The sequence below is a fragment of the Diorhabda sublineata genome, chromosome 8 (assembly GCF_026230105.1).
Source record: "Diorhabda sublineata isolate icDioSubl1.1 chromosome 8, icDioSubl1.1, whole genome shotgun sequence".
NCBI lineage: Eukaryota > Metazoa > Arthropoda > Insecta > Coleoptera > Chrysomelidae > Diorhabda > Diorhabda sublineata.
The window spans coordinates 31316453-32469885 of record NC_079481.1 but is presented as its reverse complement, the minus strand read 5'-3'; the positions used below and the strand labels follow the sequence as shown (position 1 = coordinate 32469885).

General features: G+C 31.6%; 47 protein-coding genes, 8 long non-coding RNA genes and 2 other non-coding genes across 101 annotated transcripts; 28 read left to right on the top strand and 29 right to left on the bottom strand.

Moving 5' to 3' along the window:
• Positions 1-7427: 7427 nt before the first annotated feature.
• On the bottom strand, positions 7428-57136 carry LOC130448204 (homeobox protein unc-4-like). The gene is made up of 3 exons (XM_056785474.1): positions 56683-57136; positions 25361-25548; positions 7428-8922 (listed from the first exon to the last, which is right to left on the bottom strand). Exons 1-3 carry the CDS (start codon positions 56924-56926, stop codon positions 8461-8463), a joined length of 894 nt encoding a protein of 297 aa, XP_056641452.1. The 5' UTR covers positions 56927-57136; the 3' UTR covers positions 7428-8460.
• Positions 57137-60264: 3128 nt separating this feature from the next.
• On the top strand, positions 60265-64764 carry LOC130448315 (uncharacterized). The gene is made up of 2 exons (XM_056785603.1): positions 60265-60312; positions 63142-64764. Exons 1-2 carry the CDS (start codon positions 60265-60267, stop codon positions 64762-64764), a joined length of 1671 nt encoding a protein of 556 aa, XP_056641581.1.
• A 46758-nt stretch (positions 64765-111522) lies between these two features.
• On the top strand, positions 111523-112329 carry LOC130448314 (uncharacterized). Its single transcript, XM_056785602.1, has one exon. It carries the CDS (start codon positions 111523-111525, stop codon positions 112327-112329), a length of 807 nt encoding a protein of 268 aa, XP_056641580.1.
• A 92576-nt stretch (positions 112330-204905) lies between these two features.
• Positions 204906-259651, top strand: LOC130448203 (myosin-VIIa). Of its 2 annotated transcripts, none has more exons than XM_056785472.1 (23): positions 204906-205063; positions 221194-221366; positions 221419-221739; positions 221810-222212; positions 225519-225687; positions 225746-225958; positions 226172-226350; positions 229910-230139; positions 230195-230411; positions 230469-230697; positions 230756-230841; positions 231606-232560; positions 232619-232844; positions 232911-235283; positions 235359-235683; positions 235840-236094; positions 236151-236608; positions 237444-237677; positions 249547-249812; positions 253020-253266; positions 253322-253698; positions 253757-253960; positions 254021-259651. In XM_056785472.1, the coding sequence occupies exons 2-23, from the start codon at positions 221241-221243 to the stop codon at positions 254706-254708; spliced, it is 8781 nt and encodes a 2926-aa protein (XP_056641450.1). In that variant the 5' UTR covers positions 204906-205063; positions 221194-221240; the 3' UTR covers positions 254709-259651. The 2 variants fall into 2 exon arrangements, with proteins under 2 accessions (XP_056641450.1, XP_056641451.1); XM_056785473.1 differs by lacking the exon at positions 204906-205063 and adding an exon at positions 214039-214276.
• Positions 259652-261616: 1965 nt separating this feature from the next.
• LOC130448202 (uncharacterized) lies at positions 261617-269032 on the top strand. Its single transcript, XM_056785470.1, has 7 exons — positions 261617-261908; positions 266608-266753; positions 266975-267131; positions 267299-267418; positions 267656-268006; positions 268098-268244; positions 268471-269032. Exons 2-7 carry the CDS (start codon positions 266709-266711, stop codon positions 268647-268649), a joined length of 999 nt encoding a protein of 332 aa, XP_056641448.1. The 5' UTR covers positions 261617-261908; positions 266608-266708; the 3' UTR covers positions 268650-269032.
• A 2172-nt stretch (positions 269033-271204) lies between these two features.
• On the bottom strand, positions 271205-332174 carry LOC130448201 (transducin beta-like protein 2). Of its 3 annotated transcripts, XM_056785469.1 has the most exons (7): positions 331540-331956; positions 330555-330767; positions 282245-282465; positions 273178-273364; positions 272509-272700; positions 272267-272452; positions 271205-271557 (listed from the first exon to the last, which is right to left on the bottom strand). In XM_056785469.1, exons 1-7 carry the CDS (start codon positions 331670-331672, stop codon positions 271340-271342), a joined length of 1350 nt encoding a protein of 449 aa, XP_056641447.1. In that variant the 5' UTR covers positions 331673-331956; the 3' UTR covers positions 271205-271339. The 3 variants fall into 3 exon arrangements, with proteins under 3 accessions (XP_056641447.1, XP_056641446.1, XP_056641445.1); XM_056785468.1 differs by lacking the exons at positions 271205-271557; positions 272267-272452; positions 272509-272700; ... (1 more) ...; positions 282245-282465; positions 331540-331956 and adding exons at positions 318531-325165; positions 331975-332174; XM_056785467.1 differs by lacking the exons at positions 271205-271557; positions 272267-272452; positions 272509-272700; positions 273178-273364; positions 282245-282465 and adding an exon at positions 318531-325165 and having other exon boundaries at positions 331540-331930.
• Positions 332175-334408: 2234 nt separating this feature from the next.
• On the top strand, positions 334409-342434 carry LOC130448200 (calpain-7-like). 2 transcript variants are annotated; one of them, XM_056785465.1, is made up of 12 exons: positions 334409-334762; positions 334816-335093; positions 335146-335327; positions 336140-336365; positions 336594-336812; positions 337408-337672; positions 338119-338346; positions 338398-338639; positions 340614-340819; positions 340886-341094; positions 341151-341383; positions 341501-342434. In XM_056785465.1, exons 2-12 carry the CDS (start codon positions 334825-334827, stop codon positions 341640-341642), a joined length of 2421 nt encoding a protein of 806 aa, XP_056641443.1. In that variant the 5' UTR covers positions 334409-334762; positions 334816-334824; the 3' UTR covers positions 341643-342434. The 2 variants fall into 2 exon arrangements, with proteins under 2 accessions (XP_056641443.1, XP_056641444.1); XM_056785466.1 differs by having other exon boundaries at positions 334426-334758.
• Positions 342435-344592: 2158 nt separating this feature from the next.
• LOC130448196 (scavenger receptor class B member 1-like) lies at positions 344593-407694 on the top strand. 4 transcript variants are annotated; one of them, XM_056785459.1, is made up of 10 exons: positions 344656-344793; positions 385005-385218; positions 397014-397105; positions 397580-397743; positions 397975-398119; positions 402560-402760; positions 403253-403480; positions 403584-403868; positions 404081-404206; positions 404838-407694. In XM_056785459.1, exons 2-10 carry the CDS (start codon positions 385089-385091, stop codon positions 405210-405212), a joined length of 1746 nt encoding a protein of 581 aa, XP_056641437.1. In that variant the 5' UTR covers positions 344656-344793; positions 385005-385088; the 3' UTR covers positions 405213-407694. The 4 variants fall into 4 exon arrangements, with proteins under 4 accessions (XP_056641438.1, XP_056641437.1, XP_056641436.1 ...); XM_056785458.1 differs by lacking the exon at positions 344656-344793 and adding an exon at positions 379031-379298; XM_056785460.1 differs by lacking the exon at positions 385005-385218 and having other exon boundaries at positions 344593-344793.
• LOC130448199 (uncharacterized) lies at positions 378728-382164 on the bottom strand. Its single transcript, XR_008910312.1, has 2 exons — positions 382092-382164; positions 378728-381036 (listed from the first exon to the last, which is right to left on the bottom strand). It is a non-coding gene; the product is annotated as an uncharacterized LOC130448199 (long non-coding RNA).
• A 102-nt stretch (positions 407695-407796) lies between the features above and the next one.
• LOC130448197 (regucalcin-like) lies at positions 407797-413229 on the top strand. Of its 2 annotated transcripts, none has more exons than XM_056785462.1 (6): positions 407797-407926; positions 410664-410827; positions 411010-411213; positions 412453-412665; positions 412726-412838; positions 412892-413226. In XM_056785462.1, exons 1-6 carry the CDS (start codon positions 407877-407879, stop codon positions 413132-413134), a joined length of 987 nt encoding a protein of 328 aa, XP_056641440.1. In that variant the 5' UTR covers positions 407797-407876; the 3' UTR covers positions 413135-413226. The 2 variants fall into 2 exon arrangements, with proteins under 2 accessions (XP_056641440.1, XP_056641441.1); XM_056785463.1 differs by lacking the exon at positions 407797-407926 and adding an exon at positions 409349-409999 and having other exon boundaries at positions 412892-413229.
• Positions 409023-409586, bottom strand: LOC130448198 (uncharacterized). The gene is made up of 2 exons (XR_008910311.1): positions 409471-409586; positions 409023-409411 (listed from the first exon to the last, which is right to left on the bottom strand). It is a non-coding gene; the product is annotated as an uncharacterized LOC130448198 (long non-coding RNA).
• Positions 413230-415513: 2284 nt separating the features above from the next.
• Positions 415514-461144, top strand: LOC130448195 (uncharacterized). 7 transcript variants are annotated; one of them, XM_056785455.1, is made up of 3 exons: positions 415514-415659; positions 460074-460208; positions 460307-461141. In XM_056785455.1, exons 1-3 carry the CDS (start codon positions 415545-415547, stop codon positions 460450-460452), a joined length of 396 nt encoding a protein of 131 aa, XP_056641433.1. In that variant the 5' UTR covers positions 415514-415544; the 3' UTR covers positions 460453-461141. The 7 variants fall into 7 exon arrangements, with proteins under 7 accessions (XP_056641433.1, XP_056641431.1, XP_056641430.1 ...); XM_056785453.1 differs by lacking the exon at positions 415514-415659 and adding an exon at positions 416476-416658 and having other exon boundaries at positions 460307-461144; XM_056785452.1 differs by lacking the exon at positions 415514-415659 and adding an exon at positions 416829-417277.
• A 1933-nt stretch (positions 461145-463077) lies between these two features.
• On the top strand, positions 463078-488461 carry LOC130448193 (uncharacterized). Of its 3 annotated transcripts, none has more exons than XM_056785448.1 (3): positions 463078-463305; positions 484847-484993; positions 487899-488426. In XM_056785448.1, exons 1-3 carry the CDS (start codon positions 463194-463196, stop codon positions 488039-488041), a joined length of 402 nt encoding a protein of 133 aa, XP_056641426.1. In that variant the 5' UTR covers positions 463078-463193; the 3' UTR covers positions 488042-488426. The 3 variants fall into 3 exon arrangements, with proteins under 3 accessions (XP_056641426.1, XP_056641427.1, XP_056641425.1); XM_056785449.1 differs by having other exon boundaries at positions 463082-463305; positions 484862-484993; positions 487899-488461; XM_056785447.1 differs by lacking the exon at positions 463078-463305 and adding an exon at positions 479652-480037 and having other exon boundaries at positions 484862-484993; positions 487899-488461.
• Positions 488462-488732: 271 nt separating this feature from the next.
• LOC130448191 (uncharacterized) lies at positions 488733-503069 on the top strand. 2 transcript variants are annotated; one of them, XM_056785445.1, is made up of 6 exons: positions 488733-488972; positions 495245-495549; positions 498053-498244; positions 499618-499792; positions 500339-500545; positions 502461-503069. In XM_056785445.1, exons 2-6 carry the CDS (start codon positions 495500-495502, stop codon positions 502782-502784), a joined length of 948 nt encoding a protein of 315 aa, XP_056641423.1. In that variant the 5' UTR covers positions 488733-488972; positions 495245-495499; the 3' UTR covers positions 502785-503069. The 2 variants fall into 2 exon arrangements, with proteins under 2 accessions (XP_056641423.1, XP_056641422.1); XM_056785444.1 differs by lacking the exon at positions 488733-488972 and adding an exon at positions 490626-490807.
• Positions 503070-505640: 2571 nt separating this feature from the next.
• On the top strand, positions 505641-514027 carry LOC130448313 (uncharacterized). Its single transcript, XM_056785601.1, has 8 exons — positions 505641-507124; positions 507261-507466; positions 509640-509936; positions 510314-510414; positions 511015-511625; positions 512123-512328; positions 513420-513719; positions 513797-514027. Exons 1-8 carry the CDS (start codon positions 506569-506571, stop codon positions 513938-513940), a joined length of 2421 nt encoding a protein of 806 aa, XP_056641579.1. The 5' UTR covers positions 505641-506568; the 3' UTR covers positions 513941-514027.
• Positions 514028-515709: 1682 nt separating this feature from the next.
• Positions 515710-528826, bottom strand: LOC130448188 (integrin alpha-PS5-like). Its single transcript, XM_056785437.1, has 20 exons — positions 528577-528826; positions 527323-527426; positions 526036-526112; positions 525785-525923; positions 525335-525411; positions 524890-525034; positions 523118-523200; positions 522369-522551; positions 522169-522271; positions 521920-522114; positions 520764-521062; positions 520526-520692; positions 519047-519248; positions 518240-518382; positions 517928-518111; positions 517390-517624; positions 517251-517329; positions 516270-516396; positions 516057-516110; positions 515710-515831 (listed from the first exon to the last, which is right to left on the bottom strand). Exons 1-20 carry the CDS (start codon positions 528747-528749, stop codon positions 515778-515780), a joined length of 2823 nt encoding a protein of 940 aa, XP_056641415.1. The 5' UTR covers positions 528750-528826; the 3' UTR covers positions 515710-515777.
• Positions 528827-530887: 2061 nt separating this feature from the next.
• On the bottom strand, positions 530888-538268 carry LOC130448189 (protein TAPT1 homolog). Of its 4 annotated transcripts, XM_056785439.1 has the most exons (10): positions 538015-538268; positions 534373-534536; positions 533558-533910; positions 533386-533477; positions 532689-532947; positions 532452-532633; positions 532195-532326; positions 532029-532126; positions 531241-531973; positions 530888-531181 (listed from the first exon to the last, which is right to left on the bottom strand). In XM_056785439.1, the coding sequence occupies exons 4-10, from the start codon at positions 533429-533431 to the stop codon at positions 530937-530939; spliced, it is 1695 nt and encodes a 564-aa protein (XP_056641417.1). In that variant the 5' UTR covers positions 533432-533477; positions 533558-533910; positions 534373-534536; positions 538015-538268; the 3' UTR covers positions 530888-530936. The 4 variants fall into 4 exon arrangements, with proteins under 4 accessions (XP_056641417.1, XP_056641416.1, XP_056641419.1 ...); XM_056785438.1 differs by having other exon boundaries at positions 533386-533910; positions 538015-538223; XM_056785441.1 differs by lacking the exons at positions 533558-533910; positions 534373-534536 and having other exon boundaries at positions 538015-538033.
• LOC130448190 (39S ribosomal protein S30, mitochondrial) lies at positions 534539-537246 on the top strand. Its single transcript, XM_056785443.1, has 5 exons — positions 534539-535070; positions 535123-535261; positions 535325-535488; positions 535553-535969; positions 536362-537246. Exons 1-5 carry the CDS (start codon positions 534640-534642, stop codon positions 536846-536848), a joined length of 1638 nt encoding a protein of 545 aa, XP_056641421.1. The 5' UTR covers positions 534539-534639; the 3' UTR covers positions 536849-537246.
• Positions 538269-539558: 1290 nt separating the features above from the next.
• LOC130448192 (mothers against decapentaplegic homolog 6-like) lies at positions 539559-628658 on the bottom strand. The gene is made up of 6 exons (XM_056785446.1): positions 628017-628658; positions 588997-589050; positions 579579-579647; positions 546469-546675; positions 545984-546226; positions 539559-544932 (listed from the first exon to the last, which is right to left on the bottom strand). Exons 1-6 carry the CDS (start codon positions 628396-628398, stop codon positions 544853-544855), a joined length of 1035 nt encoding a protein of 344 aa, XP_056641424.1. The 5' UTR covers positions 628399-628658; the 3' UTR covers positions 539559-544852.
• A 2589-nt stretch (positions 628659-631247) lies between these two features.
• Positions 631248-649565, bottom strand: LOC130448187 (uncharacterized). Its single transcript, XR_008910310.1, has 2 exons — positions 649398-649565; positions 631248-632084 (listed from the first exon to the last, which is right to left on the bottom strand). It is a non-coding gene; the product is annotated as an uncharacterized LOC130448187 (long non-coding RNA).
• A 433-nt stretch (positions 649566-649998) lies between these two features.
• Positions 649999-657835, top strand: LOC130448185 (xylulose kinase-like). Of its 2 annotated transcripts, none has more exons than XM_056785436.1 (10): positions 649999-650390; positions 651139-651239; positions 652788-653024; positions 653454-653633; positions 654310-654411; positions 654611-654896; positions 655356-655500; positions 656227-656513; positions 656565-656662; positions 656725-657835. In XM_056785436.1, exons 2-10 carry the CDS (start codon positions 651186-651188, stop codon positions 656935-656937), a joined length of 1602 nt encoding a protein of 533 aa, XP_056641414.1. In that variant the 5' UTR covers positions 649999-650390; positions 651139-651185; the 3' UTR covers positions 656938-657835. The 2 variants fall into 2 exon arrangements, with proteins under 2 accessions (XP_056641414.1, XP_056641413.1); XM_056785435.1 differs by having other exon boundaries at positions 650350-650513.
• Positions 657836-657955: 120 nt separating this feature from the next.
• LOC130448186 (uncharacterized) lies at positions 657956-662646 on the bottom strand. Its single transcript, XR_008910309.1, has 5 exons — positions 662462-662646; positions 661776-661813; positions 661472-661497; positions 660450-660693; positions 657956-659705 (listed from the first exon to the last, which is right to left on the bottom strand). It is a non-coding gene; the product is annotated as an uncharacterized LOC130448186 (long non-coding RNA).
• A 1222-nt stretch (positions 662647-663868) lies between these two features.
• Positions 663869-663939, bottom strand: LOC130448517 (small nucleolar RNA SNORD31). Its single transcript, XR_008910341.1, has one exon. It is a non-coding gene; the product is annotated as a small nucleolar RNA SNORD31 (small nucleolar RNA).
• An 801-nt stretch (positions 663940-664740) lies between these two features.
• LOC130448519 (small nucleolar RNA SNORD31) lies at positions 664741-664806 on the bottom strand. The gene has a single exon (XR_008910343.1). It is a non-coding gene; the product is annotated as a small nucleolar RNA SNORD31 (small nucleolar RNA).
• Positions 664807-665211: 405 nt separating this feature from the next.
• On the bottom strand, positions 665212-671725 carry LOC130448184 (translation elongation factor 2). The gene is made up of 10 exons (XM_056785434.1): positions 671588-671725; positions 670988-671202; positions 670091-670284; positions 669825-670033; positions 668702-669605; positions 668403-668637; positions 667962-668160; positions 666273-666521; positions 665722-665979; positions 665212-665521 (listed from the first exon to the last, which is right to left on the bottom strand). The coding sequence occupies exons 1-10, from the start codon at positions 671588-671590 to the stop codon at positions 665453-665455; spliced, it is 2535 nt and encodes an 844-aa protein (XP_056641412.1). The 5' UTR covers positions 671591-671725; the 3' UTR covers positions 665212-665452.
• Positions 671726-672862: 1137 nt separating this feature from the next.
• LOC130448183 (uncharacterized) lies at positions 672863-674066 on the bottom strand. The gene is made up of 2 exons (XR_008910308.1): positions 673805-674066; positions 672863-673126 (listed from the first exon to the last, which is right to left on the bottom strand). It is a non-coding gene; the product is annotated as an uncharacterized LOC130448183 (long non-coding RNA).
• A 3667-nt stretch (positions 674067-677733) lies between these two features.
• On the top strand, positions 677734-683345 carry LOC130448181 (dentin sialophosphoprotein-like). Its single transcript, XM_056785428.1, has 3 exons — positions 677734-677920; positions 677980-682593; positions 683113-683345. The coding sequence occupies exons 1-3, from the start codon at positions 677767-677769 to the stop codon at positions 683235-683237; spliced, it is 4893 nt and encodes a 1630-aa protein (XP_056641406.1). The 5' UTR covers positions 677734-677766; the 3' UTR covers positions 683238-683345.
• A 673-nt stretch (positions 683346-684018) lies between these two features.
• On the top strand, positions 684019-688276 carry LOC130448182 (dentin sialophosphoprotein-like). 2 transcript variants are annotated; one of them, XM_056785430.1, is made up of 4 exons: positions 684042-684175; positions 684319-684621; positions 684811-687573; positions 688037-688276. In XM_056785430.1, exons 1-4 carry the CDS (start codon positions 684082-684084, stop codon positions 688159-688161), a joined length of 3285 nt encoding a protein of 1094 aa, XP_056641408.1. In that variant the 5' UTR covers positions 684042-684081; the 3' UTR covers positions 688162-688276. The 2 variants fall into 2 exon arrangements, with proteins under 2 accessions (XP_056641407.1, XP_056641408.1); XM_056785429.1 differs by having other exon boundaries at positions 684019-684175; positions 684319-687573.
• Positions 688277-688565: 289 nt separating this feature from the next.
• On the top strand, positions 688566-693540 carry LOC130448312 (uncharacterized). The gene is made up of 7 exons (XM_056785600.1): positions 688566-688658; positions 689029-689219; positions 689828-690369; positions 691277-691376; positions 692208-692312; positions 693076-693231; positions 693469-693540. The coding sequence occupies exons 1-7, from the start codon at positions 688616-688618 to the stop codon at positions 693538-693540; spliced, it is 1209 nt and encodes a 402-aa protein (XP_056641578.1). The 5' UTR covers positions 688566-688615.
• An 897-nt stretch (positions 693541-694437) lies between these two features.
• On the top strand, positions 694438-699070 carry LOC130447382 (uncharacterized). The gene is made up of 5 exons (XM_056784177.1): positions 694438-694558; positions 697781-698115; positions 698170-698371; positions 698514-698776; positions 698833-699070. The coding sequence occupies exons 1-5, from the start codon at positions 694517-694519 to the stop codon at positions 698996-698998; spliced, it is 1008 nt and encodes a 335-aa protein (XP_056640155.1). The 5' UTR covers positions 694438-694516; the 3' UTR covers positions 698999-699070.
• A 569-nt stretch (positions 699071-699639) lies between these two features.
• Positions 699640-758017, bottom strand: LOC130447380 (arrestin homolog). Of its 2 annotated transcripts, XM_056784175.1 has the most exons (12): positions 757768-758017; positions 742215-742365; positions 741771-741860; positions 725149-725313; positions 714907-715024; positions 714694-714841; positions 711744-711956; positions 707192-707418; positions 706757-706990; positions 704286-704510; positions 702116-702436; positions 699640-701101 (listed from the first exon to the last, which is right to left on the bottom strand). In XM_056784175.1, the coding sequence occupies exons 2-11, from the start codon at positions 742256-742258 to the stop codon at positions 702131-702133; spliced, it is 1770 nt and encodes a 589-aa protein (XP_056640153.1). In that variant the 5' UTR covers positions 742259-742365; positions 757768-758017; the 3' UTR covers positions 699640-701101; positions 702116-702130. The 2 variants fall into 2 exon arrangements, with proteins under 2 accessions (XP_056640153.1, XP_056640154.1); XM_056784176.1 differs by lacking the exon at positions 757768-758017 and having other exon boundaries at positions 742215-742366.
• A 1978-nt stretch (positions 758018-759995) lies between these two features.
• On the top strand, positions 759996-769843 carry LOC130447417 (uncharacterized). Of its 2 annotated transcripts, XR_008910247.1 has the most exons (6): positions 759996-760239; positions 762865-763041; positions 764855-765075; positions 766654-767992; positions 768842-768933; positions 769328-769843. It is a non-coding gene; the product is annotated as an uncharacterized LOC130447417 (long non-coding RNA). The 2 variants fall into 2 exon arrangements; XR_008910246.1 differs by lacking the exon at positions 759996-760239 and having other exon boundaries at positions 762710-763041.
• Positions 764354-778138, bottom strand: LOC130447416 (protein vav-like). Of its 4 annotated transcripts, none has more exons than XM_056784228.1 (14): positions 777803-778138; positions 776948-777160; positions 776699-776874; positions 776574-776636; positions 772576-772681; positions 771129-771290; positions 769842-770042; positions 769666-769785; positions 768302-768583; positions 768041-768243; positions 766724-767101; positions 766217-766369; positions 765666-765843; positions 764354-764641 (listed from the first exon to the last, which is right to left on the bottom strand). In XM_056784228.1, the coding sequence occupies exons 1-14, from the start codon at positions 777836-777838 to the stop codon at positions 764582-764584; spliced, it is 2331 nt and encodes a 776-aa protein (XP_056640206.1). In that variant the 5' UTR covers positions 777839-778138; the 3' UTR covers positions 764354-764581. The 4 variants fall into 4 exon arrangements, with proteins under 4 accessions (XP_056640206.1, XP_056640204.1, XP_056640205.1 ...); XM_056784226.1 differs by lacking the exon at positions 772576-772681 and adding an exon at positions 775509-775650 and having other exon boundaries at positions 777803-778094; XM_056784227.1 differs by lacking the exon at positions 764354-764641 and having other exon boundaries at positions 764849-765843.
• A 1029-nt stretch (positions 778139-779167) lies between these two features.
• Positions 779168-815057, top strand: LOC130447955 (E3 ubiquitin-protein ligase UBR4). Of its 4 annotated transcripts, none has more exons than XM_056785034.1 (47): positions 779168-779328; positions 779446-779543; positions 781771-782010; positions 782102-782289; positions 782344-782525; positions 782586-782907; positions 782967-783260; positions 784144-784381; positions 784446-784775; positions 784860-785077; positions 785142-785271; positions 786561-786787; positions 786868-787241; positions 787305-787588; positions 788541-788709; positions 788904-789147; positions 789204-790260; positions 790780-791420; positions 791476-791743; positions 792216-792922; positions 792983-793451; positions 794564-794916; positions 794973-795280; positions 795343-795761; positions 795826-796475; positions 796531-796808; positions 796884-797142; positions 797979-798153; positions 798398-798852; positions 799450-799668; positions 799745-801375; positions 802207-802394; positions 802449-802613; positions 802698-802915; positions 803073-803240; positions 803299-803917; positions 803975-804354; positions 804832-805011; positions 805073-805297; positions 806502-806722; positions 808121-808427; positions 808494-808728; positions 808785-809028; positions 809136-809456; positions 810411-810735; positions 810788-810944; positions 811015-815057. In XM_056785034.1, the coding sequence occupies exons 1-47, from the start codon at positions 779192-779194 to the stop codon at positions 811077-811079; spliced, it is 15582 nt and encodes a 5193-aa protein (XP_056641012.1). In that variant the 5' UTR covers positions 779168-779191; the 3' UTR covers positions 811080-815057. The 4 variants fall into 4 exon arrangements, with proteins under 4 accessions (XP_056641012.1, XP_056641013.1, XP_056641011.1 ...); XM_056785035.1 differs by having other exon boundaries at positions 796899-797142; positions 811015-815056; XM_056785033.1 differs by having other exon boundaries at positions 779174-779328; positions 784446-785077; positions 796899-797142.
• On the bottom strand, positions 814807-824088 carry LOC130447957 (F-box/LRR-repeat protein 6). Its single transcript, XM_056785038.1, has 10 exons — positions 823352-824088; positions 821190-821560; positions 818784-819305; positions 818565-818722; positions 817651-817820; positions 817130-817255; positions 815948-816115; positions 815663-815882; positions 815439-815598; positions 814807-815385 (listed from the first exon to the last, which is right to left on the bottom strand). The coding sequence occupies exons 2-10, from the start codon at positions 821459-821461 to the stop codon at positions 815136-815138; spliced, it is 2046 nt and encodes a 681-aa protein (XP_056641016.1). The 5' UTR covers positions 821462-821560; positions 823352-824088; the 3' UTR covers positions 814807-815135.
• A 63-nt stretch (positions 824089-824151) lies between these two features.
• Positions 824152-917917, bottom strand: LOC130447956 (uncharacterized). Its single transcript, XM_056785037.1, has 9 exons — positions 917305-917917; positions 903579-903752; positions 901549-902222; positions 893661-894804; positions 884424-884855; positions 871601-872112; positions 840326-841118; positions 830535-830663; positions 824152-828530 (listed from the first exon to the last, which is right to left on the bottom strand). The coding sequence occupies exons 1-9, from the start codon at positions 917438-917440 to the stop codon at positions 827461-827463; spliced, it is 5064 nt and encodes a 1687-aa protein (XP_056641015.1). The 5' UTR covers positions 917441-917917; the 3' UTR covers positions 824152-827460.
• Positions 917918-920979: 3062 nt separating this feature from the next.
• Positions 920980-922617, bottom strand: LOC130448311 (uncharacterized). The gene is made up of 4 exons (XM_056785599.1): positions 922603-922617; positions 921856-921973; positions 921397-921598; positions 920980-921163 (listed from the first exon to the last, which is right to left on the bottom strand). Exons 1-4 carry the CDS (start codon positions 922615-922617, stop codon positions 920980-920982), a joined length of 519 nt encoding a protein of 172 aa, XP_056641577.1.
• On the top strand, positions 922591-923834 carry LOC130447959 (ribose-5-phosphate isomerase). The gene has a single exon (XM_056785040.1). It carries the CDS (start codon positions 922747-922749, stop codon positions 923536-923538), a length of 792 nt encoding a protein of 263 aa, XP_056641018.1. The 5' UTR covers positions 922591-922746; the 3' UTR covers positions 923539-923834.
• An 810-nt stretch (positions 923835-924644) lies between these two features.
• Positions 924645-929641, top strand: LOC130447958 (uncharacterized). The gene is made up of 7 exons (XM_056785039.1): positions 924645-925251; positions 925344-925516; positions 926195-926697; positions 927026-927125; positions 927928-928026; positions 928128-928283; positions 929467-929641. The coding sequence occupies exons 1-7, from the start codon at positions 925218-925220 to the stop codon at positions 929551-929553; spliced, it is 1152 nt and encodes a 383-aa protein (XP_056641017.1). The 5' UTR covers positions 924645-925217; the 3' UTR covers positions 929554-929641.
• A 2425-nt stretch (positions 929642-932066) lies between these two features.
• LOC130447960 (uncharacterized) lies at positions 932067-934910 on the top strand. 2 transcript variants are annotated; one of them, XM_056785041.1, is made up of 4 exons: positions 932067-932697; positions 932884-932983; positions 934292-934447; positions 934775-934910. In XM_056785041.1, the coding sequence occupies exons 1-4, from the start codon at positions 932498-932500 to the stop codon at positions 934829-934831; spliced, it is 513 nt and encodes a 170-aa protein (XP_056641019.1). In that variant the 5' UTR covers positions 932067-932497; the 3' UTR covers positions 934832-934910. The 2 variants fall into 2 exon arrangements, with proteins under 2 accessions (XP_056641019.1, XP_056641020.1); XM_056785042.1 differs by lacking the exons at positions 932067-932697; positions 932884-932983 and adding an exon at positions 933221-933350.
• Positions 934911-940536: 5626 nt separating this feature from the next.
• On the bottom strand, positions 940537-947245 carry LOC130448310 (transketolase-like). The gene is made up of 8 exons (XM_056785597.1): positions 947157-947245; positions 946021-946356; positions 945602-945899; positions 943278-943515; positions 942674-942906; positions 941407-941673; positions 940812-941000; positions 940537-940758 (listed from the first exon to the last, which is right to left on the bottom strand). The coding sequence occupies exons 1-8, from the start codon at positions 947243-947245 to the stop codon at positions 940537-940539; spliced, it is 1872 nt and encodes a 623-aa protein (XP_056641575.1).
• Positions 947246-948393: 1148 nt separating this feature from the next.
• On the top strand, positions 948394-962696 carry LOC130447343 (1-acylglycerol-3-phosphate O-acyltransferase Pnpla3-like). 2 transcript variants are annotated; one of them, XM_056784111.1, is made up of 10 exons: positions 948630-948919; positions 952849-953045; positions 954034-954258; positions 954323-954583; positions 954955-955130; positions 955953-956138; positions 959865-960022; positions 960087-960168; positions 960569-960900; positions 961694-962696. In XM_056784111.1, the coding sequence occupies exons 1-10, from the start codon at positions 948760-948762 to the stop codon at positions 961924-961926; spliced, it is 2010 nt and encodes a 669-aa protein (XP_056640089.1). In that variant the 5' UTR covers positions 948630-948759; the 3' UTR covers positions 961927-962696. The 2 variants fall into 2 exon arrangements, with proteins under 2 accessions (XP_056640090.1, XP_056640089.1); XM_056784112.1 differs by lacking the exon at positions 955953-956138 and having other exon boundaries at positions 948394-948919.
• Positions 962697-963266: 570 nt separating this feature from the next.
• LOC130448162 (serine/threonine-protein phosphatase 4 regulatory subunit 2-like) lies at positions 963267-970830 on the top strand. 3 transcript variants are annotated; one of them, XM_056785404.1, is made up of 4 exons: positions 963267-963303; positions 966386-967065; positions 968096-968358; positions 968409-970830. In XM_056785404.1, exons 2-4 carry the CDS (start codon positions 966423-966425, stop codon positions 968985-968987), a joined length of 1485 nt encoding a protein of 494 aa, XP_056641382.1. In that variant the 5' UTR covers positions 963267-963303; positions 966386-966422; the 3' UTR covers positions 968988-970830. The 3 variants fall into 3 exon arrangements, with proteins under 3 accessions (XP_056641382.1, XP_056641381.1, XP_056641384.1); XM_056785403.1 differs by lacking the exon at positions 963267-963303 and having other exon boundaries at positions 966247-967065; XM_056785406.1 differs by lacking the exon at positions 963267-963303 and having other exon boundaries at positions 966249-967065; positions 968102-968358.
• LOC130448163 (intraflagellar transport protein 46 homolog) lies at positions 963547-965144 on the bottom strand. Its single transcript, XM_056785407.1, has 6 exons — positions 964994-965144; positions 964779-964940; positions 964463-964728; positions 964113-964377; positions 963944-964056; positions 963547-963850 (listed from the first exon to the last, which is right to left on the bottom strand). The coding sequence occupies exons 1-6, from the start codon at positions 965018-965020 to the stop codon at positions 963568-963570; spliced, it is 1116 nt and encodes a 371-aa protein (XP_056641385.1). The 5' UTR covers positions 965021-965144; the 3' UTR covers positions 963547-963567.
• LOC130448309 (plipastatin synthase subunit A) lies at positions 965631-986779 on the bottom strand. The gene is made up of 14 exons (XM_056785596.1): positions 986573-986779; positions 985867-986350; positions 984408-984680; positions 982105-982373; positions 981347-981667; positions 978529-978548; positions 975220-975517; positions 974836-975046; positions 974566-974742; positions 974340-974507; positions 973252-973584; positions 972694-972872; positions 970983-971138; positions 965631-966186 (listed from the first exon to the last, which is right to left on the bottom strand). The coding sequence occupies exons 1-14, from the start codon at positions 986759-986761 to the stop codon at positions 965914-965916; spliced, it is 3351 nt and encodes a 1116-aa protein (XP_056641574.1). The 5' UTR covers positions 986762-986779; the 3' UTR covers positions 965631-965913.
• LOC130448161 (DNA topoisomerase 3-beta-1) lies at positions 982231-992416 on the top strand. Of its 2 annotated transcripts, XM_056785401.1 has the most exons (12): positions 982231-982859; positions 986938-987074; positions 987128-987535; positions 987595-987943; positions 988031-988231; positions 988376-988476; positions 989188-989411; positions 989472-989744; positions 989809-990026; positions 990957-991181; positions 991238-991393; positions 991520-992416. In XM_056785401.1, exons 2-12 carry the CDS (start codon positions 986984-986986, stop codon positions 991839-991841), a joined length of 2568 nt encoding a protein of 855 aa, XP_056641379.1. In that variant the 5' UTR covers positions 982231-982859; positions 986938-986983; the 3' UTR covers positions 991842-992416. The 2 variants fall into 2 exon arrangements, with proteins under 2 accessions (XP_056641379.1, XP_056641380.1); XM_056785402.1 differs by lacking the exon at positions 982231-982859 and having other exon boundaries at positions 986889-987074.
• On the bottom strand, positions 984687-985761 carry LOC130448165 (uncharacterized). Its single transcript, XM_056785409.1, has 2 exons — positions 985453-985761; positions 984687-985361 (listed from the first exon to the last, which is right to left on the bottom strand). Exons 1-2 carry the CDS (start codon positions 985663-985665, stop codon positions 985245-985247), a joined length of 330 nt encoding a protein of 109 aa, XP_056641387.1. The 5' UTR covers positions 985666-985761; the 3' UTR covers positions 984687-985244.
• A 121-nt stretch (positions 992417-992537) lies between the features above and the next one.
• LOC130448164 (chondroadherin-like) lies at positions 992538-995036 on the bottom strand. Its single transcript, XM_056785408.1, has one exon. It carries the CDS (start codon positions 994787-994789, stop codon positions 993890-993892), a length of 900 nt encoding a protein of 299 aa, XP_056641386.1. The 5' UTR covers positions 994790-995036; the 3' UTR covers positions 992538-993889.
• Positions 995037-997890: 2854 nt separating this feature from the next.
• On the bottom strand, positions 997891-999102 carry LOC130448160 (melanoma-associated antigen D2-like). Its single transcript, XM_056785400.1, has 4 exons — positions 998713-999102; positions 998433-998628; positions 998161-998372; positions 997891-998081 (listed from the first exon to the last, which is right to left on the bottom strand). Exons 1-4 carry the CDS (start codon positions 998959-998961, stop codon positions 997962-997964), a joined length of 777 nt encoding a protein of 258 aa, XP_056641378.1. The 5' UTR covers positions 998962-999102; the 3' UTR covers positions 997891-997961.
• A 573-nt stretch (positions 999103-999675) lies between these two features.
• Positions 999676-1023320, top strand: LOC130448340 (breast carcinoma-amplified sequence 3 homolog). Of its 2 annotated transcripts, XM_056785649.1 has the most exons (10): positions 999685-999727; positions 999814-999945; positions 1000561-1000874; positions 1001059-1001280; positions 1001412-1001669; positions 1003110-1003298; positions 1003360-1003768; positions 1008044-1008722; positions 1008780-1009018; positions 1014676-1023320. In XM_056785649.1, the coding sequence occupies exons 3-10, from the start codon at positions 1000590-1000592 to the stop codon at positions 1015794-1015796; spliced, it is 3402 nt and encodes a 1133-aa protein (XP_056641627.1). In that variant the 5' UTR covers positions 999685-999727; positions 999814-999945; positions 1000561-1000589; the 3' UTR covers positions 1015797-1023320. The 2 variants fall into 2 exon arrangements, with proteins under 2 accessions (XP_056641626.1, XP_056641627.1); XM_056785648.1 differs by having other exon boundaries at positions 999676-999945.
• Positions 1023321-1028652: 5332 nt separating this feature from the next.
• Positions 1028653-1031104, bottom strand: LOC130448338 (N(4)-(Beta-N-acetylglucosaminyl)-L-asparaginase-like). 2 transcript variants are annotated; one of them, XM_056785644.1, is made up of 7 exons: positions 1030975-1031104; positions 1030412-1030527; positions 1030131-1030299; positions 1029851-1030076; positions 1029603-1029799; positions 1029403-1029510; positions 1028653-1028902 (listed from the first exon to the last, which is right to left on the bottom strand). In XM_056785644.1, exons 2-7 carry the CDS (start codon positions 1030512-1030514, stop codon positions 1028662-1028664), a joined length of 1044 nt encoding a protein of 347 aa, XP_056641622.1. In that variant the 5' UTR covers positions 1030515-1030527; positions 1030975-1031104; the 3' UTR covers positions 1028653-1028661. The 2 variants fall into 2 exon arrangements, with proteins under 2 accessions (XP_056641622.1, XP_056641621.1); XM_056785643.1 differs by lacking the exon at positions 1030975-1031104 and adding an exon at positions 1030583-1030713.
• LOC130448337 (uncharacterized) lies at positions 1030877-1035244 on the top strand. Its single transcript, XM_056785642.1, has 8 exons — positions 1030877-1031560; positions 1031612-1031706; positions 1031756-1031978; positions 1032041-1032261; positions 1033008-1033229; positions 1033290-1033498; positions 1033553-1033672; positions 1035052-1035244. Exons 1-8 carry the CDS (start codon positions 1031486-1031488, stop codon positions 1035144-1035146), a joined length of 1260 nt encoding a protein of 419 aa, XP_056641620.1. The 5' UTR covers positions 1030877-1031485; the 3' UTR covers positions 1035147-1035244.
• Positions 1035152-1037635, bottom strand: LOC130448339 (histone deacetylase complex subunit SAP30 homolog). 2 transcript variants are annotated; one of them, XM_056785647.1, is made up of 3 exons: positions 1037348-1037635; positions 1036784-1036999; positions 1035152-1035410 (listed from the first exon to the last, which is right to left on the bottom strand). In XM_056785647.1, the coding sequence occupies exons 1-3, from the start codon at positions 1037516-1037518 to the stop codon at positions 1035282-1035284; spliced, it is 516 nt and encodes a 171-aa protein (XP_056641625.1). In that variant the 5' UTR covers positions 1037519-1037635; the 3' UTR covers positions 1035152-1035281. The 2 variants fall into 2 exon arrangements, with proteins under 2 accessions (XP_056641625.1, XP_056641624.1); XM_056785646.1 differs by having other exon boundaries at positions 1035152-1036999; positions 1037348-1037629.
• A 7999-nt stretch (positions 1037636-1045634) lies between these two features.
• LOC130447267 (protein kinase C-binding protein NELL2-like) lies at positions 1045635-1111382 on the top strand. Of its 5 annotated transcripts, XM_056783984.1 has the most exons (17): positions 1045652-1045662; positions 1045725-1045971; positions 1086008-1086184; positions 1091383-1091533; positions 1091668-1091938; positions 1092078-1092233; positions 1095995-1096123; positions 1097147-1097240; positions 1099077-1099268; positions 1102261-1102380; positions 1102977-1103237; positions 1103459-1103695; positions 1103753-1103978; positions 1104857-1105033; positions 1105093-1105288; positions 1106809-1106829; positions 1110799-1111382. In XM_056783984.1, the coding sequence occupies exons 2-17, from the start codon at positions 1045923-1045925 to the stop codon at positions 1111024-1111026; spliced, it is 2685 nt and encodes an 894-aa protein (XP_056639962.1). In that variant the 5' UTR covers positions 1045652-1045662; positions 1045725-1045922; the 3' UTR covers positions 1111027-1111382. The 5 variants fall into 5 exon arrangements, with proteins under 5 accessions (XP_056639966.1, XP_056639962.1, XP_056639964.1 ...); XM_056783989.1 differs by lacking the exons at positions 1045652-1045662; positions 1045725-1045971 and adding an exon at positions 1065204-1065280; XM_056783986.1 differs by lacking the exon at positions 1102261-1102380 and having other exon boundaries at positions 1045654-1045971.
• LOC130447270 (uncharacterized) lies at positions 1105414-1109537 on the bottom strand. Its single transcript, XR_008910231.1, has 2 exons — positions 1108734-1109537; positions 1105414-1105932 (listed from the first exon to the last, which is right to left on the bottom strand). It is a non-coding gene; the product is annotated as an uncharacterized LOC130447270 (long non-coding RNA).
• Positions 1111383-1111522: 140 nt separating the features above from the next.
• LOC130447269 (uncharacterized) lies at positions 1111523-1121621 on the bottom strand. The gene is made up of 3 exons (XR_008910230.1): positions 1121383-1121621; positions 1113949-1114184; positions 1111523-1113039 (listed from the first exon to the last, which is right to left on the bottom strand). It is a non-coding gene; the product is annotated as an uncharacterized LOC130447269 (long non-coding RNA).
• Positions 1121622-1122798: 1177 nt separating this feature from the next.
• LOC130447268 (muscle LIM protein 1-like) lies at positions 1122799-1149451 on the bottom strand. 3 transcript variants are annotated; one of them, XM_056783991.1, is made up of 11 exons: positions 1149093-1149451; positions 1141830-1141966; positions 1141575-1141731; positions 1135025-1135154; positions 1134491-1134587; positions 1133991-1134075; positions 1126849-1127145; positions 1126655-1126787; positions 1126364-1126595; positions 1125589-1125744; positions 1122799-1123503 (listed from the first exon to the last, which is right to left on the bottom strand). In XM_056783991.1, exons 2-11 carry the CDS (start codon positions 1141942-1141944, stop codon positions 1123430-1123432), a joined length of 1476 nt encoding a protein of 491 aa, XP_056639969.1. In that variant the 5' UTR covers positions 1141945-1141966; positions 1149093-1149451; the 3' UTR covers positions 1122799-1123429. The 3 variants fall into 3 exon arrangements, with proteins under 3 accessions (XP_056639969.1, XP_056639968.1, XP_056639970.1); XM_056783990.1 differs by lacking the exons at positions 1133991-1134075; positions 1134491-1134587 and adding exons at positions 1132567-1132663; positions 1134735-1134831 and having other exon boundaries at positions 1149093-1149237; XM_056783992.1 differs by lacking the exons at positions 1122799-1123503; positions 1125589-1125744; positions 1126364-1126595; ... (3 more) ...; positions 1134491-1134587; positions 1135025-1135154 and adding an exon at positions 1139061-1139279.
• Positions 1149452-1153433: the final 3982 nt, after the last annotated feature.

The following is a 1153433-nucleotide window of genomic DNA, read 5'->3' as shown; positions in this document are numbered from 1 at the left end:
TGGAAATCTTCTTCATGGAGGTGATGCTGTAACGTCCAAGCTACACATTCCCTATACATCAGAGATATAAAGTCTTCTTTGGTTTCTACAAGTTTTTTGATACCAGAGATTGAGCTGCGTGCCAAAAAATGTGGAACAAACATTTCCAACCGCTTCATTACGTCATGCTCGAGGAGCGCACGTGCATCGAGCGCACGTTTAGTGCATCTAACTAATCTGTGTCGAATCCGGAAAATCGTTCGACGAAAATTTGATCTGTCGGAGACAGAGATGGAAAAACGTCTAAGCAACATCTAAGATTGAACAAAATTAGCAAATGTTCAATATTACATGAAATATTGAAGAAAAAATGATAGAAAAAACTATTTTTTCAAAGAACGACTGCATTTTTGGTATTAGGTTCGAAATAATTAAAAAATTGCGTATTTTGACGTTCCATGAATGATTAGGTTAGGTTAGGTAATGTTAGGTTATGTTAGGTTAGGTTAGGTTAGGTTAGGAGAGCGCTCGATGCTCGGCTTGCGTGCGCTCGATGCACGCGTTCGTTTTTGTTTGAAAATGTGAAATTTACTGTACGAAACACCTTGTTGAAAACGTACATTACGTGTTTAAAGATATGTCCACAAATTTATTTACAACTTTTACGAATATAAATACAGGGAGAGTCGTCTGTACGTATACGGTCTCTAGAGAGGAAACTGTGACATTTTTCAATCATATTTGCGTGAAGTTTTGAATTTTACATGAAAAATTAGATCAACTTTGAATTATATTTCAGTATCTAAGTGTTGTCGTTTTTAATATATTTAATTTTTTGTGAAAATGAAAATTCGGTTACTTTTAGACATCCTGTATAGTTAGGTAGGTAGTTGGTGTTCGTAAGGACAAAAACATTGAAAAATATAACCGTTTTCACTCTAGAGATACATATAAACACACTTTTATATAACAAAAACATTGTTTAACATTTTCTTGGCCATAAAAACAATTAGATCTTCTTTTTTTAAATGTTATTATTAACGAAAACGTCAAACGAAACGTCATTCACTACTGTCATTTCATGATTAAACTATAGAAGCAAATTTATCGACTGTGTTTTTGGTGGAATGGAAACTATCGAATCAAAATTTTCCGTAATTTTTGCATTTGACGAATTAGATCTTTTTCTAGATACAAATCAATATCATTTGGTCTCTATTTTTCTCTCTCTCCTTCAAAAACAATTAGATCTTCTTTTTTTAAATGTTATTATTAACGAAAACGTCAAACGAAACGTCATTCACTACTGTCATTTCATGTTTAAACTATATAAGCAAATTTATCGACTGTGTTTTTGGTGGAATGGAAACTATCGAATCAAAATTTGCCGTAATTTTTCATTTGAAGAATTAGATCTTTTTCTAGATACAAATCAATATCATTTGGACTCTTTTTTTCTCTCTCTCCTTCAAAAACAATTAGATCTTCTTTTTTTAAATGTTATTATTAACGAAAACGTCAAACGAAACGTCATTCACTACTGTCATTTCATGATTAAACTACAGAAGCAAATTTATCGACTGTGTTTTTGGTGGAATGGAAACTATCGAATCAAAATTTTCCGTAATTTTTCATTTGACGAATTGGATCTTTTTCTAGATACAAATCAATATCATTTGGCCTCTTTTTTTCTCTCTCTCCTTCAAAAACAATTAGATCTTCTTTTTTTAAATGTTATTATTAACGAAAACGTCAAACGAAACGTCATTCACTACTGTCATTTCATGATTAAACTACAGAAGCAAATTTATCGACTGTGTTTTTGGTGGAATGGAAACTATCGAATCAAAATTTTCCGTAATTTTTCATTTGACGAATTGGATCTTTTTCTAGATACAAATCAATATCATTTGGACTCTTTTTTTCTCTCTCTCCTTCAAAAACAATTAGATCTTCTTTTTTTAAATGTTATTATTAACGAAAACGTCAAACGAAACGTCATTCACTACTGTCATTTCATGATTAAACTACAGAAGCAAATTTATCGACTGTGTTTTTGGTGGAATGGAAACTATCGAATCAAAATTTGCCGTAATTTTTCATTTGAAGAATTAGATCTTTTTCTAGATACAAATCAATATCATTTGGACTCTTTTTTTCTCTCTCTCCTTCAAAAACAATTAGATCTTCTTTTTTTAAATGTTATTATTAACGAAAACGTCAAACGAAACGTCATTCACTACTGTCATTTCATGATTAAACTACAGAAGCAAATTTATCGACTGTGTTTTTGGTGGAATGGAAACTATCGAATCAAAATTTTCCGTAATTTTTGCATTTGAAGAATTAGATCTTTTTCTAGATACAAATCAATATCATTTGGCCTCTTTTTTTCTCTCTCTCCTTCAAAAACAATTAGAACTTCTTTTTTTAAATGTTATTATTAACCAAAACGTCAAACGAAACGTCATTCACTACTGTCATTTCATGATTAAACTATATAAACAAATTTATCGACTGTGTTTTTGGTGGAATGGAAACTATCGAATCAAAATTTTCCGTAATTTTTCAATTGAAGAATTAGATCATTTTCTAGATACAAATCAATATCATTTGGACTCTTTTTTTCTCTCTCTCCTTCAAAAACAATTAGATCTTCTTTTTTTAAATGTTATTATTAACGAAAACGTCAAACGAAACGTCATTCACTACTGTCATTTCATGATTAAACTATATAAACAAATTTATCGACTGTGTTTTTGGTGGAATGGAAACTATCGAATCAAAATTTTCCGTAATTTTTGCATTTGACGAATTAGATCTTTTTCTAGATACAAATCAATATCATTTGGCCTCTTTTTTTCTCTCTCTCCTTCAAAAACAATTAGATCTTCTTTTTTTAAATGTTATTATTAACGAAAACGTCAAACGAAACGTCATTCACTACTGTCATTTCATGATTAAACTATATAAACAAATTTATCGACTGTGTTTTTGGTGGAATGGAAACTATCGAATCAAAATTTTCCGTAATTTTTGCATTTGAAGAATTAGATCTTTTTCTAGATACAAATCAATATCATTTGGCCTCTTTTTTTCTCTCTCTCCTTCAAAAACAATTAGATCTTCTTTTTTTAAATGTTATTATTAACGAAAACGTCAAACGAAACGTCATTCACTACTGTCATTTCATGATTAAACTATAGAAGCAAATTTATCGACTGTGTTTTTGGTGGAATGGAAACTATCGAATCAAAATTTTCCGTAATTTTTGCATTTGACGAATTAGATCTTTTTCTAGATACAAATCAATATCATTTGGTCTCTATTTTTCTCTCTCTCCTTCAAAAACAATTAGATCTTCTTTTTTTAAATGTTATTATTAACGAAAACGTCAAACGAAACGTCATTCACTACTGTCATTTCATGTTTAAACTATATAAGCAAATTTATCGACTGTGTTTTTGGTGGAATGGAAACTATCGAATCAAAATTTGCCGTAATTTTTCATTTGAAGAATTAGATCTTTTTCTAGATACAAATCAATATCATTTGGACTCTTTTTTTCTCTCTCTCCTTCAAAAACAATTAGATCTTCTTTTTTTAAATGTTATTATTAACGAAAACGTCAAACGAAACGTCATTCACTACTGTCATTTCATGATTAAACTACAGAAGCAAATTTATCGACTGTGTTTTTGGTGGAATGGAAACTATCGAATCAAAATTTGCCGTAATTTTTCATTTGAAGAATTAGATCTTTTTCTAGATACAAATCAATATCATTTGGACTCTTTTTTTCTCTCTCTCCTTCAAAAACAATTAGATCTTCTTTTTTTAAATGTTATTATTAACGAAAACGTCAAACGAAACGTCATTCACTACTGTCATTTCATGATTAAACTACAGAAGCAAATTTATCGACTGTGTTTTTGGTGGAATGGAAACTATCGAATCAAAATTTTCCGTAATTTTTGCATTTGACGAATTAGATCTTTTTCTAGATACAAATCAATATCATTTGGTCTCTATTTTTCTCTCTCTCCTTCAAAAACAATTAGATCTTCTTTTTTTAAATGTTATTATTAACGAAAACGTCAAACGAAACGTCATTCACTACTGTCATTTCATGATTAAACTACAGAAGCAAATTTATCGACTGTGTTTTTGGTGGAATGGAAACTATCGAATCAAAATTTGCCGTAATTTTTCATTTGAAGAATTAGATCTTTTTCTAGATACAAATCAATATCATTTGGACTCTTTTTTTCTCTCTCTCCTTCAAAAACAATTAGATCTTCTTTTTTTAAATGTTATTATTAACGAAAACGTCAAACGAAACGTCATTCACTACTGTCATTTCATGATTAAACTACAGAAGCAAATTTATCGACTGTGTTTTTGGTGGAATGGAAACTATCGAATCAAAATTTTCCGTAATTTTTGCATTTGAAGAATTAGATCTTTTTCTAGATACAAATCAATATCATTTGGCCTCTTTTTTTCTCTCTCTCCTTCAAAAACAATTAGAACTTCTTTTTTTAAATGTTATTATTAACCAAAACGTCAAACGAAACGTCATTCACTACTGTCATTTCATGATTAAACTATATAAACAAATTTATCGACTGTGTTTTTGGTGGAATGGAAACTATCGAATCAAAATTTTCCGTAATTTTTCAATTGAAGAATTAGATCATTTTCTAGATACAAATCAATATCATTTGGACTCTTTTTTTCTCTCTCTCCTTCAAAAACAATTAGATCTTCTTTTTTTAAATGTTATTATTAACGAAAACGTCAAACGAAACGTCATTCACTACTGTCATTTCATGATTAAACTATATAAACAAATTTATCGACTGTGTTTTTGGTGGAATGGAAACTATCGAATCAAAATTTTCCGTAATTTTTGCATTTGACGAATTAGATCTTTTTCTAGATACAAATCAATATCATTTGGCCTCTTTTTTTCTCTCTCTCCTTCAAAAACAATTAGATCTTCTTTTTTTAAATGTTATTATTAACGAAAACGTCAAACGAAACGTCATTCACTACTGTCATTTCATGATTAAACTATATAAACAAATTTATCGACTGTGTTTTTGGTGGAATGGAAACTATCGAATCAAAATTTTCCGTAATTTTTGCATTTGAAGAATTAGATCTTTTTCTAGATACAAATCAATATCATTTGGCCTCTTTTTTTCTCTCTCTCCTTCAAAAACAATTAGATCTTCTTTTTTTAAATGTTATTATTAACGAAAACGTCAAACGAAACGTCATTCACTACTGTCATTTCATGATTAAACTATATAAACAAATTTATCGACTGTGTTTTTGGTGGAATGGAAACTATCGAATCAAAATTTTCCGTAATTTTTGCATTTGACGAATTAGATCTTTTTCTAGATACAAATCAATATCATTTGGCCTCTTTTTTTCTCTCTCTCCTTCAAAAACAATTAGATCTTCTTTTTTTAAATGTTATTATTAACGAAAACGTCAAACGAAACGTCATTCACTACTGTCATTTCATGATTAAACTACAGAAGCAAATTTATCGACTGTGTTTTTGGTGGAATGGAAACTATCGAATCAAAATTTTCCGTAATTTTTGCATTTGAAGAATTAGATCTTTTTCTAGATACAAATCAATATCATTTGGCCTCTTTTTTTCTCTCTCTCCTTCAAAAACAATTAGATCTTCTTTTTTTAAATGTTATTATTAACGAAAACGTCAAACGAAACGTCATTCACTACTGTCATTTCATGATTAAACTATATAAACAAATTTATCGACTGTGTTTTTGGTGGAATGGAAACTATCGAATCAAAATTTTCCGTAATTTTTGCATTTGACGAATTAGATCTTTTTCTAGATACAAATCAATATCATTTGGCCTCTTTTTTTCTCTCTCTCCTTCAAAAACAATTAGATCTTCTTTTTTTAAATGTTATTATTAACGAAAACGTCAAACGAAACGTCATTCACTACTGTCATTTCATGATTAAACTACAGAAGCAAATTTATCGACTGTGTTTTTGGTGGAATGGAAACTATCGAATCAAAATTTTCCGTAATTTTTCATTTGACGAATTGGATCTTTTTCTAGATACAAATCAATATCATTTGGACTCTTTTTTTCTCTCTCTCCTTCAAAAACAATTAGATCTTCTTTTTTTAAATGTTATTATTAACGAAAACGTCAAACGAAACGTCATTCACTACTGTCATTTCATGATTAAACTACAGAAGCAAATTTATCGACTGTGTTTTTGGTGGAATGGAAACTATCGAATCAAAATTTTCCGTAATTTTTCAATTGAAGAATTAGATCTTTTTCTAGATACAAATCAATATCATTTGGCCTCTTTTTTTCTCTCTCTCCTTCAAAAACAATTAGATCTTCTTTTTTTAAATGTTATTATTAACGAAAACGTCAAACGAAATGTCATTCACTACTGTCATTTCATGTTTAAACTATATAAGCAAATTTATCGACTGTGTTTTTGGTGGAATGGAAACTATCGAATCAAAATTTTCCGTAATTTTTGCATTTGAAGAATTAGATCTTTTTCTAGATACAAATCAATATCATTTGGCCTCTTTTTTTCTCTCTCTCCTTCAAAAACAATTAGATCTTCTTTTTTTAAATGTTATTATTAACGAAAACGTCAAACGAAACGTCATTCACTACTGCCATTTCATGATTAAACTACAGAAGCAAATTTATCGACTGTGTTTTTGGTGGAATGGAAACTATCGAATCAAAATTTTCCGTAATTTTTCATTTGAAGAATTAGATCTTTTTCTAGATACAAATCAATATCATTTGGACTCTTTTTTTCTCTCTCTCCTTCAAAAACAATTAGATCTTCTTTTTTTAAATGTTATTATTAACGAAAACGTCAAACGAAACGTCATTCACTACTGCCATTTCATGATTAAACTACAGAAGCAAATTTATCGACTGTGTTTTTGGTGGAATGGAAACTATCGAATCAAAATTTTCCGTAATTTTTGCATTTGAAGAATTAGATCTTTTTCTAGATACAAATCAATATCATTTGGCCTCTTTTTTTCTCTCTCTCCTTCAAAAACAATTAGAACTTCTTTTTTTAAATGTTATTATTAACGAAAACGTCAAACGAAACGTCATTCACTACTGTCATTTCATGATTAAATTACAGAAGCAAATTTATCGACTGTGTTTTTGGTGGAATGGAAACTATCGAATCAAAATTTTCCGTAATTTTTCATTTGAAGAATTAGATCTTTTTCTAGATACAAATCAATATCATTTGGCCTCTTTTTTTCTCTCTCTCCTTCAAAAACAATTAGATCTTCTTTTTTTAAATGTTATTATTAACGAAAACGTCAAACGAAACGTCATTCACTATTGTCATTTCATGATTAAACTACAGAAGCAAATTTATCGACTGTGTTTTTGGTGGAATGGAAACTATCGAATCAAAATTTTCCGTAATTTTTGCATTTGAAGAATTAGATCTTTTTCTAGATACAAATCAATATCATTTGGCCTCTTTTTTTCTCTCTCTCCTTCAAAAACAATTAGATCTTCTTTTTTTAAATGTTATTATTAACGAAAACGTCAAACGAAACGTCATTCACTACTGTCATTTCATGATTAAACTACAGAAGCAAATTTATCGACTGTGTTTTTGGTGGAATGGAAACTATCGAATCAAAATTTTCCGTAATTTTTGCATTTGAAGAATTAGATCTTTTTCTAGATACAAATCAATATCATTTGGCCTCTTTTTTTTCTCTCTTCCTCCATTACATAGACGCGCGTTTACTCGGATTATAGTGGTAAACCCAAGTCTTGTCTGTGGTGAATATTCGGAGCAATAAACTTTCGATTTCCTCTTCAGGAGACGCGTGCAAACTTTCCAGCGTGTGAATTTCTACACAAACTTCAATATTGGCATCCATCTTGGTGAAATTTGGTGATAAATCTCGTCCTTTTCGGAAAACGGAGCATCATTCATAAGCCTGAGTCTTTTGGAGAATAGTTTTCGATGAATTTCCGCGGACTTTGCATCATCTTCGATAAAAAAAAAAACGTTGCGCAACAGGCACTCGTACATCCTTCGTCACGTCAATTACTTTTGACTGAAAGCGCATTTCCCAGGACTTCACAAGGTTCAAGCAAAATGTGTTTTCGCAAAGGACAAACCCGCTCCGATAGCTTCAATTTTAAGAATGAAAATTCTGTTGAAAATAAAATCACGCCAGGATAGTAGGTAGTCAAATTTGACAAATTCGATCGTAGTAATTCGTTAGTTATTGAATTTTGACCAAGAAAACAACAATTACACGGAACGCAACGAATCAAAATGGATTTTGAATCGACGGCAGTCTAAATATGGAATAACAAAACAAAAAATATCACTAACATCGTACGCGTAATAAAAAACAAACTATTGCACAACAAAGTGGACAATGAAATCCTTTCAAGTATTATTATTCAATAAGGAATCTATACTAAACGGATTGGCGCGTCGCATTTTATCATCCTGCGAACCCGCCGTTAGATCCACGCCTGATTCCGATACCGAAGACGAGTATCTTCCGCTTTCGCTGTTATTACAGTTCTCCGACTCCGCCCCCGAATCACCAACAACGTCTATATCGCTATCACTGTCGGCCCCGTCGCCGCCCCTTTGCGCTAAATATTCCCTTTTTAACGCTACGAGATCGACCGCTATGCCTTTGGCGCGTAATTTGCGCGCCTGTCGCTCAAGAGCTTTCTGCAGCTTTTTCCTGCGTCTTGCTCGTTCTCTGGCGCGCAGTTCTGCTGGAGGGATTGGTTCACCGGAACAGGATTGAGGGTGGGCGTTGTGAGCCGGTCGACCGGGTCCTTTTTTAGTGTGTTCCTTCTTTCGCCATTTAGCTCGTCTGTTTTGGAACCATACCTGTAACAAAATGGTGAAATTAGTGCTAAGCAAACCTGGCGTGAGTGAAACAATTGCTGCAAAAAGACAATATGAGCAAAATTTTCAATACATTACTCCAAAGACGCGTAAAAATGCCCGAAGAGTGTTTCTATTCACAATTGAGCAATTTTAGAAATCAAAATTCTCAATAAATAACCCCCCAAAAAAAGGGCAAAACCTCGAGAGTCTTGTTGATGAAAATTAATTGCTGTATCAAGACAATATTGTCAAAAAAATTCAGCAAATTACCCCGAGGAAACGAGGAAATGCGTTAAGAGTTTTGGCATTGATAATCGATCACTTTAACAAGTCAAAATGTCCAATAAATTACCCCAAAAAAGGGGAAAACAATTGAAGAGTCTTGTTGATGAAAATTAATTGCTGTATCAAGACAATATTGTCAAAAAAATTCGGGAAATTACCCCGAGGAATCGAGGAAATGCGTTAAGAGTTTTGGCATTGATAATCGATCACTTTAACAAGTCAAAATGTTCAATAAATTACCCCAAAAAAGGGGAAAACAATTGAAGAGTCTTGTTGATGAAAATTAATTGCTGTATCAAGACAATATACTCAAAAAAATTCAGCAAATTACCCCGAGGAAACGAGGAAATGCGTTAAGAGTTTTGGCATTGATAATCGATCACTTTAACAAGTCAAAATGTCCAATAAATTACCCCAAAAAAGGGGAAAACAATTGAAGAGTCTTGTTGATGAAAATTAATTGCTGTATCAAGACAATATAGTCGAAAAAATTCAGCAAATTACTCCGAGGAAACGAGGAAATGCCTGAAGAGTTTTGGCATTGATAATCGATCACTTTAACAAGTCAAAATGTTCAATAAATTACCCCAAAAAAGGGAAAACAACTGAAGAGTTTTGTTGATGAAAATTAATTGCTGTATCAAGACAATATTTCCAAAAAAATTCAGCAAATTACCCCGAGGAATCGAGGAAATGCGTTAAGAGTTTTGGCATTGATAATCGATCACTTTAACAAGTCAAAATGTCCAATAAATTACCCCAAAAAAGGGGAAAACAATTGAAGAGTCTTGTTGATGAAAATTAATTGCTGTATCAAGACAATATTTCCAAAAAAATTCAGCAAATTACCCCGAGGAAACGAGGAAATGCCTTAAGAGTTTTGGCATTGATAATCGATCACTTTAACAAGTCAAAATGTCCAATAAATTACCCCAAAAAAGGGGAAAACAATTGAAGAGTCTTGTTGATGAAAATTAATTGCTGTATCAAGACAATATAGTCGAAAAAATTCAGCAAATTACTCCGAGGAAACGAGGAAATGCGTTAAGAGTTTTGGCATTGATAATCGATCACTTTAACAAGTCAAAATGTCCAATAAATTACCCCAAAAAAGGGGAAAACAATTGAAGAGTCTTGTTGATGAAAATTAATTGCTGTATCAAGACAATATTGTCAAAAAAATTCAGCAAATTACCCCGAGGAATCGAGGAAATGCGTTAAGAGTTTTGGCATTGATAATCGATCACTTTAACAAGTCAAAATGTCCAATAAATTACCCCAAAAAAGGGGAAAACAATTGAAGAGTCTTGTTGATGAAAATTAATTGCTGTATCAAGACAATATTGTCAAAAAAATTCAGCAAATTACCCCGAGGAATCGAGGAAATGCGTTAAGAGTTTTGGCATTGATAATCGATCACTTTAACAAGTCAAAATGTTCAATAAATTACCCCAAAAAAGGGGGAAAACAATTGAAGAGTCTTGTTGATGAAAATTAATTGCTGTATCAAGACAATATAGTCGAAAAAATTCAGCAAATTACTCCGAGGAAACGAGGAAATGCCTGAAGAGTTTTGGCATTGATAATCGATCACTTTAACAAGTCAAAATGTTCAATAAATTACCCCAAAAAAGGGAAAACAACTGAAGAGTTTTGTTGATGAAAATTAATTGCTGTATCAAGACAATATTTCCAAAAAAATTCAGCAAATTACCCCGAGGAATCGAGGAAATGCGTTAAGAGTTTTGGCATTGATAATCGATCACTTTAACAAGTCAAAATGTCCAATAAATTACCCCAAAAAAGGGGAAAACAATTGAAGAGTCTTGTTGATGAAAATTAATTGCTGTATCAAGACAATATTTCCAAAAAAATTCAGCAAATTACCCCGAGGAAACGAGGAAATGCCTTAAGAGTTTTGGCATTGATAATCGATCACTTTAACAAGTCAAAATGTCCAATAAATTACCCCAAAAAAGGGGAAAACAATTGAAGAGTCTTGTTGATGAAAATTAATTGCTGTATCAAGACAATATAGTCGAAAAAATTCAGCAAATTACTCCGAGGAAACGAGGAAATGCGTTAAGAGTTTTGGCATTGATAATCGATCACTTTAACAAGTCAAAATGTCCAATAAATTACCCCAAAAAAGGGGAAAACAATTGAAGAGTCTTGTTGATGAAAATTAATTGCTGTATCAAGACAATATTGTCAAAAAAATTCAGCAAATTACCCCGAGGAATCGAGGAAATGCGTTAAGAGTTTTGGCATTGATAATCGATCACTTTAACAAGTCAAAATGTCCAATAAATTACCCCAAAAAAGGGGAAAACAATTGAAGAGTCTTGTTGATGAAAATTAATTGCTGTATCAAGACAATATTGTCAAAAAAATTCAGCAAATTACCCCGAGGAATCGAGGAAATGCGTTAAGAGTTTTGGCATTGATAATCGATCACTTTAACAAGTCAAAATGTTCAATAAATTACCCCAAAAAAGGGGAAAACAATTGAAGAGTCTTGTTGATGAAAATTAATTGCTGTATCAAGACAATATACTCAAAAAAATTCAGCAAATTACCCCGAGGAAACGAGGAAATGCGTTAAGAGTTTTGGCATTGATAATCGATCACTTTAACAAGTCAAAATGTCCAATAAATTACCCCAAAAAAGGGGAAAACAATTGAAGAGTCTTGTTGATGAAAATTAATTGCTGTATCAAGACAATATTTCCAAAAAAATTCAGCAAATTACCCCGAGGAAACGAGGAAATGCCTTAAGAGTTTTGGCATTGATAATCGATCACTTTAACAAGTCAAAATGTCCAATAAATTACCCCAAAAAAGGGGAAAACAATTGAAGAGTCTTGTTGATGAAAATTAATTGCTGTATCAAGACAATATAGTCGAAAAAATTCAGCAAATTACTCCGAGGAAACGAGGAAATGCGTTAAGAGTTTTGGCATTGATAATCGTTCACTTTAACAAGTCAAAATGTCCAATAAATTACCCCAAAAAAGGGGAAAACAATTGAAGAGTCTTGTTGATGAAAATTAATTGCTGTATCAAGACAATATTGTCAAAAAAATTCAGCAAATTACCCCGAGGAATCGAGGAAATGCGTTAAGAGTTTTGGCATTGATAATCGATCACTTTAACAAGTCAAAATGTCCAATAAATTACCCCAAAAAAGGGGAAAACAATTGAAGAGTCTTGTGATGAAAATTAATTGCTGTATCAAGACAATATAGTCGAAAAAATTCAGCAAATTACTCCGAGGAAACGAGGAAATGCCTTAAGAGTTTTGGCATTGATAATCGATCACTTTAACAAGTCAAAATGTTCAATAAATTACCCCAAAAAAGGGAAAACAACTGAAGAGTCTTGTTGATGAAAATTAATTGCTGTATCAAGACAATATTGTCAAAAAAATTCGGGAAATTACCCCGAGGAATCGAGGAAATGCGTTAAGAGTTTTGGCATTGATAATCGATCACTTTAACAAGTCAAAATGTCCAATAAATTACCCCAAAAAAGGGGAAAACAATTGAAGAGTCTTGTGATGAAAATTAATTGCTGTATCAAGACAATATTGTCAAAAAAATTCGGGAAATTACCCCGAGGAATCGAGGAAATGCGTTAAGAGTTTTGGCATTGATAATCGATCACTTTAACAAGTCAAAATGTCCAATAAATTACCCCAAAAAAGGGAAAACAACTGAAGAGTCTTGTTGATGAAAATTAATTGCTGTATCAAGACAATATTGTCAAAAAAATTCGGGAAATTACCCCGAGGAATCGAGGAAATGCGTTAAGAGTTTTGGCATTGATAATCGATCACTTTAACAAGTCAAAATGTCCAATAAATTATCCCAAAAAAGGGGGAAAACAATTGAAGAGTCTTGTGATGAAAATTAATTGCTGTATCAAGACAATATTGTCAAAAAAATTCGGGAAATTACCCCGAGGAATCGAGGAAATGCGTTAAGAGTTTTGGCATTGATAATCGATCACTTTAACAATTCAAAATGTCCAATAAATTACCCCAAAAAAGGGGGAAAACAATTGAAGAGTCTTGTTGATGAAAATTAATTGCTGTATCAAGACAATATAGTCGAAAAAATTCAGCAAATTACTCCGAGGAAACGAGGAAATGCCTGAAGAGTTTTGGCATTGATAATCGATCACTTTAACAAGTCAAAATGTTCAATAAATTACCCCAAAAAAGGGAAAACAACTGAAGAGTCTTGTTGATGAAAATTAATTGCTGTATCAAGACAATATAGTCGAAAAAATTCAGCAAATTACTCCGAGGAAACGAGGAAATGCCTGAAGAGTTTTGGCATTGATAATCGATCACTTTAACAAGTCAAAATGTCCAATAAATTACCCCAAAAAAGGGGGAAAACAATTGAAGAGTCTTGTGATGAAAATTAATTGCTGTATCAAGACAATATAGTCAAAAAAATTCAGCAAATTACCCCGAGGAAACGAGGAAATGCCTTAAGAGTTTTGGCATTGATAATCGATCACTTTAACAAGTCAAAATGTTCAATAAATTACCCCAAAAAAGGGAAAACAACTGAAGAGTCTTGTTGATGAAAATTAATTGCTGTATCAAGACAATATTGTCAAAAAAATTCAGCAAATTACCCCGAGGAATCGAGGAAATGCGTTAAGAGTTTTGGCATTGATAATCGATCACTTTAACAAGTCAAAATGTCCAATAAATTACCCCAAAAAAGGGGAAAACAATTGAAGAGTCTTGTGATGAAAATTAATTGCTGTATCAAGACAATATAGTCGAAAAAATTCAGCAAATTACTCCGAGGAAACGAGGAAATGCCTTAAGAGTTTTGGCATTGATAATCGATCACTTTAACAAGTCAAAATGTTCAATAAATTACCCCAAAAAAGGGAAAACAACTGAAGAGTCTTGTTGATGAAAATTAATTGCTGTATCAAGACAATATTGTCAAAAAAATTCGGGAAATTACCCCGAGGAATCGAGGAAATGCGTTAAGAGTTTTGGCATTGATAATCGATCACTTTAACAAGTCAAAATGTCCAATAAATTACCCCAAAAAAGGGGAAAACAATTGAAGAGTCTTGTGATGAAAATTAATTGCTGTATCAAGACAATATTGTCAAAAAAATTCGGGAAATTACCCCGAGGAATCGAGGAAATGCGTTAAGAGTTTTGGCATTGATAATCGATCACTTTAACAAGTCAAAATGTCCAATAAATTACCCCAAAAAAGGGAAAACAACTGAAGAGTCTTGTTGATGAAAATTAATTGCTGTATCAAGACAATATTGTCAAAAAAATTCGGGAAATTACCCCGAGGAATCGAGGAAATGCGTTAAGAGTTTTGGCATTGATAATCGATCACTTTAACAAGTCAAAATGTCCAATAAATTATCCCAAAAAAGGGGAAAACAATTGAAGAGTCTTGTGATGAAAATTAATTGCTGTATCAAGACAATATTGTCAAAAAAATTCGGGAAATTACCCCGAGGAATCGAGGAAATGCGTTAAGAGTTTTGGCATTGATAATCGATCACTTTAACAAGTCAAAATGTTCAATAAATTACCCCAAAAAAGGGGGAAAACAATTGAAGAGTCTTGTTGATGAAAATTAATTGCTGTATCAAGACAATATTGTCAAAAAAATTCGGGAAATTACCCCGAGGATTCGAGGAAATGCATTAAGAGTTTTGGCATTGATAATCGATCACTTTAACAATTCAAAATGTCCAATAAATTACCCCAAAAAAGGGGAAAACAATTGAAGAGTCTTGTTGATGAAAATTAATTGCTGTATCAAGACAATATAGTCGAAAAAATTCAGCAAATTACTCCGAGGAAACGAGGAAATGCCTGAAGAGTTTTGGCATTGATAATCGATCACTTTAACAAGTCAAAATGTTCAATAAATTACCCCAAAAAAGGGAAAACAACTGAAGAGTCTTGTTGATGAAAATTAATTGCTGTATCAAGACAATATAGTCGAAAAAATTCAGCAAATTACTCCGAGGAAACGAGGAAATGCCTGAAGAGTTTTGGCATTGATAATCGATCACTTTAACAAGTCAAAATGTCCAATAAATTACCCCAAAAAAGGGGGAAAACAATTGAAGAGTCTTGTGATGAAAATTAATTGCTGTATCAAGACAATATTGTCAAAAAAATTCGGGAAATTACCCCGAGGAATCGAGGAAATGCGTTAAGAGTTTTGGCATTGATAATCGATCACTTTAACAAGTCAAAATGTCCAATAAATTACCCCAAAAAAGGGGGAAAACAATTGAAGAGTCTTGTTGATGAAAATTAATTGCTGTATCAAGACAATATAGTCAAAAAAATTCAGCAAATTACCCCGAGGAAACGAGGAAATGCCTTAAGAGTTTTGGCATTGATAATTGATCACATTAACAAGTCAAAATGTTCAATAAATTACTCCAAAAACAGACAAAAAATCGAATCGATAGCTCATTTTCTGTAGAATCCTTTTTTGACACCCAATTACTTCTTTTTTTTGGTAGAACAAAAATAAATTGAGAGGTAAACGTTTTTCCCACCTAAAGACGTCGTTAAAGCGTTAAAATCGTTAAAATTGGTTCAAACGCATACAAAAGTGTACAGAATTTAATGGAGAATATTTTCAGCAACCCTCGTATAGGAAAACAAAAGCAACAGAACAGAAAGAGATGGAGGAAACTGGTAAATTGTTAATAAATACATTTCCGACTATTTAGAAAGGACAAAAGGAAAAATGAGGAAAAGACTAAGATGATATAATATTTTTATTTAATAAATTTACATACTTTGACATTGAATTACTACTTAAACTCCCTAATAGTTCTAGTCGTTGAGAAGGATTAAAACCTGACAAAATTATTCACGTCGACCCTCTGAAAATTTGGAAAACTTCATCCTTATCACAAAGGTATCTAAATGAAGAATTAAGTTGTAAGCAATATTCCACGCTTCATAATTCAACCCCGTTACATTTATTAAGAAACAAAAAACATAAAAAACGAGGTTTTGCTTCGCGAAAATCATGAAAATTAATATTACCCTACAGCACGCTACAACACCGTGCCATTCTGACAACATACAAACACTATAATTAACATGGTAATTTTCGGGCCGAACTCAGTGTGTTGGTACTAAGAATCGATGGCGTGTAGTGACCAATTTACCCTTTTTCATACTTATAGGTGCATAAAGATTCATACTACGAGGGATATACTCATAATAGAAGTTAACACACTACGATTTCTTGTTGTTCCACAAGAAAATGGAATTTTAGGTTATAGAAACGTTCCATGAGAAAGTAAAGCTTCTTTCAGCATTATCATTTCATAACAACATAGGATTTTAGGTTATGGAAACATACCACGAAAGCCCAAAGCTTCTTTTAGCTTTAACATCTAAAAAGAGAGAAAATTCCATAAGAAAATGGAATTTTAGGTTATGGAAGCATACAACGAAAGCCCAAAGCTTCTTTTAGCATTATCATTTCATAAAAACATAGGATTTTAGGTTATGAAAGCATACAACGAAAGCCCAAAGCTTCTTTTAGCTTTATCATATAAAAAGAGAGAAAATTCCATAAGAAAATGGAATTTTAGGTTATGGAAGCATACAACGAAAGCCCAAAGCTTCTTTTAGCATTATCATTTCATAAAAACATAGGATTTTAGGTTATGAAAGCATACAACGAAAGCCCAAAGCTTCTTTTAGCTTTATCATATAAAAGGAGAGAAAATTCCATAAGAAAATGGAATTTTAGGTTATGGAAGCATACAACGAAAGCCCAAAGCTTCTTTTAGCATTATCATTTCATAAAAACATAGGATTTTAGGTTATGAAAGCATACAACGAAAGCCCAAAGCTTCTTTTAGCTTTATCATATAAAAAGAGAGAAAATTCCATAAGAAAATGGAATTTTAGGTTATGGAAGCATACAACGAAAGCCCAAAGCTTCTTTTAGCATTATCATTTCATAAAAACATAGGATTTTAGGTTATGAAAGCATACAACGAAAGCCCAAAGCTTCTTTTAGCTTTATCATATAAAAAGAGAGAAAATTCCATAAGAAAATGGAATTTTAGGTTATGGAAACATACCACGAAAGCCCAAAGCTTCTTTTAGCTTTAACATCTAAAAAGAGAGAAAATTCCATAAGAAAATGGAATTTTAGGTTATGGAAGCATACAACGAAAGCCCAAAGCTTCTTTTAGCATTATCATTTCATAAAAACATAGGATTTTAGGTTATGAAAGCATTCAACGAAAGCCCAAAGCTTCTTTTAGCTTTATCATATAAAAAGAGAGAAAATTCCATAAGAAAATGGAATTTTAGGTTATGGAAGCATACAACGAAAGCCCAAAGCTTCTTTTAGCATTATCATTTCATAAAAACATAGGATTTTAGGTTATGAAAGCATACAACGAAAGCCCAAAGCTTCTTTTAGCTTTATCATATAAAAGGAGAGAAAATTCCATAAGAAAATGGAATTTTAGGTTATGGAAGCATACAACGAAAGCCCAAAGCTTCTTTTAGCATTATCATTTCATAAAAACATAGGATTTTAGGTTATGAAAGCATACAACGAAAGCCCAAAGCTTCTTTTAGCTTTATCATATAAAAAGAGAGAAAATTCCATAAGAAAATGGAATTTTAGGTTATGGAAGCATACAACGAAAGCCCAAAGCTTCTTTTAGCATTATCATTTCATAAAAACATAGGATTTTAGGTTATGAAAGCATACAACGAAAGCCCAAAGCTTCTTTTAGCTTTATCATATAAAAAGAGAGAAAATTCCATAAGAAAATGGAATTTTAGGTTATGGAAGCATACAACGAAAGCCCAAAGCTTCTTTTAGCATTATCATTTCATAAAAACATAGAATTTTAGGTTATGGAAGCATACAACGAAAGCCCAAAGCTTCTTTTAGCATTATCATTTCATAAAAACATAGGATTTTAGGTTATGAAAGCATACAACGAAAGCCAAAAGCTTCTTTTAGCTTTATCATATAAAAGGAGAGAAAATTCCATAAGAAAATGGAATTTTAGGTTATGGAAGCATACAACGAAAGCCCAAAGCTTCTTTTAGCATTATCATTTCATAAAAACATAGGATTTTAGGTTATGAAAGCATACAACGAAAGCCAAAAGCTTCTTTTAGCTTTATCATATAAAAGGAGAGAAAATTCCATAAGAAAATGGAATTTTAGGTTATGGAAGCATACAACGAAAGCCCAAAGCTTCTTTTAGCATTATCATTTCATAAAAACATAGGATTTTAGGTTATGAAAGCATACAACGAAAGCCCAAAGCTTCTTTTAGCTTTATCATATAAAAAGAGAGAAAATTCCATAAGAAAATGGAATTTTAGGTTATGGAAGCATACAACGAAAGCCCAAAGCTTCTTTTAGCATTATCATTTCATAAAAACATAGGATTTTAGGTTATGAAAGCATACAACGAAAGCCCAAAGCTTCTTTTAGCTTTATCATATAAAAAGAGAGAAAATTCCATAAGAAAATGGAATTTTAGGTTATGGAAGCATACAACGAAAGCCCAAAGCTTCTTTTAGCATTATCATTTCATAAAAACATAGGATTTTAGGTTATGAAAGCATACAACGAAAGCCCAAAGCTTCTTTTAGCTTTATCATATAAAAGGAGAGAAAATTCCATAAGAAAATGGAATTTTAGGTTATGAAAGCATACAACGAAAGCCCAAAGCTTCTTTTAGCTTTATCATATAAAAGGAGAGAAAATTCCATAAGAAAATGGAATTTTAGGTTATGGAAGCATACAACGAAAGCCCAAAGCTTCTTTTAGCATTATCATTTCATAAAAACATAGGATTTTAGGTTATGAAAGCATACAACGAAAGCCCAAAGCTTCTTTTAGCATTATCATTTCATAAAAACATAGAATTTTAGGTTATGGAAGCATACAACGAAAGCCCAAAGCTTCTTTTAGCTTTATCATATAAAAGGAGAGAAAATTCCATAAGAAAATGGAATTTTAGGTTATGGAAGCATACAACGAAAGCCCAAAGCTTCTTTTAGCATTATCATTTCATAAAAACATAGGATTTTAGGTTATGAAAGCATACAACGAAAGCCCAAAGCTTCTTTTAGCTTTATCATATAAAAAGAGAGAAAATTCCATAAGAAAATGGAATTTTAGGTTATGGAAGCATACAACGAAAGCCCAAAGCTTCTTTTAGCATTATCATTTCATAAAAACATAGGATTTTAGGTTATGAAAGCATACAACGAAAGCCCAAAGCTTCTTTTAGCTTTATCATATAAAAAGAGAGAAAATTCCATAAGAAAATGGAATTTTAGGTTATGGAAGCATACAACGAAAGCCCAAAGCTTCTTTTAGCATTATCATTTCATAAAAACATAGGATTTTAGGTTATGAAAGCATACAACGAAAGCCCAAAGCTTCTTTTAGCTTTATCATATAAAAGGAGAGAAAATTCCATAAGAAAATGGAATTTTAGGTTATGAAAGCATACAACGAAAGCCCAAAGCTTCTTTTAGCTTTATCATATAAAAGGAGAGAAAATTCCATAAGAAAATGGAATTTTAGGTTATGGAAGCATACAACGAAAGCCCAAAGCTTCTTTTAGCATTATCATTTCATAAAAACATAGGATTTTAGGTTATGAAAGCATACAACGAAAGCCCAAAGCTTCTTTTAGCATTATCATTTCATAAAAACATAGAATTTTAGGTTATGGAAGCATACAACGAAAGCCCAAAGCTTCTTTTAGCATTATCATTTCATAAAAACATAGGATTTTAGGTTATGAAAGCATACAACGAAAGCCCAAAGCTTCTTTTAGCTTTATCATATAAAAAGAGAGAAAATTCCATAAGAAAATGGAATTTTAGGTTATGGAAGCATACAACGAAAGCCCAAAGCTTCTTTTAGCATTATCATTTCATAAAAACATAGAATTTTAGGTTATGGAAGCATGTAAAATGAGTTGAGTACAATGCTTAAATTCTACTAATTAGTACTTTATGTCTATTTTATGTTTTTTCACTTGCACCTTCATGAAAATCGATCCTAGAGCAGTGATATGATGCTAACTCTGTTTCGTAGTACCCCATACTTACAGCGAGAAGGTTTTCAGTTGGTGGGAATCCCACACTATAATTTTACGTCAACTGATCGTTGTTTTTTCGATTACCGTCTCCGAAGACAATTTCTAAGGTAATGTAGTTGTCCAAATATCTATTCGCGACATCTAGGGAGGAAATTAGTTGTTTTTCTTTTGATTTTTATACTTAGGTTTGTGAATACCCGTTTTCAAATTATATTTGGACACGCCACTGAGGTCCAAAGAGAAATATGCACACACAAACACGCCCTTTTCATCGTTAAATAATTTCTAAAAGAACCCTTATCGATTTAATCACAAATTAATTCGAAAATAATTACAATCGCCTGTGTGTAAGCCCGGGAAGTAGAGAAAAACTAACCTTATTAATGGTTCATACCAAAAGATTTAACAAATCACCAAATAATGACTCAATAGTTCAAATTTACTCATATTCTAACCTAGAACATGTAATAAACGTCAAAATGGAGGTATCTGTCAAATATCCGCTCTGTTCATTTCATGAACTCGTAGTGAATCGCATTAGTTTTTAAAATTGATTAATCTATGGATAATTATAATTATAAATATTGAGGTTTAAAATTTTTCTACTCAATTATAAATAATTTCAAAGATCAAACTAATCTTAGACCGCCGGTAACGTTTGAGTCGAAGTTTGTTGGTGAACGCATATATAAAACGTGAAAAAGTTGATATCTGTGGTTTACACTTTTCAAATGTTGCTACGTAATAATTCTATGATTTATTCTATCGATATTCGAGGGTTAAAAAAGAAGATTATTTTCTTGGAATTAATTTTTATTAAATTTTAACAATTTGTAAAAAACTTTAATTGTACTATTAGTTACAAAATCAATAATCACATCTGATAATAAGGGTCGTATTAAGGGAATTTATGATTTACCTATTTTGAACCCAATAAGGAATGAAGGGTGAGTAAATTAACAAATTACAGGTTGTTTTTGTTTGTTTTTTTTTCAGTCAAATAACTTCTCATTACTGTTAATTACTTAATAGTTCAAATTTACTTATAATTCTAACCTAGAACACGTATTGTTATGAAATAGGGAAAATAGACAAAACTTAGAATAGGACAAACATCGCGAAATATTAGGAAACGGGTTACTGCCCATTTTTAAGTCATCACCCGTCGATATCATCACACAATTTATGAATAAAGATGTCCGCTGAGATACAGAGGCACTATTCAGAATTATCAATATGAAGAACGTTTTTGACAAAGTTCCAAGTGTTTAGAAGCAGTGCAATTGGATTTTTTTAACATTTCTTCGCACCAATCGACACGAGTTTTTTTTTGGATCGATTTTAACTCTTTTTGACGACCAAATGTTGATGAAATATTGAATGTACCTCCACTAAATTCATCCTGTAGCTAAACTTGACAACCTACTGACCCCAAAGGTTATAAAAAGCCAATATGAGTTAAATTGAACCGACGCGAGGACAAGGTTTTGGGTCTTTTTGTCAGATATATGCCGGGTTTTAAGTGTCCCATATCAAAGGATGAACTTGGAAATAGTGTTTTGGTGAAAAATATTGAGAAATCGAAGACTGGTGGGAATTTTTTCTAGGTGGAATGTATGGAATTTCTAATTTGTCGAGGATACGAGAAACTGATGATGATTTGGTGTGATATTTGAAAGGAAAGGGATTGGGTATGTTACATAGAAGACTGTGTTCACAAATTAGGAGGATGAAACGTTCGGAAAGGTTTCCGCGGTCAGGATTATGATTGATACATAGAAGTATTGTTGATGAAAAAAATTGTATTTAGTGTAATTATGAACCAGTTAAAGTCGTTGATTTTCCATCCTGTATTTCCAGGTGTAATGAAACCTACTTTTTACTTTACTTTAAGCAATTTATTCTATTCGGAAGTTCCATATTGTAGGAATCTAATCGTCTCGAATGAAAAAAGCATTCGCGGTTGTTTTTCCTTAAGAATTCTGTGATAATACGAAAAGGAAATGAAGCAATTACCACATATTCCAATAAATAAACTGATTTTACAATCGTGACACGCTAATTACGAACATCTGTGTTTAAACTACTCCCGGCAACCACTCAACTACAAACCGATGTTAATTTAATTTTCCAAAACAATAAGCAACTGCATGGCTATAATTATTCAAAAAATATTCTATTCCGTCGACTGCCAAGGAACATATTAATTTCATAGACTACCTGAAAGAAGACCTTTCGAAATTACCTGCTCTAATTCTCTCAGACCGAAATTACAGGTATTAAGTCCAGGTTGCAGGCTATAATATGGATAGAATATGTCGAGGGTTGCATTATTTATTAGATTTGTCATGAACATGATGTATTTCGGGTGGTTGTTTGGTAAAGATTATTTTTTTAAAAAAAAATTGATATTTGTTCACATAAAAACGCAATTTATTAAATGACCGAATACCGATAAAAAAAAAAACATCTCGTCTACCGAAATTTATAGTTCTGGTGTCACGAAGAAAAGTAACAAAAACAAATTGTGGGATAAACCTCCATCGAGAAAATCAAAGCCCTTTAGATCGCATCCCTTCACGAAGAAGTGAACTAAACTCAATATAAAGCAACGTCTTTAACCCTGATATTCCCAAAAGAGACAGCCTTTCCACGGGAAAGAAAAAAATATGTTCCTATTTGGTGTATTAACTCATATCAGAGTCGTACTAGTATTGAATGTAAAAAATCCGCTCAAAATGTAGAAAGAAAACAAATTTTCAATGATTACTCATACATTTACGTTAAAAACGATGTTGATGTTAGTATTTTCGGATTATTTACAGTCGACGTGGAAAATTCTGTAATTTTATAACAAATAACAAATAAATTATCCGTCATACAACTTCCGAATTGTATTTTAAAGGCCGCTTACAAATACCTAACCTCAAATATTTTGTACATTTTTTTACGGAAGACAGCTGATCTGTCAAAGTCAAAAAACATTGCGTCTTGCATTGCATTATGTCAAGCGGCCTTTAGGAAGTCTATTAACTAACCCTAACTGGATGAAAGTCTTCGACGGTAGCCGATGGCTAAGTAGATCAATCCATTGACCTGGAGATGGCTACGCAATGCCCGTTTAATGCTCTATATTTCAATGAAGGTTTTATGTGTAAAAAACAATCGTAAACTGTCAAATTGACTGATAAATTTTTAGGTTAGAACACATCTAATTACTTAATGACGTCAACCGTCTCATGCAGTTTACCAAATTTGGTATTTTTTAGTTGAAGGTTGCGATGAAATAGATTTTTTTCGAAATCTTGAGTTTATAACTCCCCAGGGATCATCTAAAATCGTCATATTCATATAGCATCCTTAACCTCAATCTTAACAACTGTCAGAAGACCAAATCAAAGATCTTTACAAATTTCCAACCAGTTATTTCTCATTCCGAGACTGACATTTATTTCTGACGTAAAATATGACTGTATCAAAAGGTTTGTCTATTGACTGACAATTTTAAAATAGCAGGAGTTGCCTGGATGAAGACTGTACTATAGAATAATTTAAAAAAAAACTGTATTTAGACACATCTCTCGTACTAAAACTGTTTTTGAAATATTGGCGGACAGTCTACCACATTTCTGACATATTAAAAAGACGTTCCATGTCATTTGTCATTTGTCATTCAAAATAATGATTGAAATGTCAAAATATGTGTTTTAACATACTCCATATTAAGTTTAATTCACTACAAACAATAAAAACTGTACGAACAAATATTAGTTATTTCCTTTTTGATGTTAGTACGCGCCTGTTCCTTTCTCAAATCATCCAATACTGTGAAAATCTCAGAGGTCAGCAGCAGGGTTAGAAGAGGGTGAAAAAAGAGGTTTTCTCCCTAAGGATCGATTGAGTGACCGCGGAATTGCGCCCTGATATACATTAACTCAAAGAAACATTGGAGAATTTGCTACCATAAGCTTCTTTCCTTTATTGTTTTTAAATCGATGCTTCCGAGGAATCGAAACTTTTTCGATTATAAACACCCGAAATAATGTTTAGACGAATGAGATTGTCAGATTATTAGGGAATTTCCTATACGATTTTGTTCAGTTTATTAAATTTTCTTTCTCCGTTCTTTCAATTTAATCGCAAACACAATTTATCCATAAATCGATGATTGAACTGTTTCAACTTGGAGTCTAGTTGGTTCGTTTTTAGTTGGACAACTTCATGAGGGTTGTGGTGGGTTTGGTATAGCAAAAAACCTACTTAACACCACTTCTTCTTCTATATCTTTATATCTTTCCTCATCCTGAGTCTAGGTTGGCACTCCATCTCTTCAGGAGTCGACCTCTACTTCATATTCCGTTTGGAGTTTTGTTTAATCTAATTCCGAGCCCAATAGGTGATTCGTAAGGAATTGGGCAACGAAAATAACAAATTTTTCACTGCTGGACACCTTTCCTCAAAACCTTTCCTTCATTTGAACTTTTCTTGTCTATTTGACGTCTTCCTCATCATCAACCTTTCGGTTATTATCCCCTACCAAAACGTTTTCCATCTTTCTTCGACAATCTTCTAACTGCGTGAAGTCCTTCATTAGCCAAATGGTGGACAAAAGGAAATGATGAAGCCTCTGCTGTATCCCCGTTTCCGATTAGTCTTTACCACCCAACGAAATTTTATTTGAGCAAAAGCTACCCAAAATGAAACCATTCAAATCTGTCTACACCATGCAAAAGAAAATTTTTCCTGTATCAGGGCTATCACATTGTAAATAAATTAGCGACGAAACGATATTCACTATTTATTTCACACCCCCTGTTATCATTGACTGTTGTATACCCAACTCGGCGCTTTAATCGCATGCTATGCATACAAATTGATTGTTTTAAGGTTGATGCCTTCATATAGAGAGCACCCGACGTGTAACTTTTATGACGCATAAATCCAATATTCACACACTGATACCGTCCTGAACTGATTTAAGTAATATTCATTTAAAAGGGATACTTACGGCCACCCTACTCTCTTTTAGATCGAGCCTCATGGCTAGGGCTTCTCTCATAAATACATCAGGATAATGACTAGCGATGAATGCCCTTTCCAACTCTTCTAGTTGCCAACTATTGAAATTAGTCCTACTTCTTCTTCTTTTCGAAGCGGCGCTTTCGGAATCTGCTTCGCCGCTACTACCTGCGCCACCTGCAATCAAAAATACTGCATTAACAAAATATATAGCGTCTTATTCATAGAAAATTTTTTTTGTTACTTCCAAGTAGGAAGGAAGTTAACATAACTTGAGTATCATAAAAAAAGGTTAGGATAAATAAAAAACGTGTAATTCGAGTTGATTAACAAACACGTTCCGTTAGAAACTAGATGTTAAATATAGCAAACAAAATACAAACTTATGTTTAAAACGCTTGGAGTTTCATAAGAAATTCGAAATTTTGTATCATCTGAAACTGAACATTATAATGGTTTCTTTTGAAATTAACCTTGTTTTGTAGTTTCATAACAAATATGAACGAATTTATGCAGTTTTATCTGAATTACACGTTATTTCTTGTAGTTTCAATTTAGAGCAAACATCTATCAGTTTGAAACAAAAATAATTCTGAGATACACTTGGTGTGGTAGTTTCATAAATAATACCCAAACAATTATATGGTTTCATCTGGAGTAATCTTGTATTTTAGTTTCATCAAAAATACGAACTAATGTTTGAAATATAAATATTTCTGTGACTTTGTTTTAAAAAATCTTGATCTTGTAGTTTCATCAAAAATACAAACTAATTTCTACAGATTTCAATCGGATTTTACTATATTTATTGTAGTTTCATCTACAACGAACATCTAGTAGTTTGAAACGATGAAGAAACAAGTCTGTGCTTCATTTGAGATACATTTGGTGTTGTAGTTTCATAAATAATACTCAAAAAATCATGCGGTTTCATCTACACCAATCTAGTCTAGTAGTTTCATCAAAAACACGAATTAGTGTTTGGAATATAAACGTTTCTATGGCTTAGTTTGCAAAAAAACTTAATCTTGTAGTTTCATCAAAAATACGAACTAATTTTTATAGTTTTGAATCCGAATTTATTATATTTAAGGTAGTTTCATCTAAAACGAACATCTAATTGATTGAAACGATATATAAACAAGTCTGTGCTTCATCTGAGTTACATTTAGTGTTGTAGTTTCATAAATAATACTCAACAAATTATGCGGTTTCATCTGAAGTAATCTTGTCTTTTAGTTTAATCAAAAACAGGAACTAATGTTTGAAATATAAAGTTTTCTTTGGCTTCGTTTGCAAAAAAACTTAATCTTGTAGTTTCATCAAAGATACAAACTAATTTCTATAGTTTTCAATCTGAATTTATTATATTTATTGTAGTTTCATCTAAAACGAACATCTAGTAGTTTTACACGATAAATAAACAAGTCTGTACTTCATTTGAGACACACTTGGTCTTGTAGTTTCATAAATAATACTCAAAAAACTATGCGGATTCATCTACACCAATCTAATATAGTAGTTTCATCAAAAAAACGAACTAATGTTTGAAATATAAAGTTTTCTTTGGTTTCGTTTGCAAAAAAACTAAATCTTGTAGTTTCATCAAAAATACGAACTAATTTCTATAGTTTTCAATCCGAATTTACTATATTTATTGTAGTTTCATTTAAAACGAACATCTAGTAGTCTGAAACGATAAATAAACAAGTCTGTGCTTCATTTGAGATACACTTGGTCTTGTAGTTTCATAAATTATACTCAAAAAATTATGCGGTTTCATTTACACCAATCTAATCTAGTAGTTTCATCATAAAAACGAACTAATGTTTGAAATATAAAGTTTTCTTTGGTTTCGTTTGCAAAAAAACTAAATCTTGTAGTTTCATCAAAAATACGAACTAATTTCTATAGTTTTCAATCCGAATTTACTATATTTATTGTAGTTTCATTTAAAACGAACATCTAGTAGTCTGAAACGATAAATAAACAAGTCTGTGCTTCATTTGAGATACACTTGGTCTTGTAGTTTCATAAATTATACTCAAAAAATTATGCGGTTTCATTTACACCAATCTAATCTAGTAGTTTCATCATAAAAACGAACTAATGTTTGAAATATAAAGTTTTCTTTGGTTTCGTTTGCAAAAAAACTAAATCTTGTAGTTTCATCAAAAATACGAACTAATTTCTATAGTTTTCAATCCGAATTTACTATATTTATTGTAGTTTCATTTAAAACGAACATCTAGTAGTCTGAAACGATAAATAAACAAGTCTGTGCTTCATTTGAGATACACTTGGTCTTGTAGTTTCATAAATTATACTCAAAAAATTATGCGGTTTCATTTACACCAATCTAATCTAGTAGTTTCATCATAAAAACGAACTAATGTTTGAAATATAAAGTTTTCTTTGGTTTCGTTTGCAAAAAAACTAAATCTTGTAGTTTCATCAAAAATACGAACTAATTTCTATAGTTTTCAATCCGAATTTACTATATTTATTGTAGTTTCATTTAAAACGAACATCTAGTAGTTTGAAACGATAAATAAACAAGTCTGTGCTTAATCTGAGATACATTTGGTGTTATAGTTTCATAAATAATACCCAAACAATTATATGGTTTCATCTGAAGTAATCTTGTTTTTTAGTTTCATCAAAAAAACGAACTAATGTTTGGAATATGAACGTTTCTATAGTTTCGTTTGCAAAAAAACTTAATATTGTGGTTTCATCAAAAATACAAACTAATTTCTATAGTTTTGAATCTGAATTTACTATATTTAAGGTAGTTTCATCTAAAACAAACATCTAATTGATTGAAACGATATATAAACAAGTCTGTGCTTCATTTCAGACACACTTGGTCTTGTAGTTTCATAAATAATACTCAAAAAATCATGCGGTTTCATCTACACCAATCTAGTCTAGTAGTTTCATCAAAAACACGAACTAGTGTTTGGAATATAAACGTTTCTATGGCTTCGTTTGCAAAAAAACTTAATCTTGTAGTTTCATCAAAAATACGAACTAATTTCTATAGTTTTGAATCCGAATTTACTATATTTAAGGTAGTTTCATCTAAAACGAACATCTAATTGATTGAAACGATATATAAACAAGTCTGTGCTTCATTTGAGACACACTTGGTCTTGTAGTTTCATAAATAATACTCAAAAAACTATGCGGCTTCATCTACACCAATCTAGTGTAGTAGTTTCATCATAATAACGAACTAATGTTCGAAATATGACGTTTTCTTTGGCTTCGTTTTCAAAAAACTTTATCTTTTAGTTTCATCAAAAATACAAACTAATTTCTACAGTTTTCAATCGGAATTTACTATATTTATTGTAGTTTCATCTAAAACGAACATCTATAAACGATATATAAACAAGTGCTTCATCTTGTAGTTTCATAAATGATACCTAAACACTTAAGTGGTTCTATGTACACAAATCTAGTCTAGTAGTTTCATCAAAATCACGAAATATAAACAATTATCTAGCGTCATTTGAAGCAAACTTAATTTTTGCAAGAATATCTCGTGGTTTTAACCTAAACAAACAATTATGTAATTCAACATGAGACAAATTTGATCTTGTAGCTTCTATTTCAAACAATCCCAATCTTGTAGTTTCATCAATTGAATGAACTTTTGAATCTAAAGTTTCGCTAACTACCATGATGAAGCTCTATTTAAACCGGCGAGTTTTTTCATCGAAATTATTCTTTATGAACGTAAAAATCAAAGTTTAAACCCTCTAAACTTTCTAGACCATAAAAAAACTTTTTGGGGTAACTCCTTTTGCGATGTCTTCCATTCTAACATTTCTTATAAAAGTTTCTGTATCTTCTGTATCATCGTTTATTTCAATTGAAGTTATACTGGGTATTTATTTGGTGTATTTAGAGAATACCAACAAACTGGTCGAAGTTGGCAACGTTCAAACTCGTATTTACCGAGCGAGAGGGAATGAAATTCTACTAGTAATTCCAACAACAACAACAACAACAACAACAACAAAAAAACGAATCTATATCGTTTAAAATTTATCTGAGGTTGAAAATAAATTGGTGAATGTGGCCGTAAAATTATTTTATCTCTCTCCAATAAAGCTGCCATTGGCGGGATATGACATTACGTAAACCGCCGCCGTCGGAGGCGAGTTCTGTTGGCGTAAAATCCAATATGCAAATACCGCCACTAATTTGTTATTGTCGAATTGAATCGTATTCAATTGTAGCTTGATTTACGTATATAGAGAGAGATTGCTTCGAAACCATTGGTCGACGGATTAGCAGCGCTGCCAACTTTACCAATTTACCAATTCACCAACCAGTGTCGTAACATGATGATAAATTATTCAAATTTTATATTCTACTGAGGAAATAACTTTTTTAAAACGTTAACATGTGGATTTTAGTAAAAATTTCCTGTTCCTACCAATCATTTCTTATTGTTTTTTTTTTTATTACAACAAAACCAATACAATTTTCAAACATATTATTAAAATTCATCGCATACACTTTTCATTTATAGTTAATAGCCGTAACTAAATAAAGAAATTACCTGCTAACTGCCGTAAAATAAGTACTTTGTCGGCATCATATTAATACCGTTTTTCAATACTTATTTTTATAAAGCTGGCAATAATGTCTTTTTCAATGAACGTATCAACTATATATAGTGTCGATGAAGTTGTTTCATTTATAAAAATTAACGAGCATCTATCTTTATAAGGTTAGAACTCTTTGAATTGTATTAGAACTAACACTAACACTAATACGTAAGATTTTGCACTTCACTTTCACACTAAACACTTACGAGACCGAAAATTTGGAATCTCTATATTGTTTGGGTGTCGATTTCGCTTGTATATCCCCATATTTGAATCCCCCATAGTTTCAAGATTCAATAACATGGAATAAGATCGATGAACTCAGTTGTATTGAACCGAATTTACTCCGGACCTTGCACCGTTGGAATTACTATTTATACAAATCCATGGAACAGTTTTTTAACGACTCAGATTAAACCAACAGCATTAGCGGAATTTGTGGACTCATTTGGTAACAAGATGAATTTCGTGAAGGTCTTCTAAAATCGTCTGGTGTGCCAGCAAACATCGATGCTGTTTGTAAACTTGTATCGTATGATAATCTTGTGACATATCCTGAAGTTTGTCATTCTGATTTTGCTTTTGTTTTTCTTTCTGTTATCCTGTGAGTACCTGGGCAAATTAACTTGACATTTTTTACCAATATAAATTAAGTATCAACAAAAAAATTTGGCTGAAATGCCATTAAGTACAAGTTTACTTCAAATAGTTCAAATGAACTTTAATTATCTGTCACTGACAATGACAGCTGACAATAATATAAACAATCATCGAATATAATCGATTCCCTAGTTTATTTTAACGACGCTAATGCGACGATTGACGAATAGCTGTGTTTACTTGTTAATTAGACCCTTTATCAATTTGTAACTATTACGTTTAACGCCTTTGTCGTTAGTAGTGTTAATAGTTTTAATAAACCTATCGATTTTAGCTAATGCGATTGCGATTATCATCGCACATCGTATTATCCCGATGGAAATCGAATTATTTAATCGATTAGACAAAATTGATGATCGAGAAATTATTATACAGAAGATATTGTACAAAATGAAAATATTCGTTCCATTTTTGATTTCAGCAAGCTTTCGATCAGTTCGTATTAACAATAGAGGGTGTCAGAAGTTTTAACTATCTTGGCTTGACGTTAACACAAGATGGAAGACTGAAAAAATGGATAGCTTGAGAGTAATTCAAAACAAAATGGAGGAAGAACAACTCAGATGTGTAAAAAAGAAAAAAGAAAGTAGGAAAGGGGGTTTGACATAAGAAATGAGATGGAAAATGCACAACGACGCATAATATGAAATAAAATAGAACAGAGAGAGAGAAAGTAAAAAGGCTTCAGGAGTAAGATAAGTTTGATCGATGATTGTTAAATCATTAAACATGTCTTAAATAGTTATGATAATGACGATCCCGAACCACTACTCCATTTTGTCTCTAAATGATGACGATCTGATTGTATTTACCCTATTTTAAATAGCTTGACTTTATTATCAATATCAAATTTTCTTATTTCGATTCGAATAACGAAAAAATACAGAAAAACAAAACTACTACACAACAAAATGTGTCACTTGTCACTTGTCCTTGAGTCAATGCTAATAACATCAATAACCTAACTAACTAAAACCATAGAACTAGAAGAAAAATAATGACAGATGCGAGCGTATCTAAACTTGTAGAGAAAATATCGATTTTAATGATTGGATGTCATTAAAAATTCATTTAATTAATAATTATATGCTACGCGTGAGTTATACATAATTTAAATAGATGATAGATATAATGTATGGTTGTAGTTACGTAATTATCGTAATTATCGTGTTATTATGAATGAAAATTAACGTAGGAATCGACAAAAGTTGTACGGAGGTTGAGGTTAGGTAATATAGCATTGTTTGTTTCATTAACGTCAAATTTGTGGGTGGTGATTCGTCGATTTCAATCGAAAGTTTCATATTTACTTAAATAGTTTTATATATCGTTCCAATCACGAGGGTTTCGAAAACAATCGATTTTTAACTCACGAGAGCGAATTACGAGAAATGATAATCGATTATTTGCGATTGCTTGTTTGTTTGTTAAATTGAAGACTATTTTTGACTACCATAAGCATTTTTTTTGGTTATTTTTATTAATAAAACTCACATTTCACGCATTTTTTGGTATTAAATATCTATCATCGTCAAATTTCCACTCACAATTCTATTTTCAATGACGGATCCGTCCGGTATATTAATTTGATCAGTACCGTTGGCTAAAATAATCACGATGCCTTTTAAGGAAACGTTTTTACCGAAAATAATATCACCGCATACCGTCAACGTGTCTAATTCCAAAAAATCTGGTATCGAGGAGAATCTCGACAAGCAATCGGAAACATTTTTGAAATGTTTGTCACCCAACATGATCAAGGGAGTATTGGGGAACATCCTTTGCGGAGACATCACTAACGAGCCATTATTTAAATTATACACGTTACTCATAACAAGTACGAGATCAGAAGATTTTTTCACTGGTAAGAAACGACTTCTTGGTACGTTTATACCTATGCTGTTTTCGAAATACTTCATTCCAGCTCCGATCGCAGTTTCTAGTTGTATGACCTTCCGACCGTTCTTCAGAGATTTATGATTCACTATTATTTCCAATTGGAGGAGATCTTGCTTCATATTTCTATCGATCGAATCTAGTTTCACCCAAATATTATTAGTGTTGAAATATTTGAGCGTTTTTATAGATTTGAAATCGTTGATGTGATCGTTTGGTACCTGCGCCAGTTCTAATAAATTTATTTTCCCCTCGTAGTTGATTAAAGTGCCGCCTTTAATATCCGCTTTGGTTTTTTCGGTTACTTCCATGACGAATTCGTGAAAATGGCGCGGTTGGTTAGGATTCAAAAGAAAATTTAATATTTTGAAATCGACTGTGGCGCCCAAGTTATCTATGTTCGATACGTAGCAGTACGTTTTTCCTTCTTTTATGAATTTTTCTAATAATCCCGAGTTTTTGAAACTTTCGTAAAAATCTCCATGTCCTGGAGGGTACCAGCTCTCCATTGATTCTTCCACGTTTCCCACTTCGGCGACAGGCATGAGCGTCTCTTTACTAATACGAGGATAGCAGGATTGGTTGAATGTGTGGACATTCGAAATCCCTTTTTTGTTCAAAATATTTTCAGTTTCGGTGTCGGTATTGAAAGAATTCATTAGTACCAAAGGCACATCTACTTTATAAGCTTTATTCAAATTATCTATTTGGTCTAAAGTTAATTCTAGGAAATTTTTACCATCTTTTACGATTATCATGGATTTGGGGCCGCTACATCCCATGGAAGTACCCAACCCGCCGTTCAATTTCACTATCACTAATTTATTGAGCATTTGGCGTACCGTACAGTTAGTCGGTGAATCTAAACAATCGTAATTTTTAACGGCTTCTTTTGGTAACTTTTCGATTTTATCCCAGTCGATTACAGACGTTTTGTTTTGCGAAAATCTGGTGAATAATTTTGTAAAACCGTTCAATTGGGTAACAGTTTGTTGGGACTTTGAAGGATCCGTCGTGGAAATGAGTTTGTCCAAACATACTTGTAAATTTTTTATATCGACATTCTGCATTTTTGCTACATCATCATAAGTATTTGTTGTTGTCAATCGAAATGTCATATATGTCAGTTTACTAACCTCAAAATTGATCATGTCAGTGTTGAAAATAAATCATAAATTTAAAGCTGCACAAAATGAACGCGAACATGACGCTGGGTCACTTGTAAACATAACCTTAAAAGTGCATAGTATATAAAGAAATTTGAACGGTGATCGATCACCAGCTCTTGTCATAGGATAGACTAGAATCTGGTATCTGGAACCAAAAATTATACTAGAAAAGTGAGGTTATGTTTTTGACGTATTGTTTCATCAAGACAATGCACCAGCTCACAAATCCGTTATTGCAATGACCAAAATTAACAAATTAAAGTTTGATTTGCTACCTCATGCATCCTTTTCACCTGATTTAGCTCTCTCGGATTATTTTCTGTTCCTAGACTTGAAAAAATGGTTCGGTTGTAAAAGATTTTTCAACAATGAAGAGATGATATCGGCACTTTCTTCATATCTCTTACACCATTAAAAATATTGCCTCATACTATAGCTCTACCTTTTTATGAATAATTTTTGTATGATTTGTGAAATTTTAAGATTTCCAACTCTACTAATTTCTAATATACAGGGTTTCAAAGTTTACTTTCATTTTTTGTCTTATGGCAACTTGGCATTTTTATAACTTTATTCATATCTTTTAAACCGTTAAAAATAGAGCCTCATACTATAGCTCTATATTTTTATGAATAAGTTTTGTATGATTCGTGAAATTTTTAGATTTCCAACTCTACTAATTTCTAATATACAGGGTTTCAAAGTTTACTTTCATTTTTTGTCTTAAGGCAACTTGGCATTCTTATAAATTTATCAATATCTCATAAACCGTTAGAAATAGAGCCTCATACTATAGCTCTATATTTTTATGAATAATTTTTGTATGATTTGTGAAATTTTCAAATTTCCAGCTCTAATAATTTCTAATATACAGGGTTTCAAAGTTTACTTTCATTTTTTTGTCTTATGGCAACTTGGCATTCTTATAACTTTATTCCTATCTCTTAAACCGTTAGAAATAGAGCCTCATACTATAGCTCTACGTTTTTATGAATAAATAATATATGATTTGTGGAATTTTCAGATTTCTAACTCCACTAATTTCTAATATACAGGGTTTCAAAGTTTACTTTAATTTTTTGTCTTATGGCAACTTGGCATTCTTATAACTTTATTCCTATCTCTTAAACCGTTAGAAATAGAGCCTCATACAATAGCTCTACGTTTTTATGAATAAATAATATATGATTTGTGGAATTTTCAGATTTCCAACTCCACTAATTTCTAATATACAGGGTTTCAAAGTTTACTTTAATTTTTTGTCTTATGGCAACTTGGCATTCTTATAACTTTATTCCTATCTCTTAAACCGTTAGAAATAGAGCCTCATACTATAGCTCTACGTTTTTATGAATAAATAATATATGATTTGTGGAATTTTCAGATTTCTAACTCCACTAATTTCTAATATACAGGGTTTCAAAGTTTACTTTAATTTTTTGTCTTATGGCAACTTGGCATTCTTATAACTTTATTCCTATCTCTTAAACCGTTAGAAATAGAGCCTCATACAATAGCTCTACGTTTTTATGAATAAATAATATATGATTTGTGGAATTTTCAGATTTCCAACTCCACTAATTTCTAATATACAGGGTTTCAAAGTTTACTTTAATTTTTTGTCTTATGGCAACTTGGCATTCTTATAACTTTATTCCTATCTCTTAAACCGTTAGAAATAGAGCCTCATACTATAGCTCTACGTTTTTATGAATAAATAATATATGATTTGTGGAATTTTCAGATTTCCAACTCCACTAATTTCTAATATACAGGGTTTCAAAGTTTACTTTAATTTTTTGTCTTATGGCAACTTGGCATTCTTATAACTTTATTCCTATCTCTTAAACCGTTAGAAATAGAGCCTCATACTATAGCTCTACGTTTTTATGAATAAATAATATATGATTTGTGGAATTTTCAGATTTCCAACTCCACTAATTTCTAATATACAGGGTTTCAAAGTTTACTTTAATTTTTTGTCTTATGGCAACTTGGCATTCTTATAACTTTATTCCTATCTCTTAAACCGTTAGAAATAGAGCCTCATACTATAGCTCTACGTTTTTATGAATAAATAATATATGATTTGTGGAATTTTCAGATTTCCAACTCCACTAATTTCTAATATACAGGGTTTCAAAATTTACTTTAATTTTTTTTTCTTATGGCAACTTGGTATTCTTATAACTTCATTCATATCTCTTAAACCGTTAGAAATAGAGCCTCATACTATAGCTCTATATTTTTATGAATAATTTTTGTATGATTTGTGAAATTTTCAGATTTCCAACTCCACTAATTTCTAATATACAGGGTTTCAAAGTTTACTTTCATTTTTTGTCTTATGGCAACTTGGCATTCTTATAACTTCATTCATATCTCTTAAACCGTTAGAAATAGAGCCTCATACTATAGCTCTATATTTTTATGAATAATTTTTGTATGATTTGTGAAATTTTCAAATTTTCAGCTCTAATAATTTCTAATATACAGGGTTTCAAAGTTTACTTTAATTTTTTTTCTTATGGCAACTTGGTATTCTTATAACTTCATTCATATCTTTTAAACCGTTAAAAATAGAGCCTCATACTATAGCTCTATATTTTTATGAATAATTTTCTACTACTAATTTCTAATATACAGGGTTTCAAAGTTTACTTTTAACTACTAGTGTTTTTTTTTATATTCAAATTGAAACATGGTCAAAAATTGTTGATACGATTAGTTTTTAAGAAAGAATGAAATAATAATACATTCCGATGATGATAAAGTTAAAAAAATAAACTAAACTTTCTAATAATCAGCTAAAAAATCCACTTTTGAGTAAAGTTAAACTTCACGGCAACAAAGTGTTGTTCATTGAAAGTATTATTGTCTGTTCCCAATCAAATCGATTCACCTTGTACATAAAACAAAATGTTTTTCTAACTGTCTCGTAATAAATATGATTTATTGAATTTCCTGTATTGCCGCTGGCCATAGTTTATATACGCGGCAGTGAGTGACTCTGAGGACGGAGATATATGGACGAGATAGATAAACTTTTCGTTTCCCATAAAGCGAAATATGTGGAGATATCGCTAGGGAATACGTGGAAATAAGATGGATATATTTATCAAGATCGAATTCTCGATACATATATTTCTATTTTTCTTTTCTTTCTCTAAATATATTTACAAAGTATACTGAAAGGCGCTACATACGAGGGTGTGTTGATATTTAGTAATACAAAATTTGTTTCTTCAACTTTCCAGATTTCGAACGAGATTTTCGGTTTGTTTTTAATCCAATTTACTCACACTCTTTTCTCTGTCTTATTAATTCTCTCATTCCACTTCTTTTCCCCTTTTTTTCCTTCTGTAATCGATTTATTTACGTCTTTTTTGTTCATAGTACAATCTTCGTTCGTCGTTCCCCCATTTCTTCCTAATCTTTTAATTTCTTTTCCTTTTATGTTTTATTCTCTTTTTATTTACTTCTCATTCATTCAAAGTACTCCCTACTTCGGTCATTCAGTCATTACATACGAGGGTGTGTTGATATTTAGTAATACAAAATTTGTTTCTTCAATTTTCCAGATTTCGAACGAGATTTTCGGTTTGTTTTTAATCCAATTTACTTACACTCTTTTCTCTGTCTTATTAATTCTCTCATTCCACTTCTTTTCCCCTTTTTTTCCTTCTGTAATCGATTTATTTACGTCTTTTTTGTTCATAGTACAATCTTCGTTCGTCGTTCCCCCATTTCTTCCTAATCTTTTAATTTCTTTTCCTTTTATGTTTTATTCTCTTTTTATTTACTTCTCATTCATTCAAAGTACTCCCTACTTCGGTCATTCAGTCATTACATACGAGGGTGTGTTGATATTTAGTAATACAAAATTTGTTTCTTCAATTTTCCAGATTTCGAACGAGATTTTCGGTTTGTTTTTAATCCAATTTACTCACACTCTTTTCTCTGTCTTATTAATTCTCTCATTCCACTTCTTTTCCCCTTTTTTTCCTTCTGTAATCGATTTATTTACGTCTTTTTTGTTCATAGTACAATCTTCGTTCGTCGTTCCCCCATTTCTTCCTAATCTTTTAATTTCTTTTCCTTTTATGTTTTATTCTCTTTTTATTTACTTCTCATTCATTCAAAGTACTCCCTACTTCGGTCATTCAGTCATTACATACGAGGGTGTGTTGATATTTAGTAATACAAAATTTGTTTCTTCAACTTTCCAGATTTCGAACGAGATTTTCGGTTTGTTTTTAATCCAATTTACTCATACTCTTTTCTCTGTCTTATTAATTCTCTCATTCCATTTTTTTTTCGCTTTTTTTCCTTCTGTAATCGATTTATTTACGTCTTTTTTGTTCATAGTACAATCTTCGTTCGTCGTTCCCCCATTTCTTCCTAATCTTTTAATTTCTTTTCCTTTTATGTTTTATTCTCTTTTTATTTACTTCTCATTCATTCAAAGTACTCCCTACTTCGGTCATTCAGTCATTACATACGAGGGTGTGTTGATATTTAGTAATACAAAATTTGTTTCTTCAATTTTCCAGATTTCGAACGAGATTTTCGGTTTGTTTTTAATCCAATTTACTTACACTCTTTTCTCTGTCTTATTAATTCTCTCATTCCACTTCTTTTCCCCTTTTTTTCCTTCTGTAATCGATTTATTTACGTCTTTTTTGTTCATAGTACAATCTTCGTTCGTCGTTCCCCCATTTCTTCCTAATCTTTTAATTTCTTTTCCTTTTATGTTTTATTCTCTTTTTATTTACTTCTCATTCATTCAAAGTACTCCCTACTTCGGTCATTCAGTCATTACATACGAGGGTGTGTTGATATTTAGTAATACAAAATTTGTTTCTTCAATTTTCCAGATTTCGAACGAGATTTTCGGTTTGTTTTTAATCCAATTTACTCACACTCTTTTCTCTGTCTTATTAATTCTCTCATTCCACTTCTTTTCCCCTTTTTTTCCTTCTGTAATCGATTTATTTACGTCTTTTTTGTTCATAGTACAATCTTCGTTCGTCGTTCCCCCATTTCTTCCTAATCTTTTAATTTCTTTTCCTTTTATGTTTTATTCTCTTTTTATTTACTTCTCATTCATTCAAAGTACTCCCTACTTCGGTCATTCAGTCATTACATACGAGGGTGTGTTGATATTTAGTAATACAAAATTTGTTTCTTCAATTTTCCAGATTTCGAACGAGATTTTCGGTTTGTTTTTAATCCAATTTACTTACACTCTTTTCTCTGTCTTATTAATTCTCTCATTCCATTTTTTTTTTCGTTTTTTTTCCTTCTGTAATCGATTTATTTACGTCTTTTTTGTTAATAGTATAATCTTCGTTCGTCGTTCCCCCATTTCTTCCTAATCTTTTAATTTCTTTTCCTTTTATGTTTTATTCTCTTTTTATTTACCTCTCATTCATTCAAAGTACTCCCTACTTCGGTCATTCAGTCATTACATACGAGGGTGTGTTGATATTTAGTAATACAAAATTTGTTTCTTCAACTTTCCAGATTTCGAACGAGATTTCCGGTTTGTTTTCAATCCAATTTACTCATACTCTTTTCTCTGTCTTATTAATTCTCTCATTCCATTTTTTTTTTCGTTTTTTTTCCTTCTGTAATCGATTTATTTACGTCTTTTTTGTTAATAGTATAATCTTCGTTCGTCGTTCCCCCATTTCTTCCTAATCTTTTAATTTCTTTTCCTTTTATGTTTTATTCTCTTTTTATTTACTTCTCATTCATTCAAAGTACTCCCTACTTCGGTCATTCAGTCATTACATACGAGGGTGTGTTGATATTTAGTAATACAAAATTTGTTTCTTCAACTTTCCAGATTTCGAACGAGATTTCCGGTTTGTTTTCAATCCAATTTACTCATACTCTTTTCTCTGTCTTATTAATTCTCTCATTCCATTTTTTTTTTCGTTTTTTTTCCTTCTGTAATCGATTTATTTACGTCTTTTTTGTTAATAGTATAATCTTCGTTCGTCGTTCCCCCATTTCTTCCTAATCTTTTAATTTCTTTTCCTTTTATGTTTTATTCTCTTTTTATTTACTTCTCATTCATTCAAAGTACTCCCTACTTCGGTCATTCAGTCATTACATACGAGGGTGTGTTGATATTTAGTAATACAAAATTTGTTTCTTCAACTTTCCAGATTTCGAACGAGATTTCCGGTTTGTTTTCAATCCAATTTACTCATACTCTTTTCTCTGTCTTATTAATTCTCTCATTCCATTTTTTTTTTCGTTTTTTTTCCTTCTGTAATCGATTTATTTACGTCTTTTTTGTTAATAGTATAATCTTCGTTCGTCGTTCCCCCATTTCTTCCTAATCTTTTAATTTCTTTTCCTTTTATGTTTTATTCTCTTTTTATTTACCTCTCATTCATTCAAAGTACTCCCTACTTCGGTCATTCAGTCATTACATACGAGGGTGTGTTGATATTTAGTAATACAAAATTTGTTTCTTCAACTTTCCAGATTTCGAACGAGATTTCCGGTTTGTTTTCAATCCAATTTACTCATACTCTTTTCTCTGTCTTATTAATTCTCTCATTCCATTTTTTTTTTCGTTTTTTTTCCTTCTGTAATCGATTTATTTACGTCTTTTTTGTTAATAGTATAATCTTCGTTCGTCGTTCCCCCATTTCTTCCTAATCTTTTAATTTCTTTTCCTTTTATGTTTTATTCTCTTTTTATTTACCTCTCATTCATTCAAAGTACTCCCTACTTCGGTCATTCAGTCATTACATACGAGGGTGTGTTGATATTTAGTAATACAAAATTTGTTTCTTCAACTTTCCAGATTTCGAACGAGATTTCCGGTTTGTTTTCAATCCAATTTACTCATACTCTTTTCTCTGTCTTATTAATTCTCTCATTCCATTTTTTTTTTCGTTTTTTTTCCTTCTGTAATCGATTTATTTACGTCTTTTTTGTTAATAGTATAATCTTCGTTCGTCGTTCCCCCATTTCTTCCTAATCTTTTAATTTCTTTTCCTTTTATGTTTTATTCTCTTTTTATTTACTTCTCATTCATTCAAAGTACTCCCTACTTCGGTCATTCAGTCATTACATACGAGGGTGTGTTGATATTTAGTAATACAAAATTTGTTTCTTCAACTTTCCAGATTTCGAACGAGATTTCCGGTTTGTTTTCAATCCAATTTACTCATACTCTTTTCTCTGTCTTATTAATTCTCTCATTCCATTTTTTTTTTCGTTTTTTTTCCTTCTGTAATCGATTTATTTACGTCTTTTTTGTTAATAGTATAATCTTCGTTCGTCGTTCCCCCATTTCTTCCTAATCTTTTAATTTCTTTTCCTTTTATGTTTTATTCTCTTTTTATTTACTTCTCATTCATTCAAAGTACTCCCTACTTCGGTCATTCAGTCATTACATACGAGGGTGTGTTGATATTTAGTAATACAAAATTTGTTTCTTCAACTTTCCAGATTTCGAACGAGATTTCCGGTTTGTTTTCAATCCAATTTACTCATACTCTTTTCTCTGTCTTATTAATTCTCTCATTCCATTTTTTTTTTCGTTTTTTTTCCTTCTGTAATCGATTTATTTACGTCTTTTTTGTTAATAGTATAATCTTCGTTCGTCGTTCCCCCATTTCTTCCTAATCTTTTAATTTCTTTTCCTTTTATGTTTTATTCTCTTTTTATTTACCTCTCATTCATTCAAAGTACTCCCTACTTCGGTCATTCAGTCATTACATACGAGGGTGTGTTGATATTTAGTAATACAAAATTTGTTTCTTCAACTTTCCAGATTTCGAACGAGATTTCCGGTTTGTTTTCAATCCAATTTACTCATACTCTTTTCTCTGTCTTATTAATTCTCTCATTCCATTTTTTTTTTCGTTTTTTTTCCTTCTGTAATCGATTTATTTACGTCTTTTTTGTTAATAGTATAATCTTCGTTCGTCGTTCCCCCATTTCTTCCTAATCTTTTAATTTCTTTTCCTTTTATGTTTTATTCTCTTTTTATTTACTTCTCATTCATTCAAAGTACTCCCTACTTCGGTCATTCAGTCATTACATACGAGGGTGTGTTGATATTTAGTAATACAAAATTTGTTTCTTCAACTTTCCAGATTTCGAACGAGATTTCCGGTTTGTTTTCAATCCAATTTACTCATACTCTTTTCTCTGTCTTATTAATTCTCTCATTCCATTTTTTTTTTCGTTTTTTTTCCTTCTGTAATCGATTTATTTACGTCTTTTTTGTTAATAGTATAATCTTCGTTCGTCGTTCCCCCATTTCTTCCTAATCTTTTAATTTCTTTTCCTTTTATGTTTTATTCTCTTTTTATTTACTTCTCATTCATTCAAAGTACTCCCTACTTCGGTCATTCAGTCATTACATACGAGGGTGTGTTGATATTTAGTAATACAAAATTTGTTTCTTCAACTTTCCAGATTTCGAACGAGATTTTCGGTTTGTTTTTAATCCAATTTACTTACACTCTTTTCTCTGTCTTATTAATTCTCTCATTTCATTTTTTTTTTCGTTTTTTTTCCTTCTGTAATCGATTTATTTACGTCTTTTTTGTTCATAGTACAATCTTCGTTCGTCGTTCCCCCATTTCTTCCTAATCTTTTAATTTCTTTTCCTTTTATGTTTTATTCTCTTTTTATTTACTTCTCATTCATTCAAAGTACTCCCTACTTCGGTCATTCAGTCATTACATACGAGGGTGTGTTGATATTTAGTAATACAAAATTTGTTTCTTCAACTTTCCAGATTTCGAACGAGATTTCCGGTTTGTTTTCAATCCAATTTACTCATACTCTTTTCTCTGTCTTATTAATTCTCTCATTCCATTTTTTTTCGCATTTTTTCCTTCTGTAATCGATTTATTTACGTCTTTTTTGTTAATAGTACAATCTTCGTTCGTCGTTCCCCTATTTCTTGCTAATCTTTTAATTTCTTTTCCTTTTATGTTTTATTCTCTTTCTATTTACTTCTCGTTTGTTCAAAGTACTCCCTAATTCGGTCATTCAGGCGCTACATACGAGGGTGTGTTGATATTTAGTAATACAAAATTTGTTTCTTCAACTTTCCAGATTTGCTTTTCATTTATTCAAAGTACTTCCTACTTAAGTCACTCAGGCGCTACATACGAAGGTGTGTCGATATTTAGCAATAAAAAATACACAATAACACTGTCTAACACACGTTTCGATCAACAATTATCGTCTTCAGAGATCTAAAGTTAGATAATCTACTTCGGAACAAAATAAAAAGGAAAAAACTACGTTGTAGGAAATTTCAAGCGCCAATTAACTGTGGAATGCTTTAAGAGAATTTGTATAATCGATAAGATCATTCATAAACAACCCTTTAAAGCTATTACAAATCGATCTTTAAGCCCCCATCAATTTCAAATTGAATAAATACAAATGAACAAATACTAAAGGGACATATTTTCTTGTAATAAATTACATAGAAATGGCTTGTTCAATTTTCCGAGCCAAATTGAATGTAGATAAGTGTGCATGTCGAATGCAGTATGATAATTTTGACTTTTTCCGGACCTCCGACTATTTCGTGAATATGATACATAGCTTTCAATTCGTTACTCCGTATAAAATTTTCTGAGATAAGAATTGGTCGGCGAAAGTCAACTTTTATTGCCGAAATCAATCTATTGTATATACTTATATAAATACGAGGGTAGACAAATATGTTAGAACCAGAAATCGCTTAGTGTTAAATATGGTGGGTAATTTCGAAATAAAAAACAAAACTACTTTATATCATGAACCGTTCACCAATTAACAGCTAAATTTGGGTTAATCCGTGATGCCTATAGCACAAAAACCAATCAGCAATCGTATTCCAATGAAATTGAACCGATGGACGGTTAAATCCCTATTTTCAATCTATTTTTACTAAAATAAAAGATAAAACACCCATTAGATAACCTCTCACAAAAGCGATATCATGACAGCGACAAGTTTTACTCAAACTTTTGAAAAAAACAAATTCTATAAAAGAAATTAAAAGCCATCGACAACCAAATTACCTTATCTTCACTCATAACGACTTAACCTATAATTAATGTCATTCATAAACTAACCAATCAATATTCACAACAACATAACCTAATCTAACCTCTAAAAAGTCAACGTCATTCATAATCTAACCTATAAAAAGTAATAACGATTCCTATAGTTATTGAATATTGTATTTTGAAGTTGACGACATGACAGGTGTTTATTAGCGACAAGTTTTACCATGATGAATATGTCAAAAACGTCATATATCACCCAGACTTTTGAAAAAAACAAATTCTATAAAAGAAATTGAAAGCCATCGACAACCAAATTACCTTATCTTCACTCATAACGACTTAACCTATAATTAATGTCATTCATAAACTAACCAATCAATATTCACAACAACATAACCTAATCTAACCTCTAAAAAGTCAACGTCATTCATAATCTAACCTATAAAAATTAATAACGATTCCTATAGTTATTGAATATTGTATTTTGAAGTTGACGACATGACAGGTGTTTATTAGCGACAAGTTTTACCATGATGAATATGTCAAAAACGTCATATATCACCCAGACTTTTGAAAAAAACAAATTCTATAAAAGAAATTGAAAGCCATCGACAACCAAGTTACCTCAGCTTCACTCATAACGACTTAACCTATAATTAATGTCATTCATAAACTAACCAATCAATATTCACAACAACATAACCTAATCTAACCTCTAAAAAGTCAACGTCATTCATAATCTAACCTATAAAAATTAATAACGATTCCTATAGTTATTGAATATTGAATTTTGAAGTTGACGACATGACAGGTGTTTATTAGCGACAAGTTTTACCATGATGAATATGTCAAAAACGTCATATATCACCCAGACTTTTGAAAAAAACAAATTCTATAAAAGAAATTGAAAGCCATCGACAACCAAGTTACCTCAGCTTCACTCATAACGACTTAACCTATAATTAATGTCATTCATAAACTAACCAATCAATATTCACAACAACATAACCTAATCTAACCTCTAAAAAGTCAACGTCATTCATAATCTAACCTATAAAAAGTAATAACGATTCCTATAGTTATTGAATATTGTATTTTGAAGTTGACGACATGACAGGTGTTTATTAGCGACAAGTTTTACCATGATGAATATGTCAAAAACGTCATATATCACCCAGACTTTTGAAAAAAACAAATTCTATAAAAGAAATTGAAAGCCATCGACAACCAAGTTACCTCAGCTTCACTCATAACGACTTAACCTATAATTAATGTCATTCATAAACTAACCAATCAATATTCACAACAACATAACCTAATCTAACCTCTAAAAAGTCAACGTCATTCATAATCTAACCTATAAAAATTAATAACGATTCCTATAGTTATTGAATATTGTATTTTGAAGTTGACGACATGACAGGTGTTTATTAGCGACAAGTTTTACCATGATGAATATGTCAAAAACGTCATATATCACCCAGACTTTTGAAAAAAACAAATTCTATAAAAGAAATTGAAAGCCATCGACAACCAAGTTACCTCAGCTTCACTCATAACGACTTAACCTATAATTAATGTCATTCATAAACTAACCAATCAATATTCACAACAACATAACCTAATCTAACCTCTAAAAAGTCAACGTCATTCATAATCTAACCTATAAAAATTAATAACGATTCCTATAGTTATTGAATATTGAATTTTGAAGTTGACGACATGACAGGTGTTTATTAGCGACAAGTTTTACCATGATGAATATGTCAAAAACGTCATATATCACCCAGACTTTTGAAAAAAACAAATTCTATAAAAGAAATTGAAAGCCATCGACAACCAAGTTACCTCAGCTTCACTCATAACGACTTAACCTATAATTAATGTCATTCATAAACTAATTAATCAATATTCACAGCAACATAACCTAATTTAACCTCTAAAAAGTCAACGTCATTCATAACCTAACCAATAAAAATTAATAACGATTCCTATAGTTATTGAATATTGAATTTTGAAGTTGACGACATGACAGGTGTTTATTAGCGACAAGTTTTACCATGATGAATATGTCAAAAACGTCATATATCACCCAGACTTTTGAAAAAAACAAATTCTATAAAAGAAATTGAAAGCCATCGACAACCAAGTTACCTCAGCTTCACTCATAACGACTTAACCTATAATTAATGTCATTCATAAACTAATTAATCAATATTCACAGCAACATAACCTAATTTAACCTCTAAAAAGTCAACGTCATTCATAACCTAACCAATAAAAATTAATAACGATTCCTATAGTTATTGAATATTGAATTTTGAAGTTGACGACATGACAGGTGTTTATTAGCGACAAGTTTTACCATGATGAATATGTCAAAAACGTCATATATCACCCAGACTTTTGAAAAAAACAAATTCTATAAAAGAAATTGAAAGCCATCGACAACCAAGTTACCTCAGCTTCACTCATAACGACTTAACCTATAATTAATGTCATTCATAAACTAATTAATCAATATTCACAGCAACATAACCTAATTTAACCTCTAAAAAGTCAACGTCATTCATAACCTAACCAATAAAAATTAATAACGATTCCTATAGTTATTGAATATTGAATTTTGAAGTTGACGACATGACAGGTGTTTATTAGCGACAAGTTTTACCATGATGAATATGTCAAAAACGTCATATATCACCCAGACTTTTGAAAAAAACAAATTCTATAAAAGAAATTGAAAGCCATCGACAACCAAGTTACCTCAGCTTCACTCATAACGACTTAACCTATAATTAATGTCATTCATAAACTAATTAATCAATATTCACAACAACATAACCTAATCTAACCTCTAAAAAGTCAACGTCATTCATAACCTAACCAATAAAAATTAATAACGATTCCTATAGTTATTGAATATTGTATTTTGAAGTTGACGACATGACAGGTGTTTATTAGCGACAAGTTTTACCATGATGAATATGTCAAAAACGTCATATATCACCCAGACTTTTGAAAAAAACAAATTCTATAAAAGAAATTGAAAGCCATCGACAACCAAGTTACCTCAGCTTCACTCATAACGACTTAACCTATAATTAATGTCATTCATAAACTAATTAATCAATATTCACAGCAACATAACCTAATTTAACCTCTAAAAAGTCAACGTCATTCATAACCTAACCAATAAAAATTAATAACGATTCCTATAGTTATTGAATATTGAATTTTGAAGTTGACGACATGACAGGTGTTTATTAGCGACAAGTTTTACCATGATGAATATGTCAAAAACGTCATATATCACCCAGACTTTTGAAAAAAACAAATTCTATAAAAGAAATTGAAAGCCATCGACAACCAAGTTACCTCAGCTTCACTCATAACGACTTAACCTATAATTAATGTCATTCATAAACTAATTAATCAATATTCACAGCAACATAACCTAATTTAACCTCTAAAAAGTCAACGTCATTCATAATCTAACCTATAAAAATTAATAACGATTCCTATAGTTATTGAATATTGAATTTTGAAGTTGACGACATGACAGGTGTTTATTAGCGACAAGTTTTACCATGATGAATATGTCAAAAACGTCATATATCACCCAGACTTTTGAAAAAAACAAATTCTATAAAAGAAATTGAAAGCCATCGACAACCAAATTACCTTATCTTCACTCATAACGACTTAACCTATAATTAATGTCATTCATAAACTAACCAATCAATATTCACAACAACATAACCTAATCTAACCTCTAAAAAGTCAACGTCATTCATAATCTAACCTATAAAAATTAATAACGATTCCTATAGTTATTGAATATTGAATTTTGAAGTTGACGACATGACAGGTGTTTATTAGCGACAAGTTTTACCATGATGAATATGTCAAAAACGTCATATATCACCCAGACTTTTGAAAAAAACAAATTCTATAAAAGAAATTGAAAGCCATCGACAACCAAGTTACCTCAGCTTCACTCATAACGACTTAACCTATAATTAATGTCATTCATAAACTAATTAATCAATATTCACAGCAACATAACCTAATTTAACCTCTAAAAAGTCAACGTCATTCATAATCTAACCTATAAAAATTAATAACGATTCCTATAGTTATCGAAATTTGAAGTTGTTGATTCTAATGTTTGTTAAGATTTAAAAAATGTATCACACTAATAGATGTACGTAATTTTTTATTATTATTATATTTTTATAAGATACTTGACCGTAATTTCCGTCCCACACGATGAATACATAGGTATTCGAAAGCTTGGAATATATTAATGCATTTTGATGTTTAATTTTGCCACAATCCCTCTACGAAAACGATTACACCGTTCAGTTACAAGCAAAAACACTCGTTGTGTCTCGAACCGAGCTTAACGTGAAGATCCAGGGCACAAATCGATTATGGAATGTAATTTGCTCCACTAGATGGAACTTTATTCCAAAAACTGTTGATCCTAAACAGTCCGTTGTTACGCTATAGGTTATTAGATATACCTAATGTTTCAGATTCAGAATTTATGATTTTGATGATAAGAAGTAATAATTGGAAAGGACAGGGTTGTATCTGCCCTCGTAGAAACGAATAATCACCTTAATATTGTTTACTATTTGTAGACATTTCTATATCAACGTTTCAGTTGTATAATGAGCGAACAACAACAAATTTTTCTTTATCCCCTCGTATGGACGTTAAGTAGATACACAACCTACGAAACGACATTAATTTCGAAATAATCCAGCAGTAGTAAACATGGTCACTGATAAAATGAACCTATTAACGATTTCTTGGATACTTAATCCTATAAGTGAAGGCTATAAACAAGGATTTGGAAAATGAAGAAGACATTTTTGAAATATCAATCTGGTTTGGTTTGTTGAAATTGTGTGTATATATATATAAGCGTGTAATATGAATGCGTAGACAAATCCATTAAAAGCGGAAACATCAATTTCTTTCTTTGTTACTTGTTTTTTTTTAAACTTCTAAACGTACCTTAGCGATTAAATTTAAGAAAATGGACGAGATGGATGAGAGAAGATAATTTTTTGATTTAGAAAACCACGAATAAGTTAATTTAAGGTATTTAAGAACCGATCTAGACACCAAGAACCTTGGATAGCAGACGAATTGGTCTACAAAATCGATAGGAAACTGATCAGCTACATTCCTGCTAGACCATCTAGTTCGATGGCGAAAGAACTGGAGGTTTATATCGATGGTGCCTCTTAAAGATACTGAACACAGAACGTAGATTGTTGGCAACGTTGCAACCAAGTATTCCTTGAAGAATTCTTGTAGCCTCTCGTGAAAAACAATCCCTATTTAAACTATTTCACAATTTTACATTATCTATTTCGTGATTATGACTAGCAATTTGCTCGGAAATATTCGATTTTAAATAAGCTACGTGCTCTTTAAACCGGACATTAACTAATCTCTTAGTTTGTCCCACATACTTATCGCCACATGTTGAAAATTCCTTCCTAACAGACCGGAAAGGTGTACCAGAGCAAATTTTTGTTCTTTTTTTACATTTTGATTATGGAAAAACATGGTTTTACATAGAAATTACACAATTTTTATCACAACCGTGATACTTCTCAAGATAAATTCCACAAAGTAATGTTCTGGAGTCACTACTTCATCTTCAATTCACGGATCTTATACCAAACGACAAAAATAGAAGTCACCATCTTGTTATAGAAATAAGGTTAGGTTAGATTAGGTTAGGTTATGTTAGGTTAGGTTAGAAAACAGACAAATACAGAATAACGTTTATTTTGCTTTATGTAGATGACTTCCTTCTTATTGGAAATGATTTGAGGGATCTACAAGACGCAGAATCTTTCCCAGCAAAACTATTTTTTTTTTTGGAACTAGGAGAAACTGGGAGAAAGAAGTTTATCGAAAAACTCTTAATTAAATTCAATTTGAGTGAGTGTTGAGTAAAATCCACCCCTATTGGAACTAATTTAAAATTAGGAGTCGGTGAAGGGACGCCGATGGAAATAAAACCTTATCGTGAACTTAATGAATGTTTGGACTACTTGATAATAACTACCGTGTCTGTCAATTGTTTGTCAGTATCTTATTTCGGTAGATTTAAATAATAAAACAGATTTTGCATTGAAAAGTACAATAAAATATGGAATTAGTGTGTAGAAAGAATTCAAATTGACTATTGACACATGTCAATGTCTTTAAAAATACAGATTCCTGTAATTCATCCACCGAACGGAAATTGCGTTGGAGAATTACGGAAAGGAAATTAAGTAGATGGATTATCAAAATTAAAATTAACAAAACTACGTTAAATAGTCGCGTTTATTTTTTAAATTATCGGTTATAAACAGAAATAATATTTTTAACATTGTTAAAACCATATTCATAAATTAACCTGCAGGTAGAGCATACAGCACGCCGTAAATCATTTTTGCACGTGAATTTACTACATACCTTTCAGCTGGATATTAATAATATTTAAATTAAAAAAAAAATAAAAACCAACAATAGATTTATTTATCTGTTTAGTATAGGAGCCATGCAATCGAGGCGTACTCAACGTCTGTTAATTTGCTAAATATTGAAAAATCATCTGTAATATTTTCGAAAAATGAGCAAAAAGCTTGGACTGAGCACCCTTATCTGCGCTTTTCTCTTGATACATCCTTACATTTTCACTAGTTATTGATCACAATATTGATTTCGTACGATGGCTGCTACATAAGTTAAAAATATGGCAACATTGATGTAAATATGTCAAATATGTCAAATCTGTCAAATCAGGAACATTCTCGTTTGTCGTAGATTGAACAAAAATCATCATGTCAATGAACTCGCTTCGATTTTCGGTGATGATCCCCCGCGTTTCGCTAATTTTCCGAATTCGATCGTGGTTACAATTCGCCACAAGATGAATTTCGGTATTTTTCGTATCGTATAGTGAAATTGAGACATATTTGGACATTAAATTCACTCGAATACATTCAATATTGCGTTGACATTTGACATTTGACATTGACAAAATATTGGATACCGCGTAATTTGACAATCCAATCAAATATAGCTCAAAAACTCAATCGTGCTGCTTCAAAAGTTGTAATTAAACAACAATCGATTGTTTTTGTTTATTTTTTCGGAATAACCGGACACCGTTTCATTAGACCAACGTGGATGGGTCAATTCTGAATCGTAAAATAGGATTTGTGTACCAAAAAATCAAGGAAACTAACCACAGAAGACGAATCATTCTGTGTGTAACAGAAAATTAATAAAAATATATCAGTTACATCATTTTTCCACTCTGTTTTTCTTGGTCTACCCATTTTGGGAATGGAAAAATGCTTCGACAATCGGTGCAAACGCATTACGTTAAAGGAGAATATTTTGGAAAACGATAAAGCCGAAATTTAAGGAGTGTCAATATTCAGTTTTCTTCAGAAGGTGGTAAGAAAACGGAAACGGTTCGAGTTATGGTGTTGATTCATGAAGAAATTACAAACCGCAGCCCAGAATTTCTTATTTGCTTCAAGTCGATCTTGATTTTATCAAATATATTATTCAAATAACCATTTTAGAATTACCAAAGGCAATATTACAAAACGATTTAACCAGACACTTATAAACGTATTTCAATACAACAATAGAACAAATTATATGCACGAAATTTATAAACTCGATAGAAAACGAGTTTGTTAAACAAGTTGAGAGACGAATCCCCGTGCCGAATCTACCATAGTTTAACGAAACATCTTAGGAAGGTCGAGAATTTATAATAAAGTTTCGTAGACAAGTTTTTTTAAAAAAAGAACATTGACAATCCTACAATTTCGTGTTAATAACATGCATTCCGGATAGGGTGGATTTTAAGCAACGCGTAGCTATAATGTAGCGGTAAATTGAGTGAGGGGCCGCAGTATCCCGTTGAAATATCACCCCCCAGAGTCCCATTTACCAGCCAGAGTCTATTATTATTGTATAGAACAAATCAGAAGGTTGAACAAGAGTGAACTTAATACTAATATAAATCATCGCCAAATAAAAATGTAACGGGGGATTTAGGAAAACAACCGGGAACGTTGCTTTTGGCTTTTGCGCCCCTTAGGGGCGACGTTTGTGTGCGGTTAAATAGCTTGTTATTCCATTAAATATTGATGATGTGTTTCGGTTTATGTTGGCGTTTTTCTTTTATTGGATTTCGTGGTTTATCGACTTCTTGCATTTAATCCGTTCCAACGTTTAAAAAAAAATTATATCGGTATCTGTATCGTCATATTTTTCTTCGTCTCCTTCATTTTTTTCTCGCAATTACGTAGGTTCTCGATTCTATTTTACTTTATTATCAGTATCAGTATCGTCAGTATCTACTGGCCTACTACACTCCATATCTTCGAACTGATTTCTATTTTCTAGTTTTTTATTTCATTTTCTAGTCCTAAATTCCTCTTTATTACTTCTCTGCGTTCTCTTCCTCCTTCTATATCTATATTTTGTATCCTATTGAGTATTTTCCTTTCCAACACATCCAGCTTCTATTCGTTAAGATTCTCCTCCAAATTATTAACTTCCTGTCGTCACCCTTGCTTCTAAATTCAATTTTATCCCTCAATATTACTTTCCTTTGTGATTTTGTCATTGTTATTAACATCTTTTGTATCATCGTCGACTTGTAAATCCACAAATTTTCTATGTTCGAATGTCATTTTGATAAAACTCATTATCTCTTTTGGGATGTTGAGATCGTCCATATTGTTGTACAAATAACTTCTATTGATAGTTTTTTTGAAAAATTAATTATATTCATACCGCATTCTTCGCTTGAAAATATAATTTACGAATAACAACACCTTGGGTTAGAAACGTCAAGTCAAACGTCAAACTTGTCATGTTTGACATACGAAGTGTTATTGCAAATGGCGGCGTCACATTCGGGATATTCCCGTGCCCGATCTCTTACAGTAACGAGTCGTCGAGATGTAAATATCGGCGTTCCTTTCGTTTACGAAGTTCGAGAAGTTTACCAAAAACCGGAAATTTATAACCGCGTGTTTATTCTGATGGTTGTTTTAACGTTCGGCGTAGCTGTATTGGTGTTTTTTATTCTGTTTTACATCCAAGGAAAATTCAGTTTCGGTTTATCGCCCAACGAGCATGTAATGGGCAAACACGCCGTCGATATGACCGCCAAAGAATTCGCCGAGGTAGAAAATAGAATACCCGGGATTCATGTATAATTTCTTCATCATTATAAACAAAATAAATATCAAACTACATGTTTCAACTTACTAATTTCATCCATCTTATTATGATAGAGCTCGGAGCTCGGTCAAGTTGTTTGGAAGTTATCCACCATCTTGATCGGCGAAATTGGAAGATGGTTGGTCTATCAGAAGACTGGTAACTCCTTTAGATAATAATTTTTCAAGAGAAAATCCATTTGAATCGATTTTTAGTGCTGCAAATGCAACAAACTTTCCAGGATTTCGTCCTCGATTAATAAAAGCAACTGTTCCAATCGATAAATCACACGATTTTATTCACCAACATGAAACTTGTCCTGTACGCGTTTTATTCTGGCCAGCAAATAGTCCTGATATGAATTCCATTGAAAATTTATGGGGGTGGTTGATAAAAATAGTTCACGAAAGGAATTTTCGTTGCAGAAATCAAGAAGAGCTATTGGAACAGCTTGGGACAACCTTGAAATTTGATTTTGATTCCCCGCATACTAAGAAGATCAGAAAAAGTTATCGAAAATCTAATTAATTATTCACAAATGTTTTCTCTTATTCATCAATCATTTTTACGATACAATATTTGATCCAAATTGCAAAGTAATATAAAATTTAATGTTTTCATCTTCTTCATCGTTGACTTCTTCGGCTTTTCGAGGTTTTCCAAATCTCTATAAACTCTTAACACCTTTTGGTTTCAAATGAGACCTCACATTTGCACCAGAATGTAATTTTTTTCTTGTTGTACTTTTTTAGCATAGTCCTTTTCGATATATTGAACTTGAAGTACCACCACATTGTTTATTTTGCATTTTTTCATATTCACACTTGCAATCTTTAACCGCGACAGCGACTCCATGTCTCCCTAGAACTTCTTCATACTCTTCCGGCTTAAAAATAGTGTCCTTCTTTCTCAAATCTTTCCCAATCAATCCAAACACTTAGCAGAGGATTATGGGTAATCAAGTGACGAAACTGGACGCTTCTGTTTGACGATTTGGATTTGGGCGGATTTTGTAACTGAAAAAGGGAGTAACAGCCTTTGGACTTGGATATAAGATGAAGAATCACGAGGAAAATAAGATACCCATATAGGATTTTAAGATGGGTCTAGTATAGGTCCAGACTTAAGCCAACTTTGGCCCTGGCTTGGAAACCGTTATTGACCCAGACTTGGCGGGAATCTGGGATCATAAAAATGTCCCTCGCTTGGTTTACAAACCTAGAACAGGTTTTAAACATATAAAGAAGTGATACTAAGCTCTGCCAAGCCATACTGATTATAAAATGGCCGAGGTCGGGTTACCCAGATTCCAGCTCGGCTTGGGTGACTATGGAGAGGCCGTGGCTGAGTTAACCAGACTTCAAACAGGCCTGGGTCATTATCGGTTTGTCGAGGCAGGCGTTGGTGCAAATTGAGCCCCGTCGTTCAAGTCTGGGGGCTTCTACATGGGTGAATGCAAATTCTAAAACCAGTATCTAAACCCAGCATCGTTTCAAACTGTTTCTACTCTACCAGAAGAAGAAGTTCCTCTGGAACTGGCTGAGTTTGAATCCAGATCTTAATTTCAACTTAGCCAGTAACATCTTCTTGTGGTAGAGTTCCTAGCAGCAAGAAGGAAGCTTCTTATGGAAGTAAGCGATGTAAAAGACAGATTTTGGGAACACCAGCAATATTTCCTTGGTATACTTGTGGGAAAGACACTGCGACAAGTTTGAATATAACGAAAACTATTTAGATAGATGTAACGGAGTTTAGAACCGAGGTGGAGGCGAAAAAAGCCAAAGCGTATTCAGTAGACGAGGTACATTCGAAAGTTGAGCTTAACTGCAATCACCTATGTAGTTTGTTGATAAATATTACCTCTAAGTTGGTTAAAAGCAGGTAAATATGTTGGTAAACAGAATGATAGTTTTAAAACACATTTCATCGACAAATTTCTATCTTCTATTGTTACTTTGTCTATTAATTTGAAAATAAACTACACCTTGAGGCAACAACATTTGGAACCATTAAAAATTATGGCCCCATTGTATTTATTAATATTAGTTGTAAAATAATCGTAACGAGATGATTATAGAGTAACGTAGATAAATCTGTTACAACAAATTTCGAAATAAGTTTGATAGAAAGCGGTGCTGCTGTTGGCGCCCATTTTAACCTTATACACCCGGAAATTTTCATAGAAACCGATCAGAACGAAGCCGTTTTCCGTTACCATACGTTCCAAAAAACCGTGGTCTAATTTTAATCTCAAAAACACGGAAATTTCAAAACTAACCTAACATAACCTAACTTATCAAGGTTATGCTTACAATAAAATTATTTATTAATGAATTTTTTGTATAATTCGTTCTAAATTAACCAAAAAAAATATCCGTGGATGGCATTCATCCGTGGACAGTATTCATCAGTGAGTTATTGTAGCTGAAATTAGGATTTTTACGTGGAGGACGTCAGAATCATGTTTCCCGACGTCCCACAGGAACCATTCAAATACAATACTAGATTTCGGTGCCAAAATTGATATAAATTTTCAAATAATTGCGGTAAATAGATAGAAATTCGTTTGATAAAGCCAAAATATCTGGGTTTTTGGCGCCGTCGAGTTAACTTCCCTGTAGACGACGTCCACTTTGAAATCTCAGGTAATTTATGGTCTGAAGATGTCTAATAAAAAACAGGATTGTCTGGTATATTAGTATCAAGAAGAAATCGCAGAAATTATTACAAAAAATGGTTGGGAACGGTGATTTAAGGGCTTTATTCTGAAACCTTCGGAAGATTTCAATACAAACAGTTAGTTCATTTAGAAGCCTACAAATTGTAATATTTTCATTAATTTTGTTGAAAACTATCATCAGAAATTAAGATTCATAAGAATTTTCAATAATTTTTAAATTTCAATCTTACGACACATTTTATCTATGGTTGTTAATATACAAAACAACTAAAATAAATTTGTAGTAGTTATATTTATAACATAATTATAAATTAATTATTTATTGACCCATGAAATGAACTTAGATAACGCAATAACCTCACTGCAATACAATACGAATTTTATAAAATTAATCGAATTAAATCCCCGATATTTTCTATGACTTCTAGGACGACTCGTAACTCTTATTTGACATTTGACGTTTTTATGTCGAACGTCAAAACGTGTTGTCATACAAGTGACATACGTCAAAAAGATTTTTTCGCGTAATTAGACAATAGTTCGATGGAAAACCTGATTGGTGCGAAGAGATTGCTGGAAAAACCAATCTTAGAAGACGAATCATTCGTCAACACATCAAATATTTAAAAAGATTGAATTATTTCATTTCGTACGACTTTTCTTTCTGATATATTGATAATTAACCGTCTGTATCATCAAATATGCCGTAGGGGTACATCTGGAATGGTTTCGAGCTCAAAAGGTACAATACCAATAGATCTGAAAGTAGATATGTCATTTTCCAGTTCCAGCATTACCACAAGGTTTTCCCAGAGGTACCATGCTTGTTGTTTTCCGCATTTGCAAACTATTTGGGCTCCGTTTTTTGCGGTACGCGCATAGTTTCAATATATCAGATATTTCTGATATAAAATGAGTACCGAGAAGGTTTTTTTTCGTACTAAATGAGTGGAACGTACCTTTTCCAACTGTTTCACTACCACTATCTTCACTTGGTGGTCCAGGCGGAGCCCTTAGCACTTGTGTAAGTCCGTGCGGATATCTGGGTCTATTCAACGGCGAAAACGCTCCGTGCATTCCCAATAATTGAGCGGCGCCTGGGAATTGTAATAAAGGCGCCCAAGGAGGTCGCGGTGCCAGATGGGCAGCCGCCGCGGCGTACAATTGAAGCGGAGGGGGCAGTACCCCTGATTCCAGTACCATTTTTTTTTCAGTTTTGATTATATAACACTACACTAAGATTATCATACACGACACTTCATGTTTATTTAATTTTTTTTTCAAATATATATTTTCAACGCGTTTTTAGTTCCATGGTATCGAGCAATTGAGTTATTCACGAAATGAATCCATGTGCACTAAAGTCCAACACTCAATACATGCGTCTCATACCGCTCAACTGAAATCACTAACCCTATTCCATTCGGCTCAACGGTAGGCGTGTTGATTTCAAACAAAAACGAATATCTTTCGTTCGATTGGTCGAAATCGTGCCCGCCTATATATTACATCCCTCCCAATTGTGGTGAATATCATTATTGAGGAATGGGGCCCATGTCAATATGTTTGGTTATTTATTATTTTTTGCTTTGATAGCTTTTTGGTGTAGTTGAATTTAGATGATATGTTATTTTTTTTTTTTTTTTTTTTTGATAAACTGATAACGGCGTATTTTTAGGAATTTATAGGTATAATTAAGGTTCTTTATTATTGTCGGGGCTTAATTGGAAATTATTGTTTTTCGAAGTATCATAAAAACTAATTAAATATGTTAAATATGAAATTTTTTAGGTAATTATTCGTTATACTACAACCACCGCGAAAATACGAATAATTAAAGTGCCTGGATAGGGTGGAAACTATTTTACATTAAAAACTGGCTAGGTTAGGTTAGGTTAAGTTAGGTTAGGTTAGGTTAGGTTATTATAGAAATATAGGGAAGGAAATGTATTGATTAAGTTTTTTTTGTATTTTTCCAGATATGAAAAAGATATAAAAAAAAGATATCGCTGATTTCGATACAAAATTTTGAAAAATATTTTTATTCACATATATGCTTCATACATAAATTTTACAATTTTCACCTGATCTTTTTTGACATTATGTATGTATAATTTTTTGAAATTATATTTTTTTTTGCGCCTTAATTTTAATCGCTTTTCTTTTAAAAAACTATATTTCGTCGTTATTATTATTATTATTATTTTGGTGGTGTTGGTATAACGAAGAAGACCCATCAAAATTTGACGTAAATCAGACAGATATATAAGTTTTAATACTTTTATATAGAATACATTTGAAAAAATACCATTTCGAGTCGTTTTCCACTGAAAAAAATCATTAAAGAAACCGAGGAAAGTTAAATAAATGAATATTGTTTCGAAATTAACGCATTATTTAAATTTGCCGCCATTTATACAGTGAAGTGTTGACAGCGTTAATAAAACAAATTGACATTTGACAGTTTAAGGTTAAACAACATTTAGAAAATGATGCAGGTAGGAAACTCCGTTTCGAGTCATTTTCCACTGAAAAAAATCATTAAAGAAACCGAGAAAAGTTAAATAAATGAATATTGTTTCGAAATTAACGCATTATTTAAATTTGCCGCCATTTATACAGTGAAGTGTTGACAGCGTTAATAAAACAAATTGACATTTGACAGTTTAAGGTTAAACAACATTTAGAAAATGATGCAACTAGGAAACTCCGTTTCGAGTCGTTTTCCACTGAAAAAAATCATTGAAAAAACCGAGGAAAGTTAAATAAATGAATATTGTCTCGAAATTAACGCATTATTTAAATTTGCCGCCATTTATACAGTGAAGTATTGACAGCGGTAAAAATAACAAATTGACATTTGACAGTTTAAAGTTAAACAACATTTAGAAAATGATGCAGTTAGGAAACTCCGTTGTGAGTCGTTTTCCACTGAAAAAAATCATTGAAAAAACCGAGAAAAGTTAAATAAATGAATATTTTCTCGAAATTAACGCATTATTTAAATTTGCCGCTATTTATACACTGAAGTGTTGACAGCGTTAATAAAACAAATTGACATTTGACAGTTTAAGGTTAAACAACATTTAGAAAATGATGCAGGTAGGAAACTCCGTTTCGAGTCATTTTCCACTGAAAAAAATCATTGAAAAAACCGAGGAAAGTTAAATAAATGAATATTGTCTCGAAATTAACGCATTATTTAAATTTGCCGCTATTTATACAGTGAAGTGTTGACAGCGGTAAAAAAAACAAATCGACATTTGACAGTTTAAGGTTAAACAACATTTAGAAAATGATGCAGGTAGGAAACTCCGTTTCGAGTCATTTTCCACTGAAAAAAATCATTGAAAAAACCGAGGAAAGTTAAATAAATGAATATTGTCTCGAAATTAACGCATTATTTAAATTTGCCGCTATTTATACAGTGAAGTGTTGACAGCGTTAATAAAACAAATTGACATTTGACAGTTTAAGGTTAAACAACATTTAGAAAATGATGCAGGTAGGAAACTCCGTTGTGAGTCGTTTTCCACTGAAAAAAATCATTGAAAAAACCGAGAAAAGTTAAATAAATGAATATTTTCTCGAAATTAACGCATTATTTAAATTTGCCGCTATTTATACAGTGAAGTGTTGACAGCGTTAATAAAACAAATTGACATTTGACAGTTTAAGGTTAAACAACATTTAGAAAATGATGCAGGTAGGAAACTCCGTTGTGAGTCGTTTTCCACTGAAAAAAATCATTGAAAAAACCGAGAAAAGTTAAATAAATGAATATTTTCTCGAAATTAACGCATTATTTAAATTTGCCGCTATTTATACAGTGAAGTGTTGACAGCGTTAATAAAACAAATTGACATTTGACAGTTTAAGGTTAAACAACATTTAGAAAATGATGCAGTTAGGAAACTCCGTTTTGAGTCGTTTTCCACTGAAAAAAATCATTAAAGAAACCGAGAAAAGTTAAATAAATGAATATTGTCTCGAAATTAACGCATTATTTAAATTTGCCGCTATTTATACAGTGAAGTATTGACAGCGGTAAAAAAACAAATTGATATTTGACAGTTTAAGGTTAAACAACATTTAAAAAATGATGCAACTAGGAAACTCCGTTTCGAGTCGTTTTCCACTGAAAAAAATCATTAAAGAAACCGAGGAAAGTTAAATAAATGAATATTGTCTCGAAATTAACGCATTATTTAAATTTGCCGCTATTTATACAGTGAAGTGTTGACAGCGTTAATAAAACAAATTGACATTTGACAGTTTAAGGTTAAACAACATTTAAAAAATGATGCAGCTGGGAAATTCATACAAAAAACACTCGGAATATTATTTAAACTTCGTCAATTATGAAAAGATTGATTAAAAAATTGCGATATACAGTATCTGTCCAAAAAGAAGTCGTTCAAATGTCAAATATTAGTTTGTACTTATAATAAAAATGAATTATTAGACGAAAGAAATTGAAAAATCAATTAGCAAAAGATGGTACAACGAAGGAAACTTCCAAATAATATTCTGATGAGAAAATGAATGTTCAAAATAGCAGAGATAATTTGAAGGTTGGAGGGTTGAAGGTAAAGTGGTTGAGGTTATGAAAATGGACGACGAATAATTTTAATATAAAAACTAACCACTAAAAGTGAAACTACTTAAAAATCCAAATTAGAATCAGAATATGAAGTGGATTGATAATTTCATCAGTATTATTGTCCAGCTTCCACATTATCTTGAGGTTTCAGGCTTCACAAACAAATGTTTCAATGAAACTTCTTTATTTATCTGTGCCAGTACCATTTTAATTAGTTCGCAATGATATGATGGAGATCTATCCAACGTCTTTCCACGATTCTCAGTTAAACAGTTAAATATCAACGTTTCTTAATTAACTGTTGAATAACCAAATTTTTCATAGTCATAATCAGAATTTAACCTCCGAATTCTTTAATGCACCTCCGATTTTCCTGAAAATTTAGAATTGAACTCGTCTTACCCTCTATATCAAGATATACATGATCGCAAGGTGTGCGAATTGTTTTTAAGGGGTGAAAACAACCCCTTATCGAAAAATACTAATATTATAGTTTTTCCTACTTTTTTTCAATTCAAATGTTTTTCGTTTATGCAGCATTAATATCTTAACTTTTTGTATAACGGAAAATTTATATATTTCGTAGTATCAACCCTTAAAAGTCTCTAAAAACTACCCTTCCGATAAAAATAATATATGAACAAATTTTTTAACGATTTAAAACATTGCAATTTCATTTTTACTGTGAAAAATTCATAGCATTTTAATAAAATTTAATTGGTTATTAATTTTTATTATCCAACCCTTAAAAACTACCCCTTTGCAGAAAATGAATGAATAAAAATAAATCTAATGACTGCCAACTTTTAGATTTTGCATTCTTTTTGGTATTAAAGTTTCTCGTTTCTACTTGAAGTAATTTTTCATTCTCCACACCCTGACACCCCTTAAGAACCACCCCTTTACCTCCTGGTACTCTCAAATGTACCTACAGACAACTTAGCATCAATAGAAAAAATCTGTGCGTCAAAATTTGAAACTTTTTCGATAATTCACAAAAAATAATTTCAAAATTTTATTTTTTATGTAGCTCCATTAATTTTGAAGTTATCACATACTACAAAAAACCATTTTAAAGGTAATTTTCAGAGCTACAGGCCTATGTATGTTAGAAGGGATTGAGACCCTTCAAATTTTATTAATAAAGGTTCAAAGGGCTGTGCGTAAGCAATCCTCGCACTGTAGTGACAGATTAATTTGGTTATAACTCCGTCAATTTTCATGCTACAAAAAAAATAAAAAAAGCAAAATAATCTTCATAAAAAATGCTTTAATTTGATTGTTTATTTGTTTTTGTATCTCCTATAGTTATGGAGAAAAAATGAGTTAAAATTTTTTTCTTGAAAAATCAAAGAAAAAGTATTATTTAATGCTGATTTTTTTCAAAATTATGCATTTCTAATCAGCCAAACTTTCAGATGTCGTAAACAACATCCAAATAAAGTATTTGGTACAAGGAATAAGTTTAATTTTCATTTTCAATAAAATGGTATTAGTTTTAGTGCATTTTTTTTAGTTTCAACTATTTTACATCATATCTCACTGAAATTTCAGTCGAAACGATTTTTATCAGTAGTCATTCAAAAGGTTTTTTTAAGCTCTTTAAAAAGTATTCTGTGACTTTTTGCTGGAAAATGTACCATTTTCCCGTTATTTGAGGTTAACTGCTCAATTACGTAAAACAAAATCTATTCAAATATCTATAACTTACTTTAGGTACAACATTAAGATCTTAAGTTTAGCTAAATTTCTTTGTTTTTTTATAAGCTTCATTTTTGTTCATTACCTTTTTTTCGATAAAACGCATCATTACTGAGTTATACGTAAAAAACTAATAAAAAATGCAGTTTTTTTGAAAAATATCGTATTTTACAATTGCGAATAACTCAAAAACTATTGATCTGTCGAAAAAACTTTATATGACATTTTTTACTTTAAATTTGCTGATCTTTCGATTACTGGGGTTATTTTGGGTGAAAAATTCTCCTGCTCCCGAAAAGGAGTGACATCCCTCCCGGAGGAAAAGCTTGAATACCTGGCCTAAATAGACTCCCTACTGGACCTTTCAAGCTGCAATCAAACTGTTAAAAATAAAGAACTTGGACTTCTTTACTTAATGAGGAAAAAACCTCCATTAATATTTTCGTTGAAATTCGGAAGATTCAGAGTCAAAACCTAAAGAATCGGGTGGTTGGGGCACGTGTATGGATTCATACAGAATCGACAAGAGGAATCAAAAGTCAAAGACACAGAACGAAAAACTCATACCAGAGGAGACACAAAAGATTGTTGCTGTATAAAAATTAGCTACAACAGCTTTGCCAATTATTGCTTATTGATTGCAGGGACAAATCCATCGATTCATCAACCAAAATCGAGAAATCCATCTATTCAACAACCAAAATCGAGAAATCCATCGATTCAGCAACCAAAATCGAGAAATCCATCGATTCAACAACCAAAATCGAGAAATCCATCGATTCAGCAACCAAAATCGAGAAATCCATCGAATCAACAACCAAAATCGAGAAATCCATCGATTCAGCAACCAAAATCGAGAAATCCATCGATTCAGCAACCAAAATCGAGAAATCCATCGAATCAACAACCAAAATCGAGAAATCCATCCATTCAGCAACCAAAATCGAGAAATCCATCGAATCAACAACCAAAATCGAGAAATCCATCGATTCAGCAACCAAAATCGAGAAATCCATCGATTCAACAACGAAAATCGAGAAATCCATCGATTCAGCAACCAAAATAGAGAAATCCATCGATTCAACAACCAAAATCGAGAAATCTATCGATTCAGCAACCAAAATCGAGAAATCCATCGATTCAGCAACCAAAATCGAGAAATCCATCGAATCAACAACCAAAATCGAGAAATCCATCGAATCAACAACCAAAATCGAGAAATCCATCGATTCAGCAACCAAAATCGAGAAATCCATCGAATCAACAACCAAAATTGAGAAATCCATCGATTCAGCAACCAAAATCGAGAAATCCATCGATTCAACAACCAAAATCGAGAAATCCATCGATTCAGCAACCAAAATCGAGAAATCCATCGATTCAGCAACCAAAATCGAGAAATCCATCGATTCAGCAACCAAAATCGAGAAATCCATCGAATCAACAACCAAAATCGAGAAATCCATCGAATCAACAACCAAAATCGAGAAATCCATCGATTCAGCAACCAAAATCGAGAAATCCATCGAATCAACAACCAAAATCGAGAAATCCATCGATTCAGCAACCAAAATCGAGAAATCCATCGAATCAACAACCAAAATCGAGAAATCCATCGAATCAACAACCAAAATCGAGAAATCCATCGATTCAGCAACCAAAATCGAGAAATCCATCGAATCAACAACCAAAATCGAGAAATCCATCGATTCAGCAACCAAAATCGAGAAATCCATCGAATCAACAACCAAAATCGAGAAATCCATCGATTCAGCAACCAAAATCGAGAAATCCATCGAATCAACAACCAAAATCGAGAAATCCATCGATTCAGCAACCAAAATCGAGAAATCCATCGATTCAACAACCAAAATCGAGAAATCCATCGATTCAGCAACCAAAATCGAGAAATCCATCGATTCAGCAACCAAAATCGAGAAATCCATCGATTCAGCAACCAAAATCGAGAAATCCATCGAATCAACAACCAAAATCGAGAAATCCATCGATTCAACAACCAAAATCGAGAAATCCATCGATTCAGCAACCAAAATCGAGAAATCCATCGATTCAGCAACCAAAATCGAGAAATCCATCGATTCAGCAACCAAAATCGAGAAATCCATCGATTCAACAACCAAAATCGAGAAATCCATCGATTCAGCAACCAAAATCAAGAAATCCATCTATTCAGCAACCAAAATCGAGAAATCCATCGATTCAACAACCAAAATCGAGAAATCCATCGATTCAGCAACCAAAATCGAGAAATCCATCTATTCAGCAACCAAAATCGAGAAATCCATCGATTCAGCAACCAAAATCGAGAAATCCATCGATTCAACAACCAAAATCGAGAAATCCATCTATTCAGCAACCAAAATCGAGAAATCCATCGATTCAGCAACCAAAATCGAGAAATCCATCGATTCAACAACCAAAATCGAGAAATCCATCTATTCAGCAACCAAAATCGAGAAATCCATCGATTCAGCAACCAAAATCGAGAAATCCATCGATTCAGCAACCAAAATCGAGAAATCCATCGATTCAGCAACCAAAATCGAGAAATCCATCGATTCAACAACCAAAATCGAGAAATCCATCGATTCAGCAACCAAAATCAAGAAATCCATCTATTCAGCAACCAAAATCGAGAAATCTATCGATTCAACAACCAAAATCGAGAAATCCATCGATTCAACAACCAAAATCGAGAAATCCATCGATAAAATAATTCGGTGTGGCTTCTATAAAAACAATAGACAATGAAACATTTGAAATATCAATTTTTTTACGAGTCGTCGCGTAATTTCAGCCTGTAACAAGAAGAATTTAGGGTTTTTCCTATTGAAAATAGATTGAAACTTAAACTACAACGATAGTCAGTAACGTCGACTTAGAACTAAATAAGTTTTTAGAATGTTTTTAATAAATTTAACAATAAATATTAGCTAGATCAGCTATACTAGCTGCCGGCCAATAGAAATGCATTTATGCTTAAGTTTTGATTGGTAAACAGTGGAGATGGTGAGTCCACGTAGACTGATGGTTTGTCAGATATCTACTTAATTTTGTACGGGGAGTGAGTGCCGTGCGTATTTCATTTTTGTTATAACAAATAAGTATATTTCGAATTTGAGAAGCTCATTACTTGAAATAAAGATTTTTAACAAATAAAAATGAAATTAATCGATGATATACTATACAAGAATACGTTGATAAATTCGTTTATATAATTAGAGTCTGCACACTAAAATTAAACTGATTCAATACCATTTTAATGACAATTTTGGTTTAGTCCGTTCAAAAATATGTTTTTTCTACATTTTTTCATTCATAACTATAACTAAAATTGAAAATTTTCAATGATAAATAAGGCCGAACTTATATTTTATGAAACCAATACTTTAATGTTTCTGATGATGGTTCTGATAATACTGAAAGTTGTGGCAAAGTATAAAGAAGCGAGGACACGTGTCTGTCGCGTGTATTATAGTAATGGCTGTTTATTTTATGTCTCATTGTGTATATTATAAAGTGTGTCAAAATCATAAAATATGTGAAGAACTAAGACATTAAAAGGCATGGGCAAGATACGATATATCCTACAAATGATTTCTTAATCTATTTCCTTAACGCCGAGATGTTTGTCCTATATAAACAGTATCAAAATCTTATTAATATAAAAATTTTATATTTGAATGGTGTTTTCTTAAACTGTTTGTTAATATTTGTTTCAATATATGCTATTTATCATTTTTTTGATAAAATTATTTCGTATTCTCCAAAGTTGTTAATCTAAATTTAGGATACGATAAGAATTTTCAGTTTTTTTCGAGAAAAATTTGTTGTTTTTGTTGTATTTATGACACTTTTAGAAACCACTTCGGTATCGTCTTTGAAATATCCTTTCAGCAGAACAGTCTTTCGAAATTCCACTTCCTATTGTAAATAAAATATCTCAATATTTCTATACGGGGGTTGTCAGTAGTTAATATTTATTTTGGGGAGCTTCATTCTTATTATAAAAAAGGTTTCGAACTTATTGAACATCGCTGGGATAAGTATAAGAAGATTATGTTGAAAAATTTTCGAAATTTTTGTATTTTCTTTGTTAGGATAAGTTCTTTTCGTACCATATCGTTGCTATCAATGGGTAAACAACTCAAACATTATATTTTTTCGCGAAAAACATAGAATATATCCTACAAATGATTCCTTAATCTATTTTCTCGACGCCGAGATGTTTGTCCTATATAAACAGCATCAAAATCGTTACAAAACATCTTATGAATATAAAAATTTTATATTTGAACGGTTATAATCTGTTTTCTTAAACTGTTTGTTAATATTTATTTCAATATATGCTATTTATCATTTTTTTGATAAAATTATTTCGTATTCTCCAAAGCTGTTAATCTAAATTCAGGATACGATAAGAATTTTAATTTTTTTTTACTTTTTGTTAAAGAAAACTTCAAAGTTATCAAGAACATCACAATAAAATGTTTCGGCTGCTCAATACCTTTATTAACTACCAACGAAGCTGCCTAGAGTTGGATCGATACCAAAAATCGAATTTTGATACCGAAATTGAAGAAATTCGCATCTGAACTAACAAGTCCGCTATGCAAAATGTATATTAAATAAAAAAAGGTCTTTTCCCTGCAGATTTCCAACAACTACTGTCCGATTTATTTGGTCCCAGCGATTGCCAAGATCGTTGAGACAGTCGTTAACCATCCTGATAAATTTTGAACCTGCTAACAACATCAGTTACCATTAAAACCGGTTTCGTGAAAATAGATCAACAGGAAATGTCCCGATCTATGTCACCATAGTATGGAATGAAGCTATATGGGGATTTTAGAGCAATAGTACAGGTTTCTATCTAAGAAAGTTTTGTGGTATTCCCCAAGGACGCATCTTGTTATCGATTCTCTTTCTTTTGTACATCAACGATCCACTCGATAAAACTACAAACCGGATTTATCACTTAAAACATTTGGCAGTAATAAATCGTTATCAATACCGATCTGGAAAACATTCTGGAATGGATTGGAAGCGATCTGATTGAGTTTGATGTAGCAAAGACCGAGGATGCTGTTTTTACGAAAAAAAATCGTGATTTAGCAGGCAGATGTTGCTGATGAAGACCTAGTTCCACTGCAGATGTCCGGAATGTCGATGTATCGTGATTTTTTTCTTCGGAGAAGTCTAAGTTTGTAGAAACAGCTACCAAGGCTTGTCTTTCCCGAACGCTACAACCTCCAGCTCAAGATCAATATCAACACGTCGTAAAAAAATTTGTCGCGTTCAAATCCTTGTGATTATTCACGGAAATGATCTGGTACTTAAATCATTGAGAAATAAATTGATTAACAAATCTGATATTGAAATCACATGCGATGTATGATTTTTAGTATACTTGACGATATTTATTCGACGTGGAATTGTACGTAGGATGCACATAAATATTCAGAACAATACATTCGACATCAATCATGTCACAAAGTGACCTGTCAACGAGAATCTCCTCTCTATTCCGACTAGCGCCGCCAGTCGGTGAACCGGTGAATAATTACACTCGTGTGTATCGTGCTATGTATGCCGATTTTTAAAATAACGTCACTTTATTCATTTAATGTAATATAATGTAAGAGATGTCGTTGAGTGATCTAAAATAAAATAAAACCGTCGAGCAGCGGAATGGAGAAAACGATGTAGTACACTGCGAAAATAGTTTGACAGTTGACAGTTGACGTAAACTAATTTTTGAAGGGAAAATTGTAGTTTGTAGTATTGTAGTAGGGAATAATCGTGGAAATAACACTCTGTATGGTATATTTTGTTGAGAATATTGAAGATGTGGTTAGTTGGTCCCTAATAAATAGAGGAAATTGAGTAGTGGAGGACGATAAATGCTTATTTCCTGTTTCGTATTTATGACACTTTTAGAAACCACTTCGGTATCGTCTTTCAAATATCCTTTCAGTAGAACAGTCTTTCGAAATTTCACTTCCTATTGTAAATAAAATATCTCAATATTTCTATACGGGGGTTGTCAGTAGTTAGAGTTTATTTTGAGAAGCTTCATTCTGATTATAAAAAAGGTTTCGAACTTATTGAACATCGCTGGGAGAAGTATACGAAGATTATGTTGAAAAATTTTCGAAATTTTTGTATTTTCTTTGTTAGGATAAGTTCTTTTCGTACCATATCGTTGCTATCAATGGGTAAACAACTCAAACAGTATATTTTTTCGCAAAAAACATAGAATATATCTTACAAATGATTCCTTAATCTATTTTCTCGACGCCGAGATGTTTGTCCTATATAAACAGCATCAAAATCTTATTAATATGAAAATTTTATATTTGAATGGTGTTTTCTTGAACTGTTTGTTAATATTTGTTATAATATATGCTATTTATCATTTTTTTGATTAAATTATTTCGTATTTTCGAAAATCGTTGATCTAAATTCAGGATACGATGAGAATTTTCAGTTTTTTTCTCTTTTTTTCGAGAAAAATTTGTTGTTTTTGTTGTATTTTTGACACTTTTAGAAACCACTTCGGTATCGTCTTTGAAATATCCTTTCAGTAGAACAGTCTTTCGAAATTCCACCTCCTATTGTAAATAAAATATCTCAATATTTCTATACGGGGGTTGTCAGTAGTTAGAGTTTATTTTGAGGAGCTTCATTCTGATTATAAAAAAGGTTTCGAACTTATTGAACATCGCTGGGAGAAGTATACGAAGATTATGTTGAAAAATTTTCGAAATTTTTGTATTTTCTTTGTTAGGATAAGTTCTTTTCGTACCATATCGTTGCTATCAATGGGTAAACAACTCAAACAGTATATTTTTTCGCGAAAAACATAGAATATATCTTACAAATGATTCCTTAATCTATTTTCTCGACGCCGAGATGTTTGTCCTATATAAACAGCATCAAAATCTTATTAATATGAAAATTTTATATTTGAATGGTGTTTTCTTGAACTGTTTGTTAATATTTGTTATAATATATGCTATTTATCATTTTTTTGATTAAATTATTTCGTATTTTCGAAAATCGTTGATCTAAATTCAGGATACGATGAGAATTTTCAGTTTTTTTCTCTTTTTTTCGAGAAAAATTTGTTGTTTTTGTTGTATTTTTGACACTTTTAGAAACCACTTCGGTATCGTCTTTGAAATATCCTTTCAGTAGAACAGTCTTTCGAAATTTCACTTCCTATTGTAAATAAAATATCTCAATATTTCTATACGGGGGTTGTCAGTAGTTAGAGTTTATTTTGAGAAGCTTCATTCTGATTATAAAAAAGGTTTCGAACTTATTGAACATCGCTGGGAGAAGTATACGAAGATTATGTTGAAAAATTTTCGAAATTTTTGTATTTTCTTTGTTAGGATAAGTTCTTTTGGTACCGTATCGTTGCTATCAATGGGTAAACAACTCAAACAGTATATTTTTTCGCGAAAAACATAGAATATATCTTACAAATGATTCCTTAATCTATTTTCTCGACGCCGAGATGTTTGTCCTATATAAACAGCATCACAATCGTTACAAAACATCTTATTAATATAAAAAATTTTATATTTGAACGGTTATAATCTGTTTTCTTAAACTGTTTGTTAATATTTGGTTTAATATATGCTATTTATCATTTTTTTGATAAAATTATTTCGTATTTTCCAAAGTTGTTAATCTAAATTCAGGATACGATAAGAATTTTCCGGTTTTTTCGAGAAAAATTTGTTGTTTTTGTTTAATTTCGTCTTGAAATGATGGAACGTTTGGTATACAAAAAAAAATGAATAAGTTTACGTTTTTTACTGAGGTTTTTACTTTATTTTACTTCTTTACTTTTTTTGTATTGAAGAAAAATTCGCAAAGTTAGAACTAAAACAGATTCAATAAATTCTTTCGTAAGATTTTGATACACGCTTTTTCTCGGACACGTAGAAAAGCTATAATTTACTTTTCCCGGCAATTTCTACCAGAAGTTCTCGTCATAAACCCGACACTTCCGGTTCTGTGCACAAGATTTATATCTCTTGTAATTAGATCCCTCGCAAAAATTGAGGATTATCATAAGAAACCGCCTCTCAAAGATGAAAAATAAGATAAAGCAGCAACGGCAATAAAAAGAAGAAGAATTACTTAGCAGACTGGCAGTGCTGGATAAAGAGAAAATCTAAAGAGAGAAGGTTTTATAATTGGATTTTTATCTTATTTATTTTTCGGCTGTATTTTTTATTTTCACTTTACGACCTTTTCTGGTCGGTAAAAGTGGTCGATTTTTTATATGAGAAAATTACACTGAGAAAAATTGTTGCTCAATTTGTTATAGATGCGCTACACTCATTGATTTAATACGGAGCGAGTTCTATGGAAATTTCTCTAATCAAACAACTTTACATCTATGAAAACAAACATTCAAACAAATTAAAAGCTGTAGCTAACCTAACCAAACCAAACCTAACCTAACCTAACCTAACATAACCTAAACTAATCATCATCACAAGCAGATTAATGTTTGTGGGGTGGATTAGCCCTTACCTGGTGTGTGCTATCGAATAGGATCATATCAGGACTGTATACTGCACTGACCTGAGAATTTCGAAACGACCAGGTCATCTTCTGATGATTCCCGTCCCCAGCAAAACAACTCCAAACCAATTTGTACTTTTTTAGTTAAAAATTCGACACGTTTTTTGAAACAACGAACATAAAATCGATCGATGGAAGGCACTACGTATGTTAACGGTTTTCGGAGAAGTAGATTTAGGTCGTCGGTCAATCAAGGAACCTTCAACAAACTAGGCTATCGGTAGAAACCCCCAACTTGGTACCTAAACTAACCAATTTCTACTCCAGACAAATACCCGCATCTACAGCTGACTCTGGTACTTCCAAATCAGCTTCTGTTTTCGATTAATCCACATATTTCCACAATTGGTTTGGTTCCTGATCCACTACGAACTGATTCATCCTTCGGGAATATTCAATCTTCCGCACACCACTCCAGGTAATGAATACCCATCACAAGAAGATATTTTTTCTATTCCGTCATGTAGAGGTCGTCGTTTAACGAAGAATCTTCTCAAATTGGTACCTAAACTAACCAATTTCTACTCCAGACAAATACCCGCATCTACAGCTGCCTCTGGTACTTCCAAATCAGCTTCTGTTTTCGATTAATCCACATATTTCCACAATTGGTTTGATTCCTGATCCACTACGAACTGATTCATCCTTCGGGAATATTCAATCTTCCGCACACCACTCCAGGTAATGAATACCCATCACCAGAAGATATTTTTTCCATTTTATCATGCAGAGGTCGTCGTTTAACGAAGAATCTTCTCAAATTGGTACCTAAACTAACCAATTTCTACTCCAGACAAATACCCGCATCTACAGCTGACTCTGGTACTTCCAAATCAGCTTCTGTTTTCGATTAATCCACATATTTCCACAATTGGTTTGGTTCCTGATCCACTACGAACTGATTCATCCTTCGGGAATATTCAATCTTCCGCACACCACTCCAGGTAATGAATACCCATCACCAGAAGATATTTTTTCCATTTTATCATGCAGAGGTCGTCGTTTAACGAAGAATCTTCTCAAATTGGTACCTAAACTAACCAATTTCTACTCCAGACAAATACCCGCATCTACAACTGCATCTGGTACTTCCAAATCAGCTTCTGTTTTCAATTAATCCACATATTTCCACAATTGGTTTGGTTCCTGATCCACTACGAACTGATTCATCCTCCGGGAATATTCAATCTTCCGCACACCACTCCAGGTAATGAATACCCATCACCAGAAGATATTTTTTCTATTCCGTCATGTAGAGGTCGTCGTTTAACGAAGAATCTTCTCAAATTGGTACCTAAACTAACCAATTTCTACTCCAGACAAATACCCGCATCTACAACTGCATCTGGTACTTCCAAATCAGCTTCTGTTTTCAATTAATCCACATATTTCCACAATTGGTTTGGTTCCTGATCCACTACGAACTGATTCATCCTCCGGGAATATTCAATCTTCCGCACACCACTCCAGGTAATGAATACCCATCACCAGAAGATATTTTTTCTATTCCGTCATGTAGAGGTCGTCGTTTAACGAAGAATCTTCTCAAATTGGTACCTAAACTAACCAATTTCTACTCCAGACAAATACCCGCATCTACAGCTGCCTCTGGTACTTCCAAATCAGCTTCTGTTTTCGATTAATCCACATATTTCCACAATTGGTTTGGTTCCTGATCCACTACGAACTGATTCATCCTCCGGGAATATTCAATCTTCCGCACACCACTCCAGGTAATGAATACCCATCACCAGAAGATATTTTTTCTATTCCGTCATGTAGAGGTCGTCGTTTAACGAAGAATCTTCTCAAATTGGTATCTAAACTAACCAATTTCTACTCCAGACAAATACCCGCATCTACAGCTGACTCTGGTACTTCCAAATCAGCTTCTGTTTTCGATTAATCCACATATTTCCACAATTGGTTTGGTTCCTGATCCACTACGAACTGATTCATCCTTCGGGAATATTCAATCTTCCGCACACCACTCCAGGTAATGAATACCCATCACCAGAAGATATTTTTTCCATTTTATCATGCAGAGGTCGTCGTTTAACGAAGAATCTTCTCAAATTGGTACCTAAACTAACCAATTTCTACTCCAGACAAATACCCGCATCTACAACTGCATCTGGTACTTCCAAATCAGCTTCTGTTTTCAATTAATCCACATATTTCCACAATTGGTTTGGTTCCTGATCCACTACGAACTGATTCATCCTCCGGGAATATTCAATCTTCCGCACACCACTCCAGGTAATGAATACCCATCACCAGAAGATATTTTTTCTATTCCGTCATGTAGAGGTCGTCGTTTAACGAAGAATCTTCTCAAATTGGTACCTAAACTAACCAATTTCTACTCCAGACAAATACCCGCATCTACAGCTGCCTCTGGTACTTCCAAATCAGCTTCTGTTTTCGATTAATCCACATATTTCCACAATTGGTTTGGTTCCTGATCCACTACGAACTGATTCATCCTCCGGGAATATTCAATCTTCCGCACACCACTCCAGGTAATGAATACCCATCACCAGAAGATATTTTTTCTATTCCGTCATGCAGAGGTCGTCGTTTAACGAAGAATCTTCTCAAATTGGTACCTAAACTAACCAATTTCTACTCCAGACAAATACCCGCATCTACAGCTGACTCTGGTACTTCCAAATCAGCTTCTGTTTTCGATTAATCTACATATTTCCACAATTGGTTTGGTTCCTGATCCACTACGAACTGATTCATCCTTCGGGAATATTCAATCTTCCGCACACCACTCCAGGTAATTAATACCCATCACCAGAAGATATTTTTTCCATTTTATCATGCAGAGGTCGTCGTTTAACGAAGAATCTTCTCAAATTGGTACCTAAACTAACCAATTTCTACTCCAGACAAATACCCGCATCTACAACTGCATCTGGTACTTCCAAATCAGCTTCTGTTTTCGATTAATTCACATATTTCCACAATTGGTTTGGTTCCTGATCCACTACGAACTGATTCATCCTCCGGGTATATTCAATCTTCCGCACACAACTCCAGGTAATGAATACCCATCACCAGAAGATATTTTTTCCATTTTATCATGCAGAGGTCGTCGTTTAACGAAGAATCTTCTCAAATTGGTACCTAAACTAACCAATTTCTACTCCAGACAAATACCCGCATCTACAGCTGCCTCTGGTACTTCCAAATCAGCTTCTGTTTTCGATTAATCCACATCTTTCAACAATTGGTTTGGTTCCTGATCCACTACGAACTGATTCATCCTTCGGGAATATTCAATCTTCCGCACACCACTCCAGGTAATGAATACCCATCACCAGAAGATATTTTTTCCATTTTATCATGCAGAGGTCGTCGTTTAACGAAGAATCTTCTCAAATTGGTACCTAAACTAACCAATTTCTACTCCAGACAAATACCCGCATCTACAGCTGACTCTGGTACTACCAAATCAGCTTCTGTTTTCGATTAATTCACATATTTCCACAATTGGTTTGGTTCCTGATCCACTACGAACTGATTCATCCTTCGGGTATATTCAATCTTCCGCACACCACTCCAGGTAATGAATACCCATCACCAGAAGATATTTTTTCCATTTTATCATGCAGAGGTCGTCGTTTAACGAAGAATCTTCTCAAATTGGTACCTAAACTAACCAATTTCTACTCCAGACAAATACCCGCATCTACAGCTGACTCTGGTACTTCCAAATCAGCTTCTGTTTTCGATTAATCCACATATTTCCACAATTGGTTTGGTTCCTGATCCACTACGAACTGATTCATCCTTCGGGAATATTCAATCTTCCGCACACCACTCCAGGTAATGAATACCCATCACCAGAAGATATTTTTTCCATTTTATCATGCAGAGGTCGTCGTTTAACGAAGAATCTTCTCAAATTGGTACCTAAACTAACCAATTTCTACTCCAGACAAATACCCGCATCTACAACTGCATCTGGTACTTCCAAATCAGCTTCTGTTTTCAATTAATCCACATATTTCCACAATTGGTTTGGTTCCTGATCCACTACGAACTGATTCATCCTCCGGGAATATTCAATCTTCCGCACACCACTCCAGGTAATGAATACCCATCACCAGAAGATATTTTTTCTATTCCGTCATGTAGAGGTCGTCGTTTAACGAAGAATCTTCTCAAATTGGTACCTAAACTAACCAATTTCTACTCCAGACAAATACCCGCATCTACAGCTGCCTCTGGTACTTCCAAATCAGCTTCTGTTTTCGATTAATCCACATATTTCCACAATTGGTTTGGTTCCTGATCCACTACGAACTGATTCATCCTTCGGGAATATTCAATCTTCCGCACACCACTCCAGGTAATGAATACCCATCACCAGAAGATATTTTTTCTATTCCGTCATGTAGAGGTCGTCGTTTAACGAAGAATCTTCTCAACTACGAAAAAAAAACTTCGATATTTATCGGCTATAAACCGAAATAACTATAAACCTTGAAATTAGAATTATTATTATTATTTTATGTATTCGATTTCGGGGTGCGAAATCAGCAGCCCTTAACTCGTAGCTCCCTAGAGAAAAATGATGTCATCCGGTGGCTGCTTTGTCCCTTTTAATGTTGTCATTGTAATGGGGTTTATTCGCAGATTACAGATCCCATCAAACAATGTTATCTTGATTCTTACTTGACGATGAGGAACATAATGCCAACGAGGTCCGATAATTCTTTTTAACCGATTCTAATCAAGCATTCATAACTTATATAAAAAAATGTATATTTTCTCGATGTTTCCGTTTTTACAATAAGAATCGTCAAGCTCTTTAAAATCGTCATTAACTGCCGACACCATCGCTTCATTATTGGATATTCTTTGGCCACCAAACCAGAAAATAATCCGAGGGGACTAAATCTGCCGAATAAGGTGCTTGATGTAGCGATTCAAATTCTAATTCATTAAGTTTGACCATTGCAATAACGCTGGTGCGTTGTCTTGATGAAACAACACTTTCTACTTAACCAAATGAGGCCCATTTCTTCACTCAAACGTTCCATGACCTTGCTAGAAGATAGAACGATCTATGCCTTCTTTGGAGCCGGATACCACATTTATACACGCCATGTTTTAAACCAATAGACCTTAATGAACCCACCAATGCCCAAACGACCGTTTTGAGCGGTTTCTTAACCTCACTTTTTCTTCTCGTTCCTTCCAAGTTCGAAAACAGAGATCCACTTCACAAACTTCAAGGTCTAACAGTTCCCAGAAGTGGATCTTAACTTAACCTAACCTCTCGGTTAGGTTAGATCGATTTCACCTTCAGAAGAAGGCAATGTAAGGAAGAGGAGTTAAACCTAGTGCTGAATTTAAGAGTTTTACGAAGTTGTAGGTCATTTCTTCGATACTAAACGTCCAGTTGATTCGACCAATTGGTAATAATATCTTGAAAAAACGTCACTGGTACTTAAAGGAGGAGATTCAACTAAATTATACAGTATAGCGCGATTAAACCACGTCGCGCCAGCTGAATCTCTAGAAACCGCGTAGAATCACTAAGACCTTGGCGTTCGAGATCCCATCGCTTCGATACCTCGAATTCCTCTACGAATCCAAACGCCTCGCCTGGGTTAAAACCAGAAGTGGAAGGTTTTGTTGAAGAATGGTCAGTGGTAAAGTATTTATTGAAGCTCCCCAAGAAATCACTTCCGAATATTCCAAATTCATCACGATTTTTTTCAAAATAACTTCGTCAGACTACAGTACCCTGTATAATAAAATATATATTATATACAGAGTGGCGCAATAGAACGTGCAATCATTGAATATAGGTGAAAACTCATGTCAATAAATCTGAGGTGATTGCTGCCATTTCCTAGTGGATATTTTCCTTTAACTGACCGATTGTTCATGTAGACTTTATATTTGAGGTGTCTCCACAAAAATAAATCAAGAGGCGTCAAATCAGGGCTACGTGGAGGCCAAGAAACATCTGTTTAACGGCCGCCATTAGTCCTTTGATTAAATCACAGGTTGCCGAGCCTCATTTGGTAAAAAGGAGTGTTAACTGGAGCTTATAAGGACGCAGCTTAAGACCCAACTTCAAAATTCGCTGTAAACTTCGTCGCGACAAGTTTAAAGCCGCCGATCGCTTCCGATCCACATTTTCTCCTTCACCCTGTAAATACTGTCCGTGATCCTATACGTTTTTGGACGACCTTAACGCACGAGCGCAACTATCCAATCACGTTAGGCTCCCCCCTCCCACTCGATGTTTATCGATGACGCAATATGCACGTTTTATTGCGCCACTCCGTATATTTATATTATATTCGAAAAGTCAAAGCTCGGGAGAGTTTACAATTGTGTAATACGTAGATAATGTCACTTCAAATGACTAATGATCTGTTTTATTCATTCCTTTATACATACGTAATGTGTGCGTGGCTTTATTATGCAGAACACGTGACATATGTCGCTCAAATAGTGTATGCAAAATAAGAGATTTCGCTTTAAAATTTTATCGATACAATCGCAATATCATTAGTACGAAATGCAGCTAAAACGATTTATAAATATCAACGTAATTTTTAATTAAAACTAGTAGCGATATCTATTAAACGTTCAACACGACGTTTCGATCTTTTTCAACGCGTTATCAACGATTACAAAAAAAATTTCGAGTAGTCTAAGTGAAGCGAAGACTTTTGGGAATGAATTCGACAAGAAAAACGTTTAAATTTGTTACAAATTATTGTAGTTTTCGAAATTTTTTTGGGGGGCGATTTCCGCAACCGGATTTATCGACCAGTTTCCGGTGGATGACAAGCTTTCAGCATTTGTATTCGACATTTTTCTTGTAGTTATTCGTGTTAATAACTTGATCCTGGATAGCCATCTTGAAGCCTTTGGTCTCTGGAAAGTAATCCATCGGTTTGAAGCTTTGAAGTCACAGTTTGGTGATGCGAGCCTGAGGGTTTCCGCTACAAGCTTTCAGCATTCGTATTCGACATTTTTCTTGTAGTTATTGGTGTTAATAACTCGATCCTGGATAGCCATCTTGAAGCCTTCGGTATCTGGAAAGTAATCCATCGGTTTGAAGCTTTGAAGTCACAGTTTGGTGATGCGAGCTTGAGGGTTTCCGCTACAAGCTTTCAGCATTCGTATTCGACATTTTTCTTGTAGTTATTGGTGTTAATAACTCGATCCTGGATAGCCATCATGAAGTATTCGGTATCTGGAAAGTAATCCATCGGTTTGAAGCTTTGAAGTCACAGTTTGGTGATGCGAGCTTGAGGGTTTCCGCTACAAGCTTTCAGCATTCGTATTCGACATTTTTCTTGTAGTTATTCGTGTTAATAACTTGATCCTGGATAGCCATCTTGAAGCCTTTGGTCTCTGGAAAGTAATCCATCGGTTTGAAGCTTTGAAGTCACAGTTTGGTGATGCGAGCTTGAGGGTTTCCGCTACAAGCTTTCAGCATTTGTATTCGACATTTTTCTTGTAGTTATTGGTGTTAATAACTCGATCCTGGATAGCCATCATGAAGTATTCGGTATCTGGAAAGTAATCCATCGGTTTGAAGCTTTGAAGTAACAGTTTGGTGATGCGAGCTTGAGGGTTTCCGCTACAAGCTTTCAGCATTCGTATTCGACATTTTTCTTGTAGTTATTCGTGTTAATAACTTGATCCTGGATAGCCATCTTGAAGCCTTTGGTCTCTGGAAAGTAATCCATCGGTTTGAAGCTTTGAAGTCACAGTTTGGTGATGCGAGCTTGAAGGTTTCCGATTTAGTATGAAAAAATTCATTACCCATCGAGAGTGCAGGTTAAAAAGATAGATCAAGCCTCTCCCACTTCCTTTTCGAAGTAATTTGGATAACTTCGAGTGGTGGTCGTTGTTCTTGGTCATCATAGTTCCTGCTAACTCCTCTAGCTTCAGGATTCCAAAAGAGTACGTCAAAACAGGCGTGGCTTAGATGTTGATTGCCTGGACTAAGTTTCCTGCATTTCATAAGTGATTTGTCGTCCTTCAACTGGAGGAACCACAACGGACTGGGTATTTCGTCAGTACCGAAGGCATTTGGATCGATTTGGAGATGTAGGTTCGTTCGCCATCTCTTCATCGTTGTTTAAAGAAAATCCACAATAATTGGTTGAACTTTGTTAATCTGGAAGACCTCTACAAACCAGGAATGAGGTATAGCATCAAACGCTTTCTTACAATCCACGAAACCAGTGTGTATATCTCTCTCTGGTTATCAGAGTCCACGATAAGTTGTTCTTTGCATCATTGATGATATCTTCTGCAACTTTTCTGTTCCTCTACTAAAATGTTATTTTCCTCGATGTGGGTAAGTTTGTATTGAGCGCTATCATTCGACTGGGAGTGCTTTGGAACCCGGTGCTTAAAACCTCGGGTTCTGTAGGAGGTGTACGTTCGGGAATACCTTATACCAGAAGTTTTGTATATTATCAACTCCTGGTGCTTTTATTATTATTATTATTATTATTAAATTACTTTTCTTGACGTAAAAATTGAACAAAATCATTGACTAATTATTACTAAAATGACTAGCGTTCAAAAAAGGATTCGTATAACGTATAAAAAGGGATAAAGGGAAAATCAAAACCACGTAATCCGCCACATATGTGCTTTGATCTGATACGATGATGATAATCTGGTGAGTATTCGATTTATATGCCCTCTCGTATGTGTATATAAACCCGTGTTACTACAGATGTAGCTGCGGCCTGCGTAACTTCTGCTGCACCGCTTGATTTGTAGCTCTTGATGTCTCCCAAAGGGACCGCGACGCTCAGTTAGGGTGAAATTCACTTGGAATGGAAAATAAATCGGTACTCCGATTCTATCTTATCTCGAAAGTGGATCGTGGCGGGTAAACAAAAATATAATGATGTTTAAAAACTTTTTATTTCATTTCTAAATTCTTAGCGATATATTATTTGTACAAACGGAAACGTTATTGAATTTAATTTAAATTGTACAGAGGCGTAGATTTACCGAAAAATAAAACGAGAACGAAATTTTCAAAGCGCCTCTCAAGAGTATTTAGTGCACAAATCGCATTAAGAATCGTAAAATAATCCGTAAGCAGGTTTTGCACTGTATCAGGTCTGTTTCTTTTCCAATAATAGGTGTTATTTTGAACAGCCCGCTATTTCGGTAAATGTCACTTTCGAAGCTGTCATTTTTTTGACATTTGACAAGTAGAAACTACGCCATTAATGAAAATGCGTTCAATAACGCATTGAAATTATTAAAATTCGCTATAAAAATGGTAAAAGTTTGACAGAGACTTTTTTGGGTCGACGTGAAGCACCTTCTCGGACCGCAATACAGTCGTGGCGGCCGTTTGGCTGATGTTGTGTTCCATTATTAGGGTGTGCTTGTCAAAACTTCTTGCTGGTAGCCTTCTTTACCTGCTTTTTACTCGGATTAAATCTTTTCTTGAGGCAGCAAAAACGCATTCGCACAGACAACCAAGAAGACAAAAATGTTTACCCAAAAGGCTGGTTCTTAACACAAATATAAGACTTCTAGAATCTCCCAAGGGAGAGGAACCGCGAACGAGGTTGAGGACCTCGAGGACCTGACAGAAGGTGGTGGAATTTCCTTCTTCACGGCCATCTGTGGATTTATCCAGGATACTTAGAACCACAGGTTTCCTCAACTTGGTTTTATCCAGTTAAATACATATTTCTAATCACTTTTCTCGATTTTATCGCCGTCCAAACGTACTCGGTCTAACAAACTAAAATTTTGTAAAACAATTTATTCATTTTTCAACATAATCTTCTTTTAGGTCTTCATTATCGGTAAATCTTCAACCGCCGAACCATTTCTTCAAGTCTGGGAACAGAAAATAATCCGAGGAGACTAAATCTGGCGAGTAGAGGGCACGAGGTGGTAATTCAAACTTTAATTCATTAATTTGGGCCATAGCGATAACGGATTTGTGAAATAACACCAAATGTGGCCGTTTTTGCTTGATTTCTTCGCCCTTTTCAAGATAGTCAACGAAAAAATCGACGCCATGACCTCGCCTGCTGATGGAGCCGATTCTCCTTTTTCGGTTCAATGTCTTGTTTCGAACGTGCAGTTATGGACCCGTCCATAGTTACGAAACGTTTTATTCCCGTGAAATACTCGATGGAAAGCATCTTCACGTCGCTGTTTTTGTTTCGTTTTGAAGCAAACACGGCGGCCATCTTGTGCACAGTTTTGTCATGTCAAATTTTCATTACCAGGTTGAGAAAGATATCGAGATGTGAAAGAGAGAAATCTTAATCAAATAGAAGCAATAATTAATGATAGAAAGGTTCAGAAAAGACTGAAGTATGTTGTTTTAGATAATTCAGTTATTTTGTTCCGTTTTGCCTGGAGAACATTCTCGATTTAATATCGATTCGTTTTAGATTACGTCCATTACGAGTTTAATTAAGAAAGTTGATAAATGTTAATTAAATCCCAGCTGATGGCATCATCTTTATAATAAAATAATTCCTCTCTTTGTGTAATGAGAAAATCCACGAAAAGTTACCAAGTATTCGAAACTATAATAAAGTAACCGCGTAAAGTTGAAACATTCAATCTGTTTTAATCAACTTGGGAACGAGGAGGTTTTCCATCAGCGAGACCGGGGGGTAGAAAAGCGAGACGAAAAATCGTCTCCTATCCTCCTCCGACGCGAACGACTTACGATAGCCGAATTTCACTTGTCTCTCCTTAATTGTATTAGTTAGGAGCTCGTGTACATTCGCCCATCTTCCTGTTTCCCCTTATATCCGGTAAAAAGCTATCTTATTTAGTTCTGGACGCCTGTGTTCATTTCAAAATGGCCGCCTTGGGTGTCGTCAATGTAATTACAAAATGAATTGTCCAATGGCGGGATCTCCGTTGCCATGACAGCCTTGATTAAAACAAGCGAATGTCTCCGCGTATCGCCATGGTAACTGCTCTGCCGCTAGATGTCTCCGGAGACGTCTCTTAAACGGAGACTCGGCTTATTTTATGAACTTTTTTATGGGGGCCGAAACCGTTTATATCAGTTAGAATGCGTTTTGTTTTAAATGGAACGGGAACAATTTAACTGACAGATGACGCTTCGCTTCCTCGTTAATTAATTCGAGTTTATAATTCCGAATGTTTTGCTTTGTTGTGTCATGTCGTGTCGAACAAGCAACTACAAAATGATTTTTTTTATCGTCGAATACGAGGGATAGTTGAAAATTTACAAAACGTATTAGAAGAGTAAACTTTCGAAATAATTAGTCCATATAAGTTGTATTTAACCTTTCCGCTGTACATTGATCGAGAGCGGTGGTTGTTGCAGTGTGCGTTTTACGAATATACGAGGGTTGCTATGGAACTTTTTGATGGTTTTCCCTCGTAAGATTAGATAGTATTCAACTGGTTGCAATTTTCCTTTCGTTGATGCAAATTTCTGGTTTCTCGTCGAAATTACCAAAAACATTTACGATTTTCGTTCGTTTTCCATTGAAACGTTTACCGACAAAAACCCAATTACGCTAGTTATCCCACCAATTACAAAGTTAGGCCATCAACTTACCGCGGTAGATGCACTGACAAAGAAGGAATATAAAGGGATCTTTAGGACACCACGGAAGGATATTATATGTAGAGACAATAAAAACTGGAAAACTAACAAAATCTATCCACAAAAATAGTTCTATTCATCGATTTGATGCAAAAATCCAGCTTGTTTAGGGATAATAGTTGGGAGAGTGGATTTTCTGTCTACAGAGCCGCTGGATTTTATCGGATTTTATATTTCAACATCATGTGAAGCCTTGTGATCCAACCAATCCACAACTAACCTTACAAAATTGATTATATCCATAAAAAATACCATTCGAAGCGGTTTACATGCTAGTTGGGTCAACGACTGGATCAATCAGCAACAATCATCTCTAATTTCTTTGTTTTTTCTTTGTTTATCTTTTATTCTTTTACGTCTAACATTCTAATACTTTTTTTCATTATTTTCATCCTATTTTTAACGCGTCTTTTATGTCTCTCTTTCACAATTTCTTTTGTATGTTAGTACATCTTTCTTCTATATCTTCATATGTATATTTCTGTACTAAAGGGTTTTCCAATAAGAGGTGTTATTTTGAACAGCCCGCCATTTCGGTAAATGTCACTTTCGAAGCTGTCATTTTTTTGACATTTGACAAGTAGAAACTACATGAAAATGCGTTCAACAACGCATTAAAATTCACTATAAAAATGGTGAAAGTTTGGCAGAGACGGTTCATAAAACTAAAAAAATTTTCGGGTCGACGTGAAGCACCTTTTCGGACCGCAATACAGAAATTGGTGGAAAAATTTTAGCTGTTGGGATAAGTTATTGATGTGAAGAATAAAACCCGTGCACATCGCTCAAAATCAACCGAGAATATTGCTGCTGTAGCCCAAATTGTTGAAGAAAACCCAGGTTTGTCCATTTCTCGTCGTTCTTTGGAATTAGCCATTCCACAAACGTCATTACATCGTATTTTGCATAAAAACTTGGGTCTTAAGGCCTATAAAGTCCAGTTAACACAAGAACTCAAGCCGGACGATCATCGACAACATCGTGTCTTTGCTGATTGGGTCCTTGGGCCCATTTCCACCTTGGTGGTTACATCAATAAACAAAATTGTCGAATTTGGGGCTCGTAAAACCCAAGAGTTATTGTTGAAAATCCTCTGCATCCTCAACGCGTGACTGTTTGGTGCGGTTTATGGTCTGGCGGTGTCATTGGACCTTATTTTTCGAAAATGACAGTTACGGTGAATGGATTGCGCTATCGAGACATGATTAATGATTTTTTACGGCCGGAATTGGAGGGTATTGATTTGGACAACGTTTACTTTCGACAAAACGGCGCTACGTGCCACACAAGCATCGAAACCATCGATCTTTTACGGGAAAAATTTATCTCGAAGAGTTGATCACAATCGGCCACCGAGATCTTGTGATTTAACACCTTGCGACTTTTTCCTTTGGATCTACGTCTACGCCAACAGTCCAGCATCGATTCAAGACCTCAAAGATGGAATTCGTGAGGGTATCGAGGACATAGGGCAGCCGCTTTGCAATTTGGTTACGGAAAATTTCACGAAAAGGATATGGTCCTGTAAGGGCAGTCGTGGCGGCCATTTGGCTGATGTTGTGTTCCATTTATCTCATAAAATGGCATTTTTCTTCGAAACTTTTTTTTGTACCTTTGCAATCTCTAGTTTTTTTCAGTTTCTTGCGTCTTATTTTCCGTATTTCCTTTTTATTTCCATTTGTTTCATTACTTATTATATCTTTCTTCTACATCTTCTACCATTAGTTTTATATCTTCATTTGACATTGATTCCATTCTGTTTTTTTCATATCTCTTCTTCTATTATCTTCCAGTTTTACATTGTTTTCTCTTTACTATATCTTTGTTCTACGTCTTCATATCTTTATTATTTCGTTTTACTCTATTCCAGATCTTTATTTGGCATATTTTTCGCATTATGTATTCTTCATTATCTTGTTACTATTTTTTTGCTATCTTTCCTTCTTTTATTTTCAGTTTCTATCAACATTTTCAGTATTATCAGTATTGCTTTCTATCTCTATTCTATATCATTCTACTTCAATTATCTTCCATGTTTAGCCCCATTTTCATCCACATCTTCATATTATTCCGTCTGTTTTATCCCATTTTCCTTCACAAGTTTTTTTAGTATCTTTGTTGCATTTTGAATTCTTGTCCATTCCTTTTCCAATTTTTATTATCTTTTATCTTGTTATTAACTATCTATATATCCACTTTTTTGTTTCCTGTTTCTTTTTCTATTTTGTTTCATTGTTGTTTGTTTTATCTGATACGATTAATTTTGTATATTATCTTGTCCTTTTTTTATTATCATCACGATCATTTTATGAAAAAAGGGCTCTTTAAATTGTTTTCTGAACAATTTAAGAAAAGCTTTAAACGAAAACATAGATCTACATATGTAAAACAAGAGGTTATGTGCAGATTAACCATAGATCTAGAAGTTTAAATCGGTGTAAAGTCGTCTTCTTTTTCATTCGATTATCATCGTGTAAAATTTGTGGAATAATCGAGAACCAATCGCTTTGTTTCGTTCCTAACCTATTCACAATTGAAAATTAATGAATATATTAATGAACTTATCGATATTTGCTTTTCGAATGTATTTCCAAAGAAGGAAAATTGTTTCAAACGAAAACATAGATCTAAATAATTAAAACAAGAGGTTATGTGCAGATTAACCATAGATCTAGAAGTTTAAATCGGTGTAAAGTCGTCTTCTTTTTCATTCGATTATCATCGTGTAAAATTTGTGGAATAATCGAGAACCAATCGCTTTGTTTCGTTCCTAACCTATTCACAATTGAAAATTAATGAATATATTAATGAACTTATCGATATTTGCTTTTCGAATGTATTTCCAAAGAAGGAAAATTGTTTCAAACGAAAACATAGATCTACATAATTAAAACAAGAGGTTATGTGCATTTTAACCATAGATCTAGAAGTTTAAATCGGTGTAAAGTCGTCTTCTTTTTCATTGGATTATCATCGTGTAAAATTTGTGGAATAATCGAGAACCAATCACTTTTTTTCGTTCCTAACCTATTCACAATTGAAAATTAATGAATATATTAATGAACTTATCGATATTTGCTTTTCGAATGTATTTCCAAAGAAGGAAAATTGTTTCAAACGAAAACATAGATCTACATAATTGAAACAAGAGGTTATGTTCAGATTAACCATAGATCTAAAAGTTTAAATCTTCTTTTTCATTCAATTATCATGGTGAATACTTAACGGAAAATTTTCGTTATAAAAGGCTCGATTGCATTTTTAACCGCTACAAATTAAACGTATAAAAAAACTAATTTCACACTTAATATTAGAAAATAAACTTTCGCCCCCTATAATTTCCTAATTCCCGTACCCCGTTTGTTCTTTATCTAGCATCAAACCCCACCGGTGTATCTAATTCTCACAATAAAACCACTTAGTTTCGCAAACACAAAATACGAAAACCCCTCCAGATAATCCGGTCTAAGAATCGTCATAAATCAAGTTATCCATCTATCAGGCGACGTCAAAATGAGCTGGTATCACCGAGTCACGTGACTAACGCGTGACTAGCATCCACTCTTTTGCGGGGATTAGGCTAATAGTGTTGTTAATCTGTGAAGAGATGCGCCCACCCAAGCTTGAGAATTACCGATCCCTTTACGAAACTTGCACAGTTTTCAGTTACAACCGAGCAGAAAAAAAATCGCGCAAAGCGTTATTTGTTATTATATTACAAGATAAGAGAATATTTTGTTTTATTCTCAACAATCGATTACGAGGTTAGTCGGAAAAGTTTTTTTTTCAAATTACTTTCAACCGTTTTTTTTTTATAAAGTAAACGTTGAACTTTGATTCGAATTGTATCATTATAAGTTTCAAATTTCAAAGTTGAAAATGTATGCTAAAAAATACGGACGATATAATAACGTTTCGCTGCGTTCCATCTCAAACACTCTCCCTTAAAAAGAAAACACCCTCCGTTTTATGAGATGCAAGAACGGAGATCAAGCACCTGTGAAACTGCCTTTTTGTCCACGGAATACCAATAAGTTAAACTTTTTTAAGAGATTCTCTATTGTACGGAAAATGTATCTGGCGTAAATGATATACGAGGACGGTTCGATAAATTCTCCAATTAAATGTTTGTTTTTGACAGTTTGACAGTATTTAGTACATTTTTTTTGTAATAAAACCCGATTTATATCGCAAAATTACAGTCAGTGTATACAGGGTGTCCCACTACGAGTTGAAACCATCAGTTTATGGACGAATACTTATAGAAAAATCTTTTTAACTAAAATATTTTATGATAAGATGGCCATAACTTTGTTATTTTAAATAAAACACCCTATATATTAATATATTTTTGAAATCTACGTAAAATTTTAGTATAGTTTTGTCTAAAAACTTTTTCCGAAAAATTTATACTTTTTTAATAATTAATTTTTTTGTGAAAAATTCGACCCTTATGAATTCTTTCTTTTAACACGATACCCTCAAAAATATGAAAATGGCTTCTATTCAGTTGCTTTTATCAAAGTCAGACGTATTCGATTCTATGTTGAAAAATTTTTTATTTTATACAGGGTATGTATAAAAAGTTGTCAAAGTTAAAAAGTTGTAACCACCCGGTTTTTCTATTTTATCCGTAGATAACAATAGAAAAAGGTTTGGACAGGCCAAAAGCCTTATATATTAAAGCCCTTTCGTTACTCATTTGCCTAAAAAGGTTACAAATTTTGTTTTATTCTAATTCCAAAAGTTTCTTCGCAGCATATTTCACCGAAAATGCGATTGCAAGTATTTCTATTGAAGAATTTCCGACTGTAGGTAAAGTTATTGCTAGGTTTTCGCTAGAAAAGGCATTTTAGAAAAATCTTTTTAACTAAAATATTTTATGATAAGATGGCCATAACTTTGTTATTTTAAATAAAACACCCTATATATTAATATATTTTTGAAATCTACGTAAAATTTTAGTATAGTTTTGTCTAAAAACTTTTTCCGAAAAATTTATACTTTTTTAATAATTAATTTTTTTGTGAAAAATTCGACCCTTATGAATTCTTTCTTTTAACACGATACCCTCAAAAATATGAAAATGGCTTCTATTCAGTTGCTTTTATCAAAGTCAGACGTATTCGATTCTATGTTGAAAAATTTTTTATTTTATACAGGGTATGTATAAAAAGTTGTCAAAGTTAAAAAGTTGTAACCACCCGGTTTTTCTATTTTATCCGTAGATAACAATAGAAAAAGGTTTGGACAGGCCAAAAGCCTTATATATTAAAGCCCTTTCGTTACTCATTTGCCTAAAAAGGTTACAAATTTTGTTTTATTCTAATTCCAAAAGTTTCTTCGCAGCATATTTCACCGAAAATGCGATTGCAAGTATTTCTATTGAAGAATTTCCGACTGTAGGTAAAGTTATTGCTAGGTTTTCGCTAGAAAAGGCATTTTAGAAAAATCTTTTTAACTAAAATATTTTATGATAAGATGGCCGTAGCTTTGTTATTTTAAATAAAACACCTTGTATATTAATATATTTTTGAAATCTACGTAAAATTTTAGTATACTTTTGTCTAAAAACTTTTTCCGAAAAATTTATACTTTTTTAATAATTAATTTTTTTGTGAAAAATTCGACCCTTATAAATTATTTTTTTTAACACGATACCCTTAAAAATATGAAAATGGCTTCTATTCAGTTGCTTTTATCAAAGTCAGACGTATTCGATTCTATGTTGAAAAATTTTTTATTTTATACAGGGTATGTATAAAAAGTTGTCAAAGTTAAAAAGTTGTAACCACTCGGTTTTTCTATTTTATCCGTAGATAACAATAGAAAAAAGTTTGGACAGGCCAAAAGCCTTATATATTAAAGCCCTTTCATTACTCATTTGCCTAAAAAGGTTACAAATTTTGTTTTATTCTAATTCCAAAAGTTTCTTCGCAGCATATTTCACCGAAAATGCGATTGCAAGTATTTCTATTGAAGAATTTCCGACTGTAGGTAAAGTTATTGCTAGGTTTTCGCTAGAAAAGGCATTTTAGAAACAATTTATTTAATACGAATACTTATTTTAATAATATTTCTGTTGGTGATGGACATAAAGGTCCTTGTTTATAGTTAGATAGCTTTCAACACTGGATTTTTTGTAAAGTTGTTATTAAAAATGTTTAAAAGTGTTGAAATATTGAGATTCAAGAATCGTCCTGTATCAATAAGGATCCCAGTACCAAGAAAATTAAATTGAAGGTAGATTACACTCCGAGGATGGTCTCAATAAAACCTGGTGGCTAATCCATAGGTGTGACAGTGTTGCCGATGCAACATGTAGTTGATTCACAGTTCAGCTGCAGTCAGTCCAGCGCTACGGGTAACCGAGGGGGTAGATGCCGAGTAATTACAAAAAAAACTTATTTTTAAAAACTTTTATTTGCGTTTTTTATAATAATTACAGATCAACGAATATTCAAGTATTCAACGCGCACGTTGGGGAATATTTTTTTCTTGGAATTAAATATAAGATAACATTCTCTTGATTAGGGCTTTATCGATTGTATCCAATTCATCGATAATTTTATTAACAGCTTTCCTTTCTTCTGCAGTCCAATCATTAGTCATGAAATCGTCCACCACAACTCTAGTTTTCTATAAAAAATAATTATGTCAATAATAAAATGGTTAATGAATTTAAATATTTTGTAAATTATGTCGAAAATTCTAGAAATAATCACTTGTGACGTATTCCACGAACGCCCTTTAACTGAGTCAGTGCTACAAAATTTTTTTTAAATTATTGAATAGTTATTTTAATCTAAAAATATCCGAAAGAGTTGTACGGAAGAATTTTTGATTAGATTGAAGCAAAAAATGAAACAGGGGGTACACAAAAAGTACAGCAAACCATTTCTAACAACACCAAGTCGAAAAATCTTCTTGGCCAGAATGCAAAAACACCTTTTGTGTTTAACTTGATTTAAATTTGCAATTGCCCTGGGAAATATCGGTTCTGGGATATATACAGGTTGTCACGCGTAAGAGTTCTAAATAAACCACCAAAAACTTGTTTTGAAAAACTACAATTATACACAAAACTTATTCTTTACACAATGGAAACTGGAAGTAAAAACTTGGGACGCTTTCAAAGCTTTGACGTGAAAAATTTTTTAAATTATATCGAACTTGCAGAAGACTTTTTACTACAGTTAACCTCGTAGAACCTAACTCGGTTTTCATAAAAGCTGTACGAGGTCTGGTTATTAAATAACGAGACTAGTTACGAAAAATGATTTAAACACCTTTCCATACGTTTTTTCCATTGATCGAAGCAGTGCTGGAAGACTTTTTCGGCGATGGTCTTCAGGAGCTCCGCTATTTTTTCCTTTACCGCTTCCGACGACTCAATTGGGTCTCTTTCAAAGCAGATTTTTGTCGAAACTTCCAAGGAAATTTTGTCATGTGTAATTCCTCGTGTAAAATGTTTCTAACCGTTTCTTTATCGGCGTTTACAGCATCCTCAATCATCCGGATGCTCAATCGACGATCTGCACTCACAATTTGGTTAATTTTGGTCACTGTCACGCGCACTAGATAGAGAATTGTCCCCACGGGTCTTTTGCAACAATTTATAGCATTCAGTCGGAGTTTTTTTTCAATTTAACGAGAAATTTGTGATCGGGAGTGTTTTGGGACGTGAGTAGATAAGATATCTGGATACCCAGAGCACTACTCGTTTTTTAGGGCGACCTCTAAACGCGCAGTCTCGTAAATTAATAACCAGACCTCGTATACGATGTTTTCATATGATAATCTCTCTTTAAGGCGATAAAAATATTTTATTCTAATGATTTACCTCTAAGATTGAATGGAAGCAAGCTAATGCGATGTCCACTACCATATTGAGATACTTCTTTGCATATTCTTCGCGATTATTAACAACGTCGACAAATAAATCAACTTTAGGTAGAATAGTCGTCGAAATAATATCGGCGAAGCCGTTGACGTACTTTTGGAATTCAGGTAAAGCGGAAAGACCTTTTACATCAGTTATCAATTTCATAACTTTATCAGTCGACTCTTTAGGTATAATGAAATTCACTAATGGAAGCATGTCTGTTACAATAGGAATTGCCACTTCGTCCACTAGTCTATATTAAAAGAAAAACAAAGTTATCGAATAGAATAACTCTGGTTATGGCGTAAACAATAGTTTCTTCACAAAATTGTTTACAAAATGTTTCTTTTTCATCATAATTCATTGTTATCCATTAATTTAGAAAAAACGAATAATTTCAGAAAATTAAGGTTATGCAAAATCATCGAAGTTAAACTGTCAACTGTCAACATTGAAGTTGTCTACACCAGAGCGCGTTTTGCAATACGGAACTGTCACTTTCGCTACATGGAACACACAAAACGCAGCTTTCGGTATGTAAATGAATACAGAACGAACAACTTTCAGATGGCGTAAAAATTATCAGTTTGCTTCGTTGTTTACGCTTGTTAGATAAAGTACCAGGAAAATTTGAAGCATCTTTTATAATGAGATATGAAAAAACCTCATTGTATGAACCAAACAAAAATTAGTTATATTGATCGGAAAATTAATGGTTTTTTTAAGAAATCGCCTCGATTTTAGATTTCTTTTCATAGAAAATCAGTTCAAAATGGACGTTTCGACTGATTTTTATTATTTTAAATTGATTTTCTATTAAAAAAAAAATTAAATCATTACGATTCGTCACGAAAAATACAAAAAATTAGTAGATGACGTGAAACTATTGCTGTGACGTGAAATAAATTCCTCATTCGACCCCTAGTTTCTTCTTCTTTTTGAGTATCTTCAACAAATAATAACAATTTATGATTATTTTCATCAGAATGTCTCTTTATGTACGACGATCTAAAAATCTAAATATCTTCTAAACCATAGATTTTATCGAAGTAAACAAAGAATACCTTTTTGTTAGAAAATCAATTAAAATATTCATTTTTGATATTTTTAGATTGTACAGGTTGTCCCTGTAAAAGTTATTTAATTGTTAATCTAGTCAAACGCGAATTTTTTACATCTCGAAATATCTTGTATAAAAAAACGACATAAAAAACAACAACACAGCAAAATTTTAGTATTTATACTTACTTTACTACTAAATTTTTAGCATAATCCTCAGGTTTTTTCGATGCTTTTTCCCATGCCGATTTTAGTACTGTTACATCTGACCTACAATAAATATTTACTTTATCATATAAAAAATTGTTTTTATGTTTCCAAACCTTCTCGATTTTAAGTCTTTTCTGTTTCAAAATTAGTATTTTTAATAATTTTTGAAAGAAGCATCAAAAAGAATTGAGACTGTTATTGCCGAATTCCAAAATGAGTCCGATAACAATTATAATCCGGAAAAAGTTTCCAGTTGGTCCCCAACGAAGCTGCCACCGAGAAGACTTTGATTATTACTGAAAGCTCACTGAAACTAACCCCAACTTTGATCCAATTCTGCAATGGTAACCGCTTTTCTTCTTTATAATGAAGTTACTTAACATAAAAAGCAAGTAGCTAATTGATATCGACAATAAAAGTGACACAATCGTTTGTCGACCTCAAACATTTCAATAAAAGCTCAGATTTGACTCTAAAACGTCCTCCAAAGGTTAAACTTTCTAATTACCCCATTCCTTGCAAGTTTTTCTAATATTATTTCACTAACAAAACTAAAAATCTCTCAACTCAATTGTTTCTCAGTTCTACAGCTGTTGAATTGGAGTTTTGCGGCAATTAAAGACCCACTTCATTGTAATTATCATCTTAGAAAACTACAACCGCCCCAGGTATATCCATAGTAGCCTGGGTAGCCTTTGGTATACGTGGATAGCTTTCTTGGTAGTTATTTTCGTACAAAAATTATTATAATCGTTTATCTGAAGTCAATTCTGTTAGCAGGCGGTTTATTTACAATATTTCTTCTAAATACTTTCTACGAAAGTCTATGTTATGTCTTTTGTTTCTTTTTATTCTAGAATTATTTAGAATTTTATTTAGATATATAAATGATTTTTGTAAACGTAGTTAGTTTTGCGCGATTACGATTTATTACTCAACATAATATCTGAATAAACTATAGTATGTTCAACTTTTATATAGGATGTCGCAATAGAATAATTTGAAAATAAAAACAAACACAAATTAACTTACGGTGTCAATTCTGCAGTTGAATACAAAACAACGTTTAGAAATACAAAAATTGTGAGGAACTTTTTGGATACCATATTGATGTATTCAGTAACAACTTGAGTGATTGAAATTAGTGAAGTTTTCCTCTTTAAATAAACGAAAAATCACTTAATTTCAACGTCCCATTGTATAGAAATATAACAATGGGCTATATCTCGCCCACAATCTAATAAATATCTTAATTTTTCCATTTCTACGAGCTCCCCTACTAGTATTTTAATTGTTTTTCGTGATAAATGAATAAATTTTTATTTCTGTATATTTCTTTTGTGTCAAATAATATCACGCTCAAGCAGCGCTAGAAAAATTACCAGGCAACCTTTGGATGCAACCGTTGGATCGGTCGAGGAAATCTCCAGCATTGGCCTCCTCGATTTCCAGATTTAAATCCTTGCGATTTCTATTTATGGAGTTACCTTGAATCATAGTTGATTTAAAGAATACACGCCTCAAATTTTTGAACTTGTATTTCATTTTTGTTCTAGTTTGACATTAATACTAAACAAAAACGTTGTAGAATCCAGTGTTCTGAATCAAGGAAATTTTAATTTTTTAATTTACTGATTTTTAGTCCAGAAAAATGATAAATTTAAAATTCGCGCTTCATTTGACTTTTGACAGCGTGCTAATAAGCGTCAAGACTGACAAATGATGATTGTTTTGAGGTTAGGCTAGAAAAAACTTTGTATAAACAAGAGAAACCATCATTTGGTTGTTTACACGCTAATTAAAATATGGAATTTGCCAATTTTTAATAACCTTCAATCGTGTACGTTAGGTTTAATCGTTAATAGCCAAAAAATGATGATAAATTTGAAATTCGCGCTTCATTTGACTTTTGACAGCGTGCTAATAAGCGTCAAGACTGACAAATGATGATTGTTTTGAGGTTAGGCTAAAAAAAACTTTGTGTAAACAAGAGAAACCATCATTTGGTTGTTTACACGCTAATTAAAATGGGGGATTTGCCAGTTTTTAATAACCTGCATTTGTGTACGTTAGGTTTAATCGCTAATAGCCAAAAAATGATAATAAATTTGAAATTCACGCTTCATTTGACTTTTGACAGCGTGCTAATAAGCGTCAAGACTGACAAATGATGATTGTTTTGAGGTTAGGCTAAAAAAAACTTTGTGTAAACAACAGAAACGATCATTTGGTTGCTTACATGTTAATTAAAATATGGAATTTGCCAATTTTTAATAACCTTCAATCGTGTACGTTAGGTTTAATCGTTAATAGCCCAAAAATAATGATATATTTGAAATTCGCGCTACATTTGACATTTGACAGCGTGCTAATAAGCGTCAAGACTGACAAATGATGATTGTTTTGAGGTTAGGCTAAAAAAAACTTTGTGTAAACAACAGAAACGATCATTTGGTTGCTTACATGTTAATTAAAATATGGAATTTGCCAATTTTTAATAACCTTCAATCGTGTACGTTAGGTTTAATCGTTAATAGCCCAAAAATAATGATATATTTGAAATTCGCGCTACATTTGACATTTGACAGCGTGCTAATAAGCGTCAAGACTGACAAATGATGATTGTTTTGAGGTTAGGCTAAAAAAAACTTTGTGTAAACAACAGAAACGATCATTTGGTTGCTTACATGTTAATTAAAATATGGAATTTGCCAATTTTTAATAACCTTCAATCGTGTACGTTAGGTTTAATCGCTAATAGCCAAAAAATGATAATAAATTTGAAATTCACGCTTCATTTCACTTTTGACAGCGTGCTAATAAGCGTCAAGACTGACAAATGATGATTGTTTTGAGGTTAGGCTAAAAAAAACTTTGTGTAAACAACAGAAACGATCATTTGGTTGCTTACATGTTAATTAAAATATGGAATTTGCCAATTTTTAATAACCTTCAATCGTGTACGTTAGGTTTAATCGTTAATAGCCCAAAAATAATGATATATTTGAAATTCGCGCTACATTTGACATTTGACAGCGTGCTAATAAGCGTCAAGACTGACAAATGATGATTGTTTTGAGGTTAGGCTAAGAAAAACTTTGTGTAAACAACAGAAACGATCATTTGGTTGCTTACATGTTACTTAAAATATGGAATTTGCCAATTTTTAATAACCTTCAATCGTGTACGTTAGGTTTAATCGTTAATAGCCCAAAAATAATGATATATTTGAAATTCGCGCTACATTTGACATTTGACAGCGTGCTAATAAGCGTCAAGACTGACAAATGATGATTGTTTTGAGGTTAGGCTAAAAAAAACTTTGTGTAAACAACAGAAACGATCATTTGGTTGCTTACATGTTAATTAAAATATGGAATTTGCCAATTTTTAATAACCTTCAATCGTGTACGTTAGGTTTAATCGTTAATAGCCCAAAAATAATGATATATTTGAAATTCGCGCTACATTTGACATTTGACAGCGTGCTAATAAGCGTCAAGACTGACAAATGATGATTGTTTTGGGGTTAGGCTAGAAAAAACTTTGTATAAACAAGAGAAACCATCATTTGGTTGTTTACAAGCTAATTAAAATGGGGGATTTGCCAGTTTTTAATAACCTGCATTTGTGTACGTTAGGTTTAATCGTGAATAGCCAAAAAATGATAATAAATTTGAAATTCCCGCTTCATTTGACTTTTGACAGCGTGCTAATAAGCGTCATGACTGACAAATGATGATTGTTTTGAGGTTAGGTTAGAAAAATACTTTGTATAAACAACAGTAACGATCATTTGGTTGTTTAAAATATATTTGACCTTATTGGTCACTTTATCTTCTTCTAATTTAATAATTTCATATGAATTGTATATATTTAAAATTTATAAACCTTTCAAAGTTAATCGAAATTGATTTTACAGTCATAAACAATTTAATTCTAATCTAATTTTTTATTGTATTTATAAATTTTGATTGAACATTACAATGGTACAAATGATTAGCTACTTTAATGTTTGGTAGTAAATTTTAAATACTTCAACGTTGAGCAGTAACCCGACATAACCTCAAAAAAATAATAGTAATATCGGGGAGACGTGATTGAAAGACGATTTATAAAATGGAGATTCAAATATCTATCCATAAACTCAAGCTGGTCCAAGTAGATACATTTAAACGATGATTAATTGTAGAAAAACCTAGGATTGAAGAAAATATGGAGATAATATTTGGGAGAAAAGAAAAAGACAAAGTATGGAAAAAAATTTCCTCTAAAGCGTTGACGTTGACGTAGTGGACAGCTTCTTCTTGAGTTTTGAGGAAAAATAGTAATCCAGGAGGTGGAATGTGATTTTGAACACCAAATAGTTTGATATAAAAAAGAGAAGCTTAATCCGTGTTTCAACTTTAGTTTAAACTTCGGTTGTACCACAAGTACGTCATTTAGACGGTTAGAAGTGAGGTTATGTCCATATTTACACAGCGGACTTAGAGTAATTGTTGACGGGATCTATTTAAGAGACAACGATTCGAGTTGAGAAGGAAATATCTTTTGAGCTCATTCAAAATTCTTCACAGATGTCCAGGTGCATTCTCGATAAAAGTTAAGGTTAGGTTAAGTTAGGTTAGACAAAATAAAAAACTTTTATGCTTCAAATAATCTATTTTTTCTCGTTTCTAATACAAACTATATACGTATCAATAAATAAATAATTGGAATTAGTATCGTTGTTAAATCTTCGAGGAAAATTTTTGGAGGAACGTTAGTAGATACGGAGACACCATATTCCAAATTGAATGTAGAAGGCATAAGATTTTACCTATGATATTAGCAAACCGAATTCCTCCAAATTTCTTTGTGGCATTATCCATAGCCTGTAATTCAAATATTTTGATCCCTCTTCTATCTACTAGCTAGAATTTTCCATATTACTTACAAGTGCCATTTCATCGAATGAAACCCTCGGAGAAACTAATGACGTTCCTTCATCAACGATGTTAAACAAATCCAGTGGATTCGATATAACATATTTTGATATACCCGTTGGTCTTTGTTGATATTGTCGATTTTTTTTCAAACTATTAGAAAAACAATCACAATTTCAAGTATTTTTTTTTCTGTACTTTGATTCATACTTACGGTTCGATGAATGTTTCTAGGAATGATATTGGATCGTTAAATATGTTTTGAAAACCTGTAATCAATACATCCACATCTTCACTGAAACGTAAGTGGTCTCAAATTAGATCGTCGTCGAAAATATTGTTATGTAATGTTTCGTTTCTACTATAATTTCAGTCTCTGACGATGAATGAATAGGTATTCGAAAGCTTGGAAATATATTAGAATTAGTACACTTTGGTGTTCAATAAAACTAGTTGGGCTATTTGGGATTTAACTGTGGAAAAACTGGATATTATTATGAGGAAATTATGGAATTTTGTCTCTAAAAACCTGGAGATTATCTTGAGGAAAAGGGATTCGGGAAACTATGACATTTGTCTTTAAAAAAACTGGAGATTACCATGAGGAAATGGATTCGGATAATTATGAATTTTGTCTCTAAAAAACTGGAGATTATCTTGAGGAAATGGATTCGGATAATTATGAATTTTGTCTCTAAGAAACTGGAGATTATCTTGAGGAAATGGATTCGGAAAATTATGAATTTTGTCTCTAAGAAACTGGAGATTATCTTGAGGAAATGGATTCGGATAATTATGAATTTTGTCTCTAAGAAACTGGAGATTATCTTGAGGAAAAGGGATTCGGGAAACTATGACATTTGTCTTTAAAAAAACTGGAGATTACCATGAGGAAATGGATTCGGAAAATTAGGAATTTTGTCTCTAAAAAACTGGAGATTATCTTGAGGAAAAGGGATTCGGGAAACTATGACATTTGTCTTTAAAAAAACTGGAGATTACCATGAGGAAATGGATTCGGAAAATTAGGAATTTTGTCTCTAAAAAACTGGAGATTATCTTGAGGAAATGGATTCGGATAATTATGAATTTTGTCTCTAAGAAACTGGAGATTATCTTGAGGAAATGGATTCGGATAATTATGAATTTTGTCTCTAAGAAACTGGAGATTATCTTGAGGAAAAGGGATTCGGGAAACTATGACATTTGTCTTTAAAAAAACTGGAGATTACCATGAGGAAATGGATTCGGAAAATTAGGAATTTTGTCTCTAAAAAACTGGAGATTATCTTGAGGAAATGGATTCGGATAATTATGAATTTTGTCTCTAAGAAACTGGAGATTATCTTGAGGAAATGGATTCGGATAATTATGAATTTTGTCTCTAAGAAACTGGAGATTATCTTGAGGAAAAGGGATTCGGGAAACTATGACATTTGTCTTTAAAAAAACTGGAGATTACCATGAGGAAATGGATTCGGAAAATTAGGAATTTTGTCTCTAAAAAACTGGAGATTATCTTGAGGAAATGGATTCGGATAATTATGAATTTTGTCTCTAAGAAACTGGAGATTATCTTGAGGAAATGGATTCGGATAATTATGAATTTTGTCTCTAAGAAACTGGAGATTATCTTGAGGAAAAGGGATTCGGGAAACTATGACATTTGTCTTTAAAAAAACTGGAGATTACCATGAGGAAATGGATTCGGAAAATTAGGAATTTTGTCTCTAAAAAACTGGAGATTATCTTGAGGAAATGGATTCGGATAATTATGAATTTTGTCTCTAAGAAACTGGAGATTATCTTGAGGAAAAGGGATTCGGGAAACTATGACATTTGTCTTTAAAAAAACTGGAGATTACCATGAGGAAATGGATTCGGAAAATTAGGAATTTTGTCTCTAAAAAACTGGAGATTATCTTGAGGAAATGGATTCGGATAATTATGAATTTTGTCTCTAAGAAACTGGAGATTATCTTGAGGAAATGGATTCGGATAATTATGAATTTTGTCTCTAAGAAACTGGAGATTATCTTGAGGAAATGGATTCGGATAATTATGAATTTTGTCTCTAAAAACCTGGAGATTATCTTGAGGAAAAGGGATTCGGGAAACTATGACATTTGTCTTTAAAAAAACTGGAGATTACCATGAGGAAATGGATTCGGAAAATTAGGAATTTTGTCTCTAAAAAACTGGAGATTATCTTGAGGAAAAGGGATTCGGGAAACTATGACATTTGTCTTTAAAAAAACTGGAGATTACCATGAGGAAATGGATTCGGAAAATTAGGAATTTTGTCTCTAAAAAACTGGAGATTATCTTGAGGAAATGGATTCGGATAATTATGAATTTTGTCTCTAAGAAACTGGAGATTATCTTGAGGAAATGGATTCGGATAATTATGAATTTTGTCTCTAAGAAACTGGAGATTATCTTGAGGAAATGGATTCGGATAATTATGAATTTTGTCTCTAAAAACCTGGAGATTATCTTGAGGAAAAGGGATTCGGGAAACTATGACATTTGTCTTTAAAAAAACTGGAGATTACCATGAGGAAATGGATTCGGATAATTATGAATTTTGTCTCTAAAAAACTGGAAATTATCTTGAGGAAATGGATTTGGATAATTATGAATTTTGTCTCTAAGAAACTGGAGATTATCTTGAGGAAATGGATTCGGATAATTATGAATTTTGTCTCTAAGAAACTGGAGATTATCTTGAGGAAATGGATTCGGAAAATTATGAATTTTGTCTCTAAGAAACTGGAGATTATCTTGAGGAAATGGATTCGGATAATTATGAATTTTGTCTCTAAGAAACTGGAGATTATCTTGAGGAAAAGGGATTCGGGAAACTATGACATTTGTCTTTAAAAAAACTGGAGATTACCATGAGGAAATGGATTCGGAAAATTAGGAATTTTGTCTCTAAAAAACTGGAGATTATCTTGAGGAAATGGATTCGGATAATTATGAATTTTGTCTCTAAGAAACTGGAGATTATCTTGAGGAAATGGATTCGGATAATTATGAATTTTGTCTCTAAGAAACTGGAGATTATCTTGAGGAAAAGGGATTCGGGAAACTATGACATTTGTCTTTAAAAAAACTGGAGATTACCATGAGGAAATGGATTCGGAAAATTAGGAATTTTGTCTCTAAAAAACTGGAGATTATCTTGAGGAAAAGGGATTCGGGAAACTATGACATTTGTCTTTAAAAAAACTGGAGATTACCATGAGGAAATGGATTCGGAAAATTAGGAATTTTGTCTCTAAAAAACTGGAGATTATCTTGAGGAAATGGATTCGGATAATTATGAATTTTGTCTCTAAGAAACTGGAGATTATCTTGAGGAAATGGATTCGGATAATTATGAATTTTGTCTCTAAGAAACTGGAGATTATCTTGAGGAAATGGATTCGGATAATTATGAATTTTGTCTCTAAAAACCTGGAGATTATCTTGAGGAAAAGGGATTCGGGAAACTATGACATTTGTCTTTAAAAAAACTGGAGATTACCATGAGGAAATGGATTCGGAAAATTAGGAATTTTGTCTCTAAAAAACTGGAGATTATCTTGAGGAAAAGGGATTCGGGAAACTATGACATTTGTCTTTAAAAAAACTGGAGATTACCATGAGGAAATGGATTCGGAAAATTAGGAATTTTGTCTCTAAAAAACTGGAGATTATCTTGAGGAAATGGATTCGGATAATTATGAATTTTGTCTCTAAGAAACTGGAGATTATCTTGAGGAAATGGATTCGGATAATTATGAATTTTGTCTCTAAGAAACTGGAGATTATCTTGAGGAAATGGATTCGGATAATTATGAATTTTGTCTCTAAAAACCTGGAGATTATCTTGAGGAAAAGGGATTCGGGAAACTATGACATTTGTCTTTAAAAAAACTGGAGATTACCATGAGGAAATGGATTCGGAAAATTAGGAATTTTGTCTCTAAAAAACTGGAGATTATCTTGAGGAAATGGATTCGGATAATTATGAATTTTGTCTCTAAGAAACTGGAGATTATCTTGAGGAAATGGATTCGGATAATTATGAATTTTGTCTCTAAGAAACTGGAGATTATCTTGAGGAAATGGATTCGGATAATTATGAATTTTGTCTCTAAAAACCTGGAGATTATCTTGAGGAAAAGGGATTCGGGAAACTATGACATTTGTCTTTAAAAAAACTGGAGATTACCATGAGGAAATGGATTCGGAAAATTAGGAATTTTGTCTCTAAAAAACTGGAGATTATCTTGAGGAAAAGGGATTCGGGAAACTATGACATTTGTCTTTAAAAAAACTGGAGATTACCATGAGGAAATGGATTCGGAAAATTAGGAATTTTGTCTCTAAAAAACTGGAGATTATCTTGAGGAAATGGATTCGGATAATTATGAATTTTGTCTCTAAGAAACTGGAGATTATCTTGAGGAAATGGATTCGGATAATTATGAATTTTGTCTCTAAGAAACTGGAGATTATCTTGAGGAAATGGATTCGGATAATTATGAATTTTGTCTCTAAAAACCTGGAGATTATCTTGAGGAAAAGGGATTCGGGAAACTATGACATTTGTCTTTAAAAAAACTGGAGATTACCATGAGGAAATGGATTCGGATAATTATGAATTTTGTCTCTAAAAAACTGGAAATTATCTTGAGGAAATGGATTTGGATAATTATGAATTTTGTCTCTAAGAAACTGGAGATTATCTTGAGGAAATGGATTCGGATAATTATGAATTTTGTCTCTAAGAAACTGGAGATTATCTTGAGGAAATGGATTCGGAAAATTATGAATTTTGTCTCTAAGAAACTGGAGATTATCTTGAGGAAATGGATTCGGATAATTATGAATTTTGTCTCTAAGAAACTGGAGATTATCTTGAGGAAAAGGGATTCGGGAAACTATGACATTTGTCTTTAAAAAAACTGGAGATTACCATGAGGAAATGGATTCGGAAAATTAGGAATTTTGTCTCTAAAAAACTGGAGATTATCTTGAGGAAATGGATTCGGATAATTATGAATTTTGTCTCTAAGAAACTGGAGATTATCTTGAGGAAATGGATTCGGATAATTATGAATTTTGTCTCTAAGAAACTGGAGATTATCTTGAGGAAAAGGGATTCGGGAAACTATGACATTTGTCTTTAAAAAAACTGGAGATTACCATGAGGAAATGGATTCGGAAAATTAGGAATTTTGTCTCTAAAAAACTGGAGATTATCTTGAGGAAATGGATTCGGATAATTATGAATTTTGTCTCTAAGAAACTGGAGATTATCTTGAGGAAAAGGGATTCGGGAAACTATGACATTTGTCTTTAAAAAAACTGGAGATTACCATGAGGAAATGGATTCGGAAAATTAGGAATTTTGTCTCTAAAAAACTGGAGATTATCTTGAGGAAATGGATTCGGATAATTATGAATTTTGTCTCTAAGAAACTGGAGATTATCTTGAGGAAATGGATTCGGATAATTATGAATTTTGTCTCTAAGAAACTGGAGATTATCTTGAGGAAATGGATTCGGATAATTATGAATTTTGTCTCTAAAAACCTGGAGATTATCTTGAGGAAAAGGGATTCGGGAAACTATGACATTTGTCTTTAAAAAAACTGGAGATTACCATGAGGAAATGGATTCGGAAAATTAGGAATTTTGTCTCTAAAAAACTGGAGATTATCTTGAGGAAATGGATTCGGATAATTATGAATTTTGTCTCTAAGAAACTGGAGATTATCTTGAGGAAAAGGGATTCGGGAAACTATGACATTTGTCTTTAAAAAAACTGGAGATTACCATGAGGAAATGGATTCGGAAAATTAGGAATTTTGTCTCTAAAAAACTGGAGATTATCTTGAGGAAATGGATTCGGATAATTATGAATTTTGTCTCTAAGAAACTGGAGATTATCTTGAGGAAATGGATTCGGATAATTATGAATTTTGTCTCTAAAAACCTGGAGATTATCTTGAGGAAAAGGGATTCGGGAAACTATGACATTTGTCTTTAAAAAAACTGGAGATTACCATGAGGAAATGGATTCGGAAAATTAGGAATTTTGTCTCTAAAAAACTGGAGATTATCTTGAGGAAAAGGGATTCGGGAAACTATGACATTTGTCTTTAAAAAAACTGGAGATTACCATGAGGAAATGGATTCGGAAAATTAGGAATTTTGTCTCTAAAAAACTGGAGATTATCTTGAGGAAATGGATTCGGATAATTATGAATTTTGTCTCTAAGAAACTGGAGATTATCTTGAGGAAAAGGGATTCGGGAAACTATGACATTTGTCTTTAAAAAAACTGGAGATTACCATGAGGAAATGGATTCGGAAAATTAGGAATTTTGTCTCTAAAAAACTGGAGATTATCTTGAGGAAATGGATTCGGATAATTATGAATTTTGTCTCTAAAAAACTGGAGATTATCTTGAGGAAATGGATTCGGATAATTATGAATTTTGTCTCTAAGAAACTGGAGATTATTTTGAGGAAAAGGGATTCGGGAAACTATGACATTTGTCTTTAAAAAAACTGGAGATTACCATGAGGAAATGGATTCGGAAAATTAGGAATTTTGTCTCTAAAAAACTGGAGATTATCTTGAGGAAATGGATTCGGATAATTATGAATTTTGTCTCTAAGAAACTGGAGATTATCTTGAGGAAATGGATTCGGATAATTATGAATTTTGTCTCTAAGAAACTGGAGATTATTTTGAGGAAAAGGGATTCGGGAAACTATGACATTTGTCTTTAAAAAAACTGGAGATTACCATGAGGAAATGGATTCGGAAAATTAGGAATTTTGTCTCTAAAAAACTGGAGATTATCTTGAGGAAATGGATTCGGATAATTATGAATTTTGTCTCTAAAAAACTGGAGATTATCTTGAGGAAATGGATTCGGATAATTATGAATTTTGTCTCTAAGAAACTGGAGATTATCTTGAGGAAATGGATTCGGATAATTATGAATTTTGTCTCTAAGAAACTGGAGATTATCTTGAGGAAATGGATTCGGATAATTATGAATTTTGTCTCTAAGAAACTGGAGATTATCTTGAGGAAATGGATTCGGATAATTATGAATTTTGTCTCTAAAAACCTGGAGATTATCTTGAGGAAAAGGGATTCGGGAAACTATGACATTTGTCTTTAAAAAAACTGGAGATTACCATGAGGAAATGGATTCGGAAAATTAGGAATTTTGTCTCTAAAAAACTGGAGATTATCTTGAGGAAAAGGGATTCGGGAAACTATGACATTTGTCTTTAAAAAAACTGGAGATTACCATGAGGAAATGGATTCGGAAAATTAGGAATTTTGTCTCTAAAAAACTGGAGATTATCTTGAGGAAATGGATTCGGATAATTATGAATTTTGTCTCTAAGAAACTGGAGATTATCTTGAGGAAAAGGGATTCGGGAAACTATGACATTTGTCTTTAAAAAAACTGGAGATTACCATGAGGAAATGGATTCGGAAAATTAGGAATTTTGTCTCTAAAAAACTGGAGATTATCTTGAGGAAAAGGGATTCGGGAAACTATGACATTTGTCTTTAAAAAAACTGGAGATTACCATGAGGAAATGGATTCGGAAAATTAGGAATTTTGTCTCTAAAAAACTGGAGATTATCTTGAGGAAATGGATTCGGATAATTATGAATTTTGTCTCTAAGAAACTGGAGATTATCTTGAGGAAATGGATTCGGATAATTATGAATTTTGTCTCTAAGAAACTGGAGATTATCTTGAGGAAATGGATTCGGATAATTATGAATTTTGTCTCTAAGAAACTGGAGATTATATTGAGGAAAAGGGATTCGGGAAACTATGACATTTGTCTTTAAAAAAACTGGAGATTACCATGAGGAAATGGATTCGGAAAATTAGGAATTTTGTCTCTAAAAAACTGGAGATTATCTTGAGGAAATGGATTCGGATAATTATGAATTTTGTCTCTAAGAAACTGGAGATTATCTTGAGGAAATGGATTCGGATAATTATGAATTTTGTCTCTAAGAAACTGGAGATTATCTTGAGGAAATGGATTCGGATAATTATGAATTTTGTCTCTAAGAAACTGGAGATTATATTGAGGAAAAGGGATTCGGGAAACTATGACATTTGTCTTTAAAAAAACTGGAGATTACCATGAGGAAATGGATTCGGATAATTATGAATTTTGTCTCTAAAAAACTGGAGATTATCTTGAGGAAATGGATTCGGATAATTATGAATTTTGTCTCTAAGAAACTGGAGATTATCTTGAGGAAAAGGGATTCGGGAAACTATGACATTTGTCTTTAAAAAAACTGGAGATTACCATGAGGAAATGGATTCGGAAAATTAGGAATTTTGTCTCTAAAAAACTGGAGATTATCTTGAGGAAATGGATTCGGATAATTATGAATTTTGTCTCTAAGAAACTGGAGATTATCTTGAGGAAAAGGGATTCGGGAAACTATGACATTTGTCTTTAAAAAAACTGGAGATTACCATGAGGAAATGGATTCGGAAAATTAGGAATTTTGTCTCTAAAAAACTGGAGATTATCTTGAGGAAATGGATTCGGATAATTATGAATTTTGTCTCTAAGAAACTGGAGATTATCTTGAGGAAAAGGGATTCGGGAAACTATGACATTTGTCTTTAAAAAAACTGGAGATTACCATGAGGAAATGGATTCGGAAAATTAGGAATTTTGTCTCTAAAAAACTGGAGATTATCTTGAGGAAATGGATTCGGATAATTATGAATTTTGTCTCTAAGAAACTGGAGATTATCTTGAGGAAATGGATTCGGATAATTATGAATTTTGTCTCTAAGAAACTGGAGATTATCTTGAGGAAATGGATTCGGATAATTATGAATTTTGTCTCTAAGAAACTGGAGATTATATTGAGGAAGAGGGATTCGGGAAACTATGACATTTGTCTTTAAAAAAACTGGAGATTACCATGAGGAAATGGATTCGGAAAATTAGGAATTTTGTCTCTAAAAAACTGGAGATTATCTTGAGGAAATGGATTCGGATAATTATGAATTTTGTCTCTAAGAAACTGGAGATTATATTGAGGAAGAGGGATTCGGGAAACTATGACATTTGTCTTTAAAAAAACTGGAGATTACCATGAGGAAATGGATTCGGATAATTATGAATTTTGTCTCTAAGAAACTGGAGATTATCTTGAGGAAATGGATTCGGATAATTATGAATTTTGTCTCTAAGAAACTGGAGATTATCTTGAGGAAATGGATTCGGATAATTATGAATTTTGTCTCTAAGAAACTGGAGATTATATTGAGGAAAAGGGATTCGGGAAACTATGACATTTGTCTTTAAAAAAACTGGAGATTACCATGAGGAAATGGATTCGGATAATTATGAATTTTGTCTCTAAGAAACTGGAGATTATCTTGAGGAAATGGATTCGGATAATTATGAATTTTGTCTCTAAGAAACTGGAGATTATCTTGAGGAAATGGATTCGGATAATTATGAATTTTGTCTCTAAGAAACTGGAGATTATATTGAGGAAGAGGGATTCGGGAAACTATGACATTTGTCTTTAAAAAAACTGGAGATTACCATGAGGAAATGGATTCGGAAAATTAGGAATTTTGTCTCTAAAAAACTGGAGATTATCTTGAGGAAATGGATTCGGATAATTATGAATTTTGTCTCTAAGAAACTGGAGATTATCTTGAGGAAATGGATTCGGATAATTATGAATTTTGTCTCTAAGAAACTGGAGATTATCTTGAGGAAATGGATTCGGATAATTATGAATTTTGTCTCTAAGAAACTGGAGATTATATTGAGGAAAAGGGATTCGGGAAACTATGACATTTGTCTTTAAAAAAACTGGAGATTACCATGAGGAAATGGATTCGGATAATTATGAATTTTGTCTCTAAAAAACTGGAGATTATCTTGAGGAAATGGATTCGGATAATTATGAATTTTGTCTCTAAGAAACTGGAGATTATATTGAGGAAAAGGGATTCGGGAAACTATGACATTTGTCTTTAAAAAAACTGGAGATTACCATGAGGAAATGGATTCGGAAAATTAGGAATTTTGTCTCTAAAAAACTGGAGATTATCTTGAGGAAATGGATTCGGATAATTATGAATTTTGTCTCTAAGAAACTGGAGATTATCTTGAGGAAATGGATTCGGATAATTATGAATTTTGTCTCTAAGAAACTGGAGATTATCTTGAGGAAATGGATTCGGATAATTATGAATTTTGTCTCTAAAAAACTGGAGATTATCTTGAGGAAATGGATTCGGATAATTATGAATTTTGTCTCTAAGAAACTGGAGATTATCTTGAGGAAATGGATTCGGATAATTATGAATTTTGTCTCTAAGAAACTGGAGATTATCTTGAGGAAATGGATTCGGATAATTATGAATTTTGTCTCTAAGAAACTGGAGATTATCTTGAGGAAAAGGGATTCGGGAAACTATGACATTTGTCTTTAAAAAAACTGGAGATTACCATGAGGAAATGGATTCGGATAATTATGAATTTTGTCTCTAAAAAACTGGAGATTATCTTGAGGAAATGGATTCGGAAAATTATGAATTTTGTCTCTAAGAAACTGGAGATTATCTTGAGGAAATGGATTCGGATAATTATGAATTTTGTCTCTAAAAAACTGGAGATTATCTTGAGGAAATGGATTCGGATAATTATGAATTTTGTCTCTAAGAAACTGGAGATTATCTTGAGGAAATGGATTCGGAAAATTATGAATTTTGTCTCTAAGAAACTGGAGATTATCTTGAGGAAATGGATTCGGATAATTATGAATTTTGTCTCTAAAAAACTGGAGATTATCTTGAGGAAATGGATTCGGATAATTATGAATTTTGTCTCTAAGAAACTGGAGATTATCTTGAGGAAATGGATTCGGAAAATTATGAATTTTGTCTCTAAGAAACTGGAGATTATCTTGAGGAAATGGATTCGGATAATTATGAATTTTGTCTCTAAGAAACTGGAGATTATCTTGAGGAAATGGATTCGGATAATTATGAATTTTGTCTCTAAAAAACTGGAGATTACCATGAGGAAATGGATTCGGATAATTATGAATTTTGTCTCTAAGAAACTGGAGATTATCTTGAGGAAATGGATTCGGAAAATTATGAATTTTGTCTCTAAGAAACTGGAGATTATCTTGAGGAAATGGATTCGGATAATTATGAATTTTGTCTCTAAGAAACTGGAGATTATCTTGAGGAAATGGATTCGGATAATTATGAATTTTGTCTCTAAAAAACTGGAGATTACCATGAGGAAATGGATTCGGATAATTATGAATTTTGTCTCTAAGAAACTGGAGATTATCTTGAGGAAATGGATTCGGATAATTATGAATTTTGTCTCTAAGAAACTGGAGATTATCTTGAGGAAATGGATTCGGATAATTATGAATTTTGTCTCTAAGAAACTGGAGATTATCTTGAGGAAATGGATTCGGATAATTATGAATTTTGTCTCTAAGAAACTGGAGATTATCTTGAGGAAATGGATTCGGATAATTATGAATTTTGTCTCTAAGAAACTGGAGATTATCTTGAGGAAATGGATTCGGATAATTATGAATTTTGTCTCTAAGGAACTGGAGATTATCTTGAGGAAATGGATTCGGATAATTATGAATTTTGTCTCTAAAAAACTGGAGATTACCATGAGGAAATGGATTCGGATAATTATGAATTTTGTCTCTAAGAAACTGGAGATTATCTTGAGGAAATGGATTCGGATAATTATGAATTTTGTCTCTAAGAAACTGGAGATTATCTTGAGGAAATGGATTCGGATAATTATGAATTTTGTCTCTAAAAAACTGGAGATTACCATGAGGAAATGGATTCGGATAATTATGAATTTTGTCTCTAAGAAACTGGAGATTATCTTGAGGAAATGGATTCGGATAATTATGAATTTTGTCTCTAAGAAACTGGAGATTATCTTGAGGAAATGGATTCGGATAATTATGAATTTTGTCTCTAAGAAACTGGAGATTATCTTGAGGAAATGGATTCGGATAATTATGAATTTTGTCTCTAAGAAACTGGAGATTATCTTGAGGAAATGGATTCGGATAATTATGAATTTTGTCTCTAAAAAACTGGAGATTATCTTGAGGAAATGGATTCGGAAAATTATGAATTTTGTCTCTAAGAAACTGGAGATTATCTTGAGGAAATGGATTCGGATAATTATGAATTTTGTCTCTAAGAAACTGGAGATTATCTTGAGGAAATGGATTCGGATAATTATGAATTTTGTCTCTAAGAAACTGGAGATTATCTTGAGGAAATGGATTCGGAAAATTATGAATTTTGTCTCTAAGAAACTGGAGATTATCTTGAGGAAATGGATTCGGATAATTATGAATTTTGTCTCTAAGAAACTGGAGATTATCTTGAGGAAATGGATTCGGATAATTATGAATTTTGTCTCTAAAAAACTGGAGATTACCATGAGGAAATGGATTCGGATAATTATGAATTTTGTCTCTAAGAAACTGGAGATTATCTTGAGGAAATGGATTCGGATAATTATGAATTTTGTCTCTAAGAAACTGGAGATTATCTTGAGGAAATGGATTCGGATAATTATGAATTTTGTCTCTAAGAAACTGGAGATTATCTTGAGGAAATGGATTCGGATAATTATGAATTTTGTCTCTAAAAAACTGGAGATTATCTTGAGGAAATGGATTCGGATAATTATGAATTTTGTCTCTAAAAAACTGGAGATTACCATGAGGAAATGGATTCGGATAATTATGAATTTTGTCTCTAAAAAACTGGAGATTATCTTGAGGAAATGGATTCGGATAATTATGAATTTTGTCTCTAAAAAACTGAGATTTCCATGAGGAAATGGATTCGGAAAATTATTGGACAACGTTAGATGAATTATATGGCTTATCTCGCAAAAAAATGTAATTTTTCTCATTTTTTTAAATCAAATTTGACAACTTGACGTTTACCTGTTTGTATACGAAAAAAATGTACTGACCTTGATATAGGGGGGCCACTTCTAGAATATTGTGCTTTACAATTGATTGCGAATAAAATTAATGAAATCAACTCTATTTTCATTTCGGCAAAGGCGACTATTATTAATAATTTTAGTTTTTATTTTTAAATATTCGATACCATAAAATTTTTTCATTATCAATTGTTTTTTTTACCGTAGGTAGATAAGCGCATTTCTCGATTTGTTTAAATAAAATTCAATGAAATTTATTACTATGGATATATGATTAATTAATTAATTAAAAAAATGGGATATCTCCACTCTAAAATGTAAAAAAAATCAAAATTATAATCGAATTATTTCATATTTTCGGGAGAAGAACAGAATCAGAGGCTTTATTTTTCTAATAAACTTCAAGATAAACGATAACACCATATAATTTACACACAAACCCCATAAGGATTTTTCCAAATCTAACGAGTTCCACGCTAGAACCTTTCAGGATCAACTTAAATCGAAAAAATTATTTTTCAAAAAGTTTTCGATACCAAATCACTAATTTAAAAACAACATTTTACTTTCTGATATCCTGATAATGATCTTTCGAGGAACTTTTGATCAGGACCGTATAAGGTTTTCCCGATGGGGATCTTATGAGGTAAACCTGATCAGGACTTCATGAGTGTTCTGCGTTAGATCTCCATCAGATCTTTGTCAGGTTATCTTGATCTTCACCTTGCCAGGTTGCGAAATTACCTCAAAATGTACCAAAATAAAAATAATAAGACAGTGAAAGCAAGGATAGATGATGTAGTGGCAAACCTGGAGCTGAAAGAAGTAATTAGATGCCAAAGCACACTTTATATTGTATTATACTGTTGATAAACGACTTGGATTTGGAGAAAAAGCAAGAAAAATACTAATAGAGTTGAAGACTTTACAATTTTTCATCCTAGATTGGATCTTGTGAGATCGAGATCAAAACCAACACCAAGAATTATTATACTACAAAAACCAAGACCACAAATGCTATGCCAACTATCCTAGTGCTAGTTTTGGTCTTGCAACTATTCATTTCTAAAAGCTACCCAATAATTTATGAATTTAATCGGGAAAATCGGCAAAAAGCATCATCTCGAGTCACTGTTTTTCGCTGCTTTTCCGAATTAAATCGTAGTCGCACTTCGCTACACAAAGAATTTCGTGAAGGTCGTCCAAAATCGACTGTAGTGCTAGAAAGCATCGATGCTGCGCTTTAACTGACATTACAAAATCGTCATGTGACATTTGGCTGTCGAAAATTGTTAGAAAAGATCAATTGCAGAAGACGAATCATTCTCCATCGTAGCGCAACGTTTTTGATTAGCCAAAACAGTCCTTACTTGGTACCAAATGATTCTTATTACTAAAGATAATCGTTTTTCTACACCTGAAGAAGTGATTAAGGCGTTCAAATTACATATTTGATAATTGGTTCGAACGCAAACAAAATTTATGTAGCAACCCTCGTATATCTTTGTTTGTTTTTTAAATTGATGATCGTCAGTTTGGAATTCAATATATAAGAATGTCATTATTTTCTTTGTAGATGATTTTCTCGTTAGAATAAAGACGGTGTTTCAAGTAAGAACGTTATTTAAAACCGCGTTTATTACTTGTACGGAAGTGAGGTTATCGGCAATAACAAATGTCAATCGCTTATTGCAATTATTATTTCAAAGTTGCCGAAAAGAGTCGAGGTCGATTGATAAAGTCATAATTAATAAACTGGAGTAATTTAATTTAATAAGAACAATATGTTTATTGATTTGATAACTAATATCTCGTCATTAATGTTGAAATTGATACTACTCATATTAATTACTTATTGCTACAAAAACTCTTTGTGGTTTTGATGATAATACATAAATAAAAATTATTCATTATCGTTTTTAATTGATACAAGTACATAATAATGAAGTTTTTTGTCTGTTATTACGTAGTTTCTTATTACATGTTATTCAAGACAAATTTTCTTAGATATTTTATCAATGAAAACTTTTATAGACCAGTTCAATTAATAGCCCAGGAAAATACGGTCAAACAATCAACCATAATATGTCGTTTAACGTAAACAAACAAAGCAGATGGTTTACCATCAGGAGAACAGGAGAACAGGAGAACAGGAGAACAGGAGAACAGGAGAACAAGAGAACAGGAGAACAGGAGAACAGGAGAACAGGAGAACAGGAGAACAGGAGAACAGGAGAACAGGAGAACAGGAGAACAGGAGAACAGGAGAACAGGAGAACAGGAGAACAGGAGAACAGGAGAACAGGAGAACAGGAGAACAGGAGAACAGAACAGGAGAACAGGAGAACAGGAGAACAGGAGAACAGGAGAACAGGAGAACAGGAGAACAGGAGAACAGGAGAACAGGAGAACAGGAGAACAGGAGAACAGGAGAACAGGAGAACAGGAGAACAGAACAGTAGAACAGGAGAACAGAACAGGAGAACAGGAGAACAGAACAGTAGAACAGGAGAACAGAACAGTAGAACAGGAGAACAGGAGAACAGGAGAACAGGAGAACAGGAGAACAGGAGAACAGGAGAACAGGAGAACAGGAGAACAGGAGAACAGGAGAACAGGAGAACAGGAGAACAGGAGAACAGAACAGTAGAACAGGAGAACAGAACAGGAGAACAGGAGAACAGAACAGTAGAACAGGAGAACAGAACAGTAGAACAGGAGAACAGGAGAACAGGAGAACAGGAGAACAGGAGAACAGGAGAACAGGAGAACAGGAGAACAGGAGAACAGGAGAACAGGAGAACAGGAGAACAGGAGAACAGGAGAATAGGAGAACAGGAGAACAGGAGAACAGGAGAACAGGAGAACAGGGGAACATATAATTTACCATGAGTTTTCAAAATTAATAGCCCAAAAACCTAATGGGTTTTGTTTATAGTAATATCGAAAGAAAGCAATCGCTAAAACACAAATGGTACGTGAGTCGGAATCATTGGAAAGCGGAGTATTAAAGCATCTTCTCTTTTATACTTTCCTGATTGTTTCTATTACGTTATTCAATAATATTTTTTTGCTAATCGTGTGTATAGAGTAAAAAATGTCTGATTCCAAGTTTTCTTTGACTCCTGTATCCATCCAAAGTAGCGTCGCAAACTTTTTTGTAGGTTAAATTGCGGAAAATTTACGAAGCTGCGTATACAAATCAATTAATTACATTTCTAAAATAAAATAGAGGGTATCGGAAGCTCAAGAAAGTTGCAATTTTGACGGGTACATAAGTTGTCAAATAATTATCCGAATGAAATTCATTTAATGGTCAAGGTTGTCGAGTTTGTGTAATCAGCCAGATAAACACTAGATGATAGATTCGGGAACGTTATTGATGGTGAATCTTAAGGAAACTAAGAGACAATCGTCTGCAAGCAGCAATTTACCGTAAACTTTTAAAAAATAAATACTAACTGCTTTTTTTTGTGGTTATCGGAAAAATATCGTGTACAACACGTGCGCAAAATTCGATTTCACACTAGTTTGCTGCAAACTCGGAAGAAAACTAGAGTTCGGAATTTATTTTGAGCCCACCCCCAAATAAGAAGTAATTAGTGCCAAAACGGCGGATGAGCCATCAATTTGATATTTTGACTCTTCAAGAACGTTTTTTGTTTGAACTGATGTGTGATTGTCGTTGATTGATTCGTTTTCTGCCGAAAATAACTGTTTCAAGTATCTATAAACAACTCAAATAAAAGATGTGGAAGTGCAAGTTTCAAATTAATGAATAACTTTGATATTGAACTTTTTCGAAACATTTTTTTTAGGTTTGACTGTTCGAAACGTTTTCTTCGATGTGTTTCAGAAAAAAATCTCGATTTAATTAAATTTTTTGACGAAAATAACTGTTTCAAGTATCTATAAACAACTCAAATAAAAGATGTGGAAGTGCAAGTTTCAAATTAATGAATAACTTTGATATTGAACTTTTTCGAAACATTTTTTTTAGGTTTGACTGTTCGAAACGTTTTCTTCAATGTGTTTTAGAAAAAAATCTCGATTTAATTAAATTTTTTAACGAAAATAACTGTTTCAAGTATCTATAAACAACTCAAATATAAGATGTGGAAGTGCAAGTTTCAAATTAATGAATAACTTTGATATTGAACTTTTTCGAAACATTTTTTTTAGGTTTGACTGTTCGAAACGTTTTCTTCGATGTGTTTTAGAAAAAAATCTCGATTTAATTAAATTTTTTGACAAAAATAACTGTTTCAAGTATCTATAAACAACTCAAATATAAGATGTGGAAGTGCAAGTTTCAAATTAATGAATAACTTTGATATTGAACTTTTTCGAAACATTTTTTTTAGGTTTGACTATTCGAAACGTTTTCTTCGATGTGTTTTAGAAAAAAATCTCGATTTAATTAAATTTTTTAACGAAAATAACTGTTTCAAGTATCTATAAACAACTCAAATATAAGATGTGGAAGTGCAAGTTTCAAATTAATGAATAACTTTGATATTGAACTTTTTCGAAACATTTTTTTTAGGTTTGACTATTCGAAACGTTTTCTTCGATGTGTTTTAAAAAAAAATCTCGATTTAATTAAATTTTTTAACGAAAATAACTGTTTCAAGTATCTATAAACAACTCAAATAAAAGATGTGGAAGTGCAAGTTTCAAATTAATGAATAACTTTGATATTGAACTTTTTCGAAACATTTTTTTTAGGTTTGACTGTTCGAAACGTTTTCAACGATGTGTTTTAGAAAAAAATCTCGATTTAATTAAATTTTTTGACAAAAATAACTGTTTCAAGTATCTATAAACAACTCAAATAAAAGATGTGGAAGTGCAAGTTTCAAATTAATGAATAACTTTGATATTGAACTTTTTCGAAACATTTTTTTTAGGTTTGACTGTTCGAAACGTTTTCTTCGATGTGTTTTAGAAAAAAATCTCGATTTAATTAAATTTTTTAACGAAAATAACTGTTTCAAGTATCTATAAACAACTCAAATAAAAGATGTGGAAGTGCAAGTTTCAAATTAATGAATAACTTTGATATTGAACTTTTTCGAAACATTTTTTTTAGGTTTGACTGTTCGAAACGTTTTCTTCGATGTGTTTTAGAAAAAAATCTCGATTTAATTAAATTTTTTAACGAAAATAACTGTTTCAAGTATCTATAAACAACTCAAATAAAAGATGTGGAAGTGCAAGTTTCAAATTAATGAATAACTTTGATATTGAACTTTTTCGAAACATTTTTTTTAGGTTTGACTATTCGAAACGTTTTCTTCGATGTGTTTTAGAAAAAAATCTCGATTTAATTAAATTTTTTAACGAAAATAACTGTTTCAAGTATCTATAAACAACTCAAATAAAAGATGTGGAAGTGCAAGTTTCAAATTAATGAATAACTTTGATATTGAACTTTTTCGAAACATTTTTTTTAGGTTTGACTGTTCGAAACGTTTTCTTCGATGTGTTTTAGAAAAAAATCTCGATTTAATTAAATTTTTTAACGAAAATAACTGTTTCAAGTATCTATAAACAACTCAAATAAAAGATGTGGAAGTGCAAGTTTCAAATTAATGAATAACTTTGATATTGAACTTTTTCGAAACATTTTTTTTAGGTTTGACTGTTCGAAACGTTTTCTTCGATGTGTTTTAGAAAAAAATCTCGATTTAATTAAATTTTTTAACGAAAATAACTGTTTCAAGTATCTATAAACAACTCAAATATAAGATGTGGAAGTGCAAGTTTCAAATTAATGAATAACTTTGATATTGAACTTTTTCGAAACATTTTTTTTAGGTTTGACTGTTCGAAACGTTTTCTTCGATGTGTTTTAGAAAAAAATCTCGATTTAATTAAATTTTTTAACGAAAATAACTGTTTCAAGTATCTATAAACAACTCAAATAAAAGATGTGGAAGTGCAAGTTTCAAATTAATGAATAACTTTGATATTGAACTTTTTCGAAACATTTTTTTTAGGTTTGACTGTTCGAAACGTTTTCTTCGATGTGTTTTAGAAAAAAATCTCGATTTAATTAAATTTTTTAACGAAAATAACTGTTTCAAGTATCTATAAACAACTCAAATAAAAGATGTGGAAGTGCAAGTTTCAAATTAATGAATAACTTTGATATTGAACTTTTTCGAAACATTTTTTTTAGGTTTGACTGTTCGAAACGTTTTCTTCGATGTGTTTTAGAAAAAAATCTCGATTTAATTAAATTTTTTAACGAAAATAACTGTTTCAAGTATCTATAAACAACTCAAATAAAAGATGTGGAAGTGCAAGTTTCAAATTAATGAATAACTTTGATATTGAACTTTTTCGAAACATTTTTTTTAGGTTTGACTGTTCGAAACGTTTTCTTCGATGTGTTTTAGAAAAAAATCTCGATTTAATTAAATTTTTTAACGAAAATAACTGTTTCAAGTATCTATAAACAACTCAAATATAAGATGTGGAAGTGCAAGTTTCAAATTAATGAATAACTTTGATATTGAACTTTTTCGAAACATTTTTTTTAGGTTTGACTGTTCGAAACGTTTTCTTCGATGTGTTTCAGAAAAAAATCTCGATTTAATTAAATTTTTTGACGAAAATAACTGTTTCAAGTATCTATAAACAACTCAAATAAAAGATGTGGAAGTGCAAGTTTCAAATTAATGAATAACTTTGATATTGAACTTTTTCGAAACATTTTTTTTAGGTTTGACTGTTCGAAACGTTTTCTTCGATGTGTTTTAGAAAAAAATCTCGATTTAATTAAATTTTTTAACGAAAATAACTGTTTCAAGTATCTATAAACAACTCAAATATAAGATGTGGAAGTGCAAGTTTCAAATTAATGAATAACTTCGATATTGAACTTTTTCGAAACATTTTTTTTAGGTTTGACTGTTCGAAACGTTTTCTTCGATGTGTTTCAGAAAAAAATCTCGATTTAATTAAATTTTTTGACGAAAATAACTGTTTCAAGTATCTATAAACAACTCAAATAAGAGATGTGGAAGTGCAAGTTTCAAATTAATGAATAACTTTGATATTGAACTTTTTCGAAGCATTTTTTTTAGGTTTGACTGTTCGAAACGTTTTCTTCGATGTGTTTCAGAAAAAAATCTCGATTTAATTAAATTTTTTGACGGAAATAACTGTTTCAAGTATCTATAAACAACTCAAATAAGAGATGTGGAAGTGCAAGTTTCAAATTAATGAATAACTTTGATATTGAACTTTTTCGAAGCATTTTTTTTAGGTTTGACTGTTCGAAACGTTTTCTTCTATGTGTTTTAGAAAAAAATCTCGATTTAATTAAATTTTTTGACGAAAATAACTGTTTCAAGTATCTATAAACAACTCAAATAAAAGATGTGGAAGTGCAAGTTTCAAATTAATGAATAACTTTGATATTGAACTTTTTCGAAACATTTTTTTTAGGTTTGACTGTTCGAAACGTTTTCTTCTATGTGTTTTAGAAAAAAATCTCGATTTAATTAAATTTTTTGACGAAAATAACTGTTTCAAGTATCTATAAACAACTCAAATAAAAGATGTGGAAGTGCAAGTTTCAAATTAATGAATAACTTTGATATTGAACTTTTTCGAAACATTTTTTTTAGGTTTGACTATTCGAAACGTTTTCTTCGATGTGTTTTAGAAAAAAATCTCGATTTAATTAAATTTTTTAACGAAAATAACTGTTTCAAGTATCTATAAACAACTCAAATAAAAGATGTGGAAGTGCAAGTTTCAAATTAATGAATAACTTTGATATTGAACTTTTTCGAAACATTTTTTTTAGGTTTGACTGTTCGAAACGTTTTCTTCGATGTGTTTTAGAAAAAAATCTCGATTTAATTAAATTTTTTAACGAAAATAACTGTTTCAAGTATCTATAAACAACTCAAATAAAAGATGTGGAAGTGCAAGTTTCAAATTAATGAATAACTTTGATATTGAACTTTTTCGAAACATTTTTTTTAGGTTTGACTGTTCGAAACGTTTTCTTCGATGTGTTTTAGAAAAAAATCTCGATTTAATTAAATTTTTTAACGAAAATAACTGTTTCAAGTATCTATAAACAACTCAAATATAAGATGTGGAAGTGCAAGTTTCAAATTAATGAATAACTTTGATATTGAACTTTTTCGAAACATTTTTTTTAGGTTTGACTGTTCGAAACGTTTTCTTCGATGTGTTTTAGAAAAAAATCTCGATTTAATTAAATTTTTTAACGAAAATAACTGTTTCAAGTATCTATAAACAACTCAAATAAAAGATGTGGAAGTGCAAGTTTCAAATTAATGAATAACTTTGATATTGAACTTTTTCGAAACATTTTTTTTAGGTTTGACTGTTCGAAACGTTTTCTTCGATGTGTTTTAGAAAAAAATCTCGATTTAATTAAATTTTTTAACGAAAATAACTGTTTCAAGTATCTATAAACAACTCAAATAAAAGATGTGGAAGTGCAAGTTTCAAATTAATGAATAACTTTGATATTGAACTTTTTCGAAACATTTTTTTTAGGTTTGACTGTTCGAAACGTTTTCTTCGATGTGTTTTAGAAAAAAATCTCGATTTAATTAAATTTTTTAACGAAAATAACTGTTTCAAGTATCTATAAACAACTCAAATAAAAGATGTGGAAGTGCAAGTTTCAAATTAATGAATAACTTTGATATTGAACTTTTTCGAAACATTTTTTTTAGGTTTGACTGTTCGAAACGTTTTCTTCGATGTGTTTTAGAAAAAAATCTCGATTTAATTAAATTTTTTAACGAAAATAACTGTTTCAAGTATCTATAAACAACTCAAATATAAGATGTGGAAGTGCAAGTTTCAAATTAATGAATAACTTTGATATTGAACTTTTTCGAAACATTTTTTTTAGGTTTGACTGTTCGAAACGTTTTCTTCGATGTGTTTCAGAAAAAAATCTCGATTTAATTAAATTTTTTGACGAAAATAACTGTTTCAAGTATCTATAAACAACTCAAATAAAAGATGTGGAAGTGCAAGTTTCAAATTAATGAATAACTTTGATATTGAACTTTTTCGAAACATTTTTTTTAGGTTTGACTGTTCGAAACGTTTTCTTCGATGTGTTTTAGAAAAAAATCTCGATTTAATTAAATTTTTTAACGAAAATAACTGTTTCAAGTATCTATAAACAACTCAAATATAAGATGTGGAAGTGCAAGTTTCAAATTAATGAATAACTTCGATATTGAACTTTTTCGAAACATTTTTTTTAGGTTTGACTGTTCGAAACGTTTCCTTCGATGTGTTTCAGAAAAAAATCTCGATTTAATTAAATTTTTTGACGAAAATAACTGTTTCAAGTATCTATAAACAACTCAAATAAGAGATGTGGAAGTGCAAGTTTCAAATTAATGAATAACTTTGATATTGAACTTTTTCGAAGCATTTTTTTTAGGTTTGACTGTTCGAAACGTTTTCTTCGATGTGTTTCAGAAAAAAATCTCGATTTAATTAAATTTTTTGACGGAAATAACTGTTTCAAGTATCTATAAACAACTCAAATAAGAGATGTGGAAGTGCAAGTTTCAAATTAATGAATAACTTTGATATTGAACTTTTTCGAAGCATTTTTTTTAGGTTTGACTGTTCGAAACGTTTTCTTCTATGTGTTTTAGAAAAAAATCTCGATTTAATTAAATTTTTTGACGAAAATAACTGTTTCAAGTATCTATAAACAACTCAAATAAAAGATGTGGAAGTGCAAGTTTCAAATTAATGAATAACTTTGATATTGAACTTTTTCGAAACATTTTTTTTAGGTTTGACTGTTCGAAACGTTTTCTTCGATGTGTTTCAGAAAAAAATCTCGATTTAATTAAATTTTTTGACGAAAATAACTGTTTCAAGTATCTATAAACAACTCAAATAAAAGATGTGGAAGTGCAAGTTTCAAATTAATGAATAACTTTGATATTGAACTTTTTCGAAACATTTTTTTTAGGTTTGACTGTTCGAAACGTTTTCTTCGATGTGTTTTAGAAAAAAATCTCGATTTAATTAAATTTTTTAACGAAAATAACTGTTTCAAGTATCTATAAACAACTCAAATATAAGATGTGGAAGTGCAAGTTTCAAATTAATGAATAACTTCGATATTGAACTTTTTCGAAACATTTTTTTTAGGTTTGACTGTTCGAAACGTTTTCTTCGATGTGTTTTAGAAAAAAATCTCGATTTAATTAAATTTTTTGACAAAAATAACTGTTTCAAGTATCTATAAACAACTCAAATAAAAGATGTGGAAGTGCAAGTTTCAAATTAATGAATAACTTTGATATTGAACTTTTTCGAAACATTTTTTTTAGGTTTGACTGTTCGAAACGTTTTCTTCGATGTGTTTTAGAAAAAAATCTCGATTTAATTAAATTTTTTAACGAAAATAATTGTTTCAAGTATCTATAAACAACTCAAATAAAAGATGTGGAAGTGCAAGTTTCAAATTAATGAATAACTTTGATATTGAACTTTTTCGAAACATTTTTTTTAGGTTTGACTATTCGAAACGTTTTCTTCGATGTGTTTTAGAAAAAAATCTCGATTTAATTAAATTTTTTGACAAAAATAACTGTTTCAAGTATCTATAAACAACTCAAATAAAAGATGTGGAAGTGCAAGTTTCAAATTAATGAATAACTTTGATATTGAACTTTTTCGAAACATTTTTTTTAGGTTTGACTGTTCGAAACGTTTTCTTCCGTGTGTTTTAGATCTTCGTAGTCTATATTTTACTTCAATAAGGCCAAAATAAAACCCAATGTAGTCTTATTAATTTATATTGACATGTTGAATAGCTTCCATTTTAAAATTAGACGCGTTAAGTTAGGTTAGGTTAGTTTAAATGAAAATGTTAGGTTAGTTTAAATGAAAATGTTAGGTTAGTCGAATTAAAAATGTAATTTATTCAGTTTTCACATATTATTGTACAGAAAATTGTTTAGCTACTCGATATATTAATGGCATATAATGGTTGTATAGAAGTTCAATGACCATGAAGATTTTATCAACTAATTTAGTCCAGGTTTCCATAACAAGTTTATTTTTACCCACGAATAGATTCAAACCGAAAATTAACGCGTCGTGAATAATCTAAAAACAAATATAGTTTAGTAAAAATTTAGTTGATTTTTGAAAAGAAACTCACTTCGTGAAAGTTGCTTCCGTTGGGGAATTGGAAGGTAACGAGTTGGTCGATTACTAAAATTATATTTTTGACGAGCGTCGCAATCGGTCCGATTATATTCATTATGATTTCGTGATTATTCTCCTCGGCTCTGTTAACAACTCTGAAGAAATATGAAATTTAACTTAACTAATATCAAAATTACGAGGTGCGGATATTAAATAACCAGACTGGTGATTACTATGTGTATTATCTTCAATATATATCACTCCTCTATCTCTAAATCGCTTTATACGAAACTTATATTGCTCAAAACAGTCTTTTTTATCAGTTCCTTCAGGAACCGCGTCGCTTTTTCTTCCACAACTTCCATAAACTCAAATCTTGTTTCTTGAATCACGTTAAGAAGTTTTCAGGCAACAGTTTTGCCGTACGACAATTTCTTAGAATCAAAAATCGCACGATTATTCAAAAATTAACCATTTTTTCGATATTTTCGACCGTTTTTGACGTCGGTGGGCGATCCAAACGTAAATCATCTTCTCGATCATCTTGAAAGCCCGCAAACTATTTAAAACCACGTGGAAACAACAAATATTCATTGCCATACAATAATTTCAATCGATTATAAGTTTCAGTTGAAATTAATTGTATTTTCACGACAATCAGTTCCTCTATTTTCACGTCGATATAAAAAAAACATCCCGTATACACTGGTTCGTCTACAGACATCGTAATCGAAAATTTAGTCTCGTTACTTCATAACCACACCTCGTATACGATATGTCAAAACTCAAAAAGTCCAAATAAATATTTTAGTTTGTGAGTTTTTTAGAATTCGATGATTAATTTTTTTGTTTTCTGTTGTTTGAGTTAATAAAAATCTATAAATAAAAAAAACTAGAAAATCTAAAATAATCTTATAGTCCAGTCATTTTAGGTTTTATCCGAGAAAAAATGAAAATTGAAACGGTGGAAAATAAGATGTATCATCATTAGAAAGTTCAAATCGAAGATGGAGATGTCATTTGGTGAATCTTTCGATGGTTTCGAACCTGGGATCTTAATCTATATTCTCTTTCTTCATAATAAGGACTTGGTGGCTTTTTGGGTAACCTATTAGAGGATGAAAGACATCGAAAGTTCAAACTACGACCACGAGAAGTGCAAATAAGTAAATTAAAACAAACAGTTTGTAATTTTTGTCGTATAAAAATATGTACCTGGATTGAAACAAAATTATTTTATATTAATAATGTTCTTGTTATTTTTTTTACTTAATTTACTTACGTGCTAGCAACGAGATCGACAATTTTTTCTGGTTTAGCAGAAATAATATTCAAACCATTTTTTAAATGATCCAGTTCATCGCTAAAAATGTTTATTAAAAATAAGTATGTAATTTAGAGAATTGTATGTTAGACAATCTTGAGTCGTTTCGAAATTTGACACAATCGAATCAAAGAGGAGCAAGGAGAAACTAGAAAACGAAATTGAATGTCCTGCTGTACCAGTTAACTTACTGAAGAAGAAACAAGTTTCAAAACATCCCAAGAGGATCAAGGAGAAACTAACAAACGAAATTGATTGTCCTGCTGTACCAGTTAACTTACTGAAGAAGAAACAAGTTTCAAAACATCCCAAGAGGATCAAGGAGAAACTAACAAACGAAATTGATTGTCCTGCTGTACCAGTTAACTTACTGAAGAAGAAACAAGTTTCAAAACATCCCAAGAGGATCAAGGAGAAACTAACAAACGAAATTGATTGTCCTGCTGTACCAGTTAACTTACTGAAGAAGAAACAAGTTTCAAAACATCCCAAGAGGATCAAGGAGAAACTAACAAACGAAATTGATTGTCCTGCTGTACCAGTTAACTTACTGAAGAAGAAACAAGTTTCAAAACATCCAAGGAGGATCAAGGAGAAACTAACAAACGAAATTGATTGTCCTGCTGTACCAGTTAACTTACTGAAGAAGAAACAAGTTTCAAAACATCCCAAGAGGATCAAGGAGAAACTAACAAACGAAATTGATTGTCCTGCTGTACCAGTTAACTTACTGAAGGAGAAACAAGTTTCAAAACATCCAAGGAGGATCAAGGAGAAACTAACAAACGAAATTGATTGTCCTGCTGTACCAGTTAACTTACTGAAGAAGAAACAAGTTTCAAAACATCCCAAGAGGATCAAGGAGAAACTAACAAACGAAATTGATTGTCCTGCTGTACCAGTTAACTTACTGAAGAAGAAACAAGTTTCAAAACATCCCAAGAGGATCAAGGAGAAACTAACAAACGAAATTGATTGTCCTGCTGTACCAGTTAACTTACTGAAGGAGAAACAAGTTTCAAAACATCCAAGGAGGATCAAGGAGAAACTAACAAACGAAATTGATTGTCCTGCTGTACCAGTTAACTTACTGAAGAAGAAACAAGTTTCAAAACATCCCAAGAGGATCAAGGAGAAACTAACAAACGAAATTGATTGTCCTGCTGTACCAGTTAACTTACTGAAGGAGAAACAAGTTTCAAAACATCCAAGGAGGATCAAGGAGAAACTAACAAACGAAATTGATTGTCCTGCTGTACCAGTTAACTTACTGAAGGAGAAACAAGTTTCAAAATATCCCAAGAGGATCAAGGAGAAACTAACAAACGAAATTGAACGTCCTGTTGTACCAGTTAACTTACTGAAGGAGAAAAAAGTTTCAAAACATCCAAAGAGGATCAAGGAGAAACTAACAAACGAAATTGATTGTCCTGCTGTACCAGTTAACTTACTGAAGGAGAAACAAGTTTCAAAACATCCAAGGAGGATCAAGGAGAAACTAACAAACGAAATTGATTGTCCTGCTGTACCAGTTAACTTACTGAAGAAGAAACAAGTTTCAAAACATCCCAAGAGGATCAAGGAGAAACTAACAAACGAAATTGATTGTCCTGCTGTACCAGTTAACTTACTGAAGGAGAAACAAGTTTCAAAACATCCAAGGAGGATCAAGGAGAAACTAACAAACGAAATTGATTGTCCTGCTGTACCAGTTAACTTACTGAAGGAGAAACAAGTTTCAAAATATCCCAAGAGGATCAAGGAGAAACTAACAAACGAAATTGAACGTCCTGTTGTACCAGTTAACTTACTGAAGGAGAAACAAGTTTCAAAACATCCAAAGAGGATCAAGGAGAAACTAACAAACGAAATTGATTGTCCTGCTGTACCAGTTAACTTACTGAGGAAGAAACAAGTTTCAAAACATCCCAAGAGGATCAAGGAGAAACTAACAAACGAAATTGATTGTCCTGCTGTACCAGTTAACTTACTGAGGAAGAAACAAGTTTCAAAACATCCCAAGAGGATCAAGGAGAAACTAACAAACGAAATTGATTGTCCTGCTGTACCAGTTAACTTACTGAGGAAGAAACAAGTTTCAAAACATCCCAAGAGGATCAAGGAGAAACTAACAAACGAAATTGATTGTCCTGCTGTACCAGTTAACTTACTGAGGAAGAAACAAGTTTCAAAACATCCCAAGAGGATCAAGGAGAAACTAACAAACGAAATTGATTGTCCTGCTGTACCAGTTAACTTACTGAGGAAGAACAAGTTTCAAAACATCCAAAGAGGATCAAAAAGAAACTAAAAAACGAAATTGAACGTCCTGTTGTACCAGTTAACTTACTGAAGGAGAAACAAGTTTCAAAACATCCCAAGAGGATCAAGGAGAAACTAACAAACGAAAATGATTGTCCTGCTGTACCAGTTAACTTACTGAGGAGGAACAAGTTTCAAAACATCCAAAGAGGATCAAGGAGAAACTAACAAACGAAATTGATTGTCCTGCTGTACCAGTTAACTTACTGAAGAAGAAACAAGTTTCAAAACATCCCAAGAGGATCAAGGAGAAACTAACAAACGAAATTGATTGTCCTGCTGTACCAGTTAACTTACTGAAGGAGAAACAAGTTTCAAAACATCCAAGGAGGATCAAGGAGAAACTAACAAACGAAATTGATTGTCCTGCTGTACCAGTTAACTTACTGAAGAAGAAACAAGTTTCAAAACATCCCAAGAGGATCAAGGAGAAACTAACAAACGAAATTGATTGTCCTGCTGTACCAGTTAACTTACTGAAGGAGAAACAAGTTTCAAAACATCCAAGGAGGATCAAGGAGAAACTAACAAACGAAATTGATTGTCCTGCTGTACCAGTTAACTTACTGAAGAAGAAACAAGTTTCAAAACATCCCAAGAGGATCAAGGAGAAACTAACAAACGAAATTGATTGTCCTGCTGTACCAGTTAACTTACTGAAGAAGAAACAAGTTTCAAAACATCCCAAGAGGATCAAGGAGAAACTAACAAACGAAATTGATTGTCCTGCTGTACCAGTTAACTTACTGAAGAAGAAACAAGTTTCAAAACATCCCAAGAGGATCAAGGAGAAACTAACAAACGAAATTGATTGTCCTGCTGTACCAGTTAACTTACTGAAGGAGAAACAAGTTTCAAAACATCCAAGGAGGATCAAGGAGAAACTAACAAACGAAATTGATTGTCCTGCTGTACCAGTTAACTTACTGAAGCAGAAAAAAAGTTTCAAAACATCCCAAGAGGATCAAGGAGAAACTAACAAACGAAATTGATTGTCCTGCTGTACCAGTTAACTTACTGAAGAAGAAACAAGTTTTAAAACATCCCAAGAGGATCAAGGAGAAACTAACAAACGAAATTGAACGTCCTGTTGTACCAGTTAACTTACTGAAGGAGAAACAAGTTTCAAAACATCCAAAGAGGATCAAGGAGAAACTAACAAACGAAATTGATTGTCCTGCTGTACCAGTTAACTTACTGAAGCAGAAAAAAAGTTTCAAAACATTCCAAGAGGATCAAGGAGAAACTAAAAAACGAAATTGAACGTCCTGTTGTACCAGTTAACTTACTGAAGGAGAAACAAGTTTCAAAACATCCCAAGAGGATCAAGGAGAAACTAACAAACGAAAATGATTGTCCTGCTGTACCAGTTAACTTACTGAGGAGGAACAAGTTTCAAAACTTCCAAAGAGGATCAAAGAGAAACTAACAAACGAAATTGAACGTCCTGATGTACCAGTTAACTTACTGAAGAAGAAACAAGTTTCAAAACATCCAAAGAGGATCAAGGAGAAACTAACAAACGAAATTGATTGTCCTGCTGTACCAGTTAACTTACTGAAGAAGAAACAAGTTTCAAAACATCCCAAGAGGATCAAGGAGAAACTAACAAACGAAATTGATTGTCCTGCTGTACCAGTTAACTTACTGAAGGAGAAACAAGTTTCAAAACATCCAAGGAGGATCAAGGAGAAACTAACAAACGAAATTGATTGTCCTGCTGTACCAGTTAACTTACTGAAGAAGAAACAAGTTTCAAAACATCCCAAGAGGATCAAGGAGAAACTAACAAACGAAATTGATTGTCCTGCTGTACCAGTTAACTTACTGAAGGAGAAACAAGTTTCAAAACATCCAAGGAGGATCAAGGAGAAACTAACAAACGAAATTGATTGTCCTGCTGTACCAGTTAACTTACTGAAGGAGAAACAATTTTCAAAATATCCCAAGAGGATCAAGGAGAAACTAACAAACGAAATTGAACGTCCTGTTGTACCAGTTAACTTACTGAAGGAGAAAAAAGTTTCAAAACATCCAAAGAGGATCAAGGAGAAACTAACAAACGAAATTGATTGTCCTGCTGTACCAGTTAACTTACTGAAGGAGAAACAAGTTTCAAAACATCCAAGGAGGATCAAGGAGAAACTAACAAACGAAATTGATTGTCCTGCTGTACCAGTTAACTTACTGAAGAAGAAACAAGTTTCAAAACATCCCAAGAGGATCAAGGAGAAACTAACAAACGAAATTGATTGTCCTGCTGTACCAGTTAACTTACTGAAGGAGAAACAAGTTTCAAAACATCCAAGGAGGATCAAGGAGAAACTAACAAACGAAATTGATTGTCCTGCTGTACCAGTTAACTTACTGAAGGAGAAACAAGTTTCAAAATATCCCAAGAGGATCAAGGAGAAACTAACAAACGAAATTGAACGTCCTGTTGTACCAGTTAACTTACTGAAGGAGAAACAAGTTTCAAAACATCCAAAGAGGATCAAGGAGAAACTAACAAACGAAATTGATTGTCCTGCTGTACCAGTTAACTTACTGAAGCAGAAAAAAAGTTTCAAAACATTCCAAGAGGATCAAGGAGAAACTAACAAACGAAATTGATTGTCCTGCTGTACCAGTTAACTTACTGAGGAAGAAACAAGTTTCAAAACATCCCAAGAGGATCAAAGAGAAACTAACAAACGAAATTGATTGTCCTGTTGTACCAGTTAACTTACTGAAGGAGAAACAAGTTTCAAAACATCCCAAGAGGATCAAGGAGAAACTAACAAACGAAAATGATTGTCCTGCTGTACCAGTTAACTTACTGAGGAGGAACAAGTTTCAAAACATCCAAAGAGGATCAAAGAGAAACTAACAAACGAAATTGAACGTCCTGTTGTACCAGTTAACTTACTGAAGGAGAAACAAGTTTCAAAACATCCCAAGAGGATCAAGGAGAAACTAACAAACGAAAATGATTGTCCTGCTGTACCAGTTAACTTACTGAGGAGGAACAAGTTTCAAAACATCCAAAGAGGATCAAAGAGAAACTAACAAACGAAATTGAACGTCCTGTTGTACCAGTTAACTTACTGAAGGAGAAACAAGTTTCAAAACATCCAAAGAGGATCAAGGAGAAACTAACAAACGAAATTGATTGTCCTGCTGTACCAGTTAACTTACTGAAGCAGAAAAAAAGTTTCAAAACATCCCAAGAGGATCAAGGAGAAACTAACAAACGAAATTGATTGTCCTGCTGTACCAGTTAACTTACTGAAGAAGAAACAAGTTTCAAAACATCCCAAGAGGATCAAGGAGAAACTAACAAACGAAATTGAACGTCCTGTTGTACCAGTTAACTTACTGAAGGAGAAACAAGTTTCAAAACATCCAAAGAGGATCAAGGAGAAACTAACAAACGAAATTGATTGTCCTGCTGTACCAGTTAACTTACTGAAGCAGAAAAAAAGTTTCAAAACATTCCAAGAGGATCAAGGAGAAACTAAAAAACGAAATTGAACGTCCTGTTGTACCAGTTAACTTACTGAAGGAGAAACAAGTTTCAAAACATCCCAAGAGGATCAAGGAGAAACTAACAAACGAAAATGATTGTCCTGCTGTACCAGTTAACTTACTGAGGAGGAACAAGTTTCAAAACTTCCAAAGAGGATCAAAGAGAAACTAACAAACGAAATTGAACGTCCTGATGTACCAGTTAACTTACTGAAGAAGAAACAAGTTTCAAAACATCCAAAGAGGATCAAGGAGAAACTAACAAACGAAATTGATTGTCCTGCTGTACCAGTTAACTTACTGAAGCAGAAAAAAAGTTTCAAAACATCCCAAGAGGATCAAGGAGAAACTAACAAACGAAATTGATTGTCCTGCTGTACCAGTTAACTTACTGAAGAAGAAACAAGTTTCAAAACATCCCAAGAGGATCAAGGAGAAACTAACAAACGAAATTGATTGTCCTGCTGTACCAGTTAACTTACTGAAGAAGAAACAAGTTTCAAAACATCCCAAGAGGATCAAGGAGAAACTAACAAACGAAATTGATTGTCCTGCTGTACCAGTTAACTTACTGAAGGAGAAACAAGTTTCAAAATATCCCAAGAGGATCAAGGAGAAACTAACAAACGAAATTGAACGTCCTGTTGTACCAGTTAACTTACTGAAGGAGAAACAAGTTTCAAAACATCCAAAGAGGATCAAGGAGAAACTAACAAACGAAATTGATTGTCCTGCTGTACCAGTTAACTTACTGAAGCAGAAAAAAAGTTTCAAAACATTCCAAGAGGATCAAGGAGAAACTAACAAACGAAATTGATTGTCCTGCTGTACCAGTTAACTTACTGAAGAAGAAACAAGTTTCAAAACATCCCAAGAGGATCAAGGAGAAACTAACAAACGAAATTGATTGTCCTGCTGTACCAGTTAACTTACTGAAGAAGAAACAAGTTTCAAAACATCCCAAGAGGATCAAGGAGAAACTAACAAACGAAATTGATTGTCCTGCTGTACCAGTTAACTTACTGAAGAAGAAACAAGTTTCAAAACATCCCAAGAGGATCAAGGAGAAACTAACAAACGAAATTGATTGTCCTGCTGTACCAGTTAACTTACTGAAGAAGAAACAAGTTTCAAAACATCCCAAGAGGATCAAGGAGAAACTAACAAACGAAATTGATTGTCCTGCTGTACCAGTTAACTTACTGAAGAAGAAACAAGTTTCAAAACATCCAAGGAGGACTTGTTAATATGTATTAACAGATTTGATAACCAATATAACCTATAAATTAATAAAAATATTCTTTACCAAACATCATACGCTTCGGTGATTGAAAAATAGCAAGAAATTGCGACCAGCAACAAGAACAAATTAAATTTCATGTTTTTATTATTTGTTTTCAATTACAGACACAAATCACATGTAACGAAGTTTTTTTTAATATTCTAGTTTATATAGAAAAATTTCGACAATCACTTCGGTTATAAATTTGATAAGAAACAATAGGTTTTTTTACAGTACATAAAATTTTTTCAATCAATTTGTCCATGATCTATTTATTAATAATTATTTTTTGTTTGTTTAATCTCGGGAGTATTCAGAAAAAAAGTTATTAAAAATAGATTATGTATAGAACATAATCGAGAAAAGCTGAAACATTTCGAAATTAAAATCTCCGTCTTCAGCAGTCTTATCTCTAGGTCCATCCGAGTCCAAGGGCGTGAATAAAAAGGGCGAGGATGCAAAATATTGTCAAAAAACATCACAAAACACAACTTTTAAAAGGCGCTAAGCATAAAATAATAAGAATAATCAACATCTAAAACAACGTTTATGTTTCAAAACAAAAAACACGTTTTGCAAAAACGCTTTTTTGTTTAGCAAAAAATGGGTGAATAAACGGCTTTTTGGCATCATCTACTTCGTTGTTAAAATTGTTTGAAGGAGGCGAAGTCCGTGGATTTTTAGGTAAAAAGTAAAAAAGGGGTAACGCTGTGAATCGCTTTGTCCCCGATGTCCATGGGATCAACTTTAAGTCCCGACTTATTATTTTTGGTATGTTTATTAACCTGCACCTGTGTCTTGCTTATTATGGACGAATTTTCTTGCTGAATAACCTTTTCACCCTTTAACTAATTTTGTTAATAGGCCATCGTGTTCTAGGGGTTAAATAGAAGTTATGTGTATAAAATTCAACATTTTTTGTCTATGCGTTATTTTTTTAAACAATAAAAACACCAAAAAATCGATACAAATTTTGTTTTTTGCATTTTGCGCTGAATTTATGCAAAACTCGACTTTATTACTATGGGCAATATTGTAGAGAATTGAAAAATCTTCAAAATAAGCTTTCATAAATTAATATTCGATAATTTGTTGCTTAGATAATTTAACCGAAATGTGAAAAATTTTAATTTTTTGAATTGTTTATAATTTGTTTAATTTTGAATATAGAAGTTTCTTATTCACTAAAAACCGAGATCTCGATGTACTTAATCGATTCTCTAAAGATGAACCCTGTGGTCTCAATAGTTTTTGAAAAATCGCAATTAAACCATAGGAGGCCCTTTTTTTCAAAGGGCCATTTTTGCTCACCGGATGGTCCTATGATCATTTGGAAAGTCGCGTTGGAAAGAAGAAGAGTTGAACTAAAAATCCCTCATCTCAGTTTTCACAATTGACATCAAAAAAGTATTTAAAAAAGGGGGTAAATAAAAATTATAAACAATTTATTGTTTTTTTAAATATTTTATAGAAATATCGTAAAACTAATGTGATATTTGGAAAGCTGGCAGTTTAATTTGGGGCGAAGTTAGACATTCACAACATTTTTTGCGTCATTTTGTAGGGGAAGCTTGAAATTTTTATCAAAGACGGCGCGCTCAAAAATGCTCCGACAGATTTCAAATCTGTGGAGCGCTGAAAAATATTAATTATCTCAGTAACTATTGGGCCGATTTTGATCTTTTTTTTTAAACTGGACTAACTCTCTCAGCTAAAATTAGCTGTCGCATTAGTTTTTTTGCTAAAATTAATAATTTTCCCAGAATATTCCCCTCTATGAATTTTGCAATTTTTTTTAGAATTATTTATGAACTAAATAAACAGTTATTCGTACTGGCATAAAATACTTTTCATTCTAAGTGGAAATACTCAATTTTATGGGAAAATATTTCGTATTTACTCGTCAAAAACGGAATAAAAAGTCAAAAACGACATAAAACGTCAATAACAACGCATTAAACGTCAAAAACGACACAAAACGTCAAAACAACACACAAAACGTCAAAAATGACATAAAACGTCAAAAACGACATAAAACGTCAAAAACCACGCATTAAAGGTCATAAACGATGCATTAAACGTCAAAAACGACACACAAAACGTCAAAAACAACGCATTAAACGTCAAAAACAAGACACATAACTTCAAAAACGATATAAAACGTCAAAAACGTCAAAAACGATATAAAACGTCAATAACAACGCATTAAACGTCAAAAACGACACACAAAACATTAAAAACGACACACAAAATGTCAAAAATAACGCCATTAAACGTAGAAAACGACACACATAACTTCAAAAACGATATAAAACGTCAAAAACATCAAAAACGATATAAAACGTCAATAACAACGCATTATACGTCAAAAACGACACATAAAACATTAAAAACGACACACAAAACGTCAAAAATAACGCATTAAACGTAGAAAACGACACATAAAAGGTGAAAAACGACACAAATCGTCAAAAACGACATAAAACGTCAAAAACCACGCATTTAACTCCAAAAACTACATAAAACGTCAAAAATAACGCATTAAACGTCATAAACGATGCATTAAACGTCAAAAACGACACACAAAACGTCAAAAATCACGCACTAAACGTAGAAAACGACACACATAACTTCAAAAACGATATAAAACGTCAAAAACGTCAAAAACGATATAAAACGTCAATAACAACGCATTAAACGTCAAAAACGACACACAAAACATTAAAAACGACACACAAAACGTCAAAAATAACGCATTAAACGTAGAAAACGACACACAAAAGGTGAAAAACGACACAAATCGTCAAAAACGACATAAAACGTCAAAAATCACGCATTTAACTCCAAAAACTACATAAAACGTCAAAAATAACGCATTAAACGTCATAAACGATGCATTAAACGTCAAAAACGACACACAAAACGTCAAAAATCACGCACTAAACGTCAAAAACAACACACATAACTTCAAAAACGATATAAAACGTCAAAAACGTCAAAAACGATATAAAACGTCAATAACAACGCATTTAACGTCAAAAACGACACACAAAACATTAAAAACGACACACAAAACGTCAAAAATAACGCATTAAACGTAGAAAACGACACACAAAAGGTGAAAAACGACACAAATCGTCAAAAACGACATAAAACGTCAAAAACCACGCATTAAACGTCAAAAATCACGCATTTAACTCCAAAAACTACATAAAACGTCAAAAATAACGCATTAAACGTCATAAACGATGCATTAAACGTCAAAAACGACACACAAAACGTCAAAAATCACGCACTAAACGTCAAAAATGACACACATAACTTCAAAAACGATATAAAACGTCAAAAACGATATAAAACGTCAATAACAACGCATTTAACGTCAAAAACGACACACAAAACATTAAAAACGACACACAAAACATTAAAAACTACACACAAAACGTCAAAAATAACGCATTAAACGTAGAAGACGACACACAAAAGGTGAAATACGACACAAAACGTCAAAAACGACATAAAACGTCAAAAACCACGCATTAAACGTCAAAAGTCACGCATTTAACTCCAAAAACGACATAAAACGTCAAAAACGACTGCTTTACTTGAATTGCCATTTTACAAAAACTATTTAGGCCACAGCGCCCATATTTAAAGTATTGATTGAACATTTTTTTGGGTCAAAAAAAATTAAAAAAACTGAGATTAGGGATTTTTAGTTCAACTCTTCTTCTTTCCAACGCGACTTTCCAAATGATCATAGGATCATCCGGTGAGCAGGAATGGCCCTTTGAAATAAAAGGGCCTCCTATGGTTTAATTGCGATTTTGCAAAAACTATTGAGACCACAGGGTTCATCTTTAGAGAATCGATTAAGTACATCGAGATCTCGGTTTTCAGTGAATAATAAACCTTCATATTCAAAATCAAACAAATTATAAACAATTCAAAAAATTAAAATTTTTCACATTTCGGTTAAATTATCTAAGTAACAAATTATCGAATATTAATTTATAAAAGCTTATTTTGAAGATTTTTCAATTCTCTACAATATTGCCCATAGTAACAAAGTCGAGTTTTGCATAAATTCAGCGCAAAATGTAAAAAACAAAATTTGTATCGATTTTTTTCTACTATTAATTTTTTCACCAAAAGCCTTTTTTTCGTAAATGTCAATAGGCATCTGCTGCTTCATTTTTTTTCAAAATTGAGACAAAAACGAAATCTTTAGTATGTACTACATACAATATAAATACTTTCCTATTTACTGAGTAATATCTAAGTCGAAATTTGGTTTTAATTTATACTTAATTATGAGCAAATCTATAAAACACAAAACTGTACAAAAGAAGACTCCAACTCTGCTTAATGGTAAATACTCTCATCGATTGTTGCAAGGATGCACCACACGACTGACGCGGCGTGCTTTATGGGGTCCTGCAGCCCTAAGTTGGGGTTTTAACCTGCAGCGATAGTATTGGAGGTCCGCGTCCGTTTCTTTTTGGTCTATCTCTAGTTTTCACTATTTCGAAACTATCAGGAAAATCTTTGACCACCAAACTATTTTTTCAGGTCCGGGAACAAAAAATAATCCTAGAAGGCTAAATCTGATGAATAAAGTAGCAATTCAAACTTTAATTCGTTAATTTTAGCCATTGCAATACCCGTTTTATGATCTGGTGCATTGTCTTGATAAAACAACACCAAATGCTATTTTTTTGCTTGATTTGTTGGCTCAAACAATCGGATAATACTCGCCGTTGATAGAATTTCCTTTTTTCCAAGATAGTCAATGAGATTTATCCCAAAAATCCGACGTCTGCAGATGGAACAGTCTTTGCCTTCTTTGGAGCCGATTCTCTCTTTCCAGTCCATTGTTTTGATTGTTCTTTTGTGTCGGACGTGAAGTCATGTACCCACGTTTCACCCATGGTTATAAAACGGCGCAAAAATTCTGTGCAACATTACCAAATACTCGATGGAAACATCTTCGCAGCTTTCTGATACTATGTCTGCTAGTTCGCGCGCTTCCTGGACATTTCTGGAGTCGTCACATCTTTTGGTTGACCACCGCGTTGATGGTCTTCGCAGGTCTGTTATTTCTCTACCACCTAGAACCATTGAATGGTTCTAGGTCTCACTATCCATGCTTGACAAGCCTCTTCAAGTGTCTAGATGTTTGGTTTGGTTTGGTGAGATGGAAGACAACTAGTGCTGACCAATTAGTTAGACCAACTGACCTTCCAGATGGTATAAAAGGTTAATCGAAATTCCGAGTTGATTTGGGGCTTGGGACTCATGTTTTTCAAGGTAAACCGAGCGTGTAAACTTGGCGTATCAATAGTTTATTTTCTTTTTTGTTTTCCGGTGGGTATCGTTATTTTTTATGGTGCCTACGTGTAGCTATTTAGATTTTGTTAAAAAATCAATATACGCACATCATTCAGGTGTAACTGTTTATTAAAGAAACCAATGAAAATCTATTAATTTTCTGTCTAAATACGAAAAGCACCACCGGCCTCTAAAATAACAGCGACTGATACACAAAAGATTCTTTTAAATTATTATGATACAAACTCTAACCTAAAATTAATCCCATCTTCTTTTTGAACGCTTACAGGGTGATACAGACTCTTAAATTTCAAATGTGGAACTTACTATCTCAAAAAATGCTTCAACGAATTTTTGGTTTGTGAAAATTTGTGATGTCGATGTAATACTGATGTTTTGATAATTGGAAATGGCTTTATTGTTTTCCAATAGATTCTCCATTTTGTGTATGCTTTTGAACCAATTGCCGAAGCATCTTTTCCATTTTAATTGAGGTATTTTCAAAATATTTAATTTGAAATCATCAACCGCTTCTTCGGTTGTTGATTTTGCAATTTATGACCAAAAACCTCTTTCCATAATAAATTTAAAATGGAAATTGCATTTTCCACTTGAATTTCGCCAAGTCCAGAGTTTACATGAACGTCAAAAACAACGCATTTAACGTCAAAACGATACACAAAACATTAAAAACGACACATAAAACGTCAAAAACGACAGACGAAACGTCAAAAGCCACGCATTAAACGTCAAAAATCACGAATTAAACTCCAAAAACGACACAAAACGTCAAAAACAACGCATTTAACGTCAAAACGACACACAAAACTTCAAAAACGACACAAAACGTCAAAAACAACGCATTAAACGTCAAAAATGAGACAAAACGTCAAAAACAACGCATCAAATGTCAATAATGATGCTTTAAACGTCAAAAATGACATAAAACGTCAAAAACAACGCATTTAACGTCAAAACGATACACAAAACATTAAAAACGACACATAAAACTTCAAAAACGACAGACGAAACGTCAAAAGCCACGCATTAAACGTCAAAAATCACGAATTAAACTTCAAAAACGACACAAAACGTCAAAAACCATGCATTAAAGGTCATAAAGGACACAAAACATTAAAAACGAAACACAAAACGTCAAAAACAACGCATTAAACGTCAAAAATGAGATAAAACGTCAATAACAACGCATCAAATGTCAATAATGATGCTTCAAACGTCAAAACGACACAAAACGTCATTACCAACGCATTAAACGTCAAAAATGATACACAAAACATTAAAAACGACACAGAAAACGTCAAAAACGAGACATAAAACGTCAAAAACCCCGCATTAAACGTCAAAAATCACGAATTAAACTTCAAAAACGACACAAAACGTCAAAACAACGCATTAAACATCAAAACGACAAACAAAACATTAAAAACGACACACAAAACGTCAAAAACGATTTAAAACGTCAAAAACGACATAAAACGTCAAAACAACGCATTTAACGTCAAAACGACAAACAAAACATTAAAAACGACACACAAAACGTTAAAAACAACGCATTAAACTTCAAAAATGAAACAAAACGTCAAAAACAACGCATTAAACGTCAATTACGACACACAAAACATTAAAAACGACACAAAACGTCAAAACAACGTATTAAACGTCAAAAACGACACACAAAACGACACAGAAAACGTCAAAAACGACACAGAAAACGTCAAAAACGACACATAAAACGTCAAAAACCACGCATTAAAGGTCATAAAGGACACAAAACGTCAAAACAACGCATCAAACGTCAAAAACGTCAAAAACGACACAAAACGTCAAAAACAACGCATTAAACATTAAAAACGACACACAAAACATTAAAAACGAAACACAAAACGTCAAAAACTACGCATTAAACGTTAAAAATGACACACATAACTTCAAACGACATAAAACGTCAATAACGATACATCAAACGTCAAACACAACGCATTAAACGTCAAAAACGACATAAAACGTCAAAAACAACGCATTTAACGTCAAAACGACACACGCACCAACAATGCATTAAACTAATTGTTAACCAAAGAAAACTAATTGTTTTTTATTTAAATATAAATAGTACGGTGTAACGTAAGTACTAGTGATCTGAATTATCTTTAATTTTACGTAGTTATTTTCAAAATCGATCGATGATTAGAAACAGCAGCACAGCTAAAGACAATTCAATATCAATTAAGTACCTCCCGCATTTTCCCTATCGAAGCAATTCAGTTATTCGATCACCCTGTACGTTCTAAACTCGAATACAAACTATCTGGATCCACCTATATAATTAGAAGTTGATTGATATGTTATTATATATACCTGTTCGTAATTATATCCCTGAGATATCCCATCTCATCATGTGATCTCGTTTCGCGTCAGGTTAACACTGAAAGATGGGAAATTGTTTTAGATTCAGAAGATACATATAAAACACTTGATGTTATGTGCATTGTGCCTCTTTATACCTTATTATCATTATAATTATTTCGAAAAAAACGTTTAAGAATTAGGCGGTACTTCCTCCGACTTTTTGGTATATCGTTCGATAGGTATTTCGAGTAAAAAGGGATGTAATTAGATATTTGGGCGTAGGGATTATTTTAAAAAAAAAAGTATGTATATAGTTTGAATAACAGTCTGGCAACGTTGTTTCAATGTTTCAACATTCTTTTGATGTTAAGCTAATTGCGTAGGTATTAGCTACCATCGGAAGCTCCACATTCCACAAAACCAGGAAACTTGGGTCCAAAATCAAGTTACAAAATACAATCTCGAAGCTAGAAACGTCAAAAATAACGTATTAAACGTTAAAAACGATACACAAAACATTAAAAACGACACACAAAACGTCAAAAATGACATGAAACGTCAAAAACGACACACATAACTTCAAAAATGACATAAAACGTCAACAAAGACATAAAACGTCAAAAACGACACACAAAACATTAAAAACGACACACAAAATGTCAAAAACCACGCATTAAACGTCAAAAACGACACACATAACTTCAAAAACGATATAAAACGTCAAAAACAACGCATTAAACGTCAAAAACTTGAAAAAGAAAAAGTCCAAGCTCAGACGGCATTCTAACCGATCTTCGAGAGAAGCCTGAAACAGCAGCTAAAACCTTTAACTAAAATCCTATTACATCAAAAAATTCCGGATGAATAAGTACCACAATTTAACCGTTCAAAAAATGAGACAACTCACAAACTATCGAGGCATCAACCTTCAAAATACAGCCTCGAAGCTAGAAACGTCAAAAATAACGCATTAAACGTCAAAAACGACACACAAAACATTAAAAACCACGCATTAAAGGTAATAAACAACGCATTAAACGTCAAAAACGACACACAAAACATTAAAAACCACGCATTAAAGGTAATAAACAACGCATTAAACGTCAAAAACGACACACAAAACATTAAAAACGACACACAAAACGTCAAAAACCACGCATTAAGTGTCAAAAACGACACACATAACTTCAAAAATGACATAAAACGTCAAAAACGGCATAAAACGTCAAAAATGATACACCAAACGTCAAACACAATGCATTAAACGTAAAAAACGACACACAAAAGATGACAAACGACATAAAACGTCAAAAACGGCATAAAACATCAAAAATAACGCATTAAACGTAAAAAACGACAGACAAAAGGTGAAAAACGACATAAAACGTCAAAAACGACATAAAACATCAAAAACGTCAAAAATAACGCATTAAACGTAAAAAACTTAAAAAAGAAAAAGTCCAAGCTCAGACGGCATTCTAACCGATCTTCGAGAGAAGCCTGAAATAGCAGCTAAAACCTTATTACATCAAAAAATTTCGGATGAATAAGTACCACAATTTTACCGTTCAAAAAATGAGACAACTCACAAACTATCGAGGCATCAACCTTCAAAATACAACCTCGAAGCTAGTAACAAAAATCATGACAAACAAAATCAATGACATCACCACATTGAGCGATGAACAGCAAGGATTCAGATCAGGAAGATCTCGTACAGATGCGATATTTGTCCTGCGTCAAATTACACTGAAAAATCGAGTATAACAAACCGGCGTTCATGTGTTTTATAGACCTGGAAAAGGCGTTCGAATGGAATACAATTGGAGGACCGTCTATACAACAAGCAAATCCCATATAAACACCATCGGAAACAGATTGTTCTGATTACAAAAAACGAAGATGATCCTCAGATTCAGATTCAACATAACGGCGGAAAGTTTACAAAACGAAGATATCTGCACCAAAAACGAAATGTATGACCAGTTCAAAAACACCTACCAGATGCAAACTGATTGTAGACGATGAAATAAAAAAAATATATCGGAAAACCAAATTCCGAATCTACAAGGCCGTCAAAATCTTGTAGGGTCAGACACATCGATGGAAAAACACTTTTTGGCAAGGAAAGAAGCGAGGAAATTAGAAGATGGTCAAAATAGCTTGAGACTAGAGACTTAGAGCGTCGAAGCGTTGAAAGACTCCGCAAGAGATGGAGCGATAACCTCTCTAATAATTGAGCGGGATACGGGGAAAAAACAAGCATTTTGCTTACATTAAAAAAAGAAGAAAAAGAAGAAGAAGTATCTGTAAACAACTCGAAATGTCAAACTTCATGTTGGAGATGTCAGATTAGACATATTCAGATCAGCGCTTCCATAACTCGAAGCTTGAATAACAAATCCACAAACCAGTGAACTAAATTCCAAAAAAATCCAAAATTTACTTCAATTTTACTAACTGTCAAAGTTTAAAAGGAAATAGAAGTACGATTACCAAATATTCAAAGGCCTCTATACGCAAATTAGAGTAGGATATGTCTCTAACATCATTAGTTTTATCTTTATAATCATCTGATGATTCTAACATCTATTTGAGACTATTGAAGACCCCTGTATTATTAAAATCATCTTATAGAGAAAAATTTGATTAGATCAAAGTATTTAGATCGTTTCCGCTATAAAAAATCCAGTTTAAAACACACTTTAGTGCCGTTGGTCGAAATTACTTGAATGTGTTATTACAAGACATTTGGTGGCCAGCTTAATCTCCAGATTTGTAGTCACTAGATTATTTTTTCTGTGAAAAAGTCTATCTGGTAAAATATGCGAAGAATATACGTTTTATTTACCATTAAACTACTGATCGAAGAAACCTCATAATATTGGAAGAAAATAGAGGCAGTGACAAATACTAGACTAAGAATCTAACAAATTTCGACAAAATGTGCAATTACAACAAGGACTTTTTAATTTGGGTCCATTTTCGTACGAAAAACGAGACCAAATAAACCGGAAAAGGAACCAAAAGTGTTGTATTGCGACATACAACTCAAATTTGGTAAGGAGTTGTTGTCGATTCAAAACAAGAGGCGTTTGGCCATTTTTACCAATAGAAATTCACGTCTGTTTGTGTATGAGTTCAGTATTTAACACAATCAAATGATTTCACATTAATTAATCGGCAAACACCATCTGTTAGTTCGACGGTGAGAATCTGATTAATTCCTATTTTATTATCTCAATAAATATTCATAAATCACATAGAAATTTTCAATCTAGATAAAAAAAAAATAAATTTCCATTTGAAATTTAATTTGGTATCATAACAATATGCAACAGCCGTCGCTGGTTATACCGGACGTCCTAATATAAACTACTTTGTGATCGGATGTCCGTCAACATTTAATTAAACGAATTTGGGTTGTTTATGTTTTTAAAAAACGTAGATTGATTATAAAAATGATATCTGACAAGCTGTTAATCCCAAAAACAAAACATTAAACGTCAAAAACGACACAAAACGTCAATAACGACACACAAAACGTCAAAAATGAGACAAAACGTCAATAACAACGCATCAAATGTCAATAATGATGCTTCAAACGTCAAAACGACACAAAACGTCAAAAACAACGCATTAAACGTCAAAAACGACACATAAAACATCAAAAACGACACAGAAAACGTCAAAAACGACACATAAAACGTCTAAAACCACGCATTAAACGTCAAAAATCACGAATTAAACTTCAAAAACGACACAAAACGTCAAAACAACGCATTAAACGTCAAAAATGACACAAAACGTCAAAAATAACGCATTAAACGTCAAAACGGGTTGTTTTGTTGTGTGTGCTTTTAAAAAACGTAGATTGATTATAAAACTGATATCTGACAAGCTGTCAATCCCAAAAGAAAAAAACATTAAACATCAAAAAGACACAAAACGTCAAAAACGACACACAAAACGTCAAAAATGGGACAAAACGTCAAAAACAACGCATTAAACGTCAAAAACGACACATAAAACATCAAAAACGACACAGAAAACGTCAAAAACGACACATAAAACGTCTAAAACCACGCATTAAACGACAAAAATCACGAATTAAACTTCAAAAACGACACAAAACGTCAAAACAACGCATTAAACGTCAAAAACAACGCATTAAACTTCAAAACGGGTTGTTTTGTTGTTTGTGCTTTTAAAAAACGTAGATTGATTATAAAAATGATATCTGACAAGCTGTCAATCCCAAAAGAAAAAAACATTAAACATCAAAAAGACACAAAACGTCAAAAACGACACACAAAACGTCAAAAATGAGACAAAACGTCAAAACAACGCATTAAACGTCAAAAACGACACAAAACGTAAAAAATAACGCATTAAATGCCAAAACGGGTCGTTTTGTTGTTTGTGTTTTTAAAAAACGTAGATTGATTATAAAAATGATATCTGACAAGCTGTCAATCCCAAAAACAAAACATTAAACGTCAAAAGCGACACAAAACGTCAAAAACGACACAAAAAACGTCAAAAACCATGCATTAAAAGTCAAAAACGACACATAAAACGTCAAAAACTACGCATTAAACGTCAAAAATCACGAATTAAACTTCAAAAACGACACAAAACGTCAAAACAACGCATTAAACGTCAAAACGGATTGTTTTGTTGTTTGTGTTTTTAAAAAACGTAGATTGATTATAGAAATGATATCTGACAAGCTGTCAATCCCAAAAACAAAACATTAAACGTCAAAAGCGACACAAAACGTCAAAAACGACACAAAAAACGTCAAAAACCATGCATTAAAAGTCAAAAACGACACATAAAACGTCAAAAACCACGCATTAAACGTCAAAAATCACGAATTAAACTTCAAAAACGACACAAAACGTCAAAACAACGCATTAAACGTCAAAAACGACACAAAACGTCATAAACAACGCATTAAACGTCAAAACGGGTTGTTTTGTTGTTTGTGTTTTTAAAAAACGTAGATTGATTATAAAAATGATATCTGACAAGCTGTCAATCCCAAAAACAAAACATTAAACGTCAAAAGCGACACAAAACGTCAAAAACGACACAAAAAACGTCAAAAACGACACAGAAAACGTCAAAAACGACACATAAAACGTCAAAAATCACGCATTAAACGTCAAAAATCACGAATTAAACTTCAAAAACGACACAAAACGTCAAAACAACGCATTAAACGTCAAAAACGACACGAAACGTCATAAACAACGCATTAAACGTCAAAACGGGTTGTTTTGTTGTTTGTGTTTTTAAAAAAACGTAGATTGATTATAAAAATGATATCTGACAAGCTGTCAATCCCAAAAACAAAACATGAAACCATGAAATGAAACAGAAAGCAAAAAAAGTTGGCGAGGCAGCTACCAGATGTGTCCACAAAGAATTCATCCCTTTCGGTCAGAGATTGAACGTAAATTTCGAAGCACAATCGACTTATTCGCCAGATTTAGCCCCTTGCGACTTCTTCTTGTTCCCTAGAAACTCCGGGTGTGGCACTTGAAAGATGTGAAAACTTTCCGTTTTGTTACAAACAAAAATAAATTTATTATTGACAAATTTCGTACTGTTTATATTAGCGTGGACAATCTGTATAATATAAGAAAACAATTGAGTTACTATAATACCGCCAACTAGAGAACCAGACATGTAATTAGGTGATTAAAGAAGCAGTGTTCGCCCTAAGGCTGACAGCTCAATCAGCCCGCTTTTTGTTGGCTAGAAAATTAAAAAAGATACCAATGATTTTTACTTTTATTTTTTTGGAACCGCTTATTAAAAAACAATTTTTAGTTTTCGGCCGTCTGCAACAACTTCAGGTTTAGGGTTATTTTTATTTATAAGAAGTAATTTTAATGGTTTTCCTCCTAAATATTAATAGGTGAAGCAAAATTTTTTTAAATATATTTATATATACACTGAAAAAACATTATTATTATGTTTTGTGTTATTAACTACTCGTAAAGTTGGAAAACGTCTAAACGAAATACGTTTAAAATAAATTTGGATGCATTTTCGGCATTCCAAAATACGAATTCTTCAAAAAACATAAGGCAGGAAGGAAAACGATTTACGGAAAAAGTTTTAGTACGAATATTGACCAATAAGTATTTACCAACTCAAAAATGGACTAATTTTTATTTCTACTGTAAGCAATTGGGCAAAATCTGAAGAACAAATCGTTGAAAAACAATTTCTATTTGAACGTGTTGAATTTGATGATTTTCCTTCGAGGTAGACAACCAAAATAACATCTAGCATCCGATATTGTAAATTCGCGATTCATTTAGGTAGAATTATCCAGAAAAAATCAAAAATTCACGACTAGTTTGAATTAATTGAGGTGCTCGACAATAATATTGAAGATTCTAGAAAAATCAAATATTTTGAGGTTATAAATACCAACTTACGATTATTTACTTAATAAAACAATTAATATTATTTCTTTTCTGATTGGGAATCAAATAAAAATTGGATTTTTATTTGCTTTAGACAAAAAATCAAAAGGAAATCCATAGAGATAACTGAAATTTTTGTGAGCACAATAAAACAACACAAATTTACTTTGATAAGTAGAGGATGATTTAGAAGACAATCCGAGGTTTCATTTAAAGTGTGTTTTATTTGCTTTAGAAAAAATTGTAAATGACTAATTTTTGCTTTATTTTCATAGCTATTTGAATCATTATCTCTCATAATGGTCCAGTAGTAATCCCTCGATACGTTTCCATCCCAAAAACCTTGATTTCGTCCTTCGGAAACCTTTAGACCTTGGTGAAAACCTCCCTCTTGTACATCACTCATACTTCCTGATTTTTCAGGAAGAAAAGTTCAAATCGAGTGAATTTTCAACGACATGTTGTAATCTCCACGCTTCTTACTTCCCAAAAATTGTTCCACAAAACAACAGTATTATGTATAACCACCCTGCAATCTCAATAACATACCGATGACCTTGAAAACACCGCACACTGTTACTGACAAATGTTTCTTCTAAGTCCACTAGTTTAATTCTTTCAAACGGGAACCAAGAAGCTCTGCTTTAGATCTGAATAATCATAAATCTCTTATAAGATCATTCAATTCGGCTTGGTTAGTTAGTAACCATCCTTTCCATGATTACTAGGCTCTTTCCATAGCGTGGATGGTCCAAATGGTAGATGATTCTTTCAAACGAGAACCAAGAAGCTCTGCTTTAGATCTGGATAATCATAAATCTCTTATAAAATCATTCAATTCGGCTTGGTTAGTTAGTAACCATCTTTTCCATGATTACTAGGTTCTTTCCATAGCGTGGATGGTCCAAATGAAAGATGATTCTTTCAAACGGTAACCAAGAAGCTCTGCTTTAGATCTGAATAATCATAAATCTCTTATAAGATCATTCAATTCGGCTTGGTTAGTTAGTAACCATCCTATCCATGATTACTAGGCTCTTTCCATAGCGTGGATGATCCAAATGGAAGATGATTCTTTCAAACGGGAACCAAGAAGCTCTGCTTTAGATCTGAATAATCATAAATCTCTTATAAGATCATTCAATTCGGCTTGGTTAGTTAGTAACCATCCTTTCCATGATTACTAGGTTCTTTCCATAGCATGGGTGATCCAAATGGAAGATCATTCTTTCAAACGGGAACCAAGAAGCTCTGCTTTAGATCTGGATAATCATAAATCTCTTATAAAATCATTCAATTCGGCTTGGTTAGTTAGTAACCATCATTTCCATGATTACTAGGTTCTTTCCATAGCGTGGATTGTCCAAATGGAAGATGATTCTTTCAAACGGTAACCAAGAAACTCTGTTTTAGATCTGGATAATCATAAATCTCTTATAAGATCATTCAATTCGACTTGGTTAGTTAGTAACCATCCTTTCCATGATTACTAGGCTCTTTCCATAGCATGGGTGATCCAAATGGAAGATCATTCTTTCAAACGGGAACCAAGAAGTTCTGCTTTAGATATGAATAATCATAAATCTCTTATAAGATCATTCAATTCGGCTTGGTTAGTTAGTAACCATCCTTTCCATGATTACTAGGTTCTTTCCATAGCGTGGATGGTCCAAATGGAAGATGATTCTTTCAAATGGGAACCAATAAGCTCTGCTTTAGATCTGGATAATCATAAATCTCTTATAAGATCATTCAATTCGTCTTGGTTAGTTAGTAACCATCCTTTCCATGATTACTAGGCTCTTTCCATAGCGTGGATGATCCAAATGGAAGATGATTCTTTCAAACGGGAACCAAGAAGCTCTGCTTTAGATCTGGATAATCATAAATCTCTTATAAAATCATTCAATTCGGCTTGGTTAGTTAGTAACCATCCTTTCCATGATTACTAGGTTCTTTCCATAGCGTGGATGGTCCAAATGGAAGATGATTCTTTCAAACGGTAACCAAGAAGCTCTGTTTTAGATCTGGATAATCATAAATCTCTTATAAGATCATTCAATTCGACTTGGTTAGTTAGTAACCATCCTTTCCATGATTACTAGGCTCTTTCCATAGCATGGGTGATCCAAATGGAAGATCATTCTTTCAAACGGGAACCAAGAAGTTCTGCTTTAGATATGAATAATCATAAATCTCTTATAAGATCATTCAATTCGGCTTGGTTAGTTAGTAACCATCCTTTCCATGATTACTAGGTTCTTTCCATAGCGTGGATGATCCAAATGGAAGATGATTCTTTCAAACGGGAACCAAGAAGCTCTGCTTTAGATCTGAATAATCATAAATCTCTTATAAGATCATTCAATTCGGCTTGGTTAGTTAGTAACCATCCTTTCCATGATTACTAGGTTCTTTCCATAGCGTGGATGATCCAAATGGAAGATGATTCTTTCAAACGGGAACCAAGAAGCTCTGCTTTAGATCTGGATAATCATAAATCTCTTATAAAATCATTCAATTCGGCTTGGTTAGTTAGTAACCATCATTTCCATGATTACTAGGTTCTTTCCATAGCGTGGATGGTCCAAATGGAAGATGATTCTTTCAAACGGTAACCAAGAAACTCTGTTTTAGATCTGGATAATCATAAATCTCTTATAAGATCATTCAATTCGACTTGGTTAGTTAGTAACCATCCTTTCCATGATTACTAGGCTCTTTCCATAGCATGGGTGATCCAAATGGAAGATCATTCTTTCAAACGGGAACCAAGAAGTTCTGCTTTAGATATGAATAATCATAAATCTCTTATAAGATCATTCAATTCGGCTTGGTTAGTTAGTAACCATCCTTTCCATGATTACTAGGTTCTTTCCATAGCGTGGATGGTCCAAATGGAAGATGATTCTTTCAAATGGGAACCAATAAGCTCTGCTTTAGATCTGGATAATCATAAATCTCTTATAAGATCATTCAATTCGTCTTGGTTAGTTAGTAACCATCCTTTCCATGATTACTAGGCTCTTTCCATAGCGTGGATGATCCAAATGGAAGATGATTCTTTCAAACGGTAACCAAGAAACTCTGCTTTAGATCTGGATAAGCATAAATCTCTTATAAGATCGTTCAATTCGACTTGGTTAGTTAGTAACCATCCTTTCCATAATTACTAGGCTCTTTCCATAGCGTGGATGGTCCAAATGGAAGATGATTCTTTCAAACGGGAACCAAGAAGCTCTGCTTTAGATCTGAATAATCATAAATCTCTTATAAGATCATTCAATTCGGCTTGGTTAGTTAGTAACCATCCTTTCCATGATTACTAGGCTCTTTCCATAGCATGGGTGATCCAAATGGAAGATCATTCTTTCAAACGGGAACCAAGAAGTTCTGCTTTAGATCTGAATAATCATAAATCTCTTATAAGATCATTCAATTCGGCTTGGTTAGTTAGTAACCATCCTTTCCATGATTACTAGGCTCTTTCCATAGCATGGGTGATCCAAATGGAAGATCATTCTTTCAAACGGGAACCAAAAAGTTCTGCTTTAGATCTGAATAATCATAAATCTCTTATAAGATCATTCAATTCGGCTTGGTTAGTTAGTAACCATCCTTTCCATGATTACTAGGTTCTTTCCATAGCGTGGATGGTCCAAATGGAAGATGATTCTTTCAAACGGTAACCAAGAAGCTCTGTTTTAGATCTGGATAATCATAAATCTCTTATAAGATCATTCAATTCGACTTGGTTAGTTAGTAACCATCCTTTCCATGATTACTAGGCTCTTTCCATAGCATGGGTGATCCAAATGGAAGATCATTCTTTCAAACGGGAACCAAGAAGTTCTGCTTTAGATCTGAATAATCATAAATCTCTTATAAGATCATTCAATTCGGCTTGGTTAGTTAGTAACCATCCTTTCCATGATTACTAGGCTCTTTCCATAGCATGGGTGATCCAAATGGAAGATCATTCTTTCAAACGGGAACCAAGAAGTTCTGCTTTAGATCTGAATAATCATAAATCTCTTATAAGATCATTCAATTCGGCTTGGTTAGTTAGTAACCATCCTTTCCATGATTACTAGGTTCTTTCCATAGCGTGGATGGTCCAAATGGAAGATGATTCTTTCAAACGGTAACCAAGAAGCTCTGTTTTAGATCTGGATAATCATAAATCTCTTATAAGATCATTCAATTCGGCTTGGTTAGTTAGTAACCATCCTTTCCATGATTACTAGGTTCTTTCCATAGCATGCGTGCTATGGAAAGTTCGTTTTGAACTATAAAAAAGTTCGAAAGCTCAACTTTCCTCGTAGAAGCTTCGAAATACAAAACAACGGATCGAACGATTTGCGTACTACCAATTTATGTAGTTCAAGCTCTTTCGGAGTTCGTCCTGAAGGAAATGTAAATGTAATGATAATTTTTTTTTAATTTAATTTCAAGTTTCCGATCAATTTATGATCCTTAAAGTCTTGTTCCTTCGTAGCTTCCATAAAAGTTTCGAGTACAGTTATTTTAAGGAAGACACAGCAAAAATTTAAATAATCTAAACATTTTTCTGGTCGTTTCTTTCTGATGGATTGCAATGAACAAGCAACGTGCTACAACTTGCAAACAGGATAAATATCTCTCCCCTTTTTTTGATGTAAATATAAGGAAGCTACGCATTGGCGTACAACGACCAAGAAATATCGTTTTTCATCCTTAAAGACCCCAATCAAACTTGGGGATTAATATATTGGATGAAAATGCTGATAATATGACTGACGAAACCAAAACCTGAAATAAAAAATATTTATTAGCGTCTTCAGGGAAATAAATAAACTAACAGGGGTTCGGTTTGATACTTGCAGACAGTCCGAAACCTTCGTAGGCAAGGTAACCCCCTCAGGCAGCTAAGTTCGAGGATAGCTCCAGAAATACCTGGCCTGACCTAGAGATGGCGGTAATTGCTTGAATAAAACCACTGTCTTAGAAAGTTTGAAGACGCTACGTTGCTTAGTAGCTCTAATTAACACACGGAGCAAAATCCTAGCATTCGACTGAGTAACCTCCATGGGATAGAGTGGAGATTACCATATAATCTTACTCCCCCAGCTGGAGGCTCTTCTTTGGGAAGTGATCCTAGATCACTATCCCCGGACACGATTATCCAAATTAATATTTATCGCTAAGAACGATAAAAAAAAGATTCAGCAATAAATTTATTAAAAAAACAAACAAAAACAGTTAAAAATTAAAAACAACTCAGATTACGGAATGGTTGCAGTCCCCAACTGGACTCCCAATTGAATTTGTAGTCTTGGTGGTTGAAACTTCCAATCTGGCAGCCGTAGAACTGCCGAAAACAAAAATAAAGAAGAAAACGGGAATACAGATGGAAATTACCTGAGAAAGAATGAGTAGAAAGAATAGATTTGAATAAAAAGGAACTTATACTCTAATATATAATAAAACCGAAATATTTTCTATTCTAAACAAAATTTACTGTAGTGTTGATAGGTAGAGGATGATTTAGAATACATTCCGAGGTTTTATTGAATGTGGCTACTGTGCCGCGGTGCGTGAACAGAAAAATATCCAAAATGTTTCGGGTATAGGAAAATTTTCGCGCGTTGCGCTCCTGTATGCAAATAAAATGGAAAAAGAGAATATTCGAACGCAATAAATTCGTAAAATCTCCAGCCTCCAACAAAAGGTGGTTAGAGTATTGGACTGCGTCAGCTGAAAATAAATGGAACTACCAATACGTGAAGGTTTGAATCTAAATCGTATGTAATAAGAAAATTCATGATACCACACTATCACATATACATTGAAACCTGAAATAAGTTGCTGAGGTAAGGCAACATCTATAGACTTGGAACTTATTCGAAAATATCAACAACAGTTTTCCAATGAACTAGTTCAATTTAATTGATTCGCATATTCGTTGAATTGTTGTAGCGCAAAACAAAAACTCAAATTTGAGTTTAGTCTTCCAAAGATACTCCTGAGATTCTATAGCAAAAGAAAATCTATCGAAGGTATTTAATCTAATAAAAAAAACATTAAGAGGGGTTTCATCGAGGTATTGCCGCCCCAATAGATACCCGAAGACGTTTTATTCAACAGATTCTGCATATCGGTTCACAGACTTGAAGATTTTCCTTGAAGGTGGTCGTTCGGGTCCAAAACTTCAGAACAGTACCTACATCAACCTAAGAAAAACCTCTTTGAGTTAATTCAGTGTATAAACTCTTTGGAGGCTTTCCTCCTTCATCAACATCTCCCATTCTCGACATGAGGACGGTGAAATACCTTCCTGGGATATGGTGCACCAGATAAAACGTACAGTTCAAAGTAGAACTATCTATCGACGTTGCCAAAAGTCTATCATTTATTATTTTCCTAGTTTTCTCACAGTTTTGATAACTCTTGCAACGGCGCTCTTATATTCCGTTTGAATCGGCCTCCATTTTGATCTTTGCATTGCAGTTACAACGTTGTCAAATATCTGTCATGAATTTATAACGCAGTAGTGCCAAAATGATCAAATTTTCACGAAAATTATGTTAAATAAGTATTTCATCACAGAAAAGGTAGTTTTTAATAGAAATTCGGGGTGTTGAGGATTATAGGACGATTCCTGAGATCAAAACGGCGATTTTGAAGAGACGACGTCGATAAAGCAGCATTAAGAAGACGTCCCAGCAGATGGCACATCTCAAGAGGATGAATAAGAGAGAAAAAAAGAAGAAGGAACAATTTTCTATGTTATCAGTGTAAAGCCCATAATTTTTTTCAATTTCTGAATGTGTTAACGCCAAATTATTGGCAGCATCCATGATCACAATTCTGTTCTATGTAAAGTGACGTCTTGACACTTGATTTTCGGTATATTATGAACGTTTTTTCCTTTTCGTATGTCTAATTCCGTTTCCTAAGCTACCCCATGCACCCTATTCGTCAGATTTAGTCCCTTCGGATTATTAAAGTGTAAAAACCTAAAAGGAGGTTACTTTGAAAAATAAATAAATTCTTTTTCCAAAATTTTTGTATTTTCTTTGTCGGATCGCCTACTTTTGAGACCATCCTCGTACTTTTTCGGTAATTTTACTAGTAAGCCATAACTAAGTTAAAATTTGACAAAAATTGAAACGAAAAGAAAATTGAAACATTCTATTTGGTATTAACTTGATGGCAACGAATTTTTAAACTTCGATCGATTCGACAACCTCACCAATTACCCCGTTTTGGCTCGATACTAGTTTCGACGAGATGTAGGTATATAAGCGTTATAGGAGGGTGGTATCAATTAAAAAAATGAATTTGGAGATTAGAATAATAAAATTTATTCTCAAAAACATTTGTTACGTATATTAATTGTGAAATAAAATGTTTTTAAAAAAAATCCTGGTCTATGATCGAGGAATATGAAACGTTATATGTTATACTGATAAAATGGCTTAGTAAAAATGTATTATTTTGAGAATTTGGAAATCGAGATATTCGTCTTCAATATATCTGACAATTTGATCATTTATCATACTAAATTTTGTAATATTTTAAGAATAATCGAAAAAATGTAGTAGCTATAAGTAGAAAATTGTATATCTCACTCAATTTTCACAAAACTTTCATAACGAACCGTTTTAAACACAAATAAAAACCAGTGGCGTTTCAAAATTAAAAAAATATGATTTTTGGTGGAATTGAACCAAATTTCAACGAAAATTTTTAATTAGAAATCGATCAAACCAGTGGCGTGACACTTTTTTTAACGAATTTTTCGAATTGTTTAGTCAGAAATTTTGAAATATCAACTCAATTTTCACAAAACTTTCATAACGAACCGTTTTAAACACAAATAAAAACCAGTGGCGTTTCAAAATTAAAAAAATATGATTTTTGGTGGAATTGAACCAAATTTCAACGAAAATTTTTAATTAGAAATCGATCAAACCAGTGGCGTGACACTTTTTTTAACGAATTTTTCGAATTGTTTGGTCAGAAATTTTGAAATATCAACTCAATTTTCACAAAACTTTTATAACGAACCATTCTAAACACAAATAAAAACCAGTAGCGTATCAAGATTCTTAAAAAAATGATTTTTGGTGGAATTGAACCAAATTTCAACGAAAATTTTCAATTAAAAATCAATCAAACCAGTGGCGTATCAATATTTGAAAAAATATGACTGTTGGTGGAATTGAACCAAATTTTTACAAATATTTTCAATTAGAAATCGATCAAACCAGTGGCGTGACACTTTCTTAACGAATTTTTCGAATTGTCTAGTCACAAATTTTGAAAAATCAACTCAATTTTCTCAAAACTTTCATAACGAACCATTTTAAACACAAATAAAAACCAGTGGCATATCAATATTTGAAAAAATATTACTTTTGGTGGAATTTAACCAAATTTCAACGGAAATTTTCAATTAGAAATCGATCAAACCAGTGGCGTGCGTGACACTTTCTTAACGAATTTTTCGAATTGTCTAGTCACAAATTTTGAAAAATCAACTCAATTTTTTCAAAACTTTCATAACGAACCATTTTAAACACAAATAAAAACCAGTGGCGTATTAATATTTGAAAAAATATGACTTTTGGTGGAATTGAACCAAATTTCAACGAAAATTTTCCATTAGAAATCGATAAAACCAGTGGCGTGCGTGACACTTTCTTAACGAATTTTTCGAATTGTCTAGTCAAAAATTGTGAAAAATCAACTCAATTTTCTCAAAACTTTCATAACGAACCATTTTAAACACAAATAAAAACCAGTGGCGTATCAATATTTGAAAAAATATTACTTTTGGTGGAATTTAACCAAATTTCAACGGAAATTTTCAATTAGAAATCGATCAAACCAGTGGCGTGCGTGACACTTTCTTAACGAATTTTTCGAATTGTCTAGTCACAAATTTTGAAAAATCAACTCAATTTTTTCAAAACTTTCATAACGAACCATTTTAAACACAAATAAAAACCAGTGGCGTATCAATATTTGAAAAAATATTACTTTTGGTGGAATTTAACCAAATTTCAACGGAAATTTTCAATTAGAAATCGATCAAACCAGTGGCGTGCGTGACACTTTCTTAACGAATTTTTCGAATTGTCTAGTCACAAATTTTGAAAAATCAACTCAATTTTTTCAAAACTTTCATAACGAACCATTTTAAACACAAATAAAAACCAGTGGCGTATTAATATTTGAAAAAATATGACTTTTGGTGGAATTGAACCAAATTTCAACGAAAATTTTCCATTAGAAATCGATAAAACCAGTGGCGTGCGTGACACTTTCTTAACGAATTTTTCGAATTGTCTAGTCAAAAATTGTGAAAAATCAACTCAATTTTCTCAAAACTTTCATAACGAACCATTTTAAACACAAATAAAAACCAGTGGCGTATCAATATTTGAAAAAATATTACTTTTGGTGGAATTTAACCAAATTTCAACGGAAATTTTCAATTAGAAATCGATCAAACCAGTGGCGTGCGTGACACTTTCTTAACGAATTTTTCGAATTGTCTAGTCACAAATTTTGAAAAATCAACTCAATTTTTTCAAAACTTTCATAACGAACCATTTTAAACACAAATAAAAACCAGTGGCGTATTAATATTTGAAAAAATATGACTTTTGGTGGAATTGAACCAAATTTCAACGAAAATTTTCCATTAGAAATCAATCAAACCAGTGGCGTGACACTTTCTTAACGAATTTTTCGAATTGTCTAGTCAGAAATTTTGAAATATCAACTCAATTTTCACAAAACTTTTATAACGAACCATTCTAAACACAAATAAAAACCAGTAGCGTATCAAGATTCTTAAAAAAATGATTTTTGGTGGAATTGAACCAAATTTCAACGAAAATTTTCAATTAAAAATCAATCAAACCAGTGGCGTAACAAGATTCATAAAAAAATGATTTTTGGTGGAAATGAACCAAATTCAACGGAAATTTTCCATTAGAAATCAATCAAACCAGTGGCGTGACACTTTCTTAACGAATTTTTCGAATTGTCTAGTCACAAATTTTGAAAGATCAACTCAATTTTCTCAAAACTTTCATAACGAACCATTTTAAACACAAATAAAAACCAGTGGCGTATCAATATTTGAAAAAATATTACTTTTGGTGGAATTTAACCAAATTTCAACGGAAATTTTCAATTAGAAATCGATCAAACCAGTGGCGTGCGTGACACTTTCTTAACGAATTTTTCGAATTGTCTAGTCACAAATTTTGAAAAATCAACTCAATTTTTTCAAAACTTTCATAACGAACCATTTTAAACACAAATAAAAACCAGTGGCGTATTAATATTTGAAAAAATATGACTTTTGGTGGAATTGAACCAAATTTCAACGAAAATTTTCCATTAGAAATCAATCAAACCAGTGGCGTGACACTTTCTTAACGAATTTTTCGAATTGTCTAGTCAGAAATTTTGAAATATCAACTCAATTTTCACAAAACTTTTATAACGAACCATTCTAAACACAAATAAAAACCAGTAGCGTATCAAGATTCTTAAAAAAATGATTTTTGGTGGAATTGAACCAAATTTCAACGAAAATTTTCAATTAAAAATCAATCAAACCAGTGGCGTAACAAGATTCATAAAAAAATGATTTTTGGTGGAAATGAACCAAATTCAACGGAAATTTTCCATTAGAAATCAATCAAACCAGTGGCGTGACACTTTCTTAACGAATTTTTCGAATTGTCTAGTCAAAAATTGTGAAAAATCAACTCAATTTTCTCAAAACTTTCATAACGAACCATTTTAAACACAAATAAAAACCAGTGGCGTATTAATATTTGAAAAAATATGACTTTTGGTGGAATTGAACCAAATTTCAACGAAAATTTTCCATTAGAAATCAATCAAACCAGTGGCGTGACACTTTCTTAACGAATTTTTCGAATTGTCTAGTCAGAAATTTTGAAATATCAACTCAATTTTCACAAAACTTTTATAACGAACCATTCTAAACACAAATAAAAACCAGTAGCGTATCAAGATTCTTAAAAAAATGATTTTTGGTGGAATTGAACCAAATTTCAACGAAAATTTTCAATTAAAAATCAATCAAACCAGTGGCGTAACAAGATTCATAAAAAAATGATTTTTGGTGGAAATGAACCAAATTCAACGGAAATTTTCCATTAGAAATCAATCAAACCAGTGGCGTGACACTTTCTTAACGAATTTTTCGAATTGTCTAGTCAAAAATTGTGAAAAATCAACTCAATTTTCTCAAAACTTTCATAACGAACCATTTTAAACACAAATAAAAACCAGTGGCGTATCAATATTTGAAAAAATATTACTTTTGGTGGAATTTAACCAAATTTCAACGGAAATTTTCAATTAGAAATCGATCAAACCAGTGGCGTGCGTGACACTTTCTTAACGAATTTTTCGAATTGTCTAGTCACAAATTTTGAAAAATCAACTCAATTTTTTCAAAACTTTCATAACGAACCATTTTAAACACAAATAAAAACCAGTGGCGTATTAATATTTGAAAAAATATGACTTTTGGTGGAATTGAACCAAATTTCAACGAAAATTTTCCATTAGAAATCAATCAAACCAGTGGCGTGACACTTTCTTAACGAATTTTTCGAATTGTCTAGTCAGAAATTTTGAAATATCAACTCAATTTTCACAAAACTTTTATAACGAACCATTCTAAACACAAATAAAAACCAGTAGCGTATCAAGATTCTTAAAAAAATGATTTTTGGTGGAATTGAACCAAATTTCAACGAAAATTTTCAATTAAAAATCAATCAAACCAGTGGCGTAACAAGATTCATAAAAAAATGATTTTTGGTGGAAATGAACCAAATTCAACGGAAATTTTCCATTAGAAATCAATCAAACCAGTGGCGTGACACTTTCTTAACGAATTTTTCGAATTGTCTAGTCACAAATTTTGAAAGATCAACTCAATTTTCTCAAAACTTTCATAACGAACCATTTTAAACACAAATAAAAACCAGTGGCGTATTAATATTTGAAAAAATATGACTTTTGGTGGAATTGAACCAAATTTCAACGAAAATTTTCCATTAGAAATCAATCAAACCAGTGGCGTGACACTTTCTTAACGAATTTTTCGAATTGTCTAGTCACAAATTTTGAAAAATCAACTCAATTTTCTCAAAACTTTCATAACGAACCATTTTAAACACAAATAAAAACCAGTGGCGTATTAATATTTGAAAAAATATGACTTTTGGTGGAATTTAACCAAATTTCAACGAAAATTTTAAATTAGAAATCGATCAAACCAGTGGCGTGACACTTTCTTAACGAACTTTTCGAATTGTCTAGTCACAAATTTTGAAAAATCAACTCAATTTTCTCAAAACTTTCATAACGAACCATTTTAAACACAAATAAAAACCAGTGGCGTATTAATATTTGAAAAAATATGACTTTTGGTGGAATTGAACCAAATTTCAACGAAAATTTTCCATTAGAAATCAATCAAACCAGTGGCGTGACACTTTCTTAACGAATTTTTCGAATTGTCTAGTCACAAATTTTGAAAAATCAACTCAATTTTCTCAAAACTTTCATAACGAACCATTTTAAACACAAATAAAAACCAGTGGCGTTTTAATATTAGAAAAAATATGACTTTTGGTGGAATTTAACCAAATTTCAACGAAAATTTTCCATTAGAAATCGATCAAACCAGTGGCGTGACACTTTCTTAACGAATTTTTCGAATTGTCTAGTCACAAATTTTGAAAAATCAACTCAATTTTCTCAAAACTTTCATAACGAACCATTTTAAACACAAATAAAAACCAGTGGCGTATCAATATTTGAAAAAATACGATTTTTGGTGGAATCGAACGAAATTTTAACGGAAATTTTCGTTCTTTATCAGAATATTTCAACTACCTTGTAATTGCGTTGCATTTTACATAAGACAGACACATGAGTGTTGTAAAAATAGATTAAAAGATCATCGGTACGATAGAAAAAAATGAAACCGCATTAACAAACTATGAAATATTGAAAAAAACACGTGAGTCCAATAAAAAAATTCACATATAGGAAAACAATGTATACGGAGAATAAAATAAAAAGGTCTAAAAAGTGAAAAGTCGATTAAATCTAAACGCCAACAATGTTTCGATACAATTAATGTCGAGTATGACGAAATTTCTATGCGAATCGAAAATCTACGATAGTAGAACGTATAAATAAATATCCGAAAGAGGCGGTGTCGAACGATAATCAATCATTTCCTATCTTTTAGATTGAAAGACATTGAATTACCAGGAAATTGGAGCCGGCTCCGAGTTAACTCCGAACACCAACACTGACTTTCTCCTCATTATTCTTTGTCACACGATTTTTTTTTCAAATATACATATATAAGTCGCTTTTCCCCTTTCCTTCCACGGGGAAAAATATGTTTCCATGCACGTGCACCGTCATGTGTCAATAACAGCAGAACCGAAAGGAAACAACAGTCATTAAATTCTGTTAATGGAAGTTTTAAATCGGTTACTTTTTTCATCGATACCATCAGTCAATTACAGGAGTTTTAACTAATTTTATTCGTCGTATTTTCGAGTTTTCCGCCACCGATTCCCAATCGATTAATTATATATCGAATAGGACGTTTTTTCAACAGTTCTAATGAATATAAAAACACCTTTTACCTCCGTTTCTGACCGTTCTTCTAACCAGGTGTTAATTGGGAAAGTGTCCGAATGCTCAGTTCGACGGTTATTGGGGCATGGGCAGACTTATTAATTTTCTAAAGTCCAACCGAGTCTCTCTTCGAGTCGAGAAGTAAAAATAAAGAAAAAAAAACAATATTTGCTACACAGGGACAAACTAGGTTTTAAATAAAACGATCGGGACATGATATTTTAAGCCCATACGCACCCAGGTGTAGCGCCTCACTGAGTCTACGCCTCTTGGTTATCCTGGTGAGGTATTCTCACTTAAAAAGTGGAAAGCTACTCCGCGGTTGTTGCCACGAGTACCTAGGGAAAGTTTGGTCCATTCCAGCAGAGCCCCGCATTCCGGAATAAAGTCTGGATACAGTGGGGTGCGATTTAGTACCCCAGGGGAATCGTTCGACACAGCAATCATTCATCCCTCGTCACGATATCTTCCAGTTTGGATTCGGGGGATTTTTATCGACCTCCAGGTCTAGATCAACTAGATTTAGTTCAAACAAAGTTACCACGAGATTCAATCCGAGTCCCAAACGTATCGGGAGTTTCTAGCCGTCTTGGTGGTGCAAGATCCAAAGACTCTTCGTGCTGGGACGATCCGCCTAACTAACTCTTATAAAACTTTTTGAGTTTTTAGCTAAATACGTTGTTTCGAGGTTTTAAACATTTTATTTTCGGATGAAACTTTCTAAATACGTCCCTGGCCTCAAGCAAAGAGAATAATTATTATCTAGAATGGAGTCTGATTGAAACGTTTCTTCTTCTCGAGCGAGAATGATTTATTTACCAATATTTTATGTTCTCTTCTTCTCGTTGAGAGCTCTAAATCAGTTACGATGAAATTTGAAACCAAGACGTGTAGAAAATGAGATATATCCACAATAAATATTTAAAATAAGATATATAGACGTTTACCAAGACGTATATTTAACTTTAAATATATATATAACGATTAGCTTTTTAAAACAATGACTGACTTAACCTATAATAAGTTAGGTTAATCGTAGAGGCGGTTAGTGCGTGAACTTTGAAAGTTTATGGTTCAATTAGGTTAGGTTTACGTATATTGTCAAAATTGGGAATGTGGTAAAGACGAAAAACATTCTATAAAGTAAGTTTTTGTTTATAACTAGTCACCACATCATATAAATCAAATTTTCGAAGATAGTCCATCCACATAAGTCCAGAAGTGTCCCAAAAACTGCCGAAGAACTGCGTCTTCTACTTCATACGCACCCAGGTGTAGCGCCACGTTGAGTCCACGCCTCAAAGGGTCTTCCCCGCCTCTTGGTCGTCCAAGTTCCGTCACGTTCTTCTCTTTTTTCCCCTGTTTCCCTTTCTCGTGATGTATTCTCACTTGAGAGATGAAGAGTTTCTTTATTTCTGCTGTTTTTTGGACTACCGGTCTAGATCAACTAGATTTAGTTCCCACTAGATTCAATCCCAAACGTATTGGGAGTATCTAGTACCATTTGGTGGATTTTGTCGACGATATCATCATCGAAAGAAACATAATAACAGAATGGAGGTCCGGAGACTAAAAAACCAATGGAAAAATGAAGTAACGAATGATCTGAACAAAATGGGACGGGAAAATATGGAGGAAAAAAGTCAAAACATGCGATGAATTAGAACGTGGATTGACTCAGCACAAGAAACCAGTCGAAGACCTCTTGATTGAGCGGTTACTATTCCTTTCGGAATGTACAATCGATTATGTCTTAAAATCATCTTGTACAAAGCAAATTCCTTCCTAAAATATGTTAGATCAACCACCAAAAGACATTTAAGGTGAGATTTGACAGCTCCGAGGCTAATTCAAGCTTCAACATTTACCAGTTCTGATTCATTCTGATATGAAACAAGATCTATGAAGGTTTTTCGTGTCTTATTCCTCCCCATGCGATACAACTTTAATAAAGTCAATTCGTGGAGTCTTAATGCTTCTCTGTGGTATAAAGATGGATAGAAGCCAACGCAAAGGACTGGATCGTGCCCAACAGCCACAAACTCCATACCTAAAACGACATTAACCTTGTACTCGGTCTTTTGGTAAGTCAAATACCACCTAGGCATTAACTCGGGCTTGGGAAGACCTTTTCTCTGAAAGGATTCTAGGTGCAACGTGGCTGGACAGTCAAAATGTCTCCCCAAAGGATCTAATCTAATTTAAAGGCGCTCCAAATCTAAACTTTAGGTAAGATGTGGAGCTTCAGCACCATCTTTAGTTTCGTTAAAGAAGAGGGGATGGATTCTGTCAAAATGCAGTTTTCTAATAAGTTTTTTAACATTTTGCTAGTTAATTTTCTATTTCTAAGAGTGTATTGTCTTAGATGTCTCCGATTGTAACGACATTAACCTTGTACTCGGTCTTTTGGTAAGTCAAATACCACCTAGGCATTAACTCGGGCTTGGGAAGACCTTTTCTCTGAAAGGATTCTAGGTGCAACGTGGCTGGACAGTCAAAATGTCTTCTCAAAGGATCTAATCTAATTTAAAGGCGCTCCAAATCTAAACTCTAGGTAAAATGTGGAGCTTCAGCATCATCTTTAGTTTCGTAGAAGAAGAGGGGATGGATTCTGTCAAAATGCAGTTTTCTAATAAGTTTTTTAACATTTTGCTAGTTAATTTTCTATTTCTAAGAGTGTATTGTCTTAGATGTCTCCGATTGTAACGACATTAACCTTGTACTCGGTCTTCTGGTAAGTCAAATACCACCTAGGCATTAACTCGGGCTTGGGAAGACCTTTTCTCTGAAAGGATTCTAGGTGCAACGTGGCTGGACAGTCAAAATGTCTTCTCAAAGGATCTAATCTAATTTAAAGGCGCTCCAAATCTAAACTCTAGGTAAAATGTGGAGCTTCAGCACCATCTTTAGTTTCGTTAAAGAAGAGGGGATGGATTCTGTCAAAATGCAGTTTTCTAATAAGTTTTTTAACAATTTGCTAGTTAATTTTCTATTTCTAAGAGTGTATTGTCTTAGATGTCTCCGATTGTAACGACATTAACCTTGTACTCGGTCTTCTGGTAAGTCAAATACCACCTAGGCATTAACTCGGGCTTGGGAAGACCTTTTCTGTGAAAGGATTCTAGGTGCAACGTGGCTGGACAGTCAAAATGTCTTCCCAAAGGATCTAATCTAATTTAAAGGCGCTCCAAATCTAAACTTTAGGTAAGATGTGGAGCTTCAGCACCATCTTTAGCTTCGTAGAAGAAAAGGAGATGGATTTTGTCAAAATGCAGTTTGTTAATTAGTTTTTTAACAATTTTCTAATGAGTTATTTAGAATAAATTGTTTTTAAATTGAAGAATCATTCCTTAAATCATTCTCTACAACCATAATATTCATTTTTGTCTCTTTATTCATCGATTCTGTCTGTTGTAACCGTTTTCTTCTTGTTAGTTATTTGGTATTTTGACTTGAGTCATTGAATTAATTGATGTCATTAATATTGACTTACAATTTTCTGTTTTTGGATAATTACTGTTTGGTGGAATGTTTGAGACAATATTCGAAGTGAGAAAAAGCACGGGGAGGGTTAGAAATCTCAATTCTTCAGTTAATCTTTTTTAAAAATCAATTCACCCTTACAAAGGAAACGATCTAATTAACCCTAGGGTGTTACTATACATATATAAATCAGCTCCCGAGATGTCTCTATTAAATAAGAAACGAAAGTTATTATTAATGGACCTTTTACAACCACACCAAATTAATTTGTAACAATCGCAGTAAAATAAGTCATCTCATAAACAAGTCATCTCCGTTGCTGGCAAGCAAAAGAAAAAAGAAAAGTTTTTTTTTCTCTTTCAAATAACAGGCGATGGAATAGATCGAAAAAATGTCGGCGTATCATTTTGTGCCGCTTGAAGACCTCGTACCCCCCGTGTGTCTCCGCAGGGGTTCACACCTGCCCTGTAGGATTATTTAATATATTCACATTCCGACGTTAATCACTCCAACACCTCTTTGTCGTGGTACCGCTGCCATTGGCGTCGTTCGGAAACGTTTCTAATCAAAGTCCACATCGCTTTCCACCATTTTCAATAAAATCCGGAGGGAAAATGGCCACGCATACCTCTAGGAACATCACTTGTCATTTTTGAGGTTAAGTTGCAAGCAATATACATATACAGTATACAAATACATTCTCTAAGATATCCAAGAGGTTTGGGATTGTAAAAAAACTCTAAAAGCAGTAGCTAACATAAGCAAAGTAACCAAGTGGCTTCCAGGTATACCAGGAAATGAGAAAGCAGCCAAAAAACGAACCGAACTAATAACTAAAGAATCAGATGGAATGTTACTTTTGGAAAACGATATAAAACTGGTGGTTTTCAAAAAGCATTTTAAAATCATAGAACTATCAGTTTTGAATCAGTAAAATGGTGCTTAATAATCGAACGTATGACAGTATTTGTACCATTAGAAATGTCAAACTTTATGTCAGATTTGACGTCTTCCCATCGGTGTTGTCATATGTCAAATTTAAATAGCAACCATCATATATTTTTGAATAGACAAAAACTTATAATTATATATACATAATTTATTTACAAAAAAATATAGCGACGCCTCTGTTAGGAGGAGTAATCTTCGGATAATGTCTTTATTAAGTCATCTGAATAGTGTTGTGTGCTTATTAATATGAACTGTTGTTGTAAGTTTCTTTCTGTGTTTTATCCCATACGAATCGGAATGATTAAATTATTATAAGCTCGTACACATCAAGTTTTTTTTTTGGTTAATAATCCGCCACGTCATCTGGTGAACAATGTCTTTCTAATCACTGCCTTAATTCATTTTTCATTTTATAATAACTCATTAACTGGTCAAAATAAATTCATTGTCAGATACAAAAGGATACAAATTATAATAATAAAATTATTATTATACAACGTCTAATTACGTGAGTTTGATGTTATTTAATTTAAACCAACATTTCACAACAATTAAATAAATAAAATATGGAAATATTTCTTCTTTTTTAGTTATACTATATAACCGTATTTTTGTGGCATAACTTTCGTATGGTTGGCGCGCGTGTTACGACCTTGAGTAAACGTCAAATGTCAACCGCCATTACGTTGACTTTATACGCATACAACCTTTGAAAACACCCGAAAATGTTTTCTAAACCAGGTGGACGCTTCTATCTAACTCTCAGTCTCAAATAATCAACCTCGCTTCAATCGAACTGGTATTTTCTTGGAATTTTTTTCAATTTCGTCGTGTTTCTGTAGAGTTAATTGTAGATACGGCCTTTATGGTTGTTGGTGATTCGATTCGGTCTGATATTCGCTCATAGTTGACGAGGGTCACTGGTGAGGGCGAAAATCGGGATAGGATTTAACTAAATATGAAAATTACCCGTAGAAACTTTTTATTGCAGCTGGTTTCGTCTTATAATTTAATAATTTAATTACAACTCGAATTCCATTTATAATTTTCTTTCTATTTAGTGACTGAATAACCCGTTTTATGGCAAAAGTTGACTGGAATATCTTCGATCCAAGAGTAAGAAAATAAAAAAGAAGAGGAGTGATAAAATACGCGAGTTCAAGGACTTGTTGCGAAAAATTCGGTTGTAGGTGATGAGATAAAAAAAATTTCTCATACAACCTTTTGTTTTTGATCTATAGGCATTTAAAGTTTCTAAATTTTCCATTCGAACATCATGAATTTCTATTAGATGATTACGTATATCCATATCGTGTGTAACTTTTACAGGGACATTCTGTACAATCTGTAGGTAGCAAAAATGAAATTTCCAATCGATTTTTCAACAAAAAGTTACTCTTTGTTTAAGTCGATAAAATTTGTGGTTTAGAAGATATTTAGATTTTTAGATCGTTTTACATTCATGAAGAAAATTGTAATAATTCATTCATTTTCAATACTCAAAATATATAAGGACGGAGCTGTCATGTCATATGTCATAACTGTCATCGAAATAAATCGTTTTTTATATAAAAGAAGAATTTGATTTATTTATTTCGTCTTTTTTAACATTTTTATTACAATTTTAATACTTTTTTAGACTTATTTTGATGATTACCATCGCTATTTTGAATATATATCAGTATTTTGAAAAAAAAAACATAATTGTAAAGGCCCCAGTTCAAACTGCTTCGATTTCCAAAACTACAGTACACGAATGCGGTTTCCTAGAGATTGAACAGCCACCTTATAGCCCCGATTTGACATTTCCCGTGATTGGGCAGGGGGCATTGATAGTTTTGAATACGCAAAATGTATAATGACGGAGCTGTCATGTCATATGTCATAACTGTCATCGAAATAAATCGTTTTTTATATAAAAGAAGAATTTGATTTATTTATTTCGGCTTTTTCAACATTTTTATTACAATCTTAATACTTTTTTAGACTTATTTTGATTATTACTATCGTTATTTTGAATATATATCAGTATTTTAAGAAAAAACATAATTGTAAAGGCTCCAGTTCAAACTGCTTCGTTTTCCAAAACTACAGTACACGAATGCGGTTTCCTAGAGATTGAACAGCCACCTTATAGCCCCGATTTGACATTTCCCGTGATTGGGCAGGGGGCATTGATAGTTTTGAATACGCAAAATGTATAATGACGGAGCTGTCATGTCATATGTCATAACTGTCATCGAAATAAATCGTTTTTTATATAAAAGAAGAATTTGATTTATTTATTTCGTCTTTTTTAACATTTTTATTACAATTTTAATACTTTTTTAGACTTATTTTGATGATTACCATCGCTATTTTGAATATATATCAGTATTTTGAAAAAAAAAACATAATTGTAAAGGCCCCAGTTCAAACTGCTTCGATTTCCAAAACTACAGTACACGAATGCGGTTTCCTAGAGATTGAACAGCCACCTTATAGCCCCGATTTGACATTTCCCGTGATTGGGCAGGGGGCATTGATAGTTTTGAATACGCAAAATGTATAATGACGGAGCTGTCATGTCATATGTCATAACTGTCATCGAAATAAATCGTTTTTTATATAAAAGAAGAATTTGATTTATTTATTTCGTCTTTTTTAACATTTTTATTACAATCTTAATACTTTTTTAGACTTATTTTGATGATTACCATCGCTATTTTGAATATATATCAGTATTTTGAAAAAAAAAACATAATTGTAAAGGCCCCAGTTCAAACTGCTTCGTTTTCCAAAACTACAGTACACGAATGCGGTTTCCTAGAGATTGAACAGCCCCCTTATAGCCCCGATTTGACATTTCTCGTGATTGGGCTGGTGGCATTGATAGTTTTGAATACGCAAAATGTATAATGACGGAGCTGTCATGTCATATGTCATAACTGTCATCGAAATAAATCGTTTTCTATATAAAAGAAGAATTTGATTTATTTATTTCGTCTTTTTTAACATTTTTATTACAATTTTAATACTTTTTTAGACATATTTTGATGATTACCATCGCTATTTTGAATATATATCAGTATTTTAAGAAAAAACATCATTGTAAAGGCTCCAGCTCAACCTCTTTAGCTTTCCAAAACTTCTGTACACGAATGCGGTTTCCTAAAAATTGAACAGCCACCTTATAGCCCCGATTTGACATTTCTCGTGATTGGGGAGATGGCATTGATAGTTTTGAATACGCAAAATGTATAATGACGGAGCTGTCATGTCATATGTCATAACTGTCATCGAAATAAATCGTTTTCTATATAAAAGAAGAATTTGATTTATTTATTTCGGCTGTAGATAGCAAAAATGAAATTTCCAATCGATTTTTTAACAAAAAGTTTCTCTTTGTTTAAATCGATAAAATTTGTGGTTTAGAAGATATTTAGATTTTTAGATCGTCGTACATTCTGAAGAAAATTGTAATAATTCATTAAAAATATTTACAGGAGATGTTAAAACACTATAAACCATTTCTTAGAGACCTAATGAATAAATAAATAAACTTACTATCGAAAATCATATTATTTGCATAACGAAAAGATATGATGAAGCCGGTTTCACACGATACGGTTCGAAAGTTTCACGTCCTGAATATTTTTCATCAAGTCCCAGTAAAAAAAATCAATCTGGTTGAATAATTCGCCTTGTTCACTGTTAACAATTAATTAAGATCATGTATTGAAAAGATAAAAGCAGTTAAAATAGTTCATCCTGTAGCGAAATACGCCCGCGATTGATTTCATAAAACCATCGATATCTAACCTAACGAGCACCCTCCGAGTACGTTCATCATTGAAAACGTCAAACTTCAAATGTCAAATTTGACATATTCCCTACATATAAAGGGTGTTCCAGTTTGCAATTAACATCGTACGATGTAGTTCACTTTGTAGTACCTCGATTATTAGAGTTTGTGATTGTTTTTCAGCAAGAAAATCAGATAAAACTATTTCTTTTATAACCTATAGTCGACTTCGAGTAGCCTTTTGCACTCTACCACTGACCTATCGTGTTATCTGTAACCGCAAAACGAATGTTACATCTATTACCTCGACGATTATTTGAAAAACATTGTAAGCAGATGAAATTTAGAATAATTAGAGTTGTTGTTTCAAGACATATGGTTATTTACTACTACTGAAAACTACTTAAGGCGTTTGATGCCGTCCTACATAATTTCAGTTGCATTTTCAGTATGTTAGGTTAATAGCGGTTGCTTTAAGTAGAGAGGAAGTCTTCAAGATACCAATACGTCGAATTCATGGACATTAGAATCGAATTCGAAGTCCAATACTACGAATTTTACACATATGGCTATCGAATAATTGCTATTTCGATGTTATTAACTTTACATTTAAAATATCTACTTAAAATATCGTGATTCTATTTGAAATATATGAAACAACGCCCTCTAGCATTCACGTTGCTTATTAAATATGACAGTCCGTCATTAGGTTCAAAATCAAGCATTCAAAGTCACTCAATTCATGTCCTCTTTAAATTATATCCAAACTTGATCCTTTTCCCGTTAATTTCCAATGTTTTAATTTTTAAAAATTCGTTTCAAAGTTTTTTTAATGTGTTACAAGTGTAGGCAGGCGGTGACGGTTCCGGAAGCGGCCGCTAGAGATCTCGCGGTAATAGGCCGCCATTTTCTGTAACTGTCAGTTGTAAGTGAGATGGCGACTGTGGAGCACAAGGTGTTCTGTGTTATTGAGTTCGCAAGTTGTAGTGCAGCGGGCATTTCGTGCCGATTTTGGTATTAAACCACCAACTAGAAAAAGCATTACTCGTTGGTTTAATCAATTTGAAGAAATTGGAAGTGTGTGTGAAGGAAAAAGCACAGGCCGACCGCGTGTATCAGAAGATGATGTCAGACAGTTTTGTTTGCAGCCCAAGTACCAATAGAGCTAGTAGAGAACTTGGAAAACCCCAACCAACTGCATGGAAAGTTCTGAGACGGCGTTTGCTGTACAAGCCCTACAGTTTAGAACTCGTGCAAAAGATTTTATTATTGGAACTTTGCATTTAATTTGTGCCCAATATCAAAATATAATTGATGGCGGAGCTGTCATGTCATGTGTCATAACTGTCAACGAAATAAATCGTTTTTTATATAAAAGAAGAATTTGATTTATTTATTTCGGCTTTTTCAACATTTTTATTAGAATCTTAATACTTTTTTGGACTTATTTTGATAATTACCATCGATATTTTGAATATATATCAGTATTTTAAGAAAAAAACATAATTGTAAAGACTCCAGACCAAACTGCTTTGCTTTCCAAAACTACTGTACAGGAATGCGGTTTCCTAGAGATTGAACAGCCACCTTATAGCCCCGATTTGACATTTCTCGTGCTTGGGAAGATGGCATTGATAATTTTGAATACGCAAAATATATAATGACGGAGCTGTCATGTCATATGTCATAACTGTCATCGAAATAAATCGTTTTTTATATAAAAGAAGAATTTTATTTATTTATTTCGGTTTTTTTAATATTTTCATTACAATTTTAATACTTTTTTCCACGTATTTTGATGACTACCATCGTTATTATGAATATATATCAGTATTTTAAGAAAAAAACAAAATTGTAAAGACTCCAGACCAAACTGCTTTGCTTTCCAAAACTACTGTACAGGAATGCGGTTTCCTAGAGATTGAACAGCCACCTTATAGCCCCGATTTGACATTTCTCGTGCTTGGGAAGATGGCATTGATAATTTTGAATACGCAAAATATATAATGACGGAGCTGTCATGTCATATGTCATAACTGTCATCGAAATAAATCGTTTTTTTATATAAAAGAAGAATTTTATTTATTTATTTCGGTTTTTTTAATATTTTCATTACAATTTTAATACTTTTTTCCACGTATTTTGATGACTACCATCGTTATTATGAATATATATCAGTATTTTAAGAAAAAAACAAAATTGTAAAGACTCCAGACCAAACTGCTTTGCTTTCCAAAACTACTGTACAGGAATGCGGTTTCCTAGAGATTGAACAGCCACCTTATAGCCCCGATTTGACATTTCTCGTGCTTGGGAAGATGGCATTGATAATTTTGAATACGCAAAATATATAATGACGGAGCTGTCATGTCATATGTCATAACTGTCATCGAAATAAATCGTTTTTTTATATAAAAGAAGAATTTTATTTATTTATTTCGGTTTTTTTAATATTTTCATTACAATTTTAATACTTTTTTCCACGTATTTTGATGACTACCATCGTTATTATGAATATATATCAGTATTTTAAGAAAAAAACATAATTGTAAAGGCCCCAGTTCAAACTGATTCGCTTTCCAAAACTTCTGTACACGAATGCGGTTTCCTAGAGATTGAACACCCACCTTATAGCCCCGATTTGACATTTCTCGTGATTGGGCAGGGGGCATTGATAGTTTTGAATACGCAAAATGTATAATGACGGAGCTGTCATGTCATATGTCATAACTGTCATCGAAATAAATCGTTTTTTATATAAAAGAAGAATTTTATTTATTTATTTCGGTTTTTTTAACATTTTCATTACAATTTTAATACTTTTTTCCACGTATTTTGATGACTACCATCGTTATTATGAATATATATCAGTATTTTAAGAAAAAAACATAATTGTAAAGGCCCCAGTTCAAACTGATTCGCTTTCCAAAACTTCTGTACACGAATGCGGTTTCCTAGAGATTGAACAGCCACCTTATAGCCCCGATTTGACATTTCTCGTGATTGGGCAGGGGGCATTGATAGTTTTGAATACGCAAAATGTATAATGACGGAGCTGTCATGTCATATGTCATAACTGTCATCGAAATAAATCGTTTTTTATATAAAAGAAGAATTTTATTTATTTATTTCGGTTTTTTTAATATTTTCATTACAATTTTAATACTTTTTTCCACGTATTTTGATGACTACCATCGTTATTATGAATATATATCAGTATTTTAAGAAAAAAACATAATTGTAAAGGCCCCAGTTCAAACTGATTCGCTTTCCAAAACTTCTGTACACGAATGCGGTTTCCTAGAGATTGAACAGCCACCTTATAGCCCCGATTTGACATTTCTTGTGATTGGAGAGGTGGCATTAATAGTTTTGAATACGCAAAATATATAATTACTTTAAGTAACATGCAATAAAAGCGATCTTAAATACAAGATTTTCAATTAAATCGAATATCTGAATATATGACAGTAATAGGTAATAATTAGTATATAATAGCAAAAATTAAACCAGTATGAAGCATGTCCGGAATATTATTATTAGAATCATTATTAAAATACAGAGTAGAAGGCAGTTTCCAGTAAATATGCCCTCAAATTAGATTTTATTTCAATTGGCAAGTGATTGTGCATTTTTTGCATTGTAAAATATTGAGCCGTTAACTAATTTTGAACGTTCCTAAATTCAATAAATCAAAATCTTTGTCAACTTAGTTATTTTTCAAGTCTGGGAACAGAAAATAATCCCAGGAGGTTAAATCTGGTGAATAGGGTGCAATTCATAGTTTAATTCATTACTTTTGGCTATTGCAATAACGGATACGTGCCAAATGAGGCAGTTTTTGCTTGATTTTTTCGCTCAAACGTTTCTATAAAATTCGCCGTTAATAGTTGTCCCTTTTTTGGTTATGAAACGGTTTTATTTCTGTGAAGCATCACCAAACACTCGATAGTGATAAAATTATTTGTCCCTCGTTGTTCACCCTCATTAAAACAAGTTTAAAAACAAACTGTTTGTAACTGTTTTTAACTAATTACGGAAACAATTGAAAACTTATCAAATTTTTAATTTCACGGCAGAGCTGTTATAGTAGTTCAAAACGAAATAAAAAAAAATGTATAATGGCATCTGAAGTATTAATGTTCGTTGTAATAGCACCTAACAACCTACCTATTTATATAAGTATGTAAATATATAATTTGAGCGGAGTAATCATAACGAAGAACGAACGCCCCCAGTTCAATTTAAGTACGCTCTAACAAAATTATAATGAAAACACGGTCCAATAGGCCCTAACAACAATAATGTGGCTAATTTAGACATGCCACGTATCTGTAGTTATAATTTATTTACTATATAATTTAGCAAACCGATGATCACAGTTGGGAAAAGTTTAATAACTTAATACAAGTCGATCGTTTTGTGTGAAGTTGAGACGACAGACACCAGAGGCGGTACACACACGATTTTCAACTTTAATACACTACATACAAAATGCGCCACCTTCTGATAAGGAAAAACATCTTTATAAAAAGTTATTTACTATTTAAATCTCTTAATATTATTATATCGTATTGACTATGTCTGTAACAACTTTGTCAACGAATAAATCGAGTTTTTCTTCGAAATTCGCATCAATGAGATCCGTGAGGTGTCAATAATTGAGCAGGCTCAATTGTGTACTTCGCCAGATTGGAACAAAAAAAGATGTCAAACAAAAAGCAAACAACTTGACCTTAAATTTCATTGAAATGTACCTTGAGCCACCCCTGTACACTGGTTTATATAAGATATGTCAAAGTTGGAAGAAAATTTGACGTTTAGTTCACCCTAGATCCGTCCCTGTGCAATTGTTCATATAGATAATACCAAATAAAGTTTGGCAAAAAGCTCGACGTTAATTTTCTCGGTTCAGTTTACCATGAATCCGCCTATGTGCAGTACTTTTTAAAATATATGTCAAATGTAGTGAAGCAAAAAGTTTGACGCTTTGTTTCTCGGTTTAGTTCACCCTAGATCCGTCCCTGTGCAATTCTTCATACATAAAATGCCCAATAAAATTTGACAAAAAGCTCGACGCTAATTTTATCGGTTCAGTTTACCCTGAATCCGCCTCTGTGCAGTACTTTTTAAAATATATGTCAAATACAGTTGAGCAAAAAGTTTGACGCTCTGTTTCTCGGCTTAGTTCACCCTAGATCCGTCCCTGTGCAATTCTTCATACATAAAATGCCCAATAAAATTTGACAAAAAGCTCGACGCTAATTTTATCGGTTCAGTTTACCCTGAATCCGCCTCTGTGCAGTACTTTTTAAAATATATGTCAAATGTAGTGAAGCAAAAAGTTTGACGCTTTGTTTCTCGGTTTAGTTCACCCTAGATCCGTCCCTGTGCAATTCTTCATACATAAAATGCCCAATAAAATTTGACAAAAAGCTCGACGCTAATTTTATCGGTTCAGTTTACCCTGAATCCGCCTCTGTGCAGTACTTTTTAAAATATATGTCAAATACAGTTGAGCAAAAAGTTTGACGCTCTGTTTCTCGGCTTAGTTCACCCTAGATCCGTCCCTGTGCAATTCTTCATACATAAAATGCCCAATAAAATTTGACAAAAAGCTCGACGCTAATTTTATCGGTTCAGTTTACCCTGAATCCGCCTCTGTGCAGTACTTTTTAAAAGATATGTCAAATACAGTTGAGCAAAAAGTTTGACGCTCTGTTTCTCGGCTTAGTTCACCCTAGATCCGTCCCTGTGCAATTCTTCATACATAAAATGCCCAATAAAATTTGACAAAAAGCTCGACGCTAATTTTATCGGTTCAGTTTACCCTGAATCCGCCTCTGTGCAGTACTTTTTAAAATATATGTCAAATGTAGTGAAGCAAAAAGTTTGACGCTTTGTTTCTCGGTTTAGTTCACCCTAGATCCGTCCCTGTGCAATTCTTCATACATAAAATGCCCAATAAAATTTGACAAACAGCTCGACGCTAATTTTATCGGTTCAGTTTACCCTGAATCCGCCTCTGTGCAGTACTTTTTAAAAGATATGTCAAATACAGTTGAGCAAAAAGTTTGACGCTTTGTTTCTCGGCTTAGTTCACCCTAGATCCGTCCCTGTGCAATTCTTCATACATAAAATGCCCAATAAAATTTGACAAACAGCTCGACGCTAATTTTATCGGTTCAGTTTACCCTGAATCCGCCTCTGTGCAGTACTTTTTAAAAGATATGTCAAATACAGTTGAGCAAAAAGTTTGACGCTCTGTTTCTCGGCTTAGTTCACCCTAGATCCGTCCCTGTGCAATTCTTCATACATAAAATGCCCAATAAAATTTGACAAAAAGCTCGACGCTAATTTTATCGGTTCAGTTTACCCTGAATCCGCCTCTGTGCAGTACTTTTTAAAAGATATGTCAAATACAGTTGAGCAAAAAGTTTGACGCTCTGTTTCTCGGCTTAGTTCACCCTAGATCCGTCCCTGTGCAATTCTTCATACATAAAATGCCCAATAAAATTTGACAAAAAGCTCGACGCTAATTTTATCGGTTCAGTTTACCCTGAATCCGCCTCTGTGCAGTACTTTTTAAAAGATATGTCAAATACAGTTGAGCAAAAAGTTTGACGCTCTGTTTCTCGGCTTAGTTCACCCTAGATCCGTCCCTGTGCAATTCTTCATACATAAAATGCCCAATAAAATTTGACAAAAAGCTCGACGCTAATTTTATCGGTTCAGTTTACCCTGAATCCGCCTCTGTGCAGTACTTTTTAAAAGATATGTCAAATACAGTTGAGCAAAAAGTTTGACGCTCTGTTTCTCGGCTTAGTTCACCCTAGATCCGTCCCTGTGCAATTCTTCATACATAAAATGCCCAATAAAATTTGACAAAAAGCTCGACGCTAATTTTATCGGTTCAGTTTACCCTGAATCCGCCTCTGTGCAGTACTTTTTAAAAGATATGTCAAATACAGTTGAGCAAAAAGTTTGACGCTCTGTTTCTCGGCTTAGTTCACCCTAGATCCGTCCCTGTGCAATTCTTCATACATAAAATGCCCAATAAAATTTGACAAAAAGCTCGACGCTAATTTTATCGGTTCAGTTTACCCTGAATCCGCCTCTGTGCAGTACTTTTTAAAAGATATGTCAAATACAGTTGAGCAAAAAGTTTGACGCTCTGTTTCTCGGCTTAGTTCACCCTAGATCCGTCCCTGTGCAATTCTTCATACATAAAATGCCCAATAAAATTTGACAAAAAGCTCGACGCTAATTTTATCGGTTCAGTTTACCCTGAATCCGCCTCTGTGCAGTACTTTTTAAAAGATATGTCAAATACAGTTGAGCAAAAAGTTTGACGCTCTGTTTCTCGGCTTAGTTCACCCTAGATCCGTCCCTGTGCAATTCTTCATACATAAAATGCCCAATAAAATTTGACAAAAAGCTCGACGCTAATTTTATCGGTTCAGTTTACCCTGAATCCACCTCTGTGCAGTACTTTTTAAAAGATATGTCAAATACAGTTGAGCAAAAAGTTTGACGCTCTGTTTCTCGGCTTAGTTCACCCTAGATCCGTCCCTGTGCAATTCTTCATACATAAAATGCCCAATAAAATTTGACAAAAAGCTCGACGCTAATTTTATCGGTTCAGTTTACCCTGAATCCGCCTCTGTGCAGTACTTTTTAAAATATATGTCAAATACAGTTGAGCAAAAAGTTTGACGCTCTGTTTCTCGGCTTAGTTCACCCTAGATCCGTCCCTGTGCAATTCTTCATACATAAAATGCCCAATAAAATTTGACAAAAAGCTCGACGCTAATTTTATCGGTTCAGTTTACCCTGAATCCGCCTCTGTGCAGTACTTTTTAAAAGATATGTCAAATACAGTTGAGCAAAAAGTTTGACGCTCTGTTTCTCGGCTTAGTTCACCCTAGATCCGTCCCTGTGCAATTCTTCATACATAAAATGCCCAATAAAATTTGACAAAAAGCTCGACGCTAATTTTATCGGTTCAGTTTACCCTGAATCCGCCTCTGTGCAGTACTTTTTAAAATATATGTCAAATGTAGTGAAGCAAAAAGTTTGACGCTTTGTTTCTCGGTTTAGTTCACCCTAGATCCGTCCCTGTGCAATTCTTCATACATAAAATGCCCAATAAAATTTGACAAAAAGCTCGACGCTAATTTTATCGGTTCAGTTTACCCTGAATCCGCCTCTGTGCAGTACTTTTTAAAATATATGTCAAATACAGTTGAGCAAAAAGTTTGACGCTCTGTTTCTCGGCTTAGTTCACCCTAGATCCGTCCCTGTGCAATTCTTCATACATAAAATGCCCAATAAAATTTGACAAAAAGCTCGACGCTAATTTTATCGGTTCAGTTTACCCTGAATCCGCCTCTGTGCAGTACTTTTTAAAATATATGTCAAATGTAGTGAAGCAAAAAGTTTGACGCTTTGTTTCTCGGTTTAGTTCACCCTAGATCCGTCCCTGTGCAATTCTTCATACATAAAATGCCCAATAAAATTTGACAAAAAGCTCGACGCTAATTTTATCGGTTCAGTTTACCCTGAATCCGCCTCTGTGCAGTACTTTTTAAAATATATGTCAAATACAGTTGAGCAAAAAGTTTGACGCTCTGTTTCTCGGCTTAGTTCACCCTAGATCCGTCCCTGTGCAATTCTTCATACATAAAATGCCCAATAAAATTTGACAAAAAGCTCGACGCTAATTTTATCGGTTCAGTTTACCCTGAATCCGCCTCTGTGCAGTACTTTTTAAAATATATGTCAAATGTAGTGAAGCAAAAAGTTTGACGCTTTGTTTCTCGGCTTAGTTCACCCTAGATCCGTACCTGTGCAATTCTTCATACATAAAATGCCCAATAAAATTTGACAAAAAGCTCGACGCTAATTTTATCGGTTCAGTTTACCCTGAATCCGCCTCTGTGCAGTACTTTTTAAAATATATGTCAAATGTAGTGAAGCAAAAAGTTTGACGCTTTGTTTCTCGGTTTAGTTCACCCTAGATCCGTCCCTGTGCAATTCTTCATACATAAAATGCCCAATAAAATTTGACAAAAAGCTCGACGTTAATTTTCTCGGTTCAGTTTACCCTGAATCCGCCTCTGTGCAGTACTTTTTAAAATATATGTCAAATGTAGTGAAGCAAAAAGTTTGACGCTTTGTTTCTCGGTTTAGTTCACCCTAGATCCGTCCCTGTGCAATTCTTCATACATAAAATGCCCAATAAAATTTGACAAAAAGCTCGACGCTAATTTTATCGGTTCAGTTTACCCTGAATCCGCCTCTGTGCAGTACTTTTTAAAAGATATGTCAAATACAGTTGAGCAAAAAGTTTGACGCTTTGTTTCTCGGTTTAGTTCACCCTAGATCCGTACCTGTGCAATTCTTCATACATAAAATGCCCAATAAAATTTGACAAAAAGCTCGACGCTAATTTTATCGGTTCAGTTTACCCTGAATCCGCCTCTGTGCAGTACTTTTTAAAAGATATGTCAAATACAGTTGAGCAAAAAGTTTGACGCTTTGTTTCTCGGCTTAGTTCACCCTAGATCCGTCCCTGTGCAATTCTTCATACATAAAATGCCCAATAAAATTTGACAAAAAGCTCGACGTTAATTTTCTCGGTTCAGTTTACCCTGAATCCGCCTCTGTGCATTACTTTTTAAAATATATGTCAAATGCAGTTAAGCAAAAAGTTTGACGCTTTGTTTCTCGGTTTAGTTCACCCTAGATCCGTCCCTGTGCAATTCTTCATACATAAAATGCCCAATAAAATTTGACAAAAAGCTCGACGCTAATTTTATCGGTTCAGTTTACCCTGAATCCGCCTCTGTGCAGTACTTTTTAAAATATATGTCAAATACAGTTGAGCAAAATGTTTGACACCATTGAGTTGTTGTAAGAAAAAATTGAACAAAGGAGTCGGAAATATAATAATAAATAATAAAAACAAAATGGGGTAACATCGAAGAATCAAATATTGAAATATGAAATAATTATCGTCTATCTATATACGAGGAAGGTTCCAGAAGTACCTGACTGACCTAGAGGTGGCGGTAGCTGCTAATATTTTGAAAACTGACACAATATTCGTTCTACAATTGATAATGAAATAAATAAACTCACCAAATGTTTCGTTATGACTTGAAAAATGTTAAACGAATGTATTTTCAGCATTAAATAGTTATTTGTATGCCAAGGACTGAAAGTGCAACTTTGTTGAACGAGTCTGAAAAAGACGAAACTTCGGATAAAACAAATAATTTCAGAAATATTAAAAATTTAAAGTTATGCAAAATCATCGAAGTGAAACTGTCAACTGTCATTTTTGAAGTGGCTAGAGTCACACCAAAGCGTCCCGAAAGTGTTTTGCAATACGGAACTGTCACTTTCACTACATGGAACACTCAAAACGCAACTTTCGGTATGTAAATAAATACAGAACGAACAACTTTCAGATGGTGTCGTTTAAATTTGAAATTATTTAGTAAAACAAATCGTGTATACAAGTGTTAATACCAATAGGGCGTGTGTTAATGGTTGGCCCTTACACTTCATCAAAAATAATAATTTCTCGTTACATTTGACATAATAAAATCCCCTTATCCTTAAAATATGTATGAAGTAGTAAGGACGTAATCCTCAATAAGCAAAATTGAACCTCCACTTGTCATAAAGTTTCGCAAGATGTAGGTGCATTCAATACAGGGTCCTGCAAAAATATTTTTAACATTTCAATACGTCATTCGGTAAAAGAAACGTTGTCAAATTTATAAAGTCGTCGTTAATATTATTTTTATTTAATATAAACGATCTATATACAGAGCGTTGTATAACTATTGATGAATATGCTAAAATGATCAACTTTATAGTCTGTCAAAGATCCACTAAATCTTTTTGAATTTACGTTTGTGTCAACCCCTTTTTTGACACGATCGGTTCAAGACGTGACTCCCTCGATCTCGGACTTTTATTATTGGCAACACTGCTTTAATTGACAAGCCAATCGAATGAATTCAAACATCGCACATGGTTGAAATATGAAATAAATGGTTGCGTCCGTCGAAATTCACGCCAATTCCGATCATTTTATCATCTTCTAGAACAGTTAATGCTAGATAAACAAAATAGAGTAGTTCAAATCAATCACAGGAATAGAGGTTAAGGCGTTCTACTTCATTAAATAATTAACCGAATAATCTCTAGTTTTTTTAGTCCATTTTCTTTTATATTTCCTTTCCCTTCCTTTCTTTTCTTTCTTTTCCTTTCCCTTACTTTCCTTTCTTTCTTTTCTTTCTTTTCCTTCTTTTCTTTCTTTTCCTTCTTTTCATTCTTTTCCTTCTTTTCTTTCTTTTCTTTCTTTTCTTTCTTTTCCTTCTTTTCTTTCTTTTCCTTCTTTTCTTTCTTTTCCTTCTTTTCTTTCTTTTCTTTCTTTTCTTTCTTTTCTTTCTTTTCTTTCTTTTCTTTCTTTTCTTTCTTTTCTATCTTTTCTTTCTTTTCTATCTTTTCTTTCTTTTCCTTCTTTTCCTTCTTTTCTTTCTTTTCTTTCTTTTCTTTCTTTTCCTTCTTTTCCTTCTTTTCATTCTTTTCTTTCTTTTCTTTCTTTTCTATCTTTTCTTTCTTTTCCTTCTTTTCTTTCTTTTCCTTCTTTTCATTCTTTTCTTTCTTTTCCTTCTTTTCTTTCTTTTCCTTCTTTTCTTTCTTTTCTATCTTTTCTTTCTTTTCCTTCTTTTCTTTCTTTTCTTTCTTTTCTTTCTTTTCTTTCTTTTCTTTCTTTTCTTTCTTTTCTTTCTTTTCTTTCTTTTCTTTCTTTTCTTTCTTTTCCTTCTTTTCCTTCTTTTCTTTCTTTTCTTTCTTTTCTTTCTTTTCTTTCTTTTCTTTCTTTTCTTTCTATTCTTTCTTTTCTTTCTTTTCTTTCTTTTCTTTCTTTTCTTTCTTTTCTTTCTTTTCTTTCTTTTCTTTCTTTTCTTTCTTTTCTTTCTTTTCTTTCTTTTCTTTCTTTTCTTTCTTTTCTTTCTTTTCTTTCTTTTCTTTCTTTTCTTTCTTTTCTTTCTTTTCTTTCTTTTCTTTCTTTTCTTTCTTTTCTTTCTTTTCTTTCTTTTCTTTCTTTTCTTTCTTTTCTTTCTTTTCTTTCTTTTCTTTCTTTTCTTTCTTTTCTTTCTTTTCTTTCTTTTCTTTCTTTTCTTTCTTTTCTTTCTTTTCTTTCTTTTCTTTCTTTTCTTTCTTTTCTTTCTTTTCTTTCTTTTCTTTCTTTTCTTTCTTTTCTTTCTTTTCTTTACCTTTACCTTCTTTTCTTTCTTTTCTTTCTTTTCTTTACCTTTACCTTCTTTACCTTCTTTACCTTCTTTACCTTCTTTACCTTCTTTACCTTCTTTACCTTCTTTACCTTCTTTACCTTCTTTACCTTCTTTACCTTCTTTACCTTCTTTACCTTCTTTACCTTCTTTACCTTCTTTACCTTCTTTACCTTCTTTACCTTCTTTACCTTCTTTACCTTCTTTACCTTCTTTACCTTCTTTACCTTCTTTACCTTCTTTACCTTCTTTACCTTCTTTACCTTCTTTACCTTCTTTTTACTCCCTTATTTTTCATATATTAGATTAATTTCTTGTTATTTTTATTATTTATTTCTATTTCGTCTACCTGTCGTATAGTTTATTTCTTTCTTCTAAAAAGCATTTTGAAATCCAGTTTTTCCTTTCTGTTTAGATTCACTTTATTATCGCAAATTTTCCCACTCATCTTCCTCTCTAGATGCTTGCCTCTACCTTTTTTTCGTCATTTTTTAATGTCTTTACGTTCCACCTTTTTCATATTTCTTATTTGACCAGATTTTGAAATAATTATTAATGGTCGACATTTCAGAACCCGGTATAAAGATCGGCGATGATCCCCGAATCCAAACCTCAAAATCTCGTCGGCAATAACAGGAATTCTCATTAATTTTTGGTCCCCAGGCGGCTTGGGGTTGTGCTTAGACGCATCTGGCGTGACGACGCTCGTCCGAAAATTCCCCCGACGCCTTTGCGTCACCTCAACAACAACGCGAATGTTTGTTTTTTGATAAGTCGCCCGCCCCGTCTCTCGTAATACCGTTTTGTTTATCAAAAATAGAATTAACGGCATAGCAATTGTGAACAATTTTCGTTGTACCCCCGTATCTATCATATAAATAAGTAGAAATCGTATTTTCCATAATCGATTTCTCTCTTTATACTACGAAATAAATAATAATAAAATAATTAGATTCACTCATGAGGCTATTAAGTTTTGTTGCCACGCTCTGATAATTTCACATCTATAATTATTAAATACGAATTTGAAATTTCGATTTGGAATGGAATATCCGAAGACCGATGTGCCAGAATGACTCTACTGAATTATAATCAATCTATCGAACGCATATGTCATATATTTCGCGATAATTGCAGTAGACAGTTACGGAAATGGAAATCGATAATGTGATATTTGATTTCGATGAAACTAAAATATCTAGATGTATTCAAAATTACATGTTATTGCTAAAATTTCGTACCGAAGCTATTGGCTACAATCTTATCGTACTTAATTTTTTATTTTTAGATATACGAGGGATATATGATTTTATTAATTTGCTTCTACTTTAATACCCTGTATCTCGGAAATGCGCCGTAACACTACGCCGGTAATTTGTTTCTTAATTAATTAGATAAATGTCAGTACATTCTCAGAATATTGATTAAATAGATCCATTCTTTTGGCCTGTATAATTATTTAAATACAGGTATTTATTTTTTTTTTTTAATTCCAACCCTTTGAATCAATTTTTGGTATATTTTCCATAGCAATATTTAAATATCTAAATCGATTAGTACAATATTTAATCCCACAACTTTTTTATTTTCTGAGTTACGAGGGTTATTCGATTTTATACCTGTTTTTCTTTACTCCTACTTTGTAGCCTTGTATATCAACAACGCGTCATTTAGATATACTGCTAATTTTTTTCTATATAGATTTGACTTTTTCAAATATTTTCTAAAAATCTTAACGTGATCCCTCGATTATTTTGGCCTGTATATATTTTCAAATAAAGGTATAATTTTTTTTAATTATCGACCATTTGTTTACATTTTTGCTATATTTTCAATAAAAATATCCAACTAAAGTCATTCAAATATATGTAAAATTTTATTGTGTATCGATTAGTACAATTTGTATCGTTCTAACTTTGTTATTTTCTGAGTTACGAGGGAGATACGATTTTATCTCTGTTTTTCTATACTCCTACTTTGTAACCTTGTATCTCAAGAACATATCATTAAGATTTGCTGCTAATTTTTTTCTATATAGATTAGACTTTTTCAAATATTTTTTAAAAATCTTAACGTGATGACTCGATTATTTTGGCCTGTATATATTTTCAAATAAAGGTATAATTTTTTTTAATTATCGACAGTCTGTTTACATTTTTGCTATATTTTCAATAAAAATATCCAACTAAAGTCATTCAAATATATGTAAAATTTTATTGTGTATCGATTAGTACAATTTGTATTGTTCTAACTTTGTTATTTTCTGAGTTACGAGGGAGATACGATTTTATCTCTGTTTTTCTATACTCCTACTTTGTAACCTTGTATCTCAAGAACCCATCATTTAGATTTGCTGCTAATTTTTTTCTATATAGATTAGACTTTTTCAAATATTTTTTAAAAATCTTAACGTGATCCCTCTATTATTTTGGCCTGTATATATTTTCAAATAAAGATACAATTTTTTTTAATTATCGACGGTCTGTTTACATTTTTGCTATATTTTCAATAAAAATATTCAACTAAAATCATTCAAATATCTGCAAAATTTCATTGTGCATCGATCAGTATAAGTTTTATTGTCCTAACTCTTTTATTTTCTGAGTTACGAGGGAGATACGATTTTATCTCTGTTTTTTTATCCTCATATTTTAAAACCTTGTATCTCAAGAACGCATAATTGAGATAAGCTGTTAATTTTTCTATATATGGATAAGACTTTTTTTAATGCTTTTTGAGAATATCATTTTAATACCTCGACTATTGTGACCTGTAGGTTTTTTCGAATAAAGGTATTATTTTTTTCAAATTTCAATTTTTTGTTTCACTTTTTAGAATAAATTTCTTGAAAATATTTCAACTACAATTATACCCATTTATGTAAAATTTCATTATGGATTGTTTAGTACTATTTTTATAGTCCTCCCACTTTTATTTTTTGTATTACGAGGGATATACAACTTTTTTATGTACTTCTACTTTAACACCCTGTATCTCAGAGACATACTATTTTTATATGCTCTTGATGCTTTTATTCATAAACTGGATGTTTATGAATACATCTGTATAATATTGAATGAAAATATTAATTATTTTGGCTTGTATAAAAGTTTGAATACAAGTATGATTTTTTAAACTTCTATCTACACTTTGCTGAAATATTTGGCATATTATTTATAAAATTATTTAAAAAAAAAACAAAAATCCTTTGGTTTGAATCGATAGTTCAGATTTTTGATCTCCCAATTCTAATATTTTTCAAATTACGAGGGATATACGATTTTAATCACCTGTTATAGTTCTTAACTTTAACACCTTGTATCTCAAAACCGCTATATTTTAGTACGTTCTTGATTTTTTTCTTCATAAATTAGATTTTTTTTAGTTGGCTTCCAAAATGTTAAATCAATATTCTCGTGAATTTGGCCTAGATACAATTTTTTTTATATTTTCTTAAATTCCAAAACTCAGTTTAATTATTTTCAGTTATCAAGCACTGTACTTCAGAAACGTGTCAATATATTAAGCTCCCTGATTTGTTATGTATGATTCATTCTTATAATAGAATGTTTTTCTCGATCGAATTTTTGTAATTTCGTTTTTTATTTTGAAGAAAATACAAGTGACTGAATAAAACGAACAAATTTTGTTTTTTTATTCCCAAAATATCCATACTAATTTCAACATCTGGCAACGTCGTCCAAACATATAATACAAGCATCAACGTTTATAATGAAAGACCGATAACTACGTTTTCGCAATTCATTTTGAGGTTAGAACAACCTTCTAATAAATAATTACATCTCATAAAATTTCCCCCTCCCTAGAGACATATAAGTAAAAGGGAAAAGAGCATACATATTATATGGCAACGTCACCGGACCCCAAATATACCAAATTCAACTGAATAGCTTTTCTTATCTGTTTGTAGTATCTTCATACGAATTTCATTAAATTTCCATGATTATCACTGACTAGTTATTTGTTTTCAATGAGGACATCGGAAACTACAGATAAGATGATACCCAATCTTCTTCTTTTTTCTGGATATCAATTTATAACCTCAAAGACGAGTTTATCGTTTCCTTTATTGTCTTCTTCTTTTTTAGTTATTTTCTAACCAAACTCTTCCAATTATGTCTTTTAAAATTTTCATTTGAATTTAATTGAAATTACACCAGCAGTATCATACATTTGTCACGAACGAAGTTCGGAAGTTTTTTTCGTTTAATTTTGCGTGTTTCTTGAATATGATTATACAGAGTGTCTCACGACGAGTTAAAACTATCCGTATATGACGAAATATTCATAGTAAAATAATGAAAATTCCTATGTTTGGGTTTTCGGATACGATCTTTTTAAATAAAATATTTTTAAAGATGGCCGACTTCCGGTTGTACCGGAAGTCGACTGTAACTTTGTTATTTTAAATAGAACACTGTATATATTATAACATTTTTGAAATCTACGTAAAATTTTAGTAAACTTTTGTCTGAAAATTATTTTTGAAGAAGGCTTATTTTTTGAGTTATTAATTTTTTTGTAAAAAATTTGACCGTTGCAGATACTTATAAATTATTTTTTTACGAAAATAGCCTTAAAGATATTAAAATAGTTTCTGTCCATTTGTTTTTAACAAGGTTAAACGTATTTGAATCTATAATGAAAAATTTTTCATTACATACAGGGTTCATATAAAAAGTGCTCAAAATTTAACTTCATAAATATCGAATTTTCTTATTTTTTCAAATAGAACCACCCGGTTTTTTCTATTTTAATGCATTCAGAGGTAAAAAATAAGATAAATTCATATATACTTTTCTATACCTAAATCTTACCGTTATCCAGATATTAAATGTTTTTCGTATTTTACCATATAAAGATAGTTTTAACTCGTCGTGGGACACCCTGTATAATACTGATAAAATAATACGGTAATGCTTTTAAGGACATATTGCATGTGCTTTGTAGTTAAGTGATTATCAAGTATATTGGTAAATATTACATAATTTCACTTATAAAAATGACTAAATATGTCGTTAATGATATATAATCATATACAGGGCAGGCATATGTTATATAATGACTTGTTTCAACTTAAAATAAGACTAAATCCATTAAAATCTGATCTGGAAATCAGTGTAACCAAATATCCAACTGTTTGTTGCCACATTTTTGCCCCAAATTTAAAAGAATCTTCGCCTATTGGAATCTGTATCTTGATTATCCACAATCCCACCATACGATGATGAATACGTATTTTATTTAATGATTGTGAACTAAGGTTTCAAAATGAGCTGTTCAAATATCCTTATCTACGAACTTTTTTTTGTTTTCTTCTTCTTTTTGAGAAGTAATGTCCGGCTTTCGTGTTCAACGCTTCCCATGATTCAAAGCAATCAAAAAAATTGAAAAAAACGCAAATACCGACTGCACGTGTTTAGGAATTGGTACTCCTCGTCAATTTCGAACATCCTGGGACGATAACAAACACCAGAATCGCCGTAGGTACTGGTCAAGTACACGATTTGGATGAACTGTTACATATCGTTTTCCAAAAAATGAAATCCGACGCCATCTCGTCATCTATAAATCCGAGGATATCTACCAGCTTCCCAAGATTCCTTAGGAGCATCGTTCTTTGAAAAATTAAAAGATGAATGACATAACGGTATGCCTGAAAATAACATTAGACTTTATGACACGTAGTGGCCGTTATTTCTCGTTTAAACCGTATCCGCTTCTCTTGCTTTTGATAACGCTGATTTACTTCGGAGTCATATATAGATAATGTAATGGAAAAATATGGAAGAAACGTGACGTTTTTATAAGCCTCTTTTCTCTCCATTCCCATCCATGATTTACTCATTAAAATTGAAACGAATTTGATTTCGACGTGATATATTTCATTCGAAAATTCCAACGAATTCCAAAAATTTATAAGTTCGTTTTTAAGTTTTTTACTACAACAAAGAAAAGGTCTGGAAATAGAAAATAATCCGAGGGGATCAAATCTGACGAATAAGGAGCTTGATGTAGCGATTCGAATTCTAATTCATTAATTTTGACAATTGCAATAACGGATTTGTAAGCTTGATGAAACAACACTTTCTTCTCATACAAATGCTGCTTTTTTTGCTTGATTTCTTCGCTCAATCGTTCTCGTAATACTTGCCGTTGACAGTTTTTTCTTTTACAACATAATCAATTAAAATTATACCGCGCGCGACCCAAAAAAACCAACGCCAGGACCTTGCCTGCAGATGGATTGGATTTTACCATTTTTGGAGTCGGTTCTCCCTTTTCAGTCCATTATTTTCTATAATTGAAGACATCCTCCCTGTAATAACGGTGTAAGCAACGTATTAACCTTTTTTTATTACAGGTTTTTTTTTATTTTTCTTAAGTTGCAAGTCTCAATTGGGTTCTTGGATGTTAGAGTTGAGGTTGAGTTTGTAGTCTGGTGATTGTTGTGGAATCTCTCAACTTGGCAGCTGTTGAAAAGCGAATATAAAAAATAAAATCATCATAAATATATAATGCGGTCAATTTAGATATTCGAAGTTGCGTACATTTTCATCAAGGTGAAAATCAATAAAATTGTTGAAAATACAATTGAAAAAGGTCAAAAACGTCGCGATTTTCAGCAAAACGGTGAGTTTTATCATAAAAATACCTCAAACAAAAATTGTAGATCATAAAATTATCTACAAAAAACATATCAATACTTTTTTTCCTACAAGCCACTGTTTCTGAGATATAATGATTCAAAAAGTTGTAATAGTTTTTAATTGTTTCACTTTGTACAACTTTTTGAATCGTTATATCTCAGAAACGGTGGGTCGTAGGAAAAAAAGTATTGATACGTTTTTTGTAGGTTATTTTATGATCTACAATTTTTGATAGACATATTTTTACGATCAAACTCACCGTTTCGCTGATAATCGCGAAAAACTCATATTTTTGACCTTTCACCTTGAATCAGTAAAACGGTGAGTTTTATCATAAAAATACCTCAAACAAAAATTGTAGATCATAAAATTATCTACAAAAAACATATCAATACTTTTTTTCCTACAAGCCACTGTTTCTGAGATATAATGATTCAAAAAGTTGTAATAGTTTTTAATTGTTTCACTTTGTACAACTTTTTGAATCGTTATATCTCAGAAACGGTGGGTCGTAGGAAAAAAAGTATTGAAACGTTTTTTGTAGATAATTTAATGATCTATAATTTTTGTTAGAAATATTTTTATGATAACACTCACCGTTTCGCTAATAATCGCGAAAAACTCATATTTTTGACCTTTGACCTTGAATCAGTAAAACGGTGAGTTTTATCATAAAAATACCTCAAACAAAAATTGTAGATCATAAAATTATCTACAAAAAACATATCAATACTTTTTTTCCCACAAGCCACTGTTTCTGAGATATAATAATTCAAAAAGTTGTAATAGTTTTTAATGGTTTCACTTTGTACAACTTTTTGAATCGTTATATCTCAGAAACGGTGGGTTGTAGAAAAAAAAGTATTAATACTTTTTTATAGATAATTTTATGATCTACAATTTTTGATAAAGATATTTTCATGATCAAGCTCACCGTTTCACTGATAATCGAGAAAAACTCATATTTTTGACCTTTGACCTTGAATCAGCAAAACGGTGAGTTTTATCATAAAAATACCTCAAACAAAAATTGTACATCATAAAATTATCTACAAAAAACGTATCTATACTTTTTTTCCTACAAGACACAGTTTCCGAGATATGATGATTCAAAAAGTTGTAAAAGTTTTTAATGATTTTACTTTGTACACCTTTTTGAATCGTTATATCTCAGAAACGGTGGGTCGTAGAAAAAAAAGTATTCATACGTTTTTCGTAGATAATTTTATGATCTACAATCTTTGATATAGATATTTCCAATTTACAATTTTTGTAACGAGTATTTTTACGATAAAACTCACCGTTTCGCTGATAATCGCGAAAAACTCATTTTTTGACCTTTGACCTTGAATAAAATTTTTTTCTCACACGAAAATGATAGGGAACATTATTAACTAATTATTTATGAAAATTTAGTATTAAACTAATCGGCTTAAACAACAACATTTTCCATGGAGGTCTTCAATTCTTGCTGCTATTATTTAACTCTGTGTCATCTCTGTGATCATTTCTTGGGATAGTGTGTTCATCAACTATCTTCAGAATTCTCGAATTTTATTTCTCTAATGCAAGTTTTTACAGTAAACCTTGATTCAAACCCAGTGACCAAATGATCCAAATTTGAAAATTTGTTTTGTTTTACGAGGTTTTTTTTGGTCTCCTATTAGAGAATTTAGTACAAATTAAAGACTAAAGAATGACCCACACACAATCGAAAGTATTGTACGCAAAATCAAAAAGTGTGGTTAATATTCACCTATACCATTGGTTCCCAAACTTTTAATCGCTGAACTACTTAAAATATTATCTACCTAAATTGTTAAGACAAAGTCAAGTCTATATTCAAGTTCTTCACTATAAAAACCAAATAAATTTTCTTGGAACCCCGCTTACGATTGTGGACCCCCATTTTACGTCAAGTAGACTCCGTCGAGTCTCTCTTGGACCCCTGGTGGTCCATCTGCACCACTCTGGGAATCACGTAGCTTGACAAAAGTATCATTGATGTCGAGCTAGAGTTTGACTTTAAGAAAAAAATAATATTAAAGGAAAAATTGATGCTTGGTGAAGAGGAAAAAGTTTAACCCTATCTCTAAAACATCGTGCGGTTGCAACACCGCATCCAGCCTTCTTCCAATAGATCTGTCGACGTTGAAAGATGGACGTTGACGCGAGCGTAAGACACATCGTGTAGTACCGGCTTTAAGACAGACGATGTTTCAGTTCCAAATTATGTAGATGATCTTGAATAGTTTCCAAAACACTCAGGCGGTGTTTATTGATGTTAAAAGCTTCGTCATTTCCAAATGTCTACCGTATCTATTTTTTATAAAAAATCTTGTTGCCTACGTTAAATCCTGCTCCGGTTTCCCCTACCGTTACGTATAAGAGTTTAATTGAATCGCGTATCACGTAATCGAAGTTAATATTAAAAAAACAAGTCTCTAATTCAACAACACACAAAAACGCTTAATAATTATTAATTTGAAAACACGGTTTTCGCCATAAGGCGCGTTTCTGCTCTTTGGTATTCGTCGAGTGCTTTGTAATCGTTTTTTTTTTTCGTTTCGAGCTCGCTTTGTCGGGACTCGACTTGGCACTTTAAACACAAAATGTGCATTATCGTCGAACTGGCACGCTGGGGTTCGTTTACCAGATTAATGCCTGTTCAAATAATTATAATCAGATTAATTCTTTTATATCTACTTATTATCAGGAACGTATCGAGATGAAAATCGAAACGTTAAAACAAAAAAATTGTTTTTTGGTTGCTTCTCGATATTAAAAAACTAAAAAAAAACATTCGGAAATGTCAGAATTAAATTAAATTGAATTTACATTTGAGCTTTAATTGGAATAGTAAAACGAAGTTAAGTGAAAGCAAACTGTGTAAAAGGAAGTTAAGTGAAAGTAAATAGTGTTAGAAAGATAAAGTAAAGATAAATGAAGCGAAATAAAGAGAACTAAATAATATATAAGTGAATAGATATAAAAGTGACATATAAGTAAAGAAAAAGGGAATAAAATGGCGGGTAGCACAGCCAAATGATATATAAATGAATAAAGTGAAGGAAAGAAAAGTAAAGTGGCATAAAAATGGAAGAAAGTGAAGGGCAATCAAGTAAAATATGAAGAAAAACTAAGGAAAGTGTCGTAAATTGACATTTCAGTTGAGACAAATGAAGGAATCTTGAGTACAGCAAAGTAAAGTGACATAAAAGTTGAGTGACATGGAGAAAAGTGAAGAATAATGAAGTGAAGTGACAATTCGGTGAAGATAAATTAATAAATGTGAAGAATAGCAAAATTAACTAACATTTAAGTTGAAAAAAATGAAGCAAAGTGATGGACAGTCAGGTAAAGTGACACAATAGTAAAAAGAAAGATGAAAAGTGAAAAATAGTGAAGTGAACTAACATATTAACGAAGAGAATTAAAGAAAAATGTAGAATAGTAAATTTAACTGACATTTAAGTTAATAGAAGTGAAGCAAATTGAAGGGCAGTGAAATAAAGTGAAATTAAAGTGAATAAAAATGATGGAAAGTGAAGTGAAATGACATATTAGTGGAGAGGATGGAGATAAAGTGAAGAATAGCACACTTAACTGACGTTTAAGTGAAGAAAAATGAAGAAAAGTGGAGGACAATGAAGTGAAGTGTCTTTAAAGTTAGGAGGAATGAATGAAAACGTAGAAAAGCCCCTTATAAGTGAAAAACGATGAAAAAAAGTGAAACAGCGAAATAATTCGAAATAAAACGAATTAAATCGAACTGAAGTGAAGTAAAATCATATATAAGTGAATAATGATAAAGTGAAATGACACAAAAGTAAAGATAAATGAAGCAAAGTGAAGAATAGTTTAGTGAAATGACATATTAGTGGAGAGAATTGAAATAAAGTGAAGAATAGCAAACTTAACTCACATTTAAGTGAAAAGAAATGAAGAAAAGTGGAGAACAGTGAAGTGAAGTGTCTTTAAAGTAAGGAGGGATGAATAAAAACGTAGAAAAGCCCCTTATAAGTGGAAAACGATGAAAAAAAGTGAAACAGCGAAATAATTCGAAATAAAGTGAATTAAAACGAATTAAATCGAACTGAGGTGAAGTAAAATCATACATAAGTGAATAATAATAAAGTGAAATGACACAAAAGTGAAGAGAAATAAAGGATAGCGAAGAATAGGGAAGTGAAATGACATATTAGTGGTGAGAATTGAAATAAAGTGAAGAATAGCAAACTTAACTCACATTTAAGTGAAAAGAAATGAAGAAAAGTGTAGGACAATGAAGTGAAGTGTCTTTAAAGTAAGGAGGAATGAATGAAAACGTAGAAAAGCCCCTAATAAGTGAAAAACGATGAAAAAAAGTGAAACAGCGAAATAATTCGAAATAAAACGAATTAAATCGAACTGAAGTGAAGTAAAATCATATATAAGTGAATAATAATGAAGTGAAATTACACAAAAGTGAAGAGAAATAAAGGAAAGCGAAGAATAGGGAAGTGAAATGACATATTAGTGGTGAGAATTGAAATAAAGTGAAGAATAGCAAACTTAACTCACATTTAAGTGAAAAGAAATGGAGAACAGTGAAGTGAAGTGTCTTTAAAGTAAAGAGGAATGAATAAAAACGTAGAAAAGCCCCTTATAAGTGAAGAATAATGAAAAAAAGTGGAACAGCGAAATAATTCGAAATAAAGTGAATTAAATCGAACTGAAGTGAAGTAAAATCATATATAAGTGAATAATAATGAAGTGAAATTACACAAAAGTGAAGAGAAATGAAGGAAAGTGAAGAATAGTGAAGTGAAATGACATATTAGTTGAATAATTGAAATAAAGTGAAGAATAGCAAACTTAACTTACATTTAAGTGAAGAGAAATGAAGCAATAAAAAATACTAAAGTGAAATGGAGGAAAGTGAAGATGAACAAAGTAACGTGAAGTAGAGCAGAATAAAATGATATGTAAGTGAAGGAAAGTGAAAAAAAGTGGAAGATAGCGAAGTAAAGTAACATAAAAATAGAGGATAGAGAAGTTTGGTGATATAAAAGTGAAAAGAAATAGAAAAAAGTGAAATAAAGTCACATATTAATGAAGAAAAATAAACATATGCGTAGTGAGGGGACGTTAATGAAAAAGGATCAAGTAAAGTTGAACGGAGCGAAGTGAAATGACACAAAAGTAAAGAGAAATGAAGGGAAGTGAAGAATAGTGAAGTGGACTGATAAATTAGTGAAGAGAATTGGAATAAAGTGAAAAGAAATGCAATAGAATCGAAAGTAGTACCGACCTATGGTGAATACTACAAAAAGAAGGAAGAAGAAAAGAATACCACCGTTATAGGTCTAGGTTCCATTCACCAAACTAAACAACAACAAAATACGTATCTAAAAAAGAATTTTATCAATATTATGAACAAATATTGAATTAAATTAAAGTTTGAATGAAGTTCAAAACATGTCTGAGTCCTGACTTCACATTATCATGGAAAACCGCACCGGTCGGGGGCCGGGGGAGGATAGAAGAAGAGAATAGCGACAAAACGACGTAATGTCGCGGAGAGCCGTGGTAATTCACAAGGATTTAATTTAAATTAGTTTTCTCAGTTGGTAACAGTAGAAGCGCGCCTTGTTCAATATGTTAAGATTCAAGAGGGATTTTCAGGGACATTTTAACGCTTCTGCTGAAAAGTGAACAGCAATTCTGCTGTTAGGGTAGCTTTTGATAGATAATCAGATGTTGCCAAATTATTTCTCGTAATAATTATATCGAAACGATTCGGAAATTTATTCGGCGTGAATTCGGATTGAAGAATCTAACCTCTAAATAGAGGTTATGTCGATGAAAACCGTAAAAATGTTTTTATCATTATATTACAAATATTTAACTGAACAAATCCCCCTTTTTTGCTGCGTTCTAAGTTCCCCGCTCATTTTTCAGACATTTTAAGTCGAAATATGACAACGCTGTTTGATAACATTCCGCAAACTGTTTCTTGCACCTAAAACCGAAAGTAACTAACCAAAGATGTGGTACATGCGCTGGTTAGATTCAGGAATCATTTTAATGAGCTAATCTTATACTGTAACTACTATAAACACACAAAAAATCATTAAAACCATACAAGACATAACATACACTTGCAGGCGACGCCTCTGGTTCCATTACATATATTTTACAAAAACGATCTGATGCCACTATATACTATTAACGAATAAAAATAATTAAATAATCATTTTTTTTTTAATTAATCTATGATATTGAAAGAGCGATTCTTTGTCGTTTATGCGATCTTTCCAAATTTTCTACAGTCACACATTTCTGTAATAATATTTTTCTACGCCCATGTCTGCAAACGTCAACTGTCTACATTCCTTGTAAATGACATCTAACAATAACATCCACGTAATAAGATCTCATAACATATACGTGCATTTTTATTTACGTAAGGTTATTTATTTGGTCTATTTACACAAATTTAATTAATTAAAAAACATTTAGCATTAGCGAGATGTATTTAGAATTGAAATAGCGGTGCCCCTAAATGTAGGCAGCACATTATGCAATTTTCACTTCGTGCGTAATGAGTTACACGTCAAACGTAAACTGTCAACATTCCTTGTAAATGACATTTAACAATAACATGCACGTATTGAGATCTCATAACATACACGTGCGTTTTTATTTACGTAAGGCTATTTATTTGGTCTATTTACACAAATTTAATTAATTAAAAAACATTTAGCATTAGCGAGATATATTTAGGATTGAAATAGTGATGTCCCTAAATGTAGGCAGCACATTATACAATTTTCACTTCGTGCGTAATGAGTTACTTACTGAGTTTTGCATAGAAATAATAATAAATTATTTTAAGCAAATACAGGATCTTGTGTTATGAACTCAGGTTAACGTACTAAATATCAAATATATGTCATAATCCTGTCCAGTTTTAAATCGATACTGTCAATGGCATACAAAATAAATTTCCTCAAAAATCGAAGTATATTTATCAAAATAATCCAATTACAATGAAATGTATTCAATTCTCTGACTTAATCTCTCTTTTCAGTCCCAAAAAATCCCACTTCTATTATCTGTACGAGCCCACGTGAATAGCGAGAATAATCTTTTCATTTTAGCTCTTAATTCCCTTAGAATTTCAAGAGTTTATAGTGGGAGTAATGAAGGCGTATCAATCTCAAACCACTCCTTGTAGTAGTATCTTAGCAACGCAACGTGTTTTGTCACCACTCGCGCGAACAGCCCACAGTTTAGCTTAACTAGCTATAAACTTCCTATACTTTATAACCATCAGTGAAGCTATATACATAGGTGTAGTTATACGCCTTAGAAAGGGATGCTATTTTTATAGACGAGCGGTTGTGAAATTCTATTAATTTTACTTATCTATCAACATAGTTTTACAATCATAAATTTATTATATTACTCCATTCATTCAAACTGATTTAAGTTGATTCGCTTATAAATCGGCTGAATTCGTCTAAGTTCGCGTTCGTTCATACATACGTATAGTGATATCCGCCATAGATGGCAGCAGTGACAAAGCTTATACAAAATTATTCATTCATTAACAATAGTATTAAATGCCTATTATATATTCATTATATTGAGACATATTTAAAGAATTGGGATATTTAGAATCATCTTTTTTGGTTTTATAAGAAAGATTTCTAAACAAATAATTATTTTCTGGTGTGGCCATCTATATTTCAACTTATGAACTCAAATGCATAGAAAAATCTAGAGGACAGCCATTTTGGACTTATATAGAAAACCGTACGACGCGCATCTGGTGGCTGTGAGATGAACTATTTAGAAAAACATAATAATATGATAACTTTTTTAAATTATTGTCATTTAATTACTATGAAGGCTTTTTAACTGAATGAAACGACATTTAAAAATTGTTATATACTGTTAAATCCTTTAGAAAAATATTAATTCGGCGTCTATGAAATAGGTCGTACGGCGGACGTATGTCTTAGAACTGTTACGGCATAATTTTATATGAACAACCTTCCTAATTGAAGGTATTGTGTTTCGTGATTAGCAGTTATTAATAGTCTTTATTATATTTTCGGCTTTTTGTTTTCATTCGAGTATCATGATTTATTGATCAAATTCGATATTTTTTAAGTATGAACACATGGATACCTACAACTATTAATAATTCTTATTAATCCGGATGAAAGGAAAACGTGTGTATCGAATTGATTGTTGGGTATTTGAGAGAAGATGTCGAACCTACATACCATAGATAAATTATTGAATAGATAATTGACAATAAAGCCTTCAATAGATAAAAAAACAGAAAATAATATTTCGATGAAATTACAATATATTAAATTTATATTATATATAATATTTTATTTCTTAAATAAATCATTAATGTAGACATTTACTAATCTAAATGTCTATTTACATTTTTGTTTTTCAATATTATGAATTTAGATATAAAATATCAAGTTATCTGCCATCTTTTGATAGAATCCATAACTAAAAATGTAGGTCCATATAAAATTACAGTTTACAACACTTGAAGGTACCTGTAAAATAATTTCTTTCACGAACAATTGAGTGTTGATTGATGTTCTAATAGATGGCAGCATATACGAATTCATATTAATTCCATTACACATTATATAAACTAAGAAAAATAAATGAATTTCATGACATAAATGTCCTAAATAAAATTCAAAGTATTAATTCTTTGTCTTATTCTGTTTTAATATCAACAAAGCACTCTCTCGTCAAAATATCTGCTCTTTCGATGAATCGATGGGCAATAAAAAGTAAATTAGAAAAATAAATGTTTAGTACAGCACGGTAAAGATAAAACTAACTTTTATTTCGTCTGCCACCTTTCGGATGTAATTGTAAACTTTCAATATTAGTTAGTAGGAAACTACTCATGACGTTTGAAGGTACAAAGTAAACCTCTCCAATTTTTAATCGCAAATTCTCTCGTCAAAATATCTGCTCTTTCGATGAATCGATGGGCAATAAAAAGTAAATTAGAAAAATAAATGTTTAGTACAACACGGTAAAGATAAAACTAACTTTTATTTAATCTGCCACCTTTCGGATGTAATTGTAAACTTTCAATATTAGTTAGTAGGAAACTACTCATGACGTTTGAAGGTACAAAGTAAACCTCTCCAATTTTAAATCGCAAATTCTCTCGTCAAAATATCTGCTCTTTCGATGAATCGATGGGCAATAAAAAGTAAATTAGAACAATAAATGTTTAGTACAACACGGTGAATATAAACCTAACTTTCATTTCGTCTGCCACCTTTCGGATGTAATTGTAAACTTTCAATATTAGTTAGTAGGAAACTACTGCTGATACAAAGTAAACCTTTCTTTCAATTACATTTATTTTCTGTACTTTCTAATAGATGGCGGTGTACTCGAATTCAATTTGATCACTAATTAAATTTTAATTTAAGGAATATTAAACGTTACAGGTTATTAACCCACTGATTACTGATTTATAAAATGAAATAAGTGAAATCGTTTTAATGAAATATAATTAGTTTCCTCATAACACGTAATTTATCTAGTTATGTATGTAATACGTCCTAAATGTATATTCGAAATATTCTTATTTAATAATAGTTTATAATTAGAATGTAGTTTTTTTTCGTTCAAATAAATATTTTGATATATTAAAATAAAGAGTGAGTTTGAAAAATGCAATGACATAAAAATCGTATAACCCTTTTTTATTTTTATAACACGGCCGATACGATGACGATATTTACGTTGTTGCCATATTTCTCTGTTTTCAGAAAATATAATAGACTTGTACTTTGTTTTTTATTCATAATATATTAACTTTTATATTAGTTAGTAATTCATATGCACTTATTTATAGAATGGGAGCGGTAATTTATAGATATTTAGTGAATAATTATCGTTTATTTAAAATATGTATTGTCCCTAATAATTAAAAATCAATATTATTACGAGGGGCGTTGAATTTATATAAATAGACGAAAGAAAACATCGCAATTAGGTGAGTACGTTTTTTATAGTCTATCAGTTTACGTGCGACGTAAATTACCTGACCAAAAGTATGCAGACGCACGTGCGCGTCTCATATACGAGGGAAATCCAATTAGTAATTTTGAAAATGTTTTTTTTTAATATAGTTTTCTTCAAAATCGACACATTTGCAAACTAGGAATCTGCCTTGGTCTCTGTTGTTGGTTGTTGTATCGTTAATTGTCACCAAAGGACTCAGAAATTCCTTCGGTTTGCGTTTAAACAGCACCAAACACTTTTTAATGTTTTTTCCGCCGCAGTTTAACTCGAGTGACGTTGCCAGCTACTCGATTACACTTTTCCAAATATATAATTTTGAGATGTATCAACTAAAATCGAAGGTCGCTGAAGCTAGAAAATTTTTCTGTGTGTCATGACCGATATATTTCTATTTTTAATGGAAAGTGAAGTAAGTCTCTAAACTCGAAGGTTACTAATACCTACTTATATTAGAAACCAGTGGTAACAACGTGTCAATCTCAACCAAGTTGTTTATAGTAGCCCCGGTACGAGCCGGGCGCGACAAACTGCACCGGCTAAGTAAATATTAATCTTGAAGTACGCGTATTATACGTATGTACATACATATGACTTTTAGTTTACCGCATCGTGAGATGTGTACAGTTGGAGTAAGCAAAATGGTGGAAAAAATATTACTTCTTGATTATACAGAATTTGTTGAAAAATGAACTGACACAAACAGAGGTGTTGGAGACATAGATAATCTGACTCTGTTAGAGTCAGGTGTAAATTGAGAAACGTCACTTGTCACTTGTCAATTGTCACTTGTCACTTGTCACTTGTCACTTGTCGCTTGTCGCTTGTCTTTCAATTTTTTTCAATTGCGGAAAGCTTTTTTTGGAAAAATCCACAATTTATTGTTGTTATGGGGTTCAAAACCTAACAATTTGAGGCTTAGCTTAGATTAGCTGTCAAAATGTTTCCGAAATTATCGTTTTTAAACTTTTTGATAAAATTTTTCTATCGAAAAAATGATTTTTTCGGAAAAATCGACGATTTATTGATAACATATAGTTTAGAATCTATAAATTTGAATCTTAGATATCAAAAGCTGTCAAAATGTTTCCAAAATTATCATTTTTGAAGTTTTTGTTAATGTATTTCAATTTTTTTCAATTTAAAAAAGCACTTTTTGGAAAAATCCACAATTTATTGTTGTTATAGGGTTCAAAAACTAACAATTTGAAGCTTAGATTAGCTTAGCTGTCAAAATGTTTCCAAAATTATCGATTTTAAACTTTTTGATAAACTCTTTCTATTGAAAAAATACTTTTTTTCGGAAAAATCGACAATCTATTGATGACTTATAGTTTACAATCTATAAATTTGAATCTTAGATATCAAAAACTGTCAAAATGTTTCCAAAACTATCATTTTTAAACTTTTTGTGAATGCATTTCAATTTTTTTCAATTTAAAAAAGATTTTTTGGAAAAATCTACAATTTATTGTTGTTATAGGGTTCAAAAACTAACAATTTGAAGCTTAGATTAGCTTAGCTGTCAAAATGTTTCCAAAATTATCGTTTCTAAACTTTTTGATAAACTTTTTCTTTTAAAAAAATGCTTTTTTTTCCGAAAAATCGACAATTTATTGATGACATATAGTTTAGAATCTATGAATTTGAATCTTAGATATCAAAAACTGTCAAAATGTTTCCAAAACTATCATTTTTAAACTTTTTGTGAATGCATTTCAATTTTTTTCAATTTAAAAAAGCACTTTTTGAAAAAATCCACAATTTATTGTTGTTATAGGGTTCAAAAACTAACAATTTGAAGCTTAGATTAGCTTAGCTGTCAAAATGTTTCCAAAATTATCGATTTTAAACTTTTTGATAAACTCTTTCTATTGAAAAAATACTTTTTTTCGGAAAAATCGACAATCTATTGATGACTTATAGTTTACAATCTATAAATTTGAATCTTAGATATCAAAAACTGTCAAAATGTTTCCAAAACTATCATTTTTAAACTTTTTGTGAATGCATTTCAATTTTTTTCAATTTAAAAAAGCACTTTTTGTAAAAATCCACAATTGATTGTTGTTATAGTGTTAAAAAAACTAACAATTTGAGGCTTAGATTAGCTTAGCTGTCAAAATTTTCTCAAAATTATCGTTTTTAAACTTATAACAAAATCTTTCTATTGAAAAAATGTATTTTTTATGAAAAATCGACAATTTATTGATGACATATGGTTTAGAATCTATAAATTTGAATCTTAGATATCAAAAACTGTCAAAATGTTTCCAAAATTATCATTTTTAAAGTTTTTGTTAATGTATTTCAATTTTTTTCAATTTAAAACAGGATTTTTTGAAAAAATCCACAATTTATTGTTGTTATAGGGTTCAAAAACTAACAATTTGAAGCTTAGATTAGCTTAGCTGTCAAAATGTTTCCAAAATTATCGTTCTTAAACTTTTTCATAAACTCTTTCTATTGAAAAAATACTTTTTTTCGGAAAAATCTACAATCTATTGATGACTTATAGTTTACAATCTATAAATTTGAATCTTAGATATCAAAAACTGTCAAAATGTTTCCAAAACTATCATTTTTAAACTTTTTGTGAATGCATTTCAATTTTTTTCAATTTAAAAAAGATTTTTTGAAAAAATCTACAATTTATTGTTGTTATAGGGTTCAAAAACTAACAATTTGAAGCTTAGATTAGCTTAGCTGTCAAAATTTTTTCAAAATTATCGTTTTTAAACTTATAACAAAATCTTTCTATTGAAAAAATGTATTTTTTATGAAAAATCGACAATTTATTGATGACATATGGTTTAGAATCTATGAATTTGAATCTTAGATATCAAAAACTGTCAAAATGTTTCCAAAATGATCATTTTTAAAGTTTTTGTTAATGTATTTCAATTTTTTTCAATTTAAAACAGGATTTTTTGAAAAAATCCACAATTTATTGTTGTTATAGGGTTCAAAAACTAACAATTTGAAGCTTAGATTAGCTTAGCTGTCAAAATGTTTCCAAAATTATCGATTTTAAACTTTTTGATAAACTCTTTCTATTGAAAAAATACTTTTTTTCGGAAAAATCGACAATCTATTGATGACTTATAGTTTACAATCTATAAATTTGAATCTTAGATATCAAAAACTGTCAAAATGTTTCCAAAACTATCATTTTTAAACTTTTTGTGAATGTATTTCAATTTTTTTCAATTTAAAAAAGCACTTTTTGGAAAAATCCACAATTTATTGTTGTTATAGGGTTAAAAAAACTAACAATTTGAGGCTTAGATTAGCTTAGCTGTCAAAATTTTTTCAAAATTATCGTTTTTAAACTTATAACAAAATCTTTCTATTGAAAAAATGTATTTTTTATGAAAAATCGACAATTTATTGATGACATATGGTTTAGAATCTATAAATTTGAATCTTAGATATCAAAAACTGTCAAAATGTTTCCAAAACTATCATTTTTAAACTTTTTGTGAATGCATTTCAATTTTTTTCAATTTAAAAAAGATTTTTTGGAAAAATCCACAATTTATTGTTGTTATAGGGTTCAAAAACTAACAATTTGAAGCTTAGATTAGCTTAGCTGTCAAAATGTTTCCAAAATTATCGTTTCTAAACTTTTTGATAAACTTTTTCTTTTAAAAAAATGCTTTTTTCGGAAAAATCGACAATTTATTGATGACATATAGTTTAGAATCTATAAATTTGAATCTTAGATATCAAAAACTGTCAAAATGTTTCCAAAACTATCATTTTTAAACTTTTTGTGAATGCATTTCAATTTTTTTCAATTTAAAAAGGATTTTTTGGAAAAATCCACAATTTATTGTTGTTATAGGGTTCAAAAACTAACAATTTGAAGCTTAGATTAGCTTAGCTGTCAAAATGTTTCCAAAATTATCGTTTCTAAACTTTTTGATAAACTTTTTCTTTTAAAAAAATGCTTTTTTCGGAAAAATCGACAATTTATTGATGACATATAGTTTAGAATCTATAAATTTGAATCTTAGATATCAAAAACTGTCAAAATGTCTCCAAAACTATCATTTTTAAACTTTTTGTGAATGCATTTCAATTTTTTTCAATTTAAAAAGGATTTTTTGGGAAAATCCACAATTTATTGTTGTTATAGGGTTCAAAAACTAACAATTTGAAGCTTAGATTAGCTTAGCTGTCAAAATGTTTCCAAAATTATCGTTTCTAAACTTTTTGATAAACTTTTTCTTTTAAAAAAATGCTTTTTTCGGAAAAATCGACAATTTATTGATGACTTATAGTTTACAATCTATAAATTTGAATCTTAGATATCAAAAACTGTCAAAATGTTTCCAAAACTATCATTTTTAAACTTTTTGTGAATGCATTTCAAATTTTTTCAATTTAAAAAAGATTTTTTGGAAAAATCCACAATTTATTGTTGTTATAGGGTTCAAAAACTAACAATTTGAAGCTTAGATTAGCTTAGCTGTCAAAATGTTTCCAAAATTATCGTTTCTAAACTTTTTGATAAACTTTTTCTTTTAAAAAAATGCTTTTTTCGGAAAAATCGACAATTTATTGATGACTTATAGTTTACAATCTATAAATTTGAATCTTAGATATCAAAAACTGTCAAAATGTTTCCAAAACTATCATTTTTAAACTTTTTGTGAATGCATTTCAATTTTTTTCAATTTAAAAAAGATTTTTTGGAAAAATCCACAATTTATTGTTGTTATAGGGTTCAAAAACTAACAATTTGAAGCTTAGATTAGCTTAGCTGTCAAAATGTTTCCAAAATTATCGTTTCTAAACTTTTTGATAAACTTTTTCTTTTAAAAAAATGCTTTTTTCGGAAAAATCGACAATTTATTGATGACATATAGTTTAGAATCTATAAATTTGAATCTTAGATATCAAAAACTGTCAAAATGTTTCCAAAACTATCATTTTTAAACTTTTTGTGAATGCATTTCAATTTTTTTCAATTTAAAAAGGATTTTTTGGAAAAATCCACAATTTATTGTTGTTATAGGGTTCAAAAACTAACAATTTGAAGCTTAGATTAGCTTAGCTGTCAAAATTTTTCCAAAATTATCGTTTCTAAACTTTTTGATAAACTTTTTCTTTTAAAAAAATGCTTTTTTCGGAAAAATCGACAATTTATTGATGACATATAGTTTAGAATCTATAAATTTGAATCTTAGATATCAAAAACTGTCAAAATGTTTCCAAAACTATCATTTTTAAACTTTTTGTGAATGCATTTCAATTTTTTTCAATTTAAAAAAGATTTTTTGGAAAAATCCACAATTTATTGTTGTTATAGGGTTCAAAAACTAACAATTTGAAGCTTAGATTAGCTTAGCTGTCAAAATGTTTCCAAAATTATCGTTTCTAAACTTTTTGATAAACTTTTTCTTTTAAAAAAATGCTTTTTTCGGAAAAATCGACAATTTATTGATGACATATAGTTTAGAATCTATAAATTTGAATCTTAGATATCAAAAACTGTCAAAATGTTTCCAAAACTATCATTTTTAAACTTTTTGTGAATGCATTTCAATTTTTCTCAATTTAAAAAAGATTTTTTGGAAAAATCCACAATTTATTGTTGTTATAGGGTTCAAAAACTAACAATTTGAAGCTTAGATTAGCTTAGCTGTCAAAATGTTTCCAAAATTATCGTTTCTAAACTTTTTGATAAACTTTTTCTTTTAAAAAAATGCTTTTTTCGGAAAAATCGACAATTTATTGATGACTTATAGTTTACAATCTATAAATTTGAATCTTAGATATCAAAAACTGTCAAAATGTTTCCAAAACTTCATTTTTAAACTTTTTGTGAATGCATTTCAAATTTTTTCAATTTAAAAGAGATTTTTTTGGAAAAATCCACAATTTATTGTTGTTATAGGGTTCAAAAACTAACAATTTGAAGCTTAGATTAGCTTAGCTGTCAAAATGTTTCCAAAATTATCGTTTCTAAACTTTTTGATAAACTTTTTCTTTTAAAAAAATGCTTTTTTTCGGAAAAATCGACAATTTATTGATGACTTATAGTTTACAATCTATAAATTTGAATCTTAGATATCAAAAACTGTCAAAATGTTTCCAAAACTATCATTTTTAAACTTTTTGTGAATGCATTTCAATTTTTTTCAATTTAAAAAAGATTTTTTGGAAAAATCTACAATTTATTGTTGTTATAGGGTTCAAAAACTAACAATTTGAAGCTTAGATTAGCTTAGCTGACAAAATGTTTCCAAAATTATCGTTTCTAAACTTTTTATTAAACTTTTTCTTTTGAAAAAATGCTTTTTTTCCGAAAAATCGACAATTTATTGATGACTTATAGTTTACAATCTATAAATTTGAATCTTAGATATCAAAAACTGTCAAAATGTTTCCAAAACTATCATTTTTAAACTTTTTGTGAATGCATTTCAATTTTTTTCAATTTAAAAAAGATTTTTTGGAAAAATCTACAATTTATTGTTGTTATAGGGTTCAAAAACTAACAATTTGAAGCTTAGATTAGCTTAGCTGACAAAATGTTTCCAAAATTATCGTTTCTAAACTTTTTGATAAACTCTTTCTATTGAAAAAATGCTTTTTCCGGAAAAATCGACAATCTATTGATGACTTATAGTTTACAATCTATAAATTTGAATCTTAGATATCAAAAACTGTCAAAATGTTTCCAAAACTATCATTTTTAAACTTTTTGTGAATGCATTTCAATTTTTTTCAATTTAAAAAAGATTTTTTGGAAAAATCTACAATTTATTGTTGTTATAGGGTTCAAAAACTAACAATTTGAAGCTTAGATTAGCTTAGCTGTCAAAATGTTTCCAAAATTATCGTTTCTAAACTTTTTATTAAACTTTTTCTTTTAAAAAAATGCTTTTTTTTCCGAAAAATCGACAATTTATTGATGACATATAGTTTAGAATCTATGAATTTGAATCTTAGATATCAAAAACTGTCAAAATGTTTCCAAAACTATCATTTTTAAACTTTTTGTGAATGCATTTCAATTTTTTCCAATTTAAAAAGGATTTTTTGGAAAAATCCACAATTTATTGTTGTTATAGGGTTCAAAAACTAACAATTTGTAGCTTAGATTAGCTTAGCTGTCAAAATGTTTCCAAAATTATCGTTTCTAAACTTTTTATTAAACTTTTTCTTTTAAAAAAATGCTTTTTTTCCGAAAAATCGACAATTTATTGATGACTTATAGTTTACAATCTATAAATTTGAATCTTAGATATCAAAAACTGTCAAAATGTTTCCAAAACTATCATTTTTAAACTTTTTGTGAATGCATTTCAATTTTTTCCAATTTAAAAAGGATTTTTTGGAAAAATCCACAATTTATTGTTGTTATAGGGTTCAAAAACTAACAATTTGAAGCTTAGATTAGCTTAGCTGTCAAAATGTTTCCAAAATTATCGTTTCTAAACTTTTTGATAAACTTTTTCTTTTAAAAAAATGCTTTTTTTCCGAAAAATCGACAATTTATTGATGACTTATAGTTTACAATCTATAAATTTGAATCTTAGATATCAAAAACTGTCAAAATGTTTCCAAAACTATCATTTTTAAACTTTTTGTGAATGCATTTCAATTTTTTTCAATTTAAAAAGGATTTTTTGGAAAAATCCACAATTTATTGTTGTTATAGGGTTCAAAAACTAACAATTTGAAGCTTAGATTAGCTTAGCTGTCAAAATGTTTCCAAAATTATCGTTTCTAAACTTTTTGATAAACTTTTTCTTTTAAAAAAATGCTTTTTTTCCGAAAAATCGACAATTTATTGATGACTTATAGTTTACAATCTATAAATTTGAATCTTAGATATCAAAAACTGTCAAAATGTTTCCAAAACTATCATTTTTAAACTTTTTGTGAATGCATTTCAATTTTTTTCAATTTAAAAAGGATTTTTTGGAAAAATCCACAATTTATTGTTGTTATAGGGTTCAAAAACTAACAATTTGTAGCTTAGATTAGCTTAGCTGTCAAAATGTTTCCAAAATTATCGTTTCTAAACTTTTTATTAAACTTTTTCTTTTAAAAAAATGCTTTTTTTCCGAAAAATCGACAATTTATTGATGACATATAGTTTAGAATCTATAAATTTGAATCTTAGATATCAAAAAGTGTCAAAATGTTTCCAAAACTATCATTTTTAAAGTTTTTGTTAATGTATTTCAATTTTTTCAATTTAAAAAAGCACTTTTTGGAAAAATCCACAATTTATTGTTGTTATAGGGTTAAGAAAACTAACAATTTGAAGCTTAGATTAACTTAGCTGTCAAAATGTTTCCAAAATTATCGTTTTTAAACTTTTTGATAAACTCTTTCTATTGAAAAAATGCTTTTTCCGGAAAAATCGACAATCTATTGATGACTTATAGTTTACAATCTATAAATTTGAATCTTAGATATCAAAAACTGTCAAAATGTTTCCAAAACTATCATTTTTAAACTTTTTGTGAATGCATTTCAATTTTTTTCAATTTAAAAAAGATTTTTTGGAAAAATCTACAATTTATTGTTGTTATAGGGTTCAAAAACTAACAATTTGAAGCTTAGATTAGCTTAGCTGACAAAATGTTTCCAAAATTATCGTTTCTAAACTTTTTATTAAACTTTTTCTTTTAAAAAAATGCTTTTTTTTCCGAAAAATCGACAATTTATTGATGACTTATAGTTTACAATCTATAAATTTGAATCTTAGATATCAAAAACTGTCAAAATGTTTCCAAAACTATCATTTTTAAACTTTTTGTGAATGCATTTCAATTTTTTCCAATTTAAAAAGGATTTTTTGGAAAAATCCACAATTTATTGTTGTTATAGGGTTCAAAAACTAACAATTTGTAGCTTAGATTAGCTTAGCTGTCAAAATGTTTCCAAAATTATCGTTTCTAAACTTTTTATTAAACTTTTTCTTTTAAAAAAATGCTTTTTTTCCGAAAAATCGACAATTTATTGATGACTTATAGTTTACAATCTATAAATTTGAATCTTAGATATCAAAAACTGTCAAAATGTTTCCAAAACTATCATTTTTAAACTTTTTGTGAATGCATTTCAATTTTTTCCAATTTAAAAAGGATTTTTTGGAAAAATCCACAATTTATTGTTGTTATAGGGTTCAAAAACTAACAATTTGTAGCTTAGATTAGCTTAGCTGTCAAAATGTTTCCAAAATTATCGTTTCTAAACTTTTTATTAAACTTTTTCTTTTAAAAAAATGCTTTTTTTCCGAAAAATCGACAATTTATTGATGACATATAGTTTAGAATCTATAAATTTGAATCTTAGATATCAAAAAGTGTCAAAATGTTTCCAAAACTATCATTTTTAAAGTTTTTGTTAATGTATTTCAATTTTTTCAATTTAAAAAAGCACTTTTTGGAAAAATCCACAATTTATTGTTGTTATAGGGTTAAGAAAACTAACAATTTGAAGCTTAGATTAACTTAGCTGTCAAAATGTTTCCAAAATTATCGTTTTTAAACTTTTTGATAAACTCTTTCTATTGAAAAAATGCTTTTTCCGGAAAAATCGACAATCTATTGATGACTTATAGTTTACAATCTATAAATTTGAATCTTAGATATCAAAAACTGTCAAAATGTTTCCATAATTATCATTTTTAAAGTTTTTGTTAATGTATTTCAATTTTTTTCAATTTAAAACAGGATTTTTTGAAAAAATCCACAATTTATTGTTGTTATAGGGTTCAAAAACTAACAATTTGAAGCTTAGATTAGCTTAGCTGTCAAAATGTTTCCAAAATTATCGTTTTTAAACTTTTTGATAAACTCTTTCTATTGAAAAAATACTTTTTTTCGGAAAAATCGACAATCTATTGATGACTTATAGTTTACAATCTATAAATTTGAATCTTAGATATCAAAAAGTGTCAAAATGTTTCCAAAACTATCATTTTTAAACTTTTTGTGAATGTATTTCAATTTTTTTCAATTTAAAAAAGCACTTTTTGGAAAAATCCACAATTTATTGTTGTTATAGGGTTAAAAAAACTAACAATTTGAGGCTTAGATTAGCTTAGCTGTCAAAATTTCTTCAAAATTATCGTTTTTAAACTTATAACAAAATCTTTCTATTGAAAAAATGTATTTTTTATGAAAAATCGACAATTTATTGATGACATATGGTTTAGAATCTATAAATTTGAATCTTAGATATCAAAAACTGTCAAAATGTTTCCAAAATTATCATTTTTAAAGTTTTTGTTAATGTATTTCAATTTTTTTCAATTTAAAACAGGATTTTTTGAAAAAATCCACAATTTATTATTGTTATAGGATTCAAAAACTAACAATTTGAAGCTTAGATTAGCTTAGCTGTCAAAATGTTTCCAAAATTATCGTTTTTAAACTTTTCGATAAACTCTTTCTATTGAAAAAATGCTTTTTTCGGAAAAATCGACAATTTATTGATGACATATAGTTTAGAATCTATAAATTTGAATCTTAGATATCAAAAGCTGTCAAAATATTTCCAAAATTACCATTTTTAAAGTTATCGACAATCCCCTTAAATTTTTCCATATTCAAAGAAGCATTTATTCGTAAAAAGTGACAATTTATTATTGTTACGAATTGAGTGCAGTTGAGCTTCTCCTCTCCGCATACCAACCTAACGGGACGCACCTTACTTCACCTTCCAAGTCGACCTACCAGTAGAGTGTAGAGTTCTCGCTATAATCTGTCTTTTAAAAGTGTTGTCTGTCGATATATCGACTAATTACCTGTGAAATCCGAACAAAAAAATGTGAAATACTATAACAAAGTTGACTACATATAAGTGCAATTACCGGATTATAAACGATCGATTACAGGTAAGTTTGTTTACCACAAATAAACAACAAAATCTGGGTGTTTTGCTTATGTAGCAGTCCGCATTCCTTACAAATTGACGTGATATCAACGATGGGTCGAGTCAGAGACCCAACACACTTTTAACAAGTGTACGGATTTTCGTTAAATCGACATTTTTTTCACAATCGCAAAAAGGTGAAAAGGAGAAAATGTTTGTTTTATAATGCCTTCAAGACCTGCCTTCGGTATTGAAATTGTAGGTTAGAGAAATTAAAAAGTGTAATTAAATAGTTTGTTATTGTGAAATGAGATGTATTGTTGAGAAAAATCGATAAAACTGTCGGTTATTGTTGAAAATATAGTGAAAGGTAAAAAAATCCTTGAGAAACTTACCTATTCGAATAGAAATTCCATTTTATATTTTCAAATATTCATCTTGATAGAAAATATTGAATAATCATTTAAAATTCCGGAATTATAATAAAAAATAAAATATACAGGGTGATTTAAGTATAATATTTATAATTAATTTCGTAACTTGAAATATTTCGATTTATTAAAGTTTATAGTGAAGAAAAACATTTTTTTATCTTTAAATATTAAAGGATATTAACGTAAAACTAATAAAAAAATAATATACAGGGTGATTTAAGTAGAAAATTCATCATTAAAGGGATTCTCTCGGTTGTTTTTTTTTTCAGTATTTTTCAGTAATTTTTTACTGCCAAGCCATTGAAATAATCAATCTCATTGTTTTTGCGAAATCTTTATTAACATTTAAATAAAATGTACAATTTTTTTCAAGTCAAAATATGTAATGGAATAAAAGTTATAGTGGCCGAAAGGAAGACTTGTCGGTGACCAAATTTCCGGCTTCGAAATTATAAAAAACCAAATCTTTCAATTGAACTAGAACGAATTCTAAATTGAATAGACTTTTTTATACGGTTTTGAGAAAACGTTTTTCTTCTTGGAAGTCACGCAGAGCTTTTCCGTGGGACGATTTTCACTCCCGAATTGAGGCACCGTTCCCAGGCGTCTGCTTAACGATTTTTCTTCGGAGAAATCCTCATAAATTAGTTTCATCACGATTTTTTCGTCCGGAATAAACTTTTTAAGACCTTGGTAGAAACTTTCTTTGAGTGTAGATGCACAAAAATAGCGAAACAAAAAAAGGGGAGAGGTTTAAATTTGAAAAACTCTCAATTTATTGAAAATGGCGACAAACTAAAACATGGGGAATATCTGGGAGAGACTGACCTTAAAGAACAAAACGTTTGAAGCCCCATTACGATAAAAAGAAGAAGAGTGGTGCAGAACAAACTTAGAGCCAAGGTCAATCGACAATTTATTGATGACATATGGTTTAGAACTTACAAATTTGAATCTTAGATATCAAAAGCTGTCAAAATGTTTTCAAAATTATCATTTTTAAACTTTTTGTTGATGTCTTCCATTTTTTTCAATTTAAAAAAGCATTTTTTGGAAAAATCCACAGTCTACTATTGTTATAGGGTTCAAAAACTAACAATTTGAAGCTTAGATTAGCTTAGCTGTCAAAATGTTTCCAAAATTATCGTTTTTAAACTTTTTGATAAACTCTTTCTATTAAAAAAATGCTTTTTTTTGGAAAAATCGACGATTTATTGGATGACATATGGTTTAGAATCTATAAATTTGAGTCTTAGATATCAAAAACTGTCAAACTGTTTTCAAAATTATCATTTTTAAACTTTTTGTTGATGTCTTCCATTTTTTTCAATTTAAAAAAGCATTTTTTGGAAAAATCCACAGTCTATTATTGTTATAGGGTTCAAAAACTGACAATTTGAAGTTTAGATTAGCTTAGCTGTCAAAATGTTTTCAAAATTATCATTTTTAAACTTTTTGTTGATGTCTTTCAATTTTTTCCAATTTAAAAAAGCATTTTTTGGAAAAATCCACAATTTATTGTTGTTATAGGGTTCAAAAACTAACAATTTGAGGCTTAGATTAGCTTAGCTGTCAAAATGTTTCCAAAATTATCGTTTTTAAACTTTTTGCTAAACTCTTTCTATTAAAAAAATGCTTTTTTTTTGGAAAAATCGACGATTTATTGGATGACATATGGTTTAGAATCTATAAATTTGAGTCTTAGATATCGAAAACTGTCAAAATGTTTCCAAAATTATCATTTTTAAACTTTTTGTTAATGTCTTTCAATTTTTTTCAATTTAAAAAAGCACTTTTTGGAAAAATCCACAATTTATTGTTGTTATAGGGTTCAAAAACTAACAATTTGAAGCTTAGATTAGCTTAGCTGTCAAAATGTTTCCAAAATTATCGTCTTTAAACTTTTTGCTAAACTCTTTCTATTAAAAAAATGCTTTTTTTTTGGAAAAATCGACGATTTATTGGATGACATATGGTTTAGAATCTATAAATTTGAGTCTTAGATATCAAAAACTGTCAAAATGTTTTCAAAATTATCATTTTTAAACTTTTTGTTGATGTCTTCCATTTTTTTCAATTTAAAAAAGCATTTTTTGGAAAAATCCACAGTCTATTATTTTTATAGGGTTCAAAAACTAACAATTTGAAGCTTAGATTAGCTTAGCTGTCAAAATGTTTCCAAAATTATCGTCTTTAAACTTTTTGCTAAACTCTTTCTATTAAAAAAATGCTTTTTTTTGGAAAAATCGACGATTTATTGGATGACATATGGTTTAGAATCTATAAATTTGAGTCTTAGATATCAAAAACTGTCAAAATGTTTTCAAAATTATCATTTTTAAACTTTTTGTTGATGTCTTCCATTTTTTTCAATTTAAAAAAGCATTTTTTGGAAAAATCCACAGTCTATTATTGTTATAGGGTTCAAAAACTAACAATTTGAAGCTTAGATTAGCTTAGCTGTCAAAATGTTTCCAAAATTATCTTTTTTAAACTTTTTGCTAAACTCTTTCTATTAAAAAAATGCTTTTTTCGGAAAAATCGACGATTTATTGGATGACATATGGTTTAGAATCTATAAATTTGAGTCTTAGATATCGAAAACTGTCAAAATGATTCCAAAATAATCATTTTTAAACTTTTTGTTAATGTCTTTCAATTTTTTTCAATTTAAAAAAGCATTTTTTGGAAAAATCCACAGTTTATTGTTGTTATAGGGTTCAAAAACTAACAATTTGAAGCTTAGATTAGCTTAGCTGTCAAAATGTTTCCAAAATAATCGTTTTTAAACTTTTTGATAAACTCTTTCTATTAAAAAAATGCTTTTTTTCGGAAAAATCGACGATTTATTGGATGACATATGGTTTAGAATCTATAAATTTGAGTCTTAGATATCGAAAACTGTCAAAATGTTTTCAAAATTATCATTTTTAAACTTTTTGTTGATGTCTTCCATTTTTTTCAATTTAAAAAAGCATTTTTTGGAAAAATCCACAGTTTATTGTTGTTATAGGGTTCAAAAACTAACAATTTGAAGCTTAGATTAGCTTAGCTGTCAAAATGTTTCCAAAATAATCGTTTTTAAACTTTTTGATAAACTCTTTCTATTAAAAAAATGCTTTTTTTCGGAAAAATCGACGATTTATTGGATGACATATGGTTTAGAATCTATAAATTTGAGTCTTAGATATCGAAAACTGTCAAAATGTTTCCAAAATTATCATTTTTAAACTTTTTGTTAATGTCTTTCAATTTTTTTCAATTTAAAAAAGCACTTTTTGGAAAAATCCACAATTTATTGTTGTTATAGGGTTCAAAAACTAACAATTTGAAGCTTAGATTAGCTTAGCTGTCAAAATGTTTCCAAAATAATCGTTTTTAAACTTTTTGATAAACTCTTTCTATTAAAAAAATGCTTTTTTTCGGAAAAATCGACGATTTATTGGATGACATATGGTTTAGAATCTATAAATTTGAGTCTTAGATATCGAAAACTGTCAAAATGTTTTCAAAATTATCATTTTTAAACTTTTTGTTGATGTCTTCCATTTTTTTCAATTTAAAAAAGCATTTTTTGGAAAAATCCACAGTTTATTGTTGTTATAGGGTTCAAAAACTAACAATTTGAAGCTTAGATTAGCTTAGCTGTCAAAATGTTTCCAAAATTATCGTCTTTAAACTTTTTGCTAAACTCTTTCTATTAAAAAAATGCTTTTTTTCGGAAAAATCGACGATTTATTGGATGACATATGATTTAGAAACTATAAATTTGAATCTTAGATATCAAAAGCTGTCAAAATGTTTCCGAAATTATCATTTTTAAAGTTTTTGTTAATGTATTTCAATTTTTTCAATTTAAAAAAGCACTTTTTGGAAAAATCCACAATTTATTGTTGTTATAGGGTTCAAAAACTAACAATTTGAAGCTTAGATTAGCTTAGCTGTCAAAATGTTTCCAAAATAATCGTTTTTAAACTTTTTGATAAACTCTTTCTATTAAAAAAATGCTTTTTTTCGGAAAAATCGACGATTTATTGGATGACATATGGTTTAGAATCTATAAATTTGAGTCTTAGATATCGAAAACTGTCAAAATGTTTTCAAAATTATCATTTTTAAACTTTTTGTTGATGTCTTCCATTTTTTTCAATTTAAAAAAGCATTTTTTGGAAAAATCCACAGTTTATTGTTGTTATAGGGTTCAAAAACTAACAATTTGAAGCTTAGATTAGCTTAGCTGTCAAAATGTTTCCAAAATTATCGTCTTTAAACTTTTTGCTAAACTCTTTCTATTAAAAAAATGCTTTTTTTCGGAAAAATCGACGATTTATTGGATGACATATGATTTAGAAACTATAAATTTGAATCTTAGATATCAAAAGCTGTCAAAATGTTTCCGAAATTATCATTTTTAAAGTTTTTGTTAATGTATTTCAATTTTTTCAATTTAAAAAAGCACTTTTTGGAAAAATCCACAATTTATTGTTGTTATAGGGTTCAAAAACTAACAATTTGAAGCTTAGATTAGCTTAGCTGTCAAAATGTTTCCAAAATAATCGTTTTTAAACTTTTTGATAAACTCTTTCTATTAAAAAAATGCTTTTTTTCGGAAAAATCGACGATTTATTGGATGACATATGGTTTAGAATCTATAAATTTGAGTCTTAGATATCGAAAACTGTCAAAATGTTTTCAAAATTATCATTTTTAAACTTTTTGTTGATGTCTTCCATTTTTTTCAATTTAAAAAAGCATTTTTTGGAAAAATCCACAGTTTATTGTTGTTATAGGGTTCAAAAACTAACAATTTGAAGCTTAGATTAGCTTAGCTGTCAAAATGTTTCCAAAATTATCGTCTTTAAACTTTTTGCTAAACTCTTTCTATTAAAAAAATGCTTTTTTTCGGAAAAATCGACGATTTATTGGATGACATATGATTTAGAAACTATAAATTTGAATCTTAGATATCAAAAGCTGTCAAAATGTTTCCGAAATTATCATTTTTAAACTTTTTGTTAATGTCGACGATTTATTGGATGACATTTGATTTAGAATCTATAAATTTGAGTCTTAGATAATGAAAACTGTCGAAATGTTTCCAAAATTATGAGTTGTGTGATTTAGGACAGTCTTGTTATAAAAGAACCTGCTTTTAGTTAACTAAACCCGGATTTTTTCCAATAAACATACATTCCTTACAGATTTTAACGTTAATTTAGTTTACTTTTAAACCTACTTAAACTTCTGATAAACAAATTTGTAATAATATATAAAATATATGAAATAACGCCCTGTAGCTTCACATTACTAATTAAATTGCTTATAAATCATATATTTTGTATTGCTGGACAAAAGCTCTTCCAAATAACCTCAAGTTTATAAAAATCGGCTAAGCAGAACCGGACTTACAGTCATATTTTTATAACAAGGTTCCCACTCACCCCTACCTCTTATTTGAAGAGATACACTAAAAGTTGTAAGATAAAAAATGCTCAAAATTTATTGAAGATCACGATTATCTTATAAAAATTACCACTTAATTCGGTAAAATTCAAAAAAAAAATTTATTTTATATTTTCAAACACGCCCTCTAGTTTATTTGCCCACCCCGTACTTCCTTCGCTTATTTTACCGAAAAAAATTAATTATTCATATATGCAATATTTAACTGAAGCTGTTTTCATATGTTAGCATTACGTAATTATTATTATTATTTATAAATTGGACGCGTACTAATAGATATTGAATATACTTTCAAAAATACGGTTGTAATATTTCGCTGAATCATTTTACTAAATTTTTATTCTATTTCATAACTCTATAGCTTCAAGCGAAGATATTTTGTAATGTTTTATACGAGGATTGTCCAAAAAAGTCTCCAGCCTAACAGAGAATCATGAATCGAAAACAAAATGGAAGCTGTAACCTTTTGAAGATGTCAATCTTAAAGTTACTTGCAATACCTCACAGTTTAATCCCCTAAGTCCGAATTTATTTCAGAACCATCTTATAAAGGAATTTATTTTAAACGTTTAATCGTGATTTGGTTTGAGATTTCATTTAAATTCTCTTGGATTCTTTGATTCCCGTACGTCAATCTTGACATTTGACATTTGGCATTTGACATTTGAAGTATCTATCATCGTAAGACGTTTTTTATATAACTTTTAGTGGAATAGCAGATTTATTTCGAAACCTGATATACATTAACATTTGAACTTTCTAATTTCCCACTTAGTTTATGAATTAAACATTGTATATTGTATTACGAGATTACAAATAACGATAAATCTCTCATTGTTCATATTCACACCAACTTTGTTTTAAATTGTACGAGGTTGATGCTGTGTTTTGTGGGATACAAGTTTTTCATTTTATTTAGCTGGATTTTTAATATGTAAATGATTAGAAAATAAGTATTTTTCATAATCTCAAGGTTATTTCGAAGATTGGTAATCGTGAACAGGATCTTCTTCAGCGTGTTTAGCATTTTCAACATTTCCATCGTGGCGTGGGTGTAAAAATACGAGGTCAAATCAATATGTACTTTCGTTCGAATCGTTTAATTTTCAAAACTGTAACTTTTGGGCTGTTATTTAACGTTTCTCTGATGTTGCAATCAGTTTTTTATTGATAAAAAAGGACTTCCCCGATCATGGAGTCTCTTAAGTAGATAGGAGGTCTTCTTTCACGTTGGGATCATTGGGAAGGAATTGGCATTCCTCTTCAGAGCCTTGTCGTTGATTCTTTCATCATTTTTGCATATCTGGGTTTCCCCCTAAGAGGTAGATGTCATTACCATTCGGTGTACAGTCACAATCAACTTCTAGAAACTCAATTTCTTCTACAAGTGGCAGATTGGCGAGCAGATACTGAAGACACCATTTGCTGATCTTCTAGGATGATTGAAGATACGTTCGATCTTCCTTTCTGGAAGATATTGGCAAATATTTCATTCTTCAAAGTCTTAATGGCATCTTCTTAGCACCACCAGCTCAACTAGTGAACGAAATACCAACAAGAAACGCCTTGAGACGCCAAGGACAATCTACGAGTTTAAATAACAATTAACTGGGGATTAAAATGATGGAGAAGAAACTCCAATGGAACAGGAAGTATGCTTGTACAAGTGGAGAGCTCGATACGACGATATTGGGGAGACTACGTGGATAGAATGATGGAAGATCCACCTCCCGGTCGGTATTCGAAGAGATATCACGAAAATTGGATCTAAATTTTCGAAAAGTTTGTCTCGCGTCCTTGACCTTGATTTTTGTAACAATTTCGAATTCTAATCTTGTTCGGCACACTTGGAATTCTTCTAAACGTTTTTTTTTTCTATACTGTTATAAATAAAACTATTTAATTTAGGTGTACATCCGTCGAGTGACTTCAATTTGATATGAATACTAATGATTTAGTGATTTTGACGTGTTAATTTTTAAACAAATAAAAAACATTCTACTTTCTACGTGATTTATATTTGAAACTTTCATATCCCGTCGTACGGATGATGTTGAGGAATGATCTACTTGTGAAAAAAATCAACCAGGAATCCAATAAATACGAGGGTTGTTCATAAAATAAGCCCTACCTGTAGCTTGGCCCTTTCGAAACGTTTATACAAGTGTTTGAACCTCTTAAATGTGCACTGGGCTTCAGTTTCTTCTTTTTCCATAAGTAGTTGATGATGATAAACTACAGTAGCTGTGGCAAGGTCCCTCCAGCGGTTACTCATGAAGAACGTGTATTAGGCATCATCTGAGTCGTTTCCACTCGGGTGTTTGTACACCGTAGCCGTGTCCTGTCCATAACTGGGTAATGTAGGACTTCCTTCAGGTCCGCCGCCTTCGTAGCGATCAGAGACGGTCCGGAGAAACTCAGTGCAGCTTGTCTCTTGCCCCATACACAAGAATTGAGAGAATTATCGTCATCTTGGCCGTTTTTTGAGCTGTTTTCTATATGTGGTGCCAGGAAAGTCACTTACAAATACTTTATTTCGTATCTAGACTCAAATTCGTCTGTCCCGATGCCCCAATTCCGCAGATTGTTCGGTAATACCTGTTTTTTAAATATCTTTTCGTATTAGGTTTCATTCACCTCTGAGAACTACAAATGACGAACCTATTAAAGTCTATGACATATTCTGTATGCAGTCGACGTGTTAAGATTTCTTCCGGTTAAAGAAAGACGGCTTCGCCTTGAATTATTAACGTTTCTTTTTATAATAGTGCGATAAATTAAAAGATTATAAACTTCCACTTACCAAATAGAGTGAACGTACATTGTAATGTAGTAAATTTTGTTTATACCTCGATCGAAAGTATCTAATTCGAGGTGGAAACCGAAAATCAATACACTGAGTGTTAACCATTGGGCTTGAGCCGCCCCTGGCCTTCAGATATATAACTTTATAAGCCTATAACTCAGAGATACATAAGTCGCGGATAATAAAATCCCTATTTTGCGAAAAAATGTCTAATTTGAATGAATTCTTGTGATTTATGTATTACGTAGTTTTTAGATAAACGTGAAATATAAATATTTTGATTGAACGCCACTGTTTATGTTGATAATGGACGAGGTGTTTTTACAATTTGTTAGTTTTCGTACAAACGCCAGTTATATTATTAATGTGTATAAAATAAAACATTGTTTTGCAATTATTTCAAACTCGCTTTCGTTCGGGTTGTTATCGAACATAAAAAAGTGAAATAATACTTTTAAAAAGGTCAGTTCTGTTCATTATTATTAAAAAAAAAATGGTTTCAATGAGGCGTTTCGAGGTTAAAACATAAAAGGTATGTCATAAATATCCATTACATACGATTAGAATACTATATTTAATACATGGAATATCGGGAAATTTATTTTTAATTCATTTGGAAATTCCAGTTTTTCTTTTTTTTTTTTTCGGTTTCCCCCTTTGGTGACTACCTTTTTAAACCTTAGAATATATTTAAAATAACTTGCCGTGTTAAATTAAATGCTCCAGGACTTGATTTGATTTGAAAAATTGTCTGAAAGTCAGAAGCGGCATATGCCCAATAGTTAACAATCCGTAACATTTACAGGGACAAGTACAATATAAAAATATCAAAAATGAATTTTCCAATCGATTTTTTAACAAAAAAGTACTACAAATGTTTTTAATGGGGAATCCTCGGTGTGGTTAGATTAGGTTAGGTTTTTTCGGATTTTAAGTATCGATATCTCGAAAACGAAGTGAGATATCGAAAAATTTTATTGTTAATTTTCGACTTATTTTGGGTCGATATACAAAATGGCACCTAATATAATAAAATATTAGCGCTACGGATGTCGTATTCGAGCATTTGAAACTTTTGGGACATCCTGTTAGGGTGGAAATAAAACTAGTTTTCACCAAAAATCACCCCAGAAATCGAAAAATCGGCAAATTTAAAGTAAAAAATGTTATATAAAGTTTTTTCGACAGATCAATAGTTTTTGAGTTATTCGCAATTGTAAAATACGATTTTTTGTCAAAAAAACCGCATTTTTTAATAGTTTTTTACGTATAACTCTGTAATGATGCGTTTTATCGAAAAAAGTGTGATGAACAAAAATAAAGCTTATAAAAAAACAAAGAAATTAAGCTAAATTTGAGATCTTAATGTTCCACCTAAAGAAAGTTATAAATACTTGAATAGATTTTGTTTTACGTAATTGAGCAGTTAACCTCAAATAACGGAAAAATGGTACATTTTTCAGCAAAAAATCATATAATACTTTTTAAAGAGCTTAAAAAACCTTTCAAATAACTATTAATAAAAATCGTTTCGACTGAAATTTCAGTGAGATATGATGTAAAATAGTTGAAACTAAAAAAAATGCACTAAAACTAATACCAATTCATTGAAAATTAAAATTAAACTTATTCGTTGTACCAAATACTTTATTTGGATGTTGTTTACGACATCTGAAAGTTTGGTTGATTAGAAATGCATAATTTTGAAAAAAATCAGCATTAAATAATACTTTTTCTTTGATTTTTCCAAAAAAAAATTTTAACTCATTTCTTCTCCATAACTATAGGACATACAAAAACAAATAAAAAATCAAATTAAAGCATTTTTTATGAAGATTATTTTGCTTTTTTTATTTTTTTTGTAGCATGAAAATTGACGGAGTTATAACCAAATTAATCTGTCACTACAGTGCGAGGATTGCTTACGCACAGCCCTTTGAACCTTTATTAATAAAATTTGAAGGGTCTCAATTCCTTCTAACATACATAGGTTTGTAGCTCTGAAAATAACCTTTAAAATGGTTTTTTGTAGTATGTGATAACTTCAAAATTAATGGAGCTACATAAAAAATAAAATTTTGAAATTATTTTTTGTGAATTATGGGTTATGAAAAAGTTTCAAATTTTGGCGCACGGATTTTTTTTGTTGATGTTAAATTGTCTGTAGGTACATTTGAGAGTACCAGGAGGTAAAGGGGTGGTTCTTAAGGGTTGACAGGGTGTGGAGAATGAAAAATTACTTCAAGCAGAGACGAGAAACTTTAATACCAAAAAGAATGCAAAATCTAAAAGTTGGCAGTCATTAGATTTATTTTTATTCATTCATTCCCTGCAAAAGGGTAGTTTTTAAGGGTTGGATAATGAAAATTGATAACCAATCAAATTTTATTAAAATACTATGAATTTTTCACAGTAAAAATGAAATTGCAATGTTTTAAATCGTTAAAAGATTTGTTCCTATATTAGGGTAGTTTTTAATGATTTTTAAGGGTTGATACTTCGAAATATATAAATTTTCTATTATACAATATGTCAAGATACTTATGCTGCATAAACGAACAACATTTGAATTGAAAAAAAGTAGGAAAAACTATAATATTTGTATTTTTCAATAAGGGATGGTTTTCGCCCCTTAAAAACAATTTGCACACCTTGCTACCACCTAGATCTTGATATGGAGGGTAAGATGAGCTTAATTCTAAATTTTCATGAAAATCTGCGTTAAATAAATCAGGCTTAAGCTCGAATACCTGAACTAGTGCGACAAAAACAGTTTTTACCAGTGTAATTTTATATTTTTTTTATTTTTGAAAAAATTTTTATAATTTGCAATTTAAAAACAAAATATTCATTTATTGCCAAATAAAAATAAACAGTCGATCAGTATGACACACAAAACTTTTGATTATATATCGATGATAGAGTTATAAAATTATTTATTAACCAAGAATCCTGTTTTCATTGAATAGATTTTGTTTTACGTAATTGAGTATTTAACCTCAAATTACGGGAAAAGGGTACATTTTTCAACAAAAAGTCATATAATACTTTTTAAAGAGCTTAAAAAAACCTTTCAAATAACTATTAATAAAAATCGTTTCGACTGAAAAATCAGTGAGATATGATGTAAAATAGTTGAAACTAAAAAAAAAAATTACACTAAAACTAATACCAATTCATTGAAAATCAAAATTAAACTTATTCGTTGTACCAAATACTTTATTTGGATGTTGTTTACGACATCTGAAAGTTTGGTTGATTAGAAATGCATAATTTTGAAAAAAATCAGCATTAAATAATACTTTTTTTTATTTTTGAAAAATTTTTTATAATTTGCAATTTAAAAACAAATATTTATTTATTGCGAAATAAAAATAAACAGTATGACACACAGAACTTTTGATTATCGTTGATAGAGTTAACGAAATGACAAATAAAATTATTTATTAACCAAGAATCCTGTTTTCAATGAATTTCGAGGTCAATCTTACATTCCTCGCATCTACTTTTATATCACACGAATTATTACTCATTCAATTACCTCGTCAGGCAGTATTATAATTTAATAATGCAATGTTACTTCATACCGGTGAATTTTGTACATCGCATCGGTTTGAGTGAAAGCTAAATTTCGATTCGTAGCGATATGTAACAGCGTCGGATTTTCTCTTTTAAAGTTTATCTTCACTAAAATATCGAGGAATAATTCCTTGTGACGAAAAACATATTTTTTTCGTTGAAGATATCATCCTTAATCTAGGATGTGATTTATTGTAGTTTCCGCTTCCTTTTTATAGTGTTTTTTCTCTTCCTAGTGTTCAATTTAAAAATGAAACGGCAATTTTGGGTAACCGAGTTGTAGTTGCAGCAAAAGTGGACTGATTTTAAATCGCTACAACATTTTGAAGCGGGTTTACTCTATTCAAAGTCTCTTTAATGTTAGAACCATGAATAACCTTCACTGAAGAGGTTTAATGTCCATTATGCAGCAACGCTGCTTTCAAACAAGTTTTTGAGGATTTTGAATCAAAAATTAACCAAAGCAACAAAGCAGAAATATTATAATAATAATTATATTATCTGCTTTAGAAAGGTTATTTTATCATCACGATGTTGTAAATGGAAAATGTCGTTTAATCTAAACCCCAGAAGCTCAGTCTGTTTTTAAATATATTCAAATTAGTACAGTTAACCAAGCAAATCACCTCGCAATTTTAAATAGCTTCATGGATTAGTTTGAAATTTTGGCAGAAGCTTAAAAATGACGCAAATAATAAACCTGATTTGGTGCCGATGTATGCTTCTACCTCAGGGGTGAATTCCACCCTTACTCAGGGGTGGAAATATAAAATTTCAAAATAACACCGGAAATGGATAGAGAATTGAATTTTATGAAGAAAATGCTAAATGAAGTTTTTTAATTAACTCTATAATTTTTGAGTTATTCGCGATTGAAAATTACAACAAAAATCACGTTTTTCAACAGTTTTTCACGAAAAACTCGAAAATTACGCATTTTCGGGAAAAAATTATTCCTATCAAAATTGAAGCTTATAAAAAAACAAAGAAATTAGTCGGTTTGAATTAAATTTTTTTAATAATATTCAGCAACTTATGAGTCACTGAAGGCCAATTTTTCTTTTTCGTAAATTAACGCAGAGGTTTGAGCTCAAATAACGGAAAAACTATCAATTTTTCACAAAAAATTGTAATACACATTTTTAAAGTACTTTTTTAGTCCTATAAAATAAGCTTTTACAAAATTGTCTAACATGAAAATTAAGCGAGTTATGGCGAAAATTAAAAAAAACATGTTTTTCAACATTTTTTCCCGAAAAACTCGAAAATTACGCATTTTCGGGAAAAAATTATTCTTATCAAAATTGAAGCTTATAAAAAAAAAAGAAATTATTCGATTTGAATTAAATTTTTTTAATAATATTCAGCAACTTATGAGTCACTGAAGGCCAATTTTTCTTTTTCGTAAATTAACGCAGAGGTTTGAGCTCAAATAACGGAAAAACTATCAATTTTTCACAAAAAATTGTAATACACATTTTTAAAGTACTTTTTCAGACCTTTAAAATGAGCTTTTAGAAAATTTTCTAGCATGAAAATTAAGCGAGTTATAACGAAAATTTAAAAAAAAACATGTTTTTCAACATTTTTTCCCGAAAAACTCGAAAATTACGCATTTTCGGGAAAAAATTATTCTTATCAAAATTGAAGCTTATAAAAAAAAAAGAAATTATTCGATTTGAATTAAATTTTTTTAATAATATTCAGCAACTTATGAGTCACTGAAGGCCAATTTTTCTTTTTCGTAAATTAACGCAGAGGTTTGAGCTCAAATAACGGAAAAACTATCAATTTTTCACAAAAAATTGTAATACACATTTTTAAAGTACTTTTTCAGACCTTTAAAATGAGCTTTTAGAAAATTTTCTAGCATGAAAATTAAGCGAGTTATAACGAAAATTTAAAAAAAAACATGTTTTTCAACATTTTTTCCCGAAAAACTCGAAAATTACGCATTTTCGGGAAAAAATTATTCTTATCAAAATTGAAGCTTATAAAAAAAAAAGAAATTATTCGATTTGAATTAAATTTTTTTAATAATATTCAGCAACTTATGAGTCACTGAAGGCCAATTTTTCTTCATCGTAAATTTACGCAGAGGTTTGAGCTCAAATAACGGAAAAACTATCAATTTTTCACAAAAAATTGTGATACACATTTTTAAAGTACTTTTTCAGACCTTTAAAATGAGCTTTTACAAAATTTTCTAGCATGAAAATTAAGCGAGTTATGACGAAAATTTAAAAAAAAACATGTTTTTCAACATTTTTTCCCGAAAAACTCGAAAATTACGCATTTTCTGGAAAAAATTATTCTTATCAAAATTGAAGCTTATAAAAAAAAAAGAAATTATTCGATTTGAATTAAATTTTTTTAATAATATTCAGCAACTTATGACTCACTGAAGGCCAATTTTTCTTTTTCGTAAATTAACGCAGAGGTTTGAGCTCAAATAACGGGAAAACGATCAATTTTTCATAAAAAATTGTTATGAACATTTTTAAAGTACTTTTTCAGACCTTTAAAATGAGCTTTTACAAAATTGTCTAGCATGAAAATTAAGCGAATTATGACGAAAATAAGTTGAGTAACTCGAATTTGAAAAAAAAAAATTCGGTAAATTTGACACCACGTACGTCAAAATTAAAATTAATCGTAGCCCATGTAAAATTATCTTTATTTAAGCCCTAACAACACGTTCTAAAAATTTGAATTGTTCGGAACACGTATATTTTGAAAAAAAGTTGTTTAATGCGAAATTTTTTTTTCGATTTAAAAAAAAACGTTATTTTTTCAAAATATCTCAAAAACTATTAGATAAACGAAAAAAATTATTTCCAACTAAAATTTAACTTTTATTTTACTAAACATTTTGCTTTCTTTTAAACTCAGATAGCTTGAAAATTAAACGAGATATAAGCGTTTAAAGTATTGATTTCAATTCTAAGGAATATTCTTTTTTAATCTTTAACATCAAATTTCTCTAAAAAAAAGGACCTAGAAGGGTTGCAACTTTCGTGGTTTTGTAGCTAATGAAATTCCCTACAAAATGATGTATGTATGAATGCAAAAAGCCTAAAGGGAAGCCAAATACATTTTTCTAGAGATAATGCTGGAAAATCACGAAACGTCTTTAATCTTTTTAGAGTATTTATTCATTTATACACGCTATGTATCATTTATATTTATATTCTTCCCATTCTGAGGGGTGGTTTTTGGTGGTTACACTATTAAAAATATTGACGGTCAGATTTCTTATACTTGAAGAAAAAAAATCCTCCTATTATAAAAATTCATGTTTTTTGACCGCATTTTTCAAATAATTTTTGTATAAGGGGTTGTTTTTAAGGGTAGGTGAGCTGTATAATATCAAAATATCAAATTCACGATACAAAACAATCAGCATTTATTATATTTAAACATAACCAAAACCCATTATCGCTTTCATTAATTAGTTTACAATTTATTGGAGTAAGGGGTGATTTTCACCCCTTAAAAACAAAAAGCATACTTCGCGACCAAGTCAGGTTTGAAGATGAGGGTAAGATGAACATAATTCCGAATTTTCAAAAAGATCGATCTTTAAAATGTCGAGGTTTCGGTCGATTTTAAGCTTGAATGGCTGTCCTAAATCCCGTTCTAATTTAAATCACTTCGTATCACTAGTTGTGACTCTTGGACGTTGATAGCTCATTCCCAGAGTAAAAACTCGACTTTTTCATCGATCTGGATGCACAGATTTCTCGTAGAAGCTTTCGATACAACTCTTGGCGAGCAGAGAAGCTGGCTATCCACACTCTCTAGATCGCGTTTGCTTCACAAAGTGCGAATAGAAAAAACCCAAATAGTATAAAAATAATTTCGTTACAGTGATTAAGAAAATGATCCCAGGTAATTGAGAACGATCAGCATCGAAAATGGATTGGATTACGGGCGATTTGATATGGTTCGATCCAGGAGTCGGTCATTGGATACCAGGAGAAGTTCTAGAATGCCACAAAAGCGCGAACGTACTTACCGTCCAAGCTATCATAAACGGAAAGGTAAACTATTAATTTTCCAAAATATTATCCGTTGAAATATAAAATGTTTTAGGTTCAAACGTTCGCTTTGGCTGAGGGTGAAGGTCAGGTACGTCGCCGGCAAGATTTGGGCGCTAAAGGTGTGGAAGATATGGTTGAGCTAGTGGATCTTCACGAAGCAGCTCTGTTATGGAATCTCAAGCTGCGATACGATCATGATTTAATATATACTTACGCGGGCTCCATTTTGGTAGCTGTGAATCCTTACAGGAACTTCGACGAGAGCTACGGTTTGGAAACTGCGCAAAGTTATAGAAGCAAAATGATTGGAGATCTTCCACCTCATATATTCGCTTTGGGAGCGGCCGCTTACTCGGCGTTGCCAGTTCCGCAGGTATATATCTATAAATTACGGTTTTATTGAAAATAGAAGAAATAATCGAAAATATTTTTATTATTTTAAGGTTGTGGTGATTAGCGGTGAAAGCGGTGCCGGGAAAACGGAATCGACGAAATTGGTAATGCAATATTTGGCAGCCGTAGCCCCTTCGGCTCCTAGGAATCAAGCTTTAGTAACTGAACAAATTTTGGAAGCTACGCCGCTTTTGGAAGCGTTCGGTAATGCTAGGACTGCTAAAAACGATAACAGTTCTAGGTTTGGGAAATATTTAGAGGTCTATTTCAAACAGGGCTCTATTATAAGTGCCAAAGTTACTGAATACCTATTGGAAAAATCTAGAATTGTTACTCAGGCTCCGGGGGAACGTAATTATCATGTTTTTTACGAACTTTTGGGAGCTTTGGGTCCTTCGGAACGACAAAAGTATGGACTTGTGGATGCTGATAAATATTTTTATTTAAATCAAGGTGAGAAAAGATTGAAATTTATTGTTAAAAAGGTGTAAAAAATGATTTTGTAGCCTTTTAAATTGTTGCCATGTTCGATTATTGATGTAAAACATACGCATGTTCAAAAAATCATAACTACCAAAATAATTGAAGGATTGAGCTGAAATGATGGAGATTTGTTAATGAATGTTAGATGTACTTTGAAATAAATCAGGACTTTTCTGGGTCACACAGTATTGGAAATACAGGGCACCAAACATGTTCGATTATTGATGTAAACCATACGCATGTTCAAAAAATCATAACTACCAAAATAATTGTAGGATTGAGCTGAAATGGGAGCAATTTATTAATGAATGTTAGATGTACTTGTAAAAAAATCAGGACTTTTCTGGGTAACACAGTATTGAAAATACAGGGCACCAAACATGTTCGATTATTGATATAAACTATATGCATGTTCAAAAAATCATAACTTTCAAAATAATTGAAGGATTGAGCTGAAATGATAGAGATTTGTTAAAAAATGTTAAATGTACTTTGAAATAAATCAGGACTTTTCTGGGTCACACAGTATTGGAAATGCAGGGAACCAAACATGTTCGATTATTGATGTAAAACATACGCATGTTCAAAAAATCATAACTACCAAAATAATTGAAGGATTGAGCTGAAATGATGGAGATTTGTTAATGAATGTTAGATGTACTTTGAAATAAATCAGGACTTTTCTGGGTCACACAGTATTGGAAATACAGGGAACCAAACATGTTCGATTATTGATGTAAAACATACGCATGTTCAAAAAATCATAACTACCAAAATAATTGTAGGATTGAGCTGAAATGATAGCAATTTGTTAATGATTGTTAGATGTACTTGTAAAAATATTAGAACTTTCCTGGGTCACACAGTATTGGAAATACAGGGAACCAAACATGTTCGATTATTGATGTAAAACATACGCATGTTCAAAAAATCATAACTACCAAAATAATTGTAGGATTGAGCTGAAATGATAGCAATTTGTTAATGATTGTTAGATGTACTTGTAAAAAAATTAGAACTTTCCTGGGTCACACAGTATTGGAAATACAGGGAACCAAACATGTTCCATTATTGATTTGAACTATATGCATGTTCAAAAACTCATAACTTCCAAAATAATTGTAGGATTGAGCTGAAATGGGAGCAATTTATTAATGAATGTTAGATGTACTTGTAAAAAAATCAGAACTTTCCTGGGTCACACAGTATTGGAAATACAGGGCACCAAACATGTTCGATTATTGATGTAAAACATACGCATGTTCAAAAAATCATAACTAACAAAATAATTGTAGGATTGAGCTGAAATGGGAGCAATTTATTAATGAATGTTAGATGTACTTTGAAATAAATCAGGACTTTTCTGGGTCACACAGTATTGGAAATACAGGGAACCAAACATGTTCGATTATTGATGTAAAACATACGCATGTTCAAAAAATCATAACTACCAAAATAATTGTAGGATAGAGCTGGAATGAAAGAGATTTGTTAAAGAATGTTAGATGTACTTTAAAAAAAATCAGGACTTTTCTGGGTCACACAGTATTGAAAATACAGGGCACCAAACATGTTCGATTATTGATATAAACTATATGCATGTTCAAAAAATCAAAACTTTCAAAATAATTGAAGGATTGAGCTGAAATGATAGAGATTTGTTGAAGAATGTTAGATGTACTTTGAAATAAATCAGGACTTTTCTGGGTCACACAGTATTGGAAATACAGGGCACCAAACATGTTCGATTATTGATGTAAAACATACGCATGTTCAAAAAATCATAACTACCAAAATAATTGTAGGATAGAGCTGGAATGAAAGAGATTTGTTAAAGAATGTTAGATGTACTTTAAAAAAAATCAGGACTTTTCTGGGTCACACAGTATTGGAAATACAGGGCACCAAACATGTTCGATTATTGATATAAACTATATGCATGTTCAAAAAATCATAACTTTCAAAATAATTGAAGGATTGAGCTGAAATGATAGAGATTTGTTGAAGAATGTTAGATGTACTTTGAAATAAATCAGGACTTTTCTGGGTCACACAGTATTGAAAATACAGGGCACCAAACATGTTCGATTATTGATATAAACTATATGCATGTTCAAAAAATCATAACTTTCAAAATAATTGAAGGATTGAGCTGAAATGATAGAGATTTGTTGAAGAATGTTAGATGTACTTTGAAATAAATCAGGACTTTTCTGGGTCACACAGTATTGGAAATACAGGGCACCAAACATGTTCGATTATTGATGTAAAACATACGCATGTTCAAAAAATCATAACTAACAAAATAATTGTAGGATTGAGCTGAAATGGGAGCAATTTATTAATGAATGTTAGATGTACTTGTAAAAAAATTAGAACTTTCCTGGGTCACACAGTATTGGAAATACAGGGCACCAAACATGTTCGATTATTGATGTAAAACATACGCATGTTCAAAAAATCATAACTAACAAAATAATTGTAGGATAGAGCTGGAATGAAAGAGATTTGTTAAAGAATGTTAGATGTACTTTGAAAAAAATCAGGACTTTTCTGGGTCACACAGTATTCGAAACACAGGGCACCAAAAATGTTCGATTATTAATGTAAAACATACGCATGTTCAAAAAACCATAACTACCAAAACTATTGTAGGATTGAGCTGAAATGATAGATATCTGTTAATGATTGTTAGATGTACTTGTAAAAAAATCAGAACTTTCCTGAGTCACACAGTATTGGAAATACAGGGAACCAAACATGTTCGATTATTGATATAAACTGTATGTATGTTCAAAAAATCGTAACTACCAAAACTATTGTAGGATTGAGCTGAAATGATAGATATCTGTTAATGATTGTTAGATGTACTTTGAAAAAAATCAGGACTTTTCTGGGTCACACAGTATTGGAAATACAGGGCACCAAACATGTTCGATTATTGATGGAAACTATATGCATGTTCAAAAAATCATAACTTTCAAAATAATTGAAGGATTGAGCTGAAATTCAAATCATAATAAAACAAACAAATATTTTTTTCAAATCATATTTCACCTACAATGTTGATTTCTAAATAATCTAATTGCAGCATGCTTTGTAGCTAAAATCCTTTCGTAAAATCTTATGTTAAGTCTATCCGTAATGAAATGTCAAACCAAACTAACCAAAAAGTCCCTATTAGCTGTCAAATAAAGCAGTGCTGCCAATTTAAAGTTGTGAATTTCTAAAAGAACAAACCGTCCATTATAACCGAATCTATTTCTATGTGTTCAGGTGGCGGAGATTGCGGACCTGGACACTCAGGATCGGGAGCTGATTGGAACGCTCTAACAAGAGCTATGCAAGTTTTGGGTATAGGCGAAGCCGAACAAGAAGTAGTCATTAAAATATTAGCCTCTGTATTACATTTAGGAAACATATATTTCCATCGAAGACAACTTAGGTAAATGAAATTATTCGATTATTAATTATCGATTTAATTATTCATAATCGATGTGCAGGCACGGTCAGGAAGGCGTCGAAGTTGGTTCGGAAGTGGAAATCAAGTGGGCCGCTCACCTTTTACAAATTTCTTCATCGGGATTGCAACGAGCCTTGACATCGAGAATCACAGAAGCGAGGGCTGAAAAAGTTTATTCGCCGTTAACGATTGACCAAGCATTAGATGCGAGAGACGCGTTTGCGAAATCGCTATATTCCGTACTGTTCAATTGGTAAGTTATACAGGGTCGAAACGTTTTATTTTCATAACATAACCTAACCCAACCGAACGATAATCGACGAGGGGTTCGATTGATGATCTTCCGTTCCTTATTTGTTGCTAAACAGGTTTAAAACCTATTATCATTGACAAGCTGTCACATGTCACATTTGACGTAAATTTGACAGATTCCTTCGTTGTATTTTAAATTCTATTTTCTTCTCAGGTTAGTAACTAGAATCAACTCGATAGTTCAAAAAGGAGGCCTTTACGATGCGGCACGAATATGTCTATTGGATATTTTCGGTTTCGAGAATCTCAACGAGAATTCGTTCGAGCAATTATGTATAAATTTCGCCTCCGAGTCTCTACAGCTCTATTTTAATAAGCATGTATTTAAATTAGGTAAGTCTTTCCAAAAAACTACATATTTCAAATCATTACCGACACAAAGTTCAACTTGGCAACGTTGTACAAAAATTTCTCACGTTTTGACGTATTTTTTTCCAAGAAATATGTCTAAATCTGACAACATTGTAACTCATCTCTGGAATATATTTAAACTTGGAAAAGTGGCACGAAAATTTATATAAAAATTTATTTAGAAAATTGAATTATGTATTCACATTAAACATAGTTAATTATTTATGTATGATCAAATTTGAAATATGACATGGCAACGTTGTATAAAAATTTAATATACAAAAATGAGTATCGAGAAAACTTCGTATTCATTACATATATCTAATGATCTATGAAATATAGTTACAACGTGGCAACGTTGCATAAATTATTAATCAAAAATAAAAAAAAATATTTATTTCTTATTATCTCGAAAATAGGTTGAACGTGTTAGAAAAATTAATATGAAAACTGCCTGAATTACGTTTGTCCAATCATCTCTGAAATATCACTAAATATGGCAACGTTGTGTAAACATTAATATGAAACTGGTATCGAGAAAACTTTCATATTTCTAATAATCGGAAACATAGTTAAATATGGCAACGTTGCATGAAAATTAATAAGAAACTTTGAGTAACTTATGAATTATCCATTTTCAATTATCTCAGGGCCAGTTAAACGTGGCAACGTCGAATAAAAATTGATATTATAAGAGCTTAATCAAGAAAGCTTGAATTACGTTTGTCCAATCATCTCTGAAATATCACTAAATATGGCAACGTTGTGTAAACATTAATATGAAACTGGTATCGAGAAAACTTTCATATTTCTAATAATCGGAAACATAGTTAAACATGGCAACGTTGCATGAAAATTAATAAGAAACTTTGAGAAACTTATGAATTATCCATTTTCAATTACCTCAGGGCCAGTTAAACATGGCAACGTCGAATGAAAATTGATATTATAAGAGCTTAATCAAGAAAGCTTGAATTACATTTGTCCAATCATCTCTGAAATATCACTAAATATGGCAACGTTGTGTAAACATTAATATGAAACTGGTATCGAGAAAACTTTCATATTTCTAATAATCGGAAACATAGTTAAATATGGCAACGTTGCATGAAAATTAATAAGAAACTTTGAGAAACTTATGAATTATCCATTTTCAATTACCTCAGGGCCAGTTAAACATGGCAACGTCGAATAAAAATTGATATTATAAGAGCTTAATCAAGAAAGCTTGAATTACATTTGTCCAATCATCTCTGAAATATCACTAAATATGGCAACGTTGTGTAAACATTAATATGAAACTGGTATCGAGAAAACTTTCATATTTCTAATAATCGGAAACATAGTTAAACATGGCAACGTTGCATGAAAATTAATAAGAAACTTTGAGAAACTTATGAATTATCCATTTTCAATTACCTCAGGGCCAGTAAAACGTGGCAACGTCGAATGAAAATTGATATTATAAGAGCTTAATCAAGAAAGCTTGAATTACATTTGTCCAATCATCTCTGAAATATCACTAAATATGGCAACGTTGTGTAAACATTAATATGAAACTGGTATCGAGAAAACTTTCATATTTCTAATAATCGGAAACATAGTTAAACATGGCAACGTTGCATGAAAATTAATAAGAAACTTTGAGAAACTTATGAATTATCCATTTTCAATTACCTCAGGGCCAGTTAAACGTGGCAACGTCGAATGAAAATTGATATTATAAGAGCTTAATCAAGAAAGCTTGAATTACATTTGTCCAATCATCTCTGAAATATCACTAAATATGGCAACGTTGTGTAAACATTAATATGAAACTGGTATCGAGAAAACTTTCATATTTCTAATAATCGGAAACATAGTTAAATATGGCAACGTTGCATGAAAATTAATAAGAAACTTTGAGAAACTTATGAATTATCCATTTTCAATTACCTCAGGGCCAGTTAAACGTGGCAACGTCGAATAAAAATTGATATTATAAGAGCTTAATCAAGAAAGCTTGAATTACGTTTGTCCAATCATCTCTGAAATATCACTAAATATGGCAACGTTGTGTAAACATTAATATGAAACTGGTATCGAGAAAACTTTCATATTTCTAATAATCGGAAACATAGTTAAACATGGCAACGTTGCATGAAAATTAATAAGAAACTTTGAGAAACTTATGAATTATCCATTTTCAATTACCTCAGGGCCAGTTAAACGTGGCAACGTCGAATGAAAATTGATATTATAAGAGCTTAATCAAGAAAGCTTGAATTACATTTGTCCAATCATCTCTGAAATATCACTAAATATGGCAACGTTGTGTAAACATTAATATGAAACTGGTATCGAGAAAACTTTCATATTTCTAATAATCGGAAACATAGTTAAATATGGCAACGTTGCATGAAAATTAATAAGAAACTTTGAGAAACTTATGAATTATCCATTTTCAATTACCTCAGGGCCAGTAAAACGTGGCAACGTCGAATGAAAATTGATATTATAAGAGCTTAATCAAGAAAGCTTGAATTACATTTGTCCAATCATCTCTGAAATATCACTAAATATGGCAACGTTGTGTAAACATTAATATGAAACTGGTATCGAGAAAACTTTCATATTTCTAATAATCGGAAACATAGTTAAACATGGCAACGTTGCATGAAAATTAATAAGAAACTTTGAGAAACTTATGAATTATCCATTTTCAATTACCTCAGGGCCAGTTAAACGTGGCAACGTCGAATGAAAATTGATATTATAAGAGCTTAATCAAGAAAGCTTGAATTACATTTGTCCAATCATCTCTGAAATATCACTAAATATGGCAACGTTGTGTAAACATTAATATGAAACTGGTATCGAGAAAACTTTCATATTTCTAATAATCGGAAACATAGTTAAACATGGCAACGTTGCATGAAAATTAATAAGAAACTTTGAGAAACTTATGAATTATCCATTTTCAATTACCTCAGGGCCAGTTAAACGTGGCAACGTCGAATGAAAATTGATATTATAAGAGCTTAATCAAGAAAGCTTGAATTACATTTGTCCAATCATCTCTGAAATATCACTAAATATGGCAACGTTGTGTAAACATTAATATGAAACTGGTATCGAGAAAACTTTCATATTTCTAATAATCGGAAACATAGTTAAATATGGCAACGTTGCATAAATATTAGTTAGAATCTTATGAATCTCTCATTTTCAATTATCTCAAGAATATATTTAAACTTGGCAACGTTATTTGAAAATTGATAGTATAAAAAGAAAGCTGAAAATATGTGCAATCATCTGTAAAATATGGCAACAATCCGTAAAAATCAATATTACGAAAATTGTATTGAGAAAACTTTCCTGAATTATTTCCAATCAAATCCGAAATCTAGTTAAACGTGACAACGTTGCGTAGGAATTAATATTCCAAAAACTGTACCAAGAAGGCAACATTGCATGAAAATTGGTACTAATAAATATTGTTTTTCTTTATTGATTGTATTAAAATAGACCAGTGAATGTGAAATAATATTTTTGTACATAGAACAACAAGAATATTTCAAAGAAAGACTAGAATGGACGAACCTAACATGGAACGACAACACCCCCATAATCCACCTGTTGGGAAAGAAACCCGTGGGTATTCTGCATCTTCTCGACGATGAAAGCAACTTCCCCAAAGCGTCAGATTCCTCATTTTTGGAAAAATGCCACTACAACCACGCCCTCAACGAAAATTATTGTCGACCTAGGGTCGGTGCCAGAGAATTCGGGGTGAGTAAAACTACTTTTTTCGATATACGAAAAAATTAAATTACAATTTTAATAGATTCGTCATTATGCCGGACAAGTATGGTACTCCGTCGACGGTTTCTTGGACAAAAATAGAGATGCTCTAAGACCCGATGTCATCGAACTTATAGCTTCGAGTAAAAACGATTTAATAAGTGCTATAGCTAAACCTCTATTGCACAATATCCAAACTAGGACGCTTCCCAGGGGAACCAACGGAAGATTCGTCACAATGAAACCCAGAACACCAACTGGTAAGACCATCCCCGGCTCAAGGAATCATTTCTATAGACGGTGTTTAATATTTTCAGTTGCTGCTAGATTCGGAGACAGTCTGCATACTTTACTGGAATCGATGTCGAGGTGTAATCCGTGGTTTATAAGGTGCGTCAAACCAAACAGCGACAAAGCACCAATGAGATTCGATATGCCGGTGGTACTAGAACAACTTAGATATACAGGAATGTTGGATACTATTAAAATAAGACAATCTGGTTATCCTGTAAGGATGAAATTCCACCATTTTGTCGATAGATATAGGTAAATCATTGTTTGATATAATTATATAAAGAAAGAAACTGGTTAAATTTGTTTTTAGATACTTATTGGTGAAAATACCTCGAGGAGCACCTTACAGAGATCTTTGTAGAGCCATCTTAGATCATATTCCACCAACAGAAACAGGTAAAAAATTATTTACCACAGTTTATTCCATTCACAGTTTGTCTGTTTAAATGTAATCGATTTTTCAATCACTTTTAATCGATTCAATCGATCAACCAATAGATGGTACTACAAGATGATTTTTGGCAACCACATAGTGTGGATTTCGCCAAAAAACATCTGAAATCTTCAGTAGAAGACACGCCATCGGTAACCGAACTTAAAAAGTTAGGTTAGGTCTAAAATAATCATGATCTAATAACGTTCCAAATGTTTTTGTTTACATTGTTTGATTTGATGAAAAAACACGAACGAAAAACGTAAAAAAAAGTTGAATCTCAATCTCAAACATTGCATTTATTTATTATTTTCGATTTTTATTCTCAATTACATTACTCTCGATGTTAAACAAGCTCGAATATATATCCCAAAGGAATTTCTAGAATTCTAGAAAGTAAACAAGCCAAGCTTTAGACTTATATTATAAACGGACAGGACCCGCTTCGCGGTACATATCGGGGACGAGTTCGTATTAATAGTTCGTAGTATATTGAAAGCTTGATCCAAAAAAAAAAACATTAACGCTTCGTTTAAGGCGCATCAAGAACAAAAATGCGTTAACGGTCTTGTGGTTAGGTCGTCAAGTCAAATGATCGAGGATTAGTGTCAAATATCTTCGATGATTAAACGTGGGGGCGTGAATAAAGTAAAAAATATGAAGGAAAATTGTTCGAGTGAAGTTTTTTTTAGAAATTTTCATTTATTTTATTCTCGATCCGTTTCAGAAGGACCAGATTATCAATTGGGCGCTACAAGAGTCTTCCTACGTGAAAGCCTCGAAAGGAGATTGGAATTAGCTCGCGGAGAGTCCCTGAAAGGAGCCGCAGTCCTGATACAAAAGAACATAAGAGGATTTTTGGCTAGGAAAAATTACAAAAAAATCAGGGCGAGCGCTGTGACGATTCAAAAACATTGGAAAGGCTACAAACAAAGAACCAATTACCGAACTGTGAAAAGAGGCGTTATAAAAGCGCAAGCATTATATCGAGGGAGATTGGAAAGGAAGAGATTCGAAAAAAGGAAGGCGGAATATAGGAGGAAAGTAGATGCCGAAAAAATAGCTAAGGAAAGAGCGAAACAACGAGCCGCCAGAGAAGCTCATCTTCAAGCGCAAGCTCAAAAACAAGCCGCTGCCGCGTCGCTAGCCAAAACGTCCAATACCAAAATAAATGTCAACCATTTAGATATACCGGCGGAATTGGCGTTCATTTTCACCAAATTGGACAATTACACACCTCCCCATACCGAAAAAAGTCTAATGAAAGTTCTGGGTGGAGTTACAGGTACATCGCCGCCTCTAACATTACCCAACGATTTGGACCAATACGAATTTTCCAAATTTTCCTCGGTATACTTCAAAGGAGCCGATATGAGGATGAAAAAAGAACCGATAACGGCTCCTTTCCTATCCAAAGCGGCAGCTAGAGACGAAGATTTCCAAGACGCGGTAGCTTTGTTCAAACTAATACTACGTTGGTCTAATGATCCCCAATTAACGGGCACTAGAGAAAAAGCACTAGCCGATTACATCATACATAAAGGATTAACCTCCAAAGGTTTAAGGGACGAGCTACTAATCCAGCTGTGTAATCAAATACATCAAAACGAAAATTCCGAAAGAGTTTGCCAATTGATGGCGCACTGCGTCAGTTGTTTCCAGCCGAGTCCTTCCTTACACAAGTAAGTGATTCAAAGTCCGCTAAAGATCAAAAGTAAACCTCGACTTTTCACCCCGTAGGTACCTCCTCAAATACATCGGCGATCATGTCCCCGATAACATCAAAGAAACCCTCCAAAGGAAAATCACCAGGGGTTTTCAGAGATCCCCACACGCTCGTACTTATCCCCCCAGTTTATTAGAATGGAGAAGCATACGTCAAGGTTATAACACAGCTTTAACTCTAACTCTACCCGATAAAAGTATTGCTACAGTTAACGTCGATTCTTGGTCAACTTGCGAAGAAGTAAATAAACCAAAATTGATTCCTCAAGCACCAATTTTTGTTTAAATGTGTTTTTAATTGTTTTAGATCGCTTTTTTAGCCGTATCTTCTCTAGGAGCCAACTCGGATGGATGGACGATCGTAATGGACGATTCATCAGTCGTAACAGAAGGCAGCGGTTTAGATTACGTATTCGATTTAGTTTCCGAATTAGAATTATGTCCGGCATTTCCGATTCCTAAATCGACGAAGCTCAAATTCGGTTCTAAACGACAACCAGAATCGCCAAATACTTCACATTCGCCGGCCAGACCTCAAGTACCACCTCCGGAACCACCAACGAATCGAGAAAGGAAATTATCCTCCAACAGGCATTCTACCCCGATTCAAGCTACTCCGTCCAGAAAAACTTCAAAAGAATATTCCAGACCACCACCGCCTACGTCAAGAAAAACCTCACACGACGCTTTATCCAGAAACTCGGCTCTCAACGAAAGATATTTCGACATAGAGAAAGCCAGATCTAGAAGCTTAGATAATCTTCTAAGCGAACCAGAACCGAATCCGCTAGCCGATCTAGGTTTGAGTCAATCTTCTAAACTAAACGAAAGATACCATTCGGTCGAACAATTGAGTCTAATCAAACCGGTTATATCTCCAACGACTTACCTTCCTAAACAAGAAGAATTCGAATACCCCGATGTATCTAGTGTCAGTACTTCCCATAGGGGAGGTCCGAGATATATCAAATCGTCTTACGCCGGTAAAAAAGCGCCGCCCGGTTCCCATTCCAGTAAAGCGCACATCGAAAAATCAGAATTCGGCGGAATCAGAAGCTCGGCTATGTCCGATACCAGCGAAGCACCAAGTCTGGCAAGCCACGTCAGAAGAGTTAGAGTACCAAGTCAAGCTTCGGACGTCGATCAATTCTTAGACGAATTATTCAGTCCGGTACTAGATGGTAATCTAGATGAATTGAGCGATGCTAGATCGATAGCAGCTAGTGTTAAAGGAGGCAATTTAATCGGATCCAAATACGACGAACAAATACTAGATAAATTTCTAGATAACGTATTAGAAAATATTGCTACCACAGTTGATAGTAAAAATAATAATTTAGGTACTTTCTTAGACGATATTTTCGACGATTTACTTATCGATGATATAAATATGTCCGAAACAAATAGAATTATCGATAAAGTTAAAGGAGGAGGCGATAAATTCGGTAAAGGTAACGAAGATAACGCAGCTTTAGATAAAGAAGTAGAAAATTTAACTAGCAAAAATAAAAACGGCGATAACGTAGACGATTATATCAGCGATCTTTTCAAACCGATATTTATCAACGACAGCGTGAAAAATCTCACAGAAAAAAATTTGATAGATAGCATCAAAGGTGGAGGAACTACTCAAGGAGACGCCAGTACCTCGAGTTACGCTTTACCTCCAATATCTTCGCCTATGGTAAACTCCTCGCAATTAATGATGCCTCTTTTGAGTCCTACGCAAGAAGGTTTAATGCCTTTATTTAACATACCGGGTTTACAACAAAACGGTGCCGATATAGCCGCTTTCCAACAGAATTTACAAAGGGCCTTCCTACAATCGGCCATGGCTCAAAATATCCAAATCCAACAACAACTACTAGCGCAAAATCAAGCTCTACAACAATTGTTAAGTCAACAGAACTCTTTATCTAGTGAAGTTAACGATTCAATAACCACTACAGTCAAAGCGCAAGTACATCAACCTAGTAATCAACAAAGAAAATCTAGTTTCAAAATTAGAAAATCCAGTTCGCCAAATAACGATTTTAAATCACGTAAAGCTAGTTCGGATTCTAACAATAGTAAAAACGGTATACCGCCTCCGCCGCCGCCGCCGCCGCCCCCGATGCCTCCACCGTTAGAAGCCACCGATCCAAACGAAGTTAGACCGTTTCTGGATCCGTACGGTAGAGCTAAAACCGTACGAATCGGTAAATGGAGATGGCCTCCGCCAAAAGATTGCGTCAATTCGGAATCCAGCGAAGATTTCATGCACTTCAAAATGAGGCAGCATCAACGTAAACTAACACCAAATAAAGATCAATCGTTAACGGTGGTTAACGGGCACAATTATACCAGAAACGAATGGGAGGAAATAGAATTCGAATCGCCTCCAAGAGAAAACGAAAAAACGCCGAAAGCTAATAGTAAAAGGGCGTTCGAAATCGGAGCGGCTAGACCGTCTCCCGGATCTGTAGGTAAACTCAAATTGAGTTCGGAAATGAAGAAAAGATTAGAGATGGTAACGGCGAATCATTCTGTTAGATCGTCTAGCAGCACCGATAAACCTACTAGAGCCGTTAATAAATTGGAGGATACCCGTAAGATGATGTTGGAGCAACAACTTACTGGTAGATGGGGAGATGATTCTAGAGATGATAGTGGAAAATCTAGTCCGGAGACTCCTTTGAATGTAAGTACGAAAAATAAACTACATTCATCTCTAATACATCCACTTTTTTATCAACTTGTCATTCTTTGTCCATAGAACGGTACCAAATCTCCAACATCGCAAAGTTGGGGTAGTTCCAATTGGAAACCAGGACCGCCACCTCCACCCGTCGGTCCACCTTCTCTTCCTCCGGCGCCTTTAGGACCGGCTCCTCCACCGCCAGTAATACGTCCCCATAATCAACCGGAATCCTCATTTATGCTTCAAAGACAAGATAGAGACACTTTCGGCGTTCACCAGAATTTGATTAATCAGGATAATTCCAAAAGGAACTCCTTCAGCACCAACTGGGATGTACAAAGTAATATTACCCAAGATACTACAGATGATGGACAAGAATGGACCAAAGACAAAAGAGACGGTAAGTTAAATATAAATATACCAAGACTAGTAGTATTTGCTGACTAGTTTGAACAAAAATTAGTATATCGGGGAGCTAACCTCGAGAGCCCAAATTAACCGCAACCAACCAAACGGGGCTCACTAGTGTATTTATTTTGTATAATTTTATTTTTAGGACGGAGAGATAGCTGGGATTTGGGGGAAACTACGACGAACACGTCGATGGACGCTAAATACATGATGGAAATGTGGGATAGAAACGAAATGAAATTCGAGAAAAATAGAAAAGTACGAAAAGTATCTAACCAGGAATCGATGGAACGACCACCGACTTTCAAAACTCACATGCTATCGAAAAGCGCGCAGGAAAGGGAAAAGAAACATTCCACCGGGTCCGTACAATTTTTGGATAAAATCGATAAACCGGAAGGTAAGTTAAACTCGGTTAAAGTATCCGTTTGATTTTTATTTTTATTTTTATTTCAGTGAACGATTGGCCGGAATTCATGCGTCCAATTCAAACACCACCAACTAAATCTCCTATTACCACACAACCGGCGCACCAGGAAAAAGAAAAATCGCCAAAAACCGCAGCTTCCAGTCTCCTTCCGCCCGGCACGACGGCCTGCGTCACTTACAATCGCGTACCGTGGTTACTGAGGGTACGCAAAGAAGTATTTTCGCCATCTGAACCACTAGGTCATCTCACTACCATGCATTTGATATTCTGCCAAGTGGTTATGGACGTTTACGGCTTAACGCCTTGTATAAGATTGACTCAGAGCGAAAAGAGAGCCGGAATTAATATGTTGTCGGGATACGGAATCACCGCCGACAATTATAATAATAATCATAAAGCCAACGTTAAGAGGACTGTCATCGAATTGGCAAGGACTTGGCCGTTATATTTTTCTAGGTTGTTTCCCGTATCCGGAGCTGCACAAGTAAGTTCGATATTCCGTCTACTAGTTTAACAACTTTTAAATCGATTTATATGATTCATTCGTAGTATCCTTTCCGGTATATTAGATGTACTTCCAGTCAATGCGCCGCGAATGACGTCACTATATAGTAAACACCCGATGCGGTCCGATAAACTCCATTTAATTCGCTTTGTTTTGGCTATCAGTACACCAGTAATTTCATTTTAATACACGGGAAAGTACCTTGAACCCGATTAAACATTTTTGACAAATTAGATATTTAGACGATCGTCAGATTATGGGTCGGCACGTCTTGGACATAAAAATGGATCATCTACATCTTAATCTGATTACGATTCAGTATTTCGAAATTGTTTGCACATTTTTGGAGAAAACTCATTACCGAAATCTGATGGGTTCGAGTATGTTCAAAACCTAGTTCCTGGGGTTTCGATGTCCAAAGACTAGCTCACAGAATCTGCGTATTCGTCCTCTACCATGACTATCGTGTTGAGATGGTATTTAACCTGTCGGAAGACCGGCCATCAATGTGATTGCATTTCGACTGAATTAGTAACTTAAAGAGGAAAAGAAAGGAAGGGAAAGGAAACGAAAAAAAGGGAAAGGAAGGGAAAGGAAGGGAAAGGAAGGGAAAGGAAGGGAAAGGAAGGGAAAGGAAGGGAATGGAAGGGAAAGGAAAGGAAAGGAAGAAGCTCTCAACTAGTTAGGATCCTAAGTGCGACGTCTCATCCCTGAGAGGTGGATTTGTAGAAATCACTAGTGTAGAATAAGTACATTTTAGCAAATTGATACAGTTGAATACAAGAAATCATCAATATGTTCTTTATTGTTCCAGTTGTCCGATATACAATTTGTGGCTATATCTCATTGGGGCATTCATTTGGTCAAGAAAGAACAAAATACTCTTCAGGTGTTGAATTCTTATTCTTTATCGGAAATTTCATCGTGCACGGCTCCAAGACCGACGAACATCATCCTAGACATACCGCAAGGAAAGTTAAATTTGTATACACCGAGAGCTCAACAGCTCTCTGAAATTGTCACGAGGTTCTGTAACGAAAATAGAAAGGTGAGTAACGCTTTAAACTTTTTTTTTTCCTATACAACCGCGTATACAGCATGTTCAAAAAGTATCGTAGCTGGCTAGTAGTTTGTACGCTCAAGAAAAAAATACTGTGAAAAAATTTGCTTTCCTTTCCCTTCCTTTCCCTTCCTTTCCCTTCCTTTCCCTTCCTTTCCCTTCCTTTCCCTTCCTTTCCCTTCCTTTCCCTTCCTTTCCCTTCCTTTCCCTTCCTTTCCCTTCCTTTCCCTTCCTTTCCCTTCCTTTCCCTTCCTTTCCCTTCCTTTCCCTTCCTTTCCCTTCCTTTCCCTTCCTTTCCCTTCCTTTCCCTTCCTTCCCCTTCCTTTCCCTTCCTTTCCCTTCCTTTCCCTTCCTTTCCCTTCCTTTCCCTTCCTTTCCCTTCCTTTCCCTTCCTTTCCCTTCCTTTCCCTTCCTTTCCCTTCCTTTCCCTTCCTTTCCCTTCCTTTCCCTTCCTTTCCCTTCCTTTCCCTTCCTTTCCCTTCCTTTCCCTTCCTTTCCCTTCCTTTCCCTTCCTTTCCCTTCCTTTCCCTTCCTTTCCCTTCCTTTCCCTTCCTTTCCCTTCCTTTCCCTTCCTTTCCCTTCCTTTCCCTTCCTTTCCCTTCCTTTCCCTTCCTTTCCCTTCCTTTCCCTTTCATTTCCTTTCCATCTCATTTTTTTCCTTTCCTTTCCTCTCTAAGTTACTTATTCGATCGAAACGACATCAAACTGGTGGTGGGTCTTCCGACAGGTCATTGCCCCGTCAATTACCACCTTAAGACGATAGGCATGGCAGACGATTACGCAGATTCTGCTAGCCACCCTTCGGACACTAAGCCCCCAGGAACTAGGACTTGAACATACTCGATTTTGGCTTGCGAATAGTCAATACAAGTCCTGCTTCCTTACCAGAATACGGTTTAAATCATTATAGACATAATTCCTTTTTGAAATTAGACGACAACACAGCGAAAAAAAAAGCGAATCGAATGGAAACCGCTGGAGATATCATTACCAGGTGTGAATGGAACGTATTGTCCGCAGGTGACGGGACCTGGTGCTACCAATTCCGGATTACAAGCGGAAATCGAAGAAATTGCATTCCCACCTAAAAAGTATCGCTATCAATAGACTGAGGTCAAGATAATGTTGATCGACTTCGACAATTATGGAATCATCCATCAGAAAGCGGTTGCTTCAACGTCCAGTTGGTTCTACCGCTACTCTGGAATCCAATTCTTGGTTCAATCTGGTATAATTGTCATTCATCGTCCATCGTACTCTTCTGCGGACTTTTTTCTATTTCCTCACATGAAGAAGGAGATTGTGATCGTTTTTGGGACGCAGGGGAACCTCTAGATTCAGGAATGCGCAGTTTTGTTCGTACCATAGATCAACCACATCGTCTTCATGAAATGCAGCGGGTTTTACTTGATTTCTTCGCTGAAACATTACATAAAATTTGCAGTTGATAGTTTTTGTTTCATCCATCTTGCGCACAGCTTTCTCGTGTCCAGATTTTCATTTAAAACACTTTTGTACGAAGCTGTTCTGCGATTGGTTGGACGCCGTAGCCGCTAGTGCTATCTACCGTCAAATCTATGAACGTATTAGTTGTGCTCATGAACCAAGAGAGCGCGTTTCGGTACGTTTCCCACTCTCCCGCCAGCGAGTTTCCGTACCCTGGTTCCTACTCCCTTGATAGTCGGAGGTAGTACCAATTATATCATATAAAGTTAAAAAAATGAAATAGGCTCGAACGGTTTTAATTTTTCGCTTGGTATATTTGTAAATTCTAAACAATTATGTATTGAACGGGATTAACTATTGAGATTCTAATTGAACCATACGGTTAGCGTCGATATTATCAATTTTAATTATCATTTTTCTGTAGAAAATTACGTCTTGTTAACCTACAAGTTGGAATACCGGTCAGATATAGAAATATTTTGATTAATTTTGGGTGGAAAGTCGATAAAATCGAACTGATTCTGTTGGAAAACGTGTTAATCGATACACAACAACAAACAAGCACCAAGAATTATAATTGTAAACGTAATTAAAATTTTTTAGCAGCAATTAGGTACATATTCTATTAATTATTAACGATCCTTATGAGATTTCTCTCGAATTAAGATGTTTTCACTTTTATAGAAACCGTTCTTCGCACTCATCTCGATACCATTTAAAAAACGCATTCTAATACCGATATATTAAACAGAACCGTATTCAGATATTCGCGAACACAAATTTTCCGACATTTTGATTCTTCTAGATCCCCATTTTCAATCTAACTAATATTATCATCGAAAACATTTTTTTTTTTCGTATTCGTAGGTCTTCAAAGTAACGAAAAGAAATTCGAAACTCTATTTCAACTTAAGATTAAAGTTGACGGCAGATTAATCAACTTTTTTCGTCAATAAGGACGTTTGGATCTGCTTAACTTAACCGATAATCTTCTCATTAGAAATAAGAAGTTAAAATCAGACTTAGAGGAATGCGTGTTGAAGATCGCCACCGGATGTTCTATTTTCCAGGAAAAGACGTTCTGTGCTAGCAGCGGGAGGATTCAAAATTTCGAAAATCGAAACGAGATTGGTTTTTCCTAAAAAGTTTTGGTGAATATGATGGTATTGATGAAGAAGTATGTGATAAATGGAGGAAGATAGAAGCAGATTTAATCCTGGAGATGTCTTTAGCGTCGTGGAAAACTGGACTTTTCTATGAATAGAAATTCGTCATTGTAATGTAATGGTGGACAAAACACCATTAGTTAAAGTTAAAGGGGGTCTCTTTTTTATGCCAATTACCTTCTTGACTTCATTGTGGAAAAAGGAAAGTTATTTTCTTTCCAACGGTGGAAACTATGTTTGAATTTTGATGCAACTATAGTTGCTGTTGTTTTTCAGAAGAAACTTGATAAAAAAGTTGTGTTAAAATAGGGATATTTCGTGGAAATGTAGTAGAAAACTACCCCCACATGACGAACAATCATTTTGTTGAGAAGTATGGGGTGAATATCAAAGTTTTCCAAAGGAAAATTCATTAAATTCTGATAAAATGACAATAATTTCGTTACAGTTTTTATAAATTATGTTCCGGGGCCCCAAAATCCTCGAATAAAAAGAATCTCGATTCAAATGACTCTAATTCATATGGGGAAAATCCCATGGGATCTGTTTTTAGTACAATGTTGTACAAATTGATTGTTTTCAATCAGACTATTTAAAATTAATTAGATTTCTACTGGAAAAAACAAATTTTCATTTTTATATACTTTACTCAACAAACTTTTCTTTTTTCCCTGGTAGAAAACTACCCCCACATGACGAACAATCATTTTCTTGACAAGTATGGGGTGAAAGTCAAGTTTTCCAAAGGAAAATTCATTAAATTCTGATAAAATGACAATAATTTCGTTACAGTTTTTTTAAATTATGTTCTGGGGCCCCAAAATCCTCGAATAAAAAGAATCTCGCTTCAAATGACTCTAATTCATATGGGGAAAATCCCATGGGATCTGTTTTTAGTACAATTTTGTACGAATTGATTGTTTTCAATCAGACTATTTAAAATTAATTGAATTTCTATTGGAAAAAACAAATTTTCATCTTTATACACTTTACTCAACAAACTTTTCTTTTTTCCCTTGTAGAAAACTACCCCCACATGACGAACAATCATTTTGTTGAGAAGTATGGGGTGAATATCAAAGTTTTCCAAAGGAAAATTCATTAAATTCTGATAAAATGACAATAATTTTGTTACAGTTTTTTTAAATTATGTTCTGGGGCCCCAAAATCCTCGAATAAAAAGAATCTCGCTTCAAATGACTCTAATTCATATGGGGAAAATCCCTTGGGATCTGTTTTTAGTACAATTTTGTACGAATTGATTGTTTTCAATCAGACTATTTAAAATTAATTGAATTTCTATTGGAAAAAACAAATTTTCATCTTTATATACTTTACTCAACAAACTTTTCTTTTTTCCCTTGTAGAAAACTACCCCCACATGACGAACAATCATTTTCTTGACAAGTATGGGGTGAAAGTCAAAGTTTTCCAAAAGAAAATTCAATACGGTTTGATAAAATGACAATAATTTCGTTACAGTTTTTTTAAATTATGTTCTGGGGCCCCAAAATCCTCGAATAAAAAGAATCTCGATTCAATCGACTTTAATTAATATGGGAAAAATCCCATGGGAACTGTTTTTAGTACAATGTTGTACAAATTGATTGTTTTCAATCAGACTATTTAAAATTAATTGAATTTCTATTGGAAAAAACAAATTTTCATCTTTATACACTTTATTCAACAAACTTTTCTTTTTTCCCTGGTAGAAAACTACCCCCACATGACGAACAATCATTTTGTTGAGAAGTATGGGGTGAATATCAAAGTTTTCCAAAGGAAAATTCATTAAATTCTGATAAAATGACAATAATTTCGTTACAGTTTTTTTAAATTATGTTCTGGGGCCCCAAAATCCTCGAATAAAAAGAATCTCGATTCAATCGACTTTAATTAATATGGGAAAAATCCCATGGGAACTGTTTTTAGTACAATGTTGTACAAATTGATTGTTTTCAATCAGACTATTTAAAATTAATTGAATTTCTATTGGAAAAAACAAATTTTCATCTTTATACACTTTACTCAACAAACTTTTCTTTTTTCCCTTGTAGAAAACTACCCCCACATGACGAACAATCATTTTCTTGACAAGTATGGGGTGAAAGTCAAGTTTTCCAAAGGAAAATTCATTAAATTCTGATAAAATGACAATAATTTCGTTACAGTTTTTTTAAATTATTATCTGGGGCCCCAAAATCCTCGAATAAAAAGAATCTCGATTCAATCGACTTTAATTAATATGGGAAAAATCCCATGGGAACTGTTTTTAGTACAATGTTGTACAAATTGATTGTTTTCAATCAGACTATTTAAAATTAATTGAATTTCTATTGGAAAAAACAAATTTTCATCTTTATACACTTTACTCAACAAACTTTTCTTTTTTCCCTGGTAGAAAACTACCCCCACATGACGAACAATCATTTTCTTGACAAGTATGGGGTGAAAGTCAAAGTTTTCCAAAAGAAAATTCAATACGGTTTGATAAAATGACAATAATTTCGTTACAGTTTTTTTAAATTATGTTCTGGGGCCCCAAAATCCTCGAATAAAAAGAATCTCGATTCAATCGACTTTAATTAATATGGGAAAAATCCCATGGGAACTGTTTTTAGTACAATGTTGTACAAATTGATTGTTTTCAATCAGACTATTTAAAATTAATTGAATTTCTATTGGAAAAAACAAATTTTCATCTTTATACACTTTACTCAACAAACTTTTCTTTTTTCCCTTGTAGAAAACTACCCCCACATGACGAACAATCATTTTCTTGACAAGTATGGGGTGAAAGTCAAGTTTTCCAAAGGAAAATTCATTAAATTCTGATAAAATGACAATAATTTCGTTACAGTTTTTTTAAATTATTATCTGGGGCCCCAAAATCCTCGAATAAAAAGAATCTCGATTCAATCGACTTTAATTAATATGGGAAAAATCCCATGGGAACTGTTTTTAGTACAATGTTGTACAAATTGATTGTTTTCAATCAGACTATTTAAAATTAATTGAATTTCTATTGGAAAAAACAAATTTTCATCTTTATACACTTTACTCAACAAACTTTTCTTTTTTCCCTGGTAGAAAACTACCCCCACATGACGAACAATCATTTTCTTGACAAGTATGGGGTGAAAGTCAAGTTTTCCAAAGGAAAATTCATTAAATTCTGATAAAATGACAATAATTTCGTTACAGTTTTTTTAAATTATTATCTGGGGCCCCAAAATCCTCGAATAAAAAGAATCTCGATTCAATCGACTTTAATTAATATGGGAAAAATCCCATGGGAACTGTTTTTAGTACAATGTTGTACAAATTGATTGTTTTCAATCAGACTATTTAAAATTAATTGAATTTCTATTGGAAAAAACAAATTTTCATCTTTATACACTTTACTCAACAAACTTTTCTTTTTTCCCTGGTAGAAAACTACCCCCACATGACGAACAATCATTTTCTTGACAAGTATGGGGTGAAAGTCAAGTTTTCCAAAGGAAAATTCATTAAATTCTGATAAAATGACAATAATTTCGTTACAGTTTTTTTAAATTATTATCTGGGGCCCCAAAATCCTCGAATAAAAAGAATCTCGATTCAATCGACTTTAATTAATATGGGAAAAATCCCATGGGAACTGTTTTTAGTACAATGTTGTACAAATTGATTGTTTTCAATCAGACTATTTAAAATTAATTGAATTTCTATTGGAAAAAACAAATTTTCATCTTTATACACTTTACTCAACAAACTTTTCTTTTTTCCCTGGTAGAAAACTACCCCCACATGACGAACAATCATTTTGTTGAGAAGTATGGGGTGAATATCAAAGTTTTCCAAAGGAAAATTCATTAAATTCTGATAAAATGACAATAATTTCGTTACAGTTTTTTTAAATTATGTTCTGGGGCCCCAAAATCCTCGAATAAAAAGAATCTCGATTTAATCGACTCTAATTCATATGGGGAAAATCTCATGGGATCTGTTTTTAGTACAATTTTGTACGAATTGATTGTTTTCAATCAGACGATTTAAAATTAATTAGATTTCTACTGGAAAAAAGAAATTTTCATCTTTATACACTTCACACAACAAACTTTTCTTTTTTCCCTGGTATATCAAACGAAAAAACAAAATATTTTCATTAAATTTATATTATTATTATTACAATTACAATTATATGAATTTTCTACGCCAATTTCTCAATTTGACCATCCTCAACCGACGATCCCCCATACATACCATCAAACGCCCCACAAATATCCAGTTACCAGAACACGTCCGGTCGGCCGAACATCGACCATCGACCATCACACATTAAAGCGCGAGCGGTGCTCCTCTGAGCGGGAAATCGATTCCAAGACAACACCATGTGGTATTTACGTGACGCAATTTTTATTTAAACTCGGTACGATGAACTCGAAACAAAAGTTTATTAGGTTACATTTATTGTTGTAGTTGTGATAATTATAAACGAAAAAATGCACGCGACAAAGTGGGGTCAACACAAAAATCTATCCGACAACTTTCCGGCGAGATCTTTAGACAGTTTAGCAAATTCTTCCAACGCTTCGGAAAGTCTCAGCGACGATTCGAACGATTCGGATTCGGGAACGGAAACAAAAACAAAATGCGAAATTTACGCCCAGAAATGTCGTAAAATCGAAAAACCCTGCGGTCATTTCGGCGCGGATAGATCGGATAGAGAAAATCGCGCGGAATCGAATCCGGGACGTATGGAAACCATACCGGAAGAAGCCGAAACCAAAGTGTCGGTCAAAGCTATATTGGCCAGATTCGAAAATTTGAACGGGAAATGCGATAAAATTAATAACAAAGATAATTCCAGTGCGTGCAAAGTTAAAGAAATATCCAGTTGTGGCGAGAGTGTTTCCGGTAGTTCAGTTAAAAGCAATAATACCAGTATTTGTATCGGCGATGAAAAAAATCAAAATACTAGTGACGAAAGTGGTGACGCTGTTGTAGAAGAAAAACAACTCAACATCCTGGTGAGCCTACAATTCGTATAGTTCTTCCGATATCAATTGCAGATTGTAAAAACCCTTGTCGACAATTTTGATTGATCCTCCTCGTGAATTACGTAGAGGAGACGCTGCTCAATCAACCCCAGCGCCACTGTTCATTTATTTTCGTTAGTTATTACGTATACCAGTCGTTTAGGACACGAATCATCGGCAACAGAGCCCGTTTTTAAGAATTTCCGGTTATCGAAATTCGGTAGACATAATCTGCTACGTTGAAGCTTAAATTCTTACACCAACTGAATTTTGAAAAAATTAAGACTCAAATATCGACGATCCATGCAACAAACAAGTCAGGCTCGTCACGAACAGGTTATAACATTCAAGTTAATCATCTGGTTTACGAATTCAAGTCTCTGACCAGGGTCAGAGGTTTATATTCTTACACCAACTGAATTTTGAAAAAATTAAGACTCAAATATCGACGATCCATGCAACAAACGAGTCAGGCTCGTCACGAACAGGTTATAACCTTCAAGTCAATCATCTGGTTTACGAATTCAAGCCTCTGACCAGCATCCCGAGGCTTATATTCTTACACCAACTGAATTTTGAAAAAATTAATGAATGACCAGGGTCAGAGGCTTAAATTCTTACACCAACTGAATTTTGAAAAAATTAAGACTCAAATATCGACGATCCATGCAACAAACAAGTCAGGCTCGTCACGAACAGGTTATAACCTTCAAGTCAATTATCTGGCTTACGAATTCAAGCCTCTGACCAGCATCCCGAGGCTTAAATTCTTACACCAACTGAATTTTGAAAAAATTAATGAATGACCAGGGTCAGAGGCTTAAATTCTTACACCAACTGAATTTTGAAAAAATTAAGACTCAAATATCGACGATCCATGCAACAAACAAGTCAGGCTCGTCACGAACAGGTTATAACATTCAAGTTAATCATCTGGTTTACGAATTCAAGCCTCTGACCAGCATCCCGAGGCTTAAATTCTTACACCAACTGAATTTTGAAAAAATTAATGAATGACCAGGGTCAGAGGCTTAAATTCTTACACCAACTGAATTTTGAAAAAATTAAGACTCAAATATCGACGATCCATGCAACAAACAAGTCAGGCTCGTCACGAACAGGTTATAACATTCAAGTTAATCATCTGGTTTACGAATTCAAGCCTCTGACCAGCATCCCGAGGCTTATATCCTTACACCAACTGAATTTTGAAAAAATTAAGACCCAAATATCGACGATCCATGCAACAAACAAGTCAGGCTCGTCACGAACAGGTTATAACCTTCAAGTCAATTATCTGGCTTACGAATTCAAGCCTCTGACCAGCATCCCGAGGCTTAAATTCTTACACCAACTGAATTTTGAAAAAATTAATGAATGACCAGGGTCAGAGGCTTAAATTCTTACACCAACTGAATTTTGAAAAAATTAAGACTCAAATATCGACGATCCATGCAACAAACAAGTCAGGCTCGTCACGAACAGGTTATAACATTCAAGTTAATCATCTGGTTTACGAATTCAAGCCTCTGACCAGCATCCCGAGGCTTAAATTCTTACACCAACTGAATTTTGAAAAAATTAATGAATGACCAGGGTCAGAGGCTTAAATTCTTACACCAACTGAATTTTGAAAAAATTAAGACTCAAATATCGACGATCCATGCAACAAACAAGTCAGGCTCGTCACGAACAGGTTATAACATTCAAGTTAATCATCTGGTTTACGAATTCAAGCCTCTGACCAGCATCCCGAGGCTTAAATTCTTACACCAACTGAATTTTGAAAAAATTAATGAATGACCAGGGTCAGAGGCTTAAATTCTTACACCAACTGAATTTTGAAAAAATTAAGACTCAAATATCGACGATCCATGCAACAAACAAGTCAGGCTCGTCACGAACAGGTTATAACATTCAAGTTAATCATCTGGTTTACGAATTCAAGCCTCTGACCAGCATCCCGAGGCTTATATCCTTACACCAACTGAATTTTGAAAAAATTAAGACCCAAATATCGACGATCCATGCAACAAACAAGTCAGGCTCGTCACGAACAGGTTATAACCTTCAAGTCAATCATCTGGTTTACGAATTCAAGCCTCTGACCAGCATCCCGAGGCTTATATCCTTACACCAACTGAATTTTGAAAAAATTAAGACCCAAATATCGACGATCCATGCAACAAACAAGTCAGGCTCGTCACGAACAGGTTATAACCTTCAAGTCAAACATCTGGTTTACGAATTCAAGCCTCTGACCAGCATCCCGAGGCTTATATCCTTACACCAACTGAATTTTGAAAAAATTAAGACCCAAATATCGACGATCCATGCAACAAACAAGTCAGGCTCGTCACGAACAGGTTATAACCTTCAAGTCAAACATCTGGTTTACGAATTCAAGCCTCTGACCAGCATCCCGAGGCTTATATTCTTACACCAACTGAATTTTGAAAAAATTAAGACCCAAATATCGACGATCCATGCAACAAACAAGTCAGGCTCGTCACGAACAGGTTATAAGTCAAGTCAATCATCTGGTTTACGAATTCAAGCCTCTGACCAGCATCCCGAGGCTTATATCCTTACACCAACTGAATTTTGAAAAAATTAAGACCCAAATATCGACGATCCATGCAACAAACAAGTCAGGCTCGTCACGAACAGGTTATAACCTTCAAGTCAAACATCTGGTTTACGAATTCAAGCCTCTGACCAGCATCCCGAGGCTTATATTCTTACACCAACTGAATTTTGAAAAAATTAAGACCCAAATATCGACGATCCATGCAACAAACAAGTCAGGTTCGCCACGAACAGGTTATAACCTTCAAGTCAATCATCTGGTTTACGAATTCAAGCCTCTGACCAGCATTCCGAGGCTTATATCCTTACACCAACTGAATTTTGAAAAAATTAAGACCCAAATATCGACGATCCATGCAACAAACAAGTCAGGCTCGTCACGAACAGGTTATAACCTTCAAGTCAATCATCTGGTTCACGAATTCAAGCCTCTGACCAGCATCCCGAGGCTTATATTCTTACACCAACTGAATTTTGAAAAAATTAAGACCCAAATATCGACGATCCATGCAACAAACAAGTCAGGCTCGTCACGAACAGGTTATAAGTCAAGTCAATCATCTGGTTTACGAATTCAAGCCTCTGACCAGCATCCCGAGGCTTATATTCTTACACCAACTGAATTTTGAAAAAATTAAGACCCAAATATCGACGATCCATGCAACAAACAAGTCAGGCTCGTCACGAACAGGTTATAACCTTCAAGTCAATCATCTGGTTTACGAATTCAAGCCTCTGACCAGCATTCCGAGGCTTATATCCTTACACCAACTGAATTTTGAAAAAATTAAGACCCAAATATCGATGATCCATGCAACAAACAAGTCAGGCTCGCCACGAACAGATTGAGTAACACTTTATATGATTTCGACTGTTCTAGAAGACTTAGGACGACCGGATGTTGGTTTATCCACTCTCAACAAACTTTTTGACCCGTTTTCTAATCAATAATTCAAATTACGAATATTTCTACGCGCCGCAATCGCCGAATTACCGTTTTTGTAAATCTTACGCACGATCTGTTCCCAAAAAACGTTCCTAAATTGTTTGATACACCTTGTATATCGTGATTACAGCTGGAAATAACTTTGGCATTGAAATAAATTGTATAATTTGATATTGATGTTAATTTTTGTATTTAATTTATTTAAAACTATAGAACCGGTATGCATAAACAAATATATCGACCTTGTACGTTATGGTCATTGTTTTTTTAATGGGTACTTATAAATTTCCGTCCGTAAAATTCTGGTTCTGCACGCTCGGTGAAAGTATGTGACACAGAAAAAACACATGTTCCGATACGAATTTCACTACCAGGATTTTTTCTACGTGCGAAATATAATGCGGTATACGAGGAATCGTTCAAAAGTTTCCGATCAGCGTCCGAAAATGTCGAATTTCGGCCATTTTGGATACCAAAACGAAAACTCCCTCTATGAACTAACTCCCAAACGACTCGATATTGAACAACTATAATGAAAAGTTACGAGGGCGATTCAAATATAAGCTAGAACAGCCGCTCAACCGAGTTATCGTCTTCATAGACTTCGACCTTTGAAGACGATAACTTGGTTGTGGTTTTGTTAATATAAACAATGTGTTCGGTATTATTTGTTGTTTTGTTTATAGATACAGTCGAAAAATCATTGGGACGCTACGTCTCCCCAACGTACTCGTTCGCCGCAAACGGATTCTTTCGAAAACATTACTACGAATAATTTGAATACGACAACTACCAAATCTAGAGTATCAGTTCAAGAAACGTCCCCCAAACAACAGCATCATCCGAGGGATTTAAGGGACGATGAAGTACAATCTCCAAATAGTCCCGTACCTTCTAGCGGAAAATATTCACTATTACAATTCGCGATGTACAACTTCAGGCAGTTCTCAGAGTAAGTAAATACATTATATCATCACGGTTTGGAAAGTTCGTAGACTAATATATAGATGGCGATTCTAGTTATGACATTTAGTTAGATCTAACCTTCAAAAGACGTATCCGTTGATTACAAGATATATAATAGAAGAAGAACCATAAACAATGACATATGACGTAGAACGGAAACGCGGGAAATTACCTCATTTGAAAAAGAAGAAAAATTACTTATTCTACGACCCAAATTTAACGATCCTGTTCAACTTCACTCCTTTTCTCTTGTATTATTACGACAAATAAGTCAGAGTCAGAGTATTCCGAAGATTTTAAGTGGAAATATGACTTCCCCGTCCAATTTGTCCCACAAAAACACAATTGGGTTGAGATCGGGTGACAGTTACGGCCAAATCATTATTTTCAGTGTAATCTTCTTCCTAGATTTATCGCTGTCGCGTTTGTGCTTTTCTGAGGTCGCGTTCTGAATGTTTTCTATCGCCACAGGTATCCAAAGTGAATACCGAACTCCATGGAGAAGACGTCGAGAACGATCAACTCTAAGATGGGAAACTTTGACGCGCTATGAGACATAGTAGAAGATGCGGAGGATAAAAACGGTGGATTCATAAGAAAAAATGACGAAAAAGAAACATTTTCGTTTTTTGCAACCGCAAAAAAACGTTGTCGTACATCCCAACCACGTGTAACACGCTCCGGACTAAGTGGAACGGGAAATGTTGTGGTCATGATTGTCATTTATCTACGGGCATCGTCAAATTGTAGTTAATTTCAATTCTTAATCGATCTAATTTATCTAATGTTGAGCAACGATGTGTAGTCGTATAAAAAGTACGTTCGTTATATTTATATTGTAAAAAATTAGAAAGCATAATAAATATATTGTTTCTCTTTATTTAATTGCTTGTTTAATATGGTCTATATTTCTTTGGGATGGGATATTATTTAGTTTAACTGTTGTTTTAACTGGTGCTCGGTATAGTGCGTGATTTTTTTTCCATTTTAATTTTAATTGCTCATTGTAATGAAGGTTAGTAATTTATTATAAAAATCCATACCGAGATAATTGAATAGTGATAATAATTAATTCATTTAACTACGGAAGAATGACTTTTCGATGTGAAAGTATCTTTATTATAAAGGGTTTTCCAATAATAGGTGTTATTTTGAACAGCCCGCCATTTCGGTAAATGTCACTTTCGAAGCTGTCATTTTTTTGACATTTGACAAGTAGAAACTACGCCATTAATTTAAATGCGTTCCACAACGTGAAATTATTAAAATTCACTATAAAAATGGTGAAAGTTTGGCAGAGACGGTTCGTAAAACTAAAACATTTTCGGGTCGACGTGAAGCACCTGTTCGAACTTCAATACACAAATTGGTGGAAAAATTTGAACTATCGGGACAAGTTAGTGATGTGACGTATAAAACCCGTGCACGTCGCTCAAGAACAACTGAGAATATTGCTGCTGTAGCCCAAAGTGTTGCAAAAAACCCAGGTTTGTTCATTCCTCGTCGTTCTTTGGAATTAGCCATTCCGCAAACGTCATTACACCGTATTTTGCATAAAGACTTGGGTCTTAAGGCCTATAAAGTTCAGTTAACACAAGAACTCAAGCCGGACGATCATCAACAACGTCGTGTCTTTGCTGATTGGGTCCTTGGGCCCATTTCCACCTTGGTGGTTACGTCAATAAACAAAATTGTCGAATCTGGGGCTCGTAAAACCCGAGAGTTATTGTTGAAAATCCTCTCCATCCTCAACGCGTGACTGTTTGGTGCGGTTTATGGTCTGGCGGTGTCATTGGACCTTATTTTTCGAAAATGACAGTTACGGTGAATGGATTGCGCTATCGAGACATGATTAATGATTTTTTACGGCCGGAATTGGATGGTATTGATTTGGACAACGTTTACTTTCGACAAAACGGCGCTACGTGCCACACAAGCATCGAAACCATCGATCTTTTACGGGAAAAATTTCTCTCGAAGAGTTGATCACAATCGGCCACCGAGATCTTGTGATTTAACACCTTGCGACTTTTTCCTTTGGATCTACGTCTACGCCAACAGTCCAGCATCGATTCAAGACCTCAAAGATGGAATTCGTGAGGGTATCGAGGACGTAGGGCAGCCGCTTTGCAATTTGGTTACGGAAAATTTCATGAAAAGGATATGGTCCTGTAAGGGCAGTCGGGGCGGCCATTTGGCTGATGTTGTGTTCCATTTATCTCACAAAATGGTATTTTTCTTTGAATAGATATCACCTCTTATTGGAAAACCCCTTATAAAATTATTTTAGTTTCCCAAACCAACACTGTAAGTGGCCGTATTTTCCAAAATACTAAAAAAAATAGATTTCCACATAATAATCGTTCGTTTTTGGGATCAAAATGTATTCGTAGTAAAACCAGATGATGTCGGATAAGATATATATCGAAATAAAACCTTCTGCAACGATAAGATGGATGGATTACACTTTGAAATCCCAAAAACATTACAGTCGTTGACTTGATTTTGGTCTCTTTTCATTGTAGAAGTATTCAAAGGCAATTTTTCAGATTTATTGGTCTGTCTCTTTGCTCGTGATCAATACAAAACGTTTATCTTCAGCGGTTGTATCACCAAAGCTCCTGGTTGAGCGAAAACTCGTTTGAAGATGACTTAAAAGTCTCAATGTATATAAAAAGATGTCTTGGTGGAAAAAATACAAAAGCACAGGACCCCAGAACCAAACTTTAGCTTCACACATCTACAGGAGTTGAAATAGACATAGATACTTCCGGAAACCTCCAACAAAAGAAAAAGTATTGATTGCACCAGCTTCGGTGATGGTAATTTGTTTATCTTCAGCGGTTGTATCACCAAAGCTTCCGGTTGAGCGAAAACTCGTTTGAAGATGACTTAAAAGTCTCAATGTATATAAAAAGATGTCTTGGTGGAAAAAAAATACAAAATCACAGCATCCCAGAACTAAACTTTAGCTTCACACATCTACGGGAGTTGAAATAGACATAGATACTTCCGGAAACCTCCAACAAAAGAAAAAGTATTGATTGCACCAGCTTCGGTGATGGTAATTTACGAAACGGGACTAGTATCAGTGGACGCTAAGTTTGGTAACTTCTTGGAGGATTAAACTAAGCTATCGGAGCAACTCTTGGCGTTGGATCCATCTTTGATATGTCCAATTGTTTAATTTCAGATCGGAAAACCAGAAAATTGATTCCATGGCCAAATTGAAAGAAAAAAGAAAAGAATGGACGTGGAAACAACACACGGATCTTATAAAATGGCAAGGAGTACCGATCGACGGTCCATTATTGAGACTACACGACCAGCAAATGACGCCATTAGCTATCGAATGCTTCGAATGTATCTTAAGATATTGCGGAGACTTACCATTAACTCCAGATATGTCCGAAGTTAAATGCGTCTATACCGTCTTAATGGTAATAATAAATAAACTTATCGTACAATTTATCTTTAACGTAATTTCTTTCGTAGCATTGTCACAAATTCACGCAGCTACGCGACGAAGTCTACTGCCAATTGATGAAACAAACGACCAGCAACAAATCTCCCCATCCGGAATCTTGCCAAAGAGCTTGGAGACTCCTTTCGATAGTCGCAGCATATTTCGCTTGCTCGGACGTCCTCATTCCATATCTTACCGAGCATCTGACCAGCGCGGCAAACGACAGAAGAAGAGTTTGTCATGGAACGGCCGCCGTATGTCTATCGAATTTGAGGAAAACCCAAAGATGCGGCGGCAGGAAGAACGTACCTTCCGTCGAGGAAGTTACAGCAGTTAGCGCCGGAAGGAGTGCTAGAAGACAGATCTACAGGTTACCCGGCGGAGCCGAAAGAGTTGTTAATACCAGGTACGACGATAAAACGTCCTTTTGGTACGCCGATTAATCCGCTGTACGTTTTTTGCAGGTGTAGTACAGTAGTGGCGGACGTCATCGGCGAGTTGTGTAATTTAATCGGCGTAACAAACGAAATTGAACAACAAGAATTCAGTTTGTACTGTATAGTACAAGGCGATGCGTTTACTATGCCTCTAGCCGCAGACGAATACATACTAGACGTTACAACCGAGTTACATAAAGCCGCACAACCTTTCTACTTAATATTCTGCCGGTACGTACAAAACGATTTGATTTAACGCGAATTTTGTAATTGAAAATGTTTATTTTGCAGATCGGTTTGGTACCATCCCCTCAAACACGATTCTAGTCCGTTATACACCGAAGTATTGTTCAATCAAGTAGCTCCGGATTATCTGGAAGGTCTTCTTCTCCGTTTGGGTAGTACCAGTCTACCTTCTGGTATAATAAGGGACATGTCTTTGATCGCGGCTCTACTACATCGAGCTGCAGATCTAGGTCATTCGCCTAGTCTTAAAGAAGTGAAATTTTTGTTACCCAAACCGGTGTTGGCGTTGCGAGAACCCCGACCTGCGCAATGGTTAGCCTTAGTTCAAACGACTTGGGGACAAGCGGCTAATTTATCAGTTTCCACGGCTAAACATCGAGTACTGCAAGTGTTAACTAATTGGTCGTTGTTCGGTAGTTCTTTTTTCGCCGTTAAAAAAGTACTAGGAGAAAACGACAATTGGCAGGAACATATATTGGCTTTGAATAAAAACGGGGTGCATTTCTTGGATATGAACACGCACGAAACGATTCATCATTGGCCTTTCGCGGAGGTTATTAGTACTAGGAAGGTGCGATCCGAAGACGGCGCTTTATTTTTGGATATGAAATGCGGTAACTTGTTACAACAGAGGGTTACTAGGCTACAGACTGAACAAGCGCACGAAATTTCGAGGCTAGTAAGACAGTACATCAATTTGGAACAAGAACAAAGTATTAGGTTACACAATTAGGGAAAAAAAACTAATAAAATGTGTAAATTATGTACTGTATGTACTGTACGCCCTGTATTTCCATAACGATTCAAGTCTAATTGCAGGTAAAAGTTAAAATTTTTTGTTATGTAGTGAAAAATCTTTACCTCGAAATACGGGGTGTGTTTTAGGAAGGGTTTCTTATAATTGATACAATAAATACAATTATAAACATCGTAAAAAATTATATATTATGTAATAGTCCATCATTTCGACGTTTTGTTTTTCGAGACATATGTTTTCAGAAGAAATTTTTCAAAATTATTGTTTTGACTCAGTACTCGACTCTATAATGTACGACCAAAATAATTTTTGACTGGTTATTACCGAATTTTGACTCATATTACACTAATTCAAATATTTTTTTGGTAATACATCGTATTAATTTATGAAACAAACTTCAACTTCTTCGTTTAAGGTCAAATACTTTTCTATGCTGTACAAGAACACTCAAGGGGTTCGACCTGAACTGTATGGTGGTTTGCAACCCAATTATTTCAATCTGGACATGATTTTTATCGTTTTCTCACTTTTTAAACATTATTGTTCCATAAAATATGATAGGAATAATGAATAGTATCTTTATCGTAAGAATTTTTGGCCAAAAACTTTCAGGGTTGTCCAGAAACAATCAGGGAGTTCGATCTGAACTGTGTGATGGTTTGCAACCCAATTATTTCAATCTGGACATGATTTTTATCGTTTTCTTCACTTTTTAAACATTATTGTTCCATAAAATATGATAGGAATAATGAATAGTATCTTTATCGTAAGAATTTTTGGCCAAAAACTTCCATGGTTGTCCAGAAACAATCAGGGAGTTCGATCTGAACTGTGTGATGGTTTGCAACCCAATTATTTCAATCTGGACATGATTTTTATCGTTTTCTTCACTTTTTAAACATTATTGTTCCATAAAATTTGATAGGAATAATGAATAGTATCTTTATCGTAAGAATTTTTGGCCAAAAACTTTCAGGGTTGTGCAGAAACAATCAGGGAGTTCGATCTGAACTGTGTGATGGTTTGCAACCCAATTATTTCAATCTGGACATGATTTTTATCGTTTTCTTCACTTTTTAAACATTTGTGTTTCATAAAATATGATAGGAATAATGAATAGTATCTTTATCGTAAGAATTTTTGGCCAAAAACTTTCAGGGTTGTCCAGAAACAATCAGGGAGTTCGATCTGAACTGTGTGATGGTTTGCAACCCAATTATTTCAATCTGGACATGATTTTTATCGTTTTCTTCACTTTTTAAACATTATTGTTTCATAAAATATGATAGGAATAATGAATAGTATCTTTATCGTAAGAATTTTTGGCCAAAAACTTTCAGGGTTGTCCAGAAACAATCAGGGAGTTCGATCTGAACTGTGTGATGGTTTGCAACCCAATTATTTCAATCTGGACATGATTTTTATCGTTTTCTTCACTTTTTAAACATTATTGTTTCATAAAATATGATAGGAATAATGAATAGTATCTTTATCGTAAGAATTTTTGGCCAAAAACTTTCAGGGTTGTCCAGAAACAATCAGGGAGTTCGATCTGAACTGTGTGATGGTTTGCAACCCAATTATTTCAATCTGGACATGATTTTTATCGTTTTCTTCACTTTTTAAACATTTGTGTTTCATAAAATATGATAGGAATAATGAATAGTATCTTTATCGTAAGAATTTTTGGCCAAAAACTTTCAGGGTTGTCCAGAAACAATCAGGGAGTTCGATCTGAACTGTGTGATGGTTTGCAACCCAATTATTTCAATCTGGACATGATTTTTATCGTTTTCTTCACTTTTTAAACATTATTGTTCCATAAAATTTGATAGGAATAATGAATAGTATCTTTATCGTAAGAATTTTTGGCCAAAAACTTTCAGGGTTGTGCAGAAACAATCAGGGAGTTCGATCTGAACTGTGTGATGGTTTGCAACCCAATTATTTCAATCTGGACATGATTTTTATCGTTTTCTTCACTTTTTAAACATTATTGTTTCATAAAATATGATAGGAATAATGAATAGTATCTTTATCGTAAGAATTTTTGGCCAAAAACTTTCAGGGTTGTCCAGAAACAATCAGGGAGTTCGATCTGAACTGTGTGATGGTTTGCAACCCAATTATTTCAATCTGGACATGATTTTTATCGTTTTCTTCACTTTTTAAACATTTGTGTTTCATAAAATATGATAGGAATAATGAATAGTATCTTTATCGTAAGAATTTTTGGCCAAAAACTTTCAGGGTTGTCCAGAAACAATCAGGGAGTTCGATCTGAACTGTGTGATGGTTTGCAACCCAATTATTTCAATCTGGACATGATTTTTATCGTTTTCTTCACTTTTTAAACATTATTGTTCCATAAAATTTGATAGGAATAATGAATAGTATCTTTATCGTAAGAATTTTTGGCCAAAAACTTTCAGGGTTGTGCAGAAACAATCAGGGAGTTCGATCTGAACTGTGTGATGGTTTGCAACCCAATTATTTCAATCTGGACATGATTTTTATCGTTTTCTTCACTTTTTAAACATTATTGTTCCATAAAATATGATAGGAATAATGAATAGTATCTTTATCGTAAGAATTTTTGGCCAAAAACTTTCGGGGTTGTCCAGAAACAATCAGGGAAATCGATCTGAACTGTGTGATGGTTTGCAACCCAATTATTTCAATCTGGACATGATTTTTATCGTTTTCTTCACTTTTTAAACATTATTGTTCCATAAAATATGATAGGAATAATGAATAGTATCTTTATCGTAAGAATTTTTGGCCAAAAACTTTCGGGGTTGTCCAGAAACAATCAGGGAGTTCGATCTGAACTGTGTGATGGTTTGCAACCCAATTATTTCAATCTGGACATGATTTTTATCGTTTTCTTCACTTTTTAAACATTATTGTTCCATAAAATATGATAGGAATAATGAATAGTATCTTTATCGTAAGAATTTTTGGCCAAAAACTTTCAGGGTTGTGCAGAAACAATCAGGGAGTTCGATCTGAACTGTGTGATGGTTTGCAACCCAATTATTTCAATCTGGACATGATTTTTATCGTTTTCTTCACTTTTTAAACATTTGTGTTTCATAAAATATGATAGGAATAATGAATAGTATCTTTATCGTAAGAATTTTTGGCCAAAAACTTTCAGGGTTGTCCAGAAACAATCAGGGAGTTCGATCTGAACTGTGTGATGGTTTGCAACCCAATTATTTCAATCTGGACATGATTTTTATCGTTTTCTTCACTTTTTAAACATTATTGTTCCATAAAATTTGATAGGAATAATGAATAGTATCTTTATCGTAAGAATTTTTGGCCAAAAACTTTCAGGGTTGTGCAGAAACAATCAGGGAGTTCGATCTGAACTGTGTGATGGTTTGCAACCCAATTATTTCAATCTGGACATGATTTTTATCGTTTTCTTCACTTTTTAAACATTATTGTTCCATAAAATATGATAGGAATAATGAATAGTATCTTTATCGTAAGAATTTTTGGCCAAAAACTTTCGGGGTTGTCCAGAAACAATCAGGGAAATCGATCTGAACTGTGTGATGGTTTGCAACCCAATTATTTCAATCTGGACATGATTTTTATCGTTTTCTTCACTTTTTAAACATTATTGTTCCATAAAATATGATAGGAATAATGAATAGTATCTTTATCGTAAGAATTTTTGGCCAAAAACTTTCGGGGTTGTCCAGAAACAATCAGGGAGTTCGATCTGAACTGTGTGATGGTTTGCAACCCAATTATTTCAATCTGGACATGATTTTTATCGTTTTCTTCACTTTTTAAACATTATTGTTCCATAAAATATGATAGGAATAATGAATAGTATCTTTATCGTAAGAATTTTTGGCCAAAAACTTTCAGGGTTGTGCAGAAACAATCAGGGAGTTCGATCTGAACTGTGTGATGGTTTGCAACCCAATTATTTCAATCTGGACATGATTTTTATCGTTTTCTTCACTTTTTAAACATTTGTGTTTCATAAAATATGATAGGAATAATGAATAGTATCTTTATCGTAAGAATTTTTGGCCAAAAACTTTCAGGGTTGTCCAGAAACAATCAGGGAGTTCGATCTGAACTGTGTGATGGTTTGCAACCCAATTATTTCAATCTGGACATGATTTTTATCGTTTTCTTCACTTTTTAAACATTATTGTTCCATAAAATTTGATAGGAATAATGAATAGTATCTTTATCGTAAGAATTTTTGGCCAAAAACTTTCAGGGTTGTGCAGAAACAATCAGGGAGTTCGATCTGAACTGTGTGATGGTTTGCAACCCAATTATTTCAATCTGGACATGATTTTTATCGTTTTCTCACTTTTTTCCCATAAATTCCAAAACTTATTTTAAAAATAATGAATATCGAACTTAATCGTTCAATTTTTTGGACAAACAGCTGTCTCCATTGTGTGACAACAATCAGGAAGTTTCATTTCAACAGCACAGTGGTTTGGAACCCAATTATTCCAATTTGGTCAGGATTTTAATCCTTTTTCTTCAATATTTTCTCAAAAAGTTTCTCAAACGACTATAAAAAATAATACTAAATGATTTTTTTGTCATTTTGAAATTTCTATAACTTTTTTAGAAAACATAACCTCGAAAAACAAAATTATATCAAACAGAAAGTGTTTTATATATCTTATTATTTTTCAAGATATTAAAACTTTTTTTTTATATTTCTATAGGTCTTGTAAATGTTTATGTTAAATATTTTGATTCATATTTATTTTATGTTAGTATAAATAAATAAACAAAAAATTAATAGAACCATGTATAAAATTGAATTTTTGTTAATTAACATTTCTATTTTTTAATCCAGTTATTGTATATTATTACTGTTACTATATTCCATCAAAAAATTGATAACAATGAATAAAGTTTTACGTAAAATTTCTCTATAAATTATTCTAAATAAGCCCAGAATTCATAACATTAAAATACGAGGTCTGTTAAGGTCATTCACCATACAATCGATGCTGCTACCGTTTGATAGATGGCGACGCTTATTAAAATTTTAACAGGAATCGATTTGATAAATCATCCGAATTACAGACGATGTTACTACCGTTTGATAGATGGCGATGCTTATTGAAATTTTAACAGGAATCTAATTTATGAGCCATCCGCCGTACAATCGATGTTGCTATCATTTGATAGATGGCGTCCTTTCTACAATTTCAACATGAATTGAACTTTTTTATATAATTTCGAATATCTGTCGTTTAATTGATATAACTATTTAATCAATTAATTTATCATGTAAATCAAAATCAGTTTAATCAACATTATAAAGTGACAGCTGTCATTTTCGACCTACTTTAAAATTATGATTCATTACATACCGAAGTAATAATATTTCTAAATTGTTTTCGCCATTAGCTATAGAAGTCTCATTGTCCGATAGTTTATTATTAAAATAAATAAAATTTTAAATTAGATGTTTGACGTAGAGGTCATACCATGTGTATGTGAATAAGAAATATAATTGCGTAATTGTATTAACAGTTCACAAGACGATGTTTTTTTTTGTTTTCTAAAGGTCACTAATTAGACTTTGTTTTATGAACAATCTTTATAGGTTAAGGTAATTCAAAACTAATTTTCTACTCACTATTTATACTATGTAAATAGTAAACGTTTACAACGTTGCCAGCTGGTTCGAAAAGATCATTAATATTTTAGTTCAATAGGTAGTAATAGACTATCGTGGAGGGTGGTATGTTCCTCGAATTACAGCATCGTAATAAGGTAGTAAAGGAACGCTAAATATATGAAGAGAGATATTTTTAATAATCAATATAATAATAAATCTGAAATTTAAAGATTGATCATTAATTATTGTTGTGATAGTTTAGTTATAAATAAATATTTATTACGAGTGTTACCATCTTCGTTGCAGCTGGCGCCGTCTAGTATTGTTAGTATAGGAGTCCACACACTAAATTATTTAACAACGCCAATTTTTTTTACTCAAGAATATTAATATTGATGCTGTTACAAATTATATATTATAAACAATACTTAATTCAATGCCACACACATGTATAAAGGCATGAAGCAATTATAGTAAACGACATCCATTATGAGAATAATTTAAATGATAAATTTATGATTCAGCGATGGTTTCGAATAGTGTCAACTTAATTTACCACAGTATTATATTTTATCTCGTTTTTGTCAGTTTTGTCAGTCTCAGAAGTACCTGGCTGAACAAAAAACAAAAATTACGGAGTCGTCACCTCATTTGGTCTTCACAGGTCGTACAGTCTCGTCGAAACTTTGCTACCGGGGCGGGATTAGGGTATAAAAGGAGCCGAGCAACACGTCAGTTTCCGTAAATTCCGTCTAACTGCCTTCATAGAGTCTGTATCATCTTGGGAACCTTATTTTATGAACAAACCTCGTATAAATATCTTATAACGTTACTCAACATCTCAGGTATGGTTGATCTAAGCGTGATTCGTCTTCTCGAGTCATTAAAGTTGAGGAGTTTAGTTTTATATGCAATACTTTTGACGTATCCTCACAAAAAGTAAATCTAATGGCGTCAGATCGGGAGAACGTACTGGACATTTCATTTGGTTCCCGGAACTGTACTAGAAACAAGTTTCCAGTAATGAAAAACAGATATACGATACGTTTTCCAGTAATTCCTATCCAAGCATTAACTTTTTTAGGTTATGTCGAATGTTTTTCACTTTTTCTCTTAATTTGATCTTCGAAATCGTCGACCCGCGTTCACTAATCGATTATACTTATATTACAGTGTGATAAAATTGTGTTATCGCCGTTTTTAAAAGTATATAAGAAATAATAATATAAGTAAACTAAAATAAATCGTTTAAGAATGGCTTATGACATTATATTAGATATTATTTTGTGTCCACTCCACTTGAACCGTTGCAATTCGTCATAATATTAGGTAGGGACACATCGAAACAATTATATTTTCTTCAAATGCACCGTCAACTAGTGCTGGTGGTAAACAGCGAGGTTCTGGGACTGAATATTGCGGTCACGTTGATAAAAACACGCGATTCTTTTTAAATTGTGTGATTGTTGTCTGTCGATAGTGTTATTTTATGTAAATTGCGTATTTATTCATAACTTACCTTAGTATTAAAACAAGACTACTTTAAACAGGTAAGTTTTTAATAATTTTAATTAGTTGTAAACGTCGGTTAATACTAGGAAAAGATTTAAAGTAAAAATGTTTAATCCAATAAAACAACGACACAGTTTTTATTTATTTTGTACTAAAAACAACTTAATTCTCTCGTTTTTTGTTTCTATAGTTACGGTTTTACTAAATAACAACCAACAGTAATAGAGGGCCGGATAGAACAGAAAAATTATAAAATTAGAATCCTATTTTTCATTTTTACAACACTCACAACTTATATATGCTTTAATATGAAAGAAATTACGATGAAACTATGCCTGAAAATATATAAAAGTGCCGTAAATTACTTGAAAACTTACTTACATAACCTTAAAAAAAACTGCAATAATACTCTGTTTCCACTGTAATAGTTTCACTGAAACGGATCTAAAAAGTATTTATAGAGTCCTCTGAGCACCATGAAACAAAAAAACAACTCTCAATACCGGAAAAACCAAAAAAAAAATTAACACGGGTATAAATGTTGTTGTTTACCCTACCGCAGCAAGTTTGACGTATATCAGCTGTTTTCTTGGATTGCGTAATTCTTTCCACATTTTAATTGTCTATGCCTGAACTTCTAAAAGTTGCAGTTGAAGTTTGTCTTCCGTACCTGCGATAGTTTTTAGTCTCAAAAATAAGTCATTATTGGCTAGAAAATGGATTTAATTGTGAAATGTCTGATATGACACCAAATATCGGAGATTAATTGATTTCGTCCTTGAAGTTTAAGGTTCAATATATGTAAAATCTGTAAAAATGTTCGAAGGGCGATATCTTACAAATATTCACACTGATCCGGTCCTTTTTTCTCCAGAATTCTTTCGCAGGATTTGATTTTAATCATGCTTTCATAGCCTGATCATAAAACCGGTTCTTACCAGTAGTTTCCTTGAGAATAATAATTCTTTATTGATTGTTGTTGAGCAGTACCAACTTATAGACTAATTTCTGCGTTTAGAAAGTTAACTGACCAAATAAAAAGTATTTTCTTCGTAAAAACAGTTGAAATTAAATCAAATAATATATAAACTAATAATTGTATCTCCCTGTGAGATTTTTCTTTTGTAATATTGAACTAAAATCTATGAAAAACATCAACTAATTCACTACGTTGCCAAACTGCCAAATTTTCAATTAACATTAATGATTAAACTATAAATGTAAATATTTTGTCGAAAACAATATCAAATATAGTCAATAATTGTAGAGCGTAATAGCCATGACATGAAAAGAAAAACTATTTTCCTGTTTAATAACCGCTTCTAAATATATTTATGCTTATATCGGGTGTGGTATAAGTAAACAATTATATTGTGAATCATTCTCTCATTGTTAAAGTTAATAATAAGTAATTTTTGATATAACTAAAGAAAACATATCATGAATAAAAAATATTTTCTTTCAAAAATCGATTGAAATCCTATCAAATTTCAAAAATTCCTCAACTTGCATGTAAATTTTGACAATACAAATTTAGTTCTGCCACTTACCAATCGTGGCGCTGGTGTAATGACAATTTATGTTCTACGGTTAAACATCTATGTTAGTAGTTCATAATGCAGACACAGAACGGCAATTGGTTAATGCCGGTGAATCGATTCCAATTGAGAAATGTACCGAAATGTCAAAATCAGCTGCCGTGGGGTAAACAAATGCTTTTGCCGTATATTTTATGTGATTTGTGAGATTGTTTAATCGATTTTAGATCTCACATCCAGTTTTAATACCAAACTGGTATAAAATAAGCAGTATTCCGTCTAAAGCTTTTTTAATCTAATGTAAACAGGTTCAACTCCACCTCTGGGTTATTATTTTAAACCTTAAAAATATTCAATCATGTTTGATAAACTTAATCCCAACAGTGGAAATGACTGTCTAGAAAACTGTAATTTAATACAAAATATAAACAAGTGCCATAAATTACTTGAAAACTCATATACATAATCTTGAAAAAAAATTGCAATAATACTCTGTTTCCACTGTAATAGTTTCACTGAAACAGATCTAAAAAGTATCTATAGAGTCCTCTAAGCACCATGAAACAAAAAAAACAATACAAAACAACTCTCAATACTGGAAAAACCAAGAAAAACTAACACGGATACAAATGAGAAAATAAATTGTTTATGGCAGCAAGTTTGACGTATATCAGCTGTTTTCTTGTATTGCGTAATTCTTTCCAAATTTTAATTGTCAAAAGAGAATAGAAATACTTCTTTCGAATTCTTTTTTATAAAATATAATAATATATCTCAGTTCCTTGAAAACAAATCATTTATTTTTCTTCTAAAATTGTTTACAATTGTACAAGAATCGATTACTATTCGAAGGAAGATGGCATCGTGCATACTCGTGTACGATCGTTAGAACTTTTGATGTTATATCACTGTATTCGCCAAAGTATAAAAATATATTGTACAAGCTCGTAAAAAAAATTATTTAGAAATAAGCGGCGGATTTTTAACTTTAAATCTTACTAATTATTGATATTGGATTCGAGACTTATCGCCATAGAAAGATTTTAACTCTTTTTGCTTGTTTGCAAGTATAAAATATAATAGTATAAAAATTCATACACCGTATTTTTTATAACTATTCGTAATTAGATGCCTCTAAAATACATTTGACAGTAACATTTCTAGATTCAATGAAAAATTTTAAGAGAAAATGAACATTTATTATTGTTAATAATTAGCGTAAAATTAAAAATGTCTCGCTTTCGACCATTATTAAACAGGTGTATGGATATGTCACGCTCTAGAAAAAAACACCTGGCAAAAAATTTAAAATATCGAAAGCATAAAAAATGCTTAAGGAGAAATTAGACTATTAATCGAGACACAGTTTGACGACAATTAATATTCAGTACTTACAATTAAATGGATGGATAAATTAACTGGTAAAATGAATGAGAAAACTATTAGGTTAGAATTCATGAAATTAGCCGAAAAACTAAATGAAACAAATAATTGTTTCAGAAAAATTAATTTTTATATTGTAGATTCATTTTCATTAGTTTTATATTGGAAATTATATAGTTAATCTACTTTATAACACGCGAAATTTCAGCTCCTCTATCTTGACTTTGAGCACCATCTTGTAATTCACATAGTTACGAGATCATCCAACCACCATCTTAAGAGTTATACTCCAATTCCAATTTCCACTCCTCCATATATCTTGAGGATAACTTTTCTTTCGAATATTCTCATTCTATTTTGTAGATCTGATTTTAGCGGTGTAACTTAGAAGTTTATTCTTCAGTAAGCTTTGAATTAACCTTGTATCATAAAGAAAATAGTACGGATAAAGTGAGCGATGTATGGAAGTGTTTCAAGTATACGTTCCAACATTACAAATATCAAATTTTATGAATTGCAATGTCAGATTTGCCATATTCACAACAATGTTGTTATATCTCAAAACTTATGTAGTAACCCTTGTATCAGCTATGTCTCGTTCTGATAGCTGTAAGTTTTCAATATTAAAATGACCTATAACAAATTTCACACTGTAGAGCTTCTGAATAGCACACATTTAATCATTTCTTAGTTATAAATAAAAAAATCAACTGAAAATTTAAAATTTTATTTCATTAACATATTATATTCTACAATTATGAAAAAATCACTAGTTTTTATACCAAAATGTTTTTAAATTTTATTAATTTTGAAATATTAACATCAAATACCACAAAGTCTTATCATTTATTTTTAATAAATTCAATTTGAATAAGTTCCCATAATTTTTGATGATACTATAATGGCGGAACTGTTTGAATATCAAGCTTTGTGGTATAAATACGTCATAATTATATAATTTAAATGCGCTATAAATAATTTTTTCTAACACTTAATTAGTTATAAACAATAAGTGTCTTTAATTTTGACCTCGGTTTAACTTAAAAAGGTGAAGCACTTGTAAGATATCATTCATTGTATTTTAAACATTGCTAGTCATATTTTTTTTAAATTCCCACCATTAGCTTAACAATATATCCGACAAAAGTGTAAATATAATAATTAGTAAACAAAAATTGAATCTTGTACATGTTACGTCGTCATATTAGCTCGATTATAAATATCATTAATTTTGCAGAAAATAACTAAAACTGTTAGATTCGTTGTCTTATCATAAAATACCTGACTTCCAATATTTTTTTTCCACAATTTCAATAATTTTTAGAATGAATCAACAACCTTTATTTAGATATTTATTCTCCCAATGACAAGTGACATCCTTTATCCCTCAATCGCAAGATGCGTTCTGTAGTTATTCAATATTACACATAAAAATGAAATCACAGAATATACATCTTCTAATAAATACAAATCTATTTTTTTTTTCATACTTTCATATATTGTATTTCAAATCGTATTAAAATAAGCTGAAATACTTGTATGCTTCTATTTTAAATTGAATTTAAGTACCCCTGACGTTAGTACCCAGTGCAAGTTAGTGTAAACTGTTTATTGATCATCGACGAAGCTCTCTTTAACTGTCTATTTCGTAAAGTTGTCCTATTAGATAGGCAATACTCAATACTAACGCGTACGATTTTGAAATATGTTATTTTGCAATAACTTTGTTATTACATAGTTATTGGTGACAATACTGGACTTTGGAGTATTTTTTTTAGAAATATATCTAACAATATAAAATTATCTTTTGTTGTAGAAGAGAACACAAAATAGAAAATTTTTTACATTGAACATGAACGTCGATAAATTCCTCTAGAATGATTATTTTTGTCGAATTTTCAAATATTTCATGTCAAAATGGTACAGTTCAATAGATGGACATTTTTAAAACTAGTAGAAGTGGTAAGTACTTCAAAACTAACAAATCCATTTATTAATTTTTTCTCAAAAAATCACACTATCTGTGTGTCTGACTGACACACAGATAGCGCTGTCATTGTCAAATCTATATGACGTTTATGAAGTACCAACTTTCAAAAGACAATGTGTCAAATTTCATGACATTTCGTTAAGTTAGAAAAAAGTGACAGCCATTTAAGTGAAGCTACTTATGTTATTTTCAGGTGTTAGTTGTGGTATGTTTAACTTATAAAAGAGTAACAGATGACGAAGCTTCAAGGGTGTTTCTCTATCTTCAAAAAATTTCTCGAGAATGGAGTCTTTTGAATAACATAACATGGAGTAAAGTGGGCGCCGCGGTTGCCGATACCACTTACGGAGGTTAGTTCAAACGTTCCATAATGACAATTGACATACCTCCCGCGCCCCCCTTCCCTTCCCTGAACTTTTTTTGGGACACTATGTATCTTTTATATTAATATCGTGGAACCACATCTCAAACATCATATTCCGGGTTATTTTAGTCGATGATAATAATTTCTCTCTAGGTTATCTAATAATATGTGCAGCATTGTTCCTTGGACATTTATTCGGGGAATTACCAACCACTTCTAGAATAACGGAATACATTTTATTGGGCGTGGGGACTATATTATTCATAGTTATGGGTGAGTACCAAGTCCATATTAGAATATTAGGTTAGTACAAGCAACCTCGATTTAGATTCGTCATGGTACACTCGAAGACACAAGGTCCATTGTGTTATCCTTTATTTTTCACGATTTGGAAACTTAGTTAACGAATTTGGATTCTCTTCATTAATCATACTATACTATACTATATAATATACTATACTAGTATACTATTTCATTAAGTATACTATGTGACTATAATTATTTTTTTAGGTAGTTTATCATTCGCTGCTCTAGATTCAGTTCCTGCGAATTTAATAGACAACGCAGCCATAGTAGGTACGTTTTCTCTAGTAGTAGCTGCTTTGTTTCTCCTAGATATGGGAGGACCGAAAAGAAAATCTCAAAAATCTCAACATGCCCAACCGAAAAAAATAGTAATCCCCCCAGATAGTAAAGTGGTGACAAAGCACGAAGTAGATAAAGATAAACAAAAAGTGGGCAAGTTAAAGACAGATATGAAGAAACCAGAAGAAATTCAGTACCATCCTAAAAAAGAAAAGGAAAAAAATGGAAAGAACGGAATTACTGTAATGGAAATGCAAACTACCAATAACCACAACGGTATTATATCGTTTCATAAAGTAAAGATTGAGATGAGATCAATTGTAGTACATAAATATTTAGTTTATGAATGTTGAATATGTTTTTGTAGGTTATCAGAGAATGCGCGATGATTCTTTTAAAAGGTTCGGTATATACGGTCAAGACGTTACAGACGACGGAAGTACAGAAGCTGATGATATGGAATTACCTCCACAGATGGAAATCCATTCTCCAGTATGGAGCAATATCAGGAAAGGTAGGTACGTGATATTGGTAAATAAAGTCAAAATATTTGTTAAACACTTTATGATTTGTAATAAAAATAAATAAAAAGTAAAAATCTAAGCAACAACAGTTCATTATATGAAGTATATCATCTGTTTGTCACAAAAATCGTGGACATTACTCACTATTTCACAGAACAGAATGGAAAATATTTCCTATCTAACCTCCAAATATCATAAAATGTTCTTGTTTTTCAGGAGAATATGGGAAATATGATGTTTCAAATCCGAAATATATATTACAAAGATCTGATAGATTACATGAAGAGATAAGACCTCCAAGCAGTCCCGGCGAACCAGGATATGTACAATATACTGCCCAACATTGGGGTGAAACTGGTCCAAAAACTCCAAGACACAGTCCAACACAAGTTTGAAAAATTAAATCTTATTCGCCACTTTTTATCAAATATACGAATGCACTTTGTATTTTTAGTTTAATCTATTCATCAAATAAAATATGAAAACCTTACATGTAGTTACTTAATATTTTTGTCAACTGAAGGGATAAAAAAAATCTGATTTACTTATTCTTACGAAATTTTGAATTAGAACAGAATTTACTATAAATAATAAATTACCTAAAGTAGATATTGATGAGCAGGCAAACACTGTGATTTTCTGCTTTGAAATAATGTTGAAATTTGATTATATGTCGAGTAACATCAAACTTATTTACTTCTTAGACCTTTTTAATATGGTTTTGTCTTGATTATCTTGACTTTCAAGTCTCTATCAATTAAAATTTCGTTTAATAGCATGATGATTCAACTATTTTTAATCTAGATCATAAAAAAATAACACAAGTACACAATTTCTTGTCTTCAAACTTCATTACTAATATAACCCTCAATTCCAGAGATATCCGTTCGTTTTGTCCAGCCCGATTGCAATGGATCAGTTTGCTCGTTTTATTGTGTTGAATTATTTAAATCAATGTTCTGTTAAATATCACAGTTACTTTATTATTTTACACTTTATATGAAAATTATCAATAATATGGATAAATATTTCTCTAAATGTTATGAATAATTAAATATTTTTTGTGAATTACTACCTGTGCTGTGTGTTTAAGATCTATGAGCATCAGCTGACAGGTACAATACGTTGTCAAGTGTTTATACTCACTATACACCGGCTTTACTAATTTTTTTATAATCAAATTCTGTAGTTTCTTTTTAAAACTGTTAAATTAGGTGAAATAATTGAAATGATATTGATATAATTATCCATTTCATAGTCTGTGAATAAAAAACTTCTTGTTAAACGTTATTTATTACTAATTGTGAAAAATATGTGAGGGTGGCGACAAAAGACAATATGAGGTTTTCTCTTTGAGCCTTATAAGGGAATGATCACATGGAGAGGTTAGATGTTTAGGAAGAGATCGACACTCTTACCTAGAATTCTATCTAAGAATAGAAGCATAGTCTCAATTTTCGATACATGAATATAAGTTTGATCTTACACTATATCTATGGTCTAATGTATATGTTGTTGCCTATGTAGTAGATGCAAATAAAGATTTAGAGAATAACGCTGTTTGGCTGTTTCAATTACGTTCAGTCGATTCCGAAACCTTAGACACCATACACTACACAACGTACCCAATAGGAAGATCTACTTGCATCTAATTTTCAACAACAAAAGTTCAGTTCTGCAGCTTATCAATTGTGGCGTTCTTGTAATAAAATGTGTCATTACTGTCAATGTCAATTGTCAACATAAAGAATCATTTGCTTAAATTTCCCAAACGATTTCTTAAAGTGTGGTCTAAACGGAAAGAATTTTGTAAAATTCAGTTCTTAACATCAAATTATAACTTGTGTGAAAATCATTTTCTGTGCCACACACTAACTACAACATTAACATAACCTCATAGAGTCATATTTTTTCAATTTACGTTATGGAAACCTTAAAATGGGTTACTCTGTAACTTGTATCATGAAGCAACATCACTCGGTTTTGGACGTTAATCTTATATCAAGATGTATTCAACTACAACGTGCTGTTTATTTTCGTAATGATTTGTTAATAGTGTTTTTATGAATTCAAAAAGTTTGTTCCAAAACAAATTGTTGGCTTAAATGAAATTTCTGGTTTCTCCAAACATTATTGTAGAATTTCTTAAACATTTCTCATTCAGATAGATAGTTATTTTATAGGTAAGTATAAGCTGCTAATTTGATTAAATACCTCGCTTACATCTAGATGTACTTAACTGCAACAATGTCATTCGTTGTTCTCTGATTTATTAATAGTTTAAGCGATTTTCGTTTTAATAAAGTCAATTTCTTCTTCTTCTTCTTTTTCCTGCTGTGTATAGGCATCATTGCCTCTGCTCAGTCACCTGGGAGGTTGTCACTCCATCTTTTCCTAGGTCTTCCAATGCTTCTTTGTCCTGCTGGTGATTTGTCCCTTTATATTTTCACAATTTGTCCTTCCGTCATGCGGTCAATGTGCTCATTCCATTTTATCTTTTTATCCAGTACCCAGTCATTGATATTATCTATTCTGCATGTTTGTCTTATGTTTTCACTCCTTTCTCTATAAAGTCAATTTGTTTTCTTGAAAACAAACCACAAACTTGAATCTAATTTTTAGGATTTCTTTGTAGATTTTTTCTGTTTTTGGAGTATTTTATCACACAGATACATGTCCATGTATTGTAGGGACTTTCGGGGGGCTAAATTTACTAAATATGTCTCTTATATTAGTAAATATTGAACTACAAATATGCCGTTTATTTTTTAGTGATTTTTTTTATTTTAAAAAGTGAATACTTTTGCTTGCAAGGGCTTTTTGACTTTATAAGTTAACATAGTCAATTCCAGTTCAAGTTTTTGACAAAATGTTAGGTTAGGTTGTTGTTAGACAAAAATTGATGAAATATTTTCGTTTCTTACCAATTTTTTTCAATAAAAAATTGATATTTTCTAGTGATTAAAACACATATTGATGAATTCCCTTTATTTGCCCAAAATCAATACAAAATATTTGATAATATACAGGATAACATCTTTTAATTGGTTCACCCTGTGTATTTAACAGTCTTATGAACAGTCTATTATTTATGGTCGATGTTATCGAGGAAGTTTTGGTTTTCTTTAATTAGAGATAGAAGGCGTTCTTTGGTGGCGGAAGTGACGTTTTCTTTTAATTTTTCTTTGGCAGTCGCGATGTCACATTTGTAACCAGTCACGTTGTGGAATACTCTTATTTGTTTATCTCCTGCTGTAAGTAAATATTTCCCGGTGGAGTCAAACATGATGGCAGTGATAGTATCTGAAACAAATATTGTGCATATTTTTTTTTGGTGGATTGTCCCTTATGAATTAAAATTAACACGTTCACAGCTGAGAAAAGTTTCAGAATTTGATTTATAGTCCAGGAAATGAAGCATTTTGTCTCGCAATTTTACTAAAATGTTTATAGTAGTTTAACAAAAATAAACAATAACATAACACATAACCTCACAATTACAAAATTCTCCACATTCCTTTATTACTTTGACGATCAGGCAACACTGTAAGATTGTAAAAACATATTTATTTATATATTATGAGCATTATTTTGAATATTCTTATCGAACAATGTACTTTTATTCCTGGAAGGTATTAAATCATATTAAGTTTCATAATTATGTGGAAAGATAAAGTTTCCAAAATAAAAAAAATGCTGTTGCCAAAGAGGATCAAATCTTATTCAAATTTATTCAATTGAAAAAAAAACACGTGATTAATTTATATTAAATACGAATCAAAAACAACAAAAAAGACGTTTTTTTTTTAATGAACACACTATTTACATTAACACTAACGATTATACTGTCTAACGCACGTTTCGATAACCAAGTTTCGTCTTCAGACACTGAAGATAAACTGTTCAGTATCTGAAGATGATAACTTGGTTACCGAAACGTGCGTTAGACTGTATAATCGTGTTTAATATAATATTTCAATAATAATTAAAGCTAATAATTATATTAATTTACCTTCATAAACGTTTTCAATCTTGTAGTCCAATTCAGTTGTCCATGTTGAATAAAGAGCGACGTTATTTGAAGTGGCGATCGCCAGAACTTCTGCATTCGGAGATAAAGCTATAAGAGCTGTGTTGCCAGATTTTTCGTATTCACCAGATTTCAATAATCTAGCATTTTCACCTAATTTATAACTAACTGTAACAAAAATCGCAATTAGATTCAAATTTTTTAATATATACGACATATTATACCTTTAGTATCGTACATATGCCAAGTACCGTCTTTAGAAACGGTCGCCATATGTGATGAATCCACGTCGAAAGCAACGTCGTAGACACCGGAAGTATGGCCGCTCAGAGTGAGTTCTTTTATCGGTTTTACATCTTGAAATTCGCCCGATTTATTAAAAATAACTTCCCAAACTTTAGCATCTGGACTGAAACCTATATAAAAAATATATATTTGCCTGATTACAACCCTGTGCATAAACGACTACGAAATGCACGTGGAATTGAATATCGAAAAATTGGTTCTTTATTTGTACGCAAATATACCTTGACTCACATAGGCGCTAATTATTTGAAGCTTCACTCTTTAAAATGAAAGAGAAAATTGTTTTATTAAATAATTATCAATCTTTTGTTTAACCTAATTGTATGAAACTTATGAAAAAGGAAAGTATTTTCTTATAAATAACCATACTGAAAAATTGAGTTTTTCTTACATTTATGTTACAATAATAAAAGAAATGAAAACGCACGAAAAGAATAAGGTTATATTTATGATCGCCTGATGCGACGATGTTGCCGGATTTACAAAAAAAAAGCTAGAAGAAATAAAATTCACTAACGTTGAAATTTCAATAGTCGAGAATATTGAAAGATTTCATTAGAAAACAATAATTATAAATATAAATTTACCTGAAACGACAATAAATTTACCACATGGCGATATTTTTGCCCTGGTATTGTTCATAAGGTAGGTGTCAAGCACGGCTAACTTTTGTCCTTTTAGATCCCATACGACTAAATCTGTTTTATTGGAACAACTCATTATGAATTTACCGTTTGGTGCTATATCCATACTGATAACATCAGTTTCATGGTGCTGAAAAATATAATATCCAAATAGCACCAACGAATTAGATTTAAATTTGGCAACTATGTTTTAAAGCTGACATCAACAGCTGATGATAGATTGGGGAATAAATAGAAACGGCAATTTTTTGTAGGAGTTAGCGATTTAGGTGCATTGAAAACTAATAATTAAGAAACGTATTTTAATTTTATTCGTATTTTTGTCAGTCCGACGTTAATTTTTACGTCTAGGTAATTTCTTGTTTATTAATAGAATGTGGATTTACAAATTTTGATTTCGCGATATTATTCATTAAAAAAATACAAAAAAAACTGTTTTACTTGAATATATTTTTTAGTACACGTAAAATGGATACCTATAGAGATGTTTTTATATATTTATAAGGTGGGTATGTATTAATTTGTATATTTACTTTAAAAAGGATATTTGTTGGCGCTAGTAAATTCTGGATATCATCTGAACGTTTCAGATGCGTATGCTTTGTTCAGAATATCTTTTGACATTCAAACATTCACATTATTGAATAATTAAGATTTATTCTTGACATTTGTAAGTTAACCACCACGATTTTTAATTACTAGTTCATAAAAAAACGCATAGGTTAGAGGTTAGATTGTGGCAAAACTCACAAAAATGGCAAGTAGAACAAATGCGCACGCGCCGAATAAAAATTCCTTACCCTGGTATGAGACTACATTGGAAGTATTCAGAACTCGTTATTTGTGCTCCATGAGCACAGAATTTTAAATCCCGAACGTACACGTGCACCGCGAACGCACAATTTCACACTACGCGGGAATATGATGACAGATCATGTTCAGGATCTCTACCGCGAACAAAGCTAATATAAAAAGATTATTAGTAGATGAATAGGAATGTGTTTTGGAAAGAATATCTACAAAATAAAATATCGAACGTCGTGATTGGGTTATTACATTTTGAAAAACTGAGAAAGTAGGCCGTTTTTGGGAAAACTGTTTATCTTCTTTATTTTTTATAATATAGGTTAAAGTGGAAATTATAATTTTCATATACGGGTGGTACAAGATTAGTTAATTCAAAATGGCGATTTCCAAAAGGCCGGGATACGTTACCGTACTTCTAATAATAATTTTAAAACAAATCAATAATGGATTTTAATAAAAGTAATAATTCATTTATGAACAACATTTTTTTTATACGTGGCGGAAATGGAAGAAAATAGGTTATGTTCTTATATTATCAACATGCCCGCCAATTTTCAGCATTAGTGTGTGAAATTATTTCGCGTTTTTATCATCAGCCTTTGCCATAATTAATCATTCGTGTTCAAGTACAACTTTTTCGTCAAAATTTCAAGGAGAAGTGTATTGATGCATGGTTTATAAATAAAGAATTACTATTAATATTTGTTTTGGTAGTTCAGAAGCTGAAATAATTGCTACACCAATTTTAGTAAATAATAATCGATTTCTATTCAAATTTTTTCTTAAATAACTGTGATTTAACTAGGAATTCTTTAATTATACGGGGGTTGTTGCATAATTTTTGATATAGACCTCCAAAACATGTTGACAAGCCGAAAGATTTTTACGAAAATGGCGTTCGGAAGCTTCCGGAGAAGTGGAGAAATTTCAGCTCTGTAACTTGAAAATAACATTATTGAATTTCGATTTTTGCGGATAGGTAATAGATAAATTATAGTGTATAAGAATACGATTGAAATTCTAGCTCCAAAACTACAAATCGGAAACATTTAAGCTTGACTAAAAACGACCGTCAATTGTTTCTTTTTCTGTGTATCACCATATCGAATCGACTAAATTATGCAATCAGATCTAACCGCAATAATAAATAGTTATATAGATATCATTAAATTCATGCATTCGTTAATTTTTTTTGCGTTTATGCCGATTTATTGGTTGGTTGACAATAGAAGTTGCTTAATTAAAAAAAAATTAATTTTTCTTCGTGAATAATGTAAATAACAATAATTCAATTCTACGATAATCGATAATGAAAATGATAAATGAAGACTAATGCTCGTGGTGCATGTACTGTCAAAGCTCTTCATACCAAACCCTGTCAAAAGCCTTCCATAAGTCCAATGCGATTGCTCTGCATACCCCATATTTCTCTATGGTTCAGTCTATACGTTGGTGAAAACATTTTTGGTTTTGTAGGCATCATATTCTCTGTTGCACTTCCATATGTTTCACCCCGTTGTGGTGGTTATTAACCCCGAAAGTCAAAAAGATTAATATGAACTGAGTTGAACTGACGCGAGGACGAGGTTGATAGAAACCAAAATAAATGTTAAACATTTCAAAGTAAGTTATTGTATATTTAGGAATTCAAGTAAGGAAAACAAGATTTATAACTAAGTAAAGTGCAAACTGAGTTGAAAATACTCAACGACAAAGTTAATAGGAACCAAAATAAATGTTAAACATTTCAAAGTAAGTTATTGTATATTTAGGAATTCAAGTAAGAAAAACAAGATTTATAACTAAATAAAGTGCAAACTGAGTTTGAAAATACTCAACGACAAAGTTAATAGAAACCAAAATAAATGTTAAACATTTCAAAGTAAGTTATTGTATATTTAGGAATTCAAGTAAGAAAAACAAGATTTATAACTAAATAAAGTGCAAACTGAGTTTGAAAATACTCAACGACAAAGTTAATAGAAACCAAAATAAATGTTAAACATTTCAAAGTAAGTTATTGTATATTTAGGAATTCAAGTAAGAAAAACAAGATTTATAACTAAATAAAGTGCAAACTGAGTTTGAAAATACTCAACGACAAAGTTAATAGAAACCAAAATAAATGTTAAACATTTCAAAGTAAGTTATTGTATATTTAGGAATTCAAGTAAGAAAAACAAGATTTATAACTAAATAAAGTGCAAACTGAGTTTGAAAATACTCAACGACAAAGTTAATAGAAACCAAAATAAATGTTAAACATTTCAAAGTAAGTTATTGTATATTTAGGAATTCAAGTAAGAAAAACAAGATTTATAACTAAATAAAGTGCAAACTGAGTTTGAAAATACTCAACGACAAAGTTAATAGGAACCAAAATAAATGTTAAACATTTCAAAGTAAGTTATTGTATATTTAGGAATTCAAGTAAGGAAAACAAGATTTATAACTAAGTAAAGTGCAAACTGAGTTGAAAATACTCAACGACAAAGTTAATAGGAACCAAAATAAATGTTAAACATTTCAAAGTAAGTTATTGTATATTTAGGAATTCAAGTAAGAAAAACAAGATTTATAACTAAATAAAGTACAAACTGAGTTTGAAAATACTCAACGACAAAGTTAATAGAAACCAAAATAAATGTTAAACATTTCAAAGTAAGTTATTGTATATTTAGGAATTCAAGTAAGAAAAACAAGATTTATAACTAAATAAAGTGCAAACTGAGTTTGAAAATACTCGACGACAAAGTTAATAGAAACCAAAATAAATGTTTAACATTTCAAAGTAAGTTATTGTATATTTAGGAATTCAAGTAAGAAAAACAAGATTTATAACTAAATAAAGTGCAAACTGAGTTGAAAATACTCGACGACAAAGTTAATAGAAACCAAAATAAATGTTAAACATTTCAAAGTAAGTTATTGTATATTTAGGAATTCAAGTAAGAAAAACAAGATTTATAACTAAATAAAGTGCAAACTGAGTTTGAAAATACTCGACGACAAAGTTAATAGAAACCAAAATAAATGTTAAACATTTCAAAGTAAGTTATTGTATATTTAGGAATTCAAGTAAGAAAAACAAGATTTATAACTAAATAAAGTGCAAACTGAGTTTGAAAATACTCAACGACAAAGTTAATAGAAACCAAAATAAATGTTAAACATTTCAAAGTAAGTTATTGTATATTTAGGAATTCAAGTAAGAAAAACAAGATTTATAACTAAATAAAGTGCAAACTGAGTTTGAAAATACTCAACGACAAAGTTAATAGAAACCAAAATAAATGTTAAACATTTCAAAGTAAGTTATTGTATATTTAGGAATTCAAGTAAGAAAAACAAGATTTATAACTAAATAAAGTGCAAACTGAGTTTGAAAATACTCAACGACAAAGTTAATAGAAACCAAAATAAATGTTAAACATTTCAAAGTAAGTTATTGTATATTTAGGAATTCAAGTAAGAAAAACAAGATTTATAACTAAATAAAGTGCAAACTGAGTTTGAAAATACTCAACGACAAAGTTAATAGGAACCAAAATAAATGTTAAACATTTCAAAGTAAGTTATTGTATATTTAGGAATTCAAGTAAGGAAAACAAGATTTATAACTAAGTAAAGTGCAAACTGAGTTGAAAATACTCAACGACAAAGTTAATAGGAACCAAAATAAATGTTAAACATTTCAAAGTAAGTTATTGTATATTTAGGAATTCAAGTAAGAAAAACAAGATTTATAACTAAATAAAGTACAAACTGAGTTTGAAAATACTCAACGACAAAGTTAATAGAAACCAAAATAAATGTTAAACATTTCAAAGTAAGTTATTGTATATTTAGGAATTCAAGTAAGAAAAACAAGATTTATAACTAAATAAAGTGCAAACTGAGTTTGAAAATACTCGACGACAAAGTTAATAGAAACCAAAATAAATGTTTAACATTTCAAAGTAAGTTATTGTATATTTAGGAATTCAAGTAAGAAAAACAAGATTTATAACTAAATAAAGTGCAAACTGAGTTGAAAATACTCGACGACAAAGTTAATAGAAACCAAAATAAATGTTAAACATTTCAAAGTAAGTTATTGTATATTTAGGAATTCAAGTAAGAAAAACAAGATTTATAACTAAATAAAGTGCAAACTGAGTTGAAAATACTCGACGACAAAGTTAATAGAAACCAAAATAAATGTTAAACATTTCAAAGTAAGTTATTGTATATTTAGGAATTCAAGTAAGAAAAACAAGATTTATAACTAAATAAAGTGCAAACTGAGTTGAAAATACTCGACGACAAAGTTAATAGAAACCAAAATAAATGTTAAACATTTCAAAGTAAGTTATTGTATATTTAGGAATTCAAGTAAGAAAAACAAGATTTATAACTAAATAAAGTGCAAACTGAGTTGAAAATACTCGACGACAAAGTTAATAGAAACCAAAATAAATGTTTAACATTTCAAAGTAAGTTATTGTATATTTAGGAATTCAAGTAAGAAAAACAAGATTTATAACTAAATAAAGTGCAAACTGAGTTTGAAAATACTCGACGACAAAGTTAATAGAAACCAAAATAAATGTTTAACATTTCAAAGTAAGTTATTGTATATTTAGGAATTCAAGTAAGAAAAACAAGATTTATAACTAAATAAAGTGCAAACTGAGTTTGAAAATACTCGACGACAAAGTTAATAGAAACCAAAATAAATGTTAAACATTTCAAAGTAAGTTATTGTATATTTAGGAATTCAAGTAAGAAAAACAAGATTTATAACTAAATAAAGTGCAAACTGAGTTGAAAATACTCGACGACAAAGTTAATAGAAACCAAAATAAATGTTAAACATTTCAAAGTAAGTTATTGTATATTTAGGAATTCAAGTAAGAAAAACAAGATTTATAACTAAATAAAGTGCAAACTGAGTTGAAAATACTCGACGAAAAGTTAATAGAAACCAAAATAAATGTTAAACATTTCAAAGTAAGTTATTGTATATTTAGGAATTCAAGTAAGAAAAACAAGATTTATAACTAAATAAAGTGCAAACTGAGTTTGAAAATACTCGACGACAAAGTTAATAGAAACCAAAATAAATGTTTAACATTTCAAAGTAAGTTATTGTATATTTAGGAATTCAAGTAAGAAAAACAAGATTTATAACTAAATAAAGTGCAAACTGAGTTGAAAATACTCGACGACAAAGTTAATAGAAACCAAAATAAATGTTAAACATTTCAAAGTAAGTTATTGTATATTTAGGAATTCAAGTAAGAAAAACAAGATTTATAACTAAATAAAGTGCAAACTGAGTTTGAAAATACTCGACGACAAAGTTAATAGAAACCAAAATAAATGTTAAACATTTCAAAGTAAGTTATTGTATATTTAGGAATTCAAGTAAGAAAAACAAGATTTATAACTAAATAAAGTGCAAACTGAGTTTGAAAATACTCGACGACAAAGTTAATAGAAACCAAAATAAATGTTTAACATTTCAAAGTAAGTTATTGTATATTTAGGAATTCAAGTAAGAAAAACAAGATTTATAACTAAATAAAGTGCAAACTGAGTTTGAAAATACTCGACGACAAAGTTAATAGAAACCAAAATAAATGTTTAACATTTCAAAGTAAGTTATTGTATATTTAGGAATTCAAGTAAGAAAAACAAGATTTATAACTAAATAAAGTGCAAACTGAGTTTGAAAATACTCGACGACAAAGTTAATAGAAACCAAAATAAATGTTAAACATTTCAAAGTAAGTTATTGTATATTTAGGAATTCAAGTAAGAAAAACAAGATTTATAACTAAATAAAGTGCAAACTGAGTTTGAAAATACTCGACGACAAAGTTAATAGAAACCAAAATAAATGTTAAACATTTCAAAGTAAGTTATTGTATATTTAGGAATTCAAGTAAGGAAAACAAGATTTATAACTAAATAAAGTGCAAACTGAGTTGAAAATACTCGACGACAAAGTTAATAGAAACCAAAATAAATGTTTAACATTTCAAAGTAAGTTATTGTATATTTAGGAATTCAAGTAAGAAAAACAAGATTTATAACTAAATAAAGTGCAAACTGAGTTGAAAATACTCGACGAAAAGTTAATAGAAACCAAAATAATTGTTAAACATTTCAAAGTAAGTTATTGTATATTTAGGAATTCAAGTAAGAAAAACAAGATTTATAACTAAATAAAGTGCAAACTGAGTTTGAAAATACTCGACGACAAAGTTAATAGAAACCAAAATAAATGTTAAACATTTCAAAGTAAGTTATTGTATATTTAGGAATTCAAGTAAGGAAAACAAGATTTATAACTAAATAAAGTGCAAACTGAGTTGAAAATACTCGACGACAAAGTTAATAGAAACCAAAATAAATGTTTAACATTTCAAAGTAAGTTATTGTATATTTAGGAATTCAAGTAAGAAAAACAAGATTTATAACTAAATAAAGTGCAAACTGAGTTGAAAATACTCGACGAAAAGTTAATAGAAACCAAAATAATTGTTAAACATTTCAAAGTAAGTTATTGTATATTTAGGAATTCAAGTAAGAAAAACAAGATTTATAACTAAATAAAGTGCAAACTGAGTTTGAAAATACTCGACGACAAAGTTAATAGAAACCAAAATAAATGTTAAACATTTCAAAGTAAGTTATTGTATATTTAGGAATTCAAGTAAGGAAAACAAGATTTATAACTAAATAAAGTGCAAACTGAGTTGAAAATACTCGACGACAAAGTTAATAGGAACCAAAATAAATGTTAAACATTTCAAAGTCAGTTATTGTATATTCAATATTCGATTAGTAAACAATATATTATGTGACAAGTAGTTTGAAATTTTCTGTTTTTATACCAAACGACGATAGTGATCCGAAAAATAATTTATAGTGATTTGACGTATATTTTTCTGTTTGTTTTTCAATTTTATCATCGAAAAGATTCAATTCAAAACGTAAATTGATGTCACAACAAGTTTCTAGATAATATAATCTTGTATAACGTTTCATATTTATTTACTACGACATATCGTTTGACTTTGATCATACACAATTTTTTTCGTTACATAAATCTGTCGAAAGGGTTGTTGTTATAGATCATTTTGAAGAAAAAACAAAAACAAATTAATAAAAAATAACAAAAACAACACAAATTGTAATAAGCAAAGGAAATTTTTGTGTCGGGACCTCGTATTACCGACGTACAACGTCCCATGGATGTATTAGCCACCTTATTCGCGGGATCTTACACCGCGTGACTTCTACCTCTTTCGTAACGTCAAATACGCATTAAAACCAACAAGATTTCAGTCAGTGAAAGCAAAAACGACAAAAAAAATCATGCACTGTTTTTAACGATAAAGTCTCGTTATTTAATAACCACACCTCGTATATATATAAAATTTTGACATGATGTAAATGAATTAATAGTCATAGAAAAAATTTAGTGTTATTGAACATGTAATTATACAGTAATAGTTTTTTTTATCAGCTTTTGTGCGACATCGACATCGTGAACAAAATAAAAGACCTTCGATTGAATTGACAACAATTATCACAATTTAACGAATTAACTTCGTGACTAGCTACTTAAATTTCCTGATATTCGTACAGAAGTGAACCAATCGATCAAATTTGTCGAATACTAACAAAAAAAAAACATTTTTACATCCCAAAACAAACGTCTATCCAACAGACTTTCCGTAATACTTTTTTATGGATTCAATCGATTCGTAAGTTTATTTGAAAATGAAAAAATCACATGTAGGTGAATCTGGCGAATTCGATGGTCAATATTCTCTCATAATTCCATCGTTATTTTTGAGGTTATAGTCGTGGTTTAATTATATGTGTTTTCTATAAAGTAAACCTTTCAAAAATAATATTGAACCACTAAATAAATAAATATCTTGACATACTATCAAACCGTGTACGGATTATAAATTGTCTATACACAAAAATTGTTACTTTGACTAAGATTTACGTCGTAAATCAACAAAGGAAAAAAACTTTGCTCAGAATTAAAAAAAAACCACTAAAATCATCAATTACAACCGGAAAAATGTGTAACGCACTCGTCCACTTATACAAACCGTGAAGCTAGACATGTTCGATTGTTTTTACGGGCATAATTTCATAAAAAAGACCATTTTGCGGTTTAAATATGTTGAATTACCTTTGGGAATGTAAAAGCTTTTGACGCTGTCAACCATCCGTCTTTCTTTTTATCTACTTTGTATACTTCGACGGCGTTTTCGTTGAATTTACTTATAATGAAGGCTTTGGAATCCGGACTCCATTTCACTGACGTGGCATGATCAAATTCGATATTGACACGTAAAGATTTGCGATCTTTCAATGCCAAATCTTTCGTATCCCAAAGAAAAACGGCTCCAGCTGAAACGAAAATAGCAAATTTATGGATTTTTGAGGTTAAGTCAAGAAATATTTTAAAATAATTGTTGAACAGTGAATTAGAAATATTGAGTGGTCTGGAAAGTATTGGCGAAACTTTCTAAATATTAAATAATCATAAAGTTTGATCTACATGGGATGTATATAAAAGTATATGATATTAATGAACATGAAGGTCGTTTCGTAAAATCCATTTCTTTATTTCCAAATCGTTATATAATTAAAATTTCTTCATAACGTGATTAAAGTCGTTCCTTTGTTAAAAATTTCTTCCGCACGCGTCGCAAATCGAAATCGTTAAATAAAATAAAGATTTTATTGTATGTTGTAACATGGAACTCAATACTCCACTTTGAAAATATGGCATTGTCTTACTTAAACCAGTACGTATTCGATTAACGGATTGAAATTTATGCTGAAAAGGTCGGTGATAATCATCATACAGGATCGGTTCTGAAAATGTCACTCAGAAATGAAATTTGTTCAGGATCTGTCCAAAAAAAAAAAAAAGGTTTTAAAATAACCTAAATTAACCACGTAACAAAATTTTGACAAAAAAAAATTCTGGGAATTAGTTAAACTTAATTATTTGACAAAGGCTGCTCAAAAAATGGCCCAAAATAACCTAAACGTAGATATTTGACAAAGTCTATCCAAAAAATAGGTTTCAAAATAACGTAAGCTAACTACTTAACAAATTTAGTCCAAAAAAAGGTTTCTAAATAACCTAAGCTAACTACGTAAGAAAATTTGTCCAGAACAGGGTTTTTTACACAACCTTAACCAATCATATATTAAATTTTACACGAAACAAATGTTTTAAACTTATTGTGTGACAAAGTCTAACCAAAAAAAGGTTTCTAAATAACCTAAGCTAACTACGTAAGAAAATTTGTCCAAAACAGGGTTTTTTATACAACCTTAACCAATCATATATTAAATTTTACACGAAACAAATGTTTTAAACTTATTGTGTGACAAAGTCTAACCAAAAAAAGGTTTCTAAATAACCTAAGCTAACTACGTAAGAAAATTTGTCCAAAACAGGGTTTTTTACACAACCTTAACCAATCATATATTAAATTTTACACGAAACAAATGTTTTAAACTTATTGTGTGACAAAGTCTAACCAAAAAAAGGTTTCTAAATAACCTAAGCTAACTACGTAAGAAAATTTGTCCAAAACAGGGTTTTTTACACAACCTTAACCAATCATATAGTAAATTTTACACGAAACAAATGTTTTAAACTTATTGTGTGACAAAGTCTAACCAAAAAAAGGTTTCTAAATAACCTAAGCTAACTACGTAAGAAAATTTGTCCAAAACAGGGTTTTTTACACAACCTTAACCAATCATATAGTAAATTTTACACGAAACAAATGTTTTAAACTTATTGTGTGACAAAGTCTAACCAAAAAAAGGTTTCTAAATAACCTAAGCTAACTACGTAAGAAAATTTGTCCAAAACAGGGTTTTTTATACAACCTTAACCAATCATATATTAAATTTTACACGAAACAAATGTTTTAAACTTATTGTGTGACAAAGTCTAACCAAAAAAAGGTTTCTAAATAACCTAAGCTAACTACGTAAGAAAATTTGTCCAAAACAGGGTTTTTTACACAACCTTAACCAATCATATAGTAAATTTTACACGAAACAAATGTTTTAAACTTATTGTGTGACAAAGTCTAACCAAAAAAAGGTTTCTAAATAACCTAAGCTAACTACGTAAGAAAATTTGTCCAAAACAGGGTTTTTTATACAACCTTAACCAATCATATATTAAATTTTACACGAAACAAATGTTTTAAACTTATTGTGTGACAAAGTCTAACCAAAAAAAGGTTTCTAAATAACCTAAGCTAACTACGTAAGAAAATTTGTCCAAAACAGGGTTTTTTATACAACCTTAACCAATCATATATTAAATTTTACACGAAACAAATGTTTTAAACTTATTGTGTGACAAAGTCTAACCAAAAAAAGGTTTCTAAATAACCTAAGCTAACTACGTAAGAAAATTTGTCCAAAACAGGGTTTTTTATACAACCTTAACCAATCATATATTAAATTTTACACGAAACAAATGTTTTAAACTTATTGTGCGACAAAGTCTAACCAAAAAAAGGTTTCTAAATAACCTAAGCTAACTACGTAAGAAAATTTGTCCAAAACAGGGTTTTTTACACAACCTTAACCAATCATATATTAAATTTTACACGAAACAAATGTTTTAAACTTATTGTGTGACAAAGTCTAACCAAAAAAAGGTTTCTAAATAACCTAAGCTAACTACGTAAGAAAATTTGTCCAAAACAGGGTTTTTTACACAACCTTAACCAATCATATATTAAATTTTACACGAAACAAATGTTTTAAACTTATTGTGTGACAAAGTCTAACCAAAAAAAGGTTTCTAAATAACCTAAGCTAACTACGTAAGAAAATTTGTCCAAAACAGGGTTTTTTACACAACCTTAACCAATCATATAGTAAATTTTACACGAAACAAATGTTTTAAACTTATTGTGTGACAAAGTCTAACCAAAAAAAGGTTTCTAAATAACCTAAGCTAACTACGTAAGAAAATTTGTCCAAAACAGGGTTTTTTACACAACCTTAACCAATCATATATTAAATTTTACACGAAACAAATGTTTTAAACTTATTGTGTGACAAAGTCTAACCAAAAAAAGGTTTCTAAATAACCTAAGCTAACTACGTAAGAAAATTTGTCCAAAACAGGGTTTTTTACACAACCTTAACCAATCATATAGTAAATTTTACACGAAACAAATGTTTTAAACTTATTGTGTGACAAAGTCTAACCAAAAAAAGGTTTCTAAATAACCTAAGCTAACTACGTAAGAAAATTTGTCCAAAACAGGGTTTTTTACACAACCTTAACCAATCATATAGTAAATTTTACACGAAACAAATGTTTTAAACTTATTGTGTGACAAAGTCTAACCAAAAAAAGGTTTCTAAATAACCTAAGCTAACTACGTAAGAAAATTTGTCCAAAACAGGGTTTTTTATACAACCTTAACCAATCATATATTAAATTTTACACGAAACAAATGTTTTAAACTTATTGTGTGACAAAGTCTAACCAAAAAAAGGTTTCTAAATAACCTAAGCTAACTACGTAAGAAAATTTGTCCAAAACAGGGTTTTTTACACAACCTTAACCAATCATATAGTAAATTTTACACGAAACAAATGTTTTAAACTTATTGTGTGACAAAGTCTAACCAAAAAAAGGTTTCTAAATAACCTAAGCTAACTACGTAAGAAAATTTGTCCAAAACAGGGTTTTTTACACAACCTTAACCAATCATATAGTAAATTTTACACGAAACAAATGTTTTAAACTTATTGTGTGACAAAGTCTAACCAAAAAAAGGTTTCTAAATAACCTAAGCTAACTACGTAAGAAAATTTGTCCAAAACAGGGTTTTTTATACAACCTTAACCAATCATATATTAAATTTTACACGAAACAAATGTTTTAAACTTATTGTGTGACAAAGTCTAACCAAAAAAAGGTTTCTAAATAACCTAAGCTAACTACGTAAGAAAATTTGTCCAAAACAGGGTTTTTTATACAACCTTAACCAATCATATATTAAATTTTACACGAAACAAATGTTTTAAACTTATTGTGCGACAAAGTCTAACCAAAAAAAGGTTTCTAAATAACCTAAGCTAACTACGTAAGAAAATTTGTCCAAAACAGGGTTTTTTACACAACCTTAACCAATCATATATTAAATTTTACACGAAACAAATGTTTTAAACTTATTGTGTGACAAAGTCTAACCAAAAAAAGGTTTCTAAATAACCTAAGCTAACTACGTAAGAAAATTTGTCCAAAACAGGGTTTTTTATACAACCTTAACCAATCATATATTAAATTTTACACGAAACAAATGTTTTAAACTTATTGTGTGACAAAGTCTAACCAAAAAAAGGTTTCTAAATAACCTAAGCTAACTACGTAAGAAAATTTGTCCAAAACAGGGTTTTTTACACAACCTTAACCAATCATATAGTAAATTTTACACGAAACAAATGTTTTAAACTTATTGTGTGACAAAGTCTAACCAAAAAAAGGTTTCTAAATAACCTAAGCTAACTACGTAAGAAAATTTGTCCAAAACAGGGTTTTTTACACAACCTTAACCAATCATATATTAAATTTTACACGAAACAAATGTTTTAAACTTATTGTGTGACAAAGTCTAACCAAAAAAAGGTTTCTAAATAACCTAAGCTGACTACGTAAGAAAATTTGTCCAAAACAGGGTTTTTTACACAACCTTAACCAATCATATAGTAAATTTTACACGAAACAAATGTTTTAAACTTATTGTGTGACAAAGTCTAACCAAAAAAAGGTTTCTAAATAACCTAAGCTAACTACGTAAGAAAATTTGTCCAAAACAGGGTTTTTTACACAACCTTAACCAATCATATAGTAAATTTTACACGAAACAAATGTTTTAAACTTATTGTGTGACAAAGTCTAACCAAAAAAAGGTTTCTAAATAACCTAAGCTAACTACGTAAGAAAATTTGTCCAAAACAGGGTTTTTTATACAACCTTAACCAATCATATATTAAATTTTACACGAAACAAATGTTTTAAACTTATTGTGCGACAAAGTCTAACCAAAAAAAGGTTTCTAAATAACCTAAGCTAACTACGTAAGAAAATTTGTCCAAAACAGGGTTTTTTACACAACCTTAACCAATCATATATTAAATTTTACACGAAACAAATGTTTTAAACTTATTGTGTGACAAAGTCTAACCAAAAAAAGGTTTCTAAATAACCTAAGCTAACTACGTAAGAAAATTTGTCCAAAACAGGGTTTTTTATACAACCTTAACCAATCATATATTAAATTTTACACGAAACAAATGTTTTAAACTTATTGTGTGACAAAGTCTAACCAAAAAAAGGTTTCTAAATAACCTAAGCTAACTACGTAAGAAAATTTGTCCAAAACAGGGTTTTTTACACAACCTTAACCAATCATATATTAAATTTTACACGAAACAAATGTTTTAAACTTATTGTGTGACAAAGTCTAACCAAAAAAAGGTTTCTAAATAACCTAAGCTAACTACGTAAGAAAATTTGTCCAAAACAGGGTTTTTTACACAACCTTAACCAATCATATAGTAAATTTTACACGAAACAAATGTTTTAAACTTATTGTGTGACAAAGTCTAACCAAAAAAAGGTTTCTAAATAACCTAAGCTAACTACGTAAGAAAATTTGTCCAAAACAGGGTTTTTTACACAACCTTAACCAATCATATAGTAAATTTTACACGAAACAAATGTTTTAAACTTATTGTGTGACAAAGTCTAACCAAAAAAAGGTTTCTAAATAACCTAAGCTAACTACGTAAGAAAATTTGTCCAAAACAGGGTTTTTTATACAACCTTAACCAATCATATATTAAATTTTACACGAAACAAATGTTTTAAACTTATTGTGTGACAAAGTCTAACCAAAAAAAGGTTTCTAAATAACCTAAGCTAACTACGTAAGAAAATTTGTCCAAAACAGGGTTTTTTACACAACCTTAACCAATCATATAGTAAATTTTACACGAAACAAATGTTTTAAACTTATTGTGTGACAAAGTCTAACCAAAAAAAGGTTTCTAAATAACCTAAGCTAACTACGTAAGAAAATTTGTCCAAAACAGGGTTTTTTATACAACCTTAACCAATCATATATTAAATTTTACACGAAACAAATGTTTTAAACTTATTGTGTGACAAAGTCTAACCAAAAAAAGGTTTCTAAATAACCTAAGCTAACTACGTAAGAAAATTTGTCCAAAACAGGGTTTTTTATACAACCTTAACCAATCATATATTAAATTTTACACGAAACAAATGTTTTAAACTTATTGTGTGACAAAGTCTAACCAAAAAAAGGTTTCTAAATAACCTAAGCTAACTACGTAAGAAAATTTGTCCAAAACAGGGTTTTTTATACAACCTTAACCAATCATATATTAAATTTTACACGAAACAAATGTTTTAAACTTATTGTGCGACAAAGTCTAACCAAAAAAAGGTTTCTAAATAACCTAAGCTAACTACGTAAGAAAATTTGTCCAAAACAGGGTTTTTTACACAACCTTAACCAATCATATATTAAATTTTACACGAAACAAATGTTTTAAACTTATTGTGTGACAAAGTCTAACCAAAAAAAGGTTTCTAAATAACCTAAGCTAACTACGTAAGAAAATTTGTCCAAAACAGGGTTTTTTATACAACCTTAACCAATCATATATTAAATTTTACACGAAACAAATGTTTTAAACTTATTGTGTGACAAAGTCTAACCAAAAAAAGGTTTCTAAATAACCTAAGCTAACTACGTAAGAAAATTTGTCCAAAACAGGGTTTTTTACACAACCTTAACCAATCATATATTAAATTTTACACGAAACAAATGTTTTAAACTTATTGTGTGACAAAGTCTAACCAAAAAAAGGTTTCTAAATAACCTAAGCTAACTACGTAAGAAAATTTGTCCAAAACAGGGTTTTTTACACAACCTTAACCAATCATATAGTAAATTTTACACGAAACAAATGTTTTAAACTTATTGTGTGACAAAGTCTAACCAAAAAAAGGTTTCTAAATAACCTAAGCTAACTACGTAAGAAAATTTGTCCAAAACAGGGTTTTTTACACAACCTTAACCAATCATATATTAAATTTTACACGAAACAAATGTTTTAAACTTATTGTGTGACAAAGTCTAACCAAAAAAAGGTTTCTAAATAACCTAAGCTAACTACGTAAGAAAATTTGTCCAAAACAGGGTTTTTTACACAACCTTAACCAATCATATAGTAAATTTTACACGAAACAAATGTTTTAAACTTATTGTGTGACAAAGTCTAACCAAAAAAAGGTTTCTAAATAACCTAAGCTAACTACGTAAGAAAATTTGTCCAAAACAGGGTTTTTTACACAACCTTAACCAATCATATAGTAAATTTTACACGAAACAAATGTTTTAAACTTATTGTGTGACAAAGTCTAACCAAAAAAAGGTTTCTAAATAACCTAAGCTAACTACGTAAGAAAATTTGTCCAAAACAGGGTTTTTTACACAACCTTAACCAATCATATAGTAAATTTTATACGAAACAAATGTTTTAAACTTATTGTGTGACAAAGTCTAACCAAAAAAAGGTTTCTAAATAACCTAAGCTAACTACGTAAGAAAATTTGTCCAAAACAGGGTTTTTTATACAACCTTAACCAATCATATATTAAATTTTACACGAAACAAATGTTTTAAACTTATTGTGTGACAAAGTCTAACCAAAAAAAGGTTTCTAAATAACCTAAGCTAACTACGTAAGAAAATTTGTCCAAAACAGGGTTTTTTACACAACCTTAACCAATCATATAGTAAATTTTATACGAAACAAATGTTTTAAACTTATTGTGTGACAAAGTCTAACCAAAAAAAGGTTTCTAAATAACCTAAGCTAACTACGTAAGAAAATTTGTCCAAAACAGGGTTTTTTACACAACCTTAACCAATCATATAGTAAATTTTACACGAAACAAATGTTTTAAACTTATTGTGTGACAAAGTCTAACCAAAAAAAGGTTTCTAAATAACCTAAGCTAACTACGTAAGAAAATTTGTCCAAAACAGGGTTTTTTATACAACCTTAACCAATCATATATTAAATTTTACACGAAACAAATGTTTTAAACTTATTGTGTGACAAAGTCTAACCAAAAAAAGGTTTCTAAATAACCTAAGCTAACTACGTAAGAAAATTTGTCCAAAACAGGGTTTTTTATACAACCTTAACCAATCATATATTAAATTTTACACGAAACAAATGTTTTAAACTTATTGTGCGACAAAGTCTAACCAAAAAAAGGTTTCTAAATAACCTAAGCTAACTACGTAAGAAAATTTGTCCAAAACAGGGTTTTTTACACAACCTTAACCAATCATATATTAAATTTTACACGAAACAAATGTTTTAAACTTATTGTGTGACAAAGTCTAACCAAAAAAAGGTTTCTAAATAACCTAAGCTAACTACGTAAGAAAATTTGTCCAAAACAGGGTTTTTTATACAACCTTAACCAATCATATATTAAATTTTACACGAAACAAATGTTTTAAACTTATTGTGTGACAAAGTCTAACCAAAAAAAGGTTTCTAAATAACCTAAGCTAACTACGTAAGAAAATTTGTCCAAAACAGGGTTTTTTACACAACCTTAACCAATCATATAGTAAATTTTACACGAAACAAATGTTTTAAACTTATTGTGTGACAAAGTCTAACCAAAAAAAGGTTTCTAAATAACCTAAGCTAACTACGTAAGAAAATTTGTCCAAAACAGGGTTTTTTACACAACCTTAACCAATCATATATTAAATTTTACACGAAACAAATGTTTTAAACTTATTGTGTGACAAAGTCTAACCAAAAAAAGGTTTCTAAATAACCTAAGCTGACTACGTAAGAAAATTTGTCCAAAACAGGGTTTTTTACACAACCTTAACCAATCATATAGTAAATTTTACACGAAACAAATGTTTTAAACTTATTGTGTGACAAAGTCTAACCAAAAAAAGGTTTCTAAATAACCTAAGCTAACTACGTAAGAAAATTTGTCCAAAACAGGGTTTTTTACACAACCTTAACCAATCATATAGTAAATTTTACACGAAACAAATGTTTTAAACTTATTGTGTGAGAAAGTCTAACCAAAAAAAGGTTTCTAAATAACCTAAGCTAACTACGTAAGAAAATTTGTCCAAAACAGGGTTTTTTACACAACCTTAACCAATCATATAGTAAATTTTACACGAAACAAATGTTTTAAACTTATTGTGTGACAAAGTCTAACCAAAAAAAGGTTTCTAAATAACCTAAGCTAACTACGTAAGAAAATTTGTCCAAAACAGGGTTTTTTACACAACCTTAACCAATCATATATTAAATTTTACACGAAACAAATGTTTTAAACTTATTGTGTGAGAAAGTCTAACCAAAAAAAGGTTTCTAAATAACCTAAGCTAACTACGTAAGAAAATTTGTCCAAAACAGGGTTTTTTACACAACCTTAACCAATCATATATTAAATTTTACACGAAACAAATGTTTTAAACTTATTGTGTGACAAAGTCTAACCAAAAAAAGGTTTCTAAATAACCTAAGCTAACTACGTAAGAAAATTTGTCCAAAACAGGGTTTTTTACACAACCTTAACCAATCATATAGTAAATTTTACACGAAACAAATGTTTTAAACTTATTGTGTGACAAAGTCTAACCAAAAAAAGGTTTCTAAATAACCTAAGCTAACTACGTAAGAAAATTTGTCCAAAACAGGGCTTTTTACACAACCTTAACCAATCATATATTAAATATTACACGAAACAAATGTTTTAAACTTATTGTGTGACAAAGTCTAACCAAAAAAAGGTTTCTAAATAACCTAAGCTAACTACGTAAGAAAATTTGTCCAAAACAGGGTTTTTTACACAACCTTAACCAATCATATAGTAAATTTTACACGAAACAAATGTTTTAAACTTATTGTGTGACAAAGTCTAACCAAAAAAAGGTTTCTAAATAACCTAAGCTAACTACGTAAGAAAATTTGTCCAAAACAGGGTTTTTTACACAACCTTAACCAATCATATAGTAAATTTTACACGAAACAAATGTTTTAAACTTATTGTGTGACAAAGTCTAACCAAAAAAAGGTTTCTAAATAACCTAAGCTAACTACGTAAGAAAATTTGTCCAAAACAGGGTTTTTTACACAACCTTAACCAATCATATAGTAAATTTTACACGAAACAAATGTTTTAAACTTATTGTGTGACAAAGTCTAACCAAAAAAAGGTTTCTAAATAACCTAAGCTAACTACGTAAGAAAATTTGTCCAAAACAGGGTTTTTTACACAACCTTAACCAATCATATAGTAAATTTTACACGAAACAAATGTTTTAAACTTATTGTGTGACAAAGTCTAACCAAAAAAAGGTTTCTAAATAACCTAAGTTAACTACGTAAGAAAATTTGTCCAAAACAGGGTTTTTTACACAACCTTAACCAATCATATATTAAATTTTACACGAAACAAATGTTTTAAACTTATTGTGTGACAAAGTCTAACCAAAAAAAGGTTTCTAAATAACCTAAGCTAACTACGTAAAAAAATTTGTCCAAAACAGGGTTTTTTACACAACCTTAACCAATCATATATTAAATTTTACACGAAACAAATGTTTTAAACTTATTGTGTGACAAAGTCTAACCAAAAAAAGGTTTCTAAATAACCTAAGCTAACTACGTAAGAAAATTTGTCCAAAACAGGGTTTTTTACACAACCTTAACCAATCATATATTAAATTTTACACGAAACAAATGTTTTAAACTTATTGTGTGACAAAGTCTAACCAAAAAAAGGTTTCTAAATAACCTAAGCTAACTACGTAAGAAAATTTGTCCAAAACAGGGCTTTTTACACAACCTTAACCAATCATATATTAAATTTTACACGAAACAAATGTTTTAAACTTATTGTGTGACAAAGTCTAACCAAAAAAAGGTTTCTAAATAACCTAAGCTAACTACGTAAAAAAATTTGTCCAAAACAGGGTTTTTTACACAACCTTAACCAATCATATATTAAATTTTACACGAAACAAATGTTTTAAACTTATTGTGTGACAAAGTCTAACCAAAAAAAGGTTTCTAAATAACCTAAGCTAACTACGTAAGAAAATTTGTCCAAAACAGGGTTTTTTACACAACCTGAACCAATCATATATTAAATTTTACACGAAACAAATGTTTTAAACTTATTGTGTGACAAAGTCTAACCAAAAAAAGGTTTCTAAATAACCTAAGCTAACTACGTAAGAAAATTTGTCCAAAACAGGGTTTTTTACACAACCTTAACCAATCATATATTAAATTTTACACGAAACAAATGTTTTAAACTTATTGTGTGACAAAGTCTAACCAAAAAAAGGTTTCTAAATAACCTAAGCTAACTACTTAAGAAAATTTGTCCAAAACAGGGTTTTTTACACAACCTTAACCAATCATATATTAAATTTTACACGAAACAAATGTTTTAAACTTATTGTGTGAGAAAGTCTAACCAAAAAAAGGTTTCTAAATAACCTAAGCTAACTACGTAAGAAAATTTGTCCAAAACAGGGTTTTTTACACAACCTTAACCAATCATATAGTAAATTTTACACGAAACAAATGTTTTAAACTTATTGTGTGAGAAAGTCTAACCAAAAAAAGGTTTCTAAATAACCTAAGCTAACTACGTAAGAAAATTTGTCCAAAACAGGGTTTTTTACACAACCTTAACCAATCATATAGTAAATTTTACACGAAACAAATGTTTTAAACTTATTGTGTGAGAAAGTCTAACCAAAAAAAGGTTTCTAAATAACCTAAGCTAACTACGTAAGAAAATTTGTCCAAAACAGGGTTTTTTACACAACCTTAACCAATCATATAGTAAATTTTACACGAAACAAATGTTTTAAACTTATTGTGTGACAAAGTCTAACCAAAAAAAGGTTTCTAAATAACCTAAGCTAACTACGTAAGAAAATTTGTCCAAAACAGGGTTTTTTACACAACCTTAACCAATCATATATTAAATTTTACACGAAACAAATGTTTTAAACTTATTGTGTGACAAAGTCTAACCAAAAAAAGGTTTCTAAATAACCTAAGCTAACTACGTAAGAAAATTTGTCCAAAACAGGGTTTTTTACACAACCTTAACCAATCATATATTAAATTTTACACGAAACAAATGTTTTAAACTTATTGTGTGAGAAAGTCTAACCAAAAAAAGGTTTCTAAATAACCTAAGCTAACTACGTAAGAAAATTTGTCTAAAACAGGGTTTTTTACACAACCTTAACCAATCATATAGTAAATTTTACACGAAACAAATGTTTTAAACTTATTGTGTGAGAAAGTCTAACCAAAAAAAGGTTTCTAAATAACCTAAGCTAACTACGTAAGAAAATTTGTCCAAAACAGGGTTTTTTACACAACCTTAACCAATCATATAGTAAATTTTACACGAAACAAATGTTTTAAACTTATTGTGTGACAAAGTCTAACCAAAAAAAGGTTTCTAAATAACCTAAGCTAACTACGTAAGAAAATTTGTCCAAAACAGGGTTTTTTACACAACCTTAACCAATCATATAGTAAATTTTACACGAAACAAATGTTTTAAACTTATTGTGTGAGAAAGTCTAACCAAAAAAAGGTTTCTAAATAACCTAAGCTAACTACGTAAGAAAATTTGTCCAAAACAGGGTTTTTTACACAACCTTAACCAATCATATAGTAAATTTTACACGAAACAAATGTTTTAAACTTATTGTGTGAGAAAGTCTAACCAAAAAAAGGTTTCTAAATAACCTAAGCTAACTACGTAAGAAAATTTGTCCAAAACAGGGTTTTTTACACAACCTTAACCAATCATATAGTAAATTTTACACGAAACAAATGTTTTAAACTTATTGTGTGACAAAGTCTAACCAAAAAAAGGTTTCTAAATAACCTAAGCTAACTACGTAAGAAAATTTGTCCAAAAAAAGGTTTCAAAATAATCTAAGCTAACCACGTAATAAAATTTTGTCCAAATCAAGATTCTGGAAATAACTTAGACCTAATTATGTGACAAAGTCAATTTGAATATCCCAAACCCAATTTTCCAGAAAGACGCGACGTATTATAAGGAAGAAAATTCACTTTTTCAGTACCATACTTATTAGAATCGAAATTAATCAGTATCAAAACAAATATCGAAAAATATTTTAATCAGATTTATCTACAAATCATTTTATTAATTGTATTATGTAGAACAAAATGTTTGTTCAAACTTTTGGTGGAATTGCAGTCGGATTGTTTGATAAATATAAGAAAACTTTTCAGTATAAAAGATGTGGAAGTTGTTCTACAAAATTCTGCAGTTTCTGAAATTCTAAATAAAGGCATAGCACGCATTTCTATCATTTAAAATAATGAGAGTATTCCAAGCGAGTATTAGAAAAACAAGAATTCAAATCCCGCAAAGAGAAAGGACCAGAAACTTCGCCGCATTCCGAAAAAAAAAAAGATTTAAACCCGCCTCTGTAGCTATACTTAAAATGCATGTGTGAAAGTAGAAAGTTGTTGACTACGTAACGTGGTAACAAAATACTGACATAAAAAAAAACTTATTTTCAAATACGCGCATGTGTTGGTAAAACTAGAAAGTAGTTTCGATCTTTACATAAACCCGTAATCATCTCGTTTCGATATTAAACATCGAAACGTACCATAAGTAAAAATGACGCGATTTATTCTATAATTTTTAACTATTGCGGGTCAAAATTTTATCATTATGGTACAAAAAATCCTATTTTTCATTGTACGTATAAGAAAAATTATGTATTTTGGATTTTAATAGATTTTTCTCAATTTTTGGTTTTTTTTCGGTTTGGTTAGTTGTTTGACAGTTGACGTTACCTCAAAATCCCTGCTACGAGGGTTGCTACTTAGATTTTGACATATAGAACGTGATTATGTCAAATCTGACATTGGCATCATAAAGTTTGACATTTTTAATATTGGAACGTACCCAGAACGAGTCAAGTTACGTTAGGTTGTCATACGGGTGCTATTTGAGGATAGACCAAATTCCAGTCCGGCTTAGGCTTTATAAGCGGATACTCAAGCATGTATAGACTTATGGTGTCCACCATAGGAATGCAAATCATTCAAATTTCAAACTCTATTAGTTTAAGTTAGAATTGAATTACTATTTGGTGAATCATTGAAATATTTCTTAAACATAATCGAATCTTACGTCAACCGATTTGGAATTCCAGACAGTTTAAAAATAATCTCGAGATTACCAAGATATCATGTTAATGATAGATATGAAAAATATGTCTTAGAAATACCGTGTGTAATAAAAAAAAACGTCGTTTCATCTATTCGGGGACATCCTCTATATCTTCTGTATTTGTCGAAAGTCAAGACTATTAAGAACACATTATGCGTGTATATGCACTCTTAAATACTAATCCTATTGTATACAAAAGTTATTAATTATATTTATGGTTGTTAGAGCCAAATGTGTTTTTTTTTGTGTTAATAAAGTTTTCAAAAACGATTTTTCGAAGATTAAATTTATAATTGGCGCAGTCAGTAGGATTGGTGTGGTCACGAATGTGTCAGCGTTCATTTTACTATAAAATAGGACTGTTGAAATACCTTTTAATGAATGTTATTTAATTCAATTGTAAAATTAATCAAGTTGAATCGCTTATAAAATAATAAAACGTGTTTTTTTTTTATTAATAAAGTTTCTAAAAACGATTTTTCAAAGATTAAATTTATAATTGGCGCAGTCAGTAGGATTGAGTGGTCACGAATGTGTCAGCGTTTATTTTACTATAAAATAGGACTGTTGAAATACCTTTTAATGAATGTTATTTAATTCAATTGTAAAATTAATCAAGTTGAATCGCTTATAAAATAATAAAACGTGTTTTTTTGTATTAATAAAGTTTTCAAAAACGATTTTTCGAAGATTAAATTAATAACTGGCGCACTCAGTAGGATTGGTGTGGTCACGAATGTGTCAGCGTTTATTTTACTATAAAATAGGACTGTTGAAAATACCTTTTAATGAATGTTATTTAATTCAATTGTAAAATTAATCAAGTTGAATCGCTTATAAAATAATAAAACGTGTTTTTTTTTATTAATAAAGTTTTTAAAAACGATTTTTCGAAGATTAAATTAATAACTGGCGCAGTCAGTAGGATTGGTGTGGTCACGAATGTGTCAACGTTTATTTTACTATAAAATAGGACTGTTGAAATACCTTTTAATGAATGTTATTTAATTCAATTGTAAAATTAATCAAGTTGAATCGCTTATAAAATAATAAAACGTGTTTTTTTTTATTAATAAAGTTTCTAAAAACGATTTTTCGAAGATTAAATTAATAACTGGCGCAGTCAGTAGGATTGATGTGGTCACGAATGTGTCAACGTTTATTTTACTATAAAATAGGACTGTTGAAATACCTTTTAATGAATGTTATTTAATTCAATTGTAAAATTAATCAAGTTGAATCGCTTATAAAATAATAAAACGTGTTTTTTTGTATTAATAAAGTTTTTAAAAACGATTTTTCGAAGATTAAATTAATAATTGGCGCAGTCAGTAGGATTGGTGTGGTCACGAATGTGTCAACGTTTATTTTACTATGAAATAGGACTGTTGAAATACCTTTTAATGAATGTTATTTAATTCAATTATAAAATTAATCAAGTTGAATCGCTTATAAAATAATAAAACGTGTTTTTTTGTATTAATAAAGTTTTTAAAAACGATTTTTCGAAGATTAAATTTATAATTGGCGCAGTCAGTAGGATTGGTGTGGTCACGAATGTGTCAGCGTTCATTTTACTATAAAATAGGACTGTTGAAATACCTTTTAATGAATGTTATTTAATTCAATTGTAAAATTAATCAAGTTGAATCGCTTATAAAATAATAAAACGTGTTTTTTTTTTATTAATAAAGTTTCTAAAAACGATTTTTCAAAGATTAAATTTATAATTGGCGCAGTCAGTAGGATTGAGTGGTCACGAATGTGTCAGCGTTTATTTTACTATAAAATAGGACTGTTGAAATACCTTTTAATGAATGTTATTTAATTCAATTGTAAAATTAATCAAGTTGAATCGCTTATAAAATAATAAAACGTGTTTTTTTGTATTAATAAAGTTTTCAAAAACGATTTTTCGAAGATTAAATTAATAACTGGCGCACTCAGTAGGATTGGTGTGGTCACGAATGTGTCAGCGTTTATTTTACTATAAAATAGGACTGTTGAAAATACCTTTTAATGAATGTTATTTAATTCAATTGTAAAATTAATCAAGTTGAATCGCTTATAAAATAATAAAACGTGTTTTTTTTTATTAATAAAGTTTTTAAAAACGATTTTTCGAAGATTAAATTAATAACTGGCGCAGTCAGTAGGATTGGTGTGGTCACGAATGTGTTAACGTTTATTTTACTATAAAATAGGACTGTTGAAATACCTTTTAATGAATGTTATTTAATTCAATTGTAAAATTAATCAAGTTGAATCGCTTATAAAATAATAAAACGTGTTTTTTTTTATTAATAAAGTTTCTAAAAACGATTTTTCGAAGATTAAATTAATAACTGGCGCAGTCAGTAGGATTGATGTGGTCACGAATGTGTCAACGTTTATTTTACTATAAAATAGGACTGTTGAAATACCTTTTAATGAATGTTATTTAATTCAATTGTAAAATTAATCAAGTTGAATCGCTTATAAAATAATAAAACGTGTTTTTTTGTATTAATAAAGTTTTTAAAAACGATTTTTCGAAGATTAAATTAATAATTGGCGCAGTCAGTAGGATTGGTGTGGTCACGAATGTGTCAACGTTTATTTTACTATGAAATAGGACTGTTGAAATACCTTTTAATGAATGTTATTTAATTCAATTATAAAATTAATCAAGTTGAATCGCTTATAAAATAATAAAACGTGTTTTTTTTTATTAATAAGTTTTTTAAAAACGATTTTTCGAAGATTAAATTAATAACTGGCGCAGTCAGTAGGATTGGTGTGGTCACGAATGTGTCAACGTTTATTTTACTATAAAATAGGACTGTTGAAATACCTTTTAATGAATGTTATTTAATTCAATTGTAAAATTAATCAAGTTGAATCGCTTATAAAATAATAAAGTTTCTAAAAACGATTTTTCAAAGATTAAATTTATAATTGGCGCAGTCAGTAGGATTGAGTGGTCACGAATGTGTCAGCGTTTATTTTACTATAAAATAGGACTGTTGAAATACTTTTTAATGAATGTTATTTAATTCAATTGTAAAATTAATCAAGTTGAATCGCTTATAAAATAATAAAACGTGTTTTTTTGTATTAATAAAGTTTTTAAAATCGATTTTTCGAAGATTAAATTTATAATTGGCGCAGTCAGTAGGATTGGTGTGGTCACGAATGTGTCAGCGTTTATTTTACTATAAAATAGGACTGTTGAAATACTTTTTAATGAATGTTATTTAATTCAATTGTAAAATTAATCAAGTTGAATCGCTTATAAAATAATAAAACGTGTTTTTTTGTATTAATAAAGTTTCTAAGAACGATTTTTCGAAGATTAAATTTATAATTGGCGCAGTCAGTAGGATTGAGTGGTCACGAATGTGTCAGCGTTTATTTTACTATAAAATAGGACTGTTGAAATACCTTTTAATGAATGTTATTTAATTCAATTGTAAAATTAATCAAGTTGAATCGCTTATAAAATAATAAAACGTGTTTTTTTGTATTAATAAAGTTTTCAAAAACGATTTTTCGAAGATTAAATTAATAACTGGCGCACTCAGTAGGATTGGTGTGGTCACGAATGTGTCAGCGTTTATTTTACTATAAAATAGGACTGTTGAAAATACCTTTTAATGAATGTTATTTAATTCAATTGTAAAATTAATCAAGTTGAATCGCTTATAAAATAATAAAACGTGTTTTTTTTTATTAATAAAGTTTTTAAAAACGATTTTTCGAAGATTAAATTAATAACTGGCGCAGTCAGTAGGATTGGTGTGGTCACGAATGTGTTAACGTTTATTTTACTATAAAATAGGACTGTTGAAATACCTTTTAATGAATGTTATTTAATTCAATTGTAAAATTAATCAAGTTGAATCGCTTATAAAATAATAAAACGTGTTTTTTTTTATTAATAAAGTTTCTAAAAACGATTTTTCGAAGATTAAATTAATAACTGGCGCAGTCAGTAGGATTGATGTGGTCACGAATGTGTCAACGTTTATTTTACTATAAAATAGGACTGTTGAAATACCTTTTAATGAATGTTATTTAATTCAATTGTAAAATTAATCAAGTTGAATCGCTTATAAAATAATAAAACGTGTTTTTTTGTATTAATAAAGTTTTTAAAAACGATTTTTCGAAGATTAAATTAATAATTGGCGCAGTCAGTAGGATTGGTGTGGTCACGAATGTGTCAACGTTTATTTTACTATGAAATAGGACTGTTGAAATACCTTTTAATGAATGTTATTTAATTCAATTATAAAATTAATCAAGTTGAATCGCTTATAAAATAATAAAACGTGTTTTTTTTTATTAATAAGTTTTTTAAAAACGATTTTTCGAAGATTAAATTAATAACTGGCGCAGTCAGTAGGATTGGTGTGGTCACGAATGTGTCAACGTTTATTTTACTATAAAATAGGACTGTTGAAATACCTTTTAATGAATGTTATTTAATTCAATTGTAAAATTAATCAAGTTGAATCGCTTATAAAATAATAAAGTTTCTAAAAACGATTTTTCAAAGATTAAATTTATAATTGGCGCAGTCAGTAGGATTGAGTGGTCACGAATGTGTCAGCGTTTATTTTACTATAAAATAGGACTGTTGAAATACTTTTTAATGAATGTTATTTAATTCAATTGTAAAATTAATCAAGTTGAATCGCTTATAAAATAATAAAACGTGTTTTTTTGTATTAATAAAGTTTTTAAAATCGATTTTTCGAAGATTAAATTTATAATTGGCGCAGTCAGTAGGATTGGTGTGGTCACGAATGTGTCAGCGTTTATTTTACTATAAAATAGGACTGTTGAAATACTTTTTAATGAATGTTATTTAATTCAATTGTAAAATTAATCAAGTTGAATCGCTTATAAAATAATAAAACGTGTTTTTTTGTATTAATAAAGTTTCTAAGAACGATTTTTCGAAGATTAAATTTATAATTGGCGCAGTCAGTAGGATTGGTGTGGTCACGAATGTGTCAGCGTTTATTTTACTATAAAATAGGACTGTTGAAATACCTTTTAATGAATGTTATTTAATGCAATTGTAAAATTAATCAAGTTGAATCGCTTATAAAATAATAAAACGTGTTTTTTTGTATTAATAAAGTTTCTAAAAACGATTTTTCGAAGGTTATATTAATAATTGGCGCAGTCAGTAGGATTGGTGCGGTCGCGAATTTTATGCATAGTGCGATGAAATACTCGACTTCTTATTATACTATAAAAATTGAAGAGACTTTGCAGCAAGTCAAGGGTGGTTTATAAAAAAGAAATGGACTTTTAGGGAAGGTGGAAGTGTTAATAATAAGTTTGCTTAGACTTTGCTTATTAACTTGTTTCTATAAATGAAAAATGTTACGGAGGAAAACTTAGTTGACAGTTTTACTTGCAGTGAATATGGACGGATCAAGAATTGAATGACGACGAGTTATTGGAGATACGAAACGACAAAAGCGAATTTTCAATTAACTGCTTTGTCCACAACAACCTTCCTAAATTGTCCAACGTAGAATTCTATGAATTGTTGAGCTCCTTTTAGGATCCGTTGGCAATCAGCTAACTGGGAATGTCATGATTCTAATCTGGTTCCGTAGAAGAAAATCAGGCAAATGGATGAAGATGTTGCTGTCCCAGGTTCACTAACCGATGGCGACGTGTCATCTGCGAGAGATACAAATGAAAAAATCAACGATGCGGACGAGGACATCAAAACCTTTGGCAGAAGTGTCAGTTAAAGAAGCAAGAGCCTCATTCGACATCTTACAAAGCTTCTGTCTACAAAACTAGAGCATTTCAGGTACTTTTTCTCTTATAAAAAGTTATTGAACAGCTTTCTGTCGAAATATTAGTTAATTCAAATTAGTTTTATTTCTTTTCGAGTTTCGAATTAACGAAAGTCTACTGTATGTCGTCAATAGAGAAGATGCAGTTTTTTTTTTTTATATTATTTCGTACGTACTTAAGACAATCCATATTGCGACAGATGACATTAATACCTAAATTGTACAAATTACGCCAGATGAAATATACCAAGAATAGAACGAAGATTAACCAGATTCTTGACTAACATGGTGTAATAAAAATCATTATCATTAGCTTTATAATGTTTTTCATACTCGTTTTATAATTATTTCAACCTAATGAAAGTTGAAATTGGTATGAAGTTTGTTTGGAATTTCCTCATAAGAAGAAGAAGAAGAAATTAACACCAAAATGGTGGAACAGCTACAAGAACGAATTTTGGTTTTCAATATTTTTATTTTCTTATCGTTTTTCGTTTTCTATCGTCTCTATTCTTTTAACTAAGTACCCAGCGTAATGTTCATCGCGCAAAAACCAGTTGTTTGACGTGGACACCGATTTACGATGATATTCAAAAAAACTAACCTACCGACTGTTTCATATCCCAACAAAACATATATCCAAAACTCAAATAAACCCATCGCGCGTGCCTGATCTCTAGAAGCAGCGTAGTTCGGTTATACACGACTAGATATTAGAGAGCTGCTCGCTTCGTTGTCGCTCAGAAGTCCAATTTCATCTTTTTGAATCAAAAACTTCTCGCCTGGGTTTGAGGAAGTACAAAATAGGAGGGGGTGTCATGAACAGTACGAAAGGTACAGGGATGTTGGTTAATTAAGTCAATTACACGTTTTCGCGTGCCTGATCTCTAGAAACAGCGTAGTTCCGTTATAAACGACTAGATATTAGAGATCTGCTCGCTTCGTTGTCGCTCAGAAGTCCAATTTCATCTTTTTGAATCAAAAACTTCTCGCCTGGGTTTGAGGAAGTACAAAATAGGAGGGGGTGTCATGAACAGTACGAAAGGTACAGGGATGTTGGTTAATTAAGTCAATTACACGTTTTCGCGTGCCTGATCTCTAGAAACAGCGTAGTTCCGTTATACACGACTAGATATTAGAGATTTGCTCGCTTCGTTGTCGCTCAGAAGTCCAATTTCATCTTTTTGAATCAAAAACTTCTCGCCTGGGTTTGAGGAAGTACAAAATAGGAGGGGGTGTCATGAACAGTACGAAAGGTACAGGGATGTTGGTTAATTAAGTTAATTACACGTTTTCGCGTGCCTGATCTCTAGAAACAGCGTAGTTCCGTTATACACGACTAGATATTAGAGATTTGCTCGCTTCGTTGTCGCTCAGAAGTCCAATTTCATCTTTTTGAATCAAAAACTTCTCGCCTGGGTTTGAGGAAGTACAAAATAGGAGGGGGTGTCATGAACAGTACGAAAGGTACAGGGATGTTGGTTAATTAAGTTAATTACACGTTTTCGCGTGCCTGATCTCTAGAAACAGCGTAGTTCCGTTATACACGACTAGATATTAGAGATTTGCTCGCTTCGTTGTCGCTCAGAAGTCCAATTTCATCTTTTTGAATCAAAAACTTCTCGCCTGGGTTTGAGGAAGTACAAAATAGGAGGGGGTGTCATGAACAGTACGAAAGGTACAGGGATGTTGGTTAATTAAGTTAATTACACGTTTTCGCGTGCCTGATCTCTAGAAACAGCGTAGTTCCGTTATACACGACTAGATATTAGAGATTTGCTCGCTTCGTTGTCGCTCAGAAGTCCAATTTCATCTTTTTGAATCAAAAACTTCTCGCCTGGGTTTGAGGAAGTACAAAATAGGAGGGGGTGTCATGAACAGTACGAAAGGTACAGGGATGTTGGTTAATTAAGTTATTTACACGTTTTCGCGTGCCTGATCTCTAGAAACAGCGTAGTTCCGTTATAAACGACTAGATATTAGAGATCTGCTCGCTTCGTTGTCGCTCAGAAGTCCAATTTCATCTTTTTGAATCAAAAACTTCTCGCCTGGGTTTGAGGAAGTACAAAATAGGAGGGGGTGTCATGAACAGTACGAAAGGTACAGGGATGTTGGTTAATTAAGTTATTTACACGTTTTCGTGTGCCTGATCTCTAGAAACAGCGTAGTTCCGTTATACACGACTAGATATTAGAGATTTGCTCGCTTCGTTGTCGCTCAGAAGTCCAATTTCATCTTTTTGAATCAAAAACTTCTCGCCCGGGTTTGTGGAAGTACAAAATAGGAGGGAGTGTCATGAACAAATACGAAAGGTACAGGGATGTTGGTTAATTAAGTCAATTACACGATTTTGCGTGCCTGATCTCTAGAAGCAGCGTAGTTCCGTTATAAACGACTAGATATTAGAGATCTGCTCGCTTCGTTGTCGCTCAGAAGTCCAATTTCATCTTTTTGAATCAAAAACTTCTTGCCTGGGTTTGAGGAAGTACAAAATAGGAGGGAGTGTCATGAACAAATACGAAAGGTACAGGGATGTTGGTTAATTAAGTCAATTACACGATTTTGCGTGCCTGATCTCTAGAAGCAGCGTAGTTCCGTTATAAACGACTAGATATTAGAGATCTGCTCGCTTCGTTGTCGCTCAGAAGTCCAATTTCATCTTTTTGAATCAAAAACTTCTCGCCTGGGTTTGAGGAAGTACAAAATAGGAGGGAGTGTCATGAACAAATACGAAAGGTACAGGGATGTTGGTTAATTAAGTCAATTACACGATTTTGCGTGCCTGATCTCTAGAAGCAGCGTAGTTCCGTTATAAACGACTAGATATTAGAGATCTGCTCGCTTCGTTGTCGCTCAGAAGTCCAATTTCATCTTTTTGAATCAAAAACTTCTCGCCTGGGTTTGAGGAAGTACAAAATAGGAGGGAGTGTCATGAACAAATACGAAAGGTACAGGGATGTTGGTTAATTAAGTCAATTACACGATTTTGCGTGCCTGATCTCTAGAAGCAGCGTAGTTCCGTTATACACGACTAGATATTAGAGATTTGCTCGCTTCGTTGTCGCTCAGAAGTCCAATTTCATCTTTTTGAATCAAAAACTTCTCGCCTGGGTTTGAGGAAGTACAAAATAGGAGGGGGTGTCATGAACAGTACGAAAGGTACAGGGATGTTGGTTAATTAAGTCAATTACACGTTTTCGCGTGCCTGATCTCTAGAAGCAGCGTAGTTCCGTTATACACGACTAGATATTAGAGATTTGCTCGCTTCGTTGTCGCTCAGAAGTCCAATTTCATCTTTTTGAATCAAAAACTTCTCGCCCGGGTTTGTGGAAGTACAAAATAGGAGGGAGTGTCATGAACAAATACGAAAGGTACAGGGATGTTGGTTAATTAAGTCAATTACACGATTTTGCGTGCCTGATCTCTAGAAGCAGCGTAGTTCCGTTATAAACGACTAGATATTAGAGATTTGCTCGCTTCGTTGTCGCTCAGAAGTCCAATTTCATCTTTTTGAATCAAAAACTTCTCGCCTGGGTTTGAGGAAGTACAAAATAGGAGGGGGTGTCATGAACAGTACGAAAGGTACAGGGATGTTGGTTAATTAAGTCAATTACACGTTTTCGCGTGCCTGATCTCTAGAAGCAGCGTAGTTCCGTTATACACGACTAGATATTAGAGATTTGCTCGCTTCGTTGTCGCTCAGAAGTCCAATTTCATCTTTTTGAATCAAAAACTTCTCGCCCGGGTTTGTGGAAGTACAAAATAGGAGGGAGTGTCATGAACAAATACGAAAGGTACAGGGATGTTGGTTAATTAAGTCAATTACACGATTTTGCGTGCCTGATCTCTAGAAGCAGCGTAGTTCCGTTATAAACGACTAGATATTAGAGATTTGCTCGCTTCGTTGTCGCTCAGAAGTCCAATTTCATCTTTTTGAATCAAAAACTTCTCGCCTGGGTTTGAGGAAGTACAAAATAGGAGGGGGTGTCATGAACAGTACGAAAGGTACAGGGATGTTGGTTAATTAAGTCAATTACACGTTTTCGCGTGCCTGATCTCTAGAAGCAGCGTAGTTCCGTTATACACGACTAGATATTAGAGATTTGCTCGCTTCGTTGTCGCTCAGAAGTCCAATTTCATCTTTTTGAATCAAAAACTTCTCGCCTGGGTTTGAGGAAGTACAAAATAGGAGGGGGTGTCATGAACAGTACGAAAGGTACAGGGATGTTGGTTAATTAAGTCAATTACACGTTTTCGCGTGCCTGATCTCTAGAAGCAGCGTAGTTCCGTTATACACGACTAGATATTAGAGATTTGCTCGCTTCGTTGTCGCTCAGAAGTCCAATTTCATCTTTTTGAATCAAAAACTTCTCGCCTGGGTTTGAGGAAGTACAAAATAGGAGGGGGTGTCATGAACAGTACGAAAGGTACAGGGATGTTGGTTAATTAAGTCAATTACACGTTTTCGCGTGCCTGATCTCTAGAAGCAGCGTAGTTCCGTTATACACGACTAGATATTAGAGATTTGCTCGCTTCGTTGTCGCTCAGAAGTCCAATTTCATCTTTTTGAATCAAAAACTTCTCGCCCGGGTTTGTGGAAGTACAAAATAGGAGGGAGTGTCATGAACAAATACGAAAGGTACAGGGATGTTGGTTAATTAAGTCAATTACACGATTTTGCGTGCCTGATCTCTAGAAGCAGCGTAGTTCCGTTATAAACGACTAGATATTAGAGATTTGCTCGCTTCGTTGTCGCTCAGAAGTCCAATTTCATCTTTTTGAATCAAAAACTTCTCGCCTGGGTTTGAGGAAGTACAAAATAGGAGGGGGTGTCATGAACAGTACGAAAGGTACAGGGATGTTGGTTAATTAAGTCAATTACACGTTTTCGCGTGCCTGATCTCTAGAAGCAGCGTAGTTCCGTTATACACGACTAGATATTAGAGATTTGCTCGCTTCGTTGTCGCTCAGAAGTCCAATTTCATCTTTTTGAATCAAAAACTTCTCGCCTGGGTTTGAGGAAGTACAAAATAGGAGGGGGTGTCATGAACAGTACGAAAGGTACAGGGATGTTGGTTAATTAAGTTATTTACACGTTTTCGCGTGCCTGATCTCTAGAAACAGCGTAGTTCCGTTATACACGACTAGATATTAGAGATCTGCTCGCTTCGTTGTCGCTCAGAAGTCCAATTTCATCTTTTGGATTCAAAAACTTCTCGCCTGGGTTTGAGGAAGTACAAAATATGAGGGGGTGTCATGAACAGTACGAAAGGTACAGGGATGTTGGTTAATTAAGTCAATTACACGTTTTCGCGTGCCTGATCTCTAGAAGCAGCGTAGTTCCGTTATAAACGACTAGATATTAGAGATCTGCTCGCTTCGTTGTCGCTCAGAAGTCCAATTTCATCTTTTTGAATCAAAAACTTCTCGCCTGGGTTTGAGGAAGTACAAAATAGGAGGGGGTGTCATGAACAGTACGAAAGGTACAGGGATGTTGGTTAATTAAGTTAATTACACGTTTTCGCGTGCCTGATCTCTAGAAACAGCGTAGTTCCGTTATACACGACTAGATATTAGAGATTTGCTCGCTTCGTTGTCGCTCAGAAGTCCAATTTCATCTTTTTGAATCAAAAACTTCTCGCCTGGGTTTGAGGAAGTACAAAATAGGAGGGGGTATCATGAACAAGTACGAAAGGTACAGGGATGTTGGTTAATTAAGTCAATTACACGTTTTCGCGTGCCTGATCTCTAGAAGCAGCGTAGTTCTGTTATAAACGACTAGATATTAGAGAGCTGCTCGCTTCGTTGTCGCTCAGAAGTCCAATTTCATCTTTTAGATTCAAAAACTTCTCGCCCGGGTTTGTGGAAGTACAAAATAGAAAGGGTTGTCATGAACAAATACGAAAGGTACAGGGATGTTGGTTAATTAAGTCAATTACACGTTTTTGCGTGCCTGATCTCTAGAAGCAGCGTAGTTCCGTTATAAACGACTAGATATTAGTGAGTTGGTCTGGCTGGCTATAATGATCTGGAGTTTTGTTATTTTTCAAATTGAACTGGACATATTTCTGCTTGGAAAGTACTTATTGAATAACTCGAGTTTTCTTTTTCAACTGGATTTTTTCAAAAAGATATACATTTACAAAGTCATGTTGTTTTTCAAGTTAGATCTGAAGCTCAATCACCTGATTTGCTTATCGTGTTTATTTACTATTTATGAAACCATCTCGAAAGGTTTGTCTAGTCAGGTTATTAATTAAATATGTAAACAAAATATGACCTTGAACCCCCGCGACAATTGTTTTATATATTGTTGTAAGTCCGTTTGATTGACTGTTTTGTTTTTTTTTTACTTTGATAAAAATTGATAACGAACGTTTCTAATTCCACGTTTTTTATTTATTATTGTATCAAATTGATGCATTATTTTGATTACCTGTTAGGTAAACAATGAATAAGGTATTTGCTTCATTATGGAATGTCATAATTCCTAAATCGAAGTCTAGAAAAGACTGTAAACATTGTCGCTCTATTTCACAAAAAGTTTCGCGAGAAAAATAAACGACGTAGACATCCCAGACGTAAATATTATTTTTAAATATTATATTAACTAAAAGGGTAGAAAGTTCAAGAGAGGTGAATACACCTGGCGTCAACCCTGTAAGTCACTGGCAAAAAAACTAAAAAAATAAAACATGTCTCTGCGTTTATTTTACTATAAAATCTTAGTTAATTCAAGTTGAATCGCTTATAAAATAATTTTTTTGCACTAATAAGGTTTTTAAAAACGATTTTTCGAAGGTTAAATTTATAATTGGCGCAGTCAGTAGGATTGGTATAGTCACGAATGAGTCAGCGTTTATTTTTCTATAAAATAGGACTGTTGAAATACCTTTTAATGAATGTTATTTAATGCAATTGTAAAAATAATAAAGTTCAATCGCTTATTAAATAATAAAACGTGTTTTTTGTATTAATAAAGTTTTCAAAAACGATTTTTCGAAGGTTAAGTTTATAATTGGCGCAGTCAGTAGGATTCGTGCGGTCACTAATGTATCAACGTTTATTTTACTACAAATAGGACTTTTGAAATACCTTTTAATGAATGTTATTTAATTCAATTGTGAAATTAATCAAGTTGAATCGCTTATAAAATAATAAAACGTGTTTTTTTGTATTAATAAAGTTTTCAAAAACCATTTTTCGAAGGTTAAATTTATAATTGGCGCAGACAGTAGGATTCGTGCGGTCACTAATGTGTCAGCGTTTATTTTTCTATAAAAAGGACTGTTGAAATACCTTTCAATGAACGTTATTTAATTCAATTGTAAAAATAATCAAGTTGAATCGCTTATAAAATAATAAAACGTGTTTTTTTGTATTAATAAAGGTTTTAAAAACGATTTTTCGAAGGTTAAATTTATAATTGGCGCAGTCAGTAGGATTGGTGTGGTCACTAATGTGTCAGCGTTTATTTTACTATAAAATCTTAGTTAATTCAAGTTGAATTGCTTATAAAATAATAAAACGTGTTTTTTTGTATTAATAAAGGTTTTAAAAACGATTTTTCGAAGGTTAAATTTATAATTGGCGCAGTCAGTAGGATTCGTGCGGTCACTAATGTGTCAGCGTTTATTTTACTATAAAATCTTAGTTAATTCAAGTTGAATTGCTTATAAAATAATAAAACGTGTTTTTTTGTATTAATAAAGGTTTTAAAAACGATTTTTCGAAGGTTAAATTTATAATTGGCGCAGTCAGTAGGATTCGTGCGGTCACTAATGTGTCAGCGTTTATTTTTCTATAAAAAGGACTGTTGAAATACCTTTCAATGAACGTTATTTTAATTCAATTGTAAAAATAATCAAGTTGAATCGCTTATAAAATAATAAAACGTGTTTTTTGTATTAATAAAGGTTTTAAAAACGATTTTTCGAAGGTTAAATTTATAATTGGCGCAGTCAGTAGGATTCGTGCGGTCACTAATGTGTCAGCGTTTATTTTACTATAAAATCTTAGTTAATTCAAGTTGAATTGCTTATAAAATAATAAAACGTGTTTTTTTGTATTAATAAAGGTTTTAAAAACGATTTTTCGAAGGTTAAATTTATAATTGACGCAGTCAGTAGGATTCGTGCGGTCACTAATGTGTCAGCGTTTATTTTTCTATAAAAAGGACTGTTGAAATACCTTTCAATGAACGTTATTTAATTCAATTGTAAAAATAATCAAGTTGAATCGCTTATAAAATAATAAAACGTGTTTTTTTGTATTAATAAAGTTTTCAAAAACCATTTTTCGAAGGTTAAATTTATAATTGGCGCAGTCAGTAGGATTCGTGCGGTCACTAATGTGTCAGCGTTTATTTTTCTATAAAAAGAACTGTTGAAATACCTTTTAATGAATGTTATTTAATGCAATTGTAAAAATAATAAAGTTCAATCGCTTATTAAATAATAAAACGTGTATTTTTGTATTAATAAAGGTTTTAAAAACGATTTTTCGAAGGTTAAATTTATAATTGACGCAGTCAGTAGGATTCGTGCGGTCACTAATGTGTCAGCGTTTATTTTTATATAAAATAGGACTGTTGAAATACCTTTCAATGAAAATTATTCAATGCAATTGTAAAAATAATCAAGTTGAATCGCTCATAAAGTAGTAAAACGTGTTTTTTTGTATTAATAAAGGTTTTAAAAACGATTTTTCGAAGGTTAAATTTATAATTGGCGCGGTCAGTAGGATTGGTGTGGTCACGAATGTGTCAGCGTTTATTTTACTATAAAAAGGACTGTTGAAATACCTTTCAATGAACGTTATTTAATTCAATTGTTAAAATAATCAAGTTGAATCGCTTATAAAATAATAAAACGTGTTTTTTTGTATTAATAAAGGTTTTAAAAACGAATTTTCGAAGGTTAAATTTGTAATTGGCGCAGTCAGTAGTATTCGGAACAGGAACTTCAGATCGATGAAGACTTTTAAGAAATCAGAACATTGTAGAAAGAAGAGGATTCACAGTATATGATCTGAAAAATACCTCCGTTATTTTTAATTCTTTGTGATGGAGGATCAATCAATACGAAACGTTATTTACCTGACCCACCACCATCAGTCAGCCATGAAACGTCAACCATTATACAGAAAAGATACAAATGAAAATTCTACATAAAAATTGATACAACAAGTGATAAAGCTGCTCAAGCAGTCACCAAATTAGCCAGTACGCTGGACATAAGTCAGTCTCGGATGGAAATTTTCGATTTTCAACTGTATGGGAGGTTCAGACATGGCGTTCCTTCTTCATCTTCGGCTATAACGATAAATGCTTCTGCGTGAAGTATTTTGGTGTTGAAAAATGTGAACTACGTCAAGCTTAGGGATCTATCCAACCAAATAGTAACCCCCTCGGATTATTCTGTTCCAAGACTTGGAAAAATAGCTCGTGGAAGAAATATTTTCCAACAATGAAGAGCTAACGTTCAAAATTAAATATATTTTTCTCCAAAATCGTTGTGTTTTCTTTACTAGTCCAGGTACTTCTGGGACTAACCTCGTATTTAAGATAATTCCCGATAATGTGATATAAAATTCGATATTATACGAAATATACTCAGTGGCCCTGTATAATTCGTTAAACGTCTCTTAAAAAATAACATACTATCGATATTTTTATTAACAAGGTCATTGAAAGTCGTGCACCTCTTTCGTTTTATTCGAACTACCATTTTTCGATGAATTTCAGTCAACGAACTTTAAAATTAGTTTGTTTAAATGCATACCAAATATAAACAAACAAAATAGTTTGGAAAAAAACATCTAATGTCTGTCTAACTGTTTTTCGAAGGATCGTTAACACGTAAATTCAACGGGTTTCGATACTTGTTCCAAATTGTTTATTTTTATGTATTTGAAATTTCGAAAAATGCGCATTTTATTAATGGAAAAGTTTTAATTTGTTTAGAGATTGAATTTCACCACAAAAATTATCGTTTAATATACTTAATCGTTGTAATTAATTAAAAATAATAGTCATTTATTATAATTATTAATAATACTCAACAAAAATATTTTTAACACGCTTGTATAAGCTTCACCAATATGTGGGTTTGTTCGTTTATAACTTTCCTTCATGTCTTATTATTGTTAGTGTATCCCACCACTTTAATTCGTCTCGGATTACCTAATTTACCTATCTAACTTCTAGTTACTTTTATATACGTTAAGATTTATTGTAAACCGACCGTTTCCTGACGGGAGCCAACGCCGTAGTTAAGCGATTCCATACGTCCCTTAGTTCCAGTAACTTACCCTTTGTTTCGTATTGATTTGGCTCTAACGACCATAAATATAATTAATTATAGTTTGTGTATACAATAGGATTAGTATTTAAGGGTGTATGTACACGAATAACGTGTTCTTAATAGTCTTGACATTCGACGAGTCATAGTGAAACCACACAAATCGTTTTTCCAAAGTTATGAATTGGGTTATTTAGCTAGTACGTGACTAAATTCACGCTTACACAAGCACCGGTTTTTTTAACCATTCCAGAAGATGAAAAACTTACTGTCATCACGCCTAGTTCTTCTTCTCGAGCCTAAGAATGTCGTCGTGAGTTTTCTGCTTTAATATCGATTCATTATTGTTCAAAATTGATTTAGCAAAATAGGCTAAAGCGTCAACCTCCGGATTTACTGGTCTAGGGTTCGAATCCCGTTTAAAATACCATTTTGTGACCGCAATGATTTTGGTTTTGGTAGTTTGGAAGGTTTACCCTCCAAGCCACATTTCAGGAAAAGATAAAAATCACTCGGTGCTAGATCGGGATTGAATGTTGTCGTTGATAGTCCAGAGAATCCATGTCACATCACCTGACATCAAAAAAAAGTCCCCCGGGGTTTGTAGTTCATGGTTAAGCACATAGGCCTTCAGATAGGCCCGTCGTGCCCCATTTGACGTCACCAAAGTCCTTTGAAAAGCCGATTAGGCCTTTTGGATTTGTCATTAGGCGAATTGTGTCCCCCAGAGTTTAATTTTAGTTGGTTTATCTTGTACGACAGATATTCAAGAAACGATATTTCGGAAACCCTCGTATAATATTATTTTTATCTAAACCGATATTTACTTTACATATAAATCATTGTAAACTTTTTAGCGGATACAATGAAATTGATTTCGATGATAAAGTGACTTTGTTTAACCTATAAAATAAGGTAAATGGGTCAATAATATTTTTGTTTCCTAATCATTTTCATCCGTTACAATTTAGTCATTTTTAAATGACGTTTCGCTTTTTTATCAGTCAAAGAAAACAAAATATTTCGTTATTTTAATTGTCGAGATTATTAATTTCGTGGAGACTAAAGCCGAAACTACACGATACTGTCAACATTCACTTTCCAACGTTGACAAAACTATAACAGCGTAAATTATTCTAAAATAAACTTGATGATATTGGCAACGTTGGAAACAAAACATGACATGCGCACGTGAAGCGTCCAATTATACCATCGTCCAACGTTGGAAACGCATCGTGTGAAATCGGCTTAAGCAATAACTTTCGTACAATCAATGTTGTATTGAGTCTGCGCATTCTCATGGCGAAAGTACCTAACCTCACCTAGAGATGGCGGTAATTGCTTGAATAAAACATCTTTACAGCAAGTTTCATCAATAGTGAAGGAAATCGAGCATTTGGCTACGAAGAAAGTGTCGTTTCATCAAGACAAGGCACCAGCTCACAAATTCGTTGTTGCTACGTTTGAATCGCTACCTCATGAACCCTATACGCCAGATTTAGATCCAAGAGGTAAAAGGGCACCGAACAATAAAGCAAATATGGTTAGATGCGATATTTCCGTGTTTGCTAACCTCAAAAAAGTAACAACTCGAAGAAAATTACGATTGTCACATCACAGAAGTTAGAAAAATGTTTTAGGCTCAGGCTTTACAAAATAAAAAACAATAATTTGTTTTTTTCTACATATTTTTTAAAGTTGAATAGTACTTGAGAAGATTGTTGACTTCCTCAATGGTATAACCTTAAAGTCGGCGCATATATTTCCATTTCCTTGTGATGCACTTAACCTTTCTTTGTTTTCCACGATTATTTATATGTTTTTATGTTTGTTTTATTAGTTTAAGACGTGACAGGAGAAAATTAAACTGTACGTGTACTAATGATTTAAATATTATAAAAAACCACGGACATCTTTGATGCCAAATACATTTCTTATGGAATCGATTCTTTAATCGATCAAAGAATCGAGATCGATTATTAATTCTTACTTTGTATGTCAAATTTTTAAAATAATTTACACTCGTAATTTATAATTATTCATACGATAGACGTCGGTAATTTATTTTTTAACGTAACGATGTTCATAATAATCGTTATTAATTCATTTCCAATCTAGTTCGATATGCCGATAACGTGAAAGAATAGAATAATTAGAAACCAGTAGATCACGATCATTATCACAATAATCGTAATCATGATCGTCATAAAATAATAAATATGTATTACGTAATTTTTCTATTTATATAAATATACCACAATTCATAATATCAAAACAAATTAAAAAAATATTATAAACATAAAACTAAATCGATGTTCATCTGAACGTCACGTCAAAAGTCATACGTCATACGTCAATTCCAACCAGTTGTGTTGATTTAAAAACTTGAAAGTTCCTTAAATTGGAGAAAATGTTATATTAGTTAATGTTATTTTTGTTTATTTATAAATTATGAAATGTATTATCTACTAATGAACCGAGAATGCATTAAATTTATTTCTATTTGACAAATTGAAATTGTTTTGATTCAACATTTTACGGTAATGTACACGCCATTGTTAGTTAATTCTTCTTACTGTTAGTGTAAGTGATGGATAATGGATTTGTATTAACACTATTTGTAAAGTAACAGTATATTTCGTTTTCATCGATAAAAAAATTAACTAATAGATACGAGGTACGTCACCGATTAATCGTCACTTAATTATGACGCCTGTCATTTGTCATATTAATCTCGTTTAATATGTATACAAATGTAATGAATAAAAAAAACGATACACGATATACAACTGCACTGTTCTATATTTCAGTAGTATTATAAACTAGATTATTTACAGTAGATTTTTGTTTTTTTTTTTTTGAATAAACATTTATTCATAGCTTTCAGATTGAAGAATCTCCCGAATTACCAAAATCAGCTGATGTCCATTCCAAAATGGCCACCGTAGGGTAAATAAATACTTTTGTCGTAAGTTTCTGTGTTATTTGTTGAATTTCAGACCTTATTATTCCCAGTATTATTGCGAAATGGCATTATACTTATTCAATGGAGTTGAAACACTCTTTTTGCCACCATAGCGGAACTTTAGTTAAGTTTTGATCACTTTATCTACGCTGATACTAATTAAAGTCAATCGAGTTCTTTTTTTTTTTCACAAAAATTGATTGTTTTGACGTTTTGACGTGTTCTTAAATTGTCTAATCGATATGGATGGTTTCTTATTCCCGTTTTGCAATAAAAGAAGAAGAAACAACGAATAAGCGCCATTTTGTTACAATATAGTTTTGATTCATTCAAGTAAACCTTAATCGAGCAAAATGGGTGTTAACGCATGCGTATATATGAAATTCCCGTTTTCCAGAACTTTCCATACGACCCTTGTTGTATAATTAGAAGTTTATTTTATAAAAAATGTAATAATTCTTATTGTTGTTTATCAAAATAAATGTGTAGTACGCCTATGTAAGAATTTTTTCAAAAAAATCTATAATAAATTAAGTTGCCAATATAAAATTCGTTCAGAATAAAGTTTATACTCGTATTTAAAATAAAATTTGAAAATATGTAGAGTTTATCAAGTTTCCTGGTGATATAAATGATTTTTTACACAAATAACCTGGATGGAAAGGTAATTTTTATTACTACCCGTATATTTTCACACAAAACTAGAGCTCAAATGTAATATAGATTTTTTTTACAGTTGAATTGATTGTTTGAAGCAGTAAAACGAACGAAAATTTGTTTCAATATTTTAAAAATGTTATTTTCACGATTTTTAGGTTAGTTTATACTAAAATTTCCTATTAATACATCACAAATCGACAAAATATGTCATAAAATCACATGGTTTATTTACTGATAATTACAAAAAACTTTTTTTTTATCATGATTATATTGGAAATTTATTTCAATTTCGATATCTTCTTACGTAACCTAAGCGTAAATTCAACTTATAGATATAAAGATCAGTCAATTTGATTTATTAAATTCACAGACCTCTAATTTGTATCATTATCAGAATCTCAATATCGACACGAGTATAACCACTTATACAGTCAAGGTCTTTCAATAAATAAAATTCTAGTATATAAGGCCTAATTGACGTCTCAATTTTTAATACGTTGCCATAATGAATTCTACTCAGCGAAATATTCAAAACGATTGTATAAATATTTCAAATCTATTTTCTATTGTTTTATTAATTCAATAAATTTGTCATTACAATTCATTTTCAATAAACATACAAAACAAAACGTTCTAAAATCTAAAAAACAATAATATATTTATAAGTATAAATCCGGCAACATTGGAAATATTCAATGTTTGTCGTTACAGCTGATATAGCAATGAAATCACGAAACCCAATTTTTTATAGATTTGGTAATAAAGGTCAAGGTTTTGTTAACCACTATTCAATTCAATATTTTTCTGAAAATATTAAAATATATTCTATCAATGCATTTTGATAACGAAATTCAATGAATTTATCATTTGATTTATGTTATTTTAGGTTATGTTTGAATAATTGCCTTTATACATTGTTTTATATCTTCACGATAAATTTACTTAATGATTTCATTTCTGAAATGTGATTCATTGTTTGAACACGTATAAAATCACCTGATTTGACAATAATTAAGGTACAAGAATTTTTTATTGTTTTCACCGTTACTAATGAACCAAAAAAAGTTTTGTATTATAGTGAAATATATGGAACTAGTCGTAAAATAAAAACCGTTTGTTTTATCCTTTGAACAAAATATTAGTTTATAATATTTTATTGATACAGTTACTTGCAGTGGACTATCTGTATGTTATATATTATAACTATTTACGTTTCATTTTTGGATAAAACCAAACTCCAAATGTATATTCTACAATTTTATTACAGTCATGTTAGTACCAATACCAAATTAAAAAAGTTTTCAAAATGTACGTAAAACTTTGGGCTTGAATGTATAAAACAAGTTTATAAAGAATGTTATTTGTTTATTTTTAATCAATGTTGACCAAAAATGTTATTTTTCTAACAATATCAGAACATAAACTCAAAAAGTTGTTTATGTATCAATTTGCTAATTTTCGAGTTTAAATTTGTGAAGTTGTTCATGTCCATAGTTTTAAAACTAATTAGAATTAGAGACAGAGTTGTGCTTTGATACAAACAAAAACTTTTATAAAATGTATACTTTATTTTTGTTTTGGGTTATGCCCGCCCTGTTTATAGCATCCAACTATTTTTCTCTTACACGTGCCAAAGTTGATTTTCATAAGTGAGAATTTCAGGAAGTCAATAAAAACTAAGTATATGCCTGATATAATTGCTAACACATTCTAAAATACAACAAAAAACTTGCTGAACGTTGTGTTGATATATATTATACTTGGAATATTAATACTTTCTTTTTGTACGTTTATTTAATAAAAAAATTCGAAGATTTGTCAAAGTCACGTGTTCTAGAACGCTCTATGGAAATATTTGTGGTTGAAACGAACTCGTCAAATTCCTAACCTAACATTTTGAGTAGTGTTACGAAAACAAAACTTGAAATAAGAGAATTTCGAAGTGGAAAAACGTTAATTTGAAGGAAAATGTATGGCAAGTAATTTCTTTATTGTATATTTTCATTTTTGCCAACAATTATGACATTTTTTGGCTGATACTTTTTCCCAGGAAAGTCTTTGCTGTCTCAGCCCCTGTAGGTTGCCCCAATAATTGGTTTTGCTCCTATCTACCTTCATTTCGAATGCTTTATCATTTTTTTATAATTTTCTAGTTCTCTTCTAATAATTTTCTTCCGTTTTCCACCCATCCTTTGAAATGTGGATGGAATAATAAATTTGAAGGGTAATTGATTAGAAACTTACCTTTTTTAGTTACCAGAGTCTTTAAACGATTATAATTGAACTTAAGGATGAGGAAAAGTATTGAGGAAATAAATAAAATTCATATAATACATAAAACGATTTATTGAATGTCTGAAAGTAGAAAATTTGTAAATAGAAAATCTACAGTCGAAACAATTAGATTATTTTACAAATTGTAATGATTAAGAAATCCCGGCCGGGGACCTAACAAAATAGTCCTTAAAACTATTATCACAAAATTACTTAATTATCATAAACGATTTGTTGTACATTGCACACAAATTTTCAAGTTAGGGACATACTTTGTTCAACACGGCACTCAGACTGATAATGTCATTTTATAAAATGATAGCTGCCAAAATTGAGTCATATTGGATGTTACAAATGATTAAATATATTAAATATTATATCCCTTATTAAAAAATTCATCTTCCATCCAAAATTATCATGAAATTCACTCAACTATGCTAAAAAACAAGCAAAGCAAAATAAACCACTATAAACAAACGAAAAAAAAAAAAATAAAATAGAAATAAAAGTCAAGTTTATGAATCGGTCTTTAGATTTACAAAAAATATCGTTTTTAGGTTATTTCTTTCAAATAAATTTACAAGTACTATGAATTTTCAGAAAAATTTGTACAGTAAAAGTTGTATGACCTTGAAAATGGCAATTCCATAGATGAATTTATAGTCAAATATCAAATCACAGTGAAGGCCAGAATGATTATTTTATATTCAACATAAAAAAGAAGAAGTTATATTTTGAAGTATAGTTAAATGATAATCAGAGTGAATCATAGACAAAGTAATACTAAATTTCGCTTCCAATAAATTTCGTGTTCTAATATTAGAAGGAGATAGAAAGAAGGTTACGGTATAGCTATCTCTGTCAAGTGTTCAATTACTTGTATATTACTCCTCCCACAAATATATTTCTCTACACCCTATCTCTTTTGACCAATCAGCGCACAGCGGAACAAAGATAGCTATACTTTATACTAGAGGCTGTTTCTTTCTAAAATTAGCACAACTTTTGAATATAGAAATTATATATTTTCAGCCAACTCGAATTACTATGTCTTTGAAATGAAGGCATTGAGATTATTTTATATTTAATTATAAAAGAAGAAGCAATTGTTACGTTGATTCACTAGTGAACATAACATTAAAAGTGCATGTATATAAATATTTTCATGATAATTTTAGCATGGAAGAAATTAATTTTATAACGAAATAGTTTTTTCGAAAAAAAAACTGATACTTGCCACAACAAACGAATAAAATAGAAACAAGTTCATCACAGTACAACAAAACACGAGAATCTTTTCTCCTTTTTTTTATCACTATAATCAAAAAAATAAATAGAAATTTGAAGGAACGTACAAATTTCTTAATTCATAATTGAATCACATTGTTTTTCGTATATCTAAACGTTTAGTTAGAAGGTAGAATAAAAATTTAATGTGTAGTTTGTGGTATCAATTATATGGTTACAGTTTTATCCATATAATAAGTAAATTACGTAAACTTAGGGCAACTTTATTATTTTACAGGTATATATTGAAAAAATTGAGAGTTGTGAGAATATAAACAATATTAGGAACAGTATTGTATATGCTTTATAGTGAGTTTTTTTAAACTCAGATTGAAAGTGAGGTTAAGAACATCGCGTTGTCAGATTATTACAAACAGTTATTAATGTAAATAATCTCTTAAATACTAATATTTTGAATATGTCGTTTCTTTTGCTGTAATAGACGGTGAATTTGTGAGCAATGACGTAATTATCTGAGATTAAGATACAGAAGTCTCAGATTACTTGAATGTAAATGGAATGCATATTTATTTTCAACTTTTTTTGTCATTAATCAAAATTACTATTTAACAAATATTATGTTTACTAGAAACGAAATTATTTAAAATATCTAAATTCAAATGAATCAATAGTTTAAAGGTAGTATGGACATTATGCAACTACCGATATTGTTTTCTGTATAATTTTCAATATTGACAAAAACTGTATAATGTAATACGATCATCTAGTTTTCGATATCGAATACTGTACAGAAATACCATCCCGTATCATATTTATGTACAGTTTCTGCGCTAATTTCTGCGCAATAAGTCCAATATCGTGTCGGTGTCATATGGTATTATGAACTTAAATGAATGGCTGCTTGTGCTGCGGTATTTCTTGTATAAATAATTATGTTTACAAAGTTAATTCTCGGAAAAAACCAAAGGGAAAATGGATTAGGCCCTGGATTAAAACGAGAACAATTATTAAATTAACATAAGAAATACCGAATGGTAAGTTATGTTTATACAATGAAATAAACACGTAAATGTCAATTGATGATGACTTTTGACAGCTCCATACCACCAATCACATGATTACTTAATAAAAAAGGTACAAACTATTATATGTGAGAAAAGGTTAATTTTAAGAGGAATTATTATTTTTAATTATAGAATCATGATAAATCAACATTTTTGTATAGTTTTTTTCTTCAATTTGTTCGTTTATTTGTTTAGATTATGAAAAAAAAAACATATAACAACTTCATTTGATTATTTGGAAAAAAGTTATCAACAAATACGTGAATGAACATTTAAAACCCTGAAACCAATATAAGTTATCAATTTTTTTATTCCCATAATTTTTTTTCGTAAATCCGCCGTAAAAACGAAAATTGAAAAAAAAATCATCGAAATCGGATCATTTTTCGATTTTCAAGAATCAAAAAACGAGGGGAGTATAAAAGTATCTAAACAAGTCTGAAATGAGTACTGAAAATATAAGATATTGAACAAATTTGACAGATTTTAACATTATTTCCAATTTAAAAGTAAAGTAAGAATATAATTTCGAAATTTTTACTGAAAGAACACATAAATTAGGGTAGAGAAAATTTTATATCGAAAGATACTGTAATAATGTATATTTTCAAAAAAAAAATTGGTATTTTCTCTTCCATTCTTTGTTTCAATAATTTTTACCAAGTTCCTTTTCAAAAAATGTTCATTTATTATAATGATTAAGTGCAGGGGTATTTATATATTTTAATTATTATTACGATGACAACTTTGATACTTATAATTATTATATTTATGGTGGAAAACTCATTTTACTAGAAAAACCTGTAAATTATCAGTAGATCCATTTTTTAATTAAACGGGTACTGAAATCATAGGATATAAAATAATTTAAACAGTTCTGTTCATTATTTTTAATTCGAAAGCAAATTATGAAGTTGATTTCAAAACTTTTAAGAAAAGTACACCGAAACTAATGGTATTTCAATTCTTATTATGATTCAATGCAGGAGGTATTTATATATTTCTATTATAATTACGGTGACAACTTTGATACTTAATTATTATTTTTATGGTAGAAAAACCTGTAAATTATCGGTAGATCCATTTTTTAATTAAAAATTAGTACTGAAATCATAGGATATAAAATAATTTAAACAGTTCTATTCATTATTTTTAATTCGAAAGCAAATTATGAAGTTGATTTCAAAACTTTTACGAAAAGTCCACCGAAACTAATGGTATTTCAATTCTTATTATGATTCAATGCAGGAGGTATTTATATATTTCTATTATAATTACGGTGACAACTTTGATACTTATAATTATTATTTTTATGGTAGAAAAACCTGTAAATTATCGTAGATCCATTTTTTAATTAAAAATTAGTACTGAAATCATAGGATATAAAATAATTTAAACAGTTCTATTCATTATTTTTAATTCGAAAGCAAATTATGAAGTTGATTTCAAAACTTTTACGAAAAGTCCACCGAAACTAATGGTATTTCAATTCTTATTATGATTCAATGCAGGAGGTATTTATATATTTCTATTATAATTACGGTGACAACTTTGATACTTATAATTATTATTTTTATGGTAGAAAAACCTGTAAATTATCGGTAGATCCATTTTTTAATTAAAAATTAGTACTGAAATCATAGGATATAAAATAATTTAAACGGTTCTATTCATTATTTTTAATTCGAAAGCAAATTATGAAGTTGATTTCAAAACTTTTAAGAAAAGTACACCGAAACTAATGGTATTTCAATTCTTATTATGATTCAATGCAGGGGGTATTTATATATTTCTATTATAATTACGGTGACAACTTTGATACTTATAATTATTATTTTTATGGTAGAAAAACCTGTAAATTATCGGTAGATCCATTTTTTAATTAAAAATTAGTACTGAAATCATAGGATATAAAATAATTTAAACGGTTCTATTCATTATTTTTAATTCGAAAGCAAATTATGAAGTTGATTTCAAAACTTTTAAGAAAAGTACACCGAAACTAATGGTATTTCAATTCTTATTATGATTCAATGCAGGAGGTATTTATATATTTCTATTATAATTACGGTGACAACTTTGATACTTATAATTATTATTTTTATGGTAGAAAAACCTGTAAATTATCGTAGATCCATTTTTTAATTAAAAATTAGTACTGAAATCATAGGATATAAAATAATTTAAACAGTTCTATTCATTATTTTTAATTCGAAAGCAAATTATGAAGTTGATTTCAAAACTTTTACGAAAAGTCCACCGAAACTAATGGTATTTCAATTCTTATTATGATTCAATGCAGGAGGTATTTATATATTTCTATTATAATTACGGTGACAACTTTGATACTTATAATTATTATTTTTATGGTAGAAAAACCTGTAAATTATCGGTAGATCCATTTTTTAATTAAAAATTAGTACTGAAATCATAGGATATAAAATAATTTAAACGGTTCTATTCATTATTTTTAATTCGAAAGCAAATTATGAAGTTGATTTCAAAACTTTTAAGAAAAGTACACCGAAACTAATGGTATTTCAATTCTTATTATGATTCAATGCAGGGGGTATTTATATATTTCTATTATAATTACGGTGACAACTTTGATACTTATAATTATTATTTTTATGGTAGAAAAACCTGTAAATTATCGGTAGATCCATTTTTTAATTAAAAATTAGTACTGAAATCATAGGATATGAAATAATTTAAACGGTTCTGTTCATTATTTTTAATTCGAAAGCAAATTATGAAGTTGAATTTAAAACTTTTACGAAAAGTACACCGAAACTAATGATATTCCAATTTTTCTTAATTGGATTTACACTGAAATCATTTTCCGTTAATTATTCGTAGATTCAATAATTATTTTTAGTTATGCATTCTACCTTCTAACTAGGAAATGATTTTTATAAATGAGAAGCATTTTAATAAATAAAAGCAATAATGAGGGGAATATAATTACGAATAAACGGCAAGTTTTTTCAAATCTTTTCTCACCTTCCATAACATTAGTTCCAAGCAAGCGTTGGCGTCCTCGTAACTGTCGTGTCCGTCGACGCTTCCTTGTATAGTCCTCTTCAAAATAGTAGAAGTGAGATTTTTCAAGGATCTCCTATAAGGCAAACCGTGGTAATGGGGGAAAGTCTGCGCCGTATCGATAACCGTATAATGCACGATCTTCAAAGCACGTAAATCATTTTCTAAACCGTGTCCGATTAGAATAGTTTTCGCGTTTATAAAATTCAACAAATCTTTTTGTACGTCCGCCAAAGATTTCGTATTACTCGTTATATCGTTTTTCGTTATACCAGAAAATCTGGTATTGTAATCGACTATTTCACAATCAGGTTTAACGAAACTGTCGTACACTAATTTCCCCCCTATTCCAACCACCGTCACTTTCGTTACTTCCAAACCGCGCACTGTATAACACATTTCACAATCGAGAGCGTATACGCCGTAATGTCCTTCTTGCGGTACCTTCCTCCTCGGTTTAGTCGATATAAAATCGTCGAAAAATCCGTTCATTCCCATCGTCACCCCGTTCCACACGTGAAATTTCCCTTCCGTGCATCCCGGAGTTCCCGCCGATCGGCTGCAACAACTGTAAGCCACCTGCGGTTTCCTATCGACGAAAACGCTTTGCAGCTTCCCCCAATGATAGACGCATCCCTCTTGGGTCATATATTCAGTTTCGGTTGTGTAAAATTTCGTTTCGCATCTACAACATATCCTCGAATGGTAAACGTAGTTGCTGGGCACTAACGATTGCTCGGTGTAATTATTTATGTCGTAATACGAGCAGTAACTGCTGCTGGTACTGCTGCGGCTACTTCTACTGCAACTGCTGGCGGTCGATTCGTCCCCGCTGTCGCCGGACTCCGCAGAACCTTGACCGCTATCCGAAGTACTGCAATCGCTTCTCGGTACGAATTCCATCGCGTTCAAGTTGAAAATTGTATTATTCGCGGGTTTACACGGTTCGCTGGGGCTCTTGTAAATCGCCACCGCTCCCGGATCCACCGTAGTCTGTATCGGATACCCCATGCTCATCATTTGATCCAAAGACAACAAATAATTTTGTAGGAGATCGTAGAGCATCGTTTCCGGTATGTCCCATTGATCAGATCGATTGGACATGATTTTTTTATTGTTATTAATAGTTTGATGTTGGGTAGACGATTTTTTCGGTTTGGATTTTTTCAGTTTTTGTTTTCCCGGCGGCGAGCTATCGTCTCTTTTACGATTTTTTCTTTGTCTCCTCGATAAACCTTTCGGGCAACGGGGGGATTTTTCGTCGGTCGGTTCGACGTTGTCTTTATTCGATTCTTCGGAAATAGCAGCTTCTTTCTTTCCTCCTGGGTCAGGATCTTCTGCACACAAAAATAATATTTCATCACTATGTACACAAAAACGCTTCATTAGTTTCAATAATCACCTAGCACGTTTTATTTATACACTTTAAATAGATTTCTTTCAAATATATACCATAAACATTGATAAAAAAAAAACTATGACAATCAGAAGAAATAAATTTTATCAACACGTTCTATTTATTTATATAAACAAAATGTATTTTATTACTATTTATCTATATTCTTATTTGAAAAAAAAAAATAATTTTAATTACGCTATAATAATTTATAAAAAATAACGATTCCTTAACCAAACAATAATCCGACGCCATATTGTAACGATGACTAAAGTATTTCCGACCATAGATAACCTTTAAATACGGAGTTTCATCTCATGAGTCAAATCGTTAGAAAAATGATTAATTTCAATACCTAATTACTCGATTAGTTTGGTACATAATATAATTTAAATTTTGTATTATGTATTATGTCTATAAAAAACTACATTTATGTATATTGAAATAAGAAAACTTACACGTTATAAATAAACACGGATTTCCAAGATGGCGTCAATATTTCTAAATTGACTGGTCGAGAACAATTTTTGTAAATTGACTAACATCTAGTTGTGAAGAATAATTGATAATTGTTACTTTTGTCCTTGAAAACGAGGAAAAATGTTATACCTTGACTAACAACTCTTTTTTTTTTTATTAAAAGGATTATAAATTTTGCTACCACTTTTACTAATTTACCACCGTTTATACGGCAGAAGAAAAGCAAAATTTCGAATAATCTGATTTTCATCTTCAGGTAAATAATATAGAAAAGAAGAAACTAAATTTTTTCATATAAAACATTCGAAAATATCTAAATTCAACCAACAAAAACCTTCTAATTTTAAGTTCAATGCACTTTTTATAATTATTTTATTCTAAAACAAAAATCATTTCACTCAAATATTAGTAAATATATAAATTTTTTTAATATTATATATTTTTAATAGATACAAGATATTTTTGAAAAAACTTTGTATATTATTAGATTTACAAATCGTGTTTCTTCACGAATTTCACTAATATACTAACTTATTGACATTTAAATTGTCAAAATTGTACTAATAAACATCAACTAAAAGTCAATTTAATGCGCAGCTGTCAATTTCACAGCCGACTCTACTAACAACTTTTTACATTTAATAAAAATTTATTTTTTAACTTTAACTTTGTACGCTACTGTATGTATTTAATCAAAATTCGTTACCACCCGGTAAACAATAGTTTATAATGATATAAATATATTACCTTCAATATTTTCGATACTTTTAAACTGTAAATCATATGTTCAAAGTTAATATGATATAAAACAATTCATTTAACCTCCTAGTTTTATCACCACATGCTTTCGTTTCTTATGTTCAATAATAAATTCTTCTCTTTTTAATTTAAAATCGACTCTTCGATTGTTCTAAATAAGCCTAATATTTGTCTATGTAAAAACTAGTCGTTGCCGATTTTATCCCAACGCGAATATTGTCTATGTGCATTAAAATTGAATTCTTCTTCAATTTCTTAACCCATCTTTTTATATGTTTATCTGAACCACGTAATGCAAACATTCCATTTTCCGTATGTCTAACTTAAACAAATTAAAAAAGAAAATGCAGAAATAGTAAATATTTATAATCTCTTCACGACTTATGAATACAGTCAATAACCCGTATAATAGCTTGCAAAATTCTAATATTCTCAAGTCAACAAAAAGTAGATTTATCTGTCGTAAATCATTTTTTTTTTCATTGTGTGTGTATGCTATCTATAAAGTGAATTTAAAACGTATTTAGAAGGTGAAAAATAAAATCAAGCAGGCTTATGTCAATACAAACGATTTTATCAGCGATTTCTTAACCTAGATAACCAGTGGCGGCGAAACCAAATATATCTATTATTTGTACTTTATCAACGTATATATCCACTGGACTATCTTATCCAATTCAAATATTTTATTTAAGAGAACATTAGATAAAAAAAATTATTATTGGTACTCGTACACTGTAATAAAATTATAGTCAAATTCGTAAAATTTTAATAGATTTGATTGCGATAAATTTTGAATGTGTAAAGGTTAATAACATTTGGTAAAAAGAGCAATTTGTTGTTTTGAATTCATATGATAGTCGAATGTCATTGACCTGTTGTAGACAATGTAAATAATTATGAAAAAGTTTTTTATCTGTGATATCATTACCTGCGGCTGTAAAGACATATTAACCGATTTCAAAATGTAAATAAATTAACGTTTTTTTATGATTTCGTTTAATAATTTCCTGTTCCAAATAATTACCTATTCTTTCTCATTCGTTTGTAAAGATTATTAATCAATTTGACTAAATTCGAATTAAACTTGGCAACGCTGTTATTGAGCTAATAATAGTTTCTAAGATGGTCGATTCATATGTGATGTTCCGTACGTCATCCACAGCCAACTTTACCTCGTAAACTTTTGAGCGGGAATTGCGTCTTTAGATATATAAAAACAATCCAATATTTGAACTTATATTAATTTCTATTTGAAATTAACGGATATTTTAAGGATGAAAAATTAAAATAAAAGATTCCTAACCCTATAAATCCTTAAAGCAATAATTGTATTGTGGTATCACGTGACTGATGAAAACAGATTTGATTGGCTCTTCCCGTTTGCTAACGAAATTTCACGAACGGGTGTCAATAAAATTTGGTTAGAAGTATAAGTTTGACATAAGTAACTGAAATATCAACACGTACATCATGAAGATTTTCGAAACTCTGTCGGGATGAATACTATGAAAATGAAAATTTTTATTAATTGTATACAGTGGTTTTGAATATATTTTTAGTTTTATGTTCATTAGCATCGATTATAATAGTGACTTAAGTGTTAAAACTTTAGTAATAAATTGAAAATAATATGGTTGGATTTGTAGCTTGCAGCTGCTCTAACACTCATAAAAATATATAATGATGATCACTTTTTACAGGTAAGTTGTTTTTTCTTTATTCTTTCTAGCTTTTATTAATTTCAAATATATAAAATCGAACTTTTCATATTTTGATAAATAACAAGGTTAAGACATAGGCGTACCTACCATAATGATAAAAATAAATAGTTAAATTGTTTTTAATTTTCCCGAACATAATCAAAAGAACAAATCATATGAATTTGACACCTACAAGAAGTGTATCAACATTTCACTGATAAATATTTTTAACTAACCTCAAAGCTAAAAGTTAAATGTCAGTCACTTGCTCTTAATATAATAATTATCAAGATTTTTGTTATTTTTTTTATAATTACATCTGTAGGTTTGAAATAATAATCCTACAGTATTAAAAGTATCAGTACTTCACCTCACTGCCTCGCCTAAAGCACAAAACTGCCATAAGTTTTGATCGAGTATCGATATATCAGTTGAATAAAAAAAATAAATGTTTTAAAAGGTACAGCGGAAGCCGTATGACCAGGACCACGACCAGTATTCACGACAGAAACAACTTTTTATAAACGCATGTAGAAAAGGCTTTTGATATTAAAAATTCTCATAGAACAAGTAATTTTGATTCCAAAATAATTATAAATACAGTAGATTTCGTGGCATCGGTTAATTACAAATTGGAACTGTGAAATGCTCTCCTGTATAATTTGTAAATTTTGAGATAAATACAGTTTTCTTACGATATGTATTATTATTAGAAAATTAAGAAAAGTATTCTTGAATTTTTAAAACTTTACATTCAGTTTCATTTGTAAAAATAAATTTAATTGGAATTGTATTATGAAAATATTATTTTCTCCAAAAAAAATTATACAGCACGCCTATGGTGAAGCGAATATTACCGTCCGCCATATGCACCCAACTTTAGTTAATTGCTCCTTCCTTTTAATTTTTAATTCAATAGTTGAAACTTTCCGATTAATTCATATTTTGAATTTAAAAAAGTATCTCGTTGCTGATTGATGAAATTATCTCATCAAATAACTTGTAAATACTAAATATCTAACTCACTTATTCAAATGTAATTTTCATTATGTATAACTCTTTTCATCGGTGTTTAAAGCTGATTATTTTCTAATGATGATAGTCCCTGATTATAATAGAAAATCAGTTTAGTAGATAGTGAAACAAAATTACACTCTATACGTATACATTGAAGAAAATATTTTAATTGAATTAAGATGAAATAGTGGTAAACAATTTAGTAAGAGATTGATTGGAAACGCCAAACATCAAGTTTGTGAATCAGCCTTACAATCCAGCTATACGTATTCAACTATATACGATGTTGTCAAGTTTAACTAGATTTTGGAGTAAATCAGGTTCAAACTTTTTGTAATTGTTCAAGATATTTGTTGTCGCATTTATCCCATCACGTTTCTACTACAATCTTACAAGAATTTTATTGTCATTGAGAAAAATTTGATACATTTTTATCAATTATCAAGATGACGAAAAAAAAAGTTCAGGTAAAGTTTGAGCTCTTAATATCAATATAGTGATTTTTTATTTTCAATTTGCATGGAAAATTAAAGGTTTTTTTGAAATATTTTATTTCTTTTTATTACACAATAATTCGTTGAAATACATAAAAATTCCTGTGTAATTTTAATGAGAAATAAAAAAATCACGATTGATATTAAGAGCTCAAAGTTTGGATAACCTTGGACGATATTTTCGTAGTAGCTAAAAAAAATTTGTTTGTCCCACCATAATATTCATAAGATACACTTTTTCCGAATTCTGTTCATACTTTATATCGTTTGCTACAAAATAATTTTTGTATAGCACGCCTATGGTAAAGTGGAGATTACCGTCCCCCATATGCACCGAACTAACTTTTGCTTATTACTCCTTCCTTTAACTTTTAATTCAATGGTTAAAACGTTCCTATTTATTTATATTTAAGTCTGACATATTTACGTAGTACTTGAATCATTTTAATCGACAAACGTCAAGTTTATGAACCAGCCTTAAAATCCCGCCGTACAAATTCAACTATACGCGATGTTGTCAAGTTCAATTCGAATTTAGAATATATCGGATTAAAACTTTTTGTAATGTTTGTATAAAAAAATTTATTGTCATACTTATTCCGCTAGGTTTTCACTAGAATTTGTTTCTTTAGGTTTCATCAGTAGGTTTTCGACGATATTGTACGTATATATTTCAAAAGATCGTTGTTTATATTTTAAATTTAAAGTTTTCCAAAAAAAAATTAGGTTAGAAACTTGATTCCAAATGGTGAATAAAACAATAAATTGATGACTAAAAAACTACTCTATGTTCTTATCAATGTTAAAATGTAAATATTTCATATTTAAATTTATGGAATTAAATTTCTAGTTAAAAAACTATACTACAATTACTAACCGTCATCGCATGAAGCTAAAAATTTGCCATTACTGCTAAAGTCCATATCCAAAACCTTCCCAGTATGCCCCTTCAACGAAGTCAAAATCCAAGGATGACTATAGACGTATTTATCATGCTTTCCTGTCCATCTACTTTCGGCAATCTTCTTCTTCCTCTTCCCACCTTGAGACTGGTCTTTTTTCTTCTCGGGATATACCGTTAATTTGTCGCCTGCAGCATACAAAATACCATACAGTCATTCAAGTTCCATGACTGACCGTTTCATACTACATACATTCTTTATAACATAAAATAAAATCGCTTTTACAAGCCAAGCATAAAAGTAGATTCGTTATAAATAAACCGTTTTCTCAGTGTAAAAACTTGTTTTCGTATTCATAAAATAATTTATACAAATCTTTCATGAAACACACACTATACTGACTAATATTAGTTGCATTTTTTTATACAACGTTTTAAAATCAAATTTACAATTTATTTTTTGATCTTGAATTAAATAAGATAATATTTATGCAAGTAATACTCTTATTTTATTTTTGACGAAACCGCTACGTAATAAAACGCAAAAGCAGATTGCATAAACAAATTTTTGTAAGGTTAAGAGGTTAAAAATAATTTAACTACAAATTAATTCAATTATTTCAGTCATTTAATTCGCTAATATCATCAATATCAGGTATTAAATATATAAAAATAAAAGTCTTCGTTCATTCTTTATACTGTTCAGCGTTTTTGTTTTACAGTGTACTTTTAAATCGGCTCCACGTGGTTCCGTTTGTTGACCTAGTACACATATCCAAATGGAAGCAATACATTTTAATAAAATGTGTTATAAAAAGTAAAAAAAAATATCATTTAGTTATGTAATTTAGAAAAAACTAATTTTAAGTGAGGTAATCTCCAATATTTAATGATTAATTTATATATTTCCACGAACTCAATATTTAAAGAAACAGTTAACAGTGAATATAAAAAATCTTACTTTTCATATTTTCTCTAACCTCTTCTTCTTTAAACAATTTAATTACGTACATGATAATTAAAACACTTAAACCGATAAGTACCGTAAAGACTAACACGTTATTTGTTAGAAAATCGTACCAAACACTTTCCATTTTCTTATATATATATCAAAATTTTCGACAAAAATTTACGATCGACGATTCTATGAGTCACAACACCACGAGGTCCGATCATACACTTCTCGCAACTGTACTTTCCAGCCAACTGACAACTTAGCGAGACTGATCGTTGAATGCAGCGGAGAGAAAGGCGCCAAACTTAAATTTTTATAAGAATAACTGACTTTAATCATGACTTTCTACTGAGCTACCCACGGAAAATATATAGTGTATAATTCAGATACACGTACAACTATTTACTGATCGATTTTCTTTATAAATATTTTTTTTATTACCTCTGCTAACGTGTCGTTATACGATCCCCTCCACTTTCTTCAGATAACATGGAACATCTAAAATACGACGCGAATTTTATCATCACTAATTGAAATGATTTAGAATTAGATTAATTGTCTAAATTAAATTGAACTTTTCAAATAAAATGAAACACGAACAGCAACGTAGAAACGTACAACCTTTCATAATGATAACAAGAACGTTTATGATAAACAACAAAGGTATAAAATGTTTTGCCAATGACTAATATTCTGGTCTGGACTTAACAATTTTTATCAGTTAGTAATAATAAACCAGTTCCTGTAAAGTGACGTAGCGATTTTAGTCATCGATACATCGGAATACCGTTTGTAGAGTAGTAGTATTGAGATAAGTCCTTTTTATTTAGTTACTGATGTAACGAAAAAAAAACACGTGGTCGTGTACGTTAGGAAAGCACATGACATCAACGAATCAGGGGTGTACTTCGCATATTTATATTTATGAAAGCAAACAATAATTTATTAGAAATGATTTGAAAGCATAATGAAAATTGTTCGATTTGTTAGTCAGTTTTTATTCAGAATAAAATAAAATATATATACAAAGATACTAAAAACATTTACCGAACTGAATATATGAAACATTAAATGTTAGATCTAAACGGATTCATAAATAAAAGTGAGATGGTTGAAAAACTTGAGTAATAAATATAAAGAATATCAAAATTTAAATAAAATTATTTTTGTATTACAAATATATAAATGATTGCATCTTCACGTATTATATTTATTTTCAATTGATATACCAGGTTAGGCAACCAGTTTTACGTATACGTCTACAAATTGCCTGCAATGTTTCAACAAAAATAGATCAGATATTTTAACTTCGCTAATTTCATAATAGAATAACAAAAAATAAATAATTAAATCAATATTTGGATAATTTGTATTACAAATATATAAATTACCGTATCTACTACGTAAATATTTATTCGCAATTGATATACGACGTTAGACAACCAGTTTTACGTATACGTCTACAAATTGCCTGTATTGTTTTAATAAAAATAGATCAGATATTTTTAATTCCAAAATTCCAAAATGATATAATAACTATAAATACTTATTAAATATATGATAAGTATCAACTTAAATCAAATTATATCGTATTATTGCAAACTTTGAATAATAAATGATTCAATACACATTAAACAAGCATTAATTTGTCCAAATGCATTGTTGTAATAACATTATATTAGTATTAATTTAATTGAATAAAGGTGCGTTTTCTGTCTTACGAGTTCTATATAAGCCAAAAATTGTGTCATATACTTTAGACCTACACTACCCGTCAAAAGTTTAGCCCAAACTCACATGAAATAAAATATTTCTATACCAAATTTTAGTTTTCACATTCACAACTGATCTATACACTATGCTTTCTTTAATTTCTTTTAAGACAAAAGTATTACCTAACCCGAACTTTTCGAATATTAATCAGGGGTGTAAAAGCAAATGTTATTTCCATATATTAACCTTTACTAAATATTATAATGTCCTGTATTGAATTATATAATTCATTTTGAGGTTAGGTTATCTTTTTAGGTCTAATTTCGCCCTTATTTAATTGGGTTACCTACTGACATACTTCTCATATATATTACTGATACTCTATCAAAATAACACTGATTCATTTCTTTCGAATATCCTGTATTGATAAACTGTTGTATAACAAAAAACTTTATAATGTTATTCAAGTTGTTATTGTCAAAATTTCAAGAAAATTAATGAAGTTTCATATTGTAGGAAATAAAACGTAATATTTATTATGTGTATTACGAAAATTAATTTTTATATCTTTTGTTCTTTATGTTATCAGTTTAATAAACAGCATTATCTTATATTTTTGCAATTTCAGCATTATTATTTTGTTTACCTATTAAATATTTTTTTAAATTTGAACCATCTGATAAAACTACACGTGCCATGAAACGACAACAACCTCTCAGATCCTTGATGATAACATTTACACCTACATTTATACATATTCATTTGTTCACTAGATATTTATCGTATCTTAATTTTCTCATTTCTAAATATATATATAAGATTATTTATGAGGTTATAATCACGAATTTGTTAGAAATATATCTAGTGCTACCCTCTATAAGTAAGAAGCATAACTATAATTTTAACAATTACCAAAGTTACTGTTTACTTTACATTAATTTCGAAGCAAATTAATATCATTTTAAATAATATTAAATAGGAAAAGATTGTTCCGACAATTTTGGTTTCTTTTACATTCGATAAATTGGTTGTTATAAAAATAACATTTAAATAATACGATTTGGGATACGACAAAATTGATGCCATCTAGTAGTGAACAGTATAATTAAAAGTTTCAAGCTTTTGCAGATTAAAGATTTATAATTAGTATAGAAATTCTCCTGTAGATAGCAGCTGTACGTTTCCAATGTATATATTAAGATTCGATTAGACAAAAAAGTGAAATTATTTAATTATTTCATATAAATATATCTAGTTTTATAACAAAATAATTAGAGGAAATACTTGTATTATTATTTTTTTAGTTATATTAATATTTTCATGTATATAATTACATTAGTATAACATGAAGTTATAATTTGTAAACACGTCATTTTCAATCCCACCACACCTTGATAATAATAGAAAAAACAACTAAAGAAAAAATGTTAATAAACCACGAATCAAAAATCTGAAGTTTCAAATTATTATTAAAAAAAAAACTCTCTACTTCACTGTGATAATATTTTGTAGGTAGGTAAGTGTATTTTCATTGTACCAGCTGTAGATAAAAATTTTGTTTTGATATAGTACAAAAAAATGTCAAGTTCAGACGCGCTACTAGATAATGCAATAGAAGCCGCTAAAAAAGCAGTCCAATTCGATCAACAAAATGAACAAAATATAGCAGCTTATTATTACGAAGCTGCAGCTAGATTATTAACACAAGTAGCTAACAGTACAGAAGATGTAGACAAAGTGAGATCCCTTAATCAAAAATCCGATCAGTATAAATCGAGAGCTGATGAATTGATGAACAAAGTTCCACAAGAACATAAAACCGTAGATGAAAATGGAAGCAAATCGAGGTTAGGATAACTCAACATCTGTGAGACGTAAACTAACAATTTGTTGTAATAGGTTGAGACAATGTTATTTCTTATTGAACCAAGCTATTGAAGAAGATGAAGCAGGGGATAAAGAGGATGCTATTGATTTGTATGCCAAGACAGTTGAGTATATTTCGCAATTTCCTGATTTAATGCAAGGGGAGTTGAAGAATCTTGCTTTAATGGCTTTAGATAGAGCCGAAGAACTAAAAGGTACTTGAATAATTCATAATTTCCTCTAAGGTACAAATAAGTTTATTTCATAAAACCCTTTTTCGTAACCAATTTTGTTATTTAATATCCAGACTTATTATACGCCATGTTTTGGATATGTGTATATTTTCATTATTTTTTTTTTATATTTCGCAACACTGACTTGAAAATCTGTGATTGCTATATTCTTTCTTAATATTTTTTTGATAAAGAATATGATTAATGTTTTTTTTGTGCGGCTCTGGGACTTGGAGAAAGTTGTATCGATGAACTTGCCCTCGAACCCATAGCGGACCTATGAACTGAAACAATAAACATGATTTTTTCGCACTTTTTATTTGAAATAAAATTGTTTCTTAATATTAAACCCCATATGGCGACTAAAATGAACAAACTGTTGGATTACAGAGAAATAACATCGAATTTGGTTCGCACTTAACATGTTAAAACGATTTTTTGAATATCAGAATTGAGATTGTGAACTTTTAGTTTGTTCTTTCTTATTTTGGTGGTTTTCGTATTCTTTTTGCTTTTTTTGAATTTACAAAGCTTTTTAAGCCAGTATTGAATATGCAGATGGATACATTAGTATTAGGGGAAAGTTTTGCTTTTGAGGTTATGTTTGTTTATTTTAAATTTAAGTGATTTTTAGTTTGTCTTTTTCTAAAATAGGTTCTTTATGTGGAAAAAAATGTTTTTTTATATTATTTTATCGAAAACTATTGAAAAACAATTAGAATATTAGTTAACTATAAAAATATAACCTACAAATGCGGAATTGTCTGGTTTCGTTGATTCCCACTGTCGTTTAGGTATAAAAAAAGAAACATCACCACCTAGTAGTGAAACTTCACCAACTAATAGCAAACTAGTTCAACAAAGACCATTTATTAACCCTAAACCACAATCTAATAACGCGAATTTTTTAACTGCAACTGAGGGCGGATATACAGACGAAGAAAAATTGGTACTTTTACATACATCAAGGATTAATGGAAGGGACTATGTGCCATTTATGAGTATAGATTTATCAGAAAGGTTAGTTATAGCTTCATTAACTTATATACAGGGTGAAACTCACCGGCCAAAAGCAAACTGTACATATACATATAGTAGAATCGAAATTTCGTTATGACTAATATTCCAAAGGTCGGTCTTTTACAAATTGGTAATCAAAAAAGAAATTCAAGTTTCTCAATTTTGTTTATTAGTATTTATCCCTCTTCTTTTATTGTTGATTCATCTAATTATGTCATAATTTATCAGGTTTCAATACTCGATACCATTTTCTGACAAAGACGGTCATCTAAAATTATCACCGAAACAGAAAAGGGATTTTTATAAATTCGTAAGACCGGAAGAAATATGTTCCGACCCTTGTATAGTGTACCGTTCCGTTCCAGATTATTTGAGTATAAAGCAAACTGTGATATCAGATTGTTCCTTCGTAGCAAGTCTAGCTGTTAGTGCTTCCTACGAAAAAAGGTAACGCAAATTTTATTGAAACTAAATATATAAACTTACTTGCTTAGAAATCGGTCCACTGTAAACTTTAGACTTAAAAATTTGTTAAATATTAAAATGATTACTTAAATCAAAATTGGACTTTGTCTGCGAGCTGTTGCTCAGCGGTTCGATGAATGTGCCAGCGTTTTGACGAGACTGTATCCTTTCATAGGCGACTTGGAAGGCGATTTACAACTCCTGGCCACTAAAACAACTGCGATTGGTCCAAAACAGGATCATCTTAATCGGACGTTGCTGTTTTGAAAAGCGGAGTGCTTATGGAGGTGCAATTGCTATAGAAGCACGAACCAATCCTGTGTTGGGGCCACCGTACAGCTTTGACTTGAATCCAATGAAAAAAATCCCACAAAAAACAATAGACAAATCATTTATATACCTAAATAAAATTCAACAAAATTCTAGAATAAAAAGAAACACAAGAAATACTGTAAATAAACCGCCTGCTATAATAAGAAGTTCTAAAAGGGAACATCAAAGGCACAGTTAAAGTCAAAAGATTTACAGTGTGCCGATTTCTGTGCACGCAAGTATAGTTTGTGAAATTATGCGATAGGTTTGGTAAAAAATTGGTAACCGCAATAATATATCCTCAATCGAAAGATAAAAAACCAGTTTATAATCCTTTCGGAAAATATATGATCAAGTTACATATCAACGGTATCCCGAGAAAAGTGATAATAGATGACAGTTTACCTATAGATCGATACGGAAGATTGTTGTGTTCCTATTCGGCTAATCGAAACGAATTTTGGATATCTTTGTTGGAGAAAGCGTACATGAAAGTTATGGGCGGATATGATTTTCCCGGTAGTAATAGTGTGAGTATTATATATTATTGATTATTGAGCGCTAGGGGATTTTTCATTTATCGCTGGTATACGCTGTCTTTAACTTAGTTAAACACTTCACACTACACTTAACTAACTATAATTTATTCAAAACCTTCGGTTACTTTTCCATTTCGTTCTGTTTATTATAAATTAATTAACTCCGCTTAACAAACTCGTTTATATATACAAAAGGAAATTCTCATAAGTTCTAGAAAATAAAGAAACAAAACAAATAAATGACGAGACTTTTCTAGAAATTAGTTCAAAAGGTAACAATGTAAACAAATATGATAGAAACATATATATATATATATATATATATATATATATATATATATATATATATATATATATATATATATATATATGAACAAACATCAGGGACAGGACCGGCATCATGTCTGGGACGAGTTGCGAATACAAATATGTTTTAGAATATCGATCTCCACGCCTTAACCGGTTGGATACCTGAAAGGGCCGCGATAAAAAATAATCCCGACTTCAACAAAGACGCTGTTTATCAAAAAATAGAAACAAGATTGGCCAAAGGTGACGTGTTAGTTTCTGTAGCCACCGGAGACATGTCGGATCTCGAGGCCGAAAGAACAGGACTGGTATCCACTCACGCGTACGCTGTCATGGACGTACAAACGATCGATGGGGTAATTATACGTAGAAAAATAAATAAAATTTACGAATTGAAGTTTTTTTAGGTTAGGTTATTCAAGTTGAAAAATCCTTGGTCGCATTTGAGATGGCGTGGAAATTATTCGGAATTGGATACGCGACGTTGGACGCCCGAATTGCAGAGAAGACTCAATTTCGATCCTTCCAGCGCCGCTCAATTCGACAACGGAGTATTTTGGATCGATTACGATAGTCTCTGCAAGTTCTTCGATGTTTTTTATATGAATTGGAACCCGGAATTGTTCAAACATACATATTGCATACACCAGTAAGTAAAATCAATTAAAATATTTTACAGATTAATATTATCAATCTTTATTTCGTTCAAAACGATTCTGGTTGCGACACACATTAAAAAAAAAATAAAATTACGTCATTTCAACGACTCTTCAAATGTTTTTTATCAGTTTACTTGACTTGACACTGACATCTGGTGTGACAGTTGACAGATATCTAACCTATTTGGAAATGACAGTTGATATTTTCTTACATTTAATCGTCAATTTAATGCTTTATATCCTTTATTGTTTATTGACAAACTACATTTTTATTGTTGACTTCATTAGTCCAATTTTTGACGCTGTATGGATTGAAAATGTGCGTTTACCTTGATTTTTCGATATTTGACAGTGTTGCCAATATTAAATAGCTTACGACTGACATTTCGTATGACATTTGACATATAATTACTCTTCCAGAACGACATTTGATGTTTTCTGGCGTTTACCTCACTTGACATTTGACATATCATTAAAATTTTTATTTTCATGATTGAAAATGAACATTTGACTATTTTTTGACTCTCCCTGTACGAATTAAAAATGTCTGCTTCATTTGACGTTTGATATTTGACAGTCTTACAAATATTCAACAGTTTCCGATTGAAATTTAGTATGACAGTTGACATAATTCTTCTTCGGAAATGAAATTTGATATATCATTGAAATTTTCATTTTCCTTTTGAATTATTTCTAAAAATATTGGTTTATTTTTTGACGCTCCATGTACGAATTAAAAATGTCCGTTTCACTTGACATTTGAAAGTATTTCAAAGATTCCTCAGCTTACGACTGACATTTGGTGTGACAGTTGACAGATGATGTTCCTATTTCGAAATGAAATTTGATTGTTGACAGTTGATATTTCACGTGACTTTATTCAATTGTCAAATTAATGTTTTTTTTTTCGGTTTTGATTAAAAACATCCGATACACTTGATGTTTCGTATGTCACTAAATTTTTCACATTCCATTTTGTTTTTCTCCTAATCCCCTGTATGGATTAAACACTCCCGTCTCATTTGACTAGGGATATTTGACATGTTACGGAAAATTCAACAGCTTACGATTGACATCTCGTATGACAGTTGACAGATAATTACCATAATCCGAAATGAGATTTTATTCTTGACAGTTAATTTTTACTAGCGTTTATTTGACGTTTGACACATCGTTGAAGTTTTAATTTTTTACTTTTTTCGTAATTAGTTTATTTTTGACGCTCCCTGTATGTATTAAAACAATGCGTTTCAATTGATGTTTGATATTCGACGGGTTACTAAGATTTAACTATATCTGACATATCGTATGACAATTGACAGATAATTACACTTCAAATGATGTTTGATTGTTGACAGCTGATATTTTCCCGTATTGATCGAAAACATTCGCCTCATTTGACGTTTAATATGTCATTAAAATTTTTATTTCAATTATTAAATGTTTTCTTATAATAATTGTTTTCATGTGTAACACTTTTTTATGGATTAAAAATTTCAATTGTATGGCAGTATTACTAAGATTGAACAGCTTATGTTTGACATTTGACAGATAATTACCCTTAAATGTTATGTTCGATTATTGACAGTTGACAGCGTTGTTGTAACATGTACAGTATGTTTATTCTTTCAAATATTACTAGTAATCACAACAGCAATGATTATGTAGACTTTGTCCAAGTTTTTTTCAACCAATTTTTATATCATCTATGATCATTTTTCTATTTATAATTCCCAATTATTTCTTTGTAACTTTGAAATTATTGTAACTTGACTTTTGACATTTGAAATATGACAGATGACAATTTTATATAAGATTCAACACGTATGACATTTGATATATGTATTTACCGTGTTATTTTTGATCCCATATGGCATATAATATTTTCGAAAACTAGTTTTTTTGTAGTGTTTTATTGTCATCAATGATACTGTCTATTTCTATACCCAGATATCAAATTGTAGATCTTGGAACGCAGGGACGGGTCCAGTAAAAGATTTATATAGCATATCGGAAAATCCACAATTTTCTTTAGATGTACAAGGCGATGGAGCCGGCGCTGTATGGTTACTATTAACAAGACACATCACAGACATCGACGATTTTAGAGACAACAAAGAATATATAACACTTTTCGTTTACAGGGGTGGAAAAAAAGTTTATTATCCTTGTAAGTAGACAGGGTGATATCACCATCATGTTTCCGCTTCAAAATATTATTTTATATTTATTGCAGTTGACCCGCCACCGTACATAGATGGAGTTAAAATCAACAGTCCACATTATCTGTGTAAAATTTTATTAAATTCAGAATCTAATAGAAAATTTACAATTGTCGTTTCTCAGTACGAAAAATCCACCACGATATATTATACCTTAAGGGCTTATGCGACTTTACCCTTCCGTTTGAATAAAATAATTGATCCCTACAAATACGAACAAAGGGTAAGGGTTACAGTATGTATTTACGGTACGGTCCATGGTAAAAAACTCGTTTGCAGATTACCGGCGAATGGAAGGGCATTACAGCAGGGGGATGCCCGAATCATCCTCTCACTTTTCCTAATAATCCCAAATACTGCCTCGATGTCGATTCTAAATCCGATAACAATCATATTTTAATAGAATTGAAGGGTCCCAAACAATACCAAATGGGATTCGAAGTTACCATACAGCAACTCAAAGATGAATCCGTTACCGCCCCGTTTAGAGCTAAATCATCGGGATCTTACAGGTAATGTATTTATCCCGTTTACAATCTAAAGGAAACCTCAGGTTCTTATTCCAGCCTCTAGTCCTTGTCTTTTACACAGTTTTGATGGTTAAGGTGCTATTTTTTCTAATTTAACAGATCTGGATACATCGTTTTGGATCTACCAAGCATACCTGCCAGTGTTCTACGGATAATTCCTTCCACTTTTTATCCGAATCAAGAAGGGCCTTTCATACTCAACGTTAAGTCAACATCACCAATAAAACTTTTCAAAACATAAAGTTAATAACTTGTTGTTTGAAATAAAAAATATTTATCTGGGATTAAACAAAATTTACGGAAAATTTTTAATTTTTGGTAAATTAGCCGTCCTCTAGTTTTATCTGTTTATTCTGATTCTTTATTTATTGTTGCTTGTTTGTCGTACTATGTACTCTATTTATGAATCAAAGGAAATTACAAAGGACCAGTTTTATTGATGTAGTGGTAATAAACGGTGCTTTTATTCGATATTAAAAATTCCAATTTCAATATAAAGAATACTATTTTCCAGTAGTAGATACATGAATAATTAATGCGCATCAATAAATCAATACATACTTTGATAATGTTATTTTTATGTATATCTACTATACAAGTGTAGTATTTGAATAAATTAAAAACAAAAAAAAATTGAAATCATTTTCTAGTGTTGACATATTCATTTGAATGAACTTTGCCTTTCGATGTTATATAGATTGTCCCATTATCAATTTTTATGCAATCATAATATGTAGGGATTTATTAGTCATCTAGGGTACATGGAAAACAATTTACTTATATTTTTTTTGCATATTTTGCTTAAATATTCAATCATTTTATACTGTTTTCTGCTAGTTTGTTGAATTTTGTGAGTTTATTAAATATATTTAATTGTTTATATATTCGCAAATATAATTTTTTATACAAACTTGTGTTTTATTTCATAACTTACGAAAAATTAAATTATCTAAAAAAATAGTTGAAGTATATAGAAGAATGTAGCAAATACCATGTAAGAATAGAAAAGTAGCAGAACAGAGAATTTCTCAAAAACTTGGGCAGCTGATAATGGCAGGAAGAGGATACAAACTTTACTACTCAATAAAGGACTGTTTTGAATAATTAATTCCAATATTCCTATGTTTACAGTAGCAGGATGAAAATCAACTGATTTTCATAGTGATTCATCTTGATTTTAAGTCTCTTTTAATTCAAAATCAGATGAAACAAGTAAAAATTTGAAGTTTGCGACCTGTTTCAGTCTTCACCAAAGTATCAGCTGATTTTGACTTTACATAGTGTTGAAATAGTCCAAACAAAAAGGTTGAAATTGCAGTTAACATCCAGGATCTTATGTGAGAATCATGAGGACATTCTATAGTATGAATTTGTAAAATTACTTGTATTTTAACATATTGAAAGCATATAAAAAAAAAACATGAAATATTGAGTACCTATTATGGGTAGAACCATAATCAGTATTGAAATTAAGTGATAAACAACTATGAATATGGAAAAGAATATAAAAACTTTACTTTCGACATCATTTTTTTTTGAAAATTGAATAAAATTGTGTTTCAGTTCATGAAACAGGTCAATGTGACTATGATAAAGGAATTTGGCAAAGTATACACATAAAATCAAATATCTTTCATAACATGAATGAAAAAATTTTATTTAATAGATCAGAGATCGAATTATGTAAATAAAATAGTGAAAATTTACCAGGTTACTCAATATTAACTATATTTTACTACACCAAGTAAAAAAAACTCAGAACCATCAGAAATTGTTATAAATACCTCTGCAGATTATAAATGTTCATGATTTATAATTCTTACATACCTTTTCCTCAATTTTTTTACCATTATTTATGATTTTTACCTTTTTACTTTTCACATCTCGTATTAATTCTTTTGTTCTCTGTTTTATAACATTTTACTTCAATTGTATCGTTTATTACAGTATTAATTGTTCCATTACTTATATATTCATAATTCCATTCAAGATTTTTAATCGTAATATTTCTCTTAGTCCTACTGCATCGTTTATTTTAAAAATTGTTTTCAAATTTATTTATCTACTTTTGCATCTTTTAATTTTGACATTGTCTTCTTCTTTTTCATATATATTGTTTTGATTTAATGTATCCATAAGCCACATTTGCAACGATCGCAATTGAATTAAAGTTTTTGAAAACACTGAATATAATTCGAATTTCAGCAATAATAATTTCATAAGAAATACAGTGTACGAGTCCAATACAAAGTATGTATTACAAATCTAGAGAATCATCATTACAATTTAAAAGCAATTTACCTATCACAGTTTTAAAAATAACAGCACCTGGTAATAAGTTCTTTTCAACACAATAAAAGTATCTTGAATAAATTGATGTAAAAAGTAAACAATTCGAAATTAATTAGTTAAGCAGTAACCATTTCTTTTAAATATATTTAATTTTAGAAAGTGGCCCAGTGTTCTCAATAAATTTATCAAAAAATAACACGCGAATGTTTCAGTTATTTATCTTTATTTGCAGTTGAATGTCCATAAATTGGGTAGTTAATATTTTGAATATTAAGTTTTGTTATGACTCTGATTTTATTCACTTTCAGTAATTGATATTACATTGTTTACAATCCAATTTTTAGCACAAACCATAGGTTATCTTAGATGTCAAGTGAAATAGAACGTATTTAATATACGAGGGAAGTTGTTGAAGTATACATTTTGAAATTAATTATAATAATAATATTCATATGTTTGTCTTCAATTTATAGTCCAAATTTTTGTTTGTATGAATCAATAATATGTGTGCATGTTATATAATATAAAAAAACTTGAACGAGGATATGTAGATTGAATGTTAAATACTATATAGTGATACAGGGTGAATAAATTTTAAGTTTTCAACAGTTTTCTCATATTCGATAGTCTCGAGACAAATCTAATTGTTAGATTTAAGTAAAATTTTCTCAAATGCTGGAAACTAATAATATTTTCATCCTGAAATAGAAACTAATGAAGAAACTCAGTTTGTAGTTCAAATTATTTTCATTTTAGTCCTGTTTTGATTTATTTTCAACGAATACGTCGTAAAGATATTCTGCAACCCCGGTAATACGAGAAATGTATTTATATTTATAAAAAGTGTTATTCGGTATCAAGCTTTATCTCTATAAAATTGGATCATCGTTCGAAGCTGTAGTTCAATTCATCATAAAAGCTTGAGGATTATAAAGAATAAATGCAACAAAAGGAAAGCTTGTTAATCATTTAATTAACATAAAAATATTATTTTCAAACTTATTTAGACAGAATGTTTCGTTTAGAAAGATTCCTTACATGTTGTAGTGCGATTGTTTCTACGAGTGTAAAATATTTAGAGGGGCTGATACGATTGAAGGGTAAGTTTTTTTGCATGGATTACACGTCTATCAAATCAATAAACTATCTATTATAGACATAAATTTTGGGGACAAGTCAGTTTTTTAATATATAAACATGTTGCCAATTCATCAAAATTTTCTCAAGTGTACAGAAATGTACCGGGCGAAAAAGAGACAAAAACCCGAAACAAACAATCTGTCGGCCATTTTGCTGATGAATCGGTTCACCAGGTTTTAGAAAAACCCCAGGAACATCGACAACTGGGTAATTGAAAAGGAATGCGAGGTTATTTTTGGAATGCTTTCACTAGCAGTCGAAAATATATAAAAAACCGTTTATATACACACTTATACCGAGCATAATACACAACAAATAAAAACACTACGATCGATACGAGTTTACGTAGTGGGATTGTGACAAAATTAAACCCCAAAGTGTATTAACTCTAATTGCGGCGCAATTTAAATTTCCTGGAAACATTAAATTAAATCGATTTTAAAAATCCATATTCGAACTGACGCTCAATAACCTCAAGCATCAATTTGAATATTGAATTTTGAAGTTGATGAATCTAATGTTTTATTAAAAGATATAAAATTTATGTCGCCGCAATTCTCGGCTAATTTATTCGCAGATGATGAATATATAAATATTAGAAAGCTCGGAAATATATTGGAGTACACTTTGGGGTTTAGTTTTACCACAATCCCACTACGATAACTCTCATAATCTAGCTGGTTAATGCCTTGACGGATATTGAATTGCATCTCCTCCGAAAATCCCCAGATCGCATATACAAGGAAAGGTTTTTAACCACTGGCTAGTTTCGACGTTATTACGTCTCATTATAGTGGTATAACAAACTCTGGTTCAGAGTTGAGAGTTTGTAGGAAGATTAATGAATGGATATGGGGTGGACAACGATTTTTGCCCAGTAGATTAATACAGTTGGGGGGAAATAAAATATCGAGAAGGTATAAATTGATTACTAATTGAGGTTTATTGACGAAAATGTGTTGGAATTCTGGTTTTTAAAGTTAAATAAATGAAATAGACAAAGAAAATATCATTTTTACGACCAAGAATAAGATACAGAGGGTTGTAGCCATAAAGGTACAAATTTTTCGAAAGTAAAACCAAAAATTTATTAACTTCAATTAGACTTTATGCTTGAAATCTATACACAATGTCTGATTTAACGACAGATTTTTAAAAAAAAATTATTTTATTTGCTTTATTACTAAATTAGCTAATTTTATCTATGTGATAGTCATAGTTATATGTGTTAATCATTTTTAGTACCACTTTAAATATTTGTAAATTAATACCTTGATTTATACTTAAATTATATAATAGTAGCAATTTACTTTATTCGTTTTCTCGAAAACGACGAAATAATTTTCTTCAATTGAGTATTGAACTAAAATATTTACGTAAAATTTTGACATATGTCAAAAAAATGTAATTAACCTTTGAAACCCCCTCGTATTTTACAGCGTTGCCGAAAAACTTTTGAATCTATATTTCAAGAAAACGTATTAGGTATTTGTACAACGTTAAATTGTTCAATATTGAATTATAAACATTCAAAAACTTATTTTGATTATAATTGACCAAAAAAAAACTTTCTTCGAGTTTTATTAACGATCGTAATGGGAACAAATAAAATCTGCAACGCAATAGATCAAAAACGAGTTATATCAATATGATCTATAGTCGATGATTTCTTTTGACGTAAATCAATTTGTTATTGGAAAAATTGAAGAGCGAGAAAAAAATTTCGGATTTTAAAAGATTGCGGCTCCAATTAACATACAATTAATTAAATGGCCCGTGGATTTCCTGCTTCGGTAAACAAATTAACGTTCGCGAATGATGAAAGAAAATATATTGTACAATAGATATCGTAAACATCAAAAAATCCCACAGATCTGAATCCAAGTGGAGACTTTGGGTTTACCATTTGGAGTTTCCACGAGTTTCTATCGAGTTCATGTGCTATTCAAGGTCAAAGGTTGTTATTTAAGGTTTTTATGACGCTTTTCTCTAGTTTCATTTGTACGTTTGTAACTAACAACAATTCCTGTAGAACTGAATTCAAGTGGAGACTTTGGGTTTACCATTTGGAGTTTCCACGAGTTTCTATCGAGTTCATGTGCTATTCAAGGTCAAAGGTTGTTATTTAAGGTTTTTATGACGCTTTTCTCTAGTTTCATTTGTACGTTTGTAACTAACAACAATTCTTGTAGAACTGAATTCAACTGGAGACTTTGGGTTTACCATTTGGAGTTTCCACGAGTTTCAATCGAGTTCATGTGCTATTCAAGGTCAAAGGTTGTTATTTAAGGTTTTTATGACGCTTTTCTCTAGTTTCATTTGTACGTTTGTAACTAACAACAATTCCTGTAGAACTGAATTCACGTGGAGACTTTGGGTTTACCATTTGGAGTTTCCACGAGTTTCTATCGAATTCATGTGCTATTCAAGGTCAAAGGTTGTTATTTAAGGTTTTTATGACGCTTTTCTCAAGTTTCATTTGTACGTTTGTAACTAACAACAATTCCTGTAGAACTGAATTCAAGTGGAGATTTTGGGTTTACCATTTGGAGTTTCCACGAGTTTCAATCGAGTTCATGTGCTATTCAAGGTCAAAGGTTGTTATTTAAGGTTTTTATGACGCTTTTCTCTAGTTTCATTTGTACGTTTGTAACTAACAACAATTCCTGTAGAACTGAATTCAAGTGGAGATTTTGGGTTTACCATTTGGAGTTTCCACGAGTTTCAATCGAGTTCATGTGCTATTCAAGGTCAAAGGTTGTTATTTAAGGTTTTTATGACGCTTTTCTCTAGTTTCATTTGTACGTTTGTAACTAACAACAATTCCTGTAGAACTGAATTCAAGTGGAGATTTTGGGTTTACCATTTGGAGTTTCCACGAGTTTCTATCGAATTCATGTGCTATTCAAGGTCAAAGGTTGTTATTTAAGGTTTTTATGACGCTTTTCTCTAGTTTCATTTGTACGTTTGTAACTAACAACAATTCCTGTAGAACTGAATTCACGTGGAGACTTTGGGTTTACCATTTGGAGTTTCCACGAGTTTCTATCGAATTCATGTGCTATTCAAGGTCAAAGGTTGTTATTTAAGGTTTTTATGACGCTTTTCTCTAGTTTCATTTGTACGTTTGTAACTAACAACAATTCCTGTAGAACTGAATTCAAGTGGAGATTTTGGGTTTACCATTTGGAGTTTCCACGAGTTTCAATCGAATTCATGTGCTATTCAAGGTCAAAGGTTGTTATTTAAGGTTTTTATGACGCTTTTCTCTAGTTTCATTTGTACGTTTGTAACTAACAACAATTCCTGTAGAACTGAATTCAAGTGGAGATTTTGGGTTTACCATTTGGAGTTTCCACGAGTTTCAATCGAATTCATGTGCTATTCAAGGTCAAAGGTTGTTATTTAAGGTTTTTATGACGCTTTTCTCTAGTTTCATTTGTACGTTTGTAACTAACAACAATTCCTGTAGAACTGAATTCAAGTGGAGACTTTGGGTTTACCATTAAGAGTTCCCACGAGTTTCAATCGAATTCATGTGCTATTCAAGGTCAAAGGTTGTCATTTAAGGTTTTTATGACGCTTTTCTCTAGTTTCATTTGTACGTTTGTAACTAACAACAATTCCTGTAGAACTGAATTCACGTGGAGACTTTGGGTTTACCATTTGGAGTTTCCACGAGTTTCTATCGAATTCATGTGCTATTCAAGGTCAAAGGTTGTTATTTAAGGTTTTTATGACGCTTTTCTCAAGTTTCATTTGTACGTTTGTAACTAACAACAATTCCTGTAGAACTGAATTCAAGTGGAGATTTTGGGTTTACCATTTGGAGTTTCCACGAGTTTCAATCGAATTCATGTGCTATTCAAGGTCAAAGGTTGTTATTTAAGGTTTTTATGACGCTTTTCTCTAGTTTCATTTGTACGTTTGTAACTAACAACAATTCCTGTAGAACTGAATTCAAGTGGAGATTTTGGGTTTACCATTTGGAGTTTCCATGAGTTTCAATCGAGTTCATGTGCTATTCAAGGTCAAAGGTTGTTATTTAAGGTTTTTATGACGCTTTTCTCTAGTTTCATTTGTACGTTTGTAACTAACAACAATTCCTGTAGAACTGAATTCACGTGGAGACTTTGGGTTTACCATTTGGAGTTTCCACGAGTTTCTATCGAATTCATGTGCTATTCAAGGTCAAAGGTTGTTATTTAAGGTTTTTATGACGCTTTTCTCAAGTTTCATTTGTACGTTTGTAACTAACAACAATTCCTGTAGAACTGAATTCAAGTGGAGATTTTGGGTTTACCATTTGGAGTTTCCACGAGTTTCAATCGAGTTCATGTGCTATTCAAGGTCAAAGGTTGTTATTTAAGGTTTTTATGACGCTTTTCTCTAGTTTCATTTGTACGTTTGTAACTAACAACAATTCCTGTAGAACTGAATTCAAGTGGAGACTTTGGGTTTACCATTTGGAGTTTCCACGAGTTTCAATCGAGTTCATGTGCTATTCAAGGTCAAAGGTTGTTATTTAAGGTTTTTATGACGCTTTTCTCTAGTTTCATTTGTACGTTTGTAACTAACAACAATTCCTGTAGAACTGAATTCAAGTGGAGATTTTGGGTTTACCATTTGGAGTTTCCACGAGTTTCAATCGAGTTCATGTGCTATTCAAGGTCAAAGGTTGTTATTTAAGGTTTTTATGACGCTTTTCTCTAGTTTCATTTGTACGTTTGTAACTAACAACAATTCCTGTAGAACTGAATTCAAGTGGAGATTTTGGGTTTACCATTTGGAGTTTCCACGAGTTTCTATCGAATTCATGTGCTATTCAAGGTCAAAGGTTGTTATTTAAGGTTTTTATGACGCTTTTCTCAAGTTTCATTTGTACGTTTGTAACTAACAACAATTCCTGTAGAACTGAATTCAAGTGGAGACTTTGGGTTTACCATTAAGAGTTCCCACGAGTTTCAATCGAATTCATGTGCTATTCAAGGTCAAAGGTTGTCATTTAAGGTTTTTATGACGCTTTTCTCTAGTTTCATTTGTACGTTTGTAACTAACAACAATTCCTGTAGAACTGAATTCACGTGGAGACTTTGGGTTTACCATTTGGAGTTTCCACGAGTTTCAATCGAATTCATGTGCTATTCAAGGTCAAAGGTTGTTATTTAAGGTTTTTATGACGCTTTTCTCTAGTTTCATTTGTACGTTTGTAACTAACAACAATTCCTGTAGAACTGAATTCAAGTGGAGACTTTGGGTTTACCATTAAGAGTTCCCACGAGTTTCCATCGGGTTCATGTGCTATTCAAGGTCAAACGTTGTTGTTTAGGGTTTTTATGACGCTTTATTACGTTGAGGTGTTGCCAGTAGCCATGCATTTTGAGTAGTAGCTCAATAATTTTGAAATAGTTCACTCTATGTCTCCAATATTTTGGATAATAGCCATAATAAAGATTATTATGACATAAAGACCTTATAAAACGTCAAAATTGACACGGGAGCCATATTTAATCAAAAAAATCCCGAAAAATTGTTTCACATAAATGATATACGGGGTATTTCAGAAGTACATCATCAATATTACAACTACTATCAAGAAAATGGATTTATAAACTTTCGATATGGATCTAGAACAAATTTTTTTCTGGAAAACTACCAAATAACAAAAAGATCATTAATTACGTATGTCAACAACAGTGATATTGTGTATTTAATAACATTATTAATGTAAATTATGCAATTAACTAGAAAAAAATCATGCTAATATGCGTTAATGATTACTAGAATTACGAGAATCAATTATAATGATTGTAGGGTCCCTCTATTCTACTAAAATTGCTTATATACGTAAATAAACAGGACAAATTTGTTCAAAATATCTTTGACATGGAAAACAATAACAATTTTTTTAAATATTTTAGAGAAAACTTGTACGAAAGAGGACAGATTATTGTAATTTACTTCGTGTTTACATATATCTGTCTCCTCGATTCGTGTATAGTATAAATTGAAAAAAAATCGCCAAAGATTAAATTGATGAAGAGGACCTTTGTATCTAGGACATTGAGAATCCTACTTGATGCCTGTTGCCTTGAATTTCTTTGTGTTATTTCGAACAATCTCAAGAGAAACACGCTCAAGAAAAGCGTGAATGATGAGGACCGTTGTCTCTGGGAAATTGAGTATCTTCGCCGTGCTTGTTGCCTTGAATTTCTTTGTGTTATTTCGAACAATCTCAAGAGAAACACGCTCAAGAAAAGCGTGAATGATGAGGACCGTTGTCTCTGGGAAATTGAGCATCTTCGCCGTGCCTGTTGCCTTGAATTTCTTTGTGTTATTTCGAACAATCTCAACAGAAACACGCTCAAGAAAAGCGTGAATGATGAGGACCGTTGTCTCTGGAAAATTGAGTATCTTCGCCGTGCCTGTTGCCTTGAATTTCTTTGTGTTATTTCGAACAATCTCAAGAGAAACACGCTCAAGAAAAGCGTGAATGATGAGGACCGTTGTCTCTGGGAAATTGAGTATCTTCGCCGTGCTTGTTGCCTTGAATTTCTTTGTGTTATTTCGAACAATCTCAAGAGAAACACGCTCAAGAAAAGCGTGAATGATGAGGACCGTTGTCTCTGGGAAATTGAGTATCTTCGCCGTGCTTGTTGCCTTGAATTTCTTTGTGTTATTTCGAACAATCTCAAGAGAAACACGCTCAAGAAAAGCGTGAATGATGAGGACCGTTGTCTCTGGGAAATTGAGCATCTTCGCCGTGCCTGTTGCCTTGAATTTCTTTGTGTTATTTCGAACAATCTCAAGAGAAACACGCTCAAGAAAAGCGTGAATGATGAGGACCGTTGTCTCTGGGAAATTGAGTATCTTCGCCGTGCTTGTTGCCTTGAATTTCTTTGTGTTATTTCGAACAATCTCAAGAGAAACACGCTCAAGAAAAGCGTGAATGATGAGGACCGTTGTCTCTGGGAAATTGAGCATCTTCGCCGTGCCTGTTGCCTTGAATTTCTTTGTGTTATTTCGAACAATCTCAAGAGAAACACGCTCAAGAAAAGCGTGAATGATGAGGACCGTTGTCTCTGGGAAATTGAGTATCTTCGCCGTGCTTGTTGCCTTGAATTTCTTTGTGTTATTTCGAACAATCTCAAGAGAAACACGCTCAAGAAAAGCGTGAATGATGAGGACCGTTGTCTCTGGGAAATTGAGTATCTTCGCCGTGCTTGTTGCCTTGAATTTCTTTGTGTTATTTCGAACAATCTCAAGAGAAACACGCTCAAGAAAAGCGTGAATGATGAGGACCGTTGTCTCTGGGAAATTGAGCATCTTCGCCGTGCCTGTTGCCTTGAATTTCTTTGTGTTATTTCGAACAATCTCAACAGAAACACGCTCAAGAAAAGCGTGAATGATGAGGACCGTTGTCTCTGGAAAATTGAGCATCTTCGCCGTGCCTGTTGCCTTGAATTTCTTTGTGTTATTTCGAACAATCTCAAGAGAAACACGCTCAAGAAAAGCGTGAATGATGAGGACCGTTGTCTCTGGGAAATTGAGTATCTTCGCCGTGCTTGTTGCCTTGAATTTCTTTGTGTTATTTCGAACAATCTCAAGAGAAACACGCTCAAGAAAAGCGTGAATGATGAGGACCGTTGTCTCTGGGAAATTGAGTATCTTCGCCGTGCTTGTTGCCTTGAATTTCTTTGTGTTATTTCGAACAATCTCAACAGAAACACGCTCAAGAAAAGCGTGAATGATGAGGACCGTTGTCTCTGGGAAATTGAGTATCTTCGCCGTGCTTGTTGCCTTGAATTTCTTTGTGTTATTTCGAACAATCTCAACAGAAACACGCTCAAGAAAAGCGTGAATGATGAGGACCGTTGTCTCTGGGAAATTGAGCATCTTCGCCGTGCCTGTTGCCTTGAATTTCTTTGTGTTATTTCGAACAATCTCAACAGAAACACGCTCAAGAAAAGCGTGAATGATGAGGACCGTTGTCTCTGGAAAATTGAGCATCTTCGCCGTGCCTGTTGCCTTGAATTTCTTTGTGTTATTTCGAACAATCTCAAGAGAAACACGCTCAAGAAAAGCGTGAATGATGAGGACCGTTGTCTCTGGGAAATTGAGTATCTTCGCCGTGCTTGTTGCCTTGAATTTCTTTGTGTTATTTCGAACAATCTCAAGAGAAACACGCTCAAGAAAAGCGTGAATGATGAGGACCGTTGTCTCTGGGAAATTGAGTATCTTCGCCGTGCTTGTTGCCTTGAATTTCTTTGTGTTATTTCGAACAATCTCAAGAGAAACACGCTCAAGAAAAGCGTGAATGATGAGGACCGTTGTCTCTGGGAAATTGAGCATCTTCGCCGTGCCTGTTGCCTTGAATTTCTTTGTGTTATTTCGAACAATCTCAACAGAAACACGCTCAAGAAAAGCGTGAATGATGAGGACCGTTGTCTCTGGAAAATTGAGCATCTTCGCCGTGCCTGTTGCCTTGAATTTCTTTGTGTTATTTCGAACAATCTCAAGAGAAACACGCTCAAGAAAAGCGTGAATGATGAGGACCGTTGTCTCTGGGAAATTGAGTATCTTCGCCGTGCTTGTTGCCTTGAATTTCTTTGTGTTATTTCGAACAATCTCAAGAGAAACACGCTCAAGAAAAGCGTGAATGATGAGGACCGTTGTCTCTGGGAAATTGAGCATCTTCGCCGTGCCTGTTGCCTTGAATTTCTTTGTGTTATTTCGAACAATCTCAAGAGAAACACGCTCAAGAAAAGCGTGAATGATGAGGACCGTTGTCTCTGGGAAATTGAGTATCTTCGCCGTGCTTGTTGCCTTGAATTTCTTTGTGTTATTTCGAACAATCTCAAGAGAAACACGCTCAAGAAAAGCGTGAATGATGAGGACCGTTGTCTCTGGGAAATTGAGCATCTTCGCCGTGCCTGTTGCCTTGAATTTCTTTGTGTTATTTCGAACAATCTCAAGAGAAACACGCTCAAGAAAAGCGTGAATGATGAGGACCGTTGTCTCTGGGAAATTGAGCATCTTCGCCGTGCTTGTTGCCTTGAATTTCTTTGTGTTATTTCGAACAATCTCAAGAGAAACACGCTCAAGAAAAGCGTGAATGATGAGGACCGTTGTCTCTGGGAAATTGAGTATCTTCGCCGTGCTTGTTGCCTTGAATTTCTTTGTGTTATTTCGAACAATCTCAAGAGAAACACGCTCAAGAAAAGCGTGAATGATGAGGACCGTTGTCTCTGGGAAATTGAGCATCTTCGCCGTGCCTGTTGCCTTGAATTTCTTTGTGTTATTTCGAACAATCTCAACAGAAACACGCTCAAGAAAAGCGTGAATGATGAGGACCGTTGTCTCTGGAAAATTGAGCATCTTCGCCGTGCCTGTTGCCTTGAATTTCTTTGTGTTATTTCGAACAATCTCAAGAGAAACACGCTCAAGAAAAGCGTGAATGATGAGGACCGTTGTCTCTGGGAAATTGAGTATCTTCGCCGTGCTTGTTGCCTTGAATTTCTTTGTGTTATTTCGAACAATCTCAAGAGAAACACGCTCAAGAAAAGCGTGAATGATGAGGACCGTTGTCTCTGGGAAATTGAGTATCTTCGCCGTGCTTGTTGCCTTGAATTTCTTTGTGTTATTTCGAACAATCTCAACAGAAACACGCTCAAGAAAAGCGTGAATGATGAGGACCGTTGTCTCTGGGAAATTGAGTATCTTCGCCGTGCTTGTTGCCTTGAATTTCTTTGTGTTATTTCGAACAATCTCAACAGAAACACGCTCAAGAAAAGCGTGAATGATGAGGACCGTTGTCTCTGGGAAATTGAGTATCTTCGCCGTGCTTGTTGCCTTGAATTTCTTTGTGTTATTTCGAACAATCTCAACAGAAACACGCTCAAGAAAAGCGTGAATGATGAGGACCGTTGTCTCTGGGAAATTGAGCATCTTCGCCGTGCCTGTTGCCTTGAATTTCTTTGTGTTATTTCGAACAATCTCAACAGAAACACGCTCAAGAAAAGCGTGAATGATGAGGACCGTTGTCTCTGGAAAATTGAGCATCTTCGCCGTGCCTGTTGCCTTGAATTTCTTTGTGTTATTTCGAACAATCTCAAGAGAAACACGCTCAAGAAAAGCGTGAATGATGAGGACCGTTGTCTCTGGAAAATTGAGCATCTTCGCCGTGCTTGTTGCCTTGAATTTCTTTGTGTTATTTCGAACAATCTCAAGAGAAACACGCTCAAGAAAAGCGTGAATGATGAGGACCGTTGTCTCTGGAAAATTGAGCATCTTCGCCGTGCTTGTTGCCTTGAATTTCTTTGTGTTATTTCGAACAATCTCAAGAGAAACACGCTCAAGAAAAGCGTGAATGATGAGGACCGTTGTCTCTGGAAAATTGAGCATCTTCGCCGTGCTTGTTGCCTTGAATTTCTTTGTGTTATTTCGAACAATCTCAAGAGAAACACGCTCAAGAAAAGCGTGAATGATGAGGACCGTTGTCTCTGGAAAATTGAGCATCTTCGCCGTGCTTGTTGCCTTGAATTTCTTTGTGTTATTTCGAACAATCTCAACAGAAACACGCTCAAGAAAAGCGTGAATGATGAGGACCGTTGTCTCTGGAAAATTGAGCATCTTCGCCGTGCCTGTTGCCTTGAATTTCTTTGTGTTATTTCGAACAATCTCAAGAGAAACACGCTCAAGAAAAGCGTGAATGATGAGGACCGTTGTCTCTGGAAAATTGAGCATCTTCGCCGTGCTTGTTGCCTTGAATTTCTTTGTGTTATTTCGAACAATCTCAAGAGAAACACGCTCAAGAAAAGCGTGAATGATGAGGACCGTTGTCTCTGGGAAATTGAGTATCTTCGCCGTGCTTGTTGCCTTGAATTTCTTTGTGTTATTTCGAACAATCTCAAGAGAAACACGCTCAAGAAAAGCGTGAATGATGAGGACCGTTGTCTCTGGGAAATTGAGCATCTTCGCCGTGCCTGTTGCCTTGAATTTCTTTGTGTTATTTCGAACAATCTCAACAGAAACACGCTCAAGAAAAGCGTGAATGATGAGGACCGTTGTCTCTGGAAAATTGAGCATCTTCGCCGTGCCTGTTGCCTTGAATTTCTTTGTGTTATTTCGAACAATCTCAAGAGAAACACGCTCAAGAAAAGCGTGAATGATGAGGACCGTTGTCTCTGGGAAATTGAGTATCTTCGCCGTGCTTGTTGCCTTGAATTTCTTTGTGTTATTTCGAACAATCTCAAGAGAAACACGCTCAAGAAAAGCGTGAATGATGAGGACCGTTGTCTCTGGGAAATTGAGTATCTTCGCCGTGCTTGTTGCCTTGAATTTCTTTGTGTTATTTCGAACAATCTCAAGAGAAACACGCTCAAGAAAAGCGTGAATGATGAGGACCGTTGTCTCTGGGAAATTGAGCATCTTCGCCGTGCCTGTTGCCTTGAATTTCTTTGTGTTATTTCGAACAATCTCAAGAGAAACACGCTCAAGAAAAGCGTGAATGATGAGGACCGTTGTCTCTGGGAAATTGAGCATCTTCGCCGTGCCTGTTGCCTTGAATTTCTTTGTGTTATTTCGAACAATCTCAAGAGAAACACGCTCAAGAAAAGCGTGAATGATGAGGACCGTTGTCTCTGGGAAATTGAGCATCTTCGCCGTGCCTGTTGCCTTGAATTTCTTTGTGTTATTTCGAACAATCTCAAGAGAAACACGCTCAAGAAAAGCGTGAATGATGAGGACCGTTGTCTCTGGGAAATTGAGTATCTTCGCCGTGCTTGTTGCCTTGAATTTCTTTGTGTTATTTCGAACAATCTCAAGAGAAACACGCTCAAGAAAAGCGTGAATGATGAGGACCGTTGTCTCTGGGAAATTGAGTATCTTCGCCGTGCTTGTTGCCTTGAATTTCTTTGTGTTATTTCGAACAATCTCAAGAGAAACACGCTCAAGAAAAGCGTGAATGATGAGGACCGTTGTCTCTGGGAAATTGAGCATCTTCGCCGTGCCTGTTGCCTTGAATTTCTTTGTGTTATTTCGAACAATCTCAACAGAAACACGCTCAAGAAAAGCGTGAATGATGAGGACCGTTGTCTCTGGAAAATTGAGCATCTTCGCCGTGCCTGTTGCCTTGAATTTCTTTGTGTTATTTCGAACAATCTCAAGAGAAACACGCTCAAGAAAAGCGTGAATGATGAGGACCGTTGTCTCTGGGAAATTGAGTATCTTCGCCGTGCTTGTTGCCTTGAATTTCTTTGTGTTATTTCGAACAATCTCAAGAGAAACACGCTCAAGAAAAGCGTGAATGATGAGGACCGTTGTCTCTGGGAAATTGAGTATCTTCGCCGTGCTTGTTGCCTTGAATTTCTTTGTGTTATTTCGAACAATCTCAAGAGAAACACGCTCAAGAAAAGCGTGAATGATGAGGACCGTTGTCTCTGGGAAATTGAGCATCTTCGCCGTGCCTGTTGCCTTGAATTTCTTTGTGTTATTTCGAACAATCTCAACAGAAACACGCTCAAGAAAAGCGTGAATGATGAGGACCGTTGTCTCTGGGAAATTGAGCATTTTCGCCGTGCCTGTTGCCTTGAATTTCTTTGTGTTATTTCGAACAATCTCAACAGAAACACGCTCAAGAAAAGCGTGAATGATGAGGACCGTTGTCTCTGGGAAATTGAGCATTTTCGCCGTGCCTGTTGCCTTGAATTTCTTTGTGTTATTTCGAACAATCTCAAGAGAAACACGCTCAAGAAAAGCGTGGATGATGAGGACCGTTGTCTCTTGGAAATTGAGCATCTTCGCCGTGCCTGTTGCCTTGAATTTCTTTGTGTTATTTCGAACAATCTCAAGAGAAACACGCTCAAGAAAAGCGTGCATGATGAGGACCGTTGTCTCTGGGAAATTGAGCATTTTCGCCGTGCCTGTTGCCTTGAATTTCTTTGTGTTATTTCGAACAATCTCAAGAGAAACACGCTCAAGAAAAGCGTGAATGATGAGGACCGTTGTCTCTTGGAAATTGAGCATTTTCGCCGTGCCTGTTGCCTTGAATTTCTTTGTGTTATTTCGAACAATCTCAAGAGAAACACGCTCAAGAAAAGCGTGGATGATGAGGACCGTTGTCTCTTGGAAATTGAGCATCTTCGCCGTGCCTGTTGCCTTGAATTTCTTTGTGTTATTTCGAACAATCTCAAGAGAAACACGCTCAAGAAAAGCGTGGATGATGAGGACCGTTGTCTCTTGGAAATTGAGCATCTTCGCCGTGCCTGTTGCCTTGAATTTCTTTGTGTTATTTCGAACAATCTCAAGAGAAACACGCTCAAGAAAAGCGTGGATGATGAGGAGCGTTGTCTCTGGGAAATTGAGCATCTTCGCCGTGCCTGTTGCCTTGAATTTCTTTGTGTTATTTCGAACAATCTCAAGAGAAACACGCTCAAGAAAAGCGTGAATGATGAGGACCGTTGTCTCTGGAAAATTGAGCATCTTCGCCGTGCCTGTTGCCTTGAATTGAAGCGCAGTCTCTCAGTGGAGAACTCGAAGATAAGTTAAGCAATACGTTGGGGTCAGGAAGATCTTTGTCTTTTGAATAAAGAGCACCAAAAAATGGATTTTATTTTTGACGCAACCTGTATTACAAAAGCGGATTTAGCCTGTGTAAATATAATAAATAAATGCAACGACTATGATGATTAAAAAGTCTTGGAATAAATTACAATCCGGTTTATAATTTTATTGTAATTAACGCGAATTTTATGGAAGTTTATCATAATTATATATTAAACGATTACTAAATGTTTAATTCATACTAAAAACGGCAACGTCGCTTACAAAAAAACAGCGTCGACGAAATTTTATTCTTCAAATATCAATTGCACATACGGTTGCTAGGAACAATCAATATTTCATAAATCTATAACGCCGTCAGTCCACGTGGACTCATCATCTTCACTGTTTACCAATGAAAGCATCGAATCGTATTAATAAATGCGTTTCTATTGGCCGAAGCTGTCGGAAGGCATATGTACACGATTTCAGCTTCAGTGAACGAAAATTATAACAAAAGTTGAAATTATTTTCATAATTCAACGGTGCCCCACCTCCTACTTAATAAGTTGACGTAATTGAGCATAATATTGAGTTACTAACGATTTATCAAAATCAGCCGCCACCGTAGGTTGAACAAACACTTTTTTCGTAAGTTTTTGTGGTTTGTAAATTTATTTTTATTGAAAAAACAACTCTCAATACAGGAAAAACCGAGAATTGTTTACCCCACGGCCACCATTTTGACGTAAATAATCTGTTTTCATAGATAACTCAATTTTTAATTAGTTTCGTTGTAAATGCTGTCAATAATCATTAAAAATGTCACTTTTATGACAGTTATACGAATAATAAGTGACCTTGTAGAGTAAGTTGGACAACCTGTATAATTTAACCAATTAGATACGTGATATTGATGTATCGATATGATTGTAACCTTTTAGCAAATGTTTGTATTTAAAAATCTTTCTAAATTACCTTTAATTGCTCCTAGTGTGACTGTAACTAATTATTAATATTAAAATTGGAATTAGAGTTCTATATTGCATGCTTGAAATACAATAACATACATTAATAATGTTATTGTCCACTATTTATTTCAGAACGTTAATTAATTTCATTAAAAATCTAAATAATAATGTACGTTTTATTTCTTTTCTTCTTTTTCGTTAAGACGGCCTCAGTTGCTAGGGCTATTCAGCTTGTCATGATGAAACTTCAAAATCAGACAGGTTAGGATTCAGGCTCGGTTTTATATACGTGGAAAATATTTAAAATTCAAATTTTTTGACAATAATGCATTAAAATCTATAATGAAGTCGTCTTTATTCATCAGTATATATTTATTTATAGTTGTTTACGAAGATTGTTATGAGGTTATACCATACACTATTTCAATAATAGTCCAGTCGAAAATCTGTGAAAATATGTCGTCGAAATACGATTTTTGATTCTAGAATCTGCTATATACAAGCATTCAAAAAGGGTCGGTTTTAGTAAGGTTAGCAAGAAGATTGTTCTTCGTCAATTTATCTTGAATATTTTTCTTTATTTCTGCCAAATTCGCTTCTATTAGCGAATAATATACGGGGTGTCCTACGACGAGTTAAAACTATCTGTATATAGCAAAATATTCATAGTAAAATAATGAAAATTTCTACGTTTGTCTTTACGGTTACGATCTTTTTAACTAAAATATTTTCAAAGATGGCCGACTTCCGGTTCTACCGGAAATCGACTGTAATTTTGTTATTTTAAATAGAACACCCTGTATATTAATACATTTTTGTAAACTACGTAAAATTTCACTATAGTTCCGTTTGAAATTTTTTTTCGAAAAATGAATACTTTTTGAGTTATTAATTTTTTTGTAAAAAATTTGACCATTGCAGACCTTTATAAATTATTTTTTTACGAAAATACCCTTAAAGATATGAAAATGGTTTCTGTTCGGTTGCTTTTATCAAGGTCGGACGTATTTGGATCCATGTTGAAAAATTTTTAATTTCATACAGGGTGTGTATGAAAAGTGTTCAAAGTTTAACTTTATAAATATCAAATTTATTGCATTTTTCGAAAAAAGTTTTTAAACAAAATTATACCAATATTTTACGTAGATTTCGTAGATTCCAAAAATGTATTAATATATAGGGTGTTCCACTTAAAATAACAAAGTTACTGTCGACTTCCGGTGGAACCATCTTTGAAAATATTTTTAAAAACTATTTTGCCATATACAGATAGTTTTAACTCGTCGTGGGACACCCTGTATAAGCAATTAGGTAATCTAAGAAAACAGCTCATTCAAAATGCCGACCGTGGGGTAAACAATAGACTTCCTCCTATGTACCTTTGTTAGTTTTTCTTGGCTTTTTCCGGTTGCGAAAGTTGTTATAACGAAAAACTTAGAGCTTTAGGTGGAGTTTCATTATAAGAACAGACCTGTAGTCAGAATCTTGCTTATTTTCCACTAGCTTCCAAATTCAATATACATGTTTATCAAACTACATTTCCCGATTATCTAAACTAAGCACAACACAAAATCATATGTCCGCATTTCTTTAAAAAGCCATTTCTCAGTAAAACTGGGTCTAAAATTCAACAAAAAGTTCACTAATCATACAGAAATTTACGACAAAAGCATTTGTTTACCCCACGGCGGTCATTTCTAAATAGATTTTGACAATTCGTTAAATATATTGACAAGATAATTGAAAAATAGATCAGTCAACCTATCGAATACATCGCTACTGTCCGTGAATATATAAAAGAAAATCTGTGTCAGTCGTTTTCACGTTTTTCGCAGTTTTCTTATTAAACAGGTGACAAATTGTAACTTCCTCGAAGTAATCACTTATAATTTTGAGATTTGTGCGGGAAAAAAATAATATAAACATAATATTGAGTCATTGAAGTGGTTTGATTGAACATTTTCCAACTACCTAAGAAAACAGTTGTCTGCTTGATGAACACGAGGTTATCGTTGCCGGCAACGTAGCGTGTGCTGGTATAATACAGTTATTTTTACATCCCGACACAAAACACGATTTATACACCATTTTTCACATTAATCACAGTTTAATAATAGAGGAAAACTGTATCGTATGTTCAGTTTTTATTTTATACTTATGACGTCCGTTGATATCATTGAACACACTGTAAAACTTAAACTGGACTCTCACCGATGAGTTGGTCTGTGTTTTCTTTACTTTCCATTGTATTCCGGAACGTCCCCAATGCCTAAAACATGAAAATGGCGTCCCAGATCACCACGTGCACCTATCGAGGTCCATTCCCGTTTAAAAAAAAAACAGTTCATTGGCTAGACAAGTTTTTATGTGTGCCTAAGTTTGTTTTATATAACTTAAGTGGTAGGTTTCGACTTTCCAGTCGATTAGCAGGTCATTTTGGATTTCTGATATCGTTATATCTGTGAATCATCGCTAAACACTCGATGGAACCATCTTCACGACGTAGATTTTGTTTATTTGTAACTAAACGTCTAAATTTTCGGTTAATTTGAGATGTATTGCACTTTTTTAAATGCCTACTAAATCTGCTAGCTCCCGCACTTTCAATCGACGATCATTCATGACAAATTTGTGGATTTTCTTCGACATTTCTTGAGTCGTCACCTCATTTGGTCGTCGAAGGTCGTACAGTCTCGTTGAAACTTCGCTACCCAAGGATTAATCTTACCCAGAGTAAAATCTAACTCAGTTTTTATATTGGTTGGGCTAACGCATTTCAAATGAAAGTTTTGTATTATATAACGATGAAAATTGTGTACTTTTCAATACAGTGGTATTTTTCAAGGTCAGATATTCCCGGAACCGTCCTCGTTTACCTGAAACTTCTATAAATATCTTCCAATACTTTATTTTTAAGTTAAATGTTCTGCCATCGCCATGATAGTATTGCGAAGTTTTCAAACGACCCTCGTAAGTTGTATCTAACAAAAACCTTATTTAAAATGAATAGGCGACTTTTTAGAAGGTTCGATGCGTGACCTACTCTACTATGGCGGACGAAGAGACGTGGTTTTTTCGAAATTTATTCAAAGATATCATGGCTGTTTTTCTGCGGGCACGTTATATAGTGAAAAAACCTGTTTTCTTTTCTAAACGCAGTTAATATCGAAGCAAACATCAATTACACTATGTTCATGAACAGTTTCCATCGAAACTCAGGGATTTTTTCATGATATTTACCAGGCAATTATAAAAAATGAAAAATATTGATTTGTTGTGATACTTTTGTTTTTATATTTAACACTATTTTTTAAATCTATTCAAAAACTCGTAAGGGGCCAAATACCAAACATTTTGGCTTCGAATCTTGAGGTTTGTTCAACTGTTTAAACCTCCCACGCGTGAGTTCTACACCAGCGCCATTACAGATCGTTTAAGATGTCCAATATGGCGACCGTGTCTAGTCACCAATTTAAATTAAAGTTAGAGATAGATTGGCGCCGGCATTGGTGGATTTGCTGATTGATTTTACTATATTTCTATGGCTTTCGTTTATTTTGAAACCAAGTTAATCATCCTGAAGCGGTTAGCTTCATTATTTAGTGATTTTTCGGGAAATAAACTGTATATGGCAACATAGGAATAATTTAGTGTTTGTACAGAGTCACTATGTTGGTAACTAATGTTTGTTTATTGATATATTAATTAAATAACAAAAATTGAATCATTAATATGAAAAATAAAATGAATAGATAATTGGATTGTTTAGATAAACTACGACTGCATATCTTCATTCATTTTTTTGCTTATTAAATCTTGCAAAAAAACTGGTTTTCTTGAATAAGCATAACACATGAATCAGCATGTAATATTAAACGTGTTTATGGTTTTTTGAAATAATAATTATAACTATTTTCAGGGGTAATTGCCGATTTTCATAAAAATCTTTTCGAATACTACCGTTCTGTCTGTCAGTCTGTAAAAATATATTGGGCAGACAAAGAGATGCATTAAAGTCGGGGTTAAAGAGCATAAACAGATCGAATAATCGAATATTGTCGGACAATTATTGTATTCGAAGCTTCTACATATACTAGAAGTACCTTCAGAGTTTTGATGAACGGTCAGTAATGAAATTAAGAGCTTTCACTAGTTATAATTATGAAATTACTGGTTCAAAATTGATGAAATTTGAAATATGTGGAAACACAGTGGTATTATCACGAGTTTTGGTTTCTACGAGGGTTCTAAGTGATGAACGGAGATCGTCTGAGTGAAGTACAGTCAAATTCTAGTCTCTGTTACCGTTGGAAATATTTTGAGCACTCAAAATGAACTAAAAATCGTTAAAATATTGAGAAACTGTCTTATTATCACGAGTTTTGGTTTCTACGAGGGTTATAAGTGATGAACGGAGATCGTCTGAGTGAAGTTCAGTCAAATTCTAGCCTCTATTGCCGTTGGAAATAGTTTGAGCACTCAAAATGAACTAAAAATCGTTACAACATTAAAAAACTGTCATATTATCACGAGTTTTGGTTTCTACGAGGGTTCTAAGTGATGAACGGAGATCGTCTGAGTGAAGTACAGTCAAATTCTAGTCTCTGTTACCGTTGGAAATAGTTTGAGCACTCAAAATGAACTAAAAATCGTTAAAATATTGAGAAACTGTCTTATTATCACGAGTTTTGGTTTCTACGAGGGTTCTAAGTGATGAACGGAGATCGTCTGAGTGAAGTACAGTCAAATTCTAGTCTCTGTTACCGTTGGAAATAGTTTGAGCACTCAAAATGAACTAAAAATCGTTACAACATTGAGAAACTGTCTTATTATCACGAGTTTTGGTTTCTACGAGGGTTCTAAGTGATGAACGGAGATCGTCTGAGTGAAGTTCAGTCAAATTCTAGCCTCTATTGCCGTTGGAAATAGTTTGAGCACTCAAAATGAACTAAAAATCGTTACAACATTGAGAAACTGTCTTATTATCACGAGTTTTGGTTTCTACGAGGGTTCTAAGTGATGAACGGAGATCGTCTGAGTGAAGTTCAGTCAAATTCTAGTCTCTGTTACCGTTGGAAATAGTTTGAGCACTCAAAATGAACTAATAATCGTTAAAACATTAAAAAACTGTCATATTATCACGAGTTTTGGTTTCTACGAGGGTTCTAAGTGATGAACGGAGATCGTCTGAGTGAAGTTCAGTCAAATTCTAGTCTCTGTTACCGTTGGAAATATTTTGAGCACTCAAAATGAACTAAAAATCGTTAAAACATTAAAAAACTGTCATATTATCACGAGTTTTGGTTTCTACGAGGGTTATAAGTGATGAACGGAGATCGTCTGAGTGAAGTACAGTCAAATTCTAGTCTCTGTTACCGTTGGAAATAGTTTGAGCACTCAAAATGAACTAAAAATCGTTAAAACATTAAAAAACTGTCATATTATCACGAGTTTTGGTTTCTACGAGGGTTATAAGTGATGAACGGAGATCGTCTGAGTGAAGTTCAGTCAAATTCTAGTCTCTGTTACCGTTGGAAATATTTTGAGCACTCAAAATGAACTAAAAATCGTTACAACATTGAGAAACTGTCTTATTATCACGAGTTTTGGTTTCTACGAGGGTTCTAAGTGATGAACGGAGATCGTCTGAGTGAAGTTCAGTCAAATTCTAGTCTCTGTTACCGTTGGAAATATTTTGAGCACTCAAAATGAACTAAAAATCGTTACAACATTGAGAAACTGTCTTATTATCACGAGTTTTGGTTTCTACGAGGGTTCTAAGTGATGAACGGAGATCGTCTGAGTGAAGTTCAGTCAAATTCTAGTCTCTGTTACCGTTGGAAATATTTTGAGCACTCAAAATGAACTAAAAATCGTTACAACATTGAGAAACTGTCTTATTATCACGAGTTTTGGTTTCTACGAGGGTTCTAAGTGATGAACGGAGATCGTCTGAGTGAAGTTCAGTCAAATTCTAGTCTCTGTTACCGTTGGAAATATTTTGAGCACTCAAAATGAACTAAAAATCGTTACAACATTAAAAAACTGTCATATTATCACGAGTTTTGGTTTCTACGAGGGTTCTAAGTGATGAACGGAGATCGTCTGAGTGAAGTTCAGTCAAATTCTAGTCTCTGTTACCGTTGGAAATATTTTGAGCACTCAAAATGAACTAAAAATCGTTAAAACATTAAAAAACTGTCATATTATCACGAGTTTTGGTTTCTACGAGGGTTATAAGTGATGAACGGAGATCGTCTGAGTGAAGTTCAGTCAAATTCTAGTCTCTGTTACCGTTGGAAATATTTTGAGCACTCAAAATGAACTAAAAATCGTTACAACATTGAGAAACTGTCTTATTATCACGAGTTTTGGTTTCTACGAGGGTTATAAGTGATGAACGGAGATCGTCTGAGTGAAGTTCAGTCAAATTCTAGTCTCTGTTACCGTTGGAAATATTTTGAGCACTCAAAATGAACTAAAAATCGTTACAACATTGAGAAACTGTCTTATTATCACGAGTTTTGGTTTCTACGAGGGTTCTAAGTGATGAACGGAGATCGTCTGAGTGAAGTTCAGTCAAATTCTAGTCTCTGTTACCGTTGGAAATATTTTGAGCACTCAAAATGAACTAAAAATCGTTACAACATTAAAAAACTGTCATATTATCACGAGTTTTGGTTTCTACGAGGGTTATAAGTGATGAACGGAGATCGTCTGAGTGAAGTACAGTCAAATTCTAGTCTCTGTTACCGTTGGAAATAGTTTGAGCACTCAAAATGAACTAAAAATCGTTAAAACATTAAAAAACTGTCATATTATCACGAGTTTTGGTTTCTACGAGGGTTATAAGTGATGAACGGAGATCGTCTGAGTGAAGTTCAGTCAAATTCTAGTCTCTGTTACCGTTGGAAATATTTTGAGCACTCAAAATGAACTAAAAATCGTTAAAACATTAAAAAACTGTCATATTATCACGAGTTTTGGTTTCTACGAGGGTTATAAGTGATGAACGGAGATCGTCTGAGTGAAGTACAGTCAAATTCTAGTCTCTGTTACCGTTGGAAATAGTTTGAGCACTCAAAATGAACTAAAAATCGTTAAAACATTAAAAAACTGTCATATTATCACGAGTTTTGGTTTCTACGAGGGTTCTAAGTGATGAACGGAGATCGTCTGAGTGAAGTACAGTCAAATTCTAGTCTCTGTTACCGTTGGAAATAGTTTGAGCACTCAAAATGAACTAATAATCGTTAAAACATTAAAAAACTGTCATATTATCACGAGTTTTGGTTTCTACGAGGGTTCTAAGTGATGAACGGAGATCGTCTGAGTGAAGTTCAGTCAAATTCTAGTCTCTGTTACCGTTGGAAATATTTTGAGCACTCAAAATGAACTAAAAATCGTTAAAACATTAAAAAACTGTCATATTATCACGAGTTTTGGTTTCTACGAGGGTTATAAGTGATGAACGGAGATCGTCTGAGTGAAGTTCAGTCAAATTCTAGTCTCTGTTACCGTTGGAAATATTTTGAGCACTCAAAATGAACTAAAAATCGTTACAACATTAAAAAACTGTCATATTATCACGAGTTTTGGTTTCTACGAGGGTTATAAGTGATGAACGGAGATCGTCTGAGTGAAGTACAGTCAAATTCTAGTCTCTGTTACCGTTGGAAATATTTTGAGCACTCAAAATGAACTAAAAATCGTTACAACATTGAGAAACTGTCTTATTATCACGAGTTTTGGTTTCTACGAGGGTTCTAAGTGATGAACGGAGATCGTCTGAGTGAAGTTCAGTCAAATTCTAGTCTCTGTTACCGTTGGAAATATTTTGAGCACTCAAAATGAACTAAAAATCGTTACAACATTGAGAAACTGTCATATTATCACGAGTTTTGGTTTCTACGAGGGTTATAAGTGATGAACGGAGATCGTCTGAGTGAAGTTCAGTCAAATTCTAGTCTCTGTTACCGTTGGAAATATTTTGAGCACTCAAAATGAACTAAAAATCGTTACAACATTAAAAAACTGTCATATTATCACGAGTTTTGGTTTCTACGAGGGTTATAAGTGATGAACGGAGATCGTCTGAGTGAAGTACAGTCAAATTCTAGTCTCTGTTACCGTTGGAAATATTTTGAGCACTCAAAATGAACTAAAAATCGTTACAACATTGAGAAACTGTCTTATTATCACGAGTTTTGGTTTCTACGAGGGTTCTAAGTGATGAACGGAGATCGTCTGAGTGAAGTTCAGTCAAATTCTAGTCTCTGTTACCGTTGGAAATATTTTGAGCACTCAAAATGAACTAAAAATCGTTACAACATTGAGAAACTGTCTTATTATCACGAGTTTTGGTTTCTACGAGGGTTCTAAGTGATGAACGGAGATCGTCTGAGTGAAGTTCAGTCAAATTCTAGTCTCTGTTACCGTTGGAAATATTTTGAGCACTCAAAATGAACTAAAAATCGTTAAAACATTAAAAAACTGTCATATTATCACGAGTTTTGGTTTCTACGAGGGTTATAAGTGATGAACGGAGATCGTCTGAGTGAAGTTCAGTCAAATTCTAGTCTCTGTTACCGTTGGAAATATTTTGAGCACTCAAAATGAACTAAAAATCGTTAAAACATTAAAAAACTGTCATATTATCACGAGTTTTGGTTTCTACGAGGGTTATAAGTGATGAACGGAGATCGTCTGAGTGAAGTTCAGTCAAATTCTAGTCTCTGTTACCGTTGGAAATATTTTGAGCACTCAAAATGAACTAAAAATCGTTACAACATTGAGAAACTGTCTTATTATCACGAGTTTTGGTTTCTACGAGGGTTCTAAGTGATGAACGGAGATCGTCTGAGTGAAGTTCAGTCAAATTCTAGTCTCTGTTACCGTTGGAAATAGTTTGAGCACTCAAAATGAACTAATAATCGTTAAAACATTAAAAAACTGTCATATTATCACGAGTTTTGGTTTCTACGAGGGTTCTAAGTGATGAACGGAGATCGTCTGAGTGAAGTTCAGTCAAATTCTAGTCTCTGTTACCGTTGGAAATATTTTGAGCACTCAAAATGAACTAAAAATCGTTAAAACATTAAAAAACTGTCATATTATCACGAGTTTTGGTTTCTACGAGGGTTATAAGTGATGAACGGAGATCGTCTGAGTGAAGTACAGTCAAATTCTAGTCTCTGTTACCGTTGGAAATAGTTTGAGCACTCAAAATGAACTAAAAATCGTTAAAACATTAAAAAACTGTCATATTATCACGAGTTTTGGTTTCTACGAGGGTTATAAGTGATGAACGGAGATCGTCTGAGTGAAGTTCAGTCAAATTCTAGTCTCTGTTACCGTTGGAAATATTTTGAGCACTCAAAATGAACTAAAAATCGTTAAAACATTAAAAAACTGTCATATTATCACGAGTTTTGGTTTCTACGAGGGTTATAAGTGATGAACGGAGATCGTCTGAGTGAAGTACAGTCAAATTTTAGTCTCTGTTACCGTTGGAAATAGTTTGAGCACTCAAAATGAACTAAAAATCGTTAAAACATTAAAAAACTGTCATATTATCACGAGTTTTGGTTTCTACGAGGGTTATAAGTGATGAACGGAGATCGTCTGAGTGAAGTTCAGTCAAATTCTAGTCTCTGTTACCGTTGGAAATATTTTGAGCACTCAAAATGAACTAAAAATCGTTAAAACATTAAAAAACTGTCATATTATCACGAGTTTTGGTTTCTACGAGGGTTATAAGTGATGAACGGAGATCGTCTGAGTGAAGTACAGTCAAATTCTAGTCTCTGTTACCGTTGGAAATAGTTTGAGCACTCAAAATGAACTAAAAATCGTTAAAACATTAAAAAACTGTCATATTATCACGAGTTTTGGTTTCTACGAGGGTTCTAAGTGATGAACGGAGATCGTCTGAGTGAAGTACAGTCAAATTCTAGTCTCTGTTACCGTTGGAAATAGTTTGAGCACTCAAAATGAACTAATAATCGTTAAAACATTAAAAAACTGTCATATTATCACGAGTTTTGGTTTCTACGAGGGTTCTAAGTGATGAACGGAGATCGTCTGAGTGAAGTTCAGTCAAATTCTAGTCTCTGTTACCGTTGGAAATATTTTGAGCACTCAAAATGAACTAAAAATCGTTAAAACATTAAAAAACTGTCATATTATCACGAGTTTTGGTTTCTACGAGGGTTATAAGTGATGAACGGAGATCGTCTGAGTGAAGTACAGTCAAATTCTAGTCTCTGTTACCGTTGGAAATAGTTTGAGCACTCAAAATGAACTAAAAATCGTTAAAACATTAAAAAACTGTCATATTATCACGAGTTTTGGTTTCTACGAGGGTTATAAGTGATGAACGGAGATCGTCTGAGTGAAGTTCAGTCAAATTCTAGTCTCTGTTACCGTTGGAAATATTTTGAGCACTCAAAATGAACTAAAAATCGTTAAAACATTAAAAAACTGTCATATTATCACGAGTTTTGGTTTCTACGAGGGTTATAAGTGATGAACGGAGATCGTCTGAGTGAAGTACAGTCAAATTCTAGTCTCTGTTACCGTTGGAAATAGTTTGAGCACTCAAAATGAACTAAAAATCGTTAAAACATTAAAAAACTGTCATATTATCACGAGTTTTGGTTTCTACGAGGGTTATAAGTGATGAACGGAGATCGTCTGAGTGAAGTTCAGTCAAATTCTAGTCTCTGTTACCGTTGGAAATATTTTGAGCACTCAAAATGAACTAAAAATCGTTAAAACATTAAAAAACTGTCATATTATCACGAGTTTTGGTTTCTACGAGGGTTATAAGTGATGAACGGAGATCGTCTGAGTGAAGTACAGTCAAATTCTAGTCTCTGTTACCGTTGGAAATAGTTTGAGCACTCAAAATGAACTAAAAATCGTTAAAACATTAAAAAACTGTCATATTATCACGAGTTTTGGTTTCTACGAGGGTTCTAAGTGATGAACGGAGATCGTCTGAGTGAAGTACAGTCAAATTCTAGTCTCTGTTACCGTTGGAAATAGTTTGAGCACTCAAAATGAACTAAAAATCGTTACAACATTGAGAAACTGTCTTATTATCACGAGTTTTGGTTTCTACGAGGGTTCTAAGTGATGAACGGAGATCGTCTGAGTGAAGTACAGTCAAATTCTAGTCTCTGTTACCGTTGGAAATATTTTGAGCACTCAAAATGAACTAAAAATCGTTAAAATATTGAGAAACTGTCTTATTACCACGAGTTTTGGTTTCTACGAGGGTTATAAGTGATGAACGGAGATCGTCTGAGTGAAGTACAGTCAAATTCTAGTCTCTGTTACCGTTGGAAATAGTTTGAGCACTCAAAATGAACTAAAAATCGTTAAAATATTGAGAAACTGTCTTATTACCACGAGTTTTGGTTTCTACGAGGGTTATAAGTGATGAACGGAGATCGTCTGAGTGAAGTACAGTCAAATTCTAGTCTCTGTTACCGTTGGAAATATTTTGAGCACTCAAAATGAACTAAAAATCGTTAAAATATTGAGAAACTGTCTTATTACCACGAGTTTTGGTTTCTACGAGGGTTATAAGTGATGAACGGAGATCGTCTGAGTGAAGTACAGTCAAATTCTAGTCTCTGTTACCGTTGGAAATATTTTGAGCACTCAAAATGAACTAAAAATCGTTAAAATATTGAGAAACTGTCTTATTACCACGAGTTTTGGTTTCTACGAGGGTTATAAGTGATGAACGGAGATCGTCTGAGTGAAGTACAGTCAAATTCTAGTCTCTGTTACCGTTGGAAATATTTTGAGCACTCAAAATGAACTAAAAATCGTTAAAATATTGAGAAACTGTCTTATTACCACGAGTTTTGGTTTCTACGAGGGTTATAAGTGATGAACGGAGATCGTCTGAGTGAAGTACAGTCAAATTCTAGCCTCTATTGCCGTTGGAAATAGTTTGAGCACTCAAAATGAACTAAAAATCGTTAAAATATTGAGAAACTGTCTTATTACCACGAGTTTTGGTTTCTACGAGGGTTCTAAGTGATGAACGGAGATCGTCTGAGTGAAGTACAGTCAAATTCTAGTCTCTGTTACCGTTGGAAATAGTTTGAGCACTCAAAATGAACTAAAAATCGTTAAAATATTGAGAAACTGTCTTATTACCACGAGTTTTGGTTTCTACGAGGGTTCTAAGTGATGAACGGAGATCGTCTGAGTGAAGTACAGTCAAATTCTAGTCTCTGTTACCGTTGGAAATATTTTGAGCACTCAAAATGAACTAAAAATCGTTAAAATATTGAGAAACTGTCTTATTACCACGAGTTTTGGTTTCTACGAGGGTTATAAGTGATGAACGGAGATCGTCTGAGTGAAGTACAGTCAAATTCTAGCCTCTATTGCCGTTGGAAATAGTTTGAGCACTCAAAATGAACTAATAATCGTTAAAACATTAAAAAACTGTCATATTATCACGAGTTTTGGTTTCTACGAGGGTTATAAGTGATGAACGGAGATCGTCTGAGTGAAGTTCAGTCAAATTCTAGCCTCTATTGCCGTTGGAAATAGTTTGAGCACTCAAAATGAACTAAAAATCGTTACAACATTAAAAAACTGTCATATTATCACGAGTTTTGGTTTCTACGAGGGTTATAAGTGATGAACGGAGATCGTCTGAGTGAAGTACAGTCAAATTCTAGTCTCTGTTACCGTTGGAAATATTTTGAGCACTCAAAATGAACTAAAAATCGTTACAACATTGAGAAACTGTCTTATTATCACGAGTTTTGGTTTCTACGAGGGTTCTAAGAGATGAACGGAGATCGTCTGAGTGAAGTACAGTCAAATTCTAGTCTCTGTTACCGTTGGAAATAGTTTGAGCACTCAAAATGAACTAAAAATCGTTACAACATTGAGAAACTGTCTTATTATCACGAGTTTTGGTTTCTACGAGGGTTCTAAGTGATGAACGGAGATCGTCTGAGTGAAGTTCAGTCAAATTCTAGTCTCTGTTACCGTTGGAAATAGTTTGAGCACTCAAAATGAACTAAAAATCGTTAAAATATTGAGAAACTGTCTTATTACCACGAGTTTTGGTTTCTACGAGGGTTCTAAGTGATGAACGGAGATCGTCTGAGTGAAGTACAGTCAAATTCTAGTCTCTGTTACCGTTGGAAATAGTTTGAGCACTCAAAATGAACTAAAAATCGTTAAAATATTGAGAAACTGTCTTATTACCACGAGTTTTGGTTTCTACGAGGGTTCTAAGTGATGAACGGAGATCGTCTGAGTGAAGTACAGTCAAATTCTAGTCTCTGTTACCGTTGGAAATATTTTGAGCACTCAAAATGAACTAAAAATCGTTAAAATATTGAGAAACTGTCTTATTACCACGAGTTTTGGTTTCTACGAGGGTTATAAGTGATGAACGGAGATCGTCTGAGTGAAGTACAGTCAAATTCTAGCCTCTATTGCCGTTGGAAATAGTTTGAGCACTCAAAATGAACTAAAAATCGTTAAAACATTGAAAAACTGTCATATTATCACGAGTTTTGGTTTCTACGAGGGTTATAAGTGATGAACGGAGATCGTCTGTGTGAAGTACAGTCAAATTCTAGTCTCTGTTACCGTTGGAAATATTTTGAGCACTCAAAATGAACTAAAAATCGTTACAACATTGAGAAACTGTCTTATTATCACGAGTTTTGGTTTCTACGAGGGTTCTAAGAGATGAACGGAGATCGTCTGAGTGAAGTACAGTCAAATTCTAGTCTCTGTTACCGTTGGAAATAGTTTGAGCACTCAAAATGAACTAAAAATCGTTACAACATTGAGAAACTGTCTTATTATCACGAGTTTTGGTTTCTACGAGGGTTATAAGTGATGAACGGAGATCGTCTGAGTGAAGTACAGTCAAATTCTAGTCTCTGTTACCGTTGGAAATATTTTGAGCACTCAAAATGAACTAAAAATCGTTACAACATTGAGAAACTGTCTTATTATCACGAGTTTTGGTTTCTACGAGGGTTATAAGTGATGAACGGAGATCGTCTGAGTGAAGTACAGTCAAATTCTAGCCTCTATTGCCGTTGGAAATAGTTTGAGCACTCAAAATGAACTAATAATCGTTAAAACATTAAAAAACTGTCATATTATCACGAGTTTTGGTTTCTACGAGGGTTATAAGTGATGAACGGAGATCGTCTGAGTGAAGTTCAGTCAAATTCTAGCCTCTATTGCCGTTGGAAATAGTTTGAGCACTCAAAATGAACTAAAAATCGTTAAAACATTGAAAAACTGTCATATTATCACGAGTTTTGGTTTCTACGAGGGTTATAAGTGATGAACGGAGATCGTCTGAGTGAAGTACAGTCAAATTCTAGTCTCTGTTACCGTTGGAAATATTTTGAGCACTCAAAATGAACTAAAAATCGTTACAACATTGAGAAACTGTCTTATTATCACGAGTTTTGGTTTCTACGAGGGTTCTAAGAGATGAACGGAGATCGTCTGAGTGAAGTACAGTCAAATTCTAGTCTCTGTTACCGTTGGAAATAGTTTGAGCACTCAAAATGAACTAAAAATCGTTAAAACATTAAAAAACTGTCATATTATCACGAGTTTTGGTTTCTACGAGGGTTCTAAGTGATGAACGGAGATCGTCTGAGTGAAGTTCAGTCAAATTCTAGTCTCTGTTACCGTTGGAAATATTTTGAACACTCAAAATGAACTAAAAATCGTTAAAACATTGAAAAACTGTCATATTATCACGAGTTTTGGTTTCTACGAGGGTTATAAGTGATGAACGGAGATCGTCTGAGTGAAGTACAGTCAAATTCTAGTCTCTGTTACCGTTGGAAATATTTTGAGCACTCAAAATGAACTAAAAATCGTTACAACATTGAGAAACTGTCTTATTATCACGAGTTTTGGTTTCTACGAGGGTTCTAAGAGATGAACGGAGATCGTCTGAGTGAAGTACAGTCAAATTCTAGTCTCTGTTACCGTTGGAAATAGTTTGAGCACTCAAAATGAACTAAAAATCGTTACAACATTGAGAAACTGTCTTATTATCACGAGTTTTGGTTTCTACGAGGGTTATAAGTGATGAACGGAGATCGTCTGAGTGAAGTACAGTCAAATTCTAGTCTCTGTTACCGTTGGAAATATTTTGAGCACTCAAAATGAACTAAAAATCGTTACAACATTGAGAAACTGTCTTATTATCACGAGTTTTGGTTTCTACGAGGGTTATAAGTGATGAACGGAGATCGTCTGAGTGAAGTACAGTCAAATTCTAGCCTCTATTGCCGTTGGAAATAGTTTGAGCACTCAAAATGAACTAATAATCGTTAAAACATTAAAAAACTGTCATATTATCACGAGTTTTGGTTTCTACGAGGGTTATAAGTGATGAACGGAGATCGTCTGAGTGAAGTTCAGTCAAATTCTAGCCTCTATTGCCGTTGGAAATAGTTTGAGCACTCAAAATGAACTAAAAATCGTTAAAACATTGAAAAACTGTCATATTATCACGAGTTTTGGTTTCTACGAGGGTTATAAGTGATGAACGGAGATCGTCTGAGTGAAGTACAGTCAAATTCTAGTCTCTGTTACCGTTGGAAATATTTTGAGCACTCAAAATGAACTAAAAATCGTTACAACATTGAGAAACTGTCTTATTATCACGAGTTTTGGTTTCTACGAGGGTTCTAAGAGATGAACGGAGATCGTCTGAGTGAAGTACAGTCAAATTCTAGTCTCTGTTACCGTTGGAAATAGTTTGAGCACTCAAAATGAACTAAAAATCGTTAAAACATTAAAAAACTGTCATATTATCACGAGTTTTGGTTTCTACGAGGGTTCTAAGTGATGAACGGAGATCGTCTGAGTGAAGTTCAGTCAAATTCTAGTCTCTGTTACCGTTGGAAATATTTTGAGCACTCAAAATGAACTAAAAATCGTTAAAACATTAAAAAACTGTCATATTATCACGAGTTTTGGTTTCTACGAGGGTTATAAGTGATGAACGGAGATCGTCTGAGTGAAGTACAGTCAAATTCTAGTCTCTGTTACCGTTGGAAATAGTTTGAGCACTCAAAATGAACTAATAATCGTTAAAACATTAAAAAACTGTCATATTATCACGAGTTTTGGTTTCTACGAGGGTTCTAAGTGATGAACGGAGATCGTCTGAGTGAAGTTCAGTCAAATTCTAGTCTCTGTTACCGTTGGAAATAGTTTGAGCACTCAAAATGAACTAATAATCGTTAAAACATTAAAAAACTGTCATATTATCACGAGTTTTGGTTTCTACGAGGGTTCTAAGTGATGAACGGAGATCGTCTGAGTGAAGTTCAGTCAAATTCTAGTCTCTGTTACCGTTGGAAATATTTTGAGCACTCAAAATGAACTAAAAATCGTTAAAACATTAAAAAACTGTCATATTATCACGAGTTTTGGTTTCTACGAGGGTTATAAGTGATGAACGGAGATCGTCTGAGTGAAGTACAGTCAAATTCTAGTCTCTGTTACCGTTGGAAATAGTTTGAGCACTCAAAATGAACTAAAAATCGTTAAAATATTGAGAAACTGTCTTATTACCACGAGTTTTGGTTTCTACGAGGGTTATAAGTGATGAACGGAGATCGTCTGAGTGAAGTACAGTCAAATTCTAGCCTCTATTGCCGTTGGAAATAGTTTGAGCACTCAAAATGAACTAAAAATCGTTAAAACATTAAAAAACTGTCATATTATCACGAGTTTTGGTTTCTACGAGGGTTCTAAGTGATGAACGGAGATCGTCTGAGTGAAGTTCAGTCAAATTCTAGTCTCTGTTACCGTTGGAAATATTTTGAACACTCAAAATGAACTAAAATGAGTCGCTAACTTCACACAGGACTTATTTAGAGCAAATTTCGTTATTTTTTAGCACAAAACTTGGAAGTAGGACTAACAAAACATTATTTCTTATGTTTAAAAGCTAATAACAATGGACAAACTCTGTCATTTGACCGCCGTTTATATGTAGAAAGTGAATAAATTTCAATATAAAAAAAAATCAAATTCGCACAACTTAAAGTTTAATTAGTAAGGACATATGAAACTAGTAATACATTATACATTTTTTTCCATAACATTTATATTCGTTTATTAAATATTCCGTGAATAATTTAAAAAAAAAACGATATCCTGAATAGTTAAAATAGAATAATAAATTGTATTACGTAATTTTCGATCGTGACTTCAATAACTAACAAAATTTCTATACCAAATTTCGTATTTTTACAAAGTACCTCCTGATTTTTATATTCTCAATATCAGTTATCGTAACCTTGCGATTGACAATTCGAAAAATTATCTAATACATAAACAAATAACATTCGTTATAAATAAATAACAGACCAAATATGAAATACCATTTGAGTAAATTGTAAATTATTGACAGTCTGTTAAAATATACTTTCGAGTTCTTGTTTGTCTATCAGGATCGTCTTCATTAAACTCCTGAACCAACTGAACATTTCTACCGGGTTTTTCAATATGTTTTTCACGTCCAGTTTCGCGAAGCTTTTTTTCAATTTTACCAACTGTAGACTGCGAAACGTGTTGACCGGGGAATTTAATATTAAAAATTCCACAAGTTTCGTTGTATTACCACAACCAATCATGATTAAAATGTCTAATTCTTTGAGTCTAGTCATTAGACGTCATTTAGTAACTTTAAATACCTAAATTGTTTATTTGGTTTTTTGATTAATAGTTTAGGTCGTACAAAATATTGTATTTTACGTCTTAAAACTTAATTTTCTCAGTTATGATTGCACCAAATTTAATAAACTTTATATTGCCGAATAAAGGACAAAAATCCCTTTCCAATAAGGTGCCGCACGATGGTGGTTATAATTCAAAGGGGGCGCTGGAGGGTGATAACGTTTTCATATTGTAAATTGTCAATTTAAAAATAAAAATCCAGTTTTTTTTTCACATGGTACATAATAAGGTTACAATTGATTTTATTCCATATAAATATATGGACCGCATTGTATATTAATTTGAAATATAAAATTTAATAAAACATAATCACCATGAAAGTATGTTTAATCACGTGGCAGTAAACGCCAATCAGAAAAGCGTGACGTCACAGCTAGCGAAACGCCATGTTGTAGCTGTCATATTCGTTATTTCTAGTTTTCGCCAATAACTGTTAAATTAATACAGTTTATACAGAAATGAATTGTGGAATCAGTTGATATCTTGTATCTTTGCCGTTCAATATACATTATTTATAATACTAGTAATACATAATTTAATAAAAAAACATGAATTGCTGTCATAAACAAACATGGCTGCTTCGGAAGGTGTGATGTCATTCAAGACGCCATGACAGTCTTGGCCGTTTTCAATTTTATTCCTAAAAATTCAAAATTCTAATGTAAGTCTCATATTTCTTAAAATAATATATTTTTGGGGTGAAACAGATGCTAAACTATAGTTTTAAACTAATTTACAAATAGCCTGTTATAAAAAAGTAACTTACCCTTTACCGGGTGATTCTACATTCATTTTAAAACGTAATAAATCACCTATTATACGATGTTTTATTAGTTTTTCTTTCGTTAAATAAATAAATACACATTCAAATGGTGTTTTTATGAGTTATTTTTATATAAAAACTTAATTTAACCATATATAATCACGAATTTCGAACTGTAATTTTTTCTTGACCACTTTGTAAGCCATTTCGCTATATTATTATATGTTGAGATGTGGTACGACGACCTAGAGTCAATTATTGCAAAAAATGCTGAACGGGAATCCCTTTTGTAGGGATCTCAAGATAATTGGAATGTGGAAAATTATACGAACCGCCAAGGCTATAAAAAAGTGGGATTAACCCACGAGAGATTGTATGGTTATTGTCTAGCATTTCTGTCTTAAAATTATACTAAATAATATATTAATCGAAACGAAGTACTAACGTACTAAAGTGTACTAACTCTAAACAAAAACAAAATCGAATTTGAAATCGGTGGATCTAATCGCAGTATTTTCAAATCGACTTTAAAACTTTCGAAAAATGCAGATTTTCGCCTCATAATTAACTTGAAATTATTATTATTAATATAATAAGCGTTAATAGGCAATTTTTTAAATGAATAAGCAATTTGTTATTTAATAATGCCTCGTGTAGGAAAAATATTATGGAAAATTTGAATTTAGAATGGTTTTATAATTAATCAGAATTAGTTTATAGGATATTTCACGAAAAGTAATTTCCTTTCCGATATCGATAATATATTATTATTAGTTTCCCACTCTCCCCCAAATCTTATTTAGACTAAAGCATGTGGAATGAAAAAACGCAGAATTTGTTGTAGAATTTTATATTGATTTGAAATATAAAATTTAATAAAACATAATCACCATAAAAGTATGTTTAATCACGTGGCAGTAAACGCCAATCAGAGAAGCGTGACGTCACTGCTAGCGAAACGCCATGTTGTAGCTGTCATATTCGTATCAAATGAACAGGTTATTGAATTCGTCATAACCCCGTATATTTACGAAAAAATTTCACATCTACAAACATTTTGTACCTATAAGGTATAATAAAACGTTTTTATTTATAAATATACATCATGTAATCAATTGGTTCAATTTTGAACAGTACCTACACATTTCCAGTACCTGAAACTTACCGGCTAGATTGTCAACAAAATCCACGTTTGATTCAGGTAACGGAGGGGATATCGTGTGGTCCGCTATTGGTCAGTGAAAGTACAAGAAATATATATTAAACAATATTTTACTGAAAATTTTATTAGATTTACATGAATGTGTTGACGATTTTATGAAAATTGGGCGTAGCGCGTTTTCTAGTCCCATCGCGTATTTTAGTGAATGATTTTTGTGTTGTTCTTAGTGTATATTTGGTTCAAGTGAGTTTTTCAAAAAAGATTTATGCGATTTTTAAAGAGGTACTTAATTCATTAACATTTTTAATAATTAAAATTTAAAAAAAAAAAAGGATTATAAACTTGTAGAAAATATTAACGATATAAATTTCGATTCATTTATAAATTAAACTATATTATATTGTGAAATCGAAGAAAAAACTATTTTAAATTTAATTTTAGTAAAAAGAATTATTTTAAACTATATTAATAAGCTGCAATTATTTTTCAAAAACATTTATACAAATTTAGAATAAATAATTTATTGTACAGAAGTACTGACAAGAAATAATGAAAAGAAATTAAATTTTTCAAATATTTTCCAAAATGTATCACTGTGGCATTAGACATAAAATAATTCTAACTGAAATAAAATATAAACCACATAAACATATAAACAGAAAAAAATAATCTTTGAAAAGAAAACAAAATATAATACGTGTAAAGATATAATTTCTTTTTATTTTTTGAAAATATTGTTAGAAAAATTCTTCATACAAATACATTTTGATAAAAAACGAAGTAGATCTAAACGTCAAATTTTTATCTATTATTTTAAACCGATTTTCAAAGAAAACAGATCTAAAATCGAGTACAAATCAAGTCAAATAATTTTTAATAAACCCTATTTTGGCGTATATCAGTTGTCAATGTACAGGGTGTTTCTATATTCGACCGCCAACGGCATTAGTTCATTCTGCAACAGCCTGAAGAAATTACTTAAAACAGACGTTTTAGAGAAAAATGTATTGATCGATTATTGGCCTCCAAGATCACCTGACTTAAATCCTATCGATATTTTTATATGGGACTATATGAAGTCCTTAGTATACCAAACAATAATCGAATCTAAACAAGGTCTAACAGCTAGAATTCAATTCGAAAAAGAACAATTTAAAGACGTACTTGATTTATGGCAAATTAATCATTTATTGTGTGGTAGAGGTTGTGGGTCGAAAATAGAAACACCCTGTACATTTAATACATAAAAATTCCAAGCAGCTGTAATTGAATATTGACGTTTGTTACTCAATTGACTCAATGGACACACGGTAATATCAATCTGCTCAAACAGTAGAGCTACCAAATAAGCATAATTGCTGTAAAAAAAGAAAAAGAGTCGGTGAGGAAAAGCTGCAAGGTCGAAGCTAACTCAACTCTTCAGATTAAAATCAACAGATCCCTCAAAGTGCTCAATTCAAACTCTTAGCAAGCCTCACAGCGACGTTCGAAAACTACAAGTCAAAGTAACAGTTCTTATTTTCGGCCTCTAGTAGTTTCGAACTCCCTAGAAAATCGTCAGTACCTTGGAAGTGATGGATTGATACTTTCTCCTCGTTTTTCATCCTTTTTTCACAGCGAAAAATCATCGTCCAAAAATTTTTCGAATACATAGTTGAAGCGGTGTAAGCTCAGCAAATTCATATAACTTTCAACCTTAGTTTGCTTAGATTCAATAGTTTGTAACACGTTTTTATAAGCAGGATTCTTCATCCATTTTAGTGCAACTTCTGTTAATTTTTTTTTCAGTCTCTCTACCTCTACTTGTAGTAACTGTCTAGTTTTCAGTTCTTTCAGCTTTACAGAATTTATATTTTCCATATCGCGTCCAAGCTCACCTCTTCAAATTCTTCTTTATATTCATAGCCTCGATAAGTCCGGGTAATCTAGACTAGTTTCAAGTTTGTTATGGGGAAAATCTTCAATTCTAACGGAAGCTCGACTGCAAATCATATTCATAGCTGTTTAATTAAAAATTTGCAAAAGGAATTTTAATATTTCAATAGCAGGCAAACTTCTCGACGGTGCTTATACTAAAAAATTGTCATTCTCTAACGAAGATTTCCACGATCAATTATTCCTCTACTTTTTAAAGTGCTTCGTTACCAACTACATTACGATGAATATTCAATCAACAGCTCCACCAAAAAAAAAAACTCTTCATCTATATAAATAACGTGTATCTAGCAGATCTGAGAGGAAAAATATTGGATGCACAATCTCTATGAGATTCCCAAATTTCCTCGGGTTGTAACCCACCAAACGTTGACCACATCCATTTATCTATAGAAGTCTAAGTAGGTGATGAGTTGGTTCAGACGTTGATAGTATGAATGAAGTAGTAAGATGAGAAAATTGTATAAAACAAAGCGAAGAGCTCCACCAGAAGAGAAATACAATTCAGTCTATTATTAAAGAGAAATGTACAACTACAAACCTTAAAAAAATTGAATTTTTAGTGATAAGAAGCAATAAAAAACAATTACATTAACTACAAGTTAAAAGTACATAGGAATTTCATTAATACTACAACTATGTATGGATTTATAAGTAAATTTTAACTAATATACTGTTTGTATATGAAAAGGTACTGCATTTGATGAGAAAATGGAAGAAAAAATAACTAATAATAACGAATTAGCTAATTAAACGATTGATTGGACACAAATAACTCCACGAGAAAAAGATAACTGACATTCTTATAACATTTTCTTAACTATTCACAGTGAAAATAGCTTACAAAACGTTCAGTTACTATTCCGGTCAATATAGACATTTAAAATAACAAAAATGCCCAGAAAACCAAATATTGGTGGAGAGTTGGGTTTACCATTACAGGCTTTTTCTCGAAAACGGTAAGTTTAATCAAAATTAATCTCAAATCAAAGTTGTAGATCTAAAAATTCTCTACAAAAATGATGTGTATGATTTTTTTTTAAGTTTCATGACAATTTTAGGATAATTTAAAGGAACAATAAGTCAATCTCTAGATATTACCTTATTATTGATTATTGGGTTAACTATTGTTTTGATTTATTTATATATTTTAATCAGATTCATACTCTTGAAAGTTTACTTCAACAGTCATGTCTTCTTCTATTACTTCTTCTTCTTTTTGCTATATGTTCATAAATTGTTCAAATGTGGCTGTGTCATTGGTCTCTTCATTGAAATCCCAGGAATCATTTTATACTCAACTGGACATTTGAGCAAAACTGAGAATCGCGTTATCTCAGAAATGGTAACTCTTAGAAAAAAAATCATAGATACCATTTTTGTAGAGAATTTTAAAATCTACAACTTTGGTTTGAGGTTATTTTTGATAAAACTTACAGTTTTCGAGAAAAATCCAAAAAACCTCAAATTTTGACCCTCGACCCCAATAACTTTCGTAGCACACATAGAATCGACAGAGATTTGTAAAACTTTATTTGTAATGGTAAAATCCGAGCTCTCCACCAATATTTGGCTTTCCGACATTTTATTTAAACTCTGTTTCAATAACAATTCAATTTTTATTTTGATATGGTGGACTTTGTTGATTACTTATTGGATAGTGATGAAGATATTGATCTTGTGGAATGCCTTCAACATGGTATGGTCAAGCAGCTTCTGATCGAAGGGAAAATCGAGGGAAAACGTGGTCCCGGCAAACAACAAGCTTCTTGGCTGAAGAATATTCGCGAGTGGACGCTGATAAGAAGGGCCAGAGACAGAAATGACATTGCTGGGGTTATTCCCAGCCTTCTTTAGAAAAGGGCACCCAACGAAGAAGAAGAAACTTGTCAAAAGTCACACGGAACGAAAACATAATAATTTCACAAAACAATAGATTCAGATGCGAATCCTCAAATTATTGTTCTATGGACTATCTGACAGTTTAAACAATTTAACCAATACTATTAGTCTAGTAAACAAAGAAACAAATATCGACATCTACTTGCCGTTTTTCAACATTATTTTTAGAATTCTTTCATGTTTTCTAGTGTAGTTATGGTTTTTTTTACATCCCGATCATTGAGTATGTTTAGTGTCTATATAAACATGTCTAAATCAGTCAATATCCAATCGATCTAATGTTCGTTTTAGACGTTCGTTCTGTATTCATTTACTTACCGAAAGATGCGTTTTGAATGTTCCATGTAGTGAAAATGACAGTTCCGTACTGCAAAACACTCTCGGTGCGCTCTGGAGTAAACAACTTTAACTTCCTTAAATGTGACTTTAGCCACTTCAATGTTGACAGTTGATGAAATTGAAATTCGATGATTTTGCATAACCTTAAATTTTTAATTTTCTGAAATTATCCATTTTATCCGAAGTTTTGTCTAAATTAACGAATAACAATGAATGTTGACGAAAAATAATTAATAAATTATATTGTTTGATAAATAAAATGTTCATAATTTTCTATTATTTATTTTATTTCCCCAGTATAATTCAAAAAGTTTCGGATCTAACGCGTCGTCTAAAAAATGTTGTGGACTACTTTGTTGTAGTATTTCAGCACTTAAAGTCCTTCCCATACAAATAACTATAGTATAATTGTAGTTTAAGAGAAACAAATGCAAATGTGATTTATAGTGACCTCTAGCTGTCACATCAGGGAATTATAAATCGACATTTGGTTTTGTAGAACAAATCTCAGAATTGTAACTTAATGGCGCATACAAGACAACTGATACTTCTCATTTATAATTATATCGAGTGCGGAGTGTGTTTTGTGAGATGTCCCAATTAAATAAAAGTATTTTGATAATACTATAATATTTATTCGTTTTGCTTGTCGGCGCGAGGTCAAAATATTACTGTGTCTCTAAACAACAACCGTACCAACAAACACCTTCGTAACTAAATTATTTATTTATAAATACAATAAATTTTGTTAAGAATATACATAAATCGTTTCACGGACATCATTCCTTAACCTAAGAATATATTAAAGTAGAAGAATTCGTAGTGAAGTTAGTGCCTTATATAGGTTAGGTTAGTACGGTCATTATCGACGTAAATTCGTTGTGGTACGAAACTTTGCATAATTTGTAAACTTAGTTTCCTAATCACCCGTATATTTCCTTCCAAATCTCAATTTCCAACCTAGTTTTTTACTTTTCGTTTTGTCTAATTCTTCGAGGAAATGATTTCCCAGCGTTTAAACGTCAATTCTAATATTTTGGTGGATATACAAGATATCAAGATGTATTCAAGTATTGAGGTATGGCAACACTGATGTGAATATGTCAAATCTGACATTGACATCATGAAGTTTGACATTTTCAATGGTTGCTATTTGAATTGTTTACAGATACTTAAGATATTCAATTTGATAAACTCGCTTCGAATGAACATTTGCGCAAGTTATTTGCGCACGAAGCGTTCTGAAGCAAATCTGCTGTATAATATCGGGGAGGCTCAAAAAGATTTAAGTTGTTAACAAGAAAATGTCTGTCTATTAACGAAATTGCGTTATTTTGACTTGTAGTATGAAAAAAAAAATGTGTAACTAAATTAATGGACATCCTTTATATTCTTTCTACTTTTATTACGTCAATTAAATTTGATTCTCGTTAAGTAGATTGGAGAATTAAAAAAAAACAATCTTTCGTTAGATTTTATCAGTTGATCTTGAAAATAATTTGTTCTGGATGACGTTCTGCTTTTAAAATAATAATTTTGATTGTTGTTTTTGAAAAACAGTTAAACAACAGAAGAATATACAATATTTATGAAGCTAATATACAAGAATACTCGATTAATATATTTTTTTATTAACAATATTGTGTTCGCGTCGATTTTAATAAATTCGGATGGAGATAAATTTTAAAATTAACTACCTCTTTAAAAAGTAACGTTACCAGTGATAAATTGGTATCATTATCTAACTCCTAATTGCAAAATTTATATCTGCAGGTTCAAGTCCAGTGCAACTTTCTTAAAAACGAAAAAAAAAATCGAACTTGACCATTGAACTTGAAAATATTTATAGCAATTACAATGAAGGACTTTTTTACAATTTGGAATAGTATACTAGGAACTACGTACGATGCAGTTAGCACTAACCAAACTAAAAAAGCAGAAATATACGGGGAGACACAAAAAATACACAAACCTCCCGGGTACAAATGTAAGTTTAATTTTGATGTTTTTATGGTGGCGGTTATGGTTGATTTACAAGATTGTATTTTGTATGATTTGGACAAAATCTATTTGAAAAAAATCACAATCACTTCGCCTTAGACATATATAAATCGAAACAGTTATACTGGTGGACAAAATATATGAAATTACTTTACAGGTTTATCCACATTGTATATCGACGTTAATAAGAGAATTCCCAGCTTGTTTCTTCATTAATTACATTCATTTTCCACATTATAGTCTCTTAATTCGTATACCCACGTCTCGTCGAAACTTGTATCGAACCATAACGGTGTAGTTGGTAAGGTTATCGAAGTCGGATGTCGGATGGGGCCAGATCGGGGCTGTATGATGCGTGTTCAATCTCAATTCAATTTGATTCATTAAAATCAATCAAAAGGATAATCTCGCAGTCCTAAATCATCGTAGCCATCAGTCTTTTGGCTCTCTTTTGAATGTCAGATCAAAATAAAAGATCATAGTTTAATTATCAGATCGGTTACAACATTCTACTTTAACCTTTACGTGAAACTTTTTTCGGACACTCTGTATTTACTTATAAGGGGACATTATGTATTTAAGTTTTTTAAATCTGATTCGGATCGTGTTTATCCATTGTACGACCATACCACAAACAAATAAAACAGAAATTTTTCGTGAATTCTTTCTAAAATCACTATAAAGTTAAATCACCATATAATCTGTCATTTGTAGTAGCTCTAATAAACATCATCTTTCATTGTCACTTGTCAATGAAATCTATGAACGCACCATCGAGATTGGATGCAAACCTAACCTAACATAAACGTAAAATTCGGCGAGAATATACTTATGAAACAATCAATTCTAAAGCTATGAAATTTTCGATCAGTTTCAATGCATTTCATCATAATTTGTAAATTCTATCGACAAAACTCATTGCATCGTCTTGAATCACATTGCAGAAAGAAAATTTGAATAGTAACGGAAAATCAAATGCTATTTATCAAATGGTTGCAACTGCAACAATCAACATTCCAAAGAAATTACACAAGATCTTCGCTATTTATTCAATTAATTATTATTCCGACGATGGGGCTGCGTTACGACGTTTGAATTTTCATTTCGAAATTAATCTTGATACTATTTATTTCTGTCATCATATCAGTGAAATAATCTCTATTTGATTTTGATTGTTTTTTACGAAACTATTTATTTATATCGAGAATTTTAATTTTAGTTGTAATCAACAACACTTTGTAACCCAATCATTGCAACGATAATACTTTCCAAATAAAAATATTTTCATAAAACACATTTCAATGAGGTATTTAGATCGATGGTTTTTTATTCGTCGGTCATTATCTTCAATCATTTAAACTATTCGAATAATAATCTTATTATTGACGCTAGATGGCATTATCTAAATGTTGAGCTAATATTACTAATAACGAGAAATAATTATTTCTCTCATTTCATTTATTCTTAATTGTGTGTGTGTGTGTGTGTGTGAGAGAGAGAGAGAGAGAGAATTTAATAAACGCCTCTTCATTGGTCGTGACGTCAAACGACACGCCCTGGATTTATTGAGGTCCAAATTGGGCGTTTGGAACAAAAATTCTGTTTATTTTTGCGTTGCTAAGGCGTTTTTAGATTATGATCATTCTTTTGACATTCTGCATTCATGATAACTGCATATTTTGCATCTAATTAAGATTCACGCAGGTTGAGGTCAAAGAAGTAAAAGCATTAAAATTATATTTGCAACAATACAAACATTTCATTCTTGTTTCCCATGTCTACGATATGTATATAACGATTTTTCTTCTTTTTCCATGCCTTTCATCGATGTTATAACCTATAAAGTAACTGTCATTACCAGCCAGCCAAATTTATTTTGACTTTTCTGACGGAATATATATTTTTTATTGAGTTTTATTTAAAGAGTGAATCAATAATAATTAATAATAAAGATATTTAAACTGTTTGACTAGCCAAAGTCAAAAAAAGTAACTGTAAACTAATTATACCTCCCAGGGTTATCGATATCGAAATATTGATTTATGGTTAACCATTTTTTACCTGGAGTTTAAGTCAAATACATATATTGAAATTTGATGATCTAACCTAACCTAACATAACCGTAGGATGTAGATAAGAAAATGGTCAAACCGGACGCAACTAGTATAGACTAGCACAGGTCGTCGGCCATTACATACCTGCAGTATTCAAACTGTTATAATATTCTTATTTTTACCGCTAGATGACGTTATTTGAATGTAAAACTAATATTACAACAAATGAATCATGTAACAAATTTTAAATTTAATAATAACATACGTAAAAAAATTAAAAAAAGACTTTGCAAGGTTTTTAAAACTTTGCGATTCCTATTTGAATAAAAATAAATTTGTACCTTTTGTTTCACGTAAGAATTAAAAATTAAACGTCAACCTGTACTCAGAAGGACTTTTTTTGAATTCTTTAAAAAAAAAGTTCTTTCTCGAACAATCGGCTAAGCAGAACCGGACTTACTTTTTCATTACAAGGTTCCCACTCGCCCCACAGGTCAGCAGCGTCCTTTCTCGGATAAACGATAAAGAAATCGTCGGCTTAGACGTATGTATACAATCTAGCCTTCATCAACGTCTAGACACTTTAAGATTAGACACTTTGCCACGTGGAAAAAAATTGACGATTTTTTAAAAACATTACACGCCTCGTATCTATTTAAAATAATTGTTGTTCGTTGCTTATTTGGATTAAATCCATCTTTGGAATTGAACTGTTTATGAAATAGACATATTTGTTTTCATTTCATGTGAATTACAAGGTGAACATAGTCTTGAAACGTTAAATAAGGAATTTTTTCTTCTCAAGGTATAATCTTATTGAAAGGTTACGGCGAATCAACATATAAACGTAGAACAAGTCCAACTTTAAGAATCCTAGTACAAAAAATCATAGACATAATAATACTAGACCGTGCTATTGAAATGTTGTGCCAACTTTAGAAAGAAACAGCCTCTGTTCGAACTATCTTTGTTCAACTGTATGGTAATTAGTTAAACGAGATACGGAAATATAGAAATAACTATACATTTGCATCTCGTTCTAATATTGGAACACGAAATTCATCGAATTCGTATTACTATTTCTATGGTTTGGTTGTGGCAACTGTCATCGTTAAACATAACCTTAACAATAATATTTTCCCGCTTTAGTACTATGTATTATAAATTCAAATGTAGAACGTCCAGGACAAAATCAACGTGTTTATATTTAAAAATATCGATGAGGTTATTAAATACAAGCATTAAATCATTAAAAAATGATTATTCCACACCAAAGCTACCATAAAACCCCGATTTGGTACTCAATGATTATATATTTAAACACAAGAGTGTAAATACTTTTACAATCGAGTAATTCGATGCTGCCTGGAGATACCTGTGGGAAAACACGTGACTTGCACTTCTCCAAAGAAGAGAGTTTCAATAAATCGCCAATAACTTCACGAAATTAATAAATCCGCATAGGTATTTACTTACCCCACGGCGGTCATTTTAAATGGTTATCGGTTGAGTTTGATTCGTTAGGTTCCTATTGACAATTGACAAGACTGTCATTACCTGTCAATATAATTCTAAGATTCAGTGATGGTTTTAGATATTATATCAGAGTTAATATACTATAGAAGCAATTTCCATATTCGAATAAATATTATTTATGGTTTTTTTTTTATGAAAATTAAAATATTATTATTACTAAAACTTTTAAATGAGATCATAGAATGGAAAATTTGTTGTTACCGTATCCTAAATCTTACGTCTTAATTTTTTGTCGTTGAATTTATTATTAACAGGTATCTAATGGAATTTTTATTTAACTAAATCAAATTGACGACGTATTTATTATTTGTGGACCAAATTAAAAAGAAATATTAGAAAATAAATGACCAATTATGCGAAAATGTACGCCCATTTGGTTACCGATGGAAAGTCCCGAGACGTTACAAATTATAGAACAAGATCTCAGAACCAGTTCTTTGTCTGGACGTGTTCGTTATGGAGAACAATAATTAAGTCTACAACTTGAATATTTTTTTTTCTTAGATTTCAAGGTATCCTACTAATAATTCTTTGATAATTTTTTCAAGTTATAATGATCGTGTTTGTTTATTCATTTTCATACGGTGCCAAGAAGGCCCACAACGGGCCAATCGGTAGCTTTTAATACTACGAGGGGCGGCGAAGAAATACTACAAGGGACGAAAGTTGATTTTCGTCATTATCACCGATACCGAGTATTGAAGCGAACAAATTTTTTTTGACAGCGAAACGTTCATGGAATATTGGATGTATGCGAGTGGTACTAACGCCCAAATAAACCTCAATCTCACGCTACGTCACAATTTAATCCCGTAACGATTAAATTCGGAAAACCAGCCAAACACGGCGACTTTAGACGGTTCTCGGTTAGTTAGTAGGATCCTCCGTTATGTCCACGAGGTGGAGATGTCATCTTATATTACGGTATCCGGTTAGAAATCCTGTTTCGGGGTCCATCCATCACTAGACTAGACTAGAGCGTCGAGAGACGCGATGGCGGCGCTTTTGGCCACACCAACGATGTTTCTGGGCCCTTGGGTCGTTTCCAGTCTGACGTGTGAGTCCTCTTTCTCGAGATCGTGCTTCAAAACTTAAGTAACAACCCTCGTAGAATACAGCTTAACGCTCTTACCTTGTAACCGTCAGTTATTGGTGGGTTGTGTGCGGGTTTAATCGAGTTCTATGTCAATTTGGAAGCGTTACTTCTTTATTTCAAGGAAAAGATGAAAATAACTTGGTGTTAGATCGGGACTGCGAACAGGATGTTCGAAAATGCGCCGTTATATCCGGCTCTTCTTTTTCAGCTTCTATTGAATATATATTAATCGGATTCGATATTAAGTACGTCAAATATTATTTATTGGAATTTATATAGTCTGTTGGATTATGCATAATTTTTTCGCACGAAAATATTCCGCAGACCCATTCCAGCAATTAAATAGTTTTTTCTAACCGGTAATAAATTATTTCTAATCCCAAACATCTATTACGTTTCCAAAAGGTATCGTTAAATATTTTGCGAATTGAATAGCGTGAATATTATGTTAATTATTGTTTTTTACACGTTCGTAAGTTTGTATTCGACTTTTTGGACTCGATTTTGACTTAGTTTGATTAAATTTAAATTTCGTACAGTCGTCAATGCGGTAATTCGCCAGGATCCGTAAATATCTTTTTGTATCCTTTGCAAACTTATCAAAAGCTGATTAGGATTAGGACTCACGCGGAACGGATCCAACTTGTGGATCTAATAACAAACCGATGACCTCAAACTCTGTAATAAACTTCCAATCAATCATCTTCGCCATTTTCGTGATAATTCCCCGGTATACTGAGTGTTATCTAACTTGGACTCAACCAGTTTCTTCAACCAGGACGTGGATTCAAAGTTTTTAGTTTTCTAGACAATTTTCAATGATGTTTTTCATACTCTTTACCAAATAGGCATATAAAATACTTATCTTACTTTATTGCTGGTTATTTTCATACCAAATATTGATTACGGGGATCGTTCCAGAAGTACCTGGTCTGATTGTTACCCCAGCGTTTGTTCGGATGAAATGTTCGAGAAAATTAGGGAAACCAATATTGAAAAATGCTTCGATCGGAGAATATTTTTTGGTTTTTGTCTATCTCAAAACTTAAGTAGCAACCCTCGTAATATTTATGTTTAATAAAGAAAGATGGAGACGTTTATAAACATTTGTTTTTAGGTTATATGATGTTCGAAGGTTTGTTTTTGGCAACTGCACTGAACTGACTCTAAACTGTGTGGTTCTACTACAAAGAACGCTTTAGTGTACACTTTCCGAACAGTTCTGCCAGTACGGCTACCAAGAACGAACCTAAAGTTTGTACGTATTTGTCAATGGCGGATTTTGAATGATTAATACGGATATTTATGATATTAAATATTTTTTCCTTGAACAGACACAGTCATAAATGTGTGATTAAAAATTTCAGTTTCTATTGTTTTTGGAATATTTCTTAAGAAAAAAACGTCAGAATGATCATGATTATAAAAAATTTACATCCTGTTTAACGAGGTTATTTTTGTGGAATTACAAAAAATTTCGGTGATTGGTGTAACCTTCCCAAAAATTTCCCCAATAAATAATCGGAATTTTTTTTATCGTTCAGTACAAAGTACGTCTATATAATTTTCCAATTTTTTTTAATCATCAAATCTAATTTGAAAATAATTATACACCTATTAAATTATAATTACGACTAATTTATCTTAAATTTATAACTCATTTAGATAACTTACGTTTTATACCAAACTGTAACTAACACATTTATTTTTTTTTGAGTTTTCCGCAAGAAAAATTCTTGCACACAGATATTCCTCGTTCAAACTGAAATTATTTACTATATTTTCCTAGTTAAATCAAATTTGAACAGCGTTGTCAGACTTAAAAATTTTATAGAAATTAAGGAATTGTCAGTATTTAACTTATAAATGGCTTATGCAGGATTTCTAGCCATAACTTTTCTCTAAAGTTCATCCTATAAATGATCGATAGGATTTAAGTCCAGGTTACGAGCTGGCCAATCCATAGTGGCAGCTTTGACAATCTGGAACTACCGAAGTTTGTGGATGGGCATTTTCCTGCATTAGGAAGAAGTTTTAGCTGACGAAACTGGCATAGGGAACGAGGTAATCGCCTAAAATTTATTCTATGTATCGGTTAGCCCTTAATCTGAACGCTCCGACGCCAGTTTCAATAAAAACTGAATCGGTTTTTGCAGTACAATACCCATCGAGGAACCTTCTTCAAAAGCCGCGTTTTTTATGCAAAACTGCACGAATCTTTGTCCAAAATTTGTGCGAAATATGATGCAACAACCTCATGTCACATCAAATTGTGTACAGTTACATCGACAATAATAACAAGACAGAATGAAAGAAAAATATTTGAACAACTTTGAAGCCTCGTATTTCCGGAACCATAACTCTAAACAAAGTCTTGTTTTTTTCCCTTATACTAAAGCCCTTTGGCAACATTCCTTCGGTATTTGAGCTCAATGTCTTTATTTTTTGAGCTGGAATGATTTTATAAACGTGTCTATGTTTTTATCTCATATTTGAACAACTTTATAGCCTTGTATATCCGGAACCATAACTCTAAACAAAGTCTTGTTTTTTTCCCTTATACTAAAGCCCTTTGGCAACATTCCTTCAGTATTTGAGCTCAATGTCTTTATTTTTCGAGCCGGAATGATTTTATAAACGTGCCTATGTTTTTATCTCATATTTGAACAACTTTATAGCCTCGTATTTCCGGAACCATAACTCTAAACAAAAGTCTTATTTTTTTCCCTTATACTAAAGCCCTTTGGCAACATTCCTTCAGTATTTGAGCTCAATGTCTTTATTTTTCGAGCTGGAATGATTTTATAAACGTGCCTATGTTTTTATCTCATATTTGAACAACTTTATAGCCTCGTATTTCCGGAACCATAACTCTAAACAAAAGTCTTATTTTTTTCCCTTATACTAAAGCCCTTTGGCAACATTCCTTCAGTATTTGAGCTCAATGTCTTTATTTTTCGAGCTGGAATGATTTTATAAACGTGCCTATGTTTTTATCTCATATTTGAACAACTTTATAGCCTCGTATTTCCGGAACCATAAGTCTAAACAAAGTCTTGTTTTTTTCCCTTATACTAAAGCCCTTTGGCAACATTCCTTCGGTATTTGAGCTCAATGTCTTTATTTTTTGAGCTGGAATGATTTTATAAACGTGTCTATGTTTTTATCTCATATTTGAACAACTTTATAGCCTCGTATTTCCGGAACCATGACTCTAAACAAAGTCTTGTTTTTTTCCCTTATACTAAAGCCCTTTGGCAACATTCCTTCAGTATTTGAGCTCAATGTCTTTATTTTTTGAGCTGGAATGATTTTATAAACGTGCCTATGTTTTTATCTCATATTTGAACAACTTTATAGCCTTGTATATCCGGAACCATAACTCTAAACAAAGTCTTGTTTTTTTCCCTTATACTAAAGCCCTTTGGCAACATTCCTTCAGTATTTGAGCTCAATGTCTTTATTTTTTGAGCTAGAATGATTTTATAAACGTGCATATGTTATTATCTCATATTTGAACAACTTTATAGCCTTGTATTTCAAGAACCATAACTCTAAACAAAGTCTTGTTTTTTTCCCTTATACTAAAGCCATTTGGAAATACTCTTTCTAAATTTGAGTTCAATATCTTCATTTTTTGAGTTGGAATGATTTTTTAAACGTGTTTAAATGTTTTGAACTTGTATTTGAATGAATTTGAAACTTCGTATTTCCAGAAGCATGACTACAAACTACGTCTTGATTTTTTTCATTATACAAATACCCTTTGAAAACATTCTTTTCAAATTTGAGCTCAATATTCCAATTACCACAGCATGGGTGATTTTTTAAATATGTACACTAACCGAAATAGTTCATACATTGGACTTTTATACACTACATATGGTCCTTTATTCAATCTAGAATAAATGCGGATATCCGGGATCCATTTCCCGTTCACAGTATCGTACAATGTGGGTCAATGATTTCTTACCTTGCTCCAATAAATAAAAAGTCTAACTCCAAAAGTACCGATAAAAATATATCTAAATAAAGATATTGTAATATATCTGAGATGGATATATCATTTTAAATAAAAATGAAATCGTTTCACATTGTAAATATGAAGAAAAAGTAAGGTTAGGTCGGTTTAGCATGAATATATTCGATTAGTTAACCGTTAATTCGTTGCAAAAATAGGTATTTGTTTTCCATGTTTTAGTTATATAATCCAATTCTTTAATCTTCTTTTATAATATTCTTTCTCCAAAATTACAATTTTTACAAGATCACCAGCCACATTTGATTTTGAATTTGTTTCTTGTATATACAAATAACTGCAAGTCTAAGTTCATAATCTTATTATGAATCTTATTATTATACTAAATAATGAATATTAACAATAAAAAATCCATTATTACATTTGTCTATGGTGAACTATTTTTATACAAAATGTTAAGAAAGGACGCTTAGTGACGTGTCACATAACCTATAAATACGAATTATTCCAATATGCATTGTTGTAATTGGGTTAGTTCTTATTCACTATATGTGCTATTAATTAATTTGTTTCCAACGGCTTCTGAAGCATATTCCAGATCGAACCATTGAAAAATTACTTTTCTATCACCACTAGTTTCTCGTTTCACCTTCAGACGTGATTTTGTTAAAATTGTTTTTATCAAAATTCTGTTTATTAGAAACTTGTTTTTTGTACTTATAGTATTTAATATTTTAATTAGTTCGCAGTTTAAAATTCAAATTATTTTAAAAACTTTGAACAAGTTACAGCTAAACAACCTTATATGTTTCGGCATACATTACAATCACCTTTATTTATATTCCATTAACAATAATTAAAAAACTTTATTATAAATTTATTTCCATTCGAAACCCGTGGAAACGATCGAACAAAAACTATCAGGCACAAGCTTTCTACAATCCTAATAGACGCATTTGAAAATCAAACGTTGGTTAAAATTTAATAAATCAATATAGAAACTAAAAACAATTAAAATCTAGTCGCACCTCGTATAAAAAATTAGTAAAAAAGTTGAAAATATCTCATCTAAGAATAAGTAGGTACAGTCCAAAGACACGTGACTAAGTTAACGATATTATCCATCACATACTGTATTGGTGGTTTCTTCTTCTAATAATAGATAAAGAACGCATCTCGACATAACCGTCTCTCGCACTAAAGCAATCACAGGACATGCATCCGTCTTCTTCTACTAACGGAAAAAAACGGAACTCATTTTAACCATTTCTTATTCGCACCAGAACAATCACAGACATACGTAACAATTTCTTTACGTTTAACGTGAATATCTTAAAGATAAAACATTATAATAGACAGATACACTTTTAATTTGACGATCGGACTAAGTTTATTTCATTATTACTTTATTTTTAGCGAATTATTATCATATTTATTGTTAAAATCAGTTATCTAAGAGCCGTATTAACTTTTTTATTATATTTTATATTAGTAAGTAGAGATTTATAATATGAACCATATAACCTATAAATTATGACTAAACTGTAGTGAGTCGGAAACATTAGAAAATATATTTCAAGTATTGTTATAAATATTTTGCGAAACTTTTCAATTAAATACTTGATATGGTTCATAATGGTAATAAATAAACAAAATTCTTGAGTAAACAATTGAAGTATGGAAATACAAATGAAACAAGAGTTTAGCAATTTAATTAACTATAAAAAACTGTATATTGCACAATATAATATAAGGTGTTTATGTTTAAAAATCAAACATTTTAAATTTTTTTTAATTATAGGAGTTCTTTATGATCCCAGTCATCTATTTTTCTTGATATATTTTTATGAAAAAACATGTATAGTCAAAATAATTTATGATTATGAATCGGCAAATAAAGATATTGTTTAGATAGAAAATGAATTTGTATTAAGTAAATCTAAACTCTTAGGATATAAATAAAACAGAAAAACTTTTTTGAACGTCATTATTAGAAGCTAAATACATTGTTTCTTTTTTCGATTTCAAATGTTATAGTACGAGAATAAAAGACATGAATAGTTTCATAATTTTTAGTACTAAGTGAAATAAATTGGTGACGAAATAATTCAATGCCTGGACAAAAATGATTCATGAAATTTGAATATCACTTATATATGTAAAGGATAATCGAAAATAAAGAATAATCAACATTTTTTAAAGATTTTAATCTGTTCCGGGAAATACTTAACAAAATTATAATTTGACAAAAAAGCCGAACTTAGGAATATTAGTCATAACGTCTATTTCTACCATCTGTCATCTTGATGACGTATCAGTCACGTGTCTAAAAAGATATATTGTTACATACAGTATCATCCATTTTGTTTCTTTTTGAGATCGTGATTTGTTAATAATGTTTTATTAAAATATAAAAATAAATAAAGCACTCGAACTTTTTTACAATCTAATAATTTCTAATGGTGCGAATCGGGTTTATTAAGACTACGAAAACATATTTTCTTTTCCTGCGAGTAAACACTTCTTCGTTTATAACAAAAATAATAACATCCCACAACACCGATATTTGTATAAATTTAAAATTAATTATGCCTAGTAACATAAATAAAACTAGAAAATACCTTAACCTTATGCATAATTCTAAAACTTCCTACATTTGTCGACTATTCCAAAGATCAGACAACACGGCAAGGTCGTGCGGTAAAAAATTCTCGGCTAGTGTTTTTGTTATTTTAAAAATTCTGTATTCCTTCCGCATTCAAAATTTAATGACCATATTTCTGTAGGTAGTTAATACTCGTTATATTTATTAATGGGTACATATCAAAATCGGTTTTGAATCAATAAACAATAATTTATGAGAATGATTAGATTACAAGATTCGAAACAATTTTATTAATTAGATTCGATTATTTAACTATCGAAAAAGCAAATAAATATTTGACACTTAATTTATTTTCCACATAAGTTTTTAACTATTATTGAAAGGAATAAAATCATTCGAAATAACTGTTACAGTTTACTACCTCTAACAATGACACTAACTCTTATAATGAGATATTCTATACAACAATATAATTTCTCAACCGATTCTCAATAAATTTTTTTTGTTTTAGCCGCAATTATAATAGCTGTTGTTGGGTTAATAGCTGTGTTGTCAGGAACATTCATTCATGTGGTTAATCCATACGATCTAATATTCAAATGGGTAAGTTTTATTTTGTATTGACAGACGTAAGCATGTAAACAATAAACTTTTCTAACAAGCCGGCAACCGGCAACAGTATACTACATTTCCCGCATTAACTTGACAGACGAGGCATAAAAAAGAAGAAGACAATATGGATTCTTGTTTACGCTTATTTCGTGCTTCTTATAAGAAATACTAGAGTGTATTAAAATTAAAAAATATAAATAAAGCGGGTGTTATATTTTATTTATTTATTTGGTATTACATTAATTATAAACAAAAGACGTTGAACGGTAAAGTTTATCTGATAATTGATGAGATTGTGATTGTGAAATATATATTTAGAGAAATTAAATTTAAAATACAATAATATACAGGGTGGTTCCAAATTGATAACAAAATTCCAAATAGCTACACAAAAAAAATGAAACACCATAGTTCATAATTTTTTCAAGAATCACAATCATATAAAATAATATTTTTCTGTTATAGAAATTAATCTTTGAAAAGGGCGGAGAGATTTACGAGCTCTGGAGGGCGCCACCAGTAGAACTATACCTCAAAGTGTATCTGTGGAATATAACAAATAAAGAGGAATATATGAGTGGCTTAGAAAATCAACTGCGCATGGAAGAAGTTGGTCCGTATGTCTATAGGTAATTTATTATATTTAATTAACGTTTTTCCTTTTTTATTTCATCTCAAATATCTCAAATACACACTATTTGATGAAATTACTCATCTATAATGTGGCTCCTTCATAATAAAAACTAGTCGGTGTATTTGAGCAATGTTGCCACGTTCTTAAAATAAAAATCTTGGATATATCATATTACTATTAATAATTATCACTTGGACGCCATTTATAGTTTGCGTTTTTGTTATAGGGAACTAATGAAACACGAAAACGTTACTTTCAACGATAACGGCACGTTAACAGCAGTTCCAAAACATCCTTTGGTATGGGTACCTGAATATTCACAGGGAAATTTAGAGGAAGATTTGTTGGTATTGCCCAACATTGCCTTATTGGTAAGTAAATACATTATATCAATAATTTTCTAAAATTTAAAATACACGTACAATTTTATATTTAATTATTAACACGTGTAGTAGTGACACACGTTTCAAAATACTTCTGGCAATATTGCTGTGAAATTTGCCGTAAATTTTTTATGCGCTTAACGCAATTAAATGTTTTTTTTTGTGTTTATTAAACACCCTTTTATAATAATTGAATATTATAAACATTCTAAGTAGCGATATTAAAATAAATATAATCATTCCGTTGGCAGTGACCTTCATTTCAGTTGCAAAGTCAATGCTACCACCTACATAAAGCAATAAATGCTAAAAATCGTCTGTCTATGGTTTCTTTAATTGCGTGATAAAAATGTAGATCCCAGTAATATGGTTTTAGGAGAAATTAGCAGTGTTGCCGAATCTATTTATTTTAAAAGGGTAATAAAAACAAATACAAATATATAACTGATATTTTAATATATTAAACTGGAAAAATTTATCAAAATGTCAATCAAATGAAATAAGGTATTTGCAAAATTATGAAATTCGGAAATTTTCCGATGAAAATTCACGCTACAAAGATCGTTACCAATATGGCGATGTAGTGACGTCAGTACATAGTATGCTTGTGAACAGTTAACGGAATTCCTTAGTGTTGTTGTTTGTTATTGTGTCATGAAAAGTCTTTTAAAACTCTTAAGTGGTTTAAAGTGCACTAATACTTCCTTGAAAACACCTGAAAAACTATTTATACACGCGCCTCCAAGGACTTTATACATTTGGAACCTCCATTTTGATGGCGTTGGTGGCTAGAGAAAATTTGAGGCCCCCATGTGAAGCTGTAGCGCTAGTGATGGAGTTTAGCCCACAAAATATGAATGTCAACTAGGCGGAAGTAAGTGCACTGTCACCAGTGCAAAAATTAGACCTTTAGTTGAAAAAAAACAAAATGTGGAGCTTTTTATAAAACAAGAATCGATAATTGCATCTGTAACTGATTCTGCGCCATATTTAGCGTTGTCAAGTTGGAATTATTTGCTTTAGAGCACTCGCTTTCCATTATAATTTTTTTTGTAAATCAACATAAACAAAACAAATCCTAATTCAGATATAGAAACGTAAATTCTAGTTCAGCGATAGCTAAAACGGTGTTAATCGTCCGTTTACTATTTAGTGACGTCACGCGCAGCTGATTGGTGCACCGTCTGTTTCCGATCACGTGAAAAAACGTATAAATGAAATTTGAATGATGAATTTCTTGTATTTAAATTTTCATGCTATTGGAAATTATAAAAAAAAATTGTTGCTTTAGAAAGTTTTATCAATAAATAAAAATATATTTATTACCATACACTATTTCGCCATTTTGTGTAAAGCATTGTAGTTTTTCATATTTAGCCGTTATTAAAACAGTGTTGCAATATTTATTATAAATCAAATACCTTTCCACTTGCATTGCTACTGAATTTTTTGCATTTTCGTTTATAAACGACTTTTACTTGCCTGGTTATTCACTGATTTCACTCGATTTGCTAATTTTATTGAGCAAGTATTTGTACAACATTCGTACCTAATCATAAACGAAATAAACCACCTCGATTTAACTATAACTTCTAACAAAATATTCTCGCTATTCAAATGTATGATAAAAACTTCATAGTAATTGTTGACGCGGCATCATCGCTTTTCTCCACAGGTATTTGTTTACATTTTTTGTCCGTTCAAACAACAGTTTCACACCCTACCTAACACGATCACTCTATTGGTTGCACTAATAATAAAAACAACCGTATTTCGATGGTTATGTAATTTTATATTTATAATTAAATTGCATATGTGTACAAAAATGAAAAGAATTTGACGGACATAAACCACTTCGATTTAATTATAACTTCTAATGAAATATTCAAGCTTCTCGAATGTATGATAAAAACTTCATAAAAATTGTTGACGCGGCATCATCGCTTTTTCTCATCGCCACAGGTGCTTGTTTACATTTTTTGTCCATTCGAAAAACAGTTTCACACACTGGATAACACGATCACTCTACGGGTTGCACTAATAATAAAAACAAGCATATTTCGATGGTTATGCAATTTTATATTTATAATTGAATTGCATATGTTTAGTTGAATGAAAAAAATTTGACAGTAATATAATAATTAATATAAATTTATTGTTATTACAAAACCAATGAACCGTAAACGAGTTATCAAATCTGTTATTTCAAGCTTAATATTGTAAATTAGCAGATGAACCATAACCTCATTATTTATATTTGATTGAAGCTCTTCTTCTATTTTGAGGCAATATAATGGAATAGTTTAGTGTATTGTACTTCAAGATTGAGGCCAAAAACGGAATAATCTAGACTTTGATAATCTATTAAATCGGTCGTTCTGTGTTAATTTTACTAGGTCTATGAAACGTTGACCTCAACTAACTAGTTCTGATTCGCGAATGTTCCGAATTATACAGTTATTTTGGAAATGATCATAGATTCATGGTAAAATTTATGATTAATTATTAAATATGTTAAAAAAAATTAAATAAACATTTATTGTGGTTTATGGTTTGATGATAATCCGACAAGTTTGCACTTGAATCTTTATTTTGAATTAATAATGAATTATCATCACGAATTTTAGAATTATATAACAGGCGATTTGCAAAGTTGAAAATATCAAATAAAACAATTATTAAAAAACTTGTTTACCCAATTATACCAGGTGCAAGTCGAAAGTTTTCCACCTTTGAGTATTTAGTTTTCTTTTCCAAACATCTTTATATAAAAAATTGAATATATTCATTATTATTATTATTATTTATTACCAATTATTAAGGGAATTTATGTACATCATAATTCAATTGGTTAAAAAACGTAACTTTAGATTTTTACTTAATTCAATACATTTTCTTCAAACGTTCAAAATTTCGTGATGTCTACGTCGACACTAACTTGTTGAGATTCAACCCAACTACTCGTTGAATCAACCAAGAGTTATTATTCGTGTTCGAGTTCAAGTTTTTTTTAAAAATATTGCATATAATTTTCTTTGAAATAGACTTAAGACTAAACGGTAAATTCGTTTTTCGACAGTTGGTATAACTGGTTGAATGTTTATTAGTAGTAGAAGAAACTACAGCGTTGTCAAGTTTCAAATAGAAATATTTAATTTCTAACTTATAACTATGACAGGTATACTTTATTAAAGATAAAATCGTGTTTTTTTTTCAATATGAAGAAGTTCTTTGTAAATCATTATATTCAAATCGGTAGTTTGAAAAATATTCCACTTTACCATTGAATAATTACGCTGTCGGGCATGTTTCTAAAAGTAAAAAAACTATTTGCAGTTGTTATAAGTGGATGACCTATCTGTCGTGAAGCTGCAACACGCAAATGAATAAATGCCGTTTGCTCAACCTTGTATCCGAACAAATTACTAAGATTTCCTTGAAAAAGTCAAGAAAATACGCATTAAAATAAATTGGAATCTGCGCGAAAATAACTTGTTGTGACTATTTAAATGTTTGCAAATTTTGATGTTTTCCTTGGACACTTTGTTTTATTGGAATAATTATTCATACTTCCTTTTCCGGTAACGATGAATCGGGAATAATTAAATATTTTTTTCGCGAGCATAAAATTAATATTTAATGTTGAGTATCAGGTCAATCTCCGCAGCACATCCAATTAATTTCTTAATTTTTTTTATAAAAGATATACTTATTAATATGTATGTTTATACGTGCAAATAAATCTGGCAACGACGCAGCTATTTAGAAGTTTATTACCACGAATAGAAATGAAGAATTTATGATTAAAAATAATTGGAGAGTAGGGGTACATTATTATTCACTCATTTTTTTTTTATATATCAACGTTTTTATATAAAGCAAAAATATAATATTTATATCAATTCCAAAAACGTAGAAAAACACATGAATTAGAGGTTAGTCCGTGGTAAATATCACAAAAATTCCAAATAGGATGCACGCACATGCGCCGGATTGACAATCCTTACCCAGGAATTAGTGTACTCCACGTACACAGAATTCAAAATTCTGAACATATTTCATTAATACCGCGAACGCACAATTTCAAACTGCGCATAATCACAAAACATCTACCACGAACAAAGCTACTATAATTTCAGTAACGTAACAGTGCGGTGTTGCCACGTATCTTGTAATAAAATCTGTATTATAATAATAATAATCAAATATAAAAAGTTAGCATTGAAATGTGTGTTACAACTATTATTTCCAATAAACACTGATTTGAAAAACTTATATCTTCTTTTTTTAACAAGAAAGAATAATGCAAAAAGTAATAAATTCAGTTGTTTATGGTGTTTATCAATCGAATATATTTACCTTGTTCTTAAAAGTACAAACTTTTAGTTATTCTAATAATTTTTACGTGTTTGAAAATTTTTTTTATAGAGTATAGCAGACGTGGTTTCTGATAAATCATACTTCACTAGGATAGGTCTGAATTTACTCATTAGACAGACAGAGAGTCAACCTTTAGTTACGATGACAGCGAGAGAATTCATGTTTGGATATTACAGCAGTATTTTAACGTTAGGAAATAATTTCATGCCTACTTGGATCACTTTCGATAAACTCGGTCTGATCGATAGGGTAAGTTCAACAAAAAAAATTATCGGTGTTGAATTTGTGAAGCGCTTTTCACAGATTATTTATAAAAACTGGCAACGCTTGATTTGACATTTGAAATGTTGTCAGATTTATTGTTTTCATGTTATTATTACTTCGAAATTTCAGTGCATACTCGATTTTATGGTAAAATGATAAACTATTTAATATAAACTGAATCTGAAACTGATTTTTCTAATTTACAATAATGATAACGAGATGTAATACATTTATTTAGGGAACCGAAAGTTTCTAATAACTTAAGATTTAATTAAATTGAATCTGGCAACATTGTATACGTCAAATACTGCACCTGTGTTTCAAAAACTGTAACGATCTAATTTGTAGAGTTGGGACAACTCGTTCTCATTTTATTCAATATTTAATTAACTGGATTTTAATGTTATGTTATTACTTCATTATAAGATTGTTTTAAATATTAAAAAAACTTGATAAATCATTTTTTTTTCTTTCTAGATGTACGACTTCGATGGAGATTATGAAACTGTTTACGACGGTCAAAAATTCGGTCTCAATAATATTGGTTTAATAGAAAAATACCGAGGAGACACTAAAATTCCCCAGTGGGATAGTCCATGTGGCGATATATCAGGAGCTTCGGATGGTACAAAGTTCCAAGGGTACATAGAACCCAACGATACCCTATTGTTTTTCAGAAAAAGTATGTGCAGAGCTAAAAAACTGGTAAGTTACAATGTAACAGTTGTTCGCACCTCTAACAACATTTATACTCCATACAAAAAGTTTCATCGATTAGATAAATGTTTTTAGTTAATAATTATTTCAGATAAAAGTGAATGAAACCATCACCAGTGGCCTTAAAGCTTATATTTATAATTTCGATCCTGAAGCCGATGACAACGGTTGGGATCGTGAAAATAACAAATGTTTTTGCAAAGACCCCACCAATTGTAAGCCCAGAGGTCTTTTAGACGTACGAGGGTGCTACTACGGGTTCCCAATCGCCCTTAGCAATCCTCATTTCCTCGATGGAGACAAAATCCTTTCTGCTAACGTCATCGGAATGAATCCAGACCCCAAGAAACACAGGACTTTCTTCGTTATACAACCTGTAAGTCAATGAATTGCTTCTAATACAGTCAAACCTCGATATAACGATTTTTTTTAAACTCTCCGTCTCATTTGTGGTTATAGTCCGTTCATATATACTAAAAAATCTTGTATATTGAAAATTTTTGACCAAAAGTATATGTGTGGTATTCATATTTGATTTCAATTGATGATTTAATGTAGTTAAAAGATGAAATATTTTTTATATTGTAGGATTCAGGTCTCCCTCTCCAATTAGCTGTTAGGTTTCAAATTAACATGCATCTAAGAAATATAAAAACCATTGCGAACTGTGAGAGATTCGATAACATAGTACTACCTTTACTTTGGGCTGAAATAGTAAGTAAATAAATGATTTATATTGATTTTGTTCCACAACTGGAAACTACACAAACTATTAGTCCGGTCAAATTATACCAAAAAATAAAAGTTGAGATACGTGAAGTTACGACAAACTGAAAATCAGTGAAATTGTTCAAAATGTTATTACGAATGAAACTTTTAAATTCCCCACCATTTCCATGTATGAAAAAAAAATTTACTCGAGGTCAAATTAGAAAAAAATGAGTTTTTAGCGGTTTTTAACAAAATGGTAGGTTCTACCATAAAAATACTTCGGTCAAAAATTGTAGACCATAGAATTATCTATACAAAATGTATGGATACTTATAATCCTACGAGTTACCGTTTCTGAGATATTACGATTCAAAAAGTTGTAGACAACACGCCACGCCACGCCAAATCCTGGCACAAAACAGATTAGTAAATGTTCAATAATAACGTTCATTCTAGAATAACTGACGTATTTACTTTGTACAGTGTTTATTTTATACCTAAGACGTCACGCAATATGGCGGCCTCACTGAAATGTTTAAACTACCTACAAAATCTTCCAATTTTCAATATTTTTTTTTCTCCATTAATATTGTTAAAAGAAGATGTATTCAATATTTTCTTCTCTTCTTTCCAGTCCATGAATAAACTGCCAGATTTTTTGGAGACCCGTTTCAGGATGTACCTAAACGTGTTGCCTCTAGTAGAAAAATGTTTCATGATAATATTCCTGGCGGGTGGTGTGCTTTTCTTCTTGGTATCGTTGTATAAATTCGTCAGGGTATCGAGGAGCCGATCTAGACACCAAGAACCTTGGATAGAAGACGAATTGGTCTACAACATCGATAGGAAACTGAGCAGCTACATTCCTGCTAGATCATCTAGTTTAACGGCGAAGGAACTGGAGGTTTATATCGATAGTATGGTGCCTCTTACGGACAGTGAACAAAGCGTAGATGATAATGAACAAGAACTTGATACGAGTCACGAACAAAGTGCTTTGGTCGGTTAATGGCAAGATGACAGTGAAGGAATTGGCGTTCTAATGTGTTTAAAAGACATTATCAAGTCTGTTCCTTTTTTTATAGGAAAGAAAAACGATATTGTGATACAATTAGAGTTAATTTTCATATGCCATATTAGTCAATATTTCACATCAACCACTTTTGATCATTTTTTTTTTTTCAAATATTTTGTTGGTTTCTATAATAAATGGACAATTGGTATTAGAACGACGATTTTTGCAATTAACATTATAAACTTGAGAAATTTAAGAAGTTTGGCAACACCACAACTAATTTAATTAGAAGTTGTACAACTATCGATACTCAATGTTGCCAGATTGAAGTCTACTAAGGAGTTGATCCGAAATTAAAAGTTGTTTTCTTTATTTTTTTTTTAATTTTTAATTTAATTTAGTTTTTAATTTAATGTTTTTACCACATCCTGTATATTGAGAGCAGTTATCTTAATTAAATTCATGTTTCAACTATGATATAATTTGAATGAACATTGGCAACGTTGTAAATTAACATTCGGAAAATAAATTTACTGAAAATGCAAATCGGTTAATGGGGCGGGGCATTTTAAAACTTGTCTACTCCCACTACAACATTTTTTAAATAAATTTCGAATTGTTTTCGTGAAAGTATTTGGCAACGCTGCAACCGATTTAAATGAAATACAATCGATTATGCCAACTGTTGATTACTAATTAATTTATCCATAATCGATGTTGTCAAGCTTGAAAATTTACTTTGGAGATTATTGGAAATTGAAATTTGATAGCTGATACCAGCTGAAGAATTTTAAAACAATTACCACATCCTGTATATTGATAAACGGTTATCTTTATGGTTAATTAAATTCATGATTAATTATTTCATATTTAATATTCGGACTGGATAATTCAAATAAATATTGGCAACGTTGTAAATTATTCTACCAATAACGAACAGGACAGCTTCTTATAGGTTAACAGAGTGAAGCGGAAATTACGAAAACATAATATTGATATGATACCAACATTCGAAAAATTTATTGATATTGTCAACTTAAAATTTAGAAATTATGATTAAATTAATGAAAAACGGTTAATGAGGTAATCTTTATACTTTTCTACCGCTACTTTCTTATTTTGTAAACATAGTTTATTTGAAATCTTGAAATTTTAAGTTTCGTCAAAGTATTTGGCAACGCTGCAACCGATTTAAATGAAATTAATACAATCGATTATGCCAACTGTTGATTACTAATTAATTTATCCATAATCGATGTTGCCAAGATTAATTCTACTTCGGTGAAGATTGGAAAATAATCATATTAATGATCATAAGATATGATAAGTTGTTTTTTTATAATATATTCCTAAAAATTCCATTTCATCATTTAATGAGTTGATTAATTATAAATCAATCCTATTGAATTTTTGACTATTTACAAAAATTCAATTAACTTGAATTCGCGAGAGCTTGGCAACGTTGCAAATAATTGAAATGAAATATATTGATGTACCAACTATCATTTAACCCCGAAATATCTATGTTGCCAAGCTTAACTTAACTTTTGATATGACTGGAAATGAAAATTTATTAATTTGTTCAAAACAATTATAATAATAATAAATAAGATATGGGGATTTAGTAATATTCACAGTATTAATAATATGAAGCCGCCTAAACCTACCAACAACTCCATTTATGATTCATCCACATAAACAAATTGAAGATGCGTTGCAGTAGGCTCGTCAGGAAATATAGGATAAATGATGAAGTAGTGGCAACCCTGTTGAATTGAAATACCACGTGCAAGAGCAATCCCATGATGACTAAATCCAATTAACACTTATTAACAATTATTTTTGATTAACACCTATATAATAAGGAACCGAGCATTACCAGAAGATATTATTAGAGCAGTTTTGTGTCTCTTTACGTGCACACTACTATATATTTGAATAAATGTTTAATTCATATGTCTAAATGATTCTAATATGGTATATAAGTTTGAAAAAACTACTTTTTAATATGATAGCAAGGGTCTAGTACTTTATCTAAATGTTATATAGGGTGAATTTAGTTTTAATCAGTAATCAAGGATCTGACATCAATGTAAATACTTTTTTATTTTATGTAGTTATAATCTGTTTGTTAAAAAAAGTTACTTGTTTAAATGGTTTTTAATATGTTCTTAATACTAGGGCTTATAATAGTGAAGGAAAATTAAAATCTGCAAGCCTAAAATACAAAGTTATAAACCATAAGACTTGTATACTTATAAAGTGAGTTAAAAAAACTGAATCAATAATTACTTTAATACTAGAAAGAAATGATATAATATGAAATATTTCAAGGATAAACTAATGTTAATGAACCGGGACACAACAAGAAGAAACGAATAAAGAATATTGTTGTAAGAATAATTAGTGGAATATTACAATACAAATTTGTAAATATTAGCTTTAAGTTTTTAATAAATATTTATTTTAAAAATAACTTTGATTTTATAATCACCTTAATAAAGTCGATATTAGACTTTCATTTTTGCTTATCCACAGTAAACACACAAACAAATTTGAAATTATCACCGCCGCTAATTGATTTTATTTTAAAATTTTGGACCTGCTGATACACGACGGCCATTTTCTTTACCACAGAGCGAGCTGTCATGTGAGTCAATGTTCATCGATTTGTTAAATATGAATGATATTTCGAATGCTACACAAAGGTTAGTTCAACTATTTTCAATATCGATTAGTATAAGAAAAAGTCTCGTTGATATTTTAATTTGTCTATTGTGCAAATAATACTTGACATAAATAAATCTTTTTGTTTGTCTTTTTCAAATTTTACTTTCAATGATTACATATTTATTTATAATTAATAAAAATATATTATTAGTACAAAACAATTTTCAACGAGATAATTTAAAATATTTATTAGTTGTACTTCGTCATTTGACGTACCATTTCGTAGAATTATTTGATCTCGACTTCTCTGTTGTTACAAGAGAGCTATGTTGCCAGATCTTCTATGTAATAAGAAAATAATAGTATTTAAAGTTGATTGGTAATAACCTATTAAAGTCTGGTATATTAGTTAAAGCGTCATCTGCATGTTTAGGTTTCTTCGATTTAACATTGCATATGGAATGAATATTGACATTTTTTTTTCATAGTTACTTAAGAAATGTTAGAAAAGTTTACATAAAGAAGTGAACGTAAATAAAAACGATGTGCTACTAATATAAAATCTACCCCTTATCAGTAAGGGAGGCAAATATTTATTGAAATTATTCCTCTTTAATAAAATTAACTCATATTATTTATCATGAGGTGAGTTGAAAAGAATATGAGCATAATGATTGTTTGTAGTTTCAAATTCCTCTATTATCCATCTACATAACCTCATTTTTGTGCAAATATCAATTATTTTTAAAAGTGACCTTTTAAGTTTTCTTTAATTCCCATGGGAACGAAAAAAATGCCACAGTGACATTTTTTTCTATTCAAATTAGTGTATCGGGGAATAAAATTACAAAATTTAAAATGTTGAGGTGCATTAGGCCTACAGCGCCCAAATTCTGGTGCTCAATGCGTGGACTTAATTTAGGGACAATAAATAAATTTACGATGCCTAGAAATATTTTGACCGCCAGCGTCAGATACTACGGTGAAGATTGTGGAGAGTAAGTGATATTTTTAACCATTATTTCATAGTAATACACAGAAATGACGCTTATAAATATATATTCGTTTTAAAAGTATCTAAGTATAGGTAGATTACCTATACAAATAGGCAACGCTGTAAAGTTAAACGCTATACAAAACTAATGTTTTATATTTGAAGAAAATATATAACAAAAACTTGTTTACTTATCATAAAATTCCATTCTTTTCATCTATTGGATATACTATAAACTAGTTCTTTCGTTACTTCATTGTATAAACTAAAAATATTCCCTTATAAATCTGAATTTCCTCAATAATTGAATGAATGAAACAAAAATATTTACGATATATGTATGAAATCATTTAACGTTGAACATGGTTTCGCGCGCTTTTTCCTGATTGACCAATAATTCAATATGGCGGCGTTTTAGAAGTCTTTCTAATTGGTGGTGCGCGGTACACACCTTAACCTACTCACGACGCGTAACCCCACATTTTCTAATCATATTGTTTGTATTTATATTTATTTTGAAATCTTTTTTCTAAAATGAACGAGGAAATCAAATGTTTTATTGGTGAAATATAAAAAAAATCTACATACCTACATCACAAGGTAAACAAAATGTATAGATTAGTATCATGTGATCAGTGAAAACAAATTTGATTGGTTATTCTTATTTACTACGATGTTTCTACGGTGGCTAAAGTTAGATTCACTTAAAACGACTAGTCGACGACGGTATAAACTTTTACACGTGCTTTTTAATTTGGATAGAACGGTGAACGTATTCGGTGCGTCAAGTTTATATCCAAATGATGAAACCGGTTACGATATGAAGACGTAACAATGAAACCCTTCAGATTAGTTTGACCTCATAAAATTCCTTGTTTGAACAACCTAATATCACTGTTTCCAGCTTGTTTTATTGTCATTATGTTAAATAGATAATATTGATGTTCATAATTGTGATAAAATGTTAATGACTCTCACTAAATTAGGATTAAATTATTCATTTGTTGAAATTTGTTTTATTACATCACAATAAAGTTGTAAACTGAATATAAATACATAAAAAGATACGTGCGTGTTCGTGTCTTCAAGAAATTTTTGAATGGTGAACTGAAATGGAGTAAGTGATGTTTTTAATTTGTTTACACTACTATAATTTTGTTCCAAAGTCGGCTATTCTCTTTTTACCATAAATTATAAATAATTTTATTTGAAATAATCAAACTTTTGATTTAATTAAAATTAATATAGAAAAATGACATTAGCGGTACCTTTATATTTTATTTTAGCGGTACCTTTTTATTTTACGCAAATATTGTAAGAGTTCCAACGATTCATTGACATTTAATTATTATCATTTATTTTGATTATTTTTATTTCAATGCCTTATCTCCAACTAATAATATTATTCAATCATAAAAAACGTCACGATCTAAGAATTTACCAAATAAAGGGATAATAGTGAGATTAGCAATTTTACAAATTGATCTGGCAACATTGCTTTTCACATTGACAGAATTAAGGTTAGATTGTTTACTATACTTAACAGCTATTAAAAATGTTATTTTCATTCCGAAGGAGTTATTGAGCTGACATGCTCCATCTTTATCGAAAAGGCAAAAGTAAAATAGTCCGAAAAAAAATAACACGAAAGAAACGTCACAATATAAAATGCCAACGTCTCTAAATTGAAATAATTTTTCTTTTAGAATATTTTTTGTACATCCACTTTCATATTTTCTATTAAGCACTTATTGAAAAAATATAAATTATCATTTTTTTAGTAAAGTAAAGATTGTTAAATTGACTTCCCGTATCCAACATGGCGAAGGACCATACTGGGACCCAGATAGTAATGTTTTGGTATACACCGATACATTTAAAGCAACCTTGTACAAATTAAAAACCGATTGTGAGTCACCCATTTCTCCTGACTGTTTTAAATTACGTAAGTAATACTAATTCACAATCTGTATCTATTTTCTCTTCCACTTTTAACTTCAATTTCATTTTCTAAATACGTTGTTTAACCATCCCCCGTATAATTCCCGTGAATTTTTCTTCTTCTACTTTATCAGTGTATGTTCTGGTTTCTTGATGACATCAGCGAATTTTTTCAAAATATTTCAGCAAATCATGATTCCGTTGGATTCGCCCTTAGGATAAAAGGGAAAAAAGATACTTGGGTAGTGTGTGGTGATCGTTTTATGTACGAACTTAAATGGCCGGACAAAGGTAAAGTGACCTTCAAACAAATTCACATGATTGAAAAGGACAAACCGAAAAATCAATTCAACGACGGTAAAGCTGATAGTCTTGGTCGAATTTGGGGAGGTAAGTACTTTTAACGAAGTTAATTTGTAACCTAATGTTATCTATTCGCACTCGCAGCTAACTTCACGACATATTAGCATGTTGCCGATTATTCCTCTAATAATTGATATCTACTATTAAAAATAATTTGGAATAGTACACGATTTGGATAAAGATAAATCATAGTAAACACTTAAATCATTATATATAAACAACAATTTTTCCACTAAATTTGATAATAAAGTCAGTGTATATGAAATCACGTAATTTTATTCGAGATGACAATAAAATTTCAAACTATTCAACTGTTGCAGACGCTAACTGTAATATCGACATCTGATTCGACTTCTCTCTACCTTAGAAGTAATAATAAGAGATGGCGGTACAGTGAACACTTTTAATTCAGTTCCTAAGTAATACTTTTACGTTATATCTGCTAATTTTGTTTCACATTCAACATAATTTGTTTTAAAAAGTACTTGACTCTTATTGGGCTCGATAAGAGAGTTCTCTTTCTACCACATGTGGAATAAAACACATTTAATGACCGCTGTCAACATTTGAAGTACTAGTAACAGATGGCGGTGTCTATTTCAATTCATTTTGTTATGAATTTATACTTTTTAGGTAGTTTTCCAATATAAATCCACTGATTCCGATAAAAAATGTAACTAATTTTCCATTTAAAAAGTCCCATTAGAAACATTTAAAACAAAATCACTTTTAATTATTATTGTAATGATGTTTCGAAGAGTTAAAAGTGTTTAATAAGATTGCAGCAAAATTTCCACTTGATATTCCAAATTAAATGATTTATTTTTCAAGTTATACGTTCGAAATGTGTACAAATATACTATTTTAATGAAACTATGATTTATTCCAAATTTAAAAAGTCCTATATTATAAAACAGTTTCACATTTCACTTTCTATTGATGTTTGAGTTAATTAACAAAAATGTTCGTAAGATGGCAGCACAATTTTTACTTAATCCAAATAAAATGTTTTATTTTTTGTGGAACATTATTTAAATTACGAAATATTACAAATCTGAAAAGCGAAAATGTGTTCCAAAAACACGGTTATACATTTATACTAGAGAAAATTCTGAATTTTTTATGAAAATAATAAAAATCTGAGATTATGTTGACGAACAAAACAAAAGTGTCGCATTTTTGATAAAAAATTGTTATAATAATCGTGATAGTATATTGAGAAAATCTACCTAAAACAAAATAAGAGCCACAATAATTCGTTTTTAGGTACTTTGAAACGTGAAACTGATTTATCGGTACCAGATTTCGGCGGGTCGCTGTACATGATTGATCATAACCTCAAAGAACGTGAAATATTACAGAAAGTCAGTATAAGTAACGGACTCGCTTGGTCCAAAGACAACAAAAAATTTTATTACATAGACAGTGCCACTAGAGATATTGACGAATATACTTTCAGCTTGGAAAATGCTTCTATTTGTAAGTAGTAGAATTAAATTCGAAATTCTACAGATAAATATACGTAAAAAGTTATTTTAGGTAATAAAAGAGTGGTTATGAATATAAAAGATCACGGGTATCCTGGTATAGCCGACGGAATGACTATAGATGAAAACGACCATCTGTGGATCGCCATGTTTGGAGGTCACGAAGTACGGTATTCGTTTCTATTCTAAATTAAATTTATATTTAATAAAACTTTCAGATTATTCAAGTAAATCCGTCTTGCGGGAAGATAATGAGGAAAATAAAGATGCCAGCTTCGTACGTCACTTCTGTCATTTGGGGCGGACCAAAATTTGACATTTTGTATGCGACTACGTCACATCTCCATCTTGACGATAAACAAATGAAAGAAGAACCGGATGCTGGTAGCGTGTACGCCATTTACGGTTTGGGAGTTAAAGGATTTCCGTCTAACCAAGCTGTTATAAATTGTAAAGAATAAATTATTTGTCAAATTTGGCGATAATGTTAAATTACTTGTGATTGTCATATCTAATTTCCTATTTATAACTGAATAAATGATTATAATCTGAATGAGTTTGATTATTACACACCTCCTTTCGATTTACTTTGACACAAGAAAGAAGAAAAAGACAGAAACAAGGTAGACATGTGAGGATAAACACACTAAAACTGAATTCACGTCACGTGAGGTCATTGTGCTATCACGTTACAGACGTGTGAAGAACTTTACACCGTATGTTAATACTGCAGTACTAAGCTGATGTCATAAGTCACACGACAAACGCATTCTAAATTTACGTCACGTGTTGTTACGCTACAGACGCGTGGAAAGCTTTACACAATAATTATGTAAATACATCAAAACTATACTGACGTCATATGTCACGTTACGTTGAACATTTGCTTATTTTTGAAAAAGGAAAAGTTATTAATGAGAAAAGAAAGAAAATATGGTGAGAAACGAACTAAAATATTACTCGTAATGGTTTCCTCGCTTCAATTTACACAAAATGACATCTATCAATAACAAAAATGTAAATATTTTTCCGCTAATGTTTTGAAATAGAGTAAATGAAAATTATTTTTCATGGTAATATAATTTTATACCACCTACCTCAAACAAATCCCTCGTCTGTAGGAATAGCTCTTCGAAGTCAAGTACTTTCTTCTTCTTTTTCATTTTCCTTTCTATAGAATGATAAAAGAAACCATTTTCTTATTTTTTCTGCCCTATCTAAAGAATTGATTGAACTTGCACTTTCCATTATTGAAAATTCACAACAAAACAACACTAAATTTCTACTTTTCACATGAAAAACTAAATTAACACTTTCCATTATTGAAAATTCACAACAAAAAGATTCTTTCATCTGAAAAACTGAACTAATACTTTCTATTATTGAAACAAAACAACACTTATTTCCTCTTTCTCATCCGAAAAACGAAACAACACTTATAAACAACATAAACACAATGAAATCACCACCAAATATTCATGTCGGCACTGTACTAAATCATGAAACTTATTAGTGATGTGTTTCTAAGCTTACTATCACGCTTAAATCAAACTAATGAAATATTATTAAACACACTATCTATTACTATCATTATACTCAAAAATTACACTTTCAGAGGCGCGTTTCGATAATGAAATTATCGTCTTCAGATACCGAAGGTAAACTGAAGCTTATTAACTTGACCTACTCATATCTACTAAGTTTTCCCGCCAATAAACATCGTCGCGCGAGTTACAATTCCAGCCGGAGAGTTGCTTAGGCGGGAAATTGCACATTCAGTCTCTATTTAATAAACTATTCAGTGGACTTTTAAGATTATGCTCATTAAGTACATATTAAATTATTCTTATAGTCAACAATTTCAATACTTTTAAATGTATCCAATAATGTATTATAACGTAAGAAAATATTATTCGAGGCACCTTTTAGTGCATTGTGGTATTGTGAGTTGCCTGACTAGTAGGCTTAAATATTATCGTTCTGCGATATAGATCATAGATAAAATAGAAATAAATAGAGGCGATTGTGTTCTGGACGTTAATATTGATTAAATATAGACAATATTATAGCTAATAATTGAGTTCAAGTTCAAGTTTTATTATTGTTTATATAAAATTTATATAAATATATTTGGAATCATTAAAAAATCATGAGGATTTTATATAAAATAATATTGCTACACTATACAGTATACGCCTATGAAATGTAGTTATGATAATTGCTGGATTGCCAATTCGCTCGTTTTGGTTTTAATTATTGATGAATTTCAGTATAATTACTGTTCAATTTTGTTGTTGTTTACCAATTTTCTTATAATAATAGATCGACAACTTTTACTGTTACTTGTTCAATTACACACAGAAAAGTTAAGGTTAGGTTAGTCAATTTGACAACTGCTGATTTATTTTGTATCATAACACCGTAAAGAATAGGTTTACGTAAATATAGTATATAATCTTTTTTGTAGAGCTTTCTAAGATCTTCATTTTTTGTTAAAAATTTTTTTCTCTAAAATCAGTATTTTCGGAGATATTTAATAAAATTGGTTATAACTTTGAAGGGGGCTGCGGGGCAAACGAAGCTTTCTAGATAGACACATTTTCAAGGATTATCTTCTCTAATCAAGTATAAGCTTTGGTAAAAATTTCAATAAAATCGGGGTGTTTATAATCTCGGAAATTCATTCCAAAAAAAAATCTCACTTCTATTTGTTTAAATATTTAAATATTAAATTGTCATATTTACTTCGCGAGACCAAATAAAATTAATTTTGACAAATCTCTTTATCTAATCTAACAGCGACAATGACGAAAAAATAAATTTCGTTAAATACCTAACAGTAAACAGTGTGTCGTCGAGGTTTATTCCATTATGATAGAAGATTGGATCGAAACAATTTTTTTCTTCGGTGTTTCGTTTTTAATGATGTTGATTCTGTTCATGTTGAAGTATCTGCAGTTCCAGAAGGAAGAAGTGCGATCTAACGGTGAGTACTCACTTACCTTTAACCGTTTATAAATTCAAATATCGAATCTTGACACCAGCGCCATCTCTATTGATATATTCTCCCTCTCTCTCTCTCTATTTATGTACTTTACCTCTCGCTTCCACTCGAATTTGCATCATATCTGAACCCGGACCTGAAACTATGGACATTTTGTTATTTATGTTGTTGTCGATGTAACCTGAAGTAGTAGAATAGACTAAACTATGTTTTTGGGCAGAGATACAGAAAGGAAACATCGAAACAAACGGTTTTTGGGCATGAATTCATGCATCAGATTCACCAGATCTGATCCTTAGTGATGTTCTTCTTTTATCTAACCTCAAATTTTCATCAGACATGCTTAAACGTATATTTTGAGGAGAAAGACTACAAGGAGCATTTATTGGATCTAAAACTTTCTAGACAACCCTCGTATATTTAGTGTCAATTGTAAAAGATCAAATTTAGATATTATGAACCAAAAATAAGTCTAATTTTACAAAACTTTATTCACAACAAAGAGATAATTTTTTATTTCACAAATACTGAATGAATATAATTAGTTTAATCGATTGAATCAACCAAAATTCATTACTCGAATGAATCAAATTACAACAATCTAGATTTTTCTAGCGAGATTCACAAATAAACATAAAACTACGTGAAGAATTAAATGTAATAACGTTGAATCAAATATGATAAACATATTTTTTTGTTAAACTTAATTTCGTTATCACATGCCTAGTTACAATTATAGACTTATTTTGACTTTTTTAATCCTATTATTATCTTATCTTAATTATGTGAAAAAACGACACAAATTCAAATTTGCAAAAGCAAATGTACATATTCTAATTGTTTAATATTTCGAAAATATGTTAGACGCTCTGGATCTTTGTTCCATTGGAATGTTAATTTTGTCAATAATTGTTTTTGTTTACATTGTATCCCAAAGAGAAGCTTTCGAAAGACGAATATGTCAAGTAAATGAATTAGCAGGTAAGCGTCTGTAACAATTGTAAAATAAATCAATTGACAGTGTACGACTACTTCAAGGTCATCGACAAAAATTAAAATTTAAAATCAGCTTGGTTAAGTTAGGTTAGGTTAGTCATTCAAATGAATATTACAAATAAATTGTTAGAGATTTATTTGAAAATGTCGAAAACCGTGTAAACTAGTATTATATTTTTAAAAATAACATTATGTAATAAATTTACTGTTTACTAGAGAATCCCCTAAACAAACTTCTACTTGAAAATTTCCATGTATCACTTGATTTGTTCTACACGTAACATTCCAAATATGGCCGAGATTTGTTGTTCGCTTAAGTAAATTTATTTTATACATCGAAACATTTTATCTAATCAGTTTTACATCTTTGTCTCTCGCAAATATTAACGAGTTAAAACTTTCGTTGAGTGTTAAAGCCAACCGAATATAGATTTCTTTTCTATGATGATGTTATTTGACGTTGAAAATATGCTCGAAGTAAGAGATCAAATCGGTTTCGCGGTGTTTATCGGTTTGATTATATTTCTACTGTTGTTACTAAGGAAATACGTGCAAGTTAAGAGACGACAGTTCAAAAGGGAAATCGAATCACGTCTACGGCAAGGTGAGTCGAGATTATTCTTGTAATATCTATAATAGTAATGGTTAAATATATAATTTGTTCTTAATAGTTTCTTAATTATTTATTAATTAATATTAAATATTCATTTAATTAATCAACTACCTATTTTTTTAATGTTGGACATTCTGTTTTATGTGACGTTTCAATATCGCAAACATGTTTGTTTTGTTATTAAATTTATATAAATCACATGTTTAGGAATTTTTTTTATGGCCATCAGTAATTCGTCCGAAATGTGTCAAAATAATTATACAACGATGAACAGTCATCGGTTATACTTTACCTGGGAAAAGTATCGAAGAATTGTGACAGCAAAACTAATATACCGAGTTTTAAAAAAGTTGTTATACGAAAGTTACTACTTTTATTTTTTGTCGTTTTGAAATATGGCAACACTGATACGAATACGTCAAATTTGACATTGCAGTTTGACAATTTTAATGGTGAACGTACTTCGAACTTGTTATCATACGAGGGTTATTTGAGATGTTTTCCACGGTTTTAAAACTTTTACACGATGGCTTCTGATTGGTTATCGGAGGGAACTCATTCCTCGACTGTCGTTGATCAACTTATAATATTTTCTTAAGTTAGGCAACCATAGATACGTGTTCTCGTAATAATGCAGTTACGAGGGAGGTTCAACATGTTGTTTCTATTGGATGATGGAAATTTCGAGATCAATCGGAAGGTTTTTCAGTTGTACCAACACCAATTTGCATTGCTTGGTAGGTTTACTGAAAATTTTCGTCTTTTACCAGATTTTTCCGGTTTTCAGGCCCCTAGACACTATGAACAAGTCTGATAACTGAAAAAAAAGTTTAGTTAAGTTTAGTTCGCGTAGATTTCGAAAATAGTTTTGATTTAAATCAAAATAAAATTATTAAATCTTGTACTGGAAAATCAATTTTATATAATTGGTACAACATATCTCCCTAATAATAAGAATAAGGAATATTTTAAACAATTTAAGTCAAGTTAATGTATAATTTGAATTTTATTAAAGAAGCCATTACGTTTATCTGTAAACCTTATCAGTTGACTGTTTTAAATAACCGTGTCCTTATGGAATGTCAACACACTCTAGTTAATAATTATTTTCTTAGGGGACATTATGATTATTACTTTGTAAATTTCCTAAATAAATCTTTATATACAAACCACGAGATCTTTAGTCCAGTTATTTAAGATAGTTCACCTAGGAAATTCGAGATACTCAGCCATAAAGTCGTGTTTAAATTTGTTCATTTGACATACTAAACCTCCTCTCAAAACTCGCATATAATTAGGTGTGAGCAAATTTAAAAATCGTGGGTTAAAAGTCAAAAAAATCAATTTTTTGCAAATAACTCGTTTCCTATGGGTTTTACGCTATTTATGTTTATTATGAAAATTGTAGATCATTAAAATCACTACAACTTTTGTTTGAAAAATTTTCTCATACGGCGAATCGTTTCTGAGATACAGGCCGGTGTTGAATCCCGTTTGAAATCAACTGGTAGTCCCGATCAAAATAATGTCTTATAAAGTTTATAAATTATTGTAGATACCCAGATATAAAGTCGTGTTTAAACTTGTTCATTTGACATACTAAAATTCCTCTCAAAACTCGCATATAATTCGGTGTGAGCAAATTTAAAAATCGGGGGTGAAAAGTCAAAAAAATCGATTTTTTGCAAATAACTCGTTTCCTTTGGATTTTACGCCATTCGTATCCATTATCAATATTGTAGAGAATTTAATTCTCCACAACTTTTGTTTGAAAAATTTTCTCATACGGCGAATCGTTTCTGAGATACAGGGCGGTTAGAATCCCGTTTGAAATCAAGTAGTTGTCCCGATCAAAATAATGTCTCATAAAGTTTATAAATTATTGCAGATACCGAGCTTTAAAGTCATTTAAACTTGTTCATTTGACGTACTAAACCTCCTCTCAAAACTCGCATATAATTCGGTGTGAGCAAATTTAAAAATCGGGGGTCAAAAGTCAAAAAAATCGATTTTTTGCAAATAACTCCTTTCCTATGGGTTTTACGCTATTTATGTTTATTATCAAAATTGTAGATCATTAAAATCACTACAACTTTTGTTTGAAAAATTTTCTCATAACGGCGAATCGTTTCTGAGATACAGGCCGGTGTTGAATCCCGTTTGAAATCAACTGGTAGTTCCACCCAAATGAAAATAATCCCTATATTAATATAATCGAAGCGACACTGTTTTGGGTCGAAACCAAACGAAATATTTTAATCAATATAAACATTAACAACAATGAATGAATTAAAGACTGAAATTCAGTGTGAGGAGTGGCAAGATCAAGGTCAAATGAAAAATTATCGATCGAATTGAAATCTATAACATTTTACAACTCACCTAAGACTAATTTACAATCGGAAGATTAAGATCCAATTCACGAGAGATAAGAAGCAAGCAACAAGTTGCCGAATTAAGCTGAACATCTACCAACAACGATACCCCGGTATTTTTGAACGTATTTCAGGAATGCGAAACCCATAAAATTAATCCGCTAGGTTTATCTAGTGACTCTTAATCCGATAATACGAAAAAAATGATACCAATTAATGAAATACTCGGTATCAGTTTATCGATTATCGTTTCAGCAAAAGCTTACGAAGTTTATAACATCGCGGAATATAAAGATGTTTACAATGGATGTGGTGGCGATAGCTTATTTAGGAGCCGTTGTTTTGATATTAATAATACTCGTAGTGATAATCAGAGTTAAATGTAGAGTGCCGCAAGAACCAGCAACTGTACAAACGACAATTAACAGTAAGTTTCGTCATTACGTAAATTCTTGGAACGTAGTATACGAAAGAATTGAAAATCCACATGAAATTGTCGTGAAAACTAAACTAAAAATATTGAATTTAAGACTTTTTTTCTTAACGTCAAATAACTCGTTTCCTATGGGTTTTACGCCATTCGTATTTATTATCAAAATTGTAGATCATTAAAATCTCTACAACTTTTGTTTGAAAAATTTTCTCATACGGTGAATCGTTTCTGAGATACAGGGCGGTGTTGAATCCCGTTTGAAATCAAGTTGTTTTCCCGATCAAAATAATGTCTTTTAAAGTTTATAAATTATTGCTGATACCCAGCTATAAAGTCGTGTTTAAACTTGTTCATTTGACGTACAAAAACTCCTCTCAAAACTCGCATATAATTCGGTTTAAGCAAATTTAAAAATCGGGGGTGAAAAGTCAAAAAAATCGATTTTTTGCAAATAACTCCTTTCCTACGGGTTTTACGCCATTCGTATTTATTATCAAAATTGTAGATCATTAAAATCTCTACAACTTTTGTTTGAAAAATTTTCTCATTCGGTGAATCGTTTCTGAGATACAGGGCGGTGTTGAATCCCGTTTGAAATCAAGTTGTTTTCCCGATCAAAATAATGTCTTATAAAGTTTATAAATTATTGCTGATACCCAGCTATAAAGTCGTGTTTAAACTTGTTCATTTGACATACTAAAATTCCTCTCAAAACTCGCATATAATTCGGTTTGAGCAAATTTAAAAATCGGGGGTCAAAAGTCAAAAAAATCGATTTTTTGCAAATAACTCGTTTCCTATGGGTTTTACGCTATTCGTGTTTCGTATCAATATTGTAGAGAATTGAATTCTCCACAACTTTTGTTTGAAAAATTTTCTCATACGGTGAATCGTTTCTGAGATACAGGGCGGTGTTGAATCCCGTTTGAAATCAAGTTGTTTTCCCGATCAAAATAATGTCTTATAAAGTTTATAAATTATTGCTGATACCCAGCTATAAAGTCGTGTTTAAACTTGTTCATTTGACGTACAAAAACTCCTCTCAAAACTCGCATATAATTCGGTTTGAGCAAATTTAAAAATCGGGGGTGAAAAGTCAAAAAAATCGATTTTTTGCAAATAACTCCTTTCCTACGGGTTTTACGCCATTCGTATTTATTATCAATATTGTAGAGAATTGAATTCTCCACAACTTTTGTTTGAAAAATTTTCTCATACGGTGAATCGTTTCTGAGATACAGGGCGGTGTTGAATCCCGTTTGAAATCAAGTTGTTTTCCCGATCAAAATAATGTCTTTTAAAGTTTATAAATTATTGCTGATACCCAGCTATAAAGTCGTGTTTAAACTTGTTCATTTGACGTACAAAAACTCCTCTCAAAACTCGCATATAATTCGGTTTGAGCAAATTTAAAAATCGGGGGTGAAAAGTCAAAAAAATCGATTTTTTGCAAATAACTCCTTTCCTACGGGTTTTACGCCATTCGTATTTATTATCAAAATTGTAGATCATTAAAATCTCTACAACTTTTGTTTGAAAAATTTTCTCATACGGTGAATCGTTTCTGAGATACAGGGCGGTGTTGAATCCCGTTTGAAATCAAGTTGTTTTCCCGATCAAAATAATGTCTTATAAAGTTTATAAATTATTGCTGATACCCAGCTATAAAGTCGTGTTTAAACTTGTTCATTTGACATACTAAAATTCCTCTCAAAACTCGCATATAATTCGGTTTGAGCAAATTTAAAAATCGGGGGTCAAAAGTCAAAAAAATCGATTTTTTGCAAATAACTCGTTTCCTATGGGTTTTACGCTATTCGTGTTTCGTATCAATATTGTAGAGAATTGAATTCTCCACAACTTTTGTTTGAAAAATTTTCTCATACGGTGAATCGTTTCTGAGATACAGGGCGGTGTTGAATCCCGTTTGAAATCAAGTTGTTTTCCCGATCAAAATAATGTCTTTTAAAGTTTATAAATTATTGCTGATACCCAGCTATAAAGTCGTGTTTAAACTTGTTCATTTGACGTACAAAAACTCCTCTCAAAACTCGCATATAATTCGGTTTGAGCAAATTTAAAAATCGGGGGTGAAAAGTCAAAAAAATCGATTTTTTGCAAATAACTCCTTTCCTACGGGTTTTACGCCATTCGTATTTATTATCAATATTGTAGAGAATTGAATTCTCCACAACTTTTGTTTGAAAAATTTTCTCATACGGTGAATCGTTTCTGAGATACAGGGCGGTGTTGAATCCCGTTTGAAATCAAGTTGTTTTCCCGATCAAAATAATGTCTTTTAAAGTTTATAAATTATTGCTGATACCCAGCTATAAAGTCGTGTTTAAACTTGTTCATTTGACGTACAAAAACTCCTCTCAAAACTCGCATATAATTCGGTTTGAGCAAATTTAAAAATCGGGGGTGAAAAGTCAAAAAAATCGATTTTTTGCAAATAACTCCTTTCCTACGGGTTTTACGCCATTCGTATTTATTATCAAAATTGTAGATCATTAAAATCTCTACAACTTTTGTTTGAAAAATTTTCTCATACGGTGAATCGTTTCTGAGATACAGGGCGGTGTTGAATCCCGTTTGAAATCAAGTTGTTTTCCCGATCAAAATAATGTCTTATAAAGTTTATAAATTATTGCTGATACCCAGCTATAAAGTCGTGTTTAAACTTGTTCATTTGACATACTAAAATTCCTCTCAAAACTCGCATATAATTCGGTTTGAGCAAATTTAAAAATCGGGGGTCAAAAGTCAAAAAAATCGATTTTTTGCAAATAACTCGTTTCCTATGGGTTTTACGCTATTCGTGTTTCGTATCAATATTGTAGAGAATTGAATTCTCCACAACTTTTGTTTGAAAAATTTTCTCATACGGTGAATCGTTTCTGAGATACAGGGCGGTGTTGAATCCCGTTTGAAATCAAGTTGTTTTCCCGATCAAAATAATGTCTTTTAAAGTTTATAAATTATTGCTGATACCCAGCTATAAAGTCGTGTTTAAACTTGTTCATTTGACGTACAAAAACTCCTCTCAAAACTCGCATATAATTCGGTTTGAGCAAATTTAAAAATCGGGGGTGAAAAGTCAAAAAAATCGATTTTTTGCAAATAACTCCTTTCCTACGGGTTTTACGCCATTCGTATTTATTATCAATATTGTAGAGAATTTAATTCTCCACAAGAATCCCGTTTGAAATCAACTGGTAGTCCTGATCAAAATAATGTTTTATAACGTTTAAGCAGATATTGCAGATACCCAGCCATAAATTAACAGTAAGTTTCGTCATTACGTAAATTCTTGGAACGTAGTATACGAAAGAATTGAAAATCCACATGAAATTGTCGTGGAAACTAAACTAAAACTAAATATATTGAATTTAAGACTTTTTTCTTAACGTCAAAAACGTTTTTTCTTCTAGATTCGAAAATAAAATATCCTAGCTGTGTAGGTGATGTTAGGAATTCCATTTTCGAGCCTATTAATTCGAAACTTATCCTAGAATTTCATTTTACAGGCTAAAAATTCATCTTTCAGTCCATAATTCTGAGTGCATTTCATGAATTTCCTTTTCCGTTCCATTTAATTAAATTGTGGTCTTCAATTGTCATCTAATTCTTTAAATCTCATTTTTTGTTTCACTTCTCATTAAATTACGTTTTCCAGTCCATAAATCTCATCACTTTCCGTGAAAGTTCATTTTCCGGACCATAATATCATCAATTTCTATGGGATTTCGTTTTCTAGACCATAATCTTCATAGCTTTCTATAAAATATCATGTTTCAGTCTACAATTTTCAATATTTCTCATGAAACTTCGGTTTATAATCCATAATTTCCATCACTCCTCATAAAATTCTATTTTTCAGTCTATAAATATCATCACTTTCCATGAAATTTCATTTTCCAGGCCATAATTCTCATCAATTTCCACGAATTATCATTTTATAGTCCATTATTCTTATCAATTTTCAGGAAATATCATGTTCCAGTCTATAATTCTCATCAATTTTCAGGAAATATTATGTTCCAGTCTATAATTCTCATCAATTTTCAGGAAATATCATGTTCCAGTCTATAATTCTCATCAATTTTCAGGAAATATTATGTTCCAGTCTATAATTCTCATCAATTTTCAGGAAATATCATGTTCCAGTCTATATTTCTCATCAATTTCCATGAAACATCATGTTCCAGTCTATAATTCTCATCAATTTCCATGAAACATCATGTTCCAGTCTATAATTCTCATCAATTTCCATGAATTATCATTTTCTAGTCCATAATTCTTATCAATTTACAAGAAATATCATGTTCCAGTCTATAATTCTCATCAATTTTCAGGAAATATTATGTTCCAGTCTATAATTCTCATCAATTTTCAGGAAATATCATGTTCCAGTCTATAATTCTCATCAATTTCCATGAAACATCATGTTCCAGTCTATAATTCTCATCAATTTCCATGAAACATCATGTTCCAGTCTATAATTCTCATCAATTTCCATGAATTATCATTTTCTAGTCCATAATTCTTATCAATTTACAAGAAATATCATGTTCCAGTCCATAATTCTTATCAATTTTCAGGAAATATCATGTTCCAGTCTATAATTCTCATAAATTTATATGAAATATCATGTTCCAGTCTATAATTCTCATAAATTTATATGAAATATCATGTTCCAGTCTATAATTCTCATCAATTTCCATGAATTATCATTTTCTAGTCCATAATTCTTATCAATTTACAAGAAATATCATGTTCCAGTCCATAATTCTTATCAATTTTCAGGAAATATCATGTTCCAGTCTATAATTCTCATAAATTTATATGAAATATCATGTTCCAGTCTATAATTCTCATCAATTTCCATGAAACATCATGTTCCAGTCTATAATTCTCATCAATTTCCATGAATTATCATTTTCTAGTCCATAATTCTTATCAATTTTCAGGAAATATCATGTTCCAGTCTATAATTCTCATAAATTTATATGAAATATCATGTTCCAGTCTATAATTCTCATCAATTTCCATGAAACATCATGTTCCAGTCTATAATTCTCATCAATTTCCATGAATTATCATTTTCTAGTCCATAATTCTTATCAATTTTCATGAAACATCATGTTCCAGTCTATAATTCTCATTAATTTACAGGAAATATCATGTTCCAGTCTATAATTCTCATAAATTTTCATGAAATATCATGTTCCAGTCTATAATCCTCAGTATTTCTCATGAAATTTCGTTTTCCAGCCCATAAGTCTCATAAAATTCCACGAACCATCATTTTCCGTTCTATAATTCGCAACCAACGCTTGTTACCAAACTTCGTTTTCCGGTGTATAATTAATAAAACAATTTTTCTGTGCTTATATTATACATCTCACAATAAAACTAGTTAATTTTCAAAATACCGCGTAGTATCAATTACTTTATTAAATTTAAAAAACTCAAGATTTCCCACAAAACCACACAAAAACAAATATAAAAATTCATAAACAAAATAACCATTAAATATCGCGGTTTTTCCAAATTCTTCTCAGTTCTTATCGATCGACACGACCAGCAATCGATTATTTCGTAAAAGTAACTCGAGAAAAAACACGATTTTTCCCATCGAATCATCAATAATAATTATAGTGTAGTAAATTTTCTTTCGTCACTAAATTTTTCTCATTATGATTAATTCAATTTAATTTTGAATCCACTACGCTAACAAATATCTACACCCTCCGGTATATCGATGTAAAACTTTCTAAATTAGTTATTCAAACTGACTGGTCTACAGTTAACGACTTAGTTATTATTCACTTAGGTAGATAAGCTAATCGACGACAATGTCAGTCCACGTGATTGTTATTATTTCTTAGTAGTCGGTGGACGGTTTATGAAACGATATAATATAAATAATGCGGTCGAATCGACAATAATTTTTGTCTGTAAGTGGATTTTAATTACATCAAATTAAATTCCCATGTAGACGCGTCGAGTTTCTACGGAAATTATGTCTTTCTCGCAAGAACATTTCGTGTTCTTTTTAGCTGTGTTTATAATACTTTTGATTTTCTATTCTTTCATTCAAAAAAGAATGAAGGTTACCAAAGAGGATCACGGTTATCGAGTGCCGTATTTGAGCTCTATGGATGTTTTGTACAATACCTACGGGGTGGATTTCATTTGTAAGTACCAATATTTTGTTTACCTCGAAATTTTATACGATACAAAATTTAATACTGTCATTTTTGAACGTCGTACGTGAGATAATACAAGTCGTCGATCTTTTATAATCATAAGAACGACGAAAAAACGGTTTGGACCGGTCAAAAACCTTATGTATTCGATATTACGTAGCCGTATCATAAAATGTTGTTTAATAAGTAACTATTTCTCGGAAGAGATTCGAGAATTTGGTTTATTTTAAATCCAAGAATCTTTTCTCGAAAAATTTCGCCGAAAATACGATTGTAGGTTTTTCTATTCTGATGTGATTATAGAAATTTTTAAAGGGCGGCGTAAGAACCAAAAAATCAGTCGTTTAACAGTATTCCAGAAAATGTACAACCGTGATTTCCAAATTGGACCACCAGGGATCCAAGGGAAACTCGACTGGGGTCAGATCTTCTCATGAAATTTCTTTTTCCAGTCCATAATTCTCTTAAATTTCCATGAAATATCATATTCCAGTCCTTAATTCTCAGAAATTTCCATGAAATATCATGTTCCAGTCCATAATTCTCTTAAATTTCCATGAAATATCTTATTCCAGTCCATAATTCTCATAAATTTCCGTGAAATATCATGTTCCAGTCCATAATTCTCTTAAATTTCCATGAAAAATCATATTCCAGTCCATAATTCTCATCAATTTCCATGAAATATCATGTTCCAGTCGATAATTCTCATAAATTTCCATGAAATATCATGTTCCAGTCCATAATTCTCATGAATTTCCATGAAATATCATTATCCAGTCCATAATTCTCATAAATTTCCATGAAATATCATGTTCCAGTCCATAATTCTCTTAAATTTCCATGAAATATCATTATCCAGTCCATAATTCTCATAAATTTCCATGAAATATCATGTTCCAGTCGATAATTCTCATAAATTTCCATGAAATATCATTTTCTAGTCCATAATTCTCATAAATTTCCGTGAAATATCATATTCCAGTCCTTAATTCTCATAAATTTCCATGAAATATCATGTTCCAGTCCATAATTCTCTTAAATTTCCATGAAATATCTTATTCCAGTCCATAATTCTCATAAATTTCCGTGAAATATCATGTTCCAGTCCATAATTCTCTTAAATTTCCATGAAAAATCATATTCCAGTACATAATTCTCATCAATTTCCATGAAATATCATGTTCCAGTCGATAATTCTCATAAATTTCCATGAAATATCATGTTCCAGTCCATAATTCTCATGAATTTCCATGAAATATCATTATCCAGTCCATAATTCTCATAAATTTCCATGAAATATCATTATCCAGTCCATAATTCTCATAAATTTCCATGAAATATCATGTTCCAGTCCATAATTCTCTTAAATTTCCATGAAATATCATTATCCAGTCCATAATTCTCATAAATTTCCATGAAATATCATGTTCCAGTCCATAATTCTCTTAAATTTCCATGAAATATCATTATCCAGTCCATAATTCTCATAAATTTCCATGAAAAATCATATTCCAGTCCATAATTCTCATCAATTTCCATGAAATATCATGTTCCAGTCCATAATTCTCATAAATTTCCATGAAATATCATTATTCAGTCCATAATTCTCATAAATTTCCGTGAAATATCATGTTCCAGTCCATAATTCTCTTAAATTTCCATGAAATATCATATTCCAGTCCTTAATTCTCATAAATTTCCATGAAATATCATGTTCCAGTCCATAATTCTCTTAAATTTCCATGAAATATCATTATCCAGTCCATAATTCTCATAAATTTCCATGAAATATCATGTTCCAGTCCATAATTCTCATCAATTTTCATGAAATATCATTATCCAGTCCATAATTCTCTTAAATTTCCATGAAATATCATTATCCAGTCCATAATTCTCATAAATTTCCATGAAAAATCATATTCCAGTCCATAATTCTCATCAATTTCCATGAAATATCATGTTCCAGTCCATAATTCTCATAAATTTCCATGAAATATCATTATCCAGTCCATAATTCTCATCAATTTCCATGAAATATCATGTTCCAGTCCATAATTCTCTTAAATTTCCATGAAATATCATTATTCAGTCCATAATTCTCATAAATTTCCGTGAAATATCATGTTCCAGTCCATAATTCTCTTAAATTTTCATGAAATATCATTATCCAGTCCATAATTCTCTTAAATTTCCATGAAATATCATTATTCAGTCCATAATTCTCATAAATTTCCATGAAAAATCATGTTCCAGTCCATAATTCTCATCAATTTCCATGAAATATCATATTCCAGTCCATAATTCTCATAAATTTCCATGAAATATCATTATTCAGTCCATAATTCTCATAAATTTCCGTGAAATATCATGTTCCAGTCCATAATTCTCTTAAATTTCCATGAAATATCATTATCCAGTCCATAATTCTCATAAATTTCCATGAAATATCATGTTCCAGTCCATAATTCTCCTCAATTTTCATGAAATATCATTATCCAGTCCATAATTCTCTTAAATTTCCATGAAATATCATTATTCAGTCCTTAATTCTCATAAATTTCCATGAAAAATCATATTCCAGTCCATAATTCTCATCAATTTCCATGAAATATCATGTTCCAGTCCATAATTCTCATAAATTTCCATGAAATATCATTATCCAGTCCATAATTCTCATCAATTCCCATGAAATATCATATTCCAGTCCATAATTCTCATAAATTTCCATGAAATATCATTATTCAGTCCATAATTCTCATAAATTTCCATGAAATATCATGTTCCAGTCCATAATTCTCTTAAATTTCCATGAAATATCATATTCCAGTCCTTAATTCTCATAAATTTCCATGAAATATCATGTTCCAGTCCATAATTCTCATAAATTTTCATGAAATATCATGTTCCAGTCCATAATTCTCATAAATTTCCATGAAATATCATGTTCCAGTCCATAATTCTCATAAATTTCCATGAAATATCATGTTCCAGTCCATAATTCTCTTAAATTTCCATGAAATATCATTATCCAGTCCATAATTCTCTTAAATTTCCATGAAATATCATTATCCAGTCCATAATTCTCATAAATTTCCATGAAAAATCATATTCCAGTCCATAATTCTCATAAATTTCCATGAAATATCATTATCCAGTCCATAATTCTCATCAATTTCCATGAAATATCATTATCCAGTCCATAATTCTCATAAATTTCCATGAAAAATCATATTCCAGTCCATAATTCTCCTCAATTTTCATGAAATATCATTATCCAGTCCATAATTCTCTTAAATTTCCATGAAATATCATTATTCAGTCCTTAATTCTCATAAATTTCCATGAAAAATCATATTCCAGTCCATAATTCTCATAAATTTCCATGAAATATCATGATCCAGTCCATAATTCTCTTAAATTTCCGTGAAATATCATTATCCAGTCCATAATTCTCTTAAATTTCCATGAAATATCATTATCCAGTCCATAATTCTCATAAATTTCCATGAAAAATCATATTCCAGTCCATAATTCTCATAAATTTCCATGAAATATCATTATCCAGTCCATAATTCTCATCAATTTCCATGAAATATCATTATCCAGTCCATAATTCTCATAAATTTCCATGAAAAATCATATTCCAGTCCATAATTCTCCTCAATTTTCATGAAATATCATTATCCAGTCCATAATTCTCTTAAATTTCCATGAAATATCATTATTCAGTCCTTAATTCTCATAAATTTCCATGAAAAATCATATTCCAGTCCATAATTCTCATCAATTTCCATGAAATATCATGTTCCAGTCCATAATTCTCATCAATTTCCATGAAATATCATATTCCAGTCCATAATTCTCATAAATTTCCATGAAATATCATTATTCAGTCCATAATTCTCATAAATTTCCGTGAAATATCATGTTCCAGTCCATAATTCTCTTAAATTTCCATGAAATATCATATTCCAGTCCTTAATTCTCATAAATTTCCATGAAATATCATGTTCCAGTCCATAATTCTCTTAAATTTCCATGAAATATCATTATCCAGTCCATAATTCTCATAAATTTCCATGAAATATCATGTTCCAGTCCATAATTCTCATAAATTTTCATGAAATATCATGTTCCAGTCCATAATTCTCATAAATTTCCATGAAATATCATGTTCCAGTCCATAATTCTCATAAATTTCCATGAAATATCATGTTCCAGTCCATAATTCTCTTAAATTTCCATGAAATATCATTATCCAGTCCATAATTCTCTTAAATTTCCATGAAATATCATTATCCAGTCCATAATTCTCATAAATTTCCATGAAAAATCATATTCCAGTCCATAATTCTCATAAATTTCCATGAAATATCATTATCCAGTCCATAATTCTCATCAATTTCCATGAAATATCATTATCCAGTCCATAATTCTCATAAATTTCCATGAAAAATCATATTCCAGTCCATAATTCTCATCAATTTCCATGAAATATCATGTTCCAGTCCATAATTCTCATAAATTTCCATGAAATATCATTATTCAGTCCATAATTCTCATAAATTTCCGTGAAATATCATGTTCCAGTCCATAATTCTCCTCAATTTTCATGAAATATCATTATCCAGTCCATAATTCTCTTAAATTTCCATGAAATATCATTATTCAGTCCTTAATTCTCATAAATTTCCATGAAAAATCATATTCCAGTCCATAATTCTCATCAATTTCCATGAAATATCATGTTCCAGTCCATAATTCTCATCAATTTCCATGAAATATCATTATCCAGTCCATAATTCTCATAAATTTCCATGAAAAATCATATTCCAGTCCATAATTCTCATAAATTTCCATGAAATATCATTATCCAGTCCATAATTCTCATCAATTTCCATGAAATATCATTATCCAGTCCATAATTCTCATAAATTTCCATGAAAAATCATATTCCAGTCCATAATTCTCCTCAATTTTCATGAAATATCATTATCCAGTCCATAATTCTCTTAAATTTCCATGAAATATCATTATTCAGTCCTTAATTCTCATAAATTTCCATGAAAAATCATATTCCAGTCCATAATTCTCATAAATTTCCATGAAATATCATATTCCAGTCCATAATTCTCATAAATTTCCATGAAATATCATTATTCAGTCCATAATTCTCATAAATTTCCGTGAAATATCATGTTCCAGTCCATAATTCTCTTAAATTTCCATGAAATATCATATTCCAGTCCTTAATTCTCATAAATTTCCATGAAATATCATGTTCCAGTCCATAATTCTCTTAAATTTCCATGAAATATCATTATCCAGTCCATAATTCTCATAAATTTCCATGAAATATCATGTTCCAGTCCATAATTCTCATAAATTTTCATGAAATATCATGTTCCAGTCCATAATTCTCATAAATTTCCATGAAATATCATGTTCCAGTCCATAATTCTCATAAATTTCCATGAAATATCATGTTCCAGTCCATAATTCTCTTAAATTTCCATGAAATATCATTATCCAGTCCATAATTCTCTTAAATTTCCATGAAATATCATTATCCAGTCCATAATTCTCATAAATTTCCATGAAAAATCATATTCCAGTCCATAATTCTCATAAATTTCCATGAAATATCATTATCCAGTCCATAATTCTCATCAATTTCCATGAAATATCATTATCCAGTCCATAATTCTCATAAATTTCCATGAAAAATCATATTCCAGTCCATAATTCTCATCAATTTCCATGAAATATCATGTTCCAGTCCATAATTCTCATAAATTTCCATGAAATATCATTATTCAGTCCATAATTCTCATAAATTTCCGTGAAATATCATGTTCCAGTCCATAATTCTCTTAAATTTCCATGAAATATCATATTCCAGTCCTTAATTCTCATAAATTTCCATGAAATATCATGTTCCAGTCCATAATTCTCATCAATTTTCATGAAAAATCATATTCCAGTCCATAATTCTCATCAATTTCCATGAAATATCATGTTCCAGTCCATAATTCTCATAAATTTCCATGAAATATCATTATCCAGTCCATAATTCTCATCAATTTCCATGAAATATCATGTTCCAGTCCATAATTCTCTTAAATTTCCATGAAATATCATTATCCAGTCCATAATTCTCTTAAATTTCCATGAAATATCATTATCCAGTCCATAATTCTCATAAATTTCCATGAAATATCATTATCCAGTCCATAATTCTCATAAATTTCCATGAAATATCATTATCCAGTCCATAAGTCTCTTAAATTTCCATGAAATATCATGTTCCAGTCCATAATTCTCATCAATTTCCATGAAATATCATTATTCAGTCCATAATTCTCATAAATTTCCGTGAAATATCATTATCCAGTCCATAATTCTCATAAATTTCCATGAAATATCATTATCCAGTCCATAAGTCTCTTAAATTTCCATGAAATATCATGTTCCAGTCCATAATTCTCCTCAATTTTCATGAAATATCATTATCCAGTCCATAATTCTCTTAAATTTCCATGAAATATCATTATCCAGTCCATAAGTCTCTTAAATTTCCATGAAATATCATGTTCCAGTCCATAATTCTCATAAATTTCCATGAAATATCATTATTCAGTCCATAATTCTCATAAATTTCCATGAAATATCATTATCCAGTCCATAAGTCTCTTAAATTTCCATGAAATATCATTATCCAGTCCATAAGTCTCTTAAATTTCCATGAAATATCATTATCCAGTCCATAATTCTCATAAATTTCCATGAAATATCATTATCCAGTCCATAATTCTCATAAATTTCCATGAAATATCATTATCCAGTCCATAAGTCTCTTAAATTTCCATGAAATATCATGTTCCAGTCCATAATTCTCCTCAATTTTCATGAAATATCATTATCCAGTCCATAATTCTCTTAAATTTCCATGAAATATCATTATCCAGTCCATAAGTCTCTTAAATTTCCATGAAATATCATGTTCCAGTCCATAATTCTCATAAATTTCCATGAAATATCATTATTCAGTCCATAATTCTCATAAATTTCCATGAAATATCATTATCCAGTCCATAAGTCTCTTAAATTTCCATGAAATATCATTATCCAGTCCATAAGTCTCTTAAATTTCCATGAAATATCATTATCCAGTCCATAATTCTCATAAATTTCCATGAAATATCATTATCCAGTCCATAATTCTCATCAATTTCCATGAAATATCATGTTCCAGTCCATAATTCTCTTAAATTTCCATGAAATATCATTATCCAGTCCATAATTCTCTTAAATTTCCATGAAATATCATTATCCAGTCCATAATTCTCATAAATTTCCATGAAATATCATTATCCAGTCCATAATTCTCATAAATTTCCATGAAATATCATTATCCAGTCCATAAGTCTCTTAAATTTCCATGAAATATCATGTTCCAGTCCATAATTCTCATCAATTTCCATGAAATATCATTATTCAGTCCATAATTCTCATAAATTTCCGTGAAATATCATTATCCAGTCCATAATTCTCATAAATTTCCATGAAATATCATTATCCAGTCCATAAGTCTCTTAAATTTCCATGAAATATCATGTTCCAGTCCATAATTCTCCTCAATTTTCATGAAATATCATTATCCAGTCCATAATTCTCTTAAATTTCCATGAAATATCATTATCCAGTCCATAAGTCTCTTAAATTTCCATGAAATATCATGTTCCAGTCCATAATTCTCATAAATTTTCATGAAATATCATTATCCAGTCCATAATTCTCTTAAATTTCCATGAAATATCATTATCCAGTCCATAAGTCTCTTAAATTTCCATGAAATATCATTATCCAGTCCATAATTCTCATCAATTTCCATGAAATATCATTATTCAGTCCATAATTCTCATAAATTTCCGTGAAATATCATTATCCAGTCCATAATTCTCATAAATTTCCATGAAATATCATTATCCAGTCCATAAGTCTCTTAAATTTCCATGAAATATCATGTTCCAGTCCATAATTCTCCTCAATTTTCATGAAATATCATTATCCAGTCCATAATTCTCTTAAATTTCCATGAAATATCATTATTCAGTCCTTAATTCTCATAAATTTCCATGAAAAATCATATTCCAGTCCATAATTCTCATAAATTTCCATGAAATATCATATTCCAGTCCATAATTCTCATAAATTTCCATGAAATATCATTATTCAGTCCATAATTCTCATAAATTTCCGTGAAATATCATGTTCCAGTCCATAATTCTCTTAAATTTCCATGAAATATCATATTCCAGTCCTTAATTCTCATAAATTTCCATGAAATATCATGTTCCAGTCCATAATTCTCTTAAATTTCCATGAAATATCATTATCCAGTCCATAATTCTCATAAATTTCCATGAAATATCATGTTCCAGTCCATAATTCTCATAAATTTTCATGAAATATCATGTTCCAGTCCATAATTCTCATAAATTTCCATGAAATATCATGTTCCAGTCCATAATTCTCATAAATTTCCATGAAATATCATGTTCCAGTCCATAATTCTCTTAAATTTCCATGAAATATCATTATCCAGTCCATAATTCTCTTAAATTTCCATGAAATATCATTATCCAGTCCATAATTCTCATAAATTTCCATGAAAAATCATATTCCAGTCCATAATTCTCATAAATTTCCATGAAATATCATTATCCAGTCCATAATTCTCATCAATTTCCATGAAATATCATTATCCAGTCCATAATTCTCATAAATTTCCATGAAAAATCATATTCCAGTCCATAATTCTCATCAATTTCCATGAAATATCATGTTCCAGTCCATAATTCTCATAAATTTCCATGAAATATCATTATTCAGTCCATAATTCTCTTAAATTTCCATGAAATATCATTATCCAGTCCATAATTCTCATAAATTTCCATGAAAAATCATATTCCAGTCCATAATTCTCATAAATTTCCATGAAATATCATTATCCAGTCCATAATTCTCATCAATTTCCATGAAATATCATTATCCAGTCCATAATTCTCATAAATTTCCATGAAAAATCATATTCCAGTCCATAATTCTCATCAATTTCCATGAAATATCATGTTCCAGTCCATAATTCTCATAAATTTCCATGAAATATCATTATTCAGTCCATAATTCTCATAAATTTCCGTGAAATATCATGTTCCAGTCCATAATTCTCTTAAATTTCCATGAAATATCATATTCCAGTCCTTAATTCTCATAAATTTCCATGAAATATCATGTTCCAGTCCATAATTCTCATCAATTTTCATGAAAAATCATATTCCAGTCCATAATTCTCATCAATTTCCATGAAATATCATGTTCCAGTCCATAATTCTCATAAATTTCCATGAAATATCATTATCCAGTCCATAATTCTCATCAATTTCCATGAAATATCATGTTCCAGTCCATAATTCTCTTAAATTTCCATGAAATATCATTATCCAGTCCATAATTCTCTTAAATTTCCATGAAATATCATTATCCAGTCCATAATTCTCATAAATTTCCATGAAAAATCATATTCCAGTCCATAATTCTCATAAATTTCCATGAAATATCATTATCCAGTCCATAAGTCTCTTAAATTTCCATGAAATATCATGTTCCAGTCCATAATTCTCATCAATTTCCATGAAATATCATTATCCAGTCCATAATTCTCATAAATTTCCATGAAATATCATGTTCCAGTCCATAATTCTCTTAAATTTCCATGAAATATCATTATCCAGTCCTTAATTCTCATAAATTTCCATGAAATATCATGTTCCAGTCCATAATTCCCATCACTGAAGCAAATTTCAGTTTTCAGGTAACAATTTTATGTATATTTTATGCACGCGTTTTTTATCGCCCCGCGACCAGCGACAAAAAACGCGGCGTTTTCTAAAAGCACGTTCTTAAATGTGCGCTTTTAGAGCGCTCGCCGCGTTCTAAAATTCTGTCGCGTGGAATTACAAAACGCGTCGCGACAAGCGTTTCAAAAGTACATCGATTTCAATTGGTGCTTTTATGCAGCGCGTCTATTATCGTTTGTCGTTGTCATTTTGAACATTCAGTTTGCAGAGTTCTGTTGATGTATTAAGAAATACCATGGAAAATCTGAACGTTGAATTTTTTATTGACGCAATAAAAGAAAAAATCATAACTTCCTCATAGGATCAATAATTTAGCCAATATTTCGTGCAAATGACGGCCAAAACATAAATTTTAAAATTTTTGGAAAAAAATGGCAAATTTTAAACAGCCGTATCTCGGGAACTATTAGACCTACAGAGCTGCGGTTGGTCTTAAACGATAGCGATTCTCATCTACTTTAAAAAAGTGTATAATATCTTTTGCTGTAGGATGCACAGTTTGGGAGTTATAAGCCAAAAACTGAAACAAGTCCGAAAAAATCGTGGTTTTTCGGCCACCCCCATTCGAGAACAGGCTAGATTTATTCGAAAACTTGGATTTAACTTTCCTATACACCCCCAAACAATCCCCCAAAATTTCATTAACTTTCTAATTTTGTCCAGGAGACCACAATATTTTCGACACGACCGCTGGACTATGATGACATGAAAATAATGTTTAACAATCCGTAACTTTCACGGGGACAACCTGTACAATCTAAAGATAGCAATTTTTGTTTTTTCTTTTTTTTAACTCGATAAAATTTATGGTTTAGAAGATATTTAGATTTTTAGATCGTTGTACTTGCCGAGTAAACGGTTTGTCATAAAGAAACATTCCGAAGAAAATTATCACAAATTGTAATTAAATGATGAATTTAATGATATTATCTAATTTATATAGCGAGAGTTCTTGCTCATATCTCAATTAGGAGCAGAGTATTTTTGTCCTTTGAACTACTAAATCAACCTTTTTAAATTATCGTTTTATTTATGAAAATTTGTTGTCTCCGATGATATTTTTTCCAAAAATAAAAACAAAATAAATTTAATCTAATTATATTTATCGTGTTATTAGTAAATTTATTATTTATAAATTGAAATATTTTTCATATGGTATTAAAAAGACTGGTCACGATAAAATAAAAGATTCGGAATTGTCAAAACGAACTCAGAACTTCTTATTTTTTGTTATAACTATTCGATAATGAAATAAACAAATTTTAAATTAAATCTATGGAAAGTGCTGATGCAATCGAATCATTATTTTATCTCGTTAACTTGCTACAACCGAATTTTAAATCATAAAACGTAAATAGACGAGTAAAACGTACTTGCCTGTAAGGGCGGTTGGTTTAAACGGGCTACCAGACGTGTACTGATCCCTTTTTGTACACCATTCGTTCTTTATTCATCTTCTTCTTTGATAACTTGTTCAATACAGCTTTTCCAAAGGTCTTGGTGGTCTGCTGCTAGATTTTTCTTTACGAGTTCTTCTTCTTAGCGTGCCGTATCGAATTCCCTTGAAACCTAATCAACTGGAAGATACTAAGTGTCCCAAATAAGCTATTTTTCTGCATTTAATGTTATCCACCAACCACAACCAGTTTTTAATCAATTCAAAACAGGAATTTGTAGTATTGTCAACCTCACTACATCGTTACTATCAAAACCATGTTTCATCTAAGTTAATGGTGTCTATTAGAACTTCGATAGTCTTTTAATTGACGCAAATATCGTAATTTATGAATTGAATAAATCTCACTAGGCCGCGCTACTGCTTATCGCAGGGATATTTCAAAAAAAATCGTGTACATACGCCTTCCGACAGTTTCGGCCAATGGAAATGCATTTATTAATACGATTCGATGTTTTCCTTGGTAAATAGTGGAGATGATAAGTCCACGTGGACTGACTGTGTATTCTATACGGGAGTAGACATTATTTTTTATTCATATTTATGAAATATTGATTAATGGTTCAGCTTCACAGTTGTTCATTTTTTTAGCAGTTATTAATAAAGTATTAGGCCCGAAATCAATTCAAAACAGGAATTTGTAGTATTGTCAACCTTACTACATCGTTACTATCAAAACCATGTTTCATCTAAGTTAATGGTGTCTATTAGAACTTCGATAGTCTTTTAATTGACGCAAATATCGTAATTTATGAATTGAATAAATCTCACTAGGCCGCGCCACTGCTTATCGCAGGGATATTTCAAAAAAAATCGTGTACATACGCCTTCCGACAGTTTCGGCCAATGGAAATGCATTTATTAATACGATTCCATAATTCTCATAAATTTTCATGAAATATCATGTTCCAGTCCATAATTCTCATAAATTTCCATGAAATATCATGTTCCAGTCCATAATTCTCATAAATTTCCATGAAATATCATGTTCCAGTCCATAATTCTCTTAAATTTCCATGAAATATCATTATCCAGTCCATAATTCTCTTAAATTTCCATGAAATATCATTATCCAGTCCATAATTCTCATAAATTTCCATGAAAAATCATATTCCAGTCCATAATTCTCATAAATTTCCATGAAATATCATTATCCAGTCCATAATTCTCATCAATTTCCATGAAATATCATTATCCAGTCCATAATTCTCATAAATTTCCATGAAAAATCATATTCCAGTCCATAATTCTCCTCAATTTTCATGAAATATCATTATCCAGTCCATAATTCTCTTAAATTTCCATGAAATATCATTATTCAGTCCTTAATTCTCATAAATTTCCATGAAAAATCATATTCCAGTCCATAATTCTCATAAATTTCCATGAAATATCATGATCCAGTCCATAATTCTCTTAAATTTCCGTGAAATATCATTATCCAGTCCATAATTCTCTTAAATTTCCATGAAATATCATTATCCAGTCCATAATTCTCATAAATTTCCATGAAAAATCATATTCCAGTCCATAATTCTCATAAATTTCCATGAAATATCATTATCCAGTCCATAATTCTCATCAATTTCCATGAAATATCATTATCCAGTCCATAATTCTCATAAATTTCCATGAAAAATCATATTCCAGTCCATAATTCTCCTCAATTTTCATGAAATATCATTATCCAGTCCATAATTCTCTTAAATTTCCATGAAATATCATTATTCAGTCCTTAATTCTCATAAATTTCCATGAAAAATCATATTCCAGTCCATAATTCTCATCAATTTCCATGAAATATCATGTTCCAGTCCATAATTCTCATCAATTTCCATGAAATATCATATTCCAGTCCATAATTCTCATAAATTTCCATGAAATATCATTATTCAGTCCATAATTCTCATAAATTTCCGTGAAATATCATGTTCCAGTCCATAATTCTCTTAAATTTCCATGAAATATCATATTCCAGTCCTTAATTCTCATAAATTTCCATGAAATATCATGTTCCAGTCCATAATTCTCTTAAATTTCCATGAAATATCATTATCCAGTCCATAATTCTCATAAATTTCCATGAAATATCATGTTCCAGTCCATAATTCTCATAAATTTTCATGAAATATCATGTTCCAGTCCATAATTCTCATAAATTTCCATGAAATATCATGTTCCAGTCCATAATTCTCATAAATTTCCATGAAATATCATGTTCCAGTCCATAATTCTCTTAAATTTCCATGAAATATCATTATCCAGTCCATAATTCTCTTAAATTTCCATGAAATATCATTATCCAGTCCATAATTCTCATAAATTTCCATGAAAAATCATATTCCAGTCCATAATTCTCATAAATTTCCATGAAATATCATTATCCAGTCCATAATTCTCATCAATTTCCATGAAATATCATTATCCAGTCCATAATTCTCATAAATTTCCATGAAAAATCATATTCCAGTCCATAATTCTCATCAATTTCCATGAAATATCATGTTCCAGTCCATAATTCTCATAAATTTCCATGAAATATCATTATTCAGTCCATAATTCTCATAAATTTCCGTGAAATATCATGTTCCAGTCCATAATTCTCCTCAATTTTCATGAAATATCATTATCCAGTCCATAATTCTCTTAAATTTCCATGAAATATCATTATTCAGTCCTTAATTCTCATAAATTTCCATGAAAAATCATATTCCAGTCCATAATTCTCATCAATTTCCATGAAATATCATGTTCCAGTCCATAATTCTCATCAATTTCCATGAAATATCATTATCCAGTCCATAATTCTCATAAATTTCCATGAAAAATCATATTCCAGTCCATAATTCTCATAAATTTCCATGAAATATCATTATCCAGTCCATAATTCTCATCAATTTCCATGAAATATCATTATCCAGTCCATAATTCTCATAAATTTCCATGAAAAATCATATTCCAGTCCATAATTCTCCTCAATTTTCATGAAATATCATTATCCAGTCCATAATTCTCTTAAATTTCCATGAAATATCATTATTCAGTCCTTAATTCTCATAAATTTCCATGAAAAATCATATTCCAGTCCATAATTCTCATAAATTTCCATGAAATATCATATTCCAGTCCATAATTCTCATAAATTTCCATGAAATATCATTATTCAGTCCATAATTCTCATAAATTTCCGTGAAATATCATGTTCCAGTCCATAATTCTCTTAAATTTCCATGAAATATCATATTCCAGTCCTTAATTCTCATAAATTTCCATGAAATATCATGTTCCAGTCCATAATTCTCTTAAATTTCCATGAAATATCATTATCCAGTCCATAATTCTCATAAATTTCCATGAAATATCATGTTCCAGTCCATAATTCTCATAAATTTTCATGAAATATCATGTTCCAGTCCATAATTCTCATAAATTTCCATGAAATATCATGTTCCAGTCCATAATTCTCATAAATTTCCATGAAATATCATGTTCCAGTCCATAATTCTCTTAAATTTCCATGAAATATCATTATCCAGTCCATAATTCTCTTAAATTTCCATGAAATATCATTATCCAGTCCATAATTCTCATAAATTTCCATGAAAAATCATATTCCAGTCCATAATTCTCATAAATTTCCATGAAATATCATTATCCAGTCCATAATTCTCATCAATTTCCATGAAATATCATTATCCAGTCCATAATTCTCATAAATTTCCATGAAAAATCATATTCCAGTCCATAATTCTCATCAATTTCCATGAAATATCATGTTCCAGTCCATAATTCTCATAAATTTCCATGAAATATCATTATTCAGTCCATAATTCTCATAAATTTCCGTGAAATATCATGTTCCAGTCCATAATTCTCTTAAATTTCCATGAAATATCATATTCCAGTCCTTAATTCTCATAAATTTCCATGAAATATCATGTTCCAGTCCATAATTCTCATCAATTTTCATGAAAAATCATATTCCAGTCCATAATTCTCATCAATTTCCATGAAATATCATGTTCCAGTCCATAATTCTCATAAATTTCCATGAAATATCATTATCCAGTCCATAATTCTCATCAATTTCCATGAAATATCATGTTCCAGTCCATAATTCTCTTAAATTTCCATGAAATATCATTATCCAGTCCATAATTCTCTTAAATTTCCATGAAATATCATTATCCAGTCCATAATTCTCATAAATTTCCATGAAATATCATTATCCAGTCCATAATTCTCATAAATTTCCATGAAATATCATTATCCAGTCCATAAGTCTCTTAAATTTCCATGAAATATCATGTTCCAGTCCATAATTCTCATCAATTTCCATGAAATATCATTATTCAGTCCATAATTCTCATAAATTTCCGTGAAATATCATTATCCAGTCCATAATTCTCATAAATTTCCATGAAATATCATTATCCAGTCCATAAGTCTCTTAAATTTCCATGAAATATCATGTTCCAGTCCATAATTCTCCTCAATTTTCATGAAATATCATTATCCAGTCCATAATTCTCTTAAATTTCCATGAAATATCATTATCCAGTCCATAAGTCTCTTAAATTTCCATGAAATATCATGTTCCAGTCCATAATTCTCATAAATTTCCATGAAATATCATTATTCAGTCCATAATTCTCATAAATTTCCATGAAATATCATTATCCAGTCCATAAGTCTCTTAAATTTCCATGAAATATCATTATCCAGTCCATAAGTCTCTTAAATTTCCATGAAATATCATTATCCAGTCCATAATTCTCATAAATTTCCATGAAATATCATTATCCAGTCCATAATTCTCATAAATTTCCATGAAATATCATTATCCAGTCCATAAGTCTCTTAAATTTCCATGAAATATCATGTTCCAGTCCATAATTCTCCTCAATTTTCATGAAATATCATTATCCAGTCCATAATTCTCTTAAATTTCCATGAAATATCATTATCCAGTCCATAAGTCTCTTAAATTTCCATGAAATATCATGTTCCAGTCCATAATTCTCATAAATTTCCATGAAATATCATTATTCAGTCCATAATTCTCATAAATTTCCATGAAATATCATTATCCAGTCCATAAGTCTCTTAAATTTCCATGAAATATCATTATCCAGTCCATAAGTCTCTTAAATTTCCATGAAATATCATTATCCAGTCCATAATTCTCATAAATTTCCATGAAATATCATTATCCAGTCCATAATTCTCATCAATTTCCATGAAATATCATGTTCCAGTCCATAATTCTCTTAAATTTCCATGAAATATCATTATCCAGTCCATAATTCTCTTAAATTTCCATGAAATATCATTATCCAGTCCATAATTCTCATAAATTTCCATGAAATATCATTATCCAGTCCATAATTCTCATAAATTTCCATGAAATATCATTATCCAGTCCATAAGTCTCTTAAATTTCCATGAAATATCATGTTCCAGTCCATAATTCTCATCAATTTCCATGAAATATCATTATTCAGTCCATAATTCTCATAAATTTCCGTGAAATATCATTATCCAGTCCATAATTCTCATAAATTTCCATGAAATATCATTATCCAGTCCATAAGTCTCTTAAATTTCCATGAAATATCATGTTCCAGTCCATAATTCTCCTCAATTTTCATGAAATATCATTATCCAGTCCATAATTCTCTTAAATTTCCATGAAATATCATTATCCAGTCCATAAGTCTCTTAAATTTCCATGAAATATCATGTTCCAGTCCATAATTCTCATAAATTTTCATGAAATATCATTATCCAGTCCATAATTCTCTTAAATTTCCATGAAATATCATTATCCAGTCCATAAGTCTCTTAAATTTCCATGAAATATCATTATCCAGTCCATAAGTCTCTTAAATTTCCATGAAATATCATTATCCAGTCCATAATTCTCATAAATTTCCATGAAATATCATTATCCAGTCCATAATTCTCATAAATTTCCATGAAATATCATTATCCAGTCCATAAGTCTCTTAAATTTCCATGAAATATCATGTTCCAGTCCATAATTCTCATCAATTTCCATGAAATATCATTATTCAGTCCATAATTCTCATAAATTTCCGTGAAATATCATTATCCAGTCCATAATTCTCATAAATTTCCATGAAATATCATTATCCAGTCCATAAGTCTCTTAAATTTCCATGAAATATCATGTTCCAGTCCATAATTCTCCTCAATTTTCATGAAATATCATTATCCAGTCCATAATTCTCTTAAATTTCCATGAAATATCATTATTCAGTCCTTAATTCTCATAAATTTCCATGAAAAATCATATTCCAGTCCATAATTCTCATAAATTTCCATGAAATATCATATTCCAGTCCATAATTCTCATAAATTTCCATGAAATATCATTATTCAGTCCATAATTCTCATAAATTTCCGTGAAATATCATGTTCCAGTCCATAATTCTCTTAAATTTCCATGAAATATCATATTCCAGTCCTTAATTCTCATAAATTTCCATGAAATATCATGTTCCAGTCCATAATTCTCTTAAATTTCCATGAAATATCATTATCCAGTCCATAATTCTCATAAATTTCCATGAAATATCATGTTCCAGTCCATAATTCTCATAAATTTTCATGAAATATCATGTTCCAGTCCATAATTCTCATAAATTTCCATGAAATATCATGTTCCAGTCCATAATTCTCATAAATTTCCATGAAATATCATGTTCCAGTCCATAATTCTCTTAAATTTCCATGAAATATCATTATCCAGTCCATAATTCTCTTAAATTTCCATGAAATATCATTATCCAGTCCATAATTCTCATAAATTTCCATGAAAAATCATATTCCAGTCCATAATTCTCATAAATTTCCATGAAATATCATTATCCAGTCCATAATTCTCATCAATTTCCATGAAATATCATTATCCAGTCCATAATTCTCATAAATTTCCATGAAAAATCATATTCCAGTCCATAATTCTCATCAATTTCCATGAAATATCATGTTCCAGTCCATAATTCTCATAAATTTCCATGAAATATCATTATTCAGTCCATAATTCTCATAAATTTCCGTGAAATATCATGTTCCAGTCCATAATTCTCTTAAATTTCCATGAAATATCATATTCCAGTCCTTAATTCTCATAAATTTCCATGAAATATCATGTTCCAGTCCATAATTCTCATCAATTTTCATGAAAAATCATATTCCAGTCCATAATTCTCATCAATTTCCATGAAATATCATGTTCCAGTCCATAATTCTCATAAATTTCCATGAAATATCATTATCCAGTCCATAATTCTCATCAATTTCCATGAAATATCATGTTCCAGTCCATAATTCTCTTAAATTTCCATGAAATATCATTATCCAGTCCATAATTCTCTTAAATTTCCATGAAATATCATTATCCAGTCCATAATTCTCATAAATTTCCATGAAATATCATTATCCAGTCCATAATTCTCATAAATTTCCATGAAATATCATTATCCAGTCCATAAGTCTCTTAAATTTCCATGAAATATCATGTTCCAGTCCATAATTCTCATCAATTTCCATGAAATATCATTATCCAGTCCATAATTCTCATAAATTTCCATGAAATATCATGTTCCAGTCCATAATTCTCTTAAATTTCCATGAAATATCATTATCCAGTCCTTAATTCTCATAAATTTCCATGAAATATCATGTTCCAGTCCATAATTCCCATCACTGAAGCAAATTTCAGTTTTCAGGTAACAATTTTATGTATATTTTATGCACGCGTTTTTTATCGCCCCGCGACCAGCGACAAAAAACGCGGCGTTTTCTAAAAGCACGTTCTTAAATGTGCGCTTTTAGAGCGCTCGCCGCGTTCTAAAATTCTGTCGCGTGGAATTACAAAACGCGTCGCGACAAGCGTTTCAAAAGTACATCGATTTCAATTGGTGCTTTTATGCAGCGCGTCTATTATCGTTTGTCGTTGTCATTTTGAACATTCAGTTTGCAGAGTTCTGTTGATGTATTAAGAAATACCATGGAAAATCTGAACGTTGAATTTTTTATTGACGCAATAAAAGAAAAAATCATAACTTCCTCATAGGATCAATAATTTAGCCAATATTTCGTGCAAATGACGGCCAAAACATAAATTTTAAAATTTTTGGAAAAAAATGGCAAATTTTAAACAGCCGTATCTCGGGAACTATTAGACCTACAGAGCTGCGGTTGGTCTTAAACGATAGCGATTCTCATCTACTTTAAAAAAGTGTATAATATCTTTTGCTGTAGGATGCACAGTTTGGGAGTTATAAGCCAAAAACTGAAACAAGTCCGAAAAAATCGTGGTTTTTCGGCCACCCCCATTCGAGAACAGGCTAGATTTATTCGAAAACTTGGATTTAACTTTCCTATACACCCCCAAACAATCCCCCAAAATTTCATTAACTTTCTAATTTTGTCCAGGAGACCACAATATTTTCGACACGACCGCTGGACTATGATGACATGAAAATAATGTTTAACAATCCGTAACTTTCACGGGGACAACCTGTACAATCTAAAGATAGCAATTTTTGTTTTTTCTTTTTTTTAACTCGATAAAATTTATGGTTTAGAAGATATTTAGATTTTTAGATCGTTGTACTTGCCGAGTAAACGGTTTGTCATAAAGAAACATTCCGAAGAAAATTATCACAAATTGTAATTAAATGATGAATTTAATGATATTATCTAATTTATATAGCGAGAGTTCTTGCTCATATCTCAATTAGGAGCAGAGTATTTTTGTCCTTTGAACTACTAAATCAACCTTTTTAAATTATCGTTTTATTTATGAAAATTTGTTGTCTCCGATGATATTTTTTCCAAAAATAAAAACAAAATAAATTTAATCTAATTATATTTATCGTGTTATTAGTAAATTTATTATTTATAAATTGAAATATTTTTCATATGGTATTAAAAAGACTGGTCACGATAAAATAAAAGATTCGGAATTGTCAAAACGAACTCAGAACTTCTTATTTTTTGTTATAACTATTCGATAATGAAATAAACAAATTTTAAATTAAATCTATGGAAAGTGCTGATGCAATCGAATCATTATTTTATCTCGTTAACTTGCTACAACCGAATTTTAAATCATAAAACGTAAATAGACGAGTAAAACGTACTTGCCTGTAAGGGCGGTTGGTTTAAACGGGCTACCAGACGTGTACTGATCCCTTTTTGTACACCATTCGTTCTTTATTCATCTTCTTCTTTGATAACTTGTTCAATACAGCTTTTCCAAAGGTCTTGGTGGTCTGCTGCTAGATTTTTCTTTACGAGTTCTTCTTCTTAGCGTGCCGTATCGAATTCCCTTGAAACCTAATCAACTGGAAGATACTAAGTGTCCCAAATAAGCTATTTTTCTGCATTTAATGTTATCCACCAACCACAACCAGTTTTTAATCAATTCAAAACAGGAATTTGTAGTATTGTCAACCTCACTACATCGTTACTATCAAAACCATGTTTCATCTAAGTTAATGGTGTCTATTAGAACTTCGATAGTCTTTTAATTGACGCAAATATCGTAATTTATGAATTGAATAAATCTCACTAGGCCGCGCCACTGCTTATCGCAGGGATATTTCAAAAAAAATCGTGTACATACGCCTTCCGACAGTTTCGGCCAATGGAAATGCATTTATTAATACGATTCGATGTTTTCCTTGGTAAATAGTGGAGATGATGAGTCCACGTGGACTGACTGTGAATTCTATACGGGGAGTAAACATTATTTTTTATTCATATTTATGAAATATTGATTAATGGTTCAGCTTCACAGTTGTTCATTTTTTTAGCAGTTATTAATAAAGTATTAGGCCCGAAATCAATTCAAAACAGGAATTTGTAGTATTGTCAACCTTACTACATCGTGACTATCAAAACCATGTTTCATCTAAGTTAATGGTGTCTATTAGAACTTCGATAGTCTTTTAATTGACGCAAATATCGTAATTTATGAATTGAATAAATCTCACTAGGCCGCGCCACTGCTTATCGCAGGGATATTTCAAAAAAAATCGTGTACATACGCCTTCCGACAGTTTCGGCCAATGGAAATGCATTTATTAATACGATTCGATGTTTTCCTTGGTAAATAGTGGAGATGATAAGTCCACGTGGACTGACTGTGTATTCTATACGGGAGTAGACATTATTTTTTATTCATATTTATGAAATATTGATTAATGGTTCAGCTTCACAGTTGTTCATTTTTTTAGCAGTTATTAATAAAGTATTAGGCACGAAATCAATTCAAAACAGGAATTTGTAGTATTGTCAACCTTACTACACCGTGACTATCAAAACCATGTTTCATCTAAGTAAATTATGTGTTTATTAAAACTTCGATAGTGTTTTAATTGACGCAAATATCGTAATTTATGAATTGAATAAATCTCACTATGCCGCGCCACTGCTTATCGCAGGGATATTTCAAAAAAAATCGTGTACATACGCCTTCCGACAGTTTCGGCCAATGGAAATGCATTTATATTTACGATTCGATGTTTTCCTTGGTAAATAGTGGAGATGATGAGTCCACGTGGACTGACTGTGAAATCTATACGGGGAGTAAACATTATTTTTTATTCATATTTATGAAATATTGATTAATGGTTCAGCTTCACAGTTGTTCATTTTTTTAGCAGTTATTAATAAAGTATTAGGCACGAAATCAATTCAAAACAGGAATTTGTAGTATTGTCAACCTTACTACACCGTGACTATCAAAACCATGTTTCATCTAAGTTAATGGTGTCTATTAGAACTTCGATAGTCTTTTAATTGACGCAAATATCGTAATTTATGAATTGAATAAATCTCACTAGGCCGCGCCACTGCTTATCGCAGGGATATTTCAAAAAAAATCGTGTACATACGCCTTCCGACAGTTTCGGCCAATGGAAATGCATTTATTAATACGATTCGATGTTTTCCTTGGTAAATAGTGGAGATGATGAGTCCACGTGGACTGACTGTGTATTCTATACGGGAGTAGACATTATTTTTTATTCATATTTATGAAATATTGATTAATGGTTCAGCTTCACAGTTGTTCATTTTTTTAGCAGTTATTAATAAAGTATTAGGCCCGAAATCAATTCAAAACAGGAATTTGTAGTATTGTCAACCTTACTACATCGTGACTATCAAAACCATGTTTCATCTAAGTTAATGGTGTCTATTAGAACTTCGATAGTCTTTTAATTGACGCAAATATCGTAATTTATGAATTGAATAAATCTCACTAGGCCGCGCCACTGCTTATCGCAGGGATATTTCAAAAAAATCGTGTACATACGTCTTCCGACAGTTTCGGCCAATGGAAATGCATTTATTAATACGATTCGATGTTTTCCTTGGTAAATAGTGGAGATGATAAGTCCACGTGGACTGACTGTGTATTCTATACGGGAGTAGACATTATTTTTTATTCATATTTATGAAATATTGATTAATGGTTCAGCTTCACAGTTGTTCATTTTTTTAGCAGTTATTAATAAAGTATTAGGCACGAAATCAATTCAAAACAGGAATTTGTAGTATTGTCAACCTTACTACACCGTGACTATCAAAACCATGTTTCATCTAAGTAAATTATGTGTTTATTAGAACTTCGATAGTCTTTTAATTGACGCAAATATCGTAATTTATGAATTGAATAAATCTCACTAGGCCGCGCCACTGCTTATCGCAGGGATATTTCAAAAAAAATCGTGTACATACGCCTTCCGACAACTTCGGTCAATGGAAATGCATTTATATTTACGATTCGATGTTTTCGTTGGTAAATAGTGGAGATGATGAGTCCACGTGGACTGACTGTGAATTATTTTTTATTCATATTTATGAAATATTGATTAATGGTTAATTTAACACTAAAATTGGGAAAATATTCGGTACGAGCTGGCAACAGCGCAAAGCGAGACATAAAAACAAAATTGTTAAAGTCTGACAATAGATATTGATAAGAAAGACAAATTTTTCTAATGGATTTTATTGTTTTATTGTGATTGAAATAGTTTTTTGCATATTTATTAATCAATTACTGAGTCACTACGCATTATTAGCGATAAAAAAGGAATTTCCTTGTTTATTGAACCAATTCATTCAATTCCAAATTATTCTGTTTATCAGTTTAACTTCGGCCAGTGAAATATCGAGTTCGGCGACGTCGGAAAAAGTTATAATATTGCTGCCAAATATACAAATAGATTTAGGACAAAAAAAAATATATATTCGTGATAAATCGTTTCGAAATGTGCGTGAATAAATTCGAAAAATCGTGTGCAGAAATAGCTGTTCGTTTTTTGATAAGATAACGATTTTATTTTTATTACAATCAATTTATTAATAATTAGATACTCTGTCATCGGTGAATTTTTTCCTCAAGTGTGGACGTGCCCGATCAAATCCAGTATTTGTCAATATCTACAGTGTGTGTTGCGTGAATTTATAAGAATGGCTGTAAGTGCTTTAGCTGCGGGAATCGGCGCCGGTTTGGCTTATCTAAGTTGTGTCTTGTGTTGTAAAGGTATGGAACATTGTAGACATCAAAAAATGACAGGTAATTCTTCTTTTACTATGATCGCTTTAGTTAACATATGTCTTAAATCTAAGAGTGTGTCGTATCTACGGTTATTGCGATTCTAATCGAGATAATCGAGCAATTGTAACTCGATTTAATTTCAATAAGTACAACCCGAGGCGACGAGGATAAAGCAAAACCGAGGATGGTTACGCTAACACCTGGTATGACCTAGAGATGGCGGTAGGTGCTTGGAAAATATGTTTAAAGTTTTAACATCTACCTAAATGTCACTGAATCAACCTAACCTACAAGTTTGATATTCGTCAATTCTTACTCAACATCCAATGTTTCGAATTCGATTTGTTTTGATATATGACAATAGTCCGGTGAAATTAGACCAAAAAATAAGAGTGAAGCTAAATAAATTCCCGTCAAGCTAAAAATCGGTAAAATTGTTTAAAATATAATCAAAAGTGAAATTTGAAAGTTTCCCATCAATTCCATTTGAGAAAAAAAATGTTATTCAAGGTCAAAAACGAAAAAAATAGTTTTTCGCGATTTTCAGCGAAACGGTAAGTTTTATCGAAAAAATACTTAAGACGAAAATTGTAGATCATAAAATTATCTACAAGAAATGTATTAATACTTTTTTTCCTATGAGCTACCGTTTCTGAGATATAAGGTTTTAAAAGCTGTAATCATAATATTATGTACACGAGTTTATTGCAATCATGTTTAATTTGAAATTATATAATTATATAAATAATAGAAATTGGCATCGTAAAAGCGATTAAAATTAAAAAAAAAGTTGTGAAATTACACTGTCTGATACGCGTTTCGATAACCAAGTTATCGTCTTCAGAGTCAGAAGGTAAACAGTTTATCTATGGGTCATTTTATTGATGAAGAAATATATTTAGACTTTTTAAGAAACGAATTGCCACTTCTTTTGAAAATCATACCCTTAATCATTCGTCGTGGCAGGTTTTTACAACATGATGGTTGCCAAGTACATTATTCCATATATGTTTGGGATGTTTTTCGTGATTTGCAGCAAAACGGTAAGTTTTATCAAAAAAATACCTCAGACAAAAATTGTAGATCATGAAATTATCTACAAAAAACGTATGAATACTTTTTTTGTACGAGTCACCGTTTTTGAGATATAATGTTGTAAAAGCTGTAATCATCATAATATTATGTACACGTTTCCAGGTAGTGTATTTAACGTGGTTTCCCCAGAAGGCTTATTGCGATTATGTCTCATTAGAAATTATTACAAAATAATGGAAATTAGCATCGTAAAAGCGATTCAAATAAAAAAAAAAGTTGTGAAATTACACTGTCTGATACGCGTTTCGATAACCAAATTATCATCTTCAGAGTCTGAAGGTAAAAAAAGTCGGTAAAATTGTTTAAAATATAATTAAAAGTGAAATTTGAAAGTTTTCCATCATTCACATTTGAGAAAAAAAAAGTTATTCAAGGTCAAAGACGAAAAAAGAGTTTTTCGCGATTTTCAGCGAAACGGTAAGTTTTATCAAAAAAATACTTGAGACGAAAATTGTAGATCATAAAATTATCTACAAAAAACGTATTAATACTTTTTTTTCTACGAGTTATCGTTTCCGAGATATAACGAATCGAAAAATTGTAATCCACAAAAAAATGCAACTCCAACTGAAAAAACTATTTTCTTCTTAAAAGCAGGAAGAACTCAACATAAATCTATTTATCAAAAAGTTTATCTACTTTTGGAAAGTGATAAAATCTGCATTTTACAGGATAGGTAAAAAAACAATTTTGAAAATGTTTGAAAAACAAGATTTAGTTCAAAGTGCAAAGTTTTTAAAAACAATAATTCAACTGGACAAAAAGTTATTTACCAACAGTATTCGCTTTCTTCTTTTTATATAGGGAGCTCCAAAAAAAACTACCTGCTTATATAAGTAATAGATATATACATGTTTAGTTAAAAATACTAAAAGTAAAAAAATATAATTTCAATTGGCTTGTTTTTCTCCAACCTCAGTTGCTGCTCATCAACATCTTTTTCGGGCATATTAACAAGTTCAAGTGTGGCTTGGTTATCAGCTAGACCCTACAGATTGGGGCTGGAGCTGGTCAACAAAACGTTAGAGCCCGTTCAAACTTTAATTTCACTGCTGAACACAATTTTTTACAACTGCGTAAGGGATGTAGGGCTAAATGTGGTTGCAAAAAGTTTTGTACACCTTGTCAAGGCTCTAATATTGAATCACTAACAGTGGAGGATCCGTTTGATTCCAACGAGGCTACAATTTGAAAATTACAACTCGTGTACATAATATTATGATTACAGCATTTACAACCTTATATCTCAGAAACGGTAGCTCATAGGAAAAAAAGTATTGATACGTTTTTTGTAGATAATTTTAGGATCTACAATTTTCGTCTGAAGTATTTTTTTGATAAAACTTACCGTTTCGCTGAAAATCACGAAAAACATCCCAAACATATATGGAATAATGTACTTGGCAACCATCATGTTGTAAAAACCTGCCACGACGTATGATTAAGGGTATAATTTTCAATAGAAGTGGCAATTCGTTTCTTAAACAGTCTAAATATATTTCTTCATCAACTGTCTCATTAATAAAATGACCCATAGATAAACTGTTTACCTTCTGACTCTGAAGACGATAACTTGGTTATCGAAACGCGTATCAGACAGTGTAATTTCACAACTTTTTTTTAATTTAAATCGCTTTTATGATGCTAATTTCCTTTATTTTGTAATAATTTTAAATTAAACATGATTGCAATAAACTCGTGTACATAATATTATGATTACAGCTTTTACAACCTTATATCTCAGAAACGGTAGCTCATAGGAAAAAAAGTATTGATACGTTTTTTGTAGATAATTTTATGATCTACAATTTTCGTCTGAAGTATTTTTTCGATAAAACTTACCGTTTCGCTGAAAATCGCCAAAAACTCTTTTTTTTTCGTCTTTGACCTTGAATAACATTTTTTTTCCCAAATGGGAATGGTGGGAAACTTTCAAATTTCACTTTTAATTATATTTTAAGCAATTTTACCGATTTTTTTTACCTTCAGACTCTGAAGACGATAACTTGGTTATCGAAACGCGTATCAGTGTAATTTCACAACTTTATTTCAATTTAAATCGCTTTTACGATGCTAATTTCCATTATTTTGTAATAATTTCAAAATAAACATGATCGATATAAGCCCGTGGAATAGGCCTTCTAGAAAAACCACGTTAAATACACCACCTGGAAACGTGGACATAATATTATGATGATTACAGCTTTTACAACATTATATCTCAAAAACGGTGACTCGTACAAAAAAAAGTATTGATACGTTTTTTGTAGATAATTTCATGATCTACAATTTTTGTCTGAGGTATTTTTTGATAAAACTCGTCGTTTTGCTGTAAATCACGAAAAACATCCCAAACATATATGGAATAATGTACTTGGCAACCATCATGTTGTAAAAACCTGCCACGACGAATGATTAAGGGTATAATTTTCAATAGAAGTGGCAATTCGTTCCTTAAAAAGTCTAAATATATTTCTTCATCAACTGTCTCATTAATAAAATGACCCATAGATAAACTGTTTACCTTCCGACTCTGAAGACGATAACTTGGTTATCGAAACGCGTATCAGACGGTGTAATTTCACAACTTTTTTTTTAATTTAAATCGCTTTTACGATGCCAATTTCTATTATTTATATAATTATATAATTTCAAATTAAACATGATTGCAATAAACTCGTGTACATAATATTATGATTACAGCTTTTACAACCTTATATCTCAGAAACGGTAGCTCATAGGAAAAAAAGTATTGATACGTTTTTTGTAGATAATTTTAGGATCTACAATTTTCGTCTAAAGTATTTTTTCGATAAAACTTACCGTTTCGCTGAAAATCACGAAAAACATCCCAAACATATATGGAATAATGTACTTGGCAACCATCATGTTGTAAAAACCTGCTACGACGTATGATTAAGGGTATAATTTTCAATAGAAGTGGCAATTCGTTTCTTAAACAGTCTAAATATATTTCTTCATCAACTGTCTCATTAATAAAATGACCCATAGATAAACTGTTTACCTTCTGACTCTGAAGACGATAACTTGGTTATCGAAACGCGTATCAGACAGTGTAATTTCACAACTTTTTTTTAATTTAAATCGCTTTTATGATGCTAATTTCCTTTATTTTGTAATAATTTTAAATTAAACATGATTGCAATAAACTCGTGTACATAATATTATGATTACAGCTTTTACAACCTTATATCTCGAAAACGATGACTCGTAGAAAAAAAGTATTGATACGTTTTTTGTAGATAATTTTATGATCTACAATTTTCGTCTGAAGTATTTTTTTGATAAAACTTACCGTTTCGCTGAAAATCGCGAAAAACTCTTTTTTCGTCTTTGACCTTGAATAACTTTTTTTTTTCAAATTGGATTGATGGAAAACTTTCAAATTTCACTTTTAATTATATTTTAAACAATTTTACCGATTTTTTTTACCTTCAGACTCTGAAGACGATAACTTGGTTATCGAAACGCGTATCAGTGTAATTTCACAACTTTATTTCAATTTAAATCGCTTTTACGATGCTAATTTCCATTATTTTGTAATAATTTCAAAATAAACATGATCGATATAAGCCCGTGGAATAGGCCTTCTGGAAAAACCACGTTAAATACACCACCTGGAAACGTGGACATAATATTATGATGATTACAGCTTTTACAACATTATATCTCAAAAACGGTGACTCGTACAAAAAAAAGTATTGATACGTTTTTTGTAGATAATTTCATGATCTACAATTTTTGTCTGAGGTATTTTTTGATAAAACTCGTCGTTTTGCTGTAAATCACGAAAAACATCCCAAACATATATGGAATAATGTACTTGGCAACCATCATGTTGTAAAAACCTGCCACGACGTATGATTAAGGTTATGATTTTCAATAGAAGTGGCAATTCGTTTCTTAAACAGTCTAAATATATTTCTTCATCAACTGTCTCATTAATAAAATGACCCATAGATAAACTGTTTACCTTCAATCACTGAAGACGTTAACTAGGTTATCGAAACGCGTATCAGACAGTGTAATTGTGATTGTTGGTGTAGTATTGATGTAAACAGTGTATTCAGTTTAACTGATGCTTCTACTTAATTCCTACGTAATAATTTCAAAAGTATCAGCTGACGATATATCAGTAAATCAATAAAATTTTCATTTGATAGGAAATCTGTATAAATATAAATGTTCGAGGTGACACTTGACGTTCTGTATTCATTTACATATCGAAAGTTGCGTTTTGAATGTTCCATGTAGTGAAAGTGACAGTTCCGTACTGCAAAACACTTTCGGGACGCTCTGGAGTAGACAACTTTAATGTTGACAGTTGACAGTTTCACTTCGATGATTTTGCATAACCTTAAAGCTTATATAGATGACTCAATAACAAACAAGATTGACAAAATACTTTTCTGATGCATTCTACTAATTATCTCTTAAGAGTAACTTTCCGTTGCTGGCTCCCGGACTATAACAACTTCCTTATAACAACAAATGATGCTGTATTAATCTGAGGTAATACAGATATTGGACTACCGCCAAATAAATATGAAATGCACTGTTCTGTTGAAACTAGAGCACCTGAAGGACAAGGACAAGGACACGTGTAACACTCAGTTAAATAAAATGATTTATTTTTATACCTAAGAGGTAACGATAAGGTTCATAAACGTCGCATTCGACGCATAGCGTTCGCCAACAAGTTTATTCTGTTTTCTGTCAATTTATTAGTTCATGACAAGTTTATTTTCAACTTATAAAGCGATTTCGGTTGTTGTTTTAAACATAACAAGTGCTATATTGTACAGTGGTACTTTGTTTAGTTTCCTTTTAAAAAATACGAGATTTTTTAATGGTGAAACATTTATTTCCGGATATACCGGAAGTGGCCATTATGTCAGGAAGGTTGACAGATATCGAACCGTGGATAACTTTGTTCGATTGATCTATCTTTGTCTCTCTCTATCTCTGTGAAAAAAGTACCCAAATGCATTAGTTTCGCGAAAAAATCAATAGATAAAAAGAAAATTTAGTGATTTTTGTTAGGTTAGGTTAGGTTTTCAGATAAAAATGATGCATTTGTATATTTTTTTCACAGAAACTCTTCCGCGCATGCGTCTATCAACATGTCTTTTCACATTGTTATAATTTGTCGAAAAAAAGAGGTATTGGGAACCGAATATACCCTGTATATTAGCATCGGTTATAGGACTTGCAAAAAAATTGAAAAAATTCGTAAGTTTCATCGTTTTCAAGTTATTCGTGATTGAAATTTCCATTTTGACGTGAATCAGTATGTTTCATAAAAAAAACATGTTCATTTTAAATTTAGATATTCAAAGTTACGTAAACTCCCAACAAGCTGAAAATCAGTTAAATTGTTTAAAATAAAATTGAACATAGTATTTGAATGCTCCCTATCATTTAAGTGTATGGAAAAAAATTTGTTCAAGGTCAAAGGTCAAAAAACTGAGTTTTTCGCAGTTTTCAGTAAAACGGTAAGTTTTATCATAAAATTACCTTAGATAAAAATTGTAGATCATAAAATTATCTACAAAAAATGTATTAATAGTTTTTTTCCTACAAGCCACTGTTTCTGAGATATAACGATTTAAAAAGTTGTGAAAGTTATAATGAATCGTTATATCTTATATCTCAGAAACGGTAGCTCATAGAAAAAAAAGTATTAATACGTTTTTTGTAGATAATTTTATGATCTACAATTTTCGTCTAAGGTATTTTCATGATAAAACTCACCGTTTTGCTGATAATCGCGATAAACTCATTTTTTTGAACTTTGACCTTGAATAAAATTTTTTCCATGCATGGAAATGATGGGAAACTTTCAAATTTCACTTTTAATTATATTTTAAACAATTTTACTGATTTTCATCTCGATGAGAATTTATGTAGCTGCATTCTTATTTTTTGATCTAATTTGACCGGACTATTTGGTCATCGGAAATATTGAAAGTCAGTTGTTGTGGTGAAAAGCTTGTGCGCATGAATTTAGCCTATTGGAGAATCAAAATAAAATAAATATTCATTATTGAAAATTTTTATCAATCAGAAGAATTCGTGATAGTGAAAAATGTTAAATAAAATTAATCAGTTATTGAATGACATAAGCTTACCTATTTTTAGTTTCTTATGTAGCCGGCGTGTTTCGAAAGAGGTTATAGTGTACCCGCATGGTTAACAATCATTATATTTGATCGATATTTATCAAAATATATATGCTTGTTGTTTATATGAATTATTTATATGAATAATAAATAATTTTTTCCCTTATACAATTAATTTTTAATAGATTTATCTTCCATTATTTCTAGAAATATTACACGGATATTTAATAACGGAAAAAAGAATATGTCATATGTCATTTTCTCGGACGCCTCTGGTGGCACAGATACCAAGTTCGATAATGGCAACATATACATTTCTTTTAGTAGCTTTTCCAGATTATATTTACAAAATTATTTTGTATTACGTGAATAGTTTAGATTTTGAATACCAATATTTAATTAACGACTCTATTCATTTAAAATTTTTTAACAATGTATACTTCACTCTATTTGAGAGAGGTCATTCAAATACGACGGACGGAAGACTGAACTGAACGATCATATGATATCTCGCCCGACAGGAGCGTCATTCTGGTCAAATTTTAAATAATAATTTACCGTCTACAAGCGGACAGTTGTTAAGCTAACCCTCCATAATTTCTTTAGTAAAATTTCGCCCTCTTTCGATTAACTTGCTCAATTTTATTACAAGAGTATTTTCTCCCATTTAATTTGCGTTTTTGTTTACGAAAATGACTATTTTTCCCCAATTTAGGCACTTATTGAAGAGTTTCATAATTCAATCATAAATTGACTGGACTATAATAATAAATCATACTGTTTAGTAGACGTTTTCAAAAATGAGACAAAAAAATATAGAAATTTTTGTTGATCTGTCGTCATGTGAGATAAATTATGATTTAGAAACACCTCCGCCTCCATGGACGAAAATACCGTCTATCCCCACCTCTCCTTTGTTTTACAACTTCAGCCTTGCTTTTAATTTGTCAATTTGTAAAACGCAAATTATTTCAACGTACTATTATCATTTAATCCGACATTAACTAGACAAAGATAAGAAACGTATATTATTATGTATGAAGCGAAAAACACGAAACATTATAAAAAGACATTTTTTTTATTCATCGAATCAAAAGTTCTACAGAAATGTAACCAACATGTTGTCTACCGTTATTTGGGTGGTGCTCATCTTCGTTAGCTTCTTTTTGTTCAATGTTTACATACAGTACAAATTGAGAAAGAAAGGTCTAATCTGTAAGTCGATAAAAAATATTTTTCTTTATCGTTAATTAAAATAAATATGTTCGTAGATCGTATAATCTAACCTAAATTAGATATAAAATATAATCGGAACTATCGTTGGTAAAAAAATGTAACCCTCCCATCTCTAGGAAGTTACACAATGAACTTGTTATATCTGATTCCCATAGAGGGCGTTACACGGTTCATACCAAGAAGCGAACTTCTAAGGTTACATTTATTAATCAAAGTTTTGATTAATTTTTTTTGGTTTCGGATATTATTATCATCAGAATAATGATTTACAACGTTTACAAAGTTTCAAATTAATAAAATATAATATTAATAATGTTAAAACAGTTTACGATTTGTTTAACTCACTAATATTGCTGTCGATTGAGTCGAGGTTTTTATTTTATCATTCTGAACTTATAATATTTGAATTATATTTAGAAATTTCACGAAAACAAAATATTAGTAATTTGTAGTTTATTTGTAATATGTACATTACCGTGCTTTATCTCTATTATTTTCAGCTTTATACTGAATTTAATAAAAATTTAAGTAAACAATAACATTCTTATCATTGTATTTTGAATTGTAAATAGTTCAAACAATGGATTAACCTATACGAAATGTTTATTATAAATCAATGTAACAAAAAATATTTTCAAAATAACGTTAATCGTAGGTTAACTGTTATCTTTCATCTCTAATAGTTATTATATTCATTCTATGAATCACTCCTGAAAAGTATGCAACTCTTTATACGTTTACTAATTCCACATGAAAATATTATGTACTATACTTTACCGTTTATACAGGGTGTCCCGTCACGGGATTAAGAATAGAAACCAATCAGAAGCTTATAAGAAAATTCAAAATATAACGTTTGATGGCGGTTTATCTCTATACCAAGGGTCTCAAAGTAGGGTCAAAAATTTCAAAAAAAAATAAATTTCTATGCAACCTCTCAACTTAAATATACCAAAAATGTTTCACTGTAAAAAACTTTAAGGAATTTAAGTAATAGTAAGTAGAAGAAGATAAAATTTCACAGAAGTTTTTTTATAAATAACATTGTAGAAAAACATGTCTTTAGTTATTCGACTTTTTTTTTTAAATGACAAACTTTTATGAAAAATGACAAGAGTAAAAAAAGTTTTAGAATTAAATAATTCACGATATAAAAATTAAATTTTTCAAATCAACTGACCGATAAAAAACTTTTTTTTTTCGAAATTCAGGGCCCTATATCTGTTATGCGTCCGTTCTTACGCGGGACACCCTGTATAATTGGATTGTTTATAGTTAATAAGAACGTTTTTCTCTTGTTACAGCTCACCAACAGGAAGATATTTACAATATAAGTAGTCAAGTACAGAATCAAGAGCAATGGCCGACACATAATGCCCATTTATCTTTAGACCACATCACGTTAATGAATCAAATGAACAAATCTGCGTATGATGACGGTAAATACGATCACCTCAATTCACTAATCATCATTAAGTTTCGATTATACGAAAGTTGTTTTACGTTTAATAATAATAATTGTTCATTTATTTTTTAGCACCCCCCTCATACGATGAAGTTATGAAAGCAGGTCTACAAAATAACGGTGGTACCTCTACATCAGAATTACCACCTCCTCCTCCACCGTCTCACGCTGTAATTGTTGTACCGCCAACAACAACAACAACAACAACGTCGCAGTAATTCCAAACAATTCTGTAGATAATAAAAATGCTCAAAAAATAGAGTAGCTCAAAAAATTATTTTAATTAATATCCTAAATATCGTCTATAATGCTCTAATTCATTACAAAAGAACGTTTCACACAATCAGATTAACCGTTTAGTGTATAACCAGCTTTAGCAATCAGTAATTCGACCGGATTAATTAAGACGGTAACAAATTCCAATAATTATTATTCTAATTAATTATATACTGTGATTTAGATGATAAGATATTAAATATGAATGTGTAGATATTTCTAAAAATCAAATTTTGAGTAGAACATACTCGAAACCATCTTCCGGAAAATATATTCACAATATATAATCTATAATCACACTTACATCACGAAAAAAAGTTTGTTCTGTTAGGGGCAGTCTTTCAAAGTCAAACATTGTTTCATTAATTTATTATAGTCACGTTGTATTTTGTTTTTATTTACATTTACAATATCTGAAATGAATTACTGTGATCCGTGTATTATAACATTGAATTCAAAACGTATTTTTTTTAGTGTAAATAGGTAGGCTGTACATGTAGTAAGTTTATTAATAAAATCTCATTTTATACAGATTTAATCAGACTGACCAGTTAGATTTTATTGTGTACATGCAAACCACTGCATATACCTGGAAAGTATTTATAATTATAATAAATCTTTTAGATATCAAGTATTTTATTTCTACAATTCCTATTAAAGCAACTGGATTTTTTCTTACCCTGTATATAACAAAAATTCACCATATCAATTTCAAAACCCACCTTTATATAACTATTTTTGAATTAATTTATAAATACAACTTTCTACAATATGTAAATAGATTTGCATAACTCGTAGGGGAATTTCTCGACGATACCCAAAGTTGATAGAAGATAGGTTGACCTGTATATTGAAAGCAGTATTTCATTTCTACAATTCCTATTAAAGCAACTGGATTTTTTTACCCTGTATATATGAAAAATTCACCATATTCAATTTCAAAACCCACCTTTTTATAGGTATTTACGAATTAATTTATAAATACCACTTTTAAATGGCAATTTCATTTCTACAATATGTAAATAGATTTGCATAACTCGTAGGGGAATTTCTCGACGATACCCAAGGTTGATAGAAGATAGGTTGACCTGTATATTGAAAGCAGTATTTCATTTCTACAATTCCTATTAAAGCAAATGGATTTTTTTACCCTGTATATATGAAAAATTCACCATATTCAATTTCAAAACCCACCTTTTTATAGGTATTTACGAATTAATTTATAAATACCACTTTTAAATGGCAATTTCATTTCTACAATATGTAAATAGATTTGCATAACTCGTAGGAGAATTTCTCGACGATACCCAAGGTTGATAGAAGATTGGTTGTTCAGTAACTTATCCGATGAATATGTGACGTCAGCAGACATATGATTAATTTCTCTAAGATATCCAATACAGGGTGACTATAATGGAAAAAACATATTTATAACAGACACATAATAGATCTTATTGGAATGACGTCATAGCCAACCGCCAAATCGTCTTGTGAGACCGTTATTTACATGAACATTGGTTTTATTTTCGAGATTTTTAGCCTCATATATTCATCCCAATAAAATTGGAATAATCCCTATTTTTGTCCACCACAACAGTGTGGCCGACGTCTCAAATCACATTACTCGAAATGACCTATTCCACTGATCTATTTTAACTGTTCATTCATCGAATTCTTTTGAGCGAGTGACGTAACGATTTCCCATTTTGGTATGTAGAACGAGCGACCTAGTGTTTACGAACCTTGGTCAATACCAATCAAAATATTCAGTATTACTGGTTGCCTAATTTCAAAAATATTGTTTCACAATTTTTTTTGATAAGATGTTCTAAAAGATTAACGATATATTATTGCAGAATCGTTAAACGATATAGATAAAATTTTGAAATGTAAATTTTGATTACTTATTATTAAAAAAGTTAATAGTAAAATGAGGTTGAGCAATGACCTTTTATTGACATTGCTTATCAAAACGTTAATTTACACAAAGGTATTTGTGACAAAAGTAACAGGTAGTAAGTACTTGTAACAATGATTAAATTTATATTAAATGAAAAAAAAATAGTGAACAACTGAATTTTTACGACCGGAAGTTGAATAAGAAATCATTTATATGGACATCGTTTGTTTACGTCTTGATTTTATAATAAATATATAATAAAAGGTAGTATAATGATTATATAAGAAGAAATTAGTATCGAAATAAATAATTTTCATGTTATTAATTTTATAATAATTCAAATTTAATGAAATATATATTCGGTTGGGACAATAGTTGGGAGCGTATAACATGTTGCCGATATTTCAGGGGCATCATTCAATTATAACCTATATGTATATTTACATGGACTTAATTTTATTAAATATGTGTGTTTTTATGTCTCAACAGGTGTATTTTTTAAAAAAATGCGATTTATAACAAATAATTACAGTACAAGTCCAACATCTTTTGTAATAATTCCAATTTTGGCGAAAATAGATCATCCTGACACCACTGAAGTAGTAAAACATCAAAATATGCGTAGGAACTTGTTATCGGTTTTTATCTAATCGCTAGACTGATTAAGAAAAATCAATATCAGTCCAATGATGGAAACATCAAATATTTTTTAATAATGTAGGCCTGCACATAAAAAGATTCTAGTTTATTTTAAAAAAATATATATTAAAAACCCCCAACAAGATGACTCTGGAAGTGCTTATATTATGTTCTTTGATTTTCGTGTTCATCATATCATTCTGCGGACTTTTACAGAAGATCAAACAGTCATACGAAAGAGAGAGGATAATAGCAGGTAAAAGAATTATTTCACATCTAGAAATACTGTAATTCATAGTCCAGTCAACGACGATAAAAATATTAATGTTTACGAACCACATAGAAATTGTATGTATGAAAATTCGTTTTTCATGAAAAATCTTGTGTGTTTTCTGGTGTTTAGTGATTAAAACTACCCCAAACTTTGAAAAAAATCCCACTCTTAAGACTAATTTAAAAAAAAAAATTATTATTGACTGTTGAAAATATCTTAACAATGAATATTATTTCTTTTAAATGTTATGAGGTGGTTTACAATTTCCATCTGTCAAAAAACCACCCCTCATTGCATAAAAATCAGTTGTTCAAAAACCCATGTACAGTATACGGGGTGTGTTCCGGTGCAAAAAATTCGGGAATGAATAAACGACGTGTAAATAACGTGAAATTTTTCGTTTCTGAGTTATAGGGCTTAAAAGTTGCGAAATCAAAACACAACTTAAGACAAGTCACAATTTTCCAGGTCGTTGTCATAGCAACGAAGTTATTGATTGATTTCGCAATTGAATGATTGACAAGAAATGGTTTCAACGATTTTGAAAAACTCTGAAGCCGTAAAGACGGCCTCTGTTGATTTTTCTTCTGCTTTTTGTCGTGATAAAATTGAGGAATGACCTACGAGTGGCGCAAGGCGGTTAAATGACGTCTACGGTGTCCGTACGCCGACGTCGGCGTGTTAAAGAAACCACTGACGCGGCGTACGGCGTGACGCTGTACGCGACCGACGGCGTTTATAAGAAACCGTAGATTTTATTATATAAAAATAGCTATAATTATTTTTTTTAATACGATCAAGGGTAATTATCTGTTGTTCTTGGTATTTATATCTACATTTGAATGATATCCCCTTCAAATAAGTCCACAAATTTAAATACTGATAAGATAGGGATATGATTGGATTAGAAATTTTCATGTTTCTTGGACGTCCTTGGTACTACTATCTATTAATTATTCTCAATTGTGTTTTTCTTAAAATTGATATCGTAATTAAAATATCTGCATTTATAGAAATATATTCGTTTATTAAAAAAATAAATTCACGTTTAAACATTGACTTTAAAATCACTTTAAATATCAATTATCGACTTTTTACTTTTACGAGGGGTTAAGCAATTTTTCTTTTTAAAAACCAACAGTAATCTCCCGAATCCTTGATTGTCCTTGATACCGAATTTTCTTGGTGGAACTTCATCGCTGACTGCTCCCAAATTTTCGGGAAAAAATGTCAGATGGGAATGGAGGAAATAAAATTTTCACGTGTTAATGTAAACAGGGATAATTAAGCTATTGAAAAGTGGTACGTGTTAGGGCTTGATAAATATTATTGGACGAGTATTTCCATTTTAAAAATATGTTATAGTACAGTGAATCAAGCAAATCACCTCGCAATTTTAAAGACTTTCACGGATTAGTTTGAAATTTTGGCAGAAGCTTAAAAATGACGCAAATAACAAACCTGATTTGGTGCCAATGTATGCTTCTACCTCAGGGGTGAATGCCACCCTTACTTGGAGGGTGGAAATTTAAAATTTCAAAATAACACCGGGAATGGATAGAGAATTAAATTTTATGAAGAAAATGTAAAATGAAATTTTTTAATTAACTCAATAATTTTTGAGTTATTTGCGATTGAAAATTACAACAAAAATCACGTTTTTCAACAGTTTTTCACGAAAAACTCGAAAATTACGCATTTTCGGGAAAAAATTATTCCTATCAAAATTGAAGCTTATAAAAAAACAAAGGTATTAGTCGGTTTGAATTAAATTTTTCTAATAATATTCAGCAACTTATGAGTCACTGAAAGCCAATTTTTCTTTATCGTAAATTTACGCAGAAGTTTGAGCTCAAATAACGGAAAAACGATCAATTTTTCACAAAAAATTGTAATACACATTTATAAAGTACTTTTTCAGACCTTTAAAATGAGCTTTTACAAAATTTTCTAGCATGAAAATTAAGCGAGTTATGACGAAAATTTAAAAAAAAACATGTTTTTCAACATTTTTTCCCGAAAAACTCGAAAATTACGCATTTTCGGGAAAAAATAATTCTTATCAAAATTGAAGCTTATAAAAAAACAAAGAAATTAGTCGGTTTGAATTAAATTTTTTTAATAATATTCAGCAATTTATGAGTCACTGAAGGCCAATTTTTCTTTTTCGTAAATTAACGCAGAGGTTTGAGCTCAAATAACGGAAAAACTATCAATTTTTCACAAAAAATTGTGATACACATTTTTAAAGTACTTTTTCAGACCTTTAAAATGAGCTTTTAGAAAATTTTCTAGCATGAAAATTAAGCGAGTTATGACGAAAATTTAAAAAAAAACATGTTTTTCAACATTTTTTCCCGAAAAACTCGAAAATTACGCATTTTCGGGAAAAAATAATTCTTATCAAAATTGAAGCTTATAAAAAAACAAAGAAATTAGTCGGTTTGAATTAAATTTTTTTAATAATATTCAGCAATTTATGAGTCACTGAAGGCCAATTTTTCTTTTTCGTAAATTAACGCAGAGGTTTGAGCTCAAATAACGGAAAAACTATCAATTTTTCACAAAAAATTGTAATACACATTTTTAAAGTACTTTTTCAGACCTTTAAAATGAGCTTTTACAAAATTGTCTAGCATGAAAATTAAGCGAGTTATGACGAAAATTAAAAAAAAAAACATGTTTTTCAACATTTTTTCATGAAAAACTCGAAAATTACGCATTTTCGGGAAAAAATTATTCTTATCAAAATTGAAGCTTATAAAAAAACAAAGAAATTAGTCGGTTTGAATTAAATTTTTTTAATAATATTCAGCAATTTATGAGTCACTGAAGGCCAATTTTTCTTTTTCGTAAATTAACGCAGAGGTTTGAGCTCAAATAACGGAAAAACTATCAATTTTTCACAAAAAATTGTAATACACATTTTTAAAGTACTTTTTCAGACCTTTAAAATGAGCTTTTACAAAATTGTCTAACATGAAAATTAAGCGAGTTATGACGAAAATTAAAAAAAAAAACATGTTTTTCAACATTTTTTCATGAAAAACTCGAAAATTACGCATTTTCGGGAAAAAATTATTCTTATCAAAATTGAAGCTTATAAAAAAACAAAGAAATTAGTCGGTTTGAATTAAATTTTTTTAATAATATTCAGCAATTTATGAGTCACTGAAGGCCAATTTTTCTTTTTCGTAAATTAACGCAGAGGTTTGAGCTCAAATAACGGAAAAACTATCAATTTTTCACAAAAAATTGTGATACACATTTTTAAAGTACTTTTTCAGACCTTTAAAATGAGCTTTTAGAAAATTTTCTAGCATGAAAATTAAGCGAGTTATAACGAAAATTTAAAAAAAAACATGTTTTTCAACATTTTTTCCCGAAAAACTCGAAAATTACGCATTTTCGGGAAAAAATAATTCTTATCAAAATTGAAGCTTATAAAAAAACAAAGAAATTAGTCGGTTTGAATTAAATTTTTTTAATAATATTCAGCAATTTATGAGTCACTGAAGGCCAATTTTTCTTTTTCGTAAATTAACGCAGAGGTTTGAGCTCAAATAACGGAAAAACTATCAATTTTTCACAAAAAATTGTAATACACATTTTTAAAGTACTTTTTCAGACCTTTAAAATGAGCTTTTACAAAATTGTCTAACATGAAAATTAAGCGAGTTATGACGAAAATTAAAAAAAAAACATGTTTTTCAACATTTTTTCATGAAAAACTCGAAAATTACGCATTTTCGGGAAAAAATTATTCTTATCAAAATTGAAGCTTATAAAAAAACAAAGGAATTAGTCGGTTTGAATTAAATTTTTTTAATAATATTCGGCAACTTTGAGTCACTGAAAGCCAATTTTTCTTTATCGTAAATTTACGCAGAAGTTTGAGCTCAAATAACGGAAAAACGATCAATTTTTCACAAAAAATTGTAATAAACATTTTGAAAGTACTTTTTCAGACCTTTAAAATGAGCTTTTACAAAATTTTCTAGCATGAAAATTAAGCGAGTTATGACGAAAATAAAAAAAAACATGTTTTTCAACATTTTTTCACGAAAAACTCGAAAATTACGCATTTTCGGGAAAAAATTATTCCTATCAAAATTGAAGCTTATAAAAAAACAAAGAAATTAGTCGGTTTGAATTAATTTTTTTTAATAATATTCAGCAACTTATGAGTCACTGAAAGCCAATTTTTCTTTACCGTAAATTTACGCAGAAGTTTGAGCTCAAATAACGGAAAAACGATCAATTTTTCACAAAAAATTGTAATACACATTTATAAAGTACTTTTTCAGACCTTTAAAATGAGCTTTTACAAAATTTTCTAGCATGAAAATTAAGCGAGTTATGACGAAAATAAAAAAAAAAATGTTTTTCAACATTTTTTCACGAAAAACTCGAAAATTACGCATTTTCGGGAAAAAATTATTCCTATCAAAATTGAAGCTTATAAAAAAACAAAGAAATTAGTCGGTTTGAATTAAATTTTTTTAATAATATTCAGCAACTTTGAGTCACTGAAAGCCAATTTTTCTTTATCGTAAATTTACGCAGAAGTTTGAGCTCAAATAACGGAAAAACGATCAATTTTTCACAAAAAATTGTAATACACATTTATAAAGTACTTTTTCAGACCTTTAAAATGAGCTTTTACAAAATTTTCTAGCATGAAAATTAAGCGAGTTATGACGAAAATAAAAAAAAACATGTTTTTCAACATTTTTTCACGAAAAACTCGAAAATTACGCATTTTCGGGAAAAAATTATTCCTATCAAAATTGAAGCTTATAAAAAAACAAAGAAATTAGTCGGTTTGAATTAAATTTTTTTAATAATATTCAGCAACTTTGAGTCACTGAAAGCCAATTTTTCTTTACCGTAAATTTACGCAGAAGTTTGAGCTCAAATAACGGAAAAACGATCAATTTTTCACAAAAAATTGTAATAAACATTTTGAAAGTACTTTTTCAGACCTTTAAAATGAGCTTTTACAAAATTTTCTAGCATGAAAATTAAGCGAGTTATGACGAAAATAAAAAAAAACATGTTTTTCAACATTTTTTCACGAAAAACTCGAAAATTACGCATTTTCGGGAAAAAATTATTCCTATCAAAATTGAAGCTTATAAAAAAACAAAGAAATTAGTCGGTTTGAATTAAATTTTTTTAATAATATTCAGCAACTTTGAGTCACTGAAAGCCAATTTTTCTTTATCGTAAATTTACGCAGAAGTTTGAGCTCAAATAACGGAAAAACGATCAATTTTTCACAAAAAATTGTAATAAACATTTTGAAAGTACTTTTTCAGACCTTTAAAATGAGCTTTTACAAAATTTTCTAGCATGAAAATTAAGCGAGTTATGACGAAAATAAAAAAAAAAATGTTTTTCAACATTTTTTCACGAAAAACTCGAAAATTACGCATTTTCTGGAAAAAATTATTCTTATCAAAATTGAAGCTTATAAAAAAACAAAGAAATTAGTCGGTTTGAATTAAATTTTTTTAATAATATTCAGCAACTTTGAGTCACTGAAAGCCAATTTTTCTTTATCGTAAATTTACGCAGAAGTTTGAGCTCAAATAACGGAAAAACGATCAATTTTTCACAAAAAATTGTAATAAACATTTTGAAAGTACTTTTTCAGACCTTTAAAATGAGCTTTTACAAAATTTTCTAGCATGAAAATTAAGCGAGTTATGACGAAAATAAAAAAAAAAATGTTTTTCAACATTTTTTCACGAAAAACTCGAAAATTACGCATTTTCGGGAAAAAATTATTCCTATCAAAATTGAAGCTTATAAAAAAACAAAGAAATTAGTCGGTTTGAATTAAATTTTTTTAATAATATTCAGCAACTTTGAGTCACTGAAAGCCAATTTTTCTTTATCGTAAATTTACGCAGAAGTTTGAGCTCAAATAACGGAAAAACGATCAATTTTTCACAAAAAATTGTAATAAACATTTTGAAAGTACTTTTTCAGACCTTTAAAATGAGCTTTTACAAAATTTTCTAGCATGAAAATTAAGCGAGTTATGACGAAAATAAAAAAAAAAATGTTTTTCAACATTTTTTCACGAAAAACTCGAAAATTACGCATTTTCGGGAAAAAATTATTCCTATCAAAATTGAAGCTTATAAAAAAACAAAGAAATTAGTCGGTTTGAATTAAATTTTTTTAATAATATTCAGCAACTTTGAGTCACTGAAAGCCAATTTTTCTTTATCGTAAATTTACGCAGAAGTTTGAGCTCAAATAACGGAAAAACGATCAATTTTTCACAAAAAATTGTAATAAACATTTTGAAAGTACTTTTTCAGACCTTTAAAATGAGCTTTTACAAAATTTTCTAGCATGAAAATTAAGCGAGTTATGACGAAAATAAAAAAAAAAATGTTTTTCAACATTTTTTCACGAAAAACTCGAAAATTACGCATTTTCGGGAAAAAATTATTCCTATCAAAATTGAAGCTTATAAAAAAACAAAGAAATTAGTCGGTTTGAATTAAATTTTTTTAATAATATTCAGCAACTTTGAGTCACTGAAAGCCAATTTTTCTTTATCGTAAATTTACGCAGAAGTTTGAGCTCAAATAACGGAAAAACGATCAATTTTTCACAAAAAATTGTAATAAACATTTTGAAAGTACTTTTTCAGACCTTTAAAATGAGCTTTTACAAAATTTTCTAGCATGAAAATTAAGCGAGTTATGACGAAAATAAAAAAAAAAATGTTTTTCAACATTTTTTCACGAAAAACTCGAAAATTACGCATTTTCGGGAAAAAATTATTCCTATCAAAATTGAAGCTTATAAAAAAACAAAGAAATTAGTCGGTTTGAATTAAATTTTTTTAATAATATTCAGCAACTTTGAGTCACTGAAAGCCAATTTTTCTTTATCGTAAATTTACGCAGAAGTTTGAGCTCAAATAACGGAAAAACGATCAATTTTTCACAAAAAATTGTAATAAACATTTTGAAAGTACTTTTTCAGACCTTTAAAATGAGCTTTTACAAAATTTTCTAGCATGAAAATTAAGCGAGTTATGACGAAAATAAAAAAAAAAATGTTTTTCAACATTTTTTCACGAAAAACTCGAAAATTACGCATTTTCGGGAAAAAATTATTCCTATCAAAATTGAAGCTTATAAAAAAACAAAGAAATTAGTCGGTTTGAATTAAATTTTTTTAATAATATTCAGCAACTTTGAGTCACTGAAAGCCAATTTTTCTTTATCGTAAATTTACGCAGAAGTTTGAGCTCAAATAACGGAAAAACGATCAATTTTTCACAAAAAATTGTAATAAACATTTTGAAAGTACTTTTTCAGACCTTTAAAATGAGCTTTTACAAAATTTTCTAGCATGAAAATTAAGCGAGTTATGACGAAAATAAAAAAAAAAATGTTTTTCAACATTTTTTCACGAAAAACTCGAAAATTACGCATTTTCGGGAAAAAATTATTCCTATCAAAATTGAAGCTTATAAAAAAACAAAGAAATTAGTCGGTTTGAATTAAATTTTTTTAATAATATTCAGCAACTTTGAGTCACTGAAAGCCAATTTTTCTTTATCGTAAATTTACGCAGAAGTTTGAGCTCAAATAACGGAAAAACGATCAATTTTTCACAAAAAATTGTAATAAACATTTTGAAAGTACTTTTTCAGACCTTTAAAATGAGCTTTTACAAAATTTTCTAGCATGAAAATTAAGCGAGTTATGACGAAAATAAAAAAAAAAATGTTTTTCAACATTTTTTCACGAAAAACTCGAAAATTACGCATTTTCGGGAAAAAATTATTCCTATCAAAATTGAAGCTTATAAAAAAACAAAGAAATTAGTCGGTTTGAATTAAATTTTTTTAATAATATTCAGCAACTTTGAGTCACTGAAAGCCAATTTTTCTTTATCGTAAATTTACGCAGAAGTTTGAGCTCAAATAACGGAAAAACGATCAATTTTTCACAAAAAATTGTAATAAACATTTTGAAAGTACTTTTTCAGACCTTTAAAATGAGCTTTTACAAAATTTTCTAGCATGAAAATTAAGCGAGTTATGACGAAAATAAAAAAAAAAATGTTTTTCAACATTTTTTCACGAAAAACTCGAAAATTACGCATTTTCGGGAAAAAATTATTCCTATCAAAATTGAAGCTTATAAAAAAACAAAGAAATTAGTCGGTTTGAATTAAATTTTTTTAATAATATTCAGCAACTTTGAGTCACTGAAAGCCAATTTTTCTTTATCGTAAATTTACGCAGAAGTTTGAGCTCAAATAACGGAAAAACGATCAATTTTTCACAAAAAATTGTAATAAACATTTTGAAAGTACTTTTTCAGACCTTTAAAATGAGCTTTTACAAAATTTTCTAGCATGAAAATTAAGCGAGTTATGACGAAAATAAAAAAAAAAATGTTTTTCAACATTTTTTCACGAAAAACTCGAAAATTACGCATTTTCGGGAAAAAATTATTCCTATCAAAATTGAAGCTTATAAAAAAACAAAGAAATTAGTCGGTTTGAATTAAATTTTTTTAATAATATTCAGCAACTTTGAGTCACTGAAAGCCAATTTTTCTTTATCGTAAATTTACGCAGAAGTTTGAGCTCAAATAACGGAAAAACGATCAATTTTTCACAAAAAATTGTAATAAACATTTTGAAAGTACTTTTTCAGACCTTTAAAATGAGCTTTTACAAAATTTTCTAGCATGAAAATTAAGCGAGTTATGACGAAAATAAAAAAAAAAATGTTTTTCAACATTTTTTCACGAAAAACTCGAAAATTACGCATTTTCGGGAAAAAATTATTCCTATCAAAATTGAAGCTTATAAAAAAACAAAGAAATTAGTCGGTTTGAATTAAATTTTTTTAATAATATTCAGCAACTTTGAGTCACTGAAAGCCAATTTTTCTTTATCGTAAATTTACGCAGAAGTTTGAGCTCAAATAACGGAAAAACGATCAATTTTTCACAAAAAATTGTAATAAACATTTTGAAAGTACTTTTTCAGACCTTTAAAATGAGCTTTTACAAAATTTTCTAGCATGAAAATTAAGCGAGTTATGACGAAAATAAAAAAAAAAATGTTTTTCAACATTTTTTCACGAAAAACTCGAAAATTACGCATTTTCGGGAAAAAATTATTCCTATCAAAATTGAAGCTTATAAAAAAACAAAGAAATTAGTCGGTTTGAATTAAATTTTTTTAATAATATTCAGCAACTTTGAGTCACTGAAAGCCAATTTTTCTTTATCGTAAATTTACGCAGAAGTTTGAGCTCAAATAACGGAAAAACGATCAATTTTTCACAAAAAATTGTAATAAACATTTTGAAAGTACTTTTTCAGACCTTTAAAATGAGCTTTTACAAAATTTTCTAGCATGAAAATTAAGCGAGTTATGACGAAAATAAAAAAAAACATGTTTTTCAACATTTTTTCACGAAAAACTCGAAAATTACGCATTTTCGGGAAAAAATTATTCCTATCAAAATTGAAGCTTATAAAAAAACAAAGAAATTAGTCGGTTTGAATTAATTTTTTTTAATAATATTCAGCAACTTATGAGTCACTGAAAGCCAATTTTTCTTTACCGTAAATTTACGCAGAAGTTTGAGCTCAAATAACGGAAAAACGATCAATTTTTCACAAAAAATTGTAATACACATTTATAAAGTACTTTTTCAGACCTTTAAAATGAGCTTTTACAAAATTTTCTAGCATGAAAATTAAGCGAGTTATGACGAAAATAAAAAAAAAAATGTTTTTCAACATTTTTTCACGAAAAACTCGAAAATTACGCATTTTCGGGAAAAAATTATTCCTATCAAAATTGAAGCTTATAAAAAAACAAAGAAATTAGTCGGTTTGAATTAAATTTTTTTAATAATATTCAGCAACTTTGAGTCACTGAAAGCCAATTTTTCTTTATCGTAAATTTACGCAGAAGTTTGAGCTCAAATAACGGAAAAACGATCAATTTTTCACAAAAAATTGTAATAAACATTTTGAAAGTACTTTTTCAGACCTTTAAAATGAGCTTTTACAAAATTTTCTAGCATGAAAATTAAGCGAGTTATGACGAAAATAAAAAAAAACATGTTTTTCAACATTTTTTCACGAAAAACTCGAAAATTACGCATTTTCGGGAAAAAATTATTCCTATCAAAATTGAAGCTTATAAAAAAACAAAGAAATTAGTCGGTTTGAATTAAATTTTTTTAATAATATTCAGCAACTTTGAGTCACTGAAAGCCAATTTTTCTTTATCGTAAATTTACGCAGAAGTTTGAGCTCAAATAACGGAAAAACGATCAATTTTTCACAAAAAATTGTAATAAACATTTATAAAGTACTTTTTCAGACCTTTAAAATGAGCTTTTACAAAATTTTCTAGCATGAAAATTAAGCGAGTTATGACGAAAATAAAAAAAAAAATGTTTTTCAACATTTTTTCACGAAAAACTCGAAAATTACGCATTTTCGGGAAAAAATTATTCCTATCAAAATTGAAGCTTATAAAAAAACAAAGAAATTAGTCGGTTTGAATTAAATTTTTTTAATAATATTCAGCAACTTTGAGTCACTGAAAGCCAATTTTTCTTTATCGTAAATTTACGCAGAAGTTTGAGCTCAAATAACGGAAAAACGATCAATTTTTCACAAAAAATTGTAATAAACATTTTGAAAGTACTTTTTCAGACCTTTAAAATGAGCTTTTACAAAATTTTCTAGCATGAAAATTAAGCGAGTTATGACGAAAATAAAAAAAAACATGTTTTTCAACATTTTTTCACGAAAAACTCGAAAATTACGCATTTTCGGGAAAAAATTATTCCTATCAAAATTGAAGCTTATAAAAAAACAAAGAAATTAGTCGGTTTGAATTAATTTTTTTTAATAATATTCAGCAACTTATGAGTCACTGAAAGCCAATTTTTCTTTACCGTAAATTTACGCAGAAGTTTGAGCTCAAATAACGGAAAAACGATCAATTTTTCACAAAAAATTGTAATAAACATTTTGAAAGTACTTTTTCAGACCTTTAAAATGAGCTTTTACAAAATTTTCTAGCATGAAAATTAAGCGAGTTATGACGAAAATAAAAAAAAACATGTTTTTCAACATTTTTTCACGAAAAACTCGAAAATTACGCATTTTCGGGAAAAAATTATTCCTATCAAAATTGAAGCTTATAAAAAAACAAAGAAATTAGTCGGTTTGAATTAAATTTTTTTAATAATATTCAGCAACTTATGAGTCACTGAAAGCCAATTTTTCTTTACCGTAAATTTACGCAGAAGTTTGAGCTCAAATAACGGAAAAACGATCAATTTTTCACAAAAAATTGTAATAAACATTTTGAAAGTACTTTTTCAGACCTTTAAAATGAGCTTTTACAAAATTTTCTAGCATGAAAATTAAGCGAGTTATGACGAAAATAAAAAAAAACATGTTTTTCAACATTTTTTCACGAAAAACTCGAAAATTACGCATTTTCGGGAAAAAATTATTCCTATCAAAATTGAAGCTTATAAAAAAACAAAGAAATTAGTCGGTTTGAATTAAATTTTTTTAATAATATTCAGCAACTTTGAGTCACTGAAAGCCAATTTTTCTTTATCGTAAATTTACGCAGAAGTTTGAGCTCAAATAACGGAAAAACGATCAATTTTTCACAAAAAATTGTAATAAACATTTTGAAAGTACTTTTTCAGACCTTTAAAATGAGCTTTTACAAAATTTTCTAGCATGAAAATTAAGCGAGTTATGACGAAAATAAAAAAAAACATGTTTTTCAACATTTTTTCACGAAAAACTCGAAAATTACGCATTTTCGGGAAAAAATTATTCCTATCAAAATTGAAGCTTATAAAAAAACAAAGAAATTAGTCGGTTTGAATTAAATTTTTTTAATAATATTCAGCAACTTTGAGTCACTGAAAGCCAATTTTTCTTTATCGTAAATTTACGCAGAAGTTTGAGCTCAAATAACGGAAAAACGATCAATTTTTCACAAAAAATTGTAATAAACATTTTGAAAGTACTTTTTCAGACCTTTAAAATGAGCTTTTACAAAATTTTCTAGCATGAAAATTAAGCGAGTTATGACGAAAATAAAAAAAAACATGTTTTTCAACATTTTTTCACGAAAAACTCGAAAATTACGCATTTTCGGGAAAAAATTATTCCTATCAAAATTGAAGCTTATAAAAAAACAAAGAAATTAGTCGGTTTGAATTAATTTTTTTTAATAATATTCAGCAACTTATGAGTCACTGAAAGCCAATTTTTCTTTACCGTAAATTTACGCAGAAGTTTGAGCTCAAATAACGGAAAAACGATCAATTTTTCACAAAAAATTGTAATACACATTTATAAAGTACTTTTTCAGACCTTTAAAATGAGCTTTTACAAAATTTTCTAGCATGAAAATTAAGCGAGTTATGACGAAAATAAAAAAAAAAATGTTTTTCAACATTTTTTCACGAAAAACTCGAAAATTACGCATTTTCGGGAAAAAATTATTCCTATCAAAATTGAAGCTTATAAAAAAACAAAGAAATTAGTCGGTTTGAATTAAATTTTTTTAATAATATTCAGCAACTTTGAGTCACTGAAAGCCAATTTTTCTTTATCGTAAATTTACGCAGAAGTTTGAGCTCAAATAACGGAAAAACGATCAATTTTTCACAAAAAATTGTAATACACATTTATAAAGTACTTTTTCAGACCTTTAAAATGAGCTTTTACAAAATTTTCTAGCATGAAAATTAAGCGAGTTATGACGAAAATAAAAAAAAACATGTTTTTCAACATTTTTTCACGAAAAACTCGAAAATTACGCATTTTCGGGAAAAAATTATTCCTATCAAAATTGAAGCTTATAAAAAAACAAAGAAATTAGTCGGTTTGAATTAAATTTTTTTAATAATATTCAGCAACTTTGAGTCACTGAAAGCCAATTTTTCTTTACCGTAAATTTACGCAGAAGTTTGAGCTCAAATAACGGAAAAAACGATCAATTTTTCACAAAAAATTGTAATAAACATTTTGAAAGTACTTTTTCAGACCTTTAAAATGAGCTTTTACAAAATTTTCTAGCATGAAAATTAAGCGAGTTATGACGAAAATAAAAAAAAACATGTTTTTCAACATTTTTTCACGAAAAACTCGAAAATTACGCATTTTCGGGAAAAAATTATTCCTATCAAAATTGAAGCTTATAAAAAAACAAAGAAATTAGTCGGTTTGAATTAAATTTTTTTAATAATATTCAGCAACTTATGAGTCACTGAAAGCCAATTTTTCTTTATCGTAAATTTACGCAGAAGTTTGAGCTCAAATAACGGAAAAACGATCAATTTTTCACAAAAAATTGTAATACACATTTATAAAGTACTTTTTCAGACCTTTAAAATGAGCTTTTACAAAATTTTCTAGCATGAAAATTAAGCGAGTTATGACGAAAATAAAAAAAAACATGTTTTTCAACATTTTTTCACGAAAAACTCGAAAATTACGCATTTTCGGGAAAAAATTATTCCTATCAAAATTGAAGCTTATAAAAAAACAAAGAAATTAGTCGGTTTGAATTAAATTTTTTTAATAATATTCAGCAACTTTGAGTCACTGAAAGCCAATTTTTCTTTACCGTAAATTTACGCAGAAGTTTGAGCTCAAATAACGGAAAAACGATCAATTTTTCACAAAAAATTGTAATAAACATTTTGAAAGTACTTTTTCAGACCTTTAAAATGAGCTTTTACAAAATTTTCTAGCATGAAAATTAAGCGAGTTATGACGAAAATAAAAAAAAACATGTTTTTCAACATTTTTTCACGAAAAACTCGAAAATTACGCATTTTCGGGAAAAAATTATTCCTATCAAAATTGAAGCTTATAAAAAAACAAAGAAATTAGTCGGTTTGAATTAAATTTTTCTAATAATATTCAGCAACTTATGAGTCACTGAAAGCCAATTTTTCTTTATAGTAAATTTACGCAGAAGTTTGAGCTCAAATAACGGAAAAAACGATCAATTTTTCACAAAAAATTGTAATACACATTTATAAAGTACTTTTTCAGACCTTTAAAATGAGCTTTTACAAAATTTTCTAGCATGAAAATTAAGCGAGTTATGACGAAAATAAAAAAAAACATGTTTTTCAACATTTTTTCACGAAAAACTCGAAAATTACGCATTTTCTGGAAAAAAGTATTCCCATCAAAATTGAAGCTTATAAAAAAACAAAGAAATTAGTCGGTTTGAATTAAATTTTTCTAATAATATTCAGCAACTTATGAGTCACTGAAAGCCAATTTTTCTTTATCGTAAATTTACGCAGAAGTTTGAGCTCAAATAACGGAAAAACGATCAAAAACATTTTGAAAGTACTTTTTCAGACCTTTAAAATGAGCTTTTACAAAATTTTCTAGCATGAAAATTAAGCGAGTTATGACGAAAATAAAAAAAACATGTTTTTCAACATTTTTTCACGAAAAACTCGAAAATTACGCATTTTCTGGAAAAAAGTATTCCCATCAAAATTGAAGCTTATAAAAAAACAAAGAAATTAGTCGGTTTGAATTAAATTTTTCTAATAATATTCAGCAACTTATGAGTCACTGAAAGCCAATTTTTCTTTATAGTAAATTTACGCAGAAGTTTGAGCTCAAATAACGGAAAAACGATCAATTTTTCACAAAAAATTGTAATACACATTTATAAAGTACTTTTTCAGACCTTTAAAATGAGCTTTTACAAAATTTTCTAGCATGAAAATTAAGCGAGTTATGACGAAAATAAAAAAAAACATGTTTTTCAACATTTTTTCACGAAAAACTCGAAAATTACGCATTTTCTGGAAAAAAGTATTCCCATCAAAATTGAAGCTTATAAAAAAACAAAGAAATTAGTCGGTTTGAATTAAATTTTTTTAATAATATTCGGCAACTTATGAGTCACTGAAAGCCAATTTTTCTTTACCGTAAATTTACGCAGAAGTTTGAGCTCAAATAACGGAAAAACTATCAATTTTTCACAAAAAATTGTAATACACATTTTTAAAGTACTTTTTCAGACCTTTAAAATGAGCTTTTAGAAAATTTTCTAGCATAAAAATTAAGCGAGTTATGACGAAAATAAGTTGAGTAACTCGAATTTGACAAAAAAAAACTTCGGTAAATTTGACACCACGTACGTCAAAATTAAAATTAATCGTAGCCCACGTAAAATTATCTTTATTTAAGCCCTAACAACACGTTCTAAAAATTTGAATTGTTCGGAACACGTATATTTTGAAAAAAAGTTGTTTAATGCGAAATTTTTTTTCGATTTAAAAAAAAACGTTATTTTTTCATAATATCTCAAAAACTATTGGATAAACGAAAAAATTTATTTCTAACTAAAATTTAACTTTTATTTTACTAAACATTTCGCTTTCTTTTAAACTCAGATAGCTTGAAAATTAAACGAGATATAAGCGTTTAAAGTATTGTTTTCAATTCTAAGGAATATTCTTTTTTAATCTTTAACATCAAAATTCTCTAAAAAAAAGGACCTAGAAGGGTTGCAACTTTCGTGGTTTTGTAGCTAATGAAATTCCCTACAAAATGATGTATGGATGAATGCAAAAAGCCTAAAGGGAAGCCGAATACATTTTTCTAGAGATAATGCTGGAAAATCACGAAACGTCTTTAATCTTTTTAGAGTAATTATTCATTTATACACGCTGTGTATCATTTGTATTTATATTCTTCCCATTCCGAGGGGTGGTTTTTGGTGGTTACACTATTAAAAATATTGACGGTCAGATTTCTTATACTCGAAGAAAAAAAATCCTCCAATTATAAAATTTCATGTTTTTTAACCACATTTTTCAAATAATTTTTGTATAAGGGGTTGTTTTTAAGGGTAGGTGAACTGTAAAATATCAAATTATCAAATTCACGATACAAAACAATCAACATTTATTATATTTAAACATAACTAAAGCCCATCCCCGCTTTAATTAGTTAGTTTTCAATTTATTGGAGTAAGGGGTGATTTTCACCCCTTAAAAACAAAAAGCATACTTCGCGACCAAGTCAGGTTTGAAGATGAGGGTAAGATGAACATAATTCCGAATTTTCAAAAAGATCGATCTTTAAAATTTCGAAGTTTCGGTCGATTTTATGCTTGAATGACTGTACTATAATAAATTTGATGTTTATCTTTTAGAGAACGTCACACCTATACATCAGAGTGGATTATAATATTTATATTTCCATTGAAATACGAAACAAAAACATAAAGAATCTCCTTTGTCCGAATAATAAACTTTATCTCCGCACACACACTTGTTTTTATCAAAAATCACGATACCAAAAGTACTGATTACAGATAAATCGCACTTTTGGAAAAACATCTGACATGTAATCCCAAATATTTTTGAGTGTTTGACGTATAATAATGGAAAAACAGTTTTTTCCCTATCCTTCGACTCGTCACCCTTCACCTCCAATATCTAGTAACGAGGGAGATCGAACAAATGGATTTTCTGCAGTCGCAGGGGTCGGTGTATTTTGTCTTATCATTTCAATTTGCATTCGGTTGTGTGCTGCAATAAGAGCATGTGAAAGGATGAAGATGGAACGTCGCAGACGACGAATAGTGGTTGTTGCGGGCAGAACGACACCCGAAGGTAAGATTTTGTTTTTCGAAGATCCACCAAGACATCGAGTCGTCGCTTCAATATAAAACCACAGAACTGATCCCGTGTAATTTATATTATTTTCTAACAGTAAATCATACATCTTCAATATCTCAAATCTACCCTATACCAATAAACCTTCACCCCCTTATTGTCAAAATTCATTAAAATTAAAGTTAAAGTTTCAACCCTTAATCATCGATTCGTACACACATTTATATTGTTGCAAGCTCGCGAAATGGGTCCTTAATCCGGCCCTGTTCACGTTTAATAGAATTTTAAAATTCGCCGAATTCGGTTTTTGTTCTAGAACTTCGTAGAATTCTATTTATAAATCAGTTAGTTAATTTTGAATAAATAGTCGTAGTTGTATGATTGAATTAGTGAAAGTAATTATTTGAATGATATTTATAAGTAAATTAGTGCAAGTTAAGTGTATTGTATAGTGTGTAAATAAATACGAAAAACGTTTATATATGTTTCTAAATCGACTGGATCTTGGGTTTCTTTTAATTTAAAATTAGTTTTTATATTTTATATTTTTTTAAAGTTATTTGTAATAAAAGACAATTTTTTTTAAACAGGGCGGCAATATCAAGGTTTTTTTTTATGAAACGAAGGGATTCTATATGATTTTCGTCATAATTCACGTACTTTTTGTATTACAAAGGCTCATTTGAATAGTTTTTCAAAATTCTAAAAAAAGATCCGATCGTTTTCCACTTATTCAATTTTCAAAATCTTCGGTTCTCTAAATCAGTTCCATCTCCATAACTGGATCATTTTTCGATAAAATCCAAATTTTTTGTGAAAAATCTAGTTTTTTATAACAGAAATTCAAAATTTAAATCGCGAAGTAAATTAGTGCAAGTGAAGTGTATTTTATAGTGTGTAAATAAATACGGAAAACGTTTATATATGTTTCTGAATCGTCTCGATCTTGGGTTTCTTTTAATTTAAAATTAGTTTTTATATTTCAAAAGGTTCCAAAATGGTACAAGTCACACGTTCCTATGAATTTTCAAAGGTTATATTGAATTTTTATTAAAAACAAACCTGGGTTTTTGTTTTCTAGATGTTTTAACGTACGTATCCATCATTTTTTTAAAGTTATTTGTAATAAAAGACAATTTTTTTTAAACAGGGCGGCAATATCAAGGTTTTTTTTTATGAAACGAAGGGATTCTATATGATTTTCGTCATAATTCACGTACTTTTTGTATTACAAAAGCTCATTTGATTAGTTTTTCAAAGTTCTTTAAAAAAGATCCAATAAATCATAATCATTTTTCGATGAAATCCAAATTTTTTGTGATAAATCTAGTTTTTTATAACAGAAATTCAAAATTTAAATCGCGAAGTAAAATAGTGCAAGTGAAGTGTATTGTGTAGTGTGTAAATAAATACGGAAAACGTGTATATATGTTTCTGAATCGTCTCGATCTTGGGTTTATTTTAATTTAAAATTAGTTTTTGTAGTTTTTATATTTCAAAAGGTTCCAAAATGGTACAAGTCACACGTTCCTATGAATTTTCAAAGGTTATATTGAATTTTTATTAAAAACAAACCTGGGTTTTTGTTTTCGAGAAGTTTTAACGTACGTATCCATCATTTTTTTAACGTTATTTGTAATAAAAGACAATTTTTTTTAAATAGGGTGGCAATATCAAGGTTTTTTTTTATGAAACGAAGGGATTCTATATGATTTTCGTCATAATTCACGTACTTTTTGTATTACAAAGGCTCATTTGATTAGTTTTTCAAAGTTCTTTAAAAAAGATCCAATAAATCATAATCATTTTTCGATGAAATCCAAATTTTTTGTGAAAAATCTAGTTTTTTATAACAGAAAATCAAAATTTAAATCGCGAAGTAAAATAGTGCAAGTGAAGTGTATTGTGTAGTGTGTAAATAAATACGGAAAACGTGTATATATGTTTCTGAATCGTCTCGATCTTGGGTTTCTTTTAATTTAAAATTAGTTTTTATATTTCAAAAAGTTCCAAAACGGTACAAGTCACACGTTCCTATGAATTTTCAAAGGTTATATTGAATTTTTATTAAAAACAAACCTGGGTTTTTGTTTTCGAGAAGTTTTAACGTACGTATCCATCATTTTTTTAAAGTTATTTGTAATAAAAGACAATTTTTTTTAAATAGGGTGGCAATATCAGGGTTTTTTTTCATGAAACGAAGGGATTCTATATGATTTTCGTCATAATTCACGTACTTTTTCTATTACAAAGGCTCATTTGATTAGTTTTTCAAAGTTCTTTAAAAAAGATCCAATAAATCATAATCATTTTTCGATGAAATCCAAATTTTTTGTGATAAATCTAGTTTTTTATAACAGAAATTCAAAATTTAAATCGCGAAGTAAAATAGTGCAAGTGAAGTGTATTGTGTAAATAAATACGGAAAACGTGTATATATGTTTCTGAATCGTCTCGATCTTGGGTTTATTTTAATTTAAAATTAGTTTTTGTAGTTTTTATATTTCAAAAGGTTCCAAAATGGTACAAGTCACACGTTCCTATGAATTTTCAAAGGTTATATTGAATTTTTATTAAAAACAAACCTGGGTTTTTGTTTTCGAGAAGTTTTAACGTACGTATCCATCATTTTTTTAAAGTTATTTGTAATAAAAGACAATTTTTTTTAAATAGGGTGGCAATATCAGGGTTTTTTTTCATGAAACGAAGGGATTCTATATGATTTTCGTCATAATTCACGTACTTTTTCTATTACAAAGGCTCATTTGATTAGTTTTTCAAAGTTCTTTAAAAAAGATCCAATAAATCATAATCATTTTTCGATGAAATCCAAATTTTTTGTGAAAAATCTAGTTTTTTATAACAGAAATTCAAAATTTAAATCGCGAAGTAAAATAGTGCAAGTGAAGTGTATTGTGTAAATAAATACGGAAAACGTGTATATATGTTTCTGAATCGTCTCGATCTTGGGTTTATTTTAATTTAAAATTAGTTTTTGTAGTTTTTATATTTCAAAAGGTTCCAAAATGGTACAAGTCACACGTTCCTATGAATTTTCAAAGGTTATATTGAATTTTTATTAAAAACAAACCTGGGTTTTTGTTTTCTAGATGTTTTAACGTACGTATCCATCATTTTTTTCAAGTTATTTGTAATAAAAGACAATTTTTTTTAAACAGGGCGGCAATATCAAGGTTTTTTTTTATGAAACGAAGGGATTCTATATGATTTTCGTCATAATTCACGTACTTTTTGTATTACAAAGGCTCATTTGATTAGTTTTTCAAAGTTCTTTAAAAAAGATCCAATAAATCATAATCATTTTTCGATAAAATCCAAATTTTTTGTGAAAAATCTAGTTTTTTATAACAGAAATTCAAAATTTAAATCGCGAAGTAAATTAGTGCAAGTGAAGTGTATTGTGTAGTGTGTAAATAAATACGGAAAACGTGTATATATGTTTCTGAATCGTCTCGATCTTGGGTTTATTTTAATTTAAAATTAGTTTTTATATTTCAAAAAGTTCCAAAACGGTACAAGTCACACGTTCCTATGAATTTTCAAAGGTTATATTGAATTTTTATTAAAAACAAACCTGGGTTTTTGTTTTCGAGAAGTTTTAACGTACGTATCCATCATTTTTTTAAAGTTATTTGTAATAAAAGACAATTTTTTTTAAATAGGGTGGCAATATCAGGGTTTTTTTTCATGAAACGAAGGGATTCTATATGATTTTCGTCATAATTCACGTACTTTTTCTATTACAAAGGCTCATTTGAATAGTTTTTCAAAGTTCTTTAAAAAAGATCCAATAAATCATAATCATTTTTCGATGAAATCCAAATTTTTTGTGAAAAATCTAGTTTTTTATAACAGAAATTCAAAATTTAAATCGCGAAGTAAAATAGTGCAAGTGAAGTGTATTGTGTAGTGTGTAAATAAATACGGAAAACGTGTATATATGTTTCTGCATCGTCTCGATCTTGGGTTTATTTTAATTTAAAATTAGTTTTTGTAGTTTTTATATTTCAAAAGGTTCCAAAATGGTACAAGTCACACGTTCCTATGAATTTTCAAAGGTTATATTGAATTTTTATTAAAAACAAACCTGGGTTTTTGTTTTCTAGATGTTTTAACGTACGTATCCATCATTTTTTTAAAGTTATTTGTAATAAAAGACAATTTTTTTTAAATAGGGTGGCAATATCAGGGTTTTTTTTCATGAAACGAAGGGATTCTATATGATTTTCGTCATAATTCACGTACTTTTTGTATTACAAAGGCTCAAAGTTCTTGAAAAAAAGATCCAATAAATCATAACTGGATCATTTTTCGATAAAATCAAAATTTTTTGTGAAAAATCTAGTTTTTTATAACAGAAATTCAAAATTTAAATCGCGAATAAGTCAAAAAGTATCGATTTTTTGAAAAACCGATTTCTACGGTTAGTTCCACCAAAAAAATTACCACCCCCTAGTTGGGGTGGTATTTACGTAAAGGGTAGAGTTTGTTTTACTACCTACTGTTGAAATTTTAAGCAAATCGATTCGTCTTGATGGAAATCTGTCTCGATCCCTGTAGGTCGCCCCAATAATTGGTTTGACTCATTTCCCTTGTTAATTTTTCCAGGAGATCTCAAACTAGTTCGGAACCGATGATATTGGAGCTCGGAGCTCTAATATCTTCTTGGTTATCGGACAGGTTGATGAAGCAAATCTTTTATTACGAACAGATTGTTGGTTTATGTCGTTTAAAAAAAATATTTTCGATTATATCGTAATGTTGAAACGAGTTTTTGATACGTAGTTCGATTTTATGCAGAAAGACTGGCTCATCGACACGATCCACGAGATGGAAGTTCAGATGCGTATATAAATTCAACGTTCATCGAAGATTTGGAATCTACTGATAGGGACGTGGGGATATTTCCGAGCGCGCCACCTCCTTACGCACGTATGTACGATTTATTTTATTTGTGATGTCAAAATTCACTACAGTTTATTTGTTTCGTCTCGTACGGCATCCTAGCAACCATTCATACATCCGTCCCCTATGAAACTATCCAATTTTTGTAGGTTTTACTCAATTTTCAATCAGTACATACTTTATACTTCGTATTGAGTTATTTGAGGCATTATTTCCGCTATATTCCTTGTTATAATCTAATCTAATCTATTCAGCCCTCTTTTTCCATTTTTTTTTTGTTATTTTTCCGTTCCTTTTCCTCGTGGACACAACAAGTGATAAAGCAGCTCAAGCGGTCAACATAAGTCACTCGGTTCACCAAAAACGCGGTTTTGGAAAAAAAAACTTGCACATCCTGGTGCTCAAGTTCGACAAGAGCTCAGGGAAACGTGAGAAGTGGTTGCGAGTGGAAGAGGACTTAAGACATCTAGCCTTGAGCCAAAAAAGACAACTACTGGTCCCGAATTAACCACGGCGTACCGAGAAGATCGATTTGCCCATCCATATACTGCAGAGCGTCCGTTTCCTCTACTCATCTCGTCGAAACGGCGATAATCTTGTCCAAGTTCTCCAAATGTCGCAGTTTTAGCGATATCTTGAATCGATTGAACAAAAAAAAATGTCTAAAGGGACGAGGTTAATTCTATAAACCAGCTGGAGTATAATACTGATTTCGTTTTTCGTTTGATAGTAAGTCGTAAGCTTCCAAGACTTCACCAGATTGACGTTTCGTCCTTTTGTATTCATCCTCGTAGCACTTTGGAATGTTTTCGATCTTTTTTCTGCTTTGTTTTCGAGATATAATAACCCCCTGAAGGATTGCGTGTACATCTCCACGGGAAATATAAACTTCCTGGAAGATCTTCGCGGGTCTCGTCGAAACGGCGATCCTTGATCACCAGATTGACGTTTCGTCCTTTTGTATTCATCCTCGTAGCACTTTGGAATGTTTTCGATCTTTTTTCTGCTTTGTTTTCAAGATATAATAATCCCCTGAAGGATTGCGTGTACATCCCCACGGGAAATATAAACTTCCTGGAACACCTTCGGGGATCTCGTCGAAACGGCGATCCTTGATCACCAGATTGACGTTTCGTCCTTTTGTATTCATCTTCGTGGCACTTTGGAATGTTTTCGACCTTTTTTCTGCTTTGTTTTCAAGATATAATAATCCCCTGAAGGATTGCGTGTACATCTCCACGGGAAATATAAACTTCCCGGAAGATCTTCGGGGATCTCGTCGAAACGGCGATCCTTGATCACCAGATTGACGTTTCGTCCTTTTGTATTCATCTTCGTGGCACTTTGGAATGTTTTCGACCTTTTTTCTGCTTTGTTTTCGAGATATAATAACCCCCTGAACGATTAAGTGTACATCCCCACGGGAAATATAAACTTCCTGGAACACCTTCGGGGATCTCATCGAAGCGGCGATCCTTGATCACCAGATTGACGTTTCGTCCTTTTGTTTTCATCTTCGTAGCACTTTGGAATGTTTTCGATCTTTTTTCTGCTTTGTTTTCGAGATATAATAACCCCCTGAACGATTAAGTGTACATCCCCACGGGAAATATAAACTTCCTGGAACACCTTCGGGGATCTCATCGAAGCGGCGATCCTTGATCACCAGATTGACGTTTCGTCCTTTTGTATTCATCTTCGTGGCACTTTGGAATGTTTTCGACCTTTTTTCTGCTTTGTTTTCGAGATATAATAACCCCCTGAACGATTGCGTGTACATCCCCACGGGAAATATGAACTTCCTGGAACACCTTCGGGGATCTCGTCGAAGCGGCGATCCTTGATCACCAGATTGACGTTTCGTCCTTTTGTTTTCATCTTCGTGGCACTTTGGAACGCGTTTGACTTTTTTTCTGCTTTGTTTTCGAGATATAATAACCCCCTGAACGATTAAGTGTACATCCCCACGGGAAATATAAACTTCCTAGAACACCTTCGGGGATCTCGTCGAAGCGGCGATCCTTGATCACCAGATTGACGTTTCGTCCTTTTGTATTCATCTTCGTGGCACTTTGGAATGTTTTCGATCTTTTTTCTGCTTTGTTCTCGAGATATAATAACCCCTTGAACGATTACGTGTACATCCCCACGGGAAATATGAACTTCCTGGAACACCTTCGGGGATCTCGTCGAAGCGGCGATCCTTGATCACCAGATTGACGTTTCGTCCTTTTGTTTTCATCTTCGTGGCACTTTGGAACGCGTTTGACTTTTTTTCTGCTTTGTTTTCGAGATATAATAACCCCCTGAACGATTGCGTGTACATCTCCACGGGAAATATAAACTTCCCGGAAGATCTTCGGGGATCTCGTCGAAGCGGCGATCCTTGATCACCAGATTGACGTTTCGTCCTTTTGTATTCATCTTCGTGGCACTTTGGAATGTTTTCGACCTTTTTTCTGCTTTGTTTTCGAGATATAATAACCCCCTGAACGATTAAGTGTACATCCCCACGGGAAATATAAACTTCCTAGAACACCTTCGGGGATCTCGTCGAAGCGGCGATCCTTGATCACCAGATTGACGTTTCGTCCTTTTGTATTCATCTTCGTGGCACTTTGGAATGTTTTCGACCTTTTTTCTGCTTTGTTTTCGAGATATAATAACCCCCTGAACGATTAAGTGTACATCCCCACGGGAAATATAAACTTCCTGGAACACCTTCGGGGATCTCATCGAAGCGGCGATCCTTGATCACCAGATTGACGTTTCGTCCTTTTGTTTTCATCTTCGTAGCACTTTGGAATGTTTTCGATCTTTTTTCTGCTTTGTTTTCAAGATATAATAACCCCCTGAAGCAAGAAGTGCTTTTCAAATTAAGACTGGTAGTTAATTTTGATTAATTTTGTATTTAACCAATATTTTATTGCAGCTCTGGAAGCACCTCCTAAATACGAAGATATAATAAAAGAAGAAGAAAATAACATGAGAAGCGTGTCAGTTCAGACTAGAATTAACGTTCATACGCCGACTACACCCGCTCAACCTCCACCCCCTTATACAATTTCGACATAATTATTTTTTATTCAATCGTGACTAAAAAAAAACTTTAATTTGTTTGAAAACTTCTATTTTTAGTGCATTTGTTGTATCAAATTTAGATAATTTTTGTTCTACGATGTTTAATAATTGACAACAATCAGTTTAACACGTCGACTGCCGCACTATGTTTCAAATTGTTTTATAAATAATTGTTTATCTATTCAAATTTGTGTCGTAACGACTCTAATCGACATTTTATTAAATAAATTCGATAACAGACCGGAAAATTTTCATTTTTCTTATACAGAAAATAACAGAAGAAGAAATATTACCGCTACGTATCAAATCCTTTCGTGTCTTACGCATTTTCGTTAGATATAAATCAATTTTTTTAAAAAATAATAATCATTATGTCAAGAACGTTTTATTAAATAAATATTTTTCAATTAAAAACCGATTTTTTTGTGTCGAAACACCCTATACACTCAATCTTCTCGCTCGGGTTAAAACCGACGTTATTTTTTTTCTTTTTTAATCCAGAAGCAGCGCAATCATAAACATAAAACCACAACCCCAGCTCTGCAGAGGAGGAGCTCCTATATTAGGGCCACTTTCACGGAAACTGTTCCGCAACAACTCCAAGTCGTTCTAGATGGTTAAAACGTTGTCCAAGTCCTTCAAAAGTTGCTGTGTCAGCAACCTTTTGCGCACAGGGAACAAAACTGGATGAAGGAAAGGATAAAAGTCAATTGGTGTGTGATGCTGATTTCGAGATACGATCAATCCCAAAGACAACCGTCGAGGAAGGTCTCCACGAGAAGCACAACAACGATCTCGGCTGTAATGATGTCTAACGTCGTTGTTTTAGCGCTTCGTACGGTAGACGTCGAAATTACCAGCCAGCTCGTTGCCCGGACTTGAATCCTGTTGATGGCATGACTACTCTACGGCAACGCACCGTCAAGTATGTGAAATTAATAATAAATTATTTATTAGTGTTATGTTCAATGAAACGTATCTAAGTCAAGTTGTATTATTGTTAAAAAATCCCAACTTCGGCATTGCTTGACTTCCCACAGTATAATTCAAACCGTATCTCAATCGATTCATAAATTTCAATGTCGAAAGTCACAAGATCGTTGTGGAACGTGTATCGACGTTAAATGTAATAAAACGCGGTTTTTCTCGCAGCAATCGTCGAGGTCGTTCGGTAGTTTTATACGGGGGGCACGCCAAATATTGAAAAATTCATTCGTGTTATTTTTTCGGACAACGATTCGAACGTCGGGATGAAATCATTGAATATCATAGTCGATATTACTTGAAAATATATAAATTTCATTACAATCAGGTTTGAGCCACGTCCTAGCAACCAAAATTGCTTCAAACAATCGAAAATTATGATCAATCTTCAGTTTAAATTGAAAACTAAACTTTGTTCTAATATATTTCACCTGATTTTTTCCTTAAACGTCGACAGTTTATATTTTACGGTTGTGGGTATCATAAAAAACATTCAGGGTACAAATAGTCTATGTTTAGACTGCCTATTCAAACGAAGATCTGTACGATAATGCTGCGGGATGTACAGATCCGTCTACGCAATATCCATCCTCGAATCCTATACGAATCGGTCTAACAAATCTTTCTCAAAACTGTTACACCAAGACCTATTGACATAGACGATGGATCGACATTGACAAATGTCAAACGTCAAATATTATGGTTGGTTATTCGTTCCTTATTTGTTGATTGTTATTTTTTTTGGTCTAAACATTAACTAATAAATGTCTACGCGCCTTTTTGAGGTTACAATGTATACATTTGAAACGTCAATGACAAAACACAGCACGGTTGCCAACCCTGTGGCCCCTGTGTCCCCTCGGGACACGGTTTTGGGAGTTAAACAGTAAAAATGTAACAGAAGAATTGATGCTTTGGTACTAAATCGAAATGGCCTTCTTCTTAGTAGACGGTTTATTACGAAGTTTAACTATGACAGTTCAAATTTTCCCTCGTGATTAGTTGGCAACCCTGAACCATAGAGTCAAACTTTAGCTACGTCTTAATACACTTTCAAGTTTAACATCGTGGATTCCAATGAAAATGTTTAGGTTAGGTTAGGTTCGTTGAGGTTTTTGTATGATTATTTAATATAAAACATCCGTTTCATCAAATTTATTATCCACGGTGGTATTTCCATCGATAGAATATCCGATTTCAAATAAACTTACAAATTGAGGCTGTCCCATTGTAATTGTCGAGGTTTTCGACAACCATCGTACTTCGGTATGCAACAGCAATCATTGGAAATCATTCTCATGATAAAATTGTGGAAATAAACGCGTATAAACTGCATTAATCACGAATTGAAGCGATTGGTCTAATTAATGACTCAAAATCAAGTCAAAATTGTGGTTCGAAACCAAATAAATGTTCGTGGACGTCTGGTTACGATTGTGGACCCCCAATTATTTGTCACGCCCAATAAATACCCCCTTGGAGTCCACCTGCGCCACTTGGGAGAATCGCGGTCGTTTTTTTTTTATTTTACGATCGCCCCTCGTACGATATACCAACAAGTGTTGTTTCGTATGGTGTAGTCGACGATTTCCTTAATCTCGTTTGAAATTTTTACCTGAAGAGAGGAAGTTTCTGCTTTACGATCTCTCGAGAACGATTCAGGGGTCTGACCAGTTTAGTGGTTTCGGTAACTAAACGATGCTTAATATGATGCAGTTCGTTTTAAAACGTGATATATATTAGTGTTCATTAGTGCGTGGATATTTTTTTTTTTAGGTAAGTCTGTCATTTCGACGTTTTTACGAATGTTTTCAACGATAAGTTTGAACGGAAGTCGCTACGGCAAAGTACATATTTAGTTTAGTTTTATTTTGACTCGCAAATTGCACGATACGATTAATCTGTCGTTAATTATTAAACCTCGAGATATTCTAGTACATTCTAAATGTTATACAGTGTGAGTCTTTAGTGGGTAGAGGGAAAATATTTCACAATTCGATTTGAACAAGTTTAATTCACAAAAATGAGAAATGCTTGTGAATACGACGTGAATTTTCGATAAATTATCATGTTTCATTGACACAAATAAACTTTATGTCATCGAGAACGAGTTCAGACTACCAGGAAAGTTGATACGATGTGTTTATGATTGTAGTTTAGTCCCGGTTAACCCTGTATGAAACAACAACGTGCCTTTGGGACTAACACATCTTTTTGTGTTGAGTTTGTAATGAATTGTTTGAATTTTTCGCGAATTCAGACGTATTTAATTTGACTCCAGACCAAAAGCTCTTGCGCCGAAGGGTCTGATCAAATTTCCTTGAAAGGTTTGACGAAAATCTGCTTAAAAAAGGACCCGATTTGAGTAAACCTTGAAGCCTTCGCCGAAAAAGACTTCCAGCACTGTTTGAGTAACATAGAGATCAGAAAATGAATCGACCAGTCAAATAGATACTTTTGGAAGGTAAATATTAAAGAAACCCCCAATAAAACGCACCCCGAACCGTGAAATTTCAAGTAAACTTCTTAAAGTCCAAATAGATTACAATTAAATTAATCCTCGTTAATATACCTGACTTAGGGAAAAACCTTCTACCTACTCTTTGTTACAAATTACTTGGAAGACTGTGGATCTGGATTTCCATAGAAAAAAGATGAAGATTTTGGATCGGGAGAATTGTTTAAGAAAAAAAAACTGATAACACATCTGATATTGTTATTTGTCTTTTTTCTAACCCAATTGTGAGAACTAATTTGTTTTCCCACCTGTTTGGTTTCAGTAATTAGACTGATACGTTCAATAACCTGTTTATGCGTAAATTTATTAGTACTAATCAAAAATAATTGATATTTAATTACTAATATTCGTTGTTGGATAAGCAGAGGCGTAGATTAGAGGTGGGCGACTTATTAAAATAAATGAAATAGAATTTGTACTATATATCGTACTAGGAGTACTATCGTACTAAATCCTATTATTTATTTTTCAAATATATTCGAAATTCGACTAGACTAAACAAAAATTGTGATTAGAAAGTTTGAATAAGCGAAAATATACGAAAATGGAATCGATCTAGTCTGATAGTGATTACCTCGTCGTCTTATCACTTTTATTCGTAATGAATGATTGTGAGGAAATGAAAAAAACAAATTATAACCTAAAAAAAATGTCTTAAATAACTTTTCGTTACCATCTACGCTTTGTATTCAAAATTAGATTATGATTACTTAATAAATAGAAAACCGCAATTAACGCAATTCAAAAAATAGATCAAATAGTCCAATAAACAAACAATATAGAGCTACAAATAATCTTCGTAGATTTTAAAAGCGCCTTAAAAGAAAAAACATGAATTCTAAATAAAATAATTAGAAACGTGAATACTAGATGGCGTTGTTTCGTCTATGTCAGACATTGTGATTTTTCTCGATAAATTTTAATGGAAACATACATTTTTAAGAATATATGTCAATAGTAGACTAAATTAACATTGAAATAACGAAAACCGCATGTCGATAACTTTTTTCTGTCCCGAGATATTTCAAAAAACGTGTAAACGACGAAAATTTGTTTTTTCGAAATGTTTCTACTCATTTTTGTTTATTTCTAAAATAAATATTTTAATTATTTGCGAGTGAACACAAAGTTCATTTCGCTTTTATTTATTTTCTTTTTCTTTTTGTAGCTATATTTACCCAAAAGTGGGGGAGAGTGGGAACCTCATTATAAAAAATGCCTCTAAGTCCGGTTCTGTTTAGCCGATTTTTATAAACTTGATATTTTTCGAAAGAGATTTTACCAAATAATAAAAAAAACATGAATTCTAAATAAAATAATTAGAAACGTGAATACTAGAGGGCGTTGTTTCGTCTATGTCAGACATTATGATTTTATGATTAACCGACGAAAAATTGTTTTTTCGAAATGTTTCCACTGATTTTTTTTTATTTCTAAAACAAATATTTTCATTATTTACGAATGAACACAAAGTTCATTTCGCTTTTATTCATTTTCTTTTTCTTTTTGTAGCTATATTTACCCAAAAGTGGGGGAGAGTGGGAACCTTATTTTAAAAAAATGCCTCTAAGTCCGGTTCTGTTTAGCCGATTTTTATAAACTTGATATTTTTCGAAAGAGATTTTACCAAATAATAAAAAAAACATGAATTCTAAATAAAATAATTAGAAACGTGAATACTAGAGGGCGTTGTTTCGTCTATGTCAGACATTGTGATTTTTCTCGATAAATTTTAATGGAAACATACATTTTTAAGAATATATGTCAATAGTAGACTAAATTAACATTGAAATAACGAAAACCGCATGTCGATAACTTTTTTCTGTCCCGAGATATTTCAAAAAACGTGTAAACGACGAAAATTTGTTTTTTCGAAATGTTTCTACTCATTTTTGTTTATTTCTAAAATAAATATTTTAATTATTTGCGAGTGAACACAAAGTTCATTTCGCTTTTATTTATTTTCTTTTTCTTTTTGTAGCTATATTTACCCAAAAGTGGGGGAGAGTGGGAACCTCATTATAAAAAATGCCTCTAAGTCCGGTTCTGTTTAGCCGATTTTTATAAACTTGATATTTTTCGAAAGAGATTTTACCAAATAATAAAAAAAACATGAATTCTAAATAAAATAATTAGAAACGTGAATACTAGAGGGCGTTGTTTCGTCTATGTCAGACATTATGATTTTATGATTAACCGACGAAAAATTGTTTTTTCGAAATGTTTCCACTGATTTTTTTTTATTTCTAAAACAAATATTTTCATTATTTACGAATGAACACAAAGTTCATTTCGCTTTTATTCATTTTCTTTTTCTTTTTGTAGCTATATTTACCCAAAAGTGGGGGAGAGTGGGAACCTTATTTTAAAAAAATGCCTCTAAGTCCGGTTCTGTTTAGCCGATTTTTATAAACTTGATATTTTTCGAAAGAGATTTTACCAAATAATAAAAAAAACATGAATTCTAAATAAAATAATTAGAAACGTGAATACTAGAGGGCGTTGTTTCGTCTATGTCAGACATTATGATTTTTCTTCACAAATTTTAATGGAAACTTACATTTTTAACCATATATATCAATAGTAAACTGAATTATCATTAAAATAATGAAAACCGCATGCCGATATCTTTTTTCTGTCCCGAGGTATATTTAAAAACATGTAACCGACGAAAATTGTTTTTTCGAAATGTTTCCACTGATTTTTTTTTATTTCTAAAACAAATATTTTCATTATTTACGAATGAACACAAAGTTCATTTCGCTTTTATTCATTTTCTTTTTCTTTTTGTAGCTATATTTACCCAAAAGTGGGGGAGAGTGGGAACCTTATTTTAAAAAAATGCCTCTAAGTCCGGTTCTGTTCAGCCGATTTTTATAAACTTGATATTTTTTGAAAGAGCTTTTACCAAATAATAAAGAAACCATGAATTTTAAATAAAATAATTAGAAACGTGAATACTAGAGGGCGTTGTTTCGTCTATGTCAGACATTGTGATTTTTCTTCACAAATTTTAATGGAAACTTACATGTTTAAGAATATATGTCAATAGTAAACTGAATTATCATTAAAATAACGAAAACCGCATGTGGATATCTTTTTTCTGTACCGAGATATATAAAAAAACGTGTAAACGACAAGAATTGTTTTTCGAAATGTTTCCACTGATTTTTTTTTATTTCTAAAACAAATATTTTCATTATTTACGAATGAACACAAAGTTCATTTCGCTTTTATTCATTTTCTTTTTCTTTTTGTAGCTATATTTACCCAAAAGTGGGGGAGAGTGGGAACCTCATTATAAAAAATGCCTCTAAGTCCGGTTCTGTTCAGCCGATTTTTATAAACTTGATATTTTTCGAAAGAGATTTTACTAAATAATAAAAAAAACATGAATTCTAAATAAAATAATTAGAAACGTGAATACTAGAGGGCGTTGTTTCATCTATGTCAGACATTGTGATTTTTCTTCACAAATTTTAATGGAAACTTACATTTTTAACCATATATATCAATAGTAAACAAAATTAACATTAAAATAACGAAAACCGCATGCCGATATCTTTTTTCTATCCCTAGATATATTTAAAAACGTGTAAACGACGAAAATTGTTCTCCGAAATGTTTCTACTCATTATTTGCGAGTGAACAGCAAGTTCAATCCGCTTTTATTTACTTTCCTCTTCTTTTTGCAGCTATATTTACCCAACGAGGCGACTCTACGACACCAATTTGAGAATGCAGAAGGTAATGATTTGAATGCGTTACAAATTCGGCAAAGAAAACTAATAAATCGTAATATTAGAAGATATAATAAGTGCTACGTACACCAGAAACAAATAATTTTAGTAATTATATCTCGATTATATCTTGATTTATCAAAATCGACATGTGACTAGCCTTATCTGTGTAACAGTAGAACTGTGTGGTTTAGTTTGTGAAGAAAATAGATGCCGAAGGTGTACTTGCGCGTACAGGATATGTGCAAATGTATACAGAGGTGAGTTACCCTTTCTTTTTAATAAAAAAAAACTCGATTAAACAATGTCACATTCAAATAATATCGAATGCTCGTAGATCATAGTGATATACATTTAAAAATCACAATGTAAACAATTTTTTTTGGCGATGATATAAAGAAAAACAATACATTTCAATTGTTAACAAGATATTTTCTTAAAACAAGACTATTAATATTTTCTTTCCATTTATTTTTATATTATCCTGTAGAATTAATTAAATACCACCCTGTACACTCTAACAACACTCGATCTCTCCTTGGCGGTTACCATGGAAATAAGAAACCTTTTTTATTTCAATGGCGGTTATACACATAAATATTTTTAGGTTATTTTCAATGATCATACTTCCCGCCGACGCGATGTTAAATAATGATATTAGTTTCGAATGGAAAATATTGAGTCTGTTTTTATTGTTACTCAGCAGTTTTTTTGTATAAACTCTTTATTTCTTAGTATTATGAATTTTATCTTAACTCTTTTCGAACAAGCTCCATTTTCAATTTGACAGACTTGCAGTAAATGATATTTATTAGACGTTTATTTCGTCAAAACTCATAAACATGGACTAATTTTATCTTATTAGATTTATGATATTTCATAAATTATATTTCTTCATAATAATACCATAGTAAATTTTATGATGATATATAACCACACAAAAATATAATTTTATAAATTGTTTTTTACACTTACCTTTGTCTAATTATCTATTAAAAGTTTAAAAACAAGTAAATATGTCTCAAAATGAAATATTCTAGGAAATAGAGTCGTCGTACGTAAGTTATCAAAACTTATTTCTATATCTATATAGAAGCAACAAAATTTCCACTATAATTATTTCTACAATAATTACAATTGATGTTTAAACTTAATTTTTATTAAACAGGAAAGAAGCATTTATGTTTACGCTATTATACCTAATTATGAAAATATTTTATATACGTAATTGATCTAAACTTATTTCTGTACCAAAAAGCTAAAATATATTAATGTTTCCACGTCTATTACATTAAAATTAATCGATGTTTTGGAAAGTTTCAATAAAATAATGGTCTTTTGAGTAAAGTTCTGAATTATGATTATAGCCAAACACAACATTTTTATATACTTAAAATGTATATCAAACGATCTCCCATTTATCTGGGAAAATTAAATTTCAAACGTTGGCAACACTACAGCAACAGTATTAGTTTTATTATCAAAATCAGGTAGATAAGTGTGTTATAAATTCTTTAATTGGTGTTTTTTGTATTTTATTAGTAATTAATTATAGTATTTTTTTCATTTTCTAATTGAATATGAATCAAACAGGCCTTAAGTAAAAAATTTACGTTTCAACTGTTTCCTACTAACCCTTTTAAAAACGTACGTATTCGATTTGTACAAGTTCAGTGTAGAAACAGACTTGGAAGGCGTCTATACGAATTCAATTATAGTACAGTAAAATTGTGTTTTATTTTTTATTTAGTTCAATTATTTTTTTTTATTAGAGATTTTTCCAAATTATAAGTGGCGTTGTTATTTACAATACATAGAATACATGGAACGTAGTAAAGTCGGTTATATTTCCACAACTATAATTTTATTTGAACTGTTCGTCAAAATAAAACATAATTTTGATTAACTAGATAAAACAAAAAAGATAACTAAATTTTCAAATTAGTTTCTTTTTTTCAATAAAAGTTTTTTGCAAAAATTAAAAATTATAGCAGAAATATGGAAGTGTACACCCAAATTTTCCATAATTTGTCTTTTTTGAATACTTTTATAACTTAAGAACAAAACAAAGTACTAAAATACAATGTTTTTAATAATTTATAGCTGATTAAGTGAGAGTAAATAACATCTGAAATAGACTACGACAAATTAAATACCACTTTCTCTTATATTTATAATTTATTTGTCTCATTCACTTATTAAAAATATAAAAATTTATTTAATAATATTTTGTCTAAAACTAATCATAACCAAAATGTTATTCGACTTTGACTGAACTATTGCAGTACCTCGATCTAGTTGACCTAATGTTTTTAGCTCTCACATTAACAGCCTAGTAACAATTGCAGCCACTAGAGAAAATCTGAATATGCCAAATATATATGAAATCATTTATCAGATGAAATTAAATTTTAAACATTGGCAACCGTGTGGAATTTGTCTTCGGTGTTGTAGGATTTATTATTTTGATATCTATTTGATAGGGATACAATCCACTGCGTTAAAATTGACGCTTTAAACTAATATATTACATTGAAAGTCTCAACATCTACGCTATTATTTTCTATTAGTTAAATGGAATAACTTGGATAAATCATTTTATGCCTTTAACTGAAAAATAATTATAACGTGGCAACAATGTAAAATATCTTTCATATTATAAAACTTACCTTAATTTGTCATATCAGGGCTGTCGTTATAATTTTAAGAAGGTAAATTGCGAAATTATTCACTAAATTTCGATAGTAGAATTTGTATTTTTAGCTGTTTGGAATCATGTTATTGGCATCTAATAGAAGAACGTTTTTGCTTCGACGAGAGCATAGCCACGTATCAAGAGTCAATCACAAAAGAAGAAAAAAACAATAATTTTTGCGATAATATGGCGTTCTATGACAGTGTATCTGTGATAGCAGGAAGAGCGATTGTCACTATTGATCCTCTTCCGGTAAAAAAGTGAGTAAAATTTACTTTTCTCTTAGTGGAAATACTTCTTCTTTTTCTAATTATTATTGGTTGATGACATAAGCGACTCCACAACAAATATTTATACATAATTTTTTTATGAGTAGTTAAAGAAAAAAGAAAATGTTAATTAACTATACTATTTAATTAATTTAATTTTTACCCAAGCTGCTAATTCTACATTTAAAATAAATATCTAAAAATATAAATGTTTGTATGTTATCGTATTTCTAGGTTATGTACTGCATATCCTAACATTTTGTTCTTTTAAGAAGTTTTGGTTAGACAAATGATAAAAAAAGGTTTAAAATTTGTTTTTTTTTAATAACTGTCTATATAAATAGAAAAAAAAACAGTAACAAGTTCCAGGAAAATTACGAAAATGAAAAATAACTATACAGGGCTGTCAAAAACTGAATACGAAATATTTTTACACATTTTTTGATTCTCTGAAAAGTCGTAGACTAGCACAAAGAAAAAATTTTTTATATAGTTTTCTTCAAGTATATAGTGGTCATACAATTTTTCGATTATCTTTAGTTTCAAAGTAGCCTTCAGTTTCGGCCATTACCTCTTCATCGGCGTTTAAATACTGTTCAGCGAGCATCCTCTTGAGGTTTGAAAACGGGAAAAAAGTCAATGGAGTCAGATCTGAAGAATACAGTGGATACGGAAGCAATTCAAAGCCCAATCAATGAATTTTTGTTAATGTATTTATTGATTTGTGACATGACGCATTGTCTTGATGAACTTTTAAGTTTTTCCACAGTTTGGATTTAAATTGAACAGCTTCAAACACTAGATTATGATATTCACTTCAAATAGAGCTTCCGCATATCTAAATATTCATTCATGATATGTCCAAATGTTTCTTCGAACTCTTTAGGGTGACAGCTATCTCAATCAGTTTCACTATACAGTTATCCGGAATTATTTTATGCACTTTTCTGATGTTTTCATTAATGACAGCTTCTTTAGGACGTCTACTGCATGCATCGGTTTCGGTGCAAAGTCCGGATAATGTTTATCAAGCTGAAGCATGGCTTCAATAATGATTTTTAGACAAAAACTAAGGATACGACGAGTCTTAACAGAAGGCTTATGTGATTAACAACCCTTGGCCGCCCACAACTATGAACTGTGCCAAAAAGCAAAATTTTATAAATACACGAAGTGCCTCTTTATCCATTTAGACAAACTAACAAAAGTTGCCTAACTTAACTTAATGCTATAATTTAAAAATTAATAGTTGAACAACAGTCAAATTTATACACCTATCTTTTGAAGGTTAGGGTTAAGTGAAAATCATACGGATTTAATACTAGTAGCTCCATCTGTGTATTAGATTTTTGGTGTTTTTCCAGGGAAAAGTCTCCAATCATATCGCAACCGAGAAAAAGAAACTTTATGATAAAAAGTAAAAGCCAATCTTCGATGCAACGCGTTACTCCAGTTATTTTAGAAACAAATTATGATCTTGAAGAGAAAGATTGCAATTCTTTAGCAAATGACTCTAAATATTTAGAAAAAAACGATGAGGTGAGCAATTTCAACAAAATATCTTCTAAACAGTATAATATTCTCTAAATTTCTTCAAATATGTGTGAATTATAATAAAAAACATCTGTTAACCCCATTCCCTTTTATAAAACGGTGATTTTCTTGCTAAGTTTTCTTGATTTTAGGTTTTTCTGATTGAAAATCAGTGACTGTTGAAAAATTGACGTTTCGACCTATTTCGGTCTTTATCAAATTGTCTAAAAACTAATTTTCAATCAGAAAAGACATAGAGTCAAGAAAATTTAGTAACAAAATGTATAAAAGGATTTAAAAATTAGAAAATTAACAAAATTAGATTTTTATGACAAATATTCTTATAGTTTCATCAAACAAAATTAAAACAATCTATTTCGATCACTGTGTATCAGTAATATGAACAAATTTCAAAGCAAATAGTTAAAAAACAACCGAAACGATTCAACAACCTATTTAATCCCAAATGAACCACCTATCAAGAAGTGTTACTCCATTTTTTTATTCCTGTAATCGTCTGTTAATTTACCCAAGATGCTGTTATTCTTACAGGAAGATTCCTGTACAAATATTGTAAAAAAAACTGTGAGTTTTGAAGATATATCTGATAGAACGTTTGAAAATTCAGTAGCTGACACTCCTGCTATTTCGGAAAATACATTCCTATCTCCGCCTCCTACCGTAGAAACTCGTAAGAAATCTCTTATGGAAAGAAGACAATCAAGAAGTTTGCATTTGAATATCGACGGCTCCAAAGAAGTAAGTAGATTAATTAGAAATATAACCTCACTTTTATATGTTTTATGCTTAACAATGTTAAATTTATAAACAAAAGTTAACTGAAACTGTTTCTTAGGTTATCTTTAATATTTTTTTTTATTTATTCATTTTATACATACCAATTTTACTCAATAATGCCTTATTTGTTTTCCGTTTGTTTATAGTAAAAATTTTGTCAATATAACAATATGTGACTCTTAAAAAATGATTTTTCCACAATGAAATATAACAAAATTGAAAAATCCAGTAACTAGACGAGAACAAATAGATCAAATATATTTTTGTAAAGTTCAATTTTTTCTTCGGTAGTCAACTAAAAAATTATTTTTGACTTAAAAACGTTATTGACATTGACAGTAATGACATATGAAACTAATATTTTGGCCACTGATCTCATATTCAAACCATAAATATAACGACTTTTTGGAAACTATGATCGATTTAAACCGAACATGATATGATTGTCCGAAAACTAACCCGGATCACGTTTATTGTTCGGAATCTGATTGAGTTAATCGGGGCGTAGTCATATATGATTATTTCTACACTGAAAGATGGTAAATGCGATCAGCTGATGAGTTGTTTAATTTGTGTATGATTTTTCGAACTTTATTAATTATGCATTCCCTTTAAATCGGTGTGACGTTAGGTTAGGTGGATAACTGATTTTCAATAATTATTAAACATATGAAATCTGGTATACAAATAAATAAATGTCATACATTAACATAAAAAAGCAAGAAAAATTAAAAGTTCTTGTATATCAAGGAAACTTTCGGAAGCTGTAATCTATATCTCGTTCTGGATTACGATAGGTGATCTACCTGATCTCGGATTCTTAGTTTCGGAACAGTCTTAATATTATATCTATGATCCAAACCATAGACATCTAAATATTGAAATGAATAAACGACGTTTTATGATAAGTTTGCGAACATGACAGATGTTATACATCGTTGCCGCGTTTTCAATTTTTTCCCTATTGTTGATATAAAATTGAATTGTTTATGATTAAGTTCAATTTAATTAGAAGTAAATACAAATAATAATATTCAATAATATACGATACTTATTGATTACTTTTAATAGAATATTAATTGATTCCTTACGAAATCTATTACATTTGTCTAATTTTTAAAACAATAACAGCGTTCTGATAACATTTATTTATTTATTTACATTTACACGAGTGATGATTTCAGTTACACTGATATTTATATTTTGTTCAATAGTGTCAAAATTGCAAATTTAACATAAAGACTTTTTAATTATTATATTGATATTATTTTTACTACTTATACTTCAATTTCCTATCGCTATTCTATTTAAAAGCTTCTTTTATTATCTTAAACGTTATTGTTATTAACTTGACGTCAACACTGAACAGCAATGACATATGACACTTGGCCATTGATCTAATAGTTATAAAAAGTATGCAAACGTGGCAGATACAGCGTTGCCGCGTTGTCATTTTTTCCTGTTATTGACATAAAATTATATATATGATTCCGATCAATTTAACTAAAAGGAAACACGAGTATTATTTATAGATAAAATACAATACTAATTAATTAATTTATATAGAATGATAATTTAATCCTTAGGAAAAGAAAAACGAAGAAAAAACTAACAAAATCTACTATATTTGTCTGATTTCAAAAACTATAAATCTGACAACGCCGAATACCGTTAGGGCATGTCTGGTAACATTTAGAATTCAATTTCCACTGATTCATAGTTATAATTTGATATTTATATTGTGATCAGTGGCATTAAGTGTCAAAATTGCGAAGTTAACGTAAAAACTGATCATATAGTCTTAGTATTTTAGCTGTAAAATTCAAAATAATTTACAATTGCGTACCCGTACCTGAGAAATGATTATATTTTGTAGGTACCTATCATCAGACAGAGTTCTGTTCCTAAATTCTTTTTAGAAACTCCAGACACAAATCAATATGATTCGATTTTAGTTAAATCGCCATTAACTGCTCTGCAAAGTCCTATTATTTGCAAAGACGGTTTTTGTTACGATTTGAAATCCGTTGTACAAATTGAAAGTGAAAAAATTAACGTCGGTGAACAAGATAAGAAGCATATACCGTTGGTTCATAGAGAATCGACATCGCGATTATTGCAAATTAAAGACAAAATTAAGTTAAAGAAGAGTAAAAGCACTGTTAGTACTAGTAATATACCACATACTAATTATATTTAGTTCTATGAGATTAATGTGAGTTAATATTTAAAAAAAAAAAACAGTTTACGGAATGGTACTACTTGAATGTATTTTAAAATTTTTTATGCTCAATAAAATTTTTAAACGCAAACGTTATATTGTGTTTTTATTTTTTAACCCCCTGTATAACCAAACAAAAAAAAGTAACAATTGGTTTTTTACGAAATATTCAAATATACAACAAACTTGCTCAAATTTTGAATTTTCGTAAAAAATATTGAAAAAACCAATTTGATATTACTATCTTTTCAACTTGTCTATATAATGGCGGCACTATTAAGCCTTGTTGGGAACGCCATTTTGAAAATAATTGAAATCAATGTAATGAAAATTTGAGCTACAATTTATACCAAAAAAATATAAATTTCAATTTATGAAAACAACAATTCGTATCATTAATATCTATTTTAAAGAAAAAACAATATTTACAATACGTATTTTGTGTTTGAAAATAACAATTTAGATATCCCTGAATAGTGTCATGGCGTCTTGAATGACGTTGATAAACACTTGCTAGTAGGAGTGACACTCATTATATATCAATGACAACATATAGAAGAATGTATCTTTGTGAAGACCATTTGTAATGTAAATATAAATTTATAATTAAAAACTATTTAGTGGACATGAGCCTATTCTTGCTAGTAAAATATTGCGTTGGATTGATACGTCATTTCGGCTTGTCAAGTACTGATTATGGAGGGTAGAACAATCCATATTAAATGAAAAGTTTCTCTTGACGGAAATATAAGTTTTTAAATAGTTTCCAATAGAAAATATGAACAATCGGGCTTAATACGTTCCTTTTTTTATTTTAATATAAATTTAAATTGTAAATAAATATGATAACAATTAATTTTCAACTACTACAAATTCTTTTTATTCGTATTCGTAATTTGTTTCGTTAAAATATATAAATAAAAATGTATGAAACAATACAAAAGAAGTAGATCAATTGCATGTTATTCAATATTTTGCAAGCTGTAGCTGATAACCTTTCGGATTGGAAATATTTCTTTTTAGTTGCTTTTCATATTTTTAAACTATTCTACAATCATTTATAGAATATACATCCTCATTTCCTGTATAAACAAAATTGTACTTACAGTAAATTAAAACACCAACATATCCTTATCAATAAATAAGATACACAATTAATTCTTCAAAAAAAACATGAAAGTTTTATAAATAAATCACTAAGGTACACGACGGACTTAAAATTATTTATAATTATAAAAAACATAACAAGAAACACAAGTAAAACCACCAAAACTTAATTAACACCGTAAAATAATAAAAAATAAAGTCAATTCAAAGCATAACCTAAAAATTCGAAACTTTTATGCACTCCCGCGTTAGTCGCTTCTTATTTGCTTTGCAATTACATATTCACAAATCAGAAATTATGGCGCAATGTTGCCAAGATTATCAGATTTACTTTTAAATTATGTTTGAATATTTCTTCCCAGATAAAGTATGGTTTTTATGAATTAAATATGTAATAATAACAATGATTGCCATGTAGGAAGGAAGAAAAGCATTTAATTTGAAAAAATACATAATCTTTAATAACAAAAAAATAGTATAAACGCAATAACAATATTATTAATTTAAAAATATATTTAGGGAGTTAGATACATGCCTAAGTTATATAAAATATTTATCCATATACAAATAAATTGGAAAAAAAAACGATACATATATCAAACCCACATTTTGGCTACAAAAAATTAAATAACACAAAACAAAAATAAAATTTGTAAATCATTTGACCAAATTAAAAAAAATGCATAAAAATTACAGAATTATTATAATTATCAAACATTTGAAAAGTAACGATGAAGTTATGTTAAAATCTGATAATTATAAGTGATTTGGCAACAATGCTTCAAATACAAGTATAAACTATAAGTATTGTGGGTTGCCGCTCTATTAGTAGGTAACATTCTGTGGCTTCCAAACAAAAGCTTTGAATTTAATACAACAAAAATGTTATATTCATGTTATTATAAGAAAATATTCTCAATTCCTGATTTATTCGCAATGTATTATATTCTCAAAATAAAATATTGTGTAACAGCAGAAACAATGGATTCACTTGACTACTATACAAGCTAGCTAGGCATCCGTATTAATCTGAACATGAGTAGATTAGATTTTATTGTAACAATAGTTACTTGTAAATTATACTTATTTAAGATTCTCTTTTACTCACGTATGTCATTCTTTTTTATTGTAATCATTTCTCGTAATGATATCTGTTACGTGTAATATTTATATTATGTTTTAATGATACACAAACTTATCATTTACCTTATTTGAATTTTCGAATGAGCGAATTATTATCCTTCATCATTATGTATCTATATACATATTCACTATTAAAATTTTAAGCTGATAATATTGTCAACTAATTATCCTTTATATCATATAGCGGATTATATTGTGGAATAAACTTATATCTTCAAAAAGTAATAAAAGAAAAAGCTTTTAAATTGATGTTTTCTACTGAATAGAATAATTACTCATATGGTAAAAACTTATTTCTAAAGGCAGTTGGCATCCGTGCGGTTTACAGTGTTGCAGGATTTATTATTGCTAGAATCAGATGTATTACTATTTTTCTGCTGGTCGTTTGTTTAGTTTATTATGAACAGAGATTAATAAAAATATATAATCCCAATAAAATATTATTTCCTATTGAATGGATTTAATATAATGTACACTGACAATGCTAACAACTAAATTATCGATATGACAACGATCTGTCATATGTCATCTACATTCCACGTCTTAAACGATTGTTACTAATATATCTACGACGCGGTGATCGTGCCGGGTCCGTGTCGCGACCGTGCAAGTCTATACGGTTCAAAATACCGGTTTATGGTGTCTATTTAAAAACCTAACTGTATTTTTTTTTATTTTTGTCTATTAACACGACTAGATACAATGACAAGAGAAGCAAACTGTGACCATACAGGCGTTACTGACGGCCGACTGTTTAGAAACCGTCTGAAAATCGTGTACATGTGAATCGTCGACGTTGTATATGTGTGAAAATGGCATTGAGGAGTCCTGTCATCAACAAATGTCTGTTACAAAGTTCTGTATCAAACACATATTTCACTGTAATAAAACAAATGTAATTTATTTGCCCAAATTAAATTTGCATAAAATTTTACAAATTATCGGAAACGATAAAAGTATGGTATAATCTTATAATTAATTGTCTTCTGGCAACACCGCTGTCGAGTTAATAAATTGGATCGGGATGTTTCGGTTAAAATCCCAAAACAATCGGAAATGAATCATTAGAGTTCTCTATACGTTTATTTATTTATTTGTATTGTGTCAACTTTTATATATTTCGTTCGGAATAGGCGCTGGAATTGATTTCTTGTCGTTTGAAGTTGCAATAGGGCTTAATTTGGTATAACCTAGATGTCGTTACTATTGCAAATGAGTTTAAATCGTATTCATCATCACTTAAAACAAGTTATTTTCGAACCATGTGATATATGGAATAATTCAACTTTACTCTGTTATCTCAGTGAACGTGCGTTGACTGCAATATCGTAAAATTATTATTAAACAAATTTACAATGTTTTTTAAATATGAATTCGATAAATTTCAATGTTATACGTGTAAATTGTAAACAAATATGCAATGCAAAAAATTCCATCCTTCAAGATAACTGTGAACTATATAATATGTTGAATATTAAAATTGATGCAGTTAGTGTGTCGATAAAGTGCAGGAATGATTCCGACAGATATTAATGAATTATTAGAAAAAGCTCTAGAAGAAAAAATTGGTAAGTTTGAGATTCAACAGGACGATGGAAGAGGATCAGGACAGAGTTACTTGGGAGACATGTTGTTTTTAACCTTAAAAAATAAGAACGAAAAATTAAACGTAGTTGTTAAACAAGCATCGAGTACGGTTTCGGAAAATACGAAAGAATTTATGTCGAGCAGTTACCTCAACGAAATTTATTTTTACACTAAGCTGGTACCGAACTACATTGAATTTCAAAAATCTTTCCCGAAAAGTCAACGTTTCGACAGCGTACCGAAATGTTTGGCAGCATCAACGGAAAAAGGAAACGAAAAACTTGTTTTAGAAAATTTATTAGTTGATAACTACGAGATGTATCCGAGAAATATACCGGTGACAGATGAGATGTACCAGGAGATATTTAAATTGTACGGAAAATATCACGGGCTTTCTTTAGCATTTAAAAAGTATCAACCAGAGAAGTTTTCAGAGCTAGCTAGTTGTTTTAGTAGCCATTTCAAGAAGTTTTTAGATCATGGTAAGGCAATTATCAACTCTTTAAGTAATTTATGGTAGTTTAACGATATTTTGAGGTTAGAATATATTTCACAACAATTTACGATGATTCTTTTTGCAGCTTTAAAAATATCGTAAGGAAAGTTTTTTTTTTATAGGAATATTGAAGAAAGCCATAATTGTCACATGTTGCGAAGTACAAAAACACTTAGAGGCTATAGGTGAAAAAGAACTTAATAGAAAGTTTGAAAAATATGTTTTAAACGGTCCAAAGCTATTTTCAGACTGTTTATCATACAGAAGTCCATTCTCTGTTATTATACACGGTGACTCTTGGATTAGTAACCTGATGTTTAAGTTCAACGTAAGTTTGGAATTAATGGATAAGTTTGTGGGTTTTTTTTCTCGTATTACTGCATGAGGAAGTGTCGTTTTCAAATTTGGTTTTGGCAAAAAATTGATTTTCTGGATTTACATTGGACAAAAATGCCTTTTTTAAATCAATTTCGTGTTAATATTTTTATTTCAAAGGGATTTGGACAAAATATGGATTGTTCAATCATAATTTGAACCAAAAATGGTTTGTTGCACTCTAATTTAGTCAAAAATTGTTTATTTGGATATAGTTGGCACAAATTTTGTCAAAAAACTACGTTTATCAATTTTTTATAATTAATTTCATAAAAAACTGGCTTTTCTGGATTTTAATTTAGCAGAAATGGCTCGTACAATTCAATTTTGGGCAAAAATTAATTTATTCATTCAAATTTTATCAAAAATTACTTTTTCGCATTTAGTTTGAACCAAAAATGACTTTTCCATACTTAATTTCGGCGAAAATTGGCTTTTCCAGATTTTAATTTGACAAAAATGGCTCGTCCAAATAAAATTTCGATCAAAAATTTTTTTCCCCATTCAAATTATGTCAAAAAATTACTTTTCTACTTTTAATTTGAACCAATAATGACTTTTCCAAATTTAATTTCGGCGAAAATTGGCTTTTCCAGATTTTAATTTGACAAAAAAGGCTCGTCCAAACCAAATTGTAGGCAAAAATTGCTTTTTCTATTGAAATTTTCCCAAAAAATAACATCCACATTCAACTTGAACCAATAATGACTTTTCCAAATTTAGTTTCGGCGAAAATTGGCTTTTCCAGATTTTAATTTGACAAAAAAGGCTCGTCCAAACCAAATTGTAGGCAAAAATTACTTTTTCTATTGAAATTTTCCCAAAAAATAACATCCACATTCGACTTTAACCAATAATGACTTTTCCAAATTTAATTTCGGCGAAAATTGGCTTTTCCAGATTTTAATTTGACAAAAAAGGCTCGTCCAAACCAAATTGTAGGCAAAAATTGCTTTTTCTATTGAAATTTTCCCAAAAAATAACATCCACATTCAACTTGAACCAATAATGACTTTTCCAAATTTAGTTTCGGCGAAAATTGGCTTTTCCAGATTTTAATTTGACAAAAAAGGCTCGTCCAAACCAAATTGTAGGCAAAAATTACTTTTTCTATTGAAATTTTCCCAAAAAATAACATCCACATTCGACTTTAACCAATAATGACTTTTCCAAATTTAATTTCGGCGAAAATTGGCTTTTCCAGATTTTAATTTGACAAAAAAGGCTCGTCCAAACCAAATTGTAGGCAAAAATTGCTTTTTCTATTGAAATTTTCCCAAAAAATAACATCCACATTCAACTTGAACCAATAATGACTTTTCCAAATTTAGTTTCGGCGAAAATTGGCTTTTCCAGATTTTAATTTGACAAAAAAGGCTCGTCCAAACCAAATTGTAGGCAAAAATTACTTTTTCTATTGAAATTTTCCCAAAAAATAACATCCACATTCGACTTTAACCAATAATGACTTTTCCAAATTTAATTTCGGCGAAAATTGGCTTTTCCAGATTTTAATTTGACAAAAAAGGCTCGTCCAAACCAAATTGTAGGCAAAAATTGCTTTTTCTATTGAAATTTTCCCAAAAAATAACATCCACATTCAACTTGAACCAATAATGACTTTTCCAAATTTAGTTTCGGCGAAAATTGGCTTTTCCAGATTTTAATTTGACAAAAAAGGCTCGTCCAAACCAAATTGTAGGCAAAAATTACTTTTTCTATTGAAATTTTCCCAAAAAATAACATCCACATTCGACTTTAACCAATAATGACTTTTCCAAATTTAATTTCGGCGAAAATTGGTTTTTCCGGATTTTAATGTGACAAAAAAGGCTCGTCCAAACCAATTTTCATTTGGACGGAATTAATTTTGGACGAAGTTAGCATTTTGTAGTCAAATTCTATCAAAAAAGGCTTTCTCAAATAAACGTCGACAAAAAATGACTTTTCCAAATGCAATTTTGCCAAAGAAGTATTTTTACCTTATCTTTCATTAGAAAGGGTCTATTAAAAATAAAATTTTTTGATCACGCCTCGTATTAAAACACGATCTAATAATAAAACCGTTGTAGTTACAAATTCTTATTAAACATGAACGATACTAAAACTGATTTCACAAATTATAGAAATTAAAGAAAATTGAAGATATAAAAATGATAGATTTTCAAATGGTAATATGCGGTTCACCTGTTTTGGATTTAACCTACATTTTATACTCACGAGCTTCGGCACCAACTTTAGATAAACTAGATCATCTCCTCACTATATATTATAATAGTTTGAAAAATAACCTTGAACAATACGATTGTGATGTAGGAGAATTATTTTCTTTCGAAGATTTAAAACAAGAATGGAAAGAACATCACGCGTTCGGATTTCTGATGAGTCTTGTTGTGAGTTTTGATGGAAGCATAGAAAACGAGGTAAGAATCGTAGTTGACTCCTAACACGTGACTGATACGTCAACAATCATATGACTCAAATCAAAATGGCAGTAGAAATGAACCTTATGTCTAATATTCATACGGTCGGCATTTGTACCAATTTATATATATATATATATATATATATATATATATATATATATATATATATATATTCTGGTAGCACAACTCATTAATATAAACAAAAAAAAATTGATTCTTCTTTGTTATTATTCTTTACATATAATTAATAAATTTCACGATTTCGACATAAACGGAATCGACGGAGACAGAACATTGCCCCTGCTGCCGCGTGAACTGAGTCACGTATCAGACACGATTCAGTATTTATTTTCGTATTTTCCGATTATTTACAGATGCCTAATATACCGGATATGTTGGATAAATATAACGATGAATATTATATAAAAGACAGCGAGGTTTCTAAAAAATCTGCTACTGATTTAATAAGACATATGTATGACAACGATTTTTTGTGATTAAATAAAATCAATTCTGTTCAAAAATAGTTTTTATTATATATACAGAGTGGTTCATAACAACAAATTTTATAAGGGACTTTTTTTGGTTTGTATATATAATACGATCGAAACCGTTTCAACAGAGAGGGAGATAACTACGAGGATGGTTCCAGAAGTACCTGACCCAACAAACTTCATATTATATATTATAATTATGAATTTGTGTTATTAATAATACTAAAAAATCACCCTGTATATAGATCTTCTTTATAGCAATATTATTAGATACAATTTGAGACGAGCTATTTTCTTTAGTATTCAAATATATTAAATTTATATAATGAAATTAAAATATGCAAATACGGACCATCAATTTTATAGATCGTACTCTAAAATATTTATTTGAATATCAATTGTTGTATAATGCAGAAAGTTATCATTATAATCATCGGTGTAGTGTAATTTTCGTTTAGTATCAGTTCAAATATTAGATGCATTAGCATAGTAAATAAAAATGATGTCCTCAATCTAAAATACTATTATTCAAGATAACCTTCAAATCAAATCTAATATAAATGATTGATATAATCATAAAGGAAACAGTTGATGTTTAGAAATAATAGTGTACAGTGTATTATGGCGGACACGATCCCTAGTGATATCAGAGATATACTAGAACAAGCCGTAGGAGACAGAATAGGAAATTTCGAAATTGTAAATCATGGCGGCAACGCCGTAGGCCAAGGTTACATGGGAGACATCTTGTTTCTAACGTTAAGAAATAAAAATACAGGTAAACAACACCACGTTGTCGTTAAACAAGTATTAAGAAGTTCATCGGAAATTACCAAGGATTTCATGTCGAATAGTTATTACAATGAAATTAATTTTTACACCAAGGTTATACCAATTTACGAGGAATTTCAAAAATCTTACCCAGAAAATCAACGTTTCGGTAACATACCGAAATGTTTGGCAACTACAAAGGAAAGGGGAAAAGAAAAACTCGTTTTGGAAAATTTGAAATTCGATAATTACGAGGTGCATCCGAAAAAAACTCCACTCACAGATGAAATGTACGAAAAAATATTTAAGCTATACGGAAGGTATCATGCACTTTCATTAGCATTTAAACAACACGAAGAAGAAAAATTTTGGCAATTGGCAAATTCTTTCAATAATAATTTTAAGAAGATGATAGAACATGGTACGTATTCATAATTATACGATTACAGATAAAATTCAGATTAAAATATTTTGTCTTCGAATTAATTCAACGTTGAATAACATTGACGAAATGATGGAATTGCTACAGTGTTGCCAAACTTGCGATGAATTTCCCGAAACTAAATTTCTTCTTATCCCTTAAAACAGTTGTACAAAATGCTATTTTACCAATAAAACTTTATAATATTTGTGATAAAAAGGATAACAAAACAAATTTTTTCTTATCTTATGTAAATAAATATCATTTGTTGATAAAATTTTTAAAACGTGTTCTAAATATACAATTGTTTCGAAAAGCTTCAAATTTAGATGAAAATATTTCAGTAATAAAAAATTTTAGTTCAAAATTCTTCGGATTCGAGGAAGATCTTAAACTCTGGCAACATTGGTAAATCCAAAAGTTCACGGCTGCGCAGCTGATTAGAAAAGCTCAAGACTTAAAAGCGAATTTTGCTTCAAATTTCGCTTTTTTTATAGGTATAATGGCAAAAGCAATTGTAGGAGCTTGTTACATCTTAAAAATGCACTTTGATACTATAGATGAACAAGAACTTAGCAAAAAAATTGAGATATATATCAAAAAAGGTCCTCAGCTTTTCGTTGCAAACATCACATACAAAAGCCCGTTTTCTGTTATCTTACATGGAGACTGTTGGGGTAATAACTTAATGTTTAAATACAACGTAAGTTCAATATGTATTGTTTAATTTATATATTTATATTATAATCCATTTGCTTCTCCTGCATAACCCACAAATGTCACTTCATTTTCAATGTTGAGAAGAGTTCGATTTTACAATGTTGCTATACCTACGTTTTCTTCCGTAAAACCACTCAAATTTTCAAAATATTTTATTGATCGAGTACACAATAAAATTTAAAACATTACAAAAATTTATGAAAATACTACAAATAATAGGTGCAGGTAGCGATAAAATATAATTTTAGTCTACCTCTATTTTAAAATATTTGATGTTACTTGTTTTATGTTTGTACTTAAGTATAACTCATGATCTGAGATATATTAATGGAAAATTAAAAAAAAAAACAATTTAAAAAGATAAAATATACGCGAATGCCCCAATAGTTTTTAAAGGTTTTACGGAGTTCTAATAGAAATCTACAGAATTTCCCAAATTTAATATGGCAACACTGAAATTATCGTCTACAAACTTATTAGTAGTTGTACGGGGCGTATGTCTGTAGCTCGAGGTACAACGTTGCCAAATTTTAAATACATTCCTTTACTAGTTGAGGATTGTAATAAATTCCATCATTGCAAAAGTTGTATAGGGTGTTCAATTACTTGTGTTTTCATAAAAGTTTATTTTTTACGTTTCGATTTTGTTTAAACATTACGGTAATAAAGTGAACTTTCATTATTTTGCTTCTCGATGTTCTCTTGAATAGAAGATTAGGGAGACGCATTAATTTAAAACTCCTGTTTCAACCATTTTTTTAATTAAAATCGATGTAAAGCGTCAATTTATTAAAATAATATTTTGAAAAATTGTTTTAATTCGATCCTCACGAACTAATCTTAATATATCATGTATTTAAAAATATTAACTAAATAGCTTAAAGCCTCAAGAAAACGAGATTAAATTTGGCAACGTAGATGCCTCGAATTACGGTCAAACGTTTTCTTCTTCTTTTTTGTTGTTTTATTAGAAATTTTGGTGTAATAAATTCAGCGCCATCTAGTGACACGTGATTTTCGCCTATAAGACTTCGACATATTTTTCGATTATAGGTTAATGCCAGTATTTTATAGGATTCGAAAAAAATCGAGGACATTAAATTACTCGATTTTCAAATGGTCATGTGTGGTTCACCAGTTTTGGATTTAACATATACTTTCTACTCGGGGGCTGCAAAAGCCACCCTGGATAAATTAGATCATTTTCTCACTATATATTACAATAGTTTGAAAGAGACTTACAAAAAATATGAGTGTGAAATAGAAAATTTATTTTCTTTCGAAGATTTGAAAAAAGAATGGAGAGAAAATACCGCGTTTGGATATTTAATGGGACTTGTATTGTGGATGAATAAAAATATGGAAGTTCAAGATGTAAGTTTTACGAGTTTGTAAAAAAATTTGATGATGACCAGCAAACATCCGGGTTTTATTTCCTTTATTGATTGCAGAACATAAATTTGTCTGATATTATGGATAAAGTAGAAGACGATAAAATGGAAGAGAAAAGAAAATTAGAAATGTATAATACCGAGGGATTCAGAAAACGAGGAACAGATTTGACAAGACATTTGTATGAAAACGAATTTTTGTAAATTAATACATTTATTTTAACAGAAAATAAATAAATAATACAAATTAATATGTGGATTTAAATAAACTTTATGAAGCTAATTGGATTCAATTACTAATAACAGATGCAGTTGTTGGTAATAATATTCTTTTTTAACTTCCCGTCTACTTAATGATGCAAAAAACAAAATTCAGTTAAACGTGATTCAAAATAAATATTTAATATTCCCGCCAAGTATTCTCTGCACCATTCGATTATTGCGTCGCTGCCGGTTTTACCAGTTTTTAAAATTATTTAGAAAAACTCTCAAAACATACTGTTTCATCTATCCTAAGACGACAGTTTTATAATATATAATTTTTTTATTAAATTAGTAAGTACAATTCATGAAGTAATCTAAAATTTCATCAAAAATTAGAATTAATCTTATAAAATATATATTAGAGTAAGTAGAAAATTTATAACACCGGCAACGTTACCATTTTTAATAACTAAACTACTTTTATAACGAAACGCGATTAGAACAGCGTTGCCAATAGTGTCAAATAAACATTTTGTGTATATGTCGACTTAATTTTATTTCTTAGACCTTTTAATGTTTATGCAACTAAAGCTTGTTGATTTTAAGTTTCTTCTCATTTAAAATTAGTTTCTTCTATAATTGTTTAAAGACTAATGAAAATTTAACGTGTCGACTTCTTATAGTCTTTATCAAAATATGATATTTTTGTGCAGCATGGCAACAATGTAGTTTAACCTTCAGTTCAAAAGAGAGAAGTTGTTCGACTTGATTCTATGATTTTATTTTACGTTGTGTCTGAGAGGTGAAATTGTGAATATAAAATTAAACAAATTAAAAGTGTTATAAGTATCTTTTGCGAATGTGTGAAATATTTTTAATGCTCGAGTTTCATAACCTAATATTTTTGCCAATATGTTATAATTTCTATGTTTATTGATTGATCCCGTAAAACTTTATTGGAATGTTTTTTATAACAAAGTAAGTGTTCAAAATATTTATTAAACGAACTAATTGAAATAAAATTATTAGGTTCGTAAATAGTTTTTAATTATAATACTTTATAGTGAAAGTAAATTATTTATGATTTGTGTCAATTCATTTGATTTCCATTGTTTACTACAATTTTTTGTTTTTCCAAGCTGCCTCATCAGACCAATTGTAATTTTTGACATAATATTTAGTACCTTCCTTAAAATTTAATTATCGTATTTTCAAGTTAATTACACATTTAGATGACTTTTAGAACTAAAAAATTTATTAATAAATATATATATATTCTGTCTTATACGTTTCAAATGCGCATGCTTTGTTAGATTTATTGACAATTTGACATTCTTATGCTCTATGGCATATCTAAATTCTCTGTAATATTTGACATCACAGGATAACGTATTTTTATTATATCGTTTTGATCTTTACATAATGATTTATACTAGAGGCCTTGTTACTTTTTTAACAGAATCTTAATATAAAGTAATCAGAACGCGTTCGTAAATAGAAATCTTTGTTCCAAGAACACTCCTGAACGTGTTTCATTAGCACCGCGAACGTACAATTTCAAAATGCGCATGAATCTGATGACAAGGCAAGTTCAGAACCTCTACCGCGAACAAAGCTATTATTCAACTCCATATTAATGACAGTTGACATATAGTACTTACCTTTAAATTAATTATCGAAAGAATGTGGTATTGGAGTTGGTAGCAAACAAGTTACTTTGTTTATATTATACAGGGTGGCTGAAATAAATTGAATAAAACACGAATAAATAAGTTCCAATTGATTTTATTGATAGAAATATGTGTTTTAACAAAATTATTGCCCAACAAATTAGGAATTATGATTTTCCGTCTTCTGTTCCATTTTGATCATCCATTTCGATGTGCTGATCCTATAAAAAGTGAAAATTAGGAAATTTTCAAATTCCAAGCTTGGGAAATATTAATTCGTGTAATTGAAAATAGAAATATGAATGGGTACATGAGGAAGGATCCACGAACGAGATTAGAGGTGACAAAACAAGGGAATATCAGATCTACAGGGAGGTTAAAAATTTGGTTATACAATTAAAAATGGAAAATTTTCTTCTTAATTTGAAACCTGAGAAATAACTCACCATTAATCGTTCACTGTTCAGTTTCTCCTTGAAATTTCGATCAAAGAAATGACACTGAAACGAAAAAAAAATCTGCATACGAGGGATATTCGGAATTTGAAAATGACAATTATACATATAAAGTATTGTTACGAACGCGTCTCCATCCTGGAGCCTGTCCTGCCTAGATGTAATGGAATTATAAAATTGTGAGAATTGAGAAAATAGTTTTACCTTGTAACAAATGAAAACTATTAGACCTAATAGCAAAATACCAACAACTGACGCCACAATGTAAACCCATAAGGGTATGTATGTTGTATGGGAATTCAATAACAATGTTGTGGCTGTGGCTTCAACTCTAAAAACAAATAAAATCGAAAACAATCAAAACATTGTCAAATACGTACTCGTAGGAAAAAATTTACAGTTCATAAATAATTACACACGACAATATCGTTTTTGAAATAAAAATTTTTTAAATAATTTATACCATCGCGCAGAAAATAACTTTTCATACATTATCGTTTCAATTAGCTAACAATTATCCTTTAATTGCGATTTCACGTGTTTTCCAAAAATATAAATATACGACCGAATATTTTGTTTCGACCTGTATTCAGGGAATAAATCCAATCTAGCGTTCGAGCGGTTCCGCGATGTAACCGGACATGTTCGGTGCAGTCAGCTGCTGTGAAAGAAGCAATGTCAGTCATCTAAACGACGGCGTTGCCAAATTTAATCTTCGAAAATCTTGGCATTTTATCAATTTTTGTTAAACAAATTGAGTCGCGGAAACGGATACGTTCAAAAGTTGCGCATCAAAATATTAAATTCTGTAATCATCCATAGTTTTGTTTTAGTTTAAATATTTATAAAAATATTGAAATTGAATTGAAACGTGTTGAATCTCGAGATTGAAAAATTGATATTTAACTGAAATTAGTTTTTTTACTAAAATACAGGGTGTTTTATTTAAAAATTTGGAATATTTGTTTACTTTGAAAACTATTTGACGTATCACAGTCATATTTATGACATACAAGATGGTTGACATATAACACGTTACAAATGACATACAAGATGGCGGATATAGGTTCTAAATTAGTCGTATTTTTGCTTATTCACACATTAACTAAATATAAAACGATTAACAAATTGGTGAGAATTAGAGATAAAGAAAATGATGAAGGAGATGAAATTGGAATCACTTACCGTGTTCCGTTGTAAAGAAAAGCCGAAGAAACGAAGGCGATAATATTTTTATCTGCCGATTGAGTTTTGAAAAATTCAGCTGGAATAATTATTGAAACAATTAACATTGTAACATATAGAGAGACAGTTAATTATTTACCTAAAATTTTAGTGTTGGTTTTAATTTTCAAAGTGTATTTGGCAGTCTCTGTAGATTTGTACAAATAATCACCGTCACAAAATAATTCTAAACAGTTAACGTCTTTCTCGTAACAATCAAAGTAAACGGTTTTATTTGACGACGACCTCACCACCGAAGTCGTTTCGTAATTTTTCTCGTTATTTACAACGTCGCTATTTAAAGTACAAGGTAGTTCAAGTCCTCTCAAAATTTGCTACAAATCAAACAAAACAATTACCATTAAATCCCATTGCCAAGTTGTTAGTAGATGGGAGAAGGAAATTTAGTTGCAACAACTGGCAACGTTGCGAACCATATAATCAATTATAGTCTGGTATAAAAATTAAAATTAAAACTAAATACTGAAAAACACTATTTCGATTATATCCAATAATGATTTTGGTGTAAAAACAATTTTCCTGAAGTCGAAAATCGAAAAAAAATTTGCACGTTACACAGGGACGTACTATAATTATTTCTATAATCAAATTTAATAATAAAAATTATTCATATTTACCTTAGCTTCGACAAAACGAAACATATCAATATTTGCTAATTTCTTTTGCGGTACCAACAAATAAACGTCCGCTTTTACCGGGGACGGTCCAAAATTTCCTAAAGTGAATGTATGAAGAATATCAATATCAGCTTCATCCGTGGAACTAATATCGTAATTTTCGTAATTTTCAGGATCCGATTTCCTAAATGATGAAAACACTTGTAATTTTGTAATGTTTAAAATTGTTCGAATTTAGATAGACATCGAATCGTCACCGTATGTCAAAATTGTAAGTAAAAGTTTCGGAATAAACAACTGAAAACCACTCACCCTTCGATATAAGGTGAATTCAATGTTGTAACCAATAAAATTAAAGTTTCTTCGTTATCTATATTATCACCTAAACACGTTAATTTGAAAGTCGTATTTACAGTGTCGATATCTAATTGTATAGATGAAACGTCAAAAATTACCTGAAAAATTGTTTCTTTAAAAAAAAATCGAATCGCATTAATTCACATTTTGACTTTCCCTGTATTAAATTAATGCAATAATGAATGTTACACACATCAAATAGTACAAATATAAATAAAAATCGTATTATTTTTTGTTAAACTGATATATACAGTACGGAACCTAATACGGAAACTATAATAATAAATTTTTAATAAAGCTGTATATATACAGAGTGTAAAATAGTACCAATCTTTCCTATAAGAAAATTTCCTCTAACTACCCCCTTCAGATATACTGCCAATTAAAAATAGTAAGTGAAATTCTTCTAAGCAAAACCGATACATTTGGTAACGCTTGTTATTAGTAAACACCCTGTATACATATGTATTGACAATAATGAAAATAATGTTAATATAGTGGGAAAACACCAAATAGAACAATTAATTAATTCAATGTACATTTTGTAACATGGAAACACCTTTTGAATGACATTTACAACCCTCCAATTCTATTGGAGGGGAATTTAGACTTGGGATGCGAAAATATCGAATTCAAATCGTTAGAAGGGGATGAAAACATTGTAGTTTATCTTATTTTAGGTTAATTACGTTTATAAATTAGAATGTAGAATCCACACACCCCTACAGAAACCCCCTAGCAAAAACAATACTATAGATATACCTCTTTTTCAGTTGAATTGAATAATGTAGCAGCGAATGGGCATATAAAAGTTGAATTTTCATGTTTACACCTCCTACCATCCATTAATTGAATATTGTCTGGTGCAGTTATGAATATTTGACATTGATATCCAGGTTCTCCCGCATTTTCTGCGTATATTTTCACCGTTATTGTTTTAGTTTGTCCAACTATTATGTTGTTTCTATAATTTAAAAAAATAAAACTTCAATATTTACGTAACAATTCGCACATTGAAGTGTTAAGTTTATTTTATAACTCGTTTTTCACTTTTCGACGGCCGTCTTAACCAATAAACAAAATCATTCGTTTCACTCAGTATACCGAAATTCATTTATACACCACATTTTACGTTGCCACCCGTATAAAAGCCTTTTAACATGGTACAAGGTAACGTTCAATAAATTGCAAAATATTGCATCATGGCTGCCATTAACAAAAAATTCATTAGTAAAAGTAAACAAATTCCTAACCTCAAATTTTGTTTAATATTTTTTAACCGTTAAAAAATGAGAATAACAAAACTACGTTCAGTGGCCTTGCTCTTGGGGCCTATGTACAGGTTGACCTCGCATGACACAATCAGTTGACTTCATCTGCGCATGCTTTTCATTGCACGTTGTATCCCATCATTTCAAACGGCAAGTTCACAATTCTAAATCAAATCACAAAATTAAATTGGCAGCTTTGATTACTTAAAAAGTTTCATTATCTAATTATCAAGTATAACATAGCCTACTAATTTCAAAATTCAAATTCACCTCGATAATTCCCCGACTTGAATATTGTTATAATATCATTTTTCAATATTAAATCATCACAAAAAAATTGTATATTATACAAACCTTGTATAATAAATACCTATTATTAGATTAATCGAAAGATTATTAAATGTGTATTTAATTTCAGCTTATTAGGCTTTTTAATAATTATTCATTTACTCACCTCAATTAAACAAGAATAAACCCACATTTGGAATAATTAAAAACTAATTTTCGAAGCATAGACCACGGTATATAATGTACCATAAACTGGAGGGAAAGTTTTTTTCTTTCACGAGATATAATACGCACTTATTACAATCTATTTCACCAATTAATAAATTTATAACTTTCAATCACTATAATTCTTGAAAAAACATAAATAAAATAACAACTTCAACGTTAATTTGCATCTAACGTAAACAGTACTCCATGCTGTTATTCTTGTAACTGTTTTTTGCAGTGATTGGACGACATATTCAGTCTACTATGTTCGTTGCCGCTTATGTGAGTGAGAGAGGAAATTATAAAATTCGAGAATTAGACGAAGAGGGAAACTAATCGTTTAAATCGTTCAAGTCCTGATTATAAGTATTGATTTTTTGTTAGTCGTTAGATCAATTGCGGTGTTGTCAGGTGTTTGAATTTGTCGGATACAATTTATTGTATTTGTTTAACTAAGAACAAAACTGATACTTACGTATTTGTTTTTACTTCAATCATAATTTGAGTTTGACAAATATCATCGGTTCCGCATCCGTGAGAATAAGGAATATTTTTATCTAATACAAAAGTACCTGCTGCATGAATGCTATTATCGAGAATTTTCGTTTCTAATGAAAAGATGAGAGGATTTATGTCAGATTGCTGTAAAGAAAATTTGAAAAACCAACTATTAACAAATTGTCGTCAAATTTCCCGTATATAATGAAGCTTACCATTAATTTAACATCTCGTTGTTTACATAACATTACTTCTGGCAACACTGTAACATTTTCAACGTGAAGTTTGGGTCCCTCAACGCGATAATCCATATCGAGTTTGAATTGGAAATTAATCGATTTAATTTTACTCAATTTACTTCTCGATTTGTAATTTACGCAATACGTGATTGTGATTTGATTGTTGAGTGACGATACGGAAGATTCATTCGATTGTAAAATCGTTCGGAAATCTATAACTGATTTTGTAGGGATGAATAAAACGTGACCGCTCTTAAAAGCTCCTACTGCTAGATCTGTAAATAACGACACGTAAAACAAAATGTCTGAAACATTTGTTAAATAACCAACATTTATCAGTACTAAGCCTAAATATGCAAGTTTTGAGTTTTAAAAAAAATAATTGAGCTTCAAGTTATTTTGTAACCATTACACAAATTAACACGCGCACCTTCAGATTCGACGAGTATTAAGCCGGGTCTCCACTGAAAAACTGACAACTAACCTATGGTTACGAATTTTATATTGTCCACGTTAATTACTCGAAAAATTGGTCGCTTCAACCTATTCTGTTAAGAAATAGTCGATTTAAGACGTAAAAATGAGAAGGAATTGAGTTAATGTTTAAAAGAGATAATCAATTTTCCTTTAGTGGAGAACCAGCTTATAAAGTTATTTGACCTTCGTGTTGTATTTTACTAACCGTCTTAAAAACATACGCATTCGATTTGGCCCGCGTCTATATAAATTTAAATTATAGTTCAGTAAAATTGCGTTTTACTTTTAGCTACTTAAGTTAATTCTATAATAATAAATTCGACTTTATTATTTGAGAAGATTTTAGAAAATATAATATTTTAGTATGAAATTTGACCTTTCCACGTAGAGAAAACTTATGAAAAATAATTAGAAGTGCGCACATCATAAATGAAATTCAAGAATTGATATTATCAATTAATATTTTGTTAAATTTGACTAGACTATCAAAATTCCATTGATAGAGTATTAGTTAGCCAACGTTGCCAGTTTTAAATATATTTCCAACTCTCTATCGTTTCTAATGAATCTGGGCGGTGCTCAATTGAACTAATTTTTCTGGTATATTTCTTAAAATAGAATTCCAAATATATTTTGTCGTTTATTTACTGCTTACCATTGTGACCATTACCATCAACATCATTTCCTCTTGATAATCCAATTCCAAAACCTTTGATTGGATAATGATTTCCTGGAAAATCAGATGGTACCAATCTTTGACTATAAGTGGTTCTTATACCTTCGCTTGAACCCATAAATATATAAACAACACCTGTACCATCGTTTTCGAAAGGTGCAGATATAGCAACATCTATTCAAACGCATTAAATGAAATCAATTGCACTTATTTCCATATTTTCCTTACCGTTAAATTTATCCAGGTCTATATCACCAAGTGCTGCTATACTAGACCCAAATCTAGAACCCTTTTTACCTTTACCAAAAAGTTTGGCAGTCGCGCTCAAAGCCTGAATGTAATACAAGACAAAAACGAAATAAATAAGTGAATGAAATGAAAAATACGATGGATAAAAACGAAATTGAAATCCACAGATTGGTACTTACGTTTTTGTAGAAATATACGCATCCTTCATCAAAAGAATTACCAGCTGCAGTTGGGGCACCTATAAACAAATCATCCGAACCGTCGTTATTAACATCTTGAGCTAAAACTACCGATCCGAAATAAGCACCCATTTCTTCTCCGGTGAAACTATTTGTTTCTTTAGAATTGTGAAAAAATTTCACCTAAAATATCGGTAATTATTCTTAAAAACAAACAAAATACTTGAGTACTTTTGGAAGTCCCCTGGTAACAAAATTCATAGTTCAATATAACACGTAGTTGTCTTCCGAAAAGATTTAATCAGGAAACTTAGACTTATTTATTTACTGACAGATGGCGCAACGGGTTATAACAGTATTCTTTCACGACAAATGAATTTTTCTAGTTACTAACAGGTGGAGCTACGATATATTACAGTGCTCTGCCAAATCGATCTATCAATACGTTACTATTTCTTAACAGATGGAGCCACGATGGGTGTAATATTATTCTAAAATGATCTGATCGAGGATTTTTTTATTAACTAAGGGATTGAGATGTTACAGTACTCTTCGATATCGATCTGATCAATGTTTTTATTTACTAAAAGATATTGCAGTGATTTTTATCTATATACAGGGTATCCAATTGAAGTGGTTAACTGACTGAATTGTATCGATATTTGGACAACGTGAATTAGTTGGAAATTTAACTATTGTATTCGTTTGAAAGTAGCTGTAAATTACATAAAAGGCTATTATTCACTCACTTTTCCTAATAAATGTTCGGCTCTAGGTGCTCCTGCATACATAATTGGTTGGTTTCGAACATACGCATAACCAACATTATAACCTAAAATATAGTTGTTAAATAACATTTTACAATAAATTAGTCTGCATCAAATTTGAATAAAAATTAGTGAATAATGAAAATAACTCATAATAGTGAATTTTCTAAATGTTTTTCATTTTTTTGTAAATAGTTTTGAAGTTTGCTTTTTTATAGGACTTTGGTCAGTATCAAGCAATCTGGATTTGGAAACAATTAAAATTTTCACGCTTAGAATGTCAAGTAACTTTCAAACGACCTGTATATAAACTAGTATCGAAATTTCATTCATGTTTTCGTAATTTTAGACATCGGTTTAGTGGGAATGGAAATTTTTTTCGAAATTCTACGACCATAATTGAAGATTTCGGCATTTTTACTTAAAATAGTATACAGGGGATGTTACGAAAAACGTTTTTCTAATTAAACCATTTTTAATGGTGAAAATTACTTTAGAATTGAAGTTTTTATTGATAAACTGAGATTTATAAACAAAATCATATACGATGGTTGAAAAAATCACTAAAGAAACAAAATTTTCACGCTTAGAATGTCAAGTAACTTTCAGACGACCTGTATATAAACTAGTATCGAAATTTCATTCATGTTTTCGTAATTTTAGACATCGGTTTAGTGGGAATGGAAATTTTTTTCGAAATTCTACGACCATAATTGAAGATTTCGGCATTTTTACTTAAAATAGTATACAGGGGATGTTACGAAAAACGTTTTTCTAATTAAACCATTTTTAATGGTGAAAATTACTTTAGAATTGAAGTTTTTATTGATAAACTGAGATTTATAAACAAAATCATATACGATGGTTGAAAAAATCACTAAAGAAACAAAATTTTCACGCTTAGAATGTCAAGTAACTTTCAGACGACCTGTATATAAACTAGTATCAAAATTTCATTCATGTTTTCGTAATTTTAGACATCGGTTTAGTGGGAATGGAAATTTTTTTCGAAATTCTACGACCATAATTAAAGATTTCGGTATTTTAACTTACAATAGTATACAGGGGATGTTACGAAAAACGTTTTTCTGATTAAACCATTTTTAATAGTGAAAATTACTTTAGAATTGAAGTTTTTATTGATAAACTGAGATTTATAAACAAAATCATATACGATGGTTGAAAAAATCACTAAAGAAACAAAATTTTCACGCTTAGAATGTCAAGTAACTTTCAGACGACCTGTATATAAACTAGTATCAAAATTTCATTCATGTTTTCGTAATTTTAGACATCGGTTTAGTGGGAATGGAAATTTTTTTCGAAATTCTACGACCATAATTAAAGATTTCGGTATTTTAACTTACAATAGTATACAGGGGATGTTACGAAAAACGTTTTTCTGATTAAACCATTTTTAATGGTGAAAATTAGTTTAGAATTGAAGTTTTTAATTGAAAAACTGATATTAATAAACAAAATCATACAAAATAATTTGAAAAATCAAAACAGAAACAAGATTTTGCAACTGAAAATGTTGAGTAATTTTCATAATTACTCAACCTGTATATAATCTAGTATAATGAAATCATTCAAAATATATTGCAAACTGCATGCCCAGTTTGCATTAAAGTTTGCCCATTCATTCAACGTGGTAAATATGTTAAAATAAAACAATTTAAATTAAAAATACGATAAAAAAGGAAGTTCCAAGGATATTATACACGATTTTATAGTACAATAAACTAACTCACCCAAATAATTATAAATTTCGGCCGCGGACGGATTCTCCTTTTTGGGTATAAAATAATGCGATTGTGAATAAATAAGAGATTGAATAACCAAAGCACCGTTCCAATTTTTAATACCTGTTGCTCCCATAATTAACGTCGTACTATTCTATAATTGTATAAATAAATCAATAATATTCTTAAAAAAGTAAACATTGTGTAGATTTAACGGAAATTTACTTGACAAAAATAGCAAATATACTTTTATGATTATGAATATTAATTTAAACACGTTCCCTAAATTTCCCTACTACTTTCAAAGTCCGGCAACGTTGTTCGAATTTATAATCATGTGTGCTGTATGACGTAAACGTTTATTGAAACGGCGCGAATATATTCGAGATCTAAAAGATGCCTCAGAAGTTTTGTTATTTATGATTAAAAAAATGATAAAAAACTTTCCACTCACTTTATAACTGATAGCGATGCCTGCTTCTCCAAACGCATTATCATAATAATATTCATTATTTCCGAAGCCGATTACATCTAAAAATAAAAACGTTCTGACATATTTGAAAACATTGTCATTTACAAAATAGTAGTGGGGGTATATTTGTTATACAATTTCCGGAAACTATGATTGGGTATTTTGATCTGAAAGTAATCCGAAATGATTGACGTAATCGGACCATAGATATAATATTAAGACTCATAGAAATAGGCTCTCGACTATTAATTTTTTACGTAGTTCTTAGAAATGTTATTAGGTGTCTTCCAGGGGCGTACTTAATTTTTTTAAAAAGTTTATTTATACATTTTAAAGCAAAAACTTGTCAAGTTTCAATGTTATCCGGTGTTTTACAGGGGCGTACTAAAACTTTTAAAAAAGTTAATGATGCATTTTAAAGAAAAAACTTACTTTCTTTTTTTAGAGGGCTTAATTCAATTCCTCTGATTCCCGTTAGGGACGAATTTGTGTGGAGTAAACAAGAACCTCTCAAATAATAATTAGTGTTGGTACTGGTGCCTGCTTTACTAACTTTTCTTGGAGCACAAGCCTTAAAAAATTGCCAACTTTAAGTTTTAAGTCTAGTTATCAATTTTAGTGATGAATTTCAATAAAGTATGTGCGAAACAACTAAATTCCGATCGAAAATATAATTTACTTACAACAAATTGCTTTCCAATCTCATCCTCTCCGTCAATCGCGACACCAAAAAAATTACCATTAAATGTTCCGTTGTTGTCTAAAAATATTTAACGGAAATTTACACCACTTGGCAACGCTGATATAACCAAAAATATTCAAATCAACAAAAAAATCGTCGTCATAATAAACGTGGAATGTATGAAGTTTCGTTCAAGATTAAAGTTTATTCATATCATCGTACAACGAGCATTTCGATGTGTTTTGTAGGTTATGAATAAATACCGCACAAATTAATAATACAAGTTCACTTTCAAGTTCCATCTCTAGCTTAATACGGCACTGTACGAATATGTTGATTACTTGAAGATACAATAAAACATTTAACTAGTATCATTCGTGTGTATTTCAATAGCGAATAAATCCAATTCTTAATAAATTAACACAAAAGCACTAATTAGTACTAAATTTAAATTACGAAAATCAGTATCGCGAACATATCCAACGAGTAGATCAGAATTTGTAATTATGGTTGATATTTCTATGTGAAGCAGCTATCTCTGTTTATTATTTAGTCGTACACCATTGGTTATCTCTGTTCTTAGGAACCACTTGAACGTTTTGATGCAACATTGCCAGGTGTTCTAGTTTGTTTTAACTATATTACGAAATGTGATGAATTCGTATGAAAAGAAGAAAAATTATGTATAGTTATAATAATTTCATCCAGTTTTTAATAATTTTTCTTACACATATTATTAATAAATTTGCCTATTTATAGTTGCTTCGTTATAATATAGCAAATTTATATATATTATAATTGTCTCTTGCTGGAGCTCGAATAAATATGGCAACTCTGTATTACAGTATACTCTGAATAGTTCTAGAAATCCACCTCACGTTATTTTGGCAGTGAATCACAAAACTATACAAAATTTTAAAATTACAGAAAACAACAACAATCAAACTGTTAATATATAATGACATTTCTTTTTTTTGAATACGAACCTCATGTCTCGAATATCAAAATTATTGAATGTAAAGTTTGGGTCGTTCGTGGTTTTTCGTGTCACGATCGTTATATTAATTTAGGAACATTTTAAGTAGTTGGTAGAATTGTCAACGTCATTTGATCAAATGCAACGGTCTTTGTGTTAAGATTTCTGTATTATGTGCAATTGTTTTGTTTATTTTGAAATTAACAGATAATATAAACCCCGGATTAGGAAAGTAGTAAATAATTATTTGATTAAATATTTCTTATTGCATTATTAGAAATGGTTTATTACTCTTAAAAAGTTCGTACTTACCGATTGTAGTGCTATATTTAGTACACCCCTCGTTCGATAAAACGTCACATGAAAATATACTACCTCCGGTTTGTTGACTTTGTTTCGGAGATCCTACTATAACTCTGAAAATAATTACCCATTTGAATTCAAACGGAATTTTTTCTCTAGAGGCATTGGAAAACTTCTATACTACTACAAATGTCTCAATATTTTTGGTTACTTGGCAATAAATTTTTTATTTATAGCCATTCGGGAGTTAAGTAAACAAATCCTTATAATAGAAACCTAACCTATATCGCTACAGTTGTAGGTAATGTATTATAATTATAATAACTTGTATAAAATAACATAAAAACATTGAAAGACAACACAATCAATTAAATCTATTGTTTAGAATTCAAAAACCGAGAATTTTATTGACTATTACTGCGTTTGGAATTCCCTCTGTAAAACACCAAGTGATAAATGTTGAGTAAAAACTCAAAATCACATAACTGAAGCTAGTATTTTGAGAAATGAGAAGTAATTACGAAATTTGAACAATTTTCAGTTCAAAATGAAGTTTTAGACAATTTTCTCGACCCCATCATGTAACTACATTCGGAAGTTCCCCTGTAGCACACAAATATTTGGTTAAGACTATAAAAACTGAAGATAATATTTTAGGAGCTGTAGAAAAGGTTAAAACTAGAATAATTTTCGATAAAAAATGAAGTTTGACGTCTATTTTTAGTAGATTTATCCATAGTAGAGCTCCTCACCAAATAATATATGTAGAATAACATAAAAACATATTCAATTAACCTAAAATATAATTTCAAACCCAAAGTTCGACAATTTAATGGTAAATACGTTTGGGAGTCCACCTGTAACCAACACACAAAGTTTTTTTCCTCAAAATTTATTTACTGAACACACTTATTACACTACCACTACACCAACACTGTCTAACGCGGGTTTTTATATGTTATCGTCTCGATAGATCGAAAGAAAACTGAAACTTGTTAACCTAACCTACCTATATATACTTAATTTTCCCACCAATCAACTTCTTCCCGCGGGAAGATCACTTCGGCGGGAAATTTCGTAGCCAATAAGCTATGAAGTAAACTGTCAAGAGTAAGCTCTTCGTTCTTATTCAAACGAATGTTGAATAATCATAATATGAAATACATTTTTATAAAATAGAAATGATCGTTCTTCAATTCAATGAAAATATTAATTGTTTATTTTTATTTATTCACTTTTGAAGATATTTTTTATAATACTTACATAGGTTTTGTTCCTCTTTGTAATAATAGAGAATATCCAAAATAAGAAGGATCTTTTCTATCATTTTCATTTACTTGAATATATGCTACTTTATTAAGGTCAAAATTAACAGCTCTTACACTACACCCACATATATATAACGTTAATAATATACATCTACGAACGTTCATCATTTCTATCGGAGAGAAAAAAATAATTGTTCTTGATTATACTTGATGCCCGATATTGGCGGATGTATCATCAACTCTCCAGCTAATATTAAATCACAGGAAATTGATAAGAATTTGTTTATTCAATGTGTAAAGCAGAAAAACCATTATTTGTTCACTTCATCCATCACAGTGTCGTATAGATCTTATTTTAGAACGAGAATTTAGAATTTAATTTAGGTAATTAAAATAAAAAATCTCCGGCACTGGTTAGGTTACTTATAAATGAGTGATGATATTTATTGACGTTGATTGTGTTTATTCATTTATTTCGTCAGATATAGAAAATTCGATTTTACTAGTATTGTTACATTTCTTTGAGGAAGTATGCTAAATAAGGCTCCTGTCGTGTCGTCTCACAAATGTAAACAAAACAGACTATTATAGACTTGCATTTGCTTGCGTTGTATTTCGAATCGAATTGACTAATTTTTTGCTTCTATGCTAAAAAGTATTTATTGGTCGAAAAACTTATTAAAATATTTATTTGATATTAATTACCGTAACCCATATTTACAACTTTAAGAAATTAAAGATTGGATCAGTTTAGTCACATTGAGCAATACAGCGCATGCGCGTCGTTCTTTTCTACCGGTATCTGTAGAAGCTCGTGAAAAAAACTCGTGGCACTAACGTGCTTTATGTGTGACAATAGGGTGGAGTAGAGCAATACTAGTAATCTGTCTAATTGGGAATGTCTTCATAAATTATTTTCGAGTAAAAAATACTATTGAGCTCTCGAAAAGTTTTTCATTATGTATTTGAGAATATAAATAACTCTTTTATGAGCGTTATTATGAGAAGAACAGATATTAAATCAGCCGAGTCTGGATTAAACATGGCGTCCACTCTGTCTCTATCAATCCACTGTAGTTTCCTGTAACATACTCAGTCATCTACTATTCCGAAGTGGGTGACATCTGTTAATTTTCTTTCAAACTTTAATAGAGGTGAACAATAAAGCCAAAATACTAGGTTTGTTGTTTTAAAAATAATAGAAAATGTTTGAAATTTTGGACACGTGTTTTCGCCCTATTTACCAACCTTAGAACGTAGTTTTAACCTCTAGCCTCTAGATGGAAGTACGTATTGTTAAAATTACAAGACGACAAGATGACGGTTTATATTGGCGAAAACCACGTGTCACTAGATGGCACTGAATTTGGCTTATATAGTTGTGAATAATAATAAAATCTGTAAGGTTGTTTGTGTTTTTTTATGTGCTTTTAATGGTTTTGTTAAGTTTTTTATTTATTTTTGTAATTTCCAAAACGTGTTTGTGCGGTTATGATAAAAAGTTGTCGTTAAGAATTGTTCTAGAAATGACGAAAATTCAAGTGACCCTTTTTAACATTATGAAATATATTGGAGTCAGAAGCATGTTTTTAAAACGAAACATTGAGTATTATGTGGTCTAAAAGGAACTAAAACCATTATAGTTTATGTCTACAATGCTCAGGTCTAATTTCTCAGCCTCATGAGATCACAATTACATAATCTGAATGATATAGTTAAGAATTGATAATGCATTAGTTTATTGTAAGGGGATGAAGAGACTTGAATATCTACGCAAAACTATCAAAAATGTGCACGAGAATTTAAGTGGCCAGTAGAATATAATTTTAACTAGCAGTACATTTATAACACTACAACTTTTACCGTGTTTTCATTGTTTTTGAAGTGCACCTTGTGAATGAGTGTTTTTTTATGGCAGGTAAGCACTTTAATGGGTAAAACACTTTCTATTGTTTATAAAACAACAGAATAAGTTCGTATTCTGGCTTTATTGTTCAATTCTATTGAACTTTGAGAGAAAATGATCCGATGCTGCTTACTTCGTAGTTTTCACTAATAGTAATGAATTTCTTGAAAATCAAAGTTTCTGTTTTTGAAAAATATATTGTAAAATACTTTTTTAATGTTTTTGAAAGATATTGATCATCTAGATTTCTATATTATTATAAAAGAAATAGCACTGCTGCTTGTTTGTGCAATAACCGTTAAAAATTTTATTATTTACGTTCTCTACATGTATTAAATTAGATTTCAAATTAAATATAAAGAGGGAAATCTTTATTAGGCATAAAATAAAACAACTTGGAAAAAAATCAACATTTATTCAATTATTTTGGTACAAAAATACATAATAAATTAACTCTCACTCTCTGTTTTATTTAAATTAGGCTCAGACTCTGATCTCTTCAAATTATCTTCGGTAACACCTTCCTGAGGAATATTACTCTCCGGTAGCTTGGATATTATATTCGGAACGCTTCTTCTAACGTCTTCAGCTACAGGTTCAATTTTAATATCTTCCCCTTCGACTTTTAGTAATTCTTCGTTTAGTGTTGCGTTTTTTAAATCCACGTTACTATTTGCAAAAATAGCAGCAGGACCTAAAAACACCAACAATTATCCTAGGATAAGAAATCCTTTAATTGTAATTTGTACATGCCTAAATCCTTAGGAATCGATGGAGGATTGATCTTTACATTATCAATTTTCTCATCCAAATCTTGAGATACTTTATTAGACCTGGGTTGGTCTATTATAGGATGTAAAGGACTGGTAGCCGTGTCAGTTCTGGTTCGAGGCGGTAAAGGACTACTACATCTATTATTATTCGGGGAATTCAAAGTTTTATCCATTTTATGTTGTCTGATCAAATAACAAGCTCTAGCTAATATCAAAAGACTATTTAACACCTTCAAAGTAGTTAGAAATAAAAATACTAATATTAATATGATAACAGAACCTAAATCTTCGATTTTAACACAATGCATCAATACTCTGATTGTAACAACCCCTAACGGTAGAGGTATGAATCCCATTCGTCTCGCTACTAAATCACAGTGATCAGAAAATGCATGTTTCTGTCTAGTTTGTGCTACATCATAAGCTAAACTAGTAGTGTAATCTCGGTACACGTCCAGATTTAATTCATTAAATCTAGTGATGAAAGCGTGTTTTATCCAATCTACAAACATCTCGGCTAGAAGTATGCAAAGACAATCCGGTAACATCACCCAGAACCGTTCGGATTTCCAGGAGTATTCTCGCATAGTTTGGAGTATCACAATGAAAAGTAGAGTACACAAATGGAATCGTTCGCGTACATCGCTGCAAGATACTTGGAAGAGATTGTTATTGTTAAATTTTTTAAATACGCTTCCTTTTAATTCGACAAACTGAAATGAAATATAACGAAAATATTCACAAACGCACAAAATTATTATTACTTACGTTATTTGACATCATTATTGTTAATAAAGCTTTGTTTCTTGAATTAATTGCTACATTTATTGTTGTTGCTTGAAATAACACCAAAACACCATGAAGAACTTGGCAATAGTTAAGAAAAATTAGGCAAATTAAAAAAAGGTTGAATTAATTGAAAAAAAAAGGATACCAACATATATAATGGCGAATAATAAATGAGGTATTGTTCCCAAATGTTCTCTTTTCCTCCCCCTTGGTTCTGTAGCAGTCCAAAATAACGAATCTATCGCATCTTGCCCAAACGATGAAAATAAACGATCGCCTATATTGTATACAAATTTATCAGAAAATAAAAGATAAAAATAGTACGATTTTGTTTCAATAACAAAGATTATGTACATGAAGATGATAATTTAGAAACTGTAGGTAAGATAGCGCTAAACTTACCAATTTCCAACATATTGAAAAACATGTACAACTTTATGACTGATTGACTCTTAATTAAATGATACATCATATTTGTGTCTAAATACATCATTATTATACTACAAACTAAAAGTATCAAAGCCTTTAGAAGATCACAGATTTCAGCCGGAGTTAATATACACTTATTTGTTTTTCTACCAAATCTGAAACGTGTAAACGATTTGTAAAATTACAATAATCAAAATAAAAGTTACATACCCAAAACATTTACAAAAAGGTCTAGTTACTAAAGCCCATAAAGCCAACATGACCCTCATTGGTAGAAACGTATATACAAATAAAAAGGCATCTGCGCATTGCATATAACCATAAAACATAAACCTCTCTACTTCTTTTGGAATTTTCATAAAAGAATAAATTTTCTCTCTTCTAAGAGAAAATCTTTCTTCTGAATTATCTAACTGATAATCTCTAGTTAATTCTACATTCAGAAACGTCCAAAGACTAAACATCTTTGCTGAAATATTTATCAATGACAAAAAATAAATATCGTATTTTTCTATCACTTATTAATACTACCCCTTCAACTAAAATTCATACAAATGAATGTTTTAAACGTGATATTTATAAAAATTACTTTTACTTGTTTTCATTTTAAAATAAATTTACATTGAATGTTTTCCATATTATCAATAACTTATATCTTATCTAATTTTCAATTGCTAATTTAAATAATTCGAATCCTCGAAATACAACAGGTTCCAATATTTATAAAAACTACAAATTCTACAATAAATTCATAACTTATTTAAAACTAACCTGACAAAAGAAAAACACAACTATAAAATGATGAAAACATTTAGTAATTAGTATATTTTTATCATTACATAATAAACAAATACGGCAATTAAACACGTTTTAAAGATAAAATTAATAGTGTGATGTATTTACTAACTTCTGTGATTGGATTCCTCGCTGTTACACTTTTCATGTTTAATCATATCCTCTATTTTACTATCTGAATTAAAAAGAACTTTTGATGTCGATCTGAAACGTAATCGTTTTTCGTTTTGCATTTTGTGTTATTAATTTTTCTATAAAAATATTTATATTTTGATTCATCTAACCTCTAATTCCATAATATCTGACATTGTCAAAGTCAATTAAATATGTTCTTTTCGTCTGCCCTGTATGAAGTTAGGTGTATAGTTCTAAATGCATAATGCAGAGTTAACAGCTTTAAGACCAATTTATAAACTTTCACGTTCGTGTCCACCCTAGTTCGCACACACAAAAATTAATCAGATTACGAAGTGTGATTTATAAAACAAACTGTTGCGTTCTAGTTTATGTTCGTATTCCTGCGCTCCTAAACAGCTATCCTGGTCATATGATCACACATGCGCAGTAGCAATAACCAAATTCAACAATTTTCTGTTAATTTTCTTGGTGTCGTATAGTCAGCTCATTAAATCTCCAGCTAAGAAAAGTCAAAAACTTTATAAATAGTTTCCAACGTTAAAGAAAGCGTCATCGCGAACGTAAGTGTTTACATATCTAACTTTATCGCGATTCAAACTTTGTGACGATTACGAATCAGTTACTAACCAATTCTGAATCGCTGTAATGCACATAATTCATTACGACCCCATTAAGGATGTTGATATACCGCGAATGATGAACAACCGTATCGAACTTTTGATTCACTAATATAAACCCGAAAATTACTATAACTTATTCGTAATGAATAATTAACATAATCTAGGCCGCGAATACTGAAATATCATTAAACTCAGATGTGCGCATGCAATCGGTGTCTAAACTGATTCAGAATCAGGTCTACAAACCAATTTATTCAGAATCGTTTCCGAATCAATTATTAACCAATATTAATAATAGAGAGAACAAGAATCAGTTAGTAACCAATTCGCAATTGATTTACCTTCGGAGTCGATGTGATTGCCGAACTGTTGGACAATATTCAAAAATAAGCAATTCGTGGACGTCAAATTTTTAAAATGCGAATGCGATTGATACTAAGATAACAGCGAAAGACAATTTGTATAGTGCGCATTGATGCGTCGTTAATCTGATTCGGAATCGAACCTACGAACAAAGCTTTGAATTTGATGGATGTCATACACAAATAAGATTGAGGTTATTTTATAATTGTAGAAAAAAGTTTCAAATAAATGTGATAGAATTTATAATGAGTGTGATTCGTATAAATCGATCTGTTCTACAACATTTGCTCGGATGTAGATATTCATCGACAGTTATCCGACATGAAGAAGAGTACACTGCAACGCCAAATTACCCTCCGATACTAGATATTTCATACAAAAAGACACGAGAACGAAAAACCGATGCATTGTATGAAGAAATAAAAGCCGTAAAAACGGTAGAAGAGAAACAAATAAAATTAAATATGCCGAGATATTATGGATACAAAAGTTATCTGTTATACGAAGACAAATGCGATTATAATAATTTAGCATTAACACAGCACGTAACTCGTACTCATTTAATAACAAACGAAACGTTACCTGAGTTTTATTCAGGAATTAATGTCGATGAAGTAACTAATAAATTAAAGGCGAAAATAGAAGAAGCAGTTAGCATAGAAATTGATGGCTACCAGTAAGTTGATTTAATAATATTTTAAATCATATTTATTTTGTTGTTCTTATAGAAGATTGCATGATATTAGAAATGAAGATATCACAGAAGCACAAATTGAAGATATAATAAGCAATTCTTTCTGTAAACAAATAAATAGAATTATAGTAAACGAGTTATATACAAATTATTCACATTTAAAAGAAGCGCAGGTAAGTAATTATTAATTTCAATAATATTTCAGTGTATTATGATGAAAATATTACTTCATATAGATCGATTGGAATCCTAGGATAGAGTCATCTTGGTTTGTTGGTGGAATGAATATTCCGGATTATATAAGAAAATCTAGGGAAGGCAGTGAATGGAGAAAACAATTTCTTGATGATCCTTTTGATAGATTAATGTTTTATATTGGTTCCCCTAATCTAGCATTACGGTGTGTACATTTATTTGACTTAAATTTTTCTCTTATATAATAGATTATCAATTTGTTTATATAGCTCAAAACTACCTTTAAAACCAATAATACCGCATAGTGATTCAGAAAATCCAGATTTGAAGGTACCGGAATTTAAATTTGATCCAAGAGTTGTTGGTATCACCTCAGAACAAAAGCACATTGCTAATATCCCTGGATTTTGGCCTGGTGATCCACACAAGTTCAGTTTACTATCTTTCCATAAAAGAGGTCACATCCATCGGAATGAAAAGTACAATGACCCTCAAGATAATAAAGAAGCTATACATAGGCAAGGTATATTAGCATCGTTCGGTTGGTTACAAGCTCAAGCTAATTATTTAGGCTTCAATACTTTTAATGATTTAACTTATCCGTTGGTTACTCAAACAATTGTTACTAGTGGGAAAATTTGGTCGTTTTATGCTTATCAGTTGAATACGATACGATTCTGTGAAAGGTAAGTCCATAAATATCATAAGCTGCAAGATATTTTTGTTTATTGACATTTGGAATATTTTATTTATCTTTTATAGTATGAATATTATTATATAAATATTTTTTATTGAAACAAATTCTCTCCTTTGCGAAATTAATTGATTTTTGGGATGACAATGTTGTGAATCAGGTTATATTGCACCCCCTTTTCTTGTTTTCCCACTGGGGATGCTCAGTATTCACATCTAATCTATTAATACCAGGTCTAAACAGGAAATTGAGGATGCAAGTGATTGTTTGGTGGAAAAAATTTATATTCTTCATATACAATTATGTAAATATATATTAAACAAATTCTTTTTTAATTTGCTTATCAGTTGACAGTTTCTGTATTTTGCTTGTGTGGATTTATAGGTTTTACACAGAAAATCCTAAACGTAACATCTGCTGGGCATTACCAGAAATGAAATTATTCGAAACAGTGGAAAATGGGAAAGTAGTCGGTTTTAATGATGAAGTTGTGAAAAATATATTAAAATTCTACATGAACCCCCCAGAAAACAGACTGGGAGTTAATTTGACACCGTATTTAAGCAGCGAAGAAAAACTGTCAGCTGATTATAAGGATGATGAAAAGAGACAGTGGATAGAAGAAGTATATAAATACGTAGCTTCTAATCGCCCCAGACATAGATTAAGTTATGAGGTTTACGATTGGGAGAAGATATACAAGATCGATAATAAAACTAGATTTATGGATAAGAGATTGAGGCCTTTCGAACTCTTCCAAAATCCTTATAGGAGAAAGTTGAATGAAAGATTTATAAGGTATATTCCTAGGAAGTTCAGGGAGCATTTGAAGAGGTATCAAGGAAGATTCGAAAAAGACTTTTGGCCTTAAATATATTTTCTTCTACTTATGATAATAAATTATCATTAATATTTGTTGCTTTTTATTTTATACATCATTTTCTGTGTATCTTTTTTTCTCCCTTTTTTTATGGGATCCTCAGTGATTCCTGAGAAAATTACAAGACCATACCAAACTCGTAACATTCCTCGACTCACGCAGCTGTTAGCAAATGATTAAAAAAAATGATAAAAGATGAAGATTAGTTTAAAATTTTCAGGAGTTAGTAACAAAAGAATATCGGGACCATACCATCCCCTAATCATCACTCCACTCACACAGTTGCTGGGGAATAATTATTTTTTTTCTTTAGTTTCACAGTGATTTCCTGAGAATTTCATACTGATACTGTGGCATTTTTTATTTTTAGTCAAAATAAATTATAGTGGTTGCATTCCAAGGGGTTTTTTTACCCCTAATCCTAAGTAAATTTTTTTTTATTTTCTTTTCGAAAAAATATTTCGAACTTCAGATATATTATTTTCTAACAACCATTCTCTTATCATATTACAGAAATAGAAGAATGGAAAGTTTAACCACCCTGCATAGAATACTCAATTTTTTCTATATAAATCAGTACAAAAAGTTTTAGGGACAATTGGCAATGTAAATTATTTGAAATTGAATGTATTTCGAAATATAAATTCTGGTTTTGCTTTGATTTGAATTCAATAAACCAAAATTATAAAAAGGAACAACAATGTGTAATAAAAATTGTGGTACTAAAAGGAAGTTAAAAAGTCATTGAGGAACCAACCATTCTAATTTTGTTGGTAAACCTTGAGAAATTTTTTAAGAAAAGTTAATCGAACACAGTATAAAAACTGTAAAAATATAAAACCAGTTTTTATAAATGTATGAACGGACTATAAGTTCTTGGAAGATAAATACAACTCAGAAATACATATTGAAAGCAATCAGGCAACATCTTTTCTGTAAAATTATACACGATTTGAATGATATCAAACCTCATAGTCTCCCAAAACGGTAAAAAGATGCAGGAATTAATTGAGTCTAAGATATATCTCAATATCAGTGAGATATTTTCCAGGATATGTATGAAATGACCCTATTTCTTAGCTTACTTATCAAGAAATTTGTTTTTATATTATTAACAAGTTCAAAATAATACGTTCGTTAATGACTTTATTACTCACCAATCACATTTACTCAACGTTAAGTCAATTTTTAGCACATTCCACTTAAACGTATGGTTACAATAGAAAAAAATAACACACACATACAAACGAATACTTGCTATGACATATATTTCTCAGAGGTAGCTCACAAGAAAAACGGTTATTAAACTACTGATAAAGTTATCAAAAACCGAAATAGGGTCGAAAATGATTACATTTTAAGTACCAAATTTATATGATATGCTGAGGGGAAATATTCTGTTATGACAGTTGGAATGCGATGTTGTTTATATACTTAGTCAAGCCTCGACAAATGCCCATTAACCAATGTTGCCAATTTAGTTCACCGAAAATTCCCAGTTTTTGTACTAAATAGTCCACTGTGAGAAAATTACATTTTTATACTATATAGTTCCCTATGAGAAAATTACATGGAAAATTTACATTATAACAACCACATCCATCTAATAACAACAAATAGTATCCACTTATGTGCCACTTAACACAATGGGTAATTCCTCGACTACGAACACGTCGACTCATAAGGACAATTTTGGTAGGGAGCTAAGAATAAACGTTCCATAGTACATTTTTAATAGATTTTGTTCATTAGAGCTATTTAATATAAAAATTGGTCAAATGTAATGTGATTACTGTATACGAGGTATATCAAAGTAGGATAATAAGTCAAGCCAAACGCAATAATCGACACAACTTCCACATCCGTCGTGTTTACTTGCTAGGAACACACTAACCTCTGCATAGGAAAGGTTTCCCAATATAAGGGTCATTCTGAAACAAACCATATCCCATATGAAAATGTTCTTCTTTCCCAAATCAAATTACTCCAACGAATCTCTTTCTCGAATACCCTCGTTGTGGACGTGTGCCAGGTAAACGTGTGAACGTATTAAAAGAGATAATATAAACAGTGTTGCCAAACTATTTGATAATCTTTCTTTAATCGTTTGATAGAAGTACCTATTTTCCAAAACAGTAGCGAATAGCCAAACAAAATAATTTACATAAAAAACTTAATAATGTGGACGAATTTTTTTAATAAAAATGCAACCTAAACAAAAGATTAATCGTTAAATACTTCGTTTTGAAATCTTGAAATTTACTTAGATATGAACCAAAGAAAAGATAAAATTTTCTTTATATTGGGGCAAATCTTCTAGTTCTGGCAACCATGGAAATAATTGACATGTATTAGAAATGAAGTTTTCTAATTTGGATTGTGTTGTTTATCTTTGGTCAACAGGGAATTTAGAATATAATAATTTTCAAACAAGGTAATTATTTTTGATGATAAGTGTTTGTGTTTGTAACGAACGAAAAGTAAATTTAATTTTTAATGGAACATAGTAACATGCATAGCATAGTTCTATTTGCTACTGGGATGGTTACAAAGAATATAAGGTTAGAGTTATTTTAGGTTATTTCTATAGGTCTTTTCGCCAATTTCTATCTTGTTTATTAAAAGTTGTTGTGATTAGGTCTTAAAATTATTTTTACTAGAATGATTGTTGACGGAAGGATTGAAATAAAACATTCTTATATATAAATTAATTTCTTTATTTATACTTGAAGGATATGATAATATCCTTTTTTTAGTGCTGTAGAATTTTTCTGTACAATACTTACACATTTTTCTAGATTTAGAATTCTGATTGTCTAGCTCTTAATATTTTCAACAACAAAAATCTAAAAGTGAGTATTACATAAATAAATTATAATTTAAAGTCTTTTAGACTGTTACCAAATATCGCCCTAAAAAATTGCAAATATTACTGAAGTACATTAAAATTTTACTAGAGCAGTATAAATATATTATTATAAATTAGGACGCCCTAATTACGGTTAATGTTAACAAATGGCATATTTTAAATACAAAAGGGTATATTGAATGGTATAAATTATATTATTAAAACAGGACGAAAGGTTTCACTATTTCAATATCTTTGTTCGCGGTAGATAATTTGAACACATTCCGAATGTATTCTGAATATTTCTGAACGTGTCAAATGTGCCTGCTTTGTTCTGATTATACATTTTTTCACAAACGATTTTATGAACATCTAAAATTATAATTTGTATTCAAAACTAGTAGGAGAATAAAATGTATATAATATTCACTTTACTATATAATTACCACGTTTTTTAATACAAGTACATAGAAAAACACATAGGTTAGTTAGTGTCAAATAGGATGAATGCACATGAGCGGGATTGAAAATTCTTACTCAGATGCGAGGATACATTGGACGTATTCAGAATACGTTCAGAATTAAAAATCTGTGTTCCACGAACACAGGATTTTAAATCGTGGACATGGTTTATTAGCACTGCGAACGCGCTATTTAAAACTGTGCATTAATCTGATGATAGAACACGTTCAAGATATCTACATCAAACAAAGCTAATATAATATAGTATAATTTTGAAGATATTTAATCAGTTTCTCGTGAAGTTCGAATTATTATTAAAAATGATTTTCATGTTCGTACATCTCGAATTTGTTAATGAATTTCAGTTCAACTTTCTGTAATTTCAAACAAGTGATATTGAATATTTGCAACTTTTCAATTTCTATGAAATTATTAGGAAAAGTCCAAGAATTCTGTGACTTTTCAGATAAAAAAAAACATTAAGTTAACCAAACATACATAAAGCATACCTCAAAATTTTAAAATTATTAAGATACCATACAAAATTGTATATTGGATTAATAGACAAAGTAAGTTTTTTTTACAATATAGTACATTAGATTTCTCGATTTTTTACATTGCATATTATTATTTATTTAAAGGCACTCTATACACTGTAGAAAAAAAATACCTAAGGCATTTTACACTATAAAAATCCAATTGCAATTATACCGGTCAACTAAAAATTTCAGATGAAATTTTTATAGTGTAAGATGAGTTATAATATGGCTGGACCTAGCCTATAAGGCTCAAATGACTAGTTTACACATTGAATAATAAAAATATGGTTTATTATAAGCGAAATAATAAATATGGTCAAATTTATAGGAAAATGTTCGTGAATAATCCATATAGAACAACTTTTGTATGTCAATTCTTTCTACTACACGATGCTGAATAACCTTGAAAAAACTACATAATTTTTTTTAAACGTGACGAATTATTTAACGAATCAAACAGTGATTATGGGTTATGGAATTATTATTGACGAACATTTTTCTCAAATAACCACCTTCAGTTACATCCAATTTTAAAAATTCTTAGTTTCCTGTTTACCCCATTTGAAAAATATTAATATATAAAAAAATTAAAATGCTTTTAAAAACATGGTCCCTGACTACACAGACATTCTTCAAAAAGTATCCGAAGCACCAAAATACAAATAAATAAACCTTCAAAGGTTGAAACTTTTTTAGGTTAAGATAACTGTGACAAGCGCAACGTCAAGATGGCTACCGGTTGGCAAACAAAGTGTTGTAGTGGTGTGTTTATTTAATGTTTAATTGAAAAAATACTGTTTAAAAATCAATGAATAATTGTTTATTGTGATTTTGTAAACGTGTTTATAACTTTTTTAGTGAATGTGTGTGCCTATATTAAATAAGTGAACGTTGCAGCATGGTTTTAACGTCAGGTTAGAGGTTATATTTATAACATTTTTTTTTTTTATTAATTTAGTCATTATTTAGAGTAATTCAGTTACAAAATCGAGCTTCAAATATGACGATTATATACAGAAAATTTAGAAAAGCAGGAATCATGAGATAACTATATATGTTTCAAATTTATTCGATTTCAAATATATAAGTAGTTATTTCACAAAAAATCATTTTTCAAATGTTTTTTATATATTGTTTCATGTAATTTTTGTGAATACAAAAAACATTTATATATCCTCTTATTTGTATGCCAACTGGTACCCTTATTAGATTTTAATTTACTGTTTCTTGAATTGTTCTATTCAATTTTTCTTATTTCTGCTTGACGGGCAACAAAATATTGCATATATTGAATCTTGGCTACCACTGATCAAAATCAATCCTTTCCATTTATAGAACTTTTCGTAGGTAAATTTATCCTTATTATCCACAATAAAAGAGAACAAATCAATTGTGATAAGAATTTTAGATTTACCACAGAAGATTAAAGGTTACTTTCATAAAAGTACTTCAATTGGTCAACTGATATAACTGATATTTAGTTTTGAACCAGTAATTAGATTTTTCTCTAGAATTAGAACTTGCAGATAATAGAAATGACATCAAACCTTCAAAGTTGTATTACGAACCAATCCATGAAGCTTCAGATTTGTGATCTTAAAAGAATATAGAAAATAACAGGTCAACTTCTAGTTAATTCGTGATCTTTTTTTGCTTACTTTTCATTTTAAAAGCATTTTCTTTACTAATCCTTTTCAAGAGATGTCAATAGCCATTCGGAAGGGTTAGTTCCAGTGGCCTTAAAGAATACAAAGGCCATGGAAGTTAATAAGTAGAATTTCAACATACGTCTTAAGTCATACAGACTGATACTTTGACTGAGAAAATGGTGAAACATCTATTAAGATTAATGTAAACTAGTAGGGCTTCAATGTTTCAAAATTACAAGTTTAAATTATTTACTTTTCGTAAGAATTAATAATCGATTCCTGAAAAAGTAACTATATGGTGATGTATTCTAAAATTTACCCGAAAACTGAAGAACTGTGTCAATACTATTTATCTATTTTATGTAGTAGTATCAGCTCAAATTTCATAAAATATTTGAGATAATTGATACCGAAAAACAATAATGAAGATGATTGAAAAGAAAATGTTAGAAACAAAATATTCTAAAATGAAAATGCTATTTTATGATGACCATGGATTATTTTAGTCATGTGAATTCTTAAAAAAAAAAATTCATCAGTAGATCAAATTTTTTTACGGTTTTTTATATGTGTTGGAGCAAATCCAGATCTGGTTATACCTACTTCTTCTTCTTCTTACAGTTCAGCATCTACCAGATTACCCCCATAGATAAAATATCACTGGTAGTCAACCTCTGCACAGTTGCAACAACTTATGGCAAACGATAAGTTTACAGTTGGTATTTTTAATGTATAGCTGCTTTTTATTAATTTTTTTTAATACACAGTCCAAACTATTGTCCAGCTATCTCATCAGTTCTACATACTGAGCCTGAATAGACTTCTTGTTTCCAACTGAGGGGCATAAGGATGTGGTGGTATGGGTTAGAAACACAAACAAAAAAATGGTATAAGAGCTGGAGTTTAGCACCTCCCAGGAAGAAGTTGAATATTTGAAATTAAACTGGAAGACTAACTGAATTAGGCAACACTTGCTATATCATATAGATGGTTGTAAGCTTCTATGGTGGCATGAAATTGCTTTGCATAGTATCGAACAACTTGCAAGATTCAATAATTTGCAATATTTTGACCTTGCAAGAAATTGCTTCATGTCAAGCTTGCCCAGAAAGATAATAATCAAATATAAGAAGAATTTAAATTTTATACTGTTAAATAAAATACTTATTCTCTCGATGTTCTAGTAGAACTTACTATCATGTTAATTTTTAGTTGTGATGTTTGATAAAAGATTAGAGACATAAAAAAATATATATAAAAAAAACCTCGATGTAGTGGCACGTTCTATATATATTATACAGAAGAAAATTTTCAAATGACAATCTCAAAATTTTAAACCTATTTGTAAGAACAATTACATTGGTGAATTAAAGCTCTTCAACAATATTATTTTGGAAATCCAGATCGTCTCAAAATCTCGTTACGAAAACGTTGATACGGTAGTTCTCTTAGACCCTCTTCATCCTGACACTGGAACGAGTCATCAGAAACATCGAAGTTAATAGGGAAGGCACTCTGCTCAACTATGGCCTATTCTGATGACATTAATCTACCCAGTTGAAGGGAGCGTGAACTGAAGGAAAGCTGTGAACAGCTGGAGGAGGAATGGCTCATAATGAGTCCAAAACAAAATACGTGGTTATGTCAATGCTGACGAAACTGACACCAAAGAAAATTTGGAATTCAATTTAGTAAAGTATGTAAGAGGGAAATTATCATTGGAACGAATTATTGTCTTAGTGGTAGCTAACATGACTGTTAAAGTGAAAAGAAAACTTTCAAAGCCTTGGAGGTAGATCCTCAATGTTGTACATGTGAATAAAGAAGAAGATAGTGACCATAAGGAATTTGATCTAAAACCAGAACCTGTCCCGACTCCTGAACAGGCCTTGGATCACCACGAAGATGATCCTGTAGGTACAAATAATGTTCCCCGGTTGCAAGATAAAGTGAAGTCATTGCAACGGAAGACGTTGAAAGATTACTGTATGTTGTTATTATTCTATTGACTTATTAAAGGATCTGTATACATCGGTTTTGTTAGAGAGTCTACTGTATTTTCAAATTGACTTTCAAGACCATCTGAATTTCTAATCACAGAGAACGAACCTCTGGTGCAATTATCGGAAAGCCTAAACTGGCCTATACCAAGCATCCCACTTTCAAATCAACCCCTAAAAACTTCGTATAAACGTCTCAATTACAATATTTTTGAAATTTCATATATCAGATCTAATATAACTGAATTTTGTTGTATAAGAGAAAATATTTTAAATCAGACGTTTATTTTCGCACCGTTGGGATAACCTGTATTCAAAAACCGGACGGAAGTAAACAATTCGACCACGGAATACACCTCCAATGTGCACGAAGCAAATTTTTTTTATCAGACTTAATAGTTAAGCGACTTTTAAAAAATCACAATTTTATTGTTTTTTGTACACTTCCAAAAATTAAAGTCCACCATTCTTTTGAGGCACCCTAAGATGGTTGTTAATCACCTACAGGGCGCTAGAAGGATTTCTAACCAACACGGACAAGATGTAATCTCTCTCCTGGAATACTTCGGACCCCATCCTGAAAAGAAAAATTATTTTTTATAATGTAAACAAGAAATTGAAGAATATTTTTGTCTTATTTTCATAGTAGAATGTAAAAATTATAACATACAAAGTTTGTGATGAAGATTTTACGAAATACATCAGAATAAACAGACAGAACTATCTTTAGAACTCAAAAACTTGCAAATTAATTTTTTATAATATACACAAGGAACTGGACTATATTTTTGTCTTATTTTCATAGTAGAATGTAAAAATTATAACATACAAAGTTTGTGATGAAGATTTTACAAAATACATCAGAATAAAGAGACATAACTACCTTTAGAACAAAAAAACTTGCACATTAATTTTTTATAGTATACACAAGGAACTGGACTATATTTTTGTCTTATTTTCATAGTAGAATGTAAAAATTATAACTTACAAAGTTTGTGATGAAGATTTTACAAAATACATCAGAATAAACAGACATAACTATCTTTAGAACTCAAAAACTTGCTAATTAATTTTTTATAATATACACAAGGAACTGGACTATATTTTTGTCTTATTTTCATAGTAGAATGTAAAAATTATAACATACAAAGTTTGTGATGAAGATTTTACAAAATACATCAGAATAAAGAGACATAACTACCTTTAGAACAAAAAAACTTGCACATTAATTTTTTATAGTATACACAAGGAACTGGACTATATTTTTGTCTTATTTTCATAGTAGAATGTAAAAATTATAACATACAAAGTTTGTGATGAAGATTTTACAAAATACATCAGAATAAACAGACATAACTATCTTTAGAACTCAAAAACTTGCTAATTAATTTTTTATAATATACACAAGGAACTGGACTATATTTTTGTCTTATTTTCATAGTAGAATGTAAAAATTATAACATACAAAGTTTGTGATGAAGATTTTACAAAATACATCAGAATAAACTACTAATAACTACCTTTAGAACTCAATAACTTGCACATTAATTAAGCAACTTACAATTATATAGAGTCAATATTTTTATTCAAATTTTAAAATTAATTAAATTTAGTGAGTTCAATCTTACCTTTCACAAAACTTATCCTTATGGAATTCGGATCGACGGGTCCTATTTGAGGATGAGTGTAATTCCATCCAAAATTTTGTTGAGCAGCCTTTTTGAGGTTATAGACGCAAAGGCAATGCTCGGCAGGTACTTTCGTAGGTAATGGATAATTTGAGTCCTCTAAAGTCAGAGAATTGACGAAGATGGGATTGTCTGAACGATTATATATCCAAACACAATCACCTTCTCGAGATAGCGTTACTCCTAAAACAACAAATAATATTTTAACCAAGCTAGATTGAAGGTTATTCTTCTTTCACGCATAATTTGGCCTTTATCTATACGATTGCGCGTTTATTAACTCCTAGTGATTGAAGAACGTACAATAGTATAAAAAAGAAGAAGAAGAGAAGTTAAAAGAAGGAAAACAAACCGCGTACATTGATTGACAAGTCAAATAATAAATTATATTACAAACTATATAGAGTGTATTTATTTGAACTTACCTAAACCAATTTTACACCTTGCTTTTTCCACGGCTGACTTGGGAGGACTAAAACTATGTTGAGCTAAAGTTTCTAAACTAAGACCATCGGGATGGGATACTTTTCCAAATATATTTACATCCGGACGTTCTACAGGAAAAAGCGGACCAACTCGATTGGATAATTCCCAATACGCTAACCTACACCATTCTTGAGGATTCACAGAATCTGTAATTAAAAAAAAAATAATGAAATATACGAAAATAATCACTTATTGTGTTATTTCAAGTAGACAATTGGCAACACCGCGGTTTATAATGTCATTATATGTTCACAACCATTAGGCAACCAACCTTACAGCTTTGTGTTTAAGGTTGGATAAGCATGATCTGATTTATTCCGTAAAAGATGAGTGACAATTGACATTTTGACATCCGAACAGGCTAATTAAAACATTGTCAATTATAATTAAACCCATTTATAAACTTCAAGGCTGTAACAAGACGTACTAAACGCCGTTTAGTAAACGAATCCTGTAATACGATCCAGAACTATGAGTAACACGGTAAACACAAAACGTTGACATTAAAAATAAAAATGTTTGTCTAAAAAAACATTAACAACTGTTATTCAATTTTATTTATACATATTTTTCAACAATACGCTTGTCTAGTTTATTATCCTACGAACATTCCGCGACGTAATTAAATTATAGGTAAACAGACATGGTCGATACAATACGATTTCAATGTCCATCCAACTAAAACGAATAAAATAAATATCCTAATTTATGAAAGTCGGTCTTACGGTGTTGCCGTTCTCAAGATGAAAAATATTGGTTAACAATTTATATTTCAAATATTTCAAAAGTTGGGTTACAATACATACTGCGATGTAATAATTCATAATTTTCTTTAAAAAAGGATGTGCATTGGCTGAATACAATCCTGCGTCGCTTTTTATTGGAATAATAAAGATAAGACGCGCCACTATTAACTACTATTAGACACAATATATTCAAGATACGAGTTAAGTCAATATGTACAAATCAAATCCCACTTAATCAGAAGATTTCCGTATTATACTGCAAAACCAATACTAAATTTCATATTCAGGCATCTTCCACGTGGAAGATTAGCTAATATGGGTGTGTTGGCACTTTCCATTCTTTATATTTTATTGTATTTATTAGTTGAGGTTACAATATAATTTATTGTTAACATAATACGCTTAATCAGTTTTAAAAAGAATTAAAAATATATAGTCTTATTTGCCGAAAGGTTCGAGAGAAATAAAAGAAAACAAAAATGGTCTTAAGAATCATGCTAGTGCACGTTGTCAATATCACATGTCATTAAATCCACACTTGCTACGTTCCATGTGTTTGGTGTGAGAAATTATACCCCAATCAACCGGGTAGGCAACCAACAATACCACCTCGAATTACATTATAATATACTTCAATATAAAGAACAATGAATAACAGTAAAATTCTTCTTTTTTAATTTCAACGATTCGTCATTTCCTTCATAACGTGAAAAAATTCTAACCTAATACTTTAAAATAAAGTGATAAAAGTTTAATTCATTTGGTTAAAATTAGTCATGTGTTTTATAAAAGTATATCTTGATTCAACGATACAATATTGAATTGATTAAATACCATAATTGTGTACTTTTTTGGAAATATGTAAGTTTACGTGCGATTGTAAACGGTCCGTGAATATGACAAGGTGAAACAGAAGGACACAGAGTTACCGTGTGTAACAGTGTTGCCAAATCAAATTAGATAAAAGTATTTATAAAGACGAACTTAAATTTTCAAGAATACAATTGGAAATTCATTACGTAAAATAATCAACTAAAATGTTTAGTAATCCAATTAATGAACTAGTATTTTAATAAGAAAAAATAAATTAATGAAACATTAATATGGCCTTCCGAATATTTAATGAAAAACATCCTACGTAAGTATATCTACTGATAACTTAGTAGAACCGGCATCGTTATATGGAAGCCAGTTGTAGATATTAGCATCAACAACAACGAGGAGCCGACGAAAGTGACGTCACGCCAATGCTGGCGCCAGGCGTCCATATGCCGGCGCCCGTAAGGTGCACGTAAATCGATCATATACACCTGGTACCTAAGCTCTCTTTCTCGCTTGTTGTGTTTGTCGCTTTCTCTTTCCCCCTATACAATTTTACACCTCTTATTATTGCTAAAAATGATATACGGGGTAACGTCAAAAAGATTCGATACTTACATACGGAAAATATTTTTTTAAAATTGTTTTTGATTGGTTCTAATAGATTTTTGTTTTATTACAAGTAGTTATGACGATTATTCATTTCATTTTACATAATTTTATAATAAAAAAAATTATCTGAAAGTATATAATTACCGTTAAATACATTTTAAAAGACGTAAAACATTTTGGATTAATCTTAGAGTTGGTAATAACGAAATATTTGCATTTATTGGTGTTTCATATAAATATAAACCTGTTTTACGTTCGTGGAATGATGATGATGATGATAAACAGGGAAGTTTCTGAGCGAGAAATAAACTTCTAACCTTGTAAAAAATTCAAAAATAAATAATTACTACTGAAGCATCTAAAAATAAACATAAGATAACGTAAAAAATTTGTATATATATTATAAAATGATATCTTTTAACACGTGCAACATTTATATATATATATATATATATATATATATATATATATATATACGAGGTGTGGTTATTAAATAAGGAGGAATAAGGAGACAAAAAAAAAATACAACGGCTACACTGGTTTGTCTCCAGATACGGTAGGCATTCGAAATAGTATGATTTAAACTAAACAACTGACATCTCCTAACCTTTGGCGCGTTATTTAATAGCCGCACCTCGTATACTATTTTTCGTATATTACTTTGGGTTGTACAATATGGCAACGTGGCATTTATATTAAGTTGTGAAAAACAAAATTATATTCAAGGATATAAAACACTCCCATTTCAAATTTACTATGCATTACTATGTTGCATTGTTAATTTTATTTGAAACGACATAAAAATTTTGAAGTGCCAAGACAGACAAGGTCGCCGTATACATATTCAAGACATTCATTTATTCAATTACTACGATGCTTGACTGACTAAAAGATGTTTAAATTAACATTCCGAGAATTTACAGAAAAACGTTATTAATATAAAAGCGAATGCATATTAATTATCTTTTCCTCCCTGTATACAACGAATTTTTTTTATTATTTTCGAGTACGTAAGTAGGAATAACCTTCATAGGGTCGTCGAGCACGTAGACATGCAGATAAGCCCGTCGTAAATTTGAAAAAAAAAAATATAGGAAATAGTCAAACTAAAAATTATTTTTTAAAAAATTTCCAAAGCTTGGGATACTTGAAAATATTCACATCGTAAGCTTGATGGAGACTTCAATACAGTAATTTTTACGTAAAAGTACAGGGCCGGATTAAGCTGGGGGCTTGGGAGGGGGCTATAGCCCCGGGCCTTATGATTTCCGACTTCTTTAAGGGGGCCCCGTCATTATTTTAGCCCCGGGCCTTATAAATATTAATCCGGCCTTGTGAGAGTACCCCAATAACAAACGCTAGTGCACCAAAATATATAAGAATTGAGTCGATTCGATATCAGAAGACAACAATCAACTTCAATGGACGGTTAATCGACAATATCTGACAAAAGTAGACGCCAATATATCTGAGCATATGTGAATTGATGTGATTCGACCACAATCGACGTCAATAGACATCAATCAACGTGAAATCAATCTCGATCCTCTTAAAAGGACTGTTAATCGACAATATCTGACAAAAGTAGACGCCAATAGACCTGAGCATATGTGAATTGATGTGATTCGACCACAATCGACATCAATCAACGTGAAATCAATCTCGATCCGCTCCAATGGACAGTTAATCGACAAAATCTGACAAAAGTAGACGCCAATATATCTGAACATATATGAATTGATGTGATTCGACCACAATCGACGTCAATAGCCATAAATCAACATGAAATCAATCTCTATCCGCTCCAATGGACTGTTAATCGACAATATCTGACAAAAGTAGACGCCAATAGACCTGAGCATATGTGAATTGATGTGATTCCACCACAATCGACGTCAATAGACTTCAATCAACGTGAAATCAATCTCGATCCTCTTAAAAGGACTGTTAATCGACAATATCTGACAAAAGTAGACGCCAATAGACCTGAGCATATGTGAATTAATGTGATTCGACCTCAATCGACGTAAATAGAATTCAATCAACGTGAAATCAATCTCGATCCTCTTAAAAGGACTGTTAATCGACAATATCTGACAAAAGTAGACGCCAATAGACCTGAGCATATGTGAATTGATGTGATTCGACCACAATCGACGTCAATAGAATTCAATCAACGTGAAATCAATCTCGATCCTCTTAAAAGGACTGTTAATCGACAATATCTGACAAAAGTAGACGCCAATAGACCTGAGCATATGTGAATTAATGTGATTCGACCTCAATCGACGTAAATAGACATCAATCAACGTGAAATCAATCTCGATCCTCTTAAAAGGACTGTTAATCAACAATATCTGACAAAAGTAGACGCCAATAGACCTGAGCATATGTGAATTGATGTGATTCGACCACAATCGACGTAAATAGACATCAATCAACGTGAAATCAATCTCGATCCTCTTAAAAGGACTGTTAATCGACAATATCTGACAAAAGTAGACGCCAATAGACCTGAGCATATGTGAATTGATGTGATTCGACCACAATCGACGTCAATAAACATCAATCAACGTGAAATCAATCTCGATCCTCTTAAAAGGACTGTTAATCGACAATATCTGACAAAAGTAGACGCCAATAGACCTGAGCATATGTGAATTAATGTGATTCGACCACAATCGACGTAAATAGACATCAATCAACGTGAAATCAATCTCGATCCTCTTAAAAGGACTGTTAATCAACAATATCTGACAAAAGTAGACGCCAATAGACCTGAGCATATGTGAATTGATGTGATTCGACCACAATCGACGTAAATAGACATCAATCAACGTGAAATCAATCTCGATCCTCTTAAAAGGACTGTTAATCAACAATATCTGACAAAAGTAGACGCCAATAGACCTGAGCATATGTGAATTGATGTGATTCGACCACAAACGACGTCAATAGCCATCAATCAACAATTAATCAATCTCGATCCGCTCCAATGGATTGTTAATCGACAATATCTGACAAAAGTAGACGCCAATAGATCTGAGCATATGTGAATTGATGTGATTCGACCACAATCGACGTCAATAGCCATCTATCAACATGAATTCAATCTCGATCCGCTCCAATGGACTGTTAATCGACAATATCTGACAAAAGTAGACGCCAATAGACCTGAGCATATGTGAATTAATGTGATTCGACCACAATCGACGTAAATAGACATCAATCAACGTGAAATCAATCTCGATCCTCTTAAAAGGACTGTTAATCAACAATATCTGACAAAAGTAGACGCCAATAGACCTGAGCATATGTGAATTGATGTGATTCGACCACAAACGACGTCAATAGCCATCAATCAACAATTAATCAATCTCGATCCGCTCCAATGGATTGTTAATCGACAATATCTGACAAAAGTAGACGCCAATAGATCTGAGCATATGTGAATTGATGTGATTCGACCACAATCGACGTCAATAGACATCAATCAACGTGAAATCAATCTCGATCCGCTCCAATGGACTGTTAATCGATAATATCTGACAAAAGTAGACGCCAATATTCCTGAGCATATGTGAATTGATGTGATTCGACCACAATCGACGTCAATAGACATCAATCAACGTGAAATCAATCTCGATCCTCTTAAAAGGACTGTTAATCAACAATATCTGACAAAAGTAGACGCCAATAGACCTGAGCATATGTGAATTGATGTGATTCGACCACAAACGACGTCAATAGCCATCAATCAACAATTAATCAATCTCGATCCGCTCCAATGGATTGTTAATCGACAATATCTGACAAAAGTAGACGCCAATAGATCTGAGCATATGTGAATTGATGTGATTCGACCACAATCGACGTCAATAGCCATCTATCAACATGAATTCAATCTCGATCCGCTCCAATGGACTGTTAATCGACAATATCTGACAAAAGTAGACGCCAATAGACCTGAGCATATGTGAATTAATGTGATTCGACCACAATCGACGTAAATAGACATCAATCAACGTGAAATCAATCTCGATCCTCTTAAAAGGACTGTTAATCAACAATATCTGACAAAAGTAGACGCCAATAGACCTGAGCATATGTGAATTGATGTGATTCGACCACAAACGACGTCAATAGCCATCAATCAACAATTAATCAATCTCGATCCGCTCCAATGGATTGTTAATCGACAATATCTGACAAAAGTAGACGCCAATAGATCTGAGCATATGTGAATTGATGTGATTCGACCACAATCGACGTCAATAGACATCAATCAACGTGAAATCAATCTCGATCCTCTTAAAAGGACTGTTAATCAACAATATCTGACAAAAGTAGACGCCAATATTCCTGAGCATATGTGAATTGATGTGATTCCACCACAATCGACGTCAATACACATCAATCAACGTGAAATCAATCTCGATCCGCTCCAATGGACTGTTAATCGATAATATCTGACAAAAGTAGACGCCAATAGACCTGAGCATATGTGAATTGATGTGATTCGACCACAATCGACGTAAATAGACATCAATCAACGTGAAATCAATCTCGATCCTCTTAAAAGGACTGTTAATCAACAATATCTGACAAAAGTAGACGCCAATAGACCTGAGCATATGTGAATTGATGTGATTCGACCACAATCGACGTAAATAGACATCAATCAACGTGAAATCAATCTCGATCCTCTTAAAAGGACTGTTAATCAACAATATCTGACAAAAGTAGACGCCAATAGACCTGAGCATATGTGAATTGATGTGATTCGACCACAAACGACGTCAATAGCCATCAATCAACAATTAATCAATCTCGATCCGCTCCAATGGATTGTTAATCGACAATATCTGACAAAAGTAGACGCCAATAGATCTGAGCATATGTGAATTGATGTGATTCGACCACAATCGACGTCAATAGCCATCTATCAACATGAATTCAATCTCGATCCGCTCCAATGGACTGTTAATCGACAATATCTGACAAAAGTAGACGCCAATAGACCTGAGCATATGTGAATTAATGTGATTCGACCACAATCGACGTAAATAGACATCAATCAACGTGAAATCAATCTCGATCCTCTTAAAAGGACTGTTAATCAACAATATCTGACAAAAGTAGACGCCAATAGACCTGAGCATATGTGAATTGATGTGATTCGACCACAAACGACGTCAATAGCCATCAATCAACAATTAATCAATCTCGATCCGCTCCAATGGATTGTTAATCGACAATATCTGACAAAAGTAGACGCCAATAGATCTGAGCATATGTGAATTGATGTGATTCGACCACAATCGACGTCAATAGACATCAATCAACGTGAAATCAATCTCGATCCTCTTAAAAGGACTGTTAATCAACAATATCTGACAAAAGTAGACGCCAATAGTCCTGAGCATATGTGAATTGATGTGATTCCACCACAATCGACGTCAATAGACATCAATCAACGTGAAATCAATCTCGATCCTCTTAAAAGGACTGTTAATCAACAATATCTGACAAAAGTAGACGCCAATAGACCTGAGCATATGTGAATTGATGTGATTCGACCACAATCGACGTAAATTGACATCAATCAACGTGAAATCAATCTCGATCCTCTTAAAAGGACTGTTAATCAACAATATCTGACAAAAGTAGACGCCAATAGACCTGAGCATATGTGAATTGATGTGATTCCACCACAATCGACGTAAATTGACATCAATCTCGATCCTCTTAAAAGGACTGTTAATCAACAATATCTGACAAAAGTAGACGCCAATAGACCTGAGCATATGTGAATTGATGTGATTCCACCACAATCGACGTAAATAGACATCAATCAACGTGAAATCAATCTCGATCCTCTTAAAAGGACTGTTAATCAACAATATCTGACAAAAGTAGACGCCAATAGACCTGAGCATATGTGAATTGATGTGATTCGACCACAAACGACGTCAATAGCCATCAATCAATCTCGATCCGCTCCAATGGACTGTTAATCGATAATATCTGACAAAAGTAGACGCCAATAGACCTGAGCATATGTGAATTGATGTGATTCCACCACAATCGACGTAAATAGACATCAATCAACGTGAAATCAATCTCGATCCTCTTAAAAGGACTGTTAATCAACAATATCTGACAAAAGTAGAGGCCATTAGACCTGAGCATATGTGAATTGATGTGATTCGACCACAATCGACGTCAACAGACATCAATCAATCTCGATCCGCTCCAATGGACTGTTAATCGATAATATCTGACAAAAGTAGACGCCAATAGACCTGAGCATATGTGAATTGATGTGATTCGACCACAATCGACGTCAATAGACATCAATCAACGTGAAATCAATCTCGATCCTCTTAAAAGAACTGTTAATCAACAATATCTGACAAAAGTAGACGCCAATAGTCCTGAGCATATGTGAATTGATGTGATTCCACCACAATCGACGTCAATAGATATCAATCAACGTGAAATCAATCTCGATCCGCTCCAATGGACTGTTAATCGATAATATCTGACAAAAGTAGACGCCAATAGACCTGAGCATATGTGAATTGATGTGATTCGACCACAATCGACGTCAATAGACATCAATCAACGTGAAATCAATCTCGATCCTCTTAAAAGAACTGTTAATCAACAATATCTGACAAAAGTAGACGCCAATAGTCCTGAGCATATGTGAATTGATGTGATTCCACCACAATCGACGTCAATAGACATCAATCAACGTGAAATCAATCTCGATCCTCTTAAAAGGACTGTTAATCAACAATATCTGACAAAAGTAGACGCCAATAGTCCTGAGCATATGTGAATTGATGTGATTCGACCACAATCGACGTAAATAGACATCAATCAACGTGAAATCAATCTCGATCCTCTTAAAAGGACTGTTAATCAACAATATCTGACAAAAGTAGACGCCAATAGACCTGAGCATATGTGAATTGATGTGATTCGACCACAATCGACGTCAATAGACATCAATCAACGTGAAATCAATCTCGATCCTCTTAAAAGGACTGTTAATCGACAATATCTGACAAAAGTAGACGCCAATAGACCTGAGCATATGTGAATTGATGTGATTCCACCACAATCGACGTAAATAGACATCAATCAACGTGAAATCAATCTCGATCCGCTCCAATGGACTGTTAATCGACAATATCTGACAAAAGTAGACGCCAATAGTCCTGAGCATATGTGAATTGATGTGATTCCACCACAATCGACGTCAATAGACATCAATCAACGTGAAATCAATCTTGATCCTCTTAAAAGGACTGTTAATCAACAATATCTGACAAAAGTAGAGGCCATTAGACCTGAGCATATGTGAATTGATGTGATTCGACCACAATCGACGTCAACAGACATCAATCAATCTCGATCCGCTCCAATGGACTGTTAATCGATAATATCTGACAAAAGTAGACGCCAATAGACCTGAGCATATGTGAATTGATGTGATTCGACCACAATCGACGTAAATAGACATCAATCAACGTGAAATCAATCTCGATCCTCTTAAAAGGACTGTTAATCAACAATATCTGACAAAAGTAGACGCCAATAGACCTGAGCATATGTGAATTGATGTGATTCCACCACAATCGACGTAAATTGACATCAATCAACGTGAAATCAATCTCGATCCTCTTAAAAGGACTGTTAATCGACAATATCTGACAAAAGTAGACGCCAATAGACCTGAGCATATGTGAATTGATGTGATTCCACCACAATCGACGTAAATTGACATCAATCAACGTGAAATCAATCTCGATCCTCTTAAAAGGACTGTTAATCAACAATATCTGACAAAAGTAGACGCCAATAGACCTGAGCATATGTGAATTGATGTGATTCGACTTCAATAGACATCAATGAATATGAAGTGACAATCAACAATATCTGACAAAAGTTTCTCAGCAACATAGAGTTTCATCTATAGAGTTTCCTGCAGTTTTTGCTTCCGGATACATCATTTTCGTAAATATGTCGCTAGGGCGGCGCTGCGTTCGTTAAAGTCCGGCAAATGGCGCGTCTATTTGTTATTTTTTGGTAGTAGTAACTAAATTTTGTTCAGGAAACATCTCAATTCGTATTAATAGGAAAAGTTCATCCTATTGAAGTTCAAGATCAACGGATCCAATCAACCAGTGTCCTGTTAAATGAAGAACCACCAATTGGTTGTACATATTGTACACAAAGAAATTCCCGTATCCGTGAAATTCGCACCAAATTACGAAATCAAACTTTTTATTACAAATTAAATATTAAACAAAACATATTGAGTCGTAAGCTTATTTAAAATCAATGAATATAAGACATAGACCTACATTTTGTTGTTTCCTTTCAATATTTTCAAAATTATTTCTCAACATCAACGTACTAGTTTTGCATTCCTTAAATCTACATATTAATTTGAAAGTTCGGCAACGTCGTTTCAATGTGACCTAAACTCGATTTAGGCCGCGTCTGAATTTTTATAGTTGAAGTACGAGCGTCAACACGAAACATTTTCGACCAAATAGTTTGTTGTTTGTTACTAGCTTACAGTAATTTTACTTTTAACACCTTTAAGAAAAAAGTTGTTGCATCAAATATTGTCGAAACCCATTACCTAAACTATTTAAAAGAAAGTAAATTTATTTTACGTATTTAAAAGCTTATTATATATTGTCATTAGCGATATCCTGTGTGGATGTGTTAATATACATTATCTAGATAATGCGGTATTTCGAATCAACATAAAAAAATTACGTTGGCGCCGTCTACTTACCTGTTTACCTGACCAGTTCGGTTTCCCATCATTAATTTTGTTATTATAACGCAAATAATAACCGATAATTGATTTTATAATTTCGAACATTGATTTGAAATTGGTAAATCGATTGTATTTGTATCTATATACAGATTGTCCAGCTTCTGAAGCCGCAGGACCAGCGAAGACTTTCCTAATGCTTCAGGATAATTGTCTGCGGAAATCCCAGCCAGTCAAGAGGTACAAGGTGTTCCGGGATGGCCGAGGAAGGGTCCGAAGTGCTACCAAGATCAAAATAAGGGACATCGTTAGACGAAACTTCCTTTTCTTCCATTGGTTCAAGAAATCCCTTCAAGGACAACACTTGTAGCTTCCCAGGAAGCTTCTACTGTCTGTGGACACTCTCACAATGCTCCAGGATGCCTTTAAAATCGATTGTATATCGAAATTCCACTGGGACAAGTGGCACAAGGTGTTCAAAAGTGGACAAAACGCGTCAGGTCGGAGATCAAGAATTTTTGGAAGTTGTAGCTTTCCAGGAAGCTTCTACTGTCTGTGGACACTCTCACAATGCTCCAGGATGCTTTTGAAATCGATTTTATTTCGAAATTCCACTGGGACAAGTGGCACAAGGTGTTCAAAAGTGGACAAAACGCGTCAGGCCGGAGATCAAGAATTTTTGGAAGCTGTAGCTTTCCAGGAAGCTTCTACTGTCTGTGGACACTCTCACAATGCTCCAGGATGCTTTTGAAATCGATTGTATTACGAAATTCCACTGGGACAAGTGGCACAAGGTGTTCAAAGGTGGACAAAACGCGTCAGGCCGGAGATCAAGAATTTTTGGAAGTTGTAGCTTTCCAGGAAGCTACTATTATCTGTGGACACTCTCACAATGCTCCAGGATGCTTTTGAAATCGATTTTATTTCGAAATTCCACTGGGACAAGTGGCACAAGGTGTTCAAAGTTGGACAAAACGCGTCAGGCCGGAGATCAAGAATTTTTGGAAGCTGTAGCTTTCCAGGAAGCTTCTACTGTCTGTGGACACTCTCACAATGCTCCAGGATGCTTTTGAAATCGATTGTATTACGAAATTCCACTGGGACAAGTGGCACAAGGTGTTCAAAGGTGGACAAAACGCGTCAGGCCGGAGATCAAGAATTTTTGGAAGCTGTAGCTTTCCAGGAAGCTTCTACTGTCTATGGACACTCTCACAATGCTCCAGGATGCTTTTGAAATCGATTGTATTACGAAATTCCACTGGGACAAGTGGCACAAGGTGTTCAAAGGTGGACAAAACGCGTCAGGCCGGAGATCAAGAATTTTTGGAAGTTGTAGCTTTCCAGGAAGCTACTATTATCTGTGGACACTCTCACAATGCTCCAGGATGCTTTTGAAATCGATTTTATTTCGAAATTCCACTGGGACAAGTGGCACAAGGTGTTCAAAGTTGGACAAAACGCGTCAGGCCGGAGATCAAGAATTTTTGGAAGCTGTAGCTTTCCAGGAAGCTTCTACTGTCTGTGGACACTCTCACAATGCTCCAGGATGCTTTTGAAATCGATTGTATTACGAAATTCCACTGGGACAAGTGGCACAAGGTGTTCAAAGGTGGACAAAACGCGTCAGGCCGGAGATCAAGAATTTTTGGAAGCTGTAGCTTTCCAGGAAGCTTCTACTGTCTATGGACACTCTCACAATGCTCCAGGATGCTTTTGAAATCGATTGTATTACGAAATTCCACTGGGACAAGTGGCACAAGGTGTTCAAAGGTGGACAAAACGCGTCAGGCCGGAGATCAAGAATTTTTGGAAGTTGTAGCTTTCCAGGAAGCTACTATTATCTGTGGACACTCTCACAATGCTCCAGGATGCTTTTGAAATCGATTTTATTTCGAAATTCCACTGGGACAAGTGGCACAAGGTGTTCAAAGTTGGACAAAACGCGTCAGGCCGGAGATCAAGAATTTTTGGAAGCTGTAGCTTTCCAGGAAGCTTCTACTGTCTGTGGACACTCTCACAATGCTCCAGGATGCTTTTGAAATCGATTGTATTACGAAATTCCACTGGGACAAGTGGCACAAGGTGTTCAAAGGTGGACAAAACGCGTCAGGCCGGAGATCAAGAATTTTTGGAAGCTGTAGCTTTCCAGGAAGCTTCTACTGTCTATGGACACTCTCACAATGCTCCAGGATGCTTTTGAAATCGATTGTATTACGAAATTCCACTGGGACAAGTGGCACAAGGTGTTCAAAGGTGGACAAAACGCGTCAGGCCGGAGATCAAGAATTTTTGGAAGTTGTAGCTTTCCAGGAAGCTACTATTATCTGTGGACACTCTCACAATGCTCCAGGATGCTTTTGAAATCGATTTTATTTCGAAATTCCACTGGGACAAGTGGCACAAGGTGTTCAAAGTTGGACAAAACGCGTCAGGCCGGAGATCAAGAATTTTTGGAAGCTGTAGCTTTCCAGGAAGCTTCTACTGTCTGTGGACACTCTCACAATGCTCCAGGATGCTTTTGAAATCGATTGTATTACGAAATTCCACTGGGACAAGTGGCACAAGGTGTTCAAAGGTGGACAAAACGCATCAGGCCGGAGATCAAGAATTTTTGGAAGCTGTAGCTTTCCAGGAAGCTTCTACTGTCTATGGACACTCTCACAATGCTCCAGGATGCTTTTGAAATCGATTGTATTACGAAATTCCACTGGGACAAGTGGCACAAGGTGTTCAAAGGTGGACAAAACGCGTCAGGCCGGAGATCAAGAATTTTTGGAAGCTGTAGCTTTCCAGGAAGCTTCTACTGTCTGTGGACACTCTCACAATGCTCCAGGATGCTTTTGAAATCGATTGTATTACGAAATTCCACTGTGACAAGTGGCACAAGGTGTTCAAAAGTGGACAAAACGCGTCAGGCCGGAGATCAAGAATTTTTGGAAGTTGTAGCTTTCCAGGAAGCTTCTACTGTCTGTGGACACTCTCACAATGCTCCAGGATGCTTTTGAAATCGATTGTATTTCGAAATTCCACTGGGACAAGTGGCACAAGGTGTTCAAAGGTGGACAAAACGCGTCAGGTCGTAGATCAAGAATTTTTGGAAGTTGTAGCTTGCCAGGAAGCTTCTACTGTCCGTGGACACTCTCACAATGCTCCAGGATGCTTTTGAAATAGATTTTATTTCGAAATTCCACTGGGACAAGTGGCAAAAGGTGTTTAAAAGTGGACAAAACGCGTCACGTCGGAGATCATGAATTTTTGGAAGTTGTAGCTTTCCAGGAAGCTACTATTGTCCGTGGACACTTTCACAATGCTCCAGGATGCTTTTGAAATCGATTTTATTTCGAAATTCCACTGGGACAAGTGGCACAAGGTGTTCAAAGGTGGACAAAACGCGTCAGATCGGAGATCAAGAATTTTTGGAAGTTGTAGCCTTCCAGGAAGCTTCTACCGCCCGCAGATACTTTCAAAATGCTCCAGGATGTCTTTGAAATTGATTTTCGGTTTCCCAAGGTTGCCCGATATACTTCAAGCCAAAAAAAAAGGATTCTTGGATTCTTAAAGGACAACATTACAGTCGTTAAGATGTAACTTCATTGTAACTCTCCAGGAAGTTGTTTCCGCCCGTGAAGACTTTCGCAAAGAAAATGTGCAGTTAGAAAGAATAGAAGCGTCTCGAAAACAATCTGAAGAATGTTGATGACCCATACATAAACAAAAATATTAGAAACTCAAGTTATTTGGGGTCCAATATGTCCCACAACAACTCGCGTTGAGGTCGGGCGACACTTTCTGTCAAATACTCTTTGCACCAGGAATTCTTGGGATCGTTGTCACGCTGCAAGTTAAATTTTGTCCTGTACCAGGTCTTCGTCGCATTTCCTCCGGAAACTCCGCCGTGTTTCTTGGATTTTAACATCCGCGCTTTCTCTGAACAAATTTAGACTCGAAAATGCGTCCAATTTTTCTGTTTTTCGTCCCACTGCAACTGTTTCAACAGAATTTTCGATAACGAAAACGAAAAGATGTCTTGGTCCAAAAAGTATGAGTCGCAGCAAGTTTATGCGCGAGGTAGGCAAAAGTTTTTGACCGGCAGTGTATATTTAAATACACGTCAACAAAAATTTGTTAATTTTCTTTCCAAAATCACGAAAATAAAGTACAAAACACATTAAATAACTTGAGTAAAGTTGTTTTCTTTTATTTTTATTAATTTTTTTATAACTATAATTTATTTAAAGTAAATTTATATAACCTCTGGCGCATCGGAATGTTAGTTTTGTTTATAATAATATAATGACATCAAAGATAGTAACACGCAATATCATTTTTTTTTTTTTTGTAAACACTTTGTTGAGTCTCCTCGACACTCAATTGATAAAACAAAGTTGTAACGGCGCCGTTTATATTTTTAGGTGTCGTACGCTTATACACATTTCTATATATATTAAATAGACGTTTTCCAACCTTAAACTTATCCAACAAGGATTATTTCTGGCGTCATTTTCAATTTAAATCTAGAATATTTTGAATTATTTTTGTATAATTTCGAATACAATTAACTTTGAATGTTTTATAAACATATGCGGTCGGTTGCTCTTTATAAACGGACTTTTATCTCGTTTGATAAAAATTTTTATGTTCAGAGATTACAAAATCGAAATAAACATGAATTATACAGAGTGAGACAATAAAACTTTTTTTAAAAAATTTTAAATTGTAAAAATTATTTATTCACTAACACGTTCGAAAGGGCGATAAAAAAGTTATAGTACAGTCAAAAGATGTGAAAAAATGGAATTTTTTAAAAAAAACTTCGATTTTGATGGAAATTTGAATATTAAATCGTATCTTCTTCTTCTAAACTGCTCAAAAATCACGCAGTTTTCGAGATATCAACAAATTTTATTCACTAACACGTTCGAAAGGGCGATAAAAAAGTTATAGTACAGTCAAAAGATGTGAAAAAATGGAATTTTTAAAAAAAACTTCGATTTTCGTGGAAATTTGAATATTAAATCGTATCTTCTGCTTTTAATCTGCTCAAAAATCACGCAGTTTTCGAGATATCAACAAATTTTATTCACTAACACGTTCGAAAGGGCGATAAAAAAGTTATAGTACAGTCAAAAGATGTGAAAAAATGGAATTTTTAAAAAAAACTTCGATTTTGATGGAAATTTGAATATTAAATCGTATCTTCTGCTTCTAAACTGCTCAAAAATCACGCAGTTCTCGAGATATCAACAAATTTTATTCACTAACACGTTCGAAAGGGCGATAAAAAAGTTATAGTACAGTCAATAGGTGTGAAAAAATGGAATTTTTAAAAAAAACTTCGATTTTGATGGAAATTTGAATATTAAATCGTATCTTCTGCTTTTAATCTGCTCAAAAATCACGCAGTTTTCGAGATATCAACAAATTTTATTCACTAACACGTTCGAAAGGGCGATAAAAAAGTTATAGTACAGTCAATAGGTGTGAAAAAATGGAATTTTTAAAAAAAACTTCGATTTTGATGGAAATTTGAATATTAAATCGTATCTTCTGCTTCTAAACTGCTCAAAAATCACGCAGTTCTCGAGATATCAACAAATTTTATTCACTAACACGTTCGAAAGGGCGATAAAAAAGTTATAGTACAGTCAATAGGTGTGAAAAAATGGAATTTTTAAAAAAAACTTCGATTTTGATGGAAATTTGAATATTAAATCGTATCTTCTGCTTTTAAACTGCTCAAAAATCACGCAGTTTTCGAGATATCAACAAATTTTATTCACTAACACGTTCGAAAGGGCGATAAAAAAGTTATAGTACAGTCAATAGGTGTGAAAAAATGGAATTTTTAAAAAAAAACTTCGATTTTCGTGGAAATTTGAATATTAAATCGTATCTTCTGCTTTTAAACTGCTCAAAAATCACGCAGTTTTCGAGATATCAACAAATTTTATTCACTAACACGTTCGAAAGGGCGATAAAAAAGTTATAGTACAGTCAATAGGTGTGACAAAATGGAATTTTTTAAAAAAACTTCGATTTTGATGGAAATTTGAATATTAAATCGTATCTTCTGCTTTTAAACTGCTCAAAAATCACGCAGTTTTCGAGATATCAACAAATTTTATTCACTAACACGTTCGAAAGGGCGATAAAAAAGTTATAGTACAGTCAATAGGTGTGACAAAATGGAATTTTTTAAAAAAACTTCGATTTTGATGGAAATTTGAATATTAAATCGTATCTTCTGCTTTTAAACTGCTCAAAAATCACGCAGTTTTCGAGATATCAACAAATTTTATTCACTAACACGTTCGAAAGGGCGATAAAAAAGTTATAGTACAGTCAATAGGTGTGACAAAATGGAATTTTTTAAAAAAACTTCGATTTTGATGGAAATTTGAATATTAAATCGTATCTTCTGCTTTTAAACTGCTCAAAAATCACGCAGTTTTCGAGATATCAACAAATTTTATTCACTAACACGTTCGAAAGGGCGATAAAAAAGTTATAGTACAGTCAATAGGTGTGACAAAATGGAATTTTTTAAAAAAACTTCGATTTTCGTGGAAATTTGAATATTAAATCGTATCTTCTGCTTTTAATCTGGTCAAAAATCTCGCTGTTTTCGAGATATCAACAAATTTTATTCACTAACACGTTCGAAGGGGCGATAAAAAAGTTATAGTACAGTCAATAGGTGTGAAAAAATGGAATTTTTTGAAAAAAACTTCGATTTTGATGGAAATTTGAATATTAAATCGTATCTTTTGCTTTTAAACTGCTCAAAAATCACGCAGTTTTCGAGATATCAACAAATTTTATTCACTAACACGTTCGAAAGGGCGATAAAAAAGTTATAGTACAGTCAATAGGTGTGACAAAATGGAATTTTTTAAAAAAACTTCGATTTTGATGGAAATTTGAATATTAAATCGTATCTTCTGCTTTTAAACTGCTCAAAAATCACGCAGTTTTCGAGATATCAACAAATTTTATTCACTAACACGTTCGAAAGGGCGATAAAAAAGTTATAGTACAGTCAAAAGATGTGAAAAAATGGAATTTTTTAAAAAAAACTTCGATTTTGATGGAAATTTGAATATTAAATCGTATCTTCTTCTTCTAAACTGCTCAAAAATCACGCAGTTTTCGAGATATCAACAAATTTTATTCACTAACACGTTCGAAAGGGCGATAAAAAAGTTATAGTACAGTCAAAAGATGTGAAAAAATGGAATTTTTAAAAAAAACTTCGATTTTCGTGGAAATTTGAATATTAAATCGTATCTTCTGCTTTTAATCTGCTCAAAAATCACGCAGTTTTCGAGATATCAACAAATTTTATTCACTAACACGTTCGAAAGGGCGATAAAAAAGTTATAGTACAGTCAAAAGATGTGAAAAAATGGAATTTTTAAAAAAAACTTCGATTTTGATGGAAATTTGAATATTAAATCGTATCTTCTGCTTCTAAACTGCTCAAAAATCACGCAGTTCTCGAGATATCAACAAATTTTATTCACTAACACGTTCGAAAGGGCGATAAAAAAGTTATAGTACAGTCAATAGGTGTGAAAAAATGGAATTTTTTAAAAAAACTTCGATTTTGATGGAAATTTGAATATTAAATCGTATCTTCTGCTTTTAATCTGCTCAAAAATCACGCAGTTTTCGAGATATCAACAAATTTTATTCACTAACACGTTCGAAAGGGCGATAAAAAAGTTATAGTACAGTCAATAGGTGTGAAAAAATGGAATTTTTAAAAAAAACTTCGATTTTGATGGAAATTTGAATATTAAATCGTATCTTCTGCTTCTAAACTGCTCAAAAATCACGCAGTTCTCGAGATATCAACAAATTTTATTCACTAACACGTTCGAAAGGGCGATAAAAAAGTTATAGTACAGTCAATAGGTGTGACAAAATGGAATTTTTTAAAAAAACTTCGATTTTGATGGAAATTTGAATATTAAATCGTATCTTCTGCTTTTAAACTGCTCAAAAATCACGCAGTTTTCGAGATATCAACAAATTTTATTCACTAACACGTTCGAAAGGGCGATAAAAAAGTTATAGTACAGTCAATAGGTGTGACAAAATGGAATTTTTTAAAAAAACTTCGATTTTGATGGAAATTTGAATATTAAATCGTATCTTCTGCTTTTAAACTGCTCAAAAATCACGCAGTTTTCGAGATATCAACAAATTTTATTCACTAACACGTTCGAAAGGGCGATAAAAAAGTTATAGTACAGTCAATAGGTGTGACAAAATGGAATTTTTTAAAAAAACTTCGATTTTGATGGAAATTTGAATATTAAATCGTATCTTCTGCTTTTAAACTGCTCAAAAATCACGCAGTTCTCGAGATATCAACAAATTTTATTCACTAACACGTTCGAAAGGGCGATAAAAAAGTTATAGTACAGTCAATAGGTGTGACAAAATGGAATTTTTTAAAAAAACTTCGATTTTGATGGAAATTTGAATATTAAATCGTATCTTCTGCTTTTAAACTGCTCAAAAATCACGCAGTTTTCGAGATATCAACAAATTTTATTCACTAACACGTTCGAAAGGGCGATAAAAAAGTTATAGTACAGTCAATAGGTGTGACAAAATGGAATTTTTTAAAAAAACTTCGATTTTGATGGAAATTTGAATATTAAATCGTATCTTCTGCTTTTAAACTGCTCAAAAATCACGCAGTTTTCGAGATATCAACAAATTTTATTCACTAACACGTTCGAAAGGGCGATAAAAAAGTTATAGTACAGTCAATAGGTGTGACAAAATGGAATTTTTTAAAAAAACTTCGATTTTGATGGAAATTTGAATATTAAATCGTATCTTCTGCTTTTAAACTGCTCAAAAATCACGCAGTTTTCGAGATATCAACAAATTTTATTCACTAACACGTTCGAAAGGGCGATAAAAAAGTTATAGTACAGTCAATAGGTGTGACAAAATGGAATTTTTAAAAAAAACTTCGATTTTCGTGGAAATTTGAATATTAAATCGTATCTTCTGCTTTTAAACTGCTCAAAAATCACGCAGTTCTCGAGATATCAACAAATTTTATTCACTAACACGTTCGAAAGGGCGATAAAAAAGTTATAGTACAGTCAATAGGTGTGACAAAATGGAATTTTTTAAAAAAACTTCGATTTTGATGGAAATTTGAATATTAAATCGTATCTTCTGCTTTTAAACTGCTCAAAAATCACGCAGTTTTCGAGATATCAACAAATTTTATTCACTAACACGTTCGAAAGGGCGATAAAAAAGTTATAGTACAGTCAATAGGTGTGACAAAATGGAATTTTTTAAAAAAACTTCGATTTTGATGGAAATTTGAATATTAAATCGTATCTTCTGCTTTTAAACTGCTCAAAAATCACGCAGTTTTCGAGATATCAACAAATTTTATTCACTAACACGTTCGAAAGGGCGATAAAAAAGTTATAGTACAGTCAAAAGATGTGAAAAAATGCAATTTTTAAAAAAAACTTCGATTTTCGTGGAAATTTGAATATTAAATCGTATCTTTTGCTTTTAAACTGCTCAAAAATCACGCAGTTTTCGAGATATCAACAAATTTTATTCACTAACACGTTCGAAAGGGCGATAAAAAAGTTATAGTACAGTCAATAGGTGTGAAAAAATGGAATTTTTAAAAAAAACTTCGATTTTCGTGGAAATTTGAATATTAAATCGTATCTTCTGCTTTTAAACTGCTCAAAAATCACGCAGTTTTCGAGATATCAACAAATTTTATTCACTAACACGTTCGAAAGGGCGATAAAAAAGTTATAGTACAGTCAAAAGATGTGAAAAAATGGAATTTTTAAAAAAAACTTCGATTTTGATGGAAATTTGAATATTAAATCGTATCTTCTGCTTCTAAACTGCTCAAAAATCACGCAGTTTTCGAGATATCAACAAATTTTATTCACTAACACGTTCGAAAGGGTGATAAAAAAGTTATAGTACAGTCAAAAGATGTGAAAAAATGGAATTTTTAAAAAAAACTTCGACTTTCGTGGAAATTTGAATATTAAATCGTATATTCTGCTTTTAATCTGCTCAAAAATCTCGCAGTTTTCGAGATATTAACAAATTTTATTCACTAACACGTTCGAAAGGGCGATAAAAAAGTTATAGTACAGTCAATAGTTGTGACAAAATGGAATTTTTAAAAAAAACTTCGATTTTGATGGAAATTTGAATATTAAATCGTATCTTCTGCTTTTAAACTGCTCAAAAATCACGCAGTTTTCGAGATATCAACAAATTTTATTCACTAACACGTTCGAAAGGGCGATAAAAAAGTTATAGTACAGTCAAAAGATGTGAAAAAATGGAATTTTTAAAAAAAACTTCGATTTTGATGGAAATTTGAATATTAAATCGTATCTTCTGCTTCTAAACTGCTCAAAAATCACGCAGTTTTCGAGATATCAACAAATTTTATTCACTAACACGTTCGAAAGGGTGATAAAAAAGTTATAGTACAGTCAAAAGATGTGAAAAAATGGAATTTTTAAAAAAAACTTCGATTTTCGTGGAAATTTGAATATTAAATCGTATCTTCTGCTTTTAATCTGCTCAAAAATCTCGCAGTTTTCGAGATATTAACAAATTTTATTCACTAACACGTTCGAAAGGGCGATAAAAAAGTTATAGTACAGTCAATAGTTGTGACAAAATGGAATTTTTAAAAAAAACTTCGATTTTGATGGAAATTTGAATATTAAATCGTATCTTCTGCTTTTAAACTGCTCAAAAATCACGCAGTTTTCGAGATATCAACTTAAAAAATAACATTTTGTGAAAAATTTCAAGAATTTCAATGTCGTACCAAAAAATTTCCTCAAGAGGCATTTTCAATTTTCATGAAAAAAATATTTTCAAAAAATCAAAATATTCAGTAATCCAATTTAATTAGTTTTTTTCTGCATTCCACGTAAAGAAAACTGATTGTACAGAGGGAACTCCAATTAGGGTGGTAGTTACAAGGGTAAAATTGTTATTTTAAGAAAAATAGAGACATTTTATTTGTTATGAGTCAATTAATTTTCAAAAAAACTCATTTTAAAGGAATTTTGTTTTACTCAAAAAAAATATCTTGAGTTTTCCCCAAAAATGTCCCCTACAACAGCGTTCATGAATATATTAATCCCCTAGAAGGGGATGTTTTCATACTACAAGACTATAAATACTATCGAAATTTGAATTTAATAAAAACCGTACGGAAAAATAGCTTGTGACTGGCCTATTAATCAAGGTCGACATTTTTTTGGATTTCCATGGTAAACGGTACGTTTTATCAAAAAAATACGTTAGTCAAAAATTGTAGATCAAGAAATTCTTTACGAAAAGTGTCCATATACTTTTTTGGTTAAGAGCGACCGTTTCTGAGAAATCGCGATTCTAAAAATTGAAAAAATTACTTTACATAAAATATTATATATAATTCAGTCTATAATTCATGGTATTTCCATAATATTTCTTGTATTAGTTATAAATTTCCCCATCCTGAATATTTACAACATACTTCACGAGATACGAACGGAATATCTTATCAATTTGACCACCCGGTATATTAAACATTATAAATATAAATAAAATCATTGTACACATAAATCTTTTCGAATAATAAAGAAATAAAACAGAACAATTCCATTTAATTTTACACAAAAATCTACCTTAGTAATAAAAAAAAACTGTTATTGTCAGGTAGTGTGATCCTAGTACACATAGACATAACCTCAAACCTCACCTCTCGAATATATCCGTAGAATAACATTTCGAGTACGTGACGTAACCGGCAGCGATCAGTCGTAATCTTGGCGCCAGCGGTGAACTCGTAATATCTATTTTTAAACCCGCGCCGTTCACGCCACTAGCAAGTCTTTTAGCGGCGTTGCCACGTTTTAAATTCTATACTGGATACACGGAAAATGTTGTTGTAATGAATATTTTGGATTTTAGTGCATCAGTATTAAAACTATCCGGACAGAATATATTGTACAAACAAAAGTAAATAAGATACAATAAAAAAAAATTATTTTTATGATATTTAATGAATTTGTATGATCAATTACTTCATATTCAAAAATAATATTTTTGATTAACATGGGATAGTTGGAAAGCTAGATAAAGTTAATTTTTTGACCTATTAGCGATGACAGGATATTCGGGATGCCAATTTGAAATTTTTTGGAGCGAAACGCCGATGTCATGGAGCCAAATCTAATCTATTTCGAACTGTAATTCAATACAAGTTACTTTTCTTTCGAAAATAAAATTAGTAAAAGTTTACAAAAACACTCGTTGATTTCCAACTAGTGGAAATTCAAATTCAACAATATACTGGATTGGAATAACGAATAATTACGCAATGAAGACGTTGCCACGCTTAACGAATTGTCGACGTTATTGATATTTCTGACTCATATCTCTAAATACTATTTTTAACAGAAAAATAAGTGATTTTACATTGTTTTATCAAGTTTTTATCTAAATAACCTTAAAAATATCTTTTTATTTATATAACGCGTTAAATTTGACCTATAGCTGGATTTTGACAATTGTTTGAGAGTTTAAACTGTCAAAATAAAATAATTGATGAATATATCATCAAAAATGAAAATTATTTAACTATTTCCATAATTAAAGTTGAAGAATTTGATATATTTGCTATCGTTTTTATTAACGTATTTTCCCAATGTTATCGATAAGATTAATCATACTTAATACACGTGTTGTTGTAAACAATAAGGAATTCATTCGACATTTTTTAATGACACTACACCGAAAAATTGAGTTGATTCAGACAAGTCAAATTATATAAATAATCGATTTGACGTTAGCTACAATAGTTTGTAATGTCATCTGTCAAAATTTCACATAAATATGACAGATAGATTTGTTTTACAACTGAAAAAATCTCCCAAAATGGCGTATAATTTCAATTAAATAGATTTACAATACTTATTTAACAACATGGAGAACTCAAATTGAAGTTATTATGTCGTAATTCCACAATTATACGAGAGAAAAATCAAACGATACTGTTTTGAGAATAAGACACTTTAAACATAGCGTGGAATGTTGGTTGTCTATCTATTAGTAATATCAGTTAGGGTCAAGAAGTGATGGACGAGCCGGTTGCTAATCGAGGATAAAAAAGAAGAAGAAAAGTCGTGCTATACTTTTACAGGGAGGCAAACGTAACTTTTGGTTAACGTTTAGTGAAAATATGTTCAACTGTTTTTATTTACTTGAGGTTATTACGATTATATATAAAATAATTTAAGACAAATATGTATAAAATGCCTTTCAATAGACTGTACTCAAACGTTGTAAGATTTATTATAAAGATTGACAAAATGGATTACTTTTAACGTAGTATTAAAAATGAATTTGATGAAAAATCCGTGGAAAGTTTGAATTAGTTTCGACATGTCACCAGATATCTGTATCTCCATATAGTTTTTATGTTAATACGATGGCGGTTTTAAAAAAAAAGTGACTTTTCAGAGATTTACGACACTTCCGGTGATGATGTAATTAGTGTCTGACATCACCAATATTTTATTATGCGTAAACGATAAAATTGAATCTCATCACGGTTACTTCTCATTCCATTTGGAAGTACAAAAGCAATGAGGCATACTTTTAGCATTTTAATAAAATTATTTCCACTAAAGAACTGACAGAACTATATTCTTTGCTTACTTCCCGGCAGCCATGTTGTTTACATTTTGACAGCATTCTGTCAAAATCTTCTAGTCGTAATTAACTGGTTATTTCCAAATAAAACTACTAGAATTATTTTTTTTAATGCGAATTACACTGTTTTGGCAATCGAACTATGATACACTATTTCACATACCTCAAGTATGGTTAGTGACCTCCAGTTAAAAAGTTAATTATGATTCTCGTTATACAAATGAAAAAAAAAATCAAACATATACCCGTGGCGTCTGATTTGGCGCCATAGGCGCCACATTTCTTTTCATACAAAACAATACGCACTGGAATATGGTTATTTTTAAACTGAAAATTAGCCCAGTCGATAATTTCGATACTTCATCTAATTGTGTCAGTTTCATTTATGGAATTAAATCGAGTTTTTTCCAATAATTTTATAATTTAATGTTGTATAATTGAAATATTTTGAGGTTTTGGTACTGGAGCAGGGACGTCTTTGAAAATTTGAAATACAAAATCCAATACGTGATTCCCGATTCGATTTTTTTTGTTTCTAAAATTAGGTTACGACTGGGGCTTCAATTTGTGATAAATTGGGGTAAGTTTTCGTTTATGTAATTACTTTTAGAATTTAACGTTGTATAATTGAAATATTTTGAGGTTATGTATGTTTTCACTCTTTATTCTGACAGTTTCAAGATCTAAAAACGGGTAATTGACGTTTTTAGTGGGGGATTCGAAGCGGGAATTATGAAATTCACTTAATAGCGAGAATTTTGATACTGGAACAGGGACGTCTTTGAAAATTTGAAATACAAAATCCAATACGTCATTCCCGATTCGTTTTTTTTTGTTTCTAAAATTGGGTTACGACTGGGGCTTCAATTTGTGATAAATTATGGTAAGTTTTCGTTTATGTAATTACTTTTAGAATTTAAAGTTGTATAACTGAAATATTTTGAGGTTATGTATGTTTTCACTCTTTATTCTGACAGTTTCAAGATCTAAAAACGGGTAATTGACGTTTTTAGTGGGGGATTCGAAGCGGGAATTATGAAATTCACTTAATAGCGAGAATTTTGATACTGGAACAGGGACGTCTTTGAAAATTTGAAATACAAAATCCAATACGTCATTCCCGATTCGTTTTTTTTTGTTTCTAAAATTGGGTTACGACTGGGGCTTAAATTTGTGATAAATTGGGGTAAGTTTTCGTTTATGTAATTACTTTTAGAATTTAAAGTTGTATAACTGAAATATTTTGAGGTTATGTATGTTTTCACTCTTTATTCTGACAGTTTCAAGATCTAAAAACGGGTAATTGACGTTTTTAGTGGGGGATTCGAAGCGGGAATTATGAAATTCACTTAATAGCGAGAATTTTGATACTGGAGCAGGGACGTCTTTGAAAATTTGAAATACAAAATCCAATACGTCATTCCCGATTCGTTTTTTTTTGTTTCTAAAATTGGGTTACGACTGGGGCTTCAATTTGTGATAAATTGGGGTAAGTTTTTGTTTATGTAATTACTTTTAGAATTTAAAGTTGTATAACTGAAATATTTTGAGGTTATGTATGTTTTCACTCTTTATTCTGACAGTTTCAAGATCTAAAAACGGGTAATTGACGTTTTTAGTGGGGGATTCGAAGCGGGAATTATGAAATTCACTTAATAGCGAGAATTTTGATACTGGAGCAGGGACGTCTTTGAAAATTTGAAATACAAAATCCAATACGTCATTCCCGATTCGTTTTTTTTTGTTTCTAAAATTGGGTTACGACTGGGTATTAAATTTGTGATAAATTGGGGTAAGTTTTCGTTTATGTAATTACTTTTAGAATTTAAAGTTGTATAATTGAAATATTTTGAGGTTATGTATGTTTTCACTCTTTATTCTGACAGTTTCAAGATCTAAAAACGGGTAATTGACGTTTTTAGTGGGGGATTCGAAGCGGGAATTATGAAATTCACTTAATAGCGAGAATTTTGATACTGGAGCAGGGACGTCTTTGAAAATTTGAAATACAAAATCCAATACGTCATTCCCGATTCGTTTTTTTTTGTTTCTAAAATTGGGTTACAACTGGGGCTTCAATTTGTGATAAATTGGGGTAAGTTTTCGTTTATGTAATTACTTTTAGAATTTAAAGTTGTATAACTGAAATATTTTGAGGTTATGTATGTTTTCACTCTTTATTCTGACAGTTTCAAGATCTAAAAACGGGTAATTGACGTTTTTAGTGGGGGATTCGAAGCGGGAATTATGAAATTCACTTAATAGCGAGAATTTTGATACTGGAGCAGGGACGTCTTTGAAAATTTGAAATACAAAATCCAATACGTCATTCCCGATTCGTTTTTTTTTGTTTCTAAAATTGGGTTACGACTGGGGCTTCAATTTGTGATAAATTGGGGTAAGTTTTTGTTTATGTAATTACTTTTAGAATTTAAAGTTGTATAACTGAAATATTTTGAGGTTATGTATGTTTTCACTCTTTATTCTGACAGTTTCAAGATCTAAAAACGGGTAATTGACGTTTTTAGTGGGGGATTCGAAGCGGGAATTATGAAATTCACTTAATAGCGAGAATTTTGATACTGGAGCAGGGACGTCTTTGAAAATTTGAAATACAAAATCCAATACGTCATTCCCGATTCGTTTTTTTTTGTTTCTAAAATTGGGTTACGACTGGGTATTAAATTTGTGATAAATTGGGGTAAGTTTTCGTTTATGTAATTACTTTTAGAATTTAAAGTTGTATAATTGAAATATTTTGAGGTTATGTATGTTTTCACTCTTTATTCTGACAGTTTCAAGATCTAAAAACGGGTAATTGACGTTTTTAGTGGGGGATTCGAAGCGGGAATTATGAAATTCACTTAATAGCGAGAATTTTGATACTGGAGCAGGGACGTCTTTGAAAATTTGAAATACAAAATCCAATACGTCATTCCCGATTCGTTTTTTTTTGTTTCTAAAATTGGGTTACAACTGGGGCTTCAATTTGTGATAAATTGGGGTAAGTTTTCGTTTATGTAATTACTTTTAGAATTTAAAGTTGTATAACTGAAATATTTTGAGGTTATGTATGTTTTCACTCTTTATTCTGACAGTTTCAAGATCTAAAAACGGGTAATTGACGTTTTTAGTGGGGGATTCGAAGCGGGAATTATGAAATTCACTTAATAGCGAGAATTTTGATACTGGAGCAGGGACGTCTTTGAAAATTTGAAATACAAAATCCAATACGTCATTCCCGATTCGTTTTTTTTTGTTTCTAAAATTGGGTTACAACTGGGGCTTCAATTTGTGATAAATTGGGGTAAGTTTTTGTTTATGTAATTACTTTTAGAATTTAAAGTTGTATAACTGAAATATTTTGAGGTTATGTATGTTTTCACTCTTTATTCTGACAGTTTCAAGATCTAAAAACGGGTAATTGACGTTTTTAGTGGGGGATTCGAAGCGGGAATTATGAAATTCACTTAATAGCGAGAATTTTGATACTGGAACAGGGACGTCTTTGAAAATTTGAAATACAAAATCCAATACGTCATTCCCGATTCGTTTTTTTTTGTTTCTAAAATTGGGTTACGACTGGGGCTTAAATTTGTGATAAATTGGGGTAAGTTTTCGTTTATGTAATTACTTTTAGAATTTAAAGTTGTATAACTGAAATATTTTGAGGTTATGTATGTTTTCACTCTTTATTCTGACAGTTTCAAGATCTAAAAACGGGTAATTGACGTTTTTAGTGGGGGATTCGAAGCGGGAATTATGAAATTCACTTAATAGCGAGAATTTTGATACTGGTACAGGGACGTCTTTGAAAATTTGAAATACAAAATCCAATACGTCATTCCCGATTCGTTTTTTTTTGTTTCTAAAATTGGGTTACGACTGGGGCTTCAATTTGTGATAAATTATGGTAAGTTTTCGTTTATGTAATTACTTTTAGAATTTAAAGTTGTATAACTGAAATATTTTGAGGTTATGTATGTTTTCACTCTTTATTCTGACAGTTTCAAGATCTAAAAACGGGTAATTGACGTTTTTAGTGGGGGACTCGAAGCGGGAATTATGAAATTCACTTAATAGCGAGAATTTTGATATTGGAACAGGGACGTCTTTGAAAATTTGAAATACAAAATCCAATACGTCATTCCCGATTCGTTTTTTTTTGTTTCTAAAATTGGGTTACAACTGGGGCTTCAATTTGTGATAAATTGGGGTAAGTTTTTGTTTATGTAATTACTTTTAGAATTTAAAGTTGTATAACTGAAATATTTTGAGGTTATGTATGTTTTCACTCTTTATTCTGACAGTTTCAAGATCTAAAAACGGGTAATTGACGTTTTTAGTGGGGGATTCGAAGCGGGAATTATGAAATTCACTTAATAGCGAGAATTTTGATACTGGAACAGGGACGTCTTTGAAAATTTGAAATACAAAATCCAATACGTCATTCCCGATTCGTTTTTTTTTGTTTCTAAAATTGGGTTACGACTGGGGCTTAAATTTGTGATAAATTGGGGTAAGTTTTCGTTTATGTAATTACTTTTAGAATTTAAAGTTGTATAACTGAAATATTTTGAGGTTATGTATGTTTTCACTCTTTATTCTGACAGTTTCAAGATCTAAAAACGGGTAATTGACGTTTTTAGTGGGGGATTCGAAGCGGGAATTATGAAATTCACTTAATAGCGAGAATTTTGATACTGGTACAGGGACGTCTTTGAAAATTTGAAATACAAAATCCAATACGTCATTCCCGATTCGTTTTTTTTTGTTTCTAAAATTGGGTTACGACTGGGGCTTCAATTTGTGATAAATTATGGTAAGTTTTCGTTTATGTAATTACTTTTAGAATTTAAAGTTGTATAACTGAAATATTTTGAGGTTATGTATGTTTTCACTCTTTATTCTGACAGTTTCAAGATCTAAAAACGGGTAATTGACGTTTTTAGTGGGGGACTCGAAGCGGGAATTATGAAATTCACTTAATAGCGAGAATTTTGATATTGGAACAGGGACGTCTTTGAAAATTTGAAATACAAAATCCAATACGTCATTCCCGATTCGATTTTTGTGATAAATTGGGTCAAAACCCCTCTAAAACTGTTAGGTTATATAAAATAAAGAAACCCGTATGAAAAGCAATCAATTTTCATTAGAAAATGTTAAGTAATTTATGAAATAAAAGAGAAATCGCGCTTTCCAAGGGGTTATAACTATTTCGTGTGTGTGTACATTTACAATTAGGGCTATTTATGTTAAATTCACAATATATTATATAATCATATGAAGAATTTATTGAAAATTCACGTTCTTACTGGAAAATTCTTCGTTAGAAAGCCGCCTAATCATTTTAAATGTTCGTTTTTCTGATTCATTTGACCGTACTAACACGCTTCATCACACATTCTAGATATATATCTAAATCGGCGCCTCTGGGTATAAACATCTGTCCAACTATTTCGCTATCCAAAATTTTACGACGCTAGCGGCGTCTGTGTACTTTAAACCATCGAATTTTCCGTGCACTAAAATATTTCAACTCTCAACTTACTATAAAGGACGATGATAGACGGTCGTTTCAAAAAAAATGTGCCCAAAAAACCCCCGGAAAAACTGCTCCGTAACTTTTTTTAATACATTCTTCAGAACTCGAAATAAACGTTTATTTACATTTCGCAATCCGTAGCTTATGAAGTAAATATGAGATCATAAGTTTCTCTCTTCCTCTGTTATGTTAGAGTGGACAGGTCCCACTCAAGGTGACCAACACACACACGTACAAGAAGTCCCGAAGTGGCCTCCATCGCGTAACTGTCCTTAGCCCGGGGCTGTCTAAGGTGTGTTGAATACTGCGGCGTCTCATTATTGACTTACGTTTTTTTTTATTATTATTTGTTATTTACGCAATCAGAAAATATTTTTTTTTAATTAAATATGTTTCTATTTGACATTCGTATGAGTTTGGGAGTTTACGAAGTCCCCGAGCACGAATATCACGACAGAAAATGTACCTAGTGCGTAGCGTGGCCAACGTCTACGTCGTCTATTACAGCCCCGTGGAAATTGAAGGGATTACCGCGACGACGACGACCCGTTAGGTACTTGGGGCCCGAGGGGGGAGGTTTATACGTCGTCTCGATGAACCCACTGATTCGGAATGGGAACTAAATCAACAATTTATAGTTTTTGAGTTATAAAATTTGAGCACAAGTCCAAATTTTCGATTAATATGGAATTTTGAATGCCTACGACGTCTGTTAGTTCACGCACTATCATCGAGTATCACTTCGTGGTCGACCACTGCGATGCTGGTCTCGTCGAAACTTTGCTACCCAATATTTTACTGTTAATAACGAAGCAGAAGTATCAGACTTTTGGAAACAACCTCGTATAATAACAAAGGACGAGTCTAATATTAACCTGAACTGAATTTAATTGATTTTTGGTTTGTCGGAAACCTTGGAAGTGATATTTTTACCGCCTAGTTTCTATTTGACATTCGTATGAGTTTGGGAGTTTACGAGGTCCCCGAGCACGAATATCACGACAGAAAATGTACCTAGTGCATAGCGTGGCCAACGTCTACGTCGTCTATTACAGCCTCGTGGAAATTGAAGGGATTACCGCGACGACGACGACCCGTCAGGTACTTGGGGCCCGAGGGGGGAGGTTTATACGTCGTCTCGATGAACCCACTGATTCGGAATGGGAACTAAATCAACAATTTATAGTTTTTGAGTTATAAAATTTGAGCACAAATCCAAATTTTCGATTAATATGGAATTTTGAATGCCTACGACGTCTGTTAGTTCACGCACTATCATCGAGTATCACTTCGTGGTCGACCACTGCGATGCTGGTCTCGTCGAAACTTTGCTACCCAATATTTTACTGTTAATAACGAAGCAGAAGTATCAGACTTTTGGAAACAACCTCGTATAATAACAAAGGACGAGTCTAATATTAACCTGAACTGAATTTAATTGATTTTTGGTTTGTCGGAAACCTTGGAAGTGATATTTTTACCGCCTAGTTTCTATTTGACATTCGTATGAGTTTGGGAGTTTACGAGGTCCCCGAGCACGAATATCACGACAGAAAATGTACCTAGTGCATAGCGTGGCCAACGTCTACGTCGTCTATTACAGCCTCGTGGAAATTGAAGGGATTACCGCGACGACGACGACCCGTCAGGTACTTGGGGCCCGAGGGGGGAGGTTTATACGTCGTCTCGATGAACCCACTGATTCGGAATGGGAACTAAATCAACAATTTATAGTTTTTGAGTTATAAAATTTGAGCACAAATCCAAATTTTCGATTAATATGGAATTTTGAATGCCTACGACGTCTGTTAGTTCACGCACTATCATCGAGTATCACTTCGTGGTCGACCACTGCGATGCTGGTCTCGTCGAAACTTTGCTACCCAATATTTTACTGTTAATAACGAAGCAGAAGTATCAGACTTTTGGAAACAACCTCGTATAATAACAAAGGACGAGTCTAATATTAACCTGAACTGAATTTAATTGATTTTTGGTTTGTCGGAAACCTTGGAAGTGATATTTTTACCGCCTAGTTTCTATTTGACATTCGTATGAGTTTGGGAGTTTACGAGGTCCCCGAGCACGAATATCACGACAGAAAATGTACCTAGTGCATAGCGTGGCCAACGTCTACGTCGTCTATTACAGCCTCGTGGAAATTGAAGGGATTACCGCGACGACGACGACCCGTCAGGTACTTGGGGCCCGAGGGGGGAGGTTTATACGTCGTCTCGATGAACCCACTGATTCGGAATGGGAACTAAATCAACAATTTATAGTTTTTGAGTTATAAAATTTGAGCACAAATCCAAATTTTCGATTAATATGGAATTTTGAATGCCTACGACGTCTGTTAGTTCACGCACTATCATCGAGTATCACTTCGTGGTCGACCACTGCGATGCTGGTCTCGTCGAAACTTTGCTACCCAATATTTTACTGTTAATAACGAAGCAGAAGTATCAGACTTTTGGAAACAACCTCGTATAATAACAAAGGACGAGTCTAATATTAACCTGAACTGAATTTAATTGATTTTTGGTTTGTTGTAACTTTTTCGTGAAGTATTTTTAGGGGGTTAATCAAACCCTCGGAGAAGGGATTTCAGATCTATAACTCGAATTTTTGAGATTAGGTCCAACCAAAAAAAAAAAAAAAATAAGATAAAGAATTGCAAAACAACGATCGCATTTGAAAAAAATAAGTATTTTGGTTTCTTTTCAAATCACCCTCGTATGTAATAGAAGAAAGTTGAAGTAATTAATGTCATGAACATACCTCCGTTGGTTGTAAGCGAACCAGGAAAGGAATCTCGACAAACTAGAGGAACTTCTTTCGGAGCTCTATCTGTAACAAAACCAAAATAAAATTTACGAAAATTATTTTGTTAATATCAGTACTCAAAACAAAATAAGTACGAACTCAAATGTTCTCTTACAGTTCCCTGTAAAGTTTCCGTCCTCGTTTGATTAAAATCTCTCGCTCTCGAAAAATTGGCATAGGTCCGGTAACGTTCAAAGTCCGGCAACGCTGTCGAACAAGATAGAAACGAAGCACGTTCGAGGTCGTATGATTTGACATTCTGTGTTTTCTTGAGGAATTGAGGAAGAATTTGAAACATTTCATCGGAAACTTTCCACATAACCCTCGTACTATTCGTTATAATACGAGTATAAAAACAAATCAATCATATTTATATGAAATCGTGACAACAATTAACGATTATCATGTTAAAAATTGTTTTTAATCTGTGTGAAGTAAATAAAATTGTGACAGATGACGGATGACACAACGATTAACTTAAAAACTGTTTTTATTCTGTGTGACTACTTTATGCATATTTGTCGATTGCGTAAAGTTCTTTTTAGGTAGGTATGTGAATGAAATGAATGAATCGCTTTCGACAAAGAGAGTTTTTGTGCTTATAAATGCCCATTACATCAAAGAAGCTCGACGTGTCTAAACGAAAAATAATGAACGACCGCCCGCACGACACCTCAAATAGGAGTGGTTTATAGAACGAATTCTATGATCTTTCTTAAATTAAATTTTTAGTACTACAGGTGTTCTATAAAAAGTAAGGAAACTTCAATATAAATAATGACAACTGATAGGTTCAATTCGTTAGGTAGTTCATTAGAAGAGCAAAAAAAAACGGAAGAGAAAACGATAATAGCCAAATTTCTGTATATGACACTAGATGGCGACACAATATATGTTTATAAAGTATTTAATCTTTCTATTTTTATTATTATTATTATTATTATTATTTTATAAATGTGTTTTTGTGTAGTATTAAACACAATTTTATTATATTTTATGCATACTTCTCCATCTGTTTACATTATTATGTAATGCGATATGATTTATTGTTAGTGCGACAGTTGGCGCCACTATAAATGCATTCGATTGTTCGTATGATTTAAAATCCGGAACCAATCCTTTTGCAGCGATGCCGGATTTACGATGTTGTACTGTAAAAAAATATGAGATCGAGTCCTTAATTTCGATATCACTATTTTAAGCGAGTTATAGTCCGGTCAAATTAGATAAATCCACACTAAGCTGAGAATCAGTAAAATCGTTTAAAATATAATTAAAAATAAAATATGAAAGTTCCCCAATCATTGCCTTGTGTGGAAAAAAATTTATTCAAGGTCAAATGTTTTTTTTCGCGATTTTCGGCAAAACGATGAATTTTATCACAAAAATACCTCAGACAAAAATTGTAGATCATAAAATTATCTACAAAAAACGTATCGATAGTTTTTTTCCTACGAGTCACCGTTTCTGAGATATAACGATTCAAAAATTGTAAAAGTTGTAATCGCATGAGTACGCCATACGTATTTTCGGCTTGGTGGGAATTTATGTCTAAATTGACATATTTAATGATAAAATTATTCAAAGCTTTTATAACTTGTTGAGACTTGCCATCAATTTATTGTATGAAACTGTATGTCTGTTTAAAACTCACCCTGATATATAAGTTTAATAATAATACTTTTAACAGACCTTTAAATAAGAATAGAAAAAGTATACTACATAGTTTTCGTGGGTTATACATGGTGAATTGATTTATTATAAGAATTTCGTTTTAATATTCTATTTCAACCAGATTTATGATTATTTTCAACTTAAATTCGCCATTTCCTATTGTCAATAACTATAAATATAGTGTATTATCAAAATAAACAACATAAAAGTTTATTTTTTTCATTTCATTAATTTTTTATATAAAAAAAAAATAATATTATACAATTTTTTGTATGCCCCTGGTAAGTTGTAAGGCCGACGGATAACATTCGTCGTTAACGGTATTCGAACAAGATGGTTTGTTACGGAAATGATGTTCTTGCGTTTCCGTTAATGATTTCACATTTTTAGCCGTTGCTTTTATAGCTTTTCAAGTTGCAGTACAACGCCACGAGGTTGTGTGACTAATTTCATGACGTTCTAGAAAAAATTTTGCTATTGAATTTTGACGTTTGTGCTAATACTGTTAATGTAATCACTATAATAGAGTGATTATTTCTTCTTCTATAAGTATTTTCAATAAATAATTATAATTTATGTTAATTTTCATCAGAATGTCTATTTATGATGAAATTGATATATATTTTTTAAGTAAAAACCTGCATTCGGGGCGAGTCCGGCGCTGTACGCTTACATGAATGTCGCTTCAAATAATGAAACGAAAGCAAAGCAAACAACCTAAAGGTTACCCCAGTTCATTTTCTCGCACAGATTATATATATATTGAAATAAAAGTGATGGAGGCATTTAAATCATTACAAACATTTTCTTCGGTACTTTATACAACAAATTATAATGGAAACACTTTTTAGATAACTTTTAACTAATTTATGCGGAATAATTTTCAACAGTAATCGATTATATCGAATGCAAATCAATAAGAGATATACAATCTCTTTTTTTACGTATTAGAAAAAAAAAAACAACTTGATATCCAGCTTTACCCCGTATGTAGAAAAAAACGTTAATGAATAAAACATATCTTGTTCGCTTTAGCTAGTTGTTAAAAATAGATATGACAATCTAAACAGCAACCCAAACCTACAATTTGTACATTAGTACGGTGGGAAAATAATATTTGTCTATTTAACTTTTTTATTTATGTAAAATTGCTATATCTTATAACCAGATATTGATAGTTCATTATAACCTAAATGTACTACAAAATGGCGGAAATAAAATAATAAACGTAAAATAAGAATGTATCTAGAATTGTATTAAGATTGACTAAAATATCGTTTTATAAATTATGAATATACGATTTTATCCATATTTTGATTTGGTTTTTATACCTATAAAAGAATTATTTTTATTTCGTATTCCTTTTTACCGCGCTCCATGTCGATAAAATAGGAATCATTTCGCGCTACAGAGATTGTACAGTCAGATGTGTAACACATATACACATAACAGAAAATAAAATTGTGTTGTGTGTTTAAATGGTGAATCGAAGTGATTAAATGAACTTTAATTAACGTGTATTCCACAGGTATGAATTCTTAGTATATAGTTTATGCATAATAGACAAAACTGATAATAATCGGAGTCTTTTGTACTTATATTTTACAACCAAAACTTTTATTCTTAACCTTTCTTCGAAGTTAAAACTATTTCCATCCACATTCCACTCTAATTTAGTAATGTCGTTCTTCTCGACGTGTTTTATTTTATCTAAATATCTAATAAATGATCTAAAACTGTTTAAATATAAAGAATGTCCCACTGATTGTAACATTACAAATAACTAATGCTTGTTTTTAATAATATTTTGCTTTGAAATAATTATGTTTATCCCTTATGCGCCCCAATTTTGATTGTTTTGAAAGTATTTTTGAGTAGTTGATTGAATAATTTGGAACTGTATCTTATCTCCTTGTTCACATATTTGTTTCTGTCTACACTTTTTACTAGTAATTTCTAAATTATTATTTCCAAACTTCTAGCAATCATAAAGTCTCGCGTGGTTTTATAATCTCTTTTATTCTGTTAATAATAGGATCAAAAAGTTTAAAAATAGAGCAATAGAGAAATTTTTTTTAGATATATCCGTTCATAAAGAGTTATTCTATGACCTGGCGAATCTTTGACTTTTATTTAACTCTAATTTTTGATACATAAAGTCTTAAAGTAAATTCATATATAAGAATTTAAAGTTATTTAATTTATCTTTTCTTTTGATGACATGTTCCACCTATTTGGCATTTATTTCATGAATATTGAACATTTTTGAAGCTCCATTGATTAATAATGAGTTGCTTTATGACATGAAGAATCTTCGACTACTAATGTAACTTTTGTTTCTGAAATATAAGAACTTAAAGTTATCAAATACATCTTTTTTTTAAATATGTCATGTTCCACTTATTTATTTCATGAATAGTGGGCATATGATAACATTCCTTAGGTCTATTGGTTAATAATGAGTTGCTCTATGACTCTGTGAAACTTTGACTTCTAATTTAACTCGAATTTTTGATATATAAGGCCTCAAAGTGATTTTATATATCAGTTCATCTGAAATTGTTATATTTCCAACTATTTGGTATTTATTCCATTAATATCGGATATATAGCAATATTCCTTAGCTCTATCGGTAAATAATGAGTTGCTTTATGACTCTGTGAAACTTTGACTTCTAATTTTACTCGTATTTTTGATATATAAGGCCTCAAAGTGATTTTATATATCAGTTCATCTGAAATTGTTATATTTCCAACTATTTGGTATTTATTCCATTAATATCGGATATAGAGCAATATTCCTTAGCTCTATCGGTAAATAATGAGTTGCTTTATGACTCTGTGAAACTTTGACTTCTAATTTAACTCGAATTTTTGATATATAAGGCCTCAAAGTGATTTTATATATCAGTTCATCTGAAATTGTTATATTTCCAACTATTTGGTATTTATTCCATTAATATCGGATATATAGCAATATTCCTTAGCTCTATCGGTGAATAATGAGTTGCTTTATGACTCTGTGAAACTTTGACTTTAATTTAACTCGAATTTTTGATATATAAGGCCTCAAAGTGATTTTATATATCAGTTCATCTGAAATTGTTATATTTCCAACTATTTGGTATTTATTCCATTAATATCGGATATAGAGCAATATTCCTTAGCTCTATCGGTAAATAATGAGTTGCTTTATGACTCTGTGAAACTTTGACTTCTAATTTAACTCGAATTTTTGATATATAAGGCCTCAAAGTGATTTTATATATCAGTTCATCTGAAATTGTTATATTTCCAACTATTTGGTATTTATTCCATTAATATCGGATATAGAGCAATATTCCTTAGCTCTATCGGTAAATAATGAGTTGCTTTATGACTCTGTGAAACTTTGACTTCTAATTTAACTCGAATTTTTGATATATAAGGCCTCAAAGTGATTTTATATATCAGTTCATCTGAAATTGTTATATTTCCAACTATTTGGTATTTATTCCATTAATATCGGATATAGAGCAATATTCCTTAGCTCTATCGGTAAATAATGAGTTGCTTTATGACTCTGTGAAACTTTGACTTCTAATTTTACTCGTATTTTTGATATATAAGGCCTCAAAGTGATTTTATATATCAATTCATCTGAAATTGTTATATTTCCAACTATTTGGTATTTATTCCATTAATATCGGATATAGAGCAATATTCCTTAGCTCTATCGGTAAATAATGAGTTGCTTTATGACTCTGTGAAACTTTGACTTCTAAATTAACTCGTATTTTTGATATATAAGGCCTCAAAGTGATTTTATATATCAGTTCATCTGAAATTGTTATATTTCCAACTATTTGGTATTTATTCCATTAATATCGGATATAGAGCAATATTCCTTAGCTCTATCGGTAAATAATGAGTTGCTTTATGACTATATGAAACTTTGACTTCTAATTTTACTCGTATTTTTGATATATAAGGCCTCAAAGTGATTTTATATATCAGTTCATCTGAAATTGTTATATTTCCAACTATTTGGTATTTATTCCATTAATATCGGACATAGAGCAATATTCTTTAGCTCTATCGGTGAATAATGAGTTGCTTTATGACTCTGTGAAACTTTGACTTCTAATTTAACTCGAATTTTTGATATATAAGGCCTCAAAGTGATTTTATATATCAGTTCATCTGAAATTGTTATATTTCCAACTATTTGGTATTTATTCCATTAATATCGGATATAGAGCAATATTCCTTAGCTCTATCGGTGAATAATGAGTTGCTTTATGACTCTGTGAAACTTTGACTTCTAATTTAACTCGTATTTTTGATATATAAGGCCTCAAAGTGATTTTATATATCAGTTCATCTGAAATTGTTATATTTCCAACTATTTGGTATTTATTCCATTAATATCGGATATAGAGCAATATTCCTTAGCTCTATCAGTGAATAATGAGTTGCTTTATGACTCTGTGAAACTTTGACTTCTAATTTAACTCGTATTTTTGATATATAAGGCCTCAAAGTGATTTTATATATCAGTTCATCTGAAATTGTTATATTTCCAACTATTTGGTATTTATTCCATTAATATCGGATATAGAGCAATATTCCTTAGCTCTATCGGTGAATAATGAGTTGCTTTATGACTATATGAAACTTTGACTTCTAATTTTACTCGTATTTTTGATATATAAGGCCTCAAAGTGATTTTATATATCAGTTCATCTGAAATTGTTATATTTCCAACTATTTGGTATTTATTCCATTAATATCGGATATAGAGCAATATTCCTTAGCTCTATCGGTAAATAATGAGTTGCTTTATGACTCTGTGAAACTTTGACTTCTAATTTAACTCGAATTTTTGATATATAAGGCCTCAAAGTGATTTTATATATCACTTCATCTGAAATTGTTATATTTCCAACTATTTGGTATTTATTCCATTAATATCGGATATAGAGCAATATTCCTTAGCTCTATCGGTAAATAATGAGTTGCTTTATGACTCTGTGAAACTTTGACTTCTAATTTAACTCGAATTTTTGATATATAAGGCCTCAAAGTGATTTTATATATCAGTTCATCTGAAATTGTTATATTTCCAACTATTTGGTATTTATTCCATTAATATCGGATATAGAGCAATATTCCTTAGCTCTATCGGTAAATAATGAGTTGCTTTATGACTCTGTGAAACTTTGACTTCTAATTTAACTCGAATTTTTGATATATAAGGCCTCAAAGTGATTTTATATATCAGTTCATCTGAAATTGTTATATTTCCAACTATTTGGTATTTATTCCATTAATATCGGATATAGAGCAATATTCCTTAGCTCTATCGGTAAATAATGAGTTGCTTTATGACTCTGTGAAACTTTGACTTCTAATTTAACTCGAATTTTTGATATATAAGGCCTCAAAGTGATTTTATATATCACTTCATCTGAAATTGTTATATTTCCAACTATTTGGTATTTATTCCATTAATATCGGATATAGAGCAATATTCCTTAGCTCTATCGGTAAATAATGAGTTGCTTTATGACTCTGTGAAACTTTGACTTCTAATTTTACTCGTATTTTTGATATATAAGGCCTCAAAGTAATTTTATATATCAGTTTTTCTAAATGTGGTATTTATTCGTGAATATTGAGCATAAGAAGCTCTATCTGTTCTTAATAAGTTGCTCTATGGCCTGATGAGTATGTGGCTTCTAATTTATATCTTTTTTTTCGATATAAAGAGTCTTAAATAGAAAATTATATGAATTGATGACAAATATAATCAATTTTATTTCATACGTATACGTATATATGGAGTTGGGACAATCCGTATTCAGGTTCTGTTAAGGAATTCACTCTCGTACGTCGGTAAAAATGCCTTTCATCATGTCAGACCTCTTTAAATTGCCGGAAAGTGTAGGTCTGTATCTCAAAACTATTATTTACTCGAAAGCAGCCCAAGGAAATGGATGGGTTCGGCGTCTGCGGTTCGTTATAACAATTCTTCCACTATCGGAAGAATTTGAAAGTTTATTTTTAAACTTTTGCGAATTTCGTCTAGATACAAACTATGAGCTGTAACTTTATTATAGAATTCGCGGAATTTTAAACACCTGGCAGTTATAGAGATGGTTTAATAACATTACGAATATACATATTTCGAGAACATATGTTTTTATTGTTGATTTTATATTTTTATTTATTGAACGCGAAATTCGAAAGGTTAGTCGTCGGTTTTTTTAGTTTTCACGTCTTAACAGAACTTGTTTATGTCGTCGGATCGTTAAAATAACTTTTTTTCGCATCTTTTTTTATTTGGATAGATCGCGAACGGGGGCACTGAATTGGGTTGCGTAATCTTGCGCCATCTTATCGATAAACTTCGTTTATTTATTTAAAACGCACTAAAAAAACCAAATGTTTTGTTCAACCGCACAAAACCTTCCGTAATCTATTTCCATGCACGCTTTTGTTCATTGAAAACGCAGACACACTTCAACAATCGTCAAATCTTGACCACCGAGGTATTTCCACAAGTCTGGGAACAGAAAATAATCCCAAGGTGCTAAATCTGAAGAATAGGGTGGATAAGGTAGCGATTCAAACTTTTGGCCATTGCAATAACGGATTTGTGAGCTGGTGGACTTTTTTCTTAGCCACTGGCGGCCGTTTTTGCTTGATTTCTTCGTTTCCTGTAGATGGAACGGTCTTTGTCTTCTTTCGAACTGTTTCTTCAACAACATCGCCAAAAATTCGATGGAAACATCTTCGCGACGTTGTTTGTATCCAAAATTTCAATCAATTTGGTATGTACAGCACTTATTGAAATGTCTACATCATCCAGTACCTCTTTGTCGGATTTTCTTCAACGTTTCTTGGTACTGGACTTCGCAGTGAAAGAAATAAATGATATAGGCACAGATAGAGGCGGAAGTTTTTTATAAAATGAGTTTTTGAAACGTTTTTGGATGTTAAAAGTAAAAACCCAGCTTCTGGAACCTTAAAAACGGCGATAACACTAAAAAACATTAAATCGGTTGTATGTTGCTGATGAGAACTATTTAAAAATAAACAGAAATAGTAAAAACTCCATATTATTCATACAAATATATCAAATAATTCGTACCAAGTACTAATATATTCTTATAAATTTCAAATAAATAAATATTGGGACATTGAATTCACGTTATCAAACATTTGAGGAAAAGTTACGTCCTTATCATTGACCTTGTAGCAGCGTTACGCAAATTAATCACATCTTAGATGTGTAACTCGAAAATAATAATTGTTTGAGACCGTTTAAGTTTTGAAATATTCATAATACGACGTTCGACATTATACAAATAAAGAATTTAATCATTTATATAAGCATTCGAACAAACGGCAACAACTTTGGGCTACCATAAACAAATCAGTATAGCCGTCAACTTATCCAAGACGTTCTAGACGTTCAAAACGAGTTAATATTAAAGATGGCACTGAATTTTTGCGTAATTTTCCTGAAAATTCTTCATCTGTCTATCTGTTGATATAAAAATTTTTCGAAAAGATACCAAGCGGTAATTTTTGTGGCTACAAAAGGCAAAAACTTTCAATGCATTTATTTTAATGCACCTTCGAGCCGGTTTATCCGACTAGTAAAATTACGTATCGGCAAATCATCGAAAAATTTAAGGAAATTCAATATTTACCTTCGGGTTGTAATAGCTCCGTATTTATTCGACTATACGGGGGAGGTGGTATTTCTGAAACAAACAAAATTGTTAAAAAAAAAATGATTTTTTCGATCACAACTCGATAATCGTACACAAAATTTAATTACAATTTTTGGCAGCTTTGGCGACGCCGCCGATTTTTATGACAGACATATCCAGTCGAATACGAGAGTCGTTCGAAAAGTATCAATGTTGATGAATAGTTCGATCCACGAAAAAAATCATACAACGGATACTTTCGACGAAACATTTTTATGTACCATTGGGACCTTCAGTATTAAAAAAAAATACCGTAATCAAAGGAAAATTGCCGATGGTGTGGAAATCGAATCAAAATCCAGCGTTGGTACCAATGAAAGCCTTGCTGGCGTTGGATAACGCACCAAAGGACCTTGGAGATAATCTCCTGATAGATTTTTCCCTAAACGAACCCGGGAGAAATCTTGGTAATTATTTAGAAAGGGAAAAATCGTTCCAAAACATTTTTCACGCATTTGGGGTTGTTTCTGATGGTACAAATAGTAAATTTAAGGCGGGGGAGACATATTATTTTATTTTAGACATTATATGGTACAACTTACGTATGATAAATCAATGAAACCTAACCTAATCCGACCAAGAAGGTAATTATTTAGAATTGGTTAGGTTAGGTTTCATTGATTCATCATATGTACTATATCATGTCCAAAATAATGGAAATAATGTCTGGGGGAGACTTGAATTTACTATTTGTACCATCAGAAACATCCCCAAATGCGTGAAAAATGTTTTGGAAGGATTTTTGCCCGAATTACTAAATAATTACCGAATTTTCGAATGTAGAACTCAGCGAAATGTATTTCTTTCTGAAAAAGAAGATGAAAGAGGAGCCATTCCGACATCTACCGACAAAGATCTTTCGAAAAAGTGGGAGGATGTCAGAGCAGAGGTTTCAAAATGGCACCCGAACCAAGCTTATGCTGAAGGTCGTCCAAAATCGACTGAATCCTGGTGTTTTTTTCGAAAGACGTCTATAAGATCGTGGATTAATGAACATCAACCCGAAACTAAACAACAATCGACTGTATGGTGGGTCTAAATCCAACAAAAGTTGTTCCTAGTACGAAATATTTGAAACAAACGGTTCTTGTCCTGTTTTTTTCCTGATAAATGGACACCGTTGTATTAGTACACAATCAGTTGTTGGGAAAATCATGAAAACCACGCACCATTTCAACGAAAAACGGTTTTGATCAGTCGAAACGTCGAATTGAAGAGTTTGGTACCCAATGATCGGGTACCAATTGGGTATAAATTGCGTTCAAAGTCTTTTATGATAATCGGTCAAAACGCACGTGAAAAAGTGTTTATTTTAATATTGCAAATATGTCTTTTCATATACTTATCTCGAAACAATCACCCTGTATAATAAAAGCTACTGTAGTTGTACGTATTTATTTAAAAGAAGCCAAAAACCCAAACGAAACGTTTTCAGAGAAATATTATACATAATTGGCCCCAAACAGTGGGAAGAAACACTAAATGAGCGTTAACTAGATAATGCTTTTAAATATTGTACTAATGGAATTTTTATAGCCACATTTATGTGGCTATACGCATCTTCGTGGAATGGTAAACAAATTTTTAGATGCGAGAAATATGATCTTTTGTTTCGAGCTTCCTCGAAAAAATATTTAGGAATTTATTTATTAGTTACGACTTGGGAAAGATTTCTATCAGTCGTTGATTTATTTTTTACAATAATAATAAACGTACAAGGTGGTCAAACTAAAACAATATGAGTCGTAGTATAGATAAAACCAATTCGAAGAAATGTCCCATCAAATATGGGACTTTGAAAGCAATTTATACCCGATCTTTCGGTTACCAAACAAAGACTGTATGTACCTCGTCTTTTGCGGTTGGTTTTCCTGATTTTTGGCAAACAACCGATGGTGTGCCATCCAGAATTGACCCTCCTACGGTGCTCTAATAGAACGCTGGCCACATGTCCAGGTATTTCGAAAAAACAGGCGACTATTTGCTTTAAAGTGCGCCAACAACTTTCCTTGGATTTAGATCGTCTTGTAGACCCATTTAGTCGTTTTGCTGTTTAGTTTTGGAATTTATATACTTAAATCTGTCGCGATCTTTCGAAGCACCGCATCGACACGAGATTTTTTAAAGCGATTCTTAAATTATACGAAAGTTTCTAAACAACAACTCGAATATCACTCGTATGACAACACGATCTGAGTACGTTCCAACATTACAAATGTCAAACTTTATGATTGGCAATGTCAGATTTGACATGTACATATCAGTGTTGCCATATGTCAAAACTTAAGTAGCAAACTTCGTACCAAATGCATCTTTACAAATTTTAAATCAAATTTTCGTCAAAATAGACCTGAAATTAAAAAAAAAATGTAGAAATATGTTTTTCCTACATCATTCAAGGTTACCTCGAACTTTTCTACCATATTTGGTTCGAGAGAAACTTGTTTTTCTTCAATTTGAGGAAAATTCAATTTCAAGCAGAATTTTCGATACACCCCAGCTCAGAAAGTGGGGTTTTTTTCCTAAAAATGTCGTTCTAAACCTCATGACGTTTTGGAATCAACTAGAACAACTTGGAACATCCCTCAAAAGTTCCATGCCGGACTCAAACTTTTACACTATCTAAAATATATGAAACAACGCCCTCTAGCATATAAGTTGCTAATTAAATTGCTTAGAAATTATATATTTTGTATTCCTGGAAAAAAGAACTTTCAAGTAACAGCAAGTTCATAAAAATCGACTAAGCAGAACCGGACTTACAGCTATTTTTTCATAACAAGTTTCCCACTCTCCCCCACTTCTTATTTAAAGAGATAGACTAAACTTTGTGGAATCAAAAATGCGCGGAATTTGTTAAAAAATTTCCACGTGTCGTTTGACAACAAGATCTGAGTACGTTCCAACATTACAAATGTCAAACTTTATGATTGACAATGTCAGATTTGACATGTACATATCAGTGTTGCCATATCTCAAAACTTGAGTAGCAAACTTCGTACCAAATGCATCTTAACGTTACGGAATGAATTTTTTTTACAATATTGTTCTAAAAAAATGTTTTTTATAAATTTTAAGCCATATTTTTTGGAAAAACGAAAATGGGTCAATTTTGAAATGTTTTTAAATCAAATTTTCATCAAAATAGACCCGAAATAAATAAAAAATATCAAGAAAAACAAATAAAAAGATTTAAGAAGTAAAAATTTGTAGAAATGTGTCTTTCCTACATCATTCAAGGTTACCTCGAACTTTTCTACCATATTTGGTTCGAGAGAAACTTGTTTTTCTTCAATTTGAGGAAAATTCAATTTCAAGCAGAATTTTCGATACACCCCATCTCAGAAAGTGGATTTTTTTCCTAAAAATGTTCTAAACCTCATGACGTTTTGGAATCAACTAGAACAACTTGGAACATCCCTCAAAAGTTCCATGCCGGACTCAAACTTTTACACTATCTAAAATATATGAAACAACGCCCTCTAGCATATAAGTTGCTAATTAAATTGCTTAGAAATTATATATTTTGTATTCCTGGAAAAAAGAACTTTCAAGTAACAGCAAGTTCATAAAAATCGACTAAGCAGAACCGGACTTACAGCTATTTTTTCATAACAAGTTTCCCACTCTCCCCCACTTCTTATTTAAAGAGATAGACTAAACTTTGTGGAATCAAAAATGCGCGGAATTTGTTAAAAAATTTCCACGTGTCGTTTGACAACAAGATCTGAGTACGTTCCAACATTACAAATGTCAAACTTTATGATTGACAATGTCAGATTTGACATGTACATATCAGTGTTGCCATATCTCAAAACTTGAGTAGCAAACTTCGTACCAAATGCATCTTAACGTTACGGAATGAATTTTTTTTACAATATTGTTCTAAAAAAATGTTTTTTATAAATTTTAAGCCATATTTTTTGGAAAAACGAAAATGGGTCAATTTTGAAATGTTTTTAAATCAAATTTTCATCAAAATAGACCCGAAATAAATAAAAAATATCAAGAAAAACAAATAAAAAGATTTAAGAAGTAAAAATTTGTAGAAATGTGTCTTTCCTACATCATTCAAGGTTACCTCGAACTTTTCTACCATATTTGGTTCGAGAGAAACTTCTTTTTCTTTAATTTGAGGAAAATTCAATTTCAAGCAGAAATGTTTTTTATAAATTTTAAGCCATATTTTTTGAAAAAACGAAAATGGACAAATTTTGAAATGTTTTTAAATCAAGTTTCCCACTCTCCCCCACTTCTTATTTGAAGAGATAGACTAAACTTTGCGGAATCAAAAATGCGCGGAATTTGTTAAAAAATTTCCACGTGTTACTGGGGGCCTAATTTTTTTATTCTTAGTTGCCCACCCGGTACATTAAATTAACTCAAACTGTGATCCACTTTTTTTTTAATTTTGAGACACCCTATATAATAAATATAACTTCTGATTTAACCTCTATAATTCTTCTTTTTGTTTTTATACTTTTGGTCTCTTACTATGAGGCACTTAGTTAACCCACAACGTATTGGCAATTATGACTTGTCATGTCACTTGTCATTAGTTTGAAGATTTAATATTTTTTTTTATACATTTTTTTCTCTGTATAATAATGTGCGACGAGGTAAATAAAGATTTTAAAAATCAGGAATACAAACCTGACTCATCGATACTGTTTCCGGACCATCCTTTGTTAGAAAAATTTCAAGGAGCTCTCAAGGAACACCTTCTCAATCTAATAGATAGAGCCAATGGAGAAATCAACGAGATAGAAATTGAACTAACGAAAAAAAATGTGGAATTGGAGACATACGGCCTTCAAGTGTATGAACAACAACAAATCGTTTGTAACAAACAAGAAACTTTAGAAAAGTTGATACAGAATGTTGAAATTCTGAGGGAAAAATGTAAACAGGTACATCTTCGTTTAATTTACGCGGCGTTGTCATATCTTACGAAATTTCGTTACATTTAGGTACAGAAATGTTCATAATGGGTTATCGCGTTTGGTTTTATTCCAACTTCAAGTTTCTTATTTGTCAACTCAAAAACTTCTTGGAAACTACCCCACAATGGATTAGAGGACACGAAAGGAAACGAACCAGTTGATAAGCTCGTTAAAGCGACCCAGCTACAGAACAATAGAAAAAAAAAACTGGAAAAGGAGGTAGATAGGAGCAGAACCAATTATTGGGACAACCTAGAGGGGCTCAACCTCAAGTAGAGGGCACTGTCGTCTCAATAAACACCTGAAGACGCTACACCTAGCAGATAATGCAGGTTTCGTTGCACAGAGGACGAAATCTCTATCCGTTAGACTTTTTAAAAGGAGTTGATGGATCAGCTGAATCCCTTATCCTCCTGCTGTATAGCACAGTGGCTGCTGCAGCTCAATACCGACAGAAGAAGGGAGTGGTTTGTTTGGGGGTGAAAAATGGATCATCTTGGATATGGCTACCCCCTAAGTTAAGTGGTAGGGACCGCGCATGTCTCGAGAACGACTGGAACCACAAAATCAATGATCAAGTTTGGTACAAGCCCTTTAAAATGACCCCTGCAGCTTAAAGGTTTAGGACAAAAGTGAATATGATTTCTTTTCGGAAAAAGATTGAAGAGTTTGGTCAAGATTCAAAGTTTTTGAAGGAGTTTCGGATTTTCTTCAACATTTCTGGGTTGGGACAACGGTCGACCACCGAGATGCTGGTCCTTGCAGGTCGTACGGTCTCGTTGAAACGTATTGTATCGAAACTTTATTCGAGCAATTACCGCCATCTCTAGGTTAAACCAGATACTTCTGGGATAATCTTTGTATAAAATCCAGATTATAATATTCGAATTATATTTTTCGTTTATCAGGAAGAAGAAGAATTGGAACGAAATACCCAAATTCTGAAAGATATCGATGAAAAACTGTTTGATGCTCGAACAACCGCAAGAGAACTTTTTAACGAACTCGAATCGGTTAAAAAAATTAATAACAGTTTAGAAGATGTCGAAAGTAGTATTGAAGGACATCTCAAGGTTCGTATTAATCGCTATTTCCATTATTTTTTCGTCTTGCACCTCTGCTTTCAAGTGTTTTGTAATTTTGCAACGATATTTTGACGAAATTTTGAAAAGAATACTACGAAGTATTAAAATGCTTCAAGCAAGTTCATGAAACAGATGATAATCGCTGGACACCAAATCTATCGGATGCTACGTGGTCTGGCTACTAAATAAAGAGATTGGTTACGAAAAAAAGGTTTTATATCAAAAATTATTCTACATTCGAATGCACCCCTTCAATTTACTCCCATCCCCTCGCCACACACACCTTTCCATTGATCCAAGCAGTGCCGGAAGTCCTCTTTGGTGATGGCTTTAAGGAGCTCTGGTTTACCGCTTCCATCGACTCAAATCGGGCAGATATTTTCCTAATCTTTCAGGGAAATCCGAGCAGATCTTTTGATGAAACAGCTTTTTGTCAAAGTCAGATTTTTTGGCCTAGACACTAAAATTTTCCTAACCGTTTCTTTATCGGCGTTTACGGCCTCGGGAATCATCCGGAAACAGTCACTGGGCGACTTCAGTGCTCTCTCGACCTCACCAAAGCGCTTACACCACTCAAAAACACAAGCACGAGATAGAGAATTGTCCCCATAGGTCTCTTGCGACAATTTAAAACACTCAGTGGGAGTTTTTTTTTCAATTTAAGAAAAAAACACGTTCGTTTCAAACCGCTACTGCACAAATACATTCTATAATAGTAATTTACTAGCCAGACCTCGTATTTCGAAGCCTCTCTAAGCGATTGTAGCAGAATTGTGACTGCTCGCTTTATTCTAAAGCCAATAAAACTTCCCCTGACCGTAAATTCCTCTAATATATACAAAGAAACCATTTTTGACGCAAGTATTTAATCACCTCGCGTTCCTCCATCCATTTCGATACTTAGATGTTGACTAAATCTGTTTAGGTGAACAAAACAATCGCTTCCAAAAGGAGAGAAGACAACGAAACGCTTTCCAAGAAAAAAAGGTACCAGGATTATTTGATGCATTCGTTGATAACGGAATTGTGGAAATTGGAAGGCGAAATGGAAACATTGGAACTTTCCGCCGAAGTGAAAAGAGAATATATTGACGAATTGGAGGAACAAATAGCCGTAGGAAATACGACGATTTCTGCTTTGGAAACGGAGTATAAATGTCTGTTGCAATCGTGGAACGCGGCCGTCGTAACCATAGGTCGAGTATCAATTAAATTTGATGAAATTTTTGTTTTTGCCCATCAAAACCTAAACTTTCATAAACATCGACTCGATACTATGGAAAATTCTTAATCCTCGTCGTCCGAATGTCTTTCGAACGCGTATGGAATCGTGCGAGTCCGCGGAATTTTGATTGGCACGTGTAGGTGTCCCAATGAAGGGCATAAATCTCGTTTTTGTAGACTTCCGATTGAAAATACGCGAGCTAGACGAAATTCTAGTTATTTCAAAAGACCTTGGCGACCGTGAGACCATTTTGGAGAATTTTCCTTCTCGCCATTACCATATTGGTTTGTCTTATTCACCTTATTCCTCTGTTATGGCCACCCGATGTTTCCAAATTTGAAAAAATCGCAATTTGAGTCGAATAAGGCCACGTATACCTATTTTGGGAATCTATAGGAAAACATCTTTAACTCTCTTCCTTTTATCTTCTACTCTTGCTCTATTTCCTTTTATCTTTGCCTCATCTAACCTTCTCTCCACCCTCTTGTTTGCTTTCTGTTCTTTTCTCACCCTTTTGCTCGATTACTCACTCATTTTCTTTCCGATCTTGCTCTCTCTCCATTTCTCGTTCGTTTGCTGTCACCTTTCGCTTATTCATCTTCTTCTTTCCTCTTTTGTTCTCTTCTCATGCCTGTTTTAACTACTCCTCTTGCTCGATCTTTTTTTCTTCTCTCCTTTCTTTCCCTTTTGCTCTTTTTTCATTTCTCTTTGCCTCATCTAACCTTCTCTCCACCCTCTTGTTTGCTTTCTGTTCTTTTCTCACCCTTTTGCTCGATTACTCACTCATTTTCTTTCCGATCTTGCTCTCTCTCCATTTCTCGTTCGCTTGCTGTCACCTTTCGCTTATTCATCTTCTTTTTACCTCTTTTGCTTTCTCCTCATATCCCTTTTTGCCTAATTTAACTACTCCTCTCGCTCGATCTTTTTTTCTCCTCTCCTTTCTTTCCCTTTTGCTCTTTTTTCATTTCTCTTTGCCTCATCTAACCTTCTCTCCACCCTCTTGTTTGCTTTCTGTTCTTTTCTCACCCTTTTGCTCGATTACTCACTCATTTTCTTTCCGATCTTGCTCTCTCTCCATTTCTCGTTCGCTTGCTGTCACCTTTCGCTTATTCATCTTCTTTTTACCTCTTTTGCTTTCTCCTCATATCCCTTTTTGCCTAATTTAACTACTCCTCTCGCTCGATCTTTTTTTCTCCTCTCCTTTCTTTCCCTTTTGCTCTTTTTTCATTTCTCTTTGCCTCATCTAACCTTCTCTCCACCCTCTTGTTTGCTTTCTGTTCTTTTCTCACCCTTTTGCTCGATTACTCACTCATTTTCTTTCCGATCTTGCTCTCTCTCCATTTCTCGTTCGCTTGCTGTCACCTTTCGCTTATTCATCTTCTTCTTTCCTCTTTTGTTCTCTTCTCATATCCCTTTTTGCCTAATTTAACTACTCCTCTCGCTCGATCTTTTTTTCTCCCCTCCTTTCTTTCCCTTTTGCTCTTTTTTCATTTCTCTTTGCCTCATCTAACCTTCTCTCCACCCTCTCGTTTGCTTTCTGTTCTTTTCTCACCCTTTTGCTCGATTACTCACTCATTTTCTTTCCGATCTTGCTCTCTCTCCATTTCTCGTTCGCTTGCTGTCACCTTTCGCTTATTCATCTTCTTCTTTCCTCTTTTGTTCTCTTCTCATGCCTGTTTTAACTACTCCTCTTGCTCGATCTTTTTTTCTTCTCTCCTTTTTGTCCCTTTTACTCTTTTTCTCTTTGCCTGATCTATCCTTACTCGCTTCTTTCTCCCGATTTTTCTTTCCTTGGTCTTTCTATTAATTCGCTCGCTTTTTTCTTTAGTCTGTTTCTCTCTTCTTCGCTTTCTGTTCTCCCTTCTCTCTAGTCTTTTCGTGTGTAACGAAATGAAAAATAAATCGGGGCGAGCAAAGCATTTAACCGACTCCTTTCGCGGTAGAATTCGGTGTGAAATAAACGCGCGTTTTCAATTTCCAGGTCATCGCGATGGGAAATTGGAAAAAGTACAAAAACAATTAACAGATCTTAGAAACAGACATAAGAATTTGTCGTCGGAAATAGATTCCGTTCGTAAACAGATAAAGCAAACTTTAGTGGAAAACGACGATTTGACGGCGTTCCGTACAAACGTACAAAAAGAAAAAGAGAGAAGCGAACAAATGTACCAAAAAGAGCTCGTCAAAAAAGAAGAATTGCTAAGGGACATGGCGCGACTCGAACAAATTATCAACGAAACCGAAAAAGACATAAAGGTAAATAAAAGATAACGATACTAATAATGTCGATAATAAAAAAAAAATCCCGACAGAAAGTACGAGAAGAAAATAAACCGAGCGAATTGAAATACGAGAAATTGCAAAGGGAAATAGACGGATTGGTAGAGAAAAAAAATACGCTGCAACGCGGTATCGAGACTCTGTTATTCCAACGAACCTGCAATAAAAATCTAACTAAAAAACAAGAGAGAATATACGAGGAAATAATGGACAAGAGAAGAGACGTAGAAATCGTTTTGCAACGACTTATAAACAGAAGTACCGAAGTTTATACGGAAGTGGCCGAGCAAACTTTGCAAAACGAAGAACTCAATAATCACTTACAAGAAATTAGGAGAGATATAACGGCGTTATATACAGAACAAGAGACATTTAAAACACAATTCGAATCGCAGGAATATCGGTATAGAAAGAAGGGAACGTAAGTAATTGATATGATTCTTTTTTTTTTATTTCTATATCATTTTTATAATAAGAATCGTCAAACTCCTCTAAATAGCCAGCAAACTGCTCAACGAGCATCGAGTCATCAACCCAATCTGATCAATTAATCGATCAAACCTCAAGATGTTCCTAGTCAACCTAATCTAACCTTAACTGGTGTAAAAGTGCGATAATTCAAGCCTCAAAATGACAACCAGTCAACCTAATCTAACCCTAACTAGTTTAATATGGCGATGATCCAAGCCTCAAGATGACAACCAGTCAACCTAATCTAACCCTAACTGGTCTAAAAGTGCGATAATCCAAGGCTCAAGATGACAACCAGTCAACCTAATCTAACCCTAATTGGTCTAAAAGTGCGATTATCCAAGCCTCAAGATGACAACCAGTCAACCTAATCTAACCCTAACTAGTTTAATATGGCGATGATCCAAGCCTCAAGATGACAACCAGTCAACCTAATCTAACCCTAACTAGTTTAATATGGCGATGATCCAAGCCTCAAGATGACAACCAGTGAACTTAATCTAACCCTAACTGGTCTAAAAGTGCGATAATCCAAGCCTCAAAATGACAACCAATCAACCTAATCTAACCCTAATTGGTCTAAAAGTGCGATAATCCAAGCCTCAAAATGACAACCAGTCAACCTAATCTAACCCTAACTGGTCTAATATGGCGATGATCCAAGCCTCAAGATGACAACCAGTCAACCTAATCTAACCCTAACTGGTCTAAAAGTGCGATAATCCAAGCCTCAAAATGACAACCAATCAACATAATCTAACCCTAACTGGTTTAATAGGGCGATGATCCAAGCCTCAAAATGACAACCAGTCAACCTAATCTAACCCTAACTGGTCTAAAAGTGCGATAATCCATGCCTCAAGATGACAACCAGTCAACCTAATCTAACCCTAACTGGTCTAAAAGTGCGATAATCCAAGCCTCAAAATGACAACCAATCAACATAATCTAACCCTAACTGGTTTAATAGGGCGATGATCCAAGCCTCAAAATGACAACCAGTCAACCTAATCTAACCCTAACTAGTTTAATATGGCGATGATCCAAGCCTCAAGATGACAACCAGTCAACCTAATCTAACCCTAACTAGTTTAATATGGCGATGATCCAAGCCTCAAGATGACAACCAGTCAACCTAATCTAATCCTAACTGGTCTAAAAGTGCGATAATCCAAGCCTCAAAATGACAACCAATCAACATAATCTAACCCTAACTGGTTTAATAGGGCGATGATCCAAGCCTCAAAATGACAACCAATCAACCTAATCTAACCCTAACTGGTCTAAAAGTGCGATAATCCAAGGCTCAAGATGACAACCAGTCAACCTAATCTAACCCTAATTGGTCTAAAAGTGCGATTATCCAAGCCTCAAGATGACAACCAGTCAACCTAATCTAACCCTAATTGGTCTAAAAGTGCGATAATCCAAGCCTCAAGATGACAACCGGTCAACCTAATCTAACCCTAATTGGTCTAAAAGTGCGATTATCCAAGCCTCAAGATGACAACCGGTCAACCTAATCTAACCATAACTGGTCTAAAAGTGTGATAATTCAAGCCTCAAAATGACAACCAGTCAACCTAATCTAACCCTAACTAGTTTAATATGGCGATGATCCAAGCCTCAAGATGACAACCAGTCAACCTAATCTAACCCTAATTGGTCTAAAAGTGCGATAATCCAAGCCTCAAAATGACAACCAGTCAACCTAATCTAACCCTAACTAGTTTAATATGGCGATGATCCAAGCCTCAAGATGACAACCAGTCAACCTAATCTAACCCTAACTGGTCTAAAAGTGCGATAATCCAAGCCTCAAAATGACAACCAGTCAACCTAATCTAACCCTAACTGGTGTAAAAGTGCGATAACCCAAGGCTCAAGATGACAACCAGTCAACCTAATCTAACCCTAACTGGTCTAAAAGTGCGATAATCCAAGGCTCAAGATGACAACCAGTCAACCTAATCTAACCCTAACTGGTGTAATAGGGCGATGATCCAAGCCTCAAAATGACAACCAGTGCACCAAGTTATGGTCGAAGGTCGATGGTCCTCGTTGTATAAGTACACTTAGGAAGTTTCGAGTGATGGACGGATGGGGAGCATTTTCGTAAAGATTTGAAGATCTTTGAGGAAATTTTTCATGGGTTTCGGGATGAGAATGTGTTGGGGGGTCTATAACGAAAAAAAAATCGACCAAAAAAACATTAAAAATTGCGTTTTATAGGAAATTGAAGTTATTAAATGAAAAATTGCAAAAAATGTTGAAGCATTTGGAAGAAAACAAAGCGAATCCAAATCAAGAATTGAAATTACTCGAATTGGCAAAATTGGTAGAAGACCGAAAAGCAGATATCAAACAATTGCAACAGATTTGGCTTTGTGAGCAAAACGCAATGATAAAATTAGCAAAGGTAAATGATAATAACAGATTCCACGTAAAAACCCCGTCCCGATTTAGCGCAACCTTATATCAACGAATTAAAAATCGTCACGAGTTTTTATCGTGTACTCGGACTACCTTTTCGTTTACCTGAAATATCTCCGTTCCGATTTAGCGTATCATTATTTAAACGAATTAAAAACCGTCACGAGTTTTATCGTGTACTCGGACTACCTTTTCGTTTACCTGAAATATCCCCGTTCCTATTTAGCGTATCATTATTTAAACGGATTAAAAACCGTCACGAGTTTTATCGTGTACTCGGACTACCTTTTCGTTTACCTGAAATATCCCCGTTCCTATTTAGCGTATCATTATTTAAACGGATTAAAAATCGTCACGAGTTGTATCGTGTACTCGGACTACCTTTTCGTTTACCTGAAATATCCCCGTTCCTATTTAGCGTATCATTATTTAAACGGATTAAAAATCGTCACGAGTTGTATCGTGTACTCGGACTACCTTTTCGTTTACCTGAAATATCCCCGTTCCTATTTAGCGTATCATTATTTAAACGGATTAAAAATCGTCACGAGTTGTATCGTGTACTCGGACTACCTTTTCGTTTACCTGAAATATCCCCGTTCCTATTTAGCGTATCATTATTTAAACGGATTAAAAATCGTCACGAGTTGTATCGTGTACTCGGACTACCTTTTCGTTTACCTGAAATATCCCCGTTCCTATTTAGCGTATCATTATTTAAACGGATTAAAAATCGTCACGAGTTGTATCGTGTACTCGGACTACCTTTTCGTTTACCTGAAATATCCCCGTTCCTATTTAGCGTATCATTATTTAAACGGATTAAAAATCGTCACGAGTTGTATCGTGTACTCGGACTACCTTTTCGTTTACCTGAAATATCCCCGTTCCGATTTAGAGCATCCTTATCTTTACTATCCAGTCTATTTACTGTTTTTTTTTAAAAACATGTTATGATTTATTTTCATGGAAATTGACAAATGCGTTGGTAGATAATGATTAATTGGGTATTAAATAATATTTATAACTCACTGACCTTCGACGGCAGCAGGTACGAATCTAGGCTGAACAGAATCTTACAAAACGTTAACTGCTTCTCTTCTTTTTTTATAACCATTAAAACGAAATAATTTTACGACAAACAGGAACGACAAGAAACAATTAAAATGGTAAATTTGAAAAGGAAACAAACGTTAATGAGCGACCAAAAAAATATCAGGATAGGCGAGGAATTGGAACAAATTAAACGTGAGGAAGTACACGTCGAATTAACCATCAAAAGACATTTGGTTAAACTGAAAAGGCTCTGCGAAGATGTTTATAATAAAAGGAATCGCAAATGCCAATTAGATAAGGATAATATATTTGTTAAGGTAACGCCAAACAAAAAAATATTTACACCTTTTTATCTCAAATTTTCACTATGTAACCACCTCAAATACAATACGTTATAAAATGTAAACGATCAACCCCTAAGTGTTAACTGATAATTAAAAACTTGGAACGGGTACTTAGTCGCACGCCATTTAACGGTAACTTTAGTTTGACGGGTACATAGCCGCACGCCATTTAACGGTTTTATAAGCAAATATAGACAACGACGAAGAAAAATTCGAATAAATGGAAAAATGTACAAGAAAAATGTTCTGGAAAATATATGGAGGTGTCAAAATGGTAAAAACTACCTCGAAAAGTTGTCGGAACGCCACTACTGTAACGGGTACATAACTGAACACCATTCAACGGCGACATTCATAATTTAACGTAATGGTAACCGTAGTTTGACGGGTACATAGCCGCACGCCATTTATCGGCGACTACTAGACTAAATCATGGTTACAGTTATTATTATGAAACTATATTTCTAGATGTTTCTGGAAGAAGTTTCTACAGTGTTCGATGATATAAGTGTTAGTAACAGGGCGAAAAACCTTACAAAGACAATCAAAATAGGAGCGTATATAACAATCGTAAGTTTGTAAGCATCAGAAATATAAACAATGACGAAGAAAAATGGAAATAAATTGATTTATGTGAAAGAAAATATATAGGGGTGTCAAAATGATACAGGGTATCTGGAGAAGATCGAAATTGTCAGGACATATTGTCAAAATCCCATTACTATAACGGATACACAGCCGCGCGCCATTTAACGGCGAAATTCATAATTTATTGTAATGGTAACCGTAGTTTGACGGGTACATATCCACACGCCATTTAATAGCTATCGGTTATAATTCTAATTAAGCGGAAACTATAATAGTTGCTAAAGGCTCCATCTATGATTAGGTAACTATAGTTGTAGATGTTTCTGGAAGTTTCTACGGTGTTCAATGATGCAAACAATACGGGAGATGAAAAAGTGATATCAAAAGTGAAGTTTTAGTTAGTAGAAGTGTTTGTAGTGTAGTAGCAACTTTTTCAACTCGTCGGGATAAAACAGAAATTCTCACGGACCAAATCTGGAAAATACGATGGATGAAGCAGCAGTTCGTAGGTCGAACTGGTCGTGGTAGGAACCAAAGTGTGAACCAGTGAGTCATTACGGTGGAAGACTACTTTTTTCTTCACCAAACGGAATCGTCGTCGTCGATTAAGCTCAATTATCTCACAAAGTACAGCCCTGTGATGGTTTCACCCTTCCCCAGGCAGATCGCACCTTGGGAATCCCCAGAATCTAAAGGACAGTCTTTGCTTTCTTTGGAGCACTTGAGATCCAATGTTTCGACCCAAAACTCCGCTTAAACTACGTCAAATATTGATCTGAAGTGATCAGTTTTACCGATAGAGCAAACGCGGCTCTCGTCGCTCTAATGGCTTCAAAATATTATGCAGGATCGCAGATTCGTGTCAAGGACGTCAAAAGGATTTCATTTTATACGTACACGCCTATTTTGAAAAGAAACTTTTACTTGAAAGGGTTGAAAAAGCTTGTAAAATCGCTTGGAAAGGTGTTGGTACTTTCCCTCGTAGTTTAACGAAATCTATGATCGCTTATAATTTTTTTTTAATATAATAGAATCAATTCGAGGATAAATTGAGAGACGCAGAATTGGAATTATTGAGAATTGAATCTGATATAGCTCTAATCGAAGAAAATAAGCTGACATTGAGTAAAGATTTGATAGAAATAAATAGAGAAGCTCTAGCTTGGGAATCGAAATTCAAATTGGCGAAAGGAACTTTGAAAGAATCGAATGAAGAAAGAGATAAAGGTATCGATTAAACAATTCCGATAAAATCCATGAAACTTGTCGCTTTTCGATTCTGATTTGCTGTTTCATCATAGAGGGCGAACCATTTTTGTAGCATACCACGAAACAAATTGATAACGGAACAGTTTCGTCAGTCCCGCGCAGTTCTAATGGGTTCAAATCAGGTGATTTGTTGAGCTCTGATCTCCTTCTTGCTATCCATCGTTTTAATACAAGAATCAGATAAGGAATCTTTGTATCCAGCGCGGATATTCACCAGATTAATAACCGTTCAATTAAAACGTTGCCTCGTTCGAGAATAAAACGTCCTCGATGTTATTTTGGTTCAGTTTTTCGCTCAAAATCGTTTCCTCTTAGACTTTGGGGAAAGGTGCTGATCTAGGGAAAGTGAAGGGTGTTTTTTCGACCAAGGAGTTGTTTGAATCGATGGTACAAATCCCATATCGGAGTTGGAGGTGATTTAGTCGGCAATTGAAGTAGCAGCACCTGCGCATGGACTGCTCGCAAGATCCGGAGACTCGAGAATCGTTCGTCAAAACTTTTGCTGGAACTTTTGAGGTCGTCCACAATTCTAGAATTGGTTCAGAAGATAGGAAAAAAATGTTTGTTGCCGAAACTTTTTCATACTTCAATCGTTGGTTGAAATGGTGAGGATTTCATCGGATTCCAGCTTCTTTCGTGTGTCTTATCCGGTCTTTTAACCATGGCAAAAGCTGTAAGGTCTTGTACCAAATGAAAAAGTTTCTTATGCCTTCGTATACCAGTCCCATCTCGATTATATCTCGCCGCGGCGTTCTTAGATTTTGCTCTTGGGCGTGAGCTGTAGTAGACGATATTTCTCGCATGTCAAAATGTCTTTCGGAAGTTTACGGACGTCAAAAGTTGTCTTTCGACACGGGTCGAACTTTCCCGCTTCTTCCCGTTTCAATTCTTATATTTCTCTATGAGTATCTTGATGTGTTCCAATTCAAGACATCACAGATTCTAGATGAGACGCTTCACGTTTTGTTTTGCTTCAATTTCCAGGCGGACAAGTCAATATATTGAAGGCAAAGATAAGTCAGGGTAAAATATTTCTTGGAGAACTCAGAAAAAGCCAAGAAAAAATATTGAAAGAATTGCAAATATGCATATCGAGAAGGGAATCAATTTTTTACAAATCTGAAGCAAAACAGGTAGACAGCAGATCGGTAAGTGGATGAAAAATCATTGTCAAAAATGTAAATAAAGAATTGGTATTTCTTCTATAATCTTATCGCTTCTAAATTACGAGTTGCGGCTATGTAATAACGAAACTGGAGTATTTCACTTTGATATTTCTTAATTATCACATTCGAATGTCGCTCCATCGGAACGCTCGACGCTTTTCCTTTCACAACTTCCAGAAACTCAAAAATCTAATGTAGATTAGACATTCGGAATGAGATACCTCCTGAACGTGGATCACCTTCCAACATCTTCTCGGCCATTTTGTTGTCGGTTTAAGCCGCTCAAAAATACGTTGAAGGGCGTCCTGAACGTGGATCGCCTTCCAACATCTTCTCGGCCATTTTGTTGTCGGTTGAAGCCGCTCAAAAATACGTGGAAGGACCTCCTGAACGTGGATCGCCTTCCAACATCTTCTCGGCCATTTTGTTGTCGGTTTAAGCCGCTCAAAAATACGTGGAAAAAACCTAAACGTGGATCACCTTCCAACATCTTCTCGGCCATTTTGTTGTCGGTTGAAGCCGCTCAAAAATACGTGGAAGGACCTCCTGAACGTGGATCGCCTTCCAACATCTTCTCGGCCATTTTGTTGTCGGTTTAAGCCGCTCAAAAATACGTGGAAAAAACCTAAACGTGGATTACCTTCCAACATCTTCTCGACCAACTTGTTGTCGGTTTAAACCGCTCAAAAATACGTTGAAGGGCGTCCTGAACGTGGATCACCTTCCAACATCTTCTCGGCCATTTTGTTGTCGGTTTAAGCCGCTCAAAAATACGTTGAAGGGCGTCCTGAACGTGGATCACCTTCCAACATCTTCTCGACCAACTTGTTGTCGGTTTAAACCGCTCAAAAATACGTGGAAGGGCGTCCTGAACGTGGATCACCTTCCAACATCTTCTCGACCAACTTGTTGTCGGTTTAAACCGCTCAAAAATACGTGGAAGGGCGTCCTGAACGTGGATCACCTTCCAACATCTTCTCGACCAACTTGTTGTCGGTTTAAACCGCTCAAAAATACGTGGAAGGGCGTCCTGAACGTGGATCGCCTTCCAACATCTTCTCGGCCATTTTGTTGTCGGTTTAAGCCGCTCAAAAATACGTGGAAAAAACCTAAACGTGGATTACCTTCCAACATCTTCTCGACCAACTTGTTGTCGGTTCAAACCGCTCAAAAACACCTTTAAGGACGTCCTGAACGTGGATCACCTTCCAACATCTTCTCAGTCATCTTGTTGTCGGTTTAAACCGCCCAAAAATACGTTTAAGGACCTCCTGAACGTGGATCGCCTTCCAACATCTTCTCGGCCATTTTGTTGTCGGTTTAAGCCGCTCAAAAATACGTTGAAGGGCGTCCTGAACGTGGATCACCTTCCAACATCTTCTCGACCAACTTGTCGGTTTAAACCGCTCAAAAATACGTGGAAGGGCGTCCTGAACGTGGATCACCTTCCAACATCTTCTCGACCAACTTGTTGTCGGTTTAAACCGCTCAAAAATACGTGGAAGGGCGTCCTGAACGTGGATCACCTTCCAACATCTTCTCAGTCATCTTGTTGTCGGTTTAAACCGCCCAAAAACACGTTTAAGGGCGTCCTGAACGTGGATCACCTTCCAACATCTTCTCAGTCATCTTGTTGTCGGTTTAAACCGCTCAAAAATACGTGGAAAGACTTCCTGAACGTGGATTACCTTCCAACATCTTCTCGGTCATCTTGTTGTCGGTTTAAACTGCTCAAAAATACGTGGAAGGGCGTCCTGAACGAGAAATTTTCACCGCCATACACTTGTTTCAAGAAATTTTAAGAATCAAGCCACGGCTATACTGGTTTACCTACAGACGCGGTATACATCGCATTCGAAAGAGTAGATTTGAAGTCTAAACGGTTCAAAGTCGTTTAGATTTGATACTAGTTTCGTTACTTGATAGTCACACCTCGTATATTTCGAAACTATTAGATAAAAAAAAAAAATAAAAATTTTTAGAAAACAAATCAAGCCGACATAATGAAAATTAACGTCGGAAGAAAAATGTCGAATATAAAAAATCAAATAAAGCAATTAAATAACGAAATACAAAAAATAAAAAAACAAATAAAAATATGCGAAGAAAAGAAAAAAGAGACGGAAAACAATTTGAACGATATATCAAAACGTACGTATTAAAAAAAAATAAGAAATTAGGTACGCACCGTTTATTTTGGTGCAACACTGTAAACACGTGACATACGTTCGGTAGGTGACGCGCAGTCATTGTTCTCGAGATTAATTCTAATTTTGACGAAGCAACAACACAAACTTTAAGGGCGGTTCAAATATGTTCGAAACAAACGCTTTTTTCTCGGCTATATCGTTAATGTTTGTTTTTTTTTTAGTTTTTACAAGCTTCTGTCTACAAATTGTAACAATTTTTTGACAATAAAGCGTTTTCCAAAATTCGCGGTCAAATTTACATACGCGTTTGTTTAGCGTTTTCGAGCTGTAGAATAATCCATTTATCGAGGTCTAAGGTTTCGAAAGTTTATTGTTTGCCTTCCGTTCGGGCATTTTGAACTAAATTTTCGAATTGAACGAAATAGTTTAGTAGATGGGAGGCTTGGAGAAAAAAGGAAAAACGTATAGTAAGAAAAAAGTCAAAAAAATAATCGTCGTTCACGTTTTTATTCGTTTAACTTTCATTTAAATTCGAATTGCGATGTTTTCGACAATCGAACCGTTTTGTGCGGTTCACAAATTATTGGTACCAAGTTTCGACATCCAGGATTTCGATAAATGGATTCTGCGATATGAAAAACGCCAAATTAACGTTTTTAATTTTTTCCAACGCCCAAAAGACGAAATTTATTTATGAAATCAATCTAAATTTCCGCGCGTCGTATTTGAAATGAATTTAGAGAAGCGGAAAAACCAAAAAAACGATAGTTTAGTCACAAATTATCGCCTGTTGTAGGTATAGAATTCGCTTCTGAATACCAACCAATATTAAAGACCCAACTAGAAGAAGCGATAACCGATAGACAAATCAAATTCGAATTTTTAGTTTACAATCAAAAAAAGGCCGAAATATATCGGTTGTTGGCGAAAAACAAAACGTCCTATAGAAAATACAAAAACGACGATGATCTACTTTACGAATACGAAAAACAAATAGCCACCAATAAGAAATTATCGCAATTGGTCAAACAATTACAACACCAATTCCCTAATAAACAGCACATATTGATCAGGTTATTCCAAAGTTTGACTTTACTATTTATAACTCAATTATAACGAAATATATACAAAAATTACGATGAAACAAGTTTTCCTACTACCCTCGTACGTACCGACACGAAAAATTTTATATTTAGGAAACGTTCCAGACAACAAATCAATTATCCAAAAAAAAAAACGTATCTCGTCATTAAAAATACTTTCTCGGACGTGTACTACACGATTATTATTATTATTTCGGTTGCTTTTTCCCTCCGGTCGGGTAACAGAGACAAAACGTCAATTAGACGAAGATGAATAGATATATGAACGAACGCCGCGACATGCCACCCATCAGAATTGGCCGTGGCGCCTGCACTATCTTCAAATGTTTCTTCGTTGGTCGCCGCAGCCGCCTATGCACCCAGACACGGGAATTCGTCCTCTCATCATCGTTATAGTACGAGAAAATTTCGTTATTTCTTATATACGTTCAATATCGATACGTTGCAGCAAAATTTGCCAACCCCATAAATCGAAAACGACAGAATTTTTCCTTTAAATTTGATTCAGTTTCAAAAAATTCTCAAATTTTTATTGTTAAATGCATATTTTTGTATATTAACGCATTTTTTATCGTATCGATGTCCTTTTAATCTATTTTCTAAATACCGAGATGTCTGTCCATGTAAACTACGTCGCAATCAATTAATTTTCCTTTAAATTTGATTCGGTTTCAAAAAATTCTCAAATTTTTATTGTTAAATGCATATTTTTGTATATCAACGCGGTTTTTATCGTATCGATGTCCTTTTAATCTATTTTCTAAATACCGAGATGTCTGTCCCATGTAAACTACGTCGCAATCAATTAATTTTCCTTTTAATTTGATTCGGTTTCAAAAAATTCTCAAATTTTTATTGTTAAATGCACATTTTTGTATATTAACGCATTTTTTATCGTATCGATGTCCTTTTAATCTATTTTCTAAATACCGAGATGTCTGTTCCATGTAAACTACGTCGCAATCAATTAATTTTCCTTTAAATTTGATTCGGTTTCAAAAAATTCTCAAATTTTTATTGTTAAATGCATATTTTTGTATATTAACGCGGTTTTTATCGTATCGATGTCCTTTTAATCTATTTTCTAAATACCGAGATGTCTGTTCCATGTAAACTACGTCGCAATCAATTAATTTTCCTTTTAATTTGATTCGGTTTCAAAAAATTCTCAAATTTTTATTGTTAAATGCATATTTTTGTATATTAACGCGGTTTTTATCGTATCGATGTCCTTTTAATCTATTTTCTAAATACCGAGATGTCTGTCCCATGTAAACTACGTCGCAATCAATTAATTTTCCTTTTAATTTGATTCGGTTTCAAAAAATTCTCAAATTTTTATTGTTAAATGCATATTTTTGTATATTAACGCGGTTTTTATCATATCGATGTCCTTTTAATCTATTTTCTAAATAACGAGATGTCTGTCCCATGTAAACTACGTCGCAATCAATTAATTTTCCTTTTAATTTGATTCGGTTTCAAAAAATTCTCAAATTTTTATTGTTAAATGCATATTTTTGTATATTAACGCATTTTTTATCATATCGATGTCCTTTTAATCTATTTTCTAAATAACGAGATGTCTGTCCCATGTAAACTACGTCGCAATCAATTAATTTTCCTTTTAATTTGATTCGGTTTCAAAAAATTCTCAAATTTTTATTGTTAAATGCACATTTTTGTATATTAACGCGGTTTTTATCGTATCGATGTCCTTTTAATCTATTTTCTAAATACCGAGATGTCTGTCCCATGTAAACTACGTCGCAATCAATTAATTTTCCTTTTAATTTGATTCGGTTTCAAAAAATTCTCAAATTTTTATTGTTAAATGCATATTTTTGTATATTAACGCGGTTTTTATCATATCGATGTCCTTTTAATCTATTTTCTAAATAACGAGATGTCTGTCCCATGTAAACTACGTCGCAATCAATTAATTTTCCTTTTAATTTGATTCGGTTTCAAAAAATTCTCAAATTTTTATTGTTAAATGCATATTTTTGTATATTAACGCATTTTTTATCATATCGATGTCCTTTTAATCTATTTTCTAAATAACGAGATGTCTGTCCCATGTAAACTACGTCGCAATCAATTAATTTTCCTTTTAATTTGATTCGGTTTCAAAAAATTCTCAAATTTTTATTGTTAAATGCATATTTTTGTATATTAACGCATTTTTTATCATATCGATGTCCTTTTAATCTATTTTCTAAATAACGAGATGTCTGTCCCATGTAAACTACGTCGCAATCAATTAATTTTCCTTTTAATTTGATTCGGTTTCAAAAAATTCTCAAATTTTTATTGTTAAATGCACATTTTTGTATATTAACGCGGTTTTTATCGTATCGATGTCCTTTTAATCTATTTTCTAAATACCGAGATGTCTGTCCCATGTAAACTACGTCGCAATCAATTAATTTTCCTTTTAATTTGATTCGGTTTCAAAAAATTCTCAAATTTTTATTGTTAAATGCATATTTTTCTATGGTGCCGCTTATATCAACAAGAAAATGAAGATATGCAACGATTTCGAGTGATGGAATGTTTCTGATCGATCTTGTTCCAAATATTGTAAGCCCAGCAGTTGTTTCGACGCATTGGGGCAATCGTCTCCAAAGAACAATCCGAAACAAGAGCAAATTTCCTTTCTGAAGGTAGATTAATGAAAACGATTTCGATTTAGTAGCCTCCAAAACCTGAGACAATCTCTGGAAGACAAGTCAGGACTCGGAACAATCGGGAATGTCACGGGAAATTCGGGACAATTGGCAACCGTGTGTTTTAGAATGGGATCTCCGGTTTCGTAGCCATTTTTAACCGTATTCTTCATTCAATTGGTTGCAGCTATTCAGATACCTTCCCATCTCCACATATTTGGTCTTTTCTACATTCTGGCAACATTGCTTTACAAACAACGAGACACTACTATCCAGTGACGTAATTGTCAATTTATAAATACGTAATGTACGAGGATGGATTATTAATTTAAATGATCGGGATACATTCCGCGCGGTATAATTTTTTAAAAATTTTCTTGTACTATAAAACGAGCCTCTCGGCGAGACAAAAACCGTGGGTTCGGAAACTATATACTTATCTTACTTTTTTTTACTTTCCCGCATACACTTTGATTACAAGAATGAACGGCATGGCATGAGGATTTTGTAAACGGTATATAAGATAAGGAGTGGGCTCAAAATTGAGAACGTCGAGTTACTCGGCTCAGTTCTGTAAATTTTTACCTGACGGGCGCCAACGTCTCTCTCTCTCTCTCTCTTTTTTTTTTCGGTCGATGACAAATGTGAGGAAGATGTTTGTTTTTCGAATCGATATGGAATAAACGGGAAGGTAATATACTAGGGACATAAATATGTCAATTATTATTTTTTTTTTCGTAATTTGCCAGTTTTCGAATGTGCCAAATTTCATTCATAAAACCGGAATATTTTTCAAAATTTTTTGTCATCCCCGTATATAAAATTGAATAAATTCAAAACTATGAGAGATATCGATGACATTATGGCATCAATCGATTGAAAAAACCTCCGGCTTACTCATCAGTTTCATTAAATTTTTTCATTTCCATACATACGCGTAGTATACAGGGTGGAAATTGAGACAAATTTTTTTCTCAAAAAAATCCACATGAAAATTCATATTTACTACAAATTCTAAACGAAAACGTTGTAATATGGAAAAATCGAAAGACAAACATGGATACTATCATAAAAAAAATATACTTTCTTTTCCTTGATTATACAAGGCGAGTTAAAAAGTTTTGAATATGAGCTTTTGGAACGGATTTCGACATTTTGAAGGTAATGTGGAATGAAAATGGAGAAAAAAACTTTTGTCTCCGAATCTGATCAAATTTTACACTTGGATGTTAGCTAAATGATATGCAGATCTCAAAAAAGTTGTCAATTTTTGCACAAAACCGAGAAATTTTCGAAATATTTTTGTCATCCCCTTGTATAAAATTGAATAAATCCAAAACTATTAAAGATATCGATGACATTATGGCATTAATCGTATGAAAAAACCTCCAGCTTACTCATCAGTTTCATTAAATTTTTTCATTTCCATGCATACGCGTAGTATACAGGGTGGAAATTGAGACAAATTTTTTTCTCAAAAAAATCCACATGAAAATTCATATTTACTACAAATTCTAAACGAAAACGTTGTAATATGGAAAAATCGAAAGACAAACATGGATACTATCATAAAAAAAATATACTTTCTTTTCCTTGATTATACAAGGCGAGTTAAAAAGTTTTGAATATGAGCTTTTGGAACGGATTTCGACATTTTGAAGGTAATGTGGAATGAAAATGGAGATAAAAACTTTTGTCTCCAATCTGAATAAATTTTACACTTGGATGATATGCAGATCTCAAAAAAGTTGTCAATTTTTGCACAAAACCGAGAAATTTTCGAAATATTTTTGTCATCCCCTTGTATATAATTCAATAAATCCAAAACTATGAGAGATATCGATGACATTATGGCATTAATCGTATGAAAAAACCTCCGGCTTACTCATCAGTTTCATTAAATTTTTTCATTTCTATACATACGCTTAGTATACAGGGTGGAAATTGAGACAAATTTTTTTCTCAAAAAAATCCACATGAAAATTCATATTTACTACAAATTCTAAACGAAAACGTTGTAATATGGAAAAATCGAAAGACAAACATGGATACTATCATAAAAAAAATATACCTTCTCATCCTTGATTATACAAGGCGAGTTAAAAAGTTTTGAATATGAGAGAATTGGAGAAAAAAACTTTTGACTCAGAATCTGGACAAATTTTGAGTGTTGGTGCAGTGGTAGTGTAAATAAGATATCATCAAGTTCCAAAACTGTCGATAATTAAGTATCTAACTGTCATTATCATATTTCTTTTTGAAAAGAAGTCGAATTGTTTCTTTTGAGTACGACTAAAACCAAAGAAGGATCCATTTATTTTCAAAATATTCACTTCACACTATTAATTCTTCTTTTTTGTGATATATACCCCTGATTTAGGTGGATTTGGTATGCGATAGTATTGAATGGATACAGCGGTTGAATTCACACAATAGTAACTGACATACTTTTCGTTTACTTACCGAAAATTACATTCACTGCTTGTATTTCATTCAATAAAAAGAACTGAACAAAAAGCTGCGACAGCCTCAGGTGTGTCGTGATTTACCGGCTGCATCAAACATAAAATTAGTAAATTCCTTATTGTAGAATAAATTGTATCAGGATCGTACTTGGGAGGTGGAATTAAAAGTTAAATCATAAATGATTCATACCTTTTGTTTCGTATTTAACAGGTTTCATCATTTATTTTTACGATTTAATATCTATTATTATCTTTTAATGAATCTAGTTTATCATTTAGATAAATGTAGATAATAAATTTTTTTTGGAAATTATTTGAAATCAATTTGAAATACAGATATGTTGCTGGTAAACGTATTGAAGAATGTAAAAGATATTGAAATTGAAAAAAATATAGTTGAAAATCATTCCCAATCGATCAATAATTCTTCAAATCGGTCTAAAAAATGATCTAGGACGTTCCAATTTTGGTACAGGTTTTAAAATTTAGTTCAAAATGGGTCTAGACTGTTCTAGATTGTTTCAAAACTCTTGAGATTATGAAAAAACTTTCCATTCAAGTTTCAATGTTCAAAAATGGTTGAAAATCATTCTCAATCGATCAATAATTCTTCAAATCGGTCTAAAAAATGATCTAGGACGTTCCAATTTTGGTACAGGTTTTAAAATTTAGTTCAAAATGGGTCTAGACTGTTCTAGATTGTTTCAAAACTCTTGAGATTATGAAAAAACTTTCCATTCAAGTTTCAATGTTCAAAAATGGTTGAAAATCATTCTCAATCGATCAATAATTCTTCAAATCGGTCTAAAAAATGATCTAGGACGTTCCAATTTTGGTACAGGTTTTAAAATTTAGTTCAAAATGGGTCTAGACTGTTCTAGATTGTTTCAAAACTCTTGAGATTATGAAAAAACTTTCCATTCAAGTTTCAATGTTCAAAAATGGTTGAAAATCATTCTCAATCGATCAATAATTCTTCAAATCGGTCTAAAAAATGATCTAGGACGTTCCAATTTTGGTACAGGTTTTAAAATTTAGTTCAAAATGGGTCTAGACTGTTCTAGATTGTTTCAAAACTCTTGAGATTATGAAAAAACTTTCCATTCAAGTTTCAATGTTCAAAAATGGTTGAAAATCATTCTCAATCGATCAATAATTCTTCAAATCGGTCTAAAAAATGATCTAGGACGTTCCAATTTTGGTACAGGTTTTAAAATTTAGTTCAAAATGGGTCTAGACTGTTCTAGATTGTTCCAAAACTCTTGAGATTATGAAAAAACTTTCCATTCAAGTTTCAATGTTCAAAAATGGTTGAAAATCATTCTCAATCGATCAATAATTCTTCAAATCGGTCTAAAAAATGATCTAGGACGTTCCAATTTTGGTACAGGTTTTAAAATTTAGTTCAAAATGGGTCTAGACTGTTCTAGATTGTTTCAAAACTCTTGAGATTATGAAAAAACTTTCGATTCAAGTTTCAATGTTCAAAAATGGTTGAAAATCATTCTCAATCGATCAATAATTCTTCAAATCGGTCTAAAAAATGATCTAGGACGTTCCAATTTTGGTACAGGTTTTAAAATTTAGTTCAAAATGGGTCTAGACTGTTCTAGATTGTTTCAAAACTCTTGAGATTATGAAAAAACTTTCCATTCAAGTTTCAATGTTCAAAAATGGTTGAAAATCATTCTCAATCGATCAATAATTCTTCAAATCGGTCTAAAAAATGATCTAGGACGTTCCAATTTTGGTACAGGTTTTAAAATTTAGTTCAAAATGGGTCTAGACTGTTCTAGATTGTTTCAAAACTCTTGAGATTATGAAAAAACTTTCCATTCAAGTTTCAATGTTCAAAAATGGTTGAAAATCATTCTCAATCGATCAATAATTCTTCAAATCGGTCTAAAAAATGATCTAGGACGTTCCAATTTTGGTACAGGTTTTAAAATTTAGTTCAAAATGGGTCTAGACTGTTCTAGATTGTTTCAAAACTCTTGAGATTATGAAAAAACTTTCCATTCAAGTTTCAATGTTCAAAAATGGTTGAAAATCATTCTCAATCGATCAATAATTCTTCAAATCGGTCTAAAAAATGATCTAGGACGTTCCAATTTTGGTACAGGTTTTAAAATTTAGTTCAAAATGGGTCTAGACTGTTCTAGATTGTTCCAAAACTCTTGAGATTATGAAAAAACTTTCCATTCAAGTTTCAATGTTCAAAAATGGTTGAAAATCATTCTCAATCGATCAATAATTCTTCAAATCGGTCTAAAAAATGATCTAGGACGTTCCAATTTTGGTACAGGTTTTAAAATTTAGTTCAAAATGGGTCTAGACTGTTCTAGATTGTTTCAAAACTCTTGAGATTATGAAAAAACTTTCGATTCAAGTTTCAATGTTCAAAAATGGTTGAAAATCATTCTCAATCGATCAATAATTCTTCAAATCGGTCTAAAAAATGATCTAGGACGTTCCAATTTTGGTACAGGTTTTAAAATTTAGTTCAAAATGGGTCTAGACTGTTCTAGATTGTTTCAAAACTCTTGAGATTATGAAAAAACTTTCCATTCAAGTTTCAATGTTCAAAAATGGTTGAAAATCATTCTCAATCGATCAATAATTCTTCAAATCGGTCTAAAAAATGATCTAGGACGTTCCAATTTTGGTACAGGTTTTAAAATTTAGTTCAAAATGGGTCTAGACTGTTCTAGATTGTTTCAAAACTCTTGAGATTATGAAAAAATTTTCCATTCAAGTTTCAATGTTCAAAAATGGTTGAAAATCATTCTCAATCGATCAATAATTCTTCAAATCGGTCTAAAAAATGATCTAGGACGTTCCAATTTTGGTACAGGTTTTAAAATTTAGTTCAAAATGGGTCTAGACTGTTCTAGATTGTTCCAAAACTCTTGAGATTATGAAAAAACTTTCCATTCAAGTTTCAATTTTCGAAAATGGTTGAAAATCATTCTCAATCGATCAATAATTCTTCTTATCGGTCTAAAAAATGATCTAGGACGTTCCAATTTTGGTACAGGTTTTAAAATTTAGTTCAAAATGGGTCTAGACTGTTCTAGATTGTTCCAAAACTCTTGAGATTATGAAAAAACTTTCCATTCAAGTTTCAATTTTCGAAAATGGTTGAAAATCATTCTCAATCGATCAATAATTCTTCGTATCGGTCTAAAAAATGATCTAGGACGTTCCAATTTTGGTACAGGTTTTAAAATTTAGTTCAAAATGGGTCTAGACTGTTCTAGATTGTTCCAAAACTCTTGAGATTATGAAAAAACTTTCCATTCAAGTTTCAATTTTCGAAAATGGTTGAAAATCATTCTCAATCGATCAATAATTCTTCTTATCGGTCTAAAAAATGATCTAGGACGTTCCAATTTTGGTACAGGTTTTAAAATTTAGTTCAAAATGGGTCTAGACTGTTCTAGATTGTTCCAAAACTCTTGAGATTATGAAAAAACTTTCCATTCAAGTTTCAATGTTCAAAAATGGTTGAAAATCATTCTCAATCGATCAATAATTCTTCAAATCGGTCTAAAAAATGATCTAGGACGTTCCAATTTTGGTACAGGTTTTAAAATTTAGTTCAAAATGGGTCTAGACTGTTCTAGATTGTTTCAAAACTCTTGAGATTATGAAAAAACTTTCCATTCAAGTTTCAATGTTCAAAAATGGTTGAAAATCATTCTCAATCGATCAATAATTCTTCAAATCGGTCTAAAAAATGATCTAGGACGTTCCAATTTTGGTACAGGTTTTAAAATTTAGTTCAAAATGGGTCTAGACTGTTCTAGATTGTTCCAAAACTCTTGAGATTATGAAAAAACTTTCCATTCAAGTTTCAATTTTCGAAAATGGTTGAAAATCATTCTCAATCGATCAATAATTCTTCGTATCGGTCTAAAAAATGATCTAGGACGTTCCAATTTTGGTACAGGTTTTAAAATTTAGTTTAAAATGGGTCTAGACTGTTCTAGATTGTTTCAAAACTCTTGAGATTATGAAAAAACTTTCCATTCAAGTTTCAATGTTCAAAAATGGTTGAAAATCATTCTCAATCGATCAAAAATTCTTCGTATCGTAATGTCTAAAAAATGATCTAGGACGTTCCAATTTTGGTACAGGTTTTAAAATTTAGTTCAAAATGGGTCTAGACTGTTCTAGATTGTTCCAAAACTCTTGAGATTATGAAAAAACTTTCCATTCAAGTTTCAATTTTCGAAAATGGTTGAAAATCATTCTCAATCGATCAATAATTCTTCGTATCGGTCTAAAAAATGATCTAGGACGTTCCAATTTTGGTACAGGTTTTAAAATTTAGTTCAAAATGGGTCTAGACTGTTCTAGATTGTTTCAAAACTCTTGAGATTATGAAAAAATTTTCCATTCAAGTTTCAATGTTCAAAAATGGTTGAAAATCATTCTCAATCGATCAATAATTCTTCAAATCGGTCTAAAAAATGATCTAGGACGTTCCAATTTTGGTACAGGTTTTAAAATTTAGTTCAAAATGGGTCTAGACTGTTCTAGATTGTTCCAAAACTCTTGAGATTATGAAAAAACTTTCCATTCAAGTTTCAATGTTCAAAAATGGTTGAAAATAATTCCCAATCGATCAATAATTCTTCATATCGTTCTAAAAAATGATCTAGGACGTTCCAATTTTGGTACAGGTTTTAAAATTTAGTTCAAAATGTGTTTAGACTGTTCTAGATTGTTCCAAAACTTTGAGATTATGCAAAAACTTTCCATTCAAGTTTCAATGTTCAAAAATGGTTGAAAATCATTCCCAATCGATCAATAATTCTTCATATCATTCTAAAAAATGATCTAGGACGTTCCAATTTTGGTACAGGTTTTAAAATTTAGTTCAAAATGTGTTTAGACTGTTCTAGATTGTTCCAAAACTTTGAGATTATGCAAAAACTTTCCATTCAAGTTTCAATGTTCAAAAATGGTTGAAAATCATTCTCAATCGATCAATAATTCTTCAAATCGGTCTAAAAAATGATCTAGGACGTTCCAATTTTGGTACAGGTTTTAAAATTTAGTTCAAAATGGGTCTAGACTGTTCTAGATTGTTCCAAAACTCTTGAGATTATGAAAAAACTTTCCATTCAAGTTTCAATGTTCAAAAATGGTTGAAAATCATTCCCAATCGATCAATAATTCTTCATATCATTCTAAAAAATGATCTAGGACGTTCCAATTTTGGTACAGGTTTTAAAATTTAGTTCAAAATGTGTTTAGACTGTTCTAGATTGTTCCAAAACTTTGAGATTATGCAAAAACTTTCCATTCAAGTTTCAATGTTCAAAAATGGTTGAAAATCATTCTCAATCGATCAATAATTCTTCAAATCGGTCTAAAAAATGATCTAGGACGTTCCAATTTTGGTACAGGTTTTAAAATTTAGTTCAAAATGGGTCTAGACTGTTCTAGATTGTTTCAAAACTCTTGAGATTATGAAAAAACTTTCCATTCAAGTTTCAATGTTCAAAAATGGTTGAAAATCATTCTCAATCGATCAATAATTCTTCAAATCGGTCTAAAAAATGATCTAGGACGTTCCAATTTTGGTACAGGTTTTAAAATTTAGTTCAAAATGGGTCTAGACTGTTCTAGATTGTTTCAAAACTCTTGAGATTATGCAAAAACTTTCCATTCAAGTTTCAATGTTCAAAAATGGTTGAAAATCATTCTCAATCGATCAATAATTCTTCAAATCGGTCTAAAAAATGATCTAGGACGTTCCAATTTTGGTACAGGTTTTAAAATTTAGTTCAAAATGGGTCTAGACTGTTCTAGATTGTTTCAAAACTCTTGAGATTATGAAAAAATTTTCCATTCAAGTTTCAATGTTCAAAAATGGTTGAAAATCATTCTCAATCGATCAATAATTCTTCAAATCGGTCTAAAAAATGATCTAGGACGTTCCAATTTTGGTACAGGTTTTAAAATTTAGTTCAAAATGGGTCTAGACTGTTCTAGATTGTTCCAAAACTCTTGAGATTATGAAAAAACTTTCCATTCAAGTTTCAATGTTCAAAAATGGTTGAAAATAATTCCCAATCGATCAATAATTCTTCATATCGTTCTAAAAAATGATCTAGGACGTTCCAATTTTGGTACAGGTTTTAAAATTTAGTTCAAAATGTGTTTAGACTGTTCTAGATTGTTCCAAAACTTTGAGATTATGCAAAAACTTTCCATTCAAGTTTCAATGTTCAAAAATGGTTGAAAATCATTCCCAATCGATCAATAATTCTTCATATCATTCTAAAAAATGATCTAGGACGTTCCAATTTTGGTACAGGTTTTAAAATTTAGTTCAAAATGTGTTTAGACTGTTCTAGATTGTTCCAAAACTTTGAGATTATGCAAAAACTTTCCATTCAAGTTTCAATGTTCAAAAATGGTTGAAAATCATTCCCAATCGATCAATAATTCTTCATATCATTCTAAAAAATGATCTAGGACGTTCCAATTTTGGTACAGGTTTTAAAATTTAGTTCAAAATGGGTTTAGACTGTTCTAGATTGTTCCAAAACTTTGAGATTATGCAAAAACTTTCCATTCAAGTTTCAATGTTCAAAAATGGTTGAAAATCATTCCCAATCGATCAATAATTCTTCATATCGTTCTAAAAAATGATCTAGGACGTTCCAATTTTGGTACAGGTTTTAAAATTTAGTTCAAAATGTGTTTAGACTGTTCTAGATTGTTCCAAAACTTTGAGATTATGCAAAAACTTTCCATTCAAGTTTCAATGTTCAAAAATGGTTGAAAATCATTCCCAATCGATCAATAATTCTTCATATCATTCTAAAAAATGATCTAGGACGTTCCAATTTTGGTACAGGTTTTAAAATTTAGTTCAAAATGGGTCTAGACTGTTCTAGATTGTTCCAAAACTCTTGAGATTATGAAAAAACTTTCCATTCAAGTTTCAATTTTCGAAAATGGTTGAAAATCATTCTCAATCGATCAATAATTCTTCAAATCGGTCTAAAAAATGATCTAGGACGTTCCAATTTTGGTACAGGTTTTAAAATTTAGTTCAAAATGGGTCTAGACTGTTCTAGATTGTTCCAAAACTCTTGAGATTATGAAAAAACTTTCCATTCAAGTTTCAATGTTCGAAAATGGTTGAAAATCATTCTCAATCGATCAATAATTCTTCGTATCGGTCTAAAAAATGATCTAGGACGTTCCAATTTTGGTACAGGTTTTAAAATTTAGTTTAAAATGGGTCTGGATTGTTATAAATATCTCAAGAAATATTTATAACGCTCTAAACTGGATTATAACTCAATAATGGCTCTGGATTACTCTGAATTCCTCCACCTTCTAAAATAAAACATAGAAACTGTTTCCAAAATTATAATAGTTAAATAGATAAATTGATTTAAGAAAAACATAATTTGTAAGTGTCATATTTATGTCTCCCATTGTAGCTGAAGGTGTTAATAAATGTCATTTCACGTTAGTTTCTTGTTTACATGGTAACTGTTATCGATATACATATAACCGTTAATGAATGCTTAACGAATCAGATGCAATTTCATCTTTCCAATTTTAAATTTATAAAAATTATTAAGTAATCGGTTTGTTTACATCGGTATACAAATTAATATTCTATGTATTCGAAGTAACTTGGTACTTCCTCGATCAATTTAAACATCCTGTTTAAATACACACGATTCTCATCATTTCCATATTATTATTGCGAAGATTACGACGAAAAAAGTGCTTTCAGCTAATTGGAAAATTATCAGTACAGTTATTATAAAGATACAGATACAAGGGACTAAAACTTTGCCCGCCCCGTATAACGACGTCACATTAAAACCTCCTTTGCCACCAACGTAAATATTATTTGAAATATTTGTAATAATATCAATGAATTAGGGAAAGGAATTTGTATTTTACACGTAAACAGAGACACCCTGTACAATATCTAAGTTTGGATAATTACCTACATTCTTGGGAACAGTGGGTAGTCGGACGAGGAGATTAAACCACGCCCACTTGTAGAATTAAGAATTTCATTCCAAAGAAAGATTAAATGGTTCTTTATATTGTAAAACAAACACTTGAATGGGAAGATACGGATCTAATTTGATATTGATTTGTTTTTTTTATATATTTTAAAAGATGTTTATGAAATAAATTCAATTTTTATCTATTATATATCTCATATCTTATACAGTACGTGTCCGTAAATTACACGAACGAAAAATTTATAGGTTATGTCCAATAAAGATAATTGAAAAGTTCAAAATACAGGGGAACCAAATCAACTTTAGCTATTTTTGAGATACACAAATTTAAAGTTAAAACTCGATTAACATTTTTTTAAGTTTACGAAGTTACATATGTCAAATCTGACATTGCTGTCATAAACTTTGACATTTGTAATAGTGAACGTACTCAGAACGTGTTGTCGTACGAGTGTTATATTAAGTTTATACTTGAAGCATTCATATTTAAATATATAAAAAATATTTAAAAAAAAAAAAGAAAATTTAATTGACACAAAAAACTTATCACGAGTTATCTCAATTCCTGGAAAGTTCCTGGAGTATCTGTATGAAATAGGGGATATGTTCCGACATTCAGTTATTCCTTTTTCTACGAGGGTTCGTTTTAGGTAGCGTTTCTTGGCATACACCTCGTATATGTATACTTTTGTCGGTGTCCTAATTTATCTATTTAATCTATTTTTATCAAACCTTAATCTTATTAGCATAAGCATACGAAAAATAAACTGCTTTTATCTATTCTATTAATGTACTATTGATGGCTATTATATTCCCTAGTGCTATATTTACACAGGGACGGATTCGTCACGTTATATATGGTGAAACAAAATTCGCAGTTCGAACTCTAAATTAACTTTTGCATACTAATAGATTTTATAGTAATTATATATGCGAAATTATTAATTATATATTATAAATTGTTTATATTAAATCGAGTGTATAACTTTTTGATTGATTCGTAATTAAATCTGGCAACAAGGCGGTTAGAATGTTTTAAATTATTTGTTGGTTACTTGGAATCGAACCGCCGGGAGTGAGAGCAGGGGCGTAATCACGATAAAGAAACTCAACTTTAATAAAAAAAAAGTTTTATGAAATTAGAATATTGATAAACGTTTCAATTTTATAAAATTTAGTAATAAATTAGATTCGTTGACAATTAAAGCAGGTTTGACTTAAAATTAAGCAGGGTGCGTGGTCCTCGACAAGGCCCCAAAGGAAAAAATCACTAGATGTCAGGTCACTCGACCGTGCGGGCCACTCAACGAATCCTCGACGGTGTTCTCGAGCATTTCCAGATAAAAAAATCCAATCTACGACCGAAACCATCGTCGTGGAGAACGTGGAAGAGACGCAGACGGTAAACTCAATAGCGCATGCGTTATATTTGAAGTTGTCACACTGCCCAATCAACGTCAGCGCCCCAGTTTCCATATTTTCGTTAGTCGTTACAGATAACGGTCGTTGAAAAGCCGGCGCGTCGGCAACAGAGCCCATTTTTGAGAATTTGTGATACGTCCTCCACACTGTCGACATATTTGAAGTTGTCACACTGCCCAATCAACGTCAGCGCCCCAGTTTCCATATTTTCGTTAGTCGTTACAGATAACGGTCGTTGAAAAGCCGGCGCGTCGGCAACAGAGCCCATTTTTGAGAATTTGTGATACGTCCTCCACACTGTCGACATATTTGAAGTTGTCACACTGCCCAATCAACGTCAGCGCCCCAGTTTCCATATTTTCGTTAGTCGTTACAGATAACGGTCGTTGAAAAGCCGGCGCGTCGGCAACAGAGCTCATTTTTGAGAATTTGTGATACGTCCTCCACACTGTCGACATATTTGAAGTTGTCACACTGCCCAATCAACGTCAGCGCCCCAGTTTCCATATTTTCGTTAGTCGTTACAGATAACGGTCGTTGAAAAGCCGGCGCGTCGGCAACAGAGCTCATTTTTGAGAATTTGTGATACGTCCTCCACACTGTCGACATATTTAAAGTTGTCACACTGCCCAATCAACGTCAGCGCCCCAGTTTCCATATTTTCGTTAGTCGTTACAGATAACGGTCGTTGAAAAGCCGGCGCGTCGGCAACAGAGCTCATTTTTGAGAATTTGTGATACGTCCTCCACACTGTCGACATATTTGAAGTTGTCACACTGCCCAATCAACGTCAGCGCCCCAGTTTCCATATTTTCGTTAGTCGTTACAGATAACGGTCGTTGAAAAGCCGGCGCGTCGGCAACAGAGCTCATTTTTGAGAATTTGTGATACGTCCTCCACACTGTCGACATATTTGAAGTTGTCACACTGCCCAATCAACGTCAGCGCCCCAGTTTCCATATTTTCGTTAGTCGTTACAGATAACGGTCGTTGAAAAGCCGGCGCGTCGGCAACAGAGCCCATTTTTGAGAATTTGTGATACGTCCTCCACACTGTCGACATATTTGAAGTTGTCACACTGCCCAATCAACGTCAGCGCCCCAGTTTCCATATTTTCGTTAGTCGTTACAGATAACGGTCGTTGAAAAGCCGGCGCGTCGGCAACAGAGCTCATTTTTGAGAATTTGTGATACGTCCTCCACACTGTCGACATATTTGAAGTTGTCACACTGCCCAATCAACGTCAGCGCCCCAGTTTCCATATTTTCGTTAGTCGTTACAGATAACGGTCGTTGAAAAGCCGGCGCGTCGGCAACAGAGCTCATTTTTGAGAATTTGTGATACGTCCTCCACACTGTCGACATATTTAAAGTTGTCACACTGCCCAATCAACGTCAGCGCCCCAGTTTCCATATTTTCGTTAGTCGTTACAGATAACGGTCGTTGAAAAGCCGGCGCGTCGGCAACAGAGCTCATTTTTGAGAATTTGTGATACGTCCTCCACACTGTCGACATATTTGAAGTTGTCACACTGCCCAATCAACGTCAGCGCCCCAGTTTCCATATTTTCGTTAGTCGTTACAGATAACGGTAGTTAAAAAGCCGGCGGGTCGGCAACAGAGCTCATTTTTGAGAATTTGTGATACGTCCTCCACACTGTCGACATATTTGAAGTTGTCACACTGCCCAATCAACGTCAGCGCCCCAGTTTCCATATTTTCGTTAGTCGTTACAGATAACGGTCGTTGAAAAGCCGGCGCGTCGGCAACAGAGCCCATTTTTGAGAATTTGTGATACGTCCTCCACACTGTCGACCGATTTGGTAGTCGGATATTGTTGAAATTCGGTGACATAACAAAAAAAAACTTTCAATGCAATCTGAAAACGCATCTACTCGACGAGTACGTGTTCCATACGTATAGACTGAAGATATAAAAAAATATGAGGAATGACCCATCTAAATTACATACGAGCAATCATCTCCTGAACGTTACCGCAAGAAACGACTGGCTAGTTTCGACGTTACTACGTTTCATTAGGGTGGTATAACAACCCGGGCTTGAGATCCGAACCGAAGACGACGTCAAAGAACGTTTCTTTTTGGTTCATGTAGTTAATATCGTAAAAAAAAAAGGTCGATCGACATCACGTTCATATTCCACCGGGTATTAGCAAGGAAAGCAGCAGTTTTCAGTTTTGACAACTGCTATTTTCAAAAATTATTAAAAAATACTAATTTTAAAACAGAATGCACTTGAAATCAAGAACATTTAGATGCATTAATATGTCAAAAGGTCTAAGAAATAAGAAATTAAGGAAATTTATGTATACAGGGTGTTTTAAAACACCCTGTATACATATATGGGTGTGTAAACGTTTATTGTTTTATATAATGTAACCTTATATTTTTGTTTACCTAAAATATGTGACACCAAGACCGCGAAGGTCATTTCTTTATTTATTTGTACCATTTCAATCCAGAGTCCGCGTATGTTTTGTTATATGTCAATTTTTGTCGGATGGGGACTGGTCTCTTTCCTCTTTTTTCGTATAGGAAAAAATCAGGTGACATTCCACCGAGTTGAATCTTAATGGAAATTTAAAAAACGAGTCGGCAGAATATCTGCCGTATATACTTGAAGACGTAAACAAGCAGGTTAATGCAGGATCGGACTTGCGTTCAATAAAAAAAAAAAAACTACGTACGAAACGGGACATTAAAAAAATTATTAACTAACGTTTCATCGTCTATTTGACTATAATATACCTTATATTGTGTAAAAACAGCAAAACCAAGAAAAAATATCCATTCTATGACAGCTACAGTTTATTCCATATGGATCCAGATTTCCAGTCTCTGCAGATGGTGTAAAACAAATATCTAGTCACGGTAACCAAACTAAATCTCAAGAATACATAAAAACCTAACATATTATACACCTACGGTCAAAAAAATTATTTGCCAATAGATAATAACAAGCCTAAATCAGTAAAACGCCTTTTCCGCGATAGAGGTTGAAATTTTTACCCTTAAAATTGTCTAATTTTCGAAAAAACCGTAGGATTAGAATTCGTATTCGTCAAATTTTCAATAATTTCTTTAATAGTTTCAATTTTAATAGATTCATTGTTATATGGACCCAAATAATCGGAGTACGTATACTTTACAAACGTACCTCGTAGTTAGATAGACAAGCAACAGGTGCAGAACGACCAGAATAATGAAACACGCATCACAATTATATAAATATATGTTTGGATAAAGGATTGCCAGAAATAGGACGAAATAAATAGACGAATTTAGCTGGAACAATGAAAAACTAAAAGAAAAAATAAAATATTTTACACTGTAGAAAATGAAACGGTCACAAATGAAGTCGAAAACGTATAAAACTTGTTTCGAAATCCGCTCTGTCGAGGTTAGAAGTCGCACGGGACTAAATCTGGCCAAAAAAACGGACGAGAACAAATAGGAACTTGTGATGAATTATAGCACGTAATTAAAAAGAAAATCGTTCACCCGTTTGTCGTTTTTTCTCTTGTTTAAATAAGTTTTAACTTTTGGTGGTAGTTATCACTTTCACAAACTTGTTATTTACGTTGTCGTCGATGTAACTACTATTTTAGTTTTATTCACAAAATAATATCAATACGTTAGATTTGTTGTATCAACACATGAAAAAATACAGAATGATTTCCAAATGATGGGGCCCTCTTGGACCTGGGGCCCGGGGCTATAGCCCCCCCCAAGCCCCTAGCTTAGTCCGGCCCTGGAACTGCGACAAGAACTTTGTCTATTGTCGGAAACTCTTTTCTAAATGCATGTTCCTTCGAAATGATTTTCTATTTCGAAAAATTATTGCATTCTTCACAAAAAACTGCGAGGGAAAGGGACACTTGTACACGGAAAAGGCACTCGGTGCACTTCAGTGTACTCTAAGTAATTTAAATGAACATTGATGTCATTTATGTAACCCGTAGTACCTTCTACATAAATCGTTTATTGTGAATATCTTGATTTCTATAGCGAATACGTCGAAAGTGAATAAAAACAATTTTATAGATAATTTTAATTCCCATATTTTTCGTTTGAAACTTTTTTTTGTTATCTCATCACGTTTTCGAGATATTCCAAAAAAAGTTTTGGCAAAACACATTTTTCCTATTAAAAATCCACATTTTACTGGACTATTGAGTAATAAATAAATCTGCAGATATTTTCAGTTATTTAATATTATGAATAAGGATTATTAAACTGAAAAATACGTACCAGGTTGCCATAATCTACTCCAATGATAAGGATTACAGCAATCATAGACAAGATCACATGCCGATCTACACATCGGCAACCTTCTCAGTACAGTGCCCTTTCTCAAATCCGGCCATCTCCACATTTGACAGAACAACACGTGTGGTTCGTCGCCGTTGCCGTGAGTCCGCGGTAACAAAACACAATTACTCAAATCGTGACCCCTCGTATCTATGGCTCGCAATAGCATCTCTAATTGATTCTCCTGGAGTTTTTTATAAATATTTCCGACGGCTATTTCCGTTTCTTCCTCAACCGAACGCCTGGTTTCATTGCCTCGACGTTTTCTGGCCTTTTCCAGGCGCCTAATGAGGTTCGTCTTCTTGCTGCGGAACATGAACATCAAAGACGATTCTGTTTTCGCGCAAGGTAAGCATTTGGGGGCCACTATTATTATTATCGCACACACTTTTTATTTTCCAACACCTAACCACACACACCGTTCGCACTCTGTTGTATCACTTGTTGGCGAGACTCGCGGTTACGCCGCCGTTCCCGATATTCCGATGTTTCGCGCTTGACGTTTTGTCGTCGACTGGCCCGCGCTTGGTTGGATGTTTGCCTTGCTCGGTGGTGGGCACGACCGCGACGAGTTCGTTTATCGTGGACCGACCGGCAAAGTGAGACCGGTCTAGACTCCTGGTAGGGATAAGTGGCGCCATACAGTTGCCAGAGACGGACTTCGCGAAACTTCACGATATAAAACGTAATTTATTAAAATTATCCTACAAAAAACTAGTTTCATAACGATTTTTATATCCCAGCTGAAAATTATCAATTATTGGGTAAATTTTTGGAAGTGGGTCGTAAAAAATTAATATTTTCAGTATCATTTTGTATATTTATCAAAATACGACAAAAAAAGTTCAAAAATCAAAATTTTTCACACTTTTTTGGCCAATAAAGAATCGAAAAATGAAAATTTCACAAATTGTCGAACAATTTGAAAAAAAAAAACAAATGAATATTATAGTTTAAACAATTTTTACAGATTTTCATAATTTATTTATTCATCGTTCTAACTCCATTTTGATTTTATTATATCGGTGAACAAATTTGGCATTCTCTATAATAATTTCACCTATTTGGCTCAATCGGATTGAGGTCTGGCGATTGTGAGGGCTGAATCCTTACTTGCAGTACATTTTTTCTTTCCAACGTTGTCAAATACTTTTTGCGCAGCTTCGAGGATTTCTTGGGATCGTTGTCATATTTTCCTTTAATATTTTTTAGAACCTCCTCTCTTCAAAATCCATTTTTTCGCCATGTCTCCAGTCTCTCTCCCTCCAAAGCATCCCCAAACCACAATCAACCCACCGCCGTGTTTTTAAAGACGATGATTATCCTAGTTAGAATGGGTTCAAAAAAATTTTTTTTTTCTATTTTTTATACATTGTCTATTTTAGAGTATTTTTCACTTTACTCTATACCTGTCAGATAAACACTTCCCGAACCAAATTATATGTTAAATTTTATAATACTGGTAATTCAGATGAAATTTTGCAAACCCCTCGTATAATGAACACATACGTAGAAATAGTGACCATTTTTGTCTAAAAAAATCCGATTATTATATTCTAAATCATCATTTTAAAACGCTATTTATAGATTTTATACACTCAATTTTCATTATATTAACTGCGTCTCATTTTCCCACACAATTTATATTTCCATGAATCACACAATAAAGTCGAGACACCGATTTGTCTCGGCCCTCGATAAAATAGAAGACGCAAATATTTATTTTCAATCACACGTTGATATTTATTAACTTTTATTGTGAGAACAAAAACTTAATTACATATATTCGTCATTTTATATAATAATCTAATAAATACAATTATAAAATAATCTCGAATGATAATTGTTACTGGACGACAAATCTATACACAAAATATTAAACAGCAACGGTCATAATTTCATTATAACGGCAATGCTGCCAAATTGGTTCCAACGAAGGTAGGTTAGGTATTTACCAAACAAAAATATAATCAAGTTACGAATCTCAAACTAATAAATAATTTAAATATTTTCCGCTTAATATTTCTAAAAATCGGATTTTTTTGTGTTGATTAAATGAAATTTTTTTTTATACTTAGTTACAGTATTAAGAGTGATTTTAATTTAAACAAAATATGAATAATATTAAAGGCGAGAGTAATTCTACAAATCTACAAGGATTATACGTTTTTTTTTTAGTCTAACTAATCTAACTAAACTACATATCGATGATCCATATAACTGATTCTAAATCAAAACTGACAACGATGTAGCTGATTTATATTTTATGACCGCGGCTATTTAGTTTCTTGTAAACCGTAGCAGTGGCAAATGGCCGATCATGACCGAATGAACCTGTCGATCACGATCGTATCAAAAAGAACAACTAAAGAATTTCAGTTATTTTTTAATGAAAATATTGACTAAATAATCAGTAGAAATCGAATACAAAATTTATAAAAATGTTAGAAATATATATATTATAATAAGTTTAAGTAATTATAAACGATAAATAATTCGATATTTTGACTTGAACTAAATTTTGATCTATATGCGAAAAAATTTGGCAACAGCGTAGTCTATTGCAATGTTTAAATCACTGAAAAAGAATAATAATATATGCTATACATAAACTTTATATTTTTTATCAGGAGAAGTTATTGAAAATATTTATTGTAATATTTAATATAAACATATTTAAATGATGAAAATTGCCGCTGCCTACAAAACGAAATAAGTGATAGCGCGACGTTGCCGTATATCTTAAAAGAAAATGATGGCTGTCGTAAATCAGCTGACTGACTATAAAATTCACATAAAGACCATTGCACTAACAGTAAAAAGATCATTTTTAATTCTGCGGTTATTATTCAACAAACAATCGAAATCTAATTCAGTTAATTCGATCAACCACTGTATAAATTTGATTGTCTTCTTTTGTAATTTCCGAGCGTGCTTTCCATATGTCGATATAAAACACATAGATTACCTTATTTAACATTATTACGTTGAAAATAATATACGGTACCCTCGGCAAAGTATTTCTGTTAATAATAGGTTAAACAATACCAGAAACTGACTATTTGTCCCTTCTTGTTTACGAGATTGACTTTCCGTCTCGTCTTTGTGTCTCAACAAAAATAATATGTCGCGTCTCTTAATGTTCGCTGGCACCATCTCCGTACCAGCATGGGCTTTGTTATTCAAAAATTCGTGTCACCTTTCATCGTAACAAGGCTTAATTAAATACTTTAAATTGAAGATATCATAAATATATTTCGATTAATTAATATAAAACTACTAAAATCAATTGAAGATTCTCGATTTAGATATTTATAATACTGTAAACGTCAAATAATCAACCGGCTAGAGTCGTTTCGTGATGATTTATCTTATATGTGAATATACCAGATTGTTTTTCAAATTATTTCTAAAAAGTACAACTATATTTATTATTACAGAAAAGTAAACGTAATAATTAGAAATTATCTGTTGTTAAAATGAATATTCAAGATTTCTCCTAATATGTATGCAACTTGTAATTCTTCTAATAGCGGTAACGACATCTTCCGATTCTATCGAAAAGCATATCCGCCATTTTTACTCCACAAGATCAACAATTTCAATGGATATCATTTATTATTTTCCTATTTATTCCATGTTAATTTTGTAGTATCTATTACATTCTCTTTATATAAAAAAAGCAACTAAAACGTAAACTAAAGTTTGGCCTCATTCCATAAATAAAAAAAAAAAAAACAAAATATTTGTCATTATCTAACTCAATCCTCCTAAATATTTAACAGCACATCTAATCATATTCACATTACATACATGAAAAATAACGAGTTAACCAAATCAATCGGCAATCAGTGATGTTTTCCGAAAGAACGTCGCGGTAGCGTCCGTCTGGCAGGCGGCAGGCGTTGAAACCTAATGACGATCGCCGCGACGGGCTGAGACGGACGTCGTGGGGGCGCCCATCTCGTTACTATCATTCTTCAGGGAAGTCACTCAAAATATTTTTGGCTATTTTGAAGGAAAAAGAGAAATACAGTTTAAAAAATGTTACATATTCAAATTTCTGCTTACAATAAACCGCTTTATATGTGACTTATAAAATCGTTAAATGTAAACAACTACAAAACTATTTATATTATCTTTATTGTTTAAAGTAGTTAATTACATCGGATTATATATTATTATATACAATATATATTTCAATTTTATTATCGTTGTCATTTCTATTTTTACATATTAGTTTAATTACAAGAGAAATGTCAGTTCGAAGTGCCCTCTTACGGCGAAATGTGAAGATAACTGAATTAATGAGAAGAAAATCTCTAGAATAAAAAGTGGCAACGATGAATCATTGTTGGAATGACTCATCAAATGAGGTTGTTATTAAACGGAACAAAAGAGAGACATAAAGAAATATATTTAAAACTATAGTAGAAAGTTAATTTGTCCTTACGACACTCTCATTGGTGTCGCCTCTGCGAAAATTCCGTCTTGATAGGCGTCCGTCGAAGCGTCGCGTCGAATCTCTTTAGATATACGCCGGACGGAGTTGAATTGATAAAAAACCGCCATCGACGTCGTTTGTCAGATTGTTTGTTCAGTTGTCATTAATTTTTCACTCCATATACCATTAGAACAAATAAATACTATATACGAGATACTTCCTTCGCCCCAGTTATAACTTTTGTTTACTTCATGTTGTGAATAGAGATGCGCGAGACACGCCATTTTCAGTCCTAATTTATACGGGAATTATTCTAATAATATGTAGAATAGTTTCTATAAAATTGACATTATTTCACGTTTATCTGAAGATTAAATAATAATAAAAGTTTTATTTTCCGTACAAATTTTGACATATATGACAGTTCTGAACACGCTCGTTTCCTTTGTTATTATTTATGCAATTTAGTGAAGTATTTACACGTTACATTACATAATTACAGGAAACTGTAATACTACATGTAATAATACAGTAGATATCATAGTTACCTGTAATAATTATAACGTCGAAACAAGTCAAGGTCTCTTCCACAAAGAATAGGACGGCCCACTTCCCCACACATTCTAATTTTGTGACGTCACAAATTACAACAAGCTCGAAAACTTTCCACTTTGTTATATTGACAAGAAGTATGTTCATATTAAGTCCAGTTGATATTTCTTTAATTATTTAGTGCTTATATATTTTTTTACAATTTAAGAAACTATGCACATCAACCATATTATTTATTATTATGTTGTTTGTTTACGTTTTACTATAGAGTGGAGTAATGTCGTGTAATTTGTGACGTCAGAGCGCAGTTTGACAGATTTGCTTAAGTAGATCATCCTTTGCTTCGTGGAAAAGTTCTTGGAAACAGGACCGGCGTCAGCTCATTATTTATTTGAGATGAACGAATATCTGATATTTCTTTCGACTGTATAAAAACAGTAGTATGATTTATATATGTATAAACATCTTGGACTCCCTTATACTCGCATTTTGGTGACGTTTGTTGGGAAAAGGTTGGAGGAAACAAAGTTTTTTAACCTTTTTTTTGGTTAAAATAGATATTTATTGAATAAAATATTATGTAATCTTTGATACTAAAGATTCCTGGCCTGTCCAAACATTTTTCTATTGTTCGGTATAGCTTACGATCATAAAAAGACTAATAAAAAAATAAAATTCGTTCTGTAATCATATTTAAAATGATCGTACTAAGTTTTGAATTGTAAATTAGGTTTTATTACTCTCTCGCTTATAAAAATAGACTATAAATAGAAAACTTCGTAAATATCGCTACTTTCCGAACTTTCTAGTATTTAAGTCGATTGGAATTGTTTAACAATATACTAAAATAGAGTGTCTGCGTATTTTGTGTGATTATTTTGTATAAAATCTTTTTTTTCTCACAACGAACCTTTATAAAAGTTGATTTCAATGAAACCATGCATCCTAAAACGCTTATGACTCGGTTATTTCCTTATATGAATCAATATCTACAATTTTTTTGGTAAATTCATCGAAGTGCGACGTTTGACGTAGCAAATTCTACACCCTCGACGTTGCTGTCAGCTGTCAACGGAAATAAAATACCGCCATAAACAAACGGAAAAAGAAATAATTACGTTCTAACGTCATACGTCAAAATCACGCGACGAACGCAAACTGTTGTTATTGGCTGTTTTCAATCTGTACGAACCGTCGAGGGGAAAAGATAAAATTCGTTTATGTTGAAAGCCGGTAACTACGAATGGTCTGATGCATTTCAATGTTTTTAATTTTGTAACAGCAAACGGAAAGTCAAGTTTACGAATCGGCCTTACGATTAAATTAATAAAAACGAACTAACAAACAACACGTGACCGGAAACTCACACAAAACTTATATCTTATTAATATCATCTCGAGGGGTGGACTACAGGAAAAATAAACAAGGGTTCGTTTCTGTAAGGGGGACGGATGGCGCCTCGGATGGCCGGCGCGTCAGACCCACCCGTATATTGGAGTCCGGTTAACCGGAGCCGAAAAGAAGTCACGCTCCGGAGTGTCGGAGCCACCAAGAGAAGCTTTTGGCAGAACATCGGCACCGGTTTCTTCTACGAAAACAACATGTCTGAAGAATTTTATTACGACATGATTATTGTTTTTTTTTTTTTATATGTTTGTGTTCAAATCGGATAAATATCCGTTTTCTATAACTAAGTATATACACTAAGAAAACACTCGACTGTATTTGTTTTGTCGTATTTATTATTTAAAAATACGAGGGAGGTCCCGGAAATACCTGGACCGACACGGAAAAGATCTAGCCAGCACATCGAACGGTCTGCGTCAACTTTAGAGCCGGTTCTTCCTTTTCAATCCATTGTTTCGATTGTTATTTTGATTCGGGCGTGAAGTGCAGGATCCACGGTTACAAAACATTCCCAAACACGCTCGATAGAAACATTTCGACGACGCTGGTTTTGTTCAATTATAAGCATCCATCTTGCACGGAGCTTAGATGGATCCGGGGAACGTCGAGTTCGAATACTGAACCTTGTATTTAAAGGTTAGAAACATCCGTAGGACACGCCGAGTTAGTACATCAAGACATTGACCGCCGATTCAACATTCAATCAATCGTACAACCTACGCTTATCTAGTAGGTATTCTAAAACTTTTAGTCTTAAAATGAAGTCTGTCAAAACTTCACGCTGACGTCTCAATTTTGTTTCTTTTTCGGTTTTTGTGTTCAAAATTTTCGTCTCCAATTAAATTAATAGTGAACGATGGCTTGTACGGATGATTTCGCTAGTATTATAATACCGAGTGGTTCGATAGATGCATCGAAGCAAATCGTTATCAGGATCCCTACCAATATCAAAGGATCCCACGTGGTTGTACCTCCAGACGTAAGTATGAAATATCTTTTGAAACGCGTTAAAGAATAAATACTTAAATCCGCGATTCCCAAAGTGGGCGAAGGGAAACTCGACGAGGGGCTACGTTGGGCGTTCGTAATCGCATTTGGGTGATAGGTTTGCACCGAACGATCTATTTGGGATTGATAGAGTTAAAAAAATGAACTAGATGAACCGATATACCTTTTACGAATGCTCAATTCTGATTTGCTGGAATAAAACTAGGAATTCCCTAGAAAATAACTAGTAGAGGATACGTCATTATTGTAAAAGACATTAAGTCATGCGGTTGGACGCGGAATCAATTCCAAAGAGGATCATTCATCCCCAAACCCCAATTTTAATCCAGGTGATTCTTCTTCACAGTCGTAAAGACCGCGTAGAGAGAAAAAAAATATCTGATGGGTTCTATAACTATGATCTTAGCGCTGTTTTGCAGGGTGAGGGATCTGAGTAACGAGGGATGTTTCTATACGCGCCAGGATCTTTTTTATTAGAATTCAAGATGTGCAAAAAGCGAATAACACATCGCGCAATAAGTCGTGAGATTAAATAACAAGAAAAAAAGCATTTTTTGATAAAAATCGATTGTATTCGTCGTTCAAGCGCAATACAATGATTCCAAAGTTTCTTTAACTTCTCCGTGCCGGGCTTGTAGAAGGATTTGTCTATTGCTTCAAAGTTAGCATCAGTTTTATCAATTGCCTCTTCATTTTAACTGAATTTCTTACCGGTGAGAACTTCTCGAATAGCTTGGAGACTAGATCTGATAAATTGTTCAATTTAACCATCGTTTTCATCGACTTGTGAATCGGTGCGTCATCTTGGTGGACAAGTGGTTTTTTCTTCGACATATGAGGCCGTTTTTAGATTGTCTTTAGCTTTTGGAGACGGCCAATAGTCACCGGAGACTAGATCTGGTAATTTGTTTAATTTAACCATCGTTTTCATCGACTTGTGAATCGGTGCGTCATATTGGTGGACAAGTGGTTTTTTCTTCGACATATGAGGCCGTTTTTAGATTGTCTTTCGCTTTTGGAGACGGCCAATAGTCACTGGAGACTAGATCTGGTAAATTGTTTAATTTAATTATCGTTTTCATCGACTTGTGAATCGGTGCGTCATCTTGGTGGACAAGTGGTTTTTTCTTCGACATATGAGGCCGTTTTTAGATTGTCTTTAGCTTTTGGAGACGGCCAATAGTCACCGGAGACTAGATCTGGTAATTTGTTCAATTTAACCATCGTTTTCATCGACTTGTGAATCGGTGCGTCATATTGGTGGACAAGTGGTTTTTTCTTCGACATATGAGGCCGTTTTTAGATTGTCTTTAGCTTTTGGAGACGGCCAATAGTCACCGGAGACTAGATCTGGTAATTTGTTTAATTTAACCATCGTTTTCATCGACTTGTGAATCGGTGCGTCATATTGGTGGACAAGTGGTTTTTTCTTCGACATATGAGGCCGTTTTTAGATTGTCTTTCGCTTTTGGAGACGGCCAATTGTCACTGGAGACTAGATCTGGTAATTTGTTTAATTTAATCATCGTTTTCATCGACTTGTGAATCGGTGCGTCATCTTGGTGGACAAGTGGTTTTTTCTTCGACATATGAGGCCGTTTTTAGATTGTCTTTAGCTTTTGGAGACGGCCAATAGTCACTGGAGACTAGATCTGGTAAATTGTTTAATTTAATCATCGTTTTCATCGACTTGTGAATCGGTGCGTCATCTTGGTGGACAAGTGGTTTTTTCTTCGACATATGAGGCCGTTTTTAGATTGTCTTTCGCTTTTGGAGACGGCCAATAGTCACTGGAGACTAGATCTGGTAAATTGTTTAATTTAATCATCGTTTTCATCGACTTGTGAATCGGTGCGTCATCTTGGTGGACAAGTGGTTTTTTCTTCGACATATGAGGCCGTTTTTAGATTGTCTTTCGCTTTTGGAGACGGCCAATAGTCACCGGAGACTAGATCTGGTAATTTGTTCAATTTAATCATCGTTTTCATCGACTTGTGAATCGGTGCGTCATCTTGGTGGACAAGTGGTTTTTTCTTCGACATATGAGGCCGTTTTTAGATTGTCTTTAGCTTTTGGAGACGGCCAATAGTCACTGGAGACTAGATCTGGTAATTTGTTCAATTTAACCATCGTTTTCATCGACTTGTGAATCGGTGCGTCATATTGGTGGACAAGTGGTTTTTTCTTCGACATATGAGGCCGTTTTTAGATTGTCTTTAGCTTTTGGAGACGGCCAATAGTCACCGGAGACTAGATCTGGTAATTTGTTCAATTTAACCATCGTTTTCATCGACTTGTGAATCGGTGCGTCATATTGGTGGACAAGTGGTTTTTTCTTCGACATATGAGGCCGTTTTTAGATTGTCTTTAGCTTTTGGAGACGGCCAATAGTCACTGGAGACTAGATCTGGTAATTTGTTCAATTTAACCATCGTTTTCATCGACTTGTGAATCGGTGCGTCATCTTGGTGGACAAGTGGTTTTTTCTTCGACATATGAGGCCGTTTTTAGATTATTTTCCATCCACATTCCAAAATACCGAAGCCACAACCTTCCCAACTGACTGTGGAAGTTTCGGACGTGGTTCACCGGCCCTAATCCACTCAAATGATGATCGTTTTGATTCCAAGTCGATGTGATTAATCCATTTTTGAAAAATGTGATTTATTACGTGCAAGCTTCGCCAAAAACAGCTCCGAATCATCGATTATTGAACTTTTCTGATATTTTCTGGAGTAACCATCTCGATTGACCTTTTCGATGGACAAAACTTTTGGAGGCATTGTGGAGATAGTAGTAGAGGGACTTATTGAGCGATGTATTCGAAAAATATATATAAAATGCTTTCGGTTAACTAATTAATCTACCCGATTTAGAGAGACGATGAGGCCTGTTCGGAAACTAACCTCAACGACCCCAAGAAGGAGAACATGCTGAACCTTCTCCAAAATTACAAATGTAAACGCGACACTTTATTACTGTCGAATATACGTCAACGTCTCCGTTTGTTGGATCAGATGGAGTACGTGGAAACGACCGTATTGAAAAAAGATATAAGAGATTATCAGCAAGCCAGAAAAAAATTGGTATTCGATTTGCAAACTATAGCGTCCACCCTTCCGGATCTACGAAAATGTAAGTGGTCTTATTAATAAGAGATTCGAGACAATCTTTATATATATATATATATATATAAATGTATGTACGTTAATCATTTGTGGAAAATACCGATATATTTTTCGTTCCAGAAGGTAAGAACGATGATTTAACGCGTGCAGTTAACTTTTCGAGAAACTTCTAACGTAAATAAATGATGTCGGCCAATTTGAAAAATAACATCGGCGCCATATCGGTTGAATAAGTTTAGAATTTATTTCGTCGGTTCCCGGCGATTACTCTTTTTAATACCATTTAAATTGTGGTGTTTTAATCGATACAATAGACAATGAGTATCGATTAAACAAGTGGCGAAATGGCGGCTCTCGATACAAGATGGAGATGCGAGTTTCGAGGTTATAATTTTCCGATTCAATTCCTACATTTGCGCGGATTGCTGATACTCTTCTATTGTCGATAGAAATGGAAAATGATTTTGGATCGACGTCAATTATTTGGAATTTTTTCTTTTTTGGTTATTTATCAGTCGTTTGTCCGTTGTTTTATGTCGTATGTCATATTTTTCGTCGGGTTCTGTCAATTCTCAGACGTTTTCTATCGTTCGTATATTTTTTCCTTACTTATTATTTTTATGTCACCATTTCCTGCAGTTGTCATGTTTTTTTTTTTTTCATTTCTCAGACGTTTTCTCCGGTTATCACATTTTTTTATTTTGTTTTTTATCGTTCTATTATTTCTTAGTCGATTTTTCGTCATTTTTATAATTTTTCTTCAATTTCTTAGTTATTTTTTGACGTTTTCCTTATTTTCGTCTGTTTTCCGTTGTTTTTCAAAAACTTTTTTCTCGTCTTTCATTTTCTATCTATCGTTCTCATATTTTTTCTTGTTTTTACTCGAGTTTTTATCGTTTTTCTGTCGTTTTCCAGTCGTTTTTTGTCATTCTTATATTTATCTTGTTTTTATCATTTTCTCATCTTTTTCTTCAATTTTTTGCCGTCATTTTTCGTCACTTTCTGTCGGATTTTCGATACTTTTATCACTTTTTGCTATTTCTCAGCCATTTTCTATCGTTATCACATTTTTCGTCGTTTTTCCATCATGTCTCAGTCGTTTCTTCGTCATTTTCATCGATAATTTTGTCACTTTTTACCATTTCTTAGCCCTTTTCTATCGCTCTTCCATTTTTTTTTTAGTTCTCAGTCTTGTTTTCATCATTTTCTGTCATTCTCATCTTTTTCGTCGATTTTTTGTCGTTTTTCCGTCATTTTTCGTCACTTTCTGTCGGATTTATCGATACTTTTATCACTTTTTACCATTCCTTAGCCCTTTTCTATCGTTATCACATTTTTTTTCAGTTCTCAGTCTTGTTTTCATCATTTTATGTCATTCTCATTTTTTTCGTCGATTTTTTGTCGTTTTTCCGTCATTTTTCGTCACTTTCTGTCGGATTTATCGATACTTTTATCACTTTTTGCCATTTCTTAGCCATTTTCTATCGATCTCACTTAATTTTTTTCAGTTCTCAGCCTTGTTTTTATCATTTTCTGTCATTCTCATCTTTTTCTTCAATTTTTTGTCGTTTTTTCCGCCATTTCTCAATCGTTTTTTTCTTATTTATTATTTTTATGTCACCATTTCCTGCAGTTGTCATGTTTTTTTTTTTCATTTCTCAGACGTTTTCTCCGGTTATCACATTTTTTTATTTTGTTTTTTATCGTTCTTCTGATATTTCTTAGTCGATTTTTCGTCATTTCCATAATTTTCTTCAATTTCTTAGTTATTTTCTGACGTTTTCATAATTTTCGTCTGTTTTCCAAAACCTTTTTTCTCGTCTTTCATTTTCCATCTATCGTTCTCATGTTTTTTCTTGTTTTCACTCGAGTTTTTATCGTTTTCCAGTCGTTTTTTGTCATTCTTATATTTATTTCAGTTAATTTTTCACCGTTTTCTATTTTTCTTCATAATTTTTTCAACATTTTGCTTATTTTTTGATGATTTTCTGGACCCTTTCGAGAATTTTTTTCTTCTTGTTTGATTATTTCTGAGTCGTTCCTCGCTTTTGTGTCGTTGTATTACTTTTCTTTCATTCCTCATTTTTTTTCGCCATTTTTTTCGTTCTTCTATTTTTTTCGGTTTGTCTTTCACTTCTCTTCGTTTTTTCATTTTCATATTCCATATTTTCCGTGCCGTTTTTTTGACAGTTCTCAGTCGTTTCTTCGTCATTTTTGTCTTTATTTTTCGTCGTTTTTATGTCCTCTTTTTTCGTTTTCCATATTTTTTAGTCATTTATCGTTGTTTTCTCCTCATTTTTTATCGTTCTCGTATTTTTCATTCATTACTTGGACATTTTCTGTCGTTCTAATACTTTTTGTTTGTTCTTTCGTCGTTTTTTTGTCATTTTTCGTCATTCCCTTTTTTTGTCGTTTTTCCGCCATTTCTTGGTCGTTTCCTAACGTTCTCATATTTTTCGTCGTTTTTCCATCATGTCTCAGTCGTTTCTTCGTCATTTTCATCGATAATTTTGTCACTTTTTACCATTTCTTAGCCCTTTTCTATCGCTCTTCCATTTTTTTTTCAGTTCACAGTCTTGTTTTTGTCATTTTCTGTCATTCTCATCTTTTTCGTCGATTTTTTGTCGTTTTTCCGTCATTTTTCGTCACTTTCTGTCGGATTTATCGATACTTTTATCACTTTTTACCATTTCTTAGCCCTTTTCTATCGTTCTCACATATTTTTTTCAGTTCTCAGTCTTGTTTTTGTCATTTTCTGTCATTCTCATCTTTTTCGTCGATTTTTTGTCGTTTTTCCGTCATTTTTCGTCACTTTCTGTCGGATTTATCGATACTTTTATCACTTTTTACCATTTCTTAGCCCTTTTCTATCGTTCTCACATATTTTTTTCAGTTCTCAGTCTTGTTTTTGTCATTTTCTGTCATTCTCATCTTTTTCGTCGATTTTTTGTCGTTTTTCCGTCATTTTTCGTCACTTTCTGTCGGATTTATCGATACTTTTATCACTTTTTACCATTTCTTAGCCCCTTTCTATCGTTCCCACATATTTTTTTCAGTTCACAGTCTTGTTTTTGTCATTTTCTGTCATTCTCATCTTTTTCGCCGTTTTTCCGTCATTTTTCGTCACTTTCTGTCGGATTTATCGATACTTTTATCACTTTTTACCATTTCTTAGCCCTTTTCTATCGTTCTCACATATTTTTTTCAGTTCTCAGTCTTGTTTTTGTCATTTTCTGTCATTCTCATCTTTTTCGTCGATTTTTTGTCGTTTTTCCGTCATTTTTCGTCACTTTCTGTCGGATTTATCGATACTTTTATCACTTTTTACCATTTCTTAGCCCTTTTCTATCGTTCTCACATATTTTTTTCAGTTCTCAGTCTTGTTTTTGTCATTTTCTGTCATTCTCATCTTTTTCGTCGATTTTTTGTCGATTTTTTGTCATTTTTCGTCACTTTCTGTCGGATTTATTGATACTTTTATCACTTTTTACCATTTCTTAGCCCTTTTCTATCGTTCCCACATATTTTTTTCAGTTCACAGTCTTGTTTTTGTCATTTTCTGTCATTCTCATCTTTTTCGTCGATTTTTTGTCGTTTTTCCGTCATTTTTCGTCACTTTCTGTCGGATTTATCGATACTTTTATCACTTTTTACCATTTCTTAGCCCTTTTCTATCGTTCTCACATATTTTTTTCAGTTCTCAGTCTTGTTTTTGTCATTTTCTGTCATTCTCATCTTTTTCGTCGATTTTTTGTCGTTTTTCCGTCATTTTTCGTCACTTTCTGTCGGATTTATCGATACTTTTATCACTTTTTACCATTTCTTAGCCCTTTTCTATCGTTCTCACATATTTTTTTCAGTTCTCAGTCTTGTTTTTGTCATTTTCTGTCATTCTCATCTTTTTCGTCGATTTTTTGTCGTTTTTCCGTCATTTTTCGTCACTTTCTGTCGGATTTATCGATACTTTTATCACTTTTTACCATTTCTTAGCCCTTTTCTATCGTTCTCACATATTTTTTTCAGTTCTCAGTCTTGTTTTTGTCATTTTCTGTCATTCTCATCTTTTTCGTCGATTTTTTGTCGTTTTTCCGTCATTTTTCGTCACTTTCTGTCGGATTTATCGATACTTTTATCACTTTTTACCATTTCTTAGCCCTTTTCTATCGTTCTCACATATTTTTTTCAGTTCTCAGTCTTGTTTTTGTCATTTTCTGTCATTCTCATCTTTTTCGTCGATTTTTTGTCGTTTTTCCGTCATTTTTCGTCACTTTCTGTCGGATTTATCGATACTTTTATCACTTTTTACCATTTCTTAGCCCCTTTCTATCGTTCCCACATATTTTTTTCAGTTCACAGTCTTGTTTTTGTCATTTTCTGTCATTCTCATCTTTTTCGCCGTTTTTCCGTCATTTTTCGTCACTTTCTGTCGGATTTATCGATACTTTTATCACTTTTTACCATTTCTTAGCCCTTTTCTATCGTTCTCACATATTTTTTTCAGTTCTCAGTCTTGTTTTTGTCATTTTCTGTCATTCTCATCTTTTTCGTCGATTTTTTGTCGTTTTTCCGTCATTTTTCGTCACTTTCTGTCGGATTTATCGATACTTTTATCACTTTTTACCATTTCTTAGCCCTTTTCTATCGTTCTCACATATTTTTTTCAGTTCTCAGTCTTGTTTTTGTCATTTTCTGTCATTCTCATCTTTTTCGTCGATTTTTTGTCGTTTTTCCGTAATTTTTCGTCACTTTCTGTCGGATTTATCGATACTTTTATCACTTTTTACCATTTCTTAGCCCTTTTCTATCGTTCTTCCATTTTTTTTTAGTTCTCAGTCTTGTTCTGTCATTTTTTGTTATTCTCATCTTTTTCGTCGATTTTTTGTCGTTTTTCCGTCATTTTTCGTCAATTTCTGTCGGATTTATCGATACTTTTATCACTTTTTACCATTTCTTAGCCCTTTTCTATCGTTCTTCCATTTTTTTTTAGTTCTCAGTCTTGTTCTGTCATTTTTTGTTATTCTCATCTTTTTCGTCGATTTTTTGTCGTTTTTCCGTCATTTTTCGTCACTTTCTGTCGAATTTATCGATACTTTTATCACTTTTTACCATTCCTTAGCCCCTTTCTATCGTTCTCACATATTTTTTTCAGTTCTCAGTCTTGTTTTTGTCATTTTCTGTCATTCTCATCTTTTTCGTCGATTTTTTGTCGTTTTTTCCGTCATTTTTCGTCACTTTCTGTCGGATTTATCGATACTTTTATCACTTTTTACCATTTCTTAGCCCTTTTCTATCGTTCTTCCATTTTTTTTTAGTTCTCAGTCTTGTTCTGTCATTTTTTGTTATTCTCATCTTTTTCGTCGATTTTTTGTCGTTTTTCCGTCATTTTTCGTCACTTTCTGTCGAATTTATCGATACTTTTATCACTTTTTACCATTCCTTAGCCCCTTTCTATCGTTCCCACATATTTTTTTCAGTTCACAGTCTTGTTTTTGTCATTTTCTGTCATTCTCATCTTTTTCGCCGTTTTTCCGTCATTTTTCGTCACTTTCTGTCGGATTTATCGATACTTTTATCACTTTTTACCATTTCTTAGCCCTTTTCTATCGTTCTTCCATTTTTTTTTAGTTCTCAGTCTTGTTCTGTCATTTTTTGTTATTCTCATCTTTTTCGTCGATTTTTTGTCGTTTTTCCGCCATTTTTCGTCACTTTCTGTCGGATTTATCGATACTTTTATCACTTTTTACCATTTCTTAGCCCTTTTCTATCGTTCTCACATATTTTTTTCAGTTCTCAGTCTTGTTTTTGTCATTTTCTGTCATTCTCATCTTTTTCGTCGATTTTTTGTCGTTTTTTCCGCCATTTTTCGTCACTTTCTGTCGGATTTATCGATACTTTTATCACTTTTTACCATTTCTTAGCCCTTTTCTATCGTTCTCACATATTTTTTTCAGTTCTCAGTCTTGTTTTTGTCATTTTCTGTCATTCTCATCTTTTTCGTCGATTTTTTGTCGATTTTTTGTCATTTTTCGTCACTTTCTGTCGGATTTATTGATACTTTTATCACTTTTTACCATTTCTTAGCCCTTTTCTATCGTTCCCACATATTTTTTTCAGTTCACAGTCTTGTTTTTGTCATTTTCTGTCATTCTCATCTTTTTCGTCGATTTTTTGTCGTTTTTTCCGTCATTTTTCGTCACTTTCTGTCGGATTTATCGATACTTTTATCACTTTTTACCATTTCTTAGCCCTTTTCTATCGTTCTTCCATTTTTTTTTAGTTCTCAGTCTTGTTCTGTCATTTTTTGTTATTCTCATCTTTTTCGTCGATTTTTTGTCGTTTTTCCGCCATTTTTCGTCACTTTCTGTCGGATTTATCGATACTTTTATCACTTTTTACCATTTCTTAGCCCTTTTCTATCGTTCTCACATATTTTTTTCAGTTCTCAGTCTTGTTTTTGTCATTTTCTGTCATTCTCATCTTTTTCGTCGATTTTTTGTCGATTTTTTGTCATTTTTCGTCACTTTCTGTCGGATTTATTGATACTTTTATCACTTTTTACCATTTCTTAGCCCTTTTCTATCGTTCCCACATATTTTTTTCAGTTCACAGTCTTGTTTTTGTCATTTTCTGTCATTCTCATCTTTTTCGTCGATTTTTTGTCGTTTTTCCGTCATTTTTCGTCACTTTCTGTCGGATTTATCGATACTTTTATCACTTTTTACCATTTATTAGCCCTTTTCTATCGTTCCCACATATTTTTTTCAGTTCACAGTCTTGTTTTTGTCATTTTCTATCATTCTCATCTTTTTCGTCGATTTTTTGTCGTTTTTCCGTCATTTTTCGTCACTTTCTGTCGGATTTATCGATACTTTTATCACTTTTTACCATTTCTTAGCCCTTTTCTATCGCTCTTCCATTGTTTTTTTAGTTCACAGTCTTTTTTTTGTCATTTTCTGTCATTCTCATCTTTTTCGTCGATTTTTTGTCGTTTTTTCCGTCATTTTTCGTCACTTTCTGTCGGATTTATCGATACTTTTATCACTTTTTACCATTTCTTAGCCCTTTTCTATCGCTCTTCCATTGTTTTTTTAGTTCACAGTCTTTTTTTTGTCATTTTCTGTCATTCTCATCTTTTTCGTCGATTTTTTGTCGTTTTTCCGTCATTTTTCGTCACTTTCTGTCGGATTTATCGATACTTTTATCACTTTTTACCATTTCTTAGCCCTTTTCTATCGCTCTTCCATTGTTTTTTTAGTTCACAGTCTTTTTTTTGTCATTTTCTGTCATTCTCATCTTTTTCGTCGATTTTTTGTCGTTTTTCCGTCATTTTTCGTCACTTTCTGTCGGATTTATCGATACTTTTATCACTTTTTACCATTTCTTAGCCCTTTTCTATCGCTCTTCCATTGTTTTTTTAGTTCACAGTCTTTTTTTTTGTCATTTTCTGTCATTCTCATCTTTTTCGTCGATTTTTTGTCGTTTTTCCGTCATTTTTCGTCACTTTCTGTCGGATTTATCGATACTTTTATCACTTTTTACCATTTCTTAGCCCTTTTCTATCGCTCTTCCATTGTTTTTTTAGTTCACAGTCTTTTTTTGTCATTTTCTGTCATTCTCATCTTTTTCGTCGATTTTTTGTCGTTTTCCCGTCATTTTTCGTCACTTTCTGTCGGATTTATCGATACTTTTATCACTTTTTACCATTTCTTAGCCCTTTTCTATCGTTCTCACATAATTTTTTCAGTTCTCAGTCTAGTTTTTATCATTTTATGTCATTTTCATCTTTTTTGTAGATTTTTTTTTCATTTTTCCATCATTTCTCAGTCGTTTTTTCATATTTCATATTTTCATATATTTCGCCGGTTCTTCGACGTTTTCAGTAATTTCATCGTCATTTTCTGTTGTTTCTATTATTTTTTGTCAGTTTTTTGGAGTTTTTTTTGTCATTTCTAAGACGATTTTTCGCCAGTAACGATCGGAATGCTTTTTTGTATCGACTGCCACGGTTGGTTTCAACCACAACCTCCTAGTTAAGGTGGTATTCACCCCTAGAGTGAAAAGACATATCGGCATAGGGTAGATTCTGATTTCCAAAGTGTCTACTGTCAAAATTTCAAACAAATCGTTGCGTTTTCACGGAAATCGTCGTTCAATGGACTAGTTCTAATGATTACGTTCCGAATACATCTCACAATTAATCTAACCTAACCAATTTACGTGCCCATTAATGTGAAAACGATTCTCATCAGATTACAAAATTTTAAAAGTCTTCGGCGCTTATTTGCTGGTTTCCAAAGTCGAGCTTACAACTCTAGTACCACGACGTCTAATAACATAATTAACTAGAATTTCAATACCGTTTATTTTACGTATAAATTCATTACTTTAACTGAGAACACCGATTCTATAATTAGTAGAAAAGCACAAACATTTTGTTATCTTCTACACCCTACCTTTCAAAATTGTCCACAGGTTAATAATAGCTGTAAACTTTATACATTAGATGTCGCTGTTAGATTCATATCAAGATATTCCAGACATCGGAAAGTAGAGTTCGTGCCAAAAAAAGCACAAATCACGATATTTGTGCGGACTCTATCGAAATCGAAATAATTTCTCTTTACCCCGTATATTTTCTTCTCTGTTAAGGGGTAGTTGTTGTTGAAAGAAACCCCTAAATAGATTACATATCGGTCCTGCACATCAAATCTACAATAACATCAGTTAATAAACGATGGCGGAGTTGTTTTTGAAAAATACAAACATAAGGGTGACGCCATGACGGCCTCTAAACAGGATAGTAGCCAGTCGGGGTAGCGCCGACGACTTCTTAGGACTCTCGGCGTCCAGAGGCGCGACGCCGTCGTCGTCGTCGTCGTCTCCGTTCGACGGCGTCTTCTCGATTCCCCCAAACTACGACTTTTTTTTTTTTTTCGTTAAATTAATGCACAGAATTTATACATGGCGACATTTCAATCACAGAAAAGGTAAACAAAATATTTAATCGGGGACAAAAGGTCTACTTGGAGATGTATACGGGGAATACCAGAAGAGTCGCGTATCATTTCAACCGCAAATATCTTTGGTTATGTTTGATTGTGTCAAAATGTGCGCAAGACGTTTCAAACGAGAAAAATTTAAAAGAACCGATAATCCCCGACATGTAACAAACAATATGGCGACCGTTTTACAAGATTTTGCCACGGTTAAAACGTGCTACCGGGTCTATCGTTCGACCTGCGCACAAACACTCAAACTTTCACTCAACAATCCATAAAACGCGCTTCCACTCTTCACGCGTTCAAATTTTATGTTTTTCAACCCCCCAGCGACGTCTTTTTCATTAGAACCCTTCCAAAGAGGCCAATATCTTGCCTTCGATACGTCGACGTATTTTTTTATTCGAATAATAAACAACTCATCCGGTATTTACAAGTTTTAACTTGTCGCACTCACAGACACTGTTTACATTATCATTTCACTGTTTGACGCGCGTTTCGATAACCAAATTCTCGTCTTCAGAGACTGAAGGTGAACTAAAACCTGTTTTATATTAAATTTTCCCGCCAATAAACCTTCTCCCGCGAAAAAATCTCCTTGGCCATTCTTTGATTACTAAAATATAGAGGGGGCTGTAAGGAATTGGCCCTTTGTCCCTATTTGAGCTACTCTTCCATCTAACGGTCCGTCCATATTTCAAATGAGCTTTAAACCGCACAATAACGCATCTTTTAGTTTGTCCAATATACTTTCGGTCGCAATTACCACAGCTAATTCCATATATACCGCTCTTTTCCAAATTTGGTATTTTATCCTTAGGAATTTCGTCTTTTTGATGTTGATTTTGATTCCCATAAGCCGACAGGGTATTCCAGCTGAGTCCAGAAGGTTTTGGAGACCATTCATGTTATTTGGTATCAGGAATGTGTCGTATATACCTAATTGAGGGCTTCTTGAAAGATGTTTTGAAGGTTTAAATAAGAATTGAGAAAGGACACATCCCTGCCTAACACCTCTAAGAATATTCTGGGCCTGTGAAACTTCTTTGTCGTCTCTAACTGCAGCTGATTGGTTCCAAGTTTATCTTCCTGATCTGTGTTAAATCGCCATTGTATTTGAACAAGTTTATGGTGTCGCGCTTTGCCAGAAGCTTTTTCGTAATCTATAAAACACATAACTACATCTTTCCTCTGGTCGTAGCAGTGCTTGGAGGCTTTTCGGAGTTCAAAGAATGACTCATCAAGCTAAGTTTTTACCTTCGTGATATCTCCGTAATTTGAGCAGTTCTACAGGCACTAGATCTGACAGGACAGGGGCCCAGACAAGAAAAAAACGCTTGTCTGTTCGTTATTAACCAAATTTCAAGCTCAAACGTGATAAAAATCAGATTTTTTTGAAATTACACAACTTAATTTACGTATAATGATTGCTATTATTTTCACAATATATAAGTTTTATTTTTTCTATTTTTTTTTCAGGAATATTGGTCGCCGTCCACCCACACAGCGTGGTGTTGTTTTGAGAAGAAAAAATTCTTTCTTTTGGATATTATTTTGATAATAAATGCTCATATAATACTTATTTTTTATTTTTTGTCCTTCCCACCATTTCCCAACGATAATTCATAATAGGAAACGAAGATTTTTATTAAAAACATTAATTACATTCAGCTCACAGGATAATCGGTATTCTCAGTTATAGTAATTGCATTTAACAAACGAAATACTCTCTAAACGTGTATCAATTCAATCAGATTTAAATTAACACTTTGATTTAACTAACCTTCAAAACATTGTATCCACTCAGAAGCCGCTACGTGTAAAACATGCTTGTTAACTTCGTCTCGAACAATAAAAATTGATGGATCCGCGGTTTATACACAATTCGATCTATAATATTTACCATTTTACGTATCACAACTCGCATTATCGTTTTTCGAAATTAACGAACATTATTCGCAAAGAAATAATCATATACCGTGCTGATTTAACCATAGAGTTAATATTGATGATAGAGGAAACGTCATTCGAAACTGACATAATGGCGTTTCAATCAGAATTAAGTAATTTCTCTATCAACAATACAGACCTATAACTTGATCTTTAATATTAACTCTATGGAATTAACATTGTGTAAGTTATTATTCAGTAATGCCAACGTTATGTTACTTTTACGTCCCTAGACAATGATGAATATTACTATCAATTGAATTGATAATAATTTGGATCTAAATAATCGTTAGGAAAATAATTACAATTATAGACGAAATTTATAGAACACACTATATATATTCTACAAAAAAACACAAAAAATAAAACGACTTCTATATTGACAATATTTATATCTCACTACAAACTTTGCGTCAAACGAATTATGTAAAGTTAGGTTAGGTTATTAAACTTAGCATTACAAGCAATTTTAATTTAATCTAACCAAAACCTAGACTAACAACCCTGTTAAAAAATAATATAATCAGCCATAAATTCACCAAACATGTTGGATTGACTTACAATTTCATTAAGTTAAGTTTTTTTTTTTAAATATTATTCTTCGTTTTAACTCTTGTAAAATTCCCTTAAGTTCTTGTTTCCATCTTCACCTTGTGTATACAATATTTGTTTTCATTCGCGGTATAATCGTCTGATTCTATCGTAATACCAGCCACGATATCACAAAACGGAGCCCGGTGCCTTGACCTCGTCGAGAATTACACGCGTTAGAGATATATTCTGTTACTTACCTATTGCAGTAACATTTAGAGCTTAATAGAAGAAGGTATGGAATTTTTTTTTTAAATTTTCGATGTTTTCATAATTTACAAATAAATAAGTTTTGTCACCGCGTTTTTTACGGGAAACCAAACAGTTTATTTTTAGATTATTAAAAATCGATAATCAGGTAAATATTTACTTTCCATTTCTCAGATCAGGCAATAATTTATAAATAAATGTACGTCCACAATGTGAGTTTATAATTTGAGGTTATAAGTATCTCGTAAAAAAGTATGTCATGTATACGGTCTTATTGTTTATATCCCGTTTAAAAATTGAAAAATACAAAATTCATAATAACAATATTTTTTTTCCATAGACTCTTTGTAGATATAATTAGTTTTAAAAAAAAACTTTTGTTCCGGAACCAGATTTTCTTAATTTTGATTGGTTTACTTTTACTTCTTTTGATGTTCGTTTTCATGTTTATTGGGATTATTTCACTTCTGGGAACCTAAGGAAACTAGACAGTTCGTTAGTTTTTTTGTGTTTATAATTAAAAAAGAAAATAATTCTATGGCTTGACAAATACTGTATACCATGATTCACTTTTCAATCTGCATTTTATCAAAAAAAATCATCATTGTGTGTTATTTGTTATCAAAATGTTAGTAGAAAAAGTGTCAAAATCAAAATGTCAACTCCTCTTAAGAAACATCCATGGCCATTTCAAACTAAAAATGGCAAACGTACTAAAACGTAAAACTCTACGTAAAAACAGTGTTAACAAGAATTTATACGCGCTGTTTTAGGTAGCAATGATATAGATCCTTGGAAAAAATTTTATTCTACTCCAAAAATGGGCGACGAGGGAGATAATTTGTACCTTGGATTGGATCTCAGTACCCAGCAGGTAAGTCTAAATTTCATATTAACGGTTTTTCATTTGGAAACTTTAGCATTAAATTCAAATTACGCGCCTATTTTCAATTTGTATATTGTGCAATACAATGAGTAAGCAGGTTACATATTTGGAATTTAAGCGATGTTGTCTAGCTTCCAATGGGATAATAACATATAATTTTGAATAGTGATTTGTAAATTAATAACATTTTCAATTAAAATAAATGCCGTTATTTTGACATTTGTATCCAAAGTGTAAATAGAATCACTGCTCGTCTGTCAGTAGTAAATGTTGGCAACAGTGGTTCCAATGTTGTATGATTTATTATTGTTACTTAAAATTACCGTATAAGATATAATCAACTATTTATTCCGAGTAGATCTTTAACTAATAATATATTTTGAAATAATGAGGAAAGAACGCATCGACTTTAAAGTCATTTAACACCTATCTGTATATATTTTATATTCTAGTAGTATTTGTTTCGATACACAACAAAAAAACCACTAATTCCAATTAATTTTGAAAGAGATGTGGTTAGTAGTTTTCATTATACACTAGTTTAGTATTGAATCAAAATTTTGAATTATGTTCTTGAAATCATGTTATACCAACCGGAAAAACATTACAACCTGGCAACGATGTAAAACATCTGTCGTAATATCTTACAGTAAAAGCTGTAACTTAAATATATGGATAAAAAGCTAGTACAAAATTAGAATTTAATCAAATATAAATAATTTCTGGTAATTTCATATAAAAATGTCTAAATCACTCAACTCGTAGACTTATTATTTCTCAAAAAGAAGTTTTTATTTATTTAATACCTACATGAGATTTTAATTAAATAGTTAGTTTCATATAAATAATATTAAATAATTGCTGTACTGTGCTTTTCGTATAAGGCAAGTTGGATATTAGAATGAAAAGTAGGAATTAACGTTATCACTACAATTTACATGATATTATTAGATTTATTTGAGTGATAAACATTTTACAAACGGAAAATAACCAAAAAATTTGAATTACCAACATTTATATTGTAATACATAAATTTGATTAAGGACATAAACGAGATTATTCCCACAGCAGAAAATTAGAAAAATAAGACGATGTATTAAAGAGCATGCGCGGTATGAAAAGTTTTATTCATATGAAAATAATTTATTTTAATTGAAAATTTGATCTGATAAACTGTAAAACATAATGGGAAAAAGATTAGCGACAATCTTATTCTATAAAATGATAATAAACTGAGATAAGTTGAATTTGCGCTTATCGAAAATCTTTTATTATAATGAATTTTCAGGTTATGTAATTTATTATTGCACAAAAAGATATATAATATACCATACATCCGTTTTACAATTGCGCGTGATAATTATCTCAATAATTTCAAATAAATTAAGAAATATTTATACAGGGTGTGCTATAATACGCCTAAACAGACGATGATTGTGTTTTGATGGGGTGATTTATACAGATTTGATGATAACTTTCAATTACAATTACTCACCTTTATTTTTATGTTACTTTTGATGATTTTTTTAATTTTAGCTCAAAGCAGCTGTGGTAAACGAAAAATTAGAAATCGTAGCTGAACAAATAGTGATCTACGATTCAGATTTGCCAGAATTTCGTACACAGGGTGGTGCTATTATAGATAAAGTTAATAATTCCTTCATCACTTCTCCAACGTTGATGTGGGTAAAGGCATTAGATATTGTTCTAGATAAACTCACGGTAGCAGGAATCAATTTTTCTAAAATAGCCGCCGTTTCTGGAAGCGGGCAGGTAAGGAAAAACTTACTCAATATAATTTTAATTTTGATTATAACAGAACATCGAAATCGTTATATTGAAATGTTTTAATACTGATAATTACCAAAAGTCGTAAATTTCTTATTAGTTTAAAAAATTGGTAGCATCATTTGATTTAAAAGTATTGTCTAAATAAATTATAATTTTGTTTATTTAAAGCAATGCAAGTCCTGAAATTGATCTGAAAAAAACTCATTAGTTTATCATAGAAATTATCTGCAACTGGTTCATTATGTTTATCTGAGGAATTTAAATTGTTACTGTAATTAAAATTGTTTTATTTTCAAAATAATTACATATAAGGGCTTTTCGGAAAGTCAGTATTTGGATTTTCCATTTTTGGTATATTTCATTAAACGATCTTGATCTCTAATAATATGTTGTTACTCTAAATTGTTTTAGCAACACGGATCCGTTTATTGGCAAAGAGGAGCTGGTGAAACATTGGCAAAATTGAACCCGGGTCAGTTCCTTCATCAACAATTAGCTCAATCTTTTGCTGTTGCAAATAGTCCAATATGGATGGATGCCAGTACTACCAAACAGTGTAAATTATTGGAGGACGCAGTTGGGGGACCAATGGTAATAATCAAACATGACATTAAATCTTTTTTATGTAACACAAGAGGATAAATTCCTTTTTTATTCGAACAGTTCCAGTGGTACCTACCTGTCTTCAACTTCTGAAGGCTGTAGTGTTCGGTTTTGGGCATCTGTAGAAGGACTCTGAGACACATCTATGTGTCTGTAAGTTTTGCAAATACTGCTCTATGTGGTATTATGTTGGACAGCTCGGAACAGAATCTGCCATGGTAGTCAGAATGGTTGTGATCCGAGCTCCAAATGAGTGAACAATATGGGTTGACTAAAAACAAGTTTTCAATCTGCAGGAAAGAGACCTCATTATAGAGTTTGTATAGCGGACTTGTTAGTTCAACTGCACATATCTCCAATGCGATTGATGATATTCCAGTGGGGCTAGTGGCTTTATTGATGTCCATGCCACTTATCGGTGAACCAATTCTAGACAGGTGGTAGGTAGTTTTCCCTCAGAGTCAAGACCCAACAAGTTCGCCTTCTCTTTTGAGGTCACTTTTCCAGTCAAAGGTGGAATTTTTGACTTACAAATGCCTTAGATACCTAACCTTGATCAATTTAGTACTACACTTCAATAATTTTTGCTTTGATTTTCAATTCACTACAGAATCAGTTTTAATTTTATTGCGATAAATAGTGAAGTGAAAATATTTTTTTTTAGAAACTGGCAGAAATAACTGGATCCAGAGCTTATGAAAGGTTTACAGGTTCCCAGATATGCAAAATTAATCAAACCAAACCAGAAGCGTACAAAAACTCAGAGGTAAATAATCAATCTCACCCTAATTGATTTAATTTTCAGTTTAGGATTAAATAAATTAGTGCAAATATAGCTGTAACAAGTGTTGAAACGAAACAGTTTCGAATGTATATTTCGCAAACATAGATTGACTAATATGCAATCCAAATTTTGTATCGTGTCCAATCTAAATACATCTTCACTGAAATACCGAAATTTTTAGCGTATATCTCTAGTCAGCAGTTTCCTATGTTCCCTGTTTGCTGGTAAAATAGCCCCTATCGACATATCCGACGGTTCCGGTATGAACCTTATGGATATCAGGACAAAATCGTGGAACCAAACTTTACTAGACGTTTGTGGACCGAACCTTGCCGAAAAATTAGGCAACCCTGTCCCTTCCACTACTATTGTCGGAAGTATATCACCGTACTATGTGGAAAGATACAATTTTAATACAAATTGTAAAGTCGTTGCTTGTACTGGAGATAATCCCGCTTCATTAATCGGTAAGTTTTAATTGAGAATTTTTTCATAGAAAAAAATTTGTCATATCTTTATTTAAAGTATTACTAACGGTGAGGAGAACTCATTCACACTATCACTTACTTAATTTACTTATACACTTACACTATTTGTTATAATCAACTATTCACTACTCATATAATTTATTTAAATTCACTTTTTACTATTTCGATACGTTCGCTAGGACATTCAATTATATACTGACAAAACAACACGTATTTATACAAAAAAGAATTGTATAGGAGGTAAATAAATAAATAAAAAAGGCTTTTCTATTAATTGGTTCTAAAAACAATGTAAACAAATCGCCGTTGTGATAAAAACAATATCAAACGGTTTCCTAGAATCGTCGTATTCTCTTTAAACTCTCACAGGACCGGTTTTATGGTCCATGTCGTGGACGAGTTCGTAATAATATTCTGTCATCAAATTAATGTTTTCAGGTATGAGATTAACGGAATGTTGGATAGCCGTTAGTTTGGGAACTAGCGATACAGTTTTTCTTTGGCTTTTGGAACCTAAATTGGTACTAGACGGTCACGTACTTTGTAATCCCATAGATGAAAACGCTTATATGGCTTTATTATGGTAAATGAATCAGTTTTTATGAAAACTTCTTTTTTATCTGATAATTGTTGCCGATAGCTTTGTTCGTTAGTCTGATTCCGAACTAAATTCGCTTATTAGCTTTGTTCGAATCGATTCCGAATCATCTTATCAAAAAGTTAGAATCGTTGCAATGCGCACGCTTGATTATGAACCCATTCGGGATGTCGATTTACCACTAACAAAAGTAAACGGCAATTTTGAATGTACCCGTGCGATAAATTGATTCTGAATTAGTTAAGGGACCGATCGCACGCGTACACATACAAAATTGTCGTTCGCGGGTCACTCTGATTATGTTCCAAATGAACGTCCCTGAATGGGTTGGCAATCAAATGATTCGGAACTACTCGCGAACAAAGCTATTGTCTATTGCAGTTCGTTATTAATTCAGAATCGGTTCCAGTAATTCTGTTTTTAAAGTGCGCGTGTTATTGGTTCTAAACTGATTCTGAATCGGATCCGCGAATAAAGCTTTGTTCATTTTTAGGACATAGATAATTTTTGAATGAGAGCGTGCGATCAATTCCATTTGTTTATTATTAATTCTGAATCGGTTCCAGTAATTCTATTAGATATTGGATTCTAAATTGGTTTTTGAAAGTGCGCATGCGATGAGTTCTAAACTGATTCTGAATTTGACTTCATCTTTAAATATTTCTTCATTTTAGTTTTTATTACAACTAATTCTTGTGTTTTTTTTTTTAGTTTTAAAAATGGTTCTTTAACGAGGGAAAGGATTCGAAATAAAGAGGCGGGAAGTTCTTGGGATACTTTTAGTAAACTTTTAGAAAGTACTCCTAGAGGAAATTTTGGCAACATAGGACTTTATTACGACAACCAAGAAATAATCCCCTTTTTACATGGAGATTTCAGATTCAGTAAAACCGGGCGTGTCAATAAATTCACTAGTCCCGAAGTAGAGGTTAGAGCCGTAATCGAAGGACAGTGTATAAGGAATCGAGCGTATTCCGAAGATTTCGGATTCAAAATTGGTAATTTTTCTTTAAATTACTGAAATTCTTTATAACGGTCAATTATTTTAGATAAAAATACAAAAATATTAGCTACCGGAGGTGCTTCAAAAAATAAAGCCATTTTGCAAGTTTTATCAGATGTATTCAACGCTCCAGTTTATGTTCAAGTAATAATTACTCATTATCTCACTCGGTGCATTTATATTCTTAATTAAATTCAATATTTTAGCCGGCCGCTAATTCTGCAATGTTGGGAGCTGCCTATCAAGCCAAACACGGTTTATTATTCGGTAAAAAATCGTACGACGAGATCACTTCAACCCTTCCGGAACCTCAACTGATCTGCACCCCTTATCCTGACGCCGAAACCATTTACTTACCTATGGTTCAAAGATACAGAGCGATTGTGAAAGAACTTACGTCGGAGCAACGCGGTTCGTGAATACAAAACGAAATCCACGCGGCGATTTCTATTTTTATTTCTTCAACATTTTAATAGTGTTTGTCTTTAAAAGTAATCCTGTGATCATATAATTTATATTTTGAATTAAACAAATAAATTGGTAAATAGAAAACCACACCAGGACGCCACCAAAGATCGAACCAAAATAAATGTTTGTGACAAAACAAATACTTTCTCCAACACACACTTCTAGGTTTCACTTTGTATTGGAAAAGTACTGAATATTGTCCGCAGTACCTGTCAAAAACTTTTAAACGACGGCCAGACTTGCCAACTTTCTTTTAACGCATTTGCAAATCTGTTATGGGCATTGACGGCTATTCATCTTTTGCTGCCTCTACTGACCTCATGATTGTTCCATTGCAAATAATTGTTGAAAGACATTACAGTAAACTCCCGGTTATCCGAGCCTGTCATTCAAAAATAACAAACATAAATAATAGCAGAGACATCTACCGAGGAGCCGCGATTGCTACTTATCGCGAGGTCGAGACGTCATGTCCTAGGAGGGGAAAGATAACCATTCTAGATTCAGTTTGCTATGAACTCTGTTGGTGTTCATGCTCGCGCTAATTGATATCTTTGTTGCTACTGTATGAGTGGGAAACGATAAAGTTTGTTTCTCTTGAAAAAAAAAAAACGCAAGACAATCTTTCAGTCCGCCAATGTAGTTAGACAGCTCTGAAGTAATCACTAGCAGTCATTGCAGTATGTTCCATTAAAATTTTTTCATTTCTCTAGTATATTCTTTCTATACGTTTTTCAAAATACTTGAAATTCTCTTGCACGGCTCATCAAAACTCATCTTTTCATTGTAAATAATTATTATTTCAAATCTTGTGAATCGAAACTTGCCGTCATAGGCTACAACCTACTCGGAAATCTCCCACTGGTTATGGGATCACTTCACTTCAAGTTAAAGGAATCTTTAATTAAAGTGCCAACTAGGGTGGGATTATGAAACCGGACGTTTAATAGGAAGTTTTAATAAAACAAATTTTAATTTTAAAAATTTTATTGAAATTAATCTATTATACTTACATTTTGAACAATTCTAGAGGAATTTGGATGATTTCTGAATAAATCTGGAAATAGGAGTCAAAATTTAGCAAATACATCAAAATCTGGTAATATATGTATATAATGTTTGTATATTTCAGACCTGTTGAGCATTAAATTTGAACTACCATGTTTGAGTCTAGCAAAAAGTTGTCATCATTCAGATGCGATTTTTTTCAAAGATATTAGTAAAATAATGATGATTCTCCTTGCATCTTACTAACGGCAGAGAATTTCTAAATTCTGTCATAAATGAGCTCGTTTCATTTTGATCAAAGTGTGGACCTTCAGTCTCCTAAGACGATAACTTGGTTATAAAAACGCGCGTCGGACAGTGTAATTGTGAGTGTTGGTGTAAACAATGTGAATACCACAAACAGTTCCAGAAATTCCAACTTAGTAAGGTACTGTTATTGATATTTTCACTTAATTTGATAATTAAACTGTTGACACATATGTATTAATATAAATTTGAAATACGTACCATAAAGGATTTTCTCGAACCTGCAAAAAGAAAAATATGCATTTAGTATAAATTACACAACAATAGAATTTTTTTAGATTAATGTTGAGGTCAGAAACTATTTTGTAACCACAGTTAGATATCTTAGGTGTCCTAAGTTAAAATCATCATTACAATAATTTTTCATCGCTTTTTGTACAAAAAAAGTCCGTCCGTCTGTATCAGCCGATATTAGGAAAAAATTATGAAATTGCAGCATATTTTGATGTGGTATGTGGCTGAATTGTTTGTTGCCTACCCAACACAGGGAACGCGGTAGTGGACATTTTATGACAGGTGTCAGTGATCAACAACGTGTACTAACCACAACGATTATTTACCTGAATCGTTCGGAAAACTACGATAAAATTAACCAAAATGTGATCCCAAATTACCTCAATTGACATGAACCGACGTCAATAGACATCATAAGATATCGATCAAATGAGAATAGACGTCAATTGGCTTAAATTGAAGTCATGTCATTAGAGGTTATGTTTCATTCCATAAACAAATTAGTAACAGAAAAAATTATTAAGTAAATGAAATTATTGTTGTTCCGACTTTATTACTTGTTTATTTTTTTTCTGAATTTTTCATATTTACCTGAATAAAATTTTTTAGTTGATAAAACGACAACGTTTCTCTCCAATATCTGAAATCAAGAGATGAAAATTGAAAATACTTAAAAAATGTTTAACAAACGAAAATTGTAGTTTTTAAAATACTCAGACCTGTTGAGCAGTTAATAATCCACCAGGTATAAAGTCTGGATATGTTGTTCTGTCATCATATAAACGTTTCGCTTAATACTAAATCGGATTCATACAAAAATGTCAATATTTTGCTAAATATGCATTTTGATTATAAAAAACAACTAAAATCGCATTTCCTGCCGTACAGTTGAGTACAAGAGCCACCATAAGGGCTGGTAATATTTTTCTAAACATTTCTATACAGAAATTCTCCAAAAAGCTTGTTTCAATTCAAATATTTTCAACTGGTATACTAGAAATTGATTTAAATGTTTTGAGACTTGGAATTCCAAAAAAAATATTTACAGGGGGACCAAATAAATTTGGAAACTGCTTATTTACATAATATTTGATTAAATATTTAAAAATCATATAAATTAATTTACCTTTGTTAACTTCTGTGCTGAAGATTCCTCTTGATACTTTTAAAACTGTAAAAGAGAAAATATTTGTTAAATTTTTTTTTTATTTCAACATTTTCCTAATTGATTAAATATTTCATCAGATGGCCGTTCTGTTTGTCATCAAGGATCAGAACAGGTCTGTGATAGAACAATCATCATAAAATGTCGCCTGTTACACCATTTGCAAAATAAGAAAACTAATCGGAAGAAAACCTTGATTTTATATATATATAAAAAAAAGCAAATAATTATCTATTACACCCTTCCGATTTGTTGAAATTTCAGTATGTTATAGAGAAAATTGTGCTGAACAATATAGAGCGTGAAAACCATCCCTTCAGGTATTTTTTTTTTTCGTTTGAATAATCAAATTGTAATATTTCAATTAATCGTTAAAACACTCCCTCTCAACCCCCCATTTAAAGAATCCATTAAATGAAAAAAAGTACCTGAAGGGATCCTAACCTAACCCTCCGATTTAGTTAAAATTTTAGTATGTTAGGTTTCCATGCGGTATTTTTTTTGTTTGATGATTGCAAAGGGGTAGGACACCATTTGACAACTGCTAAGCTTAGTTTTGACAGAAACGCGCTACTATTTAGCGGAAACCACATAACAACCTCTTTTTCACAGTATATAGTTTGGTTAGTCAGATTCATACATTAAACATTGTTGAATATGTTGAAAGGTTCTCATACAGTTTTGTTTTTCTTTATTTAAACATTTAAATTTTTTTGCAGATATAATAATAAAATAATTGAAGGAATTTACCTTTATCGGATCCATTTTCTGTACATTACAAAGCACAAACTTTTCCATGCCGGGCTTGTAAAAAGATTTGTCTTTTGCTTCAAAATAAACATCAATTGCTTCTTCATTTTAGCTGAATTTCTTACCGGCGAGCATTTTTTAACATCAGCGAATATTCATTAATCACTGGGGGCCAGATCTTGACTATACGGTGGATGAGGAAGCAATTTGAAGTGTAATTCGAACAATTTTGAGATAAAACATTCTGAAATAAAAATAAAATAGATAAATTTTTTTGCATTTTAAAAATTATCAACTATTCCAGGTTCTCATAATTTCAGACATCCAAGGAAGTTAGGTCCTCATAAATTTCAGATAGCAACATACATTTTCATCATTTCAATATATATTATAAATCTGTATCATTTAATTATTTTTTTTGTCTCCACTCTTTAGATCAATTAGCCCTCCTTTATAGATACAGAGTTTCATCATTTCACAAATAATTTGCTAACTTGCCACCAGCCAAGCGGCAGATTATAGGGAATCATGCAGAGTTTAAATATTCTAAAAATCGACAAAACCCAGCAAAAAATGAGTTTTACTCACTCTAATAACAATACTTATAGAGTTTAGAGCGATAAATAAGAACTCTAATTGTTAGCTTTGAATATATCTGCTGGTTTTTCACAGTTTCAGTACAAATTTGTAGTTTTGATTGATAAATAGTGTTTTAAATTATAAATTAGCTGTGCATAGTGAACTGTGTACATGAATTGAAAATTAAGACAAATTACTTTGTGTTTAAATATACCCCACCTAATAGGATCAATAAAAATAACTTATCTAGCCTAGTTCTAGTTTTTTTTTTTACTTTTTAATGCACATTTAAGTTAAATGTTTTAATTGAATTTCAAAACATAGATTTCCTTCAAACCTATTCAGGTAAATTATAAACAAAGAAACAAATTTTAAAATTTACTACTATGAAACTCATTTTTTAAATAAGACTGTTGAAATATATTATTTGAAATTATATTTACCTTGTATATTTGTATGATGACGAGATCTGAAATAAAAAAAATAGGTGAAATTTTTTCACATTTTGACAATTTTCAACTATTCACAGTTCTCATAATTTCAGACATCCAAGGAAGTTAGGTCCACATGAATTTCAGATGGCAACATACGGAATCATCATATTAAAATTGTGTACAAAAAAATCTTTTTTGAAATTGAATTTGATAGCTGCCATTTGGCTTATCAAGTTATTTATATACTTTAACCGAGGCTGAATACTACTTCCTGGGGAAGATTCTCCAGCCGGGAAGGTAAAGTTGTTCTTACCTCGTTATCAATATCCTAACCGTAGTGTATTGGACGACCTACAACAAATTATACGTTTAAACGAATTGAATTAAGGTTAATTAGTTAAATTGTAGAAAATTCAAGTGAAAAATCAGAAAGACTAATCAGTATTCATCGATTACAATCTCAACAGGAGCTATATTCATCATAAAGGAGCAATTTTACAACCTAGGGTGAAAATTGATTCTAAACTATAAATTAAACTCTAGTTTGAACAAAGAATAACAAAGTTGCGCTATATTAAACTGGTCACAGAGCCGAAACAACTTTTCTGATCAAAAGCAACATTTTCTGTTAATCTTCTGAAGAAGTACATAGGTTGAAACATGAAAAAAACAATGCAATGACTTTGAAAGAGAAAAAACCTCTTTACCCTTATTCAAATACTTCTCTAGGAGACCAAAGGAGCCCTTATGTAGTGACTGATGAGTCATATATATGCTCGATAGATTGTAACCAAATTAAGGCTACTGCTATAATAAAGACTCAAACTAACTAAAAGTTGTGAAATGCTTCGGTTAATAAAAGTTCTCAATTTATCAAAGTTTAATGTTTCACTAAAGACCATGGAAAGAGACAATTTGTAAAACATGAAAAGGACAGTATATTGGTTTAAACTTCGACTAATCAAGCAAAACCCTATTAATAAAACAAACAATACTCACATTTTAATTTTATTAAAAATTTTGTTCCACTGATTCAATTCCACCTTCATTTCTATAAACAGATAAAAAAAAAACATGTTGATAGAGGTTTCAAATCGGAAAACAAATTTAAGATGTTTCAAATATAAAATATCAGATATTTAACTGTTCGTAATCCACGGATGTATCTTAGGTGTCCTAAGTTTAAATCATCATTATAAAAAAAATCATTTTGGAAACAATTGTTAAAATTAAAACTCTTACCTTAAAAAAAAAAGAGAATTTTTAGCAACGAACTGGAACGATGAACCTGAAACAAGAAACCAAATAAATTCTTCTGTTTTTGAGTTGGAATGTTTAAATTTATTTTAAACTGTGATCAGTTGGCCGTTCTTTACGTCTTCAAAATAAGAGGGTCAGAACAGGTCTGTGATAGAACAATCATCATTTCCAAATACGCCATCTTCGCATCTCGGGCATCCAAAGTGCCACTGGTGTATGGAGGAGGATGAAACTGTAGACCACGTCACCTGTGAATGCCCAGAACTGACGCTTAGGAAAGCATCAAAAGGTTCAAGTCAAAGCATGATAAGTTTTTCAAAGGGATCAGCTTTTGGTAAAGTCAAGTGGGGATTACATCAGAAGGCCTATGTACTTAGCTGTTCATTATGCTATTATAAAAAAAAATTAATTTCAATTGTGTACGTACCTTAAAAATAAGTTCAAAAGACAGGTGGCAGAAAGTGTGAAAACAACCTGGAAAGAAAGGATTTATCAATTTCAGTCGTAGTGCAATACAAACATTTTTAAATAATTGCGATACATAATCAGTTGGCCGTTCTTTATGTCTTCAAATAAGAGGGTCAGAACAGGTCTGTGATAGAACAATCATCATTGAAAATAAGACGTTTCACAAAGAAATTGTTTTAAAAATAATGAAAAAATATGAGACAATTCAATTTGAAAGCAATTTACATAAAAAAAATGTAGTGTACTATTATAGGGTATAAACTGTTAAATTTGGAAAAGAAACTGAATGAATTTGTGTTTGAATCTTATCTAAAGTTACTTACCATGAACATTAGGTTTGATAATCTGGTTCTGAAATGAAAACAAAAATCTGTTAACAACAATATTCAAATACATTTTCAAATTTTTATCGTAATTGATTTATCAGAATCCTTTTGGCAATAAACATTGTAAAATGTGTTGTGTCAGAAAATACAAATTACTTCTCCAGCTAAATGATCATCATAAAAACAATGAAAATGAAATATGGTTTCAAATAATATAAATACTCACCGAAATATACAAAGTTGTTCATTTTTTTCACAGCAAGCAACTATACCAACTGTATACCTGTAATTAGAACAAAAACAATTAATTTTTAATGTTCGTAGCCGATGAAAATGTTCAACAAATAAATTCAATTTATCAGAATAACCAATCAGTCACCAATTATCAGACTGGGGCGGTAATCACGAATCATCATTTTAAAATCAGCTAGCAACTATCCTAATGGACAACACATCTTTTTAATAAATATTATAAAAAAAGATCATTATTTTCAAAAATCGTTGATTACGTAAAATAAGTTTTTTGATGTAAATTCTGTAGAAAAATATATATTTCAAGCTGCGAATCATAGTGTACGATTCGCACAATGGACACACAAGTGATAAAGCGGTCACCCTATTGAGACATGTTCAGTCACCAAGAAATCGCTGGTTCGCTGAACACGTGTCAGTCTAGAATTTACCGTGGTTACCAAAAGATTGATAACTTTCATCAAAGACGTTGTTCCAGAAGTAAGAGATGCACATCCGAAAAAGATGACCGATTAATTGTTGGCAGATAGCTGAGAAATCGCAACCTCAACAGAAAGAGCTCAGAAGACTGCGAGGAGTGGCTGGACAAATAGAAGACTTTGAGCCAAAAAGGCCAGCTACTGGCCCCAAATTAAACCCCAATATGCGATTTTTTTGATCACGAGTGTGTCAAACTGATTCAAATTCTATTTTGATTTTCCTCATTTAAATTCAACGAACTTTGTTTATAGGACCTCTAACTGGAACAAAATATAAGAAAATTTAACTGATTTTAGAAAAACGTGAAAATTTACAATAAAAAGTTACTATCAACAATCGATGAAATTACAATTAGATGATAAAATTTTTATTGACTCACCTTTTCAAAAATACTTGTATGAATCTCCCAATCGATCGTAGAACGAAATCTGTAAGAAAAATCGCTTTTAGATATAATTTATCGTGAGATTTTATAAATAAAATTGTTTTTAGAATATCAGTACATCCAATCACTCATAACTATCAGCCTGGGGCGGTAAAAATGTTCATCATAAAAATCAAATTCACTGAATAATGTGTCTAATAGCATTATAAGAAACTATTAATTCAAAGATTGAAATAAAACTTATAGAAATTCAAAATAAACTCACCATATATTTCTTGAATGTCTTGACAGTTACGCTGAAAAATATCCAACAAAAACTTTGTACAGGTTACTTAAAAATTTTGTTAATTGGCAATTTGAAAATCTGAGCAAATTAAAATAAATTATCTAAATCGCGTAGTGGTTTATCAATTTCCAAAGTAAAACCAATTTTTTTGTTAAAAAAACTGAGTTTTATTTTACATATTTCAAAAAATAATAAAATTAACATTAATCAGTACACCTAACATAAAATATACAGTAGCCAGGTTAAAAAGTTACGCGAAAAAAACCCATTGATACCAAATAAATACTCAAGATTTAATTTCAACAGAATTTACTTTTGATGTCAAAAAATATTGTAAATATACAAATATCCGGATAAATAACAAAAATTATATAACAATATCTATTTGCAGATTATTTAATTTCTCGCAAAATTCAACCAAGGACAGTTTAAGAATAAAAATTATCAAAAATACAATTAACTATAGAAAAAAAAGTGAGTAAATTGAAATAAATTTATTAAATAATCTGTACAAAGTTAATTTCCTTGAATGCTTATAATTTATCCAGATACTGTGCCAGGTCTGGTAGTCCTTCTTTGAGACCCTTCCTCTTACGCGTTTCCTGAAAAAAAAAACATACATTCCAAAATATGTTCTGAAAAAATTATTTTTTCTATAGATTCCAATAGATACACAAATATACATAATATGGTACATTTGAACTATTTAACTAACAAATTCCAATACATAAACAAATAGGGTACGTTTGAACTACTTCACCGAACTAGTAGTGAAACATATTATATAAAGAGAAAAACTTACCTGGACAATACCGTATGGTCTGCTGTTAGGTTCGAATGGATCCCCTGGCAAGATTTGCCAATGGTCAAAGACTGATTGTGGGAATGCCTGCCCTCCTGTGTTTGATCTCAAATCGGCGGTGAAACCGAACGATTCATTTACTGGTAAATAGGCTTTTACTAAGAACATAGGTGTACCAGCTATCTGGGATTCCTCAAAAACGTGACCACGTCTTCTATTTAAAACACCATAGATACCACCAACAGCAATTTCAGGACACTATAAACATAACATATACAATGATTTATTAAAGTTCAACTTAATATACGGAATTGTTCAACAATAATGAGTTGTACATCTTACACCGTAGCATGTCACAACCAGACATAAAGATAGAGGTCCCGTGACAGCGTTTAAATGCAAGATCTATTTTATCTTCTTCCATTGCACTACCAACTAAGTCATAGTTTCGTAAATAGCAACAATGTTACCAAATACCAAACTATTTAGTGGTTCTAGGTGTGCTGGAAGGGAAAAGATGTTACCTTCTAACTTTCCAGAAAATTACTTACCATAATTTCACATTTGTAGATAGGTTCCATGAGTCTGGGCGAAGCTGTCAATAAACAAGCGTATAAACACCTACGAGTTGTTGGAATGATTTGACCACCACCACGATGAATAGCGTCAGCATGTAATGTTACATCATAAATATTGAATCTGACTCCTCTCAAGTTTTCTTCTGATAATACACCTTCCTTGGTGGCCCATTGGAAACCGGCCACTACAGAGTCCTTGATTTCGTTGAGATATTGCACTCCCTGAAATCAGTAAAGTTACAAAAATAAATAAATGTTTAAGAAGACTCGGAGAGATAGTGTCGATGGCAATGAGGAAGAGATTTAGAGACAGTTGAGAAAAGGAAGATATGTGTGGATGGAACATGTAAAGAAGCTGCTGGGATTAAGGGAATAAAATGGAAAGGTATAACAAAGCAAATATAAGATATTAAGGCTTGAAGTAAAAAGAATATAGCTTGACCGCCAAACAAACAGCTATACATCCTACAGTAAAGGTGACTTAGGATTGAATAAGAAAAAAATTCTAGGGTAGGAAGGGTTCTAGATTCCCTTTAAAAAGATCAACATAATCAAGATTCCATCTGAATACCACAACTATTGGTTAAAGAAAATCTGTTCAACATTGGAAGAAAGTTTATTTTGCAGTCATTAATGGTAGTTATTTAAAAGGCTTGAATAACAAGGTCTATAAATCTTCATTTGGTGGTATGTAAGATAAAACTTTTATGGCATAATGATATTTTTGACCAGGGGCATCAATTTGACTGACGTTCGGGACTGGTAAAAACTGAGATAACCAGCGATTTAAAAGTCAATCGGCATATCAAAGGAACTCCCTCTTAATTGAAGAATTGTGCATGCGTAATCTATCTTCGCTTTGAGTACCACGTTTGCCCAATTTGGACCAAAAACACATTCGAATGAACATTTCCCAGGCCTTATTGAGACGGTATTAAGTAAAATGAGGCGATCCCATAACTGTGGATCCACCAGAAATGAAAACATGGTTAGAAAATGGATTACAAAGGGCAAATTTGTTATGAAAAAAAGCAAAGATGGTTACAACAGGAAAAGTGATGGGAGACTGGATTTTGAGATTTTGTTCATCAAATATTTCCAGAAGGGTAAAACAATAATATAAAAGTATGGTTGCGGGAGAAATTCCAAAAAATGCAATCGGATTTTATTTATTATGGCTACAATTGCACTTCAAATTGGTTTATCATCCACCGTATACAACAGATCGGGCCCTGAGCGACTTTCTTCTGTTTCTTAACCTTGCAGAAAGAGATTTTCATCAGAGTATTTTGAGGAGAAATCCAGAAAAAAAGCAATTTATGTCAAGATCAAGACTGAAACTTAAGTTTTTTGCTACTCATGATGAGTATAAATACAATGATTATACTGGTCTAAATTGAATTAATGTAATTTGAATACAATAAAAATGATTAAAAGATAAAATATTATCTGAAATAAGTTCATTTGTTATTCAGTAGGCAGCTGTTGTATCTTGAAGTACTTGTGAGGGTAAATTTGATTACAGTACCATAGAAACATAGAAGATTGATAGAAAAATGTGTAAATAAGAACTGATAGATCATAATTAGAACGTTCACATTGATATTCCATAAAATGTTTTGTTAAGACTATAGAAAGAAATTAAAACCAAATTCTACTAACCTTAGTACAATCGACAAGAATATTAGGTCCAGTTCCGTCAGGACCAAAACACCAGATTTTACGGGCTTCAGTTACATCATAATCGTACTTTTCTCCAAGATAACGTGCACGAACTTTGAAATCGTCACGTGGATTAACTTGTCCTTCATCAATGTCTTCAGCTAGACCATCAGGCATTGGGCAAGCTTTCATGAACAATCTGAAATAATAAAACTATTACCAAACTATCAATAAATAAAATTTATTCCAAAATCTTTTAGCATTAAAATTAGATGTTTGTCCCCCTATTCAGACCAGAGAGCTGATAAACTCTAAGGACGAAACTTAAAAGACAATTCAATCTGCCACCATTTGCGAGTACTGAATAGCATAAATACTATTCAATATTGTCTGTGGTGGCCGAAAATTGAAAATAATTAGTTTTAAATTTAATTTACCTACCTGTTGTGTTTGTTGGCCGATTTTGATAAACACATTTGATCAGATTCTTCACTGACTGTTTCACGGTAAGATACAACTGGATCAGATTTTTTGATGGGAATGCAAGCGTGATCTTCTTCTAAATCTTTAAGACAAATTTCAAGATGCAATTCACCAGCTCCGGCAATGATGTGTTCACCAGATTCTTCAATAATACATTGTACCATAGGATCAGATTTGGTGAGCCGTTTTAATCCTGAAAAGAAACAAAAAAAATGATACGTACACACCGGCTATTCTAAAAATCTCTTTATGCTCACCTTCAACAAGTTTAGGTAGATCAGCGGGATTTTTGGGTTCTACAGCAACACGTACTACAGGGGACACACTGAACTTCATGACCTTCAAATTGTGGGCATCTTTGAAAGTGGTGATAGTACCGGTTTTGACCAAAAATTGATCAACACCAACTAAACCACAGATGTTACCAGATGGTACGTCTTCAATGGCTTCAACATAACGACCCATCATCAGGATAGTACGTTGGATAGCTTTTTCATATAAATCTTCCTTTTTACCAGGGGTGTAGTTGGGTCCCATGATACGGGCTTTCATACCGGTAGCAACTTTACCGGAAAATACACGACCGAAAGCATAGAATCGACCTTTATCTGAAGTCGGTACCATTTTAGAGATGTACATCATTAACGGTGCATTGGGGTCGCAGCTTTTGATACCGATCGCAGCTTCGTCATCTTGAGGTCCTTCATACAACATTTCCATTCTGTATTTTTGAGCTACTACAGGAGATGGCAAATGGATGGCAATCATCTGAAGTAAAGCTTCACCAGCAGGCAACCAAGTTCTCATTACTACTTTCAATAACTGTTTACCATCTTTGTCTTTGTCTTCGTGTTTGATGGTAATACCTAATTTAGGAAGGAGCGCTTCGTATTCTTCTTTCTTGTAATTCATAATTGAATCAAAGATCTTGTAAATGGGATCCAAGATGTACATACAGAAGGAACGTTTGTTGTCATCATCCTTTTGTTTGGCCCATTTCTTGGTTTTGGCATTGAAGAAGTTTTCTCCCCACAATCGGTTCATTAGTTTAACAACATCAATCTTGAATTTTTCTGCATACATTTCAGAGAATTGTTTGAGAGTAAAGGCCCATCCGTGAAGACCTGAACCAAAACCTACTGAACCTTTGCTGGGATCAACCTAAATAATAAAATTGTTTGTTTCAAATTTCAAAAGATTTAATATCATCATTTTTTTTTTAATGTTTCACTGTAGGAAACTGCAGTAAACATCAAATTATTTACTGCAGGGCAAAATATGAGTTTGATCTTTGAGCCAGATACCGTTATTAGCTATTAAAAAGTCTAACAATTAAGAAGTGACTCAATAAATTAATATGAATTTCAATAATCTACTTACTCTAACTTCACCCATTGGACCACTGTCATCATTGTAAGTGGCAATGATAACGTTAACATTTTCTACAATACGTTGGAAGGTTTGATATAATTCTTCAGAATCCAATTGCAACTCCAATAGAGCACGGTCCATCTTGTTCATGAATAAAATTGGCTTGATTCGTTCAGCAATAGCTTGACGTAATACAGTTTCCGTTTGGACACATACACCTAGTAAGTTGAAAATGTTGACTTATTCAAATTAAATATCATATATTTACTACTTACCGGATACACAATCCACTACTACAAGAGCACCATCAGTAACACGAAGAGCAGCAGTTACTTCTGATGAAAAGTCTACGTGCCCAGGAGAATCAATCAAGTTGATCAAAAAACCTTTCTCTTCTTTTTCACGTTGATCTGGGTTGGTGATGAAGACAAGATCCTTGTCTTCCAGTTCAAAGAACATAGAAATGGCACTGAAAATATGAAGGGATTCCATAGTAATTGTCATTAGGCATTTGGATAATCAAAAATAGTAATAAATTAAAAAAAACAGCAACTCATAATAGGATAAACAGAATTAATAAGATGTCACAATAGCAAGAATCAATATTTAGGACAAGTGGTTAAATTATTTTACCAAGAAATTATCAATCAATATTAGGAATGTTGAGACCTTTGTCTTGGATCTTACAAAATTAGTCTTCAGATTTTAAAAATCCACATTAGAAATAATAGATAAAAACAATACTAAACAAATTTAAATTGTCCTACTAAGTTATTAAAATGTCACTTATAACCATTTGCTTTTCAGCCATCGCTGACATGATGATTAAAATGAAGGAAATATAGTGTAAAAATAAGTGTAATTGCATTTAAACACCTTTTTACTGTAAACTCTTCAAGGTTAAAAGGAAATAAACAAGTTGTCTCAATAGGAACATTAGGTTTTAGTAGAAATGTAGCAATACACCTAAGCAAAGATTTAAAAATCTGATTTTACTAAAATTTACTAAAATCTATTGAATAAAAATTCGCACGTTAATAAAAAAAATTATAAACAAGACAAACTAACATTTCCGAAGATTTTGCAACATTGAATTTTCCTATCAGTACAAAAGGTAAAAATTATAGTTTTTATGATTTAAATAGATTTTAATGAAAATAAATTGCACTTACGTTGACTTGATTGTAATACAACGTTCTTGTTCATCTTTTCTAGTATCGGTGAAACGTGTTTCTCCGGCTTTGGCACCAGCAATTATACCAGCTTTGGATACTAAGGAATCAGTCAAAGTCGATTTACCATGGTCCACATGGGCTATAACGGACATATTACGAATATTTCTTTTTTTGTCCATCATGGCTCTGATTTCGTCTACCGTAAAGTTCACCTAAAACAAACATAATGATTAGTATTTAAAAGATATAATTAAATCGCTCTATTAAATCAATATGCAACTATTTTCTTTTTTTCTTTGAAGAAATGGTATAGAATAACTAACCATATTTTGAGTTTTTCGAAGATCTATTCAAATAAATTTGAAAATATAGTCAATAATATAATGTCAATTTGTTGTAAATTGTACACAATATGGAAAAAGTTTAGTGAAACAATCAGTAAACATCAAAGTAGGGACCTTTCATACTGTTGTGCAATATCACTAAAAATATTAATTTCAACACAACCGGTCATTTCAAATAAAATTTTAATCGAATATAATGCAGCTATGTTTGCATTGATATTTAATCATATTAAAAATGAATATTAGTGCTTACCATTTTGGATGTTTGATGATTTTTTTAAGCACAACCAAAACTTACGATACGCCAACGTTGGCGCACTCCTTCGAAAGAAAGAGACCGAACAATCTCTGCCACGACGTAGACACTGGACAGTTAAACATTGTAGCCAACAATGACATATGTTCAGTGCAAGGCAATTTTTAGCGAAATATTCAAATTGTCATTTGTGTATATATATTGCCTATGTAGTAGTTGTGGTTAATTTATTTACTATTACCTATGCTTACAAAAAATATTAGAAAAATAGTGTCTTTATAACATACTCGAGGTTAAATTACGTTGTTATAATGAGAAAACAAAATATGAAGCTTATTTCACTATTTTATAGATTAAATAAAACTACCATGCTCCTGTTAGATTTGATATTAAATTTTAACTAGTTCCAGAATGATATTATTTTAATATCTCTTGTATTATTTTTTTACCAAAATAATGACGTACCTAATTCAATATGGTAAAATTCTTACTTTTGCGATATAATTTCTACTATAGTTGATTAATTGATATGCAATAGCTTGTCAACTTTTTTGATCAAATAAGTTTTGGCATATTTAAAAAACATTTCGTATTTTGTTTAAGAATTTTTTTCTACCTAGTTCATTGTACACAAGTATTTACAGAATAGGAATATCAGCAGTGTTATTTTTAGATTTATACTTCGATTTTACTAAAAATATAAATAAAATTAGTCCAGGATCTTATCACGTCAAATAAATGACAAATATTTGATATCCTTTTAACATTCGTGTACAAACCTAAAGTTTTAGAGAGCGCGAACTACTGATAGATAAAAAAAAATACGTCGGTATACCACTCTGTATCTCTTTCTTCTCTATTCTGATTGGATCACAGTTACGTCAGTTTCCGGTGAGCGGGGAGGAAGGCAAGGGAGGAGAATAAAAAGTTTTTAATTTTAACAACGACATAGAGAGTAGTGGTAAATCCAAATATTTAATACTCATATATTAGTAATCCCCGTAAGTCGTCCACTAAGATACACAGCAATTGCATTCTTCTATTTCACTTATTCAGACCTGATTCGTTGTGCGCAAGCGTTGCGACTGTACTAGGGAAGTATTATTACATCACCCGGAAGCTTAGAACACGGTTATAGTAACCATTTTTAGGTCGTGAGTTCAAATCACGTACGGTTGACTTTTGTTTTTAATTTGTTATGTATGTATATAAATATTATTTGAAATTATTGAAAATTATAATTATATTTTCAAAAACATATTAAAACCCAAATTAATGCTTCATCAATTTATTATATCATATTACCATAACATAAGAAAATATTACATGCAAAGAAACTAAATTAATACGTCAAATTATGAAGTTTAGCTAAACTAGATTATATAGTTTTGGATGTTTATGAAGTAGGCACACAGACGCAAGCATCGTTTTCACAGTATCCAGATCTGCTTCCACTTTGTACGCAGCTAAGTCTGCACTGAAGTCCAATACAGTTGAGAGTGGGATTTTTCGCTTGGATAATGCTAATAACCTCATCTGAAATGTATTGTAGTAGTACAGAAAAATTAATGAAACATGTTTTAATGAGAGCATTGCTATGATTCCTCATGCATGGAACGTAGTATGTTTTTTAAATAAGTGGTTTATTGACAGCGTGCACCACAGAACACACCTATAATACTTAGGTATGTTCTGTGGTGTGCCCTAGCCGTTAATCTTGAGACAATTTTTTTTTGGTTTTATTTCATCAAGAAAGTATATTTTCATGTTTAAGTCCACAATTATAATTTTATTTCGGAAAATACGATATTAATATAACGTTTTTTAATGTGACGAAATGAAATTTAATGAAAATAAGAATTTAAAGTAACTACGCCACTAATAGGTATGCTAGTTGTGCGTATGTATTTTGTTTAATAATTGTCGTACTAAAAGAATAGAACTCCAATGAATTTTTAAACGGTATAATATTGTGTAAAAGCTATTTTATCGGCTTTTACATTAATATTTTCAGATAAAATATTGTTAATATACTTTAGGTAGAATCTTTTTGGAATTATAACCTAAAAAGTCTCATTTTTTATTTGTTACAGAAAGCGCTGTTGCACGATTGTAATTCATATCCTATATCTAGTTAAAATTGAACCAAAGAATTTCGATAAAATTTAGTTAATTCAGTAGTATTTGAAATAATTTGAATATTTTTTAACTTACCTGCAGTTAGATCTTGACAACAAGCAACAGCTACTAAAGCCAAAAACAAAAAACCAATGAAGAATTTCATCTTGTCAAAATATTTATAAAACTTTTACTTAATAGACAAATAACTTGATGCTAACGAAACTATTCTGAATAAAATTATTAACTATGGTGATATTTATACCCCTTCAAGTTGTTTCTTCAATTTAAAATAAATAAATATAAGGATTTAGTGTATGGCACGAGTAAAAAAATAAATTTCTGTTTTTCAATTACTTTGATTAACTTTTATTTGAAGAGTATTAGTTTTATTATACTATTTTGCATGGAAACTAACGTTTCGTTATGTAATTTTCAGATTAATTGCAGCATAGATGTACTTGTTTTTTAAAAAATTCATCTCAATGACGATTTATCATATGTTTCGTTTAATCTTTTCCAGTTACGTGTAGCATTCATGATAATTTTTAATTCGCTTATTCCTAGAAAAAAGTTTTACTAGCCAAATATTTTCACTTTACTTTAACTGACATGTTGTATAAAATATAGGGGGACAGTACAAGGTCGAGTGGCAGCGAGTTTGTTGTTTTTTCACAGTTTTTTTGTATCCCATGCCACTTTATAACGTTACCTACTATTATTTTTTAAAGAATATAATCAAATTCTCATTTTTTTTTCAATGATTGTGCATTCTGGATACGAAACAGCGTTGTCACAAAAAAATCTTGTATTAATTTCTTACATTATCAAACTTTAAGCTCTAAATTTTATAGTTCTAGTAAATTATTTATAGCAATTGAATAAATCACTACTGAAATGCCTAACGTTTTGATAATCAGTTGTTTTTATAACGCATGGCAACACTGTATGTGTCCTCCCAATCTCAGTTTTTTTGTCCATTTGAAACCATTATCGTCACATCCTTAAATTTATACATTTATATAATATATAAATGTATATTATACATGTACCTACATATTAATATTTCACTGAAATTATAGATTATACCTCAGAAAACTTACTATTTACATAAATTACAGTTTATATCTATCTATGAATATTGAATAACATTTTTTGGTTATACGTGCAGTATTGTGTGTTGCCTAACCAGGCATTATTTTTCATACTCGGCATGGACCGAAGTAGGAAAGTCGATGATCAGTGCCGAGTGAACTTGCACTTTACGTCAACTTTAAAATTATTAATTAATTGTAGTTATATCAAAATAATAATTTGATATTAAGGTCAACAGGTATATTTTTACCTAGATTCAGATTAAGACAATGTAAACAAAACCGCAGTTACTGAAATGCTGTTAAATTGTCGAATGACAATGACATTACAATTCTAATTGTATTAGCAAAAGACTTGACGATAGTAGCTGAAAAGTTATTTGTTGTAGCAAATTTTCTAATTTGATGATTAATAATAGTGAAACTAAATACTCAGAAGCATTAATCTCCATAATTCCAAATACAACTTGAATTATATTAACTCCTGAAACAAAAGACTTTTAAACACGTCAACTTTTCACTGTTGACAATGCTAAGTTTGTAAAAGTATGAAGGAAGGTTGCAAAAATAAATCAAGTATTGTATCCTCACAAAAATTTATACGCGCGTCTATGCTTTCAACGAACTCGAGATTATTAGTCGGACTTTGGACTCTATTTAGTGTTTGTAACGCCATCTTTAAGAAATTCTCTGAATTTTCAGCATTTGTGACATTTGGTTTTTGATTTGATTTGAAATATTTTCTAAGTTTTATATCGTATTGTTGTAATAATTATTCAGCTTCCGAGCAGGATAATATGCTGTAAAAAGGAAATTGAAACAAAAGGATGTATGTATTGCCATCTATGTTATAAACTAAGAATTTATCATCCTTGACGTACGTCTATTTGAAGTAGTAGGAAATCAAACAAAATATTAAGTTTAATAAATTTATTTTACCACATTAAGAAAGACATAAAATTTAAAAATACTATTTAATAATAAAAAATATTGAAGTAGGTCCTACGTCGACGCAAAAAAATTGGGTTCAACGTACGTTTACACGCAAGTGTCATTTTCACACTGAACCATTACTATGACAATTTAGTCTGCACTGAATTCATTCTATGTTGGGATTGTTTTTATGGATGATATATATATATATATATATATATATATATATATATATATATATATATATATATATATATATATATATATATATATATATATATATATATAGTTTTACGTAAATACATTCATATTCTTTTTATAAATATTTATAATTCTAAATATTCTTTAACTTAATAAATGAGAAGATTTATATAGTTTTGCAATATAGCGAATTTAACTACGTAGTAGAAAAAGTAATACGGATTGTGTATGAATTCGTCTAGTGTAGTATAGTAGAGTCAAGAAATAACTACCACTTTTGGCAACACTGTAAGAGTTTGTATGTTGGGCGTTTTGTGATTTCTTTTACAAAGTTTTAATCAATTCATTATTGTTTTAAGCTTATATTGTGTTATTTAAAGTATATTATAGTGAACTTTTACGTTATAATCCACAGACACGTGAACCGAAAAAGCTTTAGAAACTGAAAATGAAGTTTTGTCGTTTTCGTAAATATTCAAACTATTTTAATGAATTGTTTTTTTCCTATACATATTTTGATACGATTTGAAATAAATAGTTTAATTTTATAATAGAGTAGATAAATTATATTATTATCGTTGAAAATTACAGTATAAAGATTTAGTAAAAAGAAACGATATCAAATAGTGGGTATTAAAATGACAGCTGTCAGAAGAGATCAAAAGGAATACTTTTATTGCTATCTCCTTTCAATAAGTTAAAAGTCGATTGTACGTTTTATAAATATGAGTTTCTGTGTTACTAGCGTCATATTAATGTTCATTTTAAGAGATTGTGTCATACTACTTATCTCTTAAAGTCAATCCATTTCAGTTATCAAATTTGTTTTTTTTTTTGAAAATTAATAATTGATCTCGATAATTTGATAAAAATAGAAATTATTTATAATTCATTTAAAACAATTAAAATTGTTTTCGATTGTCGAAAAGAATCGAGAACCGGTTTCGAATCATAAATAGATTTAAAAACTATTCGATTCTTTTGGGAAAATTAGAAGCAGCCGTGCATAGTCGTACAGGACCGTCTTGACACAAATATAACACCCGTTTGAGTGAACAAAAAAACGATGTAGCTAATTCAGGATACAAAACTCAATTGGTAGTATACGGAATGACATTATTTCTTCAATGAAATAATAAAATGTTATATTCGGCGAAGTTTGTTTAATTTTATTGAATAAATAAAAGGATATGATGTTTTGATTCGCGATAACTTTTATATTAAATAATAAGAAACCACGTTATCATTATTCACTGATCAAATATTTATTTGTGTGAATGAACGAGGCAAATATTATTCGTAAAATAATCATTTTATTCGTGTCATTAAATAATAATAAAAATTATCTCTACAGATATCACGTAATTGAATAAACAAAATGTATTTGATACCCCTGACATACGCCACTGATTTTCATTGATACAAATTCATATTATGTGAAATATATGACGTGTATTCATGCTTAAAAGCCTTAAATTAATTACTTATGCCCTGCTAAATTGAAAGTTGACGATTTATTAAAAGTAAATTTATCTTTAATTTTTTATTTTTTTATTTCTTAGACCTTTTGATGTATTAATGCGTCTAAATGTTCTCGATTTTAGGTCCCTTTTTAGTCTTTATCAAAATATTTTGATGGAGACTGAACAGAGACTTAAAATCAAGAACATTTAGAAACATTAATAAATCTATCTATAGACACATAACCTATTTATTTCACAAGTACGCCTCTGGAAAAATTAATTACCTACGAAAAAACAATTACGATTTCTATTTGTTGTAGATTAAGATAATTTTATTACAGAGATTGCACTATTAATATAAAAGAACATGTGTTATGGTTTTAAGAAAAAACGAACGAAATTATTTACGAAAATTTTAATAATGCGACCCGTTCTAATTGTATCGATTATCTGTGCCATATTATTGGTATCAGTTAGTGCCAATAACCAGGAAATCAGTGATGACAATACTAACGAAACAGGTATGCGATTGAAACTAAAATTCATTTTTTTTTTTATAAAATTCTTTATCCATCTTCAGGCGATCCTTTAGAAAGCCTACAAGACGGACCTTGCGAAGATGATCTAAATGAAAACCAATCAACAATTGATATTCAGATTGAATCATTCACGACAGAAATATCACCAGAATATCCAGCTAATAACGACACTCAAAATATAACTGATATCAGATTGGATACACCCGACAAGAACGGAGGATTAACCGATCTCGAAAATAACGACGACGTAGTTGAAGATACTACAAATGATGCTGCAACTACTGTAAACGATTTAAATGTTAATTATACAGAAAATGATGATATTACTGAAGAATCAGTTAATAACGAAACTTATAACAATAACGATGCAATAGATGATTCTATTGATGTTACTACAGAAACTAATTTTAAGAATGATGCCGATACAGATTCAATTGGTAACAATGGATTGACTAATGAAGGATTTGTCGATATTGTAACCTTAGTTTATCAAAGAAGTGATAATACAGACGCAACAGATTCTGGTGACGATATTAAAGTAACTGCTGGTGATAATAATGAAGATACAACTGATGAAAGTGAAACTACTACAGTTGTTAATGCAAGAAACGATATTGAAGCAAAAGATAACGTACCTATTGATGGTAATAGAGATGAAAATGTGAATGACGACGAAGAAACTACCAATACAGATGTAACTAACTCTGATGACGATATTAGTGCAACTAATGGTGATAATAATGAAGATACAGCTGATGAAAGTGAAACTACTACAGTTGATTCTGTTGATGTAACAATTTTTGATGCAAGAAACGACATTAAAGCAGATGATAAAGTATCTAATGATAATATTAACAACAATATAGATAATAATGAAAATATTGCTAATACAGATACAACAGATTCTGGTGACGATATTAATGTTACTACTAGTGATAATAATGAAGATACAACTGATGAAAGTGAAACTACTACAGTTGTTAATGCAAGAAACGATATTGAAGCAAAAGATAATGTACCTATTGATGGTAATAGAGATGAAAATGTGAATGACGACGAAGAAACTACCAATACAGATGTAACTAACTCTGATGACGATATTAGTGCAACTAATGGTGATAATAATGAAGATACAGCTGATGAAAGTGAAACTACTACAGTTGATTCTGTTGATGTAACAATTTTTGATGCAAGAAACGACATTAAAGCAGATGATAAAGTATCTAATGATAATATTAACAACAATATAGATAATAATGAAAATATTGCTAATACAGATACAACAGATTCTGGTGACGATATTAATGTTACTACTAGTGATAATAATGAAGATACAACTGATGAAAGTGAAACTACTACAGTTGTTAATGCAAGAAACGATATTGAAGCAAAAGATAACGTACCTATTGATGGTAATAGAGATGAAAATGTGAATGACGACGAAGAAACTACCAATACAGATGTAACTAACTCTGATGACGATATTAGTGCAACTAATGGTGATAATAATGAAGATACAGCTGATGAAAGTGAAACTACTACAGTTGATTCTGTTGATGTAACAATTTTTGATGCAAGAAACGACATTAAAGCAGATGATAAAGTATCTAATGATAATATTAACAACAATATAGATAATAATGAAAATATTGCTAATACAGATACAACAGATTCTGGTGACGATATTAATGTTACTACTAGTGATAATAATGAAGATACAACTGATGAAAGTGAAACTACTACAGTTGTTAATGCAAGAAACGATATTGAAGCAAAAGATAACGTACCTATTGATGGTAATAGAGATGAAAATGTGAATGACGACGAAGAAACTACCAATACAGATGTAACTAACTCTGATGACGATATTAGTGCAACTAATGGTGATAATAATGAAGATACAGCTGATGAAAGTGAAACTACTACAGTTGATTCTGTTGATGTAACAATTTTTGATGCAAGAAACGACATTAAAGCAGATGATAAAGTATCTAATGATAATATTAACAACAATATAGATAATAATGAAAATATTGCTAATACAGATACAACAGATTCTGGTGACGATATTAATGTTACTACTAGTGATAATAATGAAGATACAACTGATGAAAGTGAAACTACTACAGTTGTTAATGCAAGAAACGATATTGAAGCAAAAGATAACGTACCTATTGATGGTAATAGAGATGAAAATGTGAATGACGACGAAGAAACTACCAATACAGATGTAACTAACTCTGATGACGATATTAGTGCAACTAATGGTGATAATAATGAAGATACAGCTGATGAAAGTGAAACTACTACAGTTGATTCTGTTGATGTAACAATTTTTGATGCAAGAAACGACATTAAAGCAGATGATAAAGTATCTAATGATAATATTAACAACAATATAGATAATAATGAAAATATTGCTAATACAGATACAACAGATTCTGGTGACGATATTAATGTTACTACTAGTGATAATAATGAAGATACAACTGATGAAAGTGAAACTACTACAGTTGTTAATGCAAGAAACGATATTGAAGCAAAAGATAACGTACCTATTGATGGTAATAGAGATGAAAATGTGAATGACGACGAAGAAACTACCAATACAGATGTAACTAACTCTGATGACGATATTAGTGCAACTAATGGTGATAATAATGAAGATACAGCTGATGAAAGTGAAACTACTACAGTTGATTCTGTTGATGTAACAATTTTTGATGCAAGAAACGACATTAAAGCAGATGATAAAGTATCTAATGATGATATTAACAACAATATAGATAATAATGAAAATATTGCTAATACAGATACAACAGAATCCGGTGACGATATTAATGTTACTACTAGTGATAATAATGAAGATACAACTGATGAAAGTGAAGCTACTACAGTTGATGTAACAATTTCTGATGTGAGAAACGATATTAAAGCAGATGATAAAGTATCTAATGATGATATTAACAACAATATAGATAATAATGAATATATTGCTAATACAGATACAACAGATTCCGGTGACGATATTAATGTTACTAGTGGTGATGATAATGAAGATACAACTGATGAAAGTGAAGCTACTACAGTTGATGTAACAATTTCTGATGTGAGAAACGATATTAAAGCAGATGATAAAGTATCTAATGATGATATTAACAACAATATAGATAATAATGAATATATTGCTAATATAGATACAACAGATTCCGGTGACGATATTAATGTTACTAGTGGTGATGATAATGAAGATACAACTGATGAAAGTGAAGCTACTACAGTTGATGTTACAATTTCTGATGTAAGAAACGATATTAAAGCAGATGATAAAGTATCTAATGATGATATTAACAACAATATAGATAATAATGAATATATTGCTAATATAGATACAACAGATTCCGGTGACGATATTAATGTTACTAGTGGTGATGATAATGAAGATACAACTGATGAAAGTGAAACTACTACAGTTGGTTTTGATGCTATTATCACAATTGTAGATGCAGGAAAAGATAATATGAATGATGTAGATGACAATTCTGCCAAGGGATCTGAAAATAGCGAAGATACTAAGAAAACTACAATTGGAGAAAACGCTGATGGTAGTTTCAGTGTCAATTCTGAAGTTAATAATGAAGACGCCACTGAAAATAACGATGTTTTTACCACAGTAACCGATTCAAGTATAATTGATGACGAAACTACAATTAATTCAAATATAAATGATGCAAATGATGATATACAAACTAATGATGACGGAATAACTGAGAATGGCAGTAATTCAAATACAAATAATGCCAATAATGATGAAAAAACCGATGCTAATGTTGACAATGGTGTTTTTAATGGAGCTAATAATGATAATAACAACGAAAGCAACAATATTAACGATGCTACTGATAGTGCTAATGGTGCATCTAGCGCATCCACTACTCCCGATGGTTTTGGAGATTCAACGACAGATATTGGAGAAGAAATACTAAAAATTAAGGAGGAAATGAGACAGAAAACAGAGGAGTTAAGAAAACGATTAGAAGAAGTAAGGAAGCAACAAGAAAAGCAAAAAGAAGAAGAAAGGAGACTAAAGGAAGAAGAGAAGAGACAGAAAGAAGAAGCAGAAAAACAACAAAGAGAAGAAGAGAAAAAGCGTAAGGAAGAGGAAAGAAGACAGAAAGAACTCGAGAAGAAGCAAAAAGAAGAAGAGAGAAGACAGAAGGAGCTCGAAAAGAAACAAAAAGAAGAAGAGGAGAAAAAACAGAAGGAGCTCGAGAAGAAGCAAAAACAAGAAGAAGAAAAAAGACAGAAGGATCTCGAAAAGAAGCAGAAAGAAGAAGAAAAAAGAAGACAAAAGGAGCTCGAGCAGAAGCAAAAAGAAGAAGAAAAGAAATTGAAAGAAGAACAAAGGAAACAGAAAGAAGAAGAGAACAGGAGAAAGCAGGAAGAGAAAAGAATACAGAACGAGGAAAGACAGAAACAGAAACTAGAAGAACAAAAACTAAAAGAGGAAGAACGGAAAAGGAAAGAAGAAGAGAAGAATGATTCTGATGAAAGTGAAGAGGATAGTACAGAAAGCACACAAAACAATACAGAAAAATATGAGAAATGGATGATGATACTCCAGAGAAAAATCGAGCAGAAACAAAAATATTTAGGTAAGACTTTTCAAATTACTCACCTCTAAATAAGAGTATGCCATTAGTTATGTGACATTCTCAGAAATAGCGAATTTTGTATAAATTTTATTTCTTATCAATTTCACATCTTATTTACTATACCTGAAACAAGTGGTATTAAACTACAATTCCCGAGCATAAAAAGTCTGATCACTGCACCTCACTTAAACTTTTGATACGGCACTTCAAAATTCTCATTCGTAAGTTAACATTAATTATGAAAGCATGAGACTTTTATAATTTAGAAACTGCGATCACAAAATTCACAAACAAATAAAAAATAACAGGAACTATCCATGACAGAATCACGTACGTGACAACAATTGGAAAGTACCGTGTAGGAATCGATTCTTGATCGATAAATCGTTACCAATTTGTTGAAACGCGCGTTTCTTTGTGCGCAGGGACTGTATGGTGCAATATACGCGAACAAACATTTATGGACTCTAATAATTTCTTATTTTTATCTTGAGATTTGATGAGTATTATTTGTTACAGATTCTATTAAGGAGAAATATGGAATCGACGTACAGTGCGACTCAGAAATTTGTAGATTAAATTGTGTATTAGCTCGTAATCATTCAGGTTATTGCAATAAAGATAAATTGTGTGTATGCATATAGGTTAGAAATATATTGCGAATTAATTATATAAGCTTAAGTTAAAAATAAATCATTTGTATCTTAGTATGTATTGATTTTTTTTACATTCATTTGTCAAATAAATTTACTGAATATTTAAAATTTGGTTTTAATGTACCCAAAATTTTATTCCGACTGCTTATATATGTATATGCTGTTCGTAGTAACCAGTACCGTATTAAACTAATTTGCGGTGGGATGGAAATTTGTCCATTGGTTTAAATTTTTTTGGTACGATTCAAATATTTAATTAAAAATTGTTTACTTGAATAACTACCTAATTGAAGTTGTAGCAAAAACAAATATTTAGAAAACGATAACAAACTTTTATTTATCTTAATGAAAGTTAAATGAAATTTGCAAATTTGCGAAAAAAAAAAGAAAGCATGCGATTCTTGATATACAAAAAAACTAATTTTTCCACCACGACCAGTTGGGAAACGTATTTACTATACAGTATGTCTCAAAATTGATGTTTTATTCATAAAAAAATACCAATCGAACCATCTTTTATCAAAGGACGTTGGAAAAAATCTTTCAACTGGTTCAAAAAATTGAAAGACAGCTGGTGGTAGCAGGTGGAGCCGTGGAGGTGAATTGTTATAATATTTCTTTGACTTTGGGTCTGTCTCAATCATAAATGTTATCAAGTCACCCAATTAGGATCCTGAGCATAAAACCCAACAACGTAAATTCTGTTTTTATTAAAAGTAATGACGTTAAACAAAGATTAAGATAACCGTGTTTCAACATTGATTTAATTATATAAAAAGAGTTTTGAGCATTCGAATCCAAATGAACCAGATTTTTAGATAGAATTTCAATCATGCTATCGGTTAAAGTTTTGTTACTAATTTGTGCCATATCTTGGACACTAGTAGTAGCAGAAGAAGAAGATGTTAATGTTGATAACAAACAAGGTATATCCATACACTGAATATCCATTATTTTATTTAATTTTACATGGAAAATTCTATTTTCTTTGGATGAAATACCTAATATTAAATTAAATTAGTCAGGGTTTCACTTTTTAAATTTGTTTTTAATAATTCATTATTTTTAGATGGAGAAATAAATTTAACTAATTATCAAAACATATCAGCAAACAATTATAATAAAAGTAGAGTAGTAAGAGATACCGAAGAAAGTGAAGATGATAATGATGAAAGTGGAGAAAGTACCGAAGATACCGAAGAAAGCGATGACGAAGATAATGAAAGCGACAATTCCACAGAAGATAATGAAAATGATAGTGAACAAACAGCTACAACAGTTGATGAAAGTAATGAGATAACAAGTGGAATAACCGAAAGCAGTGAAAACAGTGACGAAAATTCACAAGAAAATGATGATGAAAGTACAGAAAGTACAAATGATACCGAAGAAAACGATGACGAAGATAATGAAAGCGACAATTCTACAGAAGAAAATGAAAATGATAATGAAGAAAGAGCTACAACAGATGATGAAAGTAATGAGATAACAAGTGGAACAACAGAAAGCAGTGGAAACAGTGACGAAAATTCACAAGAAATTGATGATGAAAGTACAGAAGCTACAAATGATGATGATAATGATGATGAAAGTACAGAAGCTACAAATGATAATGAAGAAAACGATGACGAAGATAATGAAAGCGACAATTCTACAGAAGAAAATGAAAATGATAGTGAACAAACAGCTACAACAGTTGATGAAAGTAATGAAATAACAAGTGGAATAACCGAAAGCAGTGAAAACAGTGACGAAAATTCACAAGAAAATGATGATGAAAGTACAGAAAGTACAAATGATACCGAAGAAAACGATGACGAAGATAATGAAAGCCACAATTCTACAGAAGAAAATGAAAATGATAGTGAACAAACAGCTACAACAGTTGATGAAAGTAATGAAATAACAAGTGGAACAACAGAAAGCAGTGGAAACAGTGACGAAAATTCACAAGAAAATGATGATGAAAGTACAGAAGCTACAAATGATACCGAAGAAAACGATGACGAAGATAATGAAAGCGACAATTCTACAGAAGAAAATGATAGTGAAGAAACAGCTACAACAGTTGATGAAAGTAATGAAATAACAAGTGGAACAACAGAAAGCAGTGGAAACAGTGACGAAAATTCACAAGAAAATGATGATGAAAGTACAGAAGCTACAAATGATGATGATAATGATGATGAAAGTACAGAAAGTACAAATGATACCGAAGAAAACGATGAAGAAGATAATGAAAGCGACAATTCTACAGAAGAAAATGATAGTGAAGAAACCGCTACAACAGTTGATGAAAGTAATGAAATAACAAGTGGAACAACAGAAAGCAGTGAAAACAGTAACGAAAATTCACAAGAAAATGATGATGATGATGATGATGATGATGAAAGTACAGAAAGTACAAATGATACCGAAGAAAACGATGAAGAAGATAATGAAAGCGACAATTCTACAGAAGAAAATGAAAATGATAATGAAGAAAGAGCTACAACAGTTGATGAAAGTAATGAAATAACAAGTGGAACGACAGAAAGCAGTGAAAACAGTAACGAAAATTCACAAGAAAATGATGATGATAATGATGATGAAAGTACAGAAAGTACAAATGATACCGAAGAAAACGATGAAGAAGATAATGAAAGCGACAATTCTACAGAAGAAAATGATAGTGAAGAAACAGCTACAACAGTTGATGAAAGTAATGAAATAACAAGTGGAACGACAGAAAGCAGTGAAAACAGTAACGAAAATTCACAAGAAAATGATGATGATAATGATGATGAAAGTACAGAAAGTACAAATGATACCGAAGAAAACGATGAAGAAGATAATGAAAGCGACAATTCTACAGAAGAAAATGATAGTGAAGAAACAGCTACAACAGTTGATGAAAGTAATGAAATAACAAATGGAACGACAGAAAGCAGTGAAAACAGTAACGAAAATTCACAAGAAAATGATGATGATAATGATGATGAAAGTACAGAAAGTACAAATGATACCGAAGAAAACGATGAAGAAGATAATGAAAGCGACAATTCTACAGAAGAAAATGATAGTGAAGAAACAGCTACAACAGTTGATGAAAGTAATGAAATAACAAGTGGAACGACAGAAAGCAGTGAAAACAGTAACGAAAATTCACAAGAAAATGATGATGATGATAATGATGATGAAAGTACAGAAAGTACAAATGATACCGAAGAAAACGATGAAGAAGATAATGAAAGCGACAATTCTACAGAAGAAAATGATAGTGAAGAAACCGCTACAACAGTTGATGAAAGTAATGAAATAACAAGTGGAACAACAGAAAGCAGTGAAAACAGTAACGAAAATTCACAAGAAAATGATGATGATAATGATGATGAAAGTACAGAAAGTACAAATGATACCGAAGAAAACGATGAAGAAGATAATGAAAGCGACAATTCTACAGAAGAAAATGATAGTGAAGAAACAGCTACAACAGTTGATGAAAGTAATGAAATAACAAGTGGAACGACAGAAAGCAGTGAAAACAGTAACGAAAATTCACAAGAAAATGATGATGATAATGATGATGAAAGTACAGAAAGTACAAATGATACCGAAGAAAACGATGAAGAAGATAATGAAAGCGACAATTCTACAGAAGAAAATGATAGTGAAGAAACAGCTACAACAGTTGATGAAAGTAATGAAATAACAAATGGAACGACAGAAAGCAGTGAAAACAGTAACGAAAATTCACAAGAAAATGATGATGATAATGATGATGAAAGTACAGAAAGTACAAATGATACCGAAGAAAACGATGAAGAAGATAATGAAAGCGACAATTCTACAGAAGAAAATGATAGTGAAGAAACAGCTACAACAGTTGATGAAAGTAATGAAATAACAAGTGGAACGACAGAAAGCAGTGAAAACAGTAACGAAAATTCACAAGAAAATGATGATGATAATGATGATGAAAGTACAGAAAGTACAAATGATACCGAAGAAAACGATGAAGAAGATAATGAAAGCGACAATTCTACAGAAGAAAATGATAGTGAAGAAACAGCTACAACAGTTGATGAAAGTAATGAAATAACAAGTGGAACGACAGAAAGCAGTGAAAACAGTAACGAAAATTCACAAGAAAATGATGATGATAATGATGATGAAAGTACAGAAAGTACAAATGATACCGAAGAAAACGATGACGAAGATAATGAAAGCGACAATTCTACAGAAGAAAATGAAAAGAAAAAAGAATATAACGAGAAGAAGACAAAGCAATCGAATTGGATCGAAAGAATCAATAAACGACTTGTAAAGAGACAAGAATATTTAGGTAAATTATTTCTCTTTTAGCTTTAATTTATTACCCACCAACCTAATTATAGCTTTCAAACTATAAAATATATAAAATTAATATAAACTAACGTAGCAAACGACTAATAATCAACATCAATTTTATAATATATTAAAAACATAAATAAAGAGGTCAACTGTCATTTCCCACTCATAGATATATAAAAAACTGTTCTAGATCATTTAAAACGAACGAAATTCTAACATTAACATACTTTATCTATGTTGTAAACAAATTTTCTTATTCTTTGACCACATTGCGTTAAATTAGATTGATGATGACGTCATCAACCTGTCTCGAACATTCGCTTAGTAAAGAGCAGGTCCGCACCGACCCCGCACGACATTAAAATCTACAAACATTTAATCAAAAAAATTCACTGCATGCTTCCAATTTTCTAGTTGTATATATTCTCCAAGTGTACAAATATATGTGTTTTTAGACAATTTTGAACATCGATACGGAATCCATATTCAATGTGATCCCAAATTTTGTAAAATGCAATGTATTGTGAACGGTAACCATGCTGGATATTGTAGACGATCTACAGAATGCACATGCGTTTGAATATAACACACGAAGACGACCGCTAAGGGAATCGTAGTAATACTAGTTAACGAATTTTAGTAATGTGTAGTTTGAAAATAAATATTGTTATCAAAAATATGTTTTTCTTAATCATAAAAATAGATAGAGACGCCTTTGACATTAGAAAGGTAGTTTCTACACAAAAAATCACCTCTGTTGACATTTCTAATTTGGGTTTATAAATTATTATAAATATCCAAATAATGCGATTATCAGTTTTTAATTTTTTCGAGACTGCATAAGCCGCCCCTGGTATAAGGATTCTGTATTCATAAACAACATTGTCGTTTTTACTCGATTCAAATTGCTACTATTCATAAAAAAATTAAGAGCAGCTTCAAATTACGAGTAAAAAAAATCTTGTGTCAGAGTGGAAACTATGACTTGTTTTTTTGCAACGGTCAGACATGCACATTGGCTTGTAATTTCAAATATGTCGATTATTTATCCAGCTGAAGGTCAATACCGTATAAGTTGTGAGTAAATTTGTATATTGAGTCTTTATATCGAATGATAATTAAGAAAAAGTGAACGTGTCTTTCTGTAGATTTCATAGCAAACATCATCTCAGTCAAATTGTGTTCATTTCGTTAATTTTTTCCACAACTTTCTGTTTTTATTTCTGAAAAATTCGACTAAAAAATAATTACAGTTCAATTTATGCAGGACAGGGCTTTAAAAATGTTGATAAAACACAAAAAGTTAAAAACTTGTTCATATTTTGAATATTACCGATGCCTGTAAAAACCAGAGTTGCCATTTTAGTTAAACGGAGGGAAATTCAAAAAATCTTGTACTGATTACCCTGATTTTAGTGTGAAATATGTGTTTTTTTTTATTTTATAGACGAACCGTTAAGTACTTTAAAAAAATGCATCAAGTTACATGATTTCGAAGGTGTTAAAAAATATTTTTGGCACACCGCGGCTCTACTTAAAGTATTCATTTTACTAGGACGAACCATTTACGCCGGACAGACTTTGAATCAGCCTAAACGACTTGCAGAAATTGTCGCTACGTATCCTGTTAGATTTATGGTACGATTTTCAACGGATGAATCAATAAATAACGCCATATTTAATGATAAGTTAATGATAATGAAACGGAAGTACGTCACTCACTTCATGCCAAATTTAATGTGTCTGATTGGATTAGGTGGTAAGGTAACGACGGAACGAAAAGCATCGACCACGTTGATGAGGGTTCGATACTCAAGAAAGACGAAATTTTTATTTAAAAAAAAAATAATTTTTATCAACTTTTTATACGTTTAATGCATCTAAATGTTTTTGATTTCAGGTTTTTTCTGTTTTAAAATTAGTTTTTTTAATAAAATCAATTAGTATATCAAAAGATCTAAGAAATAAAATAAATTTATATTTTTATCGTGATGATTTAACTGGATGGCACATAGACAACACACCATACATAACCGATGGCGGACGTTATAGACATAGGCAACACAGCCTATGGGCGGGATATTAAAGATGACACGTGACGAGAGGATCATAAACAAGACAGTACAAGCGACAAATTGCAGGCATTATCAGAGACATTACAGACGAAATAATACAGCACATACGACAGATGACGTACTTCCTTTCCAAAACACAAATAAGTTATATACATGTTTCTGATATTTTAGGCTATAACTAAAATATATATGCTTTACTTCGACAGAAATCGCGTGAATTACTTTTACAACACAGTAACATATGAATTTTGGGATTTCCATATAGCGGGACCCGAATTAGAAAAACAAATTAAAAGAAGATTCTACGTCATCAATTTTGTTGTCACCTGTCAGTTTATAGCGGCTATGGTGGTCGTAACGTTGTTTTTAATATTCCCGTTGGTCGATATGCCGGAAGGGAAAAGACCTTTACCGAATATTATCTGGACGCCATTTGATACGGATCCAAGTCCTTTGTATGAGATTATTTACGTTATAATGCTTTGGAATTTGGTTCTTTCTGTGCTCGGAAACGCTTTTTATGACGTTTTATTCACTTATTCTCTCCAACATCTGTTTGTTCAATTTATGCTTTTAAAAAAATTGATAAAAAATATCACCGAAGGTATTTTGGAAGAAACTACAGACTACGATAAATTCAATTCTGAATATTTTCAAAGTAAAGTATACGAACGTTTCCGAATATGCGCAGAACACCATGCCAAACTATTAAAGTAAGTATTAATAAACAAAACTTACTTGCTATATTCAAAATCTGGCAACGTTGTACAAATGTGGCCTGATACTCGTTTTAAGATATATTTAACGTTCCTATATCTGTCTCCGTCTTTAAGGCGCTATGCGCATGCCCTAGAATAAAGCATGCTCACAAGCGCACACAAGCTTATGAACCAACTGACAGTTTATATTTATATTATGTATATATACTTTTTCCTCAAATTCTTCAACATGTTGTCTACCAGCTACGAAATAGCTCGTAACTAACCTTAATTAACGATTTTTCTTACATAATTCAACTAGAAATCATTCGTAAAACTTTTTTTTTAAATATCCTACTGTTTCTACAACTTCGTATGTAAATTAGTATTTTTATTGATATAATACCATTAAATAAAATTGTGAAAATTAAAAATTACCGGCAGTCAACGTGTTATCAATGTCGACAATTATCAAATTTGCTTTTTTATAAATAACTAACATCGTACATATACGCTTGCACTGACATTACTTTTGACCTTGATCGCTTTAATAAATATCCCAAATAAAAAAAAAAGAGTTATTTGAAATTGCTGCAAATTGGTGGTTGTCTGAATTGGAAATTGATTTGAAACGACATAAGAATATATTTGTTATGTGGGAGAAAAAACAAAATTAAATAATCGAACTTTTTGCTTCTTCCACATCTGTCTATATACGAGCCAATATGGCAACATAATCCGTTGTAACAGATTGTGACCGTAGCTATTTAAGATCTGTTGTACACTTTCCATTACGTTGGATATGAAGCAGCGATCTATTGTAAGGTTGGAATACCATTCAAATACACCAGATTTCAAGTAAAAACCATTTTATTTTGTCAGAAAGTGAAACTTTTTATTGTACTGTTTGATATATTTGTAGGTTTGGAAAAAATTTGAAAGAATTTTCATCACGAGCCCTGTTACCACAATTGATAATGAGTTATGCCGTACTTGTAATAAATGGATATATCCTAAGTATTGTTAGTATTATTTTTCTATTATTAGAATTACAAATATTCTGGTTTGTTATTTGCAGTATGTTGATTTTAAAATCACGATCACGATCCATTTCATATGATTGCAAATTAAAATTGTCAACGCTGCTTTATATTTCGTGACCGTTGTTTTCGAAATATTATAACCTAAATCGGCGTTGCCACCTTGTTACATTTTGTTAAATCTATTACATTTAGATTCCATTTGTTACTTTATCACATTTTTGCTATTTGAGACAATAATGAAAGAAAACATTTTGTTTTATAATCTACAAGTACCTGTATATGATTTAAGCTATGATAGAAGCGTATTATTATTTTATGATGTTACAATTTATTCGGATTTGTCACATTTTTACTGCAAAAATTTACAATCTGACAATACTGCTCTCGATGATATAAGAGCCCCACTATTGTCAACATTATTGCCAACTGTAAATTTTACTATTCGATACGATTTATTATAGTTTATAATTATTATATAAATATAAAAATTAGAGACGAAGATTCTTTTAGTGGCGAGGTATATATCCAAATATAACTAGATTATGAAATTGAGAAAATTCATTTAAAGGAAAATCAACACACGAACTAACAATCGATTATAGTGATACAATCGATTATGCTTTCCACATGTTTGACAGTAATAAAAATATATATTTTTTGTTTTTTAATTATGATTGAAGTAAAAAAATCCGATTTATAGATATATAAACATGCATTGTATTACGTAATTAAAAACATCATAACTTATAAATTGAATAAAATGTCTTAAGTTATTCAGCCTAATTTTTTTATTAAAATAATATATTGTAGGATCACAAGGATGTAATGAAAACCACTGGGCTTCTAAACCTAACAGGTTCTTGTTTGGTACAATTAGCAGTGTTTTCAGTCCAAGGATCCGCAATTAAATTTCAGGTGATCGTATGTACAGTGTAGCTAGATGATTGAGATTTGAATGTGTGCTAGCGTACGTGAATATTTGTGAGATATGACAGAGCCGTACTAACATTTTTTTCAGTTAACTAATTACATTCCTAAAACTTCGTTTTTTATTTAAATTAAAGTTTCATTGTTAGTATTGGTGTTTTATTCAAATATCTTTTAAAAATTAGTGCATAAAGTTGCATAAAACTTCGAGTCACTAAGTCTAAAAGATCCCAAGAAGATTCTCTAGTTCTGAAGAGCATACATGGGCTACAAAGGTTTGGTAATTAGGACTGACAACGCCTAAAATAATATATTAAAGATGGCGGAGCAGTATGAGGATCGATTATGCGGGCATCCATTCGAAATTGTAAAGTTAATCGATTCTTCACGTCAAACAAGAGTACAAGTTGATTCGAAAAGACGAAGGCTGCCATTTTGGATTCAAAATCCGTCTTTAACAATGAAAAATCACCTTTCCATTCGATTTAAAAGAAATATTTGCATTCAAAAGCGTATTCGCTTCGATATTGAACAAAGAATTCGACAGGAAGGGTTTTGTCAGCAAGTTTTTGGGTTCGTAATTCCTATGGGGGTATGATCCAAAAAGTCAGGGAAGGAAAGTCAGTAATATCAAGATTTACGATCAGCGAGTAATCTTCAAGAATAAAAGAATCATCACAGCTCTTTTCTATCTGTTCTAGTTGATCTATTGTTGAATACTATTGCGGTTGTTTATTTACATATTTTGTAGAGTTTATCTTTGCTTGATGCCATCGCCGATTCGAAATGGTATCTGTTTAGAGCTCCCGTTAAGAGAGCTTTGACGTTTATGATGATGAATTGTAGAAAAGCGCTTACCGTAAGCGCTGGAGGTATGGCAAACGTCGATAACGAGATATTGTTACAGGTAAGTCGCGAAATTGTTTATTGTAAACGGACTAAAACCCTACAGTCGACACGCAAACTTATATATTTCAATATATAATGACCGAAGCGCTTTTCCATCAATTTCATAGCCTGATGGAACCGCTACCAGAGCTCAAACACATCTCCAATTCACCATAAAACGAAAAATGTACAATATCGATTTAGTTATCGCAGTTTTTGTAGCAATTTGTTCGACCAAACTGAACCGTATTTCCAGATAGTGCAAAAAGCGTTTTCGGCAATAACTCTGTTACGAGCGCTCACCGCGGAAGCGGAGATGAAAGGTTGAATTCCTCATACATATCCAATTAAATTCTACATCGACGGAAAATCACGTAATCACCAATTTTTAATTAATTCAATTGAATAGAAATTATCTGTTTTATTGTATAATGTAAAGCTTTTACGGAAAATATATTTCAAAGCATCACGCGTTATATTTCAATTCTAGAATCCTTTTTGTCCCTTTTAGTATAATAACAACATTTAATCGCGACTGTAAAGGTGGATAATCGTATTTAGAAATATAATTTGACGGGTAGACAGCCGCACGCCATCTATCCTACACATAGGGCTTCGGATAGGCCCGTACTGGCCCACTTGACGTTGTCAAAGTCCGATGTCCGATCAGACGCTTTGGTTTGAACCTTTGATGTCGTTAGGCAGGTTGTGGTGCTTGCCTTTGTTCTTCAAATCTTGTCTGTAAGCAATTCCAACTCTAGATTGCTTGCACTCGTTTCAAATCGAAGCTTTCCTAGCATTTGCACAGTTTTTCAAATCCGAAACTTCTATTTATTCACATGGAAAGTTTGTCGCAGCACTAGCCGCCGATTGAAAGGGATTTTCTTTAAAAAAATTATAGAACGCAACATCTTGTGCGTCATTTGATGTTTTCTTCTTCTTTCTGGTTACGATACTCGCATTAAGACCTAGATGAGTCGCCAACTGAACTTAAGTTGACATTGACATTAGATAAGAAAGAAGAAATCCTCGTAAACAAAGCAATTAAGTATTAAAATAACCTAAAAATAATGATCGCACGTTCCAAGAAGATTGCACCTTCAAGTATCGACACAAAGTGTGAAAGTGTCGAGACCCACCTTAGTTTTGCAAACCACTCAAGAATTTACTACGAAATCAAAAGTGGGGTGCGGCTATATAATCTTTCAATACAATATTTTAAATTCCACTTTAGTATAACGAAATGAAACACTGTAGTGATTGTTGTTGAATACGAGTTTATTGTAAACTTTCATTTATAAGTGATGGTGAAAATGTGGTCCGGATTTGTTTGTGTTGTTTTAGTGGTAAGTTCGTTTTTTTTTTAAACTTCGTACTTTGTGAATCGATTTAAATTCATCAACACGAATTTAATCAAAATACGAGGGTTGCTACAAGACTAGGTTTTCCAAAACTATCGATAACACATATGGTACAGAGGTTATTCGATTGTTGAAGCTTTGAAAAGAATCGAAACGTTGGAATTTAAAAACGTTTTGCAATATCAATTTACGCATAGCATCGATTTTTTCTGGTACAACACGATCTGAGTACGTTCACCGTTAAAAATGTCAAACTGTCAATGATTGCAGTATTTGACATTAAAATCAGTGTTGCCATACCTCGAAACTTAAGTAGCCATCCTCGTAATATAATCTTATTGAAGCCAATGTAGAGATATTTGTAATTCCATTGATGGAAAACATCACGCAATGGACTCCATATAAAATCTAATATTATTTAAAAAAGTTTAAACATATGAAATTATAATTTTCGTGTATACCAACCAGCAAAACATGAACTTTTATTCCAAAATTATGATTGAGTCAGACAATTTAATAAAAACAAACATATTTTTGTGATTTATTACTTTTACAAAATACTGTACCTGCTATAAATACGTAATAGACGGGAATCCTTTCTAAGATGCGTAATCCATATGAAATTAATAAAATTTTACGAAGTTAAACGTTTCCTGGTTGCATAACTACTAGTGATGTAGGTTCTAATCCAAGGTTGCTAGAGGTTACTCAATAACTTGTTCGATCTTCTTTTCTAACTTTATTAATTAAAAAATCAGTTTACATTACTTCATAATAAAAAAAATTAACCCCAAAAACAAGAGTTAATCACAAATCAAACGTTAAACAATGCTTAGTCTTCGGATCGTCGTAGTGACGTAACGGCTTCCCTTTTTCTTATGTCACAGTTACGTTACTGGGCAACCTATCCTCTATTAACCTTGATTCCAACTCAACCTTTTAATGCGCAGGTCCATACATATCACATATAAATACAATAATCTTCGTTTTTTATTCTGAAATTATGCAATTCCAACTCTAAATTATATGTACTCGAAATATTAATCCAGTATTATATTCGTTCGATTTATTTATTATAAAAATGTTAATGACAGGCCATATAAAACTGTCATTTTAAACTCAAACATATTTAAACATTTTTTTTTGAATCACGATAACTATATAGATCTGACAACCTTGTAATGTCGTAACGTATATTTTATTTATTCCAATGAAAATACGAGACATTCTGTATTCATTACTTTCCATTGATTACTATCTAATATTAACTATAATTGTCTTAAGAGTTACATCATCATTAAGCGATTAATGTATGTGGAAGAAAGCAAAGCAGAAAGCGATTAAAATTACAATAATCTACGTTACGCAATATATATTTGTTATGTGTACACACATAAATTGCATTAGAATTTATTATTCACCTCAAGTTGGTTCTGATCGTGGCGATTCGAATGGATTCCGAAAACGTGGAAATGGCTAGTTAGGTATATAGAGCAATAAATTTCTAATAAACGTTCCGATTGTTTCGTAATATACCTAGTCATCAATTTTTTACATCACATTACATTTAAAAACGTTTAAAATTCTACAACAGTTGCTACAAAAGTTTTAATATAAACAAAAATATTTCAAGGTCAACAGACATATGTATGGTATCGATAACGTAGATCCCTATGATACAACGGTTCACTTGTTTCAATTATATACGTTAAATCGTAGTAGACATGCGCGTTATTTCTCCGTATTTAATAGACACTAATAAAATCCAGAATCGTCGTTCGCAGTTATGGTTGATGGTCATATATATGCATTTTATAATTGCAGTTTTAATATTAAACACGGTTGTTAACCTTGCAGCTCGGTTTTTTATGATTTTCTTTAAAACTAGTTTATCCATTTTGTATTTACTGGAATGGGCGTAGCAGAATTACATATTAATAATAACCTTGATTGTTCGGTTAGTCACTTTCATTTTTTCAGTTCATATACGGGGGGATGAACAATTTTTATGGAAGAATATATTTTAAATATAAACATTATTGGTAATTGTATAGTTTAAATATTTATTAAGATCATTTTATTGTTTTTCTTATGTAAAAAGCATTAAAAATGACATTTTTTTTTGTAAAGAAGTGACGTATTGAATCACGTCAAATGTCATGTGTCATACTTTATGACAAATTTTATATCATTTATCATGTATTCAGGTCTGTTTATTATATAAATGATAAATTTCGAAATAAATATTATCATATAATTATCTGTTGTTTCTTAAATTTTCAACACCTGCGTACAACATTTTAATGACCCTATAATTACTTTTTATTAGCATTTCATTATTATTCTATCCATTGTTTCTGAAAAAGGTTATTTAAATTATACTTTCATTTGCATTGGTCAGCAAAAAAGAACTTTCACGAAATTGTTTTGAAAACTAATTTGTACCCAATGTTAAGGTTAGAAAGTAATTTATTGTTTTTAACATCATCAAAGTTTTATTTAGAAATGGAATTTTGAATATGACTTCATCGGAGAAATGCAAATCAGAATTTTGTGTAGTTAAATCTAAGCCGGACCTGTAGTCTTATATTGGAGCAAGGTCTGACAACAGGTTTCGTGTTTCCATTTGTTTTTTGCTTCTCTTTACTCTTGTTACCAACTTTATTATTTCAAAACCGATTCCTTGTTATCCATGAAAAAATAGAGCATTATTGAAAAATAACAATGTATAATTAGTGTTGAAAAAATAGCATAAATATGTATTGGTTTTCCATTCTTCTTTTTTTTCACAGAACTGTTTACAATTCCCAAATATTAAACTGATGTGATTATTTACGTTATTCAAACAACATCCATGGTTACTAAAATTTTTTCAAAATGTTATTTGAGTTGTTTTTACTATCTTTGGGTTCAAATACAGTGCGTATGATTTTTATTTGAAACTGAAGAGTTTTGAAAGTAGAAAAAATTGAGGTTATATATGTCTTCTTTTTCATAGTTTTATACATGAATGAATTTTTATTCTAAATTCTATTTATGTTACGGTAAGAAGATAATTTTGACTAAGTATTTATTCGATGTGGTGATATCAGAAAAAAAGTTCATATAATTAATATCTGAAGATCAATACGAATGTTTTTGATTTTAATCATCTAAAACAAGTAGATGTATATGGAATAACAGTGTGATCAAAATTAATTTTGTCAGATTACAATCAACTCTTCCATCGCTCAAATCCCACCAAGGCTCCAAATTCCCGGAGCACAATTCGTTGGAGATGGTTCACGATCTTTTCAACTAAAACAACAACGTCTTAATGCACAAGATTTCATTCCACGACCTCGTCGACCCCAAGCGCCTCCAAGAGAAATAAGACCAGTCGTAGAAGAAGAACAAGATAATTATCCATCTTCACAACAATCTTTATCAAGTTTTGACGCCGAAGTTAATAAATTGAGCATTCCAGCTCTTTCTACGCCTATCGGGACAGATTCAGATGATGGTGACCAACCAACTTTAAGACCTACACCCTTATCTTTCAGGTACAGTTTAATTAAGTTTGTAATGAGATAAAATTGATTTTTGTTTTTATGTAGGCCAGAAAAACCGATTCCTGTTCTGAGAGAACAAATTAGGGAGAAGACATCTGATTTTTCTGCGGCTAGACCTTCACAGGTGCCTGTTTTGAGACCGTCTGTACAAAGTAGACCGGCACCCAGACCAATTCGACCAGTTGTTAGACAAGAAATTGATGTAGATGACGAAGAAAATATTCCTAGACAATCTAATAGACAAAAAGTAAATATATATATAATAATTTTTGACAAGCTATCTTTTCTACTTTTTCTCAATCAGTGGGTGAATATGGAAGAAAAACTATTAAATTTAAAAAAAAATGATGGATAGTAAAGTCATTATTTGTTAATAAACATTTTTTTAGCCAAGACCTCAACCAGTTCAACAACAATACAGACCAGCACCTGCCCTTAGACCGGCTGCAAGACCACAATACGCTGAAGATGACCCAAACAGGAAGAAGAAACCTGTTGTGCAGATTTTGAGGAAATATAGAAACGATAATCCGGATGGAAGCATCACTTGGGGATTCGAAAATGAAGATGGTACTTTCAAAGAAGAAACTTTGGGTATCGATTGTGTGATTAAAGGAAAATATGGATACATCGACCCAGAAGGAGTTAAAAGGTGAATACCATACTAAGTGTGTTGGGTTTTATGGAATTATTTTTATTTGGTTTCAGGGAATTTGAATATGAAGCTGGTAATAAATGCGATCCTAACCAAGCGGCTTTGGACGAGTTGGAAGATGATGAATTGCCTCCGCAAGCTCCTAAAATAGCACCAAAAAAACCATCAAACATTGGCAAATCTCAGTTCCAATATAGGCCACAACTTGCCTCAAATTAGAATTAATTAAACATGTTTGCCAGGCTAATTTAATTTTTTTTTATATTTTTGTTAATAAAATATTTAAACAAACAAGTGTTTATTATTAATCACCGAAAACTAAACCAGGAATATAAATATCGAATCGAAAGTTTGTTGTACTGAAAGAATATTTTTAAAAATAAATTTAAATTGAAAATTGATTTATTCTTGTTGATAATTAGTATTAATTTAAGGTCTATTTTGATTGAAAATCATTTTTTAAACTGGTTAAAATATTGATGCTCAAAAAACCAATTATCAATCAAATTATACCTTCAATCAAAACTAATTATCAACAAAAACATATAAAAATGTATGGGCAGTAAAAAATTAAAGAAACTATAGATTGAATAACAGAAAAAGTATCAAAATTTTTGTATGTGTAGTGAATAATTACTTATTTCAATATTGACTAGTACTATATCAAAATAACGTGACAATTTCATTCTGTAATTAATCCTCCACTTTACAAACACAAAACCATGTTGACATTACTAATTATCATCACATAGCAACCAAAAAAAAAACTCCAAATAAGACTAAAAAATAAGTTACAACTTTTTTATGAACTGTACCAAACTACTGATATATAATAGACACAAGGAAACAAAAATTACACATTGTTTTAAATATTTTTTATTAAAAAAATGATATTATTACCTTTTAGTGCTGGGATCTAATACAAATTACGGTGACGGGTATCAGTTTAACTATTTTTAATATTGGATGTTCTTTGCACTTTTCATATTTTCAATCAAACATAAATTTATTTGAAAAAATAATTACAAACTTGAAATATTTACAACACAAATAGAGTAACAGTCTTTAAATATAGTTTCTGTAAACTAAAACGTATTCTTGAACAAACATTAATTTACTGCAACAAAATTAATAGGTTATAAAATAACCATCTGTCGTAACTAATTCTTCTTATTATTACTTAAAGCGGCCTCATCTGCTTTGGGATATTAAACAGGTCATTTCTATTCTTAAAAGTATTATCAATGTAATAATCCGCATTTATTGCTTTTATCTTGATCTGTCTAATGTTTCACGATATTTGTCTTATTTCAAAAATATAACGATTTTATTCTGAATCAGTTCAGATACTAATCGCGTGTAGTGCATCAGAATTTTTAGTTCCGTATTCGAGACTCGAATCGATTTTATCGATTTTTGTTAGAACTAAAAATTCGGTTAAAGTCATTGAGTTCATATTAGATACATAGATATGGAAGCTTGCTCAAGTGGCTCCAAACTGCTAAAAGAAAGAAAAAGAACATCTTTATCTCTATCTTTAATATTAACTCAATGGTTATTTCGAAATATCATAGAAATGACGCCAAAATGGTGAACTGGAATCAGCTGTTTTTTCGTAGAATATTTGATTTAACACACATATGACAAATATATTTTATATTAAGACACGGACGATATGTATATTTTTTTGTGTTAATAGGTTAGAAAAAATACTGAATAGATGTGTACAGCACTGGTATAGCATCGATTCTAATAGTGAACAAAAAAGTTTAGAATGTTTAAGCCGAAGGTGTTGTTGCCATTTTGATCCTAATGCAACAATAATATTAAGACGAAATTAGTAGTGGATGTTTGAGACGAAGCCATTTCAAAGAGAGACAAAACATTAGATAAGTATTGATAGAAAGCGAGTAAACGAAAGCATAAAACGTGTTTGTTCAAAAGTACTATGAATTTATATCAAAAAAGTGCCAGGACCGTCTTTGGTTCAATCAATTTTATTTATACAATTCTTATATATCTAAAATTTATATACACAAAAATATCTACTAATCGTTATGAAGTACGTCTATTTAAACAACACCACGCTCGTTGAAAACTGAAACCTTTGTGATTTTCGCATTGTTTATTTTCGGTGTTTACAAAAATTCCAGTTTCTTCATCTAATTCTTCGCTCCTTTTTACTGTCGTTATCTCATCGAAATTGTCGTCCTGCAAATTCGTGTTTTTTTTTGTTTGTTCTGGTACTTTTTTGATTTCTCGCCGGGGGTTTTGGTTCGATAACGTTCCGACAGGAGATAATTTGTTGATTTCTACTACAACCTGGAAAAATAGTAAATTTATCGCTCCCTATCTATCTGAACCGTTTTTTTCGTATGAAGAACTTACGTTTTACTTCATAAAATTTACTAGATTAGACCTCGTATATTCGTCATTTTAGGAAAAATTATTTTTTCAATAATTCACCTTACAAATTATATTTTAACCTCCGCGTGTCCTTGTGGGGAGATAAAACTTTCCATCAAGGAATTATCTAATAAATAATTCATCTATAATATGAGAATAAAAAGAAACCGAGGCTAAAATGGCCAGAATACGGACGGACAGACGACAAAGTAAATTATTACATTCGAGTTACAGATCGATATGATTTTGGGAAAAAATTGATATATAAATACTGTTACAAACGACATCGAACGCCAAAACCTCTGAAGAGTCCAAGAGGAAGAGTTTTGGCACTTTTTCTGTACCCCCCCCCCCCTCCAATTCCGCTCCTTCCGGAGTACCCTCGGACCCTTTAGAGGTAGTTTTGAAGGGTTTTATTGGCCTTTATATATATGCTTTCAAATGGTTAAGTTAAAAATATCGAAAAATATTTTTTATTACAAAAAAAAGTACCGACACTGTTATTGAATTGAAAGTACCAATTTAGCGTAGCTAACAATTATTTGGTACTTCATTAAAACATAAAATCGAGTATTAGGAAAAAATTAATATTCAAGTCTCATAAGAAACATTTTTATCCTGAATGCGGCCCTGTCTATATTGAAATAATATCACGCTCTCGATGTGTGATCAACACCTGCAGTTGTTAACATTTTTTGTATATTCAAAATACGTCAAATATAATAAGTTTTTAATGCATTCTATAAATATTTTTTCTACTAAAAAATTATTTGATTATTAATTTAAAGTAGATAGTTTACGAAGTGGAATTTTTAATTTATAACAATCTGTAATAGTATATCAAACAATATTATCATTTTAAAATATCCAAAAAAAAACTTGTCGACTAAACTATTATGGAATTCGAATTAAACGCGATAAATATCTCACCTGTTTCTCCTTATCTCACGTACCATCCTTCTCCTGTTTGACATCGTCCTGACAACACGTCATCGACGTACTAACACCGGCTTCGTCGCGTATTTCTTGCGATTTGTTTGTCTGTTCATCAGGCCGAGATAAATCCGTCGGAATTTCTGGTCTGACTCCCAACAAGGTCTCGGTTTGATTCTGATCGATATCGCAGCAAGTATGCATCAGAGTGAAAGGTAATTTTAAACTGAGATCTCCTCCCATTCTATTAACCAGAAGTTTCACTTTAACGTAGTAGGAAACGTAGATTGCGAATACGTTCCGATCGTCTGGGTTATTCTGGAATTAATCAATGATTCAACTGATAGAATCATAATTAAAAAAAAATAAAATCTAAACATAAAAAATAAGAATTTTTTAACCTTTTTTTAATTAATATGACGATGACATAACAAGATTGCAGCGTTGTCATGCTGTATTTTTTTCCTCGACTTTAACGTAAAAAGCAAGACAGCTGTTGTTTTCATTACTTAACCTAACTTTTGATTTATTTTTCACTTGAACTATTAGGTAGGTGAAAGTAGAATATTAAATTACAAATATCCAAACTGAAATTACAACCACAAGAGATTTTTCTACTTGATGGAATAAAATAGAAATAAACTTAGAATATTAACGTATACCCTAGTGCTTTTTCGGCCAAAATTCCATCAGTTCCTACATAATCTCTATGATAATTTTTAGTAATGTTCCAAATAGATCCAATAAGATTGAATAGACAAGGCAAAAAGTGATAAAAATTAAAAAAATAACACAAAACTACCAAATATTTTCATAATGTTGATTTGACAACACCGTGAAGTGTTACCAACTGTCTAGACTCACTTTACCTATCTATTAAGTTATAATCGTATTTACGTTTAGTTCCTTATTTCACCGTAATAGTATAACATTGTGAAGTGTTACCAACTTTCTAGACTTGATTTCTTTGTTTATTAAGTATTATTCGTATTTACATCTAGTTTATTATTTGTTATTTTGTTGACTATAAAAATCACTAAAAATTTCGTCATCGTCTTCCCAACGTAAAAATGGTTTATTTAGGATAAGGAGTAATGGCAATTCGATTCGAATCGTAGATTTACAATGACACTAAGCAAACGAACTGTTCGTAAACAAAAGTGAAATAAATGTACGTTCAATTCTCCTATTTTCTTTTTTTCCCTTTCTTCGTGTTTGTGTTAACCAAACAAGGGTACGTGCTCTAATAAATTTATTGAAACTTTCAAAGCTTTTGAGATCAATGTCGATAAATATAAAAAAAAATTCCACCAAGAATCGTTTTATACGTCTCTTCAATTTGAGAAAGAGTCTACTTTAAAATATTAATACCAAAGTGTCAATAATTTTTATAAGTGAATTCAAGTTTAATAAACCCCCTCCAATTACGGTGTAAACTATTATCATGTATTTTTAATTACACGTACGTTAATGAGATTAAGCACTTTATTTAGTAAACGTAGTACTCAACAGATGTCTATGGCACACGTGATTCGATTGTCGAATCAATTTGTTGACGGTTCGTGGTGTTTTGTGGTCTCGCGTTCGGTTTCAATTTACAGCGTTGCCAATCTATGTAGATAAACTATCTTGTGCATCTTTTATTCAAATTATGAAGGAATAATAATCTAAGAAAATAATAACAAGCAAAATGACGCGATATTGTTTTTATATTTGAGCTTAACAATAATGAAATCTTTTAAAAACTTGTTATAGTTATACCACAGTATGTTTACATCGATTTTTTACAATACAATAAAAGCTCAGTTATAAATTACACTTGGCAGCGTTGCTCCTATACGTCGAATATCAGTTCCGTAGAATTGAATTTGCGGATAGAAGATGCTCACAACATCAGCGGCAAATGGGGAAAATTAGAGGTTCCATAAAAATACATAGGAGGTGTGTACCTAGGGATTTTTTAAATCTATATTTACGTTTTCCTCGTTCAGATTGTAATATATACATCACGCCATCTCTTTTTTTAAAACCACACCACAATTACTGTTGGTGGTGAACGTAAATGTATAGAGATGGGAATTCATTCATACGATAGAAAATAACTGTTGGTTTTAAAAACTGATTTAGGGAAAATTAGGAGAATTTTTAGTGCTTATTCGGTACTTACTGTTGAAGTAACTGTAGAGGCAAGACTAGTTCCGCATTTGTTATATGATTCCTCCAGTGCAATCCAGTTCTTTGTCGTACTTTTAACAGGTACCAAGGAAAAGGTTTTTTCGAAAGTATTACCATGATGAATAGGACAATCTTCTTTGGAATTCAAGGAAGCAACTACGTTCTTGAATTTTCCATTGGAAAACATACATACGTCGACATGTTGAACAATGAAAATCTGCAATAAAAATAAGACTTTTGATAAAAAAGTGGGATTATAACTTACTGTCGATTATACAGAGTGGGCCAAGGAAAACAATCGATCTCGAGATTTCGTAATATTCGTTACATTTCACCCGTTCAACCCTCTAACTATAGAGAATTAATTTGTTGGTGAACATCTGAGGAGTTGTAGACGATTAGAGGTTATTTTATAAAAGTATATCAGTTATTTTGTAACTGTTATTTGCTGAAATGTCTACCCTCTAATACTCTTCTTTTTCATAGTGTAGTCTAGATTCAACGTAGAATTGTTTTATATTTAGTTAAATAAAAACGTAAGTTTTTGATACGATATTATTGAACCGGTACTTTCGATTTTTGTCACGTCCAGAGAGAAAATAGTCTGTTTAATATTCGAGTCATTTTCTCGGAAAAACGAAATAAAACACTACGGCGTCCTTATTGTTCCCCATGAAGTTGTATAGTTAAAAATAGGAAGAGAGAGGAAGTTTTTGTTTGTTTTGTAGATACTTATAGAGAGTAGAGAGAGAGTATACGAAACGAAAAAATTTATAATATACATTGTTTACATGACGAAAAGTTTTGCAATCTATTTAAAAATATTTAATTAACATTAATATGAGAATTGTTTTTATTGTAATAACTTTCGACCGAGTCCAATTTACCATATGGTTTCGTTCATATCAATCTTAAAACGAAAAGTTTCAATTTCCCGCATTTAATTGATTGGCCAGAAGAACAATATGACCGATAGTGGGAAAGGCCTCTCATTGGCTGTGGCTATCCGGCTACGTAAGAGCATATCTTGTAATATGAAGGGTAGAGGTAAGGAGAACCATCTCTGTGCTACAGAAAGTGTCCGTCAAATCCTTAGGGAGACGCTACTATAGCATTAGTGTAAATCGATAAATGCCACTTCATAATTACTTGCAAAAATTCTTACAAATTCACAATAATCAATTAACATTCAGCGTTATCTCACACTAACTTTTCTAGGTTAAGTTTACAAAATTATTTTGGGCTACGTGAATACTTTAGATTTTGTATACCAATATTTAATTAACGACTGTAGTCATTTAAAAATTTTTGACACTGTATACTTCACTCTATTTGAGAGAGGTCATTCAAATACGACGGACGGAAGACTGAACTGAACGATCATATGATATCTCGTCCGACAGGAGCGTCATTTTGGTCAAATTTTGAATTATAATTTACCGTCTACAAACGGACAGTTTTTAAGCTAAGCCCCCATATGAGATGGTCCTCCTTACCTCTACCCTCCATACCTTGTAGTCTCTACATCATGATATGATGTATAGATTGTGTACTTTGTAATTCAATGGTATTTTTCTACTACTACCGCCATCTCTAGGTTAGGTTAGGTAGTATAATAATAGTTCTAAATAATATTTTAAGGTATGACCTAAATATTTTTATACCCTGTGAGTATTTTAAGGCCTCTCATTAGGTATTTATTAATGCCGTTGGTAAATTAATTTCTTTCGAACTTTTATCTTTGAAAAATTTTATTAAAATATATTCCTTTATGAAACGTCAACATAGAATAATTTTCCTTTCAACTCACAATCACTCAAATCAGCTTTCACCTTCGCGCTGGAAATTAATTACATAAAAAAAAAACGAAAATTTCTGTTCAAACGGTATTCTTGAGGGTATTGAGTCCGTATAAAAGTAATACGGTATTTATTTTCCCCAAATCAATATCGTTTTTCGTCTTAAATTTCATTTTGTTTGCTATATAAAGTTTACTTTTGAGATAGTTATACGAGGGCGGCTCAAAAATTAAGGCGTTTGTGGATAAGTTGACTGTACAGTATTTTCGAACATTCTAACCTCCAAAAACTAATCAAAGTCCGCTTCAAATCGAATTATTTCGAGTTGTTTGCGTTGTACGGTTAACGAATTACCGTCAAGTCGTTTATAATATACGCAAAGGGGGATAATCCAATCACTACAAACAGGAAATCAACATTTGGATGAATATACTGCCGTATCCGTGCTTTGATGCGTTAAGTGTTTCTACAACTTCACGTTAACCGATCTGATTTTGGTCTCGATGCAAATTCATCGTTCCATTTCACCTGTCGTAACGCGGCGTTGTCGGTTTGGGTATTTCCGAGATTACAAGATATTAAGTGCGTAATAAACGATATAAAACAACGACTACACTTAACTATACACTTACACTTACACTAAATTATTTACTTTGGAACTTACCTTTAATCTTTTAACGGATTTATTGCTGTTGTTATTTATGTGAATTGTCACTTTGACGTGCTCCCCGTGCGAATATACAGCTTTATCTAACGTAGCCGTCAAACATATCTTGCCTTCGCTGAGTAGATAGATTTTTTCGACGCAAGCCTTCGGCGGTGGTATGCTAGCTAAATAGGCCGCCAAACTCGGTCGTTTACCGCCGCAGTAGTTGTAAAATACTTCCGATAGTTTCCGCTACAACAACAAATTAATTTTAACAAAAAAAACCGAAGAAATTATGAAAAAGAAACAGCTCTAACTTATCTACGGTGTCGCCAATAGCAAATATCAAAAATACCATCTATTAGATTTACGGTTTTTCTAGTTAGACACGCCCTGTTGCCATTTACTACGAAATATGTTGATAAGCCCGAACAATAAGTTTCAAAAACTTACTTCTTCGATTTCTAAATCTTCCGCTTTATCATCTTCTTTTTTTCCTACGATTTTGGCACTTTCTTCTTCTTTTCCCTGTCCGACATCACGATGTTTATCTACGTCCATGTTATTCGACCCGCTTAACGTCACTTTCTCTTTATATGTATCGTTTCTCGTCAAATTATCCAAACGGGAACCGTTCTCTTGATTTTCGAAATTGCCGAGAATGTGAAGATTTTGAGAATCTGTAATTTCAATATTTTCAATTCACTCAAAATACACGATCGCGTCGTCCGTAAATATGGCAACGTGGCTTACGAAATCAGCCGGTACCACACGATACGTGCGTGGACGTAGTGCGCATGTCATTCGACGAATGTTTTGCTTCCGACGTCGTCATTGGCCGTGGAAAGTTTTTTCAAACAAAATTGTGACTATTATCTTCTTTATTTTAAAACAATTTATACCTGTTGTATTCAAAAAATATATTGTTTCAAGAAAAATCGGTTTTTTTACTTTAGTATTTCGAGTTTTTAGAAATGAACTTGAAATTGATCGCGAAAAAGCCCGAATGACGTCACACCTCGCGTATCAGCTGTGTTTGTTTACGACAGATGGTTCAAAATGGATGCTTTTACTTTATAAACTAATTCTACAAATTATTTCTGTTAACATCATTTTTTCACGTAAATATCAAACAAAAACTTGATGTATCCATTTATAAATGTACAAAATCTACCATAATATACTACAAATAACATATAAAATGTTACGACTTAATTAAGTTGAAGTTATTTAAACTTTGTTTACTCTAACCTCAAAATTAGTTAAGAATTTCCATTCCACAGTGGGTGAACGCGATTCTCTGACTGGTAACTGCTAATTAAATAAGACTTTGTTTGTTTTTCACATAATAACACCGCGGACTTTCGGCGAACAAAAGTGCTGCTTCAATTTTCGGGCAAATTACTGCAGTTTGCTCTGTTTTTCAAGATTAAACTTTAATAATTTAACAATAATTGTTGAAAATAACCTATACGAAAATGACAGCTACAACACAGTGTTTCGCGAGGTGTGACGTCACCGTGACGTTTTCTGATTGGTGTTTTTTTTTTCCATTTACTAATTATCATGGTTAATCATCATAAATCCACGGCCATCCGATTTGTTCCTAGTGGAAACAAGCCTATTTTATACGTCCAACGTTCAGGCGACGTTGCAAGGTGAATGTTACCGAAAACGTTGAACGTATCGTGCAGTACCGGCTTTAGAATTGTTGCCGATAAATTGAAAATTGATTTAGCGGACGGCTTTCCACAAATGACCCGAAAAACCACGTCAAAATCAAGATGACGCTTATTCGGCTGGTTTCGTGAAGCAATTCGGATCTATTTGCGAAAAACTGCCACCGTAACTGCCAGATTTGGTTCGAGTTTTCCTATTTTCGTGTCAAATTTGATCACAAACACACAAATCTCGGAAAAAATGAATTAATTCTTCAACGTAATCTCCTTTTAGTTCCGAACGCTTCCAATCTTCGACCCCCATGCCATTTTTTTAAATCTGGAGACAGAAAATAATCCGAAGGGGATAAATCTGGCGAATTGGGTGTACGAAGTGGCAATTCAAAGTTTAATTTCGTTAATTTCGTTCATTGCAATAACGGATTTGTGAGCTGGCGCATTTTAGGGATGAAACGTTTTCTTCTTAGCCAAGAAATGCTTAACAAAAATTTAGCGAACGGCTTTCCACAAATGACCCGAAAAACCACGTCAAAATCAAGATGACGCTTATTCGGCTGGTTTCGTGAAGCAATTCGGATCTATTTACGAAAAACTGCCACCGTAACTGCCAGATTTGGTTCGAGTTTTCCTATTTTCGTGTCAAATTTGATCACAAACACACAAATCTCGGAAAAAATGAATTAATTCTTCAACGTAATCTCCTTTTAGTTCCGAACGCTTCCAATCTTCGACCCCGATCCCATTTTTTTAAATCTGGAGACAGAAAATAATCCGAAGGGGATAAATCTGGCGAATTGGGTGTACGAAGTGGCAATTCAAAGTTTAATTTCGTTAATTTCGTTCATTGCAATAACGGATTTGTGAGCTGGCGCATTTTAGGGATGAAACGTTTTCTTCTTAGCCAAGAAATGCTTAACAAAAATTTAGCGAACGGCTTTCCACAAATGACCCGAAAAACCACGTCAAAATCAAGATGACGCTTATTCGGCTGGTTTCGTGAAGCAATTCGGATCTATTTACGAAAAACTGCCACCGTAACTGCCAGATTTGGTTCGAGTTTTCCTATTTTCGTGTCAAATTTGATCACAAACACACAAATCTCGGAAAAAATGAATTAATTCTTCAACGTAATCTCCTTTTAGTTCCGAACGCTTCCAATCTTCGACCCCCATGCCATTTTTTTAAATCTGGAGACAGAAAATAATCCGAAGGGGATAAATCTGGCGAATTGGGTGTACGAAGTGGCAATTCAAAGTTTAATTTCGTTAATTTCGTTCATTGCAATAACGGATTTGTGAGCTGGCGCATTTTAGGGATGAAACGTTTTCTTCTTAGCCCAATACGGCCGGTTTTTGCTTGATTTCTTCGCTACAACGTTGCCATAAGTTCGTATATTACTCGCCGTTGCTGATTTTTTCTTTTCCAAGATAATGATATGGTACAAAAATCCGGAATTATCGAAAACTTGATGGAAACATCTTCGAAACGTTGTTTTCGTTCTTATCTTACACACAGCTCGGTCGGGTCCAAATTTTCGGTTAATATACACTTTTCGAAATGTCTACTACGTCCGCTAGATCGCGCACTTTCAGTCGACGACCATCCAGTACCACTTTTTGGATTTTCTTCAAGATTTCTGGAAGTGGTTACTTCATTTGATTGACCCAAAAAACGTTGATGGCTACCAAACGAATACTAAACAACGTGGAGTGTTCAAACTTGAAACACGTGATGTTTAGATAGTGTAGGTACTTTCTAATACAACTACCGCCACCTCTAGGACACGCCGGGTACTTCTGGTACGATCCTCGTATGTTAAATACAAGTTTATCCATTCGAGTTTATTAATCTTTCAAAATATTCGTTATAATCTCTTAATGCGTTCACAAAGTACGTCAAAATCCTTTCCGGAATACGGATTCTTTCACAAAATAGAGTGGCAATTTTCTTAGAGCCCTAATTCCTTTTAGAAACGGGGAAGTTACCTGATCCGCTTATTTTCCAAACCCGCGAAAGACCCCGGGTTATTAAAGCTCTTAAAAAAACTGCAAAATTGCCACTAAAACGTTTCAAAGCCCTTTGTCAGCGCACCGGAGGTATTTCGTACAATATTCCAATTATCAAAAAAAAAAAAAAAAAAATAGAAATAGAAATAACGAATACGAAACGGCCTATTCGAAAAATATTTCGTACGGGATCTTATTACTTTCTAAACATTGTTCTTTTCGATAAAATTTCTTTTCCGGGCTATTGCTTGAAATATTTTATTCGTTTGGTCGGAAACTACTTCTCCAACATATATAAATTGGAGTATTAAAAAAGTTTCTATAGGCACTCGGAGTTTCCCTTGACCCGATTTTCAGTTTCTCGTATTTTTCAAAGGGATTCGACAACTTTTCCTTTTTTCTGCGTCGATATTTGTAGTTCTTTTACAGAAAAAATGGGGAAGACGATGTTGGAAAATAATGTCCGTTTTATAGGAACAAAACCGAACAAAATTTGACCGCAAAAGTGACTGTGGGACAGTTCATCGCTTCCCATACAAATTTTTTGAGGTTAGGGCTCGTTCTTCCCTTCCTTTCGCTTAAATCGCTGGTCCAGATCCACTTTTCAAAATATCCGGATAGAAACTGTGTGAGGTAAGATCCATCTTCACCACAGTACCTTTCCATGCAAGGCTGCGCGCTTCGTCCACATTCTTCTTTGATACTCTTCCCAGGAATTCCTCCATTCTTCTTTCCTATTGTACTTGTCTCATTCCTTCTATGCCGATCTTTTTTGCACCTTGATCATCACACCTGCCTCCAAAGTACCGATTGGACTGGACCAAGCTGGATTCAGAAGTGCGTTAACCAAATTGTGTATCGAGATTAATACCGAAGCGAACAGAACTACGAAATGAAGATATCTGGTTAAATGTTGATGATTTCGAAAAAGCGTTTGACTTTTCATGAAAATTGCACCGGCAGGATACAGTACGAAGGCTATTATCCCAGTAGATCGAAATAGAAAAGGCAATAAGTCAGGATTCGGTCGCTAATGCTGTTTGGTTTGTTAGGGAAAGATATAGAGAGACCTCGTCAACAAAATTGGACGAAAATCACAAGAAGACACAAAATAAAAGCGACTTCGTCCTACTGGAGCCCCCCTTTGCTCCGTTGGGAGCTACTTTAAGACGATAATCAAGATTCCTCACTACCTCATGTAATTTGGAAGTTTCTTGTTTCTTGCTGCTACCTAAACGCAAAAAAAATGGATCTCTGTATTGAAAACTGCAACATTTCGCATCGGTATCGATATCATCGACTGAAATTTCAATTTATTACCTTTCTCACTTTTCGCGCAGGTGGTTGTATCCAACCAAGTGTTTTTGTAACTGAATAGCAAAGCTCTTCGATGTTGTCTGGCTCGTTCTTTGCAAGTTCTACCGCCTCCGCCGGGTACGTACATGTGAGGCGACGGGGGTGGGTACGCTCTTTGAACCACGCGGATCCCCATCCGAATAGTCGAACGTCTGTGCAATTTTTCGTCTACTCGATCTGAAACGAAAACAACGGATTTCAGACAAATCTGTTCTGATTGACATTCAGGCGTCAGTCGGCGTTGTGCTACAGCCGCGTAAACACGTCCGGAATTGTTGACGCTCCGGTCCAAACTACAAGAGTGAAGAAGGCCAAGGGACGTAAATCTGTCGTTTCTGATGACCCGGTTCAACGAATTGACAAAATGGTTGAAGAAAACCGCAGATTCGCCATTACTGTTTTGTCTACGCAATTTCCAGGAGTTTCAAGGTCTGTACAAATCTGTTAACGTTTGTTTTTTCAACCTCCGATCGCTCCGTGCTAACACTACGCCATTGTCGACATTCAGGCGTCAGTCGGCGTCGTGCTAAAGCCGCGTAAACACATCCGGTATTATTGACGCTCCGGCCCAAATTAAAATTGCGAATGGGGGCGTAGAAATCCATCGGAAACGTGTGTATGGGGAAATCTACAAGAGTGAAGTGGGCCAAGGGACGTAAATCTGTCGTTTCTGATGACCCGGTTCAACGAATTGACAAAATGGTTGAAGAAAACCGCAGATTCGCCATTACTGTTTTGTCTACGGAATTTCCAGGAGTTTCAAGGTCTGTACAAATCTGTTAACGTTTGTTTTTTCAACCCCCGTTCGCTCCATGCTAACACTACGCCATTGTCGACATTCAGGCGTCAGTCGGCGTCGTGCTAAAGCCGCGTAAACACGTCCGGTATTATTGACGCTCCGGCCCAAATTAAAATTGCGAATGGGGGCGTAGAAATCCATCGGAAACGTGTGTATGGGGAAATCTACAAGAGTGATGGTGTCCAGGAGTTTCAAGGTCTGTTTCGTACTCTATTGATACCGAAGGGTTAGGCTACATTGGCGGTAACTTTCTTTGAAGTGTAACCAAACCTTTTTGTGTGTTTTTTATTCGTCGGAGGTTGAATAATAAACGTATATTAAAAATTTCACTAAATAGAAGCCGAATTAGACGTTGATGTGGATCTAATACAACAGAATTTCGAAACGCAAGGCCCTTATTGTGATATATAAAGTAATTTGTACGGTTTTTGTCCTTTAAATGTCTCCTTTTATCTTCGATATAATTACTATAATGTCGAACAAAAACTTTCAGACGTTACGTAATGCTGCCGGACAATTTTCTGTTTCAAAAAATAATAACATCGATATTTATTGGATTTTTTAGCATGTCGCAGGATTGTACAATGTAAATTTATGGTAAAGCGTGTTTAATAATCACATTTTTACCCCATTCGGTGCTATAATTTGCCTCCTATTTAGCCGGTTTCCAGTTAAGTCCTTCCTTCCTTCCCCGGAAGCTTTTGCACATAATTTTTGGGTATTTAAATGTGCAACTAAAATTTTCGATACCCTCTTTTGAATATCACCAAATTGATTTATGATCGACAGAATATCTGATTCCAAAATCATCATACGGAGCAATAGAATGTTGAACGTGCATCTGGACATCTTCTTCAAGGCATTCTGCTTGGAACGACCACGAAAATTTGTGCCGATCAATATTTTCATTTACGAACCTGAATTCACCAAAAAAAGTTGAAATTACACTCTGTTTTTATCAGATTGAGGCTCTGCTTTAAAATTGATCAGGTTTTCCAAAAAACTGAGTCAAAAAGTAACTAAAATTCTGATAAACATGCACGTTTCGACAACTCAAATTTTCCAAATAATTGTGGACACTCATTCCACGTAAACCACCGTCGAGCGTCCCGTAGACTCTTGGTAGTCGATGCAGATGGAAAATTGGTTAGTTTTAGTTTTGTTTCATCACGTATTGTTTCGTTTTTTGTATTTGGAAGAAGATTTTTCCAAAAGATACCATCGGTTAAGACAAATTTGGAAATTAGGTTATCAATATGAACCAAATTGAACCGACGCGAGGACTAGGTTGAATCGCGGCTTCAGAACAATGTAAATTAATCGATTCTGGGAGGTACGTAAACATTTTTTTTACCGAAAATCATCGAGGAAATAAAGAGATTTTTTAGTATCTGAAATATAAAAATAGCAAACCTCGTATAAGAATTTTCATTCCCGATAAAATTCGAAAATCACCTCGCGCGATCGGCTATCCAAACAAACGTTGTAAATTCATGGGGAAAATTACCATAATTATATTATTCAGTATTTTCTCTGGTAACAAATAGAATTTATTATAACAATATTCACATCGGATACGAATTTGCCAACAGTTTAGACAAACAACGAAAATGATTTTCATATTTACATTGTAAACTTAGCCATGTCTTGTCATATGTCAAAACTGTATTTGATTTAGGCGTAGAGATGCTAATTCGAACGCTGCGTCTGTCTAGACAGTTGATGCGCAGTAACCCATTGCGCTCAAGCATCAGTGACGTCATTCGTTTACTTAATTTAACTCACTCTATTATAGATTTGTTATTAATGGTCTAGTTGTGTGATAGAAATTAATTAATGACGTTGTTTCGGGTGATTTTACATTCTAATTATGTTTTTACTACTCACTACAGAGAATTCCTAACCTTAAACTATCTTCTGAGGTAAATTTACATTTCTTTCTTGGTAATTATGTGAGATGTTTCGGAAAAACTGATTTTGTACATTTAGTTTGTTTAAATTGATTTATATTTCTCGGTTCTTTTCCTTAGAAACGTATTTGCGTAAACTTTAGACCAGTTTGAGTCCCGTTAAACGTCATCAGTATACAACATCATTAATAGGATACATTCTTACCGACATAAGCTCGGATATCGTAGCTTGTACCGATTGGCGCTCCATGGTATTCTTTGGCCGGAACCAATTGGACGCTCGGTGGAGCCAACGGAGTGATTTCTAAGTTGAAAGGGTACGCGTTGTTGCCAAGTCTTTTTATTAAGGCTTCCTATAAAACAAACAAACACGGTTACAACTCAATCTTCGTGATACGTCATTTGTTGCTCGACCTACCTGGAGGGGTGTAATTGACTCCGACATCGATGGATTGGGGGGATAGAGTTGAACTAGACACATGATTGCTTCGTTACAAAATTTTAGACCCATCACTTCTTCATCTTCTCTACCATATCTGGAAAGATGATCTGGTTAAATGTGATCTATTGATGAATTTAATGAAAATGAAGATGCCAACTATACAATTGCTGATTCATGGAAAGAGCTGGAACCTTTTGATTAGCAAAAATGTCGGTGTGAGCTTTGGCTTGTAATTATGACTGAAAGTGGCCGGATGAAGAAGACGACGACAAAGAAGAAATCACTAGAAAGACCTATAGAAGCGTACAACCGAATGTCCCAGTGCCAGTGAGGCTGAGGAATGAAAAAAACTGTTCGAAACTAGTTAGGATCTCAATGAAATTATCGGCGATGTTTTGGAAAATCATGTTGAAGAAACTGTGATCGAGGATTCGGATTCAGACTAGACCCCAGTAATTCAAAAAGGTCTTTTGCAAGTTCCAAATCTATTACTAAATCATTCAGTTTGTGGATTGTATTGACCTGAGGTCGATGGCTCAAAATCGCTTTCCATAGTGTCAAATTTGACATTAAGTTGTGGATATAGAAGATATAGAACCGTACCCAAAACGCTTCCTTGGGGAACATCTGCGTCGATTAGATGTATCGTTGAGTATTACTTAACCAAGACAGAAATGGATGGAGACGCCTGAGACGGAGATAAGCGAAGGCCCATTTAGTGGGACCCGGTTCGTCTCTTACCAAAACAACTGCTGCAGCTAAATAGGCGCGAAACGACATCAGGGGGCTCAAGCCGAAACGCCTGATCGGCTTCTTGAACGACATCGGACTTTGGTGAGGCACGACGGACTATCTGGAGGTGGTCTATGTGTTCAACGGCTTATTCAGGTGATTGTTGACTTGGGGACTGATTTTTAAGTGATTTAACACCACTTGGAATCGACTTTTCCAACAGTTTAGCCAATATTGGAAGTAAACTCATTGGTCTATAGGAAGTAACTTCTTCGTTGGGTTTTCCAGGTTTAGGTTGGGATTATTTCAGCTAATTCTCATTGAACATAAAGAGTTCTGAGGTTTGCATTATTAATTATGGTACTAATGGCTTATTCAGGTGATTGGTGACATGGGGACTGATTTTTAAGTGATTTAACACCACTTGGAATCGACTTTTCCAACAGTTTAGCCAATATTGGAAGTAAACTCATTGGTCTATAGGAAGTAACTTCTTCGTCAGGTTTTCCAGGTTTAGGTTGGGATTATTTCAGCTAATTCCCATTGAACATAAAGAGTTATGGGTTTTGCATTGTTAATTATGGTATTAATGGCTTCTTCAGGTAATTGGTGACATGGGAAATGATTTTTAAGTGATTTAACACCACTTGGAATCGACTTTTCCAACAGTTTAGCCAATATTGGAAGTAAACTCATTGGTCTATAGGAAGTAACTTCTTCGTTGGGTTTTCCAGGTTTAGGTTGGGATTATTTCAGCTAATTCTCATTGAACATAAAGAGTTCTGAGGTTTGCATTATTAATTATGGTACTAATGGCTTATTCAGGTGATTGGTGACATGGGGACTGATTTTTAAGTGATTTAACACCACTTGGAATCGACTTTTCCAACAGTTTAGCCAATATTGGAAGTAAACTCATTGGTCTATAGGAAGTAACTTCTTCGTTGGGTTTTCCAGGTTTAGGTTGGGATTATTTCAGCTAATTCTCATTGAACATAAAGAGTTCTGAGGTTTGCATTATTAATTATGGTATTAACGGCTTATTCAGGTGATTGGTGACATGGGGACTGATTTTTAAGTGATTTAACACCACTTGGAATCGACTTTTCCAACAGTTTAGCCAATATTGGAAGTAAACTTGTTGGTCTATAGGAAGTAACTTCTTCGTTGGGCTTTCCAGGTTTAGGTTGGGATTATTTCAGCTAATTCTCATTGAACATAAAGAGTTCTGAGGTTTGCATTATTAATTATGGTATTAATGGCTTATTCAGGTGATTGGTGACATGGGGACTGATTTTTAAGTGATTTAACACCACTTGGAATCGACTTTTCCAACAGTTTAGCCAATATTGGAAGTAAACTCATTGGTCTATAGGAAGTAACTTCTTCGTTGGGTTTCCCAGGTTTAGGATGGGATTATTTCAGCTAATTCCCATTGAACATAAAGAGTTATGGGTTTTGCATTGTTAATTATGGTATTAATGGCTTCTTCAGGTAATTGGTGACACGGGGAATGATTTTTAAGTGATTTAACACCACTTGGAATCGACTTTTCCAACAGTTTAGCCAATATTGGAAGTACCAGGCTTATTACAGCTAATTTCCACTGATTTCCAAAATATTTAAATCGACCTGGACTTGTCTTATTGTTATTTTTTTTAGAAGAGGTTCCAGTTTGTCAAATTGTCATTTATATATGAAAAGTTAGGTTAAGGAACATTCTGTTGTCATTATTAGTTTCCCTTTGTATTTGATAATGATGATTAAGTATCGAAATACCCAAAAAATGAATCAGTAAGTAATAAATTCTGTATAATAATAAAATTCTTTTCGTGTACGGCACGTTTTGTAAATAAACGACAAACCGAGCTGAATTCGGGGTGGATATTATGAAAACCTGTTGGTCCGACGTATATTTCATTCGCAAACGACGTTTTTGTTCCGGAAAACTGCTTCCCTTCATTTGTGCTACATTCTCACGATCATTATTTCCTTTGCCACATATCGTTTCTCTAAATAAAGCCAACGGAATGGAATGTGGAAACTATACTAAAGAAAATTAGACAAATGGAATTTCACTAATTGAATGATTTTGTTTATTTTCAACCAGAATTTACTCGAATTTCGTATAGGAATGTGTAAATGAAAATTGAATTTTTTCAAATTTATACACAATTAACAAGCATTTTATACGGGGATCGACCCAGAAGTACCTGGCGTTTCAATATTGAAGACGCCACGTTGTTTAGTAGTTTGGTTTAGTACCGACAGATGACTATCTTGAAAAAGGGAAAACTATCGACTTATTACAACGTTTCAGCGAAGAAATCAAACAAAAACGGCCACATTTGTATAAGAAAAAAGTGTCGTTTCATACATACTATTTACCAGATTTAGCACCCTCGGATTATTTTCTGTAAAAAGTGTATCAAACTTGGGAAACAGTTTTGTGGTTTATTTGTTGGGCCAGATACTTCTGGAACCATCCTCGTATACGATAATTGAATTCTTCAAAAAATTCTACGCATTTTTCATTTCACAATATTCAGTCTATCTAATTTAATACGAAGTAGGGGCAAGTTGATTAAAATAGAGACGTTTTACGATCCTATTGACTGCGCCAATTATAATTTTCGTTTTTAAAAATTTAACGACGTCACAGTTTTTAACAAATAGTCTTATATACAGGGTATCCAAGTACTTAATGTCAAAATTTCAAGGGAAAGTGATGAAAGGTGAAAAGTCGGGACTATTTTTCAAAAATTAACGATTTAAATGCCCGCGAAAAATGGAAGATTGAAGTTTTCGTGTCTTTTGAAATACACTCCTTTCTTTCTGATTTATTATTCACCGTTTATCACCACTTTATTATGGAAACAAGATGAAATATTTCATATTCAAGAGATGGAAAAAATTTATCAAGGGCGATGGGGCACAAAAAGGATTATCGATTATTATTGAACATTAACGAGAGATCTTTTTGTAGATATATATGACAGAAAAATAACAAAAACAAATTTACTTGAACAAAAAAACCGTTAATTCTTAAAAAAACATAATTGAATATTTGTAATATTTTCTTTATGGATACTTCGTGTAATTTTGCATTTTTTTTTCTAATATATTATAAAACTGGCTAATAAATGAAATGAATCGGGGATTTTCTATATTTTAGGATCTCAATAATGTTTCATTTTCATAAAAAACTGCACTTTCTTCGTATCTCGAAATATATATTAAATTCTGAATAAATCGTTATTAAATTATCATTTAACCTAACCTAACCTAACCTAACCTAACCTAACTTAACCTTGTCTAACCTAACCTAACCAAAACAAGTTTTTTTGAACAAAAAAACCGTTAATTCTTAAAAAAACATAATTGAATATTTCTAATATTTTCTTTATGGATATTTCGTGTAATTTTGCATTTTTTTTCTAATATATTATAAAACTGGCTAATGAATGAAATTAATCGGGGATTTTCTATATTTTAGGATCTCAATAATGTTTCATTTTCATAAAAAACTGCACTTTCTTCGTATCTCGAAATATAAATTAAATTCTGAATAAATCGATATTAAATTATCATTTAACCTAACCTAACCTTAACCTAACCTAACCTAACCTAACCTAACCTAACCTTAACCTAACCTAACCTAACTTAACCTAGTCTAACCTAACCTAACCAAAACAAGTTTTTTTGAACAAAAAAACCGTTAATTCATAAAAAAACCTAATTGAATATTTGTAATATTTTCTTTATGGATATTTCGTGTAATTTTGCATTTTTTTTCCAATATATTATAAAATTAGCTTATAAATGATATGAATCGGGGATTTTCTATATTTTAGGATCTCAATAATGTTTCATTTTCATAAAAAACTGCACTTTCTTCGTATCTCGAAATATATATTAAATTCTGAATAAATGGTTATTAAATTATCATTTAACCTAACCTAACCTAACCTAACCTAACCTAACTTAACCTAGTCTAACCTAACCTAACCAAAACAAGTTTTTTTGAACAAAAAAACCGTTAATTCATAAAAAAACCTAATTGAATATTTCTAATATTTTCTTTATGGATATTTCGTGTAATTTTGCATTTTTTTTTTCTAATATATTATAAAACTGGCTAATGAATGAAATTAATCGGGGATTTTCTATATTTTAGGATCTCAATAATGTTTCATTTTCATAAAAAACTGCACTTTCTTCGTATCTCGAAATATAAATTAAATTCTGAATAAATCGATATTAAATTATCATTTAACCTAACCTAACCTTAACCTAACCTAACCTAACTTAACCTAGTCTAACCTAACCTAACCAAAACAAGTTTTTTTGAACAAAAAAACCGTTAATTCATAAAAAAACCTAATTGAATATTTCTAATATTTTCTTTATGGATATTTCGTGTAATTTTGCATTTTTTTTCCAATATATTATAAAATTAGCTTATAAATGATATGAATCGGGGATTTTCTATATTTTAGGATCTCAATAATGTTTCATTTTCATAAAAAACTGCACTTTCTTCGTATCTCGAAATATATATTAAATTCTGAATAAATCGTTATTAAATTATCATTTAACCTAACCTAACCTTAACCTAACCTAACCTAACTTAACCTAGTCTAACCTAACCTAACCAAAACAAGTTTTTTTGAACAAAAAAACCGTTAATTCTTAAAAAAACATAATTGAATATTTGTAATATTTTCTTTATGGATATTTCGTGTAATTTTGCATTTTTTTTCTAATATATTATAAAACTGGCTAATAAATGAAATGAATCGGGGATTTTCTATATTTTAGGATCTCAATAATGTTTCATTTTCATAAAAAACTGCACTTTCTTCGTATCTCGAAATATAAATTAAATTCTGAATAAATCGATATTAAATTATCATTTAACCTAACCTAACCTTAACCTAACCTAACCTAACTTAACCTAGTCTAACCTAACCTAACCAAAACAAGTTTTTTTGAACAAAAAAACCGTTAATTCTTAAAAAAACATAATTGAATATTTCTAATATTTTCTTTATGGATATTTCGTGTAATTTTGCATTTTTTTTTCTAATATATTATAAAACTGGCTAATGAATGAAATTAATCGGGGATTTTCTATATTTTAGGATCTCAATAATGTTTCATTTTCATAAAAAACTGCACTTTCTTCGTATCTCGAAATATATATTAAATTCTGAATAAATGGTTATTAAATTATCATTTAACCTAACCTAACCTTAACCTAACCTAACCTAACTTAACCTAGTCTAACCTAACCTAACCAAAACAAGTTTTTTTGAACAAAAAAACCGTTAATTCTTAAAAAAACCTAATTGAATATTTCTAATATTTTCTTTATGGATATTTCGTGTAATTTTGCATTTTTTTTCTAATATATTATAAAACTGGCTAATGAATGAAATTAATCGGGGATTTTCTATATTTTAGGATCTCAATAATGTTTCATTTTCATAAAAAACTGCACTTTCTTCGTATCTCGAAATATAAATTAAATTCTGAATAAATCGATATTAAATTATCATTTAACCTAACCTAACCTTAACCTAACCTAACCTAACCTAACCTAACCTAACCTTAACCTAACCTAACCTAACTTAACCTAGTCTAACCTAACCTAACCAAAACAAGTTTTTTTGAACAAAAAAACCGTTAATTCATAAAAAAACCTAATTGAATATTTCTAATATTTTCTTTATGGATATTTCGTGTAATTTTGCATTTTTTTTCCAATATATTATAAAATTAGCTTATAAATGATATGAATCGGGGATTTTCTATATTTTAGGATCTCAATAATGTTTCATTTTCATAAAAAACTGCACTTTCTTCGTATCTCGAAATATATATTAAATTCTGAATAAATCGTTATTAAATTATCATTTAACCTAACCTAACCTTAACCTAACCTAACCTAACTTAACCTAGTCTAACCTAACCTAACCAAAACAAGTTTTTTTGAACAAAAAAACCGTTAATTCTTAAAAAAACCTAATTGAATATTTCTAATATTTTCTTTATGGATATTTCGTGTAATTTTGCATTTTTTTTCTAATATATTATAAAACTGGCTAATGAATGAAATTAATCGGGGATTTTCTATATTTTAGGATCTCAATAATGTTTCATTTTCATAAAAAACTGCACTTTCTTCGTATCTCGAAATATAAATTAAATTCTGAATAAATCGATATTAAATTATCATTTAACCTAACCTAACCTTAACCTAACCTAACCTAACCTAACCTAACCTAACCTTAACCTAACCTAACCTAACTTAACCTAGTCTAACCTAACCTAACCAAAACAAGTTTTTTTGAACAAAAAAACCGTTAATTCATAAAAAAACCTAATTGAATATTTCTAATATTTTCTTTATGGATATTTCGTGTAATTTTGCATTTTTTTTCTAATATATTATAAAACTGGCTAATGAATGAAATTAATCGGGGATTTTCTATATTTTAGGATCTCAATAATGTTTCATTTTCATAAAAAACTGCACTTTCTTCGTATCTCGAAATATAAATTAAATTCTGAATAAATCGATATTAAATTATCATTTAACCTAACCTAACCTTAACCTAACCTAACCTAACCTAACCTAACCTAACCTTAACCTAACCTAACCTAACTTAACCTAGTCTAACCTAACCTAACCAAAACAAGTTTTTTTGAACAAAAAAACCGTTAATTCATAAAAAAACCTAATTGAATATTTCTAATATTTTCTTTATGGATATTTCGTGTAATTTTGCATTTTTTTTCCAATATATTATAAAATTAGCTTATAAATGATATGAATCGGGGATTTTCTATATTTTAGGATCTCAATAATGTTTCATTTTCATAAAAAACTGCACTTTCTTCGTATCTCGAAATATATATTAAATTCTGAATAAATCGATATTAAATTATCATTTAACCTAACCTAACCTTAACCTAACCTAACCTAACTTAACCTAGTCTAACCTAACCTAACCAAAACAAGTTTTTTTGAACAAAAAAACCGTTAATTCTTAAAAAAACCTAATTGAATATTTCTAATATTTTCTTTATGGATATTTCGTGTAATTGTGCATTTTTTTTTCTAATATATTATAAAACTGGCTAATAAATGAAATTAATCGGGGATTTTCTATATTTTAGGATCTCAATAATGTTTCATTTTCATAAAAAACTGCACTTTCTTCGTATCTCGAAATATATATTAAATTCTGAATAAATCGATATTAAATTATCATTTAACCTAACCTAACCTTAACCTAACCTAACCTAACTTAACCTAGTCTAACCTAACCTAACCAAAACAAGTTTTTTTGAACAAAAAAACCGTTAATTCATAAAAAAACCTAATTGAATATTTCTAATATTTTCTTTATGGATATTTCGTGTAATTGTGCATTTTTTTTTCTAATATATTATAAAACTGGCTAATAAATGAAATTAATCGGGGATTTTCTATATTTTAGGATCTCAATAATGTTTCATTTTCATAAAAAACTGCACTTTCTTCGTATCTCGAAATATATATTAAATTCTGAATAAATCGATATTAAATTATCATTTAACCTAACCTAACCTTAACCTAACCTAACCTAACTTAACCTAGTCTAACCTAACCTAACCAAAACAAGTTTTTTTGAACAAAAAAACCGTTAATTCTTAAAAAAACCTAATTGAATATTTCTAATATTTTCTTTATGGATATTTCGTGTAATTGTGCATTTTTTTTTCTAATATATTATAAAACTGGCTAATAAATGAAATTAATCGGGGATTTTCTATATTTTAGGATCTCAATAATGTTTCATTTTCATAAAAAACTGCACTTTCTTCGTATCTCGAAATATATATTAAATTCTGAATAAATCGATATTAAATTATCATTTAACCTAACCTAACCTTAACCTAACCTAACCTAACTTAACCTAGTCTAACCTAACCTAACCAAAACAAGTTTTTTTGAACAAAAAAACCGTTAATTCTTAAAAAAACCTAATTGAATATTTCTAATATTTTCTTTATGGATATTTCGTGTAATTGTGCATTTTTTTTTCTAATATATTATAAAACTGGCTAATAAATGAAATTAATCGGGGATTTTCTATATTTTAGGATCTCAATAATGTTTCATTTTCATAAAAAACTGCACTTTCTTCGTATCTCGAAATATATATTAAATTCTGAATAAATCGATATTAAATTATCATTTAACCTAACCTAACCTTAACCTAACCTAACCTAACTTAACCTAGTCTAACCTAACCTAACCAAAACAAGTTTTTTTGAACAAAAAAACCGTTAATTCTTAAAAAAACCTAATTGAATATTTCTAATATTTTCTTTATGGATATTTCGTGTAATTGTGCATTTTTTTTTCTAATATATTATAAAACTGGCTAATAAATGAAATTAATCGGGGATTTTCTATATTTTAGGATCTCAATAATGTTTCATTTTCATAAAAAACTGCACTTTCTTCGTATCTCGAAATATATATTAAATTCTGAATAAATCGATATTAAATTATCATTTAACCTAACCTAACCTTAACCTAACCTAACCTAACTTAACCTAGTCTAACCTAACCTAACCAAAACAAGTTTTTTTGAACAAAAAAACCGTTAATTCATAAAAAAACCTAATTGAATATTTGTAATATTTTCTTTATGGATATTTCGTGTAATTTTGCATTTTTTTTCCAATATATTATAAAATTAGCTTATAAATGATATGAATCGGGGATTTTCTATATTTTAGGATCTCAATAATGTTTCATTTTCATAAAAAACTGCACTTTCTTCGTATCTCGAAATATATATTAAATTCTGAATAAATCGATATTAAATTATCATTTAACCTAACCTAACCTTAACCTAACCTAACCTAACTTAACCTAGTCTAACCTAACCTAACCAAAACAAGTTTTTTTGAACAAAAAAACCGTTAATTCTTAAAAAAACCTAATTGAATATTTCTAATATTTTCTTTATGGATATTTCGTGTAATTTTGCATTTTTTTTCTAATATATTATAAAACTGGCTAATGAATGAAATTAATCGGGGATTTTCTATATTTTAGGATCTCAATAATGTTTCATTTTCATAAAAAACTGCACTTTCTTCGTATCTCGAAATATATATTAAATTCTGAATAAATCGTTATTAAATTATCATTTAACCTAACCTAACCTAACCTAACCTAACCTAACTTAACCTAGTCTAACCTAACCTAACCAAAACAAGTTTTTTTGAACAAAAAAACCGTTAATTCATAAAAAACGAATAGTTGTCAATCATATATATATTTCAAGCTTCCTTCGAGGTAAATAAACCCCTTTTGGGCGCTTAATATCGAAATTAGTTTCCAGAATTATTTAAAAATCTCTTTGTGCAGTTTTTCCTTATCGTTCATTACCGTCAAATAGAAAATGTCAACCAACTTACCTGAAAGTTAATGTCACCTGACCATAAACCTTTCTCTCTTCGACGAATTCGGGATCTACCAATAGGACACCTTGAATTCGATCGATTCCCTCAGGCGAAACGATCAAATCGCGAGAGCTCAAATAGAGTGTTAACTTCTGGTTAGGGGAAACCTTTTTGAAAACTCTGCAAACAGAAATTTTACTAAAATTTTCATAAGGAAGTTGTAGAACTGAAAAACAATGAAATTTTAATCGAATAACCTCCGAAAACTGTGCGAATTTTTTTCCGATCATATAAATATAACGTCAAATCGTTCAAGTGTCGTACGAGCCCTCGTTTCTGAGTTATAGGCCTTGAAAGATGCGAAATCGGAGTTCTGAACCGGTTAACTTTCACAGGGACACCCTGTACAATCTAAAGATAACAAAAATAAGTTTTTTTAAATCGACTTTTTAACAAAAAGTTACTCCTCGTTTAGTTTTTCAACATTTAACTTTGTGGTTCGAGTTTTCACGCCCGAATTTTTTGCATCAACTTCCAGAACACCTTGTATAATAAATACGATGTAAATAAGTGTATATACCGAGTAATACATTTATCTTTAACATAAAAAAAAACGTTTTTTTTTACTAATATTTAATGATGCGTACGTAAAGTTATTTGAGCTGTCAATTAAACAGTCCTCCATAACTGTCACGACTGACATCGCTGTCAAATAGTAATCGGAAAAATCTTAATCAAGCAATCGGTGAGATTACGACATTTCGGCTGCTTAAAATTCTGTCATTTGTCTTAAATTCATCAATTTCGTTCCCTCCTTTCGATTCTCTGTCAAATAATTTCGTAGGTTCTTTGAAACATGTCAGAGCACTTGACAACACTTCAGAAAAATCGATAACTACGTCATTATATAGGCAAAGGATAAAATATTATGGGGATTGAGTCCTGTTTCAATAATCGTCGAAAACGTTGTCGTCGAATCAATTATTATAGAAGTGCCACGAAATTTGAAATATTATTAAATTTTTTTATCGTATTCTTGGAATTTCTTGTATTATTTTCAATCTAAAAGGGCTTTCAGATGGTACGAAAAATCTAACCTAAACAAATATTAAAAATTATGATTACGAAACGGTTTTTGTAAACAAATTCCACAGTATCTTTTAATTAAAGTAGGTATATTTTAATTATCCTCCTTTAAGTCTTCGAAATAATGTTTAGCATATAAATAATTTGCTAAGACGGTCGTAACTTTTAAGTTTTAAACACGTTTGAGTTGTTTTTAATTGTTTTTTTTTTTCTTAATTAGAATAGAGACGTTTTACGATCCTATTGACTGCGCCAATTATAATTTACTTTTTTAAAAATATGATGACGCCACAGTTTTTAACAAATTTAGTAAAACAAAATGAAAAAGAGGTTTTTTTCTTAATTTATTTACCAAATAAATTAGGAGGATTTGAATCAAGGAAAAATTTTTGTACTAGACTCCCGAAATTTCCATATTTCTGTTATAAAAATGGAATTTTATCGTTTCGCAATCAAAATTTTCTTATTCAAACAAAGAAAAACCAGATTCTGATGATTTTCAATCAGGAAACTAAAAAAAAAGGAAACGTCGTGATGAACACGAAAAATTTTGAAGGTGGCATTAAATATTTACATTGCAATGAAAAGGTAAACGTTTTCCCTTGTAAAAATCTTTGATAAATTATTCTAAAAGTTCATAGTTCATACAAATTTACGCGTCGTAAGTTACATGGTAAAGCAGAGACGTTTTAAAATCCTATTGACTGCGCCAATTACAATTTACTTTTTTAAGAATATAATGACGCCACAGTTTTTAACAAGCTTTTTAAAACAAAATGAAAAAGACATCTTTGTTTAACTTATTTTCTAGATAAATCAGGAGGATTTGAATCAAGTGAAAATTTTAGTACTAGACTATCGAAATTTCCGAATTTCTGTTATAATAATGGAATTTTATCTTTTCGCAATCAAAATTTTCTCATTCAAACAAAGAAAAACTCAATTCTGATGATTTCCAATCAGGAAATTAAAAAAAAAAGGAAATATCGTGATGAACACGAAAAATTTTGAAGGTGACATTAAATATTTACTTTGTAACGAAAAGGTAAACGTTTTCTTTTGTAAAAATCTTAATAAATTATTCCAAAAGTTCATATTTCATACAAATTTACGCGTTGTAAGTTACATGGTAAAGCAGAGACGTTTTAAAATCCTATTGACTGCGCCAATTATAATTTACTTTTTTAAGAATATAATGACGCCACAGTTTTTAACAAGCTTTTTAAAACAAAATGAAAAAGACATCTTTGTTTAACTTATTTTCTAGATAAATCAGGAGGATTTGAATCAAGTGAAAATTTTAGTACTAGACTATCGAAATTTCCGAATTTCTGTTATAATAATGGAATTTTATCTTTTCGCAATCAAAATTTTCTCATTCAAACAAAGAAAAACCAGATTCTGATGATTTCCAATCAGGAAACTGAAAAAAAAGGAAATATCGTGATGAACACGAAAAATTTTGAAGGTGACATTAAATATTTACTTTGTAACGAAAAGGTAAACGTTTTCTTTTGTAAAAATCTTAATAAATTATTCCAAAAGTTCATATTTCATACAAATTTACGCGTTGTAAGTTACATGGTAAAGCAGAGACGTTTTAAAATCCTATTGACTGCGCCAATTATAATTTACTTTTTTAAGAATATAATGACGTCACAGTTTTTAACAAGCTTTTTAAAACAAAATGAAAAAGACATCTTTGTTTAACTTATTTTCTAGATAAATCAGGAGGATTTGAATCAAGTGAAAATTTTAGTACTAGACTATCGAAATTTCCGAATTTCTGTTATAATAATGGAATTTTATCTTTTCGCAATCAAAATTTTCTCATTCGAACAAAGAAAAACTCAATTCTGATGATTTCCAATCAGGAAACTGAAAAAAAAGGAAATATCGTGATGAACACGAAAAATTTTGAAGGTGACATTAAATATTTACTTTGTAACGAAAAGGTAAACGTTTTCTTTTGTAAAAATCTTAATAAATTATTCCAAAAGTTCATATTTCATACAAATTTACGCGTTGTAAGTTACATGGTAAAGCAGAGACGTTTTAAAATCCTATTGACTGCGCCAATTATAATTTACTTTTTTAAGAATATAATGACGTCACAGTTTTTAACAAGCTTTTTAAAACAAAATGAAAAAGACATCTTTGTTTAACTTATTTTCTAGATAAATCAGGAGGATTTGAATCAAGTGAAAATTTTAGTACTAGACTATCGAAATTTCCGAATTTCTGTTATAATAATGGAATTTTATCTTTTCGCAATCAAAATTTTCTCATTCGAACAAAGAAAAACTCAATTCTGATGATTTCCAATCAGGAAACTGAAAAAAAAGGAAATATCGTGATGAACACGAAAAATTTTGAAGGTGACATTAAATATTTACTTTGTAACGAAAAGGTAAACGTTTTCTTTTGTAAAAATCTTAATAAATTATTCCAAAAGTTCATATTTCATACAAATTTACGCGTTGTAAGTTACATGGTAAAGCAGAGACGTTTTAAAATCCTATTGACTGCGCCAATTATAATTTTCGTTTTTAAAAATATAATGACACCACAGTTTTTAACAAATTTATTAAAATAAAATGAAAAAGACATCTTTGTTTAGTTTATTTTCTAAATAAATTAGGAGCATTTGAATCAAGTGAAAATTTTAGTACTAGACTCTCGAAATTTCCATATTTCTGTTATAATAATGGAATTTTATCTTTTCGAAATCAAAATTGTCTCATTCAAACAAAGAAAAACCAGATTCTGATGATTTCCAATCAGGAAACTGAAAAAAAAGGAAATATCGTGATGAACACGAAAAATTTTGAAGGTGACATTAAATATTTACTTTGTAACGAAAAGGTAAACGTTTTCTTTTGTAAAAATCTTAATAAATTATTCCAAAAGTTCATATTTCATACAAATTTACGCGTTGTAAGTTACATGGTAAAGCAGAGACGTTTTAAAATCCTATTGACTGCGCCAATTATAATTTACTTTTTAAAAAATATGATAACGCCCGTTTTTTTATATAAATTATTTTTTAAATAAATTATGATGATTTGCACCAAGTGAAAATTTTAGTTCTAAGCTCCTGACATTTCCAAGATATGTCATATTTCTGTTATTATAATGGAATTTTCTCTTTTCGCAATCAAAATTTTCTTATTCAAACAAAGTAAAACCAGATTCTGACGATTTTTATTAGGAAACTAAAAAAAAGGAAACGTCGTGATGAACACGAAAAAATTTTGAAGGTGACATTAAATATTTACTTTGCAATGAAAAAGTAAACGTTTTCCCTTGTGAAAATCTTTAATAAATTATTCTAAAAGTTCATATTTCATACAAATTTACGCGTCGTAAGTTACAGAGACGTTTCAAAATCCTATTGACTGCGCCAATTATAATTTAGGTTTTTAAAAATACAAAACAAAATGAAAAAGAAAAAATAAATAAATTAGGATGATTCAAATCAAGTAAACTCCTGACATTTCCACAAATTACGGCTACCAAGATAATAATTACACGTTGGTTTGGAATTGAAAATACAACCCCAAGGGAATATTATCCTACTGATAATCTGGAATTTCAGGAATGTGTAATAGTTAGAGTTTTAATGATGTTAATGAACTCTAATTGTTGAGAACAACCGCTGAATTAGATGCCGAATCATTCCACCAAAAATAGTCTTATATACAGGGTATCCAAGTACTTAATGTCAAAATTTCAAGGGAAAATGATGAAAGGTGGAAAGTCGGGACTTTTTTTCAAAAATTAACAATTTAAATCATTTAAATGCACGTGAAAAATAGGGGATTGAACTTTTTGTGTCATTTCAATTCCGTCGTAAGTAAAATATGATATCCAAATATTTAGGGGGCAAAAATTCGTGACTTTTTTTGATTTTTGTTTCATTTGGGCAACGATTGTCTTGATCCTCGCAGTACATTCTATTCCTTCAGAATGTCGCTTACGCATTTTTTACATATTTTGAATTTTCAGCGCAATTTTCGCAAATTGACTTCCAGTTTCCTGTAAATCGCTCCAACCCCTTTATTTTTCGAAATTTTTTTCGCTTTTCTGCCTGATCTCGACATCAACTACTTCTTCAGTTACTAAGCTGTCTAAAAATGTAAAACACCAAATAATAGACGGTCAATTTGAAGAAAAATTTCATCTTGTACTGCTGAATGTATTGTATGCTTTGAGTATCTTGAAATGCCTCAACGTTAAGGAAATTAGAGCACTCTGTTTTCTGGTGGATACGCATTACATCAGTCAATAAAACAACAAACGCGTTCACCAAAAAATTAACAACACCGCCGCCCAATAATCGAATTTAACCACGTACCCGCCAAAAAAAAATTGTTTCGAATTATTATTAAAAGTTGCGCGAGTGCATGATATCAAATAACCAATTAAAGATTTTAATTTTGAATGGGTAGGTTGCCTCGTTTTATTAATATCTATCAAATGGAGGATAATGAAAAGGGAATCGGGTTCATAAAATTCAAACAACGATATTTGAACGAACTGGAAAACGGAAATGCAAAAAGTTTAATTAAAATCGTTCAAAAGTTATTAGAAACGGCAATTAAAAGCTAATTAAAGACTAGATTTGTTCATATATTTTGTCATTATTTAACGATCGTAAGTTATAATTGATTCAAAAATTAATATTTCATACAGATTTACATGTAAGTTACATGGTAAAGCAGAGACGTTTTAAAATCCTATTGACTGCGCCAATTATAATTTACTTTTTTAAAAATATAATGACACTACAGTTTTTAACAAATTTATTAAAATAAAATGAAGAAGACATCTTTATTTAGTTTATTTTCTAAATAAATTAGGAGCATTTGAATCAAGTGAAAATTTTAGTACTAGACTCCCGAAATTCCCATATTTCTGTTATAAAAATGGAATTTTATCGTTTCGCAATCAAAATTTTCTCATTCAAACAAAGAAAAACTCAATTCTGATGATTTCCAATCAGGAAACTAAAAAAAAAGGAAACGTCGTGATTAACACGAAAGATTCTGAAGGTAACATTAAATATTTACGTTGAAATGAAAAGGTAAACGTTCTACCTTGTAAAAATCTTAATAAATTATTCTAAAAGTTCATATTTCATACAAATTTACGCGTCGTAAGTTACATGGTAAAGCAGAGACGTTTTAAAATCCTATTGACTGCGCCAATTATAATTTACTTTTTTAAAAATATAATGAGGCCACAGTTTTTAACAAATTTATTAAAATAAAATGAAGAAGACATCTTTGTTTAGTTTATTTTCTAAATAAATTAGGAGCATTTGAATCAAGTGAAAATTTTAGTACTAGACTCCCGAAATTCCCATATTTCTGTTATAAAAATGGAATTTTATCGTTTCGCAATCAAAATTTTCTTATTCAAACAAAGAAAAACCAGATTCTGATGATTTTCAATCAGGAAACTAAAAAAAAGGAAACGTGGTGATTAACACGAAAGATTCTGAAGGTAACATTAAATATTTACGTTGAAATGAAAAGGTAAACGTTCTACCTTGTAAAAATCTTAATAAATTATTCTAAAAGTTCATATTTCATACAAATTTACGCGTCGTAAGTTACATGGTAAAGCAGAGACGTTTTAAAATCCTATTGACTGCGCCAATTATAATTTACTTTTTTAAAAATATAATGAGGCCACAGTTTTTAACAAATTTATTAAAACAAAATGAAAAAGACATCTTTGTTTAGTTTATTTTCTAAATAAATTAGGAGCATTTGAATCAAGTGAAAATTTTAGTACTAGACTCCCGAAATTCCCATATTTCTGTTATAAAAATGGAATTTTATCTTTTCGCAATCAAAATTTTCTCATTCAAACAAAGAAAAATTCAATTCTGATGATTTCCAATCAGGAAACTAAAAAAAAAGGAAACGTGGTGATTAACACGAAAGATTCTGAAGGTAACATTAAATATTTACGTTGAAATGAAAAGGTAAACGTTCTACCTTGTAAAAATCTTAATAAATTATTCTAAAAGTTCATATTTCATACAAATTTACGCGTCGTAAGTTACATGGTAAAGCAGAGACGTTTTAAAATCCTATTGACTGCGCCAATTATAATTTACTTTTTTAAAAATATAATGAGGCCACAGTTTTTAACAAATTTATTAAAATAAAATGAAGAAGACATCTTTGTTTAGTTTATTTTCTAAATAAATTAGGAGCATTTGAATCAAGTGAAAATTTTAGTACTAGACTCCCGAAATTCCCATATTTCTGTTATAAAAATGGAATTTTATCGTTTCGCAATCAAAATTTTCTTATTCAAACAAAGAAAAATTCAATTCTGATGATTTCCAATCAGGAAACTAAAAAAAAAGGAAACGTGGTGATTAACACGAAAGATTCTGAAGGTAACATTAAATATTTACGTTGAAATGAAAAGGTAAACGTTCTACCTTGTAAAAATCTTAATAAATTATTCTAAAAGTTCATATTTCATACAAATTTACGCGTCGTAAGTTACATGGTAAAGCAGAGACGTTTTAAAATCCTATTGACTGCGCCAATTATAATTTACTTTTTTAAAAATATAATGAGGCCACAGTTTTTAACAAATTTATTAAAACAAAATGAAAAAGACATCTTTGTTTAGTTTATTTTCTAAATAAATTAGGAGCATTTGAATCAAGTGAAAATTTTAGTACTAGACTCCCGAAATTCCCATATTTCTGTTATAAAAATGGAATTTTATCTTTTCGCAATCAAAATTTTCTCATTCAAACAAAGAAAAATTCAATTCTGATGATTTCCAATCAGGAAACTAAAAAAAAAGGAAACGTGGTGATTAACACGAAAGATTCTGAAGGTAACATTAAATATTTACGTTGAAATGAAAAGGTAAACGTTCTACCTTGTAAAAATCTTAATAAATTATTCTAAAAGTTCATATTTCATACAAATTTACGCGTCGTAAGTTACATGGTAAAGCAGAGACGTTTTAAAATCCTATTGACTGCGCCAATTATAATTTACTTTTTTAAAAATATAATGAGGCCACAGTTTTTAACAAATTTATTAAAATAAAATGAAGAAGACATCTTTGTTTAGTTTATTTTCTAAATAAATTAGGAGCATTTGAATCAAGTGAAAATTTTAGTACTAGACTCCCGAAATTCCCATATTTCTGTTATAAAAATGGAATTTTATCGTTTCGCAATCAAAATTTTCTTATTCAAACAAAGAAAAACCAGATTCTGATGATTTTCAATCAGGAAACTAAAAAAAAGGAAACGTGGTGATTAACACGAAAGATTCTGAAGGTAACATTAAATATTTACGTTGAAATGAAAAGGTAAACGTTCTACCTTGTAAAAATCTTAATAAATTATTCTAAAAGTTCATATTTCATACAAATTTACGCGTCGTAAGTTACATGGTAAAGCAGAGACGTTTTAAAATCCTATTGACTGCGCCAATTATAATTTACTTTTTTAAAAATATAATGAGGCCACAGTTTTTAACAAATTTATTAAAACAAAATGAAAAAGACATCTTTGTTTAGTTTATTTTCTAAATAAATTAGGAGCATTTGAATCAAGTGAAAATTTTGGTACTAGACTCCCGAAATTCCCATATTTCTGTTATAAAAATGGAATTTTATCGTTTCGCAATCAAAATTTTCTTATTCAAACAAAGAAAAACCAGATTCTGATGATTTTCAATCAGGAAACTAAAAAAAAGGAAACGTGGTGATTAACACGAAAGATTCTGAAGGTAACATTAAATATTTACGTTGAAATGAAAAGGTAAACGTTCTACCTTGTAAAAATCTTAATAAATTATTCTAAAAGTTCATATTTCATACAAATTTACGCGTCGTAAGTTACATGGTAAAGCAGAGACGTTTTAAAATCCTATTGACTGCGCCAATTATAATTTACTTTTTTAAAAATATAATGAGGCCACAGTTTTTAACAAATTTATTAAAACAAAATGAAAAAGACATCTTTGTTTAGTTTATTTTCTAAATAAATTAGGAGCATTTGAATCAAGTGAAAATTTTAGTACTAGACTCCCGAAATTCCCATATTTCTGTTATAAAAATGGAATTTTATCTTTTCGCAATCAAAATTTTCTCATTCAAACAAAGAAAAATTCAATTCTGATGATTTCCAATCAGGAAACTAAAAAAAAAGGAAACGTGGTGATTAACACGAAAGATTCTGAAGGTAACATTAAATATTTACGTTGAAATGAAAAGGTAAACGTTCTACCTTGTAAAAATCTTAATAAATTATTCTAAAAGTTCATATTTCATACAAATTTACGCGTCGTAAGTTACATGGTAAAGCAGAGACGTTTTAAAATCCTATTGACTGCGCCAATTATAATTTACTTTTTTAAAAATATAATGAGGCCACAGTTTTTAACAAATTTATTAAAATAAAATGAAGAAGACATCTTTGTTTAGTTTATTTTCTAAATAAATTAGGAGCATTTGAATCAAGTGAAAATTTTAGTACTAGACTCCCGAAATTCCCATATTTCTGTTATAAAAATGGAATTTTATCGTTTCGCAATCAAAATTTTCTTATTCAAACAAAGAAAAACCAGATTCTGATGATTTTCAATCAGGAAACTAAAAAAAAGGAAACGTGGTGATTAACACGAAAGATTCTGAAGGTAACATTAAATATTTACGTTGAAATGAAAAGGTAAACGTTCTACCTTGTAAAAATCTTAATAAATTATTCTAAAAGTTCATATTTCATACAAATTTACGCGTCGTAAGTTACATGGTAAAGCAGAGACGTTTTAAAATCCTATTGACTGCGCCAATTATAATTTACTTTTTTAAAAATATAATGAGGCCACAGTTTTTAACAAATTTATTAAAACAAAATGAAAAAGACATCTTTGTTTAGTTTATTTTCTAAATAAATTAGGAGCATTTGAATCAAGTGAAAATTTTGGTACTAGACTCCCGAAATTCCCATATTTCTGTTATAAAAATGGAATTTTATCTTTTCGCAATCAAAATTTTCTCATTCAAACAAAGAAAAATTCAATTCTGATGATTTCCAATCAGGAAACTAAAAAAAAAGGAAACGTGGTGATTAACACGAAAGATTCTGAAGGTAACATTAAATATTTACGTTGAAATGAAAAGGTAAACGTTTTCCCTTGTAAAAATCTCTGATAAATTATTCTAAAAGTTCATATTTCATACAGATTTATGCGTTGTAAGTTACATGGTAAAGCAGAGACGTTTTAAAATCCTATTGACTGCGCCAATTATAATTTTCGTTTTTAAAAATATAATGATACCACAGTTTTTAACAAATTTATTAAAATAAAATGAAAAAGACATCTTTGTTTAGTTTATTTTCTAAATAAATTAGGAGGATTTGAATCAAGTGAAAATTTTAGTACTAGACTCCAGAAATTCCCATATTTCTGTTATAAAAATGGAATTTTACTTTTTCGCAATCAAAATTTTCTCATTCAAACAAAGAAAAACTCAATTCTGATGATTTCCAATCAGGAAACTAAAAAAAAAGGAAACGTCGTGATTAACACGGAAAATTCTGAAGGTAACATCAAATATTTACATTGAAATGAAAAGGTAAACGTTTTCCCTTGTAAAAATCTTTGATAAATTATTCCAAAAGTTCATATTTCATACAAATTTACGCGTCGTAAGTTACATGGTAAAGCAGAGACGTTTTAAAATCCTATTGACTGCGCCAATTATAATTTTCGTTTTTAAAAATATAATGACACCACAGTTTTTAACAAATTTATTAAAATAAAATGAAAAAGACATCTTTGTTTAGTTTATTTTCTAAATAAATTAGGAGGATTTGAATCAAGTGAAAATTTTAGTACTAGACTCCAGAAATTCCCATATTTCTGTTATAAAAATGGAATTTTACTTTTTCGCAATCAAAATTTTCTCATTCAAACAAAGAAAAACTCAATTCTGATGATTTCCAATCAGGAAACTAAAAAAAAAGGAAACGTCGTGATTAACACGGAAAATTCTGAAGGTAACATCAAATATTTACATTGAAATGAAAAGGTAAACGTTTTCCCTTGTAAAAATCTTTGATAAATTATTCCAAAAGTTCATATTTCATACAAATTTACGCGTCGTAAGTTACATGGTAAAGCAGAGACGTTTTAAAATCCTATTGACTGCGCCAATTATTATTTACGTTTTTCTCTCGCCATTAAGTATTTAGACTAAAAGAATGAGGGCTTAATATCTCAATTCCTTGTTTCCTTTATATTAAAAAAAATATGAAAATCTAGAAGGTAACTCATCAATCGAAATACATCTCACAAAAGTGACAGCAAGTTATTAATATTACGATAGTTACTACTCAAGTTTCGAAATACGGCAACACTGATGGCAATATGTCAAATCTGACATAGTCATCATAAAATTTGACATTGGAGCAACGTGGGACGGCCACTACTGCCGCCACGATAATAAGAGGCTGTCACACATCAAAACAAAACATCGAACTGGCGGATCGTCCGCCGTACAGTCCTTATTTGGCACCCAATGATTTCTTATTTAAGCAAATCATACCATTGGAGGTACCCCAATTCCAAATATCCAATTATAAATATTTGTTTCAATTCCTCTATATCAAAACTTGCTTATAAACCCTCGTAAGACAAATGTTCTCTAGCTGAACACGTTTTTTATGAATGCCATTCTATGGACAATCAGATCTACGGCAGAATTCTCGCGTGAAAAAAAAATTTGTTTCCAAAGGGGATGTTGATATTACAGTGCGATAGTCTTTCGCGTTTGACCCTCAAGAATGATTTTACTGAAAGATATTGTTCAACATTGAAAATTTACATTGTTTACGAGACACTCTCTATAAAAGAAAATTACTTTTGATGAAAAGAAAGATAGAAGGACGACGCGTTTAAAATTCAATGGCCAGCGTACAAAACGGCGGCGGCGAAAGGAAAAATGATCGATAACTACTTAGTGTCGGGGATGAAATTATTACCGAATTCTCCCTCTGGAGTTTTTGTTTGCACGCTTTAGATCAGAACCGAACATAATGGGTAGTGTCCTGTCAACATAACAAGAAAAACTGGGAACAAAAATGTATGAATGAAAGGAGCCGATTAGATGGATCCTTCTGAACAAAAAAAGAAAATACACCCACCAATTAAGTGAAGGTATCAAATAATTCTGAGGCACATAGCCTCAGAATTGAATAATGGACGTTTAATGTAACAGTTTCTTATTTATTCAGTTATCTAATTCGATTGAAAAGTAAAAAACTCAACACCAAATTCAAAAATCCCGCGGCGCGCTCTGTGATCTCTCTGAAGTTAGCTGCGTTCAGCGAACTGACAGCTGACACACTCACACATTTGTCTATTGTTTCTATTAATACCAATATAAAATTGAATGTTTATCACAGTCATTTGGGCGGAGATTTCAAGATTTCGTGAATAAAAATCAAAACGTACAAATTTTTATTGATCCTTTCATGATAAGTTGGGCTGGAATCGGGATACGTTGAAAAACCTTTTTGCTAACGAATTCTTCAGAAGATTTTGCAGATTTCTGGTTACAGTTACAGTTTTTAAGTAGCTTTAGGATCAACATATGTTTGAGAAAAGGTTATTTCAGATCTTCATTATGGTCGTTAACGACTGGATCCACCGTTTGGCCCGACTCTTCAAAATGATCTATACAGTTGAAGACGACACGTTGTTTGGTATTTGTGCGAAAAAATACAAGCTTAGATTCGATTCTGAGTTAGACCCGAAGTAAAATAAAAATCAAAACACTGGACTGAAAAGGGAGAACCGTCTCCAAAGACCGTTCCATCTGCAGGCAAAGAAAAATTATCGAACTCATTGCAATATTTGAGCGAAGAAATCAACGAAATTAATGAATATATCAAACATAATATCGTAAATTTAGTAAAATTCAATTTATATAATTTGGTGTCGATAGGTAGAGGACGATTTCGAATACATTCCGAGGTTTTATTGAATTTCTCGAATAGATTTGTGGGTCGATAACAAATTTCTGCAAAAACTCGAATCACACACTCAAAATTATTCGTTCATCAGTAAAATAACAAAATTTTTTAATGCTTCCAAGCTTTTCCAAAGTCAAAATTCTTCTTGGGAGCCCGAAAAAACATTTTTCAAGTGATGAAATAATGAAATGATTGAGATCTAATTATAATCAACAAGGTTTGAATTTTTTCTCAAGAAAATTCGATATTCAAGCGTCAGTCGGCGTTGTGCTACAGCCACGTAAACATGCCCGCCATTATTGATGCTCCCGTCGAGCTTTCGTTTTCTACAGGACGCAAATTTACCGTTTCTGATGATCTGCTTGAACGAATTGACAAAATGGTTGTCGAAAACGGCAGATTCATCATTACTGTTTTATCTACGGAATTTCCAGGAGTTTCAAGGTCTGTTTTGTATGAAATGATTGAGATCTAATTATAATCAACAAGGTTTGAATTTTTTCTCAAGAAAATTCGATATTCAAGCGTCAGACGGCGTTGTGCTACAGCCACGTAAACATGTCCGCCATTATTGATGCTCCCGTCGAGTTTTCGTTTTCTACAGGACGCAAATTTACCGTTTCTGATGATCTGGTTGAACGAATTGACAAAATGGTTGTCGAAAACGGCAGATTCTTCATTACTGTTTTGTCTACGGAATTTCCAGGAGTTTCAAGGTCTGTTTTGTATGAAATTATTGAAATCTAATTATAATCAACAAGGTTTGTATTTTTTCTCAGGAAAATTCGATATTCAAGCGTCAGACGGCGTTGTGCTACAGCCACGTAAACATGTCCGCCATTATTGATGCTCCCGTCGAGTTTTCGTTTTCTACAGGACGCAAATTTATCGTTTCTGATGATCTGCTTGAACGAATTGACAAAATGGTTGTCGAAAACGGCAGATTCTTCATTACTGTTTTGTCTACGGAATTTCCAGGAGTTTCAAGGTCTGTTTTGTATGAAATGATTGAAATCTAATTATAATCAACAAGGTTTGTATTTTTTCTCAGGAAAATTCGATATTCAAGCGTCAGACGGCGTTGTGCTACAGCCACGTAAACATGTCCGCCATTATTGATGCTCCCGTCGAGCTTTCGTTTTCTACAGGACGCAAATTTATCGTTTCTGATGATCTGCTTGAACGAATTGACAAAATGGTTGTCGAAAACGGCAGATTCTTCATTACTGTTTTGTCTACGGAATTTCCAGGAGTTTCAAGGTCTGTTTTGTATGAAATGATTGAAATCTAATTATAATCAACAAGGTTTGTATTTTTTCTCAGGAAAATTCGATATTCAAGCGTCAGACGGCGTTGTGCTACAGCCACGTAAACATGTCCGCCATTATTGATGCTCCCGTCGAGTTTTCGTTTTCTACAGGACGCAAATTTATCGTTTCTGATGATCTGGTTGAACGAATTGACAAAATGGTTGTCGAAAACGGCAGATTCATCATTACTGTTTTGTCTACGGAATTTCCAGGAGTTTCAAGGTCTGTTTTGTATGAAATTATTGAAATCTAATTATAATCAACAAGGTTTGTATTTTTTCTCAGGAAAATTCGATATTCAAGCGTCAGACGGCGTTGTGCTACAGCCACGTAAACATGTCCGCCATTATTGATGCTCCCGTCGAGTTTTCGTTTTCTACATGACGCAAATTTACCGTTTCTGATGATCTGCTTGAACGAATTGACAAAATGGTTGTCGAAAACGGCAGATTCATCATTACTGTTTTGTCTACGGAATTTCCAGGAGTTTCAAGGTCTGTTTTGTATGAAATTATTGAGATCTAATTATAATCAACAAGGTTTGTATTTTTTCTCAGGAAAATTCGATATTCAAGCGTCAGACGGCGTTGTGCTACAGCCACGTAAACATGTCCGCCATTATTGATGCTCCCGTCGAGTTTTCGTTTTCTACAGGACGCAAATTTATCGTTTCTGATGATCTGGTTGAACGAATTGACAAAATGGTTGTCGAAAACGGCAGATTCATCATTACTGTTTTGTCTACGGAATTTCCAGGAGTTTCAAGGTCTGTTTTGTATGAAATTATTGAAATCTAATTATAATCAACAAGGTTTGTATTTTTTCTCAGGAAAATTCGATATTCAAGCGTCAGACGGCGTTGTGCTACAGCCACGTAAACATGTCCGCCATTATTGATGCTCCCGTCGAGTTTTCGTTTTCTACATGACGCAAATTTACCGTTTCTGATGATCTGCTTGAACGAATTGACAAAATGGTTGTCGAAAACGGCAGATTCATCATTACTGTTTTGTCTACGGAATTTCCAGGAGTTTCAAGGTCTGTTTTGTATGAAATTATTGAGATCTAATTATAATCAACAAGGTTTGTATTTTTTCTCAGGAAAATTCGATATTCAAGCGTCAGACGGCGTTGTGCTACAGCCACGTAAACATGTCCGCCATTATTGATGCTCCCGTCGAGTTTTCGTTTTCTACAGGACGCAAATTTATCGTTTCTGATGATCTGGTTGAACGAATTGACAAAATGGTTGTCGAAAACGGCAGATTCATCATTACTGTTTTGTCTACGGAATTTCCAGGAGTTTCAAGGTCTGTTTTGTATGAAATTATTGAAATCTAATTATAATCAACAAGGTTTGTATTTTTTCTCAGGAAAATTCGATATTCAAGCGTCAGACGGCGTTGTGCTACAGCCACGTAAACATGTCCGCCATTATTGATGCTCCCGTCGAGTTTTCGTTTTCTACATGACGCAAATTTACCGTTTCTGATGATCTGCTTGAACGAATTGACAAAATGGTTGTCGAAAACGGCAGATTCATCATTACTGTTTTGTCTACGGAATTTCCAGGAGTTTCAAGGTCTGTTTTGTATGAAATTATTGAGATCTAATTATAATCAACAAGGTTTGTATTTTTTCTCAGGAAAATTCGATATTCAGACGTCAGTCGGCGTTGTGCTACAGCCACGTAAACATGTCCGCCATTATTGATGCTCCCGTCGAGTTTTCGTTTTCTACATGACGCAAATTTACCGTTTCTGATGATCTGCTTGAACGAATTGACAAAATGGTTGTCGAAAACGGCAGATTCATTATTACTGTTTTGTCTACGGAATTTCCAGGAGTTTCAAGGTCTGTTTTGTACTTTATTGAATTCATTGGAGGCAACATACTTTGAAGAAAGTATTGGAAAGCTTGACCACCTCAATCTCTTCGGTAATTACGCTGATTTACGAACTTATTTACAGCCTATCGAAGGTTGAAAAACAAATTTCGTATATTACAGTATATTTTTTAGCCTTTGTAGGAAGTAAAAGTTAAACTTTACTAGACTAAAGTACGTTCTTTCGATCGGAGTATGAAGAAAAATATTTTCCTATCGTTGGTAAATTAAATTTTACATTGAAAAAGCAAATTTTTCGTCAAAGTTTTGTCTTTTATATCTTCGTTATTGTGTCAACAAAAGGAAATTATGAGAATCTCACCTTTGTGCGCTCATTCCGTCAGGTATTGGAGTCCCGGGATTATCGCTGATCTCGACATCGGGTTCGGCATTTTCGTTGCCGCTTTTTGTTCTGAAAAAACCGGATTTCAAATACTAAACGTTGATCTTTCTAATATATATCATCTATTAAATACACAAATACACAAATTCGTCAAGAAATCTTCTTTTTAATGACATCAACGACTCCTAATATGACACATCATTGTTGATAATTGATCAAATTGACAGCTGACACGACCCATCCCTATCTCGCACTATTTTGCTTTACACAGTTGGTAGCCATGTTTTAGTTAAGTTGGCAGGGAACAAGCACACTTAGACATGTTCAAGTGACAGTAGTGACAGGAAGATTGTGTCAAATGTTCATGTTCAAACCCACTAAAAATAACAACATGAATAACGAAATAAATAATCAAAGACTCACGTTTCCGCATCCCCAACAATTGGTTGTAAATCGTCCGACGTCATATCCGGTACAATTTCACGTTTGTCGTAATCAAAGGTACATTCCCATTTGATTTCACTGATACTAGAATGGCGGGTCGCTTTTCTTCTTTCCGTTGAGGCTATTCCATCTGGAAATGAACAAAAATTCGATCTAAAATTTTATTTAAAGCGGCATTTAAAGATTAAACCGACAGATGTCACGTTATTACAATATATCCAATATCTATATCGAGATACTTCATTACGCTAAGAGCACGTTACATAACGAAAATTGTTTGCATCGGATTCCCACAAGACGAACACGCTTCGGAAATAATCAAATAAATTTCATTTCTTAAGTGAAGCCCAATATTATTAAGTAAGATTTATTCAATGTTGTTACGTAATTTTTATATAAAAAACAAAGGAAATGCCCACGCAGAGAAGCATTCCTATTCGTGGGGTGAACACTGTCTCTACACTACACTTAACTAATTTATATAATTCACTTTTCACTTAATTTCTTTAATTATTTTATACTTCGGACCGTTTACTACGAGTATTTATTATAAACTAAATTAAATTGCGCTACACAAACATATATATCTCAAAAGAATTCTAGAAACTTCTAGAAAATAAATAAATGAATAGAAAAATGTAGATGAACCGCCTAGTGTAATAAAAAGTTGTTATATTGAAAGCAAACATCAAAGGTGGCCCATAATTTTAGCATTCCTGGTATTTCTATCGTATATCAAAGGTTGCCGCCTTCGCCGAATTTTAGAATTCCATAATAGTCGGACAGGGTCGGCTTAAGGATCCATTTCGCGGATTATGTGAGATCAAAACGTTAAAGGATCGAGCTGGTGGATTGTCGATAAGATTATTTGTTGTTTCGTTGTTAAAATATTTCTAGAAATTTTATTTACCAAAAAAAATTTCGAAGGAGTTTATTGGAAAGACTCAATTGTTGACCAGAAGTACTTATTTGAAATTTGGCAAGCAGTATCAAACTATTATCTATTAGTTTATCGTGGATCCTAACCTAGAACGTGATTTAGATCGAAATTTCATAACGCCACGTTCAATTTTCGTTCAAAATTTGAAACATGATCTACAACAACTCAATTTGACTCTTTATTTTCCTCTTCTTCTTTTTTTAGAAGTTATTATCTATTAGTTTATCGTGGATCCTAACCTAGAACGTGATTTAGATCGAAATTTCATAACGCCACGTTCAATTTTCGTTCAAAATTTGAAACATGATCTAAAAGAACTCAATTTGATTCTTTATTTTCATCTTCTTCTTTTTTTAGAAACTATTATCTATTAGTTTATCGTGGATCCTAACCTAGAACGTGATTTAGATCGAAATTTCATAACGCCACGTTGAATTTTCGTTGGAAATTTGAAACATGATCTACAACAACTCAATTTGACTCTTTATTTTCCTCTTCTTCTTTTTTTAGAAGTTATTATCTATTAGTTTATCGTGGATCCTAACCTAGAACGTGATTTAGATCGAAATTTCTTAACGCCACGTTGACTTTTCGTTGGAAATTTGAAACATGATCTACAACAACTCAATTTGACTCTTTATTTTCCTCTTCTTCTTTTTTTAGAAGTTATTATCTATTAGTTTATCGTGGATCCTAACCTAGAACGTGATTTAGATCGAAATTTCTTAACGCCACGTTGACTTTTCGTTGGAAACTTGAAACATGATCTACAACAACTCAATTTGACTCTTTATTTTCCTCTTCTTCTTTTTTTAGAAGTTATTATCTATTAGTTTATCGTGGATCCTAACCTAGAACGTGATTTAGATCGAAATTTCATAACGCCACGTTGACTTTTCGTTGGAAACTTGAAACATGATCTACAACAACTCAATTTGACTCTTTATTTTCCTCTTCTTCTTTTTTTAGAAGTTATTATCTATTAGTTTATCGTGGATCCTAACCTAGAATGTGATTTAGATCGAAATTTCTTAACGCCACGTTGAATTTTCGTTGGAAATTTGAAACATGATCTACAACAACTCAATTTGACTCTTTATTTTCCTCTTCTTCTTTTTTTAGAAGTTATTATCTATTAGTTTATCGTGGATCCTAACCTAGAACGTGATTTAGATCGAAATTTCTTAACGCCACGTTGAATTTTCGTTGGAAATTTGAAACATGATCTACAACAACTCAATTTGACTCTTTATTTTCCTCTTCTTCTTTTTTTAGAAGTTATTATCTATTAGTTTATCGTGGATCCTAACCTAGAACGTGATTTAGATCGAAATTTCATAACACCACGTTGAATTTTCGTTGGAAATTTGAAACATGATCTACAACAACTCAATTTGACTCTTTATTTTCCTCTTCTTCTTTTTTTAGAAGTTATTATCTATTAGTTTATCGTGGATCCTAACCTAGAACGTGATTTAGATCGAAATTTCTTAACGCCACGTTGAATTTTCGTTGGAAATTTGAAACATGATCTACAACAACTCAATTTGACTCTTTATTTTCCTCTTCTTCTCTTTTTAGAAGTTATTATCTATTAGTTTATCGTGGATCCTAACCTAGAACGTGATTTAGATCGAAATTTCATAACGCCGCGTTCAATTTTCGTTGGAAATTTGAAACATGATCCACAACAACTCAATTTGACTCTTTATTTTCCTCTTCTTCTTTTTTTAGAAGTTATTATCTATTAGTTTATCGTGGATCCTAACCTAGAACGTGATTTAGATCGAAATTTCATAACGCCGCGTTCAATTTTCGTTGGAAATTTGAAACATGATCCACAACAACTCAATTTGACTCTTTATTTTCCTCTTCTTCTTTTTTTAGAAGTTATTATCTACTAGTTTATCGTGGATCCTAACCTAGAACCTGATTTAGATCGAAATTTGCGTGTCCGAACATTCAGATCATGATCATGATAGTTTCCGACTGTTTTTACAAGACTTTTTTCCAATCTTTTTGTTGTTTTAACTCAACGAGGGATTTCTTCTATTTATAAAATTAAATAAAGATACAAAAATCTTCCAAACATACTTTTTTACCAAATATGGTGTCAGTTTATGTTTCTCTCACTTTTTTGCTAGAAAACGAGAGAATAAAATTTTACGACGCCGTATTTTTCACGTCGCTTACATAGAAAAAACAAAAAATGAGGTAAAATGTCTCAATTTAGTATAAAAGTAACGTAAAATATGAAAATATCATATATCTGTGTAAAATTTGCTGGATCGCATTTTATAAAGCTACAATTTGGAAGAAAAATTCCATCAAAACAGAAATTTTACGATAAAAATGGAAAAATTTTGTTGCTTCTTTAAGTTTTCTTAAAAGTAGGAAGAAAAAAGTCGAAAAATTCATCTATCTCTGTCCGCCCGATCGTCGTCAACCACTTCTCTTTTTCTAATTGCTTCATCGTTGCCTTCTATCCATGAAACTCCAATCGATAACTCTTTGTATCCATCCGTCTGTCCATTCTCTCGTTTTGGGGTGTATTCCATAAAAGTTTCGAAAGGAATTTATGACGTGAAACATCCCTGTATAATGTTATAATGAACCACTCTAAGAGTAAAAGATGTAGACGTCATTTATCACTATAAATTCCTACTGGGCACAGTATGGATTCCGATTAACGCCGTTTCGACATTGCCGTAGTAAACAACTTCCTGCCAGATTGATGAAAAGTATAATTGAGTTCACGTATTAAATCTTTGAGCTATCGCTCACCAGGAGGCGATGAAAAACGTCTAGGACGTCATCGAAAAACTACAACCACACGATTATTCACTGGTCCAGATACACCAGTTTAGCCGTAAACCACGGCTGAAGACCAGCGATGATTTGGGTCGACTGAAAACGTGGTAAACCAGCACTTGATCGGATAGAAATTTATCTACCAGCATCACAACGATCTCGAGCAATTCTAGAAGCCTTTTAAAGAGTATTTTAAAGAATTGGAATCACGCAAACCATACGGTTCTCCTACGTAAAAGTAACAGTAATTCAAATGATTCTAATCCTCTATCCAGACCAAGTTATCGTCTCCAGAGACTGTCCATGAAGGAGCTTTCCATGTCTTTTAAAAACAACTTGTCTGCATATAGGAAAGTTTGTCTTTTGGATTTGGTGGTCCACAAGAAGAAGAGATCGACTTGGATCTGCGGGAGTGGTCAGTGGAAGAGCTTCTGGTGCAGTATTTGGGTACTGCGGGTAATTGAGGCATCGCGGAAGTGGGAATTCCCTTAGAAGTGTTGGTGTAGTAGATAACATGGTTTTAAGACCTGGCTACGATCTTCCAGGACCTTGGGATTGGAAATTCGAGTTATTTGAGTCGATTATTCACTGGTCCAGATTTACCAGTTTAGTCGTAAACCAAGGCTGAAGACCAGCGATGATTTGGGTCGACTGAAAACGTGGTAAACCAGCACTTGATCGGATAGAAATTTATCTACCAGCATCACAACGATCTCGAGCAATTCTAGAAGCCTTTTAAAGAGTATTTTAAAGAATTGGAAACACGCAAACCATACGGTTCTCCTACGTAAAAGTAACAGTAATTCAAATGATTCTAATCCTCTATCCAGACCAAGTTATCGTCTCCAGAGACTGTCCATGAAGGAGCTTTCCATGTCTTTTAAAAACAACTTGTCTGCATATAGGAAAGTTTGTCTTTTGGATTTGGTGGTCCACAAGAAGAAGAGATCGACTTGGATCTGCGGGAGTGGTCAGTGGAAGAGCTTCTGGTGCAGTATTTGGGTACTGCGGGTAATTGAGGCATCGCGGAAGTGGGAATTCCCTTAGAAGTGTTGGTGTAGTAGATAACATGGTTTTAAGACCTGGCTACGATCTTCCAGGACCTTGGGATTGGAAATTCGAGTTATTTGAGTCGATTATTCACTGGTCCAGATTTACCAGTTTAGTCGTAAACCAAGGCTGAAGACCAGCGATGATTTGGGTCGACTGAAAACGTGGTAAACCAGCACTTGATCGGATAGAAATTTATCTACCAGCATCACAACGATCTCGAGCAATTCTAGAAGCCTTTTAAAGAGTATTTTAAAGAATTGGAAACACGCAAACCATACGGTTCTCCTACGTAAAAGTAACAGTAATTCAAATGATTCTAATCCTCTATCCAGACCAAGTTATCGTCTCCAGAGACTGTCCATGAAGGAGCTTTCCATGTCTTTTAAAAACAACTTGTCTGCATATGGGAACGTTTGTCTTTTCGATTTGGTGGTCCACAAGAAGAAGAGATCGACTTGGATCTGCGGGAGTGGTCAGTGGAAGAGCTTCTGGTGCAGTATTTGGGTACTGAGGGTAATTGAGGCATCGCGGAAGTGGGAATTCCCTTAGGAGTGTTGGGGTAGTAGATAACATGGTTTTAAGACCTGGCTACGATCTTCCAGGACCTTAGGATTGGAAATTCGAGTTATTTGAGTCGATCATTCACTGGTCTAGATACACCAGTTTAGCTATAAACCACGGCTGAAGACCAGCGATGATTTGGGTCGACTGAAAACGTGGTAAACCAGCACTTGATCGGATAGAAATTTATCTACCAGCATCACAACGATCTCGAACAATTCTAGAAGCCTTTTAAAGAGTATTTTAAAGAATTGGAATCACGCAAACCATACGGTTCTCCTACCTAAAAGTAACAGTAATTAAAATGATTCTAAGCCTCTATCCAGACCAAGTTATCGTCTCCAGAGACTGTCCATGAAGGAGATACTGAACGGAGCTTTCCATATCTTTTAAAAACAACTTGTCTGCATATAGGAAAGTTTGTCTTTTGGGTTTGGTGGTCCACAAGAAGAAGAGATGGACTTGGATCTGCGGGAGTGGTCAGTGGAGGCGCTTCTGGTGCAGTATTTGGGTACTGCGGGTAATTGAGGCATCGCGGAAGTGGGAATTCCCTTAGAAGTGTTGGTGTAGTAGATAACATGGTTTTAAGACCTGGCTACGATCTTCCAGGACCTTGGGATTGGAAATTCGAGTTATTTGAGTCGATTATTCACTGGTCCAGATTTACCAGTTTAGTCGTAAACCAAGGCTGAAGACCAGCGATGATTTGGGTCGACTGAAAACGTGGTAAACCAGCACTTGATCGGATAGAAATTTATCTACCAGCATCACAACGATCTCGAGCAATTCTAGAAGCCTTTTAAAGAGTATTTTAAAGAATTGGAATCACGCAAACCATACGGTTCTCCTACGTAAAAGTAACAGTAATTCAAATGATTCTAATCCTCTATCCAGACCAAGTTATCGTCTCCAGAGACTGTCCATGAAGGAGCTTTCCATGTCTTTTAAAAACAACTTGTCTGCATATGGGAACGTTTGTCTTTTCGATTTGGTGGTCCACAAGAAGAAGAGATCGACTTGGATCTGCGGGAGTGGTCAGTGGAAGAGCTTCTGGTGCAGTATTTGGGTACTGAGGGTAATTGAGGCATCGCGGAAGTGGGAATTCCCTTAGGAGTGTTGGGGTAGTAGATAACATGGTTTTAAGACCTGGCTACGATCTTCCAGGACCTTAGGATTGGAAATTCGAGTTATTTGAGTCGATCATTCACTGGTCTAGATACACCAGTTTAGCTATAAACCACGGCTGAAGACCAGCGATGATTTGGGTCGACTGAAAACGTGGTAAACCAGCACTTGATCGGATAAAAATTTATCTACCAGCATCACAACGATCTCGAACAATTCTAGAAGCCTTTTAAAGAGTATTTTAAAGAATTGGAATCACGCAAACCATACGGTTCTCCTACCTAAAAGTAACAGTAATTAAAATGATTCTAAGCCTCTATCCAGACCAAGTTATCGTCTCCAGAGACTGTCCATGAAGGAGATACTGAACGGAGCTTTCCATATCTTTTAAAAACAACTTGTCTGCATATAGGAAAGTTTGTCTTTTGGGTTTGGTGGTCCACAAGAAGAAGAGATGGACTTGGATCTGCGGGAGTGGTCAGTGGAGGCGCTTCTGGTGCAGTATTTGGGTACTGCGGGTAATTGAGGCATCGCGGAAGTGGGAATTCCCTTAGGAGTGTTGGGGTAGTAGATAACATGGTTTTAAGACCTTGCTGTGATCTTCCAGGACCTTAGGATTGGAAATTCGAGTTATTTGAGTCGATCATTCACTGGTCTAGATACACCAGTTTAGCTATAAACCACGGCTGAAGACCAGCGATGATTTGGGTCGACTGAAAACGTGGTAAACCAGCACTTGATCGGATAGAAATTTATCTACCAGCATCACAACGATCTCGAACAATTCTAGAAGCCTTTTAAAGAGTATTTTAAAGAATTGGAATCACGCAAACCATACGGTTCTCCTACCTAAAAGTAACAGTAATTAAAATGATTCTAAGCCTCTATCCAGACCAAGTTATCGTCTCCAGAGACTGTCCATGAAGGAGATACTGAACGGAGCTTTCCATATCTTTTAAAAACAACTTGTCTGCATATAGGAAAGTTTGTCTTTTGGGTTTGGTGGTCCACAAGAAGAAGAGATGGACTTGGATCTGCGGGAGTGGTCAGTTGAGGCGCTTCTGGTGCAGTATTTGGGTACTGCGGGTAATTGAGGCATCGCGGAAGTGGGAATTCCCTTAGGAGTGTTGGGGTAGTAGATAACATGGTTTTAAGACCTTGCTGTGATCTTCCAGGACCTTAGGATTGGAAATTCGAGTTATTTGAGGATTTCGGAAAATTCCTCGTCTGAATAGAATTGGTGGACAACACAGAGAAGGTGTTGTTTCAATTCCTTATTTAAAACAGACATATTTGAATCAATGACACTGAACGTGTATCTTTGGAGCTCTGGAGGTGTAATTATGAGTGGAAAAATAAATTTTATTATTATTTAGATGAAAATTTTTGAAAATATAATTGTGACAACCGCGTATTTGAAAGAAAAAACCGAAGGAGACGTTTGTCGGTTACGCAATATCGGGTCCGAAAGTAAATTACCCATCGATAAAAAAGATATTTCCCGCGCTATAAATTTGATGATTCCGGGAAATTCTGACGAGACAAATCTTCAGCAAATGAAGTTTTTTATCTTCTTTGTTACGGGAAGGTCGAAAGTTTCTTTTTTTTTTATTCCGAAGACAGACATATATCCAACTATAAAACCAGATAGTTTTTGATTCATACGCGTAAATAAATAATAAAAAAATGTCAATTTTTGAGGATTGAATTTTTGAAAAATAGCACTGGGAATCTACAGGGTATATTTTATGAAATAAAAATAATATTATAGTAAAATTTTGAATGTAAACTTTCCAATTTATAATATAATCCAGAATTTAGATCAACAGGTTTTGTGGCCTATAACTTTATAACTTTTTTTAAAAATTGAACGTTTATTTGAGAAAAACATGCACAAAAGTATTATTTAAAGTATTGCCCATGAATTTTCCCCATCTTTATGATAATTTGTGGATCCCATCCGAAAAGAGCTGCGCCGGCTTGGCAGCCAAGAATGAATCAAACCGATTTTGATATCTTGCTCTGATGTACAGAGAGGGCGCTCTGCATCGGCCGGAACGAATGGTAGTCACAAGGAGAAAGGTCTGGACTATGAGAAGGGTGAGGTAAAAATTCCCAACCATTGTTTTCCAAATAGTTACTAATAGCAACGCGGGGTCGAGGATATTCGGCTTTGCCGTTGAATTGGATGGTTGGCGGGGTTTCATATATGATTTTTTACTCTTGGAGTTATTGTAATTGATCCATTTTTCATCACCAGTAACAATCCGATGCCAAAATGACTTTCTTCTGTGGCTATCCACCAGCATTTCTCTCTCTTGGTTTGAGTTCGTGTGGAACCCAATTTCCTTGCTTTTCAATATATCAAACTGATTTTAAACGTTTTTAAATCACTGCTTGAGTGACATCCAAAGATTCTGCGAGGTCTTCTTGTGTTTGGTAACAATCTTCATCGATTAATGCTTCCAGTTCTTCATATTCAAACTTCTTTGGTTGTCCAGGACCTTCATCGTCTTCCGAGCCAACAAAGTTGGACATATTTGATTGAAAAGAAAATTATTGTTGTTAATTCTTCTAATGAATGACCAATAAGAAAGCAAAAACCCCAATTGAAATGAAAAATATTAGCAAGAGACAAGAAAGAATGGTAAAAACAGAAGGTTGGTCCACGTCGATTATTCAAATTATTGCAATTGGTTTGAAACGTTTTTATTAACAGTTAATTGCTTACTGGTTTCCAAAATGAACCAAAAGAAACAACCAAACACTTTAGTACTCCAAGGATGCAAGAAAATCTATTAAATCGAAGAGCTGAAGGCAGTTTTCTCAACCAGTAGCTGGCTACAGCTTCAGAACTAAAGTTAAGGTCTTTTCCTTCGAAGATATAACCAAAAGGTGATTTTTGTAGTGTTTGTAATCCCGAAAAGTTCCAAAATACTAATTCGAAACACAACTGGAAGTAGACGAAGACGTTCTGGTGCCCAAAGGAGTGAAAACACTTGTCATCATTATGTTAAAGGACTTTTTCCAGCTCTGGTACTCCAAGGATGCAAGAAAATCTACTAAATCGAAGAGCTGAAGGCAGTTTTCTCAACCAGTAGCTGGCTACAGCTTCAGAACTAAAGTTAAAGTCTTTTCCTTCGAAGATATAACCAAAAGGTGATTTTTGTAGTGTTTGTATTCCCGAAAAGTTCCAAAATACTAATTCGAAACACAACTGGAAGTAGACGAAGACATTCTGGTGCCCAAAGGAGTGAAAACACTTGTCATCATTATGTTAAAGGACTTTTTCCAGCTCTGGTACTCCAAGGATGCAAGAAAATCTACTAAATCGAAGAGCCGAAGGCAGTTTTCTCAACCAGTAGCTGGCTACAGCTTCAGAACTAAAGTTAAAGTCTTTTCCTTCGAAGATATAACCAAAAGGTGATTTTTGTAGTGTTTGTAATCCCGAAAAGTTCCAAAATACTAATTCGAAACACAACTGGAAGTAGACGAAGACATTCTGGTGCACAAAGGAGTGAAAACACTTGTCATCATTATGTTAAAGGACTTTTTCCAGCTCTGGTACTCCAAGGATGCAAGAAAATCTACTAAATCGAAGAGCCGAAGGCAGTTTTCTCAACCAGTAGCTGGCTACAGCTTCAGAACTAAAGTTAAAGTCTTTTCCTTCGAAGATATAACCAAAAGGTGATTTTTGTAGTGTTTGTATTCCCGAAAAGTTCCAAAATACTAATTCGAAACACAACTGGAAGTAGACGAAGACATTCTGGTGCACAAAGGAGTGAAAACACTTGTCATCATTATGTTAAAGGACTTTTTCCAGCTCTGGTACTCCAAGGATGCAAGAAAATCTACTAAATCGAAGAGCTGAAGGCAGTTTTCTCAACCAGTAGCTGGCTACAGCTTCAGAACTAAAGTTAAAGTCTTTTCCTTCGAAGATATAACCAAAAGGTGATTTTTGTAGTGTTTGTAATCCCGAAAAGTTCCAAAATACTAATTCGAAACACAACTGGAAGTAGACGAAGACATTCTGGTGCCCAAAGGAGTGAAAACACTTGTCATCATTATGTTAAAGGACTTTTTCCAGCTCTGGTACTCCAAGGATGCAAGAAAATCTACTAAATCGAAGAGCTGAAGGCAGTTTTCTCAACCAGTAGCTGGCTACAGCTTCAGAACTAAAGTTAAAGTCTTTTCCTTCGAAGATATAACCAAAAGGTGATTTTTCATAGTTTTTGTAATCCTGAAAAGTTCAGCACTTGGTGTGTCGAAGACAAGTGGTGGAAATTGGGATAAAAAGGACAATTTATTGACTAGTTTGTATTGGAAAACGATACCAGACAAACCGCTGACATTTTACAGATAAATTAGTGCCCCAGGTTCTGAAATTTCCGTTGAAAAAATAACTTTAATGCCACGTGCGATTGGTGCTGAACTAAATTCTATTCTGGGTTAGACCAGCGGAGTTTAAACGATGCTGACCGACTGGATGATCGTCGACTTAAAGTTCGAAACCTAGCGGACGTAGCAGGCGTTTCAAAAAGTGTATTAACTGAAAATTTCGACATGAGGAAGCTGTGTACAAGATGGACGCCGTGTTCAGGACCAACTTATTGCAATTAGACTTTTGAAAATGCTTCGGTGGTTAAAGATTTCTCAAAAATGTGTTTTCTTTGCTGGACCAGGTACTTTTGGTGTTACTAAATGATCGTTATCAACTCCGGCAACTAAGTTTATTATTTATTTCGATGACTAGTCAAAAATGGCTTCTCGCTCTTCATCTTAACATCCTAGCGTTAAAAATGTCTTCGAGGACGTAACTTAATTTGTTTTCCACGTGTATTCGTCCTTAGATCAAAGTATATTCGTCGATACCTGGTAGATACCTTTCATTGTGGCACGTTTAATTAATTTATTAATTAACTGATAAGGGGTACAGCGAATAATATGGCATATGGCATTGATTGGGGAATTGATGATGCTGACATTGAATAGAGACAATAAATATTTTATTGAATCGCGTATTGTTTTGTATATAATTGGTTCGTAACAATATATTTTCGAAAGTAATTTCCTCCTGTTTTGTTCAATACCGTCTAAGATATTCGAGACGCTAATTTTCGAAACTTTTCGTCCAAAATAAGTTGTTTAATTAAAACAACAATCGGTTTATCTTCTTTCTATCCGATTTGCTTTCATTTACCTTCCTGAAAGTCGTAATTATACGGGGTTTCTGGTATTAGAACCGATATACGAGGATGGTTCGAAAAGTACGTAATTTCTTTTTAACTCGATGCAATTTTTCACAATGAGAATCGTCGAGGTGGCTAAATCTGGCGGATAGGGTGTATGAAGTAGCAATTCAAAGTTTAATTCGTTAATTTTGGCCATTGGAATAACGGATTTGTGATTTGTTGATGAAACGACACTTTTTTCTTATACAAATGTGGCCGTTTTTGCTTGATTTCTTCGTTCAAACGTTGCAATGAGTTCGCACGATAATACTTAGTTTGTATTTTGTCTATAATTCAATTTCGGAGGTCAAAAATTGAGTATTTTGAATTTTATTTTGTCAAAAGTTGGTTATTCTGTATTTATTTTGGTCTAAATAGGTTTATTTTAGTTTATATTTTGTCGAAAAGTGAATTTTTAAGGGCAAAAATAGACTTTCGAATTTTATTCGGGTCAAAAATAGGCTATTCCAATTTTATTTTAGTTAGAAATGGATTTTTCTTGGTTTATTTTGGTTGATAATAGATTATTTCAAATGTCCTTGGGTTATATTTTGTCAAAATAGACTGTCCAATTTTATTTTGCTCAGAATAAGTTTTACTTGGTTAATTTTCTACAAAAATTCCATTTTTTGGTGAAAAATTGTTTATTCTAATTGAACTTCCGTCAAAACGGGTTTTTCTTTAGTACTTATTGTCAAAAATTCAATTTCTAAGGTCAAAAATTGTGTATTTTGAATTCTATCTGTTCAAAAATTGGCTACTCTACATTTATTGCCCTCCAAATACGTTTTTTTGGTTAATTTTTGCCAAAAAAATTTGTCAGTTTGACTATTTCAATTTTATTTAGACAAAAATTGGCTATTCGATCTTTATTTTCGTAAAAATTTGCTTTCCTTAGCTTATATGTCGTCAAAATAGGTTGTTCCAATTTCATTTTGGTCAGAATAGGTTTTACTTGGTTAATTTTCGTCAAAAATTCCATTTTTTGGTGAAAAATTGTTTATTCTAATTGAACTTCCGTCAAAACGGGTTTTTCTTTAGTACTTATTGTCAAAAATTCAATTTCTAAGGTCAAAAATTGTGTATTTTGAATTCTATCTGTTCAAAAATTGGCTACTCTACATTTATTGCCCTCCAAATAGGTTTTTTTGGTTAATTTTTGCCAAAAAAATTTGTCAGTTTGACTATTTCAATTTTATTTCGACAAAAATTGGCTATTCGATCTTTATTTTCGTAAAAATTTGATTTCCTTAGCTTATATTTTGTTAAAATAGGCTGTCCAATTTTATTTTGGTCAGAATAGGTTTTACTTGGTTCATTTTTGTCAAAAATTCAATTTTTTCGGTCAAAAATAGACTATTTCAAGTTTTATTTTGTCAAAAATCGGCTATTCTAGTTGAACTTTCGTCAAAACGGGTTTATATTTAACACTTATTGTCAAAAATTCAATTTCGGATGTCAAAAATTGTGTATTTTGAATTCTATCTGTTCAAAAATTGCTCACTCCACCTTCATTTTCTTCCAAATAGGTTCTTCTTGGTTCATTTTTGTCAAAAATTCAATTTTTTCGGTCAAAAATAGACTATTTCAAGTTTTATTTTGTCAAAAATTGGCTATTCTAGTCGAACTTTCGTCAAAACGGGTTTATATTTAACACTTATTGTCAAAAATTCAATTTCGGATGTCAAAAATTGTGTATTTTGAATTCTATCTGTTCAAAAATTGGCTACTCCACCTTCATTTTCTTCCAAATAGGTTTTACTTGGTTCATTTTTGTCAAAAATTCAATTTTTTCGGTCAAAAATAGACTATTTCAAGATTTATTTTGTCAAAAATCGGCTATTCTAGTTGAACTTTCGTCAAAACGGGTTTATATTTAACACTTATTGTCAAAAATTCAATTTCGAATGTCAAAAATTGTGTATTTTGAATTCTATCTGTTCAAAAATTGGCTACTCCACCTTAATTTTCTTCCAAATAGGTTTTACTTGGTTCATTTTTGTCAAAAATTCAATTTTTTCGGTCAAAAATAGACTATTTCAAGTTTTATTTTGTTAAAAATCGGCTATTCTAGTTGAACTTTCGTCAAAACGGGTTTATATTTAACACTTATTGTCAAAAATTCAATTTCGGATGTCAAAAATTGTGTATTTTGAATTCTATCTGTTCAAAAATTGGCTACTCCACCTTAATTTTCTTCCAAATAGGTTTTACTTGGTTCATTTTTGTCAAAAATTCAATTTTTTCGGTCAAAAATAGACTATTTCAAGTTTTATTTTGTTAAAAATCGGCTATTCTAGTTGAACTTTCGTCAAAACGGGTTTATATTTAACACTTATTGTCAAAAATTCAATTTCGGATGTCAAAAATTGTGTATTTTGAATTCTATCTGTTCAAAAATTGGCTACTCCACCTTAATTTTCTTCCAAATAGGTTTTACTTGGTTCATTTTTGTCAAAAATTCAATTTTTTCGGTCAAAAATAGACTATTTCAAGTTTTATTTTGTTAAAAATCGGCTATTCTAGTTGAACTTTCGTCAAAACGGGTTTATATTTAACACTTATTGTCAAAAATTCAATTTCGGATGTCAAAAATTGTGTATTTTGAATTCTATCTGTTCAAAAATTGGCTACTCCACCTTCATTTTCTTCCAAATAGGTTCTTCTTGGTTCATTTTTGTCAAAAATTCAATTTTTTCGGTCAAAAATAGACTATTTCAAGTTTTATTTTGTTAAAAATCGGCTATTCTAGTTGAACTTTCGTCAAAACGGGTTTATATTTAACACTTATTGTCAAAAATTCAATTTCGGATGTCAAAAATTGTGTATTTTGAATTCTATCTGTTCAAAAATTGGCTACTCCACCTTCATTTTCTTCCAAATAGGTTTTACTTGGTTCATTTTTGTCAAAAATTCAATTTTTTCGGTCAAAAATAGACTATTTCAAGTTTTATTTTGTCAAAAATCGGCTATTCTAGTTGAACTTTCGTCAAAACGGGTTTATATTTAACACTTATTGTCAAAAATTCAATTTCGGATGTCAAAAATTGTGTATTTTGAATTCTATCTGTTCAAAAATTGGCTATTTCACCTTCATTTTCTTCCAAATAGGTTCTTCTTGGTTCATTTTTGTCAAAAATTCAATTTTTTCGGTCAAAAATAGACTATTTCAAGTTTTATTTTGTCAAAAATTGGCTATTCTAGTTGAACTTTCGTCAAAATAGTCTCTCGCTAAGAAGTCAAAAATTGTCTACTTTAGATTTTTTTGGTAAAAAATTGGCTGAACTATCTTTATTTTTATCAATTTTTTGATCCTAAATTGTCTATTTAAAATTTTATTCCGTCAAAAATTGGCTCTATTCTCGCCAAAATTGACTTTATTTGGATCGTAATTCCGATTTTTTATCAAAATTTCACTATAATATACTTAAATTCTCAAAAGAGATCTTTTACAAGTTCAATTTTTTCAAAAACCAACATTTTCAAATCCAATTCGGTTGAAAATTGGCTTTTCCCTGTTTAAATAAATCAAATTTGTATTTTTTCTCAAGCTCAATTCAGTCATACATTAGCTTTTTTACGATTTTGAACATTTTCAATTTTCAATACGTCACTATATATGTATTTAATAATTATGACATCAAGAAAATAATTACAAAGGAAAAGGTGAAGCCACCACGTTCGAGTTAATAATTTAAGTCAATAATGTGCTGACCCATTTCCAAACGACCGACCTTGGTATACAAATCTTCCCAACGCTATTTCTTCTTCTTACAATCGTTACAAAATAAAAAAAAATATAATAAAGTACCTGTTAAAAACGACGAAAACCGTATAAACAATAATTTTGGATTATTACCACACAACAAAGTCCAAAAAAAAAACAATTTCGCACAATATCGTCGGTATAAACCAACGATAATAATTTACTTATCAATTATCGACGATTTTCACGGTTTTGTTTTATTTTTTTTTTTAATTAGAATTTTTGATTCAGTCACGCACTTCGCAAATACAGAAAAAACGTTCGTGGTGTACAAAACGATAGTCCGGAATTCACTGAAGGTCGGGAAATACAGTCGCAACCTGTAGTCTTCGCGTTTTCCATTTTCCACTTTACATGGGCATACGCGATGCGCCTCAACAATCCCCGCCGAATCCATAAAGGGCGGAAAATTTCGGCACAGGGCATAAATGCGTCTATTTGGAAAAGTTAATTCACAAGAAGACGCGAAAACATTAATTTATGGATACTAACTAAATTTATCTATGGTCATAATGTAGGAAATTGTATAACCCATTAAAAGAGGCTATTAAACTCGGAAACTTCAAGAAGAACAGCTAGAAAATCACTAAATTTAATTCGAAAACCATGTACAAAGAAATTAACCTAAAAACGGATCAACGCCTTTCTTCTTTTTCGATTTTTCTAATGTCTGTTCCATCCACATCCACATCCACATCACTCGATGAGGACGATTCATCGTTCAAAAAGCTTTTAGACGAAACTAAAACCGAAGAATGCAAAGGAACAAAAAAGAAAGGGCTAAAGCAGCCCCAACTTTATCCGGGAACGTAGAAAAAATATCCAGAAGTTTACTGGAAGAGAAACATTGGGAAAAGGGTTGCCAACTACTAAAAAAACTATATTCCTGAATCATATCCGGTTGGTAAGATAATTGATTTAATAAAATTATATTTCTGTATCTATAAACATATTTGTATACGCTTTGAGGCGCCTAAAAAGAAACCTTGTTTAACCTTTCGAAAGTTGATTGTTTAAATATTCAACGCCAATACTTTTACTTCCACGATTAACTATTTAGATCCAACCAAATATCGATTTACCGTAATGATATTCACTTGTTTACGTTAATACATGGGATTAATGATTATTAGGCCAGTTGTTAACCAGTTAATACAAATTATATTTCATTTAATTCGATTTAAGATATTTCTTTTCATAATTTCATTTAGGTTCGTTAAGTTTTCAGGTATGGCAACACTGATTTTAATAAGTCAAATCTGACAGTGTCATTATGAAGTTTGACACTTTCAATGGTGAACGTAATTGTCATACGAGATGTTCACTCAATATAGAATATTTTGAAAAACAATAAAACCATATCCAATTATAAATATTTGTATTTATTAGTATATTTCAAAACTTAAGTAGTAACCCTCGTATAATATAGATAATCTCCCTCTCCACATTATATCGGCTTAGAAACCTACAGAATCTTTTCCACGAATTTATACCCAGTTCACAAAATCCCAATTATATAATTACGAGTGGTTAGAACTGGCAACACTGCACTCTTAAATATCACCATCCTTAGTATTAAGCTTTGACTGCGGTACAGTCGTTGCTTGGTGATGAAACACGGATTAGTAAAATAATATAAGATAACACGACACTATTATTGAACTCCCAACCTAATCACCTGATTTCGCTATGTGTGATTTATATTTATTCTTTAACGTGGCATATCTCCAACTACATCACTCATAATCACGTGTTTTTTGTTAAACTCGATTTATTGTTAGCTTCACATAATATTTTGACAACTTAAAGTAGTTAGAAACCTTTAAAACAAATAGATTTTTTTTATTATAAATAAATTAATAAATTAAATTTATAATAGATACTTAAAATAATTTGTTTATGTTAATTTTTTTAATGTTATCTCGTATAGAATCGATTTCCTTGTTAAAACGTATAAACAGTCGTTTAAATGAGTGTGTGACAGTCATATATTAACTATCATCACATTTAAGGCTGTCATTTGAAACGAATTATATAATTAAAGTCATCTTATGAATAAATTTAAGATTCATGCCAACACCTTTTTTTTCTAACAGATAAAATTTATAAAACATATTTAAAAACAAATTATATTAATTGTGAAAATAAAAGTAGACACAAACTTTATTTGGTATATTTTCTGAAGTAGAATTAAACTTGGCAACGTCATATAAATGTTACGGTTCCCGCTAATACACACCTCTTAACCTATAAAAAAGCGGCTGTTATGTTTATTTATAGTAGAATATAGTTACCAGTTAATATTAAATAAGAAGTACAAATTTCATCAATTAAACATATTTAATTTTGCGTGAAAGTGAACATTTTTCTAGTAAGAAAAAGTATACGTCTACAGTATGTAATTCTTTTTTACGGTTTGTACGAAAATACCACGAAACAATTAATGAAAACAACGTAAAATTTTCAACAGTAAAGAAAATAGCCTGGACGAAGGGTAGTACAAAAAGTATAATTAAGGTTAGTATCTCCATTTTATAATTTATTTGTTGAAATAATATTATTTGTTTGGTATTTATTACCAACAGAAATTACAATAATATTATCATTAATTTAGAATCATTTATATTTTTACCCAGAGTGTGAAAAACATTTTTTGGTTATTAAATGATCAAATTTTAAAAGAGTTCAATATGCCACGATGTTATTATTATAAACAAATATAAACCTTCACCAATGGTGAATAATAGTGTCAAATTATTTATACATTATTTTAAAAAATGGTTTTATAAAATTTCAAAAAAAAATGCTGATATCATATAGTTAATATTAAATATAGAGAAAACGGGATAGAACATCGGTATACTACTCTCTATCTCTTTCTAATCTATTCTGATTGAATCGTCAAAGCTTCTAATGGTCTTAAGGTCACCACTTTCTGGAAAATTAACTCTATGCTTAATGTCCATTGAATGTCACATTGTTATTTACAAACAGGAAAGTGTTTACACATTCAACATCTCAAACGTCGTCGCTAACTAATCGAGATTTAACTAGTTTTATCATTAATTTAATCAAATGAACGCGAAACGAAGTTTCGTGAACTTTGCGGTGCAAAATGCCTTTAATTAAATCGAAAGCTGTTTGCATACCTAACCCTTCACACTCGAAGTAACTTCTGATCATTATATTCAGCGCTAGAAGTTTTATCCTGTCTATAATTTAAGTATTTAATTTCCAATCTATGTTCGTGGCATTATGAAAAATTTCTATATTAACTATCAGCTGTTAATTCAATTGTAAAACAAAACAGTTTTGCCAACACTAATATTATTATAATTGCGTTGATTTTACTCGATGTTTTAAATTATTTCAAATGATCCTGAATGCGGCCCTGTCGAGATTGAAATCAAATTGTCGCATACGGTTGAGTAATTGTTTCACCTTAATAATAAATTTCGTAGTACCATTGAGTATCTACAATTTATTAACTTCAATTATCTATATCTCGAAGAAAATCATTTTATGAGAGAAATGGGGTTTCGTATCTGCTAAATTTGAAATCGATCTTACAATTAGATAAATATTCAGCTTGAAACAATGTTATTCAAGGGTTTATAGAAAACGTCTGGGAATTTAATGGTTTACAATTAAATGCGAACAATTGTAATCCAATTGATAGATATCAGCCACAGTAAGAAGACATCTCATGCATACAGATTAAGACGTAAATACTTAGAAGGCAAAATGCTGTTACAAGATACGAGTATAGAACATAATAGTTCAATACTAAAAAGATTCAGAAGTTTGACATATTATTTCAAGTGAATTTATAAACAGAAATATCGGATTAACTAAGTGTTAATACAAAATAAAACCTACTCCGTTTATTATACCGAATCTTTGACAGTGTTGTCAGTCTGCGCCTATTATATTATACGTATAGTGAAGAGAATACTTGGTTGGCTGTATGTCATTAGACAAAAGGCCAATAGAGTAGAAGAAGGACAATTCGTTTTTATAAAGGTCATTGACCTTAATTTTGCATACAGATATGAAATAATATAAATAAAAACATAACAATTTCATTTATTTATTTATTAATGTTTAGATTAGTATAAATATTTTAAATCACTATAAATTAGTATCGACAAGTTATTACAAATATCATTTCTAATTCATATATTACGAAAAGCTCTACGCTTAGTCTGTGTTTTTGTGTGTTAGATCATTCTGGTTATTTTTCAAAGTTTGCAGTAAACTTAAAGTTACATTGTAAATATTCTAATTTTCCACAAACGGATATTTTTTATATGTCAATTAACAACAGATTTTAAGGTTATGTTATTAACATTCTATTTATCAAAACGATGTTATAAATATATAAAAAATCGTAATTTCAATAATTTCCAATATATTTAATTTTATTAATTTATAATGGAATGATTTACGAAATACGAAATTGATTTTACTTCTTCTTTATTTAGTTTTTTGACCTCTACTTTGATAGAATTTGCTCAGATCTAGTTTTCGCATTGTATTTGTTATTACAGAATTTTACTAAATCATACTTATTACGTATCTATTATTGCTTTGATTTTCATGCGGGTCGATTATTTTATGTTTAAATATTAAAATTAATGCTTATAGTAAACTGTAGGTTCGTTCCAACCCATCAAAAAAACCGTCCTTGATACGTGACGATTCTGCGCAATAGAGGCAACGTGTTCCAACCGGGCGGTAACCGTTATACGAACGATTCTTATTTATGTTCCAATCGACTTAAATATCGTTTGTGAATAATACCCGGGGTGGTCTTTTCAATACTTAGTTGATAGCATGTACTGTTACAAGAACCATACATAGCCGGATATTGCGTAGAAAATATCATTTAAACGCTTACAATAACGGTCCAAACTAGCAGGTTGGAACAAACCTTATGTATTTGGGATCAGTGATGGGATTAGAAAATGAATAAAGTGATCGGATCATTGTTGTATATGACAGAAATCTTTCTACTCAGTTGACAGTTGGTTTCGTTAATTTTTTTTAAAATTAACAATTATTTAATGATTATCAATATCTAATTCTTGTGACTAAAGTAATTGAGGAACTGCTTAGACTTGTAGTTTGTATATATTTTAGGTTTTAAATATGAAGAATGGGTGATTAGTATTAAAATAAGTTGTGAAATCCGTATGTATCGGTTATTTTGAAAATTGTTGTGAACTAATGTATAATGATTAAAAAATCTAGCACCATACGATCCTTTGTTTTCAAGTCTAGCAGAAAGAAGTTGCAATAATTTAGGAGGAGGAAAAGGTATTAAAATCTTCTACATATTTAGTTTACAAATTTTATTCACTTTTATGTAGTATACAATTTACAGTTTGTTTAGAAACAATTAAATAATGTGACAATTTTAAGCGGATCTTTCAAAGATACAATACAATACAAAGTATTCATCCATAACTTTATTAAGAATGTTCTTGAATCCATTACTTAACGTCTTCACATCTCTTGATGGTTCTTTAAAAACATTGATGTCTTTGCCTCTAAATAGCATAGAAAATAATTTTTTTATCTGTTCATAAACCAGCGATAAGAATTAAAAAGTTTTCTATAAGATAATTGGTTTGGTTATAATAATAAACTTGATAAAAGGCATGATATGATTGATGGTATACCAAGATTTTTGTGGGCAGTATCATTTGATACAAACCATTGCACAAAGTATTTTGGATTGGCTCCCATGGAAGATAGAATAAATTGATTCACTAATCCAACCCCAAAGTTTTGTATCATGGATTTAACCACAGACTTATAAATTAAAATCATATTGTCCATAGTTGAATAAAAATTTTTTTATAGTAACGAATAGAACTTTTTTTAATTACAAAACAATTTGTTTATTTTTTTACTATATGCTCTTTCCAGCTAAGCTTTGGATCCAGGTGTACTCCAAGATAATAAACTGAATGTGTTTCTGATATTTTTACATTATTGATAATAAATGATGGTAATTAGTCCTGTTTCGAACTGAATGTTATATGTGCAAATTTATTTTGATTCTTCACTTCCTGGTTCAATTTTCTAATGGCTTTAAGTGATGTTTGAGGTGAGCTGTAGCAGTTGCTGGATCTTCTTGACTGGATAAAATGACAATACCATCCCCAAATGTTCCCGTTTCAATATTTTCTGTCATAGGAAGATCTCATGTATATAGTAGAAAAATAATGGCCCCAGAACACAAAACATTGTCCTTTGGTATCCCAGACTTGATCAGGAATATTTCTGAGGCTTCTCCATTAATTCTGAACTGTTCAATGAACTTCCTAGTTCAATCACCTAAGAGTTTTAAGTGTGTTTATCATCCCCAAATGTTCCCGTTACAATATTTTCTGTTATAGGAAGATCTCATGTATATAGTAAACAAAATAATGGCCCCAAAATGTGCCTGAGACTTTTCCATTGATTCTGGTTCTGAATTGTCTAGTTATTAAGGAAGATTTAAATAATTTGAAATAAGATGGAATGTAATGTTCTATTTTGAAGAAAAGACCTTCTTATTAACACTTTATCAAAGACTTGAGTTATAACAAGGAATGCTGATGAATCAATAAAACCATTTACATTCATGAACAATAATTTTATTCCGTTTATAATGCTATAAATTATAAATTTGATATTTATATAAAATAGACATATATAAGAAATGATTTTGGACCTATAAAAAATTCTATAAAATCAACATTCATAAATTATTTACACATTAATACATCATCGTTGAGTATGTCTAACTATTATTGCATTTTAACATATTTTTTTGCTTGACTAGTTGAAAATTGAAGATACTTGATGGTTAACAGTCAAATCGAACTTCCCCGTCAACTCTTAATACGTTATGGGGTACGAATCCGATCTAAAACAAGAATTATATTCAGTTTAAGAACTAAAATTTGTTAAAATCGTTTCAGAGATAATTTAAAAGTTACAAAATTAAGATTATTCGGTTTATAACCTAAAATATAAACAGAAAATTATTAATCGAGTACTAGTCTGTTTCCAATTGATCTAAACAAATCGTACATTTACTATTTTTTGTTTTAAAAACTTCATTGAAGCAATTTTTCAGATATAAAATATTAGTGTCTAAAACAATCGAAGATATTTCTTTCTCATTCTACCAACTGGTTCCAAAAGGTACTTTTATTAAGCAAATATGATCTATGGACAGTTATTGGTATACTCGGTCGACACTGTCTGATGAACTACCATTTGGAGAACATCAAAGAAACTTCCGACAGCTCTTATAGTTTCTGCAAAGGACCAAGGAAAAACGCCGACCACCTCTTGGTGAGTGAGTGTGAGGCTATCCAATAAATCTATACAATCGAATATTCTAAAGTCAGAAGAGGTAAACCGCCACATAGCCCCCAGACGGGGTTCCCCTACAACCTGTTACAGCTCCTCATTATCCTCCACGACTTGTATCCAGTTCTTCACTGTCACCTCTGCAATATTACTTGTTGTCAACGTGTTTTGGATTGACTTCTTGGCTTCTAGTCTGTTACTTAACGAATCAGAGCTTTTGGATCTTTATAACTGTTTCTATATCGCCTTCTTCCACTTCTTTTTTGATCTCGTGGTTCATTAACCTTCTTGGGTATCCTTAGATCTTCACAGACCCCAATATCTTCCTCTCCATTATTCGAAAATCCGTTTCGGTTCCACATTGTAGTGACTGGTATAATTATACTGCTGCTCTGATTATCTCCGCTATTTCTACAATTCTATTATTGAGCACACTTACCGTAACACACATATATTTATCAAAATATTTCTATAATTAGTTTTGATTAAACGTAAACAACATATAGAAATGTTTTAAAGTGGTGAATACAATCAATCACAAGACATGATAGAATAATGTATAAGTTACATACCTCACTATTTATAGTTCTCACTTTCCAAAAACCTTCTTTATAACCTTCCTTCCCAATTATGGTAACGACTTCATCTCCCCTAACACTAATCTGATATTGATCTTTAGCATCATAATTACGAATAACTATAGCTCTTAATTGTCGAAAGGGCCATAGTAATCGTGTATCTTCTGCTAATCTATAAAAGATTGAATCATAAATCGATTATTGTGGGATTGTGGCAATCAAACGCCAAATTGTACTCTTTTTAATATATATGTCAAGCTTTCGATTAACTATTTATTCATCTTCAGAGTATTAGTTTATCGATCCAAGCAGTATAATAAATATTTTGGATTAAATCATTTTGTGGAAAGTTGCTTTTCGAAACGAATTAATTTAATATTACATTATAAATTTATTTATTAATTGTTTCGCTGATTATGAATACACAGTTATTATGAAGTTGGAATATATATTAATTGGTGTTTGATTGCCACAATACCACAATAATCACTTATACATCATATATATGTATGAAAATAATGATTATAAAAAAAAAACATATTTACCCTTTAAAATTTTCATTGAGACCGTAATTTTGATAATTGAGCACTAGTTCTTCAATACTGTTGAAAAATTTCGATTGAGATAAGTAATACTTTTTGGAATCCCTATTAAATTCATTTACGCAACATATTTTCATATGTTTTACCGTATCAGTCCTAAAAACGATAAAATTTCACAATTAAAGTATGTGATATCAAATTTAAGCATTTTTACTTCGTTCGGAATATTTTTTTAATGAGGCAAGTCGTTTTATTTGCATTCAAAACAGTCGCAACAACAAAAAGACCACAGTGGTTACGCCTAACCTCACTTTCAGTTAACGGCGGACATGAGCAGAGACTTATGTTCGCCATTAACTATCTAAAGGTTCGTCCGGGCCGTTTAAATTATTCATAAGTGAAAATTATTGAGAATACTAATGTTTTTACATTTTTTTTAGGTTTTATTCTATATTTTAGGGCTATTCAATACCGATCCCATCCGATATGTTTATAAAGATATCAACTTACTTTAACGTGAGAGCATAAATGTCATTTTGACCGCTTTGAGGCCTCAATCTAACCATAAACGTTCCATTTTCCCTCCTCTCCAATTTCATACTAGCTTTATTCCTATCCATTTCTCCGACAAACCAAAGTTTATCACTTAACGGATCATTTAAACCGTTCGATGTTGTGGAATTATTGAAATGTAACGTTTGGAAACATTTTCCCGATTTTTGTATACAATCTTTATGGACGCTTATACCACAAGTCGAACATTTATAACCTTGGGAAATGAGACCTTTGAGAAATTTGGAGCAGAATACACATTGAGTCGGTTGGGGGAATGTGTGTAGCTCGAAATTGTGGTTGGTATGTTTCAGTGATTTGGGTCTCAAATTATTTCTGTAAAAAAAAAAAATAATATTAATATTAGATTGGAAACTTGTTTTTATTCAACCCATACAAAAAAAGGTCACGGGAAAAAAGGATTGTTCCAGCAAATCTCGAGTCTACTAACATCATCAGTGACCATCAATATAGATCAACAAGAGATCTCCTGGTCTACTTCACAAACGTATGGACAAGTCGAAGGCTTTTAACAGGGTTCGGCATGCTTCTGCGAGGGTTGTTTAGCCAGGAAATCGTCGCCACAACACACTTCTAAATAAATCAAGACCGTACGGTTTGACGTCCTCACTTATCGGCTGGCTTAGTAGTTTCCTCAAATACCGATCCATCTACGTCGCTACCGATGGTCACTCTTCAGAAAGTTCGATGTTCTGGTGTTCCCCAGGGATGCATCTTGTCGCTCACACTCGGTTAAAACCAAAATCCGTGGGCAGCAACACATCCCCACCATCAATACCGATCTAGAGTGGGGTGGAAGCAAACTGATTCGAGTTTAATCCAGCCAAAACCCCTTTACAAAGAAGGCTATAATTACAGCTCAGGATTTGGTCCTGTATGGAATATCACAGTCACCGCAAATTCCCTTGATGATACTCCGATCAATACAAAAGAGACTTATAGGTGATCCGGAGTTGACCAGAAGCTTAGATTATAGTAGAAAGGTCGCTGACCTTACTTTGGTTTACGGATATTACCACGACATATGCTCTTCCACATAATCCCACCTCGAGCAGTGTTTTCAAGCCTTACTCGACAGGCAGATTTCGCTTGTAGACTCTAATTTGATTGGAGAAGGCAAGCTTATGGAATCAGGTCTTTCTCGAGCATTACAACCTACAGAAGTTCAAGATCGATATCTGCGGGCATATTTATTTGGTACTAAAGGTCAGTACTCACTTTTTACATAAATAAAAAGGTTGTGAAAATACTTACATGCAATCGTTTATGGCTTTTATAATTTGTTGTTTGAGCTCGGCGGTTCTCAGAGAAACCGTATACGCGTTTTGATTATCGTTTTTGACCAAACAAAATTGAAAAAACGATCTCGCTTCTTTATTTAAAATCGGCCTGTTGTGTATTTCGTCGACTCGATAATCGGCTATATTTATCAAATCACGAAAAGCAAATTGGTTACCCTATTTATGAAAAATTTCGATTAAAACGCATCGATAAAATTATCGGAAACAACCTCACCTTCAATTGCTTACAGATCAAAATGCATTTATCGAAAATAAAAACGTATCTATTCCTATTTTTCTGATCGTCGTGTGCCTTAATTCTGAGACTCGCGTCCTTAACTAATCTACCGTAATCTGTTAATTTTTGACTCGGCATGAGATTCCATTCGGTTATGGTGTCTTGTAAATTATTTATCACATCTAAATGTTCGCTATCTCTAGCTACTTCGTTGATATAACCGGCTACATCTAGCATTGCTTCCTTAGCTCGTTTCAGATCGTTGTACTCTTCGTGTGTCTGAAAAATCCAATCATTAAAAATCCTTTCATTCAAACAATCCGATTATACATATTGTTGTGGTTATTAATACCGAAGGTAAAAAAGACAAATATGAACCGAGTTGAACCGAAGCGAGGACAAGGTCGATAGAAATCGAAGTCATGTTCGTATTATTGTTAAACCTTTAAAATTAAGACTAAAAGAACAGTGAAATGGGAAAGTAAACATAAATTGGGTATCTATCCGCATATTTATCCGAAGAAAAATCTGTTCTAGATAATCTCGAGAAATGTTATAAACCCCGAAGGCCAAAAAGACAAATATGAACAGAGTTGAACCGACGCGAGGACAAGGTTAAACATTTTAATGTAAGTTATTGTATGTTTAGGAATGTACGTATATAAACAAGGTTAATAATTAAACAAAGCGCGAATTGTTTACAACTAGTCTTAGATTGGGGGGGAATATTAAAAAGACACTAAAGTAAAAAGCAATTAATTCATTGTTGTCATATAGGGGGCTTGAAAAGAACTAACTGATGTTGACCTAAGATCCAGTAACATCTGCTGCTAGTGAAAGAACTTTCGGCAGCTTTGGTCTGGGGCTAATGGGGTTGGGCCGCAACCATGCTTTGTAGATCCTCTTTTTGAGGTGGATCAATCCCCATAGTTCATATCTACATCTTGTCGCTTATTTCCTGTCTTTTCCTTCTACTCCGCTTATGTCATATTTCACTTCTTTTAACCAGTTTTTTTTTTCTAGCACCAGAATCCTTTTGTATGGTTTTGTTCCTTGTGTCCCAACAACTTAAATCGCTGAGCTTTGAACTTTAGTCGGATCTACTGCGAAAAGATGAATCGGTTAACAACTGAAAAGGCTGGAAAGATAATGTATTTGTCGCACAACTGGAATATGATAAATACAGTTAGAAAAACAACAGAAGGATAAGCAAAAATACAGATATTGAAGATAGCGATAAATATATTGAAACTGATGATTCCCATATCCACATATCGTTATTGTATGAAGATTTCTTATTTAATAAATTCAGTTTCTCTTTAATTTACAACAATATTGCAATATTTTACAACATTACTCACCTCACTTGTATGTTCTATTAATTTTTCGAGTAAGAGATGATATTTCAATATCCTTTGCATTGGTACGGAAAGGACATCTCTTAATTTGAATTTACCATTATTATCCTCTTTTTCGTATTTCTAAAATATGATCGGTTATTAGAGAATTGTAGTTTTTAATTCAATCATAAACTTACAATTATAATTTGATTATAAACTTCTTGAGTTTCGCAGAGTTCTTGTAATATTGATGTGGCTTTCGTTAGATTGGCACAATACATTCCGTAAACTAGAAATTTCTCTCTGAACCTCATAAAAATATTACTTATTTTTACATTTGGATGCGTTCGAATTTTTAATAATTCGTCCAAAAATTCTGAATGTACATCTTTCAATTCCTAAAATTATTTTTCGTTTTATTTGATATCTCTAATTTATTATACATACAAAATATATATTTCAAAATCTTTAAACTCTGTTTTGTTCTTTTTCCACTACTCTTTTTATCTCTCCTTCCTCTCCACTCCACTTTCCACTTATTCCCACCATTCAATCTGTCTACTTATTCTTCTAATTCTGTTTTGTTCTTCTTCTACATGACTTATCGTTCATTTTCATTTTCCTCCACCAAACTTTTATTTTTTCAACACCTAGGACTCACATTTTGGTTTGAGAATATTCAACTTAACATAACCTTAATTATTCTACTACCCTTTGTTATTCAATTTTATTGTTCTTTCGTCTCACCATCCTTATACGTAATCAGCACACCTAGATAGTCAAAAGACTCAACTTTTTCAAAACGATATACCTCATTTTTCGTCTTGAAATATCTGTTTTTGCAGTTGCATTTTCTTTTTGTCATTCTTCTTGATTCCTGTTTCCTATTTCCCCTGGGATCTGGCTGGTAATACAATTATCGACTGCATATGCTAAAATTTTAAGCTTGCGGTGATAGATCAAACCTTGTGTTTGCATTTGTGCTTTCATTATGATTACCTTCAATGTGAAGTGAAAAAGTAGAGTTGATCTTCTTACTTCACCCCTATTTTCCTTAAAAACTTTCTGATATCCTTCATTGGGAAAATACTTTGATCTCAATTCTATTCAAATCAGTTTCACCTCACCAAGTTTTCTTGAGACACCTAAGACTTCTAAGCCTCATATAACTTTGTATTCTCTAGATTATCGTAAACTTGTTATAATCTATTAATCGTAGATATACTTCTAGATTTCGGTCTTGATTATTGTTCTGTATTGTTTTTGAAGTAAAAAATCTGGTTCACTGTGCTTATTAAACATGAATTTATTCCATTTTTTTTTTCTTAATGAATCGTTTTGGTTTTAAACTGATTTTCTATCTATGTATATCCATAATCAAAACAAATCATCACGAAAATATATATAAAAAGGTATAAGAAGTAAATAGAAAATTTAATTATATATAAAAACTGTTATTTAAAAAAAACTTCACTTTACCTTACCTTTATCTTAAAAAATACAGTCATGTGATGTTCGGGCGACATCTGATTCGTCAATGGTAACATAAAATTTTTTCTTAACTTTTCTAAAACATCTACGTAATTTTTTTCAGTATCTAACAATTCTTTTATCACGAAATCCCTTTTTTCAGTCGGTTGGGGTTGCTAAAATTTGTTGTGAAACAAAAATACCATAAATTTTTACCAAAACTAAGAAAGTTTCGTAATTTCCATTCAAAATATTCAAAACTGAGTTCTTAGCACAAAACAAAAACAATAAATAACCTGTTTTCTATAAGGCTTAGGAATTTTGATTTTTTTTATAATCACTACGTAAAATGATGCTAACTTCGAGATTTTAACCATTGCCTCCCAACTTTTTGCCCATTTCAAAAATAATTCAATTTTATATTATCTTCAAAATCAACACACTTCATGTCACATAACCTAGAATACTTTAAGAGGGAAAATATGCGCGGCCTAACTTGAGAATCTTCTCCTATGTTGCCAGTAGTGAAGACATTTCTCCCATATTAAGAATTTCGAAACAAAAAATTTGTTATAAAACGATTGAAAGTTTTAATACGAATTTGAAAAATCTAGAATCGTGATTGTATATTTAACAAAAATCATTCCAACAAATTTTATTTCTATTAAAATTAATTACATAAGCCAAAAAAAAATAATTTCGTTCAAATTATGAAGGTTTTATCTAAAATATTTAGTTACGAACATTTCGAACTATATAAAGTTTTGTAACCATAGAGATGATATTAAAGATAGAGAGAATGGCATTTAAATGAAATTGTATTATTGGAATAGACAGAGAAAGAATATAGGTTTACAATTCTCTATCCCTCTACTCATTTCGTTTCCTTTGCCGTTCCCACTACGACGTCATAGCGATCCAATCAGAACGAAGCAGAAAAAGATAGGAGTGGTATACCCATATATGGAATACTATGTGGACGGTTGGTCTTCTATCTATACTGCGCATGCTTGAGAATTCTCTAAAATATCAGTAGTGAGCTTGCTTCGTGCGCAAAAAAGATGCGCAAGACTAAAACACTCTGAAGAGAGTGGGAACAATACTCTATCTGTTTCACTTACTTTCCACTTCGAGTGTTCGAGACCAATTGAACAAGCTTCCATATTTCGTTCTGTCTATCTTTAATATTAAATCTATGATTGTAAATTATTTGTCTATAAAGATCGTCAAAAAAATCTGGCAACACTGATCTTGCAACGCAAAGAAACAGATGCTAATACGAAAAAAAGTGTTCATCACAAAAAATGAGTCAAAATTGATCTAAAATAGAATAATAAATATATAAACGTAAACATTTTCTATTCAGAACAATTTCCAATTGAAAATTTCTGAAAAGTAAGGATGACAAGTTAACCTTTCGAAGTTTGGTGATAACGTAACGATAGAAATAAATAAAAGTACCTCAGCAGTTGTTTTGTCAAGACATAAATCTTGATATATTTCCTCACTAGCTACATTAAAAGCGCAATGGTGATCGGCTAGGTTCCTTGATCTGACTGGCATCTCTCTAACACAAAAAAGCCATGCATGATGATAATATTGTGAACAATAAGGTGATCGTAATTTTAAAAATGCGAGCTGTTGATACACATTCAGTACATATAAACACATAGAGAGTAAAAAAAATGTTTAGACTGAATATAAAGTTTTTTTTTGTAGGTTAGATTACATAATATTTATCGTATACAATCTTGATATAACTTCTTGAGATTCTTTCTCATAGTTATCTTTAAAAAATGGATATTGTGAGAGTTAGTTGATTATTTACTCTCATTTATATAGCTTTTTATATCGAACTCTGTGAAAAAACTATAGTTTCGTTTTATTTTCAACTAAAAAAACGGTGATGGAATTTTCATACATTTTTTATGATTTTTTCAATAAATTATTATCATAATAAATGTTTAGTTAGGGCCATATTTCAATATAGTTTCCGTTTATATATAGGAATTGAATATTTAACTATTCCGGGAAGGTTATTTAATATATTAATTTGAATCACCCGCTAAAAACAAAGTCCAACGTGATTCTCGAATTGACAACTTGAGGTTTGTTCCAACAATAAGCTAAGATTATATTTCGAACTTGCACTGCGCATGACTTGACCACCTTTGACGCAGATTGAGAATAGAGAAAATAATTATTTTTGTTCATTTCACTGAATCGTTCAGAAGATTAAATACTCAATCTTCAAAATATTTTACAACCTGATATAGAAAGTTACACGATCTAAAATGTGTGTCACAATAGAAATACTTGAACGTGATACTGTTGGAACGCAATTTTCATATCGCGCATGATCAAGTAATTGAGACAGTTTACAAAATAACCTTCAATGTCATAGTGTATTTGTATTCGTTACTATGTGTTTATGTAGTTATTTTGGTAAATACGTATTCCTTATATAAACGTAAAAATACAATAAAAACCGCGCCGAAAATTATTTTCCATCAACGAAAAACAAAATGGTTCCAACTTGCCCGATTCAAAAGATGTTACGGAGAAATAAACAAATTTATTTCTTTTCGAAGTGAATAAAATAAATTACTACATTCAAATAATTTCGAGTGTAGTAAATTTATAAAGAAGAATAGGGTGGAAAACTTAACAACTGTAAATATCACCTCTACCTCTACCAGTATTGTCATTTAGTTCAGTTAATTAGAAATCACTGAAAATAATTATCTATTAATTTATAATTATTCAAAAAATATGATTTTCACGTAGAATTTTTTGACGTATCAGCTGTAGAAATGAATATACACAATTTTGGACCACCTTGTATGCATATGGTCCTAACAAAATGAATAACATGCTAAAACAGATAAAATGAAATACCCCAAAAAAATAGAAATCCTGAAAAATGTGAATATAAAATATATATCAGTGACATTTCTAACTACTCAGCACAAAGTGAACATCAACAACACTTAAAATTTATTCAACAATTGGAATTCAGCGATGTATCAGTGAGTTATTGCCATTTTTGGAAAATTTTAACATCTTTTTTTGTTTATTCATGATTAAAAGTTCGTTCAACAAATTTTTGGAAAACAGTTGCTACGAATACCGCTTTTTTTTAATTTAATATGCACTAATATTTTTTTAAACCTCCTTTTTATTGGCAATCTTGTAGAACATTTGCCCAGTGACAATTTTTTTTGTTAAAAAAGTAGTTTGATTGAGGGAAAACTATGACACTAAAAAATATGTCAAATAGATCATACAGAAGCTGTCTTCACTATATTGGAAGCCTCATTAGAAGTTAAGCCTATAACGGTGAATATACTTCTAGGAGAAGTGAGATATTTCTTCCTTAACTGACTGAATTTGAAGCAATAACGTTGTTGGGTTCATACCATGGAGAATTCACAAGAGTTCTAAGTACTTATCTGTATATTTGAGTTCCATAACTCCAGTTGGTTTTAAGTGTCACTTTGTATATTAGTAGCTTGTTGTTGATTGTTAGGTTCCTCATACCTATTAACTAGTACGGTTTAGGCTTTCTCTTGGTTAGTATGTACGTCGTCCAGGTTAATCATTGGTCCAGATATTTTGCTGCAGAAGATCACAGTTGGATAGATCCCTCTCCATTGGGTGTAGGTACATGAACAGATTTATTTTCAGTCACTTTCATTCTCAAGTTTTTAGCCACAAGGATATGATGTCCAATTTCGTCTGCAATATTTGAAAGGCAATGCTTAACTGGGTCCTGATTAGATGCTAGCACATATATTACAAGTGCCCTCCCCAGTGAAACATTACCAGGGGTAAAGTTGTAATGTGGTGTTGCATTTTCACTCCAAAGTGTATGTCTGGCAAGTAGGATTTCAGGATTAGACCTTGTCGAATGCCTTGATGATATTTTAAAAGGCAGTTTTCTACTTTTTGTGACTCGATGGACTTGTTCTATGGAGGCAGTACACCCTAATATAAAGTTATAAATATTAATTAATATTTAATCTCAGAACGTACAACATCTAAGAGAAAAAAACCTAAATTGTCAATTATAACTCTACTGAATATGGTTTAAACTGATTTTAAGTGTTAAAAATCTCAAAAAGATTCATTAAGAGCATTTAAAATGTACTTTTATACATCAGAAACGATTTTAAGACTTATTGGACAAAAATATTTACGAACAACTGTATGATTGTAGTTATAGAAGAAAAAATCAAAATGCAGAAGTTTATCAAGGAAAATTGACACATGATATGATATTAGGAAATAATTTACCAATTTCAAATTTAAAATTTTCCAAAAATGGTTTTTTAACCACAAGTATACAGCCGAATAACTACACCACATTCACAGTAATTGCCCAGAGTTCATACCTCTGGTAAAGGAGACGCAAGTGTTACATAACACAAATCGCCATAAACTTCTTCTTCCCAGTCATCGGACTGGGGACACGGGATCCTAAATTGTAACCAGCTAGGACTAGCGTAACTAGTATCAGTCTGTAATGCTATATCGCTATTAAAAAAAATGGAAATTTAATTATGTATTTTTAAAAAGAAATTTAAAAAAAAACAATCAAGAGATACTGAAAGAAGTAAAAAACTTTATGCATGGACAAGCTAAACAAAAAAAATGAAGTGGAAGGAAACGAAATAACTGACAGACTTGTTAAAGTAGGAACAGTCAATTCCTTCACAGGACCTGAACACTTTTGTAGCATCAGCTACAGAAAATAGAGAAAGCATTAAAAAAGATGGTGGACATGGATGGAAAGACACTTCTGGGAAGCTAGAAGATCTGCTGAAAGTATCATCCTAAGCAAGAACAACCTACGAATACTAACAGAAATTCTGTCACATTAATGGGCAGATGAAGATGCTAAATTTAGCAGAGAACTAAATCTCTATCACATCAAAGTGTGAGACAAGGTAGCAGACAAGCTCTCCATGGGATCAGAACCCTTCTGTGGTATCTGCTACAGAGTAATGGAAAAAGCACTGGAAGAGAAGATAGTCAGGAGCAAAACTAATTATTGGGACAACCTTCAGAGGCTGAAACAGGCAAAGAGTATGTGTATCAACCCGAGTAATAATAATCTATGAATACTAACAGGAGTCCTATTGGGGCACTGTTGTCTCAATAGACACCTGAAGATGCTAGACTTAGTTGATAATGTGGTGTATAGATGGCAAAAAAAGTGTGAAATGTCATTCAAATTTCAATAAAAACTAGGGCTCATATCCAATATTGTTTTTGAGATATAAGAGTATAAACAAACAGAATGTGAAATACAAATTTTTCAATTAACTCATTTATATATTATAGTTCAATTGTATAGACTCATATAATCTATTTAATAAAAATTTGTAAAAGAATGTAATAATACTTTCAAGAACCTAGAAAAAAATAGTCAAATTGATAATAGATCATGTACTTACACATTTTTGAGACTTTGAAAAATCACTTCTTCTTCTCGTTTCAATTTTTGGGCAGCAAAACCTCTACAATAAACATCATTAAGTATATTACACATAAGAAAGTAAAACTTATCAATTATGCTTACGGTATTCTGGATCTCAAGGTTCTTGAACATAAAGAGAGCTTCGATAAGGTACATAAGACTTTATGAAAATTTGTCAAATCAAATAACATTGTATCTTCAAACAAATCAGCCTGTTTTAAGCCGAAATGTTTCTCACATATTCTTAGGAACAAATTTATATTTCTTAAACATAAAAACTGAAACGAAATAATAGTATTTATAAGATATTAAAGCAAAAACAAGGAAATTGTTATAAAATATTTCACTTACTTGGGCAAGAGTAGGTTTTAAGTTAACATCTTTCATATCAATACATCCAGGATCAATTTTATTGAGCAACTTACAAAGCAATACTCCATCTCTTAGTATATTAGCCAGATCTACAATGGAAGCAGAGGGCCAGTTGGCTTTGTGGTCGGGTCTGAGTATTTCCCATCTCGTAAGCCAAGCAGCACACTCCCTCCAGAGTTCATCATTATTGAGCTGTAATAAAGGGTTTAATTTTTTATTTGTTTGCCCAATCCATTGATTCGAAATAATAGCAAATTTTGTTAAGAATGCAAGTAATTGGGTGTAGTGTACATTAAAAACTGGTATTTTATATGTTTTTTGTGATAATTTGTCTTGATTTTAGGTCTCTTTTCTATGAAAATAAGTTCTTAATAACGTAAAAACGCGTCAATTTTCATAGAAAAGAGACCAGAAATTAAGACAAATCATCACGAAAAACATTTAAAAAGGTCTAAGAAGTAAAAAGTTTAAGAAAACTAAATTATATTAACACTAAAAATAATAACATTTGCGTGATATTTCTATAGATATTAAAACCTTTTTTAAGAATATGCATATTTCTAAGTATTTTAGAATTCCAAAACTGTATAATATTAATTTTAACATTAAATGCATAAATAAAATGAATATTATCTATATTACTAAATACATGTCCCTTAAATCAAAACATTTATTGATCTATAATCAACAACTAAATTTTAGTGTTTATATAAACAAAAGAAACATGTTTCTTATGTAACTATAAAGTTAAACATAAACAATAGAAAATAATATACAACTTGTACATTTATTACTTATAACACAAATTAAGTGAAAAATGCCAAATTCACTTACCATTGTATCATTTTCTACAAATGAAGCTGTAGCCATTACTGTTTAAGTTAACTGAACGAGATATGTAGCAAAAAATGTTGTGGCATTCGATAATATAGATATCTTCGTACACTGGATTGATATTGCGATCTAACTTGTCGTTTGTTAACATTTACTATTAATTATTTGTAAAACTTCATCACTGCCTATCCTAATTGCATACATGAATACAGATAACAGACACACATTTGTGAAGATAACTTGTAAATCTAACAGAAAATCAACGACAATTACTTCAGCTGGCAACAGCACACAAGAGATTTTTTTTCAATAGCGAGATGCTCGCGCATCTTATTCACTCTATGGAATATTATTTCCACAAATCTATTCAAAATCCAATAATTAATCACATACATAAAATATGTAATATATTTTTAAAACATTTAATAATCATACTTTCTTAAATTTAAAAATGGCTGTAATCAAACTCATATACGTGCAGCATAGATCTATGGGATTTAAATAAAATGATTAAAAATGCTCAATTAATGCCTCTGAAAATAAGGCAAAGGACGAAGGGAATAAACTTATAAATCTTTAACATTATTCCTGTTTTAATTGTTTTTATATTTTTACATGTCAACTCCTATTTTCAATAATTAGATATAAAGTTTTACATAAGAGACCTTGTAGTGAATCAAATTGTCAAGGTAATGTTGTCAGATTAATTTTGCTCTGCACAATGTTCCGATTATCCTCGCGTCGTCCTAATGAGTAATCAAAAATGTTTTATCAGAATGTCGCTTTAATAGCAATAATATTAAAAATTTACAAAAAATAAAGAAGGGAATTAAATCTCATGAGGTATAAATAACTTGACGTTTGACGTATGTGAACTTCCTATAAATTTTCATTTATATATTTAGTGTATTGTACATTTAATTTTCGCAACACTATGAATTATAAAAATAAATGGAAAACTATGATAAAGGATTTCTTGGAAAATGAAATTGGCGCTAGAGCTTGACAAACGCACCATTTATATGACAGTTACCAACAGTAATGTCACTATACCGATTTAAATGGTCCTATCACACCTATAGTAAAACAATTAAGATTTTTTTATTTCATTTTTTATTTGTTTGTTGCTTTTATAATATTCAAACACGTTTTACAGAATCATATATATATATATATATATATATATATATATATATATATATATATATATATATATATATATATTAAATGAAGTTTACAAACAAATTTGTCTATGGAATTTCCTTTTCAGTTACTTTTTTAAAATTCGTAGCATAATGATTAAATTGATTTGGTAAAACAGAATTTCATGTAAAAATCAAAAATCCCTAAATTTCGTCTTGTGTGCTTGTCATCATTGTTCACTAGCAAATGGCATGGCAGAATACAATGGCAGCGAGCAGTGGCGGAGTAGATTGGACGTCTGTGTTAAAACCGTTCTTATCGAAAAATTATGAGACTTCTAACACAGCAGAATTGATAGAGTTATGTTCAGCTATTGTTAAAAGGTACGTTTTCGATAAATTAATAATATCCGATAAAAAATTTACACTATGCTGTTCTAAAAATACTGACAGATTTTTTACTAGTCATTTTGTTTATCCAATTTTTTGTTTTCATTTTAGTGAATCGGAAATTTTACGCCACAAAGAAAGTAATAAAAATTTCTTCAATTCAATTGCTGTTTTAGCTTCTGATTACATCAGCAGTAGCACCAGCGGCTGTAAGTATTTTCTAGAATAGTTTCAATTGAACAAATGTCTTTTACCAGTGGCAGTTTGTGTCAAGGTTTTAAATAAGTCCAATTTGCGTCTTTATCCAACGCCTTTTTCAGTTTATACAATAGAGAGACCACAATCCTCAATATTCACGAAAATAAATGGTAAATTACTTTAACCTATATGCCTTCCAATATATATTTCAAAATAAGTTTCAATATAACTTTTTTCAATGATTTAACAACGTTTTTTTTTGATATTTTAACATTAAATTGTTGATAAAACTGTTATAACAAATTCTAGGCAATTAACGTCTTCTTTAAATATTGTAGCGATTTTTATCATAATTTAATTACATACTTACACAATTACTATGAGTTGTTTAAGTTTCACAATATTTGGTGAGATTCAAGGTTGAGTATACCTGACTCGATTTTAATTAATTGAGACTATAGTTTTAACATGTTTTACAGAAATAAAGTTCCCTGTATCTTATCCTTTATTATCCCCAAGTTTATACCCTCAATTGATGTTATCAATCTACAATAATTCTGATCTTTTGTTTTAGCTTTCTATATCATGGATTATACGAAAATTTTAATCAATTTATAATTATTTTCAATGTTTAGGTAATCTTGATATATAAAAATATAGGAGAATGATGGATTTCTACTATTGCACATTATTTTATTTTAAAAAAAAACTTCTTTAAGGGTATGTTTGTTATACAAACTTCTGTGCGTTTCTAAATACAGGGAGTGTATGATTTCTGTGGCACCACAATTTGACAATGAATTTAGCTTAATGAGGCCAAAATATAACGAAAATGGAGAACGAAATTTTTGTTTTTGAGATATCCATACTAGTTGTTACAACCAAATATTAGTTGGAGATTCCTTTTTTATTTAGAATAAAGATTTTAACACATTAAATTTAACAAAAGGTTTTTTATTTAATTTCATTTTATCAATACAATGGATACAACCTTTTTTAGAAAGAATTGTATGTTGTTTGATACCGTTTATAAAACAAGAATAATATTTTGCAATAATTTGAAGATTTCATCCATAATTAAAGATAGAAATGTGCTATTTGAGGATTATCAAACAAGAAGTCCGATTGAAAGGCGAAGTCCTGTTGAGGTTAAGTTAGGTTTTTTCGACTCCAAGTATAAATATCTCAAAAACAAAGTGATATTTCAAAAAATTTTATTCTTCATTTTTGATTAATTTAGGGTCGACTTACAAAATGGCATAGCCAAATCCTGGTGTCACCGTGCCCCAAATGTCTGTTTTCAAAATATATTTAATTGATTTGAATCAAGGTTTGTCTGCATGTGTTCACTATGGGTTACGAATTAAACCATAACTTTGGCACATTCTAATTGCCAAAATGAATACAACGACCTTATTGCTATTAATAGCATTTTTTTCAGTATGAGAGCTTTATCCTATAGCTATACAGATAATCTTTTAAAAACAGTTTAGATTGTTATATGTTGATTATTTTGGAACATACAGTTGGTTATTTAACATTAACATGTTTTTTTTTTATTTTACATCAATAAAAACATTTTAGATTTAGCGCTTTTTATCTCTTTGTGGTTTTTTTGCAGGTTTTGTTTTAAATAAACGTTTTTTTTTTTAATTTCCTGTATTAATTGTACATAAATTGTATTTAATAAATTGAAATTAGGAAAAGGGCTTGATAAATAATACAGACTAATTTTAAATGTGAAATTTTGAAAATTAGTCAAACATTTTCAGGTTTAATAATAGATTAGCTGAGTTAAAATCACATGAATCATACTTATATAAATACCAAAATACATATTCACTTGAAAGTATGTTGAGAACTGCTTAATAAGGAAATTAACAATATTTTGAAGTTTTTAAGATAATCGAATTAATTTTTTGTGACTGTTTCATAAATTACAATATGGTATTCGATAAAAACAGCCCACTCTTATCATTCTCGCTTTGTGACCCCCCAAACTAAGAAGGAAACTGAACTATTAGTGGGCTGTTTTTTCCTATGGTGGACACATAATGTGTCATAATAAGACTGCTGTGCTTCTCCATCCTCCATCTAATTCCTATTCTCCTAAATAGCCAGTATATCTTGAACTTCATCTTCGATTATTGGAATGTGGACTAAATTTGAACATTATTATTAACTGATAAGTTGCTTAAATATACTACAAGAATTAATCTTTATCTTTTTTCTGTTTAGTATTAACGAGCCAATTAGAGACCGTGAACGCCGCATGTCGTGTGTTGTTAAAATATTTATTAAGTGCCCTGAATGCTGCGTGTAGTGAACCGAATCAAAGTAGCGCCCAAATCGAGAGGTATTTAAATGCAATTAAGGTATTGTGTATAGGTACAAGACTTCTCTCCACCACGGAGGTGACCATTCTAGTCGACAGCATGAAAGGGGAAAATTTACCACAGCAGAATCCTGTGCCTTCAGGTAATTTCCCTCATTTGTTGTGACACAAAAAAATTTGTATTTGTATATGGTGGTTTTTAATTAATCGTTTCATTCTTAACTCGCTTTTTAGGCAATGAAAGAGATGTTAGTAATAAACAAGAATCGTCTAAACATCGATCTGACCTCTCAGTCAGTATATACGAACAATTGACTTTGCCTTTAAGAGATGGTCGTACTGCATCTCAAGATATTGGAGCCAGTGGTTCGTCAACTGCACCCGAATTGACTTCAGGAAGTGACCCATCATCAGAAATAAATGTTAGTGTACTGCAATATGTTCTAAAATATTCTAAATTGTTATTCAATTTTTAGCGGTTGTTCCTAAAAGCGAACACTGAAAGTTTGCAAGCCTTACGAGCAGGAGATACATTAATTGATCTTTGTCTCAGTTTACCATCAATAAAAAAGGCCAAAGGCAAAGTAGAGGATGCTCTAGCTGGCAAACCTTTTTGTATACCAACTAACCATACCGAAGCAACAGCCCTTAGGAATAGGTAAGTGTTAATTAGTAGATTTATCAATTTGTATAATACCTGATTGGTTTTTTTTTTCAGTTTATCCTCGACGTTATCTGATATAAATCTAGCGATGTCAGCCCTAAATCTACCAGTTTTGGAACCTTTAACATCGAGTAAATTGGATAAATTATGTAGTCTCGCAATGGCTGTGTTACATTGCGCTTTAAGTCAAGCTGCGGCTGCTGCAGTACTTTCCATGGGATCAGTTGTTTCACCAAAATGTTCCAATCAACAATCTCAAGCCGGTCTAAAAGAAGATGATTTGGATTCTAACGCCGTAGCTTTGGTTGAGGAGACTTTAAACATGTACAATTTTATCGGAAATGTTATCAAGACATCGACAAGAGCCGGAGGACACGTAAATTATTGAAAGACAAAAAACACAAACAATGTATAACTAAAAGTGTGTTTTTTTAGGTGTATCAAAATTATTTATTAGCTGGTGCATGGGTACTCATATCGGGTCTTCAGACACACCTAAGCTCAAGTACTTCTGTAGAAAAGACTACGCATCTTAGAGAAAGGGATGAAAAGGGTAGAAGTCCCTGTAAAACTCGAGAAGGTATTACGGCTAGATCGGGACTACAAAAATTCCAACAATCTTTCGGCGTGTTATCGGTAGCTCTCGCTTCCAGAGCTTTAAGTTTACTTTCGGAATTATTTGATGATTTGTATTTGGAAGTATGTGGAGGTGCAGGTAGTATTGTACAGGTACGATATCCGATCTTCAAATATTTTTATTAAATAACAAATAAATCCAATTCTAACGCAATAGCGGTTAAATTGTACTATTTAGATCCTCATATTGATAGTAGCGGTTAGTTTAATGATTCCAGATACTATTCCATCAATGCGGTTAATTTTGGTAGCGGTTAATTTGATGATTCGAGTTACTATTCCATAAAAGCGGTTAATTCGATTGATCGACACACTATCTAGCACAAAAGCGGTTAAATTGCACTATTTAGATCCTGATATCGATAATAACAGTTGAATTTAATCAATCTAGGCAATGTCAGGCACAAAAAAGTATAAATACGGTTATCATAATCCCAAATGGATAGCGGTTATATTCAATTGATCAAAGCACTTTTCATAGGGAGAAAAATTTGAATCATATGAAATTGATGTAAACGGTTAATTTAATTATCAGATACACTATTTTACACAAAATGACTGGAATTACTCTTAATTGAATCCAAATTTGGAAATAAAAGCGGTTAATTTATTTCTTAGACATTATATCACACAAAATTAGTAGAACTACACTTATAAAAATTCCAAATGGAAAGTAGCAGTTAATTTAATTGTTAAAAACACTATTTCGCACAAAAATCACCTAAATCCATAATAGTAGCGGTTTCTGTAAGGTTCTTAACCCTCTACTGATCCTGGGGATCTTTGGGGGTAGGGTAGGCGGTATATTTGAGCCTGGTGGAACTAATACATAGTTTTTATGGCTATATAAGTGGCTGAAAAGTTTGATGTTAAGGATGAGAATTCAATATTTCTTGAATGTATGAAAACTAAATATAATATTGAGCAATCAAATTATGCTAATTTCTATAAAAGTGTATAACTTTTTTTATTTCAGGTGGAACCTGCTCCGTTAGCAATAATGGGCCAATTTACTGCTTTACAAAGAGTTTCAAGAATATTGAACGCCGCCCCCTTGAATCACCTTTTATTTTACTTAGCTATTGTTAGTTATCGAAAGGCGTGCACCCTTAAAAGATTACACCCTCCAGAGGGCGATACATTCAGTCAATCGGATTCTACTACATATTATGAAGATATGATCATGTGCTCAGATGATAGTTCCACAGATGAAGGTACTTTTTCATTTTATTAAAAATGTATTAATGTAAATATAAAATGGTTTTATTTTGATTTCAGATGATGATAGTGAACCGATATTAGGACAGTGGTTTGAGGAAACCTTAGCACCACCGGAAACGACAGAAACTAAATCCCCTTCATCGGAAAACGTCGAAACAAAAACTGTACAAAACGAACGATCTCGATCGATGGTACCAGAAAAAGGCGAAGCTCACGGATTCATTGCTTTATCCACCAACGTTTTCGTGTTTCTAAACAAACATTTTTTGAGTACAAAAAGTACGTTCATATCAAGATACGTCAAGAATGGTCTCACCGAACAACAGATGATTATCCTTGCGGCTATTATTAGAGATTTGGACAGGGAAACCGCCAGAACTGAAATAGGTAAGTTCCAAAAAACTTTACTGGAAATTATTTTATTGGATAGTAAATCTATCGTAGTAGAATTTTTAGCATACACATTTTCAGGTACAATTTCCGTATATTTTGGTCAAGCTCTTGGTCAACTATATTGCGAATTTTCCGGAGCTCTAACAAGATTCGCCCATAATTTAGTCACAAATGGCAATTTGAGCAATTTACAAGCTTGTCTACTTAATCATTTGGGGGTGTCTCCTTGGAACACAGACGTACCACATGCGTGGCCTTTACAAGTTTACCCAAGAACTCTGGCGGTTCTAGCACAGGTAAAACCTTGATATTAAATTCCGTTCCAATATTTTATTACCAAAAAATGAAAAATTTTTGCAGGTATTATTATTGAGACCGCAAAACGAAAAAGAAGCATCTGTCATTAGCATTTGGCATAGATTAGTTAATACTTTAATCGAAAATGTTCTCAACAATGCACACAGTTCTCTTTATGATAATGAAACCGAAGGTAAGATCATATTGACGATGGTTGATTTCACATTTATTAAGCACTTGGTAACCCGAACCAATGGGCTCAACCCTCATGAGTTAAGCACACAAGAAACACTTCGAGCTTTGTGTCGAGTGCCAAACATACTACAAATTGTTTTGATTAGCCCAGTTGTAATTGATGTGTGACATAACCTCAATCCTTCATATATATGTAAGACCGTGTTGAAGCTCAAGAAACCATCTGGTGCTTTAGTGGTAAAGGAAATGTCAAAAATGACATACTTTTGGACCTTTGCTCGTAAAACAACAAATGTATATAATAGATTCAGGCCTGGAAGGCACTGTAATGTATCTTCGTGCTAACCAATGATGGTTGATCATATTTTTTGTATTAAAACTACTTTGTGTTACTCAATAACCAAAATTTTTATTCACTACTTTGGAAAAAACTATTTATTAAAAAAGAAAATAGTTGGTTTCAATAATCCGACTAGCGTACTCGACGAATGTCAAACTATTAAGAACCTCGTATACGTGTACAAGCTGCCTTAAATACTAAATCTTATCAGATACAAAAACTATATTTAATTATAAAAATGTATACTTATGATCGTTCGTATGAACTTCAAGTGTCTGAGGGGCACTTGGAATCGCTTAACATGAGAGGTTGTATCCTTGTCTGGGTTACACTCGTGCAATATTGCCTAATTTTGGATAGGAAATTATTATGTTAGAACAAGCATCCCTAGAGTAATTCTTTTTCATTTTATTTCTTATTCCAAAGGTTTTATCGGAGCCTTCCCATACACCAACAGTATTTCATACAAACACAAGTTAAAATTAGACTTAATCGGGTCCCAAACTCATAATAGTAGCAATTAATTCAATTTTTACAATATTTGAAATACAAGGGGTAAAACTATATTTAATTCCAATCCAAATTTGAAAATAAAAGCGGTTAACTATCCATAATAGTAGCGGTTAACTCAATTTTGAGCCAATAGACCATTTAACCAAACTAAATAGACTACTATTCTGGCTTATTTCATCGAGTCTTCTTCGGGACTTCCATGGTAGACATGGGTGGATAACATGGATGATCAGTGCTAGAATAGAGCTGTCATGATCATAAGAAGAAATTTAATATGTCCTTTTGCAATTTTATTCAGAACTGTGGTAATTTCTTTTTCAATTCCTGATTATTTTGTGCTTAAGAAGATTCTCCCTGCTGGATATTTACTTGGATATGGAAGACCTGTACCTTCCCTTGGAACATATAGTTGTAATAATCTAATTTTTTTTTAGATTTGAACGTTGAACATGCACAAGTTTTACTATATTTATTCCACTCTCTAAATTTAATGCAGAAAAAATCCGTTGTGTTACTAATGGCAGGGGGTGTTTTAAGATGTTCAGAAATAGCCAGAGGTCCCCTCAAAGATTTCCAATTACTGCATTTATCTAGATTATTATTGTTATTCGATTATATAATGAAACATCTTTACGATCCGCCAACATCTTTATTAGAACAGGTAAGTTCATTTGACTTGACTTTGGTCAGGATAAAACCTTGTGTTGATGATAAAATTGTTACAATATTTCATTGCTACAGATCCAGTCGAATCTTTTCTATTTAACCAACTTGAATCCCGATAAAGAGAAAGATAATACGATGACAAGAATGTATACAGCTTGGCAAGATATAGAAGATCATTATAGGAAGGTTTCGGGAGTGGATGAATTTGCAATGAAACCGCGTTTTTATGTTTTAACCAATTTGGAAGTGAACAATCAAGACGCTCCTAAATTGGACGGTCTCGCTTGCAATTTCATCTTGGGAACCCCGGATAAATTGAAGTATCCTTTGCTGTTGGACGCTTTAATTGAAATTCTCAACGTTACTCATATTACATCAGGAACTAATACTGTGAAGATGAGCTTTTTGGGACTGTGTGCTACTCAATACTGTTTCACCATATGTTGGAGGTGATTATTTATTTTCATATAAAAAAGTTGTTATAACTAGTTTTTTTTTTATATCCATTTTAGGTTATTGCAGTTGCTTCCACCATCGGCTTCTTACATGGAACGGTTGGCAACCGGTGAAAGTTTAACGGCTGGACCCCTTTTATTGCATTCGTTGGTTTGGGGACCGAGAGCGTCGCATAAAAATTTCAGTAGATGGTTAAAAGATTGTCTAGTCAAACAAGGGATGTATACCCAACATACGGATAAATTACTTAAAGAAGTATCAGACGCTGTCAATAATATTAAATATGATATTATGAATGTTAAAAATTGTATTATTTCATTGACTCCCGATGTCAAAAAAGGTGAGTAGAAGTTTTATTCGAATATCTCGAATATTTATCATTGCAATACTTCGTTATTTATGGGATTTTTATGGTTTATCTCTACAATATCAAACGATTCAATTGATTATATAAAATTCTAATTTAATTATCTATTTTTTTAAAATCTCAGCCAGGATTCTGTAGGGGGCATAGTAGTGCATTGTTGAATATCACTAACAACATAATAAGAGCACTTGATAAGGAGATGATTGTTTTATCCGTCTACTTGGATTACTCCAAGGAAATATCTTGCAATTTTTTTGCTGATGCCCTGCAAATCTAGAAACAACAGCTACGCACCTAGAGATCTGTTAGACATTTTTGGATATTCCACAGAGGATAATCCTCTTCGACATTATTCAGGCATTGTTTGCTACTTAGGCATACTCTCCAAGTGGCCTAGCCATCTAATTCTGGTCGACTTGACTTCAGGCTGGGGTCTTCATAGAGCCGGTAGAGCTCGGTGTTTGTAAGGCTGTGACACACGCCGCCCAGATTTCCACCGGGGCTGGGAACCTGATCTCCATCTAGTACGGGAGGTTACCATCAGCGCGGTGGAAATAGGATTTGAGTAAGAGAGACTTGTCCTCAGTAGCCGGAAGCCAGAGGTGTTACATCTAGTATCATACCCCTACACCTGGTAATTGGCTAATAACTTGGGGTTTAACTTTTGAAGATATTTCAATCTGCAGGTCCTTATACTTAAGTAACTTTGCTCCTTTTTGTTTGTTTGTTACATTGTATTCCGATGGAATTACTACATGTATCAATAGGAATTGTTGTCTTTTATTATTCTTTATTATTATATCTGGTTGTATGTATGTACTTGTTTATCCCATTTTATTGTAACTTTTGTGTTTACTACTGGGTCCGGGTTATGTTGGTACCACTTTGTGTCTACTTCAATGTTGTGTTTTTTTTTTTTTTTTAGGTTTGATAACCAAAGAAAATCTTCCACCGTTTTGGCATTTATTTTTACTTGATGCCCTAATGACAAAAGTTCAAGTAGCTTTAGAAGAACCAGAAGGTTCAACAGAAAGTACATCGATAACTGTATCTGATGGTACTTATGTTCAAGACTTGTTGCCGTACGTTTTAAGGTAAATTTTCGGCTGAATAATTCAGATTATTTTTATGTCAATACTTTTTCAAAAATATTTTATTTTTTTTCTGTCATTCTATGATCTATTAAATTTTGAATTCAATCTATTCCCCTTTCTACCCATATTTTTGATATCTACATTGTACGGTACTACAAATTTGCATATATAAAATACATTTTTAATGATTTCAGACTAACTCAGGCGATATTACATTGTACTAGATGGTCCCTGTTACATACCATAGTAGATCAAAATCCATCTTGCGAAAAATTCTTTATACAGAATTTCGAAGGGTTACAAGACGTTTTAGCTATAGCTTCAACTAAAAATAGCCTAACAAGTTCGTTGTCTTCAGAATTAACTAGCTTATTACCATCTTGTGTTACACCAGCGCAATTACAGAATTACAAATCGATATTGGAAGACTTTTCATTGGTAAATGTGTGGTAAAATCAATTTTTTGTATATATAATATCGGTTTTATGTTTCAGAGTTCTTACCAGAATGATATAATTCCAACTGAGAGCGCAATTTTAAAAGTAATAGATGCCCATATATCCACTTTGTCTATGAATAATCGTTATAATGTGAATTTTTCTCTTCGACGTCTACTACAGTGTTTGGTTAAATTCATTTGCGACCACGCTCCTAAAACAGAAAATACAGATACCAAAAATAAAGCTATAGAACTATTGGTATCTATAACGCTCGATTTGAGAACTGAATATTTGAATGATAGCGTAACTAAAACTTTAGATAAAATGATTGGTGACACCGAAACCGATGAACACCAAAAACGAATATACCTGAGAGTCCTAGATCACACTTACAGACTAATAATCAATTACACATCGGGAAATTCTTCAAATTACAGTGCTAACATCGATGAAAAAATTTTGCATCACTGTTTGAAATTCTACGAAAAAATAATAGAAAAATCGTCAGGAAGACAAGCGCTAGAAATTTTCTTTACTGGAGAAAGAGATTTGGTAAAAGTCTTGATGTCCGTATCTAGTCCACAAATGTCTCAACATTACGGTACAAGGGTACTACATTTTTTCAATAAACTCTTCCAAGCTGCCGAAAAAAGTTCAACGGATCCTAGTTTGAACTATTTGTGTTCGAGTATGAGTAAACTAGCCAACGTCGACAGCGAAAAACTCCAAACTTGGTTACGTCAAATTATCTTAGGTACCAGCACCATCGAACCGACAGTCACAACTACGGTTACTATTAATAAAGACGAATCGCCGGCAACTTCTAGCGGTGGAAAATGGACAATAACCGCAGTGGAAAGTAAAGACGCAACTTCTCCCACATCTAACGACGATCAAAAGTCTTTGGTACAAGAAAATAGCCAGTTATTACAGGCTTTGACAACTTTTATTGTTAAACAAACTAGTAATGTATCCGAAGAAGTTTCGATAACCATACTGAAGGCGTTGATTGAGTTAGGGAAGCATTTGTTGTCTCCCAGTCTGGAAGGTAGTGGATTTATTGATTTGATGGTCGATATGATTTTGTTGGCAAATGCTGGATCCGGTAAAGGTAAATTCTATAGAAATATGTATTTATCCAATAGATTATTCCAATATTTGTATGTATTTATTAGTATTGGCCACCATTATAGAGAGGAATAGTGCTCTATCTGCTAACCAACAAGATCTGAGGTCAAACATAGGTTTGTTGGAAGGCAATGGCAATATTTTGTCTAGTACAATTTCCCATCGATCCATCGTGTATTTTCTTCAATAGAAATTTAATGTTCTTGTCTACCCTGTACCCCCTATTCAACTATTTCTTATTCCAATTTAATAATTATTTTTGTTTTATAGGTTATGGAAGAAGGTTAATTGATTTCTAAGTCTATTATTAAGTTTTCGTGTGTTTTATGTTTCTTTCTTGTGTACATCAAGCTTTAAGATAGTCGTTTATTATTTATGACTCCCAAAAACATATAAAAGTTATTATCCTTTCCTTTAAGTGTAGATCTTCCAGACCTAGATACATATTTCCCAATCTTTCATTTGAAAAATTCAAGTTATAAAGTTTACAATATTTTTTTAGGACACAGTTACCTATTCCCTGCTACAGCCGAATGGATTGAATTATGTAATAAGCGTATTTCAGAAAAAGAGGTAGTAGAAAAACTGATGAGCGATCCCGATTCAATGAAGAACAACACCATGTTGGAAGCATCATCCTGTATATTAGATTACGTTAGTGACGTTGTATTGACAGTAACATCTCAACTACCTCAACTGATCCGACCGTTAAGTCCACCATGGGAAAGCGAATCACCATTAGATTTGGATAGTGAATGGCAGGATTTTGTCAACGAAGATGACGAAAGCGGAGAAGATAGCGACGAGGATTCTCTCTGCAACAAACTGTGTACGTTCACCATAACCCAAAAAGAATTCATGAATCAACATTGGTACCATTGTCATACATGTAAAATGCTGGATGGTGTCGGAGTGTGTTCTATATGCGCCAGGGTGTGTCACAAGGGACACGATTTGAGTTATGCCAAATACGGTAATTTCTTTTGTGATTGTGGGGCAAAAGAAGATGGCAGTTGTCAGGCTCTTGTCAAAAGAAGTCCTATGGCCAATGACGCTAGTAACGTCGCCGCCGGAACGAGTTCAGAACATATGCTAACTAGTTCATTGAGAAGAAGAACTTCCAGTCCTCTACCTACCGATAAAGTAAGTTTGGTTATTTATTTATAATGCTTCGCTTCTATTTAACGTTAATGTAAAGTTTCAGATTTTGCTTAAAGAAAGAAAAAATTCCAGTACCGTCAAACAAATGGACGGTTCCAAAGAGTTCATTATTAATTATTTGGGATCTAGTAAAGTCACCGGTTCTTTATTAGAGTTTTTGCAATCTCTTCTTCCGGCTATTGAAGAAAACTGTCGGAAAACTTCTCTAGTGGGTTGCCACATTCGCGGAACCAAAGCATTACATCAACTGTATTCATGCGAAAAGAAATTCATGCACACTGATCAGCTCATGGTACCCACTTTGGGTAAGTATAACAATAAATTGACTTGGAAGTTGTTAAAATGCAAGAAATGGCTCATTTTATATGTTCGTTTAGATAATAATCTCACCTTACCCCAGAGGAGTACTCTGGAACTAGAACAGGGCTCCATTTGGCTCAATTATTGATTTCTATAATGAGAAGGTTTCAGTGGGTGAGATATCGAAGAACGGATCAGAACCTTGTTGCTGATACCAATAGAACTCATTTTTGCCACGCCAATTTTAAGACAAAGATTTTTTCATGTCTAGATTCATCAATATTGCTGATGATTTAGAGAGTTTTATTTTATGGCTACAATTGGAATCCCTTTAACCCCCCAGCCAAATAACCTTCCATTGCTTTTTAGATTTTGTCTGTACTTCCTTTTTGTAATTTGTCATAGTTCATTTTCCTTGGTAGTAATAGCTAATTGTTTTATTTATTCCAATATTTTAACTCGATTTAATTTTTTCAGGATCTCAAGAAGGTGCCTTTGAAAATGTCCGAATGAGTTATGCTGGAGAACAAGGGCAAACGATAAGACAATTACTGTCCGCACACATAGTGAGAAGAATAGCGATGTGTTGTATGACTTCGACGCAAGGTCGCAGACAACATCTGGCAGTATCGCACGAAAAAGGAAAAATAACCGTATTACAGTTATCGGCTTTATTAAAACAAGCAGATTCATCGACAAGAAAATTAACATTAACACGTTTATCCACGGCGCCGATACCGTTCACGGTGCTATCTCTATCCAGTAATTTATGTAACGAGGATTTCTTAGCGGTATGCGGTTTGAAAGACTGTCACATACTCACTTTCACTTCTGGCGGTTCGGTTTCTGATCATTTAGTGCTACATCCACAATTAGAAACTGGTAATTTTATCGTCAAAGCAATTTGGCTACCGGGATCTCAAACAAAATTAGCCTTAGTGACTGCAGATTTTGTAAAAATATACGATTTAGCTTTGGACGCACTAAGTCCACAGTATTTCTTTTTGGTACCAAGTGGAAAAATAAGAGATTGTACTTTTATGTATGAGGGAGGAACTTATCATATTCTGCTGATGTCTTCACCTGGACACATCTACAAGGAAATTTTAAACGAAGATTCGTCCACGAAATATGGATCCTTTTATGTTACCAATACTCTAGATATCTTCAATTTGGAAGCTGCAGTAAGTACATTTACTTGTGATTCTTTTTCGTCTCCAATCTAAAGATCCTTTTGTTTTTAGGATGTAAATGGTCAAGTTGCCGGAGGTGGTGTTTCCATCTACTATTCCCACACCTTAGGTCTTCTCTTCTACAGCTACGCCCAAGGAAAGAGTTTCGTATCTCCAATGAATCCTAGTTCCAACAGTCTTCCACTAGTATTTCCCATAAATCTTCCTCAAAATAATAACAGTACCTCAAAAAGCAACGGTTCCAAAAATTCCTCAGCTCAACCGTTATGTCAATGGACAGAAATTCCTAATCATCCGGGTTTAATATGCTGCGCTATACAATCTAATAACAATCCAGTCATTCTGATGATAAAACCTGATACTATCATGATACAGGAAATCAGAGTTGTGCCCGCCAAAAGTAAGATCATGGATATGGTGGCTATTAGACATAATTCAGGAAACGAACTAAGAACCACTTTAATTTTGTTGTGTGAAGATGGTAGTCTCAAGATGTATATGGCAAATATGGATCAAACAGGTCGGTTTTTCAAAATATCAAAATTTTTTATTTTGGCATTGTATGTCTTTTGTTATATCATGAATACACCATGGGATATGAAATTAATGGGTTAATATTGTTCGAAACGTTTCTAATTATCAGTTTTAATAACGAATATTTCACATTTTTAGTTGAAATAACATTTTTTTATGGAAAAATCAACGTAGAAACATTAAACTACATCAAATAAGAATAGAATCCTTTGCTGAGGTATTAAAGGTTCAAATATGTGTACCGAAGGATAAAATTTCTTATGGAGGAGCAGATTCGGACAGCCATCACTTTTTAATAACCGCAAAAATAGCGAAATAGTGAACAAATAAAGAAAGAAGACTATGGGTGATAAGGCTCATAGATAAAACAACAAAGAAAAAGTACGAATAAGAATTGGAGAGAGCCTTAGCAGAGCAACACAGTTATAATGTAAAAGACAAATGGAAATATTTAGGGAAAACTATAAATAAGGCTGCCAGAAAAATCCCACAGAAAACAAAACGGGGGGAAAAGGGAACGGATGATTCGATGCTAAATTTAAAGAAGGAATTAAAAAGGGAAACTCAGCCAAACAGAAAATTTTACATACAACAGTATGAAGAGTAAATAAAGATAATGAAGATGTGTAGGACAAAAAACGAAAAGGAATGGAGACAGGAATAAGGCGCATAGAACAAAACTTTGTAAATGAAATAATGAATAATTTTGGCTAAGAAGAACAAATAACGAAATACGGAATTTCTTTGGAAAAGCAGAACTAAACAAAATAATAGAATCGAAAGGAATTGGGTGGCTGGGTCACTTCTCAGCGATGGGCTAAAATGGCTGCTTGTAGCACCTATATACATACATATATGAATTAGAATAAAGTCTTTGATAGTTAGATTATGAGCGTGTTAGTAGTGGGATTGTGGCAAAGTAAAACAACCAAGGTGTACCAATTCTAATATATTTTCGAGCTTTCGAATACTTATGTATTTGATTTGTTGAAATCTTAAATTTTTTGAAAAACCGAATTAGTTTTAGTTGATTTTGATGTTCAGTTTTTAATTTTTTTGAAGAAATTGTTCTTTCATAACATGTCGTGAACTTTTAAGGTTTTTGGATGTCGCCGAGTATACAAGCAACAATAACTAACCCAACGGTTAAACAAAAGAAAAAGAAAGTCGTTAAATCGGGCAAGACAACAAATTCTCTAAACTTTCCTGTTGATTTCTTCGAACATTGTACAGTAATGAATGATGTGGAGATAGGCGGAAACGATCTTTTGCAAATATACAATCAAGCTCAGTTGAAACACCGTCTCAACACTACCGGATTGTACGTGGCTTGTAATAAACCCGTAGGATTTTCTATTGAAGTAACAAATAACGACGCCAATATAGTAATGGTGGGATTAAGAGTTTTGGTCGGTAGTCAGGACGTGCAAAGATGTCCGTCGTTTATTGAGGTAAGCCTATTTAATTAGTTTTATATTATGTACCTATTTTTAATTACATATTATAGGTATTTGGTCGTATTACTCCCATAACCCCGACCCGCAGTCGTTGGTACGACATACCGTTTTCCCGAGAAGAAAGTTTACAAGCCGATAAAAAAATAACCATACTTTTCGGTCCTTCTGAAGATCCGGAGACCGTTACAATGGTTGATAGTATAAAGTTATATGGTAAAACGAAAGATTCATTTGGGTGGCCGGAAGAAAACGACGAAAACGTACCGTCTACAGGTACCGGAAATACGCAACAAGTAGTTACGGCAACTGAAGGTGAACAAAATACTAGTAGTAGAACGCAGTTGACCAGACTCGAAAAGTAAGTGATTACCAAAATAATAATAACAATTTATATACCAATTAATTGAATTTTTATTTCAGACTTGTAGTTTCTATATTGGAATCTCTGGATGGTAACTTCTCCCTCCATTTGACAGAAGATAAACTGTCTAAATTTAAAATTCCAACTCTTAAAGTAGCTACATCGTTATTAACGCTTCCCACTCAACCTTCGATACAGATTCACACTAAGGCTTTATTATCATCCCTTCATTCCACTAGACAACTGTACCACAATTACAAAGATCACGCTTTGTTGCAACACGTTTTGACAACTTTGACAGAAATGACAACCTCTAATGTCAAAGATTTAGACGCCGAAAGTTACTACAGATTAGTATTGATTGTGAGAGGTATCGCTGTAGCTAGACCACAGAATTTAGTCAAATTTGCCGATAGTCATACTTCAATACAAGATGTTGTACTCGAAGATCCATTGGATAACGTTAAAGATAAAGAAGGTATATAAATATATAAAATTTTCTCATTGTAGTTTGTTCCATTACCGACTCGTGTTTTTTGAAGGTACTCCCAAAGAGGCGAAAACGACGGAACGTAAGCCGCAAAGTCAACACCTATTGATTCAACTTATAGACGTTTTGTGGTACTTGCATTCGTCAAAACCCGAAATTCCTTCGCTTTCGTTAGTCGTCGCGCAAGGACTAAAACACACCGAACAAATAGTACACGCTCTAGTTGAAATAGTTCACGCCTTTAACAGCAGCGATACTTACAGTAATATAACTATAGCGATATATCTTCAGTTGTTGTTATGTAGCGATCCATTGATAGCGTTCAGCGCTAAACAAGCTCTTAGTGTCGTACTTAAACCAAAAGCAAAAAGAAGGAAAGTATTTATTCCGAGTCCGCCGCATTGCGTCTCGCCGCCACCTATACAAAAGAATAACGAAGACAGAAGTAAAACGCAAACTACTAATCAACCGCCATCTTCTAGTAGCCATGAAGAAACTGTCCAACACAGACAACCGAATCAATATGACGTCGATTCCGTGGAAGCTATTTCATTGTTGGAACAACCCGGTCACCAACAGGATAACGTTAATCCTTTAGAAGCGTTGCTCGGGGGTGGAGTAGGATTTCCCCCTTTGTTAGATATACCTCCAGACGCCGATGATGAAGCTATGGTAGAGTTGGCTATAGCCTTAAGTTTACAGGTAAGAAGAAGAATGAAAGGAAAACTGTTTTAATGATATATACATACATTAAAAGGAACATGAAATTGGCGGTGAACAAAACCAAGTCAACCTACAAAGTCTCCAAGTTCAGTTAGGACAAGATGTATTAGTTCATCAAGGGCAGAATGCACAAGCTCAAGAAGCTGCTAATTTCAGTGATACTACAGCTTCGGCTGCCGGTTCGGACGATGAAGGTTCCACGGCGGCTACGGACGGTTCGACATTGAGAACATCCCCTGCCGAACAAGCCGGATCCGAAAGCGGAGGTAGCGGAGTGGAAAGTATAACCGGTGAACATAACGTATCCGGCAGGTTTGTAGATTCATTGTAAATCATTCGAAACGGATAATAACAAATCGTTTATTACTAATTTCATGTTATTTCCAGTGTTTTTTGTCATAGATCATCAGCGTATGGCGATAACATGCAAGAAACTATCAACTTGGTATCTAGATCCGATACCAGCTCAATTGCGAACACCGTCGGCGGTATGACCGAAACTGACGCGCAACAAGACGAAGCGGAAATCGAAACGGAAAATAGCAGCAGACTTCACGTACTTAGGTTGCAGCTATTGGAAAAATTGATCGACTATTTACCAAAATTGAAAAATGTAGATGGTGTTAGAGCGATACCGTTTTTGCAAGTGAGTTGTTAGAATAAAATCTCGGTGAGATTACCACCAGAAGGTTTAAAGATACTTTATGTAATTGCTCATGAAAGCATTTTACTAATTTGTGGTGCAGTTAACTGTCTTCATCCTCCTCATCCGGTTGTTTTTTGTCTACCTTCCCATTTTATTGTAACCCGATTACATAAACTCTAAAATTTTGGATATGCTATCTTCAGAACTAAAGTTATTCCACTCTCGCTGACTGTATGACAGATGACAGTTGTACTGTGTTGCTGTGAGTTAACTGTCAATTAATTCATCAAACTAAAATTATTCCACTCTGCGTGACAGTATAACAGATGTACTTGTTCATAAAATAAACGATGCTCTTACAGTGTCTTGCTAGAACCACTTGTCCACTAGGTCCCAATCATCCAGCTTTAGGAATGAAAATTCCTGGTACATTTTTACATACCGATCCAAATTCCACATGAGGAAATTCGACACCGCGTTGTGGTTTTAGAAGCCTTATTACTCATAAATCATTATTATGAAAAATAGGCTTCAATGGCAAAGGTACTTTCCAATGGAAATGAAAGAACTAAATCGGAAAACAAAAAAAGAATAAAATAGGAGGAAATAGAAAATGGAAAAAAAAGAAGAAACTGATAAAAAAGTAGAAGAAAATCATTTGAAGCTGTAGTAATAGAGAAATAAGAAAAAAAAAGAGAAAGTATATTAAATAGAATCTGATATTTTTATTAAAAGATAATTTGAATTTTGATAGTGTTTGACTTAATTCTTTTAATTTATTTTAAACTTATTTGTACTTATTTGTAGACAATTTATCAAGTAATATTTCTCTTTAGGTCGTACTCCAACTTACATCCGACATCGATGGACATTGCGAGCGGGATCGAACATGTTTAAACGCCCTTTTGTCCACTATAATAAACGAATTGCAATTGACTAATGACAACTTTGTTGATATTTGTACTAGAACTAAACAGCGAGAAGTACAATTGATTCTACTAAGACTTATTAGTGAGTATATTCATTTTCTAATAAATAGTACTAAAAAAAAAGAAGAACTCTGAAAAATAAATCACAAAAACCTTTAATTAATTATTGAAATACTCACTTTTCTTCCCTATACCTTTTTTTGTGTCAGATGAAGGTTCCGGTCCGTCTTGTATCCATTTCTACCACTGTCTTTGCCATTATCTGTAACTTTTCCTCTTTTTGATCCCAGGTCCATTCTATACACTAAATACACGTTTAATTTCAGGTGTATTCATGCAGAGATGCAAAACATCATCAACTCCATCTTCGTCAAGTAGTAAAACACCAGCAACGGATAATTCGACTTTCGTTTCTCGAACTACGGCGACGGCTTTACACAAATCCGATATAATAAATTATTGCAACAAACTCCTTCAGTCGCTGTTGAATTATTGGAAAGCAACATCGAATGAAGACGATTCAAATAGCGTTACTGGCAATTTACTGAAAGAGCGATTACCTCATCCGCCTCCCGACATGACTCCGTTTTTCCAACGACAATTCGTCAAAGATAACCAAGACGTATTTCAGACTTATCCTCAACTTTTGACCGAAATAGCTTTGAGGTTACCGTATCAGGTACATAGACATTCTGATATTTCGGAACCGATCAGTTCTGCGTTTGACGTTTCTTGGTACAATCACCTTTGCGATTACATGATGACACCTCAAACGCCATTCGTAAGTATAACTATACAACATTTTATAATCAGGTGTACTGCTCAAGGTGAAGGTGACCAAAACTCACCTCAGTCTAATTTTTCAAAGTTTGCTCATTATAACCAACTCTGAACCATCTGTATACATTTCGAACTTGTGGAAAATCTTTTATTGATGGTCATTGATTATCACCATGCATTGTTAGATTTCCTAGTTTAAATTTTTCTATCTGGATATTTTTTTCACTTTAACATGAAGTGGAGGTGGAACAGATTAGCTCTGAATTTTTTTCAGTTTTTCGGAGCTCTTGTTTATTCAGTTTTCGGTCACTAAACAAATAATCATGACTTTAATGAGCAATTAGTATACTCAGTATACCATCTTAGGCCTAAGCCCCCATGTCTTGTGACAAGTCAATATAGCTGCAATACATTGGAGATTTATCCAAGTGTTTTATCCAGGATGGCTTCTAGTTATCCTGGATCAGTTGAACGGTTAAGTTCCGTGAAGAATAGGTGTGCCTATGATTCGTTTCTTCTTCTTGTTAACGTTATTCTATCTAGTTTGATTGAGAGTTGCTCTTTAGTCGATTAATTAATAAATTAATACATGTTGCAGGTACGAAGACAAGTTAGAAAATTGTTGATGTTTATTTGTGGTAATAAAGATACCTACAGACAATTGAGGGATCTACACGGTTTGAAAAATCACATGAAGAGAGTAATGGAGTGTTGTACAAAAGCCGGTTATCAACCTACTACAGACGTACAGCACGCCCTCAGTCTACCCTATGATTCCCTAGTTGAATTAATAGAACATCTTAAATATTGCGTTGAAGTAGGTGAATTTTAATCGATTCGAATTGAAATAATAATTTGCTAGTTCCATTTGGATAACGTAACATATTTTTTAGGTCGCCCAAAGTCGAACAGGTAACTGGCAACGTTTCTGTATAAAAGAAGAAGATATCATTCAGTTTTTGATGCGAGTCAGTTTCTTGTTGGACGACGGCGTCGCTCCTACGATTCTACAGCTGTTACAATGCGCTTTAGTAGTAAACTCTCCGACCGTTAAAAGAACTGACGTTGCCAAACCGACCACTTCTAGAAAAGAACGAGAAAAATCCGACGATTCTAGTACAGAAGCTTTATTCGAAGAATCCAATTCCGTGCTTTTAGTCGAACAAATCTCCAAGCAAGTATCCAGAGAAGTATTCGCAAGATTTACGAAAACTTTTATGCTAGAAACGAATATAACATCGGTGAGGTGGCAAGCTCACGCGTTGATACAAGCAATTTATAAAAACTCCCTACCTAAAGATCAGCAATCGATATTGGAATTATTGTGGCAATTGTGGCCTTTATTGCCGGTTTATGGTCGCAAAGCGGCCCAATTTGTGGATCTTTTGGGTTATTTCTCATTGAAACATACCGAAGTACCCGAAGGTGCACCGCTTATTCCTGAATACGTTGAAAGAGCTTTCGGCGTGCTTAAAGCGCAAAATGAGATGCTGGCGCTTCATCCTAACGCTAACTTGTACGCTCATATGGGTCAATTTGTAGATTTAGATGGTTACTATTTGGAATCGGAACCTTGTCTGGTCTGCAATAACCCCGAAGTACCTTTTACAGTGATTAAACTTAGTTCTATCAAAGCGGATTCAAAATTTACTACAACAACTCAAATAGTTAAACTTTTATCCAGTCACACTATTAGTAAAATAACTATAAGGATAGCAGAGTTGAAAAGGACAAAGATGGTGAGAACGGTTAATATCTATTATAATAATAGATCCGTACAAGCGGTGGTGGAATTGAAAAATAAACCGGCTTTATGGCACAAAGCTAAAAAGGTGACATTGCAATCGGGACAAACCGAAGTTAAAATCGAGTTTCCTCTACCGATAGTAGCCTGTAATTTGATGGTGGAATACACCGATTTTTACGAAAACATTCAAGCCTCATCGGAAACTTTGCAATGTCCTAGATGCAGCGCTTCCGTTCCGGCTAATCCGGGCGTCTGCGCCAATTGCGGAGAAAACGTTTATCAATGCCACAAATGTCGCGCTATCAATTATGACGAAAAAGATCCGTTCCTGTGTCACGCTTGCGGTTTTTGTAAATACGCCAAATTCGATTTTAGCTTATTGGCCAAACCTTGTTGCGCCGTCGAACCAATAGAAAACGACGAAGACCGCAAAAAAACCGTTTCCAGTATAAATTCTTTATTAGAAAAAGCCGACAGGGTTTACAAACAATTAATAGCGAACAAACCGACTTTAGAGGCTTTAGTACTCAGAATAACTGAGCACAGATCGGATAATAAAGTCGAAGAGACTAGCAGTAGTTCATCTAATAATTCTACGAATTCCACGGCAGGCGCTAATGCTACATCCGGACCCCAATTGAAAGTTAATAAAACAATTCAGATGCTGGCTCAACAATATTGTAATGATTGTAAGACTTCCTTTGAGGAATTGAGCAAGATAATACAGAAAGTGTTGGTTTCCAGGAAGGAATTGGTAACTTATGATAGAAAGCACAGGTATGTTGTAATTTCTAGCAAAACTTTTTTTTATAACTGAGGTTGGCAACTAAGTATTTCCGCTTCTTACCGACAGGGTCATCTCCATTTTCCATCGTTTCCACATTCATTTTTTTTATTTTTTAATATGACCACTTGATTTTCAAGACTTTTCTGACTATGCTTCGGCTTCCTAGACACTTTTTTCGACTACATTCAAGATCCTTAGACGTTTTATATTTCTAGTCTTTCTTTTCGACAACATCCTCGTGCTAAGAACCTTTCTTCACTACTTCCTATCTTTTTAGATTTCCTTTTTGGAGTTTTTTCAAACTATCATAGCTTCCCACTTGTTTTTTGACCATATATTAATTCTTCATCTTCTATTTCATAGGTTCCCGTAGTTTCTAACACTCCAAGAAAATATGGATAGAGATTTTGTTCAGAATGTACACGTTGTATCTTCAGGAGTCCATCGAAACGACATTTCTTTGGTTATATGTCTCAACCATAATAGATTGTTCCAGTAACTGGTTTATTTCCAATTCTCTTTCTTCTCTAGTGTTTTCTTCATTATCTTTAAATTCCACAAAAAGGTTCAGGTTCTACGAAGGACTCATCCTGTATTATTGAGGTTATAAATGATGGGTGCTACCCAAGAATTTAACTCAATGTAATCAGAGGAAAAAGAAAATCGAATAAAATAGTTTGAGCTGCACTTGTACTACACATAAGCAAAAATGTCTTGTCTTGTTTCATTCTGTCTATATATATATATATATATATATATATATATATATATATATATATATATATATATATATATATATGATTAAATAATCACTTTTACAGGGATATGGAGCTTCCGAAATCCACACCGGTTTTAAGTGAAGTTCTAATAAATTCACCTTGCGTGAATAACCGTTGTTACGGTTGTTCAACTGCAGCAACCGAACACTGTTTAACCCTTTTGAGAGCATTGGCGCACAACCCAACAACTAGACAAGTTCTTTGTTCCCAAGGGCTCGTTCAAGAATTAGGTAAAACTCATTTTCATTTATCAGGATCTTTTCGTTTACTCAATTTTATTGTAGTTTGGAATAATTTGAGAAACGGTAGCGTACACAATCAAGAAGAAGTCAGACAATTACTTTGTGTACTTACTAAAGACAATAGAACGGCCACAGAAGAATTGTGTAATCTTTTGATGGAGAGAATAAGTTTGAGTTTAAACGGACACATAAGTTCTGCTGATATAGGTAAGTATTGTATTTATAAAACTCGAACTTTCATTGTTAGCTAGTTCAAATGAATTCATTAACATTGTTTCTAATTGTATACAGGTACAAGCGTTCGGCATGAAATAGCTCTGTTGGCTGCAATGGTGCGAAAAGAAGACGATTGCTGGGAACTGAAATTACAATGCATGATGGGACTGTTTTTGAAAGCATGTGAAGATTCCAAGAATCCCTTGGTGATGGAATCTGTAATTTTACCATGCTTGAAAATTTTACAAAGTCTAATGAAAACGCCCGAAATTAATAATAATAAAAAAAATAAGGTAAAACTATTTTTTTTTTTAATTCTGAATGTCCCACGACGTTGTGCGATTCCTAATTATCACTCCTGTTGCTAAATCCACTATATTCTTCTTCTTTTTCATCATTAATGTACTACTTTTTTATATCCGCCAAATATTTAAAATTATTATTTTTCAGGATAAATTAAATAGCGTTAGTAGTATACAAAATATGGCGTTATCTGGTGAGACGGTAGACGTTCGTAAATTTTTAGAAAAAGATCAAGAACATACATTCAACGGTTGGAAATCTAGATTCCCCAAATCACCCGAATCTTCTACTATAATCAAACCCAGCAAAGATGAGGTAACTTATCGAATTTTCAATGTATATTTCAATACATTTACTTTTTTTTATTTTATAGACAAGAAAATATTACCTAGCGGAAAAATATTGGCGAAAATGGCGAAGAAACTCCAAAAAATTATACACCAGCAAAACGCTGAATCTTCACGATACCTCTTGGCTAAAAGCTGTCATGTTTAATTCTAGTTCACGCTTGGCGCGTCAAGTAGCTTGTAATATCGTAGAAATGATGTGCAGTAGTTTCGAACGTAAACGTGACATATTGGACCTTCTCACGAATTTCTTAGTCCAACTTAGCACAGCCGGTGAAAGCGCTGCGGAATTCTTAGCTATTTATCAAAATCTAATTCAAGAAGCCCCTTGGAAACAGTACCTAACTATTAACGGTGTACTTTTGATGTTAGCACATTTAATAACCGTAGAAATTGAACAACTACATATACTCGAAGAAACGACATTAACTTCGGATCTGGCTCAAGGTTACGCTTTGAACCAGATCACGGAATTGTTGTCTTCTTTCTTGGACGATGCCGCTATTAGACGGCAATATAAAGGTAGATTAGTTGGAGCTGTTTTGAATGGATATTTGTCTTTGAGAAGACTCGTGGTACAAAGAACCAGGTTGATAGACGATACTCAAGAAAAGCTTTTGGATTTATTAGAAGACATGACTACAGGTAGATTCATTTCAGTAGATTATTCTTCTCATTTCTATGGATAAATAATTTTTTTAGGTACGGAAGAAGAAACAAAAGCTTTCATGTCGGTCTGTATTAAAACTGTGGAACGATACAGTCTCCAAGATATTCTAACGCCAGTTTTCATATTTGAACGGCTCTGTTCAATAATATATCCAGAAGAAAATGATGTAGGTGAATTTTTCTTAACTCTAGAAAAGGATCCGCAACAGGAAGACTTTTTACAAGGTAGAATGTTGGGAAATCCTTATTGTAGTCTCGAAGCTGGATTGGGACCATTAATGAGAGACGTTAAAAACAAGATTTGTCAAGATTGTGAATTGGTCGCGCTTTTAGAAGATGACAACGGAATGGAATTGTTGGTTAATAATAAGATTATGAGTTTGGATTTACAAGTTAAAGATGTATATAAAAAGGTAATTTTTTTCATCTAAAAAGCAACTGCAAGTACACTTGAGTAGTTTGAGTGATGTCTGCAGTGTGGATATTCCATAGATTGTACTTTAGTTTGCAAGTAAACCGTCATAATTTAGTAAAAACGCGCGCTATTGCCAAATGGTGAAGAATTAAGTTGCTGAACCGCCAATTCTATTTTCTGTTTTATTTGGTTTGTATTGTACATCAATTTTTATTCTCTGGTTCTTTATGCTAGACTGTAGATACGCAATGGGAGACTACAGTTTGAACATAATAATTTCCTACCCAGACAGAGATACAACTTCTTGTGTTGGGAACCGTTAGGATCTGTTAATCATGTAGTTGAGTGATACAAAGTGACCCTCCATTAAAGTATCGTCTCTGATTACCTAATTTTTGTCTTATATTAATGTGACGTCGTAGTTAAGCGATTCCAAGTGTCCGTTGTACGTGCGATATGAACGTTTTGTTTGTAGATTTGGTTGGCAGAGGGCGGTGACCACGAACCTATGCGGATTGTGTACAGAATGAGAGGACTTTTGGGAGACGCCACCGAAGAATTTATAGAAAATTTGAATAATAAATCTCAAAGTGATATTGATAATGAAGAAGTCTACAAGATGGCGAATGTTTTAGCCGATTGTGGAGGATTACAAGTACGTATATAAATATTTATAAATTAGTGATTTTTATTGGAACATTTTTTTGATATTTCAGATAATGGTAACGAGATTGGGAGCTATTCAAAGTGTTACAAGAGCCAGGCCTCTTTTACAGGTGTTGTTAAAATTATTTAGGTTGTGTGTTAAAGTTAATCGGTGTCAAGAAGTTTTAATACAACCTCAATTGAAATCGATGGAAGTATTTTTGCGTACTTTGCAACTGTGTTTGAATAGCGATAGGGATTCTAGTCAAACGGGAGTCACCGAGCAACTATTAGACGTAAGTATTATCGTTAACATATTAAATCCGGTTCTTCTTCTGTAGAACTCTTTATACCCTTTTGAACATTGGGATTTCTTTCTTCCGATCCTTTGCTACTTATCCATTTGCAGTATTATTTTCCTCTTTCTTCCTGTGCTACTTGTTGTAACTAAGTTGTCCTTGGTCTTTCTGTCATTTTTATATCTTTTTGCTTTTGTCATTCTTCTTATTAGGCTTCATGTATCTTAAATATATTTCAACTATTTTTGTTCCTATTCAAGTTTCTCTTTAATTACCTCATTTCTTATCCTATCCATTCTCGTTTTCCCTGCTATTTTCCTTAGTTGTTTCCGCTACTATTTTGTTCATTACCGAAGTGTCATTTTCATATATTAACATGGGTACAGTTATCAAGTCGTTTTCTTTTATTTATTATGGTATATCTGATTTGCTTTTCTTCGTTATCTATTTTTTTCTTCTGGTATTCAAAAGTGACTATTTTTTGTTCTTTTATTATCAAATCTTCCCCACGTTTGATCGACTACCATCCTTCTGCATTCCTTCAATTGCATTTATCCATATGTCTACTTTTTGTTCCATTTTGTTAAATGTATCTTCTACTATATCGTCTTCATATACAAATCCGTCTATTTTTACCGGTTCTAGGTTTCTGTACCCAATTATTGTTTCCAGTTGTTGGTTCTTCTTCTTTTTTATTGTTTTTATCATATCAAGAATAGAAATAGAAGTGGACTAAAACTCATTGTTTCATTCACATGTTCTTCCGTCTATATGAACTTTGAACTTTCCACATACCAATTTTGTATCTATCGAGTCAAATGCAGATGTCAAATTTATGAATATGTATTCATTCTCCCTGTTCTATTTTCCTTTCTATTAACCTATTCTATAAATATATAATTTTCTTCTTTTCCATTTCCTTATTTTCGTCTTTCGCTTTGTAGTTTTTGCTCATTAGGTCATCTCTTTTTCTAAGTAGTGGTATCAATTGATTTTTTTTCAAATCTCTGGGTATTGTATTTGTGTCCCATGTTAAATTGAATATATCAATATCCATCCCTTTCCTGTTTGTCCTAAATATTTTATCATTTCCTCTTTTATGTTATTACCTCTACACTCTTTTCCCATTTTTATTTTCCCTTTCTCTTCCGTGATTTCCTCTTGTGTCTATTTGAGTTATTAGTCTTATTTGTTTTTGTAGATAATGGAAACGATTTTGTCGAAAGCTACCAGTGAACCTGAAGAGAAATTTAAAGAGTTTTCGAAAACGCTAGGAAGTGCGGATTACGTGAAATCTCTACTGTCGTGTACTAATCAGCAAGTAATTAAAAGCAATTCCGTTCTAGTCCATTTAACCAGAGTATTAGCAGCTTTGGTATACGGAAATAAAGAAAAGATGAAAATTCTACTAGATCATTTCAGGTATGCCTGGTTCGTCAGGTTAAATACAATAGCGTCCAAAGATTTGGATGTTACAAGGTTACATTAAATTAAAAAAAATTAATATCCATGTAGAAGTGAAAATTGTCCAGAAACTATGTAGAAATAAAAAAAAGAAATGTTCTAAGTCAATAATTTACTGTAAACAGATTATTTTACATTACATGTGAACAACAGAATAGAAAAAGGCCATCTACGCCTAAGATCCTCCACTGGATATATACCTCAATGGTTAAACCCCTTCTCACGTACAGGGCCATCGTGTGGTGGTCCTATATGGTGAAAACAAAACCAAGAGTGCCGCTGGATAGAGTCCAGAGCCTCACATGTCTCATTATCACTGTGCCCATGCCGTCAACTCCGTCTAGAGCTTTTGAAGTCCTACTAGGTCTCTCAACTTCGATTCTAGTGATTTGAATTTGAAAAATTTAGACGCTGGCCACGGGTGAATGTCTGACAGTGACCAAATGGCGTCTACGACCGTTAATAATAAGTGCTTGGAGACATACATCACTGAGGGAGAGCAATGGACTGATGACTCCCAAGTCATCTGTACCAAATAACAGATATCTGTTATACAGACACCTCCAGGATAAATAAAGGGGCCGGAGCAGGTTCTGCGGAAGACAATCCAAAATAAACGAATCTTGAGCTACTATTTTTTCAAGCCAAGTTATTCGGTGTAATGAAACGTAGACGCGCAATACTTAATCACTGCTATAGAAACTCACGGTTATCTGGTGAGTAGCTCGTTTAACGGTCTACTTGCAAAGCAGGTTCTGCGGACCTTCTGCCTGTATTACCAAACCACTGTTCCAATTAAATAGACGTGAAATTCGACTAGTGACTGGTCTTTTAACCGAATACGGTTATGTAAAACGCAATTTTCACACTAAGGGCATCACGGACGTCCCGAAGTGCCTCTGGTGCATCGAGGAAGATGAAACTGCAGACTGCGTTATATGTGAGTGCCCAGTACTCACACTAGCGCGGTTCAAATACTTGCAACTTGTCTAATGACATCTGTCTTTGGTAATGTAAAGTACAGCACCACGGGCCCATCGGAAGACCTATGTATTTGACTACTATTATGAATTATCAACACTTTGGAGGTAACGGTCGCAGCTATTCGTACACATTGTTAGATCACTTTGTTTTGGTCTTCTATTCTTTCAATATATATCTATATATTTTTGTTCCCAGATGTCTGCCAACAATTTACAGATTCTTGTAAACAGTTCTAGTTCTAATTGATCAAATATTGGCACTGTGTCTAAATCATGTTGTATTTTTTTATACCAACTTCTTATCTATTGTATTAAATATAATCTTGATGAGTTTGGTGTAGTATTTCATTGTATATATATATATATATTGTAGCTCCGTCCTGGATTTCAACAAATACGATTCGGATCACACGCCGGAGGATCAACAGAAATTAGAAATGTTTTGTGTTTTAACAAACAGTATAGAAAAGAACGCTATCGGAAACACCCTAAAAGATTATATAATTTCATTGGATGTAGTTAAAAACGCCGTAGAGTACATCACAAAGCATGCGCCTTGCGTTAAACCGACTTTACTTAGAGTGGACAGCGATGAATTGAAAGATTTTATATCTAAACCGGCCTTGAAGTATATTTTAAGATTCTTAACCGGTCTAGCGCATAGTCACGAAAAAACACAGGTAATAAAAAACGATATAAACCGACCGTTAGATTTTATGGAATAATATTTTATTTTGTTGTTTTAGTTGGCGGTAGCTGCTGCCGAAACGATTCCTATTATCCATAGATTAGAGCAAGTATCATCTGACGAACACGTCGGTTCTTTGGCGGAGAATCTACTAGAGGCACTATGTACTAACCCGGACGTTGCCAAGCAAATAGACGCCGTTAGAGATTTCACCAGATCGGAAAAGAAACGACTTGCAATGGCCATGAGAGAAAAACAACTCGGTCAATTAGGAATGAGAACCAACGACAAAGGTATGTTTAGTTAATAGTATGTATTCTATCATCACTCGTCATTATTTTCTGTGTAGGTCAAGTGACGGCGAAATCAAACATCCTTCAACAAATCGAAGAATTAGGTGACGAATCTGGTTTGGTTTGTTGTATTTGTCGAGAAGGATACGAATATCAAGCCACCAAAGTTTTGGGATTATACACGTTCACAAAAAGGTGTAATGTGGACGAATTCGAAGCCAAACCGAGGAAAACTGTTGGATACAGCACCGTTAGTCATTTTAATATTGTTCATATCGATTGTCATATGAGTGCAGTAAGGTAAAGTAGATCATTATTGCGATATCTATTCTTCAGTAAGGAATATATTCTACCATCAGCCGACAATTAGTCCTATCAATCAATAATGAATAATTTGAATTCTATAGATTGGCAAGAGCTCGTGACGAATGGGAATCTGCAGCTCTTCAAAACGCAAATACGAAATGTAATGGTCTCTTGCCATTATGGGGACCGCAAGTTCCCGAATCATCATTTGCCAGTTGTCTCGCCAGGCACAACACTTACCTGCAAGAAAGCACCAATCACAGAGATATAGGACACAATTCCACCATTCACGATTTAAAAATATTGATATTAAAATTTGCACAAGAAAAATCCTTCCACGAAGATACCGGTGGTGGTGGTCCGCAGAGTAATATGCACTTGATACCATATTTAATACACGTGGCTTTATATGTGATAAATACGTGAGTAAAACTATTTTTATGTTCACAAAATTTGTAATAAACGATGAGAAATATTTGAGAATTATCACATTCGTAGTGAGATCACTTGGTAACAATGTTTAAGCCAATGCATTGACATTCTGCCACTGATTTGATGGATTCTAAGAGGACATCATGTTATTGGTAACATAGTAAAGATCATTAACAGTAGTTCTCAAAACTTTTATTTTGAAACCTCTGAAGAATTGCTTTGTTTGAGGTGCTGGCATTGCCTCATAATTGTATGCCGTGGTTCGACCAGGTTATAGGATGGTTTTGTAAAGCAACACTTTATTGTTTAGTTATACTTTGGATATATGACCAATAAACTGTTGTTTTGAGCAAGAAGGTCCGAGAATACACCTCTGGGAGACACCAGAAGGAATTGGGTATTCATTGGCATGCTTCACAAGGAAGTATCTGTCTATTATATATGATCTAAGTGAAGTTTCATAGTAGAGATGAGAAAGGAACTGTCATTCCTTATCTAATGTTTGAGATATGTCTAGGAAGGCTGAAGAGGCGTTTAGACCTGTATTGATTTCGTTAACTAACCTATAAACTTGTTTTATGTTCATTTCGGAAGATAATCTGATGATCGGGGGTTATTTTTTTCTGTATTAAGATCTGATAAAACATTTCAGTGACTTTTACAATTGTGGCTCACTACTATTTTTGTATACATTTCAACATACTTGAATTAACTGTTGAACTCAAACGGTTTGGATGGTCTATCGAAACATTTTAATCTCTTATAAACATAAAGATTAAAAATTGTGAAAGTAGATAATTATTTACTTTGAAATTTCTTACATTTGAATGCATCTAGAAAAAATTATGTTTATGGTAGACAATCTTATTCGTCGGAGGAGAATTTTTTCTTTTTTACTTATCAAAATTCTATACATTTATTGCTTTCATTGAACAATATTTTAGAACTAGAGTGAATAAGAGGGAAGAAGCTAATTTGATGTTGTATTTGGAAACTACCAACGTTGAGAAATGGATAGAATCGTCTTATGATGCAGAAGGTCCCCTTTATTGGGCTACAATGTCAATTTTACTTCATTCTCAACAACAGTGGCAAATGCATCGGCTATCTCACCTTAGGAGGTTAATAATTTTAGCGCACGCTCGGCATTGTCAACCTATAGGTCCCGTCAAAACTTTATCCGATAAAACAGTCAAGGATTATGCAGTTTATAAACCATATTTGATTTTCTTTGGAATTATCGATGGGATTTATAATTATTTCTTTAAGGTAAGTCTAATGCTTTTCAAACAAGATTTGGTGAACGAATATTTTGTTGTAGACTGTAAGCGGTCCAGATGAACAGTGGTCGAATAATTTAGCAGACTATATCAGACATAACGACGAAGCTTTAATGAAGTCTTCTGAAAAGTTATTGGCTGCTTATACTGATGAATTTTTACCGTGTACTTCCTTTTCTGAATTCTGTGATGTGACAGGTGAGTTACAGTTTGTTTCTCATATTATGTTGTATTCAAATTTATTTTACTTTCTATTTTTTCTTTTCAGGTTTACTTGATGTTATAACCAGTCCCGATACTTATATAAGTGATCTACTGAATGGGATACCTTAAAAAATCTGTAAAAATTTTCCGAATTTAAACTGTAAACAAGGCTGTACACTGTTTTTACTAATCGCTTGCTGCTAGGTTGTAACCTAAATAAATGTAGTATATATTCGCTTATCGTTGAAGTTTTAGGAAAAAAACTAAATTATTGTAACTATTATTGATTTAATTACATTATTTGAATTACTAAAATCTTTTAATTTCTTTAAATTTGAAGAAGAACGTGTTATCTTCGATATACTACCGAATATTATGAAAATAAGTCCTCTGCCATGTTTGGCCATTTGTAATAAATCTAAAACTAACAGATTTTTTTTAAATTTTATTTATTTATTCTTTTGATTAAGTCAATTATTTCCATGATAATGGGGTAAAAGGAGTTTGAATGACTGAAATCAAGAAAATTTTAGAAAATCACATAACCATACTTACCCGATAAAGCACAATGTCCCCATCCCCAAGTCATTGAAAGCTTTCTTAAGAAAAGTGAGGTTATCTAATAGTATGCAGTATTTGTTACTATATTACTGCTTTGTACTGACTGTGTTTTTTAAACAGACAGTTTATTATTAAATGTTCATCTGAATATCTGTTGAAAATAAACTCCATAGCAAATAAAACCGGACACATAATTTATTTAATCAAGTCTTTTCTGTCATTAATATACTTATTTTTTTATTTTGGTCCAGAATAATGGTTCTTTCGAATGTAGACCAGCATTCTCGTTGAACTGTAAAGCAATTAGAGACCGTTCTATCAACTTACACGATCTATACAGAATGTGTAGGCGATTTGCTCGATGGACTCAATGAACAGATATTCATTGGGCTCTGACTGCTTGGAAGTACATCGAGGAAGTATTTCTAGATGCCGTGATTCCTTATTTATTGATGACCAATTCATTTTGAAACATACTTATCCACAAACTGTCAAAATTGTTACCGATTACTAAGAGCAAGTTGGAATCACGGTTCTGGACTGGCCTGCTCGATCTTTCGATATGAATCCTATGGAGCATTAGGGGGATGATTTAGGGAGGTTTGTTAGACATATTCATCTTCCTCCTAGTGACCTCAATTCCAAATTGTTCTTTGTGAAAATAAAGTGGAGTACGTCCAATAGACCAAATCTAGTGTGTGGTTAGTTTGCTGCTAAGTGTATTTTAATTTAGATCAAATACCGCTTCTTGAGGAAAATTCTACAGCCAGGGACCTTAAGGCTACAACATAATGGCCCAATTACTTCTTTATTATATTTGTTTGGTTTGCTAGTCAAGCATAAAATGTACGATTATTCTAACCAATTTTAAATTTTTATAAAATTAGGTACTTAAAAACACAGTTGTAATTTTTTCTATTTTATTACAAAAAACTGTCGTTTCATACATCTCTGAAGATACCCACATAAACTAGACATAACTTTGGGGTACCTTTATATATTATACCATTTTTTTGTTAAAAGACAGGTACTGTACAATTTTTATATTTCCTAAAATTACAAAAAGAAAATATAACAAATATATATAAATATGTATATATAATTTGTTTCATTTTAAACTACCTTAATTAGAATAAATTTTAATATCAATATAAAATTTATAAAATTAAATAAAGCCTAAAATTACAATAAATACAAATTTTTTAAACAACTGTTCTAGAATATAGATTAGTTGAAGCAAAAATGGCAAATTTTTCAATTACATCTTCCAGAATTCACTACTATAGAATCTCCACCATCCCAAAAATTGTCTTATAAAAAAACAGGATTTTGTCTATAATTTTGATTATTTTGTAGTGCCCACTGTTACTCGAATCTTAACTATGAAAATCGTTATTTTGATTTTGTTATTTTTGATTTTTTTTTCCACGAAAATCTGATCTAGGAGTGGAGAAACATTCTGCTTTTCAAGGTTGTGTTTTTGACTTAAATGCAGAACTTTTCGGAAACTATAATCTGGATATTCGGAAACTAATCAGAATTATGTCTGAACATACTATTTACACTAACACAATTACACTGTTTGAAGGAAAACAAAAATTTGACTTTCCTATTTTAAACTAAATTTTTCCAAGAAAAACTTCACATTTATTCCTTAACTACTAAATTATAGAGGGGGCTAGCAAAAATTTTTCAGAAACTTTAATCCCTAATCAGTTTCCGAACGTAACTTGAAAGTGATCACTTTCCGAACATCCAAATCATGATCATTTCAACCCAATCACAGTTTCCAAAAACCACTTCATTTAAAAATTTCAAAATAGATTCCATAGTTTTGAATTCTGATTTGTATTAAGTTTAGATACACGCCCTTATCAAATTTTCAGTTCAGATAAATCAAATTCAATTATTTCGATATGATTTTACATAATATTCCAACACATATTAATAATAATTAAAATAACCAATAAATATATTTAACAATCATTTTTTTTTAAATAGTAAACATTTCGAAAAAATATTTTTTTCTTCAAATACAGAGCAATTGAAGTGAATATACCGAGAAAAAAATTGAATAAAGTGCTTAATATAAGCAATTTTTTTATTTATAAATTGATATAAATCTTATTGTCAAACAATCCATATTGACGTTAAATTTGTATTATTAAATATAAAAGGTAATCCAAACTTAAGTACATGAATTCGTCTTTGAAAAATAAAGGTAGATATAACCCTTCAAAAGGTGAATTAGAACTTTATTATTTTCAAATATCCACCAAACTTTTTTTCTTCGCAGAGTTTATAATATAGGGATGTTTATAAGACATTATAATAATTAATTTTAAGTCATATGAATACATTTTAATCATTGATAGTAAGTGATAGTTATGATTAAAGTAATTTTGATTTTAGTCATATCTATCGAATTGATACAATGCAAATAAATTCTCCAAACCACCTCGTCTTCATGAAAAATAGGATAATTGAGTACGAAATTAATCAAAATTAGCACATATTTGAAAAAATGAGGTTGCATCTTCTCCTACTTGTTCAGTTTTATAATTACAGAAATTAATGTACTAAATTCTGAACTACACTGTATATTTAATCATACAAATTCAATGTCGAATGACTTGTTTCGCAATAACAATAAACTTCGAAATGATTTTCAATCATTAAATGCACAATTTCCAGTAAATTATTAAATAAAGTAAAAATGCAAAATATTTTTTTTTAAGCAGCTTTTCAGTTTTCATCACGCCAAAAATTAATTTTATTTTATAAAATTAGTATTAATATGTATATAAATATATATACATATTCCAAAAATCCCTCTCAAAGCTATATGAGTTGAATTGAACATATACTTGGTTCCAAGAAGACAGTGCAATGGTGCAAGAGCATTTGAGGTTGTTTTGAGGTAGCACTGAGGACAATTTGGAACGGTTGGGGGTTTTCGAACATGAATATGTACTCTACAAGATATAGAGACCAACGTATAAGAAAAAGTTGGCAACATAATCTCTGATATACTGGTTAAAGTCATGAGACATTTTGTTAAATCTTGAAAATTTTCAAGTCCAAGGAGCCTAGACAACATCCAAGAAAAAATTGTCATCGTAATGTTTCATGCACTGTCAAAAATAATGTGAAATACCAGAATTATGTGAATGGAGATTAGGAGATGTCACTTTTACGTACTCTTTAGTTGACACAAATAGAAGATATCTCTGCAGTTAATAATGGAACTGAACATTTAGAGAGTATTTTGGACAAAATACTGTAAACGGTTTGATTTTTATTTTTCGATGTATCTTGGAATAGGGTAAAAATGAAATTTGTAGATATACAGAGCACCATAACCAAAATATTATATATTTACAGGGTGTAGTCGGCATTAGTCTCAGTTTAACTGAATAAATAAAAATTATGTAAAAAATAATCATTTGTCAATCTATATAAAATTTAATAAAAACATAATTCAAATATATTCACTTCATTTTTTTTTTAAATATAATGTGATCCCACTTTTGCTCAACAAATTTATTAATTGATAATAAAATAATAGAATCAGAAATGAGAAAAAAATTAAAAAGAAGAGAAAATATATACTCAACAACCTTTTTACTCGTTTCTGGGAGATACTGTAGTTTGCGCCGGTGACTGGTCTGCTTCCGATTCGCTCGCTTCAGTCTTTGGCTTATCCTGTAAACTTTTGCGCAATTCATCAACTTGACTACCAGTGTAAAGACGTTTTATACCGCGAGGTAACGCCCGACACGATTGCAAATTTATCGAATACAATTTCGGACATTTTTCCAATACTGCTTTAACTGGTTCTAGGCTGACGGAGGATCCGCAAAGATTCAAAAATCTAAAAAAGAAAAAGTGTGTTAAATGAAAGGATTTTCCTAAAAAATTATTTACCTTAATTTTGATTCGGATCCTTTTTCAGCCAGAGCTAATACCGCAGCGTCTAATGGATTTGTAGCAGTACTCCAAGCCAAATCGACCTCAACCAAACTGTGAGACCATTTTTGAACAATCAACTCCAAACCGGAATTTTGTAATCTAGTTATATAACAAGCTAAAAATAAATGAAAACAAATCAGTAATAATAATATGAAAAGTGAACGGAATATTTTACTTACCACTTAAAAATAAATGTTCAAGGTCCCAAGCCGGTACTCTCACTAAACCAGAATCGGTAAGTTTGCTGCATCCTCTAACGTCTAACAGTCGAAGTTTCATACTATTTTTTAACAAACGTTCAATACAATCATCATCTACAGATCGGGATGTAGTAGTTTGATCCTCTTCTAATCCTGCAAGAGATAGTTCTTCCAATCGAGGAAAACCTGGTGAGGCTACCTAACGATAATGAAAATAATTAGTATTACAACTAATTCGATGTACATAAATAATATATTACTCACTTGTTCCGTTAGACTAGCTGCTGCCAACCAAATTTGACTATTAGTGATTCTTAGAACCCTCAAATCAGGACAACCAATTTGTAATTTTTCAATATGTAACAAAGACATGTTGTGAGCAAACGTCCTGATATTTGAGATGTCCAGAAGGTGCAAATTCGGACAATTTGTCTGAAAAAATTCAAACAAACCACGTCACTTCCCCTGATTCATTTTATTCTTTATCTATTTTCAGTTTTTCCCTCATATTCACTTCGTATAGTTTTCGCATTCACTTCTATTTTCTTATTTACCAATTAGACATAATACAAACAGTTCCTCGATTAATTTTTTCCATAATTAATGTGGGATGATCTCCATATGGTATGACATTTATACTTTCTGTATATTTGTACTAGTTTTAGAAAAATTTATTGATTAGAAGATCTCAATTATCGTAAAACGAATCTAACAACTTTGTAGATCAAAACTCTATCAACCATATCAAATAAATAAACTGATAATTGTAGTTCAGTGGCAACGACTCCATACCTAGGACCTATTATGGCCTCATGAGATGTAACATCAATAATGAACGAAGACAATCCAAAAGATAGGCATGGTGTTTCACTAAAAGGAGTAGTACTAGCACCTTGGCAAGTGAAACATAAAAATCCCCATCTCCTTTGGGAGAAATGTACGTATTTTGGAAGTAAAACAATAAGATGTTAATATTTTCTAGGTATGGGTGCAGAAACGACAACCTCATCTACAATTGGTTAAGAAAAGAAGTTTTTTTATAAAGATTTCGATTGTACCTTGGATATTTTTCAAAAATTGAATACTTTTTGATAATATCATGTATAAAGATAAAAATTTTTATGTTTCATAAGATGATATAAACTATTCAATAATAATTTTTTCAAATAATTAGACGGTTTTCTCTAAAAATCGTATTCTTTTTGATTTTACCTCGTATAACTACCAAATTTTTATATTAAACTATTCAATGATGATTTTGCTTTCAATTTCAAATAATCAGTAGTAGTTTTAATTAAAAATAGCATTCAAAAAAATTGAAAAAAAAAACAGTATCCAAAAACATGAAATAGTCTGTCCTTTTATTTAGCTACCATTACAAAAAATTTCTGATTTTTTGTTCTTAATTTAATACCTATATTATCATTCTATAAAAAAAATACTTACAGAAATTGCTGCCATAATTTGTGAAAAGTTAGCGATTTTATTGTGTGCCAGCACTAGATGCGTTAAACGACCACCCATACTTTGTGTTAAATTAACTAATGGTTGTGCATTTATTGGGGATGTGAACTGTGAACAAAACAAGTATAAGTAAGTATTAAATATTCCAATAGCTTATTTTCAAATAATTAAAAACCGTTTTTGAACAGATCATCTGACTAGTAGTTCAAATGTATTACTGAAATTAAACAAAGTAGACTCGTTCAAACTAATAAAAACAAAGTTATTCTTAGGAAACGTGAATTGTAAACAAAATAAGTATAAGTAAGTATAAAATATTCCAGTAATACATTTTTAAATAATTAAAATCAGTTTTTAAACAGATCATCTGATTAGTAGTTCAAATGTATCCTATTACTAAAGTATATTAGAGTAGATTAACTAATGAAAGTAAAGTAATTTCAATTATAAAAATTTAAATATACTTATTGTTAAATAATAAATATTATATTATGAATACTTACATTTATAGAAGACAAATCTAAACGTTCTAAAGTTTTGCTTTCGGTAGAAATACATTTCAAGTGATCAGGCGATATACCTTTCCATCCACTTAAATTAAGACCTTTCAATTTAGTACAATGCTCACATAGGGCTTCTAAAAAGGCTTGGATGTCACGAATTTTCCATTCGCCTATTAAACATAAAAAAATATAACTCATATATCGATTTAAGAAAGTTACTAATCAAAGAGGGGCGACAATCTACTGATAAGCAAAACTTTTAGGCACAATAAAATGACACACACACAAGGAACCTACTTTTCAGTATGAAATTTCACTCTTAATAAAGTTTGCTGAACACTATTTTTAGAAATAAATAAAAAAATTATTCTGGTGTAGTAATTTGAGGTTATTTTAAAACTTTTTATTTGTCTTCAACAGCTAGTTCAACTTGTCAACATTCTCAAACTAGTTTGGGAGCTTAGAGCTCTAATGGCTATCAGACAGGATAATCTACTGTTTGCGATAGTTCCTATCTAGACTGAACTTGACACATTTTTCAATTTCTCATATTTCTGCTTGAAAAAAGCTTGATGTGTTGCCAAGGCTTTCAGAGTGTTTGCTTCTAGGTCTGTACACTGCCATTCTAGTTCTGTCTTTTGTTTTAGAACCACCTGTGTACCATTTACCTCCTTCCAACTTATCATTGAGGTGAATTTTTTCTCAAAGCTAAAGTTTTTGGTATTTTACCTAGGTTTAATAATTTTCCTTATTACTGAACATTCTGAGTGAACTTTTTTCTGCCACGCTTATCAATATTATATTTAGAGTTGGGAGATTTATAGTCACTTCTAGTGCAGCTATTCGAGATGATCTCGTGGCCCCAACGAAAGTGTTACAGATAGATAACAATAGATAGAAGTAACACTACTTACCCATATTTAAATCCTGACATTCTACAAGTCTGTTCAGTATGAGCCAATGAAGTCGTAGGTCGGTTCTATATTTTTCTTTAACATAGTTCAAATCTGCTTTATGCCACAGTTTCGGTGTAACTGAAACGTCCCGCCATAAACGACAAACTTTACCAAATCTGAAAAAATAATGTGAAGAGTGTGGATAATCTGAGATTACTGTAATAAATTTGAATTTACCTTACAAGTGAAGGTAGACAACCTTCCTGAACGACAACATGATCGAATATCCTCTCTAATATTGAAGCTGGAAGTTTTTCAGGATCTCCCCATACACTTTGTTCCAATGGTTCTTGTTCCTGGGTACTAGATACGTCATTTTCAGTGTTGGAAGGTTTAGAACGTTTCGGCTTCTTTTCATAATCGGATGCGTCTGTGTCCGAGTTCCCTTTGTGTTTTTTCCGTCTACCAGATTTCTTTTTACTTGGCGGTATCTGGGTGCAAAAATTACTTTTCTTGATTCGAATTTTTATGGCATTTTTATCTCCACTGATCTGGCTATGGTACATGGTCACGAGAGCTTTTCTTGGACGGCCCCTTCCCGGCCCGCTAGATAGTTTTTTCTTTTTATTACTTTTTTTCACAACACCGTTCCTATGTTCCCATGGCTCATAATTGACATCATCATCAAAGGACTTATCATTGTTGATGTTATATGGATCTTCGTCATCTTCCTGAGAATCTGGATCCGGATGGAATTTACTGAAAATTATACATTTGTAACATGGGTGTCTGCAGGAAAGAATCAGGGAGCCGTGGCTACCCTACATATAGATAAAAAATTTAAACTTTTGTAAGGTTAATTGGTTTTGATAAAAAATTCAATGTGTCCAAAATAAAAATAATCTAAAATACGTTTTAAAATGATATAATATTAATCCTGGAAAGGTATATCCAGTTCCCATTTTGATTACAGACTATTATACACCCCCAATCCATCGAAAATTTTGTAAAATTGATTTAATAGTAGCTTGTTATACAATGACATGCCCCTCACATAATTAATAATCCCAGGTGACAAATTATAGTATTTTTTATCCTTAAAAACCATTTATTGTTCTAATTTTTGAATACAGTATCAAATATGTGTATCTGTTCCTATGGATGAGATTTTTTATCGTTTCAGTTCTATATAATTCACATTCTTTTTGTCTCTTCTAGAAAGTGGTGTAATTATTTGATACCTATCTTTGTTGTCTCACTATTCTTATTACTCCAAATCTTTTCAGGTCTTTGTTTACTTTTTTATCCCACCTGGTTTTTTGTCTACTTTCTATTGATCACCACAACTTCATAACTCTAACCGAGATGAGTTAAATTTTCTTTGTTTATGTCCACACTGTCTTAGAATCTGTACCTCAGTATCAATTTCCTCATAGTTTTTTTGATACTAGATTCTTCCCAATGTTTTTCATTTCTTTTAGTAAAATTTGATAATTCTAGTAAATTTTATTGCCCTTTTCTTTAATTTTTATTATCAACCATTGTTTGAGGACTCATTTTGATTTTCCAGTTATATACCTTCACCTACAAAGATATTTTGTACACGATTCTACAACTCAGAACAACAGAACAATGTCTGCTATATGTAAACTCCTTTTGAAGAAAGATATTTTTCCGAAGGTTTCTCTTTGGAGGTATCTAGGCCTAATCACCAGTTTATTGTCATTTCTAGACATTTTCCAATTTCTCTAGCCATCAATTCAATTCATTGTTGATGTGACATCTATGCGGCCTCATTAGGATTCTGATTCACAATATGTAGTCGTCCCTTTTTTGGCAAGGCTTCCTCACTAGCTGGTATACCCTGGTCACCACGCTACTTATTCAGTTTCTCATAGATTTTTTGATACTAGATTCTTCCCAATATTCTTCATTTTATTTAGTAATTTATTGTAAATTGAGTACATTTTATTATCAAGCATTGTTTGGGAAATCACTTGAATTTCCAACAGCTCTGTACCTGTAGAAATTTTGTTGCATGAATCTCATTGTTTTGCCTTAAAAATATGCAGAATCCGCCCAAAGGAGCCTTTTGGTGAAATGAGCAGGAAATTTTCAGAATAGAAGATCATATTTGATAGGGCAATGACCTACTAGAAGATCAAACATCAATTTAATACCATTTATGGATATCTAGGGTGTTTCTTAAAGTTCTTCAGTCAGTTCGTTGTTGATGTGACATCTTATGAAGCCATAATAGGGTTCTGGTTAAGAATATGGAGTTGTTGTCCCTTGGAAATTAGCATTAGATAGGCTACAGGGCTTCTAGGCTATCTAATAAAAAGTAACTCCTTGCCATTGTCAAACGTTATTCCTAGGTATGTAAGTATATATTATTGAAAAATGTATTGGATTTATTTCAATTCAATTTCAATCCCTTTTTACTTTATATCTAATCATGAGATCACAATGAATTTTATCTTCGTCGCTACTCAGTTTTATGGTGTCTGCTATTTGCCCATGAATATTATTAGATTGTAAGAAAGATGTTAAAAAATCTTGCACTTAGTGATATAATGTAGTGTACTTAGCAATTACAATTACAAATCAAAACAATTCAAAATGCAATTCTTGTATATTTACCCATCAAGACTTTCATCTTCAGTATCTTCCTTTATACCTTCCATTCCTTCGTCTCGCTCACTAGATTCTGTTGTAGTTTGTGGGGTGTCACACTCAGTGTCAATATCGGTATCAAATTTAGCACTGTTTGAAGACACTATGTCCTCACATATATTATTGTTAGGTAGAAAGTTACACATTTCACCGTTAGTTTTTAACTCAATGTCACTTTTTAATATTGTTGAACAACTTTCTGTTGAGGGTTGTTCATTTAATAAGTTTATCTCGGACATTATACACACCACTCTTATTACATTTTATGAAATAAATGCACAATAGTTTGTTGTGGATATTATGTCGGCAGGAACATTTTTGGAGACGTAGGCATTCCCCTGAAATGAAGAAAAAAAATCATTTTAGGAAAATATATTTGTTTTACATTAAGATTTCGTTAAAATTCAGACCCTGCAATTCCATTGAGTTTTCAAACTGATAAATTCTAATAAGTTTAATCAAAATGACTATTTTGTTTTCTATGAATCAAAATGAATAATGAAATTTATTGCATTTTTTCGGCATTATTACCGCATTTATATTTAGATACAGTCTGAATCCAAGCTGCTTATGTTTACAATAGTTACTTTGAGAATTTGTTTATTTTACATCATTATATTTTAAATTTCCTTTCATGATACAAATTACGACATACACTCACCTATACCAGCATACTTCAAAAATTTTAATTAAAAAAATATTTAACTACCTTCGTGAATAAGTTATATATTACCCAAATTTATACTTTTTAAATTTGTATTTTTATTGCCAACAATATATAAACAAACAATCCATTTTACATCCATGCAACATTTTTCCTTCTAATTCAACTTCATCTACATTTTTTTCACTTCATTCCAAATCAAATAAGTTTAATTTTAAACATCTTATAAAGTAGAATCTCAATAATTTCAGCTCTTAAAACTAGATTCTTCTCTTTTTTTATTTATTCCCTCATTCCTTTTATTTTTCATATTTTGTCTTTGTTGTTGCATTCAAAATATTATATTATCTGTATGTTTATTTCAATTAAGCAATTTCCTTCCATATTTCACTTCTTCGGAATATAATTAAGTTTTTCATTATTAATTTATCTGATAAATTTGCTTCTTTTATCATAACAGATCCAAATGTGAGAATACATCTCCTTAAACAGCTTATTAACTAGTTTAATACACCCTGTATTACTTACCAAGGGTTTGGATGTAGATATTTATTTAAAAACTTGAATTAAGGAGGTGTACTTCAAAATTTTTTGATAAAACTTGTTAGAACTTACAAAACCAAACTACATACCTATTAAATACACTTTAGTTGTATCCAAAAATTGTATTTATTAAATTCAAATTACGTACAGTTAAATAAAAACATTCTTAGATTTTTTAGCATATTTCAAATTTATATACTAAAGAACGGAAGAAGAAATAGTATTTTCTATATTTTGGCAGTAATTTAACATTTTATAAAAAATTAATCATTAACTTAGTGTAATGAATAGCAAGCAATCATAAATATTTTTATTAAATAGAGCAATTAGCATAAATGCACTTTTGGTTAAGTTTTAAACATATTTTGAATATAGCATACAAATTTTCATAACCTTCAATAATTTAAGATTAACAATGTAAACACTAAGCAATTGAAGCTACTTATGGGTATAATAGAGTCTAAAGTTTCCTCTTTTTTACCAATAATTAGAACATACTAAGAAAAATATGTTGTTTGTGGGGGGTCTGCCAACAACACAAATTTTAGAACTAAAAAATGAATTTAATCGTAATTACATTGTTAACTAGGTTCTTTAATAACAAATGATGTTAACCTAATAAAAAAATACACGGGTAGATTTGATTTTATGAGAAATTTAATACAACAAATTTTGAATTCGGCGCAACTTTCATATAAGGACAAGTGGTAAACAATTATAAATACCAGATTTTTTAAACAATTGAAATTGATTTCACACAATCAATCGCTGTCAAAATCATACGTGACTATCCACTAAACCATAAATTGACCACTTATTCAACATATTTACGATTACTGAAAGATTTAAAGTAAAAAATCGTTATCAATACAAGGAATCCATTGTAACATTACAAAGAAATAACATTTCCTATGGCACTCACCTCTGATATATTAACACAAAATTGTAAATCACACTTATAACTACATGTTAGCCGCGATTTATATATTTTGTAGATTAGAACTTTTCGATCTCATCAAACCCAATGTTGATGACCTTGTTACCCAAGATGCTGATATATTTTTTATTTTTGTGAAATGAAATGAAGTCGACTGCAGCGACCTCAAACTAGCTTATTACCAACCATCTTCTAGATTATTCCATCTGTTAGTTTAAAATTACGTTAAACAAAGATATCTTTAATTATAGTTTTCTGTTGCTTTGAAGATTTTTAATTTGTAACCTTTAAATTTTCCATAAAACTCAAGAAAAAACAAATAAATCTTCAATTTAATTGTTTATTATGTAAAAAAATCAATATTTAGCTAATATTTTATCATAAATGTAAGTTACTTGAATGTAAATAAATACACTATTCTCAAATAGAGGGCGCGCTACAACCAACAACAAATTTTATTTTTCAAATTCGATGTATGCGGCCAGAAGCGAAAGGAAACTGTTATTTCATGTACATTCATGTACGCTCATAAACCAAGAGATGGCGTTAAAACGGGAACTCGAGTTGGCCATTTATATGGTTTTTATGTTGAAGACAACCGCCTCAACTGTTTTTTATTATTTACGTGTGATTTGATTCGAGTGGTTAAAGTGTTGATATTGTGTTAATTTATTTTTAAAATCTCAAAGCTTTATTGATATTTTCTGTTGAATGTTAGGATTTCAAATGAGTCTAAGGATATATGCAAACGGGGACAGGTAGGTACTTACATTAAAATTCTAACATCTATTTCTGTGTATCTTTATTGCTTATATATAATTTCGAAATGCATACTTTTTTCATTTGAAATTACATTATTCTCTTAGATTGCCCCTAAATTACAAAAATATAAATAAATCAAATTAGCTTCTTTTAACTCTTTCCGTTATTTCTTGCAGTTTGTTCACCAGTCAATTATTCCGAATTCCGAATGTAATCGATTTGAATTATATAAAAACTTGATTGTTTAAAGAATCCATCTGGTATTGTACCAATAAATATACAGTAAAGTTTGAACATTTATAATTAAAAATTGGCTCAAGACTTTGTATCTCTTCGTATCTTCTTTCATTTTCAAAATTTTTTGTATACAAATTAAATAAGAAATTTCGATTAACAATGTTCAGGCTATAATTAAAGTATACGAAGTATTCGAAAATGTGTTAGAATTAATACATTCATTACCAAGTAAAAGTTCTACTGTGTTGCCAAACCATCACAATAGTATAACAATTTCGGAATTACCCTGTATGTATATATGTTAGTGACGGAATATACAGGAACAAATAACATTCTTGTGATTGAAATGACATAAATTTCTTTATTTTAGAATAACACCCTCACCGCCAAATCACATTTTTATATTTTCCGACACATCTTGAAGCCTTTAACATAAATTTAGATATATAAGTAACATTATATTGATTTTAATAAAATTACTTTTAATATTAGTTACAACAATTGCCTAAAATATGTTTACAACAAACTCAAATCAGTCAAATACTCTTAGAAATGAGCAATACCTTAATTTTATTTTTATAAAACTGGCAACGTTGGATACGATTTCGACACGGGTATTATAAACTGAGTTTTTTAAATACACAGTTGGAATACAGCATTCAAGGCAGTAATATGTTTTATATATAAAATCAAGTGTTTTAAAGCAGGAATAACTGTCTATTTGATTTAAATTTACATCAAGAGCCCACAAAAAAGTCAATATCACCAACAATTACACAAATTCGAACATGTGTATTTGACACATGACTCGTCATTTGACTTGCTTTAACAGTGCCATATTGTCAATTCGTATATAACGAAAACAATGTTTTTCTTTATAAAACATTATTTGAATAAGTGAATATCATTCATTTGATACTTGTTAATATAAATAATTATTTTTATATATTTGATTTTGTATAAAATCTGATTTAAAAATGAATACAACGTTGTCAGTTTTCATGTACTAAATACCGTTTACATAAAAATGTAGATTTTAAAGCAACAATAGAAAAAGATAACATTTATATTATTAATCAATCTTTTTATTAAAATTTATAATTCTAACAAGCTAAAATCACAGGAAAAAGGGTATCAACAGTTTTTTTAACATATAAATAGAGCGGTCTTATTTCACATTTTTAGAAACAAAACTAGGTATATCATAGTAGATCACTCTATTTATAAAGTATTATATAATATTTACTGTGTTTGTATAAAAAACAGACCCTCGATTTTTAGAAAAAAGGGTCAAAACGAACTTATAAATTGCTCCAGGAACGACAGCTTATACCTATTAAACGAAAATATTTAGAACTTTGTAAATTTCTATTTCTAATATTCTCACGCCTATAAGATTATTTTCTGAATAAAATCTTATTTGATAAATAGTTGAAGGCGTATTTAACAAAAAGTTTTTTCGAAAATCGAATGTGAATAGAATAGAAAGAAATCCGCTTGCGTTCAGTTTCCAGACATGCGCAAGAGAATCAAGGTGAAAACGAGAGATGCTATAAATTAGCAGTGGTGCCAGATTGTTTCCCTATACTAATAGAATAAAAGAATTGTTTTGCGAAAAAATTTTGTGTGTATCATTTAGTGAAAACAGTAAACCAAGAGTAACAACTCAACAACAACGTATTTGAGAGTGTTGTTAAGCAAAAAATTTCCCATATAGAATGCAAAAATGGTCGATATATTCTTTTCAGTTTCATTTTTACGTTTATACAAATTTATTTATAATTAAACTTTTTTCCCGCCGCTTGCGACAAAAGCATCACTGATAATGACGGCAGGGTATTGTATAAGAGCATGCGCAGATCACAACTAGACTATATAAAACATAATAATCATCTTTTGATTCCTATCAAGGTGGTATCATTAGAAAATATATATATTTTTTAATTATGTTCCTTTCCACTATATTATCTTATATTTTTTCATGTAGGTTTCATTTAAAAAAAAAACGATACTGTAAATATAATTTGAAATTAACCTTGTAGTGTTGTGTATTAATTTTAAGGAATACTAAAGCAGTACGACAACGCCGCATTCAGCAGTCAGAATCTTGAAGGTCGACGTCTGGGTACGTCAAATTTTATTAAACTGCACTGGTTAAAATAACTCGTTTTTTTATTTTTAACGCCCCAAACAGAAAAAAAATGTAGTATAACTGCTTTTATGGTAAATATGTTTCTTATAGATTTATTTTTGGTAGCATTTTTTCGATGGATTCTATTCTTTACGCAGAATAGGTTTTATAGACAGCAAAAATTAATTTGTGAGTCTGGTTCATTTGATGATGGGTATCCAAATATTGGATATAAATTTAAAAAATTCTCAAAAAAGATCTTAGTAATCATTTAAGAGAGTAAAACTAGGTTAGATTGTTCGGTTCGTTATATTATTCTTCTTTCCCACAGAACGATTCTAGAATATTAAAAAGGGGTCATCCATATATTACGTCATATGTTAAACTAGAAATTTGCATGGGGAGTGTTTAAATAGGTTTAAGTTGTCGACGAGTCCTCGCTTTGTTTTTTATTTATTCGCGCGACTGTTATAAGGGAGACCTTCGACAATTGCCACCACATGCGCCGGCGCAATATATTCCTACTGTTTACTTGATTAACTTTTGCTGAGTTATATAGTTTTCTCTAATTATTTGATATTTATTTTATTAGATTTTTCAATGAAAATATAAGTAGAAAATGGAAATAGCTGTTTTCTCTCGTTTATTTTTAAATATCTGCATAAATTTGAAAAAATTGTGACGTTACATCAGGAGGGGGATTATAAAAATGTGACATTTGACAAGGAGGGGAAGTGGGGTTCAAAAGTACTGGATGTAATTAGTGGATGGTTGTTTTTGAGAAGAAGAAAAGGCATAAAAATGAAGTGAATTATTGATGTTGGTGTAATTAAGTTGAAGGAAAAGAAGAATAACCTATTTTATATAAAATGTTTGGTTATCGTTATGAAATTGTTGTCTATTGATTTTTTTATTCTACGGTAAGGATATTTTCTTTTTATTATAAAATTTAACTAATAAAAATTCAGTCTTTACAAAAATCTTTTAATAAATCGATAGTTTTAACTTTAACTCCAGCGTTTTCTATTTCTCTCACGCTTTCTTGGTTAGCATCTAACATTAGTATGCACATTAAATTTTTACCCGAAACGTTATCTTTGGGATACATAGTAACTGGGGTAAATTTCTTACCAACGTTAGAACAATAATCCACCAATTGTTTGTGTATTTCGGGTTGCTGCCTCTTTAATGAAACCCCCCTATTTCTAAGATGATCTTTGAGGTTCTCCACGGTTTTTTCTCTAATTTCTCTAGTCGTAGTCGGATCAGTTTCGATCGGAGCGGATGTTAAGATCAACGTTTCGGTATTTTCGGTTGGTTCTCTATCTTGTATTTGTATATCTTTACTGAGTCGCATTTTAGCGCATCTCGATACCAGCTGTCGTTCCCATTTAACGGAACCAGTCGCCGGAGATTCCGAAATCACACATATCGACACATAAAGAACGAGTTTACTATTCGGGTTGTAATTTTTGCACATTTTCACTAATTCGGCGTACAACTGAGAACCCATCTCTGATGGTAGTAAGTCTTGCCAGCGTACGTAAGTCAGTTCGCCTAAACCGGGCAGACCGTTTGAGATAAATTGTTCAGCCGATTCAGGATTCGGAAAAAAACACTTCACCGAACCTATACCGTGAGATAAGTATCCTCTTCTTGCTATTTTCGATAGATGTGATAGCACATCCTTCTTTTCTTTACAAGCTGCTATTACTTGTCGACAAAGGGTACCTATCCTCGAGAACAAACAAGTTTTTCTGTGTTTTTCCCAATGAGCTCGTCTGCAGGCCCTCGAGCAATATGTATATGAGCAGTTGTGGCAGTTCTTGAATGCGCTAGCCTCGCTAGTTGAAATTAATACAGTCCGTCCACATCTAGAGTATCGGCAGCGGAGCACCGGCGACGAACTGAATGATACTCTTCTTGAATTTAAATTTGAGGATGGTTCTGATCCCTCTGATCGCCTCCTGAATTGTTCGGAAGGATCTTCTGCGTTGGATTTGTGACAAGGACTAGTATTAGCTGACACCGTCTCTAGAAAAGTTCATAGGGGATTTATAATAAGTTCTAATCAACTTCGAATAGAAAACGTGCACAAACAACTTATACAATGTGCATAACTACAAGCTTTCAATATCCGTTTCACGATATTCATGAATATGTGTAATAATTTTACATTATATTATTAACTGTACCCCGTATGAACACAAACCACCGTATTCTTGACCACACCTCGTATATACATTTTTATAATAATGTGGATATTACTGGAAATACTATAAAAATTTTCATGAATATCATTAAATAGTTAAATCAAACATAAAACAAATTTAAAAAGGTAACAAAATGTTCTATTTTGATTTTCGAATAAATACAAAAATATGATAAAAACAAATTAGTTCAAGGTTATAAGAGTTTTGGATATTTCAAGTTGTCATCAATAAGAATTGCGTTTCGGATTGAAAGAATCATGATAAGTACTGGAGTAATTTTTCAACATATAATATGTATACTTCAATATATTCCAATCTCAAAAACAATATACTTACATATGTCTAGTTTCCAAATACATGGTTTATATCATTAAAATTGATTTAACAATATTTTCTTTAATTTAAAAAATTTCTTGAGTGTATCTATTTTACATTTCAATAATCTGATATTAACAAGGTCAATAACATAGAAAAAGAAAAAATATAGAGGTATCACTTTGCAAGTGTCAATCGGTTACTGTTATTAATGATAATGTTGTTTGTTATATAGATTTATTCAATTAAAAGATATGATAATAGCAATATTTCTATCCTAGTTGAAATAATTATGTGGAAAAAATATTCTTGATCATAAATTACGTAAAAGATTTTAACATTGTAGTGAACCTCTATTGTTTTACTTTATTTATGTATTTGCGAATCTAGTAGTTGTTCAATACTTCTATATTGCAAAATAAAGTTTTATTCACTAGAAGATAAATTATAATGCTGGAAGAAATAGCCATATTTATTTCGTTCAGTTGAAATTTCATGCTCTACGTTTGCAAATATATGCTTAATAACATTAAAATTGATTTGACAGTATCTGATATTAACAAGGTCAATAGCATAGAAAAAGAAAAAGTATAGAGGTTTCACGTTGCAAGTGTCAATCGGTTACTGTTATCGATGATAATGTTGTTATATAGATTTATTCAATTGAAAGATATGATAATAGCAATATTTCTATCCTTGTTTAAAAAATATTCTTGAGCATAAATTACGTAAAAGAATTTAACATTATCGTTAACCTCTTTTGTTTTACTTTATCTATGTATTATAAAATCTAGTATAAAATAAGCTTTCCATGCACCAGATACTGATATATAAATATTTTTATGAATAAAATCTTGATAAGACATGCAGATTTTAGTTGTTTTAAACAGTATTTTGAGTTAATTTGTAGAGTATTATGTGAAAAAATGAAAATAAAGTTAGTGTTTTTATAAAAAGTTCCTGTATTGCTTGCGCGCGACGTCGGTCTCTCCTGTCAATATAAACAAAACAAACCAGACTTGCATTTGCTTGCGTTGTATTTTACTTAAATATTTCTTTGTTTAATTTCATTATTTATGTGTATGAATGTTATTTCCCTCATAAAACTTACATACTATAATTTGAATATATCCCAATAATCAATAACATCGTTCAATCGTTTGAACAGACCACTGTTGCGCGCGCTTGTCTTATTGGAACGGCCCATAATTTCTTAGCTCGAGGCCAACCAATCGCTCATGTCCAGACTCTGCAATACAGGGACTTTATTTTTCTTTCTTTAGTTTTGCATTCGCCATCTCGCGGACAATTTTGTTGATGTAAATAATGTTATTTCTGTATAATTCACACAAATATGTTTGGAATATTTATTTATAATTAGATTTAGTCGTGAAATTGACGTATTGTAATTGTGAAACATCATTTTTATAAATGTGCAGTGGAATTATTTTGTGTTAAGTGAATCAAACGTGTAAGATACCTGAAAATGAAACTTACACATGTCTCCTACCTTGGAGACTGGGACTCGGTGCTCTACCACTCGATGGTAGTCCCAGCAGGGAATCCAAAACATCTTCCAACGTTGTCGAAGTAGGAGACGGCTTCGAGGTCGAAGTAGTAGTCGACAGATGAGCAACGTCTATGAAAATATGCGTACTACATTTTTTGTTTTTCTTTAAACAGACTGGAAAAGTGTGAAGTTAAAACAGACTGGTAACTCAAAGAAAAAGTTAACGTGACTTTTTTGTTATTAAAAATGTTTCACTGCATTTTCGGAAAATAGAAGTCGAAATATACAGTTAATCGTATAAAAGTAAGTATAATTTGTAATGAAAAATAAATTATTGATATAATTGGAGGTTTGTTACAATAATACGTATAAAACAAGTAGTAGGAACACACAAATGAATGTAAATAATAAAATTTGAATGCTGAACATAACGTCTGCACTTTTCCAGTTTATTATCAATATAGATTTTGTTAATAATTTAGAAATACTTCGATGGAAAACAATAGAGTGTTGACGTCACACACCGCCATTGTTAGCGCAGGTCAGGCTTTGCAAACAAAGTTTTAATTACGTTGAGGATCGTATATATGTTAAGTAATTGTGATTTTTTCTTATTTTCTTCGAAAAACTTTGCAAAAATGACGGCCGTGACGTCACGCTCCGGGTGTTTATTAACCAAAAGTGCTCAATAGATAATTTCCAGTAACGTGATTTGAGACGTCGGCCATATTGTCGAGGTGGACAAACAAAGACTTTATTTCATCTGTGTATAGAGAATTGATTGTTTCGAGTATTTTTTTGCTTAAATAGAATATCTTTGATAAAAAAAATGAAAATAAAACACCATATAACCATAATTTTAATGTAAATAACACAATATTTGTTGTTGCTGGTTGTGACGTCATCCCAAAATGACCTATACATAAGGAAAAGTTTGGCATTTCGAGGTTACGTGTTTGACTTACTTTAAATCTTAAATATTTTGATTAGTACAGTCTCACTTCAAATATGTTTATTTTTGTTATGTTTCCTACGCTTTTCTGTATTTACAGAGAACGAAAAGTCTATATTAAAGCGTAGTGAAGGTTTTTTTGATACAGTTTGGGTCTTCTAAATCGTTTTATTAATTTTTTTAATATCAAAAAAATACTCAAGGAAACATTGTTTGAGCACTTCTTGTTTGTTGATTCTCATTAGAAATTAGTAAGTGGGAATCAGTAGTGGGTCCAATTTACTTAAGGACGTCTTTTCACTATTAATATTTCAATTATGTGAAAAATAGCAGGTTGATAAAAATATATTCTATAAAAATTTAAATAAAATTCATTCATTCTATTTAGAATACAATTGTACTAAAGATCTATAATGTCTAGAATGTAAACGACCAGTAGTGACAGCTGATTTCAAGCAGCCATTTTTCATCAGAATCGAGTCAACATCACTTTTTCAGTGTTTGACGTGTGGTTATATATTTTTTTAATTGTTTTAATGGTATTAACATTCTAAGATTTTCAATTCCTATAAATTTAGTAATAAATTAAAACAATCTATTTTTTTATGCGTTTGAAATATGTCGCTTTGTCTATGTTCCGATTTCAAGTAACACTAGTTTCAATGTCATTGAACTAGCCGCGCTGTTGCCAGATGTAATTTCATTCATTTCTATTATATTCATACATTATTATGTAATCATTAAAAATTACAATTTTAAATTGTGACATATCAATAATTACGCATTTTTTTTTGTATTTTCGAAAGATAAAAAAGGTATTTGTTTAAATAAAATAAATGTTGGATATGATTTGTTGGGTTTCTGACATTTACCAACGTTACGATGTTAGTTGGTTAGTTAGTAGCATTTCTAAATCATATTTGTAATTTAAACCAATTTAAATAGTAATATAAGTTGAAATAAAGCGAAAGCAGCATTCCAAAAATAAAAAAAAAATATTTACCTTAACGAAAAAATCCACTTCCAATAATAATTGTACAAAACATCAAATTGGGTAAAAACGAAAAGTTTTATGCGTGTCTGTCCTATATATTTCGATTTATTGTGGCTTAGAGACACAGAGAGAAATTATACCGCCATATTTTCAGATACAGGTCAGGACTTGAAAATTTCATATTCAGTTCAATTGGGATGCATACAATTTTTTCAAGTTATATATTTTGAATAAACGTTGACATTTAAATTTTTCATTGTTTATATCTATTATATCAGAAGCATTTCTGTAACGCAAAAGTGAATATATCGTGGTAAACCTTTCACCAAATAGATTTGTGGTATTAGATACAGCTACTTCACCAATTTGATGCTTATGGTATGTGGTATTACAACAAAATAAAAAAATCCGAAAAAAAAAACAAATAAAATTGAGAAAATAAAACAATTTATTGATGAATTAATTAAATGGTTTTTACATACATGCATTTAAAATAATGATACGTAACACATAAACAAAAATAATAATAAAACTATATTATAAACACTGGAAAAAAACAACAGTACAAAAATTGCACTTTTTCGTTATATTATAATAAAATCTTATTTTCTAGTTGAGTTAAATATTTTAAAATTAAAACTGTACAAAGTTAATTGAAATAAACTTTTAGTTTTCTTTTGTCGACATAGACATTGAGGTTATGTTTAATTCCGTTACTCATATATAAATCATTAAACAAAAATTGATTTCTAAGATTTTTAATGTTGTGTATTATCATATTTTAATGATAATAATGTACAGAAATTGTCCATCAATTCTAGTACAAATCAATTTTTCTTATTATGTACATTATAAAGTCTTCATGTCCACTAGCACCATCTATTAACAGGTGCAGAAAAAGCGAATCAGTACCTGTAAGCGACTGAGTAGCGCCACCAGAGTCCTCTGTATTTTAATGATGAAACTACTCGATGTTCCGTTTATCTACGTTGCCACGTTTAATCACTTTACTTAAAAGTTCAGTAATTTTCATTTTAATCAAAATCGCGTTCAATATTTTTTTTTAAATCAACGTGGAAACTTGTTGTAGGTCACTAGCACCTAAATTGAGTTTTAATTTCTTGCGTTAAACATTTGTAAGTAACGGAATTTTGAATACACTCACAAATCGTCTATCTTTTATACCTATTTTGATTTAAAACAAATGTTAATATAGGAATCAATTTTTTTTTTAAAAAGGAGCTGTTCTATTTGAGACACTAAATCATTTTGATTACAACCATTAGTACGTGATATATTTACCCTACAAAAAGAAAAATATGTATCAACAGCCGTTATCAAAACCATCACAATTTACCAAATACCGTAAACCGTGAGGTGACATGAAGCGTTTTCTATTGTGACATTTAATCCGACTAAAACATTTCTCTGCAATATATTAAAACTGAAACAAAGATGTCGCTACTAATATATATTTTAAAGTTAGCTTTACAAAATTTTCGTTCTAGTACAAAGATGGCGCCACAATAATACAGTTAGAATGGTTTTCGTTCTGACACACAGATGGCGCCGTAACATTGTTAGAATGTCATTCGATAAAAGTTCGTCAATTTTATGATAAATTACGTTTTATGTAATTGGATGTTTGGCTTAAGGATGTATTTGTGTTTGATGTCGAGTAAAATGTCACAAAACAACATTTCGCCCGCTAAGCTGTTTTAACAATAAAAATTAAACAATAAATACATATACAACACACAATAAAACGGTAGCACCATAATTAGAAAATGACAGAGCAATTTGTCGATCAAAAAACAAAATAAATGAATATGAGTATTGAAAAATAAATTGAGATGTTTTCTAAAAAGTTCAACTACTTTTCACATGTGGATAAAACTGGAAAATGATGATAAATTCATTGGAATTATTCATTTCGGTTAGGGAAGTTATGCGGCGTTGTCAGATTTAATTAAAAATACAACAAAAGTTTGGTAAAATTTTACTACTTTTTATATTTCTCAATTTCATGGAATTTTTCTTTTTTTTTTATAGTCTGGGACCTTAAAGGTTAACCAAATATCTCTATGTTTTGCTTTTTTTCTTTATTAGTTGAATCTCGTTCAAGTCTCTCTTCTTTTTTATCTCCAATACAATGTTAAAACATTCAATTTTACTATTTTTCAATACATCATCAAATTTATGCTTTTGATGAATGAATATGCACAGCAATAACCACAAATCATTAGCAATAGTGAATTTTCATGTTTGTTCCTAATAGAAAGAAAATCTCATTGTTTTATATTTCATACTAAATCTGGCAACGTTGCTTACGTCATCTCGTTTTTGACGAAATTTAATAAATTATATATTTGTGATAATAGATTTTCAAGTAACTAGAAATTCTTAGATAGAAACTTGTTTATTTTCATTTTAACAAATAAAAATTTTTTAGAGCGCAGACTCCATCATTTATTGCTCGTTCATTATTGCTTTTTGTAGTTATCTATAAATCTCCTTATAAACATATATTAAAATGATATTTAAAATGTAAAATTCAATGCCAAAGTATTTAAATAAATATTTTCAATTCTTCAACAAGTACAGATAAAAAAAAAAGATAAATGTTTATTAGAAAAAACAATAACAATTTAAACTTAGGTGTACTATGTTTTTTGTACTTTTTTGATGACTAGTACGGATACGTATATTTCACTAATTCAAATGATGATTCAATGACAAATAACCCTTTAAGACACTGAGGAATTTTAAATTTAACATAAAAATCTAAACGGTTTTAAATATGTTCAAGTGGCGCTATCTAGCATCTGAACGTAAAAGGCGGAAACCACGTGTCGCTAGATGGCGCTGAATTTAGCTGAACAACAATACAATCTGTAATGGTGTTTGGCATGGGTTTTTAGTTTATGTTAATTCGTTATTTTCTAAACGTGTTTGTGTAGTTAAAATAAAAAATTGTATTTAAGAATTGGTCTAGAAATGAAATTACAATTTTCACTATGTTTTTTTTTGTTGTTGTTGTTGGGTTGTTTTATCTCAAAAAGCACTTTAGACAGTTTCTATTTATTATAAAACGACAAAATTAGTTCGTATTCTGGCATTATTGTTCAAGTTTGAAAAAACATTAACAGGTGTCGCCCATTTCGTAGTTTTCGCGAAGATTGTAGATATTTTTGGTATTACAGGTTGCTGCAATTTTAGTGAAGTAATTTCTCAATAGATGGTTTTTGAAAAACTTTATGAAGATTCCAATAATTATGTTAATTAAAATACAACGAAATACCTAACAAGTTAATGATTGGAATATTTTTAATTATTTAAAAAGAATAATAGTCCAGTAAAATTAGACTTAACAGATGTCGCCTACTTCGTAGTTTCCGCGAATAAGTTTGACATTTTTGGTATTACAGGTTGCTGCAATTTTAGTAGAGTAATTTCTCAATAGATGGTTTTTGAAAAACTTTATGAAGATTCCAATAATTATGTTAATTAAAATATAACGAAATACCTAACAAGTTAATGCTTGGAATATTTTTTATTATTATTTAATAAGAATAATAGTCCAGTCAAATTAGACTTAACAGATGTCGCCTACTTCGTAGTTTCCGCGAATAAGTTTGACATTTTTGGTATTACAGGTTGCTGCAATTTTAGTAGAGTAATTTTCTCAATAGATGGTTTTTGAAAAACTTTATCAAGATTCCAATAATCATGTTAATTAAAATACAATGAAATACGTAAGGCGTTAAATTTTAGAAGATTTTTTATTATTATTTAATAAGAATAATAGTCCAGTCAAATTAGACTTAACACATGTCGCCTACTTCGTAGTTTCCGCGAATAAGTTTGACATTTTTGGTATTACAGGTTGCTGCAATTTTAGTAGAGTAATTTCTCAATAGATGGTTTTTGAAAAACTTTATGAAGATTCCAATAATTATGTTAATTAAAATACAACGAAATACCTAACAAGTTAATGATTGGAATATTTTTAATTATTTAAAAAGAATAATAGTCCAGTAAAATTAGACTTAACAGATGTCGCCTACTTTGTAGTTTCCGCGAATAAGTTTGACATTTTTGGTATTACAGGTTGTTGCAATTTTAGTAGAGTAATTTCTCAATAGATGGTTTTTGAAAAACTTTATCAAGATTCCAATAATCATGTTAATTAAAATACAACGAAATACCTAACAAGTTAATGATTGGAATATTTTTTATTATTATTTAAAAAGAATAATAGTCCAGTAAAATCAGACTTAACAGATGTCGCCTACTTTGTAGTTTCCGCGAATAAGTTTGACATTTTTGGTATTACAGGTTGCTGCAATTTTAGTAGAGTAATTTCTCAATAGATGGTTTTTGAAAAACTTTATGAAGATTCCAATAATCATGTTAATTAAAATATAACGAAATACCTAACAAGTTAATGCTTGGAATATTTTTTATTATTATTTAAAAAGAATAATAGTCCAGTAAAATTAGACTTAACAGATGTCGCCTACTTCGTAGTTTCCGCGAATAAGTTTGACATTTTTGGTATTACAGGTTGCTGCAATTTTAGTAGAGTAATTTCTCAATAGATGGTTTTTGAAAAACTTTATGAAGATTCCAATAATCATGTTAATTAAAATATAACGAAATACCTAACAAGTTAATGCTTGGAATATTTTTTATTATTATTTAAAAAGAATAATAGTCCAGTAAAATTAGACTTAACAGATGTCGCCTACTTCGTAGTTTCCGCGAATAAGTTTGACATTTTTGGTATTACAGGTTGCTGCAATTTTAGTAGAGTAATTTCTCAATAGATGGTTTTTGAAAAACTTTATGAAGATTCCAATAATCATGTTAATTAAAATATAACGAAATACCTAACAAGTTAATGCTTGGAATATTTTTTATTATTATTTAAAAAGAATAATAGTCCAGTAAAATTAGACTTAACAGATGTCGCCTACTTCGTAGTTTCCGCGAATAAGTTTGACATTTTTGGTATTACAGGTTGCTGCAATTTTAGTAGAGTAATTTCTCAATAGATGGTTTTTGAAAAACTTTATGAAGATTCCAATAATCATGTTAATTAAAATATAACGAAATACCTAACAAGTTAATGCTTGGAATATTTTTTATTATTATTTAAAAAGAATAATAGTCCAGTAAAATTAGACTTAACAGATGTCGCCTACTTCGTAGTTTCCGCGAATAAGTTTGACATTTTTGGTATTACAGGTTGCTGCAATTTTAGTAGAGTAATTTCTCAATAGATGGTTTTTGAAAAACTTTATGAAGATTCCAATAATCATGTTAATTAAAATATAACGAAATACCTAACAAGTTAATGCTTGGAATATTTTTTATTATTATTTAAAAAGAATAATAGTCCAGTAAAATTAGACTTAACAGATGTCGCCTACTTCGTAGTTTCCGCGAATAAGTTTGACATTTTTGGTATTACAGGTTGCTGCAATTTTAGTAGAGTAATTTCTCAATAGATGGTTTTTGAAAAACTTTATGAAGATTCCAATAATCATGTTAATTAAAATATAACGAAATACCTAACAAGTTAATGCTTGGAATATTTTTTATTATTATTTAAAAAGAATAATAGTCCAGTAAAATCAGACTTAACAGATGTCGCCTACTTTGTAGTTTCCGCGAATAAGTTTGACATTTTTGGTATTACAGGTTGCTGCAATTTTAGTAGAGTAATTTCTCAATAGATGGTTTTTGAAAGTCTTTATCAAGATTCCAATAATCATGTTAATTAAAATACAACGAAATACCTAACAAGTTAATGATTGGAATATTTTTTATTATTATTTAAAAAGAATAATAGTCCAGTAAAATTAGACTTAACAGATGTCGCCTACTTTGTAGTTTCCGCGAATAAGTTTGACATTTTTGGTATTACAGGTTGTTGCAATTTTAGTAGAGTAATTTCTCAATAGATGGTTTTTGAAAAACTTTATCAAGATTCCAATAATCATGTTAATTAAAATACAACGAAATACCTAACAAGTTAATGATTGGAATATTTTTTATTATTATTTAAAAAGAATAATAGTCCAGTAAAATCAGACTTAACAGATGTCGCCTACTTTGTAGTTTCCGCGAATAAGTTTGACATTTTTGGTATTACAGGTTGCTGCAATTTTAGTAGAGTAATTTCTCAATAGATGGTTTTTGAAAAACTTTATGAAGATTCCAATAATCATGTTAATTAAAATATAACGAAATACCTAACAAGTTAATGATTGGAATATTTTTTATTATTATTTAAAAAGAATAATAGTCCAGTAAAATTAGACTTAACAGATGTCGCCTACTTCGTAGTTTCCGCGAATAAGTTTGACATTTTTGGTATTACAGGTTGCTGCAATTTTAGTAGAGTAATTTCTCAATAGATGGTTTTTGAAAAACTTTATGAAGATTCCAATAATCATGTTAATTAAAATATAACGAAATACCTAACAAGTTAATGCTTGGAATATTTTTTATTATTATTTAAAAAGAATAATAGTCCAGTAAAATTAGACTTAACAGATGTCGCCTACTTCGTAGTTTCCGCGAATAAGTTTGACATTTTTGGTATTACAGGTTGCTGCAATTTTAGTAGAGTAATTTCTCAATAGATGGTTTTTGAAAAACTTTATGAAGATTCCAATAATCATGTTAATTAAAATATAACGAAATACCTAACAAGTTAATGCTTGGAATATTTTTTATTATTATTTAAAAAGAATAATAGTCCAGTAAAATTAGACTTAACAGATGTCGCCTACTTCGTAGTTTCCGCGAATAAGTTTGACATTTTTGGTATTACAGGTTGCTGCAATTTTAGTAGAGTAATTTCTCAATAGATGGTTTTTGAAAAACTTTATGAAGATTCCAATAATCATGTTAATTAAAATATAACGAAATACCTAACAAGTTAATGCTTGGAATATTTTTTATTATTATTTAAAAAGAATAATAGTCCAGTAAAATCAGACTTAACAGATGTCGCCTACTTTGTAGTTTCCGCGAATAAGTTTGACATTTTTGGTATTACAGGTTGCTGCAATTTTAGTAGAGTAATTTCTCAATAGATGGTTTTTGAAAGTCTTTATCAAGATTCCAATAATCATGTTAATTAAAATACAACGAAATACCTAACAAGTTAATGATTGGAATATTTTTTATTATTATTTAAAAAGAATAATAGTCCAGTAAAATTAGACTTAACAGATGTCGCCTACTTCGTAGTTTCCGCGAATAAGTTTGACATTTTTGGTATTACAGGTTGCTGCAATTTTAGTAGAGTAATTTCTCAATAGATGGTTTTTGAAAGACTTTATCAAGATTCCAATAATTATGTTAAATAAAATATAACGAAATACCCAAGGCGTTAAATCTTAGAAGATCTTTTATTATTATTCAATGAGAATGATAGTCCAGTCAAATTAGACTTTTTCCAAAAAGAAAATTACAAAAACGTTCCGGAACCGGGAATCCGCTTGAAAGTTAGCTAGTGACGAAAAAACTATGTCGTTTTTTTCAATTTTTGACGTAAAAAATTGATGTAAATTAATGAGTAACCTACAGTTCCGCAGATTTTTGTGAAACCTACAACTATTTCATACATTTAAGTTCTTCGGAGCATTAGTTTTTACACGAAATAAGAAAAACCATGTTTTGACCTAAACAATTCCAACAAAAGTTATAAGTGACTGATAGAACCGAATATTTTTTTAAACTTTGACATTATTTTACATTTTAAACGTGACGATCGATCGACCCATCTGTTTAAGCATATTATTTATGAAGAAGCAGTGACCGACTTACCATTATGTGTTTGTAAATCTAGTCTAAGTTTCGTACTGGTTATCGGCGTATGACTTTGGCTTTCCGATAAAGTGACCGGCGTCTGCGGCGAATCCAAAGGTCTCGTACCTACAAAACTACTTTCCACCCAACACAGTTTCTGACTACCCCTCGGACTAACCGAACTCGATCTTTGACTAGCAGTTTCCTGGCTATCGTAACTTCTATCTCTGGCATCTTCCGGCCTTAGACCGCTCACGTAATGTACGATGGCGGAAGTTACTTCTTTTATAGAGGTTTGTATTTCGGGACTTTCTTGTTGGGCGGTAGCATTCTGCGCCGATAATAACGAACTGGCCAAACGTTCCGCTGGGGTTCTAGGTCTACTGAGTCGCTCTTGGGACCTCCAACCTAAATAAGGTTGTCTGTAACTGAAGCTCGATCTGGCCGATGAAGGAGAGATGCTTCCATTCGGTTGTCTGGTGTTGAAACTCGATCTGGTAGAGGCGCAAGGCGACGAAGCCGTCGAGTTTAGCTTCGACGTCGACCACCGCACGAACGGTTGATTCAACGGCGTCGGGGAAACGATTGGGGAGAAAGTATTTGATCCTAAACTGCTCAACGATGTTGTTTTACTTCCCGTTCCGTTCCATCGGGTTTCGCGAGTCGATTGTTTTTTTAGTAGGAATCCTTCTCGGGGTAGCGGGGATTGTTTGTACCATTCAGGAAGGGTGAGTTTTTGCAAGGAACGCTGAACTCGCAGTTGATGTTCAGACATTACTCTCTCCCCTTTTTGAAGTTCATTTTCGGGCGGCTGCAATAAACCAAAAAAAAAAAAAAAGATAATTACGCAATTGAAACTTCAAAATTTCATGTTGTGATCGGACGAATGGTTCAAAGTAAACCTTAACTTCATTAAACTCATGAAAAAAGGTTTTGAAAACGCGTACGTGTACAGTAGATCCAGTAGACCAAAAATTTTAAAAATTAATGTTTTAAATCAGACTCTTGAAAGTGAAAGGGATCTCTAAAGATGATAGGGTTGTGAAATATATATTTTACGTTTAATTACCTTCCCTATACTTGAATAAATTACAATTAAAATTGTTGGTATTTGCATTTTAATCATAATAAATAAATAAAAAGATAATTACGCATCAGCTTTGTTGAATGTGATTTTTATGAACCTCATTATGTTACAACATTACTGGTATTATCTAATTGGAATCAATGGGTGAAATATTTAGTGCTACTAATAAATCGATGACATCATTTGATAAGATAAGAAAAGAAAGATTGGGAAAGTTTCAAAATTCGATAGAATACTAACTGCTGGTCCCAGAAGTACCCTTCCCAACAAAGAAAACAAAAAATTATAATGGTAATGAGCTTGTGGATTGTCTTGATGAAACAACATTTTTTCTTAGCCAAATGCGGCCGTTTTTGTTTGATTCCTTGGTTCAAACGTTGCAATACTCGCCGTTGATAGCTATTCCTTTTTCAAGATATTCAAAATGAAAATTATCCCACGCCTATCCCAAAAAACCGACGTCATGACCGACTCTCCCTTTTCAATACATTATTTCGATTGTATTTTGTCTTTATTTCAGTGAAACGTTGCCAAACTTGGGTGCTTTCAGTCGACGATCACCCAACACCTCTTTTTGGATTATCTTCCAACGTTCGTTCCATTTGGTCGACCATTGCGTTGCTGGTGTCTTCGCAGGTCTCGTCGAAACTCTACTACCCAATATTATAACCGTCAATAACGAACCCATCAAAAAACCGACGTCATGACCGACTCTCCCTTTTCAATACATTATTTCGATTGTATTTTGTCTTTATTTCAGTGAAACGTTGCCACACTTGGGTGCTTTCAATCGACGATCATCCAGCACCTCTTTGTGGATTATCTTCCAACGTTTCTCGAGTCGTCGTTCCATTTGGTCGACGATTGCGTTGCTGGTGTCTTCGCAGGTCTCGTCGAAACTCTACTACCCAATATTATAATCGTCGATAACGAACCCATCAAAAAACCGACGTCATGACCGACTCTCCCTTTTCAATACATTATTTCGATTGTATTTTGTCTTTATTTCAATGAAACGTTGCCAAACTTGGGTGCTTTCAATCGAGGATCATCCAGCACCTCTTTGTGGATTATCTTCCAACGTTTCTCGAGTCGTCGTTCCATTTGGTCGACGATTGCGTTGCTGGTGTCTTCGCAGGTCTCGTCGAAACTCTACTACCCAATATTATAATCGTCGATAACGAACCCATCAAAAAACCGACGTCATGACCGACTCTCCCTTTTCAATACATTATTTCGATTGTATTTTGTCTTTATTTCAATGAAACGTTGCCAAACTTGGGTGCTTTCAATCGACGATCATCCAGCACCTCTTTGTGGATTATCTTCCAACGTTTCTCGAGTCGTCGTTCCATTTGGTCGACGATTGCGTTGCTGGTGTCTTCGCAGGTCTCGTCGAAACTCTACTACCCAATATTATAATCGTCGATAACGAACCCATCAAAAAACCGACGTCATGACCGACTCTCCCTTTTCAATACATTATTTCGATTGTATTTTGTCTTTATTTCAATGAAACGTTGCCAAACTTGGGTGCTTTCAATCGACGATCATCCAGCACCTCTTTGTGGATTATCTTCCAACGTTTCTCGAGTCGTCGTTCCATTTGGTCGACGATTGCGTTGCTGGTGTCTTCGCAGGTCTCGTCGAAACTCTACTACCCAATATTATAATCGTCGATAACGAACCCATCAAAAAACCGACGTCATGACCGACTCTCCCTTTTCAATCCATTATTTCGATTGTATTTTGTCTTTATTTCAGTGAAACGTTGCCAAACTTGGGTGCCTTCAATCGACGATCATCCAACACCTCTTTTTGGATTATCTTCCAACGTTCGTTCCATTTGGTCGACCATTGCGTTGCTGGTGTCTTCGCAGGTCTCGTCGAAACTCTACTACCCAATATTATAACCGTCAATAACGAACCCATCAAAAAACCGACGTCATGACCGACTCTCCCTTTTCAATACATTATTTCGATTGTATTTTGTCTTTATTTCAGTGAAACGTTGCCACACTTGGGTGCTTTCAATCGACGATCATCCAGCACCTCTTTGTGGATTATCTTCCAACGTTTCTCGAGTCGTCGTTCCATTTGGTCGACGATTGCGTTGCTGGTGTCTTCGCAGGTCTCGTCGAAACTCTACTACCCAATATTATAATCGTCGATAACGAACCCATCAAAAAACCGACGTCATGACCGACTCTCCCTTTTCAATACATTATTTCGATTGTATTTTGTCTTTATTTCAATGAAACGTTGCCAAACTTGGGTGCTTTCAATCGACGATCATCCAGCACCTCTTTGTGGATTATCTTCCAACGTTTCTCGAGTCGTCGTTCCATTTGGTCGACGATTGCGTTGCTGGTGTCTTCGCAGGTCTCGTCGAAACTCTACTACCCAATATTATAATCGTCGATAACGAACCCATCAAAAAACCGACGTCATGACCGACTCTCCCTTTTCAATCCATTATTTCGATTGTATTTTGTCTTTATTTCAATGAAACGTTGCCAAACTTGGGTGCTTTCAATCGACGATCATCCAGCACCTCTTTGTGGATTATCTTCCAACGTTTCTCGAGTCGTCGTTCCATTTGGTCGACGATTGCGTTGCTGGTGTCTTCGCAGGTCTCGTCGAAACTCTACTACCCAATATTATAATCGTCGATAACGAACCCATCAAAAAACCGACGTCATGACCGACTCTCCCTTTTCAATCCATTATTTCGATTGTATTTTGTCTTTATTTCAGTGAAACGTTGCCAAACTTGGGTGCCTTCAATCGACGATCATCCAACACCTCTTTTTGGATTATCTTCCAACGTTCGTTCCATTTGGTCGACCATTGCGTTGCTGGTGTCTTCGCAGGTCTCGTCGAAACTCTACTACCCAATATTATAATCGTCGATAACGAACCCATCAAAAAACCGACGTCATGACCGACTCTCCCTTTTCAATACATTATTTCGATTGTATTTTGTCTTTATTTCAGTGAAACGTTGCCACACTTGGGTGCTTTCAATCGACGATCATCCAGCACCTCTTTGTGGATTATCTTCCAACGTTTCTCGAGTCGTCGTTCCATTTGGTCGACGATTGCGTTGCTGGTGTCTTCGCAGGTCTCGTCGAAACTCTACTACCCAATATTATAATCGTCGATAACGAACCCATCAAAAAACCGACGTCATGACCGACTCTCCCTTTTCAATACATTATTTCGATTGTATTTTGTCTTTATTTCAATGAAACGTTGCCAAACTTGGGTGCTTTCAATCGACGATCATCCAGCACCTCTTTGTGGATTATCTTCCAACGTTTCTCGAGTCGTCGTTCCATTTGGTCGACGATTGCGTTGCTGGTGTCTTCGCAGGTCTCGTCGAAACTCTACTACCCAATATTATAATCGTCGATAACGAACCCATCAAAAAACCGACGTCATGACCGACTCTCCCTTTTCAATCCATTATTTCGATTGTATTTTGTCTTTATTTCAGTGAAACGTTGCCAAACTTGGGTGCCTTCAATCGACGATCATCCAACACCTCTTTTTGGATTATCTTCCAACGTTCGTTCCATTTGGTCGACCATTGCGTTGCTGGTGTCTTCGCAGGTCTCGTCGAAACTCTACTACCCAATATTATAACCGTCGATAACGAACCCATCAAAAAACCGACGTCATCACCGACTCTCCCTTTTCAATCCATTATTTCGATTGTATTTTGTCTTTATTTCAGTGAAACGTTGCCAAACTTGGGTGCTTTCAGTCGACGATCACCCAACACCTCTTTTTGGATTATCTTCCAACGTTCGTTCCATTTGGTCGACCATTGCGTTGCTGGTGTCTTCGCAGGTCTCGTCGAAACTCTACTACCCAATATTTTACCGTCGATAACGAACCCATCAAAAAACCGACGTCATGACCGACTCTCCCTTTTCAATACATTATTTCGATTGTATTTTGTCTTTATTTCAGTGAAACGTTGCCACACTTGGGTGCTTTCAATCGACGATCATCCAGCACCTCTTTGTGGATTATCTTCCAACGTTTCTCGAGTCGTCGTTCCATTTGGTCGACGATTGCGTTGCTGGTGTCTTCGCAGGTCTCGTCGAAACTCTACTACCCAATATTTACCGTCGATAACGAACCCATAATAGGATCTAGTTCATACTATAGATACTAAACAACGTGGGGTGTTCAAACTCGAAACATACGCTGGGTACTAGCAACTATGGCCATCTCTAGGTCAGGGCAGGTACTTCTGGGACCATCCTCGTAGTACTATTGTAATAATAATAATGTAATACAAAAATAATGATATCTGGGTAATCATATCCAATTGAGGGGGATTTAAGAGAGAAAACGCGGATGTTTGACAGACAAGGCAAAAATAAGAATCCAGAACAAATGCGCATACGGTAAGACGGAAACAATAAAAACAGCGATGAGGAAGATTTAAAAAAGCTTCAAAGAAACTCAGAATGTTAGAGAAGACAAGACGAAAGATTTAGAAACCAAATAAACCTCAACTGGAGGCTAAATATTCGAAATTCAAAACAAATAAAAAGAGGATTGTCGTTTGGAAAAAAAAGTCGATTCTCATAATTTTTCTTACATAATATCAGCCGTAGCACGCAAATTTACGAAATATCTATCGAATGAATAATATTAACTTTATACAACCCTTGACCTATATATTCAATTATCAGAGGTTATAAAAACAATACGAGGAATTTTTTGAAATTTACATTGAAAGTAACATACATAAATTTCATCGGTTGACATGTTTAATACACTCTCACCAACTTGTTATCACTAGAGAATAAAAAAAATCACACGCGCTTATCATTAACGTAATAAATCAGAAACGTTTAAACTTTTCGATTGTTTTTTCCATTCCAAAATTTTCGTTCACCACCGAGGTATATCGACGCTATTTTCACGCTTAGTTCTGAGGCAAAATTAGCGATAACAACGACTGGTATCATTACTACGAGTACAAAATTGACCTTCGTCAGTATTATCATTCAGGGGCGTGTTTGAAGGGGATTTTAATTGAATAATAATCAGCTTATTATATCGTCTGCGATATTAAGGTGAAACATAGTTTATTCGGTAGATAAACAGCGTCAGAATGAATTAATGATAACGCACTTTTATAATTACGAGGTATATCCGCAATGTTCTGACTCTGAAACAACCTGTAGTCGACTTGTTCTTTGTAATACTTCTTAATGATGTCTAATAATCCGAAATAGCAGCCCGTCACAACCTAAAGACTTCCTTGCAGAGGACGACGCTCCAGCAATAAGAAATTCGGCGCTCACAGCGACGAATTCGCTTCGTACAACGGGTTATGTGGCAACCACGCCAGATTCAACGTCTTTCGACTGACGGACCGAAGTTGCCTTTCTTTAGAACCTTCACGGTGTTAACTTAATCCTTTTCGATATACCTAGTAGCACGTTTCAGGAAAAACCAACGTAACTACATCCCTCTACCTTCTACAATGTTTCATGACACACGTACGAGACACGCGAAACGTTTTGGATCGAAGTTTTTTAATCGGGACAATGGAGCGAGTAGATTTCTAATATCTAGATCTCTATCGGACCTACGCTGCTCCCAGAGATTTGGCACGCGCGACTAAGCGTGTCTATATTTTTGTGGATATGGTTTTGTTGGTATCTTGATTTGATTCTTATTTTGAAATTCGTGACAATATAATTGATATTCCGGTTAATTTATAGTAAAAACTGTTTCCAGTACCTCAAACGAATGCTCTAGATACGGGGTGTAATGAAGAAGTTGAAAAAATAAATTCGAAAATAGAATTTATTTGTACGTCTATGGTTTCTATTGTTATTAATATAATCGAACTACAATTAATTAGTTTTTAAAATTCGTTAGAGTTCGTGATAACTGAACCGGATAACGTCCCATTTTTAACTAATTGAATTATCTGTTCAACGTCACACAATTACTAAAACGTAAAACTTTACGCACTAGTTCGTTAAGAAACATACTTTAAGCAGTAGAGCGTAAAAAACGTATTATTAAGGTCCGAGTAGTGTTGAAGCTCACACGCGGGAGGTCCCAGGTTCAAATCGCACTTATCTAGAGATGGAGATGGGTCGGGTAGGGATAAGAATTTTGGCATACATAAAATCGACGAGAGCGGATTTATCCGGGGGTGATTATGCACTTTCGGCCAATGTCTTTGGAATTTAGAAGAAGCAACTTACTTTATCAGAAAGCTTAGACGTGGAGCTTAAAATTCACACCTTTACTTTGTAGGACTCCGGGAAATTTGGTCGAATCGAATTTTCCGGACTTTCCGGGGAGTAAAAGCCGCGTACTTACGATTTAAATTGTCAAAAACATCCCGGCGAAAGATCTAGTTGCCTTTGGACTTTGTAAATGGTGCTTGTTTGAGAGTTTTGGTATTTCCAATAAATTTTTATTGAAAAACTGAATGGACGTCACAAAAACATTCACACAACAACTTTCAAAAGTTTGAAATATTCTGCCCACAGACGCCATATTAGAAAATGCACAAGTGAATTGTTTGTTATATTCATAGACTGTACCATATTAAAAGGTTGTGCTTTGAAAAATCACACGAACGTAAATACGTCACAAAAACAATCACACAACAACTTTCAAAAGCTTGAAATATTCTGCCCACAGACGCCATATTAGAAAATGCACAAGTGAATTGTTTGTTATATTCATAGACTGTACCATATTAAAAAGTTGTGCTTTGATAAATCAAACGAACGTAAATACGTCACAAAAACAATCACACAACAACTTTCAAAAGCTTGAAATATTCTGCCCACAGACGCCATATTAGAAAATGCACAAGTGAATTGTTTGTTATATTCATAGACTGTACTATATTAAAAAGTTGTGCTTTGAAAAATCACACGAACGTAAATACGTCACAAAAACATTCACACAACAACTTTCAAAAGTTTGAAATATTCTGCCCACAGACGCCATATTAGAAAATGCACAAGTGAATTGTTTGTTATATTCATAGACTGTACTATATTAAAAAGTTGTGCTTTGAAAAATCACACGAACGTAAATACGTCACAAAAACATTCACACAACAACTTTCAAAAGTTTGAAATATTCTGCCCACAGACGCCATATTAGAAAATGCACAAGTGAATTGTTTGTTATATTCATAGACTGTACCATATTAAAAGGTTGTGCTTTGAAAAATCACACGAACGTAAATACGTCACAAAAACATTCACACAACAACTTTCAAAAGCTTGAAATATTCTGCCCACAGACGCCATATTAGAAAATGCACAAGTGAATTGTTTGTTATATTCATAGACTGTACTATATTAAAAAGTTGTGCTTTGAAAAATCACACGAACGTAAATACGTCACAAAAACATTCACACAACAACTTTCAAAAGTTTGAAATATTCTGCCCACAGACGCCATATTAGAAAATGCACAAGTGAATTGTTTGTTATATTCATAGACTGTACCATATTAAAAGGTTGTGCTTTGAAAAATCACACGAACGTAAATACGTCACAAAAACATTCACACAACAACTTTCAAAAGCTTGAAATATTCTGCCCACAGACGCCATATTAGAAAATGCACAAGTGAATTGTTTGTTATATTCATAGACTGTACCATATTAAAAAGTTGTGCTTTGATAAATCAAACGAACGTAAATACGTCACAAAAACATTCACACAACAACTTTCAAAAGCTTGAAATATTCTGCCCACAGACGCCATATTAGAAAATGCACAAGTGAATTGTTTGTTATATTCATAGACTGTACTATATTAAAAAGTTGTGCTTTGAAAAATCACACGAACGTAAATACGTCACAAAAACATTCACACAACAACTTTCAAAAGTTTGAAATATTCTGCCCACAGACGCCATATTAGAAAATGCACAAGTGAATTGTTTGTTATATTCATAGACTGTACCATATTAAAAGGTTGTGCTTTGAAAAATCACACGAACGTAAATACGTCACAAAAACATTCACACAACAACTTTCAAAAGCTTGAAATATTCTGCCCACAGACGCCATATTAGAAAATGCACAAGTGAATTGTTTGTTATATTCATAGACTGTACCATATTAAAAAGTTGTGCTTTGATAAATCAAACGAACGTAAATACGTCACAAAAACATTCACACAACAACTTTCAAAAGCTTGAAATATTCTGCCCACAGACGCCATATTAGAAAATGCACAAGTGAATTGTTTGTTATATTCATAGACTGTACTATATTAAAGAGTTGTGCTTTGAAAAATCACACGAACGTAAATACGTCACAAAAACAATCACACAACAACTTTCAAAAGCTTGAAATATTCTGCCCACAGACGCCATATTAGAAAATGCACAAGTGAATTGTTTGTTATATTCATAGACTGAACCATATTAAAAAGTTGTGCTTTGAAAAAACACACGAACGTAAATACGTCACAAAAACATTCACACAACAACTTTCAAAAGCTTGAAATATTCTGCCCACAGACGCCATATTAGAAAATGCACAAGTGAATTGTTTGTTATATTCATAGACTGTACCATATTAAAAAGTTGTGCTTTGAAAAAACACACGAACGTAAATACGTCACAAAAACATTCACACAACAACTTTCAAAAGCTTGAAATATTCTGCCCACAGACGCCATATTAGAAAATGCACAAGTGAATTGTTTGTTATATTCATAGACTGTACCATATTAAAAAGTTGTGCTTTGATAAATCAAACGAACGTAAATACGTCACAAAAACATTCACACAACAACTTTCAAAAGCTTGAAATATTCTGCCCACAGACGCCATATTAGAAAATGCACAAGTGAATTGTTTGTTATATTCATAGACTGTACTATATTAAAAAGTTGTGCTTTAATAATAATAAGGGAATAGAGAAATAGAGCACGATACAAAAAATTAGAAGAAGCACATCTAACATTTGACAGACATAGCTATACTGTAATTTACTTTGTATCTCGTCGAATTTACGCGATCTATATCTATGGTTGGGTTAGGTTCTTCTTCTCTTTTACGAAATCATAAAATTTTACGGTAACAACTTCAGTTTCCAACAACTAAAAATATTGTAAATGTTTTTCTTATTTATTCACGTTCTCCCTATTCGTGAGGTGAATTTATAAACACTTTACTACTACACTTAACTAATTTATTAAATTCTTCGGTCACTTTTTTATATCTATTCATTATAAACCGAACTAACTGCGCTAAACAAACTCGTTTATATAACCAAAACGAAGTTCTCAAAAACAACAGACTTTCCTATAAATAAAAAAACGAACATCAAACGAATACCGGGTATATCAAAGGTGTCGCTCGCCTTCGCCGAATTTTAGAATTGTTTTGTAGCCCAACAGGGCCGGCTCCGGGACCCACATCGGGTACTTATTCGCGAAGCGTTATAATTCAGCGTTTATAATAAATACACAAAAGCATCGTAGTTTATTTGCACAGTATGTTTCCAACTTCCGCGCCAGATATGTTGATTTTCACGTTATAAATACCATTTTATGTTTACTTTAAACGTTTAATCGTCTAAAAAGTTATTATTCGACACGAGTAATGCGCATTTATCATAATTGCGAATGTACTGGCCTCAAGGTACGTTCTAATAATAAATGGGAAGTCGGGGAGAACGAAACAGAGAACGTGGTCCGCCTGCCTCACTTCGGACGCTTTTAACCGTTCCATATGTTTCATTTTATTATTTCAAATAAGCGTTGTCGTCGTTATTCTGAGATACGGTTTTGTTTATCGGAGAAAATGTTTATTTTAGGGGGAATCGTTTCGCGCCCCTTTGATCTATTTAAAAATTTAAATAATCTATAACACATTGAACAATGTGTCTTTTTCCAGTTTTCGGGTTTCACTCTTTTTTTTTTGAAAAACAATCCACTGATTCGAGTCGAAAAAACGAAGAAGCAATCAACAAAATTAGATATGACGACAACACCAACAATAAACATCCTCCAGACGTATCTCGGAACGACAGTAAAGGAAATACGATCACGGATGGAAAGAGCTCGAGCTGCTTTGAACAGAAACCATTTTCCATCAATGATATTTCTGTTTTGTTCCATGGTGTATAAGCTTGGACCACGAGATCGAGGCTACTTGGTCTGGATATTGCTTAGACCATTAAACCATCGGTTCCCAAATGTTTCTTTTTTCATATAGCTCCATAAAAGTTTCGCTGGATCCGATGGACCTCCAGTTGCATTACTACCAATTTCCAAACCACGTCAAATAATGGAGATTAGATCTATCTATGGAAACTTGAGTTGTAGTTGAGTTTCGACGACGAATTCAACCAGAATTCGAAAAAAAAAAAGTTTTAATGAATATGTCTGCTTAAAAATCAGGTTTTCTCACAAATCAAGATCTTCACTTTCCAGAAACTCTAAAACCGAGTCGAAAAATCAATGAAATTTCGATAAACATGCACCTTTAGCCCTCTAGGCCTCCGTCGAGTCTGCTGTGGATCCCTGGTGGTCCACCAGGATCACTTTGGGTGTAGAGGATTCAGGTTTTCTCACTTCACTTTCCAGAAACTCTAAAACCGAGTCGAAAAATCAATGAAATTTCGATAAACATGCACCTTTAGCCCTCTAGACCTTCGTCGAGTCTGCTGTGGATCCCTGGTGGTCCACCAGGATCACTTTGGGTGTAGAGGATTCAAGTTTTCTTACTTCACTTTCCAGAAACTCTAAAACCGAGTCGAAAAATCAATGAAATTTTGATAAGACATGCACCTTTAGCCCTCTAGACCTCCGTCGAGTCTGCTGTGGATCCCTGGTGGTCCACCAGGATCACTTTGGGTGTAGAGGATTCAGGTTTTCTCACTTCACTTTCCAGAAACTCTAAAACCGAGTCGAAAAATCAATGAAATTTCGATAAACATGCACCTTTAGCCCTCTAGACCTTCGTCGAGTCTGCTGTGGATCCCTGGTGGTCCACCAGGATCACTTTGGGTGTAGAGGATTCAAGTTTTCTTACTTCACTTTCCAGAAACTCTAAAACCGAGTCGAAAAATCAATGAAATTTCGATAAACATGCACCTTTAGCCCTCTAGACCTCCGTCGAGTCTGCTGTGGATCCCTGGTGGTCCACCAGGATCACTTTGGGTGTAGAGGATTCAGGTTTTCTCACTTCATTTTTCAGAAACTCTAAAACCGAGTCGAAAAATCAATGAAATTTCGATAAACATGCACCTTTAGCCCTCTAGACCTCCGTCGAGTCTGCTGTGGATCCCTGGTGGTCCACCAGGATCACTTTGGGTGTAGAGGATTCAGGTTTTCTCACTTCATTTTTCAGAAACTCTAAAACCGAGTCGAAAAATCAATGAAATTTCGATAAACATGCACCTTTCGACCTCTAGACTTCCGTCGAGTCTGCTGTGGATCCCTGGTGGTCCACCAGGATCACTTTGGGTGTAGAGGATTCAAGTTTTCTTACTTCACTTTCCAGAAACTCTAAAACCGAGTCGAAAAATCAATGAAATTTCGATAAACATGCACCTTTAGCCCTCTAGGCCTCCGTCGAGTCTGCTGTGGATCCCTGGTGGTCCACCAGGATCACTTTGGGTGTAGAGGATTCAAGTTTTCTTACTTCACTTTCCAGAAACTCTAAAACCGAGTCGAAAAATCAATGAAATTTTGATAAGACATGCACCTTTAGCCCTCTAGACCTCCGTCGAGTCTGCTGTGGATCCCTGGTGGTCCACCAGGATCACTTTGGGTGTAGAGGATTCAAGTTTTCTTACTTCACTTTCCAGAAACTCTAAAACCGAGTCGAAAAATCAATGAAATTTTGATAAGACATGCACCTTTAGCCCTCTAGACCTCCGTCGAGTCTGCTGTGGACCCCTGGTGGTCCACCAGGATCACTTTGGGTGTAGAGGATTAAGTTTTCTTACTTCACTTTCCAGAAACTCTAAAACCGAGTCGAAAAATCAATGAAATTTCGATAAACATGCACCTTTAGCCCTCTAGACCTCCGTCGAGTCTGCTGTGGATCCCTGGTGGTCCACCAGGATCACTTTGGGTGTAGAGGATTCAGGTTTTCTCACTTCATTTTTCAGAAACTCTAAAACCGAGTCGAAAAATCAATGAAATTTCGATAAACATGCACCTTTCGACCTCTAGACTTCCGTCGAGTATGCTGTGGATCCCTGGTGGTCCACCAGGATCACTTTGGGCGTAGAGGCTTGAACCACAACTGAGGATGCTTTAAAATAACTGGAATCGTTTCAAAAGTGGATATATCGGCGTTAATTGAAAATATCCTGGACGTGGCAAACCACTTACATGGAAGTAACAGACATAAATCTTAAACTGGAGTATATCCGAACCAACTGCGCAAGTCTTTCAGCCATGAATTTTGTCTACGGTCGACCGACCGTTCTACTTCGATCTTCCCTTCTATTATATGTCCTAGGTACTGCAACTGTCTCTCCTCGATTGCCGTGAGAATTTACCCATTCGCTGTATGATCTCTATGTTTGTCCTATGTTCCGCAGCATTCCACATTTTCTTCTCTGTGACCGCATTCATGGTCCAACCTTTCTGGTCCGGAGTTTTAGGTTGCGGTTTGCCAGAAGTGTCCTCGTGTTGTTCAGGGTCTCCGCGCTCGCTCAATTCTTGATCTGATTTCGATTTTTCGGTCGCACTTTTGGTTGACGAGGTATCTTAGAGATGACGCTTGTCCAACGATCTCTCCAGGAGTCTTAGAGTCGGATTTTGGACGTGCTCATACGTACAACTTTTGGAGTTGATTGTCCAAGGCGCAGAACTTAGGAGAAGGCGGCCATCTATGTAGGAACGTAGTAAACAAATAGTCAACGTTTAACAAGTCGATTGTTTATTGTTAAAAGTTTTTCTTTCAAGATTGAATAAAAAAATTCCTGTGCAGTTGGTTAAAACTCGTATTATTCGTAAAAATATTTTATCGGACTATCTGTTGAATCTCAAAGTATGAAAGTTGTTATTAACGGTCATTATATTAATAATAATAGGGAGCTTTCACTTTTCACTTATTCGAAGTTTCTTTACCTCCTTCGTTCGAGATATGGGAGCGGAAACACGTGGGCATGCGAGCGAAGTCGATAAAAAAGAAACCTGCAATCTATCAGTTGGGTATGGATAACTGCACCGATTTTACAATTTTAATCTACCAAACACTGTCATTTTCAACTTTAAAATTGTGTTTTTAAAAAAAAAAATGACTAAGAGGGTTTACGATGAGAAAAAAAAGGAATTTTTTTAGAATCCTTCGAGGTTAACCAGGGAAATGGAAAGAGCGTTCAAAAACCACGGGTTTATATTAAAGTTACATAAAAAAAAAACTCCCACCTCTTCCCCCAACGCCACGTGGCTCGGCGTAGTATTTGAGCTAATCCCCCCCCCTCTTAGCTACGCGGTTCATGGTTTATTTGAATAGAAATACAAAAATAAACGATAAATAAATCAATTATATACTTTTTTTGCCATATTTCTGGTCCTCATCATCAAAAAACTGAACCAAGTGCTATTGAAGGATGAAAATCAGATGGTGCCGGATCGGGGCTGTATGCGGGACGTGGCATCACTTCCCAGCCAAGCTCCAATAGTTTCCAACGAGTTGCTCGAGATGTTTAAGGCTTCAGTTTCATCAATTGTTGACAGTAAACATGAGAATTGATAGTTTGTAATACCACAAATCGACAGCACGAGCTTGTTTTGTCGTTTTTCAGGTTTCGACGCGGTTTGTGCTGGTTCGTAGTTCGAGCTACGTGGAACCTTCTCCATCGCCAAAAAGGGTCGATTCTTTGTGTTTGATGAAGTTCTTTCAATTGTTGAGGTACCCAAATATCAAGTCCAAGACATTTCAAATGTTCTGATGACTTTGGTGGCTTTCGTTTCTGCACTAGTCGCTTCCAAAGTTACGTCGATGCGACCAGTACCGCGTGAAAAACATAAAGCTCGGAGATTTTGGTAAATATGAAACCGAATGGCTAATGGCAGATATCGAGGATTATCTATTACAACATTTGTGCAGTTTTCCGTAGCGAATTTCGATTGGAGGTTGACGTTGCACACCTACTTCTCAATAATAAGGTTCTGTTTTCACGGGATACTTAACGGAAGATTTGTAATTAGTGCGTATACAAGATATAATGGGCGTACAAATATGTCGGACCATAAAATTTTATGGACCGGAGATGAGTTGTCGAAGTCGGTATGAAAGATTGCTTTCAAGTTAAGGATTGATTTAAACAGTTGGTATTTTGTACTTGAACGATGGTAATTCGAGTTTTAAGATTGGAAATAATTACTCGCGTCCACAAACAAATCAAACAGCAGCATATGTATGTATTCTAATGTCAATAAAATATTTATTGCTTGTGCTCGGAAGTTATTTTTATTTTTGGGGGGCTAAAGTGAGGTTGGACGAACGTTAATGTCGAATCAAATACACGAATTTTTTCTTTTTCCTTCAATTTTTGTAGTATTATACGTGGTCTAGTATTTCACCGCACTATATGTAAAATTCGACGCACGAATCCTACTGACTGCGCCAGTTATAAATTTAACTTTCCGAAAAAATTCGTTTTTATAAACTTTCTTCTAATTTTTAAAGTCGAATCGGCGCTAAACGGCATAATAATCGCGATTGTGGGAGTGGTTAAATCAAAAATGATGAAAAATCTGCTTTGTAACGATTTAGACATCACCAGGAAGGAAAAATTGTGATGATAAACTTTTCCTTCATTTGGTAACGTATTTAGAATAATCGCCACATATATATGACGTTTTTATATCAAATATACGAATTTTTTCTTCAAGTTCATTTTCTTCTTCCTTCTTTTCTTCAATTTTTGTAGTATAATACGTAGTCTAGTATTTCACCGCACTATATGTAAAATTCGACGCACGAATCCCACTGACTGCGCCAGTTATAAATTTAACTTTCCCAAAAAATTCGTTTTTATAAACAGTTTACAATTTTATAACGAACTTAATTAATTTCACGATCGAATTGACTAAAATTCATTGATTTTCGACAATCCCATTTTATAGTAAAATAAACGCTGACACATGTTTACAAAATATGATCTTTTTACGTCTTAATTTTTTATAAAAATCTAGATTTTTCGTCATATAACATCTCCATCCATAAGAAACAAAAATAAAGGAAGTATTTTTCAAGTCCTGTCCTGTAGTTTTCTTCTTTCTTAAAGTTCATTTTCTTCTTCCTTCTCTTCTTCAATTTTTGTAGTATAATACGTGGTCTAGTATTTCACCGCACTATATGTAAAATTCGACGCACGAATCCTACTGACTGCGCCAGTTATAAATTTAACTTTCCGAAAAAATTCGTTTTTATAAACTTTCTTCTAATTTTTAAAGTCGAATCGGCGCTAAACGGCATAATAATCGCGATTGTGGGAGTGGTTAAATCAAAAATGATGAAAAATCTGCTTTGTAACGATTTAGACATCACCAGGAAGGAAAAATTGTGATGATAAACTTTTCCTTCATTTGGTAACGTATTTAGAATAATCGCCACATATATATGACGTTTTTATATCAAATATACGAATTTTTTCTTCAAGTTCATTTTCTTCTTCCTTCTTTTCTTCAATTTTTGTAGTATAATACGTAGTCTAGTATTTCACCGCACTATATGTAAAATTCGACGCACGAATCCCACTGACTGCGCCAGTTATAAATTTAACTTTCCCAAAAAATTCGTTTTTATAAACAGTTTACAATTTTATAACGAACTTAATTAATTTCACGATCGAATTGACTAAAATTCATTGATTTTCGACAATCCCATTTTATAGTAAAATAAACGCTGACACATGTTTACAAAATATGATCTTTTTACGTCTTAATTTTTTATAAAAATCTAGATTTTTCGTCATATAACATCTCCATCCATAAGAAACAAAAATAAAGGAAGTATTTTTCAAGTCCTGTCCTGTAGTTTTCTTCTTTCTTAAAGTTCATTTTCTTCTTCCTTCTCTTCTTCAATTTTTGTAGTATAATACGTGGTCTAGTATTTCACCGCACTATATGTAAAATTCGACGCACGAATCCTACTGACTGCGCCAGTTATAAATTTAACTTTCCCAAAAAATTCGTTTTTATAAACTTTCTTCTAATTTTTAAAGTCGAATCGGCGCTAAACGGCATAATAATCGCGATTGTGGGAGTGGTTAAAGCAAAAATGATGAAAAATCTGCTTTGTAACGATTTAGACATCACCAGGAAGGAAAAATTGTGATGATAAACTTTTCCTTCATTTGGTAACGTATTTAGAATAATCGCCACATATTTATGACGTTTTTATATCAAATATACGAATTTTTTCTTCAAGTTCATTTTCTTTTTCCTTCAATTTTTGTAGTATTATACGTGGTCTAGTATTTCACCGCACTATATGTAAAATTCGACGCGCGAATCCTACTGACTGCGCCAGTTATAAATTTAATTCTCCCAAAAATTCGTTTTTATAAACAGTTTACAATTTTATAACGAACTTAATTAATTTCACGATCGAATTGACTAAAATTCATTGATTTTCGACAATCCCATTTTATAGTAAAATAAACGCTGACACATGTTTACAAAATATAATATTTTACGTCTTAATTTTTTATAAAAATCTAGATTTTTCGTCATATAACATCTCCATCCATAAGAAAAAAAAATAAAGGAAGTATTTTTCAAGTCCTGTCCTGTAGTTTTCTTCTTTCTTAAAGTTCATTTTCTTCTTCCTTCTCTTCTTCAATTTTTGTAGTATTATACGTAGTCTAGTATTTCCCCGCACTATATGTAAAATTAGACGCACGAATCCTACTGACTGCGCCAGTTATAAATTTAACTTTCCGAAAAAATTCGTTTTTATAAACTTTCTTCTAATTTTTAAAGTCGAATCGGCGCTAAACGGCATAATAATCGCGATTGTGGGAGTGGTTAAAGCAAAAATGATGAAAAATCTGCTTTGTAACGATGTAGACATCACCAGGAAGGAAAAATTGTGATGATGATAAACTTTTCCTTCATTTGGTAACGTATTTAGAATAATCGCCACATATATATGACGTTTTTATATCAAATATACGAATTTTTTCTTCAAGTTCATTTTCTTTTTCCTTCAATTTTTGTAGTATTATACGTGGTCTAGTATTTCACCGCACTATATGTAAAATTCGACGCGCGAATCCTACTGACTGTGCCAGTTATAAATTTAATTCTCCCAAAAATTCGTTTTTATAAACAGTTTACAATTTTATAACGAACTTAATTAATTTCACGATCGAATTGACTAAAATTCATTGATTTTCGACAATCCCATTTTATAGTAAAATAAACGCTGACAAGTTCATTTTCTTCTTCCTTCTCTTCTTCAATTTTTGTAGTATTATACGTGGTCTAGTATTTCACCGCACTTTATGTAAAATTCGACGCACGAATCCCACTGACTGCGCCAGTTATAAATTTAATTTTCCCAAAAAATTCGTTTTTATAAATTTTTTTGATCCGAAAAAACACAGTTTACAATTTTATGAGCGAATTTGCTGTTTTTTTAGTACGCGAAATATCCTTTTTTATGCTGATAAACCATTTAGAGACATCATTTTCAATGCGACAATGGAAGACGAAATCCTGGATCCTGGATACCAAGACAATGCACCTTTATTTGTGTTGTCGACAATCCCATTTTATAGTAAAATAAACGCTGACACATGTTTACAAAATATGATCTTTTTACGTCTCAATTTTTTATAATAATCTAGATTTTTCGTCACATAACATCTCCATCCATAAGAAACAAAAATAAAGGAAGTATTTTTCAAGTCCTGTCCTGTAGTTTTCTTCTTTCTTAAAGTTCATTTTCTTCTTCCTTCTCTTCTTCAATTTTTGTAGTATTATACGTAGTCTAGTATTTCCCCGCACTATATGTAAAATTCGACGCACGAATCCTACTGACTGCGCCAGTTATAAATTTAATTTTCCCAAAAAATTCGTTTTTATAAATTTTTTTGATCCGAAAAAACACAGTTTACAATTTTATGAGCGAATTTGCTGTTTTTTTAGTACGCGAAATATTTTTTTGTATGCTAATATACATTATTTTCAATGCGACTATGGAAGACGAAATCCTGGATCCTGGATACCAAGACAATGCACCTTTATCTGTGTTGCAGCATGCACTTTGTATCCTGTGACTTTTGTCTAATATTTAAAGTCGAATCGGCGCTAAACGGCATAATAATCGCGATTGTCGGAGTGGTTAAAGCAAAAATGATGAAAAATCTGCTTTGTAACGATGTAGACATCATCAGGAAGGAAAAATTGTGATGACGATAAACTTTTCCTTCATTTGGTACATATATATGACGTTTTTCGTAATTGTTGTTATGCTGTTTACATAGGACAAAAATCTCGATATTTTAAAAATAGATTAACAAGTCATCAATATGAAAAGAAAAAGAAAATACGATTAAATACAAGAAAAAGAGAATTTTTAGAAATGGTTGACGTATTAGAAAGCTGTTTGAAAATAAAAAAGACCCAAACAATTTTCGTGGAATTTATAATTGTGTGAATAACTTTCCTTTTGAAAATTATCTTTGCTTCTCTCTCTGTTGTCGGTTTTTTCAACATACTTTCCATTATATTGGATGCAATTGCAAACTTTGCAATAAGTTTTTTTTCCCTTTTTCAATATAGTCAATGAAAATTATCCCAAAAAAAACCGACGCAATAACCTTGTTCGCATATGGAACGGTCTTTGCTTTCTTTGAACCCGATCCTCCCTCTTCAGTCCATTGTTTTGATTATTCTTTTGTTTCCGGTGTAAAGTGATGGATCCACGTTGGTTATGAAACGTGGCGCCCATCTTGCGCACAGTTTCCTCGGATCGAAATTTGCGATGTACCGCACTTGTTGATTTGGCTACTATGTCTGCTAGCTGGCGCGTTCTTAGTCGACGATCTAGGTCAAGCCAGACACTTCTGGAACCATCCTCTGCGTATACATCGATTTGACCCTTTGAGACGTTTCTCAATTTCCCTTCAGCAATAGATTGAATAGTGATTGACTCCAGTTGAGCAATTCTCTTCTTTGATGGTAATACAGAGCGCTTTAGCAGGGCCGGATTAAGATTTATAAGGCCCGGGGCTAAAATAATGACGGGGCTCCCTTAAGGAATTCGGAAACCCGGAAAAATTCACAAAATAGTATCAATACTTTAGATTTGTGGCATCAACACATCAATAAATACAGGATGATTTCCAAATTATGGCGCCCTCTTGGACCTGGGGCCCGGGGCTATAGCCCCCCAGCTTAATCCTGACCTGCGCTTTTGATTCCTTTGCAATAATCGGGATAAATCTTGTCAATTTCGTTCCTATCTGTCCGATTATATTTTGATAATGACCGAAATTGGGCGGATTAAAACATCTGAGGGGCCCGAAATCGGAATTTATATCTAATAATCGAGAAATATATATGAAAAACGGAACAAAATATTGATATTAATTAAACACGACTCGTTTCACAAATAAAACCAAACTTTTGACGATGTTAGATCAATTTTCACACCTCTCTTACCTATGAAAATTTTTTTCTATCGCGCTGCCAATGCCTCGCTTCTTCTAGTTTAAACGTAATACTACAAAAATTAAACACAATTAATGATTATACGGGTTCAAGTTATAATTGGGCATTTAGCATAAATTGGTGGCAATATGTTAGATTAGATACAGTACCTTGTCTCGATTAGAGATGGCGGTAGTTGTATTAGAAAGTACACAATCTATTATACATCGTATGTTTCGAATTTGAACACCCCACGTTGTTTAGTATGAACTAGATCCTATTATCGGTAAAATATTGGGTAGAAGCGTTTCGACGAGACCTGCGAAGACACCAGCAACGCATTGGTCGACCAAATGGAACGACGACTCCAGAAACGTTGAAGAAAATCCACAAATTTGCCGCGAATGATCGTCGATTGAAAGTGCGCGAGCTTGCAGAAAAATTTGGAGCGCGAATTTGGTGTGTTTACACCTTCATAACCATGGAGGAAACCAGAGACCGTCCCATCTGCAAGCAAGATCATATCGTCGGTTTTTTTTGGGTCGCGCGTTGGATAATTTTCTTGAAAAACGCGAAAACTGTCAACGGCGATTATTACGCGAATTTATCGCAACGTTTTAGCGAAGAAATCAAGCAAAAACGGCCGTATTTGGATAAGAGGGAAGCGTTGTTTCGTCACCAAATCACCAGCTCACAAATCCGTTATTTCAAAGGCCGAAATTAACGAATTAAACTTTGAATTGCTACTTCATACACCCTATACGCCAGATTTAGTCCCCTCTCATCATTTTCCAACAATAAAGAAGTGATATGCGGCAGTTAATGGTTATTTTGAGCTCAACTGAATAACAGCGAGAAATAAATGTCTCGCTCTATGCAAATGCAGACTTTCATTTCGACAGTGTTGCCATATTTGTTATTTTGACTTCAATCATCGAACTATCTAACGATTTAGAAACGTTTACGCAATGTTTGAGGTTAGTTTTGTCTTTTTCTTTTGCGTTTCTAAATTATTTGAGCGTCATTAATGAACTTTTCTCAAAACAATTTTATACAACGGTAATTTTATCTAAAGTTTGTCGTTAAATGTCCTCAAATTATACAAATATGGCATCTAAAATTATATAAGAACGTTACCATATAGGATATCAAGCGGCCATTGACCTTATCGGCTAACAGTGCATTTGTAAATATCAATTTTATTTTTCTGGCGTTGTTGATGTGTGGAGATACGGTTCACAAAGCGAGAAATAATCCAACCCGACACCCAACTATCAATGAATAATCTATAGATGTTATAATGGAAAATGTTAATTTACAAAAAAAAAAATCAAATTTTGGTACACGTACCGAGTCGAAAATTGTTTTCTTTCGACAGTTTACCTTGTTACCGAAGACGTGAAACGATACGTTACGAATGCAGTGCCTCTCGTTACTATAAACAAATCAGTATAGCCGTAGCCTCAAGTTATTTTTTTTTATTATACTTTGAATGCTATTGAAACTGACTACGGTTCAAAGCGATGTTGATTGTTTTTTTTCCATTTCCACGGGATCGTGTTTAAGTAAAAACTCCGGCAAGTATAAAAAGAGAAAGAAATCCCAATTTTCTTCTCCATGATATTCTTGCTCCATCAATGTCAGATTTTCAAGGTCGTAAGTAGAAATATTCACTTGGGGGATTCTCTTATAAGATTAGAAACGAAATTATTGAATATTTCGCCCGATCTTGTTAGAGTATCGTCTCGATAACGAGACGAGATCATGCGAGACCTTCGTACACTCCACTACAAGTGAGTATAGTCGCCCAAGTTGCTCTTTCGAAAAAACGAGATCTCTCGCGAGTAGAAAATCACTCCAGGATGTTTCCTATAATTCGAGAAACAAGGAGGAGCAATTTTAAATCATCTCGCTTCCGGTTCGGGCTCGTCTCGTCCCTCCGCTGCTGAATTTTCAACTTTCGAGCTTAACATATTCATTTTCGCGGGTCTTTTACGAAATTAGAAACGATATTAATGAATATTTCGCTTGATCTTGTTAGAGTATAGTCTCGATAACGAGACGAGATCATGCGAGACCTTCGTACACTCCACTACAAGTGAGTATAGTCGCCCAAGTTGCTCTTTCGAAAAAACGAGATCTCTCGCGAGTAGAAAATCACTCCAGGATGTTTCCTACAATTCGAGAAACAAGGAGGAGCAATTTTAAATCATCTCGCTTCCGGTTCGGGCTCGTCTCGTCCCTCCGCTGCTGAATTTTCAACTTTCGATCTTAACATATTCATTTTCGCGGGTCTTTTACGAAATTAGAAACGATATTAATGAATATTTCGCTTGATCTTGTTAGAGTATCGTCTCGATAACGAGACGAGATCATGCGAGACCTTCGTACACTCCACTACAAGTGAGTATAGTCGCCCAAGTTGCTCTTTCGAGAAAACGAGATCTCTCGCGAGTAGAAAATCACTCCAGGATGTTTCCTACAATTCGAGAAACAAGGAGGAGCAATTTTAAATCATCTCGCTTCCGGTTCGGGCTCGTCTCGTCCCTCCGCTGCTGAATTTTCAACTTTCGAGCTTAACATATTCATTTTCGCGGGTCTTTTACGAAATTAGAAACGATATTAATGAATATTTCGCTTGATCTTGTTAGAGTATAGTCTCGATAACGAGACGAGATCATGCGAGACCTTCGTACACTCCACTACAAGTGAGTATAGTCGCCCAAGTTGCTCTTTCGAAAAAACGAGATCTCTCGCGAGTAGAAAATCACTCCAGGATGTTTCCTACAATTCGAGAAACAAGGAGGAGCAATTTTAAATCATCTCGCTTCCGGTTCGGGCTCGTTTCGTCCCTCCGCTGCTGAATTTTCAACTTTCGAGCTTAACATATTCGTTTTCGCGGGTCTTTTACGAAATTAGAAACGATATTAATGAATATTTCGCTTGATCTTGTTAGAGTATAGTCTCGATAACGAGACGAGATCATGCGAGACCTTCGTACACTCCACTACAAGTGAGTATAGTCGCCCAAGTTGCTCTTTCGAAAAAACGAGATCTCTCGCGAGTAGAAAATCACTCCAGGATGTTTCCTACAATTCGAGAAACAAGGACGAGCAATTTTAAATCATCTCGCTTCCGGTTCGGGCTCGTCTCGTCCCTCCGCTGCTGAATTTTCAACTTTCGAGCTTAACATATTCATTTTCGCGGGTCTTTTACGAAATTAGAAACGATATTAATGAATATTTCGCTTGATCTTGTTAGAGTATAGTCTCGATAACGAGACGAGATCATGCGAGACCTTCGTACACTCCACTACAAGTGAGTATAGTCGCCCAAGTTGCTCTTTCGAAAAAACGAGATCTCTCGCGAGTAGAAAATCACTCCAGGATGTTTCCTACAATTCGAGAAACAAGGAGGAGCAATTTTAACATCTCGCTTCCGGTTCGTGCTCGTCTCGTCCCTCCCTCCGTCTCTTTTACGAGATTAATAAGTCTTGTAGTCTCGTTTTCGTGTATTATTAATAATTCATAAGCATGACAACATAAATGGTTAGTCATTATTATAAAAATCGATGGAAACAATAAAAACGATGGTATTTCAGGAATGAAATTTATGTAAAAACATGCTGTACACAATTTGAATCTATGCATATAGAAATCGACATACCGATTATAATACTAACGTCTATAAATAAATTAGATGCAATAAAATATCAAATATCTTTTTTTTTATCATTGTTTTCGAATGTCGAAGTGAAATTTACGGTTTTGAACAGCACATGGCTGCGTATGTGACGCGCATACCAAAAATATCAACCTAAAATTAGTGATAATTATTTTTTTTTTCTTTACATTCATGCAGGTCTTATACAGTCGATCTGATTGTCAATTCTACGATACTAGAGCAGCTTTGTTGATATAAAAACTTTCTACGACGTGAAAAATTGATTCTTTTTGGTGACAGTCTCTAAATTTAGGAAGGCGGTTCGAATATGATCGATGGAAATGAACCAGTTTGTCCAAAACATCAAGTGGGAAGGGAAAACATCCAATCGCAGTGTGATTTTTTTCAAAAGAAACAAAAACCAAACCTTATAAAAATGGGCTGGGCAATTCCAGTGATCCTAGCCTGAAGAAACGCTGATAAAGAACCGAAAAAACAACAATAGCTCCTTATAAAGTTAAGCTAGGAAAGCCCTGTGATGCTTGCACCAAAAAGAAAACTAAAAATATACAAATACCAAACCAGCTCTTTATTAAAATGAGCTGGGAAGGGAAAGCATTCAATCCCAGTGATCGTCGCTTCGAAGGATACCAAAAAGAAACGAAAAATGAAACCAGTTCCTTATAAAAATGAGCTGGGAAAGCCCAGTGATGCTCGCACCAAAAAGAAAGCTAAAAATATACAAATACCAAACCAGCTCTTTATTAAAATGAGCTGGGAAGGGAAAGCATTCAATCCCAGTGATCGTCGCTTCGAAGGATACCAAAAAGAAACGAAAAATGAAACCAGTTCCTTATAAAAATGAGCTGGGAAAGCCCAGTGATGCTTGCACCAAATAGAAAACTAAAAATATACAAATACCAAACCAGCTCTTTATAAAAATGAGCTGGGAAGGGAAAGCATTCAATCCCAGTGATCGTCGCTTCGAAAGATGCCAAAAAGAAACAAAAAACTAAACTAGTTCCTTATAAAAATGAGCTGGGAAAGCCCAGTGATGCTTGCACCAAATAGAAAACTAAAAATATACAAATACCAAACCAGCTCTTTATAAAAATGAGCTGGGAAGGGAGAGCATTCAATCCCAGTGATCGTCGCTTCGAAAGATGCCAAAAAGAAACAAAAAACTAAACTAGTTCCTTATAAAAATGAGCTGGGAAAGCCCAGTGATGCTTACACCAAAAAGAAAACTAAAAATATTCAAATACCAAACCAGCTCTTTATAAAAATGAGCTGGGAAGGGAGAGCATTCAATCCCAGTGATCGTCGCTTCGAAGGATACCAAAAAGAAACGAAAAATGAAACCAGTTCCTTATAAAAATGAGCTGGGAAAGCCCAGTGATGCTTGCACCAAATAGAAAACTAAAAATATACAAATACCAAACCAGCTCTTTATAAAAATGAGCTGGGAAGGGAGAGCATTCAATCCCAGTGATCGTCGCTTCGAAGGATACCAAAAAGAAACGAAAAATGAAACCAGTTCCTTATAAAAATGAGCTAGGAAAACCCAGTGGCGCTTGCCTCAAAAGGGATGCTAAAAAAAGAAAAATAAAACCAGTCTCTCATAAAAAATGAGTTGGGAAGGGAAAGCATCCAACCTCGGTGATTTTCGCCTCAAAAGAAGAGCTAAACGACACTTTTTGGGCATCATCAGAACGTTGCGTAACGGGTAATGAAGATCTGGAGGAAATACGCATTTGTTTGATCTGTTGCCCATCATTCCATCATACACCATAGTATGATTTTCATATTGTTCCTACTAATGATTGATTATCAAAAATTGTACCAAATTATAAGAGTTAGCTACCCCCATCTTACCCTTCGTCCCCATCATATTATTCACGAATATTTTTTCAATTTTAATGCAGTTTCATTCATTTATCGTCTTGATGACTTTCCGATCTATTTTATAACCATCGAGACGTCTGTCCTATATTAACACCATCATATTTATCAAAGGAACCCCTCTTATGATATTATTTTTTTATTTGTTCAAGTTTTTTGATTATATTTATGACTTTGAGACTTTTTTTTTAAATTTAATGAGTCCTAGTATCCAAAATAAGGATAATTCTTTTACATTTTGATATTTAACATTGTTCCTTGTTATACTATTTGAAATGTTATTTATCTTTAATTCAGGACAATTAATTTTTATTTAGTACAGTTTTTTCTTTCCCCATAACTGATTATTATAATATGTGATGCGGTTTACATGGGACAAACATCTCAATACTTGGTAAACATCCTAAAAGGTCATCAAGATGAAAAAATGAGAAATCGATCGATCAAAACAAAGACCTAAATATGTAAACGGCATGATATGATTTTAAATTCACGTGGTAGATTATATACGAGAGTTATATGAAAAGTTCACGACCTATATCACTAAAAATATGACCAACGAAAATTTGGAAATTCTCCGACAACCCCCGTATAAAATAATCCTACAATCTATACAAGAATACGTTAAATTCCATTAAAGAATTTAATAAAAATTGCTGCTAGAAAATTTTTCGGAAATGTCCTGACCTAGAAAACCGTCCCTACAAAAATACCGCATTCCTATCGAAAATTTTCAATATCTTACGTCATCGTCTTCCTCTTCGTCCACAAGAAGTGTGTAAAAGAACATTAGTCACTTCACCGATAAAAAAAAATTATTTTTAGAAAATAAGGAAGCGACACAGACACACGACCTTGCACCGAATTTCTCTAGGGCGAATCACATTTTAGCGGACGTCGTTCCACCGACAAACTATGCGCCCTTTTGGCCTAGCGGAAACTACGAGCGCGGCGTTGCCGCTTCGTCGATCGGAGAATTTGTCGATGTCGGGAAAACGCGCTTGTCACAACGTGTATTTTCCACAAATTCGGTTAATGCCGTAAAAACGATGTCCATCGATATCGGACGGGCTTTTGACGGAGTGCGACATCGAAGGAAAAAAAAACGGGAGCCCAGATGGAAATAATTGAAGGAGGAACGAGTAGAAAGAATAGAGTTGAATAAAAAGGAACTTATGCTCTAAAATATTCGTTCTATTCGTTTTGTGGTCCAAAAAATCGAAAATTATTATATAATATCGCCTCAAATTTTACCAAATTTACTTTCGATTTAAACGCTTTTAGAACGCAGATAGTTAGAGGACGATTTAGCAGCCAAACTCGAGTTTTATTGAATTCTTCGAATTAATAGATACAGAAATACCACCAGATGGTTCTGAATAATTAGGAACGCACAAAATATAAGGAAAAAAAAAGGAAACAACTTGATGAACTGACGAAAATGTCATTCAGAGATCCCAGTCGAAAATATGGGGTCGACTCCATGGTATGTATCAAAACCTCAAACCCATTCACTACTCGAGGAATTGTTAAGTCCAAGAAACGCAAAAAGACTGAGAAAAAGTTGGCTCCAAGACATTATAGTTAATTATAGTGAATTAACCTAAATATTTGTCATAAAAAAAAATAAAAAAGAAAGAAATTGTTCACGTGTACATACAACGGCAATTGAGGTGACTATTTTTACTTGAACTTAATTTTTTAACGAGCTTAAAGCATTTAAACTCAATTAGAAATATAAGTGTTTATATCGTTTTTTTTTTCATCATATACAGTGTGTTCGTAAAAATCACGACCACAATCGAAATTAAGCATATAAAAACGTAATTTTACGTATTGTACTACATCGCTCAATAAATCGTGTGACTGACACAAAGATGGCGCTGACACTGTCAAATCCATGTGACGTTTATGAAGTACCAACTATCAAAAGACTGTGTGTCAAATTTTATGACATTTCGATTAGTTATAAAAAAGTGACAGCCGTTTAAGTGAAGCTACTTTCATATATTTCAAAATTCAAAGTTTCTTGATGGAAAAAAAATACTGTAAAAGCTCAGCGATGGCTTCGAAAGAGTTATTGGTTTGGTGAATTTAAACGTGGTGAACGTTCTGGTCATAAAAATTCGCGTGACTGACACAAAGATGGCGCTGACACTGTCAAATCCACGAAGTACCAACTTTCAAAAGACTGTGTGTCAAATTTTATGACGTTTCGATATTTCAGAGAAAAGTGACAGCCGTTTAAGTGAAGCTACTTTCATATATTTCAAAATTCAAAGTTTCTTGATGGAAAAAAATATTGTAAAAGCTCAGCGATGGCTTCGAAAGAGTTATTGGTTTGGTGAATTTAAACGTGGTGAACGTTCTGGTCATAAAAATTCGCGTGACTGACACAAAGATGGCGCTGACACTGTCAAATCCACGAAGTACCAACTTTCAAAAGACTGTGTGTCAAATTTTATGACATTTCGATTAGTTATAAAAAAGTGACAGCCGTTTAAGTGAAGCTACTTTCATATATTTCAAAATTCAAAGTTTCTTGATGGAAAAAAATATTGTAAAAGCTCAGCTATGGCTTCGAAAGAGTTATTGGTTTGGTGAATTTAAACGTGGTGAACGTTCTGGTCATAAAAATTCGCGTGACTGACACAAAGATGGCGCTGACACTGTCAAATCCACGAAGTACCAACTATCAAAAGACTGTGTGTCAAATTTTATGACATTTCGATTAGTTATAAAAAAGTGACAGCCGTTTAAGTGAAGCTACTTTCATATATTTCAAAATTCAAAGTTTCTTGATGGAAAAAAATATTGTAAAAGCTCAGCTATGGCTTCGAAAGAGTTATTGGTTTGGTGAATTTAAACGTGGTGAACGTTCTGGTCATAAAAATTCGCGTGACTGACACAAAGATGGCGCTGACACTGTCAAATCCACGAAGTACCAACTATCAAAAGACTGTGTGTCAAATTTTATGACATTTCGATTAGTTATAAAAAAGTGACAGCCGTTTAAGTGAAGCTACTTTCATATATTTCAAAATTCAAAGTTTCTTGATGGAAAAAAATATTGTAAAAGCTCAGCTATGGCTTCGAAAGAGTTATTGGTTTGGTGAATTTAAACGTGGTGAACGTTCTGGTCATAAAAATTCGCGTGACTGACACAAAGATGGCGCTGACACTGTCAAATCCACGAAGTACCAACTTTCAAAAGACTGTGTGTCAAATTTTATGACGTTTCGATATGTCAGAGAAAAGTGACAGCCGTTTAAGTGAAGCTACTTTCATATATTTCAAAATTCAAAGTTTCTTGATGGAAAAAAATACTGTAAAAGCTCAGCGATGGCTTCGAAAGAGTTATTGGTTTGGTGAATTTAAACGTGGTGAACGTTCTGGTCATAAAAATTCGCGTGACTGACACAAAGATGGCGCTGACACTGTCAAATCCACGAAGTACCAACTTTCAAAAGACTGTGTGTCAAATTTTATGACGTTTCGATATGTCAGAGAAAAGCGACAGCCGTTTAAGTGGAGCTACTTTCATTTATTTCAAAATTCAAAGTTTCTTGATGGAAAAAAATACTGTAAAAGCTCAGCGATGGCTTCGAAAGAGTTATTGGTTTGGTGAATTTAAACGTGGTGAACGTTCTGGTCATAAAAATTCGCGTGACTGACACAAAGATGGCGCTGACACTGTCAAATCCACGAAGTACCAACTTTCAAAAGACTGTGTGTCAAATTTTATGACGTTTCGATATGTCAGAGAAAAGCGACAGCCGTTTAAGTGAAGCTACTTTCATATATTTCAAAATTCAAAGTTTCTTGATGGAAAAAAATACTGTAAAAGCTCAGCGATGGCTTCGAAAGAGTTATTGGTTTGGTGAATTTAAACGTGGTGAACGTTCTGGTCATAAAAATTCGCGTGACTGACACAAAGATGGCGCTGACACTGTCAAATCCACGAAGTACCAACTTTCAAAAGACTGTGTGTCAAATTTTATGACGTTTCGATATGTCAGAGAAAAGCGACAGCCGTTTAAGTGAAGCTACTTTCATTTATTTCAAAATTCAAAGTTTCTTGATGGAAAAAAATACTGTAAAAGCTCAGCGATGGCTTCGAAAGAGTTATTGGTTTGGTGAATTTAAACGTGGTGAACGTTCTGGTCATAAAAATTCGCGTGACTGACACAAAGATGGCGCTGACACTGTCAAATCCACGAAGTACCAACTTTCAAAAGACTGTGTGTCAAATTTTATGACGTTTCGATATGTCAGAGAAAAGCGACAGCCGTTTAAGTGAAGCTACTTTCATTTATTTCAAAATTCAAAGTTTCTTGATGGAAAAAAATACTGTAAAAGCTCAGCGATGGCTTCGAAAGAGTTATTGGTTAGGTGAATTTAAACTTGGTGAAAGTTCTGGTGGTCCAATTGAGGTGATTACTCCAGAAACCATCAAAAAAATTGAAATTGCGTGATATAGCCATGATCCAGAGCAGTTTTCGGCCATTTTTACACTTAATAATCGAAACCATCACCATCTGAATGGACTGAAGACGGTGAACCGCGTCCGAAGCGTCCAAAGACGCAACAGTCGGCCGGGAAGGTTACTGGTTCAGTATTTTGGAACGCACATGGAATATTTGTCCGTCTCCATAATAAATAGAGAATTTTTGGATCGTTCGAATACAAAAATCGAGTAAAAACACCAAGACAACGCACCGATTCACGAATCGATGGTTAAATTACACTTCGAATTGCTTCTTCGTCCACGGTATAGTTCAGATCCGGTCCCCGGTGACTATTAATCTCGAAAAAATGCCGAAAAACATATAAAATGACTGTCCGTAACTCGAAGGTTCGATTCAGGTTATATTTATGAGGAAAGTGGAAAGAAAATGGAAATAATAAACCAGATTTCGCGTTTTCAATTTGTATCGACGCGTGCCGAATGATATATTATTGAAATAAATGTCATCTTACCTCGACGACCTTGAGATTCTGTTTATCCAAAAGGAATTCCATGGATTTGTGCGGTCTGGTTTGCGGACGGTGTTCTTTCCCTTGTTGGTCGGTCCCCCCCGTCAAAGTCAACCGATGGGGTTGAGCCCCTAAATCTAACAGACTTCTCGTTTTCACATTAGCACCACTCGTTATAACGGTAACTTCCGTATCTAGATCGGTTTCAATAAGCCCCATGGGCTCCATTGGCAGCGGGCAACCACCAGAAGACGAATCGATAGTTCTCCTGCGCTGTTGCCGATTGTCCGCGCGTTGTTGACGGTCCGCGCCGGAGGCGGTAGCCGAAGATTTAACGCTTGCGTGGACGACGCGCGGCGGTTGTTTAGGCAGGGGCGGTTTTGATGTTACAGAATTGGTTTTGGGTGAATGTTCGTTGTTATTATGTTTGTCCGATTGAACGGTGGGACCTTTTAGTGGGATATAGATGTAGTCGGATTTAGAGGCGACGCGTTGTTGAGGGGCCATTATAGTAACTGAAACAAATCGAATGTTTTCTAAAAAAAAAAAAAATAAAAAACGATTTATTCTATATAAAATTCATAAAATTGTGCGAATACGATAATTTTCTCGTACTATAAATACGGTAATTTCATAAATTCGTCGAATTTTCCATGTCAGGGACTACAGAATGTTTTGGTTACGAAAAGAGAGAAAAAATTTCTGCCGTGTTGTCAAATTAGTGTTTTTGTGGATGAGTTATAAATTATAATACAATTTATTCGTTTTCAACCCTACATAGTTGGCGAAAACACCCCCATTATTCGATCAATTTTCCAAATTTCCTTTTCAATATGTACGTCCTTCCGAAGGGTTGCAAATTTGAAAAGTAGCCGCCAATTGGGGTCGAATAGCCAAAAAGTGGAAAAAAATCATTATCTCGAAAACTTAAAAACCTAGTTTTGGTCCCAATCGACTCAGAGTAAACAAATACATCAAGTTAAAACTGTTTTTATTTGAATTACGAAGAAAATTCGAGAAATACTTTTGAAAAATTACAAAAATGCGAGGGGATATTTAAATACAGTGTTTGGATTAACTATAAGATGAAAATGAAGCCCCCAATTGGGGCCGAATGGCCAAAAAGTGGAAAAAAATCATTATCTCGAAAACCTATTAACTCAAAAACCTGGTTTTGGTCCCAATCGACTCAGAGCAAACGAATACACAAAGTTAAAACAATTTTTATTTGAATTACGAAGAAAATTCGAGAAATACTTTAAAAAAATTACAAAATTGCGAGGGGATATTTAAATACAGCGTTTTGACTAACTATAAGATGAAAAGAAGCCCCCAATTGGAGCCGAATGGCCAAAAAGTGGAAAAAAATCATTATCTCGAAAACCTATTAACTCAAAAACCTGGTTTTGGTCCCAATCGACTCAGAGCAAACGAATACACAAAGTTAAAACAATTTTTATTTGAATTACGAAGAAAATTCGAGAAATACTTTAAAAAAATTACAAAATTGCGAGGGGATATTTAAATACAGCGTTTTGACTAACTATAAGATGAAAAGAAGCCCCCAATTGGAGCCGAATGGCCAAAAAGTGGAAAAAAATCATTATCTCGAAAACCTATTAACTCAAAAACCTGGTTTTGGTCCCAATCGACTCAGAGCAAACGAATACACAAAGTTAAAACAATTTTTATTTGATTTACGAAGAAAATTCGAGAAATACTTTAAAAAAATTACAAAATTGCGAGGGGATATTTAAATACAGCGTTTTGACTAACTATAAGATGAAAAGAAGCCCCCAATTGGAGCCGAATGGCCAAAAAGTGGAAAAAAATCATTATCTCGAAAACCTATTAACTCAAAAACCTGGTTTTGGTCCCAATCGACTCAGAGCAAACGAATACACAAAGTTAGAACTGTTTTTATTTGATTTACGAAGAAAATTCGAGAAATACTTTTAAAATATTACAAAATTGCGAGAGGATATTTAAATACAGTGTTTGGATTAACTATAAGATGAAAAGAAGCCCCCAATTGGGGCCGAATGGCCAAAAAGTGGAAAAAAATCATTATCTCGAAAACCTATTAACTCAAAAACCTGGTTTTGGTCCCAATCGACTCAGAGCAAACGAATACACAAAGTTAGAACTGTTTTTATTTGATTTACGAAGAAAATTCGAGAAATACTTTAAAAAAATTACAAAATTGCGAGAGGATATTTAAATACAGCGTTTTGACTAACTATAAGATGAAAAGAAGCCCCCAATTGGGGCCGAATGGCCAAAAAGTGGAAAAAAATCATTATCTCGAAAACCTATTAACTCAAAAACCTGGTTTTGGTCCCAATCGACTCAGAGCAAACGAATACACAAAGTTAGAACTGTTTTTATTTGAATTACGAAGAAAATTCGAGAAATACTTTAAAAAAATTACAAAATTGCGAGAGGATATTTAAATACAGCGTTTTGACTAACTATAAGATGAAAATGAAGCCCCCAATTGGGGCCGAAGGGTCAAAAAGTGGAAAAAAATCATTATCTCGAAAACCTATTAACTCAAAAACCTGGTTTTGGTCCCAATCGACTCAGAGCAAACGAATACACAAAGTTAAAACAATTTTTATTTGAATTACGAAGAAAATTCGAGAAATACTTTAAAAAAATTACAAAATTGCGAGGGGATATTTAAATACAGTGTTTGGATTAACTATAAGATGAAAAGAAGCCCCCAATTGGGGCCGAATGGCCAAAAAGTGGAAAAAAATCATTATCTCGAAAACCTATTACCTCAAAAACCTAGTTTTGGTCCCAAACTGGGTCCCAACGAAGAAAATTTAAGAACCAATGAGGAATTGAAAGACTATTGGCAAAACGAAAATTTTTCAAACTTTCGTGATGGGTTATTCTTATCAAAGCAAGTTGAAACATTTATTTGAAGTGTACATTTAAATTAAAAACTTTCTGATTCAAGGAAACCGGATTAACAGTTTCATTTATACGGATATTGAGGTAGCGTATACACTTCTAGGTGCATCACTGATTCCCAGGTTCTTTCCCATTTGGTTCGGAACCTGTGTTCTTAATAAAAAGAACCAAATTGTACGTGTAGACCGTCTATTGATCATCCGGATGATTCCCAAGGCCGTAAACGCCGATAGAGAAACGGTTAGAAAAATTTTACACGAGGAATTACACACGACGAAGTTGGTGCCAAAAAATCTGATCCCTGACCAAAAGCCTTTGCGTCAACGGGTCTGCTCAGATTTCCTTGATAGACTAGACAAAAATCTGCCTAAAAAGGAACCAGATTTGAGTCGATGGAAGCGGCAAACCAGAGCTCCTTAAAGCCATCCCCAAAGAGGACTTCCATTAATGGAAAAAACGTATGGAAAGGCGTGTGAGGCGAGGGGATAGAAGTAAATTGAAGGGGTGCATTCGAATGTAGGATAATTTAAATAATAAAACCCTTTCTCGTAAAACCAGTCTCGTTATTTAATAGCCAGACCTAACCTAACCTAACCTAACCGTTGCAAACGCTTTCTTAACATCCGTAAATACTTTACGTCATCGATTTCTAAACTATTTGGGTCCGAAGTTTAATTTTTAAAAACGAACTTTCGAGATACAATTTTTTGGATATAAAAAACGTCAAAATTTTGATTAAATATGTAATAATAAAAATTCAGCGATAACCGGCGATTTCAACAAAGATTTTTTTTGTTTTTTCCATATGATAAAGTAAATACTGGGTGTTCGAATTGTTCGGATTTTGTTTTTACTTACTATTAAAACGTAATTATCACAAAACTTGAACTAAGACTACAACTAAGACGAAACTGAATTGATTGAAGTTTTTTGTTATTATTCTACGTGTGCATTAATTCAGGTGATTATCAAACTATAATTTTCGTCGATACGCCAAGTAATTTAAAGAAAAAAAAAATTATATAACTTTTCTATTGTTGTTTATTTCCCATAATCAGTATTTTCTTAACTCGACTAATTAACTGTTAATTATATATTTAGTAAAGTTCAAAAGGTAAAACGCTTTCCAGTACGACTCAGATTCAAGGCCGTAGCCAAAATTTTGGGGGGTTTTGGTTTAGGTTTCATTCCGACCGAGGAGCGTGGTAAATAATCGAGAAACAACGCAAAGTTTCCATACAATACAAAATCGGTTGCTCGACTAGAGATGGCGCTAGACGCTACTATATATACTCAAATTCAATAATTTTTTCGGGTAATATTTCGGTAAGGATTGAGTTTGAGCCCCCAAAACCCTTTCCTCTCGTTTTTGTATCGAAACTTCAGTATAATTTGAACCAAGATATCTCAATAGTAAGTTTTGTTGATGGTACGACGTCCGTGTCCTGACAGGACACTCTCCTAATCCCCAAAAAAATACTTTTCCCGGAGATAATCCTTTCCATACTTGATTTTGTGTAAAAAATTCTTCTCTTGTTAAAAACGAGCTTGAAGCAATTGAGAAATGCTTCACCATCATTCAGCAATCAGTTTGGACATTCTATAGCTCGCATCAAGCTCTTCCAAAGTTCAACTGGTCGTTAAATCAGATCTAAGCAAACTCCTGACGTAAAACTTTTGTAGACCACTGGGGGTGCACCTGGACCACTTTGGAACCACTGGTTAAAAGCAATGCGGATTCGTTACCGCTGGTTTGTTTTATAGACTCGATTTTTAAAGTAAAAAATTCATCGGACTTCATCACTTCCTTATTAGGGATACTCTGACGCATAACAGCGTCGAAACCTTTTTATTCTGGTGCAAAAAAATCCTTAGATTAGTTCTCAAAAAATCATCTACTTCTAGTAACGCAAATTTTGTTTGTTGACATGTTGCAGTTTATGCGAAAGTGAGTCTCATCAGCATTGTGTGACGACGAGCGTTATTAACGGCTAAAACCAGCGATGTCGTCGAAAAATTGTACTGGACGGGCAACTGATCGAGATTAGAAAGGCATAACCAAAAAATCTTCGTCGATTAACGTTTCACAGAACTATGGGAACCTTTTGTTTCACACAAGAAATTACCTTGAACGTTTTTATTTATTGTCGCTAGATAAACAATGACGAATATGTATATCAGGAGCTATATTTATAAATAAAATACTGAATCAAAACAACTGGAATAACGTACGACTGGATTATTTCCTGGAAAGCTTATTGTATCGTATGTAGGTCATATAAACAACGTTTTCGCTGTCTCAGATATCGAATTGATTATTATTGTCGATACATCCGCTTCTTGGATAAACAGTTTTTGATACAGGACGTCCGGATTATGGTATGGACCATCTTCTAGCCAGTACAGTGTTCCAAGATATCATCAACAGTTCGATTTCCCTCTTCGCCGATTGTTAGAAAAGTTGGGATGGTCAATATACGCATGGTTGCGTAGAAGAATCAGTTGGAGATCGTCAGACCATCCAACTGTCCAATACGAAGACGCTTCCAGAAGTTAATGGCCAAAAACCAAGACGGCGACTCGCAGTTTGCTGGTGTGAATGATCCGGGGAGCAATTCGAAGGGACGATCGTGTTTATGACCACGCACAGTCAGAATCGCGCAAGATTTTCGGATTATGGAATGGCCGGCATACAGTACTGACCTAAATCCGATAGAAAATTTATAGGATGAGCTAAAAAGTTTGGAAAAGAAGGTAGACGGCAGGAAGACCAATTTATGGGACAACCTGCAGGTGCTAAGACAGATAAAAACCGGGAAAATATAACCAGAGGAGATCGCCTCAACAAACGGTAGATTTTGTCAAGTGTCAACTCCAGAGTTGTACACCTGGAAGAGCTTGAAATAGAGGACGAAGATCTCTGGAAAATTTTTTGATCCGAAGAATAATTTGAAAGTTAAAGTCAAAAGTTTAAACTTGTATGTGCGCGAGTATATTAGAAAACCGGTTACGGTTTTTTTGATTCAAAAACAAAAAATGTTTTATATGCGGAATAACTTACGATTTTTTTATTTTCTTTCAACACATCACGATATAAAACTATTCACAATTGCCCAGCGAAACTAACGATGCTTAGAGAATGAACAATGTAGACTGAAATCGATTCGATTGACCATTTTTGTAGTAGCGAACTTCCTATACGTTGAATCGTTTGTAGAACTTCGGTACGGTATTTTTTGGTTGCTGCATGTCGTAAATTTAATATGGTTTTGCCGAATGCGAAGTTGATACTCGTATTATAATGATTTAAATGAGTATAGTGCGGTCAAATTAGACCAGCTACATAAATAAATTCCTATCGACCGGTAAAACTTTTTGAATCATTATATCTCAGAAACGGTGGCTCGAAGGGAAAAAAGTATTGATACGTTTTTTGTAGATAATTTTATGATCTACAATTTTCGTCTAAGGTATTTTTATGATAAAACTCACCGTTTTGATGAAAATCGCGAAAATCTCATTTTTTTTGACATTTGACCTTGAATCATCAAAACGATAAGTTTTATCATGAAAATACCTTAGACAAAAATTGTAGATCATCAAGTTATCTACAAAAAACGTTTCAAAACTTTTTTCCCTACGAGCCACCGTTTTTGAGATATAACGATTCAAAAAGTTTTCGTATTTAATGGTTTCACTTTGTACAACATTTTGAATCGTTATATCTCAGAAACGGTGGCTCGTAGGGAAAAACGTGTTGAAACGTTTTTTGGTAGATAATTTTATGATCTACAATTTTCGTCTAAGGTATTTTCATGATAAAACTTATCGTTTTAATGATTCAAGGTCAAATGTCAAAAAAATGAGATTTTCGCGATTTTCATCAAAACGGTGAGTTTTATCATAAAAATACCTAAGACGAAAATTGTAGATCATTAAATTATCTACAAAAAACGTATTAATACTTTTTTCCCTACGAGCCACCGTTTCTGAGATATAATGATTCAAAAAGTGGTACAAAGTGAAACCATTAAAAACTTTTACAACTTTTTGAATCATTATATCTCAGAAACGGTGGCTCGTAGGAAAAAAAGTATTTATACGTTTTTTGTAGATAATTTAATGATCTACAATTTTCGTCAAAGGTATTTTTATGATAAAACTAACAGTTTTGCTGAAAATCGCGAAAATCTCATTTTTTTGACATTTGACCTTGAATCATCAAAACGATAAGTTTTATCAAAAAAATACCTTAGAAGAAAATTGTAGATCATAAAATTATCTACAAAAAATGTATCAATACTTTTTTCCCTATGAGCCACCGTTTTTGAGATATAACGATTCAAAAAGTGGTACAAAGTGAAACCATCAAATACGAAAACTTTTTGAATCATTATATCTCAAAAACGGGGACTTGTAGGTAAAAATGTATTGATACGTTTTTTGTAGATAATTTTATGTTCTACAATTTTCGTCTCAGGTATTTTTATGATAAAACTCAGTTTTGCTGAAAATCCCGAAAATCTCATTTTTTTGACATTTGACCTTGAAACATCAAAACGATAAGTTTTATCATAAAAATACTTTAGACGAAAATTGTACATCACAAAATTATCTACAAAAAATGTATCAATACTTTTTTCCCTACGAGCCACCGTTTTTGAGATATAACGATTCAAAAAGTTGTACAAATTGAAACCATTAAATACGAAAACTTTTTGAATCATTATATCTCAGAAACGGTGGGTCGTAGGGAAAAAAGTATTGATACGTTTTTTGTAGATAATTTAATGGTCTACAATTTTCATCTAAGGTATTTTTATGATAAAACTGACAGTTTTGCTTAAAATCGCGAAAATCTCATTTTTTTGACATTTGACCTTGAATCATCAAAACGATAAGTTTTATCAAAAAAATACCTTAGACGAAAATTGTAGATCATAAAATTATCTACAAAAAACGTATTAATACTTTTTTCCCTACGAGCCACCGTTTCTGAGATATAATGATTCAAAAAGTGGTACAAAGTGAAACCATCAAATACGAAAACTTTTTGAATCATTATATCTCAGAAACGGTGGGTCGTAGGGAAAAAAGTATTGATACGTTTTTTGTAGATAATTTAATGATCTACAATTTTCGTCAAAGGTATTTTTATGATAAAACTCACAGTTTTGCTGAAAATCGCGAAAACATCATTTTTTTGACATTTGATCAAAATTTATTTCATACACGGAAATTATTGGGAACATTCAATTTTTATTTTAAATTTCACTGATTTTCAGCTCGATGGGAATTTATGTAACTTCGAATGTCTAAATTGACCGGATTATTAGGGGAAAGATGAAGAACCGGGTTCGACGAGCGCAGCTGTTAAAAATTATAAAAAACGTTTCGAGTTGAAGGTTTTTCTATTTAAGGGACCCTATTCTAGTCCAAGACAAGGATTAAATTCTCGTATTTTATAAATTATTCCATACAGATTCGTTAAAAAGCTTTTTGAATCATACCACGGGAAGAACCGAATATTTTTTCTAAAATTCTAGGGAAACGGTAAAAGTTAAAAAAAAAACTTGTAGTGGTAGATCTCGCGTTTTTTTTTTCTATTACTGAAACTGCGGGGGCTATTTTTCGTTTTCCATTAACTTAGGCTGGCCAAGCGCAAGATCTCAACAACTAATACAGCTGCTTTCAGAAGCTACGACTCATTTTTCACTGGTGAATGATGCCTGCAAGATCCAGCCGGTTTAGGTGCCAACAAAGGCAACGACGAAGCGCCAGACTGGGATCAGCGAACCCACCAATGGGCCCAGAACCCAAGTTCTCTCACCAAACAACTGCTCCAGTTAAATAGGCGCGAAACGGGGCTTCTCAAAAGACATCGGACTTTGGTAACGCACGACGGGCTTATCTGAATGCCTATGTGCTCAACGGCTTAAGTCTGAAGGATAGAGGACCAAACAAGTGAGGAACTTGTCCCCCAAGTGGACCTCGCAGGTCCGAGTCCAAATTTCGAGAACCAAAAAGTAGCGAGAGCTCAAGGAAAAAAACCGAATTGATAGGTTAAGTTTGGTTAGTTAAAAAATACCAAAAATACAAAAAAAAAACAGAAATTTCGTGATACGTCGAAGACTTGTACCAAAGAGGCGAAACGCCACTCAAATTAGAGCCTTTTCCATTCATTTTTACTATGAGGAATCAACAGCAACAACAAGGAGTGATTTTTTCACAAAACTGGAAGACTTCCTGGGATCCCCCATAGAATTAGTGAGAGAAGAAGAAAACTACGCGCGCGGATATCGTCGGAATGACAGAAGATGTGGAATACACCATTCCGCTCCTATCCGTGGACTTCGTCTTCGTCAAAAACCATTCGACGCGTTTAGAAATCTAGTGAAATATTTTGCTTGATCGAAACCGATATTTATTTATTTATTTAACCTTCGGAATAAACCTGTTCCGACCGCTAAAAAGCTTGTTAAATTTTTGATGAATCTAAGTGACTTTTTATGTTGTTAACAAGTCAAAGTTCGATCGAAGCAATTAACAAAATTGACGATAACAACTTTAATCGTTATAATAATTCATTACATTTGTTTTTGCGATAATTTTTTAATGATAATGTTTATTTAGAAAAGAAAACTCAATTTTTAGAACACAACATAATGTTAACAAGTCGCGAAAAAGTGAAATAAACAATAAATAAATACGAAAAGTACCGGGCGCATTCGCCAAATTTCGATAAACGTATTGGAACGGAACCGGCTTCACGGTTTATATCACGTAACATATCGTCGATTTATAAACGCTGCAAAAGAGAAATCAATGTCGTAGCTGGCTGGTTAATCAACAAGTTGAGCGAATATTGAAGTAGGTTAAGGTTAAGCGCAATGTATTGGTCGGGAGGCATATCAAACCAAATTTTTGTTACAAAACGTTCAGATGAAAGACATAAACAAAGTTTATAAAGACCAGAAGGCGAGAATTCGCCGGGGAAATCCAAAGAACCTCTTTGGCATATACTCCAAGGTTATATCGATGGAAATAAATATCTTGACGACGTTATTGTTAATAAATTGAATGATTTTTAATATAAATTGTGATAATCACGAAAGTTTTCGCCCGAAATAATAAAATTTCTCTTTTATATTGTCCAGCGAAGTTCGAAACGTTGTCTTACAAACCAAAAATATTATTCTGTAACCGCGAACTATGTCTTGGATGTTTATGATTGTAGTTTAGTCCCAATTAACCCTATTGTTTTCGTTCTAGCAAATTCAGACTTGAAAATTTTATATATAACCAAGGAACTGTTGAAATTAGGGCATTAATCTTCAAAGTCTGGGCAAAAGTAAAAAATAATGTGGCAGTTATAGAAGCACGATTGAGTTGCTGTGGGACGAATTTGACTGGAAATTCGGGAAGCAGTGTCCAACTTCCGCCTCACATCTTCGGATTATCTTGAAAAACGAATGGTGCGAAATAGGAAGACGATTATTTATCGAAATTATTACAGAAAATGCCAAAATTAACAATTACAGATTGTAGTTTTAGTATAATAATTCAAAAAGTTTTCGTATTTAATGGTTTCACTTTGTACAACTTTTTGAATCGTTATATCTCAAAAACGGTGGCTCGTAGGGAAAAAAATATTGAAACGTTTTTTGTAGATAATTTAATGATCTACAATTTTCGTCTGAGGTATTTTCATGATAAAACTTATCGTTTTGATGATTCAAGGTCAAATGTCAAAAAAATTATGTTTTCGCGATTTTCAGCAAAACTGTGAGTTTTATCATAAAAATACCTTAGACGAAAATTGTAGATCATTAAATTATCTACAAAAAACGTATCAATACTTTTTTTCCTACAAGTCACCGTTTCTGAGATATAATGATTCAAAAAGTTTTCGTATTTAATGGTTTCACTTTGTACAACTTTTTGAATCGTTATATCTCAAAAACGGTGGCTCGTAGGGAAAAAAATATTGAAACGTTTTTTGTAGATAATTTAATGATCTACAATTTTCGTCTGAGGTATTTTCATGATAAAACTTATCGTTTTGATGATTCAAGGTCAAATGTCAAAAAAATTATGTTTTCGCGATTTTCAGCAAAACTGTGAGTTTTATCATAAAAATACCTTTGACGAAAATTGTAGATCATTAAATTATCTACAAAAAACGAATTAATACTTTTTTCCTACAAGTCACCGTTTCTGAGATATAATGATTCAAAAAGTTTTCGTATTTAATGGTTTCACTTTGTACCACTTTTTGAATCGTTATATCTCAAAAACGGTGGCTCGTAGGGAAAAAAGTTTTGAAACGTTTTGTGTAGATAATTTAATGATCTACAAAAAACTTATCAATACTTTTTTTCCTACAAGTCACCGTTTCTGAGATATAATGATTCAAAAAGTTTTCATATTTGATGGTTTCACTTTGTACCACTTTTTGAATCGTTATATCTCAAAAACGGTGGCTCATAGGGAAAAAAGTATTAAAACGTTTTTTGTAGATAATTTAATGATCTACAATTTTCGTCTAAGGTATTTTCATGATAAAACTTATCATTTTGATGATTCAAGGTCAAATGTCAAAAAAATGAGATTTTCGCGATTTTAAGCAAAACTGTGAGTTTTATCATAAAAATACCTTAGACGACAATTGTAGATCGTTAAATTATCTACAAAAAACGTATCAATACTTTTTTCCCTACGCCCCACCATTTCTGAGATATAATGATTCAAAAAGTTTTCGTATTTAATGGTTTCACTTTGTACAACTTTTTGAATCGTTATATCTCAAAAACGGTGGCTCGTAGGGAAAAAAGTATTAATACGTTTTTATAGATAATTTAATGATCTACAAAAAACGTATCAATACTTTTTTCCCCACGAGCCACCGTTTCTGAGATATAATGATTCAAAAAGTTTTCGTATTTAATGGTTTCACTTTGTACAACTTTTTGAATCGTTATATCTCAAAAACGGTGGCTCGTAGGGAAAAAAGTTTTGAAACGTTTTTTGTAGATAACTTGATGATCCACAATTTTCGTCTAAGGTATTTTCATGATAAAACTTATCATTTTGATGATTCAAGGTCAAATGTCAAAAAAATGAGATTTTCGCGATTTTAAGCAAAACTGTGAGTTTTATCATAAAAATACCTTAGACGAAAATTGTAGATCATTAAATTATCTACAAAAAACGTATCAATACTTTTTTCCCTATGCCCCACCATTTCTGAGATATAATGATTCAAAAAGTTTTCGTATTTAATGGTTTCACTTTGTACAACTTTTTGAATCGTTATATCTCAAAAACGGTGGCTCGTAGGGAAAAAAGTATTAATACGTTTTTGTAGATAACTTGATGATCTACAATTTTCGTCTAACATATTTTTATGATAAAACTCACAGTTTTGCTTAAAATCGCGAAAAACTCATTTTTTTGACATTTGACCTTGAATCATCAAAACGATAAGACGACGATTTTTTATCGAAATTATTACAGAAAATGCAAAAATTAACAATTACAGATTGTAGTTTTAGATGTTCTTTAAAATACAATTATAAATATAAAAATCGTTCGTTTTTTTTTCATCACGTAAACTTTTTGACCATTAGTTTTAACTACACCCTGTATCATATCAATAAACTGTCCAAAGAACGTGATCACACTCATTATAATAATAAAAAAACCACGCGATGCCTCAAGATAAATTCTATTTAGTCATTAATATAGAAATAATTACGAAAATAACCAAATTACAATAGAATCTATTTATAAAAAAAAGAAGTAAAATGAATGCAGTCAGTCGCCCACACGCCTATCAACATGCATTTCGCATTATAACCCACACGGTTCGACAGATATATTTATCTCCATTCAACCAACTCACCTGGCGCGTTCCCCACACCGGGTGCATCGGCAACATTTTTCTTTTTCTTCAGCTTCACCTTTTCTTCCGCCCCTTTCCTCAAGCTGAATCGAAAACTCGCCAATCTCGAAAAAAAACCGCCGAGCTTACCCGAAGCTTTCGATTGTTTCGAATCTTTATGCGCATGTGCGATTTCGCGATGCGCATCTCGCGCTTCCATGTTGTTAACTGAAGAAACTGAACCGATGGCGGACTTGAAAGCACTTTTTTGTACCGTGCTTGTTGAGCTGCGTTCATGTGGCGGCCGCGTTTCGAATTGGTGGGGTAGACCAGCTGTCGTAGTTTGCGAGTTAAAACCGATGTCCAAGTGCGTGTGTTTATATTGAATACCATCGCGGTCTATGTAGGCTTTGACCAGAGTTCCGTCTTCGTCTTTCTTTATCAATTGACTGCCTGTAAAAGAGAGATGGAATCAAAACAATTGTGCGTTTATTTACTGTTTCGCTTCGGAATTTCATAGGCGGAAATACGGGGTGGTATCAGATAAATAATTACTATATAATATAATAATAATATGGTGTAATATCCCAATGGAATAAATAAATGAGGGTATGTTGGTGAAAAATACGTCGATATGTATATTTAAACGCTTAATTTATTCCGATGAAAAATTATACAGGGTACTGTCGTTAATACAAACCCTACATTTATATTTTACGATTTTTTTTTCAACGAATTTTAGTCAAAGATTAGGATTATCTGATCCTTTTAATCTTTTGATTGATTTTAGTGACGTGGGCGGTAAGAAAAATCAAAATATCGAACGAAAAAGAAGATTACAAGTAGGAAGGCTACGATAATATGAATAGAAATTATTTGTAGAGCATTATAAGTAATCAAAACATTCCATAAAAGCTAATAAAACTTACGAAAATAACACTTGATCAAAATATTTGTAAACTAACGCAGGATTGGATCCAGGGAAAAGCTACAGAAGCTAAACGTGGATTCTTGCCAAAGGAAGTGCGGGAGAAAAATACTCGGGAGGCTATTTGGGGGTGAAAAGGAGTAAGAACTAAGGCTGAGAAAACTGGCTGGATCAGAGCCATGGAATATCAGATTTTAGAGCGAAAAAAAAAGAAGACCAAGGAAAAGATGATGGAAGACTTAAGAGAGAAATTCAGGATAGGAAAATGAAAAAAATGAAATTGATTGAAATTAATTATTTACTTATTATACGAGGTTTAGTGGAAAAATATGTCGTAATATAAGAAATAAAGTGGTTTAGAAAATGAATCCTCCTGTAGCAATAGACGCTACATGGATAATAATTAGTAATTTAGTTTTCAAAACATTTTCTCAATGATTCAAATTCTATAAATTATTAATTCAAATAGATTGTTTAATGCTAATAAATAAATTGAATCTTAAAAAAATACGCGAGTAAATTATTAATTAATACGCTAAAATCGCTTGGTTTTTTTCAGTATACTTTTTAGGTTATGATTCCAATTAAAACAGTGCAAGGTGACTATAAAAAAAAACCCAAACTTATTAAACATACCTTGTATAGTTAACAACTTCATTATACTTCAAATAGTTTTGAATAAAAACAAAATTTTTCGTACTACAATGTACGAGGGTTACCAGAGAAGTTTTCGATCTCGATTTATTCGGAATTGAAACCAGGGATAATGACAAAAGACTGGGACAAAACGTTTGGAACCGTATTAAGCTCAGAAAATATTCCAAGAGACGAAGAGTTACGCATTTATAAGACAGTTATACATCCAACGGTACTGTATAGTGGGGTGGGCGGAATAATCGATTAATCGAAAAATAATCGATTAATCGGAAAATATAAAAATATCGATAAGATAATCTTGAAGTTTCGCTGTATGTTCATCATTTCAAATCAAACCACAATCGTTCTTTTGAAGCTTTTCGATTAATCGATTATTTCCGATAAATCGCTCATTTTTGATTGTTTTATATAATAGTATAGCAGCGAGTGTAGGACTTTGAACAAAAATAGAGCAACTCCGAGGCCAAACTTTTGTTCAATATTAAAATAAACAATTTGATTTGGATGAAACTTTTAAACGCGCCCTCGTAGTAATATAAAAATATATTTTGGGTGAATAAATTTTCAAAAATCTATTCTATTTTTATCGGACGGATATCGGATTGGATTTTTGTTCCAAAAGAAGCGCGTAAATTTTCCTCAATTGAAAATTAGAAATCGGATTATCCGAGCGTGTATTTTCGGTACAAAAATTTGAGGTCTTCTACATTACAGACATTTTTCCAACACCTACACTAAAGTTTATTTTCGATTCGAAAAGTTTTGTCTGTATTTAATCGTCGCAATGAAATTTCCAATGATCTTTTTTTAAAATCAATTAACTTTTCGACTGTATAAACACATTTTCCACGTCGACTATTCCTCGAGATATTTTTTAATAAGTTTTCTATAAATGAAGATTAATTCGAATGTACTTCCAAATTTAGGCATATAAATTCGATTCTCTATGGCTATATTTTTGAAATCGCATATTTTTTAAAAACATACGAGGATGGTTCGAGAAGTACCTGGCCTAGAGATGGCGGTAGTTGTATTAGAAAGTACATAATCTATACATCGTATGTTTCAAGTTTGAACACGTTGTTTAATACTTGTTTGGCAGTGTCTTATCCATTCATTTTTGTTCTGTTTCTTCTTCTTCTGCTTCCCTCTTCTTCCATTAATGTTTTTCCCCCTGATTCATCCTTTTAGTTGCATTTCCATATATTCAGTCTTTCCAGGTTTTTATTCACTCACGATTGCACCGTCTGACGCGCGTTTCGATAACCAAGTTAACGTCTTCAGAGACGAAGTTCGCCTGTTCTTTCAGTAGTACAAGGGAGGATCATAAATTCCCCCAAAAACCAGAAAACGTTTACAAAATTAGAAAATTTGTGACAATTGTCTTTTGGGATAATCCCAAATCCCGATCTTGAAAACGATATTTTAGATTTAGATAATAATTTTTTTTATTTCGTCTCATTTTAATACAGTTCTTTTTGAATTGCCCTCGTACGACAAATTATTCTTATTGACCATTGAAAAAACAAATAAATCGAGAGTAATCTGGAAACTTTAAGGTCGAAATCCAATAGCAACACGCCACGCCACGCCACGCTAAGCGCAGTCAATTTAAGTAGTACGTTTTTGTGTACTCACGCCAACTTTGCGATAAAACTTTTCCAAAGATTGTCATAAAAAGGCATATTCACATGTCTCAACACGCGTCGATTACATCTGAGAATTTTGATTCGTCCCAAGAGAGATGGTGTGGCGTAGAGTGACAAAATTTTTTATTTAGACTTTTATTTAATGTATTAAGTGTCAAAACTAAAAATTAAATCAAACGGCGTTTTTAAATAAATTAGTGTAACAAGTTTTAGTGAATAGTTAAGTGTTAGTTTATAAATAAATTGCATAACGTCGAATTAATTCGCAAGCCTCGTAACTACATATCACGAAACTTCGAGAAAATAATTGGAGAAAAACAGTACAAGTAAATTAATACGGATTGCGGTTAGATTTCAACAAAATGGAGGTCAAGAGTTGTAAAATTGTCTATTTAGACTTTGAAATTGTATTTGATGTCAATGTAGTAAAAATTAAATAAAACGGCGTTTTTAAATAAATTAGTGTAATAAGTTTTAGTGAATAGTTAAGTGTTAGTTTATAAATAAATTGCATAACGTCGAATTAATTTGCAAGCCAAGTAACTACATAGCACCAAACTTCGAGAAAATAATTGGAGAAAAACAGTACAAGTAAATTAATACGGATTGAGGTTAGATTTCAACAAAATGGACGTCAAGAGTTGTAAAATTGTCTATTTAGACTTTGAAATTGTATTAGATGTCAAAGTAGTGAAAAGTAAATCAAACGGCGTTTTTAAATAAATTAGTGTAACAAGTTTTAGTGAATAGTTAAGTGTTATTTTATAAATAAATTGCATAACGTCGAATTAATTCGCAAGCCTCGTAACTACATAGCACGAAACTTCGAGAAAATAATTGGAGAAAAACAGTACAAGTAAATTAATACGGATTGAGGTTAATTTCAACAAAATGGAGGTCAAGAGTTGTAAAATTGTCTATTTAGACTTTGAAATTGTATTTGATGTCAAAGTAGTAAAAATTAAATCAAACGGCGTTTTTAAATAAATTAGTGTAATAAGTTTTAGTGAATAGTTAAGTGTTAGTTTATAAATAAATTGCATAACGTCGAATTAATTTGCAAGCCAAGTAACTACATAGTACCAAACTTCGAGAAAATAATTGGAGAAAAACAGTACAAGTAAATTAATACGGATTGCGGTTAGATTTCAACAAAATGGAGGTCAAGAGTTGTAAAATTGTCTATTTAGACTTTGAAATTGTATTAGATGTCAAAGTAGTGAAAAGTAAATCAAACGGCGTTTTTAAATAAATTAGTGTAACAAGTTTTAGTGAATAGTTAAGTGTTAGTTTATAAATAAATTGCATAACGTCGAATTAATTCGCAAGCCTCGTAACTACATAGCACGAAAATTCGAGAAAATAATTGGAAAAAAACAGTACAAGTAAATTAATACGGATTGCGGTTAGATTTCAACAAAATGGAGGTCAAGAGTTGTAAAATTGTCTATTTAGACTTTGAAATTGTATTTGATGTCAATGTAGTAAAAATTAAATAAAACGGCGTTTTTAAATAAATTAGTGTAATAAGTTTTAGTGAATAGTTAAGTGTTAGTTTATAAATAAATTGCATAACGTCGAATTAATTCGCAAGCCTCGTAACTACATAGCACGAAACTTCGAGAAAATAATTGGAGAAAAACAGTACAAGTAAATTAATACGGATTGAGGTTAATTTCAACAAAATGTAGGTCAAGAGTTGTAAAATTGTCTATTTAGACTTTGAAATTGTATTTGATGTCAAAGTAGTAAAAATTAAATCAAACGGCGTTTTTAAATAAATTAGTGTAATAAGTTTTAGTGAATAGTTAAGTGTTAGTTTATAAATAAATTGCATAACGTCGAATTAATTTGCAAGCCAAGTAACTACATAGCACCAAACTTCGAGAAAATAATTGGAGAAAAACAGTACAAGTAAATTAATACGGATTGAGGTTAGATTTCAACAAAATGGACGTCAAGAGTTGTAAAATTGTCTATTTAGACTTTGAAATTGTATTAGATGTCAAAGTAGTGAAAAGTAAATCAAACGGCGTTTTTAAATAAATTAGTGTAACAAGTTTTAGTGAATAGTTAAGTGTTAGTTTATAAATAAATTGCATAACGTCGAATTAATTCGCAAGCCTCGTAACTACATAGCACGAAAATTCGAGAAAATAATTGGAAAAAAACAGTACAAGTAAATTAATACGGATTGCGGTTAGATTTCAACAAAATGGAGGTCAAGAGTTGTAAAATTGTCTATTTAGACTTTAGTATTGTATTTGATGTCAAAGTAGTGAAAAATTAAATCAAACGGCGTTTTTAAATAAATTAGTGTAACAAGTTTTAGTGAATAGTTAAGTGTTAGTTTATAAATAAATTGCATAACGTCGAATTAATTCGCAAGCCTGGTAACTACATATCACGAAACTTCGAGAAAATAATTGGAGAAAAACAGTACAAGTAAATTAATACGGATTGCGGTTAGATTTCAACAAAATGGAGGTCAAGAGTTGTAAAATTGTCTATTTAGACTTTAGTATTGTATTTGATGTCAAAGTAGTGAAAAATTAAATCAAACGGCGTTTTTAAATAAATTAGTGTAACAAGTTTTAGTGAATAGTTAAGTGTTAGTTTATAAATAAATTGCATAACGTCAAATTAATTCGCAAGCCTCGTAACTACATATCACGAAACTTCGAGAAATTAATTGGAGAAAAACAGTACAAGTAAATTAATACGGATTGCGGTTAGATTTCAACAAAATGGACGTCAAGAGTTGTAAAATTGTCTATTTAGACTTTGAAATTGTATTAGATGTCAAAGTAGTGAAAAGTAAATCAAACGGCGTTTTTAAATAAATTAGTGTAACAAGTTTTAGTGAATAGTTAAGTGTTAGTTTATAAATAAATTGCATAACGTCGAATTAATTCGCAAGCCTCGTAACTACATATCACGAAACTTCGAGAAATTAATTGGAGAAAAACAGTACAAGTAAATTAATACGGATTGCGGTTAGATTTCAACAAAATGGACGTCAAGAGTTGTAAAATTGTCTATTTAGACTTTAGTATTGTATTTGATGTCAAAGTAGTGAAAAATTAAATCAAACGGCGTTTTTAAATAAATTAGTGTAACAAGTTTTAGTGAATAGTTAAGTGGAAGTTTATAAATAAATTGCATAACGTCGAATTAATTCGCAAGCCTCGTAACTACATATCACGAAACTTCGAGAAAATAATTGGAGAAAAACAGTACAAGTAAATTAATACGGATTTAAGTTAGAATGCAACAAAATGGAGGTCGGGGGTTACGATAAAACTGAGAATTTTGAATCGTCCCACGTGATATGGCGTGGCGTAGAGTGGCGTGTGGTGGGTTGAGTGGGAACGCAGACAAAAGAATTAAACGAATAAAATATATGTACACACATTCGAAACGAGGCGTGGGGTGGCGTGGCGTGTGATATTCCCACCGACCAAACGTACACTATGAGTATTGGTGTAGTGGTAGTATATACAGTGTGTTCAGTATCGAAAATTGATTTGCCGACGACCTACGGCAAATATTTATTTAATATTAGTCTTATGGAATGTTTAATCTATTTCGAGTTCGAATTTTATGAATAGTATACGGCTAATCGTGCTGAAAGTGTACAGATGAAAACAAACAAACAATTACTGATGTTTAATCATAAAAATCGTAATGGCACTACTTTGATTTCTCGATCTATTTATACGACATTTTACGATTAAGCGATTCGTTTATAAAAAAGCTGTAGGTGTTTTGTTTGGAAAAAAAAACGATTTGTTTCGTTTTTAATTGTACATTCCTCTGATTTAATAGAATAAAACAGAAATTGCAGATCAAAATACATTTCGAATAACAAAAAAACCCACAGAGGTGAAGTACTTTGAAAAATTTTTTAATTGACGTACTCGCGGAGGGCTATTTTCATAATTGAATTAAAATTATAAATAATCGAGGTACAGTTTCGGGAATTTGAACTTTTTTTAGTAGATTTCTTCTTCTTTAAGGACCTTTTTCCAAAAATTCGAAAATATAATTTACGAACTATAAGAGAAAAACCAAACACTATTTTTTGAAGGTGTTTAATTGTTTATTGCCATTTTTACCCAGAAATTTACTTTTAAATACTTTTAAAAACTCTCCCACTGATATAGATGGCAAAATTTAAAGTTTGAATGGTCCACCGGGTGCATTTCTTAGAAGGCATCCAGTTATACTGCGGAAATTTCTTTGTATTGTTTTTGTAACCTGTTTAAATTATGTTGTGACTCTTTTTTTAGACAATTTCCAAGAAGGCCTCTTTTTTCCCGGCAAATTAGAAATTTCGAACATTCAGGAAAGTGACATAGTGTATATAAACGAGTCTCTGACAGCTGAGGAGTCAGTAAATAATTCGATGTCAAATTAAATCAAACGGCGTTTTTAAATAAATTAGTGTAACAATTTTTAGTGAATAGTTAAGTTGAAGTTGATAAATAAATTGCATAGCATCGTATTAATTCGCAAACCTTGTAACTACATAGCACGAAACTTCGAGTAAATAATTGGGAAAAAACAGTACAAATTAATTAACACGGATTGCGATTAAATTTCAACAAAATGGAGTTCAAGAGTTGCAAAATTTTCTATTTTGACTTTTAAATTGTATTGTAAGTCAAAGTAGTGAAAATTAAATAAAACGGCATTTCTAAATAAATTAGTGCAACATGTTTTAGTGAATAGTTAAGTGTTAGTTTATGAATAAATTGCATAACGTCGAATTAATTTGCAAGCCAAGTAACTACATAGCACGAAACTTCGAGGAAATAATTGGAGGAAAACAGTACAAGTAAATTAATACAGATTGCCGTTAAATTTTAACAAAATGGAGGTCAGGAGTTGCAAAATTTTCTATTTTGACTTTTAAATTGTATTGTAAATCAAAGTAGTAAAAATTAAATCAAACGGCATTTTTAAATAAATTAGTGTAACAAGTTTTAGTGAATAGTTAAGTGGAAGTTTATAAATAAATTGCATAGCGTCGAATTAATTCGCAAGCCTAGTAACTACATAGCACGAAACTTCGAGGAAATAATTGGAAAAAAACAGTACAAGTAAATTAATACGGTTTGAGGTTAGATTTCAATAAAATGAAGTTCAAGAGTTGCAAAATTTTCTATTTTGACTTTTAAATTGTATTGGATGTGAAAGTAGTGAAAATTAAATCAAACCGCGTTTTTAAATAAATTAGTGTAACAAGTTTTAGTGAATAGTTAAGTGGAAGTTTATAAATAAATTGCATAATGTCTAATTAATTCGCAAGCCTAGTAACTACATAGCACATAGTTAATAAATAAATTGCATAGCGTTGTATTAATTCGCAAACATTGTTACTACATAGCACAAAAATTCGAGAAAAAAATTGGAAAAAAACAGTACAAGTAAATTAATACGGATTGAGGTTAGATTTCAACAAAATGGAGGTCGCGAGTTGTAAAATTGTCTATTTAGACTTTGAAATTGTATTTGATGTCAAAGTAGTAAAAATTAAATTAAACGGCGTTTTTAAATAAATTAGTGTAACAAGTTTTAGTGAATAGTTAAGTTGGAACTACGAGAAAATATTTGGAAAAAAACAGTACAAGTAAATTGATACGGATTTCGGTTAAATTTCAACAAAATGGAGGACAGAAGTTGCAAAATTTTCTATTTAGACTTTTAAATTGTATTTTAAGTCAAAGTAATAAAAATTAAATCAAACGGCGTTTCTAAATAAATTAGTGTATTAGTATTAGTGAATAGTTAAGTGTTTATAAATATGTAGTATAAATAAAATACACCGTGTGTGTAAATTTACCCCATCCTTACAAAAAACGAATCAAATAAATAAGAAAAACGTTCCTATAGATTCGTTATCAAGTTGTTGGGGTAATTGGAGCAACTCCAATGCGATATATTCCAACACAGAAAAAAAAATTGCGATTCATAACTTTTCCGCGAAAAAAAAAAAATAAAATAAAAAACAAAACATACCTCTCCTCTTAAATTTGGCAACGTCCGGTTGACTCTTACTAAAATCCTGTCGCAATTTTTTCAAACTATCAACGAACTCTTTTTTATCATCCGACAAATCGGGTTGGGAGTAACTCATTCTCACCGCGCGAGGTTTGATCAAAGCAGGCGATCCTCTACCAGAAGAAGAACTACCTAAACTGTAACTGCTCTCCCGATCCGGCGTTACCGTCGAAACGGAATCGTCCCTCCAATTCACCTCCGACACCACCGGGGAAAAATGGACACCTCTATTTGAACCGTTGAAACTTCTTAGTGACATTCGCGTTTTTTCTTCGACGTCGGATATACCGCTCGTACTGCTACCCTTTCGCGCGATATCCATCGACGATTTCCTACGATCTTCTTCTTCTTCTTCTTCTTCTTGTATTTGCTCGGCCAGATTCGGCGTACTGACCACGGTACGTTTTGGCGTTGAATTGATGATTTGAACCTCGGCTTCGTCAAGATTTTGATTACTGTTGATCAAACTCTGTTCGGATATGGCTTTAAGTACTTTTTTATCGAATTCCACGATCGGATTTTTCGGTAATTTCGGTTTATTTTTGTTATACAAGCTGTGTTCGTCGTCACTGAGATCGACTCTGTTGGCCATAGCTTCGGCATAGCTTCCTTCTCGTTTGTAATTCGTCGTGTTGGTTATAGCTTCGTTGTAGCTGCTTTCGCGTTTGAACGACATCGTTTCCTCTTCGGTCAATCCAGTTTCATTACAATTTTCGAGATGCAAATCGGCTAGATTCCAATTTTTTGACGCGACCGAATCGCTGGTAGACCTACAAACACTTTTCGTGAAATCGCCGATGAAGTTTAAGTCTTTTGGCACGCTAGAGACACTGAGATTTGTCGCGTACTGTCGGCCGTCTACTGCTTTCCGAATGTTCGGTTCGCTGCTTGAGGATGTTTTAAAATTAGACACGCATTCCCGATTCGAGTCTAATTTTAAAATTTTCGACGACAAGGCTGAGATCTCGCTAACTATCGGGGATCGTTGTTTTTTGTTTTTGATGAAATGATCTACCAGCGGGGAGGTTTTCAAGTTTTCCAAATTGGGGTCGCGGAGAATCGACAAATCTTGATAGCTCACACCGAAGTTGCCGTTGAAATTCTGTAACAAATTACAGATGACATTTCTTATGCACCATATACCATTCGAAAAATTTATAGATAGAATAGATCTAGATGTTTTGAAACAGAAAAAGGCACCGCGATAAAAAAAGGTAACGCAAAATTTTAAAAGACGGACCTGAACACCCACTAAAAATTATTATTTTATATTGAAAAGCCCTGTATATTACTTACATCAATAAAGTGATTGTACTTATGATCTGGATCTGTAGATACCTCAATGTCTTTATAGAGAGAAATCTAGATTGTTACGAACAGAAAAAGGTACCGCGAAATGAAAAAAGTAACGCAAAATATAAAAACTGGACCTGAACGAATAAGGAAGTAATAAGGAAGAAGCTAATTATAAAAGACGGACCTGAACACCTACAAAAATTATCATTTTATATTGATAAACCCTGTATATTACATCAATAAAGTGTTTATAATCTGGATCTGTAGATTTCTTAACGTCTTTATAGAGAGAAATCTAGATTGTTTCGAACAGAAAAGGTACCGCGAAATAAAAAAAAATAATGCAAAATATAAAAACCGGACCTGAACACCTACAAAAAATTCGTTTTATATTAAAAAACCCTGTAAATTACATCAATAAAAAGTTTGTACTTATAATCTGGATCTGTACATTCCTTACTGGTTTTATAGAGAGAAATCTAGATTTTTTGAAACAGAAAAAGGTACTGCGATAAAAAAAGGTAGCGCAAAATTTTAAAAGACGGACCTGAACACCTACAAAAAATTATTTTATATTGAAACACCCTGTATATTACATCAATAAAGTGTTTATACTTATAATATGGATATGTAGATTTCTTAACGTCTTTATAGAGAGAAATCTAGATTGTTTCGAACAGAAAAGGTACCGCGAAATAAAAAAAAATAACGCAAAATATAAAAACCGGACCTGAACACCTACAAAAAATTCGTTTTATATTAAAAAACCCTGTATATTACATCAATGAAGTATTTAGACTTATAATCTAGATATTTTGAAACAGAAAAAGGTACCACGATAAAAAAAAGGTAGCGCAAAATTTTAAAAGACGGACCTGAACATCTACAAAAAATTATTTTATATTGAAACACCCTGTATATTACATCAATAAAGTGTTTACACTTATAATCTGGATCTGTAGATTTCTTAACGTCTTTATAGAGAGAAATCTAGATTGTTTCGAACAGAAAAGGTACCGCGAAATAAAAAAAGTAACGCAAAATATAAAAACCGGACCTGAACACCTACAAAAAATTCGTTTTATATTAAAAAACCCTGTATATTACATCAATGAAGTATTTGCACTTATAATCTAGATTTTTTGAATCAGAAAAAGGTACCGCGATAAAAAAAAGGTAGCGCAAAATTTTAAAAGACGGACCTGAACATCTACAAAAAATTATTTTATATTGAAACACCCTGTATATTACATCAATAAAGTGTTTACACTTATAATCTGGATCTGTAGATTTCTTAACCTCTTTATAGAGAGAAATCTAGATTGTTTCGAACAGAAAAGGTACCGCGAAATAAAAAAAATAACACAAAATATAAAAACCGGACCTGAACACCTACAAAAAATTCGTTTTATCTTAAGAAATCCTGTATATTACATCAATAAAGTATTTAGACTTATAATCTAGATATTTTGAAACAGAAAAACAGAAACAAAAAAAATATAAAAATCGGACCTGAACACCTAAAAAAAATTATCCAACCCATACAACAAAGAAGAAAATAATGTTATATCAGGTCCATCTTAATCATCGCATCTAGCATTTCCTCATAAAGTTAAAAAAATTTCGTTTTATATTGAAAAAACCCGTATACTACATCAATCGAGTGTTTATATTTATAATCTGGATCTCTAGATTTCTTAATGTCTTTAGAAAGAGAAATTTACATTGTTTAGAACAGAGAAAGGTACCGCGAAATAAAAAAGGTAGCACAAAATATAAAAGCCGGCCCTTAACACCTACAAAAAATAAGTAAATGTAGCGCAATAGCTTTAAAAACATTGTCGTTTATATTGAAAAACCCTGTATATTACATGAATAAAGTGTTTGTACTTATTAGCTGAATCCGTAGGTTCCTTACTATTTTTATAGAAAGAAATCTAGATTTTTTAACAGAAAAGGTACCGCGAAATACAAAAAAGGTAACGCAAAATATAAAAATCGGACCTGAACACCTAAAAAAAAAATTAGTAAACATATCGGAATGGAGGAATCTTCTTAAGTTACCCAACCCAAATCACACGGAGAAAAATAATGCTACATCAGGTCCATTTCAATCATCCCAACGAACATTTCCTCATAAATTTAAAAAAATTTATCGTCTTATATTGAAAAACACTGTATATTACATCAATAAAATGTTTTTACTTATAATCTGGATCTGTAAATTCCTTACTGTTTTTATAGAGAGAAATCTAGATTTTTTTAACAGAAAAGGTACCGCGAAATAAAAAAAAGGTAACGCAAAATATATAAACCGGGCTTTAACCCGTACAAAGTTGGTAAAAATAGTAGAATAGAATCAATTTCTTAAAAGTACTCAACCCAAATTACACAAAGAAAAATAATGTTACAAGTCTATGTTAATCATCCCAACGAGCATTTCCTCATAAATTTGAAAAAAACGTCGTTCTATATTCCTTTTAAATTCCTTACTATCTTTATAGAGAGAAATCTAGATTTTTTAATAGAAAAGGTACCGCGAAATAAAAAAAGGTAACGCAAAATATAAAAACAGAACCTGAACACCTATAAAAAATTAGTAAACATATCGGAATGGAGGAATCTTCTCAAGTTATCCAACCCAAATCACACGGAGAAAAATAATGCTACATCAGGTCCATTTCAATCATCCCAACAAACATTTCCTCATAAATTTGAAAAAATTTATCGCTTTATATTGAAAAACGCTGTATATTACATCAATAAAATGTTTTTACTTATAATCTGGATCTGTAAATTCCTTACTGATTTTATAGAGAGAAATCTAGATTTTTTAATAGAAAAGGTACCGCGAAATGAAAAAAAGGTAACGCAAAATATATAAACCTGACTTTAACACGTACAAAGTTGGTAAAAATAGTAGAATAGAATCAATTTTTTAAAATTATTCAACCCAAATCACACAAAGAAAAATAATGTTACAAGTCTATGTTAATCATCCCAACGAGCATTTCCTCATAAATTTGAAAAAAACGTCGTTTTATATTCCTTTTAAATTCCTTACTATCTTTATAGAGAGAAATCTAGATTTTTTAATAGAAAAGGTACCGCGAAATAAAAAAAGGTAACGCAAAATATAAAAACCGGACCTGAATACCTAAAAAAAATTAGTAAACATATCGGAATGGAGGAATTTTCTCAAGTTATCCAACCCAAATCACACGGAGGAAAATAATGCTACATCAGGTCCATTTCAATCATCCCAACAAACATTTCCTCATAAATTTGAAAAAATGTATCGTTTTATATTGAAAAACCCTGTATATTACATCAATAAAATGTTTTTACTTATAATCTGGATCTGTAAATTCCTTACTGATTTTATAGAGAGAAATCTAGATTTTTTAATAGAAAAGGTACCGCGAAATGAAAAAAAGGTAACGCAAAATATATAAACCTGACTTTAACACGTACAAAGTTGGTAAAAATAGTAGAATAGAATCAATTTTTTAAAATTATTCAACCCAAATCACACAAAGAAAAATAATGTTACAAGTCTATGTTAATCATCCCAACGAGCATTTCCTCATAAATTTGAAAAAAACGTCGTTTTATATTCCTTTTAAATTCCTTACTATCTTTATAGAGAGAAATCTAGATTTTTTAATAGAAAAGGTACCGCGAAATAAAAAAAGGTAACGCAAAATATAAAAACCGGACCTGAATACCTAAAAAAAATTAGTAAACATATCGGAATGGAGGAATTTTCTCAAGTTATCCAACCCAAATCACACGGAGGAAAATAATGCTACATCAGGTCCATTTCAATCATCCCAACAAACATTTCCTCATAAATTTGAAAAAATGTATCGTTTTATATTGAAAAACCCTGTATATTACATCAATAAAATGTTTTTACTTATAATCTGGATCTGTAAATTCCTTACTGATTTTATAGAGAGAAATCTAGATTTTTTAATAGAAAAGGTACCCGAAATGAAAAAAAGGTAACGCAAAATATATAAACCTGACTTTAACACGTACAAAGTTGGTAAAAATAGTAGAATAGAATCAATGTTTTAAAATTATTCAACCCAAATCACACAAAGAAAAATAATGTTACAAGTCTATGTTAATCATCCCAACGAGCATTTCCTCATAAATTTGAAAAAAACGTCGTTTTATATTCCTTTTAAATTCCTTACTATCTTTATAGAGAGAAATCTAGATTTTTTAATAGAAAAGGTACCGCGAAATAAAAAAAGGTAACGCAAAATATAAAAACCGGACCTGAATACCTAAAAAAAATTAGTAAACATATCGGAATGGAGGAATTTTCTCAAGTTATCCAACCCAAATCACACGGAGGAAAATAATGCTACATCAGGTCCATTTCAATCATCCCAACAAACATTTCCTCATAAATTTGAAAAAATGTATCGTTTTATATTGAAAAACCCTGTATATTACATCAATAAAATGTTTTTACTTATAATCTGGATCTGTAAATTCCTTACTGATTTTATAGAGAGAAATCTAGATTTTTTAATAGAAAAGGTACCGCGAAATGAAAAAAAGGTAACGCAAAATATATAAACCTGACTTTAACACGTACAAAGTTGGTAAAAATAGTAGAATAGAATCAATTTTTTAAAATTATTCAACCCAAATCACACAAAGAAAAATAATGTTACAAGTCTATGTTAATCATCCCAACGAGCATTTCCTCATAAATTTGAAAAAAACGTCGTTTTATATTCCTTTTAAATTCCTTACTATCTTTATAGAGAGAAATCTAGATTTTTTAATAGAAAAGGTACCGCGAAATAAAAAAAGGTAACGCAAAATATAAAAACCGGACCTGAATACCTAAAAAAAATTAGTAAACATATCGGAATGGAGGAATTTTCTCAAGTTATCCAACCCAAATCACACGGAGGAAAATAATGCTACATCAGGTCCATTTCAATCATCCCAACAAACATTTCCTCATAAATTTGAAAAAATGTATCGTTTTATATTGAAAAACCCTGTATATTACATCAATAAAATGTTTTTACTTATAATCTGGATCTGTAAATTCCTTACTGATTTTATAGAGAGAAATCTAGATTTTTTAATAGAAAAGGTACCCGAAATGAAAAAAAGGTAACGCAAAATATATAAACCTGACTTTAACACGTACAAAGTTGGTAAAAATAGTAGAATAGAATCAATTTTTTAAAATTATTCAACCCAAATCACACAAAGAAAAATAATGTTACAAGTCTATGTTAATCATCCCAACGAGCATTTCCTCATAAATTTGAAAAAAACGTCGTTTTATATTCCTTTTAAATTCCTTACTATCTTTATAGAGAGAAATCTAGATTTTTTAATAGAAAAGGTACCGCGAAATAAAAAAAGGTAACGCAAAATATAAAAACCGGACCTGAATACCTAAAAAAAATTAGTAAACATATCGGAATGGAGGAATTTTCTCAAGTTATCCAACCCAAATCACACGGAGGAAAATAATGCTACATCAGGTCCATTTCAATCATCCCAACAAACATTTCCTCATAAATTTGAAAAAATGTATCGTTTTATATTGAAAAACCCTGTATATTACATCAATAAAATGTTTTTACTTATAATCTGGATCTGTAAATTCCTTACTGATTTTATAGAGAGAAATCTAGATTTTTTAATAGAAAAGGTACCCGAAATGAAAAAAAGGTAACGCAAAATATATAAACCTGACTTTAACACGTACAAAGTTGGTAAAAATAGTAGAATAGAATCAATTTTTTAAAATTATTCAACCCAAATCACACAAAGAAAAATAATGTTACAAGTCTATGTTAATCATCCCAACGAGCATTTCCTCATAAATTTGAAAAAAAACGTCGTTTTATATTTTAAATTCCTCACTGTCTTTATAGAGAGAAATCTATATTTTTTTAACAGAAAAGGTACCACGAAATAAAAAAGGTAGCGCAAAATTTAAAAACTGGACCTGAACGAATGAAGTAATAAGGAAGAAGCTAAACGCCAAATGGATACTAAAAAATTGAGAGACGGGTGATGAAATTTTGGGAATCAATAAGACGCATAGAACCAAATTCTCTCAAGTCAGATTGAGACTCTTTATGAGGATAAACGAAGGAGCGCGAGTATAAGAATGTGGATGACGCGCTCGCCTTCACTCCGAGACTTCGAGTCTCTTTTTTCAACGAGAGTGTGGATAAGTGGTACTCCCGTTGCCTCCGCTTTGCAAGACTCGCGTCTAAAGCCTCTAGGAGGCGCCTATTTAGTTCGTCTTGTATCAATCGAACTTTTAAACGATAATTTTAGAGGATTAGGGCGCGTTCGGGTTAATGTGCGCCTCGGCCGGTCTCTCTCCTCGCGCTCCGTATTCTTCGCCTTCAGGACCGTCTTCGAATATTTTACGCGCACCGAACACTCATATATAACTCAAAAAATCATGAACAAATATAAAGGGAAGTAACGATCGCTCGCAGCTAGAAAAAATACGGATAGATAGAGGAAAAATAACCAAATCACTTACCTCTTGCAACACGTCTCCATCGTAAGCGGAAAATCCAACATAGGAACTCCTCTTTTCCGGATAACTTTTCATAGTTTTCGTCCTGATTTCATCTTTCGCTTTGAAATTATTTGTACTAGATGATTTCGTCAAGTGGTCGCTGTACCCGCTGTCTTCGCTCAAATTTTCCGCCGACGCTTTTTCCCTCACGCTCTTTTGGCCGACTGGCAAACTTTCGAAACTCCTCCACGGCTTCAGATTATCGAACGATCTCGAAATATCGATGACGTCGCTTTCGCTCGTATCCGATCCCGAGGATCGATTCGCGTTGTACAACCAGCTGTCGTTGCTTCGCTTCGCCCTCGCGGGTACGTCTATTTTCAACGTTTTGTAATAATCGGTTTCGTCTTCGGCGAAATCACTTTTCGGACTGTTCAAACTATCCGGGCTCAAGTCCGATTTTCTCATAGAAGATTCCAGAGAATCGTAACTAAATTGGGAATATAAGCTCGGGGAGCTCGGATAATTCTCTTGGCATTGTTTTTCTAATGTTTCGAACTGTAGTAGACTGCTAGATCGACTCAAGGAATTCAAATCTTCCTCGGGGTTACAATTCGGTAGGGTTAGGAAAATGTCTTGTTTTCTACGTTTAGACGGACAAGCTATTTCACGATCTGAATCGCATTCTGCGTCATCTGAAAAGAAAAATAACGAAATTTGGAAAAAAAATCAAAATCTAATCACGTCGGTCCACGTGGACTCATCATCTCCATTGTTTACCAATGAAAACATCGAATCGTATTAATAAATGCATTTCTATTTGCCGAAGCTGTCGGAAGGCGTATGTACACAATTTCTTTGAAATATTCCCGCTATACAGTCTGCGATAAGCAGTGGCGAGTCAAGTTTTGACAGCATGTGGTTTTAAAGGATAGTTCGATGGCGACAAGATTATTTGCGTCAATTAAAAGACTAACGAAGTTCTAATAGACGAATGGGGTACAAAAAGGGCTCAGTTCACGTCTGGTATCCCGTTTAAACCAAACGCACTTACAGGCAAGTACGTTTTACTCGTCGATTTACGTTTTACAATTTAATATTCGGTTGTAGCAAATTGAATGAGGTGTTATCATGTTAAAATTATTTTTTGTGAACGTAAGGTTCTTCAAAAATCGAAATTGAAGCTTTAATACACCTCTTTAACCGGTATGAAACAAACAACGACATAATTCGTGGAAAAGCTTCACCATTAGAAAAGATTTTTCTACGCCCATGGATTACGAATGCTTCTTAATTTTATTACTCTCTCATTCATAAAAACTAGAAACTTTCAACATACTTTCGACAGTCAGGTTGAAATAAAATAAAAAGGAAATAGCGCGGAGCCAAATCTGGAGAATAAGATGGACGAGGGAAACATTCCGTCGCCAATTTCGACTATTTTCCGTGGGTATTTTGATTATTTTGAATCAGATCGTACCGGCGCCATCTAGCGATGACGCTAAGTATTTATCGCATAGCCCCCGTATCACAAGGTTCTGTGTTATACAAACGCTCTCGAAAGATCAATAAAGTTCGTAAATGAACATTTTTTTTATCGCCATAATTTTTTTTCTAATTAAATATAAAAAAGCATCAACCAAAATAATCATTCAGAAACTTACCGACTAAATTTAAGTGCTTTCTAACGTGATTTTGAACTCGAACTAAAATTATAATATCAATATAGAAGGAAAAATGTTTTTAAAATAAAAAAAAAAAAAAATAACTTGTACGACTGCCAATTGTTCTAATTAAAGTGCTCTAAATGCCAAAACAGAATAGGTGCTATTTAGTGTTCAACAAAATTTTCGTTTCCACTTACGATTTGTGTTTCCAAACGTAATGACAATAGCAGACAAAAAAACGGACCTCAGTAAAATGACGTTTATATATATATATATATATATATATATATATATATATATATATATATATATATATATATATATATATATATATATATATATACGAACAATAAACAAAATTTATCGATATTAAAATTAATTTACCTGGCGGGTCCATGCATATAACAGATCCGGCTTCGGAATCGGTGGCCAACCAACCCACGGGGGATCCCCGAGAATCGGCGTCGCTTTCCGATCGTAAATCATCGGAAGTTTCCTCCAGGATCGTCTCCAAATACATGTAATTACCAAAACCGCTAGGAAGAAAATATTCCGCATCTGAAAAACGAAAACACGAAGTTGATTCGGTTTCTCAAGATTACAAATTGAAAATAACGAGAAACCGGTCGGGAAAATATAAAAAATAATGTATTTGGTTAATTCTCAGTTTACCACCAGTTTCGTAATAGCCAGAAATTAGTATTTATCTAGAAGATTGTCGGGTTAATTAAATTTCGTTAGATTGGGTTCGGTTTAAAGTCGAAATCCACTAGCAACGCGCCACGCCACGCCACGCCCGTGAATTGGCCGCCTGGATCGTGTGATTTAACGCTTTTGGACTATTTCTTGTGGGACTTTATTGAGGTTAATAACTTCCAAGATAAATTTGACGCACTTAAAACCAATTTTGAAGCATTTAGTCGTGAAATACCGGCCGATATGTTGGAGAAATCGTTCCAAATTTGGATCTTGCGCATGTGCTAATCTAAAGCGGAGCCGCGTGGAATAATCTTCAAATATCAAATTATACTGATCGTTCTATCGATTCCAATAAAGATTTCATCGATTTGTTTTTTAATTTGTTTGTGGTTTTTCCAAAATCCAATCCTGTACCACTCGAAAAATCTTTGCTATGTTATATATCTAGAGATTAGAGACAAACTGTATATAATTTAAATGCCAGAGCTCTGAGAATCGATATAAATTCCGTGGCTGGAGCTAGAAAGAAGAAATACCGGCGAAGTTTTGTTATTGCAACATTATTTCAACTACTGGTTAAAAATTTCTCAACTAAGTACGATTTATAGTTTATTCAAGCCAAGCCTACTACGATCGCTCTTTTGCAATTTAATGATTCCACATTCTCGACAAATGAACGTTGAACTCCCTGATTATAATATATATATATATATATATATATATATATATATATATATATATATATATATATATATATGCAATTTACATGCATCCTCTTCTTTTCTCATTATTGTAGTATATTATACAGAGGCGTTGCAGAAGAAGAACGCTTGTACATTGTTTGAGGTTAGGTTACCACCTACGCGTCTGATTTTCTAGTTTTCTCATATTTCCATCGAAAAGAATATTTAAATCTTTTTGAAAATAACATAATAATCGTGTTTATGTATATTGAAAATCGAAAAAATATAAACGCTTCGATTTATAGCGCTAAATATATAACGAGACGTAATACTGGTTGCATAGCTACGCGTCTTGAACGATACGTCACGTCGTATCAGGAGATTAGGAATTGTTTATAGTTGAATTTTTCTCATATTATATAGCGATAATTTTTAATATGATTATTATTGAGAATTTCGTTCTTGAATTAACAATACTATAGATATAATGTGAAAGCTTTTTAAAATAGAGGAACTAGGCGTAGTTAATTTCGCGTGAACTCGTTCAAGGTTAGTGAGAGACAGGACCGTACTCAGAAACGAATTTAAAATTTCCAAATGTAATCTTGAAAATTTAATAGATGAATTTTGATTTAAAAGTTTATAATATCGTTATTTCTCAATATAAAATACGAAAAATGATTATTTCCAATTTAATTTAAGTAATTTCATCCTATACATTCAATATAGTTTCGAGACAAAACCTGATATATCAACCACCCTATATATTTTAATGTAGTTTGTTAAGTTTGAGTAATTACCAAAATTATAATTTTATTTAGATTACCGCAAAAAGTATGACGTAATCGAAGTAACCCTATTATTTAATTTTACATCAATAATAATTTTCTATAAACAACTTTTATCAGTGTATAGATATTTTTAGATATTTATACTGACGCAAACAATATTGAAACTCGAAGATTATCAACTATATAGCGATAAATATTAATTGTGATTTAATAAAGATAATAGAGAAAATAAATAAAAATTTCATTTTTAATTTTTATATTATAGTACGTAAAATAATTATTTTATTAAAACAAATTTTTATGTCCCGGTTGTTGTAGTTGTAAATTGAGCATCTGAATTTTGTTACGCATTCAATTTTATTAATTAAAAATATTGTACATTCATTCAACCGGGTTTTGTAAAAAGGAAAATTCCAAATTCCACAACCAGTGTTATGAGTAGTCACTACCTGGTTAACTAGAAATGTTATGTTCGAATAATACAATTCCAAATAGGAAAGTCAAGGTAGTCTAGTCGTAGCATAGTTATTATATTCAAATATTATCATAAAAGATAATAGGAACAACTTGACTGAAATATCATTTTCAGTCAGATACACATACTTATATAAATCGATGAAGTCGTGCTGTTATAAAGTATTTATATACATATAAAAACTTTAAACAAAAGAAGTAGTGAAAATGTTCATTGGGCGAAAATTTCTCTCGGGAAAATTTATATACATGAATTTGCCTTACTTTTTACTCTTGAATGCATTAAAATAGAAAAAACTGGGTGGTTCTATTTAAAAAAATGAAGAAATTTGATATTTATGACGTTAAACTTTGAACACTTTTTATACACACCCTGTATAAAATGAAAAATTTTCCAACATATATTCAAATACGTGTGACCTTGCTAAAAGCCACCGAATAGAAACCAATTTCATATCTTTTAGGGTATTCTCGTAAAAAAATAGTTTGTAAGGGTTAAATTTTTTACAAAAAAAATTAATAATTCAAAACGTATGCATTTTTCGAAAAAAGTTTTTAGACAAAAGTATACTAAAATTGTAGATCATAAAATTATCTACAAAAAACGTATTAATACTTTTTTCCCTACGAGCCGCCGTTTCTGAGATATAACGTGGTAAATTTGTAAATTTACACCATACCTGCATTTCTAAAAATTTACAGAAAACTTTTAATATCTGGATAACGGTGAGATTTAGGTATAGGAAAATATACATGAATTTGCCTTACTTTTTACTCTTGAATGCATTAAAATAGAAAAAACTGGGTGGTTCTATTTAAAAAAATGAAGAAATTTGATATTTATGACGTTAAACTTTGAACACTTTTTATACACACCCTGTATAAAATGAAAAATTTTCCAACATATATTCAAATACGTGTGACCTTGCTAAAAGCCACCGAATAGAAACCAATTTCATATCTTTTAGGGTATTCTCGTAAAAAAATAGTTTGTAAGGGTTAAATTTTTTACAAAAAAAATTAATAATTCAAAACGTATGCATTTTTCGAAAAAAGTTTTTAGACAAAAGTATACTAAAATTGTAGATCATAAAATTATCTACAAAAAACGTATTAATACTTTTTTCCCTACGAGCCGCCGTTTCTGAGATATAACGTGGTAAATTTGTAAATTTACACCATACCTGCATTTCTAAAAATTTACAGAAAACTTTTAATATCTGGATAACGGTGAGGTTTAGGTATAGGAAAATATACATGAATTTGCCTTACTTTTTACTCTTGAATGCATTAAAATAGAAAAAACTGGGTGGTTCTATTTAAAAAAATGAAGAAATTTGATATTTATGACGTTAAACTTTGAACACTTTTTATACACACCCTGTATAAAATGAAAAATTTTCCAACATATATTCAAATACGTGTGACCTTGCTAAAAGCCACCGAATAGAAACCAATTTCATATCTTTTAGGGTATCCTCGTAAAAAAATAGTTTGTACGGGTTAAATTTTTTACAAAAAAAATTAATAACTCAAAAAGTATGCATTTTTCGAAAAAAGTTTTTAGACAAAAGTATACTAAAATTGTAGATCATAAAATTATCTACAAAAAACGTATTAATACTTTTTTCCCTACGAGCCGCCGTTTCTGAGATATAACGTGGTAAATTTGTAAATTTACACCATACCTGCATTTCTAAAAATTTACAGAAAACATTTAATATCTGGATAACGGTGAGGTTTACGTATATGAATTTGTCTTATTTTTCACCCCTGAATGCAATAAAATAGAAAAAACCGGGTGGTTCTATTCAAAAAAATGAAGAAATTTGATATTTATGACGTTAAACTTTGAACACTTTTTATACACACCCTGTATAAAATGAAAAATTTTCCAACATATATTCAAATACGTGTGACCTTGCTAAAAGCCACCGGATAGAAACCAATTTCATATCTTTTAGGGTATTCTCGTAAAAAAATAGTTTGTAAGGGTTAAATTTTTTACAAAAAAAATTAATAACTCAAAAAGTATGCATTTTTCGAAAAAAGTTTTTAGACAAAAGTATACTAAAATTTTACGGAGATTTCAAAAATGATTAATATACAAGGTGTTCTATTTAAAATAACAAAGTTACAGTCGACTTCCGGTTCCACCAGAAGTCGGCCATCTTTAAAAATATTTTAGTTTAAAAGATCGTATTCGAAAACCCAAACTAAGAAATTTTCGTGATTCTACTATAAGTATTTCGCCATTTACAGATAGTTTTAACTCGTTGTGGGACACCCTGTATATTGTAGTAGAAAAATGATATCGGAAAAGTGTATGACAGCTTTAATGGTTGATTCGCTCTCAAAAGCAACTAATTCTACCAAAAAAAAAAATATATTTTCTATATTAGCCCACCTAAAAAGTGGTTCAAAAAAATTTCTTTATAGAACTTCATCTATTTATGCACTTATAAAGAAAATATTGGTTTTTTCAATATATACGGCGTATTCAAATGTGAAACCTTGGTTACATTCACATATTTGAAAATACAATTCAATAATTTATGTCAATTGCTGGGACGTTAACCTTTTCTCGTTCAATGCAATAAATTCTTATTTATCGCAAATGACATAAAATACCTACTACTTTCATGGCTTACGTAGTACGATGATGCAATCCCATAATAATTAATGCATTTAAGTGATTCATCGAAGTATATTATTTTAATCATCAGGTAGAATAGCGTGAAACCATGTTAATGAGAGCAGCATACTTTAATGAATAGGCTTTGTTTCAAAAATGAGGTATGTTATTGTTATTGAACAGATTCCTGCTTTATCTACATTTAAAAAGAGCTATATTCACAAACCTAATGGGAAATGAAGAATGTTCAACTCTATGAACCAATAGCGACGCTCTTGGACATTCAGTTCGGGTCTAAACCCAACGAGGATTGTTAAACCACTTTGTAAAGACGTAATAACGTCGAAACTAGTCGGTAGTTACCTCTCTCTGCAATTGGGAGCCATTGGGGATCTTAATATCGACAAAAAAGTTTGACATTACGCTCCACGGAGGAGATTCAATTCAATATTCGTCGAGGCATTAGCCAGGAAAGTAGTTATTCGCCGGAGAATGATTAACTGCATGAAGCAACGTTTTTTGACGTTTTCTTCTGTTCGGGTCTCAAGCCAGAACGAGGGTTGTTATACCACTCTTATAAGAAGTAATAACGTCGAAACTAGGCAGTGGTTATTAACCTCTTTGCAATTGGGAGCCATTGGGGACCTTAATATCGACAAAAAAGTTTGACATCACGCTCCTCGGAGGAGATTTAATTCAATATTCGTCGAGGCATTAGCCAGGAAAGTAGTTATTCGCCGGAGAATGATTAACTGCATGAAACAACGTTTTTTGACGTTTTCTTCAGTTCGGGTCTCAAGCCAGAACGAGGGTTGTTATACCACTCTTATAAGAAGTAATAACGTCGAAACTAGGCAGTGGTTATTAACCTCTTTGCAATTGGGAGCCATTGGGGACCTTAATATCGACAAAAAAGTTTGACATCACGCTCCTCGGAGGAGATTTAATTCAATATTCGTCGAGGCATTAGCCAGGAAAGTAGTTATTCGCCGGAGAATGATTAACTGCATGAAACAACGTTTTTTGACGTTTTCTTCAGTTCGGGTCTCAAGCCAGAACGAGGGTTGTTATACCACTCTTATAAGAAGTAATAACGTCGAAACTAGGCAGTGGTTATTAACCTCTTTGCAATTGGGAGCCATTGGGGACCTTAATATCGACAAAAAAGTTTGACATCACGCTCCTCGGAGGAGATTTAATTCAATATTCGTCGAGGCATTAGCCAGGAAAGTAGTTATTCGCCGGAGAATGATTAACTGCATGAAACAACGTTTTTTGACGTTTTCTTCAGTTCGGGTCTCAAGCCAGAACGAGGGTTGTTATACCACTCTTATAAGAAGTAATAACGTCGAAACTAGGCAGTGGTTACTAACCTCTTTGCAATTGGGAGCCATTGGGGACCTTAATATCGACAAAGAAGTTTGACATCACGCTCCACGGAGGAGATTTAATTCAATATTCGTCGAGGCATTAGCCAGGAAAGTAGTTATTCGCCGGAGAATGATTAACTGCATGAAACAACGTTTTTTGACGTTTTCTTCAGTTCGGGTCTCAAGCCAGAACGAGGGTTGTTATACCACTCTTATAAGAAGTAATAACGTCGAAACTAGGCAGTGGTTATTAACTTCTTTGCAATTGGGAGCCATTGGGGATCTTAATATCGACAAAAAAGTTTGACATCACGCTCCTCGGAGGAGATTTAATTCAATATTCGTCGAGGCATTAGCCAGGAAAGTAGTTATTCGCCGGAGAATGATTAACTGCATGAAGCAACGTTTTTTGACGTTTTCTTCTGTTCGGGTCTCAAGCCAGAACGAGGGTTGTTATACCACTCTTATAAGAAGTAATAACGTCGAAACTAGGCAGTGGTTACTAACCTCTTTGCAATTGGGAGCCATTGGGGACCTTAATATCGACAAAGAAGTTTGACATCACGCTCCTCGGAGGAGATTTAATTCAATATTCGTCGAGGCATTAGCCAGGAAAGTAGTTATTCGCCGGAGAATGATTAACTGCATGAAGCAACGTTTTTTGACGTTTTCTTCAGTTCGGGTCTCAAGCCAGAACGAGGGTTGTTATACCACTCTTATAAGAAGTAATAACGTCGAAACTAGTCAGTGGTTACAAACCTCCCTTTGCAATTGGGAGCCATTGGGGACCTTAATATCGACAAAAAAGTTTGACATCACGCTCCTCGGAGGAGATTCATTTCAATATTCGTCCAGACATTAGCCAGGAAAGTAGTTATTCGCTGGAGAATGATTAACTGCATGAAGCAACGTTCTTTGACGTTTCTTCATTTCGGGTCTCAAGCCAGAACGAGGGTTGTTATACCGCTCTTATAAGACGAAATAACGTCGAAACTAATCAGTGGTTACAAACCTCTCTTTGCAATTGGGAGCCAAAATCAACAACATTTATAAGTTTAAATATATATATATATATTTATATATAAGCGTTTTCGAAGTGGGAATGTGGTAAAATTAAACACCAAAGTGTACCAACTCCAATATATTTCCTAGCTTCCGAATATTTACGTTTTCATCGACTGGAAAATGAGATTTTCTTGTAAAAACCATTAAATTCATCGGTAGGGGGGGGGGGGGGTGGTTGAAAAAGTTTTTCCCGTTCTCAGAACTCCAGACGAAATAACTATGGCCAGAACAGGATTCAAAAAAAATTTTTTCATTTTCGAAAAACTGCCAAATACATTGTATAAAAAAAATCAAGTTGCATTCAAATCAGAAAAAAACGAAATACAGTCCTGATAAAGCATCAGTATAATTACAAATAAAGTAGCAATTCTCATTATTACTTCGCCTTTGGTTTCCGAAGGATAACGATGTCCTTGGTACTTCTAAGTAAGGAAAAGAGTGATTGCAAAAAAATATACTAAGAATTTAACAAATAAAAACAGTTTCTTAGTTCACAGATTGATTTAAAACATTTCTAAGTGTTTTACTAAATCAATTTTTGTATAAAAAACTAATACCAAAAGTTATATAACATGTAATTAAGGATAACGTAGGCCAAAATCCAGAACTTCGTTTCGGGATATAACTATTATTTAATACAAAACATTTAAAATTTTACTATTTATAATCCAAAATTGCTGTATACCCCTATGGCTCATTACGGTCCTGGCTATATTCACGCCATGAATTTTGATGTTACAAATAATGTTTTTTGTTTTATGTTTACAACATCGCTACTAGATAGCGAATATACTATAGCAATAATTAATTTTCTGAGAATATATTATAATCTTTATACGAGGAATATTCAAAAAGTAAGTTGAAAAACGAAGTACGACAAAAAAATATATTTACATTTTAAAAATCTACTTTTCGAGAAGTTTTCACGATTTCTGGAGGGAATTTGTGTGTCTGCATTCCGTGTTCGGTAATTTAGTCTCGTAATTGACACGTCTCAACCACGTCTCGTTACTAATTACGATTCGATTCACGTCTGTTGTAACTTGTTTGATAATTTCAATAAAGTTCGAGAAACGGTTATTTGGAAGTGGCGTACACCCTATTTTTGATCATAAAAAATTAAAAAATTTATATTTGTTAGGTTAGGTTACTATTATCTTCCTTTCGTGCATCATATTTTCTATGTAAAGTTGCGTTTCAGACTGAGGTCTCATTTTTATCTTAAATGCGCCGAAAAAATCAAAAAAATTTAAAAAAAAACTATTCCCATTCATATATACGTGATCAGCGCCCCCTATATCGCGAAACGTACACATTATTTTCTTTACTTTTTGTATAACCTTCGTATGTATGCGGGCTAATGCGGTTCTGCACATCAATTAATCTGTAGCTCCCAACGTTCTAATAGAAATTATTTTTCAACATATTAAAACGGTGAAATCTGTTTTTCTCAACTTAATTACGTGGGAATATTTCAACAATTGCATACAAATGTTTTATGAAAATTATTCCTTTGTTAGTGCATAATACTGTATTGTTAATTGCAACATCATTCTATTCACGTACCCAGTTTTGCACAAATATTTTTTTTTTTCAATTTCTATCACAAAATGTTCAAGTACGGTCCTGATAAAGCATCAATACATTTCTGAATAATTCATAAGAGATGACTTGAAGAGTGTAATCATATTTGTTATAACTAAAATTATGGAATAATACAATTTTCATTTCATTTTAACCTGTATATACACTAATAAATAACTACGACATTCTTTAGTACATATCTAAAATCTAATTTAATGTTGGCAACACGTTATTGTTAGTTACGTCATGTAGTGAAATTACGTGCACGCCGTAAGAAATTGCCTAAAAGTTTCAGCTGTCTATCTTCCGTTTGCCTTTTGTGGTATTTTACAACCGAATTAAAAGTTTTATACAGTACGAACATTTTTAATATAAAAATTGTGTCAAAAGATTATTAAATTTAACAATATTATTTGGTAAAAAGGAATTGAATAAGGTAGACTTTTACTTTATAATTATTTTACGGTTCATTGCGTGTAATAGTAATTCAGCAAGTATCTTTTAAATACAAAACTTTCTAAAATATAGATTTCACGTTTTTGCAACGTGAAAACCCCAATTTACTTTGTTGTAAATAACAATCGAAAAACATCATCAACATTTCCTCTTTGAGATAATTCGATAACGAACGTACTAATTACATTACTACAAATAATATGAAACTTACAAGGGGTATACTGAAAATAATACGTTTAAATTTGTATTACAAGGTGATATGTTAAAACTACGTGAAACGGATAATTATAAAATAAAATCATATACGTTTATATTTTGAGAAGACAAAAATTGTACACACCGATAGAATACAGGGGTGGTTCGACAAGTTTTATGATTATTCCCTTTCTTGTACTTTTGCTAAAAAAAATCCAAAAATAACGAAAACAAAACTAAAGAAAAAAGAGTAAAATGCAGATAAGGAGTCGTAGAAAGTTTTTCCCGAAATGAATCGTTCATTTTTGGAGGACGAAGTCTGAAACTGTATATTTCAAATTTGACGATAAGTTATACGTTTAAACTCGATGCTGTGGGTCCTAAATAAGTGTTCGTTGATAGAATCTAAAGTTTGGCGGACGCGCCGGGTAAAAATCATCGAAAAATCTTTATACTGTTTTTATAAGCTGTTTACATCTTTTGTGGCCATTTTTTAACACGATTAACGACTCTTTTTTGTTTGTTTGCGGCAAATTGGAGATTTCTAGGAAAAAAACATTCTGGAATGTGACGATAATTTTCATAATAGGAATCGTTGAGTCAATAAATAATTGGATGTCGTGTGTTTAGTAATAACTTAGTGGTTAGTTTAGTGAATAGTGAAGTGTTAGAGGATTTAGTGTTAGTATAAATAAATTACGTTATTTTTCAACTTTAACAGTACAATATTGAAACTTCGGGTCTCAAGCCAGAACGAGGGTTGTTATACCACTCTTATAAGAAGTAATAACGTCGAAACTAGGCAGTGGTTATTAACCTCTTTGCAATTGGGAGCCATTGGGGATCTTAATATCGACAAAAAAGTTTGACATCACGCTCCTCGGAGGAGATTTAATTCAATATTCGTCGAGGCATTAGCCAGGAAAGTAGTTATTCGCCGGAGAATGATTAACTGCATGAAGCAACGTTTTTTGACGTTTTCTTCTGTTCGGGTCTCAAGCCAGAACGAGGGTTGTTATACCACTCTTATAAGAAGTAATAACGTCGAAACTAGGCAGTGGTTATTAACCTCTTTGCAATTGGGAGCCATTGGGGACCTTAATATCGACAAAGAAGTTTGACATCACGCTCCTCGGAGATTTAATTCAATATTCGTCAAGGCATTAGCCAGGAAAGTAGTTATTCGCCGGAGAATGATTAACTGCATGAAGCAACGTTTTTTGACGTTTTCTTCAGTTCGGGTCTCAAGCCAGAACGAGGGTTGTTATACCACTCTTATAAGAAGTAATAACGTCGAAACTAGTCAGTGGTTAGTTTAGTGAATAGTGAAGTGTTAGAGGATTTAGTGTTAGTATAAATAAATTACGTTATTTTTCAACTTTAACAGTACAATATTGAAACTACTGTAACCTTGTAGTTACAATTAAGTTAATTCGAGTGAAAATAGGAACAAAACGGTGAATTATTTGCAGTTAAGTGGATTATTGAAATAAAAATAGTTTCTTCCATCTCCGCTTGCGTGAATAATAGGATTAAGTCTCCTATTTTAAATTTAAACCATTGCATAATTTTTAAATCAAAATTTGCCGGAATTAGGTTAGTTTTATTAACCTCAAACTGTCGCCAATACAGAAATTAAACACTTTCTATTAACAAACCGATTTATTAGTTCCTCAATCCATTCAATTTCTATTATTAAACAATAAAATACGAAGTAAAACGGTATCTCTTTGATTTAGTATTATTTGCGTGAATAATTAACTATTTAATTTCATTGGAAACTGATTAAACGATCCCCAGAAATTAGCATTAAGAATTTACGTTATGTAAACGTCAGCTTTTACAAAATACATTCAACATAACCTCAACTAAATGAGTTGGTTACCAAACAGCAAGACACGTTCTTTATAGTCCAGTCAATGACGACAAAAAAAGTGTAAACTGTTTATTTATCCCATACAGGGATGGATTCAGGTTCTAATTACCCTCTATTTTAAAATTTACCCTAAACCGAGGGTAGTTTTTACTTTTATCGTGGTAAAAACCACCCCTATACGAAAAAAATTAGATCGGATGGATGTAATCAATGCAAATCATATTTATATCATTTAAATGAATGTCATTTGACAATTTTTTATATAATTTGCGAAGGGAGGGTTTAACTAGGTGAATTTGAGGATTTGATGCTACGAAATTCGGTAAAAAATGTACTTTAAAATGAGTTTTCACGAAAAATGCGTTGGATTTTGGTTATTGTACGTGGAAACTTTCCATTTTGGAAGAACCAATCGACAAGCATCAAGTCCTTTTGTATTTGATCTGCAAATATCATAAATACTCGATTTTATTTTTTCAAAAGATATTTTGGTTCAGACAGGAGGCAATAAAAGTAGTAAACACCTCGGTAAAATAGTTTGTTTACAAAACATCTAAATTTTTTTACCACGAACCCGTGAAGTATGAACGAGTGTCTTTTAAATGTAAAAAGTTTAAAAATTATGAGTTATGACATCAGAAATGTAGCATAAAAAATAATTGCAAATCACGAGGTGATCGGAATTGTATGCTGCGTGTGACCTTCGATAAACTATTATTGCAACAAGAAAATTATTAAACAATTAGTAAAGTCGGCGGTATATTTGAGCTCATTAATTAAAAAAAAGTATATTTCCAACAAGCAAAACGTGATTTGCAAGTAATTATAACGACACAATTAACAGGAATATTAAAATGTTTTTTTTTTCAAGAGCGATAAGGTTTCAATTCATTAATTGATATACCGAAGATCGGTTTCACGGTTAAAAACAGCCATTTCGAATGCCGTACAGTCTAAAACATATCCCTTCAACATTTCAAACGGTAAATCGTTCATTCACGACGTATTTAAGAGACTTCAAAAATCTAACCTCAAATTTCAGCCTAACAGATGCAAATTTTTGAGAAAAGAAGTCACCTACTTTGGAAATCTAATACAGAAAACTAACGGAGGTTTATAACAAACTTTGGTAGTAGTAAAACTTAAGTTTAAACCAAGAATAAACAAAATTGACAGTTGACAACATGGCGGAAATATAACGTAACTTTTCTCACAGGAAAAAAATCAACTTTTTTTACATTTACATCAAGTAAATGATATGAAATGGATATCTACAATAATTTCAACGAAAATCCAAACCTTTTCATCAATTTCTATCGCAAAAACTTGAACAATTTGAAAAAGCTAGGTTAGAATTGTCAGTTTCGTGTTAATCTAAAGTTTAACTACTCCAAGATAGTAGGTTTACACCGACAGTAGTAAATAAGTCGAAATCTGTGGTTTAAACTGACGTTCGATGTTTAAACTTCACTTTTAATCACATTGAAAACTGTATTAACTTAAATACTACGATAAAAAAAATAAAAATCCACCAAAAAAACTTGTAAAATTTGTGAAAACTTATCAAACTGCCCTCGTAAATGATAAACCTCATTCAATACTGTCCCATTTTCACTTAATACTCGTTTTTATAACCTCAATTTTTTAATATAATATCGTTTGAATCTCGTATACAAAAAATTTATATAATAATAAAATATTCAATATAATTTTTTTTTGAAAGAATAATTTTCAATATTTCAACAATTAATGCCTGCACAACTTATAGATGCGACACTGCAGTATGTAAACCATGCTTCCTGCATCCACATTCATTGCCATAATCGGTTTTGCTCCAGGAGTCCAACCGCCTCTGGCACCAGGTACGTCGCAGGTCATGTTTGTGTTCAACGACCTCTAAAACCCCATGATATATATGTTAAACCACCAATTTCATAAAAAATTTCCACTAGACGACGTAGATGTCGACCACCCTAAGCACCAGATACCTTTTAGACCTTTTTTGTGGTGATATTCGCGTTCGACGACCTTGAAAACCCCGGTGTAGTAAAATTGAACTCATAACGCATAAATGTAGCAATCAAATGCACTTTTGTTGCATTACTACTTATAAATTATTTAAACAGAAACCATTTTACGTATTCATATAATTTCATACGACCCTGTATATGAATTATTTAAAATATACTTTCTAACATTATTTCAATAGACAAATAATTCAAGTTATTAGAAAACAGTTTGTCGTGCTACTGCATCAACAACATTTTAAAACTTTCACCAACCTGGATTCCCAATAAAATCCTCGCGTTCCAGAAGCGTACACGGGGCAGTAAATCCATACGCTGGTAACCACGAGTTGTTCCCGGCATTTAAATCCACAGGTTGTCCTGGCCAATCGCTGAAGGCGATTTCTTCCATTTTTCCCACATTCACGCACTTTCAAAAAAAAACAACGTTTAAACATTAAACAACAAAATCACTTTTTCAAACGGCATCAGCATCAAGATTTAACCTCGTATCAATTACATTTTCAAACGATTTATCAGAAAACTAGATCCGATACGAATGCAAATCGTTTAATCGCGAATTGGCAAATTTTGACAACACTCCCGAACATTATAATTTAATAACATTTTCTGTTATTATTTTATGTTATTTCCTTTCAGTATCTAACATAACATCTTGTTTATTTGTATCGAGAAGCGAATGCTATGGCAACGACAGAACGAAGACCAAGATTCCGTGACAGTAAAAAACAATGAACAAGTTGCTGTGGTAGCGGACGTGTAGTCGCCGACACGTGACCCGTTCGACCAATCAGGATTCGTGTATAGGTTCTCTGTACGGCGATGCACTTCACATGTTTTCGAACTGGAAGGCAACATTACAATGGCCAGGTTGGATGGTTCAGTTTAATAAACGTGGAGTGTAACGTTTAACGGTAGATCTAGAAAATGTGTAGATATACAGGGTCATTTTAAATAACGCAGATAACCTATCAATAAATATTTGAATATAAACAAAAGCAGATTCAATGTTTTTGATATCTGAGAATAATTTCCGATATAGTAAATTGAATTTAAAATAAAAGTTTGTTTGATTAATTGGTAAAATCATTATTTTCTCATTAAAAGATTGATATATATTGATGTGACTATATGACTATTGGTTTTGGACAATTGATATAATTAAAAAAGAAGAAACGTTAGAACGAGTATTACGTTGTATTTCTTGTTGCTATGAGGATAGTTGTTACCAGTTTACCTCAAAAAGTATTGTGGAATCTATTTTAAAAGTAAAAAACTATTAATATAATTGTTGATTGATTGAAAGGTTATATTACAAACAATCAATGTTAGTTTGTGTATTTAAATTTCAACATAAATAACCTTCTAATACGGAAAAACGTATAATTGAATCAATTAAGTTTATACCTTATGTAATAATAAATAAACTTTGATAACAATGATTTATGACCTCACAATGACGCCATCTGGTGAATACGAAAACGATTAATCTCATTCTAGGGAGAAATCTAGTTACTTTTGGTTTAACAACCAACAATAAATGACAGATCAGCTGATTGACTGTGTAAAACTAAGTTTTTTGTACTCTGTATTAAATTTAAATCGCGGTTTTTATTGTTAGAGTTTTTCTTTTAATGTGGTCAAATATGGAGGAATTTCCGTGTGGAAAGTAAATAGTGAAATGGATATTTTTGCATGAATTCGCACGTAATTTCCTTGTAACTAGCGACGTATATACAACGCTATGAAGTGAACCAGAACGGGAAACTACGATACACTACAGAAAGAGAGAGAAGCATGTTGCGGTCATATTTTTGGGGGAGATAGGGGCATTTTTATGAGGGTTATGGTTTAATATATGAAATAATGAAATAGGTGAAAAAAATTCTTTGCAAGGATGAGGTTTCGTTTCGCTTATAGTGTGAAAAAATTTAAAATTTGATAAAAAATAAACGTGTAGACGATACAAACAGTTTTCAAAATCGAATAAAAAATATTTATGACGTACTTTTCTTCTTCTTTTACTATACGTATTGGTTAAATCTCTAGTAAGGTTAGTATCTATGCAATTACTAAGAAAACAATTATAATTTAAAATGAAGTTTCATATATTATATATTCTCTCTCAATTTTTCCCTTGTGAGTGAAGATTGTGAGAATCGCCTTGTAAATTTATATATACCTACTGATGCGAATGAAAGTATGAGGCACCGTTCGTTTGGTTATTAACCTAAATTAGTGTCGTAAACAAAATTGACTGCATTCAGCATATTTTTTTCGCCGAGATATTATTGGGCGGACAAGGAAGTTCTTCGAAACTAGAACTGATCTTGTAGCCAAGCTGAAATTCTTGCGACTAACGCCAATTGTCAACAACAATGTTAATTAAAATTTATGAAGAAGCTATTTTTATTATAAACGCAATTCTGGTTCTTCTAGAAGAAGCGTTAAGAAATTTTTCAGATATACGAGGAGTATATATTATGTTTTAATGACGATACTTTTCAAGTGTCACGTAAATTTCTAATAAATTGTTTGTTTATTCGTTTTTTTATAAAAAATCTATCAGGAACTGTAAAAAATTCATTGTTTCTCATAATTATACAGATGGTTGTTAATTTCGTAAATGACATGCACTGGGTTGGTGTATTTTAAACAAATTAGACCCGCGTGGGTTCAATAGACTCAATAATCTATTATAAACTTTCTTATTTGTGTTTTGATAGGAAAATATTGAACCTTAAGCTCTTAAAGAAGACACTAAAATTCATTTGCCAATTCCCTATCCGATCTAAGCTATTAAAATATTCTGAAAAGTTCTCCAGAATATTATTTAGCTACGTAAGCATATAGATAAAGACCTAGAGCTACAAGAGATCTCTTTCTATTATTAAAATCAAAATCTATGGCGAAACTTGTCGATCCAATCAGTATAAAGTAGAGAGCCATAAGTCCCCCCCATTCCCCCCACTCGCCGACAATATTCATAAAGTTATAATTGGTTTTTAATAATATTATTGACTTACCATCCTCCATTCAATATTCCTAAATGCCTGTCTTGCGTTTTATATAAAAAAAATATTTGTTTACCATCACTAATATACTATAAACTAATATAATATAAACTAATTTGATAACCTCACTTTTTTATTAACGGTAAAACACGATTACTAATCTCTCGAACCCTAATATACTTTTTTATTAATAAAAACAGTTTTTAAACCGATCCAAAAATAGTTTTAAGTTAATCTAAATGAAGAAACTTTCAAAAGAATTGAATTTACAGCGAATTTCGAATTTTCATAATACTAGAGATGTTTGCGGCTACAAATAAAATCAAAAAAGGAACTGTTACATACCGTGTAACAGATTTAAAAAGAAATTATATATAACTGGAGTTTATATAAGGTAGTTTATTCCATTTCTAACCTAACTTTAACTTTATTCATAACGAGATAAAACACTTTTCCAAAGTCTATTAAAAATAGGGGATGTTTTTGGTTTAAAAGTTTTGATTTGAGGTTATCATTCACACTATTAAAATCACTTTAATAATTGAAATAATTGTTTGGTAAATAGAACAGAACAATGTCCATAGTGACACTACAAACTACTGGTCAATAACACTATTGATTTTTCTCACGTATTTTTTCATTTATCAAATACCGGATATTTTTTCTTATCAAATGTATTGAGGAAATAGTTGATTATTTGACTAATGACTAATAGTTCAAGTTTATAAATTAAAAAATAAATTTAAGTATTTATATTTATTGAATAAATACAAAATAAAGTATATTGAACAATAATTTCATAAAAGTATGATTCCCATCTCTATAACCGTTACATTGGAACCAAAGATATTTCCAATCAAATGTAGTATACACTCATACAAGTTCAATTTTTCATATTATTAAATTTTTTTTTGTTTCATAACACTTCTCTATTCATTATTTTTAAAAATTCATCTTGACTAACTTTACCGTCCCCATCTCTATCTGCCTCGTCGATCATTTCTTGTATTTCTTCATCTGTCAAATTTTCATTCAATTCCGTAACTATCGTCTTTAAATTATAGAACGTTATGTAACCTGATTTTTCTTCATCAAATAATCTACGAATATTTTCCCTCAGAAATACGATTAACATAAATAAAATATCTAATTAAAAAAATGCTTTTTTTAGCAGAAAATTGACAATAATGCAACAAGAATTCAGTAGATTTGAAAATCGAAAAATTTAAAACTAGTTCTACTACTATCTGATAGATGGCGCCGATATATTTCTAGAGGTGGTCGACGACTATATTTATTTACAACTCAAACTAAATAAAATATAAAACAATACCTAAAAGCCTTCAGTAAATCTTCTTTTGAATCCTTCTCAGACATCTTAGTAGCCAATAAATACGAGAAGTCATCGAAAGATATTTGTCCCGTTCCTTGTTTGTCTATTTCGGACACCATTTTGCGTATTTCTTCTTTGCCGGGTTCGAATCCCAATGCTCGTATTGCCACTTTAAAATCTTTCATGTCGATCTTACCAATACCTCAATAAAGAAAACAACCATAACACAAATTTATCCTTAAAATATTCTCCTTTGGATAAAAATAAAAAGGGGAAAAAACAGTAGATGTACTTATATTTCAGTAAATATTAGGTTTGTTCCAACCTGCTAGTCTTCGAAATCTCTATTGCGCAGAATCCTCAACGTACGAAGAACGGTTTTTTGATCGGTTGGAACGAACCTATTATAAGAGAGGGATAGAGATGTTCGGTATTTGAATTAGTACCGTGCGCTGTTACCTTTTCCATCGAACAGATCAAATGCTTCTTTGATATCTGCCTTTTGAGAAGGTGTCAATATAAATTTCGGAGGAGCTTTTCTAATTATGACTTTTGCACCTGGTAGTGGTTTACTAGCCTAAATATCAAATGTAGTTATGATTAGAATCATTTTATAGATCGTTACTACCGAAAGTAGAAACGAAATTCAATATTTTCCACCTCTATTTAATTAGAAACTAATTTTGAATAGTTAGATATTATATAACATCAAAAAATTATAAAGAAGTTAATAATTTCATATAGCTTAAATATTTTACGTTAAAACACGTAACAACAGTACTCTCGTGGTGTTAGTAAATTAATTAAAAAATGAAAAAACTTACCATCTGTCTAATTTATAAAAAAATTCAAATTGACGTTTACGTTACTGTAATAAGTGTTGCCTATACAACAGTGTTCTTTATAAAGAATCGAAAGTATATTATAGAAAACGTATTTATCGATTTATTTATAATGTAGAAAACTTCTTTAGCGTTATAGGAGCGTGATACGAGGAAAATCTACTAGAGCGAGCCACTTAATAGATTTACTAAGTGAAATTATTCTACATAATAGAAGTTATTTTAAGATCCACGAAGAAAGATATTATGTTTAATTGATATATAATAAACTATAAAAATTAAGTTTTATATGTTTTTTTTGTATTCGCATTTACGACATCTAACGGTGATTGACTAAAACAGGGATATCTTGCGTAACTGTCACTGAAAGTGGCTGCATTGTAAATATTTCCACACGTGTGTATATTTGTTTTATACTGATATTTACAAAACGAATGATTATATTATTTTTATGTAGTCGTTTACTATCTATTTGTATATAGATAACCTTATGAACTGATAAAGCTAAATGTTATTTAAACTATTTATTACTGGTACAAAATCAAGACTGAGGTGTATTTCTGTAATGTCATCTTTAAACGAAGCCAAAAAATTAGCAGCCTATAGAGCCGTGGACGAACATGTTCTCGATGGTCATGTTGTGGGGATAGGTAGTGGTTCGACGGCAGTTTTCGCAGTAAACAGACTCGCAGAACGTTTCAAACATGAAAACATCAAGATAAAATGTATACCAACGTCTTTCCAATCTCGACAACTGATTATATCTCATGGACTACCCTTAATCGATTTAGAATTACAACCCGAATTGGATGTTTGTATAGACGGTGCCGATGAGGTTGATAGAAACTTGACTTTGATTAAAGGAGGTGGCGGTTGTCTTTTACAAGAAAAAATAGTGGCGAGCTGTTCTAAGAAACTTGTTATTATTGCCGACTACACCAAAGATTCTCAAAAATTAGGAGAACAATATAAGAAAGGTATTCCTATTGAAGTATCTCCCATGGCTTATGTTCCTATTAAAATGAGAATCGAAAGGAATTTTGGAGGTACCGTAGTGCTTAGGGAAGCGGTTATGAAAGCTGGACCTGTAGTCACGGATAATGGTAACTTCATACTAGATTGGAGAGATTATAACCCGGATTATGATTGGAAAAGTGTAAATTTGGAGTTGCTGCAAATGCCTGGTGTTGTGGAAACTGGTTTGTTCGTGGATATGGCGGAAATTGTGTATTTTGGCATGGAAGATGGATCCGTTAAAATCACCCCTCACCCAAATAATTATGTTGATAAAATATGCTGATATTAATAGGTGATCTAATTGTTTTTATAAAATTTTGCTCAATTAATTTTAAGATTAATAACTTGAAGTTTAGGTTGATCGTTCATGAAAGTATTTTACTACATTTTATAATATATTGTTTATTGTATTTTTTTTTCTGATTTGGAAGTTGATGATTCAATTTTTAAACCTTTACGTAACTATTTTATAAGAGAATTGGGTTATAGAATTTATATTTTCTTATAAAATGTTGATTCAATTGAAACATGACAAAATTTAAATTGATATTATATAAATATTAAAAATGAACATTATCAAATTGATTTAAAACATTTTTCCCTATATATATATATATATATATATATATATATATATATATATATATATATATATATATATATATATATATATATATATATATATACCCATAATTTCCTATATTTATCCATAAATTTAAATAAAAGCTGCTACTAATAAGGAATGTATCCAATGAAAGGGAGTAGGACTATAAGGAGACACCACGTCAAAATTATAGTAAATAAAAAGAGCGTTTTCTTAGTGGGATTATGGTAAACATAAACACCAAAGTGTATTAACTTTAATATATTTCCCAACTTTTGAATACTTATGTACTCGTCGTCTGTAATAGTTGAGAATTGCGGCATTTTAAATTTAGTTCTTAACAAATTAATTTGGAAGATCGGAAATATATTAGAGTTAGTACAGTTTGGTGTTTACGTTTGCCATATTAGGCACCCCTGTTCGTGTCAGATGCACTCCATTCTTTAACGATTTTTGGTAATTTTCTATAGTGGATTGGTGCCTCTGAATAACATTTTCATTTTGACAGCTGACTGGACGATGCATTATTCGGTGATGTGAGGTTATTTCAATTTTAACATATTTGTAACAAATTATTGGTTTTTAAACAAAGTTATGAAATATGGTAAAAACATACAAGTCTACAATGAACAAAATTCTTTCTATAAGGGTTAAATTCTATAGAGATAAATTACCCAACACTTCTTTTCCACCTCAATTTATTATTGCTTGCTTTGTTTAAGGAGAGAAATTTTGTCAACTGAAAAATTTAATTTCAGAATTATCAGACGCAGACTACTGCTAAGCATTCATCCGAAAACATAGAAATAAATCTGAGGCAGCTTTTCAAAATGTCACATGCAAAATGGGAGGCATAATTTTGGAAAGTCCAAAAATTTTATGACTGAATGACATTAGTAAACTGTCAAACATGAATCAGTGCTACCAACGGACCACCTACGTTGCGTTGTAATTTCCCTAATGTATATTTTCAACAATTTTTCTTTAAATAAATAATGTGAATAAAAGTCAAAATAGAAAAAATAGTATAAGACACTCGTAATCGAAGACCATACAAGCATTCATAACTGTAATAAAAAGTCTAGTCAACATCATTACGCTATTTCCATGGCTAGCATTTCATTAGTATTTGAAAAAATCTGATTCAATATTAAAAATGATTAAATTACATCATAAACTATTCCACAATCAAAAAACTATTTCATAACCTATATTATGTATGAAAATGAACGATTTCATATTACTTTATTATTCAAAATAATGTTTAGTAATTTAATAAAGACATTTATGGTAATATATAAACAGAGAAATATAAATACATGCAATGAATGCTTAGTTTGATATTATAACAAAGCAAGATGGACTTTTTTGAGGTTAAAATGACAGAACAAGGTAAATTATTAAATAAATTCAAATATATTTTGGTTATAATCTAATCTTTATTTATATTGCTACTGAATTTTACCTTCTACGTATTTTTTCAGACGATCCTTTCATAGACCTAAAAAATCGTATAACTTTCTGGATATTAAAGAAGCATTGTTTTATATATTATGTGAGGAGATTTTTGATTATCGCACACGTGATAAGCTTATCACTATTTTTTTTTCGATCAGACGGATTAGCGAGTATGATCAATATTTTTTTACAAACACCAGTAAGTTCATTTATTATGATTATGAATAAGTCACAACTACACAAAAATTTGTTCACAAAAAATGTATCAGAGTTCATAAGCACGGAAAAATCAATTCTTCGATAATGTTTAGAAATTTCGCAATGTATCTAATTAATTGAATTATTTTTTATAAAAAATTATGCACGTGAAAATACCTAACCTTTCATGCGCTTTATTTTAAATCAAACTAGACTGTCATTTAGTTAAAAATGGATGTATATAAGGTTTGTTCCAGCAGTATGCTCTGATCTGCACTACGCATGACTTGACTTTAATCTACACGTACCCAACAATGGCTAATACGTGTAGGAAAAAGAAGAAAATCATTATTTTTCGATTTTATTTAGTTTCAGTGAACAATTAATTTTCACCTCCACAACTAATTAATTACTCCATATCTATCTTAAAAATATTTCATAATCTAATAAAGCTTAATACATGATCTACAATATGTGTTTAAGGTGAAACTACTTTTTGATACGTTATTTTCATATCGCGCATGATCAAATAGTTACTCTGGAAACAGAACAATTATGGCTGTGCTCAGTGTTGCCAGAGTTATACGATTTGTACCCATGAGGGATAAAAATTATTCAGACAGTGTAATTGTAAGTGTTGGTATAGGGACGTTGTTTATAGATATTTATTTAATTTTAGATAACTATCACCTATTGCTTACCAATGCTACTGACAACTGAACATTTTGATGAAGTATATCGTCACGTTTATTCAATTAAGAACTGTAAGAACAAATTAAAAGATATAATTGCAAAAGAAAATAAAAATGCCGTTTTCATCGCAAATATTAGTCTGATATTCTGGAGCGTTGGTGCAATATCAGCTCTTAGCGGTTTTTTTCTAATTGATGATAATGTTATACCTTTCAATAAATTCGGAATATTCGGTAAAAAGTTAGAATATTTAGGAGATTTTATCATGATATGTTACGTGTTGGGGATATCGTGTAATTTATCAATATTGATGAACTTATGGTCCTACTTAGTATCACAATATAAAATTCAAGTTTTCATGATAATTGGAAGACTTGAAGAACTCAAGGACTTCAAAAATGGTGATATTGATAAATTTAATAATTATTATCAAGAAGTTGTGAGAGTTACTTTGAGGAAGAGTATTATTCAGCATTTACAGATCAAAAAGTAAGGGTTTGTTCACAATATTTATTTAAAAAATTGATATTATCTTTTTATTTAATCATTAAAAGTAATGAATTTGACTAAATCTTTCACATCAGTCAATAAGAGATATTTAACTAGAAAATCTGTCAACAGCGCGTCTAACCAAAACTTGTTAAGTAGACATCAAACTTACTAGTTATTTAAACGACGGTTAACTACAATAAAATAGGCATAGAGTTACGTGTTAGAAAAATATTTCATTTAATTTTCCCCTATTTTATAAAAATATGCATCTGAATCTTGATACCTCTTAGAAAATACCGCGTACATAACTTTATAAATATTTTAGGTTATTTAGAAGCTTGGACATTTTGATAAATACCATTGCGATTTTTTTAACTCTCGCTGGGTTTTTTATCCTTATATCCTTCCTATGGATTTTGATTATAGTGAGTAAATTTATATACATATTTGTCCACCACCGTTTACTGCATTAGTAGGCAACCAACTTTATTAATGAAGTGTATGCAACCAGCCTTACCATTAGAAAGTTCTGTGGTTTTAACTGTTGATTGCAATGATTAATATTAATTCTGTGAAAGAAAAAAATTTGACAACTGACACGTTTAGCCGAGTTAAATATTGTTGATTATAATTAAACATGTTTAAAAAATGATGTATTTCATACTTTGAACATTTACAAAACTCTAATAATATTCATTCATTGCATAAATAGAGTAGACACGTTATGAAGGAAAGTTATCTAAATTCATATAGAGACTAAAAGTCGGAAAAAGTTTCTGATCTTTCATAGACAAATCGACTTATTAAGTAGTTTCTTTTCATTTATGGATATGTCATATGTAGAACTTTAATGTGAATACGCGAATATACACGGATGCAATTTAGTAAACAACTTCTCGACTGCACTCAATAGGCGTTTTAAATGAATAGAACATTATCAATTATCAATATCACAAAACTCAATCATCACACCATAGATAAATTTAAAATTCAGAGATGATTGTTATCCACAAATCAACTAAATGTTTAGTATGTACTGATTTCAGTGACATCTAGCAGAACTAACAAAATTTGATTATTGATATATAAATTATTAATTATTTATCTAAAATGAATAAGATGGAAAGTAAATTTCGAACATTAATAAAATAAGAAAAATAGTTGAGTTCTTTTCGTTAAGTAATGAAAAAAAGCTTGATATACTTTTTTAAATATTAGTTATTTTAGGAAGGATCGGCTGCCATATCTATGCCTCTAACTGGACTCATAGTCACTATGACTACTTTGTTTCAAGCTTGTCTACACGGAGAAACTTTAAAATTGTCCGTGAGTATGAGCGGGAGGATAAGAAGAAAACTTTGTCGATTTTTTCTTATATATCTATTTACTGTTTACATTTATTTTTAATTGTTTGAATTAATTTCTAGAGCATGAAGTTGTATGAAACATTATGCGAAACTGACTGGATACACTGGAACGAATCGAATTCAAAGACTCTTTTTATAATGATTCAAGTTTCAGCAACTCCTATGAAAATATCATTTTTAAGCATATCGAATGTCGATTTCGACTTGCTAAAAAACGTTAGTAAACAATACTAAGTAAAATATTTTTTTTATATAAAAGAGATTTGAAAATCCATTTAATATCAACAATTATGACAGAAATTAAATGAGATTCGCCGAAGAAATTAGTACATTAGTACGATTTTAGCATACCCTGAAATATATAGTATCTAGTTTGACCACCAGAGAGCGATGGTAGTGTGTTGGGTTGCCTATATCCAGTTCATGAGTGGTTGTATAATCGAAAGACGTAGACCTTCAAATTCCGGCAACACTGACACCCTCCCGCCTTTCTGACAATGTTGGCGGGAAACATTAGCACGCACAGAGATAAAATTAAAAACTTACGTACAGTTAAAATTCCCTATTGCAGTGGAACAGGTGGGATTCACTCACAACACATACCGATTAACCGGTTTTATAGTACAAGCCACTCTCACAAATATAGCGCGAAAAAACTTTAACTTATATGAACTCGCGAATATACACTAACTTAGGTATTGACACATTAGATCCCGTCGGGGTCACATATTATGAATCTTTATGTAAATATTCACTCTAAACGGTGTTATAACTAGTGCACTAATAATAAACTTTCATTTCGACATACGTCCATCCATCGTCGCGGCTCCGCTCAAACTCTCATACTTTTCACTCTCTCTGAAGAGAGGAAACACTAGAAAGAGATATGTATATCATGTCCCCACCCTATAAAATTTCTACATAAATCTTTATTTCGATGGTCACTAGATATAAATTTTAGGGTACGATAAAATCCTACTTATACTTTTCTATGAGCACTGTATTCATTGGAATTATGGATGATAGAGGTGAGGAGAAATTCCTCTTACGGGGTTTAACTCTCAAATGTATCAATCTGAATATACAACGTAATATAGTTCAATAGCTTTCCACAATGGCGCTCGCAAGCAATACAGGGGAGGTTCTGAAATTTATATAGACAACGTAATGAAACGAAAATTATCAAAATTAACCAAAAACGTGGCTTTTTTCTTAAATTTGTAGGCGAAAATATGCTTATCTCTACCTTCCTCCATATTTGGATTGAATGAACTCATATATTTATTGTTCCCTCATATTAAGATGAGGTTTGCGGTGTTGCCAGACATAATTGGAAGTTCTATTATAATTAGAATAAATTATCGGTGTATTAAAATAATGATAACATATGTTTTTTTAGTTTTATAAATGGAGCTACCCCATGGTTTCTTTAATTATTAGGGGCAAATGGAACAAAGACGAATCGTTGGAAAATATTAATATATAAATTAATAATATAAAATACGAGTAGATTGATAGTTACAAGCAGATTAAAAACACTTTAAACCTATAAAATAATTAAAAAGTTGCACAAACAAGACTTTTATTTGAAAACCTTCCAAACATTCGATATTTGATGTATTTTCTAAATCATCTCAGGATTTAAAATAAAAAAATGAATGTTAATAACGATATCATTTCCTCTGCTATTTAGGCTTTAATTTGATTAATTTTGGGATAAATGATCTTTTTTATTAACAATTAATTATAATAGAAATTTTGTAATCTAATTTCCAGTTGATATTTTAGTTTTTCCCGATTGCAGCTGTGTTCGTAATCAAGCATGCGCATTACGATAATTTAAATTGTTTAATTTTCCGTCCGTTTCATTTGGATGTCTTCTATCGATTATCACGTCTTTAAAAAATTAATAATATTCAACAGTATTTCTATAGGGATTTTAAAGTATAAAAAATATATACAAAATATGAGGAATATAGAAAATTAAAGTTTGGTTGCTGCAACGTCTGCGGCCATTTCATCCCGATAGTACTTTTTCAACTCTGACGTCATACGTACCAACCTTTTCCGCCATTATTAAAATTTTTAAACAATATCGTGTCACAAAGATGTTTGAGTTCTACGAGGTATCTTGGTAGATTTGTCTCATATTTTTGTCAAATATGATGCAAAGTATGGGAAAAAAGAGATTTTGCATATACATTAAAAGTCGTATCTTATTTATAGCAACAGTTCACAATTAATACGAAATTAAAGGTTGTCCGTTGTCTTGAATTTATCATCAGCTGTTCACAATAGTTTAATAGTTCGTGAACGCGGCTTACAGTGATAGATCGAATCTCATTACAAAGTCAACAATTTCAAAGGATTTTAATGAAGTAAATTTGCTTAATTGTATTTAATAGAATACATTTATATGAAAATATGACATCTTTGAAGTAGTAATAATCGTTTCCTTTTATATTTTACCTCGTGAATATCTTTTAATGTAATAAAATATTCACTTTTTGAAAAAAACACTATTTAAGGTATGATAGACTGGAATTAGTGCATAGTAAAATTGCTTTAGACGTCGCGATGAATGTTCTAAGAATTAAAATGACCAAAAATGGTAAGATATATTAAAAAATCAAAATATATATCTTAGAAATATTTATTCTATATTCTTGAACATTATTCTAAACGATAATTTAGTTTACTGCATTAATTGGTCAGTTTAAGAAACCATTTTTTGTTTATAGTCTATTTTATATCATAAAAACTGTAAACGGGAGACAAAAACACAACAGATGTTCGCTGTAGTTTTTTTACGATCTCTCTGTTCACTGCACCAAAACAACGTTGCCACGTCTTGTTCAATAATAGCATGTATACGTATTAAGAACGAGTTTCCATAAAACGATTGAAATATATTTTAGAAATTATTAATAGGGAAACTAGAGTTTTTCATTTGAGGAATTTATCTATAAGCGTTCCTTAATTGCTTGTACTAATAGAGAACTTGCAAATAATGAAGCAATGCAATCAGATATTGAAGAAAAAAAATACCCTGTAGATAATATTTTTCCAGATGATCCGATGATTAATCTCAAGAATACACTTCATTTAAACGTTTTAAATACAGGGTGGTTTAGATTTACGTCGCTGTTATTGGTTGTTATGCAAATAATAAGTACGTCTTCATTTTCTTTCTATGCAGATGGACAATCTGTTATTTGTAACATACTTCTACAAATACCGGTAAGTTTATAAATAAAATCGATACTAGATAACAATAAAAGTCGTTTTTACGCTCCGTAAACCGAACTGAACCCTCTTGTTGTTCTAAATCCGGCTCTGTAGAAAGCACTCGTGCGTCGACGCAGTTAGGGATTGTAAAATCATAGAAAAAAATGATTGTGATGACGAAGACACCGCGAATTATAATGTAGGGATTAAGCCAAGCCATGAAAATATGAAAAACTTTAATTCTTAATTCTCTAGCACCATTTTCGTGTTGGATTTTTACCAACATCTATCTCTAAATGAGAATAATAGTCGGTTTTTCTTGATATACTGTACATTTTCCACATTTCGAATTAGAAATGTATTTCAACTAAATATTCTTTGGAACAGAAAATTAAAATTACTACATGGCAACGCTGTAACTTATTCCACATACACGATCGGTTTTTATAGGTTAGGATACAATTTCCGGAAATTACAAAATATTTGTTTTAGATTATGAATAATTAAACTGTGATAAATTCGTGAGAAATCTAATAAAATACTAAATGTTTGAACAATATTAATGTCCAGTAAGAAATCTTAATATTGACTCATCATGCAAGCGTTAAAAACGTCGTGAATCCAATGCATTATTGTAAAAAATGTAAAATAGTGATTATTTCTATGGCATTTATTCCTAAAATCACCCTGACTACTGCCCATTACAAAGATTATATACTCGGCCCATTATACGAATAAATATTTCGGAATATATCTTAAATATATAGTTTTAGTTGCCGTGTGAGTGTTGAGCAGACTATAGACTACTAAAAAATAAATAAGCGACGTTGCCACGTCGACTTGTTCTTAAGTGAAAATACAACTAGAATTGAGTGAATCAGTTTTTAATTTGATTTCAGTTTATTATCAACAATTGCGTAATAAATACATTGGGAAATGAATATTTCGATGCAATATACTTATATTTTTATTCAACGGAATATTGTAACGACCAGTTGAAAAAAAAGATTGAAAAAGAAAATAAAGTGACGTACTTTTATTCAAAAATATGGAAGACATTCTTACAGGTTTGTGCAGGTGCTGGAGTTATCAGTTATTTCGTGGCTGACTTCAAAGTGTTAAGTTTTGATACCTTCAAAATACTCGGGAAGAATCTGGAATATTTATCGGATTTGATTACATTTGTGTACGTTGTGGGTACGATGTGGCTACATGCGATCATACTAAGCAGTTGGACATATTTAGTAACACAGTTTAAAATACAATTTTTACTGTTAATCGAACAAATAGAATATCTGAAGAAATTCAAAAATAAGGATATTAATATAAATAACGAATTTTATCAAGAATGTGTACGAATTGCTTTAAAAAACAGTATCATTCATCATTTACAAATCAAAAGGTGAGATTTTACATTCTACTCCTGCGATAAATCGAGTTTCATACGTATAATACGGCAAATCCCATTGTTTTAAAATTCCTGAATTTCCATACTACTTTTAAAGTTTGACAACGTTGCTAAAATGTAACCTTTAACTCGCTATACGATTTGTATTAAGAACTTTATTAAATTAACCTTGTTTTTTAGACTTTACAGCGAGTGTTCTGGCAAAGTGACGATAATGATGATTTTTTTAACTTTTCAAGGCTTTTTCATTCTGATTTCGTTTATATGGATCATAATCGTAGTGAGTATCTGGTAATTAATTGGAATAAACATAAACACTAAAATTATCTAGCTCTGCTATATTTAATCGTCTAATCTCTTTTTACCGAATCAAAATTTATTAGTAGATTTAATAAAATCAATATTTTGATTGAAATTATTCATAATATTTTTCCAACTGGAATTAACGAGGAGTTATGGCAACAGCGCGCATTGATGAACGTCGGTATGAAAAGCCGGCTTGTCGGATTGATGCGTGAATCTGTGGTGTTATAAATCTGTTATTTTAGGAGGGAAAACCTGCTGTAATCATGACTTTGATCGGTGTTACTGGTACTTTAGTTATTTTGAGTCGATTTTGTGCTGGAGGAGAAAATTTAATTTCTCCCGTGAGTGAAATTGTCTTTTTATGTACTTATCAATCTTTTTTTTTATTTATATTCGTCCATTTAATGTGTAATGAATATGTCGAAGTAAAGTCTCAGAGCCAGTGTTGCCAGAGCTTGTACAATTTTAGTACATTTCAGTGTATTTTATACGCTAGTACATTTTTCCTTTTTTTTTAATATATTTTCCCTGCGTTCGCAAATATAAAGTTATTTTATATTTTCGTTTAATAAAATAAACTAGAAATTGTACTAGATTGTAACAATAATTAGAAAACAGAGCCAAGTTGATTTATATTTAGATCGTGAGATTTTTGTACTGCATTGTTAATTTTATCGGTAAACTTTATATAAATTTTTCATCCTTAAAATAATAATTGACACAGTCTATAACATTTTTGGAAAAAAAATTTAATTTAAACTTATGTTTATCCATCTTTCTATAATTTTATTAAATTTGTTTGAAGTTGGTACAATCTAGTACATTTTCTAGTTCAATTTTTACATTCAGCTTTTAAATTGTGGCAACACTGCTCAGAGCATTTAAATCGATCTTGCTATGTTGCCTGATTGTCAAAATAATCTTTATTTTACGCCTACGAAATAACAAAACTTACTATTATTTTATAATTAGCATTAAGAACGTATCATAGTCCATTTTATGTTATTTATTGCTTTTGTAATAATAATAAAGATAAAATTAGGATATTATATTAATATGGAACAAATAATTGTAATCAAATTGTTAATGAAACCTAATTGAATGATATTTCTTAATTTACTTTGGAGAATTGGCAATCCAGCTATCAGGGATACCAACAGCTAGATATAAAATTTCTTTATCAAGTTTATTTCATGTAAATAATGTTTTTATGTGAAATATAATTGTTGGGTGAATTAAAATTAACGAATACATTAGTAACTTTGGGTTATTTATCTTTTAGTCAGTGGAATTTTATAATACATTATGTGACACGGACTGGATTCACTGGAATAGATCCAATAAAAGAACGCTTTTAATAATGCTTCAAATTACATCGACTCCTTTAGCAATATCGTTCTTTGGGATAATCAGTTTGGATTTCAACTTATTAAAACAAGTAAATTATGTTGTAACATTTCTAAAGTGATTTTTTGTTACTTGAAAAAACCGTGGCATAATTGAATAAATAAAATCAGGGCCGTCTTAATCACATTTTAAATTATTTACTATAAAAATGAAAATATCAACACTTTGATTGATTCTTATAACAATTTCTATTGATTTATCGACTTTGATGATTATACGAGGTGCGTATCAAACATACTGTGAATAAATTTTGTTTATCGTCATAAGGTACTAACTTTAACTGTTTTAATATTGGAAATTAGTCAGTCAAGGACGTTCACCTTAGTGAAATAATTCAAATTGCCATTTTATGTTTCAGTTTTACAAATGGAGCTACCAAGCCATTTCACTGATCGTACAATTTCAACATAAATAATATCAAGATATTTATTAAAACCATTATAGATTTATTTAGTGTGTTAAAAATTATATTACACTTATGGTAATAATAAAACACTTTAATTAATCTAGATTTGTATTATTTCAAAATATTTCACATACTGTGACGTCAAATCAGAGTTATTACAATCTACCAGTGTAAGTTTCAATAGAACGTCGCGATAAATTATTGGAAACTTAGCTGGTCTGATGGATTTTGACAGCATGTTTTTGAATACCTACTTTTATATAGTTTCTTGACAGAGTGAAGTCAAATAATATATCGATTTGTTAAACATCGATAAATCGATCGATTTAAAACATCTTTTTTAAAGGAAATTATATTAACGATGTTTTATCCCCAATTCTATGGCACATAAACAGATATCTTTTCCAATATTCACGACTTATTATACTTACTTGTTTTATTTGAATTTATTTTCATTCGATATTTAATGTCATCTGTCAACGATAAGTAAGTCATCGGTTTATCTCGATCATAATGTGAATGACAGAAAGTAATCCGGATCGTGTTCAGTGATTGAAGTTATCGGTGATAACTACCTGATGGGTTGTTCCGTTTATTTTTATTTTTTTCGACTTTATTATCAAGTTAATTAATAGTTTATTAGTATTAAACTTAAATGCAAATTTCGTGTAGAAAACGAAGGTTTTTAGAAGGCGAAGTTATAGATTTCCACCGAATACGAAACGCGACATTCGGAAATTGATAAAAATTTCGTTCAGCTGGTAGGTGATCGATCCGATATTTTTTATGACAGATTTTGTATCTCCAGTTACCAACTAGAGTAATACAGACAGTATACACTGAGAAAAGTTCTTGATACATTGAAATTTGTATATGTAATTTGGTTGTAAGAAACTACGAAATTAGTGAAATACATAACGTGTAAATGTTGTCAAAATGCCGTTAGACGAACGGAACAACTTTTTATCGATATTTTTTCTACGAATCTTGACTGGATTTCACCTTCATTATTATTATTATATTCAACATTGCATTACCCATTGGCGTTCATACGTTAATTTTTTGGGGATATTTAGTCCATAAAGTAATAATCGGTGTCTATTTACACAATGTTTTTTTGAAGTTATCTAGCGGATCTTTGATTAGAATATTGATGTTATTTTTGAGTTTTTTTCCATTGTAGATATGTAGATCTAGGTCTACTGATGTTTTTATGAGCTTTTTCGATGGTAGACGTCTAGATCTAGGTCTACTGAGCTTTGATTTTGATATCGAGGTTCTTTTTGAGCTTTTCCTATGGTATATGTCTAGATTTAGGTCTACTGATGTTCTTATTGAGCTTTTTCCATGGTAGATGTCTAGATCTAGGTCTACTAAGCTTTCATTTAAATATTGAGGTTCTTTTTGAGCTTTTTCTATGGTATGTGTCTACATTTAGGTCTACTTATGTTATTATTGAGCTTTTTCGATGGTAAGCGTCTAGATCTAGGTCTACTAAGCTTTGATTTAAATATTGAGGTTCTTTTTGAGCTTTTCTATGGTATATGTCTAGATTTAGGTCTACTGATGTTCTTTTTGAGCTTTTTCTATGGTAGATGTCTAGATTTAGGTCTGCTGATGTTCTTATTGAGCTTTTTCTATGGTAGATGTCTAGATTTAGGTCTACTGATGTTCTTATTGAGCTTTTTCCATGGTAGATGTCTAGATTTAGGTCTACTGATGTTCTTATTGAGCTTTTTCTATGGTAGATGTCTAGATTTAGGTCTACTGATGTTCTTATTGAGCTTTTTCCATGGTAGATGTCTAGATCTAGGTCTACTAAGCTTTCATTTAAATATTGAGGTTCTTTTTGAGCTTTTTCTATGGTATGTGTCTACATTTAGGTCTACTTATGTTATTATTGAGCTTTTTCGATGGTAAGCGTCTAGATCTAGGTCTACTAAGCTTTGATTTAAATATTGAGGTTCTTTTTGAGCTTTTCTATGGTATATGTCTAGATTTAGGTCTACTGATGTTCTTTTTGAGCTTTTTCTATGGTAGATGTCTAGATTTAGGTCTACTGATGTTCTTATTGAGCTTTTTCTATGGTAGATGTCTAGATTTAGGTCTACTGATGTTCTTATTGAGCTTTTTCTATGGTATATGTCTAGATTTAGGTCTACTGATGTTCTTTTTGAGCTTTTTCTATGGTAGATGTCTAGATTTAGGTCTACTGATGTTCTTATTGAGCTTTTTCTATGGTAGATGTCTAGATCTAGGCCTACTAAGCTTTGATTTAAATATTGAGGTTCTTTTTGAGCTTTTTCTATGGTATATGTCTAGATTTAGGTCTACTGATGTTCTTTTTGAGCTTTTTCGATGGTAGACGTCTAGATCTAGGCCTACTAAGCTTTGATTTAAATATTGAGGTTCTTTTTGAGCTTTTTCTATGGTATATGTCTAGATTTAGGTCTACTGATGTTCTTTTTGAGCTTTTTCGATGGTAGACGTCTAGATCTAGGCCTACTAAGCTTTGATTTAAATATTGAGGTTCTTTTTGAGCTTTTTCTATGGTATATGTCTAGATTTAGGTCTACTGATGTTCTTATTGAGCTTTTTCTATGGTAGATGTCTAGATTTAGGTCTACTGATGTTCTTATTGAGCTTTTTCCATGGTAGATGTCTAGATCTAGGTCTACTAAGCTTTGATTTAAATATTGAGGTTCTTTTTGAGCTTTTTCTATGGTATATGTCTAGATTTAGGTCTACTGATGTTCTTTTTGAGCTTTTTCGATGGTAGATGTCTAGATCTAGGCCTACTGATGTTCTTATTGAGCTTTTTCTATGGTAGATGTCTAGATCTAGGCCTACTAAGCTTTGATTTAAATATTGAGGTTCTTTTTGAGCTTTTTCTATGGTATATGTCTAGATTTAGGTCTACTGATGTTCTTTTTGAGCTTTTTCGATGGTAGACGTCTAGATCTAGGCCTACTAAGCTTTGATTTAAATATTGAGGTTCTTTTTGAGCTTTTTCTATGGTATATGTCTAGATTTAGGTCTACTGATGTTCTTATTGAGCTTTTTCTATGGTAGATGTCTAGATTTAGGTCTACTGATGTTCTTATTGAGCTTTTTCCATGGTAGATGTCTAGATCTAGGTCTACTAAGCTTTCATTTAAATATTGAGGTTCTTATTGAGCTTTTTCCATGGTAGATGTCTAGATCTAGGTCTACTAAGCTTTGATTTAAATATTGAGGTTCTTTTTGAGCTTTTTCTATGGTATATGTCTAGATTTAGGTCTACTGATGTTCTTTTTGAGCTTTTTCTATGGTAGATGTCTAGATTTAGGTCTACTGATGTTCTTATTGAGCTTTTTCTATGGTAGACGTCTAGATCTAGGCCTACTGATGTTCTTATTGAGCTTTTTCTATGGTAGATGTCTAGATTTAGGTCTACTGATGTTCTTATTGAGCTTTTTCTATGGTATATGTCTAGATTTAGGTCTACTGATGTTCTTATTGAGCTTTTTCTATGGTAGATGTCTAGATCTAGGTCTACTAAGCTTTCATTTAAATATTGAGGTTCTTATTGAGCTTTTTCCATGGTAGATGTCTAGATCTAGGTCTACTAAGCTTTGATTTAAATATTGAGGTTCTTTTTGAGCTTTTTCTATGGTATATGTCTAGATTTAGGTCTACTGATGTTCTTATTGAGCTTTTTCTATGGTAGATGTCTAGATTTAGGTCTACTGATGTTCTTATTGAGCTTTTTCCATGGTAGATGTCTAGATCTAGGTCTACTAAGCTTTCATTTAAATATTGAGGTTCTTATTGAGCTTTTTCCATGGTAGATGTCTAGATCTAGGTCTACTAAGCTTTGATTTAAATATTGAGGTTCTTTTTGAGCTTTTTCTATGGTATATGTCTAGATTTAGGTCTACTGATGTTCTTTTTGAGTTTTTCGATGGTAGACGTCTAGATCTAGGCCTACTGATGTTCTTATTGAGCTTTTTCTATGGTAGATGTCTAGATTTAGGTCTACTGATGTTCTTATTGAGCTTTTTCTATGGTAGACGTCTAGATCTAGGCCTACTGATGTTCTTATTGAGCTTTTTCTATGGTAGATGTCTAGATTTAGGTCTACTGATGTTCTTATTGAGCTTTTTCTATGGTATATGTCTAGATTTAGGTCTACTGATGTTCTTATTGAGCTTTTTCTATGGTAGATGTCTAGATTTAGGTCTACTGATGTTCTTATTGAGCTTTTTCCATGGTAGATGTCTAGATCTAGGTCTACTAAGCTTTCATTTAAATATTGAGGTTCTTATTGAGCTTTTTCCATGGTAGATGTCTAGATCTAGGTCTACTAAGCTTTGATTTAAATATTGAGGTTCTTTTTGAGCTTTTTCTATGGTATATGTCTAGATTTAGGTCTACTGATGTTCTTTTTGAGCTTTTTCGATGGTAGACGTCTAGATCTAGGCCTACTGATGTTCTTATTGAGCTTTTTCTATGGTAGATGTCTAGATTTAGGTCTACTGATGTTCTTATTGAGCTTTTTCCATGGTAGATGTCTAGATCTAGGTCTACTAAGCTTTCATTTAAATATTGAGGTTCTTATTGAGCTTTTTCCATGGTAGATGTCTAGATCTAGGTCTACTAAGCTTTCATTTAAATATTGAGGTTCTTATTGAGCTTTTTCCATGGTAGATGTCTAGATCTAGGTCTACTAAGCTTTCATTTAAATATTGAGGTTCTTATTGAGCTTTTTCCATGGTAGATGTCTAGATCTAGGTCTACTAAGCTTTCATTTAAATATTGAGGTTCTTTTTGAGCTTTTTCTATGGTATATGTCTAGATTTAGGTCTACTGATGTTCTTTTTGAGTTTTTCGATGGTAGACGTCTAGATCTAGGCCTACTGATGTTCTTATTGAGCTTTTTCTATGGTAGATGTCTAGATTTAGGTCTACTGATGTTCTTATTGAGCTTTTTCTATGGTAGACGTCTAGATCTAGGCCTACTGATGTTCTTATTGAGCTTTTTCTATGGTAGATGTCTAGATTTAGGTCTACTGATGTTCTTATTGAGCTTTTTCTATGGTATATGTCTAGATTTAGGTCTACTGATGTTCTTATTGAGCTTTTTCTATGGTAGATGTCTAGATTTAGGTCTACTGATGTTCTTATTGAGCTTTTTCCATGGTAGATGTCTAGATCTAGGTCTACTAAGCTTTCATTTAAATATTGAGGTTCTTATTGAGCTTTTTCCATGGTAGATGTCTAGATCTAGGTCTACTAAGCTTTGATTTAAATATTGAGGTTCTTTTTGAGCTTTTTCTATGGTATATGTCTAGATTTAGGTCTACTGATGTTCTTTTTGAGCTTTTTCGATGGTAGACGTCTAGATTTAGGTCTACTGATGTTCTTTTTGAGCTTTTTCCATGGTAGATGTCTAGATTTAGGTCATAGATTTAGGCAGAGAATTTCGCTAACTTTTTATAACAAACTTTTGCGAGTTTGATCGTAAAGAAAATGAACTTTGCTATATCTTGTCGTGTTTTTAAAGCTTGAGGTGATTTCCCATTTCCGAAAACACACTCATCTGACAAATCTTTAAAGATCTCTATCTATCAAACCGTCAATCACCTACCTGGTCGTCAATTATATTGAAAAGGACATATAAATAAAAAAAAAAAAATGAATCGGAAAGAAATTTTTATTCGATTATTTCAATTTCAACATCCGCATTGCAACAATTCTTGTACGTAACCGACGATGCTGCACGAATCGATTCCGTAACGTTTCAAAACGGAAGCGGTATCGCCGGACCTCGGGACTTCTTTCACAGACGCCAATTTGACGGTAACGTTTTTTTCTCCCGCCAACGCCGATAGTACCGCTTCTCCTATACCACCTTCGGCGTAATGATCTTCCACCACCAAAACTCTACCGTTCACCTACGAAATGCGCGACTATTACGAAATACAGCCGACAAAACAATTTCACCTACATCGTTCGCGTGCTTAATTATACTCTCCTTATCGATAGGTTTTATGGTGAAAGGATCCATTATCCTCAAACCGATTCCCGCAGACGCTAGCGATTTGGCCGCCTCCAAAGCTTCTTGGATAGTAACGCAAGCTGCCACAACCAAAACTTTATCGCAATCGCTTTGCAAAATAATGTTCGCTTTACCGATCTGACATTTAAAAACAGAATATTATCATATGCACAAACTTATAGTCGAAATGGCGAAGGTCTTCGATCACGTGACTCGAAATCAAACGTAATAACCTAAAAATCGCGTCACGGACTATCCGGTGCACGGAAGACGATTCAACCGCAAACCGCGTCATCGGCGAGCGCCCGGCGTGGTTCAAACAACTCACAACTCGTCTAATGACATCGAAGTGTTCAAATTAAACCGCCTAACGTCGAGCGGGCCTTGTCTTCTCCGCGATACCAACTACAAGACATACGTAACAATTTTTGGGTTGAATTTGACGTGAGCTTTGTTTACTGCGTCGTTTCTAGCGAATTGATTCGATTCAACGATTAGTCACGTGATGGAAAACTTTTTATTTCAAGTACAAGAGTCGAATTACCTCGAATTTTTGATCGTTATCGTAAAAAACCGTAGTCGCCGCCCTCGTAGTTCTTATATACGTGATACCTTTCGTATTGGCTGCCAGTTCTACAGCTCTTTCGGTAGCTACGGCATCGGACGGATAAAAAACGGTACAAGTCGGTATAGATCTGAACATCGCTAAATCTTCTAGAGCCATTTGACTCGGACCGTCGTGACCGATGGAAATGCCGCAATGAGAACCGCATATATTTACGTTCGATTGCGAGATAGCCGCCATACGAATCTAGGAAAGGCAATTTTTACATCGAAAAACTAATATTTACGATAATTTTCTATTATTTCGCTCAAAAATGAGTCGGTGAGCAGACACCGCCAAAATAATTCGCAAAATAAACATGAAATATCATATTTCAAGTCCAACAAGAGCCCAGTGCGCGGCTGGACAGTAAGATGAAGACAGCTAACCAGCACTGGCCCCAAATGGACCCCAGTTCACCGAGCAGCCGTCTACGATTAATCGGATTGAGTGGAGGCCATATAAGTCTACAGAAGACCTGGAGAAAGACTTAAAGGCTTTTGGAGAAACAAAAACCGAATTGGTTGCAGGACAATGTCCGACATAGTGTGTAGGTTCCGTATGGCGTGGTGTCGAAATAATAAACGTACAAGCAAGTGGGATCAACAAAGACACAAGAATTAAACAGTTATTACATCGGATGGTTCCAAAACAGCAGAAGGAACTGGAATGGGACATCGTCATCCTGGCGGATAGTCAATTAGAGCTCCGGGACGCGCTGGCTGATAAGCTCGCTAAATCAGAGACCCCGAATCATGGTACGAGCTATAGAATAATGGAAAAAACACCGGAAAAGAAAGTATATAGGAAAAAAAAAACAATTTATGGAACGATCTACAAGATCTGACAGTCTTCTTGGAAACTATAACCAGAGAAGATCTACTGAATGTACCGAGTACTAACAGGGGCACTGTCGCCCCAACAAACACCTGAAGACGCTAGATTCGGTTGCACAGTGTCAACTCCAGAAATCTACACCTGGAAGCGTATGAAATAGAAGAGGAAATTGTTAAAAGGCGTGGGATCGATGGATCGATCATCTGTAAACCAATGATTCTTCAGTATAGCAGCAAGAAAATGGGACACGATAGTTCGTTTGGGTGTACGTGAGACCCCATACATACATACAAGGTTAAGTAGCGCAAAATATATACGAAAAAAAGTGGCGTAATGCGTCGATTAATCGTTCCAATTAAGTTCGATTTACCTGATCGAAGGATCTTGTTAAAAAAGCCGCAAAAGTTGAAGCGAACGCTATACATCTGTTTCTAGTACAAGCCCCTATCGCTACACCAATCATATTTTGTTCGGCTATAAAACATTCGACGAAATTTTTGGGACTCGCTTTCAATAAATATTCGGAATACGTCGAATTTCTCATATCCCCATCGAAAGCCATTATATTTTGATTCGTTTCCACCATTTTCACCAAAGCGGTTCCTACAATATTCCAAAACAAAAAATGTTTTGAGAAAAAATACTAGTGTGGCCCCCAAGAAACGCGCGGAAAACATTTTCAAAATTTCACGTCCACCACTAGAAAGCCAGATTGTAAAAATAAAATGAAAAAATCGAAGATGGGGGAGAGTGGGAGCTTGTTTGCAAAATGTCAAGTCCGGTTCTGTTTAGTCGATTTTCATAAATAGATAATAAAACAGTTGGAGCTACAGGAAGTCTATTAAGGTCCAAAAATATCTCTGCATGGGAGAGAGAAGCGTTAAAAGGTTATATAATAGGCAAGAAAAGCCTCAACTATTGAAGAAGGTGCAAAAAGAAGAAGAGTCTAGATAATTGGGAAAAAATTCACCCACCGTAAGCGCTTCTAGTTGCTACTTTTTCACCTTTCTTATAATCAGGTGGTTTAGACAGAGTTACATTGGATATATTCGTAGCTGGAATTTTACAATTGGGAGACGGTATCGTAAAATCGAATTTTCCCGATTCTCCTTTCAACATAGATTTTAAATGTTTTAAAACTTCCTCTGTTTTATCTCCCAAGGGTTTGCCGTGCCAATTTCCTTCGTTTTCGATACCCGGAAAATTTTTACCCTAAAAATTTTCCTAAATAAAAGTAGGTCAACACTTTTGGTACCGACAATGCCGCTTCAATTGACCTCAATGTCAATGGGAAAAAAGTGTAAAAAATTCTTAGTTAAACACTTTCGATTTAGTTTCACTCGGTTAAATAATTTTAATTTGGTTTTGTATTATATATAATTCCAATAACACCCGCTGTATACCCGCCTATGGAATCTTTTTTTATTTTTGTGAGGTTATTGTTTGATGGTGATACCGAAATAAAAGGAGACAATTGTTCAAAATGTACAGACGTAAAATAAAAAGTGAAATTAACACATTCGTTCAGTTTTATTCATAACTAAATAAAACAATCATAATATCAATCAAAGATACAAACTAACCAAATCAAATATAACGGACCATTCTAATACACGTGATTTTGACAAGTCGGCCATTTTGCCCAGATAACAAACAAAATATTTATTCTCAGGTTATCAACGTGCGAATCTTGTATTTAAATTGTAACTTTTGTACTTTTCGTATAATTCTTTGCCATTATTTCGACAAAATCAATAAAAGTAAATATTATCTAACCGTAAAATGTAATGTAAAGTGCCATGCCACAAGATGTCAAATGAAATTCTGAATTTAATATTGTCTTTTAACTTTTTTCTTTAATAAAATAATTCGCTGTATTCTATATCACACCTCGTATATTTGATAGAAGTACTTTGTATATCTTCTAAATAAAAAATCGTTACCTGTTATAAACATCGACCATGTTTTAGCGTATAGCGTTTAAAAGATGTAATCCTACAAGTTCTTCAGACCTTCGACTTTTTCTATAAGTGAAATCCGAAAAACGATAAATTATCTCACTTAGCACTTGATAAATAATTCATAACACAACAATAATGGGGAATTTTAAAATAAATTTGCATGAGATTAATAATTAAAAAAGAAAAACTCGCCATGTTTACACAGCATCGTTTACCAGCAAATATCGTTACCGGTCTAACGAATTTCCCAATGACTTACGTCAGATCACCGCAATCTATGCTACAATCACTCTATCGTTTTAACTAATCCAGAATAGATGGGATCAGTTTAATAATAACATTTTATTACATTATTACGTCAATTACAAATTCTCTAATATGAAAAAACTACAAACAATTTACCTATTTTTTCAAGTAGTTTAATTATAAATTGATAAATCATTTGTTCTGATTACAGATCTATAATCATCAGCTGATCACAATTAATTGAAAGATTTGGCAATATTGTGTGCGTTCAGAAAAATCAAAACGTTATTGTTGATACGTAGTTTTGTGTATATAATTTATTATAAAATTTCAATGTAAACATATCTATTTCATAATAAATTGTATTCAATTGTTTCCAGCTAACATTATCAGAAAGGCGCGAGAGTATCGGAGTTAGCGGAGTTTGAAGGTCTACACCTTTCGATTCTACAACCATCCACGAACTGGATATAGACAACCCAACATACTGTTGAAAGTGGGAGGATACTAAAAAGAGATAGGTATATCGTATCACCACAATAAATATACCACCATCGCCCTCTAGTGATCAGAATTGACACTATATATTTCTAGGGTATGCTAAAATCGTACTTATGAGCTTCTTTAAATTCTGTATTTTTTGGTAATATAAATAATAATTACCAAAATAAAATCAATTTAATAAGTCTTATTATCAAATATGTACCAGGTGTCACAAAATAATGGCGCTTTACTAATTACATAACAAAAAAAATAATCGCATTCTTGGAATATTTGTTATTACTTCATTTAATTTGTCTTGTCAAATGGGAATTGGGGGAGAGTGGGAACTTTGGTATAGAAAGTTATCGATATGTATTCCCTGTAGCGGATTGTCTTTAGAAAGTATATATTATGAGCATTTTCATTTGAATATAGATTATTTTATATTATAGATAAATGATAATGGTAATCAACCTCATTATTTTACATCACCCAAATCTCAATATTTTTTTCAAAGTCTGGCAACGTTGTTTTAATATTACTAGAAGCAGTATTGTCGGTATCAAGCTTATGGATTTCGTTTATGATGTTGATAATTACAAGTTCACCTTCATAGTTTTAGCAATAATTACAGCGGGTTTGTCTTTGGTATTTTCGGCGCAATTAAAAGCACTAATCAGCTCTTCAACGTTATGTCCATCAATGACGATAGTATTGAAACCGAACGCTTCGAGTCTGACTCTATACGATTCCAAATCATGATCGAACATTGTTGGACCAGCCTGTCCGAATCTATTGACGTCAATTATCAAACACAAATTATCCAATTTATAATAACTAGCGAAATTGATAGATTCCCAAATTGATCCTTCTGCGCATTCTCCGTCGCCAGTTAAACAGTATATTCTACAAGTCGAAATAAAATGGCGTCGGAAAAGTGGCGAGACTAAATCGGTTTATATATAGAAGTCGTGTGCAAAAATAGACGACATAATGAGAAAGATGAAGTTTTCAAAAAATATTCTACCTATAAGGTGCCTCTTCCACATATTTACCAATATAAGCCATACCGTTAGCGATGGCCAAACCTTGTCCAAGAGAACCTGTACCAACATCGACGAAACTAAGCCTTGGTGTGGGATGCCCTTCCAGATCGCTGTCTATATGTCTAAGATTTTTCAATTCTTCCAATGGCACAACGCCGATTTCAGCCCAAACTGCGTAGAGCGCGGGAGCTGCGTGACCTTTCGATAATACGAAACGGTCATTGGACGGTTCACGTGGTGCGCACGCTTTATAACGCATCACTCTAAAGAACAAAACTGATAATATTTCAGCGCAAGAAGAACAAGTTGTTGGGTGTCTGGAAAATAAATAATAAATGTCTAGTTTTTAAATTTTTAACCAAAAGAATTAGGTTAGGAAATTACGTAAAATAATATTCATTTTATAAACATTTAATATATAATTATATTCATGCATATTATTATGGGGTAATTTAATAGAATAACACCTTTTTAATGACATTAAATTGTATGAATTTATTTATAAGATTATTAAAATAACAGTAGAATCGTTTCTAGAACTCTTTCATATCACGTATTAATCATTTTATAATAATCTTCTTTTTTAACATAATAGTAATATTCTTCTTTTTTAATCCCTTTTACCATTTTCGATAACAGAACTATACTATCGAATTAAGTTTAATAGACAATTAATTTAATGAGAATTACGTCGTCACATCTAATAAACCCTGAACTTCATAGATGTCTCCAGCATTCGTTATGTCAATATTTAATTCAAGTTTGTTGTATTTAGAGGTCTACCGCTTTGGTATAATTTACAGCGTTGCCTATGTGCGTAGGTGAAATAACCTATATATTTATTCTTATAAAACGGCTATACTTATGAGTCTTTTGATCGATGTTTTATTAGAATGATAAAAAAATAAAAGCAGAATCATTTGAAAAAGCAAATAAAAATTACCTAAGGTGTTAGAAATTCAATCAAAACTTTCATTTGGTAACTTCATCTTGACACGTCGCATAAAAAAGTGTATTTATGTAACAAATCTAAGGTTTCTTACTTAATAGATACCTCACACAAAGCTATGGTTGCATTCTGATTGAAAATAAAGCCCCGTAACGTTGTCTAACTTACCCAGAGGAGGCGGCGGAAGTGGATTCTATACTACTTATTCTGATCTGTGTAGCTAAATCCTTTAAAGTATCGATACTCGTTTCTCCCATGTTTTTTCTTTCGCTAAACGTTACAAATCGACTGCTAATATTAAAACTCTTCAATTTTAAATTAATTGAACCAAAAAAATGTTTACAAAAAAGGTTAAAACCAACTGACATACCTATTTTGACAGTTTGTCATATTTGCGAGAATGATGTTTTACGACAAATAAAAATTGTACTTTAATTTTTTTTAATTAAATACGCTGCGTGTTATTTCAAATTGAAAATTATCAATCTTTACAATTAGTGTCAAAATTAATAAACATGATTCATTTCACTAATATTCAGTGAATGTAATACAAAGTGTTTCAATATATAAATACAATTTTTTCAATTTTTTTCACCATCCTGTATTTTATAATCCTCATCATAAACGCTTTTAGTTGCCAACACAACTTTTCAAATATCCTGTATAACATACTAAACAAGTTATTAAAATATCAACAATGGTTCAAATAATTCCAACTTGACCCTGTATAAATTATTTTCAAATTTAATTAGATATATCATTCACAGTAATCCAAAAAGTAAATTTTCAAAATTGCAAATTAGACAGCCTAACCTAATTTAACGTCTTTTTGTACTAGATGTAATACATATTATATGCAACTATGTATACCTGTGACGTCATTAGTATTACAGCTGGTTGTTTCTAAGAACAACTGTATTTGATTCTTTTTATATTAAAATAATAAAAAGTAAATTATCTCTATTGTATTAATTTTTACGAAATTTACTTAAAAACTTGTTATTCAAATATCTTATGTTACGATCTAACTGTAACGCATTTTTTTCTACCTGTAGAATCCCAACAGAGATACACATGATACGAACCACACCACGATTTTCAACCAATCAGGGGTCCAAGCTATTCAGTGACGTAACGACCACGTTTCCTCATTACTGCACACCATTCATTTACCCTCTTCACAATCTCGATCCTGCGTATACTGACAAAATATAATTTATACGGTGTTGCCGTATTTTAAACACAATTCTAAATCTAACGAAAATATTTTCCGTTATAAGTGAAGTATAGTTCTTTTTATGTTATCTGTTTATTTGAAAGTGAAACTCAATTATCAACGAATAGATAAGAGAATTATTATTATCAAACGTTTAATCAAGTTTAAATTCCAAACAAATTATTTATTAGTTTTTTTTTTGTAATTATGTAAAGTGAAACTAGATCACACTTAGGAACTAGCAAGTAATATTAGTGGAAATTTAAATAAAAACAAGTAGTTTTGTGAATAACTGATAACGATAACCTGAGTGATGTCAATAATTATCATCAATGTTATTATTTAATTATGCGTTCAACTATACGAAATAACGGCACGGCAACATCGCAATCCTACTTGTTAAATATATTTGACTGCTATCCGCTTACTTAAGTTAAAACAAGTTATTAACGAAGTAGTTGTGCAGCTGACACGAAGAACGGACAATCTTGTTTATTTACAAATTTATTCACAGTTATCGACAAAATAACAAAGCGGTTTTTTGAGTGATTAAATATGAATTTGTCGTTCGCCGGTTGCGGTTTTTTGGGAATTTATCACGTAGGAGTGGCTTGTTGTTTTCGTAAATATGCACCTCAATTGTTGTTGGATAAAATTTCTGGAGCTTCCGCGGGAGCTATAGCTGCTTGCTGTTTAATATGTGATCTACCTATTGGTAAGTTCATTTTAACAATGAAAAACCATTTGAAGTTATTTGTATTGAATATCAGGAAATATATATTTCAATTTCTTTATGATATATTCATTTCGGTATCATCTCTTCCCTAAATTCGAGGTTATACATAAACAACGTCTTTAACAACCATAAAATTATTTCAGCAGCTCTCAAACATTCTTCTTTCTTATCTATTACATGTCCCTATCCGGCAAGTTTTGTTTATTATGTTTATTATTTGACATTTCAACCATTTTTAATAAAAAATAACGAAGTTTGATAAACAAATTTTTTATTATGACTTATCGTTCTAACTAAGATATGAAATAGACCACAAATACAGTAATACGATATTTATAGTTTATAAAAATACGTAGATAAATGGAGTAAACAACAAGACATAGCGTCAAGGACAAATAAAAATGATTTGATAAAGAAGTTAATTCACAACAATCGGTGTTATATTTAAATTCTGTGAAGAGATATTTATACGTAGTTGATTTTGTTCTAAAATCAGTGACGTCAATATTTTTTAAATAAATAAAAATTCTCGCAATATTTTATTAACAAAATAGTAGATGTGTCAATAACGTTACGTTGACGATATTTTTTATAATCGCATTGATCGCCATTTTGATATAATCCAGTGGCACGGTACACCAGTGGCTCTGAATTCTGAAACTATCATTTCTGTCTACAATTCTATTCTCTGTTGAAATAGTTATAAGTTTTTTCTATTTTTTTTTTATAATAAGCCTCTATAAAAATCTTTATACTGTAATAAACATTTCTAGCCAAAATTAAATATTATAAGTGGCTGTAGTAGAATTCGGAAAAGGTCAACCAGTGAAATGACTGTTCTACGCCTCTGGTTGTAACCTTAAACGTCAATACAAGGTGTGTCAATTAAGTTTTAGAAACAAAGTTCAGTTTCTTTGCCCTCCTTTAAGCCATTATGATTATATTGTGGCTTTAGTGTAGATGGAATATCGTTGAAATGCTTTTAAAAAAACTCAGCCGGTATTGACGATCGTGTATCATATAACTGCCCATATATTTCACTAAAAATTGAATCCGGCACGTTGTTTTTAATATTTAATCTTTTAAGTCATCATCTTTCATCTTTTTTATAAAAATACGCATCGAATTTAACCCGAATTTGATGCTTGAAGTAAAATTGAAAAAGAGATTCCCTTTGTTAAGCATAATATGTGACGAAGTGACGCGGTGTTGTCAAGTTGTGACTCCATTATCTCTTTTATTCTCTCGGTATGATTTGCTGTCAGTGTATTTAAACAAAGAACTATGATAATGAAAACATTTTATTTAGATTATAAAACAAAAAACAAGTTGCTTATCATTAATATTTTGTTTATTCAAATGTTTACTTTTCACAGGGATATTAGTATGAATTGATTCGTTTAATCTCTTGTGAAAAAGGTCAAACAGCACAAATAATACACAGTAAATCAAAGTAGTAGTAAGGTAAATTGTAAAAAGTAACTATTTACTCACATATTTTGTAAATAATTGAAAAAAATGTAATCGGCTACAATATGTCATTGGGAATAATTCACAGACTTGGCAATACTGTATTCTACGTATATACGTGTATATACGGATACGTATATTATGTGTTTCCGGTAGCAACATCGGGACCCCGCCATTTTGCTTGAAAATACTCTTGTTTATTCAAATATTTAAAGTGAGAATGAATGAAATTTAAATATAATGGAAGCATAATTGTATTTCTAAGTATATACATAATTCAACACTTTTAGATTTAAGTTATTTTTGAGTTTCAGTTTTCTTTATTATGCTTTTGTGAATATTAAAAAAAATTTAACAGTTTAAAGTGCTTTACCAAACAAAAATAACTCTTAATAGTGTTCGATATTGAAAAAGTGATTATTATCAGTTATTTTGTCGATATATAAAAGCTAGATATGAAGTTGAGTTGAAAATAATCAAATGGTTAAGACCCCTGCATCTTTCAATGCAATTTTGAGTATTTTGTTTATAATTTAAAGTTGATTTGTTAATATTTATGCAAAAAATATATATCATTATGAGAAATTCAAAGAATTTAATTGCTAGACATCATTAACAATACACTATTACACGTATACAATAATTGCTTCGTGTATTGTCAAGCAAATATGGCCGCTGCCGGAAGACGTGATTTAAACTCGAAAACCTCCTCATTCAATTCCTAATATTATCGCACTCTTTATAATATTGGTATAGATTTTAATTTTCCTGTGTATTATATTGTAATTTGAACAAAAACAATTTAAATAAAATATTTTTTATAACATCATCAATTATTTCAAAACATTTATTTTCATTTACGTGTTGAATAAGTAAAACTATGAAATCACTTCCTGTTTGTTTCAATGGTTTATTACAGCCCTCAACATAAATGAGTTAGTGTTATTAAAATGCAATTGATGATTATACGTTTTTTTAATTCCTCATAGATTTATTAAAATGAAAATTAGATACACAAATTTTAATCGGCTTCACATAATAAGTAAAATTAAGTTGAACAAAAGTCCTCCAATCAATCAGATAATCATGAATTTGATTTGCGCATGCTTCTGATCAAGACATATTACGTCTTGTAATCAGTGTTGCCAGCTCTACTGTTTCAACGGTAGAACTAACGTTTTGATGAATAACTCCATCTGCAATTTAATTTTTTACAAAATACAAACGGTTCTGTCCCTATAAAAATAATAGATTACTTTTTAAATATAATATAGAGGTAGAATAGTGAAGTGAATATCATAAGTGAGAAACAAACACTCCTTTCAGTGTGCTACTGCTTTTTCTTATTTTCAATCTGACAACACTGATGGCATTGTCTTACTCTTAGTCTATGTCTGATCTTCAGGTCATAGGAAAAGAAGAAAAAAAATTGTTTTCTATAACTTTTGTTATTAATTTCATAATGATAAAATGAATTTGAAATTGTATCTGTTGTTCAGATTTTTTTAACTACAAAACATTTCATTAAGACAAAATACCAATTTAATCCAGTATAATCACTTTTTTATTATTTAGAAAAAATTAGCAAACATTCTGAATTTTATTGATGTGGCAACATTGCGTTTGTACCAATCGCCACAGGTGCATGCCAACGCGTATTGTTTCATCTTTTCATACGTCTCTACGATGTTTTCAAGGTCATTCAAGTTTGTGTATTTCCTATTTGAACTTACAATAAATACTCTTTGGAAATTATAGTACATAATTTATATTTATTGAATAATTACAATTAAATCATTATTTCGGACTCTATGAGCTCTTGCAGCTGAAATCTTTTATTTAAAAATGGTGGGTGTCCTTACAAATTTTGGTATGTTTCAATTGAATTTTCATTACAAGTTTGTTGATAGCTTTTATATCAATTATATGCATGTTATGATAAAAATTACACGTTTTTTCTTTGTTGTACCTACTAATCTTAACGATAACGACTATGAATAATAGTAGGTATCTAATCGTTGAACTTTCTTTGTTATACCCACATATATTATAGGTGCAAAGTCTTCAATTAGATAAATACTTTTTTTAATAGCAAATAAAAATTATCCTGATGTTTATTCAGCGGCTGTAAATAAAAAATACAATATGCGAAAATAATTCTCATATATTGTTGGTTTGTATAAGTTAGTTTTGACAAACATTTATAAATAAATGAAGAAAAGCTTTGTTTTTGAAATAATCATTAAGAAAAAATAGAAATATAACACTGTAGGGAAAATGTTTTATGAAAATTTTAATGACAATTCACTGCATTTAACTTGGCAACGCTGCAAGTTTCCTTGAGTTACAGAACTAAGTTGCGCTATGTTGCCAAGTTCTAATTTACTCCAGAAATAATTGGGAATAAATAATTGGAAACTAAATTTCCGTTGCTGCAGGTGATATGACTAGTGACGTATTGAGGGTGACGACAGACGCCCGTAGTCGATCATTAGGAGCCTTTTCACCTTCTTTCAATATAAATAAATTACTTTTGGAAAATTTAGAAAAATTTTTACCACAAGATGCACACATCAAATGTACTGGAAAATTACACGTTTCCTTGACGAGAGTATGCGATGGGAAAAATGTTGTGGTAAGTACTAATAATTGATATTGAGTCAAAATTTATCTTGTCATGTTTGTATTTAAATGAATATCTAAATTTGAGATGAGAAAATGCATAATTTCTATTAACATTGTATCTTATCTTATCAATTGATCGTTTTGCTAATCACGTACTTGACTAGTGAACAAAGGCATCTTTAAATTTGCAAATATTATATTTACAGTTTGCAAAAAAGTATTATTAAGATAAAAAAATCTCTAGATAACATTTCGGAATACTTGAAAATACCAAAATTTTTATTTATAACAAATATTCTTTTTGTAATTCCCTCGTAGAGTGAATATCCATTTTGTTAATTATAATTTATATATGGGAGAAAAGCGCCATGACTTTTACTTTGTATTTTTTTCCAAGATTTTGGTGTGAACTTGTATATTCAGCAATTATTTCAATAATTTTACTGTTAAATTGTATTTTTTTTAAGTTCCATCAGTTTTGTTTTAATTTTTATATCTGCCACTGCACGAAATTACGTTACACAGTTAAAGACAAGTAGTCACGAAAGTCTGACAACACTGGTTAGTAGTTCTCTGCTAAAACTGCGTTACAACCAAACTTTAACGTTAACCTTGTTCTTTCAAATTAAAGACAAAAGACGTTTCATATTTTTTATTATATTGATATTTTATAGTAAAATATTTCTTTTTAAATTTATGGCATTCTTCTCCGATTTTATACAAAATATTTCTGAGTACTTTATTGTTTCAGTACGTGAGATAAAAATTTGACAAATTTATTTTCTTTCGCACTTTGTTGTGTTCTTCTTCTGTTTAATGTGAATATGCGATACTATTCTTTTAAAAACATGGAGTCGATCTACTGCGCGCCAAATATACACGTCATCTAACATTTGGATTCATAGAATGCGGCGTTGCCACATAAACATATAGTTTACAGTAATTTGTTTTATATGTATTTAAAAGCAAAAATCTAGTATACAATTTGTTGATTCCAGGTATCACAATTTGATACTAGAGAAGAATTAATCCAAGTTTTATTAGCATCGGCTTTCATTCCTTTATTTTCCGGTCTTATACCGCCGAAATTTAAGGGCTATCGATATATGGATGGTGGTTACAGTGACAATTTACCAACTTTAGACGAAAATACCATAACCGTTAGCCCTTTTTGCGGCGAAAGTGACATTTGCCCAAGAGATGACAGTTCACAACTATTCCATGTATGTATAAATGAAATCTAGGTTATATTTCCAACGAAAATTATTCCGATTTAATTTTTATCAGATAAACGTTGCCAACACTAGCATAGAACTATCGAAACACAACATGTACAGGATAGTAAGGATTCTATTTCCTCCGAAACCGGAAATATTATCCAACATGTGTAAACAGGGTTTCGACGACGCGCTCAGATTCCTGCATAGAAACAATTTAATTAATTGCACCAGATGCTTGGCGGTACAATCAACGTTCGTAGTTTCGGAAACATTAGAAGAAGACTTAGAATACGATCCGCAATGTAAAGAATGTAAATTACACCGACAGGTAAGTGATAATGTTATGCAGAACATTTATTTTCAATTATCACTGGAGAATAATTAAAATTGGCAACATAGCGTATTTATTTTTTATTATATCATTGATTAACTAGTTAATTGGTCAATTATTATGAACACTTTTTTATTATTTGCTTCACAATTTAGCTAATTGTTAATTATTAATATCTTTTATTGGAGTTTCCGCAAATAGTTTAATCTAAATAAACTGTTGTGTTAATCTTTGGTTACAACGTTGCCAAGCTGTAAATTTAAACGGTCACGTTAATGTAAAGCGATCTATTCTATTTCTACACATAAAAAAATTATTTCTTTTTGGGATATTATTAATTCAATAAAAATATATTTCAATTTTAATAGGAAGCGCTTGTATCTAATGTACCGGAATCTGTATTGAGTCAATTTCAAGAGGCCATAGATAAAGCCAACAATGGTTTATTAAATTGGCTATTCAAACATCGAGGAATGAAATTATTGTCAGTTCTAACTTTACCATATACGTTGCCAGCCGATGTTATGTACGCCACTTTTACGAAGTAAGTGTTTATTTTGTCGTTTGGTCCATTATTCTGCTATTTTATCTGTATGATGCATGAACCGCTTTAAATTTTCCTCGTTTCAGTTTATAATTTGATATTTGTATTTAATCGAGTTTGAAATTCCCGATTTCAATAAAATTTTTGTTTTTAAATCATATCATTACTATAAAATAAAAATGTTCGTAACAAAAACTTTTCTCAGTGTACTTACAATTTGAAAACTTTACGCGCCAGTGATTGTCGTTTCTCTTTGGTTAGTGGCTGTGTTGCCAAATTTTGTTCTTAATTATTCACTAGTAACATATTGAAGATTTTGGCGCAATTTTTAAAAATTAACCTTTTCGTAGTTTTGTTCTAATTTTTTTTTGGTAAAATATTTTGTCGTATCAGTCTACCCCTCCCGCCATAATCAGTTAAAAAAGTAGTCATAAAAGCTTGGCAACACTGATTGGTATTTCTCTGTTTAAACCGAACCTACAACATGATGACATTTTTTGGGGCATGCGTAATCTTGTTACTCCTATTCACTGGTATAATTGTTTTTTTGTGTCACATTAACTTGAGGTGATGGAAAACCAGTGTACACATGAACATAACAAATTGTAAAAACTAAATCTTAAATATCATAATATTTTATTCAACGTCTAAAGCTGTATATGAATAATTGTTGTCTTAACCATAGATAACAATCGTTTTAACTTGAAGTTTTCTACTTTGCCGGTAATCATTAGCAACGTTGTCGGCTTTAACTCTGTATCTATAATATCGAAGTAAAACTATGTTTTTGTGTTCACTGGTTAAAAGAAATATGAATTTTAGGTTTCAAAGTTTACCGAGAAAAAAAGGTGGATCGCTAGTGTTTTACAGAGATTTCGCACAATTTGATTTTAAAAGTTTTGTTGGTAGAACTTTCGATAGCAAAACCTATCAATTTGAATTATTAGGAAACGCTGTACTAACAACGCCCTCACTTGCATGCTATCAACATATATATAAAGAAAAAAGGTGAATGATTCTAACACTTTTTTTAAATGTTTCGTGTAAATTTGTGTGGTGGTGTTTGTGTTAATCGTCGTATTCAATTTAATTGAATTTATAATTTTTAAGATTTGCCCTAATTTCAATAGAAAAAGAAGATTAACGATGGCAATCTCTTTGTAATATCTATTTAATTGTTATGACGCAAATATTAATCAAATTTGGTTAAGTTTTTATTTAAAATATCCCCACGTGTTGTTTTGATAGAATGAAAGATTTTGCGTAATATTTAAATTAGATAAAAACACTATTATATTATCAATATATGCCGCGCAATCATCTATGTTATATTTATAACGAACGTATTACTACTACAAAACAATTCATTTGTTTTTACTATATATACAGTGTTATACGGATGTAATAAGTATTGAAAAAATTTAAAGATACTTGAATTTTATTATAATATCTAGTTTTTGTAACTATTGCGACCTTGTTTTATGGAAATTTGTACTGTGCATGGATGTAGCAGTGACCTATTAAAACCAGATGATTGACAGCTTCCATATTTTCAGATTTATAAAATGGATAAATAGAGAGAAGCTCGTAGGGTTATTTTATTGGGGGAGATAGGGGCATTTTCATTTGGAATCTTCAAGGAATTGTTTTGATATAGGAAAAAATTCAATTTAAAGGACTGGGATTTGGGTGATTTTTTTCCGTGTGATAATCTCGTTGGTTCAATTTATTGGGGGAGATAGGAGCATTTTCATTTGGGAAAAGTTTTATTGGAATGACTTAGATATAGGAAAAAAATTCAATTTAAAGGACTCGGATTGGAGTGATTTCTTTCCGTGGGGTAATCTCGTTGGTTCAATTTGTTGGGGGAGATAGGAGCATTTTCATTTAGAATATTTATTCAAGGAATGGTTTTGATATAGGAAAAAATTCCATTTAAAGGACTGGGATTGGGGTGATTTCTTTCCGTGGGGTAATCTCGTTGATTCAATTTATTGGGGGAGATAGGAGCATTTTCATTTGGAGTAAGATTTTTTTTGGAATGGTTTTGATATAGGAAAAAAATTCAATTTAAAGGACTGGGATTGGGGTGATTCCTTACCGTGTGATAATCTCGTTGGTTCAATTTGTTGGGGGAGATAGGAGCATTTTCATTTGGAAAGTTTTTTTTGGAATGACTGATATAGGAAAAAAATTCAATTTAAAGGACTGGGATTGGGGTGATTCCTTACCGTGGGGTAATCTCGTTGGTTCAATTTATTGGGGGAGATAGGAGCATTTCCATTTGGAGTAAGATTTTTTTTGGAATGGCTTTGATATAGGAAAAAATTCTATTTAAATAACTGGGATTGGGGAGATATCTTTATTTGGGGTAATCTTGTTGGTTCAATTTATTGGGGGAGATAGGAGCATTTTCATTTGGAGTAAGATTTTTTTTGGAATGGTTTTGATATAGGAAAAAAATTCCATTTAAAGGACTGGGATTGGGGTGATTTCTTTCCGTGGGGTAATCTCGTTGATTCAATTTATTGGGGGAGATAGGAGCATTTTCATTTGGAGTAAGATTTTTTTTGGAATGGTTTTGATATAGGAAAAAAATTCAATTTAAAGGACTGGGATTGGGGTGATTCCTTACCGTGGGGTAATCTCGTTGGTTCAATTTATTGGGGGAGATAGGAGCATTTTCATTTGGAGTAAGATTTTTTTTGGAATGGTTTTGATATAGGAAAAAAATTCAATTTAAAGGACTGGGATTGGGGTGATTCCTTACCGTGTGATAATCTCGTTGGTTCAATTTGTTGGGGGAGATAGGAGCATTTTCATTTGGAAAGTTTTTTTTGGAATGACTGATATAGGAAAAAAATTCAATTTAAAGGACTGGGATTGGGGTGATTCCTTACCGTGTGATAATCTCGTTGGTTCAATTTGTTGGGGGAGATAGGAGCATTTTCATTTGGGAAAAGTTTTATTGGAATGACTTAGATATAGGAAAAAAATTCAATTTAAAGGACTCGGATTGGAGTGATTTCTTTCCGTGGGGTAATCTCGTTGGTTCAATTTGTTGGGGGAGATAGGAGCATTTTCATTTAGAATATTTATTCAAGGAATGGTTTTGATATAGGAAAAAAATTCAATTTAAAGGACTCGGATTGGAGTGATTTCTTTCCGTGGGGTAATCTCGTTGGTTCAATTTATTGGGGGAGATAGGAGCATTTTCATTTGGAGTAAGATTTTTTTTGGAATGGTTTTGATATAGGAAAAAAATTCCATTTAAAGGACTGGGATTGGGGTGATTTCTTTCCGTGGGGTAATCTCGTTGATTCAATTTATTGGGGGAGATAGGAGCATTTTCATTTAGAGTAAGATTTTTTTTGGAATGGTTTTGATATAGGAAAAAAATTCCATTTAAAGGACTGGGATTGGGGTGATTTCTTTCCGTGGGGTAATCTCGTTGATTCAATTTATTGGGGGAGATAGGAGCATTTTCATTTGGAGTAAGATTTTTTTTGGAATGGTTTTGATAGTTTTGATATAGGAAAAAAATTCAATTTAAAGGACTGGGATTGGGGTGATTCCTTACCGTGTGATAATCTCGTTGGTTCAATTTGTTGGGGGAGATAGGAGCATTTTCATTTGGAAAGTTTTTTTTGGAATGACTGATATAGGAAAAAAATTCAATTTAAAGGACTGGGATTGGGGTGATTCCTTACCGTGTGATAATCTCGTTGGTTCAATTTATTGGGGGAGATAGGAGCATTTCCATTTGGAGTAAGATTTTTTTTGGAATGGCTTTGATATAGGAAAAAATTCTATTTAAATCACTGGGATTGGGGAGATATCTTTATTTGGGGTAATCTTGTTGATTCAATTTATTGGGGGAGATAGGAGCATTTTCATTTGGAATATTTATTCAAGGAATGGTTTTGATATAGGAAAAAATTCAATTTAAAGGAATGGGATTTGGGTGATTTCTTTCCGTGTGATAATCTCGTTGGTTCAATTTATTGGGGGAGATAGGAGCATTTTCATTTGGAATGGTTTTGATATGGGAAAAAAAATCCATTTAAAGGACTGGGACTGGGGTGATTTCTTTATTTGGGGTAATCTCGTTGTTTCAATTTATTGGGGGAGATAGGAGCATTTTCATTTGGAGTAAGATTTTTTTGGAATGGCTTTGATATAGGAAAATTTTCCTTTCTAAAACCGGGTTTGAGGTGATTTTTTTTGTGTGGCAATTTTATTGGGGGAGATAGGGGCATTTTCATTTGGAATGGTTTTGATATGGGAAAAAAATTCCATTTAAAGGACTGGGATTGGGGTGATATCTTTATTTGGGGTAATCTTGTTGATTCAATTTATTGGGGGAGATAGGGGCATTTTCATTTGGAATGGTTTTGATATGGGAAAAAAATTCCATTTAAAGGACTGGGATTGGGGTGATATCTTTATTTGGGGTAATCTTGTTGATTCAATTTATTGGGGGAGATAGGAGCATTTTCATTTGGAAAAAATTTTTTTGGAATGACTTTGATATAGGAAAAAAATTCAATTTAAAGGACTGGGATTGGGGTGATATCTTTATTTGGGGTAATCTTGTTGATTCAATTTATTGGGGGAGATAGGGGCATTTTCATTTGGAATGGTTTTGATATGGGAAAAAATTTTGATTTGTAAGACTGGGATTGTGGTGATATCTTTGACTGTATAGTGCCATATGAGATTTTTATTTTTTAGATTTATGGTGGCAGCACCTCAATTAGGTAACGGGGCATGGGAAGTGAGCAAAGTCCTTATGGACAAAATGACTTTCCTTCTCAAGAAAATAAACAGAAAGAGACAGCAACTCAGCGCCAAAATAACTTGCCAATTAGATATCACCGAATACGGTAAAAGTGAGTTGATTACATGAAAAAAAAATTATTCATCGGATAAATAAAACAACTATGTTATTTTCAGATAATTACGACGTCGAATCTTGCCAAGAAGTGGAAAGCGAAAACAAGATGAATCTAAACTTCACCGTACAACTAGAAGACAGGTAAGTTCACAACTTTTGGTCTATTTCGATCTATAAATCTTCTTCTTTCATCGCCTTATCCGTTGGTTATTGACAAGGGTATTCTTAATGAACACACTATTTACACTAACACTACACCAACACTCACAATTACACTGTCCGACGCGCGTTTCGATAACCAAATTATCATCTTCAAAAACCGAAGGTAAACTAAAACCTAATAACTGGACTTACCTGAATTTTCCCTCCAACACAACCTAACCTCCCGCATAACTTCCATGTTGGTGATGCCTTTACTGTGGTAAGAATTTTCCTTGTTTGACGTTATCGAAAGCCTTGGAGAAATCGTTAAAGTACAGGCGTACGTCTTTCGTTGCCAACCTAACCAAATTTTGTGATCTTCTGACATATTTCGTTACAGAGACTTGCCAATTAACGAAAGTCCTGTAAGGAAATTCAATGCCAAGAAAATATTGCAGAGGAAACCGAGTTTGACTATCAACAGGACTGAAACGATGGATAACGATACTTTCGATCACATATTACAAGTGACGTCGCACCACGATACAATCATGGCTTATTATTATTTGGACGAAAATAACAAAGTGAAAGTGACGGAAATATTTGATGTAACCGATAGCGATTCTCCAATCGTACAAACTACCGAAGAAATAAATTTAAACACGAATTTGGAGTTCGATGACGATTGGACGAATCAAACGGATTGGCTGCCAAATGACCAATTAGACGAAAGTAAGTAAAACGTTATCTAAACCATATCGTTAGTTACATTAGATTCGAATCTCTCTCACTTTTTTCCCTTTAGGTGGTATAAAGCATCCATGGCCTGTGAGTGCTCGTCTTGAGAAGTAGTCGGTATCCCCATACGTCGGTGGGTCCATCCACCGTATGTTCCATTGTCCCATTCCACTCGCCACCACTGGATAAGATATTTTCTTCGACCCTTCACTCTCGTTTATTTGCAGCTCTATAAGAGCCAGACCTATTCCTCCGGCAAGTGAACCTAACCTAAACAAAGCTGGCATAAATCTAATATAATATAAGTTGAAGTGAACTTAAGCTAGTTTAATAGTAACTAAAGTGAGTCTAAGCTAACTTAATCGAAGCTCAGGTAAACCGCAGCTAATTGAAGCTGTGGTAAACCAAGCAATTTCTATATTTACCCATTGGTGCCAACTCGTTATTCATTCATTACATCATTCTTAAATTCTCATCCGCTTTTTTCAGCCATTGGCATCTGGATCTTCTTTGATGCCTCCTCTTCCTGATTTCCACTGCATCACACTTATCTGAACCATGTTATATGCCTTTTCATTCCGTTCTCTATACATTTGGTATTTCATAGTTTACTTGTTGTTTTATTCCTTTCTCCTCACTTTTTTTTTGATGTTGTCTCTGCTCCAAACAAGATTTCAAGTATAAATTGTGTTTCAGTTTAGTTTTCAGTAATTTCCAATTGCCTTATTTGCTGTTTCACAGTTTATAACCATAAATATATGAAAAAAAGTATTTTTGTTTGTTTCAGATACATCAGAATACGATTTGGAAGATATTCTTGATAAGGAACCAATTTTTTCTGATCCGGAAAGTGAATGGGGAGGTACTTTCAAAATAGAAGAACCAGAAGATGATGACGAACTGTATCCTTCGACGAATACTCTTCCAGAATCCGACCGGCGAAGCAACATTGAGACTTTACACAGATGGGAGAGTAAAGATTATTTGGTACCATCAATGGTGTATGAAAACAACAACTAGACCCGGTACCATATGAAGACATTTATTAGGTAGTACTTACAAGTCAGAAAATATACAAGAATATAAATTAAAACAGTAAAAATCAACAAAATAAAATTGAAATATTGTGATTCAACTTTTTTTACCTTAAATTTAATATTTAAGTAAATTTTTATGTGCGTACTTGTTTTTTAATTATTAAGATCATTCCATGTGATATATTCCATCTTTATTATTCACAAATTTTTACTTGTACATATTTATTTTTAGTAAATTGAAGGAAAATGTGATACGCTAAATATATTTTAAAAAATTGTAAATATTTTTGTAACAAAGTATTATGTTTACCTAGGGAAAGACATTTGATTATTTTGTTTAAACGATATTGTTATATTAAATGATTAAATAAAGATGAAATTATCTCATTGCGATTTCTTAAAGTTCCATAACAATTGTCCTATTCTATCTCATAATCGTATATTTACTAAATTTACGTGTGTAAGTAGGGGTGTGTATTCCAAAATTACATAATGTACCTACTTACAATTTTATCCAAAATTGTGAGTAAATGAATAAACAACTATAATTTTAGATACTTAAAGAAGCCTTAAAACTATAAACTGTAATTTAATCTTCTCCTCAAAATGTGAATAAGTAGCATTCATATTTTTGGATATTATTTTTTATAATGCTAGTTTAGAATCGTCTGAGCAAACACTTTTTCTATTAGCATCCTCTTTACTTATTAATTTTTTTTAAACTAAGCGTTTCAAAGCAAACCAAACTTTTATAAACTTAAATTCGCCGTTTGTGCCAATTGTCAATTCGTGTGTCATCTGTCACTCTTAGACCATAGATATATTATTCTTATACTATACGTAACTATTAAGCACTAATAATATACTCAGTTTATACGAATAATAACTTCAATAATCTTATTTTTGAGCACAACACAAAATAATATGGTTTTATGGATATTTACACTGATTTAATGGATTGTTTCGAAAGTCTTCCGAACACAAGCTCTGATATGACGTCATAATAGTTATTAGTTGTCGTTTCTAATACATTCCATGGTAATGACAAATTTAGATACTTTTTTATTCCAGGGGCAATAGATTATTTAGTCATACGTTCTTAATTTATTTATCGAGAATTGCTTCAAATAACAATACTAATTCCATAAGCGTAGGCAACACACATTACATTGTTGGTGCATTCCACTAAGCTTGAAATACACTTTTTAGCGTTCCACATACCAACTACGATCGTTGTATTGGCGGCGAAATCTCACTCATATGATTTAATATTCTATGGCTGTGACAACTTGACAGTTATGACAGATAGTTAAAAATTGAATGTAAAAGCAATGAGAATTAGATTTCTCATTGTAAAAACGTAAGTTTTTTAATCAAATTAATTAAACATTTTTTATTAATTAATTTCAACAATAAAAGTAAATCGATTTATTTAACACATATCACTTTTAAATGTTTTGTTACTATAAAATTGATTAAAATCATCAAATACTATAGTTGCACTGGGAATATTTGAAATTCAGCATTATTTTTGTTCAAAATTATTTATGAGCATTTTTTTCGAAAAGTAATTATGTGCATAGGATAAATAAGTACTACATTCGGAAATACAAATTATTTATTTTCATTCTAAAACCAATTGATCAGGTTCTTTATGCACATTCTTTTTCTCATTCTCAGTAGAAGCCTTGTAGAGTTGTGTTTGTTTAATTGCAGCATAAAGGCAAAAAAGCAAATATAGGGAATGAACTTTTTTCTTTGCCAATGGTATTTGAAAAGTTTCACAAACAGTTGATATATATTCTTGAATATTAGTGTTATTAGGTTTAGGAAAACCGTTTTTCTTCAATTCAGCTTCAACGTCTTCAGGCCATTCTTGCATTAAATCATCCAAATCGGGCATTGGCCTAAAAGCAACAACTATTACTGTATTTTCTTAAATTTATAATTGTTTTAAATGTGTATTATTCCATTAAAAAAACCTGAATCTTTATACTTACTCTGAATACCTAACAACCACTGAAGATTTAGTTTTATGTAAATCTGATATGTCTTTAATCCATTTATCAATTACCTTCGAATTCTTTTCAATATTTTCTATTTTCTTCACAACCTAACAGCAAATTAAATATATAAAAAAGACTACAAGTAAAAATCTAGATAACCTACAACATTCTCGTCGTTTTTCTTTCCTGTTTTACCAGAAGCTGCTTTTAACTGTAAATATAATACAGCAGGATCGCTTTGATTACTTGCAGGTTCGTCAAGAACTGTCAGTCCTAAATGTTCAAATTTTTCTGTATTAAATTCGCCGTTTATAGTTTTTTCTGGGGGATAAACTTTTAGGAAAGCATCAATGTCTCCTACTGCGGGTAGAAAGTCGGGTATGAAAGGTTTGAATTTGTAATTGAAGTTTAACTGTTGTGGAATATATCTGAAATATCATAAAAATGCGGATTTTCTCAACTGCACTCTGCAGATTTAATAATTATTTTATAGACCTTCACTTACATATTTACCTTGATATATATTGAAATATTTCCTTAGTATCAGGATCTACTATTAAATTTTCATACATTTTCGGATCGTATTCACCTGGTATAGAAACATTTTTTCTCTCATCATTATCGCTTTCATCACTATCGCTTAGTAAATGCTCAATTCTTGGTTCCGTTATGGTTCTTCTTTTCAACACCGCTGTTTGACGTCCCGAAAGATTTCCTACATCTTTTGGAGATATCATACCCTGCGCTCCTAATTCCTCCAATTCTTCTTTAGTAGGACTCTTAAATAGCGTACAGTGAATATCTCATTTCGAATTCGAAACCTACCTACCATATCCAATTCTTTTAATTTCTGAAAAGCTTTAGAACGTTTAGGACTTATGCTATTGTGTTCCGATAACGACAAATCTGAATCATCCGATTTATAATTACTATCTGCATCATCTTTTTCTTTTGTATTATTATCTTCAGGTAAAAAAACCTCATCATCATCCTATAATACATACCGAGTTTCCATCTTGATTTATAACATTCGTAAATACTTACGTCTATTATTGAGAAAGATTTTTTCATGTCTTGATTTTTATATTGTTTGTATTGAAGAGTTGCTTAGTAACAAAAATTACTAAATATTTCATTGTAGATTATTCTTTCCTAAAGGTAACGCCACCAACATTGCATTCGTGTAATATAAGTTGCCTAACTATAGTATGTTACAAAAAACAGGCAGTAAAGAAAGAAACGTTATACAGAATAATTCTCTATTTAATTAATAGATAAGGAAGGTTAAAGGTCGAAAGAGATACATATAATTATTCTTATAACTTTTTATATATCTGGATTTCAAAAATTTTCAATTTTATAAGGACTGCTATCTATAGTTTGTATAAATGAACTATTTACGAGTAATGTTGATAACTTAGGTACCTATAATGCGTTCTTTACATAAAGAAGAAGACGGAGATTCGTAGAGCTAATATAAAAATAGAGAGAGCGAAATATGAGTTGAATTGTACTATTGGAAGAGAGAAAGAACATTTGTTTACTTGCTCCATCTATGAAAGTAAATACTAATTTTATGTCTGTTAAAGAATTGTTTTGATTCTGGGCGATCTGCATGATCCAACTATAAAGTAGATGGTTTGTGGGGTGTTTTCACTCAAAAGGAAAAAATGAAACGAAATAAAATTGAATCCTTTATTCAAAATAATAATAACCATTAAAATAAGTACAAACTAAAATATATAAAATTTTGTGAGCTATTTCTACAGTAAATGTAATAAAAATATTTACAATAATCGAATTAAAAAAAAAACGCAAACGTTGAAATTATTTTTTCCTAAAAATAAATTTTATTTATCCTCCACTACGTCAAGTCCACTTAAAATATACAGCAGTATTAATAAAATATAAAATTCGTAATTTGTAAAATAAAAAAAAAGTTATGGGTTGTCTTATAAACAACATTAATTCAATTTCAACTCATTTCTAAGTATTTTTCCACTGAGATTTCTCGGTATGGCATCAATGAATTTTACACCTCCAACTAATTTCTTGTAATTAGTCACTTTTCCATTCACCCATCGTTGTATGTCTTCCTCGTTTACGTTGGCACCAGGCTTACGTACAACGTAAGCTTTAGGTACTTCTCCTGCTAAAGTATCGGGTACCCCCACAACAGCTGCGTCCAAAATTCCTTCAATTTCTAGAATCAGAGATTCTAATTCTGTTGGAGATACCTGTAAAGATTCTTTTACAATAATAGTTACTTACTAGATAGGCAACACTATCTACCATGTTGTATGTTTATATGGCAACAGCGCACAATTAGTTATTGATAGTTGAAGTATGACAAGGGACTGTTAGCGCTTTAGTTGCATTATTGTGTTCGTATAAATTGGTTGTTTCTTGTTTGCATCTTTTGTTTTTACTTAATAGGATAAAGCCGAAATAAATATATTCTAGAGAATTTGCAATGGAGAATCCTGAAGAAATTCTTCATAGCCTTGAAGAATTTTCGAAAATGAAACCGAAAGACATTCCACGAGAATTAGAAGAATATCTTTGTTTTGTTGCTAAAACAGGAAATCCAGTTTACCAGTGGCCTGTTATTAAGTCTCTTTTCCGAGAAAAATTGATCAATGTTATAACAGAATTTTATGAAACTTGTCCTTCTATGGATATACCGCCTTGTCCGAATGTAGAAATGTTTAATTATGATATGATGAAAAATTTTATACTAGAGAAGCTCGACACTTTCGCAGCAGCACCATTTACAGTCCAAAGAATATGTGAACTTTTGACTACCCCGAGAAAGGAATACAGTAGAATTGATAAATACATGAGAGCATTGGAAAAGAACATTTTAGTTGTCAGCACAGTAGAACCAGGTAGAAGATCAACAGAAAATGGCGAAGAAGGTATTATGAATGGAATTGAAACTGAACATTTACCAGAAATAAATAATGAAAGAAATGATATTAACATTGAAGATATGGATGAAAGTCCAAATTGGAATATGCCTGTTGAATATAAAGATGGAGAGAAGGAAACTGAGGACCTATTGAAAACTGAAGTCGAAACTACAACAAAATTTGAAAGTGAAGAAACAAAAAGTGGTAAGTTTTTATTAAATTAACGACTTCTATTTATAACAAATGAGTTGTTGGACGAGTTTTGAAGGTTAATTCAATATCATATTTACAATAGAAGAAGCAAAATTATATAGGTTTTAATAATGTTGTTTGTAAATACATTGATGGGTTTTTTGACATTTAAAAAAAATTAATACCTTCTTTGCAATTTGGTGCAAATATGCTTATACACTACTGGTCAAAAGTTTTTGCTCATCCTATAGTTATAAGATAGTTTTGATTCATCAGTGTAACCCCCTTTTGATTTTATTATTTCGGTGTACAAATTTGGTATTCTCTTTGCCCAACTTCGAGGAATGCTTGGGATTGTTGTTATACTGAAAGATAAATTTTCTGCCAATCAGGCGCTGGCTAGAATGTACAACATTTTCCTTTAATATTTTAAAAGTCTTTTTCTTCTAAATCCCTTCTATTTTGTTTTTCCTTTGGCCCGCATACAAATTCTTAGACCTAAAAACTCAAACTTTGACTCATCACTCCATAAAACTCTCTCCCACTCTCCATGTCATCTTAAAAAAGTTTCTTCATTGCCACCCTTGAAAAAAGATCAGCTTCTCTTAATTTCCTTTCCACTGTGGAAGAACTCAATGGCAGATTCCTAGATTCATTGATCTGAACTGCTAACTCTGGACCTGTGAGTGGAATATTATGTTTAATGATCAATACAATTCGCTTATCTTCAGTAGCTGTGGTTTTTTGAGGTTGTCCTGAACATTTTCTATGGCCAAAGCTCCTAAGGTTGCTTTGCCCTATACTATGAAGATTAATGCACAAACTTTATCCAACATTTTGTTGGTTTTGCCCAATTGCAAGTCTGAATTTGCGAAAATGAAAACAATAACAAATCAGTCGGTAGTGATCAGTTATTATGGGGTAGGCCAAAACTTTTGATCGGTAATGAATATCCATTATTCAACATATTCAATGAATTCAATATATATAATTATGCCTTATTTTATTGAAATTTTCGACTATCACCACAAAATAAAAGTAGTGATAGTTTCAGAAATTCCTGCAAGCAGTAACACAGAAGAGGCTAAAGTAGAAACACAAGAGACTGTAATAACTTGTACTAGTACAGAAGACCCAATAGAAACATACGTTTCCATAGAACCACAAGAAACATATCAAAGTCTATCAGAAGAAAGCAATAGTAATAGTAGTGACTCGTCTAGTTCACCCTCTGCAGCAGAAAACAAAGAAACAGTTCCAGAAGATAAAGAAGTGATAGAAGAAATAAAAGAAGACAAAATTAAAGTAAGTTATCCTATAATATCGAACACCAATAATATTTTATTCACTTTTAGCCTATAGAAGAAGATTCCCAGAAGAATGTAGTTAAAACAGAGGTTGCTAATATTGAACCAGAACTAGAAGTAAGAAAAGAAATTTCAGAAGATACTCAATTCGAACTTATAACTTTACAACCTGAAAAACAACCAGAGAACGAAAAAGAAAACGTACAAACAGAAGAAATAAATACAGACACTCCTATTCCAGAAGTTTTAACACCAACAGAAACTGTTTTAGAACCAGAAGAAATATTAGAGAAAGTAGAGGAACATATAGAAGAGAAAAAACAAGATGTTATCGATCAACCAACAGTTACTGAAATACCATCAAATGAACCTGAAAAATCGGATAAAGTAATAGATAACTTGAAAACAGAACAAGAAAAATGTGTGGAAACTGTTAGTGAAACAGCCAAAACTAACGATGAAGCAGAAGATGTGATAAACGATATTGTAGAAACAAAAGAGCAGTACAAAGAGTCTCCAATGGAAGTTGATAGTGGCCAAGATAAAAAAACAGTGGCAGATGAACCTAGTTCTTCGACACCAGAATCATTACATGATGATTTGAGATTCGAAAAAAGCATTTTGTAAGTGTATGTATTCCTGTATTTTGTTCACGAGATTTTTATAAGAAAAACATTCGATTTTCACAATTACTGAACAAGCAATACTAACGAGAGAAAATAGGAGTTTGTTAAATTGAGTAAACACATTCTTTTAGTTTTATTTACGTTTCAGTATTTGGGCCTTAAAGCGTTTGAAAATGATTACAATGAGTTATGAGTTTCAAAAGTAGTTTAAAATAAACTTGGAGTGTATAAAAACGATGCTATGAGCTTGAAAAGTAGTTCAAATGTACCATGAATTATAGAAAACATTGTGCTTTGAGCAGAGTATTGAAAGTAGTGCTAATGAAATCTATAACGATTACTACACCATAAATTTGAAAAGTAGTTCAAATAAACCAAGAAGTATAGTACTAGGCGCCGAGTTTCGAAAGTAGTTTAATCCAAAGTAAAAGTAACCATGAGGGTAAAAAATAGTTCAAATGAACCCTTATGTATAAATAAAAATATGTACTCTGTTCTAAGCTTTTAAATTAGTTGAAAAGGAACTTGAAGGTTCAAAAAAGATTAAGTACACTTCGATTTTAGAAAATAGTTGCCATGAAACTTCAAATGTATTGAAAAGTTCTACTAAACACTCAATTTTCAAAGAATGTAATAATTACTGTACCATGACTTAAAAATTAGTTCAAACGAACTATAAAGTATAGAATACGTTGTACTTGTCCTTAAGTAGTGACAGTAGTTCAAATTAACCCCGATTATTAAAAAAAGTGTGCGTCTGGCTGTGAGCTTTGAAATTAATTAAAAAGCTACTTATACCTATACCAAGCTTAAAAAGTAGTTCAAATGAACCATAAGTATAGAAAACATTATACTTGTCCCCGAGTATTGAAATTAGTCCAATCGGATGTATATAATAACCACGAGAGTGAAAAGTAGTTCAAATGAACCCTGAGATATAAATACAACTGTTTATTTGGCTCTGAGGTTAGCAACTTTAAGTGCATTAAAAAAGTTATTGGAATCGAAGTATGTAATAACGATTACTACAATGTAAGCTTGAAAAGTAGTTCAAATAAACCCTGATGTGTAGAAAAGATTTGTTCAAACGAAACTTAGATTGTATTGAAAATGTCTAGTATCAACTCTTAAGCTTTGGAAGTAGTTCAATTGAGGTCTATAACAGTGATTATTACACCATGAGCTTAAAAAGTAGTTCAAATGAACACAGATCCGGAGAAAAAAATTGTGCTTGAAAGTCTATTAAAAAGGTTTACAAAACCCTGAATTTGAAATATAGTTCAATTGAACCTTGAAATTTCTACAAACTTAAGTAGTAATACTTTGTAATTTGTTTTGAAAGTAGTTTCTTATTAGGTTATTTATTCTGGTGAAGTTAGATTTACACAAAATAGGGAAAAAAGTTAGATTCTATAAATTTATTTAATTCCTAAGTTTGATATGACTAAAATAACGATCTTTTATGATTTACCTTGATGTCAAATAATTTGTTATACAATTTAAATCGTTAATTATTATTAAAAACTAATTAATATTTGAGAGAGTTAGATTATCTTTAATATTTAATATAAAAATTATTTGTTTCCGAGCGTTTTAACCCATTTACCATACTTCGTAACCCATGATTCATGTTTTTTTTAAATTTGTGAAGTTTTGAAAATAATTTTATGTACTCTGACAATATATCAACTAAAGTATGTAAATTATGAAAAAATTTTCACTGCCCAGTGTATTTTTGTCGCATTTTGTATGAAATGGTTGTACAAGAAACTTCGATTTTCTCTTAAATGATAATTTGTATACAGACGCACTTTTTAGATAATAAAGTTCTATTTAATAACGAATATTTTTTTATTTACCATATCCTTATCTATAAATCAAAAATTTTCTTATTAATTTAGAAAATAAGGGTTCAAATTATTTTAAAACCATACATTTTTAATAAAAATGACTAAAAACAAACGATTTCTGATTGAATAAAAATTTAAATACGTACCTGGTTTCCTTTGACTTTAATAAGTTCCTTGCATCTATCTATAATATAGAAAAACGCGTCTTCATCATAATAAGCTACATCCCCTGTATGTAACCATCCGTCTTCATCCAAAGTCTCAGCCGTAGCCTCGTCGTTGTTCAAGTATCCCATCATAACCTAAAATTTTTTTGAACAAAAATGGTAATAATCCAGCAAACCGTTTCGATACTATATCACAATAATGTTAAAAACGTATGATTTTGGTAATTATTTTGAAAACAAAGTACTTTTATTAGGTAGTTTGATGGTAAATTAAGCATTTTCTGAAGTTATTTACGAAAATTATCTTTTGTATAAAATACCAGATAAACTACACCACAGAAATACGCTTGCGCAAGCTATATTCACATCCTTAGTAAATAGTTGCATTTACACAAAACGCCGTTGCCAAATTATAAAAATCATCATATATACAAAAAGAATCATTCTTACATCCCGAAATACGATCTTCTAAAATCAAACCCAAATGACGAGTTTAATTCTAAATATACTTAAATTATATTGCTAATACTCCTGATTAATATGTTTTTTTCTAATGAAACGTTCTAATATAAAACACTTTGTACCAGAAAAGTGGCAACACTGCTACGCCATTATCTTGCTTGAAACTAAAAAGGCTTTGTTTATATAGTTTATTTAGTTATTGTGATTATTATTTATTATATGTTTTCGATTGTTTTTTTGGTGATGTTTGTGATAAATTCCATCAATAACGCGCTGTTGTTTAAGTGACTACGAATACGACCACTATATACTGAAATTATGAAGCTCAGGTAAGTTTAATTATTTTTGATCACCTTTAAAATTGAAATAGCCGGTTTTGTAAATAATTTTTTGTTTAGCTCGTTATATCATATTTTTAATTCGTAAAAAAGTCATTTCTTGAACAATATTATCAACACGTGCTTTTATATATGGGTTTGAATAATTTTTAAGCCTCTAATTATTAACATATCATTAAGGGGTCTTATATTATAACTTCTTGGGTGTAAATCATTTACTGGATATTTTATTGATGGGGATGCGTAATAGTTAAAAAGTTAACATTTTTCTTTGATACATACATTTCTTGTTTCTGTTTCTCGTAACTATACAACCCGTCTAGGAGTGTTATTTTAGGTTAATTAAATATATTTAGCTCATTTTGGCTCTGATAGTTATAAAGTGAAACAAAGATAGACCTACTGTAATCTAGAAGTTGTTTCTTTCTAAATTTCCACAACTTTTCAATTTAAAAAGTATATGATCGCGGAAGAAAAATTCTTAGGTTATGTTCTTTACTACACTTCAAGTTCTAATTGCTTTGTTTACATTTTGTTTTTAGATAGAAATCTATGAAAAAAGTTTTTGAATGTTAATTTTTAATAATAAATAACGTTTTTAGACATTACAAATAGTTTTTTTTGTATTTAAATAAAGTATTAGTTAAATCTGAGTGTGTTTGGCTGCTTTTTCTTTTCTTAAACTTCTCTTTTTGAAATTAATCATCATTTTCGAACTTTTATATATAATAAGACAGTACAGGAATCAAATTCTGTATAAGTACAAAAAAAACATAATAAAAATTCAAAAAAACACACCAAATTGAAGAATTCACTGAAAATATGAAGTAAACAAAACAATTAGGGCACTTGACTGAACTTCCCGATTTAATTATATCACAAAGAAGTACCTGTGGTCCTTTGATGAGAAGTTCGCCTGGTTCGTGAGTACCTAAAGTCTCTCCAGTTTTGAGGCTGATGATTTTGGCATGGGTTCCTGGATATGGTATACCTATAGTACCTATTTTCGATGGTGGGGTAATCCTAGGCATAATAAACGTCACCGGAGAACTTTCAGTCATTCCGTATCCTGTGAAACGAAATTTTCATTCATTCGCACAGAAATTCAATCGTCACAACTCTCCTCCAAACTCATCTGTCATTTAGTTTGTTTACAGTGCTCCGATTTGTTGTCTTAATTCATAATATATAGTTGACAAGACAATATTATTAATAACATAGATGCTATCTAAGAAAACAGCTGATCTACGTCAAAATGACGGCCGTGGGGTAAACAACATACTAAAATTGCGAGATTTTTTTGACATAAATTTCCATTGTTGAGTTTTAGTACTTTTCAAAGTAACGAAGTGATAATCCCCCACGGCGGCCATTTTTAAATGGACATCAGCTGATTTTGACAGCTCAATTGTTTTAGTGATGATGTTATAAACAATGAAATTCCTCACCTTGTCTAATTGATATATCCTGATCGTCCACCTTAGCTCTAAATTTCTGAATTATAGCTTCAGTTAACGGAGCTGCTCCCGATTGGATCCCCTCCACTGATGATAAATGATCTTTCGTAATAGCCGGATGTGACGCTAAAAATTGCAGCAACGATGGAACGACGAAAAGAAAAGTAGGCCGGTAGGTTTCTAACGCTTTGGCATAATCTTCAGGCGTAAACCTTGGGAGTGTTATTAAATGAGCGCCGCCCGAGAGCGCGACGTTAAGAATACCGTTGAAACCGAATATGTGGAAGAAAGGAAGTACAGAAAGTACTTGTTGGCGATCACCAGCTGAAAAATATACAGTTTTGCCACCCCTATATCGAAAAAAGTATAACTTTTGGACGAAAATATTTTGTATGTCCCCTGTATTAATTTTGCGATGAGTAAATTATAGTATTTCTCACTCGAAATAATCGTGACTTTTGTACCCTAGCCCTTTTTGTGGAAATCATTCGTATTAGCTTTGACAGAATTGCAACTGACTATAATCATTATTTATTTTAATTTCAACTATCGAAAATATATAAAAAAGTTAAACAACGTCCAATGTCAGATACATCTACAAGGATAGATTGTTGAAAATATTCGCGCTAAAATTTCTGACCAATAGGATCACATATCGGATGCATGTAGCACCAGCTTAAAGCTCATATGTGAGTAATATCAACACAGGCTATGTTCAGTTGACATTGACAGTTATGACATTAAGATTTTGGCGGTTAGTGTGTATCGTAACTATTCATAGGTTAGTATAATTTAATGAATCGTTATATATGATGTATAAATATCAAAAAATAAAACATATTCAAACAGTTATATACATTTTAGTGCTTCCATAATATGATGTAAAATGTGAAATAGTTGCACGGCTAGTTTGTTTACGTAAAAAAAAATAATATTGATCATTAAATGTACATTGTTTGTGTAGTGACAAATAATTAAAGAAAACTACATGTTGGAAGTGCGTAAATGTTTTAAACATGAAAAATATATTCGATCCGTGAGTTATATTAATGATCTTTGAATTTATAACAAATACTTACATTTTGTTTTTCTCGGTACAAGATCGTCTCGATCACCTTGGAATAAATTAGAAACTAAATTATAATGTGATAGCATTACTCCTTTAGGTAATCCTGTAGTACCGCTTGAATACGGCAGTAGGGTTAACTCCTTAGGGTTTAATCCTGGTAACTCGCTTTCGTGGCCAGCTAAAATAAACCACGAGTCATTAGAGTAATGTAAATAAGTTAGTTTTACTAATCCTACCTCTTAATAGACTCTCCAATCCATGAATATTTTTAGAAACATCATCTTCTCCTCCAATACAAATCGTTGTTCTATAACCTGGTAACGAAGGGGCTATAGTAGTTGCCACTTCTAACAATAAAGGCACAGTGATTATCATTTTCACCCCTGCGTTTTCAAATTGTCTCTTTAATTCATCTGAAAAATAAAATAGGATTTTATTTAATTAATAGAAAGTAACAGGTTAAAATTAGGCACAGTTTGATCTGTTTGAGCATTTAAATAGGTTACCTGGTGTATACAGGGGATTAACGAAAGTTACTACTAATCCAGCTTCTATGGCACCATGACAAACTATGACAAATTCAGGTATGTTAGGTAATAGTAATCCTACAACTTCTCTAGGTTGCATTCCGCAATGTCCCAAAACAGCCTGGGCAAATCTATTAACTAGGAATCTTAACATTGTGAATGAATAATTTCTACCAGTTGCACCACACGTCTAAAATTTTAGTTTTATCACATTTTCTGGGTAGAATATCAAGTATTTTATGTATGTCGTTGAAAAAGTATAGTGTAAAACACGTGGGAAAATAATTGACAGGTGACATTTGAAATATGTCTCACAATATACTATGTTATGTTTACTTATTTGAGGTTATATTTTCTACTTACTACGGCAACTTCTTCTGACCACTGATCGGCTTTTTTAAAAACATATTCCACTAAATTTTCGTTGGGTATAGATTCTACTTCGCCTAGAGGAGATTTTACTACCCCACTGCCGAGATTTCTCACAAAATTTCCTAAATTTTCATTATTTCTTAATGGAATTCTCTTTCTTGAACAATTTATTTGCATACTATAACTTCTCTTATTTCCTAAAGCGTTCGGAAGTTGCGACATAATTCCATTTTGGGAAATTTGTACCAAAAAAGTGATTTTATTTCTTGCAATCATGTTTTCTGTGTATCTAAAACAAAATACGAGGTGTAGCTATTAAATAACGAAAATGGTGATGTAAAACATTTTATTTTGTTATTATGTAACGGCTACACTGGTTTGTCTACAGAAATATGCTTCAGACTTAAACAGCTGACAGTCGTATGTATTTATATAGCAGCGCTCCTTACTTAATAACCACATCTCGTATATATTGAGCATTTTTAAGATTTGTGTGAAATGCAAAAAAACAAAGTATAATTTTTTTTATTATTTATTGTGCATAAATTGATGCTGATAATATACAGTTACCCCTACAATTGTTAAATAATTATGTTAAATATTAAATAATGTTGCTAGCGCCATCTCTGAACAATAGCTTTATTCTATACAAAACGATTTTTAGAAGTTTATAGAAAACTGTAGACTAAATTCACTCAAGGTAATTAATAAAAGCCAAATGTAAATAGAGTGTGTAACTGTTAAAAAACGTTTGAGTCCAAACCGTGTAAATAGGGTTTATTTATTATATGCAAACATTTTTTATGTTTAAATACTTTTTATATGAAGTTTGGCAACGCTGTGAAGGTCTGTATCATGACGTAACCTAGTTTTGTTCGAATCTAATTTCACAGAATAGAATAAATGATTGTAAATTTCTATCTTTTTCCTTTTTATTATCATAAATCACCGTATATTCGATAGTAAACTTACTATTAGGGTGATTGTTTTCTCTACAAACTAATATTTTAATGTCGATCATTATAAATCGGTAGAAATGATGAAACCTGCTTCTACTTACAGTACTTATATTTACTTTTAATAGATGGCGCCTGTCTCGAGTTAGTGACTAATATACTTATAACCTATTTATAAACAAAGTTTTTACTCATAATATTATTGAAAAATGGGAGTCTATTTGTTACTTTTGCATGTATTTAACATAAATATTCAAACAATTTCGAACGATGTGTTATATTTGTTTTTCAATCAACCGGCTTGTAAAGGTCAATTATGATGTACACATACAAGTTGTTGCTATTGTTTATTCGTAAATAAACTTATTTGTCTAATAGATTGTACGTTTTGACCGTTGAAGACTAAACCACCTCGTCATAAGCGTTTTAATAAAGCCACGTGTTATAAAAAAAGATATTTAGTCCAATGGAAATAGACGCGTCTTGAGAAACTAGGTTAGGTATCTAAAATTGGATAGCTGATGTTTTTAATAGGTATTTCGATGTTGTTTTTACTTGAGATAATTTTTGATTATAAAATTATTTTGGCTCAATATTTTTATTGTTAATAGTTTATTTATTACGAAAATCCTTTGTATCGTTATCAGCTGTTTGTTATAGTTTTATTCAAATACTTTTATCACAAAACAAGTTGTTAATTTTAATTTATGATAAGAATTACACATTTATATTTACCATGAAATATTTTTAACCGTAAAACTAAAACAAATCATTCACGAATTGATTAAAATAAATAATTCGTATATACCTAATTATGTTATGTAATTAAAATTTTTAAATTGGCAACGCTGTAATTACCTATAACAGAAACGTCAGTTATAGTACAGTGAAATTATACGGAAATAATCAAAAAAATGTGTATGAAACTCTGAAAAAAGTAGAAAAACCCCGAAAAGAAGGTGAAAGAAATTAAAAAGTACCCCCTTAATACGATTTTTAGGTTATATTTTGAAAATGTCAAATAAAAGTTTCAATAAAAGTTTGTAAACCACTTTTCCCCTAAAACGCACCACTAGGACGATTTAGAGTAATAAAAAAAGTTTAATATAAATTAAAAACCTAACGCCATTTAATAGAAGGGATGAAAATTTCTTTCTTCACGATTTTTCTTTATAACGTTTATAAGAAAATTAAAAAAATTGAATTGCAATTTGTATTTTTCCGGGGAAAAGTGGTCCAGATGATGTAGGCCTAAAATTTTATGCTCTACAACTTTTATTCTAGACTTTTTTTGATATTTTCAAAATATAATTCGAAAATCATATTCCGGAATAGTTTTCACAAACTTTGCCATTCTACAGTAATTTTGACTGGACTATTGTTATAGGTTAAATTATTATTATGAGTATTTACAAATTCGAATGAAAAATATTGGTATTTAGTCGAGCTATAGAAGAGATAATTCACAATAATAATTATTTTAATTAGTTTTTTTTTTCAATTCGTCAATCAACTATCGAAACGGCTTGCTGTGTTGCCAAGTTTATTTTTACTCCAGAAATAATAGAAAACAAAATGAATGTTTTATCACAAAGAAAGACGAACGTACTTATTTTGGAAGGAAATGTTATTATGTCCGTAATTTTTGTCATCAAAATTGGAATTTTATAAAAAATTTCATAGAAATCGAGTTTTTTTCGATTTTATAGAACCCAAAAATCAAAAAGACCACGATAATATCAAACTATGAACTATTAAAAATAATTTTTCATTAAATGTTTAATTAGTTTTATATGTTTCCATTTGATTTAAACATAATAAACAGTTTTTATCAACTTTACATGCAAATAGGCAACTATGTATCTGTATACGATAAAACTTTCTTCTTCTCCTCGATCCACGCCCCCGAGATCTTTAAAACCAGCCGAAACTGAATTATTAGTTACCTAAATCGTTTTAGTGGCATTATAAAACGTTAAAATCTGATTAACCTCAAAATTATTAAATATTTTCTTCTTTTATAACTTTAGTATTGATATACCATTAATACTATGACTACTCCTCGTACAAATTTTATAATTTCTTAAAATAACAAATGTAATTTTCGATCTACTCTGTATATTCCTAAATCCTACTTAAAAAAGCACAATTTCTACTTTCTCCAATATCTAAAATCATCACAGCAGATTATTATTTGAAAAAACCGCGCCATCTACTAACAAAAGTAAAAAATTCCTAATAGAGGTTAACAGAAAACTCACCCTCTCGAAACAGCTGATATTTCCACTAAACACAACCAACTTGAAAAACAACACAAATAAAAAAGCGAATTAACGCGTTTTACCCGCTATCAACTTGTTCCCACTAATTCAAAATTATTTATAATACTAAATCTGTATTAAAACATATAGCGTGGACTTCAACTTTTAACCATAGTCCAAAGTACAAATTGCTCAAGCAGCAATTTCTGTAACGAATACGCGGTTGACAGAAACGTCGCTCATTCGTTTCGATCTTATTGTCATTGGACGTAAAGGTGTTAGAACCCTGTTGTTCAATAACCGTAATCTGTGGATTTAAAAATATAAATAGATGGTTGAGAATTACGTTACGTAGATAACACACCTCCGTGTAAAAACGGGCTTTCACAACTGCTTTCTCTCTCACGTATTTACGGATAGGAATTAATAGATCTACGGGGTTTATTCGATACGTAAGAAATTTCGTTTCGTTGGATATAATTATGAGCAATTAAATTTCAGATAATTAATCAGCGAAATCGTGCACAGATTTTCGATAATAAAATACGAATTCAAGTTCCAGTGGCGGAGAATGTTATTTATTTGTAATGTAATATAAATTAAAATTAATTCTTCTTAATATCATAATTACTATTATGATTATTAATGGTAGCCATTTATTTATTGACGTAAGTGAAGTCTATTAAAATTTCCAACTACTAAAAATGTGCATTTGAATAACTGTCATATTGGAAAGCTTACCATAAACATAGAACGAGAGATATGGTGAATCTATGGTTATGTTTTCTATGCTCAGTTGTTCATATCAAATATTTAAATAATACAGTACGATTTTCAACTAAAGATTTAGGGACAAGTATTTTCGAGAGTTGGTATCAGTGCTATTTCAATAATATACTGACTTTTGACACTTTGTATGACGTACTTAAACCACAGATTTGGATGAGTAATTTTGGTATTTACTGCTTTTGTTTTAATTTCATTTTATTGATCTTTATGAATTATAAAAAAAAAATTTGATTGTAACGGATTAGTGTGGGAATCGAACTCGGAACTTCTGAATATTGTATTGAATATTATAACTTAATTAACTCACCATGAAAATCTCACTTTTCCATTTCTTAACTAGCGTGTATTATTTTTTTAATCGAAATCTTATCAATGTCCCCCCGTAAAACTTGTTTACATTCTCGTTTTCCTTATTATTCCCTATGATGCTTGAAACGCATGATCGTTCAGTTACAATGAAATCGAGTCATCTGTTATCGTTATTATTATTGTGTTGTATTATACGCGATACAATTTAATAAGTAAACAACACATTTAATCGCTTCATCGGTGTTGATTTGGTAGATAAATTTATTTATATTGAAAATATATTAATAAAGAATTAGTTTATATTAGAAGAAAGAGTTGTTTTTGAAATATGATACTTATTTCGGTGATAAATATTTTCTTGTTGCTTGTTTACAATCTTTTTAGAAGTCTTTCGGAAACTATCGGCTTACCTCGAGGATGATCGGAAAGTAATAAGTTCACTGAAAACTGGGCGAATTGGACCAGTGTCGGTGTTGCCAGATTACACATAAATTATCATATTTTAACACAATTTTTATCGTTTACATAATTTCATAATATTTATGTAATTTTTTTGTGTTTCGCGCTAGTATTGTTATAACAATAATTGGTATTTATCGTTTTCTGTCGATTTAATATATTTTTAAAACATTATAATCACATTGGTGAATAAAAACATACTTTTTCTTGAAAGAACTACAATATATATTTTAAAGCACATCTTATAAATTTGGCACCACTGCGGCTTATTAGTGAATAAATACGATCGGCTGTTTAATTTGTTTTTGTTGTTTTCAACTATTGTTACTCTTAAATCAACAATTAATTCTTGTGAACTAAGTAATTGTTGGGTTACTTTGATATAAAAATAACTATCTGTAAACATAGAACTATAAAATTATTAATTACATTACAAGAAACGTGAAGTAACAACAGGATAGAACGTTCAGAAACTGATCAGCTGTTACGGCATGGTTTCCGAAAAGTACTCAAATAGATACAATAGAAAGTTAAATAATTGTGAAATGAGGAAATAAAATAATAACGAATAAGTTTAGAATTTTTACTAATCAGTACACAATATAGTTAATCAATCCGGTAACAATTAAATCAAATGTCATACATGTCAACTGTCACTTTGAACACTAAAATTACATGTTGTGTAAGAATGTTTCCTGTATTTAACCAAATTTATTAAATGAAAAAAGAAGAAAAAAAATTGATGTTATTTTATTTCATTTCTGATATTAATTTATTGAAACAAATTTAGTTCTAATTGAAAATTCAACGTTTATCACAATTTCACGTGATCGTTTTCCTCCATCTTATATAGCCAATTCCATTGAATAATTTCTTACACACTTACAACTACTCAAGGTTACTGTATACTTACATGGATAGATGACAAGTTATAGAAAAAAGAAGAACTAATAGTTTGGGGAGGTGCAAGTGAAACAAAGTATATAGTATCGATTGTTTTAAAAAATATCGATGCATGTAGAGAAGTTTATCGATATTTTTTAACACAATGGATTCTCTAGCAGGTGAAGTTCAAAATGTATTTGTTTATAGTAAATTTCAATACTTATACAAGAATTTGGGATAATTTCAATTTATTAGCAGCATCAGAATTAAGGAATCGAGATATCGATTATTAATTTATTTGAAAATAATCGGAAATTAATTTTTTTATCATGAATTAGAATCGATTTTTTAAAAAAATTGTTCAACGAAAGCGGATAAAAAATTCCCATAAGTAAAAACAATATTTATTATGAAATTTTATTTACAATATAAAATAAATGGAAATTTAATTATTTAAACTTTGACATATCTCCAACCCAGTATTAATTTCTTCCTCAAATCACTAGTAATATTTCTTAGTCCGTCTCTGTCTACCAAATTTATATTTTCGTCTGTATCTATCACGTGATTATACAATTCTCTCCCGTATACGACATTCCAGTCCGGTTTAAAAGTTTCCGTGGAAAATTCAACCCATTCTGTGTATCTGAAAATTTCGTTCCTAAGAGAATACCCCATGATATTGATTTCGTTTAGTTTGGGTTCGTCGCTGTTGGGGTGTATTGACGGAAAAACGCCCGATCTCGGATACTGAGTAAATGCAGTAAGATGAGAAATTTCCTAAAATTCGTTTCAAACATATTTATAAATACAGAATATTTCGATATTCAACATTTCACGAAAATACACTTTAGATACTTCAGTCAATGGCGTGTTTTAAGATCTTTGACACCACCTCTATCAATTACCACGTTGATATCATTTTTTACATATTTGAAAAGGTCTCTAAATGTTGAGAGTTTATACTTGCACTATTAAATAACTTAAATCAAAATTAAAATGTGCGAATAATGGATACAAACATGTGTATTTATTCAAGTCTTCTTCTTTTTTTTACGTCTTGTCGGCCTAGCGACCAGCTCGCAACCAGGCGACGTTGCCGCCTTTACAAGTAAATATAAATTCTTAACGTAATAAATAAAAATGTATTGAGCACAAACACTAAAGCATACGTCCTGTATATACAAAGCAATAAAACGTGTTTTAATTATATTTACCTTTCCTTTAACTTTTGATACCATGTGAGGTATCAAACTTTTGCCTTCTGTACAAGTAATATCCACTTTTTTTAAAGGGCATGTTTTTAAAGGACTTGAAATTTGTGTTAGGTCTACTAACGTTGGGAATAAATCAACTAATTCAACTGGTTGTTGAAAAATTACTTCACGTTCTGATAATCCTGGAACTCGAATTAATAAAGGAACTTTTGATGCAACATCGTAGTTACTATATTTCGAGAATTCTCCGTGTTCCCCTATAGACCATCCTTAAAATATTTTTGTTGACAGTTTGAATCAAAATATAATATAAAATGTGAAAGTCTACTACCTAACTTAATTTGTCTGTGGCATAATTCACAACTATCAGTTTATATTAAAAAGTGAAGAAACTGGCAACAAGGTAAGTGGTGATATAGAAGCTATCTACAACTGACAGATAAATTAGTTGATAGACCGAACATACCACAGAACACATATTCGAAGACTTACTTTTGAATCTGAAGTTACGTTCCGTGAATTATATTCGAATCAGCGTTGCCAGATTACACATAATTGTCAGATTTTAACATAATTTGATAATGTGTGTCATATAGAACTTTAATTGAGTTGGTAGATTTAAATTAGTGATTCACGTGAAAAAAATCATATAAGACATTTTATATTTGCATGGACAAGTTTATTCAATGGAATTTGTTTGTGGCTTAATTCACAACTATCAGTTTTTATTAAAAAGTGGACTAATTGGCAACAAGGTAAGTTATCTAGAAACACTGATTTCTAATTTTAATCCTTATGTTAGTATAATAGGTAATTTTTAATATATCTAACAATAGGAGGTGATTAAATTGAAGGTCTAATTTCAAGTAACTTCTTTTTTTACTTTAACGTGTTAGAATTTCCGTGTAATTCGAAATTTAATCACCATATATTTGAATTAAATAGCTTTTTATGAAACATGAATAAACTAAATATTGGTGATATGATTGTAAGAAACAATCCAAGGTTATTCAATTTAATTTAAATTCCTAATTAATAGGGAGTTATCGAATTTAATCATAGATTTTTTCAAATATTATCGCATTCAAAATATACCTGTTATTTCTAACCTCAAATTATACCTTTTTTATAAAGTGGTGATAGTTAATTTTTATTTTTTTCGCTCTGTATGTAACATCCAAATAGACAGCCGGAACGTGACGTCACGTCCGTGATATTCCAGACAAAGTTTGTGAGGTAGTGTTTGTGTTTTGTTATTTAAACAGTAATTAGTTTACTATTGTATGAGATGGTAATGTATTTTGTACATTTTGCAAAATTTATCGAAAAAAAGTACGAAAAAATCGCAAATCAATAAGCATATATACAATCTATATAACGCAATTAAAACTTTGTTCGGAAAGTGATCTGTGACTTGTTCTAACAATGGCGGTGTTTGATGTTAACACTCTTGTAGTCTATTGTATAGGGTTATTAGGCACTTTTTTTTTTTGAAAACACAATGTTGTCTTTATAACGATAACTTGATTATGTATTAAAACCGATATTTTTCTTTATTTGTGAAAATAAATGAGTCGTATAGGCAACTAGCCACAGATTAAAAAAGAACCATAGAGTTAATGTCGTATGTTATTAAACGACAGCTCCTGTCACATATGTCACAAATAAAATCGATTTATTAAAATTGCCATTCCGATAATTTTTATTTACATTTACACTTTACTCATGAATTTTTAGAGAAAATTTGACTTTATTATGTGATAGGTAATTAATAAGAATAGATAGTGGTAATATTGCTACTTTAAACGATGTTTTATATCTACAAATACTAACCTTTTGTTACGAGGGTGATTCAAATATAAATCGAATTATTGATATAGAAAATTGGATGTGATATAATAAGAAATAACTTTATAAGGGAAAATTGGGGGCAAAAGTGCAACTGAGATGGTTATCACGGAAGATATATGAAGTATTAATTAAAAAAAACAAATAAAGAAAACCTGGATAGAAAAAATAAACATGGCAGGAAAATAACGAGGAATCAAATGGTAGGTAATAAAACAAAAGACACATAATAAAAAATAATGGAAATTGTGGAAGAAGAAGCTCTGTAAACCATGAAAACAACTGAAAATTTAGAAAGGGCTTGGGATTAACTGAAGTGAAGTAGACTTCACCTCGCCTTTTCACTTGTAGTTTCAGTTGACACTTAACGTGATAGATGATGATATTATGAATGAATTTAGAAAAAAAAACATTGTTAGTCGAGTTCGTAACCTCAAAAAATTATATATAATTACCATGATCTGAGGTGAACACAATTATGGTGTTTCTTTTGACATATTTCATCAATTTCCCCACCAAATCATCAATGTAAGTCACAGATGAATAATACGCCTGTTTTATTTTTTTTATCGTCTCATCAGGCATCGGACCGAAAGGAAACGAAACGTTTAATTGCTTTATATCCTCTCTCCATCTTATATCTATCCAAGAACTCCATGCGACTGTAGGGAGAGTGGCTGAACGTCTCCTGTTAACTGGGAGAGTTATATTTTCAATTGGATGAAATTCTAAAATATGGAAAATTTCTAATAATCACCAATTTACCTTTAGCATATTGTCAAAAGTTTTTGCCCATCCTATATATCACACTACGTTACACTGTTTCTGTCAAGCTGATGATAATTATCATCAACGAGGTGCCAGGGGACAAGAATAACTTAATTGCCAACATAGTCTCTTAATTTTTGGAAAATCTTTGACCAACTAGCTATTTTTTCAAGTCTTTGAATAGAAAATAAGGGTTGAAGAATAAGAAACAGATTAAATATAATGAATGAATGGATTAGGGAGCGGGCAAAAACTTTTGACCGGCAATGTATACTTGTTATTTTCTGTAAATTAAATAAACAGACAAGGGAGTCAAAGGAGAAGCTTTTGTTTAATCTTCCGCTTCAAAAAAGAAATTCTAAGATCAATATTCCAATCAAAGTATAAGTACATTGTTTATAATAATTATTCCTCTACTTTTTCAACTTTACATTCTTATTTATCATTTATATATATACAAATTGTTATTGTGGACTAAATAAACAGTACTAATAGATAAAAACATAATTTTTAATATTTACAAACTATTTTGGTATAACAAAGTTTCTATACTTATCACCACTTTCGTTAAATACTTTTTCTAAAAATTCGCAAGTCAATTTGAATTTTGCATTTTTGTTTGACAAGTATTCAAATATTTTCTGAAATAAAAATACATATACAACATGATAATACTAAACAGCATATCGTTATAAATTAATAAATCATTATATGAAGTTTTTGTTTACTTACATTAGCAAATAACGTTCCAAGTCCATAACCTTGATACTGTTCAGGTATATTCGTATGTATTAAATCATACGTATTATCACCTATTTTTTCATATTGTAATGTAGCATAATCACCGTTTAAAGAAATTTTCAAAACTTTTTCAACACGTACATCTTCAATACTATTAGATATCAGTTTAGATTTAATAGCAGACAAATTTCGAATACCTTTCATAACAAAACTTCTTAATAATACGAAATAAAAAAATGTTATATACGTATAAATATCAATTTTGAAAATACCGTGTAAAAATTATAACATAACCTTAAATCGATATTTTGACGTTTCGTATTGCTGCTTAATCCATAGGCGTACATAAATTTTTTATTTTATAATTTCTCCTTTGACTCGAATTTATTATAAATGAATACTTACTGAGATATTCTAGTGGAAATTTAAAAGGAATGTGTGGTTTATGGAACCCAACAGCAAGAAAATACGGTTTAGATTGCGTTATTTCATCTTTATATTTTAAAAATCGAATCGCTTCGTTTAGAGATTCCAAGTCTGGTAATGTTCCGTACGGCTGAAATTCAGTAGCAACGGGACAAATTAAATTTTTATACAGTTTTCCGTCTTTTCCAATACAAACTTTGGCGTTAATAAATGTATCAGTTTTTGGATGAAATGATTTAGTACTCCAACTATATGGAGAATCGTCCGTAAAATTCGATGTACTACCTGGATGAAATACTTTTCCTATAGAGTAAGTATAATAACCATTTTCTTTGAAATGTTGAGGGATTGTTGTAAAATTTCCAACAGTATCTCTCCAATAGTTGTGGAAGTCGTATAAATGAAGAGAATCGGGACGTCTACTCGTTAATAAAGAGTTTCTACTAGGAGCGCAAAGAGCTTGCTGTAAATAACACATTACACACACAAAATAAAATAATTTATATAATGAATTAACCCTCTTGGGAAAACTACCTCTCCGCGCATGTTCAAATCAGCTGATTAGATTTACGTACGTAAACAAATTGATTTTTTTAGTATGTAAATTTCAAGATATTTAATTAAAAAATAAGAGCTTGTGATAAATACTGAAAATTAACAATTGAAATATAATTGATATACTTACTTGTGCAAATGCGTTTTTAAACACAAAACTTTTAGACGCCAATTTATTTATATTTGGTGTAACAGCTTCTTTATCTCCGTAACATTCTAAACTTGGTCTTAAATCATCAACGATTATAAACAGAACATTGGGACGTTTGCAACTTGTTGATCCAATTAAAAATGCAACAATTAATATTAATCTCAACATACTTTTACTTTTCTTATCCCAAATAACTCTTGCTATAGTGATGTAAAGATAATAAGATAGGCAAAATCAAGACTAAATGTAATAAGAATTGCCTATATTTTCAATATCATTTGACAACATTGTAACTGTAGATCGATGGTCTAACGTCATGATAACTAGGTTATGTTTATATTTAGATTTTTTTAGTTTCAAAAAACTAAATAGATATATAATTGTATCATAATGAAGACTGTATTTATGGTTGCTGAAAAACCATCTCTAGCAGCTTCTCTTGCAAATATATTAAGCAACGGTAAAAATGGTACCCGTAAAGGTATACCTAAAATCATTATTAAGATTCACTTTATTCCTAAAGGAAATTTTCAGGTTTTAATGGAGCTTGCTCTGTACACGAATGGACTGGTACCTTTCTGAATGTACCTGCAAAATTTAAAATGACCTCAGTATGCGGTCACGTTTTGGGAGTAGATTTTATAAGCAAATATAACAACTGGGATAGAGTGGATCCTGTAGAACTTTTCTCATGTCCTATTGAGAAAAAGGAAGCGATGCCTAAATTAAAAATGCCGGCATTCTTAGCACAGGAATCCACGGGTGTTGATCACGTAGTTTTATGGTTGGATTGTGACAAAGAAGGAGAAAACATTTGCTTTGAAGTCATGGGCGCTATTGCCAACAGTGTTATGGGGAACGTTTATTCACCAAATGTTACTTACAGAGCCAGATTTTCTGCAATTACTGAAAAAGACATCAAAGCAGCTTTCAATAATTTAGGTGATTTAAACATTATTAACCTGAAATTTAGCAAATAAATGTCTTACAAATATCTTTAGGTCATCCAAATGAAAATGAAGCACGAAGTGTAGACGCGAGGCAAGAGCTTGATCTTCGAATCGGTTGTGCTTTTACTAGATTTCAAACAAAGTTTTTTCAAGGCAGATACGGGGATTTAGATTCTTCACTTATATCTTATGGACCATGCCAGACTCCGACATTAGGGTTTTGTGTTCAACGTCATGATGAAATTCAGACGTTTAAACCAGAAACTTACTGGTGTTTGCAAGTTACTGTTACCACTAAGGAAGGACAAGAAGTCCATCTTGAGTGGCAAAGAGTCAGGAGTTTTGATAAGGAAATTGCAAATTTGTTTTTGCAACTGGTGAAGGATAAAAATGAGGCTAAGTAAGTCGATTTATTGTATACTTTGTGCTTAAATGTTCAGTTTTTATATATAAAATAGTGAAAACTAAGTATATTTAATGTTCTTAGAGTGGTAAGTGTAACATCGAAAGAAAAAGTTAAATCAAGACCAACTGCTTTAAATACTGTTGAACTGATGAGAGTGGCTAGTTCTGGTTTAGGAATGGGACCTCACCACGCTATGCAAATTGCAGAAAAACTTTATACTCAAGGTTATATTAGTTATCCCAGAACGGAAACTACAAAGTATCCAGATAATTTTGATCTTTTGTAAGTAATTGAATTAAAATTTACAAAACATTTAAAATAATATAAAATTTATAAACTTTCGTTGTAATTTTAATTAAAAATGTTGTTTTATTTCAAAATTAAGTTAAATTCTTCATATTTTTTATTATTAAACAAATATTTCAGGGGTACTTTGCAACAACAACAGAATAGTAGTGAATGGGGACTAGAAGTTAAAGAAATATTAAAAAACGGGATAAATCGACCTAAATCGGGACACGATGCAGGTAAAAATTTCAAAATTTCCAGAAATTTATATAAAATTATTAATATTCATTTTAAAAGATTTTTGTGGTATAGGAAGGTGCATCTACAAGAAAGATTTTCAGTAAAATGAAGTTTTTGGAAGAGAATAACTTTAGTAGATACTAATCACCCCAAAAAATTTCTTTTTGGCTTAAGAAACATCAAAATCTTGATAAAAATATGCCATAACATCCCACTGGATTTCCTACAGGAATCCTGTTGGAATACTATTGGCTCAAGTGCAGAGGACAGAGGAACACATTGTGAATCACTACTTCAGAGCAATACACCTTGGAGAGTATGAAATAGGAGATGAAGATCTCTAACAGCTAGAGCTTCTTCAGTATGACAGCCAGAAAGGGGACATAACAGATTCTATGGGTCTTGGTGTACATGGTATGAATATGAGTGCAGATTGTGTATGGAAGAGGAAAAAACCCCAAATTACCACAGAAAACTTGTAAGATGGAGAATGTGACCTTTTTGAAGCTAGATATTGAAGTTCGTTAGACTTTGTGACTTGGAAAGAAAGCTGTAGATTGTCCAGTGAGAAGGGTAGTTTTATTGAAGAGGTGGCATATATTTTTAATTCATAGGTTTTGTTAGTAGAATTGTTGAAGATAACCGTACTACTCTCTATTCGGTCCAAGTTTATAGTGTTTGTGAAGTCAGTAATTGTAATTTTTTTAAAGGTGACCATCCTCCAATTACACCTATGAAGCCGGCTACCAGGAACGAATTGGATGGTGATGCATGGAAACTATATGACTACATTGCTAGACATTTTATAGGAACTCTTGCCAAAGATTGTCGTTATCTTATAACTACAGCTGTTTTAATAATAAATGAGGAAGAATTTTCAGTTCATGGTAAATCTTTGATAGAACCTGGGTTTACAACGATCATGCCATGGCAGGTAAAAAGATTTTAGTAGATGTGTGATGAGTGAAAATTTATATTTTTCTTTAACGTTAAGGCTATTGGGAAAAATGAAATCTTACCGGATTTATCTGCTAACGAAATGGTTCCAATAAAAGATGCCAAGATAACCGAACATCAAACACAACCCCCTGATTATCTAACGGAAGCCGAACTTATAACATTGATGGAAAAACATGGTATCGGTACAGATGCTTCGATTCCTGTACACATCAACAACATTTGTCAAAGGAATTATGTTAACGTTATAAGTGGAAGAAAATTAAAACCCACTTCGCTTGGAATCGTTTTAGTACATGGATATCAAAAAGTTAGTTGTATAATAATCGAGGGGAAAAATTCATTTATTTCGGGATACTATTTTTAATTTTTAGATAGACGATGAATTAGTTCTTCCTACTATGAGATCCGCAGTTGAAGAACAACTCAATTTAATAGCAGTTGGTAAAGCTAATTTCCAAGATGTTCTGAAACATACCGTGGAAATATTTAAACTGAAATTTCAATATTTTGTGAAGAATATCGATTGTATGGATCAACTATTTGAAGTAACTTTTTCTCCATTGAGCGCTTCCGGTAAAGCACATTCCAGGTAATTATTCAAAAAAATTAACCTAATTACAATATACAAGGTACAATTAGAAATTTTTTTATAAAGTAATAGAGCAAGGTTTTTACTTGTATATGGTAGTAAAACTTTATTATATCAAAAAATATTAGCTACAACAGGAAATTTGAGAAAAAAATTCATGTACAATAATTGGAATGCTTGTAAACGATTTATGAATATAATTAGAACATGAAGAATACATTAGATGTCGAATGGGTGGTGATATGCTTCCAAAACCATTCAGAAGGAAAAAAGTGGGAAAGAAAAATTGAATTTTAGAAAAATTTGTGAATGACTGAAAACGATTGAAGACATTAAAATGGCGATTTCAAACTTTTTGATTGAATATTCAAGAAGTTAGACACGAGATCAATAAAAGGAGAGAATTAACTAGAATTATAGAAGCTAAAAATTATAAAAAAAATGAAGATTCATTGCTAAAAAAGAACCAAAAAGCCCCTAAAAGGGGCCTAATTCCCCAGGGAATGGGCGAGAAGCTGTGAAACAAATCTTGGACCCTTAATTATTGATTAAAGTTACTATAAAAAATTCCAAACTGTTTAAAGAAATTAAATTTATAAAATTCCAGAAGTTGAAATGGTATCGACTCAAATAGTGACAAGACCAGTGGAAGGTCGATATGAAAAAAGTGAATATTCAAGATAGTAGAAACAAGATATTAGAGAAAGAACTAGAATAACAGTTAAAACCCGAAAAAAATTGTAAAAAGATGAAGATTTACTGATAAAAGAACCGAGAAGTGTCCTAATTCCCATAGGAATGTTAAGAAACATAACAAAAACAAATCTGAAGCCCCTGATTATTATTAATTTATTTTTCCTATAAGAAATTCTAAAAATTTTGAAAGAAAAAAGACCTAATCATATATAAGTTTGTTATAAATTTTTGTAGGTGTGGCAAATGTCGAAGGTACATGAAGTACATTCAAACCAAACCGGCCAGATTGCATTGTCCACAATGCGACGAAACTTACAATTTACCTCAAAGCGGAACCATCAAATTATTCAAAGAATTAAAATGTCCGTTAGACGATTTCGAATTACTTTGTTGGACAATGGGAAATAAGGGAAAAAGTTTCGTGTTTTGTCCTTATTGTTACAACAATCCACCATTCAAGTAAGATATTCTTAATCTTAATCTCTTTAAAACTTCTACGTTATTAAATATTTTAGAGATATGAAGAAAGGTAACGGTTGTAATTCTTGTTCGCATCCTTCGTGTCCTTACAGTTTAATTTCAAATGGAGTTTGTAATTGTGCAGAATGTGATTTCGGAGTATTGGTACTAGATCCATCATCGGGGCCTAAATGGAAACTGGGATGTAACAGGTAGTCACCAAGTTCTTAATTATTGGATAATACTGATCTGGAATGTATCAAAATGTTATGTTGAGTACTATAAATCAACATTTGGGGTTACAAATTAGGCTTGAAAATCGTATACTTTATTTCTAGGTGTGATACGATAATAAACCTCTTTGACGATGCCCAAAAAGTAACAATCCTTGAAGATAATTGCGACTGTGGAGCGCAGTTGGTTCATGTTGAATATAAACAAGAGAAAAATAAACTAGAAGGTTCCAATGAATCGAAAGGATGCGTTTTCTGTAGTCCACAATTCGCTAAATTAGTGGATAGACCGAAAACGGCGGTTATATCCCGTCCAAGAGTGTTTAGAGGAGGTAGAGCTGGTGGAAGTAGAGGTAGAGGTGGTAGAGGAGGTAAAGGAAGACCGCCCAAAGATAAAATGGCGCAATTGGCAGCATATTTTGTATAACAATTAACTGATTTTATTATTTTGTTGTATTTCAAATAAAACTCTAAAATATATTATTGTAATGTGAATATTAGCAAAAATAATGTTTTTAAGTTTATTTATTTCACAATATTAATTAAATTCACATTAACATAACTGTTGTTTTATTTTAATCACCCAGTAGCATATTTTGTGTCGAATATCAACAAAAAACAGTCTCAGAAAGCTCTATTACAATTAGAAGCATATTTAGTATGAAAAACTAGCAAAAAACAGTTTTACAAGACTCTAGTGCCTATTTTGTGTCAAATATCAACAAAAAACAGTCTCAGAAAGCTGTATTATAATTGGAAGCATATTTAGTATGAAAAACTAGCAAAAAACAGTTTTACAAGACTCTAGTGCCTATTTTGTGTCAAATATCAACAAAAAACAGTCTCAGAAAGCTGTATTATAATTGGAAGCATATTTAGTATGAAAACCCAGCAAAAAACAGTTTTACAAGACTCTAGTACATATTTTGTATCAAATATCAACAAAAAACAGTCTCAGAAAGCTCTAGTACAACTAGAAACATATTTAGTATGAAAAACTACCAAAAAACAGTTTTACAAGACTCTAGTCTTTATTTTGTGTCAAATATCAACAAAAAACAGTCTCAGAAAGCTGTATTATAATTAGAAGCATATTTAGTATGAAAAACTAGCAAAAAAACAGTTTTACAAGACTCTAGTCTTTATTTTGTGTCAAATATCAACAAAAAACAGTCTCAGAAAGCTCTATTACAATTGGAAGCATATTTAGTATGAAAACCCAGCAAAAAACAGTTTTACAAGACTCTAGTACATATTTTGTGTCATATATCAACTTATAAAATCAATCTTAGAAAGATCTAGTGCAATTGTCAGCATATTTTGTGCCGAATATGAACAAAAAAACAGTCTTAGAATGCTCTAGTGCCTTAAAATTATTCCTTAATTGATTTTTATTGACGGGGATTTATATATTATTTAAAGATAATATTCCAATAAACCTTTTGTTGTTCAATCTGTATGTCAAAATTAATTTTCACCTCATAACTATTTAGAAGCTCAACACGCGACGAACAATTCACAACACAAAAATAATGAGGCATTTTTGAAATTTACCAGAAATTGAGTATTTACAAATAAAAAATTCGCCAATGTTTACACATGCAACAAGTATTCGAATGAGATTGCGTGCCACTCAGTAAATATGGCCGAACTATCAATGACACCATTTTGGAATGGTCCATTGTTTTACGCAGTGGCCATCTCATAAAATCTCTACCTTTATTAGGTTATAAGAATTAATGTATTACATTAAACATCAATGTACTTGCACTGTAAAACACAACATTTAGTAAAAGTAATTCACAAATTTTCACCATAAAAATATCACTATAACTGTATAAATATCGAAATTAATACTAATACACACAGTCACTGCAATACTAATCAACAATCGAGTCACTAATGCACTACCAACATAAAATTAATTATTTTCGTGTCAGTTGTCAATATATTTATGCTAATAGATTCATCTAGACTTCTAATTGAAAAATACAAAATTAATTTGATCTTGGGTAATGTACGTGAACCGTCTATAAAACAGGTGGTATGTGTAAAGAAAAAAGGACGACGATGAAATCAAATTCTCCCATACTCGTAATTATATTGTCTTAGTTAAATTGTTATTAGGTATATATATTTTTTCAAATATCAACTTATTTATGTATAAGGTATTTACATATTTATATCGGAATCTAATTTGCAAGTGATAAACATTATTGATAAAAATGTTATGTTACAAAAAATGAATGAGACATGAAAATAAAAAGAAATAATGCACGTTCATTACAATATGGTCTAATTGGAAAAAAATTATGTAGTCGAATAGGACGTAAAACACTGATAACACTAGATGTCACATCCGGTTTATTTATAAAACAAAATAACATGTTCTATAACATTAAGCTATTTTTAGTTTGAAGGTATCGATGTCAATTCAAATATTATTAATCAAAATATATCTCCAATTATAAATTATTAAACAGCGGTTATATTTAACTTGTTTATACACATTTCAGATAAAGGATTCGATTGCAGATAATAAACTATGTTCGGTGATATTTCCACGAGTTTATCTGGTACGCACTTGAGTTTGTTGTGATCCAATCTCACCCATTCGATGTTTTTTAAGGACCCCAAACTATTTTCACTTATCTCGCCGATTTCGTTGCGGTGTAAAAACAACCAGCCGAGTGTATCCGGACCGGAAAAAGCGCCATCTTCAATTTTATGTATAGTATTATCGTTTAAAAGAATATGAGTTAATACTGTAGCGTTTCTTATAACGTGCTCACCGTGTATATTCTGTAGTATCTTGTTGGGAATGACGGAAATGTAGTTTCTTTCCAAATTGATCGTGGTTACTTGAGGACTGGATTTAAACCAATTATTAGATAAAGTTGTAATCTTATTTTCGTTTAAATAAAGTAACAGTAATTTCGGCATGTTATCGAATGCGTTAGGGTGAATGATTTCTATGCTGTTATTCATCAAATGTAATTCTGATAGAGGTAAATCTGAAAATACGCCTTCTCTAATAACTCTGATGATATTGTTCTTGATTTTGAGTAGATACAACATCGTAAGATTCCGAAAAGCTCCCGGTTCGATGTCTGTAATGTTGTTTTCTTCTAATATAACGTCAACTAGTTTCGGTAAGCTGTTTATAGCGTCTTTTTTTAACACAGGTATTTGTTGATTGATTATCTGGATATAAGAAACTTTTACCAAATCCTCTGTAGGTTCGAAACATCCCGTTATCTCTTTAATGTCTTTGGCACCTCTTAAGGTCACATTTACACTGTTAAAAGTGATGTCACTGCAGGATTTTACCGAAGATAATACACAAATTATGAAAACGACGGTTTGGAAAATCATTGTGTGTGTTTAAACTGAGAAACAATTAGTTTAATTTTCACATGATCGTATTTATCGTAGGTTAAAGGTCAGAAATTCATGTTAATTCTTAACACAGGCTTGTCTTTTAATTTTTTATAAATGCTGTTTATTGATGAGTCGCAAATGATGTAGAAATCGTTGAAATATGAGATAAAAAGCATAGGCGCCACATAATACAACTTACGACACATTCTAATGTAACATTAAGAATAAAAACTAAGTCAAACTCAACAGAACAACTTATCAATTTTTTAACATAACCTTTCACGAATAATTTTTCATAATAATATATTTACAATTATTTATAAGTCATTATATATCCAACAGTATCAATAATGCATTTTTCAATAAATTATTTGAAGTATGGTTAGCATGTGAATTGACTAAACACGTCAGCCAATAAAAAATTTCCATCCATGTTTAAGAAAACGTGGCAATATCGCGGTCCGTTATATTTAATGTAATCGATGCAGATCGAAAACGAGGAAAATAAAAATTGTTACATTATTTCGCCCCACATTATTTAATTTTTACACTAATCTCGTTACAACATTGCAAATATTATTCATAAAATACAAATATTGATGATACTCTTCAACAAATGATCACGTGACAGCGGAATGTTATCATATATCTTTTATTACAAGGGACATTTCGAAAAATAAAATCTAAAAACAACGTTAACGAAAGATTTTTTTGTATAAACAAATTACTCTAAAATATAATTTCTCTTAACTTATCGTAATGGAAGTCAAATAACGGTTTTAATTTCAATCTATTTAACACAAGCATTTCTAACCTTAACATTTAATGGGTCCCATACACAATAAATAAATTATAGTTTCTGCTTTACGTTAACCCAGATGTGATTTTTTGATCATTATTATGATATTATAACGTACGAGATTGATTTTGGGGTTAGTTAAAATTCATAACATAATCACATATATTGAATTAATTAAGACAAAATTCTAGCTAACAAAATCCCTTAAAAAGAAGAATTTAGATAGATAGATTAGGGTATATTTTTCAATTATTACCGAAATTTTCTCGAGTAATGAAAAATGTTTTCAATAAAGAAATTTATATATGTTCATCCCTCTATAGTATTACTATGTCTATGGTAAATACGACATTATTTCATTTGTCTATGAAAAACTGAATGCGACGTTCGGAAACTGATCAGCTGATTTAACTGAATCGGGGTTATAATTTCTGAAAAGTCCTATAATCAATTAATAGTGAAGTTTCTAATAAAAATAAAGGTACACTAAATATTGCATTAATTGCAGAAGTCTCATTGTACTTATATGTTCATTTTTTATTTATAAAATGGTTGATACTTTTAATTTGTTATTAGAATGAGTTTTCAAAACACAATCTATATACTTGCAAAATCTTAAAGTCAACAATCAATTACTTTCCTATCATTATTTACTATTTGTGCAGTTTTTGGAATTTTTAAATATTATTATCAAAATGTGTAAGTTAACAGCGATTTACGAAATTTTATAATATATTTGATTATGAAATAAATAAAATTATCGCGTATATATGCACATTAACGAAAACACGTTCAAAACATCTCAAATTAGATTTTATGTCATCCAAGTTTTTATCAAATCGGTAATTCATAAAATTACAATACGAGATGTCTGGACAGCAGTTTTTGAAGTACTAGTGACTAAAATTCATGTGTTTCCGTAAATTTTTTTAGAAATTCTCGAAGTTTTATGGACTTAATTTCATTTTATATTCTTATAACAGAAGAAGTGTATTTTTATTTCCCTATTTGTCAATACGAAAATAGCCTTATCGAATTATATTCTTTGTCAGTTTTGAAGTGTTTGATTTTCGTAACAACTATGACCTTGAAAATACCCGCGCGCGTTTATTAACGAAATAACTCGAATAAATCATGTTCGATAGTATGTAATAGCCCAGTCAAATTTCGCAAAATAGGTTTAGTACCTAGTGGATTATTTTCAAACATTTATGATTAATTCCGAACGTTCTTTTTTCTTTACTTAGTCGAAAATATTTTTATATTATCACTAGCTGATATTTAACTTGTAGAAGTTACTGTACATTAGCTAGACTGGATAAAACATTAAAGCTGTTGGGTACTTTATTCTTTACTAGAGCCCATATTTTTTATAAGTTTCATTTCGGATGGTATGGTTCAAATTTTTACAAATAATTCGGCTTCTAAAGCACCGAATATTGATATTTTTTTTCTGTCCCGAGATATCATACGAAATGTATAGACCGTAATAACCTAACCTATCCTACCCAAAGAGTATTTTGTTGAAATTTGTAAACATAAAAATCTCACTTAAGCTTAGCAAAATAAGTTCAACTACCTTGTTAACTAAATGATTAAGTAAAAAATTTTATATACTAAATTTGACTGTACTATAATTTAAATTCGTATAGACGTCGATCTTCACGCATGCTCCTAATCATCATAATATACTTAGTAAAATATGGTGGACAAATCTGCTTGTTTAAAAACTGAGGCACTATTCGAAAGACTGTTTTTTTAATACGACAACGTCGTACCACAAGCTTAATCACCAGATTTAACAGAATACACTTTTGGTTCTTCCCGAAAACCAAAAATGTGCTTAAAGAGAAACGTTTTGGCACCATTCCTAACATAGAAAAGACCAAGATGAAGCAGATGAATGTTATGTTCCAAAAAGCATTTTAATCAACATTAACTTGAGTGTTTTGTTACCAATTTCACAAGCTAAGGTAAAACTGGAGATTAAGTTAGACTTTAAAATAAGAATAAACGAAATTGCTCTATTAAACAGACATTTTTCTGTCATTTGTCATTTACGCGGAAATATAACCAAAACTTTTCCGATATTTGTTTTAAAGTTGAATTAACTAAGAAAGTTGTATAAATAAAAGAAAACAAAGATCAAAAAATATCTTGCAATTTCTTTCGAAGTGAAATTGGAGCATTATTTTACAGGTTTTTACTTTGTAATTAATAAAATAATTCACAATCTTTTTGTTAACCCCTCGTATATCGTATTCTTAAAGCTTTTTTTCAATAATTTATATTTGAAAACTGTCAAATTGTATAATTTATTAAAAATATATAAAAAATACATTATAAAAGTCATTTTATTAATAATTATTATTCTTCCTGAGTGTTTTGTGTAGCTTTATCTTCTACGCCATTTTCGTTTTCAAAATGTTGCTCATTTGCAGATTTGTACTGATTAATCCAAGAATTTGGCGTAGTAGTTTTGTACATCTAAAATTACGAGATGACCTATTTCTGTACCCAAATTTTCCGAACCAAAGAAGTGAAAAATGCAGAAATTTTTACTTACTTTACATACAAACTTCAAAATTTCATGTTTGGATATTTCTTTTTCCGCTCTACTTCCCCAAGATATCGAAGCTTTCTTAGATATCTGGTCGATTTCCATTTCTATGTATTTTTTATTTTTTAAATTTGTTATAAAATCTTTAATGCTACCAAAAATTTCGTGTCGAGTTTCAACATCTAACCCAAATGTTTTTAAAAATGCATATAAAGATTCTAAAATTATTTAATAACAATAATAAAGTCTCGAAACATTATTTCTTTATCTATACTCACGATCACTCACTAAATTGTTACTCATAAAAATGTGTGATAAAATAAGTAAAATAAGAATTTTGTGAACATCGTCAGGATATGATCCTGGAATCACTTTTTCTGTTGGGTCAGATTTATATGCCAAAGCATTTGTAATTATATAACCTTTTGTTGAATTTTGTTTTGCATCTATTACTATTACTTTGTACCCATAAACCTTAGAAGTAAATAAAATAAACTAATATAATCGACTTGCAATCAAATATAATTTTACATATATATAAAGTAACAAATTTTTTACCTGTTCTAATATTTTAACAGCTCTGTTAAGTATATCTTGAAAATATTGTCCAGATTTTGGTAAAACATTTTTCTTCAAGTCGGTTCTTTTAAAAATAACTTGTTCTCCAGCCCTATTTACAAAATATCTCACCAAGTCATTTACTTGATCATCTTGGTTAAGACTAACATTACCGACATTTTGAGAACGTGGATTTTTTTGAGTTTGAGAAAGGCTTCTATTGGAAACTGTTTGCGATTTACGAGGCATAATTTAGACATATAATATCAAATAATTTAATAAATTTTAGTTACCACTCCACAGTAGTTATTTTGAAAGCATTTCAGGAAACATCATTCCCTCATTTTTTTTTTAGATTCCGTTGTTGCCAAATTATATTATTTTATTCATAAAGAAGTAAATCATTAGAAAGCTGTTTAACGTCATACGTCAACCAATTATCAGAAACATTTTTTTTCTTAAACTCTTGGAATAATTTAAAAATTATTCACAATTTTGAATCATAAATGAAATATACTACTTCCAAAATATTTCAATAACTGCTATTTAAAAACGAGAGTTTAGGAAATGAAACCATAGATTAAAATCCAAAAACTTAATATACGATTCTACTAATGCAATACATGAAATAATACCACTATTTTGAACATTCTTATTTTTTAACACGTGTGTCAAACTATGTCATCCAGATTATCAATTAAATAAAAAAGTTCTATTGCTTGCGAAAGTTTTATCTATGACTTTTCTTCGAAAAGATTTTATTACCAATACTTTTTTTCTTAACTTTAAAACAGACGTTTTAAATATTGAATTATAATTATGTATTTTATAAGCAAATAACTTAATTATTGATTAGAAAAATTAGTTTTTATAATTGTTATCCTTTGTTCTAAGTATAAATTTTTCATTTGACAACACCGTGTTGCTGATCGCTTATTTCAAGGGTGGGAGTATTTTGTTTTCGAACCAGCTGATTTGTGTCTGATGCTGATGTAAATGTCATAATTTTGTGAAGGTTGTTGTTTGATTATTATTTTAAAACCACTTAATATTAAAAAATATAATTAGATTTTACTTTATAAAGCTTATATCGTTTTATAGGGATATGTGATTTGTTAATAAAAGTATTATTTTTCGTTTAAATTACTTGTAAATGACACAAAATGGATTATTTGATATAAAGAGAAATGACGCAGTTTTATAATAAACCAATTTTTTGTTAACAATTTCAAGGTAAGGAAAATATTTTCGGGTTTTATGATGTCAAACAATATATATTAAATTACTTTCGTTGTAAATAATGTTTATATTCCCGATTTATTGCTTATTTTATTTTATCCACACCCTTTGTTTTCATATCGCTTTGTTGTGCTTTATCTCAGATGGTAATGACAAGTTAAATGACGTTTTGTTTGTTTTATTCAGTTCATATATTTACACCAGTAGCTTTTCCGTTTTAAATCTCTATTTTTAAAATATTATGGTATTAAATGATTGTAATAATTCACGATATGAATATATATCCTCTCACAAAATATATATATAACTTTTATAGGTTTTTTTCTTGACCTTGGGCAAGAATAAAAGTTTTTTTTTCATCAAGTATCAATTTATACGAATTTATAATTAGGTAGAGACAGTGAAAAGTTATGCAAATTTGCATAAAATTGAATTATAATTTTAGCGTATTTTTTAATGTTTTTCTGATTACTTTTTTATTTGTTCTAATCCGAAAATTAAGGATTAAGAAGTTATGGGAAACAAATTTCTAGTAGCTACTTAACAAGACGACATTTTTACTTCTTATATTAATAACTTGAATATTTTGTTCTTCTTATTCATTTCTAGGATATAGTTAATTATTTTTAATTGCAATAATGTCGGATTCACCTACAAATTCCAGTACTGAATTATACATAGGTCCTGCTAAGGTCTTACCTAGACACATTAACGATCCAACAATCTTAGATAGCGTTGCGGGTTTTATAAATGAAGTGGTTCCGACATCTCACACTGGATCTCATGATATTAAAGATCAAATACAATGGGCCAAATTTGAAAATATAGAAAGCGAAAATCCCGCAGTTTTTCAAGTCGGTACTTATATTAGTACTGTACCATCAACTCTGATTTTAATATTAGGATATACAACTGGAATACAGGTAAATTATACATATAAAATAATTATTTGTTTTAATTTATTCTGTATTTAAAATAAATGTAATTTATTTGATGTAAATTTGAAATTTAACACGTTTACTCACATCTCTTTTAACATATTCCAACTTGAATGCAGTTTTTTTTCAAATCTCCATCTCTAAAGGTGAAGAAAACATAATTTTATAGGTTTGGGCGGTTCCGGCGAATGGGGAAGCAACTGAAATTTTATCTTGGAGACACGGTTTCGTAAAAGCTATAAAATTTTTGCCCGTGCCGTATATAGTAGGTAATTCAACCAAAAAGGATTTGTTTGAGTCGAAAAGACCTCTGCTAGCTGTCTGTGATAGTTCATCAGCCGGACCTCAATTTAGTTCTTTAAATTTCGTTTCACTGTTGACGGGTGAACAGGTATGTTCTTGATACCACTAATTATTAAAAATTTTGGTACATCAACACTTATAATTACACTGTTTTGATATGATCAATAAAAAGCTCAAAAGATTAATTCCAGGATACGTTGAAATGTGTTCGGTTTCCAGGTTAAGGTTATAAAATTCAAAAATCCAGTGATAGACGTCTTGGCGAATAAACAATTTATTGTCGTCAGTTTTCAAGAAAAGATAGCCGTGTTCGATGCTTTCACTCTTGAAGATCACACGACGGTTACAACTTGCTATTTGAGTCCCGGTGTCAACCCCAATCCCATATCACTAGGTACGAATTGGTTAGCGTACGCTGAGAAAAAATTGAATCTATCGAAAAAGAGTTGTGGGGGAATGCATGGAGAAGGTGTACAGGTAAATTTAAATTAATATATAACAATTAATTTTTTGAAATTCGTTTTTTTTTTATATATATACAGAAAGTATTTTATATTTCTTTAATATATGAATTGAGGTTATTTTCAATTTTTAGGTTATTGAGATATTTTTGTAATGTGTTATGTTCATTATGACTTTTTGTCAAGTATTATTTATGCCTTTTTGAGTATTGGGATTTCAGTTTTCATTCTCCAAACATTTTTTCCACTCTTTCCAACACATTTGCTGTATCGTTTCCCCTTTCTTTCTCCTTCCTGTGTTACTTGTTGTAGCCAAGCATTCCTGGGTCTTCCATTCTCCTTTTATCTACTCTTCCCAATCCTCTCCTACTCCCTTGTCTTCTTCTGCTTGTTGTAGTCAAATTTTTCTGGTTCTTCCTTCCCTTTTACAACTTGCTTCTGTTGTGTTTCCGATTAGGGTTCGTAGTGTGGAATAAGTGAGGTTGGGTTTTTTACATTTTGGTTTTTAAGAACTATTTTTGTATATTCAATAAATTACAAACTATAGTTTACGATCATCATCCTTAGATATATCCATATCACTTAAGTTTGTTTGGTTTTACTTGAAAAAATGAATTAATTAACAAAATAAGGATTGTATTGGCAAGAGTGTGATATAAATTGGCGATAAAGATGATTGTTGTGGGATTGTTTTTTGCCTCCTTCCATTCTGATGTATTCCGGAATCCAGTGAAGGGTAACTTTATTCTTCTTTCATAACTCATTTAGTTCGGATTCTTAACAACCTAACCCAACTTTTACTCATGGGATATTGAAGGTTTTTGAATGGAGAAGATTCAGTTTCTTTTCTATTAATCATATAAGTATTAATTAATCCGAAAATTTCATGGGTACCCCTTTTAGTTCCCTATAATTATCAATAAAACTCTAATTGAATTATTCAAATTAGTTATTCAAATATTGTTTGAGCTAGTCTGGTCCGGGTTATTGTTTACGTTGTACAGTGAATCTGTCAAATGTCAATTACTACAAATGTAAACAAAGATCAGGTTCGGACTGGCTTGGATGCTTCTCAATATACTGATAAACGTATTACACATTTTTTTTAAATATTTTCATTAATTGTTTGAAAGTTTTTTATTTATATACTTATTCTGCGCTACATTATGTACGTATGTATCTAACCCAAAGGAATTTACTAGATTTAGCAAAAATAGGAACAAAACAAATAAATAAATTAACCTTTCTGGTAATTTTTCAAAAGAAACAATGTAAATAAACCGCCTGCTATAAAAACATCTCAAACGAATTCCGCTATATGCGCCTCCACCAAAATTTAAAATTCTGTTGTAGCTGGACAGGGCCGGTCTACGGACCGATTTAGCGAACTTTTTCGTAAAAAAACGATAAATTTTATTAAAAAAATCGGGAATTCATAAAAAATGTTTCGTTATAGAGTTACACAGCGACTGTAATTCATGCTGCGAAATCTTTGGGCAGGGGTCTTCGGGAATTGGGAGAAAGCGTCGCTAGCAGTTTAACGGGAACGAATACTTATAAACCGGGTACTTCCCCGAACAGTCCTCAAGCCGGAGGACAATTAGACGTTCCGCACAAAGGAATAGTCACCGTACTCGATATATCGGTGAGTTTAATATTAATTTCGGATCTTTCCTCGGCCCCTACAATCGATTTTCTTTCGCCAGAGCCCGAATTTGCATTCGATGGAAAGATGTTTCGCTTCGGGGGATCCGGTTGTGGCGCATTTCGCCGCACATACCGAAGCCGTTGTGGCGCTGCAGTTCGACCCGAGCGGCATGCTTCTTCTAACCGCCGATAAAAGGGGACACGATTTTCATTTGTTCAGAATTCACCCCCATCCCGGTAGCTCCGTTTTGGGGTCCGTACACCACTTGTACATTTTGCATAGGGGCGATACTTCGGCTCGGGTGCAGGACGTGGCTTTTACGCACGATTCGAGATGGGTTTGTGTTAGTACGCTTAGAGGTACTACGCATGTTTTTCCAGTAACGCCGTATGGGGGTAATGTGGGTATGAGGACGCACGCCACCATGCACGTCGTTAATAAGATGTCGAGGTTTCATAGGTCTGCAGGTAAGTTTCATTTTTATTATTATTCGTTTTCGAAATTGATCATTCAAAATCAAAATCATTCAAAAAAATGTTTTACTTTGTTTTTTTTTTGATAAATTATTGAAAAATTTGTTGGGATATTGTTTTATATCATTAAAATGTGAATTTATTTATTTTGGCTAGTCCGGTCCTGTTCTTTGTTTACATTGTTTAGTGAATCTGTCAATTACTAGCGATGTAAACAAAGAACAGGTCCGGATTGGTTCGGATACTTCTTGATTTATTCAAAACACATTTACTTGAAAATATTTTGTAAAATTTTTAATTGAAGCATCAAAATGTCTTAAAATTGCGTTTCGGTTGAAAAAAAAATCGTTTTTTCATTGTTTTTTTTTTGAAATAAATATAAAATTTTGATTATTTAACTTTTCGAACATCGTTGGAACTAGTGCGGTCCTGCTCTTTGTTTACATAGTTTAGTGAAACTGTCAGTTACTAGCGATGTAAACAAAGAACAGGTCCGGATTGGTTCGGATATTTCTTGATTTATTCAAAACACATTTACTTGAAAATATTTTGTAAAATTTTTAATTGAAGCATCAAAATGTCTTAAAATTGCGTTTCGGTTGAAAAAAAAAATCGTTTTTTCATTGTTTTTTTTTTGAAATAAATATAAAATTTTGATTATTTAGCTTTTCGAACATCGTTGGAACTAGTGCGGTCCTGCTCTTTGTTTACATAGTTTAGTGAAACTGTCAGTTACTAGCGATGTAAACAAAGAACAGGTCCGGATTGGTTCGGATACTTCTTGATTTATTCAAAACACATTTACTTGAAAATATTTTGTAAAATTTTTAATTGAAGCATCAAAATGTCTTAAAATTGCGTTTCGGTTGAAAAAAAATCGTTTTTTCATTGTTTTTTTTTTGAAATAAATATAAAATTTTGATTATTTAGCTTTTCGAACATCGTTGGAACTAGTGCGGTCCTGCTCTTTGTTTACATAGTTTAGTGAAACTGTCAGTTACTAGCGATGTAAACAAAGAACAGGTCCGGATTGGTTCGGATACTTCTTAATTTATTCAAAACACATTTACTTGAAAATATTTTGTAAAATTTATCATTGTAGCCTCAAAATGTCGTATAATTACGTTACGGTTGAAAAAAAACGTTTTTTCATTGTTTTTTTTTTGAAATAAATATAAAATTTTGATTATTTAGCTTTTCGAACATCGTTGGAACTAGTGCGGTCCTGCTCTTTGTTTACATAGTTTAGTGAAACTGTCAGTTACTAGCGATGTAAACAAAGAACAGGTCCGGATTGGTTCGGATACTTCTTGATTTATTCAAAACACATTTACTTGAAAATATTTTGTAAAATTTTTAATTGAAGCATCAAAATGTCTTAAAATTGCGTTTCGGTTGAAAAAAAATCGTTTTTTCATTGTTTTTTTTTTGAAATAAATATAAAATTTTGATTATTTAGCTTTTCGAACATCGTTGGAACTAGTGCGGTCCTGCTCTTTGTTTACATAGTTTAGTGAAACTGTCAGTTACTAGCGATGTAAACAAAGATCAGGTCCGGATTGGTTCGGATACTTCTTGATTTATTCAAAACACATTTACTTGAAAATATTTTGTAAAATTTTTAATTGAAGCATCAAAATGTCTTAAAATTGCGTTTCGGTTGAAAAAAAATCGTTTTTTCATTGTTTTTTTTTTTGAAATAAATATAAAATTTTTAATATTTAACTTTTCGAACATCATTGGAACTAGTGCGGTCCTGCTCTTTGTTTACATAGTTTAGTGAAACTGTCAGTTACTAGCGATGTAAACAAAGAACAGGTCCGGATTGGTTCGGATATTTCTTGATTTATTCAAAACACATTTACTTGAAAATATTTTGTAAAATTTTTAATTGAAGCATCAAAATGTCTTAAAATTGCGTTTCGGTTGAAAAAAAATCGTTTTTTCATTGTTTTTTTTTTGAAATAAATATAAAATTTTGATTATTTAACTTTTCGAACATCATTGGAACTAGTGCGGTCCTGCTCTTTGTTTACATAGTTTAGTGAAACTGTCAGTTACTAGCGATGTAAACAAAGAACAGGTCCGGATTGGTTCGGATACTTCTTGATTTATTCAAAACACATTTACTTGAAAATATTTTGTAAAATTTTTAATTGAAGCATCAAAATGTCTTAAAATTGCGTTTCGGTTGAAAAAAAATCGTTTTTTCATTTTTTTTTTTTTTGAAATAAATATAAAATTTTGATTATTTAACTTTTCGAACATCGTTGGAACTAGTGCGGTCCTGCTCTTTGTTTACATAGTTTAGTGAAACTGTCAGTTACTAGCGATGTAAACAAAGAACAGGTCCGGATTGGTTCGGATACTTCTTGATTTATTCAAAACACATTTACTTGAAAATATTTTGTAAAATTTTTAATTGAAGCATCAAAATGTCTTAAAATTGCGTTTCGGTTGAAAAAAAATCGTTTTTTCATTTTTTTTTTTTTTGAAATAAATATAAAATTTTGATTATTTAACTTTTCGAACATCGTTGGAACTAGTGCGGTCCTGCTCTTTGTTTACATAGTTTAGTGAAACTGTCAGTTACTAGCGATGTAAACAAAGAACAGGTCCGGATTGGTTCGGATACTTCTTGATTTATTCAAAACACATTTACTTGAAAATATTTTGTAAAATTTTTAATTGAAGCATCAAAATGTCTTAAAATTGCGTTTCGGTTGAAAAAAAATCGTTTTTTCATTTTTTTTTTTTTTTGAAATAAATATAAAATTTTGATTATTTAACTTTTCGAACATCGTTGGAACTAGTGCGGTCCTGCTCTTTGTTTACATAGTTTAGTGAAACTGTCAGTTACTAGCGATGTAAACAAAGAACAGGTCCGGATTGGTTCGGATACTTCTTGATTTATTCAAAACACATTTACTTGAAAATATTTTGTAAAATTTATCATTGTAGCCTCAAAATGTCGTATAATTACGTTACGGTTGAAAAAAATCGTTTTTTCATTGTTTTTTTTTTGAAATAAATATAAAATTTTGATTATTTAGCTTTTCGAACATCGTTGGAACTAGTGCGGTCCTGCTCTTTGTTTACATAGTTTAGTGAAACTGTCAGTTACTAGCGATGTAAACAAAGATCAGGTCCGGATTGGTTCGGATACTTCTTGATTTATTCAAAACACATTTACTTGAAAATATTTTGTAAAATTTTTAATTGAAGCATCAAAATGTCTTAAAATTGCGTTTCGGTTGAAAAAAAATCGTTTTTTCATTGTTTTTTTTTTTGAAATAAATATAAAATTTTTAATATTTAACTTTTCGAACATCGTTGGAGATAATGCGGTCCATCTCTTTGTTTACGTTGTTACGAAATGTCAATTTTTGCACACTTAAATAAAGAACAGGTCCGGGTTGGATCGGATTTTTTTAAAATTTACTCAAATCACATATTTTTCAAAATGTTTTGTAAAATTTATCATTGTAGCCTCAAAATGTCGTTAATACGTTAATCGTTAATAATTACGTTACGGTTGAAAAAAATCGTTTTTTCATTGTTTTTTTTTATGAAATAAATTCAAAATTTTGATTATTTAACTTTTCGAACATCGTTGGAACTAGTGCGATCCAGATCTTCGTTTATATTGCTGAATGAATCTGTCACGTGACAATTTCTACAAACGTAAACAAAGAACAGGTCCGGATTAGCACGAATGCTTCTCAATTTACTGAATTTCAAATCACACAGTTTTCCAAACATTTTCTTCCATTTACTACTCCTAATTATTTACTTTCCTACCTATCAACTTTCGAAATTAATCAGTAAAATGTCTTATAATTGCATTTAAATTCAGGAAAATCATTTTTTTTTTGATACAGTAAAAACTTTTTTATAAATACATAAAAAATTACAATCCAATCACTCGGTTATATAATTACCGGTTCAAGAAAAACTTTTTAAACACTCGCAATAATATAAATCATCCGTTTCATAATTTTTGATTTCATAATTGAAATAATATTGTTTGAGCCAGTCCGACCCATCTCTTTGTTTACGTTCTTACGCAGCGTCAATTTCTACAAACGTAAACAAAGAACAGGTCCGGAGTAGCACGAACGCTTCTCAATTTACCGAATCCTAATTATTATTATTATTATTATTATTATTATTATTATTTCAACTGACTGTTAGTACCTAAAACGAGGGTGTTGAATTCATTTTAACGGCAATATTAGTTTTTTTGTCAATTTAATATAAAATTTATAGGTCTATCTGTAGACGGAAGATCAAACAGCCCCATATCAATGGCGGAATCGCCGAGTAATTCACGTTACCCGCATTACAACCCAAGATTTCCACCATATCCTCACCCTACCGTCGTCAACCCCCTAGCCCAAATCAGACCGCCGGCCATTCTCCAAAACGCCGTTAATACTCCCTCAAGAACCCAAACCGGTCGTCAAAGGATACCGTCTTCATCCGAGGAAACCGTATCGTTGAGGATAGTGAGTTGTTTCGGCGCGCCAAGGGCTCTACTAGACGTCAATCGCGACAACGCCCTAATAAGAAACCCCAAACCGGTCGATTCCCTCTTCATAATGTCCTGTCACGGTATCCTCGTTCAATACGATCTCGATCCGCACCAACAATCCAACATACCGAAGGAGAGGGTTTCCAGCGACACCCCCATCGAGCTCAGAGTCGCCGCCAAAGCGCAGTGGTTGTTACAAAGGAAAAACAACGGGGTGGAATTGGTACCGCCGATGACGAAGGACAATCTGGCTTATATAAAAACGGAGGAGAAACGTTGGAAGAAAAATCATCAGCCCGATTGTAACGACGAACAATGGCTGTCGCAAGTGGAGATAATGACGCACGCCGGACCGCACAGGAGACTTTGGATGGGGCCTCAATTTACGTTCAAGACCTACAAAACCATCGCCGGGTGAGTATATCGTCTGGTATCGGTGTAATTGGAGGAAACTATTTTCGCCGTTTCCAGATCTCCTTTATCGGTGGGGGAATCCCAACCGATCGATGTGCGTTACACTAAACCGATAAATATGCCGATCACAAACGCCAATCACGTTCTGATCGAATCCGGTTCGGCGTCCAGTTCCGAACAACAGTTGTTGGAGAATTATCAGAAGAGTTTGGAGGAAGGGGGCGGTATCGGGGAGTTGAGGTTGAAGGAAGATTTGGCGGACGCCATGTTAGAATCGCCCGGTATTCGAGATATCGGTAAGTTTGTTTTTAATTTTATTTCGTTTTCTTTTTTTTTTTTTACATTTTGTGTTTTTAGAATTAGTTTATCGAGTAGCTTTAGCACGAGATTTGTTGCTATAAAAGTTTATTAAAATAAAAATAATTATAGTGGGATGAAATCCATTGGAAAAGGAGGGTAATGTGATGAAAATTAGATGAAAAATATTTTAGGGGCGATATGAGATCGGGGAAGGGAAAGGGGGTGAGTTTTTAAGGGTAAAAAACGGATTTTCGGCAAAACTACAAGTTTTATCAAAAAGAGTCGAATAGCAAAGTTGTAGGTAATAAGAAGATCTACAACTTTTGTATTTACACTTTTTTTACATAACCTCAAAATTTATGCGAAAATTTCGAAAAATCAAGTTTTCGGTTTTTAATTTTTTTCTTTTATAGAAAATAATTTTTTTTGTTCGAAATTTGGTGAAAACTTACCTTTTTATGTCCCAAATACATTGTTATTTATTTAATTTGAAATATTTATTGTTTCACGTTATTTTGACTAGATATCGAATTTTAAATTCTCCCGCCAAAAAATCAGTTTTTTTTGAAAAGTTTTTGATTTTTTTTCGACGAAATTTCTACGTTTTGATTATGTAAAAAGTAAAAAAATTGTAAGAAACAATGTAAATTTTCTGAGTCAAAAAGTAAAAAAAAATATTTTTTTAATTATGTACGATTTTTAGTTATTTGTTGAAATTTTATACTCTAATTACACGAAAAATGTGAGATTTCATATTACATTCATAAATCCAAGTAATTAAAGCGTAAAATTTGAATAAATAACCAAAAATTGTGCATTGTTTGAAAAAAAATTCGGAAACGATTTTTTGAGGGTAAAAAATCGATTTTTGGCAAAACTACACGTCCTATGAAAAAGAGTCAAATAGCAAAGTTGTAGGTAATAAGAAGATCTACAACTTTTGTATTTACACTTTTTTCACATAACCTCAAAATTTATGCGAAAATTTCGAAAAATCAAGTTTTCGGTTTTTAATTTTTTTCTTTTATAGAAAATGATTTTTTTTGGACGAAATTTGGTGAAAACTTACCTTTTTATGTCCCAAATACATTGTTATTTATTTGATTTGAAATATTTATTGTTTCACGTTATTTTGACTAGATATCGAATTTTAAATTCTCCCGCCAAAATATCAGCTTTTCTTGGAAAAGTCTTTGATTTTTTTTTTCGTCGAAATTTCTACATTTCGATTATTTAAAAAAATTATAATAAACAATGAAAATTTTCTCAGCCAAAAAATAAAAAAAAAATTATTTTTTTAATTATGTACGATTTTTAGTTATTTGTTGAAATTTTATACTCTAATTACACGAAAAATGTGAGATTCCATATTACATTCATAAATACAAGTAATTAAAGCGTAAAATTTGAATAAATAACCAAAAATTGTGCATTGTTTGAAAAAAAATTCGGAAACGATTTTTTGAGGGTAAAAAATCGATTTTTGGCAAAACTACACGTCCTATGAAAAAAAGTCAAATAGAAAAGTTGTAGGTAATAAAAAGATCTACAACTTTTGTATTTACACTTTTTTCACATAACCTCAAAATTTATGCGAAAATTTCGAAAAATCAAGTTTTTGGTTTTTAATTTTTTTCTTTTATAGAAAATAATTTTTTTGCACGAAATTTGGTGAAAACTTACCATCTTATGTCCCACTATAACTTATTTCATTTGAAATATTCATTTTTTTATCTTTTATTGACGTAATATCGAAGAAACTTTAATTTCTGATCGAAAATTTTCCCGCCAAAATATCAACTTTTTTTCTAAATTCTGTGGGTTTATTGTTAGTCGAAATATCCACATTTTGATAATCAAAAAAAAATATTACTATAACCATGGTAAGTTTTCTCTCAAAAAGTCAAAACAAAAAAAAATTCGCAACCGAAATTTTTTTTTAATCGTCATATGCAATTTTTTCGGTTTTTTTGACTCTTCTAAGACGTTTTCATCAAATTTCGCGAAAAGAATTTTTTTGTAAAAGAAAAAGAAACCAAAAAGTTGTTTTTTCGAATTTTTACATAAATTTTGAGGTTATGTGTATAAAGCGAATATAAAAAATTTGTAGATCTTCTTATTAACTACACCTTTTCTTTTTTTCTATTTTCTATGTGCCCAGTAAGTTTTTGTGACTTATTTTCACCCGGTGATCAAATAAATTTACAAAAATTTCTCCTAGGTTCAAAATTTATTCATTTAATCATTGTGTTTAACCACAACTAATAACCGACATACGTCATTTCTGTCAATGGGTGCAGGCATATTAATCCTTAACATTATTTCTAAATAATATGTCTTCGAAAATGGTCTATTCATCACTCTTTTTACTGTGGACTTAACAATTTTTTTTGCTTTTTATTTATAATTACTATTTAGTGTGAGTTTAAGAGTTACTTAAGTTCGAGAATGCCCAATATAATGGTGTAAGTTGACTTGACATACAATTTACACAGAACTTGTACATTTACATACAATCTTCTTGTACTTAACACTCTAAAATTTAACAAGTTTTTAGTTTAGGTACAAGTATAAAATTGAATTTTTATATATTATATAGATTTACATATAATCTTTGGATTTACATACAATTTGAAGATAGAATATGTAAAATTACACAGAATTTTCCAGAATGCATATAATCTGGAATCCACACCCGAATTTTTAGAGTGACAAAATCTGTAGATTCGCCCACAATTTAAATCTTCACGTATAAATTTGTAAATTATTGTCCACTTACATACAATCGGTGCATAACATAGAATTTATAGGTTTATTCGATAAATTTATAACCAACATTTCAGTTTATATTATGTAATTTACATAGAATCTATAAACTTATATACAATCTTCGGATTTACATAAAATGTGTAAGATTACATAGAATTATGAATATAATATGAAATATACATAGCGCGTTTGGAATATTACATACAATCTATAGATTTACATGAAATCACTTATTTACAAAATGTAACTTTTACATACAATCTGTGGATTTACGTAGAATTTACAGACTTGATGAATTAAGTAAAATTACACTAAACATTTCTAAAATTTACTTACAAAACATAGATTTACATACAATGTTGTCATCATTGTCAATTTACTTACAATATGCAAGGTTTACATATAATCTGTGGGTACAAATAGAATATAGGCAATTACATAAAATATTTAAAGTTATATAGAATTACATACAATCTATACGTTTACATAGAATTTGTCCACTTATGATATGAGGATTTACATTGTCTATGGATGTACAAAAAATATGTAAAATTACACAGAATTCGTCGGTTTACATACAATCTATAGAATCACTTGACATTCATTTATATACAATTTACAAATGTAAATTCACATCTACATATTCAAAGTTTTTGAAATTACAAGTTTATCCTTTTACACACAAACCAAAACTAAAATATGTAAAATTATACAGAATTTGTCGGTTTACATACAATCTATAGAGTCGCATGACATTCATTTACATACAATTTACATTTGTAAATTGTATGTAAATTCACATCTACATGCTCAAAGTTTTTGAAATTACAAGTTTATCCTTTTACACACAATCCAAAACTAAAATATGTAAAATTACACAGAATTCGTCGGTTTACATACAATATATAGAGTCAAATGACATTAATTTACATACAATTTACAAATGTAAATTGTATGTAAATTCACATCGACATGTTCAAAGTTTGTGAAATCACAAGTTTATCCTTTTACACACATTCCAAAACTGAAATATGTAAAATTACACCAAATTTGTCGGTTTACATACAATCTATAGAGTCAAATGACATTCATTTACATACAATTTACATTTGTAAATTGTATGTAAATTCACATCTACATGCTCAAAGTTTGGGAAATCACAAGTTTATCCTTTTACACACAATCCAAAACTAAAATATGTAAAATTATACAAAATTTGTCGGTTTACATACAATCTATAGAGTCAAATGACATTCATTTACATATAATTTACAAATGTAAATTGTATGCAAATTCACATCTATATATTCAAAGTTTTTGAAATTACAAGTTCATCCTTTTACACACAATCCAAAACTAAAATATGTAAAATTATACAGAATTTGTCGGTTTACATACAATCTATAGAGTCGCATGACATTCATTTACATACAATTTACAGATGTAAATTGTATGCAAATTCACATCTATATATTCAAAGTTTTTGAAATTACAAGTTTATCCTTTTACACACAATCCAAAACTAAAATATGTAAAATTACACAAAATTTGTCGGTTTACATACAATCTATAGAGTCAAATGACATTCATTTACATACAATTTACATTTGTAAATTGTATGTAAATTCACATCTACATGCTCAAAGTTTTTGAAATTACAAGTTTATCCTTTTACACACAATCCAAAACTAAAATATGTAAAATTACACAAAATTTGTCGGTTTACATACAATCTATAGAGTCAAATGACATTCATTTACATACAATTTACATTTGTAAATTGTATGTAAATTCACATCTACATGCTCAAAGTTTTTGAAATTACAAGTTTATCCTTTTACACACAATCCAAAACTAAAATATGTAAAATTACACAGAATTCGTCGGTTTACATACAATATATAGAGTCAAATGACATTAATTTACATACAATTTACAAATGTAAATTGTATGTAAATTCACATCGACATGTTCAAAGTTTTTTAAATTACAAGTTTATCCTTTTACACACAATCCAAAACTAAAATATGTAAAATTACACAAAATTTGTCGGTTTACATACAATCTATAGAGTCAAATGACATTCATTTACATACAATTTACATTTGTAAATTGTATGTAAATTCACATCTACATGCTCAAAGTTTGGGAAATTACAAGTTTATCCTTTTACACACAATCCAAAACTGAAATATGTAAAATTACATCAAATTTGTCGGTTTACATACAATCTATAGAGTCACATGACATTAATTTACATACAATTTACAAATGTAAATTGTATGTAAATTCACATCGACATGTCAAAGTTTGTGAAATCACAAGTTTATCCTTTTACACACAATCTAAAACTAAAATATGTAAAATTACACAGAATTTGTCGGTTTACATACAATCTATAGTTTTACATGACATACATTTTTATACAATATGTAGATGCGAATTTACATATAGTTTACATAAAAGTTTGTGAAATTACAAGTTTATCCATTTACAGACAATCCAAAACTTACATACAATCTATAGATTTACAAAATTTGTCATTACACACAAACCAAAATTTATATAGCAACTCTGAGGATGAGAAAAACGAAATAGAAACTCTCCGATTCATATATAATCTGTAGATAAATGGATCACGTTGTAGAACCGGCACTTATATAACATTTTCAAGCTAAAAAAACCGGATTCCCCAACAATCGAAACGCGTACTTCCATAGCCGTAGATATATTAGTTGATTTTTTTTTGTCGCCGCTTCGTTTTTTTTTTTTTTTATTTTTTATTTATTTATTTCATAGCATGCTTGCACGAGTGGCCAACTTTTCGCACAATAAATACCAGTGATTCGTGATTAAACTTCCACTAGTTTTTCTCTCTGTTCAGGTGGACGGTGCGTTATTGTTCAAATGAAACCAGCAGTCGCGAAGGTTGTGAATCCGCTGGGCACCGTCGTTAACGTTCAATCCGGCGACGAGCCCGTGGTAGAGGTATTCGAAGAAACAATTCACGAAAATTGCGACGAAACGTTGTTCAGACCGATTGTCGCGCCCAAAATCATACCCAATAAAAATAAAGTGTATTACGATGAAAATATTCTGACGAAAAGCTTGGATTCCACGACCGAAGTAGCTGTTAATATTTTGAGAAAATCTACGGACGGACAAACTCGAAATGAGGATTCGAAAAATTCGAAAAACGAAACGGTAGCCGGCGGAAAAGTCGAACCGATCTTTGATCTATCGGACCATCGACCCCGAACAAATTTAGATGAAATCGAATATATAGAAAGGACCTTCGTGGATTATCCGTTGGAAAACGACGATTTTTTCTCGTTGGAAAACTTGAAAGTCGATCATTTCCAAGAGGCCACCGAACCACCGCACTCGAACGAAAATAAAAAACCGAAAATGAACAGGAACAATTTGGAAAACTTGTCGGAAAATAATTCGTCCGAAGAAAACGTCATCGAGGAAAAAGTCGTCGCGAAACGCAACAGAAAACCCAAAACCAAATTGGGCGTGAAAATAGCGAGCGTCGTCAACAACGAAAATACGAATCCGGACAAAGTGACCGATCCCCCCGCCGGAATAACACTTCCGGCGCCGCCGAAAAAATCCTGGAGCAGCATCGCCGTTTCTAAACCGAAAACGATAATCGATTGCCGCGACATCGATTCACAGAAAATCGTTTTTGGGGTCGAGGAACAATTTACGGTACAACTACCTAAAAAGACGCCTCCGAACATATCAGATTTTATCGATATAAACGTCAGCGAAGATGAAAAAATCGACACCGATACGGACAAAGACATTTTTTCGTTACCGGACGACGCGTTCTTATCGACGTCCCACAAATGTTCCGACGAAGAAAAGTGCGATTTGAGTAGTTCGCCCGCGGAGGCTACCGAAAGCGACGATTCGGGAAAATTACCGAGCACCGCTTTCATAGAGACTAAGATAACGAGTACATCGAAGAATTCCAAAAAGAAAAAGAAGAAAAAGTAAAGTTAGCGGGGTCGCGGAAAGCTTTTGGCGGTGCGGTACGGGCGAACGTAAGGGAATAAACAATTTTTAATAATTGTTCATCCCTGTATAGAAAAAATGTAAATTATTTTGATAGTACTCATAAGTACTATATTTGTATCATATTTAACGGTGTTAAGGCTCTGCTGGACATCCTGAGTACGGTTTCGAACCACGTGGTAATGATACATCCGGTATATCACGACGACATTAACTTTTTTTTTACCGCATTTTTAGAATCTCCAATTAATTCTTATATAACTTTTTTATATCTAAAAAAAATCTTGTAGTCGAATGTCTAAACAGTGTTGCCAAGTAGATGAATTTAATAGTCGCGCGTATGATAAAAATTTCCAATTCCATAGTCGTCTTAATTATTCAAATGCCGACCCTGTTCCTTGCTCCGACAACAACATCGTCAGCAAATACTAACGAACATTTGAGGGGATTCAGCACAGTGTTGCCAATAACACAGAGTTTTCGCTGCTTTTCGGACACGAATTTTTACAACACAAATCGATTTAAAAAAATTTTGATTAATTTTTTTTTTCTAAATAAATAACCGGTTCAAATGAAAATAATTCAGTTTCTACAACATTTGTAGGCCAGTATTTTTAAATTCTTCCGCCACATTTATCTGTCACTGACGTTTATTCTTTTCTAATTTTTGATAATTTCTAAAGTTGTCTCATTTATTCTAATGCCGACCCTGTTCCTTGCGCCGACAACAACAATTCAGTCATCGTGATTCCTAACGAACATTTGAGGGGATTCGGCACAGTGTTGCCAATAACACAGAGTTTTCGCTGCTTTTCGGACACGAATTTTTACAACACAAATCGATTTAAAAAAAATTTTTTTTCTAAATAAATAACCGGTTCAAATGAAAATAATTAGTTTCTACAACATTTGTAGGCCAGTATTTTTAAATTCTTCCGCCACATTTATCTGTCACTGACGTTTATTCTTTTCTAATTTTTGATAATTTCTAAAGTTGTCTCATTTATTCTAATGCCGACCCTGTTCCTTGCGCCGACAACAACAATTCAGTCATCGTGATTCCTAACGAACATTTGAGGGGATTCGGCACAGTGTTGCCAATAACACAGAGTTTTCACTGCTTTCCGGACACGAATTTTTACAACACAAATCGATTTAAAAAAATTTTGATTAATTTTTTTTTTTCTAAATAAATAACCGGTTCAAATGAAAATAATTCAGTTTCTACAACATTTGTAGGCCAGTATTTTTAAATTCTTCCGCCACATTTATCTGTCACTGACGTTTATTCTTTTCTAATTTTTGATAATTTCTAAAGTTGTCTCATTTATTCTAATGCCGACCCTGTTCCTTGCGCCGACAACAACAATTCAGTCATCGTGATTCCTAACGAACATTTGAGGGGATTCGGCACAGTGTTGCCAATAACACAGAGTTTTCGCTGCTTTTCGGACACGAATTTTTACAACACAAATCGATTTAAAAAAATTTTGAATAATTTTTTTTTCTAAATAAATAACCGGTTCAAATGAAAATAATTCAGTTTCTACAACATTTGTAGGCCAGTATTTTTAAATTCTTCCGCCACATTTATCTGTCACTGACGTTTATTCTTTTCTAATTTTTGATAATTTCTAAAGTTGTCTCAATTATTCTAATGCCGACCCTGTTCCTTGCGCCGACAACAACAATTCAGTCATCGTGATTCCTAACGAACATTTGAGGGGATTCGGCACAGTGTTGCCAATAACACAGAGTTTTCACTGCTTTCCGGACACGAATTTTTACAACACAAATCGATTTAAAAAAATTTTGAATAATTTTTTTTTCTAAATAAATAACCGGTTCAAATGAAAATAATTCAGTTTCTACAACATTTGTAGGCCAGTATTTTTAAATTCTTCCGCCACATTTATCTGTCACTGACGTTTATTCTTTTCTAATTTTTGATAATTTCTAAAGTTGTCTCATTTATTCTAATGCCGACCCTGTTCCTTGCGCCGACAACAACAATTCAGTCATCGTGATTCCTAACGAACATTTGAGGGGATTCGGCACAGTGTTGCCAATAACACAGAGTTTTCGCTGCTTTTCAGACACGAATTTTTACAACACAAATCGATTTAAAAAAAATTTTTTTTCTAAATAAATAACCGGTTCAAATGAAAATAATTCAGTTTCTACAACATTTGTAGGCCAGTATTTTTAAATTCTTCCGCCACATTTATCTGTCACTGACGTTTATTCTTTTCTAATTTTTGATAATTTCTAAAGTTGTCTCAATTATTCTAATGCCGAACCTGTTCCTTGCGCCGACAACAACAATTCAGTCATCGTGATTCCTAACGAACATTTGAGGGGATTCGGCACAGTGTTGCCAATAACACAGAGTTTTCACTGCTTTCCGGACACGAATTTTTACAACATAAATCGATTTAAAAAAATTTTGAATAATTTTTTTTTCTAAATAAATAACCGGTTCAAATGAAAATAATTCAGTTTCTACAACATTTGTAGGCCAGTATTTTTAAATTCTTCCGCCACATTTATCTGTCACTGACGTTTATTCTTTTCTAATTTTTGATAATTTCTAAAGTTGTCTCATTTATTCTAATGCCGACCCTGTTCCTTGCGCCGACAACAACAATTCAGTCATCGTGATTCCTAACGAACATTTGAGGGGATTCGGCACAGTGTTGCCAATAACACAGAGTTTTCACTGCTTTTCGGACACGAATTTTTACAACACAAATCGATTTAAAAAAATTTTGAATAATTTTTTTTTCTAAATAAATAACCGGTTCAAATGAAAATAATTCAGTTTCTACAACATTTGTAGGCCAGTATTTTTAAATTCTTCCGCCACATTTATCTGTCACTGACGTTTATTCTTTTCTAATTTTTGATAATTTCTAAAGTTGTCTCATTTATTCAAATGCCGACCCTGTCCCTTGCTCCGACAACATCGTCAGCACCACGAATACTAACGAACATTTGAGGGAATTCGGCACAGTGTTGCCAATAAGACAGAGTTTTCACTGCTTTCTGGACACGAATTTTTACAATAAAAATTGGGTTTTCAGAAAAAAATCTACATAACAATTTTCCCGCCTGGAAACTATTTTGTTAGGTAGATAAAAATGGGAGGGGGCATGTTTTATAGGGTTTCATCGAAAAAAACACGATTTTGTATGGAAGTTGAAAGGGTGTGAATCTTGGTAATAATTACAAAATTATTTAATTCCTCCCTGCCTTATCTTCTATCGTCGATTTCACTTTATGATTCGAATTTAATCTAAGTCTATAACTGAAAATCGTTTTTCAATAAAAACCGATAAAATATGTTTTCCCCCCCCCCCCTTTAATTACCTAATTCTACCTAACAAAATTGTTGCCAGGTGGGAAAAATTTTTTGAAGAGATTTTTTTCTGGAGCCCCAATAATTTCCAAAAATGAGTATACCACGTTTTTTTTTTCAAATCGGAAATCCAAATACGATAAGAAAAAAATTCGATTTCCTAATAGCATAATACTTCGTAAAATTTTTCATAATACGTACGGCTATTAAATTCGTCTATTTGGCAACACTGTTTAGATTTTCGACTACAAGACGCTCGCCATTATTATTTCGTGTTATTTAAATTCTTATTAATATTCATTTAACTTAACAAAACGGTTTTCAGGTGAGGAAAAATATCTTGAAGCGTTTATTTTTTCTGAATTCTAAATAATTAACTTTTTTTGTTAGTCAAACCTTGACTCATATTTTGTGATATAATCCGTGGACATATATTTAGTCCGAAAAGCAGTGAAAACGCTGTGTTATTGGCAACACTGTGCCAAATCCTCTCAAATGTTCCTTTAGATCTGTGATGCTGGCGATGACTGAATTGTTGCGGCGTAAGCAACAGGGTCGGCATTTGAATTTGGGAAAATTATAATTATGGTTTTTTCATTTATTTTAATTCCAACAGTTTATTTTCAAAAACAAGTCAAGTCGAAGGTAGTATCAGAATTTACTTGATCTATGCTTGAAATTATTATACAGGGTGCTCAGAATATATCGACGAATTTTTTTTTTTCGATTCACATTCTTCAAATGTCTGCCGAAATTTTTTTTAACATTATAATACGGGGTTTTCCTGGAAAATTACGCGTTTTAAATAAAATTCTCTCAATAAATAAATCAAATTCTCCATAAACAATATTTGATGATCAGCTGTTGTATTGTGAATTCTTTCAAAAATTTGGGAAACTTTTGATTTTATTTCAACAAATTTTGGTAATTTTTTTCCCGGCATTCTTTCTCTTCATAAAATTGAGTTTTTTATGAAAATTTTCCAATAAAAAACCCTTTAGAGTCAAATGTTTTATAGATTTTAAAAATGCAATAAAAATAGGGCGTTTTTGTGATATACCCGGTATTTTTTTAAACGTATATTCAAGTTTAACTCATAAAAATATTTTCATAGAAATATTGTTAACGTATATGGTAAGGGTAAATTTAATTTGACTTAATTTTGACAGATTTTAAAATTTATTCGTTCTTTTTCAAAAAATAATTTTTTTCCGTAAATATCACTTTGATTTTTAATCTCTTTTGTATATATATGTTTCTTATTTCATCTCTATTTCCCATTTTTAACAATCTCCTGCTTCTTCTATTATTTATCGTTCATTCGGTGATTTTTACATCCACGTGTGACATTTTTTTCAGTCCCATGACTTGTTGATCTATTTACCAAATATTAGGATGTTTGTCCTACATAAACGGTACCAAACTTATGACATACAACCTTATATATAATATTTTTTGATGCTACCGTTTTAAAACCGAAATTAAATATATTCAAATGACAATAACTATTAAAAACAGGCACATAATAAAATTTATTAATGATAATTTTTTTTATTTCTAAGTTTTTAACTTGTTCTTGTATATGTAAACCTTTTTATTAGTATACGCACAATAAATAAGTAAGGTTATGATTTCTATAATTACAAAAATGAACTAAAAAAAAAAGAATAAAATCTAGATACAAAAATTTAAAAAATGATTAATTTAATATAATTTTACTTATATCTAGTTAAATTTTATTAAACTTGAATATACTTTTATATATTTATTTTTTTTTCCAATTAAATTTAATAATTCAAAATTATTTCAGCTTCGAAATGATTACGGATTAAATATATTTTTCTATTTTAATTTATAAGATATTGTATATCGCTAACAACATACAAGTTTTGTTAGCAACTTGTGATTTATTATATACAGGGTGTACGTGTACAATTTCGTTCGGTATATACATCCCAAGATTATAACATTTTACATAATCAAGATCCAATTAATTCACTGTTTATATGAGTATATTAGACACCTTCGATTTAAAAAGCACAAAAATAATCAAGTAGTTACCAATTTTTTGTTCTATTATTAAATAATCGTGATTCCAAAGTTTTGACCGCTACTGTATAACAATAAAATCGAACGAAGGTTACTCTTCTTTTCCTTGTAACTTAGCTAGATATTTACGAAGTTTCTGACTATGCAACCATCGTACGATAAGAAGAAGATTGACAGATGACAATTAGATAAACGTCTAATTCGATTAATTTAACTAATAGTTGCCACAACTACACTTAAATAAAAATAGAAATCTAGTACACCCTGTGTTTTTAGTATAATACAGCTGCACGTGTTTAAATATAATTGTTTATTATCATTTGTGTGAAATTGATATATTAATATAATAACATGAACATTCATCCTGTGGTAGTATTATTTTAAATTAGGACCTCCCAAGATATTATAAACATCATTGCTGGAATTAATCCTTGCGTATTGTATACTTTAGAAAAATATAATCGAATCCTTTTTAAAATAATTGTGCTCTGCAGCTTTGATGTATGTTAGCTTAAGATATTTATAATGAGACCTCAAACTCGAGTGATTTTAATAATTTTAATAGAGCAGCTAAGTCAAAAGGAAATACGCAGTTTCATTTGGAAATTTTGAATTAAGAATCGGGAAAAACAAAAAGTATTACTAGAAAACGAGTTTCTTACCTTCTATGATCGCGAAAATATCCGACAAGAACAATCATTTGTAATTTTAAATACATTAACACATTATTAACCATTCATACATTGATACATAACTGATATTTTTATAATTTATAAACACTATAAGTATTTTTAACATAAATCTTGGTACATCTAAAGAACTAACATAACCTAACACTTTAGTTATTTATGGCGCAAAATCATTAGCGGAATTATTTGGCAACGTTGGTTGGTATGAGCGAGTTAGCTTCGTGTTAACGTCGAAAAATAAGTGAAAACTGAAAACATCAACTCCGTGCTATATATTAGGATAATTTTAATAGTCCAGTAAAATTATACGTTTAATTTTTTGTAACTTTTTACTTAAACTTTTTTTATATGCTTTCGTGGCGTGGATATAAAATCAAGATACATAATCAAGAAATTATGAAATATACATATTTTTTGTAATTAAAGAAAATAATGAATATTTGATAAAATAAAAAATTTCATTAATAAGGTATTTACCATAAAAATGTCATTATTAGCAACCTTAATTGTTCAATTGTTCAACATTTTTTTCACCTCATTTTCTGAATATATGTAATAATTTCTAATTTTATAATTAATTTTTTATTCCTCGAGTCATCAAAATTAATAAAATACTTTTCAAGCTGAAATTTGAAAATTAAGTAAATTATTCAATTAAATTAATCACCTTGTATATAAAAATCTTGAAAGTATAAAAAATCGGAAGAAATTAAACTCGCTAATTAAAAATGTACTAGTAGTACATAATTTGACTGTACTATAACTCTAATTCCTGCACGCGCTCCAAATCATCACTCATACAAATCAGTGTTGCCAGAATGTGTCAACCTTCCTGTAATTGATTGACAAACATCTTTCACAATAAGTTGACTTCGAATTATAATATGAACGAAATTTTTCAAATAGCAAAACTAGAAAAATCTTAATCTTTCCACTATCAATAATAGGGTTTCGCATTTTGTTTTATGCATATGTAAATAAATTAATTATGATAATATTGAAATGAATGGTGTGTTTGCTTAACTATCTTTCAAATTGTGATAAAAACCTGGCAACACTGTTGCAAATCGAATGCCAATGTTTTTAAAAAGTTGATAGAAGACTGTAGAAATTTGTACTTTACGATTCATAGTCGTAAGAAAATCGAATGTATGCTTTATTAAAACAAATTGAAAAAGGTAATATCCAAGATTGGAAAAATGTGAGAAAATAAAAATGTTGTGAAAACAGAATTTGATTTTAATCCTCTAGCGTATTAAGGGAAATATCAAAGAAAGTATAGGATGTTTTCAATCCCCGTTAAAACTCGTGGATATTTATGTTTGATGATGTTAGTGAAGTTGTTATTATAATCATGGATAAAGTTTTCACTCGAATGTATCGGGAAACATTTTCGCAAACGTACTTATGCTGTAAGTCTAAATTTTTTTGACATTATTAAAAAATAATTTTGAAATTTTTATCTATGAGAAATTTTTAACGTTATTTTTCAAATATTAATACCTAAGAAGTAATAGAAATTATTGAAATCACTTTACAAAACCAACAAAGTATTTTTTTTCTTTATTCTAATTAATATATGAACATCAGTCATTTGATATTTATTTTTTATGATATACAAGGTTTTATTAAAATAAATGATTGTCAATAGACACTTGAAGATATAATTAGATTTTAACTACAATATAGAGTAAAATACCAACAATTGTTTCACAAAAATTATTGCTCACTATTAATTTAACAAAATATGTAAGTTTGATATGAAATATTAAAGTATTACTTGCTTAAAACATTTCTTTGGTTAATTTAATGAGAATCAATCGCAAAAGGACCCTCTACAGGATATATATTATTTAATATGTGAGGTTATATCAGAATTTAGAAGGACATATTTGAGGTATAATGTTGAATTAGTTTTCTTGCGCGGTATTTCTAGGTTATGTGGTAAATGAGGTTAGAAACAGTTACAATGGGGTAAAGATGCATGAATGGTTGCGAGAATGACGTATTAGTGACATCAGAACAAATGAATTGAAATCTCTGGTAGAATCGTAATCCGAATGAGGCTTTTATACGTTCGTTGTGATAAATTTGGAGTGAGAGTAAGAAACATAACCTCTAAATGCGAAACTTTTACCTGCATATTAGGCATTCCTTAGTTGATTCTTGTTGAATTAAATATCATATCTACAAATGATGTGGAATAAAATTTTTTTGCATCTATTTTGCTCAATTCTAATTGGCTATTGCGCCGAATATTTTAAAGATAATTTCTTGAAATCAAAAAAAACAATTTTCTTTTTTTATTTATTTAAAATCAATTTAGGTTTAAACTTTTTTATTACATGTACTTTATAATATAGTTAAAAATACTTCCGTACTTGCCCGGTTTATAATCATGATAGAAACACGCTAATTTGCCGTTTTCGTGGTACCAGAATCCATTTATTGTACTTTATAATAAGAATTTCCGGTTTGACCAATAATTGAATTGGTTAACTTCCGGTTCGGTTTCATGAACTGGACTAAACTGACGTGTTTTTATTACGATCCTAATCAGGTAAATACGAAAGTAAATCTCTAGTGTTATGTATGCTCTATGGCTTCTATATTGAGTTTTAATAATTAAAAAATAAAAAAAAGTGATATAAATATCAATTTTGGACAATAAGTACAAAAAAATAACAGTTTAATGTAGTAGGTGGTTAAAATCAATTATGTCTCGAACACTATGTAGATTTCGTATTAGCTAGTGAAAAATAAAGGCAGAAAAATTTATAAACTTTATCTACTTGCTGAATAGACTCATCTAATAAACGAATTTTACAAATATTATGGTTTTATTATCCCCTATTACATTGAATGTTCTAACCTAACCCAACTTATGAGAAACATGACAGAATGACTTATGTCAGTTAAATATATGTTTCATTTTAATCATTTACGTGTTAATCATATTAAGAAATTAAACAATACAATGATTCAGTTGAAATCTGTATAAGACTTTGACGTGTTGTCATATTTAATACAATAATTTTCCGAAATTACTGGTAGTAAAACTTGATAGGTAGGGTTGCCAACAAAATTTTTTTAGACTGGATTATCATGTCACGATTTTTAGATCCGTTGCGTTTTCCAATAAATAATACATTATTAAAGCGTCCAAATTGTTATTTTTTATAATTTTATTAATTACATTAATGATATACCCCGAAAAACATAAAATCTGACAACAGTGTAAATACAAGTATAAGCCGCCATATATGGAGCATTGGTGGTGACGTCACCTCGCCATTTTTATTAAAGGTGAACGTATCTCTTGTTAAATTTTTTTTATGTATCAAATATTCATTTGAAATTAAGTTCATGGTAATTAATTTCTTCAACTTTTTACTTATTAAAACACTTTTATATTTATCTGTTGATAAATCGTCTTGAATTTTAGATCTTTTCTGATCGAAAATTAGTTTTTGTAGAAGATGAAAATATTGACGTTTCGACTACGAAACTTTTTGATAAAGACCGAAATAGGTCAAAACATCAATATTTATAACCTTTTCAATAATAAATGTTCGTCCTACAATCAAGACGTTTTATCAACAAAAAAATAATTATTAAATATATAGGTATTGTGAGGTTAAGTTATCCCAATGTTATATACCAATGAAATTGTTTTTTTTGGAAACCAGACGCTGATTTACACTAATGCAGCATAAACTTTCTGATTTAAAACTTATATGTTTATATTTTTATAAAGTTGGCAACCCAAAATACCATATAATATTTATTTTCAGGTAACGCAGCAGGTTCTCCGGTTCGTTGTGAAGTCGAGGACGATTTAAGTTCGATAAGTAGCGTTAGTTCAACTAGTCGTCTTTCTCCGACGCCATTCGGAGAAAATTTTCTCCATTTTCCAGGGGATTCCAGTGGCAGCGGTTTAACATAATTTCAAATATAATAATATCGTTGTTTTAACCCAAAAAGGATTTATTTAAAATAAAAATGGCTCGTAATTTGATGTAAATTTTAAAATTTAATTAGGACCTCTACGCGACGAAGGTAAATTATAGTTTGAACAAGTGTAAGTATTTTTTTGAGCATGGTAGATATTAAAATTGGGTATAGTAAATTCTTAATCAGTAAGTATTCTAAAATTATTTTATTTATGGTATCGGCATTTTAATTTTTAGAAAAACTGACCAGAATTTTTTATAATTAACGATGGTAGTAGTTTCTCTAGATATAAATTCTTCTATAGTCCGGGTGATTGTTTGGAAATGTGTATATATGTGTCATATAAAATCGAAAAATTGATGTTTTTGATAGTTTTTTTAAATTTTTTCGGCGTATTCAAAATAAAAATCAAACCTAAGTGAAAAAATTTCAATACTTTTTGTCAATAAGAAATTCAGAAATACAAATTATTGAAAAAATTAGGTTAGTTAATTTTCTTTTCTGTTTATTTCAATTTGTTCGTTTTTCATGTACTTCCCGAAACAAATATGTAGTTTTTGGATTCTTCAATAGCTAAAAAAGTGTTGAAATTTTTTATTTTTACACTCAGGTTTCTTGTTTATCTTAAATACGTTGAGAAATAAACAAAATTATTGAAAATATTGATTTTTTATGACCAAAAATGGGGTATACCCCACTTGATAGTTGATTAAATATATACAGCTCTGTACAAATCTTTTTTTCTTATTATATTCAAACATGTTTTACGAAACTCGATATGCTGTTCAAATATTTAAATTCGAACATTTGACATCGTGATGAAGTATCATAGTTTGGATTTTCTTCGTTTTTTGAATCGGAAATGAATCTATTTTCAGTAAAAATAAAAATTGTTAATAAACATTCATGATAACACAATTATAATAATAATAGTTCGGGGAAACTTACCCATACAATTCTTATAAACAACGACACGAGGTTATGAAATCTTCTTTCTTTAAAATTGTAACATTTGACCTACTTTCGATCATTTCTTCAGCAAAGATACTTTAATAAGACAATCTAAGAAAACAGCTGATCTACGTCAAAATGGCGGTCGTAAGGTAAATAAGGTATTTTCTAGTTATAGCTGTGTAGCTTTTCTCAATTTTTCCCGATAGTGAGAGTTGTGTTATTTTGTTTTTTATTTCGTGGTGTTAAGAGAACTTCATAGATCTGTTTCAGTGAAACTAATACGGCGGAAACCGAGAATTTTTAAAGTTGCAAGTAAGCTTTCAAGCAATTCACACAATTTTGAACATTAAATTACGGGAGTTTTTTAGACGTTAATTTCCACTGTTGCAAAGTGATAACCGAGTGACAGCTGTTAAATAGAAAGAAAAACTTTAAAACCTTTGGGTGGATTTTTCCTTTTATTAGAACTTTAAGTCAGATTTCTGCTCATCTTCTAAAAGTTTCGAAGCCAAAACTTTATATATGGTCAAATTAGTTTTAGAAATCTGTCATCTAGGAATTCTTTTTATCAAATTCAGTATATCTGTTGTCTCTAATTCTTTAAATACTTGTGACAATAAAAAATTAGGGTTTATTATGAACAATTTACGTACAAATAACTTCATTAATTAGGAGAAACTTTTAGATGAGGGTAAAATAGGTTAGATAGACGTAAAACTACATCTAGTAGATGTTTTTGACATGACAGGACAGTTTTTAGATATCCTGTATAAATTAGTCTTTATTTTATAGTAAAAAATTATATCAATTAAATTATTGAATACTTTTTGTGAAAGACTGTGTATTGGAAATTCAATTATTTAGTTTTATAACTTTTCAAAAAGTTCAATGAGTTGATTTAAATTTAATATAATTCCTTTTTGGGTATAGTAGATGGTATAACTTTGAGTAAATCAAATATGGTAAATATAATCAGCAGCGATATGCTTTTTTTACAATTTTTGTTGCTGATACTAAAATCTCAAACTCGACCAGTCTACAATTTCAAAAAAATTATTCTGTTTTAGTTTTCACAAGACTCGTATAAATATTTTAGACCGTAAAACAGTTTTTTTTTATACCGAGAAAATTAAATAGTCGATAGACTGATATCTTTTTAGGTTATACCGAACAATTTATATTTTTTATTTATAAATTTTCAATGTGATTTTAGATAAAATTATTTTTGTGATATGTATGAAAACATTTATTACTTTTCTATCGATATTTTTTTAGAGTAATGTAAATCGATATATTAAATTTATATAAAGATATCATTTAGATTCAAATCATTCACTATCCTACATTTCTCCTCATTTTTTTTGGGGGTCCAACCTATGTATTCCTCCCGCCACCCCCCAAACAACCATAAGTGCTTTATAGTATTAGTTGTAGAAGATTCTGTTGGTGACGAGGAAGAAAACACATTTTACCTAGTTCCAGGATGCAATTCTTCAGACTAAAATCCTATAGTTGGTTAAAAATCAGTGGTATTGGTACAATTCGAAGCCTACAGCTGAACATCCTCAAAGAACTGGATCAAATAACCACATAAAAGTATGGACACGGACCACAGGTGAATGCCCAATAGTCAGTGATCAAATGACGCCTGCAAATATTAAAAATAAGGGTTTGGAGGGATATATCACCAAGCGGGAGCAAGTTCTGCGGAGAGTACCCCAAAATAAGGGAATCATATTCTTATATACTTCTGCATGTTTTATTTAATGGGTTCATAATCATACTTTTGTCTGCAACTTTCCCTATCCCTAAATTCTAACAATAAACAAAGGAATATAATAAATTATTTATTATAATTAGTACAATTTACATTATATTTAATTATTCCACTTGGATAATTTTTGTTGGCTACTGTAAAAGGAAATTTTTCCATACCATTACAGGCACTTCCTATGTTCCCATCTTTATCAACAACCACTAATCCACCAAAGAACGTACTATACTTTTCAGCTATCCTTGCTATTGCTACGTTTGCTGCTTTCGCAGGAGATACTCCCTGTCGTAATTGTTCAACAGCTAAAAAACTGAAAATACACCAAAAAACAAATATGAGTAGTTCATTTGTATCGACATCCATCAACAATAAGTGAATTGGAAATATTTTCACTAAGAAAACTGGTTAAAAAAATAAAAGTAGTTCATTTGTACCAAAATCAATAGTATGATATTAAACAATAAATGAATTGAAACTATTTTAGAGCTTTTGTAGGAGATACTTCCTGGTAAAAAAGTATAAGTAGTTCATTTGTATTAACACTTATAGTATTAAATTTGACAATAAATAAATCTGTAATTTTCAAAAATAAAGCAACAAGCTAATAACTAATTATTTTTCTTAAAAAAAAGATCAGCTTTCGATTAATCTCCTTATTATTTAGAAGCTGTATATGATATATGTACACTTCCAAAAAGTAAATTATGAACACTCCAGTAAAACATTACCACTTTGAATGCATTACTTACCCTTACAGAAATGTATTAAAGATTTAATGCAATGATTATAATTAAAAATCACCCGACAAACCTTGGTAAGAATCTCATCATGATATCACCATCTCCAGTAGCAACAGCAGCTCCTATTTCGCTATCTGCATAAGCACCTGCACCTGGTATGGGAGAATCTCCAACTCGTCTAAAAATAATAATGTCATGTAAAGAATAAAACCTCGCAGAAGGGATATGGAAATGGAACGTAATTAGAATTTTAATTTCAATTATACAAACCCAGGAATTTTGAATTTAGCACCGTTACTAGAAGTTCCAGCCACAATATGTCTATTCCCAGATATTACTATCATTCCTATGGTGTCATGATTTTTCTTACCGAATTTATTTAAGGGAAATTTGAAAATTTCGTTTGAAATAGGTTCTTCTGTCACACTATAAGGACCACAAGATGTTTTAGGATCAGGTACTACATTCTGAAATATGATTGAATAGTCATAAAAAATACGTTTTTAACCAATAAAAACCTTCCAAAAATTGGGTTGACAATTATTTTGTTTCCAATTTTCCCACAAACCCAACGAAAAGTTGGTTGACAATGATTCTACGGGAAATCCTAAATTTTTGGCAAATTTTGTAGCCAAGCTTCCTACTAGAAGTGAATGTTCTGTATTTTCTAGAACGTGCTTGGCTACGTGAATAGCATCTTTGATTCTCCTTAAACCCCCAACTGCTCCCATATCAAGCGTATTTCTAGAAAATAAATTTGAGATTTTATTAAAATAAGTGTTAAAATTTTATTAGTACCCATCAAAGATCATAGCGTCAAGTGTAGTTTCTCCATTTTCATCAGGAGACCCTCCAAAACCAACTGTGGTATCACACCTTTCATCCTGGCATGATTTACAACCAGCTGCTAGCGCTTCTACAGCTAAATCTATTTTATTTATTTCTCCAGATTCTAAAACTTCCCAAGCTGCAATAAAACATCTTTATTATACTAAAGTAAAAAGTTTTTTATGTTTTAAAATAATAATTACGTTTCCTACTTACCAGAAAACTCTGAAATACAAACTAACACTTCTTACCTGCTTTTGTTGCATTTTGGAATCCCCATGTATTTACTACCAATGGTATTATAGCCAATGACATATCAATTGTAAGAATTATTGTAAAAATCGTTTTTTTCATATCGGAAATTTATCTATGAAAATAAATTATATAAATAATTGAATCAAAAAGTGCAATTTAAATATTACCAAAATATAACCTATTTACAAAAAGATTATTTTGTATCACCCTGTAATATTGTAGAACGGTAAACAGTATTACCAACAAAATAAAAAATTAACCATTGAAATTTCGAATTTAGTAACTTTGTTCGCGAGTCTGATTCCGAATCAATTTAGGACCTACGGCATTCGCGCTCGCGAGTCTAAGACCTCACCTCCCGCGAACAAGTTTCTTAAGTGCGCATGCGATCGGCTCTATAATTCGGAATTTGGCCCTCGAACAAAACTAGTGTTTCACAAATAAATGCCTAATATAAAAATGCACTATATTAAATTAGATGTAACCTAAAAGAAAAAACCGTTTCCGTACGGAGGTTATTTAAATGTGCTTGAATTATTTTAATATAATATATACTTACGCGAAGGATTGAGAATTTTATGGAAAACCTTTCAGTTGCAGAAAAAATAGACAAAACTAACTATTACACTGTTTTGCAATGTAATCAAAATTCTTCTTTTGATGAAATTAAGCAGAATTATCATGTACTGATTAAAAAATTTCATCCAGATAAACAAAGTACATCCTACTCGAGTGAAGAATTTATTATCATCGATAAGGCTTATAAAACGCTTAGTGATGAGAAATTGAGAAAAGAGTATAATGCTCTATTGTTAGAAGACAGCTTTAATCACAATTCATTGATATATGCAGAGGTTGATAAATCGAGCTTAGATTTTAACTCCAAAGGAATTGCAGAATTTTTGTGCAGGTGTGGACAAAACATTGAAATTATACAAAGCGATTTGGATGATGAAAAATGCTTAATTGAGTGTTCCGAGTGTACAAACTGCATATTAATAAGATAAATTTAATTGCTACTTCCAACATTATTAAAGTTTAAATTGAATAACATCCCATTCTTTTTCACCATGTCTAATGTTAGGAAAACCATAGTTTCAAATTGTGAAAAGAAATTTTTGTTGAAGAATCTTGCAGAATGGACAGTAAGTATTAAAACAATTAATTATCAGCTTGAATTTCAAACTCGATTTTAGAGATTAGATGGAAGGGCATTTGATGAATTTAGAAAAGTTTCAATTGATTTTGGTAAAGATTGGGGTTGTTGTCACGTTTCCTTAGGAAAAACTAGGTAAAAAAGTAATTATATTACTAAATAATGTGTTTATTCGTAAATTTAGAGTTCTAGCACAAGTATCTGCTGAAATACAACAGCCAAAATCATCTAGACCCAGCGAAGGTATACTAAATCTTAATATTGAATTAAATCCACTAGCAGCTCCTCATTTTGAAGCAGGAAGGCAATCAGATTTATCAGTTCAGTTGAACAGATTATTGGAGAAATGTTTAAAAGATTCCAAAGCTCTTGATTTGGAATCTTTGTGTATTAAAATGAATGAAAAAGTAATTATAATCATTTGTAATATATTTATTGTAAAATAAAGTATTTTTAATGAATTTAATAGGTTTGGGCGATTAGAGTAGATATAAATGTATTAAATTACGAAGGAAATATATTAGATTGCGCTTCTATTGCCGCTCTAGCTGCTTTGGCGCATTTTAGAAGACCTGACGTCACTTGTGATGGGGAAGAATTCATTATACACAGTGTCAAACAAAGAGATCCTATTCCTTTGGTTATACACCATTATCCTGTGTGTATTACATATTCTATTTTTAATGGAGGGTAAGATATAAGTTTTTTAATTAAATCAATATTTATTATACTTTGATGTAAACTGGTAATCTATGGAAGCAAGTCTGGGGCCCTCAACTGTGAAAGGCCCTTTACCATGGCTTTTAAGGAGTGGAATATCTCCAGTAAAGCGGAGGTTTGAGGTCAATCTTTGGAAACTTTTTGGGGCTTGACTGCAATGATTTAAGGTCTGCTTTTTTGGTTGGGTTCCAACTGTCTTCTTCGTTACTGCATTTGTTTTGTAGTTCTCAGTGGAGTCTGCTGTTATGAAGTTGGTGCATCTTTATACAAACTGTTGCAGCTCTATCATCATTCAACTTCTTTCAATTGTACAGTGTGTGCAGGAATTCAAGAGAAACTGTTTAAAAATTTATGTATGTTTGTACCAAGTGCCAAACTAAAGAATATGAATGGTTTTACTTTGCGAGTACTTGGAAACAGGGAAAATGACCAAAAATAAATCTAGTAAGACAAAAGTCATAAGCAAGTTTTCAAATTTTGACTTACGAGGTTTTTAGCTGTGAATAGAAGTTTGCTGTTAAAACTTCCATTAGAGATTTCTTTAGAAACTGATTAAAATTGAAGAATTAACTTGAATTTACACTGTCATTGTTGATTAATAAGTCTTTGGGGTCTCCTCAGATCGGGGACATGGTCAGTACAGTGCTGTGGTACTAAATATTGTAGTCAATATGAATATCACTAGCAGTTCCTAATATTAACTTCGTTTTACCTAGGGAATATATAATAGCCGATCCAACTATACAAGAAGAAGGAGTAGCAGATGCTTTCATGTCTATAGGATTGAATTCCTATAAAGAATTATGTGGTCTTCATCTAGGAGGTAAAGCGGATTTAACACCGGAAATGATTCTAACTACTGCTAATAAAGCAGCTCGGAGAGCTGGTCAGATTGTGCAACAAATTAAAGAAACAGTGGAAAAGGAAAATAATGAAAGGTTAGAGGAATTAATATAATTGTTGTTGAAAAAATATGTTGGATATATAACATTTATTAGGTTGGAAAAGCAAAAAAGTGGTTGTGGTTTGAGTTTACTGAACCTTACCATTGAAGATAACGGAGGTCCAGGTGATATAAGTACTGTAATAAATCAGTGGGTGACTAAAGAAAAGAAGAATAAAAAGAAAAGTAAACGTAAAGATAAAGAATTGAAATCTAAGCAAAAGGAAGATTGTCCAAGCGAGACAGTGGAAATTCAAAAATGTGGTAAGTTGATGCTTATTAGAAATGTTTTATATATATTAAGATCTAATTTTCTAGGTGAAGGTACCGCGGCTTTGGTACCTAAAGATCAAAAAGAGAATGTTTGGACCGTGATCGATAGCGATAAAGAAAATAGTGATGATGAAATTGAAGTTATAGAAGTACCAAAACCAGTCAGTAAGTATAGTAGATGTCAAATATTTAGTAATTCACAGACACTTTCAAGTAAAAATCCATTACAACTTTACATCCAATTCCACAAGAAAGTGCACTGGTTTCGATTCTCTAATGTAGACAGTAGACAAACTTGGATGCTATTTCTTTGTGGTTGAAAACTTGGGAGAGACCTGTAGTGCCAAATATCTTGGAATTTATCTGGATTGATTACTTACCAATAGAAAGCAATTGGATTTATAACCTAGTTAACTGTACTGGTTAATATATCGAAGATCGTAATAACTACAAACTGCTAATATACAAAGTGGCACTTATAGCCATCTGAAGTTATGGTATTCAATTATGGGGCACTGCATGGAATTCAGAGAGATTTGATTCAAAAGTACTCTGAATTCGTTATTGCTTCAAATTAAGTCAGTTAAAGAAGAAATATCTCATTTCTTCTAGAAGTATGTTCACCACATTGGTTCAACTTCTAATGAGCCTTCCAACCTAGTGATATGTGTGATTTGCCTGACAGATTTTAGTGTCGTAGTGATCCCCCAAATTATTTTTTTTAAACGAAAGAAAATTTTCATCGGGTAATTTTACTATAAGATTATTTATTGCTATTAATCATTTTCTTATTATGAATTTTACAAATTACCAAATAAAAAAGAGGTTGTTGTAAAAAATATTCTAAAACTTATATTTTTCGAGTAGTAGTCGTGGGTAAATGTATTAAAACATGTTAGGTTTGTTAATTTTCCCTCTAGAGCCCTATTTTTGATGAAAATATGCTATTAAAGCACTTTAATTGAGTTAAATTCCGTGTAAACTATATTTTTGGAAAATTTTTCATGGGAAAGTAATGAGAAAATGCTTTGGATTTTATATATTTCCTCTGGAGCCCCTTCTACTTCAGAAAATGATGATGAGTGTCATTATTGTCATACATACAATGTCTTTACAAACAGAACAATTTTATTTATTCAAATAATATTTGTTGGAGAACAGAAAGGTGATTAAAATATGCTTACATTTTTTATTTTCATAGTAAACCCCTACTTTTTTTATCAAAATTGCTTTTCAATCTCCTCCATTGAGGAAAATGCCATGTACGTATATAGATATTCAGATGTCATATACACTGTGATTCAAAAAAATCTAATGTGCCCTTTTTCCGGTGTATTCAGTGTTCTGATCTGTTAATGCCACTTCTTTTAAAAAATGCTCCCCCGTAAATCATAATATTGGTAATGAAAACATTGCTTGTCACTTTAAGGCCCCATTTTTTGTAAATATATAAATGAGTAAAATGCTATTAATTAGTTGAGGAATCCAAGTAATTTGTGAACAATCCTTTAAAGTACAAAATAACATGAATTTTTATTTTCCAGTTGATTTACTAGATGTTAATACGGACAGCGAAGAAGATGTAGTAGTAGTTCTGAACGCAGATGACAAAACCAGGAAAAAGAAAATGAAAAAATAAGAAGCTTTGTATTATTTTTTATTTTATAGAAAACATTTTAAAATTGCAAAATATATTATACTTAAATATACTACATTAAATTTTTGTTTTAAATATTATTATCATTATTACTTTCCACCCAATTGCACGTATACTTTATGTGGTATCGTTGTTAATGCCATTTTTCTGGTCCAGTTTATTGGCGTTGGTTTTCACGGTGTAGATAAAAAAAGTCACAACTTCTTTTTCTTTCACGGAAATCGTTTTGAAGTGCTTCATTAACGTCTAAAAAAATTTACTATGTGGTACAAAAAATGATGAAAACAGTTGAAAATAAACATTTTAACACAATTTTTTATTTTTGGATCCCTGAAAAATAAATTTTGACAATAAACAGTGAGGAATTTGAAGTAAATCAAAAGACTTGTTTTCCCTCCATATAGGGTGTAATTTCAAAAAAAAAAAATGAGGAAAAAATAGTTCAAAATAAACATTTAACAAAAAATTTTTGTTTATCGATCCCTAAAAAATTAATTTGACCAATAAACAATTAGGACATTGGCAAAAAGAAAACTTCTTTTAACCAAAATCGATAAAGCTTATCCGTCAAGTTTTTCCCCTATTTTAGTCTCCATATAGTTTCAAGAATGGAGAAAAAATTCAGAAAAAACAAATCAAACAACCCAAGTCGGTCCAAACCAACACTAAAACCCAAATAAATGCAGTCACTTGGGCTCTGAAGAAGATTTATAACAAATTACATTGTATACACCCACTAAGGGCCATGAAAAAAGTTCATTACAGAATCTGGGCAAATTTTGAATGCCATTTTAGTCTTTCTATAGATTCAAATAGAGGTTATTTGATAGATAATTCTAACAATATTTGAATAAACAAGAAAAGAAGGAGTAAAATGGGTGATTTCAAGTTTAAAACAGCCACCATTTCGTTTTACCCCAATTTATCATCAGTACCTTGGTTGTATGCAGCTAAATGCAAAATTTGGTATGCATCCTTGCTTATTTCATGTTGATAAAACCATACAAAATATTGGAGAGGTGAAGTAAGTGTTGAATTCCAACAATTATATTCCCACGGACCTAGATTTTGATGTCTTCATTGGAAAGTCCTTAATGCACCAAAAATAGGGATCTCGCCACTTGTAATTGTAAGAAGCCTTCTGCAATTAACACAATAGCTGCAGCACCATTTTTACGGGTGGAATTATGATTTGGTCAAAAGTTTTAAAGTGCATTTTGAAGTTTTAATCAAGTTACAGAGCCATTATGTACTTAGACGAAATAAAATAAAACAAGCCCAAATTCTTTCATAAAATATTTTAGCAAAATAACAAATTATGTACTAATTTTTGTTGGAAGTGTAAAAAAATGTCGTACTAGAACAATTCTACAATTAACAACAATGAAATGTCTTAAATAGACACAAATTAAAGAAAAAAAAGAGTACAAACGAAGGTTTTTAACTTTACACACAAAACAGAAAAAAGATCCAAGTATTAAACAGTAAGACAATATGAATATTTGGTATAACAAATGATAAATAACTTTTAAAATCAAACAATTGCAATGCATAAATGATAAACAAATTAAAAAAATATAAGAAATTGATGAATATACTTGAAGAAAATTAGTACTTACATCTGCAAGTTGGGCTTTATTGAGACCTTGTCGCATTGGCACCTTATAATGTCTTTTGTACCTTCTTAAGGTGTTTACTTGTAATTGAAAGAGATCTACTTCCGGGACATCTGTGTCCGTTTCATTTGAATCATCTTCTGAGTCTTTTCTTCTCCTTTTAGTTCTAGCACACTGAATTATCATCTTGTGGTAGTCACAAATATAGTTGTGTCTAGCCTAATTAAAATATATAACTATCTGTTACATAAAACGATATTATAATGTATAAATATCAAGTGTATTTATTTTTTCATTATAATAAGTTGAACAGGTGGGCTATTTGGTTTCATGTATAAACGATTATGTCGCAATACAACGTTGTACAATACAGAAAATGATTCAAAACCAAAAAAGAAATCATAAGTAGCCATATTGTTTCATATGTGAACGATATGTAGAAATAGCAAAAATTAGTTACCTCTATTTTACTATATCAACATAAAACTCATTATATTGCCAAAATAAATTAATTATCAATTCAAAAAAATTGATAATCTACCGCTAATGTTATTTTAAGTCACTTACGTTACTGTCTAAGCCGAAATTTAACCTCCTTTGAATGGCAGTCTTTTGAATCTTCTTACTATACGATGCGTTTCCAGCTGGTTTTGTACAACGTTCACTATTATCAATTAAACAACAAATTTGATCTGTTGGGCCTCTTGAATCCTCTTCACCCGTACTAAAGCCGTTCATTTGTACTGTTAACTCACTAATAATACTTTAGAATCAGCTGATTGATACACCATCTTCTAGTTTACCACAACATTCGCCGCAATGTTTACACCTTCTCGAAATTGTGTACATCACCCCCTCTACCGAAAATTATATCTATTTCATCAATAAAATACGAATGCGCATTCCCGCAGTCGCAGCATATCTGCGCACAATTATCCAATCAAATACTTCGACTTAGCTGGCCGTATTAATATCACGTAACAGCTAACTATTTCATAAAAAGTAGATTACTAAGGCAATTTTTAGATAGTTATATTAAGGAATAGTTCATGACGTCATTAATATATTAAATTTCAAATATACGGAATTAATATAAATATTAAGTAGTATAGTATTCTTTAAATATATATACATATAAAAAAAAAACATTTTAGTTACATAAAAGTATGGAATACCTTCAGTATTCAATATGAACAAATTGTAGATATACATGTTGCTTTGAATATATTGTTTTCATTTATATAGATCGTATCTAACTTTGTACGAACATTCGGTATATGCGATAAAGGGTTCAATAGTGAACCCTATTGTGTTACAAACATTCCACCGGATATTATTTGCCCATTGTTCCGAACGCAACGATTCAAGTGTACGAGATATAATTGTCATCGAGTAATTTCAAATCCATTCGACCAGCCAAATATATGTGGCAAAATTAATTCACAGTAGATTTAGGGATGTAAAGCAGTGAATAGATAATCAGATTTACGAAATTTAATCTGTAGAAAACTGAGTTGAACATTTTGATTTATATTTAAATTGAATAGAAAAAAAATCAAAGTTTGTTTAAATTGGCAGAACTAGTTCAGGAAGTGTACACTAAAGCGTTCTTTGTAGTAGTGCAAGAGAACTAGTTCACCCAGTTCACTCTACTGCTTTCACTAGGGGATTCAGTGCAGTGTAACAAGTGTAATTTGGAAACGGTGGCTGTACAAATATCAAAAAGTACAAAATCGTTTTCATTTATTGTTAATATTACAAGATCTGAATGACATTAAATAACCTCAAATACAACAATCAACAAATGCACTACTCTGCACTATATTGTTCTATGTATCCGATCGAACTAATTTTATACACTCATGAACTAACCTGTCCAGTTCAGTACAGTTCCAGTGCAGTTTCCAAAAAGATAAAATAGTAATCGGAGATTATGAAGCACCATTGAAATTTCCATACAACCCTCGTATTTAATATTTCTCTATTTCAGACCTTCCGCCGGTTATAAATTGAGTAAATGACACCCCGTTTCTTACAAAACAAATATTTGTTTACCGTTTATATTTTCACGCGTCAGCTCAGATGTGCCTTTTGCAGTTTTGTATCTAATTAGAAAATTAGACTTGAAATATTGATAGCTTGTAGACATATGTGTTTCACGAGTCTTCCGATATGGCACGTGTCGGATCCTATACCTCAAAGAAGCCGTTATCTGCTTCCAGTAAGGACTCTACACACTTCAGCGATTATTATTAGACAGGTGGCACCCTCCGATGGTGACCAGATGGTTCGAAGGCATTCGACTGTGTCTTATATTTCAGAAAATAAAATTCTCAAATTATTATTTCGGATTAATGTGTATAAATACAGATGTCGAAAGTTTCTTAACGATTATTTGGGTTATTTAAAAGATAAATAAAACTCGAGGGTATGTACAAGGTGTTTCAAAGTTTCGTTCAAATATAATTACACACACCTCGACGTTTTTTAACCTCAAAGTTATTAACCTCAATAGTATTTTCGTAGCAACTTTAGGAAAATCAATTATTTGTATAAATAATTCAGTAGACGTGTTCTTATTTACTATTCTACGGACAACTGATATTATTAAGGTCATTGTTTGGAATGAATTAGGATTTTTTGTATCCCAGTTACGACATCAAAAATTTCTAGCAACCCCTCATGAATTATTACGTGGGGTAAATGAACATGCAAGGTGTACCTAAGTCAGTAGAGGCACCAAAGGGAACGAAATAAAAATATCACAACTCAAATTGAATATTTATTCATACTAAATATTATAAAAAAATGATATTACAATAAATGATTCAATAATTTGCTTGTGGAACTGTTCAAATTATTTATTTTATTGAACGAACTTAAATAATATAAAAGATATTCGCTACTTTCACTAATTTCTTCTCTTTTAGCGAAATTTCTTGGTTAGGTTAGGGTTTTTGACAGACGTGTCAGTGGAGGAAGTGAGAACTGCTTTTGACAGACGTGTTAGTGAGCACGAAACCAAAATGTGTGCAGAGTGCGAATGTCATTTCCTATCTTCAGATAATAAAAAAGATATTTGAGATAACCATCTTAACGATTGAATTATTAACAAAACAATATCACAAAAAAATGTTTGAAACTGGCAATTTATAACTTAAAGATTCAAACTTTGACGTTTTATGCCCAATTTCAGCAACGTTTCGACGGTTTTGGGGCGCCCTTGACTCATTAATAAAGAGACTTGATTTGGGTTTTGAATTGATTCCGAATTCAGCGTGTTTTTGATTTTTATTCGTCATAAGTGATTATAGAGACAAATTATATTGCAGCAGCTTGGATTCGACGCTGCCATTGACCGTCACTGCAGATACAGATCGTACAATGGACACAGGTGGTCAAATAAGTTCGGCGAACCGGAACGATCGCGTATATATGAGTTAACTAGTGAAATTATTAGTTAAATCTCAAGTTTAAATTTAATTTGAATGAAAAATATCGGAATACGTTTAGTGTAAAAGTTTTGTAGGTTATGTGTGATTAAATGTAAACGTAGAGTTGTCGTTTTAGTATGTCCGATTTGTATAATATTTATTGGAGATTCTGTTTTCGTACAATGGAAAAAAAAGGTTGATTTTCACAGGATACCGGCGTTTCAAAATTCGTCGGCACCGCGACGCCTCAACATGCCGCGGCGTTGGACGACTGCGCAACGTGCGTTGGCTCTCATAGTAATTTCGTGCAGTGCTTTTAATAGAGATGGGAAAAATCTACTTGGAAAAATAACCGTTAGTTAAAATAATGTTATTGTTTGGTTTTCAATAATTTATTTGTTACATTTTAAGTCATTCATTGACATTAGGAAACGTCACATCTTTCATAACCTTCATATGTCAATTATGAAAAGTAGTTTTATGTAAAAACCGTTCGAGTTTCAAAGAATAATTTATTAATTACTGTGAAAACTGACTCATTATTTTAATTAAATAGCATTTAAGATTTATAAACATTGAAAACAACATTATTAAAGACACAGTTATTTGAGTAAGTCCATTTTCTGGCTTTTCCGTTTGAATATTATTTTTTTTTAGTTTAATTTCAGTTTTCTTAGTGTAATGATTCTGGTTTTATATCGAAAATAGTTTTTTTGGAGTTCTATCTGATCCAAAATTGATTATTCTGAATTTAATTTAATCCAAAATCTAATCTTATGGACGTAATTCTCGGAAAAAATCGTTTTTTTTTTGAATATTAGTTGAAAATTGAATTAAATGACCAAAATTCATTTTTCGTGATTGGTTTGGGTTGGAAAATGACTTTTCTAAACCAAAAAAAAAGTCAAAAATCGGAATTTATGCATGTAATTTGATCAGAAAAGGTTTTTCCAATTTCATTTTGGTGACAACTTGTAATTACTTAGTAGAATTTGGTAAAAAATGTTTTTTTTGCGTGAAAATTATCTAAATATGATCAAAAAATTTACTTTCTTCAGTTTATGAGCTTAATTTGATAAAAAAACTAATTTTTATTGGTTTTATTTGGTCATAATTGGCTTTTTCGTGTTTTTATTAATTGAGTTTAGAGAAAATTGGCCTCTCTTACTGTACATTGTACAAAAATTGGCTTTTTCAAACTAACAATTGTCAAAAAATTGTTTATCTAAAGTTGCAATGCTCAAAAATTGGCTTTTTCTAAGCTTGAAACGGCCAAAAAATTGGTTTTATCCGTTGAAATTGGATAAAAATTAACTTTTACAGAAATTTTTTTTCAAAATTGGATTTTTTATTTACTTATTTTAATTTGGTGAAAATGATTTTATATCTTTTGTAAAAATTGGCTTTTACGTATTTTTATTAATTGATTTAGGAGAAATTGTTTTTTTTTTACAACTAAAAATGGTCAAAAATCAGGTTTTATGAACATACAATAGTTAAAAATTATCTTTTATAAGCTCACAATGGTCAAAAATTGGTTTTTCTATATTTAATTGAGATAACAGCTTGTTTCGAACAATTGATTTGCTGAAAAATTGTCTCATTTCAGGGCAATACGAAAAATTTGATTTTACCAACAAAAACTTACCATAAATCTGCTTTTATTTGGCTTTTTCTTGGTTAATTAGATTGAAAATTGGCACTTAATAATTCAAATTAGCCAAAAATGGTTTTTCCAACCGAAAATTAGCTTTTTATGGTTAAAAAAGTCGAAAATTGGCTTTTCATGGTTAAATAGGTCGAAAATTGGCATTTAATAATTCACATTGGTCAAAAAATGGTTTTTCTGATTGAAAGTTGGCATTCCATTAATTCAAATTGTCCAAAAAATGGTTTTTATGAACGAAAATTGGTTTCCAATGGTTAATTAGGTTGAAAATTGGCATTTTATAATTCAAATTGACCAAAAATGGTTTATCTGAATTGAAATTGGCCAAAAAATGGTTTTTCTGAATAAAAATTGGCATTCCATTAATTAAAATTGGCCAAAAAATGGTTTTTGTGAACGAAAATTGGTTTTCAATGGTTAATTAGGTTGAAAATTGTGGCATTTTATGATTCATATTGACCAAAAAATGGTTTATCTGAATTAAAATTGGTCAAAAAATGTTTTTTTCTGAATAAAAATTGGTATTCCATTAATTCAAATTGGCCAGAAATGTTTTTTATGAACGAAAATTGGTTTTCAATGGTTAATTAGGTTGAAAATTGGCATTTTATGATTCAAATTGACAAAAAATAGTTTTTCGAAATGAAAATTGGCCAAAAAATGGTTTTTCTGAATAAAAATGGGCATTCCATTAATTAAAATTGTGCAAAAAATGGTTTTTATGAACGAAAATTGGTTTTCCATGGGTAATCAGGTTGAAAATTGGCATTTTATGTTTCAAATTGACCAAAAAATGGTTTTTCGAAATGAAAATTGGCCAAAAAATGGTTTTTCTGATTAAAAATTGGCATTCCATTAATTCAAATTGGCCAGAAATGTTTTTTATGAATGAAAATTGGTTTTTCATCGTTAATTAGGTTGAAAATTGGCATTTTATGATTCAATTGACCAAAAATTGGTTTTTCTGATTAAAAATTGGTCAAAAAATGTTTTTTTCTGAATAAAAATTGGTATTCCATTAATTCAAATTGGCCAGAAATGTTTTTTATGAACGAAAATTGGTTTTCAATGGTTAATTAGGTTGAAAATTGGCATTTTATGATTCAAATTGACAAAAAATAGTTTTTCGAAATGAAAATTGGCCAAAAAATGGTTTTTCTGAATAAAAATGGGCATTCCATTAATTAAAATTGTGCAAAAAATGGTTTTTATGAACGAAACTTGGTTTTCCATGGTTAATTAGGTTGAAAATTGGCATTTTATGTTTCAAATTGACCAAAAAATGGTTTTTCGAAATGAAAATTGGCCAAAAAATGGTTTTTCTGATTAAAAATTGGCATTCCATTAATTCAAATTGGCCAGAAATGTTTTTTATGAATGAAAATTGGTTTTTCATCGTTAATTAGGTTGAAAATTGGCATTTTATGATTCACATTGACCAAAAAATGGTTTATCTGAATTAAAATTGGTCAAAAAATGTTTTTTTCTGAATAAAAATTGGTATTCCATTAATTCAAATTGGCCAGAAATGTTTTTTATGAACGAAAATTGGTTTTCAATGGTTAATTAGGTTGAAAATTGGCATTTTATGATTCAAATTGACAAAAAATAGTTTTTCGAAATGAAAATTGGCCAAAAAATGGTTTTTCTGAATAAAAATGGGCATTCCATTAATTAAAATTGTGCAAAAAATGGTTTTTATGAACGAAAATTGGTTTTCCATGGGTAATCAGGTTGAAAATTGGCATTTTATGTTTCAAATTGACCAAAAAATGGTTTTTCGAAATGAAAATTGGCCAAAAAATGGTTTTTCTGATTAAAAATTGGCATTCCATTAATTCAAATTGGCCAGAAATGTTTTTTATGAATGAAAATTGGTTTTTCATCGTTAATTAGGTTGAAAATTGGCATTTTATGATTCAATTGACCAAAAATTGGTTTTTCTGATTAAAAATTGGTCAAAAAATGTTTTTTTCTGAATAAAAATTGGTATTCCATTAATTCAAATTGGCCAGAAATGTTTTTTATGAACGAAAATTGGTTTTCAATGGTTAATTAGGTTGAAAATTGGCATTTTATGATTCAAATTGACAAAAAATAGTTTTTCGAAATGAAAATTGGCCAAAAAATGGTTTTTCTGAATAAAAATGGGCATTCCATTAATTAAAATTGTGCAAAAAATGGTTTTTATGAACGAAACTTGGTTTTCCATGGTTAATTAGGTTGAAAATTGGCATTTTATGTTTCAAATTGACCAAAAAATGGTTTTTCGAAATGAAAATTGGCCAAAAAATGGTTTTTCTGATTAAAAATTGGCATTCCATTAATTCAAATTGGCCAGAAATGTTTTTTATGAATGAAAATTGGTTTTTCATCGTTAATTAGGTTGAAAATTGGCATTTTATGATTCACATTGACCAAAAAATGGTTTATCTGAATTAAAATTGGTCAAAAAATGTTTTTTTCTGAATAAAAATTGGTATTCCATTAATTCAAATTGGCCAGAAATGTTTTTTATGAACGAAAATTGGTTTTCAATGGTTAATTAGGTTGAAAATTGGCATTTTATGATTCAAATTGACAAAAAATAGTTTTTCGAAATGAAAATTGGCCAAAAAATGGTTTTTCTGAATAAAAATGGGCATTCCATTAATTAAAATTGTGCAAAAAATGGTTTTTATGAACGAAAATTGGTTTTCCATGGGTAATCAGGTTGAAAATTGGCATTTTATGTTTCAAATTGACCAAAAAATGGTTTTTCGAAATGAAAATTGGCCAAAAAATGGTTTTTCTGATTAAAAATTGGCATTCCATTAGTTCAAATTGGCCAGAAATGTTTTTTATGAATGAAAATTGGTTTTTCATCGTTAATTAGGTTGAAAATTGGCATTTTATGATTCATATTGACCAAAAAATGGTTTATCTGAATTAAAATTGGTCAAAAAATGTTTTTTTCTGAATAAAAATTGGTATTCCATTAATTCAAATTGGCCAGAAATGTTTTTTATGAACGAAAATTGGTTTTCAATGGTTAATTAGGTTGAAAATTGGCATTTTATGATTCAAATTGACAAAAAAATGGTTTTTCGAAATGAAAATTGGCCAAAAAATGGTTTTTCTGAATAAAAATGGGCATTCCATTGATTAAAATTGTGCAAAAAATGGTTTTTATGAACGAAAATTGGTTTTCCATGGGTAATCAGGTTGAAAATTGGCATTTTATGTTTCAAATTGACCAAAAAATGGTTTTTCGAAATGAAAATTGGCTTTTCCATTCGTAACTAACATTCAAGAATGAAATTTATAGATTTTATTCGGTCAAAAATTGACTTATTCCATGATAATTAGATCAAAAATTGCTATTTAAATCACGGTTTCCTCAAAATTTGGTTATTTTGAACTTAACCACGAATTGATTCAAAATGAACTGACTTTTCCAGGGGTGATTACATCATCTAACTTTTTCATATTCAATTTGGACCAAAATTTGGTTTTTCCAAACTCATTTTGATCAAAAATTGTCTTTATTTAGACGGAATTCCATCTAAAATGTCAATTTCAAAAACCATCGTCCCCCGATTAATTCCACCGGATTTTTCGTTAAATACGCGCATCATCCATCCGGATAGTTGCGTTTTCGACGGAAGGGATAATTTCCAATCGGAAAAATAACCGTTCCAAAATAACGTATCCCTCGTAACGACCCCTATCAAATATTTTTCACGGCGCGCCGCATTTCAGCGTTTTCAGTAGTGTCGATCAAGCTGGCGGTGAAAGAGGTGCGTGCGCTTTACTTATTTTTTGGTAAATTTCATCCAGTAACCATGTGTGTTACCAACAGAGACGATTGAAATTTCGCCGACTCGCCCCGTACTCGCCGTCGAGAAAGGTGTGTAAGAGTGTGTTTCGTAGGGGGTTTCGATTGTCATTTGTCAGTATCGCGCGTGAGGGTGCTGCTGCGGCCCGAAAAAATGGGCCGTACGACCGGGGGTTCTCCCTCGGGCTAACCAATTTTTTTTGTGGGCCACGGAAATAGGCCATGGCCTTTTTGGTAACGGCTTGGACCACCCTGCTGTGGCTAGCCTCAGGTAAGGACACGTTTTTCCTTATTTTTCTTTCCGCACCATTTCCATTCAACTTTTTTTCGAAAATAATATGTTTTTCCCCCGAATTCATATTCGAATATTATCTTTTGAAATGTTTTATAAACATTTGAAACCCGATTTTGTTAATTTTTTAGTGTTCTTGCCAAAATTTTCCAAATTATCACATGTACAGCGCAATTTTATAACAATTTTTCGACATTCAATTTGAAATACAATTAAAAAAAAAATCATTTTCTTGATAATTAAACGTTTTTATAATTAAATTTTCGTACTGATGACCGTTTAATCTGTTTTCTATATATTGGGATGTTTGTCCATTTCGATAAACTAAAATCTAGTGTAGGACAAACATCTCAATGTTAATCAAACAGATTAAAAAGTCACCGATATGATAAAATAACGAACCACGAAATATTGAACATAGATTAAATAAAAATTTAAAGAGTCCTTAATACAGAATCAACCAATACAGTAGAAACATCGCTTGAGGATGTACAAGAAACTTAAACTGCAAAATTATGTAAATTATGATGGTGGTTTCTTATCTATTCCTTTTGCTGCAAAATCATTGCTTATTGTAGAAGATGAAATGGATAATAAAAATTGTATTAAACCGATACAGTTCAAATATATTCCGAAGATCTGATTGAATCGTCATATCGAACAACGTGGACGTTGTCCTGTTCAATGTTAAGCAGGATTTAGTATGAAACTGATACCGATAAGCCCTTGGCTGTAAAATTTGCTCAAACCTTGCACTGGTCAATCACCGATGACGGATTTTATCTATAAATCATCTGGAGCTGCAGGTTTCGTTTCCGGGAAACCCGAAATCTTTATTTGATCGTAATATTTGTTACTAGCGCTTTGTTGAGGTTTAGTTTAAGTGATTTTTTGGGTTTTTAATCTTCTTCAAGAGCAATGCGATCTTTCCAAAGCTTCTCGATGTCGTACTTGTACAAGAATTTGTTTTTTTTTTCTTCAAAATAATCGCATTCTATTAATTCAAATTGGCCAAAAAATGGTTTTTATGAATGGAAATTGGTTTTTTATGGTTAACTAGGTTGAAAATTGGCATTTTGTGATTCATATTGACCAAAAAATGGTTTATCTGCATTAAAATTGGCCAAAAAATGGTTTTTTCTGAATAAAAATTGGCATTCCATTAATTCAAATTGGACAAAAAATGTTTTTTATGAACGAAAATTGGTTTTTCATGATTAATTAGGTTGAAAATTGTCATTTTATCATACAAATTGACAAAAAATGGTTTTTCTGGATAAAAATTGGCATTCCATTAATCCAAATTGGCCAAAAAAAGTTTTTTATGAATGGAAATTGGTTTTTTATGGTTAATTAGGTTGAAAATTGGCATTTTATGATTCAAATTGACCAAAAATTGGTTTTTCTGAATTGAAATTGACCAAAAAAATGGTTTTTCTGAATAAAAATTGGCATTCTATTAATTAAAATTGGGCAAAAAAGGTTTTTATGAACAAAAATTGAATTTCTATGGTTAATTAGGTTGAAAATTGGCATTCCATTAATTCAAATTGGCCAGAAATGTTTTTTATGAATGAAAATTGGTTTTTCATCGTTAATTAGGTTGAAAATTGGCATTTTATGATTCAAATTGACCAAAAATTGGTTTTTCTGATTAAAAATTGGCATTCCATTAATTCAAATTGGACAAAAAATGTTTTCTATGAACGATAATTGGTTTTACATGGTTAATTAGGTTGAAAATTGACATTTTATAATCCAAATTGACCAAAAATTGTTTTTCTGAATGAAAATTGGCATTCCATTGATTAAAATTGGCCAAAAAATAGTTTTTATGAACGAAAATTGGTTTTTCATTATTAATTAAGTTGAAAATTGTCATTTTATGATTCAAATTGGCCAAAAAAATGGTTTTTATGGATTAAAATTGGTTTTCCATAGTTAATTAGGTTGGAAATTGGCATTTTATGATTCATATTAACCAAAAAATTGTTTATCTGCATTAAAATTGGTCAAAAAATGGTTTTTCTGAATAAAAATTGGCATTCCATTAATTCAAATTGGACAAAAAATGTTTTCTATGAACGAAAATTGGTTTTTCATCGTTAATTAGGTTGAAAATTGTCATTTTATTTTACAAATTGACAAAAAATGGTTTTCCTGATTAAAAATTGGCATTCCATGAATTCAAATTGCCCAGAAATGTTTTTTATGAATGAAAATTGGTTTTTCATCGTTAATTAGGTTGAAAATTGGCATTTTATGATTCAAATTGACCAAAAATTGGTTTTTCTGATTAAAAATTGGCATTCCATTAATTCAAATTGGACAAAAAATGTTTTCTATGAACGATAATTAGTTTTTCATGATTAATTAGGTTGAAAATTGTCATTTTATTATACAAATTGAAAAAAATGGTTTTTCTGATTAAAAATTGGCATTCCATGAATTCAAATTGCCCAGAAATGTTTTTTATGCATGAAAATTGGTTTTACATGGTTAATTAGGTTGAAAATTGACATTTTATAATCCAAATTGACCAAAAATTGTTTTTCTGAATGAAAATTGGCATTCCATTGATTAAAATTGGCCAAAAAATAGTTTTTATGAACGAAAATTGGTTTTTCATTATTAATTAAGTTGAAAATTGTCATTTTATGATTCAAATTGGCCAAAAAAATGGTTTTTATGGATTAAAATTGGTTTTCCATAGTTAATTAGGTTGGAAATTGGCATTTTATGATTCATATTAACCAAAAAATTGTTTATCTGCATTAAAATTGGTCAAAAAATGGTTTTTCTGAATAAAAATTGGCATTCCATTAATTCAAATTGGACAAAAAATGTTTTCTATGAACGAAAATTGGTTTTTCATCGTTAATTAGGTTGAAAATTGTCATTTTATTTTACAAATTGACAAAAAATGGTTTTCCTGATTAAAAATTGGCATTCCATGAATTCAAATTGCCCAGAAATGTTTTTTATGAATGAAAATTGGTTTTTCATCGTTAATTAGGTTGAAAATTGGCATTTTATGATTCAAATTGACCAAAAATTGGTTTTTCTGATTAAAAATTGGCATTCCATTAATTCAAATTGGACAAAAAATGTTTTCTATGAACGATAATTAGTTTTTCATGATTAATTAGGTTGAAAATTGTCATTTTATTATACAAATTGAAAAAAATGGTTTTTCTGATTAAAAATTGGCATTCCATGAATTCAAATTGCCCAGAAATGTTTTTTATGCATGAAAATTGGTTTTACATGGTTAATTAGGTTGAAAATTGACATTTTATAATCCAAATTGACCAAAAATTGTTTTTCTGAATGAAAATTGGCATTCCATTGATTAAAATTGGCCAAAAAATAGTTTTTATGAACGAAAATTGGTTTTTCATTATTAATTAAGTTGAAAATTGTCATTTTATGATTCAAATTGGCCAAAAAAATGGTTTTTATGGATTAAAATTGGTTTTCCATAGTTAATTAGGTTGGAAATTGGCATTTTATGATTCATATTAACCAAAAAATTGTTTATCTGCATTAAAATTGGTCAAAAAATGGTTTTTCTGAATAAAAATTGGCATTCCATGAATTCAAATTGCCCAGAAATGTTTTTTATGAATGAAAATTGGTTTTTCATCGTTAATTAGGTTGAAAATTGGCATTTTATGATTCAAATTGACCAAAAATTGGTTTTTCTGAATGAAAATTGGCATTCCATTGATTAAAATTTGCCAAAAAATAGTTTTTATGAACGAAAATTGGTTTTTCATTATTAATTAAGTTGAAAATTGGTATTTTATGATTCAAATTGACCAAAAAATGGTTTATCTGAATTAAAATTGGCATTTCATTAATTAAAATTGGCCAAAAAATAGTTTTTATGAATGAAAATTGGTTTTCCACGTTTAATTATGTTGAAAATTGGCATTTTATGATTCAAATTGACCAAAAAATTATTTTTCTGAATGAAAATTAGCAATCCATTGATTAAAATTGGCCAAAAAATAATTTTTATGAACGAAAATTGGTTTTCAGTGGTTAATTTGATTGAAAATTGGCATTTTATGATTTAGATTGACCAAAAAATGATTTTTCTGAATGAAAATTGGCATTCCATTGATTAAAATCGGCCAAAAAATAGTTTTTATGAATAAAAATTGGTTTTCCATGGTTAATTAGATTGAAAATTGGCATTTTATGATTCAAACTCAAATAAATTCAAAATAAGCTATTGCTTTTCATTTGAGCTAGCAGTCACTGTGATACATATCTGGACTATAAGGTGGATGAAAAAACGATTCGAAACGTAATTCGTTCAATTTAACAAATCGTTTTTGACTTGTTGCCGCACCTATTTCGAAAAATACTTTCTCAGGATCCAATATACACGCATTTTTCTAAATTTTCCCATATATTCAACATCGTCGTTTATTTTTTATTGAGGCTACATTGGCCGTCGCAAATTTCAATTCTAAGAAATTCTTTTTTTCCATCGGGAGGCAAAATCGATGTCTGATATTTTTTTGTCAAAATATCTGTCCGAATTCGCGGTGGTATGATTTCGCGGACGGGGATGTTAATAGGTGAATGAATTTTTAAAACAGGACAGGACCGACTCACATATCGATCTTCATAATAACGATAAATTTATAAAATTTTTGTTGCAGTATTCGATTTTTTTTTATAAATTTCAGTAATTTCAGCAAATCTTACCAACTAAAACCTTCTCGGGCTCTAGCAGCACTTTGACCGTATCTCTTCATTAACGCACTTCCAGGACACCTCTGATTCTAACATTGACACTTCGTACACGTTTCTGGGTGTACAAGTTTCTCATTTGGTGTAATGGAAGACTGGATGATTGAATTTGAATTTTTGATAGCAATTACGATCACCAAATCAGTTATTGGTGGATTTGGAGGAAGAAATTTACATTTCAACCAAATTTTTCAGATTTCTCTTGGACGAAACATCAAGGAGTGTTCAAAATTATATATTATACATTATATATAGACCAAAAAGTTGTTCGTAAATCTGTAGCTCGATTTCCAAGCATTCTCAACTGAATACGGACCCAGAATTGAGCAGAAACTTGGACTAGTAACTCGCGCATAAAGTACTTTTTTAGCCCAAATCTTTCTCTTGAGAATGATTTAAATAATTACGTGAAAATAAATTTTTTTTACGAATTACTTCCGTGTAAAATTATTTTTAATTATTTTAGAGTACGGTCCTGTGTGCGGATGAGGCAATACGAGTGGAATTTGAAAGATTCCCTAACGATGTTGCGGCGGCTTCCCAGAATAATTTCAATTTAACGACTATCGTCTCTTTGTTTTGCCGAAACTGGGCCAATTAAAACCGATTTATTGTTTATCAAATAGTTTATTGATACTACAGGGTAAAACAAAATTAATGACATATGGTTTTTTTTTTATTTATTAGAGTTTGAATAAAATAACGTTTTGAGTTTTCCTCAAATCGATCTTATGGATGTAAATATAAAGTCGATGGCTCGAAAATTTATGCCAATAGCTTCCGTCTCGAAACGTACAACCGATATTCGTGTTCTGAAGACATTTAACCCGAACAAATTGATTCAAGAACGAGTCGAAAATATTTTAAGGTTAAGTTTTATTATTGGTTGTCAAATTTTATCGATTTAAGTTTTATTTTCATAGTTTTTCGTTCAAAAACGAATTATTTCTCTGCTTTTTTTGACTTTTGGTTCATTTTTGGTTTTGATAATGATCAATTTTAATTCTAATAACCGAACAAATTGATTCAAGAACGAGTCGAAAATATTTTAAGGTTAAGTTTTATTATTGGTTGTCAAATTTTATCGATTTAAGTTTTATTTTCATAGTTTTTCGTTCAAAAACGAATTATTTCTCTGCTTTTTTTGACTTTTGGTTCATTTTTGGTTTTGATAATGATCAATTTTAATTCTAATAACCGAACAAAGTGATTCAAGAACGAGTCGAAAATATTTTAAGGTTAAGTTTTATTATTGGTTGTCAAATTTTATCGATTTAAGTTTTATTTTCATAGTTTTTCGTTCAAAAACGAATTATTTCTCTGCTTTTTTTGACTTTTGGTTCATTTTTGGTTTTGATAATGATCAATTTTAATTCTAATAACCGAACAAATTGATTCAAGAACGAGTCGAAAATATTTTAAGGTTAAGTTTTATTATTGGTTGTCAAATTTTATCGATTTAAGTTTTATTTTCATAGTTTTTCGTTCAAAAACGAATTATTTCTCTGCTTTTTTTGACTTTTGGTTCATTTTTGGTTTTGATAATGATCAATTTTAATTCTAATAACCGAACAAATTGATTCAAGAACGAGTCGAAAATATTTTAAGGTTAAGTTTTATTATTGGTTGTCAAATTTTATCGATTTAAGTTTTATTTTCATAGTTTTTCGTTCAAAAACGAATTATTTCTCTGCTTTTTTTGACTTTTGGTTCATTTTTGGTTTTGATAATGATCAATTTTAATTCTAATAACCGAACAAAGTGATTCAAGAACGAGTCGAAAATATTTTAAGGTTAAGTTTTATTATTGGTTGTCAAATTTTATCGATTTAAGTTTTATTTTCATAGTTTTTCGTTCAAAAACGAATTATTTCTCTGCTTTTTTTGACTTTTGGTTCATTTTTGGTTTTGATAATGATCAATTTTAATTCTAATAACCGAACAAATTGATTCAAGAACGAGTCGAAAATATTTTAAGGTTAAGTTTTATTATTGGTTGTCAAATTTTATCGATTTAAGTTTTATTTTCATAGTTTTTCGTTCAAAAACGAATTATTTCTCTGCTTTTTTTGACTTTTGGTTCATTTTTGGTTTTGATAATGATCAATTTTAATTCTAATAACCGAACAAATTGATTCAAGAACGAGTCGAAAATATTTTAAGGTTAAGTTTTATTATTGGTTGTCAAATTTTATCGATTTAAGTTTTATTTTCATAGTTTTTCGTTCAAAAACGAATTATTTCTCTGCTTTTTTTGACTTTTGGTTCATTTTTGGTTTTGATAATGATCAATTTTAATTCTAATAACCGAACAAATTGATTCAAGAACGAGTCGAAAATATTTTAAGGTTAAGTTTTATTATTGGTTGTCAAATTTTATCGATTTAAGTTTTATTTTCATAGTTTTTCGTTCAAAAACGAATTATTTCTCTGCTTTTTTTGACTTTTGGTTCATTTTTGGTTTTGATAATGATCAATTTTAATTCTAATAACCGAACAAATTGATTCAAGAACGAGTCGAAAATATTTTAAGGTTAAGTTTTATTATTGGTTGTCAAATTTTATCGATTTAAGTTTTATTTTCATAGTTTTTCGTTCAAAAACGAATTATTTCTCTGCTTTTTTTGACTTTTGGTTCATTTTTGGTTTTGATAATGATCAATTTTAATTCTAATAACCGAACAAATTGATTCAAGAACGAGTCGAAAATATTTTAAGGTTAAGTTTTATTATTGGTTGTCAAATTTTATCGATTTAAGTTTTATTTTCATAGTTTTTCGTTCAAAAACGAATTATTTCTCTGCTTTTTTTGACTTTTGGTTCATTTTTGGTTTTGATAATGATCAATTTTAATTCTAATAACCGAACAAATTGATTCAAGAACGAGTCGAAAATATTTTAAGGTTAAGTTTTATTATTGGTTGTCAAATTTTATCGATTTAAGTTTTTTTTTTATAGTTTTTCGTTCAAAAACGAATTATTTCTCTGCTTTTTTTGACTTTTGGTTCATTTTTGGTTTTGATAATGATCAATTTTGATTCTAATAACCGAACAAATTGATTCAAGAACGAGTCGAAAATATTTTAAGGTTAAGTTTTATTATTGGTTGTCAAATTTTATCGATTTAAGTTTTATTTTCATAGTTTTTCGTTCAAAAACGAATTATTTCTCTGCTTTTTTTGACTTTTGGTTCATTTTTGGTTTTGATAATGATCAATTTTAATTCTAATAACCGGACAAATTGATTCAAGAACGAGTCGAAAATATTTTAAGGTTAAGTTTTATTATTGGTTGTCAAATTTTATCGATTTAAGTTTTATTTTCATAGTTTTTCGTTCAAAAACGAATTATTTCTCTGCTTTTTTTGACTTTTGGTTCATTTTTGGTTTTGATAATGATCAATTTTGATTCTAATAACCGAACAAATTGATTCAAGAACGAGTCGAAAATATTTTAAGGTTAAGTTTTATTATTGGTTGTCAAATTTTATCGATTTAAGTTTTTTTTTTATAGTTTTTCGTTCAAAAACGAATTATTTCTCTGCTTTTTTTGACTTTTGGTTCATTTTTGGTTTTGATAATGATCAATTTTAATTCTAATAACCGAACAAATTGATTCAAGAACGAGTCGAAAATATTTTAAGGTTAAGTTTTATTATTGATTGTCAAATTTTATCGATTTAAGTTTTTTTTTTTATAGTTTTTCGTTCAAAAACGAATTATTTCTCTGCTTTTTTTGACTTTTGGTTCATTTTTGGTTTTGATAATGATCAATTTTAATTCTAATAACCGAATCTTTCGATAAATAAGAATTAAATTTATAGAAACGGTCAGTGAATTATTGTTATGAAGCTCGTAACAAAATTTTCGTTACTACGTAAAAAATATATTTTTTTAATAAATATTTATTCAATAGCTACCGTGATTACTTGTAATCAGGGTTATTTAGATCGTTATATATACATTTAACGAAACCCAATTATCCTTTTCTCCGAGTTTTTCCCTTGAAAAGCGCCGCGGGATATTTTCTTTCGTAATTTTTGCCACCGTCTATAGTAAACCGACTCTACCTAGTATTCAAGTTCAATGCGGATTAAATTGGAAGGGTCAAGGTACCAAAAACTGTGATACACATATTTTTACAAGAAACAAACAATAATTTTCGATTAAATCCTTCACAAAACCAATAATTTGTTCCGTAAACCACAATTTCTTCGATACAACCCTGTGGAAATCTTTCTACTGCCAAAAATTGATTTTACAGTCATTAGAAAATAGTAACGAATCGTTGATTACAACAAGATGGCGAATCACAAAATGGCCGTCTCAATATTTGAACGAAGGTAGTTCGAGAGACGTGGATCAATGAAGTGGCCACCTAGGTAACCTCAAAACATTCAAAAAATCGTATTTACGTCAACTTTTACAACTTGCAGAACGAAAACTATGCGAATTGCGGCGTCCTATTTAAAAAACTATCGATGGCGTTTTAATGTGTGAGTAACTTTATGTCAACCCTGTATATTTAAAAATATAGAAATTTTGTATCGGATTCTATTGTAGCAAAACGATCGTCTGCCAGGTTTATCGTCAAAATATCTGTGTGTTTTATAAATAAATCCCAGATTTTATTTATGCAGTTGACCGAAAATAATATGCCAAAATCTTTTTCGAATTGTAAATATTGGAGTAATCAGCCGACTAGACTGTGGTTCGTCGAAAAAGTGTTATTTCATGCGGAATAGGAATTTCTAAAATAGCTTACAACACGATCGATTAAAATGCGCTTGTTTGTGATACTTTACGTAATATTAGATTATCTTATTGCCATTTCGAAAAACGTTTACTTCTTCTTATTTATTAGCGAATGTCTTTTATCTCGTGTGTGTACTTACGTCCTCATTTTCTTCTTCTTTTTTACCGTACAGTTTTGTGAATATTGGTTAAGTTGGTTTTGTAATATGGCTGATATTACAGTGGGTTTTAGTTCTAATTTGATTTGAGAAATACGAATTAGAATAAACGTTTTTTGATGAGATGGCGGTGAAAAAGCCATTTTTGTCAGAATTAAATTTGGGAAGGTCATTAGTAATCGATTGTTGTCCAAATTTCATTGAGAAAAACTATTTTTGATAGAATTGAATTGTAGAAATTATTATTAATATGGAAAGGTCATTTTTTGTCCAAATTAAATTTGGAAAATTAATTTTTGTACGAATTGAGTTTAAATAAACGTTTTTTTGATAAAATTTAGGCGGAGAAGCCATTTTGTGTCAAAACTAAATTTGGAGAGGTCATTTTTTGTCCATATCAACTTTGAAAAATTGATTTTTGTTCGAATTTGATTTAGAAAAACTATTTTTAATAAAATTGAGCAGTAGAAGCCATCGATTGTGAAAAAAATTATGTAGAAAGGCCATTTTTTGTCCAAATTGAATTTGAAAAAACAATTTTTGTGCGATCTTTGTTAAAAATTGATACGGAAAGGCCAGTTTTTGTCCAAATTGAATTTGGAAAATCAATTTTTGTGCGATCTTTGTCAAAAATTGATATGGAAAGGCCAGTTTTTGTCCAAATTGAATTTGGAAAATCAATTTTTGTGCGATCTTTGTCAAAAATTGATATGGAAAGGCCAGTTTTTGTCCAAATTGAATTTGAAAAAACAATTTTTGTGCGATCTTTGTTAAAAATTGATACGGAAAGGCCAGTTTTTGTCCAAATTGAATTTGGAAAATCAATTTTTGTGCGATCTTTGTCAAAAATTGATATGGAAAGGCCAGTTTTTGTCCAAATTGAATTTGAAAAAACAATTTTTGTGCGATCTTTGTCAAAAATTGATATGGAAAGGCCAGTTTTTGTCCAAATTGAATTTGGAAAATCAATTTTTGTGCGATCTTTGTCAAAAATTGATATGGAAAGGCCAGTTTTTGTCCAAATTGAATTTGAAAAAACAATTTTTGTGCGATCTTTGTTAAAAATTGATACGGAAAGGCCAGTTTTTGTCCAAATTGAATTTGGAAAATCAATTTTTGTGCGATCTTTGTCAAAAATTGATATGGAAAGGCCAGTTTTTGTCCAAATTGAATTTGGAAAATCAATTTTTGTGCGATCTTTGTCAAAAATTGATATGGAAAGGCCAGTTTTTGTCCAAATTGAATTTGAAAAAACAATTTTTGTGCGATCTTTGTTAAAAATTGATACGGAAAGGCCAGTTTTTGTCCAAATTGAATTTGGAAAATCAATTTTTGTGCGATCTTTGTCAAAAATTGATATGGAAAGGCCAGTTTTTGTCCAAATTGAATTTGGAAAATCAATTTTTGTGCGATCTTTGTCAAAAATTGATATGGAAAGGCCAGTTTTTGTCCAAATTGAATTTGAAAAAACAATTTTTGTGCGATCTTTGTCAAAAATTGATATGGAAAGGCCAGTTTTTGTCCAAATTGAATTTGGAAAATCAATTTTTGTGCGATCTTTGTCAAAAATTGATATGGAAAGGCCAGTTTTTGTCCAAATTGAATTTGAAAAAACAATTTTTGTGCGATCTTTGTTAAAAATTGATACGGAAAGGCCAGTTTTTGTCCAAATTGAATTTGGAAAATCAATTTTTGTGCGATCTTTGTTAAAAATTGATACGGAAAGGCCAGTTTTTGTCCAAATTGAATTTGAAAAAACAATTTTTGTGCGATCTTTGTTAAAAATTGATACGGAAAGGCCAGTTTTTGTCCAAATTGAATTTGGAAAATCAATTTTTGTGCGATCTTTGTCAAAAATTGATATGGAAAGGCCAGTTTTTGTCCAAATTGAATTTGGAAAATCAATTTTTGTGCGATCTTTGTCAAAAATTGATATGGAAAGGCCAGTTTTTGTCCAATTTGAATTTGAAAAAACAATTTTTGTGCGATCTTTGTTAAAAATTGATACGGAAAGGCCAGTTTTTGTCCAAATTGAATTTGGAAAATCAATTTTTGTGCGATCTTTGTCAAAAATTGATATGGAAAGGCCAGTTTTTGTCCAAATTGAATTTGGAAAATCAATTTTTGTGCGATCTTTGTCAAAAATTGATATGGAAAGGCCAGTTTTTGTCCAAATTGAATTTGAAAAAACAATTTTTGTGCGATCTTTGTTAAAAATTGATACGGAAAGGCCAGTTTTTGTCCAAATTGAATTTGGAAAATCAATTTTTGTGCGATCTTTGTCAAAAATTGATATGGAAAGGCCAGTTTTTGTCCAAATTGAATTTGGAAAATCAATTTTTGTGCGATCTTTGTCAAAAATTGATATGGAAAGGCCAGTTTTTGTCCAAATTGAATTTGGAAAATCAATTTTTGTGCGATCTTTGTCAAAAATTGATATGGAAAGGCCAGTTTTTGTCCAAATTGAATTTGAAAAATCAATTTTTATGCAACCTTTGTGAAAAATTAATATAAAAAGGCCATTTTTTGTCCAATTTGAGTTTGAAAAATCAATTTTTATGCAAAATTTGTGAAAAATTGATATAGAAAAGCCATTATTTTTGCGAAATTATGTTTGGGAATGTAATTTTTGTCCAAATCAAATCTTGAAAAGCAATTTCTGCCCAATTGGAATAAGAAAAAACTACTTTTCGACATAAACAAAGACAGTGAAGCCATTTTTTTCATTTAATAGTTAAAAAAAGAATTTTTGTACAATCTAAATTTTGAAAACACAAAATTATGCTCAAAACATCCATTTTTAGTCCAAACCAAATTTGTAAAAGCCATTTTTGGTCCAATTTAAAATTGAATAAGTAATTTTAATTCAAATTACAATTAAAACAGCCATTTTTGAACAGAATCGATAACTTTATGCATTAAATTATAGTTTCCATTTTTAGTTTATTAAATACGGTACTGCATACATCTCCCTGCTTTTTAAGGTATAATCCTGGTTTCAGGAACAGTTACAATCAACTCCCCATTGTTATTCGAAAAGAAATTTCCGCGTAATTTATCCGTAATTGAAAAGAAATGTTTTTACAACCTTGAAATGCAAGTAATTTAGAAATTTCTCCATATCAACCGAGAAAAGTATCCTGCAGTGACGACCTTAAGGTTTCAAAGGCAACAGGATAATAGGGACACAGCGGTCCAACATTATTTCATAAAATAATCGGATAAGGGAAGGTCATTATAGTCGAACTGTATCCAAATGTAAAAAAATACTCAGAATTTGTACGTTATATTTAATTAAAACACTTCTTTGATATTTTCCAACCATGTAGAAAGATTCTAAGTGACTAGGAACGAGTTCAGGATTGTATTGAGGATGATCGAATACGTCCCAACTGTGTTCGAAACGTGTTGTTGATTTTAAACAACTTTTCCCATATTATCCGGTTTTTTAGAGAATTTCCATATGAAAAATGAAACTAGGAATCGTGATTTATCGTAAAATCCCAAAAATAGCCCCCCCTCGAATATAACCGCCCCTTTTTATCGCCCCGTACAATTTTTTGTAGTCAAATTTCGCTGGTTGAGTGTTGAAACCTTTTTTCGTTGAAAGGTGGCGCCATCACGCAAATATTTCGATTGTTTTTCGGGATTTTACGGTATAAAAAGTTTCCTCGTATATTTTACTTTTTCAGTTCACGATAAAACATAATGACTCGACACGTTTTAAACTGATATGCGAAAAAACGAAAAGTATATACTGGTTACAATTATTTAACACGACAAAAAAATCACTTTTACCTCGAAAAGTTTCAATTTCTTTCAAGTCAGCTATGCTGACATCAAAATGTATGTAATTTAATTCTCGTAATTTGTCGAAATAGCAAGAAACAGGAAATTGTTTAGGTTGATATTAATTTGTAATAGTTTTTAACTAATTTATAATGCAACTTTCTCAAAATCTTTCGATTCGTGAGAAAATATTCATAATAAATGACAGTTCTTACAGCTGATCTACGTCAAAATGGCCGACGTGGGGTAAACAATCGATTTCATCGCATTAATCCGAGTTCCTTTTTGTTTATTTCCGAGTTGTTTTGCATTGTTTTTGTTATTTTTTGGTATTAAAACGAAAATTTTTAGAGAAAACTATATATATTTGCATTCAAAGCTGAAAAGTACAAGGTTATTAAATATTACTTACTCAAAAAATACCAACAAATCCACGTTTCGTATTTTTTAAGCAGAAATTAAAAATAAGAACGTTAAAATCTAACGAATAAATCGATAAACCACACAAAAACTTACGAAAAAAGCATTTGTTTGCCCCACGACGGCCATTTTTAAATCAACATCAGCTGATTTCGACAATGCGTTAGATTGCTCAATACCGACAACAGTCACGTCAAATTTAAATCATATTTTGGCGCCAATATGTAACGACGTTTTTACAAATGTGTCAATAAATGTAAAAATGTTGTGTTGTCTATGGTTTACTTTAAGTTCTGTGATCAGTTGTACGAAAAACTACGATTTTTTCGTCAAATCTTGTGATTAGTTAACATCGAGTCAAATCATCGAAGTTACGGTTATGAAAATGATAGATGACGGCCAATTTGACAGGTGACAACCGTTATCAACTCTGAAAGTTCGTTCTCGCGTAAAATAATGATTAGATCCGTTCGATTTCAAAACTTTTGTCGTTTGTGACATTACTTTATAATAAAATTAGCTAACTTTGAATTAAATGTAAAATCCATCGTCAATAATCCAATTTGAAATGTATCCAGCTCAGTGGTTTACTGTTACAAAGTATGATTATACTTTCTTGATAGTTTCCATTGATTTTAAAAACGACAAATCGAAAAATAACATGAACCACGTTATTTTCACAACAGTTGATTGAGAAAAAAATGGTAACAAGTAGAAAAACCCATTTGCCGTTCGTTGACTCAACAAAAGCATACGACAACGCTCCTCTTAGTCAAATCTAGAAAGTACCGATCTAAACGTAACTCTGATTCGAGCATTATATAAAGTCTATGCTAAATCCTTCTCAAAAATCAAAATAAACAACCATACCATCGAAAATTACTTGCAATTTGCAAAAATGGTTGAAATTTCAATGAAAATTTCTCGACTTGTTGTCGGAAACTTTTATACAACCCTCGTAACATTGAGGTTAACCTCACCTAACATTTTGTATCAGATAGATTGATTCGAAATTTTATATTTTGCGATAACCCTCGTAAAAATATATTTTCTATTTCGTAATTAATTTTCTTATCTACGTTTTTCGAAAAAAATGGAACTATGTTTCAAGTAAAATTCCTTTTTGGAAATAAACATCGGGCATTTCAATTAAAATAGAGCATTAGGCGCAGAGCCTCCGAAAACTAATTAAAGTTTTAATGGAATTGTTGAAAAGACCAAGAAGATTAAAATATTAAGTCATCAAGATTGTTCGCGTCCAAAGGAATACTTGGAATGTTTCAATTATTGCAGAGGTTGACGTCGAAACAAATTTATTTTTGAGACGACACGTATACATAATACATTGATTAAAAAAATCGTTTTTCATTTAAACAGATCAAAATTATGTACGTGATTCGTGTTTGACAACGGGTTTAATTTCCAAAGAACATACGCGTTCCGTGTTTCAACAACCTATTAGATATTATCATGTAAAGTTTCTATTTTGTGACTTAAATTGGATAATGACGAATTAAAGTAATTAAATATCGTCTAATAAATTACCAAATCTTATTTTGAAGGATGAATATAATCCCTTTCCATTTAATTAATATAAATATCATAGACAAATGTAATGTATAGAGGTTTAGCTGTCAATTGTGTATTTAGAATAGATAAAATTAATCATTAGTTTTATGTTGTTTCTAAAAAGTGATTTTTCAATTCCAATTAGATAATGTTGAATTAATTGTTCGTATATCGTAAATTATTAACAATGAATGGATGATTATAATCCTTTTTTTAATTTAATCAATATAAATATCATAGATACATATAATGTATAGAGGTTCAGCTGTCAATTAATTCTATGATTCTTTGATATATTTAATAACATCAATTATATGATGAATTAAAATATTGAAATGTTCATATATCGTGAATCATTAACAATGAAAGTATGACTATTATATTTAATTAATATAACTTTCATAGATACTTGTATTGTATAGAGGTTTAATCTATTGCCTAATAACAACATAATCACGATCGTGGAAATATAATTTGACTATAATAAAATCACACGGTAAACAGAAAATGATCATCAGCCGGTTTATTACTTGGCCGTAATCCAATTTTTTCTTGCAGCTTTCCTTTGATAAACCTCATAATGACCTACCTTAGTTTAAATTTTCATGAAAATACCAGCATACGTGTGCTGAAAAATGAACGACCTTGAATACTAATTCTGAAATGTAGACATAAGTGATCTATCATCAACGCATAAAACGAGAACGTACACAATTTTTTTTCCAGGGGATTAAAATTTCGATAAATGTTAGTGAATTGATACAAAATATTCGTTTAAACTTATAAAATAGATAGATTATTATTAATTATCGTTATCCTTAATACAAGATAACCAACAAAATCAAAACATTTCACTAAAAAGCTTGTTGGTGTAGTACGGAGTAGCTCGAGAGTAACCTAATCAGTTTTGATGGTGGTAATCTATGGGATTGAGTGTTGGCCGATTTTAAACGACGATATCAGTTTGATAATTGATTGATAGCAAGCAATGCCTTGTAAATGAGTGTATTAAGGTGGAATAACTTGAATTATTACTGTTTTCAACTTTCAACGATTGCTTTTCTTCACGATAGACGTTTTATGAAACTTGTTTAACGAATTTAAATAAAATAAACGATGATTTATATAAAGAAAAAATTGTTAGAGCATGGGGACATTCTTTTATTTTGGTACGACCGTATATAAGATATTTCTAGACAGTAACAGCCGTAAAAACTATCGATAAACGATAAAATTGGTTTCGAATATTAAATGTCAAATAAATAAAGATTAAATTGACCTTTTTAATTTGCGTATGAGACATCGATATTGTCGTCTATTAAAATTTGCGCATATTTGCATCAATGCGATTTCGAATAATCCTCATCGAATGTCGCATCATCTATTTAATGCGTGAAAAATAACAAGGGACGTAATATTCGAATTTCCCGCTCAAATTTATTATTTAGCTCGAATAAATATAAAATCGTATCTACGTATATAGTGGTGTGTGGTCGAAATTGACATTTATGTGACTCTTTTTTCATATATAGTATCAATTACTTTATTCCATTGATATTTTATTCTGTATGAATGATCCCAGCCACTAAAATGTCAATCACGTCAAATGTCAAATGTAGTTCAAATTGTACTGTGCTTGTACGCGCTATTAATATCGTCAAACGTCAAACGTCAAAAACATAAACTCACTTTTCCAGTGTAGCTTTCCAAAACAAACAACTTTAAAACATTTTCCTTAGTTTTGAGACAAATATAACTGTCAGATTCACTTGAAATTTTGACAGATTATGTCAATAACATAGCGCAACCTATTAATACAAGTGTGAACTCTTGAAATAGTGGTAAAATAAAATTATCGAAAAGAAGAATTTAGTTTTTTAAAACCGATTCTATATTTTATTATAAATTTGTGTTTTCTCTTCATTTTTCAAAATATTTCTTGTTCTGTTATTTATAATTTAAGGTCATTTACACCCGCCATTAATAAAACGCTTGAAGTAATTTCATAATCTTCATTAAAATTAAAATTCAGCAAAAAGTTTATAATAATTTCGCTTATATACTAGAAATATCATAAAATAAATAATATTAACACATTTCATATTTAAAATCGAAAAGTTTCATCTCGAAAATTACAGTTCAAAATGTTAGGTTAGGTTAGTCGTAGTATAACAGCCGTTGTCTGAAAAGAAAAGTACCTCAATCTATTATATTGAGGTACAATATAATTTAGGAAATATATTCAGTGATTTTAGACGTTTATTCGGTGTTAGAAATATCTGGCAACGCTGTACAACTTCACTAAAGTAACTAATACTTATTAATGAGTACGAATATTTATGGGATCCTGATAATATTTAGTAGTTCCTTTTTTTAAAAAAATCCAAAATGTTGATTTTAAAATAAACAAAACTAAATCTACAACAATCATCTTTCAACTTTTATTATCACGTAGTACCAGCGAGTCCGCCATTTTATTGAAATAAAACCGAAATGATTGAATGGTTTTTCATCGTTTGTCAATGATTTTCGATGGGGCCAAAAGATGTAATTGAGCGTCTCACACGAAGTGAAATGATCTGTTAAATAAATTTGGACAGAGGCCATTTCCCAACAGCTGCTTTCGTGGAAGTGAGAGCAGTAAATAGAGGGTGTCGGCACATACGAGGTAAACGTGATATATTTTATCAAGGTTACTGACAACTGCACTAGATAATATTATATAAGTCATTCGCTTACGAAATTATTTACATAAGAATTTTAATTATTGTATTGTCGTCCTGTATCAGAGATACTTGCATCGATTAAAATAAAAATCGAAAAATAAATATGAATAACGAAATTAGTATTTAATTACCGATCCTTAATTCTGATCCGATTCCTACGAAATTACAAACTCGATGGGAACAAAAATACTTCAAATGGATTACGAATTTTGTATTTATATTTCGAAACGTTGCCTTTATAATATTGATCTCGTGATTAAATTAGTTCTATTCAGTGCAGTTGACGTACTCCTTAGTCGCAATGGCTTAAATTTCCGCAAAAGGACGGATATTATTGGGGAAGTTGACACGGTATTATTACGTAAAAGTGGATAGTCTGCATTGGATTTTCAGTTGGTTTTATGGATGCAAACTTAAGTTGTGAATGAGTCATAAATACACCACAAAATTCTAGGGTTATGTTAACGTAATAATATAAAAATAGTATCAAGTAACATTGATTTACAATATCATATAATATGATTTACATTAGAATTTTTTGATAATACTATTAATATATACAAAATTTTACGGAAAATCAATTATAATAAATTTCTTCGATTCGAATTGCTCGTTTCGCCATCTATTAGTTGGGAATGATAATACCATCTTCAATAACAATGTAGTGGTAGTTACAAATTTTGACATAAATCATATAGCAACTATTCGATTATATTTGCTCAACGTTGCCAGATTTAAAAAATAATAAGGTGATTTAGGATACTTATATCATTTTTTAAAACTAAATTCGTTTATTTTATTTTAAAAACAATATGTTTTAACTATTTCTATTATTATTATTGTTGTTATTATAATAAAACGATTATAAATATTGAAATATTTAAAAAAAGTTTTATGTGATAAATATTGATTTAAAATTTTAATGTCTATTAATTGAAATAACTTTGGTGTCAATGGCAACATCTCGAGTTACATTATAAATTGAAGGTTAAGTGCATTCTGTGTTTATTACTCATAAGGCCATTATTCAATGTTTGCCATTAAGTTGTTTGTGTTTATATACAACCCTTTTTTGGTATCACCGTCAGAGAAGCATATTTAATATGTAAGTACGGTTAGGGATAATTTTAGTTACTCGGAAACTTATTTAAAACTTTTTAAACAGCTTGTACTTTATATCTGTCAACATCTCGTGATATTTCATTGCCGATCACTGTTGATATAATGAATGGTTTCGAAGTAGATATATAATGACATTTGGGAAGTGTCAATAAATTAAGAAAATAGTGTATATCGATGATTGATGATGAAATTTCTCTTTTTTACTTTTTTTCATTATTTAAGAGAAGGTTTAAAAGAAAATATATATAGTAATAATTTAAAATGAATATACAGGTAAAGTCAAAACTTTACATTGGACCGATTTGTAAGCAAACAACTCGTTCAAAGGAATTCAAAGATGGATATAATAAATAAGTAATTTAATAGTGTTTTCGGAGTATTATACATCCCAAATAAACAAACTAACAGACTAATAAACGTCACAATCGACGCAAACGTTTCCAATAAAAATGAAATCCAATCAAAGGGAAATATTTTGACAATATTTCCAAACACCAAATAACGGAAAACCAAATCTATTCCAAAACAAATAATTTAATTGTACGTAAAACCACAAAATGATTCTATTACCTCGAATTCGACTTCAAAGAAATCTAATTTTATATTGTTTGGGTTCTATCAACGTGTACTAGAAAGTTTTATTTTAATGTTTATATCAATATCAAAACATCGATTAATCCACGATTTTTAAAACTTAACGTTAGCAACTGGTTAATTTAATTATAACGAAAATATATCAGGGATATTGATGAAATACAGTCCATCATTTTTGCGGTGAATAACCTCTGTATTGTCAATCGGTTAGGTTAGAGGTTAGGTTAGTCCAAAGAACCAAGCGTTCAAAATGTCTCGAAACTTGCTAACTAAGCAGTATTTAATGTGAATCTAAAGAAAATTTTCATCTATTTAAGTTTTGGATATAATTTTATTGAAAATTCTTCCTGTAGGATAATAATTATCCGAGGAATCATCCAGTTATTACTAGCTTAAGGAAATTACCTTAAAAACGAATTATTCTAGTAATTTTGGCGCCACCTAGTGAGGTAAAAAACAACAAATTGAATCTTACTTTATAAAACGATAATCGTAGATAAGGAATCCATCATTAAAAATTGTACAGAGCCGTACTTAATACAACGAGCGAATATAAATTCAGTAAAATTAAACTCAATGATGAATTTGTTGCAGTTTTTGAGTTGCTTCTTTGTATAATGCTTTTCGAAATATAAATCTTGTACTAGAAGAGACTCATTTAGATAGTAAAAATTTGTGTTTAATGATACGAGGCGTATTTAACACACTATTTGCACATTTTCTTTGAACCAAGACTCGAAATGGGTTCCTCCAATATCCTAGCGATTATCCTTAACATTATTCGAACTGATAATGCATCTTTAGCTTAATATTGTTTTTTTTTTCAAAATGAGTGTAATAATATAATAAATTAAATAAGAGTAGTTTCAATCCGATGCAATTTAGATAAATTTCGAGTTGGAACATGGGTTTCGATTCAGTTTTTGTTAGATAAACGACTTTGGGTCTATTTTTAACTATAATAAATATGACTCGACGACGACGTCGTCGTCTGACTGCTATAAAACAAGTGGTAAAATGCGTCGGTGTTGGAGACGCACTGTCTGACAATAAATTTTCCTTGTGGAAGAATCGTAATATTTAAAAATCGAATCGCTACAATGAGACATGGAGAAGTTTTAACAACGAGATATCTCGAGAAACATTTGAGGAAAATATAATATAAGAATGGGCATCGATAGTTACGTCCACGAATCCCCAAGTTTTGAATTTGTTGTTTATCAAATTATTCTCCATTGAGATCTTTCGAACCAATTGTCTGTCGAAGCAGCAACTTTTTCTTCACGTATAGAAAAACGTCGACCCCGATTTTTTCGTACAGTAAACAAGAATTTTGACGTATTTCGAAGCACGACGATTGAAATTCTTCAACTCAAAAATAACAGTGCGAAAACCTGACTAGAGATGGCTCTTCATCACCGAAAACCGAAACGAGGTGTTCGGTACAATCCTAGTGGTTCGATTTAGAAAAAAAATATATAAAATTTTGCTACTGAAGCCCCAACTTCATTTACTTGTTTTCCACGGAGATTTTTTGACACTTGGATGGTTTTTCTTATCGGTACGAGTACGATTTCCGTGACGACTAAATTTGACCATTCCGTTTTGTAGATCGACTCAAAATAAGTCGAAAATGAAGAATGAAATTTTTCGATATCTCGCTTCGTTTTCGAGATATCGATACTTAAAGTTATAATCGAATGTTAATTCAAAATTCGATCAATTGGGGAGAGTACGATTTCCGTGGCAAAGTGATTCAACATATTTCGCTCAATTAAGCCAAAATAAATCGAAAATGAAGAATGAAATTTTTCGATATCTCGCTTCGTTTTCGAGATATCGATACTTGAAGTTATAATCGAATGTTAGTTCAAAATTCGATAAATTGGGGGGAGTACGATTTCCGTGGCGAAGTGATTCAACATATTTCGCTCAATTAAGCCAAAATAAATCGAAAATGAAAAATGAAATTTTTCGATATCTCGCTTCGTTTTCGAGATATCGATACTTGAAGTTATAATCGAATGTTAGTTCAAAATTCGATAAATTGGGGAGAGTACGATTTCCGTGGCGAAGTGATTCAACATATTTCGCTCAATTAAGCCAAAATAAATCGAAAATGAAGAATGAAATTTTTCGATACCTCGCTTCATTTTCGAGATATCGATACTTAAAGTTATAATCGAATATTAGTTCAAAATTCGATCAATTGGGGAGAGTACGATTTCCGTGGCAAAGTGATTCAACATATTTCGCTCAATTAAGCCAAAATAAATCGAAAATGAAGAATGAAATTTTTCGATATCCCGCTTCGTTTTCGAGATATCGATACTTAAAGTTATAATCAAACGTTAATTCAAAATTCGATAAATTGGGGAGAGTACGATTTCCGTGGCGAAGTGATTCAACATATTTCGCTCAATTAAGCCAAAATAAATCGAAAATGAAGAATGAAATTTTTCGATATCTCGCTTCGTATTCGAGATATCGATACTTAAAGTTATAATCGAATGTTAGTTCAAAATTCGATAAATTGGGGAGAGTACGATTTCCGTGGCGAAGTGATTCAACATATTTCGCTCAATTAAGCCAAAATAAATCGAAAATGAAGAATGAAATTTTTCGATATCCCGCTTCGTTTTCGAGATATCGATACTTAAAGTTATAATCAAACGTTAATTCAAAATTCGATAAATTGGGGAGAGTACGATTTCCGTGGCGAAGTGATTCAACATATTTCGCCCAATTAAGCCAAAATAAATCGAAAATGAAGAATGAAATTTTTCGATATCTCGCTTCGTTTTCGAGATATTTATTTTTATTTAATATTTGTATATAACCTAACCTAACCTAACCTAACTTTCTCGTGGTGCACTTTGAGTGTAAAAAGTTCAAAAATAGTAAATTTTTCACAACCAAAATTGTCTAAAAACATTTTTCTTCGCGTGAGGATTATTTTAGTTTTATTATAATATTATTTTTTCATTATGAGGGGGCTTCGCCCCCTCGCCCCCAATTCTTTATGAAAATCATCAAATTATTCATGTATTTATCGTTTGTTAAGTTATATTCATCACAGAGTGATGAAATTTATCAAAAATATCTAATTTTTTTATAAAAATCTATTTTTTTAATATAATTTTAGTGTTTCAAGATAAATAATATAAAAATTAAATAAAAAATCTTTAGTTTATTGAATTACAAGATTCATATTGAATTTGAAGTGATAAAATATTCATTTGAAACGAAATATTGAACGCCATCTGTTGTATATAAAGCAAATTTTGAATTAACTTTGATTATAACTTTAAGTATCGATATCTCGAAAACGAAGGGAGATATCGAAAAATTTCATTCTTCATTTTCGATTTATTTTGGCTTAATTGAGCGAAATATGTTGAATCACTTCGCCACGGAAATCGTACTCTCCCCAATTTATCGAACTTTGAACTAACATTCGATTATAACTTTAAGTATCGATATCTCAAATACGAAGCGAGATATCAAAAAATTTCATTCTTCATTTTCGATTTATTTTGGCTTAATTGAGCGAAATATGTTGAATCACTTCGCCACGGAAATCGTACTCTCCCCAATTTATCGAATTTTGAACTAACATTCGATTATAACTTTAAGTATCGATATCTCGAATACGAAGCGAGATATCGAAAAATTTCATTCTTCATTTTCGATTTATTTTGGCTTAATTGAGCGAAATATGTCGAATCACTTCGTCACGGAAATCGTACTCTCCCCAATTTATCGAATTTTGAACTAACATTCGATTATAACTTTAAGTATCGATATCTCGAATACGAAGCGAGATATCGAAAAATTTCATTCTTCATTTTCGATTTATTTTGGCTTAATTGAGCGAAATATGTTGAATCACTTCGCCACGGAAATCGTACTCTCCCCAATTTATCGAATTTTGAACTAACATTCGATTATAACTTTAAGTATCGATATCTCAAATACGAAGCGAGATATCAAAAAATTTCATTCTTCATTTTCGATTTATTTTGGCTTAATTGAGCGAAATATGTTGAATCACTTCGCCACGGAAATCGTACTCTCCCCAATTTATCGAATTTTGAACAAACATTCGATTATAACTTTAAGTATCGATATCTCGAAAACGAAGCGAGATATCGAAAAATTTCATCCTTCCTTTTCGATGTATTTTGGCCTAATTTAGTCAAATTTAGTTAAATCGCGGCACAATACTCAATATACATATATAAAAATAAAAAATAAAATTCTTAATTCTGATTAATGTATTCTACGTATACACAGAATATACAAATCTGGTTGTATAACATCAAAGATACAAATATTTTAGTTTTATTAGTACTATATCGTCTGGTTCTTATCTACATCAAACGTGTAATCAAAAACAGATTACGTAAATATCATTTTATTACTACAGGAAATCAAAATTTGTTAAAACTCAAACTAGAGCTAATTAATGTCACTTTGAAAAATATATGTTTTAAAAAAATAGTGATTCATCTTCTAATTTTTATCGTTGAACTATCCGTTTTGACATTTTACCAAATCGATAATTATTGTGTACGAACTGACCTAGAGATGGCGCTAGCTGCTTGAAAAAAACCCGTTGGATTAGAAAGTACACAAGTTTGAAGTTTGACAGCCGTCAATAGTGAACGTGTGCAAGATGGATGCCGCGTTGCACCGGAAACAAAAGAATAATCGAAACAATGGACAGAAGAGGGAGGACCGGGTTCAAAGAAAGCAAAGACCGTCCCATCTGCGGACAAGGTTATTGCGTCGGTTTTTTTTGAGATAATTTTCATTGAAGTGTTGTTTCATCAGTTTAGTTCGCCAGATTTAGCCCCCTCGGATTATTTTTTGTTCCCAGACTAGAAAAAAAAACGGCTTGGTGGTAAAATATTTTCCAAAAATAGAGTTTTGCGTTTTCCTTTTTGGTTTTACGTCAAGTGTTTGTAAAGTACATACCAATTGCTAATCAATTTGAAATATTAAGGGGTATAAAAACGCATTTTAATGAGTATTTCAAACCCTCTTAAAACCCCTGCCGTTCGGTCGATAACCTATAAAAACTATGGCGAACGTTCGTGACCGAATGTATCGAAATAAAGACAAGAACTGGTTTGTACCGGTTCTAATTGTTTGTATAACGGATCAATTTTACATAAATTTCATAAGAAACTGTGAAAATCTTCGAAATCGGTATTATTTTTCATTTTTCACAGGGACATTATTATTTCTATCTGCGCTTCTTTCCAAATGTACATAAAGAAGCTAAAAACTGAACCAAAAAACGGCCGTTTTTGTATTTTTTTACCATACTACTCAACAGTTGTTGAAAATCACACCAATTTCGTGTTTAAGCTTTATCTGAACTAACTTGGCGAATGATTGTGCATTTTTTCGCATTGTAAAATATTGAGCCTCAACTAATACTGAACGTGGATTTTTCAAATTGGCGAATTAGGCAAAAGGAATGAAAATTCAGAAGTTTTAATGAAATTTCTGCAGTTATCTTTCGTAGTTTGAAGATTCGCTCAAATTGAATCGCACCACACTCCACAAAGGAATGGCATATCGAAGATGCGACTCAATAAGTACCAAATAAACTGTTAAGGAGGTGGATAACTTCAGTTTTTTGGAAACTGTTTTTTTAGATAAGATAATAAACAAAATAGGGCCTAGTACTGAGCCTTGGGGCACTCCACATTCTATTGGCTTGTAAGAAGGATTCTTTTTGAGGTAGAATTCTAGTAGGAGGCCTAAATATTAATACGAGGACGGTTCTATAAGTACATGGTCTTATTATATGTTTCCTTTGTTGAATCTGGTAGTATTAAAATGATTTTACTTATATGAACGAATTTTGTTTGATTCAAAACCTTTCTACAACACACAATATCCGATTTATGCTTGTAATTATCCAATTTGAACTTTTTTATACGGGGTTTTCCGATAGGAACTTGACAGTTTCGAATTTAGTTTGTGAACGCACCTTTACACTCAACGTCGAACTGTCACTGTCAATTTATTCGATAGACATAACCTATTCAAAATGGTGAAGTACACCAGAGCGTTAACTCAGATTTTCGGTCGTAATTTTCGACCTAGTAAACAAGTTTAGTGAAAAATTTGGTCGAAGTGTCGAAAATATCGCTGCCGTTGTAACGTCCATAGCAAATGATACAAATCAGTCAATTCCTCCAACATTGGAGGCGAAATAGCGGCCGTTTCGGCCGAAATGTCGAGTTCAATTCATATGTACTTCAACTCGATAATAAAGTTTTTGAATGATCTCGAATGATTTTCATTTTATTTCGAAAAAAAGTTGTCGCGATTCGGCGTACGCCGATTCTGGGGCGCCCAAGTGACTAGAAAGACCATTTGGACGGACGCCATCCAGACTAGCAGAGATATTTATCGGAGAAGAATCGACGTCGACAGAAGTTACGTCACGGTATGATGAACTTCGAATGTCTACCGATTCCGGACGAGTCAGATGTTGGCGTTGTACGATATTTTATACAAAAAATCATGTTTTAATAAACGTTAGGAATCGGGGGTATTTAGAAACAGGTTTAAATTTATTACTACCCGTTTAATAATAATATTTACCGTATTTTTTTCTTATAAAACTTTATATTTATTAACCATTCGCTTTTCATCGAATTAGGATTAGGTTATAAATAATATTCTATTTTGAAAATTGATTTTGCCGACGTATTAATGGGTAAACTGCTTTAATAATTATCGTAAATTTGTTTAATAGTTATAACAAAAACCGAAAATAAAACAATATTTCGTACACGGCCTAATTTTACAATTTACTAAATATAAATAAACTATTCTAATATTTTCAAACATATGTTGTTGAATTTGTAATTTACGATTCTTCTATAATAGGCCAGTTGTTATAATCCAATGACTGGCCTATAGTCCATTTTTCACGAGCAGATCGTGACGTCATAGAAAACGTCAATATATTCGAACGCGTCGCGAAATATGGCGAGTCAACGGAGTTGACATGTGAAATATAGAGTGGAAAATAATAAACATGGGGCGGGGAGATTTTAAATTTCAAAAATAGGTGGGCGAAAGCTGCATAAAAAGAATTTGGGAACGATGGCGGTTACTGAAAGATTGAAACAACGCTGTTTCGGTCAGGATAGTAAAAACAAACTGATACAACAAACATAACCTAGAAATCGGTTAGGTTAGGTTAGGTAATATCGAGACTTCAGGCACAGGCAAAGCTCAGCGGATCAAATTTTTACCTTACAAACAATTCAGAGCGATAACCAAGAACTAAATCTACGATTGATGGATTATAAACAAATTTACGATAGTTGTATGAGGTTTAAGAAAACTATGGGAAAATTTGTCGTGGATTCCGGTCGGGTAGAAAAGGTTTGTCGGAATGGGGCCTGATAAAGGAATTTATCCTCTGCAGGGCCGAGGTTGCGGCGGTTGCAGGGAAACGGCAGAAAACCTGCAACGCCGATTATCGACAAATGATATGTAGGGTAGGTGGGGGCGATCGGGTTTTATCTGATGGATATGGGTGCCTTAAACAACTCGGTACCGACTTTTTTATCACTGCAAGCGCTTCATTTTCTCTGAGTAGCGGAAGGTTAATCGATTTTCGTACCGCGGGGTGGAATACTACCCTTGTAAATAGTAATTTCGGTGTCAGATACATAATTTATTAACGGACAATATCTTCCTAAAGTCCATTTCGAAAAGTTCGAAGTTCAACTACCGCTAACAGTCGAAAATTTTCAATTTGCGTCTTTTCATTTCCTACCGGAAACTTTTAAGAAAATTAACAAACATATATGAATAAAATGAACGAATAACGTCTAAAAATCCACCCCGTCTGTTTATTTCATCCCTTCCAAGTATAATTAATTGAATATTGACCAAGTCGTTGTACTTTGAGAAATGTCAACTCGTAAACACGAGTTTTATATCATAATGTGTCACTATAAAAGGGTAATTTGTACAAAATTAATTTAACGAAACAAACTGAACAGAAAAATCCATAGAAAAATCAAGAATCAAAGAAAAACCGTCTTTAAATACTGACCAAAATGCAGCTGGGATGATGTACGTATCCGGTTTCCTTCCATCGCGATCTTTACCAACCGGTCATCTGATATTCCGTCCACGTGGTGTCTCCATTCCTTTCACCGATTTCTCGTCCATCCCCCGTACATCCTAGATGTCAAATATCTCCTTTATTTCATCGATTCTTTTGTTGTCTCACCTCCCACTTCATTATTTACGTTTCTATTGTTAGGTTCGGTCCTAGATATTTGGGTTTATTCAGGTTAAAAACTTTCGCTATTCGTTCAAACTCATCTTCTGTGATGATCCCTGCGTCATCCCGTCCATTGTCCTCTTCCAGCTTATCAATTATGATGCTGAACAAGATCGTCGGGGCGAATCTTCCTTTTCTTCAGTAGAATTGAATCGTACCATATCAAATGCTTCGGTGGGATCGATGAAGTAAATTTAAGGTGTTTTGTTGAAGTCTATAGTTTTTTCCCTAAATTGGGCATCTATGGCAGATCTGTTTTTTCATTTTAGTCACAATTTGTTGTATTTTGATCTATAAAATACCTCCCACGTGATTTTTGCGGTCTGTATGTACTGTATTAGCTTTTTTTCTATACCTGAGTAAATCGCTTATTTTCTTTCGACCCCCGTAGAGATAATTGTCCATATTATTCCAATATTTTTCCAAATTATCTTTTTTATCGAAATAGTGTACAAAAAATTAATAGAAATGTTATTAAATGGTGTACGGATTGATTTAAAACAGTAGACAAAACTTCAATACGAGTTTTACGGGTGTAGAACCAAAAATTCTGAGCTGAGACAGACAAAGACTCTCAAACTGGAGAAGATCTTCTGTAGGAATCTTGTAGAAGCTCTGACACCTCAATGGACATCTGAAGACCAAAATATTTAGTTTGGTAAACCCGATAGTGAGGTTAGGTTACGTTAAAAAGCAAGAGTTGGGGTTTTATTGAGAAAATTGTGGCCTGTATTACAACAAAATCAAACTGTTGAATCGTATAGTTCTCTAAAATACCTCCCACGTTTTTCCATAGTGATTTTTGCGGTCTGTATGTACTGTATTAGCTTTTTTTCTATTCCTGAATAAATCGCTTATTTTCTTATGACCCTCGTAGAGATAATTCTCCATATTATTCGAATATTTTTCCAAATTATCTTTTTTATCGAAATAGTGTACAAAAAATTATTAGAAATGTTATTAAATGGTGTACGGATTGATTTAAAACAGTAGACAAAACTTCAATACGAGTTTTACGGGTGTAGATCCAAAAATTCTGAGCTGGAACAGACAAAGACTCTCAAACTGGAGAAGATCTTCTGTAGGAATCTTGTAGAAGCTCTGACACCTCAATAGACATCTGAAGACCAAAATATTTACCTTGGTAAACCTAATAGTGAGGTTAGGTTACATTAAAATGCAAGAGTTGGGGTTTTATTGAGAAAATTGTGGCCTGTATTACAACAAAATCAAACTGTTGAATCGTAGAGTTCTCTAAAATACCTCCCACGTTTTCCCATAGTGATTTTTGCGGTCTGTATGAACTGTATTAGCTTTTTTTCTATACCTGAGTAAATCCCATATTTTCTTATGACCCCCGTAGAGATAATTCTCCATATTATTCTAATTTTTTTCCAAATTTTCTTTTTTATCGAAATAGTGTACAAAAAATTATTAGAAATGTTATTAAATGGTGTACGGATTGATTTAAAACAGTAGACAAAACTTCAATACGAGTTTTACGGGTGTAGAACCAAAAATTCTGAGCTGAGACAGACAAAGACTCTCAAACTGGAGAAGATCTTCTGTAGGAATCTTGTAGAAGCTCTGACACCTCAATGGACATCTGAAGACCAAAATATTTACCTTGGTAAACCTAATAGTGAGGTTAGGTTACATTAAAAAGCAAGAGTTGGGGGTTTATTGAGAAAATTGTGGCCTGTATTACAACAAAATCAAACAGTTGAATCGTAGAGTTCTCTAAAATACCTCCCACGTTTTCCCATAGTGATTTTTGCGGTCTGTATGTACTGTATTAGCTTTTTTTCTATTCCTGAATAAATCGCTTATTTTCTTATGACCCACGTAGAGATAATTCTCCATATTATTCGAATATTTTTCCAAATTATCTTTTTTATCGAAATAGTGTACAAAAAATTATTAGAAATGTTATTAAATGGTGTACGGATTGATTTAAAACAGTAGACAAAACTTCAATACGAGTTTTACGGGTGTAGATCCAAAAATTCTAAGCTGGAACAGACAAAGACTCTTAAACTGGAGAAGACCTTTTGTAGGAATCTTGTCGCAGCTCTGACACCTCAATGGACATCTGAAGACCAAAATATTTAGTTTGGTAAACCCGATAGTGAGGTTAGGTTACGTTAAAAAGCAAGAGTTGGGGTTTTATTGAGAAAATTGTAGCCCAAATTAGATAAAAATCAAAATAAACGACGATTCTGTAGAGTTTTCCAAGGTTTGAATCACCAAATCAGTAGATTTTGTACTCGAATGATATGATACAACGTTTTGATCAACTCTACCGGATCAAATGAAATATTAGTTGAATTAAAACTTCGATAATGTTTTATTTAGTATTAACATCACTCAAAATGGTCAAACTATTAATCTGTAAGGTACAAAAATCGTTATTTATACGTGGAAAATAAATTCGAAACGAAAGAAATATTTTGTTGTAATGAATCTAATCGCTATTTCATAATGCCGCTTAAACTCCTTGGGGCGGTCTTCAAAATGCGGCGGAAATCAATATCAAGTAAGCCCTGGCCGTATTCCACTATAGATTCCTATTATTTGTTGTAAGTTCTATGCTCTACTTTGGTGGATGTATGTCTGCCGACGTTGCATTTTCAAGACTTCGGCTGAAAGCTACAAACGGGGGTCGCGTATATACTTTGGAACTGAGGGTGTGTTATGAATGAGGGTGATATAATATGACGATCTGATTGAATTCATTCAAAAACTACAATTCGAAATTAAAAAAATCGTATTTTTGAGTAGTTTTCACGGGTTAGATCATCGATCTTTTCATTTTCTTTTCGCTCTTTAGGTATTTGATTTGTGTCCTTTGTATGGGGGTTTTCGTATACACTGCAGCCCAATTCTGCATGACCATGTGATTACAGCTGATCCTTCAATCCCACTTCATTCAAAAAGTCCATAATATGGGATGGTTCCGATTACCGGAGGTCTTCGTCTTCTATGTCTTACGCACCTCCCAGGTGTAGTGCTCTGGAGTTTATCCTTCGAAAGAATGTGGATAGAGGTTGATACGTTCCGCGGATCTACTCTGGTTATAGTTTCCCAGCTCTATTTGTGTCCTAGAATGGATTTTCCTTCTTTATATTCCTCCAATCGTTTTGATTTTGTTTCTAAAAAAGTCTTCTTCGAATTATTTTTTAATTTTCTTTTTTAGTGTTTCAATTTCTTTATCTACTTTGTTTATTATAGTTTTATATGCCTCTTTGTTTATTACTTGTTTTTAATCATTTTCTGTCTCACTTTCGAAGAGTTTTCGTTAAGGTTATTGAGCAAAGCGATTAGGGATTTTTGGAAGGTTCCCAGTGAAGTTTTGAGATGTGGCAACACTGTTATGGACTAGTATGAACTCGCTTTGACTTTTGGTGATTAAATACGATCTGAAGTACTTGAATTTGATCATTTTCTATCTCACTTCCGAAGAGTTTTCGTCAAGGTTATTGAGCAAAGCGATTAGGGATTTTTGGAAGGTTCCCAGTGAAGTTTTGAGATGTGGCAACACTGTTATGGACTAGTATGAACTCGCTTTGACTTTTGGTGATTAAATACGATCTAAAGCACTTGTTTTTAATCATTTTCTGTCTCACTTTTGAAGAGTTTTCGTCAAGGTTATTGAGCAAATCGATTAGGGATTTTTGGAAGGTTCCCAGTGAAGTTTTGAGATGTGGCAACACTGATATGGACTAGTATGAACTCGCTTTGACTTTTGACGATTAAATACGATGTTAAGCACTTGTTTTTAATCATTTTCTATCTCACTTTCGAAGAGTTTTCGTCAAGGTTATTGAGCAAAGCGATTAGGGATTTTTGGAAGGTTCCCAGTGAAGTTTTGAGATGTGGCAACACTGATATGGACTAGTATGAACTCGCTTTGACTTTTGGTGATGAAATACGATGTTAAGCACTTGTTTTTAATCATTTTCTATCTCACTTTCGAAGAGTTTTCGTCAAGTGAATTGAGCAAATCGATTAGCGATTTTTGGATGAAGGTACAAAGGTTTCCAGTGAAGTTTTAAGATGTGGCAACAACACTGGTATGGACTTGTACGAACTCGCTTTGACTTTTGGCGATGAAATACGATCTGAAGCAACCGATTTTCTAAATTAAATCGTGGTAGTACTGCGTTACAAGATGTATTTCGTGGTTGGCGTCCAAAATCGTTCGTTGTACCAGAAAACATCGATTGAAATCGAAAAAAACAGTGTTTTGTCCAATCACGACGGCTTCGTTATCATTTGCCTGTTTCTTAATCCGTTTTTGGATTTTGTATAAAAAAATTGGTTATATTTTTAAACAACTCGCATCCCACGATATTTTTAATAAATAAATTCCGCAACTTAGTTTAGTAATCATTAACATTCCTTTATTTAGAAGGGAATCCGTAAATCTTCCGACTCCCCTATTGAAATCCGGCGTAGAGGGTGCAAAACTATGCCCCAAATGCATACTAAATAATCAATTACTTTCCACAATCGCTTAATGGTACAGCACCGCTTTAAAATAATCGTCGGTGCGCCATTATGCTAAGCAATAATAACTTCGCCGAAATTGTGCCGAAATTGCGCGCTGCCTATTGTTGTTTCTTGCGATGCCGAAAGTTCCAGGCATTATTCATACCCTTGAACATCACATCAATCACTTTTACACAGTATCGGACTAGCTCCATAAAAAATTTTATTCTCGTTAAATTCATGACGGAAACTAAATATAGAGGGCGTGTTTTATGTAATGCCCGGTTTACACGTACACACACGTCAATTCAAACATGTTTAAAGCAGTCGTGGCATCTAGGTATATACAGGGTGTCCCAAGACGAATTAAAATTATCTGTATATGGCAAAATATTTATAGTAGAAACATGAAAATGTCTACTTTTGGGTTTTCGGATACGATCTTTTTAATTAAAATATTTTTGACTTCTGGTTCTATCGGAAATTGACTATAACTTTGTTATTTTACATAAAACACCTTGTATATTAATACATTTTTGAAATCTACGCAAAATTTTAGGATAATTTTGTCTGAAAACTTTTTTCGAAAATTGCATACTTTTTGAGTTGTTAATTTTTTTGTAAAAAATTTGACCGTTGCACACCCTTATAAATTATTTTTTTACCAAGATACCCTTAAAGATATGAAAATGATTTCTATTCGGTCGTTTTAAGCAAGGTAAGACGTATTTGAATCTATATTTAAAAATTCTTTATTTTATACAGGGTGTGCATAAAAAGTGTTCAAAGTTTAACGTCATAAATATCAAACTTCTTCATTTTTTTAAATAGAACCACCCGGTTTTTTCTATTTTAATGCGTTCAGGGATAAAAAATAAAGCAAATTCATGTATAATTTCCTATACCTAAACCTTTCCGTTATCCAGATATTAAATGTTTTCTGTAAATTTTTATAAAATTCATGCAAATTTACATAATCATTAAACATTTAATATCTAGATAACGGAAAGGTTTAGGTATAGGAAATTATACATGAAATTACCTCATTTTTCATCCCCGAATGCATTAAAATAGAAAAAACCGGGTAGTTCCATTTAAAAAAAATGAAGAAATTCAATATTTATGAAGTTAATCTTTGAACACTTTTTATACACACCCTGTATAAAATGAAAAATGTTCCGACATATATTCAAATACGTGTGACCTTGTTAAAAGCGACCGAATAGAAACCAATTACGTATCTTTTAGGGTATTCTCGTAAAAAAATAGTTTATAAGGGTTAAATTTTTTTCAAAAAAAATTAATAACTCAAAAAGTATGCATTTCTCGAAAAAAGTTTTTAGACAAAAGTATACTGAAATTGTAGATCATAAAATTATCTACAAAAAACGTATTAATATTTTTTCCCTACGAGCCACCGTTTCTGAGATATAACGTGGTAAATTTGTAAATTTACACCATTCCTGCATTTCTAAAAATTTACAGAAAACATTTAATATCTTGATAACGGTAAGGTTTAGGTATAGGAAATTATACATGAAATTACCTCATTTTTCATCCCCGAATGCATTAAAATAGAAAAAACCGGGTAGTTCCATTTAAAAAAATGAAGAAATTCAATATTTATGAAGTTAAACTTTGAACACTTTTTATACACACCCTGTATAAAATGAAAAATGTTCCGACATATATTCAAATACGTGTGACCTTGCTAAAAGCGACCGAATAGAAACCAATTACGTATCTTTTAGGGTATTCTCGTAAAAAAATAGTTTATAAGGGTTAAATTTTTTTCAAAAAAAATTAATAACTCAAAAAGTATGCATTTTTCGAAAAAAGTTTTTAGACAAAAGTATACTGAAATTGTAGATCATAAAATTATCTACAAAAAACGTATTAATATTTTTTCCCTACGAGCCACCGTTTCTGAGATATAACGTGGTAAATTTGTAAATTTACACCATTCCTGCATTTCTAAAAATTTACAGAAAACTTTTAATATCTGGATAACGGTAAGGTTTAGATATAGGAAATTATACATGAAATTACCTTATTTTTCATCCCCGAATGCATTAAAATAGAAAAAACCGGGTGGTTCTATTTAAAAAATTGAAGAAATTCAATATTTATGAAGTTAAACTTTGAACACTTTTTATACACACCCTGTATAAAATAAGAAATTTTTAAATATAGATTCAAATACGTATGACCTTGCTTAAAGCAACCGAATAGAAACCGTTTTCATATCTTTAAAGGTATCATCGTAAAAAAATAATTTATAAAGGTCTGCAACTGTCAAATTTTTTACAAAAAAATTAATAACTCAAAAAGTATGCATTTTTCGAAAAAAGTTTTTAGACAAAAGTATACTAAAATTTTACGTAGATTTCAAAAATGATTAATATACAAGGTGTTTTAAGTAAAATAACAAAGTTATAGTCAATTTTCTGTAGAATCAGAAATCGGCCATCTTTAACAATATTTTAGTTGAACGATACAGCGTTTTTTTGATATTGCAATTGAGATATGACGTTCCGAAGACACCAAATCCTCATTCAAACTCATTAGAAAAGATCGATCAAAATTGGCCGAATCTACCGCACAAACTAACCGAAACGTCGAGTACGAACTGCGTCTGAGAATCAGTATTTGGACAAAGCAAAGAGAAATAAAAGCTACAAATCTTGTAAAGTGTCTGGTGGAATAAAGAACTTTTAAATCACTTCGAATTGCAGAGAAACATCCAGTTTTAGTTGAACCAAATTCTGTGAAAGAGACTCGCGATTAGACTGGAAAACTCGTACCGAATCAAGCATTTCGTACCGCCAGATAAAGTAAATTTCTTGAAAATATCATTAACGGGATTGTTTCTAATCTGTTACAGTTGGATCCCAATCATTTTATTGATATTTAAACTTGATTTTATTCGTCTAAATATTGTGACACTTAACGGCTGTCATACAATTCGCTTGAATCGTTCACAATAAAATAAACAACTGTAAGATGTTTCAATCGACGCCGATATAAAATCAAAATCATAACGTTAATAAATGTCGTAGATTTTACGAGTTTCAAATGAAGAAACCATTAATACAAAATTAAAACAGTCGCTAAAATCGATTTTAAAAAGGTTGACGAACCAGCTGCAAAAACGAAAAATCTTTTTGTTTAAATTAACAAAAAAAGCTCGGAAACGAAAAAGTAGTTGTTGTTTTAGCGAATAAAAATCATTAGATAACAAAAATACGGTTCTTCGTACTAAAAAAACCCAAATTTAATTATAGCCACGTGTCCTTGGCGAATCTATTAGAAATCGTCTGGCGGTGCGGCCCATACGATCGAAATTAATTTCCAAACAACTCAAAACTCGTAAATAGAATAAAACAAATGATACGAATTCCGCATTTTTCGAATCTAAACCGCTCTAACTAAATCTGAACCATACGGTTTTATAAAATTAGTTTTGCATATTATAAAACTTGAAATACGACATTTGTATATCAAATTCATAGAAACGCACATAAAATATGGATTCTACTCGAGTGTAAAGTATCTTTACTGATCATGGTAGGTAAATGAATGAACCAACTGGTTTGTTCCCGTGCAGAATTTTTTGGTTTATTGACGGAATTCGTTGAGTGTCTACACATACACAAGTAATAAAGCAAAAAAGGCCGTTTGAATTGCTACCTCATGCGCCCTATTCGCCAGATTTAGCCCTCTCGGTTTATTTTCTGATAAAATGTTTCGGTGGTTGAAGATTTTCCAAAAATTTGTATGCCAAGGACTGAAAATTCTACTTTGATTCTGAAAATTGTTACTATATAACAAAGATCTAAAACTTTTTCAATTACACCGAGGAAAGAAAATAAATAATAGAGAATAACAAACATTTTATTTATTGAACAATATATAATTTGTTTCTTTTCCATCATCATTCATTAATTTAGACGAATAATTTCAGAAAATTAAGAAATTAATACAAAATCATCGAGGTGAAACTGTCAACTGTCAATATTGAAGTGGCTAGAGTCACTCCGGAGCGTCCCGAAAGTGTTTTGCAATACGGAACTGTCAGTTTCACTACACGGAACACAAAAAACGCAACTTTCGGTATGTCAATGAATACAGAATAACAATCAGATGGGATTTAATATTGGGAAACATTAGACCGAGACGTTTGATAGAAATCCACGAATATCGATTAAAAAATGTTGTTATCTGCTAGACGTGTTTGTTTAATTCTTAGAACGGTAGTTAACAATAAAAATAACAGAAAATGTTCATTCATTCATCGTTATTCATTAATTTAGACGAATAATTTCGGAAAATTGAAAAATTAATACAAAATCATCGAAGTGAAACTGTCAACTGTCAACATTCAAGTGGCTAGAGTCACTTCGGAGCGTCCCGAAAGTGTTTTGCAGTACGGAACTGTCAGTTTCACTACACGGAACACTAAAAACGCAACTTTCGATATGTCAATGATTACAGAACAACAATCAGATGGGATTTAATATTGGGAACCATTAGACTGAGACGTTTGATAGAAATCCACGAATATCGATTAAAAAATGTTGTTATCTGCTAGACGTGTTTGTTCAATTCTTAGAACGGTAGTTAACAATAAAAATAACAGAAAATATTCATTCATTCATCGTTATTCATTAATTTAGACGAATAATTTCGGAAAATTGAAAAATTAATACAAAATCATCGAAGTGAAACTGTCAACTGTCAATATTGAAATGGCTAGAGTCACTCCGGAGCGTCCCGAAAGTGTTTTGCAATACGGAACTGTCAGTTTCACTACACGGAACACTAAAAACGCAACTTTCGGTATGTCAATGATTACAGAACAACAATCAGATGGGATTTAATATTGGGAAACATTAGACTGAGATGTTTGATAGAAATCCACGAATATCGATTAAAAAATGTTGTTATCTGCTAGACGTGTTTGTTTAATTCTTAGAACGGTAGTTAACAATAAAAATAACAGAAAATGTTCATTCATTCATCGTTATTCATTAATTTAGACGAATAATTTCGGAAAATTAAAAAATTAATACAAAATCATCGAGGTGAAACTGTCAACTGTCAATATTGAAGTGGCTAGAGTCACTCCGGAGCGTCCCGAAAGTGTTTTGCAATACGGAACTGTCAGTTTCACTACACGGAACACAAAAAACGCAACTTTCGGTATGTCAATGAATACAGAATAACAATCAGATGGGATTTAATATTGGGAAACATTAGACCGAGACGTTTGATAGAAATCCACGAATATCGATTAAAAAATGTTGTTATCTGCTGGACGTGTTTGTTTAATTCTTAGAACGGTAGTTAACAATAAAAATAACAGAAAATATTCATTCATTCATCGTTATTCATTAATTTAGACGAATAATTTCGGAAAATTGAAAAATTAATACAAAATCATCGAAGTGAAACTGTCAACTGTCAATATTGAAGTGGCTAGAGTCACTTCGGAGCGTCCCGAAATTGTTTTGCAGTACGGAACTGTCAGTTTCACTACACGGAACACTAAAAACGCAACTTTCGGTATGTCAATGATTACAGAACAACAATCAGATGGGATTTAATATTGGGAAACATTAGACTGAGACGTTTGATAGAAATCCACGAATATCGATTAAAAAATGTTGTTATCTGCTAGACGTGTTTGTTCAATTCTTAGAACGGTAGTTAACAATAAAAATAACAGAAAATATTCATTCATTCATCGTTATTCATTAATTTAGACGAATAATTTCGGAAAATTGAAAAATTAATACAAAATCATCGAAGTGAAACTGTCAACTGTCAATATTGAAATGGCTAGAGTCACTCCGGAGCGTCCCGAAAGTGTTTTGCAATACGGAACTGTCAGTTTCACTACACGGAACACTAAAAACGCAACTTTCGGTATGTCAATGATTACAGAACAACAATCAGATGGGATTTAATATTGGGAAACATTAGACTGAGATGTTTGATAGAAATCCACGAATATCGATTAAAAAATGTTGTTATCTGCTAGACGTGTTTGTTCAATTCTTAGAACGGTAGTTAACAATAAAAATAACAGAAAATATTCATTCATTCATCGTTATTCATTAATTTAGACGAATAATTTCGGAAAATTGAAAAATTAATACAAAATCATCGAAGTGAAACTGTCAACTGTCAATATTGAAGTGGCTAGAGTCACTCCGGAGCATCCCGAAATTGTTTTGCAGTACGGAACTGTCAGTTTCACTACACGGAACACTAAAAACGCAACTTTCGGTATGTCAATGATTACAGAACAACAATCAGATGGGATTTAATATTGGGAAACATTAGACCGAGACGTTTGATAGAAATCCACGAATATCGATTAAAAAATGTTGTTATCTGCTAGACGTGTTTGTTTAATTCTTAGAACGGTAGTTAACAATAAAAATAACAGAAAATATTCATTCATTCATCGTTATTCATTAATTTAGACGAATAATTTCGGAAAATTGAAAAATTAATACAAAATCATCGAAGTGAAACTGTCAACTGTCAATATTGAAGTGGCTAGAGTCACTCCGGAGCGTCCCGAAATTGTTTTGCAGTACGGAACTGTCAGTTTCACTACACGGAACACTAAAAACGCAACTTTCGGTATGTCAATGATTACAGAACAACAATCAGATGGGATTTAATATTGGGAACCATTAGACCGAGACGTTTGATAGAAATCCACGAATATCGATTAAAAAATGTTGTTATCTGCTAGACGTGTTTGTTTAATTCTTAGAACGGTAGTTAACAATAAAAATAACAGAAAATATTCATTCATTCATCGTTATTCATTAATTTAGACGAATAATTTCGGAAAATTGAAAAATTAATACAAAATCATCGAAGTGAAACTGTCAACTGTCAATATTGAAGTGGCTAGAGTCACTTCGGAGCGTCCCGAAATTGTTTTGCAGTACGGAACTGTCAGTTTCACTACACGGAACACTAAAAACGCAACTTTCGGTATGTCAATGATTACAGAACAACAATCAGATGGGATTTAATATTGGGAAACATTAGACCGAGACGTTTGATAGAAATCCACGAATATCGATTAAAAAATGTTGTTATCTGCTAGACGTGTTTGTTCAATTCTTAGAACGGGAAATACGAAAACCGGCCACAAGAGGGCAGCTTGTACGGAGCTAAAAGGAGACCTGAGACATCCATAACATAAACATCAAATCTTAATCTGAACTGAGATCAAAATTATTAAAAAACTTTTTATTTTTGTTTCAGCAACCGGATTTGACCCGTCTAAACCGTTTTACATTCCGAATCAATCCATAGACTTGTTAGTTGCGTTGGGGGAATACAGTAAAAGTTGGCTGGGAGTGGAAAGAATTGACAGCCCGGCCCCGCCTGACGTAATCAACACCTTCACGTCGCATACAAGGTTGGCCTATGTATTAGAAGGTAATTTTTATTAATAAAAACATTTATCTGATTAAGTTTTCACTTAAGTGCCCTGCCCCACTGCAATTTCCGCCGATTAACATTTATGGTCGAAGCGAATATGTGGGACGGAAATTCACCATAAAGAACCGAGTGGAATACTGTCAAATGTCAACTGTATACTGTCAAATGTCTCCATTGATAACGAAAGTTTTTATATTTAAATAAAGTGTCTCACAAATTATTTTTTATTATAAATGACAAGTTTTATCATGAAATAAAATGTGAAAAAACTTGTGAATCCTCTAAATATCTAGAAAAAATATCCCGACACGTTTTTTTTTATCTTTAGAACCAATTGAAAGGGTCGTAATGCTTATTGTACACAATGTCTTGTTAAAGCACTTTACGATGCTTTCAAAAGGTGCCAATTAAGCACTAAACAACATAAATTAACTTAAAATCGATTCGGTTTCATTTTATTTAGGGCATCATATTCTAATTTACTTTGCCAAAGTGTCGTGTTGGATTTTGAGGAAACTCAAACGATTCTCCGTTACCAAATTGATTTTGTCGGTGGATACGGTATGCCCCAGATGTAATATAATTTAGTCGAGATTAATAATTCATTTAGAATTCTTAAACATAACAAAATGGAGACATTTTTCATTTTATTTTTACGTGGAAAATATTCTGTGTCAGAAAACTTGAAATATCATACGAAATGGCGGAGAAAAAACCGATTGTTTTGAATTACCTTTTAGGCTGTTAATACTCGACATGTAATTTCTAAATTTACTCGAAAATTCCTTATTCACGTGATATATCAGTCGGTTATAACTATTTTTTGATCTAGTACCGTGTCCTTTTGTAATTAACGCTTCAAAAATGTCGATTTTTGTAGGGATTCGTCAACAATTATCCTCAAAAGGAGCCCGGCCAAAAACGAGGTTAATCCTCTAAATATTTCTTTAGTTTCTTCAATTCTGCTTACAAATCTGGTTTCTCGTGATTGGAAAATCTACCCAAAACACTTTTCCTTCAAACAGTCCATCGAAATGACGTTTCTGCTAAGTTTGTTGTCAATATTCCAATCTCGATCATACTCAATCGGCTACTTCGACGTGACACGTCACTAACTTGTCCCAACGGCTCAAATTTTTACACCAATTTCTGTATTGCGGTCCGAGAAGGTGCTTCACGTCGATCCGAAAATGTTTTAGTTTTACGAACCGTCTCTGCCAAACTTTCACCGTTTTTATAGTGAATTTTAATGATTTCAATGCGTTGTTGAACGCATTTTCATTAATGGCGTAGTTTCTACTTGTCAAATGTCAAAAAATGACAGCTTCAAAAGTGACATTTACCGAAATAGCGGGCTGTTCAAAATAACACCTCTTATTGGAAAACCCTTTATATAGATCTCCAAGTTTCATCTATTTTAATCCAATAAAACGACTTTCCAAATTAAATATAAATAATCCCAGTTTTCCGTACAGATTCCACCCAAATTTGAAATATTTAAATAACGGGCGGCTGCTGTGGGCGCTTCCGCCATATTTTTAAATGATATCGAATTCAAAAAGTATTCATTTTATAGACTTTTTCGAAAATTACACAGAAACAGTCGATTGCTCTTTTGGATGAAGTAGGAATGAACTACTGGATGATTTGCGATAGTTGAATGATTTATTTTCTTTATAATAGAATAAATCTATCAAAAACTTAGCCAACAGATCATTTTTATTAATATTTTCCAACCTAATCTTGATCGGATTATGATGGCTTTTTGAAGTGACGTAATCCACGCATCTTTTGTTCGACACGTCAATGTAATGATGTCATTGACGCCACCTATTGTTCGACTGTGAAAACTTAAAAAGACTCCGTGTTATTGTTGTAGAAACAATTTTGTATTATTTTTATTATTTAATTCATTTTTTTTACGAAATTATTTCGAATTAATTTGATTCCAAGCTCAAATTTATTTTTGATTTGTCGACTATAACATTTCTCAACAATTTGACATCTTGTGTCAACATCACATGATGGTTGTTACCAACTGACGAACCAAAATGTTCCTAATTAATAAAATTAATTAGTACGACTTGAAATATATAATAAATAAATTTCGGTATTGATATATTGTGTTTAAAAGTAAAAGTTTAAAATTTTGTATTTCGAGGTTATGTTTATGCACCCCAGCTTTCCGTCTACGGTTTGAAGTGATTTCTTCGAACAATTTTGTGATTTTATTATTGTTTTCTCGTACATACTGTATATAGTGATTTTTGAATAATTTTGTCTGTTAAGGATAAGCATATTATACAGTAAGTACAATTGTTAAAAATCAGAAATTATTATTAATATTCCAATCCATTTTATTCATATTTATAAATTGTAAAATATATATTATGATACAGTGTGAAAAAGTAAACAGAATGAAATATAAAGAAACGTATAATTCGTATACTGAGTGACCTAGAAAAGTCCGAGTTTTTGCCATTTACATTCAACTTTTATAAATACCTAGAAATACGAAATTTTTCGACGTTTTTTTCTTTAAAATCGGAGTAAATTTCGTAATATTTTGTATTTGATCGAAATATAATTTGAAACTTATATTCCAGATCCGGTTTCAACATTTTTTTTTTCCGAAATTTTCTTATATTATATTATAAACTTACGAAAAACGATTTTAAAGGCATAAATACTGAAAAAAACTGTGAAATTTCCCAATTTTATACAGTTCAATAACGATTTTAGGTAATATCGACTTAAATTTTCCCAAAAAACGATTTTTACTTTACAGTTTTCGCAGTTCACGCAAGTACCCACTCAACAAAAACTTTTAGATATTTTCGAAATACGAAATTTTTCGACGTTTTTTTCTTTAAAATCGGAGTAAATTTCGTAATATTTTGTATTTGATAGAAATATAATTTGAAACTTATATTGCAGATCCGGTTTCAACATTTTTTTTTTCCGAAATTTTCTTATATTATATTATAAACTTACGCAAAACGATTTTAAAGGCATAAATACTGAAAAAACCCGCGAAATTTCCTAATTTTATGCAATTTAATAACGATTTTAGGTAATATCGACATAAATTTTCCCAAAAAACGATTTTTACTTTACAGTTTTCGCAGTTCACGCAAGTACCCACTCAACAAAAACATTTAGATATTTTCGAAATACGAAATTTTTCAACGTTTTTTCTTTAAAATCGGAGTAAATTTCGTAATATTTTGTATTTGATAGAAATATAATTTGAAACTTATATTCCAGATCCGGTTTCAACATTTTTTTTTCGAAATTTTCTTATATTATATTATAAACTTACGAAAAACGATTTTAAAGGCATAAATACTGAAAAAAACCGTGAAATTTCCTAATTTTATGCAATTTAATAACGATTTTAGGTAAAATCGACATAAATTTTCCCAAAAAACGATTTTTACTTTACAGTTTTCGCAGTTCACGCAAGTACCCACTCAACAAAAACATTTAGATATCTTCGAAATACGAAATTTTTCAACGTTTTTTCTTTAAAATCGGAGTAAATTTCGTAATATTTTGTATTTGATAGAAATATAATTTGAAACTTATATTCCAGATCCGGTTTCAACATTTTTTTTTCGAAATTTTCTTATATTATATTATAAACTTACGAAAAACGATTTTAAAGGCATAAATACTGAAAAAAACCGTGAAATTTCCTAATTTTATGCAGTTTAATAACGATTTTAGGTAAAATCGACATAAATTTTCCCAAAAAAACGATTTTTACTTTACAGTTTTCGCAGTTCACGCAAGTACCCACTCAACAAAAACTTTTAGATATTTTCGAAATACGAAATTTTTCAACGTTTTTCCTTTAAAATCGGAGTAAATTTCGTAATATTTTATATTTGATAGAAATATAATTTGAAACTTATATTCCAGATCCGGTTTCAACATTTTTTTTTTTCGAAATTTTCTTATATTATATTATAAACTTACGAAAAACGATTTTAAAGGCATAAATACTGAAAAAACCCGCGAAATTTCCTAATTTTATGCAATTTAATAACGATTTTAGGTAAAATCGACATAAATTTTCCCAAAAAAACGATTTTTACTTTACAGTTTTCGCAGTTCACGCAAGTACCCACTCAACAAAAACATTTAGATATTTTCGAAATACGAAATTTTTCAACGTTTTTTCTTTAAAATCGGAGTAAATTTCGTAATATTTTGTATTTGATAGAAATATAATTTGAAACTTATATTCCAGATCCGGTTTCAACATTTTTTTTTTTCGAAATTTTCTTATATTATATTATAAACTTACGAAAAACGATTTTAAAGGCATAAATACTGAAAAAACCCGCGAAATTTCCTAATTTTATGCAATTTAATAACGATTTTAGGTAAAATCGACATAAATTTTCCCAAAAAAACGATTTTTACTTTACAGTTTTCGCAGTTCACGCAAGTACCCACTCAACAAAAACATTTAGATATTTTCGAAATACGAAATTTTTCAACGTTTTTTCTTTAAAATCGGAGTAAATTTCGTAATATTTTGTATTTGATAGAAATATAATTTGAAACTTATATTCCAGATCCGGTTTCAACATTTTTTTTTTTCGAAATTTTCTTATATTATATTATAAACTTACGAAAAACGATTTTAAAGGCACAAATACTGAAAAAAACTGTGAAATTTCCCAATTTTATACAGTTCAATAACGATTTTAGGTAATATCGACTTAAATTTTCCCAAAAAACGATTTTTACTTTACAGTTTTCGCAGTTCACGCAAGTACCCACTCAACAAAAACTTTTAGATATTTTCGAAATACGAAATTTTTCGACGTTTTTTTCTTTAAAATCGGAGTAAATTTCGTAATATTTTGTATTTGATCGAAATATAATTTGAAACTTATATTCCAGATCCGGTTTCAACATTTTTTTTTCGAAATTTTCTTATATCATATTATAAACTTACGAAAAACGATTTTAAAGGCATAAATACTGAAAAAAACCGCGAAATTTCCTAAATTTATGCAATTTAATAACGATTTTAGGTAAAATCGACATAAATTTTCCCAAAAAACGATTTTTACTTTACAATTTTCGCAGTTCACGCAAGTACCCACTCAACAAAAAGTTTTAGACATTAAAATAAAATATTTTCGTGATTGAAATTTGTAAAAATACGTTTGTTACAGGGGATAATCGAGATTTGAGGTTACCTCCGTTGGCATTTCAACAAGCATCGAACTTTTTACTGTCATCGGCAGAATTTACTATTATAGCAATGTTGAAACAAGTTCCCGGCAATCCCGGTACTATCATTTCCTTCTCGCATGGAATCAACAGGTACAGCAAATAAATCGGCACTACCTAATCAATAATATGAAAATTTGCAAAAAAAAAACTATTTCTAATAATATTATTTCTTCGAAATTTGATAACCAAATTCTCTTATCGTCGTAATATTTTCCTCATTTCAGGTCTTTGGAGCTCCAATCCAGCGGAAGACATAACCAGCTGAGGTTATATTATACAAACGGGTCTAAAGTGTATGCGGAAACTTTCCCATATTATTTGGCGGACGATAATTGGCACAAAGTGGCTGTATCTATAAGCGGTTTGGAAGTCGAGGTTTTAGTCGATTGCAGATCGTTATTCAAGAGAATGCTGAGGCCCGTCATGTCGGACAGGAGTTTTCCAAAGCCGCCGCACTTGTGGATCGGACAAGGAGTTAGTCAGAGTTATTTCAAGGTAAGATAATCGATTGGAAAACTACCGAACGACGATCCTCTAACCAGGCAACTTGGAGATAACCTTTCGACGTCACTGGTGGAGTTTAGAGGCCGTTCCTGGCGGGAAAATAAACTTCTAATATCGATTGTTGTTTCAGGGTATCCTGGATGAACTGAAATTGGTTAGAGGTCCTCACGGTTATTTATCGTTGTGTCCGCACGTGGATTCGATGTGTCCCACTTGTGGTCAATTCGTCTTGCTGCAGAATACGGTACAGGAATTGACCAGACATCTTCAGGAACTTTCCGAAAGGGTATATGGACTACCATGTAATTCAAAAAAAAATAATGCGTATTGTATTTCGAAGGTGTCGCGAAATTTTAATTCCCAATACAACTCGTAATTAAATATATTCGTCGTTACCGTTAATATACAGAGTGGACTACACACAAAACGGTCTGCTCGTATAAGAAAACCGTATTTTCTTAACCTAACTTTTGAATTGGAAAAGTGTTAGATCGATCGACGTTAGGTTTGATTGTCTTTTGTGCTCCAATCTGTATATTACTGATCCAACTAACGAACACTTTGATTTCGGGGGATGGAAAACACGCGATTAGGAAAGGAAATTTTCCGACTTGGTCTCTATAAGGGCTAAACCTGATTCGCTCTATAAAAGAGATAATTAACATGAACATTATACGGAGTAAATTGACTGTTAATCGACAAAATCTGACAAAAGTAGACGCCAATTCACCTGAATATACATGAATCGATGGGATTCGACTTCAATCGACAAAATCTGACAAAAGTAGACGCCATTTCACCTGAATATACATGAATCGATGGGATTCGACTTCAATCGACTGTTAATCGACAAAATCTGACAAAAGTAGACGCCAATTCACCTGAATATACATGAAATGATGTGATTAGACTTCAATCGACTGTTAATCGACAAAATCTGACAAAAGTAGACGCCAATTCACCTGAATATACATGAATCGATGGGATTCGACTTCAATCGACTGTTAATCGACAAAATCTGACAAAAGTAGATGCTAATTCATCTTAATATACATGAAATGATGTGATTAGACTTCAATCGACTGTTAATCGACAAAATTTGATAAAAGTAGACGCCAATTCACCTGAATATACATGAAATGATGTGATTAGACTTCAATCGACTGTTAATCGACAAAATCTGACAAAAGTAGACGCCAATTCACCTGAATATACATGAATCGATGGGATTCGACTTCAATCGACTGTTAATCGACAAAATCTGACAAAAGTAGACGCCAATTCACCTGAATATACATGAAATGATGTGATTAGACTTCAATCGACTGTTAATCGACAAAATCTGACAAAAGTAGACGCCAATTCACCTGAATATACATGAATCGATGGGATTCGACTTCAATCGACTGTTAATCGACAAAATCTGACAAAAGTAGATGCTAATTCATCTTAATATACATGAAATGATGTGATTCGACCTCAATCGACTGTTAATTGGCCAAATACTGACAAAAGTAGACGCCAATTCACCTGAATATACATGAAATGATGTGATTAGACTTCAATCGACTGTTAATCGACAAAATCTGACAAAAGTAGACGCCAATTCACCTGAATATACATGAATCGATGGGATTCGACTTCAATCGACTGTTAATCGACAAAATCTGACAAAAGTAGACGCCAATTCATCTGAATATACATGAAATGATGTGATTAGACTTCAATCGACTGTTAATCGACAAAATTTGATAAAAGTAGACGCCAATTCACCTGAATATATAAGAAATTATGTGATTCGACCTTATTCGACTTAAATAGACAATATGAAGTTCCAATCCTTATTAGACTGTACATTGACAAAATCTGACAAAAGTAGATGCTAATTCATCTTAATATACATGAAATGATGTGATTCGACCTCAATCGACTGTTAATTGGCCAAATACTGACAAAAGTAGACGCCAATTCATCTTAATATACATGAATTGATGTGAATCGATCTCAATAGATAAGATGTAGTGATAAACAGCTTCACTAAACTGTTAATCGACAATTCATGTCAATTCATCTTAATATACGTAAAATCATGTGATTCGAGCTCAGTAGACAACATATTGTGACAATCGACGTTAATCTGCTTCAATAAACTATTAATCGACAAGATCTGACAAAAGTAGACGCCAATTCACATGAATATACATGAATCGATGGGATTCGACCTCAATCGACTGTTAATCGACAAAATCTGACAAAAGTAGACGCCAATTCACCTGAATATACATGAAATGATGTGATTAGACTTCAATCGACTGTTAATCGACAAAATCTGACAAAAGTAGACGCCAATTCACCTGAATATACATGAATCGATGGGATTCGACTTCAATCGACTGTTAATCGACAAAATCTGACAAAAGTAGATGCTAATTCATCTTAATATACATGAAATGATGTGATTCGACCTCAATCGACTGTTAATTGGCCAAATACTGACAAAAGTAGACGCCAATTCACCTGAATATACATGAAATGATGTGATTAGACTTCAATCGACTGTTAATCGACAAAATCTGACAAAAGTAGACGCCAATTCACCTGAATATACATGAATCGATGGGATTCGACTTCAATCGACTGTTAATCGACAAAATCTGACAAAAGTAGACGCCAATTCATCTGAATATACATGAAATGATGTGATTAGACTTCAATCGACTGTTAATCGACAAAATTTGATAAAACTAGACGCCAATTCACCTGAATATATAAGAAATTATGTGATTCGACCTTATTCGACTTAAATAGACAATATGAAGTTCCAATCCTTATTAGACTGTACATTGACAAAATCTGACAAAAGTAGATGCTAATTCATCTTAATATACATGAAATGATGTGATTAGACCTCAATCGACTGTTAATTGGCCAAATACTGACAAAAGTAGACGCCAATTCATCTTAATATACATGAATTGATGTGAATCGATCTCAATAGATAAGATGTAGTGATAAACAGCTTCACTAAACTGTTAATCGACAAAATCTGACAAAAGTAGATGCCAATTCATCTTAATATACGTAAAATCATGTGATTCGAGCTCAGTAGACAACATATTGTGACAATCGACGTTAATCTGCTTCAATAAACTATTAATCGACAAGATCTGACAAAAGTAGACGCCAATTCACCTGAATATATAAGAAATGATGTGATTCGACCTCAATCGACTTTAATAGACAATGTGAAGTTCCAATCGACCTCATTAGACTGTAAATCGATAAATTCTGACAAAAGTAGACGCCAATTCACATTAATTCGACTTCAATATGAAGTGATATCGGAGAGAGTCGAAGCAGAGTTCACGAAACGCACTCAAAGAGTGATGACTACAACATTTTAGGACTGAGATGGTATCAAACGTGAACGCGGTATATACTCTGACAGTTGCTTCAAATAATAATCGAAAAATGGCGGGGCGGAATCAGCCGAGGAGTGCGTTCCAATCATCACTGCTTTCTTCTTCCTAGGCTGTACTGTACGCGATTACAGCTTCATAGAGATTTAACAACCACAATATAACCCTGATCTGGTGTTGTCCGCGTATTTTTTTGTACGTAAAACTGAAGACAGAGTTAATAGGTGAAAGATATAACAGCGACGATAAAATTAAATACGCGGTTTACGAAAATTTTGACTCTAAGTATATATTAAGTGAGAAAAAAGTACTAATAGTCGACGTTAGCTTGTCGAACGTCGTTTCCGTAGTGTAGCGGGGTTTTTCTATGGTTTTTCAAGCGTATATTACATAATAAAAGTAATTTAGGATCGTGTGTATAACGCTTAACATTTATTAAAGTATCGACGGTGAATTTTCCGTTCTAAAAAAACCGTTGTGTGTGATACCGGTCTTAGGATTTCAATTTTTTCAACTAAAAATATTTTCTTCGTACCAAATCGCTACTTTAGATTGAGGAAAACGAAATTTCCTCGTTTAATATTAGGACGGACGGTTTATTGATCTGTTTTTATTTTTTTTATTATAGTTAGTGGAGGCTGAAAATCGTATAAGTAAAGTAGAAGAATGCGACTGTCATAAATCTTGCCATTATAATGATTCCGTTTACGAAGACGGTGCGAAATGGCAAACCGGCTGTGATTTGTGTTCGTGTGTGGTAAGTTTAACAATTTTTTCCAAAAAAAATTACTCCGTTGACGTGTAGACAATAAAAACATTCTTGTATAACAATCTGTAACATAAAATCCACAAAAATAAATATAACGGAATCAGATCCGGCGACCTAGCGGGACATTATACCGAGAGATATTCTTCAATTCAATTTTGACCAATCGGAAGTCGCACAAGATGCAATCGGGCTAAAGATACGGGCAATTAGAAAGGGAAAGGTCTGAATGGGGGCAATCGGGATAGAAAACTTAAGTTTGACACTTTAAAAGCGTGAACAATATCAGTTTGTATGATCAAATGGCTAGAAACACGTTTCGTTTCCAAATTTCGCCGAAAACGTTCGATTGGCGCCAGTTGAGACAGTTTTTAATCAATCAAAAGATCCGACAACGTCTTTTGCATAAGCAGTTGCCGTATTTGGCCAAAATGCGAAATTTTCTGCTTCAATCTAGATCTAATTGAGTCTTTTTCAGGTATTTTGGCGGTTACGGAATTTCCATAAAAACAAATATTTCACTTCCGTTTTGATTTTTGTTCCAATTGTTGCTTTTAAAAATATTTGGGTGCCGATTTTATTGATTTTTCAACTACATTCTGTTCTTTTGGAACGTCGATTACATATTTTCGTGAACTGACTTTATTTTTGGTATTTTTTCGCTTTTCTGCCCGATCCTGACTTTTCTTTTAATCGAAATTCGTGTCTCAACACGCCGACAAAGTAAACGATTCCTCCTATTTTCCATACTTGAAACTAAACTTCTAACAGAGGCGTAATTTTTATACTTTGACAACTGACATTTGTCAACTGCCAAAACATTCTCGGTCAACGCTAAGCTGTCTTAAAATGGACGTCTCCACACCTTTTAATTGCATTCAACTAAATTATTTAGTTTTTCCAATGAAAAACAAATCCCAAACTCAAAACAAAACATAGAGGGATATTCCTCTTTTATAAACCTTATAAAAAATATTTACATCAATTATTGATACTTTTTTTAAATATTTTTAGCATGGAGAAGTGCGCTGTCAGCATGTGGAGTGCCCTAAAATAAATTGTAAACACCCAGTGAATAAAACTGGCGAGTGTTGCCCAAGTTGTTTGAGTAAGTATTTATCCTACACTTTCAAATAGTATTAATTCTGTGAAAAACAATTAAACGACGTCTAAGTGTCAATTTAATTCAACCATGAGCGTCCACGGGGCAGGAGAAGCCTTAGGCTGGTAAAGGAGTCCGTGCAGAACGTTCCAAGGTGGTTCAGATACTTGGACGGTATCCCAAACAACTTTGCATCGAATATTCTCATAGAAAATTGGCGACAACTTTTTTAAAACTTCCTTTTGCGACCAATACGTCTTAGTACTTCGTCGTCGGCGATTCTGTCAGTCCAGGGTATCTTCAGGATGCTTTTATAAAGCCGCATCTCAAGTTTTTCGGTCATTTGAGCTTTCAAGGTCAAAGTTTCCGGCAATACTGAAGGCACATAACATTCCATGGATCCTATTCTGTCGTGGAGGTTTAGATTTCTGTTTAATAATTGTCAATAGCTATCTTTTGCGATTAATCCGTCTTAGTACTTCGTAGTTGGCGATTCTGTCAGTCCAGGGTATCTTCAGGATGCTTTTATAGAGCCGCATCTCAAGTTTTTCGGTCATTTGAGCTTTCAAGGTCAAAGTTTCCGGCAGTACTGAAGGACCATAACATTCCATGGATCCTATTCTGTCGTGGAGGTTTAGATTTCTGTTTAATAATTGTCAATAGCTATCTTTTGCGATTAATCCGTCTTAGTACTTCGTAGTTGGCGATTCTGTCAGTCCAGGGTATCTTCAGGATGCTTTTATAGAGCCGCATCTCAAGTTTTTCGGTCATTTAAGCTTTCAAGGTCAAAGTTTCCGGCAGTACTGAAGGACCATAACATTCCATGGATCCTATTCTGTCGTGGAGGTTTAGATTTCTGTTTAATAATTGTCAATAGCTATCTTTTGCGATTAATCCGTCTTAGTACTTCGTAGTTGGCGATTCTGTCAGTCCAGGGTATCTTCAGGATGCTTTTATAGAGCCGCATCTCAAGTTTTTCGGTCATTTGAGCTTTCAAGGTCAAAGTTTCCGGCAGTACTGAAGGACCATAACATTCCATGGATCTTATTCCGTCGTGGAGGTTTAGATTTCTGTTTAATAATTGTCAATAGCTATCTTTTGCGATTAATCCGTCTTAGTACTTCGTAGTTGGCGATTCTGTCAGTCCAGGGTATCTTCAGGATGCTTTTATAGAGCCGCATCTCAAGTTTTTCGGTCATTTGAGCTTTCAAGGTCAAAGTTTCCGGCAATACTGAAGGCACATAACATTCCATGGATCCTATTCTGTCGTGGAGGTTTAGATTTCTGTTTAATAATTGTCAATAGCTATCTTTTGCGATTAATCCGTCTTAGTACTTCGTAGTTGGCGATTCTGTCAGTCCAAGGTATCTTCAGGATGCTTTTATAGAGCCCCGATCTCAAGTTTTTCGGTCATTTGAGCTTTCAAGGTCAAAGTTTCCGGCAATACTGAAGGCACATAACATTCCATGGATCCTATTCTGTCGTGGAGGTTTAGATTTCTGTTTAATAATTGTCAATAGCTATCTTTTGCGATTAATCCGTCTTAGTACTTCGTAGTTGGCGATTCTGTCAGTCCAGGGTATCTTCAGGATGCTTTTATAGAGCCGCATCTCAAGTTTTTCGGTCGTTTGAGCTTTCAAGGTCAAAGTTTCCGGCAGTACTGAAGGACCATAACATTCCATGGATCTTATTCCGTCGTGGAGGTTTAGATTTCTGTTTGCTTGATTTTCCTTTCCACGTTCTCTAAGATCACAGAAATATTGATCGAAAAGAGGCGTTTATCATTTCTGTTATCATCACCACCGTTAATATTATTGTTAAACGCAAATTTTACGTTTTCAGAGGAATGTATGTTTCTCGGAGTGTTCTACGAACACGGAGAAGTGGTAACAATAAAAAAATGTACGGAATGCGCTTGCAACGACGGTAATATGAAATGCAATAGAATAAATCCGGCAACGGCTTGTCCGAAATTGAATTGTCCCCCCGAAGAGCAATTCAACGTAACCGATCAGTGCTGCATGTTTTGTCCAGGTATTTATAACTCGAAATAATCAAGTTGTTGTACAAATACCGAAATTTTTTCATATCGACGGCGTACCATCGATCTATAGTTGCGAGTATGGAGGGTGAACCTAACCTCTACCGTCCATAGTTGCGAGATAATTGACAAGTGACAGTAATAAAATAAAATGATAAATTTCAGAGTTTTCTTGATGGCAACAAAACTTTTTTGCAAGTAATTTTAGGTGTGTTTATGTGAAAGAGAAAAATTAAAAGTAAAAACGTGTTTTGTTTGAAGTAAAATGTTTCTTTGTCACACTGTATTCAACTCGATTGTTTGAATCAATGTATTAATAGTTTTTTGTAAAAAATTTTATCAGAAATTAAGTTTTCTAAATTCTATTTAACAAGAAAACTGTATTTTTGGGTTTTTCTTAGTCCAAAATAGGTTTTTTTTGAATTTTATTCTATGTATTTACGCTTTTTCGTAAAAAATTGGTCAAAATTTGGCTTTTTCAAATTCCATCTAACAAGAAAACTAATTTTCTGGGTTTTTCTTGGTCCAAAATAAGTTTTTTCGATTTTGATTCTATGTAGTAACGTTTTTCTATAAAAATTTCGTCAAAAATTGGCTTTTTTAAATTCCATTGAACAAAAAAACTGATTGCGTTAAAAATTGGCTTTCCCAAATTCCATTTAATGAGAAAACTGATTTTCTGGGTTGTGGTTGATCCAAAATTTGTATTTTTAAAATTTGATTCGATGTACTAACTATTTTTCGAGAAAATTTCATCAAAAAATGGATTTTTCTTGAAAATTTCTACAAAACTTGGCTTTTTCAAATCCCAGCTAACAAAAAAACCGATTTTCTGGTTTTTTCTTGTTTCAAAATATGTTTTTTTTTGTTTGATTCCATGTATTGATGGTTTTTCTCGATAATTTCGTCAAAAATTGGATTTTTCAAATTAGACTTGAAAAGAAAATTAATTTTCTGGGTTTTCCTTAGCCCAAAATAAAATTTTTCTGGGTTTGATACCATAAATTAGCAGATTTTCGTGAAAATTTGATCAAAAATTTACTTTTGTTTTCCTTTTTTCGTAACGAATTGGCTTTTTCAGATTCCATTTAACAAAAAACTAATTTTCTGGGTTTTTCTTAGTTCAAAATAAATTTTTCTGGGTTTGATACCACAAATTAGCAGATTTTCGTGAAAATTTGATCAAAAATTTATTTTTTTTAACAATTCCTGGGTTTTTCTTGGCCCAAAATAGATTTTCTTAATTTTAATCAATGTAGTAACTCTTCTTTGTGAAAATTTGTCAAAAATTGGCTTTTCCAAATTCTATTTAACAAGAAAATTGATTTTCTGGGCTTTTCTTAGGCGAAAATAAATTTTTCTATGTTTGATACCAAAAATTAGCTAGTTTTCGTGAAAATTTGAACAAAAATTTACTTTTTTCGTGAAAATTTCATTAAAAATTGGCTTTTTCAAACAACATTTAACAAAAAAACTGATTATCTGGATTTATTCTTGGTCCAAAATAGGTTTTTTTGAGTTTGATTCGATGCAGTAACGCCTTTTCGGGAAAATTTCGTCAAAAATTGGCTTTACCAAATTCCATTTAACAAGAAAACTGATTTTCTAGGTTTTCCTTAGCCCAAAATAAATTTTTCTGGGTTTGATACCATATATTAGCAGATTTTCATGAAAATTTGAACAAAAATTTACTTTTCTGTAACTTTTTTCGTGAAAATTTAGTCAAAAATTGTATTTTCCAAATTCCATTTAACAAGAACACTGATTTTCTGGTTTTTTTTTGGTCCAAAATAGGTTTTTTTGAATTTGATTCGATATAGTAAAGCTTCTCCGTAAAAATTTTTCACTGTTCAAAGTAGCGTCTTTTAAATACCATAAATTTGAAAGATTATTTCCCCGAGTCCCAAGAAAACAGGTTTATTAAAAAAAAATCAATCAACTATTATTTTTTTTATACTGTTTGTATTCGAATTATCAAATGATGATATTTTGATTGTAATCTGTCGAGAAAATTTATCATTTACAAATCACTTTATTCATTACTAATTTTTTTTAGAACATTAAACATCTACTAACAACAATTCGCATAAACAATTTCATAGAAAGATTATTTTTGTACTACTTTTAACTCGATAGGGTGAACGCAGTATTTTTCGAATGATCTGGGTGGACAGTTTAAAAATAATAAATGTGTAATTTATTTTCTGGCTACTGTCTCCATAAAAACCCAGGACTTTCTCAAAATACCACACCTTTTAAGTACATTGTAATTATGTCAATACTAGGAAAGTGCAATTACGCCATCTACATGAGATGTCTCAAACAAATATGTCAGCATTTTGAAGGAGACTGTGAACCGCGGCCGACTGCATGTCGTAGCTTGATTCAGCGGTAACAACCTCAATATTAATAAAATATTAACCACCTGTTAACAATTTTTCACGTAACTAGTTATGAGTTGAGGTTTTGTTACGATTTTTCTAAATTAATCAAAACATGTCAGAAGGTTATTAAAATTGTGACGTCTCCTAATGTCATTGAGTGACGTGACTTAAAGTGTCAAATTTGATAGCGGAATTTAATAAACGAAATAATTAAAAAAAAAAAAAAAGTTTACCGTTTGTTGGTTATTTAATTAATAAATAAAACGTTTCAGTTTTGCTTTAGTTTTATTTACACTAAGTACTAAAGTTTACAGCCGGTCATTCCTAACCTCCGTTGACAGCTTGTCGTCGTTTCGCGGGCTGTCTACCATCGACCTTGTTGCCGGTTCTCAACACTAAAGGTCCGATCACACTACAAGCACCGAAAATATACGAATCGAAAAGTGTGGTTAGTTTCAGTTGTCAAAATAATAATGAGCCGATTTTATTATTATGATCTAGTATTGATATATTTACGACGTGTTTTCGGTATATCGAAAATTTCGCTTTTACTAACTATCATATCTAACAAGGGTGTTTGTCCATTTTTCATCCCTAACAGGTATTGACTACTGCGCCAAAGGGAATTATTGTCATGCTAACGCTTCCTGCCTAAACTTACAAACTACTTACGCTTGCCAATGCGACCAGGGTTTTCAAGGGGATGGCAAAATGTGTATTGGTACGTTTCAATTCTAGTAAACAAACTTACAAACGGGATATAAACACCTCACATTCACCTGTATACATTTTAAGTTTGTCGTTTACTATTTAGCTTCAGAACTAATTTTTTTATAGCTTTAGCATGCACTTTTCTCGCTATAGTAAAAAAAACTGCAACTATTTTTATTTTTCCTGATCAATTATAACTTTTTTGTGCTTTGTAATCATGGTTTTTACGATAAGTTTGCAAACACGACACAGACGTATTACACCGTTGCCACGTTGTCATTTCCTTCAACAGTTACCATGAAATAGTTGACTTGCGATAAATTATGTCAAAATGGCGGCGGTTATGTCGTCGCATGTTAGCTTTTCTTAGTTTTTAGTAGTGAGATTTGTTTTGTATTGTTTTATGGTGTTTACAGAATTCCTTCGATACTTTTTGGTATCAAACATGAGTTAAATCATTTGTATTAGATTCAAAATTGCAAACTTACCGTAAAAACTCTTAAACGGTACATTTAATGACGTAGTTGCTTCTCAAGTTTACAAATATGGCAACGTTGTTGTGAATATGTCAAATGTTCGTAAAATCATTCGATTTAAAACTCGTAGATATCGATGAATGTCAACAAGAAGGCGGTCTGTACGGTCATCATTGTCACCAGAACACGAAATGTGTCAATACACCTGGTTCGTACGTATGCGAATGTTTATCCGGCTACAGAAGGATAGACAAGTTTAATTGCGCCGAATTGGACGAATGCAGTACAGGAGAACATAACTGTGATGTAAATGCCGAGTGCATCAATACAAAAGGAAGCTACCATTGCGTTTGTAAACACGGTTTTACCGGCGACGGATATTCTTGCCAACGTAAGTGCAATACATTGAGGTTAAGTTCATATTTCTTTCAACAAATTACATTTTAATCGAACCCATCGTTTCTAAATTATGCATTCTGACTTTAACAAAAACGTTCCCTTCGTTTAACTCGATCGAATTTACGTTCGAATGTATAATTTAGAAAATAAGTTCTGATTTCGAAGTTTTTTTGTTTTGATGAAACTTTGTTGTTATTTTCTTTATTGTTGCAGCCGTTTGTAGACAAAAATGCTTGAACGGCGGCATCTGTAGTAGTCCGGGTAAATGTACGTGTCCGAACGGTTACACTGGACACAGTTGCGAATTGGATTTGGACGAATGCGCCACAGATACACATAGATGTACAAATACTTCAGTCTGTGTAAATATGATCGGCTGGTATTATTGCGAATGCAAAGTCGGGTATCAGAATCCTTCTAAAGACAATAATTTAGGAATAATTTGTAAAGGTCGGTTCTTAAAGCTCGATTACCCGGTATATAATTAACAAAATTGTGTGTTTACAGATATAAACGAATGCAACAGCGACCTTCACACTTGCCACCCTTCAGCTCAATGTATAAATACCGATGGAGGGTTTAGATGCGAATGTCCATCGAATAGGCCCAATTGCAAATTGAGTTGCATGTTCGAAGAACGCGAAATACCCCACGGTCATATTGTACCACCAAGGAATGACCCCTGTCAAGAATGTAAATGTGACAGGGGATATTTGACCTGCGAAAAGCTCAAGTAAATATATTATTACGAATTTCCTCAACTATTTACTTCCAATTTTATTTCGTACATGTTTTTCTTAATGAATCGTCTTGATTTTAGTTTAAATTTACTTTTGACCATCGATCTACTTGAAAGAACGTAAGGAAATATCAACAGTCGGTGCCAAACTGATTTGTCATCAAACAATTCTCCTTTATAACTCTCCAACTGCTCCAACGGACGTTTCTACAAATCTCTTTCCATAAAAAATTCAATGGGATTGAAATCGGGGCTATAACGAACCATACCTAACCTAACAAAACCCCTTGCGTCTCTTTTTATTACAAATATCATCTGAATATTTTGGGATTTTGTTTTTGAAAATTGAATCAATCTTTGTACTGTTCCTCTTCCATAATTCCGTCAATTTTTATCAAATCGTCAGTTTTGTGGTTGGAAAAACGACCCCGGATCATAATTGAGCCACCACCATGTTCGATTGTTGGGATTACGCAAAATGGCGTCATCTACGTCGAACGTAATTGCTCAAACTTCGATTCATCGGTCAAAAAAAGATTTTTTAAATCATCCTCAGTCCAATCTCGATGGACAACAATTTCTCATCTCTCAGTAGCCGTTTTCTGGTGCAGTTAAGCCTCTATTTCACTTGCTGGTAGCTCTGGCCTTCCCGAACGTGAACGATCTTTAGTGATTATACCATGAGCACAAGTCTTCGAAGTCCCACGTTCGGATTTGGCTTCATTTTTCCCATTTTAAGACCTACGCCGTGACCTAACCCTCAGATGGAACCACCGCCATCTCTAGGTTCAAGTTAGGTACTTCTTCGTAATTTTTTTTTTTCCATTTCAAAGTACATTTTGATATTTTAGCGAAATGTTTATCTTGTCTAGATGCAACTGCAGTGAAAGAGGAACGGACGAGAACTCCTGCTGTCCTCAGTGCAATTCCAAACATTCTTGTCACCATCAAGAACTACCAGAAGTAATTTTGAAACACGGGGAACGTTGGTCATTTCAATGCCAAACCTGCGAATGTCTCCACGGCGAAATAGATTGCTGGCCGATGAGGTGATGATATAAATCAATTGTAAATTGAGAGTTTTCAATTCGTTTGTAATTCCGTTTAGGTGTCCGCCGACGTTTTGCGACAACCCGGTGAAGAATCCGGAAGATTGTTGCGGTCATTGCGAAGACGATCCGTGTTCTATAACTTCGGGAAATTCCACTACTTCAGGTCAATCCTGCTCGTACAGGGGACGTATTTATCAATCGGGGTCGCAATTTACCGATCCGAACGATCGTTGCGCTACATGCAATTGTAAGGTTGGTGGAAATTTCGTTATATTGAGTTGGTGCCTAAGTTTTTTTGAGTTTTACTTTTCGAACTTACCGAAATTACTCGTCTGTTTTGTCTTGTTCATTATAAAAAAAAAAAAAAACAAAAATCAACAGGAAGGTACAGTGGTATTTTAATATGTTGCTTGATTGCATTAGATTGCAGACGAATAGTGCCTTTATGTTGTCTATCTTTCTTTCATTTGGTCATGTCATAACATTTCCATCATACTTTTTGACGTTGTTAACAAAAAAACTTCATTTTCACCGTGAACAGAGCCTAAAAAAAAATAGAAGAATAATTTACTTATGCAAATATCTGCGTTTAATGTGTATTCAGTTGCTACTAAAGTTTTGAGACGCGGCGACACCGATGCGAATATGTCAAATTTGACATTTTTAACGGACGTGTTGTCGTACGAGTGCTATTTATACTTTTCTATGAATTTATCGGCGTTGATTGAACCAACACTAGTATGCCGATCAACTTAATTCGATTTTTGGTATTGAAGCACCACCATTTGACTGTTGAAACGTTCCAGAAACTCGTGTCGGTCGGTGCCAACAAATGTTGAAAAAATTCAAACACGGTGCTTCGAAATATCGACGAATCTTCACATACGACCCTGAAACTAAACAAAAATCGATTAAATCCAACAAAAATTCTATCTCAAAACTTAAGTAGCAACCCTCGTATAATATAGATTTAAAATAAATTGTGTTTTGTTTGTGAAATTGATATACATAGAATAGATTAACCTACTAACCTAAATAACACTTTTCTTTAAGGAAAAAAAAACTTTGAGGTTAGGAATTAATAAAGAAAATGGAAACTACTAACTTTCCTGTCATAATTATTTGAAAATTTAGTTTTCGGTTTATTCATATCTGAAAAATGGATATTTAATTCATATAAAACAATAATTTTATTAGCAAAAGATTTCGACATTTGTCGTATCTGTGGAAAAACTTTTTAATACCCTCTTCAAAGAAAATTACCGCCAATGAATTCAAGCGAAGTACAAAACAGGCCTTGAAACTTATTGAAATTCCATAGACAAAACAGTCGGCCAGTAGAAAACGAATCACACTCACTTGGCGGGAGCGTCAATAATGGCAGGCATGATTACGTGGCCGTAGCATAACGCCGACTGACGCCTGAATATCAACGATGGAGCGTAGCGTCTGCACGGAGCGATCGGAGGTCGAAAAAACAATTTATATTGAAAACTTTGGAAATGACACACTTAAATTTTACATTTTTCAAGCTACCACCATCTCAAAACTCCCTCACCATTTCCCATTTTGGTTTTGATGTAATTCAAGTGGGTTTTTAAGAAACGGTGGTTTCCATTTTTTTTTTAAATAAATCCTTGTACGTATATGACGGCTCTGTTTCACAGTTAAAGGCATGGCTAGCCTATCCGCAATAGAGCTAAGGCTGGCTTGCTAGGCTAGATCAAACTAAGCTAGGCGTTACTAACAATTAACACTGGATTCCCTTGCAGGTGCCGTACTGCGCAGAACTGGTGAGCAATGTCGCGTGTTGTGTGCATCGGTAATCACTCTATCACACTCCTAACTACACTTTTAACTCGAACTTTAAGTTTGGGTCGCCTTCAGCTCAATATCGTTAGTTCTTTACGCGAATTAATTGTCAATTCAAATAATGATACGAAAAAATGACACTTTTCGTTGTTTCTCACTTGAATCTGTATTTTGGCGCTCAATTCCACATCTGGTACTACTAATTATATGCAGATGGCGTTGCAATTGTCAAATCCGTATGACGTTTACGAAGTACCAACTTCTAAAAGACTATGTGTCAAATTTCATGACATTTCGATATGTCAGAAAAAAGTGACAGCTACTTTTGTTATATTTTCGAAACATTTCCGTTTGTTAATTTTGCTTTTTGGTGAAAAAAATACTGTACGAGCTCAGCAATGGCTTCAAACGTGTCATCCATCGAAAAGAACTATTGGTTTGGTGAATTTAAACGTGGCGAACGTTGTGTTCGTCCAATTGAGGTGGTTACTCCAGAAAACATCAAAAAAATCCACAAATTAGTTTTATCTAATCGTAAATTGAAATTGCAATACACCGATTAACAAATCGATGGCAATGATGGTTAAATTGAATGAATAACATTTTGAATTGCTTCCTCAACCACCGTATAGGCCAGATCTGGTCCCCAGTGACTACTGACTATTCGCTGATCTTAACGTTGCTGAAGCTGAAGCCTATTTTGAGACAAAAGACAAATCCTTCCACAAGCTCGGCACCGAAAAGTTAGAGAATGATTGTATTGCTCTCGAATGAGATTATATTGATGAATAAATCGATTTTTAGCGAAAAAAGTGGTTTTATTAGTTAGTCACGCGACTTGTTAAGCGCGTGTCACGATCATCAATGAATTTAGCCTCTTGCTTCTCTTTGAAATATACCGATGCTTCTTTATAACCTCAAATTTGGTTTCAATTTCTTTTTCGGGGACAAATATTTGCTTTTCGTCTTATATCTATGCCATTTCAAGTTTTCTTTTCTATTCCTAACAAGTTCTCATCATCTTCTTGGTCTTCCTTTTCGCTTTTCATCCATCTTCATTTTTTTGCAATTATTCTTTGTTGTCTATACCAACTTAAGTGTCATTTCTTTCCGATTATCTCTTTTTGTTTTTATTTTTGGTTCTTATATAATCATGCTTCATTTAACAGTTTTTTCAATTAACATGAAAAAATAATTTCAGAATTTCTGGTATACTGATGATATCGAGCGAAGCATTTTAATGAATTTACTGTCGAAATGGAACTACCGATTTTGAGTTTGCTGTACACAAACCAACATAATATACACAACTCTAGTAGTGCCTGTTTGCCTGTTTAGTAGAAATTTAGGTCATAATATCGATTATAACACTTGAAGGATTCTCTGGCACAAACAAATTTGGTTGTGTCAATATTAGACAATTCCTAATAATGAATATTGCAAATCAATAAAGAATTAAGGATGTTTTGGCTTTTTTGAAGTCTTTCTGAGGCTTGGAAACCTGCCCAAACAGGTCATCCATAACAAAATAGATGTTTTGGTTGATGAAACTGAGTCGACAGGAATAACCACTGATTTGTAGATTGTTTTCCTTTAATTTGTCTATTCCAGTTTGTGAAAGAGAAGTCTTGTTGAAATTCTGTGATATTTGAAATGTAAACGAGCACTCTATGGATGTGTAAGCTATTGCACGTTAGCTTTAATATTAAGTAGATAGATATATCTGGAATTGGTCTTTATTTCAATAATTATTCAATTTGAAAATGTGTAGGTTTGTTTTTGGTGCAGTAGAACGCATGTAACGAAATATATTTGACTTTTTCAAATAAAATTTATCGATTATTTTATTTTCTAATTGAAACGTAGAGAAAAAGTTCCTACTCACCTTGTTTTATTGTTTAAAATAGTTTGAATTATTTTTGACTTTTGCATTAAACCATCAGCAGAGTGCTGATCAACTAGCTATGACTTTTCGTGATGAAGCACCATCTCGAGCCTCCTTGTTTTACAAATCACAATCAGACAATACGACAATTGTTCCAAACCAATGTAAAAGTGTATTGATCTTACTGGAGAAAGAATATTTTGAAATACATTAAGTCATAATCAATTCTATGTAATGGAAAATACATAATCAGATAGGGTAGCAAATGTCCTTGATAATCAAAAATAGGAAAAAATAATGTAATAACAATTTTAACATCATTGAAAATATCAAAATAAAAACTTTCTCTCTACTATTTTACGGATAGTTTTCTATTTTTATGTAATGTTTTGTGTTGATAAGAAATATTCCACGGACCTTCTTGTACTGTCTAATGAGCATGAAAAAAAAATTGGATAATTGCACTTATATACATATGTTGCGTAAATATACTTTACGAATTTCCAAAGAAAAAATCTTTTCAGTTCAATTATTAGAGCAAAAAATTGCTGTTTGAAACAAAACAAAAATATCTATATAGTTTTCAAAATAATTCGAATAGAAGCTGATATAAAATTATGATAATTACGTGATTTAATCAATTACAAATCTTATTAATTCACTTGTAATTACACCTGGTCGCCATATCGACACTACCACAAATGTTTTTTATGCAATTAACGTTAATCATAATAAAAATAATTTATAATCAACACATCAACAGAATTCACACTAAACCTCATTAACTGTCAAAAAATGGAAACTATAAACTATCCGCCATAGATAAAGAGTTTTAATAGAGGTAAAACTATGATCGAATTAACTCATAAAATAGTACGAGTGTTCGGAAAGTAATCCAGATCGCGTTTATTATTGATTTGTTTGGAATAAACGATTGGATAATACATTAAACTGGTAAATAGGTAAAATAACAATTATTAAATACTGATGATCTTTTCTACATCTGAATTAGTTTATAGACACAGAAAAAAACTAGAGTTATAAACGTCAAATTCCACGGAACAAAATTAATAAAAGTCAAACATTTTGTAAGTTAAGTTTGAAATTTTCATTTTGGACTATAAAACCAAAATCAATTGCTATGAATAAGAAATCAGATCGTCGATTTTATAGTGTACCAAAGATAATTGCGAAAACTAAATGAGTAAGAAATTTATAATTATTGTTGGTGAATGTCATGACAGTGGCGTACGTAAGAATTAATGTAATGTCAAAATAAACAAATAGATAATAGTTTTCGGAAAATCTTACTATAACTACTACGTACTAGAAATTGAATTAGATTTTTATAAAACTTTTTTTTCGATTTGATATATCATATCGATAAATATTGTGATTGAAATGGGGACGAAATTCACACCTTTTATTGGTAAAATATATTTTAGCAACATAATTTTTTTAATGTTCAACTTTATTTAATCAAGAAAATTATCCTAATATTTATTACAATATATTCAAAATATATCTATATCTTGCACCATTTTACTATATCAAAAAAGCACCTTAAAAAATCTAAAGCACAATTCTATTGCAATTACTTTAGTTTCTCCAGTTTATACAAAAAAATATCAGATCGGTTTAGATCCATATACGTTCTTAGTAAGTACGTTTTTAAAAGTATGCACGTTGTTATATGACGTAACTATGTAAGCGGAATGAATACTCGTATTTTTCAGTTGGTAACAAATATTATCGTTGAACTATGACGCGTTATTTGACCTTCTTAGTAGTTACCATAGGCGTCTCATAAGGATTTCGAAAGGGATATAAATATCTTTAATTTCTTATACGTTTTTAATATGTTTATGATTCCAAATGTTGCAAATCAGAACAGAAATAAAATCAGGAACAATTAGAAGGGAAATAAATATATTATATACACGAAAAATATATAATAAAAAAATAATTTATAGAAATTAAAATCGATCTGATAGATTTTATTTTATTAAAATTAATTTATAAGATGATTTTTTATTTTTATTTATATGAAATTATATTTTTGTAGGACGGGACGTTATGCTGCAATTATAATATCCTTTGCGGTGATTATCAACGAGCGGTGGGATTCGATGGCGTGGTGGCGGCTCAAAATGTGCATTCATCAAGTGACAGTGACATTATTAAACAATCTAGTTATCTTCAATTGGCTACTCATAGTGCTGGACCATATATCAGTGATACGAAAAGTAGCAAGACTGACAATCGTCCAAAAAGGGCGACAGGCGCGGGTTGAAAGCCCCATAACCCCAAAAACCGGTCTTACATTCCTCGACACTTGCGTGCAATAGCTGTTACTAAATAATAGTAATAATAATAATATTCCCGTTGTATATAAAGTCGGTTATTGACTGACGTGGAATTACTGGTGGATATAGTGAACGAGGAAAGGGAATAGTATCGTTATTATTTGGCTTGCCTAAACTCAAGTGTCTTCGTAGGTTTTAAGAGAAGACGCTGTGTCTCCAATTGCGCTTCGACGGCTTAAAATATATCTACGTAGAAAACAGCTAATATCTATTATCTTTAAAGGTACTAATAGACATTTAGTATGCGATTCGTGATCTTGGTTCATAGAAATACAACGGGAAGTTATTCGAAAGGTTTATCCTAATGTATGTTTATCGAAAAATGTATTAGCGGAATGTTGGTCAATGTAGAGGGGTGGAAATGACATTTTTGGCGAAGAAATTTGGCACACTCGTGTTTTCTAGTACAAATATTTTCGGTTCTTTTTGATTTTTTTGTCGTGGCCTTCCAGTTTTGAATTCCTGTCACCATTAGATCTTCTTGTGTACCAGGATACCATCTCTTTATAGGTCTTCTTATTTTTCCATGTTTTTGTCAGTAATTTTCGTTGCGGTCTGTTGGATTTTTACTTGTTCGTTCTACAGGTTCCTCATTTCTTGGTCTTTTTTCTCTATAATGTCTCCCTCGTAGCTTTTTGTATATCTAAAAAGTGAAAAAGCTTTTTTTAAAGCTCCGCAAAGAGATATTTCCACTTTTAATAGAACTTTGTCGTGTGAATATTGATTTTTTACATAACCTAAAAATTTTATAAAAAAAAACGTAAAATTCAAGGAAAAAATTCAGCAATATGAAAACTGGTACAACTTTAGTGAAAAAAAACCATTAAATTGCGAAAAATTGTAGTTTTTTCATTAAAAAATTTTATTTTCATTCTTTTCCCGGGCTAAATCGCCGATTATGTATTATTTTTATCAACTTTTTTAACCATGTCATCACTCTAAATGCTTCAAACACGATCCCTTCCATCCTTGGTGAATTCTAGATGTCTATCGGTACCTTGACTCTAAAATTTATATTTTGATGCACTGCCAGTTCCTGTCGGAAACAAGATTTTGTAAAAAAAATTCTAAAATTTACAACGTCTTGTGTCTTGTATTTGGATTTTCGATAACATGATGAAACTGTGCAGCTAAAGCGACTAAAAAAAATTTGTTGTATATCAAATATTTGAAAGAAAATATTTCCAATTCCTCCAGCTGTTAAAACAACGAATTTCTTCGAAAATTTAAAATTTTATAATCAATTTCGAAGAGGTACTTTCGGCACCGATTCAAAATCAAATTTATTAGATTTTGATGAGGAAAAAATTAGACATTTTTCTTTAAATTGGGATTGGATAGTCGCCAATTTTCAACTAAACGCCCACTTTAGACCTCCATATACTTTTGCAACCTTTCTACAACATTGTAGAAACTTATTCACAAATAATTCATAGCTACGTAATAATAGATGGAGCCAACTGCAATGTTTTACAGTTTTCATTACATTAAATGATGACAGGCGACGTTAGATGGCGTTCGGATGTTTAACTGTCACTTATACTGGAATTAAACAGTAATTTTTATTCTAGATATCTGAAATATTCATATAAATGAGGATATATCGGTCAATGAACAGTCTTTTTCAATTCTTATGTTAAATTAATGGTTTTTCCGCACACTTCCCATACGAATTGTCCCAAATCTCTCCAATATGTATATAGGATTTGAATTTCGTTCTAAAATAGGTTAGAAACTTACCGAATACATAATAATGTGTAATGAGGTAAAAAATTGTATCACCAGTTTTCCAAAACTTCCCAAGTAATGAAATTGAGGTTAGGATGCCGTTTTGTTAGATGATTTTACATCGTAATGTGATAAATTTCATTTTTTTTCGGCGGCTTAAGGACCTACTCGAATCAATTTTATTCCCCATAATTTTGTAGAACGGAAAGTATCTGTAACAGATGAGAAAATATCAAATTTTATATCTAGTTCTCATTAGATTTTATAGAACTCGAAATATTTTCTACAAACAATGACGAATAGATGTTATCTATCTTCGAAAAAAATAAAAATTCATAGAATATATTATATATCGAGTATAATCGCTGTTATATATGTTTTATCTCAAATTACAACGTCTGTCAATGTTTACGAATTAGAAACGAATTTTGTCATTTCAATGTAAGCAATTTTTTTTAGCCCCTGTACATTAGAGAGTTCTTTTCAGAAAACCTAAAAGTATTTATCAAGTAAATTGCCTACATATCAATTATTTTTCGATTAATATCTTTTCAGTTTTTCAATATCAGCGGGCTAATAAATATTGTTAACTCAACGATTGATGTCAATTATTTTGAATTAAATATTTCTAATTAATTTAATCCCTCGATTTCCAATTGTAATAAAAGTAAATCATTCTTAGTTATTGATACTACTACATTCTTTCGAGATGGTTCATACTACATAATCGATTTCCAAGTTTTGCTAACAATTAACAACACCGGTTAGGTATACAGGGTGTCAAAATAAATTAACAGGTCATCTATTAATAGTTTGACCCTTATAACTATGTCCCACGGTAATTTTTTATTTGAAATATTTGTTGTGTTACAAAAATTTTTCCAAATTTTGATGTATCAAATTCAATAGTACGGTCAGTTGTTGGCTAATTATTATAAATTGTGTCCAGAACGCGCTGATACATACTTTCCTTCAAAATTAATTTGTTATCATCTTCAGAGACTGAAGGAAACGTCTGTTGGTGTAGTGTTATTTGAAATTAAACGAAACTAAAACTGAATAACATTCCGCTCTGCAAAACGAGGTATCGGGGAGGAATATCTGGACTTGTTGGTACTCACGTTAGATCCTGGTATTAATTGGGGAGGGAATATTTAAAAATTTCATCACAGCTCTCTATCGGGTAGCTCTAGTGGAATCCAAATGGTTTCTACTCTCCAGAAGACTGTTTGCAGCATATTTGAAACACTTTTGTGTATTCCTAGGGGTGTACGGGATGAAGTTACTCATTCTACTGTTTACAGTTTTACCAACGGGGGTGCAGGTAGATTAATTCAACCTCTAGATTCACATAATGCTAAAAAAATAAAAAAATATGGATCAGAGTTTGTAATATGAACATTCAAAGTAATTTTTATTGTTACTTATTTCATTTTTATATACATGTCAGGTCAGAAAGCTAATTTGATATTCGTTTCAGTTTGTTTAAATTTTCTACTTCATTATATCACCGTATCGTTGAGTTTTTTGAATGGGACAAAAGAAAATTGAGATCCTCCAATTTCCCTAAGACTCTCTTTATAAAAATATGTGACTTACCATGGAAAAATTATGACAAATTGAATTAAGAGTGACAAGCGACTGTACTATTAAATTTAGTACAACTTAATATACATATATCTGTAGTTTGTCATTTAATTCTTTTCAATATCATTTTGTTTAATCGAAAAATTGTTCATTGTTAATTAATAATACACCGTTTACTACAACTACTAACGTTCACATTATCTGGTCCTTCGAGCCGGATATAAACTAAATATTGTAGGCTCGAAGGACCAGATAATGTGTCTTATAATTCTGATACAAAATAGTTGGAACTTGGAATTAATATTATGTGAGTTGAACTGCTTTGTTTCAACACGTGATTAAATTTTTTCAATTATTAATACTATCTGTTGTAGGCGTAAAATCAAATATATAAATAATAATTTAAAAAAATGGTGTCACGTGAATTTATACAAGGTAAAATCAATGTAATAATTGTTATAGATAATTATATCAGCATTTTAGATTAATATCTGTCATATAACCAATATGGCGGAAATTGTTTTTTCAAGATATCATCCCTTAAATAGAGAACCTTTAAAATGTTTCCACTTCAATTAAATATTATATAATATAGCAAATTGTGAATGTTTACAATGCGAAACGCTGTTTCTGTGAAATTGACACAAAAATTTATCTCCCAAAAAACCCCTAACTACCAGGGATTCCCCCAACTTTATTATTTATGAAACAAATATTGAAATATATTTAAATAAATAATTCCATTCGACAACATAATTTTTCTTTAAATTCTTTATTTATGAATGATCGAAAACTTGACTCGAAAAATCTTTTTCTCCAGATTCTGATTTGGGGATGGTCCCGTTCCACATTTGTTAGGAACCCTGCCTACACTTTATCATATTAAAGAAAATTATCAATAAAATAAAAAGGGGGACAGTTAATCATAGTTTTGATTGTTCAAAGAATCATTTTTTGGTTACGTAATATGTCTTTTGATATTTCAAACACATTTTGAGCCATTTCTCTGCTCAAGTCAACTCCAATGAAGAGGATACTGGCCTTTTTTTAAAACATTGTTTAGCCCGAAATTTTGGCACATAGTAACACTATGACATGTCATTTTCAGTTATCGTTTGTTCGCCTTATTGTTGAAAAAGTTAGGTTAGGTTATTTTTATTTCGTATTTCATTTGAAACCTCAACCAACTGTAAAGTTGACAAATCCATAAGTACTCTGTAATCAGTACTAATTTACACCCTTTACGTTTGCAATTTATACTGGTCAGTACTGATTTACACTCGACATAAACTTGATTATATCAGAGCTGAGTTAATAATGAAGCCAATTTGATCAACTACCCCTTCACTAATTTATATCCAGTACTTTCCAATCGTCTCGTATTTCTCGATAAATCAAATTCTTTTTCTTTAATATGGTATTAAAAAATTCTCATGCGTCAATTTCTACGAGACTGTTGAATCGATGAAAGTTTTATTTTGAAAAATATAATGTATCTTTTATACAGAGGATGGTTTAGTGAATATTTTAATTTGAATTTATATGTCGATAGTGCTTTCCCGCTTTTGTATAAATGGATTGGTGTTAGTTATAAGATATCATACATATTTGAAAGTAATTGTCGCAAAATTATGCAAAACTTGATCTAATAACTAAATATTTAAAACTTAATTATAATTTCTATTCATTAAATATCAAACTACAGCAATCAATTTGATGGAAAGATTCTCATTTTTTCTTAAACGAGATTTTGCATAAACTTTTAAAGGATTTTTTTATTAAAGTTGTATATAAAGATTATCAAAGCTTAGTTAGTTATAATTGTCTCGTTTTAGAGACTAAATACACACATAGTTTGCAGAAAATCTAACAATATGTTCTCTACTTTCATATTTATAGCAAATCAACAATTTGTAGACTGAAACGATTATTCAAATTAACATAATATATTTAATTTTAACTGGAATCATATTTTTTCATTTTTTTAATATTTCCAGTGAATAAATTGTACCTATGACCACTAAATTACCATCTTCTCATACTTTTTTAATAATTTTTTTGTTAATTTTATCCGTCATTTATAACTTATAACTACTCGATTATAAGAAAAACGAGTTTGAACAAATTAATGTGAATTTTCTGTATAACTATTGAAGTATATAAGAAGCAAACTATATGTGACCTATCTAATATAAAAATTGATTAAAACACATCCTTTGTATAAAATGATTTGTAAAAATATAACATAAATACTATCAACAAAAAATTGCAAATGGGGTATATAATTTATACCATAAAATTAACACAACTAAGTAAAAAAACATAAATTAAGTTTATTTGATCATTAATTAACCTCTTAATTATCATAGAAACTTTTTAATCAGAGGCATACTAAAAATTTGACTACCTCATTTTGATACGTTTTTCAAGAACAGTTCTGGATTTTCAGTCTCTATAAATGTATTGTTAACGTGTTAAACGACTTACAAATTTGAAATTAATATTAAAACAAACAAAAAATATGAAATAATAACTCTGTTTATCTAATGAAAAGTTTCAAAATACCTAACGGAAACTAAGTAACAATAAATGAAAATAATGAGATTTAAAAAACCTGAAAGAAATTACTAACAAAAACTAAATAAGAATATGTTTTTATACAGTGCAATTTAGTGTCATATTTACTTATTTTTTTCATAAAAAATCCAACGAGATTTATCGAAAAGTTGATTCTTATTATAAATTAACATGAATAAAATAATGAAGTTAGCTGTTTATACCCGATACCTTGACAGTAAAATCTTCTTTTTTAATAGATGTCAATTTAATTGATGAATTCATAGACAAATGAATTTATTCAAAATTAAGTTTGTATAAAAATTTTATGGTATAAAATATGTATACACAATTCTACAATTTGGTTGAATTTATTATTTTGGCCTTAATGTGATTAAATAAGGCAGAAACTGATCAAATTTTAAGGATATTGTAATAATTCTAGACAATAATATATAATTAAGTAATTTGATTAGACAATTAGCTGAATTTTTTTTATACGTACTGCATGACTTTGTGACTAATTTGAAAAATATGCCAAACAAATGGCGGTTTTCAACAGTTCAATGCTTGCAACATTTTGAAAATTTTACAACAGTTCGACATCGCTCATTTTTTGATTATGAAATATTTACTTTCAATTTAAATCAATTGTAATTCTACGGTTTGAAATATTTTCATTGTTTTAAAAAAACAACACTCCCTATAGCAAAGTTAGGTTAATCTACAGGGTGATTCATTAATCGAATTATAGCATTTTACGTATAAGTTATATAAATGAGGTTTTCTTTTATCGATCACCCTGTATATTTTGAAAACTGTATATTAATGTGCGATATATAATTTTTAGATTTATATAGATATTTAATTATTGAAAGTTCTTGAAAGTAAAGACGTATTTTATAAACAAATATTTATTTAAAAATCTTAAGAGATTTAGACAATTATTTTCTATTTACAAAAAAAAATCACGAGACTGGCTGGTAGTTTTATAATTTCTAAAAGCGCGGGGTACGTCTCTACTTTTCGGTTATGTGGAGTGGGTTCCGATAATGGAAATTATGCTGCTGAAATTTTCTAAACTTGTTAATAAACGAAAAGAAAATGAATTTATTCGAAAATCTAAAATTTATAGTATGGATCTAAAGTTTATGGAAGCATATCTAGTTATAATTAGAATCAATTGCAATATTATAATTGTGATATTGTTAAATTAAGACTACGAAACATTATTTTTAATGCTTAGTTCCATATAAATATAACATTTTGAACCAGTGGCGTATCCGGCAAGTTGAAAATATACTAAATAGTTCTGTTTATCAAAAACAGTTAAAAATAAATTTACCTGTATACGCAACTGTTCAGAATCTCTGAAAATATTGCAATTTGGAGGAATTTAATATTCTTAGGGCAATTCCACATAGTGCGGATAATTTCCTTTGAATCGACTTAGCACAAAATATAAATATATATAATGTTAGGTTAGGTTTAAATTAACATTTGAGATTTTAAAGATTGTTGCCGGGACCCTCATTATTAATATAGCTCCGTAACTTTTTGAATCTTGTTCTATCAAGATTATACATAATCATTTATTCGTGCAAGCAAAATAAAACGGTAAGAAATGGTCTTTTTGCACTATTTCGTTGAGTAAACTACTTTATAGCAACGAAGAAGGTTCCAGAAGTACCTGGCCCAACGAAGAAAACACAAAAATTAAAAAAAAAATTCTTTTTAGCACCTATTTCCACATTCCCATAATAAAGAATCATCAAGCCCCTCAAAATAACATCACAAACCTTTCTGAGGTGTGTCCATCGATAGCGATCTGGATCTTAAGAAAACTACTGAACCAGTCGACGAATGAGGACAGATTGCTCCGGAGTCTCCATATTTCCCTATAATTTCAATCCATACATCGGAATAAATAAATTAGAGGCTTTCGAAGTGTGGATATATCGCAAAATCCTGTTAACAAATAACACTATGAAGGGGGAAAGGCATACTTAGGGATAGATCGAAGACCGGAGAGGAATCGGTAGAAAACTGGAGGTTTGGAATTGACTCTTTATCAAAGAATCTTTGAGAGTAATTTGTTTTTCTGGCTTCTTGTTAATAAGCTAGTCTCAATCGGAGATTTAATATCAAGTTCCAGCTTTTCGGAATCAGAGTAGCCACCCCTCAGTTGATGTGTTTTTTCTTTTTGGTATGGGCCCCAGCAAGTTTGTAATCTGTAATCTATATGATAGAAAGAGAGTTCGAAACGTGGGCCAGTATATTTCTGGGAGTTATATAAGGCCCAGCAATTATCTAAACAACGAATAATTAACTCAGTTTCCTATTTTTAATTTGTAGCTTTGTTTAAATAAGTAAATGTTAATTTATTGCTCATATTGTATTATGAAGCAGTGCCTAATTTTATCATTTTTTTTTTACCAAAGAGGTCACTGTTGTAAATATAAATACGATTGCTGAAAGTAAATCTGTTAGGGAAAAAAAAGTAGCTGAAAAAAAAAGATCTAATTCAAGATTTACAGATAGAGCACATACCGTAAAAAAATATTGTCACACATGGTAGTAGGGTAAAAATGAGTAAATTGAAGTTTCTGATGAGTGTATTGGGGCGTTTCTTGGTTAAAAATTGATTTTTATCTTCTCATAATTATGGCAAAAGTTTTTTACACGCCACTGCTTATCGCTGACTGTCTGGCAGGAATATTTCGAAGAAATTGTGTTCATACGCCTTCCGACAGCTTCGGCCAATAGAAATGCATTTATTAGTACGATTCGATGTTTTCATTGGTAAACAGTGGAGATGATGAGTCCACGTGGATTGACGGTTTGTCAGATGTTTCATTTTATACGGGGAATAAACATTATTTTTCATTTCTTACTGATTGTTCCTATGATAACTGTCTTCTGCAATGGATATTGAAAGAACTATACCTATATAAAGATGCTAACCTACAAGTTAGGAAAGTTTAAATTGTGATTTGGTTGAATTTGGATCACTCTGATTATACTTTGCAACCTTATGCCCAGCATGCCTTTTCTAAATAGTATATCTGAATACTTTTTCCCTACTAGTATAGAAGAAAATACGTTCTTTCGACCTTGTACCAAATAAATCGATTTTTTGAATCGATATGTCACCCTTGAAACCATAAAATTATTCACAATAGGCAGATGTGCACCTAAATTTTGATCTTATACTTTACTGGAAAGAACAAAAAAAAACTTTAGCATAACCTTGAACTATAAAATCCCATATTTTACTAATAAATACAAACTTGGAGAAAAGGCGATTGGAAATCGATTTTTTACTGGTCGATTCATCAGGTTGCGATTCGAATCGATTTAAAAATCGATCTTTTTCTGAAAGAACCGTCGTCCCTAATTACTTGATGACTTCATATCTCAAAAAAATGTGACAAACAGAAAATCTTCCACCATTATTAGATAGTATACAGATATTAGTGGCGTACTGGACCAAAAAATATGTTAATATTGTATGAAAAACTCAAAAAATTTATATATTGCTAGATATAATTAGAATCTGTAATGTCAAATAGTATCTTATAAAAAAAGGAACCCCTTGCTACACTGGAGGGTAGTCCATACCCACTGAGATTCAGTAGACTTATGTACTGTCCCTCTCAAAGTAAAATTTTGGGCACACCGCTGACAGATTATGTGAAACATTACTTTGTTGAAACAATTTTTCATAAAAGTCATAATCAAATTAAAAATTCGTGGTTTCAAGATTTGTTGAAGACGTTTTAAAAAATGTCTAAAAAATTAATTGTATGATTCATCTAAATCGACATTTTTAGCCAAGAAAACAATTAATACTAAAAAGTAAATGTATTGATAGTTTACCCTACTATGATTTTTCTTGTTTGTGTATCTAAAAGACACGTAGTCTTACACTTATACATAGAATTTGTACTAAAATATACCATCTGTTGGCTTTTGCTAAATCTTACACAGAGAAAAACGTTTCGTATACTATTTCAATGTAATAAATCTCCTATATTTACACATTTAGTTAATTAACAGATTTTCAATAATTCAATAATTCAAGCTTCTATTCAAGGTTTCATATAAACGATTTTTCTCTGTGTACGTTACTCATTTATAGCATTGTTGTAATTTTATTCTCTTAAATTTGTTCAAGATTTAGTTTTTGTACATTCTGAGGTTTTTTATTTATTTATTTATAAATATTTTATTGTACAAATATTGCCATAACTTTCTGTTGTAAAAAATGTGTGCCAATCATTATTAAAATAAATAATAAATCTAGAGTTTTATTTACACACGCAACTATTCTTTTTTTTTAAACTTTTATTTTAATTGTTTTCTTTGTAATATCTATTTGCAGCTAAAACTACCAATAAATTTATACTTACAATTTAAGCTTCACGAGGTTATCAACCACAAACCACTATATTATAAGATATATTCGAAAATTATGATCGGGTTAACTCTGATCTGATTGTTCGGATACGTTAACTGTCGTTCTGGAACTGATTGAAGTAATCGGCCAAATGCGATCAACTTCATAAGATTATCTATGATTAATTCTCATTTTATTGACAGGTTACTTAAAGAAAAATCAACGTATGAAACTAAAGTAATAAAAATCGGATGTTTTGGGGGGTTGAGTTTGAAATTTGGAGTTTCAATCGAAAATCGATCACGATGTTTGCAAAGTATGATAAAAGTTTCGTTCTATTATAGATCAAATGATAAAAGATCTATCTGATATATGATCATAGTTTCCGATAGCAATCATTCTGTCAGTATAAATAGAAATGAAGTTGATAAAAATTACACAAAAATAAATCAGTTTAAGTTAATAGTGTATTGGTAATTGTTGTGGTCCGGTATTTGTGTGTTTTCTACTACAATTCTGTTAATTATGTATAGTGGAAATTAGTTTACTGAAGAGAAGCTTTTAATTAATGTGCTGTTTTATAATGAAAATCATTGATATATTTGAGTTTTACAAAATGGCTGCTGGACGTAAACAATATGAATTAATATTTTAATTAATTATTGTATACCATTTTTATTTTATGCTTTCAAAGAATTTTCACATCTTTAATAGAAACTGATTTGTTTGAATTTTATTTTGGTATAGAAACAACCTAGATATATACTAGTATATTTAGAACGTTTGTGAACTGCTTAATCTCATAGGAAAAGGCCTCGATATATGAGGAAAAAGAATAACTCCTCATTTAATAATTCATTTAGACTCTTTGAAATATTAGTGATACAAAAATTGTTTTAACTATGAAAAGACAGCATAAAGATATGACGGGGAAAATATACGAGGCATATCATAGCTTCTGGTTTAGCAAAAAACTTGTAAAGACGACGGGTTATAAAAAAATATAAAAGGAGGAGGAGAAAGGTGTATATGGGGTATGTTTAAAATATGTTTATGACTAGTTGGTAGGTTGGGCCATACATTCTAAGGTGGTGCCAATCCTTATCGCGTCGATAGTGAGCAAGTCGCTGGGGGAAAAATATATACGGGGCGTGTCGTAGCTTCTGGAGACTTTTACAAATTAAAAATTAACGCGGGTTAATTGATGTAACAAAGGAATACAAAAGGTGTATACAGGGTATATAGGAAAAGATAGTGGAATAGGCGCAATAAGAAGAAGAATATTAACAATTTCTCAAATTTTCAGGTAGGTTTAGGCATAAAGTAACTCCTATGGTAATTAATGTGTGTTGGTATTATTCTTCCAGATTTTTATAAACTATTAATAATAAATTTTGATTGGGGGGTATATTTTTAATGAAACATCTAATAAATTCAACTTTTTATTAAAACTGTATTAATTATAACTAGACGAAAAATTTTGGTATAATCAGTGTATCAGCAAAATAACTTATCTTATATTAATTTTTGGCAAAAGCGCGAAGCCATCGAATAGACCAACAAAGTGGCCGATGTAGATACATAAAAAAATCTCAGGTTTTCCTGGTCGTTCGTCCAAAAAATCAACTGATTCAAATATTCATCACGAGCTACCTTACTCCGAGTAGTATATTTCAACACCCTGTGTAGATTTGAAGGTATAGTAACAAATATCGAATCAGTTTTTCACTGGCAAAAAGGAACACATCCATCTACTCTTTCTCAAAAAAAAATGGAATAAAAAAATCTCAAAAATTAAGTCAAAAATATGCGCTCCAAAGCATAAGTTGTAACATAACTGCAAATCAACTCGATTATATATACAGTCTTAACCAATTATATATAACACAAGAAATCGAATATTTTGGAATGTTTCTATCAATTCAAATAATGTTTATATACAAATTTTTTCTTCATATTCTGGTTAAAACAATCCAAAATATAAGATTTCTGTAATGGTATAATTATTATCTGTACTCTGATGGCATTGATTAAGAAAGTTAATTTGTGAGGGGTCTAATTCAAGCCATTGTCAAGGTTCCGGCGCCCATTCCGAATCCTACACCTTTAGGTCCAAAGTTCCGACCATAACAACCTGAAATAAAAATCGACCATCAAACTAAACTCATTTGACATATATCATTGTTGCCAAAATTTTATTTCCAAGGCGAAACTACAATGAAAAGTGACGTTTGTCTATGGAAATTATGGTTAGGTTAGGTTAGGTTTCCATTTCAAAGGCGAAACTATAATGAAAAGTGACGTTTTTCTATGATCTTTCCATTGCAAAGGTGAAACTAGAATCAAATGTGACGTTTGTCTATGAAAATGACGGTTTTTTGTGATAAAACAAAGTGTATTTTGTGTTAACTAGAAGCTAGTGAAAATGTAGTGACAAAGCAACGACTTAAAGTGATTTTATATGAATTATTGTTGATGGGAAAGTTGATTTTTCAATTTCAAAGGTGAAACTAGAATGAAAAGTGACGTTTATCTATGAAAATGACGGTTTTTTGTGATAAAACAAAGTGTATTTTGTGTTAACTAGAAGCTAGTGAAAATATAGTGACAAAGCAACGACTTAAAGTCATTTTATATGAATTATTGTTGATGGGAAAGTTGATTTTTCAATTTCAAAGTCGAAACTAGAATGAAAAGTGACGTTTATCTATGAAAATGACGGTTTTTTGTGATAAAACAAAGTGTATTTTGTGTTAACTAGAAGCTAGTGAAAATATGATGACAAAGCAACGACTTAAAGTCATTTTATATGAATTATTGTTGATGGGAAAGTTGATTTTTCAATTTCAAAGTCGAAACTAGAATGAAAAGTGACGTTTATCTATGAAAATGACGGTTTTTTGTGATAAAACAAAGTGTATTTTGTGTTAACTAGAAGCTAGTGAAAATATAGTGACAAAGCAACGACTTAAAGTCATTTTATATGAATTATTGTTGATGGGAAAGTTGATTTTTCAATTTCAAAGTCGAAACTAGAATGAAAAGTGACGTTTATCTATGAAAATGACGGTTTTTTGTGATAAAACAAAGTGTATTTTGTGTTAACTAGAAGCTAGTGAAAATATAGTGACAAAGCAACGACTTAAAGTCATTTTATATGAATTATTGTTGATGGGAAAGTTGATTTTTCAATTTCAAAGTCGAAACTAGAATGAAAAGTGACGTTTATCTATGAAAATGACGGTTTTTTGTGATAAAACAAAGTGTATTTTGTGTTAACTAGAAGCTAGTGAAAATATAGTGACAAAGCAACGACTTAAAGTCATTTTATATGAATTATTGTTGATGGGAAAGTTGATTTTTCAATTTCAAAGTCGAAACTAGAATGAAAAGTGACGTTTATCTATGAAAATGACGGTTTTTTGTGATAAAACAAAGTGTATTTTGTGTTAACTAGAAGCTAGTGAAAATATAGTGACAAAGCAACGACTTAAAGTCATTTTATATGAATTATTGTTGATGGGAAAGTTGATTTTTCAATTTCAAAGTCGAAACTAGAATGAAAAGTGACGTTTATCTATGAAAATGACGGTTTTTTGTGATAAAACAAAGTGTATTTTGTGTTAACTTGAAGCTAGTGACAGAGCAATAACTTCCAATTAACATTCTAAAAACTCTAGTGATAATTCTACTTCAAAAGCAACAACATTTCAACGAAAATTCTTCAAAATTTTTCAATTCCACAAATATCGAAAGCAATACTGAAATTATTGATATCAGTAATCTTATTTTTTTCTCCAAAAATCCCAAAAAAAAATGTTTTCTAACACAATTACGACTAACAACCCGTATTTTGATTCAATACAATCACCAAAAAGTTTAATTTATTTAATTTGATTTTCTACCGACAAATTTTGGTGGAATAGAAGTGATGTCTTGTTGATCTCGACTTCAAATCTCAACAAATTTCGATTGAGCAATATGTGTCAGTACATTTTATTCCAATTTCGATTAAATACGAATTTTAATAATAAAAAAAACGTATATTTTGATTATTTTATTGAATTTGTTAATAATATGACAGTTAGGTTATAGACACCGCTACTATTCCACCAAAAAAAAAATTATAAATTCAAAATGTTCAGTAATCGATTAATAAAAATGTGAAACATGACAAAAAAACCTTTTTTATCGAATATAAACAATTTTTGAGTGTTACCTCTGCAATAGATGTCGCCGTTAGGTCCATCGTTAAGGATTGTAGAATCTAGCGAACGGCTGCAATCGGCGCAACTGAAACATCTCCTATGCCAGATTCCATTTTTGCTAATCATTTGTTCGGCCGCGTACACAGCATAACCGCAACGTCTACAACCTAAAATTTTATAAAAATAAAAAGTTTTTCGAAAAAAAAAAGTACAAGACTTGGAAACGTCACTGTATGGGAACAACAACGTACAAAGATCAATTCTGAGTACTACATCAGCAAACATAACACAGGAAGGAGAAAAAAGAGCAAAGAAAACGAAGAATAACAAAATGGATCCCATTTTGGTCAAGGAGAAGGGGCTGGCGAAGAAAAACTTGGAGAAATGTAGAAAATTGGAGAACAAAATGCTGCAACCGGAAAGAATGGAAAAAAAATAGTCAAAACATCGAATTGATGGTTCATCCACAGTATAATCCTTATTTAGCACCCAATGATTTCTTCTAATTACGAAAACAACGTTTTTTTAACAGCCGAATAAGCGATTGAAGCGTCAAATTACATGTTTTTGAGGTTATAAACTATAAATATCTGTTTATCTTAAAATTTGAGTAGCAACCATCGTAGTGGAAGTTTACTGGATACCAGATGTTGCCATTTGCTGCAAAAGGAACATTTTTTGAAAGAGAATTGCCGTCCAGGATTAGTAAAATTTTATAGTTGGTACAACAACGATCGTAAATTATATCTAAGCGGTCAAAATGTTGAATTTGTTTTTTGTTTTTACCTTGTCCTGGTGCAGCTTTACGTCCACTGTTAGGTCTGGGATCGTGAACGGCCGGTGCAGTGCCGTCGGCACACACCAAAGTGGGAGCGTGACCGAAACCGAAACCCTTAGGTCCGAAGAGTTTTCCGTAGCAAGCGCGACAATGTATTTCTTTATCGGGTCCATCGCACGCTAAAACAGAATCGAGAGGCCTATGACATTCGGCGCAGTTGAAGCATTTTTTATGCCACATCTGGAAATTAAAACGAAAATTTATGGAATTTTTCGTTTGGTGTGTAGTTGAAAACTTACAGTTCCTTTGGCCAGTTGTTGTTCGGCGGCGAAGACCATTCCTCCACATCTCGGGCAACCTTGACCGGGAGGGGCCTTAATCGAGGTCGTATCGGGGTTGTAGAAAGGTCGGCTGGCGGAAATTTCATCTTCTCTATAATGTAATAATCATTAAACTTTTGTTTTTATTATATATATGATATGAAAGAGCTTACGTAAGACCGTCAGTTTGTAAGAAACCGGATCCGCACGCGAAACCGTAACCGTGCGGTCCCCATTTCTTTCCGTAGCACGTTTTGCAGTAGACGTCTCTATCGGGACCGTCGCAAGCGTTGATGGAATCTAAAGTTTTGGTGCAATCTTTGCACTTGAAACATTTACGATGCCATGGACGACCTTTAGCAAGAACTTCTTCGGCTGCAAATACTACACCGCCGCAACGGGGACAACCTTCACCTGGTTTCGCTTTAATCGCAGTAGTATCGATGACGGTGGTTTTTGGAGCCTGGTCACTATCGAAATAAATGACAATCGAGAAATTATTATGATAATAATAAATATTTTTATTTATCGGAAAATTCGTCTAGCATCTAGTAAACTGGGCACAAAACAAAACGAGAATCGTCGCTAAGCCAATATATTCACCATATTCGGCTCCCTTTGACTTTTTCCTCATTTCATAACTCAAAAATTCACTTGGGGAGTTCATTGAAGCCCAACCGGACAGAGGCTTAAAACCAGTGTACGGAAAATTGGATTAAACTTGAATTTTGAACTATTTTAAAGACGATAATGAAAATTTACATTAAAATACGTGAAAATGTTTTTCTTTTTTTTGCTCGAGTCAATTCAGAATTGATTTGATTGATTACTTCGTTTCTCAAAGATGAATCAAAAGTTTAAAGTGTTGCCTATAACATCAGTACACTGAATTGGCGGTCTCGCGCTGACGTCATATTGGAACCACAATGTTTTCGGAAACATAGAAACTTGTATGTATTGACAACGTTTTTGTGTATTTTGGGGCTCGAACAGTATTTAAAACTATTATAGAGTTAACTCAACTGTTATTATTTTCTTTTAAAAGAATGTCGCATGCCGAATTTCGTACGTCACACTTTTTTATCTGTCCACTCGTTCCTCTCAGGTCCTTGGGGGTCTTCTGCTCCATCATCATCACATGTCACCACCAGAGCAGTTGCTAAGTCTTATGTAAATTGTTTTTGTCGTTCAATTTCCGGAAATTATGCTTCCTAAGTATTTGAAATGACTACGTCTCTATTGAATATCGTTTAGTACCTACCTAATGTTAAAATGAAAGGGTTTTCCAACTTTACAAAGAAGATACTCAATTCCAGGTAATACGTTACGAGTTGTATGTACTCGGACCACCTTTTCGTTTACCTAAAATATCTCCGTCCCGATTTAGAGCATCATTATATCAACGAATTAAAAATCGTCACGAGTTTTATCGTGTACTCGGACTACCTTTTCATTTACCTAAAATATTCCCGTCTCGATTTAGAGCATCATTATATCAACGAATTAAAAATCGTCACGAGTTTTATCGTGTACTCGGACTACCTTTTCATTTACCTAAAATATTCCCGTCCCGATATAGAGCATCCTTATATCAACGAATTAAAAATCGTCACGAGTTTTATCGTGTACTCGGACTACCTTTTCATTTACCTAAAATATCCCCGTCCCGATTTAGCGTATCATTATATAAAGAATTAAAAATCGTCACGAGTTTTTATAGTGTACTCGGACTACCTTTTCATTTACCTAAAATATCCCCGTTCCGATTTAGCGTATCATTATCTAAATGAATTAAAAATCGTCACGAGTTTTTATCGTGTACTCGGACTACCTTTTCATTTACCTAAAATTTCCCCGTCCCGATTTAGAGCATCATTATATCAACGAATTGAAAATTGTCACGAGTTTTTATCGTGTACTCGGACTACCTTTTCATTTACCTGAAATATCCCCGTTCCGATTTAGCGTATCATTATATAAATGAATTAAAAATCGTCACGAGTTTTTATCGTGTACTCGGACTACCTTTTCATTTACCTAAAATATCCCCGTTCCGATTTAGCGTATCATTATCTAAATGAATTAAAAATCGTCACGAGTTTTTATCGTGTACTCGGACTACCTTTTCATTTACCTAAAATTTCCCCGTCCCGATTTAGAGCATCATTATATCAACGAATTGAAAATTGTCACGAGTTTTTATCGTGTACTCGGACTACCTTTTCATTTACCTGAAATATCCCCGTTCCGATTTAGCGTATCATTATATAAAGAATTAAAAATCGTCACGAGTTTTTATCGTGTACTCGGACTACCTTTTCATTTACCTAAAATATTCCCGTCCCGATTTAGAGCATCATTATATCAACGAATTGAAAATTGTCACGAGTTTTATCGTGTACTCGGACTACCTTTTCATTTACCTAAAATATCCCCGTCCCGATTTAGCGTATCATTATCTAAATGAATTAAAAATCGTCACGAGTTTTTATCGTGTACTCGGACTACCTTTTCATTTACCTAAAATATCTCCGTTCCGATTTAGCGTATCATTATCTAAATGAATTAAAAATCGTCACGAGTTTTTATCGTGTATTCGGACTACCTTTTCATTTACCTAAAATATTCCCGTCCCGATTTAGAGCATCATTATATCAACGAATTGAAAATTGTCACGAGTTTTATCGTGTACTCGGACTACCTTTTCATTTACCTAAAATATCCCCGTCCCGATTTAGCGTATCATTATCTAAATGAATTAAAAATCGTCACGAGTTTTTATCGTGTACTCGGACTACCTTTTCATTTACCTAAAATATCCCCGTCCCGATTTAGCGTATCATTATCTAAATGAATTAAAAATCGTCACGAGTTTTTATCGTGTACTCGGACTACCTTTTCATTTACCTAAAATATCTCCGTTCCGATTTAGCGTATCATTATCTAAATGAATTAAAAATCGTCACGAGTTTTTATCGTGTACTCGGACTACCTTTTCATTTACCTAAAATATTCCCGTCCCGATTTAGAGCATCATTATATCAACGAATTGAAAATTGTCACGAGTTTTATCGTGTACTCGGACTACCTTTTCATTTACCTAAAATATCCCCGTCCCGATTTAGCGTATCATTATCTAAATGAATTAAAAATCGTCACGAGTTTTTATCGTGTACTCGGACTACCTTTTCATTTACCTAAAATATTCCCGTCCCGATTTAGAGCATCATTATATCAACGAATTGAAAATTGTCACGAGTTTTATCGTGTACTCAGACTACCTTTTCATTTACCTAAAATATCCCCGTCCCGATTTAGCGTATCATTATCTAAATGAATTAAAAATCGTCACGAGTTTTTATCGTGTACTCGGACTACCTTTTCATTTACCTAAAATATCCCCGTCCCGATTTAGCGTATCATTATCTAAATGAATTAAAAATCGTCACGAGTTTTTATCGTGTACTCGGACTACCTTTTCATTTACCTAAAATATCCCCGTCCCGATTTAGCGTATCATTATCTAAATGAATTAAAAATCGTCACGAGTTTTTATCGTGTATTCGGACTACCTTTTCATTTACCTAAAATATCCCCGTTCCGATTTAGCGTATCATTATCTAAATGAATTAAAAATCGTCACGAGTTTTTATCGTGTACTCGGACTACCTTTTCATTTACCTAAAATATTCCCGTCCCGATTTAGAGCATCATTATATCAACGAATTGAAAATTGTCACGAGTTTTATCGTGTACTCGGACTACCTTTTCATTTACCTAAAATATCCCCGTCCCGATTTAGCGTATCATTATCTAAATGAATTAAAAATCGTCACGAGTTTTTATCGTGTACTCGGACTACCTTTTCATTTACCTAAAATATCTCCGTTCCGATTTAGCGTATCATTATCTAAATGAATTAAAAATCGTCACGAGTTTTTATCGTGTACTCGGACTACCTTTTCATTTACCTAAAATATTCCCGTCCCGATTTAGAGCATCATTATATCAACGAATTGAAAATTGTCACGAGTTTTATCGTGTACTCGGACTACCTTTTCATTTACCTAAAATATCCCCGTCCCGATTTAGCGTATCATTATCTAAATGAATTAAAAATCGTCACGAGTTTTTATCGTGTACTCGGACTACCTTTTCATTTACCTAAAATATCTCCGTTCCGATTTAGCGTATCATTATCTAAATGAATTAAAAATCGTCACGAGTTTTTATCGTGTATTCGGACTACCTTTTCATTTACCTAAAATATTCCCGTCCCGATTTAGAGCATCATTATATCAACGAATTGAAAATTGTCACGAGTTTTATCGTGTACTCGGACTACCTTTTCATTTACCTAAAATATCCCCGTCCCGATTTAGCGTATCATTATCTAAATGAATTAAAAATCGTCACGAGTTTTTATCGTGTACTCGGACTACCTTTTCATTTACCTAAAATATCCCCGTCCCGATTTAGCGTATCATTATCTAAATGAATTAAAAATCGTCACGAGTTTTTATCGTGTATTCGGACTACCTTTTCATTTACCTAAAATATCCCCGTTCCGATTTAGCGTATCATTATCTAAATGAATTAAAAATCGTCACGAGTTTTTATCGTGTACTCGGACTACCTTTTCATTTACCTAAAATATTCCCGTCCCGATTTAGAGCATCATTATATCAACGAATTGAAAATTGTCACGAGTTTTATCGTGTACTCGGACTACCTTTTCATTTACCTAAAATATCCCCGTCCCGATTTAGCGTATCATTATCTAAATGAATTAAAAATCGTCACGAGTTTTTATCGTGTACTCGGACTACCTTTTCATTTACCTAAAATATTCCCGTCCCGATTTAGAGCATCATTATATCAACGAATTGAAAATTGTCACGAGTTTTATCGTGTACTCGGACTACCTTTTCATTTACCTAAAATATCCCCGTCCCGATTTAGCGTATCATTATCTAAATGAATTAAAAATCGTCACGAGTTTTTATCGTGTACTCGGACTACCTTTTCATTTACCTAAAATATCCCCGTCCCGATTTAGCGTATCATTATCTAAATGAATTAAAAATCGTCACGAGTTTTTATCGTGTATTCGGACTACCTTTTCATTTACCTAAAATATCCCCGTTCCGATTTAGCGTATCATTATCTAAATGAATTAAAAATCGTCACGAGTTTTTATCGTGTACTCGGACTACCTTTTCATTTACCTAAAATATTCCCGTCCCGATTTAGAGCATCATTATATCAACGAATTGAAAATTGTCACGAGTTTTATCGTGTACTCGGACTACCTTTTCATTTACCTAAAATATCCCCGTCCCGATTTAGCGTATCATTATCTAAATGAATTAAAAATCGTCACGAGTTTTTATCGTGTACTCGGACTACCTTTTCATTTACCTAAAATATCTCCGTTCCGATTTAGCGTATCATTATCTAAATGAATTAAAAATCGTCACGAATTTTATCGTGTACTCTGACTACCTTTTCATTTACCTGAAATATTTCCTGAAATGTGAGCAAACAACTCAGGAGTTTTTGGGGGGAGATTAGAGGTCAAATTTCCATTAATTAAAACTAAAATATCTAGAAAGGAAAGAGAAAGAAATATATGCAAATTTAGGTCAAGGTCGTTATTGAAAGGAAACAGACAAATTTTCCGACTACGATTTAAATATGACGTTTTGGTTAATAGCTATTAGTGAGCCGAAACGACAGTGTATTTTTTTCCCAAAATCGATCCATCTATAATAAATTTAAAAAAAAAATACACCACAATTAGTATGACTGACAGAGGTTGTGTACACAAAAAAAAACAGACATTCACTTAAAAAAAAAGTACACGAAGATAAATTGCTATTCAAATGTACCTCTGCCATTCAAGATCCAAAGCGTCTGACATAAGCCCCAGGAAAATCCCCCCGGCATGTCCAATTCCTCGTGGGCCGTAGCGTTGAGCATAGCAAGCTATATGATACAAAATACAATAAATGTTATAGTTTGACAAAAAAAAACGGGGTATTAAAAAATAATTCGAAACTAAATACCTTGTATAGTCGACATTATATTTATCTGGGTATGTTTAATTTAAAATTTTTGAATAAACTGCACTGGTATATTGAGCAAATAACTTCATGAACAGTTACAGCGAAATTTTTACCAGGTGGGTACCAATACTACTAAATTTACACGTTTGTACACGTCCCCAGTAAGATAAGTAAGAAGAATGTCAGTGTATAACGTGCTTTGGAATATCAGAGTAATAATTGGATTGGGCAACACTAGAACACCCTCCTTATAGTCCCGATTTGTCGCCGTGTGACTATTATTTGTTTGGTAAATTGAAATAGGAACTTGACTGGCTGAGATTCGTAACCAATGCTAATGTAGAATCTTTCAGACTTTCCAGAAAAATTACAAAAACTTCAGCTCTGTCTGTAACTTATTGAACCACCCTCGTATTAGTTTGAAAATTAGAGTAGCAGATTTTGAGGTTATAATAGAGTGGAAAAGATCAAATTCATTTTAAATAAATAATGAAAAAATGCTCGAAAGGAAAGACAATTCGTTAAAAGCAACGTACTTAATTATAGAAACATTTAAAACGCATAATTTGTGTTGCAAGCAAGCGTTCGATGCAACTATTAGAGAATCTAATTTGGGACCGGTTATTTTTGAGACATCTAAATTTATAAACGCCTCATACTTCCGTAAAACGTTTTTATCGCTCAATTTGTATCAAATGAAAAAGAAAATACATTTAGAAACTTAATATAGTTACAGCAACTTTTATTTTAAATTATTATAAAAAGAAAAAGTTAATGCAAAAGCTACTAAACTTGTAGTCATAAATATATAACAAAAATTTTTATTCTAAAATCTTCAACTAACATAAAATTTCCTCTAAAACTAAATCACGTCAAAATCAGTTGAATTATCCGCAATAATATTGAGCCATCACGTTTATTATCTTAACATGAATCATCGTATTTGCTAGATTTGTCTACGTGTAACTTTTTCCTTTTTTCGAATCGAAGTCATAATAAAGTCGCAAAGTGAAATTTGACAATGTTTCAAGGCTTACAGATCAAGCATTAGCTTTAAAAAATCGAAGAATCACGAGATACAGAAGATTTCAAAATAAAATTCGATGTACTTAAAGTAAAAACAGTTTTGTAGGTTATGATCGGTAAAACTACTACAGGTTATTGAAAATAACTAATTATAGTATTAAGTATTGCTATTTTAGAAAGCGAAGCTGCTTGATATTAAATGAAAACAAATCATTTTGTACCTGACAGCAAAACAATCGCTCTGAAGAGTGCCACCTCCTTGACCATATCCGTATCCTTTCGGTCCAAATCGTTTTCCATAACAAACTAAGACACAACGCAACGATTTTATTTAAAGACATTCAACGAAAAATATACCACTGATAATTCATATTTTGTTATTTTATCATACAATAAATAATTAATTATGCAAATTTGTATTATATTAAGTAATAATAGAAAAAAATTGAGGCTAAGAAACTCGATTGGAGGTATTAATGTTTCGGAAGATATGCAACCAATATAACAATATGTATGCGTGGTCATATATACTACAACGAATTATTATTTCAATACTATTTTATTTTGATTTCCCGGGGGGGAAGTGGTTAAAAAGTTCCTAATTTCGTGTAATAAAAAGAAAAATAAGTGCAGGAAATCTGAATACCAACAATTATGGTTACATTTTCCAATATGAATTATCTTTTTTTTTTAACTGAGTTTGTTTGTTATAAAAACACACCTTTACAGTAAATATCCTTATCAGGACCTTCAGCAACATTATAGGAGTCCAGTCCCTTGTTACAGTCAGCGCACTTGAAGCAAGTTTTGTGGAAGGCCTTGAATAGAAACGGACAAAATCTTATAAAAAACACAATACAAGTCACAACAAAATAAAAACTACATTTAACATGGGAGAAAAACAATTTAAACGATATTTCCATATCCGTCATGCCAAAAACAAATACAGAAACGGTCAGTGCTACCTTTACAATACACCATTCCATCTGGTCCATCACAATGTGATGTCGAATCTAACCATCGTTCGCAATTATTGCAACGGAAGCATATTTTGTGCCAACCCTATATAAAAAGCAAATTATATTTTCATTGATTATCATTTTTACCCCAATTTGAACGAAAAAGACATCCGGCAACAATGCCGTATACTATATTTTGTTTTTTCCGACACACGGCCACGAAATTGCTTTATGACGTCATATTTTCGAGTAAACATAACCTAAAAGTTCGATTGAAGTCTTAATTAAATACTTACTCTTCCACGGGCGAGCATTTGTTCGGCGGCATAGACATATCCTCCACATCTAGGACAACCTTCGCCTTCGGGAGCTTTAGCGATAGCTTTTGGAAGCAGAGGAGCACGACTTCTAACCACGTCGTCGCCGCTAAAATGATTAATAATAACATAACTGCACCTGGTACTGAACGACCACGAAAATTATTATATTTTGTTAAAATTTGTCGTTAAAATTAAACAGAAAACTTATTCCTGGTGGGTATTCATAGAGATAAACAAGAAAGCATTCGAAGGTATCACGTTAAACCTAACCTAACCAAATTCTTTCTGTGTCTTCGTCCTTTTATTGCAGATTTGATTCGTTTGAGTCATTTTCAAGTGTCAATACAAATATTGTTGCTTCTATAAGAATTTTAGACCGATTTTTCGGATATTTACATCGGTCTTCCACTCATCATCATCATCATCTCGGCCATCTTGAAAACGCTTAAACCGCTTAAAAACAAGCGGACGCAACCAACGTTCTAACGCATACTAAATTTCAATGAATTATAAGTTTCTTTTGCAGTTTTTTCACAACAATTCGTTGCTCTATTTCTACGGAAAAACAATAGAAAAACAAACGAAAGCCACGACTACACTGATTTGTCTCCAGATACGGTAAACTTTAGGTTAAACATCTGCGTTTCTACGATGTTACGTAACCCGACAGTGATGATATAATAACTAAGAAGATGGCGTCAGAAGTACCTGCTATGACATACAGATGGCGGTAGTTGCTTTAAAAAACTACTGTATTAGAAAGTACACAATGTATACGGTATGTATTCGAATTTTGAAGACGCCACGTTGTTTAGTATCTATAATATGAACTAGATCCTATTGTGGGTTCGTTATCGACAGTAAAATATTGTGTAGCAAAGTTTCGACGAGACCTTTACGTTCTGCGAAGACCAACAACGCAGTGGTGGACCTAATGAGGCGACGAATCCACTTGATGACGCGGTACTTGGTAGATATATGACTCATTTGATGTTGTAAAGCATCAAACTTCTTACCAAACTTCCGATTGTTCAGTCTACTTCCATCACGTCCCCCTTGTATGTATTCGAAGTTTGAAGACGCCACGTTGTTTAGTATCTATAATATGAACTAGATCCTGTTGTGGGTTCGTTATCGACAGTAAAATATTGTGTAGCAAAGTTTCGACGAAACCGTTACGTTCTGCGAAGCAACGCAGTGGTGGACCTAATGAGGCGACGAATCCACTTGATGACGCGGTACTTGGTAGATATATGACTCATTTGATGTTGTAAAGCATCAAACTTCTTACCAAACTTCCGATTGTTCAGTCTACTTCCATCACGTCCCCCTTGTATGTATTCGAAGTTTGAAGACGCCACGTTGTTTAGTATCTATAATATGAACTAGATCCTGTTGTGGGTTCGTTATCGACAGTAAAATATTGTGTAGCAAAGTTTCGACGAAACCGTTACGTTCTGCGAAGCAACGCAGTGGTGGACCTAATGAGGCGACGAATCCACTTGATGACGCGGTACTTGGTAGATATATGACTCATTTGATGTTGTAAAGCATCAAACTTCTTACCAAACTTCCGATTGTTCAGTCTACTTCCATCACGTCCCCGTTGTATGTATTCGAAGTTTGAAGACGCCACGTTGTTCAGTATCTATAATATGAACTAGATCCTATTGTGGGTTCGTTATCGGCAGTAAAATATTGTGTAGCAAAGTTTCGACGAGACCGTTACGTTCTGCGAAGCAACGCAGTGGTGGACCTAATGAGGCGACGAATCCACTTGATGACGCGGTACTTGGTAGATATATGACTCATTTGATGTTGTAAAGCATCAAACTTCTTACCAAACTTCCGATTGTTTAGTCTACTTCCATCACGTCCCCGTTGTATGTATTCGAAGTTTGAAGACGCCACGTTGTTTAGTATCTATAATATGAACTAGATCCTATTGTGGGTTCGTTATCGGCAGTAAAATATTGTGTAGCAAAGTTTCGACGAGACCGTTACGTTCTGCGAAGCAACGCAGTGGTGGACCTAATGAGGCGACGAATCCACTTGATGACGCGGTACTTGGTAGATATATGACTCATTTGATGTTGTAAAGCATCAAACTTCTTACCAAACTTCCGATTGTTCAGTCTACTTCCATCACGTCCCCGTTGTATGTATTCGAAGTTTGAAGACGCCACGTTGTTTAGTATCTATAATATGAACTAGATCCTGTTGTGGGTTCGTTATCGACAGTAAAATATTGTGTAGCAAAGTTTCGACGAAACCGTTACGTTCTGCGAAGCAACGCAGTGGTGGACCTAATGAGGCGACGAATCCACTTGATGACGCGGTACTTGGTAGATATATGACTCATTTGATGTTGTAAAGCATCAAACTTCTTACCAAACTTCCGATTGTTCAGTCTACTTCCATCACGTCCCCGTTGTATGTATTCGAAGTTTGAAGACGCCACGTTGTTTAGTATCTATAATATGAACTAGATCCTATTGTGGGTTCGTTATCGGCAGTAAAATATTGTGTAGCAAAGTTTCGACGAGACCGTTACGTTCTGCGAAGCTACGCAGTGGTGGACCTAATGAGGCGACGAATCCACTTGATGACGCGGTACTTGGTAGATATATGACTCATTTGATGTTGTAACTTCTTACCAAACTTGCTGTGTTTGAACCTTTGTACTTATTTAGTAAATTTGTTTATAAAATTTTAATGTTAGTAACTAATCCAAAATATATAAATTATAGAAGAAAAATAATAAAAAGCTGTCACGATTAATGCTATAAAAAATCTAGAATTACAAGCATCTACTACAGTGTATTGCAAATAGTGCTGCTAAAGCCGCGTGGTGCTGAAAAATAAAACTAATATTTTGAAAAAAATGTAACAGGAGAAGGTGAATTGTGTCTGATACATGATTGATAGATAATTCAAGTCTATAAATATTAAATAAAATGAGGGAACTCTCCTTATCCCACTACGAAATATTAAGGACATTGTTAGAGGGGGGTAAATACGTGTTAATATGCGATTCAGAGCTAATTGCCAGCCATGCTGATAATTTAAAAAGATTTCTCACCGTTTTTGTTTTTTTTTTTATAAATAAATTTTTTCTATATAAACTTTCCAACACCATCACAGGACTGACACAACAAAACACTACCACAAAAAGGGGGAAAAAGGACGGGGGTGAGTTTTTTACGATATTCCAATAATCATAATACTAAGGACAAAACTACATTTATCTCAACATGAGGACAAAACCTCGACAAAGCATGCAAATCATTATTTTTTTAATAAAATATATTCAATCAATTAATAAATTAATTTTTATACCGATAGGAAATATGCGTGTATGTTTTCCGTATTTTTAATCCACTCTTTAGATCGCCATAACTCAATAAAAAATATATATACTGTCAAAAAAGTCCAAATAATTTTTAAAATAATATTTATCGGTTTAATTCGGCTTGTTTTGAACGCCGTTATTTTTCGCGGGCTTCGGGTAACGTCAATTGTCACAAACAGTATTTGTTTACTTCAATTGTGACAGTTACTTAATAGGTTATAATATCGATAAAAGTCATGTAAAAAGTTGAAAGAAGAAAACAGATTATTCTATGATCTAATTTAAAAACGCTTCTCGAACACTAAAATAAACAAGAATCCAGGACGTGTCTTTTGACGTCACGACCATTGATAAAGCGTTTATTAAATTTGATTTTCACTCATTAATAATGAATTTATACAATTGAAAACAAAATGGAAAATATTGATTTTATGATAATATTGGGACTGTAATATATAGGGTGTTTCGAAAAATTTTACTGAATTTTAAAGAGTTGTAGAAACACGTTGGTTCTGTATTTTCCTATTAATTTTGGAAATAATGTTTATTATTAATAATAACGAAGAGAAAGATCCGAAATTGCTCTATGGAAGAGTTAAATGTAGAATTTGTTGCTATAGCAAAATTTTCTCGGAATATCGCGTCTCGAAACACAACGACTGTCTTAAATAAAATTTATTGCAATTCAATTATTACAAAATAACCGAATCGTTGCTCATATGAAAATTTATAAATAAAATCTATTTTAAATTCTAAAAATATTACATTAGTGTATATAGTGGGGGGGATGGAAAAAGGTTTCAATTGACGACAGCTGACAGTTGATGTGGTTTTTTGGCCGCCATCTTCAGACTGATTCCTTCTTAAAGTTACTCTTTGCTAAAGAGGCAAAAAAGAAACAAATAAAAATCGTGTCCAAGATTCCTTTCCACTTGGAAATTTTTTAGCGCAGGCTTTTGCTGTAAGCGGTTTATATTGTGCTATGAATTTCAAATTTCAACGCGAGGATCTCTCTTTTTTTCTTTTCAGAACTATGTAAAACAAACCAAACCTAGACTAGGATTTAGAGAATAACGATGAAGTAAATACTGATGAATTATTTGACATAAATAATATATGTAAATCATTACTCCACCGTCCAGTGCTGGCTGATCTCTCTCACAATCGAGGCCATTAATTCCCGTTGACAGTGAACGGTGACGGATGACATAAGTGAAAGAAATTAGGCGCCAAATTATTTTATTAGTACAACATTAACTTTTATTTTCGTATATTCAAATTAATATGTATTGAATTTTATGCAAAGTACAATACGATCAATATTTCATCCCCCAGAATCCACAATATATGGTTTAAATTTACTTCGCGCAGTCTTACAAGGTTCATTTATTGTGATTTTTTTACATGCATTTCTTATAAAATATTTTAGGTTCGTCGTATCTATAAAGGTCGGACCGACGTCTTTTGCCGATTACCACCGAATAGTTGCGAAAACGGTCTTTAAAAACAGCTGATTACTTTTAATTCGTTTACCATCATCTTTTATCCACAGTATCGGGACGATTATTTTAAATTTATATGAATGTTGTTTGTTAATATCTGCCGAGCTTAATTAATAATTTTTCATATATGTAATAAAGATAATAATGACATCTTAATTGATTTCGTTCTCTAACATTGAAAGTTTAAGACAAATAATCAAATAATTTTCTTAAAACCACTTCTGCATTTTGAAAATGAAGGTACCTTTTATATGGAGACGTAAAAAGCCACAAGTTTGTAGTATTTTCGTTTTGATTTTCAACACACAATTCACGTCAATTATTCCTAATGTGGTTACGAGGTGTATGATTCTCTTTTAGACAATAATATGATATTTCTAATAAATATATTGTTGATATTATAAACAAATTATATTTGTACTTGTTTGGGATGATGAGAGAGATCCTGACATTGGAATATAGATACAAGGAGACTGCTTGTAACAATTGTAATAAGAAAAATAAAGTCTTGGGAAATAAACTATTATAGTTATAATAGTTTATTTAACATAACTTTATTTAATAATCTGAAAATATGGTAGAAAAACATTAAAACGTACTGGCAATAACTGTATTTAATACGAAATATGTAGTTTTTATTATTTGAAATTTAACTATGCGTTGTATATTATGCAATTTATTTAAAGAAAAATAAGAATAATTATAAATATTGTATTGTAAAATAAGATTTATTAAAGTTCCAGTGAAATATTATAAAGATGGCAGTTTCTACTATAAAAATGAATCTAATTTCGAAAACCGTTACTAATAATAGTTCCCATCTCTATTAATTTACAGTTTCCTACTACTTGACAGAATAATTGTTCCTTAAGATTCTCGAATCAAAGTGGAGATGGCGTAGTAGCGTAGTTGACAGAGTTTATAGTAATGAGAATTGTATACACAATGGAATAGTGAAGATTTTGATTTAAGTAGTTGAAATTGAAGAATATAATAAATAAGGCTAAGTAAATAGTTGGTAAATATGTACGTTTTATTGTTTTTTATGATAAAAATGAGATTTTTGTAGCAGAAGCACATATAAATAAGGAATATGAGAGATAAGGAAAGCCCTCAGTCCATCAAAAAAAGACAAACAAAAGGAAACAATTATCCAAACAGCACCTATGTTTTGACAATTATTCTCTACCTACCTATTTAATAGCATTACGAAACTAATTATTTAATTGCTTCTTCAATAACTAATTACAATGATATAGAAAAGCAGTTGCAGATTTATATTCATTTTGATTTTATATTGGAAGTATTTTGAAGAATATTAGAATGCTCATTGTATATATATCCTTCCAAATACTTTCCAATAAATATTCTCGAATTTTCGATTGGAATTCAATTTAAGCATAGCTGATTTAGGCCTACTCTAAGTGTCTTCGATATATTAGTACGAGAAAATTAACAATATCTTAATAAAATCATACTGAAACGAAGTATAATTAAAATAAACACGTTCACTGCCGAGGACGTTTCGATTTATGTTTTCAAATCAATCGTAACCACAGATATTTTGAATTTGAATAGATTTTTGTTATTTTTAATAATTCGAGATATTGTTTGCTTCAAGTACATGTATATCTGAATTGTTTTGTTTTGTGAAATAAATTGTTATACTTACTTTTTGAATTGGGCGCCATCGTCCATACTTAAGCACCCAGCTCCACCACCGAATCCGTAGCCTTTAGGCCCATATTTACGTCCATGGCAATTTTTGCAGTAAAGCTCAGCTTCATGTTCGGTGACGTTGGTGGAGTCGAGCATTTTGTTGCACATGCCTAGCGTTCAAATAATAAATTTACAATTTAGAATGGAATATTAGACATAGAATATGATTTCAGTTTATATTTCCAATATTTGTCGAATGGTTACTTACCACATTTGAAGCAAGACTTGTGGTATTTGTAGCCTCCTGCTACTTTTTCTTCAGCTGCGTATACAGATTTGCCGCATTTTGGGCATTTTGGATTTTCGGCTGGCTTGAAAGGCATCTTGATCTATTTGTTGGTCGGACTAGAACAAAAATACGAGATATAAGTTAAATTTTTTCATGAAAAAAAATATATGAAGCATTTTAAGACGTGCCATTGCATTATATTGGTAAAAATAAAAAAAAATCCTTAAAAGAAATGTAGAAATAGGACTTGGATTGTAGAAAAAAATAACTAAGAAACAAGAAATGCATTTACTTTAAATTTAATCTAAATTTAAATTTAAAGGCATTGTAGAAGTATGAAAAAATCGAAGGAGATATCAATTGAATAGAAGAAAACTTGAAAGAGTTGTAAAATAGGACTTGGATTGTAGAAAAAAATAATTTACAAACAAGAAAAGCGGTTATTTCAAATCTTTGTGTGATTTTTCGAAGAAGGTCTTATAAAAATATAAAAAAATTCAAGAATTCAATTAAATAGAATAAAATTTGAAATAATTGTAGAAATAGGACTTGGATTGTAGAAAACAATAACTTAGAAACAAGAAATTCGGTAAATTTAAATCTTTGTGTGGTTTTTCGAAAAAGGTTCGATGAAAATACAAAAAAAATCAAGGAGAAATCAAGTAAATAGAAAAAATTTGAAATAGTTGTGAAAATAGGACTTGGATTGTAGAAAAAAATAATTTACAAACAAGAAAAGCGGTTATTTCAAATCTTTGTGTGATTTTTCGAAGAAGGTTTTATAAAAATATAAAAAAATTCAAGGAGAAATCAAGTAAATAGAAAAAAAAATTGAAATAGTTGTAAAAATAGGACTTGGATTGTAGAAAAAAATAATTTACAAACAAGAAAAGCGGTTATTTCAAATCTTTGTGTGATTTTTCGAAGAAGGTTTTATAAAAATATAAAAAAATTCAAGGAGAAATCAAGTAAATAGAAAAAAAAATTGAAATAGTTGTAAAAATAGGACTTGGATTGTAGAAAAAAATAATTTACAAACAAGAAAAGCGGTTATTTCAAATCTTTGTGTGATTTTTCGAAGAAGGTTTTATAAAAATATAAAAAAATTCAAGGAGAAATCAAGTAAATAGAAAAAAAAATTGAAATAGTTGTAAAAATAGGACTTGGATTGTAGAAAAAAATAATTTACAATCAAGAAAAGCGGTTATTTCAAATCTTTGTGTGATTTTTCGAAGACGGTTTTATAAAAATATAAAAAAATTCAAGGAGAATTCAATTAAATAGAAAAAATTTGAAATAATTGTAGAAATAGGACTTGGATTGTAGAAAAAAGTAACTTAGAAACAAGAAATGCGTTTACTTTAAATCTTTGTGTGGTTTTTCGAAGAAGGTTTTATAAAAATATAAAAAAATTCAAGGAGGATTCAATTAAGTAGAATAAATTTTGAAATAATTGTAGAAATAGGACTTGGATTGTAGAAAAAAGTAACTTAGAAACAAGAAATGCGTTTATTTTAAATCTTTGTGTGGTTTTTCGAAGAAGGTTTCATAAAAATATAAAAAAATTTAAGGAGAAATCAAGTAAATAGAAAAAAAAATTGAAATAGTTGTAAAAATAGGACTTGGATTGTAGAAAAAAATAATTTACAAACAAGAAAAGCGGTTATTTCAAATCTTTGTGTGATTTTTCGAAGAAGGTTTTATAAAAATATAAAAAAATTCAAGGAGAATTCAATTAAATAGAATAAAATTTGAAATAATTGTAGAAATAGGACTTGGATTGTAGAAAAAAGTAACTTAGAAACAAGAAATGCGTTTACTTTAAATCTTTGTGTGGTTTTTCGAAGAAGGTTTTATAAAAATATAAAAAAATTCAAGGAGGATTCAATTAAATAGAATAAATTTTGAAATAATTGTAGAAATAGGACTTGGATTGTAGAAAAAAGTAACTTAGAAACAAGAAATGCGTTTATTTTAAATCTTTGTGTGATTTTTCGAAGGTTTTATAAAAATATAAAAAAATTTAAGGAGAAATCAATTAAATAGAAAAAATTTGAAATAATTGTAGAAATAGGACTTGGATTGTAGAAAAAAGTAACTTAGAAACAAGAAATGCGTTTACTTTAAATCTTTGTGTGGTTTTTCGAAGAAGGTTTTATAAAAATATAAAAAAATTCAAGGAGGATTCAATTAAATAGAATAAATTTTGAAATAATTGTAGAAATAGGACTTGGATTGTAGAAAAAAGTAACTTAGAAACAAGAAATGCGTTTATTTTAAATCTTTGTGTGGTTTTTCGAAGAAGGTTTTATAAAAATATAAAAAAATTTAAGGAGGATTCAATTAAATAGAATAAATTTTGAAATAATTGTAGAAATAGGACTTGGATTGTAGAAAAAAGTAACTTAGAAACAAGAAATGCGTTTATTTTAAATCTTTGTGTGGTTTTTCGAAGAAGGTTTTATAAAAATATAAAAAAAATTAAGGAGAAATCAAGTAAATAGAAAAAAAAATTGAAATAGTTGTAAAAATAGGACTTGGATTGTAGAAAAAAATAATTTACAATCAAGAAAAGCGGTTATTTCAAATCTTTGTGTTATTTTTCGAAGAAGGTTTTATAAAAATATAAAAAAATTTAAGGAGAAATCAATTAAATAGAAAAAATTTGAAATAATTGTAGAAATAGGACTTGGATTGTAGAAAAAAGTAACTTAGAAACAAGAAATGCGTTTACTTTAAATCTTTGTGTGGTTTTTCGAAGAAGGTTTTATAAAAATATAAAAAAATTCAAGGAGGATTCAATTAAATAGAATAAATTTTGAAATAATTGTAGAAATAGGACTTGGATTGTAGAAAAAAGTAACTTAGAAACAAGAAATGCGTTTATTTTAAATCTTTGTGTGGTTTTTCGAAGAAGGTTTTATAAAAATATAAAAAAATTTAAGGAGGATTCAATTAAATAGAATAAATTTTGAAATAATTGTAGAAATAGGACTTGGATTGTAGAAAAAAGTAACTTAGAAACAAGAAATGCGTTTATTTTAAATCTTTGTGTGGTTTTTCGAAGAAGGTTTTATAAAAATATAAAAAAAATTAAGGAGAAATCAAGTAAATAGAAAAAAAAATTGAAATAGTTGTAAAAATAGGACTTGGATTGTAGAAAAAAATAATTTACAATCAAGAAAAGCGGTTATTTCAAATCTTTGTGTTATTTTTCGAAGAAGGTTTTATAAAAATATAAAAAAATTCAAGGAGGATTCAATTAAATAGAATAAATTTTGAAATAATTGTAGAAATAGGACTTGGATTGTAGAAAAAAGTAACTTAGAAACAAGAAATGCGTTTATTTTAAATCTTTGTGTGGTTTTTCGAAGAAGGTTTTATAAAAATATAAAAAAATTTAAGGAGGATTCAATTAAATAGAATAAATTTTGAAATAATTGTAGAAATAGGACTTGGATTGTAGAAAAAAGTAACTTAGAAACAAGAAATGCGTTTATTTTAAATCTTTGTGTGGTTTTTCGAAGAAGGTTTTATAAAAATATAAAAAAAATTAAGGAGAAATCAAGTAAATAGAAAAAAAAATTGAAATAGTTGTAAAAATAGGACTTGGATTGTAGAAAAAAATAATTTACAATCAAGAAAAGCGGTTATTTCAAATCTTTGTGTTATTTTTCGAAGAAGGTTTTATAAAAATATAAAAAAATTCAAGGAGAATTCAATTAAATAGAAAAAATTTGAAATAATTGTAGAAATAGGACTTGGATTGTAGAAAAAAGTAACTTAGAAACAAGAAATGCGTTTACTTTAAATCTTTGTGTGGTTTTTCGAAGAAGGTTTTATAAAAATATAAAAAAATTCAAGGAGGATTCAATTAAATAGAATAAATTTTGAAATAATTGTAGAAATAGGACTTGGATTGTAGAAAAAAGTAACTTAGAAACAAGAAATGCGTTTATTTTAAATCTTTGTGTGATTTTTCGAAGAAGGTTTTATAAAAATATAAAAAAATTTAAGGAGAAATCAATTAAATAGAAAAAATTTGAAATAATTGTAGAAATAGGACTTGGATTGTAGAAAAAAGTAACTTAGAAACAAGAAATGCGTTTACTTTAAATCTTTGTGTGGTTTTTCGAAGAAGGTTTTATAAAAATATAAAAAAATTCAAGGAGGATTCAATTAAATAGAATAAATTTTGAAATAATTGTAGAAATAGGACTTGGATTGTAGAAAAAAGTAACTTAGAAACAAGAAATGCGTTTATTTTAAATCTTTGTGTGGTTTTTCGAAGAAGGTTTTATAAAAATATAAAAAAATTTAAGGAGGATTCAATTAAATAGAATAAATTTTGAAATAATTGTAGAAATAGGACTTGGATTGTAGAAAAAAAGTAACTTAGAAACAAGAAATGCGTTTATTTTAAATCTTTGTGTGGTTTTTCGAAGAAGGTTTCATAAAAATATAAAAAAATTTAAGGAGAAATCAAGTAAATAGAAAAAAAAATTGAAATAGTTGTAAAAATAGGACTTGGATTGTAGAAAAAAATAATTTACAAACAAGAAAAGCGGTTATTTCAAATCTTTGTGTGATTTTTCGAAGAAGGTTTTATAAAAATATAAAAAAATTCAAGGAGAATTCAATTAAATAGAATAAAATTTGAAATAATTGTAGAAATAGGACTTGGATTGTAGAAAAAAGTAACTTAGAAACAAGAAATGCGTTTACTTTAAATCTTTGTGTGGTTTTTCGAAGAAGGTTTTATAAAAATATAAAAAAATTCAAGGAGGATTCAATTAAATAGAATAAATTTTGAAATAATTGTAGAAATAGGACTTGGATTGTAGAAAAAAGTAACTTAGAAACAAGAAATGCGTTTATTTTAAATCTTTGTGTGGTTTTTCGAAGAAGGTTTTATAAAAATATAAAAAAAATTAAGGAGAAATCAAGTAAATAGAAAAAAAAATTGAAATAGTTGTAAAAATAGGACTTGGATTGTAGAAAAAAATAATTTACAATCAAGAAAAGCGGTTATTTCAAATCTTTGTGTTATTTTTCGAAGAAGGTTTTATAAAAATATAAAAAAATTCAAGGAGAATTCAATTAAATAGAAAAAATTTGAAATAATTGTAGAAATAGGACTTGGATTGTAGAAAAAAGTAACTTAGAAACAAGAAATGCGTTTACTTTAAATCTTTGTGTGGTTTTTCGAAGAAGGTTTTATAAAAATATAAAAAAATTCAAGGAGGATTCAATTAAATAGAATAAATTTTGAAATAATTGTAGAAATAGGACTTGGATTGTAGAAAAAAGTAACTTAGAAACAAGAAATGCGTTTATTTTAAATCTTTGTGTGATTTTTCGAAGAAGGTTTTATAAAAATATAAAAAAATTTAAGGAGAAATCAATTAAATAGAAAAAATTTGAAATAATTGTAGAAATAGGACTTGGATTGTAGAAAAAAGTAACTTAGAAACAAGAAATGCGTTTACTTTAAATCTTTGTGTGGTTTTTCGAAGAAGGTTTTATAAAAATATAAAAAAATTCAAGGAGGATTCAATTAAATAGAATAAATTTTGAAATAATTGTAGAAATAGGACTTGGATTGTAGAAAAAAGTAACTTAGAAACAAGAAATGCGTTTATTTTAAATCTTTGTGTGGTTTTTCGAAGAAGGTTTTATAAAAATATAAAAAAATTTAAGGAGGATTCAATTAAATAGAATAAATTTTGAAATAATTGTAGAAATAGGACTTGGATTGTAGAAAAAAGTAACTTAGAAACAAGAAATGCGTTTATTTTAAATCTTTGTGTGGTTTTTCGAAGAAGGTTTCATAAAAATATAAAAAAATTTAAGGAGAAATCAAGTAAATAGAAAAAAAAATTGAAATAGTTGTAAAAATAGGACTTGGATTGTAGAAAAAAATAATTTACAAACAAGAAAAGCGGTTATTTCAAATCTTTGTGTGATTTTTCGAAGAAGGTTTTATAAAAATATAAAAAAATTCAAGGAGAATTCAATTAAATAGAATAAAATTTGAAATAATTGTAGAAATAGGACTTGGATTGTAGAAAAAAGTAACTTAGAAACAAGAAATGCGTTTACTTTAAATCTTTGTGTGGTTTTTCGAAGAAGGTTTTATAAAAATATAAAAAAATTCAAGGAGGATTCAATTAAATAGAATAAATTTTGAAATAATTGTAGAAATAGGACTTGGATTGTAGAAAAAAGTAACTTAGAAACAAGAAATGCGTTTATTTTAAATCTTTGTGTGGTTTTTCGAAGAAGGTTTTATAAAAATATAAAAAAAATTAAGGAGAAATCAAGTAAATAGAAAAAAAAATTGAAATAGTTGTAAAAATAGGACTTGGATTGTAGAAAAAAATAATTTACAAACAAGAAAAGCGGTTATTTCAAATCTTTGTGTGATTTTTCGAAGAAGGTTTTATAAAAATATAAAAAAATTCAAGGAGAATTCAATTAAATAGAATAAAATTTGAAATAATTGTAGAAATAGGACTTGGATTGTAGAAAACAATAACTTAGAAACAAGAAATGCGTTTACCTTAAATCTATGTTTTTTTTTTTCGAGAAGGCTTCATGAAAATATAAAACAAAACTCAGAATCCAATCAATTCGATAAAAAAAATCTTCTAATCAATGTTATTTTAATTAAGCAGTCGAAATATAAAAAATTGAAAGGTAAATCTGTGAGAGTAATAAAGTAAAGTGATTTAATTAGTTTCTAGTTAATTAAAATGAATGAAATAAAAGCATGGACCATCTTATGAACTCAGTTTTAAATAATAGTCAATACCTCGTTGATTCTTATACAAAATTCTAATAATAATCATATAAATAGTTTCCATCTGAGAAATTGCGAAATAAGCGAAAAAAATTCCATCGAATCGTTTACAATTTGAAAGGAAACATCAAAGCATGATTGTAAAATTATTTCGAGCATCAATTATGGAGGTAATCACTCAAAAAGCGATGTCATATGCACACGAAAATTCCTGCTGCTCCTACTAGGTCACTTGGCAACGAGCGGCAGGCATAATATTACACAAACACAGTTGACGACGCTAAAAATAGTATTTTCTGGCGTTCGGCCAACATTCTATTACAACAGCTACCAAATATGGCTACGTCTAATGCAGGTAAACACTCAAAGCACCTTAGCACTAACACTCAAAAAATTTTTCTAAAACCACTCGCGATTTTTGAAAGAATTTTTGATTTTACCTTGTCGGAATCTAGTGTATGTGGTGGATAAGGGCTTAATATCCTCACTACAACCACTATTCGAAATGTCTGCTTCGGCTGTTGGAGAGTCTTAGTCTATAAACCGATTTGCACACGGCCCCCATAAAAAGGGGGGTTGTGACACACCAATACCTCTGAATAAGCTTTTCACTGTTCTATTTTTGTGGAGATGCAAGTTTAACCGTGAAGTAAATCTACTTATTCGTTAAAATCTCAACCTTTTTCAGAAATTTGATACCTTTTTGACGGTTCATCAGGTTTTCTAAATTACCTTCGAAGGGTATTTGTCGAAAACAATCAAATAAACGTTCGTTGTATACAGTAGAAACGGTAAATTCGAATATTTACAAAAAAAATCGCTCCAATATGAAATAGTCATAGAAAACAGGTCCGTTCTCGGCCAATGTGCACCGCCGCCCCCATTGCATGATGAAAATATTGGTAAAAATAAAAAAAAAATCGCTAAAAGAAATGTAGAAATAGAAAAAACTTGTAGAATTGTAGAAATAGGACTTGGATTGTAGAAACAAATAACTTAGAAACAAGAAATGCGTTTACTCTAAATCTATGTGCGGTTTTTTCGGGAAGGCATTGTAGAAATATGAAAAAGTGCATGGAGAAATCAATTAAATAGAACAAACTCAAGAGAATTGTAAAAATAGGACTTGGATTGTAGGAAAAAATAATTTAGAAACAAGAAAAGCGGTTATTTCAAATCTTTGTGTGATTTTTCGAAGAAGGTTTTATAAAAATATAAAAAAATTCAAGGAGGACTCAATTAAATAGAATAAAATTTGAAATAATTGTAGAAATAGGACTTGGATTGTAGAAACAAATAACTTAGAAACAAGAAATGCGTTTACTCTAAATCTATGTGCGGTTTTTTCGGGAAGGCATTGTAGAAATATGAAAAAGTGCATGGAGAAATCAATTAAATAGAACAAACTCAAGAGAATTGTAAAAATAGGACTTGGATTGTAGGAAAAAATAATTTAGAAACAAGAAAAGCGGTTATTTCAAATCTTTGTGTGATTTTTCGAAGAAGGTTTTATAAAAATATAAAAAAATTCAAGGAGGACTCAATTAAATAGAATAAATTTTGAAATAATTGTAGAAATAGGACTTGGATTGTAGAAAACAATAACTTAGAAACAAGAAATGCGGTTAATTTAAATCTTTGTGTGGTTTTTCGAAGAAGGTTTTATAAGAATATAAAAAAATTCAAGGAGAATTCAATTAAATAGAATAAAATTTGAAATAATTGTAGAAATAGGACTTGGATTGTAGAAAACAATAACTTAGAAACAAGAAATGCGTTTACTTTAAATCTTTGTGTGGTTTTTTCGGGAAGGCATTGTAGAAATATGAAAAAATCGAAGGAGATATCAATTGAGTAGAAGAAAACTTGAAAGAGTTGTAAAATAGGACTTGGATTGTAGGAAAAAATAATTTACAAACAAGAAAAGCGGTTATTTCAAATCTTTGTGTGATTTTTCGAAGAAGGTTTTATAAAAATATAAAAAAATTCAAGGGGAATTCAAAAAAATCGCTCCAATATGAAATAGACAAAGAAAACAGGTCAGTTTTCGCCCAATGTGCACCGCCGCCCTCTTCAGAATGAGGATTGTATCTGCAGGTGCGAAACAATTGGTTGATGTTTCTATTTTTTTTTAATTGAATCTTTTGAAAAACTGTTCGTTCAATCATTTCATTAAAAATGTGATGAAATCAATTCGACGAATGATTTGTTTTATAGCAGCGATTATTTTAACTTGTTCCGAACCCCCCGTATAAAAAAATCCGCATAAAATTAGCAGAATCTGAGAAAAAAATTTCTATTTTAACAACATCCTTTGAAATTTTGAATTTTCTTTCATGAATTCTAAATTTATGTTACGAGGAACGTTCCAGAAGTACCTGGTCTGACCTAGAGATGGCGGTAGTTGTATTAGAAGCCCCTTCGGATTATTTTCTGTTTCCAGATTTGAAAAAATTGCTCGGTGGTCAAGGAGGATGTATATAAAACTAAATTACGTTGAAAAATAAGTATATTTTTTTCGAAAATTTTCTTTGTCGGGCCAGATACTTTTGGAACTATCCTCGTATATAACTCGCTTTGTACGATCAAGGAAAAACTGTTTTATTTTTTTTTTTGATAGTTTCAACGTTCCTTTTTCGATTTTCTTGTATTACAACTTCGTTTTTTCGCAATTTTAGATACTATAAAGGTTATTTTTCAAAAATGAATTAATTCAAAGTTTAACCCTGTATAGTTTTCGCAATTGTAGAACTGAGGAAATCGAATATAAAGAATCACTTAGACTTAAGTTTCCTCAATCGATTCGTATTAAAAGTAAATCGATATCTGGAATGGTATCGAAAATAAAGAACTTTTTATACAAGCAAGTCAAAATTTTTTCATAAATTTTTTTCATACCAGTTGAAAATATACGTTTATAGTGAAAAAATGTGGGAAATCTTTAAATACCATGAATTTTCATCTGAAAAATCCAATTAGTTTCCGGATTAAACGTATAGTTTTCCAGGAAATCCGATTTTCCTTTTATTTTCTGGAAAACCGAACTTTTTCGTACTCCCCGTATTAAAAGATCCCATTCTACATACATTTAGCAAAAACTGAAAATTTTTTTCACATAGGTAAATTGTTTGTATTAGATTCTAATTTTTGTAAATTTTTTTCTAGTGAAATTCATGTGGAATCGAGCGCTACGTATTTTAAACACTCTGTATATAATGTCTTTACATGTACAACAAAAAATTTTGGCAAATTATAAAGGTATGACACATTTATTTCGCTATATACCGACTGGCTGTTGGCAAATAAAGAAAATTATTATTAGAAATGTTGTTGATTAGACAGACTGTCTAAAATAAAAAAAATGTGTCTGGGGGAAATCGAATTGTTGTTTTCTATTTCACACATTTATTTTTCTGATCGTTCTCAGCTAGTTTTTAAGCAAAAAAATATGAATAACTGATTAATTTCAATATCGACATACATCAAACTATTAAGAACGCAGTATAAGTGTACAAACTAACTTAAATACTAAATCTTATCGTATACAATAATACCGTGTTCAAAATTGAATTTTTGCCAATTTTATTGATGGTCTGATGACCCAAATATGTTTATGTTACACCACTTGACCATCTTCAAGATCTTCGACAAAGAATCGTGCTAGAATGCCCTTTAATTGTGCCAGAAATGTTACGAAAAGTTAGACAAGTACCAATGTACCAAAACTGTGCTGGAACTCTTGTTAAAAATAGAATTGTTGTCGTTACCAATTAATACCTGGAACGACAACACCGCAAAAATATTGAAATTTATTTTATCTGACGATAGGGAGACTTCAACATATCAAGACATATTCAATGAAAGAGTAATTCGTGGAATATAAAAGTAGTAAGGAGTAGGACATTTAGGAGTTTAAGACGCCCTCGAACATGATTTAGGGGCTGTAAAAAGTGACGATTGTTAAACCAGAAGGCGGTTAAAAAGTATTAAGTTCAATTGTTGGACAAGATAAATCAAAAACGTGCAATTCGACTCGGTTAACAATCACGTCGATCTTCTGGCTTTGAAACGCAACATGGATAGTAATCCAAAGTAACTAATTAAAAAAAAAACGATAAGATCAGTGACAAAATAGAAATTTTTAAACATATTTTAGAAGTTATTAGTTTCCTTCGTAGTGGGACATTTAGGAGTTTAAGACGTCCTCGAAAATGATAAAGCGATGATTCAGAGGTTGGAAAAAGTGACGATTGTTAAACCAGAAGGCGGTTAAAAAGTAGTAAGTTCAATTGTTGGACAAGATAAATCAAAAACGTGCAATTCGACTCGGTTAACAATCACGTCGATCTTCTGGCTTTGAAACGCAACGATGGATAATAGTCCAAAGTAACTATTAAAAAAAAACGATAAGATCAGTGAAAAAATAGAAATTTTTAACCATATTTTAGAAAGCTATTAGTTCCCTTTAGGACATTTAGGAGTTTAAGACGCCCTCGAACATGATTTAGGGGCTGTAAAAAGTGACGATTGTTAAACCAGAAGGCGGTTAAAAAGTATTAAGTTCAATTGTTGGACAAGATAAATCAAAAAGGTGCAATTCTAGTAGGTTAACAATCACGTCGATCTTCTGGCTTTGAAACGCAACGATGGATAATAGTCCAAAGTAACTATTTATAAAAGCATATAAGATCAGTGACAAAATAGAAATTTTTAAACATATTTTAGAAGTTATTAGTTTCCTTCGTAGTGGGACATTTAGGAGTTTAAGACGCCCTCGAAAA

What these genes read in the sequence shown, in the direction of transcription:
- LOC130448185 (XM_056785436.1), top strand. Translation starts at nt 651,186, where the DNA reads ATGGGCGACGAGGGAGATAATTTGTACCTTGGATTGGATCTCAGTACC. An exon ending in ACGCAGTTGGGGGACCAATG is followed by an intron (nt 653,634 to 654,309) that starts GTAATAATCAAA and finishes ATTTTTTTTTAG; the next exon opens with AAACTGGCAGAAATAACTGG. An exon ending in GCTTATATGGCTTTATTATG is followed by an intron (nt 655,501 to 656,226) that starts GTAAATGAATCA and finishes TTTTTTTTTTAG; the next exon opens with TTTTAAAAATGGTTCTTTAA.
- LOC130448338 (XM_056785644.1), bottom strand. Translation starts at nt 1,030,514, where the DNA reads ATGAAAAAAACGATTTTTACAATAATTCTTACAATTGATATGTCATTG. An exon ending in GTCAACCCAATTTTTGGAAG is followed by an intron (nt 1,029,800 to 1,029,850) that starts GTTTTTATTGGT and finishes ATCATATTTCAG; the next exon opens with AATGTAGTACCTGATCCTAA. An exon ending in ATGATGAGATTCTTACCAAG is followed by an intron (nt 1,028,903 to 1,029,402) that starts GTTTGTCGGGTG and finishes GTGTATTTTCAG; the next exon opens with TTTTTTAGCTGTTGAACAAT.
- LOC130448161 (XM_056785401.1), top strand. Translation starts at nt 986,984, where the DNA reads ATGAAGACTGTATTTATGGTTGCTGAAAAACCATCTCTAGCAGCTTCT. An exon ending in TAGTACATGGATATCAAAAA is followed by an intron (nt 989,745 to 989,808) that starts GTTAGTTGTATA and finishes TTTAATTTTTAG; the next exon opens with ATAGACGATGAATTAGTTCT. An exon ending in TACAACAATCCACCATTCAA is followed by an intron (nt 991,182 to 991,237) that starts GTAAGATATTCT and finishes TAAATATTTTAG; the next exon opens with AGATATGAAGAAAGGTAACG.
- LOC130447267 (XM_056783984.1), top strand. Translation starts at nt 1,045,923, where the DNA reads ATGGCCTTTTTGGTAACGGCTTGGACCACCCTGCTGTGGCTAGCCTCA. An exon ending in CCTGCTGTGGCTAGCCTCAG is followed by an intron (nt 1,045,972 to 1,086,007) that starts GTAAGGACACGT and finishes TTTTTGTTTCAG; the next exon opens with CAACCGGATTTGACCCGTCT. An exon ending in CGACGGATATTCTTGCCAAC is followed by an intron (nt 1,103,238 to 1,103,458) that starts GTAAGTGCAATA and finishes TTATTGTTGCAG; the next exon opens with CCGTTTGTAGACAAAAATGC.
- LOC130448163 (XM_056785407.1), bottom strand. Translation starts at nt 965,020, where the DNA reads ATGAAAAAATCTTTCTCAATAATAGAC. An exon ending in AATCTTTCTCAATAATAGAC is followed by an intron (nt 964,941 to 964,993) that starts GTAAGTATTTAC and finishes TATGTATTATAG; the next exon opens with GATGATGATGAGGTTTTTTT. An exon ending in AGAAAAACGACGAGAATGTT is followed by an intron (nt 964,057 to 964,112) that starts GTAGGTTATCTA and finishes ATTTGCTGTTAG; the next exon opens with GTTGTGAAGAAAATAGAAAA.
- LOC130448337 (XM_056785642.1), top strand. Translation starts at nt 1,031,486, where the DNA reads ATGTCTAATGTTAGGAAAACCATAGTTTCAAATTGTGAAAAGAAATTT. An exon ending in GAAAAGGAAAATAATGAAAG is followed by an intron (nt 1,033,230 to 1,033,289) that starts GTTAGAGGAATT and finishes AACATTTATTAG; the next exon opens with GTTGGAAAAGCAAAAAAGTG. An exon ending in AGTGGAAATTCAAAAATGTG is followed by an intron (nt 1,033,499 to 1,033,552) that starts GTAAGTTGATGC and finishes CTAATTTTCTAG; the next exon opens with GTGAAGGTACCGCGGCTTTG.
- LOC130448193 (XM_056785447.1), top strand. Translation starts at nt 479,806, where the DNA reads ATGGAAAAACAGTTTTTTCCCTATCCTTCGACTCGTCACCCTTCACCT. An exon ending in GGGCAGAACGACACCCGAAG is followed by an intron (nt 480,038 to 484,861) that starts GTAAGATTTTGT and finishes GATTTTATGCAG; the next exon opens with AAAGACTGGCTCATCGACAC. An exon ending in CGCGCCACCTCCTTACGCAC is followed by an intron (nt 484,994 to 487,898) that starts GTATGTACGATT and finishes ATTTTATTGCAG; the next exon opens with CTCTGGAAGCACCTCCTAAA.
- LOC130448310 (XM_056785597.1), bottom strand. Translation starts at nt 947,245, where the DNA reads ATGGGAGAAACGAGTATCGATACTTTAAAGGATTTAGCTACACAGATC. An exon ending in ACTTCCGCCGCCTCCTCTGG is followed by an intron (nt 946,357 to 947,156) that starts GTAAGTTAGACA and finishes TTTATTTTCCAG; the next exon opens with ACACCCAACAACTTGTTCTT. An exon ending in TAATTAAGCACGCGAACGAT is followed by an intron (nt 940,759 to 940,811) that starts GTAGGTGAAATT and finishes CGCATTTCGTAG; the next exon opens with GTGAACGGTAGAGTTTTGGT.
- LOC130448201 (XM_056785467.1), bottom strand. Translation starts at nt 331,672, where the DNA reads ATGGAAAGTGTTTGGTACGATTTTCTAACAAATAACGTGTTAGTCTTT. An exon ending in GGTTAGAGAAAATATGAAAA is followed by an intron (nt 330,768 to 331,539) that starts GTAAGATTTTTT and finishes TGTATGCTGCAG; the next exon opens with GCGACAAATTAACGGTATAT. An exon ending in TTTAGCTTCATGCGATGACG is followed by an intron (nt 325,166 to 330,554) that starts GTTAGTAATTGT and finishes TTTTGTGTGCAG; the next exon opens with AAGATCCTGACCCAGGAGGA.
- LOC130448195 (XM_056785450.1), top strand. Translation starts at nt 419,878, where the DNA reads ATGAAATACTCGGTATCAGTTTATCGATTATCGTTTCAGCAAAAGCTT. An exon ending in TGTACAAACGACAATTAACA is followed by an intron (nt 420,089 to 460,073) that starts GTAAGTTTCGTC and finishes CTCTTGTTACAG; the next exon opens with CTCACCAACAGGAAGATATT. An exon ending in CAAATCTGCGTATGATGACG is followed by an intron (nt 460,209 to 460,306) that starts GTAAATACGATC and finishes TTTATTTTTTAG; the next exon opens with CACCCCCCTCATACGATGAA.
- LOC130447960 (XM_056785041.1), top strand. Translation starts at nt 932,498, where the DNA reads ATGTGGCTACATGCGATCATACTAAGCAGTTGGACATATTTAGTAACA. An exon ending in CATCATTTACAAATCAAAAG is followed by an intron (nt 932,698 to 932,883) that starts GTGAGATTTTAC and finishes CTTGTTTTTTAG; the next exon opens with ACTTTACAGCGAGTGTTCTG. An exon ending in TTATATGGATCATAATCGTA is followed by an intron (nt 932,984 to 934,291) that starts GTGAGTATCTGG and finishes TTTATCTTTTAG; the next exon opens with TCAGTGGAATTTTATAATAC.
- LOC130448197 (XM_056785462.1), top strand. Translation starts at nt 407,877, where the DNA reads ATGTTCATCGATTTGTTAAATATGAATGATATTTCGAATGCTACACAA. An exon ending in TCCTGACTGTTTTAAATTAC is followed by an intron (nt 410,828 to 411,009) that starts GTAAGTAATACT and finishes AAAATATTTCAG; the next exon opens with CAAATCATGATTCCGTTGGA. An exon ending in CCATGTTTGGAGGTCACGAA is followed by an intron (nt 412,839 to 412,891) that starts GTACGGTATTCG and finishes TAAAACTTTCAG; the next exon opens with ATTATTCAAGTAAATCCGTC.
- LOC130448314 (XM_056785602.1), top strand. Translation starts at nt 111,523, where the DNA reads ATGTCGTTTAACGTAAACAAACAAAGCAGATGGTTTACCATCAGGAGA.
- LOC130447416 (XM_056784225.1), bottom strand. Translation starts at nt 777,838, where the DNA reads ATGGCTACAGCTTCATTTGTAGAAAATGATACAATG. An exon ending in CTGTATTTTTTAAGATAAAG is followed by an intron (nt 770,043 to 771,128) that starts GTAAGGTAAAGT and finishes AAATAATTTTAG; the next exon opens with GAATTGAAAGATGTACATTC. An exon ending in CTCAATGAAAATTTTAAAGG is followed by an intron (nt 765,844 to 766,216) that starts GTAAATATGTTT and finishes AATCTTTTATAG; the next exon opens with ATTAGCAGAAGATACACGAT.
- LOC130447382 (XM_056784177.1), top strand. Translation starts at nt 694,517, where the DNA reads ATGGTGAAAATGTGGTCCGGATTTGTTTGTGTTGTTTTAGTG. An exon ending in TTGTTTGTGTTGTTTTAGTG is followed by an intron (nt 694,559 to 697,780) that starts GTAAGTTCGTTT and finishes TAATTTTGTCAG; the next exon opens with ATTACAATCAACTCTTCCAT. An exon ending in GACAATCTAATAGACAAAAA is followed by an intron (nt 698,372 to 698,513) that starts GTAAATATATAT and finishes ACATTTTTTTAG; the next exon opens with CCAAGACCTCAACCAGTTCA.
- LOC130447268 (XM_056783990.1), bottom strand. Translation starts at nt 1,141,944, where the DNA reads ATGCCTTTCAAGCCAGCCGAAAATCCAAAATGCCCAAAATGCGGCAAA. An exon ending in TTGGATCTTGAATGGCAGAG is followed by an intron (nt 1,127,146 to 1,132,566) that starts GTACATTTGAAT and finishes TTATTTCGATAG; the next exon opens with TGACCAGGCTCCAAAAACCA. An exon ending in TAAAGCTGCACCAGGACAAG is followed by an intron (nt 1,125,745 to 1,126,363) that starts GTAAAAACAAAA and finishes ATAAAATTTTAG; the next exon opens with GTTGTAGACGTTGCGGTTAT.
- LOC130448312 (XM_056785600.1), top strand. Translation starts at nt 688,616, where the DNA reads ATGTCGATTATTTATCCAGCTGAAGGTCAATACCGTATAAGTT. An exon ending in AGGTCAATACCGTATAAGTT is followed by an intron (nt 688,659 to 689,028) that starts GTGAGTAAATTT and finishes TTTATTTTATAG; the next exon opens with ACGAACCGTTAAGTACTTTA. An exon ending in ATGGATATATCCTAAGTATT is followed by an intron (nt 691,377 to 692,207) that starts GTTAGTATTATT and finishes AATATATTGTAG; the next exon opens with GATCACAAGGATGTAATGAA.
- LOC130448315 (XM_056785603.1), top strand. Translation starts at nt 60,265, where the DNA reads ATGAATGTTCAAAATAGCAGAGATAATTTGAAGGTTGGAGGGTTGAAG. An exon ending in TGAAGGTTGGAGGGTTGAAG is followed by an intron (nt 60,313 to 63,141) that starts GTAAAGTGGTTG and finishes CTATCGATTCAG; the next exon opens with CAACCAAAATCGAGAAATCC.
- LOC130448184 (XM_056785434.1), bottom strand. An exon ending in GTCCAATGGGTGAAGTTAGA is followed by an intron (nt 669,606 to 669,824) that starts GTAAGTAGATTA and finishes TTTATTATTTAG; the next exon opens with GTTGATCCCAGCAAAGGTTC. An exon ending in TCGGCCAACAAACACAACAG is followed by an intron (nt 668,161 to 668,402) that starts GTAGGTAAATTA and finishes TTATTATTTCAG; the next exon opens with ATTGTTCATGAAAGCTTGCC.
- LOC130448181 (XM_056785428.1), top strand. Translation starts at nt 677,767, where the DNA reads ATGTGTTATGGTTTTAAGAAAAAACGAACGAAATTATTTACGAAAATT. An exon ending in TGACAATACTAACGAAACAG is followed by an intron (nt 677,921 to 677,979) that starts GTATGCGATTGA and finishes ATCCATCTTCAG; the next exon opens with GCGATCCTTTAGAAAGCCTA. An exon ending in GCAGAAACAAAAATATTTAG is followed by an intron (nt 682,594 to 683,112) that starts GTAAGACTTTTC and finishes TATTTGTTACAG; the next exon opens with ATTCTATTAAGGAGAAATAT.
- LOC130448202 (XM_056785470.1), top strand. Translation starts at nt 266,709, where the DNA reads ATGGTACAGTTCAATAGATGGACATTTTTAAAACTAGTAGAAGTG. An exon ending in TGCCGATACCACTTACGGAG is followed by an intron (nt 267,132 to 267,298) that starts GTTAGTTCAAAC and finishes ATTTCTCTCTAG; the next exon opens with GTTATCTAATAATATGTGCA. An exon ending in AACTACCAATAACCACAACG is followed by an intron (nt 268,007 to 268,097) that starts GTATTATATCGT and finishes ATGTTTTTGTAG; the next exon opens with GTTATCAGAGAATGCGCGAT.
- LOC130448192 (XM_056785446.1), bottom strand. Translation starts at nt 628,398, where the DNA reads ATGTTCATGTTCCGCAGCAAGAAGACGAACCTCATTAGGCGCCTGGAA. An exon ending in GAGTAGATTATGGCAACCTG is followed by an intron (nt 589,051 to 628,016) that starts GTACGTATTTTT and finishes TGTTTGTTTCAG; the next exon opens with AAATACCACCTCCCCCGTAT. An exon ending in GGAGCTATTACAACCCGAAG is followed by an intron (nt 579,648 to 588,996) that starts GTAAATATTGAA and finishes GTTTTGTTACAG; the next exon opens with ATAGAGCTCCGAAAGAAGTT.
- LOC130448309 (XM_056785596.1), bottom strand. Translation starts at nt 986,761, where the DNA reads ATGTTGAGATTAATATTAATTGTTGCATTTTTAATTGGATCAACAAGT. An exon ending in GGTCAGAAGAAGTTGCCGTA is followed by an intron (nt 975,047 to 975,219) that starts GTAAGTAGAAAA and finishes CTAAAATTTTAG; the next exon opens with ACGTGTGGTGCAACTGGTAG. An exon ending in TAATCCCCTGTATACACCAG is followed by an intron (nt 974,743 to 974,835) that starts GTAACCTATTTA and finishes TTTATTTTTCAG; the next exon opens with ATGAATTAAAGAGACAATTT.
- LOC130448162 (XM_056785404.1), top strand. Translation starts at nt 966,423, where the DNA reads ATGGAGAATCCTGAAGAAATTCTTCATAGCCTTGAAGAATTTTCGAAA. An exon ending in AAGTGAAGAAACAAAAAGTG is followed by an intron (nt 967,066 to 968,095) that starts GTAAGTTTTTAT and finishes AAATAAAAGTAG; the next exon opens with TGATAGTTTCAGAAATTCCT. An exon ending in TAAAAGAAGACAAAATTAAA is followed by an intron (nt 968,359 to 968,408) that starts GTAAGTTATCCT and finishes ATTCACTTTTAG; the next exon opens with CCTATAGAAGAAGATTCCCA.
- LOC130448339 (XM_056785646.1), bottom strand. Translation starts at nt 1,037,518, where the DNA reads ATGAACGGCTTTAGTACGGGTGAAGAGGATTCAAGAGGCCCAACAGAT. An exon ending in ATTTCGGCTTAGACAGTAAC is followed by an intron (nt 1,037,000 to 1,037,347) that starts GTAAGTGACTTA and finishes TATTTTAATTAG; the next exon opens with GCTAGACACAACTATATTTG.
- LOC130448165 (XM_056785409.1), bottom strand. Translation starts at nt 985,665, where the DNA reads ATGAAAGGTATTCGAAATTTGTCTGCTATTAAATCTAAACTGATATCT. An exon ending in TTGGAACGTTATTTGCTAAT is followed by an intron (nt 985,362 to 985,452) that starts GTAAGTAAACAA and finishes TTTTTATTTCAG; the next exon opens with AAAATATTTGAATACTTGTC.
- LOC130448164 (XM_056785408.1), bottom strand. Translation starts at nt 994,789, where the DNA reads ATGATTTTCCAAACCGTCGTTTTCATAATTTGTGTATTATCTTCGGTA.
- LOC130448200 (XM_056785465.1), top strand. Translation starts at nt 334,825, where the DNA reads ATGTCAAGTTCAGACGCGCTACTAGATAATGCAATAGAAGCCGCTAAA. An exon ending in AGTGCTTCCTACGAAAAAAG is followed by an intron (nt 336,813 to 337,407) that starts GTAACGCAAATT and finishes ATTATGCGATAG; the next exon opens with GTTTGGTAAAAAATTGGTAA. An exon ending in AAAAAAAGTTTATTATCCTT is followed by an intron (nt 340,820 to 340,885) that starts GTAAGTAGACAG and finishes TATTTATTGCAG; the next exon opens with TTGACCCGCCACCGTACATA.
- LOC130447958 (XM_056785039.1), top strand. Translation starts at nt 925,218, where the DNA reads ATGGACTTTTTTGAGGTTAAAATGACAGAACAAG. An exon ending in CAGCATTTACAGATCAAAAA is followed by an intron (nt 926,698 to 927,025) that starts GTAAGGGTTTGT and finishes TAAATATTTTAG; the next exon opens with GTTATTTAGAAGCTTGGACA. An exon ending in GAGAAACTTTAAAATTGTCC is followed by an intron (nt 928,027 to 928,127) that starts GTGAGTATGAGC and finishes ATTAATTTCTAG; the next exon opens with AGCATGAAGTTGTATGAAAC.
- LOC130448204 (XM_056785474.1), bottom strand. Translation starts at nt 56,926, where the DNA reads ATGGTACTGGAATCAGGGGTACTGCCCCCTCCGCTTCAATTGTACGCC. An exon ending in TAGTGAAACAGTTGGAAAAG is followed by an intron (nt 25,549 to 56,682) that starts GTACGTTCCACT and finishes TTTTGATTGCAG; the next exon opens with GTGGCGCAGGTAGTAGCGGC. An exon ending in TAAAAGAGAGTAGGGTGGCC is followed by an intron (nt 8,923 to 25,360) that starts GTAAGTATCCCT and finishes ATTTTGTTACAG; the next exon opens with GTATGGTTCCAAAACAGACG.
- LOC130448188 (XM_056785437.1), bottom strand. Translation starts at nt 528,749, where the DNA reads ATGATGAACGTTCGTAGATGTATATTATTAACGTTATATATATGTGGG. An exon ending in GCGTATATTTCTACAAAAAC is followed by an intron (nt 522,272 to 522,368) that starts GTAAGTACCAAT and finishes TATTACATTCAG; the next exon opens with GCTTTGAGCGCGACTGCCAA. An exon ending in TTTCTTTACAACGGAACACG is followed by an intron (nt 516,397 to 517,250) that starts GTAAGTGATTCC and finishes ATTTGTTTTTAG; the next exon opens with AGTTGAAGCCACAGCCACAA.
- LOC130448190 (XM_056785443.1), top strand. Translation starts at nt 534,640, where the DNA reads ATGAGTGTGATTCGTATAAATCGATCTGTTCTACAACATTTGCTCGGA. An exon ending in CACATTTAAAAGAAGCGCAG is followed by an intron (nt 535,262 to 535,324) that starts GTAAGTAATTAT and finishes TACTTCATATAG; the next exon opens with ATCGATTGGAATCCTAGGAT. An exon ending in ACGATACGATTCTGTGAAAG is followed by an intron (nt 535,970 to 536,361) that starts GTAAGTCCATAA and finishes GTGGATTTATAG; the next exon opens with GTTTTACACAGAAAATCCTA.
- LOC130447955 (XM_056785032.1), top strand. Translation starts at nt 779,192, where the DNA reads ATGGCATGGCAGAATACAATGGCAGCGAGCAGTGGCGGAGTAGATTGG. An exon ending in AAATGCTGGATCCGGTAAAG is followed by an intron (nt 790,261 to 790,779) that starts GTAAATTCTATA and finishes ATATTTTTTTAG; the next exon opens with GACACAGTTACCTATTCCCT. An exon ending in TAACGTTAAAGATAAAGAAG is followed by an intron (nt 795,762 to 795,825) that starts GTATATAAATAT and finishes TGTTTTTTGAAG; the next exon opens with GTACTCCCAAAGAGGCGAAA.
- LOC130448160 (XM_056785400.1), bottom strand. Translation starts at nt 998,961, where the DNA reads ATGCCTCGTAAATCGCAAACAGTTTCCAATAGAAGCCTTTCTCAAACT. An exon ending in CTGTTAAAATATTAGAACAG is followed by an intron (nt 998,629 to 998,712) that starts GTAAAAAATTTG and finishes TTTACTTCTAAG; the next exon opens with GTTTATGGGTACAAAGTAAT. An exon ending in TTTTGAAGTTTGTATGTAAA is followed by an intron (nt 998,082 to 998,160) that starts GTAAGTAAAAAT and finishes TCGTAATTTTAG; the next exon opens with ATGTACAAAACTACTACGCC.
- LOC130448189 (XM_056785438.1), bottom strand. Translation starts at nt 533,506, where the DNA reads ATGCAAAACGAAAAACGATTACGTTTCAGATCGACATCAAAAGTTCTT. An exon ending in CCTTTTTGTAAATGTTTTGG is followed by an intron (nt 532,634 to 532,688) that starts GTATGTAACTTT and finishes TACACGTTTCAG; the next exon opens with ATTTGGTAGAAAAACAAATA. An exon ending in ATTCGCCATTATATATGTTG is followed by an intron (nt 532,127 to 532,194) that starts GTATCCTTTTTT and finishes ACTATTGCCAAG; the next exon opens with TTCTTCATGGTGTTTTGGTG.
- LOC130448313 (XM_056785601.1), top strand. Translation starts at nt 506,569, where the DNA reads ATGATTCCGACAGATATTAATGAATTATTAGAAAAAGCTCTAGAAGAA. An exon ending in ATGGAAGCATAGAAAACGAG is followed by an intron (nt 509,937 to 510,313) that starts GTAAGAATCGTA and finishes GATTATTTACAG; the next exon opens with ATGCCTAATATACCGGATAT. An exon ending in TAAGAAGATGATAGAACATG is followed by an intron (nt 511,626 to 512,122) that starts GTACGTATTCAT and finishes CTTTTTTTATAG; the next exon opens with GTATAATGGCAAAAGCAATT.
- LOC130448340 (XM_056785648.1), top strand. Translation starts at nt 1,000,590, where the DNA reads ATGTCGGATTCACCTACAAATTCCAGTACTGAATTATACATAGGTCCT. An exon ending in CACTGTTGACGGGTGAACAG is followed by an intron (nt 1,001,281 to 1,001,411) that starts GTATGTTCTTGA and finishes TTCGGTTTCCAG; the next exon opens with GTTAAGGTTATAAAATTCAA. An exon ending in TGCATGGAGAAGGTGTACAG is followed by an intron (nt 1,001,670 to 1,003,109) that starts GTAAATTTAAAT and finishes GTTTCGTTATAG; the next exon opens with AGTTACACAGCGACTGTAAT.
- LOC130447959 (XM_056785040.1), top strand. Translation starts at nt 922,747, where the DNA reads ATGTTATTTAAACTATTTATTACTGGTACAAAATCAAGACTGAGGTGT.
- LOC130448196 (XM_056785459.1), top strand. Translation starts at nt 385,089, where the DNA reads ATGAAGGACTTTTTTACAATTTGGAATAGTATACTAGGAACTACGTAC. An exon ending in CAAACCTCCCGGGTACAAAT is followed by an intron (nt 385,219 to 397,013) that starts GTAAGTTTAATT and finishes TTTTTGTTTTAG; the next exon opens with CCGCAATTATAATAGCTGTT. An exon ending in CTTTACTTTGGGCTGAAATA is followed by an intron (nt 404,207 to 404,837) that starts GTAAGTAAATAA and finishes TCTTCTTTCCAG; the next exon opens with TCCATGAATAAACTGCCAGA.
- LOC130448203 (XM_056785472.1), top strand. Translation starts at nt 221,241, where the DNA reads ATGGATTGGATTACGGGCGATTTGATATGGTTCGATCCAGGAGTCGGT. An exon ending in CCGTATCCGGAGCTGCACAA is followed by an intron (nt 236,609 to 237,443) that starts GTAAGTTCGATA and finishes TTATTGTTCCAG; the next exon opens with TTGTCCGATATACAATTTGT. An exon ending in GCGTCTATACCGTCTTAATG is followed by an intron (nt 253,267 to 253,321) that starts GTAATAATAAAT and finishes TTTCTTTCGTAG; the next exon opens with CATTGTCACAAATTCACGCA.
- LOC130447957 (XM_056785038.1), bottom strand. Translation starts at nt 821,461, where the DNA reads ATGTCCGAGATAAACTTATTAAATGAACAACCCTCAACAGAAAGTTGT. An exon ending in GAAGATGAAAGTCTTGATGG is followed by an intron (nt 819,306 to 821,189) that starts GTAAATATACAA and finishes TATAATTTTCAG; the next exon opens with TAAATTCCATCCGGATCCAG. An exon ending in ATGTCAGGATTTAAATATGG is followed by an intron (nt 817,821 to 818,564) that starts GTAAGTAGTGTT and finishes TATGTTTAATAG; the next exon opens with GCGAATGGAAAATTCGTGAC.
- LOC130448191 (XM_056785445.1), top strand. Translation starts at nt 495,500, where the DNA reads ATGCCGAAGGTGTACTTGCGCGTACAGGATATGTGCAAATGTATACAG. An exon ending in GATCCTCTTCCGGTAAAAAA is followed by an intron (nt 498,245 to 499,617) that starts GTGAGTAAAATT and finishes GTGTTTTTCCAG; the next exon opens with GGAAAAGTCTCCAATCATAT. An exon ending in ATATCGACGGCTCCAAAGAA is followed by an intron (nt 500,546 to 502,460) that starts GTAAGTAGATTA and finishes TATATTTTGTAG; the next exon opens with GTACCTATCATCAGACAGAG.
- LOC130447956 (XM_056785037.1), bottom strand. Translation starts at nt 917,440, where the DNA reads ATGGAAGAAATCGCCTTCAGCGATTGGCCAGGACAACCTGTGGATTTA. An exon ending in CGGTGTGGGGAACGCGCCAG is followed by an intron (nt 872,113 to 884,423) that starts GTGAGTTGGTTG and finishes GATTTGTTTCAG; the next exon opens with TTACTATAATGGCCCCTCAA. An exon ending in AGAATCTCAAGGTCGTCGAG is followed by an intron (nt 841,119 to 871,600) that starts GTAAGATGACAT and finishes GGTTTATTGCAG; the next exon opens with CCGCCCGAAAATGAACTTCA.
- LOC130447380 (XM_056784175.1), bottom strand. Translation starts at nt 742,258, where the DNA reads ATGACGTCGGACGATTTACAACCAATTGTTGGGGATGCGGAAAC. An exon ending in GACGGAATGAGCGCACAAAG is followed by an intron (nt 725,314 to 741,770) that starts GTGAGATTCTCA and finishes TTCTGTTTGCAG; the next exon opens with AGTTTTCAAAAAGGTTTCCC. An exon ending in AAGATTTAGAAATCGAAGAA is followed by an intron (nt 706,991 to 707,191) that starts GTAAGTTTTTGA and finishes TTGTTGTTGTAG; the next exon opens with CGGAAACTATCGGAAGTATT.
- LOC130447343 (XM_056784111.1), top strand. Translation starts at nt 948,760, where the DNA reads ATGAATTTGTCGTTCGCCGGTTGCGGTTTTTTGGGAATTTATCACGTA. An exon ending in AATATGTGATCTACCTATTG is followed by an intron (nt 948,920 to 952,848) that starts GTAAGTTCATTT and finishes CCGTTGCTGCAG; the next exon opens with GTGATATGACTAGTGACGTA. An exon ending in AAATGACCAATTAGACGAAA is followed by an intron (nt 960,901 to 961,693) that starts GTAAGTAAAACG and finishes TGTTTGTTTCAG; the next exon opens with ATACATCAGAATACGATTTG.
- LOC130448311 (XM_056785599.1), bottom strand. An exon ending in TGATCTGTTCGATGGAAAAG is followed by an intron (nt 921,599 to 921,855) that starts GTAACAGCGCAC and finishes TTCTTTATTGAG; the next exon opens with GTATTGGTAAGATCGACATG. An exon ending in GATTTACTGAAGGCTTTTAG is followed by an intron (nt 921,164 to 921,396) that starts GTATTGTTTTAT and finishes AAATATTCGTAG; the next exon opens with ATTATTTGATGAAGAAAAAT.
- LOC130448182 (XM_056785429.1), top strand. Translation starts at nt 684,082, where the DNA reads ATGCTATCGGTTAAAGTTTTGTTACTAATTTGTGCCATATCTTGGACA. An exon ending in TAATGTTGATAACAAACAAG is followed by an intron (nt 684,176 to 684,318) that starts GTATATCCATAC and finishes CATTATTTTTAG; the next exon opens with ATGGAGAAATAAATTTAACT. An exon ending in AAAGAGACAAGAATATTTAG is followed by an intron (nt 687,574 to 688,036) that starts GTAAATTATTTC and finishes ATGTGTTTTTAG; the next exon opens with ACAATTTTGAACATCGATAC.